Below are 1,102,152 nucleotides of genomic sequence, written 5' to 3'. Positions count from 1 at the left end.
AAACTTCTAAAGCCTTCCTCTCTTAGACAACAATTACCTATCTTTCTACCACACCCCTTTCTCAATTCCTACTGTTTTTTTCCTTGAAGCTTTTACTGAGTTTAGATCTTGAATCCTGTTTCTTCTACTTCCTAGGAAATCCTTTAAATTCCCTTTCCTCTCTCACTTGCTTGGAACTCATGACTAAACATTTCAGTGCATTCTCTCAGGCTTTTAAAAGATTCCTTTGTTACCTGACTATACATTGGGCTTACTTTGGCAATGTACCTGGACTTATGCTATCAATGTACTAGACCTTACAAAGACAATATTCTTTTCCTCTTCTCCTGTTCCAGGGTAGAGAGCACAGCTAGAATCTCAGCTCTGCTTGGTAATCTTTTAATTCTCCCCTAATGTGTTCTTTCTTACCTTTCAAAACAGATTCTCCTCTTTCCTCAAGCCTGCAATTATATCCTAGTGTTTAGCATAAGGCCACATATTTTCTATTGAAAATTTTAAAAAATATATAGATTCCATCAGACATGGATTATTTCAATTCCTTATCCACTTAACTACAAACTTATCAAAAGCATTTCCTGCCCTATTTATTTATTTTCAGTACCTAGTACACTTTCTGGTAGACATTTGTTATATATTGATTGAATAATGAACAACAGCAAATGGGCAATTCAAACTTTATTAGCAGAAACGGGAAAGACTAATGTGAATGTACTCAACAGATCTGTGGTCTAAAATAGAACAAAGCTTGAGAAAGAAGAACAGAGCTGGGGGTATCATGCTTCCTGATTTCAGACTATACTACAAAGCTACAGTAATCAAAACAGTACAGCACTGGCACAAAAACAGACACACAGATCAATGGAACAAATACACCAGAAATGAACTCACACTTACATGGGCAATTAATCTACAACAAAGGAGGAAAGAATGAGGAAAAGGCAACTTCTTCAATAAATGGTTTTGGGAAAACTGGTTAGCTACATGCAAAAAAGAATCAAACTGGACAATTTTCTCACACTATAGAGAGAAATAAATTTAAAATTGATTAAAGATTTAAATGTAAGACCTGAAACCATAAACCTTTTAGAAGAAAACATAGGCAATGCACTCTTAGACATTGGTCTTAGCAACAACTCATTGGACCTGTCTCCTCAGACAAAGTAAACAGAATCAAAGATAAACAAATGGGACTACATCAAACTAAAAAGTATTTCACAGGGAAGGAAACTATCAACAAAACGAAAAGGCTGCCTACTGAATGGGAGAAGATATTTGCAAATGATATATTCACTAAGGGGTTGATATCCAAAATATACAAAGAACTCATGCAACTTAACATCAAAAAACAAACAAACAACCCAATTGAAAAATGGGCAGAGGATCTGAATAGACATTTATCCAAAGAAGACATACAGATGGCCAGCAGGCACATGAGAAGATCCTCAACGTCACTCAACTCACATCACCAGGAAAATGCAAGTCAAAACCACAATGAGATGTCATCTCACACCTGTCAGAATGGCTATTATCCAAAAAACAACAAATAAGTGTTGGTAAGGTTGTGGAGAAAAGAGAATTATTGGTAGGAGTGTAAATTTGTGCAGCCACTATGAAAAACAGTATGAAGGTTCCTCAAAAAATTAAAAATAGAACTACCGTATGATCCAGCAATTCCATACCTGAGCATTTACCCAAAGAAAACAAAAATACTGAATAGAAAAGATACATACTATGTTAATGTTAATTGTTGCATTATTCACAATAACCAAGATATGAAAGCAACCTAAATGCCCATTGAAAGATGAATGGATAAATAAAATGTACTTAGAATAAAAATAAAATGAAATCTTGCAATTTCTGACAACATGGGTGGACTTAGATGGTATGATGCTAGGTGAAAATCAGAGAAAGACAAATACTGTATGATATCACTTATATGTGGAATCTAAAAAACAAAACAAATGAACAAACATAACTAGGCAAAAACAGAGTTATTGATACAGAGAACAAGAAGGTGGTTGCCAGGGGAGAGTGTGAGAGAAGGAAAGAAATAGGTGAGGGAGATTAAGAGGTAGAAATATTCAGCTACAAAATAAGTGAGTCACAGGTATAAAATATACTGTGTGGGGGATATAGTCAATAATTATGTAATATCTTTGTATAGTGACAGATGGTAACAAATTACACTGGTGATCATTTTGAAATGTATAGAAATATTGAATCACTATGTGGTATAAGAGGAACCAATATAGTGTTGTAGGTCAGCTATACTTCAAAAACAAACAACAGTCTAATAAATAAGGAGATCAAACTTGTGGTTATGAGAAGTAGCAGGTGGGGGAGTTGGATGAAGGCAGCTAAAAGGTACAAACTTCCAGTTATAAGATAAGTACGTACTAGGGGTGTAATGTACATAGTAAATAAAGTTAACATGGCTGTATGTTACAATATATATGAAAGTTGTTAAGAGACTAAATCCTAAAAGTTCTCATCACAAGGAAAAATAATTTTTCTAAAAAATAATAATAATATAAAATAAAATAGAACAAAGCTAAATACAAAATCTTTTTGACTTAGTAAAATTAGTAAGAGCACATAACCCCATTGTCGCGCTGGGTCATACGTGACTGCATCATTTAACAGATGCCACATTTGTCCTGGAGTTGCGACACATAAGTTCTAATCTTGACTCTGGTACTAGCTGTCATTAGCTCTCTAGACTTTGACAACCTCATCTGAAAATGAGGGGCCTGATAGTCTAATTCTTCTTCTGGCTGTAAAAGTCTATGACTCTTTTACTCCGTTGCCACTGTATCAGATTGACAGCTGAAAGTGGGGACTTCATTATGGAATGGGTGAACCTAGGTGATAGGGAAATATCTCAAGTAAGATTCTGGAAGGAAAGAAAACACCAAGGACAGACTGAGTTTATCTTATTGTTTCATCTGGGCCTGCGCATGGAGTAGACATGAAAACTCGAGGCCTGAACCTCAGTCTCTGTACTTCTTTTATAAAGCAGCAAAGTCAACAGTCAAGAGGTGGATTCGGGGAGGAACATTTATTAGAAAGGCTTTGTACACCATGCAAGTGATCTTGTACTTTTAGTCTTGATGAAAAAGGAAAACATTGAAGGATTTTACACAATGACATAGATTTTCATTTTAGATATCATAGATATAGTCTGGCTATGGTGAATACAGGGAAACCTATCAATTTTCCAATGATTTCAAATGGACTATATAACAGAGCTAATTGTTGATTTCGAGTGTGAAAGCTCTTAATTTGCTATTTACTCACTCTTTAGTTATGGCTAAGAAACATGAAGGAAAGGAATAAGGATGGGTGAAGTCATCGTTCCCTATTTTTCTAAGAGGATTAATTAATGTTCTCACCCATCACAGACTCAAAAAAACATGATTTTAATTATTACTCGTAAAACTTGTTACATTTGACATTCTTTTCTGTCACTTAGTTCTAACCTAACGCTTCATATCAAGACCAAGAGAAATCTATTTAGAGCTCCATATACTGTTACTGATAAGCTCTGTTAGGACCAAGAAGATACAAATAAGCAGTAGTAGAAGATACAAATAAACTGTACTTCCCCCTTCTCAAGCATATTGTTTCTGTGTAGTTCTGAAGGCTGAGAGTAAACTCAATAACAAAGCTAGTGAGGAAGAACTTTTTCTAAGTTATTATTTCTGTGTGTGTATGTGTCTGTTTATTCAGAGATACAAGTTAATAGATTTTTTTGTATAATCAGATACAAAATGTTAGGCACCTTGTTTGGGAAAGGAAAAGAACGTGTGAGGACTCTAACTGGATTTGTTCATGCAAATGGTCAAATTTGGACAGATAGTTTCACATACCTATGAAATGCACTTAACTAAATACTACCTGGATTGAGCACAAATCAGGTCAACTCTGGATGAATAAAAGTGGTAAAAAGCAAACCAGACTTTGGTTTAAAAAAGGCGATTCAATCACCCTTTGATTGTCTCCTTAAGAGCACTAAAAATGATGTAACATGGATTTCCTCATTGTTCACTTGAAGGAACATTTGCATCATTATCCCGAGGTATTCCTCTCAAATATCCAGGAGCCATGTATTTTAAAACACCTATAAAATGACCCAATCCAGCTCCCTCCGGCCCACGGTACCTGAAATGCCAAATAAAAACAAAAACAATTTCCAGTTTCTTCCTTTCCCTAACAAGCAGGAAACCTATTCTAATTCAGTTGTAATGTGTGTAATTTTGTAGTCCTGCCATAAAGAATATTTCTCCTCCTTGTACAAAGCCATAACAGATGCAATTAGAGGATATTATATTGTCATATGCATCAGAGGAATAGAGTTGATATTAAATCTTCCACCTGGCACTCAGGCAAGAAGGATCAGAAAAGGAAATGGCATTACTCAGAACCCCTTTCACCTTTCAACCCCAGGGGGCCTCATTATACCTGGGGGAAGGTATTTGCAAAAGTCAAATGCACAATGGGCTGTAAGTTGTCATGGGGAGTGGTGGGGAAGGGAAGAAGGCTCACTTCAGAAGTAGCATCCTCTCAAGGACTGAGTGAAGTGCTGATTTTACATGCTTTGTTGCCCTCAGATACTGTGAGGATAGGATGGGAGGTTTGATAGATGAGACAGCCCATTTAAGATCGCAGATAATGGTAGGTGATGGCATTGAATAACAATGACCAGAGAACAGTTCACACACCGTCACCTGCAAATCCTGATTGCAGACAAGACACCTACAAATGACTCTGAGATTGGAAGGTACCACATTCCATGTTTGATCAGCAACTTGGAGCAGCCTCTGTAGGGTCATCAATGGTCAATCTTCACTGTATGAATATTCTAGGTTTCATATTCATTCAGCTGAAAAAGTGATGAAACTTCAGAACAATGTAATCATATGATGGTATGTCTACACCTACCTTCTAAGACACCCCCTGTGCTTTGGAAAATGCTTTGTGTCATTCAACAAGATGTTTTTTCATGCGACATTAGATTTTGTCAAAAGCCAGAGAAATAGCAATGTCTGTGCAACTTTTCTGATGGATGTTTCTCAAGTCATGAAATATATTCTTCTTGTATAGAACTTTCTTCTCTATAAAAGGGAAGAAAAGCTGATTTGAAAGGAGATTGACTACATTTTCTCTCACTTTGAACTGGTATCCCAAAATGTATTTTTTAATTTATTGAGCACCTACTAAATGCCAGATATTTTTACATAAGCTATTTATTCATTTAACAAATATCTGTTAAGTGCCGGACACTGTTGAAAGAACTAATGGTATACCTATAAACAAGGCAGACCAACTTCCTTCCTTCATGGAGCTTGTCTTCTATTTGTGGGAGGCAACAAATGAACAAGTAAGCAAATAAAGACAAACAGAGACTGTGAGATGTACTACACTGGAAATAAACTGAGTATGCCAAACATTTATTGAATATCTATCAATAAATCATGTGCAAAAAAAAATGTACTGGGTGCTTTCAGAACACAGTAATGAATAACAAAATCACATTCCTGCCCTCAAGAAGCATACAGAAGTGTAGGAAAATACAAATCACCAATCCCTCTGTTCATGTTAAAGTATTTTGAATATGATCATTTATGTGGTTTTATCTCTAAGCTCAATTCCATAAAATCTCTTCCACAAAAAGTTCGTATATGATAGTGTCATAATAAACAATAGCTAAATTTTAAAGGAGTTGCATGCAAATCTGAATTTAAATCCAAGAGAGGAATTATCTGAATTTCAATCTAAGAATCCAATCAGTTATCTGAATTTCAGTCCAGGAGAGGTGATTCATAGAAAATTTCATAAAGAATAATTTCATAATGTCAATGTGTGTTGGGGGACAGTACTGTAAATTTCTCACTTGTTTCAAATGTTGATATGTTGCTTATCTAACAATCAAAAGTGGTGATTTTTCTGATTTTGTAAGAAAGGATAGAAGTTAAGTTGGTTGTGGCAGGGGTGGAGATGCATTATAGGTGGTTGAAATAGCTGGCATGTATAATGGCCCTGGGTTGATTGGTTTGGGGAGAGTGAAACTTTCAAAGAACTGAAAAAAGGGGAAAGTCAAACAAAATAAAGCTGCAGATGGAAAGTTGCATAAGAGCAGCACACAAATGACTTTGTTATATGTGTTAAGGATTTTGATCTCTCTTTTAAGACCAATAGGAAGGCATTATACTGTTTTAAGCAGGATGTCAGTATGAAAACATCACTATATTACAAAATAGAGAACTAATTGATGACCAGCACAATATGTACAAATAGAAGAATTAGGTGGCTCTTGAGGTCATCCATTCAAGGAATAATAGTAGCTTAGGCCAAGCTATTGGTAGTATACATGGAGAATGGTGAATATTTGAGCGATAATTAAGAGGTGGGGTTGATAGGATTTAGCGATGGATTGCACGTGGAGGATAGAGGAAAAGGAGATGCCAAAAAAGACATTTTTTTTCTTTCATTTTCTTGCAATGAAGTTTAACAGTACAGAAAAGTTACACGACCTTGGTGGGTCAGCATCTGGTTTTTAAGTTGTATAATAGGATAAATGGTATTGCCATTCACTGAGATGACTAAATTTGGGTGAACAATAAAAATTTCCAGGCCATGATGAGTTTGAACTGCCTTTACTTTAAACATTCAAGTAAAATTAACAAATTAGCTCTGTTCCAGGAACTCTATCACTCAGGGTTTAACCAGAAAATCAGAATGAGTAGAAGATATATCTAGATATCTATATAATGTGTGTGTGTGTGTGTGTGTTAGAAAAAGCTGGCTAATGAAATTTAGGGAGCTGGTTAAGCAGTCAAGTCTGTATAAGAATGTTGTCTCGGGCTTCCCTGGTGGCACAGTGGTTGAGAGTCCGCCTGCCGATGCAGGGGACGCGGGTTCGTGCCCCGGTCCAGGAAGATCCCACGTGCTGCGGAGCGGCTGGGCCCGTGAGCCATGGCCGCTGAGCCTGCGTGTCCGTAGCCTGTGCTCCGCAACGGGAGAGACCACAACAGTGAGAGACCCGCGTACCGCAAAAAAAAAAAAAAAAAAAAAAAAAAAAAAGAATGTTGCCTCTGTATCTGATGCTGGAACTTGAAATTCAGAGGACAGTCAGGAAGGGAAGATCACAGGTAGACTGGAATCCACAAGCATGAAGAGCTGGAACCCCATAAGAACAGACTGATTCCCATGTCTGTCTTATTCCTCTGTCCTTGTTTATAAGAAGATCTTATAGAAGTCAGTACCCTTCATCACAGAGCTACACACACACACACACACACACACTGTCACACTCACACCTGGCCCAGGAGTCTAAGCGGCCCGTAGGAGGATCCAGGGGAAGGTAGAACAATTACAGGCCCAGCGGCTGCTTCCCGCCAGCAAGGTGGGTCAGCAGGTCGACAATGTGTGTAAGCTGCAACATGGGTGCTGCTGCTCTTCTGCCTCCCAAACGTCCCAAGAATCTCCCTTGTGGCCCACCCTAACAGGAAATACACTAGAAAGAAAATTCTGGAAAATGTAGTTCAGCCTAGCCATGTTGACACACCACAAAGCCATCAGAGGCACGGTGCTATCGGGGGGGAGTACCATGAAGACTAAGGCCATCTTTCCTATCTTGGCATAACTGACCATTTTTATATCACATGGTGGGTTTAACAGTAAAGGTATACACTCGTCTCTACGAGTGTAGGCTTTTCTCTCAGCCTGGGAGTCCAAAGCAAACCTTCTAGACTAAGTTAAGTCTTAAACAATATGTATGAAATAAGAACACAAAGAATGATAAGAATGGAGTCTCAGACAAAGAAAGCATCAAATACACAGGGGGTATATATGTCAGGTTGCTATATAGGGGATGCTATGACAAATTGCAAAACCTCAATGTAGGTTGTGTTTTGCTCACATTAATGTTCAATGCATTTGGCCGCCATCTCTCTTAGTCTTCTTCATTCCAAGCCCCAGGCTGAAAAAGCAGCCTTCACATAAGACATGCCTGTCTTAAGGGAGAAGAAAAACACAAATAGCCAAATGACACAAGGGCTCTTAAAGCTACTTGTGAAAATTACAGAATTCATTTTCTCTCATATTTCCTTGGCCAAAGAAAGTCACATGGGCAGGCTTGACTTCAATGAAGGAATATATAATCCTCTAAAGGAGGGGTAGCAAATATTTCAAACAAGTAAAACGTCAGTGTCTTGATCACAAATATTTACTTTCTTCACTTTTGTACACTAATTTCGCTCACTCTCCCTCCTTCCAAGGGAGACAACCCAAAAGTCTCAATTAGACTCAAAATCTAGGATGTTTTTGGTAGCCTTTTTGTTAAATCTAGATGTGGCTCTTCTTCATTCAGTGACCTGTAAACTACAAAGATAAGTGATGTTTCCTCATATGTGCAATGCGTAATAGTGGAACAGGAAGATGTAACTAAAATAGACCCTCCCATTTGGAAAGAGGCAGAAAGGAGACGTCCATTGGCTGCTGTTCAGTAGCAATCCAAAAATTCCACGGAGTAGATGTTGTAAGGGGTCCCTACCTTGGAGATCTGAAACTTTTCTTGATTTTGCCCAAGTTCTATAACCTAGGAACAGCTCTTCAGTTTATCATCGTCTATGACCTCTGGATCCACTCTTCAGAAGGTCCTTTTTCTTCCTTTTATCATCATTGGCTACACCTGAAGATCACACTGGAGAATGTGCCCATCTTAAAGGCTCAAGAGCATTTTAAGCCTGCTTCCTACCTATAAAATCTTTGGGGCCTAAAATTAACTAGGTTCTCCCTATCAATTCAGAAATGTTAACAGAAAGTTTGTTGGCAGTACCCTAAATTTGGACTGTGCCATTAGTCTGTATTAACTGGTCCTTGGTGTTCATAGACTTAGATTTTATATCTTACTAGTTGGAAATGACAGCCAGTTACGTCTTCAAATTCTGCAAGTCTCATAAGTTCTGAATTTTTTATATTTTTTAAAAATTCTGTGTAAATCAATTGGTTCTTTTCTGAGCTCACTTTTTCCCTACTGTACTTTGTCAAGTACAGCCAATAGCAAACATGTTACCAACATTCTTTTTTTCTCTTTATTTCCCTAAAGCCACAAATTCATTAGGTATATTATTTGCCTCCGGAGTTCATACAGGTGACGGTTTTACAAAACGGAGGCTGGAAGAATAATGACAGAACACTTTTCCTTCATTTCACCAAACCCCACTATGTGGCCTAGAAGCCAAAGCTATATATTTTAGTTCTCTTTTTATTTATTTTATTTATTTAGTTTTTTTGAAGCATGGTTGATTTACAATGTTGTGTTAGTTTCAGGTATACAGCAAAGTGATTCAGATTCTTTTCCCTTACAGGTTATTACAAAACACTGTATATAGTTCCCTGTGCTATACATTAGGTCCTTGTTGTTTATCTATTTTATATATAGTAATGTGTATCTGTTAATCCCAAACTCCTAATTTATCCCTCCCCACCCCCACGTTCCCCTTTAGTAACCGTAAGTTTGTTTTCTAAGTCTGTGGGTCAACTTCCGTTGGTATATAAGTTCATTTGTATCATTTCTTTTTTTTTTTTAGATTCCACATATAAGCGATGTCATACACTATTTGTCTGCCTTAGTTTTTCTTTCTCTCTTTTTTTTTTTAGTTTTTCTTCTTTAAATGGAGGCACCAATTTTAATATTAGTCTGATTTCCCTAGATTATGCTACATAACAAACAGCACCCACACTTTAATAGCTTACAACAATAAAGGTTTCTCCTCACATTAATGCTCATTGTTAATTAGCTAGGGCTGTGCTCCACATCCTCTTTTTTTTTTTTTTTTTCCTGCGGTACGCGGGCCTCTCACTGTTGTGGCCTCCCCCGTTGCGGAGCACAGGCTCCGGACGCGCAGGCTCAGCGGCCATGGCTCACGGGCCCAGCCGCTCCGCGGCATGTGGGATCTTCCCGGACTGGGGCACGAACCCGTGTCCCCTGCATCGGCAGGCGGACCCTCAACCACTGCGCCACCAGGGAAGCCCCACATCCTCTTTATTTTGGCACAAAAGCTGTAGGAGCAGCCCCCATGTGGGACATGCCAACCTAATGACAGAGGGTAAACGAGCGAATGGTTACATGAATCAGTGACTCAAAGATTCTAGCTTGAAGTGGCAATTGTCACTTTCACCCACATTCTACCGACTAAAGAAAATCACATGATTAAGCCCAACATAATGAAGTAGGGGAGTGCTAGCCTCTCACAAGGAAGGGCGACAAACATTTTAAACAAACACTGCCATCTCCCATGAAATTGAAGTGGAAGAGGGAGACTCAGCAGCAGTAAATCATAAAAAGAGAGGACAGGAATGGTGAAGATAATACATTAGACGGCATTAGGTGAGACGCGTATTTGGAAGGTGCTATACGCAATGCTAAAGATGGATTTTTGTGTTGGAAGCAAAGGGGAATTATCGAAGGTCTTTAAGCAGTGACATAGTGATATGTTTTAGTTTATATGCAGTATTCTAGCAATGGTAAATACAGGGAGACAAGTTGGGACATTATTCCACAGACTCAGTGAATGATGATAAGGGCATGATCTAGAGCTAGGAAAAGATGGGGGTATGTTGTAATAAGAAAAGATGGGAAGGTGTTGTATTCTCATTCGGTCGATAAAAGATTCGTATACAGAAGGTAAGGATAAGGAAGGGAAGAACGTTGGCTATATTGAAAAGAGGATAATTGATCATCTTAGAGGAGGACATGGCTGGCAGTAAGTGCAGTTAAGGATACATTTCATAGGTGGTAGAAGGATCAGGCTGTTTGCTCCTGAAGGCTTCAACTTTCTATGTGAAATGTGGGATGTTCACTTCAATGAAAGGGTATAGGAGCTGGGTAGGGGGCTTGAATAGAAGGCCAAAGACACAGAGTCTCTGAGAGAAGTGGGAGAGAGAACAAATATGTTAAAACTGTGAGTAATTAAGAGCCTTGCTCACTGTGAGTTTGTAATGACTTGAAAAGCACATGTGACGCCAATGCTAAGCAGCAAGGGGGATGGGAGGGAATATAACGTCGGGATTATGAAGGAGGGCATAGTGGAAGTACTGGGTTTCAAGGCAATTGAGGATGTTAGTGAGAAAGTGATTGAATAAGGTAAGTAGTTTAGACTAGTTACTTAGAGAAATGAGTGAGCCAGGAGGCTGCTGGTAATCTGGAAGACAAGGACCCGTCCCGGGGCCCTTACCCATCTGCAGTGGAAGAGTAGACATAGTTGGAGTGAGGACACAAGTATGATTGATCAGAGTCTGAGATTAGAGCATGGAATATTTGCATTAACGGTTTCTGATTTGGTCCAGTTATGATTTCTGGCTGGTAATGAAAATTAGGTCAAGCAAAGCATATGGCTTAAATGGTGCTTAGGAAAAAATTTTTAGAATTGAGTAAATGAAAGATGTGTGAAGATAGTTTGTTGACTCCAGTGACCCACACTCTGGTAGAACACCCCCCCACACACTGCACTCTTAAGTGTGGATGAGACCTATAATTTCTTCTGACCAAAAAACATGCAAAGGTATTGGGATATCATTCCCATGATTCTGTTAAATTATATGGCATAAATGAGGGATTTTACAGATGTAATTAATATACCTCATCAGTTGACTTTAAGTTAATTAAGAAGGAGATAATCCTGAGTGAGCCTGACGTTTCAGGTGAACCATTAAAAGAGGCTCTAAAGGTCAGGCATGGAGAAGTCAGGGAAAGTTTCTTGCTGGCCATTGAGAAGCCAAGAGCCTCCTGATGGATTTCCAATGAGCCAATGAGCGGGGCAAGGGTGGGGCAATAGCCTAATTTAGGAGCTAAGGACTGCCTTCCTACAAACACAAGGAAGTAAATTCTGCCAAGCACCATATGAGCTTAGAAGAATACTCAAGCCACGCGTAAAACGCCAGCCCTGGCTCATGCCTTGTTTGTAGAGGACTCAGCTAAGCAAGGCCCAGACTCCTTACCCATGGAAACAGATAAATGTAAGTTGTTACACAGCAACAGAAAATATTGTTGTTGTGAATAGTGCTACAATGAACATTGGGTTGCATGTATCTTTTTGAATTACGGTTTTCTCTGGGTATATGCTGAGAAGTGGGATTGCTGGGTCATATGGTAGTTCTGTTTTTAGTTTTTTAAGGAACCTAGAGATTGTCATACTGAATGAAATATCAGACACAGAAAGACAAATATATGATATTGCTTATATGTGGAATCTAAAGAGAAATGGTACAAATGAACTTATTTACAAAACAGAAGTAGAGTTACGGCTGTAGAAAACAAACATATGGTTACCAGGGGGTAAGGCGGGGAGGGATATATTGGGAGAGTGGAACTGATATATACACACTACTATATATAAAATAGATAACTGGTAAGAACCTGCTGTATAGCACAGGGAACTCTACTCAATATTCTGTAATGGCCTATATGGGAAAAGAATCTTAAAAAAAAACCAGTGGATATATGTATATGTATAACTGATTCACTTTGCTGTATACCTGAAACTAACACAACACTGTAAATCAACTATACACCAATTAAAAAAATATTGCTAATATACCATGTTCAATATGTTAAGAGACTAAAGTGTTTTCCTAAACCTTTGTAAGTTTCTATTTTTAAAAGTTTTCAAATATTTCTTTTGGCCTTAAACTTGTACTCACAGAGACACACATGAGATGGTTCCTAACTTAAGGCTGTAGATGAGAGCAGGAGAAGCAGGCTGTGCGGTATATGGCTATAAAACGATGGGACAGATCTCAGTCATAGTTCTCATCACTCCGACTCCTCTTTAGCCAGCTTGTCTGCATGGAGCAGAAACAAAGGGAACAGGTGCGTCCAGTCAGAGGGGCTGGATCTGCTGACAATCAACGCCTCAGGAAAGGAAGCTGGGTGAGGGGGCGGGTAAAAGACTAAGTGAATTTGGCTGGGGACGCTGAGGCTGAGAATGAGAAGAAAGAGGCAGAAAGGGAAACAGACAAAGGAAGGAGAGGAGAGCCTCAGCTCCATGGCTACTCGATAGACACACGAGTTCAGGATGGCTTTGCCGTTTACTCTCTTCCAACCAGCCTGGGAGACCCTGCCTCGCCAGCAAGTGGTGACTATGCAATTTTCCCTCACATGCTGAGTTCCGCCCCTGCAAGGTTATTCAGCCATTTCAGGACACCAAATAGGTCTGTCTAAAACCTTCTTCTATTTTCTTTTATCCTATCGTGCCTTATGGGCTCCATTATAAGTGAGCAGGAAGGGGCTTAAGATCTGTTGGTTACAACAAAAATTAATGGCCCTGCAGGAAGAAAGCATTAAAGGTTAAATGGAAAGAAGTATAAAAACGTTTAGTAATGTATGAATTCACATCACTTCTACTTACATAAAACACATTTAACATTTCAGTTCTGTTCTAAAGGCTCGCTGTAGAGCCAGAATGCAAAACTTTATGAAATTGCTAAATGTTTCAGACTAAATTATGAGTAATACTTTGGGACATGGTGAAAGATTTGTTAAACACACCAGAGAGCAGTTTAAAGTGTGTGATGATTCAATAAGGTACGGGAGATACAGTGGGAATCTTGGATTTATTATTTATAGAAATCACTCTTGAGCTATGGCTATAGAGTGATTTTTCAATGGTAGGTATATATTTTTGACTGCTATGGCTCACGGTTATGGGTAGAGGGAAGGTGGAGTTGATTACCAATTCAAGATGGAAAAAAACGTCTTCATTGAACTCAAAATAATCTGGTGACCCACTGAGAAAAGGTAGAAATCTGGACCTTAGCCAGTATGAACTTTTCACCAGTAGGTGATTTGAGAGTAATTTGCATAGTTAAGATACTACCTTTAAAACAGTCTATTCATTCATTCAACAAATGTTTTATAAATACATATATTCCTTTATTCAGAGTGATCTTGACACATCTTTCATTCAGTCAAAGAGATAATTAGTCTCTTTCCTTCTCCGTTTATAAAGCTATTTGACTAATTACATTATATAATGGTTTTGTCAAAAGACCTATACCTAGGAGAGAATTCAATTAGGTGGAATAGGCAGAATTAATCACTAATACTTTTTACAGTCTGTAGCTATCTCCTTGGCAAGAATAGTGAGGGAATGCAGTTGGCCAGTAAATTAAAGCTACTTTTGTTGCTTGTCTGCAGTATATAATATAAAATGAAGAACACTGGTGTTTATAAGTATATGGTTTGGACTGAGCAAGAATTCAGATTCCCATACTTGATAAAGCTCCATCAGATGTTTTAAATCTAATTTGTTAAGTAGATGTAAAATTAGTAAAAAAAAAAAAATTCCCTCATGCAGGACTAGAAAAAAATTATAATCCATAAGAGTCTGGTAGAGACCATGAATAAGTATCTGGAGGAAATTACACCAAGACTGACAAAAGGCCAAAAGTTAATTGTGGAGATGCCCCAGTGAGTACCAGTCCTGCCTCTGAGACCAGTGATTTTCAAACACTAGGGGGAAAATGGCATCCTTATCACCCTCAGCAATAAGGCATTTGAAAAACTTTCACACCAGAGAACACATTTTCCTTACCCTGTATCTAAACTCAGATATTATGTACTGTCTCCATGTACAACTTCTCAATCTACCTTTATAATATTTTGTCATGAAAAGGAAGATGATTTTTTAAAAAACTTTCCAGCTCCCATCTCCCTCAGAATAATAAAAAAAAAAATCCCAATCTTTTTAGACTTTTCTAAGAACTAGTATTTTCCCTACCATCTAATCATCGCTCTTGTTTTTGCCTCTGGACTCTATCCAATTTCCAGACATCTCTTTTAACATACTGAAATTAAAATTGGTGCAGTGTTCTGTTAAGGTCTTGGCCAACTTTGAATAGCATCTCTGTTCTGTGTCTTATTAAAACTTCAGAGTCATTGACAATGAGTCCTTTTCATGCTCAGGGTCAGTATAGCCTGGCTGAGCCCTCTTCAGACATGAAGAGTGGAAGTGAGAACTCTCTGTGTTCACTGACCGAGGAAGTTGCTGTGGGTTCTTAGAGAAACTCAGGCTCTCTCTAGATATCACTGACATTGTTCGCTCATCGGCAAAGGACCTTAAGCAGTGTTTATTTATAGGCTCTTCTTCAATGAAGTGACATGAGGCTCCCAAATGCTGCTCAAATCGCTGCATGACGAACTGTACATTAGATGATCTTGTGGCACTTTTGATATTAACTCCCAAGGATCACTTTAGACGTGTGTATCTTCTTTCGACAGACTGTGGTTAAATCAAATAAAGGTTGTTCGACTTCACAGGATTTAGAGCTGATCCACAGTATGATTTTGTGCCTTGTGGATATAGTCATTGGCTGGAATTTTCTCTGGCAAAATAAAGCTGCCCGGGAATATGCATTCACAGCCTAAAGGGGAAAAGAGATCCCAATTATAGGGCCTTTTACATGTGTTTTTACTTCTCTCTAATGGTCATCTGCATGCATTGCATATTGCTGTATTTTTTTTTTTTAATCACAAGATGTTTACATTCCTTTTAAGATGTTCTGACAATGGATTTGGAAAGAATCCTTGACTCAAATATTGCACAAGTATGAAATGTTTTAAAGGGGTGATTACAGATAGGATTTGCATTCAAGCCATTATCCCCAAACAAGTTCTCAGCTGCAGAGGCCACTTAAGTGCAGTTAATTCATTAGAACGAGAACTTGAGTTAAATACATTAGCGTTGAACTGTTCATCTGTAATAAGACTGACTCATGCTGGTAATTTCTTGCATCGTTATTATTCAACGTGTGCTCTAGACTCCAGGCAGAAGGAGAGGGAAACAATGAGAAATACAGCTTGTCTTTTAGTATCTGGGTTTGAGAATAGTCTTTCCATGGCGCTAACCTAATTTGAGCACGGCGGTGTTACACCTCATAGGCAGGCCACAGTTAGAACAGGCTAAGCGCATTTCCATAATACCAGGCCACTCAGGGAAGGCTGGAGACCCAGGAAATTTAAAAAACAATATTAGAGGATGGGTGAAGGCATTTTTAAAGGCTCATGCCTTCAACTCTGGGTTTTGGAATCATCTCTTTACAACGAAGCAAGCCCTTCGTAGGGCTGGTGACTCACCAGCAGTCCCTCATTCCCTGAGCAAATGAATTAATTGGGCAGTTGCTATTCCTCTCCCCAGACCAGACATGTGCTCTAATTGCCTATTTCCTCCTTCCCAGTTTGGAATGAAATATCTCCCCATCACTTCCCATATGAAATCGAAGCATGTGTCAGCATCTGGTGGCCTGTAACAAATGTTCCCACTTGTCCTACTCCTGCCCCTCCCCCATGCCTTCCACACTAGTCACTGGATTCAAGCCCCTCTCTCCTCATTTCATGCCCTGTCTAGAGACTTCGAATTTCCAGGGTCAGGTCTCCCAATCTCGTTATTTCTTCTCTAGGTACTGTGCCTACAAAACTCAAAGTTCTAAAGTAGTCATCAATAGAGATACTTTCGTTTTAAAAAAATAAACCATGATTGCAACTTTAAGATCAACGCTTTCCTTGCTAGGGGGTTAATAAGGCTCTCTAAATCTCTCTCCAGTCCTAATCAGATATTTAGAAATGTGTGCGTTACAGGATCCCTATTATCAATAGGCAAACCTTGCACTACCCAGGGTTAATCTCTAATTGTAAGCAAATCTTATCATTTCTCCCAAAATGTAACTTTAAGAAAACACTATGTAAGAAGTATTCAAGAATACTTCTTAATATTCTTGAATATTAAGGACTTAAACAGCATAACCAAGCAGGACTTAAACAGCATAACCAAAATGAATTAAAACATGTTTAGAGGGCTTCCCTGGTGGCACAGTGGTTGAGAGTTCACCTGCCGATGCAGGGGACACAGGTTCGTGCCCTGGTCCGGGAAGATCCCACATGCTGTGGAGCGGCTGGGCCTGTGAGCCATGGCCACTGAGCTAGCGTGTCCGGAGCCTGTGGTCTGCAACAGGAGAGGCCACAACAGTGAGAGGCCCGCATACCGCAAAAAAAAAAAAAAAAAAAAAAAAAAAAAACCTTTAGAAGGAGTCAGCATTCTCTAGTACAGTGGAGTCAAGTCAAGACCAAGTACCAAAATGCTCTCTGGGATCCTTGTTTAAAAATATAGATACCGAAGCTCCACCCCGTAACCTACAAAAGCATGATCTTTGGGGCTAATACCTGGGAATCTTTGCTTTTACACCCTTCGGTTGACCATTTTGTCTGTCTCCATCTTTTAGGATATAGACTCTTTTTGTCTGTTTTGTTCACTGCTAAATCTGCAGTGTCCAGACCAGTGACTGACACATATTGTTTGTTCAGTATTTACTCATCGAATGAATAAACTCTTTTCTGGAGCCAGGTTTGGAAACTATTGGATCGGTGGATGAAACTTTAAAGTCAGATAGTCCTCAGTTTGAATCCCACCTCTGACAATGATTACCTGTGTGACCTTGGGCTAGTCTTTAATCTTTTGAGGTTCAATTTCCTCACTTCAAAATGGTGATCATAGGGGGCTTCCCTGGTGGCGCAGTGATTGAGAGTCCGCCTGCCGATGCAGGGGACGCGGGTTCGTGCCCCGGTCCGGGAAGATCCCACATGCCACGGAGCGGCTTGGCCCGTGAGCCATGGCCGCTGAGCCTGCACGTCCGGAGCCTGTGCTCTGCAACGGGAGAGGCCATGGCAGTGAGAGGCCCGCATACCGCAAAAAAAAAAAAAAATTGTATGATTAAAATGGTGACGATAAATCCTAAAGTAAATATTTTTTGACTCAGTGAATGGAGCTCTCAGGTCAGTGTAGGATTGGGAATGGTATGTGTTACAAACAGTGCCACGCTCAGTAAAGGCAACCATTGCTGTTATTTGGATATGAAGGTGGAGAGGATTGGACAGTCAGAGGTCATTTTTATAAAGACATGGGGAAGCTCGTGGGAAGGCAAACTGGACATAATGAGGTAAATAACTGGCCCTGAAAACTGAGACTGCCGTGTCTGGTAAAAGTCATGTAAAGAACCAAATAATCTGGTTCTCTCTAGTGGCAGGAGTGTAGTGTAAAGCCACACAGGAAGTAAGAAAGGAGGGTGATCAGTCTCATTGGTAGAGCGATAGAGTCTCACAGAGACCTGGGACTTTCACACACCGCTGCGGCCCCAGGATCCCCACAGAGTCTAACCGTCCACCTTTGCCCAACTCCGCACTCTCTGCTCTGCTTTCACTTGGCAATGGCCACGTACTGGTCTACAGAGTCCAGTATTCCTCTTGCCATTCCGTTTCCCTTTCCGAATCTGTGCCTTTCTTTAGCACGTTATCATCTCTCTACGTGTCTCAGGTGTGACTGATAAAATTAGATCCTCTCTTAGAAAGTTCAGTCATTGTCTAGATAGACCACCCCTACTGAGTTAGACTTTTCAGGTCCCACTGCCTCAGACTTCCGGGCAGCCAAGAGGCGATTGCTTGTGACAGAATTTCAACCCACGGCATAATCTCTGGTGGGCAGCGTGGCAGAGTCAAGCGGCTCGAAGTTTGATAACGTGTGGAAGGAGTTAACTTTGGTCATTTTGCCAAGGAGAACTGAGGTTGTCAATTTGTTCTCGTGGCTTGGAGATGGTATTTAACATGTATCTATGCAATTCTGAGTCCTTATCAGCCTACTGGTCCCTTCAGGACAGTTTCTGCTGAGGAAAGACATTTTATATCCTTATAAATAACCATTTATGGCAATCCTAAACTTTATGTACCTTTCAAAGCAGTCGTCTGGTAAGATATTTTAGATCATATCACACTGTGCATTCATTAAGTTCTTAAATGTAAAAAATCTCTTTCCCCTCCATAGTCATATCGTTGTACATGTGTTAAGCTTGTAGATAACACACACTTAATTGGATTATTCAGAGAGAGGTGATTGTAAGCAGAGGGTAGAGAGGACACGAATGCCTTAGGCTGTGTTGTCTCTCAGACTATCTTCCAGCCTCGCCCTTCAGGAACAAACTGTTAGCTTCCTAGTAAAGAAGGGGCTGAAACCAAAAGCAGGTAAGTAAGAGTGACATTCTTAGAGGCCAGGATATAAATTAAATACATTTTAAAAATTGCCTTTCATGGCTTTAGGGATAGACTGTAACACAGGTGAGAAGGAAGAAACTTTCTCCAGCTCAACGTGACGCGTATTGACACAAATAAAAGAATATCACTATGACAGCCGCCTATGGGGTGTGGCGGAGGACAGAGCCTCCCGCAATCATAAGAGGAAAGCCAGATGGAAAAATGAGAAGTAGCACCATTCATGAGCCATGGAATTCTGCCCTATCCCCGTCCCACACGTGCACATACCCCTAGAGGGGAATTTAGAGGCCAAGTTTCCAGGGATCCTGCTAGAGGGTGATGAGTCTTCTTTTAGTTATCTATGACTGTATATTTGCCCCAAAACTTTGTGACATAAAACAACATTTATTATCCCACCGTTTCTGTGGATCATGAATTTGAGTGGTTCTGGCTCAGGGTCTCTCATGAGGTAGAAATGGAAATGTCAGCTGTCTTCAGCCATCTGAAGTCTTGACTAGAGCTGGGCGACCTGCTTCCAAGCTCACTCAGTGGTATTTGCCTGGAGGCCTCAGTTCTCACTTCATAAAGCTGTTTGAGTGTCCTTATGATTTAGCAGTTGCCTTTCCCCAGGCAAGCAATTCAAGAGAGAGAAAGAGAAAGCTACAATGCCTTTTATATCCTCATCACAGAGTCACACTGCCATTTTCACTTAACTCAGTTCATTAGAAACGAATCACTGAAGTCCAGCCACACTCAGGGGGAAGAGTATTAAGCTCTACGCGTTAGAGACATATTAAGAATCCACAGACGTGTTTTAAAACCACCACAATTTATACTCTGGCCATAATTTATTTACATTTGTCCCACATTTACTGCCCCCTCCCAAGAACCCCAATGCAGTGTTAGCTTGAAATCCAAGATGATGTCATATAAATGAGATCGAGGCACAAATGCAGGTTCGCAGATACCGTCCTGTAAGATCCTTGAGTACAGTTCCTCTTGACTGAAGACCTGAAAACTAAAGAGACAAATTGTTGCTCTCTCCCCTTGCCCTACACTCAGTGGTGGGATAGACATGTGATAACCGCTATAGACATGGAAGATACCCAGGAGTCACTGGTCCATACCAATTCTGAAATCCAGTCTAACAGAGTGGGCAGTTTGTTCATTGGGACTCAAAGTTTGGGAATAATTCTCCACGGCTCTTGATCCTATTCTTGTTTTTGCCTTCTTAGCCATCTTTCCTTTCTCATGAAAGGCAACATGTGTTTGTAGCTGAGTGGTTTTCTAAGCCTGATTCCTGTCAGTAGAATTTGGGGGTGGGGAGGGGCTCAAAGACCTCTTTTTATGTAGCGCTCTCTCTCTCTGTTTCAGTCCAAGCTGACCGTGTTTCTGCTGACATAATTCTTTAAACTTTGTGGGTCTTCTGTGAATGTTATTGGGCTTCAAATCATTAGATAAATCTACACCTCTAAATCAAAATAAGCTCCTCTCTATCTAGGGCTTCTGCTGAGGGACAAAGTCCTTAAGCTTCTTGGAAGCCATATTGTTTGAGGAGAGTTATGAGACATACAGGTCTTCAGGGACCCTTTCTTCTGAGGTAGCACCGTTGATCCTTCTGAAATCTTAAGAGGTTTTATAGCCACATCCTGAGCTTCAACATCAGACCTGGCAGAGCCTTTGGCTTCATATTTATACAGAAGCTATTTCTTCGTTTTAACATCTTTCACCATCTGGAGAGGCTGGGAATTTTTAAAGCCAGAACGCTAGCTTCCTTTGGCTTGGCAGACCTTGCATAAATTTATGTCTCTCCTCTCACATTGTACTCTGAGTAGAAATAAAGCAAGAAGCACCTTCAACATTCCCTCTAGAAATTACTTTAGCTTATTCACTCAGTTCATTAAGTCATTTTCTACTTGCCATGTTATTGTAGGTGACAGTGTCTTTAACCTCCCTGACAATAGTTAACAAGGATCCCTTCCTTTCAGTTTCCAATAAGATAGTTCTCTTTCCTTTGAGCCTCTTTGACCGCCCCAACTTCTACGACAGTCTGTTTAAGGTACGTAAGCATTCACGAATACTCTCTTCAAGGTCTTTCTAGCTTCTGGCAGGGTAAAAGCCAAACTCCTTAAAATGACCCCCATGAGCCTACACTAACCTGATCTCATCTCTACAGAGATCTCACCTCATCTCCAGCCACATTCCCCTGCCCAATCTTGCTCCAGTACCACGTGTGATCGTACCTCAGGGCCTGACGCTCCTGCCTCAATACTCTGTTCTTAGGTTTCCATACGACTTGCTCCCTCACCTCCTTCAGATCTTACTGAAATATCATTCTAGGTGAGACCTACCCTAACTACCTTATTTAAAGTTGCCTTCACGACAGTCCCAAATCATCTTTTCTGCTTTATTTCATCCATAGCACTTATCTAACAGACCATTCCTTTTACTTCTTTTTATGGAATGTAAACTATAAGGGAAGTGATTTTTTTTTCTTGCTTTATTCACTGTATGGTTAGCACCGAGGACTACTTTTGCCATGTAGGCATCATTCAGCGTTTTTTTGAACGAATAGATGAACTGTCGGTTAGTTTCTTCATCCTTAACTGCATGGAATTCTCTTCCTTCTTGCCTCAGACCATCTAAATCCTGAATTAACTCCACACTTAGCCAATCAAGACTAGTCCCCCCCCAGAAGCCTTTCCTCACTAATTGAGACTCACACTGACCTTTCTTCATTTTGACTTTCCTCGGCACTCCTGGTCACAGCCCACATCACAGTATTGTATAGTTGTTTGTGTGCTCCATTTTTCTCCATCTTGCTCATATATTTGTGTCACATTTGTCTCATTAGATCCTTGAGAAACCATATTCCTTCCTCTTTTTGAACCATTCTTTTGCCCCTTTGTAATTATGCAACGTGCACTTTATAAATCCCTGCTTCGTAAACAACTGCTAACCCATATGACATTCCTAACCTCACACATCTGATGGAAGATGCTACTTCAGGACAACACAATGTTTCTGTAAAATGCATACAATCATTTTCAATTTGTACAGTAATAAGTTCCAGGTAAAACCAGCTGAGCTACACAAGCAACTCTGTTCTAATACTCACATACTTATTACATTCTCTTTAGGAAATAGAATCCACTTTTCTACATGGACTGGAAATCCTTAGACGTTAAAAAAATATTTAAAAAGCTCCACTGAGATTTAGATTCTTGCCATAATGCTCTAAATCATTTCAGCATTGTGTAAGGCATTATAAAACACTGTACTGTAACGTATATGCGCCTGAGCATGTGCCTCTTAAAAAGGTTCACCAGTCAGTTCATTTCAGAACCTGCTTCTGATATCCCTGAAGGTAAGTGAGAAAAATCCCTTCATATGCAACCTGAGTATAAGACAATATCAAAATTAGTTGTATCAGCTAAATATTGTCTTCAGAGCAGCTCTGAATTTTCTGATATTTTGAAATGTTAGTCCATTAAATGTATATATGAAGAATTATGCACATTTATGTGCATAATTATAAAAAAATTATGCACATTTTTCCCTCTGTAAATTTTACATAATCCTGTGTCTTTTTCTTACAACAGCATGACTCAGATGTTGCTTAGGAGTGAGATAGATTGAAACTGTCTTAATTAGCTCATCTTCATCTCTCTCACCTTACCTTTGATACCATGTGTGTCTGTTTTGGTTGCAATCAGTCTTCTTAGATTAATACACCCCTGCACACAATAAGTCTGAATCAGGAATATTATAACTTGTAACTAACTCTTTAAAGAAAAAATGTATTTTAAAAGGAAAAAGGTATTCTAAAAGGAAAACAAAAAGTTCCTCCACTATATTCACATATTGAATTAGGACTGTCATTTAATAGCATCTGACTCTAACTCAGAGTTCATTAAACTCTTTCATTGAGTTTATTCATAAATAAACTCAACTAGGTATTTCTTTTTTCCCATGAAGAAAACTCCTTAATCTGTTCTTTTATGTTGAAACATTTGTTAATTTAGTGTTTTAAATAATTTGGTGGAATATATGAAGCGAAACAACATGAAAAATATTGAACCTATATATCAGTTTAATTTTACTGTAAGTTCCTGGCATTGTCTCATACATAGAATTGGAATCTGTTACTCCTGTTTTCATCAAAGTCATTTCTAAAGCATCATCTCAGAGGCTGTTTTGGGGGGGGTGGGGTTGGTTTATTTCTTACTGACGTATAGTTGATTTACAATGTTGTGTTAATTTCTGCTGTACAGCAAAGCCATTCAGTTATACATATATATACATTCTCTTTTTTTATATTCTTTTCCATTCTGGTTTATCATAGGATATTGAATATAGTTCAATATATTCTCTGTGCTATACAGTAGGACTGTGTTGTTTGTCCATTCTATACATATATATATATATATATATATATATATATATAAAATAACTTACATCTGCTAACCCCAACCTCCCACATCATTCCTCCCCCACCCCCTCCCCCTTGGCAACCACAAGTCTGTTCTCTATGTCCATGAGTCTATTTCTGTTTCATAGATAGGTTCATTTGTGTCATATTTTAGATTCCACATATAAGTGATATCATATGGTATTTGTCTTTCTCTTTCTGACCTACTTCACTTAGTATGATAATCTCTAGCTGCATCCATGTTGCTGCAAATGGCATTATTTTGTTCTTTTTTATGGCTGAGTAGTATTTCATTGTGTATATATACCACATCTTCTTTATCCATTCATTTGTCAATGGACATTTAGGTCGTTTCCATGTCTTGGCTATTGTGAATAGTGCTGCTATGAACATAGGAGTGCATGTATCTTTCTGAATTATAGTTTTGTCTGGATATATGCCCAGGAGTGGGATTACTGGATTGCTGGATTGCTCTAATTTTAGCTTTCTGAGGAAGCTCCATACTTTTTTCCACAGTGGCTGCACCAACTTACATTCCCACCAACAGTGTAGGAGGGTTCCCTTTTCTCCACACCTTCTCCAGCATTTGTTATTTGTAGACTTTTTAATGATTGCCATTCTGACCAGTGTGAGGTGGTACCTCATTGTAGTTTTGATTTGCATTTCTCTAATAATTACCAGTGTTGAGCATCTTTTCATGTGACTATTGGCCATCTGTATTTCTTCTTTGGAGAGATGTCTATTTAGGTCTTCTGCCCATTTTTTGACTGGGTGTTTTTTTTTGTTGTTGTTGAGTTGTATGAGCTGTTTGTATATTTTGGAAATTAAGCCCTTGTCAGTTGCATCATTTGCAAATATTTTCTCCCATTATGTAGGTCCCATTTGTTTATTTTTATTTCTATTGCATTGGGAGACTGACCTAAGAAAACATTGGTACAATTTATGCCAGAGAATGTTTTGCCCATGCTCTCTTCTAGGAGTTGTATGTTGTCATGTCTTATGTTTAAGTATTTAAGCCATTTTTAGTTTATTTTTATATATGATGTGAGGGTGTGTTTTAACTTCATTGATTTACATGTGGCTGTCCAACTTTCCCAATACCACTTACTGAAGGGACTGCCTTTTTCCCATTGTACATTCTTGTAAGGCTAACTGTTAAGACAAGGATTTACCACATGTAGCTACAAAATACATATCATACCTATGTATATGATAATAGAGCTAAGCAGACCTTAGAGATTGTCTAATCCATGGGTTTATGATGTTTATTTCGCTCAGCATACCTGAGAAACACGCGACCATCAACAGAAACTCACCGTGGTAGTGTATTAGTTTCCTATTGCTGCTATAACCAATTACCACAAATTTAGTGTCTTAAAATAGCACAGATCTATTATTTTACAGTTCATATGTTAGAGTCTGAAATGAGTCTCATGGAGCTAAAAATCAACATGTTGGGAGTGCTGCATTCCTCCAGGAGACTCCAGGGGAGAATCTGTTCCTTGCTTTTCCAACTTCTAGAGGCTGCCCAGCCTGCATTCCTGGGCTCCTAGTAATGACATCCCTTGGACCTTCCCTTCTCTGACTTTGACACTCTTGCCTCCCTCTTATAAGGACCTGTGTTTACATTGGTTCACCCAGATAATCCAGGATAATCTACCCATTTAAAAATCCTTACCTTAATCCTATCTGTAAAGTCCCTTTTTCAACATTTCCACTAGTTTCAGGGATTAGGATTTAGACACCTTTTAAGGGAGGAAGAACGTTATTCTGCCCACTACAGATAATGTTCTCAAGAGAGGGGAGAGCATAACAGCACATGTTATTTGAAAAACAAGCAGTATTGCATCATGGTTAAGACCGTGGACGACGACGTGCCAGATGCCTGACTTCACATCCCAGTCTTGCCACTCAGTAGCTGTCAAATCTTAAGCAAGTTATTGAAACTCTCTGTTTTGTACTCTATAAAACCAGAATTGACAATATTAACTACCTCATACTGTTGTTTTTAAAAACTATATGAATTTACACATGTAAGTGCACTTAGAAAAATTCCTGACACATAGTTAATGTCCAATAAACATTTACTTTTATTATGTGCCCTCGTGGGTCTGAAAGGATTCATCCAATCCAAGGTCCTTTTACAGATGAAAAAATTAAGTCCCAAAGAACTTAACTGATTTATACAATATAGTGGCATTAGATTTTAAAACTTGTCACATTAAGATTATTTTGTATTGTTGAACCAGCATCTGATATATCTACGTTTTCAGTCGTGTCAGAATTTTAAAAGTACCTATTTTCTTATCACTAATAATTCTTAATTAACCTGATGATGTTATCAATAACACACTTCACTTTGCTTTAGTAATGGGAATCCCATGAACATACTTCTTTCTCAATTTTCTGTAGCTTAATAGGATTATATAACATCCTGTATTGGATAAGATATTTTGACAAACTCAAGGATTTGAGAGACCCCAAGGCCTAGCATTTCACATGATGAACTTGTCTTTGACTTTTTGTATGTAAATAATAGTACATATTGCCATTAAAATGATTAGATGATTTTAAACCTCTACTTGAAATGTTTGTGAAATGTTCCTATAGATTTGATGTTATCAATCTATTAATTCTGCAACACAATCAATTAACTGTTCCACACATCAAACTGACCATTAGAGTGTCCGATTAAACAACCATTCAAGATGATGAATTTTGATAATTTTCATTATGTAGAAATTCTCATTGTTTCTTAATTTTAAAATATCTTTGAGAATCCTTCCAATCTAGGATTAAAACTCTGAGAGTAGATGTTTTATCTTTTATACTTATGATCCTTCCACCTCTATCAGGCTTGAAATGAATTTTTTTTAATCTCTTTTTACTGATGTGTTAAGGAAAACTACAAAGAGAAAACTATTTTATATGAAGAATTACTAAGTCAAGGGCATGTTGTTTTATCTTTCGGATGAAATAGAATTTTCCTACTAAAAGTTAAATCTCTCTTTTTCCCCCTTAACTAACAAATTGAATAGAGCCATGAAATTTAAGAGCTGGAAAGAAACATAGAGATTATTTCGTCAAAAGCCCTCATTTTGTAGATGACGAAGGGTACAGGGGGCGGAAAGAAAATTGAGCAAGTTAGTTTTCGGCATCTGAAAAAAATTCAATGACAGAATTTTTTTTTGGCTCTAAGCCCAAAACATTTCATTTGATTGTGAACAAAATACATTTTCATTCACTCTAAGCTCTCTCCTCTCACTGCTCTATTCTTCCAAAGGAGGCAAATAAGTGGTAAATGTCAGACAGGACTTGATGGTACTGTACCCTTTTTCTAAATGATTTTTGCTGTGGTTTTGCTGCCAGCTAAAGATAGCCTTGTGCTCTTGAGATATTTTCAATGACTGTTCTACAAGAAATATTTATATATGCCTAAACTACTGTGCTTATTCAGTTGTCAGGCATCAACTTTGCATTTTTCTCCTTTTAATATCATTCTTTTTTAAAAAATCAGCTCTGAAAGAAAAAGTGTAAGCCCTTCCTAGATTCTATAAACAGCTCTTTTTTTTTTCCCCTGAGTGACCTTGACAGGTTACTTAAACACTATGTTCGACTTTCCTTCTCTGTAAGATGAGGACAATAACACAAACAAAATGGGGTAATTGTAAGATGAAAGTCGGCTGCATATGTAACTGTGAGTAGTCATTCCTATTAGTTCTAATTGCCAATTAGATATATTTACTGTGGGATGGCCTCTCCCCTAAAACCCACTGCCCAGTCCCCCATCCAGTTTTCCTTCCTTACTGAGTACCTGTGCTGTGTTCCCCACTGACCCTCCAGGAAGTCACTGGCTGTGGAATCACAGAATTAAATATTCCCTTAACTCTTTCTGTTCCTCTCTTTTTAATTTTTTTTAATTTTACTTTTTATTGAATTATAGTTGATTTTTATGTCCCTCTCTGTTAGGTCTTCGCACCCTTGTCAGCTTCAGTGAGGCCTTCCTGGACATCCTTTATAAATGTGTAATTCCCATCCCCAGAAAATGTGTCCACCTCCCTGATTTATTTTTCTCCATAGTACTTATCACCATCTAGTATGTCATGTATGCTTACTAATTCTGCACGTTGAGGTATCCTCCCATGAGAATAGGTAAGCTCCAATGGGGATGGGGATTTTCGTTGTTGGTTCGTTCACTCTTATATTCCAGAAATTAACACAGTGCTTGGCATATAACTGCTAATCAATCATACTGTTGGAAGGTGATTATGGGACATCTTTTTTTTAACCATGATCTGCCAGAAACTATAAATTTTACACATCCTGTTCTGTTTCTTCCTGAACCATGATTTTATTCATTTAGCATTCATTCAACATATGCTTTTACGTGCCTTCTATGTGCTATGAATACTCTTTGACAGATAACCCCACACAAATTACTGTATAATTATGAATTGAGCTAAGTGTTTTGTAGGAAAGAGGATAGATTTAGAGGACATTTAACAAAGAAACCTGACATAACTTGAGGTAGAGAAAACTTAGTTAAAGACATGTCATTTGAGCTGAGATCAGAAGGATGAGCAGGGAGATGCATTTTCAGATGCAGGAAACAGTAAGTGCAAAGGTCCTATGATGGGAAGAGCACAGAATTAAAAGGAGACCTGGGTAGCTCAGGTGTAACACAGATGCTGAGAGGGAGAATAGTGTAAGAAGAGCCCAGAGAGGTTTGTAGGCACCCTAAAGACCATTTTAAGGATTTGGTTTTTATCCTGAGAGCAATGGGGAAGCCATTAAAGACATTTCAACATGGGAAAGCCCACACCAGGTTTGTGTTTTTAGAAAATAATTCTGAATATGATAAAGGATGAAAGGAGAGCTGGAAAGATACATGGAGACTATTGTAAGAGTTAGGATCTCCATATGGGAATTTCTCAGGACATTTGTTTTTTCTGAATCCCAAGAATAATCAGTCAAGAGTTCAGGAAAACAGGAAAAAGTCACAAAACCCAACTGATAGAATTAAAGCTCCACGATCCACGTAGATACCGCTGGGTTGAAAGAATCTATTGACATCAAGTGGCAAAGCCAGAGCAGGAAACGCTGACAGCGACACGCAGAGTGGAAGGCAAAGGGCAACATTTCTAGGAACTGAGACAGGAGCCCATGGGAGAGAAGTGGTCACAGTCTGATCAGTCAGTCTTGCTTGTAGCTCTTGTCACATTGCAAGGGTGTATCTGTTGCCCTGTATGCTGATAAGGGGGACTTGTTCTTACAAATAAAAACAATTAATAAATTTATTCACATAGTATCCTTTATACAAATCCTATGTTTGATGTTCCAAAAAATAACAAGTTTTTGATGCAAAGTCCTTAACTAAGCAATTTTGACACATGATTCCGAGTATTATTAAGCTTGCTAGGAGATCTGTAGTCATGTTATTTTAATACTCTGCAATAAATTATTCACTAGTGTTTTCTAGTGTTTGAATATTTACTGTGGGTTACGGTTCAATGTAAATACTTTAACAGAGGCTGTGTACAGAGAAGAGGATGTTGAAGACACTTCAACACAAAATTAGAAACTGATCTAAAAGTCTGAACTAGCAAAAGCAATATGAATTTCATGGCAAAACCAAAATTGGGGCAAGCAACAGAATACTTTTATTGATAAAAAAGGAAATGAGTTTATAGGAAGCAATGTGTACCTTAATGCCCACCTTAAAATTCTTCTGGACAAACTCTTAAAAATTTGACTGCCAGTGAACAATGTAAGAAAATTGTCTACATCTGTAATATTTGTTATGAGTCAAAGATCTAGGCTAACAGGGCAATTCATGCTTTGTTTATTTTTAAATTTCACTTGAAGAATAACTTATTTAATATTTAAGATTTCATATTTCAATTTTTAAATGATTTTTATTTGGCATTTAATTTGTAATAATCATCCCTTTATTTAATGTTTTCTGTTACTAAATGTCTTTATCAGGCAGAGATCAATTTTATATATATATATATTTTTTTTTTTACATCTTTATTGGAGTATAATTGCTTTACAATGGTGTGTTAGTTTCTGCTTTATAACAAAGTGAATCAGTTATACATATATATATGTTCCCATATCTCTTCCCTCTTGCGTCTCCCTCCCTATCCCACCCCTCCAGGCGGTCACAAAGCACCGAGCTGATCTCCCTGTGCTATGCGGCTGCTTCCCACTAGCTATCTACCTTACGTTTGGTAGTGTATATATGTCCATGCCTCTCTCTCGCTTTGTCACAGCTTACCATTCCCCCTCCCCATATCCTCATGTCCGTTCTCTTGTAGGTCTGTGTCTTTATTCCTGTCTTACCCCTGGTTCTTCATGACATTTTTTTTCTTAAATTCCATATATATGTGTTATCATACGGTATTTGTCTTTCTCTTTCTGACTTACTTCACTCTGTATGACAGACTCTAGGTCTATCCACCTCATTACAAATAGCTCAATTTCGTTTCTTTTTATGGCTGAGTAATACTCCATTGTATATGTGTGCCACATCTTCTTTATCCATTCATCTGATGATGGACACTTAGGTTGTTTCCATCTTTATATATTATTGAAATGTAGAATCCTGTCACAATATGTTGGCTCATAAAAATGATAAAGCATGCATTTATTATCATATTTTTGTAGAAAATCTCTGAAACTTTTAGTATAATCCTGTCACAGAAAAATGATGCATGCTTTATTAATATTACCATTCATTATTTTTAAGTACATACCAAAGTTGTTAAAAAGTATTATTACAACTCCCTTACCAAAAAACACATAAATTGTTATGAAAAATAAAGAATAATTTATGATTTCAGGATTTCCAAAGAATTCCCAGAATTCTGATTTCTTATTCCTAAATCCTGAAGTTTAATATCTGTCAGGAATTTAAAGCACTAGCAAAACTGCAAGAAAGAGATGGTAGTATCTTGAACTATAGTGGTAGCAATGGAGAGGGAGAAAAATAGACAAATTCAAGAAATATCCAGGAAGTAAATTTCATAGGAGCTATAGATTAGCTGGATGTGGGGAATGAGGTAGAGTAGTGTCATGAATAACTACTAATTTCTGATTTTTGTGGTGGTGGGTGCTAATATAAAGATAAATAGCACTAGAAGACCAGTGAATGCATCAGCTCAGTTATGCTTCAAAAACAAGCATCCAATTATTACTTATGTAGATAATGGAGGTTCTGAGATAGAAAGCAAATAAGTGATCCCCTGGAACTGGGGTTTGGGGTAAGTGGGGACAGGAAATAACGGCTGATGAATATGGAGTTTGTTTGGAGGTATTGAAAACTCCCTAAAATTACATTGTAGTGATGGCTGCACAACCCTGAATATGCTAAAAACACCACTGAATTAATTTTATGGTATGTGAAATGTACCTCAAAAAAGTTGTTAAAAAACTGGTTCATTTCTCATTCACACCACATGGCCATTTCAGGTTAGACAGGGGCTCTGTTCCATGACATACTCATGTAGGAAACTAAGTTGATGACATCTCCACCATCTGAAATAGTGATTTCTTTGGCAGGATGGAAGGGAATATGACAAATTTTACAGCAGCTCTTAAAAGACTTGTACTTGGAAGTGATTCGTGTCACTTCTGCTCTTATCCCATTGAACAAAGCAATGTCATATGACCACACCAAACTTCAAGGGCACAAAGAAGTACAGTCTATGCTTATCTGGACCAGGGATCAGAGAACTATGGCCCATGGGCTAAATCCAGCCCACCTACTATTTTTGTAAATACAGTTTTATTGAACACAGATACACTCATTTGTTTATGTACTTTTTACATCTTGTCTTTGGCTGTTTTCATGTCACATGCATGCATCCTCTACAAGTGGTTGTGCTTTTGGGTACTTTAGAGTACTGTGTAGAGTACAGTAGTACAGTATCTTTATTTCAAGCCCAGGATGTCCAGAAGCAAGCGTAAAAGGAGTGGTATATAGCCGATTGTGTTAGTTGGGTACCTAGGATAACTTTGTTGGACTCACAAACAAATTGGATGTACGAACGCACTTTCGGAATGGAATTCATTCATATGTAGGGGACTTACTGTATTTAAACTTCACAGACACGGAAGAGATTGCAAAAGTAGATGTCATCTGTCAGTATCCTGTAAGGTCCTATTTCTCCATGTCTCTCACACACACACACACACACACACACACACACACACACACACGCAACTATATCACATTCTATCATGACTTCTCTCCTGAGCCGTCTGGAATTATAACTATTCAGAGAGATAGAGAGGCTGTCAAAAATCTCCTAGGTGTCTTAGAAACATTGAAGGTAACTAGAAAGCAATTGGTATTTTATGCCTGTCAAACTTTATTTGAAAGGCTACCTGCTCAATGAAACCACTATTACATATGCACACTTTGCTTTTCAAATTCCATAACATTTTATTTAGATCTTTTTTATAATAAATTTCATACTCCATCACTAAATGTGTTTATATGCTTGCTTTATCCCTTCTACTAGACTGTAAGCCTCTTGAGTTAAGGTCAGTGGGGTTTTTTTGGGTTTTTTTTTCTCAACAAATGTTCATTTTTATTATTCACTTGTCCTCTTGATCAAACAGAAGTCTGTCTCAAAACTGTTCAAAAGTTCATCCTGCATTAGATTTATTGAAAAGTGATATGATACAGCAATTTATGGGAAATTTTATTTGATAGTAGACATTTAATAAACATTTATTGAATAAATGGTATCCTCCAAGGGAAAAAGTTACCTTTCCTTTGGACAACATTTTCAGAAAATACCTCTTTAAACTTGAATAATTCAGCCTATATATTCCGTAATTTCTATTCCTATTCACGTCCAAAATAATCAGAATCCTTATCAATGAGGTCCTCTGTTCCTAAGACTTCTGTCCTTCAGGCTAAACACCTACTGTCCTTTCAAATACTCTTTACACTACACAGGATTTAGCTTCACACTGATTATTACCCTTCCGAATGGCCTCAGCTTATCTAGCCACCAACAGGCTCCAGATGCCATGGGCATAAGGTCTGTGTTTTAATCTTTTTTATAGCCATCAAAACATTCTACATGGTAGTGCAAAACAAAACAAAGAAGTACATTGCATGAACTTTCTTCTTACCATAATGAATTCTACATAGTTGGTATTGATAAATGTATTGATGGATGAATTAATTCAGAGAAAAATCAAAAGACTTTAGTACATTTTTTGAGATTATTTGTGTTGCCCCCAGGTGAAAATATATGTACAGAAACACCTATACTTTCCTTTCACTTTTCAACAATTCAAACTTAAAGGGTCAAAGCTATTAGCTACTATCAGCACAGAATCAAAAATAAATTAGCCTTCTCTATCTCTGAAGTCTCAGGCAAATAAGTTATCGTTTTGTCAGATACTTTACTTCTTGGAAGGTATTCCATGTCCCTGAAATCCCATATTCAAAATTTTATAACAATGCTCATGTCATTAGTTCTCATAGATTAAATTTTTTAAAGTAAGTATTGAATATATTTATGTATTACATACACTTGTGCACATATATGATGAATAATATCATTATTTAAGGCATCACAAGTGACTTAATTTGTAACTACTTTAAAATATAACAAAATGCTAGAGTCACGTAGACTCAACATAATTATAGTGTAATGTAATTTTTTTATTGGGGTGTAATTGCTTTACAATGTTGTGTTTCTGCTGTACAATGAAGTGATTCAGCTATATGCATACATATATCCCATCCTTCTTGACCTTCCCTTCCACCCCCTCATCCCACCCCTCTAGGTCATCACAGAGCACTGAGCTGAGCTCCCTGTGCTATACAACAAATGTAATTTAATTATATAGCACATAATAATTATAATTGATAGTAACAATAAGTTCAAGAATATAAAAATGTGAGAAGATAAATGCTCAAGTAAAACAACTCACTTTGTAAGAATTATTGTTGAAAAGTATCAATTTAACTGTGATACCAAAATGTTATGAAAAATGGCATAAAATATAAGAATAAAAAAATAAGCAAAGTCATAGATAAGGTATACAAAATCTAAACCATATAGTTAAGGCTAGGAGACTAAATTTTATTTGAATGTTTTATAGAATTTTGAAATAAAGCCAAAGTCTAGAGACCCAGTGGTATGGTTGTAATGATTTAAAACTAATCAACTAACTTGTAATTGTTGCATAATCTGCCAAGCTTCTTGAGAAATTGGAAATTATTTCCTCCATAACAGCCTCCTAAGACAGACTTCCTTTTTGATTTGCACTGCTTCACTCATTGATTTATAAATGCAATATTCGTATAGCTGATTCACTTTGCTGTACAGCAGAAACTAACTCAACATTGTAAAGCAACTATACTCCAAATAAAAAAATTTTAAATAAATGCAATATAAATAAATCTTTATGAATTAATAATAAATTTACATTTATATAAATATTTAAAATATACAGATATTTAAAATATATAAAATATAATACAAATAAATGTATATAAGTAAAGATAGCCACCCAGAACAAGCTTTCCATTGTAAATTCATCCCTGTGGGTATTGAAGCACAGGGAGGTGGGATTGAATTGGACAGTACTGAAACAAGTTCATGGAACAAAATTCTTACAACTCTGAATTGTGATTTGGCTTTCTTTTCAAAATCATGCTTCAGTGAAATACTGCAAATCTTTATTGAGTACCTAGTGTGTACCAGTTACTCTTCTGTGATACAAAAATGAAAAACAGAATACAGTTCTTGCCCTCAAGGAATTTGGACCCTAATTCCATTGTAAAGGACAATTACTTTGAGAGTTGATTTCCTTTCACTAAAGACTTTGACATTCTAGTTCTCGCTTCCTTACAAAACACCAGCCCCTCACCTCCCTTGGATGGTGGGTTGATTGTAGATCTGTGCATTGCATTTTATTAAGCAAGATAGGTAAATGCTGACTCTTCCATTTGGCAAGAAGACAGTCTGAGGTGAGGCTGTCATCCTTAAATATGCAGAAATAACCAACTGTCATACTGATCCCAACAACAGATTAGCTCTGTCAAGCTTAATTACCTTAGCTTTAGCCCAGTGGAAAAAAATTGTGTCACTCCTCCCTTTTTACATATAAGCTATCCAGGCTGATATATCCTGAATGCCTTAGCAGGGCCCTCCAGGCCCCCCGAGACATCCAGTCACATATAATGAACTGTAATGGAGCTAGCTGCTAAACTAAGCCTGATAATCCCAGCCCTTGAGATTTATCCAGCTGTGCAGCATGGACTAACTCTCAGTCAGATCCCAGCTCAGCATTTGCTCCTGAAGTCAAATGATTTCCAATTACCAACCATGTCTAAAGAGAAGCACCAACAGTCACCTAGTCATACCCATGTGCATACATGGAACAGATGGAGCACACACATGTACACACGTTATTCCCGAGTCAAAACCTAGACCTGCAGAGTTTGAACAAGTCAACAAACGCCATGAAGCTGAATCTTGGCGATAGATGCTCTTGCTATCAGAAAGGCAGGGTTTAGGCTGACAATTTAAGGCTTAAATGCCTTTATTGCATTTGGCACATGCCTTTTAAGAAACGTTTCCTCTCTGTTCCACCTCCATTACCCGATCATCAGCCCCCAGGGCCTTCTACCAGCACCTACTGAGAGACTGCGGGTATCACAAAGTTAAATCTCTGGACAGGGACCACATTTTATTAGCAGGAAGCAACAAAGGGAGTTTGCACTCAAGGTCAGAAGTCCTGAGTATGATTCTAAGCTTCTTGCTTTACCAGTTGGGTGAACTTGAGGAAGAAATATAACATCACTGAGCCTCAGTTTTTTCATCTATGAAATGCCTATAACACTACCTAATTGGAGAAATTCTAAAATGGGAATATAGCCAAAGAAAATTTTCATAGAAAATATTTAGACTGCTGCAGCCAGGTCCCCATGAAGTTGCATTGTTATGAGAGTTACAAAGTCTCATTCTCATCTCCATCTTGCAGGCTCAGTGACAAAGAGAAAGACAGTTTTCCCAGTGAAGCTTCACATTAGCCACTCACACAGTGATGAAGGTGTAACTCCTGAAGGCCTGTGTTTCATTTAAATTTAAACTATAACTGCCAAGGGGCCCTGGGGTTCTCTGACCAGTGCACTCTCTCCCTGAAGGCAGGGTCTATCAGAAGCTGGATTATTATTAGAAGGGTGCTTTCCGAAGATGCAGAACTTTTAATTATCTGAGTCTAGATATTTTAGTGCAATACACTCAGATCCATGAACCCAACCTCATAACAAGGACGTAGTTGCCACAAAAATTGGATGGGTCAAGTTCTTGGGGCCTCTCTCTCCTGGATAGCGCTTAGCGGTCACTGACAAAGAAGGCCTCGGAAATGCGCCTTTGCCTTGGCTTCTGTCGTTGGTGGCAGATCTCTTCACAATTGGCAGATTCAGTCCTTAAGAAATTCAGTCCAGTTGATATTTAAAGTGCAATCAAGTGTTTCTACCTGGAAACATTCTTGATGCTGAGCGGGGATTTTGCATACCTTTGTTTTGATTATATGCTGATTTTAAAGACATGCCTCAGAGGAATCTCTTATTTCCAAGTTTTATATACATTTGTGAGATTTAAGATGGGGGAGGGTGTTAGAAACTAGATATACAGAATCTCATTGATCTATTTTGAAGATTTAATGAAATATATGAAACAGTTGTGAGCTCCTATGCGCTTTCTGTATTGAAAGCTGTAGAAATACAACTTGATAATGCTGTTGTAGTGCTTAGGCATTTATTCTTTGGGATAAAGAAGCGTGTGTGTTTAGTGGGTTGTTTTTGGTTTTGTTTTTTGAATTGACAATTACCTGCATATATTTAAAGTATAAAACTTGATAGATTTGAACTATGTATATATCAGTGAAATAATTACCACATCAAGATAATGAACATATACCCACCGTCAACCAAAGTTTCCTTCCCCTTTTACCCCTTCCTGTCTTGCTCTCCCCCAGGCAAACACTGATCTTTCAATCACTATAGATTAGTTTGCATTTTCTCAAATTTTATATAAACAGAATCGTACTATATATGTTCTTTTATTTTCTGGCTTCTTTCGGCATTAATTATTTTGAGATTCATCCATGTTTTTGTGGTTATCAGTAGTTCATTTCTTTTTATTGTCGAGTAACATTGCATTGTATGCAGATACATTGTATGCATTGTATGCAGATACAGTTTATCTAGTTACATGTTGATGAGCATCTGAGTTGTTTCCAATTTTTGTCTATTAGGAAAAAAGGTGTTATGAACATATGCTTTCATTTCTCTTAGAGAAATACTTACGAGTGAAATGGCTGGATTAATGATAGTTATATGCCTACCTTTGTAAGGAAAATACATAACTTTTCCAAAGTGGTTATCCTGTTTTACATTACCACCAGCAGTGTTTAGGAATTCTAATCCTTCCACATTATTGCCAACATTTGATATGATCAGTCTATAATTTTAGCCATTCTAACAAACATGTAGTGAAATATCATTGGGTTTTAATTTGCAATTCCCAAAACACTAATGATGTTTCATGTGATTATTTGCCAGCTCTATGTCTTCTTTGATGAAGTATTTGTTCCTATCTTTTGCCTATTCTATAATGGGGTTTTGTTATTAAGTTTTGACAGTTCTTTATGCATTTTGGATACAGGTCATTCATCAAATATGATTTGCAAATATTTCTCCCAGTTTGTGTCTTGTCTTTTCATTCTATTAACAATGTCTTTCACAGAGCAGAAGTTTTTAATTTTGATGCAATTCACTATATAAACTTATTCTTTTATGGATCAGGCTTTGGTATCATATCTGAAAAATATTTGCCTAGCCCTAGGCCATAAAAATTTTCCTCTATGCTTTCTTCTAAAAGTTTTGTCATTTTAAGTCTTGTATCTAGATTTATGATTCATTTTCAGTTACTTTTTTGTATATGGTGTGAAGTACGTTTCAATGTTTTTTGTTCGTTCTTTGTTCCTTTCCTCATTTCTTTCATATAGATATTCGGTAGTTTCAGCATTATGTGTTGAAGAGACTTTAGTTTCTCTGCTGAATTATTTTTGTGACTTTGTTGAAAATTAGTTATCCATATATGTGTGAGTCCACTTTTCAAATTTCTATTCTGTTCATATGTGTCTATATTTTCACCAATATCACTCTTTTATGATTATTGTAGGTTTATAATAATTCCTAAAATCAGGCAGGATTAGTTTTCCACCTTTGTTCTTTCTCAAAGTTGTTTTGGCAATTCTAAATCTTTTGCAGTTCCATATGTTTTTTAGAATCTAGAAATTACTTCTGTGACTGACTTGTGATTTAATTCCATTTTGGTCAGAGGGCAAATCTGTATGATTTGAATTATTTTAAATTTTTGAGGTTTGTTTTATTGCCCAGATTGTGGTCTACTTTGATAAATGTTTTCTGGCCACTGGAAAAATATGTGTATTCTCCTGAGTGGACTGTTCTATAAACGTTCATGAGATGAAGCTGTGGATGAAGTGGTTCAAATCTATATCTCTAGTGATTTTTCTGGTCTAATTGGTTGATAAATTATCAAGAGAGGGATTAAAATCTCTCTTGATAATTGACACTTTTATTATGAAATCCTGGAGTTTTCTTGGCTTGATATAAATGTGGCCACTCCAGGTTTTTTTATTAGTGTTAAAACAGTAGATATATTTCTATCCTTTACTCTTAAGCTCTTTGTGTCTTTATATTTGAAATGCATTCCTTCTAGAGAGCACATAATTAGATCTTACATTATTTTTAATCCTATGTGATAATCTCTGCGTTTTAATTTGACCATTTATGTCTAATCTGATTAATTATATGCATGAGTTTAAAACTAATATCTTGCTATTTGTTTTCTATTTATGTTTTTGAATTTTATTTTATTTTTTATACAGCAGGTTTTTATTAGTTATCTATTTTATACATATTAGTCTCTACATGTCAATCCCAATCTCCCACTTCATCCCACCACCACCTCCCCGCCCCCTGCCACTTCCTCCCCTTGGTGTCCATACGTTTGTACTCTACATCTGTGTCTCTATTTCTGCCCTGCAAACTGGTTCATCTGTATCATTTTTCTAGGTTCCACATATATGCGTTAACATACGATATTTGTTTTTCTCTTTCTGACTTACTTCACTCTGTATGACAGTCTCTAGGTTCATCCACGTCTCTACAAATGACCCAATTTTGTTCCTTTTTATGGCTGAGTAATATTCCATTGTATGTATGTACCACATCTTCTTTATCCATTCGTCTGTCGATGGGCATTTAGGTTGCTTCCATGACCTGGCTATTGTAAATGGTGCTGTAGCGAACATAGGGGTGCATGTGTCCTTTTGAATTATGGTTTTCTCTGGCTATATGCCCAGTAGTGGGATTGCTGGGTCATACGGTAACTCTATTTTTAGTTTTTTAAGGAACCTCCATACTGTTCTCCATAGTGGCTGTATCAATTTACATTCCCACCAACAGTGCAAGAGGGTTCCCTTTTCTCCACACCCTCTCTAACATTTGTTGTTTATAGATTTTCTGATGATGCCCATCCTAACTGGTGTGAGGTGATACCTCATTGTAGTTTTGATTTGCATTCCTCCTATAATTAGTGATGTTGAGCAGTTTTCATGTGCTTCTTGGCCATCTGTATGTCTTCTTTGGAGAAATGTCTATTTAGGTCTTCTGCCCATTTTTGGATTGGGTTGCTTGTTTTTTTAGTATTGAGCTGCATGAGTTGTTTATATATTTTGGAGATCAATCCTTTGTCTGTTGATTTGTTTGCAAATATTTTCTCCCATTCTGAGGGTTGTCTTTTCATCTTGTTTGTAGTTTCCTTTGCTTTGCACAAGATTTTAAGTTTCATTAGGTCCCATTAGTTTATTTTTGTTTTTATTTCCATTACTCTAGGAGGTGGATCAAAAAAGATCTTGCTGTGATTTATGTCAAAGTGTGTTCTTCCTATGTTTTCCTCTAAGAGTTTTATACTGTCCAGTATTACCTCTAGGTCTCTAATCCATTTTGAGTTTATTTTTGTGTATGGTGTTAGGGAGCGTTCTAATTTCATTCTTTTACATGTAGCTGTCCAGTTTTCCCAGTACCACTTATTGAAGAGACTGTCTTTTCTCCGTTGTATATCCTTGCCTCCATTGTCATAGATTAGTTGACCATAGGTGTGTGGGTTTATCTCTGGGCTTTCTAACCTGTTCCATTGATCTATATTTCTGTTTTTGTGCCAGTACCATATTGTCTTGATTACTGTAGCTTTGTAGTATAGTCTGAAGTCAGGGAGTCTGATTCCTCCAGCTCCATTTTTTTCCCTCAAGACCGCTTTGGCTATTTGGGGTCTTTTGTGTCTCCATACAAATTTTAAAAGATTTTTTGTTCTAGTTCTGTAAAAAGCGCCACTGGTAACTTGATAGGGATTGCATTGAATCTGTAGATTGCTTTGGGTAGTATAGTAATTTTCACAATATTGATTCTTCCAATCCAATAGCATGGTATATCTCTCCATCCGTTTGTTATCCCACTGTTTTTATTCCCTTTTTTCCTTTCATTCCCATCTCCTTTTGGACTTTTTTTTTTAATTTTATCTCCATTTTTGGCTTATTAGTTAAAAATTATTTTAATGTTTTTTAAGGATTTATAGTATATATATTTTTATTTCAGCTTTACTGAAGTTTAACAGACATATAAAATTGTAAGATATTTAAAATGTACATCGTGGTGACTTGACATACATATACATTGACATGCTTGACATACATTCCTCCCATCTGATTAATTAGCACATCCAGCACCTCACATATTTATCTTTTTTTTTGATGAAAACATTTAAATTCTGCTCTCTTAGAAATTTCATTTATACAATACAGTGTTATCATTTATAGTCACCATGTTTTGCACTAGATCCTCAGACCTTATTCATGTTATAGCTTAACATTTGCACCCTTTTACCAACTTCTCCTAATCCCCCAACCCCTGGTCCCTGGCAACTACTTGTCTACTCTGATTCCATGAGTTTGACTTTTTTTTAACTTTTAAATTCCATATATAAGTGATACCATACAGTATTTATCATCCTCTGTCCGGATCACTTCACTTAGCATACTGCCCTTGAGATCCATCCGTGTTGCTGCATATAGCAGAATTTCCTTATTTCTCATGGCTGAATAATATTACATTGTACGTATATACCACATTCCTTTATCCATTCATCCATTGACAGTTACATTGCTTTCATATCTTGGCTGTTGTGAATAATGCTGCAATGAACATGAGAGTGCAGACATCTCTTCAATATACTGTTTTCATTTCCTTTGGATATATACCCAGAAGTGGGAATCCTAGATCATGTAGTAGCTCTATTTTTAATTTTTTTAGGAACTTCCATATTGTTTTTCATAGTTGCTGCACCAATTTACCTTCCCACTAAAAGTGCACAACAGTTGCCTTTCTTCCACATCCTCACCAACACTTACTATCTCTTGTCTTTTCAATGATAGCTGTCTATCTTTCTATGTGAGGTGATTTCTCCTTGTGGCTTTGGTTTGCATTTCCCTGATGATTAATGATGTTGAGAACCTTTTCATGTGCCTGCTGGCCATTTTTATGTCTTCTTTGGAAAAATGTTTATTCAGGTCCTTACTCATTTTTAAAATCAGATTGTTTGGGGTTTTTTGCTATTGAGTTGTATGAATTCTTTATATATTGTGGATTTTAACCCCTTACCAGATATATGATTTGCAAATATTTTCTCCCATTCATTAGGTTGCCTTTTAGCATAAAACTTTAATGTATCATAGTCTACCTACAAGTGATACTATAACACTTCACCTCTATTATAAGAACCTTACAAATGCAGACTTTCGTTTCTCCTGTCCTGACTTTTGCACTATTGTAGTCATATATTTTAATTTTATGTAAATTATAAAGCACACACTATATTGTTATTTTGTTTAAACAGTTAAAAATTATCTTTTAAAGATATTTAAATAATAATAAAATATGTTATATTTATCCATGTAGTCGCCATTTTAAGTGTTTTTTCATTCCTTTGTGTGAATATCATGGTTCCATTCTATCCTTTTCTTTCAGCCTAAAGGACTTCCTTTAGAATATCTATAGTAGTAGTCTGCTGGTGGTGAATTCTTTTAGCTACTGTATGTCTAAACTTTTTGGTTTTGCCATTGTTTTTGAAAGAAAGTTGTGCTGGGCATAGAAGTCTTTCCTTTAAAAATGTTGGTTCTGGGGCTTCCCTGGTGGTGCAGTGGTTGAGAGTCTGCCTGCCGATGCAGGGGACACGGGTTCGTGCCCCGGTCCGGGAAGATCCCACATACCGTGAAGTGGCTGGGCCCGTGAGCCATGGCCGCTGAGCCTGCGCGTCCGGAGCCTGTACTCTGCAACGGGAGAGGCCACAACAGTGAGAGGCCCGCGTACCGCTTAAAAAAAAAAAAAAAAAGTTGGTTCACTGTTGTCTCACTTGCACTGTTTGCAAATAAATACCTTTGTTAATCCATATATAGCATCTTTTTTTTTTTTTGCTGATTTGTTTTACAATTTTCTCATTATCACTGGTGTCTGCTATTTGATTATAATCTGTTTTGGTATAGTTTTATCCATGTTTCTTGTCTTGGCATTCATTAAGCTTATTGGATCTGTACTATCGCTTTTATAAAATTTTGTTCGTATTTCTTCAATTATTTCTTTTTTTGCTTACCCACCCACCCACCTGTCTCTCTTTGGGGGATTTTAATTACATGTATATTAGGTTGCTTGAAATTGTCTCACAGCTCACTGATGCTCTGTTATTATTTTTTCTTAATATTCTCTTTTCTTTCTGTGTTTCAATGTTAATATATTCTATCACTGTGTCTTTACTAATACTTTCTTCTGTATTGTCTAATTGGCCATTAATGTTCTTTTCTGTTAATTCTAACATTTGTGCTTGCATGGAGTTAACATTTTCTAGGCAATGATTTGGGACAATTGTAGAGTTTACCTCATCCCTGGACTTCGTTACATGTTGTTTCATATATTTTGTTCATTCTTTGGTTGATTCAGGCAGGAGGTAAATCTGATTCTTGTCACTATATCTTGACCAGAAACAGAAATCGTTGGCATGTGGCCTTTTTAGTAATATTCTTCATAACCAAAAAAAAATAGGTCAGATAAGGAAGATGAGGATTTCCTCTGCTGTGTATAGTAACTGTAATTTTTATCCATGGCTTGAACTTTCCTAGAGTCCTGAATCTCTTCACCAGCATAGATGGCTCTAGGGCCAATGTCTATCTTCTTAGATACTAAGCCAACACTTAGGGAATTCAGATGATCTCTCTCGGTGCATTTTCAAATTACTTAAGTAACTCCATCATAAGCAGTTAGTGAATACATTGGTTGAGTTAGGTGTCACTGTGAAAATGTCATTAATTCTTAAGATGCTTTCTTCTCTACTTTCTGAAATGTAAAGTACATTTTCAGTCAGCCTAGTTTCATGGAAAGGGAACTAAGTTTTGGAAAGGACTAGCCACTTCTTTCCCTGCCTTTTCTCAGTCATAGAAGCTGGTTCTGTCAGCATGCCTATGTGTGACATGAGATGGACATGTACAAAAAATAAGTAGGTTGCAACTAAAACAACTCGTTCTTTGAACTTTTGAATGGACAACAAAAAAACCACTGTTTTGCTGAACAAGTTACTTCTTGGGCCTGATGAATATAAGGCATTCATGGAACCTGCATAGAATCTTATCAGAATCTGTTTCCTGGAAGTTGGTCATAGTCAATATGAATCTATCAAGTCTCTCTGGGGAAACATTGAGTGAATTCTTCATGCATAGTATTATTATTTTTTTTTTTTTGGCGGTACGCGGGCCTCTCACTGTTGTGGCCTCTCCCGTTGCGGAGCACAGGTTCTGGATGCGCAGGCTCAGCGACCATGGCTCACGGGCCCAGCCGCTCCGCGGCACATGGGATCCTCCTGGACTGGGGCACTAACCCGCGTCCCCCGCATTGGCAGGCAGACTCCCAACCACTGCACCACCAGGGAAGCCCCATGCATAGTAGTTTTTGTATATTCTTTTAACTTTAAATATAACCCTGGTATTATTATTCTCAGTTAGCAGATGAAGAAAGTGAATCTTGGAAAAATCAAGCAACTATTCCAATGTCATATAGCTGGAAAGTGGCAGTATGCAGGTTGGATTCCTGAAGTCCAATCTGGCTTTGAATTTCTCAGTCTTTCTACTGGATCATGCTGCCTTCAAGATAAACATAACTTTGACTCAAAGCAGATGTTTCATTGTTTCACTTCTATTATATCATTTGGAAGAGGCATGGAAATTTCATCCAGCATATGTGTTTTGTACTGAATAATTACAGCTTTTCTTATTATGATTGATTAAAGCTCAGATATCATTTTTTTAATTAATTAATTTATTTTTTGGCTACATTAGGTCTTCGTTGCTGCACGCAGGCTTTCTCTAGTTGCGGTGAGCGGGGGCTACCCTTTGTTGCGGTGCGCAGGTTTCTCATTGCGGTGGCTTCTCTTCTTGAGGAGCATGGGCTCTAGGCACGCAGGCTTCAGTAGTTGTGGCACGAGGGCTCAGTAGTTGTAGCTCACAGGCTCTAGAGTGCAGGCTCAGTAGTTGTGGCACACGGGCTTAGTTCCTCCACAGCATGTGGGATCTTCCCAGACTAGGGCTCGAACCTGTGTCCCTTGCATTGGCAGGCGGATTCTTAACCACTGTGTCATCAGAGAGGCCCTAGATATCATCTTGACAGTGATTTTTTTTTAAAGTTGTTTGACTGTTTATTTTGTCTATGAACCTTATGAAAAAAAAGACTGTCGTGGCTTTGGTTACAACCTGTGATCCCAAAACATGCCATTCAAGAAACCACTACAATTTTGGTATTGATAGAAGCCCCAGCAATAGAAGAAACAAAGTCTTGTCCATGTGAGTGACTTCTTTTGTATAATATAAACTTTCATGCTGAGGATGAGGAAATTTTCACTAATTTCAAAGGTTAATCAAATGTCAAATCTAAGGAAAGTAGGAAAAGATAGATATCTCAATATGGCATTGTAAGAGGATTTCATAAACTAAACAGAGCATTATATGCCTCCTTTTAAGGTCTGTTCTCTTTTCTAAAAGCAAACCACATAATGTAGATGGAAAAATATTTATATAAAAATGCAGATTTAACTGACAGTGCTTTTAAGGAGGTATATGACCTTGGAAAGTCACTTACCTAGTTGAATTCCTTCATTTCAATCAGGAAAATGAGGATAAGTGAGGTTAAATGGTGTCTTCCAACATTATTATTCTGCTCTTTTAAGGTAAAATAAAAACCTGTCAACACATAAATCCAGGAGATCAAGCTTGATGATATCACGTTCTTCAGTAGATACCAAAGCAAGCCCTTTATATAGAAAACTTATTTGGTTCCAACATGAGGGCAATTTTCAGCTGATTGTCAGAAATATGTAGAATTTTCTTTACTCCACATTTTGTGGTCAGGTTATCCAAGAGCATCTAAGCATAATAACCAGATGTTTGGGTCAGTAATAACAAAATAGAGAAAGCAAGCAGGGCATCAACTATGTATGACTCAATTACTGAAAAAATTTTACTCTGGACTTCCCCGATTCTAAATCACTGTAGCATTCTGATACGTTCCTGTAGCATTTCTTAATTTCCTATATGCCTTCAAACACCCTGATATTCACAATTTCCACGGCCAAGAAGGATTCACAGCAAGGACATAATCTTAATTCTTACATAGAATATCCACTATATAAACACCAGACATGCATATGACAAACACATGGTGAAATTCTCTGTCTTCAAAATAGCTCTGCCAAATACTGGCTAGTTTCTGTTCTCTCCCCATCAATTTAGCAAGAGGCTGGGAGCACAAGCTAACAAACAAGAAACAAAACAAAACAAAACAAAACACTCTAATAGAAAGCCATCTAAAAAACCACCAAAGAAATAAATTCCAAAAGGAGTGTGTTGTCACTAAAACCAAATAAAAACAGTACAGCATCAGTGACCTCTTCCAAGAACAGGCAAATCACTTCCAATATTTGTTCGTAAACATCATTCTTTAATTCTATTTAAGCCTCTATTGAGTAGCTACTGCATGGAAGGTACTGTACTCTTTGTAACGGGGAACAAACTGTGGTCTGAGATCCTAAGTAATTTACCATGTAAGAAGAGAGGCAGACATTTACATACATTATAAATAAAAACAAAATGTGATGGAGGAAAAATCACAAAAAGTATACTTAACATACGATAACTTTATAGACATGTTAAAAGAATTTGAGTCATAGTCACACAATAATTATTCGATAAATCAGTGGTTTGGAACTATAAGAATACATTATAGGGCTTCCCTGGTGGCACAGTGGTTGAGAGGCCGCCTGTCTCTGCAGAGGATGTGGGTTCATGCCCCGGTCCGGGAGGATCCCACATGCTGCGGAGCGGCTGGGTCCGTGAGCCATGGCCGCTGAGCCTGCGCGTCCGGAGCCTGTGCTCCGCAGCGGGAGAGGCCACAACAGTGAGAGGCCCGCGTACAGGAAAAAAAAAAAAAAAGAATACATTATAATTACCTGAGGAGCTTTTTAAAATTATCAGTACCTGGGCCTAACACTTAAAAGAATCTGATTCAGTTGGACTAAGGTGAGGCACAGGTATTTTTTAAAGGCTACACAGGCTGTGCTAATAGACTGGCAGGGTGGAGGACCAGAGCATTAAACATTCTGTTGGTTCCTACTGAGAACCAGATGCTCTGCATTCCCAACATCTGGCAAAGATGAATAAGTTCTGGTCCCTGCCTTAAAGGTAATCACAGCCTAAAAGGGATATTTGGGCAGCTGTTTACATCTGTAACCCATTGGATAACTGAGCCCTTATGGACTTGAAGGGGACTTCTCATGGAATCGGACAGGCTCTGTCTTCTACAATGACCTGATTTAAAAAAAAAAAAGTTAGGGCTTCCCTGGTGGCGCAGTGGATGAGGGTCCGCCTGCCGATGCAGGGGACGCAGGTTCGTGCCCCGGTCTGGGAAGATCCCACATGCCGCGGAGCGGCTGGGCCCGTGAGCCATGGCCGCTGAGCCTGCGCGTCTGGAGCCTGTGCTCCACAACGGGAGAGGCCACAGCAGTGAGAGGCCCGCGCACTGCAAAAAAAACAAACAAACAAAAAAAAACAAAAAAAAGTTAACATCTGTGGATTATCTGAGACTGGCTTCTCTGGTGGTGCAGTGGTTGAGAATCTCCCTGCCATTGCAGGGGACACGGGTTCAAATCCTGCTCCAGGAAGATCCCACATGCCGCGGAGCAACTAAGCCCATGCGCCACAACTACTGAGCCTGTGCCCTAGAGCCCACAAGCCACAACTACTGAAGCCCGCACACGTAGAGCTGGTGGTCCGCAATGGGAGAGGCCACCGCAGTGAGAGGCCCGCACACCACAGCAAAGAGTGGCCCCCACTTGCTGCAACTGGAGAGGGCCCGCGCGGCAATAAAGACCCAATGCAGCCAAAAAATTAATTAATTAATTTAAAAAAATTTTGTATATTTGGAATAATTTAAATCAAAATTCAAGAATATTAGAACACAATAAAAAATGAGATAAATCTTCAAAAGATCCAATAGGCCTAAAATCAACAGAACTAAGATCATATACCTGGGTCCCAGAAACCGACTGCATAATCACATCACAGATGAGACATAGCTTAGCAAATGCTAGAGAATCGATGGTGAACTCATTTGGAGTCAACAAAAGGCTGTGGCTACTGAAAAAATTGTGAAATCATAATCTGAATTAATAGAACTATAAAATCTAACGTTACTGATAACATAATCTCACCATCTGTCTCGTCAGACTAAACCTGGACCGAGGCCTCTGCTCATGCCCTCACTCTTAGAAAGAGATACAGATAAATGTAAGAAAAACAAATGGACATTAACCAAGGCTGTGAAAAGTTTTGCACCCAATTTAAATAGAGAATATTGAAGGAACTGGAGGAGAAGTGTAAGAGTTAGGATTCCTTTGGCTGAAAGTAACAGAATGCTCAACTAAAAGTAGCTTCAAGAATTGTCATGACTGAATGTTTGTATCCCCCAAATTTATATGTTGAAGCCCTATCCCCTTTTCCCCAGCATGATGGTACTTGGGGTTGGGCCTTTGGGAAGTAATTAGGTTTGGACAAGGACATGAGGATGGAGCCTCCATGATGGGATTAGTGTCCTTATAAGAAAAAAGAACAGAGCTCACCCTCTCTTCACCATGTAAGGACACAGCAAGGAGGTGGCCATCTGCAAACTAGGAAGAGGGACCCACACCAGAGCCTGACCATGCTGGCTCCCTGATTTCATACTTCCAGCCTCCAGAACTATGTGACAGTAAGTTTCTATTGTTAAGCCACACTGTCTGTGGTATTTTGTCATAGCAGTCCAGGCTGACTACAAAAATGGTACTTTATTATCTCCAAAAACAAGTCTAGAAGTTGGTACTTCATGCATTGGTTCAGTTCTTAAATGATGTTATCAGGGATCTAAATTCATTCTATAATTCTGCTCCATTATCCTCAACTTTCTGCCTTTTATCCTGTGGTTTGGCCCCTCATGGTTGCAAGGTGGCTGCTACTTTATCTCTTCACATACTCATGTCCAAATCAGAAAAATGACTTTCTCTTCATATGCCTTTATTTTTTAATTGGGAAAAAATAGCAGAATGCCCTGTATGTGCCACTGTCGGAACATGTGTAGATACCCCCCCTAGAACCCAGAGAATAAAGCAACCATGACGAGCTTGGAACAATCATGATTTGTTTCCAGAGACCAGGAAATTCCTGAATATGATGAAATCCAGTATCTAAATAAAACGGGGGAAAATGAGGAATGATTGTTGAGCCAGAAAATCACGTATTTTTTGTGATGTTACAGAGAAGAAGGGCCCAATAGCTGCCTTCAAACATTTTAGTGAAATACACTGTGAAATATAAATTGGCCGTATTCTCAAAGGTAGAACTAAGATCAATGGGAGAAACCCATAGAGGGAAAGATTTTCTTCATAAATCTGTGCAAATTTCCCCAAGTATTTTGGATTTGCTATCATCAGCGATGTATAAGGATGAAGAAATTCAAGCATTGAAAGGTTTGTTGATTCAAAAGGCCTTTGAGATAACTTTAAACCTATACTTCCAGAAATGAGTTTAACAAAAATATAAATAGATTTTTCAGCATGTGTATATGCCACTGAGCTCATGAGCACTAAATAGGTAAAGGAAATTGGTAATAGAAATTCTTCCTTTTTAAAAACACTTCGCATTAGTTTCCTCTTGCTGCTGTAACAAATTACCACAGATTTAGTGGTTTAAAACAGCACAAATGTATTTTCTTACAGTTTCGGAGGCCAGAAATCTAAAATGGGTCAGCAGGAATGTGTTCCTTCTGGAGGCTCTAGAAGAGAATCTATTTCCGTGCCTTCTCCAGCTTCTAGAGACTCTTCTTAGTCTCGGCCTCACAGCTCCACATCACTCTGACCACTGCTTTCCTCATCACATCTACTTTCTCCCTCTGCTTCCATCCGCAAAATCATCTCTGACTCTGACCCTCCCACCTCCCTCTTCTTATAAAAGCCCTTGTGATTACCCTGGACCCACCCAGATAATCCAGATAACTTTCCCATCTCAAGATCCTTAATCACATCTGCAAATTCCGTCTTGCCACATAAGGTAACGTGTTCACAGGTTCTGGAAATTAGGACCTTTACAAACCCATTATTCAATTTATCATGCACTTCAAATAATTTGATCTGTTTAGAATAGCCTAAAAATTCCTAATTTCACCCTAGACAGCCATCATATTATAACCACCCTTAATGTTTTACATTGATATTAAGGAACTGAATCAACATATTTTGAGATTTTCTATAATACGGATGCACTAGACGTTACTGGTTACAAAATAATTACTGTCACCAGAGAAACTGTATTTCTGAAATAATCTATTACCTTGTAAACACGTTTTCCTTCTTCGGGCCACACTAAAATATTAAATATCAGGAAAAATGTGTTCCGTGAGTGGTCACAGGAAGAAGCTATTTCAAATGTCTGTGTTATTACCTTGAACCATAGGAAATTGCTATTTTTCATGGGACAAACACAATTGAAGACAATGAATTCCGTATAATTCAACTTTAATATTATGATTCTTTCCATAAGCGTCTTCTGTAATATTTTATTATGAAATATTACAAAGATACAAAAAAAGGAAGATTATAATGAAAATCCATGTAGCTACCACCAATCTTATCAAATATTATATCAATAATGTAATATATTTCCTTTTGATAGTTTTTAAATAACCAGAACAATACAGTTGTACACTTTTCCCAATCCCAGCCTCTCCTGGGGAGCTACAGAAAATATTCTTTAGGATTTTAGAGCTTCTGAACGGGACGCAAGTTTATCTTTCTTCCATGAAAGCAAGACCAATATGTAGTTTCTTTTTGTCCATTGTGCATCAGTTTTTTCATGAAAACTATATTTTGTACGCTGGCTTAATTAGATTCGACTCAAAACATGGAATAGCCTTAGAACAATCTATCATATGTGGTGGAGGGAAGGGGCAAAGGTCATCCTAAAGCCTGCTCTAAAGTGATCTGATTGAATATTCACACTGATCCAAACCACTCAACCATCTTTTGTCAGGTAGTCTCAAAAACTTGTGAAAGAAGGATTAAGATTAGAATGAAAAAAAACAGTAGAATGAGAACAGCGTCTTCAGATAAGTAGGTGATAAAATAGATCTAATATCATTAATTTGTTCTACTTTCTTCTCATTATTGGCTTTGTGTTTACATAAAGGTTTTCTCTTTTTATCCCTCTTGTCTACCTGGTATTTAACACACATTTGTGAGATTATCTGCTTTTCCTGGTCATGCCATTTGGGACCCTGGTTTTGAGATACACAATACTTCCTCAACACAAATGGAAAAATCAGTCATGAATATTAAGGGAAAGCATTCACAGGGCTCTGAAAAAAGTCAAACAGTTGGGGTTTACCTGATTTTATCCAGAATACAGTTGTTCATATACAAATGTATGTCTGCATCTATAAGTACAGCTACAGAATTAGAGGTAGAATTTTTTTTAATAAAAGTTTATTGGACTGTAGGAAATATCTACCCCTTGGGCAGAAATAGTTCAAATATCCTTTTCAATCTTTAATTTTGATTAAAGCTCACATCTTTGCCTTAGGTCTGTGTGCAAGTAGCCATTTCATCCTGAATTATTCTGGCAGCCTTCAAAATTTAGTGAAGGATAGTGAGTTTCTGCTGGAAATGAATGAAAAATTGAAGTTCCCAATGAAGCATATTCTAATTGGAGTTTAAAAGTCTGCAAACTTTTCTTTGGTATTTGAAGTCTACAAACTTCTGTTTCTTTTTCAAAGCTTTCCTTGCCATAAACCTAGACACTATCACACTAGGTAAAGTAAGCCAGAAAGAGAAAGACAAAATATCATATGATATTACCTATATGTGGAATCTAAAAATAAAAACTGATACAAATGAACTTATATACAAAACAGAAATAAACCCACAGACATAGAAAATGAACTTATGGTTACCAAAGAAAAAAGGGGAGGAGGATAAATTAGGAGTTTGGGATTAACATATACACACTACTATATATAAAAGAGATAACCAACAAGGACCTACTGTATAGCACAGGGAACTGTATTCAATGTTTTGTAATAACCTAAAAGGGAAAAGAATCTGAAAAATTGTAATATACATACATACACACACACACACACACATATATATATATATCTGAATCACTTTGCTGTACACCTGAAGCTAACACAACATTGTAAATCAACTATACTTCAATTTTTTTTAAAGCATTCCTTGCCAAGGAACCCCTGCATTTCAATTGTGATAAAAAAGACTTTCAGAGGTCATGAAGTAAGAGAATTGGCTTTTGTAGCATAAGACAGACAAAGAAGAATATTTGGTTACTCGTGTTTTAATATCCATTTTTTAACTAGATTTGAGGGGAAAATGGTCATAGCTGCTTCTGATGCAAAAACACCATTTATTTCCACTGAGATAATTTGAAAACTGCTGAGCTAGTTATCACCAAACTTTTCAATGTAATTTGTCACCAGCACTGGAGCAAAAATGACTGTAGCCTTCACACTCTTAAGACTGTATATGTGGGTGTGTTTCAATGCATACAGTCTTCATAGAATTGTACACTGATATATGTAGAAAAGCTTTCATTTGGCAAGTAATTTGATATATGATGAGACTTTCTGATTGAGTGATTGAATCTTTAGAATAAATGGACATGTAAGGATCTGAGGACGAAGCTTTTCAAAATCTCAATTGCAAACATCCCACACTTCAAATGCCATCTTTTGTTATTCTAGTCTGTTACCTCTGATTTGCTGACTCCAGCAATCCATGGACCTCCTTAGGACCTACGATCCAGTGAACCACCACCTCTTCACCTCTTATGTCCTCTTCTTCTCATTACCTGTCTAAATTCCATGGTCTCTCTGAGCTACCTCACCCTCTCTAGCTTCACCTTTTCTCGCTGTAGAGCCACATCCAGATCCCTGCTTCAGGACACATGCATCCAGTCACCCAACTGCTAAGACTGCTGGCTGTTCTTGGCCCACAGTTGAGTTGCTCCCTGCAGGAATCGCCCTCTACCAAAGGGAGCTGACTTGCCCAATGTTACACCTTGTCCCCAGGGTCTTATGTCCAATGACTGACTGATGGATGTAGGGATACAAAGACCCAGAATGGTCTTTCATCTCTGAATGGCCATCCCAACTCTGTTGTCCCAGTGAGATCAGCTAAGGACTCTGCTCTGTTGCAAACACTTTGCATTTCCACTTCACCCTCTGCCTAATCCTACTCCCTTTACCCCCATGCAGTTTTATTCCCCAGATCGCTGCCCCAGAAAACACCTGCACACACATCTTCATCTCAGAGTCTGTTTAGCAGGGAAGGAGACTTAAACAGTTAGTGTGAGGAGTGGTGCTAGAGGGCAGATTCTAAATATCAGATCTTGGAATTGGAGCGTCAGTCTCCAAGTTGGCATGAAGGACAGCATCACAGGTAGAAAGTGCAGTTATTATGGGTCCTGATCATGTTGCCATGGTGCAGTTGTTAAACTACCTTTGATAGGGTATATCCATGGAAGAGAATGCCATGAAAGACAAAATTTCTCAAGCACTTGAGAGCTATAGGAAATACTAATTATAAGAATATAGAATTGGAGAGCAGCTACTTGGGGTTGTTACAGCATTGTAGAAAGATAATGAAAGGCCAAGGGTAATAAACCACCAATTTAAGGCAAACAGTGAAGGCTTCCTTGGCAACATGCAAAGAATCTCTCATCTGCTGCAGCTGGAGAAAAAAGAAAGCAAAAGATCAGGTCCAGGACTTAACTCGTAGTGGAGTATCATATAAGGTTTACTTCTGAAACCTGGCAAGTCTGCTACACCAAGGTTAAGACCTTGATTGGGAAATAATGTGACTCTGAGATGAGATGGGAACATATGGGCATTTGAAAATTTTGAATGTCCAGATTTCCCTGAACATTCTGGGATTGCAAACATGACCCATTCCTTTCTTTTAAAGGCTAGCACTCTCCCCTGGCTTGACCAGAGAAGAATCAGCTTCCAGACTGCACTGAGGTTGTTGGCAGGATTTATTTCCTTGAAACGGTAGGACTGAGAGCTTCAGCTTTGCTCTGTTATCAACCAGAGGCTGCCCTCAGCTACTGGAGACCAACCATAGTTCCCTGCCACAGTCCCGGATTGCCAAGATGAGCAGAAAAGCAAGAGTTTCTACTGGCAATACAGTCTCATATATTGTAATGAGTCTTTTTTTTTTTAATTGGGGTATAGTTGCTTTACATTGTTGTGTTAGTTTCTGCTGTACAACGAAGTGAATCAGCTATACGTATACATATATCCCCTCCTTCTTGGCCTCCGTCCTCCCCCCCACCCCCATCCCATCCCTCTAGGTCACCAGAGCCCCGAGCTGAGCTCCCTGTGCTATACAGCAGGTTCCCACTAGCTAGCTGTTTTATACACAGCAGTGCACATACGTCCATCCCAAACTTCCAACTCATCCCACCCTCACCCACAGTGGCCACACGTCCATTCTCTAGGTCTGCATCTTTATTCTTGCCCTGCAAATAGGTTCATCTGTACCATTTTTCTAGATTCCACATACATGCGTTAATATACGATATTTGTTTTTCTCTTTCTGACTTAACTTTGCTCTGTATGACAGACTCTAGGTCCATCTACATTTAGTCTTGAGCCCATTCCAGTAAGGCTTTTACCTTCTCCACTCCTGAGAAACTACTCTTTTCAAGGTCACCAAAGACTACCATGTTACTAAATCCGGTAGACAATTCTCATTCTTCGTCTTGTAATACAAGAAAAGTGGATGGACCTAGAGTCTGTCATACAGAGTGAAGTAAGTCAGAAAGAGAAAAACACCATATGCTAATGCATATATATGGAATCTAAAAAAATAAAAAATGGTACTGATGAACCTAGTTGCAGGGCAGGAATAAAGAGGTAGACATAGAGAATGGACTTGAGGACACAGGGTAGGAGGGTGAAGCTGGGGCAAAGTGAGAGTAGCATCGACATATATACACTACCGAATGTAAAATAGTTGGCTGGTGGGAAGCAGCAGCATAGCACAGGGAGATCGGCTCAGTGCTTTGCGATGACCTAGAGGGATGGGATAGGGAGGGTGGGAGGGAGGCTCGAGAGGGAGGGGATATGGGGACATGTGTATGCATACGGCTGATTCACTTTGTTGTGCAACAGAAAGTAACACGGTATTGGGAAGCAATTATACTCCAATAAATATCTATTTTAAAATTTTAAAAATTAAAAAAAGAAATATTTGACACAGTTAATCACTCTTTCTTGAAACACTGTATTCACTTGGCTTCTAAGACTCCATAGGAGCCAGGATTTCCTTCTACTTCATTGGACACTTTCTCAGTCTCTTCTACCAGTTCCGCCTCATCTTCATAATGCCTTATTGTTGGAGTACCCAGTGATTCATTCTGTTGACTTCTTCTCTTTTATTGACCCTTCCTCCTTTGATAAATTCACTTGTATGGCCCCCAAAACAATATAAAAGCTAAGGACAACCATATCTATACTTTTTACCCAGCACTTTCCTCTGGATTCCACACTCATATATCCAATAACCTTTGCAAAATTTACACATGAATGTGTAACAGACATCTCAAACTTATTATATCTAAACCTAAAATCCAGCTCTTCATTCCCCAATCTTCTCCTTCTACAGTCTCTCCATCTCAGTTAATGACTGTTCTCTCTTTCCATTTTCTTAGTCTAAAACCCCTGGAGTTATTCTGGAATGCACTCATTCAGGCACTGTCTTAGTCCATTTGGGCTGCTATAACAAACTACCATAGATTGAATGGCTTATAAACAACAGAATTTTATTTCTTAAAGTTCTGGTAGCTGAGAATTCCGAGGTCATGATAGATTTGGTGTCTGGTGAGAGCATGCTTCCTGGTTCACAGAAGACCATCTTCTAGCTATGTCCTCATATGGTGGAAGGGGCCAGGGAGCTCTCAGGGGTATCTTCGGTAAGGGCACTAACCCCATTCATGAAGCCTCCACCCTCCATACTTAATCACCTACCAAAGGCCCCACCTCCTAACACCATTACATTGGGGGCTAGGATTTCAAAATATGAATTTTGGGGAGACACAAATGTTCAGTCTATATAACACACTATATCCAATCTAACAATAAATCTATCAATTGCTTTTTTTCGAGTATTCAGAAGATGACCACTTCTCTCCTCTGCCACCTCCCTGCTCCAAGCCACGAAATCTCTCCACTTGATTATGGCAACAATGGTCTCCTAATTGGTCTCCCTGATCCCACACTCACTCCTTTATAGCCTATTCTCGATACAACTTCTGAAGTAATCCTCTTAAAACAGAAGTTTCATATATTATTCTTCTGCTCAGTACTTTCCAAAGGCTCCCTGACTTACTCCAGTGAAGGTCAGTCCTTCTAACGGTTTATCTGCCCTGTGCATTCTGGCAAACGCCTTAGCTCTCTGAAATCACCTCCCAGAACTCTCCCTCCCTCTCATTTTATTCTAGCCACACTGTCCTCAAACATCCATGCATTCTCTGCCTCTAGGCCTTTGCAGCTTCTATTTAATCAGCCTAGAATGCTTCCCCCACGTATCTACCTTGGTTTTTTTCTCTTCTCCTAAATCTTTACCCAAATGCCACCTTCTCAGTGAGACCTTCCCTAACCACATTATCTAAAATCACATCATGTCTCTTCCTACACACACGCTTCCTACCCTTTTCCCTCCTTTATCTTCATTACACTTTCCACTTTCTAACATTTCATAATTCAGCTACTTCTTTTTGGTATTGTCTGTCTCTCCTGACTAGACCTAAGCTCCGTAAGGGCAGAGATTTCTTGCTGGGTTTTTTGCACAGTGTTTATACTCCTAAGGCACAGAATAGCATAGAACACACAGCACACAGTAGACATTCAATACGTGTTGAATAAATAAATCAATAAAGGATTAGATGAATGAGTAAATGAATGAATGAATATAACTAAACTCTCCTGTATCAGTCAGGGCACCAGCAGGAAGCATATGGAAAATTCAAATGGGGAAATTTAGGTAAGTTTAAAGAAGGGAGTATTTACAACATGGAAGGGACTAATAAGGATGGTGAAATGCCCAAGAGCCAGGAACCGTGGGGTGGTGGTGTTATCTCTGTACCTAAAGGAGCAAGGGCAGGAATCAGATGCTAGAATAAGAAGAGAGTAGCTGTAAGAAAAGTCTACCCAGCAGGAGCTGTGGACTTCAGTTGAGGGATGCAGCCAATCAGAGGTGACCCAGTAGAAATGGAGCCTGGAAGATAAACACCCAGACCTCTGTTTCCTCTTGCCTCATGTATCCTGTTGATGCCGTCCATTGGCCAAACCCAACTGCAGGTCATGGACCAGGAAGGCTCTTAATATAGCCCCAAACAGTCAGTGCCCAAGCACAGAGCAGGGTAGGAAAGGTTGGAAAATGAACTGGAAAGGAAAATGGAAACTTTCCTGGACACCTGCTTTTACCCTCTGTCACAATATTTTATAGGATGGGATAGAACAAAAGTATTCTTTTGAAATTAGCATACATTTACTATACAAGGTAAATTTCATTTATGCTAGAAACTTCATCTCAGACTTTCATTTCCCATTGCCTGTTGGTCATTTGTTTCCTTTTGAAATAAAAATACTCAGTCCTTGGGTGATTTGGATTATTTTACTTGAAATCACTACTGTTGAGACTGTTTTCCCCAGATCAAATACTAACCTTTAAAAGAATGTCTAGAGGCTACATTCTTTGGCCTATTCTATTTAGGTGACTAGGAAGAAATAGCATTGAAATTTGCTGAAAGCTTCTTTGGAAATTTTTTGAAATAAGCCTTTTTAAAAAAAATGGAAGCAAAGTAAAAGCAACTGAAGCAACAGCCCTGCTTGGAAAGATAAAACTCAGCCCTGGCTAAAAATAGAATCTATAACTGCTGATGAGCAAGAGGAACATCTGGTAGAAAGAATGTATTTATCAGGTGACACTTTTGAGAAAGTGCTTAAAATATTTAGGACATCATAACCACACCAGTATACAATGCCCCTAAGAAGGTGGAACAGAAAAAGAACAAAGGTTTGGCATCACTCATGATATTGAAGGTATGATGTAAATGGCCTTAGCTTCCTGTCATGTTGTATTGGGACTTTCTACCTGTGAAAGGCTTCCTCTGTCTTCATTGTGCCTTTACTTTAAGGAACTTAACAGAGAGGGAGGCGAGAAACATACAGAAACACATACAAAGAAAGGGTAATTACTGACACAACAAGGAGGTTAGGAGGTGAGGTAAGAGTAATAGTCCCTGGAAGGACTGCGACCCAGTTCTGGAGGCTGCAGTGTGAGTTCTCTAGACCTGAAGGGCACTGGCGTAACACAGAATTGAGTAATAAGTCTAGAGATCTCTAGGGATTTTGTTTGGGGCTATTGAATGTGGTGGTGCTACCTGGGGGTGCAGATAAGCATGCATTTGCCATGGAAATGCCCAAGAGGACTCTTGTTTTCCTTCTGAATTTCATTACTCTGCAGTGTAGCTCACTCTTCTTTATGTCCTGAGCTCTGGGGATCTCTATTTCTCTTTTCTCTCATTTCTTTCTCACAACTCGAGCATGCTACTTTTTGCCCCCTCTTTTTGGATCTGTGATTCTCTCTCTACCATTTTTTATCAGCAAAGAACGTGTGCTCAGTGTGATGGCTACTACCCATTAATAAATGGTGGCTAATTTCCAGTAAACCCACTGCCAAACCACCAGGTCACTTTCTACCCTTTCAATGAATTCTTGGCCTCTCTGAATCAGTGACTTTACTGTATTGTCCTTCCCCATCCCAGTAAATCTTAACTGTAAATGACAAAGAAATTTATCCTTTCTCACTTTTTTGAGCCTCAGAACTCCCTTTTCTCCCTGCAGCCCAGACTCCTGCTTCTAGCTATCCAGGCCTTTAATTGGTTTGTATCTAACTTACTTCAAACCCTGTTCCATCTGTTCTCTGTAAATCTTAGCCAGATTATTTTCTCCATTGTTGTCTACAAAATTGGGTAATAATAGAAGACTAATTTAGGACCACTTTGGGGAGCTATTGAATTGGATGCCACTGCTTGTGTGCCTATGTAGACATGCATTTGCCTATGGAAACAGCAAGTTTTTTACGTCTAGGACCTGCTCCATTAAGGATGACATCTGACCTTTATCACTCTGCAAAGTAAAGTATTGTTCTCCCCATACCAGAGATAAAAATCCCGAGATTCAAATTAAGATCATAGTGTTGGTAAGTGGAAGAAACATATAATGAAACTCCTGATCTAATTTAGTGCTCCTCAACCCTCATTGCTCGTTGGAATCATCCGTATCAGTCTTTTTCAATATTGACTGCACACACATCACCTGGGGATCTTAGTAAAATGCAGATTATGGTTTAGTAGGTCTAGCGTAAGTCCCAAGTTTCCAAATTTCTAATAAGGTTTCAGGTGATGCCAATGCTGCTGGTAGTCATGGGATATATCTTGAGTAACTTAGAGTGCTTGTAAGAAAATATTTTTGCCAGACCCCAACACACTAATTAAATCTTTGAAGACGGGGGCCAAGCAAGTCAATTAGAGGTGCATCAGAAATACGATAGATTGGCAACTGTACTCCAATTAAAAAAAAAAAAAAGACAGACTGATGGATGGCTACATAAATATGTGATAAAGCAAGAATATAGCAAAATATAAATTTTGAGAGCTAGGTGGATATATGGCTATTCACTCAAGTTCTATACATTGAAATTTTTTACAATAAAATATTGGAAAAATGGGTTAGGAAGAAAACCTTTGGGGGAACCTTGAAACACTTTCTCCCCTATGGTATATATTAATTATCCCTCCTTCCCCTCAACAATAATCCTACCTGTTACACCTTTAAACAATGTTTATTTTATTTTTGCTGTAAAGTTATTTATTCCTGTTTCGTTGATGGAGACAGTTCCAGTCTTTGAGATGATTTACTATATTGCAGAACATGAAATTTGGGGCCGGCAAAACATACCAGTATTTAAAATTTAAATCTACTCTGCCCTTTACTCATTAGTGTGCAATTTTAGCCAAATTAACTTCCCGTTCTTAGTTTTATAATCTGAAGTTTGGTATACTGATAAGAGTAATAATACTTTCTTCATAAAACCAATGTGGCAAATTGACATATTTTAAGGCATTTCTTCTTCCTATCTACTTTTTAAGACACAGAACCCAACCACATGGTCTTTGCTGTCCCAAACAACTAGGTTTTGTAGCACATGGCTTGTTACTGAACTACTACCACCCTCCCCAGCACACTCAACACAGAGACACGACTGGTGGACAAGTTTTAGACTAATAGCCAGTAACCCTGACCAGCCAGTGACATTTGGCTTGTAACCTGGTTCAAAAAGATTCACTAAAATCATAAATCTCTCTCTCAATAATATAAACCAGGAGACTCAGAGAGAGGTGACAGTTGGTAGTGGGTTCCAAGCTAGAAGATCATATGGACACGAAGGCTTGAGATCATCTTCATTTGGGTCAAATTTATGATTGCTACGTATAGAAAGTTTATTGAGGGAGGAAGAGAGAAGTAGCATGTAAGCACTGAGAAGCAGAAATGTGAGGCAGCTTCTAAGCTGTGAATAAAATAGCACCAGTCTCTGACATTTTCATTTCTTGTTCCAGTGAAACCTAAGTGGTCTTGGTTCTAATCTAGATGGTGCCTAAGATTCCATGTTGAATCCTTTCACTGAACTCCCCTTTGTTTGAACTAGGCTGAATGGATCTCCAGCAATCAGGATAGACTGCAGTATGCTCATCTCAGTGGTTTAAAATAACAAACATTTCTATTCCTCACTCTGTTCAAGTTGGCTAGGGCTTGTTCCATGGTATCTGAGGTTTCAGTTAAAAGAAACTTCTTTTTGAAACATATCAATGATCAATTACATGGCAAGCCACTGTGCATTGCTTTGTAGCTACTGCATCAAAGTCATACTTGTCATTTCTGCTCTCATTTCACATGACCATATGTGAATGCACTAGGGCAATACCCTCAAAGGGGGCACTGAATATTAGCCAATAAAACAGTCTATCTATCACAAGATAATTGTTTTTTTAATTTTTTTCCATAAAAAGATCATTAAATGAGAGATAATGTACAGAAAATGGTTGTACATATGTTTTTGTTTTTGTTTTTGTTTTTTTGCGGTACGCGGGCCTCTCACTGTTGTGGCCTCTCCCGTTGCGGAGCACAGGCTCCGGACGCGCAGGCTCAGCGGCCATGGCTCACGGGCCCAGCCGCTCCGCGGCATGTGGGATCTTCCCGGACCGGGGCACGAACCCGTGTCCCCTGCATCGGCAGGCGGACTCTCAACCACTGCGCCACCAGGGAAGCCCGGCTGTACATATGGATAATAAATCAGTGTGATATTTGTCCTTGTGAAAGTCTTTGTCTATCGAAGGCCTTTCTCAAAGTGTCAGAATGATTTTTATTCATTCATTCTTCAGATACATGGAGTGTCTGCTATGTCATAGGCAGGGTGCTAAATGCCAGAAATAAAATGAAGAGCAAGACAGACATGGATCCTACACACACGGTGCATAGAGAATAATGGATAATAAAGAACAAAAAATAGGCAATTCCAATGCCTATTGTGATGCCTTAGATAAGACAAATACTGGGTGTTTGAAAACATACGAGGTGAATCTCATTTAGATCTGGGACACACAATGTTTCTTAGAGGAAGTGGCAACTGTTGCAAACCAGAAGAATGGAAGGAATTAGGCAAAGGGCAGGAGACAAGGAGAGTTTTCTAAATAAAGGGGCCAGCAAATTTGTAAACCCAGATGTGAAGAGAGCATGAACAATCAAGGAACTGCAAGAAGGGAGAAGAGAGGGGACAGGCAGGTGTAAGCTGCGCTGTGGAAGTTGGGCTCTAACCTAGACAATGAGGAGCCATTCAAGGGCTTTAATGGCTTATAGGTATTTAAGGTTTAAGGAAAGGAACTGCAAATCTGTGTTTTTCAACACTGAGAACATAGTAAGTTTCTAGGGCCTAAGGCCCACTGTGAAAGCCATGCATTTTTAGCCCATGCGTATCTCCAACACACACACCTGTGTTGATGAGAGGAAAAAGAATGGACTCATGTTTCAACAGAACTATGTGTTCTCTCCATTTCTCATGGTAACTATTTTGTAGGTGGGATACAGTGGGTGGAAGTGGGAGCAAAAGCAGTGAAATGGAAATCGGACAGACAGGTTCCAGCCCTAATTACTTCCTCAAAATGTGCTTTGAAGCAAGTCACTTAACTGCTCTGGAAAATGGTGATAAAAAGCTAACTTAAGGTCTTTGAAAAATATAAATCTATTTAATATGGGTGCCGTTATTGGGACGTTTTGAATACCATTAAGTTTTTTTAAAAAATCTGTGTAATAATCTATTTGTGAAACAAACTAGATTAGTGTGGCATAATATTGACTTGTATCTTATGGATACATTTTGTTACTAATCTTTGTGAAATAAGATACTCAGGTGGTACTCTTTAGGTATTACTATTAATACCTGCAGCAATACAGTAAAACAAGAACCCTGGGGAGACTTGACTAGCCTAACCCAGGAGCCATTTCAGAATCCTGAACTTAGTCCATTTACATGCATTGTCCTTTCCTAGTTTGGGTTGGATTTTCCAATTTGCATTTGAAATTCAAAATGTCAGGCCTAATACTCCGGCTTCATCTCTGAGGGCATGACACGGCCTTTATAACTAAATGTTAAAACATAACTCGATGCCTGATAGCTGCAATTCCATTTTCCAGTCCTTGGTGCTGTCAGAGGCACTGTGTGATGTGCTGTCAAGCCAGATTGGTTAAGCTGCACAGAAGGAAATCTCCTGTCTGGATACTATTCTTGAATAAGGAGCATCTCATAGGGACTCCACTTGTCTCACAGCATACCAGCAATGTCTAGGATTCATTTTTCTCTCTCTTCCTTTAGAATAATTCACCAGAGAAACCCTTCTGGACGATGCAGAGAATCAAGCTCCACAGAAGTTGCTAAGACTCATTTTTTTAAAAATTTTCCCTATTGAGCAAATAATTTGTTTTTCAGGTGAAGAATCTGTACAATAGAAAACTGTCCTGCAACTAGGTAGGTTCATGCATTTGTCAAGAATGGCCTTCCACAGTCTGCAGTGATTTGCTTGGGTGGGAGCAGAAACATGTTCCAGTATAAAGGCAGCTTAAAGATTCAAGAGAAACAAATAATTATCAAATGACTTTAATAAGAGATGTTCATGGAAAAGCTAGAATCAACATTATTTTTCAGTTCAATGACCTAGTTCACTATGGTGATTATCAAAAAGCTACCTTAGTAGGTGCTGAATAAAGACAAATATTTTTTTGTCTTATTCTTTTTTATTTTTTTTTAATTTTTCTTATTCTTTTTTAAAAAATTATTTATTTATTTATTTTTGTCTGTGTTGGGTCTTCATTGCTGCACACGAGCTTTCTCTAGTTGTGGCGAGCAGGGGCTACTGTTCGTTGCGGTACGCAGGCTTCTCATTGTGGTGGCTTCCCTTGTTGTGGAGCACGGGGTCTAGGCGTGCTGGCTTCAGTAGTGTGGCACACGGCCTCAGTAGTTGTGGCACGCAGGCTCAGTAGTTGTGGCACACGGGCTTAGTTGCTCCGCGGCATGTGGGATCTTCCCAGACCAGGGATAGAGCTCATGTCCCCTGCATTGGCAGGTGGATTCTTAACCACTGCACCACCAGGGAAGTCCATATTTTTCTTATTCTTCATAAGATTCTTCATCTTCTTTTTCTTAATATGAGTGATCTATGATGATCTTTTATTTATTTATTATTTGCCACGTGGCATGTGGGATCTTAGGTGCCCAACCAGGGATTGAACCCACGCCCCTTGCCTTGGAAGCATGGTGTCTTAACTACTGGACCACCAGGGAGATCCCATAAGACAAAAATATTTTTGCTGACGTATGATGAATCTTGATGAAACCAAAAACATAGTAGAGGTTATGGCTTCTCTTGAAGTAAAGAACACAAAGTGGGGAGAGGGGAAGTTAGAACAAAATGCATATGGTCCTGACCTGTCAGTGAAACTTAACTAAATGTGGAAAGTTAGGAAAATGGAAATAATGTAATGAAGAATTTTCCCTTCTGGTAGTAGGAGATTTTGTTGCAAACCAAACGTCTGTCTAATAAAAACTAGAAAAACCGGGCAAGTTTTAAAAATTGTGTTTGAAGGCTTTATGGCATTACCATGACAGCCAGGACCTGAAGGCTTGGGCTTCCAGAGAAAAGCCATTTTCTTCTCATTTCTTTCTTCTCCCTTCAGGCATTTATCAGGGATCCAGGACAAAAAGACAAAGAAGCTAAGGAAATATCAGTGGGTAAGAGGTTAGGAAACTTAGCAGAACTTTGGGAAGTCTCATGGAACCAGAGTAACAGAAATATATTTCAGAGCCTACCAATTTGTGGAAGGGCTGGTAAATATCACAGACTGCTAGCTAAGACCCAGAACACCTGAACAGACCAAGTATCACAAATTCTAAAACATTAACTTGAAAAAGCACAGTCCTAAACTCAAACTGCCTGCCCCAAAACAAAAGTAAGTCTTCTCTGGAGAAGGACGACCCGAGCCAGAGTCTCAAGACATCCACACAGTTTTTCATAATGATGTCTGGCATTCAGTCAAAAATTATTAGATATGCCGGGAGTAAGTGCCAAATGACTGAAAGCAAGGTCAAAAAATATTCAATACAAGGAGGTTCTTAGGTGATCCAGATATTATAGTTACCAGGTGTGAGATATAAAATAGCTGTTACTAATATGTTCAAGATAATAGGAAACAAGTTGGAGATTTCACCAGAAAACTAGAATCTGTAAGAGGAGTCACATAGAAATTCTAGATCTGAAAAACAAATAACATTTAGAACTTAATAAATGTGTTTAAAATAGATTAGACCCAGCAGAAGAAGAGTGAACTCAAGATAGAACAAGAAAAGGACCTAGAAAAAAAAAAGAATGTAAAAGATACTTGTGACACAATGAAAAGCTTTGGTAAATGTGTAATCAGAGAGGAAAGCAGGGAGAAAGCAATTTATCAACCAAGATTTTTTCAAAACTGATTTTTAAAAAATCACGCCACTAAAGCAAAAAACTCTTTACTCTCCCCAAGTGGGTTAATTTTAAAAAGCCACACCTGGTCATAGTGTAGTAAAATTCCTGAAGGGCAAAGACAAAGGGGAAAATTTTTTAAGCAGCCAAGGAGAAAAGATATATATCCTTTGCAGAAGCAAAGCAATGGAAAGGAGTATTTTTATAAGGATGGAGGAAAAAATAACTATCAACATAGAATTCTATATCCAGTAAAAGTATAAAAATATACTTAAAGAATGAATACCCCAAAAAAATTTTTCAAATAACCAGAAGTCAAAACCAGGTGATGTTTTTCACCAGTAGACTTGCATGAAAAGAACCTATTATAGTGACTACTTCAGGCCAGAGGAAAACAGTCCCAAATGAAAATGTGAAAATGCAGGAAAAATGAAGAGCAGCTGGAAGAGTAAATATGTGAATAAATGTACATAAATACTGATTTTATGAGCTCAGTCTTTGGGGTAGAATATAGGGGAAATACAAAACATGACAAAATTGCACAAAAGTTAAGAAGAGCAAAGAATTAAGTGTTCCTAGGTTCCTGCCTCATCTGGAAAATGGTAAATATTCCAACTTATACCAGATTCAATAAGCCATGCATTCATTCTGTCATCTCTACAATAACACAAAATGAAGAATTAAAAATATAACTTGCAAACTAATAGAGTGGGAACATTGAGTCATAAAAAGAATACTAATTGATCCAAAAAAAAGATGAAAAGGAGAGGAAAGGAATAGGATGGGTGGGATAAAAGAAAACAGATAAAATGGTAGATTTAAAACCAAATTCATCAGTAATTAAATTTAAATAGAATAAGTATCCAATTTAAAAACTACAATTACCAAGCTAGATTCTTAAATACATTCAAGCATATGTTACCTATCAGAGACACACTTTAAATTTAAAAAAAAAATATATATATATATATATATGTATATATACACACACACACACACAGAAAGATTATAACAGTAACCAAAAGATAACTAGAGCAGATCAATAGTATAAAAAAGTAGACTTTAAAGCAAGGGGTGTTACTAGAGATAATGAATGAAATTAATGATGAAAGTGGTAATTCACCCAGAGGCTGGATTTTTTATGAAGATAGAATAGTTGATTGAGTTTTGAGTTCCTGTCAAGTTTTTTCAAGAGTTCACAAAGTTATAATTTATTAAACATTTGTTTCTATAATTATCAGTTCATAATTTGTCTCACTAAGGATAGAAATTCTATTCATTATTGTATACTGAAGACCTAGCATAGAGCTGAGCACAGAGTAGGAACTCAATAAGTAATTTTTAATTGAATAAATGGGTGGATGGGATTGATGGGTAGATGGTCAGTTTGGGCCTCAGAAAAACATTATATATTGTCTACATGATAAATAAGAGTATACTGTTCCTAGACAATGACTACATAATTGCAGATTTTTTTAACTCTAATTATAGATTTTAATAATGTAGTGAGGAAATACCAGGGCATCTGAGTTATAAAAATAAAACAATAGATTTAAGAAATTATAACAACTTGACTTAATGAGTATGGCATGTTAGAAACTTTCTCAAACCTGATTAAACTTCCCCCCTCACCTTCTATTTATTTCATTTGCCACTAGTTCTTTGTATACATCTTTTCAGCATCTTCATGGGAAAACAGGTTGTTAGTAGGAAAAATGCAGGAAATCCTGGGTCCTCTAGCCAAATGCCATCAATTTCCTCTAACAGTTACTTAAATTTATTGGTTCTATGGGATATTTTAAATTATTTTCTCACTGCCAGCTGCTTCCCTCTTATCTCTTATACTGTTTAGACCTCGGTTATTTAGCTAATGAGGTAGTCAAACACAAATGGTATATAGAATTAAGATTCTCTTTCAGTAGGAATCACAGCTTCCTATTTCAATCATTACCTAGGTTTTACTGTTGATCGTGTTCCTAATTCTTCTTGACCCATCTTGGTCCATGTCACCAAACCAAGTTGTTATAAAGAAAGAAAATCAAGACATTCGTTAAGGAAATCCATCCTGATAATGCTGTGTTCTCTAGAACATTTGAAATCTCTAAGCATCTGCTCAGTTTTAGTTTTTGCACAGAAAAGTACCTGCTTCGTAGTCATAAATACACTGCACATTCCTGCAGACCTATAATTGAGCTAGTTTGGTTTCCCTGGCAACCACCACGATTAATTAGAATACTTGAGCATGGTAAGTTTATAGATGCAGAAAATATTTCATGTATAAATAGTGCAATCTGTTTATGCTCAAAGGAATTTTCCCCTTCAGTTGAGAAATGGGTTTTTTAAAATTCTTTTTGTGTGGATTAATCACATTTTCTTCCTCATAAACTCTGTAAGTAATATTCAGAGATTAATGTTGATTGAACTTCTTCAGCCAGTGCTGGTACTTGTTGGGTGTTTTTTGGCCTGAGTCCTGGGCCCCTGCTGAGTGAGGCATGATTGTGTCCACAGTGCACTTAGTGACAAAGCTGATGAAAGCATCCTCTGGGTCCCATCGACATCCCTGTTCTTTTCATAAATTAGTTTTTGGTACAAACAGTTGAGTGTAAGAATGCATGTGTTAAAATTGGTTTCTCCCTATGATAAACCTTTCACAAAACCAAAAGAAGTTCATCCATCTGTTAAAAAAAAAAAAAAATCCTCCAGGCAATTAATATTTGGTTCACATTAGAAAGTAAGATACAGAAGCTTTCATTTATTAAATATTTCCTTAATGAGTCAGTCATTTATCCCAGTGTACCATACAGGCTATTTTATTTAATCTTTGCAGTAATCCTGTGAGACTGAGACTGTGAACTTCATTTAGAGATATGCAAGCAGAGGCCTTAGTAAGTTAAGCAAATCACTCAGAGTCACTTACACATTAGCAAGAAGTTTGGTGTTTGAACCTATGGAGGTTCATCTAAATCAAAAGCCTATGGGCTTCCCTGGTGGCGTAGTGGTTGAGAGTCCGCCTGCCGATGCAAGGGACGCGGGTTCGTGCCCCGGTCTGGGAAGATCCCACATGCCGCAGAACGGCTGGACCCGTGAGCCATGGCCGCTGAACCTGCGCGTGCGGAGCCTGTGCTCCGCGATGGGAGAGGCCACAACAGTGAGAGGCCCGCGTACTGCAAATAAATAAATAAATAAAAAAGCCTAGGCATTCGTACCTCTGTGCTGACTACCACCACTTTTCCTCTGGAGTGGCAATGGAAGAAGGAATAAGAGAGATTCTGACTTTACATCAAAATAGGACACCCTGGCTCTTGGTTTACACAGAATCCATCTCCACCCTTCTTCTGAAAGGATGTGGAGTACATGTGTGGTGTGTCAACATTTCCTTTTCCTGAGACATACCTGACCCCAAACTGACTTTTCTTAACCAGCTAACTTAAAATCCAGTTAAACTGGATTTTAAGTTGGCTCTCAAGCAATATTTTTCAGCATGTGTGAGTAAATCTTGTCCATCCACATGGCAGTGAGTAGAGTGGAAAACGCACTGAGCTGGTGGTAAGGAGTTCTTTCCCCAACCAGCTGTTTATTTTAGGAAAGTACATTTTTCCAATGTTAAAAAAAAAAAAAAGATAACATCAGCTATTACCACTTAGAATTTTAGAGCTGGAAGAGGCTCTAGGAATTTCTCTTAGAGGTAACAGTATAAACTCCCCTCCATTCAGTCTGCCTAGAAAATACTCCCTAGGGTTCTCCCATTTCCTTCCAAGCTTATAGGCACAGTGCTACCTGGGGAAATTCTTCCTTCTCCTGCCTTGGCTAAGTTCAGTGCAACCCTAAGAAACAATGGGGATTCTGAGCTATTGTTTCAATAATTTACATATTGGAACTAGCACAAAGACACTAGGAATGGTTAATCAACAGTCCTATCTCTGATCACTTTTCCATTTCACCATTTTCCTCTTGTGTTAATAATAATTTTACTATTTATCATATAATATCTAATTTAAAGATCTAGTTCATTTTATTAAATTCCAATATATGTTATTCTGAGACCTCCTGAATATTTTTTAAATTAATTTTTATGGGAGTATAGTTGTTTTACAATGTTGTGTTAGTTTTTGCTGTACAGCAAAGTGAATCAGCTATACGTATACATGTATCCCCTCTTTTTTGGATTTCCTTCCCATTTAGGTCACCTCAGTTCCCTGTGCTATAGAGTAGGTTCTCATTAGTTATCTATTTTATACGTAGTAGTGTATATGTGTCAATCCCAATCTCCCAATTCATCCCACCCCTCCTTCCCCCCCTTGGTAGCTATGTGTTTGTTCTCTGTGTCTGTACTGAGACCTCCTTAATCTTAAATGGGATTCAGGATAACTAGTTTTTACCAGAAACTTGACAGAACTTCCTTTTATGTAAGCTAGTCGCAGTTGTAACTATACATTTCCTACTATTATATTTTAAACTAGGAAATGCATTCACAACATTTTATTTTATTTTTTATTGACACTAAGTTTATGTTTTTAATTGAGGCATAATTGACTTACAACATTATGTTAGTTTCAGGTGTACAACATAATAATTTGATATTTGTACACAGTGTGAAATGACCACCATAAGTCTAGTTAACACTTGTCACCATACGTAGTTCGAAAAAAATGTTTTGCTTGTGATGAGATCTTTTAAAATCTAAGTAACTTTCAAATATGCAATAATACCATATTATTAACTATAGCCAAATATGCTGTACTATATGGCCACGTGACTTTTTATTTTATAATTGGAAGTTTGTACCTTTTGACCCCCTTCATCCATTTTGCCCGCCTGAAACCCCCTGTCCCTGGCAACCACCAATCTGGTTCTCTGTATCTATGAGCTTGGTTTTGGGTTTTTTGTTTTTAGAGATTCCATATGTAAGTGAGATCATACAGTATTTATCACAACATTTTAGACACTAACTTAACTGCTCCAACATTGTTGGTATTTCTTGTCTTGACATTAGATTATGTTTCTAGTATAGACAGATGCTCACTTTTAAGGTTATCATCTAAATTGACTTTTGCTAAAAACATAGAAAGTTGTGAAGGTTGTTCTCATTAAATATTGCCAGCACCCAGCATCTGTACGGTGCACAGAATATCTAGCCTGTTTGTCCCCTCCCTTCTTTCTTCCTTCCTTCCTTCCTTCCTTCCTTCCTTCCTTCCTTCCTTCCTTCCTTCCTTCAACAGATGTTTGTTGGATTGAAATACCAACATTTAAAAGAATACACTAAAAGTGTTTATTTCTAGGAAATTTAGAAGCATATTTGAGGAATTAACCGGATGAATTAATGTAACCAATGTGGTTTTGCTCAACAAGATGGGGCTTTAGTTTGCTTCAACAAATTATATTCATAAAAAAGTTAATCCTTTGGACATTTGAAAGATTATGGGTTATTAAGATGGTTCTGAGAAAACAGTTTAAAAAATTGTAAAGACCAACCCTGATTCTTTCTGTGATTCATCCGACTAAGATTACGTCTATGACAATTGCGTCAGGCACAATGTGGAGAGAAAATGGTCATCTTCCATGGAATCAACCTTAGCCGTTAAGGACATCCTCAGATCATAAACATCTACACTCACTCATTACCTAAAAAAATTTTAACTATATTTTCAAAAATGACAAAAAATAATACTGGCTAAAAGCTCTATAAAGAATTTGGCATATTAGTTATCACTTCTTATGTCAAATGCGAATGAAACAAATGACTATGTATAAAATAAAAAAGCCACAAGGATATATTGTACAGCACAGGGAAAATAACCAATATTTCATAACTTTAAATAGAGTATAATCTTTAAAAATATTGAATCACTACGGTGTACATTGACTATTCTCTCTTATTTGTGTTTTTGTAATTTTAAACGATACCCCTTAATTCTTTTAGCCTATGCTTTGGTAGACATATGTCCATTTTATCCATGCACTTTGCTTTTTTATAGATATGTTATTATATCACCTTGTGCCTTGTCTTTCTATACCTAAGACTCTTCACCATCTATCTCCCTTCACACGGCAACCCCCAAACCTATGAACTCTTGTCAAATTTCATCAGATTTCTTCATATCGTGAATCTATAGTTTTTGACCCCAGAAAAAGGACTAATTTCACTCATGGTTCAAGGAATGAATCCCATAGAAGTGCTTATCAGCAGGTCCAAGGCAGGCTCCAGGTAGATAAAAACCGGTCCTGACAATCTAAAAGTCCTACTTAATGAGAAGCAGGATTTACCAAAGAGTAGCAATCCTTCTTCATCAAATAGGTGGCGGAACTGTGGCTCTAGGGCAACACAAGTTCTCTTGGGCTCAATAGCCTCCAAATATACAACAGAATGATATTTGTCCCCTCTGGTGTCATTAGTCTTGTTTTGTTTTCCAATAGTTTCCCAAACAGTACCTCAAATGTACCCAAAGATCATTCATTTGGTTATAAGCATCACACGACATATGCCCTTATGTACCCTGGCTCCCAGCTGTCACATCCGTGAAGTGTCCCTGCCACAAGTGCTCAGACTGACTGTCATGAGAATCCCAATACACGAGACAGGCGTACAGCCTTCAGGGGTCCCAAAGCTGCCATTTCTCAGGAGCCAAAACAGAGCTGGGTTCTGTGTAGAAAGCAGAGGGAGCATCTTCCTTTCTAGCTCTGAGCTACATTTTGTCACCTGGTACCTAAATCAGCTTTGCTTAAGAATAGAGACCCAACATGTTCTCATAAATAGTGTTACAATTAACAGACCTTGTCTCTTAATCATGGAGCTCCCAACCCAGTCCAATGGACCAGAAAGAGAATTGGAGTTAAATGTAAGTTTTTCTCCTTATCCTTCAGCTTACATTAATAAGTGTCTCCCCAAAAGCATGATCTCCCCCAGATACCAATTTTCTGTCTCTCCTTTTGGATCGGAATTCTTAGATATCACTATTGTGGCATATCTTTTTTTTAAATTCAAGTATAGTTGATTAACAATGTTGTGTTAATTACTGCGGTACAGGAAAGTGATTCAGTTAAACATATATATACATACACATTCTTTTTTAAATATTCTTTTCCATTATGGTTTATCATAGGATATCGAATATAGTTCCCTGTGCTATACAGTAGGACCTTGTCGTTTATCCATCCTATGCATATAAAAGCTTACATCTGCTAACCCCAGCCTCCAACTCCATCCCTCCCCCGATCCCCAACCCCTCCCCCTTGGCAACCACCAGTCTGTTCTCTATGTCCGTGATTCTGTTTCTGTTTCATAGATAGGTTCATTTGCATAATATTTTAGATTCCACATATAAGTGACATCATGTGACATTTGTCTTTCACTTTCTGACTTACTTCACTTAGTATGAGAATCTCTGGTTGCATCCATGTTGCTGCAAATGGCATTATTTTGTTCTTTTTTATGGCTGAGTTATATTCCATTGTACATATGTACCACATCTTCCTTATCCATTCTGTCGATGGACTTTTAGGTTGTTTCCATGTCTTGGCTATTGTAAATAGTGCTGCTATGAACATAGGGGTGCATGTATTTTTTTTAATTCTAGTTTTGTCTGGATATATGCCTAAGAGTGAGATTGCTGGATTCCATTTTTAGTTTTCTGAGGAACCTCCATACTGTTTTCCACAGTGGCTGCACCAACTTACATTCCCACCAGCAGTGTAGGAGGGTTCTCTTTTCTCCACACCCTCTCCAGCATTTATTTGTAGACGTTTTAATGATGGCCATTCTGACCAGTGTGAGGTGGTATCCCATTGTAGTTTTGATTTGCACTTCTCTAATAATTAGCTATTAAATATCACTATTTTAGCAGAGTCTTGGTTTGGGGGAAATCTACAATAACTGAGCCTCTTAGTTATACAGAAAAGAAAATTAAACTTCCATATTTGAAAAAGCAGGACATTTTCATGGAACTTTTAAGCAACACATTTTTCAGTGCCTACTAATCTAGAATTCAAGAAAAAAATCAGAATCTAGAACAGGGTCACCTTGCAGAACAGGATCACCATGGAGAATTCTTTGAATCCTGAAGGTTCCATTTTTTGAACTGAGTTTAAGATACTATGAGCAGGATCTACTCCCTGTAGAGAAGAAGAGAGAGAGGAGCTAAGTCACAACACTGGGCTGGGCTCCAGCCACTGAAGGGAACCAGCATACAAGCCTGGAGCCAGGAGAGAAACCCAGGCACAGAGACTGGACTCCTCCCCTGGGGAAGAGTGGGAGGGGCCATCCCTGGAAAGGGTCTACCCAGGCTCAGCATTCATTGACTCACACTTAAGACTGCAGATTTCTGATCCTCCTCTGTGACTATTGGTCCTTAAGCAAGGACTGATCCTCCAGCTGTGTCATACCCTCTTTGACATGTAGCAATCAGAATTGAACTTGTAATCACAGGTGAGGAGAAGCCCTCGCCAATACCCAGATGGTATTGTATAAAGACAGCAGTATTTGCTTTTAGGTTTTCAGCATGCCTCATGGTTGGACTGTGCCTCTGCTGGCCTGTAAATTGATACTTTCATTCCAAAGTCATTGGTTCTGTAACACCTCAGAGTGACCCTCAGCTGGAGGTCGGATACTGCTTTTGACGGGTTCCGAGGTATTTACTGGATATTAAGTATTAAATTAGTAATAAAATAATACTAATATAATCTTAAAATTAGTAATAATAAAATAATGGTAAAGTTAAAATACTAATAGATGTTACCTTTTACTGGGTCCCTGCTTTGTGCAGGTGCTTTGGAGAGTAGGGAGAGCGCTGGGCAAAGGGCGTCAAGACCAAGTAGCCCCCAAGCCACGGTCACAGGAAGGAGATTGTCCTCTTCAGTACACTCTCTGTGAGCAGCACTTACACCTGAGTCAACCTCCCACCTGTCATTTGAGTTGGCATTGCTCATGCCTAATGATTCATGACTAACGTGGGAAGCATACAGTTTACAAAGCCCTTGCACACACAGCATCTTCCTTAATACAGCAACGCTGAGAAGTACACTGTATAACCATCTCTTATCGTTTCCCACTCCAGCTCTCAACACACACACACACACACACACACACACACACACACACACACACCCCTTTTTTTCCAGAAGAGGTAACTAAGACTTAATGAGTAAGGTCACACAACACAATGAGTGTGGCAGCTGTGTGGTGACTGGAATCTGTGTCCTTCCTCACATACATCCTCTCCTTAACGTTGCTTCCTCCTTCCCCAGTATCTGCCTTTTCTTTTAATTTAAGGGTAGCTGACTTACAACATAGTGATTCAATACTTTTATAGGTTATAGTTCATTTAAAGTCATTACAAAATAAAGGCTAGAGCTTCTCTGGTGGCGCAGTGGTTGAGAGTCCGCCTGCCGATGCAGGGGATACGGGTTCGTGCCCCGATCCGGGAAGATCCCACATGCCGCACAGCCGCTGGGCCCGTGAGCCATGGCCGCTGAGCCTGCGCGTCCGGAGCCTGTGCTCCACAGCGGGAGGGGCCACAACAGTGAGAGGCCCGCGTACCACTAAATAAATAAATAAATAAATAAATAAATAAAAGGCTATATATCCCTGTGCTGCACAATATATCCTGTTGCTTATTTATTTTTTAAATAGTAGTTTGTATCTTTTAATCTTGTATCCATATTTAGCCCCTCCCCCTCCCCACTGGTAACCACTAGTTGGGTCTCTATATTTGTGAGTCTGTCTCTGTTTCATTATATACATTTGTTTGTCTTATTTATTAGATTCCACATACAAGTGATAACAGAGAATTTTTCTTTTTCCATCTGACTTATTTCACTAAGCATAACACCCTCTAGGTCCATCCATGTTGTTGCTAAGGGCTGAATTTCATTCTTTTTTATGGCTGAGTAATATTCCATTGTATACATACCACAGTCTTTATCTATTCACATGTTGATGGACACTTGGGTTGCCTCTATATCTTGGTTTTGGTAAATAATGCTGCCATGAACATTGGGATGCATGTATTTTTTCAAATTAGTGTTTTCCTTTTCTTTGGATATATACCCAGCAGTGCAATTGCTCAATTATACGGTAGGTCTAATTTTAGGTTTTTTTAGGAACCTCCATACTGTTTTCCACAGTGGATGCACCAATTTATCTACATTCCCACCAATGGTGTGCAAAGGTCCCCTTTTCTTTACATCCTTGCCAACATTTGTTACCTGTGGTACTTTTTTATGATAGCCCTTCTGACAGGTATGAGGTAATACCTCACTGTGGTCTTTATTTGCAATTCTCTGATGATTAGCAATGTTGAGCATTTTTTCATGTGCCAATTGGCCATCTGCATCTCTTCTTTGGAAAAATGTCTATTCATGTGTTCTGCCCATTTTTTTCCTTTATCTTTTTCTTAATTGAAATAGAGTTGAAGTACAATATTATATAAGTTACAGGTGTACAATGTAGTGGCTCATGATTTTTACAGATTATACTCCATTTATAGTTATTATAGGATATTGGCTATATTCCCTGTGTTGTACAACATATCCTTGTAGCTCATTTTTTACATAATAGTTTGTACCTCTTAGTCCTCTACCCCTATATTGCCCCTCCACCCTTCCCTTTCCCAACTGGTAACCACTAATTTGTTCTCTATATCTGTGAGTCACTTTCTTTTTTTGTTATATTCACTAGTTTGTTGTATTTTTAGATTCCACATAGAAGTGGTATTGTATAGTGTTTGTCTTTCTCTGTCTGACTTATTTCACTTAACATAATACCCTCCAAGTCCATCCATGTTGTTGCAAGTGGCAAAATTCCCCCATTTTTTATGGCTATGTAGTATTCCATTGTATATATATATATACCACATCTTAATCCATTCTTCTGCTGATGGACATTTAGTTTGCTTCTGTATCTTGGTTATTGTAAATAATGCTGCTATGAACATTGGGGTGCATGTATCTTTTCAATTAGTGGTTTTGTTTCTTTCAGATATATACCCAGGAGTGTAATTGATGGGTGATATGGTAGTTCTATTTTAGTTTTTTGAGAACACTCCATACTGTTTTCCAAAGTGGCTGTACTGACTTACATTCCCACCAACAGTGTAGGAGGGTTCCATTTTCTCTGTATCCTTGCCATCATTGTTATGTGTTCTTTTTGATGATAGCCATTCTGACATGTGGGTGAGAAATCTCATTGTGGTTTTGATTTGCATTTCCCTGATGATTAGCTGTGTTGAACATCTTTTCATGTGCCTGTTGGCCATCTGCATGTCCTCTTTGCAAAAAATGTCTATTTAGTTCTGCCTGTTTTTTAATTGGGTTTTTTTTTTATGTTGAGTTGCATGAGTTGTTTATATATGTTGGATATTAACCACTTATAGGTCATATCATTTGCAAATATTTTCTCCCATTCAGTAGGTTTTCTTTTCATTTTGTTGATGGTTTCCTTTGCTATGCAAAAGCTTTTACATTTAATCAGATCCCATTTGTTTATTTTTGCTTTCATTTCCTTTACTTTAGGAGATGGATCCAAAAAATATTGCTGCAATTTATGTCAAAGAGTGTTCTTCCTGTGTTTTCCTTGAGGAGTTTTATTGTATCTGGCTTTACGTTTAGGTATTTAAGCCATTTTTAGTTTATTTTTGTATGTGGCATTAGAGAATGTTATTAGGCGTGAGTTTGTAATAAATGGCCTTTATTATGTTGAGATATGTTCCCTCTGTATCCACTACGATTAACATTTTTATCATGTGTAGATATTGAATTTTATCAGATGCTTTTTCTGTGTCTATTAAAATGATCATGTGATTTTAATCCTTCCTTTCATCAATATACTATATCATATTGATTGGTTTGCAAATATTGAACCATCCTTGCATCCCTGGAGTAAATCCCACTTGATCATAGTGTATGGTTCTTTTTTATATCGTGTTAAATTTATTTTACTAATATTTTGTTGAGGATTTCTGCATTTATATTTATCAGAGCTATCAGCCTATGATTTTCTTTTTCTGTAGTGACTTTGTCTGGTTTTTGGTATCAGGGTAATGGTGGACTCAGAATGAATTCGGGAGTGTTCCATCCTCTTCAATTTTTCCGAATAGTTTGAGAAAGCTAGGTATTAGCTATACTTTATATGTTTGGTAGAATTCCCCTGTGAAGCTGTCTGGTCCTGCACTTTTGTTTGGTGGGAGTTTTTTAATTATAAATTCAATTTCACTACTAGTGATCCGTCTGTTCAGATTGTCTATTTATCCATGATTCGGTCTTGAAAAATTGTATTTCTAGAAATTTGTCCATTTCTTCTAGGTTGTCCAATTTGTTGGATTCTAACTGTTCATAGTATTTCATCTGCCCTTTCAAGAAGGCATTCTTTGTTGAGTTGTAATGGGAATGGGGGGGATGCTTCTGACCATCTCAACACTAACAGACCATTCCTTTGCTTTCCTTTTAAAATCACATCTTTGAAGTCAAAATTAACTCTTTGGCAGGTTTTTGTGTTTTATGATTTGTGTTTTTGATCCTCTATCCTGGGTAGGACAAGAAGTAGGCACTCTATGTGCATTTGCTTAATAGACGCTTGACCAGCTGCAGAGATGCAGAAAGTTTGTGCAACGGATCAGCTTTAAAGGGCATATCACTCAGCCATAAAAAGAAACGAAACTGAGTTATTTATAGTGAGGTGGGATGTCATACAGAGTGAAGTAAGTCAGAAAGAGAAAAACAAATACCGTATGCTAACACATATATATGGAATCTAAAAAAATAAAATCAAAAAAAATGGTTTTGAAGAACCTAGGGACAGGACAGGAATAAAGATGCAGACGCAGAGAATGGACTTGAGGACACAGGGAGGGGGAAGGGTAATCTGGGATGAAATGAGAGAGTGGCATGGACATATATACACTACCAAGTGTAGAATAGCTAGTGGGAAGCAGCCACATAGCACAGGGAGATCAGCTCGGTGCTCTGTGACCACCTAGAGGGGTGGGATAGGGAGGGTGGGAGGGAGACTCAAGAGGGAGGAGATATGGGGATATATGTGTATGTATAGCTGATTCACTTTGTTATAAAGCAGAAACTAGCACACCATTGGGAAGCAATTATACTCCAATAAAGATGTTAAAAAAATAAAATAAAGGGCATATCTGTGGCAGAGCTGTCTGCTTCCTGTTTGCTAGCTTTCTGTGTTATCTGTCCGCATTATTTAATTTAAATTACCCAAGTACCCCTGCATCAGGTCCCATTTCCAGTAACTGTTGCTATGTGTTTATGCGCCATAGTTGTTATCAAAGCACAGAGCATAAACAAATTGCTTAGTAAATACTTTCTGAAACTGACACAAAAAATTGTTCAGCCGTGTGGAATCAGATGCTCATTTACTCCCTGAGAGCTTCTGAACACAAGGTTTAGCGCCCCATGATAGAAGAATGAGGAGAGGAGTAGCTATTTGGTAGAGGGATGCGAAGTGGAGTTACAAGTCTAATTGTCCCAAGTGTCCATCAACAGGGAATCAGGTCATTCCCACCACCTGGCCACAGGGCAGGTGATGCTGAGTTCATCTCCTCACTGCAAATGCTGGGATGATGCAGGACTGAATTACCACACTCACCCATGACACAGCCAGAAGTGGCTCAGTAGCATCGCAGAGGGGAGAAGCAGCTTGAGAGCTTCCAGCACCCTGGATAACATACATTTCCTCCAGGCCATTCTGGGTCACCTGCATGGGGACAAACACAGCCCTGGTGCCACATGTCTGTGTGAGTGATCACACACACACACAGAGGCATAAACCTCTTGACAGATATCAGCCAATGTGTGGCTAAGGCAGTCCTCAAACAACAGAGAGATATATTTCATGCCTGAAATGGGACAGATCTTCCTCCAGTTTACACCTTGAACCGATACCTTTAAGAGATTTTATAGGCCACGCAGTGATGATTGGTGCAGAACAGGTGGTAGAAACACGTTGTGCCCAATATCCCCTGTCCACCAACGACACTCCACAAGCATCAGGCCTTTAAGCATCTGTCAGGAGGGAAAAAAATTGAAACAGCAACCATCAAGACTCTCTAGCCCAAACCAGTAAAAAAAAAAAAAACAATAGTCCTCTTCCTGTAGCCACCTATGAAGGGAAAATCTTTTATTACCGTTCTTTCATGATGCTTAATGCTATTGTGTGTGAGATGTTCTACAATTTGCTTTCACTATTTAATACCACCTCAGTATAAAATTGAGCTGAATTCTTGACATTCGTTAGCACGCACAGATCCATTTATCTCTGTCCCCTTTTTTGCTTCAGGAACCAACCTTGCCTTGCAAAAAAAAAAAATGTACACAGATCCCATAAAGACCCACTGATAGAGTGATAGATCTTTTTTAAACACTGGGACATTACAGGATTTTATGAAGCAGTAAAACTTTCTCCAGGCATGAGAAGTACAGGCTGACAGAGACCATTTTATCTATAAGGCATTAAAGTGTAAGTGCCACATCGGACAAGCATAATAGAAGAGAAGAAAATAATAATTTCAGGAAAGGTGGCCAAGTCCTCAAGCAAAAAGAATCAGACCAGGAGGTACCTAATGATCTTCAAGAAACCCGAGAAAGAGCTACTCTGTACAGTGCCTGAGTTTTCAATCAGAGGAAAATTCGCTGCCGCTCTGCCCTCTAACTCATTGCAAAGAGCAGCAGAAAATTGAAGTAATTCCAGAAAGCCTTTTCTGAAGTGAATAGTTTAGACACTAAGAGAGAGGATACTATTTTCTCATCCCATCCTGCCTCATTCTCCGCATCACTTTAGCAACAATATATGTAGTTCTATTTTTCCACAAATATCTATTGAGCACCTACTATACACAAAACAAGGCATTATATGCTGGGTAGGTAATAGCCAGGTCTTTGCCCTCACAGATTGTACATTCTTATGGGGGAAGAGGCACAATACTAACTAAACAAAATAAACTAGATGATTTCAGATTAGCCTACGGACTGTCAAAGAAACGAAGGGGGGTATTATGGGTTATTGAGGAATGGTGGGGGAGAAAACTTCAGATAGTGTGATTGGAAAAGAAATGTAGGAAGTAACTATATTATGGGCTTACCTGGATGCCTTCATTCCTTTGTCTCATAAGAATCTCATTTCTGGAAGGAATCTCCAGTGTTTAATTCATTCTAATTCTCTCTCTTCAGATAGTTTGGCTCATAAGTCTTTGCTGTTACAGAGATGTCTGTCCTATTTTAAAGGAAACAGATTCCAAATACTATTTTTTTCTATTCTAGGTTTTAACTGTCTTTATTTGTGACCTTGAGTTTACCTTGAGTTTCCTCATTGCTTAATTTAAGCATCTATCTGGGTTTTTCAGTTTTAGTAGGGGACCTAAAAACTGTTATTATCTCCATAGCAGGACTTCTGTTCTTCAAATGTTTACTTTCTTTATTTAAACTTTAGATATCATTACTATTTTCTAAGCTTTGGTTTTGCTGAAGCGACCTCTTCTGAGACATCTCAAGTACTCCAGCTTGCCGTACGAGTGCTCCATTTGGACGAAACAGTAGAGTTCTTGATCCAAACTCAGCATGCAAAGCTCAGCCACTTGGAGATGGACTCAAATCACCGCTTCACCCAAGGATACAGATCATATCCAGGACCGCCTACAACAAAACTGTTCCCTATGCTTCATTTAATCTGTGTTTCCCTTGATATGACACTAACAGATTGAAGTTTGAGTTGGGGAAGCGATTCCTTAAGACTTGCTTCGTGATTTCACTTCACTGTTCAAAATGTCCAATGACCTCTTCTTGTCTGAGATATTATGTCCCCCTGACCTCCAAACAGCCATGAGGCTATTCTTTTTTTTCTTAAACATCTTTATTGGAGTCTAATTGCTTTACAATGGTGTGTTAATTTCTGCTTTATAACAAAGTGAATCAGTTATACATATACATATGTTCCCATATCTCTTCCCTCTTGCGTCTCCCTCCCTCCCACCCTCCCTATCCCACCCCTCTAGGTGGTCACAAAGCACCTAGCTGATCTCCATGTGCTATGCTGCTGCTTCCCACTAGCTATCTATTTTACGTTTGGTAGTGTATATAGGTCCATGCCACTCTCTCACTTTGTCACAGCTTACCCTTCCCCCTCCCCATATCCTCAAGTCCATTCTCTAGTAGGTCTGTGTCTTTATTCCCGTCTTGCCCCTAGGTTCTTCATGACCTTTTTTTTTTTCTTAGATTCCATATATATGTGTTAGCATACGGTATTTGTTTTTCTCTTTCTGACTTCACTCTGTATGACAGACTCCAGGTCCACCCACCTCACTACAAATAACTCAATTTCGTTTCTTTTTATGACTGAGTAATATTCCATTGTATATATGTGCCACATCTTCTTGATCCATTCATCTGTTGATGGACACTTAGGTTGCTTCCATGTCCTGGCTATTGTAAATAGAGCTGCAATGAACATTTTGGTACATGACTCTTTTTGAATTCTGGTTTTCTCAGGGTATACATCCAGTAGTGGGATTGCTGGGTCACATGGTAGTTCTATTTTTAGTTTTTTAAGGAACCTCCATACTGTTCTTCATAGTGGCTGTATCAGTTTACATTCCCACCAGCAGTGCAAGAGTGTTCCCTTTTCTCCACACCCTCTCCAGCATTTATTGTTTCTAGATTTTTTTGGTGATGGCCATTCTGACCGTTATGAGATGATACCTCATTGTAGTTTTGATTTGCATTTCTCTATTGATTAATGATGTTGAGCATTCTTTCATGTGTTTGTTGGCAATCTGTATATCTTCTTTGGAGAAATGTCTATTTAGGTCTTCTCCCCATCTTTGGATTGGGTTTGTTTTGTTTTTTTTTTGATATTGAGCTGCTTGTAAATTTTGGAGATTAATCCCTTGTCAGTTGCTTCATTTGCAAATATTTTCTCCCATTCTGAGGGTTGTCTTTTGGTCTTGTTTATGGTTTCCTTTGCTATGCAAAAGATTTTAAGTTTCATTAGGTCCCATTTGTTTATTTTTATTCCCATTTCTCTAGGAGGTGGGTCAAAAAGGATCTTGCTGTGATTTATGGCATAGAGTGTTCTGCCTATGTTTTCCTCTAAGAGTTTGATAGTGTCTATTGAGCACCTACTATATACAAAACATTTAGGCCTTACATTTAGGTCTTTAATCCATGTTGAGTTTATTTTTGTGTATGGTGTTAGGGAGTGTTCTAATTTCATACTTTTACATGTACCTGTCCAGTTTTCCCAGCACCACTTATTGAAGAGACTGTCTTTTCTCCATTGTATATTCTTGCCTCCTTTATCAAACATAAGGTGACCATATGTGCGTGGGTTTATCTCTGGGCTTTCTATCCTATTCCATTGATCTATATTTCTGTTTTTGTGCCAGTACCATACTGTCTTGATTACTGTAGCTTTGTAGTATAGTCTGAAGTCAGGGAGCCTGATTCCTCCAGCTCCATTTTTTGTTCTCAAGATTGCTTTGGCTATTCGGGGTCTTTTGTGTTTCCGTACAAATTGTGAAATTTTTTGTCCTAGTTCTGTGAAAAATGCCACTGGTAGTTTGATAGGGATTGCATCAAATCTGTAGATTGCTTTGGGCAGTAGAGTCATTTTCACAATGTTGATTCTTCCAATCCAAGAACATGGTATATCTCTCCATCTATTTGTATCATCTTTAATTTCTTTCATCAGTGTCTTATAATTTTCTGCATACAGGTCTTTTGTCTCCTTAGGTAGGTTTATTCCTAGATATTTAATTCTTTTTGTTGCAATGGTAAATGGAAGTGTTTTCTTAATTTCACTTTCAGATTTTTCATCATTCGTGTATAGGAATGCCAGAGATTTCTGTGCATTAATTTTGTATCCTGCTACTTTACCAGATTCATTGATTAGCTCTAGTAGTTTTCTGGTAACATCTTTAGGATTCTCTATGTATAGGATCATGTCATCTGCACACAGTGACAGCTTTACTTCTTCTTTTCCGATTTGGATTCCTTTTATTTCTTTTTCTTCTCTGATTGCTGTGGCTAAAACTTCCAAAACTATGTTGAATAATAGTGGTGAGAGTGGGCAACTTTGTTTTGTTCCTGATCTTAGTGGAAATGGTTTCAGTTTTTCACCATTGAGGATGATGTTGGCTGTGGGTTTGTCATATATGAGGCTATTCTTAATTACAGAGCTTTCTTCACATACAGAGCTGTGTCTCCACATAGCCTACTCATTTCTCTCACCCTCTTTAATCCTGTATCCCTCTACCTGTCCTCTACCATGAAGCCATGGTTGTTTGTTTCACCATATTTTTCTCCATTTTTCTGAAATCCTACTGTGATTATTATCTGAATTTCTCTTTCAGAGTACTTCATGTGTAGCAACATCAATTCTCTTATATAACTGGGGATTGAAGATCCAGACAACATACAAACACCATGCATATAACTATATGAACATAAGTAACTATATATGGAATGCACCAAAGTAGCTATATATGAAATGCACCAAAATACAAGTTTAGATAATAACACGTAACTATATTGTATATACTATATTATGCATTATATATTAGATGTTGCACATTATACATAACTCTTATTCTCCTGAATACATTCTGTGGCATACAGTAAGTATTCACCGAATACTTACTGAATAATAAAGATTTTCAATGTTATTTTAAAAAAAAAACAACGACTGGGCTTCCCTGGTGATGCAGTGGTTGAGAGTCCGCCTGCCAATGCAGGGGACACGGGTTCGTGTCCCAGTCCGGGAGGATCCCACATGCCACGAAGCGGCTTGGCCCATGAGCCATGGCCGCTGAGCCTGCGCGTCCTGAGCCTGTGCTCCGCAACGGGAGAGCCCGCACAGTGAGAGGCCCGCATACCGAAAAAAAAAACAACAACAACAAAACACAACTTATAAATACAGAGAACAAACAGATGGCTGCCAGAGCAGAGGAAGGTGGGGAGAGGGGAATAATAGATGAAGGAAATTAAGTAGTGCAAACTCCCAGTTATAAAATAAGCCATGGGGATAAAATGCAGCATGAGGAGTATGGTCAATTATGTTGTAAGAACTTAGTACAGGGGCAGCTGGTTCCTAGGCTTGTGGTGATCATTTCACAATGCATGCAAATGTCAAATCACTATGTCATACACCTGAAGCTAACGGAATGTTGTATGTCAGCTATATTTCAGTAACACAATGTTTCCACTGTTACACCTTATTTTGAAACTCTTGTTGGTTTGGGTTTAAACAAATGGGTACAAATCTTTTCACAGAAGACTTTTTCCCACTTGGAAATTGTTTTCACATAAATTCATTTGTAAAGGTTATACAAGAAAAAAAGCCTATTTTAATGCATGTTGATTGGAAAAAATATATTACATAATATCTGTGTCTTACGTAATATCTTCTGAAAAATATTTAGGAAATAGGGTACCAGAAGCACAGCCTAGTCTGACTATAAAACTTGTTTGATAAATGTCACAGAAGGAAACCAGAGGTCACCAAATTAATTACATAACTATGTGACGTTCACCTGTCCTGGACTCTGGCTAGACATACAAAGGTGACTTGTCCACTGCAGAGGCCTGGGTATTAGCCACAGTGTTGGTGGTAGTTTGAGTGGGACCTCTGCCCCTAGACTAGCCATCTCCATCCCAGCAGGGCGCTTTAGTTACACCAGTGCCAGTTGGTGGGGAGCAACGTGGCCAGCGTCTGGCATAAACTTTTATTTTCCTAACACTCTTGTCGGTCCTCATATCATTTAGCCGTTGTATTCATCATCCTGTAGTCAAACACACCAGGGAATTCTAAATGGTGTGTAAGGAGAGCATCTGTCCACTGCAGGATGGGCACATCTGCACCCATTAATTTTTCATCATTTCCTCAAATCAGAGGTCAGATGTTCACAATGTGCTAATGTCCTGGCATCTCTTCTTGTCTCGGAAGCAGATCTTGCAATTATAAGAAAATGATGTAGCTGCAGCAGGGAACATGGAGAGCTGTAGGGAGACTACCTCCCACTTTCAATGGGGGGAAAAAAACATTTTAAAAGCTTATAGGAGGATGGAAACAAGGAATCAGCTCGCTGTTTATTAAACATGGGATAATCATCTTTGTTATTTCCTATATGCTTGTTTGGAATAAAATAGGCACGATTTTCTTGCTTGAAAGCTCCTTCTTTTGTATTGTTCTTAGATGTAATGGCCCATAACATTATCTTATTTTTCTTTTACCTGCTAATAGAACTGTCTTACCAACTATTATCTTTTTTCCTCTAGGTATTTCTTAGTTTTTTACATTTACATCATCTTTCATTTTATTCCAAGAGAGGAAAGCAATGATCAGGTGCTTTTGGACACCTACCCTTAGCCACTGTATTTGCTGAAGATTTCTGATCCCTTCCCTTTCATTCTGCCACTTGGGGTCGGGTACAAGGAAGGGAAACAATTTAGAGAAAGACAGATAATCTTGACCTTTATAAGTGGCTGGCAGGGATTAAAGTCTTCGATGAGCTAACAATCATTTGCTGTAGGGGAGAAAAACCCTTATGCAAATATTACCTTTGTATATAGAAGCAAACTATTCTCAGAAACATCACCTTGGTTAATTACCAATCTCATGGTGTGTTAAATATCTAAAAATAACTGTTGATTGTCCTTCTTTGCAGAGAGTTGAAATCACAGCAGGAGGACCACAAAGAGAAAAGATGTTTTTAAAACTTGGATGACTTCCCAGGATTTTTTTTTTTTTTTTGGCTTCTCACTTTCCAAAAATACAAGGTAACTTCAGAGATTTCCCAAGCTGTCATAAGGTTTGGAGAGCATGTGCCGGCTTGCTCATCGCCCCTCAGGAAACAGGCTCTCTGGTTTTCTTCCCAGCCTTGTAGTCCATGTAAGCATTTTGCTAACAGTAGGTCAGCTGTTCCAACTTCGCAGTGGCTATCAACATAAACCTCGTTATCAAGGGTAAGAAAATGCTTTATTTCAAGCCTGGTTTTCTTGAAGTCTCCCCTCTGTTAGAAACCATAGCCATCACTGCTCTTGTGAATATATTTCATCCAACAACCTTCCTTCCTTAAATAAAATTGCCTGGATCCATTCCAGAATTTTCACAGCGACTCTAAACCACTGCCAACAGCCGGCCCTGGCACCCTCAAGGTAATTATCCAGTGGACATAGTTGGTACAGCACGTTTTTCTGTTATTAAAAAAAAAAAAGTAGTTTGGCATCCTGGCATCCATTGAACTGTTTGAGTACTTGCTCTCTTTGCTCTTTATCAATCAATCACTACAGACTTTCTGTTTGTTTCTGGGGAGCTAATGTTGATCCAGGTGTTACAGGATGCAAAAGGACACACAAGGATGGCATTTTAGATACGCACAGCACTCTAGTTTGTCAAGCACTTTTATAGGTGTCCTGTTTTCCTTCCAGTCACAGATTAGACAGTATTAGAGACAGTAACAATCTATTTTGGGTGATAGGACTTATACACATTCACATTTTTTTAATAGGGAAGGAAGCTAATATTTACCTAACATTGCCCTAGATATTGTGGTAAATTTATATATACATATATATTATATAAATACATATAAAATTAGATATACATATATAAATATATAGTATAGTAATTATATATTTATATATACATATCTGTTTATTATATATACATATAATCTGTATTATATGTATATATGCACATATATTTATTACATGTATAAATTTACATATATATATTATAATTTCTCCTCCCAACAGCCTTTCAAGATAAATTTTACTGCCCAAATCAGCCTCAGAGAAATGAAGTAACTTGTCCCAAGTCCAAACCAGCTCCAACATCTGTGTTCCCTCTACTAAATCATACAATTTATAACAAATATTTTCTGTAGGAATTTTTTAAAAAGGACTACTGCCACAGGGTAGTGGTATTTCAGTGCTCCTCGTACGTAGTGATGTTTGTAAGGTCAGCTACGGGGAGGGCCAGATGGGGTTTCACAGAGCATGGGGATCTACTGGGTCATAAGCCCAGGTTTTGATTCTCCCCTTCATTATATGACCAAGTGCAAATGAAATTCCTGTCCCAATTTCCATGCCAGCTTCCTGTGTTAGTGGATGGGTTCAAGTTCCTGACCTACCCATGAGACTAGGCAATTTGTGTTAAGTACCAATTTAGATAACTCAAAGAAGATTCCAATTGGTAGGTTTTGACCAATGATGAATAATATAGATAGTCCTGCATATGAATCCTTTCTTTTATCTTCAATCCCATAAGCACTAATTCCCAGAACCAGACACTGTCCAATTTGGGAATTAATTGGTTCTGTTCTATCTACTAATTTACCCAGAAAAGAATTGTACAGGTAAGGTGAGTTTAACTCACACTGGTATAAAAGGATGCCCAGATGAAAGTAGCTTCCCAATTGTCAGAAAACAAGCATACATGTATACTGCTAGTGGGACTCTAAACAGTAAGGGCAGTTATACAATATGTGCTCAACTCCCTAAAAAGTTCATACCACTTTTCCCCCAAGAAGATAGCCTCTCGGAATATGTTAAAGGAAACAGAGTTTTGCAAAAATCAATTTATGAATTCAGTTGGTCATCCCATATCAACACATTATATTCACACCTAATTGTGGAGTTTTAAAATTACTGTGGTATTATATATGTACACTAAACAATACATAATTAAAGTGTACAACTCAATGAATTTTAGTTTATGTTTCCACTCATGAAACAATCAGAAAAATCAAGATACTGAATATTTCTATCACCTCCAAAAGCCCTCTCATGTCCCTTTGGAATCCATACTTGTCTTTAGGCAACTGCTGTCACTGTAGGGTGCTTTGTAGTCTATAGAATTTAATGTAAATGAAACCATACAGCACATGTTATCTGGTATCTGGATTCTTTCAGTCTGCACAATGATTTTGAGATTCGCCCTTGTTGTTTTATGTTTCAGTAGTTCTTTCCTTTTTATTGCTAAGTAGTATCACAGTATATGTATATATACCACATTTTGTTTATTCTCCTGTTGACGGGCATTTGGGTTATGTTCAGTTTGGGATATTACATATAAATCTGCTATGAATATTTGTATACATATAAGTCTTTGTATGGACAGATGCTTCATTTATCTTGGGTAAATATCTAAGGAGTAGAATGGCTGTATTATATGGTAGGTGTTAACTCATTAAGAGGAAATTTTCACACTACCTAAACAAAAAACAATTAAATTAATGCTATCTCCAAATGGATCACTATGTGATAATTTATAATTAAAAATGATGATCCTGAGGAATCTTATGAACATGATATAATGTTTACAATATATTGTTAAGTGAAAAAAAAATGTAGACTCAAATAATATATATGATTTTTAGAAAAAGGATTTGAACTATGTACAGTAATGTCAACAATGATTATCTGTAAGGATAATTTTCAGTTTTTTCCAGTTGCCTTTCTTTTCTAAATATTCTAAGACAGAAATGTATTATCAGAGAAATACATAAATATAGTTATAAATGTGTCTACCCTTTTACTGTTTACCAAGCGTTTTTCACATATATTAACTCTGGTTAATCTGTACAACCACCCTGTAAGTGGTCCCAAAGGAGTTTATTGCTGGAGTAAAACTATAAATTGTGAGTTTAAAATTTGCTAGCAGATAATAAAGCTCCCTCTTCAAGTGTTTTATTCAAAAGTATAAAATGTTAAAAAGCTCACTGCATCCTAGGCTTACCTGGCACAATCTGTGTGTACAGGTGCTTGAGGAGAAAAAACATCATGGTGTGTGCCCGTGAAAGAGTCGTTCTGAGATGCCTTTGTGTTGCTATGAGTAATCGTAGAGATGGAAGCAGGGGTGTAGGTTTTGGTCTCTCCACTTCTATAAATAGGCACAGGGGATCTGTACCTAGAAGATGAAGGATGCTTTTTCTTTGTATACCTCCTCTTTTCCTTCAATCCAACATCTTCTGCTCTCTCCCCATCTCTTATAATGTTTTGCTCAATGAACGATGAGGGATCCCAACTCTAAGACCTAAGTTAGGTAACTCCAGGCCAGTGCCACGAAGGCCTGCTGGTGTTTAGATACTGTAATGAATGCTCTCTCAAGGTCCCTGCTCTGACCTTCCTTCAGAGAGAGGCTTCTTCATGAACTTTTCGTTGGAAGCGTGCAGACTAACGAGAGATGTGGAACTCACACAGATGGAGCCACAGTAAAGCAATGCACACACCTCACTTCCTTCCTCCAAAACGTCTAATCCCTTAGTACTTGGCGCCTCTTTATTTTTACAGCACTTATACAATTTATTTAAATTACTTTATGCAAATTGCAATATGATTTGATACAAAATGTTTCCCACCCAAAGTATAAGCTGCCTCATTTCTCTTCTTAGTCATCTCTGCGTCATTTGTAGAGCTCAGCATAGTGGCTTCGCGCCTAGTAGGTGTTCAATATATTTGTCGAACTGAATTTGTTTCACTGATTCACAGTCCAGCTTACAAAATGCTAACGGATGAATGTACCTTAACAAACTGTTTTCATCATACTTTTTCTGGCATTATGATCTTCACAAGCACACCCGCCCCCGCACTGTCACCTAACGTCAGTCTTCTTAGTGCCAGCCCAACGCGGACAGTGGACTTCCTGTTTGCTCTGTAGGTTCACTCTATGTTGCCCCCCAAAATTCCTGTTCCTCCCACCCCAGCAAGAGAAGTACCTGCAGAGGCCTTAGCATCTTTAGTATCATAAGTCTTGGGTGTGATCTAGTTCTGGCATGGAACTCCTCCGAACAGTATCAAGAACTGAGAAATAGTACTCGCAAGCTAACGAGTTAACCTGCCACATTTTCGTGGATTTGCTGATAGAAAACATAAGTGTCTTGTGTCAGAGACAAAGGACATTTATTACTAACAGCACGTGCCAGAATATTAGCATTTTAGCATTTGTGCTGGTTCTCTGACACGGGGACAGGAAGAAGGCCAGATGAACCCATCACATGCAGTAGATTCCATTCCAAAAGAGGAACCCTGGGCTTAGGGCACTGGAGTCTTCTACAATGATCAGAAAGCATGCATACATACCCTTTGCTCCAGGGGGAGACACTATCACTGTCCTCCAAGACTGTAAGTCAATCTGTCCTTTGCTGTGGAGGGGAATACAAGCTCTACCTTCCAAGAATGTTTGTTGTGCAAATCTAGAATGAAGGACTTGCTTCCTGAGTTGTGCAGAAGTGCAAGAGACCCATGGAGAATTGTCTCCCAACAATATCCACCCCTCATTTCTATGTCATCCCTGCTTCTCATTTCTTTGCCATGCGTATCTCATGCCAATGCTACTCTGATTAATCTGACCAACAGAGTCTGGAGCAAAGTCCATTCAATTTGTATCATATAGCATTTAATAACGGCAACTGTGAACAGGACTCCAGGCAGCAGGATAAGGCCAACCTGCAATAGTAACCTCAATTATTCCTCCCAGGATCCCAGATCCAGCCAGCTGAACCCACCATATAAGCCGCCAGGGTCTACTTTAGAAAGTCAAGTAGCTTTCTTTCTTTCTACGTTTCTATATTGACGTTTCCACTTGACCTGAGACATCCAGGCACAGCAGGACGTATGAACATTTGCCCAGACTCTGTGCCTTGGCCCATAAGGAGGAAGACTAGAGCAACCGCATCATCTTATCAACTCTGGCCAGTGAACTGGGGTAAAATGTATACTTTCTAGGGTAAAGTTTTCATTGTTGATGACATCAGCCCATGTCAGAGACAAATTTCTTACCAACTTTTCTAATCGTATGGTGCCTATCCTATGAATAACTACATCATATGCATAAATGTCTACAGAGTGAGCATAAATAATGAATCGGTTATGCCTCCAGGAAGTCTCCCCCACCAATATCTAAGGGTACCTTTATTTTAAAGGCATCTCGCCATCATCTGGGGCTACATGATTTGTTGTTGGTGTTTCCTGAAATACTTGAAGGTCTGTTATGAACACCTGTAAAGTACAAGTCACTATGTTTTTAGAGAGAAACAAGTCAATGAATGCCAGGCTTTCTCACAATACAGTTCTGAGGTCACCCATGGTACCACTTGAAAGAATTTATAATTGCTAGGGCCTGCCAAGTGGAAACCACAAGTCTGATGGCAGAGGTTGACAGTCCCTTCAGTATGACCTCCTAGTCAGATGGCAGGTCGTAGGTCTTCCAGCTCAGTTGGAATAATTGTCTTGGAGGGCCTCCAAAGAGCAATCCAGCCAATCTGTCATGTTTATCCACACCACACACTGGGTAGCATTTGCCTGCCCTATGGAATGACAGAGAACAGGGTAGGGAAGACATCAGAAGGTGATGACAGGTGGACCCTGGGACCATCCCCTGTTATTTCTAGTAGGCTTGGCAGCAAGGTTAAGAGGAAATGTGATCAAATCATGGTCAGGACTGTCTGGTTGGGAATGGCAGACCCAACACTGGGTTAAATATATGGTACTTGCAATAGCTTGGGAGAGATGCAACAGGGTAGTTTTTTTTGTTTGCTTTTTTTTTTGAGAAAGTCTCCAATGGTAACTCTGGAAGACAGAGGTCATTAATATCTGCCCGCCGTCACATCTCCCAGGGTCTAATGTTTTCCCTCCCCACCCCTACCCCCGAGATTGTTGTTCTCATTCCACTGCCACAAATGTGGCCTGGTCCCCACCTGCACTCAGAACTTTTGTCTAGGAGAGTCAAGTGCAAGAGGGAAAAGTGAATTTTTATAAATCTCACAGAGACTCATTATGCCCCCAGTTTTGGCCCGCGTGGGCCTCCATCAGGGATTCTGTGAGCAGTACACACAACCAAGAGGTAACGTTTTATCTTTACAGATCTTAGACCCTCTCAGTCAAACGAGACGCCAAAACCTGAACCAGAATTAAGTTTCAATCTCCTAGGTTCCCTTCAGGCTGGCCTGTCATCCAGCATATGGGCCAACCAGGCTGACCTGGGGCTGTCATCAGGGAAAAGGAAAAACATCATGCCCAAGAATAGTCAGGGAGGAATCCCAACTTTACAAAATAGGTCTATATTATTTTCTAGTCCTCTTATCCTAATCATAGGAAGCAGCTAAGAGAAGATGAACTCTCTCTGAGGAGAAGTCATTTGGGGAACAAATGCCTTACTAAGGTGCAAAGCAGGTAAGGGGGTGGATTCAGAACACCTTTTCTGGCAAGTTTTGAGGAGCCATTCCAAGCTTGGTAATAGTAGGTGCGTGTGTATGACAAGCAATGTGGGAAGTCCATCAAATATCCTTACTATACTATACTATACTATACTATCCTTACTATACTATACTATACCTTACTATACTATACTATACTTACTATACCATACTATATATGAAGGGTTGTTGCAATGCAATGTGTAACAGCGCACCTCATTTTCAGTCTAAAAATGATCTGGAAAGCTGAAAAGATGGCACAATTAGTTTCAGAGTCCACATAGTATGGCCAGAGTCAGCTGACTGGACTGGTACACAACGTGGTTACCTGCATCAGCAACGTAAAGTCCTTTGTGCCCAGTCTATGGAGACTGGTGCATCACTGCGTATGGTGTGATGAGGGACCCAGGCAGATGTGTGGATTTGTGTAGTTCAGGCTCCATGAGCAGCTAGATTACAGTTGGTGTCATCAGAGAACAGCCCTCCCCATGGGCATCTTTGTGAGTGACATAGACGGTTCAATCAGCAGTCCCCAAAGTACCTTTAATCTGCTCCAAAGGGTGCCTTTAATTTGCCCAAAGTTTGTCTTTAATCTGCCTGCCTTTGGTTTTCTACGTGACAGACCAAACAGCCAGACTCTCGGCAGCAGCTCAAGAATGAGTAAAAATATACCACAGTTTACGAAGGCAGGCTGTGGCCAGAGCTAGGAGAACAAGGCTGTGTTCTGTTCACTCACTGGCACAACTGCATCCGTTTTCACTGCTGTGTAGCTGAGTGGACACCATCGAATATCAGCTTGGCCAAACCACCCGATAACCACTTCCCAGTATCCAGGAGAACCTCTGGGAATCGACGGTTCCACTGAGCCAGTGACTCTGCTACAGGTTGAAGTTGGGAATGACATTCCCCCCAAATGAAATAGCTGTCACTTTTTTGCAGACACTGCTGGAGCCAGGCCCTCTTCATTGTTGAATATGCCATTTTCCATTGAAAAGAGCCTTGTTGGGCCCTCCTACCTTGTCACTCGGTAAGTAGGAATTGATCCACCCCAAAATAGAAATATCAGGCAACAGAGTATCAAATCCTGCTCGAGTTCAGGGTTCAGTGTTGACGAAAGCCCAACAGCAAGTCAATAGCTGCTTTTCAAAAGGGAGACAAGGAAAAAATCCCAAGGAGGGACTTCCCTGGTGGTCCAGTGGGTAAGACTTCCTGCTCCCAATGCAGGGGGCCCAGGTTCAATCCCCGGTCAGGGAACTAGATCCTGAATGTATGCTGCAACTAAGAATCCGCATGCCGCAGCTAAATAAAAACGATCCCGCGTGCCGCAACTAAAAAAAAAAAAGCTTCCCGCATGCCACAACTTAAGACCTGGCACAGCCAAAAATAATAATAGATAGATATGTAAGTAGATAGATAATAAAATCCCAAGGAACATTTCCAGGTAGAGGCTGGCTCCCTTTGCCAAAGGCTCCAACTGGTAAAATCCTAAATCATAGAGAATTGTAGTTCAAAGTGGTCTTCAGAATTAAGGACCCCAAAGGCATGATTACCTCTCGACATGCAACAATTTCTGATCAGAATAATCCTGTCTGGCATTTATGGGACAGAATTAAAAGCATATGACACATTAATGCTTCCTTTACATCAGATGTAGAAACAACGTCAGTACATTGAATGTGCCCAAGGCCCCACCCACAAGGTCATGCTGGCTTTTCTTTCCCACTGAGACCCGTGGTTGGAGTTCAGGTGCCCCCTCCCTTTGCAAGATTGAGTAAGATGGAGACCTGGATGCCTATATCCAACAGAACCGTAGGAGTTTAAGTCCGTTCCCTCCCAGGAGTTCCCTAGCATGTTTATTCTGGTATATATGGCCTTTGGTAGTCTTTGGGGACAGGGAGACCTCAGCCCTACCTCTGGTCATCTTCTTAAAGTCTGGTCATCTTCTTAAAGCAGCTGAGGTTGGAGTAGAAGAGGAGGAAGGAGTCAGGTGGCACCAATCACAAGGTGTGTTTACTTTCAGTTTTGAGCAATATGGCGTCTTCTCGTGGCTCAAACAAATAAAATTCGTTTTGGGAACCATAGGCACATTATTGTCTGCCTAGGACCACAGGGTTTACATTTTTTGTGGACTTGGGCTTGACTTTCATAATAGCACCTTTTCTGTTTGTTTGTTTACTAGATAATAGGTATAAAGATTTATCAAACACTTTTATGCTTTATGGGTACTGCGTAACTTTCTACTTCTTAAATAGGTAAAATTGTTGTCCTTTTCATAGTACTTTGATTGAGATATAATTCACATGCCATAAAATTTACCTTTTTAAAGTATACAATTCAGTGGTTGTTCTTATTTTCATACAGTTGTGCAACCATCGCCACAATCAGTTTTAAACCATTTTCTTCACCCCTAGAAGGATCCTCATAACCATTATCAGTCGCTACCCATTTACCACCACGAACACCACTCCCAGCACTGCCAACCACTCACCTACTTTTTGTCTTTACAGATTTGACAGATTTGACCTTGTTATTTATCCATTCTCTATATAAAAGCTGACATCTGCTCACCCCAGCCTCCCACTCCATCCCTCCACCAACCCCCAGCCCCTCCCCCTTGGCAACCACCAGTCTGTTCTCTGTGTCCATGATTCTGTTTTTGTTTCATAGTTAGGTTCATTTGTGTCATATTTTAGATTCCACATATAAACGATATCATATGGTATTTGTCTTTATCTTTCTGACTTCACTTAGTATGGTAATCTCTAGGTCCATACATGTTGCTGCAAGTGGCATTATTTCATTCTTTTTTATGGCTAAGTAATATTCCATTGTATATATAAACCACATCTTCTGTATCCAGTCATCTGTTGATGGACTTTTAGGTTGTTTCCATGTCTTGGCTATTGTAAATAGTACTGCTATGAACACAGGGGTTTGTGCATCTTTTATTTATTTATTTATTAATTTTTTATTTTTTATTTTTTGCTGTACGCGGGCCTCTCACTGTTGTGGCCTCTCCCGTTGAGGAGCACAGGCTCCAGACGCGCAGGCTCAGCGGCCATGGCTCACGAGCCCAGCTGCTCCATGGCACGTGGGATCTTCCTGGACCGGGGCACGAACCCATGTCCCCTGCATCGGCAGGAGGACTCTCAACCACTGCGCCACCAGGGAAACCCTATGCATCTTTTAAAAGATAATTTGAACAAAGGCTGGTCAATGTGTCACTTTGCAAGATGTACAGAAATATGAAGGACCTATAAAGGATTGTCTTTCAACGAACAGTGAGTACCAAAGTTCAGAATGTTTTCCTCCTGCTTGTGGGATTTTTCTTAAGCTCTTACTGTAAAAACATGAAAAACATACATTCTCAGAACGGCAATAAACTATGGGGCTATAGATCCTACTTAGTTGATTTTTCCTTTTAAGTTTCTCTAATAGAGCCTATTTAGTGCCTAAACCAGGAGATTTTTTTATAGCATTGGGCATTTTATAAGTGTCCTGGTTTAACTACCCCTCTCCTGTTAGATATTTTAGTGGATTTTTGTTTGTTTGGTGATAAAGGAGGGATTGTGAAAGGTGTGTGTGTGTGTGTGTGTGTGTCTGTGTGTGTGTGTGTTTTTACTGTTCTTTGACTTTATTATTTTTTTGACTTTATTTTTTAGAGTAGTTTTAGGTTTACAATGAAATGGAGAGGAAATTATTCACCCCCAAACATACATAGCCTCCTCCATTATCAACCTCACTCAACATAATCGTACATTTTAAAAGGATGAACCTACGTTGACATATTATAATCACCCAAAGTTCACAGTTCATCTTAGGGTTTATTCTTGGTGTTGTACATTCTGTGGGTTTGGAAAATGTATAATGACGTGCATCTATCACTATCATATCATACAAGTATTTCCACTACCTTAAAAATCCTCTGTGCTCCACTGCTTTTTATCATCTCCATAGTTTTTTTTGTTTTGTTTTGTTTTGGCTGCGTTGGGTCTTCGTTCTGTGCGCAGGCTTTCTCTTGTTGTGGCGAGCGGGGGCTACTCTTCTTTGCAGTGCGCGGGCTTCTCATTGCAGTGGTTTCTCTTGTTGTGGAGCACGGGCTCTAGGCACACGGGCTTCAGTAGTTGTAGCTTGCGGGCTCAGTAGTTGTGGCTCGTGGGCTCTAGAGCACAGGCTCAGTAGTTGTGGCACACGGGCTTAGTTGCTCCTCAGCATGTGGGATCCTCCCGGACCAGGGCTCGAACCCATGTCCCCTGCATTGGCAGGCAGATTCTTAACCACTGCACCACCAGGGAAGCCCTGTCTCCATAGTTTTGCCTTCTCCAGAATGTCACATAGTTTGTATTATACAGTGTGTAGTCTTTTCAGACTGGCTTCTTTCACTCAGTAATATGCATTTAAAGTTCCTCCATGTCTTTTCATGCCTTAGTATTTAATTTCTTTTTAGCACTGAATGATATCCCATTGTCTGGACATGCCACAGTTTACCCATTTGCCTACTGAAGGACATCTTGCATCCAAGTTTAGGCAATTATGAATAAAGTTTCTGTAAACATCTGTATGCAGGATTTTATGTGGACATAAGTTCTGCATCTATTTTCAAACTTAATCAGATCTGTATGCATTCCTCATGATTTTGCAGTCTTTGAGCTAAAATTGCAGCTATCTTTAATACTGTCCACTTACAAGGTATGGAAAAAGTAGGACCATCACATTAAAAACTCCAATATAGAAAAGTGGAACATGGGAAATAATATCTAGTCCCATATCCTGCCTTCTAGGAAAAGCACAAACTTCTTGTTGAAATAACCTGGTGACTCTGAGTTTTATTCTTTGGAAGAATTTCTCTTGGCCACTATCTTTCATGGCTTAGAAGGGTACTGAGCAGGGCTTTCTGTTAGGGGCCATTCCCCATAGCAGACTCTTTACTGTTGGCACAAAAGTTGCCTGAAAGAAAGGGAAAGTTATAAACCTTTAAGTGTGGTGCTAACTGAGCCAGGGGTAAACATAAAAAGTGAGAGACAGTGTCAGGTATATTTCATTTACTTCTTTTTAAAAAGAAAAATTTATTTATTTTATTTATTTACTTCTGGCTGAGTTGGGTCTTCGTTGCTGCATGGGGGCTACTCTTCATTGCGGTGCATGGGCTTCTCATTGCGGTGGCTTCTTGTGTTGTGGAGCAAGGGCTTTAGGCGCACGGGCTTCAGTAGTTGTAACACGTGGGCTCAGTAGTTGTGGTGCACAGGCTTAGTTGCTCCATGGTATGTGGGATCTTTCCGGACCAGGGCTCGAACACGTGTCCCCTGAATTGGCAGGCAGATTCTTAACCACTGCGCCACCAGGGAAGTCCCTATTTCATTTAATTCTGACATGGAACTCAGTCCTATTAAAGCACACCTTGGTTCATCCAAGCAATGGCTAGTTCTCTTCATAGTCTGTGGGAGATCATAGCCATTGAAATCTGTGATACGATAAATAAGAGAGCAGAAACATTTCTTAAATATTCATAAATTTGCCATGATGGATTAACTGTTCGTGAACATATTCCTACTTTCAGTCCTTGGATAGAGATTACACATGGTGAAGAAAAGAAACTGTGTAAAGGGATCATTTTCTAAGTTTAATCGATCCCTTATTATAGGCCACTCTAGGGAGGAAAAAATTATCAGCAACTCAGGATCCTATAAAAGGGAAAAGAGAAAATGATCTACAGAATTTGATTCTAATAGAGAGCCTGGATAATTTTGTAAAATCCATGGTGCGCACACACACACACACACACACACACACACACACACACAAATAAATATATATACACACACACCCATACAGACACATACACAAACATACACATACATTTATGGTAAAGTTCATCTAATAATCCATCCAAATAAGTGGATGTCCTTATGCCTCAACACCTAAAAAAATATTTTCTTTCCAAGTGGCTATTTATTTAGATGGTGGCCAGTAGCTCTGATACTTCTTAAGCCCCTTAATCTTTTTCTAGTCCAGTGATTCTCAAAATTTGTAGACATATAATCATATTTGTAATAAAATACACAAAAACTCCCAATAAATAAATAAATAAAAGCATATTTATGAGTACCTTTTACATTTGCAAGTATTAAATTCGAATTTATAATATATACTTGTAAAGCTAATCAATAGGTAGTCAAGTTAATGCATTGTTTATCTGCAATGAGTTAATGTTCACATAACACATCTGCATGCGCATTTTTTTCTTTTTAATTCAAGTTTTTAAATAGTTTGAAGTAAAGAAGAAAAGGAGATTTGAAGCATTTGTGGAACCTAAAAACACCTCTGAGGAATAAACATAGCTTGAATGGCGCAGTCGATTTCACTTAAAGTTTCTGTGAAGCGGTGTCTGTAATGGTTTAACCTGACTGCGGTTACAACGTCTTCCTATAATTCCCTTTAGAGCAAAGTAACTTCAGAGCTATTAATTCACTTTAAAAAAATTATCCTGGCTAATTAAGTGACTCCAAAACTCATCAGTGAGTTGTGTCTAGTAGACGCTAAGGACCCACTGATCATAGGTCTATCATATTTCCCTTTGAGACACACTTCTTTGAAATTTGTCCACATGGGGATTGCTATTTCCAATTTCCCATTGCTATAATCCTATTAAATGTTAGCTTATAAGGGAGTGTATTTGATGTCCTATATGAACAAGCCAGCATACCCATGTTTATATAAGAAACTGGAACACTGGGTGGTGTATGTGTGTAAGAAGATATATGGACAACCATTGATAAAATGAAAATCAAAATATCAGTAACCTCCTAATATAGAAAAATTTGGATACTCTTTGGGCAAACATATTAGACAACTTAATATTTAGAATATTTTTGCTCTGTTGCACTCCCAAAGAGAAGTGATTGTAAAACCTAATTAATAAAATACAACAAAATAAACATGATTTAGGACCGGCTTAAGAATAGGGTCGGAGTTCAAATTAGCTCTGTGACCTTGGGAAGCAATTTAATTTCTCAGGGCATCCCCTTTTTCAGTTGCATAATAAAATGGTTTCACACCCTGTGGGTCTCAGTAGGAATCACCTGGGGTTTCTTAAAGATCCTGACTCCTGGGGCTCATCCCACATCAAACAAATCAGAATTTCTGGAGCTGAAGCCTAATTTTGGTGTTTGATATTCTTCTCCTCAGTAGTTCTGATGTACAGACTGGGTTGAGAACCATTGCTCTAGCTTGGTTCTAGAATCTAGTTGGCCACGAAGATCCTCTTCCATGCTAAGTCTCTTCTATTATTTTAGCTCAGTGTCCCTCAAACTTTAATTTGCCTCAGAATCCAATTACCAAAATCAAGAAACTAGAAAAAATATACAATAAAATAAAAGAAATAACAAGAGAAGAAATAAAGATAAAAGCAATTAGTGAGGTAGAAAAAACTAAAACCACAGACCTAATTAACAAATCAAAATCCTTTTAAAAAATGTAATAGTCAAACTACCAGCCAACTTGGAAGGAAAAGAAAGGGGAGAAATCACAGTATGCAAAATACAAAATGAACTGGAGATAGAGTCAGAGAAATTTTAAAACAAACTCGTAAGATACTACTCATAAGGTGCAGACACCTATGCAAGTAAATTTGAAAACCTAGATGAAATAGATCATTTCTTAGGAAAATACAGATTACCAAATTTGAACCCATTGGAATTAGAAAGATTAGCCAGACTAAATTCCATGGAAAAAATAGAGAAAGTTATTAAGAAACTATGCTACCAAAAACACACCAGATTCAGATGATTTCATATTAGAAATTTACCAAATCTTTAAAGAACAGATAGTTCCAGTGTTCCGTATATAGTTCAAGTGTATTCAAAGTGAAGAAAAACTCCCTAGTTATTCTTATGAAGCAACTATAATATTGATACCTAAACCTGACAAAAACAGTATAAAAGAAAAAGACCAATATCATTTATGAATATTAATGCAAAACTGCTAGGTAAAATATTAACAAACAGAATTCAATACCACAATAAGAATTAATAGACTATTACCAAGTGGAATGTATTCCAGGAATGCAATTTAGGTTTAATATTAGGAAATCCATTGATATCATATATTAATATATCTAAGGAAACAATTACATATTTCCACATATGCTAAAACCTCCTTTTACAGAATTTGACACCCATCCATGGTAAAAACATTCAAGAAAATAGGGGTTGAAGGCTACTTTCAAAAAATCATGAAATATGTGTACCTCATCCTAAAGCCAGTATCTTTCTTAATGAGCAAACATTAGAGGCATTTCCGCTAGAGTCAGAAACAAGTCAAGGAGGCTACCCTTGCCGTTATCCAACGTTGTATTTGAGATATTAGCCAATTCAGTTGGACAAGGGAAACCAGTTAGAGGCATAAAGGAAGGGGGTTTACAAGTAAAACTATCTGTATTTGCAGAGTGAAGGACATTCTACAAAATATCTGAACAGTACCCTTCAAAAGTGTCAAGTTTATAAAAATTAGGGAAAGAATGAAGAACTCTCACAGAGTTGGGGGTACTAAGGAGAATATCAACTAAATCGAAGTGAGACATTGAATTATATCCTGGGAATGGAAAATAAAAAGGACTGTAATTGGGGAAATTGGTGAGATTTGAATAAGGTCTGTATATTGGCAATATTATTATGTCAGTGTGAGTTTCTGTGTGTTGATCATTGTGCTTTGATCAGGGATAACTCGGAGAGTATAAGGGAACTATTTTTTCAACTTTTCTCTAACTCTAAAATTATTTCAAAATAAAAATAAATAGCAGTAGCAGTCCCTCCAGTCGATTCTAATGCATGCTAAAATTTGAAAGTCAGTGCACTGGAGTTACAGTCCTGATCTCTTCCCTCTTGTTACTTTTCCCCATGGAGGTGATGTTCACTTGTTTCTATTTCTCAAGTGGGACTTTAAGAACCAGATGACTCTCCCTTTTGCTTCTCTCTCCACCGTGGATCTGTGAGATGTCTCACTCTATAGAACCAATCTTTCCCTCAGGTTGGCTTCCCCCAAGTCTAGACTTTGGATAAGGGTGGGAGGGAATGTTACAAAACTATTTTGACCAATGTTCTAGAGTCACATTTTCTAATCACCTTATCAATAATAAAGCTAACATCTGCCTTCACCTGCTTCTGTCTTTCCAATGATTCTGAACTTGTGGAGAGGAGACCTCCCTATAAACCCAACACCTCAGTCAATCAGATGTGATCAAGGGATGTGAAGTCACATGGTCAGTATAGAACATCTGGTTCAGTGCAGGCAGTAGGAAGGGCCGTTTCCTAAATTCATTCCTAAGTGCAGGTAGGAAGATACATTTACCAAGGGATAATAACTTGTCATTTAAAATAGATTAGGGAATATATCTAAAGCAATAGAGAAATGTCCTGAAAAATTCCACATATATAAATGCATGGTAGAAAGTTATATGCAAGTCAATGGGGAAAAGAACAGTTTTTTAATGTGTGCTGGGCCAACTGGATATCCACATACAAAAGAATGAAGTTGGGGCTTCCCTGGTGGTGCAGTGGTTGGGAGTTCGCCTGCTGATGCAGGGGACACGGGTTCGTGCCCCGGTCCGGGAGGATCCCGCATGCAGTGGAGCGGCTGGGCCCGTGAACCATGGCCGCTGAGCCTGCGCATCCGAGCCTGTGCTCCGCAACGGGAGAGGCCACAACAGTGAGAGGCCCGCGTACCGCAAAAACAAAAACAAAAACAAAAGAATGAAGTTGGACCCTTTTCTTACATCATAAGCAAAAACTAACTCAAAATGGATCATAGACCAAAATGTAAGAGCTAAAACTTTGAAACTTTTAGAAGAACACACAGGAGTCAGTTTTCATGATCTTAGATTAGGCAAAGCCTTCTTAGATGTGACGCCAAAAGCACAAGTGAATAAAGAAGAAAATAAATTATTTGAACTTCATCAAAATAAAAAACATTTGTGCTTCAAAGAAAGTGGAGACAATGTTCAGGAAAGTAAAAAGATAGCCCATAAAATGGGAGAACATATTTGCAAATCATTTATCTGATATGGGAATTGTATCTAGAATATATAAAGAACTACAATTTATTCACAAAATGATACATGAACAAATTTTAAAAGAGGCAAAGGATCTGAATGGGCATTTCTGCAAAGAAGCTATATAAATAATCAACAAGTATATGAATTGATGCTTAACATCATTAATTATTAGGGAAATAGAAATCAAAACCACCATGAGATACCACTTCACATCCACTAGGATGTCTACAATCAAAAAGTTGGATAACAAGCGTTGGCAAGGATGTGGAGAAATTAAAACCCTCATACCTGGCTTGTAGGGATGTAAAGTGGTACAGCTTTTGGAAAGTTGTTTGACAGCTCCTTAGAAAGTTAAAAATAGAGTAACTATAAGCTACAGGAATGCTACTTCTAGGTATGTGTGTGTGTATATATATATATATATACCCAAGAGAATAGAAAACACATCCACACAAAAACTTGTACACAAGTGTTGAAGGCATTATTCATAATATTCAAGAGGTGAAAACAACCCAAATGTTCTGCTGATGGATGGATAGATAAACATAGTATATCCATACAATGGAATATTATTCAACAGTGAGAAGAAGTGAAGTACCGATATGTGCTACAACATGGACGAACCTTGAAAAAATATAGGTTAAGTAAAAGAAGCCAGTCACAAAAGAACATGTATCATATGATTCCATTTCTATAAAGCATCTAGAGTAGGCAAATCTGTGGAGACGGAAAGTGTATTCGTAGTTTTCCATGGCTGGAGGATTGGGTGGGAGAGGGGAGGGGATGGGAGTGACTGCTAAAGAGAAGCTTCTTTTGGGGTGAAGAAAATGTTCCCAAATTGATTGTGGTGATGTTTCCACAGCTCTGTGGATACGTGAAAAGCCATTGAATTGTACACTTTAAATGGGTGAATTAAATGGTATGTGAATTACATACTCATATGAATATATGAATCAATAAAACTGCTTTTAAAAAGAGACTTGAGGAAAAAGAAAAACTTACACAACTCTGTTAAACAAAAACTTAACCTCAAAATCTTTAAAATATTGACCATGATTATTTCTGGGTGATAAAACTAAAAGTTGTTATTTTCTTCTTTACATGGCTACTGTTTTTTCAACAGGCACAAATACTAGTTTTAAAATGAAAAAAATTAAACCTTTATTTTAAATGATTAAAATGTAAGAACAAACTGGCTAATATAACAAGTTTCTCAGCATGCCAAAGAGAGCCATTCGCGGTGAAAAACACCAATATGAAAGACCTATTCATCAGATCCTGGGATGACGATGTCTCTGGCCTGGAATACATTTGACCCAAGTTCTGGTTAGCTGTAAATGGTTGACAGGCCTACTAGGGCCAATCTTGAGAAAGATCTCCTTTCCAAACACCACTTTGACTTGCATCACGTAGCCTGGAACTGGAATCACAGCTCCTGGAGCTGCTTATTTCACAGAGGCTTCTGTTTCCTCATCTATAAAAAGTGGAGAGAAAATAAATACATACAGTGTAATGCTGCACTTGGATTAGATCAGCCTGCAGAATCAGCATACCCTGTGAACTTGATGGAAATGTAAACTCCCGGCTTCACCTCAGGCCTCCTGAATCAGAAGCTCTGGGAACCTGGGGAAAAGTCCAGCGATCTGTGTTGAAGCAAACCTGCCCCACGATTCTGATGGCTGCTGGGTTTGAGAACTGCTGATCATTACAGATCTTCCTCGGTTTACGATGGCGTTATGATCCAATAAACTCATCGCAAGTTGAAAATATTGTCAAGTCAAAAATGCATTTGATACACATTAACTTACCGAACATCATAGCTTGGGCTCACCTACCTTAAATGTGCTCAGAACATTTACATTAGCCTAGAGCTGGGCAAAATCATCTGACACAAAGCTAGTTTTATAATGAAGTGTTGGATATCTCATCTAATGGATCGAATACTGTACTGAAAGTGAAAAACAGAGGGGCGGAATGGTTGTGAGTGTGTCAGTTGCTCACCTTTGCGATGGCGGGGCTGCCTGGGAGCTGAGGCTGCTGCCCTGCCCAGCATCACCAGAGAGGATCATACTGCCTATGGCCAGCCCAGGAAAAGCTCAAAATTCAAAATTCGAAGTACACTTTCTACTGAATGCCTATCGCTTTTGTACCATCATAGGGTTGAAAATTTTTACATCAAATCATCTAAAGTCAAGGACCATCTGCATTGCTAAGGGGTTGAGAAGGAAAATCATCAATTGGTACCCAGGGAATATTTTCACATCATGCATCTCCAAACCGCACGCATTCTGCGATGTCCTTTTAAGCCCTTTTATTCCCCGCCCCCCCCCCCCCCCCCGCTCGCGCGCGCGGGCGCACGCGCTCTCTCTCGCTCGCTCTCGCTCTCTCTCGCGCTCTCGCTCTCGCTCTCGCTCTCGCTCTCTCTCGCTTTCTCGCTCTCTCGCTCTCTCTCTCTCTCTGTCACACCCACACACTTGAACTGCTGTCATAACGAGTCACCATTACTTATGAGCTTGTGTCCCCCTCAGATGTCCAGGGATATAGTCAAAACAGTTCAGAACTTTCATACAGATTTCCTCTAATTTCTTTCTGGCAAAGGCCAGTAGGCATCTTTTCAGTTGGGAAGGCACTTGAGTGCCCCTGAATTCATACCCCTTTCTTTTTGGATATGCCCCTGTTGGAAATACCTACTCCTACCTTTCATTTTGGTTATTTCTTTTCGCACAACATTTTTCATTTCTTACACTTAACTCTAGATTTTTTTCAAAAACTTCCTGCTGACAGATTAAAATGTCCTTACCTCCTGCTTTCTTTCTCATCCAGCTCTCCTTTCCTTCTTGTCTGTTGTAGAGTTTGGAGGCCAGAAGCTAGCTGTGATTTGGAGGGAAGTGGTATGTCATTTGAAATTGACTGGAAGTCTGAGCAGGGGGTCAGGGAGGAGTTAAGTTTTTTATTGTAACATTGGATAAAATACACACACATAGCCTCTCTCTCTCTCATGCACACACACACACATGCCCCATGTGCACACACACACTAAAAGGGAAAGGTGATATAAAGAAAGAAATTCCAAAACAAATTACTTTGCCCATCTGAAGGAATCTAAGTTCATATTTTGTTTGTTTTCCACCAATTCTCTCTCTGCTGAGAGACCTGATTTCTCTGCCCAGCACATTGGTGACGCTCAAGACCTTCTATGAGTACCTTGATGTGAGAACTACAGAAAAGATTTGCAGGCTGAGCAAAAAAGTGAGAATGGATCTCAAGTTAAATCTCTTCTCCCACCTTTAGAAAACAGCGAAAATAAGCAGATGCACTTTGTTACACTCACCATGTTGACAAGATTACCACGAGTGCTACAGGCAAAGACAGCAGCAAAGAGCTTCCTTCGTTTGCCAGCTGTTCTGTGTCTTAAGGGAATGGGTTGACTCTGAATGACTGAAATAAGTCATTCTGCAGAATATATGAATCTCGCCTCTGATCCTAGCGCTTAATGGCTGCATTACGGGACCACATTCTCCACGTCAGACATGATCTGTAACATGATAGCAGTACCATCTCCTTTGCTCTCCTTATTTTTCTAAGGCTAACGAGAAAGATTCTGTCACCTACCACTAATGTTTGGATCTTTCACCAAGTTTTCTCAATTCAGCCTAGAAGAGGTTGATGGACCTTACCGTTTTGTAGGTTTTGGCAATAATTTCTCATGCTCAGAGAATTTCATCATAATAAGATGGTGTTTGTTTATTTGTTCACTCCTGTCAGACCAGAGAGCTGAAAAGATATGTCCATAACATGTACGAAATCAACTGGGAAAGGCAATCACATTCAAATACACTTACTTTGTTCTCTAAATTAATCTGGTAGCCCATTTTAACAAGGGGCACAATGTGACGTTGGTTTGTATCTGAAATTCCTTTACTTCCACTTCCTTAGATCTTTCTGGTCTGTCCACTGTCCCCAGTGGAAATACTCAGGGGCCTCAACTCTATCCAAGCTCCTTGCTTTCTTCTGAACACATTTAACATACTCCAGGGATATTTTTTTTTATTTCTTTCTGACCCAGAGCCTTCTGGAACCAAAGGACTGAAACAGCCATTTGGGGGAAGTGGAACCACATTGGGAGGGTTTGATGTCCAATCCTGTGCCCACAACTGAACTCAACAGCAATCTGTTGACCCGGAAGACTGGCCCAATCATCCACCTGGTTATTTAACCATCTCCTTGTCTGTCTTGGAGATTCCTGGATAGAAGTCCTGTATCTTTAGTAGTTTCACAGGTTGCCAAGGAACGTCTGCCTTCTGGATCTGTTTCTCTCTTCCCTCACATTTGCTATAGAGCATATCCTCATTTTTTCACTGTCAGCACAATCACAAGAGAAATGAAGCTATGGAGTTGCATCTCCCCTCAGGGATCCTGGATGATCAGTTAGCTCTCTCCCTGCAGTGAAATGGAATGACATCAGGGCTTTACATCTTAGCTCCGCCCCACAGAAGCTTTATGAACCTCTCTGAGCCTTAGTTTCTCCCTATCTGTAAGACCCTGACGGTAATACCAATTCTAAGGTATTGCTGTTAGAATTCATTTGTTATTTTTAAAGTTCCAGGCAGCACATTCGGTAAATATTATCTCCCTTTCTGTTCCCCCCAAAATATACCATTAATAAATATATTTATGGCATGGTATCAAACATCATAACAGAATTCCGGACCTCAAGGAAACTAACAATGGCATAAAATGAAACTTCTTTTAGTGGTAGAATAATTTTTAACAATATAGCTCTAAGGAAAATAATTCATTTCCCCTTTCTTGCCTCTCTAAGCTTCCCAGAAAAAACAGCTAGCTGCAGGAGATGTGATCTGTATTCACAACCAATCCCTGTTACCTGGTTCAAGCTTTTCATTATAGCTAAACGTGTGTTTCTTCTATCTAAGAAATTACTGACTCTCCTGGATATCTTTATAAACCTTATTTTGCCTTTTCCACCATTAGTGTGGAAATTAAATACTTGTGCTACAGATGTGAGTGCTATTAAAACTGCAGGTAATTTTTTAAGCCTCATAATCCAAAGATTGAACTCTCCATCAGCTTGTATATTCTCTGACTTTTGACCAGTTATGGGCTGAAATGTGCTTCATTATTGAAATTCAAGGCCAGAACTTTTCTCTGAGCATCTGCAAGGCTGCATTTATATACTGTGTCCAGCTCATCAGGGTAAACGTAATCATCAGGACATGGTTTGCAATTGTCAGAGCTAATGTTCCTCAACGTGACCAACTAACACACTTTTGACAGTTATTTAGTTGGAGTAAGTATAATACTGAAGAGCAAGAATCTACTTCTCTGGGTCTGAGAATAGCAACTATGCACTAAGATTTTTAAAAAGAAAAAGAAAAAGAAAGAAACTGAAGCTCTCCGTTGTTATAAAACCTACGGACTTAGTTTTTCAGAAATTAGTCTCATACGCTACTATATGTTGCCCCATATTTAAATTCGTGAGATCATTCATAGGAAACTTAAAACTCTGGCAGTCATGTGGGAAGCACCTGGTTGGAGAAACTTCCACTTCTGAATGACCAGCTTCTGTAACATGGCAGAGAACAGTGTGCAAAGCCCAGGGTTATCGTGTCTAGCGTGCACTAACTGGCCCTCTCTGCAACCAAAGCCACGACAGGCAGCACTTGCTGGTTTTCAGGGCTGCTGAAATACACACAGAACAATAAACACTGTTTGCCTGGTTCAACTCTCATTAGTCAAGCTTGGAGAATATCACCTCCTGTCCTAAGGGTCAAGGTTTATTTCTTTTCCAGTCAAATCTGCAGGCCCAGCAGATCGATTTTTCTCTGTGAATTTTTTCTGGAATGAGATTTATTTTTAAAGATAACATTAAAACTATGTCAAGTTAGGTACAATACTTAACATGTGTGACCGAACCCAGAAGAGTAGTCAGTTCTTCATTTCTGACTGTCACGCAAGTCCTCTGTCCACCATCTTCCTCCAGAAAGAAGTTGTATGTATGAGGAAGCAGAAAAAATCATTTAACTGAAAGGAAAGTTTGTCATAAAAAGGTACAACTTGTCATTGAAAGGCAGGAAGGGAGGGAGGGAGGGAGGAAGAGAAGAGAGGAAGGAAGGAAGGGACGAGAGAAGGGAAGGAGGGAGAGGGGTTGGGAGGAAGGGAGAAAAGGAAGCAAGAAGACAGAGAGAGAGACAGAATAGAAAAGAAAGGGAGAGTCACTCCTTCTGTTTGTACTCCATGAGGTTGTCAAGTGTCAGAACTGACAAGCCCTGTGCGACATTTAATTCAACCTTCTTTTTAAACTATTGGGCTTATATTGATGCAATGAATGCTCTGTCGTCAATCCTTTGAATGTAGATGGTGGATTTCCAGTGCTGAGTTCAACAGAACTATTAAGAAGAAAGTTAGGATGTTACAGGGTTCACCTATCACCTTTTCTTTATTGAGTGGCTGAAAGATGACAAATTTTCTTTTATTTCCCGAATTGACAGGATTATTCAAATTCTAAAGGCAGAAATATAACTTTAATTTGGACTAAATGCTAATGTTTTGTCTACAAGGTAATTCCAAAATGGTCGTGTTAATGGGCATTCTATTTCCTAATCTGATCAAGAAATGGCTCTTTGAATTTCTCCAGAGACCCTGTAACATTTTATACCTGCTTCATCATTCTTCATCAATATTCGTAGACATGTTTATAATTTTCAAGACACCGAACAGAGCCCTGCTGGTGATGCAGAATCGTCCCTATAAAGGTAGTATCGTGCAGGAAGTAAAGTGTGCCCTTAGGGACCTTCTCCTCCTGCCTGCCCCTACCTCATCAACCAGGTGAAAGGCACCCTCCCCCCACCGCCCACTACTACTCAGAGCTGGCTATAACGTGCCATGTCTTCCGCTTCCCTTCCCCTCTCTTCCCCAAACATCTTGCTGCAATGCTCCCATGATTGTAATAATCTCATCTGCATGCACTGCACATGTTAACAGTTCATCAGAGTTTCATGTGTTCCCCTCCCAGGCAACATGCTTACATACTTGGATGTTTGCTTGAACTTCCAGGGCTTTCATGTCAAGGAGAAACCTAACATCCTCAAGATGGTATTTGCTGATTTTAATAGAGTTCAGGGCTAACTCACAGAAACCATTGAATATCCAGCCATTTGCAGGAAGAGCAACTTCATTCCACCTCCTTTTTCCTGAAATATGAAAAAATCAATAACCATCTCTTCAAAATTATTCTGCAATGGTGCGTCCACCTGGAGCAACAGAAGCACACTGTTCAGGTGACAGCCTCTGGACAAACACAGCATCCCTGCGTAGCACGACTGGCAGAAGTCTGGATGTATTTGAACTCTGACAGCTCTGCCGAGTGAGTGCCCCTCAGTCACTATGTCTGATGAAAGGTGCAGGTGTCCCAACCCAAACGAGGAAAAGCACCTTCAGTAGTTATTGATTCCAGGGGAGGAGGATTCAGAAGAGCGTGCACTCTCTGAGTGCCCTAAACCAAAATTTGCTGGGGCTGAGAACAGAAATATCTTCAGGGGTTCATCTGCCATTACTCTGACCCTCCCCTGCTTTGCAAACTCCCTGGTACCACCCCTTTAGCCCTCATTCTCCAGGATCTTAACAGTGGCATGATAATAGGACCCGCAGTTTTTAAAGGTATCCAAGAAATCTGTCCTTTGTTATGCAGAGCTTTGGGGGCTAAAGAATGAGGTATTTGCAGGCCTGATTATTTTTCAAAGAAAGAAAGAATCTGCAACTACTTAGGAAGCTTGTCTTTTCTCCAAGTCCCCCAGCTTCAGATGTCCATTATATAGAACTATTTGGTGGCATCATTTTGTACCAAAGACTCTGTTTTGTCGATATCTGTCCATCCCCAAGTAACTGGGGCCATCTGGCACGCAGCAAACAGGCTTGTGCATTAACTGTGCTCAGGAAACCTAGCAGTTAGCAATTAACTTTATCCCTGAATAATGCAGTGGAAATGATAATCAATGGGACAAAAATGGACAGCATTGGAAAACAGCTCGGAAAACACTTAGTGTGTCCAGATATAGAGGTTCCTATGCATTCACTCAGATGAGAAATCAAATCCATGTCAGATTATCTTGCAGTTTATGGATCCTAGCTGGTTGCATAAATGGCAGCCCACTGGTCATAAATTCCACACCGACTTCCCTTAATGACCTTAGCGGGTTGCCGTTGTTTTACTGTGCTATCATTCAAAAAAAGCCCATCTGGTATTCATAAATACATGCAGAGGAGGGTGGACTTTGACATTTATAAATGCAACTGAAAATATCTTCAGTTCAGGTGGAATCAGGAGCTTCTCTGATAAAACAATTTTTTTTTTCCTCTGTGTTTCCATGATTCTTTCATTAGATGCGTGAACCCAAATGCCCAACATTAGGGACTAGTTAAGCAAATTGTCATTCTTTTACATCATGGACAATTATTTTACAATATGTTTACTTAAATTCAAGTGTTATGAAAATAGGAAAGCATGATACAAACTGCATTTGTACCATAAACTCTACTGTCTAACAAAACTTCATAGACCTATAGGCAAGTGACTTTTACTCTCTTGGTCTCAGTTTCCTCTTTTGATTTTTTAGTTTTAATATTTTTTATTGAAGTATAATTGATTTAAAATGTGTTAATTTCTGCTATACAGCAAACTGATTCAGTTATACATATATATATATATACATTCTTTTTTAATATTCTTTTCCATTATGGTTTATCATAGGATATTGAATATAGTTCCTTGTGCTGTACAGTAGGGCCTTGTTGTTTATCCATTCTATATATAAAAGCTTACATCTGCTAACTCTAGCCTCCCACTCCATCCCTCTCCCAACCTGCTCCCCCTTGGCAACCACAAGTCTGTTCTCTATGTCTGTGAGTCTGTATCTGTTTTATAGATAAGTTCATTTGTGCTATATTTTAGATTCCACATATAAGTGACATCATATGGCATTTGTCTTTCTCTTTCTGACTTACTCCACTTAGTATGATAATCTCTAGTTGCAACCATGTTGCTGCAAATGGCATTATTTCGTTCTTTTTTATGGCTGAGTAGTATTCCATTGTATATATGTACCACATCTTTATCCATTCATCTGTCCATGGACATTTAGGTCGTTTCCATGTCTTGGCTATTGTGAATAGTGCTGCTGTGAACATAGGGGGCATGTATCTTTTCGAATTAGTGTTTTGTCTGGATATATGCCCAGGCGTAGGATTGTTGGATCTTATGGCAACTCTATTTTTAGATTTTTGAGGAAACTCCATACTGTTTTCCATAGTGGCTGCACCAACTTACATTCCCACCCACCATGTGGTAGGGTTCCCTTTTCTCCACACCCTCTCCAGCATTTGTTATTTGTAGACTTTTAATAATGGCCATTCTGACCGGTGTGAGGTGGTACCTCATTGTAGTTTTGATTTGCATTTCTCTGATAATTGGTGACGTTGAGCATCTTTTCATGTGCCTGTTGGCCATCTGTATGTCTTCTTTGGAGAGAGGTCTATTTAGATCTTCTGCCCATTTTTCAATGGGATTGTTTGTTGTTGTTGTTGAGTTGTATGATCAGTTTCCTCTTTTCTATAACGAGAGGTGGCCAGGTTTGAGTGCCTCCAGAGCACACCCTGATCTAGGGCTTAAATACAAGTCGCTTATTAGTGCTGTGGCTCCAGGAAGCACAGTGAAGAGTGAAAAAGTGAGATTCAGAAAAGAAAAAGGGTGTTAACCAATGAGCTGTAATTAACTCTGTAGAAAACTGGAGACGAGTCCTGCTGGAGACCCTCTGAGATGATCACTTCTCAGAATTATTCACCAGGGTATTTATTCATCAACACCCATCCCTTATTGCTTGCCAGTTACTCCTGGGACACTTCATCATATTCCATATGGACCAAGCATACTTCCACCACCAGAGAGTAGCAAGAAATCATCTGAGCATAAGAGAACTGCCTCTAGGGTGGGCCAAGGAGATGCAGGCAGGGTACCAATGGCATCTGCTCGAAGGTAATTGGATTCAGTGACCTCTAACATGCTTTCAATCCCTGAAAGCTTACTTAGCAGACAGGGATATTACTGAATGATCTTGCACTGCATCTTTAGAATTTTCTACAATAAGCTTTAGAAGGCAAAAAAAAAAGTAGGTGGTAGGAAGTTGGTAAAATTGTTGTCTTTGGGTTCCCCAGAGCAGACCCGTAGTCAGAGACTCAAGTAGAAGTTGTTCAGCTGGGAGGTTATTCCAGGAAAAATTATAAAGTTACAAGGAGATGAGAGAGGAGAAGGATACATCCAATAAATAGGGTGCTATTAATTAGTGCTTAGTTATCACCGTTATAAACTAACCCTCAGAAGTCAGCCAGCCTGTATGGAAATGTTGAGGACAAAAGGATGAACGGGAACACCGAGAGCATCTGCTGTAGAGGAAGTCATTTCTCTTATGGTAGCACTTGAGGGCCCTGTGACGTGTCATGTACACATCCTGCAGCTTGCGCATTAATCTAGGGAGCCCCTGGGTGGAAGGGGACCTACCGCTTCCATCAGGGGTCTCCTCACCACCACAGCCAAGCATCTTCATCTTCTTCAAACCCTTCCCATGACAGTACTGTCTCTACCTCCCATTCAGAACTTATAGCTTCCTTTTTGCTTCTATAAGGTAATGAATGACTTGTCTTCCTAACTATACTGTAAGTTTCTGTGGAACAGAGCCTCTGTCTTACTAGCATATTTTATTCTCAGGGCATAGTACACAGTCATGTTCCTCAAATACTTGTTGTCTTGAACATACTATAAAAATTAAGTACAGAAAAAGCTAAAAGGAAATATGCTCTTTGAAATGGAAACTGTGGCTGGTGGAATTGTTTTGTGTTTTTGCTTTTGCTTCCTTTTATTTTTAACTTTTGTTTTTCATAAAAGCAGTATGTGCTTTTTTCGAGAATTTGAAAAGTCTAAAAAGAGTCATGTTTTTAATCTACTTGTCTTACAATGATGAAAGCAAGAAAACAGACTCCTTCTTAAAAATCTAATTTAGCCCTATATCCATGACTGGATCTGTCTAATACCAGAATGTTTCAGCTCTCAGGGCACATAGTGTTTGGTTATTTAAGTGATAATTACTTTGTATGCCCACCTAAAATAATAATGCCATATTTCAACACAGAAAAGAAATGGTAAGATTGAATAGATGACACAAATAACCCATCCATGTTAATTTCCAGCCTCTAACGTGTTCTTTATCTTGTTGCTTCTGGATCCCTCCAGATAATATAGAATACTTCCAGGTGCAAAGTTTGCCTGATTTAATTTAGAAGTCAGGATACAGTATAGTATAGTGCTCAGCTTGAGAACGCGCTTTGAACTGTAATGACCTTCCTTAATCTCAATACATCATTATAACTACCTATATAATTTCTCAAACCTAGAGAAACCTAGGTTTCAGTCAGCCCATTATTAACAACTAATGGTTAGATTTAGGATAGGTTATTCTAATATTCATAAAAGGCTTCATAGGAAAGGTCAGTGAACTCTACAGAATCAATCATCTATGAGCAGTCTTTGGTTTTCACTGAAATATTTATGAATGATAAAATTATTTTGACAAGGCAGAGTTCGATAGGGAGGCCATTTCTGACAACATGACATGGTTTCATAGAAATTCCTGGGTACAGTTAAAATAAGGCACAAGCTAAGCCAGAGGAAATGGATAATTCCATTTTTACCTCTGCAAGGGACAGCAGGCACTGAATGTGAACATTCACATGCTCCTATGTGCCACACGCTGTCAGCATCAGACCAAAAGAGGCAGCCCAAAATAAAGCTTAAAATAAATATATGAGAAAATAAAGCTATTCTCCAATGTCTTAGCAAGCAGATGTTTGGATATTTCTACCGTATAAGAATGACATTCGTTATTACTCAGCCATAAAAAGAAACGAAATTGAGTTATTTAGAGTGAGGTGGATGGACCTAGAGTCTGTCATACAGAGTGAAGTAAATCAGAAAGAGAAAAACAAATATCGTACGCTAACACATGTATATGGAGTCTAAAAAAGTAAATAAATGAAGGTTCTGAAGAACCTAGTGGCAGGACAGGAATAAAGATGCAGACATAGAGAATGGACTTGAGGACACGGGGAGGGGGAAGGATAAGCTGGGACAAAGTGAGAGAGTGGCATGGACATATATACACTACCAAACGTAAGGTAGATAGCTAGTGGGAAGCAGCCGCATAGCACGGGGAGATCAGCTAGGTGCTTTGGGACCACCTAGAAGGGTGGGATAGGGAGGGTGGGAGGGAGATGCAAGAGGGAGGAGTTATGGGGATATATGTATATGTATAGGTGATTCACCCTGTTATAAAGCAGAAACTAACACACCATTGTAAAGCAATTCTACTCCAATAAAGATGTTAAAAACAAAATGACATTCCATCAAAAAGCTGGCTATGCACATGAAGAATCAAGTGACTTGATTATTTTTTAACAAAGAATGGCCCACCCCTCCCGCGACCAAATTGCTATAACAGAAACCAACTGCATTGTGTATTCAATACAACAGTAGCAGAGATCACGGACGGTTCAATTAAGAATGTGTACATGATGGGCATAGTGAATTAGGGCCACCCCCCTCGGGGATCACTAGAAGAAAGAGCTGGCTTCCAAGCTCCTTTCTATAACATATGTATAAAATTAGTCCCTATACCCTGGAAGCATCGCCAAACAAAACAGTGGTTGACGTTTGTTTCAATCTAATTTCACATGTGTACAAACAGAAATCCAGGAGAAAGTCATTCATTCATAAATGAGTGAGCTCATGACCCTCCCTCCAACCCCAGGTCCCATGGTAGATCAAATCACAAGGCCTTAGAGTTCAACAAGAACTGCCTTTTATTTGGGGAGCAGAATTAGCCATGCTTAAGTGACTTCAACAACCTTGCAAATCAACGGCTTGCTTTACTTTCTTTCTGTACCATCCCATAATAGAAAACATACCCAGACAAATTGAAATCAGTGAAAACTTTCCACAGTTAGTCTGAACTTGTTTAAACTTGTTTAACTTTGCTTAAACACAAGACTCCTTGAGTACGTGGAATGTTAGGAAAAATTTAAATATTTTATGGATTTAATCTATAGATTTACAGTGTCAGTAAACTCTAAACATTCTGAACATTAATTTAGAATAATTAGGCAGAAGTGAAATATCCAGAAAACAAAAATGTTCACGTTATTCAAGCACATGTGTATAATGTAGTATATAATTAAACTATTTCCAACGGGAGGCTGTGAAATACTCTAGTTGTAATATTAATGAAACGTCTGTATTTTTTAATATTAACCACATGCCAGTGACTGTTGTTCTAGTGGCTTCAGAATACATGAAAACAATCAATTTCCTTGAGATATTTTTAAGGACAAGGCTGGCCTGCCTTTATTAGTAATCTGCCTAAGGAGTAATTATTTTCTACAGATGGTACAGAAATTCCTAACTAATAGACCCTCTTCAAGTGATCACAGATTTCAAATTAGTAAAAATAGAGTTTATCAGAGTATTTATTCCATTGCCAAGATGATTTGTTTCTGGAGGAATAGAGTTCAGATGCCATCATGACAATTACTCATGTAAGATTTAATTTTCTGAACTTATGGAAAATGAGTTTGAAAAAATGGAGGTGCCTCTAAAATTAAACAACCTGTTTCTGCCAACCTAGAGGGAGCTCCCCCTACGTTTCCCAGTTCCAAGCCCTCCCTCATCCCAAGCGGGTTCTTCTCCAGTGCATCTGCGCTTTCTCAATTGAAGTCAAAATCAACCATCCTTTTGTCTTCATGCAAAATCCCACTAGCTCAGCCTCCTGTCCCTCCCAGGGACCACCCCTATCTCCTCCATTAGCTCCACTGGGGATATTTCCCTAAGCCCAAATTCTCATCTTGATATTTCTCTACTCAGAAACCTTTTGCGGTCACCATGGCCTGAGGCGTAAACTTCCAATTCATGAACATTAAGTGAACACAGGTTGAGTAAGACAGTTACCCATTTGTGTTAGTAAAGGGGACAAAAATTGCTCTTGTTTTGGTGATTTTGCTGTGTGTTAGTATTCTCTTCTTTTAAAATGGGATACCAGCATCACCGGCTTTTCAAAGTAATTGGGAACATTAATTAAAAGTATGGAAGTGAAAGTACTCTGAAAAGTGTAACACTCTGAACACATTGGGTGGTCACTGTAAGTAGTTCCGTAAAGCCTGTTGGCTTCTTTCCTCACTGGTAGTAGCAGGTTTCTTGGGTTATCAAATACAACATGAGGTGACATGCTTCCTTCACTGGTCCTTAATTTCTGTTCTGCCTCAGAGGTAAATAAGCTAAAATCAGACACACTTAGCCCCTTGCTGTGAAAACCATTACTACTTTTTGCATAATTATTGCGCTTACAGATTTTATAGTTCTTCCTTTGCGTTTGACATTTTACTTGGTACTCTGTATCCAATTGTCGTGTAAATCAATTCAATTTAATCTCACCATCAGCCTCTTGAAACAATGGTTTGCCAACACGAGGCTTCAAAGCCTCTCTCATTTTCTCCTTTCTCTGATTCTTTACTTGGTATTTCCAACATTCGTATGATCTCTTTGGAGATCACGGCATAAAAAGAAGGATGCAAAAAGCCCAACAGGAAACATTCCAAGATGCTTGTAAACCTAATTTTCTGGGTCCTTATTAAGAGTCACATTTATAAAATGTGCACTAACAAAATCTCAGTTACCTGTTATAGTGCATTAAACTTAATCCTCTGTGGACTTTTCTATTAGACCGACCTCCAATTTGATTAGGCAAAGGAGATCCCGAGACATTAAAGCTGTCTAAAATGGATGGACACACACACACACACACACACACACACACACACACACAAAATCGAGCGGTTTGAAAACCTTGCAAAGCATTCTCAAGGTTTGAACTTGGCAGTTTTGACCTTCTGCATTTATGTGGATTCCCATGTAGCAGGTAATTTTGTTGTATTTTATTTTTTCCCCACCCAAGAAGAAAAGATGGAAGGAAGAAAGGAGGGAGTGAGAGAGGAAGGAGGACAAGGCAAGTGAAGAAATAAGGAAGAAAAGAAAATGGCAATGAGTAAATGATAGAATTTTTTAAAATTCAAGAATGAGATAAGAGCAAAGGAAATATCTCTTTGAAGGGTCGACTTTAATGCATCCCCTTAAAAAGGACAACTTAAGCAGTCATTCATTTCCTGAGTTCAATTCAATTCTGATTTTCATTTCCATTAATGAGAAAGAGGTTCTCTCTGCGGCTGAGAAATATAAGAAAATAATGAGAAAATAGTGCTGTTAACATGCATATTTGTGAATTAGCACAAGCCAACCCTGCTTTTGCATTAAGGCTCTGAGTAGTTCACCAGGTTTAAAATTTATTGAGGGCTTTCCTGGTGGCGCAGTGGTTGAGAGTCCGCCTGCCGATGCAGGGGACACGGGTTCGTGCCCCGGTCCGGGAAGATCCCACATGCCGCGGAGCGGCTGGGCGCATGAACCATGGCCGCTGAGCCTGCGCGTCCGGAGCCTGTGCTCCGCAACGAGAGAGGCCACAACAGTGAGAGGCCCGCGTACCGCAAAAAAAAAAAAATTATTGAAACGCAAACACTTAACCTTTGCTCCCTTCCGTTCCTCAAGTAGAGTTATTTGGTAGTTAGGCTAGAAGCATCAATATACGTCTGTATTTCCTGATGTTCACCTTCTCTGGCTGCTGCTAGCACTTTCCATTGCATTACAACGTAACGACAAAATATGAGTTGTGTTCAAAGTCTTGACAGAGAACATGAAATATAAATTTCAAAGGAAGGGAAGGGTTAGGACCATCTGTACTACTTCAAAAGGACCTTAGTAGGTGCATTTTGAAGTACCTATTATTAATTTGTTTGGTCTTTGCATTTGGATGATATATTAAAAGGGAGATGCAGTGATAAACAATTATCATTAAGATAAAGTATGTTTCTTCCCTAAAAAGAGTATTGAAAGTTATTCTAGTTTATTATGCACCTGAATGACACCATGAACAAAGAAACTGAAATCAACAAACAAAGGGAGGAAAGTGAAAACCTACTGAATTGCATTATAAAATATAATCTACATTACAGCAGGAGTACATTCATTTAGTAGAAAATTAGCAAGGTTCTGTTAACAGAATAATGAAGAGTTTCAAAGGTGTACCATATCAAAGAAAGCCCTAATTGTGTTCATTAATTCCCAGCCCAACATTACTGTGGGAAAACTAAATGTGAACAAAGCAATAAGATGCCTCATATTCTCAGAAACCTGCACAAATGCTTGCCATCCATTAAATTTACTTCGGTATGTCCCATCTTAATTATTATAGCAGTATAATGAAGGCAACAGTCTCTAAAGATGAAGACAGGCATTGATTTGAAATATGACTTTCAAGAGTTGTATGGGGAGCGGTAGGAGGGATATATGTGACCTTAGAGGTCAAGATAGAGTCACTGAGGAAAAAAAAACAGGAAGTATAAATGAAGAATTTATACCGAATAGTATATATAGATTTCAATACACTATTGAAATACCTAAAAATGCTATTGTACCCTAAATAGGAACAAGAATCTAGGCTCTCAGAGAAGAACTGAACTTATACAATTAGGTAGGAAAATAAAATCAGTCCAATTGGTAATTTAAAGACGTGGATGAAATGTCCAGATGAGAGACTGGCTTTTTCCCTTCTCAAACTTGTTGTCTGGGCAATAGTAGATGCGATATTTATGTCTGTGTTCTGGGGGAAATCAGTTTCTCTGTTGCAATTTTTCATTTTTAATAATATTAGTATGAATTTCTCCAGTGCCTTTCATTCCATTAGCTCAAAGCACTTTTCAAACCACTAATGAATTATGCTTCCTGAGATTCCAGCAAGGCAGAAAGCATCCCATCCATTTTCGAAGCAAAATACTTCACTTCTAGCAGCATCAGCCATTAGAGAATAGCCACAATTTTTTAAAAAATATTTTTATCACTTTCTCACTTCCCATTTTGTCTCCTGCTTAATAGGTACATCTGAGGCATTAAGAAATTTAACGAGATCACCCAAAGAGGGAGAGGTCAAGCCCTTGATTCTCACTAATGTTTTCTGTCCTACACCTTAAAGTATCCACAGGAGATGGATCTACTCAAGTTTCCAGAACTCTCCATGGGAGGACAAAGAGCAAAGAGGGATGCCCTCAAATCCAGTCTCTTATAACTAGGCATCTCCATTATCTTTTCAGTATTCATCAGCCTGAACCATAAAGCGCTGAAAAGAACAGGTTAGGTGACAAAAGTTTTTTCCCAAAACTGAGTGACTCATGGACAACATCATTCATTACACCCCGAGAGAGTAGGAAATTGCCAAAGAGAACGTTAATTTCAGGTCCATTTAAATTCCAAGTCACTTCTTTTTAGAAGTCTATCCTGAGTGAGTCCTTTTAGGTGTCTAAGCAAACAAATGAGATGATGAGAGAAACTGAATGAGTCCATTTGTTTCCACTTTAAACAATAAATTATGATAAGTTCTACCGTTACCATTTCTGAATTTTTTTATTTTTAAAACTTTTTATCAAGGGTAAAGGGTGACTTCTGTCTGTTCTGTGTCTACCATATTGACCATATTAAAATATGAAAAATAACCATGATATTGGTGCCTGCTACTTACCTCCCACAATTACTGCATTAGAATATTTAATTGTATGTTTCCATCACTTGAAAAGCAGACACTGTGTTCTTTTTAAAGCACATAGGCCTTACATTTTTCCAAAACGAGTTGGGAGAGGTCAAGATATTTCTGATCTGCACAAAGTGGAGCAGAAGAGAAGAGCAGAGCGAGAGGACTCCGTGGGAAAATGGAACGACCTGCTAGAATCTTCTGAGGCAGAACTTTATGTAACATGGTCAAAATATAAATAAAATCTCAAATTATCAGTTATATCCATAGCAAAACGGTCCTTCAAACATATTCTGAAGTCAAATCTAAATCCTATAAAAATTATACCATGACATAATGAAAACAACATCAGAAAGGTACTATAACTGCACCCAGTTTGCAGGGATAAGAAAAGGCAGGCGTACAGACCTGTCTGGATGTGCAGAGCCCTTCTCAAAAAAACACACACGCGAAAGCAGAATGAGGTGGGAAACACATTTCCTAAGCTTCCACATAAGCCCATAGTTACTCCCTATCGACACCAGATGGCCTTCCATAGCCAAGTGTTCACTTATTTTATCCCCAACGTTAAAAAAAAAAAGACAGGCTGCTGCAATAAATACTATATATAAATGTGTTGTAAGCATTCTTAGATAAGTATATCAGCCAAATTTAAAACTATAGAAAAGCAAAGACTGTATAAAGTTGTTTCCTTTTGCATAAAGAGCTCAGCCTATTAGTTTATGGATCTAATTCTAGTACATCATTGATAGTTATAATAATTTCCTTTGGAAATAAAAAAATGGCTATAACTCTATATGACTAACATAGATCAATGAGATACACAGAAATCAAATTCAGAGCTAGAAGTCAGTAAAAGAAAAAAGAAAGAATTCGAGGGAATAAAAATTACTTGAACCTTGGAAATCTTAAAAAATGGATTAAAATAGAATAATAAAGTCACCAATATGTCATTTTCTATCTTCTTTTTGAAATCACCGTTCAAAGAAAGATCAGTCTCAGGCCTCAAGCAAAATAGGTTAAGATCCCAGAACAAAGCAGACTTTTTTTTTTTAATACAGCAGGTTCTTATTAGTTATCTGTCTTATACATATTAGAGTATACATGTCAATCCCAATCTCCCAATTCATCCCACCACCACCCACCCCCGCCCCCACCACTTTCCCGCCTTGGTGTCCATACATTTCTTCTCTACATCTGTGTCTCTATTTCTGCCTGGCAAACCAGTTCGTCTGTACCATTTTTCTAGATTCCACATATATACGTTAATATACGATATTTGTTTCTCTTTCTGAATTACTTCACTCTGTATGACAGTCTCTAGGTCCATCCACGTCTCTACAAATGACCCAATTTTGTTCCTTTTTATGGCCGAGTAATACTCCATTGTATATATGTACCACACCTTCTTTATCCATTCATCTGTCAATGGGCACTTAGGTTACTTCCATGACCCGGCTATTATAAATAGTGTTGCAATGAACATTGGCGTGCATGTGCCTTTTTGAATTATGGTTTTCTCAGGATATATGCCCAGTAGTGGAATTGCTGGGTCATATGGTAATTCTCTTTTTAGTTTTTTGTTTGTTTGTTTTTGCTGTACACGGGCCTCATACTTCTGTGGCCTCTCCCATTGCAGAGCACAGGCTCCAGACGTGCAGGCTCAGCGGCCGTGGCTCATGGGCCCAGCCACTCCACAGCATGTGGGATCCTCCCAGACTGGGGCACGAACCCATGCCCCCTGCATCGGCCCGCAGACTCTCAACCACTGTGCCACCAGGGAAGCCCCTCTTATTAGATTTTAAGGACTCTCCATACTGTTCTCCATAGTGGCTGTCTCAATTTACATTCCCACCAACAGTGCAAGAGGGCTCCCTTTTCTCCACACCCTCTCCAGCATTTGTTGTTTATAGATTTTCTGATGATGCCCATCCTAACTGGTGTGAGGTGATACCTCATTGTAGTTTTGATTTGCATTTCGCTAATAATTAGTGATGTTGAGCAGCTTTTCATGTGCTTCTTGGCCACCTGTATATCTTCTTTGGAGAAATGTCTATTTAGGTCTTCTGCACATTTTTGGATTGAGTTGTTTGTTTTCTTAATATTGAGTTGCATGAGCTGATTATATACTTTGGAGATTAATCATTTGTGCATTGATTCATTTGCAAATAGTTTCTCCCATTCTGAGGGTTGTCATTTCATCTTGTTTATAGTTTCCTTTGCTGTGCAAAAGGTTTTAAGTTTCATTAGGTCCCATTTGATTATTTTTGTTTTTATTTCCATTACTCTAGAAGGTGGATCAAAAAAGATCTTGTTGTGATTTATGTCATAGAGTGTTCTTCCTATGTTTTGCTCTAAGAGTTTTATAGTGTCTGGCCTTACATACAGGTCTTTAATCCATTTTGATATTATGTTTGTCTATGCTGTTAGGGAGTGTTCTAACTTCTTTCTTTTATATGTAGCTGTCCAGTTTTCCCAGCACCACTTATTGAAGAGACTGTCTTTTCTCCATTGTATATCCTTGCCTCCTTTGTCATAGATTAGTTGACCATACATGCATGGGTTTATCTCTGGGCTTTCTATCCTGTTCCATTGAGCTATGTTTCTGTTTTTGTGCCAGTACCATATTGTCTTAATTACTGTACCTTTGTAGTATAATCTGAAGTCAGGGAGTCTGATTCCTCCAGCTCTGTTTTTTGCCCACAAGATTTCTTTGGCTATTTGGGGTCTTTTGTGTCTCCATACAAATTTTAAGATTTTTTGTTCTAGTTCTGTAAAAAATGCTATTGGTAATTTGATAGGGATTGCATTGAATCTGTAGATTGCTTTGGGTACTATACTCATTTTCACAATGTTGATTCTTCCAATCCTGGAACATGGTATATCTCTCCAACTGTTTGTGTCATCTTTGATTTCTTTCATCAGTGTCTTATAGTTTTCTGAGTATAGGTCTTTTGTCTCCTTAGGTAGGTTTATTCCTAGGTATTTTATTCTTTTTGTTGCAGTGGTGAATGGGATTGTTTCCTTAATTTCTCTTTCTGGTCTTTCGTTGCTAGTGTATAGGAATGCAAGAGATTTCTGTGCATTAATTTTGTATCCTGCAACTTTACCAAATTCATTGATTAGCTCTAGTAGTTTTCTGGTAGCATCTTTAGGTTTCTCTCTGTATAGTATCATGTCATCTGCAAACAGTGACAGTTTTACTTCTTTTCCAAATTTGTATTCCTTTTATTTCTTTCTTGTCTGATTGCCATGTCTAGGACTTTCAAAACTACGTTGAATAACAGTGGCAAGAGTGGACATCCTTGCCTTGTTCCTGATCTTAGAGGAAATGCTTTCAGTTTTTCACCATTGAGAATGACATTTGCTGTGGGGTTGTTGTATATGGCCTTTATTATGTTGAGGTAAGTTCCCTCTGTGAACACATTCTGGAGAGTTTTTTTATCATAAATCGGTGCTGAATTTTGTCAAAAGCTTTTTCTGTATCTACTGAGATGATCATATGGTTTTTATTCTTCAGTTTGTTAATAGGGTGTATCACATTGATTGATTTACATATATTGAAGAATGCTTGCATCCCTGGGGTAAATCCCACTTGATCATGGTGTATGATTCTTAATGTTTTGTTGGATTCTGCTCACTAGTATTTTGTTGAGGATTTTTGCATCTATATTCATCAGTGATATTGGTCTGTAATTTTCTTTTTTAGTAATTTTCTTATCTTTGTCTGGTTTTGGCATCAGGGTGATGGTGGCCTTTTAGAATGAGTTTGGGAGTGTTCCTTTCTCTGCAACTTTTTAGAACAGTTTAAGAAGGATGGGTGTTAGCTTTTCTCTAAATGTTTGATAGAATTCACTGTGAAGCCATCTGGTCCCGGACTTTTGTTTGTTGGAAGATTTTTAATCACAGTTTCAGTTTCATTACTTATGATTGGTCTGTTCATATTTTCTATTTCTTCCTGGTTCAGTCTTGGAAGGTTATACCTTTCCAAGAATTTGTCCATTTCTTCCAGGTTGTCCATTTTATTGGCATAGAATTGCTTGTAGTAGTCTCTTAGGATGCTTTGTATTTCTGTGTTGTCCATTGTAACTTCTCCTTTTTCATTTCTAATTTTATTGATTTGAGTCTCCTCCCTTTTTTTTTTTGTTGAGTCTGGCTAAAGGTTTATCAATTTTGTTTGTCTTCTCAAAGAACCAGGCTTTAGTTTTATTGATCTTTGCTATTGCTTTCTTTGTTTCTATTTCATTTATTTCTGCTCTGCTGTTTGTGATTTCATTGCTTCTACTAACTTTGGGTTTTGTTTCTCCTTCTTCCTCTAGTTCCTTTAGGTGTAAGTTTAGATCGTTTATTTGAGATTTTTCTTGTTTCTTGAGGTACAATGGTATTGCTATAAATTCCCCTCTTAGAACTGCTTTTGCTGCATCCAATAGGTTTTGGATCATCGAGTTTTCATTGTCATTTGTCTCCAGATATTTTTTTAATTTCCTCTTTGATTTCTTCAGTGATCTCTTGGTTATCTAGTAATGTATTGTTTAGCCTCCGTGTGTTTGTGTGTGTTACGTTTTTTTCCCTGTAATTGATTTCTAATCTCATAGCGCTGTGGTCAGAAAAGATGTTTGTTATATTTCAATTTTCTTAAATTTACTGAGGCTTGAGTTGTGACCCAAGATGTGGATCTATCTTGGAGAATGTTCCGTTCGCACTTGAGAAGAAAGGGTAATCTGCTGTTTTTGGATGGAATGTCCTTTAAATATCAATTAAATCTATGTGGTCTATTGTGTCATTTAAAGCTTCTGTTTCCTTATTAATTTTCTGTTCGGATGATCTGTCCATTGGTGTAAGTTAGGCCTTAATGTCCCCCACTATTACTGTGTTACTGTTGATTTCCTCTTTTATAGCTGTTAGTATTTGCCTTATGTATTGAGGTGCTCCTATGTTGGGTGCATAAATATTTACAATTGTTATATCTTCTTCTTGGATTGATCCCTTGATCATTATGTAGTGTCCTTCTTTGTCTCTTGGAATAGTCTTTATTTTAAAGTCTATTTTGTCTGATATGAGAATTGCTACTCCAGCTTTCTTTTGGTTTCCATTTCCATGGAATATCTTTTTCCATCAACTTACTTTCACTCTGTATGTGTCTCTAGGTCTGAGGTGGGTCTCTTGTAGACAGCATATATATGGGTCTTGTTTTTGTATCCATTCAGCCAATCTGTGTCTTTTGGTGGGAGCATTTAGTCCATTTACATTTAAGGTAATTATCGATATGTATGTTCCCATTCCCATTTTCTTAATTGTTTTGGGTTCGTTATTGTAGGTCTTTTCCTTCTCTTGTGTTTCTTGCCTAGAGAAGTTCCTTTAGTATTTGTTGTAAAGCTGGTTTGGTGGTGCTGAACTCTCTCAGCTTTTGTTTGTCTGTAAAGGTTTTAATTTCTCCATCAAATCTGAATGAGATCCTTGCTGGGTAGAGTAATCTTGGTTGCAGGTTTTTCTCCTTCATCACTTTAAATATGTCCTGCCAGTGCCTTCTGGCTTGCAGAGTTTCTGCTGAAAGATCAGCTGTTAACCTTACAGGGATTCCCTTGTGTGTTATTTGTTGCTCTTCCCTTGTTTCTTTTAATATGTTTTCTTTGTATTTAATTTTTGACAGTTTGATTAATATGTGTCTTGGTGTATTTCTCCTTGGATTTATCCTGTATGGGACTCTCTGTGCTCCCTGGACTTGATTAACTATTTCCTTTCCCATATTAGGGAAGTTTTCAACTATAATCTCTTCAAATATCTTCTCAGTCACTTTCTTTTTCTCTTCTTCTTCTGGAACCCCTATAATTCGAATGTTGGTGCGTTTAATGTTGTCCCAGAGGTCTCTGAGACTGTCCTCAGTTCTTTTCATTCTTTTTTCTTTATTCTGCTCTGCAGTAGTTATTTCCACTATTTTATCTTCCAGGTCACTTATCCGTTCTTCTGCCTCAGTTATTCTGCTACTGATCCCATCTAGAGTATTTTTAATTTCATTTATTGTGTTGTTCATCGTTGCTTTTTTCATCTTTAGTTCTTCTAGGTCCTTGTTAAGTGTTTCTTGCATTTTGTCTATTCTATTTCCAAGATTTTGGATTGTCTTTACTATCATTATTCTGAATTCTTTTTCAGGTAGACTGCCTATTTCCTCTTCATTTGTTAGGTCTGGTGGGTTTTTATCTTGCTCCTTCATCTGCGGTGTGTTTTTCTGTCTTCTCATTTTGCTTATCTTACTGTGTTTGGGGTCTCCTTTTTGCAGGCTGCAGGTTTGTAGTTCCCTTGTTTTTGGTGTCTGTCCCCAGTGGCTAAGGTTGGTTCAGTGGGTTGTGTAGGCTTCCTGGTGGAGGGGACTATTGCCTGTGTTCTGGTGGATGAGGCTGGATCTTGTCTTTCTGGTGGGCAGGTCCACGTCTGGTGGTGTGTTTTGGGATGTCTGTGGACTTATTATGATTTTAGGCAGCCTCTCTGCTAATGGGTGGGGCTGTGTTCCTGTCTTGCTAGTTGTTTGGCATAGGATGTGCAGCACTGTAGCTTGCTGGTCGTTGAGTGAAGCTGGGTGCTAGTGTTGAGATGGAGATCTCTGGGAGATTTCCACCATTTGATATTATGTGGAGCTGGGAGGTGTCTTGTGAACCAGTGTCCTGAAGTTGGCTCTCCCACCTCAGAGGCACAGCACTGACTCCTGGCTGGAGCACCAAGAGCCTTTCATCCACATGGCTCAGAATAAAAGGGAGAACAAGTAGAAAGAAAAAATTAGTAGAAGTAGAAAGAAAGAAACAAAGAAGGAAAGAAAGAAAGGAGGGAGGGAGGAAGGAAGGAAGGAAGGAGGGAAGGGAGGAAAAAAAGAAAGAAAGAAAGAAGATAAAGTAAAATAAAAGAAAGATAAAATATAATAAAGTTATTAAAATAAAAAATAATTATTAAAAAAAACTGATGGATAGAACCCTAGGACAAATGGTGGAAGCAAAGCTATACAGACAAAATCTCACACAGAAGCATGCACATACACACTCACAAAAAGAGGAAAAGGGGGAAAAGTATATCTTGCTCTCAAAGTCCACCTCCTCAATTTGGGATGATTCGTTGTCTATTCATGTATTCCACAGGTGCAGGGTACATCAAGTTGATTGTGGAGCTTTAAGCCGCCTCTTCTGAGGCTGCTGGGAGAGATTTCCCTTTCTCTTCTTTATTCTCAAAGCTCCCGGGGCTCAGCTTTGGATTTGGCCCCGCCTCTGCGTGTAGGTCGCTGGAGGGCGTCTGTTCTTCGCTCAGACAGGACGGGGTTAAAGGAGCCGCTGATTCGCGGGCTCTGGCTCACTCCGGCCGGGGGGTGGGGGGGGGGGAGGGAGGGGCATGGAGTGCGGGGCGAGCCTGCGGCAGCAGGGGCCGGCATAACGTTGGACCAGCCTGAGGCGCGCCATGCATTCTCCTGGGGAAGTTGTCCCTGGATCCCGGGACCCTGGCAGTTGCGGGCTGCACAGGCTCCCCGGAAGCGGGGTGTGGAGAGTGACCTGTGCTCGCACACAGGCTTCTTGGTGGCGGCAGCAGCGGCCTTAGCGTCTCATGCCCGTTTCTGGGGTCCGCACTTTTAGCCGCGGCTCGCGCCCGTCTCTGGAGCTCCTTTAAGCAGTGCTCTTAATCCCCTCTCCTCGCACACCAGGAAACAAAGAGGGAAGAAAAAGTCTCTTGCCTCTTCGGCAGGTGCAGACTTTTCCCCGGACTCCCTCCTGGCCAGCCGTGGCGCACTAACCCCCTGCAGGCTGTGTTCACACCGCCAACCCCAGTCCTCTCCCTGAACTCCGACCGAAGCCCAAGCCTCAGCTCCCAGCCCCACCCGCCCCAGCGGGTGAGCAGACAAGCCTCTCGGGCTGGTGAGTGCCGGTCGGCACCGATCCTCTGTGCGGGAATCTCTCCGCTTTGCTCTCTGCACCCCTGTTGCTGTGCTCTCCTCCGCGGCTCCAAAGCTCTGCCCCTCCACTTCCCGTCTCCGCCGGCAAAGGGGCTTCTAGTGTGTGGAACCCTTTCCTCCTCCACAGCTCCCTCCCACTGGTGCAGGTCCCGTCCCTATCCTTTTGTCTCTGTTTATTCTTTTTTCTTTTGCCCTACCCAGGTACGTGGGGAGCTTCTTGCCTTTTGGGAGGTCTGAGGTCTTCTGCCAGCGTTCAGTAGGTGTTCTGTAGGAGTTGTTCCACGTGTAGATGTATTTCTGGTGTATCTGTGGGGAGGAAGGTGATCGTGTTTTACTCTTCCGCCATCTTGCCCTTGTCCCTAAAAAAATTTTTTTAAGATAGAGTAGCAAAATCTCTAGGACATGTTTAAAATTTTATACTATCATTCAGCATTTGTCTACCTGTTCTTTATCACCAGAGAAGTACAGTGGATTCAACCAAACCTGGGATCAAAAACATTTGCAGGGGAAAAAAAGAATAATTCCAGAAAGTTCCAAAAAGCAAAACTTGAATTTGCCGCATGCTGACAGCTATTTACATAGCATTTACATTGTATTAGGTATTATAAGTAATCGACAGATTATTTAAAGTATAAGAGAGAATGTGCATGTTATATGCAAATACTATGCCATTTTATAATATATAAGAGACTTGCGCATCCATTGATTTTGGTATCCACAGGGGTCCAGGAACCAATCCCCTGAGGTTACCCAGAGAGTATTCTTTATTCTATGGCTTTCTTTTTTTTTTTTTTTTTTTTTGGCGGTATGCGGGCCTCTCACTGTTGTGGCCTCTCCCGTTGCAGAGCACAGGCTCCGGACGCGCAGGCTCAGCGGCCATGGCTCACGGGCCCAGCCGCTCCGCGGCATGTGGGATCTTCCCGGACCGGGGCACGAACCCATGTCCCCTGCATCGGCAGGCGGACTCTCAACCACTGCTTCACCAGGGAAGCCCTACGGCTTTCTATTTTAATAAACACAGTCAAAACCTTCCTGTTAAAAGACAGCCTCCTCTCACTCACTGAAGTAAATGTGCTATGCTCTGCTTGAAAATACACCATCCTTGTGCCATGATTAATGTTTACCCCTGGGCTTAGAGTGCTCATGCAGACTGCCAGGGCTTATAGGCACAAATCACGAAAATACAGCCACAAATCATTCTCCCTAAATAAAAAGGTCAACTGGTATTAAATTAGTTCATTTACAGAACTCATTGAAATTAGCAGCATGTTCTTAAATTGCTTCTTGTTTGAGGACATTTGCCTCATTAGTTCTAAACAACCTGAGAAGACTATTAAAGTCTCATAGAAAAAATTGACCAAAGGACAAGATTCACAGTACACTTTACCTAGAGGACAAATGGTAAATCCCAGAAAATGTATACACAGAGGGAGAAGTGCAAGGTGAGGGAGTTTAACTTCCACATTCTACATGGAAATCCTCATCTTTTTTCCATTTATTTGTGCTTTCATTTTTCCAGCCAGGGAGAACTTTCTTTTTTTTTTTTTGAATGGTCTCATTGACTTCATTTTTTTGTTTTTTTTACATGTCTATTCTTTTTCAAATTCTTGTTACAGAATATTGAGCAGAGTTCCCTGTGCTATACAGTAGGTCCTTGTTGGTTATCTATTTTAAATATAGTAGTGTGTATATATCAATCCCACACTCCCAGTTTATCCCTCCCCCCACCTTTCCCCTTTGGTAACTCCTAAGTTTTTTCTAAGTCTGTGAGTCTATTCCTGTTTGCAGCAACATGGATGGACCTGGAGATTATCAAACTAAGTGAAGTAAGTCAGACAGGAGAAATAAATATTACATGATATCACTTACATCTGGAATCTAAAAAAAAATGGTGCAAATGAACTTATTTACAAAACAGAGAGAACTTTCTAAAACACAAACCCAGTTATGTAATTCTCCAATTCCGTGGTTCCCCTTTGCCTTTAAATTGAAGATGTGGATCTGGTTTCCCCTCCAGCTGCCCGGTTACTCTTCACCACGCCAGACCCTTTCTGTTCCTTGAGTTTGCTATTCTCTGGCTCACCTTTGAGCATTTTTACAAGATTTTCCTTCTGCTTCCTTAGCCTAGGCTAATTTCTAATCATCTTTTAGGACTCAGCTTAAGTACCCCTTTCTCTAAGAAGCCCTCCCTGAATCCATAAGCCTGCCATAGGTGCCCCTTTGCTGCACCTTACCGTAACCTGTCACCCTAACACGATTGCCGGCTAATTCTTCTGTGTCACTTACTCTAAGATTTGTAAAGATAGAGACTGTGTCTTATACACCATTTTATTCCCAGAAGAGTTGCCCGGGCCTTATTGGGAGCTCAATAAATCGTTAAGTGAATGAACAAATGAATGACTTGATTAGCTTGACACTTCTTGAGCCCTTTCCCTGTACAAAGCTACGTTCTTGTGGAGGACTCGCGTATCACTCTCCTGGAACATACCCTCAATAAGCGCTCAGTATTTTCCTGGAGAAGAGTCATGCACTCAAGTTACTAGAGTGTAAGACACCAAAAGTTTCTCATAATGAGAGTTCTAAGGAGGAAGCAGTTATTTTCACTTGGAGACACCAAGGAATCCTCTGTGTGGGAGAAGGTGGGCAGTTCGATACAGTTCATTTGAATATCAACTGATGCTATGTAAGATTTGGATAAGAAAATGAGGGGGCTGGGAAGGGCATTCTGATTACAGAGAAGGAACAATAGGAGGAAAGACTCAAAGGGAGAGCATTAGTCATACTTTCCTTCATTCATTCATAATATGCAAATATTATTCATTCTTAATAATCAATCATCAAGAAATTATTAAAGGTTCTTGTTTTTTAATCCAACCTGCCACTCTACGTCTTTTGATTGGAGCATTTAATCCATTGACATTTAAGGTTATTATTGATAGATATGTACTTATTTCCATTTTTTTAAACCTTGTTTTCCAGTTAATGTATGCAATGGAATACTACTCAGCCATAAAAAGGAATGAGGTAATGCCATTTGCAGCACCATGGATGAGCCTAGAGATTATCATACTAAGTCAAGTAAGTCAGAAAGAGAAAAACAAATACCATATGATATCACTTATACGTGGAATCTAAAATATGACACAAATGAAATTATCTATGAAACAGAAACAGACTCACAGACATAGAGAACAGACTTGTGGTTGCCTGGGTGGAGGGGGGCATGGCTTGGGAGTTTGGGGTTAGCAGATGCAAACTATTATATACAGGATGGATAAACAACGAGGTCCTACTGTACAGCACAGGGAACTATATTCAATATCCTGTGATAAACAATCATGGAAAAGAATATGAAAAAGAATATATATATATGTGTAACTGAATCACTTTGCTATACAGCAGAAATTAACAACAGTATAAATCAGCTGTACTTCAGTTAAAAAATTATTGAATACCTCCCTGCAATAGGTAAGACACTGTGCTAGACACTGGACATTCAGTATTGAGTTAAACAAACTCAGTCCTTTTGCTCCATAAGACTTTTACTACGAGAAAAGAGAAACATTATATGACTAATTTTATAATTATTATCTACCTATAATCATAAAGGTATACTATAGGTAAGACGAATGTCATGCTTATCAGGAGAGCGAGATTGAGGGAGGGGATTTTTTATAATGGATGAAATCTAAGTGTGTTCTAATCCTGATAGCAGGGATCTAGAAGATAAAGTTAAGATACAAATGAAAGAGCTAGTAACCATAGGTTACTATCGCATAAAATGCAGAAGAGAATGGTGTCTGGAGAACGTGGATGACCTTAGATTAAAAAGCAAAAAAAACCCAAAAAAACCACCAGAAAAGCTAAAGAAGGTGAACCTGAACATAGGGTTTGGAGGTTTCACCAGCGGTAAGTTGAAGTGACACCTGTGGCTTTTTTCTCTGTGAAATCGGAGACCAGATTTTTTCCTGATGGTAAAAAAAGAAAGTTAGAGAAAGGGAATGACTGAGAGGTTTGAAGAGCATGACAATGGGCACTTGTGGCAAGAAAGATGCAGTTCACTTTGGCTCAGGGTTTGAGCTGTGGGAAATTAAATTGGGAGGAGAAATCAGGGCAAAACTGTGCGGGCATCGGCTATACAGCTCAGCATGCCTGCCCTTCAGCTTCTGACTGCCTTACTGGAGAAGAAGTATGATAGGAACTGTAACCAAAAGCTACTTTTTTTAACTTAAATAAAGGAGATCCTTTTTTTTTTTTTTTTAACACCTTTATGCGTCTTGGTTGTGCTAGGGGAGAGGAAAAGCTCTTGTCTTTCACTCTATGCTATTTCTGGACTTGAGAGAAATCCTTGGAAGAAAGGATATCACAGAGCACCTCTTGCTGAAAAAGTACATAGACCACCTCACATCTCTGCATCATCAGTGGTTGGAGATGGCCCTCATCAGTGTCCATCACAGATGATCAGATGGTACCATCACAACAGCTGGAACAGAACTTAGAGACCATTTCATTCATTGACCGCATATCCCAGCTCACAAGGCACTGTTGGGAAGTGAAAACCCACTGCAGCCTGCCTCAGCGGATCAGGGTTCTGGAGCACTTTCTGTAGGGCATGAAAAAAGATCACTTAAATCCTGTGTTCCTCATTTGTACAAAGGAATCCTTTGATTCGTCCAATTTTGAGTACTTTAAATTGCAAATGTTGTTAAATCTCTGCTTTTATCCCCAGTGCAGCCTCCAGTCAGTCATGTTTTAGCCATGACTTTCTACAATATACAGTTCAAAGAATTTTCCTTGCCCATCTTATAGCAACCTCTTAATTCTTCCAATCAATTTAGTGCCCTTCTCTTCATCCTATTAAGAGGTTATATCTATTTTGAAACATGATCAAGTCTATCATCCAATCCAGGAAAGGCAAACATGGTTTGGGAGAAATGTAGGATTCTGTTTTCTAGTTTCAGGCTAACCTAGCACCATGTCTGTCAGTCTACAGAACAGCTGTAAGCGAGTGTCTTCAAGGGGCCTATCTATTATGTCTCCAAGGTATCATTTTTACTGTCGTTCTTTGACATTCCCCCCCGCCCCCCCCGGGAGCCTTCCTCTAACATATGTACAACTGAAAAATACAGGTAAATAGTCAACCATATCTTTAACCTGACTTTGGGAAATTATCTCAATGTTCCTCGTCCTGAAATGCAAAGAAATAAAGTAAAAGAAAAGCACAGTCATAAGTCCAGTCAGCATCTTGCTCTGCTCCTGAGCTTTACCTAGACCCTAGCTGACACTGACTTTGCAGGGAATCATTTGGAGAGTAACTATAGAACAGATGCCTGTTTGTTTGCACATATAAATATGTGCAAGATCATTATAATTTTTTAAGACAACACACGGGCACACACATCCTGTGGACTGAAATATGCAAGTACATTCTGGGCAAAATTTGAATAGTGGTTGTCTCACCAACCCCTTATTTTCTGCCCCCCAACAAAAGGTGATACTTGCAATGGAATAGTCTCAAACATTTTTTTCTGTCATATCTAGTGATCCTTTTATGTCAGACTACATAGTTTCAACCCTAGAGGATACAAACTTACTGTAAAATGGCAAATGTCGGTTTGAGTCATTAATTTAGCCCCAAATTTCAATTTCAGGCAGCCTGAGGCTAGCCTCCCTAGTTTCCAATGCTCTAATCATCCAAAAGCCCTTTGCGCCCCCTATAACCTTTGGCTACCTCATTACCCTCTTTTGCATAAATATGAACATCAAGTAAATGAGTTGGAGAGAAAATGGAGCAAAGCAATGCATGAGACAGCCTGGAAGGGGTTCTCTACTCCACCACCCGCAACTTGGTGACAAACCGGTCAGCATAACGTGAGTGCCAAGATAATAAGTGGGAACGTGCTTTGTGGCTGCATAATTTCTAGCTCATCTTAAAAAATATATCTCCACCTGACACTGTGTTCCAAGGTTACTTTTTTAAATGAGCTGGTATGTGTGAAATATTAATCCTGACACATAAAAATGGAACCACCACTGACAAGCCCAGTGTGGTTTTTCAGATCTTTATTATTTTTAATTCTTCGTTTTTATATACATATCATGTGATCTGGAAACATAAAAGATGCCAAAATCCAAAACTACAAATTCAAAGTGTTCAGACCAATTGAGTGAGTTACATTTCATGGTTTAATCACAGCAGGATTTTATTCATGCACTGATTGAGAGTCTGAAAATCCCTTCCTTTTGGAGAACAACATGCTTTTGCTGCCCCATAATTTCCACATTTCTTCTTGCAAAGAAGTAGAAATACATAAAGGTATGAGTCCCATCTACAGCTGATATGTTTTCTTCTTCACATGACCCAAGCATGATATTTAGTCAAACTACTAATCACAAAAGACAGTTGAAAGAAAACACTGAAAAAAAGAAACTCTAAAATAGTCTTTGGATTCATTGATCTAATTCCACCTTATGGAGATGTGGCACTTGGGAATGCTTCTGGTTGTATGTCTAAGAGTGGAACAAACAGTACATATACTATATGATCTCCTTTAAGTGATCTAGTGGTAGACACGCCTGGGCTGATTGTTACTTCACTAGGGGCAATGGGATTGTTTTCACCATTCTAGCTACTCAGCCTCATGTGTGTGGTCTCTTGACTGTATGACAGCTACCAAACGCCTTCTACAGTATAGTCAAGGCAGGACATAGGAACTGGGAAAGGCTTATTCCTAGAAAGGGTCTGTCTTTTTATCCTGGAAGTGAAGTCCCCGCATCTTCCATACCACACTCTATGTCTCGTTGGCCAGAGTTGGACCTTGAGCCCATACCTAAGATGATCACTGGACCAGGGGATGGGATCGCCATGCCTGAGTTAGACCAAGCATGGTTCATCCCCAGAACTAGGAAGAGGGCTGACTTCCACTGGGATAGAGGGCCTCTTTCTATCTTAAAATACAGGAGTCTGTTGGCAGAAAATAAGAGAAGGTGGCTCTTGGGTAAACAATTGCGTCAGCCACACAGGGTAGGTATCGTGTCTCCAATCACTTGGGTCGTTAGGCAGTTCTTTCCTCCATTGCACACTGGGTGTGTGCCTTCACCCAGTAACTTGAGCTTGCAGTTCGCTCCTGGCAGACCTTGGAGCTTCACAACCAGGACCCTCATTCTCAAGACTTCCATTACTTAGATTATAACATCAAACACCTTCTCACGACATGTAGCGATCCTCTCCCAAACAGCACTCACCGATAGAGCAGCCAGGGGATAAAGCTTGAGGTTCCTATCAACGATCCTCTGTGAAGATTTTCATACGCGTTATTTCATTTTACAATGAAAAGAAAGAAATTGCAATTTAGGCGAGACCTAAACTCAGGGGAGGAAATTGGCTTGCTTGTCCAAGGTTAAAGAGCTGTTTTGTTACAGAGGAAAAGCTGTGGTTATTGGAGAGTTCACAGCAAATAGAATGACCTTATAACTTATTATCCTGATTAGGACATTTTTAAATTTATTCAAGTATAATTGATTTACAGTGTCATGTTAATTTTGATTGGAATTTTTTTTATATTTTATTAAAGTATAGTTGACTTACAATGTTGTGTTAATTTCTGCTGTACAAAAAAGTGATTCATTTATACATATACATATATATATATATATACATATATCCTTTTTCATATTCTTTTCCATGTGGTTTATCACAGGATATTGAATATAGTTCCCTGTGCTCTACAGTAGGACCTTGTTGTTTATCCATCCTATATATACTAGTTTGCGTCTGCTAATCCCAGACTCCTAATCCAACCCTCCCCCTCACCACCCCTTGGCAACCACGTCTGTTCTCTATGTCTGTGAGTCTGTTTCATAGATAAGTTCATTTGTGTCATATTTTAGATTCCACATATAAGTAATACCATATGGTATTTTCCTTTCTCTTTCTGACTTACTTCAGTTAGTATGATCTGATTGGAATATTTTTGAAAATAGAAGAAAGTGCTTTACTAAATTATATCAGGATAACACGTGTAAACAAGAATTGTCCTAGGAAAATAAGGACATATGGTTGCCTGAACTACAAACTATAAAAAATAAAAGCTTACAGAAAACAAAACCTAAGAGGGACAAAATCAAGAAATATCCAATTGAAGATTCTGGCATCGATGTTCACTTTCTGTGCTCCAATTCTATCTCTAAGAAACGATTTCCACTACTGCTCCATGTACAAAGTGCATCTGAATTGCTGTTACAGAGTGTAACTCTCCTTATAAGATTTAAGTCAGGGATGTTCTGGCTTTTTTGTTCTAGCAAATCTTGTTTATCTGCCTCTCCCATCTCCCCAGTCTCATTCTGCAGGACAAGCTTTTAGGGAGGGGAGGTTCCAGGAGAACCATAGGTTGAAAAGAGCTTTAACCACTGAAACTGTGGGAAGCAGGCACCATGGATCCGAAAGAGATTTTAAGAGTTGTGTTTGTGCTGGTTCAGCGCGCTCTGGGGGAAACTCTCTGGGCAAAAAATTGGCACTTGAGCCTGACAGGATAGTGGGAAGATCTTTGTTCAACTTTATAGAGCGTGTTGAACTATTTGGGGGGCTTTAAGGAAATCCAGCTGGAAGGGAGCTAGCGAAGAGCCCCTATCAGGTGTGATTCAAGAAAGATCTAAACCCTCGGGGGTTTTTTGTTTGTTCGCTTTTTGTTTTTCATTTCTCACTGACTGTGTAAGTGAAGTGAAAGCTTTCGGTCTTCTGGTTGCTGGGAAAATGGGGAGGGGACGAAAACATCTAGTGGTCTGACTTTCTGGAAATGCTGGAGAAAATCAAAGGTACCGGTGCCAAAGGCAGCTCTGAATCAGACTGTCCAGGATGGAAGTTGCTGGCTGAGGAGAGGCACGTGCGCCAAATACAGAGGGATGATTGAGCTCTCTGGTCCCGTTCACTCTTCTTACGACTGTGGTGGCATCTCATACTCACGCCAGCCCTGACTGCAGAAACGGGATGCCTTGATCGGAACAGTCCAAGCCCTCCGTGGTCCTGCAGGGATGGACGAACACACTTAGGGCTCTGAACAGGCCTGCCGAATGTTCCACATGCTGCTTCCCTGCTCCTCAGCCCCTGATTGATGAGAGAAGGTGGTTGGAGGGGAGAGGGAGGGGGTGGGGAGGGCCTCAGGTGCTCCAAAATGGGCCTAATGCAGCATATTAGCCCAATGAAGTCAAAAAGTTAATTTGTAGCTGCCAGCTGTTGAAAAGAAGGTTATAAAGCTCCCCAGTCCCACGCAGCCCAGTGGGGGGAACACTGAGGGAGAGCGAGACACACAGACTTTGAATAAACACAATCCACAGTCAGCTGAGAAGAGCCGGCAGTGGCCAGGTGGCTTCATGGAAGAAGAGATAATGGAAATAATGACAGTAGGTGGCCAGAGCTCCAGTGGGGAGAGAAAGGAGTATTTCTCTGCCCTGGCACTGGATCAAGTCCCCGGCTTACAGCACACTGTTGGCAGTTGGTGCCAGGCTTAGAGGCCCTGCTACTACACGGGTAACAGTCAGTGTCAGTTCTTGGTCTCCCGCCTCCTCCGGCAATTTATATTCAGCTCTCTTATTCTCCTTCTATTTTTTTTTTTTTAAATCCACCGACTCGATGCTTGTTTAAAGCTGGCTTATTCCCTGCACTGACTCAGGACATATGCATTCTAAGACAAAAGCAAATTTGCAGGTGTCTTGTAGGAAAAGAGAGTGGGTGCTTTCCTAGCTCCTTGTTAGGTTCGGGGCACTATGGCTCTTGGACTTATCATTCCCTGTCTCCGTGGAAATCCTACGGGGCATCTAGGTGGACTCCTACAGAAAGCAATTATCCACCTTATTTTTGACCCTAGAGAAAACACAAGTGGTCGAGGAAGGTAGTAAGTGCACTATGCTTCACAAAGTATACAGGGGAAGAAATTAAAAGAAAGCCTGCTTCATCTGTAAAGATGTATTTTAAGTCTCAACCCCTTCACAGCATTTGGTAAATATCACTAAGAAAGCACATGGCCTATTGTATTGAGTTTATGTGTCTATGCATGTTTCCCTCTAGTATATTACCATTTCCTCCAGGGAGTTCCAAGGGCCTGGAATTAAAAAAGAGGTCTGAATAAATACCTACTGAAAGATTTAAAAGAATCTCTTTAGATGTCTCTGTGTGTATAAGCCATCCCAATCAACCCTAGTCCTTATTTTTTACTACCTTCGGATATGGAAAGCTGTTCACAGCATATGTTTGAACATTTAATCATCCACAAAAGTTGTCTAATTGCCTTGTATCCTCCTCTGCCCTGAATACTGCTCCTTAAGAGAGTTGCAACACATTTGAATGCCTATTTAACTGTCCTGCTGACTCTGGACTGAGCTTGGGTCTTAACCTTAGATAAGAAAAATGCTTTTATTAAATCAGGGACTGGTCCTATGCAAAAAGATTACCCCCTTGCTTGTTGGAAAGTCATGTAATGTTGTGGTTATAAAAGTGGGTCTTAATATCTGGCTGGTGATTAAGTCTATAATTGCCCACTCAGTGCAGTGATTTAGGAACTTGGTAAACCTAACTGTTGAGGCTTTTTCGCTGGGGTGAGAGGCTCTGCCAGCTGCACTGCTTGTAATGGCAACTGAGAGTTTCATAATGCTTAGATCTGGCCGGGACTTGGTCTGTTTCAATTCATTAAGTCCTTACCATACTCCACAGTGTTGATTTTCTCATGTGAACAGTGAGAATGATCATCATTTTACAAGAAAGAAAAATGGAGTTCAGAAAGGTTGAGTAAATTACCCACGTGTGCGTAGCCTGTAAGTTGTGAAGCTATCATTTAAGCCCAGAACTATGTAGGTTCTAAAACCCCATTATATCTATGTCTTCTAATCTGGGGCACAGGACTCCTATTCCCTCAGGCCAGTGAGATCTTTAATAAAATTTGTTAAGTTGGGGATTAGTTATAGTGATCATCTACATGAAAAAACATAGACCCTTTTATCATCACTTTGTCCATCTACATAACCATGTGACTTCAAAGTCTGAGTTTCTGAGCATATTCCTGCCAAGTGATAATCAAATAATGTCAGGAAACACCTTACAAATGAGTATTTTACTTTGATTTAAATAGGGAAAAGGAGTGAACAAATGGAGCCGTCCCAAGCCTTGCAACTTCATACACCTGAAGCTGTACCAAAGCTGTGGGGACCACAGGCAGATGGATGGCCAACATCCTGCAAAGATGCCCATCTCTGTGTATCAGCACAGTAACGTAAGGTAGTAGTAAAAATGAAATGGTGATTATTTATGCCTAGCAAAAATTGATTATTTGAAAGTAGATTTCAATAATGCAGCAATGCTATGATTACCGGGATCTGTAATCGAATAAGACAACTCTACAAAATCAGATTTCATTAAAATTTGCAATCCTGAATTGATTGGTGGCAGTTTTGAGTATGTGGTCTGATGAACTTGAGCTAGCCAACAATACCTTAAAGGTATTAATACTCATTTGTAAAAACACAATTACAAATTAACATTTTTTGTACTACTGAAGTAAAAACACTCAGAGAAATTAAGTTTAGGCTCAAACTTGAGGCCATGTCATTCAATCATTAAACCAAATGTTAGTGATTTAGTTTCATCAAAATAGCACCATGCATCATATTAAATTAATGTTATTAATTTGAATTTTATCGATTTTACAGTGTTGCTTCTATATTTAATTTATAAACTTGCTTTGGTTTTACATGGGAGTGGTAAACATAAGAAACCCATAAAGTTATACATTAGTATATATTAAGTTACATTTTAACAAAATCACTAAAGTCAGTACTCAGGGTTTACAGTAATTGTATTTTTACTTTAAAATAGGTTCATAATACTCGAGTTTGAGAGAGATTGCACTGCTTCCTTCAGGAAAAACACAAATAAGCACTGGAATCTCAACTTGAAAATGAAGCAAACTGAAGAATGTTATGGATAAACTATTATATTATATACCAGATTAATACCCTGGTTAGAGAAGTCACGTTTTTATTTATTTTTAAAGAGCTCCAATGATAAAGATAGCATTTATCATGCTATCCTCTTTCTGTAAAAAAATTATAATATATATATATACACACATACACATACACATGTACAAATACATAAAGAGATACATCTAAGGACGATCACCAAAATGCTGATGTGGTACCTTAGGTGGTGAGATTTTAATATCTCTTATTTTTCTTTTCATATATATGCCATTCATTTAGTTTTCAAGAAGCATAATGGTTGAGGGGGGGGAGAGGGGAGCCAGTTTCACTGTGGAAAAACTAAGCCAAAAAGTGAAACATAAACGTCATATCTATGTTATGTTCATGATTTTAAGATCATATCTGCATATGAATAATGGGAAGGAACCTTGGATGTTGAGATCAATATGGGAAGGTTGAGCAGGTGAGAATAGTGTTTGATTTTGTTACATATAGATTTCTATTAATTTTTCTGTGCCATTGTCAAAACAAACACTTATTTCAAGGGCTATCGCAGAGAGAAAGGAAGTACGGGAGGGAGGGAGGAAAGGAATGATTAAAAAATGAAGCAGCAATTGGATTCCAGAACAGGTTCCCCAACTGTAAGTCCAGAGTACTTTTCATAAAGAACTATTATTCGTTCAATAAGCGTGTATTGAATGTCTGTGCTGTTGTAGGTATCCAGAGACCAAAATCCCTGCCCTCATGGGGCTTAACTGTAGTGGGGAGAGAGATGATAGGCAATAGTAAGTTATATAGTACATTAGAATCCAGTGTTCTACAGATGTAGAGAACAAACGTATGGACACCGGGGGGGAAAGTGGCAGGGAGTGGGTGGTGGTGGGATGAACTGGGAGATTGGGATTGACATATATACACTAATATGTATAAAATGGATAACTAATAAGAACCTGCTGTATAAAAAAAATAAAATAAAATTCAAAAAATAAATTCTTCTGCTAAAAAAAAAAAAAGGAATCCAGTGTTCTATGAAATAAAATAGCTGGGAAAGCAGGCTTGGGAATGAAGGAGGAAGGGGGATAAAAAGTCTTAAGCGGGGACCTCATCTGGTTTTTGTTTGTTTGTTTGTTTTTGCGGTATGCGGACCTCTCACTGTTGTGGCCTCTCCCGGTTGCAGAGCACAGGTGCACAGGCTCCGGACGCGCAGGCTCAGCGGCCATGGCTCACGGGCCCAGCCGCTCCGCGGCATGTGGGATCTTCCCAGACTGGGGCACGAACCCGCGTCCCCTGCATCGGCAGGCGGACTCTCAACCACTGCGCCACCAGGGAAGCCCCCTCATCTGATTTTGAGTAAAGGTGAGCAAGCCAAGTGGCGAGGGCGGGAGCCCTGTAGATATTTGGGAGAGCGTCTGGCAGGAGGCATCGCCAGTGCAAGGGCCCTATGATAGGAGAAAGCCTGATGGGTGGCAGTGTCCCTGCGGAAGCTCAGGAGCCTGGGGTGGAGTGAGGGGAGGACGGCAGGAAGTGAGGTGAGACCGATGGTAGCAGAGGGCAGGTCTCACAGACCACTGCAGGGCCTTTGGTGTTCACTCTGAGGGACACGGGAGCCACTGGAGGTTGGAGCAGATGAGTAACATGAGTGGATGCTGCCTATCTTAGCAGGATCATTGTAGCTGCTGTGCTAAAAATAGACTGGGTGACGGAGGCAGGGTGGGCACAGGGCTACTGCTATAATCTACACGTAGCAGTCAGGATCCCAGAGGACGCTGTGGCACACTAAAGTGGGTTATTTGAAGAACAGTTTAGTAAAGGGACGATTACAGAACAATGGACTGCATGTTGGGAAACCACAAGGAATAGAATATTTGCTATTACCACCCTCAGCTTGAAGGGATGAGGGAGAAAGTTGTCACCAGGACCCAGAGATGGAGAGCGATGCCTAGAGTGAGATGCTTGATGTCAGCTGAGCCTTTGCTTGAGGGATATAGCCAGGCTGCAGTGACCCTGCAGGTGCCTGTGGAATACAGATGCCAACCTTCTCTCCACTCTCCCTCTCATTTCTTGCCAATGTTTCCCCATTGACCAAAACCAATGGAATCCATTAGGCAAGGGGAATCCTTGATACAGCCCAACCATTGGCCCAGTCTGGTCCACTACTAGTTTTCATAAAGAAAGTTTTATTGAAACACAGCCATGCTCATTCATTTTCTTATTATCTACAGCTGCTTTCAGAGCAAAACAGCAGCACTGAGTAGTTGCAACAGAGACCGTTTGGCCTGTGAAGCCTTAAACATTTACCATCCAGGCCTTTACAGAAAAGGTTTGTCGACCCCTGATCACCCCCACCAATTTGCCTCCAGGGTAACAAGACAGAAAGGTGGTAGATAGTGCATCATGAGGAGTAAAGGGAAGCTAGCTGGTGCCTCAGGCACAAGGTAATGATGGCTGAGATGTGTTCTACGTTCCAGTATATGGTCTGTTTTGGTAAGTGCTTCAGGAGCAATGGAAAAGCATCTTCTATAGTTTGGGGAAGTATCCTATAAATGTCAACTATGACAAATTGACGGTTAGCAGAGGAGATAGTGAGAAATAATGGGATTCTGGAATTATTATTATTTGTGTGTGTGTGTGTGTGTGTGTGTGTGTGTGTGGTATGCGGGCCTCTCACTGTCGTGGCCTCTCCCGTTGCAGAGCACAGGCTCCGGATGTGCAGGCTCAGCGGCCATGGCTCACGGGCCCAGCCGCTCCGCGGCATGTGGGATCTTCCCGGACCGGGGCACGAACCCGTGTCCCCTGCATCGACAGGCGGACTCTCAACCACTGCACCACCAGGGAAGCCCTGGTATTATTTTGAAGTTGGACCCCACGTTGATTACAGATGAGTTGGATCTGGAGTTTGAGGGAAAGTGAGGAGGCCAGGATGCCTCCAAGGATGTAGGCCTGAGGTATGGGAAGGCAGGCTTGCCCCAAATGAGGCTGACCACAAGAGGAAAGCGGTTGATGAAGGGGTAAAGACAAAGAACTCAGTTTGGGATATGTGAAATTTTACATGCCTGCTAAACATCCAAGAGGTGGTGTCTATTGTTCAATACGCAGGTCTGAAGTTCAGAGGCAAGCCCTGTATTGGAGAGAGAAATTGGGACTCATCGGCCTACAGATGATATTTGAAGTCCTGAGCCTACCCAAGACCACTATGGGACTTAGTGTAGACAGAGGAGCCAAGAGGTCTAAATCCCACTCCCGGCCATTTTAAGAGCTTTATACATAATTCATTCTCACAATAATCCCATGATGTCACTAAGTTATTATCCCGACTTTATAGATAAGTCAACTATTGTTCAGAGGTCAGGCTAGTCAAGAGTCATGCTCCTATGAGTATTCCAGTTAGAATTTGAACTTGACTCCAAACTTCAGAGCCTATTTGTTGCCCTGTAAGGTTTGCCATTTCACAACCCCAGGCAGGACCCTCAGGGTCTGCGACTCCCCAGCCTCATTTCTTAGGTTCTCCCTGCGTCTCTTGGTGTTTTTTCTGCTCCAATATACACCTTCTGTGAGTTCTTTAGGTTGTCAGCTGAAGAACTGAGTGTGAAAGGAAGCAGAATTAATGAAAAGAAACAAGGAAAGGAGGAGAAAGATAGAAAACATATATTTGGTTACAATAGCATGTTCTCTAACTTACAGTAATAATGCTAATTTTTATAACATGACTATTAAAACATCTGTGAAGAGGGGTTCCAAAATGTGTTTGCATGGTCATCGGATGAGTGGGTAGCTTCTCAACTAAGCTATACTACAGGTGAAGTCAATTTGCATGTAGATGCCATACACACGTATACAACAATATATATATATATACTGATACCTCACCCCAAAAGGCACTGAAGGATGATGATAATACCCAACTATACATCAACACGTAGAGTCTCTGTAGTTGAATTGGTAAGTGTTTAAAGTTATGACATCAGAATCAATTTCAGCACTGAACCCTTTGGAGATGTTTTACTATTTAAGCTAGCAGTATGAGATCCCTCCATAACACCAGAGTGTGAGGCTAAGTATCTAACATAGATGAGATGACAAAGTAAGAAAACCAAAGGGCATTCCGTTCAAAAGCAGAAGAACCAACACAATGTCTAATACCTAGTTTTACTGCAGGATTCAGTAAAGTACAGAGACAATAAGATCTCAAAACAGAACTTTGTCAGATACTCATAAAGACATGATGGGGCTCTGAATATAACTGTCAAACTTCCTCAAAAACACCTGTGGAGATATCTAAGGAAGCCATTCATCAGTTCTGATAAACTTCTTCATTCACCTTCTTATTAACAAACAGTTTAAACTGAAAATTATTTTGGGGGGACTTCCCTGGCGATCCAGTGGATAAGACTCCGTGCTTGCACTGCAGGGGGCATGGGTTCGATCCCTGGTCGGGGAATGAAGATCCCACATGCCATGCTTCTCAGCCAAAAAAAAAAAAAAAAATTATATTTAATAGACTGTCAACTAAAAAGAAAGCACAAACGAACAATAAGAATTGTATAGTGGTTCAGATGACCCTGTGTCTCACTGAATATAAAATTCTACAACTGCTTATGATACTGTCTTTTCTCACCAATTTATATACAATGTTTGTAACCCATACAATATAATATAAATTATATATATTATATTTTTAGATTATAATTGTAATATAAATGTGATTTGATGACAGTTCTGGAAACGTTGCTCCTTGGCCCCTTAGCCAGAGTAACGAAAGGCTAGTCTCACACTATATTAGAGTTTCTACAGGAAAACCATGTTGATAGAGAGCATGCTATGTGTTGGGGGCTCCTCTCTCTTTGCACAAGTGCTCCCTCAATCAGCATCGGCCTGTTGCAATAAAAGAAAGTCAGCCAGCTCAAGTCTGCCACCTCTACTACAAGGATATATGAAGACTCCTGCCTCCGGATCACCAATTTATGCTCACCAGGCACATAAGACTGCCTCCAGGGCTCTCACGCCCGGGGTCTGGGTGGGAGCAAGTGATGGCTGTGCACTCCCCTGTGGCCCGCCAGCCAGATTGCGTGAGGAGAAGTCAGCGGAACGGCTGCAGGTCCAGCTGCTTGGGCTGGTGTTGAAAAATGTTGAATAATCAAATTGCCCATTTCTGCTCAATTGCTCTAATTTATTATCCCAGGCATTGTGAATGCTAATGAAATCTGCCTATCCTGCCCGTCCATGTCACTCTACTTTATGATCTTATTAAAATCTCAGAATTCCTTAGCCCGGTGACATCAGGTAGAGAGTGGGACAGCTGCCCTCCTGACTCTGGTGTGGTTCAGACACCCGCCCTGATACCACTAACGGCTGAATGATTTAGGCCCAATGAGCAGCCTTGGAGTGATATTTTTATACCCCGTGACAGGAGAAAGGCCATTAGTGAACACAAAGGAATAAGCAGGAGGGGGGAAGCAGGTGAAAAATGGGCAAGTAAATCTTTGGATTTGACTCTTCATAATAAAATGCCCTTCACATGTAGATTTAATGAGCTGGTTATCTCACCAAAAGGGAAGGGGGAAGCTGTCGCCTGGGCTTTCCAGCTTTCCTCAAGATATACCCAATTACAAAAAAAAAGGGGGCTTCCCTGGTGGCGCAGTGGTTGAGAGTCCGCCTGCCGATGCAGGGAACACGCGTTTGTGTCCCGGTCTGGGAAGATCCGACATGCCGCGGAGCGGCTGGGCCCGTGAGCCATGGCCGCTGAGCCTGCGCGTCCGGAGCCTGTGCTCCGCAACGGGAGAGGCCACAACAGTGAGAGGCCCGCGTACCAGAAAAAAAAAAAAAAAAAGATATACCCAATTACAAAGGGGAGATGCAGTAGACAATGGATGCCTGGCTCTTTCTAGTTCTGGGTGGCATTGTAGCCAGAACACAGCCCTGTGGGAACGTTAGCCGTCCTCGGATCTCAAGACGGTGACCGGGAGGGGACCCCGGAGTTCATGTGTGTGACCCAAATATGATATGAAGCTAATGAACTGTAGGCTGTTTAGGCTTTCACTGTGGTTGCCAGTTCTTTGTATCCGCTTCATTGAAATGGAAATAACACCATTTCCCTAGCAGCATATGGTGGGAGCTATTTGACAGAGAGTCCTAAAGCCATCTGACCCCAGGCGTGTTGCAAGGGTTCCGGGCGCCCCCCACCCCCCCCCCCGACAAACCATTTCAGTATTAACTATGAAAACCATACGATGTGAAAGCTTCCAGAGAAAACGTATCACTGCCATTCAAGTATCATTTGAATGGAAAGTATCACTTTCCATTCAGCAAGTACAGGCATTTTGTTTCCTCCTGGACGTTCTTTGTCAAAGAAAGATAATATATTTGAAATTTATGTGCACATGTTACATTTCTCAAATTTCTTTGTTTTTTAGTTTTAGAGCAAACATTCGCCTTTGTTTTAGCTGAGGCTCATATATAAAGCTGTGTCGTTTTTATTGTAAATGATATCTAAGTAATATATTTATTTGTGTGTGTGTATGTATAAGTAATAGATAAAACTCTTTAATGCCCCCTAAGCTCACCGGCGTATGGGTCCTAAGTCAGATTCCGGTAGTCATCAGACCCTACGTCCATAATATTAATAATCTTCTCTTGCTGAATAGCTGCTCATTGTATTTCTCCAGGTGTTCAAAGACAGTTGTAAACAGGACATGGAATCTGACCTTTATTGGGGCCCTGGACTATACCTTGCTCTTCTTGCGAGCCCACTATGCTTTCGTGCTTGCCCCAGGTGATACCACCTACACCTGCTCAAAACGGGCAGGGCCAGTCTTCTGGCTTTCTATCCCCCCGGCCATCTTCACACTCCCTATTCACAGACCTCTGGCCTTCTGTGCTCACCTCTTTACTGTTTGGAATTTTTATCTCTTTTCTCCACATGTCTGACGTTCATCTCCTTCTGGCTTACAGGCAACTTCCTTCTTTTCTAGCATCGTCATTTTTACTGAGGACGTGGGTGATGGTTAAGCAGTAGGGCATCTCCCAGCACAGGTGCTTGCCACCACCTGCAAGGGATACAGTCTGAAGTTTAACACAGAGACCTCTCCTCCCAAGGGAGCTGAGTCACCTTCAGGGCGCTGAATTGAGATGCTTTCCAACGTAGTGTAGTCAGAAATACTCTTCCCTCCAAGTTGTGCCCCCGTTATTGGGCCAGGCTACTTCCTTCTTTATGCTGACGCTTTTTTCCTCAAACCCCTGTAGTGCCTCCCTGCAATCTGGTTTCTATCAGGCTCTATTTAATTTCTCATAAATATCTGTACTACACTGAATCCCAGTTGTGGTCAGGGTTTACATCCTTACCCATTGGCTCCTTGATCCCAGGCAAATCATGGGTTGTGGCTATTCTTAGGGGTGAGGCTTAAGAGAATGTTTCCTTAACTCCACACTCTTGCACATCCTAGACTGAGCTGTATCCAGCTGGAAGCATTACTAGATGGGGAGAGGGCATAGAGGAAAAGCAAATAGAGCGAGTGAGTCTAGAAGTAGCTAGCCCTGAAATTAAATGTTTTATCTGGACAGTCACTAAGTGATATATTAAGATCCAAGATAAACAAGGGGAAATGTGATCATGTTAGCTGTGTGATGTTAAACCTTAACCTAATGGTCATGTCGATATTGACTTTGGGGATGTTGCATTCTCAAATTTGTCAAATTTAACCAAAAACAAAGTGACCAAGGGAAATACAGGTTGTTTGTTTTCACCTGAAGATCCAACTTTGTTTTACATGTCTGAAGGTACCTAGGTGGATACCAGGAAAGCAAAACTGTTTTAATGTTAGATTTTCAGCTTTTTCATTCTACTAACTCACTACTGGAAACACTGCCATAGAAGGAGAAAGACAGGATACAGCATGAGTTCTTACTCAGCGGGCCACAATCAAGCCCCCACGTCTATTTCACCTCTCTTTGGGTGGCTCTGTGTGTGTAGAGGTATGTTTGTGTGTGCATGCATGAGTGTATTTGTGTGTATGTGTGTGCACGTGTGCATGAATCATCATTGACATTCACCCATGAAGAGAAATCTTCAAAGAGAGATGAGACTAATAATTGTGGCCTTTAAAGTCAAAATCCATTTTATTGTTCCTTCCAGAGGATGAGATGCCATAAATGTTACTCTCTTAAAACTGATACTCCCTCCTTTGCCTGGTGCTTCAACACGCGTATAGAGCCTTATGGTAGAGCTGGGCAGGACGAGTCTGCAATAGGAGGAGCTACCTTCCCTTTTTTTTTCTAACATCTTTATTGGAGTATAATTGCTTTACAATGGTGTGTTAGTTTCTGCTTTATAACAATCAGCTATACATACACATATATCTCCATATCTCTTCCCTCTTGCATCTCCCTCCCACCCTCCCTATCCCACCCTTCTAGGTGGTCACAAAGCACCAAGCTGATCTCCCTGTGCTATGCGGCTGCTTCCCACTAGCTATCTATTTTACATTTGGTAGAGTATATATGTCCATGCTACTCTCTCACTTTGTCACAGCTTACCCTTCCCCCTCCCCATATCCTCAAGTCCATTCTCTAGTAGGTCTGTGTCTTTATTCCCGTCTTGCCCCTAGGTTCTTCATGACCTTTTTTTTTTTTTAGATTCCATATATATGTGTTAGCATATGGTATTTGTTTTTCTCTTTCTGACTTACTTCACTCTGTATGAGAGACTCTAGGTCCATCCACCTCACTACAAATAACTCAACTCCGTTTCTTTTTATGGCTGAGTAATATTCCATTGTATATACGTGCCACATCTTGATCCATTCACCTGTCAATGGACACTTAGGTTGCTTCCATGTCCTGGCTATTGGAAATAGAGCTGCAGTGAACATTGTGGTACATGACTCTTTGAATTATGGTTTTCTCAGGGTATATGCCCAGTAGTGAGGTTGCTGCGTTGTATGGTAGTTCTATTTGTAGTTTTTTAAGGAACCTCCATACCATTCTCCATAATGGCTGTACCAATTCACATTCCCACCAGCAGTGCAAGAGGGTTCCCTTTTCTCCACACCCTCTCCAGCATTTATTGTTTGTAGACTTTTTGATGATGGCCATTCTGACCAGTGTGAGGTGATACCTCATTGTAGTTTTGATTTGCATTTCTCTAATGATTAGTGATGTTGAGCATCCTTTCATGTGTTTGTTGGCAATCTGTATATCTTCTTTGGAGAAATGTCTATTTAGGTCTTCTGCCCATTTTTGGATTAGGTTGTTTGTTTTCTTGATATTGAGCTGCATGAGCTGCCTGTATATTTTGGAGATTAATCCTTTGTCAGTTGCTTCATTTGCAAATATTTTCTCCCATTCTGAGGGTTGTCTTTTCGTCTTGTTTATGGTTTCCTTTGCTGTGAAAAAGCTTTTAAGCTTCCTTAGGTCCCATTTGTTTATTTTCTTTTTATTTCCTTTTCTCTAGGAGGTGGGTCAAAAAGGATCTTGCTGTGATTTATGTCATAGAGTGTTCTGCCTGTGTTTTCCTCTAAGAGTTTCATAGTGTCTGACCTTAAATTTAGGTCTTTAATCCATTTTGAGTTTATTTTTGTGTATGGTGATAGGGAGTGTTCTAATTTCATTCTTTTACATGTAGCTGTCCAGTTCTCCCAGCACCACTTATTGAAGAGGCTGTCTTTTCTCCATTGTATATTCTTGCCTCCTTTATCAAAGAGAAGGTGACCATATGTGTGTGAGCTTATCTCTGGGCCTTCTATCCTGTTCCATTGATCTATATTTCTGTTTTTGTGCCAGTAACATACTGTCTTGATTACTGTAGCTTTGTAGTATAGTCTGAAGTCAGGGAGTCTGATTCTTCCAGCTCCGTATTTGTTTCTCCATATTGCTTTTGCTATTTGGGGTCTTTTGTGTTTCCATACAAATTTTGAAATTTTCTGTTCGAGTTCTGTGAAAAATGCCATTGGTAGTTTGATAGGGATTGCACTGAATCTGTAGATTGCTTTGGATAGTATAGTCATTTTCACAGTGTTGATTCTTCCAATCCAAGAACATGGTATATCTCTCCATTTGTTTGTATCATCTTTAATTTCTTTCATCAGTGTCTTATAGTTTTCTCCATACAGGTTTTTTTCTCCTTAGGTAGGTTTATTCCTAGGTATTTTATTCTTTTTGTTGCAGTGGTAAAGGAGACTGTTTCCTTAATTTCTCTTTCAGATTTTTCATCATTAGTGTATAGGAATGCAAGAGATTTCTGTGCCTTAATTTTATATCCTGCTACTTTACCAAGTTCATTGATTAGCTCTAGTAGTTCTGGTAGCATCTTTGGGATTCTCTATGTATAGCATCATGTCACCTGCAAAGAGTGACAGTTTTACTTCTTCTTTTCCAATTTGTATTCCTTCTATTTCTTTGTCTTGTCTGATTGCTGTAGCTAAAACTTCCAAAACTATGTTGAATAATAGTGGTGAGAGTGGGCAACCTTGTCTTGTTCCTGATCTTAGTGGAAATGGTTTCAGTTTTTCACCATTGAGGACGATGTTGGCTGTGGGTTTGTCATATATGGCCTTTATTATGTTAAGTTCCCTCTGTGCCTACTTTCTGGAGAGTTTTTATCATAAACGGGTGTTGAATTTTGTCAAAAGCTTTTTCTGCATCTATTGAGATGATCATATGGTTTTTCTCCTTCAATTTGTTAATATGGTTTATCACATTGATAGATTTGCGTATATTGAAGAATCCTTGCATTCCTGGAATAAACCCCACTTGATCATGGTGTATGATCCTTTTAATGTGCTGTTGGATTCTGTTTGCTAGTATTTTGTTGAGGATTTTTGCATCTATGTTCATCAGTGACATTGGCCTGTAGTTTTCTTTCTTTGTGACATCTTTGTCTGGTTTTGGTATCAGGATGATGGTGGCCTCACAGAATGAGTTTGGGAGTGTTCCTCCATCTGCTATATTTTGGAAGAGTTTGAGAAGGATAGGTGTTAGCTCTTCTCTAAATGTTTGATAGAATTCACCTGTGAAGCCATCTGGTCCTGGGCTTTTGTTTGTTGGAAGTTTTTTTTTTTTTTTTTTGTGGTACGCAGGCCTCTCACTGTTGTGGCCTCTCCCGTCGCGGAGCACAGGCTCCGGACGCGTAGGCCCAGCGGCCATGGCTCACGGGCCCAGCCGCTCCGTGGCACGTGAGATCTTCCCAGACCGGGGCACGACCCACATCCCCTGCATCAGCAGGTGGACTCTCAACCACTGTGCCACCAGAGAAGCCCTGTTGGAAGATTTTTAATCACAGTTCAATTTCAGTGCTTGTGATTGGTCTGTTTATATTTTCTCTTTCTTCCTGGTTCAGTCACAGGAGGTTGTACTTTTCTAAGAATTTGTCTGTTTTTTCTAGGTTGTTCATTTTATTGGCATATAGTTGCTTGTAGTAATCTCTCATGATCCTTTGTATTTCTGCAGTGTTAGTTGTTACCTCTCCTTTTTCATTTCTAATTCTATTGATTTGAGTCTTCTCCCTTTTTTTCTTGATGAGTCTGTCTAATGGTTTATTAATTTTGTTTATCTTCTCAAAGAACCAGCTTTTAGTTTTATTGATCTTAGCTATTGTTTCCTTCATTTCTTTTTCATTTATTTCTGATCTGATCTTTATGATTTCTTTCCTTCTGCTAAATTTGGGATTTGTTTGTTCTTCTTTCTCTAATTGCTGTAGGTGTAAGGTTAGGTTGTTTATTTGAGATGTTTCTTGTTTCTTGAGGTAGGATTGTATTGCTATAAACTTCCCTCTTAGAACTGCTTTTGCTGTGTCCCATAGGTTTTGGGTCATTGTGTTTTCATTGTCATTTGTTTCTAGGTATTTTTTGATTTCTTCTGTGGTCTCTTGGTTATTTAGTAGTGTGTTGTTTAGCTTCCATGTGTTTTTTTTTTTTACAGATTTTTTCTTGTAATTGATGTCTAGTCTCATAGCCTTATGGTCGGAAAAAGATACTTGATATGATTTCAATTTTCTTAAATTTACCAAGGCTTGATTTGTGACCCAAGGTATGATCTATCCTGCAGAATGTTCCATGACCACTTGAGAAGAAAGAGTATTCTGTTGTTTTTGGTTGAAATGTTCTATAAATGTCAATTAAGTCCATCTTGTTTAATGTATCATTTAAAGCTTGTGTTTCCTTATTTATTTTCATTTTGGATGATCTGTTCATTGGTGAAAGTGGGATGTTAAAGTCCCCTACTATGAATATGTTACTGTCGATTTCCCCTTTTATGGCTGTTAGCATTTGCCTTAAGTATTGAAGTGAGGAGCTACCTTCTGTACCATTGCTGCTGGCCCCTTTCTTAGCCTATCCATGCCTCCCCACTTCCTCTGCCATAGAGGAAAAGGTATGCATAATCCAGTCATGCTACCATGTGGGTTATTCAAATTGTTTCTTCTATTAAACGTGCCCATATTTTCAAAGAAGGTCATCAGGAGAACTTAACAGCTAATAGGAGGAAAGCAAGCGTTGAAAGTAAAATCCAAAATATCAATAAAGGTAGTAAGGTAGGCACCTAGAGGGGTGCAAAGAGGGACATGCTGCCATTCCTCCAAATTCCACTATGGAGGCTATCAGTTCCTTTGCCAACATCGATATGCTGGATGAAAAAAAAAATGGAGCTGATAGATTGTGAGTCTGACTATACTGAGAGGTTTTCCAGTTTTGGCAGAGAGCTTAGAGATAAAGCAGTGACATATATCTTAAAACAAAACTACACAAAGGAAAAAACTAAGATGATTGTGAACTCCAGGTAAAACAAGTGGTATAAAAAGACAATGTAATATATTGTCTTACTCAGCTCAGCTGTAAACACCAAATACTTATTTAATTAATAAATATATTGGGAAAATAGAGGTGGTGGTAAAAGTTGTGTGGAAGTTTGGTGTTAGAGTTATATCCTCATCTTTCATCAAGGGAATTTTAAAATGTCTAAAACTGAAAATTGAAGAAATAGCAATAATATTTAGAAACATGGAAGTAAAGAAAAATTAAATGAGTTTAAAGAAGCTGCGTCCACTGAATGAATGAGTGGGAATGAGCGTGTAGGGAGCTTCTGTTTATCATTAGAATAATTGTTGCAGATCTTTTTCAAGTACCTACATGTATTTTGATAAAAACTAGGTTAAAATGTTTTTGGAAGGCCTCAAGGCAGGGAAGGCAAGGGTTTCCATTTACAAAATATGCTATAGTTCCAGAAATCCAGACCAATGGAAGGAAAAGGATTGTGTTTTCCTTGTGTCTCTTTTTAGGAGTGAGGAACGAGAAAGCCCCTTGCAGTTCTCTTCTCATATCATAGTGTCTAGAACCGGTCAGCTACCCATCTTTAAACCAGTTGCTGGCAAAGAAATGAGATACTATGATTAACTTGGACTAATCAGTTATTAGCTTTGGGTTATACGGGGGAAGGAGGAGGAACTCCCAGATGCAACAGATGCCCTGCAGGTAAGGAAGAACAGAGCCGAGTCAGTTGGGTGGTCAGCTAAAACCATCTGTTGTCAAACAAAAAAGTTTTATAAGACCCCTCCTTCATTGCCTTTTCCTTTTTGTTTTTGTTTTAAATCAATGGAGAAATGCTGGAAGGAGTAAGGTATATTTGGAATCTTACAATTGTGAGTATATAAGTATCTGATGTTCATGGGCCTTGGACCTATACTCATAATGAAGGAAAGGTGTCACATACCTAATGCCAATAGGCCTACACCTGGAACTGTGTGTTATTCAGTTTTCTCTAGTTTGACAAAGGGCATCTGCCTTTTTTTTTTTTCTGGTTATATATTGGTTCTCAGTGTTTATAGAGTTAAACAGTCCTATGATTTTCACAACTAATATTAGTTCACCAACTGCTTGAGGTGTTTAAAGGATGTGTGAACCACTCATCTGTGATATGTACCTCGAGAGGATCTTGACTTTTAAAACCACACACTTCCAGGTAATGCTTTGCCGTAAATGAGGCTGAAAACTGGGCCACTGTGCATTGGTGCCAAATCGAATCTCAGAGGCAGAGTTTTGGGTGAAGTAGAAAAGCACAGCTCTATTGCTTTGCCAGGCAAATGGGAACACAGCAGGCTCCTGCCCTTGAAAACTGTGTGTCCTAACCCGGGAGGATTTGGTGAGGAGTTTTATAGCAACGGTTCCAGGGTAGAACTGCTGATAAGATTATTGTGTGTGCAGGGCCTGCACTCCTTTAATTTGGTTTCAGGTAATCTCTTGATGAGCTTCTCTGGTTCCTTTAATCTGGCCTCAGGTGGGCTTCTCTGGAATGAAGAATGCTGACATCTTCCACTTGTTGGGTTTTCGATCTATAAAGAGCTCAAAGATATCGTTATGTGTATCCCTTGTGGTGGAACCAGGACCCTGTCCCAAGGCTGCACTATTCTTTCTTGGCTACTTCTCCCTTTTCTCTGCATTCCCTCCCTTCCCTGATTAGCAACTGTTCAAATCTGCCCTTTAGAACTCAGGGAAGGTCATGGAGGCTGGAGCCTGTTCCCTACAAACAAGGAACGAGGGACACAGAAGGGCTTCCATGCCCTGGAGCCCCACAGGGTCCTGCTCGGTTTCAGAAACCACACTTCCTGAAAGACCAGGATAGTTGTGTATGAAGTTGCATGGCTTCGGGGCATCGTTCACTGCCTAGACTACACAGCACACAACCTGTGTAGCTATGCTCAGTGGCCCATGTGAAGGCCATCTCTTAGAGACTCATTGTAACCAGTGAGGGCGAACTTGAAGGCATGCTTGACAGTTACTTCATGCAACATAGAATTTTGATAACAGGCTCAAGGTTGGGTAATAATGCACATTGCTTGTAAATATTTTGGAAAATATTGAAGAATGTCAGGAAGTATATAAAAATCAATAGGATCCCACCACCCAGAGAAGACACCATTAATGGTATTAGCATGTTGAGGAATTTCCCTCCTGGTCTTTTAATGGTGTGTGTACTGCAACACTGGAATAGGAATTTGTAACCTGCTTTTGTTTTTTCCAGAACTACATGAACAGTTTTCAAGTCGTTAAAAATCTCTGACAACACAGCTTTAAAAACATAGAGCAGAGAGGAAGACAGCCCGATAGACTGAAATTATCCAAATATAAAATAAAACTTGAAATTGAGGACACCCAAGAAATTCACCTCGTAACTCAACTCATCACGTATCAGTATTAATTGTAAAAATAATGGGGTAATGCCTCACTTAGGAAATCAGATTTCAGGTGTCATCGACCATCTGGGACAGAAGAATGACATTTTTTGAAGAGAGAGAAATCCAAACACAATATACTGACTGTGTAAATGATTCTGTTTCATGAGGTCTGTAGAGATGCTTTTTTTTTTTTTTTTTTTTGCGGTACGGGGGCCTCTCACTGTTGTGGCCTCTCCCGTTGCGGAGCACAGGCTCCGGACGCGCAGGCTCAACGGCCATGGCTCACGGGCCCAGCCGCTCAGCGGCATGTGGGATCTTCCCGGACCAGGGCACGAACCCGTGTCCCCTGCATGAGCAGGCGGACTCTCAACCACTGCGCTACCAGGGAAGCCCCTTTTTTTTTATTATCATGTGTTATATGTATACTGAATTTCTTTTAGTAAACAGAAATTAACTTCTGTGTATATTATATGGTTGTCTCAGATCCTCTTAGTGTTCTCTTACACAGATGATGGTGGGGATATCAATGATGTCTCTAAATGTTTTTCATAGTATCTGATATATGCTAGGCATTCCATAAAGTGTACTTATTTATTTATTTTTGTATATACCATCCCAGTACTTGCAGCTGTGCTCAGTCGCCCATGTGTTTTCAGGTCTTTTAAAAAATATATTGTTAATACCAAGTCCTTACAACAGTCCGATAAGCAAGGTGGATCTCCTGACACTTCCATTTTGCTGATGGAGAAGTTGAGGTGCTAGGAGAGTGAGTAGATTTTATAAGCTTATATTGTTGGCAGGGCACATGGGTATGACAATAATCCAGGTTCCATGGCCTCTAGCAGCGAGACGTGCTTGGAGCTATAATGATCTCTACACGCAATACAAGACTTGGGACAAAAATTGTCCTTAGCCCTAATTTCACCCCAATATGATGCTCAATTTTATGTTATTAAAAATATAACTGTGTTAGAAAGCTCAGCCTCTACGTCATAGAGGTAATAATGTCTTTAAATTATACCTTGGAGCCACCAAACAGGAGAACGACAACCACGGTGCAATTCCTGGGTATTCTGTGGGCCTCATGGTAATAACAACTAACATTTATTGAGTACTTACTGGATGCCTATCACTATGCGAGGCACGCTATGCAAGGCAAGATACATCCTCTTAGCAGGTCCTTAAATAAAACAAAACCTCATGGAGGCATGCACTATTATTTTCCCCAAATTGTAGAAGAGAAATAGGGCTTTTAGAAAGGTTAAATAGCTTCCCCCAGGTGAGACATTTAGTAAGTGGGATGGGATGGGAACTCAGATGGAGGTTTTTTTCACTTACAAAAGCCAGGGTCTTAAAACAACTAATTTCTACTTCTTCCTGCCTACTCTATTTCTGTAAGCAACATCCCCACTAAAAATGCTATTTAGGTTCAAATTTCTCTGCTAGATTTCCTGAACCTTGTCTTGATTTTCCACTTTTTTTGAGACACAGTCATCTAATCTTCATGGATTCGCTCTACAAAAGCTAAGGAAAACACAGTTCAGGTGTTTTTAGGTGACCATCCAACTCCAAATCCACTGTCTAAAAACTCGATACTTCTTCATGTACACTGACTTTACCCTGCTTTGATCTAGTCCTGTTAAGCTGTTACTAAGGTGAAATGAGGATCTGCTTACTGTATTCCTTGTGATATTGTGATTTAAAATAAAAATAGTATATATCAATATTCGGTCTTCCTCCTGGTTTCTGGCACAGAGTTGCTAAAACCTTTGAGATTTCCTATGATGAATGTGATAAGGTGCCTTTTGTTACGTTAATGAGGCTATCTTTGGAAAGCACCTAAGGCTGGGGGCTCGTTATCAGTGGAGCCTACCAGGTGATTAGAGCATTGGAATTATCAGCCCAGTCCCCGACCTCCTGGGGGCAGGGGTGAGGGGCGGGGAAGGGTGGGAGGGACTGGAGGCGGAGTTCAATCACTATTGGCCAATGACTTCATCAATCGTGACTACGTAATGAAGCGTCCATAAAAACCCAAAAAGGAGCATCTGTGTTGATGAAGACTTGGAGGCGGAGGTGGAGTGGCTCGCTCAGAGAGAACACAGAAGTTCTGCGCCCTTTCTGCAGACCTTGCCCTGTGCATCGCTTTCACTGGACTGTCCCTCTTTGTAACAGAAATAAGGTACGAAAAATGTTTCTCTAAGTTCTGTGAGATGATCTGGCAACTTAATAAGCCCCAAGGAGGGGGTCATGGGAACCTCTAACCTATAGCCAGTTGGTCAGAAGCCCAGGTGACAACATGGGCTTGCGATTGGCATCTGAAGTGTGTATCGGGTTGCAAGGGTGGAGGTGGGGCGTCTTGTAAGACTGAGCCCTTAACCTGTGGGTTCAGCCTTGAGGTAAACTGTCGGGACACCCAGCTGGTGTCAGAGGATTGCATGGTGGTGTGAGGAAAAACCCACCCACTGGAATTGGTGTCATAGTTGAATATCCCTTCGTGTTGGATGTTCCTTGTCGGGCGTTGCAGCATTTTGTGTATTTTGTGTATTATCGTCCTCGGCTTAATATTGGGCTTCTTCTCTGACGGTCTGTCTTGCTCAGATAGCTTGTACTGCTGCATTTTGTCTACCATGCAGCAGACAGTGTTAAATTCTTTGGAAAATCTACTTTGTTCCCCTGCTACCCCAGGTTTCCTTTACCACTAAATTTAGTAATTAAAACAATCATCATTATCCTAAGAATGTCCAGGTTCGCATTGAAAGAAACCCCATGTATACAACTTCCCCTTTTAGGTAGGAGTTCTTGCCAGAAACTTTTTAATTTTATTGAAGTATAGTTGATTTACAATGTTGTGTTTCTTCTGTACAGCAAAGTGATTCAGTTATACATATATATATTCTTTCCCATTATGGTTTGTCACAGAATACTGAATATAGTTCCCTGTGCTATACAGTAGGACCTTGTTGTTTATCCAGCCTATATATAATAGTTTGCATCTGCTAATCCCAAACTCCCATTCCTTCCCTCCCTTACCCCCTCCCCCTTCTTGCCTGAAACTTATTAACACTTAATGTCTCTGGCTGTACCTTAAGCAGATCTGAGAACCTAAATAGACCCCTAAGGCTCATACCTAAATTAGATTATCAACCTTACCTGGGCAAAGACAGGAATGAAAGTACCCGAGATACGGCGAGAGGCAGTTTGAGGGACTGTGTAGTTGAGAGAAGTCAAAATAAAAGTTACAATGACCACAAACTCCAGGCAAGTGTTTCATAGGGTCAAGATATACTCACCCAGTTAATAAGAAAGGGGTAGTGTGGGATGCCTCTCTCCAGAGCCCCTTATTTCCAGCCATCAGGAGAGTTCCATGAAGCCATTTTATTTTTATCACTTGACTAATCTTTGCAAATATCTTAAAATCTCTTTTTTCAAATATCATAAAATTGGGTGTGACGGAGGGCAGAACTCTGAATCTGTATTATTTATAGACTAGCAGCAGATCAGTAGAAGTGTATCGTTTGTTTTCCTGTTTAGCTGCCACCCATTCTTAACTAATATATAGATGGTTTAAATAACAGCACATAGAATCGAAGAACAAGTGGATTGAAATGGTTCAGAGAAAGAGCTATCGTTCCTCTCTTTACTCAGCTTGTCTGATTAATCTGAAAATAGAACTACGCGTGATTTACTTCTATAGGACTCCATGATTTCTTCCAGTTGTCCGCAAATGTGAACAGTGATTGGATTCTGGGAGAGGTCGTGATGGCCCATTCGCACCTGCTAGGGTCTCAAAGGTCTAGCTTGTACAGAATGATCCCGCAAAAGCCCCAGGGGAGGTAGTACACATGTTGCTAATGGAAATAGCTGGACCTTGGAGAAGTGACATTCCCACATTGTGGTTAGTTTCCATCTATTTTGTTTAAAATTAATGGCTGAACACTCTCAATGCATTCTTGACTTTCTGACCCCCAACTTTCTCCTAGATGAACCATTCAGTGGTGTGTTTAAGCCTGTACAGTTGACCCTTGAACAACACAGGTTTGAACTGTGTGGTTCCACTCATACTTGGACTTTTTTTCAATAAATATACAGTTGGTCCTTTATATATGCGGGCTTTGAATCGCGGATTCAGCCGACCGTGGATGGAAATTTTCATCCACGGTCGGTTGAATTCACAGGTGCAGAATTCGTGGATACAGAGGGCCAACTACGGGGCTTGAGCGTTCGTGGATTTTGGTATACCTGGGAGCTCCTGGAACCAATCTCTTGTGGATACAGAGAAACGAACGTATTTGCAATGAGCAGTGATTTTTACTGGGGAGATGCTTTTAATATTAAAAAAAATCACCATTGCACTAAAGGAAAGTTAAAACTAAAACAACATTGACAAGTGCAGTGTTAACCTTGTGGCAGCTGGTGGGTATTAGGTAATTAACGCGGTCATTGTCTCCCAAATTAAAAGCTAAGGAAAGGGAAGGGAAATACATCCAAAATCTAGAGTAAATTGATAAAAGTAAACATGATACACTTGATTCTGACCACTTCTCTGTTTTCCCCAATCTCTCCCCCGCCTCCCCCCACAAACAATGTAGTTGCTTCTAATTTCTGAACTACAAATTCCAGTTTCTAAACTACAAATAATTCAAGCCTTTTCCGGTTACCAGCCCAAATCCCTAGCCCCTCCTCAAAGCCTCACCCAAAGCCACTTTTTCTAGGAACCCTGTTGCTCCTAATTCCCTTTCTCTGAGTCCTGTGTCAGACACATTTGCCTTTGAATTTGGTTACCTCTTATTCATTAGAATTTCCAAATCCTTTCTTTACATTTCACACATTCTAGTCATGTCTCCCCTGTTAGACTGCATGCTTCTTGAGGGCAAGCACCGTGTCTTATATTTCCTCTATTTCACAAAGAACCTAGCACAGGTAGAAAGAATATAGGTGATTTTTGCTGCATGATCCAATTTCTTGTATAGCTCATGTCTCTTGATTAGACTACCTGAGCATTCACCTTCTGGGGCTTGAAATACCTTTTTCAAATCATTCAGAACAGAGAGATGTTTGATGTATGATGGGATACTCGGTTGTTTTTGTTTCTGGTTTATAGCTCCATGTGATTTTTAGGCAATTTATTTTTCTTGCTGCTATTCCAGCTCTTACCTGTCTCGGCTCCTACAGCCAGAAGTAATGTTACATCATTGATCTGACTTGGGTTGAATCTTCTGTGTGTCAGAAAAAGCTATCTACCCCTAGAATATTTTTAATCAGGTTTAATACATGTAACAAATCCTAAGAACATCATGTAGATTGGGGATAATTCTAATTTTAATTGCATCTGTAAAAGTGGGCTTGGCATTGAGTGTGGTGGGAGAAGCATCTAAAACCTCAGCGTAAAGATGATCACACAGTTAATCTTTGGTCTCTTGTTGGTTTCTGCTTCGCTCAATCAAGATTAAGTGTATTGACATAATTGGAAAGCTTCTTTCCCCCCCAGTCTTTAGAGAGAACAAACACACATTGCGGCATTCTACTTCAAATAGGCACTCATTCTTTCCTGCTACCATGAATTGCCTTTGCCATGGAAATTTGGTCTAGTCATGGTCTAGTCATGTATTAGTTGTTTTTCTTTTTTTCCCCTCTTTCTTTACATAGTAAAGTATAAATATAAATTTAAAAATGTTAAATAGTACTTCCAAACATATACTGAAAAATAAGTTTTCTTTTCCATCCTATTCACTCCTAATTCTCGCTACCCTGAGGAAACCCCTTTCAACTTTTTAAGCTATTCTTTTTTTAAATTTTAAAAAATAAATTTATTTTTATTTTAGGCTGCATTGGGTCTTTGTTGCTGCGTGTAGGCTTTCTCTAGTTGTGGTGAGTGGGGGCTACTCTTCCTTGCGGTGTGTGGGCTTCTCATTGCGGTGGCTTCTCATTGCGGTGGCTTCTCTTGTTGCAGAGCACAGGCTCTAGGCTCGTGGGCTCAGTAGTTGTGGCTCACGGGCTCTAGAGCACAGGCTCAGTACTTGTGGTGCACGGGCTTTGTTGCTCTGCGGCATGTGGGATCTTCCCAGACCAGGGCTCGAACCCGTGTCCTCTGCATTAGCAGGTGGATTCTTAACCACTGTGCCACCAGGGAAGCCCCCTATTCTTTTATATTTGCTTCTGTATTTGCAAATACTGTTTCTATACTATTCTTTCTTGAATGTTTTAAAGCTGTATATATTCTCCATTGAATGCCTAGTAGGAAGCATGAGAAACTAGTTCTCTTAAATACTTAACACACCCACTCACACACATACAGAATGATATGCACATACAATGCAATCCCATTCACTCATAAACTGTTCTCTATATATAGTTATTCTCTTCTTCTAATATACTTACATCACATTTTTCTTGTGAGTTTAGTATTATATGTTTATATTACTAAGACTATGAAACATTCACAGCTGAACAGTGTTGTACATCCCAATCACATTTTCTTTCTTGGAGAGTAAGTCCTTCTTGAGATCCCCTCATTATCACAATTTAATTTTTCTTAGTTCTTTCTGTATTGATTACAAATCTATTCCTACAGTCTCTAACAGATTTGACGATGTCCCCTGAATATATTCAAATATATTAGGTATTTTTTCTGTTTTGTTTTCTTACTGGAATTATTGCTTCTAGAACCCACAGATTTTCTCTCCACTTTTTAAAAATTGAGATATAGTTGATTTACAATATGACACTAGTTTTAGGTGTACAGCATAGTGATTCAAAAGAGATGATACTCCATTTAAAGTTATGTGTAAAATATTGACTATATTCCCTGTGTTGAACAATAAATATACCCTTAAAATTTATTTTATACCTGCTAGTTTGTACCTCTTAATTCCCTACCCCTACCTTGCCCCTCCCCTCTTCCCTCTCCCCACTGCTAACCATAGGTTTGTTCTCTGTATCTGTAAGTCTGTTTCTATTTGTTTCTATTTTTCTATTTTGCTATATTCATTCATTTTACTTTTTAGATTCCACGTGTAAGTGATAACATACAGTATTTCTCTCTCTCTGTCTGAATCACTTCACTTAGCATAATACCCTCCAGGTCCACTCATGTTGTTGCAAATGGCAAAATTTCATTAGTTTTTATGGCTGAGTAACATTCTATTTTATGGCTGAGTAACATTCTGTTGTGTGTGTGTGTGTAGCGTATGTGTATATATATGCACACATATATATTACATCTTCTTTATCCATTCATCTGCAGATGGACACTTAGGTTGCTTCCATGTCTTGGCTATTGTAAATAATGTTGCTGTGAACATTGGGGTGCATGTATCTTTTCCAGTTAGTGTTTTTGTTTTATTTGGATATATACCCAGTGGTGGAATTGCTCAATCATATGGTAGTTCTATTTTTAGTTTTTTGAGGAACCTCCATACTGGTTTCCGTAGTGGTTTCACCAATTTACATTCCCACCAATGGAGTACAAAGGTTCCCTTTTCTCCACATTCTCACCAACATTCGTTATTTGTGTTCTTTTTGATGATAATCATTCTGACAGGTATGAGGTGATATCTCATTGTGGTTTTGATTTGCATTTCTCTGATGATTAGCAGTGTTGAGCATCTTTTTATGCATCTTCTATGGAAAAATGTCCATTCAGGTCTTCTGCCCGTGTTTTAATCAGGTTGTTGTTGTTGTTTTTAATTGAATTGTAGGAGTTGTTTATATATTTTGATATTAACCCCTTGTCAGTCATAACATTTGTAAATATTTTCTCTCATTCAGTGGGCGGTCTTTTTGTTTTGTTGATGATTTCCTTTGCTGTGCAAAAGCTCTTAAGTTTAATTAGGTCCCATTTGCTTGTTTTTGCTTTTGTTTCCTTTGCCTTAGAGACAGATCCTAAAAAATATTGCTAATGGTTTATGTCAAAGAGTGTTCTGCCTATTTTTCTCCTAGGAGTTTTATGGTCTCCTTTTCTTGCATTTAGGGCTTTAATCCACTTTGAATTTATTTTTATATATGGTGTTAGAGAATGTTTAATTTCACTCTTTTCCATGTAGCTGCCCAGTTTTCCCAGTACCACTTACTGAAGAGACTCTTTTCTCCATATATTCTTGCCTCTGTTGTTGTAGATTAATTGACGATAAGTACATGGGTTTATTTCTGGGCTCTCTAGTCTGTTCCATTGATCTATGTGTCTGTTTTTGTGCCAGTACCGTACTGTACTGTAGCTTGATTACTGTAGCTTTTTAGTATAGTCTGAAGTCAGGGAGCATGATAACCTCCAGCTCTGTTCTTCTGTGTCAAGATTGCTTTGGCAATTCAGGGTCTTTTGTGCTTCCATTACAAATTTTAGAATTATTTGTTCTAGTTCTGTGAAAAATGCCATTGGTATTTTGATAGAGATTGCAGTGAATCTGTAGATTGCCTTGGGTAGTATGGTCATTTTAACAATACTGATTCTTCCAATCCAAGAACACAGTGTATCTTTCCATCTGTTTGTATCATCTTCAGATTCTTTCATCAGTGTCTTATAGTTTTCTGAGTTCAGGTCTTTGCCTCCTTAGGTAGGTTTATTCCTAGGTATTTTATTCTTTGTGATGTGTCTGAAGCACAGCAGTCATCCTAGAAGTTTCATCATCCTGGGAATCTCTTTCACTTCTCCTTTGTTTTCTAGATTCCAGATTTTTCTCTTTCTAGTTTTCTCTCTTGTTTTCAATGTGCATATCTCCCTGGATTTCCCTAAGAATGGAAAATTTTGAGACATTTTCTGTCTGAAAATGTCTTTTTCTATCCTCTAATTTATTTATTTTAAATTTTTTATTGAATATCCTCTAATTTGTTGATAGCTTGGCTACGTATAAAATTCCAGGTTATAAATCATTTCCCTTATGATAGAGAAGTCCAGTGAATTCCTTTCTGATATCCTTTTGTGTTTTTTTCTACTCTGGGAACATCTAAGAACTTCTGTTTCAGGTGTTGTGAAATTTCAAAGTAATATGTCTAATTGTGGATCTTTTCTTTTATACAGTATGTCACAAGTCTTCTCAATTTATTTCATGGTCTGCATTCTGAGTTGTTTTTTCTCTTTTGTTCCTTTGGCAGTTCTTTTTTAATGTTTTATCTGCTTTCTCTGGAATTGCTATTCTTTGAATACTAATTTCTAAGTTTAATTCCTTAATGTATCTCTAATTTCTTGTCTAATTTCATATGTTTTGTTTGAGATTTGATGTTTTCTTAACCATTAGGTTGAAACTACAAATATTTCTATGGAATTATTTTAATTTTGGTGTGTTTTTCATTCTCAGAACTCTTTTGTTCTCTTACTTTTTTAATAGAATCTTTTTCATGTTTCATAGTTTCATTTCTTATTTCTCTATAAAGATTAGTCATAATTTTTAAAGTTTCTTTTTCTTTTTAGTTTTAGTCTTGATTTTCTTCTCCATAAATTGTCTTTTCTTATTGTTATTCTATACTCTCTTTGACTTTTGGTGTTCCTCTTTTGGTATCTTGAGGCTTTCATCAAATGTCTGGTCATCAGTGATTTTCTGTTCATATTTTAAAATGAGGCAGACACACACACACACACACACACACACACACACAAAACCCTACTCAAAAGCTTTCTGAATGGGCAGGGCTTGTCAACTGATAAGCTTCATGACCGGGTAATCAGGTTGCCCCTGCCTGTCTTGTTTGAGGGCCTCCAAATGTCAGTATCTAATGTTCCTTTCTCTCAGCCATGTCCATTTCCCCAGCGAGGAATCCACCAATTTCCTGCCTGGGTGATATAAGTATTGTAGGAGGGGAGTGGGAGGGGTATATGGCTGTCTCATTATTCAGTATAGTCACTGTCAATCTCACTGTTCTAAGCATGGTGCATACTCCTTTCAGTAGCTGTACAAGAACTCTTTTCTTTAAAGCTTGTTTGTTTCAGCTTCTTCAAAGTAAAAGCAACCTCTGTGTGGTGGGCACAAGGCAGCCAACTGGTGTGATGGGGAAGGTATCCAGGAGTCAACCTGCAATTGTTAAATCCTGTTTTAGGGGTTGTTTGAAGCCAATCCTGCTTGCTGATTACTCTGCATCCCCACTTTTACTCTTTGTTCACTGTGTATCAATACTCTTAGTACTTGACACATATTAAGCACTCACTAAATATTTGTTGAATTAATGAAATAAATGACTTTAAAAATGCTCAGCAATCAGAGGCAACAGTTATAATGTATTATTGTAGGCTCCTACTTGATAGGTGCAGAGTTCAGCTTCTCAGATAGACTGCTTCAATCACCACTCCTCTACCCAGAGTAATTTCTCTTTACTGCTCTTTGATCTTTTCTTGTTCTTCCTGTCTTTGGGGGTTTATAGCCTATTTATTCTTTTGCTGTCAGTTGTATAGGCACTGGAGATAGGAGAGATGGAGAGTAATATGTATTTAGTCTGCCACATAGATACATAGATTTTCTGCCTTAATTTTGTCATAATTATGTATATATTTAAATATTTCAAGCATCGATAAAGTATAGAAAATAACATACGTATCCACATCTTTGAAAAGTCTTATCATAGTCATCTTTGCTTTGGAGTTCTCTCCTTTCTCTCCCTCTTTTATTTATAAAGAACCAAAATATCACACAGATGTATAGTTAAAGTCTCTTAACATTCTTCAATTTCAGTCTTTTCCCTCACTCCTCAGAGGCAGATACTCTAAACTCACTTGGTATAACTTATTCCTGTCCATGTTTATATCTTAATGTCCATGTATATACCCCTAAGTAATCTGTGATTTTATTTTGCTTGTTTGAAAGTCTGTGTAAGTAGTGTCATGCTGTATTTATTGTTCCATAAATTTTTTTCACTGAACACATTTTAGTGATGTATACATTTTGATGCACTCATTTTAACAGCTGTAAGGCATTCTGTGGGTATATTCTATATCCTTTATTTATTAAAAAAATTTTTTTTTGACGACCATTTTTTGTGTTGGAGTATAATTGTTTTACAATGTTGCGCTAGTTTCTGCTGTACAATGAAGCAAATCAGCTATATGTATACATACATACCCTCGCTCTTGAACCTCCCTCCCATGCTCCCCATCCCACCCATCTAGGTCATCACAGAGCACTGAGCTGAGCTCCCTGTGCTATACCACAGGTTCCCACTAGATATCTATTTTACATATTGTAAAATTCATACCACCCTCCCCTTCCACCCTGTGTCCACATGTCTTTTCTCTACATCTGTGTCTCTATTCCTACCCTGGAAATAGGTTCATCTGTATTATTTTTCTAGATTCAACATATATGCGTTAATATACAATATTTGTCTTCCTGACTTACTTCACTCTGTACAACAGACTCTACATCCATCCACATCTCTACAAATGACCCAATTTATTTTTTTATGGCTGAGTAATATTTCATTGTATATATGTACCACATCTTCTTTATCCATTCATCTGTTGATGATCATTTAGGCTGTTTCCATGACTTGGTTATTATAAATAGTGCTACAATAAACATTGGGGTAATGTGTCTTTTTGCATTATGGTTTTCTCTGGGTATATGCCCAGTAGTGGGATTGCTGGGTCATATGGTAGTTCTAGTTTTAATTTTTTAAGGAACCTCCATACTGTTCTCCATAGTGGCTGTATTAATTTACATTCCCACCAACAGTGCAAGAGGGTTCCCTTTTCTCCACACACGCTCCAGCATTTATTTTTTGTAGATTTTTTGATGATGGCTATTCTGACCAGTGTGGGGTGATAGCTCATTGTAGTTTTGATTTGCATTTCTCTAATAATTAGTGATGTTGAGCATCTTTTCATGTGCCTCTTGGCCATCTGTATTTCTTCTTTGAAGAAATGTCTATTTAGGTCTTCCACCCATTTTTAATTAGGTCTCATTTGGTTTTTTTGTCTTTTATTAATTTACTTATTTTTGGCTGCATTGGGTCTTCATTGCATTGCGCAGCCTTCTCAGTGTGGTGGCTCTCTTTGTTGTGGAGCATGGGCTCTAGGTGTGTGGGCTTCAGTAGCTGTGGCACGTAGGCTCAGTAGTTGTTTTTCATGGGCTCTAGAGCGCAGGCTCAGTAGTTGTGGCTCATGGGCTTAGTTGCTCCATGGCATGTGGGATCTTCCCAGACCAGGGCTCAAACCCATGTCCCCTGCATTGGCAGGCGGATTCTTAACGACTGAGGCACCAGGGAAGTCTCAGGTCTCATTGGTTTATTTTTGTTTTTATTTTCATTCTCTAGGAGGTGGATCAAAAAAGATCTTGCTGTGATTTATGTCAAAGAGTATTTTTCCTATGTTTTATAGTGTCTGGTTTTACATTTAGGTCTTCAATACATTTTGAGTTTATTTTTGTGTATGGGGTTACGTGTTCTAATTTCATTCTTCTATATGTAGCTGTCCAGTTTTCCCAGCACCACTTATTGAAGAGGCTGTCTTTTTTCCATTGTATATTCTTGCCTCCTTTGTCATAGATTAGGTGACCATAGGTCCGTGGGTTTATCTCTGAGCTTTCTATCCTGTACCATTGATCTATATTTCTGTTTTTGTGCCAGTACCATATTGTCTTGAGTACTGTAGCTTTGTAGTATAATCTGAAGTCAGGGAGTCTGATTCCTCCAGGTCTGTTTTTGCTTTGGCTATTCAGGGTCTTTTGTGTTTCCATACAAATGTTAAGATGTTTTGTTCTAGATCTGTAAAAAAAAAAAAGGAAAGAAAGAAAATGCCACTGGTAATCTGATAGGGATTGCATTGAATCTGTAGCTTGCTTTGGGTAGTATAGTCATTTTCACAATATTGTTTCTTCCAATCCAAGAACATAGTATATTTCTCCATCTGTTTGTGTCATCTTTGATTTCTTTCATCAGTGTTTTATAGTTTTCTGTGTACAGTTCTTTTGCCTCTTTAGGTAGGTTTATTCCTAGATATTTTATTTTTGTTGCAATGGTGAATGGGATTGTTTCCTTAATTTCTCTTTCTGATTTTTAGTTATTAGTGTATAGTAAAGCAAGTGATTTCTCTGTATTAATTTTGTATCCTGCAACTTTACCAAATTCATTGATTAGCTCTAGTAGCTTTCTGTTGGCATCTTTAGGATTTTCTATGTGTAATATCATGTCATCTGCAAACAGTGACAGTTTTACTTTTTCTTTTCCAATTTGTGTTCCTTTTATTTCTTGTCTGATTACCATGACTAGGACTTCCAAAACTATTCTGAATAATAGTGGTGGGAGTGGACATCCTTGTCTAGTTCCAGATCTTAGAGGAAATGCTTTCAGTTTTTCACCATTGAGGATGATGCTTGCTTTGTCATATATGGCCTTTATTATGTTGAGGTAGGTTCCCTCTATGCCCACTTTCTGGAGAGTTTTTATCATAAATGGGTGCTGAATTTTGTCAAAAGCTTTTTCTGCATCTGTTGAGATGATCATATGGTTTTTATTCTTCAGTTTGTTAATATAGTGTTTCACATTGTTTTGATTTGCGTCTATTGAAGAATCCTTGCATCCCTGGGATAAATCCCACTTGATCATGGTGTATCATCCTTTTAATGTGTTGTTGTATTCTGTTTGCTAGTATTTTGTTGAGGATTTTTGCATCTATATTCATCAGTGTTATTGGTCTGTAATTTTCCTTTTTTGTGATATGTCTTGTCTGGTTTTGGTATCAGGGTGATGGTGGTCTCTTAGAATGAGTTTGGGAGTGTTCCTCCCTCTGCTATATTTTGGAAGACTTTGAGAAGGATGGGTGTTAGCTCTTCTCTAAATGTTTGATAGAATTCACCTGTGAAGCCATCTGGTTCTGGGCTTTTGTTTGTTGGAAGATTTTTAATCACAGTTTCAGTTTCATTACTTATGATTGGTCTGTTCATATTTTCTATTTCTTCCTGATTCAGTCTGGAATGTTTTACCTTTCCAAGAATTTGTCCATTTCTTCCAGGTTGTCCATTTTATTGGCATATAGTTGCCTGCAGTAATCTCTCACGATCCTTTGTATTTCTGCAGAGTCAGTTGTTACTTCTCCTTTTTCATTTCTAATTTTATTGATTTGAGTCCTCTCCCTCTTGATGAATCTGGTAAAAGGTTTATCAATTTTGTTTATCTTCTGAAAGAACCAACTTTTAGTTTTATTGCTCTTTGCTATTTTCTTTGTTTCTATTTCATTTATTTCTGCTCTGATCTTTATATTTCTTTCCTTCTACTAACTTTGGTTTTTCTTTGTTCTTCTCTCTCTAGTTGCTTTAGGTGTAATGTTAGATTGTTTGAGGTTTTTCTTGTTTCTTGAGGTGAGATTGAATTGCTATAAACTTTCCTCTTAGAACTGCTTTTGTTGCATCCCACAGGTTTTGGGTCATTGTGCTTTTGGTGTCATCTGTTTCTATGGTTTTTTAAATTTCCTCTTTGATATATTCAGTGATCTCTTGGTTATTTAGTAATGTATTGTTTAGCCTCCGTGTGTTTGTCTTTTTTAGTTTTTTTTCCTGTAATTGATTTCTAGTCTCATAGCGTTGTGGTTGGAAAAAGATGCTTGATATGATTTCAGTTTTCTTAAATTTACCGAGGATTGTTTGTGACCCAAGATGTGATCTATCCTGGTGAATGTTCCATGTGCACTTGAGAAGAAAGTGTATTCTGCTGCTTTTGGGTAGAATGTCTTATAAGTATCAATTAAATTTATCTTGTCTGTAGTGTCACTTAAAGCTTGTGCTTCCTTATTTATTTTCTGTCTGGATAATCTGTCCACTGGTGTAAGTGGGGTGTTAATGTCGCCCACTCTTACTGTGTTACTGTTGATTTCCCCTTTTATGGCTGTTAGCATTTACCTTATGTATTGACATGCTCCTGTGTTGGGTGCATAAGTATTTATGATTGTTATATCTTCTTGGATTGATCCCTTTATCATTATGTAGTGTCCTTCCTTATCTCTTGTAACAGTCTTGATTTTAAAGTCTATTTTGTCTGATATGAGTATTGCTACTCCAGCTTTCTTTTGATTTACATTTGCATTGGATATCTTTTTTGATTTCCATTTGCATGGAATATCTTTTTCCATCCCCTCACTTTCAGTCTGTCTGTGTCCCTAGGTCTGAAGTGGGTCTCTTGTAGACAGCATATGTATGGGTCTTATTTTTGTATCCGTTCAGCCAGTCTGTGTCTTTTGTATCCATTCAGCCAGTCTGTGAGCATTTAATCCATTCATGTTTAAGGTAATTATTGATATTTATATTCCTATTACCATTTTCTTAATTGTTTTGGGTTTGTTTTTGTGGTTCTTTTTCTTCTCTTGTGTTTCCTGCCTAGAACAATTCCTTTAGCATTTGTTGTAAAGCTGGTTTGGTGGTGCTGAATTCTCTTAGCTTTTGCTTGTCTGTAAAGCTTTTGATTTCTCTGTTGATACTGAATGAGATCCTTGCTGGGTAGAGTAATCTTGGTTGTAGTTTATTCCCTTTCATCACTTTAAATATATCCTGCCACTCCCTTCTGGCTTTCAGAGTTTTTGCTGAAAAATTAGCTGATAGCCTTATGGGGATTCTCTTGTATGTTTTTTACTTGCTGCTTTTAATATTTTTTCTTTGAATTTAATTTTTGTTAGTTTGATTAATATGTGTCTTGGTGTGTTTCTCCTAGAATTTATCCTGTTTGGGACTCTCTGTGCTTCCTGCACTTGGGTAGCTATGTCCTTTCCCATGTTAGGGAAGTTTTCAACTATAATCTCTTCAAATATTTTTTCAGTCCCTTTCTCTTTCTTCTCTTCTTGTGGGACCCGTATAATTCAAATGTTGGTGCGTTTAGTTGTTGTCCTCGAGGTCTCTGAGACTGGCCTCACTTCTTTTCATTCTTTTTTCTTTATTCTGCTCCTTGGCTATTATTTCCACCATTCTATCTTCCAGGTCACTTATTCATTCTTCTGCCTCAGTTATTCTGCTATTGATTCCTTCTAGAGTATTTTTCATTTCAGTTACTGTGTTGTTCATCACTGTTTCTTTGTTCTTTAGTTCTTCTACATCTTTGTTAAACATTTCTTTTATTTTCTCGATACAGACCTCCATTCTTTTTCCGAGATTTGGGATTATCTTTACTATCATTACTCTGAATTCTTTTTCAGGTAGGTTGCCTATTTCGTCTTCATTTGCTTGGCCTTTTAGGTTTTTGCCTGGTTCCCTTACCTGTGACATAATTTTCTGTCGTGTTTTTTTTTGATCAGTGGGGCTGTGTTCCTGTCTTACTGGTTGTTTAGGCTGAAGCATCCAGCCCTGGAGTTTTCAGGCAGTTGGGTAGAGCTGGGTTTTGGTGCCACGATGAGAACCTCTGGGAGACCTCACTCCAATTAATATTCCCTGGGATTGAGGTTCTCTGTTAGTCCAGCAGTTTGGACTTGGCACTCTCACCACAGGCACTCAGGCTCAACCCCCATCCCAGTCGCTTGGGGGTTCCTCTCATCCCCTTTGGTGTCCGAGGTCCCCCACCAGCACCTGGTGGGTGCCGTAGTTCTCTGATGTGGACTATTTCTAAAGTCTTTTATGAATTTCTGACAATATTTTTTTGGTATTTTGGTTTTTTTTTAATGTTTTGGTTTTTTGGCCATGAGGCATGTGGGAACTTATGTCCCCAACCAGGGATCGAACCCACACCCCCTGCGTTGGAAAGCAAAGTCGTAACCACTGGACCACCAGGGAAGTCCCCGGTATCCTTTATTTTTATCTTAGATTAAAAGCTATCAGGCAGCACAAATCAAGTCCTTAAAGCTCATTGAATTCTACCACTACAAAGAAGCAGCATAGTTTTAAGATCCTGGACCTTGGTGTCAAGTAGATCTGGAAACAAATCTTTTGTTTACTAGCTCTGTAATTTAGGGCAAGTTACTTAACCTCATGGGTTTTGGTATCATTTATAAAGTTGAAATACTAAGTAGTGCAGATCCTGTCATTGTGAGTATTAACTAAGTATGTAGATTTCAGTACAGTATTTTACAATATTATGTAGTCAAATAAGGGAGCTGCTATTATTATCATATTATCTGGCTAACAATTCATTGACTCAAAATCTTAGAACGATTTTAGTTGAGTTCTCTTTACAAAATCCCCTCCAAGTAGTAGTCTGACGTCTGTATGAACACTTTCAGTGACTTGAAATTCTGAGAGTTTATCCTAGTTCTAAAGAGCTCTGTAAAAATTATGCTCGCTATAAGGAATTAAAAACAAACAAACAAACAAAAAAACACCTCTCCCTGGAGTTTCTGCAGAATTGGTCCTATTTCTACCACTTGGGACCAGGCAGAACAAATCTAATCCCTGTTCCATATGACAGACTTTGAAATACTTGAAGACAAATATCAAGTCCCCTTGAATCTAATTATTTTGAAAATAAAAAAAAATAGAAAGAAAAGGAGGGGAATTGGTTCATGTCAGTGATAGATGAAGCCTTACACATTGAAACAGGTAAAAGAAGAGATAAGTACCTTAGAACTTCCCCTCTACTAGTTGCTCCAAAATGAAAAGCTGTCTCCAGAACCTCCCTTTGAGGAAATCTTGTGAGCATTATTGCAATACTTTGTCACTACATTTTGGAGACTTACCTTGACGGTAATAACATAAGTGCTACCAAATGGTCTGGGAAATAATCTTTAAACATATCTTATTACCAGAATGTTTATTTTCATCTATTATTATACTTTAAGCCTGAAATGGATAATAATAGGAGATGCTCTGTTTTTACAAGGCAATAATGTGGTGTCTGAGCAGTCAAACTTTATTGTGAGGGAGATAGCAGAGTAGGTTAGCCCAAAGCCTGCCTCTCTGACAAATGTAGACCTGCTAACCCTCTAGAGGTCTGATCAGTCTCAAAGTTTTGTTAACAGATTTAGTTCTTCTTCCTACTTCTGTACTTGAGTTTCTGACTTTTATTCCAGGTATTGTGTTCGAAACATGCACACCTATCATCATATCTTCAACTGAAACCACTTTTAAAACTACCCACTTAGATAAAAACGTGGAGCTATGAAGACTTATGACTGAACCCTAGGACTGCTCCTGTCCCCCAGCTCTCAGCAGATTCTCAGCCTGTAGGTTCTCCTTTCAGATCTCAATGCATCTGATTGTGTCCTTCCAACAGGTAGTCCCTCCTTAGGGTCTATAATGAGAAGCTAAGGCGGGAGGTGTAGACTATAGCCCTTGGGCCAAATCCAGCTGGTTACCTGCTTATGTACAACTTGAGCTAAGAATAGTTTCTTTCCTTTTTATTTATTTTTTTAAGGTTTAAACATTTTACTTACATATTTATTTACTGAAGTATAGTTGATTTACAATGTTGTGTTAATTTGTGCTGTACAGCAAAGTGATTCAGTTATATATATGTACATATATATACATTCTTTTTCATGTTCTTTTCCATTATGTTTTATCACAGGTATTGAATATAGTTCCCTGTTCTGTATAGTAGGACCTTGTTATTTATCCATCCTATATATAATAGTTTACATCTGCTAATCCCAAACTCCCAGTCCATTCCTCCCCTACCTCCCCTCCCCTTTGGCAACTACAAGTCTGTTCTCTATGTCTGTGAGTCTGTTTCCGTTTTGTAGATAAGTTTATTTGTATAATATTTTAGATTCCACATATAAGTGATATCATGGTATTTGTCTTTCTCTGTTTGACTTAGTTCACTTAGTATGATAATCTCTAGGTTCATCCATGTTGCTGCACATGGCATTATTTCATTCTTTTTTAACTTTAAAAAAATTTTTATTTATTTGTTTTTATTTTTGGCTGCGTCAGGTCTTCATTGCAGCACGCGGGATATTTTGCTGCAGCGTGTGGGCTCTTCATTGTGGCGCATGGGCTTCTCTATAGTTGTGGCATGTGGGTTTTCTCTCTCTAGTTGTGGTGCATGTGCTCCAGAGCACATGGGCTCTGTAATTTGGGGTGTGCAGGCTCAGTAGTTGTGGCACATGGGCTTAGTTGCCCTGCAGCATGTGGGATCTTAGTTCCCCCACCAGGGATAGAACCTGAATTAGAAGATGGATTCTTTACCACTGGACCACCAGGGAAGTCCCATTTTGTTCTTTTTTTTATGGCTGGGTAGTACTCCGTTGTATATATATGTACCACATCTTCTTTATCCATCCTTCTGTTATCGGACATTTAGGTTGTTTCCATGTCTCAGCTATTGTGAATAGTGCTGCTGTGAATGTAAGGGTGCATGTATCGTTTTGAATGAGTGTTTTGTCCAGATAATATGCCCAGGAATGGGACTGCTGGCTCATGTGGAAACTCTATTTTTAGATTTTTGAGGAACTTCCATACTGTTTTCCACAGTGGCTGCACCAACTTATATTCCCACCAACAGTGTGGGAGGGTTCCCTTTTCTCCACACCCTCTCCAGCATTTGTTATTTGTAGGCTTTTTAATGATGGCCATTCTGACTGGTGTGAGGTGGTACCTCACTGTAGTTTTGATTTGCACTTTTCTAATAATTAGTGATGTTGAGCATAAGAATAGTTTTAAAATTTTTAAATGGTTGCAAAAATTTTTTAAATCATTCTTATGTGATACATAAAAATTATATGGAAATCAAGTTTCAGTGTCCATAAATAAAGTTTTATTGCAACACAGCCACACTCACTTGTTTAAACATTGTCTGTGACTGTTTTCTTGTTACAGTGGCAGAGTTGAGAAGTTTTAACAGAGACCTTGTAGCCTACAAAACCTGATGTTTACCCTCTGATTTACCAAAATGGTTTGCTCATCCCTGGACTAGAGAATGAAGATCTGGTTAGTGAGAGGAGTCAAAAGTCTCGATCTAAAGGAAAAGAGAAAAAAAATCCAAGTGTTGCCTTGGGAGGGAGGGACTTACCCCAAACAAAAAAAGTGTCAACAAAGAGAGCATGACACTGTTTACATGTTTCAATGAAAGTCATGAATAAAAAATGACCAGAATCTTTAAAGATTCCTTAAAAGCTTATCCCAAGTTTAAACAGCTCTATGAAAATTATGATCCCTAAAAGGAATAATAATTTTAAACAGTCTCCCTGTATTTTCTGCAGAATTTATCCTATTTCTACCTCTTGGGACCAGGTAGAACAAGTCTAATCCCTCTTCCATATAACAGAGTTTCAAATATTTGAAGACAAATCTCAAGTCCCCCTGAGTCTAATTATACTGAAAATGGGGGGGAAATAGGAAAGAAGGAAAAGGAGGGGAATTGTACCTGTCAGTGACGGATGAAGCCTCACACATGGAAACAGACTCCCTCCCCCGCCACAGGCTCACCACTTTATATTAACTGTGAAAAACAACCCTCAAATTCAGGATTGGCAACTGCTTAGATTTAGACGAGGATGGAGATATAGGAGACTTCTGTTTTTCCCTAGTGGCTTCAGATGTTGAGTTATTGATGTCAGTGACAAAGAAGGGATACCGGCCTGCCAATCATTTTCTATCCTTCAGTGCAGAAATAATGGATCCTTTCTTCACAGTGAAATGTGGAGTAAGTCTTTCCAGGAGCACCCATACTATTTGTTTTAATGCAGTGGCTCTTAGATTTTATTGCTCCTAAAGATCTCCGGGTAAGGTTGTGGAAATGCAAGATCAGTATGATTATTAATCTCTGGTATTCATTCTAAAGTGATTGTGAGATTCAATCTGAGGTGTAAGACCCAGAAACCTGCATTTTTAATAAACACTCTAAGTGAGTCTACTTCAGAGGGCTCATGCTTTGAAAAATACCGCTAAATTGCTTAGATGAAGAAGACAAGTTTAAGTTGCACCCTGGTTCCAAACTCACTGCCTGTAAACTTTTGTATTAAAATGTCCCTAGGTACATTTTAACATGGTTACTCAGACCAAAACCTTGGGGTCATCATTGATTTCTTCCTTTTCTTTCCCAACATTCATCCATTGTATAAGCACGTGCTGCCAGCTGTACCTTCAGAATATATCTGTAATTCAAACTCTTCTCATCACACCTAAGCAACCACTTTGAACCAATCCACAATCATCTCCGCTCCCCATCCTTCAACTAAGTGGTAATTGTCTTGCATCTACCTTTTCGTCCCTACAGTGTATTCTCAAGCCACGCCAACACTGCTCAGATCCCTCGAGTGTCTTCTCACTTCACATGATTACAAGCGCAAACCTTGTGGGATCATATGTGATCCACCCCCTGACTTCTCTGAGCTCATCTCCTCCTACTCTCACTCAGACTGCTCCAAGCCACCCAGACTTCCTTGCTGTTCTTTGAATAGACCAGCATACTTCCACCTCAGGACTTTGGAAGTGACATTTCCCCTGTCTTCAGTCCTCTTCTCTCAGGGATGATCTTGATTCACTTGTCATCTCCTTCAGCTCTTTAGTCAAAAGTTGCCTTCTCAGTGAGACCCTGCCTGACAACCGTACTTAAAAATACAACTCGAATCTCACCCCCAGAAATCCCATTCCTCTTTCCTATGTGTAACTTACTCTATATTTAGTTTTTATTCTTTGTCTCCCCCTCCAGAAGAATGAAACCTCTGTGAGAGTGGGGTACTTAGCTTTTATTTATTGTTGTAGTCCACTGCCTAATATAGTGTTTCCCTGATAGTTGGCAATAATAAATATCTTGAATATTTTTAAAATATATATTTTTCAATAAACCCAACATTTGGGTAAAGCAGTGAGCCAGTAGAAGGCACAATTTAATGGTAAGTTGTGTTTCCTTTTTTTGCCAAGATTGTAAAGGATGATAAAAAGAAATGATAGTTTGTGCCCATAAAAGACAGAAGAGAAGTATTAACCTCTTTCAGGGATGATAATAAATGTAGAGTTGACCTTCGCATTTTATATAATTTTTCACTTATGATGTTGTCAAAATACATTCATATTGATAATCCTTCCCAAAGTATTTGGATTTTGAGAGCAGTGATGCTAGGAGAAGAGATCATCTCTGTTTTTCTGGGCATTTTAACCAAATTATTTAACCCTAGGTATCAGCAAAGATGAAGGAACAAGTATGGGTCACTTAGAATTTTTTACCTGCATGTCTAACAATAATTTGGTCTAAAAACATTCATTTCAGATCTTTTATCATTGACAGTAAGTGTGCAGTTCTCATTCTGTTAAAATACCTGCATAGCATTTACTGGAATATAAAGTTATTTTTCACATGCGATATTTCTTTTGATCCCTGCTGTAGACATATATGGGAAGTGGGACAGGATATTCATGATGCTGATTTTACAGATGTGGAAATTGAGACTCAAAACGTAAAGTGAATGGTCTGATACTCCACTGGTAGGCCTGAGAGCTAGGAGTAGAATTTTCTTCAGATAGTGCCTTTTTTTTAAAAAATTGAAGTATAGTTGATTTACAATGTTGTGTCGTTAGCGCCTTCTTAATCTACTCTGGGCTCTGTCCGTTTAACTTCACAGCATCTCATCCATGGCTGGACACCAAAAACACCTTTTTTGAAAGGAAGTATAGATTGAATTTTTCTCTGAGCTTAAAGAAACCAAGGTTATTTGATACAAATCATTTCATTGTTTGTAAAGGTGCCTCCAGCTTTTAAAAGTGGTCTTTATAAGATTGAACAAAATAGAGCTCATCCCCACGAGTTTTAAGGATGCATTTTTAATTAGTTTTAGAGGAACTCAGTTAAATCAAGCATTCAGAGGCAAGAATGAAAATGTTAAAAAGGTTGCCATGGGTTTATCATATGTTTGGAGATAAGAAATTTTGCAAAATGCAAAGAAATGGGTTGATAGATGAGAAAAAATGAAAGATAATCTGGACTAAATTAATTTAAGATGGAGGACCCAATTTATTTCTTATATGTCTTTAGCAAAGTGGATCCCAAAATGTGAACTGTGAGATGTTACTACATATTCATTAAATGGGAGTTAGTAGTGATATATATTTGGAAAATGTTGTAGACAGTAGGCTTGGCTGAGTGATTAAAAATGCACATTAGCATAACTTCTTTCTTCAAGTTCCCTACTTCCAAAATGTGAACAAAACTTCATTGGTTGCTAGAGGATTAAATGCATGAATCCATGTAAAGTGCCTAGCACATTGAAAGTATTCAGAAAGTGTTGATTACTATTATTAGGCAAAAACCTTTGAGAGGTCTCACAATAAAGAAACATCTAAATGTGATGAACTCAGCTTTTCCCAAACATGGCTAACCATAGGGTCAGTACCTAATAACAGCATAGAAGTTTGGAAAGTGCTATTGTAGAAAATCTAGTGGGTCCTGAGGACTAGAGGCATGAAAAACAGTATGACAGCCTCCTGAATAACATGCTTATTATATACTTATCAATGCTAATCTTCCTGTTTGAAAGCTCTCCCTCCTTTATCTTTTTAATGATTTTTTATTGAAGTACGGTCGATTTACAATATCATGTTAGTTTCAGGTGTACAACAGTGATTGAGATATACAGTTTTTTCCAGATTCTTTTACCTTATAGGTTATTAGAAAATATTGAGTATAGTTCCCTGTGCTATACAGTAGGTCCTTGTTGATTATTTTATATGTAGTCATGTGCATGTTAGTCCCCACCTCCTAATTTACCCCCCATCCCCCATGCCTTCCCCATTTGGTAACCATAAGTTTCGTTTCTATGTCTGTGAGTCTTTCTGTTTTGTGAATAAGTTCATTTGTATTTTTTTTATTCCACATATTGATATAAGTGATATCATATATTTGTCTTTCTCTGTTTGGCTTACTTCACTTAGTATGATAATCTCTAGGTCTATCCATGTTGCTGCAAATGGCATTATTTCATTCTTTTTAACGACTAACATTCCGTTGTATATATGTACCACATCTTCTTTATCCAGTCATCTGTCAATGGACATCTAGGTTGCTTCCATGTCTCTCCTCCTTTATTTTTTTTTCCCCCTCCTTTATTTTTTGTCTGACAAATTCTTACTCATCTCTGATGGAGAAATTGAAACCATGACCCAAATTCTCCACCCCTTTCTGTATCCACACTCTTTGCACTGTGATTTTGCAGCAATTCTCATCAAGAGGTGGATTCTATTTCCCTATCTCTTGAATGGGCTGGTCTTGTGAGTTATGTTGGCCATGAGACTATTATAGAAATGGTGGTGTTTCAAGACGGGGTCTCCGAAGACTTGACATGCTTCTCTCCCTCTGCCTTTACTGTGAGAACATAGCCAGCCTCACCTATTGGATCATGAGACACATGGAGCAGAGTTTAGTTGGTTCTATTCTAGCCAAGGCCCAGACATGTCAGGAGTCCAGTCTGGAAGAGCCAGCCCAGCTAACCTCCCTGCTAACTGCACATACATGAATGAGTCCAGCTGAGATAGCCAAGCCGGGATCAGGTCAGTGGGACCCCCCAGCTGACACATAAACCTGGAAGAATGAGAAATGTTTATTTTAAGCCACAAATTGTAGGGATTTTACCAAGTATTATTGAAAGAGCTATATTAATACACCATCTTTAAATCTTAGCCCAGTGGCAACTTGACCATGGAATGTTCCCTCATACAACACACCCTGGTCTCCTCCCCCATTCTCCCTTAACAATCTACACTCACCTCTTTCATCTGATGGTATGATAATCTTCTGGATTATCAGAGAGTGTGAGCTTCTTGAAGGTCGAGTCAATGTCTTTCATGTATGAATGCCCAACTTGTAGAAGAGGGGTTGGCACATACAGGTGACAGTGCCCAGGTAACTCTTTGATGTTGAAATTGTGAACACCGTCATGTTTTTAAGGCCCTTGTGTTGTTTGAAAACCAGAAAATGGGTCATCTCACTGATGGAGCATCTATTCTATGCCATATTTCTATCATTTTAAACAAAATGTTATGTGTCTTCATGAAAGCTACCCTTTTAATATGGATTTGCCTCATTCTTTCCCGCCTCAAACCATTCTATATGGGTGGAAAATGGGACCTCAGTAGAGTTTTTTTTTTTTAAGCTCATTGTATTAAGCCTTAACGTTTATATTTGAAAACAAATTTCATTTAACTTACTTCAGGGATAGTTTAAGACATAGTTGTTTTTTTTTTTTCCTTAAATAGCTTTCAGGTATCAGAACGACACTACAGTTGAGTACGTCTTTGGCCCTTGTTGTTACTTTACTATGTTTATGCAGTTGGTCCTCTGTATTTGTGGGTTCCCCAACTGTGGATTCACTCAATCAAGGATTTAAAAAGCTCCAAAAACCAAAACTTGAATTTGCTGCACACCAGCAACTATTTACCTAGTATTTACATTGTGCAGTTGACCCTTGCATAACGAGGGGCTCAGGGGCTCAGTTGAAAATGTTCAACTTATAGCCGGCCCTCTGCATCCATGGCTCTTCTGCATTCACGGGTTCAACCAATCACGGATCATCTAGTACTGTAGCATTTACTACTGAAAAAAACCCCGTGAATTAAGTGGGAGCCACACAGTACAAACCCATATTGTCCAAGGGTCAACTGTATAGATATTATAAGTAAGCTAGAAATGATTTAAAGTATACAGGAGAGTGCTCGTAGGTTCTATGCAAGTACTACGCCATCTTATATACGGGACTTGCGCATCCACAAATTTTTGGTATCTCTGGAGGTCCTAGAACCAAGCCCCGTGGATACCGAGGGACAACTATATAATGAACACTCTAGGGCATCTCTGTTCAGAACCCGAACTCGCCAGTGACAGGTGGACATGCTTTTATCACTACACTGTTTCTTGAACATTTACTTTGTGTCCAATGAGCTTGATATGATCATCTCCTTTTAATGATAGTTTCTTGATGAAGGTCATGTATCCAGAGAATGGCAGAATTCGGATTATTCCCCCAGACTGTGCTGATCTCAAAAACATTTTGTTGGGCTTCCCTAGTGGCGCAGTGGTTGAGAGTCCGCCTGCCGATGCAGGGGACGCGGGGTCGTGCCCCGGTCCGGGACGATCCCACGTGCCGCGGAGCAGCAGGGCCCGTGAGCCATGGCCGCTGAGCCTGCGCGTCCGGAGCCTGTGCTCCGCAACGGGACAGGCCACAGCAGTGAGGGGCCCGCGTACTACAAAAAAAAAAACAAACCCAAAAACATTTTGTTAACTGCTATGCATACTGCCTCTCTAAAATAACACAAAACCTAACTCTCATTGGTTGCTTACTATTATGTAGTGCGCTAAGGGCTTTACATGTATTTTTTTCCTCTCATTTAATATTCAGACTTTGGAAAGAATCTAAACTTCTATTATCATCCCTGTATTATAAAGTAGAAATGCCAAGTGTCTTGCTTGATATCAAATGCTACTGGTAGAGTGAGAATTTGATCGTGGACTCTGTTATCTATAGAAAATGCTAAATATTTTTTAAATGAATGAGTAACCCCTATCAGAGTAAGTTTGATCAAATTCTAACAAATGAATATTGGCTACATCAAACAAACCTAGATTAGCCCAAAGTAGCTTAAATCCACTCAGAATTAGTTCTTAACTAGATGAAACATTTTTATAATTTTTAAAAATTATTTTGAACAGTTTATTACAGGTTGAAGCTTATCTGTTAAGTTTTCATCAGGATGAGCTAGTTATATCCGGATCTGTATGCCAGCCCACAGCCTCCATCTAGTTAAAACTTGTTCTGACCAACTCAAATTGGATTTATTTGCTCTAATGATACAAGTAATTCTGAAATTTTTGGTGTGGTTCTGCCTCATCATACTAATTTACCTAGTAAGTTAATTAGAATCACTTAACATTCTGTCAGTAACTTAAATACATTTTAATCAGCTTGAAAGCGCTGCCTACCTTAAAATGGTCAGAAAGAACAGTTGAAACCACTCACAGCCACTCTGTGAATATTCATACCCATTCCTAAGTCCCATCAGATGATCCCCCAAAAGCTGAGGAAATGTTGCCTGTACTCCTCCCCTCTTAGAGCTCCATCATATCCAGTAGATCGATCATACACATAAAGGTGTTCAGAATCTAGAGTAGAGAATGATATTTTATTCTGTAGATTTCCAACTTGGGGAAAAAAACTGTTACCTTTCTGTGAAAATGGTTTAAAAAACCAAATTTGGAAAACACTTGGTTTAAGCCAACTTTTGACCTTTTCATTGATAACCAACTAGTTGAAGCAGATGAGAAACCATCTTCTAGTAAATCATACTGTTGAAAATGGCTCCAACGAGTTGTAAGTAGTTACGATTGAATTCTCGGGAACTTCTGGCATTTTAAAAACCATTCAAAACAGATTCGGTCTGTGAAGATGTATTTGAAATGTGCAGCACTGTACTTGTTTTCTTAACCTTTTCCCATGGAGAGGCAGAACACTTTCTAGAGTGTCTGTAAAAATAATGCAGGCATTTTGAGGAAAAAGATGAATGGTATCCCAGTTATGGTACGGCGGGTATCTCAGAGTATATTAAACTATATCCCAAGGATAGTGGTATGTGTGTGCATTGGAGTGGAGTAGGAATATTTAGAAGATCATCTCAAAAAAAAAAATCATCTCATCTTTGCTTCCATTTGCCTCATTTTAAACTCCTTCTTGAGGACAGAAGGAGAAATTAGGTTCAATATATAGCAGGTATTAGGAAATTGACCTTGATGTGAAGGGCATTCCAGCCCCTGGCTGACTGTGGCAGGAGGTGTGTAGAGGGGATCCTCATTGGCAGTTCAAAGTTCCACTCTTGGAGTATCCTAAAATGTCAATAAAAGACTCTTTATTCATAAATAACTGATATGCAGTAATTTATGTCTGTACATTTATCTCGAAAAGTCTGTCATCATCCAGTTTTTTGCAAACTCTACATAAAACATCCAAACCGTCCATTTTTGTTCAATACAATATAACACAGCTGTTTGGCATTACCAAATATATATGTATATATATTTATAGATATGTACATGTGCTGAAAAAGAAGCCAGTGCAGCCTTTTCTAAGAAGTCCATCCAAGTATTTACTGTACAACATTCAGAATTTACATTGATAATACAAGGCACAAAAAGTGTGGTATGAAGCCAAGGCCATGCTTTATTCAAACTCTCTCCTCTGGCTTGTTCACTCCTTCAGCTTCATGTCAAATTAAGTATTCAGTTCTGCTTTTTTTTTTTTTCGGCTTTGAACACATCAAATGAAAGTTGAGAGTGGAATGGGTTTGAGATATGAGTCACTTGAAAGAGCTACCCTCCCCATCCCCGAGACACACACACACACACACACACACACACACACACACTTTCCCAAAATAAAAAGAACAAAATGAAGTCTGTTTTTAAAATTCTTCCATACAGAAATGGAGATAAACCATTACTCATATATATATATATATATATATATATATATATATATATATAGAGTTTGGGTCAGGAGAATCAGCCAGTTTTCCTCTAACTGCTTATATTTGCAGTATTTCTAGGTCGAGACTTACTGGATTGCATGCACCAATTAGGTACAATTCTGAAGAATGGGAAATGTTAAGTCAGTCTTTATTCCAATTTAGAAAGGGAGAAAACTGTTTTCCTTACTGGAAAATTAATTCCCACAGATGGAGTGTTTCCCACCTTCTTATAGAGAAGTTTTGAATGGGAGTGGCCAGCATCATCTAGGGCGGGCCTTGGAAGGTGTTTCTGATTGAAATATTTTAGTCACCCTCTGTTAAGGCTTAAATGGAAGCCTCCTGGGAAGGGGTGAATCTCCCTTCAGTATCATCAGAGCTGCTAATGGAGGGATATTAGAATTATTAGATCTATTTCTGATTGCAATATCTGTTCCAGTAATGGGACAGCAGGCATGATATTCTGCTTACAAACTCCCCTCAAATATCATGATTCAATAGAATCACAGTCAAGTTTCTATCCTATATATCCAATTTTAATGGAATTGTATAATTTGTCCATTTTGGATGTAAGTAATGCTTGAGATAGGGAAATACTTTTGGGGTGAGCACAGTTTGAAGCAAAAGGACATTTTCACTGTAATCATGCCTTTTGTAAAATTATTTATCACACATTTCCATTCATGCAAAGAACTACATTACCAAATTTAGTTATGTATTTTCTAATTCAACTTTTTTTGGGGGAGAAAAAAGTACCCCTTGCTGAACTCAATAATAGGGATGGGGGAGGACATTTTTAAGCTTAGGCTTAAACATTGAAGCTTACTGCCTTTTTCATCTTTGGGTTCAGATGGAGGGTGGGTTCTAAGACTTAGAGCTTAGTGTTACTGTCTTAAATCCACCTCGTGAAGACATTCCAAATCCATGATCTTCACAGAAGAAGGAAAAATCAAAGTAGCTGCTTCAAAAACCACAATTATTCTATGTGAGTTAAATTTCCTACTTCAGATCACAGTACTACACACTAGTGACTAACGGCCAGGTCTGATTTCCATCCCCTTTTCTCTTTTGAAAAAAATCACAGCATACAAATTGTCATCTCGATTTTGTTGATGAGACCGGAGCTGGGGATGTGAAAAGTCCATGGTAGACACTGGCTCTCCTAGAATTACTTTTGCAAAAAACACCACATGCTGTCAACACAGCCAAACAGCTTTATAACTGCAGCTTTTGAAAGAGTTTGGAAAGTAAAAACACAAAATATGCAACACGTCTAAGATTAGTAACATTTTCACTTTGTGACATTTGACGAAATACACTTTTGCTTGTAGTTCAGGAAAATTCTATGCAGACGAAACAGTGGAAACGGCGGAAACGGTGGCCATTCAGCGTTTGGCTAAAGCAGCGATTTTGCAAATACAGTGCTATGGTAACTAACACCAGAGGGATAATAAAATGTGTCACTATCTGTAGGACAGTATATTTTGTTCTCCCATTTGCTGTAGATGTCACGCCTAGTCCAGTCAATGGGAGTTACCAAGGATTCAGAACTCTGCAGTGTTTCATGAGGAAACGTAATGAAAATGAGCCACACAGTGGGCTGGAAAAGCACGTTTCTCAGCTCCTTCACGGTTCCTGTGACCTTCAGGGCTCTGGAACAAAGACCCTCGAGAGACCTTCACCTTCAACACATCTGACTCAACACCTTTACAGAGGGACTAAGAAATTGAAGAGAAAATGGCCAAAAAGGAAAACCAAAAGCACATCAAAAGATTCTGTAATGTTTTGAAATTCACAGGTAGATTGGCCAGACGTTTGGCAAGTGGAGAATACCATCTTCAACCAACTATCTTTTTAACATTCTGCCTTTGCTTATCAATCCAGATGTTGAGAATTTCTATCAAGGGAAACAGCTGCAATAAATCCAGAACTTTTAATCCAAAGAGAACCCTGTTTTAGTGATTGGATTTCACATCCTCTCTCAAAGTCAACTGAAAGGAAAATGACAAGGGGTGTGGCAAAGGAGAACACCTGCAGCTGAAGATAAAAATAACAAAAAAAGAGAGAGAAGTTCCCCTCCTTAAGGAGAACTGTGTCAATTCCTATTCATCTCTTACAAAAAGACCCTTAAAATTTTTGTGGCAGTACACCTGAATTTTATGAGACTTCCTGCGCCGGTAAGGGAAGTTTGCCTTTAAATCCATAGCGTGAGCTTCCTTTTGGCTTAAAGGAGTTTTAATGTAAACTAGGAGGACTGCACAAGCGACGCCGTAAAAACTATAAATTAACTTTAGAGACTGCAGTCTGGTTAAGCTGGGAAGTGCAACATTTTGGTGGCATCCTTTTAAGTCATGTTTAAAGCAGGACTATTAGACTTAAGTGCTTCTGAGGATTGAAAGATTTGGCATTAAGTGGGCTATTCTGTAAAAATTTGAAGTAACCTACCAAGTATGAAAGACCACCTTTAATTTCTTTTTTCATTTTGCACTAGGACAATAAGACTTCGAAAGTAAGCGCTTGGGCTGATGAGTAAGTAAATCTCTTTCAAGAGAGGCATTTGTGTTGTGATATGAAAATATTAAAATTGAACCAGGGTTTAGGTTACAGTGAGTAACCACAAGTTCAAGTGCCAGCTAAGTCTATCTGATCTGCAGTTTCATGCTCCCTGCCCTCCACCCTCGCACACACACACACACACACACACACACACACCTTGGTCTGTAAATCTCAAAAACATGGGTTCTCTTTGGAATCCTTTTGTAAAATACTGCATAATCCTGACATGCAATGGCCATAGAATCTCAAACTGTAGAAAACCTACAGAAATCCTACGTATGGTCCTAGCAGAAATAAGTAGGAGAAATGTAAAGAGGAAACAATGGACTGAAAGATGGATTTGAACCTTGGGCTGAAATCCGAGATGACTCACGTTCCTATGCTTCCTTTATCACTCAAAGTGATATGGTGATCAAGTGCATTTATTTATAAAACCCAGGCCAAAAAAAAAAAAGAATAAACACATGGGAGGAAATTCTAGACAGTCAGGGATTGATAATAAATTCTTATCTTAAAATAATCTAGATAGAATCTAGGGGAAACTTTAACGTTTTTCATCTGTTTTAAAATATTAAAAATATATCAAAAATCTAAAAAAGATCTGTGTGGATTCACAGAATAGATAAAAACAATTATAAGGCCAATTAGAAGGGAAGAGGAAAAAAGGATAGGATGTTTAAAACAAAAATCCTCCAAGATGGACAACAAACAACATGTGCTCCACACTGTACTTTCTATAAGTTCCTATTCATTATAACAGTTTAATGCAGATTCTTTCTGCATACCACCCATGCCAATCAACCCTCTGGTTTATTTTGGGTGGATGACCATCTACTTCCACTTCTATCTCAGAAATTATATCCCATCATTATGTTAGATGATTAACACTTTGATGCTTTCTGTCTTTTGCTCCCTGGAAGGAATAAACAAGTTGAGTATACTAGCAAAAAGGGTATTTTCCTGATCTAGTTATGGTATTTTGAAAATATGCTCAACAGTTCTAAGAGGACTTTAATATGCCTTTGGTTCCTGAGAAAAGCAAGATGCTTTTTGAATTTCATGCAGCAAAGCCTTCCATCGATTACAGGGGACCTTCTATACCACACATTCATTAGAGAGAATGGCCAACACATTCAAGAGTTACTTCTTCAATGCCTTACCCAGGATGTCATAAATTCAACCTATTTTAAGTCTTTTTCACTTAGGTGGAGATTCACAACATTTTTTTAAACATGGGATCTACAAAAACATTGTTTCAAAAGTGGATCACATCCCTACTGCCAAGTACTCCCTACCTCCCCCATTCCCTGACTGTATTTATTCTAATGGGGCCAACCTCTAAGTAGCTAATCAACCTTGTGGTTAATCGAGGTCCTTGACTTTGGTTGTCCTGATTCTGGACAGCTAATTAAAACATCCACCAGAAGATATTCAGGAGTAAATCTGTTCATCTGTAGTCTACCAGGACATCCTGTCAAAAATGATTAAATAGGAAAAAAGATGGAGTGAAGTGTTAAGATGGGGGTTGTGTATTATCTGCAGATTTCAATTCTCCACAGTATCACTGCCTCTCATTTAAAATGTAAAACAATATATTAATGGTCCTGGAAAGAAAGCATGCTTGGTGAGGTTGAATTATCAGAGCTTGAAGACTCCTTGAACAATGCATTTGGTTTCTCAGACATTGTGGTAGAGGTATCCCTCAGGTCTATGTACTCGGATATCATTTAGAGCAAAGACCATCGGCTAATTTCCCAAGAGGCAAAAGGAGGATGACCTATAGCCCCATGGAGAGATTCTGTGATAACATAGTACCAAAAGGCTAGAAAATTCAAGAAGTGGATTGTGAAGGACAGTAAACCCCCTAATCCCTTCGTAACAACTGCGCTGGGGAACTAAATCAACATCTGCATCCTAGAATAACAGCTTAGTTGAGGCCTAAGGCATCTGCAGTTCATGTTTCCTTGGACCTGATTTGACCTCCCTTGTCTCTGAATCTGTATGATAAGCTGTGTTCTGATAGTTCTTGCAATTTGAGTGGCTTAGCTGGGAATAGAGATGGTCCTGCTTTGAGTTAGAAAATAAGAAATTTCCATATTGAAAAGTCTATGCTCCTTGAAACTTTCCCCCTAGTGTAATTCATAAGGAAGGGGAAGAAAGAATGTGGATAGATTTGGTCCTTGGAGAAAATGAAGGAGGGGTAGGTACGCTGCTAGAGCTAGCTTGTGATCTCTCTACCTCTTGATCTTGTTTCCATTAAGTGGCTAGGATAGATAGGGAATTGGTGCTGGTGTGGTGTACTCAGATTCGAAATTCTAAATGCCCTCCTTGACGTTGTTGAAGTCCTGCAGATGGGTTGGCAACCGTGTTTCACTTCTAAAAGCCAGTTGACAATGATTGCTGGCATCCCGGATGCCAGTTGGTAGAAAACTCAGACAATCTGGTGCCAGAATCAGCTGGTACTTTGGGGCACATCATTAAAAATCTGTTGCAAAACATGCACTTATTGAAGCTCTGCCTTCCCAGCTTTGCTGTAGCTCATCTTTTCCCACAGTTACTTTTATCTAGATACCCCCTCGCTTTTATCCTTGCCACTCCAAATCTGAGAAGTTCCTCAACTGTGAACCTGAGTGTGGCTTCAGAGGAGACACACATATTTAAGAGAGCTTGTACTTTTCCCCATGAACATATTTTACCTATATAAAATGCAATTTCTTCAATCAGGGATGCTCACTGATTGTAAATGAAGGCTGAATTCCCCAAGTGCCACTGGGCAGAAACCGCCTCTTTCTTCCCCCTGTAAAGCAAATGTCCCGAAGTTGGCCATCATTCTCTCATGAGAGGAAGTGGACTAGAGTCCATTTTGCCTGCTGTAGCTGAAGTCGGCTTCATCCAGCTGGGATTCCTTAATGTTCGAGAGTTTCGTGTGTGTCCTCCCAATCTCTTCAAGGGCACAGGCCAGGGAGTCAAGGTCACCATCGTGCTGATGACGAGCTTCCCACAGGTTCAGAATGACAGCAGACGGGCTACTTTGTGTAGCAAAATAAGATAAATTCCTGGACAGAGAGTTAAATAAACGAAATGACAAAAATAGAAATAAAGGAACAAATACAAATCACTATAAGGGAATTAAAAATGAATTGGAACAGATATTATTAAAATAGGAATAAAGAGCTCCACGAACGCAGGTCTGGGGACAGTCCAGTTTGTATCCCAACGCTAAACTGAAACTGTACTTTGGAGGGTTACCAATGACCTTCTTAATCCTCCATGTCTCTTTTAGTCCTCACTTTCCTTGAGTTGTGTGTGTGTACATGTACGTGTGTTTCTCTCTTGAACACCCTCTTGAAAAGCTCTACTTCATTAGCTTATGTGATGATATAACTCATTCCTTTTTTTTTTTCCCCAAAATATCTGACCCCTCTTTATGTCTCTCATAGTAAACCTAAGGGCTGTGAAAATTTTATCTGTGTCTTCTTGGGTTCGTATACTAAATGGAGTACTTATCAGCTCCAAGTGGACAGTGTCTAAGTCGGCATCTCCTGTTTTATAGGTTAATAATGAGCTAGTCACAGATCTTTGGATGACCTTGGGACTGCTCCAGTTAGATATAGCTTTCCACTTCCTCAGACTTGGGGCATCAGGAATCCATTGGCCTCCATTCTAACTATAACAAATATCCCAGTAATTACAACCATCCTTCTAATCTCTCACACTAGGACATTTATTTCTGAGTCTTCTCTTTGTTTCTTTTTGACAAACTCATCAGCTTCACTCTTCCTCTCCATTCATACTATTTGTATTTAATTTATGCTCTATCATTTTACGACTGAATTCTAGCAGAAGCCTTACGGCTCTTTATTTCTCCAAACTCTCTACTATACCTTGCATTCTATTTCATAAATCATCATATCTACTCCACTTGTTTTCAGTGCCTGCCTTGGTCTGGCATCAAACTAGCTCTGGTAATATATATATATATTTTTCCCTCAATATTCTTTTCTCCTTTGAGCCATGAACACTGACTTAGGTAATACTTTGTTCTTGCTTTCATCTAGTGTATTCTGTTCACTAGGAAATGCCCACTTTCCCTCTTTCCCCTCTGTTTATCAAGATCCTATACTCCTACAATGCCTGGATTGTAGATAATTCTCATGTCCTCTCAAAGTAATTTATTTCTTTTCTCAACTCTTTTTACGCTTCTGCTTAAATTTTCATGTGAGTAAAATGCTTATATATTCCATGTGTGTGACCTCTGCCTTCTCAGTGTGACTGCAGACACCTGAAAGAGAAGGGTCATAGCTAATCATTTTCTGATTCTACAACAGCACTTATAATACTATGACAGGTATTTATTCCATATCCATCAGCTGAGTAGTTGATTGCTAGGAGCTTGTTTCAGATGATATGGGATCTTCAGTGAAAACAAATGATAACCCTTTGGACAATAACTTTGCTCTGATGAAGATTGAGACAACACAAAGGATTAAAAGGTCACAGCTTTTCACAGGTACTTTTGCAGCAGGGATAGAAATGTCACCTCTGGTAAAATTCTGATGAGTTGAAAGGTTTTCCAGAGTCGACCAAGAATTGCCCATTTTGAGGATGGTACAACTTTGTATCACCAGACTCGGCATATAATCACAAAGCAGACTCATGTAGCCAAGAGCAAGTGGAAGAGAAGACAAGCTTTTAAGGGCACGTTATCATTCACAAGCAACATACACACATAGTAATTCTGAGTGAATAAAGTGCTATTTTATTCAAAGGTCTTACGACACTACTTAAAGCTAGTTGGTTGCCAGATAGCACAAACATCAGGGTATGATATATGCTTTCCACTGCGTCTGAATCTTTAATTGAGAGAGGGAGAAGGCCAGCTTAAAACTATTCTCTCCAGTTTCTTTTCCTTTTATCTTTCCCTCCTTCTCCCCTTCGCCGCCCTCTCCATAGCTGGCCTTCGAATCAAATACGGTTATTTATTTCTCCACTAATAGAAATGGCAAAGCAAATGTTGCTTCTGTAGTTGAAGAGATCCTCGTTCCTTTTATTCAAAACGTTGTTTTGAATGCTGCCACTTCCTTCTAGCTGTAGGGAGCTGTTTTGGGGGGACGTTGCTGTATCTCCTGGTCTGTAAATAGATCGGTGCGCCCCAACCAGTGTGCAGGCAGAATACAAACGGGAGGAATAGCTGAGAAAGAGGCAAAAACTGAGAGGTGTGTGAGCGGATTCTGGGTGGGCTGTGTGATAATGTCTTTCCATGTAATTTATGAGAATAGACCATGGACACACATTGTTTCCTGGAGTGGGGAAATAATTCTTTATGCTCTCCATGGTCATTTCAAAAGAAAAATAATGCTGGCAAGCACAACAAAAAGAAGCAGAGATTTCTCATAGTATTGAAGGTTTATATTTTGTATTTCCTACTGAACCACAATGGACTAGTGTCTGTTGGAGTGACTAGATCCTTGTGATCCTATTAACCCCAAAGCTACCCTTTATTCTATACCAGGGGTTGACAAACTCTTTCTTTAAAGTTCCAGACAGCAAGTATTTTTGACCGTAGGGGCCACATCTGGTCTCTGTAGCAGCTACTCAACTTTGCCATGGTAGTGTGAAATGGCCATAGACAATACATAAGTGAATGTGCATGTCTGTGTTCCAATAAAACTTTATTTAGAGACACTGAAATTTGAATGTCATACACTTTTCACATGTCACACCACATATATCACTCTTGTTTTGTTTATCCTCCTGAAACCGTTCTAGCTCTGGGGCTATAGAAAAGCAGGTGTTGGGCCAGATTTAGCACCTAGGTCATGGTGCTGACCACGTTCCATGTTGTCTTATAACCCAAACTAGATTTCCAGACATACTAGCAATTTCAGAGAAGATGAGATTGAACTTTCATTTTGTGCTGCATCTGAAAATAAGCACCTAGAGGGTGAACGTTGCTGGGTCCTCAAGCTACATGTCCTGCCCCAAGCACTCTGAGACCTTTATCCTTGGTATCATTTGGGGAGCTTTGACATTTCAGGACATGAGAAGAAGATCTGGGCATGAAAATGCAAAAACAAAACTTGAGGAGAGGCATACAGACTATGTTTTGGAGGTTGTGATGAATCCTTGTCCCAACATGCTATTCAAAATATTCATGAATCCAGTTGCAGTGTGAAGGTGTTTTAAGTGCACCTGCCTAGAAGAAGAAGAGAAGAGCTGGAGGATGACTCTTGCCAGCCACTTGGTTCTGAGAAGTCCTGCAAACGCCCTGATTTGTAGACTAGGCACCCAGGCCAACAGGAAGCTAAAGAGGCAAGAAAGAGGCAGAAATAGAACTCTCCCTTGGCACGGTTCTCTGAACATACTGTAGCAAGTGAAATGTGCTCCCCAAAGCACGTTCCAGATTGATGCTCTGAATTTATACAAGTACACTCGGCAACACACACAAATCCCAAATTCCACTTAATGTTAGTAAATACACGTAGGAGCATATCAGCCTTATTAAAAATGATTCAGTCAGCTTTGTGATAAACAGACATCCTATCAAACTACACTTGTCTACACCAGAAGAATTAATAGACAAAAGACACTAAAGTGCTAATGCTATAGGCTATTTCTCAAACACAGTTGGGTTATTTTACTGCTTACATGTGTGCAAATGCATTATGATGTTTTTGAAAATTGGCATACCCTATATCCATTTGGTTCTCTCCATACCTCCCTTTTGAAATTATTTTGATCCCAATCTGTGTGACCCATTTCTCTTCATAATAATGCTGGTGCATTTGGACACCAGCAGGTAAATGCATCCACAATTCAGGGAACATTGTTAATACTAGAAAGTAGAATTCATAGCAATAGTTGATTTCCTGAGTCTTTGATTATTATTATGTTTTTTGAAATGAATAAAGAACATTTGGCAAAAGCAGTCATCTTGAAATTCCGGTGGATGGCTCAAAACAAAACAATTTTTTCCTTTCTCTTTGGAAAATGTTTAAAGAAGTAGATGTTTATTATGCTTGCCTTAGACGCTTCATAGTGTTACTTCTTTATGCACTGAATCTTTTGTCATAGCCTTTTCAAATTCTGATCGACTGAGGTAATTCTGAAAAATAAGATTTATTTTTTTGTGGTTCATAAAGATGCTGCATACTGTGTACATAAGGTTATTTACTCTCTAAATTTAAAGAATTTACTTTAGAATCATCCTGTGTCTTCAGTTTATTTGTCCTAAGTCCTGCAGACTCAGTGACTCCATCTTTTTCTTTGGAACGCTCACTGAAAAAGTCCAGATGAACTAAAAAACCACATGCTAAGACCGCTGAATAGATTTATCCGTGTAAATTCATTGAGTAGCAATAGTTAATTAAGCTTAATTTCGTTTTCTTGAGCCTACATGCTTTCTATTCACCTGAGCCCCTGAGGAGTTGTTTTATTACTATGATTAATTTCTTCTTTCTGAGACTTCCTTATCTGCGCTGCCCCCAGCCCAATTAAAATTCCATTCTTTTATGCGGAAGCCAGGGCAGAATTGGGAACATGAATCTTTAGCAATTTCACTAGCTAGACAGAGGCCAACTTATAATGGTGTATATGGGTCAACCACCAAATTTTTATATAGAATCTCAGTTTTCAAAATACATCTTCAAATGAATGGCCACATTAAACTAATAACGAAAATTAGGTTATTTCGAGAATTTCTGGAAATAGTTATTGTGCCATCTGTTTTCTTTTTTGGGTACAAAGAGGAAGAGAAAATTGAGGACCATGATAAAATTCTGCCATATAAGTCCTTATATACTGTTGCAGTGCAGGGCTCATGTTATGGAAAGGAAAGGTGTCTAGGTGGCCAGTGTGAATTGAAAGATACCACCCTTTCTTTAGTACTTGAAAGCAGTATTCAAATACAAATGTCTTAGGGAATAGTAACATCTAAATCCTCAGTCAGTTAACAAAAAGATTAGATAACAGTAACAGGACGGGGCATAGGTCTGAGACTCTATCGGAGCCCTGGGGACCTGCACGCAGGAAGAGCTACCAAGGGCACGTGCGAGCTTAAAGCTGGAGTCTGCCTGCTTAGGGTCTTAGTTCTGTCTGACTATGTGTGGCCTATAAGGGACTCCCTTTCATTCTGAATTCCAGATAACAAAGCTTTTATCTTAGTTACTCAGAGCCATGCTACCAGGGGGCTGACATGCCTATTTGAAAGCTGTAAGCTCTTCTTTGTAACTAATGGTGAGAATGAATTTCCTCTGTAATAAAACCTAGCAGGGGACCACATCTGCACTGCAGCCTAACATCCTTAGCACAAGAAGACGCCTCATCCCAGGTACATGCCATACTTTCATGCAGAATTTAGGATGTCACCCAGCACTTCCAAGTACAAGGGAGCACTTGCACCTGTAACATTCAGGCAGCAAGTATGTTTATATTCTATAAGCTGTTGCCATTTATATCTAAGTCAACTTTTTTTTTTAAAAAAAAGCATATTTGAAAAATATCTTCCTGGTAGGTTGGCAGCATAGAAGGTGAAAACTAAGTTAAACTGCCTATAATAAATTGGGAGACATCAATACAAGGACGGTGCATAGTCCTACTGTATAGTACCAAATAGGGAACTGAAACATAGTCATAATGAAAAAAAAATTAATATCCCCGCTATCATCGTAATTGTCTCATTTAATGAAAGCCTCTTATGTGACCAAAACCAACCCTCCCTATGGTTCTTTAAATGCAAATAGAAGAGAAAAGCCATTTATACTGGACAGCGGTAACTGGACCACAGCATAAGCATTTGGTCCATTCCTCAAGCTTTCATCCCCAAACTTCATCCTCACTGGGTACTCAACAGCAGAGAGCAGCTTTCAGGATAAAGCAAGTCTGTTTCATTTCCTAAAGATTAAGCAAAAGATGCTTGCCATAATGTCACCTCTGCCTATTGCCCCCCTGTGCTTTCAAGTGAAAGGAAGCTGGTGTGGGAAACCCAAAAGGAAAAGATACAGGCAGTTGAAACCAGGCTGAGTTCCACTCTGCTGTGCCCCAAAGGTGGTACATTAGTTCTTTTGGACCAATGAATTTGGCAATAAAATTCCCCTCATAGTTCTTCCTTTTGCCTATTTCATTATCTGGCTCCTGAAAGGGACCAGCAAGGATTCTTCCTTCTTTGGAAAATATATGTTAGCCCTGGAGCCTTCAGAACCCGCTGTGGGTTTCCAAACAGGAATAAAAACCAGTTGTAGACTCTCGTTTTCAATTCTCCAGTTTCATTCCTGGTAAGGCTCTGACAGTTTCTCATATTTGGCAATGAAAGGCAATGAAAACTGCAAAATCAAAGCTCAACTTTTCTTTGAATTGGGATATAGCATAGAAAAATACGTCTCCTTTAATGTTCCTCTTCAATCACGTTGAGACATTTTCAAGAATCCTGAGGGTAAAGGAGAACGACCACTATTTGTTCCAAGAGAAAAGACCAGAGTGCTAATCCTGAAGGGGGAAAGGGAGAAATATTGATATCTTTCCTTTTGCAAAATACTCAGTGTGTTTCAATAAAACCTCACAAATAATCGCAAAGAAATAGTTAAGCACTTTATCAAAGGACTCTCTAATGAATTAGGCAAAATCCTTCCCATAATTTCATTTTCTCAAATTATGAAAACATCACATCCGGGGGTTGTGACTTTGTCAGCTTTTCCAGGTCTCTCTGAGACAGACCCGTGAAGGGGATTATTTTGGCTATAAAGGGGCTTGGGCATGTCCATCTTATCTGAAAACTACATTAGCTTAAAGGAGGGAAACCTAGTCCTTTAAAGACCAATGCAAACTTGCCCCTTGTCACCACCCCTGCAGGTTAGAGTGGGAGCGCGACTTTGGTTCTCTTGGAGGGATACAAACAGCTTCTCTCCCTTATTGCCTTTAGGAGAAACACCTGCCACTTATAAACTATATACAGTTTGTTCATGGCCAAACTGGCCCTAGGCTGTCTTCAGATTCATATTAGTAGGCAGTTTCATGAGTCCCTAACTTAAGTGGAATGAAGCCTGAACACCCACCACTTGGCTGTGTTGGGTCCCTCTGGCTTCACACTGAGGGCTCTTCAAATCCAGACTCTGCACAAGTCCATTGGGCCAGAACCAGAAAATCTGATTTGAGCTTTATCATATTTTGCCTCCAAGGATCTGTGTGATGAATGCTATCTTCCTGTGCATTAATTCTCCTTAGAAGAGTCATGAATATTGATTTTTGGAAATGGCAGCCTCACATCCATTTTTATTATTTAAAGGTTAGGATGTGTTTTCTAGCCTCTAGTCTGCAGAGCCCAGACAGCTTCATTTGGTGTAATCCTAGCAAATCCCAAAACACAAGAGTGAAAATATCTAGTCTCACGGGTCCCTGGGTGACCACCCTTGGCGGTCTGCCTGTGAAGCAGGCATTCTGTATGTATTTTGTAATCACTTTCTCTCACTTTTTTCCTCCTCCTTCCTTCACCCCAAAAGAAAGCTGGTCCCGGGACTTCCACTTCTAGTGAATTCTCAAGAGTTACCCAGACAGATGAATAAACTGTCTTGCAACCTTCCTCTGTCCTTTCCCACTGCCCTCTGGCCATTCACTGTTCCTGTGTATCCAATTAAGAGGGTGGACAGAGGGAATGAAAGGATTTGACCTCAACTGAGAAGATTCTGCTTCTCATTAGAGGCCCTGTTAAAAGATTTGGTGGAAAAACAAGTTACTGCAGCACTGCTGATGAGCCATGAAGTTTGAGAAATTTCATTTGCTCATGATTTCTCTAGCATCACCCAAAAACATTAACATCCAAAATACATTTGAACTGTTTTACCCAACTGACCAATAATAACTAGGTTTCTCTGGCAGTGCTTACGCAGTTTCAAACAAGCGTACTATTATGAGAAACTGTTAATAAGGTGTGGTTCATCTGCTCCTTTCCATCTTGGAATCCTTTCTTCCATTTTGGTCACTTCCCTTCTCATCCTCTTGTATCTCATGCACTTTATCCAGCATCTGTTCCCACGGCAACTTGGTCAAGCTGGCTATGTTTTCACAAGGGTTTCTGGAATATGAAAATCGTGAGGCCTTAAAGAAGAAAGATTCAATAGTAGAATTTCAGGTGCCGAAGGATAGGAACCCTCCACAGTGTCAGCCATGTAACCTGCTCTCTTTTGAGACCAACTTGCAAAATCCTTTGACACTTAATTCAGTTCTATTAGGAGGCAAGTTTTTTGTTTGTTTGTTTATTTGTTTTGTGGTACGCGGGCCTCTCACCGTCGTGGCCTCTCCCGTTGCGGAGCACAGGCTCCGGACGTGCAGGCTCAGCGGCCATGGCTCACGGGCCCAGCCGCTCCATGGCATGTGGGATCCTCCCGGGCCGGGGCACGAACCCGTGTCCCCTGCATCGGCAGGCGGACTCCCAACCACTGCGCCACCAGGGAAGCCCCAGGAGGCAAGTTTTTAAGGTCAAGTATACTATCCAAAGAAAAAGTTCATGTCATTCATTCAAGACAAATTTCTTGAATTTCCCCGAACTAGACAGTACTATCTAGGTATGTCTAACTGTAATTAAAAAATAAAAAAGTATCATAAAAATACAAAGTGCTATGGAAGTTTAGATATGGAAGATTACTTCTAGCTGAAGCAGTTAGTTTCTGATATTATTTAATTTGTTTAGTTCGCAGCAAAGCTCCCCACCATCTACTCCTACATGATCAACTCTTGATTAGTCCCACCTACCTACCAATCACCTGTGACCAAGAGCACTGAAGAGGAGAGTTATTGCAGCTGGATCTGTAGAATAAGTGTGCAATCTCAGCTCTAAAACGCAGCAAGCATGGACTCTGAGTAATCGTCAGTTTGCCCACAGAAACTGTAATTGCAACTGTTAACTATGACATTCTTTGCTAGGCTGTGTGGCTTATTTATCATAATCGATATGCCAAGCAAGTTGCAGAGCCACCTGCGTTGCTGCCTTAAGTGCACCCACTGACATGTCTCACATTCTAAGCCTTTAACTTCCTATTTCATGTATCTTCTCTCCTATTCAGATCTAAGTAGAAACTTGTTAGGCAAAAAGGCAAATTATCATCAGTGACATTTGCATTTACCGAAAGGAGAACATTTCCACTGGCAACGCGATAACAGTGAATGTTTCCTTCCACTCCCTTTGAAAGTGCCTCCTTCACGGTTTGAGGGCTGTTGCTTTACTAGCTTTTCACTTTTGGAAATTGAAGGGAAGGGGAGAGTCGGGTAAAGGTGCTGTCACAAGATCACGGTAGGTGGATTCCCTAATAGCAGACCGACTCTGTGCTTTGTGATCATCTTTCTCTCGTGATCCCAGGGTTGATGAAATCTCAAGCTATCCAACAGCTTTCTTACCCAATAATACCGGCATATTGACAACGTCAGATTTCTGTGTTTTAACACACATTAATGATCACATTAGTGACTGATGATTATGTAGTATAATAAGTACGATATTATTTGTAGCCCTAAGAGAGCAAGCCCAGTGATTTGGGATTACACAATAAGTTGTGACAATTTAATTTAAAATCTCCTTCATCTCTGTCCCGTATGTTTCTTCCCATGTAGGAGAAGATACATTTCTGCTACAGTAGTGGAAACGTTTAATGAACTTGACAATTTCTGCAAAATGAGAATGGGGATTAGCTGACATGGTGCGAGGTGATTTTCCATCATCTTTCTCTTTTGGCTTCTCTGACTATCTTCGTGGCCATCTCTGCCGGAACAACACCAGCTTGCAGAAAGGGGCCTTATCTTGTGCCTTAGCGTAGCCGCAGGTGTAACTCTAACTGCAGCAATAGGTCCTATGAAAGTTTTACTAAATGAGAGCAGACTCGTTTAGATGAGGGGTCAGCAGACTATGTACTGTAGGCCAAATACATTGCTTCCTTTTGTAAATAATGTTTATTGGGACACAGCCCCGCCTGTTTAGATATTTCCTGGGGCTGCTCTCACACCGCAGAAGCAGAGTTGAATAATTGCTGAGTAGTTGCAATAGATCATATATGGCCTAAACTATTTACCATCTCTGGTTCTTTAACAGAAAGAAGCCTGCTAACCCCTAGTTTGAATCGTTCTCACTCCATAATGAGTTTCCTATTGGAGAGTTAAGCTAGAGAGTAAAGAGGAAGGAAATGCCATTCACTGAAGGTGAATATGGTAACTAAGTAAGGGTTAAAGATGAAACCTTATTTAAATACAAAGATTCCGTGCATTCATGCTATTCTAACTTGCTGTTAATTGTGAACATTTCAAAGGGACTAACTAACATTTATTTAAAATGGACATTTTCTTAGAACCATGTTAGAAACTTTCCATAAAGTAGGTTGTTTGAATTTTGTATACTAAGGACGTTTAGGCTTTCCTGGAGAGAGGGGTCTTAGGGAGAAACAAAAGCAAGCAAAAGCAAACAGGCACATCCAATGGTTGCCTTTTTTGACCCCCGACATTGGAGGGGACAAGTGTGCTCCTGTGTAGCTATTTACTGCTCATTAGAGCCCAGACACAAAAGGATGCTAACCTTAGTCTCCCAGTTTGAAATGCGTTTTCCCTACTGTGCAAGGTCAGAAACTGATGGCTTTGGAGGCAGCCTGTGTAGTTCTCATATGTTTACTGGAAGTGGAGAATAAAATGAACAAGGCAGGAACGTGCACACGCTTCTTTAGCAAATGAAGGCCAGCAGCCATGAGTAGGTAGATACTCTGTGGCAATTACTTTCTTGCAAGTGGTGAATTAAAAATCATAAACTCTTACGGCCAGACTGGATTAGAGAGTTAATGTAGTTTGAATTCTATGAATTGCATCTGTAGAAAAAGTAACATAGGGATGGTAAGTGATGTGTTTGGGCAGACTGGTATTAGCTGTAGAACCAGAACAGAGCTTCTGAGTCCCCTGCCCAATGTTCACTTTCCTTTCTTTAGACCAAATTCTGTCCTCTGGCTTAGTTTTTCATTCTTGTCCCCAGGTTGATCAGAAAGCGAACCTGACATAGTCATGGTGTTCATGGGTTACACATGACACAACTCATCCTTTATCAAAGCTGCTGGGAAAAATTCAACTGAATTTTTTTTCCCCTATACCCTCAGACATTTTTGTATTCTCTCATTTTCACTACCTGCCTTTTTCAAGAATGTGTTCTTTTTGGGCCTGCCTGTCTGTAAATTCCATTTTCTCTTACAGCCATGCCTTCTCTCTTGATTTTCCTCTCTGAGTCTGACTGCTTTCTAGTTGGGCCCTTCGTTCTCGGCTTCCGGATCCCTTTTGAAACAGGGAGCAGCCCTCTATCCTTTCTTGGCAGACATCTACCTTCCTTTCAGAGAAGAAAGAGTCAGGTAGGATGTCTGTGAAAACAAAGAACAAAAAAAATGGAAATGACAGAGTAAGCCAAACAGTGAGAAAACTAAGGCTTTGTCTCAAAAGACATAAAAAGTACCAAAGGAAAGGGAAGGAAAAGGGTGCTGGGAAAACGTGTTCTCTTTTCATTCTGGGGTTTGCGGGGTGGGTTAGTGAGAGAGGAGATCCTATTTGTCAATGCCTTTTCCCCACCAGTCATCCCTCAAGCTGAGCCCTAACTGGCCTCCCCGTCAGTGCTGCTCTGAATAGCATCACCCTTGCTTTTTCTCATCAAAGTACGAGCGCCCACTATGAATCTCTCTATTCTCCTTTCAACTCAACCACAACAGTAGCCCAGCAATGAATAGTGTCGGTTTAAGCAGCAGACCTTTGCTTTTGCTTGTTTAATGCCCTCCGCCTTCAGACCTGAGAGGTATCATCTCAAACTTCCTTTTTTATATTCACGCACCCACTTCTTCAGGCTGAGCATATCCTTATTAGGGGTTAAATAACACTTAAGGTTACCCGATGGGAGGGAGGAGGTGTGAGAAACTTGCTTCTTTGTTTCTCCATCACTGTCTCAAGACTCTGGGATCCCCTCACCAGCACCAAGATGACCAAGTCTAAACCTCCATTATGGTGGCCCAAGTAGCAAACCTGGAGATGGGACCAGGACTCAAGTAGGACTTTTCCGTAACGTCCCCAAAGGCAGAGTGGGGTGGCAGGAAGGGCCACACACTGTGTCATATTTTTGTTCTTTTCCCACTTCCCTGTCCAGATTTCACATGAAATACAGCCAGAGAAATCCATACAGATATCAGGGTCTGGAAACCACGTAGATACACCCGCCCCATTTTAGTTTTCAAGCTCTTTTAGTAAAATCCTCTTTTTGAAGTTGCCCCCAGTTACCTGTTGATGCTGTTTTTCTGTGCTAACATCTGCCAGTCTTTGCCTTTGGCGTTGGGGGTGTCAAATGTAGCACAAATCCGCTCTCTGATGGAGTAGGGAATTTTGAAGGCTTTGGGGCCAGTCTGTGCAGGGAAAGTGCTGTCCTCTTGTGCAAAGAAAGTGATGGTCTCTCTTTCATTCTATAAACAAAATAAGGAAAGCAGGATCAGATCTAAGTAGAAGCCTTACTGGTCAACACTTTTATTTTTTTTAAGAGAAGTTGTGTTAACACACATGCAAAAAATGCTTGCCTGTTGTGATGGAGTCTATAAAATACACTGACAAGTTCCCCTTTCTTCTAAAACAGTAAATAATGTCTCTAGTAGCCTAGGAAACCGTGTACTGGAGCTTTCAAAAGCCTCTTCCACTCAGGGAAGTCACAATCTTCAGCTTCCTACATCCAAGGAGGTGTCAGGTGAGAGCAGAATTAGATTTTTTTTAATTCTCAAAAGAAAAAAAAAATCTAGAATCAGTAGGAAGAAGCTTCCAGATGACAGATTTCAGTTCACTGTAAGGAGACCTTCTGAGAGTCAGAGCTGATCAGAGAAGAATGCGCTGATCAAAGGAGCTGGCTGGGAAGCCACGTGTCGGGAAAGCTACAAAGGGGACCTGATTGTATGTTGATCATTTTCAAGTGTGTGTTTCTCCCAGGCCTCAAGTGTGATTCTATAGGAAATATTTTGGTTTTGTTTCAGAATTAAATTGCTTTTGTAAAATGGGAGGTAGCCGCGAGTCAGCGACGAGACCTGGACTAGCCGGCGGAGTGCTGCAGGCTGGAGAGCTTCTGCCTGCTGTCTGCCCACTCTTCTGACTTAAGAGCTGTCCAGTGAGGATTAGTTATGCATCATAACAATTAGATCATCATATCCAATGTGAAATCACACATCCATCCATCATATCAGAATAGCTGCTGAAAGTTTATATGGACTAACAGAATTTTAAGGCTTGAAAGGCAGCTGAATCACTCCTGTGATTAGGATGGGATACAAGGCAAAAGGGATTCTGCAAGTCCCTAATCAGTTGACTATGCATTGACGAAGAGAGATTTTTCCGGGTGGACCTGACCTAATCAAGTGGCTCTTAAAAGAGAGAAGATGCAGCTCCTATCTGGAGGTATCTCTCCTGCTGGCCTGAAAGAAAGCAAACAGCCACGCTGTGAACTGCCTGTGGTTGGGGGTGGGAGGGGCTGAAGCTAGGAACTGAGGGTGTCCTCTAGGAGCTGAGAGTGAGCCCTATCCAACAGTCAGCAAGACATTGGGGACTTCAGTCCTACAGCCACAAGGACCTGAATTTGTCAACAACCCTAATAAATGGGGGGACAGACCTCTGAGCTCCAGATGAGAATGTCCTGCTGCCACCACCACCTTGACCTCAGCCTTGTGAGATCCTCATCAGAGAACCCAGTTAGGCCATGCCTAGGCTTCTGCCCTCAAAAAAGGTGGGACAGTAAGCGGGTGGTGTTTTTTTCTGATAGATTTGTGGTAATTTGTTATGCACGAGAAGAAAACTAACGCAAAGGGAAATTAAAACACAAATCTGAGGTCGGGTTAAGGGACTAGTTAGCACTGTTTAAACGCCAAGAAACTATCCTTTGCATTAGGAACTTGTCGACTTGGGCTGTCCTTTAAGTCAACACATGCCCTTCCTGAACTGCCCCTGTGAGCTTCCCCTGATGTTTTTCTGACCTTTTACACATCTCCTTCTGTGGACACCACAGCCATGGAAGCCCTTCTTGGCTGGGGTCCAGGCTCATGGAACTTTAAGCCTTCAGACTTGGTGTGTCTTACATCTTCAAAAATCTGTTAATTGAGGAAACTAGTTCATACAAAGATCTTATTAATGAATGATAATGTGTTTTGTCTTTCTGTAAGCATTTAACACAGTTACATAAGGGGGGATGTTTTGGAAACACAATGCCTTAACCCAGTATTCCCACAGGGTATCTCAGATGTTCCAAGAAAGAGCAGTCATGTGGTCAAATACTTTCTGAGAAATGCTGCACGTTATATCTTACTCTTGGAACTTCAAAGTACATGTTATCAGATTAAACAGATTCTACTTACTGGTTTTAGTTCTATTCCCTGGACTATTATAGAACAACGCTCATCAAAATTCGTCCAGTTTTGGAGGTTAGGATGGACTAACAGAAAAAGTGTGGTTTTCAGAGTCAGAAATGTCTTGCTTTGGAGTATAAGTTCACATTTCGTAGCTCAGTGACCTTGGATGCTACAGGACTTCCCTCAGCCTCAATTTCCTAATCAGTCTTTGACATTTTTTATAGACTCCACAGGGGTATAAACTTTGGTAGAAGTTATCCAGGTAATTGGTGTCAGAGCTAAAACTAGAATTCCGATACCCTAATACCTTTACCAGGACTCACTTCACTACATTACCCTGCATCAAGACAAGTACCCAAAATCCACAGAGCAGGGTGGTTCAGAAAAACGCTCTCTGAGTGATATTGGCATTGTATTTCAAGAATTAAGAGTAGTAGAGCTTCATGGAGGAGGCATGTGAGTTGACCTTGAAGCATAGGTAGCTATTGAGTGAACAGAAATTGTTCTGTATTAAGCAGTTATTTTGGGCAGAGTAGTCAATTCCTTTCTTTTTTTTTTTTTTGCCTTTATTTTATATATTATTTTATACAGCAAGTTCTTATTATCTATTTTATACATATTAGTGTATATATGTCAACACCAGTCTCCCAATTCATCCCCCCACTTTACACCCTTGGTGTCCATACGTTCTCTACATCTGTGTCTCTGTTTATACCTTGCAAGCCAGTTCATCTGTACCATTTTTTTTGGATTCCACATATATGTGTTGGCATACAGTATTTGTTTTTCTCTTTCTGACTTACTTCACTCTGTATGACAGTCTCTAGGTCCATCCACCTCACTACAAATAACTCAATTTTGTTCCTTTTTATGGCTGCATAATATTCCATTGTATATTTGTACTACATCTTTATCCATTCGTCTGTCGATGGGCATTTAGGTTGCTTCCATGACCTGACTATTGTAAATAGTGCTGCAATGAACGCTGGGGTGCATGTGTCTTTTTGAACTATGGTTTTCACTGAGTATATGCCCAGTAGTGGGATTGCTGGGTCATATGGTAATTCTCTTTTTAGTTTTTTAAGGAACCTCCATACTGTTCTCCATAGTGGCTGTATCAATTTACATTCCCACCAACAGTGCAAGAGGGTTCCCTTTTCTCCACACCCTCTCTAGCATTTGTTGTTTGTAGATTTTCTGATGATGCCCATTCTAACTGGTGTGAGGTGATACCTCATTGTAGTTTTGATTTGCATTTCTCTAGTAATTAGTGATGTTGAGCAGCTTTTCATGTGTTTCTTGTCCATCTCTATGTCTTCTTTGGAGAAATGTCTATTTAGGTCTTCTGCCCATTTTTGGATTGGGTTGTTTTTTTTTTAATATTGAGCTGCATGAGCTGTTTATATATTTTGGAGATTAATCCTTTGATTCATTTGCAAATATTTTCTCCCATTCTGAGGGTTGTCTTTTCGTTTTGTTTATAGTTTCCTTGGCTGTGCAAAAGCTTTTAAGTTTCATGAGGTCCCATTTGGTTATTTTTGTTTTTATTTCCATTACTCTAGGAGGTGGGTCCAAAAAGATCTTGCTGTGATTTATGTCAAAGAGTGTTCTTCCTATGTTTTCCTCTTAAGAGTTTTATAGTGTCTGGTCTTACATATAGGTCTTCAATCCATTTTGACTTTATTTTTGTGTATGGTGTTAGAGAGTGTTCTAATTTCTTTCTTTTACATATAGCTATCCAGTTTTCCCAGCACCACTTACTGAAGAGACTGTCTTTTCTCCATTGTATATCCTTGCCTCCTTTGTCATAGATTAGTTGACCACAGGTGCGTGGGTTTATCTCTGGGCTTTCTATCCTGTTCCATTGATCTATTTTTCTGTTTTTGTGCCAGTACCATATTGTCTTGATTACTGTAGCTTTGTAGTATAATCTGAAGTCAGGGAGTCTGATTCCTCCAGCTCCATTTATTTCCCTGAAGACTGCTTTGGCTCTTCGGGGTCTTTTGTGTCTCCATACAAATTTTAAGATTTTTTGTTCTAGTTCTGTAAAAAATGCCACTGGTAATTTGATAGGGATTGAATTAAATCTGTAGATTGCTTTTGGGAGTATAGTCATTTCACAATATTGATTCTTCCAATCCAAGAACATGGTATATCTCTCCATCTGTTTGTGTCATGTTTGATTTCTTTCATCAGTGTCTTATAGTTTTCTGAGTACAGTCTTTTACCTCCTTAGGTAGGTTTATTCCTAGGTATTTTATTTTTTTGTTGCAATGGTGAATGGGATTGTTTCCTTAATTTCTCTTTCTGATCTTTTGTTGTTAGTGTATAGAAATGCAAGAGATAACTATGCATTAATTTTATATCCTGCAACTTTACCAAATTCATTGATTAGCTCTAGTAGTTTTCTGGTAGCATTTTTAGGATTCTCTATGTAGAGTATCATGTCATCTGCAAACAGTGACAGTTTTACTTCTTCTTTTCTGATTTGGATTCCTTTTATTTCTTTCTCTTCTCTGATTGCCATGGCTAGGACCTCAAAAGCCACGTTGAATAACAGTGGTGAGAGTGGACATCCTTGTCTTTTTCCTGATATTAGAGGAAATGCTTTCAGTTTTTCACCATTGAGAATGATGTTTGCTGTGGCTTTGTTGTATATGGCCTCTATTATGTTGAGCTAGGTTCTCTCTATGCCCACTTTCTGGAGCGTTTTTTATCAAAAATGGGTGCTGAATTTTGTCAGAAGCTTTTTCTGCATCTATTGAGATGATCATATGGTTTTTATTCTTCAGTTTGTTAATATGGTGTATCACATTGATTGATTTGCGTATATTGAAGAATCTTTGCATCCCTGGGGTAAATCCCACTTGATCGTGATGTATGATCCTTTTAATGTGTGATTGGATTCTGTTTGCTAGTATTTTGTTGAGGGTTTTTGAATCTATACACATCAGTGATATTGGCCTGTAATTTTCTTTTATGGTAGTATCTCTGTCTGGCTTTGGTATCTGGGTTATGGTGGCATCATAGAATGAGTTTGGGAGTGTTCCTTCCTATGCAATTTTTTGGAAGAGTTTGAGAAGGATGGGTGTTAGCTCTTCTCTAAATGTTTGATAGAATTCACCTGTGAAGCCATCTGGTCCTGGACTTTTGTTCGTTGGAAGATTTTTAAGCACAGTTCAATTTCAGTGCTTGTGATTGGTCTGTTTATATTTTCTCTTTCTTCCTGTTTCAGTCTTGGAAGGTTATACCTTTCTAAGAATTTGTCCATATCTTCCAGGTTGTCCATTATATTGGCATAGAGTTGCTTGTAGTAGTCTCTTAGGATGGTTTGTGTTTCTGTGGGGTCTGTTGCAACTTCTCCTTTTTCATTTCGAATTTTATTGATTTGAGTCCTCTCCCTCTTTTTCTTGATGAGTCTGGCTAATAGTTTGCCAGTTTTGTTTATCTTCTCAAAGAACCAGTCTCTAGTTTTATTGACCTTTGCTATTGCTTTCTTTGTTTCTATTTCATTTATTTCTGCTCTGATCTTTATGATTTCTTTCCTTCTACTAACTTGGGGTTTTGTTTGTTCTTCTTTCTCTAGTTCCTTTAGGTGTAAGGTTAGATTGTTTGAGATTTTTCTTGTTTCTTGAGGTAGGATTGTAGTGCTATAAAGTTCCCTGTTAGAACTGTTTTTGCTGCATTCCAACAAAAATGTGTTTTCATTGTCATTTGTCTGTAGGTATATTTTTATTTCCTCTTTGATTTCTTCAGTTAGCTCTTGGTTATTTAGTAATGTATTGTTTAGCCTCCATGTGTTTGTGTTTTTTATAGTTTTACCCTGTAATTGATTTCTAATCTCATAGTGTTGTGGTCAGAAAAGATGCTTGATATGATTTCAGTTTTCTTAAATTTACTGAGGCTTGCTTTGTGACCCACAGTATGATCTACCCTGGAGAATGTTCTGTGTGCACTTAAGAAGAAATGTAATCTGCTGTTTTTGGATGGAATGTCCTATAAATGTTTTTGGATGGAACGTCCTATAAATGTCCTATCAATTAAATCTGTCTTGGTTTATTGTGTCATTTAAAGCTTGTGGTTCCTTATGAATTTTCTGTCTCGATGATCTGTCCATTGGTATAAGTGAGGTCTTAATGTCCCTCACTATTATTGTGTTACTCTCGATTTCCTCTTTTATAGCTGTTAGCAGTTGCCTTATGTATTGATGTGCTCCTATGTTGTATGCATATATATTTATAATTGTTATATCTTCTTCTTGGATTGATCTCTTGATCATTAGGTAGCGTCCTTCTTGTCTCTTGTAACATTCTATGTTTTAAAGTCTATTTTATCTGAGTATTGCCACTCCAGCTTTCTTTTGATTTCCATTTGCATGGAATATCTTTTTTCCATCCCCTCACTTTCAGTCTGTATGTGTCCCTAGGTCTGAAGTGGGTCTCTTGTAGACAGAATATATATGGGTCTTGTTTTTGTATCCATTCAGTGAGCCTGTGTCCTTTGGATGGAGCATTTAATCCATTTACATTTAAGGTAATTATCGATATGTATGTTCCTATTACCGTATTCTGAATTGTTTTGCGTTTGTTTTTGTAGGTGCTTTTCTTCTCTTGTGTTTCCCACTTAGAGACGTTCCTTTAGCATTTGTTGTAGAGCTGGTTTGGTGGTGCTGAATTCTCTTAGGTTTTGCTTGTCTGTAAAGCTTTTGATTTCTCTATCAGATCTGAATGAGATCCTTTCTGGGTAGAGTAATCTTGCTTGTAGTTTCTTCCCTTTCATCACTTTAAATATATCGTGCCACTTCCTTCTGGCTTGTAGAATTTCTGCTGAGAAATCGGCTGTTAACTTTATGGGAATTCCCTTGTATGTTGTCATTTTCCCCTTGTTTCAATTTTTCTTTGTCTTTAATTTTTGTCAATTTGATTACTATGTGTCTCAGCGTGTTTGTCCTTGGGTTTATCCTGCCTGGGACTCTCTGCGCTTCCTGGACTTGGGTGGCTGTTTCCTTTCCCATGTTAGGGAAGTTTTTGACTATAATCTCTTCAAATATTTTCTCGGGTCCTTCCTCTGTCTCTCCTCATTCTGTGACCCCTATAATGCGAATGTTGGCATGTTTAATGTTCTCAGAGGTCTCTTAGGCTGTCTTCATTTCTTTTCATTCTTTTTTCTTTATTTTGTTCTGTCCAGTGAATTCCACCATTCTGTGTTCCAGGTCACTTATTCGTTCTTCTACCTCAGTTATTCTGCTATTGATTCCTTCTAGTGTATTTTTCATTTCAGTTATTGTATTGTTCATCTCTGTTTGTTCTTTAATTCTTCTAGATATTTGTTAAACATTTCTTGCATCTTCTCGATCTTTACCTCCATTCTTTTTCCTAGGTCCTGTATCATCTTCACTATCATTATTCTGAATTCTTTTTCTGGAAGGTGGCCTATCTCCACTTCATTTAATTGTTTTACCTTGTTCCTTCATCTGGTATATAGTCCTCCGTCTTTTCATTTTGTCTTTCTGTGAATGTGGTTTTCCTTCCACAGGCTGCAGGATTGTAGTTCTTCTTGCTTCTGCTGTCTGCCCTCTGGTGGATGAGGCTATCTAAGAGACTTGTGCAAGCTTCCTGATGGGAGGGACTGGTGGTGGGTAGACCTGGGTGTTGTTCTGGTGGCCAGAGCTCAGTAAAAGTTTAATCCATTTGTCTGCTGTTGAGTGGGGCTGGGTTCCCTCCCTGTTGGTTGTTTGGCCTGAGGCAACCCACTGGAGGCTACAGGCTCTTTGGTGGGGCTAATGGCAGGATCTGGGAGGGCTCATGCCAAGGAGTACTTCCCAGAATTTCTCCTGCCAGTGTCCTTGTCCTCACGGTGAGACACAGCCACCCCCCACCCCCGTCTCTGCAGGAGACCCTCCAACACTAGCAGGTAGGTCTGGTTCAGTGTCCTATGGGGTCACTGCTCCTTCCCCTGTGTCATGATGCACATACTACTTTGTGTGTGCCCTCCAAGAGTGGAGTCTCTGTTTCCCCCAGTCCTGTCGAAGTCCTACAATCAAATCTCTCTAGCCTTCCAAGTCTGATTCTCTAGGAATTCCTCCTTCTGTTACCAGACCCCCAGGTTGGGAAGCCTGACATGGGGCTCAGAACCTTCACTCCAGTGGGTGGACTTCTGTGGTATAATTGTTCTCCAGTTTGTGAGTCACCCACCCAGTGGTTATGGGATTTGATTTTATTGTGATCACGCCCCTCCTACCATCTCATTGCAGCTTCTCCTTTGTCTTTGGATGTGAGGTATCTTTTTTGGTTGAGTTCCAGTGTCTTCCTGTTGATGATTGTTCAGCAGTTAGTTGTGAATCCAGTGCTCTAGCAAGAGGGAGTGAGCGCCTGTCCGTCTACTCCGCCATCTTGAACCAATGAGCCCAGTGCTTTTCTGATATATAAGATGTTCATAAAATAAACCACCTCAGGCTTCTTACTGCATAAGATAGGTTACAAGACACGTCACTTTTCATCATGGTATGTAAAATTTCTTCTAGCCTTTAAAAATACAAATCAAGTAAGAATCATTCCTTTAAAAATTTTCCTGACTTAAGGCAGGGTAATGTCCTTAAAAAGAATAGTAAAAAAAACATTGAGAGAGAGAATAAAAGGAATTCTGTACAGGATAACATGGTAATTTTCATTGTAAAATGGCACTAAAGGGTGTTAACATGTGAAAAGGTGGCTTGCCAATGAAACTGAAAACACAGTGTATCCATGTGAAAAGATGGCAGTAGACAGAGACAGATGCCCTCATGGCATCTATGATTTGACCAACTTGACCAAGCTCTGTCTTCCCTGTTGGCAGAAGAAAGAGCACCCTGATACACAAAGTCTTCAGAAAAAAATGGACAGAGTGGTACGATTTAAAGGTGAATAAAGTACTACATGAGACTGACTTGTAAAAATATGTATTTCTTCTACTTACTACACTTTAATAAATGGGCCCCCATGTCCCTCACAAAGTTTCCAAATTTAAATATTTCCCATGTGTAAGGATGACACTTTACATAACATTTATGATGCATTCTAAAAGACATCTGGGCCGAGTAATAAGACTCCAGTGGACGCATCACATCTTCTGATTGTTTAAATTAAATATGCAGAGGAACAGGAGATTTTCATGCTCTGAACACAGGAGATAAGGTGCTGCTACCTGGTTAACGTGGGAGCTGCAAATCAGTGAGGAATTCCAAGTATTCTGTCTACTTTGTAACAGACACATCATCCCTCAACTTCTACCACTTTTATTAGAAAGATAAGAGAATTTCTTGAAGGGAAAATTTTAACATGCAAGATTCCCATTTTAAGTTGTTTCTACAAAAAGATAGATTCTTTAATATTATTACATTAATAAGGAAGGAGGAAGTAAATGACTTGGGGATTCTTCCCTTCTGCTCAATATTAGCAAACTTACTTTGCTTTAGTCCACAATACTGTTGCTTTATAGAGTATCAATTGGCTATCATCATTAGGTAATGTAGTTGGGTTAAATTTAAGGAGAACCAACCTGCTTCCAAAGATTGACACAATAATGGCTACTCTAAAGAACAGAAAAGATATATTACCTTGATCACTGAAATAATTTTTAAATTTGGGAAGGATATGAATGATTATTTGGAAAACCATTTAGATAAGAGGCATGAAGGAATATGATGGATGTGGAGCTGAACATAAAGAACCAAATGCCTTCACTGAGGGTGCTCACTGCATTAATTAATTTAAAATCAATGTTTTGTATTTCATATATATATATATATATATATGTATACACACACACACAGAGACACATACATATTTTACCTCTCATGGTTCCATTGCTAAAATCTCGAAATATAGTGAGACTAAGGCAATCCATTTTAAAGTAAGGTAGGAAGGGGGAGCTCTGAGCCCAGATATGTGAGGATTCTTTTTTCTTTGGTGGGTGAGATATTAAACTACATATTTCAAAGATATCTATTGAACGTTTCAAAAATTTTAGTTCTTTATTATTAATCAATGACACCTTATTATTAACTTATTAAAACCACCTAAAGCAGAATCTTTCAGCATAGTGGCCATGAAGTATGATGACCTTTAATAACTGATCTATTATTCTTGACTCAGTAATTGATATAGACCCATGTCTTGAATATATCCTGCCTCTGCTCTCCAGCTATTCCCAATTTCTCAGAACTTTATGTATCTTCATGTTTCTCGAAACGTCTACCATAAAAACCAAGTCAGTTTTAGGGAGAAGAAGATGGTTTTTATCACCAGATATATGCTTTTCCCAGGAATGAAACAATCCCAGGGTTGGAAGGGCCTTGAGTGATCATTCAATCAAGACGTCCTTTTGCAGGCAGATCTACATGTAGGGAATCAATTCTATTTGTGAAGATGTATAGAATGAACACTTATTCTAGCCCAACACACAAACAGGTACATCTCATCCTTCTGCAGTCTTGAGGAAAGAGCTTCCCAATTTTCATCTACTTTTAGACTCAAAGGCAAAATTGGTGATGCTGTGATGTTTGTCACTAGTGCCTAAGGCCCCAAAGAGAGGGCTTATGTTATGGACAAGGCCCATGGTTAGGACGAATAAATTAAACCTCCTCGGTTGGGTTCCTGGAGTGGTATTGAATAGAAATCCAGACTTTGGTCTTAAAGTTTAGTATCTCAGCTGGGAACTCTGGCTACCCATCTTATTAGCTCTATGATCTTGGATAAGAAGGTTGACTTCCTTGAGACTGTTACATCATGTAAAACTGTGATGATATAATACTAATCCACAGAGCTGTGATGGTTATATGTGAAAGCACATGAAGTGGTGCCTGAAACATAGTGGTTTTCAAAAGTTATTACTTTTCCTCTGATGTAGAAAATGATGGCCAACGAAATTTGCCTAAGCAATAGAGTTTGGTACAAAGAAATGGGGATGCACTGGGACAAATTTCAGCAGGGACACTTAAAGCAATTAATTAAATGATCCTTACAGGATCAAACAAGTTACTAAAGCTTCTAAAATGCAGTAGCCTACAACTTAGATTGCTGTAGTCCACCACTGAATGTCTAAATATTCTGCTAACTCTGCCTCCATTTACCAAGAGGTACTGTGATGTCATGTTCTTTAAGGCTTTCCAAAGTGATCGTAAACTTTGTTAAGCATTAGAAAAGGAACTGGAGAGTAAAGAAGATTATGTTTATTAGCTCATTTTCTATTTTTTTAAATTAATTCATTTTTGGCTGTGTTGGGTCTTTGTTGCTGCGCGCGGGCTTTCTCTAGTTGTGGTGAGCAGGGGCTACTCTTCGTTGCGGTGCACGGACTTCTCATCGCAGTGGCTTCTCTTGTTGCGGAGCATGGGCTCTAGGTGTGCAGGCTTCAGTAGTTGTGGCTCGTGGGCTCTAGAGCACAGGCTCAGTAGTTGTGGTGCATGGGCTTAGTTGCTCCGCAGCATGTGGGATCTTCCCAGACCAGGGCTCGAACCTGTGTCCCCTGCATTGGCAGGCATATTCTTAACCACTGCGCCACCAGGGCAGCCCCTATTAGCTCATTTTCTTTCCATGCACTTTATTAAGCAAGGAGCAAAGGTGCCAGGATGTGTCAACCTTATCACATTCCTTTCACACAAATATCCTGTAATAGCTGAAATTGATCCTCAATATCTGGGTACCTTAGATAGTAAAAACCTTATTTATTTATTATTATTCTTTTGTTGACCTGTTGACAGGTATTTAGGGCAATTTTCATCAGAAGCATCTTTATGTCCTGCCTTTTCACTCTTTATGTCCTGCCTTTTCACTCTTCCTTCTGAAGTGCAGCTCTTCTCAGATTTTCTTTTTTGTTTTTATTTTAAAACTCCCATACAATTTGTATTTTACTTTGAAATAAATTGTCTTAAATATGCCATGACTGTTCAAGAAAGAGACTCTAAAAATACCTTGCCTGAGGTTTCTGGATCTACCTTCCCTGTCAGAACTATGTTAGCACATAATGCTAACTGGCAATAACAAACGCAAATATGGTAGAAACATGTCAGTTAAGACAGCTATCAGTTTTGAGATACGCTTCTTTGGAAAGCCATCCGCACTTTAGAGAAAACTATTTGGGGAATTAGCCACACTCATTTTGCATAAACAGTGAACTGCAATGAGAAAGGAGGGAAGTGATAATGCTTGTAGGCTACAAGTTTTTGTTTGTTTGTTTGTTTTGTGGTACGTGGGCCTCTCACTGTTGTGGCCTCTCCCGTTGTGGAGCACAGGCTCCGGACGCACAGGCTCAGTGGCCATGGCTCATGGGCCCAGCCGCTCCGCGGCATGTGGGATCTTCCCAGACCGGGGCACGAAGCCGTGTCCCCTGCATCGGCAGGCGGACTCTCAACCACTGCGCCACCAGGGAAGCCCAAGGCTACAAGTTTTGAGGAAAAAACCGCACCTGAAATTGAGTTGTACGGATACAAAATGCATTAAACCTTCTGCTGAGCTTATATATTATTTATATATGTATACGTGAATATGTGTGTGTATGTATATATACACATACACGTTCTAAGGTGAACGATCCAGTATGTGTGTTTTTCTAAACTAGCCAGGGATTACCTTGGAATTGCTAAACAGTGCGTTACCAGCTCCCCTGATTCTCCCCCTCAGCTACTCTCTCCCTCTACCCTCAAATAACCATTCAGGAGGGAATGTCATTGTCTACTTGATAAACTCAAGTCCAGAGCCATGGAGTCATTCAGTGGTTTAGGGCCAATCAAAGCCATGGCATTTCAGGTATCTTTTTGCAAAAGTTCCCAAGTGAATTCTCCTCTGACTCCGATTCTAACCCTGCCCTTCAGTTATATGACCTTGGAGGAAGTCCTGTCCTTTTGCACTGCTGTGTCCTTACTGTGTAGAATGAGATTATTATCTACTCTGCCTTATATTATTGTATTGATGAAATCTAGGCTTAATGGAAATGAGGATGTGTAGAAACCCTGATCCTGGAGGGTAAGAGAAATTGTAAGACAGTCAGGAACCAAGGCCTTGAAAATGAAATAACACAGATTGGGCAACTGACTTCTGAACAACTAGTCAGAACTGGCAGAAAAGCAGCCCACTGGTGACCTTGTGTCTTCTTAGGGTATGTGTCTCAGTTCAATAATAAATCTCAGCTGATATTCCATGTCTGCCATGAGCTGATAGATTGATTGTAGTTTTATGTGTAGAAAGCCCTGGACAAATGCCTTCCCCAAAGGTCCCTCCACAGAGCCTATGCTCTGATGGGTTGCGTTTCCCCGCCCCAGTGGGCAGCTCAGTTCCATCCTCAGCCTGAGAAAAAGTTAATTTTCCCTTATCAGTAATGAGGATTGAAAGAGTGAGTGCCTTTCGAAGCTCTTTCATGCTATATGTATAGCCCAACCGAGACAGGTATACAATCCTTAATGTCCTTTAGAAACGGGGTCGGATGACCTGTAGACCAAGGACTCACCTCAAGGATTGACGTCTGCACTTGGAGGATCTGTTCATGGCCTTTGAGCTGCCGAATGCAGATTTTGCAGGACAGCTGGGTGGTGGTGGGCGTGTAGCGTTCCAGGGAGAAGGCACAGTGCAGGGGCTGCCGGTTACCGCACCACACGCGGGAGAATGGGACTTCCTGCGGGGGAGACGGGGGAGAGAAGAGGGCAATGGTGTGCAGAGCCCGGCTGAAGTGAGCAGAGAGCAGGAGGGACCTAATCACAGTAATTAGGATGATGATGATGGCGGTGATGGCAGGAGAGGTAATTGCCTAAGCGACTCCGGTGGAATTGTAGAAATCATGTTCCAGCATATGCCGAGCAGCACAAAAGTAATTAACGTCAATTCCAATGGATAACATTTGAATTCCAAAACCACACTGCAAGAGCTCAGCTTTCACTTGGTGACTCACACAGTTAGAAAGAACACCATCAAAAGTTAATCGTCGTGTCTTTCCATGACAGAAATATTCTAAAAGACTCCTATGGGTAGATTCCTAGGATTAGATGCCTACTCCATCCTCCTACCTAAGCCCGGGGTAGGATGACATCTTCTCACTTAAATGAAAATTATGCTGAAGAACTGACTGGCCAGAACTTATGCCCATACCACAAACAAATGCCAAATCGTATAAACATAATGTTGCTAATGTATCCAGCATAAAAATTATACCTACTGCAGAATCATACACACACATACACACACACCCGAGAGAGACACACACAAACACAACAGGCTACCCCAGAACGGTGTAGTTTGCCAACTCCTCATTCATTCAGTTCATCCATTCTACAGTTACGTGTACAATGCCTACTAACAACCAGACACTGTACTAGATAAACAAGAAAAGAACAGTAAGAATTGAGGTCTGGTCCCCACTTTCAAGGGATTTATAGACAATTGAGTGGCAAAAGCAATTTTCACTAAATGAGGGGGGAAATTGTAAAATCTATACACATTCCCCTTTTCCCCATGACCAGCTGGTGCTTGCCACCAGTGGCTCAGGCACGTGGCTTTACACTAATGTGAAGTAGAGGTCAGTCACTGATAATCTTCCATGTGCTAAAATGTCTTTCATTCCTACTCAGATCAGGCTGTGGTCCTTGGCAATGACCTCATATTTCCAGCCTATAGTAATCTTCATTCTCCCTTCTTTCTCTTTTCCGCATCCCATTCATTTGCTCTTTCACCTGTTGCTACAAATACAATTTTCCCCAATACTGATGCTGAAAAGCAGCAAAAGATGTATCAAGTCTGGAAGTCTGAGTCTCTGAAGTGTGACTGGCGATGGACTCAGCAGGTGTTTTAAGACCAAAGGCCATGATTAGAATTCAATCTACCCACTTTGAGGAACTATAAGTTACCTAGTTATCCCTGAGCTCCAATCTGTACACTTGTTGGTGTCCTCATTTTCTCTATAGGAAGTCTCACAGACCCGGATTTTGGATACTTGCTGGCGGGGGGGGGGGACCAGCAGGGAGGGTTGGAGTTTAGATTGTTGCAGACTTGAGTACGAGAGAGCCAGCTTTAGGGATTATGAAGGAACGAACTCACGCATTAAACCCTACCACACATCCCGGCAAGGGATGTAAGGGTGTCGTGCTTTGTTTTGTTTGTTCTGAAACCTGAACCAAGGGAAAGGCAGTGGATCTTTGTCTCAAGAAGTAGAGACAGGGACTCAGAGAAGGTCTATATGTTGCCACTGCAGACTTTCATCGACTTTATCCCCGTGCAGAATGTGCGCCGTTAGGAGGCAACTCTCTCTCCACCATCCTCAGTTCTCCCCTACATGGCAGGGGCTGGAAGCCTGAAAACTACATTTCACAGCTCTCTCCAGCAGGGAGTTCACATTTCCGTTCTGCCAGTGAGAAGTACTTGTTTCAAACTTGGAAGGAAGAGGAGGGAGCAGAAGCCTCTTCCTCGCTGCTCCTCTGACAGCAGCGAGCAAACCCAAAGGGTTCAGCTGACAGCACATGTGAGGTTTGCAGGGGCTTCTGAGAGCCATCTGCTTCAGGGGACTTGTGTTTTCCTGAAATCACCAAACTTGCTGGTTTCCTTATATCACTAGTGGCTTTCTCTGCCCTTGGCTCTCCTAGGCTTTCCAAAGGCTTTCTAAGCACATAAATCCTTTGATTGCATTTCCCCTTGATTGAAATATCTTTTCTTGACCCAAACCATTCTCCAATGAAACACCAGTGGCTTAGAAGAAGTTCTCTTAGAAACTAAGATGAGCTGGGCAGCGCTGGAAGGTTCACTAGTGGGTTCCACAGAGAGGCTCTCATCCAGGGGCAACTCTGGGAGAAGCGTGAAGCTAATGGTCACTAAGGAAGCACGTGGCTGCCGCACAGCTTGCTTACGCCACCAGCAAGACAGCACAGGTCCAGCCCACTTTCTTCCTAAACTGAGAGTTTTTCTTATGAGCTCTTCCCTCTCTCTCCTAGCAGCAGAAGGCAGTTCGGATCGGCGTGGGCTCCCAGCAGCCTTTAGAGGAAGTCATTCCCTAAAACACTCAAAAATGACTTTTCACCTGCCCCCAATCCTATACCAGAGAAAACAGTAATAATACGTATTTACAAGGTCTGCCGTTTCTCCTCATTGTGTAATCCGACGCTTTTCACGCTCCTCCATGGTTTAGTAAACCACGGGTAACCCTCACTTCGTATCTCAGCCTCCAGCTCTTGTGTCTCTGTCTCCTGAACTCTTCAAAACCCCATCTGCTCACATACGCCCAACTGCCCATTTCTCTGTGGAGAACTCCAACAGCTACATCTTTGGTTTTTATTTCATTATCACCCATCACTGACATTATACCCCTAATCAATTATAAACATTATAAACAATTATAAACATTATACCCCAAATCAACCAACAATTTTAGCTGGCCTTTCCCTTCTCAGACAGGTCTACCTTTTGAAAACGGATCATCACCATCTCTCTCTCATCATCATTCTCCTCCAATTTTTCTATCTCCACGCGTAATCTTCTCTGATGTCATCATAGCTAACTGGGAGTAAAGTGTTCAGCAACCTTCCTATCTTCAGTCTCTACTACACGAGTTAATGAGGGGGTTGAGGCTTGACTGGGGAGGAAACAGGAAGCAGTTGATTGGTATTCTTTAGGGAAGAGCTTATGGTCTCTCTTTTACCTGTAATCATGAGTTGGTGGGGGGGGGGCACTGATGTGACCACATCACTTGGGAACTCTGCTTTCATTACATGATTCCTCTGCTTGGGGGACCAGGATGGCCCCAGGATGCCTGCGTGATAAATACAGCCCCCTGGGACTTCCCTGGTGGCCCAGTGGTTAGGACTTCGCGGTTCTGCTGCAGGGGAACTAAGATCCCACATGCTGTGCGGCCAACAAAACAAAACAAAACAAACACAGTCCCTTGCCTGGCCTTCAAGGGCTTCTTCCATCCTCGATCACCTCATCCTCACTCTCTCCAGTCTCAGTGTACAGACCCTCAAACTCACTCCCTTCCCCAAGCCAGTACGTTTTGATAGAGTTACTCTGCACCATCCCCTTCAACGAAAGTAACTATAACAGAGGGCGCTACGGTTCACAGGTGTTTTTGCCTAACTAAGTTAACTAAGGAGGTTTTTGTTTTCTAAATCTGACATTTGAGTCATTACAGTGTAATATCAATGTTTGCGCTTCAGGGCTCTAGACAGAGCTGAATTCAAGGTCCAGATCTTAAACAAACCTACATTTTTTCTGCAGTAGCTTTGAATCCTAGGTAATGCTTACCTTCCTTAAAAATAAAAAAAAAAAAAAGGCACTGACCACTTACTGAAAAGTATCTTCTGTGGTGTCCCTTGCTAAATTTTGTATATTTTCTCCTGAGAACACTGGAAAAACCCACCACAGAGATAATGTTTTCTTGCAGAAAGACGTGAGAATCAGCAAACAAAAAAATTCTTCTCTTTTCTCTTTCCATTCTACTGCACACAATCAAAACATTTTAAAAATCTGATATTGAGACAGTGTCAAAAGAATATCTTTTAATTGTTGAGTAGCAGCTACCAGTAGTGCTCAACAAAACACTGAAAAATAACAGAATTAGAAGCACTGTGATTAGTGTGTTTTCAGGGCAATCACCTTTGCTTTCATTTATTCAAAAAAAAAAAAAAGGCAAAACACCAAGCTGCTCACTGAGCTGGGAGGAATTATGTGGAAAGTAATACAAGAGGACAAAGTGTAGCAAAGTTCTGGGTGTTTAAAGAATTCCGGAAATGTTTTCATTTTGAGTCCCATTATAATTAGTTTCCTAGCAGATGGGGACCATGTAAATCATATCCTAGCAGGAGACAGACACTGGGTTCTCCAAGATACGTAGCATGCTGTAAGACAAGCTGCTTTTATCCTACAGAGGTGACAGCCTGGCTTGGTGTTTTGTAGGATTTAGAAAATAAATTAATATTTTATCGCATACTGTTTACTACAGCTTCTTCACCCCACAGGCAGCAAGGAGTAAAGGAAACAATGATTAAGTAGCTCTCAGGTCCCAGTAACCTACTGAGAGCAGAGTTATTTCCCTCTAAAGGAGGGTTGCTAAGTCTTCCAAGGGGACAACAGCATATTACTAATTGTGGTAAAATCTTAAGAAAAGGGGGCATAATTAATTGTTTATTTGGGAAGGACTAGTGTTGTGGGCTTCATTTTTTTCTTTGAATCAAGGTTAGTGGGGGCTATGGTAACCAGATCTCCTAAGAACTCACATACCCTTCCCTTTCACCCATCATACCTGGTTTCACAAGCAATAAGGGTTGTAGCCTAGCATTTTATAAACTGTCGTCCTCCAGAATCGAAACCAACAAGATTTAAAATCTAGTTGGTCCTAATATGTAGGCTCTCATCACATAGCTCTGGACCCAGTCTTGAACTCACATCATTCTAAAAACATCTCTTGGTTGGTGTCTGAGAGCGCAACTATTCTATGCACTAGATACCTCCCTGAGAAATTCCACCTTTCCCGGAAGAGAAAAGGAAGGTTGTTTTTAGGAGAGTAAGCTTTGGGTACCAACTGGAATATGTCAATTCCCAGATTCCTGATTTGAAGTTAGAGAAAGGGAGAGAGGAATAAGAAGACAAGAGTACCAGAGGTCTTCTACCCACTGACTTGGAAGATGACAGGGACATTTACCGGTTGAAGGAGAGACCTATCAATGATGTCAGGAGTAGTGAGGTTTTCTGTCTCCACAATAGTGCTCTGTGAGCTCTTATCCACTAAGCCTTAACAAAAAGCCATTCTCTATCATCCACACTGAGTTTGTCAGCGCACATGATGTTCTCCATGAAGTTCAAGCATTCTGAACACAAACCCTCCCCAGAGTGTGAGAATCTGATGCCTGGGGCAAACACAGCATGGCCATTAAGACAAGCACAACATGTAGGCGTACTGCTGGGGGTTCAGTGATCACAGGAGCAAAGAAATTGGTTCTAAGGGTGGTGAAGAGAAAGGAAGAATAGAGCAGAAAGCCATTTGTGGGGAAGAAAAATGAAGTGGAAATGAAAACTCAGTGGCAAGCCTCCTGGTGCAGAGGAAATTAAATTGTTTCTCAGCCTTCCAAGACTCTTTCAAATGATGCTCAATTACAGAAGGCAAATGCTTCTAGTTGTTCACAACCTCTATGTAATCCAACCCATCCTGGCAGTAAAGCTGGTTGGGTTTTCTTGCTAGCCAGTGCCCGTTGCCTTTGGCCGTCCCTGTTGCATCCTCTGGGGTGGGCAGGCATTAACCTCCACCAAGCCTTTTCTACCTGAGGCTCTCTTTGGAATCCCTGGTGTTGGAATTGTTGTTTAAGTGCCACTGAGAGGTGATGGTTCTTTCATCTGATTTTTTTTTTTTTTATCTCCAAGCATTAAACTTAATAGTTACTTTGGACTGAGTCACTTGTACCAGATCCAGTGAAATGATGCCCTTAAATCAATAAAGATTAATACACAGAGGAATTTGCATGACTCAAGGGTTTGTTTTAATAATACCCTGAAGTTCAATTTGGACTAGAAACTTTGAATACTGCTTTCTGGGAAACAGAGACACCTAGGTCTAGAACATCATAAATAATACACGTATTCATAGAAAACCTATCTCCATAAAAAAAAAATATGGTAAAGTTTTCCAAAAAATTGTACAGGGCCCTGAGAGAGATTCTTGTTGCTTTGAATGTGCTAAAGTTATACACAGAGGGGGCAATTCCCAAGGTCATGAGAAATCTGAAAAGTAAATATAAAAATATGGCCTGAACCAATTTGAAAATTCTGAAGTTTAGAAGTGTAAGGTGTTGGTGGTACAACTTTTTTCTAACTCTCAGGGCATGGTCGAGGTTTTTCTCTTTGAGATTTGGCTTATTTCCATTCTGACAAGCCGGTGTATCTTGTGCATGGTTTTTAGAAAATGAATGCTGTAAAGGTGGAAAGGTCAAAGAACCACAAGGCTCTGCAGGTTATGCTGATGGGAAGAACAGAGAAGTCTGAAAGCGTCCTGTGAGTCCAGATCGATATGCATCTCCCAGAAGCTTACCCAGAGTGAGGGAAATGTCCTGTCACTTGAAGCACAGATGACTCTAGCTTAAGAAATGGTGGTAGACCAGCTGGCTGCTTCTGATGATGATACTTATCACTGGAAATTTTCATAGAATTCAGTGACAAGATCACAAGTTGATATCTTTTCGTGCTAAGCAACTACTCAAAATCCCTAAAAATGATCCAAGGAGACTCGTAAGTCATCCTGCAGTTTTTTTTAAAGTCTCTAATGATGAGGTGTGTGAACAATCATACGTAAATATTTTTATAGTTATAAAAAGATTCTAAGAGGCATTGACATTGCTTTGTTTTTCAATTTGTGATTTCTTCTTCCCATCTTGCTCAATTCATCTGGTAGCAAGCACTTCATATATACAGGACAGAATCTCTGGTTCCCATCTGGTTGGCCAGAGCTCTCTACAACTCAAAATGATCACCCTTAAAAGGTTTCTCCCTGACATCCGGTTCATTTGTACTTGAACAGGATTAAAACTGTGTCTCATAATGAACTGATCTGAATCAAAACAAACCCACAAACATCCTGCTCTAAGTTGTTAAATGACCACCTTCAACCTATCCCGAGTGGTGATTTAAGCAGGAGAGAGAAATGTCACATTACCTGACACACAAGCCCCTTTTTCCCCCACGTGTTAGAAACCCATGGATTTATGACAATAGGTTTCATTCCCTGGGTGTAGTCCAAACTGTTACATGTCTGTGACAGTTTTGAAATTAAATCCATAGTTTTAAAGGAGGAGGAAAGTCAAGAGTACCTTCACCGGGGCTTGTGATCTACTTGCTGGTTAAAGCAAAGCTATTTCTGTCAGAAACCCATTTGGCCAGTACCTGGCATGCAGTGAATGGTTTAATTCTCCAGAGGAATGGGGGGATATCAAGGACAGAGATCTGAAGACTAAAGGTATTCCCTTTGAAATGCAGCAACTTTGGTTCTTCCAGGAGTTGTCCGCCTTGATGCCTTTCATCTGAAACCACTTCCTAGAGGGCAAGAAAAAGAAAGAAGCACAACAATAAAGTACCCAATTTCCTCCACGTTTTCCTTCCACAGATTCGTATACTCCCTCTCATGTGTCTCCCAGGAATCGACAAACAGCGTGATGAGCACGCTCTACTTTTATACCCCACCCCCATCCTTGCAAGGTCAGGACTAAGGGGCTACATACAGGCTGCTGAGAAATAAGGATCTGGACACAAAGAAACAATTGTTCTTCATTACTGTATTGTTGAGGCTTTTACACACAGCGTGCCTGTCTTTAAAACTGGAAGACCTCCTTTGCCCCAAGCAAACTGTCATACTGTTGAGTTTCCAGAACTGTGTGAATTTCATCCTGATATCGCCATAATCGAGGGATGTATTTGTACTTAACCTAACGCATCATCATATTTCGTGAGAAAGGGAGACACAGCCCCTCCTCCGCTCTGGTTCCCTTGTTTGTCACTAACACAGGCATCATCCAATATTTATCCTCTAGCTCAAAATAAATGTTGCAAATGCATGTATCATGTTTATTTGTAGTAATGTTCCCAGAAGTTATGCCAAAAGGCCAAGAGAAACTAAGTTGCCAAGTCAGTTTCAGCTCAGAAAAAAAAAGGAATCAAATTCCTGAGATAAATACTCCTTTATCTTTCACTGACAAATCTTTATATCTCATACAAACACAGTTCACATACATTCTATTAAGCAAACCATTTAACTGGTTTCAAATTTGTGGCGTTTAGAATCATCTCCATAAGACAAGTGAAATAACAGAACAGACATGAGTGCTATAAGATGTCAAACTACTGTAGGGGGTGAGGTTTTCAGTGTTAGTGGAGATGAAAGATTTCCCTAAATCCCCATTTAAAAAAAATCACCGTTAACTGACTTATAATTTCCTTGCAGAGCTAGGATAAATAGGAAAACTGAAATCCTTTAATGATGTCCTATAATCTTCCCAGAGTCTCAAAAAGGTTGTAAGAAGCCAAGCAAATAGGTTTATAAATACAATGAAACTTACATTTCAATTATCAGGGAGTGAAAACAGCTTCAGAAGTTATCTTTCCCATCTCTTGTCTATGTATAGATTAACATTAATGAAAATGTTTCTAAGAGGCAGCTTTCCAGCTTTTATCCTTAATGTACACACAAACTGTTAACAGGCTACTAGTGTCTCTTCTCAGGACTAAACGATTCCATTCCAGTGTCATTTTCTCCAACTCTTGGGGTGTGGAAGGGGTGTGCCTTGGGGCCCTGAGTCAGCACTTGAACTCGCTGCGATGATGGAAGTGGTCCACACCTGTGCTTTCCAATATGGTATCCACTAGCCAGAGTGGTTAGAGTGACTAAGGAACTAAGATTTTCATTTTAGTTAATTCAAATGTAGATACGCACACATGGTTGGCAATTACTGCACTGGACAGGGCAGTGCTAGATGATTCATTACCTTGTGGGTCTAAGCGTTGGACATAATAACACAGTGGTCAGTGTCTAGTGAGGGCTGCAAGCAGTGGAAGGAAAGAGGCAGGGTGGGAGGGAAGGGAATTAATGCCAGACGCTGGCTTTAGGTCTTTACGGATCCTGGTCTGTTCCCTCTTTTGAGATTTAATGAGTGTCCAGTGGAGCAGTGCTTGAGCTGGGCACTGGGTGGACAGAAATGAAACACCAAGGAGCACACAGTCTAGAGAGAGGGTCAGAACAGCAAGCATATGAGTATAATATAGTGTCTAACTATTACAAATATGTATATTCCCAAAGGTTCAGGCAAGACAGAGGGTGCCTAACCCAGATGGGCAGAAAGGCCAGGAAATGAATTGGGAAATTAATAGAGGAAGTGATATTTGAACTGAGCCTGGAAGTAAACATAGGGGCTACTCATGGGAAAGGGAGGGAGAGTGCATTCCAGACACTGAATGGGCTCTGCACAAAGCTGGGATAGAAGGTTAGGGTGGAAAGTGTATGGCTGGAGGTGATGAATATTATAGGGCAGGGGCCAATCACGAATTCTCCCTTACCATGCTAGGGACTTGTATTTTTGTTTAGAGTAATGTTGTTCGGGTTTCAGGGAGTAGGAGAATTTTCTGAGGGTTATACATACTCAAGAGGGCACTCATCTTGTAAGCCAAAAATGGAAGCACGGGCTTCTAATCACATTTCTGCATGGTCTTGGGCAAGTCACTTAATCTTTAGGCATCAGTTCTTTACTTGGGTTTACCCACAGCCAAGCAAAATCATTAGCATGGTAATATACTACCTGCTTTTTGCCATTCAAGGTTAGAAACAGGGACACATAAGAAATTGGCTTATTCAAACCATATTAAAGCCATGGAATAACAACGATGTTGACTTGTCAAAGTATATTTGACTGGGTAGGCTCTCTGAAGTGTATCCCTGTTCTTTAAATCTGACTTGCCTGAAAGTACAGAGAAATAAACCGAGGTCAGGCGATGAAGTGACTTGTTCACTTGGTGAATTACTTGGTGTAGAGCTAGTCTATTTTAATATTTAGAAATGACATAGCATCATCACACTTGAAGGGAACTTAAGGTAGTTAGTGATTTAAAACTTGATTATTTACAGAGGAAACCATGGAGACCCTCCCCCCTACCCCCAAGAAAGTGATTTGCCTGAAGCCACATGGCTAGTGACAGAGCTGCTGTATCAGTACCTGTTCACGGTCTAGTATTTTTTCTACTAGATTTCCCTGCATTTTCCTATACTATGCTTGATTTTTTTAAGAGTCATGTGAAGGTCAGACTGCTATTAACACTGTCCCATAAGTAATTTTTCATTACTGCAAGATATATGTAAAGATGACATAAGTCAGTCTGTTTTTCAATAAATGCTGGAGAGGGTGTGGAGAAAAGGGAACGCTCTTGCACTGCTGGTGGGAATGTAAATTGGTGCAGCCACTGTGGAGGACAGTATGGGAGGTTCCTTAAAAAACTAAAAACTGAGCTACCATATAACCCAGCAATCCCACTCCTGGGCATATATCTGGAGAAAAACATGGTCCAGAAGGAGACATGCACCCCAGTGTTCACTGCAGCACTATTTACAATAGCCAGGACACGGAAGCAACCTAAATGTCCATTGACAGAGGAATGGATAAAGAAGATGTGGTACATATATACAATGGAATATTACTCAGCCATAAAAAAGAATGAAATAGTGCCATTTGCAGCAACGTGGGTGGACTTAGAGATTGTCATACTGAGTAAGTCAGACAGAGAAAGAGAAATATCGTATGATATCACTTATATGCGGAATCTAAAAAGAAATGATACAAATGAATGTATTTATAAAACAGAAATGGACTCACAGACTTCGAGAGTGAATTTATGGTTACCGGGGAGTGGGGGGTGGGCGGAAGGGTGGAGGGAAGGGATAGTTAGGGAGTTTGGGATTGACATGTACACACTGCTATATTTAAAAAGGATAACCAACAAGGACCTACTGTATAGTACAGGGAACTCTGCTTAATGTTCTGTGGCAGTCTGGATGGGAGGGGCGTCTGGGGGAGAACGGATACATGTACATGTATGGCTGAGTCGCTTAGCTGTGCACCTGAAACTATCACAGCATTGTTAATCAGCTATACTCCAATATAAAATAAAAAGGTTTTGCCCTGTGGTTATATATACTATCTAAGCCATCCCTGAGGATATTAGGAATTTTTAAAATGGATATCCACTTACAATTATCACCGAGGAAAATGGCACCTCTTAAAGATTTCTGCTTTAGGGCCTCCAATTTAAATATAACCATAATTTATTTTTACCTTTTTTTTTGATTACTTTAATCTCCACATACTGAACCAGCTACATACAATTAACAGTGTCTTGTAACCTTGTACAAAATATTAAGCAATTATAGCTATTTTGTAACAAACCAATTACTTATTAAAATGAAGAAGCCCAATAATGAACTCATCACTGTATTTATATATTTGTAAAGGCACAACTGGCTTCAGAGTGCAAGCTTAAATCCCTCTCCAAATAGGATAAATTGTACTTAACGCAGAATTCCCAGTTACGCCCCTTAAACCTATTGTATTCCGCTCAGGGGCTGGGCCTAGACATTGTATTTTTAAATACTTCTCAGATGACGCCAATGTCCAGCCAGGTTTGGGAATCAGTGGTACAAACAACCCCGCTGAGCTCCTTCGGAGTCATTCACACGGACGCATCACCCTGAGAGTGGAATCTGATATCCATTTGACTTTTTCCTATCTGCCTCCTATGTGATAAGGGCCCTTGGCCAAACCTCTGAGTCTACTGTTAAATTGATATCTGTGTTAATTAAAGTAGAAAGTAGGGTCTGGCTGGTTTCTTGTATATAAGATGCACCTAAAGGCTATGGTTGGTGGTTTTTCTGTCTCTTCTATTTCATCATTTCACATTGGCGGTTGCTAGTCAGCCAGGGCTAGGAGTTGTGGCCAGGAGAAACTTGTGCTTTGTGCCTCACTGAGCCATTCATGTTGATTTAATGAGACAGGCAGCGACATTCAGGTGTGCTTCAGGGATACTAAAACAAGCAGGCTGAATTTACATATTTATGAGACAAAACTGTTGAACTTAAGTGCGCGCACACACACACACACACACACACAGAAGTTATGTCGCTGTGGTGTTTTCCTTTAACTGCTTTACGTGAATGATATTTTCCAAGGTTGTATTATTGATAAACACAAGAGCTACATCTGGAGGAAATCCTCTGAAATTAGATTCTAAATCTCCATTAATGCCAAGTAAGTAATGAGGACCCAGAGGTACTGAATAGCAGTGCTGGGAGAAATTGAGAAAAAAATTAGTTGTGTTTTTTTTTTCCCCCTAAGATAGGGCAAGTGCTTAATTCCTTGCTTTCCCTATGTTAAGGTTTGTTTGAACTGTGTGTGTGTGTGTGTGTGTGTGTGTGTGTGTGTGTGTGAGAGAGAGAGAGAGAGAGAGAGAGAGAGAGAGAGAGAGAGAGAGAGAGAGAGAATGTAATAAAATACAATAACAAAAACCTAGGTCTTAACATGTTACAACTTTGAAAATATATCACCGTTCCTCAACCTTTAGTTTGAATTCATCAAAAGTGCCAATGTCAAACACAAACATAAAATTGCAGCTCTAATTATTACAGAAATACAGGAACAGGAAGGACAAGAAGTCATTGGTCCCTTTCTCACCTTAAGGCAGATGGCATTTGTATTTTTTTAAAAAAGCCTATCTGAGCGGATTTAATTTTCCATTGAGATGGTTTTAGATGTATTTATTAGAACATAGCTTCAAAAATCTGACACCAAATTAATTATGCCTTACCAAGGTGCATGAGGCATTTTGCTTTTGTGATTCAAAGAAATTGCTACTAGGATTCAGATGAAACATCCCCAGAGCAAATGGGAAGCAGCCCTGCAGGAGGCAAAGGAGGGCATGGCAAAAAATGAAGAATGTTTGTTTGATTACTAAAATCCTATAAAGGAATATTTTTGGTGAGGCCACTGTCTTGCCAGGTCCCCACCTAGTTCTAAGAGGACAGGAGAGTTGGGTCTAGAAGCTGCCCTTCTTCCAAGCACTTCCAGTGAGAAGGTGGGCTTTTGCGGGGACATAGTTTCCCAGGGAGATGGAAATGGCGTGAAAATGCAACCATGTCCTTTAACCAGGCTTCCTTCTTGGTTACAAGCCCAGGTCTAGCTGGGCTCATAGGTATCATTACTTTGAGCTATGAAAGATGTACTACAATAAATACAGCAACTGTCACAGCCACGCTTGGTCTCTATTTCCAAATCATGACGAACATTTTCATTACAGTGATAACGGAACAGAGGCAAATTCCAGGGTAGGCAATTTCTGCAGAAATGCTTCATGAAAAAAAAACTACCTATGAATTTTGATTAAGAAGTTAGGGTTCTATTTGAGTTAAAGAAGGTGAGTCATCACTGCATACAAGATGTTCAGCTCACACCACACAAGTTGGGAGGAGCGGATATTAATGTGTGAAGTCTTTTAGAGGTTCCAAAAGTGTCCTGTTGCTACGGCTTTCTTCAAGTGGAACTGTTTTAGTGGGTTAGTAACTATATAATATTTCCCTCTAATTAGATACCATATATGAAGCCATGAAAAAATATGACATAGATGATTTGGGATACGAAGGACGTTTAAATGAACCTGGGGAGGAGGTCCTGAACACATTCACTTTAGCAAGATAAAAATCCAGAAAGCAAGATTCCTTTCTTGCACAGAACTCAGAGACTAAGACCGCGGAGTAAACGGCTGTGTTCAGAAAAGCTACAAGTTATGTTCTGTGGGCCAGAAAAGTTATTCAAGCAAGGCTGATGGTCTCTCAGAAGCCCAGGGGAGAAGCATACCCTTTGCTGTTCACGACAGCTGTCACATACATCCTGTCAATAACAAGTATAACCCAGCTCAACTTTAAAATCAGCTTTATTTGACATAATAGGAGAGGGAAGAATCACTGGAGGTAATCAGATTCCGATCAATGGGGCCAAAGGTATCTCCACTGGAGAAAACATTTCTCTACAGCAAAATTAAAGAATTTTAAGAAATCTCTCTCAGTGATGAAATAAAGACATTTATATTCAATACAAGGGAGCATACCAGTTTCTCGAGCATTGATTAAGAGGGGTCTACTACCCACAGGGATGGTAGTGGTTTGAAAAGCTGTGGTTTGAGCCTCACTTTCATGATTCCCACTGCAATTCAGCTGTTAACAGTTGAGCTCTTCTAGAATCTGAGAGCAGTGAATGGGAATGAAAATACATTATCTGCAAGTCCCTTAGAAGAAACTCCTTGGGCAAATGTCTAACTCACTGGTATATACATCAGCAGTGAGACTGTTATTCAAAGAAAATTCCAAACTGGTTATGATGGCTGACTTCCAAGGCAGTTGTGATGAACAGATCCTCAACAGTAACCCTAGTTAGCAGTGGGTTACTCATATGAGCCCGGGAGATTGGAAACCCTCCCCGCCCTCTATGTTTACTCAGCTTTCAAAACCTGTCCGAGTTACTAAACATCCAACTTGTGTGATGGTGCATTTTACAACTATTCAGTGGCGGTAGGAACCTCAATTTTCTTTCTGAAGTACAGTTGATTTACAGTGTTGTGTTAATTTCTGCTGTACCGCAAACTTTTTTTTCTTATTAGTTATCTATTAGTGTATACATGTCAATCCCCATCTCCCACTTCATCCCACCACCACCACCACACTCTGCTCTCCCCGCTTGGTGTCCATACATTTGTTCTCTACATCTGCGTCTCTATTTCTGCTGCCTTGCAAACCGTGTACTGCAAAGTGATTGTATATACATATATATACACACACGTTTTTCATATTCTTTTCCATTATGGTTTATCACAGGATATTGAATATAGTTCCCTGTGCTATACAGTAGGACCTTGTTGTTTATCTATTCTATGTATAATAGTTTGCATCTGCTAATCCCAAACTCCCACTCCCTCCCTCCCCCCATCCTCTTGGCAACCACAAGTCTGTGAGTCTGTTTCTGTTTCGTAGATAGGTTCATTTGTGTCATATTTTTAGATTCCACATACAAGTGATATCATATGTCAATTATTTTGATTACTGAATGTCTGTCAGGTATTTTATCTTGGAGAAATCCTCTGATTGGGGGGTCTCAGAAGCAGATGAAGAGTTTAAAATGCCATTCCTAGGATGAAGTTTAACTGCTTACACTGAAGTTCTTTACAGAGAGGCACCCCCTTATGAAAAAGGTCCCTTTTGTGAACAGCCAAATATGAAGCGTGCCCTTTATAATGACCTGTGCTACTGAAGAGGTGGTCAGGGAAGATCTAGGCACATAGGTTGGCACTGTGTCACCTTTATTGGTTTATATTCAGGATTCAGGTCACTGTATCTCTTCTGTTGGTAAATATGAGTTTTCCAGCTCAGTGTCTTAAAAGCTAGTTCCTGAGGAAAAGCTCTGCATCATGGACTTAATGATCCAGAACTGGAATAGCTGGCATCTGGGATGTGTCAGGAGAGCTATTTATATAAGGGTAGAGCTTACACAGGCACTTCTGCATTATCTTTGCTGCTATTAATAAACTTGCAGTCTTTGTGAGTAGCTAATTTAAAAGGAATCATGCATGATTAAAAGGACCAAAAATGGAAAGGAGCCATCTCTGCCCTAGTAACCCTAAAAATGAATAGACTGTGTGTCCAGGATGTCACGTGACAGCCTGCTGAGAGGTATGCTTTATAATTGCTGTTACCCAACTACAACCTTCAGGTGACCAAGCACTTTTCTTACTGCTCGCCGTACATCAAATAACTCTTGTTCCTGTGGTTCACGCCATTCTCTTTTCTGGACATGGTATCCCTTCCTCTTTTGCTCTTAAATCTCATTCATGCAAGAAAGTACCCTGAGGGTCCGCCAAAACTCTTTTAGACTCCTCTCTTGCAATTGGGTCTCTGTTTTCTGAATCTCAACTATACTTCTAGTCAATTTTCTCGTTTAGCACACAGTGTTCCTTATGTGTTAATTTAACTCTTCTCTCGACTAGCAAGTATCTTGTACCCTCAGCACATTGTTGGACACATAGTAACACAGCTCTTGTTTCGAGAGAGGTATCCCCATCTAGCCAGTGATGTGGGTTCATTTTCCAGACCCTCTGCAGTCAGATTCTCTATTGATACCGATCTTCAGGAAACCCCATGCTTTCATGACACCACAGGAAGAATTATAGAGAAAAGGCTGACCTGAAATGCACAAGGGGTATTGTCCACACAGTAGACCCTCAAGTTGTAGTCCAGAGAGTTACAGGACATGCAGCCAAAAACCGCAACCTTGAGCTGCTTCACGGCACAGTCTGTGATTGGTTCTCCGGTGAGGGCGTATGTCCCAAAGCTGTCTAGGAGCACGTGGCACGCAAAGGGGTCCAAAAGGCAGTAACAGGATGTGGATTCATCCTCCACCGACATCACTTCCTGTTGGGAAAAGGTCTGTTGAATTCTCTCAGCTTGGGAAATAAAATGTGATTTAACAGTCACTTTGCAAGGACATAACATTTTTTTTCAGAATATTTTTATTGAACTCATTTTCTCAAAATAACTGCTGACATCAGGAACTGAATGAATGGCTATATTCAGGGTGTTGGGATTCGATTTAGTAGATTATAACAAACGTCACTTTCAAAGTTCTCCAATTTTCAGTTAATTTGTTCAAGGCCAAATTAAAAACAACAACAACAAAAAACAGCCCTGAACATTAATATCAACGAGCAAACTTTTATGTTTTTATAAAGGTCTATTTCTGAAAACCTCTTTCCCTATCCTTAAGGTAATATTTATTTTCTTTCAAATATTTTTTCCTCTTTCATTACATCAAAATCATTCACGAGGGACCATTCAATAAATGGTTTGGATAAGACGTATCAGAATATTTCACCCTCCCTGAGAAGGTATGGGCGGCATGTGATAGGGCACGAATCTGACACCATCTGGATGTAAATGACAGTGCGGAAGTGCTGGGAAGAAAAACAAAGATGGTAAAAATCAAGGCAAAGCAAGACGTAATGGAAAAGAGAAAAAAACCTGGTCCCTTTAGGAAACCCATGGAACTTAACACCCCAGGAAATTTGCCTGTGGTTGTATCATAACTGAATAAATAGCAGAATGCACTTTCAATAAGAATAGCGACGAGTTTCAAGACATAGCCGGGCAGGGTAAATGTCATCCACTGACGCAACTGGGAATTTTCTTCTCCTCAAGAAACATGATTTTCCTTTGACTTCTTTTGCCTGAAGCACCGACTGGGGAGGTAGGATCCCAGGGCTGGACTAGGTCATTGTGTTCCAGCAAGATAATTCACCTGCTTTCATGCAAACGGACCTCAGATACCAAGGAATCCCAATCAGACAGACACATCAGAGGTTTCACTAAGAATACTCATCCCGCTGCCATCTTTCTTTGCCGTGGCCGTCTCCCTCGTCCTTACTCTCCTCTGTGGATTCTCATTCTGTCCCTTTTGTTCTCTCCTTGTACTGTTTCTTACATGTACTCATACACACAGGGCAAGATAGAATGATTTTCAATGCATTCATTAATTCATGAACATCTATTTAGCAGCTACTCTGTTTCTGAATACTTCAACATAGATTTGTTACAATCCCTATGATGGCAAAAACAGAGTGATTCCTTTTATGAATCCAGCTTGCTTGCCCTGGGCCTCTTCCCTAACCCCACAGAAGCCACAGAGGAAAGTCAGTTCAGACAGGGACATGGCCTGGGAACAAAGGCGGGAGTCACAGCCTTATGTACCAAAGGCAGATACACAGGGTACATGTCTATGAGGGTAATTACAACTGTATTCTAAAACCCAAAGAGAAAGCTCTGTATCCTCTCTGGCCTCTCTTTTCCATATTCTCTCTCTCTCTCACACACGCACACGCACACACACCCTGCCCCAAAACACTAGCCAATACCTTGAGGATGCTGTGAACACTTGCCACCAACCCTCTGAAAAACAAGTAAATGCTCACAAATTTCACAACTGACTTGTGTGAAGAGAGGGTAAAAGTTAAATCCATTCCACGGGTGGAACCCAAACCCCGTTTTTTAAAAAAGAAAGACTCAGGTCTCACCTCCCACTTGCCTTGCTGGGTCCTCTTCTTTAAATGGATATTCCAGTGCTCAGAACTGACGTCTGCACAGTGTGGAATGGTCAGGGCAAAGGGAGTGGTGACAATCATGTCGGGGGGACCACAGGTGACTTCCGGACTCAGGAGCACCTCAGAGCCATCTGACTGGAGGCTGTACGGTTGGGAAAGGATAGAAGAGAGAAGCATGTAAAGGAGAGGGGCATATTTGAGTGAGAATTTAGTTGCAGGTTTAGCAAAATCCTTTCCCGGGACTCCCTCCTGAGTAACATCACCTCCTGGAGGATGGCTCGTCTAGACCACAGCCATCTCTCCTGAACTGCTCAAGCACACAGGCTGAGGTTGAGCCTAGATTTCAAATCTAGGTTTTGAAAAACAAAATGACAAATGCTTCTTCAGAAATACAGGGCAGAGCAGGAGAAAGCAAAGACCTGGCCGGCGGGTCACACACCAGGCTGCTGAATCCTTATTCTCACTGATAACGTTATCAATGACCAAAGCCAAGGACCTCATAGAAATGACCGATCTGGTAATCTTACCATCATCACACTCCTTTCTCCCAACAACACATTCTATAAATATGTTTAATGCTACTTAGCAACAAAACAAATTATTTTTGTAAACAAAGCAATACTTCAAGTGCACCAGGATTGAGTATGTCTCTTCTGGTTTTGAAAACATTTATTTTCTGCCAATGCACAAATACACAAGTTATGGAGCAAGAGCACAGTAGACAGTTATAAACGGGATAATCAAATACATAAATATATATGATGTTTCATGTCTTTCCTATTTTAGCTCTAAATTTAAAATCATTCTACCTAAACCTGGTGTTCAGATTTTTCTGTATTGTGAATAATTTACAATAGGAAGGCAGAGCCACGAAACAGATCAAAGAAATTTAACTAAAAGGAAATACCACCTTACTGAATGCCTCCCTCTTCCATTTTTGCATCTTTTGTTTTTAATCTCTGCCCCAAAGAGTAAATGGGGTAAGTTCACAGGACAGCAATCAGTGAGAACCCAGAAGTCTCCTCACTTTCCCCAACTGCTTATATGTTTTTGAACAAGCCAGTTGATTTTTTCCCCCTTTATTTTCACTTGTAAGAAATATACTGATATAGAATATAGTCCATAAAGCAGTTTAGGACGCTCAGATGGACAATGGAACATGAGAGCTAGGACTGGTATTATTACCTAAGCTTTCTCTCATCTCACGTAGGAAGGACATTTAAGAAATGTCATCCCTGGTCAAAAAAGCAGCCCTTTGAGCAGGATGGAATCAGTACTGAAAGATACTACCTTGTCTGTGATCTTGTGTGAACAAACAGGTTTTCTGTGAGCACGCCTAACATGTTGTTAATTTCTGAATTGCTTCTGATGACAGGACACTGCTTGTTCCCTCTCCAGTTGGTCATGGCCACATTTTAGCTCATTATCTATAATTCACTGTTACCATAAAAGGCACGGCCTATAAGCTAGAAGGAGCATCTTGTATCTACTGTATCTAAATTAGACCTGAACACCATCACAGCGTCTTCCTCCCTCCCCGAGAAGCACTGGAGCTGCCCTCTGAAAATTCAGCCTTCCACATAGGCAAACCAAAGTTACCAATTCTCCCCATACAGGCAAAGCACAGACTAAACTGAAAATGTCTTTTATGCATTTATATGTCGAAGCAGGGCAGGCAAGCCGGGGAGGTGGGTGGGTTTGGAAAGTCCTGTATTAGCAATGACAAATGCTCTATGAACAGCCTAGAACGCTATACTTGAGGTTTGAAAAAAATGTAAAATTCCAGCGTAAACTGTACCCAGCACGAGGTGGCAGCTTGCGTGTGGATGCCTGCCAGCGGCCACTGGAGAGGGTTAAGTGCTTTCTGTGTAATTGCTGCCTGCATCCTTCACAGACAGGGATTGCAGGGGTGCTTCTGAGTGACCAACGACAAGCTCTCCTAAAAGAACTATTTAATCGCTTTGAGAGAATGATCCCCCTTGTTGAACATATTATTCAAACATATGGGAATTGGGGGAATTATTTAATGCCACGTGAATGGAAAGTAGCTAATTAGGTGAACTCTCACACTCACTGTGAATAGCAGGGCTCCTTTCGGTAATAATGTAAGCAGCATTAGGAGTCGGAGGTGGTGCCCATGGAAACTTACGTGGGGACTGGGATGGGGCTTTGCATTAAGCAGCCGTTGGGCATTTCCGGAAGTGCAAAGGAAGTAAATGAAGACATATCTAATCCTCCTACCGTGAAAAGGGTGTCCGTGCACGTAGGTCTCTCTCTGGTGAAGGAACAAAATTTAATCTCTCCGTTTTTTTCCCCCGACAATTAATAATAATTTGCCCTTTTCTGCCACCTTCTATCTGTGGCAATCAGGGAGATTTGCAGATATTGATTAAAGCTCTCCACACGCCTGTGTGGGCAGGTGGTAACAATATAAGGTCACAGAAAAGTCAATCAAAGGGATGGCAGCCGAATCACCACAGATTTCTGACTTCCAGGCTCCTGACCCCTGTGAGCAGATGCACTTTGCTTCTCTGTTAGCACTAGGAGATTGCTGGTCGAACTGCTGGCTCTTGTGACATCCCAAGTGAAGATGGAGGAAGAGATGTAGTGCAAGTGTAGCCATGAATACAGACCTAGGACATCTAGGGACAAGATAGCTGAGGAGAGGAGGCTTTAATTGGGCAAAACCAAAGATTTGGGAGGAAAGCATGGATGGCATTTAAGTTTGCCCACATTACATAGTATATGCCAAGGAAGTATTCCTGCTCTTGCTAGGTGTTAAAAAAAGAAAAAAGGCAACACATTTTTCTAAAATTGCTGTGAGCTAATAATAACTGGGAACTAATAACAGCAGCGATTTCAGGACCGTGATATGAACAACGTCAGTGCATCACACACCCTCCTGTGTGAAAAGTCTGCTGGCGTGAGACTTTTGCTATTTAATTTTTTCATTGTGTCCCCACCCCCCCCGTGGCCTTTTTCTCCATATATATGCTGTGCATGTTTACGAATGCTTACGGATACAAAAAGATCAATCATTTAAGAGCCAGGTCTGTGTAAGCAGGTGGCTTGTTGAGTAAGTATATGGAAACATGGTTGTGAATTCAAACTTCTGCTCTCGCAGTGCAGCTGAGAATTCTGGAGAAAATTCTGCCAGCTTTGCAGCTCTGATGCCCCCAACCACAAAATAAATATACGTGGCAGGAAAGGGTGCTGGTAAAGGGCCTGGGAGCACCTTGCCTGGGAATCTGGCAAGACAGAAAGCCCCACGTGACTAACCCTGTTTAGTTACCGGCAGGGGAAACCAAGAGGAGCCGCAGAGAACACAGAATGTGGATGAAAAGAACATTCTTGTGTCCTCACTGTGCTCTTTGTGGCATCATCCCTGATATTACACCCCTCGTCTGACTTTTTCTGTGGCATGAAAACCAGACACGGTGGCAGAAGGGAAAGCCTTTCGGCGCCTCACTTGCCTCCCATGCAACGTAATACCTACTCTAAGATTGTTCTAGAGTTAAACGAAGTTAAGCCTAAAAAGCACCTAGTGTGTGCTCCATGCATAAAAGTTCTGCTTCTCAATTCTGAACTCCCACCTCTCCTGCCTTTTTATGAGTCTTATTTCTATAGCAACTGTGTTTTTGAGATGGCCGCTTTATTCACTAGATGGTTCTTATCTCAGCACGTGCCTTAGGGATGTGCACTATAAGAAATGAAGGCACCTTGCTAGTGCTTTCATGCTTCCTTTCCATGGTCTGTCCTCAACTCATGATATTGAGTTGAGGAATCCCACTAAAAATGCCAGCTTGTTCCCCCTCGAGGAACTGCAGCTGTTTCTGCTACTCTGGAATTTTCCTCCAGACGTCCCATGATTATCTCCCTCGTGCCCTTCAGACCTTTGCTGCAATGACACCTACTAACAAGGCGTTCCCAAATTATGCCTAAGCTGTGGAACTGCAACGTTCCTACATCAAAAGCTGATCTTTGTTTTTCTTTTTCCTCTTTCTTTTTTTTTCCTGCGGTACGCGGGCCTCTCACCGTTGTGGCCTCTCCCGTTGCGGAGCACAGGCTCTGGACGCGCAGGCTCAGCGGCCGTGGCTCACAGGCCCAGCCGCTCTGCGGCATGTGGGATATTCCCGGACTGGGGCACGAACCCGTGTCCCCTGCATCGGCAGGCGGACTCTCAACCACTGCGCCACCAGGGAAACCCTGTTTTTCTTTGACTTCACACTCATTGCCCTCCAATGCACTATACCATTTGTTTATTTTTCTCTTCCACAGACTGAAGCTCTATGAGGCCAGGGATTTTTTTTTTCTGTTTTGGTCATTGTTGTACCCATTTCCCGCACCCCAGTGCCTAATATAGGCCTCAAGCACTCACAAATATTTGTTGAAGCAAGCTTAGGAGCCAGTGGTTTCCACTGATCAAATCTAGAACATCTTGAGCATCAAAGTGAATAATGGTGGTAAAGGACGATAACCCACTGAATAACATAAGAACCCACGAAAGATACAGATATAAATGAATGGATGAGTGGGAAGGGAAAACTCTTCCATACAATAGGAAGCCAACTAAGAAATGTAGGAAGTCATCATTTGACAACCAATCATATTAATAACTGACTCAGTTAAGAATTATGAACGGGATGCTAATATAATTGGTGAAATTTTTAAGAAAAGAACTATTTATGTGGTTTCAAAGTATCTTCCCACACTTAATAATTACAAAGGGTAAACATGACTTTATACTTGAGAACCCTGGCAGACGCCACCTAACCCAAGTTATCAAAGTTAATCTTGCCAGTAAGGGGATGAATTTTCAGAACATACTTGCCAATAAGAAAAAGTGAAAAGAACTCAGCATCGCTTCTGTAACGTTCCTGCCAATAATACATAACCTGAATCTAATCAAGAGAATTATCAGACAAATACCAGCCCAAACTGAGGGACATTCTGCAAAATAGCTGATGTGCACTCTTAAAAGTAGTCAATATCATGCACTAGAGACAGACTCGAACTACTCCAGATCAAAGGAGGCCAAAGGCATGTGACAACAAAACGAAGTGAATGGAACTGGATTTTCATTTGCCATAAAGGACATTATTCAGATAAGAGGTGATATAGGAACCAAGTCTGCAGAGTAGATAATAGTATTGTATCGATGTTAATTTCCTGATTGTGATAATTGTGCTGTGTTTATGTAAGAGTTTGTGTTTAGAATATACACACTGAGGTATCTAGGGGGAAAAGGGACATCTTGTTCACAACAGTTAAAAAAATATATGTGGATGTGTATTTATTAATTCCTCTCTCCATATGTGCGTGTCTCTCTCCATGCACATGCGGAGAAAGAGTAGAACACGGTAAATGTAGTAAAACGTTAACATTTGTGAATCTGGATGTGGGAGAACTGGGAACTCTTTATACAGTTGACCCTTGAACCACATGGGAGTTTAGGGGCGCCAACGCTCTGTGCAGTCGAAAACCGTATCCGTGGTTCCACATGCGTGGATCCAACCAAGCACAGGTAGCAGTGTTTACTATTAAAAAGTGAACCCAGCCAGTTCAAACCCGTTTTGTTCACGAGTAACCTGTACTATTCTTGCCACTGTTCCTTAAGTTTTAAAATTTCATCAAAACAAACAAAAAAAAAATGAATGAATGAATGAATGAAGAGAGGCCCAGGGAGAATCTGTCCGGAACTCTTAAAATGAAGTCAGCAGGGTCGCTGACAGCTGCACACAATGTGTGGTGGAGGTGATGAACGTTCTGCACTTGGTGGTGGTGAGGTCACGGTCCAAACCTTGGCACACCGTGACTCACATTCTGCAGTGCCAAGGTCACAACATAAGGTCACGGTGAAGGTCAGCTACAAGGTGGCAAGTGCTAACCACGGCAGGTCTGGAGGTGCATCTGGGCACATTTTGCTTTTGCTCTCAGTATCTCTTGACCTGACCCTAGGCTTGTAGCGTGTCACTCTCTTCAAGCAAAACAATCAGCTCCATATTTAAAGACGAGATTTTCACTGTTGTCGTCGGCCATGCTGTGCTTGGTAATTATCGTTCCCTCCTTTCCTCCTCGTGGTCCGTATTATAGATGAACGTAGGTTTGATCACCTCTTCCCAGAGCATCACTCAGGAATGCGGGCAGGAGAGTAATGATAGTTTTACTATGCCAGGCCCTGGGTCGATCCATAATTAAAGCATATTTTAATGGAATAGACATAAAAGGCCGATGGATGGAAGCCGTACTTAGTTTTAAAATTGGAGCTCTGAAAGCAAGCTGGCTCCAGCCTCCTACAGTTTGGGGCCTGAGATGACACAGTTTTACTATTATTCTTCTCTTTTTCTCTTTTCATTGAAACCCTGGTACACTGACCTAGAGTGCTAACTTTGCTGTGGATAAAAATCAGTTTGCGGTTTATGATTTCTCATTTTACTCAAGTCAAGATACCTGTCTCACTCTGCAGCTCTGACCAGATCTTTGAGATCAGTCCCAGGAAACGATAATCACAGACTCTCTCGGACATATGGGCCCTTTAGAAGGCAGCGTGGCTCATCAGTCCATCCCAATAGCATGACTAGGTTTCCTGGGGGATTTCTCTCTAGTAACTGCTATGTATGATTTAAGAAAATAGACTTCTGGAAAGGGAGAATAGGGGATCAGGAGAATAGAGGAGAAAAGAGCGAAGTTGAGCAAAATCTCTTCATCACAATTGATTCCTCTTTCAGTCTTTAAGTGGCCCTAAAACTGTAACGTGGTTTCAAACTCCTTGGGTAGCTTGTTTACAGTTATATTCGCGGATACCACCCATGACGATTCGGATTCAGTATTTCTGAGGTAGGAGCCGGGAACTCATGCTTTTCACTTGCGTTTGTTGCTTGCAAGTTAGCCCTGGCGCTAACGTGTGAGCAAAGTTGTGTGGTTCTTGAGAAAATATCCGAAGCAGAGCCTCACGCGGCTGGGGCTGGGTGGTCTGTCAGATATACGTCGGGTGGGCTTCTGAAATGGAATTCAGATGCCGGTCAAGTTGAAATGCTCCCGATTATGGCTTTGGATGACGCCACTATGGTTGAAAGTGCAAAGGCACAGGGACTGTCCCTACATCCTCTTTCTCTAAGGAGCATGTGTATTAATATGGAAGGCTCTCGGGTTGGGGGGTTGATGAGCAGTAACTGGAAATAACGTTACAGCTCTTCAAGCCATTCTATGCCATTCGTTGGGGCGGGAGAGGGGCAGTTAGAAGGGTGGATTACAATAAGCAACAAGCCCAATTAACTGAGGATGGAAGCATACATCTCTGCTATTAAAGGGTTTAAAGATCTGTGTCACCCACTTGGTATTATCTGCAATAGGATCACGGGAAGGGAGTTGGCACAAGGGGCTTGGGGTGGGAGGGCAGTTACATACAGGCTGGAATGAGGATTTGACCTTGCTGAAGTTTGAGTAACACCACACTGAGAGACTAAACTGTTTGCGGATGTTCAGGGCTTTAGTTTACACACACTTCACAGGGTGTTTACCAATTAATATACTAAAGGAATCGCAAATCATGTGTAAATCACCAGTTCCTAGACACAATTTAAACCTCATCTTTCATGCAGTGTTGGCGTTTTAGCTTTGTTTACTATGAGAAGTGGAATAATGATGGCTCAGGGAGAGTGCTTTAAAGTGCAAGACGGGGAGGGGAGAAGATCTAGGCGGCATGCTGCTATGACAGTTTTTATTATCTGCTAAGTGGTTTACTCATTGGCATTTTGAATGGGCGAAACAGGCTTCCCTGGAGGAACCTGAGTCCTGTGTCATAGAATCATTTCATTTCGGGGGCTGGGAAAGGACCTAAGAGTAATCAGGCCAACACCATCACCATTCAGATGAGGAAACAGAAGGGCATGCTGCGGGGTGGAGGGACGTGGCCGAAGTCACACCCACTTGTGACAGAGCTGGGATGAGAATCTCCTGTCCTGTGGTGGTCCTGGGGTGTGTGTCTGTGTGGGGCGGGGGCGACAGGCGGTGGGAGAGACGGATGTTCCCTGGGACATGGTCTCCAAACCTGGAACTTCGAAGGTGTAATGTTGGCATGAGAATTGCTAAGATTGTTTTCATAGACCTTGGAGAAAGCCTTAGGAAAACAGGGCTTTGAGATGCGGAGAGTGGTCACAGAGGCCTGTGTTGGTTTCCTATTATTGCTGTTCCATAGACTTACTGGATGAAAACAGCCCAGATTCATAATGTTACAGTACTGTAGGTAGAAGTCCCATAGAGCTAAAATGAAGGTGTCAGTGGGGCTGTGTTCCTTCTGGAGGTTCTAGGAAAGGATCCATTACCCTGCCTCTTCCAGCTTCTAGAGGCTGCCTGCATTCCTTCCATCTGTGAGCGGTAATAACATGGTCTCCTTATCTGTGTCTGGTATTCCCGCCTTCCTCTTATAAGGATCCTTCTGTGGGCTTACCTGCATCATCCAGGATAATCTCTCCTTCTCGAGGTCCTTAACCTTCATCACATCTGCAAAGTCCCTGCTACTATGTAAGGTTCCGGGTATCAGGATGTGGACATCCTTGGGGCGCCACTCTTCTGTCTACCACCGGGACTTTCATGGCTTCTTCACTTTAAAGTTAGGACCTAAAGACCCCTCTGTCGCTGCCTCCTGACCTACTGCCGTCTCCCAGACACCACATGATCTTGGAGGCGTCGGTTGACTTTTGGGTTATCTTCACACTTCAGCTGCAGAAGTTTCTATGCAGAGTGAAGCTCCGTATCTGCATATAACTTTATGGGGTCCTGGGAAGTTGTTAAAAAGACCGTAACCAAGGGAGTGAGGCGGTTGACCACCCAGGTTTTCAAAGGGCGTGTTTTAGTAAGCAAGGCGGGCAGCCTCAGTGTGCGTTGGCATCTTCTCCCGGCATCTTTATTAGGCTATAACTAAGTGAAGTGGAAAGGATGATATATATTAAATATCTTAATAGGACAGGTTATTTCTATTTCCAGCATGGGCAATAAAAGAGATGGCACATACAAAATAAAAATAATTATAGTATGTGCTGTTCCTTTACAATGTACAATCAAACTCATGAACCAATGATTTTCCTCTCATTGAATTAAGGTGCCCCTTCCCTTCAGACCTATTAACCATGTTCACAAACCATTGTTATCTCGTCAATGGCATCTTTAATTAAAGACTCCTCTGGACCACTCTAATCACTTCGCATTGTGAGCTCACATGGGCTTCGAAAGCACTTTGATTAGAATGACAGCAGTTTTTATTTATGCGTGTTTGTTTGGGGACCAAGGGGGTGGTGTGAGGTAGAAGGATGGGTAAAGGCCTTGATGTGAAGAAATTCTCCTTTCCAAAAAGAGCAGATCATAAAATGACAAAGTGAGAATCTCCCCCCGCCTTTTCTTTTCCCTGGTTCGCTATTTTTCTCTTCCCCTCCTCGTTCTGGGGGCTAATGGCATTATATTCTAACCTAAATGTGAAGAAACCACTATGATTTTACTGCGGAAAAGAGCACAATCTTCAGCTAAAGTTGCATTAACCCTTCTAGGCCATTAAGGTACCATTTGATAAACTGCCCCTTTTATTACACTGCATGACACTGGCAGCCTGAAAGAATTAATGTGTTTCCCAAATGGCAGCAATGCACTCCCTCTCGCTAGCACAAGTAGTACCTTTGTTTGTTACTTCAGAGCCTCTCTCCTCCTCAGTGGTCCCCTATGCCTGTTATAGAGTTAATTAATGCCAAATCTCCTCAAAGGGATAGGTAGACGCCACTAATTTGATTCTTCCAATAAAGATTTCTCAAACTCAAAGCAACAAACCCAATTCAAATCCATGACTGACTGCTAAACAGAAATAGTGACAGGGATAATTCGTTCATTTATATCCATCACTATCTAGCACGGAAAGCCTGGCAAAGTGGACAGGGACAAAGCTTGCTTAAGGTGGCATAAGCACCCACCCCAGCCTGACTGGTCATTCATCTCCTAATCTAAATACCAGCCCGCCCAGAGTCCATTGTTCGGACCCATAGGATATACCTCTAAAGTACCCATCATAGGCCAGAATGTTATGAGAAACAGAGGCAGACAAAGGAACTGATGCAGGATGTCCTTTGTATCATCACAAGGCTCTTGATTTTACTTGTAATTTAATTTTTTATGGAAGTATGGTTGATGTACGATGTTGTGCTAATTTCTGCTGTACAGCAAAGTGACTCACTTATACTCATATATACGTTCATTTTCTTTTAATATTCTTTTCCATTATGGTTTATCCCAGGAGATTGCATATAGTTCCCTGGGCTATATAGTAGGACCTTGTTGTTTATCCATTCTAAATGTAATAGTTTGCATCTACTAACCCCAGACTCCCAGTGCATTCCTCCCCGCTAACACTCCCCCTTGACAACCACAGTCTGTTCTGTATGTCTGTGAGTCTGTTTTGTAGATAGGTTCATTTGTGCCATATTTTAGATTCCACATATAAGTGATATCACATGGTATTTGTCTTTCTGACTTCACTTAGTATGATCGTCTCTAGTTGCATCCATGTCGCTGCAAATGGCATTATTTCATTCTTTTTCATGGCTGAGTAGTATTCCATTGTATATATGTACCACATCTTTATATCTGTCAATAGACATTTAAGTTGTTTCTGTGTCTTGGCTATTGTAAATAGTGCTGCTATGGACATTAGAGTGCATGTATCTTTTCGAATTATACTTTTGTCTAGGTATATGCCTAGGAGTGGGATTGCTGTGTCATATGGTAACTCTATTTTTAGTTTTCTGAGGAACCTCCATACTGTTTTCCATAGTGACTGCACCAACTTACACTCCCACTAACAGTGTAGGAGGGTGCCCTTTTCTCCACACCCTCTCTAGCATTTGTTACATGTAGACTTTTTAATGATGGCCATTCTGACTGGTGTGAGGTGGTACCTCACTGTATTTTTTTTTTTTTTTTTTTTTTTTGCTGTACGCGGGCCTCTCACTGTTGTGGCCTCTCCCGTTGTGGAGCACAGGCTCCGGATGCGCAGGCTCAGCGGCCATGGCTCACGGGCCCAGCCGCTCCGCGGCATGTGGGATCTTCTTCTAGGACCAGGGTGCGAACCTGTGAACCCTGCATCGGCAGGCGGACTCTCAACCACTGCGCCACCAGGGAAGCCCCTCACTGTAGTTCTGATTTGCATTTCTTGAATAATTGTGATGTTGAGCATCTTTTCATGTGCCTACTGGCCATCTGTATGTTGTCTTTGGAGAAATATCTATTAAGGTCATTTTTTGATGGGGTTTTTTTGTTGTTGTTGAGTTGTATGAGCTATTTGTATATTTTGGAGATTAAGCCCTTGTCAGTTGCATCATTTGCAAATATTTTCTCACATTCCACAGGTTGTCTTTTCGTTTGTTTTTTTTTTAGTTAAAAAAATTTTTTTATGCTTTCCTTTGCTCTGCAAAAGCTTGTAAGCTTGATTAGGTACCATTTGTTTATTTTTGTTTTCATTTCTATTGCTTTGGGAGACTGACCTGAGAAAACAGTGGTATGATTTATGTCAGAGAATGTTTTCCTACACTCTCTTCTAGGAGTTTTATGGTGTCATGTCTTGTATTTAAGCCTTCAAGACAAAGCTCTTGATTATAGAGTGAACACTTAGTATGTTTGCTATCACTGAATTAAACTTTCTGCTGAGTCTAGGCATGTGTTAGTAGTTAAATGGGAATGACTCAGTATCATTGAGTCAGAGCTCAAGCAAATTCCATGGATTTTGTATCTTTGTAATTAGAAAAAAAAGGGTAGACAAAATAATATCAAAATGTAGCATGTAGTTTGCACAGGACTTCTCATATTTAAAGTCACTTTACTGACCTCACTCAAATCCTGGAATGCAGTTAATAATACACAAAATTTACAGATGATAAAATTGAGGCTTGGAGAAAGAAAGTGACTAGCTCAAAGCCACCCAGGCTGGACGTGGCCAAGGGGATTGGAACTCAAGCCTCCTGGATCCCTGTGTTGTCCTCACTCTGCTATATCATCTCATTTCTGATAATTCTTTATTTCTCACGCAGTGTCAATGACTAGGTCTGTACTACTTTCCTGACAAGTTACGTATGTCATTAGTTTACTTCAGGATTGGCAGAGTCTTACCTAGCTAGGAAGGCAAAGAAAACAAAAGGAAGGCAGGAGACCCCCCTGTGCGTGAGGCATACGAACGTGGTCCATGCCCAATACTGGCACATTTTGCTGTAAGTAGCATTGTTGTCACGTGCTCGGGCCAAATGTGGGATTTCAATTCAGCAGTTGTCTGCTTTCTTGAATATATTACATATTATTTTTGTCTTTTATTTATTTATTCTTTAATCAGTTTTCTTCCTATCCCTTTTCTTGTTGAGTCAAAGAGCTGTGCTTATTCCCTGGAAAGAAATCCAGAGCTGCTCCCAGAGCAGCTGTTATCACAAACTCTCAGGTGACTTCAGCTGGCAAGTCTCTCTCTACTAATTAATCATCAGTTTCCAAGCCAGAATTCTGGGAATTATCTCCAAGTCCTTCATCTCGCTCACCCCACATTAACACACGCATGCGCACACCAGCGGACCTGGCCGAGTTTCTCCCCAAGTCTATCTCTCAAAGCTCCCCATTGGGTGAGAGCTCCGTGACCCCCAACTAGGTAGGGTCTACAAGCCCCTTGGCAACCTGAAGAAGCTACAGAAGACAGACCTTTATCCTTCCTCCTCCCAATAAAGATTTCTTGGGGTTCATGTCTCTCAGGGGGGATTTGAGGCAGGAGGTAGATGGACCCCAGGCTGAATAGTTTCTCCCTTGTGGACAGAAACTCCATAATAGCAGAAACTCCATAAAAGCAGGATGATGGAGGAGGCTGGGCCCTGCCCAGATAGAAGATAAGAGACCACATATTCCTCATTCTTGAAGTCAAGGAGACCTCCCTGACTACACATGCGCAGAAAGGCTCCCTGGAGGTCAAAAAGGGAAGGGGTGCCACCTCATAGTAAGTGATGAAAACTACCCGTAGGCTTCTTCACTAGAATCCATCTTGGCTAAGAGATGCGGACGCACACAGGGGAAGACCCTGACCACAACCTGGCAAAGCAAGATGATTGGTCAAAGGAAATCCAGAAGAAATGCCCCATAAAAGTGATTCAAACTGCCATGAGGGTGCAACTCTCTCTCTCTCTCTCTCTCTCTCTCTCTCTCTCTCTCTCTCTCTCTCTCTCTCTCTCTCCCTGAGTCTGCCCGTGTCTATCCACACGTACTGTACTCTTTTTCCTAATAAACACTTGCTTCACTTAAAAAAAAAAAATCCCCATTGACAGCAACGTGGGGATTAGAGAAAGGATTTAAAACGTTCGCACCTAGAGACAAGGACACTCAAAAGTAGAGTGACTATAATTTACTGTCCAAATTGAGATACTTCTGAGTGTGAAAAGGAGGGCTATTAATATCTGTGCTAGGCAAAATGAGGCATCTTTTCACTGTGCTCAGAAGGAGACTAGTATGATGAAGACTTGAACGTGGCCAGTGGCAGTGGAGATGAAGCAGAAGATAGTACATCTCAAGTGTAAATATGACCGGCTCTCCCGAATCTTCAGCCTCGGCAATCCCTACCCATCAGGTACATTTCAGTTTCCCCTAGGCGGCAGCAAACAACACTCTACACGGTCAAACCTTTATTTTTTCAGCTGCATTCCTCATCACTCTTCCTTTCGTATTTTGTTCTGATTTGCTTAGCTCCAAAATACGTGATGCTATTTATTTTTTTACTTATTTATTTTTTAATTAATTTATTTCTGGCTGCCTTGGGTGTCAGTTGCTGCATGCGGGATCTTCTGTTGTGGCGCGCAGGGGTCTCTCTCTCTAGCTGTTGTGTGCGGGGTCCAGAGTGCGTGGGGTCTGTAGTTGTGGCGCACGGGCTTAGTTGCCCTGGGGCATGTGGGATCTTAGTTCCCTGGCCAGGGGATTGAGCCCGCATCCCCTGCATTGGAAGGCAGATTCTTAGGGAACACCAGCAAAGTCCCTATGTGATGTTACTTCTACCTCTGTGCCTTTGCACATTCTGTTCCCTTTGATTGGAATGCCCTTTACGCTCTGTCAGGTCTTAAGTCAATTGTCACTTCCTCTCTGAAACCTTCCCTGAGCCTTTACCCAGGGTTCATCCCTTCACTCCTGGTTAGTATTCGGGTATCTTTGTCGCCACATGTAGCACACTGCAACATCATCATTCATTTAACTGGGTTTGCTTTCAGGGTTTCATCTATTATGGTATGAAGTGGCTCTAGTTTTCCTAGTAGTCACTCTAATAGTTGTGCTTCATGGAATTGTCCATGGTGGCAGGGTACCCTGAAGATATTTAATTTTGAGTCCATAACTTTTCAGTAACATCGAATTATTAAAATAGTTTGTTTCTGGGACTGATTTTTGTTCGTTTAAAAACTTTAATCTCACATCTGATTCAAAATTCCACCCACACCCCCAGTAGCTATGCACATGGACACATCTGTGCCCACACACTCATGCATATTTGCATGAACACAAGGTTCTAGCTACTGGGTCTGAAGCAGAGAACTTGCTCCCTCATGCATTCCCTCTTCCACGAGCTTATCTCTGTGGCATTATGGTAGAGAAAAGGAAAGTATACACCATCTCCTACTTAACTGTGGTGTATTTTCCTTGGATGGCTTAAGTTTCTTAAGATAATCCTTAATGAATTCAGTATAAATAGGTGATGACTCCAAAAGGCCTCACTGACAGAGGGTGCAGGTGACTGGATTGCAAACAGTTACCCCTAGGCATCTGTTGTTCCCTGTGTGTTTCAGGTACACCTGCCAACCAGCCCCCAGCTGGCAGCATCTTTACCTGCTCTCTGAGCCCCTGAAGTGGCCTCTGGCAAACCTGTTTTCCATCTCACTTAACCTCTCTGGCTCCCACTTCCTGGCCCATCTTCTCTACCTCTTGAGAATATGGGGAATTGGAAATTACAGAAGCACACTTTCCCCCTCTCTCCTGGGCTTTCTCAAAGCTTTTTATTTTTTCCCTCTTCCCTGGAAGCATTGAACAAGTCAACAAACTGATAAGCAATGAGAAAATCAGGTATCCATATCCAGTTCCTGCAGATGACCTGAATTTTATGAGTAGTTCTCCTGGGGTTACTCTCTTTGGCTTTGGCGAGCAGAGGGACAGCCATCTTTGATCCCCATACTTCTCCAAAATGTGACTTCTCTTTTTCTCTCTTCACGTGCAATTCTTACATCGATAGGGAGGGATAAGGCATGATGTGTAGGTGGGCGGGGGAGTGGTGGCGCCCATTCTGATGAAATGATGCTTCTCTGCAGGTTCCGCAGGGAGGTGGGAAAATTAGACTTGACGTTATCCTGGCGAAATCTCTGAAATTAGAGAGATCTTCCAGACACGATATTCCTACATATACACAATCTGTCCTCCAACCAGCACCTCGGCCAGAGTAACCTCCTTACATATAAGGGCTCCTGTTCTTCTTGGTTCACAGCACTGAGTACATTTGGCCCTTGTCACTGACCGAACTGAGCTGATAACTCTTGCAGTGAGAAGGGGTAGTATTCTTTTGTTGTTGTGTTTTTGCCTGAGCTGCTGTAGGATGGCTTGAGACGTAACCTAGTGGGTAAGTCCTCCAAGCTGGAGAAGGCAAACAGAGATGCAAATCATCCCAGGGGTTTTGGCCAGGTCTCCTCCCTGCAGTAATGTCCTGATCAGTCACCTGGTGTCAGGGTAGAGCCAAAGGCAGGTGCCCTCATTTTACGCTCAAGAGGTAAGGTTTTGACTGGGACCCCTACATTAATTGCAGTAGCCTGATGGTAGGGGTTTCTTAGCTTCTGTGAAATCAGAGCCCTTGAAGGCTCTGATTCCTAAAATATGAACTCAGTTTCATATTTTACTGGGCTGGGTGCTTTTAGAATGGCCTCAAATGTCTGCTTTGACATAAAGAGTAGTTTACTAGAAACAGATTCATTTCATGAAGACCATTTTTACAAGGAGAATGGCCATACATATCTGTTTTCTTTTTAGCCTTCTAGAAATGAGGTCCTCCCAAACAGCCTAAGGACATTTCTCAGTGCTTGTATCCTCTCTCAGGCACGGTATGTGAGCAAGTGTGTGTTTATAATTTTGTTTGTGTGTGTGTCATTCTTGCAACCATGGAGGAAAGGCCACATGAAGCCATTCCATAGACGTAGCTACAGTGCGGTGCTGAATGGTGAGCCTGTTACCAGAGAAGAAATTGTCTACTCCCTTCCATTTCAGGCCTACTTTTTCTGTCTTCCTAGTCTTATATTTGGTCTTATTTCATGCTTTGCTATCAAAGCTATTGTACCATCAAGGCACCACTCCCCCCAAAAGTTAATGTTTCCTACCACCACCATGTCTGCCTTCTCACTCCTCACCCCAAGAAATCCTCACCCCAAGATGTACCCAGTGGGAAGACCATACCATTTGAGAGAAAATAAAAGCACAGGAGAAAAACAGTGGTTGAAATACTCCATCTAGGTTGAGCCCAAATTCCAAATATGTGTCCTTTTGTAAATTCTTCAGTAAGATGACATTTCCAACTCTAGTCTAAGCATTTGGCCAGGAATATCCACAGGACAGTGTAATTGGAAAAAGAAATGAATGTTTGTCTTTGGTTTCATTTTATTGCCTCTCAGAAGAAAACTCCATATAGTAATGTCCTGGTCCATTTCTCTACTCACCAACCATGGGTGGGAAGGGGGTACAAAACGAGAGCTGGGAGTGGGATGATCGTGCTACATCCGTAGCATCTTCTTATTGGGGTGTATATGGGGGACATCTCTGAAAGGAGACAATTGATTTTTTAATCCTCTTGTTTAAACACCTTAATTTTAAAAAAAAAATTTTATTGGAGTATAGTTGATTTACAATGTTGTTTCAGGTGTACAGTAAAGTGAAATCAGTTATACATCTATCCACTCTTTTTAAGACTCTTCCCATATAGGTCATTACAGAGTACTGAGAAGAGTTCCCTGTGCTATACAGTAGTTTCTTAATAGTTAATCTATTTTATATATAGTAGTGTGTATATGTCAATCCCAGTCTCCCAATTTATCCCCCCCTTTCCCCTCTGGGTGACCATAAGTTTGTTTTCTACATCTGTGACTGTTTCTCTTTTGTAGATTAAAAAAACTGGTACAAATGAACTTTTTTTTTTAAGATTCCACGTATAAGTGATATCATAAGGTATTTGTCTTTCTCTGTCTGACTTACTTCACTTGGTATGATAATCCATCCAGGTTGCTGCAAATGGCATTATTTCACTTTTTTATGGCTGAGTAATATTCCATTGTGTATTTATCCATTCCTCTGACACTTAGGTTGTTTCCATGTCTTGGATGTTGTACTGCAATGAACACTGGGGTGCATGTATCTTTTCAAATTATGGTTTTCTCTGAATATATGCCCAGGAGTGGGATTGCTGGATCATAGGGTAGTTCTATTTAACACTCTTTTTTTTTTTTGTGGTACGCGGGCCTCTCACTGTTGTGGCTTCTCCCATTGCGGAGCACAGGCTCCGGACGCGCAGGCTCAGTGGCCACGGCTCACGGGCCCAGCCGCTCTGCAGCACGTGGTGTCTTCCTGGACCGGGGCACGAACCTGCGTCCCCTGCATCGGTAGGTGGACTCTCAACCACTGCGCCACCAGGGAAGCCCTAAACACCCTTTTTAAATAAAAGTTACCAAAACCTGTTTAGAGAGGATGAAAAATCCACATCCCCCCAAAGCTCCTGAAGAAATGTTAGAAAGACCCACATTCTTTCAAATTCAAGTTTGGGAAGAGGCAGCCTTGTTGAGAGTGATCACTGCTGGTTTCCTACCCTCCAAAGCCGTCCTCGATAAAGGTGGCCACATGTGGCATCGACCGAGCTTCTTAAATACACTTGATCCAGGAGAATCCTAAGGGCCTCTCACCAGCAAATACTCTGGCAGCTCCAAGTTTATGCCATTGCCTTTCGGTGAGGCTACTCTAGCTTCTGTGACATCACAAAGCATCCTCTATTTTGTGAGTGGAGCAGTGCCTGAAACTTAACCCTTCTGTCTGTCGGTGGCTGGGCCTGGGGCAGAGTTGGAAGGAAGCTGCTTAAGGCAATATTCGGGCATCAGAGTGACTTCAAAGCAGAGAATAAATGCTTGGATTTCATACCTACACCCCAATGTTCATAGCAGCACTATTTACAACATCCAAGACATGGAAGCAACCCAGTGTCCGTCAATAGACAGATGGATAAAGAAGATGTAGTACATATATACAATGGAATATTCCTCAGCTATAAAAAAGAATGAAATATTACCATTTGTAGCAATATGGATGGACCTAGAGATTATCATCCTGAGCGAAGTCAAAGACAAATATTATATCACTTATATGTGGAATCTAAAATAACGGATTTATTTATGAAACAGACTCACAGACATAGAAAACAAACTTACGGTTACCAAAGGGGAAAGCTAGAGGGAGGGATTAATAGATAAACGACAAGGATTTACTGTATAGCAAAGGGAGCTACATTCAGTATCCTGTAATAACCTATAATGGAAAAGAATCTGAAAAAATATATGTATAACTGAATCACTTTGCTGTACACCTGAAACTAACATTTTAAGTCAACTATACCTCACTTAAAAATAAAAAAGCCTGGATTTACCTACTGTTCTATACCCCCTTCCTACCTTACACTGTATAAATACTGGAAAATGTATCCTGGAGCTGGAAATCACTGAGTTAATAACCCTTATACCTTTCTTTGTCTGGTGAATTTCTACTGATCTTTTAGCCACCTTCCTTCCCTACTATGCCTCTCTGAATCTATCCTTAGAACAGATTAAGGGCCTCCACTATTTTTCCCATTGTTTTCTGTGAAATCCTCTACTGCAGTGTCGTTCCACATTGAAGTATAAAGTTACTGTCTTCGCCAAATCTGGGCCCCATTCTGTATGTTTCACGGTGTATTTCCATTATTAGGCATAAGCCCCATCTCTCATCAAACATGTCTTACTGGACTCAAGAATAATACACTTAATTATTCCTTAAAGTGGGGAGTGTGACATAGTCTAAAAGTACATTATTAGGCAGAAACTTTTGTTTTGGTGCCCGGTCCTGCTACCACCTAGGCAAACCTAACTTCTTTTTGGTCTTCATTTTCAAGTCTACAAAATTAGGGTAATTATTATTACTTACCACAGCAGGATGGATAAGATTAAAGGAAATCTTGTAGGTAGAATACTTTATCAAATTTAAATGTATCAATTAGGTGTTCTTATTTTATCTTTCAAATTGTAGTATCACTGTATGTCATGCAATCCTACAACATCCCTATGAGGTAGGTACCTACTATTGCTTTTCAGATGAGGACGCAGTCAAGGAGCTTCATAAACTTACCTAAGGTCACATGCTTCATAAACTTACCTAAGGTCACATGAATAAAACCAGCGAGTCTTAAGTCTGAACCCAGAGCTCAGATGCCTGAGTGCGCACTCTTAGCCCAAGTTTCAGCACTGAGGTGACACCTGTTTCCAGACCTTTTTCTCTCAACTATGATGATGTAATAACAACAGCCAGTTACCTCTGTCCAGTCCTGCCTAATTCTCGGTGCTCTTACAGAGCGATTCCAGGCGATGCCTCTTTACAGCGGCCAAACCTTGGCATGCAACGTCAGAAAGCTGTTTCCCTAAAGTCTCCGACGTCAAGGAGAGGTGGCATCCTTTAGTCCGTGAGCACCGGAATTGGAGTCAGATATCCTGAAGTCAAATCCCAGCTCACCGGTAAGTAACAGGCCCTCGCAAAGCAGCCTCACTTCTTTGAACCTTCATTTTTCAGATCTTTTTTTCTCATCTCAAAAATTGGGACAAAATTCCCTTCTTTTGAACATAACTGGGGAGATTAAATGAGTTAAGCACATGAGAGCACCTTTGCAAGTTATACTGAAACAGAGGTAAGTAATTACTTTTCCAAGGATGCGAAGTCCCCTTCTAGCGAACCATTTAAGGTGTATATATGTACAAAAAGTCAACAGAGTTAATTCCCTCAGCATTATAACCAACCAAAAGTCCAGATTGCTGGAGGAGGTTAGAAAAGATTCATTAGGATGGTTGTTCAAGTCTGAGAGCGTAGACAAAGCAGGGATATTGAGGGAGGAAAGTGACATCATTCCACTTAATAGAAAGTACAGACTTGCCACGTATGCAAGTAGGACATCCCAAGAGAGACAGAGCACATTCAATTCAAACAATGAACAACCTCCGTTGAAACTTACCAGAATATTAAATATATCCATCTGAGACTATTTGAATACGGGGGCTTGTTTTGAGTCTGTGGTTAACGCCACACACCCATACCCCTGGAAATCTGGTACAGAGTTTGGATCCTTGATATCCATTATGGTTCCACTAAATCATCACCCTGCTACACCAGGGGTGTGTAACTCAGAAAGGAGCAACAGAAATAAATCATCAACAGCAAAACGGAACAGCCTTTCAACACAGCATAAAGATGGGGTTCAGAGAATCCCGCTGTGATTCTGTGTGTGTGGAGGTGATGTACTCAGAAAACCCAGTTCTCACACCTGTGACCCGAGAGGGAGGGAACTCAGATGGCTCTAGAGGAAAAGGTGAAAGAGCCAGAGCAGTGCCGTACCAGCTCCACGAACTTTGAGGAAATGCGCCTTAATCTGGACACAAGTTCAGAATAACAGAGAGCATGAGATGAACGTGGGTTTACAAGTGGCCTTACAAAGAAAAGTTGACACTGAAGAGCTATAGCAGTTGTCTTCTTCTGATTCATCACAGGACTAAAAGCAGAACTCGGATGCAAGCAGCCTCCTGGCAAGGATGGAAAAACAAATGTACCTGAGCTTTAGAAAAAGTAACTAAAAGGCATTTACTATTTTTAGTGTTTTTGTAAGTATGCAGTTTGGAGCTCCTCCAAAAGGAGTGAGACTAGCCGAGGAAGCGAAGTGGGCTGTAGTCTGGTGGTGTGAAGTAGGAACATCTGGGAAGGTTTCAGCAACATGGAAAAAAATGTGTGCATTCTGCAATTTTATTTCATCCTCTGTTAAGCAGAGAACTACACGCTTACTTCATAGATCTGAAGTCTTGGATGAACTCTTCTTGTTTCCATCCACCTTCCTGAACAGCAGCAATGAACCTGCGCCTCAGATACAGATGGATAAACCAAACTGATTAACATGGAACTTACAAAGCTTAGCAGGGGGTGATCCCAGGAGGCCAAAGCCGTCTTTCAGAGTCTTGGAGCTCTGGTGTGTTTTTATGTATTTCTTTCTTATTTTTTCAACTGCAGGATGTCCCAAGTCATATTTCCCTCATTTTTGAGCCATTTAATGTAAGTCCCTGTATGTTTGATGCCTTTGGACACATTCTAGCTCTGACCTCCTAAAAAGAAAGTTCTAGTAAGAGATGGGGATTGAGGTGAGCTGTGCATTAGGTGCCTTTGAAAATGTGGATGAGCCCTAGGCTGGTTCTTGCATAATGAGGTGAAAGACCCTGAGGCTGGGTTTGAGAGGAAGGAGCTGAACACAGGCTCCGTGGACTCGTTACCTCTAAACCACTAAGGGAACAGGATGCAGCGGGGAGGAGGGTTCGCAGGAGGCCATGATTTTCAGGCAAGGTTGACTGGATTCTGCCTCAAACTTGATTTTTGAAGGGTGATGCATTTAAGAGCATATGTATAATTGACCATGACCTCAATTTTGGACAGGTACAGTCGCTTAAATAAATCCACCATAGAGAGAAAAACGAGGTGACTCTCATCCAGAGAACTCCATTTTTAGGGCTGCTTAGTTGAGATTCTGAATAAAACCTCTTGCCCTTTTTGCCAAGTGGAGACATTTAAACACCGGCATGTTTTCAGGTAAAGGACCTAGGTCTACAGACCTGAGGAAATAACATAAGAGCCCGACATAGCACAGCTTATGTGCAAGTCCTCTGAAAGTCTCCCCAGCAACCAACTAGCGGAGCCTTTTCTTCCATTTTTTTCTCAAGCACCGTAGAGCAGAAAGTTAAAACCACTGGTTACCAACAAATCCTCTTATGGAGATAGCTATCAAAGTCTGTTCAAACCATCTGTTTCTCTGACTGTTTTTCCTTTCAGTGTTTTTCCTTCGTGTGTGTATTTTTTATTTTTATTTTTTGCTAAGAATGACAAGATCTATTCTAAAATAACCAAGATGTTATGACTGAAAATGCCAGAGGTATACAGACCCAGTTTATAAGAGAAATTGCTTTCTCAAGAGGAGTTTGGTTTATCTTGTGTGGAGGCAGGCAGCGTTTCTACAAATATTATAGTTGCACTAGGAAGATAACCAACTACTTTCATTAAGAGTATGTGGCAAGATTTGTATTTGTTCATGTAATTGAATTTAATGCTGCTGAAATTTGTCAGACCTGAAAGCTATTGAAGTATAGACTATTTTTTTCTTTGAGGAATATTGCCTAAGAAATTATCTCTCGGCTTTAGGGCAGGTCTTCTGTTGATATTAAAAGGTCACAGGTCAGTTATTCTCTGCATTTTCATAACGTGTGGCACCAAAGGGTACCTCCAGGGATGATATTTTCTTCTTTTGAGAGGAAGGCTCTGTGACCCAGTCACTGTTTGTGGAGAGACCCTGATTATGCCTTGCCTGTGGACTTACTGTTTCAGTGTCTGCCGTCTAGATGTTGGTGACTTGGGTTAGCTGCCTACAAAATGGACAGCCAACAGTTTTGCAACTACTTTTCGCCTCTATATAGTCAAGTAGCTCACACCACCATGTCACATTATCTTAATAACTTCAGATTTTCTGCAGAGGTTCCATTTCATACTTAAGATCTCATTAATATGCCATCCTTCTCTGTCTCTTACCTGGGTTCACCTTGGTTGATGGACATGTAAATCTCCCAAGAATTCTCCTCCGGGATGGCACTATGTGGTATCAGTAAACTCACCCCTGAAACAGAAAAAGCCAAGAAATCATTTGTAGATTCTCCAATTATCCTGAAGCACCTCAGCTGAACAGCTTACAGCTGCTCTCAAAGAGGGACCACCTCACAGCACTTTATGAAATTCCAATCCTGGCAGACATTGTTTCCTAAAGTGACATAAAGAACTGCATATTAGTCAACTGTGTACTCAAATTAGATTTTTATTTAAAGTCTTCCTCATGTAAATTGGTGGAGCTATTGTGGAAAACAATATGGAGGTTCCTCAGAAAACTAAAAATAGAGTTGCCATGTGATCCAGCAATCCCATTCCTCGGCATATATCTGGACAAAACTCTAATTTGAGAAGATATATGCACCCCAGTGTTCACAGCAGCACTACTTACAATAGCCAAGACATAGAAACAACCTAGATGTCCATCGACAGAGGAATGGATAAAGAAGATGTGGTACATATATACAATGGAATATTACTCTGCCATAAAGAAGGAAATAACGCCATTTGCAGCAACATGGATGGACCTAGAGATTATCATACTAAGGAAAGTAAGTCTGACAAACACAAATATATGCTCTAACTTATATATGGAATCTAAAATACAACACAAATGAACCTAGGAAAGAGAGTCACAGACAGAGAACCAGACTTGAGGTTGGGGAGGGATGGATTGGGAGTTTGGATTGGGAGTTTGGGGTTAGCAGATGTAAATTATTACATATGGAATGGATAAACAACAAGGCCCTACTGTATAGCACAGGGAACTATATTCAATCTCCTGTGATATACATATTTATATTCTTTTCCATTATGGTTTATCTGAATCACTTTGCTGTACAGCAGAAGTTAACACAACATTGTAAGTCAACTATACTTCAATAAAATAAGTTAAAAAAAATAGTCTTCCTAGCATTTAAAAAATTCTCTTATAAGATTTGGTGTCCTGAGACCTGGCACTGTCAAACATATCTGAGAATATATGAGTTTATCAGTTAATCAACTCTAAAATTTCAAAAGGTACTTCTCTGTCTCTATCCATTCATTTCCTGAAAAGGTATCTGGGATGATGCGTGAGCCATCTAACATTTTGCTAGAGCCTGGTGTGTAACTGTCTTCTAAATGGCGCATCTTGAAGTCAGTTTAGGGAGGTGATGGAGTAGTGCATTATTGTCAAGAAAACTGGAGAAGGAAAAAGCATGGCTAAGCTTAGGAACTTATACGTTGTTGTGTAGCCACTATTTGGCCCCATATTTGCAAACAGAAGCTAGAAAAGGGTAAAGGTGACTTAGCCATATTCATTCAAGGTCAAACTGAAAAAAACTCAGTAGCCTTACTTCAGTAAAATCATATAATGAAGGGAAGGGGGGCACAGGAGGGCACATCACACTGCATTTGAAAAGTCCCCTCTTTCCTCCTGAATGCTGTGAACTAAATATTTTCACTTCGGCCAAGAGGGAAGAGTCTAGAGCAGGCAGAGGTTCTCTTTAATGTACCTTCTTGTTTATAAAAAGAAATGAAATAGAGACACAGTAAGATCTTTACAAAATAAAATCTCAGGGCAGTCTCCTATCCTTTGAATAATGCAGCACTCACCTTTTCTCCTTTCATTAGAGCTAATGTAATCACCCAGGAAGCTTTCGGGTTGCTGATGATAATTTAAACCTAGAGATGGCAGGCTTTACCGATACCCTTCTAGGTGCCTGTTAGCTGCTATAGAATCAAGGAATGCAAGACTCGGCAGAACAAGTTATTTGTGATTCACATTTATGAACGTTATTCAGTAAGACGCTAGTTACCATCAGTATCCTTCACTAATACTAAGAATGAGGCCCATTTAAATCTTGCTTACAGCTTTTCAGCGAGGGTATTCATTTATGGCAATAGTAGGAGGACTGTAATTGTCATACTTAGTGGCCTCTGATCAGGCCCCTCCTTTAATGGCCCATTCTTCCTTACGTGTAGTTGCCAAATGACGTGGTCTCCATTACATCCTTCCCTGCTGGGGAGCAGAAGTTGTAATGCAGGATATTCAGTGTGTGTGTATGTCAACTTGAACACACACACTAGACACTGTGTATTTAGTTTGGCATCGCAGTTTCTCTCTGTTGCCTCTCTTCTAGACTATGATGACAACGGAGACATTTAGACCCTATTTTTTAGACACAGAATAGCACAGGAGGTTATCATCAAGAAGTAATGCCATCTTAGGCAATTAACCCAGAATAAGAGTTTTGTTGTGCTCCCGTTTCCCATTTTTCTTTTCCTTTTTTTCCCTTGATCTGGGGTATAATTCACATGCTTAAAAATGGACCCATGTTAGGTATACGAATTGATGAGTTTTGGGGCAAATGTATAGTCTCATGTAACCACCGAGATCAAGATACAGAACATTTCCACTGCCTCCGAAAGTTCCCTCATGCCCTTTAGAAGTCAGTTTGATCGCCAGCCCAAATGATCATTTATTTGCCTTCTGACATGTTGATTAGTTTGTCTTTTCTATAGCACAATGCCTGGCAGAGAGTAAGCGCTCAAAAAATAAATCATGACTATATGAACAGGATTCAATATTTTGAGGGGGGGAAAAATAAAGCCAGGCTTTGAGACATGCTGTCTGTCTTCTGCAGACCATCAGGGCCTGACAATCAATTCCCAGATCGAGTCAGAATAAAGGTGCGTGTGGACTTTTGAGAAAGGGCTGTTTGTAGAGCAGAGCCTATCACATTCCTTTGAAGTCGGCTTAATTCTTGTGTTTACAATGAAACATTATTCATAATACTCCTAAATTCAACCTGAATGTACGGGATCATTGGAGCTTTAAACAATTCTGCATGATTATCCTTTAAACATACTTCCGTCCCCCCATCCAAACAAACATGTAAATTGTATACGGCAACTGCAGATAGTCACAGAGGCAAAGGTCATGGGAGGTTGGTACTGCTTGTGGCAAGTTACCCCTTATGAAGAGTGAATGGCTCTGCGAATCTTTATGCCTGTGGTCCCCTAAAGACGTATCTATTTTCAACATGGCATTCACGAGTTCTCTCTGATTAAAGAAAAATATACTTGCCCCCAAACTCCACCTGCTACCCTGACAGCCTTTTATTTGATAGGACAACAGAACCACCTGAGTTTTTTAGTTCATGTTTTGCATAATCGTTCTGAGAGTGTGGGGACCACTGCCAGGCACCCCACAATAATTTGGGATGGATGACATTCCAACAATTTAATTTCTGTGCCTTGCTTCTTTATACTTTAGCTCCCCAGGGCATATTTTACATTTATGTTCTGCAAATAACAGAGCATATGTTTCAATTCCCTACACTTATTTTTCCTCAAACTCATTCCCAGTGAACAGCTTCAGTCTTATCTAGGGCTTCTTGTTCAGAGCTCTGAAAATGCACCTTCACAGAGGAACCGTTTGGGAATCATAGAAGACGCTATCAGAACTTTGAGTTTTCCACCCAAGTGCCTCTCAAGTCAGAAGGGAAACAAGAAAAAAATCTGTTTCATCGCGATTTCATCTCACATTCTTTGATGAACGTTAAACAAACGTGGCCAATAAATGGGTTGATCTTGGCACTTCCTCCATGTGTGTGGAAATGTACACACAAAGACACACAAGGATGGGAAGACAGAAGAGTGGGCCAATCTATTCAACCAGTAACTACTGAGAGGCACCTGAGTGCCAAGCACTACGTAAGAAAGTGGAAATCAAAGTATTCACACTCAACATGCAACTTCATATAGTTCTGATGTGTATATATATACTCTTCTTTTTGAAAGGGCAGGGTTCGTATCTTTTTCAGATCCCACACTTGCAATTTACAGATGCTTACAAGAACAGTGTCTGTTAATACGGCCGCCTACTCATGTCCCATCAATCTCCTATCTGGCAAATCTCACCAGGCGGAAGGCATCACACATTGACACTCAGACATACTTAGACAACTTTCCTTACCACATCTGAGAACACTGACCGAGGAAGATTTAGAGAACTGGAAGTTTAGAAACAAAATCATCATTGGGGCTGTACTGGAGGGCTATTTGCCTGAAATGAAGTTTTTAAGGAAGCGATTGATATAGGAAAACCAAACAATCATCAGCTTGAAACAAATTGCAGGCGCAAGTCACTAAACTACTTAGAGGGTCAGTTAGTGGAATGGTAGCATCAGACTAGTTCTACTACAGAGTTCATTGTATAAGAGAAGATGTTTGATATTTTAGGTGGGTTAGTTCTACCCTACAGAGAAATCTGCCTAGGCCCTGCTGGTCCTGACTCAACGCTAACCAGTTCTTTAACACTTGCAGATCTGATATATTCCCTTTCCTCTCAGCCAACAGGGATGATTCAGAGCACTCCCTAAATCTCGTTGCTCAGAAATCGGAGGAGAGATGGCTCTCTTCCTCCATCCAGTTAGTTAGGTCTTAGATGGCAACTCTGAAGACTAATCTATAGGTACGGTGTCATTTTCAAAGTGACCTGGGCTGTACACCTTGTCAAAACATCAAGAAAATCTTCCAACCCAAAGGAAGAAAACACTCCTGAGAACTATATGGCCATGGATCTGAAGTTTGAATTCAAAAGAGCAACGCCATAAGGAACCCTCATCACTGCGCATCATAAAGCAACATTACAGTAAGGCTGACAGACACCGATGGTGTTGATTAGGTCAGTTACTGAGGAAGGTTGAGTGTCATTGCAGTAAATTATCGACTAGAGCGTAAACCATAATTTGCTATAAAAATGGTATTTTTCAGTCATGTCAAAGAATGTTTTCAGTGCTTCCTGATCATGTTCTAGGAACTATATTTCAAGGGGGCTTAAACTCTGGGAACCACCCGAAGCTTTTGAGCCAATATGGCTGTCAGCCCTAACAGAGCATCTGATGGAGTGTACGGTCCATGCTGAGATGAAGATGGCAAAATCTAATCTCAGTGCTGGTTCTGGTTCGCCATGTAAATCAAGCCAACTTATGGAGCCACGGTGTCTGTCACTCTGACATGGGAACAGTCAACATCTTATAAATGAAACTTACGGGACATCATTATGTAAATATAACACGTTCAAACAAACGTGAGAAAATACACAAACGCACACTTACCACCCACCTGTATTTGGCATTACTAAGCGTCCTCCTAAATGGCCAAAGACACCAGTGGTCCTCAGTTCTGTCCTTGTAGGAAGTGATGACAGATTTTGGATGTAGGGTGTTTTATTTCTGGGATGCACGGTAGTGAAGCTGCGGTTGTTTCCATGGGGAAAAGTCCCGGAATGATTCTTGCCGTGGTACTCAGCTCTCTCAGACACTCCCAGGGAAACCATGAATGAGCTCTGCACTTTGACTTTGATGTCCGACAGAGGGTTAAAGAGTGAGGACTCCGTCATGAGTTCCTTGTCCAGGGGGTCCTGTAGACAGATGGGCCCACTGTATGTTCGGCTTACTGTTAGGTCTGGTTGCATGGAGGAATTCAAGAGCAGGGAGTTACCTGGTTAAAGAAGAATTGATCTGTCACTCAGAAACCGGAAAGCATCACAGTTAGGACTTCACATCTGCTTCTCCTAACTGCACAACAAAGGCTCGCCAGCTGCTCCGGTCAAGCCTAGCCCTTCAGACCCACCCTGGGCATCTAAAGCACCTCTAACGGGCTGATCATGAGTGCCCAGAGCCTTGGAATCAGGAGCTCTGGCTTTCACAGTCAATTGCCTGAATGCCACTGACCAAATGCATCACTTTCCAGAGTTCTTTACATGCTATCGTCTTTTCAAAACAAGTATTTCTGGCACTCCACCAGGCAACTCACTCAGGTATGATGGTTTATGGGATTATTTTAACTGGCAAAGAGAAGCTTCCAAAAAATAAAAAAGGAAAAAAAGCTGTTTGGGAAGAGAGCAAAAGTAACATCTGTTCATTTTAAATGGCAAGAGATGACACAGCATGGTGACGAGGGGCTGCTGTTTATAACCGAGGTGGGGTGGGTGCCGGCACATCTCACGTGGGATTCTGGGTAGTTTCTGGGGCTGAGGGAGGACATGATGTGTCCTCGGAGCAAAAGGGTCAGGGGACTTCTCAAACTGCTCCATGTCTGAGTAGCCAGTTGGCTCTAAGAGTATGTATGTCACTCTGAGAGGCAAAGAGGGTACCACACAGGGATAGGAGACTCAGATTCCACACGGGGAGCATCTTAGAACGGCTTCCTTTCTGACTCAAAACAAATGGAGAAAAATAATCCTTACAAAAACATGAGAAATTGGACCTTCTCATCTATTGGGACTTACCAATATTTTTTTTTTTTTTGCCAAGTATAAAAAAAGAAATGCTGTGACATTTTCTTGTGATGAAGTAATTTCATTTATTAGTAAATAACAAAATAACCCTCAGTTCCAAACTTCCCACCCATATTAGTCCGTCAATGTGATATCTCAAATTGAAACCCAAACCATATTAAACCCTTTTCCTCTGGGGCTTGACAAAACGGTTTCAAGTATGATATTTTTGAAAATGTTGCAATTGCAGGCCATAGTGTATTAGCCTCTTGTTTTTCCATTTTCATAATTTGTAACAATGCCAGCAGGAAATCTATAACCCTGACTTCTCCCACCTCCTTGTTCTGATGCTCTAGGAATCCAGAATCATAGAGGAGGTTTAAAATGAGATGAAATGACCTTATAGATCGAAAGGCACCTTGATGAGGCATTTTTTTCATGTTTGAGGCTCTTGTGCTAAGACACAGACATAATAAGGAGCTGAGGTTTGTAACAGAACTGCATTGAACTCTACAGGTACCAGCCTTACCCTGGGTTATGGTTTTCCTGGGCAAGAAGCGGGATTGAAGAACCCTCTCACATCTGCAAAGAGTTTGGAGCCAGACACCAGATACCTGAAAAAGCGTATCTCTGAGTCTCATGGCTGTTTTGTCTTACCTTCTGGAGTTGGCTACTTTTTTTTTTTTTTTTTTTACATGGTATGCAGGCCTCTCACTGCTGTGGCCTCTCCCGTTGCGGAGCACAGGCTCCGCACGCGCAGGCTCAGCGGCCATGGCTCACGGGCCCAGCCGCTCCGCGGCATGTGGGATCTTCCCGGACCGGGGCATGAACCCGCGTCCCCTGCATCGGCAGGCGGACTCTCAACCACTGCGCCACCAGGGAAGCCCCCTGGCTACTTTTAAGAGTAAAGCCAAGAAGCAAAAAACATTTCCTAGAGTTAGACTCAAGTCTAAAATGCTTGATTACCATAATATATACATATGACAGAGTCCACGGTTGAAGAAAAGTTGGCAGCCAACTTGATTCAAGTTTGATCGGGGACAATCCCCCAGTGACCCCAGGTTCTTCTCTGGATGTACTTCGAGGTCCCTGATCTGCTCTGCGTATGCCAATCTATTTAAGCCTCACAGTTCGCCTTGCTGGGGCTCCATCCATATTTGTTCAAGAAGGGATGTCACTAAGACAACAGAGCAGCAGTGTACGGTGTAGCCTCACCGTGAATATGGGGGAGAGTAGAATTTTAATAAAGGGTTTCTGCTTGTATCACTAGTTTTGTGAATTCTTGGTCAAAGAAAATGGTAAAGTGGCTTTGGAAAGGTTACATCCTCTCCTAGAAATTCACAGTGCAAGTACATCCTGAGAAGCGTCACCCTAACGAGATGTGTTTCAACTTGTACAAGTCAGCCTTCCCCAAATGTTCAGGTCAGGGACCCACTCCTCTCACATGCTGCCTGGTGCTCTGTGGAACTCACTGGTGTCCTGTACCAAGGTAAGAGGAAACAACTGGCTTCTAGAACGATACTCACTGCATTTACTGAGTCCCTTCCATAAGCCAAGGGTTTATGTCCCATGTTCTTCCAGGTGGTTTCATCCTTACAAGAACCCCCTGAGATAGATGTTAGTATCCCCCCTTTATAGCTATAAGAATGGAGGCTGAGAGAGAATAATTGATTAACTAGGTCCTACAGCAATTCTGGATTCAAGTCTATCTGATTTCAAAGCCCCTGAAGTCGTGCACAAAGCTGCCTCTTACACTATTGCATAGTCTCTATTTTTCAAGTGTTAGGGTCAAAGACATTGATATCTCATGATTTGATGGAAGTACAGTTCTAGTTTCTTACACACTACAAAGATCAGCTCTTGGGCTTCCCTGGTGGCGCAGTGGTTAAGAATCCACCTGCCAATGCAGGGGACATGGGTTCGAGCCCTGGTCCGGGAAGAGCCCACATGCCGCGGAGCAACTAAGCCCGTGCGCCACAACTACTGAGCGTGCACTCTAGAGCCCGCGTGCCACAACTACTGAGCGTGCACTCTAGAGCCCGCGAGCCACAACTGAGCCTGCATGCCACAACTACTGAAGCCCGCGTGCCTAGAGCCCGTGCTCCTCGATAAGAGAAGCCACTGCAATGAGAAGCCCGCGCACCGCAACGAAGAGTAGCCCCCGCTCACCGCAACGAGAGAAAGCCCACGCGCAGCAACAAAGACCCAACGCAGCCCAAAATAAAAATAAAATAAATTTTTTAAAAGATCAGTTCTTCACTGGATGTATTTCTAATTAAATCCTATATACTAAGCTCTATAACCACATTGAGGGGATGTGTTCTCATCTGAGGTCAACCAGACTCAGACTCACACCCAGACCTGAAGCCGAGGTGCCAGAGGTGAGTGGTAAGCAGACACGCATCCTGTCTCTCCCGGCCATCTCCCAATTTCTAGTCTGCTTGGGTTCCTGCTTCGCCATCCTGTCCCTACTCCATCACTGCCAAGCAGTGAGACTTCTTGTCGTGTGCTGCAGGTGCTACTGACAAGCAGTAAACAGAGATAAAAGGGACAATGTTGACCACGAGGGTCAAGGTAGAAAACTTCATCTATGGAAGCGAGACAATTTCATTTTTGTAAAATAAAAGCCATCCGTCTCACCCCCATCTCCCAATCAGGAATAGAGTGGTTCGGATAAGAGAATTAAATGACTCTGTGTTTTAAAAATGAATATTGCTGTAGTTTGACATGATACATTTTCTTGCCCCACAACAGAAGACCGCCTTAACTTGGCAACAGCAGAGTCACTGAGGCTGGGAATTTCATTTTTTCCCTGCCTAACTGGCCCATCAGAGATCCTTGAAAATCCTTTTACTTCTTTAAAATAGAAGCCACAAAAATAACTCCACCTAATAAGTGGTGTAATAAATATGTCTGGTATAGTCGTTGGCCCTTAGCCTTGAATAAGCAGTACTTTAGTTAACTAAATATGCATCCCCAAAGCAGGCTGGTTAAAATAGAAAGTTGGGTGATCTGAGATAAAATAACTTGTTAGGCTCACTACATATCAAAGATTTAAATGAGATGCCTCATATAAAATGTCGGTAGGAGTAAATCGAGACCCATTGATCCTCACAGCAGCCAAGGTCTCAGGCACACTCCTCCATCGAACCTGGAGGAGTGAAGACAATTTGGTAGCGGCTCCCAGTGCCAAGAGCTACCCTCACACAGGACCAAAGAGCGCCAGGGTCTTGCGTGAATGTAGTCTATGGTCCTGGGGACGCAGTGTTGGGGGGCCCTATGCCGCTGACCTTGACGGACTGTTTTGAAGTTGAAGGTCTGGAAGCCACCTGTCAATGCAGAAGAGTCGATGACGTCCACGCCGTAGTCACTCTGGCTCCGTCTGTAAAGCGTGATGCCGACGACCAGGACTGTGACGGCCACGACCGCAGCGCCCAAGCCTGAGTACAAAGCGATGTCGCTGGCATTCTCGATGCCTGAAAGACACAAGAGAAATTCTAAATGGCCAACATGGGCGCAGGGCCAAAGACCCACCCCGGGACACAGAATGAAATGCGATCGGAATTTTGGGAGATACTGATCAGACGAAATGACAAATGTAGCTAGCTGCGAGCTGGACTCTCTTTCACACGATAATCATGTTTCTAGAAGACCTTGTATAAATCAAAGGGATGCTCGTCAAATAACATAACTGCATTAAGGTAGCCCACCACATAATGGAATCTGGAACAGAATCAATTTTGCAAAGAATGTATTTTTCAAGGAAAAACAGGCAACTCCTTAATTTGCTTGTTTTAGGACGTCCTATTGCCCTGCCAAGTATTTTTTTATATTTTATTTTTGTTGGAAGACACGAGACCCACGTACAATGACAAAATACAGGTGAATTGCTCTGCTTGTCTATGACTTGGGGCGCATGCATTCACAGAGAGCGGTCTAGGGTGAGAAGGTTACGCATAGTCTATGAGTCGAGAGAGGAGACCAGAGCTCACAAGTATGAACTTGAGCTTTGGCACGTCACTCAGTTCATTAGAATAGTGACAGACATCAGGGTGTTTACAATCATTATGAGCGACTTTCTGTTGTGAGATATGAAAAGGGTTTGGTCCCAGGCGCTCTTATGTCCACGGTAAATGTTTTCTGGTACCGATTAAATGCTCGACTCTAATGCTTTTTTTTGTGGAAGAGGACTGGTCTCTAAGAGGACACATGCTGTTTCTCCCATACCTCTCCTACTCCATCCTATTGAATGCATGGGCAAAGCAAAAATAAAAGCGTTAGTTTGAATTTAGATTGTGGGTGTCTCCCCATACCCCAAGGTAAGCTGTAGCTGCTTCCCAACCCTTTTGCTAGCTGTACACTGGGTGTGGTTCATTCCGGAAGAGATTCATAACGGCTACTGCAACTCAGCATGACATTTACCCAAGACCACATAATCTTAAAAACGTGTAAAAATGGAAGGTGGCAAGTACTAACTACATGATTGATTTCCCTACAGATTATGCAGTAGGTATACTTAACAGGTCCAAAAATAATTACTATGTCACCCCTTTTGGGCTTAGCAGATAAAATAAACCCATCATATATTTACCTTGTAATTGCACAGCACTCACTCTGCATTCACTGCACCCTAATACGGTACTTACGTTACCGACTGAGTAATACTAACCATACAAGTCCATTTATTTTCAACGAAGTTAGTGGACTATAAAAGAAGGTGCGACCAAATTAAAGAGGGAACAAGGAAATCAAGCAGAACCGGTTCAGTAACAGGGCGGTCAACACATAAAAATAATTCGTGAGGAGAAGAACACAGTCATCCCGAAGAACAGTAACTGAAAGGTCAGAGGATTACCAGACACTTTTCGTAACCACAACAGCCTGGGAGGTATGGAGAAACAGGGTGTGATTTAGGCTTTAGTTCAACTTCATGATGGACCAAATGGGAGAGGGAGAGGGATGGGGCATTGGTGGTGGTCTCCCCTAGACACTCAGAACCATGGGGATGATGATCGATACCAACCCCAAATGTCTACCTACGTCGTGGGGAGAAAGGACGGCAGCTCTCACCCCACTTACAGTCTCACCCTCCCTCTACTCAATTAAGTTCCTTGGAGGGAATCGTTAGAGCAGGGAGAGGACACAGAACACAACAGGTGCAGCAAGCCAGGGTACCAGGAGCAGTGAGAGAACTTTGGATTGGAACCAATTAGCCTTCCCCCACCCCTCCCCTCCAGGTCCTTGGGCGCTGCTGACTGATGACACCACCATCTTAAAAGGTGTATCTGGGGAGAAGACACCTGCTCGGCAACTGAGCACACAGAGCAAGAGTCTGACAGTGGACTGAACGCAGCTGCTGTCTTGCAGAGTCGGCGAAGTAGACACAAAGGCATCTTTAGCTTCCCAGGTACTAAAATAGGACCAGGAGCCGGAGGATGACCAGGGTGAAAGTACTTCTGCTGAAAATGGACATCACTGGACACGAAATCCTGAAACAAAACTAAGTAGCAGGAACAAGCTGTCTTTGTTCCCCTGGATTCCTATCTTGTTCTTTATGTGTCCACCCTCTTGCTACCTAGGTAACCAGAATTCTCTGCCCTCCAGATACAAGTCCTGCTTTAGGAAAGGACCCTACTTATGCCTTCAGACGGAGGTATGGATGTTGGATATAGCTCATTGTGTTTCCTCTTCCAGGAATATGTGCAGAGTGTATTTGACTTAAGAGAATGAAATACTGAATTACAGAATTTTTAAAAATGAATATGGGGACTTTGGGGATAGGGCAGGGAAAGAAGGGAGAGAGGTTTGTTCAGAGAGCACTGCTTCCTCATGAGGCTCCCCCTGGCACTTGGCGGGACAGTCTGATCTAAAAGCAGAAGTCCGTGGACTCCTACAGAACGATAAGCAAAGGGGGATTTATTTTACAAGAACAATCTGTCCGGGGAATTCGAAGGTTCAGGACCTAATAATTTCATTCAGTCAGCATACACTTGTGGAAGCTCAACCACGCAGCGGAAATGATACAGGGGTGAATTAACATGGGGTCCATATTCTCAGTTGTTTCTTGTTTAAAACTGGTAAAAGACAAGGTGGTGATGGGACCCTGGTATCCAGGTGCAGCTACAGAGGTAGACACAAGTCCTCAAAGCCACGTGTGTGCGTCTGAAAAGATGTAATCAGTCATCCTTATAGCTCAAATTCTTCTAAAGTTGGGTCACCCTGCTTCTTTCTCCTCTTTTTTTTTTTTTCTCTTCTCTATCTATCTGCTTTCACTTCACCTCATTCTTTCTTCTTTTCTTTTCCCCCTCTGCCCCACCATTTTCTAATCTATTTCTCCAGGACAGTAGAGTGGGTTTCCCTATAAGGGTTCCTGTGTGCTCACAAGCGTAATTGATTCCCTTTTCATGTGTGTGCAGGACAGGCCCCAGGAGAACCTGAGGTTTAGTTCCACGTTTTTCACCACAGTCTCATGGGAGAAGGGGAGGGCTGGGTGTGGGTGTCTGTGAGCACATGGGCACTTGGAGGGGTGCCACTGCAGAATCACCCCAAGAGTGAGTGCGTGCGCGTACGTGTGCACATGAGCACACACTCAGCTCTCGTCAGAACATCAGAAGCCGCTGCTGGCTCCTTCCCAGGGGAGCTGCTCCAGTCACACGCCCACAAGGTGCAGCCTCTTCCCAGGACTGGAAAGCTTTCTCTACGTCCAGCCCTGCGCTCCTGCGCTCCACACTGCCTACACCCCAGATTCAACGGTCATTAACCTACCGGCTAGGTGGACCTCTGCTAGCGAAAAGCCCCATTCACCTTTCAGATTATAATGACGGGTCATTGCCCTGTACCCCCCATACCACTAGGCATCTAGGCCCTACCCATCTCTATCTACCCATCTGTCAGGTGCCAGCACAGGGCCTCGTCCTCCAAGAAAGTGACTCTGTCCTGGCCAATCCAGCCAACCCTGCCAACCCATGGTTTTCTAAACTCTTCTATCACTTACGGTCCCTAGAACTCTTTTTGGATCTTCTGATGGTTAATGATCTGACTGCCGGCGCATTCTGTATAACTGCTTTAAGTTCTTCACAAGCAGTTCTAACTCTATCATTTCCCACAGAAACTTGCGTCGAATCATTGTGCGACTGTTTGTTGATCGCTTGCCTGGTCTCAGACTGCGGGAAGAAAAGTAGGAAAGAGATCCCGGTCTGAGGTGGATTGTAGAAGCCTTGCGCCAGAGACCCTCTTTTTCCTTTACGTCCACACACATACATGTCTATACCTGTCTGCTTGCTCTCACACTCATGTGGTGCTGGTTTGTTTCCTCCAAGTGATTTTGAACAAAAGCCTTGATACCCCCTGACCGATCAGGGTATTTTGTGGGCATAGGGTACTCTTCTCTGAATTTCTGTTTCCCTATCAACGTGTGATTGATGTCTTTCCTGTGTCTTCATCCCTATTTTCCTCTCTCCGAGAGTTGCGAAAGTTTTAGGCCAAGCTCAGAAGGAGACAACGTGTGGTAGAAAAACTTGTGTGTAATCTATAGGCTAAAGAAAACAAAAAGAAAAAAACAAGGACTGGGAAATCTCTTATATTCCAAGTTAGTCAGAAACTACAGAGGAATCTGTTCATTGCTGGAAGGAGTGTTGAAGCATCTACAGAGAAAGGCTACAAAGATTAATAGTTGGAAACTAGGACCCTGGAAAGGAAATGTTTACGGGTCCATTTGGCCTGGAGAAAGGAGAACTAGAAAGTGGCCTGTGCGGGGCTCTTTCACGCGTGAAGCGTTGCTCTAAGAAGAGGCCACAGTAGGTGCCCAGTGAACCTTCATTTTACGATGAAGCTAGTAACGAGCTCTCCACCAGCTCTAACAAGGGCTGAAAAGGAGGACATGGCCTTTTGTTACAGCACTTGGGACTCTGCTTAGATATTAAAATGACCTTTTCTACAAGGAGGGTTAAAAAAAGCCACGCTGTATTTCTGAGGGAGCTTATGAAATCTCCTTTCACAGGCATTCAGAACCGGCGTCACTTGACAGTAGCCTGCGGTTATTTCATTTTTGGGCAAAGTTGGCGAGAAAGGCTAAGTGACCTTTCAAAGCCCCTTCGAACTTCAGAGTTCAAGGACTGGGTATTAGCAAGTTCCTGTCTTCATGAGTTATAATCACACCTAGTCATTCAGTGACTTATGTCCCCAAAGGAATAAAGCGAAGGGCTCTTTACTTAGCTTGCCTTCCCCTCTCCACAGGACTCTCACTGGAAGAACATATTAATGCCACTTAGTTATGGAAATTTAGCTCAATTCCCACGTTATGAGGTTAACTACGTATCAGATTAGAATCTATTTCACAGGATCAGATAGGTACATCAAATGAACAAAGGAGCACAACAAAATGCCTTTCAAGACATATAGTTAGGGAGTTGGGGACTGACATGTACACACTGCTATATTTAAAATGGATAACCAACAACGACCTACTGTATAGCACAGGGAACTCTGCTCAATATTCTGTAACAACCTAAATGGGAAAAGAATTTGAAAAAGAATAGATCCATGTATATGTATAACTGAATCACTTTGCTGTACACCTGAAACTATCACAACATTGTTAATCAACTATACTCCAATGTAAAATAAAAAGTTAAAAACAATATGCTAGGGCTTCCCTGGTGGCGCAGTGGTTGAGAGTCCGCCTGCCGATGCAGGGGACACGGGTTCGTGCCCCAATCCGGGAAGATCCCACATGCCGTGGAGCGGCTGGGCCCGTGATCCATGGCCACTGAGCCTGCGTGTCCGGAGCCTGTGCTCCGCAACGGGAGAGGCCACAACAGTGAGAGGCCCGCGTACCGCAAAAAAAAAAAAAAAAAAAAAGCAATTCTGTTTTATCTCATTAGGTATTATAAAATGACCACTGCTCCCGTTTCAGGGAAAAAAACACCTCAGCAACTTGAATTGGTATACATGTGAGGCAGTGAATTACTAAGGAATTAACACAAATATTCACAAAGAGAGGGCTGAGAGAGGCAAAATAAATAGGAGGCTAAAGAACCAGCTGCTGTGCTGGGCTCCCGGGAAACAGCCATCTCTGGACCAGTCCCTCCTCATCCCAGCACAGGCAGTGCTACGTAGATACAGAGTGACGTACCCAAGTATTTAACTGCACGCGGAAACATAACAGAAGTTATTGTTCGAGTTGTTTATACTTGCTGTCATTGAGAAGCACCATTTTTTTCTTTAACACATCAGAAAATAGCTTTTAAATGGTCAGCTATGGTCAACCATGGTAAGCAATTCCGATTATACCTGCATTGCTTGGACTCTCAAAATCCCGTCACCAATCACCATCTCGCTTTTCCAACTTGCCATCCTCCAAAACCTCGGTATTGTTGTCATTAATAACAACAGCAGCACATTCTTAAACAGCACCTACTACGTGCAAGGCACTGTTCTACTACTTTACGCTTATTAACTCATTTTAATCCTTCCAACAACCTTGTAAAAATGTGCCCATTTAAATGTGTAAACTGAGGCCAGAAAATCACTTGCCTTGCCCAAAGCCTCACGATTCATAAGTAGCAGAGCTGGGATTCAATCCCAGGCAGTTGGCTCCAGAACCGATTCTCTGGCTCATTCTCTATTCAGCTGTTAACCTCTGTCCTGGTCACGCTGCCTGATACTGAAACCGTGTACCAGCCCCTGTGTCCTCGTCTTCTGAAGTAAAAGTTTGACTCCAAAGTTAATGATTGGGCAACGTTAAGATGTAGAAATAAAGACTAGCTGTTGGGCTGGGGAACTGGTAACAACTTAGATGATAATTCTGCCACATAGCAGAACTCCCAGTTCCCTGAAAGATACAGATAAAGGCCTGACACACATTCCTAAATTGCTTTTATAGGAAGTAGACCGCCACCAGATGAAGACTGCTGCCCACAAGAACACAGACCCTAGACCGGTTGAAACCAGAAGGTTGATAATGCCGACTCCCAATGACCTCACCACCAGCCGATCCGAAGGACGTCCATGAGCTGATCACGCCCTGCTCCTTGAACCATTACTATAAAACTCCTCACTGCCCCCTCCAGGGCAGGACACACAGGCTTGAGGGCGTTAGCCCGTTGTGGTCCCCTTTGCCTGCCAAAGCAACAAGGCTCGCTCTTTCTATTTCATCCCAAACTCTGTCTCTGAGATTTCATCCGGCACCAGTGTACACAGGCCGAATTTCGGCAACAATACCTCTTGCTGGCAAGGGTAACCCAGTAAAGGAGCACTAAGCTTGTGTTTGCTTCTCTGAGAGCTACAGGTGTGATCACATTCTCATCCTCACAACCAAGTCTATTGAGGTAGGTATTATATTTCCTCTTTCACGATGATGACTTAGGTGCAGATAAGATAGAGACTTGCTCAAGGCTTTGCCATGAGAAAATGGCCAAGGCAGCATTTGGACACCCATCTGGCTTCACTCCCAAATAGCTTAACCATTAGGGTGGCTCCCTGCACTGAGGTCAACCTGCCCCGCTGGAGAAACTCACCAACTAGACTGGTGGGTATCACCAAAAATCCAATGCTTTGCAAACTCACCGGGGCCTTCCTTGCAGCCGAATAATTATTGTCTTCATGTCCTATGACCAAATAACGCTTTTCATCAACACAGTTACTCTGAACTTTGTTTCCTTTCTTCAACACCGCTGCTTCTCACTAGCCCCTTTTCTAGTTGAAAAAACAGAGGCCCTCCTATGTGAGTTCCTCCTGCACAACTCAGAATTCCTCTGCTCCTTCCCACATTTTTCCTTTCCTTTTCCCTGTTCCCTGAACAGCTGCTCCTCTGTGTCAGGCCAGCTCCGATCCGCCCTCTCCTGCGTCCGCGGGGGCCTGGCTTCGTTCATTATTCCCTTTCGGCCTTGCATCTTTCAACTCTGCCTCCACACATGAGCCTTGCCTTCTGCCTGCAGACACAGCCTGGTCTCCCTCATCACCTCCCGCCCAAATCCTTCTCCCGACTCTCTGATAAACCTTGCAAAGATGCAGTATCTTTTCACATCCACGAAATCCTTAGCTCTTTGTTGAAAAGAACTTAAAGCTTTTTTTTTTTTTTTTTTTTTTTTTGCGGTACGCGGGCCTCTCACCGCTGTGGCCTCTCCCGTTGCGGAGCACAGGCTCCGGATGCGCAGGCTCAGCGGCCATGGCTCACGGGCCCAGCTGCTCCGCGGCATGTGGGATCCTCCCAGACCGGGGCACGAACCCGTGTCCCCTGCATCGGCAGGCGGACTCTCAACCACTGCGCCACCAGGGAAGCCCAAAGCATTTGTTCTTAACATTAAACCTTTCGTGATCCATGTTCCATAATTTCCCTAACCACTTAACCTCTGTCCTGCTGAAACAAAAGAATAAATAGAATACATGCATATGATGAGAAAATGTTTTAGGAACTATAAAAAGTTACACTACACCAAGAGAAAATTTATCCTCCAACTAAGCCAGACAGAGAAAGACATATAATACTATATGATATCACTTATATGTGGAATCAAAAAAAAAAAAGGATACACATGAACTTATATACCAAAGAGAAATAAACCCACAGACATAGAAAACAAACTTATGGTTACCAAGGGGGAAGGGGGGAGGGACAAATTAGGAGTTTGGGATTAACATATACACACTACTACATATAAAACAGATAACCAACAAGGACCTACTGTATAGCACAGGGAACTCTACTCAATATTTTGTAATAACCTATAAGGGAAAAGAATATGAAAAAAACCCGATATATATGTATATATAACTGAATCACTTTGCTGTCCACCTGAAATTAATACAACATTGTAAATGAACTATACTCCAATAAAAAAAATAAATAAAATTGAAAAAAATAAAAGTAACCATTCTTGATAGTATCTTTCTTTGAGATCTTTCAGGGAAAAAAAAGTAAATTTCCTTTTTTTTTTTTTTTTTTACCATTTTTACTCGAAAAATTCTATTATCCTTATATTTCTAAATTATATTTCCTTTCCTGTATGTTGCTCTTTGCCCCCACCATATACAGTATCTTGTAGATCTTTCCTCTATCAGAACCTACAGACCTGCTTCACTTCTTTTTACACGTGTCTAAGCCCATTGCCAGGCTGTATAATGGTGTAACTCGTTCACTATTTCTGTCTTATTTGGTTGTTCTCTTACCCTTTTAGAGTCTGGCTCTTGCACAAACCACTGTTTCCTCTTGAAGACTGGTCTCAAACACTCCATTAGTAGTAATGTTCTTTTTCTTATTCTTTTCCACTGCTCTGCAGTAGAAACACAAGAATAGCCAACCCTCCCTCTAGGGGGAAGAAAAAGTCCCTTAAATTTGATTCTCCTAACATCTCTTTTCTTATTGTTTAGGAACTACCCTTCCTTCTCAAAGTTCTATAAAAGATCTTTAAAGCTCAGTTCTTGGCCCCTCTTGCTCATCTAATCGGATCATCACTCACACGCAGACAGCGCTAACTATTCCTCCGATGACAAACAGTCTCAAACCAAGATCTCCTGCCTCATCGCGTATGTGAAGACCTCATCCAACATTTCCTCCGGCTCGATGGATAATACCATCACGCAACTAGGTGTTGCGCTAACATCTCAAATTTGTCATCTGACTGATGAATTCACCATTCTTATCTCTTCAGATACTTTCTTTTCTTGAATTCCCTTTCTCTAGTAATGACATCACCAGAGACCAGGCTTGAGACGGAGAGTCATCTTTCCAATTCTTTCCATCGACCCCTTCCCCAGACCACTGACACGCCTTACTGATCGGATCCCCAGTGCCTCTCACATCTCCGTTTCAACAGGAGGCACCCACATTGCACAGTCTCATCTTACCTGGTACCGAGGCCCCAGTCTTCGTTCACTCTGAACCACTTTACACATGGATTACTCTCTCCAAACACGGTTCTGGCACTGACCTTTCAATAACTCTCTAGTAGGTGTTGAGTTCACTCCAACAGGGACTTTGCTTACAGCTCAAGACACTTTCTGCTCTGCCCCATTCTATTTTTCAACTGCTTGTGCCCATTTCTCATCCATAGGGACCCTACTCTTTGGCTAAATCTGGCTACAGGCATAACTCAAAGATACCACTACAATAAAGCAAATATCGTAATAAAGTGAGTCACACAAATTGTTTGCTTTTCCAGTTAAAAGTTATGTTTACACTATACTGTAGTCTGTTAAGCGTGCAATAGTATTATGTCTGAACAAAACAATGGATATACCTTAACTAGAAAATACTTTATTGCTAAAACATGGTAGCCATCATCTGACAACACAAGGTGGCCACAAACCTTCAATTTGTAAAAAGAAAAAAAAAAAAAATAAAGCAGTATCTGCGAAGCTCAAGAAAGCAAAACACAATAAAATGAGGTCTGCCCATATCCACTTTTTTCAAGTAGAACTTGTACTTCAGTAGACTTCTTTTTGTTCAGACTTTTTGCTTTCACTGAAAGGCTCTCTCCTCTAATATTTGTTTTAATTCTAACCGTCCTTCCAAGATTGACAGTAAAGATAATCTATTCTATAAAAAATATTTGCTTTAATTAATTAATCAATTAACTAATTTATTTATTTTTGGCTGTGTTGGGTCTTCGTTGCCGCAAGCGGGCTTTCTCTAGTTGTGGTGAGTGGTGGCTACTCTTCATTGCGGTGCGCGGGCTTCTCATTGCAGTGGCTTCTCTTATCAAGGAGCACGGGCTCTAGGCGCACGGGCTTCAGTAGTTGTGGCTCGCGGGCTCTAGAGCGCAGGCTCAGTAGTTGTGGTGCATGGGCTTAGTTGCTCCACGGCATGTGGGACCTTCCCGGACCAGGGCTCGAACCCATGTTCCCTGCATTGGCAGGCGGATTCTCAACCACTGCGCCACCAGGGAAGCCCCCAAAATATTTCTTGATAATGCACATTCACGTGTTTTATTCTTCCTTCTAAGTTGCCAGATCAAGCAAATACAAATACGACATAGTTAAATTTGAATTTCAGATCAAGAGTGAATAACTTTAGTAGAAGTATTTCTCATGCCATATTTGGGACATGCTTATGCTAAAATGTATTCAATGTTGATCTGAAATTCAAATGTAACTAAGGGTTCTGTATTTTATCTGGTAAGTCTACCTTCAGACTGCAAAAAGAACTGTGTTTTTTCCCGTCAGATACGAAGACCAAGGTAAAATGAGAAATAGAGTCAAAAAGCAGGATTTGAACTCCTGTCCTTGAGAAAATGACTTCACTTTCATCTTCTATTCTGGAAATTAAAGATATAAGCTCTAACTTTGAATACACTAACACGTGGAAAGATGGGGCCTGTGAATTCACATTTTTAGTGAGTACCCTGGGTTCCTCTGATGCTGATGGACATATTGGTCCGTCACTTATTCACTGTGTCTGTGCTTAGTTCCGAAGTATTGAATGAACGAAATCCCATCACGTCCAGTAAGGTCAATGATATTCTTGAAAATGGTAATAAGAAAAGGTATACACTTACAATGGAATAAAAATTAGGTAATAAAAAGATTGAACGTAGTAAGAAAATGATAAATGTTGCACATATGCATGGGTTGAATTGATTCGCAGTAGGAGTGATTCTGAAGGACAAAGCAAGTCACGCAATTTGTGGGAAGTGCTGTTTATGTAATGGAAAATAATCAGCAGGAGATGAAGAAAAATGCTGGGTAAAATAGAAAAAAAATGTGCTTTACATCATGGCTAGAAGATTAGCACTGATGCCAGTTGCCTCATGTTAGTTTAGAAGAATCTAGAAGTCTATTGAGAACTTAAAGGTATTATGGTTCAAAGTCGCAGATCGTTCTATGGGTTCAAGGTACCATTCAGGTCTACACAGCCTGAAAGAGAATGGTCCAAATTACCAGTGCAGACTGTGCATCTTCTGAGGAGTTCCCTAACCCTATGAGGATCATAAAGAATGTGTATTCCCAGAACCCACATCGTTCCACTATGGATGAAAGCAGTGTACTTGGGGAAAAGACGTAGAATGGAGCGTTAGTAAGGAGACGAGAAATACCTAATTTTCAGACGTAAGGACACATTTGGGTCATTCTTTGATAGAAATGATTCTGGGAAGCAGCCAGGTTGGACTTTAACCTAGCACCTGGCACAGAAGAGATGATTATTAAAAACTACCTGGCACAGAATAGATGATTATTAAAAACTATCTCCTTACTTCCCCCTCTTCTCAAATCCTTTATTATCTTCTACCCTGTATTGAAGTTGTGGGGAAGAAGCCTTTCTTACTGTTTCCTTCACACGTCACCGGGCCAGGACTATTTATATAGAATAATTGTGCAATAAATATCTACTACATGAATGAGTTAAAATAAATATAAAGAAGCAAAGTCTTTATTTTCACCTTAACAATAAAAGGCTCCGTGCAGAGTTAGCAGGAAGATGTAAGACCATAATAACAAGTATGAATTGAACATCTAATACATGCTAGGCACAGTGGTAAACGCCACAAGCATAAGGGTGAACAAGATCCTATACCATCTACCAGATGGCAGGAATTATGTCTAGCAGAGAGGGAATCCAGCCTGGGATAAAGGCAATGAACATATGGTGTAGAAATAGGGAAACTGCTTGATACTGAGCCAATTACAGGAGTAACTAACTCAGACTTGGGGGCTGGGGGGAAGATGGTGAATGCTTTGCAGAAGTGAGACCCAAGCCAAAACTTGGAGGAAGGACAAATTCAACAGGTTAAGATTAGGGGGAGAGAAAGTTTTCTGGCAGAAGTAACAGAACGTATAAGGAACTTTATGCCAACATGGGCCCAGGGTATTCAGACAACTAAGAATCTTTGTTTGGCTGAAGAATACGAGAAACGGTGAGAGGGTAGGAAGGAAAATACCTAATGGTTCAGGGGCTTGAGAGAAGCTGATACGCTTAAGAAAAGCCATCTCAGACCAGATCATAAACATTAAGTACTTTGGACTTTATCTTAAAAATAATGGTCAGCTAACGAAAAGGCTTGAACACAGAGGTCATGTGACCAGAACTGATGTTTTCAAAAGATCAGATAAATTGATGTCAGCCAAGACTGGATATAGGAAGCAATGGTAGAAATCCTGGTTAGGAAGAAAGGTGGCCTGAACTTTAAAACATTTTTGTCTGGGATACCCTTTTCTTTTCACTTGGTTTTTCTCTTACTACAACTGGCTGTTACTTTTCTGTCTCCTCTGCAGTGACTTCAGACCTTCTCTACGTCTAAATGTTGATGTCCTCCAGCGCTGAGTCCTCAGATACCTTCTCTATTCACACTCATTATTCGGTGATCTCATTCAGCCTAATGGCTTTAAGTATCATCTGGACAGTGACAAGCCCCAGATTTATGTCACCAGCCAGGACTCTCCTCTGACCTCCAGACTCATATATTCAGCTGCCTGTTTAACCTCTCCATTTAGATGTTTAAGAAGTATCTCAAATCTAGCATTTATAAGACTGAACCCTTGAGTCTCCCTCCAGATGTGGTAAACCAAGTTCTCCCCAGATCGGTGATGGCAAGTCCATCCTTCTAGTTGCGTAGCCCAAATTCTGGAATCATCCCTAATGCTTTTCCTTCTCTCAAACTCTATATCCAATCCACCAGCAAATCCTTTTGACTCTGCCTTCAAAAGATATCTATCATGGATTATGGCCCGTTTCTACAATTTCCAATGCATTCTGTCTGGCCCAAGCCACAGTCATCTTGAATCTAGGTTATTATAACAGCCTGGGTATTGTAACAGCCTAGATTATTTTAATAGATTATTGTTACAATAGATCATTGTAACAGATTTTCTTGCTTCTGCTCTGGTTCCCTGTATGTTTACACTCAACACAGCAGGTAGAGTTTATCCTTGAAACTATTCACTGTGAATAAACACCCTCAATGGCGTTCCATCTCGCTCACATGAAAGGTCAAAGTCGTTACAATGGCCTATGATACACGTGGCAGCTTTTCCCTGTGCCCCACTTCTTTGACCTGAGCTATTATGACTCTTCCCTTTGCCGCTCTGCTCCAGATACCTGCCCTAATTGTTCCTCGGATACAAGCTCCCGCCACACAGCCTTGGCATCCTGCTGTCCCCTTGGCCTGGAATGTTCTCCTCTCAGATATCTAGAATGTTTGTCCTTGTTTTCTTTCAGGTCTCTTCTTAAATGTGATTTTATTAGAGACCTTCTCTGAACACCTTATACAAAAAAGCAACACTCCCTCCATCCCCGCCTGAGCCCCTTATCCTGCTTTATTCCTCTTCACAACACGTCACCACCTCCACAGCACTGAGCACTCTTATTTTCTGTTTTTTTCCATCTCCCCTCACTGTAAGCTTTGTGGGAGCAGAAACTGTATCTGTCTGGCTCAAGTGTTGATTCTCCACCACCTAGAACATGTCCTAACCCATGGGAAGCACTTGATGAATAGCTGCTGAATGAAAGGAGGGATGGATGCGCAAGAGGGAAAATGGAGAAAGTCGGTGAACTTGATCTATGTAGGTGGCAGAACAGTTAGACAGTAGTGATTCATTGGATACTGAGCTGGAGAAGGGAGAGGAAAAAGACAGGGGTCTAGGAGGCTGTCCAAGTGTGGGACCCAGCTGAGTTAAAGGCATAGTATTCACTGAACTAGAGAAGGTGGGAAGAGGCCTGGGTTAAAAACAGGGACAGAAAAGGACCCATTCAATTTTGAAAAAGCTGAGATTCAGGTTATTGGGAGACATTCAACTGGCGAAGTCCTGGAGGTAACTGACTCTAGAACGATTAATGGGATTCCTGTGTAGCGTGCGTTTCTACTAGTCACAGAACAGCTACGTGGAAAGGAGATGGAGAAAGAATATGTTCTGAGTTATTTTCTAGGGGGAAGCTGAAGCCTTTTCATCCCTAAGGTGCACTTAACTGAAGCAGTCGCTCCTTGGGGGCTCACAGCCCCTCAGACAGCCTCATCCCCAAGCCCCCAGGAGTCTGCCTGCACATGACCATCCATCTTCCAGCCTGACTCTGGGGGTACATGTTTGCCATTCAGAACCTACTATATTTTACTGCACTTCCTGACATTGTTACACAACATTTATTGAAAGCACATTTGCTGGTAATGAAGTTTCTATTAACTATGATTAAATCTCCGAAAACACCTGAAGATAATTTAAGACGTGCAGAAGCAGAAAATGAAACATTCGGTTTAGTACATTAGGAAACGTAATTGATTAAATTATCTCATTTACAATAAGTGCTTTCAGGAGCGATGCTGTGCACATATTTCCCCCCGTTTGTCATTAAGATTTGCCAACAGGCATCTTAAGATTTCACTTTCTTTTCACACCTCCCCGCAACTCAAAGCCGGATCCTCAGCCCGCCTCACACGGATCTGCCCGGGAGGCTCCGAGGGATGGCTTCCATCCAACCAGCCTGGCAGAGGCTCATGCGCACAGCTATATATAGGAACAGGTTGCTTCTCAATTATCTTCATAATTGACTTTGATTTTGCATCAGTGATGATTCACGGAATCTTCAGCGAAGCCCCTCTCTTTCAACGAACCACCGCAGCCCGCCTTCATATAACGCACTCCTAACCGTGCAGCCTCCAGAACCCGGAGCCGATGCCTCTGGGAGCCTTTTGCAATCACATCGATTCTGTTAAGGTTTTATTTTTAGGAAATCACAAATTAAAACAGTTTAAGCGATTCCGTGGCAGTATCCAGCAATTAGGCATGGTGTAGAGGAGCGAGAACCCCAAGCAAAACCTCATTCACGAGTCCCCGAGGGCCAGAACTAGCCACGGTGGGGCTTATGGCTGGAATGTACCCAAATTTGCACCCAAATTAGAATGGCACAGGACTCACAAACTGAGCGTGGAATTAACGTTCAAAAACACACATGCATTTCTGAGGAACTCTCCCATTGGCCGCCACATGGATACCCATAATCTTGCCTGGGCGGCACACGGGGGCCAGCGGAGGGTGAGGGCTCTGTGACCAGGAAGCCCTGGGGGACCACTTACTCCAGCAGTCCCTCTGAGGCCTTGGCCCAGACACAAGCTGAACACCCAGTGCCCCCTTTTCTCCTCCACCCTCACATGCGTGCGCACACGCACACCCCCCCATCAGGCTTCCCCACCTTCAGTCTTCCCATGAGTTCCAAATCCAGCATGCATGACTCCGGAGGGCTACTGCCTAAGTCCCAATAACGACTTTATGGGCAGCAGACAGCAGGGAAAACAAGAAGGTTTGTTTCTGTTGTTCTGTAAAGTTCTCAGGCTCCAGAAGTTATGGCATCTTTCTATCTCAAGCCTGCCTGAAGCAACATCTGAAGTATGAACATCACAGCTTTACTGCATCTTTCTCTCATGTCACCTGACCCCCATCCCAAGGCACCGATTTCTGTCTATTTTCACAGGGTCTTAATTCTTTCAAAGAAGGTGGTTGATCGAAGCTGTTAACTCTCCCATGCTATTTGAATTTTAATACCCTAGGATTTAAAAGATCAAAAGCCATTCATTTCCGACCAAAATAGGAGATACTGGTCAAGAACGTCTTTCACAAGCTTTACAAACCAAACTGGCTAGGGAGCTGTCTCTTTCTACCATTGCTAAGAGCTGCAATGCAGATGCCCTTCTATATGGACTCTGACGTCTATATGATACCGTGGTATACTTTACACATTTCTGAGAATCATTGGGGGAACATATTAAAATGTAGATTCTCAGGAGCTGCCCCTGCACTGGGTGTTCAAATTAATTTGTTCTATTCTGAGGGGGGGCATATTTAACAAGCTCCCACCATAACTGAAGACTCTGATGCATGGGGTCGCTTATCTAAGTTTCGAGAACTATTTTTTTTTTTTTTTTTGCGGTACGCGGGCCTCTCACTGTTGTGGCCTCTCCCATTATGGAGCACAGGCTCCGGACGCGCAGGCTCAGCGTCCACGGCTCACGGGCCTACTCGCTCCGCAGCCTGTGGGATCTTCCCGGACCCGGGCACGAACCCGTGTCCCCTGCATCGGCAGGCGGACTCTCAACCACTGCGCCACCAGGGAAGCCCCTCGAGAACTATTTTTCTAAGAAAAATAGTTCTCAATCCAAGCTGCACATGGAAATCACCTGAGGAGCTTTTGATACTAGGGATTCCTGTGTTCTAAATCCCCTCTTCCCATTTTGATTTCACTGGGGTACAGCCTGGGAATCGGGATTTATAAACGGCCGCCGGTGGCCCTCAGTTTCAGCCGGGGCTGAGCACCCTGGGGTTGAATGCCGAGCTGCCAATCATTCAAGCTGTGCTCCGTCCCCCAAATCTACTGGATACGTAAGATGGAGAGAATGCAAAGGCGTCTCCAGGAAGCAAGCCAGGGGACAGAGACCTCGAGCCAGCACCCACCCAGCAGGTTCAATTCCTGGCCTTTTCACTGTGGAATACTGGTTCTTCGTCTACCCAGTTGCCATGGATTTCAGGATTCTTCTCTTAGGCACCCCCTGCCCCTTCCTAGGTGGAGAGTCTTGTAATCAGGCTATTGCCCAAGGCTGCTCTCATGAAAGCCTGTACTGACAAATAGTTATTAATTTTAATGAGATAAATCTCCTCAGAAATAAGAGTCCTAGATGACATTTGCAGGTAAATGGACTGCTCTCGGCAGGCGGAATCAAGAGGAGAGGTTTACTTTTACTCTGAAGGAGGGGAGGGGGTGTGCATATTTCTGTTCCATTTAAACCTCTGATATGTGACTCCAAACCCAATGAGAAGCCCCCCGAAAGCCCTGGATCTTTCGAAGGAACTTCAATTCTCTTTGGCTCCTAAACAAATACAACAGCAAAAATATGAGAATAAGTGATATTCACAAGAGGAAGAATAACTTACTTTGGGGTTTTATTTCATGAAGAGGTTTTTTATCTAAAAGAAAGAAAGAGAAAAAAAGAAAGTTGCATTTAATAATTTACACGGAACAGATATATTTCCTATATCCCTTCACGTCTACCTCCATAAAGGAAACATTTTCTCTCTTTCTGCAGACAATACGGGTTATGTTATTCATATTTATCCTTTTCATTCTAATTTTTAAAATTTTTCTCTTTTGCAATATTTTTCTAGGATAACTGCTTCATTCCTTCAAAAAAAAAAATCCCTCAGGCTTACTGGTTTCTTTCTCTTGCATCTGTTAGATTCTTATCGGCATGATGAGAGCAGTGAGCTTGCCGCCTGTCCGTTTTTTATATACAGCCAGAAGACTGCTCAGGTAAGGGATGCTATTTCACTATATATGATGATAGAAAAATGAACCATGAATAAATATTTAAAGGGATCCTGCATTGGTTTGCAGTTATCACGGTCTGGATAAAATGTTCCAAACTCTGCTTTTCTTCCGTTCTCGTTGGGTATAGGTGCTACGGTATTGTGAGCGTGTTGAAGGTTTATTTTGAAGAAATCACACTTTTTTGTTTCAGATCTTGATCATCTGTTAAAATGTGGATGATCTCTCTTAATGGAAAGGTGTCCTTTTTAATCATGCTATTGAGAAGGGCAGCGGTCAGATGAGATGGATACAGAGAAAAGACACTTGGTCTTTTCGAAAGCAAGTCAGACATTCTTATCCATCCTCTTCATGGCTGGCCGTTCATCCACCATCCCCTGCCATCTTTCATCACCTAATATTTTGCAATCATCTTGCAAATCACTTGGAGACGTGGTGCCTGTGGCTTGCTTTGTCTTACACCACAGTCCCTCCACTAACCTTTCCTCCTGCCCCTGGTCCCATCCCAGGCCAACACAACTCCACCACCACGCAGAAACCTGGGAAGACCAGGTCTGACACCGTGTCAAATTCCAGAGGATTTGCAGGGTGCACCATCCCTCTCATTCGCGGCTTCTTAGGGTGTAGATGGAACAGTCTGACTACAAGCACGGGGGCTGTTGCTAAGCATTCACAGACTCCCATAAGGCAGGGGACCTTGAAAAGTCACCTTGTGTAGCCTCCTTCCTTTCTTTGCCTGAAGGCGAGCCAAGCGGGGTGAGATCCTGTCATTTTGGATTATGTTTTTAACTGAAGCAAATCTCGCACAGTACACATTGGAGAACTTCATAAATATTACCTGGCTGACTGCACCGTAACCCCTCGCAGGCAGACAGACACAGCTAGGTTCCGAATCCCTCACGGAATATCTCTTAGCCTAACCCACTCCCTGCACTTAATACTGATTTTGACAGAAAACCCTTGCCGTGTGCTCCAGATACAACTCTTGTGTGTTCTACCATCTGATTTGTGATGGAAGTAGCTTATAAAAGTTGTGTGTAGATCACACTTTTGCAAAGGGGCCACCATTGTTTTTTTTACAATGAGGGGAAGTTAACAGGCAAAGGGTAATATCTGACAAATCTTTCTTTAAAAAAGAAATCCTCATAAAATAGAATAATGTGTTCAAGTTGATAGGATCATATTCAGATTCTTACAGTCAGGTTTCTTAAAACCAAAACCTTGCATTTCCCTTACTGCACAGATTCAATGCCATACTAGTTTCCTTAGAGCAGGTGGTCCCGCCCGAAGTCCAGATGCTAATGCACTGAAGAACTAGAACAAAACGACTTTGGTGGTTTTAACCCGACTTCAGTTTTTGCTTATCGTATGCTCTAAGCATTGGCATGGGCAGAGCCATGCTGGCAGGCCAAGGCTAAGACATCTGAGAGTGATGCATTGCTAGGACAACACAAAGAGACATGCAGAACATCTGTTTAGAACTCTGGCTGAGCTTAACAATATTTTCTTCCTTCTAAACCACAGGAACGAAGATTATGCCAGGTAGCAAAATGAAACTCCATTAAAAACAGGTGAGACGTATAACTACTCCTCAGAAAAACAAATCGAATATAGCCAAGATGTGAAAAAAACTGGGGTAGTAGAGTTCTACCCGGTACAGCTCTGAAAAAAAGACAGAGTGAACGGAGCTGAAAATCCCAGGGCTAAAGTCCCCAGATAGAGGGCGGGGGCCACATGGAGGCACAGAGCAGCAGCAGAGAGCATCCTCCGCTCTGACCTGATGACACCCAGCTCCGGCGTCGTCATTACTGACACGGATTAGTGCAGACTCTCAGGATCAGAAATGGATTTAAATCTTGGATCGTCTTCATCTATCTCTGTGACCTCAGTGTTCCCCACAGTAAAATGGGAATAAAAATGGCCTTGAAGCTTGGTCCCGGGGGGTTAAACATGATAACCATGAAGTCATGCAGCCTCAGGCTAGCACATGTTCAGCCATCAATACATAGCAGCTGATGAATAAAAACTTGAACATGTTATGAATATGATCATCATACTTGTTCAGAGGACAACAGTGACTCACGTGCTACTGCGTGGAGACAAGGCACAGCTCCAAATCGGAAACTCTAGTGAATTTCAGGGGTCCTTGAACGGGAGTTAAGAAACATGTGCCTAATCCTGTCCTCTGCTTGCTGACACCAAGGGCAAGTCGAAACTTCCCTTTCCTGCCATGTAAAGAAGACCCCTGTGCTACCCTGCTTTCACTCCTATAAATCTTTAGAATAACTACCAAAGACGTTCCACAGAAATCCACCTGAAATGAATTCTGAAAGCAGAGTCAAAATTATTCAAAGGGCCGCTCCTCTACCATCGCGTGTGTTATGCTGAGATCCAGCACGTGTGTTAGCCTGCATCGTCTCACGGAAAAGGCTGGAAGTCTCTGGTGCCCAAGAGATTTAGTCCCCTGGCATCGGCATCAACATTGGGTTCTGCTGTATTTTCTGAAAAGCAGTATCTTGTCAGCAAGCTGCTCTCAGAGACCATTTTTCCCAGCTTGAAATGTCTGATTAGAGATTGTTCTACCGTGAGCTCAAGAGAGGGCTACCACCAACCTCGCTATGTTTTGCAAGAATGGCCCACCCACAGTTCACGTTCTTTTATTCTGTTTGCATAATCATTTTCTCACAAGGCTCAGGGCCATGCAGTCACTGGCCTTGGTCAACCAAATCCTCTCTGTTTTACTTTTACCTCTCTCCAAGGCCATGTTCAAATGGCCCCTTAGTAAATTAATCCATTAGGGCCATGGTTCTTCACATGGGCTGCATATTCAAATGACCTGGGGAGCTTTTTTTTTAAAAAAAATACCCATGCTTAGGCCCCTCTCCAAGAACTCCTAATAGGGGTTTGTGTTTTTGTGATTACTGAGGGCACCGCCACTTCCTGGCAACAAATCTGGGGTTCTGTGTACTCAACTCCAGTTCCTCTCTGCCTCCCAAGAGGCTTTGGGGTAGCTGGAGTGTACAGAAGGGCCCATTTTCTCTTGCAGGAAGAGAAATGTAATTCTGAGCCAGTGGCAGCTGAGCTGTAGTTTGGGAAAATCACAAGTTTTCCCAGGGTCTAACTTATACACCAAGAGGTACCTTCTGGGTAAATAGAAATTGATGGTAATTATAACTCAGTCCTATAGTGATTTTGTGTATTTACAGGCTAAAGATGTGCAAGTGTTTTTTAAATTTTATTTTTAATAGTGTTTTAAATTGTTTTCTTTAAAAAATCAGTTTTATTATTTACACTTACCATATCAAAAAAATACAGATAAGTGCAAACCACCCCCCATAATTCCACCACCAAGAGATAACCACTATTACGTTGTTATATATACAAGTCTAGGCTTTTTTTCTCTGTGATTTTATATACATATAAGGTTACGTGCACACATATATGCTTACACACATATTAGCAGGAAACTACATGAAATTGACAGTAATTGATCATTTTTACCTACAAAAACATGGAATTGTCTTTTATATACTGTTCGGCAATCTGCTTTTGTCTCAGTGCTGTATTGCAAATATTGCTTTGTGTCTGCCGTGCGTGTGGTGAGTGTGTGCATAGAGGTATATATACTTATATATGAGGCAAGGGAAGAGAAGGGGGGGACAGAGAGAGAGACAGGCAGAGGGAGAGAGAGAGGGAGGGAGAGAGAGAGAGAGAGAGAGAGAGAGAGAGAGAGAGAGAGAGGGAGGGAGGGAGAGGGAGAGAGAGGACAATCTACCCTTTTTTTTTTTTTTGTGGTACGTGGGCCTCTCGCTGTTGTGGCCTCTCCCGTTGCGGAGCACAGGCTCCGGACGCGCAGGCTCAGTGGCCATGGCTCACGGGCCCAGCCGCTCCGCGGCATGTGGGATCCTCCCGGACTGGGGCACGAACCCGCGTCCCCTGCATCGGCAGGCAGACTCTCAACCACTGCGCCACCAGGGAAGCCCACAATCTACGTTTTTATTTTTGGTGGTGATTCATTTCTTTTCCACCTTTCTTTAAATTTTGGCTTCCTTTTTACATGGCATGCTCCCAAAGCATTTCCATTGTTCTTAGAAGCTATTTATGGCTGCATTCCTACCTTCCCACCCACCCTCATCCAGCCTTATCCTTTCTCTGCCAGGGAAAAACTGTGGCCAGCTGCATGCAGCCCACATCCCACGGATCTGAGTGAGCCAGAATAAGGAGAGATGACACATGTGTAAGGCGCACGTGCTGACAACTACACTACAGAAACGTTGCAAGACGACACATGTGGATGGATGGATTCAATCTCCAACCCACAGACTGGGCAAGGGGCTGCCCTCAAAACCCGTGCCTTGCGATTATTTGAAACCGGCTTCTATGGGTTTTGGATACCACACATATATGTTTCCTGAGACCCAGGCATCAAGCCACTCCGTGTGGACTAAATGCCCACCAGGACAGTAGCCGGAACAGCTCTCTCCTGCCGGGCAGCAGTTGACACAGGTCATTAGAGTTCACGATCACCCTTCTTTTCACTAAACCAGACACGTCCCATGTTTTCATCTCCAAAGACCATTTTCATTATTTCCTTCTTCATAGATCATATGCTTTGGAACCTTTTTCACCTCCCCCCAAAATATATGTCTTGAATTCAGTTTTATTTTCATTTACCCTCCACAGTCTTTGTAATCACAAATTATTTAGGAGCTGATTCTGAACTGTGTGGCAGATTCAGTCTTCTCTGCCCATTCTCTCTGGCTAGTTCCTTGTTTGCTGGAAGAATTCTCTAGCATCATTACGTAGGAATCTACCATGATTCCACAGCCTCCATGTCATGGCCAATTTCTCTGTCTACCTTTATGGTCTTCTATTAACTGGTCCCACCACATCAAATGTGACTCAGTTTCCGCTGCACCTCAGCAAAAATCCATATTCTAGTCTGATCAATCCGTGAACTCTCAGTGCTTTTGCCCAAGCTGTTTCCTCTCTAAGGACACCCTCCTCCCTCCAAGCCTCCGATATAAAAATGTCCTCTCTCCAATGCCTAGATCAATTTCTGATTCCCTCATGAAATCTTTGGTGATTACTACTCTGTTGGAAGAAATCTCCCCCTTCTCTAGACAGTTTATCTTACTTATACTCGCTAAAATACTATGCAATTTCTTTCAAAATATATTACTTTGTAAGTGTTCATCTGATTGATTTTATACTTTTGTCATCACCACTAGTTATGGGCTTCTAACATGAAGATCATATTTAAATGATGAGCTCACAAATAACTGGCACTGCAACAGAGGATCATGGCAAGAAAAAAAGTAGCAGGAGAAGTGAAATTAAAAGCTATTTGCTTGATTATTTACTGATTGGGAGAAAAAAAGTTGAAGTTATTGATTATCAGTGTGTTTCATTTACTCATGCTTTCCCTCTTCTCCCATAACCAGAAATAATTAAGAAGCCCTCTGAACGCTCTCCAAAGCTGCAGGAAATCCCAGGATCTGGTGGACCTGCTCTGTATTAGCACTAGCAGATAATTAGATAAACACGAGGTCTGCTTTCACTGGCAACACCACCGTGATTGAACGTGTCAGGCAGACACTGAAGATGACAAGCAGGGATTCTATTCTGTTCTCCTGTGGTTGGTGAGAGCTCACTACGGCTGTAGGACATGCAGGAACACAACCACCAGCTCTTGTAAAAACCATGAAATTCTTCCGGCGATGGAAAACACAGCGCATCTCTCGTTTTTTCACTCTTTCCAGTTGTTAATTTCTGCATTGCGTTTTTCTTTCGGGTTTTTTTTTTTTTTTTAAATTTAAAGATCCTGCTCAGAAATGACTCTTCAGAGACCGTATTTACCCCAAGTTACTGAGTTAATTCAATTCTTGCTTCCTCTCCCCACTTCCCAGCCTGTATAGACCATCGTAAGATCTACTGCCCCTTTTAAAATGCACTGAGCAGAGTTTCCTGTGCTCTACAGTAGGTTCTCGTTGGCTACCCATTTTAAATATGGTGGTGTGTATATGTCAATCCCACACTCCCAATTTACCCCTCCCCATGGGAAAAGAATTTGAAAAAGAATAGATACATGTATAACTGAATCACTTTGCTGTACACCTGAAACTAACACAACATTGTTAATCAACTATGCTCCAACATAAAATAAAAATTTAAAAAATGCACTCTGAGCACATCCATCCATGCAGGACAAGTACAGAGAACAGGAGGTTTTGAGAGATTCCTCCCAGGGTTTTCCAGTTGGTTACGTCTGTTAGAGGAATCACTGGTTTCCTCAGAGATATCTATCTGGGTAATTAGAGAAATTCCAGGACTGAATGGCAAAACCCTCCACCTGAATAAAACCCCGTAAGATCTGAGATATACATCAGTAAATGAAGATCAGCTGTATTAATATGTTCTACCAAAGAACTGTTCAAGATCCCATCGTATTAATTAGGGGAAATCAGATGGGTACTACAAGAGACAGCTCATGGATATGACTTATGATGACAAAGACCTTCCACAATGGCCCCTCAGTCAAATCACACAATTTGTGTGCATGAGATGATGTCGTCTTCCCTCTTCCTTCTTTCAAATTTGACATCTCTTATAGGAATGTCTTTTGTATTTCCTAAACTCAGATGAATAAGTATCCACAATGACCATACTCCCAAGGGGCATTTGCATATTTCATTTTTGAACTCAATCACTTCAATGTCTAGATTTCTTACCACCTTTGTCCATTCCCACCGATTCACTGTGGGTTAGTTTGTTTTTATGATGGATATACAGGGTACAGTATGCTTTGGGGTTACAGCAAAGATGTTTAAGCATCTGTCTGCAAAGACTTTCTTATCGGCAATTGGCCTCAAAGTGATAAAATGCGCTGTTTCCAATTCTGCTCCGAGGGAAGATGCATATTCAGATTCTTCTATGCTGTAAATTGTTTTGCTTGGATTCCCTCCCTTCTATCCACAACAGGAAAATGTATGTATGTGTATACAGACATACACACTCACTCAAAACTAACCATAAATGTTCAGGGTCTATAATTCAAGCTTAAGGGAATAATCTATTGATAAACGTCATCACGATCACTTGCCTTACCTTAAGGGAGGAGTGATATTCAAATTATTTAAAAATAGTTTAGAAGCCTCCTGTCAGTGTGAGCACCAGCCCTGACATAGGGTCATGGTGACTTTCTGCTGTGTCCAGGGCGGTCCCTTTAGTTGCTGGGTCACAGGGAGGTGTGGGTAGGGAATGGATTGGGGGTGGGGGTGGTGAGACTGGGGAGGGTGTTACGATGACTATTCACTGACTGCTAAAGAAATACTTAGCAACTGATATACACAGGCCATCAGTCCTGTCTTATCAAAAAAAAAAAAAAATGCTGAAAAAGAAACTGTGAATTGTGAATCTTTGACTTGTAGTTTTAGTCTAAGCTTCCTCAGGCCTCAGGCATGTAGAGTCTATATCTGTGTTTTTCATCTATTCTCAGTGCCTGGAACAGTAAGTGGAATATGGTAGGTACTCAATAAATATTTGTTGAACAGATGAGTGCTACTCAGCCTTGTATGTACTTTCAATCACGATCATTACAAAGTCAGGGTCCCTAAATTTCCTAATTTCTGTATGAATTCCTAGGACATTGTAGCTTCTCAATGAAGGGAATGGAGCAGATGCTAGAGGCCTGCTTTGATGACTCAGTTCTTAGGGGTGGCTGGCAACCGGCTTTGCTGGGTAGGGGAGGGGGTTACCTTTGTTTCAGATCTAAAAGATGTCCCCCTATCACCCTGCATATTCATCATCCAAACGGTGAATTTTAGGTGTGACTGAACTAGAATATCTCCTCAAAGCTGGCTAAAAGACAAGTATCTGTAAAATCATGATGACTTCAAGTTTTTATACTGAGATGAAGCTTAGAGATCACCCAGCACCCCGTATCCCGCCCCCATTTGATAGTTATGGACAGAAGGCAAGGGATGGTGAGAGATCTGTCAAGGTCACATGCTAGTAACAAAACAACTGAACTAAGCCCTAGGACTCCTTACTCCCGGTGCAGAACCCTTTTCCCTACCCCATGATCTCTTTCTAAATGATCACGGCAATTTTCTATTCCACTGCACAATGTCGTCCTCTCCCAAACACAGGTATGCAAGGCCGGGGCTTTTAGGAGGATGCTGACACTTCTCTGGAAAAAGGACAAGGCCAGGGTTAAGGATAATGTATGCTGGTGATGTTCATATCATCTTCGCTTTCTGGATCACATGTCTCAATGCTCTTGAAGACACACACGTATTTGATTTGTAACGTAAGGAGAAAATATAGAATCAAAACAAAGACGTTTCCTCCGCCACTATTAATTCACTTTGTTCAGCACACCCCAGAGAGCACTGAATCCTTTATAGGAGTAGATTACTCTGTTTTAAATCACTTCCCTGGTTGGGTTCTTGCCGTTTCTTTTACGGCTGGTCCACTCTATGATCTCAGACATTAAATCTTTCTCTAATCCAGACTCATATTTCTTACCCAGGGTTTTGTGGAGTCCTGATTAAATAGACTGCAGAGGTAGGATCTGGAATACACAGAACTGCTGAAATGGGGAGAGTCTGTTTTATAGGACAGAAAGCCTAAATTTTGGAAACTTCCTGACTCCGGATATCATTAGTTACTGACCAAATCTATTAGATAGCTTTTAAAAATACAAAAAATAATGCCAAAATCGCTAATTTGGGGATGTGGGAATGTCGAATGATGGAAGTGTTGACATGTAACAGATATCATTGATCCAGAAGAGCCGGCACCAGGACGATAACCCTGGGATGTGGAGACTGTGTTATGGTCTAGTAGTGCGTGTGGGGGATTTTCCCCCCACCAGTGACAAAGGATCTTTAAATGTGTGCTGACAAATTAGAATTTGCTTTATGAAAATTTATTTTCTAACACAATTGTTAGAACATGTGTATTTCATAACACGAGGGAAGCTCTCAGTATAATGAAGAATGATTTTCTCACTTGGGGACCATCCAGGCTTCTCTCCTGGGCCTTCCCCTTGAGTTATTTTTAATTAGTTGTTACAATCATAGAATTTTAGGACTTGTTGGGACCTCAGAGATCACCTGGTCTGTCTCCTCCTCATAACTAAATCCCCCCTGCAAAGGAAGACTGGAAAATCAAGAGCTGTTCTCTCAGCTACTTCTCAGACGTTTCTGGGAAAGGATATTGACACTTTGGTCTGACACCAAGTTGAAGAATCCTCATGAGTTGTTAGGGTCCTTGTAAACCGTGTTCCTCCAACTAACGGTATGTCTCAAATTACCCCTCAGAACTGGTTCATACAAGAACACAATTTGTGTCCCATAGATTTTAATGTGAAGCACATTTTATTTCATTAGACACTGTATTAGTCAGATATATTACGAAATGTTTTAACAAAATATCTAAAGTGTCACTTGTCAACTCTTCCACAGAACATGGAAAACACACTTTTTCTGCCACAGGAATCCCTTTACTAGAAGACACACACATTATTATTATTATTTACACAAATAGAGTGCTTACTACAGATGTCAAATGCTTTGCATGGTTTAGGTCATTTCCTCCTCAAAACGAACCCTTTGTAATAGACACTATTATAACTTTTCTTTTATAGAGGAATAAATTTAGGCATAGAGAAATGAAGAAATTTGCTCATAGCATTGCAACCGAAATTCAAACTCAAGCAATCTGACGCCAGAGCCCGGATTCTTCAACCTGTTACCTATAGGATAAATGTTCAAATCCTATAGGCTCAGCTCATTCATTTCTCTCAATTCTAGGTTCATGTCCATTTCTAATTTTTCAGAAAGAGAATAACATCTCAACTCAGAATCACAGAGGACGCTGGAAGGCCATTCAGCCTTTGCTCTCAATGCCAGCTCAACCCAGGCCCATCCTGGGCCAGCCCTCATGGAAACTCAACCTCTGTACCCTCTCGCAATCCCCAATTAGGAGCCAGTGCCTTCCCTGTGCTTCTTGGGGATGCCATCTACAAAATATTTCTCTTTTCTTTGTAATGAATTTGTATTCCCATCAACCATCTGGCCCTGTGGCTAAAATTTCCCGTCCTTAAGAAATGTTTTTAAGCTTTCTACTGGGGTTTCTGTCTCCAGTTTACACTGTCACGGGGATCTGTTCTTATTTGTCTATCTGGTTTTCTTGGGGTTGTTCTGTTTTGTTTGGTTTTGTTTTAGTCTTCTTCCTCTCTAATGTGACGTGTGTACCGTGTGTACCCTCTCTAAGTAATGTGATATGGAGTTATGTATCCTGTTCTCCAGCTGCCCAAATTTAATGTTAGAGTCTTTCCTATTTACAGGAGAGATGTTTTATTTCAATTCCTCTCATAAAATGAACAAAGTTAACAAGATGCCTCAGAGATAAACAATCTTCCAGACATGTTTCTGGAGTATGACAGCACTTCCTGTCCAATTCCACTAAAAGAATGTAAGCCCAGTGTAAACGTTCATATGGAAATATGGTGGTAGTGGGTCAGGGGGAGTTGATAGGAATAGGAAAAAGAAGAAGAAAGAAACAGAATAATTGCATTGGTTTGTATTAGCTGAGAAGGAAATTTTTATGTAGGTTACTCTGTCATGACTACGTACATGTGGCACATGTCTGGGAAGAAATAAAGAGATGATGATGACAGAGGGAAAATTTCCTGTATCACAAAAGGCATCTTAGGGCTTCCCTGGTGGCGCAGTGGTTGAGAGTCCGCCTGCCGATGCAGGGGACACGGGTTTGTGCCCCAGTCCGGGAAGATCCCACATGCTGCGGAGAGGCTGGGCCCGTGAGCCATGGCCGCTGAGCCTGCGTGTCCGGAGCCTGTGCTCCGCAACGGGAGAGGCCACAACAGTGAGAGGCCCGTGTACCGCAAAAAAAAAAAAAAAAAAAAAAAAAAAAAAAAAAAAAAAGGGCATCTTAAGTCCTTGTTTCAGAGCTGGTTGAAAAGAAAGGCCACAGATTTTTTTTAAATTGAAGTATAGTTGGTTTACAATGTTGTGTTAGTTTCAGGTGTACAGCAAACTGATTCAGTTATATATATTCTTTTTCAGATTCTTTTCCCTTTTAGGTTATTACAGAATATTGAGTATAGTTCTCTGTGCTATTCAGTAAGTCCTTGTTATTTACTTATTTTATATACAGTAGTGTGTGTATGTGAATCCCAAACTCCTCACTTATCCCCCACCCCACTTTCCTCTTTGGTAACCATAAATTTATTTTCTATGCCTGAGGCCATAGATTTTCAGTGGTTTACTAAATACATATCAATCATCAATGGGCCAATGGATGAAGGTCAGTCCTTACTTGGAAGGGGGATGATGCTCAAAAAGACAATCAGCTGTCTTTATCTTCTTGTTAACAAGGCATAAATGCAGAAAAGTCCACAGAGGGTGGATAACAAAGCGGAGACATTTTATGGTAATTTGCCGTATGTGGCTCATTCTTTTTCCTTTTTATGCTCAATTCCACACAGGATGTGGCACCAGAGTTCAAATCCTCTTACCACAAGGCACAAAAGTAAAAGTTTTAGCCTTGTAGAATTTAAAAAAAATGCTTTCACTAAGACATATGAGTATTGAGCTATCTCTATTTTCTTTTTTAATTAAGCACAACGGAAACTTCTGTTATGAGCCACTTCACTCTGTCTCGTTAAAGCGTGTTATTCACTGGTCTTCTTATTGGGTCTCATAACGGGAAAGTATTATTGGAGCATGGGAGAGAGCTTGTGGCTAAGTTGCTAATGACACCACATATGTCCAAATCCACATTCTTATCACTCCTGTGGGTCTGCAATATTATATCCACATTTTCTATGCTGTCTACATAAAGGCAACTCTGAATTAATCAATTGTTTGTTACGCAGAAAGGCAGCTATTGGGTATTTCTAGGGAAAATCTTCATGGAAAAAGGAATACCTACTATGTACTACAAATGGAATGGAAATGGGTTTTTAACATTAAAACTACTTGGGAGAATTAACAAGCAGTAGGAAACTTCATGACAACTTAATGCATTGTGCTAGCATGTTATCTTGCTGATGCCATTTTTATTTCTTTGCTATATAGAATTTCACTGTGCTATAATTAACCAATTATGTAGTGCGGCAGGTCCTGAAATATGACCTTATCCAACAAAAAGTTTTCAGAAGAGTCCAATATGATTCCTGACTCTCTGCCCAAAGAAAGGACATGACGGTTTTCGTTTTGGTAAAGGGACATCCATCTGTTATAATCTTATATATGAAACGGATATTCTGTAAACCACTAGCAAAAAGTAAGAGTTGTTTCGGATGCACTTAGCTAACTCTGGAGTGAATATTCTCTTATTCAGTGCCCTAAAGAAATACAGGGAAGGGACCCAGGTAATTACTGTAATGGATAACAATGAGAAAATGCTTCCAAGGCAACCTGTACTCTGATGTGATTACAGGCTCACCTTTTCAGGTGCTTCCTTTAGGTCACTTAAGTAGATAGTTCAACAGACAATGTGGTTAGATTATGAGATGTAGCTTGGGGATGTTTATTTGAACCTGCTATTGTATAGACATCTTTATCCTTGATGGGGTTTCCAAACTGTCACCTCCAACTTTTCTTATCAGTGTAACGCAGGAGAAATGAAAACAAAGCACGATGTAACTGATCTTTCCATTTCTGAACTGTCAATGTTGAAATGACCTAGCTCACATCCTGACAAGAAGGACTGATTAGCTATCAGGTAGCTCAGCCTTGAAGATTTCCTCTCTCTTTTGGGTCCCTGTGACATTTCTCTGGCTTCGTTCTCACTGCACATCTGGGCACTAATCCCCTCTGAAGCAGATTCACTCAATCCTCTGAAGCCAAAGCCCTTAGTTTTTCATCTGCTGGAATAAAAAGGAGAGGGAGCAGGCTCCCCTTACTTCTCAGACTCAAACTAAACACCCCACTTTTCACCCTTCTGTTCCTGCCAATGAGGAATGTACATGTCATTTACACGGACATTTCTGTGATCCTCCGGCACAGAAGCAGCTAAGTTCAGCAAGTAGGAAGGACAGCGGTCAGAAAACTACCTGATTTTGATGTTAATGCTTAAAAAACATGGATCCACGAGTTCTTGTCTCTCGACGGTCATCCCATGTAATTATCTTCCTCGAAAAGAACTGTTCTAGCGTAAAGGCCCTGGATGTTTAGTTTATGCTTGTCATTTGGAACCTCGGACTCACTGCTATTGGTACCAACTGCTTAATCTTACACTCCCCGGTCTTGGGGCATTTCTTTCCTTGTTGAGGGCATTTAGGTGTGGCCATCTGGGATAGCATAACACTAAGGTCCTGTGCTAGTCACAACCGACCTAGCAACAACCATACCCCAATATTAAAGTGATCACTCAGAGCTGGCAGCTCCATCTCTAGGAGGAATGCAGCCCTCAGGGACAACAAAAGGAATCCAGATGCTTTGTTGAGAGCTAAATAAAAGCAAAGAACTGTAGGTCATCCAACAGCCGAGCAATGTCATTGTGTAACTGCCAAGAGAAGTTGGGAATTGAGGACTTGCTTTAGGGTCGTATCTGGCATAAAGGGAAGAAAATTTAAAAGAAGGAAATCCCCAAATTGGAACATGACCTAGATCTTTCAGGAAGCGACTGCTCCATAGAGCTGTTGCCAAATGCTATTTTAATCAAACCAAACCTTCACTGGATCTCTATCCTGAGAGCACAGCTAGTTTCACCAAGAGCACCCTGGCGAAGTACCAGCTAGAAGCATAGAGTGATGTTGGCATCATCTAACTAGACTGCTGTTCATTGATTCCCGCAGAGATAGTAAAATGCTATTCATTTTTGTTGACATGACTAGCCACTCTCTGTCTAAAAGGGCAGAATACGTCCCAGTGTTGGGCTCTTAGAAACATACCCCTTTCCCACTGATGTGTAAATACATCTCATTCACCTCTATGATTTCACAGGCTTCACTCTTTTTCCATCACGAAGCTTAGTCATTGTAGCCATCAAGAGTCTCTGATCATGTCTGACAGACATCTTAATATGCATATTACAGAGGCAAAGAATGCTAGAAAAACTCATGCTTAAGTAGGAAAGGGAATAGGGGAACGAATAGATTGAACAGAAAGGAAAGGCTTACACAGCATTTTAAACTCAGGAGGGGATTTAACAGAGCTCTCAACCTTCAGTGCTGAACATATTCTAAACCTCACTGTTTCCCTACCCGTTTGATTTCCACTGTTGGAAAATGTAAACAGCATATCCACTAAACTGCACATGTGAGACTAAAACCACACATGGCAATGTCCAAAGAAGGGTTTCATTCAGTAATTAAAGCAATTTCCTGAACCTCGGCTTGACTGGCTCCAAGGAAAGAACTATGCTTTGGGACTTCCCAAGTACATATGCGTTTATGATGGTGAATTTTATGTGCCAACACAACTGGGCCATGAGGTGCCCAAATATTTGGTCAGACATTAGTCTGTGAGGGTGTTTTCAGATGAGACCAACACTGAAATGGACAGGCTGAGAAAAGCAGATTGCCCTCTATAATGTGGGTGGGTCACATCTAATCAGCTGAAGTCCTGATCCTTCCCAAGTACGAGAGACTTCTGCCTGAAAGCCTCTGAACTGGGCCATTGGCTCTTCCTGGCTCTATAGCAGCCTGCCAGCCTTTGGACTTGAACTGGGACATTGGTTCTGCAGATTCTGGACTTGCCAGCCTCTATAATAACATGAACCAATTTCTCATAATAAATCTCTTTACATATGTACGTATGTATGTGCGTATGTTTATAGCCTGTATCTTACATACGTATCCTATTGGTTCTGTTTCTCTGGAGAACCCTGATGAATACAATATCTCAGATTTTAAAATTGGGATCTAGACTGGTCACTATCCTCTTAGTGCTGGTAATTCCTTTTAGCCCTAAACATAACTCTTACTCAACTAAAAAATAACTATATATTACAATACAAGTGCAAATGAATAATATTTACATATTTGATAACAATTCTTTCTCACATTAGGAGCTAACCATTGTCTGTCTTCAATCAGTAACTCTAAGTGTCAGTCAACCAAGGTTGAAGCTTGACATTCATAGAATTTTCCCCAAGCTCAAGCTCAGTTGCTGGTTGTTAGGAAAGGTTATTATATGGTCATCTAAAATTCAACCAGTACTTTCTTATTTCTAATATTTCAAAAGTGTCTAATGATCATCTAAACTATAATCAGTAGCCACAGAGTTATACTGTCAACAGCTTTTTAGAAGATATATGAGATTAGAGTCCTAACTACAGTCCTAATCAATGGAAGAATATGTTTACAAACATGTTAAAAATAGTCATACCTTAAAGGTATATTTCAGATAAATCTGGTGGTAGTCAAGGGTGGCCAGAGACACATTTCCTTAAACTTCTTGCTAATGAATTTGTGTTGTTTCCTTACATTTGAAAAGACTGGAATAGACACTTCATCAAAAAACATAGATGAATGACCAATAAACAAATGAAAATTTGCTCAATATCGTTAGCCATTACAGAAATGCAAATTAAAATCACAAATGTACTTACTCATTAGAATGACTTACTTTAAAAAGACCAATACCAAGTGTTGGCAAAGATGTGGAACAATTAGCACAGTTACATCTTAGTGGTAAAAATTGAAATGATTACAGCTACTGTGGAAAGTTTCTTCTAAAGTTAAATATCTAATTATGATATGACCCACCAATCCCACTTCTAGGTATTTACCCAAAAGAAACGAAAATACATGTCCACACAAAGATCTGTACACAAGGGTTCATAGAAGCTTTGTTCATGGTAGCCCCCAAATGGTAACAACCCTATGTCCGTCAGCTCATGAAAGGATAAACAAATTGTGGTAGATCCATCAAATGGAGTACTACTTAAGAATAAGAAAGAACTAATTACTGATAGAGGTAACAGCATGGAGGAACGTCAAAAGCATTATGTCAAGTGAAAGAAAGTAGAAGGTGGTTGGGGTAGGAGGAAAGGACTGACTGCAAAAGAACATGAGGAGACTTTGGGGATTAATGGAAATGTTCTCTGTCTTATTTGTGATGGTGTATACAACCGTACATGTTTGTCAGAATTCATCCAACTGCACAATTAAAATGGGTGGACTGTATCATATGTAAATTAGACATCAATACAGCTGATTTTAAAAAAATGTTTCCTTACATTTAGGAAGGGGACGGGATGTATTTATTCGAGAGCAGGCCCTTTCATCACTGAGACTGGTGGGTAAGTTCCCTTTAGTTACAGACCCTTGTATTGTATCTGACACACGCAGGCTACTCAGCAGTAGTACCAGCAAACAAAGGAACTATGGGCTATGAGAAAGTGCTTCTTTCAATGTTTCAATGTATTAACCATTTAGACTTATTTTGAAAATACGACTGTTTGTAGAGGCTTGCTTTCAAGCACAGCTAGTCATATTGATACAGAAAAAAAAATGCAACTTAGATGTTTCCTTCATACCATAATCTTCCCAAATAAAAAGGACATATATTCCTGAAAAGATGACACACTATTGAACTACACTGTTTCTTTTTTGCTGGATGTTTTCCAAGAAGGCAACCTGGTTCTAGAGAATAGGTATGCCTTGAATCTCCTGTTTTTGAAGGATCTAAGAAAAATCAAATACACCTTAGCACATCTGAGTGGGCAAGTAGAGAAGGAACTGATATTTACTGAGCACCTATTCTGTTCCATGAAATATTCAAATACATTATTTTATCACTGAGCCTTGACGATAACCAACAATAGGTACTTTTTTGGGACTTACAGTCAGAGAAGTTAAGCAGCTAAATGACTTGCCCAAGACCACGAAGCTAGTATAGGACAGCACCAAATTAAAACCAATCTCTATGTGGCTCTATTTGACCCTCCCATACTTTCATAACCAGGCAGACAGTCACTTGAAGATGGCTGTAATGTAATCTCGGGAATAAAGCAAAGGCTTGGGAGTTCTGAAATGAGCATTCTATTTCCTGCCTTGCCAGACCAATTTGATACAAAACCCACCCACCTCCTCAGGGCCATATTTTCCCCCCATCTGTAAGGCAACAGTCACAACACGTCCCTTTGTTCCAGAACCATGGTCCCTGAGGACCACGAAACACTTGATAGTGCTGTAAAATTCCTGGGAGAAATACAAGCATATGGTGATCTGTATCAGAATTTCACCAAACCAAAAAATGCTGGCCCCTAAAAGAAAAGACTTGCTAAGCTCAAAAGCCTAACTCATTTTCTTTCATCATGTATCTTCAGATCATATCCGGTTACGTCCATCATAAACATAGCATTTGTGGAACTGACAGTGATAACGATGTTTAAAATGACCCCACCTCTACTAAACATCTCTTTGTCTACTGTTCGACACTTTTCACCCATATTCTCTTGGCTCTGGGAGATTTTGTTTTCTGTGAACTTATTTCACCGAATTAATGGTCATGGCATTTCTTTTCCTATGCTGGACAGACACAGAAGACGTGCAACAGAAGGTGTTACCTAGGATGCAGAGACCGTCTGTGCAGTTCTCGGATTCCTGGCTTAGGCCTTCGCAGAATTTGCCCCCATTTCTTGGGGCTGGGGCTGTGCACTCGCGGATCCGCAGATGCTCGCACTCTGGGCTGCAGACTGACCACTCTCCCCACACCTCCCAGCTCCCGTCCACTTCAAAGGGAAACAGAGGGAACCATCGTTAGAATGAATCTGGCAGCTGTTGGGAGACTCACCCCAGGGCCGCTGTTGTTCTTAGAGCTGGATTTTAAACCGTCACCACCACCACAAAAACAAAATAATATATGTGTTTATCTTCTCTCCGTGGTTTCTTTCCTAAAGAGACAGGCTAACAAAAGCAGTGGCGTAATTCTCTTGCTATTTCAGGATGAGACCAATTTACTGAATTTGGGCAAATATTTGAATTACCCATGCCCTTGGGTTAGCTAATAATGTCATTATCCATTCTTTCCCCATCTTTCATGCCCAAATGCATCTTAGATGGACAGATACACTATGTGCAGGAACCACTGGTAATCACCGCTTCCTTGTGGGTTCATGGTTTAGAACAGAGAGCAGAATAAATGCTCTTCAAGTCCTAAAAGCCCCTCAATAAGAAAAACTTAAACCCATATATACTGACAGTATTAAACTGAAACAGGTCAGCCAAACCCCAAGACGCCAAGACTTACACAAATAGAATTTCTTGGGTCGTGCATTGCTGCTGTACGTAGAAACGAACAAACTGAATCTAATTCTCCTAGAAAACCACCCTAGAGATTATGGCAGCTGTTGGAGACAAGTGTCCCACTATCTCCCAGGAAAAGGCCAACCATGCTTATGTGGGTTACTGAAGACACTGCCATTTTTAATCTAGAGTAGCTAGGCAAGAGCAGGGTAAAATACAAATACTGAACTTGAAGCAAAATGTCTGAGTCCTTATCTTGGTTCTGTCAACTTCTGGGTGGAGCACCCTAAGTAAGCACTTAGCCTGACTTCACTATTTCTGTCAACTGGGGGTCATAAAAATCACAACACAGAGCTAAACGACATTACATGTATACATGTATCTTGCACAGTACCCGGCACATAGTAAGCACTCAATAAATGTATACTGAATGCAAATTCAAAACAAAGCTCCAAGCATATGCTGCTGGTGAGAGCCTGGCCTTAGCTCTGAGTGGAACTAGACTCGCAATTTTATTTGTTTTTTGTTTTTTGTTTTTTTTTTTTGCGGTACGCGGGCCTCTCACCGCCGTGGCCTCTCCCATTGTGGAGCACAGGCTCCGGACGCGCAGGCTCAGCGGCCATGGCTCACGGGCCCAGCCGCTCCGCGGCATGTGGGATCCTCCCGGACCGGGGCCCGAACCCGTGTCCCCTGCATCGGCAGGCAGACTCTCAACCACTGCGCCACCATGGAAGCCCTAGACTCGCAATTTTAAAGACACGAGTCTCTGGTCCAGTGTCCTTGGAGCTAATGGTTGACCATGCATGTGAGACCCAGGATCAATTGATTTCTCAGTGGGAGGATATGCTTCTCATTCAGAAAGTCATCTTCCATCTCAGCTACTCCTCATTGTATAAATTGGGTGAGAGCCAGTAAGATGAGCAAAAGAACTCATAAAAGCCATATTTGGTAAAGGAAGCCTCTCTCTACTCAGAGAGGAAGGCAAGCAGAGCCCACATTCGAAATGGAAACTGCTGTGATACAATCTCTGCCAATTATATTGCCAATAAATACAAAGGTAAAACTGATGAGGTTAGTTGATTGGTGACTGATGATAAAAGGTCAAGGATTTGGTACCTGTTTTGTGCTCATAGACACCTCACTTAATCCCTATTATACAGATGAATGCTACAAAATGGGAGAACCCGAGGAGAGAAGGGGATGGCTTAGCCCAATCAAACACTGGTAGTATAAAAATACGTCAAAACATTTGGCTTATTGATGGTGAGTGTCTAGGGTCATCTGAGTATTAAGAAAAAAATTATGCCCCCAAACAGAGGTATTTCACCCATGTTCTTGCTATTACAATGAGTTCCACATTAGCACTTTGGACAAAGGCTCCACTCGAAGAACTTGGAAGATGGTAACTTTGGAAAGGAAGGTTCTACTGAGAGCTTCATACCAGCCCAATAATGTTGGTGGATCCGAAGGGAAAAGGGAATCTACGTATATCTCACCAGGACAAAGAGAGGTGCAGGTTATTTTCTGCACTGACATTCCCTCACAAAAGGCTCCACCATTGAGAGGAGCTGGGTTGGTGCAGGTCCGGGAACGTTTCTGCCATCCTCTACCACAGCGAACATTGCAGGCTGACCACTCTGTCCAGGAAGACCAGCCTCCATTCACTGAGAGAGAAAAATGGGGAGGGGAGAAAAAAAAGGAAAGAGGTATTTACTGATTGCCTACTATGTGCAAGCCACTTGTGAGTTGTGTTGTGAGTTGAGTACCAAGAGACTGGCGGGGACCCTCCCCGGCTGCCCCATCGTGAGGCAACAGTAGGGCTGATCTAGTCTCCACCCCTCAATCTACTCTTCTGATACAGGAGGGATACAGAGAATTTGCATTGCAAGGAAATGATGAACCATCAATGTATCTCTAAAGCACTTGAAAATCCGGAGTATAAGAAGAAAATGTCAGCATTTGAATTTCTATTAACTTTAAATGCTTCAAAAATAAATCCCAGGGCTCTTCTATTGTGGAAGGGAGTGCCTTTACTTCAATAGCTGGGAATTTCATTTATACAATACCTGAGATATTCAGCAAATAGTCATGTTTGTTTTTGGTGGATTTCATATGCCAGGAGAGGACGTGCCGACAGCAGGTCTGGGGAAGATGCGGGGGGGGTGGATGTTGGGTTTGCGAAGAGTGGGAAGCAGAAGTTGCCCACCTCATTTCGTTTCAAATATAAACACAATGAAAGAAAACAAACAACTTTTTAAATTATTTTGAAAAGAGATCGAAAATGTCACTGACTATCTCCAGAAGTCCAATTCTGGATGAAAGAGAAACAGGCATCTGCCTCCACCTGTCAAAGGGGTGAGGCAGGAGAGAACGCTATAATGGATAACCCCCAAAGTCCTTTCCGTTCTAAACATTGAAAGCTTTAATGAAATGCACCTCCCTCTACCTCTTTGCTTTCTGTCCTCTCTATCCATTCCTGGCCTTTGGGTTGGTCTTACCATAAACCACCACTGTGGCTGACAGGCTCCTCCTCTTGGCTACGATGTTGGCCGCCATGCATGTATAATTTCCGGAGTCCGAGAGCCGTGCCTGCCGGATGATGAGGTTGTGGTCTGCCCTGGTGTCAATGTTCTCATCTTGTTCAGAGTCAATGGGCTCCTCGTTTTTCAGCCATTCCACCTATCAGAAGACAGCAATGTTCATAAGTCATTAAAAAAAAAGAACTTTCCTGGAGTTGGAAGATGAGCAGTTAGGGCATATGGGAGAGAGCTGTACCTAACATTCAGAGTAGCAACAATGATTTTTAAAAATCTTTATTCCATATCCCATCCTTTTTTGTATTCTCAGGACATGAACACTCAAGCTACTAAACTGGAGGCTGGAAGAGAACGTAAATATCCTATTGACTTTGACCTATTTTCTAAAACTGCAGTGGGAGAGAGGAAAGACTGTAATTAGGTCATTTCATTATATTTCATTGTGTTACAACTCTGACGACGATGATGATGATATTTTAATAACTGGCCCAAAATGGAGCTCAGAAAAATCAACACCTATATGTAGACTTTGTAATTTGTGCGGAGAGGATATTATGTTGTCAGACAGGGTTTGAAGTCAATATGTTTCCATTTGAACACATTTTAACAAAGGTGCGATGGTGTCTAAAGGCCACTGTAACACAGATTTGGGTAATCATAGGCACATAAATGAAACTCAGATCTCAATATTCCCTGCTTTTGGGGATATGTTTCTTCGGTGATCATTTATGTTACTACTTCAGGGATTCAGCAGACATTTAGGTCGGATCAGGCACCCCAGACATCTAAGCCTGTCTCCCTTCCAAAGGAGCTCACTTTTCACATCCTCTGAGCGTAGGCTAGTCCCATCTTTGGTTTGTTTTCTCTAGCTTGCTCCTAGAGAACCTATTTCCCTCTTTCCATCTCTACCCTAATCCTATCCTTGGTCCAAAGTTCTCTTTCCTTGGACACCTGAGGAAGACCCAGATGAGACCTTCTACTCCCTGGATTCTCATCCTCCCCACAGCTGGGCTGCACCAACCCTACATCTCTTATTTCATCAAGCAGACCAGTCTTCCCAGACCTAACTGCCTTCCTTCCCCATTTTGTCCTTTGCTACCCCATCTAAACAACGTCTCCACTCTCTCATGCCATCTCAGTAGCACCAGACGCAGCTCTTGTTTGACAATAACCATTTAGCTCTAGTTATCAGTATGTGTTATACACAGGAATTTAACAGACACATCAAAACGGTAATTCAGGGCTTCCCTGGTGGCACAGTGGTTGAGAGTCCGCCTGCTGATGCAGGGGACACGGGTTCGTGCCCTAGTCCGGGAAGATCCCACATGCCGCGGAGCGGCTGGGCCCGTGAGCCATGGCCGCTGAGCCTGCGCATCCGGAGCCTGTGCTCCGCAATGGGAGAGGCCACAACAGTGAGAGGCCCGCGTACCGCAAAAAAAAACCAACCAAAAAAATGGTAATTCAACACAAAAAGCAACGGCAATGACTACAACAAAAAGACACCACGTGGAAGCACATGCATCTGGGTTCTTTTCACCATACCCTCCCTGCCCCCCACTAGCATAGATAGTTGAAAGTTGGCTTTAGTTGGCTCGTTTCATGTTTGTATCTAAAGACTTCTAATTTGTTGCCAATCATCAAGTAACGTCTGTTAGACAGCAATTTGGTCTAATAAATATTTTTGGCTTCTATAAAAAGGGATTTATTGGGGACTTCCCTGGTAGTGTAGTGGTTAACAATCTGCCTGCGAATGCAGGAGACACAGGTTCGAGCCCTGGTCTGGGAAGATCCCACATGCTGCGGAGCAACTAAGCCCATGCGCCACAACTCCTGAGCCTGTGCTCTAGAGCCCGCAAGCCACAACTACTGAGCCTGCGTGCCGCAACTACTGAAGCCTGCATGCCTAGAGCCCAAGCTCTACAACAAGAGAAGCCACTGCAATGAGAAGCCCACACACCGCAACGAAGAGTAGCCCCCGCTTACCACAGCTAGAGAAAGCCTGAGTGCAGCAACGAAGACTGAAAACAACCAAAAATAAATTTAAAAAAAAATTTTTTAAAAAAAGAGATTTATTTATCAGAAGAAAACCTATAACGATCCTTCAATATTTATCCCAAGTACCATCCCATTAATGAGAGTATAGAATACCAAAAGTCATCAGCCATCCAAAATGTAACCTAGATAATCTGAGGTCGATTTTTAGAAGAGAAAATGATGCCAAAATAGCCAAAAGAGGTCTGAGAATTGCTGTAAAACATGAAGAAGAGCTGAAAAAGTAACATGGCACAGGACCACAAAGTAAGGAAGCAAGCCTGGCTACCCACCCCAGGAGCTCCTCAAGGCATCACCACGTGCCAGCCTGGTGGGTTAAGAACTAGTGATGACCCAGAGCCCAAAAGCACTGCTCTGTTTAACAAAGCAGGACAGTGAAGCCAATTTTAAAACACATCTGACCACCGGCCCATGACAAAATATCCTTCACTCCCCACTAACACTGCATATTTTCCAACCACTCATTCATTCATCTGACAAATATTCCAACCTTTACTGAACATTGGAGGTCGTCCTGAGAGTTGAGTAAAGTCAGACAAACAAAACCAGCATAGCCTCTTTTTTCATGGATCTTACTTTTAATGGACAAGATGGAAACAAAGAAGTTAAATCCACATCACCACCAGAAAATAAGAGCTGTCACCAATATTTGGGATGAAACACTGTAAAGCCAATAGGATTGGATTTTTTTTTTTTTTTTTTTTTTTGCGGTACGTGGGCCTCTCACTGCTGTGGCCTCTCCCGTTGCGGAGCACAGGCTCTGGACGCGCAGGCTCAGTGGCCATGGCTCACGGGCCCAGCCGCTCCGCGGCATGTGGGATCTTCCCAGACCAGGGCACGACCCCACGTCCCCCGCATCGGCAGGCGGACTCTCAACCACTGTGCCACCAGGGAAGGCCAGGATTGGATTTTTTAAACCACCATCACTGTTGTGTCACTGGAAAGAACAAATTGGTCAGCTTAAAGTAGGTCTGAGGAGCTTCAGTTCCACTCCACTCTCCTCCTGGTCCAGAAATTCTGAGTGTAAATTGCCTGACTTTCTGATTGTAATTTCCTATCCTTGTTACTTCTAGCACCTACAAAGCCGTTCTCTCCTGTCTCCACCTCAAGTCATCTTCTTTTTCCATACTTTCCCCCAAAACAGCTGGTCAGGAAGTCGGGAAAGTCTGGCCATGGTCCATAAGTAAATAATTCCTAGTGAGGAAATAACCAGAAAGAGCCCTGGGGGCAGTGACCCAGGAAACAGAAAAGGAGTCCCAGCAGCTGGAAATCAAAGAAAGCTTTCCTAAACAAATCTTGGCCCAGAGAAAATTAAAGCCACAATCATCAAGTAGAGGTCTGGTTTCAAATTGAAAACTTATACAAAAATACATCATACACAAAATTAAGTGGGCAACAAACTAGGAAGATATTTGCCAGAAATTTGATATGTAAAACAATAATAGGGCTTCCCTGGTGGCACAGTGGTTGAGAGTCCGCCTCCCGATGCAGGGGACGCAGATTCGTGCCCTAGGTCCGGGAGGATCCCACATGCCGCGGAGCGGCTGGGCCCATGAGCCATGGCCGTTGAGCCTGCGCATCCGGAGCCTGTGCTCCGCAATGGGAGAGGCCACAGCAGTGAGAGGTCCGAATACGGCAAACAAACAAACAATAATAATATGATGATCTGAGGGATACTGATCTGAATCACTCAAGCTCTTGTATCAGTTGATGATAAAATGCCACCCAAGATAAGACAGAGAAAACACATGCTAATTAAACAATCGAATATTCTATACCACTAATAAAAAAATTGAACAACAATAAATGACATTTTTCTACCCAAAGAGCAAAGATTAAAGTTACACAAGCATACACAGACACACACATATATATAGTATTATTATTATTATTTTTTTTGCTGAACTTAAAGAGCATGGGGCATTTCTGTTATTGCTGCTCTACGATTATCTCCTTTCTGGGACGACACTAGTAGCCTCTTAACTACCTGGTCTGTCTGGTGTTTCCATTCCTGCCTCTACAGTTGATTCTCCACAAAGGGATCAGGTAGTATCACTTTCTGGGTCCAAATCCTTCAACAGCCTTGAACCCCACTAAGAACAGAATTGCACATCCTTACCGTGGCTAACAAAGCCCATCTTGGTCTGGCCCAGAGTTAATTCCCCACCTTAGATTCCCTACGTAACCTCTGCACAGTCTACTCCAGCCCTACTGGTCTCCTTCCTGTTCGAGAAAACTCAAAGCCAGTTCCAACCTCAGGACCTTAACACCTGCTGATCCCTCCACCCGGAAGGCCTTTCCTGCAAGTATCCCTACGGTTCAACGCTACTTTTCATTCAGGTCTCTAATCAAATATTTCCTCCTTAGAGAGGTCTTGTCTAACAATCCTTTCTAGTATAGCAATGCCCTTTCACTCCTGGTGTCCTGCTTTAATTTTCTTCCTAATATTATCTCCATCTAATAGGCTTAAAGATAGTAAAAGCCTTCTGTTCTTGTAATTGTGATCCCAGGAATTTACCAAAGGAAATTATTAGGGCTACAAACAAGGATTTAAACAAAATAAACTATTTTTTGTAGCAAAAAAGAATGAAAGAAAAAAAAAAGTATGCCAAAGCTACAGGCCAAATAACAGACCTTTGTTTAAATAAATGATTCAGTAATAAAATATAATATTATATTGCGGCGAGCCGTTTCTGACCGGCAGAATAACGAGCCGCCACACGCAAGATTCTTCTCGTATCACACTTTATTGGAGCACAGCTTGGTTGAAGAAAGATGGAAGGAAGACCCCGCAATCTTATAGCAGTCTGCTTATATAGGGATTAAGAACATGTGTCGCTCTGTGATTGGCTTTCGCCGATGGTGCGATTTGTGAGCCAGCATCGGATAGGTCGCTACTTTAAAACCTCATTAGTATACTTAGCGCAAGCGCAGTGGCCACAGGAAGGATGACTCAGCTTATTTCAGCTTCCTGCCGCGTAGCAGTTAGCTGACCGCGCCCTACATTATATAGCACTAAAAGTCTTGATTTCCACTAGTGAAAGCACTGAAAATGCTCATAATATATGGAAGAGTCAAAATGCAAAACTATGTTCATTGTTATCATAAATTTGTAAAAGCAACAAAAAAAAGAAATCACAAACTTACATACACTTAAAAAATGGTTGGAAGAAAATGCAATATGTTTGCAGAGGTTTTTAAGAGAAGACTTGGGGTAACTGTTGTTTTTCTTCTTGGTGGTTAACTGTGGAACATTCAAGGAAGAAGTATTTAGTAATCGGAAAAAAATCACTTTAGCTTAAAAAAACTCCTTTACTTATGTAGCACAGTGGTATTCAAATTTATATTTAACCATAGACTGTTTCCTCAATTTAAAGCTTATGTGATCATAGGATATATACGATATGTATCATATGATATCGCTTATATATGGAATGTAAAAAATGATACAAATGAACTTACATACAAAGCAGAAACAGACCTACAGACACAGAAAACAGACTTATGTTTACCAAAGGGGAAAGGGTGGGAGAGCAATAAATTAGGAGTTTGGGATTAACAGATACACACTACTATATATATAAAATAGATAACTAACAAGGACCTACCGTATAGCACAGGGAACTCTACTCAATATTTTGTAATAACCTAGAAGGGAAAAGAATCTAAAAAAGAATATATATATATCTGAATCACTTTGCTGTATACCTGAAACTAACACATTATAAATCAACTATACTTCAATGAATAAATTAAATAAATAAATAAAAATAAAGCTTTTCAGAAAGCCCCAAGTGAAAAACAGATAAATAAGGAAAGCTCTTACAACAGGTGCAGAAGTGAGGGTATTGGAGTTACAGAAATGAGGGGCCCTAAGCTGCAATGGCCCACACCCAGGGCCACTGTTTGTAAAATTCCAGGAGAGGTAATTCACATCCTTCCCTGTCTATGTCAATCATGCCCAATGGAGATGTTCAGCGCACCTGTACCATCATATAAGTTGACCCTGCCATACAATCTACCGCCACCCACCTACATGTGTACTATGAACACGTACAACGGTCTGCTACCTGGTCTCCCCAGATCATAGCTTGAAAACCATCAATACAGGATGAATGAGGTATCCCAGGTACACACACCTTCTGGTCTACTTGGTGTTCACGCTGTCATGACTCAGGTCCATCAACCCAATTATGTCTATAAACAATCGGCACATTAGGAGACACCTAACTGCGGGGCTGTTTTTTATTTGTAAACTAACAGTTTATCCATTTAACGGATGGCAGGATCTTTATGAGAAAATCAGTTTGGTATTTTCTGGGCTTATAAAAGTGACAAATTGCTCTTCGATTTATGCTTTTGTCACTTAGAGAAATGTTAAAACATTTTTGATGAGCTAAGTGCTCCTAATGTAGAATAGTTTAATAAATAATAGAAAAAAAGCATTCCTACAGCAGCAGTTGCAAACTCGAATGTTCCTAGGGGCCAGGGAGGTAACGTAAACTACTGAAGTGGAGCTGGGGGCAAACATCCACGTGCGTTGCTTGCACACTAAAGACAAGGGGCTATTCTTCGTGCCCACGAAGGAATGAGCTCACGTTCATTTTTCTTAAAAAATGTTACTTTCTTTCTCCTTTTGTTTCCCCACTTTAGATAGAGACACGAGTATTTTTAAAAATTAATGATTGTGTAAGGAAAAATGACCGTGAACTCATTTTTGCTTTAAAATTTCTGTTGCTTTTAACGTATCACAGTGGTCTTCACATTTACGGAGTATGCAGCTTCAGTATCAGGATGTAAGGCGACCTGGTGCTGATAATGACAAAAACGTAGATTCCATGGTGTGTGCAAATAAATATGCAGTCACCAGTTGGGTTCACACTACTGTGACTAGTGTAACCAGATCCTTCCATCTTTCTTGAGAAGCCACGGCTGTGTATTTTCATGCACTATTTCTTGATTCTAACGTGATGGCTCATACGTTACAAAATATATTGTGAGGGTCAAACAAAACATATCCGTGAACTCCCTCTTCTCTAGACACTCCAACACACCAGCTTTCTGGCCCTTTGTGAGCGTTATCACAAAGAGGAGCTCAATGTCCTTCACTGAAGTTAATTCCTTTCGGGGTAAGTCCACTTCCCCCATCATCCTAGAATGTTCCGGTTCATATGTATCAGGGCCCATTCTCAATGCTTTCTCATGTCAAGCACCTAAGAATTTTTGAACTTATATACAGTATCCTACAAGTATCATAAGGGCATGAATACTGAGTTCAGAAATGATTTTATAAGAGGTTGTCAACACAGGAAAGCCCCCATTAAGCTCTTAACAAAAGCAATTCACATTTTCAAATTAGCATTATGGGATGATACAGTGATCACCTGAGGCCAAAGGACAATTTTTTTTATCACTGATCCAAATGACCTCATACTAACAGGTCATCTCTTTGACAGAGAAGCTTAACTTTCTGGAATGTCATGGGAGGCATTCACGCCCTGAGAGGAAAAGAATTCTTCATCTGGTTTCTACTTATTTAGTTTAGATGGATAATCCCAGTTAGGAGTGTGGGAAGAAACCAGCTACTTAGAGGTAATGAGCTAATGGATTTTCAGGATGCATGAGTTCATTAGCATAGTGTTATGTGCAGATGGTCTGCAATTTGTAGATTTTTCCAGTTTATAAACAAATCTGGAAAAGCAGACCATCAAAGACAATTAGATTTCATGCCCAGCAGCAGGTTCCTGATCAGTCATTCTGGTTAGCTGGGGACAGAAGGTATGTAATTGACGACCCTGTAGGTTTCCTCAACAATAGGCAGCATGGTGTAATTGGATGGGAGGCAGCCTCCTCTGGAAGAGCGATGCTTCATGGGAGATTATCTTATCTGAGACATGGGTTACATTTGAAAATCTCTGCATGAGTCCTGACATTTCGCTTCTTCTGACCTTTTGTCAAAGAAGTCCTGTGCAGGTATACACATAAACTCTACACCTAAAGGTTTATTTCCATCAGACACATGTCAGGTTCTAATGCTCTTGTTCTTGTTCTTAATATTCCATAAGAGCATGAGAAGGTGAGTGCTGTTATTAATCATTTAGGAATGTAAAAGCTAGATGAGAAAGAGAAAGCCACTTTAATAGGCCAGCTCTCTTCCCATCCAGGATCCCAAGCCTGTTGTCTTTTGAATTCTAGATAGTATCAAGCTGGAACTCTCTCTCCCCTCCTATCCCACAGCAAATGCTAATGGGGGCCATTTGTTGGTATCATCTAACAAGTGTTCTTATCTCCCCCACCCCCAATTCCAGTCCTCTTGGGATTTGCTAGATGAAATATAAAATTGAGTTGCTCATATATATTAAAGATGTAACCTCAGATTTCTGACTTTAGAAGCTTTTCAATTCATCTACTCATTGCTTGGGGTCATTTTCTTCTTGCACAACTCAGTGGCAAGCTCCTTAAGAACAAAAACAGTATTTTAAAATGTTCCTGTATCTTGCACAGAACCTTCTTCTGAGGATATGCAATGACACCTGTTGAATAAATTTTTTAGCCCAAATTGATATACCTGCAAGTTTAGAGACTGGTATGATATACATACACACATACAATACAACTTCAAACTGCATTTTAGGGGTTGGACCAAGGGAGGGGATACTATTCTTTGCTTTAAATTCCAGGATCAAGCATAGATATGATCTAGAAGAGAGACATTTTTAGCGTAGTTGTTCTTAACTATAATCTGGGAACCACTAATATTTCATAATGGCTAAAAAGGGTCTCATGTTGAATTTCATGTATTTGCTCAAGATATGAGCTATGTACGAGTAATAAATGCTTTTTCTCCTCACTACAACGAAGAATGGCTTGGGAAGGCAACCTTGTCTGATAGGACAGGGTGGAGAGACAGGGCTACACGAAGGTGTACGAGAGAGGTTGAGCTAGGGAAACACTGGAAAGTCACCATTCACAAGGTGGTCATTCCCTACAGAACCTCTCAAACTTTTTTGTAAAGTTACCACCTTACCAAATAACAAGTGTGATTGGATTTCTGCGGGAAAACAAGAGAAGGCTGTAGCATGCATTCTAGCTGTTGGGGACTAACCAGAGATGGTACACAAGGACACAGGGGTGGGTAGGAGGGGACCAGGCAGAAGCAAAGATGGGGCTCCATTGGACCCTGGGGAAGTCCCTGACTTCCACACCCTAGGACATGAGTCTAACCAATGTTTCTTATTTACTTAAAGCCACATCATGAATTTTGATCAAATGAGTATTTCCCAGCCTAAAAAATGAGACCTAGCATTTCTTGTATACTCACTATGGGCCAAGTACTCTTTTAAACACTGTACATCTGTTAATTAATTTCACTCTTAAAATGTCTCTATGAGGTCGACACCATTTTCATTACCTCCATTTGCAAATAAGAAAACAAAGATGTTAAGTACTTTGCCAAAGTCATATATTATATATAGTTAATGGTAGAGCAAGAATTTGAATCCAAGTTTCAACTCCATGTCTTGCTTTTTTTTTTTTGGCCAAGCATCACGGCATGTGGGATCTTAGTTCCCTGACCAGCGATGGAACCCGCACCCCTGCCTTGGAAGCGCAGAGTCTTAACCACTGGACCGCCGGGGAAGTCCCTCCAAGTCTTGCTTTTAACCACTGTGTTCAGTCATCCATATCATTTGCCAGATTTGGGTGGAATGACTCTGTGCCATTTGCAAAATTACATTAAACATAATTTTGAAAACGTATTTGGGGATTTTACAATCATTCCTAAGGACGGGGTGCAAAAAATATCTTGACAAAAGCAACATTGTTGAATAAGTATATTGTCTCCCAGAGGGTTGATTGAAAGGCCAGCTCTCATTTGAATGCACACATTTTGGTTATATTATATTAGCGTGTCAGCATGTTCAGAATGTGACCAGAACTATTTTAACATCAAAAAATTATTCAAACTTACTATCTGTCCCTGTATAGCTCATTAGAGGTTATGGTAGCCCTCACCAAGTTATCTGGTGTTTGATTTTGCTTTTGAGCAATGGGCAGAAATGAATGGAACAAGTAGTCCCTGAAATCTTTGTGATGACAGCCTGTAGTCTTAAAATACTAAATACTCAAGAAGGCCAATTGTATCTAAGTCTATTGGGTGACTTACAGGAAATCATTTGCCTTCCTGAGAAAAGGGATAGGTGTTTCTGGCCTTTTACCTGGTTGGGCATGGATGTGATTGTGAAGCTAGGGCGGGCATCTTGCGACCACGAAGAAAAGGCAAAGGAACCCACAGAGATACTGATCACTGTCCTTCCACTCTCAAATGAACACACTGCTATACAATACTTTATCTCATTTGATCCTCACAACAACCCCAAGACAGGCAAAGAAAATCTTATCCTTCCCATTTTACAGATTACATGATTCACCTAAGGTGACATACTCGGAAAACGGTAGAACTAGAACCGGTAGCGTTCAAATCATTTTCCTGCCACACAACACCAGCCATTTTCTTGTCTCTTACTGACCCCACGAAGGGCCGGCCGCTCCTTAATCTTTCCCATGATTCGGCTCGGCATTCTAGAGCAAGTCTTAACTGGGACTTAACTATCGCAATAGAGGGACATGCCTCTACTCAGAACGGAGCCAATTACCTTCTCATGTTAGTTTAGGCCATCACTTGTTTTGCTACTTTCAGATTAGATGTCATCTGTCCTCTCTGCTCTCCTTGATAATACTTCCTTCAAGTTACTTATAACACTACTCTCGTGTTTCTCTTTTTGTCTTCCTTTTCTTTCCAGACTGGACAGCTTGACTTCAAAGCCACCTATACCGCGGTTGCGGCCATTCAGCTCCACTTATCTGATAATGCATCACAAAAGGAAGCAAAAATTCAGCTTAACTGTGAAGCCACAGCTGCAGAACCAGGCACACGAGAGAAACCTAATGATCACAGACAGAATCACACTCACTGATGCTGAATGAAATGACAGACAAGTTCCTTTGTAGAAGCCTGAATTCTGATTATGGAACTTTATGTTCCGACACTGTATGCCTCTTGTCAGATCAGTGCTGTCCTTTGACTTCCCCATTTCAGTTATGAAAGCCAGGTGCAGCCTCATTTTTTTGTTTGTTTTAATTCATTTTGACAGGTAAATGGTCTCGGAAAGTAAACACCCTGATCAACTGTTTACTGAAACTGTAACATTGTCATGAGTGAAAAATGAGACACGTTTACATTAACGTAAAGCATTTACAAGAATGATGATGAGAGGGAAAAGACAACACTGAACAGATGAAGCATGAATATAAAAATGGGGAGAGATTTGCAATCAAAGGATGATCCGTAAGGGAGGGTGTCTGCCACCATCAATTTTTCAGCTGTGCTTTCCCTAGTGCAATGGATCTTCCTCTTTGCTAATTCTACCTTTGCTCATTCCCATCTGCTACGGGAAAAGGAATGCTGGTTTTTGAATATTTGATAAAGCAACCCCTAGGAGATGCTTCCAAAGCTTCCCAGGCTTTGAATTGGATTGGATATCCCAAGGAGTGACCTAAAACATAGTATCTTGTGCCTCTTCATTTTAAGGGATTATTTTAGGATGGGAAGAACTCTTTAACAACATTACAAAGAGCTGGCTTTCAGAGAGACTCAAAATAGTTTCTGCGTTCACATTTCCTCCCGTAATTGCTGGTATGTAAATCAGGTTTTAAAGTGGTAGTGAGGGGATATTAACTAACAGTTCCCTTTTTCTGTTCCTTACAACCAGGTAACATATACTCAAGTGTTGAGAAAATAGCCATCTTAGTAAGGATTAAAGACTCAAAATGTTCATATTATAACTGGTTTTAAAAGCTGGTATCTTGAGTTACATTCGATAAAGAAATGCAAACATACCACTGACACGTGCATACACGCAAACCATTGGAGAAACCAGATCTGTTCAGAATAAAAATGTTTCTATCAGCTGCATTGAAAGGCTAATCATGTAATGATCTACAAAGGAAATGCAGGGACAGACATGCATGAGCTCAGCTTCCATATATTGGGTGGCTGAGAATGAATTAGCATAATCGTAAATTTGTTCCAATTACAGAAGGCAATTATCAGAGCCCAGCTTACAGCATTTTCAAAATGAAATCAGCAAAGTGCATCTACAGCCCAGGTATATGCCACTGAGTTAATGGTGCTTAAAAAAAAAGGCTCTATGCTCATTCACCTTTCATCCCTTTGATGACCGTATACTCCATGCAAGTCTCCTTTTAGCTGACAGACACACAAAGCCACCATGAAAGAGGAAAAAATACATGCTGTACAAAAAAAAAAAAAAGTCGTGCTTAGTATAATAACTCAAGTGCAAAAGAGCCAAATTCAAACTCTGAAGTCTTGTATGGACGATTTCTCTAGATCAGTGGTTCAGACAGTGCTTTTATATTTTAGACAGTAATTCACATCACCCCTTGTGTTCTCTCCAAAATGTTGATTAGGAATAAAACTGTGAGTAAGCCTGTCATTACCTGCTCCAAACAAAAGTTCTTTGTGCAAAAATGTAATGCTGCTGTTTTGCAAAGGTAAGCCCACCGCTATCCCTGTTGTTTTCATGTTGCTTTCCTGTTATAAATAGAACCTGCTGCCTTGTTAATTAATCATTGCCAACCTGGAAGGAGTACAGGAGACTCAAACATATTTTGTACAGAAGGCAACAAATTTAGCCTCCTAATTTTAAAGCTGAAAAGGCAATTCAATTTAATCAGTTAAGATTATGCTTATATATACTAGAATGTGCCCAGCACTTAGGAAGACACACACTAAAGAGGAATATTACTCAGCCATAAAAAAAGAATGAAATAATGTCATTTGCAGCAACATGGATGGACCTAGAGATTATCATACTGAGTGAAGTCAGATAAAGAAAAATATCATGATATCACTTATTTGTGGAATCTAAAAAAATGATACAAATGAACTTATTTACAAAACAGAAATAGACTCACAGACATAGAAAACAAAGTTACAGTTACCAAAAGGGAAATGGGTGGTGGGAGGGATAAATTAGAAGTTTGGGATTAACAGATACACACTACTATATATAAAATAGATAACCAACAAGGACCTACTGTATAGCACAGGGAACTATATTCAATATCTTGTAATAACATATAATGGAAAAGAATCTGAAAAAGAATCTACACACACACGTGTCCCTGAATCACTCTGTAGTACACGTGAAACTAACATACCCCTGTAAATCAACTATACTTCAATAAAAAAAATTAAAAAGAGATAGTCAAGAGATTGCAGATTAGTAAGAAAGACAAAAAAGAATTTCTACTGTAACTAAATGTGGTGGGTTTTACCCTTACATAGGATGATAGGCCCACTGGAGCTGAAGCAGGGGAAGAGGAGGAGAAGGGAAGGGAGACTGCCACATGTCAGAGGCTATTCTAGGCTCTTTCACACCTTAAACCACTTGGTGAGGTGGCCATTGTTAACTACGTCTTTACAGTTAGGAAAATAACTAGCACGAAAGAGCTGAAATATTTGAACATGCTCAAAATTCTGCCACCTTAAACAAGTGAGCAAACACAAAACCCTTCCCTTCCTTGCATTTCAGGCATCTCTCTTGAATTCTTTAGCAATTACTCCTTATCATTACATTTCAATCGGGCTTCCACCCCACCAACTCACTGAAATTGCTCTTGCTGACGTCACCGATGTTCCCCATGTTGCTACATTCAGTGCAAACTGTTCTGTATTCTTCTTTGACTCTCAGGGGTAATGAGAACCATTCTTGAATTGTGTCTTCCATTGGTTTTGATGATGCCACGTGTTCTCTCTTTGTAGCCTCAGGTCACCCCTGCTCTGTCTCTGTGTTGGCATCTTCTCTATCCAAACATGAAGTGTTTTTGGGGGGCCCAAGAACATTCCCAAATTATCTTTAGTTCACTGACCTTCTTGAGTTACAGCCTCTTATATTTAGACATCTACTCAGCATTTATTTTTGTAAGCTTCATAGATGCTTCAAGTTCGACAGGTGGAAGTGGCTTTGGAATTTTTTCTTGCAGAATTCAGAAAGTGATAGATGATTTCCTTACCTATTTGACATTAAAATATATGAATCTCATCATCTGAAAATAGGGATTCACTGAAAAAGATTGGATGGTTGTTGACATAATAATTTCACATTAAAAAGACGACTCTGGATACGATGTATAGAATATATGGGGTGGGGCGGGGCAGGCAAAGTGAGGAGCAGAAAGATCACTAGGAGGCTGTGACCATAACCCTGGGGAGTGATTGTGGTGGGATGAACTGGAAATTATAATGGGTATACAGGCATACCTTGAATATGTTGAGGGTTTGGTTCCAGACTACCAGAATAAAGCAAATTTCACAATAAAGCAAATCGCACACATTTTTTGGTTTCCCGGTGCGTGTCAAAGTTATGTTAACATTATACTGTAGTCTATTAAGTGTGCAACAGCATTATGTCTAAGAAAACAATGTACACACCTTAGTCAAAAAATATTTTATTGCTAAAAAGTGCTAACCATCATCTGATGACACAGGATTTCCACAAACATGCAATTTGCAAAAAGAAAAATGAAACAAAACAAAACACACATTATCTGCAATAAGGTGAAGCTCAATAACATCAGGTATGTCTGTACAATAAAGAGTCTTAACAATAAGTTAAGGGGTAAAATAGAATGAATAGAAATTTGTGGTTGATTTGATAAAATATTTCAAGAGAAGGCAATCAAAATTTGGCACCCATATATCTGAATTGGGTAACTGATATAGAGAACACCAGATAAAAAGGTCATTTTTGGATGGTGTACTTATATTTGCTGACTGAATATCCCCTTGGTCCCTAATATAAAAAGAACATTCTGAAGTCAAAAGAAAGTGAGAAAGAAAAATCAAATAAACATGGCAACCGCAAAACAGGCTAAGTACTCGAATAATTAACTCAGTGACGCCTTTAGTTAAACTTAAGATGTATATAGTAACTGAAATAAACAACTTCAACCCAGGTCTCTCTTCAGCTCCAGACTTACACAGTCAACAACTTTTGGGGCATACTTACTCCAGTCTTCAGGATAATTTGTATCCAAAGCTATAAGCATATATGAAATCATGCAGAAAGATGAAAAAAAAAGTTTAAGATACAACACTGAAGACAAGTAGCAGAAAAGGGAAAAGGAGGCTGCAGAAATACATTGATGACATTGAGGTAAGAGGAAGTAGAAATGTATGTGTCATGGAAGTCGAGAGAGAAAAATATTTTATGGACTTAAAATTACCACTGAAGTAAAAGGTGAGTGTATGTCAAGTCCCAGGCTCCATTTCAACATGAAGCTCCTTCTACAGCATGTTAATAAAAGGACTCCACTTGTCTTTGTTACTTTTAATGTAAATAATAATAATAAACCTACACTGTCCCCCTCTGTTCAGTTTCCTCGATATTCACTGAAACTTCCCCAAAGTTAATTGGCCACTTGAAAAATAAAGTGGTATCTCTAGCTCACTCCTTACAGCAAAACAAACCTCAGGCATATAAAATATTAAAAATACAATAAATGAAGACACAAAAGTACCATGAAAAAGCATGGGTGAATATTTTTGTAATTTTACAGTGGAGAAGGATTTCTTGCATGATATAAAAGCCAAAGCCATAAAGACTATTAAAGTGTAAAACTTCAATATACCAAAAAGATGCCATACACACGGATAAACATGAAAAAACGTTTGCAACATATGACAAAGTATTGACAAAGTATTATTATACTAAAATCAAGGGAGATAGTAAATACATTTTGCAACTTATGCAGCATGATGCCCATACAATAGAAATGGACGTTGGTTATTATGTTCTACCAGAATGTACTGAATGAATACCAGCCTGGTTTCTAATATATAAAGATCATGATAAAATCAACAGAAAACCAGCATTGCAACAGAAAATGAGCTGCGTACTCAAGCAGATTGTTTAGAGGAGAAAAATACAAATGGAGGACTAACATATGAAAAGTTTTTCAACTGCTCTAATAATGAATATGAAAATGAGATATTACTGTTAGCCTATTACTTTGGCAAATAGTGAAACTATATAGGTTTGACAAAAGTGTAAAGAAATAGATGTTTTCAGTGACTTTAGGGCTACAGTAAAAATTAGTACAATTAGTAAATCCTTTTGTGGGACAATGTTGCAATCTTTACCCAAACTGAAAACACTGATATCATCTAATGTAAATTTCCACTGGTTGCAGTTGAATAATCATCAGTAAAAATCCAGAGATATGCACTAAGATGTTAATTACAGTCTTGTTTATAATAATGAAGAACCTGTAAACAACCTAAACGTTCATTAACAGATTAAATCAATTATGCACATTTACTAAGTGGAATACTATGCAACCATCAAAAGAATGATGCAGTTCCAGGAGACATAATTGAGTGTTAAAAGCAAATCATAAAACTATATTTTTATTATCTCTAGTGTCTACATTCAAAGACACTCATAACTATCTTGAAGGCAGTTCACCAACTGTTATTTGGGTACTGGAATTTTCAGTGATCAAAATTTTCTTTTTTTACAGATTCCTAGATTGATTTAATTTTCAGTATGAGCCATTCACCAAATATATCTGGCCATCTCCTTTACAAGTATGGCTGTACTTCCAGAATCCTTCTGGGTTTGGTGGGGTTATGTGACTAGTTCTGGGCCAATGAGTTGTCAGTAGAAGTGACTTTGTCAGTTCCAGGCCTGAGTATTTAATTTCCTGCATTGAGATGCTCTCGTCTTTCCTCCTTTTCCCTCTGCCACAACAGCTCATAGGGTTTTGAAGAATGGCTACCCCGTTAACCTTGGAACTGCAGTAGGAGTGTCCATGAGCACCCAGCTGAGGTGTGATGGACACGTAAGGTGACAGAGAAAAAAAATTGTTGTTTTAAAGCCACTGAGATTTCCAGGTTGTTTGTTAACTGAACCATGATGTACATTACCCTATTTTCTACCATCTATATTATGTTTTTAAGCAGGGGGAAAAAAAGGCTATTTTCATTAAACAAACAAATATTTGTCCTCAAAAGGTTTCTAATACTCCTGGTCTCTGAGAGATGAAACAAATTGTCTTAAATTTCATCTTTCTTTTCCTAAACTAATACATTAACTAGAAAAACAATCCATTTCTAGATGGCTAGCAGACTAAGTGACTGTCCTATATCGTATTCTATCTTCACATCTGTCTTTACCCGGCTATTTTAGACAACTCCTTAACTTCTGCATAATCTCACACTGTGCAGATCACAGATAATAAGTCACTGTGTTAAAACTCTAACCTCCAAATCCATGGAGGGAAATTTAAATGAAATTGTTACTTTCATATGTCATACTTAACTTCAGTTGACTATACAATTTCATTAACAAAAGTGAGTTTTTCATTTGTTTTATTTTTTAAATAACATAAGTAGTTTCATGGATTACAAACATTCCAAGAGGAATCTAAAGAGAAGTGACTTTGTACATCCAACATTTTCTCATTTGGGGATGGTGTTTACGTTTCTTGTTTTAATCAGCCTGGTCAATTAAATTGGACAGTTTCCTATTTATTTTCTATCCAGTTTATCCTCCTTGTCTGTGCATGCTGGTTTTTATGAACTAGCTCAAAGCTGTTGTTTGGTCTTCATAACACTACAGGGAATGTTTAAAAAATAAACTAAATTGCCTTCGTGACTTTTTTTCAAACTTGCTGAAAATGAGATTTTTTAAAAGGTTTTACTCCATAACCCCTTCCTCCCTTTTTAATTTAAATTTTGGTACTAAAATGAGCTTACAATATTCCATTAATATCACTAGGGGAGACACTTGTTTCCTACACAATGTAGAGATTAGCCTGCAATCCTCTCCACTCCTATCTTTCATTGTTCTATCACCTTACAATGCCTGTATATAACATATTTAGCAGTTTATTTGCCTTAAAAAATCCACCTGTCCATCTTACTTATTGCTTCATGGACATATGTTTACCAAAAACCAAAATTACTCTGCAAGCCCTAGTGTACCATAAACTGTGTTGGGAAAGAGGTGGTGATTCTAGATTTATTTCCGAACACTTGGAGAGTTGATCCTATTAACACATTCAACAAAGGAAAACCATGATCGAAATTGTCAAAAAAGAAAGTACAACCTACTTGGGAATTAAATATTTGATTATTTATTTTGGGAAAAATAAATGTACATATGTGTATCTTAAATGGGTATACAGTTCATTAAAAAATCAGCTGTAAATTGGTGCAGTCACTATGGAAAACAGTATAGAGGTTCCTCAAAAAACTAAAAATAGAGCTGCCATGTGATCCAGCAATCCCACTCCTGGGCATATATCCAAAACTATAATTCAAAAAGATACATGCACCCCTATGTTCACAGCAGCACTACTCACAATAGCCAAGACATGGAAACAACCTAAATGTCCATCAACAGATGAATGGATAAAGAAGATGTGGTACATATATACCATGGAATACTACTCAGCCATAAAAAAAGAAAATAATGCCATTTGCAGCAACATTGGATGGACCTCGAGATTATCATGCTAAGTGAAGTAAGTCAGACAAAGACAAATATCATGATATCACTTATATGTGGAATCTAAAATACGGCACAAATGAACTGATCTACAAAGCAGAAGCAGACTCACAGACTTAGAGAACAGACTTGCGGTTGCCAACGGGGAGGGGGCTGAGGGAGGGATAGAGTGGGAGTTTGGGGTTAGCAGATGCAAACTATTATATATAGAATGCATAAACAACAAGATCCTATTGTACAGCACAGGGAACACTGTTCAACATCCTGTGACAAATCATAATGGAGCGAGTTCCCTGTTGGTCCAGTGGTTAAGAATCCACCTTCCAATGCAGGGGACGTGGATTCGATCCCTGGTTGAGGAAATAAGATCTCACATGCCGTGGGGCAACTAAGCCCCTGCGCCGCAACTACTGAGCCTGTGCACTCTAGAGCCTGTGAGCCACAACTAGAGAGCCTGCACACCGCAACTACTGAACCTGCGTGCTCTAGAGCCCACGTGCCACAATGAAGGGCCTGTGTGCCGCAACAAAAGATCCCGCATGCCGCAACTAAGGCCCGATGCAGCCAAATAAATAAATAAATAATTTTAAAAATCATAATGGAAAGAATATGAAAAATGCCTATATATGTATAACTGAATAACTTTGCTGTACACCAGAAATGAACACATTGTAAATCAACTATACTTCAATAAAATAAATTTTAAAAAATCAGCTGAATGTAAGCTGCAGAAGACCAGTAGTCTGCTAGATGGTAAAAGCATACATCACACTTTCTCCACCAATCATTCAAAAATTCTATAATCTACATAAGTATTATCGAGAGCTGGTTCTGTGTAGTACCTATGATTATGTCAGCATGGAGTTAATGCTGTATTCTTACTCTGTAAAATGAGAAGGAAAGGTACCTTCTTTCCTCTGCCTCATGGGGATATTGGGAGTTTGAAAGTGAACCTGAACAAAAGGATTTTTGTGGAAGGGTGAGGAAAGAAATTAATGTAATGTGGTCGCAGATTCCAGGAACACATCATCTCACGTGGTTTCACTCAGGATGCAGAGTCAACAGTTCAAAAACATGAGACCAGAACAAATGCAGGTTGAACATGGGCCCTGCATGCCACTCAGAGAGGCTGAACTTAACCTTCAGGCACTGAGCGGCCACTGACGGATTCTTTTTTCCAATTGTTGCTTTTTAAATTTTAATTTTATTAGAGTATAATTGATTTACAATGTTGTGTTAGTTTCCGGTGTACAGCAAAGTGATTCAGTTATACATATACGTATATTCATTCTTTTTAAGATTCCTTTCTCTTACAGGCTATCAAAGAATATTGAGTAGAGTTCCCTGTGCTATACAGTAGGTCCTTGTTGGTTATCTACATTATATATAGTAATGTGTGTATGTTCATCGCAAGCTCCTGATTTATCCCCCCTTCCCTACCAGCCACGTGTCCCCTTTGGTAACCATAAGTTTGTTTTCAATATCTGTAAGTCTTTTTCTGTTTTGTAAATAAGTTCATTTGTATCATTGTTTAAAATTAGATTCCACATATGAGTAATATCATAAGATATTGTCTTTGTCTGACTTACTTCACTTAGTATGATCACCTCTAGGTCCATCCATGTTGCTGCGAATGGCATTATTTCCTTCTTTTTTATGGCTAAGCAATAGATTTTAATTAAAGGAGTTTTGCTGAAGAAAAATCATTCTGGCATCCATGTGGAAGGTGCCAGGTGACACTGGGGATTAGAAAGTCATTACTCCACTAAGAAAGATGGAAAGTCATTACTCCACTAAGCAGGAGAAATGATGAATAAGGCAGTGAAGTAAAGATAGAGAAGACATAAAGCAGAATGAATAGAATTAATAAGTAGCCGTAACTGAAAATGAGAGGAAACGTGAATCAAGGAACTGAGGAAACATGCATAACTCACTGGGAACTCAAGTTCCCAGCTTGGGCAACTGGTACCCTTAAGTAAGACAAGGGGTCCCAGAGTTTTAAGGTCAAGTATCTGTTTTGTACATGTTATCCTTAAGGTGCTGTGGGACGCTTTAAAGAACTGATCACTGACTTAAGCAAATGGACCCATCCAGTGAAACAGACATCCCCAAAACATGCAACCACCGGTGTCTCTGATTTGAGGATAAAGTACTTTTTTTTTTTTTTTTTTTTTTGCAGTATACGGGCCTCTCACCATTGTGGCCTCTCCTGCCGCGGAGCACAGGCTCCGGACGCGCAGGCTCAGCGGCCATGGCCCACGGGCCCAGCCGCTCCGCGGCACGTGGGATCTTCCCGGACCGGGGCACGAACCCGCGTCCCCTGCACCAGCAGGCGGACTCCCAACCACTGCGCCACCAGGGAAGCCCTAAAGTACATTTTATACCAGGCACTGTTGAGTCCTCATCAATGAAAACAAGGTTTGTTTGTGGGCTTCAGGTTGGTAGTGATGACTTCATAGGTCAAACTATAAAATAACGTTACAATTCTTGAGTGAAGATATATCGCACCCAGATCCAGAATACCAGCACTCCTTGAAGACAGCAGTCCATCAATCTCTGGACACAAGATAAAACTGGAACCCGTTTAATATAAAAAAGGTCAACAGCTAGCTGGTGGTCACACGGCATTTTCTTAGAACCTGTTCTTTTCAGTTTATAAATCATCCTCTTGTTAAAAAACTAAAAAGTACAAGGTTCTTTACCCTTTATTTTTCAACCAACCACTTCTCATCTGCATTTTCTAATGTAAGTAGGACACAGCCAAATAACCGCTCCGTACTTCTTTTAATCATTTTACAAAGTACATAGTACCTAGGATTGAAATGAGGGCATTCGACTGGACAATTATCATCAAATTCTTTTCCCCATTTTGAAAAACACCGTCTCCCCCCCCATCTCTGTTTCTCTCCCACATCTACACATATTCATCCTCAGCCCTACATACCGCCCTCTTGACAGCCACTGCCACCATCACTGGCACCCGAGTGGTCTAGGCAGATACAGATGTGACTCCCGAAAGGGGTACCTTCCTCATTTTCCTGTGGATTTTTAGCTTGTCATGAATATTCACTTTACCTTTAGGCCAAAAGGCTCAAACCACCAAATACATTACAGCTACCACTGCAATTAACAGTACCAATGTTAGTGCTTAAGACCAGCAAGAGTGCAAGCTGACTACATCTGTCTTCAGACTACAATGAACTGGAGTAAGGACAGGATGGCTGTTTGGCCAGGAGGTGCTAAAAAGATCAATCATTTTCTACCAGGCTCCGGCCGTCTAAACACAAGGAATGTGTCAGCTGTTTTTCCTCCGCCCTGAGCTCTGTATCAGTACACGTCAATTAGCTCAGGCCCATCTTATTCATTGATGTATCTGTACACACTGGTTGGTAATAAGTAAATCCCCTTAAGGACACCCGAAAGGAGATGCGTGGTAACAACCTCTCCTCTTCCAGCAAACTTGTGGCTGCAGACTGACCGTTTATGACTTCTTTTCCTTTTTAGGGCTGTTCTTTTTTAGTCTGGATTTGCTTGTGTGAAAATGTGAGCAGGGGTGTGATGGATTTATAAAGGGAGGGCTTGGGGTAACCTGCTCTGGGTTCCTCCTATCCCCACCTCAGGACCCTGGAGCTATACGACCCTTTCCCTTTCTCTGTATTTATTTTGCTTTAAAGCAAGACTCATCTCTTAAAGGCTCATAATTTTTTACACAAATCACAGACCGAGGGCAGCTGTTCATTTTCTCATCCTCACATCTGCAATCCCTATCAACCTTGGCGGTAATGCAGTATCAACAGAGGGCATCACGTGCTTTAGGAACTACTGCAGGTTCAATAAAGCACAGGGCCTGCCTTCACTCCACCAGGCTACTCTGTAACTCTAACTGCTGGACCACATCTTATCATAGAACCAGATTTCACTTACATCAGTCTAAACTACAGTGCACAAGTTTTTTACGCGGGCCTCTCACTGTTGCGGCCTCTCCCATTGCAGAGCACAGGCTCCGGACGCGCAGACTCAGCGGCCATGGCTCATGGGCCCAGCCGCTCCGCGGCATGTGGGATCTTCCCAGACCGGGGCACGAACCTGTGTCCCCTGCATCGGCAGGCGGACTCTCAACCACTTGGCCACCAGGGAAGCCCCACAAGTTGTTTTCAAGGTTTTTTTTTAAGCTTTTGTTTTGTTCCCTTTTGGCTCTGCTAAAAGCAAGAGATACGAGGAAGCACGCCTCCTAGAAAGTTCATACAGAGAAAGTGCTGGAACTGATACAGGTCTTTGAGGATCCTCAGGCCTGGCAGCAGAAAATGTGTTCTGCAACCCATTGTCCTTTTTCCTAGGAGAAGATAATGCTGACAGAATGATGCTAGGTCCTCAGCCACAGAATGTGGAGAAGAGGAAAGAAAGCACATACAGCTGGAAATGAGTGACTGCCCCTCTCCCTCAGTCAGAACAGCCTCAGGTTTCATTGCAGGGGGGGCACTCAGGAGTCCCAGACTAGAAGCTTCTAGAGTGAGAAAATCATTAACAAAATACAGATACTGGTTTGAATGTTTGCTTATTAAATTACATGTACCTTACTTGGGACTGAGGGTGGTTACAGGCTAGTAGTCACTGTGGTAAGACAGGAACAGAGAAGTGGAGATAAGCTCTACTCTGGGCTGGCGGGAAGGCTGATGTGCCCTGTGTGTCTCGTGGATTGGCCAGGGCTCCTCAGAGCTCCCTAACCTGGCAGAGGATTGCTTTTTTTCTTTTTCTTTTCCAGTATGGTTTATCTTAGGCTATGGAATACAGTTCCCTGTGCTCTACAGTAGGACCTTGTTGTTTATCCATCCTATATATAATAGTTTGCATCTGCTAATCCCAAATTCCCCATCCATCCCTCCCCTGCCCCTTCCCCCCTGGCAACCACAAGTCTGTTCTTTATGTCTGTGAGTCTGTTTCTGTTTCATAGATAAGTTCATTTGTTTCATATTTTAGATTCCACATAAGTGATATCATATGGTATTTGTCTTTCTCTTTCCGACTTAACTTTGCTTAATAAGATAATCTCTAGGTCCATCCATGTAGCTGCAAATGGCATTATTTCATTCTTTTTCATAGCTGAGTAATATTCCATTGTGTGTGTATACACACACACATATACCACATCTTCTTTTTCCATTCATCTGTCAGTGGACATTTAGGTTGTTTCCATGTCTTGGCTATTGTAAATAGTGCTGCTATGAACATAGGGGTGCATGTATCTTTTTGAATTACAGTTTTGTCTGGATATATGCCCAGGAGTGGGACTGCTGGATCATATGGTAACTTTTTTTTTTTTTTTTTTCGTGGTACGCAGGCCTCTCACTGTTGTGGCCTCTCCCGTTGCGGAGCACAGGCTCCAGACGCACAGGCTCAGCGGCCATGGCTCACGGGCCCAGCCGCTCCGCGGCATGTGGGATCTTCCCGGACTGGGGCACGAACCCGCGTCCCCTGCATCGGCAGGCGGACTCTCAACCACTGCGCCACCAGGGAAGCCCCCATATGGTAACTTTATTTTTAGTTTTCTGAGGAACCTCCCTACTGTTCTCCATAGTGACTGCACCAATTTACATTCCCACCCACAGTGTAGGAGGGTTCCCTTCTCTCCACACTCTCTCTGGCATTTATTATTTGTAGACTTTTTGATGATGGCCATTCTGACCGGTGTGAGAGAACAATGAGAACTACTCCTTGTGGTTTTGATTTGCATTTCTCTAATAATTAGTAATGTTGAGCATCCTTTCATGCGCCTATTGGCTATCTGTGAGGATTGGTTCTAGAACCTGACATAAAGATCAACCTACAAGTGGGGGTAGGGTCCTGAGCATTACGTCAAAAGCTGTATACGGGGGCTTCCCTGGTGGCGCAGTGGTTGAGAGTCCGCCTGCCGATGCAGAGGACACGGGTTCGTGCCCCGGTCCAGGAAGATCCCACATGCCGTGGAGCGGCTGGGCCCGTGAGCCATGGCCACTGAGCCTGTGCTCCGCAACGGGAGAGGCCACAGCAGTGAGAGGCCCGCGTACTGCAAAAAAAAAAAAAAAAAAGCTGTATACGGGCAGGAAGGAAAGCTAGTCATTGCAGATACAAAGGTTACGCTAGGAGAATCTCTCTTTCAGTGGTTTCTTTCCTTCATAGGCAGCCATTCAGGGCCCATTCCCAACCCTTTCCTTCCTAGCCACAAATACCTCCTTGGGGATTTAAACCAGAAACAAGGAACTTAAAAATTAAACTAGAACAGTGATAAATTCGGAGTTTGGGATTAACAGATACACACTACTACCTATAAATAAACGACCAACAATGACCTACTGTATAGCATAGGGAACTATACTCAATATTTTGTAACCCACAGGGAAAGAATCTGAAAAAAATAGATACATATGTAGGTATAACTGAGTCACTTTGCTGCATACCTGAAACCAACACAACACTGTAAATCAACTATACTTCAATAAAAAATTAAACTATATGTAAAAGCTTACATCTGCTAACGCCAAGCTCCCACTCCATCCCTCCCCCACCCCACTCTTCCCTTGGCAACTACCAGTCTGTTCTTTATGTCTGTGATTCTGTTTCTGTTTCATAGATAGGTTCAGTTGCATATTTTAGATTCCACATATAAGTGATATCATATGGTATCTGTCTTTTTGACTTACTTCACTTAGTACGATAATCTCTAGTTGCAGAAATTAACATAACATTGTAAATCAACTATATTCAATAAAAAATTAAACTCAAACAATATTTTAAAAATTAAATTAAAAAGTGTTTTAAACTAAAAATTAAACCAGAAACAAAGAAGACATTAGAACTGGCAAGCCTAACCCAAAATTTAGATTTAAGATCCTGAGTTTTCTCTATTCTCACCAAAAGAGGTCTCAGTATTTCAACCATTAGAAATGAACAACAGAATCATTCAGATAAGCTCCTCCCTACACCAATGATGCTCATAAACATTTCTTGTCTGAGGCAACTCTATGTGTATAACGCCATGCCTTGCAGTATTTAACCTGAGAGGAGTGTCAGAGGATTTACAAGTCATCCTTAGTCACCAAGTGATCAGAACTCCTAAATACACACCTTAGGCCTAGAATTGTATGGGGAAGGGGAATGGTGGCTTGGTCCAAAGTCAATTCATGGAATAAGAGAAATTAGAACCCGCAGAGTTGGGCGGTGGGCAGTAGGCGGTAGGTTATTGTTAGCCAGAATTTGCTGTAAATAGACAGCCCTGGGGAGAGAGAATCCATCTATTCCCACCCCTCCTCTCTAATCCTCTAGTCCCATGGTGTTACTTTATCTCAATAGATTACTGTATATACCCAACTCTGCTTCCCTTCTTTCCCATTTCCCCTGTTTTACAACATAAACTAACTCGCAACAGAAGCAGAGTGATGAAGGGTGTCTTTGACTCTGCATACATTACAGGGATCAAAACTAAACGCTGGGTGATAACCACCACTGTAGAGCACAGAATGCTCCGGGAGAAAATGATCTTTAATGAAGTTGCTCTTAAAAGTATCTGTACGTGGCAATGCTAAGTACCATGACGTCTCGGTTACAGATCTCAGACCTCCAATGCATGAATATTAAAGTAGGAAACAGCAGCGGAGCAACTAGAAGTGAGTGCAGGAAGCTACCAAGAGAAAATCACATTCATCAGGCTAACTTCCTTTCACACAGCCAGCTCTAGGCAAAACTAAAACACAGATAAAACCTTTTGTTCTGGATTCACTGTTTCATCCTTTCTCTCTTTTTATGCTCCTTAATTGTTCCATTTCATCATGTTCTGCCCACAGAGATAGGATCTGAAAATAATTATTTAAAAAAATTTTTTATTGATGTATAATTAATTTACAATGTTGTGTTAATTTCAGGTGTACAGCAAAGTGATTCAGTTTTTTATATATATATATAAATTTCTTTTTTATATTCTTTTCCATTATGTTATTACAAGATATTGTGTACAGTTCCCCATGTTACACAGTAGGTCCTTGTTAATCACCTATTTTATATATAGTAGTGTGTATATTTTAATCCCAAACTGAAGATAATTATTTGGAAAGTACATAAATGACATACCCCCAAATATTTGCATTTTAATTGCAACAAAAAGCTTAATCTAAGAAACGACTCTCTAATAGTGAAATTTCAGGCAAGGATGGGAAAATGAAGGCGAGGTGGAAATGGATGGACATTTTGGGAAATGAATTCTCCTTTAACTCATTCCCCCATAAATGGTTTTCTTCATTCGTGATATTTTCCACAGGGCTGACTTCCTAACTCTATTTTTATCCTTTTCAAGAATGGGTGGTGTGGTGGGATTTACCAACGTTTTATTAGAGCTGGGATTTACCAAAGTTTTCAAGTATTGACCCTTTAGAAGTCCAGTTACTACTAAGACCTTTCACAAAACTCCCTCCGTTGCTCCAGCAACATGGAGGTACCATGCAGAACCTATTCTTGTTGAACTTGTAGTTGTGGTGAGGCCAATACCCATTTAAATTGTCATCACCTTCAAGATAAAGCATGAGCTCAAGCTTCTGTGTATGTATATGTGGGTGTGCAGGCACCTGTGCACGCACACGCTTGCAAAAATGTACCTTGAACTCCAAACTCATGAATAAACAGAGGCGCACGACCAAACTGCTTTGAGGAAGTCAGCAGTCACCATAAAACAGAACACAGGTGATTAATCTATACAAACCTCCACAGTACCCACAGCACGTCACTCGGTTTACTACTTCCATCTTGTTCCTCTTTGCTTCTATGATCATATTGCTATGTCACTGGAATAATAACGGACATACATCTTCATTTCACAGAACTGACCACAAACCTAGGAGAAGAGGAGGTCACTTTACCCGCTGTATTGTCTAAACAAATCCATCGCGGGATTTGAGTCGTTTAATCACAGTGCTGTTGTTTGGTTTGGGTAAGCATATTTTCCCTTCCTTACATTTAATGTATAATCTTATTATAGAAATCTGACACTCTTACTGACTCTCAACTCATAAATCAGCTTCTACTTCTGTTACTAAGGCCCAAGGAAGAAAAAAGAAAAGCAACAAAGTGTGATAAAAATGCATAGTATAATTTTAGCCATTCAGATGATGCCACGGTACCATTCCACTTCTTATTCTCTTGTCGATGCCCCCGGTTCTACTGTCACATGGGCTATCACCCTGACTTCCATTTTTCCATGCAATCAGACATTTAAAAAACATTTCACTCATGAATCTTTCCAAAAGGTCACTTCCTAATTTTCCCCCCATCTAATCACATCAGCTATTCCTTTTTTATAACATCATGTAACATCTGGGCACTCTCAGACCACCAACATATCTATTTAGAGAGCATCTACAAGTGTGTCCTATACTTGGTCCAGTGTTAAACGGGATGGGAAAGAGCAAAAGATATGTTCTCTAGCTCCAAAGATGATGTAATACATTTGGAGAAAAAAAAGACCCTAGTTTTAATCCCAGTTAAAGTGATTTTCTAAATGTTGGTATGTGTATGCTGGTACATCTATAATGAATAGACATCACTTATAAAATACCTCTATAAGGATGGACGTAATATACTTCTAATTAACATTTTAAACATTTAAAAAAGTTTTAAAACTAATAATTTCCTAGACAGACAAAATAGTGTCTCCTTTTTGTAATATTTTAACCCTTAAAAAATCATTAGTCTATTGAGGTCATGTCATGTTTCAGCTCCAAAGAGAAATAAAGTCAACCTAAGAAGATGTGAATTCTATTAAGGATTAGAAGGATGTTAAAAAAAAAAAAACACATTTGCCAACTCACACATAATGTTAAGATGCCTTCTTATGTCACACGTATGTAGTCATTATGTCTTCGATGGTAACAAATTACAGAGCAACCGTCCTCGGCTTGCTGCCTGACTTTCCCAAGTTCATTTAAATTTCCATTTTACATATGAAGTCATAATAGTCTGCCTGGTTGAGTTAATAATTCTTTACAGATGAACAATTCCCCTCTCTTGATGTCAAATTTGTAGAAATTCTGCTAATTTTAAAGTACTGTAAAAAGTTATCACAATCTCAGGCAAAATGCTGGAGATGTTCAAGAATTATAACGTGTAACTATTACTTAGCCCTTTAGGTTTCTTGGATAAGAACCATAAACCTTTGTACTGCCCCTCTTTTGCATATGGAGATTAGTGTAAGTACCTACTGTACCTGAGAATCTAATCCAGCCTGAGATGCATGAGAACAACACAAAATTCCCAGCAATTTCAAACTTTCAGCCAGATCTTTGTATAGACAGAGAATGGGTGTCAAAGAGCAACTGATGCTATTATTTTTTAAAACTACAGTATCATCTGTGCTGTGTGTGTATACACACACACACACACACACACACACACACACACACACGGCATTATTTCATTCCTTTTTATGGCTGAGTAATATTCCATTGTGTGTATACACACATATACACGACGGAATATTACTCAACCATAAAAAAGAATGAAATAATGCCCGTTGCAGCAACACGGATGGACCGAGAGATGATCATACTGAGTGAAGTAAGTCAGACAGAGAAAGACAAATATTACATGATATCACTTATGTGTGGAATCTAAAAAATAGTACAAATGAACTTACTTACAAAAGAGAAATAAACATAAACACAGAAAGCAAACTTATGGTTACCAAAAGGGAAAGGGGGGAGGGATAAATCGGGAGTATGGGATTAACAGATGCACACTACAATATGTAAAACAGAAAAACAACAAGGACCTACTGTATAGCACAGGGAGCTATATTCAAAATCTTGTAATAACCTACAATGGAAAAGAGTCAGAAACAAAATAATATAGACATATACATATATATGTATAACCAAATCACTTTGCTGTATAACTGAAACGAACACAATACTGTAAATCAACTGTACTTCAATTAAAAATATATATATATAATATGATAAAGGGCTGAATGTGGTTCTAGACTAACCAATCTTAAAAGTAATACTTGTTTTGGGAGGAGCATGTGTGTGTGTGTGTGTGTGTGTGTGTGTCTGTGTGTCTGCCTGTTTGTTCTATTATTAAAAAGCTTCTGTAAGCTAGAAAGAATGAGGAGGCATATGTGCACTTTACTTTTTACCGAAATGGACAAACCGTGACACCCATTCCACTCTGAGCTATGCTGCTAAGGCTTCCCTGTGTGCAGTCCAGAGTGAAGAACCCAGACTTCGGGGAATGTACTGTTCTTGGTACCTGCACTGCCGCGATTAAAAACTAGCGGGTGGGAGGCGGACTCCGAACTAGGGCTCAAGGCTACAGTGGTGGAGCTTTGGGGTGCAGCTCCCCGAAGATGGTTAAGGCTTGCATGACAAAAGTTCAAGGAAACTGACTCTCTGAGGTCTGACTTGATGGTCTCTCTATGGAGAGAGAGGGAGGAGAACAAGGAAAGACAGGAAGCGGGGTATGTTCCAGAGGGGAAACCCTGTGATGGGGTTAACTCAATCCTTTTCTCTTGCAAGATGAGGAAAGCCCTATGTCATCTACTGTATTTGATGTTTCGCTTCTATGCTAGAATTCCCTTTGCGTTAACCTTCGATGTCTCAGGAAAACCTGATACACCTTTTAGCTTTGGCTGGTGCTACTGGGAGGAGGAAAGGCTGGAGATAATGAAATCAGGCGTGTCCTGCTAATCACACATCCCTTGGCCTGAAGTTGACCGTACTGTGACGGGTTCAGGAGGCCGGGGGCAAAGCAAGCAGAGATCTGTACTGAGAGGGGAGCAGGCAGCAGGAACGCACTGCACCCTCACATCAGCTGAGAGGCAGTTGTCTCAGGAGACAGATCCTGGCTCTAACAGGTAAAGAAGAAGGTGATTCACTGAGGAGGCTTACACTTGGGTCACCTAAATATAACTTAAAAGAGTAACTGTTCTTCCTGTTGAACAAAGAAAGGGTTAATATCAACAGTGCCTGAGCTGAGTATTATTCGCACACAAACTCAGATAGCATTTCGTATAAATATATGACTGAAGTTGGGCCCAGCTTTAAATATTCCAACTTAGAATATAAAGTTACACCCAGCAAAATCTGTAAATTCCAGACAAAAGCCTACATGTTATAGCTGTTTATTATAATTTGGTTGTTGGCACGTTTTCTTCTCTTGTTTGTACAAAACTGGCAAGAGGGACTGTTTTTCCTCATGATGATTTATTCATCTGTATCAGACTATTTTATCTTCCTCCTCAAAATTTCTAGAGCACTTCCTGTCCTACACCCCAAACTGGGCCTTAGCATCTTCTGTCTTCTATTGTTGATACTTTTTCATAAATTCTGTCTCCTCGACTAAATTAGAAACTTCTTAAAGGAATAAAATCGATCTCTGGGGATCCCTAATACCTATCTTTATTATGAAGTAGTTATTAGTAAAATGATGACCACGAGGCTTCTTTTTAAGAATAAGTACAGAAACGATCAATGTCATTCTAATAGAGCAGCTGGAATACACAAAGAATGAGAGAGTTATAAAGTCTATCATCTCTAGGCATGACTCCTTAGATACCAATTAAATACCTTAAAGAAATGGGCACTCACCCAATATCACCGACTGAGAAAACAATGAAGACTTGGTTACGTAACCAGGAGACTTTCATCTCAATAAGAGAAGATGACAATATTTTTGGCTAATATCCATGTGATAATTGGCTAAAACCGCAAGAATATGAAAAACTTAATTATGGAGAGAATGGTAGCTTGAACATTTTTAGGGTCCATGTGAAACAATTTATGATCCAATGAACTCCTAAAAAATGGCTATAGGAAGCAGGCTGGAAGAAACTTTTGTAGAATTATTACCATATTTCTTTTTAGAAAAAAAAAACTGAAGAGGTTAATTTTATGAGCAAGCATATTCTATATGGCCACTAGTTTCTGTTGAATGTCACAGGACATAACAAAGTAGATTTTGTGCATCATTTTTACCACTGTCAAATCATAGGATTTTAGACATGGAAGAGACTTAGAGTTGATGTAGCTCAACTCCCTTGCTTTTGATCTGAGAAACCCAGGGGCAAAGGAGTGACACAAGTTACTTGAAATCACACAATCGATCTGTAATTTCTGGCCTCGTATATTAACTTAAGTTAGCTACTCACACCATGGAAAGATATACCAAGCTCTGTCCCCCACCCCTGCCCCCCCCCAAAAAAAGTTTGGAAATTCTGTTTCTGTAAATTAGACAGAGCAGATGTGCAAAGACATTCTTACTAGCACAGAATAACATGCTTGGTAGCATGTGGGAAAAAAAACCTCTTTAAAAGCATGGCTAGACTGGTGATAAAGTAAGGTAAAAATTAGAGGCCAGACATCTCAAGATGTTTTCTGGGTAAGTGAGCCTAGGAGTAGGCATTTTGCATCAGTATGCCTTCCAATCCCTGGGGTAGTGAGAGACACACACAGGACAGGGAAAAATCCTGACATCTAAGTAGAACAGGAGGTCATCAGAGACCCTGCACAAAGACGGTAGCCACAGAGGGCAACAACTCAGAGAAGATGCACTAGAAAACAGTGCAGTCCACAGAAAACTTGGCTTTTCTTGGAATTGACATTGAGCGGAACAGGGAAAATAAAAGCCTCTCTTGAGAGTTCCTCACCCAAGGTCCATTTTCCAAAGAGTGAGGCCGGGATCCATATAAGAAAAATCTCAAGAAAAAATTCAAGTATCAAATAAGCAGTGTCTTGAAGTACGTAGCAAAAACAATCTCCAAATCCTATCTAGAGAAACATATTCCAAGCATAGGTCACAAAGAATTCCTTTTGATGAAATCCCACAAACACAAGCTCATCATAAAAAATACCTCTAGAGCACATGAGCAAACAAGTCCTATGAATCAATCTGCAGAAACAACAAAAAAAGAAGTATCAGATTCACAAGACTGATGATACGTAATTCACAAGTACAGAGTGTGTACTTCAAATAAAAATTATATGACTGTATAACACATGAAAATGAGTCTATCAGAATCGATCAGAAAACACTGAAATAGAAACAAATGGAATTTATAGAAGTGAAAATTATTCAAATTTAAATCAAATGAATAAAACTCAAAATATAAAATTGACATAGTTGGAGAAAAACTTTGTAAACTGATACATGCGTATCCAGAAATGACATGCAAAGTAGTAGCACTGAGAGAGAAAAAATGGCATATATGATAAAGTGGTTAAGAGGCATGGGGAAAGAGAGTGAGAGGTTCTAACAGAGTTTGTTCCAAGTGTGGTCCAAAGACTGATAGCATCCTTACTGGCACATTCTCAAGACACAACGCAAACCTACCACGTGGTAGGAATTTGTTCCATACCAGTCATCCAGCTAACTTTTTTTGTAGGCTAAATATGAGAAGCACGGACCTAATGTAGCGCTAATGTAAGTTCTAACAGAGAACATATAAAATATTGGACTGGTAACATTGAAAAAATAATAGTTAAAGTTCATTAAATTAATGAATGATACCAACCCTCGTACTCAAGAAATTCAATGGATTCCAAACAGGATAAATCAAAAGAAATCCTCACAGTGAAAATGAATACCAAAGACAATAAGAAGATCTTAAAAACAGTCAGTGATGAAATTCAATTCAGAGTCATAGGAGACCATAAGAAGAAAGTCTAGCCCAGAAAGAGATCACTCCGGTTAAAAGCACATAAGGCTAGAGAAAAGATTTCTTCAAGATAGTAACATTCACTAAACATTCAATACCTAATATTCTTGAATATATAAAGAGAAGATTTTCATACCTGGCAAAAATTGGGGTGTGTGAATAGCTGATAACCACATAGAAAATTAAGAAAATGAAAAAAAATCTAATAATTACTCTCCAGGGAAAACAGAATATTGTGTAATAAAAGTAATCATGCTATAACTTGCACATTTGTGAATAGATTTTATATATTCCTACTCATATACATCATAAGATGATCTAGCAAAAAGTATACTGTAACTAGATTGGGGCTGGAAAGTACTTAACGAGGGTCAAAAGGAAAGAGAAAGGGAGATCCTCCTTTTCTATGAGTAATACAGTAAGCAGTATCTCCACGTGAGAAATCAAGACAGCAACCGAAACATGGATGGAAATAGCAAAAAAAAAAAAAAAAAAAAAAAAAAATCTAAAATGGTTATAAGTAGTCAACGCTGAGGAGCAATATATATGGTTTCTTTATAGCAAGCTTTCTTTTTTTTTTTTTTTTGCGGTACGCGGGCCTCTCACTGTTGTGGCCTCTCCCGTTGCGGAGCACAGGCTCCGGACGCGCAGGCTCAGCGGCCATGGCTCACGGGCCCAGCCGCTCCGCGGCATGTGGGATCTTCCCGGACCGGGGCACGAACCCGTGTCCCCTGCATCGGCAAGCAGACTCTCAACCAAGCAAGCTTTCTTAAACTAGTTGACTCTTTAAATAAATGCAAGCATGTTTAACTTCTATAAAAGACCAGTTTACCCTCCCGCTTGCTGGCAAAACATGGAAGGTTTGAAAATAAGAGGTGTCTGCCGGGTATGTGGAGCCACAAAGATCACGCAGAGCTGCTGAGAGTTTACTTTTATATAACCACTCTTAAAAACAATTTGGCATTGCATGGCAAAGGTGGATATGCACAAACTGTGTTATCCAGCCTAATCTTACCTCCGTACCTTAGAGAAACTCCAGCACATCTGGACAGGAAGTCTGTCAAGAGTGGGAATAACAGCATTGTTTGCATGTATCTCAAACCTGGATACGATCCAAAGGTCCTTAAGTAGGAGAATGACTAAATAAACTGTGACATATTCACATAGGAAAACCGTACCCAGCCGTGAGCATGAATGAACCAGAATTACACACATCAACTTGGGTGCATCTCAATCACTTAAAATTACATTAGATAAGACATAGAAGAGTACTATTTCACTTACATAATATTCAAAACTAGACACAACTAAATAACACATCATTTAGGGATGTATCTTCCAGGTAAAACAGAAAAAAAAAAAAAGAAAAGTAAAGGAATGAGTAGCGCAAATTTCAAAATCGAAATGATCTTTAGCAGGGAGAGACAGGGACTAAGGTGGGTAGGCGGGGTCCACCCAGCAGTGTTTCATATTTTAAACTGTTTTGGTGAATTTTCTTATTCTTATTTAAAGCTAAAACTGTAAGTTATATACACTCTTTTCTAGTTCTCAAGTAAAGCATATCCTAATTCATGCCACATAACTAGAATTTGATTTCTCAAACCGTCTGGTTTCATCCTCTCCAAACCTAGCTTCCACTTCTGTTCCTGGCCTTGTTCTCTTCCCTTTTTTTTCCCATTTCCTGCTTCCATCCTTCTCGTCCTTTGTGCATCTTGCATGGTGACTCTTAGCTTCTAACCTTGGGTCTCTCCAGCCATGCTTTTCTTCTTCTTTGGTCCCCTCTATTTACACACAACCTTCCTGCTCTGGCCTGGCAACTGGGAAGTCCTATTCACATACACTGTTTCCATGGAAAATCCTACCTGGATTGGCCCACCTTATATGTAGGCACCAGAAACATAAAGATTGTGTATCTTTACTCCCCACCCAGGGCCATCCTTTAAACCACACTGGGACTTCCCTGGTGGCACAGTGGTTAAGAACCTGCCTGCCATTGCAGGGTACACGGGTTTGATCCCTGGTCCGGGAAGATCCCACATGCCGCGGAGCAACTAAGCCCTTGCGCCACAACTACTGAGCCTGCGTGCCACAATTACCGAAGCCCGCATGCCTAGAGCCCGTGCTCCACAACAAGAGAAGCCACCACAATGAGAAGCCCACACACCGCAACAAAGAGTAGCCCATGCTCGCCACAACTAGAGAAAGCCCGCGCGCAACAACAAAGACAGAAGGAAGGGAGGGAAGGAGGGAAGGAAGGTAGGAAGAAAGGAAGGAATTAAAAAAAAAAACCCACACACTGACTCTGTTGTGTGGAACAGTAAATACAACAGGGGCCAGACCACAGGGACACCCCACTATCCCTGATAGATAAGGAAGGTTCTATGAGCAGACCTGTCACTTGACCACAGAGCCAAAAACCCGACAGGATGAGAATATAAGATCTTGAAGGGATTTAAAGGAACAGATTTTTTAAAAGCCTATTTCTTGACAAGGTATCTCATTCTCATTAAAAATCATGATTTGCAAAGATGCTCATGAGTACTAAGCAATGCAAATTCAAGTTCTCTGGCTTCTTTGCCGCAACTGCCAGCCCGGTACTGCATCAAAACAGAATCGTTTTTTTCTACAGTGCCTCCTCTTTGTAATCCAGGGTCGTGATGATTAAGGAGGAATAAAAATACTCCTGCTCTCAACAATCTACCACATTAGAAACTGCTTCATCTAAGGTAACGGAAGATCTGGACACCCACTGTAAGTTAACATTCCCTCAAAGAGAAAACCATAAGATGGGCTAAGTGACAAGATTCACATCAAGTCAGTAATGGAGCAGAAGCTAGAGTCTTAATCATCAACTAGTCTCTATTCTAAATGCCTGGTGCTATGGAATTTTTAGGTATGGGTTCAGTGGTTGCTTTTTCAAATCTCAGTCTTCATGGTCTGAGTTGCAGGTTTGCAACTTCTTTTCCCTGTTAACTACAAAGTTCTATATTATTTTGAGAACTTGTCCCCATTCCAGAAATAGTCTCATCCAACAATTCTAAAAATCTGATGCCTAAATGTGATTATGAAAATATGACAAGTTCCCTTTCCTTTGTTCTGTCTCTAAGAACGTAATCTCAAAGATAAGCTAAAACTTATGTGATAAAAATGCAAAATCACCCCCTTCTGATAATTCTTGTTCTTGACATTGCATTGCCTTATGAGATCCTAGAGAGTTGCTTGGACTTCCTGTGAACGTTGAAATTTGTGTTCGGTATTTAGATTATAATCTATTAGCTAGAGAGGCATTGTTCGCCTTGTTCAGTGTTCAGTAGACTTCCTCAGCACCACATCATGCCAAAATATAATGAACTCAATCTGTCAGTGACATAACTTTACATTATTAGATCCTGACTTGAATATTGCCGCAAGTTATCTTGACTCTTGTTCTCTGAAGCTTCTCTCACTACTGACTTCAGAAGGAGCCGGGGATCTTTAATTTCCCTTAAGAATTCAGACCTATGAGGATATTGTGGGAACAGGTACCCGTGTCCCACCTGTTAATGATGGTTAACAATCCTAAAATGTTATTTCAGGGTAAAGGGTTCAAGTTCTAGATTTAGGCCACATCACTAAATAATAACTTTGTACTTTAAAGATGAGATCAAACAGCTAATGGAAGACCACAGTCTATAAAGAAGAGCTATTCGACTTTTTTTTTTTTTAGTTGGAACACTCACTCATTCTTTCCTTTCTGTAGATGCTGTCCTAGGATTCACTGTTGGCAGAAGGGACTCCAGATGGTTCAGTAGGTGTATGTGATACACTCTGAACTGATGTACAACATACGTATCAGGTGACTTCAATTATTTTCTAGTAAGAAATAAATGACCCGACCATGGCAGAAACTCTGGATCCCTTGACTATATAGTTCATGGGAATGAGAACAGCAAATTATCCGAGTTGTCTCCGGGATACTGCTTTATCTTGTTAACTTGGGAAGTAAAGATGTAGAGAAACACGAAGCCTTCCTTTCCACAATGCTTAGGTAAGCAGATTTCTTGAATCTAGAGCAAAAGATAAAAGAATTCCAAACCCATTGTCTATAATTATTTCTAGTTCGCTTTCATTTCCAATTAACCAGGAAGCGCCTGCACGTTGCCAATAGATAAACCAGGCCAAATGACACCTGTAGATAAGAATGTGGCAACTGTATTTTTGTATAATCTACAAAGGGGGCATCTGTCTCTACAGCACTCATTTCAAACATTAGGATCCAGACAATAATCATAGAAAACTCATGCTATAAACCAGTAAACTTCTCCTTGCAGATCTCCTTTCCCCTAACATGAAACTGAAGTATTAAAAAGACTGAATAAAATTTAGAAAAAAAATGTAATGTATAATGTTGGATGTAAAGACACATCATTGAATGTACACAAACACAAGCTCTTGCACGCGCTCTCTCTCTCACACACACATACACACACACCCCACACAGGAGCTCAAAACCAGGATTTTTAATGATAATGAAGCACCTTGATAAATGTACCGTGGTCTCAAGAAATAAATTGTTTTTTACCGCTGGCTTATGTGGTCCTTATTTTTGATTACAGCAGCAACTTGAATATTTCTTCACGGTATATAAAAGCAATAGAGTCTACGTGTGATTATGTTTCGAGTTATAGCTAACCAGGAAGGCACAGATATCAGACATTTTCTCTTGATAAACAGTTACTTTCAAAGGGTACATTTGTTGTTTGTTTATAAGATGCAGGTGAAGTGAGACAGATAGAAACATCATTAAGATCTGCTAATGAATCATCCTCCTGTTTGCACTGGTAATAAGTGTTTGAACTCAATGCTATATCCATGTTTGAAGAAATACAATTATTGGTTAACAAATGTGTTACATTTAGATGGTAGGGCTGGATGAATACTAACGAGAAGCAAGCCTTGGCTCTCTGTGCTAGAAAAAATTCAGTACAGCAATGGTAGTATTCCATTTTCACCTAAGCAAATACATTTATATTGTTATGTTAAGTATATGTATCAAGTCAGAGTTATTACTTTAAAATTCATACTATTTTTCACTGGTAACACGTTTACTGTAAAAGAAAATGTAGAAAATAAAGGACAAATAATCATCATCAATGATCCCTTCAATGATAACCACGGTTATAACTTTGCTGTCTATGCTATCTATCTTTTGTGACAGATACACAAACTCATTTATATGTACAGGTATACCTCCTCCTGCAGCAGCAGAGGAGGTATATGTACATATAGTAGTATTAGTCTTAAAGTACTAAATACCATCATTGAATTCCCCCCTCCCAGTGCATTACTGACAAATATCAGTCATGAGACAGGTGACCATAGTTTTACAGTCCTGATTATTTCAATGACTGGGTTGAAGCAGTGTATTAGTAATACTGTCCAAACTAAAGATGACATCAGGAAAAAACAGAGACGACAATGGTGAGCTGATTTTAGTTGGCTCCTGGCCACCTTCCAATGTTCTTCCAATGCTCTCTCGGTGCTTCATTCCAGAGTCTTTCTTGATTCAAACTATTTCTCAACTTCACTTATCCCCTAATTATCTGAGTTTAAAGCATAGATTGTTTCAGCTACCTTTTCCAAACCCAACATGATACCTGACAGGTAGTAAGTGCTCAGAAAGTGTTAAATTTGCTAAATTGTAAGCCAATGCCCTGCCTTCAATAAAAACTTTACTTAATATTACTCTAATCTTAATCTTAATATTACTCTAATCTTTTTTTTCCCCACATGTTCTCACGTCATTTACGTTACATGGGTCAATAGTCTTTACTGAACTCAACAGAGAGAAAATACTATTGGTTTAACTTGGGAATCCTTCAGTCAAGGAAATAGACACACACACATATCCAGATATTCTTAAAAGAAAACTCTAAAAAGTAAAATGATTTTAAGGAATTCAAGCCCGAAAGAACACAGACTTCACTCTTATCAAGGACCAGTGGGCTAAAGACAAAAGGGAGTTGGGTCTAAGACTTATCAATGTCTCATCTGTCTTGACCTTGACCAGCAAGAGTCTAGGAGGGCAGAAAACAAAAGTCTCAAGAGAATAATGTCATTCCTCTGCCTGTCATTATGAATTTTCCAAAGAACACCCATATGTACTTGGAGGTGTCCTAGTTCAGAGACCCTCATTCACAAGTAATAAGACTCCAGGATTCCTGCCCAGGAAAAACATTCCTCCTTAGGTGACATATGCTAACAGAAGGCTGGGAATACTAAAACAAGCAAGAGTTCACCCTTTTTTTTTTTTTTTTTGGTATGGAGAAATGTTGCACATGGGTTCAAGGAATCTAACGATTTGCATGTGTTTCTTCCTCCAGTTTCTTTCACTGTTCTGTTAAAGGGTCACCTGGAGGCTAAAACTGCAAGCAGGCAGCATGCACGCATCTTTTCCACAGAACTCTATGCATGCCCAATGGATTCAATAATTGATTAATTAGGGAGACCAAGTGCTGCTTCAGCTTCCTCCAAAACAGTAAATTAAGCTCAAATAAGGGCTCTGTCACCCACCAAGCGGAAATTCCTCTATGTAGCTAGCTCAGGCAAGCTTGTCCAAGGATTCCAAAGTGCCTGCAAGAGACATTTATATTAAGAAAGTAAAATCAGATTTGTGTAGAATGAAGAGTTGGGGCGGTGAGTAGGTTGCAGTGTGTGTGTGTGAGAGAGAGAAGGACAGAACTCTCAAGAAACTAGATGTGGGAGGCATTAAACACAGCTAGGGGATATTGTACATACCCTGCCCAAAAGTCACTCTCTGATTGTCTGATTGCTCGGATTCTTAAATTGTTCAAACAGATCCATGGAATGGACCTTTTTTTAGCTCCAAAGACCTTTGTTTAGAGTCCCAAGGTATTATTATATTTACATCAGCTATTCTAAAAAGAAACCATGTCCAGAATTCCACTAGTTACTGTTCCAAGTCTCTCTGCTTGACATGTGTCTATGTCAAGGGAAATTCCCAGTGTAGAACATCTGACTGAGTGATTTCACCTCCTTTAGATTACACAAACTGAAAAGAAGAGGAATAGTACTAGAAGCGAGTGAGAATTCACTTAAATATATTTGTTTTGATGGAGAAATGTTACAAGTGGGTTCAAGGAATCTTGTGGTTTGCATGCATTTCTGCTAGCTAGGCACACATGTGATTAACCATAACCCTTCAAGATGATCCAAGAAGAACTTCCACAGGAAGGGGGAAAATGCTATGCTTTCTTGAACTAGAATCTCAGATGGTCTTCATTAACGAGGGCAGAAATAGGCTGGTACCGGGTGGACCACCTGAGTGAGGGGGACAGCATGTACCCACTGAGTGCTCACTGAGTCATTCTCAGTGTGATAAATTAGCCCAGAGAGCTTTAAAAACGCTCAAAATGGTTCTAGGTTGTGGACCCAGGAGCTGAGGGTGATTGAGAAGCCTTCCATTCTGAAGCCCATAATCAACTTTAATTCTCAAGGTCATATAAATAACTAGGGGGATGGAAGGAGGGAGAAAGAGGATGGTGAATCAGCATAAATCAACACAGCTATGGTGAAGACAAAGTTTTTGGTCCCCTGTGGATGGGTTACTGACATCAAAGGTGCTGATGAGAAATAAGGGTTTTCTTTAAATGCTCAGAGGATGGCCATAGATCTGTCTTCAATAGACCCAAGAGAAACCCCATCGCCCCTTTCTCTATTAACCATTTGCATCTCAACTTTTCTTTCCTATTCTTACAGAGAAGCATCAGGAGATCAAAACCCCTGATGCTATACCAACCTCAGTTTCATCCCTGCAGAGCTTGGATGTGTGACGATTTGTTAGCGATTACAAATTCCCATGATGCACTGCAGTTTCTAATTTGAAATGTGCATCGTGAAGCTGTGGGCAGGAGTGGATCTTTCAACTGGTGACAACATAGCAGATGGCCCAACACCTGGGACAGCTTCATTGGTCCCCCTTGTTTCCTGTAGGTACCATGAGGAAAATGACGGGCTGTGTTTGAGGTTGGGGAATGATGAAGGTCTTAGGATATTATTAGCCTGATAAAGACCAGGGGTTTATTCCTTATCATATTTCAATTTTGCTGATGCAGCTAAATTAAAATGGTAAAACAGTCTCTCCAGACCTCGTTCTCGTTCCCATTCTCCTTCCTTACCCATCAGCATTCCAAAACGTTTTTAGACAAGTAGGAACCATTCAATGAGTTTGAAGCTATACAAGGGCCAATCTGCTTCAAAAAACTCAACTGTAGAGCTTTGAAAACAGATATGGTCTCTATGAAGGAGAGTCAGGAGAAAAGGACAGAATTAGGGCACTGTTTCTCAACTGATGGGTAACTGTTTCCCCAGCCCCGCCATGGGACTTGGTAATGTCTGGAGACATTGTTAGCTGTCTCAGCCGGGGGGGAGGTACTAGTGCCATCTACTGGACAGAAGCCAGGGGTGCTATTAAACATTCTACTGTGCACAGGGAAAGCCCCCGACAAACAGACTGATGTGACCTCAAATGTCAATAGCACTGAGCTTGAGAAACCCTGAATTACGGAGACTAAAAACTTGCACTTTCCCATAGCCAAGAATTAGCAGCATGACCAGAAGCACTGAGTCTCTTCCATTAAGTATTACTTTGTAGTGTCTTCCTCAACCTGAGATATTGAACCACTCAGTGGGTGTTAACGCTAATTCCACAAAGGACACGTATTTTACCAGATTTGGGGCGGGAGAAGGGGAAAAAACAACAACAACAATTCCTTGTAACTAACGATAGGGGGAAAAGTCATTGGTAATTATGCAAAGATGCATCTTCTGTGAGCTTAGTTCATCATTAAGATGTCTTATAGGTGCTTAATACCTCATTAAAATTAAATCTGTACGTGCCCAAAACCGGTACTTCCCAGTAATCTGCAGAGTATGTACTAATTAAATTTAGCAAATGCTTTGAGATTAGCCAGGAGCCCAGCTAGGAAAGCAATCTGTTGATATGCCTCCTTTCCTGATGGATTTGATGACTTGGGGTCCAGAGGAACACTGTTAGCCAGGGCCCTTGGCTTATCAGGGAAAGTACAAGCCTACTGGTTAAAGCCTGAGTGTCAATCTAGGTGGACAACTAAGATGCGTCCACTGAAAGACCTGGAGTAAGTGAGAAGGCAGAAAAATCTCTAAAGACAATGCTGTTGTCATGTTGTTCCTACTGCTTTTGTATAATAGAACTGTGAAAACTCAAGAGTATGATCTATACCATTAGCAAAATATGGGCAAAGAGCAAAGATACAGTAAAATAAAAATCTCTTGATCCCCGGTCCCGGGTTCTAAAACTGCTTTCAGTAACGCACGGGTCCCACAGATCACGTGTTTAATTTAACGGCCATAAAACAAGGCAAGGCCTCAGCACTCATGTTAATGCTTGCTATTTTAATTGAGCCTATCATGCTTAGATCGGCCGTTTCTGTAGCTCTGCAAGACTAAAATCAGCTCCAGGAGTAGCAGGGTCAGAATCTCGGCCAGAGAAGTCATTCTGAGGCCAGGGAGTCAGGGGAAAGGTAAAAGTCTCAGACAGCAAATATAAACTAATGGGAGTGGGCTTTACAGAGATGCCCCAGCTCTTTGCTGACCACAGGCCTTGGAGTGTTTGAGAGGATTATCAGGGTATTAAAATGTGAGATGATGCCACCATATGTATCTGAGAAAGGACCTGCAGAAATAAGCTCCCTATGAGATTGTGCCAGCCCTTTATGTTTAATTATGAAAATCTTGGAGCTGAGATCTGTTAGCCCAGAGTTTCAGATAAATGATACCGTTTTCAAGGTCTATCACCTTAGAGGTCCCATTCCAATTTTCCCAAGTAGCCTTGAAAATAGCACTGTTTTTGCACAGGCTCTGTGAATGGCACACAAGAATTTGAGTCCTAGCTTCTCCTTTCCTTTCTACCTATGAAATAATACAGAATGGGTTATACTGTCATAAGATATTACAAATGATAATGTATGACACTCTCTAATGAAGGCTAGCATATCTTTTAAAATGAAAGCTATATGTGTTCTCACCAAGGGAGACATAATTACACTCCTGCAAGCCACTGACTTAAAAAGTTGGCAAAGGGCTTCCCTGGTGTCGCGTGGTTAAGAATCCGCCTGCCAATGCAGGGGACACGGGTTCGAGCACCGGTCCAGGGAGATAGCACATGCCTCAGAGCAACTAAGCCCGTGTGCCACAACTACTGAGCCTGCGCTCTAGAGCCCGCAAGCCACAACTACTGAGCCCACATGCCACAACTACTAAAGCCCATGCACTCAGAGCCCGAGCTACACAACAAGAGAAGCCACCGAAATGAGAAGCCCTCACACCACAATGAAGAGTAGCCCCTGCTCGACGCAACTACAGAAAGCCCGCACGCAGCAACGAATACGCAACGCGGCCATACATAAATAAATAAAAAAATAAATAACTTTGTTTAAAAAATAAAATAAAAATTAAAAGTTGGCAAAGATCTGATGAGGCCCACCATCCCAGTGACCTCTGACTTCCCAAATGTTATATTCTCTTGTTTCCGGGCCCACCACCCCAGTTATAAGGTACGTCATATTGCCACAAATCTGCTGGCCCAAAACCGAAAAAAAAGCATGATTAGAAAATATTAGCAGCTATAAAATATTGCTTAGTAGACATTGCTTTCATATCAGATGAGGAGATAAATACAAAAAATTCTGCTCATTAGTCATATATGTTAATATAGATACATGTGTCAGTTGTATGCGTGTGTATATATATGTATATATTTTTCTAGAAGTGTGTGATACTTTTCTCTTTAAGAAACTTTCTAAACCCTAAACAATACTTTGTGAATGTCTATATTAAACAACTTACAGCTCCAGGCTTTGACTGGGCCCAAATCTAATCCACTTTCATATCTCAAAAAGGCCATCTTACAAGGAAAAAGAAACCCAAACAAAGACATGCTCTCGGTGGTTAAAATTACAGTTCCAAGAATTATTAGAGAGAGAACGAGCCAAAGCGGGGGTGGTCAGAGAGGCATAAAGGACTAAAGACAACTAACAGAGAAAAAAAATTCTAAAAACATCTATTCTATAGAAAATATTCCTTTACTCATACAGGGGGACTCAGGCATACATATATATATATATATATATATATATTTTTTTTTTTTTTTTTACATCTTTATTGGAGTATAATTGCTTTACAATGGTGTGTTAATTTATGCTATATAACAAAGTGAATCAGCTATAGGATACATATATTTGCATATCCCCTCCCTCTGGCATCTCCCTTCCACACTCCCTATCCCACCCCTCTAGATGGTCACAAAGCACCGAGCTGATCTCCCTGTGCTATGCAGATGCTCCCCACTAGCTATCTATTTTACATTTGGTAGTGTACATATGTCACTGCTATTCTCTCACTTTGTTGCACCTTACCCTTCCCACTCCCCGTGTCCTCAAATCTATTCTCTACATCTGCATCTTTATTCCTGTCCTGCCGCTAGGTTCATTAGAACCTTTTTTTTAGATTCCATATACACGTGTTAGCATACGGTATTTGTTTTTCTCTTTCTGACTTACTTCACTCTGTATGACAGACTCTAGGTCCATCCACCTCACTACAAATAACTCTATTTCGTTTCTTTTTATGGCTGAGTAATATTCCATTGTATATATGTGCCACATCTTCTTGGTCCATTCTTCTGTCAATGGACACATAGGTTGCTTCCATGTCCTGGTTATTTTAAATAGTGCTGCAGTGAACATTGTGGTACATGACTCTTTCTGAATTATGGTTTTCTCAGGGTATATGCCTCGTAGTGGGATTGCTGGGTCATACGATAGTTCTATTTTTAGTTTTTTAAGGAACCTCCATACTGTTCTCCATAGTGGCTGTATCAGTTTACATTCCCACCAACAGTGCAAGGGGGTTCCCTTTTCTCCACAACCTCTCCAGCATTTATTGTTTGTAGATTTTTTTGATGATGGCCATTCTGACGGTGTGAGGTGATACTGCATTGTAGTTTTGATTTGCATTTCTCTAATGATTAATGATGTTGAGCATCCTTTCATATGTTTCTTGACAATCTGTATGTCTTCTTTGGAGAAATGTCTATTTAGATCTTCTGCCCATTTTTGGATTGGGTTGTTTGATTTTCTTGATATTGAGCTGCATGAGCTGCCTGTATATTTTAGAGATTAATCCTTTGTCAGTTGCTTCATTTGCGAATATTTTCTCCCATTCTGAGGGCTGTCTTTTCATCCTGTTTATGGCTTCCTTTGCTGTGCAAAAGCTTTTAAGTTTCATTAGGTCCCATTTGTTAATTTTTGTTTTTATTTCCATTTCTCTAGGAGATTGGTCAAAAAGGATCTTGCTGTGATTTATGTCATAAGAGTGTTCTAACACTTAGGTCTCTAATCCATTTGGAATTTACTTTTGTGTACGGTGTTAGGGAGTGTTCTAATTTCATTTTTTACATGTAGCTGTCCAGTTTTCCCAGCACCACTTATTGAAGAGGCTGTCTTTTCTCCATTGTATATTCTTGCCTCCTTTATCAAAGATAAGGTGACCCTATGTACATGGGTTTATGTTTGGGCTTTCTATCCTGTTCCATTGATCTCTGCTTTTGTGCCAGTACCATACTGCCTTGATTACTGTAGCGTTGTAGTATAGTCTGAAGTCAGGGAGCCCGATTCCTCCAGCTCCGTTTTTCTTTCTCAAGATTGCTTTGGCTATTTGGGGTCTTTTGTGTTTCCATACAAATTATGAAATTTTTTTGTTCTACTTCTGTGAAAAATGCCAGTGGTAGTTTGATAGGGATTGCACTGAATCTGTAGATTGCTTTGGGTAGTATAGCCATTTTCACAATGTTGATTCTTCCAGTTCAAGAACATGGTATCTCTCGCTATCTGTTTGTAACATCCTTAATTTCTTTCATCAATGTCTTATAGTTTTCTGCATACAGGACTTTTGCCTCCTTAGGTAGGTTTATCCCTAGGTATTTTATTCTTTTTGTTGCAATGGTAAATGGGAGCGTTTCCTTAAGTTCTCTTTCAGATTTTTCATCATTGTATGAAATGATGTATAGGAATGCAAGAGATTTCTGTGCATTAATTTTGTATCCTGCTACTTTACCAAATTCATTGATTAGTCCTCGTAGTTTTCTGGTAGCATCTTTAGGATACTCTATATATAGTATCATGCCATCGGAAAACAGTGACAGTTTTATTTCTTCTTTTCCAATTTGGATTCCTTTTATTTCTTTTTCTTCTCTGATTGCTGTGGCTAAAACTTTCAAAACTATGTTGAATAATAGTGGTGAGAGTGGGCAACCTTGTCTTGTTCCTGATCTTAGTGGAAATGGTTTCAGTTTTTCACCATTGAGAATGATGTTGGCTGTGGGTCTGTCATATATGGCCTTTATTATGTTGAGGTAAGTTCTCACTATGCCTATTTTCTGGAGAGTTTTTATAATAAGTGGGTGTTGAATTTTGTCAAAAGCTTTTGCTGCATCTATTGAGATGATTATATGGTTTTTATCCTTCAACTTGTTAATATGGTGTAACACATTGATTGATATGCGTATATTGAAGAATCCTTACATTCCTGGGATAAACCCCACTTGATCATGGTATATGGTCCTTTCAGTGTGCTGTTGGATTTTGTTTGCTAGTAGTCTGTCGAGGATTTTTGCATCTATGTTCATCAGTGATATTGGACTGTAGTTTTCATTTTTTGTAGTATCTTTGTCTGGTTTTGTTATCACAGTGATGGTGGCCTTGTAGAATGAGTTTGGGAGTGTTCCTCCCTCTGCTATATTTTGGAAGAGTTTGAGACGGATAGGTATTAGAACTTCTCTAAATGTTTGATAGAGTTCAATTGTGAAGGCATGTGGTCCTGGGCTTTCGTTTGTTGGAAGATTTTTAATCACAGTTTCAATTTCAGTGCTCGTGATTGGTCTGTATATATTTTCTGTTTCTTCCTGATTCAGTCTCGGAAGGTTGCGCTTTTCTAAGAATATGTCCATTTTTGCCAGATTGTCCACTTTTGGCATATGGTTGCTTGTAGTAATCTCTTATGATCCTCTGTATTTCTGCAGTGTCAGTTGTTACTTCTCCTTTTTCATTTCTAATTCTATTGAATTGTCTTCTCCCTTTTTTTCTTGATGACTCTGGCTAATGGTTTATCAATTTTGTTTATCTTCTGAAAGAACCATCTTTTAGTTTTATTGATCTTTGCTATTGTTTCCTTCATTTGTTTTTCATTTATTTCTGATCCGATCTTTATGATTTCGTTCCTTCTGCTGACTTTGGCGTTTTTTTGTTCTTCTTCCTCTAACTGCTTTAGGTGTAAGGTTAGGTTGTTTATTTGAGATTTTTCTTGTTTCTTGAGGTAGGATTGTATTGCTATAAACTTCCCTCTCAAAACTGCTTTTGCTACATCCCATAGGTTTTGGGTCATCGTGTGTTCATGGTCATTTTTTTCTAGGTATTTTTTGATTTCCTCTTAGATTTCTTCAGTGATCTCTTGGATATTTAGTAGCGTATTGTTTAGCTTCCATGTGGTTGTATCTTTTTTACAGTTGTTTTCCTGTAATTGATATCTAGTCTCATAGTGCTCTGGTCGGAAAAGATACTTCATATAATTTCAGTTTTCTTAAATTTACTAAGACATGATTTCAGACCCAAGGTACGACCTATCCTGGAGAATGTTCCATGAGAACTTGAGAATGAAGTGTATTCTGTTGTTTTTGGATGGAATGTCCTATAAATATTAAGTCCATCTTGTTTGATATGTCATTATTTATTTTTTTTCTTCTAAGTATGGCTTTGGGGATTCTCCGTGTGTGCCAGTGGGTCCCTCTTCAAGTTTTCCTGGGACGGGTATGTGGGCCTCTCACTGTTGTGGCCGCTCCCATTGCGGAGCACAGGCTCCGGACGCGCAGGCTCAGCGACCATGGCTTAGGGGCTCAGCCGCTCTGCGGCATGTGGGATTCTCCCGGACTGGGGCAAGAACCCGTGTCCCCTGCATCGGCAGGCGGACTCTCAACCACTGCGCCACCAGGGAAGCCCTGATGTGCCATTTAAGGTTTGTGTTTCCTTATTTATTTTCATTTTGGATGATCTGTCCATTGGTCAAAGTGGGGTGTTAATGTCCCCTACGTTTATTGTGTTACTGTCGATTTCCCCTTTTATGGCTGTTGGCATTTGCTTTATGTATTGAGGTGCTCCTATGCTGGGTGCATAAATATTTACAACTGTTTTATCTTCTTCTTGGATTGATCCCATGATCATTTTGTAGTGTCCTTCTTTGTCTCTTGGAATATAGTCTTTATTTTAAAGTCTATTTTGTCTGATATGGGAATTGCTTTCTTTTGATTTCCATTTGCAAGGAATATCTTTTTCCATCCCCTCACTTTCAGTCTGTATGTTTCCTGAAGTCTGAAGTGGGTCTCTTGTAGACAGCATATATATGGGTCTTGTTTTTGTATCCATTCAGCCAGTCTATGTCTTTTGGCTGGAGCATTTAATCCATTTACATTTAAGGTAATTATCAATATGTATGTTCCTATTATCATTTTCTTAATTATTTTGTGTTTGTTATTGTAGGTCTTTTCCTTCTCTTGTGTTCCTGCCTAGAGAAGTTCCTTTAGCATTTGTTGTAAAGCTGGTTTGGTGGTGCTGGCTTCTCTTAGCTTTTCCTCGTCCGTAAAGGTTTTAATTTCTCTGTCGAATCTGAATGAGATCCCTACTGGGTAGAGTAATCTTGGTTGTAGGTTTTTCCCTTTCATCACTTTAAATATGTCCTCTCACTCCCTTCTGGCTTGCAGAGTTTCTGCTGAAAGTTCCACTGTTAACCTCATGGGGATTCCCTTCTATGTTATTTGTTGCTTTTCTCTTGCTGCTTTTAATATTTTTTCTTTGTATTTAGTTTTTGATAGTTTGCTTAATATGTGTTTTGGCATGTTTCTCCTTGGATTTAACCTGTATGGGACTCTGTGCTTCCTGGACTTGATTATTTGCTTCCCCATATTAGGGAAGTTTCCAACTGTAATCTCTTCAAATATTTTCTCCGATCCTTTCTTTTTCTCTTCTTCTCCTGGGACCCCTATAATTCAACTGTTGGTTCGTTTAATGTTGTCCCAGAGGTCTCTGAGACTGTCCTCAGTTCTTTTCATTCTTTTTTCTTTATTCTGCTCTGCAGTAGTTATTTCCCTTATTTTATTTTCCAGGTCACTTATCTGTCCTTCTGCCTCAGTTATTTTGCTATTGATTCCTTCTAGAGAATTTTTAATTTTCATTTATTGTGTCGTTCATCATTTTCTGTTTGCTCTTTAGTGCTAGGTTCTTGTTAAACTTTTTTTTGTATTTCCTCCATACTATTTCCAAGATTCTGGATCATCTTTATTATCATTATTCTGAATTCTTTTTCTGGTAGACTGCCTATTTCCTCTTCATTTGTTAGGTCTGGTGGGTTTTTACCTTGCTTCTTCATCGGCTGCATATTTCTCTGTCTTCTCACTTTGCTTAACTTACTGTGTTTGGGGTCTCCTTTTTTTGCAAGTTGCAGGTTCGTAGCTCCCGTTGTTTTTGGTGTCTACCCCCAGTGGGTTAGGTTGATTCAGTGGCTCGTGTAGGCTTCCTGGTGGAGGGGATTGGTGCCTGTGTGCTGGTGGGTGGGGCTGGATCTTGTCTTTCTGGTGGGCAGGTCCACATCCGGTGGTGTGTTTTGGGGTATCTGTGAACTTAGTATGATTTTAGGCAGCCTCTCTGCTAATGGGTGGGGTTGTGTTCCTGTCTTGCTAGTTGTTTGGCATGGGGCATCCAGCACTGGAGCTTGCTGGCCCTTGCTTGGATCTGGGTCTTAGCTTTGATCTCTGGGAGAGCTCTGGGAGAGCTCTCACCGATTGATATTACATGGGGCCTGGAGGTCTCTGGTGGACCAGTGTCCTGAACTCGGCTCTGCCACCTCAGAGGCTCAGGCCTGACACCCGGCCGGAGCACAAGACCCTGTCAGCCACACAGCTCAGAAAAAAAGGAAGAAAAAAGAAAGAAAAAAAATAATTAAAAATAAATATATATATAAGTACAAGAAATAAAATAATTAATACAAAAAATGTTTAAATTATTAAAATAAAAAAATTCGATAGTAATTAAAAAAAAGAAGAGAGCAACCAAACCAAGGAACAAATCCATTGATGATAACAAGTGCTAAAAACTATACTAATATAAAAATCAGAAACAAGTCAGTCGCAGGGAGGAAACCCCAAGTGTATAGTTGCTCCCAAAGTCCACCAGCTCAACTGTGGGTTGATTCGTTGTCTATTCAGGTATTCCACAATGCAGCGTACCTCATGTTGATTGTGGGGATTTAATCCGCTGCTCCTCAGGCTGCTGGGAGAAATTTCCCTTTCTATTGTTTGTTCCCACAGCTCATGGGTTCAGCTTTGGTTTTGACCCCGCCACTGCGTGGAGGTCACCCTCAGGCATCTGTTCCCACCGAGACAGGACAGGTTTAAAGCAGTAACTGATTAGGGGGCTCTTGCTCACTCAGGCTGGGGGGAGGGAGGGGCATGGTAGTTACACTTGGAATGTGGGGCAAGTCTGCAGTGGCAGAGGCCAGCATGATGTTACACCAGCCTGAGGCGCACCATGTGTTCTCCAGGGGAAGTTGTCCCTGGATCCGGGGACCCTGGCAGTGGTGGGCTGCACAGGCTCCCGGGAGGGGAGGTGTGGAGAGTGACCTGTGCTCGCGCACAGGCTTCTTGGTGGCTGCAGCATCAGCATTAGCATTTCATGCCCGTCTCTGGGGTCCAAGCTGATAGCCATGGCTCACACCCGCTTCTGGAGCTTGTTTAGGTGGTGCTCTGATTCCTCTTTCCTCATGCACCCCGAAACACTGGTCTCTTGCCTCTTAGGCAGGTCCAGACTTCTTCCCGGACTTCCTCGCGGCTAGCTGTGGTGCACTAGCACCCTTCAGGCTGTGTTCACACAGCCGACCCCAGTCCTCTCTCTGGGGCCTGACCTCTGAAGCCCAAGCCTCAGCTCCCAGCCCCCGCCCGCCCCGGCGGGTGAGCAAAGCCTCTCGGGCTGGGGGGTGCAGGTCGGCACCGATCCTCTGTGCGGGAATCTCTCCGCTTTGCCCTCCGCACTCCTGTTGCTGCGCTCTCCTCTGTGGCTCCGAAGCTTTCCCCCTGCCCACCCCCGATCTCCGCCAGTGAAGGGGTTTCCTAGTGTGTGGAAACTTTTCCTCCTTCACAGCTCCCTCCCAGAGGTGCAGGTCCTGTCCCTATTCTTTTGTCTCTGTTTTATTTTCTTTTGCCCTACCCAGGTACGTGGGGATTTTCTTGCCTTTTGCAAAGTCTGAGGTCTTCTGCCAGCGTTCAGTAGGTGTTTTGTAGGAGTTGTTCCACATGTAGCTGTATTTGTGATGTGATGGAGGAAGATGATCTCCACATCTTACTCCTCCGCCTTCTTGAAGGTCCCTATCTTTATTTTTTTTACAGTTTGTTCTCTGTCCTCTAATAAGGAAAGGATGAAAACTTAATGTAATGTATCCTGAGACTAGCCTCAGTCACAGTACCATGAGGAGGTAAAGAGTACTGAAATGAACAATCTTTTTTTTAAAATTATTTTATTGAAGTATAGTTGATTTACAATGTTTCATTAATTTCTGCTGTACAGCAAAGTGATTCAGTTATACATATATACACATTCTCTTTCATATTCTTTTCCATTATAATTTATCCCAGGGTATTGAATATAGTTCCCTGTGCTATACAGTAGGACCTTGTTGTTTATCCATTCTATATATTATAGTTTGCATCTGTTAATCCCAAAGTCCCAATCCATCCCTTCCCCACCACCCTCCTTTCGGCAGCCACAAGTCTGTTCTCTATGTCTGTGAGTTTGTGAAATGAGCACTCTTAATATGGAAATGTATTTTCGTTAAGACAAGGTAAAAGCAATAGAGGGTATATGAGTTATACCTACTCTGGTTTATTCCATTTTTCCTACTAACATTTGTTAAGTCTCCTATAGGTCGGATTCAGGAAAGATGCTGCAGGTATCATGATAAACATGCCCTTCCCACGTTGAACTGTGTACCCAAAGCAAACTTCAAGTATAAGGGGAAATAAAAAATTTTCAAACACGTACTGGATCCAGTATAAGAGAGAAGTAAATTGAATTCTGAGAATTACGGTGAATGAAATCCAAACACCATGACTCAGGAAATCGTCTGTGCAGCAGGCCCTGAGGCAAGTATAGCCCTGACTAGAACTTAGGGAGAGGGAGATCCAGAAAGAATGTCTCAAAGAAGAAAATGGAACTGTAGGTTACTGTCAGGAAGGAAGAAAACTTCCCTCCACCCTCCTAGATTCTCCTGGCTGGTCAAAGAATGAAATTGACATGAGACAGATTAACAGGAGAAAATAAAATTTCATTGTGTAAGTCTGGGAATCCCATATGCATGAGAGGTTCAAAGACAGAAGGGTAAAATGAAGTCTGCCATTCTGAGCTAAGGAATGGACTAGGGGCCTGGGGCTTCCAAGGACAGAAGGATAATTCACAGGACAGTAAGAACAGCAGATGTGTGGTAATCAGATATCTGCCCTGCCACAGAGGTGGAGCCACTTAGATAAAATCTATCTCTGGTAATAAGTCTTTCTTGGAGAAAAATCCCAACTTTAAATAATTCTAGGTAATTAAGGGACAGCCTGTAGTTTCTCTCGAAGCCACAGGATCTTCACTGCCTTTAGCCCAAAATAATCCTCTTACAAAAGGGCCACATTTAGGGGAGACTCGTTCTGAATCCTTACATAACGTAATTCATTTGTACCTATTGAGAGGTTTACGTTTCTTCTGGAACTGAATTTGGAAGAAAAATTGCCTGCATCAAAAATGAATGGCATTATTAACTCCAGGGGGAAGAAAGCATCAGGAAAGAAAAGTAATCACAGCAAATTAAGTAACTTAAGTGCAAACAGTGCTAAATATTTCCAATACTGTAAACCTTGAATATTAATTTAATCAAATGCGTAATATATTTATTACACGGGTAGGCTGGTGATTGAGAAACGTGTTGCTGAGGCATAGTATGATACTAAATCCTCCTCCTCAGTAGCGAGAAACAAATAAGTACTATAATCTAAAATCCAACTGATACCCAGAAAAGCACATTAATTTTACCTACTGATATAAATCCTAGAAGTTAAACTCAAAAGTAGGGAGGAGTTGGGGAGGGAAATTAGTCTTTCTCATTTAAGTCATATAAAATCTTTTGACTTCTAAAACTACGCACATGGTGCACTTCCTTTTTTTTTTTTTTTTTGCGGTACGCGGGCCTCTCACTGTTGTGGCCTCTCCTGTTGCGGAGCACAGGCTCCAGACGCGCAGGCTCAGCGGCCATGGCTCACGGGCCCAGCCACTCCGCGGCATGTGGGATCTTCCCGGACCGGGGCACAAACCCGTGTCCCCTGCATCGGCAGGCGGACTCTCAACCACTGCGCCACCCGGGAAGCCCCAGTGCACTTTCTCTTGAAAAATATTTAAGATATCACATAGAATTCATAAAATTCAAAAAAAATAAAGAAATTGAAAATAGTCCTATAGCAATTATACAAGCCCAGTTCTCACTTATACTTTAATTCCTATTTTGTATGTAATGAGGTTAAACCCAAGCTAGGCCAAATATTTTCCAGCTCTCAAAGTTCCTCAGTTACACAAAATTGAGGATTCATTCACCCCCTGGCTTTTAATTTTTATATTCTGATCTAATTATGATGTCTGCCCTCAGGGCTGTGGAGTAAAAGCATGTAACCCTTTAAGAGTTCATGTGCCCACAAGAAAGTAACTGGAAATTAATATGAGGTCAAACTGCTTTTGCTCTATGGACTGAGTAGCTTAAATTCAGATTCTGGACTTTGATCTTGAGAGGATTACATAAAGCTGTCATGAGCCACTCTATATGAGTAAGAAGGCCTGGTGTTAAAGACCTTAGGCATCTTCCATTATCACAGACCTACCTGGAGAAAGAGGCCCTAGAAGGATACAGCAGTCAAAGTTGAAACTAACAATTCTGCTCATTCCAAATAACTGTGTCTTCCAAAATCTAAAATTTCTGGAAGCTCAGATGTTTTCAGACTTGTCACCTTAACTGGCATTTTTTCTAAATTCTGACCTATTGCATATTTTCTGTTTAGTAGATTACAGATTTAAAAACATGCCTGACCTGTGCCGCCCGCCACCGCCAAGGCCCTGTGATCCAGGGACAACTTCTCTGGGAGAACACACGGAGCGCCTCAGGCTGGTGCAATGTCATGCTGGCCTCTGCCACCGCAGGCTCACCCCGCATCCGTACCCCTCCCTACCCCGGGCCTGAGTGAACCAGAGCCCCCTAAATCAGCTGCTACTTTAACCCCGACCTGTCTGGGCGGGGAACAGGCGCCCTCAGGCGACCTACATGCAGAGGTGGGTCCAAATCCAAAGCTGAACCCCAGGAGCTGTGCGAAAAAAGAAGAGAAAGGGATATTTCTCCATGCAGACTCAAGAGCAGCGGATTAAATGTCCACAGTCAACGTGACGTACCCTGCATCTCTGGAATACCTGAAGAGACAACAAATCAACCCAAAATTGAGGCGGTGGACTTTGGGAGCACCTGTAGACTTGGGGTTTGCTTTCTGCATCTAATTTGTTTCTGGTTTTATGTTTATCTTACTTTAGTGTTTAGAGCTTATTATAATTGGTAGATTTGTTTACTGATTTGATTGCTCTCTTCCTTTTGTTTGATATATATATATATATATATATATTTTTTTTTCCTTTTCCTCTTTTTGTGAATGGGTATGCGTATGCTTCTTTGTGTGATCTCTGTACAGGCTTGCTTTTACCACTTGTCAGAGGTTTCTATCAGGTTTTTTTGGGTTTTTTTAAGTATAGTTCTTAGCACTTGCTATCATTGGTTGATGTGTTTACTGGTTTGGGTGTTCTCTTTTTTTATTACTTTTTAATTTTTTTATTTAATAATTTAATTTACTTTAATAACTTTATTTGGTTTTATGTTACTTTCTTTTTTTTTTCTCCTCCCTTTTCTTTTGTGCCATGGGGCTGACAGGGTCTTGGTGCTAGGGCCAAGGGTCAGGCCTGAGCCGCTGAGATGTGAGAGCCAACTTCAGGACATTGGTCCACCAGAGACTTCCGGCCCCACGTAAAATCAATTGACGAGAGCTCTCCCAAAGACCTCTGTCTCAAAGCTAAGACCCAGCTCCAAGCAAGGGCCAGCAAGCTCCAGTGCTGGATGCCCCACGCCAAACAACCAGCAAGACAGGAACACAACCCCACCCATTAGCAGAGAGGCTGCCTAAAATCACACTAATTTCACAGACACCCCAAAACACACCACCGGACGTGGCCCTGCCCACCAGAAAGACAAGATCCAGCCCCACCCACCAGTACACAGGCACCAATCCCCTCCACCAGGAAGCCTACACAAGCCACTGAATCAACCTAACCACTGGGGGTAGACACCAAAAACAACGGGAACTACGAACCTGCAGCCTGCAAAAAGGAGACCCCAAACACAGTAAGTTAAGTGAGAAGACAGAGAAATATGCAGCAGATGAAGGAGCAAGGTAAAAACCCACCAGACCAAACAAATGAAGAGGAAATAGGCAGTCTACCAGAAAAAGAATTCAGAATAATGATAATAAAGATGATGCAAAATCTTGGAAATAGTATGGAGGAAATACAAAAAAATAGTTTCACAAGGACCTAGAAGAACTAAAGAGAAAACAGAAAATGAACAACACAATAAATGAAATTAAAAATTCTCTAGAAGGAATCAATAGCAAAATAACTGAGGCAGAAGAATGGATAAGGGACCTGGAAAATAAAATAAGGGAAATAACTACTGCAGAGCAGAATAAAGAAAAAAGAATGAAAAGAACTGAGGACAGTCTCAGAGACCTCTGGGACAACATTAAATGAACCAACAGTTGAAATATAGAGGTCCCAGAAGAAGAAGAGAAAAAGAAAGGATCAGAGAAAATATTTGAAGAGATTACAGTTGGAAACTTCCCTAATATGGGGAAGCAAATAATCAAGTCCAGGAAGCGCAGAGTCCCATACAGGATAAATCCAAGGAGAAACACGCCAAAACACATATTAATCAAACTATCAAAAACTAAATACAAAGAAAAAATATTAAAAGCAGCAAGAGAAAAGCAACAAATAACATAGAAGGGAATCCCCATGAGGTTAACAGCAGAACTTTCAGCAGAAACTCTGCAAGCCAGAAGGGAGTGAGAGGACATATTTAAAGTGATGAAAGGGAAAAAGCTACAACCAAGATTACTCTACCCAGTAGGGATCTCATTCAGATTTGACAGAAAAATTAAAACCTTTACAGACAAGGAAAAGCTAAGAGAAGCCAGCACCACCAAACCAGCTTTACAACAAATGCTAAAGGAACTTCTCTAGGCAGGAAACACAAGAGAAGGAAAAGACCTACAATAACAAACCCAAAATAATTAAGAAAATGATAATAGAAACATACATATTGATAATTACCTTAAATGTAAATGGATTAAATGCTCCAACCAAAAGACACAGACTGGCTGAATGGATACAAAAACAAGACCCATATATATGCTATCTACAAGAGACCCACTTCAGACCTTGGGACACATACAGACTGAAAGTGAGGGGATGGAAAAAGATATTCCATGCAAATGGAAATCTAAAGGAAGCTGGAGTAGCAATTCTCATATCAGACAAAATAGACTTTAAAATAAAGACTATTACAAGAGACAAAGAAGGACACTACATAATGATCAAGGGATCAATCCAAGAAGATATAACAATTGTAAATATTTATGCACCCAACATAGGAGCACCTCAATACATAAGGCAAATACTAACAGCCATAAAAGGGGAAATCGACAGTAACACAATAAAAGTAGGGGACTTTGACACCCCACTTTCACCAGTGGACAGATCATCCAAAATGAAAATAAATAAGGAAACACAAGTCTTAAATGACACATCAAACAAGATGGACTTAATTGATATTTATAGGACATTCCATCCAAAAAAAGAGAATACACTTCTTCTCAAGTGCTCATGGAACATTCTCCAGGATAGATCATATCTTGGGTCACAGATTAAGCCTTGGTAAATTTAAGAAAACTGAAATCATATCAAGTATCTTTTCTGATCACAGTGCTATGACACTAGATATCAATTACAGGACAAACCTGTAAAAAAAATACAAAACACATGGATGCTAAACAGTATGCTACTAAATAACCAAGAGATCACTGAAGAAATCAAAGAGGAAATCAAAAAATTTCTAGAAAAAAATGACCATGAAAACACGATGACCCAAAACCTATGGGATGCAGCAAAAGCAATTCTAAGAGGGAACTTTATAGCAACACAATCCTACCTCAAGAAACAAGAAACACTTCAAATAAACAACCTAACCTTACACCTAAAGCAATTAGAGCAAGAAGTACAAAGAAACCCCAGCATAAGCAGAAGGAAAGCAATCATATGAGATAAGAAATAAATGAAGGAAACAATAGCAAAGATCAATAAAATGAAAAGATGGTTCTTTCAGAAAATAAACAAAATTGATAAACCATTAGCAGGAGTCATCAAGATAAAAAGGCAGAAGACTCAAATCAAAAGAATTAGAAATGAAAAAAGAAGAAGAAACAAGTGACACTGGAGAAATACAAAGGAGCATGAGACAAGCAACTATATGCGAATAAAATGTACTACCTGGAATAAATGGACAAATTTTTAGAAAAGCACAACTTTTCGAGACTGAACCAGGAAAATAGAAAATATAAACAGACCAATCACAAGGATTGAAATTGAAACTGTGAATAAAAACCTTTCAACAAACAAAAGCCCTAGACGAGATGGATTCACAGGCGAATTCTATCAGACATTTAGAGAAGAGCTAACACCTATCCTTCTCAAATTCTTCCAAAATATAGCAGAGGGAGGAGCACTCCCAAACTCATTCTACGAGGCCACCATCACCCTGATAACAAAACCAGACAGAGATGGCGCAAAAAAAGAAAACTACAGTCCAATATCACTGATGAATGTAGATGCAAAAATCCTCAACAAAATACTAGCAGACAGAATCCAACAGCAAATTAAATTGATCATACACCATGATCAAGTGGGGTTTATCCCAGGAATGCAAGGATCTTTCAGTATACACAAATGAATCAATGTGATACAGTATACTAACAAACTGAAGGAGAAAAACTATATGATCATCTCAATAGATGCAGAAAAAGCTTTTGACAAAATTCAACACCGATTTATGATAAAAACCCTCCAGAAAGTAGGCATAGTGGAAACTTACTTCAACATAATAAAGGCCATATATGACAAACCCACAGCCAACATCATTCTCAATGGTGAAAAACTGAAACCATTTCCACTAAGATCAGGAACGAGACAAGGTTGCCCACTCTCACCACTATTATTCAACATAGTTTTGAAAGTTTTAGCCACAGCAGTCAGAGAAGAAAAAGAAATAAAAGGAATCCATATTGGAAAAAAAGTAAAACTGTCACTGTTTGCCGATGACATGATACTATACATAGAGAATCCTAAAGATGCTACCAGAAAACTACTAGGACTAATCAATGAATCTGGTAAAGTAGCAGGATACAAAATTAATGCACAGAAATCTCTTGGATTCCTATACGCTAATGATGAAAAATCTGAAAGAGAAATTAAGGAAACACTCCCATTTACCACTGCAACAAGAGGAACAAAATACCTAGGAATAAACCTACCTAAGGAGACAAAAGACCTGTATGCAGAAAACTATAAGACACTGATGAAAGAAATTAAAGATAATTCAAACAGATGGAGAGATATACCATGTTCTTGGATTAGAAGAATCAATATTGTGAAAATGACCATACCACCCAATGCAATTTACAGATTCAGTGCAATCCCTATCAAACTACCAATGGCATTTTTCACAGAACTAGAACAGAAAATTTCACAATTTGTATGGAAACACAAAAGACCCGGAATAGCGCAATAAATCTTGAGAAAGAAAAATGGAACTGGAGGAATCAGGCTCCTGGACCTCCGACTATACTACAAAGCTACAGTAATCAAGACAGTATGGTACTGGCATAAAAAACAGAAATATAGACCAATGGAACAGGATAGAAAGCCCAGACATAAACCCATGCACATATGGTCACCTTATCTTTGATAAAGGAGGCAGGAATATACAATGGAGAAAAGGCAGCCTCTTTAATAAGTGGTGCTGGGAAAACTGGACAGCTACATGTAAAAGAATGAAATTAGAACACTCCCTAACACCATACACAAAAATAAACTCCAAATGAATTAAAGACCTAAATGTAAGGCCAGACACTATAAATCTCTGAGAGGAAAGCATAGGCAGAACACTGTATGACACAAATCACAGCAAGATCCTTTTTGATACATCTCCTAGAGAAATGGAAATAAAAATAAACAAATGGGACCTAATGAAACGTAAAAGCTTTTGCACAGCAAAGGAAACCATAAAGAAGACAAGAAGACAACCCTCAGAATGGGAGAAAATATTCCCAAACAAAGCAACTGACAAAGGATTAATCTCCAAAATATACAAGCAGCTCATGTAACTCAATATCGAAAAAACGAACAACCCAATCTAAATATGCGCAGAAGACCTAAATAGACATTTCTCCAAAGAAGATATACAGGCTGCCAACAAACACATGAAAGGATGTTGAACATCATTAATCATTAGAGAAATGCAAATCAAAACTACAATGAGGTATCACCTCACACTGGTCAGAATGGCCATCATCAAAAATATCTACAAACAATAAATGCTGGAGATGGTGTGGAGAAAAGGGAACCCTCTTGCACTGTTGGTGGGAATGTAAATTGATACAGCCACTATGGAGAACAGTATGGAGGTTCCTTAAAAAACTAAAAATAGAACTACCATACGACCCAGCCATCCTACCACTGGGCATATACCCTGAGAAAACCATAATTCAAAACGAGAAATGTACCACAATGTTCATTGCAGCTGTATTTACAATAGCCACTGCATGGGAGCAACCTAAGTGTCCACTGACAGATGAATGGATCAAGAAGATGTGGCACATATGTACAATGGAATATTACTCAGCCATAAAAGGAAACGAAATTGAGTTATTTGTAGTGAGGTGGATAGACCTAGAGTCTGTCATACAGAGTGAAGTAAGTCAGAAAGAGAAAGACAAATACTGTATGTTAACACATATATATGGAATTTGAAAAAAAAAAGGTTCTGATGAACCTAGGGGCAGGACAGGAATAAAGACGCAGACATAGAGAATGGACTTGAGGACACGGGGAGGGGCAAGGGTAAGCTGGGACGAAGTGAGAGAGTGGCATGGACATACATACACTACCAAATGTAAAACAGATAGCTAGTGGGAAGCAGCCGCATAGCACAGGGAAATCAGCTTGGTGCTCTGTGTCCACCTAGAGGGGTGGGATAGGGAGGGTGGGAGGGAGACGCAAGAGGGAAGAGATATGGGGATATATGTATACGTGTAGCTGATTCACTTTGTTATACAGCAGGAACTAAGACAACATAGTAAAGCAATTACACTGCAATAAAGATGTTAAAAAATAATACAGAGGATATAGTCCATCTTTGTAGTTGTCATTCATTTAGTCAAATTGAGTATTTATTATGTGCTGGATACCACTTGCTGGCATTGAATCCTTACTGAGGGCACTCTTTCTGTACCTAAACTGGTTTCTGTACCTAAACATGCACACACTGTACCTACATTAGCTGATTCCCATTAGCAACTTTCTCAAAGAACTACCATTTAAGCTACTCTGCCTTATGGTTTAATTGCTATAGAACAAGCATTTGGTCTTACAACAAAAATATGTGCAGGAAGTTAGGTGAAATATCTTCTTTCACTGTTATGGATAAAAAAGCAAATAACTACCTTCTCTTAAAGATGAACAAAGTTTGCAAAACCTCACATTGGTACACATGTAGTTCTTGGAATAAAAATATATGAAGGAAAGAGTCTGTTCAAGGATGTACCACAGGCTTTTTCATTTGTTCCTTCCCATCCATCTCAAGACCTAGAGAACACTGTCTCAGAGACACACTAGATGGCAAAGACCATGAGTGACAGCTGGTCCCAAATCAGAAACATAATGAAGGGACTTCATCCACCATTTTGTACGTTGGTTGGTTGGTGCATGAGGCATAAAGAGCAGGGCCAGTAAACCCCAGTTCAAAAAGCAGCTCTTGAATAATATCAGAGGGTGAGTGTCTCTCAATAGCATCCTCATTACCAGGCAAGAGTGAAGAAGCTCTCTCCAGGGAAATAGAGCACACCGTTTCCCCGCACCCTTTTGATTTAAACCTGTGAAAAACTCCAATTAGCATCAAGATACACCAGTGCCAACAGAGTAAGCTGAATTCTCCTGTTAAGATAGGATCTGTGTGTGTTTATTTCATCATCAGAGTTTAATATACTGGTACTGCCCAATCCTAGACTGCCCCAGACCAATTAGACAGGACTATGAAAGTGGAAACCCTAATCCCATTGGTCACATTCATCTATAAAATGGGCTCAGTATCACCGGCTCCCTCTCAATTTTACAGATGTATTACAGAGATAAAAGGGCTATTCCACAAAGTGCTTTGGGGATTTTAGACGAATGGTGAGGCAAAACTACATACAAACTCATTTATTCTATGTACCTGGGAAACTTGACCTCCACATGACATCTAAATAAAACAATGTTTGTTGTGACGACTGAACCCGAGTTGAGCTAGAATACGTTTGTGATTCAATCTTATAGAAAATGTGTGATTATAACAAATAAGACGAAACAGGTAAACTCCTTCAGAGTACAATTCTGTTTATGGACTTCACATAAAAACAAAGAGTGCTACAAATTAGGAACCATGTTAGGAAACTAGTTATTGGACCTTTACTTACAAAACTAAGCAATTCATTATTTAATATGCTTGGGCATGATCATATTATAATCTAACCTTCTATGTTTCAAACATTTCTTCCTTATTAGTTGAATGGGAGAAGATTTATTAGAGCTTTCCCCATAGGAAATCAGAATGACTACAGGAACAGACCTCAGGCAGACATGTAGAACTGTTCCCACTAGGGAATAGAGTCTGTGAAAATGACTTGTGATTTGTCGACTGTCAAGAGTAAACACACAGGATGGTGGCCAGGGTTATTTTCAATGGTACTGGGGTTCCTTGCTGAGTTAGCGGGAGTGCAGTGGGGGTCTCCAAAACGTTTGGATGGGCAAGATACACAAAGACCTCCTGAGAACAGGAGGAAAGGATATCCTACTCGGGGAGCCAATGGGAATCTCCACACCTTGAGGCACTTTCCTTGGCAGTGTAATTCCCTCACTGGGAATGCGAGAGCCAGGGAAGGATTCTGTGGTGTCACCTGTCTATGGGGCAGTCTCTGTATACGTCTTTACCTAAATCAATGGTTATCCTGGGGGCAATGTTGCCCACCAATTAAGGGGAGACATTTGTCAACATCTGGAATCATTTCTGATTGGCTCAACTGAGGTGGGAGGGGGTTTTCTACTGACATTGAGTGGGTGGAGCCCAGGGATGCTACTAACCTTCCTACAAATCCCCCTGCTGAAAAAAATCACTGGGCTGCAAATTTCAATAGTGCTGGGGGCTTCCCTGGTGGCGCAGTGGTTGAGAGTCAGCCTGCCGATGCAGGGGACACGGGTTCGTGCCCTGGTCCGTGAAGATCCCACATGTCGCGGAGCGGCTGGGCCCGTGAGCCATGGCCGCTGAGCCTGCGTGTCCAGAGCCTGTGCTCTGCAACGGGAGAGGCCACAACAGTGAGAGGCCCGTGTTCCGCAAAAAAAAACCCAAAAAACAATAGTGCTGAGGTTTGGGAAACCCAGCCTAAGTCAAAAGAATGTATCCTTGATACAAATGAACTTATTTACAAAACAGAAACAGATCCACAGCTTAAAAAACAAACTTATGGTTACCAAAGGGGAAAGGTGAGGGGAAGGGATAAATTAGGAGTTTGGATTAACATATACACACTACTATATATAAAATAAATAACAAGGACCTACTGTATCACACAGGAAACGTTACTCAATATTCTGTAACAAATTATAAGGGAAAAGAATCTGAAAAAGAATGGATATATGTATAACTGAATCACGTTGCTGTACACCTGAAACTGTCACAACTTTGTAAGTCAACTATACTCCAATGTAAAATAAAAAATTAAATTAAAAAAGAAATAAAAGGTGATATCAAATAACACACAGAAAAAACACTGTACCCTTTATTTGTTTAATTTTAGGTCCTTCACCATCTCCTTTGTGACAGATGCTCAGTTACTAAAAACTATTTATTTTTATTTATTTATTTAACATCTTTATTGGCGTATGATTGCTTTACAATGGTGTGTTAGTTTCTGCTTTACAACAAAGTGAATCAGTTATACATACACATATGTTCCCATATCTCTTCCCTCTGGCATCTCCCTCCCTCCCACCCTCCCTATCCCACCCCTCTAGGTGGTCACAAAGCACGGAGTTGATCTCCCTGTGCTATGCGGCTGCTTCCCACTAGCTATCCACCCTACGTTTGGTAGTGTATATATGTCCATGTCACTCTCTCACTTTGTCACAGCTTACCCTTCCCCCTCCCCATATCCTCAAGTCCATGCTCTAGTAGGTCTGTGGCTTTATTCCCGTCTTACCCCTAGGCTCTTCATGACATTTTTTTTCTTAGATTCCATATATATGTGTTAGCATATGGTATTTGTTTTTCTCTTTCTGACTTACTTCACTCTGTATGAGACTCTAGGTCCACCCACCTCACTATAAATAACTCTATTTCGTTTCTTTTCATGGCTGAGTAATATTCCATTGTATATATGTGCCACATCTTCTTGATCCATTCATCTGTTGATGGAAACTTAGGTTGCTTCCATGTCCTGGCTATTGTCAATAGAGCTGCAGTGAACACTGTGGTACATGACTCTTTTTGAATTATGGTTTTCTCAGGGTATATGCCTAGTAGTGGGATTGCTGGGTCATATGGTAGTTCTATTTGTAGTTTTTTAAGGAAGCTCCATACTGTTCTCCATAGTGGCTGTATCAATTTACATTCCCACCAACAGTGCAAGAGGGTTCCCTTTTCTCCACAGCCTGTCCAGCACTTACTGTTTGTAGATTTTTTTTATGATGGCCATTCTGACCGGTGTGAGATGATATCTCATTGTAGTTTTGATTTGCATTTCTCTAATGATTAATGACGTTGAGCATTCTTTCATGTGTTTCTTGTACGGTAGGTATAAAATCTATTTTTACACCCTGCTTTCCATGCCCTCCACCCCCAAAATCGATTTACACAATGAGTGTAGATCAATAGCTCCTGCATAAAGCCAGGCAAGTGTAATATAGAATTGGGCAGCAGGTAATCAGAACTCTAAATGACTAGGAAAAATGTAATCACTACAGAGTTTTGCTTATTCTGTGGTCTTCCTGCTATACACCTCTTCTCAGTCAAAAATACGATCATCCAAGATTTCTACTGTCTTCGAGCAGAAGAAAGAAGAACTACAATCCTGCAGGCTGTGGTACAAAAACCACATTCACAGAAAGATAGACACGATGAAAAGGCAGAGGGCTATGCACCAGAGGAAGGAACAAGATAAAACACCAGAAAAACGACTAAATAAAGTGGATATAGGCAGTATTCCAGAAGAAGAACGGATAAGTGACCTGGAAGACAGAATGGTGGAATTCGCTGCTGCGGAACAGAATAAAGAAAAAAGAATGAAAAGAAATGAAGACAGGCTAAGAGACCTCTGGGACAACACTAAACACAACAACATTCGCATTATAGGGGTACCAAAAGGAGAAGAGAGAGAGAAAAGACCCGAGAAAATATTTGAGGAGATTATAGTCGAAAACTTCCCTAACATGGGAAAGGAAATAGCCACCCAAGTCCAAGAAGTGCAGAGTGTTCCATACAGGATAAACCTTAGGAGAAAAATGCCAAGACACATAGTAATCAAATTGACAAAAATTAAAGACAAAGAAAAATTATTGAGAGCAGCAAGGGAAAAACAACGAAAAACATACAAGGGAACTCCCATAAGGTTAACAACTGATTTCTCAGCAGAAACTCTGCAAGCCAGAAGGGAGTGGCATGACATATTTAAAGTGATGAAAGGGAAAAACCTACAACCAAATTACTCTACCCAGCAAGGACCTCATTCAGATTTGACGGAGAAATCAAAAGCTTTACAGACGAGCAAAAGCTAAGAGCATTCAGCACCACCAAACCAGCTCTACAACAAATGCTACAGGAACTTCTCTAAGTGGGAAACACAAGAGAAGAAGAGGACTTACAAAAACAAACCCAAAACAATTAAGAAAATGGTAATAGGAACATACATATCAATAATTACCTTAAACATGAATGGATTAAATGCTCCAACCAAAATACACAGGCTTGCTAAATGGATACAAAAACAAGACCCATATATTTGCTGTCTACAAGAGACCCACTTCAGACCTAGGGACACACACAGACAGAAAGTGAGGGGATGGAAAAAGGTGTTCCATGCAAATGGAAATCAAAAGAAAGCTGGAGTAGCAATACTCGTATCAGATAAAATAGACTTTAAAATAAAGATTGTTACAAGAGACAAGGAAGGACACTATATAATGATCAAGGGATCAATCCAAGAAGAAGATATAAGAATTATAAATATATATGCACCCAATATAGAAGCACCTCAATGCATATGGCAAATGCTAACAGCTATAAAAGAGGAAATCGACAGTAACACAATAATACTGGGGGAATTTAACACCTCACTTACACCAATGGACAGATCATCCAAACAGAAAATTAATAAGGAAACACAAGCTTTAAATGACACAATAGACCGGGTAGATTTAATTGATATATTTAAAGGATATTCCATCCAAAAACAGCAGATTACACTTTCTTCTCAAGTGCACATGGAATACTCTCCAGGATAGATCACATCTTGGGCCACAAATCAAGTGTCAGTAAATTTAAGAAAACTGAAATCATATCAACCATCTTTTCTGACCACAAGGCTATATGATTAGAAATCAATTACAGGGGGAAAAAAACGTAAAAAACACAAACACATGGAGGCTAAATAATACGTTACTAAATAACCAAGAGATCACTGAAGAAATCAAAGAGGAAATCAAAAAATACCTAGAGACAAATGACAATGAAAACACGATGATCCAAAACCTATGGGATGCAGCAAAAGCAGCTCTAAGAGGGAAGTTTAGAGCAATACAATCCTACCTGAAGAAACAACAAACATCTCAAATAAACAGCCTAACCTTACACCTAAAGGAACTAGAGAAAGAAGAACAAAAACACCACAAAGTTAGAAGGAAAGGAATCATAAAGAGCAGAGCAGAAATAAATGAAATAGAAACAAAGAAAACAATAGCAAAGATCAATGAAACTAAAAGCTAGTTCTTTGAGAAGATAAACAAAATTGATAAACCTTTAGCCAGACCATCAAGAAAAAGAGGGAGAGGACTCAAATCAATAAAATTCGAAATGAAAAAGGAGAAGTTGCAACAGACCCCACAGAAATACAAAGCATCCTAAGAGACTACTACAAGCAACTCTATGCCAATAAAATGGACAACCTGAAAGAAATGGACAAATTCTTAGAAAGGTATAATCTTCCAAGACTGCACCACGAAGAAATAGAAAATATCAACAGACCAATCACAAGTCATGAAATTGAAACTGTGATTAAAAATCTTCCAACAAACAAAAGTCCAGGACCAGATGGCTTCACAGGTGAATTCTATCAAAATTTTCGAGAAGAGCTAATACCCATCCTTCTCAAACTCTTCCAAAAAACTGCAGAGGAAGGAACACTCCCTAACTCATTCTATAAGGCCACCATCACCCTGATACCAAAACCAGACAAAGATACCGCAAAAGAAAATGAAATTACAGACCAGTATCACTGATGAATATAGATGCAAAAATCCTCAACAAAATACTAGGAAACAGAATCTAACAACACATAAAAAGGATAATACACCACGATCAAGTGGGATTTATCCCAGGGATGCAAGGATTCTTCAATATACGCAAATCAATCAGTGATACACCATATTAACAAATTGAAGAATAAGAACTATGTGATCATCTACATAGGTGCAGAAAAAGCTTTTGACAAAATTCAACACCCATTTATGATAAAAACTCTCCAGAAAGCGGGCAGAGGGACCTACCTCAACATAATAAAGGCCATATATGACAAACCAACAGCAAACATCATTCTCAATGGTGAAAAACTGAAACCATTTCCTCTAATATCAGGAACAAGACAAAGATGTCCATTTTCACCACTATTATTCAATGTTATTTTGGAAGTCCTAGCCACGGCAATCAGAGAAGAAAAAGAAATAAAAGGAATCCAAATCGGAAAAGAAGTAAAACTGTCACTGTTTGCAGATGACATGATACTATACAGAGAGAATCCTAAAGATGCCACCAGAAAACCCCTAGAGCTAATCAATGAATTTGGTAAAGTTGCAGGATACAAAATTAATGCACAGAATTCTCCTGCATTCCTATACACTAATGATGAACAATCTGAAAGAGAAATTAAGGAAACACTCCCATTTACCATTGCAACAAAAAGAATAAAATACCTAGGAATAAACCTACCTAGGGAGACAAAAGACTTGTATGTAAAGAACTATAAGACACTGCTGAAAGAAATTAAAGATGATACAAACAGATGGAGAGATACACCACGTTCTTGGATTGGAAGAATCAATATTGTGAAAATGACTATACTACCCAAAGCAATCTACACATTCAATGCAATCCCTATCAAATTACCAATGGCATTTTTTACAGAACTAGAACAAAAAAAATCTTAAAACTTGTATGGAGACACAAAAGACCCCAAATAGCAAAAGCGGTCTTGAGGGAAAAAAAACGGAGCTGGAGGAATTAGTCTCCCTGACTTCAGACTATACTAAAAAGGTATAGTAATCAAGATAATATGGTACTGGCACAAAAACAGAAATACAGATCAATGGAACAGGATAGAAAGCTCAGAGATAAACCCATGCATCTATGGTCAACTAATCTATGACAAAGGAGGCAAGGATATACAATGGAAAAAAGACAGTCTCTTCAATAAGTGGTGCTGGGAAAACTGGACAGCTACATGGAAAAGAATGAAATTAGAACACTCCCTAACACCATACACAAAAATAAACTCAAAATGGATTAGAGACCTAAAGGTAATACCGGACACTATACAACTCTTAGAGGAAAACATAGGAAGAACACTCTTTGACATAAATCACAGCAAAATCTTTTTTGATCCACCTCCTAGAGTAATGGAAATAAAAACTAAAATAAACTAATGGGACCTAATGAAACATAAAACCTTTTGCAAAGCAAAGGAAACTACAAACAAGATGAAAAGACAACCCTCAGAATGGGAGAAAATATTTGCAAACGAATCAATGGACAAAGGACTGATCTCCGAAATATATAAACCACTCATGCAGCTCAATACTAAAAAAACAAACAACCCAATCCACAAATGGGCGGGAGACCTAAATAGACATTTCTCCAAAGAAGACATACAGATGGCCAAGAAGCACATGAAAACTGCTCAACATCACTAATTATTAGAGAAATGCAAATCAAAACTACAATGAGGTATCACCTCACACCAGTTAGAATGGGCATCATCAGAAAATCTACAAACAGTAAATGCTGGAGAGGGTGTGGAGAAAGGGGAACCCTCTTGCACTGTTGGTGGGAATGTTAATTGATGCAACAGCTATGGAGAACACTATGGAGATTCTTTAAAAAACTAAAAACAGAACTACCATATGACCCAGCGGTCCCAATACTGGGCATATACCCAGAGAAAACCATAATTCAAAAAGACACATGCACCCCATTGTTCACTGCAGCACTATTTACAGCAGCCAGGTCATGAAGCAACTAAATGGTCATCCACAGACGAATGGATAAAGAAGATGTGGTACATATATACAGTGTTATATTACTCAGCCATAAAACGGAACGAAATTGGGTCATTTGTAGAGATGTGGATGGATCTAGAGACTGTCATACAGAGTGAAGTAAGTCAGAAAGAGAAAAACAAATATCGTATATTAACGCATATATGTGGACCCTAGAAAAATGGTACAGATAAACCGGTTTGCAGGGCAGAAATAGAGATATAGATGTAGAGAACAAACGTATGGACACCAAGCGGGGGAAGTGGTGGGGGAGGGATGGTGTGATGAATTGGGACATACATATATACACTAATATGTATAAAATGGATAACTAATAAGAACCTGCTGTTTAAAAAAATAAATAAAAATATAAAAAAATTAATCTGGTTGTTCACCCCACACTAAGTAATCATTCATGCTTATAATGAAGGGACCCTGGAAATATTCTGTCACTCATTAGCTCTTATAACTACCTGGATGTTTTTGACTTCTGAGGCTATACGACACTTTATGCTAATACATTTGAAGGAAAACACATTTCATCTAATCAGGCATTGTTTAGACATCTGCCACCTAACTGATTCCTATATATCCTTCATCACCCTGTCTCAGATGAAGCATTGGTTCTCAAATTAATTTGCTAGCTGTGTAGAATAGCACTGGTTCGGGGAGGAAGGAAATGGATGATTTCTTATGCCGTGGTAAATAAAATGTCATGGATGTATAATTAGCTTCAATCGAACTCCTTAAATCTGTATGAGAGGTTTCTTAGTCTGAGCAATTTAATCCACATTTTCTTTCTGACACTGCCACTAAGCCGGCTTTGAGAAAGCTCATGATCCCTTCCCATTAAAAGACCAGTAATACAATATAAATGACAAAAAAAGAAGAAAGAAAAAAAGAAAGATTTCTACTCTCTTCTTTCTAAATATAATTTCCTTCCCTGTGTCCACCATATAATTTTACTGGGTTTATTTCCGTGAGGAATGAATTGCATGTCTCCTCTTCAGGGCATCTCAGTGAGTCTGAGAGAGGGAACCTAAGACCATAACCTACGTCTATCGCCTTGATGAGGAGGAAAACACTACAAGCATAACTCTTTTCCTCTCTCTTTCCATATGATTCTTGATCTCCCATTTCTACATACATAACACTCTTACTGTATATGCATCTTTTATTATCAGCCAGCTCAAATCCTTCTGTGAATGTAAGCAGGGTATAAATTACAAATAGATAAATGCCACACAGAAGAACCCTTTACTACATGCATCATGTGCTATTTATTGCAGTTTTTACATAGCCTTCATCAATAAACTGCCAACAGTCAGTGTTGTTAAAATGATTTCTTACAACTAAGGGGCATTATCATGTTTTCCAAGCAGCCGAGGCAATGAGTTATTATAACTTCTGCTTGACTTCTTATTAAGAGCTGAACCACCTCAGAGCTAGAGCTTGTCTCCTGGGTAGGTGAGCAGACCCTAGATGAGTGACAGGTAAAGTGGAAGCCACACACTTAATGCATTAGGATAAAATGTGCATCAAAGTCAAAATACTTTTTGTGTGTGGATGTGGTGGGTGATAGCAACGGAGGTATCACTCTATAGCTGCATCGCTGGAACCCGAAGGACACACCTGGGTGCAAATACACCCTGGGACTGAGGTCGGGAGGGAGATTCAGGAGGAAGAAGTGAATGAGGAGGTAAATACTCCGCACAATGGGATGTAGATTATGGTGCCCAAGGACAGTAGGGAAAAAAAATAAAACGCTAGTGGACTCTTCTAAGAAGTCTGTACGTGTTTTGTGTAACTTTGTAGAAAAATCCAGAGAGGGAAAAAAAATAACCCATAAGAATTGTTCCTTTATTTACCTTATAATTGCACAAAAGGCACTTTGAAATCAATATATGCCGTCACGTCATCTGTTTTTTTCCCTGCATCATAAAGTGTAATCTTTCAAAACTAAATAACTTGTCTCTCTGTACCCTGGAACTCAGTATACTTCTTCTAATGCTCTAAATTCTCTCAAATAGATCCATTTAGGTCACCCAAGGCCCAGGAAATGAATTCACACGGCTCTATCAGGAGCTCTCTAGTCAGTGCCAGAGGACCTTGGGATGGAAGTCATTCTCATTTTAGCGATCCCATTAGTAAGGATGTGTTTTGCAGTGTCTCTGTTCTGTAACCTTTGCTACTCCTTTGTGTGTTGCCTAGTTTAGTTTACAGTTTAACACTGAAGTAAAAATATGCAGGCTTCTTGCTTCTTGGGGAAAATGAGCACCGTGTACACAGGCCTTGATTGAATGGAAATTCTCTGTGATTCTGGAAAAATGCTTAAGAGCACAACACAAACAAAATGGTGAATGTTGTTTAGTTTTTTGTTTTAGTCTCACTTATGAGTTTATAAACCATTTTCCAAACAATCCTGATTTAAAATTTTAACAACAACATAGGGCGATAGATGTTATCTGGACTGAGATTCAGAAATCTTAAGGTCACATAGGTCAATGAGTGGTACAGTTAAAATGAAGTCCAGGGTTTTGTTTGTTTGAACTACAAAGCCTGTGTTCTTCTCTGTACATTCCAATGGGTGACTGGTTTGGACCAAACACCGGGCTTTGATCTGGCTTCTTGTCAAGATTCTACCTTCCACATGATCGTTCTTGTGGATTCCTACCCGTGGGTAAAGTGACCCTGCCTCGTGCCTAACCCAGGCTCTGTGACACTACATTGCTGCCTGCACTCACTGCTCTGGGCCTCCGTGTGCCTGGAAGTGTGTACTGGACACCAGAAAATGTAGGTCTAGCCATTCTGACCAGATATTTTAAAGGCTATACCTGGGATCGAAACAGAAAATAATTCTTCATCTCAGGGAACAAAAAAAGCATAAAATAAATTGCTTAGTATTGGACTAGAAGGGATATGTGCACCTAAAATTACTGACGGTGGTCTAGAAAAAGTCCCTGTAAATCAGAAAAAGGTGGGACACAGGGGACCACCGACAAGAGAATATTTAGATTTTGAATCGGGCAGCAAGTTAACAAGCATGTAAAGATAGACAACTGGTCTACCTGAACACTGGGGAGTTGGGATCCCAACGTTTTGCACACTGAGTCATGTCCCCAGGGGAGCAGAGAATGCCAAGGAATACAGCAGGCGGCATGGCTGCAGGCTCTACTGTCAACGGTACTATTGGAGGGAGGTGGAGAACCCTGCAGAGGAGACCCCAGACTCCGTGGGAATTAACTGGGACCCAGACTATCCGAACTGCAAGTTGGCACCTGAGAACCAACTTCTCTTCTGTAAGGAGGGAGCCGATTATTAAAGCTAGAGGCTACTGGTGCAGCCACTGTGGAGAGCAGTATAGAGGTTTCTCACAAAACTAAAAATAGTTTCCTACTTGGAAACTACCATATGACCCAACAATTCCACCCCTGGGTATATATGCAAAAAAACAAAACAAAAACAAAAACACTAATTCGAAAAGATACATGCGCCCCTGTGTTCATAGCAACATCATTTACAACAGCCAAGATATGGAAGTAACCTAAGCACCTAACAACAGATGAATGGATAAAGAGGATGTGAGACACACACACACGCACACACACACACACACACACATCATGGAGTACCACTCGGCCGTAAAACAGAATGAAATTTTGCCATTTGCAGCAACATGGATGGACTTGGTGGGCATTAGGTAAGTGAAATAAGTCAGAGAAAGGCAAATACTGTATGATATCACTTACATGTGGAATCTAAAAAGTACAACAAGCTAGTGAAGATAACAACAAGAAGCAGACTCGCAGAGAACAAACTAGTGGTTGCCAGCAGTGGGGGAGCAGCACAGGGGTGGCGGAGTGGGAGGTACAAACTATTGGGGGTAAGACAGGCTCAAGGATGCATTGTACAACACGGGGAATAGAGCCAATATTCTGTCATAACTATAAATGGAAAGTAACCTTTAAAAATTGTACAAAAATAGGGGCTTCCCTGGTGGCGCAGTGGTTGAGAGTCTGCCTGCCGATGCAGGGGACACGGGTTCGTGCCCCGGTCCGGGAGGATCCCACATGCCGTGGAGCGGCTGGGCCCATGAGCCATGGCCGCTGAGCCTGCATGTCTGTAGTCTGTGCTCCGCAGCGGGAGAGGCCACAACAGTGAGAGGCCCACGTACCGCAAAAAAAAAAAAAGAACCCATTTCTATGTCTATGTCATTCCATATAACAAACAAAAGTAGCTGGTCTTTCAGCTCCAAGTTTTGGAGGGAATCAATGCCATGTTAAAGAGGTTTGTTTCCCAAATAATGTAGGTTTTCCTCATTCACATACTGAGAAGAAAGAATGAGTGGAAAAGAGACTGAAGCTCACCGCAAATAGGAGAAAAACAGAAAACTTTTCTGTCCACTATGAACACAGATCCAGGGCAGGTTTATAGATTTGCCACTGGTTGCATCTCCCATATGCAGATATCAGTCAGTCATCTGGTTTCAGCTGGGTCTTCGTTTTAAGTGCAAGGAGGCCCTGATTGCTCTGTGGCAACGCAACTGATTTCAGTGCTTGAGTCTGGGAAGCAAAGCTTTGATGATGAGCCTGATGGAATAGTGGGTGATGCAGACACGTGCAGAGTGCAGATGCCTACACGGACCCCAGTTAGGAATTCATCTTGTCCTTAGAGGACTGGATACATGATGCAGAGGAATTCTTTTTCTGGCTAATATAAAATCATATGACATAGGAAAATAAGTTAGTCATGTTAAACACCCTCTGAAGAAAGTCCAAGAGTGAGGGACCGTGGATCCCAAAGCTGTATCGCAACTACACATAATCCCTGCACATAATCATATAAGGTCAGGCCTAAGGGTGATCTTCGTCATATCCTCATACTACAGGTGAAGGCACGAAGAGCTCTAAGCAAAATCAGAGGAAGTTCCTCTTCCTCTGCCCCGTTCAGACTACTGGTCACGGAAGTGAACAGCTTGAGCACTTTTCTGCTTCCATCAACTTGAATTCCCCTGGTCCGTACACGTGCTGGGGTGACAAAGTTGAACAAGGCTGAACACCTAACGATCTGCGGCCACCGGGTCAACAACTTTCCAACAGTGTAGAGTGGAGCCGTCCAGCCGCGAGTGGTGCAGGTGATCGAAGACTTGACCGAGAGCCAGAAGAGGTGTGTGAAGCGGCTGCCGTCACACCGACTAGCTGTGTGACTTTGAGTAAAGCATAGGCGTCTCTGGATCTCATGTCACCGTCCCTAAAGTGAGGCAGTCAGGTCAAATCGTTTCCGAGGCTCCTTCCTTCCAGATCAAATCGTCTGCCTTTTCACGAAGCAGAGATCAGAGACCCACCATCCAGAGAAACTGCTGTCATTCACAAATGAGGATCGCCGAGCAGAGATATCCAGGTGCTGTCTTGAATCCTTGAGACCCAAAATTATGCCCTTGGGAGAAGCCTGGCTTACAGCAGGGATGAAGTTGGCAACATTCTGGCAGATTTTTTTCTCCCTTGTAAACTATTCTGGCTCTGATTTAATCGTATCTTTGGTAGCACTTTAAACCAGTTAACAGAATTAGATGGGGAAGATTTAACTAGCCCTTTTTTTTTTCTCCTCTCTAAGAATCACTAGATGAAAGTGAAATTGGATCAGAAGGTACAGTCCTAAAATTCCAGAGAAAATCCTGGGAAATTCTACAAGACAAGAGTTTGCAAGGCAGTCCCTAGGGAGAGCCAGACCATTCTCAACACACTTAACTGCCACAATATTTCTGGCTTGATGACACAGAAACAGAGGACTCTGTTGCTTCTTCAGGGCTAATAAGACTTAGCTTTGGCTTTTTCTCTGCTCCTGGTATAACCAGGCTGGATGACTCAGCCAGCGTCAGAGGAATAGTAAACTATCCCTAATGCTAGCCTTATTTTCTGAGATCAGGACTGCTCAGAATTCAAATGAGGGCCTATTAATCCCTGATCATATACTGATCATACAAAGTAATTGCAAGCGGGGGGGGGGGGGGGGGGGAAGTACAGATCAGTGAATGCAAGAGTGTTTGTACATGCTCCAAGTCGCTGAAATAGCTTTACCACGAATTCCAATATCATAACCACCTTTCCTGTAAGTAGATAAAGTCCAGTATAAAAGGTCCAGAGTTCTGCTGTCAGGGAAGCAACTCATGACATTTACTTCATTGGATTCATCAACTTAAATCCAGAAAATAAAAGACAAAATTAAAGCCTTTTGCACATGTAACTATATTACATATTTCTTATTTTCAAGGTATTAAAAAAAAAAGTTGCCAGGTAAGAAAGGGTTCAAATAATTCAATAAGAAAGGGAAATCAAAAAAGCTGGGAAAACCAAAATCTTATGGCTACCCCCAAGTTAAAATAATTCTGGGTCTAGGCATCATACAGATGACCTCATTTATAATGATCTCAACACTTTCATGACTCGGAGGGGAACTTAAGACTGATAAACAGACAACACATTACAGCACAGAAGTTACAGCTGTGTGCTAAAATTTGTACGCACTTTTGTGAAACTAAAACATACCCCTTCCTAATTATGAGATGACCGAGTGATTGAAAAAGGGCCCATATTTAGGTAGCTTTTCACTCTTTGATTTAAAACAACAGAAAACATTGCCACCATCATTTAGGGGAAAATATAGGTTTGCTATTGAAACAGCACTGGCAGTTTGGGAGAAAAATGGCAAATACAAAAGGCAAGAGGATAGAATCTTTGGATGTAAACTGTACCCTGGGTCTCCTCCCCATTTCTGCACCAAAGAAATCCACAAGAATGTCCACAGCGATGATGGAGCACCAGCCTGGAATGTGACTGTGTTTGCATTCTGAGGTTGATTTCCTCATCTGTATAAACAAGGGGTTGGACAAGTCTGGCTAATCATTATGATCCTATCCAGATTTAACATTCGCTAATTCTATGATGTATACAGATATTTTCTAGAAGGGGCCACCCTGTGGGAAATCTCTAATTATTATATCATCAAGAGTGAGTCTCACACTGTAACACAGCATTAAGCCAGCTCCTCAGAGCGCTTATGATAACAAGCTTGTTCTTTATCCCCTTCATAAACCTAACTTCTGTTTGAACCTATAAAACCTATCACTCTAGGGTTCTGTAGGACACAGTCATTTAATACGTAATCCATTTCTGAAAACATTAAGTTCAGAGTATCTTTTTAAAAGACAATTGTTTGTGCGTTGGCAAGTTTCTAAAGTATAATAACAAGGAAAAGCAAAGAAAGAAGGACAGAAATATTTCTCTGATTCTAAAATATACAAGCACACTTTGCACACTGACATCTTGGAAATCTGGTTGTGTTTATAGTTGATAACATCCTAAAATTAAACACTGGCTTTCAGTGGTATACAAAGTAATTGCTCTTCTTACAGTTGATGGCATCTCAAAGTCTATAAAATGCAGTATTGCCTGTCACCTAGACACAATGCAGTATTGCCTGTCACCTAGACACCAGACTCACACCTTTCTTCCAACCACAACAAGAAAAGACAGTGCAGTAAGTACAAAAAGAGAGCCTTTTTTTTTTTTTTTAAATAAAGTGCTATCAACTAGAGAATGGCAATGGCATTTGGAATTTTCTGCCATGATAACTACTTGAAAATCCTGGGTTACTGCCCACAGAAACAGGAGGGCTAGATTTTGCTAAGTAAAGATGGCTGCATTCTCAGACAGAAGACCCACAGACTATAAATTATTCACCAGGGGAAAAGACTGCATGCTTTGCTATGAAGGGAATGGTGACAAATCAATATAATAAAGGTGCCCTGAAGGTACTAAGCGTCTCCCCCCAACGCCTGCCCCCAGCTCCTCTGTCTTCACAAGATGATGAATCGAACAAATTAGGGCAGAAATTACTAGATTAATTAAACCAGGTGATTACGTCTGAACGTTAATGTTTAGAACTCCATCTTAAAGGTCACTGGGTTTTATTCCGGGGGTGTGTACAAAACTGGTAAGAAAAATTGGGGAAGAGGCTAATATGATGGACTGTATGAAGAGCTTTTTTTCACTTGTTTCTGTTTTCTGTTTAAAAATCCCTGGGGAATTCCCTGGCGGTCCAGTGATTAGGACTCAGCACTTTCACTGCCATGGGCCCGGGTTCAACCCCTGGTTGAGGAACTAAGATCCCACAAGCCGCTCAGCGGGGCCAAAAAAAAAAAAAAAAAAATCCCTGATAAGGGGAAGGATAAATTAGGAGTTTGGGATTAACATACATGCACTACTATATACAAAATAATCAACAAGGACCTACCATATAGCACAGGGAACACTACTCAATATTTTGTAAAAACCTATGACGGAAAATAATCTGAAAAAGAATGGGTATATGTATAACTGAATCACTTTGCTGTACACCTGAAACTAACACAACATTGTAAATCAACTATACTTCAATAAAAAAGAAAAAAGAAAAATCCCTGAATACATTTTGTTGACATCTGTGTTTAATTTGGAAAGATGAACGAAACGGTCACCTCTCTAACCATTCCTTAGTAGAGGGGTGCTGAGGTGTCGGTAGGAGAGAGGCATTGGTCTCTACAGACTAGCAGAGTTAGTGCATACTAGGTTATGAGTACTAAGTGTTCTGCAGTGTGGTCAGAGCCAGTCTAGAGTTTTACTAAGTGAAAATAACCTCCAGTACCAACAGACAAATGCAATGTCTGGCAGAAAACAAGAGCAATTACAAACTAGCAAAGCAGTTTCATAAGCAGATTTGGTCCCTACATGGACACACAGGTTTGCCTGATAGTATCATCCAAAATATGTTTGAACTAGTACAGAGAAATAATGCAACGTCCCTTTTGCTAGAGCACGGAGGCTGCCTGGATGATACATATTCCCAGTCTGTGCTCTAGGGAAGGTAACAGCAACACAGCAAGTGGAAATCGTACCTTGCTAGCTCTGCTTTAATCATTTTCAAGCACTTGTAATCTTTCATATGGCTTTGAACCCAAATGTGCTGAAGGCTACGTGTGCCCTGCTATCAACGCAATACCTTACAGCATCGAATTAATCATTTTCATTCATTTCTAGCCCAGGAGCATGGTTCACCAAGCACCATCATCACGTCTATGCATATAGCTCATCACAGTTAAATTCCAAGGGGAGGCTATATTTTAATCTTTTGGTTATAATTACAATCTGAAACAAAGTCCTATACAAAACCCGTATGGATCTTTTATGAGTTTCTAAGATATGATGATTATTATTTTAGCATTTATAAGATACTCTGAGAGTACCACATAGAATTTATAACTTGAGATTTTCTTATACATTGAGATTTAATTCTTTTTTTGCATTTAAAAAAAATCTGAGTAGCCCAAGGGGGAAAAATCCATGTGGTATTTTACTGACACTGTGGGACATGGGGTCAGCTGCCCCTTTACTGCATACAGTTCCCATTAGTATTGATGAGAAGGCCAGACATACAACAAAAGGAAAAAAGAGAACCCGTGGGTTCTAAACCAAAGCCGAGAAATAGTCCCACTCTCCGCCAAGGAGCAATTTAATTAAACTCTTATTTACTGCTACTCAGTCCGCTTTCATGCATCTCAGCAAGAGCAGCAGCAGCGTCTGTGTTTGCTTATCACCAAACCAGCCTTGCTTACTTTCAACAGAGTTTCTAGATCAATAATCATCGGCATCGATTGCACACTCCGCCTTGAAAACTGAAGCCAGTGTGTCCTCAATGAAAAATGAAACACGCTTATTGTATTTGTAACTAACGTTCCCTGAAAGTAAAGTAAAGCAAATATTGATATTCCAGGCACACATAAAAACCTAGACGTATCACGAAGTGTAAAATGCACACGGCATGCATTTAATAATCATACTACATTTTCAATAACGGGGAACAAGGTACAACGACTGCTGTAATTCACCAACCCCATTTTTTCCTTCCGGGAGCACCACATTGTTTTATTACAATATAGCAATCCTGCCACATTATATCTTACAGTATGTGTACAAGAACCGTAAACAGACTAGCCCATCTACAAAGGCAGCAACGACTCTCCCAGCTTTGGCAATACTTGCAACTTGGCTTTTATGGGAATTTCACATTTTGTTGATGGGTTTGCAATGAAATTCGGTACTGCCCAGAAGAGAAATTATTCTACATTTCTATTAAAAGCTATCGTAGTAAATAAACCGTAACAGTTTATGTAGATATCCACGGGAACATCAAGGGGAGACCATCTAAGTGCCAGACCCTGTGTTCAACATTTGATAAACGAGCACCTATAAGGCACATTTCTAACATTTTTTTTCAAATGATAGACTTTTAAAGGTATTTTAGAATACTGTACCAACCTCTGCAGAACACTCAAAAATCAAAGGAGGTTTATGTTTGTCAGAAAGCAGCTGTAGAGCTCATCCCCGTGGAATGCCCTGTGAGGGCTGGAAATGAAACAGTGTTATTGGAAAGCAGATAAAGAGCTACCATAGGGCTTCCCTGGTGGTTGAGAGTCCACCTGCCGATGCAGGGGTCATGGGTTCGTGCCCCAGTCCAGGAAGATCCCACGTGTCGCGGAGCGGCTGGGCCTGGGAGCCATGGCCGCTGAGCCTGCGCATCCAGAGCCTGTGCTCCGCAACAGGAGAGGCCACAACAGTGAGAGGCCCGCGTACCGCAAAAAAAAAAAAAAAAAGGCTACCTTAGGCTGCTGAAGTTCACGGACTACTGGGTTAAAACACACACACACGCATGCACACTCAAAATAAGACTGCAGCAGATTACAATAATTAAGGGTGATAATAATTAATATCCCTGTAATTGAAAAAGGCCCTATTTTAAAGAATAAATTAACAAGGAGGTGTATGTAGGCAAATACGTATATAGAACACGACCCAAAACAGGTGGCTGATGGAGGAGAGGGAAGAACCATAGCAATTAGTTAATTTAGAGAGAGACCATGAACGGTTCTGAGACGCCCTATTTAGGTTTTCCCTTTTAAACGGGGTTGCAGTGAAAAAGGATAAGGGAGCATCTCTGTATCCCCAAAGGCTTTGTGCCAAGCACTGTACCAGTCATTCTTACCACCTCCTTTCATTTAAATCTTGGGACTACCTGGAGGTGGGCATTATTAGCAACTCTTTTGTTTTTATAAGTGAGAAAATCAGCGGAGGAGGAAGTCGTCCAAGATCACACAGCCAGTGATCGACAGATGCAGGGTTTGAATTCCTCGCTGTTGACTCCAGAACCCAGGGCTTTTGCGCAGGAAGGTACAAATCAAATACAAAACTAAAACCATCATCATTGGTGCATGCATGCTGTGAATGGATGATATACGATAGCAATTTTCAAGGCCCATCCTGTTCGCTCATGGAGAGCTAGTGGGCAACACAAGGTCTGGCTGTTTCTCCATGTTCTAGCAAATCTCTACACAAAGTTTGATGCTTTACTCACGACTGTAGCTTCTAACGGAAATGTAAGCTCATTTCTCTTTTGGGCAGTACTGATTTCATGGCAAACACGTGGACAAAATGTGAAGAAAGGTATTCCTGAAAATAAGAATAACGCAGAGGAACTGATTAAAGAACTAAAGAGATCTTTGATGGTTCCTTCCACTATAGATAGCCTTGAGCACTATTCTTAACTCTAATCCACCAGCGTTGTCCGAGGGAAGGTGACAGGAGCCTTGTATCCCTCATTCACAAGATGCATGGACTACAGTGACTTTGCTTTCAGTCTTGTAGAGGAAAAAGGAAAACAGTAAAATTCATTAAAAAGTTAATTTAAAATGTATAACTCTGAATGAAATAATGCCGCTTGCAGCAACGTGGATGGACCTAGAAATGATCCTACTAAGCGAAGTAAGTCTGAGAAAGACAAATCTCATATGATATCCCTTATATGAGGACTCTAAGAGAATGATACAAAGGAACTTCTTTACAAAACAGAAACAGACTCACAGACATAGAAAACCAATTTAAGGTTACCAAAGGGGAAAGGGGTTGGGGGAGGGATAAGTCAGGAGTTTGGGATTAGCAGATACACACTACTACATATAACATAGAAAAACAAGGACCTACTTGCATAGCACAGGGAACTATATTCAATATCCTGTAATAAACCATAATAGAAAAGAATATGTATATATATATATGTATATCTAAATCACTTTGCTGTATACCAGAAACTAACACAACATTGTACATCAACTATACTTCAATTAAGAAAAATAAATGTATAATTCTGTGATTTTATGTTGTTAAATGCCCTTTTCTGAATGAAATAATATTTATGGAAAATGGCTCTTATGTCTTAATGTCCTTCCTTGAAAAAAACAAAAAAGTTGGCAACACTCGGCTAGCCCATCCTCTTACAGGGAGGGGAGGGGATTAATTTGATTGGTCTGTGAAATGCAGAAGTCCGGGAGCCACTGACTGCACTGAAGGAGGAAAGCCAAGCCGTGGCACCAGCTCACTACCATGCAGCTGGACTAAATACATGGGGAAGCCAAAAGAAGAGGGCACTGAAGAAAGCAAAAGGGAGAAAAACAATCTGGGGAAAAACTCACACATAAGGGAATAATGAAGTCATCACAAAAAAGAATAAGAATAAAATAGAATGTGCGCCTCGGGTGTTCACAGCACATTCTCTGTTCCTGAGCCCAAAGTAATAGAGATTTTACTCAGCCAGAGAAAGTAATAAGGGGAACAAACAAACATAAAAATGACTCAGAGTTTGATGCACGAGATGTATTGACCAAATGCTTCCCAGGCTTGGTTTGTCTGACAGCTGCTGTGGCAAACACAACGCTGGCCATCACAGATGAGACAGTGAGAAGAAATTACCATCCGAGAGGCAGGGTGACACTTTATCCATTTTGCTGACTCTACCACTTGGAGCTCAGATCCCTTCCTCATATTGATCCTGATCTCCCACCTTGACTGGTACAGAGCACTTCCAACGACAAAATCAAGTTGTTCACACGTCGCACTGTTTTACTTTGAAAATAAATGAATTTGTCACTGAGAACACATGACTCCCACAGTCTCTACATCCTTAAAACCGAGGGAGATCATGATCGCCTGGATGGAAACAGGATGAGAACAGGTTAAGCCGGGTGGGAACGAAGTGGGACCACATGGTTCAGGAAGAGAGAAGAGTGGATGTAAACCTCAACACGACCTCACATCAACAACATATTAACAATGTGAGAACATCACAGAGGCAGATCTGGTTCCCCAATCATACACTATGGAGAAACAGTAAAAAATAAAGCAATAAAGTGTTAATGGATTTTATTATCTATCTAACACGACTACTATTAACAATAACCATTTACTATGCTACGTGGTAGGAACTCAGGTAAATGTTATAACCACGTGATCTCATTTGAATCAATCTTCACAGCGTCCCTATGAGACATTAGTATCCCATTTTGTTCATGAGGACCCTGAAGTTCAGAAATGTTACAGAATTAGCCCAAGATCAGACAGCGAATAAAAGGAGGGGCTTAGATTGAACTCTACCTGACTCATGATTCCAAGGTCCATGTTCTCAAATAATGTGATTTAGTAAATAATGCCTCCCTTGGATTTTAAGGCCCCCCCCCAAAGATTGCTTTTTTCCAGCCCCCTGTCTTTTCAAGTAGAAAAGGTAATGATGTCATTAAAGCAAAACAAAACAAGGGATTTAGCTTTTCTAATTATGAGGTAGAGAAAGGGGTCTAGAAGCCAGGTCTACCACTTCAACATGTGACAGTCCCGTCACGTGAAGCTGTGGAATAAGCATGCCCATCTTGGGTTTGCCCTGGTGGAGAATGAGGTACAAGCTCCAAGAATAGGTTGTCCCCCCAACACCCCCTCTGTCAGCGTTCTGATACAGTTCAGCAGACTTCCTACTTGGAGGCCACTTCCTCAGCAGGGTGGTGGTCTCATGTGATTCATCCATGGCATGCATTTTTGACCCACCGGTTCAAGGCCACAGATGCGGTCTACAGCTGTGCAATGTGGCTTATTTTTTCATGTGAGGCAAGTTGGGCCACTTGAGAAGTAGAGGCGGAGTGTAGACTAGGACCACCTCTTTTGGGAACAGAACTTCTGTCTGCCTGACTCACTCTGTTGCTCACACTGGTTTTCTCTTTATCCAGCTCTTCTTACATGGATTCATCACGTCCTTCAGAGCCCAGGTCATGTCCACCCAACACATGTAACTCCTTGATGAATCAGTCTATCATTTTTTAAAATTTTATTTACTTTTGGCTGCGTTGAGTCTTCGTTGCTGTGCGTGGGCTTTTCTCTAGTTGCGACGAGCGGGAACTACTCTTCGCTGCGGTGCGCAGGCCTCATTGCAGTGGCTTCTCTTGTTGCGGAGCACGGGCTCTAGGCGCGCGGGCTTCAGTAGTTGTGGCGCATGGGCTCTAGAGCTTAGGCTCAGTAGTTGTGGCACATGGGCTTAGCTGCTCTGCAGCATGTGGGATCTTCCTGGACCAGGGCTTGAACCCGTATCCCCTGCATTGGCAGGCGGATTCTTAACCACTGCATCACCAGGGAAGCCCTCACCACCAGTTTTATTCTAAAGACAGACAAATTCACGAAACCAAGCCAGGACTGAAGGAAAACTCTGCCTGTGTGGGCTCAGCGGCTCCCCAGCACTAAGGACGAGCCTCCTTGGGGAGCTGGAGAGTCTGAACTAAGGAGATAGGCAGACACATGTCTGTGCCCAAAGGATCGTAGCTGTGGCAGGCAGGGTACACCCCAGAGAACAGCAGGCCAGAAGGGCAGCACGGGGCCTTCCCCTTCACCTGCTGCAGCAGCACAGGCCACAGTGGGACATCTGCACCCTCTGAGCCCTACAGAGGCCGACACCCGGTGCAGCGAGAGCAGGCCCGTGCTCCCTCCTTCCACCACCATGCCCTCTGGACATGGGAGGCGTGGCTGCCGTCCACGTCCGTTCACCTGGAAGTGGGCCTGGGGCAGTCAGACATGCCCTGGGAACTGGGCCCTGGGAACATCTCCATCACAGCCCAGTGTCCAGGCTGGGGGGGCAGGGGCGGCAGCAGGGCCAGCAGAAGCCCAGAGTCTCATACGCTGTGGCAGCAACCACAGGGCAAGCCATTCTGGGCGCCACTGTGAGGTTAAACGTCGCCAGCCAGTTGGCAGAGCGATGGAGGCAGCCCGGACGCGGCCCTGCCTCTCTGCTTCCCAAACAAGCACTGTGCCGGCCACATTCCCTGCAACACACGCACACAGGAAGGCGGCTCTTCACTGCCAAGGCACAGGAGGATGGACACACAGCCACGCACACCTCGGCCTCGGGGACGCCCTGAAGAGGATCACATGGGGACACAAGGCTGGGCGGGAACCTGGGCCGGAGCCCAAACTCTAGGTAATGCCCGAACAGCCAGCCTCTGCAGCCCCAAAACAACACGAGGAGCTCCCGATTCCACGCTGGCGTTCGGTGCAGTTCCTTGGAAATTCCCTTGGTGACTCCTGAGGGCCAGGAGGGAGGCTTTCATAGTGTGTCGGGAAACGGTGGCCTGAAGACGGGTATTTCCTACCTTCAGATAAAACAGACCCAGAAACGACATCTGCCATGGGTTTTGTAGTTTAACGCCCTCTTTGATCCACATTCCCTCACTTAATTCTCACAGAGCTGGGGCGGCGGGAGGGGGGTGCTAAGGACCCCCTGATACCCTTTCCTGGGGCGCACGCATTTACAGAAAGAAAGTGTCCACAACGGCTGTATCCCCTACTCCCCACTGGACGCAGCGAGACTGTCTAAAAACATGCCAGTGGTCCCCTGGATGACCGCCCTTCCTAGGCCCTGCTAGGCCTCCGCTGACATACTACACTTTCCGTTTTCAAAGGAAGACTCCACAGCTCCGCCCACCATGGCCCAGTGAGTAGCAGAGGATGCCCAGCATGGAAGGGCCTGAATCTCCTTGTTTGCAGACATCACCCACCAAGGAGACAGGTGCAGAGAAAACAGAGCCTTTTCGTGACCAGACCCGGGGCTTCGTGTGTTCGCGGCAGGAATAAGGGGCCGCAGCCGCAGAGGCACGAAAGACGAGCTCCATCCGTTGGGCCCTGGGGTTCCGGCCTCGGGCGCCTCCTCCCTCCTCCAGCCTGATGGAGGCGTGGCCTCCCACGCGACGCCCTGGAGAAGATCTCCGCCAGTCCGCTCCCGGGGTACAGAGGTGCAGTTTTATCCTGACTGAAGATGGAGCAGAAACCTGGCCTCTGCAGGCTTCTCTCTGCTCCCCGAATAAAACCAGCACGGCGGGGCGCGTCTGCTGGTCACCGAGGTGTGCGGACCTCCCCACCGCCTAGAGTCGATCCTCGCGAGTCCAGCTGGTTGTATTCTACAAAGTCACCGCAAACACGGCGTTTGCTCATCATAGAAGAAACAGGTACACAGGTACGTACGCATCTCACGCAGATTAGAATCTTCATTCCTCACTCATCCTGGTACATTCTGTTTCCTTTATTTTACAAAACAGAAAACGAGGAGCCGCAAGTATGTACCATGTCTTAGAGGACAGGGGCCAGAGCTGGGTTCCATCCAGTCCCCACTGACCAGCCCCTGGACCGTGAGTGGTGATTCTGAGGCTACAAATAAAGTTACAGAGTAGGCAGATTCAGAAACACGGAACTTGGAGGTATTGGGATGGACGACGCGGTTTTCCCTGGGTCTCCGTGTCGGCCTGCGGACCCGCAGCAGGCCCATCCCAGCCCCCCACCTGCTCGGCGCCGTCCTCACCACACAGCCCGACTCAAGCCACACACTCCGACCTGACGCCCGGGGACCATGGCTCCTCTAGGGGGAGGGCACCAGGCGCTGGCGTCCGGCTTCCTGCTCTACCTCCTCCCCGGCAGGGTGCTCTCGGTCTGGCTGCTCCCCGCGACCTGCCGCATCTCGGACCTCCCGATGTGCTCCCCGTAGGTCTGGATCACCTCGGTGTGCCGCTGGTGCAGGGCGTTGCACTCCTCCTGCATCTCTGACGCCGGCTCCTCCAGCCGGGAAATCTGATCTGCAGAGTTTCTGGCCTTCAATTCCGGCTGGCGGGGTCTGAAACTCGCAGTGTTCCACCTGGATTTGTAGCTCTTCCTTCTCTTGTTCCGAGGCATCTTCACACTCGATAAACTTCTCCTCGGCCTGCTTGCGCAGCACCTTCTCCGGCTACTACTGGGTGAGCAGAGGCTCGTCCTCGCACAGCGGCTCCAGCGCCGCCTCGTGCTCCTCTGCTTCTTGCTGAGCGCCGAGTCCAAGTGCTCGAGGACGCTGACCACGAGTGGCATCAGCTCCTTGACCACCTCCTCGGTGCAGCAGTGGATGAGGCGCTCGGACTCGCGGTAGATGGACACCCGCTCCGACAGCACCGAGCCAGAGCAGTAGTCGCCCTGGTACACGACCACGGCGCCGCCCTTGTCCGTCTGGATCTCCATCATCGCGGCCACCGCCGCCGCCAGCGGATACCGATCTTGGTCTCATTCTTGAGACTTTTCTGCAAGTTTGAAGTTACTTATTTACAAATACAGAATTTTCATAAAGTCACTTCCCATGATGACACAGAGACACACACATTTACAACTTCCTACACGCTTCCTTGTTGCCACCTAACTATTGGGTCCTTGAACTAAAATATATACGGACATGGAAAAATACAGACAGACACATAAATCTGGCATCTCACTTCTCTGATTCGAATCCTTCACTGGCTCCCTATCCCCTGCGAGCAAATAGGCCAAGTTTTTCTAAACAACAAAGATTTACTCTACAGCACAGGGAACTATATTCAATACCTTGTAATAAACTATAATGGAAAGGTATGGGAAAAAGTGAATATACATATATACACATATATAGGTATAACTAAATCATTTTGCATTTTGGAAACTAATACAATATTGTAAATCAACTATACTTCAATAGATTTTTTTAAAAATTTAAAAAAGAAGAAAAATCAAAGTTTTTTAGATGGCCAACAAGGCTTTCCATCAGTCTTCACTTCAGTGATTCTTCCCCGTGTCCTTTAGGGTCTCTCAAAAAGAAACTAACTGTGCTTCCTGGCCAACCATGCTGTTTGATACCTGCCTGCTTTTAATCAAGCTGATCCTGCACCTTGAGCTTTCTGTGTAACTTTCTACCATGGTGACCTCTTATTCATCCTTCAAAACCTCTATGGGAGAAATTGAGCTATTTGTAATGAGGTGGATGGACCTAGAGTCTGTCATACAGAGTGAAGTAAGTCAGAAAGAGAAAGACAAATACCATATGCTAACGCATATATATGGAATTTAAGAAAAAGAAAAATGTCAAGAAGAATCTAGGGGTAAGACAGGAATAAAGACACAGACCTACTGAAGAATGGACTTGAGGATATGGGGAGGGGGAAGGGTAAGCCGTGACAAAGCGAGAGAGAGGCATGGACATATATACACTACCAAACAGTAAGGTAGATAGCTAGTGGGAAGCAGCCGCATAGCACAGGGCCATCAGCTCGGTGCTTTGTGACCGCCTGGAGGGGTGGGATAGGGAGGGTGGGAGGGAGGGAGACGCAAGAGGGAAGAGGTATGGGAACATATGTATATGTATAACTGATTCACTTTGTTATGAAGCAGAAACTAACACACCACTGTAAAGCAATTATACTCCAATAAAGATGTAAAAAAAACCAAAAACAAAAAAACCTCTATGGGAATTACATTCGGCAGGGTCTTGGTTGACCACTCTGGCCAAAAGAAATAATCATGTCCCTCCTATTTTATTAATGTTCTATTATTAGAGGTAGCACACTCTGTTTTAGATAGTTATTTACACATTCATTTCATTTATTGGATGCTTGGGCTTGTCAGGAATAGAGACTGTGCCTCATTCCTGGGTATGCCTTGAGGCAAAGAAGCCATCTATTGAAGTAGTGACAGATTAAAGCTGTATTAGACCAAGCAAGAGACCTGTCCATGAGCTGTCTTTAAATCACGCTCTGGTGTCAGTTACAACAAAGTTGACCCAGCACCAATGGGATGGTCGTGTGATGTAACACAAAGGATCCAACATGGGAATCAGATACACCTCTGCTGGGATCACTACTTCCTCGCTTACCGAGCACAGGGTTAAACAGCAAGACACTATAGGGTTGTCTAAAGATGTGGGCTTTGAAATCAAAGAGAACTAAGGCCCCTCACTCTCACGGGAACTTTGGGGAAGTTACTTAATTTAAGCCTCAATCTCCACATCTGTAAAGTGAAAATGATAACAGTACCTAACTCAGCTGTGAGAATGAAATAGGACGACACATGGCAAGTGCCTAGCAGAGGGCCTGGCACGTGGTCCTCACGTGTAGGGCAGCTAACAACCACGGCCATTCGTGAGGATTCTAACATCGTGGCTCTGAGTGAAATGACCTATACACACAATCCAGCATTTGTCAGCTCCCATCTGCTTGGAGGTCTTTTCTCCCCATTAGCTTTGTTATCTTTTTTCTTTATCTGCCATTACCATCACCCCTCTACAGCGCCAATTCCTATCAATGATTATTTGAATGAGTTAATTAAAAAGGAGAATGTGAGTTCCCTGCCTATCAAGGAGGCACATTTTTCCGGGCAAATGCATGACGTTCATTCCCACGTAATACTCTACTCCTTCCAAACATACACGGATATGGTAGCTAAGGTATTTCAAGCAGTACACAGATGACAAGGAAAGGTCAAACTGACCACCTAGCCTCATACAGAACTTAGGTACCAGTGACTGCTCCTGTCCAGCTGGGGTGGCATTAGGCAGATCTGCTCTTCTGTTCCCCTGCTGTGGCACAGCTGCCTCCCAGAGGTGATCTCCGAATGCTACTGTGGAGCTGGCACACGAATCAGCCATCTGACACTTCCTGCACACAGAAATCGATGTTTAGACCATCACTTGTAACTAGCAGGGGACAGTGCTGGTGGTGCACGGAGGATGACAGCTCTCACACATGATGAACGAGCACATCTAGACAGAGAATCTGTTGGGATGACTGACAGTCAGGTCTGTAAGGCAAGACTGAATCAACAATTAAAAGAACAGTTCCAATTCTGTTAAGCCCTAGCCAAGGCAGACTCCATTATATTTAAATCAAAAGTCACCACAGCAGGGGATGATCAGCTGTTCGGCTCTGAACGCTGGATGTTTTTTCTCGGAAGCTTAACTGACAGAGGCAAGTGAATTGGAGTTCTATGCAGATGTGAGCTATGCTAAGCTAGAGTGGCAGGCCTGTCCTTTAGGGTGTGGAAGCCACTGTGACTTGCACCAGCTAAAGCTCTGGGAGTTTCATGGAGTCGCTCTTGCACTCAATGTACTTACTGCGCTGAATCTCAGGTGGCTCCGTGGGAAGATCACAGCTTCTTAAGATTTTACAGAGTGAAGAAGCGTGAGAGCTGTACAGGGCGATGAAAGAGGCCATCTAGGGTTCTTGAAACGGACACAAATTCTGGATCTGAAGCTAACTTGTCATAAGATGAGCTGGGCGTATCTCCACAGTACCCGGAGGCAGGTGCTTATTCTGCGGGTCTCTAATGACCCCACGAAGGAGAAACGGGCACACTCTATTTGACTAGCAGTTACGTGAAAAATCATGCAGGGTGCTGGTGTGCCTTTCAGTTGCCCAAAGTTAACTAAAAACAAAAGGCATTAGAGAAGGCGGCATTTCTTCCCCAAGAGACCAGACAGGTAGCCAGCAGAATCTGGGAATCACAGCAGAGGATTACCAGGAGAAGCTGTGATGGCACTGGTTGGTGGTTTCTATTTGAATAAGTTCTGCCTAAAAAACAAAGGCAGTCTACATTTGCTAAGTGTATCAGGATGGCATGTGGTGTGCTTCAGAGAAGCATTAAAATCCACGCTCCCTCAGCAGGGTCAGGACGGAGTTCTTGATTCACGCCCATGGAGCGTTACTGCTGACTTACAGAACGGCAGCTCTTTATGTGGAAGCCTCCCAGACTGCTTTTACGTCTGCATGATTCAGGACATAAAGCCTGTTTCTGGCTGCTGAACTGTGTAAGGCGGCACAGGACAGAGAAATCGTTCTACACCTTCGCTTTGTTAACTCAGAAATTACGCATTTCCTTTTCTTATGTGTTTTTTTTTCAATGTTTACTACTGATTGATTGACTGCTGACCTTCTCATATTTTCCTCCACACTGCCTTCCCTCTTGATCTGTTTGTTTGTGCTCCCAATTTGAGAACTCTTAAGCACAATACAAAATTTTTATATTTTGAAAGGATAAAGCATGTAATTTTCTGCTGGAGGAAAAAAAAAAGGAGGGGAAGAGAGGGCGGAGGATAAAGAGATATTCTGCATCCCATCAAAGTTTGTTCAAAGTGGTCACTGGCACGAAGCAACTCTGCCAGTGCATCTCTGGGACTTGAAAACAAGGCAGATTCCAAGGCCAGCGAATGATGGGGTTTCATTGCAATTGGGGAACAGTAAGGCTCAGGCCTGGAATCACAGCCAAGAGTAAAGAAAGGGAGGAAACCGTATGATATCACTTAGACGTGGAATCTAAAATATGACACAGATGAACTTATCTACGAAACAGAAACAGACTCACAGACATAGAGAACAGACTTGTGGCTGCCAAGGGGGGAGAGGGGCGGGGGATAGATGGATTGGGAGTCTGGGGTTAGAAGATACAAACTATTATATATAGGATGGATAAACAACAAGGTCCTACTGTATAGCACAGTAAACACTGTTCAATAACCTGTGAAAAACCATAATGGAAAGGAATATGAAAAAGAACGTGTGTGTATATATATATGTATAACGGAATCATTGTGCTATACGGCAGAAAGTAACACTACATTATAAATCAACTATACTTCAATGAAATAAGTTACAAAAAAGAAATTGAGGAAAAGCAGTAGGCTTGCGTGTGTGCATATACACATATGCCTTCACTTATGCCATTATCTTGTGTCCACACTCTTAGCTGCATATGCATGAAATAAGATGGTGGGCGAGCAAAGGACGGGCTTCTTATCTTACTCAGCTTGTGCTCAGCATACAACGTCCAACACATAAAGAAGCTTCATCAGGTCGAGTTTAAGAGAACAGGCTCGGAAGCCAGGCTGTCTGGATTCAACGACTGGCTTAATCACTCAGTAACTGTGCCCTTGAGTAAGCTGCTTAATTATTCTGTGCCTCAGTTTCCTTATTTATAAAACTGGCGTGTAATTGTCACCTACCTCAGAAAGTTGCTGTGAGAGTTCAGTGAACAGTGCCTGGCATGGAGTGCAAATGCAATGAAATGTTAGCAACAGAGTAGTTTCTCTATGAAGTTATAGATGGAATCAATGATGCTGTAAAACAGAGATGCTGCTATATTTGGCTACCCACACATGGTAGCTTTAAGGCCCAAATGAGTCAATATATATGAAAATCTTTGTAAATTTGAAAGTGATCATTTGAATTTAACAGTTTATTGTTATGTATACCACTAAGACGTAGAGGCTTCCAGACTATTCCCAGAAGCCTAGGTGTTATCTGCTAAGGTGGGAGGTGGGAGGGATGGGGTGGAAAAGGATACTGAAAGGTATCATTTGCATTTCCTATCCTGAAGGGAATTAGCTTGAGGAAATACGACGTACAGTCATAGAATTTAAATACAAGAGGTAGGGGGGAAAAAAATGAAAACAAACAAAAAAAGTGCTCACAGCATTACGCTATAAAAGTGTTTTGGAAGGGGCTTCCGTGGTGGTGCAGTGGTTAAGAATCCGCCTGCCAATGCAGGGGACATGGGTTCGAGCTCTGGTCCGGGAAGATCCCACATGCTGCAGAGCAACTAAGCCCGTGCACCACAACTACTGAGCCTAAGCTCTAGAGCCCATGAGCCACAACTACTGAGCCCGCATGCCACAACTACTGAGCCCGTGCGCCTAGAGCCCATGCTCTGCAACAAAGAGAAGCCACTGCAATGAGAAGCCCGTGCACCACAATGAAGAGTAGCCGCTGCTCGCTGCAATTAGAGAAAGCCCGCGCAGCAACTAAGACGCAACACAGGAAAGAAGGAAGGAAAGAAAGGAGGGAGGGAGAGGGAGAGAAGGGGAGAGGGAGAGAGGGAGGGAGGGAGGGAGAGAGAGAGAGAGGGAGAGGGAGAGAGGGAGGGAGGGAGGGAGGGAGGGAGGGAGGGAGGGAGGGAGGGAGGGAGGGAGGGAGGGAGGGAGGGAGGGGGAGAGGGGGAGAGGGAGAGAGGGAGAGAGGGAGAGAGGGAGAGAGGGAGAGAGAGAAAGAGAGACAGAGAGAAAAAGGGAGAAAGAAAAAAGAGAGAGACAGAGAAAGAGAAAAAGAGAAAGAAAGAAAGAGTTTAGGGAATTCCCTTGTGGTCCAGTGGTCAGGACTCTGCACTCTCACTGCAGAGGGCCCAGGTTTAATCCCTGGTCGGGGAATTAAAATCCCACAAATTGTGTGGAATGGCAAAAGAATAAAATAATATTAGAAACAGAGTTACAGATATAGAAGACAAACTTACGGTTATCAGGGGATAAGGTGGGTGAGGGATAAATTGGGAGACTGGGATTGACATACCTACACTACTATTTATATATAAAATAGATAACTAATAAGGACCTCCTGTATAGCACAGGGAATGCTACTCAATACTCTGTAATGACCTATATGGGAAAAGAATCTAAAAAAGGGTAGATATATGTATATGTATAACTGATTCACTTTGCTGTACACCTGAAACTAACAACATTGTAAATCAACTATATCCAATAAAAATTTAAAAATAAAAAAATAAAAGTGTTTAGAGAAAGGGAGAAACTGTGGTCCTTACTTGAGCAGGCCACACCAATTAAATTAGGTATTTCTAAGAAAGAAAAATGAGTGTCACCTGGGACGGCCAGGAATGAAATCAGAGATTGGCTGGGTTAGTACAGATCCTCCCAGACTGTGAAAATGACTGACAGACGGAGGATGTCAAGGACCTTCCAAAGAGAAATGGTTACGCAGACACAGAGATAGGACTGTAAGTAATACAGCCAGAGAGTAGCGCTTGGAAAGAAAGCAAGCTGAGCGTGTGAAGCTGACCTAGAAGAACGTAGGAAAAAAAAGTTAAGAGGCGGCAAGACCGGTAACTACATTCCCTTTGTCATCTCATTGTGTGTCTCTACCCTTGGCTTTGAAAAATGTAATTCTATCTTCCATGTTTCGCCCCCCCCCCCCAACTCCAGGAATACAGAACAAGAAGAAAAAAGAAAATAAATACGAATCAGGAGCTTTACATGGCTTCTTTTCTTCCTCGGTAAGGAACCAGAGCTTCTCAGATCAGGATGTGGTAAAAATTGGTCCATTAATAAGATTTACTTAAGGACCAGTATTAATGATGAGGGTATTTGGGCTGTAGACATTCACTTTTTAAATAACTTATATTAACCTCATTTTCCCATCTCTCTTAAGATAGCAAATTTCTTTTTGCAGGAATGTTTTTAGAGAAGTAATTTACGGGCACTTAATTACTAGCATTTAAACAATTCAACATTCCCTTTTCTAAGAGTCCATTAGGTTTCTGTTACAATATTATACATTCCAATCAAATGTCACTTTCTGTAAAGGTCTTCACTGTCAGTCTCCTCAAAGCAAAGTTTATCTGGACTATTAGACATTCGCTCTCTGCTTTGGCTGTACCAAATTAATTATTTATACCTGAGGTCCACCGCTTCAGAACTTGGGCATCTCAACATTTCTCCAGTGGATTATTAAGAGTCTGCTTTTTAAATACAGTCCTCATTTCATAGTCTGTTTGCTTGAGGTTAAACATAATAGTCTAGTGACTCTTGTATGAAATAGTTCAATGTCATAAGATGCTCTCCTGGGTTTTATGGTGATGAACACATTTGAAACAAACGAACCTTTAAGAATACCCTCACAGGGAAGAAGGGGAAAAGGCTTCTGACTTGAAAACTGTCTGGCACCAGTCTCGCAGAATTATTAAAACAAGTCAGGGGGCTTCCCTGGTGGCGCAGTGGTTGAGAGTCCGCCTGCCGATGCAGGGGACACGGGTTCGGGTTCTGGTCTGGGAAGATCCCACATGCGGCGGAGCAACTAGGCCCGTGAACCACAACTACTGAGCCTGCGCGTCTGGAGCCTGTGCTCCGTAACAAGAGAGGCCGCGACAGTGAGAGGCCCATGCACTGCAATGAAGAGTGGCCCCACTTGCCGCAACTAGAGAAAGCCCTCACACAGAAACGAAGACCCAACACAGCCAAAAATAAATAAATTAATTAATAAGTTTATTAAAAAAAACAAGTCAGAGATATTATGCAGATCCTACTGTTCATACATCAGGAATAATGAGAGATACGAAAGGGACCTTAGGGGGATTCTAGCCCCTCTCCTTATTTTATAGATTAAAAAAAAAACAGAGAGATCACAGCCCACAGACAGCCTTTAGCTTACAGTGACTCGCTTGGTTCCACTGGCCACTCTCAGATAGTCGTCAAAGGCATCCTTGAAAGGGTAAGACAGGGCGCAAGCCCTGTCATGCTCAGGATTCTTGATTGCTAGCAACTAACACTGCTCTGGCTTGTTTAGTCAGGAAAAGACTTTATGAAAGAAGATTAGCAGCGCCCGGAACCTCCAGGAGGGCCAAAAAGCCCAACCGGACTGCCAAGTAGCCAGGAACAACGACCAACCACATCGTAGGGAAAGGGACGGTCGCCTAGCAACACCCTCACAGTTCAAAATTCATGGCGCTGACACGGCTCGCAACCATGAGACCTGGGAGAGATAGATGGCAGTTCTTCTGGCTGCCCCTAGGAGCTGGGCATCTCCGCCACCACCATCCCTTCCAGAGAAGCATTTCCGTACAGGTACCACCTCACATTGCTCGTTTCTCCATCCCATCTTGGGTGAGAACCACAAAGTGGGCCGAACCACAAAGAAGACTAGAAAATTCGTTTTTCAGCTTTTACCTTAGGGAGGTAAGACTTCAAAAGAAATTGCCTAAACATCAGAAACTAGGACAAACGTCCACCAAGTCTACCAAGACTAACAGAGCTCCTTTAACAAACTTTCATTTCCACGTGGGCATCCGGAAGGAGAATGATCATCTTCCCTTAAACTTCCCCCACCCCCAATAATTTGGCTTCTAACACGTGTGTGATTCTGACACACTTTATAAAACAGAGAATACATTTTTTCATTCCACTCCTGGGACCTCCCCTTTTTACACAAGAATGCCAAAGCCCACTCGGTGGCCAGCAGAGAGAAGGGAACCTTCTCCAAGCTCACACTACATTGACTAAGGCTCTTGACCTTTTTTTAAATTACTTTTTTAAACTGAAGTATAGTTGATTTACAATGTTGTTAATTGCTGTTGTAGAGCAAAGTGATTCAGTTATACATATATACACATTCTTTTTTCGTATTCTTTTCCGTCATGGTTTATCACAGGATATTGAATATAGTTCCCTGTGCTCTACAGTAGGACCTTGTAGTTTACCCATTCTCTATATAATAGTTTGCATCTGCTAACCCCAAACTCCCAATCCACTCCTCCCCCACCCCTCCCCCCTGGCAACCACAAGTCTGTTCTCCATGTCTGTGAGTCTGTTTCTGTTTCGTAGATAACTTCATTTGTGTCATCTTTTAGATTCCATATGTAAGTGATACCGTATGGAATTTGTCTTTCTCCATCTGACTTACTTCACTTAGTATGATAATCTCATGTTGCTGCAAATGGCATTATTTCATTCTTTTTTACGGCTGAGTAGTGTTCCATTGTATATATGTACCACAATTTCTTTATCCATTCACTATGGAAAATAGTATGGAGGTTCCTCAGAAAACTAAAAACAGAGTTGCCACATGATCCAGCACTCTCACTCCTGGGTACATATCTGGAGAAAACTATAATGCAAGAAAATAACATGCACCCGTATATTCACAGCAGCACTATTCACAATAGCCAAGACATGGCCCTTGACCTTCTTGACCTTTCTGAAAATTCCAGCACCGTCTTGACTCCTTCAAGAGATAAAAACAAGAAGATTGCCCAGCATGCAGTGGCTCAAGGCTAGAATCTGTCAGTTGCTTGGCTTTGGGCTTTAATTCTCAGACACTGAATGATTTTGAGGAGGCTGTTTCCCTTGATGTGTGCAGAATTAGTCTTAGATACTAAGCCTTTAGGGCAAGTTTTATTGTCCAAGGCAAACAAAACCTGTTAAGATTTACAGACTTTATTAACAGCAATAACCATTTTACAACCAACATCAGTAAATCAGGGTTTATTGAGAACTCTACAATTTTAATCTGTGGAAAAGCATTAAAATGTCGGATTTTCATTGGACATAATTTCTAACTTTTATGAAAGATAGATTTTCCATTTAACTGGGGAGTATAAAAAAGTGCAGCGTGGGATAATGAATTGTTTTGAAAAGAGCAAATTGGTTTTAGCTAAACAATGGTGTCAAACACTAAAAAGCTTCCATCTTTAGTTAGAACTGCCCCAAGGTTAAGGTTAAAAGCAACTGTAGTAACGAATACGTTCGAATACATCTAGTGACAGGATGCGCTCACAGCATTTAGAAAAGCTTGAATTATCATCCGTTCACATTTCAGGTATTTTAGGAAAAGTGTACGACCAATTATTTCATCAAACCTGTGTCTATATGAGTCTGGTGAGAACCTCCGAGTTCCTATACCATTTTTCAAAAGTGTTTTAAGTATAACAATAATGCCATTCATAAGACTCTTTCATGGGATAAGCAAGGTGAAAAACATTGATAGTCACCAGCTTCTGTAAATAACCTTTTATTTCCTCCACGCACAAGATTACAAGAGAGGAAAGCAGGAAACTTTACGGTGCCTTCAACCTCTGATGAGCTTCAAAGGCAAGAACAAAGGGCACAGGCTGGGGAGCCCACGGTGACAAGGGATGGTCTTAGCAGCAACCTTCTTCATGGGGCTCAGAATGTGTTAGAAATTGCAAGCGTTTTCGGCTTTAATCTGAATCCCCAACCATACGGAGCCCTACATCTTCCTCTGAGAATCAAAGGCTCATGATGCTTTAGAAAAGGAGGAAGAAAAGAAGTCACAATAATCTCTACTATTTATTTAGTATTAGAAACTGTGTTAGATGCTCTGCAAATTCTCGGGTTTCCTTCTTCTTTGGTTTGAGCAATCCTACAGGAAAAGTACTTTTCCTATTTTCAGATGAGGACTCTGAGGTTCAGGGTGGCTAGTACTGCTGTAGGTCCTAGAAGTTAGGAAGTGCTAGTCAGTGTTGAACCCCAGTCCATTCGACTCTGAAGTTCATACTTTCCCCCCGCGATGCCCCACTAACAATCCTCAGTTCCCTTTCGACCATTTCCAGACGCCATGGCTGTATCCCAGGAGAGAGCGCCCTGGGATACAGACATGAGTATGTGCTCATCAGAATATATCCGGGGCCCTTTACGACAAGGAGATCTGTCGGGGCCATGGCCAAATGTGGGGAAAACTGTAATGAGAGTAGAGATTACCCTTATCCTCTCCCCTTCATATGCCCCCTTTTCTTCCCTTCCAAGGCACCCTCTCTGGAACTGCAGACATTCAGTACTTCTCATTCGCTAAGACAGCATCCAACCCAGGTTCCTGGTCCTTGGGAGCACAGAGACTCCACAGCGGCCCTGCTCCAGGCTGCTTGTTTCCTCAGCTCCCAAAGCCTCTATTTTCTCTCAGTGTTCTGTTCTTAGTTTTATCACCAGATTACCTATTTCAAACAAAGAAACACAGCATTTATAGCAGATTTAGGATTAGCAAATTAGCTAGAAGAGATTTTAAACAAAAAACTCTATGTCTAAGGGTGGGTGGAATGTCAGGCAGCAGAACAAGCAGGTATGCCATCACTGGCCTAGGGGCTCCCAAGCTTCATAAAGGCTTTGGGGGAAACCAACTAAACCCACCATCTCACTAAAAAGAAACATAAACTATCAAAGAAAAGAAAGATCTGAGCTTTAAGGTTCAATTGGCTTCTTGGTGATCTGGGAGCTTGGACAAGTTCTGTAAGATGGACGAAAAGTACCAATAGCTTTCTAGCATCTCACAGCAGTCTTCTGCAAATTAAATGAAATAACATAGAGAAACTGCTAAACACAGTGCCTGGCCCACGGAGAGACTCCATAAATGGTAGCTCTTTCTGTTCTTATACAAACTACCTTCTCTGGTCATATAGATGGAGTTAGTTAATTGCCAAGTAAGTTCTACCTTGCAGAGAGAAGGCAATCGTGTATGTCTTGTGAAAGTAAGACTTGCCCCCGAGGTTCCTTTCAATGTGCCAAGTAGGAGACCTCCACCTCCTATGCCACTGCAGGTACAGCTGGTACATCAGTAGCCCTGCCAGCCACAACTCCTTCTACTGATGACCCCTTGGGTCCCACAGGAGGTGGGCAGGAAGGGAACCAGTGGTGCAGTGGAGATGGTGGAACACCGTCTGCTCAGGGAAGATAACTCTGACTGATGCTATTTCACAGTGACAATTTCACAACTAATCAATTTCCAAGCACAGTTCCCAGTTTCCGCCATTCCGAAGAGTCATTACTGTAGGTTCCTCACACGACTATGAGGTCAGTAAGCACAAAAACACTCTTTGAGACCTGAAGACCCCACGACAGGCACTGGCAGACATCTCCACCCTGCGAGACCCCGACCGTGGAAGGTATGAACATTTTCACCTTCCTTCCCTCTCTGTGTCTGTCTCTCTCACAGCTTTCTTCTCTGGGTCTGCCTTCCCTTCAACAAAAACACGGATGTTGGTGGTAATAACTAGTGTGTAAGCTATTGCTGAAACTAAAACAGCTGTAAATACTGGTGCACAGATATAGGTAGTATCCAACTCACAAATAAGTGAAATTTCAAAGTAACTCAAGTGTTTGGAACCCAGCTGCTTTCCCGCCTTAAGATAATGCTATAAAAAGCTTGTTAGGGGCCCACGATAGCCATTAACCCACAGTGTAGCTGAAACACTCTCTATTTTCATCTATAATACAAAATGTAGAAAGCAAAGCTTTCTCCTCCACCTTCCACCTCAGCTCAGAATTTCTGTTTTAAACCATCCTCCAGCCACAGCTGCTCCTTGAAATGGCCCTCTATCGACTTTCAGCCAGCCTGGCTCTGAAATTTATTTCTAATGACATCTACATGCCTAAAAATAAGAGTGATGTGATGTCAAAAGGGGAATGGGGAGCGGACTGAGTTCAAGAGTGGCCCCCTTCCAAATTTCATGTCCACACGTACACTGTGCACGTGACCTTACTCGGAAAAGGGTGTACTGTGACCCAGAACATTAACACGAGGCCTTACTGGGCTGAGGTCGGCCCTAATCCAATAATTCATGTCCTTATAAGAAGAGGAAAATTCAGACACATGGAGATACAGAGACAAGAATACCATGTGAACTGTTTGTAGTAATGTGTCTACTATCGGAAGCTTTTCACATCCTGATCTGCTCCCGTGGTTACAGCTGAAAAGCAGATGAGAAGCAAATAAAGACGGAAAATGAATTGAGCCAACAGGCACGACTCATTTGCCTTCGAGAACAGGGTGCTGGGGCAAGAAACCTTCAGAGGGATGTCCAAAGAGCTGCGTCAACTTCAACCCAAGTTCAGCTTTTCCCAGGTAGGTGAACAGCTAGGAAGGCTGCTTACTTCCTAGAGGCTAACCCCTTTCCACACAGGGCTCCTCCCTCCCGACCATGGCCCCAGAGAGCCTCAGAGTCCTTAGAATTCCAAAATCCTTGCAGCCTCTGGGAAGATGCTTCAATGTGCGTGTGTGGGTGTGCATGCCTGTGTACACACTCCTGCACGCATGTACACACCAAGTTTTATTTTCCCCTTTGGCTACTATTCTATATACTTTTCCAGACTGCACGTTCTTTACCCTTCTCTCCTTTGTTCTTTGTTTCTACTTATGTCTTCAAAGACCGAGTGAAGAAGGTCTTACCCATTTTCTAGTACCAGAATAGGAGAAAAACAAGAGTCTAGTGGATTTCACAGTTTAGTCTGGGGCTAGTCCTGGTACAAGCGCAAATATTCAGGAATAAAGGCAGGAAACAATTTTTCATTCATATTCAACAGATATTTATTGAACACCTGGATGTGAAAAGCACTGTTTTATGTTCTGGGGATACAGCAATAAAAAATGAACAAAATTCCCCGCATGGAGCATAAGTTCTAATAGACGGAAAATAAGCCAAATGAATACAGTATGTTTGTGCTAAGAGCTGAGTTAATATAAAGCAGAGAAAGGGGCTTGAAAGTACACACATAGGATAGGGAAGTGACATTTTCATCAGAGTGCCCTGAGCAGGCCTCACTGAGCAGGTGATACCTAAGCAAGCCCTGAAGGAAGGGATGAATCGATGTAATAACTGGGGAAGAGTGTTCTAGCAGAGGGGCCGGCATGCGCAAAGGCCCTGGGGCAGTTGCATGGCTGGTGCAGCTGAGGAAGAGTGAGGAGGCCAGTGTGGCTATAGCAGGGTCAGAAGCGAAGGAGCAGAAGATGAGGTCAGAGGCAAAAGCAGGCTAGGTTATGCTGGACCACATAAGGTGCCAAAATAAAATAGACTCTTACTCTGAGTGCTCTGGGGATCTTTTGGAAGACCGAACAGTTATCACTTAAACAGGTGCAAGACCTTTGGTGGGGCTTGGGTCTGAGCATCAGTTTTCTTGCCTCTAAAGTGCAAAGGCTGTGCCAGGGCAATATCTAAGTTCTCCTCCAGTTGTAAAAATTAATTTCTAGACATCTAGAGAATGTTCGGTTCCCACAGGACAGCTAATAAAAACCATGACCTTCCTTCTGTCTTCACTCCTCTCTGATGCTGGCAAAGTTGACAGAGTGACCCAGCCCAGGCCTGGAAGGAAGCCTGGTTATGAGAGATGGTGGTGACTACAGCAAACTGCTGGTACCCAAGTCAGACTCCCAGGAGCACATGGCGCGTCCTCAACGAGATTGACATTCACCTGGGCACTAACGCCCTGCTGCCTGTCCCCCTGCTCGGGAATCCAGGGCACACTCTCCATACGGAAGAACCCAAACGAACTTTTTGGCCAACCCAATACAAATCTAAAAAGAAGCATTTTCCTTTCTCATCATTTCACATCATGCATGGAATGTTCACTTTAATTTTCAAGCCCGTTTACTTCATTTCAGGGAAGCATTTGAGTTTTGAACAGTGTCCACCCTGCAGGCTTCCTGTCTAGATTGGCAAGTGTGTATGTTTTTTCATTCCCTTTGATACTTTCCACGCCTTTGTCCTTCCAAATGCAGAATCCCACAGCAATGTTTGCTAAAAGGCGAGGCAAAGGATCCTTTTTTGTTGTTTTTTGTTTTTTAAATATCTCTACTTCTCAGTGACTAAACGACGGCTCTTCGGCCAGTTTCCTAGCTTCCCAGAGAGAAGCCACAGCTGGCCTATCGACTGCTTGACTCAAGCCTACATTTATAAACACAGGATTCTACCAAGCATTCTTTATACTTCTGAGTACCCCCGCACAATACTGCCTTAATAACCATATTACTAATCCATGAGAACCTCTTTTAATAGCGACTGAAAGGACACCATCTCTACTACCACAATGTGTTATGACTAATAATTATATTCTAACCCTATGATAGAAGTTTCTAGAAAACAAGGAGCAAAAACCACAGTGACTCTGGATTCCTGCTGCCTCACTGTGAACAACGGATAACTGATCAGAGACCTGTGGCTTCAACACTTCTCGTATCCCTCATGCCAGCACAGCACCTAAAACACAACAAACACTCCTGGAACGTTTGTCCCGTAAGCAAATAAAGGATGAGTAAGTGCAGACACCCATGAAACGTGGCACTAGGGCCTGACCTCCTTCTCTCTGCACTTTTTCACGTGAATTTGCCTATTAGATTGATCCAGAAGCCAAGGTCAGATGGAGGACACAGAAGATGCTGCCTGTCCCACTGAGGTCCCGAAAAGCAAAGGCACGGAACACATCCTACCCGGGCTGCTGCCTAGCAAGAGCCTGTGCCGACAAGAAATTAGAGGAGACACAATTGCCTCTTCCAACTTATTTCCGACAGTCTCTTCAGCATCTTTAGCAGCTGGGGCCAGGCAGCAACAAGGCCATACCCAGGCTGGCTTTCATCACCTGTAGCACACAGGACTCGGGCCCTCCCTCTCGGGAACAGGCCTGGTCTTACCTCGGCAGCAGGAACTCCCTCAGGCGGGCGGCAGTGCAGCACGATCATGCCTTCGATGGGAACCTCCCTTCCCTGCGGGTCCTGCTCGAAGTTTTTCCGTAAATCTGCAAAGAACGTGAAAGATGTGACACTTTGCTCTGGGGCCAGTAGGATCCACATTTGCTCCAGAGATTATAAAATAGTGAGCTGAACGTCACAACCTAGATACACACACAAGTCACTGGTTTCAGGGGTTCCTAAATATTCACAAGCATCTTTGTTCAGAAAGAAATCTTAACAAAACTGTCCCTAATGTTCTATACTGAGGCGAAGGATAAAAGATTTACTGGGGGAGCAGGAAAAGGAAAAACCTCATTATTTCATGAGTCTTTGCCAGCATTACCTACTTAGTATCTGATACATCACTTGGCCTAATAACTTGCCATCCACAGCTATTATGCAGTTGAGATGCACGTGATTTTTTTTTTTTATTAACTAAAGAATGCATTATTAACCTGTAACCTCTGCCATTCCCTTAACCCTCTAGGGAGCTCTAGAAGATGGTAATAGAGTGAGATTACCTATTAGTCTTTTATTTGTAACCAGGGAGAAGAGGCAACGTTCAACCACAACAAAATCTATAACCTATCCAACCAAACATATAAGTAAAAAACACAACACCCTCCAGTCCAACAGCAATGCTGGGTATCCATGCAGTGCGTTTCATGGAAGGCTCCAGGCTCTTTGCAAACAAGCTGCACCATTAACCTTTTACACACGGAAGGGTGACACTTGGAGAGGTTAATTGGCTTGCCAGTGGTCACGGAGAGTATTAGTGCCAGTGATGGGGAAAAATTCATCAAGTGTCTGGACATCAGTACCTGACTGCTCACCAGCAAAGCTTTCTCCGGGAAAAGGATACAGGGCCAGTTCGAAAGAGAGAAAGAGCATCATTGGCACAGCTTTCCACTTAAGCATATGCTTCATTAGCGAGAGTGGGAGTTGGCCTTTGCTTCTTTTTGAGGTGCCATAACAACACTTCTATAATTTTACAGCACGAGCTTAATTCCCACTGGCACTTGAAGGCCTGGGCTGGTGGAGCGAAGACAGTTTTACAAGTCTTTCGAAGATTTCCCCCTCCCTCCCGGACAACGTATTTTTCTTCAATCGAGGATCTCAAATTACAGGCTGCGGATTTATTGATTTAATTTTCTTTAGTGCTTACAATAACGTGAAATATGTCCTCTGGAAAGAGCAGAGCTTCAGACTCAGTTACATCTTTATAAATTGTATAAATACATTAAACTTGCTTTTAGCAAGTCAAAAACACGCCATGATTAAAAAGAACAGCGATCCATGTATTCACTTCCTTCAGAATTTTACTATTAATGTTTTCCCTCCCAGAGGCAACTGACGTCTTCTGTCAGTACTGCTGTCTATTCGGAGATCTTCGGGAGTATCCTGGAAGCAAAGGATCTTACAAGGACTCACACTGTAGGCAGGCGGCAGGATCTATTTTCCCATTTCTCTGCTGTCCCCCAAATTGGAAAGCCAAGCTTCCTTCTACTGGAGATCTGTAAACTGCCACAGCCTTTACGATTCAGAATTTCTGACTCTCAAGTGTGAGGAAGTTCACAAGACTGATGACAAAATTACAAGTGATGAAAATGTGAATAACCCCCAGAATGAAAAATCTCACATTTCCTGCAAAACGTGAACACAAATTCTCCTTTGCTCTCCCCCAAGGGATCCTTGAGTCAGAAATCCCCTTTCTGTATGACCAATATAGTCTTCAGGACTATAGTAACCCCCCTTTATCCATGGAGGATACATTCCAAGAACCCCAGTGGAAGCCTGAAACCACAGATAGTACCAAATCCTATATATACTGTTTATTCCTATGATAAAGTTCAATTTATAAATTAGGCACAGTAAGAGATCAACAATACTAATAATAAAATAGAACAATTAAAACAATATACTGTAGGGGCTTCCCTGGTGGCGCAGTGGTTGAGAGTCTGCCTGCCGATGCAGGGGACACGGGTTCGTGCCCCGGTCCGGGAAGATCCCACATGCCGCGGAGCAGCTGGGCCCGTGAGCCATGGCCGCTGAGCCTGTGCGTCCAGAGCCTGTGCTCCGCAACGGCAGAGGCCACAACAGTGAGAGGCCTGCGTACCGCAACAAAACAAAACAAAACAAAACAATATACTGTAATAAAAGTTATGTGAATGTAATCTCTCTCTCAAAATATCTTGTTGTACAAATTTAATGCTTTTCCACCTTAACGAAGTACTCATCATGTGTTCTGGCCATTATGGGGTATGACGGTAAAACTAGCATGAATTTCATTTTCCTTCTCACAATTTCACGGATACAAGATTTGTGCTTACTATAGATCTTAGCAACCTCAGCATAAAATTTTTTCTTTCTAAGTCAAGAATTTTCACTTTTTCACTTAAAGAAAGCACTTTTCAGCACCTGTTTGACATATACGAATTTCCAGCATTACCACCCTTGCACTTTGGGGCCATTATCAATTAAAAGAATGGTTACTTAAACTCAAGTACTGTGATACCAGGACAGTTAATGTGATAACCGAGATGGTTACTTAGAGATGAATGGGCGGTTTACTGTGGACAAAGGGATGATTCTTGTCCTGGGCAGGATGCAGTTGGATGGCATGAGATTTCATCATGCTTCTCAGAATGGCATGTGACTTAAAACTTATGAATTATTTCTGGAATTTTCCATTTAATATTTTCAGAGTAAGGTTGACCATGGGTAACTGAAACCACGGATAAGGGGGATGACTCTATATTGAAATGAATCTATTGGAGAGTGTGAGCGACTCTTACATGACACATCAGTTTGTTAATGGAAAGAAAGGGTTGTGTTTTTGTGGTTAATTTTGTTTGGTTTGTTTGCCACGTTTTTCTTTTCTTTGATTGCTTTGTTTTCTAAAGGAAGTCTTATCCAGTGTTGCTACATGATGACTGCAGTTTTGATAACACCAAATAATCTGCATTCACCCAAATGAAGCACAGAAAATGACTAGCGTGAATTTCTATTTTGTCTTATACTATTTCTATTTTATCTTCTGTTTCCTTTCTTGGCTCACCAGAAATGGAAAAGGTATAGTTTTCGGGTACTTCCACACTCCCCTACAGTAACTACATTGGCTGATGAAAAACTAGCGTGAAGTCGTTTTTCCTCCCCATTCCCACCTACTCAATGAACTAGCTAAGCAAATATGTATATAAAGAAGGAAAACCCCGTACTGACACTGGGATGTAGGAAAGGGTATAGTCTATAAACAAGAAGCTTTGAGAAATTTCTAGTAGATCTCATACAGCCAGGATCAGATTGAAGAAAGGACCCACACAACTTCTTGATCTTCCCAACTGACATTTGCCATCACCATTTGAAGGGTTCCAACAAGAAGTATATGGACACTTCTAAATGTGGAGATACAAAGATTAAAGGCAGGAGAGTAGGGGGTCAGGCAACAACTGGGGTGTCATATATATGGATCCAACTCATCATAGCAGCCCCACACACACTAGATATCACACCAAATGAGAAACCCAAGTGACACTGAGTCCTGGCCTGTGCCTAACACTAGTGGCAGGAACACTGGCATTTTTGATTCCCAAGGAGGACAAACACACCAGACAAATTCCAGAAAGCTACTGAAAATAGTAAAAATTATGGAAATAAATTCTTAGACATAGAAGGAAATGCTTTCCATTCTACCTACGATTCTCACGATAGGTTACCCAACCTGATTAGTTTCTCTCCCTCTTTTTTTTTTTTTGGCCACGCTGCACGACTTGCGGGATCTTAGTTCCCTGACCAGGGATTGAACCCGGGCCCCTGGCACTGGAAGTGCAGAGTCCTAACCACCAGACCACCAGGGAATTCCCAACCTAATTAGTTTCTGAATTGGCAAACTAGATACTTTTATCGCCTATGTTAGTTCCAAGGCTTGAAAGATTCAGATAGGAACCTGTGTAACTTCTAATGGTAGGAAAAACATCCCCAGCCATATAAAAAGAATTATGCTACAAATGAAGGAGACAAACCACAGAACTGAAATTAAATGGCTTCCTCTAAGACTGGAAACAAGAGGCATTTTTAGATAACTTCTAATTTAAGTTCTTTAAAATCAAAAGGAAATAGTAACTGAGAATCTAGAGTAGGGATTTATAAATAGGATAACATCTGAGATCAAGAAAACTGCCACTATGCAGGAAGGAAAAAACAACATAACTGCTGAATTAGAAATATATATATATGTATATATGTGTGTGTATATATATGTGTGTGTATATATATGTGTATATATATGTGTGTGTATATATGTGTATATATGTGTGTGTATATATATGTGTGTATGTGTGTGTATATATATGTGTATATATGTGTATATACGTGTGTGTATACATGTGTATATATGTGTGTGTGTATATGTGTGTGTATACGTGTGTATATATGTGTGTGTATATACGTGTGTATATATATGTGTGTATATGTGTGTGTGTATATGTGTATATATATGTGTGTGTATATATGTGTGTATATATATGTGTATATATATATATGTGTGTGTGTATATATATGTGTGTGTGTGTATGTATGTGTGTATATATATATATGTATATATCATGGAGATAGTAGACAGCATACTGAAGACTGCTGAAAACTGAACTAGTGAAACAGAAGACAGATTTATCAGTCAGGATCCAGGCAGGAAAACAAAGCATACCAGATGTTTTAACAGAAAATATTAATGTAAAAATTGAAGGACTAAAAAGGCAAAAGGGGGAACTGCTAGGATCTGGTCCCACCCTAAGGATGGGGAATGGGGGAGCAAAGGGAAGAGGCTGGGGTTATAGAACTTTGAAGCTTAGAGGCGGCTCAGTTCTCCAAGGAGAGGGCACTGGGTTTTGGTGCTCGCACCTCAGGAACTTGGAAGAGGGACCCAAGGCATCAAGACCTAGACCTCTGAAGAAAGACTGTCCACCAGACTGGGGCTGGCATCTCTTGGGGGAAGGGGATGGAGCGGGAGAGCATAATAAAGCTGGATCTGGAAGTACTTAAAATAAGTGTGAAACAAGAAACTGCCACTTCTAACATAAAGCAACTCTGCTGGGAAGATGGTGACAAAGACAGAAAATGAACAGAAAGAAGTAGCCTTCCTCCCTATTTCACTGTCCAGTCTCCTGTGGCACCCCCTATTGGTGGAACCTTACAGGGAGCCGGGATCTGGCAAGGAGGTCCCAGCCTTAGCTTCACAAATTACAAACCAGTGGTTTTCGAGATAGAAGGCAATGGCTTAGCATCCAGCAAAACCCAGTTTAAGAAACGTCCTCTAGGGACTTCCCTGGTGGCACAGTGGTTAAGAATCCGCCTGCCAATGCAGGGGACACGGGTTCGAGCCCTGGTCTGGGAAGGTCCCACATGTGGCTGAGCAACTAAGCCCATGCACCACAACTACTGAGCCTGCGCTCTAGAGCCCCTGAGCCACAACTAATGAGCCCACGTGCCACAACTACTGAAGCCCGTGCGCCTAGAGCCTGTGCTCTGCAACAAGTGAAACCACTGCAACGAGAAGCCCGCGCACCACAACGAAGAGTAGCCCCTGCTCGTCGCAACTAGAGAAAGCCCACGCACGGCAACAAAGACCCAATGCAGCCAAAAATAAATAAGTAAGTAATAAAATAAATTTATAAAAAAAAAAAGATATGTCCTCTAGTAGGGCTCTAATAATTGCTTACTCCATATCTGTTTTCCTCACTAGATCATCAGTGCAATGAATGTGGGCTTTATGTCTGAGATGTTCACCCTTATAGTCCCAGTGCCTACTAACCAGCTGATACAGGGAAGGTTCTTAATAAACACAAGTTGAATAAATGAGCTAAGAGGAAAATGATAAAATGGTAATGAATTTACCAGAAGAAAAAGGTGAAATAAATAACAAAAGATAATGTTGAGATAGAGAAATATGATTTAAATATCATTGAAAATTTAGAAGGAGACAACAAGCCCAAAGAAAATAAATGATAATTAATATAATAATGGTAACCATGTCTTCTCCAAGGTGGAAAACAAACCAACTTCAGTTTACAAAAGAGCTCATTGCACACAAGGCAAAATAATTTTGAAAAGAAAAAAAAGTTCCTGGATATATCATAGTTGAAAGTTTGAATTAACAAAATTTTTAAAAATTGTAAAAATAATTTTACAAGTATTTTACAGTAAATAAACAGAAGTAACTAAAAATTTCACATATTGAAAGAATTAATATTGTTAAAATGTCCATATTGTCCAAAGCCAATTCAATGCAATCCCTATCAGAATCCCAATGTCATTTTCACAGAAACAGAACAAAACTCCTAAACTCAGCATGGAACCACAAAAGACCCTGAAGAGCCAAAACAATCCTGAAAAAGAACAAAGCAGGAGGCACTGCATTTCCTGATTTCACACTATACCATAAAGCAGTAGTAATCAAAACAGTATGGTATAGGTATAAATACAGACAAATAGATCAATGAAACAGAATCGAGAACCCAGAAATAAAACCTCATATGTATGGTTCAGTATTTGACAAGGGATACAAGTATACCAAACGGGGAAAGGACGGTCTCTTCAATAGTGGTGCTGGACAAACTGGATATATGTACATGTGAAAGAGTGAAATGTGAAAGAGAAGAACTCTTCCCTTACACCACACAGAAAAGTTAACTTGAAATGAATCAAAGATTTAAATATAAAGCCTGAAACTGTGAAACTCCTAGAGGAAAACAAAGGAAAAAGAAGAAGCTTCTTGACAATAATTTTTTTGGATATAACACCAAAAGCACAAGCAACAAAAGAAAAAAATAAACAAGTAAGACTATAACAAATTAAAAAGTTTCTGTGCAGCAAAAGAAATGATCAACAAAGTGAATGCCAACCTAAGGAACGGGAGAAAATATTTTGAAACCATTTATATGATAAGGTGTTACTATACAAAATATATAAGGAACTCATTAAACTCAGCAGCAAAAAAAATTCAAATAATCCAATTTAAAAAATGGGCAAAGGACTTGAATAGACATCTTTCCAGAGAAGATATACAAATGGCCAATAGGTACATGAGGTGTTCAACATCACTAATCGTCAAAGAAATGCAAAAATCAAATCCACAGTGAGATATCACCTCACTCCTGTTAGAATGGCCAATATCAAAAGGATAAGAGTTAAGTTTTGATGAGGATGTAGAGAAAAGGGAACTCTTGTGCACTGTTGGTGGGAATGTAAATTGGTGCAGCCACTATGGAAAGCAGTATGGAAGTTCCTAAAATTAAAAAAAAAGTAACAACCATATGATCCAGCAATCCCATTCCTGCATATATATCCAAAGGAAACAAAATCACTATCTAGAAGAGATATCTACACCCCCGTGTTCATAGCATTACTTACAATGATATGGAAATGACCTAAGTGTCCACAGATGGATGAACAGATGAATAAACTATGATACACACATGCATACACACACGCTAAGTGAAATAAATCAGAGAAAGACAAATACTGCATGATCTCACATAGATGAAGCATATAATGTATGATTCCACATACACAAAATCTAAAAAGGCTCAACTCAAAGAAACAAGGAGTAGATTGTTGGTTGCCAGGGGTTGAGGGAAATGGAAGATGGTGGTTAAAGGATACAACTTCAAGTCATAAGATGAATAAGTTCTGGGGACCTAACGTACAGCACAGTGGATATAGTTAACAGTACTGTATTGCATATGTGAAATTTATTGAGAGCAAATTTTAAATGTTCTCACTACTATACATATAAAACTGTGTGAGGTGATGGGTGTTGTTAATTAACATCAGTGTGGTCCTCATTCCTCAATATAAATATATATCAAATCATCACACTGTGGTCCTTAAAGTTACACAACGGTATTTGTCAAATATATCTTCTCCGTAAAGCTCGATGAAGAAATAAAATCTGAAATAAAGGACTGACAATGAAACAAAAAGCAGGCTACAACTGAAACTTTTCCCTGTATTAGCCAATACCAGAGTATAACTATGTAACCAAATCTATGTTTTTGTTTTTTAGTGAAAAAGTATGGGTACTAATTTTCCATTCCCAAATAAGTTATTATTCATGAGCAAACTAATAATAATATAGTCTCAGACATGATAATTTCAAGAGATTGTAGGCAGCCACATATCCTTTCTGAAAACATTACCTTTTTACATAAATTAACTAATGAGAAGACAAAGTAATGAATTAAGTATTTGAGTTATGATTTAAAAAGAAAATCTGGCGGTGGACAATAAAAAGCACTTAAAATTTTCAAATCCACTAGAAGGCTGTTTCGTCTACACTGAAAATTTTCAAATCCACCAGAAGGCTGTTTCGTCTACACTGAAGATCTGTTGTTTAGCACAGCCTCCCTCATTAATTATCTCAGCTAGATCTTCTGGATAACCTGCTGCAGCTTCTCCCTCAGCACTCGCTGCTCACCTATGTTCTGAAAATGCGCTTCTTTGCTTATACCTCATGAATGAACCTCTGCTACTTCAAACGTTTCTTCTGCAGCTTCCTTGCCTCTCTCAGGCTTCACAGAATTGAACAGAGGTAGGGTCTTGCTCTGGATTAGGCTTAGACTTAAGGGAATGTTACGTCTGGTTTGATCTTCTATCCGCACCATTCGAACTTTCTCCACATCAGTCACAAGGCTGTTTTGCTTCTTATCATTTGTGTTTTCATTGAAGTGGTTTTAACTTCCTTCCAGAACTTTTCCTTTGCATTCACGACTTGGCTAACTGTTTAATGCAAAGGGTCTAGCTTTTGGCTTATCTCAGCTTTCAGCATGCCTTCCTCACTAAGCTTAATCATTTCTAGCTCTTGATTTAAAGTGAGTTATGTGCAACTCTTCCTTTCACTTGCACACTTAGAGGCCATGGTAGGGTTTTTAATTGGCCTAATTTCAATATCATTGTGTCTCAGGGAATAGGGAGACTCAAGCAGAGGAAGAGAGAGAGGGGAACAGCTGGTTGGTGGAGCAGTGAGAACACATACAAAATTTACGGATTAAGTTCAGCATTTTACATGGGCGTGCTTCATGGCACCCCAAGACAATTACAATAGTGACATCAAAGATCACTACACAGATTACCATAATGAATATAATGAAAAAGTTTGAAATACTGTGAGAATTTCCAAAATGTGACACAGAGACACAAAGCGAGAAAATGCTGCTGGAAAAATGACACTTGCTCAACACAGGGTTGCCAGAAACCTTCAATTTGTAAAAAAACGCAGTATATGCAATAAAGCGAACCACAATAAAATGAGGTATGCCCGTATTTGTTTGAATTCTTGGTCTGCCACTTATTAGCACCTTGACTTGATAAGAATCTTTATCTCTCTATACCTCATTTACTGTTTCAATCGGGCTTTTACTGGCTTAAAAAATTTTTTTTTTTTTTTTGCCTATAGAGGCTCTCGTTTCTTTCTTCTAAGTCTATGCAAAATGCTTGCCTAGCTACCTCTCTTTCCATAAGTTATCACATCACATAAGGACACTCTTTTATTAGCCTTGGTCTTCTATTCATATATATTGAGAGGGTGGAATATAAATAGATTTCCACCTTCCGATCTCACTTATGCTCACGTGGTCTATGGAAAGAAGAAAAATAATAATTTCACATTATTTTGTATAAGGGAACTGAACCAAACTGCATACATACACATCAAGATTGAAGATTTAAAAATTTTTAAATAGCAACTGGTATGGGATTACTATACATATGTCATAGGAAAAGCCCTAAAGAGAAATCACTCAACATTTCAAAGATTTGCTACTGTATGAATATGGGTATATTCAGTATCTTCTGCATCTGTTTCTGTATTTTCTAAAATTTTCTGTGATGAATGTGGATTACTTTTATAGCCAGAAAAAATAATGTCCCCCAAAAAAGCCCTTTTCCTACAAGTTGTCAAGATTCTCTCAACTAGACGAAACTGAATCAGAAGCCAGGGAAGAAGTACATTTTGTTTTATTTTATTATATCAAGTTTCACTCCTACGATGTCTATTAAAGGAAGCAAGAAGAACTATATTTTTCAATCTTTAGTAAGTGCTAAGATAGTCTTCTTTGATTTTACGTATGGGAAATCTCTGCACATGAGAAAAAAATCTTTCATCTGTTTTGTTCCTTGCCTTTCCTCTAGTACCTGGAAAGGTATACAGTAGTCACTTAATAAATATTCATTGAAAGAATGAATAAATCAGTGAGTTTCCATTTCAGCTCATCTGAACGATTATAAGAAACTAATATACAACTAAGTCTCCAATAGTTAAACTGACTAGGAGAAGCAAAAACACCAATAGATAAATGTACTACGGCGATGTTAAAGTAACACTTATTCATTCTCATCTTCATTGCTAGTATGAATGATACTAACAGTCATCAACACTGACCAATTTGGAGAATTATCCTGTTTGCTTCTGCTCCCTCTTCACCCTGTCCCCCTGTTCAGTTCCACAGCAGAATGCCAACGAGGCACATGACGACTAGAAACAAAGCAGATGGCAAGAGGAGGGGAAGGTGATGAAGCCAGGTATTTGGCTAATCTGTAAATCATATAATCGGCAACAGGACCAACCAGAAGCAGCACCTGCCAATAAGTAGTCCATCTGGGGCCGGGCCATGGGGAAGCAGCAGCCTCCCTTTCCTCACCCTATTCCCTCTTTGGCCTTTTTCTCATTTTCCTTTCATGCTACTATGTTAGAAAAGTCATTGTAGCACAAGAAAATCAATAGCAATTCAATTCCAAATAATAGTTCTTTGCAGCTCAGAAACACCAGGGAGTTATCGGCTCATTCAATGTTCTGGCAGTTAACGCAATGAAATAAAAATAATTTACTCATTCAAACCATATCAGCCAGTGAAAAATCATAGTCATTTTTTTTTTCATAGTCATAGTCATTTGTTAAGATTGCAAGAGGACGGCACGACGTACCACTAGCGCTCAAATACACTGGTATTCAAATCAGGGTCAGATCCTTCCCAGCCACATATTACTAAAGGAACAACAGACCACATTTTTCATACATAAAAGGAATTTGTAACTCGGCCAAATACAGATCACTTGTTGTAATAAAAGCGCTGGTTCAAATGCAGAACAGCTGGATGCCCACAAAACGGAAGTCAAGGCTTGGTGCCCCCGTTTGGTTCTGCCTAAATCCTCCAGCCCCAGATGGTTAGAACCTGAGGACTCAGCTCCTAACTTTAGTTCCCAAAGGACACATAAAAAAGGCTTTCTGTCAGGTCAGTGCTTTCCTTGGTGATAACCTCCTCGTATTTGGTGCATTTACCAATGCTTCTCTTGCCAGCCTGGCTTAAAACCTCTGCCTCGCTTACGTCTATGAATTCTGCCCATTGCTTGACCCACTAATCCCTGTTGACGCCAGGCTGCTCGCAGCTCTCACTTCGTGGCTTTGCTGTGGATCCTCCAGTGCAGATGTTGCTGTCTCTTTGAAGGAATAAAGGACAATTCCACATGTAGATTTTTTTTCTTCTGGATTCGGAGAATCCCAGTTGTTTTTTTTTTTTAATTTTATGCAGCAAATTCTTGTAAGTTATCTATTTTATACATATTAGTGTATGTATGTCAACCCCCATCCCCCAATTCATCCCACCACCACCCGCCTCCCACCGTATTCCCCTCTTGGTGTCCATACATTTATTCTCTACATCTGTGTCTCTATTTCCCCCTGGTAAACCAGTTCATCCATTCCATTTTTATAAATTCCACATATATGCGCTAACATACAATACTTGTTTTTCTTTCTGACTTACTTCATTCTGTGTGACACTCTCTAGGCCATTCACATCTCTACAAAGGACCCAATTCTGTTCCTTTTTATAGCTGAGTAATATTCCATTGTATACATGTACCACATCTTCTTTATCTATTACTCTTTTGACGGGCATTTAGGTTGTTTCCATGACCTGGCTACTGTAAATAGTGCTGCAATGAACACTGGGGTGCATGTGTCTTTTTGAATTATGGTTTTCTCTGGGTATATGCCCAGTAGTGGTATTGCTGGGTAATAGGGTAATTCTAATTTTAGTTTCTTAAGGAACCTCCATACTGTTGTCCATAGTGGCTGTATCAATTTACATTCCCATCAACAGTGAAAGAGGGTTCCCCTTTCTCCACACCCTCTCCAGCATTTATTGTTTGTAGATTTTCTGATGATGCCCATTCTAACTGGTGTGAGGTGATACCTCATTGTAGTTTTGATTTGCATTTCTCTAATGATTAGTGATGTTGAGCAACCTTTCATGTGTTTGTTGGTAATCCGTATATCTTCTTTGGAGAGATGTCTATTTATGTCTTCTGCCCACTTTTGGATTGGGTTGTTTGTTTTTTTGATATTGAGCTGCATGAGCTGCTTGTATATTTTGTAGATTAATCCTTTATCAGTTGCTTTGTTTGCAAATAGTTTCTCCCATTCTGAGGGTTATCATTTCATCTTGTTTATGGTTTCCTTGGCTGTGCAAAAGCTTTTTAAGTTTCATTAGGTCCCATTTGTTTATTTTTGTTTTCATTTTCATTTCTCTAGTAGATGGGGCAAAAAGGATCTTGCTGTGATTTATGTCAGAGTGTTCTGCCTATGTTTTCCTCTAAGAATTTTATACTGTCTGCCCTTACATGGAGTTCTTTAATCCACTTTGAGTTTATTTTTGTGTACAGTATTAGGGAGTGTTCTAATTTCATTCTTTTACATGTAACTGTCAAGTTTTCCCGGCACCAGTTACTGAAGAGACTGTCTCTTCTCCATTGTATATCCTTGCCTCCTTCGTCATAGATTAGTTGACCATAGGTGCATGGGTTTATCTCTGGCCTTTCTATCCTGTTCCATTGACCTATATTTCTGTTTTTGTGCCAGTACCATTCTGCCTTGATTACTGTAGTCCCATACAGGATAAACCCAAGGAGAAACATGCCGAGACACATAGTAATCAAATTGACAACAATTAAAGACAAAGAAAAATTACTGAAGGCAACAAGGGAAAAACAACAAGTAACATATAAGAGAACTCCCATAAGGTTAACAGCTGATTTCTCAGCAGAAACTCTACAAGCTAGAAGGGAGTGGCACGATATGCTTACAGTGATGAAAGGGAAGAACCTACAACCAAGATTACACTACCCAGCAAGAATCTCATTCAGATTTGATGGAGAAATCAAAACCTTTACAGACAAGCAAAAGCTATAAGAATTCAGCACCACCAAACCAGTTCTACACCAAATGCTAAAGGAACTTTTCTAAGTGGGAAACACAAGAGAAGAAAAGGATTTACAAAACAAACCCAAAACAATTAAGAAAATGATAATAGGAACATACATATCAATGATTACTTTAAATTTGAATGGACTAAATTCTCCAACCAAAAGACACAGGCTCCCTGAATGGATATAAAAACAAGACCCATATATATGCTGTCTACAAGGGACCCACTTCAGACCTAGGGACACATACAGACAGAACGTGAGGGGGTGGAAAAAGATGTTCCTTGCAAATGGAAATCAAAAGAAAGCTGGAGTAGCAATACTCAGATTAAATAGACTTTAAAGAATGTTACAAGAGACAAGGAATGACACCACATAATGATCAAGGGATCGATCCAAGAAGAAGATAAAACAGTTATAAATATATATGCACCCAACATAGGAACACCCCAATACATAAGGCAAATGCTAACAGCTATAAAAGAGGAAATCAACATTAACACAATAATAGTGGGTGCATTTAACACCTCACTTATACCAATGGACAGATCATCCAGACAGAAAATTCATAAGGAAACACAAGCTTTAAATGACACAATAGACCAGGTAGATTTAATTGATATTTATAGGGCATTCCATCCAAAAACATCAGATTACACTTTCTTCTCAAGTGCTCATGGAACATTCTCCAGGATAGACCACATCTTGGGTCACAAATCAAGTCTCAGTAAATTTAAGAAAATTGAAATCATATCAACCATCTTTTCTGACCACAACGCTATGAGATTAGAAATCAATTACAGCAGAAAAAATGTAAGAGACACAAACACATGGAGGCTAAACAGTATGTTACTAAATAACCAAGAGATCACTGAAGAAATCAAAGAGGAAATAAAGAAATCCCTAGAGAAAAATGACAAAGAAAACACGATGATCCAAAACCTATGGGATGCAGCAAAAGCAGTTCTAAAAGGGAAGTTTATAGCAATACAATCCTACCTCAAGAAACAAGAAAAATCTCTAACAATCTAACCTTACACCTAAAGGAACTAGAGAAAGAAGAAGAAACAAAACCCAAAGTTAGTAGAAGAAATCATAAAGATCAGAGGAGAAATAAATGAAATAGAAACAAAGAAAACAACAGCAAAGATCAATAAAACTAAAAGCTGGTTCTTTGAGAAGATAAACAAAATTGATAAAACTTTAGCCAGGCTCATCAAGAAAAAGAGGGAGAGGACTCAAATCAATAGAATTAGAAATGAAAAAGGAGAAGTTACAACAGACACTGTAGAAATACAAAGCATCGTTAGAGACTACTATAAGCAACTCTATGCCAATAAAATGGACAACCTGAAAGAAATGGACAAATTCTTAGAAAGGTATAACCTTCCAAGACTGAAGCAGGAAGAAATAGAAAATGTGAACAGACCAATCACAAGTAATGAAATTGAAACTGTGATTATAAATCTTCCAACAAACAAAAGTCCAGGACCAGTTGGCTTCACAGGTGAATTCTATCAACATTTTCGAGAAGAGCTAATACCCATCCTTCTCAAACTCTTCCAAAAAATTGCAGAGCAGGAAACACTCTGAAATTCATTCTTTAATCTACTTGTCTGCTGATGGGTGGGGTTTGGTTCCCTTCCTGTTGGTTGTTTGCCCTGAGGTGACCCAGCACTGGAGCCTACCCAGACTCTTTGGTGGGGCTAATGGCGGACTCTGGGAGGGCTCACGCCAAGGAGTACTTCCCAGAACTTCTGCTGCCAGTGTCCTTGTCCTCACGCTGAGACACAGCCACCCCCCGCCTCTGCAGGAGACCCTCCAACACTAGCAGGTAGGTCTGGTTCAGTCTCCTATGGGGTCACCGCTCCTTCCCCTGGGTCCCAATGCACACACTACTTTTTGTGTGCCCTCCAAGAGTGGAGTCTCTGTTTCCCGCAGTCCTGTCAAAGTCCTGAAATCAAATCCCACTAGCCTTCAAAGTCTGATTCTCTGGGAATTCCTCCTTCTGTTGGCAGACCCCCAGGTTAGGAAGCTTGATGTGGGGCTCAGAACCTTCTCTCCAGTGGGTGGACTTCTGTGGTATAACTGTTCTCCAGTTTGTGAGTCACCCACCCAGGGGTTATGGGATTTAATTTTACTGTGATTGCGCCCCTCCTACCGTCTCACTGAGGCTCCTCCTTTGTCTTTGGATGTGGGATAACTTTTTTGGTGAGTTCCGGTGTCTTCCTGTCGATGATTGTTCAGCAGTTAGTTGTGATTCCGGTGCTCTCGCAAGAGGGAGTGAATGCACGTCTTTCTACCCCACAATCCTGAACCAATCCCTCTGTAGATTCCCCTTTCTTAAGATTTCTGAATACTGTAGCCTTAACTCCTGCTGAGGAAATCTAGCAGCAACAGTGAAGGAGGGGCACCTTTGATCATAGCTGGATTGTGTGAGCCTTTCCATGTTCCCTCTGACTCCACTTGGGCGCAAGGCAACACGCAGGCTCTGTTTATTGGGACATCAAGGAGTTTGGATGACGCCAGGTGGGTCCTGTTGTGCAGAGTCTCCTCAAGGCTGTCTCTGTGAGCCACAGAATAATACTGGGGCTTTCTTAGATCCTCTGTGCTCGGCCATTCCTCTGCTGTTAAATTGCTGTCATCAATAAATCATTTCATAACTAGCACGGGGTATCGTTATCCCTTTCACAACAAGTAGCATAGTTTGTCAGGCAGCAGTGGTTGGGAAGACAGCATCCAGCAGCAGGGACACACAGAACGGTGGCAAGAAACAGCTGCAGTTTCACAAAATGCTTTGAGGACTAATTTCACCTGCTCTGTATCGAGTCATTCCCAACTGAATACATTCCATTGTATTTGTTTCTTCTTTTGTGTACAAGGACACGCAAAAATTCATTCAGATTCCATCAAAATTTGAGGATGAACTGAACATTCGGAAAACAATCCTAATTCTGAGGCCAGGATTGATTAGAAACCAAGAAAGGCCGCACGCCAGGCTTGGAGGAAACAGTAAGGATCACAAAGTAAGTAGATCTTAAAGAGACTGGAACATGGCCAAGCAAGGGGGTCAAGAGAGCCAATGTAATTCTTTGAAGTGGGTTATTTCATCGTCCTTTTAGCACACACGTTGCTTCTGTCACTTGTGTCCCTCCTAACCAATTGCCTCTCACTCTGTTCTGTCTTAATGGCCTCTGCTTATCCGTTACTTGCATTTACTCATGTCTTCTGATATCTCATGGGCACTACTGCCTGCTTCTTTGTGTCTTTACTTTCCTGGTGCCTCTATCAGCTACTGATTCTCTTTTAGGATCAAGCCATACTCAGAAGAGCAAGAATCCACAAGTACACAATCACTTCACCCTTCCTGGGCAAGTCTCACTGAGTCTACACTCACGAGCAGCTAACCCGCCTCGGTGTGCGTGCCTGGTCCGGTTGACATGCCAGTAGCCGTATGTGGTACACGGCATGGCCACCTATGCTTAAGAAGGCACTCAGCACCACTTCCCCCAGCAGGGACTATGGGTGGGGACTCCGTAACGAAACCATGCCTGCAGAAAGATTTCGAAGGTTGCTTTATCTCCAAGTTCCGTAAAAGGCTCTTCCTGTGTATTGATATTGATTCGGCTATGTCAGTACGTAAAGAATGGCTGAAGCATGACCTAAATAGCACATCTTGACAAAAATTATTAGGTGAAAATATAGGAATTCTCTGCTACCTTGTTTTCACGGTATTAAATCATATTAAAATAAAGTTAATAACTCACGTTCTGTATCTTTACATCACATTCCACTGAAAGCTATGGAAATAAAATACTCAGAAGTTCCATATTCTGTATGTTTGAGAATACTACTGTTCTACTTGTGATTCTAACAGGAAAACTGAGTTTTAGGTGAACTCAGAAAGAGCCACTGAACCAAAGGACTTTTTTGGTTTTGTTTGTGTTTTTGTTTTCTTTGGCCGCACCGCATAGCATGTGGGACCTCAGTTCCCCGACCACGGATAGAACCTGTGCCCCCTGCAGGGGAAGCACAGTCTTAACCACTGGACCACCAGGGAAGTCCCCCAAAGTGCTTTTTAACTGAAGTATAGCTGATTTACAATGTTGTGTTAATTTCTGCTGTACAGCATAGTGATTCACTTATATAAAATACATATATATATTCTTTTAAAAGCTCTTTTCCATTATGGTTTACCACAGGATACTGAATATACTTTCCCGTGCTATACAGTAGGACCCTGTTGACCCCAAACTCCCAATCCATCTCTCCCCTCCCCCCTCCCCCTTGGCAACCACAAGTCTTGAACCAAAGTGCTTTTGATGGAGAGAAAAAAAAGGAGTGCAGTCCGAGGAGCCATTGACTAGACTAGTCTACTCAGTTCTCAACAAGTATATAGAAAAGTCACACTCCTTATATTTCTACTGTCAGGATTCCCCATCTATGGTGTTGCCTAAACCCCACGTCCCCACAAGCAGCCCTAGAGCTTATCTTCAGCTTAGCATCCTGAAGAAGACTTGAATACCAACAAACTACATGCTCAGTAGAACAATTTTAAGAACACAGACGCGAAGAATCATTCTGGACTTTCATTCTGGTGTCCGCCCAGCCCTCCCCAGGAAATTAGAGGCGTGTGAACTAGAAATAAGTTTAAAAAGAAATGACCTAAACATAACCTTAAGCTTTCAACAGCCACCATCTCATTGTAATTCAGGGAGAAAGAGTGAAAAAGAAAAAGCCAACCTAGCAGCAGGAAGAAATATCTTTTATCCTGCATTGTTAGCTTTTTGATTCTCCCCTCACCCCAGGTCTCCTTGAGGCCAGGAAGGTCGATCAGGACAAGACATGGCCACGTGTCTTGAGCATGTAAAGGCTGGAATATGCCACTAACCAGCTAACACTCAGCCTACAGCTCGGCCCCCATGGCAAGTGGCTGGAAGAAAGGTGAACGGCATTTTGCCTGGCCTTTTAAATCAATCTTGCCAGAACAGGAAGAATCTAAGAGATCACTCCAACCACTCCGAGGTCTGGAGGATGCTTTCCAGGAAAAGAGAACGGCACAGGCTCTGAGGCAGTGACAACCGGGGATACCTGAGTAATAAAAGAAGTCACCAGGGCTGACACAGTGAAGGGTAGCATTCTGGTGCAAGGGAAGGTAAGAGGGGGCTGGTTATTCCTATGGGGCCAATATCATGGAGTTCGGAAATCCAATGGGAGAAATTCAGCCAAGAGAATAGCAGGATCTGATTTGTCTTTTGTTTCTTAAGTAACCTTTCTGGCTGCTGTTTGGAGAATGGATTTTAAGATGGCAAGAGTGGAAGCAGTGAGGAGATTATCACAGCAGAGAAAAAAACCAGATGGAGGGAAGTGGGCAAATTCAGGATGTGTTTTGGAGATAGACGGGGCAGGACTTGTTGCTGGATGGGATGTGACTGAAAGAAACAGAGGAGTCAAGGATGACACCTATGTCTTGTCATGAGCCCTGAGGTACCATTACTGAATTGGGAAAGGCGGGAATAAACACAGGTTTGCAGCAGTGCTGCTGGGGTGAAAACCAAGAGAGTTCTCTTTGGGACATATTATGTTTGAGATGCCTACTAGATATTCAAGTGGCTATATCAGGTAGGCAGTGAATAAAGTCATCCGGAGATGAGGTACAAGGTCAAAGTTGAGAATAATCGGTATATAGCCAGTATTGGAGCCACGGAGTAAGAGATTTCACCTGGGGAGAACCTGTGCGTGAAGGAGAGACCTAGGGTATTGCAATATTTAGAAATGGGAAGAGAAGGAGGAATCTGCAGAGAAAACGGAATTGTGGACAGTGGGAAGGAGAAGAAACAGAAGACAGCAAAATCACAAAAGCATCCCTGGACCCCACTCCCAGACATTATGATTCCACAGGTCTTGAGCAAAACCCAGTAACCTTAATTTTTAAAGAGCGCCTGGTGTGCTTCACATGTGCTGCGAGTTTTAGGAAACACTATTACAGAATACAAAGCTGATTATGAGACGGGCTTTGCTGCAGTGCCGGCACCTGGACAAATAGCTCCTCCACCAACAAAAGACAAAGAAACTATACGGGACTAAAAATAACCATGTGCACGTGCAGTTGAGGCAAATTATGGACAACAAGATACAAAAAGAGCAAAAAAACCCAACTGCCACTTCTGAAGAGCCGGGAGCAAAAGCAGAGGGGTGGGATCAAACGCAGGGTACTGCGCATGCCCCCTGCACTCAACATCGCCAAAGGGGTGGGCAAACCAACTAAGCCACCCCTACCCTCACCCCATATAAGGAACCAGCTCGCCGCCCCCCGCCTTGGTGAGAACAAGCAAGGGAGTGTGTCGCTTACCTTTGCTCCCCACTGCTGCAGCAGGGGCGCCAGTAAAGCCTTGCCTGAATTTCTTGTCTGGCCTCTGATCAATTTCTATTGATTGAGGAGGCCGAGAACCCTGGTCAGTAACAGTTAGTTGAGCCCAGAACTCAAACCCAGCTCTTCTGACCTTTACTTGTTCACTCTTTCTGCTGCTCCTATTCCTTCACATTTAAAAAAATGAGCCCATCTAATTGTCATGCTTGTATTAAAATACCATCCATTCCCTAAATGGTTAACTCCAGCTAGTGCTCTAGACTTTTTGTCTTCTGTCAAATTTTTGGAAAGGGGTGTCCGTACCATCTCTGTTTTCTCATCTTCCACTGATTCCTAGACCTATCATTACCTCCTATCACCCCCTCATTACACTGCTTTGCTCCGGTCAGTGGAAGCAAATCAGTCCACTCTTCTCACTTCTTACTTTAACCTGGTGATCACACTGACACCATGGACCATTTATTCCTTCAAACAAATCTCCACTCTCTTCAATCTCCCAGTCCCTCTTCCATTTTTTTCTCCTTTATTTTCTTAATGGCTCCCCTCTGTCCACCCCTTAACCACATGCAGAATTCTACTCATGGTCTGTTGCTCTCTCTTCCCCAGCAGTTTGGGTGCTGGGGGTTGGATAGAAAAAATGTAGTGTGGAAAACCACTGAGAAATAAAATATTGCCTGCCGTATCAGTAAACAAAGGTTGTTACAGCCATCAAGCCATCACATTACAGCTGCCCGGACTGTGAGCCCTGAGGGAACTCAGGATGGAGACAAATGGGCTGCCCACTGCCAAGCACATCTGGCCGTCAGCCGCTGTAGCCACCCACAATAGTGCACCTGAGGAAACTCAGGATGAGAAAACACAGGATACTGGGCCCAGAGGGCCGAGGTGCATAGCAAAGGAATGATTTCAGTCAGCCCAGACTCTTGCATCTTCCCATACATAGAAAAGCGCTGAATTCCTTAACCTGAAATATCTGGGTTTTTTTTTTATTAACAGTAATCCTTTGATGTTCCGACTACCCGGTCTTTTGTTGCAAAAACTTCTACATATCCTGGCTTCCCCCTTGGCTCTTCAGAACACTTTTTTCAGCATTTATCTAAAGTCCTCAGAAAGTCTGCTGAATAAAACGTAACTCTCAACTTTTAGGTTGTGTATTTTTTTCAGTTGACACCATTTTAAGTATTTCAGATAAAATCCTCCTATCTTCCTGATGGAGATCTATTATCCTAATGGGCACCTACTTGCCAATGACCTTTTTTTGTTTGTTTTTGTTTTGCGGTACGCGGGCCTCTCACTGTTGTGGCCTCTCCCGTTGCAGAGCACAGGCTCCGGACGCGCAGGCTCAGCGGCCATGGCTCACGGGCCCAGCCGCTCCGCGGCATGTGGGATCTTCCCGGACCGGGGCACGAACCCGCATCCCCTGCATCGGCAGGCGGACTCTCAACCACTGCGCCACCAGGGAAGCCCCAATTCTAATGTTTGATGCTGATCCCTGGGCTTTAGGCTCATAAACACAACTGCATGATGAAAAGAGTTCGCTGAATGTTCCATGGGTAGTTCCCACATAACATGATCAAAAACCGAACTCAGTATCTTGTTTTGCACACTAGTTTCTTCTACTCTAATCATAACCTCATTTAATGGAATCATCATTAATTCAGTCACTTTAGCCCCAAATCAAGAAAGCCCCAAACGTGGGGTAATTCCTCAATTCCTACCTCACTTCTCCTCACCTCTGCATGCAAGAAGCCACACAGTCTTGGTAGTTTCACCTTCCTGGAATCTCCAATTTGCCCCTTCCCCTTTAACATATACCATCCCAGCAGAAGTTCAAGCCCCGTCAGCGGCTTCACAGGTTGGCATGAAGCTTCCTTGCCTTCAGTTTTACTTGCCTTTAAATCTCTGTGGCTGAATGGGAAGGTGGGGTGAGGGTCCGAAGATACGATCACGTCACCACCCTGCTATGACACTTCAGTGGCCCTAGACTACATCCTGAATAAATCTAAACCTTAGCAGAGAATTCAAACACCCTCTATAATCTGACCTACTTCTCCCTGGGTAGCTCCATCTCCTTGTTTTCCCACATAGTTCCATGTAGTTTTTCCATTCTGTTCCATCTTTCTGTGCTTGCAACTCAAACTCTCCCTTTAACCTGAACATGGGGTCTTTAAGTTAACCCTCCTTCTTCCTAAGGAATTAGCTCAGGAAGTATACCACAGACCTTTAGGATCCACAAGTTGAACCTCTGGTGAGCTCCTGAAACAGACTGTGCTTATCTAACCGTGCTCCCTCGAAAACACTTGTTTGATTAAGTCTATCCTCTCGCGAGAGTATAAACTCTTCAAAAGAAAGGATGGGATTTTATTTATTGCTATGCTATCTAGAACATGTAGACAATTATTCATGGCTGTCCGGCACTTACACACCTTAGTTAGCATTTCTTTGACACTTAAGAAGTTTCTAGAATGCACACCCTTGTCCTTACTTATCCTGGTAGAGGGATATTAAGTTAAGAATAATATCACTAGGCTAAAAACGTCCTCAAAGACACGTTGTATTTCTGTTTTGTGTTTTTTCGTTTTGTTTTGTTTGCTTATCGTCTGCTCGTATTATCTGTCAGAAGATTTCTTCGATGGAGAAAATGAGAGCTGAATTGAAGTAAAATCTATATCCTCTTCCTATTAAACTTCCACTGAGGTTTTTAGAGAAATGGCCATTTTCCAGGAAGTTTAAGGTTTATTTCACAAGAATGGCAGATTGAATAAACTGAGATTTCCTAAAAAGGGGGTGGCCATATTTCTACAAATTCTTCTCAGTAACTAATAGCTGGCAATCAATAACATGAAGGAATATTATTTGGAGAACTTTTTCATCACTGACTGCAGGATACGTTGTAAAGTAACGCACTACTACCCAGCAGTTCTCATCTTTAAGGCTGATGTACTCAACTGTGTACACGTTAGGCAAAAGTAGCATAATTTATACCAAGTCCATAGAAATAACCCTACTCTGTTCATAGAATCACAAGCTCTTATACTTCAGTGTTACTCATACTTTCGACTGAAGCGCTCCCACTGGCAGAGGAGGATAAATTCATATCCCCAAGGCATTTATAGATGGAGCCTAAAAAGATGTGGCATGCACAGAATGGCTTAGACGTTTCAAGTTGCATCTTCACAATTCAAGAAGTTTTTTCCATAATTGTGTTCATGTTTATATTTTACTGACCTCAAAGGGAATACCACTGACTTTCAAAAAGATGTAGCTTGTCTATCTTGTGGATTCTTATATCCACAGAACACCCCAGCCCCAGGCTGGCATTGTGAAAGACGTGTGTAGTTAAAAAATGACCAATTATGTCAAATGTTCCTCATTTTAGGTTTGTCCAATGTTTTCCTGTGGTTAAATACAGACGAACTATATTCGGGAGGAATATCACTGAAGTGACGCTATCTTCTCATTCTATCCCATCAGGAGTAATTTGTGGATTTGTCCCATTGCTGGTGATGTCAACTGTGACCACTTGATTAAGGTGGTATATGGCAGGATTCTCTACTGCTAAATTACTAACTCCCCCTTTGTAATTCATCAGTATCTTGTGGAGAGATACTTTGCAATCCTGTAAACATCCTGTTACTCCTAAAACATTCAGCCACTGGTTTTAGCATCCAATGACACTTATCTTAATTAACTTTACGATACATGCTAAATAATTTTCCATTTCCATCATTCCTTCTACATTTATTCATTTATTGTAAGGAAGAGCTGCCTCTTTCCCTCCATTTATTTTTATATTCATTTAAAAAATATACCAGTGTAGATTCATGGATTCTTATTTAATGAGTTACAACCATTACGATGATCTCTTTGACCAGTGGCAGTCCCTTCTAGGTGACTGCTATTTCCTTTTTACATGTTCAATTTGAGGAATATATAAAATAACTGACTTTACACTTGAAAAATTCAGTGTAATGAACAATAAGGGAAGACCAAGCAATTATTTGGGTTAAAGAAGGCTGAAGAGATCTCTCAACTGAATGTAAGCCATGATCTAGGATTTGTTACTGTTATAAAGGACTTTACTGAACAGTTGATGAAAGATGAATAAGGTCTTTAGATTGGATAATAGAATTGTATCAATGTTAATTTCTTGGTAAATATACTACAGTCATGTCAGAAGATATGTTTTTTAAAAACATACACCATAAAGTATTTAGGGGAAAGGAAGCATCATGTCTGCAAATTAATCTTAAACAAGTCAAAAAATAAACCGTAATTGTCTACATACAAATACATATACTGATAAACACAGAAAGAGACGATGCCAAAGCGAATATGGTCAAAGGTTAACATTTGAAGATTGTCAGCAAAGGCCTGAAGGGAATTTTTTGGTACTATATTGCAATTTTTTTTTGCAAGTCTGAATTATGTCAAAATAACTTTTTAAAGAAAACCCTATTAGTCACCTACTCACCCAATGCAGTAATTCCTTCTTCAGTATCACTGCCACCAGACATACATCCCTCGCTTGCCTCTGTACAGACTGAAGGAGAATGGGGCCATAGAAATAATGTTCCATAATGGGCATTTCTAGTTACCCCAAATATGCCATCTTAAAACTTACCTCCCGTGATGCTGCCTCTGGCTTTGGAGGAAAAACAGAATAATCTTGTCTCTAATTCCACGTGGAATCAGTTTGAATACGTCTCTAGCCTTTCTAGGCTAATTATTTCCTTTGTATAATAGCGTTACACATATAAAGTGATTTCTTGAATCATCACCATTACTGCCATTATGGCCACCTTCATGGGTGTGGGACCAGTATAGTCAAATGGGGCCCCATGCTTGATTTAATGGTCTAATACTGATGTCTTGAAATGCTTAATTTTTGAACAAGGGGACCCACATTTTCTTTTCTTTTTTTCTATTGGAGTATAATTGCTTTACAGTATTGCATTAGTTTCTGCCATACAACGAAGTGAATCAGCTATATGTATACATCTAGCCCCTCCCTCTTGGACCTCCCTCCTCCCCCCCCCACCCCGCCCATCTAGGTCATCACAGAGCACAGAGCTGAGCTCCCTGTGCTATCCCGCAGGTTTCCACTAGCTATCTGTTTTACACATACTAGTGTATTTATACCAAACCTAATCTCCCAATTCATCCCACCCTCCCCTTCCCCTCCTATGTCCACATGTCCGTTCTCTACATCTGGATCTCTCTTCCTGCCCTGGAAATAGGTTCATCTGTACTATTTTTCTAGATTCCACATATATACGTGTTAATATACGGTATGTGTTTTTCTCTTTCTGACTTACTTCACTCTGTATGACAGATTCTAGGTCCATCCACATCTCTACAAATGACCCAATTTCATTCCTTTTCATGGCTGAGTAATATTCCATTGTATATATGTACTACATCGTCTTTATCCATTCATCTGTCAATGGACATTTAGGTTGTTTCCATGACCTGGCTATTGTAAATAGTGCTGCAATAAACACTGGGGTTCATGTGTCTTCGAATTACGGTTTTCATTTTGCACTCAGTACCACAAATTTTGTACCCAGTTCTGCTGCCACCAGCCTATGTGGCACCTTTCTGTAAACTGGACACCTGTGAGAACACAGGTCTTGGCTATAAAGCAGCAGCAAGAAAAACCAGTCCCTACCCTCATGTGGTTGTAGCCATGCTCTGGGGGGCAGTCCTGCCTAGTGGAATGCAGGCTGCATTTCAACACCAATCCCCTTCCTTGGCTAGATGCTCCTGTGTAGTGTGCAACTCCATCAGGAGGCCTGGACTCTCAGATCTTTCAGTAATATTCATAGAAGTTAATTTCAGTCCAAAGGGAAGAAAGATCAACCTTTGGCCAAGTAGATAGTATTTTCTCTTCACTCTGGCCACATTCTTCCAAGAGAAGAGGAAGGAGGATTTTAAACTTTTGTGCGATTGCTAGCCGGTGCTGAGAATTGGTCATAACATGTTTTCCATAACCTCTGAACAAATTCCATGTTCTGAAAAGGAAGGAAGGGAAAAGTGCAGATAAAGCTGGACGCCTTGGGGGCCACATGCTGCACGTCGCAGGGCTGTGATGACTCACCTACTCCCGATTCCCTTTAGACCTCTTCTTTACTGCAGTAAACATTAGGAGTACTTCGCAAGCCAGGGAGGACAAAGACGGTCCTTATAAGAACAGCATCCTTGTGAGCTATGGATTGGCTAAAACCAGTTGCCGTGTTAGTCCCATGGCATCATCATGACACACAGCTCACAAATGCCCTTTCACAGAACCATATCCAGCATTGATAGGGTTGCCTTTCAAACCAAACAAACATCTATAATACAAAGGTAACAGATAAGGCTCCCCACTAGGCTCAGAGGTCAAGACAATGAGAGCAATGCAACGGAATCTTACAGCAGGTTACCATCGAACAAGGGAAAATCAATCCACAAATAACTTCACGATAACCATGATTCTGGGAAAATGATAATAAGTACCATGGGAGAAGGGCTAAAAAAAATGCTAGGAGAGTTCGAAGATGGATATTTACGTTTTATCAATTTTGAAGCTGCAGATGCTGGAGGGGACCCCTTTTTAAGGGCTCAGTTGGTATGTCAGGCTGCTGAGGTCAATTAGTATTAAGGGATTTGCTAAACTAGGTTTCATAAAGGACACGGTATCCACAACAGACCTTGGATGTAGGAATTAGGTGGACAAAGGCAGGAGTGCGAGATGCGGCTGGGAATACACTCCAGGAAGAAGAAAGGATATGAGCACATCAAGGAAAAAGAAAAGTCTATGTCTCAGAATCTAAGCTGTCCTAACTCAGCTGGAGCCCCGTACGCTTGTATGGATATAATGGGTAATAAGACGAAAAACAGAGGTTAAGGCTGACTGAACACCAGACACACGTGCCGATGTGTTTTTATATTTATTTTTGCTATCAAGAGGGGGTTATGGACAGTTTTTAACAGGTGAAATTATTTATCAAAGCCATGAAGCCAAGATCCATAACTGAGGTCTAGTTGGATATCTCCTCTAAGTTCTCAAAAAAGATACCGCCCTCCCCCACCAAAGCAAATTAAAATAATACTGTTTTCGCTATGGGCCTGTAATTAGGTAGGGAGTTTCATAGCTTTTAAATGAGATTCTCTAAGTTCTTCACTCGTTCTTGGCAGGACTGTATAGATATTTTAGAAGTCTCTCAAATAAGCCATCTATTTAAATTATATTCAGGATGCATGTTTTATAGATTCCTTTTCTTAAAAAATCAGCAGAACAATGGGTTCCTGCTGCGTTTTATCCCAAGTGGCCAACTTGCTATGTGACTATAACAGGCCAAGGTTTCCCTCATCCCCCCAACCCCAACTCCCATATTGAAGAAAAGGCTCAGGTGTTAAGAAGAGTGTGCCGGGGACTTCCCTGGTCACTCAGTGGTTAAGAATCCGCCTGCCAATGCAGGGGACACGGGTTCGAGCCCTGGTCCGGGAAGATCCCACATGCCGCAGAGCAACTAAGCCTGTGTGCCAAAACTACTGAGCCTGCGCTCTAGAGCCCACAAGCCACAACTACTGAGCCCTCGTGCCACAACTACTGAAGCCCGTGCACCTAGAGCCCATGCTCCGCAACAAGAGAAGCCACGACAATGAGAAGCCTGTGCACAGCAACGAAGACCTAACACAGCCATAAATAAATGAATAAATAAATAAATTTATTTAAAAAAAAAGAAGAGTTTGCCCGACCAAGGGGTGATGATAGAGGCCAAACATTCTGAACGCAGATGAAGAAGAGGGAAAAACGGCCACAGCTAAGCAGCCAATTGTTCACCCATGAGAACAAAAAACTACGAATAACTGAATATTCCTCCTTTGACAACTGTCCAGGGGCAGAAATAACAGATGCCAGAGCAGCCCGACTTCCTCCAGCGTGATCGAATCAGACAAACGAGAGGAGGCCAGTGGGAGCCACTCGCTGCAGATGGACTTCTGCCAACCTGGTGGGGGTGAATGTGGGTTGCTTTATTTATTTATTTTCCCTCCAGAAAATCACTTTGAAATGGAGCCTCAGCTATTTCCAGCCCCAGGTGATCGGATGGGCAGCCAGCAGACACAGGGTGGAATTATTAAGGAAAAGAAAATGGTTTAAGATGACAGGCACTTTGGCTACTACAACAAAATCTGTACTGGTTTTTTTGTGACCACTAAGGCAGCAATGAGTCATGATTTATATATAAAAATATATATTATATATATAATATATAATAACATACATATAAAGTATATATATTATACATATGTATTATACATGTGTGTATGTATATGTGTATATATATAATAACTTGACCATGTGGAGGAACTCAATTTCTTCAGAAACAGAATAGGAAAGCAATCACTGCTTTCCTCAAGGAAATGCTCAAAGGCACATGAACTTATCCTTCTATGATGGTTCTCAAACTCCCATTTAATAGAAAGCAATCAACACGGCTTGGTAGCAAGAGCACCCAGGGAGGGTGAATGGATGAATATAAGATCTGGTTCCATGTCTGCCGGGTGACCTCTGGTCAAGCCACCTAACCGTTCTGAATATCACTTTCTCAGCTATTAATGATGACATTGGAGCTATCGGTTAAATCCGTATTTCCCAAATAGTGCTTCCTAAAGGTGTTCTAAGGGTCTTGCTACTCAAAGCAGGGTCCACAACTGGCAGCATCAGCATCCTATGGGAACCCTTAGACATGATAGAACCTCGGACCTTGGACTGGACATACCAAATCATGTCAACTGAATCATCTACATTTCAATAGGAACCCAGTTGACTTGCATACGTGTTAAAATTTGAGAAACACTGTTCCTGACCAAGCTGTCCCAAAGATACCTGATCATAGACTCACCTGGATAACTTCATACAAACACAGCTTCCCTGGTCCTTCCTCAGGTCTGAGGTAGAAGCCAGGAATCTGCATAGTTAACTGATACCCCAGGTGGGTCCATTTCAATAAAAATATGAGTGACATAAATAAAATAATTGTGTCTATATTGTTTCCCTTTAAAATCGAATGATCTCTAAGCGATACCTTGCCAGCGAGCTTCCTGGTGTTTTTATAGAGATAAGCTAACATGATCATGACAAGACATCCCTCAGCTGATGGCCCAGATGCCATGAAGGTTTTGCCCACTGCATTTCTGAAACTGTTAAATTCTTAATGGATCATTGGTTAAATGCAGGAAGCATAAGGAGCTCTGATGTTGAACTACAATAATTTAATGAATAATATAAAAATGATACTAATTTTGCAAAGTCCCCTCAAGACAATTGTCAGATTCGTAAGCTACATTCATATATCAAAATCCTTATTTGGCACATGAAGATGTCTTTAGCACTTCAAAAACCAATCTTAAAAAGTAGAAATATCATGACAATTATGTCCAATTTGGCTTTTCATTTATTGGGAATAAAAACCATCCTCATGGGCAATGTGTTATTTGCTGGGAAGTGCCTGCAAATAGCAGCGAGAAATCTCTTATTTAAATAAAACATGAAAGTTATACAAAAGTAAGTGGTGTTTTTTTTCCCTCCTGCAAGCAAATCAAAAGACTTCCAAGCAAGGTCCTAAAGGCAGCTTTTCCCCTCCATTTTCAATGCCAATAAACATAGTTAAAATTCAGTGTACATTTTAATGTATACTGGTCTCCAAGTCCAATGCAATATTTAATGACCAATCATGTCTTGACTTGCATAAATAATTTTAAATAATCTGTCACTTGCTACATAGAAAGAGATTAAAAATATATTGTAAATATTAGAGCTTATATTAAGCTAACTGCATAATACAGGCTTTAAGGATATTCTTTTTTTTAATTTAAAAATCAGATCTTTATCATATTCAGATATGCATATCATACATAAGAATGACAAAATGATTTTTTTAAGCCCTGAAGAGGTTTGCAAGATTAGTACCACAAAAGTATCAGCTGACTCTAAAAAAGTAGGAAGTGATAGAAAAGTGTTTTCCATTTTTTAAAAAACATTCTGTGATCCTATCATACTTGGGAGAGTTGGATACCTCGGGCTGGCCTAGAATGGAGTTTGAGAGTCTATATAGCCATGAGCCACAGAAAAGTCACTAAGGCACTAGAAATGTAATTCAGTTCAATTAGTTTAAGTATTAACACACTTACTGGTGAATGATGTTCAGGCTACAGAGGATCAACTATGTCATAAAATAATAGCTAATGACTGATAAGAGTTAACACCGTGTTAGGTGTGGTTTCAAACACTTTGTAGTTATCAATACTTCTGACTCTTCCAGTAACTATGAAGTCAGTACTCTTTTATCATAATATTAAGACACAGAGATGAATCGATTGTCCATCATCACAACACTAAGTAGTAGTGGATTTAGGAACTGGAAACCAACAGGACTTCAGTATCTGGGTTCTCAGCCACCAGGGTACACATTCATCCAACTGGAAACTCTAGGAGCAAAGGCCCACGGCAGAGAAGTGAGGGTGAAACACAGAACATTAAAGTGTTTAGAAGGATGAAGCAGACTGTACACGATCAAAGCCTATGGGAAATTAACAAACTGGGTCTGAGCCATTCTTTGCCAAACTTTATAAGCAGGGGGAAAATCTCTGGAGGTTTCTAGCAGGCACGTGACAGTCAGGAATGAAGTGAGCAAGTATGGAGATGACAAGAGATTGGAGACGGACGGATTAATGAGATGCTATTTATAGGAATTCATAGAATAGGTCATGTGGGGCTCAAAGAAGCAGAGGAAAAAGAGAAAGGGGAAAGTGACACTGACAAGGAAATCCAGGGAACTTGTGTTGAAATTCCCTGCGCGGTTTGGCTTCTCCTTTCTTCAGGATCCGGAGGATAACCTGCCTCACCCTGACCAGGATCAAATACTGGGTTGGCCAAAAAGTTCGTTGAGGTTTTTCCATAAGATGTTACAATACAATACCTCGGCTAGCCTAGGCGAGGCCATGCCAGGAGCACAAAGCTGGACTTGTTAAGGAAGAATAAAATCAAACACATTCCCTTTCTCAACTGACCTGTCAGAAAGTATTCGTGGGCTAAAATTAACTAAAATAACAATAGGAAAAATATTTCCCATGGCTCTTACAACAAGAGCGCAGCTTGCAAGGTCCTCCTTGGTCTCCTAGGACCCAGGCAACAGCCTCCCAGATCACCAGGATAATGAAGGTGAAATGCCTATGCTGACAAGGAGATTTCATTTCCCAAGAAACATAAACGTCTCTGCAAAGAGCAATTCACTCCTATTCTTAATCCCTAAACCATCAACATCTGCTACAAAGAATTCCTCGAGTCCTTAAATAAATCCCCCTTGTCCCGTATTCTTGTCTTCACGGCACTCTCAAAAGCAGCATTAAAAAAAAGGAGACAATAACCATCTCTGCCCGCCATCTCTTTGCTGGGGGAGGGGTAACACTCCTGGGCTCACAAAGGAGATTTTATGGGGACCCATGGGGTGGGTAAGATACGTTTAAGGAGGAGAAAGGAAGTTGGTGTATTTCTAAACATGTTTGAGATGATAAAAACGCTGATGCTGAAACATGATAAAGAAATCTTAGACTCTCCTGAAAGGCAATCTTCTTTCTTTTTTTTTTTTTTTTTCCTCAAGCATCTTTTTTTCAGTCCTACTTGGGTCAAAAAAATGCAGTTTTAAAGCCCATTTCCATGTTTTAAGATTCAGAGGAAAGAGGTTTAACAGGAGGCTATAAAACTCCCTTAATCTTTAATGTCTTATTTTCACAGATTTGCTGGCGAAGTAAACCGTCATCGCTCAACTTCTCTCATCAATGCCCCTTGAACTGTGTCATTCATGACGAACAGCAGAATCCATTTGCGTGGGTTTTTTTTTTCTTTTTCGGAAACCATTTTTCCCGGTATTGTGGAGGCACCTGCATTCTGGCAACCTAGGCAGAATCTCTTAGCCCAACTGATTTGCTGATTGTCTTCTAGGGGAAATTATCAAACATTTAAAATACAATTTTAAAAGAGTGAATTGAGTAGAGGTGGAGACAGTTCTGATGGTGTCTTGCTCTCCTCTCATCCCTGTTCTGCAGAAGCACCTGGCCTGTCCAAATGCTCTTCAGCTCTATGGAAGGCTAGTCTGTGCTCCTACACGACAAGAAGGTCACCGAGAGTATACTCACAGGCTATGCGCACGGAGGCCTTCCTGCTCTTGGAGGTCCCCAGGTGGCTCCACGCCACACACTGGCACCAATAGTCCTCGGGCCCATGGAAGTCCTCTACCTGCTGCCTGGTGACGTTGATAAACACCTCCCGGACCTTCAGGCCTGCAGAGGAGATAGAACCAATCCACTGAGGCTGGTGTATTTCTCAAACGGAAAGTTAAGGCCAGCCCAACCTCTTCCTGTTAATTAAACCATTCTGTTTTTAATCAAGGTGAAGTTTTAATTACTTTGACAATAATATATTACTACTAATTAAATTCCAACGGCTGAGTAGGCTGGAAAGAACAAGTGTAAAGTATCATCAGCCAATGTGGTTCCCATACAATAGAATCATTTTCACAGTACCTTGACACCATGCTTTTTCTGTCTTCTTTTTTAGCTCTTAGAAATATTTATTGTTCTTTTTTTGTTTGTTTTTTCTTAAATTTTTATTGGAGTATAGTTGATTTACAACGTTGCGTTAGTTTCTCCTGTACAGCAAAGTGAATCAGGTATACACGTACATACATCCACTCTTTTTAAAATTCGTTTCCCATATAGGTCATTACAGAGTACGGAGAAGAGTTCCCTGGGCTCTACAGTAGGTTCTTATTAGTTATCTATTTATATATAGTAGCGTGTATATGTCAATCCCAATCTTCCAATTTATCCCTCCCCACCGCTTCCCCCCCTCTTTGTCTTTCTTGGTGTAAAATCTACCATGAAGAAAGTAGCACCAAATTAATTTCTGGGATTCCAGAGGCTAAACAGTCCTCAACAAACCAACCCCAGGGACATAGTTCCAAGTGCTTCGAAGTGTTCCCACCCCTGGGTATGGCAGCAGGAGAGGGTCACTCTGGACGTGTGGCTTAGAATAACGAGAAGACAGCGAACATGCATGGGACGGGTGAACGGCTGGGAATCCAAGGAAAAGCCAGAACTCCAGACAACAAATGGGATGCAGACAAGTTGAACTAAATTGGTCTTGAAGCCTTGAAAACCCTGGAAGGTCCCTGGAGCAACAGAATGAGGAGGTGAAGAAAAGAGAGGCTTTCACAGACAGCGGGGTTAAGGCTACACCTGGGAAATGAGATAAAAAATGCCAAGGTCAACGTCTTAGTTTAATCACTATATCTTTGCATTCCCATCTAATAGTTAAAAAATTTGCCTGGTGTTTCTGAAGAGGGAGTTTCTTCCAAACCTCCAGCCATAGACTATCAGCCTTTCTTTCTTTGGGAAGGATAGCCACCTCAGAGCAAGTGCCAAGGAGCAAAGGACGCCCTCCTCGACACCATCAGTTAAATCATCACAAACAGGGGAGCAGCCTTTATAATCGGCATGCTCTCTCCAGCTAATGGGCATCTGCTGAGGCTGTGCCCTGCTCTGAGACAGGCAGCATGGGAGAAGGAGGCGATGCTTACTGAGCTCCACTAAGTGCCCAGCATCATAAGCCTTTAGCCTATTCACTCTTTGCATTTCCGCAGTGCCCTAATGTAGCAGAGGCTACTGCACCCCCACTTTACGGAAGAGAGAACTGACTTAGAGAGTCATTTGTCAATCATCACACAGCCTATAAATGGAAGATCCAGGGTTTACACCCAAACCAGCACTTTGCACAGGTCCCTCATAAAAATTCGACTCTGTCCTCGTACTTTAGGTACTTATACATAATTATGGAAATAAGACTAATGCATGGAACATTTAAGGAAAAAATGAGGTGCATGACTAGGATTTTTCCTTTACGTTCAAAAGGAATTCAGGGGACAGAACCATCAGTATAGTCAAAAGGAGCCAGGGACTGTTGGTGGAGGAGGTGGAATGTGATTATATCCTGGGTGCTGGTAGGATTTAAAAAACAAGAACGGAGGTGGATTAGTCAGGCTTGGGAAACATTCCCCTCTACCCAATCAATAACATGTTATTTATAGTGTGTGATGAGAGTTTTATGGCCACATCAATCACCATGTACACAATCTGAGTTAGACTTTCTAAATTTGTAGGAGGTACCGCGTATAGAAAATCATCCTGATGACAGCTGATAATTCCCATTTCTTCTGTTTCTGCAGAATGCAGAAGCATGCCTTTTACCTGTCAGAGACGTAAGAGTCCTGAAAGTCACCTCCTACGTGGGATAGGAAAGAAGCCTTAGAGGGGCTTTTATTGTATTGTTGCGGCTGCTTTTTTAAATTTGCACTTAAATAAAAGAGAGAATGAGAGGACCTGGAGAAGGTGGAGCTGGCAGGTGAAGGGAAAGGGAAACGGAAGTCAGATTACAAAAAAGTTGGTGAGGACAGAAAGCAGACTGGAGCGCGACACCCATACTGGACTTTTTAAAGTTAGGCTGCATAAACAAAAATAAGGAGCTAGGCTGTAGACAAGAGGACTTGGTTTATATTTCACAGCTTTGATTTGAGACAAATGGTGGAGGATCTACTTTGCATAGTGCAAGAGAGGAGAGAAAACCCTAAATCAGCACATCCAGGTTCCAGGTGGAGTAACTTTGATACGTCTGAGCTCCCCTGTCATGTGATGGAGAGACCTATGAAGTAAAATACGCCAATCACGTGGGAATCAGGTCTCACTGAAGAAGCACGATACGCTTAGAAGGTCAGAAATGTGTTCAAGCTCATGTGGAATTTATACATATATATATACATACACACACAACTTATACATGTGTGTATATATGTGTATATATATGTGTGTGTATATGCATTATTTTTTTACTTTCTCCATCTTATAATATCTAAACCCATCAGCTTTCTCTAGGCTGCAAATGAAGATAATCACCATCTCAAAATGGTTCAAGATCATCATATTTATAAAGCAGAGAGTTCCCCATCCAAACCTTAAAATATGCTATGATTTAATCTAGGCATCATGGTGTTTTAAGGGGTACATGGGGCCTGTTTTAATGAGCTAAGGTAGGACACTCAAACAGAAATGCGCATCAGGAAAGAATAAGTTTACACTCACAGATCCCTAGAAACAAGAGGCAAAGCACCCGGGGCCACACAGGGAAGCACCAGGGTCAGGGGGGAATGTGGGCAAGAGCCTTTATTGTGGTTTCCACGGAAAGGAATCAGAGAGGCAGGGGAAAAAGATTTAGAGTTGGCACGTTTGCATCATTTCAGTGGGCTCCGGGACAGAAGAGCTGTCCCTACTTGTCTGGTACTGGGTTAGGGCAGGGGGGTATGGGTCAGCAGTGTAAGGGCTTGATAAAAGAAGGGGTTGGGGATAAAGCTCTGGATCGGTTGGTTTGCATATGAAAGGCACGCTCTTGGGCCAGTTGTTTGCTAGGTCTAGGAATTAGCCCGCCCTGGGCAGGGCAGTCCCTCCAGGGTCAGCAAGACCCTAAGATGTCAGAGCATCAAATACAAACACTTGAAAACATGGTTATTATACATGGACAATCACACAATTGTTTTGGAAAGCGTAACAGTAGGCCACAGACCCCCACCACGAAGGTCAAAATTGATCTCACCCCATTCATGTCAGGAAGTCTGGCAACCTCTCATTCAGACTAAACACAGCTGAAAGGAAAATGCTTAAGTCACGATTTCAGCATTACGATGGCTCAGTCTCAAGTCCCTCACAGAGGTTCCCCATGGGTTTGGAGAAGCAGAATGAATTATCAACCAAGTATTATCCAAACACAGTGTATTTCGCTTCGGGTAGCATCAGCGTATCAGGTTTCTTTAAAAGGTCACAAGTGACTTCACTACCCCCGCCACCACCATCCCCACTAGTACAGTGTCTCTCTGGAGTAGGCCTTTTTCTTCTAACGTGAGGTCTTTAGCCTTGTCAAACCATCCCCGCTAGGAAAACCTTTGGGAAATCATAAATATTTTGTCTCTATGATACTTTTCTCCACTATAACAAATAACTATTGATTAAAATAAAAATTTTAAATAGTATATTCTCTTGCAAATCTTCACTATTGCTCTCTCTAGTGATGTATTATATATATGCATAAATATATATATACATATGTAAAAATGTCCGCGTGTGTGTATATACACACGAGAAACCACACCTGAGAAACATCCATTTAAAACGGCTCTATTTCAGGACAGCTCCCCCCACGCTCCTGCACTGAAGTTCATCCAACAGTGTTACAGAGATAACCATCTATTTCTCCATCTGAAGAGACGGCAGCTAACTTATTCACAGGAAATGCTACAGGGGAACAAAAATCCCAGGCAAATAGAAGACGGCAACTCATAAATAAGACTAGCATTGTACCTGATAACTTGTGTAACTAATGGGCACGGAAAAGTCCAACCCTTTAAATTATCGTGCGATTATAACTATCAGCCTTTGTTATGGAGAAGAGTCCTACAGAAGATGAAAATATGACTCTGGAGCTGAAATGCTAATAAGCTTTCTACGCGGCGGATGGTTGAGTTGTAGAGAGACGAATGTTGGCAACGGATGAATAATTGCTCTGCATGTACTAAACATAACAGAGCAGCACAGAACTTCATCATCTGTCAGCTTTATTTGTTTAAATGAGAAAAATGCTGACAGCAGTTATTGCTATAATCCCCTTATTTATCAGATGGGAAACACTAGTTACTCTTAGCAGGTCTAATCCTGTTGGGAGAATAAAAGGGAATCTTCAAACTAATTGAAGGTGTATGTTTCACTGTTCAAAGAAGAGAAATATGGAAGAAAGGAGGGAAGAAATGGAGAGAGAAAAAGGATGAAAATTATTTATTTCTGGTCAACGTCTAATAAAAGGGCTCTAGTTCTAGTCCTAACTTATTCTGTAGAAAAGAAAAGAGTTCTGGAGTAGAACTGAATATCCAGCACCATGCCAGCTGCAGACAGTGCCTACTAACAGCTGTCCCCCTGCCTTTGATCTACTGCCCATTATCACACTTCAACAAGGCTCATCAGCGACATCCTGCCGTGGTCACTGCTGCCCACCAGCTCTCAGATGCACCACTCAGCACAACTGGATGTCCAATCTTTGGAAGTTCTCTGTAGTAGGATACTCGGCTTACTAAAGTAAATAACTAGATTCAAGAAAAAAGATGAGAATCCCTCTTCCTCTTGTCATATTCCCAAACTACACCTAAGCAGTAAGAGGCTAGCAGACTAGGCTCTGGTGAATTGTTTCCTCACGCTAGTCGCTGTGCCTGTCTCCCCGGACCATTTTAGCCCAGTGTTATACCCACTCCGTGCCTGGTTTTTTTTTGCACTGTGATGTTTCATGATTGGGGATTAACCCAGAGAATAGGTCTATGTAATTAGCTTCCACAGACAAAGCCCCAAAGAACTATTCTAATACAACTTCATGAGTAGCATGGGGCCTTGCTCAATTTGAGGAGAGAGAAAAAAAAATCAAACAGCCCACGAAAAGCAACCATCTCCGCGCTTCCCTGGTGGCGCAGTGGTTGAGAGTCCACCTGCCGATGAAGGGAAAGCGGGTTCGTGCCCCGGTCTGGGAGGATCCCACATGCCACGGAGCAGCTGGGCCCGTGAGCCATGGCCGCTGAGCCTGTGTGTCCGGCGCCTGTGCTCCGCAACGGGAGACGCCACAGCAGTGAGAGGCCCGCGTACCGCAAAAAAAAAAAAAAAAAAAAAAAGCAACCATCTCCTATTCAAGAGCCTTCTCTAATAGACCGTCATCTCCTTAGGTATCTCAGTACCACTGATGCCTGGGTTTGGCTCTGAGATAGGCCCACCTTACTCCACTGTTTCCTAAGAAGATGGAAAACAGTCCACTCAGCTGGAAGAAGTGAGTCCACCACTTACATAAGGAGATGTTTTTCATTTGTCTCTTACTAGCCCAGGTTTAGAGCCTAGAAAATAAGCTTGAACAATAAGTTTCCCCATATTTTGAATAACATATTATCATTACTGATTATTATACCATTTGTATAGCCCTTTACTTTTATTAATGTCATCACATACCTTATCTTATTTCATCTTAAAACCACGCTATTATTATAATTATTATTTTGCTGCAGGTTCCGTATCAATAGGAAATAGATCAAAGATGTCATACAGTTTACAACATATATTATTTTCAAAAAGTTGTACTGAGTGCCTCATATGTGCTTGCCATTTTGCCAGGTGTTGAAGATACTGTGACAAAGTAAATGATCAAGATTCCTGTCCTCAAGGATCTTGCAGGCTAGATGAGGAGACACTTCAACCTGTGCCAATGTGATGTGACAGTCGCTATGACAGAAGCACAGACTGCTACAAGATCACACAAGAGGGGCTTCTAACCTCTCCACAGCATCACCAAAAGCTTCTGGGAACGGTTGCCATCCTACCTTTGACCTGAAGGCTCTGTCCTCATCCAATATTTATCTCAGTGTCTAGGGCAAGGCTCTGGTGAAGACACATGAATCTGATCCCTATTTGGAGTTTTAAAACTTTGAGATACAAGAAAACTCTTCAGGGAACTGTGCCTCCATTTCTTGGGGGAAGCTTAGATGTCTTCAAGCCAACATGCTACTGAAAGTAGCAAATTAAATGTAGATAATTAAAACGCAGAACCATATTCCATTTTACTGGCAGATGCTTAATTAGGGCTAAATGTCTTTTGCCACTTCATCCTAGCAACAAAATTCAAATGTATTTTGATTAAAAAAAAATAGTCCTCCTTTGAACGGGCACAATGCCTAATGAATACTCTTTAGTTTCCCCTGGATAATAAGCACCCCACATATTCCTCAGAAGCACTGCAAGTTCAGTCTTAAGTACAGACACTAAGAATACACCCAAGCTCTCCAGTTTCGTCCTCACTGGAGATTAAAATTAATCAGCACAGAGATGTGTGGCAGAGAAAAGCAAATTAACTCGGTAGTGTTGTCTGATAACAGAGAGAAGGGCAACTCACAAGGCAGAAGTGGAGGGTCAATTAGAGGACAGCGTCCCCTGAATGACTCACTCAGACCTCATACAACTTGTGGGAACCACACTCATGATTTCCAGCCCTGCTGCCCCAATCAATGGCTTTCCATTCCTGCAGCCACTAAAACTACTTCCTGTTAGTAGATCATCCCGAGATCAGGGCATACATCCTACCAATTCTATCTCCCATGGCAATACCAGGGGCTCTGAGAATAACAAAGACGAAATGTAAACTGAGGGGGTGAACCACAGGCAAATAAAATGTCATTCTATGAAAGACAATGATTTACCTGTTAATAGGACTAGCCCCTTTATCTTTCTGGAACTGTAATTACGTTCATAATTTTCTATTTGTTTTTGGAAGCAAAATCACCAGCCACTTACCCCATGTAAAAAAAATTGCAGTTTTATATTTATCATTTTGAAGGCTAACCTTGATAGTGTACTTGCTATACACCAGACCCTGAGCAAGGTATGTCATATATATTAGGTTCTACGACTCCTGCTATAGTTCCATGGGGTAGATATACTTGTAACTGCCATTTTATACATGGGAAAACCGAGGTGAAAGGATGCTAAGGAACTATCTACCTTTAAAAAGTCTGTAAATGGAGAGCCAGATCTCAAAAATGGAGGTATCGGGCTTCCCAATGGTTGGGAGTCCGCCTGCTGATGCAGGGGACACGGGTTCGTGCCCCTATCCGGGAAGATCCCACATGCTGCGGAGCGGCTGGACCCGTGAGCCATGGCCGCTAAGCCTGCACATCCGGAGCCTGTGCCCCGCAACGGGAGAGGCCACAACAGTGAGAGGCCCGCATACCGCAAAAAAAAAAAAAAGAAAAGAAAAAAAATGGAGGTATCATCTTGCACTAATATCCATACTCTTAATCCCCAGACCATCTTTTTTTAAATATCCTTATAATTCCCACTTCAAATTAGAAAAAAAAAAAACATTTAAAATGTTGTATGAACAGAGAAGACTATAAAAAAGTCCAAAGACACTCTTTAAGAGTTTAGGGTTTAGAACAAATCTCTGGCCAATATTAGGAAGTTATTAAATTGCATAAATGGTTAGCTGCCTTCTATCTCTGCTATGAATGAAATGATAGTAAACGGTCTCTTTTTGTAGGAAAGGCTTAAATTAGACACAAGGTCTTCATGCTCTGTCACAAGTTTTTGGAAGGAATTCATAATATTTTCCTGAAAACCTTTTTAGAATATGTCAGTCCTCTCTGAGCAGCAGAGTGATGAACAGGATGAAATCTGGGGTGGGGTCGGAGAATGTTTCTATAGTTGTGGGTTTTAAACCCACAAACTGTCAAATGGAACACTTCAGAGATGGATTACTGCTGTGTTCTGTGGTCTCAAATATATGCTTCCCAAATGCACCTCGGTGATTTGTGAATCTTTGGAGGTAACTTCAAATTAATGGTTTTCTGGAGGATACGATATTCACATCCCCATCACCAGCAGAGCGAAGTTCTTAGATACAAACTTTAAAGATTTAATACATTTTTTATTCTACTCTTTTCCCTTTTCTCAACACAATCCATTAACCTTTTCTTCCCAGAGAGTGACTCCAGTTGTTTAAGGAAATCACACACAATGAAATCCCTGAAATGATATTCTTTAAGAAGAAAAATTAGTCTACTGGAGTTGAGACTTTTCCCATAACACATTGAAATACGCGTTATTTCGCTCATTAAGACTTTGGTATCTCCGAGGTAGAATAAAAACCATGGAGGCTTGTTCAGGGAACTCCGTTTTTCTTGAACAGTAAAGAAGTGGTTTAGCTTATTGATAACTCAAGCTTCCCACAGGCTACATTATCCTGATTGTCAAGGATGGGTTTTGCTGGTTGCTGTTTTTCTCTCTCTCTCTCTCTCTCTGTGTGTGTGTGTGTGTGTGTGTGTGTGTGTGTGTGTGTGCGCGCGCGCATTTGTGCATTATTGAACAATCCACCCCTTTCCTTTCTCAGGGGCATGATTCCTGAATTGGGATTGCCTCTCAACTCCAGATGCTAACAGAAGAAAAATACAAGGAAGAAGACTTCCCATATTTCCAAATGAAATGAGGCAGAACAAATGGAAGAGGATCGCTCGGCTTGTGCAGAGAACTAAAAGTGTACATTACTAAGAGGTATAGCCGTGTCTGTGCAAACACAGTAACTCACGTCAAATAAATTGTGCTTTCTGCAGGAAAGAACTCTAGCTCTGGGTTTTCCAAGCTAAATTGCATGAAAACATACAATCCTTTTTCTTCTTATTTGAACTGTTAGAGGACGGGGCCAAATTGCCAGAAAGACCAAAGGCAGTGTGCAGCCTTTAACAACTGAAAGGATTTATTGCTCCAATTTGGAAATACAAAAGATTCTGTGTCGACTCCCAGCACTCCCAGGTCCTATGCATTTCCCATTAGTTCTGTGAAGAAAGAAAACCTCTAAGTAAAAAGAATCAAAGTTCTCTAGGATTTTAGAAATAGAGACCACGTTGGCCAAAGATATTGAAGCAGTTACTTTCAACTTCTTAAAAGAGCATGGAGCATTCTCTATCTCTGGTCAAACGTGGTCCCATTATCCTTGGTCTCTCGGTATCATTCCCTCCCACTGGACTGGCAGGAATTATTTTTCAGACCCCATCAAAAGCCATTAAGGCTGTAAAGGTAGTCAATCCCTATGCTCCAGCTCCACGCTGAAGAACCCAGGGGAAGTAATGCATCTATTTTTCAATACCTGAGGCCATTTCGTTTCCAACCTTAATTACACTTATGCATTAGTTTTGGGTCTAATATCTCCACTCATCTTGCTCCAGTTTCCACTTTTCCACTATTACTGCAGAGCTTAGGAAACATAATTGCAGTGTGTGGTAGACAGTGATTTTCATTAACCACACAGAAGAAAAACAGTTTTAGGGAGAGACATTTCCTATTGATTCAGTCAAAATGACTTGGAAGAAATGGTTGTGCTTATTAAATTCTTTTCCAAAAAGTAGCTGTTAAAATTCTTTCTCAACAGGTTATTTTTTAAATCGGTGTATAATCTCTTCAGATTTTGTCGTTCATGTTTTTTTTGTTCTTCCCAGTTCCTTTGAAAGTTGAGACTTTTATTGGTCTTATTTTTTTAAAGGAAGCCAAGAGGGGAGTCTTTTTCATGGAGGCAGAGAATGTAATCAACGCTGCTATCTGCAAGACATGGAGCTGCCCAGCAATGCTAAGGGAATTAAAAGGGAGAAGCAATAACAAAACAGAATGTTGTGAAATGACAAGAGGGGAGAGTGTTAAATTGGCCTGCAATACTTATCAAGAGGTCTTTAAATGAGAACGGATATAGGATTTTCTAGCAGTGGTATAAAAAAATAGTTGATCATTTTTCAATGTTCTTCCTATCTTTTATTTGGAGCAGTTTACCCTAAGGGGTTCTGCTATTTTAAGTTCATTACTGGGCAAAATCTAGGGCAGCAATGTCTGAGGATAAAACACACAGCCCCATGGAGCCACTAGTATTTGAGTCCCTCTCTGGTTGGACTAACTGAATACGAGACATAAACCTTTCATATTCTACCATTGTTCTATAGGGTTTTGTTCCTATGGGAAACGCTGTTCCCTTTGCTGCTCTCTTCCAAAACGCCAAGTGTCTTCTTGGAAGACTGCATGCCAAGGTAAGTGAGATAGCTATTGTTTGTGACTTAACTCTCCAACACCAGGTCAATCCACCTAGGTCTCTCCAAAATCCCAACCTTGGGAGCACAGAAGCAGAAAGTTTCCTGGCACCAAGATTCAATTTGTCCTCTTCCTTTGCTTTGATTTTGCCAAATTCCTCTTTAAAGAAGGAAACTATACCTGGAATCCTGGAAATGTCTCCATACCTTTGGTTGTTATAAACTTTAACAGGGCCAGAAACACAACATAGAATAAGGGATTGGCCCTTAGAGAGATGGCTGAAATGGTCAGGAATAAAGAAACTCCAATGGAACAGTATTGGATTATATACTTGGGAAATTAAACACTGAACAGATTCATGACAGGAAATACTGAGCCAGGTGCTGAAACCCACCCTTATGTCAGTAAGGGAATGTGTCAATATTTTGACTGGGAAGGAGACCGCAGGAATAAGTATGTAAAGGTGGCTTACAGTGTCAAGGAAATGTATCTAAAGTGAAGATCAGGAGACTTGGGTTCTAGAAAGAACTATACCATGAATACTTGTATCTCCTGGAACCTTTTATTTCATGAATAAAATACGCCTGTTAGGTTTACCCCTGAGATCCCTTCCCATTCGCACACTTAGATTCCTAAGTTCTAAGCATGCTTCTGGTCTGAAGAACAGCATCTCTAAAACAAGCACTTTCGGTTTTCTCCTCATACTAGTTCCAAAGTGGAACGGATAGGGAACTGTGGTAAGATTTTAGGTGCTTCTCTACCTTTTGATGCGTTCATACTACAAACACGGATCAGCTCAGAACTGCATAATGCTTAGCACTGCTGATATATGTGTTTAGTTCTCTGCCTCCTTCTTCATTGATTCCTAAGTAGAGCCAGGGTAATTCCTGAAGATCTTTATGAAATGATTTTCTCCTTTTGCTTTGGAACGCAGCATACCCTGCTCACTTCTTTGCTGGCTGCTGACGTGTCTCCTTCCTGACCCTGAGGGAGGTGTGCCTCTACCTCCGTTTTCTTGTCATATTACCCACTCTCTCTTGACAACTCCTCCACATCCATGGCTTCATTCTTTATTGATGATTACCTAATCTACTTTTCTATCTCTGAACTCTACCAAGTTCCAGATCTATATCTCTTCATTATACCCCATAAGTATTTCAAGTGCAGTTTGTCCAAACAATGATCTTAGACTTTTCTCCTTGCTACTGTGATGACTACCCTTTAGCTTCCGTTAAAAGATTAGTTTTTATTTCTCCATTCATTCATTTATTCATTCAGCTATTAAGTCTGATTTGTTGAAGTGTTTCTCACATCAGATATCTAGTTCTTATTTCTGTGGCCATTGCTCCAGAAGCAGACCTTACTTTCTCAACTGAATTATCCCAGCCTCCTAACTTCCCCATTCCTACTTCTCCTTACCATTCCAAAGGCCTCTGCTAGATTCATCTTCTGAAGCATAGCTTCAAAGCCACTTCATTCCCATGTGTCGATATAATCAACCCCCACCATTAGCAAAATATCCATAAAATTAATTAAAAGACTCCTTGCTCTGGTATTTGAGGTCTTTTATGCCACTGATTGAGCTGTTTTCCAGCTATCAGCTGCTGTCTCCTACATCTATTTCATATTTCAAGCAAACCAAGCTGTGTGGAACATACACTCAGCTTCCTTTCATTTGCTAATGTTGACCTTTCAATTGCTAATGTTGCCCATTGAGACTCCTCACTCCCCCATAGGGTTTAGCATCAATTATGCCTAACTGAATTACATATTCATCAATGTCCCTTTCAAATACCATAGCTTCCACACTTTTCCTGAGAGCTCTAGTTAGACATGTTTTTTTAAAAAATCCTCCCTAGTGCCATCTACCTCTCTTCAGACATTTATCATAACTTCATTTGTACTGCACTTACAGGCGTATTGGTCTTATACCTATTAGTTGCTATGAAGGTCTAGAGATCAGTGTTTGCCTCTTACCCTTCTTGGAATACTCTGAAAGGCCTAGCCTAGTGTATTGAACAGCACTGGTATACAGTTAATAAATTAAGCCACCTTGAAACTTCTTAATTATACTCAGGCTTTTTGATTTATTCAGAATCTGACATCTAGTGAATAAGTTCAGAACTAATAACATCAATAACCTAGGGTGACACCAGACTGGACTTAGGATGAGGCTAAATTTTCAGTTAGTCTGAGGAGATAAAGTTCAAAAGCATATACTCTTTCTGTTACATGTTAAAATATAAAAGTTATAAATTTTTAAAGTTGAGTCAAATGATCTTACTTTCAGATCCAGCACAAGCCCATAGTTTACTTAATTTCTTTGAGCCTCAGTTTCCTTACCTATAAGAACGCAGTGACAGCATTATTTACCCCAGAGAGCTATTGAAAAGACAGTAAGATAATGTCTATCAAATGCTTAGATAAGGCCTGGTATATAGTAAGTGCTCAACAAACATTAGCTAGTGTGATCACTATTCTCATAACTCCTCATCAGCCAAAGTAGCCAAGCCAATAACGATAGTCCTGAAATTCTTTTATACTGGAGAGCCTATCCGAATTTGGTCTTCTAATTTGGGCTCTATGACTACACGGTAATCAAAAGAACTTAAAGACGACACAGAAACCACCAACTGTGGAGAATGAAGCACACAAAAATAATATCCAGGAGGAAAGATGAGAGAAACTGAATTTATGCTGCTTAAAAAGGTGTTTGGTGGGGCTTCCCTGGTGGCGCAGTGGTTGAGTCCGCCTGCCGATGCAGGGGACACGGGTTCGTGCCCCGGTCCGGGAGGATCCCACGTGCTGCAGAGCAGCTGGGCCCGTGAGCCATGGCCGCTGAGCCTGCGCATCTGGAGCCTGTGCTCCACAACGAGAGAGGCCACAGCAGTGAGAGGCCCGCTCCGCAATGGGAGAGGCCACAACGGTGAGAGGCCCACGTACCAAAAAAAAAAAAAAAAAAAAAAAAAAGGTGTTTGGTGAAGGATTTATGTCTTGAAAAAGTATTTAGAATTCAGAAAAATGAAAACAGTGAATGCCTGGTTTTATTTCCAATGAGAATATTAACTTCCATACAAAATTAGGTCTTAAAGTTATATAGAGCAGGAAAATAAAAAACTCTACCATACTGGAGTACACTAGGCAAGGGAGCTGTGGAGTCATGTAAAGATATGACTGTACATGATATTCCAAAGATGATGTTACTATGACCTCATTCAAATGAGGTAATGGGGGTGGCTTAAGCACTCATATAACAATGTGAGAATCTGAGAAGCTGCCGTAGGTGGTTCTGATTGCTTCCTGTTCTTACCTGAACTCTCATCCAGGCTCTCCTCAGAGACATGCTCATTTTGATGGACCCACTCGCCATTGCATTTGAAGAATATCTGCATGGCTGGCCTTGCTTTGCACCTCAGTGCAATGGGGTTGCTCTTGATGATGTAAGCATCGCCTGGCTCCTCTATGAAATGAGGCAGCGTCCCAGGAGCTGATGGGATGGATTCAGGGAGGACTTCGCCATTGTCAGTTCCTGTGAAATTGAAGAAGATATCAGAACACAGTCTACACTGGCAGCACGTACATCAGGCCAAAAAGAACCACCTGCTTCAATGATCTGTGCTGGAAAACTCTGTATCCTAACACAGCATGCTTGTAAGGCCTGTGCAGATGAATTATCTTCTAGAGACTGAATTAGCATGATACGGTACCTTTAGACACACACTCAGTATTACCGGACGAGTGAAAACAATGAATAGGAGACCCTCTCAAACTACAGTTTTGAATCTGCCTTTGCTGAAAGACCTGAGATAAACATCTGCGGGGTGACAGGCTAAATCTTAAGATTCAGTCTGGCAAAGTGTTCAATGAGGGGCCCAAGCTGCCTCAAAACTTTGAAATAATGGAGGGAATAGATTTGGTTTTCCCATAAATAAGTGTAAATAATGGTGACGTTGGTGGAGGATGGTCGATCATAAGACATGTCCCAAAGATTCCAAACTGTCCACTTTCTTTACCTATGAAACTTTGGAGATTGTCTGGTATTGTACTTTGGATAGCGTTTCTTCCCCAAATTTACTAAACATTCTAAAAGGAATACACATTTCTTCTGCTTGTCTTTGACCATCATTCTTTACACCCAGCACTCCTGACCCCAAAAGCTACCTCACTTTTAAGGTTAAGAACTAAAACAAATCACTACAAGCTATAAGTTTTTAGTTTAATATCTATAGTTACATCTGTTCAAAGGGAAGAAACAGATGTGAGTCTCCCCAAGTACAGGGAACTGACGAGTGGAGAGAAACAATATGAAAAGGAAAAAGCATAAGCCAAGACCTGGCTTCACTGTCTCTTCACTCCATTTAGCAAGGACTTAAGTCCCAGGAAACTAGCACAAAGTCAAGGGAAGAAAGATGTAACTGCTGAGCAATGTGGAGCATAACCAAGAGAAACCCTATCTTGTGCCTTCCCGTGGCCATTCCAAAGAACAAAGCAAGCAAAGATTTCAATAACCAGATCAGCTATGCCCCAGAGAGGATTACTCCCATTCAAAGCAAATCAGTCTTTAGGGCTAAGCTGCAGAAAGGGACCGAATGAAACCACTGGAACAACAATCTAGCTCAACAGGACAGAGCCTGGAGACCAGGTGCATCCTGTGTCCTAACCCGGCTTTCTGGGTGGCATCAATGCAATTCTGAACAAACAGAGCCTCTTATTATTCCCACTCAAGTCAATAACCTAAATGAGTAAGCACTGTCAAGGATAAACATATTCACGATATTAGGGGGAATGTCCTGCTGTAAGAACCTGTAGAGAGAATTAGTAAATGTAAAAGGGGGGGAACTAGGACACAGGAGGAATGACTGCCTATAATTATATGTTTGTGTAAGGAAGAAAATAAAAGACACTGAGTTATGAAAAAGACTGCTCGCCAACGGGAATACATAAGCACTATGTCATGCCACTGAAATGAATTAAACACAATAGTTTGATTCTCCAAACTTTTTTTTTCATTAAACGTATCAACTTGGGGGGGGGGGCAATGCCTCACATATTAAAGAGTTTGATATTTATAAGCTACAAGTGCATTTGTAATAGAAAAGTTAACTCATGTTAATAGAAAAGCTAACGCACGCCAAAAAAGCATCATAACACAAATATTCCAAATAATAAGAGAGCAAACAGTTTAAGTTATAAAAGTTAGATAAACTCCCTCAGAAAATAAAATGTGTACATATCACATGGAATAAGAAGGGTTTCAGGACAGAATCTGAGAGGTGCTTTTTAATGTTTTAAATTATATTTACAATGGACTTCATAATATGTATCATATATTAATTCATTCTGTTACTGACTGCTCACAGCAATTTCCATCTTCAATAAATACCAAGTCCCTCAGGCTTCTGTAAATCCATGCATTAGAGGAAATGACAAAGGTATTAGAAGACTTTATGTGGGCATCAAACAGCTCACACTCCCATCAGGGGCTTGAGTTCTGTCCAAAGTAACTCACTGTTGCAGAAAAGGGTCACCTGATAAAGAATATATGCAGACCCCCATGGTGGTAGCCTGAGTGAACAGGGGTGTAAGTGCTAAATGCTGTATGAGGTGTTTTTGCTTAATTAGTAACAATGCCTAAATGTCAGAAGTAACTACTGACATGGGGTGTGGGTCACAAAAAACCAATCTGTAAGTAAATAGTGAGACCACATTTAACCACTTTAAGTAAAATGACATACAAAGGTATTGGATGATAAGATAAATCAAGTTTTAACCATCTGAGTCACAAAACAGAGAGATCTGAAAGCAATTAGGTTACCTTCCTGCTATTTTAGTAAAACCCCATCAGATAAAATAACAAGTTGAGTCTTCATCTAAAACAGAGAGCAGGAGAGTGGAACGGGAAAATTGGCTGTAACCGTCCCGGCGACCTCGAGGCCCTGCATTAAGAATCAGTCAATCTAACAAAACAGAAAGACTCACTGACACAGGAAACAAAGTTATGGTTACCAAAGGGAATATGGGGTGAGGGGAGATAAATCAGGAGTTTGGGATTAACATATATACACTACTGTATATAAAATAGGTAAGCAACAAGGACCTACAGTACAGCACAGAGAACTATACTCAATAACTTGTAATAGCCTATAATGGAAAGGAATCTAGGTACATAGCAAAACAAAACAAAAAAATATATATGTATAATTGAATCACTTTGCTACACATTTGAAACTAACACACCATTGTAAATTAACTATACTTCAATTTAAAACAAAATGAAAAGCAATTTACAAAAGAATCAATCAATGTTCAAAGGAAGAAGAAAAGGCAGAATGTAACATTCTATCTTAACTATTACTGAGGCCATGTTAATATCATGTATGTACAGGAAACAGGTCAGGGTCCAGGAAAGCAAAAAATAACCAAAAAAATCAATTTATGAGGGTAAGAGTGGAAAGGTGAGACACTGTGGGTATACATTTCTATATGTATTACCATTTGTTTGCATCCTAAGAAATGAAATACAGTAAGTGAAAACAGAAAAGTTACATATTTTCCTTTTGTTGTTGTTGTTTGCTTTGTATGTATAGTGAAGTGTTAGGAGTGCTGTTTGCCATATACAGATCCCTCTCCCCGCTTCCCCTCCCCAGGATCCTCACCAGGCTCAGACCTGAATTGCTGGTATAGCAGTGCCCTGCCCTTCACATGCCTCCCTTGCAACAAAAAGGCTGCTACCCCAGGAAAGTAGCCCCTTCTTAACCCATCAGGCTGGGAAGTTGCCAACAGAAGTTCCAAGCTGGGGCGTAGAAGTTGCTGACAACCAGATTCATTGGTTCGAGATCGAGGAGGAGAAGGACGTGCTCTCACTGCCTCTGGCGAGAGCACTGGAATCACAACTAACTGCTGAACAATCATCAACAGGAAGACACTGGAACTCACCAAAAAAGATACCCCACGTCCAAAGACAAAGGAGAAGCCACAATGAGACGGTAGGAGGGGTGCAATCACACAAAAATCAAATCCCCTAACTGCTGGGTGGGTGACTCACAAACTGGAGAACACAAACCACAGAAGTCCATCCACTGGAGGGAAGGTTCTGAGCCCCATGTCAGGCTTCCCAACCTCCGGGTCTGGCAACGGGAGGAGGTCAAATTGGCAAGAACTAAAGACAAAGAAAAATTACTGAAAGCAACAAGGGAAAAATGCCAAATAATATACGAGACAACTCCCATAAGGTTAACAGCTGATTTCTCAGCAGAAACTCTATGAGCCAGAAGGGAGTGGCATGACATATTTAAAATGATGAAAGTGAAGAACGTACAAACAAGACTACTCTACCCAGCAGGGATCTCATTCAGATTTGATGGAGAAATCAAAAGCTTTACAGACAAGTAAAAGCTAAGAAAATTCAGCACCACCAAACCAGCTCTACAACAAATGCTAGAGGAACTTCTCTAAGTGGGAAACACAAGAGAAGAAAAGGACCTACAAAAACAAACCCAAGTCAGTTAAGAATATGGTAATAGGAACACACATATCGATAATTACCTTAAATGTGAATAGATTAAATGTTCCAACCAAAAGACACAGGCTCGCTGAATGGATACAAAAACAAGACCCACATATATGCTGTCTACAAGAGACCCACTTCAGGCCTAGAGACACATACAGACTGAAAGTGAGGGGACAGAAAAAGATATTCCACGCTAATGGAAATCAAAAGAAACCTGGAGTAGTAATACACATATCAGATAAAATAGACTTTAAAATAAAGAATGTTACAAGAGACAAGGAAGGACACTACATAATGATCAAGGGATCCAAGAAGAAGATATAACAATTATAAATATATATGCACCCAACATAGGAGCACATCAATCATAAGGCAACTGCTAACAGCTGTAAGAGAAAATCGACAGTAACACAATAATAGTGGGAGACTTTAACACCTCACTACACCAATGGACAGATCATCCAAACAGAAACTTAGTAAGGAAACAAGCTTTAAATGACACAATAGACCAGATAGATTTAATTGATATTCATAGGACATTCCATCCAAAAACAGCAGATTACACTTTCTTCTCTAGTGCACACAGAACATTCTCCAGGATAGATCACTTCTTGGGTCACAAATCAAGTCTCAGTAAATTTAAGAAAACTGAAATCATATCAAGCATCTTTTCTGGCCACAACACTATGAGATTAGAAATCAATTACAGGGAGAAAAATGTAAAAAGCGCCAAAAAACGGAGGCTAAACATTACATTAGTAAATAACCAAGAGACCACTGAAGAAATCAAAAGGGAAATCAAAAATACCTAGAGACAAATGACAATGAAAACATGACGATCCAAAACCTATGGGACGCAGCAAAAGCAGTTCTAAGAGGGAGGTTTACAGCAATATAAGCCTACCTCAAGAAACAAGAAAAATCTCAAACAATCTAACCTTACACTTAAAGGAACTAGAGAAAGAAGAACAAACAAAACCCAAAGTGAGCAGAAGGAAAGAAATCATAAAGATCAGAGCAGAAATAAATGAAATAGAAACAAAGAAAATAATAGCAAAGAGCAATAAGCTAAAAGCTGGTTCTTCGAGATGATAAACAGAATTGATAGACCATTAGCCAGACTCATCAAGAAAAAGAGGGAGAGGACTCAAATCAATAGAATTAGAAATGAAAAGGAGAACTTACAACAGACACCACAGAACTACAAAGCATCCTAAGAGACCACTACAAGCAACTCTATGCCAATAAAATGGACAACCTGGAAGAAATGGACAAATTCTTAGAAAGGTATAACCTTCCAAGACTGAACCAGGAAAAAATAGAAAAAATGAACAGACAAATCACAAGTAATGAAATTGAAACTGTGATTAAAAATCTTCCAACAACCAAAAATCCGGACAAGATGGCTTCACAGGTAAAGTCTATCAAAATTTTCGAGAAGAGCTAACACACATCCTTTTAAAACTCTTCCAAAAAACTGCAGAAAAAGGATCACTCCCAAACTCATTCTATGAGGCCACCATCACCCTGATACCAAAAGCAGACAAACATACTACAAAAAAAGAAAATTACAGACCAATATCACTGATGAATATACACGCAAAAATCCTCAACAAAATACTAGCAAACAGAATCCAACAACACATCAAAAGGATTATACACCATGATCAAGTGGGATTTATCCCAGGGATGCAAGGATTCTTCGATATATGCAAATCAATCAGTGATACACCATATTAACAAATTGAAGAATAAAAACCATATGATCATCTCTATAGATTCAGAAAAAGCTTTTGACAAAATTCAACACCCATTTATGATTAAAAACTCTCCAGAAAGTGGGCATAGAGGGAACCTACCTCAACATAATAAAGGCCACATACGACAAACCGACAGCAAACATCATTCTCAATGGTGAAAAACTGAAAGCATTTCCTCTAAGATCTGGAACAAGACAAGGATGTCCACTCTCACCACTATTATTCAACATAGCTTTGTAAGTCCTAGCCATGGCAATCAGAGAAAAAAAGGAATACAAATTGGAAAAGAAGAAGTAAAACTGTCACTGTTTGCAGATGACATGACACTATACATAGAGAATTCTAAAGATGCCACCAGAAAACTACTAGAGCTAATCAATGAATTTGGTAAAGTTGCAGGATACAAAATTAATGCACAGAAATCTCTTGCATTCCTATACGCTAATGATGAAAACTCTGAAAGAGAAATTAAGGAAACACTCCCATTTACCACTGCAACAAAAAGAATAAAATACCTAGGAATAAACCTACCTAGGGAGACAAAAGACCTGTATGCAGAAAACTGTAAGACACTGATGAAAGAAATTAAAGATGATACCAACAGATGGAGAGATATACCATGTTCTTGGATTGGAAGAATCAACATTGTGAAAATGGCTATACTACCCAAAAAAATCTACAGATTCAATGCAATCCCTATCAAACTACCAATGGCAGTTTTCACAGAACTAGAACAAAAAATTTCAATTTGTACGGAAACGCCAAAGACCCCGAATAGCCAAAGCAATCTTGAGAACGAAAAACGGAGCTGGAGGAATCAGGTTCCCTGACTTCAGACTATACTAAAAAGCTACAGTGATCAAGACAATATGGTACTGGCACAAAAACAGAAATACAGATCAATGGAACAGGATAGAAAGCCCAGAGATAAACCCACGCACCTATGGTCAACTAATCTATGACAAAGGAGGCAAGGATATACAATGGAGAAAAGACAGCCTCTTCAATAAGTGGTGCTGGGAAAACTGGACAGCTACAGGTAAAAGAATGAAATTAGAACACTCCCTAACACCATACACAAAAATAAACTCCAAATGGATTCGAGACCTACATGTAAGACCGGACACTATAAAACTCTTAGAGGAAAACATAGGAAGAACACTCTGACATAAATCACAGCAAGATCTTTTTTGATCCACCTCCTAGAGTAATGGAAATAAAAACTAAAATAAACGAATGGGACCTAATGAAACTTAAAAGCTTTTGCAAAGCAAAGGAAACTACAAACAAAATGAAAAGACAACCCTCAGAATGGGAGAAAATATTTGCAAACGAATCAACGGACAAAGGATTAATCTCCAAAAAATATAAACAGCTCATGCAGCTCAATATTAAATAAACAAACAACCCCATCCAAATATGGGCAGAAGACCTAAATAGACATTTCTCCAAAGAAGACATACAGATGGCCAAGAACCACATGAAAAGCTGCTCAACATCACTAATTATTAGAGAAATGCAAGTCAAAACTACAATGAGGGGGCTTCCCTGGTGGCGCAGTGGTTGAGAGTCCGCCTGCCCATGCAGGGGACATGGGTTCATGCCCCGGTCCAGGAGCATCCCACATGCCACGGAGCGGCTGGGCCCGTGAGCCATGGCCACTGAGCCTGCGCATCCAGAGCCTGTGCTCCACAACGGGAGAGGCCACAACAGTGAGAGGCCCGTGTACAGCAAAAAAAAAAAAAAAAAAAAAAAAATTGAAAAAAAAACTACAATGAGGTATCACCTCACACCAGTTAGAATGGACATCATCAGAAAATCTGCAAACAGCAAATGCTGGAGAGGGTGTGGAGAAAGGGGAACCCTCTTGCACTGTTGGTGGGAATGTAAATTGATACAGCCACTATGGAGAACAGTATGGAGGTTCATTATAAAACTAAAAAGAGAACTACCGTATGACCCAGCAATCCCACTACTGGGCATATACCCAGAGAAAACCATAATTCAAAAGGACACATGCACCCCAATGTTCACTGCAGCACCCTTTACAATAGCCACATCATGGAAGCAACCTAAATGCCCACTGACAGATGAATGGATAAAGAAGATGTGGTACATATATACAATGAAATATTACTCAGCCATAAAAAGGAACGAAATTGGGTCATTTGTAGAGACGTGGATCTATCTAGAGACTGTCATACAGAGTGAAGTAAGTCAGAACGAGAAAAACAAATACCGTATATTAATGCATATATGTGGAACCTAGAAAAATGGTACAGATGAACCGGTTTGCAGGGCAGAAATAGAGACCCAGATGTAGAGAACAAACGTATGGATACCAAGGGGGGAAAGTGGCTGGGGGTGGGGATGGTGGGATCAATTGGGAGATTGGGATTGACATGTATACACTAACATGTATAAAATGGATAACTAATAAGAACCTAGTGTATAAAAAAAATTTTTTTTTAAAAATTTGATGACAACCGTAATCGAAAAGAATATGAAAAATATATATGTGTACCGATCACTTTTCTGTACAGCAGAAATTAACATAGCATTATAAATCAACTATACTTCAATAAAATTTTTTTTTAAAAGTTGCTGACAAATCCCATCCTTTGGAGGGGATTGGGGTGTGGGGTAGTGGTGATGACTTACTTTAATAAATGGTTTTATGGAAGACTGCATGGGTATTTTGGGCTTCAAGGTAAATTTACTTGTAATCTCAATACATTGGCCACTGCTCTATAATTCAGATTATAGTTTTAAACCTGGTGTGAGAAATGCTGATGACTGACCTGCCAACTGCCCTCTCTCACCTGGTAGAGGCATGAAAAGTCACGGACTGAGTTTACTTTTCGCAGGTGGGAATGGCCACGTGACACCCCTCAATGGCAAATGCGTGATAAACAGAACTTTCTGAGATAGCTTTTATTTTCCTGATAAAAGGAATAAATGTGGTGGGTATCGACGTATTTTTTTGTTTCTGTCTTAACCGGGGAAGATCACAAGGAAAAGTTGAAGAAGGACACAGAGATACCAGCTCTGACAACAAAGAGGCTGAACACACACCAGGAGGCATATATCTCCAGATAATTTGTTATTTTTAAATCAGGTTTCCTGTTTTTGCAGAAAATACTCCTCACTGATACACCCAGATCTATGTTTTTTTTTTTTTTTTTTTGGCGGTACGCGGGCCTCTCACCGCTGTGGCCTCTCCCATTGCGGAGCACAGGCTCCGGACGCGCAGCCTCAGCGGCCATGGCTCACAGGTCCAGCCGCTCTGCGGCATGTGGAATCTTCCCGGACCGGGGCACGAACCCGTGTCCCCTGCGTCGGCAGGTGGGCTCTCAACCACTGTGCCACCAGGGAAGCCCCAGATCTACCTTCTTAAAGACAGAGCGCCAAGCTTCACTATTAAATCCCAATGCACTCAGTGTTAAGTAGTTTTGGGGAAGCTAAAAAAACATGGAAACTATGTTAGCAGAGAGAAAAATAAGAGCTGCCACTTACTGAATGGTTACAGGTTATGGTAATGAGGCTTCTACATGGATTAAGTCATTTAAGTTTGACACTATCACTCCGAGGTGGGGACAGCGAGGACCCCCTTTTGCATTTGAGGAAACACTTCGGTTACGTGTCTTGTCTAACGTTATGTAGCTTAGTAAGAATCTGAACACAGATCTGACTGAAACACCTCACAATTCCATTTCAGTTCAAGTGAATGGACCCTTAGAAGCGCAATAGGGTCATTTAGTGAGTGCCTGTCTCATGGCAATTATGTGCAGTTCATAAAACCAAAAGAGTGGCGAGGAACCACAAGATAAGTCTAATATTCATCTTAAAGATCGCTCAGTGATCCCTTTGGCTGGACTGTAATTCCAGGTCAGCATGGGTGTGTGATGGACACACCTAGAGAGGGTCTTGAGAAAATATTTTGGAGAGAATCGCACAGCAAGTACTCAACTAATTATATTCAACTGACTAGGCATCCTTTCTAAAGTCAGGAACAGAAAAAGAAGTCAAAGAATAAGCCTGTTTGAGAATAAAATAATGAGAAGGATTTTTCAACATTGCACTTAGAAATAGTTTCATCTCTTTTAAGCAGGAATATTTAACCACTAAAACTCCAATTAAAATACAAGGAATATATATATAAAATACAAGGAATTTTATATATATATATATATATATATATATATAAATATAAAATACAAGGAATATAAAATACAAGGACACAGTTCAGCAAAAATAAAGGGACTGGAACTGGGGCTTTTTCATTCCATCATGTTTTTAACCATATAAAACTGCCAATGTTGGACTGTCTGAAATGTGAAATTTGTAATGGGACTGGGTACCCTGGAGCCCAAAGTCATTTCAAATTGGGAGTCACAAACCCTTGGACCATCAGTGAAGGATGCTGGCACTCCATGAGGTTAGAGTATAAATGATGTTGACCTTCAACAGACTTTGAGGAATTCTAAATTCTTTTCATACTTTTTTGCCAAGAGTACTTTGAAATACATTTCATTTCTTTTTTTCTCTTCTATCTCCAAAGTACTCTTATCTTCTCACTGGTACAAAACATGCAGATTTGTTCCCAAGTCCAAGCAATGACCCGGCCGTAAAGCAAAGTCTAAATCCGGTAAAACCAGAGAACTCTAGGATCAAGTAACCTGATTTAAAGTCTGGTTCAGGGCTTCCCTGGTGGCACAGTGGTTGGGAGTCCGCCTGCCGATGCAGGGGACACGGGTTCGTGCCCCAGTCCGGGAAGATCCCACATGCCGCGGAGCGGCTGGGCCCGTGAGCCACGGCCGCTGAGCCTGCACATCCAGAGCCTGTGCTCCGCAACGGGAGAGGCCACAGCAGTGAGAGGCCCACGTACCGCAAAATAAATAAATAAATAAAATAAAGTCTGGTTCAACTCTATTACCTTGGGTAACTTAATACTGAGGTTCCATTTTTCTCATCCATAAAAGGGGTGATAAAAATGTATTAGTATTTTGTGATGGTAAAGTGAGATAATATATATAAAAAATATAGTAAATGATAAAATGTTACATAAATTTAATTTGCCACCACTACCAATGCCATCAGCATCATTGCCTAGATAAAGAACTGCAAACAAAGGAGAGAGAATTATAATTATGATCTAGATTTCCATTCTAAAACTTATTACCCTAAAATTTATATTTCAATTTTTGTGATGGTTATTATTTTCATCCCAGTGCCCTCATGATATGAACTGTTTATAAACTATCTTTACTCTTTGCTACCCATATGTATGTTAGAGCAATCGTGTTAGGTCAAAAACTCGGAAAACATGCTGTGAGGCACTTATCTATTCAGTAAACACGTAGTGAATGGTTAAACCATACGCCAGCCTCATGGTTATCCTGCAAAGCAGTGTAATAATACACAATGGATTTCCTGTTGGCCACATCCCAAAACTACTGGCTTTAACAGGCAAGCAGTTATTAAATGTAGGAAACTGCATAGTATTCCAGGGCCCCCCTCACTGCAATATTTAAATGAAGCAAGTCACCTTAGAAATAGCTCTTTAAATTCCATTCAATGTCTGGGAGCGTATTTGGTCTACGGCAATATCCAAGTCAGAGCAGAAAGCCATACCAGGGAAACCAAGTTACATAATCTAAGACAACACAATAGAGCTGGGTTCTCTGCTTTTGTTTATGTAAGTATGACTTGTCTCCATACGGTTACTTAATTAGATGGGGGATACACTGTATCCATTTAATGCAGAACAGCCGGAATTTTACACACCAAATATTTAATGCGATTTATGAAACCCAGACTCTTCCCCTAGGCCCCAATAAAACCTTTTTTTAAACTCAGAAATTATCTGCCTTCTTCCCAACCTCTAATAAAAATGGAAATGCTTTATATCACTGCATGTGCATAGTTCATGTCACCTGTGTCATTCTCATGCATGGTCTAAGATATTGTTCCATTGAGCAGATCTTAAATTCTGCAGAGTAGATGGTAAACAACACTTCAATGCATTCAAAGGAATCTGAAGAGACCTTCTTAGTTCCTCACACAAGAAACTTCAGAATTCAGTAGAGCTTATAAAAGCACATTCATCATTCCCCAGCTTATCACAATTTACCTTAATATATTCAATCTTTTTATTAAATTGACATATGGGTACATATGCACTCAGGTTAGACCGTGTTCTAGGTACTGGACATTGAGTTGAAAGATAACTGAGGGGACTTCCCTGGTGGTCTAGTGGTTAAGACTCCACACTTCCACTGCAGGGGGCACGGGTTCGATCCCTGGGTCAGGGAACTAAGATCCGGCATCCCATACAGTACAGCCAAAAAACCAACAACAACAAACACTAAGACATAGTTAATTTCCTCAAGGAGTTCTCAGATTAAATTAGAGACAAATAATTACAGAACAATGACAAGCATGCTACCAGTATACTGGAAGTATAAACAAAATGTCACAGGGCACAGAGGAGAGAAAGCCTAACTTTCCTTGGGATGGTCTGTGGCAGGCACCTTGCGGAGGGTTACATTTCAGCATAGTTCAGGTGTAGGAGTTGAAAAGGAGAACACTTGGGGAAGGCATTCCAACTGAGGTCATTGTACGTGCACACGTCTGCCATGAGTGCATGGAATGGCAGTTGAAGAGTTATGCAGAGTTAAATATCATTTTCCTTATAACTCACAGTTGGAAGAGTTGACTTTGACATTTGTACTAAACTATTGGACCTACTTGGCTCTAACATCTCTTATTTCTATGCACCTTCCTTTAAGTTTTCTGAGACGTAGACACAGAGTAATCAGCATATCAAAGAAAGACGGATGTCTTGGTCTATAGCATGAGCCCTAAGGCCAGTTTAAAGTAATTCCATGTGCATGCTTTCAATGAGGAAGAAACGATGTTTGTTCTAATATGGAAGAAGGAGTTATTTTCTTTTAGCCGCACTAACACAATTGACATTTCTCCCAAGACCACAGGGGAAGTTGTTTTGTTGTTTGGGTTTTTTAAATCATCCACTATTTCAGCTCTTGCTTGAGTCATCTGCAAAACTGAATTCTGAAATTGGGTCAAAGCCAGAGATTTTATACTAGTTTTGATGGTGCCTTGTCCCTTAGTGGAAACAAGCAACGTGCAATCAGATTCAGCATGAGACGCCTGTTCCCGTAATAACAGTTTGTCCAAAGGGATTCTAAAGTAAGAGGCCAAATTTAGCCCAATGGTTTTCTATGTGTGGTGGGATTACTGATGATTTAAATTTTTATTGTTTTGCTTTTTCAACATTTTAAAATGTGTTCTTAAATAAACAGTTTGAATCAGAACACACACACACACACACACACACACACACACACACACACACACACACTTTTCTATTCCAGTGAAGGCATATAAAAGGCTCTGTAAACTAAACTATGGCAACATCTAGATTTTACTTCATGGTGTCTAACCTCTAGTATATTGAAATTAATCAATCAGGACAAAAACAAACAAATATGTCCCTAGGGGGGGAAATGGAAAAAATTAGACTGTAAGGTTGATAAAAATTATTCATTTTAAAATGTAAAATTAAAAGGGTAATATTTTATTGAAAACGGTGTTCAAGATGGAGCTTAAAAATTGTTTAAGTTTTCCCCCCATAATGGATACATTTAAGTATGAGTGTGGGCCATTGATTAGGTTTCAAATTCATCTGAAAACCTAGTGGGAATTGGGAAAGGCTTTGCTTTCAGCGTGTTATCACTTTTCACTTGTAACTGACAGTTTAAGAGTGAGGCCATTCATGGTTATGGAAGAATGGTTGTTTTAACGCAACACTGAATGACAGAAAACCAAACAATCCAACACCATTCTCATATTTTTCATTCTTGGAAAATTACCTTTCAGGAAGAGCTTGGCGTTTTATGTTCTACACGTTAACACAGCAGGGACTTTCAATATTTTCATGACAAAAACGAGCAACGAAAGAGGGGAAACAAAAACATAAGGAACAGACACTAAATTCTCTCCGAAATAAATACACTTCCATTAGATGTCAGGTCACATTTAAACAAACACTCAGACTGTGACCATTTAGTCATATATCTGAATAAATATGGGCTGACTTAACGGGAACATGGTTTGATACAACTTTTTCTATGTGACCTTGACTCAGGCAAAATAGAGTGGGAGTTCATCTTCGATAAAATCTGGGCCAATTCTCTTATCCTAGAAGCAAGCGAGGCCCTCAGAGGTTCAACAACTTGCTAAAGAGCTCTAAGGAGCAGACTTGGTTGAAATCTCTCTACTGACATCTACTAGAGTATTTTCCCCATTATATATGCTGCTTTTGTCTGGGTGGGACACAAATGATTAAATTTACAACTACATTTTGTATCAATGTCTACTGAGAAATTCTACCGAGCAAACAATCTTGTAAAATCTCTTTTATGATGACACTGTAACTTGCAAATATTCTTGTAAAATCAAATACAATGCAAAAAAATCTAACATTTTATGATGTACTTTCTATTGAAAATCATGGCTTATTATACAATGCTACATTATAGAAAAGTACAAATAATATATGTATTTTAAAAAAACATTGTTATCCATAGTTACCAAGTTCCCAAAGACTAATACTATTAATAATTAGGTATCTTTCATTCTCTCATCTTTCTTTTTCAGATGTATATTTAATATTTTGGCTTTCTGTGAATAGGATATATATATATATATATGTATGTATACTTCAAGATAGTATCTCATTTTGTCTCATAGTATCTCATGGTATTATTAACTTTTCATTAAACCAATTCTTAATGACTGAGAGTAGATATGTCAGTTTTGTTCTTGGTAGTTCCTTACTTTTTAACATTTCGTTGTTTCCAAATGTTAGGTTTATAGCATTGATATTTTAATTCTCCACTTATCATCTATATCCTGATTACACATGAATATATATCTTTAGCAGTTCTCTCTGCAGCTTCAAACCTGTACATTAAATTGCCTCCTAATGTATTCACCTAAATGTCCCCATAGATCTCACAGACTTCTTATGCCTAAAACAGAACTTAGGGCTTAGCCCCTCATACCTACTATTTGGACCATATGCCCTCAGTCAAAGAATAGTCCTAATATTCACTAAGTCCCCCAAGCTAGAACCTGGAGGTCGCCTACTTTTCCTTTGCTCACCCTCCCACATCCAATTTAACACTAAGCTCTGTTGGTTCTGTCTCCTAAATTCAAGACCAGCTCTTCATCCCTATTCCCATTACGCTGGCCACCACCATCATTCCCCTCAATGACTACAACTGGTCCTGTCGTCATCAACATTCTTGATTGCCCTCCTTCAATCCACCCTACACACAGAATGAGCTTTGCCAAATCCAAATTCAAACATGTCATTCTGTCGTAAAAACCCTCCAAATCCTTTGGATAAGATTCCTATTTTCTGACATGGCTTTCAAGCAAGACCTTTCATGATCTGGTCTGTGCTTACGTCTCTAGCTTCCTGCCAAATCACTTCACCACAAGGGGGCTAGAGGGACTGTTGCTCAGTTCTTTCAGGGGTCAAATGCTCTTCATCTGGGACTGGCATCCAAGTTTTCCCTTCTGTCCAAAGTACTGTTTTGGCCCTCTTTTGCTTAATAGCCCGTTCTTATCCTCAGGGCCCAGCTTAGTTGGCACATCATATATGAAGCCCTTCTGGAACAACAAAAATTCTGTGTTACCTTCCTTTTCTTGGTCCTTCCATAATGCTTTGTACTAATACATAGTTTTTCATATATATCAGTTCACCTTCCTCTCGATTTTAAGTTCCATGAAGGCAAAGAGTGTGATATTCTAAATAATTACATAGATAAATGAAACTGTGATGACACTTTTGACCATTATCTTTGAAATAAATGTGTACTAAGTGCATATCACGTGTGACTAAATTTATTTTCAAAAGGACAATGCAGGGCTTCCCTGGTGACGCAGTGGTTGGGAGTCTGCCTGCCGATGCAGGGGACGCGGGTTTGTGCCCCGGTCCGGGAGGATCCCACGTGCCGCGGAGCGGCTGGGCCCGTGAGCCATGGCCGCTGAGCCTGCGCGTCCGGAGCCTGTGCTCTGCAACGGGAGAGGCCACAACAGTGAGAGGCCCGCGTACCGCAAAAAAAAAAAAAAAAAAAAAAAGGACAATGCAAACTGACATTACCACCAGCATTATAGGAGTTTACCAATTTTCATCCTCACCACCAAAACGTGTTTGGGGGATATTTGTTAATTGATGGGTAAAACAAATATTGTTTAAAATATACTTTCTGATCACTAGCAAACTTGACTATTAAAGAATATTCAACTATTTTCATTTACTTTTTATGAATTGCATATTCATTTTTTTACCATTTTATGTTTTATAGATTTTAGGAAGTTTAACTGTATAATCTCTAAAAGTAAAACAACTTGAATCTAAAAACTGTATAGCTTCTACTGTTTTAGTATCAAGTGCTAAGCAACACCAAACACCTTACTTTTTATGTTATTTCCGCCAATCCATTAATTCCTTTATTCATCTCCAATTTGGAGTTACAGCAATGAAGAGATCAGTTTCACTACTCCAAAATCAACAACATTGACAAGAACGGCTAGCTCTAGACCAAAAAAAAAAGGTCTTATGCAGGAAAAAAACTGACATCTTAAAAAAAAATCAGTATTTTATGTGCGAGATTCATAAAGAACAGCAAAAGGAACAGGATTTGTCGCCCATTTCTTAATGAGATGACCTTCTTTGGATATCCTTCTTTGGATAGTCCTTCTTCTGGATATCACCTAAGACGTTGATAGAAGGATGAGATTTTGATGCTCACGTAAAAGCCTTTAATTCCTTTGTTATTTTTCCTAATACACAGATTTAGTTGAGCCTGCTGGGATGTGGGATTCAACAAAGGCTGACAATACAGCACATGGCACTAGTGACCAACAACAGAAGCTGCATCCTGATCTGATGTGACAGTTATCTGATTGGGAGGTGGAACTTGTACAATAGAGGGGGCTTACTTTTTTCATCCTCCTTAGACAAGCTGCTAGACACCGTCGGAAACAGATTTATACCAAGTTGTATTGAAGCACAAAATATTGTTCCTCCTGATAACTTTTATCAAGGGGCAGCCTGATGCAAGGAAACTGATGTGGGCTTCGGAGTTAGATATCTGGCCTAAGACCATATAATTCATTAGGAAGAAAACCTGGATTTGAATCTAACTCTAAGCTACTTTATCCTTCATATTATTTCATGTAGAAAGAGAATAATATAGTATTATAAGCCTATTAGGATATTATATGGCATATTAGGCAATCAATAAATAACAACTTATTGTTAGCACACTACTATAATTATTAAACATAAACTAAGGGATGGATGGATGGGCAGAGGATGAAAAAGTAGATTTTCATCCTGAAGATTATTTTGTTTGCGAAGAAGAAACCGTCAGAGCAAGAACCCCGTCTATTCAGCAGCACTTCAAGAAATGTCTGAAAATTTTACATACCTTTTCCTTACAATGCTCTATCTAAGATGGAAACCCAGTGGCCAATACTGGGGACCTGGATGTTCTTGGAAGATTAAGGTCACTCGTCTTTGCTGGAATGCGTTTGGACACATTTAGAAGACCTGAAGTTGTACCTTGAGAACCTGACATCCGACTTAAGGAATTTCAGGGGGGAAAAAAAGCAACAACAAAAAAGCCTACCACATACTTGAGCAGCTTAGTATCACCTAATCAGCTTAATTGCACCAGGGTGAAGCCTGGTATGCATGCTGTCAGCAAGAAGAATGGGAGAAAAAGAACACTCTAACAGAGAAGTTTAATTGCTTTATGTGATTTAATTTAGCTGTCTCAGCTTCCTCCTCCATGCATAAATGACTATGAATCAATCATGTGAATATTGTTAGGCCGTTCCTGTTTGCTGTTTGTCATCAGTAGGTGGATAGCTTGCAGGTACCTAGAGCCTATAGCAAGCACTTAGCTTTCTTGGTACCTAGGGTCTGGGTGAGGAGAGCAGAGATTACCTGGGCTACTACGGAACAAGTTTTATTAAAACTAAAAGAAACAACCAACACTAGAGTTGGTACTTTGGCGGCAGATATTAAACCATCAATTAAATGCGGCCACGTGCTGTAGAAGGAATGAGACATTCCCCAACATTTAGAGGTGACTTCCAGAGCAGCAGTGGGCAGTCCAGGGCGGAACACAATGTTCTCGTTAGGTAAGTTGGGATAGGAAGGGAGAGGAAAGAATGGGTATTGACATGTTGAGACAGACCGGGACCCAGGACCCTTTGCTGCAGTGCTTGCACCTGGACAAATATCTCCGCTAGCGTCAAAATACAAAGAAACTCTAAGGGACTAAAAATAACTGTGTGCATGCACAGTTGGGGCCAACTATAGACAACAAGATACAAAAAGGCCAAAAACCCAACTACCACTTCTGAAGAGCCAGGAGCAAAAACAGGGTGTCTGGAGCAAAAGCAGTGTACTGCGCATGCCTCCTGCACTCAACACCCCCAAAGGGGTGGGCAAGCCACGTAAGCCACTCCTCCCGCCTGACCCCTGGATACATCCCTACCCTCACCCCATATAAGGAACCAGCTTGCCCCTCTCAGGGACGGAGCAAGGGAACCTGTTGCTTGTTTTCACTCCCCCCTGCTACAGCAGAAGCCTCAATAAAGCGTTGCCTGAATTTCTTGTCTGGCCTCTGATCAGTTTCTATTGATTAAAGAGGGCCAAGAACCCTGGTCAATAACATCACTTCACTATCATTTTTTTCCTCCTATCTCTATGTTTTTTGTAGCCCTAACATCCATTAAAACAAGCTCACAGACATAGAGAACAGACTTATGGTTGCCAAAGGGAAGGGGAGATGGCAGAGGGAGGGAGTGGGAGTTTGGGGTTAGCAGATACAAACTATTATATGTAGGATGGATAAACAACAAGGTCCTACTGTATAGCACAGAGAACTATATTCAATATCCTGCGACAAACCATAATGGAAAAGAACATGAAAAAGAATGTATACGTATGTATAACTGGATCACTTTACTGTACAGCAGAAATTAACACAACACTGTAAATCAACTAGACTTCAATAAAAAAAACTCTAGCACCGTCAACCCAAAGGCTCTCAAAGGTGTTTACAGTCGATTAGGGTTAGGATTCAACATAACTGCAAAACAGAAATAAAGCACACTTAGTACCTCTATCGGAAGACAACAATGTCAAGACATTAAAAATCAGTGTTAAGACAGTGCTTCAAGTTGACAGTACGATGTACCCAAAGCACAGCAATGCCGGAGGAAGCTAACAAGCGACATTACAAGTTGCTCATTGGAAAAAACCCTAGGTGAGTGCTATGGTACCATTTCCTCACTAATATCTAATTCCTAGGATGCAAAACTGAAAAAGCAAATCTGACTGAGTCTCAGAGCAAAATATTTTTATATGCTAATTTTTAGAATTCGAAGTATATAAGGTTATTTGGGTTAGTGGGGGGTTGTGTACAAAGTTTTAGGGGTGGGGAATGTGGCATCATGAAACCTACGTGGAAATGATTCTTTCCACTGAATGGATGATAACGTCAACTCTAAAAATGACTAGTTGATTCCAGAAATCCAGTAAACCTCACTGGACATTGTCCATCTTTTGGGAAGGAGCCACTGCAGTACAGTGATTTTCACCACATAGGAGGGATTCAAATCAAAACACCACCTCCTTGGTCATCGGCTCTATGCAACAGCCACTGGCACGACAACAGAATAGCTCTGGAGGTCCTTAAAGGGAAAAGAGAAGATCCTAAAAGTCTCAATTTGGAACAAAGAGAAAAAAAAGTAACCAAGGAGCCTATAATTGTTGACTACTCAAGGTCTCAGAGTGCAATTTACAAGGTGTTTCTTATTCTTTAAGTTTTTCTCCAAGTGACTTCCCGTTACAAAGAGAAACCCAGAATAAACTGTGATGAAAGTGAAGGCATACAAACTTTTGACTGATGGTGAATAAAAGTAATGAATTACTCTTCAGACTGAAGACCGAGCCAGGGAGAAAGCTAGTGTGCCTGGCCACATGGTTATAGGACGGAGGCAGACACGGAGCGTACTGAAAGATGAGATACATCACAACATGCAAACACTTAACTGGAGCAAACTGGGCATTCGCAGGTCATTAAAAAAGTGGGGGAGGGACATTTGAGTACTCAGTAAAATATCAACGTATTTAAGGTAAGCATTTATCTTTCCTGGTTAATTCCCACTTCCTGCATGGCAGAAAGTAGAAATATCTTCTTCATATGCGAAGACAAAATAAATTCTTCATCTCTCAACATTTAAAATTCTTAGAAATAATTCTGCAGAGATTAAGATGTTAACATTCCAGAAAACCAAAATAACTCACTCATCTCGCCTTCCACCCTGAGGTCCCCATCCTACCCCACACAAATCCCAGATGAAAGAGCTGTGACAAGCTCAACAACTCAGGCGGTGTATTCCTCTACCCAGGAGTCCACTTGGCTTCCAAAGTAATAAATGCTTCTGAGGCCGTGTCTTGTGTTACAGAACATGGCGAGATGGATGAGACAAGTTCCCGCTCTTATTATAACTCTGGTGTCCAAGGACTCAAGGAACCGCTTTCTGAAGAATGTACTACTCTCCCTATGACTGCAGGGAACAACACGAACCTTCAAGATCAACGTGGACCCCAGGTTTGGTTGAAGGTCTGGGCTTGCCATAAATGCGGATTATTGGTTTTCTATTAGTCAGTGGAAGACACTAGATTTCAGTGAGATTAGTTATACATCAAAGCAATGTTCTCAAATGACAACAATAGACTTAAAGGTAAAACTACTAGAACAGAATCGTGCTTTTTCCCTTTGTCTCACAGGCAACTATTTCATGGCTGGGGCATTGTCACGCTGCAGTGATTCACAGAAGAATGTAATGTTTAATGAGCCAAATACGGAGATAATTATGCCACTTATATTTGGGACACACACAAAGTAAGACCATATTTGTAGAGACTATGAACATTCTAGGGCAGGAGAGAAAAGATTTTCTTTTTTAATAGCTGAACTGGATTTTACTATGACTAAAAACTTTGGAAGTAACACATTGCCTCTCTGCCCAATTAAAACAAGTTAAAGAGCTGAAAGAGTACATTTTTAATTTTAGAAGTTCTTTGAAGTTGCTCTGAAACTCCAACTTGATTTTATCCATGGGACCCTCCAATAATCAGATCTGTCAGTTCTTAAAAATCATCTATTGATACATAATTATCTATTGACACAGACGTGATACATTTCTTCACGGCTGCTTTTCTTGATTGTGAATTAATGCTCTAGATAAGCCAAAAGAACGATGCCATTATAATTATGAGTAAAAATAGGTCTTAAATCACAAAAGTAAATAAAGAAGGAACTCTTTCTAGATCTGTTTAATATACTTTACTATCATAAGCTGGTAGACAGCAAAGAATCATTACTTGGTAAATGCTCTTAACCAGGTTTCTGTAAGTATTTAGAGCAAAGGTCAAAGTCAACATCGTGCTGTGTTTTTGAAAACACATGTCCTTAAGAAAAAAGCTTTAGATGGATAGTTGGGGTGTCTTTGTTATAGAAAAAGCAGAAAGGGGCAGAGTGGTCTAAATCTATCTTTGTGAACACTGCGTGTTAATGCTAGCAGGCATTCTAGAAATCATCCATTTTAACTCATACTTTACAGACGAGAAAAGTGCCAATCGTGGAATCTAAGTAACTTGTCCAAGTTGACAAATCTGGTTAATGGCAGAGTCAAGATTAGGGGACTGGAAACACCTCTCTGAAGAAACAGAGCTCTTTCTACCACGGAATACTGAGATTCAAGTGAAAAAATGTGACATTTAAACCCAAAGATGCCTTAAACTATTTCATTCCTTCTAGTTGAAACTTCCTCTCTTTGCATAAACAGCTTGCAGGGTAAAAATATCCCAAGGCATGTTAGGAATTGGTTGCAATCGCGGTGCTCATTGTAATCATCTTCGAAAACTCTTGGAGTTCTGTGAGGGCTCCACTGATCAGAAAAAGGGCGAGTGAAACGTCTCTCTTTGAGGGAATTGAGAGTTGGCTCCACATGAGAGCTCATCAAAGACTAGGAGAGTTGAGTTTGGATCAGATTATTGCCGAGTGGGTACAAAACTGATTAGAGAAGTGATTCCTTGAATCTGATTTCAGGCATCCAAGTACCATGCCAGTTAGCTAGAGCATTATCACGGCATTTATTCCAAAAATAGCCACAGAACAAAATAAACATTTTAAAATGTTAATTATCAGAATTAGCAGATATTATATGAGGATATTAGGGTTAGTGGGGGTGTTGGGTACAGTGTCTTGGGGGATGGGGAACATGGAGAATGGATTTAAGACTTTGGATACTCCAACAATCATGTGAAATGTTCCTCAGGGGACCTGAAGTTTTAACATCTGAGCTAAGCACACAGAGCCTGATGGTTGATCACTGCTCTAATTTTTAAAAACATTTCGATTAAGGCTGGGTTAATAAAGAGTTTGTTCATTAAAGTGCTGATGAGATGCAATTTAGATAAGTGTGTCACAACCTTAGAGCAGCCACTAAAAATGTCACGCAACTTTTACAATTTTGAAAAGAGGGCATATAAAAACAGAAAGACGTATAAAAGAGGTCAATAGGGATGTTTCAGATGGAAGGGTAGTCATGTAACCCAGGGATACACTACTATTTTTTAAGATTCAAAAGGGATTTCAAACGAGGTTCTCACCTACCAAACTGAGTGCATTCGTGGGGTTGGAAATCACAAATTAAGATCAACTACCGCTAATATCTGTAAGGAACCTATGGGAGAAGTCGGGGAGACTGAGCATTTTCTTAGCTCTTTTTCCCCCCTCCCTAAATTAGTTTATCAGCTAAATCTCTATGTCATTGATGCCATTCCTCTTGACATAATCAGTCCTAAAACAGCTCTTTTCCATGATTTCTTAAAAAAGAAAAAAAAAATCTGCACAGCAAAAGATACCATCCACAAAATGAAAAAGTAACCTACCAAATAAAAAAAAATACTTGCAAATCATATATCTGATAAACGGCTAACATTCAAGATATACAAAGAACACATGCAACTCAATAGCAAAAAAAAAAAAAAAAAAAAAAATCCTATTTATAATGGGCAGAGGACCTGAACAGACATTTTTACAAAGAAGACAAAGAGATGATCAACAGGTACATGACAAGGTGCTCAACATCACTAATCATCAGGGAAATGCAAATCAAAGCCGCAACGAGACATCACCTCATGCCTGTTAGAATGGCTATCATCAAAAAGAGAGCAAATAGCAAGTGTTGAGGGTGTGGAGAAAAGGCAACTCTTGTGCACTGTTGGTGGGAATGTAAATTGGTGCAGCCACTATGGAAAACAGTATGGAGTTTTCTCAAAACTTTAAAATAGATCCAGCAATATCTGGGTATTTATCAGAAGAGAACAAAAACACTAACTCAAAAAAATACATTTTTCATTAAAGCATTATTTAAAATAGCCAATATATGAAAACAACCTAAGTGTCCCTTGATAGCCAGATAGACAAAGAAAATGTGGCATATACGTATACAATGGAATATTATTCAGCCAAAACGGAGAAGAATCTCTTGCCATTTATGACAACATGGATGAAATTTAAGGGTATTATGCTAAGTGAAAATAAGTCAGACAGAGAAAGACAAATACTCTAGGATCTCCCTTGTATGCTGAATCTAAAAACCAAAGCAAACAAACAAAAAACTGAGCTCACAGATACAGAGAACACATTGGGGTTTGCCAGAGGCAGGAGGTAGAAGATGGGTGAAATGGATGAAGGGGGTCAAAAGGTACAAACTTCTACTTATAAAATGAACAATGGGGATGTAACGTACCACATGGTGACTACAGTTAATGACACTGCATTGCACATTTCCAAGTTGCTAAGACAGCAAACCTTAAAAGTTCTCATCACAAGAAAAAATATTTGTAACTATGATGGTGATGGATGTTAACTAGACTTATGGTGATCATTTTGCAATAGATACAAATATAAAGTTATTAAGTTGTACAACTGAAATATAATGTTATATGTAAATTATATCAATAAAAAACCATCAAAACATTAAAAATAAATGCTCAATCAAGTTTACTTACACAAAGTCTTTGTTAGACAGCAGGATAATATTAATGTCCCCAGAGCTGGATGGCATTTAAATTTCAGGAAAACATAATATAAATTGGGTATCAGATTTCCGTTTTCATGAAAATAACTTGTCTACTCCCCCAGGTAATTTTGTCATTTTTCTCTCACTTCTTACCCTCACCTATTCCTCCCCTGCCTATTCCTTCTTAAAGGGCAAAACAACAACAAAACTGACTTTTAGGAAAAACTTGCATTCCCTCCATTTTTTAATACGTAACAATTCAGATTTGTACAACCAAAAGCTCATTAATGTACCAGCTAAGCAATGGGCCACGTCTACTGGACGCCCACCCACAGGCCCTCCCTACTATCTCTCTGAGGGAACGGAAACAGTATAAACAGAGCACACGTTACATTAGTGGAACAATATAGGTTCTTCATAAGGCAGAGAAGGATGCATTCAGAATTTTACTATAAAGTACTTGATGCAGATAAAATTTTTAGTAATACACACTGATTAAAATATATGGAAACATCAGAAATGAAGCATGACAGTAAAAGGAACACACGATCCAACCTAAGAAAACAGAATATTCCCAACACCATGGCTCTGTAATTTTCTGCTGTGATACCATCTGAAGCTCAGTGCTAACAACCACCATTCTGTGCTGTTGGGTTTTTTCCTTTCTTTTTTCAGATAATTTCCCCCTTTCTGTTTATGTTTTTACCATATGGGTATACAACCCTCGACAACGTATTGTTTAGTTGACTGGTTCCGAACTTTATAAAATTGCAAGAGTATACTCATTCTTCTGATTAAAAAAAAATCTTTGAGATAGAATTCCCCTTCCATAAAATCCACCACTTGAAGTATACAATTCAGTGGTCTCAGTAAAATCACAGATTTGTGTAACTATCACTACAATCTAAGCTTGGACTATTTTTATCACCCCCCACAAAGAAATCTTGTACCCATTAACAGCTACTCCTCCTCTTCCCCTGACCCCAGCTCCTGGCAATCATTAATCCAATTTTTCTCTAAGTTTGCCTATTCTGGACATTTTACATCAATTGAATTATACAGTATGTGATCGTTTGTGTTGCGTGGAAGGTTCATCCATGTAGCGTATCTCTAGACTTCCTTCCTTATTATCAAGGAATATTCCATTGCATGGATAAACCATAGTTTATCCATTCATCAGCTGATGGATATCTGGGACATTTTCATACTGTAAATAATGTTTCTACGGACATTTATAAACAAGATTTTGCACAGACATATGTTCTCATTTCTTTCGGGTATATCTAGGAGTAAAACTGGTGAGTTGTATGGTTACCCTACGCTTAACTCTGAACAACCAACTCTTTTCCACGATGGCTGTATAATTTTACGTTTCTGCCAACAATGTATAAAGATTCAAATTTCTCCATATCCTCTTGTTCTTATTATCTTTGTTATTGAATACAGCTTTGTTATTATCTTTCTTTTTGAATACAGGCATCCTAGTGTTAACATGAAGTAGTTTCTCATGGTTGTGATGTGTAGTTCCCTAAGGGCTAATGCTTCTGGCCACTTTTCATACGTTTATTGGCCATTCTTATTCTTCTGATTGTTTTTTGCCCTCAACATTGTTTTTAAAATTCATCATTGCCAGCGTATGTGGTTGAGGTTCGTACATTTCATGGAAGTATTCCATTGTGTGGCTACATCATGATTTCCTTATCCATTCTCCTGTTAATGGCCATTTTACTTTGTTTTGTTTTGCTATTGAAAACAATCCTGCTATGAATTTTCTTTATACATTTTCTGGCATGCTCTAGTCACCCCCCCTTTCTTTTTTTAATCAACTAAAATGCCTAAATAGTAAAAACTGTAACAACTGTCTTTGTGCAACATATCAAAAGGCATAACTGGCCAACCTAATAGGCCACATGCTAAGTATAATCTAGCCATGCAGTACTATGAAAGAGTGTGTGTGTGTGTGTGTGTGTGTGTGTGTGTGTGTGAGAGTATATGTGTGTTGTAAATGTGTAAGGCTTGCTAAGCAGAAGGAACACAATATATCATTTCCCGAATAAGGAGACAAATACATATATACATAAGTATAAACACAGAAGTCACATATAAAAGCTATGAGGTGATCCCATCAGTCCTGTTCAAGGCCATCATAAGTTTTTTTTTTTTTTTTTTTAGCTTTAAGCACTATAAAGATATAAATAAATCTAAAAAAGGCCTGCATTAGAACTACCCAAATGATCTAGGGGAAGAAATCCTAGGAGAAGGATTTAAAGAGACCACATTCCTGCAGGCTAAGGGAAGAAAGAACTTCAAATCAGCATATTGGGATAGAAAGGGTTATTTTAAGACTGGAATTAAGTACCTGGTCTTCAGTACTTCTGGAGAAAGCAAGAGGAAATGGGGCTTCAATGACAGAAGTAGGAATGTAGGTCAAATGCTACGAAAAACTTCTGAACTCTAGTGTTTGGAGAAACTAAAATATGTAACCAAAGGGATTTGTGGACTCATACTCTTGGTATTTTTTCAAAGGGTAGAGTAGAGAGAAAATCTGTAAGAGGACTTAAATTGAGCCCTGTTCATGGGCAGAGAGGTGAATTACATCAATGGCATCCAAATACTTTGACTAGTTCTTCCTTTGGAGTCTACGATTTAAAGGATTCTGCCTAGCAAACGACATTTGTTAAATAATTTCTCCCACTGCTTTTTAGTAATTAAAGAAATATAGAAACTTCCATCAGGACATGAGCCCAGATAAGCACACATTAAGTATGCTCTAGATGCTTTCTAGAAAAAAAATAAAATATAACTAATGAGAGTAGAACAAATCAAATAAGGCGTATTCATGGAATAAACTATTATACTGTAGTCAGCAGGGACCATCAATTGAGCTACCAACATGGATACGTCTCAATTTATGTTACATGAGAGGAAAAAAGAATGAAACATGTTACAGAAGGATATATTCTGTAGGATTCCATTTCTGTAAATTTTTATAAATTATAGTCATAAAGCAATGCAATGAAAATTATGTATTCACAAGTATATAAATGTATGCTAAAATACGAAAATAAAATAGAAGGCTATTCAATTATTGAGAGAAGCTACTCTTGGAAAGATGGTGAAGGGAAAGAAGACGGAAGGGGGTTTGGAAGAAAAACACTTTAATTTTATCCGTACTACTTATTTCTCTTGTTAAAAAAAATCTATCAAGCAGATATGGAAAATACTACTACTTATGATTAATAATTAAGAAACAGCAGGGTGAAAGATGGGTGTACAAGTGTTTGCTTTTTCTGTATTTTTAAAAATTCTCAGAGACAACAGTCAGAATCTCTGATTAATCCATCATTACCAATATAATTCTACCAAATTTCAAAAATTCCAGCCGAAAGCAGAAAAATGCATTGTGAGTAAAGGCACACTTTGCATTATGCTTTGTGACCTGTTGAAAGCAGTGCACACCCCCAACTGCTCTACAAATCTACAGCATCTAGGACCCTAGGTTAAAACTCAGCGGATGTGGCCATCATCAAAAAACCTAGAAACAATAAATGCTGGAGAGGGTGTGGAGAAAAGGGAACCCTCCTACACTGTTGGTGGGAATGTAAATTGATACAGCCACTGTGGAGAACAGTATGGAGGTTCCTTAAAAAGCTACAAATAGAACTACCATATGACCCAGCAATCCCACTACTGGGCATATACCCTGAGAAAACCATAATTCAAAAAGAGTCATGTACCAAAATGTTCATTGCAGCTCTATTTACAATAGCCCAGAGATGGAAACAACCTAAGTGCCCATCATCGGATGAATGGATAAAGAAGATGTGGCACATATATACAATGGAATATTACTCAGCCATAAAAAGAGACGAAATTGAGCTATTTGTAATGAGGTGGATAGACCTAGAGTCTGTCATACAGAGTGAAGTAAGTCAGAAAGAGAGAGACAAATACCGTATGCTAACACATATATATGGAATTTAAGAAAAAAAAAATGTCATGAAAAACCTAGGGGTGAAACAGGAATAAAGACACAGACTTACTAGAGAATGGACTTGAGGCGATGGGAAGGGGGAAGGGTAAACGGTGACAAAGCGATAAAGAGGCATGGACATATATACACTACCAAACGTAAGGTAGATAGCTAGTGGGAAGCAGCCGCATAGCACAGGGAGATCAGCTCGGTGCTTTGTGACCGCCTGGAGGGGTGGGATAGGGAGGGTGGGAGGGAGGGAGACGCAAGCGGGAAGAGATATGGGAATATATGTATATATATAACTGATTCATTTTGTTGTGAAGCTGAAACTAACATACCATTGTAAAGCAATTATACTCCAATAAAGATGTTAAAAAAAAAAAAAAATTCAGCGAATGGTAGCCCCTCTCTTAATCTCTCCCAGCTGTAGAGAAGCACAGATCCATACACAAACAAGTAAGTGTACCTTCCCGATCTTACTTCCCTCTCTTTAAAAGAGAATGGAAGCAAAAAAAAAAAATCCCTATTGTCCCCCATGTTAAGATCTGCTTTATTACAGAACTGCCATGACACCAGCAAGAACCAGGTCCTACCCTTTCCACTCTTTTCCATCCATAAATCTGGGTCCCAAATTCTTTGATCCAAACTGCATGACAATCTAGACGCTCTATTAGCCTTCTGCTGCCTCAAACAGAGAAGTTAAAGGTAGGCACATTTATGACGCTGGGGCAGAACCGTTGGTTTGGGGGAGAAGTAAAGAAAAAATCTTAGAAAATAAGGCAAAGGGACTTCCCTGGTGGCACAGTGGTTAAGAATCCACCTGCCAACGCGGTTCGATCCCTGGTCCGGGAAGATCCCACGTGCCGTGGAGCAGCTAAGCCCATGAGCCACAACTACTGAAGCCCGTACACACACCTAGAGCCCGTGCTCCGCAACAAGAGAAACCTGCGCACCACAACAAAGAGAATCCCAGCTCACCCGCCGCAACTAGAGGAAGCCTGCACTCAGCAACGAAGACCCAACACAGCCAAAAAGAAATAAATTTTTTTAAAAAAGAAAATAAGGCAAAGAGAGGGGACAAAATCAATCACTAAAGAGGCTAGATGACATCACAGTCTTCAATTATTGTACTGAAACCATCCTGCTGGCAGAGAAGACTGAATGTAGCTCTCTAAAGAGTGTCGGTGAAAATAATAGCAGGACCGTGAACAAGACATCTCTCCGGTATCTACTGCATCGTAAAATTCAGCCAAATTTTGAATTTTGCTTTATAATACATCTCGTGAATAAAACCAAAGCAAAAAAATAATGACCTCATATCTTCAAGTAAAATTAACACTCGAAAAAGACGTGGCATGTCCAACCTGGGACTCTTTATACACTTACACGCCGCCGCTTACACAGGATGGCACTGCTCTTCTTGGGATGCACAAAGTAAAGGTATCCTCAAGGATTTGTGCCCAGATAGAGGGAGGAGGAAGCAGCCCCTGCAGGGGCTGAGCCTGAAGGGGAAGGTCTGGGTAGGTGCATCTGGGGGTTGGGGGGGCAGCAGAGACAGACCGAGGAAGAGAGCTGAAGGGTTGATTTACGATCAGCTTTTCGGTTCTGTCTCGGGTGTTCCTGGTGTGAACGCTGCTGTTCCCATCAGTTGAAAATATCATATGGGAAAGATTATGATCAACACAGTGGCTTTCTGCAGATTGGTGAAGCTCTGTTGGGGTGGCAAAATGCCAAACGACCAGTCAGCTGACACTAATGAGCTGTGAGAGGTACAGCTGAACCCTGAACAACATGGGGGCTAGGGGCGCCCACTCTCTGTGAAATTGAAAATCCAGGTATAATTTGCGTCCGCCTCCCACTGAAGCACTGCCTCTGTATCTGCAGTTTCTACACCTGCCAACTCAGACAACCACAGATCACGTGGCACTGCAGCATTTAATATCGAAAAAAACTTTGTGTATAAGTGGACACACGCAGTTCAAACCTGTGTGATTCAAGTGTCAACTGTACCAACATCCAGTACAAACCCGAGCAGACTTTAAGAGAAACACGCAATTCCGTTTGGAGCAAGGCTATCATGTTCACGTTAACAACACAACAAAATGCTTTTAACGATGGAATCTATCTTATTCGAGATTTGTATGCAACTGATAGGAATGAAAAACAAATGGAAAGATTTCATAAACCATGTCTATGAAGTGGTCCGAGTTCAGGAAGTAATATATTATCTGCAGCTGCATAGTTTTTGGAAGGCTTTTTGGGGAGAGTAGAATTTGAGTTAGGTAATGAGGGGTAGGTAAAATTTGAATTTGATAAAGATGAGAAACAGCACAGACAAAAGTATGGGGATTAGGAAATCTACAAAGAATGCGTAGGAAATAATAGTTCAGTTTCACTCACTTGTAAGGTAAATGGGAGCATAAGAAATAAGTGAAAACAGCTAAGTCAGAGCCTCATTAACCAGGGACAGGAATGCCAGCCCAAGAATTTTAGCCTTCCCTCTGTGGCAACTGTGGAGTCCTGACATGGCACAGTAAAATCTATGCTCCAGAAAAATTCTTCTGACAGCCGCAATATTATTACTTATGAAGTCCATAAAGTGTTGGAAGAAACAAGGGAAAAACAGTTTTATATTTATTCTGACAGCTTAAAAGGTTGCTGCCATTACGCACGGAATTTTGAAATCTGTTTCTGCTGATTGTACTGACTATGCCGAATATACCTATCCAACAACAGAGGAGTGTAAAACTCAACGGAGACAACACATTACTCGAACCTGAAATCAAATGACAATTTCATCTATAGCCATGGACCGGTGCTCCTTCTTGGTTCCATTTACCAGGAAGATGAACAACAATAATTTCAGGCAATTAATGCAGATCTTTGGCGAGGCCACACAAGAGTTCTGCTGAATACAAGAATATTGTTACAGCAAAAAAAAAAAAAAATGAAATACATCATTTGCCACGCAGCCAGTTGAGAGTGTGTGTGTGTGCGCATCATTGAAGCTAGTCTTTCAGAAATTGCCCTAACCATCAGAAATCCATCCACAACTTCACAGACGCTTTAGCAAGCTGGACTCTGATATCAGGGTAGTAGTTTCATTAGACCTTCTCACTTCCGAAGGATCCACAGTATAAACTTTCAGAGGCGGCAACATAATCCTTCTCATCAAATATTTGGGCGACAGGTGGAAAATTGTTCTGCCAGCTGAAGAAGACAAAATCCATTCCTTCTGGCAATTTTCTGCAATGGAAACTCCAGGAATGAATGTGCAATAACTTGTGGAAATTTCAAATATTCTCACACAAAAGCAGCGTCCTCCAAATCTCGAACTGTAAACGAACTCCAAACGAACTCCTTGCTTATCTGAATGTTAAAATGTTGATTTCGCTTTATGTCTGAATGGCCACTAAAGAATTAGAAAATACTTTCAGACTTTTGAAGCCAAAGAAATGTTACATTCAAACAAAGTAAAGGCATGTTAAAAGCTGTACTTGGTTAGTAGCATCTCCCAGGTCAGGATGCAAGAACCAAAAGACCATTTTCTACCACTACCTTGTTCCCAGCGACAGGAGCTTATCTGCTCAGATTAGGATACTGTGCACACGCCAGCCCGGAAATGGATGTCGGGTTTGACTCTTCTTGGTTGGTTGCAACAAGTTCCATCTGCTCTGTGACGCACAGCTGGATCACTCTGGTGTTCTGATAATGTCTCTTCAAGGTTTCTCTCGAAAGCCCTCGTTTGCTCACTCCCTAAGTGCTTGGCAGGTGGGTAGGTGATGGCAGGGGAAGCTAAAAGGTCTGCAGCATGTTAATGATGGAGAGAGGATTGCACACCAGCACTCCAGGTCCTCAGTTTTGCACATGAATTGTTCAACCGTTCTTTCCTGTGTGGGGTTTACACTTATTAGGTCACCTGGCTGCTGAGATGCGTGACGGATCCAGTTGAAGGACAGGTGGGGAATGAGGGTTCTATTAACACCATACTGAACAAATTAATTCAATCTACTTTAATTTGGAGGCTCTTCCTACCCCCACACCCTTTTCACCAATAGATTTCTTATTTATGTGGCTTGTGTTTGTAATAAGCAATTGATTCCAATTTCCTCAAATGGAATTTTACGCAATCCGTCGGTGAAGTGTATTTTTGCAATGCTTAAAAATGTTAAGTGAATGATGTAAACAAAATGACCAGTTGCATGCATTATCTAGTTCTAAAAAGCAAACTCTTTTCAGAGGTTTTAAAAGAACCTATTTAACAGGTAAGTAACCATTATACACAACACCGTTCAGTGGCTCAAGGACAATTTCTCTGATGCCTTCTCTGCTTCATGCACCATGCCAGGAGTGAAATACTGAGTATCAGGAGACAAAATCCCTCCCCTTCAAGTAGTTGACGTTTTTAGGGCAGGGAGAGACAGACAATATACACATTTTCAACATCTTTAAAAATATATAGCATGTTAGATGATGACAAAGTTCTGTAGAAAAAATAGAGCAGGGAAAAGATTGCTGGGTAAAGAGGGAATTACAATTGATGACAGTGTGGCTAGAAGGGCTTAGGATGGCAAAGGAGGTAAGAAGGCAATGCATATCTAGGAAAGAACATTTCAAGCACAGGGAATAGTACATGCAAAGGTCCTGAGGTGAGAGTGTGCCTTTAATACTAGACACACCATAGGAAGCAAATGCGGAGAGAGGTATGTATGGGGGAGGATGGGGAGGTGGCAAAGGGTAGAGAGGAGAAGGAGATGAGAATAAGGAAGGGATGGGGACAGCACACATGCAGTCCCTTTTAGGTCCCTGGATTTTTGAGTTTGAGTCTCAGCGAGATTACGAACCTCTGACATTTCCAGACAGAGGAGTCATCATCATGATCTCACTTTCCCTTTTTTAAAAAAAAAAAAAAAAAAAAAACTAGGCAAAGAACTTCATTAACCTTTGTTTCAAACTTTATTCCCAGGCTTCTTCACCTTAATTAATTAGTGGCGAAGAATGAATTGTATATAAGCAAAAACTGAAAAGAACTGCAGTGTCCAGGGGCTTGGGCTTAAAAATATTAGAGATCTAGATTTTATCAGATCCGCAAATAAAATTTTAAAAAGCAATCACAATATAAAACAGCAGGTCCCAGTAACTTCAAGATTTATCCCCTTCAGAAGCTGACTCAATTGTCTGCTTCGTTCTTGGAAGCCTCATCAAAATTCTCCACGAGATCGGGAACTTCATCAACCTCCTCCTCTCCAGTAGCAAGCGGTGCCTTTCCATCCAGAGACTGTTTGGGCAGAGCTCCAGCCAGTCTCCTTAAACTGGTCAGACTGTCTGCGCCAAGCTGGTTTAAGATGCTGGGTAGCACTTCTGTCAGCTGCTTTGTCTCAGCATGGCCTGTGCAGGGTGAAAGTGTTTGCTGCCAGAGATGCCTGAACTTTAGGGTTGTTGAAGTGGATCACTGTTCCTTGGTTTGTGAACATATGCAACCCCTTCAATACCAGAGATATCGTTTACCCCTAACTTCTTTAAAGAGGACTGAAGTTTTCTGTCCTCTGCTGTGGCTGTTCTATGAACCACCTTCTTTCTGCGAGCTGTTCCTTTCCCACCCACGCGCACTTGTGCCTGCAGTTTGGCGAGTCTCTCCTGGCGCATGATCGTTTCTTTCCTCTGAGGCTCCTGTCCTCGGGTTCCGCCGCGAGGTGGAAGAGACAAGAGACGGCATCGCCTGGCCCCCAGGGCGGCCACCGCTGGCCCGACCTCGACCCCGAGAGTCAGCCTGAGTGGGTGCGCTTGTCCGTAGCATCGCCTTCCTCTCCTGCCCTGTCTCTCCCTGTCTCGCTCCTTCCGGGCACTTCCCGCCCCCGTTCCCATCCTCCTCCCATGCCGGTGTCCAGAGCCTTTCTGTACCTTGCTGGAGCGGAAATGGGGCCACACGGGGGACTAGGGTTGGCGCTCAGGGGATCTCGGGCAGACCAGCTGAGATAAGGCACACACACGTGGGGACGCAAGATGGCGGCTAGTCACTTTCTCTACATCGGCTCAGATGTTACCTTTTCTCTGAGGCCAACCCTGATGACCCTGTTTAACCCTGAAACCCATGTCCCTCTTCACTCCCTCATGGCCTGACTTTTTCTTTTTCCATAGCATTTTCACCTTCTAAGTTTCTAGATCACTTTTCTTATTTATGAAGCATAGTCTATTCCTGCTTCTCTACTAGGATGTCAGGTACACAAAGGCAGGGACCTGTCTCTAGGTCACTGGCAAATCCCAAGTACCTGGACGAGACTCTGGCTCAGTAAGGCTACAAACCTTATACGTTCTTCTTATTGAGTCATGAAAGCTGATATAAGGATCTGCTAAGGATGATTTCCAAACAGCTCGAGAAAGCTATTCTATCCTGAATGATAAAGGGAAATATGGGGAAAAGCAGGTACTAAGAAAAAAACAGTAGTTCTTAATCATCCAGGTTTGTGAAGTGGAAGACAACAAAGGGTAGAAAAAGGTTGACAGTCCTCACCTTAAATGAGTCACTATAAGAAAGAAACTAAAATAATTTGCCACTGTTTCTCCTCAAGATTGTGATACCTAAATGCCCATCAACAGACAAATGGATAAAGAAGATGTGGTACATATATACAGTGGAATATTACTCAGCCATAAAAAGGAACAAAATTGGGTCATTTGTAGAGATGTGGATGGACCTAGAGACTGTCATACAGAGTGAAGCAAGTCAGAAAAACAAATATCGTATATTAATGTATATATGTGGAATCTAGGAAAATGGTACAGATGTACTGGTTTGCAAGGCAGAAATAGAGACACAGATGTAGAGAACAAACGTATGGACACCAAGGAGGGAAAGTGGCGGCGGGGCGGGGGGTTGGTGGTGAGAGATTGGGATTGACATGTATATACTGATACGTATAAAATGGATAACTAATAAGAACCTGCTTACATGGGAGTGAGTGAACTGATGTGGATGATTATAATTTTTGTGACTTTCTGTCTGAATAAAAAATCTCCCCCCCAAAAAAAGAACCTGCTGTATAAAAAATAAAATTAAATTTAAAAAAAAGATTGTAATACCCTCCAAAGTTCAAGAAATTGCTCTTGGTCAGATTATAAGAATCCTACCGCATAAACTGCAAGGGAAGAAATGTAATTTAAGTTCTTAGTAAATTCAATTAGTTTTTTAAAATAGATAATGGTAAAACTTTCTAAGAACCAAGGTTAATGCAGCCAGGTAACGAAGTGACCTCAGGCCCAATTACTCTTTTAATATTTTAATATGTGGAGAGACAGACTTCCTTCCCTTATTCATTTTTTCTGTGTGTCTGAGTAACGAGTCCTCAGAATACATGGTGAATTGAGATACAGTGCAAACACATCTGCAATCTGCTCTCACATTCAATAACTTAGTAGACATACACATTCTGCAGTAGAGTATCCCTAATTTATACCCTAATTAGAAATGATGATACTTTATACAGATACACCTCTAAATTTTCTATAACAGGAGAGTTTGCCAAGTAAATTTTAAAAATGTAAATAAGACTGGAGGAAGAAACTGTTGAAACTAGTTTAAAAACTATCTTTCAAGGACTTCAGAAGCCTCCATTCTACATGAGGGCTAAGTAAATCCACTTAGTAATCTATTCAGAGAATTCAACTCTATTTGCATGGCTATGAATTGAGGAAGTTATCAAATGTCTTTTTAATTTATGCTATATGTTTGTAACTTGCCTTAGCATAGTACATAGATCATAGTTGAGATTGTATGGGGGTGAGGTGTTCTGGTCAGGTGTGATTTCCGGTTAGAATTACAGCATCTCAGAGTTGGAATGAAATTTAAATATAACCTTATCTCAACATCCTTCAGATGCTTGAACTTCTATCAACATATTGTCCATCTTCTGCCAAAGCACATCAGACGAGGAGGCAATCATTGCCTCTCAGTCTCCTTTTCCTTCTAAGAGTCAGAGGCCCAGAAGACTCTGGCAGTGGTTAAGCTTAATCAGCTCTGGAGTCAGAGAGCCTGGATTCAGATAACCCCATATCACTGTGAGACCTTCAGTAATTTATTTAACACCTAAACCTCCATTTTCTTATATGCAAAATAGGGGTAAACCTAGAACTTCCTCCCTACGGTGGTTGTGAAAACTAGAATTTAAACCATATAAAATGCTTATTATTGTATTCAGGGTATTGAAATCAGTGTTTCTGCTCTTGTTATGATCATCATTCTGCACACTGGGACAATGAGAATTAGCCAGAAATCATGTCAATTAGAATTACACAAGACTCATCTATTTTCTTGGCATCTCAGGGTTTTACAGCACCTCATGAAGCCTGGTTACCGAGAAAGATCAGAGTTCCGTGAAAGAGGCGCTGCTCATATATTGACCCTAAGGAATAATCTAGAAATCACTTCTGAGAGGCAAAGTCCCTGAAAGCTTGATTTTCCTAAGAGCTGTGAATTCTCTTACACATGAAGACTCAACAAGTGATGAATTGAGGTCTTGCTAGTCGGATTCCAGTGAATAGAGACTTCACTATATAATTGGCCTTTCTATCAATTAGTCCCAATTGGTAAATTTTACTGTACATTTGTCCCTGTCAAGAATGAATTAATAATTTAAGTGTGACATTACATAAATACCAGACATTGATGTATGTGTATCATCTTCGGTATACATCAATATTCCCGTTAAGTCCTTGAGAGTGGCAAGAGCAGGCCAGGTGATCAGGAGGAAGTTTTGCAGGACCTCTGTGAACCACACAGACCCAAAAACAGTGCAAAAATCACCTCCTGAAAAAAACAAGGAACTGGGTTCCAATCAGTAGACTGCAAACCTGACTTGTCTTGCCAAGCCAAGATGCTGGGCAAACTGTCTGTGTTTGAGTTCACTGGTGAAGCTATTGGGCTCCGGGCAACCACACGGGGCAGAGGTTGTAAGAGGCTATTTGTCACAGCCTCAACAATGAGGCTTTATTTTCCCTAAAGGAGTCAGAGCCAGGAGCTGCTAACTGGTCACAGGTGTGCACACACGCAAGCACACAACCAATGATGCCCATTTCAACTCAGGAGCTGATGAGAAAGGTTGGGGAAAGCGACCAGCCCGGGGGAAGAATACAAGGGAAGAAATTCCGCATGTGCTATGTCCCAGGGTCTCCAAGAGCCACACCTGCCTCAATTATATACAATGGAATATTACTCAGCCATAAAAAAGAACGAAATAATGCCATTTGCAGCAACATGGATGGACCCAGAGATTTTCATACTAAGTGAAGTCAGTCAGATAAAGACAAATATCATATGATATCACTCATACGTGGAATCTAAGTTTTAAAAATGACACAAATGAACTTATTTGCAATGCAGAAAACAGACTTACAGATATTACAAACTTGTGGTTGCCAAAGGGGAAACATGGGGTGGGGGATACATCAGGAGCTTGGGATTACCTTACACACACTACTACATATAAGATAGACAACCAACATGGACCTGCTGTATAGCACAGGGAACTCTACTGACTGAATACTCTGTTGTGATAACCTATATGAGAAAAGAATCTCAAAAAGAATGAATATACGTATAACTGAATCACTCTGCTGTACACCTGAAACTAACACAACATTGTAAACCAACCGTACTCTTATAAAAAAATAAAGTTAAATTAAAAATTCTTAATTCCCCTAGCAAGCTAGCCAAGCTACAGATCTTTACACAGGCTCTGTATTTGGCACCGTGTTCCCTTTCTAACAGCAGGGCCCTACTCATCTGCACCCTTTCCTGGACCTCCCTTCCCACTTCTTGGCCCTGGTGCGTCACCCTGTTTCCCATGAAGGCCACTTGCCCTTGTTCCTACTACTTTGATGCAATAAGGAATATATTTTCCTTGATCAATCCACAAGAAATGAAGCTGTGCTCCTCCTGGGATATTGATTACTCCCTCCTGCCCCCACACTCCACCCTACACTACTTCCCCGTGTCTACGTAATTTCCGCGTATAGACCTTTATCCTACGACACAGTATTAAATAGGAGGAAAGAGCACGTGTCATCAACCAGACACCACCTGAACTTGCACAATTTTAGTCCCTTAGCCTCCCTGAGGCATCATATCCTCCTCCTATTAAGATGGAGTTGATGATATCTACCTTAAGGAACGGTGGCAAGAATCTAAGTAACTAATTCTGTATTTCAGACATTAGCTATTATTAATTCAAACTATTTAAGAGTTAAAAATATGCTTACAAAAATCAAATCTGAGGCATGCGTACTGCTCTATTTCATTTTCTGAAGGTGGCAGAATTCTGCCATATACCTCCGATTCATTGCTAGACTACAGACAAAGCCCCACATCTTGCTTTTCCAACGCTCTCCCTCTCTGCTCAGCCTAAGCTTATCATCAGTGTGTGTAATTAAGGGGCTTAGTGCTTGGCTGCCATTCTGAGAGGCAGAGCCCCTGCCATGGTGCCACCTGGCAGTCTATCAGAATTTGTTTTATGCCATTTCCTGCTCTGAAATCCTCTTTTTGAGAGGAAGTTGGAAAAGACATAGAACCATTTTCTACTTCCCAGCGGGACTTCAAAAAAAAATGTGCAATTTGTCTTTCTGGAGGGCTCACTCTTGACTTGCCTGTTTGGTAATTACAAGAGAAGACTCAAAGGCAGTGGTTCGGTAGAAACTCCCCATCTTTGTATTTCTTTTCAGCGTCCAGTGAGTGACAATCTTTCTCATTAGAAAACTCCTGACGCTCCCTGGTCAAGTCAGAATGTCAGGCCCTAAGCAGATGAAGATAATTTTAAAAACTGAAACGATCTAGACCTCGGTCAGAGTTTCAACTTCTCTTCCCAGCTGCATATGAAAATAACCATTAACTTTAAACAGAACAAACTAAAGACCCTCCAAGGTCACTGCATTACAAATGCACTGCAGTCCACACAGTGAGGAAACAGTATCAGGGTGTCAAGAAGTTTCCAGATGGGAGTTTCAAGTTTTTAAAGCATTCCCCATTCCCACCTGTGTTAACCCACTGGTTTCTTATAACAGCCCCGGGAGATGTCATTATAAAGTTCATTTCACTAAGAAAATTTTAGTGCCCAATTTGCCATCTCAGGACCAGTGAGTGACAAGAACAAGGGCTTCTGGCTTCAACTTCAGCATTTTTCCATCAAACCAGAGCCCTTGCAACCTACTCAGTTCCAAAGGAAAGGTTCCTCTGTATTTTTCTTCTCGATTTGTGTTTTATCAATAACTGAGACCCATGACAATTTCTCCATCTGCCAGACTGCTGTCACCGTCCTCCAGAACCTTGTTCACAAAGCCATTCTTACACAGACAAGGACAGACTGCATCTAACGGCACCAATAAAGGTGGCATTTCACCCACACTGTAGGTCCGTCAACAGGGGCTGATGGGAAGGGAGGTCCCGATGGAGAGGTGCCCAAAAGGCTCAGCCCTCCAAAAACACCTTCAAAAGGGATGGGTTAACCTGAAAAACATGATTCTGAAAACTCAGGACAATATTAAATAAATCAGTTAAAGCCATGCAGCCCCTCATCTACTCCTGGAGCTTGACAGTCCTCTTCCAACAATGCCGATTCACAAAATCATGCCTGTCCCACTGGGGATCCGCAGGTCCCTTCCATCTCACAGTCCTTGAATGCCTACAGAGTCATTAGCCTGTGCTGGACCACAGCTGCCCTGTTCCGAATCCCCCTCTGATAATATCCCCTGCAATGACTTCACTGGCACTCTCAGACTCAACAGATAGGAGTCCTTCGCAAAGCAAACAGGTCTCTGAATTAGGTTGTAAGTTATAATCTGTACTTTGTGAGCTCTAGAATCAACAACTGGCCCATCATTTCCTAACCGTGTGGCCTTAGGCAAGCTTTTTTTTTTTTTTTTTTTTTAAAGCTGCGAGGCATGCGGGATCTTAGTTCCTCCACCAGGATCGAACCCGTGCCTCCTGAAGTGGAAGCTCTGAGTCTTAACCACTGGACTGCCAAGGAAGTCCCTTAGGCAAACTATTTACATCTTCAAACTTCAGACTCTTTGTCTCCAATGCTGAATAGTTCTACCTACATCTCTAGTGGATACCACTGCTTACGAGCTCCTTCCTCTTTTTGAGGAGGAATGCCGTCTACCACTCTCCTTTGCAAGGCTCTGCAATGTTTTATGCCCATCAGGATAATTCCAATTCCATTTGCCTTACCAGTAATAGGCATGGGAAACAATTTCGACCATTAAGATGTGAATGACAGTATGCTAGGGGACTTTGAGACTTAAAATGATACACTCACACAGAAAGGACCTTTCTTCTACTAGACGATGTTGTGTCTGGATGCGATGGCTGGAACGGCTACAGTTATCTTGTTACCATGAGTGGAGTCAGCCCGAGTATACAATTCAGCTAACTCACTGAGGATTATAATGTTCCAGAGTACCTGGTTTTCTGACATCCTCAATGAATGGCTGAATCAATCACTTCTGTTGCATCGAATAATAAAATTCTTATAATTTAGATCATCTGAGTCAGGGCTTTTTCCTACCACTTGAAGTTGGCAGAAAGCATATTAGCTGACAATATCGAACAAAAAATGTCTCAATGTCAAGTATTATTTGAAACATGTCAGTACATTAGCTTATTTGATGATCACAACAATCCTTTCAGGCTGCTAGGAAACAGCACAGAGAGGTTGTGTTACCTGCTCAATTCACCTAGCGGGGAGCAGAAAAGGAGGCATTTGAGCCCAGGCGATCTGGGTCAGAGCCAACCACTGTGCAAAATCTCCTTCCTTCCTTACATGCATTATCTCAGAGGGGGATAATAGGCTTAGCTTTAAAATAAAGTCATCTAGACAACCTCTAATGCAAAGTTGGAGGAACTTAAATATGCTGGTAATTTTGTACTAATGATGACGTGTTTCATATGCTTCCGACAGTATCAGCAACCTCCTCACCCACTGTAATTTGCTTCATCTCATCCTCCAGTATCTGAGTTTATTTTTTGCACTGACCCTCACCACAAACCTCCCAGTGGTTTCTTGATGGTCTACACCCCCAACATCAAACTGGTCACAAATGAGCCCCGACTTACACCTGATTCTCAATGCTGGCTTTTCTTCTCTCTGGAGCTTCCAATGTTACATGCCACTCGGACTCTCAATTTTTTCATTGATTTTTTAAAATTATTTTTTGAACAACTGATTTAGTCTCTTCAAGCCAGCTTAGCAGAGTAGCTTCTGGCCATTCAATGGCACTAGGACCCATTTTCCTTTTTGTCTTCTAAATATTCCCCTAATTTTCTGACATCCTTAGATCCAATCATTCCCAAGTAATTGAATCCTGAATACGTTCATATAATCCCATCCCTACCCAGTCTAGAACAATGACTCTTATCTCTTAGTGGCCTCTGTGAGTCTGGCTTAGTTGTTCCTCTATCTGCAGAGGGCACTTCAGGAGGGAAACAGGTTGCTGAATGGTGGGGGGAAGGTGGATTCCGCTTTCCTGTCAGGGAGGAAGAGCCATAACAAAACCACCATGACCAGAGTCCTTAGCTATATAGTTTTACAGCAACTATATGTAATACTTCTTGGTATTCCCAAGGTGGCTTGAAAACTAACAGCTAGCATTGATAGATCATCTATGATAGGCAATGCCCAAGCAAGGATGTATATCAGTTCTTTTAATCACCCTTACAGTGCTACCTTCCTGTTAGCGCTCCATATGCCAAAGGTCAAAACAGAAAGGTTATGTAAGTTGCCCAAGGCTGCACAGCTGGTCATGGCTAACCCAGGCTTTGACTCAGGTGTCTGGGTCCACAGCCAATGCCCTTTAACAACAGTGTCGTAACACCAGAACAAAGTGAAAATGTATCAATAACCATTGCTTCCTTCCAGCCAGAAACTTCTGTCAATGTGTGACCCAACCTCCCTCTAAACTTGACCTCATACCCTCCCCAGCCTAGGAGACCCTCATATCTGTTATCTTTCTGCCTCTTATCCATCTTTCGAGAACTAAAGCTAATTAAGATCAGCCGAACATGGCAACGGTTCCATGTGTTAAAAATCACAAGAGATAAAACTGTAAAGTAGGAAATACTGTTTCTTGAATTTAAGTCATATGTGTTCAATATTAATGAACACTCTGCCGGGCACATAGCTAGCATGCATGTGACAGGTAGCTATATTTAATGTTCTTTTCACTGTCCCACTCTCTTTCTTTAGATCTTAAGATAGCGCCAAACAAGGAGGCATTTTTAATATACACTCTTCTGTAATGATGATTCAGAGGGAGGGACACTAGGGGTGGGAGTGGAAATTAAGATTCTAACTCCCTTTCTATTAGGAAAACTTCCAGCACAGCCTTTAAGCATTCTAATTAACAAAAACTTATGGAGAAACTTATTAAGAATAATGAGTAGCATAAGAGAATACAACTCTAACAGAGAGTGAAATCCCCAAATTCTTGAGCTGAGGTCAAATTCTATCTCTGACATTTGCCAACTCTGATCTTGGGCAAGTCATTTCACCCAAGGGCAGATTCTGATGCCAGCTCTACCTCTGTTTGAGTCCTGGCTTTGCCATGTTATTAAGCTGTGTGAATTTGGGCACTGCTGCAAATCACCTGGGGATGCTGTTAAAATGCAGGTTCTGATGAAACCATTCTGGGGAAAGGCATGACATTTTGTCTATCTACCAAACTCCGAAGTAATATGCGAACGGCCTATAGATCCACTTTGAGAAGTTTAAGCAGTTTCCTCATCTGTTAAAAAAAAAAAAAGAAAAATGAAAAGAGAGGTATCTACCTCATGGAGTTCTTGATACTACAGCTGACCCTTGAACAACACGGGTATGAACTGCGAGGGTCCACTTACAGGCAGATTTTTTTCAGTTGTAAATACTACAAATCTACACAAGTCGCGGTCGGTTGAATCCGCAGATGCCCAGGGCTGACTATATGTTATGCGGAGATTTTTGACTGTGTGGAGGGGGGACACCCCTAACCCTCACATTGTTCAAGGGTCAACCGTATATGTGAAAGAAGGCTCGTTACTAAATATTATGATCACTGAAGCTCAGGGAGCTTTCACTTTGATCCAAGCTGGTAAGGGCAGTCCTGAAATTTGTCCCTGCTCACACGCATATGTGACAATTCTGCTTAGATCTGAACAGTACCTAGTCTTTATATGAAAAAGGACTTTGGGGATTTCCCTGGCAGTCCAGTGTGGTTAGGACTCCGAGCTCCCACTGCAGGGGGCACGGGTTCAATCCCTGGTCGGGGAACTAAGACCGCACATGCCGTGAGGCGTGGCAAAAAATAAAATGAAAACAAAGATGACTTTGGCTCGTAGGAAGGATAACTTTATGGGCTGCCCTTATCTCCAAGTTCACCCCACCCTGGGACTCGTTATCTTGTTCTCTCTGCGCTTTAGGTGAGCTATGCCATGATGTCCTTACCTCAGTGAGGCTCTGCAGAAATGAAGAGGGGGAACGTCCCATAAAACATGTTTATAATTGGCTGTGTGAGACCAACACATTTATATCCACCAGTGAGGATTAATAAGCTCATAAAACACCAGTAGTAGCTGTCTCTCTCACCAGCTGAGAAGAAAGCATTATTCCACTGCAGTCTCTTTTGTATCTAAATCCATATTTTACCTACCTATATATTTACAAAACAAATTTTAAATATTAAGTAGAATGCAAGTTATAACAAATAATCACGTCTCCCACGCTTATTCAATGCCAAGGTTAAGAAAGGAAATCGCATCAATAACATGAGTCAGTCCCTCAAACACAAGGTTTTATTTGTTAAGACATCAAATAAAGCACAAGATGGTGTTTGCTCATAGGTAAAATACCAAAGCAGGAAGGCCATAAGCTCAGGGGAATTCTACATTCATTCAAATAGATTCTAATGATGGTAAGAATGGGGGTAATTTAATCCAAATTGTTTAATTCTGAATGAGAAAAGAGGTGACTAAACGTTTCTTTTTCCCTTCCTTTTTGTCTTCTGTCTGCCCTTGCACAGAGACTTCAAAAACCAAGACAGACGCAGTGAAGCTTTGGTTCTGGGTAACTTGAGCGGTTCCCCCCAAAGGGAGTTCATTTCTCTCTCCCTCACAACACTCAGCCCCTGCTACCTAGCTCAGCGCATTGTGATCTGCTTTTGAGAGCTCTCCTCTCCTTAGCCTAAGATCTCTCGTACAGACACCTAAATGCAAGCAGCCATCAGCACAAAAGCAACATCTAGGGGACAAGCAGGCTGCAGGCTAGCCAGGGAGGGCACCTTTGCTTTTAGCCTTTGTCAGGCAGCGCCCAGAAGTGATGGAGTTCTTTGAATTTATTTCTGACCCTAAGCCCCTCTATACACACGGACTTATTCTGTCTGCCTTGGTAATCACATTTTGTGAACCCTGTAAACTTTTCCGCAGAGCACTTTCATGCCTGACTGTCTTCCTGCTTCCGGTCGTCAGACATCACATTTACTGAGCGCCTACCATATACCCGCTAATGTGCTAGGCACTGGTGCGCAAATCAGACATGTTCCCTGACGTCACCGAGCTTATGGCAAAGCACCCACGGAGGCACCAAGCATCGCGGTCCTCTAAACGACTAAAGGGATCCTTCTCACTACTCCCCCGGCCCCACCAGTTTTTATAACAGTTTTATGAACCCCTATTATAGGGTTTTTGGTTTTATTTTTAACGAACCCATTTTTAAAAGGTCATATTTACCCATCTCCACTCCCCAAAGTAGACAATATCTGGTCAATTTCACAATGATCTTGCCCAGTCGTTTGCTTTAATTTCACTCACATGCATGCATTCAATCAATCCCCAATCCTTTAACTGAGCAGCTGTGGTATGCGGGCTTTGTACGAAGCCTGAGGATAACCCCCGGCCCTCAAGAGGCTCCTAGCCTAGCAGGCAAGGTGGAGACACTCAGTAAGATTTGATGAGTAGTATAATGGGAAGTTCAGTGGCACATATATACAATGGAATATTACTCAGCCATAAAAAGAAACCAAATTGAATTATCTGTAGTGAGGTGGATGGACCCGGAGACTATCATACAGTGTGAAGTAAGTCAGAAAGAGAAAATTAAATACCATATGCTAACACATATATATGGAATCTAAAAAATAAAATGGTTCTGAAGAGCCTAGGGGCAGGACAGGCATAAAGACCCCGACATAGAGAATGGACTTGAGGACACGGGAAGGGGGAAGGGTAAGCTGGGACGAAGTGAGAGAGTGGTATGGACATATATACACTACCAAATGTAAAATAGATAGCTAGTGAGAAGCAGCTGTATACCACAGGGAGATCAGCTTGGTGCTTTGTAACCACCTAGAGGGGTGGGATGGGGAGGGTGGGAGGGAGGGAGATGCAAGAGGGAGGAAATATGGGGATACACATATATGTATAGCTGATTCACTTTGTATAAAGCAGAAACTAACACACCACTGTGAGGCAATTATACTCCAATAAAGATGTTAAAAAAAAAAGATGCCCGAGACGACTTCACAGTGGAGTAGTTAAGTCATTGGTTCATGCATACACAGCTTGACTAGAAACATAATAGAAGCATTTCACATCTTACAAGCCTAACAAGTCAATAGAAGAGAGAAAGACAAATATCCTTGAAAACTAAGTAATACTATTAGAATACATAGCTTAATGCCACCAAAACATGAAATCAATTATAGTCAACCCTCGGGACCTGCGGGGGATTGATTCCAGGACCCACTATGGATACAAAGATCCAGAGGCTTGAGCCCCAGTGTCAGCGCTCTGTATTCACAGGACCCACGTCCACGGATTCAACCAACCACGGATACAGAGGGCCACCTGGTTTTAAAATGGAAGGTGATGCACTAATCTGTTGTTTAATGCTGTCTTGGGTTTGAGCGGTGCAAGATAACGTTCACGCCTTCCCAATTGGATATCTTCACTTGCACAAAAATTCAGTTAGAATATCAGATGTTTTGCATTTCCAGCATGGACATTAATGAAACATGGAGGGAGGGGGATAAGAAAATGAGATCTTTGAGTTGCCATGATTCACATTTTTTTTTCAATATCATGCAATGTTCCCACTAATGAGTAATAGCTGAGAAGCAATATAGGGTATTCACTGTTACGTATTAATAACGCCCTGCTGCTTGAGAACAAAAACAGGCCTTTTACATGCTGCTTATAAACAGCATATACGCTCCTGCAGCTTCTGCTTTGCTCCGTTCCTCCCTCCAAGCTATTCTTCTTAAAAGCTTTTCAACATTAAAACCAAAACTTTCAAGGGAGATGAAATGGGCTCCTGAAAAATTGCTTCCTCTGGCTAGACGGTGCCAGAACAGATATAATTAAAATATACTTACAACATTTATTTAAAAGTCTTCACCCCAGAGAACAAAGTTTTGCCAACCACTAAACTCGGTGTAGTCACTGAATCACATGTGGTTTCTTTAGTGGCAAAACTTATCCCTTTGGTCAGTTATGATAAATCAAAGAAAGAAACTTCCATGGGGGAGAATTAACCAACAGCAAGGCTAATACCCAACTTTCACAAAGGATAACTGAAACCAAGATTCCTCCCAAATGCAACTACAGACTTAAGATAGGTGCTTATCAGGCCTCTGGTCTGAATTGTCTGCTAATATATGGACTTGCAAACTGGCAGGAGGACAATATTGAATGAAAGTGAATCCTGCCCTGATCATAATTGCACCTGTGCTGTGTGGTGTTGATTCTTTGCTAGAGAAACACTTCATTTACCGAAGCTGTTGGTCTGAACCAATCCCCAAGCTCTTCCCTCAACTTGATTTGTAGATCAATTGTTGTGATTAAAGTAAGGGGATTTGAGGAAGCCAAATGCTGATTCGAACATTCGAAGTGCTTACAGCAGTGTTATACACATGCTGCTTTTAGACTAAGCTGGTGGAGTTCTTGTTTCCAAGCAAGGAAGTCTCAGAAAATTGCTCAATGCTTGGAAGCTACTGTGGGGTGGGGGTGGGGGGGCGGGAGAGGATCTACCCAGGGAAATAAGAGCATGTGGATGAAAGTAATGAGAATATAGAGGGTAAGTTCGTAAAAACTAAATTTTTGCCAACGATGGTGTGATTCACACACTTCCTTACGTGGCTGTGAGTTTCAAGCTAATGAAGCTGGGTTTGCGGAGCATCTATGTACACTCAACTACGACTCTGTGGTCATGCCTGATGACTAAATCCAGCCAACCACCTTAAGAGGAACAGACCAGCCACAACAATACGATGTGCGCCAACATGGCTGAAACACAAGTCCTGAAACCAAACATGTATCTGCTCACATCTCGCCCCATTTTCTTCCCGGGATACTGGAAGGGGTCCATCTTCTTCTTCCTCCAAGGGTGCATTTGATCCTATCCCTCCTGCTTTTCCAGGATGCTCGCCTAATCACATTTTCCTCTCTTTCCTACAGTATACAGCTTTCCCATTTCCCTGTAGTGATCCTTCTGGTCAAGATTTAGCTGTGATTAAATCTCTATCATGTTAACGAAAAACAGTATAAGATCTACACTCCACTATCTTTCTTCTCCTTCACGAGAGTGACCTACATTCACAGTTCCTTGATGCTCAATCTGTAACCTACTCAGTCTAGAAACAGTCAACCAACACAGATCCCACCAACATCACCAACGGTTTCCATGACGATAGCTCCAATGGATATGTTCGGCCTCCAACTTAATTTATAACATCTGACACATTTAACAACTCCCTTGTTCTTGAGATGTTATTTTGCTCTTGTTTGTCCTTAATCTCAAACGATGTTTCTTCATGGTTTCCTTCAAATCCATCCCTGACTCGATTATTAAAATGTTGGAACACCCCCAAGGTCCAGTCCTAGGTCACGTTTTTTTCTTGTGTTCTTTCTATCCATGTTCTGAGCTTCAATTAACAAAAAAGGCACCTGACACTTGACATATCCAAGACCTCCCTCATTTCTCCCTTCCTCATTGCCAACCCTGCCTTACCTCTGGTGCCGCCCCTCTAAAGGAAAGGTCCCACCAGGTTTCAAACTGGGTAGGTCAGCTACAATACGGATGCACCTCAAATAGTCTGGTGAGTGAAAAAAGCCAGAGAAAAAAGAACAGATTCTATGATTCCATTTATACGAAATGCCCATAAAAGGCAAATCTATAGAGATCAAAAAGTAGATGAGCTGTTGCCTAGGGCCAGAGATGGGAAAGGGGAGTGACTAAAAATGGTCATAAAGATTCTTTTTAGGGTGACGGAAATGTTTTAGAATTAGACTGATGTTGGCAGTGCAACTCTAAAAATACACTGAATTTTATCGACTTGTACACTTAAAAATGAATCAACTGGGCTTCCCTGGTGGCGCAGTGGTTGAGAGTCCGCCTGCCGATGCAGGGGACACGGGTTCGTGCCCCGGTCCGGGAAGATCCCACATGCCGCGGAGCGGCTGGGCCTGTGAGCCATGGCTGCTGAGCCTGTGCTCCGCAACGGGAGAGGCCACAGCAGTGAGAGGCCCGCATACCGCAAAAAAAAAAAAAAAAAAAAAAAAAAAAAGAATCAACTTTGTGAGATGTAAATTGTACCTCCATAAAAGTTTTTAAAAATTACATAAGTAGGAATTATATTTGCCTGTCCCCCCTTTTCTCTCTTACCTCCATGTTCAACCTATTCCTAGGTTCCACCCATTAGACTACTAAAATATTACTCAATTCATTCATTTCTCTCTATCGTGCTCTAACCTAAATGAGCATCACCTTTTCCCTAACTATTGCAATGGACTTTTCACCAGAGTCTCCCTTCAGTTCTGGCACCCATAACAAAGTGTTCTCCACACTTCAGCCAGAAAGATCTTTTCTGCTTAGAAATCCTTTATTGACTCCCAGAAGTCCTTAGATAAAGACCACACGCCTTAAGTGACCCGAAAGACCCAGTGTGACTGGCCAGCTGACCCCTCTCCAGCCTTTCACCCCAGTCTCTCCTCCCCACACCCTGCTGGGTCAGCTACATGTTTTTATCTGCAGTGTTCTTCCACCCCTCCTTCACCTGCTCAATTCCAACTCCCCCTTCTCTGGGTAGCAGCCCAAGAATTAGCCTGAGGGAAATTAACCATTGGTTACTGCCCTTATAGAACCATGTTTCTTGTCTTCAGAAAACTAATCCCCGTATTACTCAGCCATAAAAAAAGAATGAAATAAGCCCATTGGCAGCAACATGGATAAACCTAGAGATTATCATATTAAGTGAAGTCAGAGAAAGACAAATATGTCACTTATATGTGGAATATAAAAAATGCTACCAATGAACTTATTTACAAAACAGAAATAGACGCAGACATAGAAAACAAACTTATGGTTACCAAAGGGGAAAGGGGGGGAGGGACAAATTAGGAGTTTGGTATTAACATATACACACTACTGTATATAAAATAACCAACAAGGACCTACTATACAGTGCAGGCAACTAGACTCAATATTTTGTAATAACCCATAAAGGAAAAGAATCTGAAAAAAAGAGATATGTATGTAAGTATAACTGAATCACTTTGCTATACACCTGAAACACAAGATTGTAAATCAACTATACTTCAATAAAAAATTAAAAAACAAAAAGAAAACCAATTCCAGTTTGTAATTAAACATTCACCACTGTGACAATTTGGGTTAATACCTGCCCCTTTTTCCACCCATGGAATTTGCATCAGAGCATGGAGTACATACGTATTTGCCCTTGTGGTCACCATCGTATCTTTAGCACCTAGACTAATACTTGGATGTAAACAATTAGTTCAAAGAACAGCTTCTCTGATAGTAATAGTTAATATCAACAACTTTTATTAATATATAATTCCTTTAAGACAGTCAACGGGTAGGACACGGCTATTACTTTTAGTATTTCAATGATATTTTCATACACACACAATCCTTAATACACCTGAGAAATAATCTAGTTTCCGGATCTTCACTGAACCCAGGTAAACCGAGGACTGAAATGAACAAGCTAGTTGGGCCCAGAGGCCCAGAGAGTAGCAGGCAAATGGAGATAGGACCAAGCACGTAAATATCAGGCAGAAATTACTTTTAAAGCTTGTCTCTAAATCATGGCTTTTCTTCTATTTAATAGAATGAGCCTCTGCCAGCCAAAGAGAAATTTCACACTCCTCAAAGTCTGCTAGGAAAAAAGTGTTTTGACATCCTTTCCTTATCTCTACATACACTGACTTCTCCTGGAGCTTCTGTATGACAGCACCTCCGGCAAGGCCAGATTCCTCAGCCTCTCTTTTCCCTGTGATTAAAAATAAGCTCCCAAACATCACTTGGCAATAAGGCTAGCTGTCAGGCGTCTGGTCCCAGCTCAGACACTCTTTTTATGCCCTGGGCAGAACTCTGAGACTCACTGGGCCCCTTCCTGGAGCACCACCCCCTAATCCAAAACCAGGAGCCCTTAAGAGACCAGACAGAGAAAGAAACCTGAGATGCTGGGTAGGAAAAGTGCCAAAACTATGTTTCTAAGATTCTTCTATCAGAGACTTTTTAAAATAAAATCATTAAAAAGTACAATGAAAACAGGACAAAGCAAAGTTCCTTTAAAAAAATACATGTGAAAGATGAACTAAAATCACAAAAATGTAACAAATTTTGATGTTGTAGATGGGGACAAAATTCTGATTTGTCAGTATCATTCTGGACAATTACATCTAAATAAATATTCCAAGCATTTGACTCAACTTATGCGAGGCTCACTTTAGAAATTAGAATTCTGCCAGTGTGTACAAACAGTTTGAATAGCAAATAGTGAATGGAGAATACTGCTTTTGACCACGGTCACTATCTACCTGTAATTCCTAGGATTCAATTCGTAGGAAATCAATTCTTTCCAGAGATTACAGATATTCTCCCTAAAATAAACATAACACTTGGCGCTCTCATAGGATTTTCGGAACAGTAACCAAAATATTGTAGGGTAAGTTTCTAGGAGTTTAGGAAAAATATATTATCAATATCATTTACCCATGCTAGGTAAACACACCTAGCATGTCAAAGAAGTTCACAGTAATGCAAGATATTGTTAGAGTGTAACAGCATGTTTAATATACATTATTTCATTTTCTTTAGAAACATACTGAACTCAACTCTTAGGAGCTGTTCTGAAGAGAAACATTTAATTAGATTCTGTATTACTGGAAACCACATAATTTTATATTTAACTGTATAATACCAAGGACCAATCATCTCACAGAGAAGGTAGTCTGTATATATGTTGAGAGTTCAGGAGAGGGAAAACCAACTACAGGGACACTTTAAGCGTTTAGAACAGACAGGAAAGAGAAGGTGAGAAAGGTCACTTTGAGAACTTGACTCTACTTGCCATCCATTTTACTAAAGGGACCCATCTACTAGTAAAAAGTGACTTAAATCATCTTTCAAAGTATTCAAATGTCAGTTATTTAAAAGCAAAATAATTAAAAATCAAGTTAATTTCTAAATATTTTCATGTATATTCCTTTTGCTTAAGAAAAAATTCACCTATCGTTTTCAGTAACTTTTTTCCCAGTATAAACTAGTAAAACCTAGAAATGCAGGGTCTCCTATTCATGGAAATATGGTAGAAAGTTTATCAATTAAAGAAAGAAAATAAGTCTCCATTAAAACCCTTCTAAAGAATTCTACAAACTTAATATAACTTAATATTCTGTTGAATTAAAAAATACCAAAATCTCAGTATTAATAAGAAAGAAAAAATTTAATAACACCCACAACTCTTTTTGTTTTAATGCCATTTGTGGGTTTGGAATTTTGTTGGTTTGTCTAATTCTTGTTTTGTGATTCAAACAACCTAAAGATACCTTGAAATTATTTGCCAACTGGAAAAGCAAATTCAGTAACTGTAAACATAGGACCAACAACGTAAGGAAATTCTAGTGGGTTTTAAAGCATTTGGCTTCCAGACCCACTGTGACACAACATTTCATACAACACACAACCTAGACACTCCCTCTCAGAGAGACAGATAACAGGATTCCTATTTTCAAGACTAGGAACAGACGCCTAACTACAAAGTGAACTGCCTTTTCTTTTTGTCACAGGATTCCTTGACGCATATCTTAATTGTTAATGAAATTCGAGTATCGATAAAAGCAAATTTTCAGTCACGCATATGACAGCTTCTGGGACCCCAAGTTCTCATCCACTGATGGCCAACTCTAGCTTTTCTTAGATTAAGGATGAAAATGCTAGTAGTCCCTTTATATTTCCCTCCTTTGCACCCTGACAAGTTCATTTCTTTTACCTTACATCTTGTCAGTTAAAAAAGATGAAAGATCAGAAAAAGAAATCTAAGCTCTGAAGCAGAGTAATAACATAGCAATCTGTTTCCTTTGACCTAAACTTGAAGCTCTTTCTTTAACAATGACAAGAAAGTGTAAACTTATATTCAGACTCTAGAAAGCCAAGAAAGAAAAGTGCAGCATTCAGGAAACAATGGAAATTAAAGAAAATTAGCTATCAAAATATTTGAGAAGATTTAATTATTGTTTATCTAGTACTTGCTTCATGCAAAGCCATCTACCAAAAGGAAGCTGATGGGCACTCTTGTCCCATTAAAGCATTACAAGAGCGATGAGAAGGAAACGGGTTTTTTTAAAAAGCTAAGGAACAAGGGACTTGATTAATAAGTATTCCCACATAAGCTAATGAGAGTAATGTACGTAGTCAGTGTCTGGCAAATAGAAGTCTGAGTGTAGAATAAATAAGAAAAAGGAGTTTAAATACTAGAAGCATATGACAAGCTGGGGGGGGGGTGGTGGGAAATGAGACCAAAGGATACATATGTCACAAAGTAACATTTTGGAAGCGTTTTTCCCTTTCCTGTTTGTCTATTTCTGTTGCCCTTAAACCTTAGTCATAAAGATGAGATCACTAGGTAACATTTAACCTAACTCCTGATCTTTGTTTTACTGAATGTACGCAATGCCTTGCCCAACTTGTTGATCCATTTCCTGGATTAGAAGGAGTAAGAATGAAGAATAAGTAGTTAAAGAATGACTGCTTCTCTACCCCCAACTTTCCCCTTAGCAAATTTGCAGGTGGACCACACGGGCAAGACAGCATCCATAGAAAGATCAGGAGAAGCCAGGAGTCTGCATGCAATGGAAAAATGATGAAGAATCTGACCTCCTACCTTAATGATGAACTGAGATCATTTCCCCTTTTTCCCTTTAAAGACTGTCATGGCTAGAGCAGAATCTTCAGAGTTGGTCTCTGGACAAGAGTCCACCTTCTCCCCAGGTTGCCGGCTTTTCTGAATAAAGCATCTGTCCTTTCTACCAACACTTGCCCCTCCATGACTGGCTTTTGAGTGGCAAGCAGCCAAACCTCATTTCTGTAACCATTTTGTCAATCTCCAAATACCACTCCTAGAGGCTTCAAAACAGAAATAACGGAGTTGTGGATCTCCTCCCACAAGGAAATAATTTCTAAAGTGTTGCCTTCTTGGAGTACATTTTGAGTATGTTATGTTACTAGCCACCAAGGATGAGAATGCTGGGGTTCCTTATTTTATGGAAACAAACATCTATAAAACATCTAGTTTTTAAAAATTAATTAAAATGGAAGGACACTGTGATGGAATGATCTAGAGTGGAGGTATCTTTAAATGATGACATCTCCTGTTTAAGTGAAACAATTTATCAAGCCCAAACCGACTGTTTAAAGCCAAGTCTGTCATAATAATGGTCATTAATAGTATCTCCCTAAGTCAGTTAATGTTTATTTTGAAAAATTACACATGGTAAATAAATGATCATACCTTCTCTAAAAGAGAGCATGCATCTCTATTTCACTATCACAAAGGCTTCAAACATCATAAAGAGATACTTTCCAGAAAGGTGTCCTTGCTTGATGATACTTATTATAAAGATACTTTCTTTACCTAAAGTTCACTCAGCAGTCTCAACTATCTGAATGTAAACAAGCAAATGGAAAGCACTGATAACCTCTTAAAAACTATTAATGCTGCAAAATTCATGAACTAAGAATCAGGCTATCACCACAGCCTACATGTGCTTAGTTTGCAAGCAACTATAGCTAATTCAACTATTTAAGCACCCAGTGATTAAAAAAATCAAGTAAGGAATGGGGAAAAGGAATGCTACAGGTGAGTGAACAGAAAGGAAAAGAAACAGCCAAAAAGTTAACAAAATTTTTGTTAAAAAAATAATAAAAGTGATAAAACTGTTCCTAAGAACTCCAGGTACAGAGAGCCACGTGAAGCCTTTTCATGAAATGACAAGCAGGGCTAAACCTTTTAATGTCTCCTGAGGGCCCCCCTCTCTTCCAGAGGCCAGCAGAATAATGTTCATAATGAAACCCTAAATCACCCAAAACGTCTAATGCAGGGCCACTCTCTGATATACCAAGCTAAGGATTCATATAATGTGCTTTAAAGACATCTCTATCCAAGATTATCTGGTGTTTCAGTTTTGGTACAAAGGAAACTTCGGTCATCTAGATATTTCTCTTCCACGAGCCTCCAAATCCTTAATAAAGCAAACGAATAAGGGATTTCTATACTCATGTTTCTGGTGGCTGCCAAAAGGGAGAACATAGAATTGCTAAGTAAGGAAATCTCTGGTTACAATAACAACCAACTCACAATTTTAATAAAACATACTATAACATCCTTATAATGGATCCTTTCCCCTGGGGTTATATTGAAGTCAAGTCGAAGCTTGCATGAATAGTGATCTTTTAAATGGACAATATTTACTAATTGTGGAAACTCAAAAATGATCTTCAACAACAACAAAAAACATAAAAACAATCAAAGCTGCACGTAATTTTAACTGAGCATAAATCTTTCACGCACACACCTCAGGTGATGTCTCATGATTCCAGAGTAGATGGAATACCCTGGATTGCAATGTTTAACTTTTGCAGTAACTCAAAGCATCATGTTTGTGGAAGCAGACATCAAAGATACAACTGACTCTTTAATAAGTGAACAGTTCAGAATTATATAACTGGAAAAGTTCCCAAGTGTATTAGATTCCTACGGCTGCCATAACAAAATTCCAGACCAAGATCATGGTATCAACAGGTTTGCTTTCTCCTGAGGCCTCTCTCCTTGGCTTGCAGATGGCCACCTTCTCACTGTATCATTACATGGTCTTCCCTCTGTACTGCACACCCCTGGTGTCTACTGTCCAAACTTCCTATTCTTATAAAGTCACCATTCAGATAGGATTGGGGCCCATTCTAACGGCCTCATTTTAACTTAACCTCTCTAAAGGTCCTAGCTTCAAATATAGTTACATTCTGAGGTACTGGGGGCCAGGATTTTAATACATGAATTTTGGAGGGACACAATTCGGCTCATAACACTTTGCCCTCTGGCCCTCCAAAATGCATGTTTTCGTGTGCAAAATAAATTCATGCCCACCTGAACAACTCCTAAAGTTTTAAACCATCCGATATGGGATGGGCATCATATGTAAGACTCTAATATCATCTGAATCAAATGTGGGTACAACTCGAGGTTTAATTCCTCCTAAGGCAAAATTCCCCTACAGCTATGAACCTCTGAAACCAGACACATTATCTGTTTCCAAAACACAATGGTGAGACAGGCATAAGATAGACATTTCCTTTTCAAAAGGGAGAAAAAGGAAAAGAGGGAGAAAAAAAAATCACGGGTCCCCAAGCAAGTCTGAAACCTACCAGGGCAAATTCCATTAGATTTTTAAGGCTTGAGAATAATCCTCTTTGGTTGGATGTTTTTGGTCTGGGTCCACCAAGATAGCAGCCCCACCTCCCAGGTTCACTGGGTTGACAGGGTTGACCCTGTCCCAGTAAACATAGGCAGTAGCCCTGCCTTCTGAAACCAAGGAGGGGACAGACTCACTCCCTGGGCCTGTGTCATCTGAGTCCACAGTGGCGGTGGCACCTCTGCCACTCTGAATCACCTTTGGAGTCATCCATCCTTCCCTTTTCTTGAAGGACAAGACATGGTCACTGCCAGACAGCTCTTGTTCATCCAGTAAAGACTCAGAAATCTGACAAGTCTTCCTTCATTTTTATCCCATGTCTGTCCCCTGTAGCCCAAGCTGGCTGTATTTCTGCTGGTCCAACCCCATCTCTATTCCTAACTTCTGCTGACATGGCCAGCTGGATCTATGAGTTGCACATGTAATCTCTTTATCAAATGACTGCCCAGCCACCCCCTTGGTGTTCTCTTCAGAAAATGCTTTCTCATTTTTTCCCCAACACGGATAGGCTGAGGATTTTATGAGTATCCAAGTCCTGGTTTCTTCTTGCTTCCCAATTCTTTTTTTTTTAAATCTATTTATTTATTTATTTTTGGCTGCATTGGGTCTTCATTGTTGGGTCTTAGTTGCTGCATGCAGGCTTTCTCTAGTTGCGGCGAGCGGAGGCTACTTTTCATTGCGGTGCACGGCCTTCTCATTGTGGTGGCTTCTCTTGTTGCAGAGTATGGGCTCTAGGCACACAGTCTTCAGTAGTTGTGGCACGCGGGCTGAGCAGTTGCGGCTCATGGGCTCTAGAGAGCAGGCTCAGTAGTTGTGGCGCATGGGCTTAGTTGCTCCATGGCATGTGGGATCTTCCTGGACCAGGGCTCGAACCCGTGTCCGCCGTATTGGCAGGCGGATTCTTAACCACTGTACCACCAGGGAAGTCCCACCAATTCTTTCTTTAATTTCTCTACTCTGGCATTTTACCCTAAGAAGTAGGGAGAAACCAAGTCATACCTTCAATGCTTTGCTTAGAAATGTCCTCAACGAATCCCCAACAACATGTACAAATCCTGCCTTCCACAAAACACGAGAACACAATTCAGCCAAGTTCTGTGCAATTTTATAACCAGGACTTCCTTTCCTTCAATAGCATGTACCTCATTTCTGAGTCCTCACTCATTAAAGTGAGGAATCACCACTGGAGTCATCCTTCCCTTTAATGTCCCCATTTCTACCAAGAGTCTCTCCAAGACAGTCTAGGCTTCTTCTAACATGTACCTCAAAAACTCTTCCAGCCTCGACCCACTGCCCAGTTCCAAAGACACTTCCGCATTTTTAGGCATTTGGTACTGCAGAACCCTACCTTCCCAGTATCACAGTCTCTATTAATCAGGGTTCTGTAAGGAACAGGATCGACAGGATGTATATGTGGTCTCTGCTGGTTTTCCCAGGTCTGCAAGGAGAGCGAGCAGACGGAAGATCCAGGGACAAATTGCAGTTTGGGTCCGAAGGCGGTCTGCTGGCAGAATTCTTTCTCGCTCAGGGGAGGTTAGTGTTTATTCTATTAAAGCCTTCAACTGACTGAATGAAGCCCACCTACCTTATGAGGGTAATATCCGTCATTCAAAGTCTATCGATTTAAATGTTCATTTCATTAAACAAGTAAACAAAATCACAGAAACATCCAGAAAAATGATTGACCAAATATCTGGGCACCACGGTCCAGCTATGTTAACACATAAAACTACCCATGACACCAAGTATCATTTCAATTTTATAAGGCATAGGTGTCGGGTGCAGTGCTGTGATCCATCATGAGATCAGCAATGATGGTGAGGTTCCAAAGACTCTGATAATCTTTACCTTCTAAGAAGAGTAACTGGACTTTAACTGCTTAGTCATCGAGCATAATAAAAGCCATCTGCTGAACCTTAGCTCTAACACTGTGACCTGGGGTTGGATAGTATGGCCTGGGATTCTGTCACTGTTCTCTGCAAGAGTCCTGGGCTAGCAATATTAAGACAAAGTATCCAACCTCAAAAGCAACTAGTTCGGGCTTCCCTGGTGGCGCAGTGGTTGAGAGTCCGCCTGCTGATGCAGGGGACGTGGGTTCGTGCCCCGGTCCGGGAGGATCCCACATGCCGCGGAGCGGCTGGGCCCGTGAGCCATGGCCGCTGAGCCTGCGCGTCCGGAACCTGTGCTCTGCAACGGGAGAGGCCGCAACGGTGACAGGCCCGCGTACCGCAAAAAAAAAGCAACTAGTTCTATAACCCACAGAAAGTCCCTTCACATCATTCAGCTTGGATTTCCTTAACTGCTCAAAGGGTGCATTAGAAGATAAGGCTTCATCCATCTCTACGATGCTAATACTGAGGGTAGCCTCTTAAGACATTTTGGGGAATCTCCACGAGTTAGAAACTGGACATGCATGATACTTTCATATGGACAATAACGATACTAAATTCACTGAAGTAGGTACTCATTTTGCATTTTTTTTTCTAGTTTTAAAGACAGACATTATTCAATCACATATCCTTACCTGATTCCTTGGTGACAAAGCATAGGCATTCTGACTACCGCTGGCTTTGATCTCATGCAACAAACCAGTCAATGATGACGATTAAAACAAAACCAAGTTAATAATCATTCTGTTGTTGTACCTCAACTCTAAGTTTGAATTTTTTTTTCAGATTCAAATCCTCTTACGTTTCCCATGGAGTAGGAAAGGTCAAAGACCATTCTCATATTTATCACGAGGAGAAGCTCCGAGTGAGAGTTCTGATGTCTCCACGTCTCCTTGGGTCCCGCTCTGAATCAGCATCAAAACAGGGATTGAACCTCTTCTGGCTCCCTGCCCCCCACTCCGTGCACTTGAGTTTGTGTTTAGGGGATGGGTCCCGTGAAACAGCATGCCCTGGATGAATCACTACAGCAGAAGGAATACATTCTGACGTATGCATAACAGGAATTAGAATGTGCCCCTCACAGAGCTCAGCAAATGGTTTTTCTATCTGCTCATGCTAATTAGGAAACTACTGAAAATATTTCCCATATTTAAAACGGCACCTCTCCTCATTGAATATGGCAACCCTGCTATGAATCAAAGCTGAATAATAACCCATCACTGTCAAAGGTAAATTACTGCCTCAAAAAAATTAAAAAAGCAGTATGACATTTAAAGCATTGAGAAACAGCTAGTTCCCCGTGCAATCGCCAAGGTACACACAGTCCTGAGTGAAATCAGCACCATGGTGGCACCAGAGCTGGGGCAGGTCATGTGCAGCTCATACCTGGGACATCAATGCCAACAACGGGGCCCATGGAGAGCAGCCATCGTTTGATCATCTCCCGTGTCTACTATGGTTTTTACATATACTATTTCATCGGATTCTTGGAGCAACTCAGATTCTGATCATGTCCACTTTACAGATCAGAAAACCAGACCACAGCAAAACCAAAACTGTACTCAGGTTCTCATTACTAGGAAAAGGGTGAATCAAGATTGACGAGCAAAGTCTGTCTGAATTCAAAGACGTCGTTATTTTCACGGCTCATACCATCCACGCTACTTGGGAGATGAGCGCTATTTGGGTGGGTGGTACCACAAAGTAGCAAGGGAAGTGGGTCAACATACCGGACATTAATGCAGGATCTAAAATATAAAATTACCTGAAGCTTTCTATGCAGAGTACCTTACCATAGAATGGAGTAATTATTTGCCTTATGTTATAGAAATTAAATGATACTCTTCACATCAAGTCGGCGTGTAACCCACAGTCAGAATATGGTAAACCACAAGATTTCTTTCTAACTCTAAATTCTGAGATTAGAATATATTTCTCTTAAATATATCAATAATCCATTTGTCCATCTCTCAGTAAGGTTATCCTGAAGGTATTCTAGAAACAGGTACTGGCTCAGTCCTAGGGTTGTAGGAGAGATTACTATTGTTTATGACCATCAGCGCCAGGATGAACTTTAAGGCAAATAGCAAAATAGATGGTATCAGTCTTTATTTATTACATCACTAACTATCCTCCTGCCTACTCTGTTTTCTGTACATTCAGCTTCTCAGTGTTTTTCTCTCGTGAATTTATGGGTTTTTCTTGTCGTATCAGATAGTCATCCAATGAAATTACATAAAGTATTATGTTGGTGACTTAGAGTGCTACAATCCTAACATCCTTGCTTCAAGTAAAAACAAAACAATTTAAAAGAGGAGTCTCTTCCTTTAAGGCAAATACATTAATGAGTGCTGTTAAGATATGGAGAATTGGAATCAGACCACCTGGTTTTAATCCAGGGTTTGCTAGCTATATTAACATTGAGCAAGTTGTCCAAGGAACTCATAGGGTTGTTGTAAGTGTTAAGCAAGCGATTGAAAGTGCTTAGCATGGTGTCAGGCACACAGTACGTACCTGGTACCTGATACATGTTAGCTCTCCTCCTTGTAACACTAAACTCCATGTCAGTTAAGTCAAGGGGAGACCTTAAGATCTCTAGGATCCTTGCCCAAATCATGCCTTACTGCAGGGGGGCCCAACCCCCGGGCTGCAGACCCGCGTGGCCTGTTAGGAACCTAGAGGAGGTGAGCGGCGGGCGAGTGAGCAGAGCCTTCACCTGCTGCTCCCCATGGCTCGTGTTACCGCCTGAACCGTCCCCCGCACCCCATCCGTGGAAAAATTGTCTTCCATGAAACAGTCCCTGGTGCCAAAAAGGTTGGGGACCGCTGCCTTACTGGCACCGTGTACCCATAAAACAGGCTGGGATCAAACACGCAACATGTGGCATCTGCTTAAGAAGCTGTACTAGGATTCTGCCATAGATTCTGAGGCAGGAAACAGAACTGCCCTGCCTTCTCGTGGGAGGTACCATGAAATTCATTCTTCTCTCTGGCTCCACCTGTAGATAAGAGCATAGAAAATCTCTACCACTGAAAAGTCTATCCATAAACATTTAATTTTATTGGGAAAACGATGATTAAGACTGACTTGGTCCCTGATCTCACGAAATACATATACATATCCTATTGGGGGGGGGGGAGGACTGAAACAAAAGTAGATAAAGAAACAATAATTAGTTTGCAATGAATGGTGTGAAGGAAACAGGGTAGAGAGATGCAAACAAGGTAAAGAATGTTGGGAGGACCTATTTTAAATAGGAAGGTTAAGGCTGCCTCTCTGAATAGGTGGTCTTTCAAGTGAGACCTGAAAGACAGGGAAGAGGGAGATTGTTATACACAGTCGAGGGGAAAATATTCAAAGCAGAGGAAAGGGCACACTGGTCCTGAGGCTGGAGACAGGTAAGTGTGTCCAAAGCAATGAAAAACTAGAGTGATAATCAGGGAAGAGGAGTGACTCAAGAAGGGGCCATATTAGTATCCTAGAAGCCCAATCATGCAGCCCTGGAGGGACAGGGTATGCCTTTCACTGTAAGGTCAGGAGAAGCCCTCACAGGGTCTAAGCAGGGAGTGATACAACCCCATTTACCTTCTAAGAAGATCACTTTTCTACTGGGTGAAGAATGGCCCTCAATGGTGCCCAGGTGAGAAGAGGGAGACCAGTTAGGAAGCTGCTTCAATGACAGGAAAGAAGAGATGGTGCCCAGCACAGGAAATCAGTAGTAAAGATGAAGAAATAAAAAGGTAATAGAAATATATTTTGGAGCATAAGTGATAAAACTTACTGATAGATTGGGGTAGAGTGAAGAAAAGAGAAAACGAGGGCAACTAGAGCTTCTGACTTGAAGAGCCAGTCGGCCAGCCCCAGTGGAAGCCCAGGCAGTGAGCAGAAGCAACCCCAAGTTTTGGCTCAGTGGGAATGTTTTGACAAGAGCAGAGCAGTTCTGTGGGGTTGCAGGGTTTTTCCTTTATTTTTCTTTTCCTTCTCCCTTCTTAGCAGGCTTTTGACAAGGAGCTTGACACTGATGTCCTGGTGATTGAATATAAATATGCTTAATTCATTACAGGCAGAGATAAAGGAACTCAAGGAAAAGCTTTCCCTTAAGGGTCATTATCTAGATAAGATTATAGCGTAAATTGAAGCCCGGTCTCTGGAGGTAGCGATCGATTGGCTAGTTCGCAAGCCCCGCTCCACCTCCCCTCATCTGGAGGCAGTGCAAATTTCCTGCCTAGAATCTCTACTCCAGCTGCCCTGTCTTAACCACATTCTGAGCCTCTGATGTCAGAAAACCAGTGGAAGTGACTGCCTAAAGACAAAATTAATTAAAACGTTTTTATCTGTTCTTGAGACGCATCCTAGGCTAATATATTGATTTAACCACTGCTCCTGTGAATGGTGTTTATGAATCAGTATCTCCTGAGACCATGGAGGTTGGAGGTAGGTTAAAAAAAAAAACAAAAAAAAACAAAACAAAAAACCTTAATTTTTCTTTGTGCCAACTGACCTATTACAATTAATGGAGGGATAAACGTTCATTGGGTCACTCTGTCGGTAGGGAGTTAAACATTGGTGGAAGAACCATACGCTATATATTGCTATTAGGAGGTAAGTAAAATGCACTAGTTCTTAGATAAGTTTCCACCTTTCAAGCCAAACTCCCTCAACAAATGCTGCCTTAGGAGTGACCCAATCCAATCTATGATTCAGGAAGACCAGCCTGGTGTGTGACATAAGACTAGGACCTACGTCTGACAGGCACACATACACACACCCACTGATTGAGGATTATAAAGATTGACTATCTTGATCCCTTTATGGCAGGTAAACTTAGCAGGTAAACAAATGCTTCTCATTTGGCCACCCTCAGTAAACAGCACTAGTAGTCGGGGGTGAGATGTCTTTCTGAACTTGGGAAGGGTCTTTTGGAAACTGATTAGTTCACAAACCTTCAAGGAGATCTGTATCACCTTGGACTGTCAACTCATGAATCCGATATTTACAGGCCTGTCCACCAAGATCCACAACTCCAGATGAGCAGCAACTTTCCTAATTCTTGTAGGATTGGACGGCAGCCCTAAAAAATTGGAATTCTGCATTTACCAATGTAGTCACTTTGCAAATGACATTCATTTTTAGATTTGATGTTTGCATCTGTGGTCTCTCCTTTCATAAGGTTAGTTTCTCTATTTCATTATCTAGTACATAGTATTGAATCTGCACCAAGTAAGTTCTTAAAAAAAATACTGCTGAATTAATGAATTTTTTCTTAGGCCTCATTTAGACAACTGTTTTCAATCCTAAGGTCCATATTTTAAGAGGATTTTTAGTGTGCCCAGAACTGGCAAACTAGAAAGCTCGTTATACCAGCAACAAAAAAGTCAGCAGTCCCATCTAGGAATGGGATGGCGATGTAGCAGAGTTCTTTATGGATCTGAAAGTTATATTTTAGAGAAATTTGACTTATTCTGGAACTTTAAAAGGCACAATTCAGAAAAAATGTGGGGAAAGCAACCAAAGGCATTAACTCAAGGTTAGGAAGAAGATGCTCATAATCTGAATTATCTAAAAAGTTAAACCTCTCCCTTGGGAAGAAGTGCAGATTCCTCTAATATCTCTAATATCCTCTAATATCTCTAATATCCTCTAATATCAAAACCGCAGCTCAAAGACCACGGCCACCTGAGATGCTAGAGAGAAGATGCCTTGAAAGAATGTCGCTTCCTCCTACAACATCAGGATTCAGTGACTTTTCATCTGTAGATTAAAAGATGCATTTTGGCTTGTTTTAGGTACAAAGCGACATATATACAGCATGTTCTAACTGCTTAATTTGGTAGACGGTAGGATATATTGGATGGGATAAAGACAAAAGCACGGAATTAGGTTTGAAGTCATACATATTTTAACGAGGATGCTAGAAGTGAGGATGAATAGGGAAAAAAGGATTTGAGGGACATGGAAGGAATCTAATCCACATAGTCTTGTGATGAACTGGATGTGGAGGTGAAGGGGTCAAAAGGTACACGATGATAGTCAAGTTCTGGGCATAAATGAGGAGAGGTATATTGGAAAGATGGATGGAATCTTACAATGTTGGGGAGAACTAGCTTTGGAGGAAAAGCTCAAGTTTGATCTTGAAATCATAAGTTTAGTGTGAATACTGTGCATATGGAAATATCCACCATAAGGTAAGATGTTGCTCTCCAATCCAAGGGCGAGTTTGGAACTCAGTAAATGCTACAGCTGTTACAAAACAAGGAGGCAAGGAGAGAGAGGGAGCAGGTGGAGAGGTGTGTAGTAACAATGTTAGACCACAGGCTTCGAAGATGGAAACTGTTCAGACCATGGCTCCAGCACTTACTGTGTCAACTTGGCTAACGATCCCACCAGCTAATATTTACTGCGTGCTTACTTTGTGTCAGACGCTGCATAAAGTGCTTTATGAACACTACAGTCATGACCAAAAAAATCTGGACTGTCCATCCATAGAGGAACAGTTAAAACAGTAAATAATACGGAATATTGGGTATTAAAAACAGTGATTACATCTATATCTAGAGGCCTGGAGAGAAATTCGCTATTCAGTCTAGCTACAGAGAAATTTAGATAGTATGACCCTAAAACCACAGGTTTTATATATACTCTACCTACCTACATATTTAAATCCAATTTTTCAGGAAATTCTTTTGACTTACTCTTTCACATATACCCAACACTATACATACAAGGTGTGATGGGCTAAACATCAGATTGTTAACACTGGTTATCTTGGAAACTGGAGGGTGCTGGAATGGGATATTTAAAACCAAACCAAACCCCAACCGAACAGAAAGACTCTAGTATATTCTAAAATTTAAAAAAAAACCCACAAACAAAATTCTATCCATATTAACATAAAGCCCAATTATTACATATGCATATGGAGGATAACAAGGTAGCATTTTTTTTTTTTTGGCAGTACACGGGCCTCTCACTGTTGTGGCTTCTCCTGTTGCAGAGCACAGGCTCCGGACGTGCAGGCTCAGTGGCCATGGCTCACGGGCCCAGCCGCTCCACGGCATGTGGGATCTTCCTGGACCGGGGCACGAACCCGTGTCCCCTGCATCGGCGGGCGGACTCTCAACCACTGCGCCACCAGGGAAGACCGAAGGTAGCATTTTTTAATGAAACCTTTTTTTGTTTTTAAGAAGGTGGTGAAAATCCATTATTTTAACACTTTTTCAATATTACACTTTTCAAAAAGCTATTCCTTATTTTATACCTGAATTCAGAGATCGACAAGGATATATGGGCAGTGAAGAGTTGAGTATTTATTCTAGAATTTACTATTACATTATGCAGACAAACAAATATGTCATCAAGTGTTAAGTATGTAGGGCTTGAAGGGCTAGTACAAATCTACTGTATAAGATGGGGATTTTGTTTTAATGTTTATGTTTTCACAGTAGTTTTCATTACGCTGATTGTGGCGTTAAGAGCACACACACAATGCCTCAGCGCTGATACCAGGAACCATATTACTCCATGCCTTCTGCTTCCTAATCCTCTGCCCGTCAGATGGGCTGCGAGCGCTTTATTCAATGTTAAAGGTCAATCCCCTTTTCTGGTAGGATATGTTTGCCCGACAAAGTGTGTGCACAGCTTTTCGACAAAGATTATTTAATCCACACAACCAGCTAAGAAACTTCGTCACAGATCTTATTAACTTCTCGGGCTCTCCAGTCACCAAAATTACAGATATTCTGACATAACTCCACATCCCCACATGGCATCTCTCCATCTGGAAGTCTAGTCGTCACCTTAAACATATCCACAACTGAAATCCCTAACCCAAGATGATACAAGATCCCGCATCCAACTTGATAAAAATGAACTTATTTACAAAGCAGAAACAGACTTACAGGCTTCAAAAATGAATTTATGGTTACCAAAAGGGAAAATGGCAGGAGAGGGGGGCAGGGAGGGAGGGATAAATTAGGAGTTTGGGATTAACACATACACGCTACTACATATAAAATAGGTAATCAACAAGGACCTACTGTATAGCACAGGAAACTCTACTCAATATTCTGTAATGACCTATATGGGAATAGAATCTAAAAAAGAGTGGATGTATGTATCTGTATGACTGAATCACTTTGCTGTACACCTGAAACTAACACAACACTGTTAATCAGCTATACTCCAATATAAAATAAAAATTAAATTTAAAAAAGCTGTCTGGAGTCACTGTTGGTAGACTTTTTTCTCACATCTCAAATCCAATTATCAGGAAATCCTGTGGGCTTTCCCTTCAAGGTATATCCAAATTGGATCTGTTTCTTACCGCGTCCACTGCTCCTACTCTGATCAAAGCACTCATAATTTCTTGCCTGGACAAATCATTGTAATAGCCTCATAACTAGTCCCACTGCTTTCTCCCTTGGGCTCCAGCAGTCTGACAGAAGCCAGAGCGATGGTTTGAAAAGGTAAAGCACATCATTTCATACTCTGTTCAAAACCCTCAACTCCTCATTCCCATATATTCCCCCTACTTGAACTCTCCCCACTTACTTCTACTGTAGAGGTTCTGCTTGAGCTTCTCCTTAAGTGTTATTTGATATCCACATTGCTGACTTCCCCTTTCAGGTTCAAAGATTATCTTCTCAATAAGGGCCACCCTATCTACTCTAAATAAATGGCAGCGTCTCCCGATCTCCTTCACCTTGCCGTCTTTTTTTTTTTTTTTTTAATAGCACTTACCACCTCTGGAGTTCTCTGTAATTCACTTAGTTATGAGGTTTATTATATGTTTTCTGCCCTGCCTCTGCTTGAATGTAAGCCCTACAGGAACGGACATCTGTGTCTATCTAATCAGCAATGTATCCTAGCATTCTAGAACAGACCCCCAGATCTACGAGGCTGACAAAAAAATATCGTTTAATAATGATCTGTTTTGCTTTACTATACCACCCCGAACTGAAAGAACCGAACAATGTGAAGATTTTGTCCTTTCTCGCTACCAAGAAACCTCTTCAAGTTTCCTCAGGAACTCCAAAGAACAAGGATCAATCAGACCCCTGTAATGCCTAAACAAAATAATTCGCAAAATCTAGCCTGAGTTCTTCGTCTAGCTGACGACTTGAACAAAACGAAGCCTTTCTTCTTCTAGAGATTCCAAAATGCCTCAGGGCTGCTTTCTTTAGTTTTGATTTTTCCCTAACTTAGAATTTATTTTTTAAGTGACAACATGTGTACTGCTATTTATAACTTTGGTTTCCCTATTCTTTGGAAGAACATTGTTTTGATAGTGCAATCACATACCCTCAAGCACAAATATAAAGAAACCTCTTGTCTATGAAGACCATGGGTTCAACATTCTACATTTAAATCATTAATTTATTATTGAAATAAAACACAATACCATACTGGAAGCTGAAATGATCTTGAATAGACTTTTAGCATTTAACTGATAACTTAGAAGAGACAGTAATAGTTTGTCAGGGATCACCTTTAGGAAACTACATGGTACAGGTGAGTCAGTGATTAGTGCCTTCCAGAGGACAGAGGAATGGATTCGCCGCATTTTAATGCATATGTTGTTAATGGAGGCTTCCAGAGCCCTGGAATTGACACGTCGGCCCCAGTAATCAGCTGATTTCAATTCCTTTGTATTCCTTCTCTAACAAAATACCTTAAGAATCAAAGCCTCTCAAAGACTAGCAACTAATTTATTAGAAATCCCAGGCGACTTTCTGTCCCAGGTTTGAGGCTAAGCGGGCTTACTGGTTTGTGTGTTTGTATCCTCATCATCAGAAGGCACAAGGAAAGCTTTTCGAAGCCTCTAAGAGCAAACAGTCTGAGTTTGATAGAAAATGCAGCAGCCCAGTACTGAAGATGTTTCTATCAACATTCCTCTTTCTGAGCTACAAACACAAATACCATTTCTCCAAGTCTCTCATTCTAAAAAGACATTATGCTCTTCAAAGACTTGCCCTTTATTTCACTGCGAACATTCTCCAAAACCCTCTTCTACAATGACTAGTTTGAGATGTAATTTAAATAAACTCAATAGCTAAGAGTGAAGACTGCAGTGTAATTCAACCAACAGAGCCTTAACTCCCTAATGATCTCATTAAAAGCAGGTTAAAAAAAAAAAGGGTTGTACTTGACTTTTTGCTTCCTCAGATACCTCACTCACACTTGATCAGAAATGTTTAATGTTATTAACACATCGCAATACCAGTACAGCTTCAGAGCTGCTTATTCAAAAACACTGAAAATAAAGCCAAACTAAGGATCAGAACTCGGTCTATCCTTTCAGAGACAGATATATGCCTATTAAGTCAAGCTCGGTCTTTTGCTTTAAGTGTGATTCCCTTATGGACAAATAACCTTAGCGGCAAGCAGTGAGGGATGGGGACCACAGGCCTTTGTAATAAGAATCTTACTAAGAACCGATGTTGAGGGCTAAGTTCGCTTATATATTTGTATCAGAACATTAAAGTACAATGTTGCAACAATTTTATGCTAACAAGTCACTTTTTGTAGAAGCTGCTAAAGGAAAGGGGGCTTTCATATTTGTGCTTCTAACCTGTGGACTGTTATGTGGATACAGGTTGTACTTTTAGGCTGTATCTCAGCACGTAAACTAAGGCCCCTGTGCTGGCTTTCTCATGGCAGCTCACTCAGTTTCTATCACATTGTGCAATGAGCTAAATAAAAATTCAAACACTTTCAGTGGTGAACCCGTCTGTGTTGATTATTATAATAAGAAAAACTCCAAACTAGAGATTCTCAATATTGCCCTTAGATGTGTCAGTAGCTAAGGGCCATGGCGAGGAAGAGCACTGCTAAGTGCATGAATTATGAAATCTGCGTCCAGGTCCTTCTTACAATGGAATTATCTGTTGATTAAATAAGGCCCTTTATCCATCTTCATTACTGATGTCAGCTCTGTGGCAGAGAATTCAAAATTCCTTATGAATATTTACGTTTATCAATGGTCATGTTCAAAGATTATCTTCCTACTTAAACCACTAGTTTGGGGGAATAGAAATATAAATAGAAACAATAGAAGTAGTTAATCACTTCCGTCTGTGTGGTCACCAGCAAACATTCAGGACATAGTGGAGTAATGATTTTTATAAGCTGCACTGTGTATCCAGATGTTACCACTGAGTGTTGATAAATAGATGTTTGGTAAAAAGTACAGAGGAACAGTAAGATATTGAATTTCTGGTCCACTGTGAATATAGCTAGTTTTTAGTTTTTACTATTCTTTTTCTTTCCCTGTTGCTTAATAGCCACCCATGACTATCTTTGACTGGGCATCAGAATACCCTGTTTACAGCTCCATTCAAATTTTCCCCCCCGAAAACACAAATTCAAGAATAATTCTTTCTGCGCAAAAAGCGACATCATTAGCAGCGGCATCTTTAAACAATGAGCATCATAAAAATCATCTGTGAAGAAAGAAAAGCAGCTGATTTTCAATGATGTGATACAGACTTTGAAATTATGCAGGTAAATACCCAAATGTTATGGAATGGATGAGAAAGAGGAAAAAAGACAAAAGATAAAAATACGATGAGTCTCAGTTTACGGAAGCAATATATACAGTAGGAATAATTATTATGGAAAGTGAAAAGGAAACTCTTAAACCTATCAAAGAGAAAAAGTAAAAGGCTACATTCTAAGATTTAACAAAATTAGGCCCCCAAATAACTTCAAAATTAAGTGAAAACAATCACAAACACAGACAAATATCCTTTTTTTTTTTTTTTTTTTTTCAGTACGCGGGCCTCTCACTGCTGTGGCCTCTCCCGTTGCGGCGCACAGGCTCCGGACGCGCAGGCTCAGCGGCCATGGCTCACGGGCCCAGGCACTCCGCGGCATGTGGGATCTTCCCAGACCGGGGCACGAACCCACGTCCCCTGCATCGGCAGGCGGCCTCTCAACCACTGCGCCACCAGGGAAGCCCACAAATACCTTTTAAAGTACAAAGAAAATTATCTTAGAAGACTAGGAGGGTCTTGCAGCACTTCAGGTAAACCAGAAGGACCCACAAGAGGGCTGCCTGGTCAACGAAATGGATGTTGATAACCATTCAAATGAATGCCCTCCTAGAACGATCACAGAAGGAATGAGATGCAGACTTCAGAGAGATGGGCCTAATTCTAGCAGTAAGGGAGGAAAAATAACAAAGGGGAGCAGAATGGAAGTCAATATTAATGCCAGAATGGGTGATCAAAGCATCCAGACCCTGGGCTGTGAAGCTTGAAAGAAATGAAAAGATACATACGTATAAGCCTTCATTTATTTTTCCAGCCTGAGTCTGTGGAGAAAAATAAACAGGAAAGAACTTCTATCAATGGAGCCTGTCTTAATTTTCGGGAGAAGGCATGAATTTCACATGAGGCTCAGCTAGAACAAGAGGTCTTGAAGAAGGCAGGGCGGGAGAAAACAGAAGGGAAACTTGGCTTGGTAACAAACTAAGGGAAGACAGACACTTGTCAGTGGTGGTGCTGAGGACAGACATGGCTCTGAGCCTGTGTCACGAGGTTCCAAGTTAAGACCAGAGCGTGTTCAAGTTCTGTCACAGGAAATACCCTCTCTCCCATCTGTCTTCATACACACTCCCCGAGTTACATTCCTGGGAAAATACTGATATAAATGAAAGATCAGATAGTCATCCAATTTTCGAGTTGGAAGAAAATTCTGTAAGCATTTCGTAAGACATGTTAATAGCTAGATGAATAAACTAATACCCAGAGAGGTGAGTTGTCTAGTTGATGTCACGGCAGAGCCAGGACTAGAGCTCAGGCATCACTTCCTCGAGGATGGGATATGTGGATCCCAGTATGCCTGCCAAGGCCCACGTCCCAACTCCCTGGTTCTCAACAGTGTGTCTGCAGCAGAGTCATTTGGACGCTTGTCTAAAGGGGACTGCAGCGACACTGCTCCTGAGGCAACAGCAAGAGACAGCACGCAGCCCTGAGCCAGGAAGAACCACTCCAGCTCTCACAGCATTGAGACAGGCTGGGACGTGGGACCCTCAGCTGCAGCGCTGCAATGCCTGCACCTGGACAAACATCTCCTCATGCAACAAAATACAAAGAAACGGTGAGGGGCTGAAAATAACTGTGTGCATGCACAGTTGGGGCAAATTCTGGAAAAGATACAAAGAGACCAAAAAGCCCAACTGCCACTTCTGAAGAACAAAAGTCTGGAGCAAAAGCAGGGCACTGTGCATGCCCCCTGCACTCAATACCAGCAAAGGGGTGGGCAAAACACCTAGGCCCCCCCTCCAGCCCCACCCCTGGACGCATCCTTACCCTCACCCCATTTAAGTCATCAGCTCACCCCCTTGGGGAGCAAGCAAGCAAGGGAACCTGTTATTTGTTCCTCCTCCCACTGCTGCAGCAGGGGCCCCAGTGAAGCCTCGGCTGATTTCTCGTCTGGCCTCTGACCAATTTCTATTGATTAAGGAGGCCAAGAAACATGGTTGGTAACAGCATCACTACTTTAAATCCAACAGGAGAGATGTTAATTGAGGTCTCTGTGTGTAAGATGCTGCCTGATGATGGAGTCACCGATGAAAAACACTGCCTTCAAACAGCTTCCAATCCAGGAATACACTTATTTCAGGCCAAGCATCCAGTGCGTGCTCTATAAACAAGTTGAAAATGATGTTGCTAGAACCTGCCAACTGGTGCTCAGCACACGCTCCACAGTGGAAACAAAGGCTACCTCTCCAAGCATAACATGGGTTGCAAACCCCCTACATGTGCTCACAACAGAAATGAGGATGGGTCTGGTCGTAAGTACAGTGTCAACAGCATGAATCTATGCCAGTTTTTTAAAACCCTGAAGAACAAGAAATTAGGACCTAGACCAATTTGTCCCCACCTCCCTGTTAAAACAAAATGCAAAACAGAAGGTTCTGTAATTCCAGAAGAAGGTGCCCAACGTGCCTCCCCCGCTTCTCCCACACCCCTGTTCAGAGGGGTCAGGCCTGGGCTACGGCTGGGTCCTTTGGGGAGGGCTGTTCAAAGCTAGAGTCACGAGAAGCCTGCAGCTCTTTAAGAGGCTCGAGGCCCCACACACCAAGAACAGAAGCACAGACGAGCACGACGTTCGAGTCCTGGGACAAAGGCAGCGCAGGGAGGGAGGTGGCCAGGCTCTGGGTGGCTGTGGTCACTGCTCTTATGTCACCTTTGGGGCATGCATGTGACTGCTGTGTGCGCACGCCTAGCAAATAGGAACAGGCCATGGAGAAAACTAGGTGTGCAGCCATCCCAGACTCACCCTGTTCTGTCTTATCTCATCAGGGTGCTATTTTTATTTTGGCCGTGCCCTGCGGCACGGGGCATCTTAGTTCCCCGACCAGGGATCGAACCCGCGCCCCCAGCAATGGAAGTGCTGAGTCTTCACCACTGGACCGCCAGGGAAGTCCCGGGGTGCTCTCATTCTGATGGTCACTGTTAGCATCAAGGGGAGACTCCTGAGTTAAACTCCTCTATTTAACATTTTTATGAATGCTTAGGAAACATAAAACGAAAGCAAATCCAACCACACACACACTCTACTCCTTACTCCTAGATATCCTTTCTTATTCCTCCAAATGTTGAAAGTCCAGATTCAGCCTCCCAAACTCCACTGGGGGCTGGGGGGGACGCTGACCTCAGTCCGTTTCTTCCCTACAGTTTAATCCCCCATGATTTAAGTAATTCACATAATGAATGACGTCACCCACTGGGGCTCAGATTATCAACTCCAACCACCTATGAAGATTTTTATGATTCATCCTTCTGGTGGGCCTCCTTTCCACCACTGTAAAGCAGTTTAGTTCACTAAAGCCTTATATAAAATTTTATTGGGCTTCCCTGGTGGTGCAGCGGTTGCGAGTCCGCCTGCCAATGCAGGGGACGCGGGTTCGAGCCCTGGTCCAGGAAGATCCCACATGCCGCGGAGCAACTAAACCCATGCGCCGCAACTACTGAGCCTGCGCTCTAGAGCCCGTGCTCTGCGGTGGGAGAGGCCACTGCGGTGAGAGGCCCGTGCGCTGCAATAGGGGGTGGCCCCCGCTCGCTGCAACTGGAGGGGGCCCACAGGCAGCAACGAGGACCCAACGCAGCCAAAAATAAATTAACTAATTAAAAACAAAAACTTTATTAGTCCGGATAGTTTGTCTTAGCTACTGCAACAAACCATGAAATCTCAGGGACCTCCGACAATCAAGGGCTATTCCTTGCTCACAGAAAATCCAAAGCAGGTCAGTGGGGGTGGGCCTCCATCCAGGACTCGGGGACCCATAATCCTGCCATCTTGTGAGGCCACCATCTCAACAGGTGGCCTTCAAGTTTGCTGAGGCAGGGAAAGTGAGAAGGCATCCCACTGGCTTTTAACTACCTTGACCCAGAAATAAGGTATCATATTTATGTTCAGGGGCCAGAATTAGTCCCATGGCTTTACCCTAACTGCAAGAGAGACCAGTAAAAATAAGGAAGCACATGGACTATTCAATGTGCACGAACCCTAAGAGAGCAGTAATTATTTGCATATAATAGTAGCATATACATCATATCTGGAAGGATCTTTTATCCATATTCCCATAACCCACATCTCAACAGTTGTCATCTCTCTTTTGGGAGCTAGGAAACATTTTCTTCTGGTGCTCTAATGAGGTGTGGGTAAGTTGAAAATCGTTTAAAAAATCCAAACCAACCAAAACAATGCCAAACAGAAAGGAATTCTTGTTCATGCATGTACTAAGGACCAGAAAGTAGAAAAGAACTGCGGTAAACAATCAGGAAAGGGGTGAGTAGAACATAAAAGGAAAAATCCCAAGTGGTAACATCTCTGATGAACAGATCACATGGATTTGCACCTGAAGGTCAATCTCCTACAGTCCAAGTACACACACACACCCCCAAAACACCACCGTTACACTGTCAGTTGTTTGCTCACATGGCAGGCTCTTAATACTCCAAAGCGAATGGAATCTAATTGTTATCCTGGTGGTTTCTCATCTCCACCAATCGGGGTCCTTAGTTGAGAATGCTGACTTAAAAAGCTCAGATGTCCTTCACATCATTCTTAGAGCTGTAGAGGGCTCTTGAGCTTGGGAAGGGAACTCTTTCAGCTTCTGGATGAGCGCCCATTATTGTGCAATGGTTGGGAAACAGTAAGAATCTGAGGAATAGGCTTATCACCCACCCATCTTCTCATCGTCCATCCAACCATCCATCTAAACATTCAACAAACATTGAATGCTTGCCCTAGGCCAGGTACTAGTCTAAAGTTTGCTGATATAGCAGTGACTAAAGCTTACAAAAATCCCTGTTTTCATGGAATTTACCTTCTAGAATAAATCTGGATTCCATAGTTTATAAGACACCTTTCTGGCCGGGCATTTCCTTTCATCTTCCTTTTCTTCCCGACCCCCCACAGGTGAACCAGATAGGCCTATTTCCAGATCCTACACCCTCTTATTCTTCCCATGTTGTCAGTTGAGATTGACCTTTTTCCTTGTAATCGAGGTCATCAGCACATTCGTTTCTTGGAGGCTCTGTCACCAACTGTCAGGGCAATCACACTGAAGGAAACACTACATTCTACAACGGACAACTTGAATATTATTTCCACATCCTGTTTTGCCTGGCTCATTGCTCTGTCAGCGTGACAGGAGGACAACTCAGTTTCGCCTCTAATTTCTGTTTGCTACTCACACACCTGTGCCATTGAACCTGCGTGGAAAAGTTGGCTTCCAACACTCCACCTTTATGCCACGCCTTCCATCCCGGTGTCATTATTTACTATCTTTTATACTTTCTTAAATCTCTACTCAGAGTTTCACGTCACGGTAGGTAACATATCATGGAAAGATCCAGGGTGAGAGGAAACTTGGGATCTATACTTATCTTGGCAACTAAATACTTGTTACTTTAAGCAAGTCACTTTTCCTACTTTTTTGCTTCAAGAGGAATCTTGGTGCAAATTTTGAGCCAAGAACATTTTCTCCCTCTTTTGTTTACCAAGGGGTGATGGAGAACACACGCTCTATTTTAATTTTCCCAGAATGGTCTATTTCCCACATCCCTTCCCATAAGCAGGCTTATCACTCTTGTTGGACTATGTCTTAGTTTCCATTAAAAACACAAGTTACAGTTCATAAGGTGCTTACCAGGGCATTCTATATTCAGATCAAAAGCTTCACACTTTTCTCAAAGTTGTTTTTTTTTTCTAAATAGTTCTTTTTCTAGCTTCTTCCCACTCCATTCATCGCAACTTAAGACCACGTACCAACTTACTGCCAATCCTGCCATCCTACTCATGTCTCCAGGAATTATTCATATTCCCTCATTTGTGGACTGCTCTCCTGGTCCGATGCTCACCAAATGCACTCTCTCTCTCTCTCTTATTAGTGCAGGTTTGAAACTACTGCTGCTCAACTATTATATATAGAATGGATTAACAGCAAGGTCCTACTGTACAGCACAGGGAACTATATTCACTATCCTGTAATAAACCATAATGGAAAATATGAAAAATATAGATGTATAACTGAATCACTTTGCTGTACAGAAGAAAATTAACATAACACTGTAAGTCAACTATACATCAATAAATTTTAAAAAAATAAACTACTGCTACCCAACTGTTGTATACAGAATGGATAAACAAGGTCCTACTGTACAGCACAGGGAACTATATTCCATATCCTGTGATAAATCCTAATGGAAAAGAATATGAAAAAGAATGTATGTATACGTGTAACTGAATCACTTTGCTGGACAGCAGAAAATAACAACATTGTAAGTCAACTATACTTCAATAAAATAAATGTTTAAAAAATAAACTACTGCTCACTCCTGCACCGGCACCCCCCAACCCCAACCACGCCCCCAAGGCCTACACAACACCGACATCCCCTCTCCTTCACTGTGAGGCTTCTCCCAACCTGTGGGAATAGTGAAGTGTTCCTTGAGGTGACCCTCTGGTCTAATTACACAAATCTCAAGACTCGTCTTGCTTCCTTATAGTAGATGCGATCCCTAGTTTCTGCTTCAGTGGAAAACTTCATTTAAACACTATATACTTGAGGTCTGTCTTACGGTCTCCTTACACTTTGCTCTTGTTGCCTTAACTCCTCAAAGACAGAGACTATGAAAATCCGACAGCTCTCCTTGTCCAGCACCGAACCACAAAGCAAACACGGAAGTGTCTGCTTGTTTCAATTTATAGAGCCATCAAATGGTTGGCCGTGATCTACCATGAGGCTTCAATATATTTCACTGTAGTGGCAGCTTCCTCTTCTGATAACTCATTGGATCTTTAAATACTCCAACACTGCAGTGCACCACAGCCATCAGGCAAAAATGTGTCCACCAGTAAATGTCTGTTTAATTTATTAAGTAAAACAAAAAAGCGGTTGTCTACTGCATCTCCAATAACATCCCTAGATCCCAGAATACTGGATGGAGGAAACAGGGATACTACTAGCAACAGAAAGATGTAATATGGCACTATAGGATAAAAGCATCAGTAGGATGTTTTTACTATGCTTCTTCTGGTATGAATTGCTTTAAGGTCCACTAGGGAACTTGAATTAATACAGTAAAAAACTATGTAGTGTCTTCCCCAATGTTTTTTATGTTGGGTTGCAAGGTTGGGTTGCAATTCATTTTAATTATAAGAGCTTTCACTGAATGCTTTCTTAACTAAAATATGATGAATTTTATGCAATGCCTTCCAGTTGCAGGGATGGGGATGGCAAGGAGGTGCTTTGCCTACTTCCTGAATTCTCTATTCCTGGTGAAACATTTTAATCAAATCTACTACAGCATAAAACAAATCAAGAAAGATTTGTTAACTTAAGGAATCTCTTGAAACGGCATTCCTTGGATATTGAGGGTTTGAAATAACTGAGGTGATGAGGGTGTTAGTGTCTAAACATTATCACCTTTAGATGCAGAGGAAGGTCACCAAATAGTCCTTCTCAAGCAAGGACTCCGAAGGAGGGGTGTGAGTTGGGTAGACAGCTGTGATCAAGGAATGGGCTCCATGCTACTAGAAACGGGAAATCCAGGTTCAAGTGCTGGGACCTCTATCACCTGGCAGTGTGAACTTAAGGGTATTCTTGAAATCTTTGAGTCAGTTTCTGTAGTTGTGAAATGAGAACTCAAAGAGTTGTTGCAAACTTAAGTGAGATAATCTCTATGGAAGCACATTTTAACGACACACAGAAGATAAAAGTCCTTGAGGGGGCGGGGCGGGGGAATTGTTCTCAAAGCTGCCAAGTTGTGCTTCAGTCAACGCCGTACCAACCCCCACTAAGTCTTTACACTAAATATACGTCTGTCTGTCTTCCTTACCCAGCTAAACCATAACCTCCTGAATGAGAGTCACAGTTGATTTCCCAGAGTGCCCTAACCAGAAGAAAAGATGCTTAAAAAATGTCTGCTGTATTTATGAAAAGAATTACATAGATATGTTTTGGTCCCAAAAGCATATTTAAAAGAGTAGAGTCTTTCCGTAAGATTCTGCACACCACCTTGTGGTGTCTCTAAACCATTTTGTGCAGGCCTACATTAATACATGTCTCAGTTATAATTATTAGAAGTTTGTCTTCTCGATTACTAGCTACATGTATTTACCGTTTTGTCCTTAGCTCCTGGCTGATTATTTGTTCATGATGTTACTTAATATTCTGCTGGAAAGTCATTTTAAAATCAAATCCAGAACGTAGCTACTGAGACCAGTGATCTGCTCAACACTGTTTACAACATCCTTCGTCAATGGTACCCGGAAGACAAGGAAGGAGTGGGCGAGCAGTTATGTAGCCATCACTCATTCAAGAAGGGCAGGAAGGTCCAACATTCTTTCCTTCATTCCCATTCCCCAAGAAAATGCCTCTGCATATTCCTAAATCTCTCCCATCATATTTTGAGATTTCTTCTTAAGGTGCAAAAACTGATGTATGTCAGGCATAAGTGTAATAATGGGGTTGGGAGATCTGATTTTGAGCTGAAAACCTTATATTGATCACTCAGGTCTTCTTGGGAGAATGCATTATAGTTTCCTTTAAATGCCCTTCTTCAGTTGAATGGAACTATCATGCAGACTCATGACATCTACATTTCTGGCTTCTCTGCCAGATAAGGGAGTAGTGAATGCTATCAAGCTCCTGGAATGGTAGGCAAATTAAGGTATAGAAATGATAAACAGGGAATCTGAAGTTGAGTTACTCCGAGTTATTAAATCAAGGCTGCATAGTTCCCCCCACCCCCAAATATATTTATACGGTCAATATGGGCTGTTCCAGTAAAAGGTGACACTGTTTTTGGTAATTTATAGGTTCCTTAGCTTAGGTCCTGAAAACACTCTTTAATCACATTCTTTGAATACCACCTATGAATAGATACTAGCCCAACTGCTTTCTACGCATGATTTCACTGACTCTAACTTGCAAGATAATACAATTAGGCAAATATTATTCCTACTTCAAAGATGAAGAAAATGAGCTTCATGGAGCCTAAATGAATCGCCTAAGTTGAAGTCGAATCTGGTTGGCTCCAAACTTTCACCAAGTCTATATTACCCTGATAATTAGAAGTTTTTACGTACGCCAGTCTGAAATTGAATGTTCATAAAACCTGTTTTCTCTGTGATCAGAATAGGTTAATAGCTCCCATCGGCTCCCATCACATCACTAGAGCATTTTTAACTTGCTGAGAAAGGTGTAATAATAGATAATATGAGATAATCAGCTACCACCCTCTACAACTCCCACCTTGCACACGGCATGCATATTTTCTTTTTCTCTCTGCAGAGGCCCCTTTGACTACTTTTCGCCCATTTCTAACTCCAATTAACAATGGCTCTCCCATTTCCCAAGCACTCCTACCCCCTCACTTTTCTTCTAGCCCTCCCGTGAATACAGCGTGCTGAAGAGAAGAAACCTAATTAAAAAGTCCTCGGCACTATCCCGTGGAAATTATACCTACTTTGCCAGGAGGTGTTCAGAAACTGTGCGTTGTTCCTTGGGAATGACAGCAAAATGGGACTCTAGTCACTTTGCAAGATTAGAAGGCCCAGAGCAATTTGCTGCCACTGGCCAGATGAGAAGCCAATAGTGCTGGAAACCATTCTGGGTGGTGACGTAACTTGAAGGAATGAAGAATCTTGATTTCCATCAATACAATCCCTCTACAAAGGAGAGGCCACAGACAATAGCACTACCAACATGGGGAATCACAGCTGTGCAAAAGAGAGCTCAGCACTTAATATCCAACTTAAACAACTCGTTTTTCCTGTTTCCATTTATCTGAGGGTTCGTTTTCACGTGTTCTCAATGATTATTCACCACTCTAGCGTTGCCAAACTCTGTGCCTCCAGGTTTAGTTTCATCAACTATTGAGTTAAGAGCGCCATCTTGATTTTGATCCTAAGGAATTTCTGATTAAAATCAACAGCAGGTAAAGTCTGCTCTAAGACTAATTTAAATTAGGGTTATTATCCTTAAGGAATAAGTAGGCACATTTCTGGATTTCTTTTAAAGAAGCTTACAAATTCATGAAGTCTCTGTGTGAATGTGTGTCCTTTTGGTAGCATCACAGAATTTTAGATTTGGTAGAAAAAGAACAAAGGTCATCCGATACCACTTCCCACCCAAGGTTTTGCTAAAAAGGAACCACCCGGCCTTTGGGGGAAAGGCTTTGGTTATCAGAAGCTTATTCCATCATTACACAGCTCTTGTAAGATAACGCTTTGTGACAGTGAATGAATTCTTCCTCCTCACAACACCTGCCCCTACGTTCTACCTTTACCCTAAAAGGCCACACTGAAGGAGATGAATTTTCTCTGTTATCTATATGAAGTTCTTTAAATATTTTGATACGGTTATTGATAGGTTACTCAAACAAGCGTGATTTTTTTTTTTGACCTGTCAGTGTCAATATGGCTGGGATGCTTTCAGATATAAAATGGCCCTAGATGACTCGGAACATTAATGCTACTTACCTAAGGGGACGGACCTAGCAATCCCATGTGGTTCAGCTTAATTAAGTTATCTTCTACCCTGCCTTCATAGCTTAACCTGTTCTTTCAAACTGTCAATCCACCCAGTTTGAAAGAAACTAACTCCGTGTGTCCACACCCCTCCCCTTCTTTATCTTCCCAGACCACATTTCCCTGACCAAGTTAGTACTGGAAAGAACAGGTAGTTTCAGCTGGGTTCTCAGGTATCAGAGACCAGCCATCCATTACCTAATGGAAAGACAACTAGCGCTTGAGTTAGGGGCAATTTTTAAGGAAGGTATCTGAAAAACTGATGAGAGCACATGAACGTCTGCACTTAACATATTCAAAAGCTGCTTGTCAGAAGAAGCTTCGGAAGACACCGTAAGTGGCTTCACATGCTAATTTTATTCCAGTCCTACATGTTCACGCAACCTGGAATTTCACCCCTTGTCCAAGAATCTCTAGGAGAGAGCATCCTTGACTTTAATTTGTATTCCAATTGAAAAGGTGACATTCGATGGCAGTAAGCAAGACAATTTCCGCATTTCCTCCTGACCTCTCGCTAAAGGAAACACAGAAAACCACTATAATACAGCTATGCTCCATAAGACACAATAACCCACTGCACCTGTGAACGTGTGGTCACGCTGTTTACAGAAGTCCTGCTAGGCAAAGAGTTTTCTTAGTTTTAATGTATGTCCATACCGACCCTCATTTTAAAATGGTCGAGGACATTTTCGGTATATAAACTTTCTAAAAATCCTAAATTGTGACTGTCAATACAGGATTGAAATTCCAGCTAAAAAGGACTGAATTTCTGGTTTTGAAAGGGGTCAAAGAGAAATGATCTCATGGGATAATGAAAATTTTTGTTAAGGGAATATCTCCATCTTGTGGGCATTTAGGACTCGTATTTAGCACCATTTCCAGTGTGTTGCATTTTTACAGTCTGATTCAAGAAGTACTGACTTGAATGTGAAGCTTTTATGGGGGTGACAGAAAGAAATATATGGGTCTTATTCTGAACACTCGCAATCCAAGTTCAAAGAGGGAGACACACATATCTAATAAAAGAGGAAAAGTGCTGATACAGGACATAAGGTTTTAAACAAGCAGGGTTAGAGAGATGAATTTTGACTACAAGGGCAGTTTCGAGCAGGTGAGATTTATACTAGAACTTGAAGTCTTTATCAGACTTCAGTAAGTCGGTGTGAAGCAGCAACTCATTCCCGACATTACGATCAGCTTGAGCAAAAGCATGAAGGTGGGTGTATTAGCTTCCTACTGCTGCTGTTAACAAATTACTATAAACTCAGTGGCTTAAAACACACACTCATTATCTTACAGTTCTCTAATTAAGAAGTCTGACATGGGTCTCACTAGGCTAAAGCCAAGCGCCAGCAAGGCTTGCCTTCCCTTCTAGAGGCTCTGGGGGAGAGTCTGTTTCCTTGTGATTTCCAGATTCAAAAGGCTACTCACACCTCTTGTCTTAAGGCCCCTTCCTCCGTCTTCAAAGCCGGTAACAGCAGGCCGGGTCCATCTCACGTCCACCTCACCGGGATCTCCTCCCGTAACCACACCCACCCCGACCCTCCTCTTCCGCCTCCCTCTTCCATTTTTAAAGACACGTGATTACACTGGGCCCACCTGAGCCCTCCGGGATCCTCGCCCTAATTTAAGGTCAGCTGATTAGCATCTTCGATTTTTACCTGCCACCTTAGCTCCCCTTTTCCATATACCTTAACATATCCACAGGTTCCAGCAATTAGGACCTAGCGGGAGGAGGGGGAAGGGTATTATTCTACCTGATCACAGTGGGAGAAGAACTTAATAAGACAATGGTGGGGGAGGGTAGACTGGAAACAAAAAGGAGGATGAAACATAAGAAACAAAGGAAGGATGAAAGGGAAGATACAACAGGAAATGTGAGAACTGTGCCTCCTCAGCGACTTTTGAGCATGGAGAAATATGATTTGAGCTTGTTCTGAAGAATATAACCCTGGCAGCAGTATGGACGAGGGGTCAAAGGCGGTATCTACCGGTGCTGGGCAGACCAGCTAGCTGAGCTCAGAGAGCCCAGGTGGTTCCTGATACAGGTCTCAGCTGACACTGATTGTGTGAAGGCAGCATCAGATGTGAAAAACACTGAAGGAAGGACAAGATTTTGACTATAATCCGGGTTCTGGAGGGGAGAATGGAGGAGTCTAATAACATCACTCAAATTTCACATGTGAGAAAAATATTATTCTGTTGTCAGAGTTTGAACATAGTAGGTATTTCTTAGGTGGAGGGTCTGTGACTTAGGAGACGGTCAGAGGTAGGGATAAAGGGAGGTTTACTTAACGCTATAGACGCCAGGGAGATCGGCCGGGAAGGCTAGATGATGAACAGAAATAGACAGAAACGGGTCTTCAAAGACTACCTCCACTTAAAGGGTGCACAAAGAGAAAACACAGGAAAAAGGCTAAGAAACAGTCAAGGAAGGCTCAAGAACAAGATCACTTAAAGAAAAAAACAACAGGGAAAACTGAGAAGTGCGCATGTGCTGAGCAAGATAAGAGAGAAGACCTCCAAACCCAGAAAATTACAAATAAGCTGTGGGCACCCAAGCGCTGGAGTCATGCAGCTTCCCCAAGGCTTTTCTTGGGATGAAAGTAACATCACAGATAAGTACAGGTATGAAACTACTGGCATGGGAATCATTAGTCAACAATTTCCGAATAAATCAGTACAAAATTAAGAATCTGCAAGTGACTAGGGGAAGTTGTCACCAAAGCATAATGGCAGCCAACGTTTATTGGACATTTTCTACATTCCAGTCACTGTGTGAAGCGCTGTGTATTTAGTGCAACAAATTGTTTTGAGCATCGATAATATCCAGGCACCTTTCTAGGTGCTGAGAGTGTATCAATAACCAAACAGACAAAATTGCTAACTTTGTTAAAGCTTCCCTTCTAATGGATTTAATTCACCCAACAGTCCTCTAAGGCAGGGCTCGTTACTAAACATGTTAAATTTAAGAATATTCTGTGTATAATGGGTATTTTAAATACACCATTTGTATCGTTTGAGAATTCAACATTGTAGAATATACACGACACCCTCTTTATGATCTTTAAGTTTTAAATGGTTCATAACTGAGTAACTTTTAAAACTAAATTTAAGCCGGTAGCACTATGAAAGTTTTTCTAAAGCTACAAGTAATATTGTAACACGCAGAAGAATTAAGAACTACCATATTTAAAACTTTAACTTATGAGATTTACAAGTGTTATTTAAGCACGTGGGGAAGTTTATTTGTTCGACAATTTAAGTACTTAAAAAGAAAATCGAATATATTAAATTTATAAGTGCAGTTTAAAATAAGTTGATTTCAGTAAGTAGGTTGTAAAAAAAGAAACCCTTTCAAAGCAATTGCGAAAGTTGCTGGATTTAGTAAAAGAATAATGAGATTTGTAAATTGAATTTAAAGACTTAAGAAAGAACTCAGCTTTTAAATTTGTAATTTTAATAAGTTGAATATTACTATTCAAAATGAAAGTAGCCCTTAAATAATCTTTCTAAGCATTAAAGCCATGTTTAAGGACACCAAAAATCTTACCCAGACACCATGAACTACCCGGAGAGTCTGTTTCCTCATGTATTATGAAAGGTCTGGATTAAAGAACCTTTGAAATCCCTGCCAGCTCCTTCGAAGCATCTGAAGGTTTGTGTCTGGCCTGCTGAGCAATTTGTTAGCTTATCCATAGCTGGTAATATTTATAGTCTTCTACAAAAGGCAACCAGGTCTAATTTCAATTCTTATCACAGAACCATAGTTATGACCTTAAGCAAGATGTTTCTCCTACTCCCGCGAGAAGCAGACTTCCCAGCACCTGCTTACGGGGGTTGCCGTGAGGGCCAATGAGGCAAGATTCGTTCGTTTATGTAGTGACTGTATCTCTCCAAGATGTGCTCGTAACAACTTTCTGTTCTCTTGTTTGCTCCTACAATACTAAACAACATGTGTAAACAACGTCCAAAGGGCGGGATGTATGCGGGTCTTCTCCAGCACGAATGGAACTGCTATCACTATGTGTTACGATCTATTAATGGTCCTGTATATGGGAGTTTTTCACCTCCTCCAGCTGATGGATGGGCGTGCCATCGCCTCACACAGCTCTGCTTTGCTTCAGCTCATGGAATCTTTCCAGACACAATGCTAAGCATTCATTCCTCTTCATCGGGGTGTAGCACAGAAGTAAGAGAAAACGTAAAAACGTAAAGCAACATGGAAGCGTGAGATATAAACCCACCGATCGAGAACTCTGGAATTCAAAGGCCTCAGCTTATCTACAGAAACAGTGGACTATGAATTTGCCCCCAGATCTCCTGCATTAAACGTCTACTCTCAACCCAACTGGCCCATCACCACTCCTGTCGAAGAGTGTAATGAAGGCACCGTGACTTTGCACTAACTACCCAGGTCACTAACTCATCACATCAACCAAGTCAACAATACAGTAGCCTCTGCTGGGGGGGCTCTTGTTCTCAGAACCACCACAGCTCACACTCAAACCGCAGTGTCACATCCGGCAACTCCCAAGCATAGAGAGCCCATCTGCTTGCTTTACTGGTACCTAAAGGCAAAAGTGGAATAATCATAAGGCAAAGATCTGCTCAGGAACCAATAATGAAACTCATCCTGACCACACTTCCTGTTTTGCTTTCCAAATAAACAGACCACTGGGTGGACAAAGTCTGGAAAATATAAATAGTTTGACTCACTGCTGCTGATGGCGAGTGAGGACAAATGAGCCTTCCAACTGCGCTGAAGGAAAGGGAAGGGTGATCCAAATTAGCCTGAAGGGCACAGACGCGGAGCAGAGCAAGAAAGGGAGCAAAACAGCCGGAAAGAGACCGATAAGGAAAAAAATCGTCTCCAATATGGGAGCAAAGGCTTTGAGCAGCTTGCAGACCTTGAAAGGATTCTGAATCACAGGCTAAACAAAGAGGGGGAGGATGCAGGTGTGATAAATAAAACATAGCCTCAAAGATCAATGAATGAAAATTAATTGGCGCTGTGGCGCAGCATTGTAGCCATTGTATTTCCTTGGTTTCAACCTTATCTACCCAGGGGATTTGGAGTAATATGATGAAGCCGTGTGTGTTTCAGAGGTTTTGTGGTCCTGGTGTCATTTCAAGTGAACAAATCCAGGCTTTTGCATTTCATGCTGCAGCATCTGGACTATTTCCTGATGGGGAGTTTGTTTTAACCGACATTTCCATGAGAAATCTTGAATCTGGTATCTCTCAAGCCGTCAAGACAGTCTCCCTGGGGCGATTATAACCTTCTTTAGGGAAAGCAAGCCTCAGGAATATTTTGAAAAAGGGGATACTTCCCCCTCTTTTGCTCAGAAAGCGGCAGAGCCAGCATTTACCAGCTCACTGCCCAATTCAGAATTTTTTAACTTTTCTGGGAGTAAAAACAATTTGATAATCCAAGTTTTGTAAATTCGCAGTTTGTATATGTAAAAATGAGCTTATTTTTCCTATCCCTTCGCTCCAAACTTTCAAACTATTCAGAAACCAGCTCTCTTGCTCAGATAAGCTGGGTGGTATTACTAGTTACTCTCACCATCGGCAATGCTGATGAGCTACGGAGCTGAACCCTACAACAAAGAACTCTCCCATTTAGTTACACTTGTCTAAAGGCCATGGCAGGTCTAAAAATACCTAGTGAGACCTCCGTTCATGCAAATGTTTGTCAGTTACAGAAAGACTGTCCAATGGCATAAAGTCAAGCTAAAAATATCTGCAACAGTGTGTTAGAAATCAAAACAGAAGGCTCATTAGTGCAACAGGAAGAGTCTAGGTTTGAAATAAGATGCTTTCCCATTTGACAGTATATGTGGACACCATGCTCCCCCATTAATAAGCCCTGTTTAAAAAAAAAAAAAGATAACATTTCCTTCACCTAATCTGATAAATAATGCATTGGTGACGGTGACAGTTTTGTAAAGACTCTGGTAGAGATTGTGGGGACCATGCGTCTTCTTAATTCCTCCCTGTCTAATACATGCCACGACCTTCAGTTTTGTGATTTGAACATTTGGCCTCAAATGTCAAAAGGCTTGTGCAGCGAGCCCGGCAAATTCAGCTACGTGTGATTGGATTCACCACAAATTCCAGAATTAATGCGTGTTCAACAAGCAGTTATACTTCAATAACATTTCAGCATGAAAGAATAATGGGACCAAGAATTTAAAAATTGAAATGTTATTACCCTGCTTCTCCTTGTTATTGGCAACACTATCATCTCTGGTTCGAGGCTCAGCATTGCTGCCTGAAATCCTCCAGCCTCAACTAACCAAGGAAGATGCCCCAAAGGAATGAATGGAACAGTGTCTCGTGCGCATAAAGAACCAAAGGTTGTCATTCATAGGGAACCAGATGAAGAATTAGCCTCTCCAATGTACCCTCCCCACTCCTCATACCACCCTGCAAAAGAGCTAGAAAAAATGAATTATTAATACATCAAGCAATGACTTCAACTGAGATACTCTACCAGCTCACGGACTTACTGAAATGTTTTCCCCACACGTGCATGGGAGAGGAGGCCAAAGGCGGGGGGGGAACAAGTACTGAAAACAGAAGGGAGAAAAGTTTTTGTACTTAGATGATGAAAGTGCTACTTATTTGGATAAGAGTAAGACATAACAGTAAAACCCAATAGAGTCTGAAGCTTGCATTAGGTACCTTGGCTTTAAAAAGGCTGCTCGTACTGTTTCATCGCACTGCTTTCCTCTTGGAGCACACATCTGACCCGGGATGAATACCAACCATCCCAGCATCCCTGGGCTCTGCTCTTGGTGCACCTGTTTTCATACATCTGGAAGTGTCTTAAGTCTTTAAGATGGGCATCATAGTTTTCCTTAGTGCCATAAAGCAAGGGCTTTCCATGCCAGCCTTGTTCTCTTGTCTTCCTTTAAACTCTACTAAAGATTCCGTGTTGGAGTGAAGAGGGACCGAATCCCATGGCCAACAGGTCAGTGCTGGTGGCTTCAGGAAATGACAGCGCTATACAACGACCGCTCATGGTGTGCCCTCTGCAGCAAGGCAACTAACTGACAGGGTGGATAGCCACCATCAGCTGTGTTTCTTGCGGAACGTAACCCGATGATCAGTTGTGCTCAATGACAGAACTCATTTCTGGGTTCATTACAAGGTAGGGAAAGATATCGGTGGGCGTTCCTATGCCAGAAAATGGTCTCCCCATGAGGGCAGTGAGCTTCCTCTTCCGTACAACGAAGGGGTTGCACTGGGCACTCTCCAAGGCCCTGCTCTTGCTGACATTTTGTTCTGCACGAGTGGGGACGCTCCTGCAGCCACATTGTGAAGGCGCAGAGCAGGCAGCAATGCTCTTTAGCAATCCCCGTAAGGCTGAATGCCCGGTTCACCATAGAGCTCATCAACGAATAAGGCTTCACAAGGTCTCTACAGGATGCTCCGTGCTTTGCTGCCAATTTGAATAGGTCCTTGGAAAAATCGCTTGCCATTTTTCTTTCATGAGATTCCTGGATGTCTTGGGATTGTGTAAAAATTCCAAGAACATTGATATTTTAATAAGCTCCTTCATTCAAAAGTAATGACTGAGCCCGCACCGTGCAGACACTGGGTTAAGCACCGAGAGTAAGAAAGTAAATAAGACCCCGTCAGTGTTCTCACACCGATTCATTTTCCATTGGGCTCCTAAGGGACTCGAAAGATAAGTACCCAGGAAACTTATTAAAATGGCAGACGTGTCCCTTCCCCATGGACTTGGGACGCTAGACACCATTCCATCTCCAATTTACCCACTGAGAATCAGGCCCCAATTCCTGCCTGCAGGTAGCACCCAAACCAAAAGGATTGATATATTCAAAGAGCTTGAAAGACTCATTTAAATGGGGAATGCTTGGTTCTTTCCAATAGAACCTGATAAGCTATCCGTACCTATCAGAACTGTGAAGGTATATTCAAACTTGTTACCTCGGGGATGATAAATAGTATGATAAGAATCAACAGTTAGACCCTGGCCACTGCCATCCTGTTAGGACAGAAAAGGAAAAACAAAGGAGGAAGAGGTCAAAAGTCAGAATTGGAAGTTTACCAATTCTTAAACTGGAATGGCCTCCGGTCTCAGGCTGGAAGAAAACTGAGACACCACGAGACTCAAGAATCTTTCCAATTATGACTAGAATCAGGAAACATCAATTCATTTAAAAAAATTTATTAGGCAAATGATGAAAAGAGAAAAGGGAAGAATTAAGTTTTTATTACTTGCCATTTTACAAGCTATACCATTTAATCTTCAGAGCAACCCTAATTAAGGGTAGGCATTACTATCCCCTTAAGAGAGGAGGAAAATGAGGCGCAGTCAGAGAAAATAAGAAAAAACTTGCTCAAGAACATACATGAATAACTCTGAGCCATAACCCAAACCCTTGTCTAAACGCACTACAAGTAAAACAGGTAGCGGCGTTTCAGGCATTACACAAATTATAGCTCCTAAGGACGCTGACAATGAGATATATGTCTAGTGGGTGTGATCTTGCAATACCCCCAGTGAGTGGTCGCCCAATAAGCGATGTTTCCCATTGTCCTTTGCTAACAAGCCAGAGAACATCACTAAGGAGTGCAGCATGAAGGTCCAGATTCCTACGGAATGAAGCAAGGCGCTAATGAATTTAACAACTCATAACAAACATTCTGAGAGCTGAGGTCAATTACAGCAATAACTCTTCTTCTGGTAGCCCACTGTGGTTAGGCAGGTTCTGCCTCATCTGGCACATGGGTGTCGGTACTTTTAAGAAAAGTGATCCTGTCACAGGACACACTGAAAGTTTTCTGAAAGAGCATTACCCCTCCATTCTTAGAGTGCTTTAAGAACATGATGCTAAGTGTTAGGTAAAAGTGAAGATCTGCAACTAAATGCTAAACCCCATAGGGATCCACAAACAGAAGCTAATCTCACCCAAACTTATCTCATTGTTGTGACGCCTTGTGTCCTTGAGCAGTGAATCTCCAAGTGTGCGCCCTTAATCAGCAACCCCAGCATCACCCAGAAATGCAAATACTTGGCTCCATCCTAGACCTACAGAATCAGAAAGGCTGGGATGGGACCCAGCAATCTATGTTCAACAAACCCTCCAGGTGTTTTTGATACACACTCACGTTTGAAAACCACCAACCGAAAGAGAACAACAGTCTAGTTACCCAGGTTCTAAATAGGAGGGGAAAAAAAAACAAGAAGATCCATTGAATTATAATACTAGGTAATTTTCTAATCAAATTCCTTCCAGAATGTGGAATCCTGATTGCCTATTTTAATAAATGGATTCTCTTTCTTAAAATAAAACCATATCTAAACTATGCAGGCCACTGGGGATTTACCTTAACTGCTAGGAAATTCAGTCTCTAAATACCTGGCTGTTTTGTATACTTCCTTCACAAAAGCCACCCTGTATTTTGTACATGATATTAGAATGTCCATTTCTAGTGTAAAAGCTTTATTTTAGGGAATAAAATTATAGGAAGGTCATGCATTTATTACTACTTTATAAAATACAGTTACTTTATATCTGAAAGCAGGATGAGATGCATACTGACAGATACATCGATAGATAGGTAGATGGTAGGTTGATGGACAGCACTGTACCTTCTGTCTACATAGTAATTTTCACTGGAGCAAGTCTAAAGTCTCTATACACCCTAAAATTTTGCCTCTGCTACCTTGTCAACTACATGAGAGTAAGAAGTAAGCCTTGTTTATAAAGGTGCTCAATAAATGTTGAATGAAAGGATGAAATCCATGATGTGGGGGTATTTTTCATTTGAGACTCAGACTCATCAATGAGCTCGAGAAGGTTTCCTGGGTCAGAAAAGAGAAGCTGCCAGAAAGGACAGACGATTCTTCCCCAGGGCAGGAGACATAGAACTTTCCCTATACACTTTTAAATCCTAAACTGGGATCAGTGTATTAAACTGACAAAAAGCCAGATTAACAGGACAGAAGGCCAACAAATCTTACTGATGTTTTAAAATTTTATGTGATGGGAGATTCACAGAAAAGAAGTGAAAACTCAAAGAAGCTGTTAGACTTGAGAGCTTATATACCATTTTAACAAAGGGTGATAAATTGCGTGGGAAGTGACTAGACAAAGGAAAAGGGGTTTGAGTGAGCTTCTAGATGCAGTAAACTGTGGAAAGGTAAGTATATAAGGAAGCTACTGCAAGATAATAATTATTCAAATAACGTCTGTGCAGACTTCTCTCAGGGTTGACTTTCCATCTCTGGTTGATGATGGTGACTGTCCTCCTGGTTTGGGAGACGGGAGGAGGACACCTTCACACAGGGAAATCGATGCTCTGCTTTTTGGTAGACAGGGGGAGGGCACAAAGCTCTTCTCAGGTTCTCTTCTTCTCAACTGCCTTCAGCTCAGCGGCATATTTGCGGGTGGCCTAGTCTGATCCCCTTCACCTGAATCTTTGAGTTGGGGGAAGAGAATGCCTCTACTTGCTGATTCTCTTGTGTGATCCTATGTGCAACCTCTTTTAAAATCTAGAACCCTGCCTGTCCAGGCTGGAAAGGTTCAAGAACAACTATGGCTACTCCTTCCCACCCCTGTTCTATCTAACATGAAAAATGGAGACAAAAGAGGGAGGGTCTGTTGCTTGGTGGATCACACAGTAGGTCATAAACCCAAGACTCCAAGATCCAAGTATATCACGTGCAGTTAAATGTGCTATGCAATTATAAGGAAACAGTTTCCGTATTCACAATGTTCTTTTATGCTTTCATCTGTTTCTCTGATTCTGTATCTTTCTGCTATAAGGAGAAATGGCGGGGGGTGGGGGGGGCGAGGGGAGAAAAAGATGGCTTACAAAAATCAAAGCCAGCCCTTTGTACTGAGTGTGGGCAGGAGGTTAATTTTACGCTCCAGCTAAAGGAGGATGAGGAATGTCCTGGTAGGCAGGAGAGTAGGCGGGTGGCAGATGTCTCACTCTGCCTTTTAGAAACACATGTTGGAAAGCAGAGTCCTGAATGTGCTACCCCCTCGGGATGCAAAGCAGCAGAGCCCTGCAAGGAGGGAACACAGACAAAAAAAGAACTAGGCCAAACCACAATTAGGAGAAGAAATTAACTGAGAAAATGCCAGAGGACTTTATCCTCTTTTTTCTCCGTTCCGCGAATAGAATTTTACAACTAAATACTAAAGAAACGATTATTCTCTTATTTGATTTGTTCCTCTCTTAACTGTTCTTGGGACTCTTTAGTCAAGATGGTCCCCATACGTCTCTCAAATTATAATTATCAGATTATATCAGACTAAATCAGATTGCTGGGACTAGAGGTTGCCAGAAATTGGAACTTTCACGGGCAATGCCACACACTTCCAAGTTAACTTTGCCTCTGTAATGCTCCCATTTTTCAAGACCCTCAAGATACAGTACATTTGCTTTATAAATCTCAAATCTCCATTTTGATGGAGACAGGACGTAGAATGGGCAACCCTGATGATGACTCAAAAAGACCTCTGGAATTCTGGGATGATAATTCACTGTTCCCAGTACCAGTAAATGTTACTGGACACGAGAACAGAAATTCAAGTAGAAAACTGCAACTTCATCCTCATGCCCTTCATTTGAGGTCAGTAATTAAATAGATTTCCTCACTTTCCAATGAAGACATCCAGCATTCAAAAAAGTGGCTGTGGCTTTTCTGATTCTGCCAAAGTGTGAGAGCCAGCAGCCTGCAGGACAAATGCATTATTTAATTTTCCACTATCACACACTAAACAGCTTTTTTGGACCCTAGACATCAATTTGTTCCAATACTAAAGGCCCCAGTGGTAAAAAAATATGAAAATATTCAAAGGAAACGAATGCCTCTGAAACTCTTGGATCAGAATACTAATGCCTCCATCTGAAGAGGCCATAAGTCATAAGTTATCTTTCCATTAGAAACCTTTCACATAAGTCCATCTGGACAATAAATACCTGTGGCTCACAGAATGGTAGTCAGTAATATCCATTAATTTTTCTATGTAATGCCCTTCGTTGTCTGCATGTTTTATACAACTTCATCAGCAACACTGTTTTTTGTGCCTTAAATCCTAAAGAATTCAAAGAAAGCTACTAGTATGTGTCTCTTCAGCTAACTCTGGGTGGTAACTAGGATAGCAGCATGTGGATTAGGTACTTGAAAACGGTTAATGAAGGAAACTAGAATTCTCTTCTCTACACACACACACACACACACACACACTCACACACACTGAAACTCGAAGCAATTAACAAAATTGTATGATGCACTAGTGGCTCAGAGCATCGATTCACACACTAATTCATTAAATATTTAGTGGTTGCTATGTGCCAGGCACTGAACACTGCACTTTCAATTGGGTAGGTACCGCCTTGTCAATAAACAGCTTACCGTATAGGGAGAAGTAACGTATATAATCTTGAATTAAACAAAGGTGTTAAACTAGTGCTCACTGCCTGGGAGTGGGGAGGAAGGAGAGAGAAGGGTTCACAGGAAGTGTGAGGGGCTTCACAAAAGAAAGCTCTAGTTTCGGTTTGCCTCCAAGCAGGAAATGGCTGTCCCTTATTTAAAGGAACTTCAGGTTTCTTCTCTCAATCTCACAGTGCGTAGAGCGATGTGAATTTGCAGAGAGAACTCAGCTACCAGAAAGACCAACGGTACAGAACACTCAGTGATGGACCTAGAGAGTTCCAGCAACAACTGCAGACTTACAGTGACCTACGTTCAGTAATAACAGGAAAGGAGCATCGTAGCAGGGCCCAGATCCTTTAGGACACCCAGACGAGAACAGGGGAGGACCAAAGTTACAAAGCAGCGTACTGTTTAAGGGTGTGAGAGTGGATAAACAACCAGGTCCTACTGTATAGCACAGGGAACTATATTCAATATCCTGTAACAAACTATATGAAAGACTATGAAAAACAATATGTATATGCTTATAACTGAGTCACTTTGCTGTACAGAAGAAATTAACACAACACTGTAAATCAACAACACTTCAATAAAACTTAAAAAAATAAAATAACACCCCAGCCCATCTAAAAAAAAAAAAAAAAAGTGTTAAGAGATGAAAACTCCAGAAGGTTTCTCTTGGGGTTGGAATCTTAGCTCAACCGCCTATGTGACCTCGGCATAGCACTTTGCCTCTCTGTACCCCGTAACTTCATTTATAAAATTGAGATAATAATGCCTACTGCTTTGGACCATGGTAAAGACTACGGTCTGAATGCATCTAAGGAACTTAAAATCACGCCTAGTGCCTAGAAAGTGTTTAGCAAGGATCTGCTAATAAATGAACTATTTACTTAGTCACCTAGGTTATACAGATTATTACTAGAGTCTTACTGAGGAAAAGCAGATTGCTTTCAGAAACGACTATAGTTAATCTTCATTTGTTTGTAAGGATATTTGATATCATTATATAGCTCTCACTAGAGAATGTATAGTACCTGTGTCATAAGCCATCATAAGAATCATTACTTTATCATTAGACACACTCAAAAGCATTTTTGCCTTCCTAAATTCTAAGCTAAAGAACCAACTGAGATATTATAGATATTGATATTATAAACAGGTAAGAGTAAGCCCAGAATAGGAAAACCCAGATAAGTATATGGTCGGCTATCTTATGGAAGATTATTTTCTTTATTTATAGAGGATAGTACTAAGCTGTTTTGGGCAAGGCACAGGACATGTAAACTAATGGTCACCAGAAATAACAAGGATGAAATGTTTAGCGATCCATCGAAGTGCATTAGTGTGCATTTCATCAATCCAGATTCACTCAGCACTAATCAACAACACACCTTACCAAGTGCTAAACATTTCCATTTTCTGCCCTCAAGGAGCTTAAATTTTAGCTGAGGTACTGTGTCTAGTATAATAGAAACTTAACAAAAAGGTGTCACTAAATAGTTCTAGAGAAAAACAGAGTAACATCCAGACTAGAGTATTTCATAAGAAAGAAATCAGTATGAGTCAACATGGTCTAAAGAAGCTTTGTGGAGAAGAAAGATAAAAGATTCCAGGACCAATGTCGATCCCTATGGATTTCTCCCCCACACCACCAAGCAATTCTCCAACACCAGCTGGGTGTCCTACAGTTCTGACAACTAACCACCCCGAGACAGCATCAAATCCCACAGGGTAAGGGCTCAGTCCCACAAGGATGCCTCCAAGTCGGAGGGCCAATCACAAGTCCACGTTGTTCCCTGTGCTCCTGATGAAATGATGATAAATCAGAGGTTCCCCCCAACACATTCCCTAGGTTCAACTAATTTGCTAAATTGATAACAAAAAGCATTGCTGCTATACCTGAAAAATTCTGAAACAAGCAAAAGGGGAGGTAGCAGGAGGGGGAGATTTTGGAGAATGTTGGCAAAGACTTTCAAATATGAGAGGACGTTTAAAGGGAACACTTCAGAAACTTTCAGACAGAGGAGTATTATTTCCTGGTAGAATATTGTTGAATTTCCCTATCTTCTGAAGTTCTCCTGTGACTAGTTTAAGACTGTAACTATAGCATCAGAGAAAACACTTGGAGCTAGATTTTCTGAAAATCTCAACACTAGATGGAGTGGAGGGAGTGAATAATAATCCTCTAGGATAATTTTCTCTCTCCCTGCTATGTCAGCATCCACAGGTTAGCTCACCTGAACCATCTACTGTTTTAATTGCAAATGCCCATTTACTGGGTATTATTGCCTACAAGACACATTTGTAGCCACTTTAAATGTCACGTAAGCCTTACGATATCTCCAGAAAAAATATTAGTATTTTCTCCATTTTACAGATGAGGTAACAAGCTTAGAAAGACTTGAAGAAATGACTTGAAGATCAAAAAGGAATACATGTTAGTAGAAGGACTCAAACAACAGCTCCAAAGCCTGGACTCTCACACCTCTGCTCTCCTAGACCCATACCTTTATGCAGCTGATAAGAATTTTATAATCTGAACTTCTTGGTTGGACTTGAAGCTCTCAACCAACAGCTAGTGATTTGTCCTTGGGCAAAGCACATAACCCCTCTGAATGCCACAGTCTTCATATATAAAAGTTCATCAATTCAACAAGCATTTAGTACATTTTGCGATAAGCATTTACTAGATACTTATATCTACTAAACACTTAGCATCTCCACTTGTTTGTCATGTGACCTTAGGCAATTTTCTCCACCTCTTTGCTATTGTGAAAAATAAAGAGTATTTACTTCATAGAGTTTATATATATATATATATATTCAATGAGCTATTATATATAGAGCACTTATATATATATATATATTCAATGAGCTATTATATATAGAGCACTTAGAATTACCTGGCTGGCACAAAGTAATCACACCATAATGTTCATTCTTAGCTCTAAGGATATTGGTAATAATAATGACAGTGCAGGTGATGGTGATGATGCTAAGTGTTATCAATCCAGCCCCAATGTCTCTGTGTAAAGATAAAAGAGACTCATGCTCGTGAAAGCATGAACTGCAGAACAGTACACTGATAGTAATTCCCATCTACCCTCAAGGTAAACCTTGTAGGCAATGGCAGTTCTGTCAGGGAAGAAGTGATCTAGCCAAAATGGACCATCCATTCACTGTCTTGGGCAAGAAGGCATTAGATATGAAGAACTAACTGGGCTTCCTGTGTAAGTTTAACCATTTTCAGTCATCAACTAATATCCTACCTCAGACTTTACAAAGATAGGAAATGAGGTAAGAAATAGAAATCTTCATTTAAAAAGATAAGAAATTCTTGAAATTCAGAGAGGTCGAATGAGACTCATTCATTTATTCAAGAATTCCACAAATATTTACTGAGCCAATCCAGTTATTTTGCCAAGGACCTTTAAAGAATTTAAAGAAAAAAAGAATTCCTCAACTGATGACATCGGGTTAATGTAATTACTGGCTTTTTTGTTTTGTTTTACTTTTTCAAAATTTGACCTTCTATATCTAATATCAAAATGAAAAATTCTATGGGAGTTAAAGAACTAAATATAACCATCCAATTCATGAAGCAGCTACTCGAAAATCTAAGTGAATGCTTATCTGATTTTGAGTTGTAGACTCTTTAGTGTAAAGACAAAGTAATATGATATGTGAATTACATGCCAATAAAAACATCCTCAAAAATGTAAGAACCTAAAAACAAACACATACAAGTAAAATTTCTGCATATTGAAAATGCAAGGAATCATTTATAATGGTATTTTAGAATTATCAATGACTGAAAAAAATGCTCACAGTATTCTACATGAGTGTAAGCATATTATAAAGCTGTAAACACAGTAATTATTACTGCTTAGATTTCAATGTTTTTACGCTTTGATGTATTTTCCAAATTTTCTAAATTAACTCTCAATTACAGAACTGTTAAGACTTTTTGTTATTGTTGTTAAAAAGCAAAGTAAAAATAATTGAGAGATCAGAGAGATCAATCAATGAAAGACTCTAAAAGAAGGCGAACGTTAGGGGGCATCTGAATAACCAGTAGGGTTTGCCACTGGGCCGCACCCAAAGAGTTTCTGATTTAGCAGCTCCTGAAGTGACACTGATGTTCCTGGACCACGCTTTAAATTACTGCGTAACAGACAAGATCATGGACTTCTGAGCCAGACTGTTTAGGGTTAAATCCCAGCCTTGATGCTTCCTAAGTGTGTAAAGTACTTAATCCCTGAACTTCAGTTTCTTCATCTGAAAACGAAAATAGAGAGGGTACATAACAGTACCTACCCCTTAGAACTGTGATAAGATTTCTAAGATTTCTAGCATTCATTTATAAGTAGAATGAATTAACAGACGTAAGGGAACTCAGAATAGCATTTATTACAGAGTAAATGTTATATGCATTGTTTTAGAAGGAATGCAAATCTATCACTTCCTATTTCACTAACAATGTCAAGTAACAGTTTTAAAATTTCTATCACATTTTGGAACTTACTCATATTGATTAATAACTCCTTTTTTTTTCAATTCTTTTGTAAGTACTTGCCATAAAGTCATTCAGAATCTTCCAAAAAATTATGTTTACTGAAGGGCAGATAGTGAATAAGGTCAGAGGGAAGGCCAGTGGAGTACTGATCTATGAAGTACTGCACGGTGGCACAAGGGATAGGAAGCTGGAGAGCTGTGCTCTGAAGTCAACGGGAGAAACGTTTAAGGACTAATATACAAGTCACTGGGTCAGGAGAAACGTAAATAATTTAAATGATACAGTGTTACCCCAGGATGAAAACATCACCCATACCTAGGATGACTTCATAATTTCTCATACCAATTGGGACACTTAAAAAGTGCCCATAGGGGGCTTCCCTGGTGGCGCAGTGGTTGAGAGTCCGCCTGCCGATGCAGGGGACGCGGGTTCGTGCCCCAGTCTGGGAGGATCCCACATGCCGCAGAGCGGCTGGGCCTGTGAGCCATGGCCACTGAGCCTGCGCGTCCGGAGCCTGTGCTCCGCAACGGAAGAGGCCACAACAGTGAGAGTACCGCGTACCGGGAAAAAAAAAAAAAATGAGCATAGGGAGGTAATATGAATTGTTACAATGGGTCAAAAGGCATAAAAGGCATAAATGAGAGTTCTAGCTACAGTACCCTCCAAAATCACCAAATAAAAATTCCTTCTTTTTCCTATAGTCAAAAAGGATAGTTTTTATGAGGTTTGTATTACTGTGGGGACTTGGGATTCTGATATAGTCTTAGGAAAAAGCATGCTGTATTCAAAGTGATGGGGTTCAGGGCAGGCCATCCTAAAATATGCCACTTTGGCATACTGATTATTTCAAAACAGAGTTACTACTTAAGAAACAGCTGATGCAAGAAGGTCACTCTGACCCTCCTCTACCCCTCTGAAGGCAGGTGCCGTTCATAGAGAACGCTGTATAAACAAACCTTGTTACTTCTTGACTAATTTTTAAAAAATTTTTAATTAATTTATTTATTTAATTTTGGCTGCGTTGTGTCTTTGTTGCTGCGTGCGGGCTTTTCACTAGTTGCGGCGAGCGGGGCCTACTCTTCGTTGTGGTGCGCGGGCTTCTCATTGAGGTGGCTTCTCTTGTTGCAGAGCATGGGCTCTAGGCGTGTAAGCTTCAGTAGTTGTGTCACGCGGGCTCAGTAGTTGTGGCTCACAGGCTCAGCAGTTGTGGCTCACGGGCTCTAGAGCACAGGCTCAGTACTTGTGGGGCACGGGCTTAGTTGCTTCGCGGCATGTGGGATCTTCCTGGACGCCACCAGGGAAGTCCACTTCTTTACTAATTTACTACCCCAAACCCACACTTTTTTGTCTTGTCAGTTCTTCAGAAATGTATTGCTTATCTGTCTAAAACAGGTATAAAAGCTGCCTGCTTTGATCACTTCTTTGAGTCTCCTATATCTATGAGCTCCCACACATACAAATTAAATTTTTCTCCTATTAATCTGCCTTAAATCAGTTTCATCATTGGACCAGCCAAAGAACCTACAAGAGAAAAAAGGAAAAGATTTTCTCCCCTACAAAAGAATAGAAACTTGGGAGTCAGAGACCTAGGTTCAGGGTGGACCAGGTCAGAAATTTATATTTTATATACATATAATTCTAAATTTCTGTTGTCATTGACCTTCCAAAGGCTGGGATTATTTAAGGCAAGAGTTTCTCCCCCTCTTATTTGAGTTTAGAAGATGAATAAATTGGGAAAAATACGCATTCTATGTGTTACTTGAAAGGGGAAAAGAAAATCAGGCCCTTCCACAAAGACTGGGGGGAAATCTACTATAACAGACTGATTACTTTCCAGGAGGTAAGCATTCTTTCAATGTTTCAAGCAATCTCAGATTGAATGTGCTTCCAAACTAAAATTAGCTAAGTCCCCCAAAGAGGTTATCACTTGGTTCAGTAGGAAGAACTAGCAGAATATGCAAAGGGTATGAAACTAAGCCTAACAGCGAGCACTGGAACGCATCTGCACTTAAGTACGGCAGAAAGGAGAATGGGGAAGTTGATGTTTCTTCCAGTAATGCCTCCAAACTCAGTCACCTTCTGTCAAGAGGATGCACATTCAGAGATGGGTTAAGAAAAGGTCCTCTCAAATGCCTTTGAACACTGGATAAGAGATAATAGCAAATCAAATTATTTTATTAGGCTATATCAAATAATTTAACTTTTTCAACAAAATATGTGTGTTTAAAAAAATGAGTGAGGAAAAATACATACAACACTAAATACCATCAATTTCCACATTAGAAGCAGTGACGAAAGTGATCCTTTTTCTCTGGCGTGACAACTTTTTAAAAATTTTATTGAAGTATAGTTGATTTAAAATGTTGTGTTTAATTTCTGCCGTACCCTTTCTTATATCTCTATTCTAAGAGAAACTACAAATAGCATACAACTCCACTTTCTCTCCCCATGATGAAAGATGATCAGCTTCTAATATAGCCCCTTCAGATACATTTACATAGAGACTTTTATATGCAAATCGAATTCTGTATTACATTCCAGGTCTTAACTTTATGACAACCATCAAACCTCAAGGTAATACTTCAGAAAGCACCAATTCATTAAAAAAGTGTAGTTTTTAACCAAAATTTGTTAGAAATGAGAATTATTTCTAGTGTGAAGCTATTACCATCAGCAGGCAAAGATCGCGAGCAGAATGAATGCATTGCTTGCTTTCTTGGTTAGAACTAGCTATTTACCACGTTCTCATGGGAATCCAGAATCTATATTTTGAGAATCACCAAAGAACTAAATTCGCCATCATTTGTACAAACCTGCATCATGATGGAGTCAGAACATGTCTGGCTGTGAGCTTTTATGCTCCCATCTCATCTTACTTTTTCCCATTTATTCCAGCCTGAGTCTGCCAGCTTCTGTGGCTTGCTTCCCCTGCCAGCAGTAATTTAGTGATCTGTTGAGACTGCACCCCCTGCTGAAACTTCTCCATGTGCTTCCCCTAGATAGTGTACCTCATTGTCATACACAGCGAACTGACTCACTAATACAGAAGTCTCTACGTGCCCCAAGAACGCAGATGCAGTAGGGACATATTTTACAAGTGTTCTTAGAATTTCCATCTTGGTAACAGGTAGTGGGTCGTTCTGAGTCAAATAAACAGAGATTTTGGTTTTTAGCACCCAGAGAAAATAAGCCCAAGATGTACAGTATGGTATAAAGAATATGTATGCATATGGAGTCCAAAGCCATGGGGTCACTTCTCTCCTTTCCCAATTAACAGTTGTAAATCCAGAGGCGAATTGCTTAACCTCTCTGAGCCTAATGGTTTCTGTTATAAAATGGTGTTGTGATGTCTATAATACACTTTAAAATACTTAATCATAGTGTGGGGTGTGAGTGTGTGTGTGTGTCTGAATGTTTAATAAAGTTTTAATTTACAATCAAAGATAGTTACTTGCCTAAATTGTGTTGGCTCTCATATAATCTAAAGGTTACAGTAGCTACTGCAAACACTTTTTATCTCTGACCAGCAAAATAGGTTTTATTAAACATCATAAACTATTTTTGAAGTGGGTATTCATTGGCCAATGTTGTGGTCTTCAAATAGTGTGGATAGGCTAGAAATTTTATATATATTCTTGCATGAATAAGTTGTACGAAGACTTCCTTTGAAACGGGACCTGAACTTTGGTTTTTAAAAAGTCTTGAATCTAGTCCCTATTTCATAAGATTCTGGTAACCAAGGCCAATTATAAAATTAAAGAACTCTTGTCTCTAGAATAACTGTTGTGCTTGTTACAACCATTTTTTATGCAAGCTGTGGACAGAACTTATAAAAGAACAGAGCACTGGATATTATTATTGATGTAACATGATTATGATTAATTTCATACTTTCCTTCTAAAAAATATGTGCATTTGTAACAAGATTTGGTCCAAAATATAACTTTGTATGTGGCAGTAAGGTTATGCAGAAAGATATATATAACCCTCACCTACCTATAATGACGGCAGGTTCCTGATATTTCAAAACAATAATAACCAGTACCAGAAAAAACCTAACGATTATGAACAGCCAAATTTGGTTAAGTCAATTTACAAAAAATAGGAGGAAAAATAATTAACGACAAAAATAACTTTATATTTTACTGGGAGATACAGGACCTACAGGATATATATAGGACTGTAAGGACGCCAGGTGATATTATGTACCTGGTAATAGACAATACTAAAAAATTAGTTTGTTATCATTCTGTAAATCAAACAGGTCCTAGAATCACAAGTTTACTGGCACGTGGCAGGGTTCTTGACCAAAGCTCTTGAAGAATTTCTCCTTCCTGTTTGTTGCTCCCTTCTTTATTTTTTTTCTGGTTTTCTTCATCCATTTTTTATTGAAGTATAGTTGATTTACAATGCTATGTTAGTTTCAGGTGTACAGCAAAGTGATTCAGTGATACATGTACAAATTCTTTTCCAGATTATTTTCCATTATAGGTTATTACAAGATATTGAATATACCTCCCTGTACTATAGAGTCTTTGTCGTTTACCTATTTTATATATATTAGTGTGTATTTGTTAATCCCAAACTCCTAATTTATCCCTCTCCTCCTCTTTCCCCTTTGGTAACCATAAGTTTGTTTTCTATCTCTGTGACTCTATCTCTGTTTTGTAAATAAGTTCATTTGTATCAGTTTTTAAAGATTCCACATATAAGTGATATCATGGGATATTTGTCTTTGTTTGACTTCACATAGTATGAGAATCTCTAGGTCCATCCATGTTGCTGCAAATGGCATTATTTCATTCTTTTTTATGGCTGAGTAATATTCCATTATATATATATACCACAGCTTCTTCACCCATTCATCTGTCGATGGAAATTTAGGTTGCTTCCATGACTTGGCTATTGTAAACAGTGCTGCTATGAACACTGGGGTGCATGTATCTTTTCAAATTAGAGTTTTTGTCTTTTCTGGATACATGCCCAGGAGTAGGATTGCTGGATCATGTGGTAGCTCTGTTTTTAGTTTTTTAAGGATCCTCCATACTGTCCTCCATAGTGGCTACACCAGTTTACATTTCCATCAACAGTGTAGGAGGGTTCCCTTTTCTCCACACCCTCTCTGGCATTTATTATTTTGTAGACTTTTTGATGATGGCCATTCTGACCAGTGTGAGGAGATACCTCACTGTAGTTTTGATTTGCATTTCTCTAATGTTGTTGAGCATCTTTTCATGTGCTTGTAGCCATCTGTATGTCTTCTTGGGAGAAATGTCTATTTAGCTTTTCTGCCCATTTTTTTAAACTGGGTTTTTGGTTTTTTGATATCTTGTGTTTCTGGATTGGAAGAATTAATATTCTTAAAATGTCCACATTGCCCAAATGTTTCACAGATTCAATGCAATTTCCATCAAAATTTCGATGGCATTTTTCACAGAAAGAGAAAAACAATCCTAAAACTCCTATGGAACTACAAAAGACCCCAAATAGCCAACACGATCTTGAGCAAGAATGAAAGAGCTGGAGGCATCACATTTCCTGATTTGAAATTACATTACAAAGTTACAGTAATCCAAACATTATGGTACTGGAATAAAAATAGCCCAATGACCAATGAAACACAACAGAGAGCCCAGAAATAAACTCATGCTTCTATGGTCAATTAAATTTCTTCAGAGGCACCAAAATATACAATGGGGAAAGGACAGTCTCTTCAACAAATGTTTTTGCTTAAACTGCATATCCATAGGCAAAAGAATAAAACTGGACCCCTACCTTATTCCATACAGAAAAAGATCAACTCAAAGTGGATTAAAGACTTAAATGTAACATTTGAAAATGTAAAACCCCTAGAAGAAAACATAAGGAAAAAGCTCCTTGACATTGGTCTTGGCAATAACTTTTTGGACGTAGCACCAGAAGTACACACAACAGAAACAAAAATAAAAGTGTGGGGCTATATCAAATTAAAAAGCTATTGCATAGCAAAGGAAATAACTAAATTAAAAGCTAAGCTATGTAATGGGAGAAAATATGTGCAAACCATATATCCGATAAGGGGTTAGCATCCAAAATATGTAAAGAATTCATACAACTCAACTGCACAAAAACAAAACAAAACCAATAACCCAATTAACAAACGGATAGAGGATCTGAATAAACATTTCTCCAAAGAAGACATACAAGTGGACAACAGGTATATGAAAGGGTACTCAATGTCATTAATCACCAGAGAAAGGCAAATCAAAACCACAATGAGATATCACTTCACACCTATGAGGATAGCTATTTAAAAAAAATAAAAACATAAGAAGTACGGGCAAGATGTGGAGAAAAGTGAACCCTTGTACACTGTTGGTAGGAATGTAAATTGGTAAAGCTATTGTGGAAATTAGTGTGGTGGTTCCTCAAAAAATTAAAGCTGGCACTACCATACCATCCAGCAATCTCACTTACGGGTATTTATCCAAAGGAATTGAAATTAGGATCTTAAAGAGAGATCTACCCTCTCATGTTCATTGCTCTGTATTCACCATAGCCAAGATATGTAATCAGCCTATATGCCCACTGAAGGATGGATGGGTATAGAAAATGTGGCACACGTATACAATATCCAGCCTTAAAAAAGAAGGAAATCCTGCCATGTGCAACATCATGGATGAACCTGGAGGACATTATGTTATGTGAGGTGAGCTAGACATAGAAAGACAAATACTGCATGATCTCACTTATATGTGAAATCTAAAATAGTTTCTCACAGGGGGAAATGGGAAGACGATGATCAAAGCGTACAAAGTTACAGTTATGCAAGATCAATAAATCAGGGATAGCTACTATACAGCATAGTGCCTATAGCTAACAATACTGTACTGTATACTCACCATTTGCCAGGGAGGTAACCTTACATTAAGTTTCACACACACACTCACACACATAAAACAATCATAATAAACGGATGCAAGGAAACATTTACTAGCAATGGATATGTCTATGGCCTTGATGTCAGTGATGGTTCCACAGGTATACACTTATCCCCAAACACATCAACCTGTACACATTAAATATATACTACTTTTTACATGTCAATCATACCTCAATAAAGTGATTAACAAGACAAAGATATTCTTGTACAAGAAACCCCAATGCTCATGGAAGAGAGTGGGAAGTTAGTTATACCAACAGGAAATTGCATGTCCTGAAGACCCGCCATCTTTCCCCAGCCAACATTTTAGAAAACATCGAAACAGCAGACCCTTATTAAACATTAGTTAAGGGAGCAGATAAAATCTGGTCCTTGCCCTCATTTGAGAACATTTATAGTCTAGCCATGGAGATAAGATCACCATGTATGAATCACTGAACAACATATTAGAAAACGCACAGATCAGGAACAATATTAGGAAGATGAAAATAGCACCCATTAATCAAGGAATATATACAAATTAATTTGTGATGCATGTTTTATGTGGCGGAGCTGTTTAGGGAAGATAAAAATTGGCAACAGCAAGTAACATTTGCATACCACCTCCACAAGCGTTAATATTCCTTGTCTTTAAACAGGACAAGAGTAGCCAAGGAAGGCTGTGTGGAGGAGGTGAGATTCAAAGGGCTTCGAAGTTCAGTGTGGTTCAAGTTTAACAAAAGGCTTGAATGCATCGTGAAGGTACCAACAGAAGCAGTCACTAGACTATTTGTGTGCCTGGATGGCAGCTAAAAATTCCAAAAAAAAAACCCAACAGAGTGTACAAAAATCTTTAAATTCCTCTTTTATTATTATTATTAATTTTCATAAAGCAGGCTTCATAAAAAGCTGCCCAAAGTGAATGTATTTTCTGAGAGACATAGGCTGACAGAGTTTGGAAGAATGTACTTTCTAAGGGTGATTTATGTACCTGTGATGTGCTCCAAAGATGCAACAGGGACTTCAAAATGAGGTCAGCAACACACATTCAGAGGGCTTTTAGGATCTCAGATAAGCCCAGACGGCGGTGCTTAGTTTCTTACCTATCAAGAAACATTTCTCCAAGATGAAAAGATGGAGTTAGTTAGAGGCCTCTGGGGTCTGTTGCTACTGCTTAGCAATACAGGTCACCAGAGTGACAGAGTTGAACTTGGGGACAACTGTGGTAAGAAAACAGTGAGAATGAGTGAGCAGGTTGGGGAAAGAGTACTCGATCTGCAAATACCTGCTTTGTGACCTTTACATCCTTGTATCATACAATTGGATCTATCTTCTTCCAACTGAAAATAATTGCCCTATCTCCTTTTATTTACCTTTAAAAGGTAAATTATGACAGCCTGAGAGATTTCTGACACTTTGACTTAGGGAGGAGTTCAGTACAGTTATAGATTTCTTTTTGCAGCATAGCAAAGTGTCCTAGGAAAAGATACTTGCCAGAGCTAGCAAATGACACCCTTCCTGGGAATGACAGGGATCTCAGATATACTTCTGTCCAACCACTCCTAGTGCAGGTAGCAAAAACGAACCTGAGAATTTAGGAAGATGCTTTCCCATGGCCCCAAGAGACTTCTGCTAAAACAAGCAGCATTACGTCATGGATACAGGGTTCTAAACCAGACATTGATTCCTAAACTTACCCAATCAGTGAAACACTTGGAATGTGTTGATTTGGGAAGAAAAGCAAGAAATATTGATACTGTTCATTCATTTGTTTTGTCATCTATTGCCGCCCACTGGCAGGCAGGAAGCAGTAAACACCAAAGGGTGAAAACATCGATCTCAGGGAAGCTGCCAATTGAGAATATCCCAACCAAATTGGGTTCCCTGCAAATTAAGAAAAGGCTACACCCTCGTGCTATTTTATTCACAGCGGCACACGGTAGATCAGCGTGCAGAATGCAGCCACTGCACTGGGACACGATGACAATCACTATTTATTGAAAGCCTGCTGGAGAGCAGACGCTATTTTAAGTACTTTTCATGTCTTTAAAGCAATCTGTGAGGTAGGTATTATTATCTACATTACCCAAACTAGAAAGAGGTCTCAGATGGTTTAATTCACTTGCCCGTGGTCACTCAGCGTGGCAAAATCAGTCCTTGCACCTGGGCTGACTCATTTACCTCTTCAGATTTCCCGCCTCTGTCTCCTTTTCTCCCTAAATGGAGCTCTCTTTACCCCCAAATACAAGCTTAGCCCCACCTTCTCTAAAGCCAGACCTGACCTCAGAATTTCCCAATATCTGATTATAACCTCATGCCCTAATTCTGGTATATGTACGTCTGTTAAATGTTCCCTACACTTGGATAAACTGATAACCCAAATTCTCTATCTCTGATTCTCTACCTTGTACGTTCTTGATCATTAACTTACTAGAGTTTTAACCTGAACTTCAACCCTGTACTTTATATCTTGCTACTTGCTGAAGACTTTGCCAAAGGCAAATTATGCAAAAGCCAGGTTAAAAGCAAATCTCCCAGTAAAGGTGGTTTGTCTGTCTTATGTTAAATAGTCTCAGCAAAAAAAAATTTTTTTAAGAAAACAAATATATATATATATATATATATATATATATATATATATATATATACACACACACACACATACATATAGATACTTGATAGCATATGTGAGTAAAAAGGCATTTAGGGTTTCCTATATATAAGGTCACCGTATATCTTTGCCTAGATAGCACAGGGAACTATAATTAGTATTTTGTAATAACCTATAAGGGAAAAGAATCCGAAAAAGAATAACTGAATCACTTTGCTGTACACTGGAAACTAGCACAACGTTGTAAATCAACTATACTTCAATTAAAAAATAAAACAAAATATACCAAGAAAACATAAAGCTGAAGAAATGAGAAAAAAAGTACTGAAAAATAAAGTAAGGACTTAAAAGGAGCCAGATATAACTATAATATCAAATAAGTTAACATATGATTCAGTATTCTGGCCTCCCCGTGAAAGAAAGATAATAAGTTTACAAACCAAGGATCCATAAGAAGATAAAAAAATCAACTGCTCAGAAGAAACCCAACTGTTCCTGATACTAAAGTTCAGAAAGCAGCAAACCATTTCTCCTTAAGGGAATTCATAAAAGGGGCACTGCAATCCCACGAACAAAGATCATAACAACATCTTTACAGTAGGCTTGAAATTTTTCTACAGGTCTCTTTCTTATAGCATCTTTTGATATTGGCTAATGACACCCTCCAAAGCATAATTCAGAAGAGAGGAAAGTGTGAGTGATTTTACAGGAAGCTAACAACGTACCATTCAGGTATGTGAATGTTGGTTCAGTCTAATCCTGGGACAGATATTAGCACACTTAATGGTCTAGAGCATTTAATGGGTATTCATCAGGCAATCATCTATCAATGTTGTGCTAGTTCCCTTAACACTGATAGATCTGGGGAAGAATATCTGTTTGTCTGTCTATTGCCAGAAAAGAACTTAGTTGATCATTCTACACAGATCAAAAGGATTACTTTTTTGTCCACTGCAGCTATATCTTACAGATGTATCATCTATTTCTTCAATGCTGAAGAGGGAATGTAATACATTAACACATCAAGAAGCCACTGATAGTAGCAAAATGTGACAGTTTTCAAGGAAACACCTAACAGTCATGCCATATGTTTAGATTTTCATAATGAAAATGATATATCCAATATCCATCCTAAGACCACGAGGGCATGCTTTGTCACTAAGAATAACCAAGCATGAAAAGGAAATATTCTTAATGAAGTTCTGTTATAGTAACTGACAGTAGTAAACAGAACAACATTCAAGTATTGCTATTAAACATGTATTTTAAAATAGTTTCACTTGCAGCCACTATGGAAAACAGTATGGAGGTTCCTCAAAAAACTGAAAATAGAGCTACCATATGATCCAGCAATTCTACTCCTGTACATATATCTGGAGAAAACTCTAATTTGAAAAGATACATGCACCCCTATGTTCATAGCAGCACTATTTACAATAGCCAAAACATGGAAACAACCTAAGTGAAGTGTCCATCTACAGATGAATGGATAAAGAAGACGTGGTGTGTGTGTGTGTGTGTTTATGTATTATTCAGCCATAAAAAAAGAATAAAATAGTGCCATTTGCAGCAACATGCATGGACCTAGAGATGATCATACTAAGTGAAATAAATAAGACAGAGCCAAATATCATATGCTATTACTTATATGTAGAATCTAAAATATGACACAAATCAACTTAATTACAAAACAGAAACAGACTCGAAGACATAGAAAACAAACTTGTGGTTACCAAAGGGGAAAGGACGGGGGGATAAATTCAGAGTTTGGGATTAGTAGATACAAACTACTATATATAAAATGAATAAACAACAAAGTCCTACTGTATAGCACAGGGAACTACATTCAATATCTTGTAGCAACCTAGATGGAAAGGAATATGAAAAAGAATACATATTTAAATGAATCACTTTGCTGTATATCAGAAACTAACACAACAGTGTAAATAAACTGTATTTCAAAAAAAAAAAAAAGTTTTACCAAAAGACTGTTAGTACTAATAAATGAATTCATTCAAATTGAAGGATACAAAAATTAATACACAAAAATCTGTTGCATTTCTACACACTAACAACAAACTACCAGAAAGAGAAATTAAGGAAACAAACCCATTTACAATTTCACCAAAAAGAATAAAATACCTAGGAATAAATTTAACCAAGGAGGTAAAAGGCCCGTACACTGAAAACTTACACTGATGAAGGAAACTAAAGAAGACACAAATAAATAAATATGTAGTCTGTGCTCATGGACTGGAAGAATTAATTGTGTTAAAATGTCCATATCACCCAAAGCAATCCACAGATTTAATTCAATTCCTACCAAAATTCCAATAGCATCTTTCATAGAAATATAATGAACAATCCTAAAGTTTGTATGGAACCACAAAATATCCCAATAGCCAAAGGAATCTTGAGAAAGAAGAACAAAGCTGGTGGCATCACGCACCCTAATTTCAAACTACATTACAAAGCTACAGTAATCAAAACAGTATGGTATTAGCATAAAAATCAGACCTATAGATCAATGAAACAGAAAAGAGATTCCCCAAATAAAACAAACCCACACATCTGTGGCCAATTAATTTATGACAAAGGAAGCAAGGATATACAATGAAGAAGGGATAGTCTCTTCAATAAAAGGTGCTGGGAAAACTGGACAGCCACATGCAAAATTATGAAAGTAGACTATCATATACCATGCACAAAAATTAAGGATTGAAGACTTGAATGTAGGATCCTTGACATTAGTCTTGGCAATGAGTTTTTGAATCTGACTCCAAAACCAAAGACAACAACAGCAGAAATAAACAAGTGGGACTACATCAGTCTAAAAAGCTTCTACACAGCAAAGGAAATAATAAAATGAAAAGGCAATCTCCTGAGTTGGAAAAACTATTTGCAAAATCATATATCTGATAAAGGGTTAATACCCAAAAACATATAAAGAACTCAATACAGTGCAATAGCAAAAACAAACAAATGAACAAAAAATCCAATTTTTTAAAAATGGGCAAAATATCTGAAGAGACATTTTACCAAAGAAGACATATAGATGGGAAACAGGTATATGAAAAGATGCTCAACATCACTAGTCATCAGGGAAATGCAAATCAATATCACAATGAGATATCACCTCACACTTGTTAGAATGGCTACCATTGAAAAGACAAGAAATAACAAGTGTCGGCAAAGAAGTAAAAACACAAAAGGGAACCTTTATGTACTGTTGGTGGGAATGTAAATTGGTGCAGCCACTATGGAAAACAGTATGAAGGTTCCTCAAGAAATTAAAAATAGAACTACCATATGATCCAGTAATTCCATTTCTGGATGCATTTTTTCAATAGCCAAGGTATGGAAACAATCTAAGTGTCTGATGATGGATGAATGGCTGTGAGATATACATATATATACCTTGAAGGCATTATACTAAGTGAAATAAGTCTGAAAGAGAAAGACAAATGCTGTATGATCTCAACTATATGTGGAATTAAACAACAGCAATGAAAACAACAGAAGGAACCCATACATACAGAGAACAGATTGGTGGTTGCCAGTGGTAGGAGACAGAGGATGGGAGAAATGGGTGAAAGGGGCCAAAAGGTACAAATTTCCAGTTATAAAATAATTAAGTCATGGGGATGTAATGTGCAGGATGGTGACTATAGTTAATAATACTATAGTGCATATCTGAAAGTTGCTAAGAGGGGAGATCTTAAAAGTACTCATTAGAAGAAAAAATATTTGTAACTATGTATGTCAACAAATGTTATCAAGACTTATTGTGATGATCACTTCACAGTATATACAAATATTGAAACATTATGTTGTACACCTGGAGATAATACAATGTTATATGTCAATTATACCTCAATAAAAAAAGAAAGGTTTGAAAATATGAGTACAGAACTCTATTTTTTAATACAGATTTATCAAAGAACCAGAAGGAAGTTCCAGGAAAAATATACATAATAATTGAAATGGAAAATCCAATGGATGAATTTATAATGGATTAGACACAGCTGAAGAGAAAATTAATGGACTAATAATTCTTTTTTTTTTAACTGATAAATGGTATTATTCCTTCCACAGAAAACATTAGAGAAACTCTGAGCCAAAAATGTACGCTGACTTTCTGCACAAAGTGTAAAGGTTTTTTTTTTTTTTTTAATTATGTGTAACACAGACAAAATTATTTAAGTCAATAAATTTTTAAGGAATTTCAAATGTTCTGATTCTTTCCACTGCCAATCACCTTAGTTCCTCCAAACTCATAACCTTCAAGATAAAATAGCCCTTTCAAAAAGAAGTTGTCATGTGAGTCAGCCCACAATTCTTTTAGTTAGGTTTCTTTGATCTCCAATGGAATATAGACACACTTCAAAATTCCCCACCTGTAACCTTCGGGATCCAATTTCCTCAAGCGATTTACTTTAGGACCATGTTTAGGGTCGGGAGATGGATCTGCCTGGTTCTGAATTTGACATCCTCTGAAAATGTATAAGATTCAATCAAATCATATTCACTCCTAAGCCATCACGCCCTAGAAGAGTACAGATTATTGGGATATGCCAATACCTACGATAAAAAAAAGTTTGACTGTTAGGTTTTTCATAGTTTACTTAGCAGCTCTGTCTTGTACTTCTTTCCCACAGATCTAACAGGTAGTTCCATGAGTAAAGGAAAGTACGCAGTTACTCTGAGGCATTTCCCACAATGTAGGTTTACAGAAAAAGCCCCATCAGGATAGACCTCGACAAGATAATTCTTAAGAAACAATCCAATAGGAAGTCCTGACAAAGATATGGAAAACAAGCTAAGGTTAGAAGACACGAAAGATAGTGTGTGAAGGTCTAACATATAAAACTTGGAGTTCCAGAAGGAGATGATTGTAGAAATAAAGGGGCAGAGGGACCCTTCAAACAAATAATGGCTGGCATTTTCCAAGAATTGCTAAAAGACACCAAAACTCAGTTCTAAGAAGCACAATAAATTTCAAATAAGACAGGGCTTCCCTGGTGGCGCAGTGGTTAAGAGTCCGACTGCCGATGCAGGGCACACGGGTTCGTGCCCCGGTCCGGGAAGATCCCACATGCTGTGGGGCGGCTGGGCCCGTGAGCCATGGCCGCTGAGCCTGCGCGTCCGGAACCTGTGCTCCGCAACGGGAGAGGCCACAACGGTGAGAGGCCCGCGTACCGCAAAAAAAAAAAACAAAAGAACATATTACCTTTAATGGTGCTCTGGATAATGTTTATATTCACCATAGATTTAAACATCTTCAAACATTTGAAACTTTATTTATATATTTAATATTATGAATACTTTAATAGTGTTACAGATAGACCTTAGTGAGCACTTAAATTACTGTTAACATCAAATATATTTAAATTATAATGTGAAGAAATAAAACATTTATATATTAAGCACTCTGATAATGTTTACAAGCTTACTAAGACTCAATTTAAAATCATGGTTCTCAAATGTAAAATAGATAGCTAGTGGGAAGCAGCTGCATAGTACACGGAGATCAGCTCAGTGCTCTGTGACCACCTATAGGGTTGGGATGGGGAGGGTGGGAGGGAGACACAAGAGGGAAGAGATATGGGGATGTGTGTATATGTATAGCTGATTCACTTTATTATAATGCAGAAGCTAACACACCACTGTAGAGCAATTACACTCCAATAAATAAATTATTAGTCATAAAAAAATCATGGTTCTAAATTAATTATTAAAATTAAAATTTTGAATAATTAAGTTAGAATTAAAGTCACAGGCTAATCTATTTTTTATAATAATCCAAATGTTAAATATTGTAGGTACAATTTTTTACAAATCCTTTTTTATATAAATATTAATACAATGAGATAAATACCTCTTTTACTTCATGATAAAACTTTCTAAGCGTTTGACAAATGCTTACTCCCAAGGAAATAATTATTTCAGTCCCCACAATGTAACCTTGGAGTTGACTTCCCAGTGTTCTACAGCTCTCAAAATGACCAGAAATTCAAGCTAAGAGGCTGACTGCACTGTTGACACCCTCAGAGGAACTCTGAACACTTTATACTTTCCACGTCTATGACTTTATAACCCCAAAGAGGCAAGTTCCAACACCTGAAATTCAAGTTTTACAGTATCTCCCCACTCACAGCTGTCTTAGATATATCATTTGATTGGATTTTAAATTTATTTGGCCCTTAAGACATATTTTCACTTTATCTTCAAAAAAGTTTGTTTCCCCTTGTACAGATTTTTTTTTTTTTACTGTTTCATAGGCTTAGAAACATTATAATGACACATTCAGTTGTATTATGGTCATCACACATGGATCTCACACAACACACAACTGTGTTGTCACAATTTCCAAGGCCATTCTTCCTAAGTCATTGTAAGGCAATTTATTTTTCCAGTTTTCCCCAGAAATGCATGAAAGAAAGGACTAAAACTTAAGAGTAAAGTCAGAAAATACGTTTTTACTACTGCAAAGTTATACCATTCCCACTCCTCTTATTCCTGAAGTGAAATGTAATCCTTACTGTCTGTATTAGCATCTGGATCATATTCAATTGTTAATGAGTTTTTTAAAATTTATCTGTTTATCATGTTTAAGATATCCAGAACAAAATTAAGATAAAATGATCTGGAGATGCCCCAATAAAATCAAGTAAAAAGCATTTTTTGACCCAAATTACTGAACCTCCTTCAAAAAATAATACTCCACAGTCTTTCCAGTTTTAAAGGTCATTGACATTTTTTAAAATAAGTTTAGCACTAGCTAATGTAAAAGAATAATGAAGGGTACTGAAAGACCGAACAAAAATCACACACACACGTGAACACACACAGGTGCATGCACACACACACACAACTTGAAGAGACCAAGGGCTGATTCCCATCCTTTCATTAATAATTGACAGCATCATTGCTCTTGGTCTAACATTTGCCAGAGAAAATATTTTAACTCTGTAACATAAATTATAGGCTTTTTTATTTGTTGGAAATTGATCTAGTAAAGAACTTTTATGACAGTTCTCAGGTACCTAACTTGCTTTCGAATTTTGGTATATCATTAAAAATACATGGTTCCTAATGAATGGGTGTATGAGCCACTTCTAAGTTAAATGTGGCACTGTAGTAGATAATTACTACAATGAGGTACCACCTCACACTGGTTAGAACGGCCATCATCAAAAAATCTACAAACAATAAATGCTGGAGAGGGTATGGAGAAAAGAGAACCCTCCTACACTGTTGGTGGGAATGTAAATTGGTACAGCCATCATGGAGAACAGTATGGAGGTTCCTTAAAAACTAAAAACAGAGCTACCACATGATCCAGCAATCTTACTCCTGGGCATATATCTGGAGAAAACCATAATCTGAAAAAAATACATGTACCCCAATGTTCATTGCAGCACTATTTACAATAGCCAGGACACGGAAGAAACCTAAATGTCCATCGATGGAAGAATGGATAAACAAGAGGGGGTATATATATACAATGGAGTATATATGGCTATATACTAAGTCATAAAAAATAATGAAATAATGCCATTTGCAGCAACATGGATGGACCTAGAGACAGTCATACTGAGTGAAGTTAAGTCAGACAGAGAAAGGCAAATATCATATGATATGGCTTATATGTGGAATCTAAAAATATGGTACAAATGAACCTATTTACAAAATAGAAATAGAGTCACAGGTGTAAAAAACAAACTTATAGTTACCAAGGGGGTAAGGGATAAATTGGGAGATTGGGATTGACATACACACACTACTATATCTAAAATAGATGACTAATAAGAACCTATAGTATAGCACAGGGAAGTCTACTCAATACTCTGTAGTGACCTATATGGAAACAGAATCTAAAACAGAGTGGATATATGTGTATGTATAACTGATTCACTTTGCTGTACGCCTGAAACAATACAACATTGTAACTCAACTATACTCCAATAAAAATTAATTTTAAAAAATACATGGTTCCTAATAAATGGTATATGAGTCACTTCTAAGTTAGATAATCACCCAAGATTTACAGCAGGAGAATCACAATTATGCAAGGGGTGAGGGGCAGGGGGAATTGAAGAGGAGGAAGGAAAATGATAATTTTATTTCTGGGAAACACTTCCTTCTCAAAAACACCAAAATTATCTAAAAAAGCTAAAAGCAACTGTTCTATATTTTCATTTACGAAGTTAAGAGATGACATTGTTACACAGCTATCACTTAAAATTAAAATAATTTTAAAACCGTTCCCTTTAATCTTCCACAATTCCCCTGCCCCCAGTAAAGATATTTTCATTTTGGAACAATTCTAAGGCAACAACTGATGGCTTTTAAAATCAAAATTAAACCACTGATCCTTATTAGAACTTGCTCTATTTTCACTAAAATGTTATTAAATTCATTTCTATATTTCAGTATTATGAGTCAGCTAATATACAAAAATCCGTATGACATTGTTTAGATTTAACTTACTATGAAATCCTAAAATTTCATAACAGTCATTATTAGGCTTTGCAATAAAAGTTAAAATTCTTCCTTTCTCAAGTCAGGTAGTAGATTTTAGTGTTTTATCCAAAGACGTATTTTAAATCCTTAATGAAAAAAAAAAATGCTAGTTTAAGGGCTTCCCTGGTGGCGCGGTAGTTGAGAGTCCGCCTGCCGATGCAGGGGACACGGGTTCGTGCCCCGGTCCGGGAAGAGCCCACATGCCGCGGAGCGGCTGGGCCCGTGAGCCATGGCCACTGAGCCTGCGCGTCCGGAGCCTGTGCTCCGCAACGGGAGAGGCCACAACAGTGAGAGGCCCGCGTACCGCAAAAGAAAAAAAAAAAAATGCTAGTTTAAAAGGTAAATTATCTTCTAAATAAAGTGAGAATAATAGAATATACTGCAAACAAAACAGACTAGAAGTCAGAAAAAAAAACCTGTTAAATAAAATTTAACTGATAAAGTTTCACTGATATAAATTAGAATATAGGGTGATTTGTCAGTGAAAATGGTTCTCTTCATTAACATGAACCCAAGAATGATTTTATATTACAATATAAACAGTTTTAGGATTTTCTTTATCCTTATGGCATCTGAATACTGATGGTTTATAAACCAATTAAATTTCTGTTCATATCCTATGCTAATAAAATACACAACTATTATTTTTCTTTTTGGAATTATCTTGTTTTTAGTACAATAAGTAGAAATCTGGAGGGAAACAAAATTAGAATATACAAAATTCTCCTAATAGGAATTAGCATCTTTGGAGGAGCCTCATATTAAATCTGGCACCACTGCCTTTAGGACACTTGAAATAATAAACTCAGCATATGTGCCCCATTACACAACTATTTTTTAACACTAGTCTTTCACAACAGAGTTGAGTAAACTTTTATGATTATATTTTTGTTGAGAGGGATTGATAGAATTTACACATTTAAACATGTATAAACGACTATTTCCTTCTTTAGGAGTTAACTGGTGAGTTTTTCTTCTTGTCTATCATTCACATCATAAACCAAGAAAGAAATTTTAGAAAATCCATATGGAAAATATATATAATTTAAGGCTCTATGTTATATCCTTAACAAATGGACTAAGAATATATACATTTTGAGATGAAAGAGGAGATTCCAAGCTACCTGTGAATATTACTGACCAAGTGGAACAATCTCATCTCTAGCCCTCATCACTACATTAGATTATCCATCCTACAATTTGCTTATTGCTATTTTTAGAGAAATTTGACGTACCAGTAGAAATTTATCATCCAAATTTTCATGTGAAAAAGATAGTCAATGAAGATAAGTTTCAGCTTTCAGACAGCCTTGGAAATCAAGTAAGTCAATTCAATTACTCAAGAGTTTATGTGCCTCATACGTGCCAACACTATTGATTGTCAAGGATATAATAATGTATAAGACATGGACACTGACCTCCAGAAATCTCACAAGTAATTTGTGAATATCCTTTCTGTTTGTGTGTTTGTTTATTTGACTACAAACTCACTATTTACGTGTGCAACCAAGTGAAACATTCTTTATTAGAGTCGTGAGAAATTAATTGTTCCTGGCACTAGACAAAGCTGCCTTGGCCTTGAAAGTGATTGCAGATCAAAAGTACTTAGGCAGGACAGCCAACTATTTGGCAAATTAAACTAAAACATTGGGAACCTTTACTCTCATGTAAATATGAAAAATACACAAAATGTGGTTTCACTGCAAGTGAGATGAGAGATGGCTTGTTATTTAACTGACAAGTGACCCATTTTCCCACGTCTTTCCATCATCAGACAATTTTTCCTTGCTTTTCTACTACCAAGCAGACGTTAATTTCATAGAATTATGCACCAACCTCAGGATGCTGTAACCCAAGGGATTCTAGTTAGAATTAAAGTATTCAGTATAAAGGGTAGTATAGCAAAAAGGGACTGGGACTTTTCAGCATCTGGGACAGTACCATAGGGCCAGAAAGAGAGGAAATATTTCATAAGAGAATGAAAATGAGAAATCTCCCAGTGGAGTGTTTCCCAAATTTTTCTGAAATGTTGAACTGTGACATAATAATATATTATTTTTTCAAAACTGGGAGAATTAACTGTTTTGGGGAGGGATAATAATAATAGACGTCTTCCTGTATGTCTGATCCTATTTTAAACATTTTACATGGCTAAACTTGTTTACTCCTCCCAACAACACTATGATGTAGGCTGGCATTACTTTCCCTATTTTATAGATAAGGGTACTGAAATTAAATGACTTGCCCAAGATCACACACCTGGTACACCGCAGATCCAGGATTCCAAGCCAGATATCCTAACTCCAGAACCTATGCTCTTTTTTTTTTTTTTTCCGGTACGCGGGCCCCTCACTGTTGTGGCCTCTCCCGTTACGGAGCACAGGCTCCGGACGCGCAGGCTCAGCAGCCATGGCTCACGGGCCCAGCTGCTCCGCGGCATGTGGGATCTTCCCGGATCAGGGCATGAACCCGCATCCCCTGCATCGGCAGACGGACTGTCAACCACTGCGCCACCAGGGAAGCCCCAGAACCTATGCTCTTAATCATTCCTCTGTGACATAATAAGGAAGACAGTTTAAGTTACAATCAATATGTTTTTAAATATTTTATCATAAAGTTCCTTTTAATACTCTATGTATTTAAAGTTAATCGTAACTTGCACAGAAAATTACTTTCTTCTATTTAACAAGTGGTCCGTGCCACTTTATTTTAAGCATAATTTATTATGACTATTATTATTTGAGATAAAGCACAACTTATAAATGATTTTTAAATTAAATATTGCATTGTATTAAGTTTGGAAACCAAACGAACATTATAAAAATGTAAAGTGAAACTTAACTATGTACCACAGTCTCAAAATAGTGTAAACCTGTTTTCAATATCTGATGTTTAGGAGTCTTGTACTTTATTCATAAAGTATAAATTTGGTATAAATTTGGTATAAATTTGTAATGTTTGTGTGTTATTTCTAGATGATGACATAATAGAGATTTTAGGGTGTTATCTTCAAGCACGTCTTCACAAATAATCCATTATATTTACAGAGGCTTTATACCTCCCAAATGAAAAGCCAAACAATATAATTTTTACTATATTTTTCTTTCTACCATTGTTTGCCAACAGCACAAAAACTAGGTCTTGACATTTTAAAAGGTAGTTTTAAGGCAAATTCAAACAAAATATTAGGTTCTGTAGTGACAAAAAATAAGATCAGTAGTTGTCATAGGCTGGGGCTGGGATTGGAATAGACCAAAAAGTGATATCAAGAAACTTTCGGAGGTGATGGAAATGTTCTTTACTTGATTGTGGTGGTATCAAAACTCATCAAAGAGTACTCTTTAAATAGATATAGTTTATTGTACGTAAATTATACTGTGATAACATTGACAAAATGGGGGGAAATTTTTATTTTATAACGTGTAGAATAAGCTTATGAAAATCACTTCTCCAAGGAATATTTTCAACCTGAAAGGTTAAATAATAAAAAATCACAATGTCACAGTAAAATAAACTCAGGAAAGGTTAAAATTCAATACATTAGAGATACTGTGGCAAAAGTATCTAAAAATTTTGACATTGACATTGTAAATAACAATTGGGCTTGAATAAATTCACCTTGGTCATCACTACAGAGGCAAAACACTAAGTTAGTAATACTCTATCCACTAAAGTATTTATATAGGAAGAACTGGTTACATGGAGAAAAATCTAATTAATTGCTCAATTTATAACCTCAGTTTATTTATTATGAAAAATCTACAGTTAAAAATCTCTGGTACAACACTTTTTGACCTCTTAATGCCACTAACCCCCACTACACCCTATTCTGCATCACCAAAGAAGAAGGGGGGATACGTAGCTTTTGAAAAACACAGTCCATATTCATGCTGACAATCATCTATGATGTGTGTTTTATACAAGGTAAATGAAGCATCAAATAGCCAACAGATTTCACTTTCATTGCTGCCATATTTTCCATTTAACTAGCAAACTGGGGCAAAGAGATGGATTTGCTACAGTTTAGCAACGTCTCCCATTCTCTCAGTGACTAATCAATTACCATATTAGATTCCTTTGTAAACTGCCTACTTTTCCAGTGATTATGTACTGCTTATCTGACGGCACTAAAGCCTTTAACAAAAAGTTAAAATAGTCAGGAGAGTAGCCACTATCTCCCCAGTGAGGGTTGGTTTCTGCAGTTGTTGTTTTTCATGAGTGAGCTACTTCCTCACTACTCCAGATTTTTGTTTTGTTTTGTGTTGCCCAAGTTAAGCGATGTTAGAAAACTGATAGCTGAGTCCTTGATGATCAAGGTTTCAACAATAACTTGTTAACTGACCTCAGGCATCCAATGAGATACATGGATATCCAACAAAAATTTTCTCTGTGTGTGTGTGTGTGTGTGTGTGTGTGTGTGGTCTATATGTGTGTGTATGTCATAGTTTCTGAACACCAGCGTGTTTTCCTTATATTGAACAACAGAAAATGTGTCCTAAGTGGGGCGCAAACGTGCCAGGAAGAAGCACCATCCATTATTCTGCAAGAAGTAGGATTAAAAATATGATGTGACATACCTTTGGGTCCCTCAGTCTAGTGTCAGTGAATGAGGAGGAAACCATATAAGCAAGTTTCTCAGCATATCATGCCATGGGATTCTGAACTACCCATCCTCAGTTCCACCTGAGAACTACACTTCATTTATCTATATCCAATATTGAGCTTCCAGAAAAGATTTAGTTTGAAAAACAAGTTGGCTGTTGCAAGTGTTTGTAAACTACAATTCCATGATACACTCACCAGACCCAGGGTACCCATGAGTTTTAGATGCATAGGTTTTAAGTTGCCCTAGCATAGAGTGCCTTGCAATTTTATTAGCAGGAAAGGGCAAATGTATCCCAGAAGCCTGTCACTTCTGAATGAGCATTCCAGAGAAAACACTGGTTTGATCAATTTGACTTCATACTAGAGATTATCAGTGAGGGCAAAATTGTCAAAGAGAACCAAGAATAAATTAATCCAGCCTGGTCAGTATACAGAAAGGGCAGGGGTTAGGAAAGCATAGTGCAGGAAGATCCTAAATGAAATAATGACATAAACAGTTTCTCCCCTGTCTACCCACATTTCATCACTATTATATCTAATATCCCACTCTTCAAAGAGCAGCATATGCCAAGGGGGAGGGGGGTGGGGGAGGGATGGAGTGGGAGTCTGGGATTAGCAGGTGCAAACTATTATACAGAGAATAGATAAACAACAAGGTCCTACTGTACAGCACAGGGAACTATATTCACTATCCTGTGAGAAACCATAATGAACTGAATCACTGTGCTGTACAGCAGAAGTTAACACAACATTGTAAATCAACTATACTTGAATAAAATAATTTTTTTTTTTAAAAAGAGCAGCATAAATCCCTTTGTCTCTCAGGGTTGATGGCAGACAAAGATATCCAGCTCTGTTTGTCATCCATCCTGCTAAAAAAGATGAGAGGTTCTTTGATGATAAAAGCATTTCAGCAAGTAGAATTTAACACACAATACAGAGGTAGTCTGAAAAATCCCTGGACTTCTCATTCTGTTTACTGGCTGGGTGGATGCTACCCGAGGTAGCCACAGGTGGGTTTTTAGAGATCCATGTTCACCCATGCATGTACATGTATGTGTGTACTCACCTGTGTATATACGAACATCCACTAGAAGAGAAAGAAGGGACTTAGGTAAGCAGACGAGAGAACCGGGCACTGAATCCCAAGCATGCCAGCATCTCTTTATATGTAGTTGCATCTAGCGGACTTGACAGAATAATTCAAAAATGAAAAAACAAGAACAAAAACAAACCTTGAAATCTACATACTCTCTCCAGCTGGAGCTGGATAACCGCCAATTTCTACCATAAGCTGCTTTGTCAATGCAAGAGGAATAAAGCAGGGAAGATGTATCTCATCTTTAGTGGAGCCACGTGACTGTAAGAATCAACTCGTCCATCATGTTCCATCACTGAGAAATTTAGTAAACAGTAGCAGAGTAAGAGTCGATAAATGGGCTTGCACAATACCTTGGCTTTTACTTGCTGTGCTTTTAATTTGGTAAATAAATGCCTTCCATTGGGTGCGCACCCTAGAGGCCAGGCAATGATGTGGATTAAGTAGTCTGTTGGCTCTGCACAGTGGAATGCATCTCAGAGGTCTAGCTCACTATAATGGTCTGGACCATTCAGCCGAAATCTCCCTGCTGTTTAATTTCAAACACTAAAAAGGGGCATGCAGGGGCAACAAGACTCAGAAGTTAAAAATACCACTTTTTAATAGTTTTAAGTCTGCTCCCTGTACAAGAAAGAGATAGATGCCTTCAAGGTAAGAATACAAGCATAAGGATGCTTATAGAAGACCTTCAGAGGATCGTTTACTTATTATATTAAGTTAACCTGAAAACAAGTCTGCTAGTGTAATACCAGAAAGCAATATTTAGCAAAGGAAAGATCCCACTGTTCTCCTACTTGGTTTCACAAAAGTAATACAAGAAGTTTTCTGCACGATTATTTTCTACATTGTGAATTCTACGATCACTCAGAGGAGAAAAGAAAACCTTCACAGAGGTTTCCGTTGCTCCTTTATTTTCCTTATTTCATCCATATTTTGTGAATCTGTGCTGGTCAGATTATAAAGTATCACATTTTTTTTTAACCCTTCCCCCTCCCAGTGTCCTCAAGTCCATTCTCTACGTCTGCGTCTTTATTCCTATCCTGCCCCTAGGTTCTTCAGAACCATTTTTTTTTAGATTCTATATATATGTGTTAGCATACAGTATTTGTTTTTCTGACTTACTTCACTCTGTCTTACAGTCTCTGGGTCCATCCACCTCACTACAAATAACAATTTCATTTCTTTTTATGGCTGAGTAATATTCCATTGTATATATGTGCCACATCTTCTTTATCTTTTCATCTGTCAGTGGACACTTAGGTTGCTTCCATGTCCTGACTATCGTAAATAGAGCTGCAGTGAACATTGTGGTACATGACTCTTTTTGAATTATGGTTTTCTCAGGGTATATGCCCAGTAGTGGGATTGCTGGGTCATATGGAAGTTCTATTTTTAGTTTTTTAAGGAACCTCCATACTGTTCTCCATAGTGGCTGTATCAATTTACATTCCCACCAACAGTGCAGGAGGGTTCCCTTTTCTCCACACCCTCTCCAGCATTTATCGTTTGTAGATTTTTAATGATGGCCATTCTGACTGGTGTGAGGTGATACCTCATTGCAGTTTTGATTTGCATTTCTCTAATGATTAGTGATGTTGAGCATCCTTTCATGTGTCTGTTGGCAATCTGTGTATCTTCTTTGGAGAAATGTCTATTTAGATCTTCTGCCCATTTTTGGATTGGGTTGTTTGTTTTTATGATATTGAGCTGCATGAGCTGCTTGTAAATTTTGGAGATTTATCCTTTGTCAGTTGCTTCATTTGCAAATATTTTCTCCCATTCAGAGGGTTGTCTTTTCGTCTTGTTTATGTTTTAAAAATATGGAACGCTCCACGAATTTGCGTGTCACACTTGCACAGGGGCCATGCTAATTAAAGTATCACATTTAATATATAGTCCTTGAAGTCCATTCAGAGGAAAGTAAAGAAACTTAGAACCATGTTTTCTGAGGAACATGAAAGAACTTGAAAGAACTCAGAATCACTCAATCTAAAAAGAAAAAGCAGGTGGAATATATTGATGGAGGTGGGAGTGTCATGGCCAAAATCCTTATTTTCAAATACCTGAAGGGTTGTCATGTTTAGATGCTTCAAAGGGTAGAAGTTACAGAAATAAACATTTCAGTTAAATTAAAGGGGGAAATGAGCCATTTAGACATGAAATGGACTGGCTTAGGAGGTGGTGAAATTCCTATCACTGGTGTTGCTAAAAAATAAACTAGAGGATTAAATGTCAGGATATTCAAAAGGATGTGCAAAAATCATATTAGAGGTTAACTAAATGGGTTTGAGGTCTCTTCCAACCCTGAGAGGGTTAGAAAACAGGTCATGGTAATGTCACCAGAAAGCAAATCTTCACTAGCACACAGCCTGCCCATCTAATCTCTCTGAAGTGGGGAGCAGGGGAAGGGGTAGAAGAAAAGGAAGCCGATGACAAGAAAAGTAGTCAACAGGAGGAATTCAACTGGTTCTGAGGCAGAAGAATCAGAGCCTAGAGAAACGCACTGTCCTTGAGCAAGTCAATCTGACCTTCTCAAGCACAGCCTTGTTCAAATTTCTATAAACACTTACTTAACTCACGGGCATGCTGGGTAGCTTACTATAATCCTGAGGTGACATGGTATACAGAGCACAGCAGTGTTTTAACCTGGGGGTCTTCGAGTGTATATACATCAGCATTTACCACATTTTGTGGCTGGATAAACAGAAGCACCAAGAAGCTTAAAAGCGTAGCTAAAAGAATAATGCATTTAGCCAGGGGCTGAAACAGAACCTTCCCAGATTTCTGCCTTTTTACTGACTGTTGCGACACAGAGAGTTAAACAAGTAATGGGCACCCAAGGGGGCAGAAGACAGAGTGAAGACAACTTCCCCGGCACTCACCTCTGCTAGAAGAGGGGCAGTTTCAACTCTGTACTTGACCACCCACACTCTAAACAAATAGCCCCTTGGGACTTCCCTGGCAGTCCAGTGGTTAAGACTCCGCACTTCCATTGCAGGGGGCGCAGGTTCGATCCCTGGTCGGGGAACTAAGATTCCACATGCCTCAGGGTGCAGCCCACCCCCCCAAAAATAGCCCTACTAACCACTATCCCACAACCAAGGGTTAAACGGAGAGAAAAAGTTAGCACTCCTAGAAAATTCACTGTTTAAGTTACAGCAGCTAATACGTCAATCCCTTGCTTAATATAAAAACAAATTTGTTATCTGCTGAGTTAAAAAAAAAAAGAGCAGTTAGAGTGGGGGAGAGGCGTGAGGACTAAGCCCCCCTCAGGAGGCTCATGTGCGAAGCTGAACCTGAAAGTCACTGCCAAAACCACGCACAGAACTTCGTAAACAGATGCTGAGACCTCACCCCAGGCTTACCAAGTCAAAGCCTCTACAAATGGGGTCTAGGAAAGCTTATTTTGTAAAAGCTTTATAAATGATTTTGCAGCTCACACAAGAATCCCGGGGTTTGTATCTCATTCCTAGACAGATACCCTAGGTCTGACAGGTCCAATGTGGTAGACATGTGAGTTACTGAGCCTTTGAAACATGTTAATCCAAACTGAAATGTGTTGTACATGTGAAAGACACACCGGAGTCCCCAAACTTAGTACTAAAGAGATTGTAAAAGATTGATTGCATGTTGAAGTGATAATAATATTTTGGATATATCCCATCAAATAAAATATATCATTAAAATTACTTCCTCTTGTTCCTTTTTATTTTTTAATGGGGTAAATAAAAAATTAAAAATTACATATATGACACTGGTACTGTATTAATTACCTAATTATATAGGTGCCGTATTAATTATCTTACATTCTTATAGACTTTTGCATTTTCAGAGTGTGTGCTTTGCCATCCACTGTCTCACTTGCCACGTTATCCATACAAAAGCTCAACCAAAGGAAATCACTCAAGCTCACCCAGAACTACTATCCTCTTTATTAACTTCTTTCAGTTTATAAACCCCTCGCTGCTATCTTACATCCTAACTGACTCCAGCTCGAGCTCTTTAGTTTCAATTAAAGCCAACAGCAGTCACCCTTCATACTTCTGTAGAAAAGATGCTACCTAGTTTTCCATCCTTCAGGAGATATTTTCCAATGGCTGTATCTTCAAAATAGGGCACCTATTAAAAATTAGTCATAATTACTAATCTGGAGATCAACCGCTACTTGCCTAAAGTGGTGTTAACTCAAGTACTTGTCACCTTCCTAGGTACTGTGCCCAATCATTGACAATTTGAGTCAATTTCTATGCCCATGGGTCTACTAATCAACAGAAGGAAAGAAATAAGTCATATGGTTTCTAACCTGAATGAAGAAGACCTCTGCTCGTATGTGTAAGAGATGATCTCTGTCATCTAGAGTAGGAGCAGTGACAAGACGGGAAGAGAGAGGACATTTCAGAGAGAAGAAATGTTAAAGAGGGAAGGTCAGGGGGCTGCTGTGATAATGGCATCTGTAGGGCACGACATGACCAGCCTGGCTCCTGTGAATGTACTTAGACACACGAGCAGTGACAGTGGTTCGTGTGTGAGTGTGTGCGTTTGTGTGTGTGTGTGTGTGTATCAGTACAATCTGAGGTGGTGCCCTGCTCAGTACAACCACGTTATATGTTCTTGCATCACCAACTGAACTATAAGCACAGGTCTCCATGCAGGTGGAATTACCTCCTGCCATAGAAGTGACCAAACCACCAAACCACTGGCTAAGTCACACTGCGGCTGCTTCTCAGAAGCAAAAGTGTCATTCATTTCCACTTGATGGAGGTCAGTTTTTTTTTTTTTTTGGCCGTGTCACAGCATGCGGGATCTTACATCCCCGACCAGGGATCGAACCCGTGCCCCCTGCAGTGGAAGCACAGTCTTAACCACCAGACCGTCAGAGAAGTCCTGGAGGTCAGTACTGAAGGAAGAGTGACAAGACCTGGATTGCAGCAGCAGCCATTCAAATAGTAACCGTCTAATCCAAAGCAAGCCACTAAAACATGGAAGCTTTCTGTCCACCTCGTGGGATATTTATTTGGGAGCCTCAAATAAGACATTTGCACTCTTCACCACTTTAATTTCCTAGGATCACAGCACAGCAGACATGAAGGAGCATGGACACTGGAGGTAAACAAGTAAATCATACATCACTGCTTCTCAGTCTCGGTTCCCAAACTTCAAAAGAGAGAAAACGCCATGTAACTCACGTAGTTATGCAAATTAAATGCGACCATTTGTATAAAGCACCTGGCACACAGTATCCACTCAATAAATAACAGGGCTCTTCTCCCTATTATTATTATTCCAAGTGATGTCAAGCCGCCTCCAAATTTATATGCACACAAAATTAGCATTGGTTTTAGTCAAATATGAACAAATAATTATCTGTGTGCCTATATACTGAAATTTATAGGGAAGCAGAATGGCAACATTCGTGGGAGCATCTGTCACTGTATATCATGGAGGCGATTCTTCCATTTGTGAGTGCTAGAGTCCAATGAGTGGTCTCCCACTAGACATGGCAACTAAGTTGCTAGACCGTCACTAACAATGGAAGATTGGTTCTTTAGAGAACAGTCAAGCCCCCGCTCACATCAGGACCACTTTGAACACCCTCTGTTCAGCCAAACAAAGAGTAACTGAGAGAATGGTCTCCCGATGAAACTCAGTCCGCTCCAAGTTCTTTCTAAGCATGACACGTGTTTCTGAGCTATTCCTCTGTTCTGCCGTTTCCACAGAGTTCTAATAACAGCGGCCCAACTGCAGCCATCGCTGTGTGTCACACACTCACGGGAAAGGGGCCATATTGAGATCTGTTGTAACTGGCGGTAACCTGGAGAGTGTAAGGGCATGGGTCGCTATACTCGAAACAGCTCCGACAATCCTGGTGCCTATACACTCAACCACACACAAGTAACCACTGCAAAGGTAAAACAACCAGAAAGTCAATGTTGAAAAAGTGTTCTTTTAATGGACATGAAGAAGGCAGAAGGTACATTACCCTGTTCAAAGTTTGATTTTTATCTTGTATCTTCCAGGGGTCTTCAATGAAAATTTCTTTATTCAGAAAGGCCCACTACAGATAGAGAGATAGGTAGAGAGAGATATATATAGGCCAAGTTTCAATCTTCTTTTTCACCATTTTAAAAGCTAAATGATGGTATAAAGAAAAGTTTAGTCAAAAGTGATCTAAAACCGAAGGGCAGGGTTATATACATATATGTGTATATCTGATAAATCTTTTTGGCTGTAAAAATACATGCTTATAAGAAACGAATAACTCAATCAATATTGAAGCGTATAAATTACAACACTAGTTTGTATACAGAGCTGCTGGCAAGTAACAAATGGATAAATGACAAAAAATTCCCAGTCTGAAAACATAATTTAAAAGTCTCTAAAAGCAGGAGATGTACTCATTCTATGAATTGCTTCAGTAGGGATCTGACGTATATTTGTCAACAAAGTGCCTTCCTTCCTAAACCCTATTTATTCCCCAATACTAGGAATTCTCTTCTCCCCTTTCCAGTACAGTTATTAGGTGAGGTCTTGAGGCCAATGTCACAGCTGACTCTCCAGGCAAGGCTGGCAGATCGGGGGCAAGTCTCTCCTCCCAGTACAGAGGGGCGGAGGATACTGCATTTCAGCTTGTGGCATTTCAGATGTACCGAGAGGCCATGCTTGGTCCCCAAAGGCACGGCTCTCTCACCTACTCCTACCGTGCTTCTGAGAGAAGAAAACACTGACGCATACTCAGATTAATGTCATAACCTTTCCTGAGAGCAAACTTTGCCCGGGTGTGTGTGTGTGTGTGTGTGTGTGTGTGTGTGTGTGTGTGTGTGTGTGTGTGTGTGTGTGTGTGTGTGTGTGTGTGTGTGTGTGTGTGTGTGTGTGTGTGTGTGTGTGTGTGTGTGTGTGTGTGTGTGTGTGTGTGTGTGTGTGTGTGTGTGTGTAGTAGCGCTTGGCCGCAAATAGTCCCTAGATGGGGGGTGAAGAGGGACACAACATAGGTGGGAAAAGGGGACACTTCATACCTTCACAATGTCCTAGACCCAGCCTTGCAAAGAAAGATAGCAGCGACCAAGTTATAACTTAAGTCAGTCTCGGGTAATTCCAGAACAAAGGAGTCACACATCATTTCTGACCTGTATCCTACTTGACTTGTCAGACACTTTATATAATGGTGATTTTTATAGCTCTCCCGGGTCTACCCTTTCTATAAGGTGTGAGAGAAATAACACCCTTCCTTCCAATGTACTGAAATAGCAGCCTCTCCGGAAAAACCCACGGTATTAATGGATCTAATTAATATGGCATCAGTATGACTTTTCCACTCACTTACACCCTAAACTGTAGGCTATTACAGAAGGAAGGGGAGGACAAGAAGTACACCCTGCTCCCCAAGGGGGGAACTGGTGTCTTCACAAACACATATGCTAGTCTATTCTTTTTTTTTTTTTGCGGTACACGGGCCTCTCACTGCTGTGGCCTCTCCTGTTGCGGAGCACAGGCTCCGGACGCGCAGGCTCAGCGGTCATGGCTCACGGGCCCAGCCGCTCCATGGCATGTGGGATCTTCCCGGACCGGGTCACGAACCCGTGTCCCCTGCATCGGCAGGTGGACTCTCAACCACTGCGCCACCAGGGAAGCCCCTGCTAGTCTATTCTTGAGTTGTGGCTTCTACCGACTCCAGACTAATTGTACTCAAATTGATGGAGCCAACAGACACTTCATCCTGGGTTCCATTTTCACATCTTGCTTTAAGATATACCACGAGGCAGCTGGTACAGTACCATATTGGCAACTAGCTTTCTGAACAGCCAGAAGGGCCTAAGTGCAGGCGAAAGAAATAGGAAGAGAAGATGCTGTGTCAGTTGATTCTAATGAGAAGTTTCCTAGGAGGTCAGATCTTGTTCTTCAATCTCGAGTCAAGAGGATATGTGTGAGTTACTCACCAGGTTTGTGAACGCTAGTGAATTATACACATATTAATAAAAACTGCACAGCTTCTACAAGGGGGTTCTTTAATTTCAAATTCTTTTCTTATAGAAAAAAAAAAAGAGGAAAAGGAAAAAAATAGTTGCTCAAATGATCCTTCATTAGCTGGCCACAAAGATGCAAAAGATTCCTCCCGGCAGGAAGTCCGGTCAGCTGTTTAATTGGCATGACTTGTGACATTGGAGCGTCCTGGCTACACAGAAATCCACAGGTGATTTGTATCATCCTCACTGCAAGGCAGTGATGCCGCTTAACTGCAAGGGTTTAAAAGTAGGTGCTAATGAGCCAGTTTGTTGTTTTACTCAAGGCTATATTTTGGGAACCATGCAGAGCTGTGAATTCTTCTACTAACGAGTGATTCTTGAAGATTTCTGGCTGCTTCTCCCACTGCACCCAAACAGGGGATGATTCAGATTTTCAAAGTCCCAATGCCTAGCAGAAGTCAGTAACCATCCCATGGGTTTTCAGACTGTGTCCACACAAAACTTATTTGCAAAGCACAAACAGAGTCACAGATGCAGAAAACAACCTTACGGTTACCAAGGGGGGAAGGAGGGGGGGAATGTATTGGAAGATTGGGACTGACATATATATACTACTATATACAAAATAGATAACTTACTGGAGAACGGACTTGAGGATATGGGGAGGGGGAAGGGTGAGCTGTGACAGGGCGAGAGAGAGTCATGGACATATACACACTAACAAACGTAAGGTAGATAGCTAGTGGGAAGCAGCCGCATGGCACAGGGATATCGGCTCGGTGCTTTGTGACCGCCTGGAGGGGTGGGATAGGGAGGGTGGGAGGGAGGGAGACGCAAGAGGGAAGAGATATGGGAACATATGTATATGTATAACTGATCCACTTTGTTATAAAGCAGAAACTAACACACCATTGTAAAGCAATTATACCCCAATAAAGATGTTAAAAAAAAATAGATAACTAACGAGAACCTACTGTATAGCACAAGGAGCTCTACTCAGTGCTCTGTGGTGACCTAAATAGGAAGGAAATCTACAGAAGAGTGGATATATGTATATCCACTATATATAGTGGGTATGATTCACTTTGCTGTACAGCAGAAACTAACTCAACATCCTAAAGCAACTATACTCCAATAAAAATTAATAAAAAATTAAATAAATAAAATACAACAAAAGAAAAAATACGAAAATATTAACACCTGTGCACCTTCATCCTTCCAACCTTCCAAATACTTCCTCGACTCAACCACGGAAGTTCTAGGAATGTGTGTTCAACAGTTTTGAACACCACTTTTAAGACACTGTAGAGACAGAGGGAAGAGTTGCATATTCCAGAGTCTGCTGGTGAGACTAAGCCTATTTACCATGTTAGCTTTATGTAGAACCTGATACTATTAATGAGATATGGAATGGCAATGGGGCGGGGCTTTCCTTCCAATCGGTTTCCACTTTTTCTTGACTTTTTTGGTTTGTTTGTCGGCCTCACAATCAGGAATCCTGACCAGACTGTGAATGGCATTCTGACAGATATTTTGAAGACAGGAGACAATATGCTTCTAGCATCTGTCCAATTCAACACAAGTACTTCTGTGTTCAATCAGCCTGTAATGGGGGTCTACAGCACGTGGAAAAGCCGGACTGCAATACAGGCTTTCAAATCATCATTAATGTATATTGAAATGAACAATATGCCCCAAATGCCTTTACATGTCAAGTATGAAACCAGCTTCTAGCCCCTGCAGATGGAACAAAAATGAAATGAAATGCTGGCAGCGACTCTCCAGCCCTGGGAGGGAACAGGTTGAATCTCTGAGAACAACTGCTCCCCGGAGGCTGCGAGATTGCAGTTAGCAAACCAAGGGAGGCCGAGGTGACTACGATAAACCTCTGAGATTAGTTCTGAACACCACTGATGGGGCCCTGGGCAGGGAGAGGCAAAAGGAACAGGACAGACTTTTTTTTTTTTAATTAAATAAAAATAATATGTAACAGCAATTAGCTTTAAAGTGGTTTGATCCCCAACTCTGTTCTCAAAACTCAGCACTCAACTCTGTAGCAGGCTCGGCACCTGGAAAGAGGAAAGCTCAGGGCTTTCAAAAAGAAATGAATGCGCTCACCTGACTGACACTAGCTCATCTAAGTGGTGTTCAGTGGAGTTGGAAATGCGCATAGTTAAAATCCAACAGTCAGAGTCAGAAGTCCCATACAGCGCGACACAAATACGCTGCCTTGGACATTCTCACATCTGTGACTCTGGGATAATGATTCTTTTGTTGGATGGCTTAGAAATATAGAAGCAGAAACATGCCTGGGATGTCTCTTTGGCAAAATCACTTTTAAAATGAAGAGACAGTTTCCATTTCAACAGGGAAATTCAATAACCAAGAGGTGAACATATGTCATAATAAATAAGCAAATGAAAAGGCATTAGCATGTTTAAAAGAGGAAATTTATTTGGGTAACACTTAGACTCATGTCATTTAAAAAAAAAATCTCTATGTTTGACTTGTTACTTCAAGCAAAATAAGAAGGGTTGATTCATTCCATGTTATATTGCTTTCCTGCACACCTTTTTTTTCCCAAATGTTTCTGTTGGTGAAAATAAATCATTTGTACAGTCGACTCCTGAGCCACATCAATCCTACTTAAAATGTATATCCAAACCTAATACAAATCCCCAAACTCATTTTTTTTGCGGTACGCGGGCCTCTCACTGCTGTGGCCCCTCCCATCGCGGAGCACAGGCTCTGGACGCGCAGGCCCAGCGGCCATGGCTCACGGGCCCAGCCGCTCCGCGGCATGTGGGATCCTCCCGGACCGGGGCACGAACCCGCATCCCCTGCATCGGCAGGTGGACTCTCAACCACTGCGCCACCAGGGAAGCCCCCCCAAACGCATTTTGCCCCACTGAATCTGATGTCAAAATCAGCTGGCACGTCTGCCGAGTTCTGGATATTAACTCCCAGTCGCAGATCCTACCTTCAAACAGTTCATTTTAAAGAACCCTCAAATGGTCAAGTTCCATCTCGATAATCGTGGACTTTAAAAACTATACAGTTATATACCACATCTTCTGTTGATGGGCACTTGGGTTGCTTCCATATCTTGGCTATTGTCAATAGTGCTGCTATGAACATGGGGGTGCGTCTATCTTTTCAAATTAGTATTTTTATTTTTTCCAGATATATACCCAGGGGTGGAGTTGCCGGGTCATATGGTGGTTCCATTTTTAGTTTTTAAAGGAGCCTCCACGCCGTTTTCCACGATGGCTGCACCAATGTGACTCACAGACATAGAATACAAACTGGTTACCAATGGGGAGAAAGAAGTCAGAGGGAGAAATCAGGGCTATGGGATGAACAGATACAAACTACTATACATAAAATAGAGAAGCAATAAGGAGTTACTGTATCACATGGGGAATTATACCCATTATCTTGTAACACCCTATAATGGAATATAATCAACAAAAATACTGAATCGCTATGTTGTACACCTGAAATTAACACAATACTGTAAAGCAACTATACTTTAATAATTTTTTTTAAACTCACTCTAAAACCTGTACAATCATTGTTATATATTCATCTGCTGCCTTTCAGATGAAGTTTGCGTACAGCTGAGACAAACCTGTATATGGCAGGTCATCATTAAATAAGGCCATGCACATTTTCTTCTCTCCCAGTTGGAAACTCACAAGAGTTACTTCGGACCTGATTCTTATTACGAGAAACGAAAGGTCATAAACTCAAATACTTGCTAAAACACAAAGCTAAACCCAGTGAGGCCACCTGTATTTTCTTGAGGCATTTATCCTAATTAGAAATTTGGAGGGCCATCATCAACTTTCCCTCTTACGGCTAACTGCTCATTTTTTGTATTTACATTGTCCAGGCCTTTATAGATCAACTTGCTTATGAAACACTGATTAAAGCAAACGCCAGGTTCAAATGTGCTCTCAATCAGTCATTTTTAAGCGCAAACAAAAAAGTCAGTAGAGTACGATACGAAGATAATTTTTTTTTGGCTGGGCTGTCTGCTTTTTTATCTTACTCTCTGCAGTTCCTTTCTGTCCTAAAATCTGGTTCTGCTTTTCTGATTTAGTGATTAATTTAACGATGGAGCCAGCAGGTGCAACCCCTAGACCAAATCAATCTTCCTATGGTTATGCCTGAGCCTTCTTGGTACCCTGGAATCTCACATCATATAAGGGTGATGGCAACAGCAGTGGCGGTAACAAAACTCCACTTTGTTAAGTACTTTGCAGTTTGCAAGATGCATTCCCAGAGGAAATCAAACCCAAATCTTTTAACATAAGCTCAGTTGTCTTCCTATTCCATTGCTGTTCACTTTGATCCATTAAACAATTCCAAATTTGATGTAGCTTACACAGTTGATTTGGTTTTTTTTTTCTTCTTTATAAATATGGGTGGAATAGTTGAAGCTTTCTTAAACCTGGGGATGGCTGGCTTTTTTGGGGGGTTTTTTTTGGCCGCTCTATGTGGCATGCAGGTTCTCAGTTCCTTGACCAGGGATCGAACCCACACCCCCTGCAGTGGAAGCGTGGAGTCTTGACCACTGGACCACCAAGGAAGTCCTTGCTTACACAGTTGAGATTAAGAAAGTGGGGGGCATAGAGGGAGAGCTATCATGGCCTTCGTGAATAGTGATGTATCTTCTGAAATACTTAATGCTGAAATGGTATAACTAAAAGTGGACACAAAAATCCGGGGAGTAGCACAAACAGCTGATGATTGGAAATTCAAAATAACAACCTAGATAATTCTCCAGTAGCAAGTGAGAGGGTGCTGCATGCGTTCTCCATGATCAACAGGTAAGAGAAGTATATAGCTGCCTAGCCGAAAAGGAGTCAGATGAAGAATATTCAAGAAAGCGAACAGTGATTGCTTTGGGAGGTTAGGGAAAACTAAGTGGCCGGGGAACAGGAGAGAGGGAGCCTTTCTCCTCCCTGCTAACCTTGAATAGACTTTAAATAATTCATGATGTGCATTTGTTGCCTATTTAATACATAAATAAAATTAAAAGGAAAAAATAAATAAGTCAGATGGATTGCATGGTCAAAGAGGGTTTGGGAATTTACTTTTCAACCCTGATTTCACATCAGAATCACCTAGTAATATTGAGTCACTTGACTATCCATTTAGAAGAAAAATAAAGCAATATCCTGAAGTTTGTCAGACCGTAAACCTATACAGTTATGTCAAGATCAATTACAGACTTAGAAACAAAAACAAACTGTAAAACTATCAGCAGAAAATCTAAAATAATTTTTGAAATGATATTGGGAGAAGCAAAATTTTTCTAAGCAGAACATCTCATATAATTTTGTTTTAATACACTCATCTGAATCCCAGACCTTCCCTTCCCCAAACAAAATTTTGATTTCGTTGGTCTGAGATGAGGCCTAGCCATATGTTCCTCGAAGAAATTCCTGGCTTAAATTGGATTCACAGTCCTAGTTGAGTTGCATAAACTGCACTGTGGCACTTTATTAGAAGGCATTTTCTAATAAGTGACAAGAGAGAGAGAAAAATAATGAGTTTTCCTGTTCAGGGCCCAGCACATGTTTCCATGTTCACTACTGAGACTGAAAAAGAGATCAAGTTTATTATGATTTGGAAAACTGACCCTTAAGGAGTTGGAGGAAAACTAGGAATAAATGAAACAACCAGTGTGATGGACAAGAGAATTTCTTCAAAAGTAAGAGTTTGCACGTCTCCATCCAGGTCAGAGCTTGCATGTCTTTGGTAAGATGGGACAAACAAAACGATGTATTATTTTTCAAGAAGCTCAACTTCCTCTGCAATTAGGGTCATTTTAAAGTTTGGGTTCTTAAATCCCTTTTTAAAAAAGAAATCTGAATGATAGTAACTCATAGTGTTTGTTTTCATTCTAGAGTTTTAGGTTGGTAAATAAGGAGTTGGAAGACCTCCATCAGATTCACAGCTAGGCTAGAAGATTTTTTAAATATGACAAATGAAGACTGTAAGAAGGATATAGAATATATCAAAGGTAGAAAAAGAAGGCTACACTTGGAGAATATATGCAGATATCATGTGCTATAGCTACATGACAACAAAGTCATCACCATAAATTCTAAACTTTAATGACAACTAAAGTCCTGTACTAAGAAATGGAAGGGGTTCAGAATAAGCTTCCCCCAAAAGTGCCACTTTGGCATGTGGATTATTTTGACTTGAAGACAATTAAGGCTCAGAAGACTCAGGAAGAGCTTTTTGCCTCCCCTTAACTGCCTAAAAGAGTTTAGACAGGGGAACTGGTCCAGGAAGAGAGTTATCACCAGTGATAACTACAAAGACTGTGAGCTAGGTGTGGTACATCAGTAGAGCTCACAGGGCCTGTTTGTTCAAATTGCTCCGAGTCCCACGGTCTCTACAGGGCATGGCAAACATCTGCATCTCCATGTGAATTGCCTTCCTCCCCCTCTGAAGGCCCAAACCCCTGCCCACTTCTCCTTAGCTCAGGATGGCATATAAGCCTCAACTGCCAGGACTGCCTGTAGGTCTCAGATTCTTATGGAGCTCCTATACATATGTAATTATATTTGTCTTTCTCCTGCTAATATGTCTTAAATTAATTTAATTATTACACCTGCCAAAAGAAGTTAGAAGGATAGAGGAAAAATGTTTCCTCCCCTATAACACACAACATAAATATTCAAGAGGACACGAAGAAGACATAAGACACAGTTACCGCCATTGAGTAACTCAGAATCACAATTTCATCAAAGGTTCTTGGATTTCCATTGGAATCTTTACTGCAGACCTTCCAGTAAGATTAATATAATAGAGCTAAAGGGAAACTGAGCTGGTAGGATCAATTAATGCCACAACAGGTGATTCTCAACCTTAACAGTGCTTTAAAACAACGTGAAGAGCTTTACAAACAAACAACACACTGCAATCAGGAACCTAAGGATGGCTATAGGACTCAGGTAATTTTTAAAGCTCTCCAGATGAGTCTAATGGGAAACCAGCATTAAGACCCACTGATGTAAAGTTTATACTCTATGAGATTCTATACTTCAAAAATGTGTAGACCTTTTCTACTAGGAAGACAAAGAAAAGAACTCTCTGCTCCCAGCTTAAGAGATGGATTAAAGTGGTTCCACTTTTTGTGATTTCTTAGGCCGGCCTCACTACTTTCATATAGTATTTGAAAAGATCTTAGCCATTCTTTAAGTTGAATGGATGATTTGAAGAACTTGAAATAAGTATTTTGGGCTTTGCACACAATTACAAGTTCCCTGGGTAGGGAGACCCTTTCATCAAGATCAGATTGTCTACCGTTACATTTTGTCATGTGACTTAGATGATGGCAGAAAGTCAAAGGGTAATCATCATCATCATCATCATCATCATCAACATCACCAGCCCATTTAATGCCTGTTATCAGTACCTTGATAGCTGCTATTCTTACACTTAGAATGGTACAGTCAAAGGCTCTTGGTAGCATAAGGCTTCTGGCTACATTCTTTTTTTTTTTTTTTTTGCGGTACGCGGGCCTCTCACCGTTGCGGCCTCTCCCGTTACGGAGCACAGGCTCCGGACGCGCAGGCTCAGCAGCCATGGCTCACGGGCCCAGCCGCTCCGCGACATGTGGGATCTTCCCGGACCGGGGCACGAACCCGTGTCCCCTGCATCGGCAGGCGGACTCTCAACCACTGCGCCACCAGGGAAGCCCTGGCTACATTCTTAATGAGTTTAAGAGGGAAAGGAACAAACAGCTGAATGGCTTGAGTTTTTTTTTCTTGGCAAAGTCTGTTAAAATTCTAGTCTCCAGACATCCATCTTCAATTCGCCTAAGACTGCAAAGAAGAGGGGGAAAAAAAATCACAGCCCCTAATTAGGAAACCTAAGAGGAATATCCAGAAATCTAGGAGGCAGGGATATGGAACGCGACTAATGTCGATTTGTTTTGCACTGACTGCACAGACTAATTCACGGTTGCTCCTCGAAATACACAAACCAGTACTGGCAAACTCTGTATGCAGCTCCTGGCACTAATCCACTACCCAGTGACTTTGCAGCTGCTCAGTGTAAACAAGAAACTACCTTGACAGTGAAATTCAACAGAACCAGGTCATTTTCTGTGCTGAAAAGGAATCCAGCGAGACCCATATGTGAGTTAAAAAGCTCTCTCTCTGTAGACTGCGTACCTGCCTTCTTCTTAAAAGAGTTTTCTGCAGCTCTCAGTGGAGTCAGGGTTTGGTTCTATTTCTGCATTACTAGACATGGGAGTTGGAACAAACATCTAACTAGTTGTGCATGATAAACAGGAAGGGATACACCAGGACAGGTTCCAAAACCTGACAACAAGCAGTCTACGCAGTAGGAAAGGCTCATCAGAACTGAATGGCATTCTACCAATGTCTTGTCTTACTGTGAGACTGTCCTTTCTAAAAGGCTCAGAGTGCTTTATTTGCATGGATTGATTCATTATTTTAGGATGTCCATTCTGGAAAAAAAAAAGATGTCTTTTTGCCATATTAAAGATGATAAAACCATGGCAGGGAGAGGTTAAGTATCCTGCCTGGGGTCATAAAGAACCCTTGGTGTTTGGGATTAGACGTCAGATCTTTCTGATTTTTGGTTCATGTTTTCTCTGTTATTGCATACAAAAAGCAGAGGATGTAGGCATTGAAAACAGGGAGCATCCTTAGCCCAAGGGAACATCTCTGATGTTTCTGCCAAATCGTTTGTTTTCACTTAAGGCAATAGTGCTTATAATTTTAGCATAAGATCCGATCAGAAGAGGCAGTACCACCCATCTGAGCCAAACACTTTGTCCCTATTACTGTCAGTGTGGGCAATTTAAGGATATTCCTCACTGGTGCCCACTGGAGAGTTCTAAAAATAAGACACGGCAGGAGCTCAGGGAACCCTAGGAGCCAATACTGCATTCAATATTGAAGCATTTATACTGAAGTAGATATAAAATAGAACACTGACATTTATCAGAGGCTGTTTAGACACCAATAAAGTAACAGAGGTATAAAAACCATCAGGAAAAACAGAGGTAAACTACAGCACATGACAAAGTTTTTTCCATAAAAGATGTTCTGGGATTGTGAAAGACCACCCCCTTCCCTCTCTTTAATACTTTCCTAGCGTCACAGGGATAGGACAGGACATAAGGTGACCTGTGATCTATTCTTTCATTTTGAGTAGAATCATTCCAAGCAGGTAAGAATCATTACACTCATTCAGTCAAGGAGCACCTGTGGCACACACTTTAACACACCACGCCAAGGACTGTTCCAGGTACTACGGATACACACTGGTAAACAAAACAAACACAGCTCCTGCCCTCTACATTCTAGAGGAGGAAGAGAGACAATACATAAATACTGTCTATTATAAATTATAATATAATTTATTATTATTTAATATATTAAATATTGATATCATTTTATTATTTATTTATTTTAATATATTAAATATTAATATTATTTAATATAATTATAAACATTCTAGAGGAGGAAGAGATATAATAAATAAATATTGTCTATTATAAATTATAATATAATTTATTATTATTTAATATATTGAATATTAATATTTTATTATTAAGTTTATTAATTTTAATATATTAAATATTAATATTATTTAATATAATTATAAATATAAATAAATAAATAGCACTACAATGCCAGTGCTATTTCTAAGATGAGATTTAAAGAAAATAAAGTTGGTTAATGGAATAGTGACAGCGGCTGTGTTTACAAGGTAAGGTGGCCAGGGAGAACTTCTCTAAACAGGTAGCATCTGACCTGAGATCTAAATGAGAACTATTTCATTCACTCAAGTCATTCAATTCATCAAAAACTTGATCACTGTCTACTACGTACCCAGTACTGCGCATTAGAAAATGGCATTCACAAAGCCTCTGCTCCGTAAGAAATATTTCGTGGTCGGAAAAGAAAGAGATGATACTGCTTCTCTGAAATCAGGAATGGTATTTGCAGTTTTATGGAAGACTTATCCAATGTATGTCTGTAGTTCTTTTGTTTCTTCACAAAATATCAAGAAAGTCCAATTTACACTGTGGCAAGGAGTGCCACCTGCCATGTCAGCAAAGGATGTCGCGGCCATCAAGCCATCAGCTGCTACAGCTGCCCCTGACGGTGAGCCCTGAGGGAACTCAGGAGGGAGACAAACAGGCTGCCTGCCACTAAGCTGTCAGCCTCTGCAGCTGCTTCCAACGGTGCACCCTGAGGGGATTCAGGATGGAGAAAAGCAGGATGCTGGCCCTAGAGAGCTATGGTGCATATCAAAGCAATGATTTCAATGAGCCCAGACTCTTGCATCTTCCCATACATAGAGAAGAGCTAAATTCGTTAACTTGAGATGTCTGGTTTTCTTTAATTAACAATAATCTTTGATGTTCCAACTACCTGGTTTTTGTTGCAGAAACTCCTATATGTCCTGGGCCCTCTATATCCTCTACATCCCTTTCCTCTTGGGAGCAGTCCCTCAGAGCGATATGAGAGGCTGCCTCCGGGGCTTAAGCCCTCAGAAAGTCTGCCGAATAAAACACGATTCTCAACTTGTAGGCTGTGCATTTTTTTTCAGTTGTGATTGAAGAATCACAAATGCAAGCAGTTTAAATAGCTTAACTGGTAAATCTTAAAATGACCTTTCATCCATTCAGAGATAGCAGGAGACCTTTTAGTAAAAGGTAAAAACAAACTTTGGAAGCCCTGAGGCACCAGCACTGCTGCCCAGGGTGCCAGGGGTCCCGGCTGGAAAAGCCCTGTCCTATACCAGGAAGGGTCTTTAAACTATTCTGACACCTAGTTTTCAGTAATCTCTCTCCCAAGCCTGTCAGTATTTTCCACGTGGGTCACAGGAATAACATAAAATAATAAAATACTAATCATGGAGACTTAGCCATCAATGAGGGCTTCTTCGCTATGGGGGAGGGGCCTCAAGACATCCTCCTCTCGAATCAAATACTGAAGCTAAGATCAAGTCCAGTCACATGTCTCACTATAGCGGACAAAGGAAGTAAAAAACAGTTTCCATAGAAACATATAATCCAGTTTGAGTAAAATCTAAAAAGGCAGTCATTTGGAGCTTTGTCCTAAGAATCAGGAGATGGCAACTCTATTTAAGCTTCTAAAACAATCTGTTGTGTGACCTTGGGCAAGTTACATAATCTCTTTGAGGCTCAGTTTTCTCCTCACTGCAGTCATTCTATGAGGCTTTCAAATATCTCTGCAGAGTCTAGTTCAGCCTGAGCAGCTCTGCTTTTTACCTGTTTTGACTGCACGTCTGGGTAAGATTTCATTGGGAAAACAGGTGCCCCGATGAAATAAGACCCCCTCTTTCTACTCCAAGATACCACTGACAGCCATGTAAATGAACAGCCAAACACTGTCAGAAAGCAGTATCATTGGGGCTAACTCCCAGTGTAACTGTAGATTAACACAATGTGACCAATGACACAGATACACGCAGGCGCACACACACACACATACATACACACATACACAAAGGTTGTTGGTTACTGTAATGAACTTTTACACTCTGTCATTTTTGCCTGATGAGGTATGACTCTATCATTATTAAAATAAGAATGCTTACTCCTAAATTGTCATTTATACATGGCATATTTTTTTAAATACATGAAAGAATTTTCAGGAACACAAGCAATTACAAAGAAGGAAGGAGAACAAAATAGCTCTTTAATGTTTAAAGGCTGAGTGAATTAGAAAAACACTGAAAACAAATCATTACATGACTTCCCTGGTGGCACAGTGGTTAAGAATCTGCCTGCCAATGCAGGGGAAACAGGTTCGATCCCCGGCCCAGGAAGATCCCACATGCCGTGGAGCAACTAAGCCCGTGCGCCACAACTACTGCGCCTGCGCTCTAGAGCCCGTGCGCCACAACTACTGAGCCTGCGCTCTAGAGCCCGTGAGCCCGCCACAACTACTGCACCGTGTGCCACAACTACTGAAGCCCACACACTCTAGGGGCCGTGCTCCGCAACAAGAGAAGCCACCACAATGAGAAACCCGAGCACCACAACGAAGAGTAGCCCCTGTTCACCGCAACTAGAGAAAGCCCGTGGGCAGCAACAAAGACCCAACATGGCCAAAAATTAATTAATTAATTAATTAACTAAAAAGAACCCAAATCATTACATGTGAACACGCTTAAAATAGATTCTGTTGGTTTCTTTCCAAATAACAATTTTTTAAATATTTTCATTAAAAGTTTGTTAAAATGATATGAATGATCACAAACTTTCCTAGCCAGAGAGTAGATGCCAAATGACCTAAAAGTGGAGGCATAATTATGGTTTAGTGTTCCATTTTAAAACCTGTATTTCTATCAGGTGGCCTTGGGATTTTTCTCAGAAAGTGATCAATTCAGCGTAATGGTTTGTGTGTGTTTGTGTGTGTCTGAAAGTATCCCACTGGACAATCAAAAATAGTTTATGCTCGGGGCTTCCCTGGTGGCGCAGTGGTTGAGAGTCCGCCTGCCGATGCAGGGGACGCGGGTTCGTGCCTCGGTCCGGGAAGATCCCACATGCCACGGAGCGGCTGGGCCCGTGAGCCATGGCCGCTGAGCCTGCGCGTCCGGAGCCTGTGCTCTGCAACGGGAGAGGCCACAACGGTGAGAGGCCCGCGTACCGCAAAAACAAAACAAAACAAAACAAAAAAGTTTATTCTGAAAGATATTACTAGGAAATGTTTTTAACTTATATATATATGCTTTTTACATATATATACACATACATCCATATATACATGTTAATTCATACACATACACAAACAGTACATAAAATATACCATATGTTCCATGTAATGGTGGATGTGTAATTTTGCAGTGCTATGAAAATAATATTGGAACACAAGACTAATACACTAGAAGACTAGGATCCTAACTGCCACCGACCAGTGTAGACAAGACATTTGTTTTCCTTACCATTCAGTTTCCTAAATCTAGAAGGTCATCTCAAGTTCTGAAATCCTATCAAAGTCCTGACAAAACGCTTCAAGGGGACTGAAGCACTTCCTGCTCATTTCTCCTGCCAGCCTCTCTCTCCTCACCCAGCACCAAATGCACGCTGCAAAACACAGTCTCAGAAGCTGAGGCTAGGAGTGTCCTTCACACTTAAAACTTTTTTATGCCAAGTGACTCTACACTGATCTTTCAGGACCAGCTCGAAGGACTGGAACTGTCTTGGAAAATTAAGACAGCTAAGTTTTATCACAGTAAAGATATCCTTGAAAATAAGTATTTCTCATAATTCTTAAGAACATATGTAACTTATCAATACCCCAGTACACAATGTAAAAATAATTAAGGTTTACCAACTATTGTCATCTTTTGTATAGCCTTCAACTTACACTGTTGAAGATTCAGTGTTTTTTTATTTTTTGGTTGTTGTTTATTTTTTAAATTGAGATACAGTTGATTTACAATGTTGTGTTAGTTTCTGGGGTACAGCAAAGTGGTTCAGTTTCTATATACACACACACACACACACACACACACACACACACACACACACATACATATATTTTTTTTTCAGATTATTTTCCCATATAGGTTAATACAAAATATTGAGTATAGCTCCCTGTGCTATATTCAGTGGGTCCTTGTCGTTTATCTATTTTATATATAGTAGTATGTATCTATTAATCCCAAACTCCTAATTGATACTCCCCCTCTTTCCCCTTTGGTAACCATAAATTTGTTCTCTACGTCTGTGTGTCTATTTCCGTTTTGTAAAAAAGTTCATGTGTATCATTTTTTTAGGTCCCACATACAAGCGATATCATATGATTGTCTGTCTGGCTTACTTCACTTATATGATGATCGCTTTTTTTAAAGAAATGAAAGGTAATTATAATCTGGAGGATCAAAGTTTGTTACCCCTACTCTTATTGGAGGCACTATTTTACTAACAAGCCTAAAATATAGTAAAATGGAAGGAGAGGTAAACCCTCACTGAATTAATTTGTACTCCATAATTAAACTAAATGAATGCTCTATTAATAAATATAGAATGCTCAGAAACATTTAATTTTGCATTTGTCTTTTTAGTCCATTTAAATCTGCAAACCTAGAATACAGCTACATCTCTGAGTTACGTATGTCAGAATTCTAAATTCAGCAAATTATATTCATACGGATATTATTTTTATATACTCCAGTTCAGTACACCAAAAGGAAAGATACAGTCACATGTAATATTTTCCTACAGGAAAGCAGTGCTAAAAGCCGGTCGGAGTTGTAACTAGAAATGAGGCTGAAAATTAGAAGATGAATCAACTGTGATATTGTGATTTCAGGACCTATGAAAGAAGTTGTGAACAGAGAATGTCAGCTCCTGAAAACAGTTTAACATTAGGGGAACCTTCATTACCAAAGTGAACATGCATCTTTATAGAAGTAAAGAACGTGGGGGGAATCTTTTTTAAACTTTTTGCACATCTAACATTGGTTATTTCCAATTATCATAAAATATATACAGTCATCGCCAGGTCAGCTTTCTATGCAATTTAAAGTCAGCGGCTCAAACTCCACACTCAGCGTGAATCCACAAGCATCTCTGAGATTTGGTTCATTGGCTCGCTAGAATTTCAGAACGATGCAACATACGAATTAGGGTCTAGGGTATATTTTCGTTGGGAGCCTATATACTCTCACCATATACTGCCTGATTTCTATTGTGTACACCACCCACTCACTCCCAACCTTGACTTCTAACGATTCCTCTTTTCTCCATCATCTGGGTGAAATCAGCTACCATCTCTTGGGTTGGAATTGCCGTCGGGGTTGAAAATGAGCTTCCTTGTAGGAAGTCTCTGAGCTCTTGACAGCCTGCTGTTCAAATATTGCTTTTAAAAATGCTTCTGGTTGTATAAGTTCTTTATCTTAAAAATATTTACAACAGTGGTAAAGCAGCTACTACAATTCCCATTTTGTAGATAAGAATATGGGCACAAGAGCTTAACATATAAAGTCACTTTAGCCACTATCAGTAAAGACCAGTGTGTATCAAATTTGGAAGTGTCTAAGAGTCATCTGGGAAATCTTGCTAAAATGCAGATTCTAAATTAAAAAAAAAAAAGGATACGTATATATGCATAACTGAGTCACTTTGCTGTATACCTGAAACTAACACAACATTGTAAATCAACTATACTTCAATAAAATTTTTTTTAATGCACATTCTAATTTGATACAGTTCTGGGATAGAGCGTAAGAATCTGCATTTCTAAGAATGATGATGACAGCAATGACAACTGCTCTTCTCAGGTCACAGTTTGAGGAGCAAAAGACAACATTGAACCCCAGTTTTCTCCCAAGTCCAAGCACCCCAGAAGCCTGCTGTTCCCTTTATAACTAGCATCTATTTCTCCTCTTCCTTCTCAAACCCACTGCTGGGCATCAGGATGGTAGGGCGTACCTCACATAGGGGACTCAATCTTGAACCGCTCTCCTGGCCCCTTCCCCAAGCATGAAGAGGCCGATTCCTCCAGAAATTTCTAACCCTGCTGGACAAACCCTCTCTTCCACGCCCCCTCCACAAACCCTTGTGTTTTCTAATAGACCTACCCAAAGTTACCATTTATCTGAATGATTGTCTTTCTGTTTTCAACATGAGAGAGGCTATAGGGACTTCACGACCTCTCCCAGGCTGTCTCAGGCCCGAGGGGGCCACGCCTGGAGGAGGGAACACCATCTGCAGGACCTCATCCCAGCAGAACAAGTGCAGGCAGTACACGGCAACACCCACACGGCAATCTCCACGCAAGCGAACCAGAGAGCTGGCATGAGATAAGATCCGGTGGGAGGAACGGAGACAAGCCAGAGGAGGGAACAGAGGGCGAGATGGTCCGGGAAGCACTGTCCCAGAACAGGGTATGCTGCCCCACCAGAAGTGACCATCCCGATTTAGCTTGGTCCAGTCATTCTGAGGATGGTTGAAGATGGTGATGACTACCCTTTCTTAGATCATCTTCCACAGAAGCAGCAGAATGTTCTTACTGTAGCTGAACTCAAGGCACTGAAGCATTCATACTGCTTCAGTATTTCTTCTGCTTCCAGTACCTCGCAAGACTGTTTCCGGTATTTAGTTTACTGGCAGCCACAGTAGATGCAACAAGACAGCTCTTGGAATGGCAAGAAGGAGGAAGCTACAGGCTGAATCCAGAAGCTCCCTCCTCCAGCTGTCCTCACTGCCCAGAACGGGCAGCAACCCAAAGGTGTTAACACACAGCGTCTTTGCTGAGGAGGTGACCTGAATGCAGCTTGTACAAACGTGACACGGTGACAAGGGGTGGCTGACCAACAGGCTTCGGCAACAGGGGAGAGCATTACAAATGGCTTACGCTTTCACTTCCTTGATTTACACAGTGCAATGTGATGGCCCGGCCTGATTAATAAATACAGGCGACAGGGAGCAGCGACAGCAAAAACTTTACAAATGTTAATTCATGTATCCCCTGCCTCTGAGGATCTGATAATGCCAGTGTTCAATGACCCTGCAGGATCTGACGATGACACTGGAAGCAAAGAACAGATCTATGAGGCAAAATAAATGCCCACATGGGTGTGGCTTTCCAAGGGTGGCACTAGAATTGAGCACTGGACCCTTAAAATCCAAGGGGGATACACACATGGAGAATCCCTAAGTGAACAAAGAACAGGGTGGGATAACTTGAAGGGCGTCAAACTGCCCCCAATGCCTTATGGGTCATAGTTCTCAACCTCTCACTATTATTTGGGGGCAAAGAAGGGGTAATTATAACAAAGATAGAAGCGTACGTACTAGGGAGAAAGGAAGGGTAATCATACAGGCTCCTGATGGGGAATCCTAATGCAGCCTCCATTTGGAGAGTTGAAGATGGCAGCCATTACCAGGCAAATGCAAAGGTCAAGTTGGTGGATGGCCCACGAAAACCAACCTCTTAGGGTCTCATGAGAACAGAGAGTTTGCATAAATTTCAAATTCCAACTTAGAAGGATAGGAGATAATGACAGACCCATCAGATAAAGATTCAGTTTTCTCTAAGCCACTCAACACGACATCACCAGACCAAACTTCTTGCAGGTTATATTTTAACATTCAGAAATGCAGGGGCCTTTCAATGACCCACCTGGAAGGAGAATAATGGGGCAGAAATGCAATCATACAAAGACCAATCAGAGAGTGCACAGGTATGCAACTGAGCAAAAATTGTCCAGGTCAAATCCATAATTGACAAGGCAAAATTAAGATCAATATTTCTCGGGCTTCCCTGGTGGCGCAGTGGTTGAGAGTCCGCCTGCCGATGCAGGGGACACGGGTTCGTGCCCCGGTCCGGGAAGATCCCACATGCCGCGGAGCGGCTGGGCCCGTGAGCCATGGCTGCTGAACCTGCGTGTCCGGAGCCTGTGCTACGCGACGGGAGAGGCCACGCAGTGGGAGGTCCGCGTAACGCAATAAAAAAAAAAAAAATCAGTATTTCTCGCATTTCACTAAGAGGACAGTCCCGCAATTGAAAGTAAACATAAAGATGGCAGTATTTGCAGAGGATAATGCCAGCTTTGCTGGTTTCTTTCGAAGGCTTCTAAGAGGGTCTTTGCCATCTATTTTCATTCAAGGAAGTAAGCTAGAAGGCTCATAAACATCAGGCATGTTTTCTCTTTAATTTCTTCTAGAATATGAACTCAGGTGATGATCTTAGCCTGCACAGGGATTTAGTAAGACATCTCTCCCTTCTCGCCCAATGTCTGCTGTACCACCTTTCAGGGTAGGAAAAGAGAAGAATGGGGTTGGAACGAGCAATGCCTCTGCCCCTCTTGCAACTTATTTTAAAGAAAATCTTTGATGGTAGAAAGGCTTAATGGGAGATATGCAAACAGAAATGAGGTGCTCCTGGCTGCTGGGACTTCAAAAGAAGTAAGTATCGCACCTTTCAGCCCTAGAGTTAAGAAGAGCTCTGCTGGCAAAGAGGAACCCTAGTGGGTAAGCAATCGACTGTGTCTACACCCCGCTTTGATGATTAAAATTTAAATCGTTATATTGAATTAGGATCAATGAAAAGCCTTTATTCTGTAATTAAAGCAGTCTCAGTTCCAATTCTCATTCATTTCTTATCTTTTAATGGGACACAGATGTTAAGTATACTAACTTTTGACATCCGTATGCATGTAAATTTGTGATGCCCAGATGTGGAAATCAGTGTCTAAACAAATTTCCAAAGATAGTGGAAAATACGTGGCTTGAAAACTGATGGGCGAACCCTTCAGTGTGGGTTGAATCTGAACCAAAATAGAAGATCTCACTCTCTAGAGAATATGGTATCATAACAGAAGGTCGATAGTAGTTGAGCCAAATTTTTAGTTTAACCCACAACTTGTAAGACCTATTTGACTATTAAGGCCTTTGAAGAAAAAGAAGCCATTGTCTGGCTCACCCCCCGAAGGGCTGGAAATGCCAGAGGGTCTTCCTAGCATCTGGAGTATATTGCTTTGTTCATAGAAACCTATTTTGTGCTTGACCACTTCCAGGAGATCAGAGCAAATTCATTCCTACAGGGTGAAATGAATTAATTGATATAAAGAGAACTGTTTTTTTTTTTTTATTAAATAGTACTCCTGTTTTTTAAAAAAAATGAATGAAATGAAATTCGCAGCATGCCCTTTTAATTTAAAAAACACACAAATCACTAGCAAACCAATACGCCTGAGAGTTTTTGCACAAGTGAAACATTCCAACACATAACCAAATTAATTCTTTATACATTCAGTAAGGCAGCAACTGAAAGAGAAACCCAAGAATTTAACGAAGAGCTTCCCAAATACAACAACAGTGACGGGAAAAAATAAAGCAAGTAGAATGAATCAGAGACAGATCAAAAAATGCCTGATGGGATGCACTGCTATTATGTAATTATGAATTTAGGGACTATTTATAAAATGTCTACTGGCCCTGCCAAATGCTGGCTATATTGTCCATGAACTTGTGAAACTTCATAGCATTATGGGGTAAAAGATATGAAACAAATAATCACATAAATTAGTATAAAATTAGTGATTATGAGATGAGCAGTAGGAAAGAAAGTGGCAGGTTGTTATAGAGACGGTGATCCAATTTAAAAAGATGTGGTCGAGAAAGGACCCTCTGGGGAGGTACTGATCAGCAGGATGGTTACATCTCCAAGGTTACACCTGTGGACCACAAATAATTATAAATAACACCCCTTTTCACACTAAAAAGTGTCCTGGTTTGGATGATAAATTATGTGGCTGTCCTCCTTTGAAAGTAAGCTCCGAATAATTAATAGGTGTTAGCCTAACAATAAGAAAGAAACACTGGTGTTCCTGGGGTCTGAATGAGCTTGTTCAGAGCCTGAGGGTGGAGAGAGCTCAGTGAATTTGATAAAATCAGAAAGGACCCACACAGCTGCAAAATAACAGACGGAACGGTTCCAGATGGAGCTGGATGAGTGGGGATTCGTGGATGTCATATTCCAGACACAGGAGTTCATCTTAAGAACAATGTGAAGTCAAGGAAGAATTTTAAGTAAAGAAGTAACATCCTCCAGTTTTAAGAAACAGTCTCAGGCTGCCCTGTGGCGTGTGGATTAGCAGAGGGCAAACGCTAACAGAGAAGGCAGTTCGGAGGTTACCATGGCAGTGTCATCTAGAGATGAGAGCGGCATGAACTAGGACAGGGCAGGGAGAGAACAGAGCTGGGGGAACCCTGGTTGTCTTTTAGATGATTGTGTGTTGGGACAAGGGAGCAGGCAAGGAAAGCAACTGTTAGTTTCGGCAAGATGTTAGGTATCACCTGAGTTTTCAAGAAGTGCCGGCTGTGTACCAAGTGGCAACTTGATATACAGCTGCCACTCGGTACACAAGTTGAAAAGACTGTATATTATTAACACATAGATTGTGCAGAAAAGGGTTCACCTCGCAGGCCAGATTACTCATCCTTTAAAAGGCATGTTTACAAAGTTGGCCTTTAACTGGCCTCTGGGAACCTGGATTTTAAGAGGGTTTCCGACACTGCCAGAACTGATACAATGGCTCACTTGGACTAGACTGTTAACATAAACAACATGGTTTATGTTGAACATCTACTTTCCTTATGGGAGTCTGGAATCTTGGTTCATGCCAGGCAGAAGGTGCCCACCTTACCAGCCTCCAGTGAAAACCCTGGGCACTGAGTCTCCAATGAGCCTCCCTGAGCAGTAACACCTCACACGTGTTGTCACAATTTGTTTCTGGAGGGATTAAGTGCCTCCTCTGTGACCCCACTGGGAGAGGACTCTTGAATGCTGGTGTCTGGTGGCCCTGGACTCCACCACGCCCCTTTCCCTTTGCCAGTTTCACTCTGTACATTTCACTGTAATACATCACAGCCATGAGTACAACCATAGGCTCAGTCCTGTGCATCCTCCTAGGGAGGGTGGACCCCTGGCACAATGATCAAATGCCGAAATGTAGACTAAAATACAGTAAGTCCCCTACATACAAGAGCGTGTTCATAAGTCCAATTTGTTTGTAAGTCCAACAATGTTAGCCTCGGTACCCAAGTAACACAATCGGCTATCTACCGCTGCCTTTACGCTTGCTTCTGGACATCCTGGGCTTGAAATAAAGATTCTGTATTACTGGACTCTATATAGTACTGTACAGTAAAGTACACAAAAGCACAACCACTTGCAGAGGTTGCACGCATGTGACAATGTACAACTGACACGCGAACTAACTTATGTGACTGGACATGTGAAAGCACATTTGCATCTTCGAAAGTCCACAACTTGAAGGTTCGTACGTAGGGGACTTACCGTATAACAGCAGATCAAAGAAGGGAGAGTGGATAATACAGGATGAATACTTCACGGATATGACTGCAGGGACCACTTCATCTAATGACTATCAAAGCTACATGCTCTCCAAACAGGCGTTCACATGGCTTATGTTCTGGGGCTTTCTTTCCCTTCCTCAGGGAGATAAAGTCATCATACCAAGGAAAGAAATAACCGGTAACAATATATTCTTGTCATTCAGAGTAAATTTCCCAGTGTTCCTGTGCCTTGGCCACTCCACGGAGCTGAAGAGTCAAGTTTAAATTCTTCAGCTGTGGGCCACACAGAAGTGACAGAAGGGAGAGACTGGGTACTTGCAGACGTCAGAGGAAAATAATGTCAGAGGCTGAGGAAGTGTTTGTGGATTTTTTTTTTTCTGACTAAAAGGTGCTTTCTTACCTTGTGGTAAAACAGAATTAGCCATCACCTACCTATTCTGGAAGGAAGCACTGAACACAGAGATGTGAACACTGTGCAGATCTGGCGGACGCTGTGTTGATTATTCACAACCTCTCTGACCATTTGAAACGATTTACTCTCTAGGATCAAGTATAAAAATACATTCTTCACAGAAAATCTTCTTTAAATATGAAATAACAATTCCAGCAACAAAAGCAAACGAGAGTCCACAAAAACTTTAAGGTAATTATCTTGAGACACCGGGAGGGCTCATGCCAAGGAGCACTTCCAGAATTTCCGATGCCAGCGTCCCCGTCCCCGCGGTGAGCCACAGCCACTCCCTGCCTCCTCAGGAGACCTTCCAACACTAGCAGCCATGTGGCTGACAGGGTCTTCGTGCTCCAGCCGGGCATCAGGCCTGAGCCTCTGAGATGGGAGAGCTGAGTTCAGTACACTGGTCCACCAGAGACCTCCCAGCCCCTCATAATACCAAATGGAGAAAGCTCTCCCAGAGATCTCCATCTTAAAGCTGAGACCAGCTGAACTCAACAACAGGCAAGCTACAGTGATGGACACCCCATGCCAAATAACTAGAAAGACGTGAACACAACCCCATCCATTAGCAGAGAGGCTGCCAAAAATCATACTAAGGTCACAAACACCCCAAAACACACCACCAGACGTGCTCCTGCCCACCAGAAAGACAAGATCCAGCCTCATTCAACAGAATACAGGCACTAGTCCCCTCCACTGGGAAGCCTACACAACCCACTGAACCAAGCTTACCCAATGGGGGCAGACACCAAAAACAACGGGAACTATGAACCTGCAGCCTGCTAAAAGGAGACCCCAAACACAGTAAGTTAAGCAAAATGAGAAGACAGAGAAATACACAGCAGATGAAGGAGGAAGGTAAAAACCCAGCAGACCAAACAAATGAAGAGGAAATAGGCAGTCTACATGAAAAACAATTCAGGGTAATGATAGTAAAGATGATCCCCAATCTTAGAAATAGAATAGAGAAAATACAAGAAACATTTAATAAGAACCTAGAAGAACTAAAGAGCAAACAAACAATGATGAACATAATAAATAAAATTAAAAATTCTCTAGAAGGAATCAATAGCAGAATAACTGAAGCATAAGAACGGATAAGTGACCTGGATGATACAATAGTGGAAATAAGTACTGCAGAGCAAAATAAATAAAAAAGAATGAAAAGAATTGAGGACAGTCTCAGAGAAATCTTGGACAACATTAAACGCACCAACATTTGAAATATAGGGGTCCCAGAAAAAGAAAGACCTGAGAAAATATTTGAAGAGATTATACTTGAAAACTTCTCAAATATAGGAAAGGAAATAGTCCATCAAGTCCAGGATGCACAGAGAGTCTCATACAGGATAAATCCAAGGAGAAACATGCCAAGACACATATTAATCAAGCTATCAAAAATTAACTACAAAGAAAATATATTAAAAGCAGCAAGGGAAAAGCAACAAATAACATACAAGGGAATACCCATAAGGTTAACAGCTGATCTTCCAGCAGAAACTCTGCAAGCCAGAAGGGAGTGGTAGGACATATTTAAAGTGATGAAAGGGAAAAACCTACAAACAAGATTACTCTATCCAGCAAGGATCTCATACAGATTCAACAGGGAAATGAAAATCTTTACAGACAAGCAAAAGCTAAGAGAATTCAGCACCACCAAAACAGCTTTACAACAAATGCTAAAGGAACTTCTCTAGGCAGGAAACACAAGAGAAGGAAAAGACCTACAATAACAAACCCAAAACAATTAAGAAAATGGGAATAGGAACATACATATCAATAATTACCTTAAATGTAAATGGATTAAATGTTCCAACCAAAAGACATAGACTGGCTGAATGGATACAAAAACAAGACTCATATATATGCTGTCTACAAGAGACCCACTTAAGACCCAGGGACACATACAGACTGAAAGTGAGGGGATGGAAAAAGATATTCAATACAAATGGAAATCAAAAGAAAGCTGGAGTAGCAATACTCATCAGACAAAATAGACTTTAAAATAAAGATTATTCCAAGAGGGCTTCCCTGGTGGCACAGTGGTTGAGAATCTGCCTGCCAATGCAGGGGCCACAGGTTCCAGCCCTGGTCCGGGAAGATCCCACATACCACGAAGCAACTAAGCCCGCAAGCCACAACTACTGAAGCCCACACACCTAAAGTCACAGGCTCCACAACAAGAGAAGCCACCACAACGAGAAGCCAGAGCAGTGCAACGAAGAGTAGCCCATGCTCGACACAACTAAAGCCCACACACAGCAATGAAGACCCAACGCAGCCACAAATAAATAAATAAATTTATTTTTTAAAAAAAGACTATTCCAAGAGACAAAGAAGGACACTACATAATGATCAAGGGATCAATCCAAGAAGAAGATATAACAATTGTAAATATTTATGCACCCAACATAGGAGCACCTCAATATATAAGGCAAATGCTAACAGCCATAAAAGGGAAAATCAACAGTAACACAATAACAGTAGGGACTTTCACCAATAGACAGATCAACCAAAATGAAAATAAATAAGGAAACACAAGCTTTAAATGATACATTAAAAAAGATGGACTTAATTGATATTTATAGGACATTCCATCCAAAAACAACAGAATACACTTTCTTCTCAAGTGCTCATGGAACATTCTCCAGGATAGATCATATCTTGGGTCACAAATAAAGCCTTGGTAAATTTAAGAAAATTGAAATTGTATCACGTATCTTTTCCAACCACAGCACTATGAGACTAGATATCAGTTACAGGAAGAACTGTGTAAAAAATACAAACACATGGAGCCTAAACAATACACTACTAAATAACCAAGAGATCACTGAAGAAATCAAAAAGGAAATCAAAAAATACCTAGAAACAAATGACAATGAAAAGACGATGACCCAAAACCTATGGGATGCAGCAAAAGCAGTTCTAAGAGGGAAGTTTATAGCAATACAATCCTACTTCAAGAAACAAGAAACATCTCAAATAAACAACCTAACCTTACACCTAAAGCAGTTAGAGAAAGAAGAACAAAAAAACCCCAAAGTTAGCAGAAGGAAAGAAATCATAAATATCAGGTCAGAAATAAATGAAAAAGAAGAGAAGGAAAGAATAGCAAAGATCAATAAAACTAAAAGCTGGTTCTTTCAGAAGATAAACAAAACTGATAAACCATTAGCCAGACTCATCAAGAAAAAGAGGGAGACAATTAGAAATGAAACAGGAGACGTAACAACTGACACTGCAGAAAGACAAAGGATCATGAGAGATTACTACAAGCAACTATATGGCAATAAAACAGACAACCTGGAAGAAATGGACAAATTCTTAGAAAAGCACAACCTTCTGAAACTGAACCAGGAAGAAATAGAAAATATAAACAGACCAATCAAAAGCACTGAAATTGAAACTGGGATTAAAAATCTTCCAACAAACAAAAGCCCAGGACCAGATGGCTTCACAGGCGAATTCTATCAAACATTTAGAGAAGAGCTAACACCTATCCTTCTCAAACTCTTCCAAAATATAGCAGAGGGAGGAACACTCCCAAATTCATTCTACGAGGCCACCATCACCCTGATACCAAAATCAGACAAAATGTCACAGACAAAGAAAACTACAGGGCAATATCACTGATGAACACAGATGCAAAAATCCTCAACAAAATACTAGCAAACAGAAACCAACAGCACATTAAAAGGATCATACACCATGATCAAGAGGGGTTTATCCCAGATTGTCACGGACATATATACACTACTAAATGTAAAACAGATAGCTAGTGGGAAGCAGTCACATAGCACAGGGAGATGAGCTCGGTGCTTTGTGTCCACCTAGAGGAGTGGGATAGGGAGGGTGGGAGGGAGACGCAAGAAGGAGGGGTTATGGGGATATACGTATACATATAGCTGATTCACTTTGTTATACAGCAGAAACTAACACACCATTATAAAGCAATTATACTCCAATAAGATGTTAAAAAAAAGATAATTATCTTATAGCCTTGACTACCTAATCTCTCCTGGCCACCTTTCTTTTTTCCTCTTTTTTTTTCTTTTTTCTTTTACATGATCTTGAAAAGGCTGGTCAAATGAATGCTGTCTTTTACTCTATCAGATATGCCAATACTTTATTGGGTTAAATCCTCTATTACTGATAGCCATATCTTTAGGGAAAAACAATATTTACTGCATTTTCATAATTAAGTAGTATTATGAACTGTCCAAGTATTCAAGTGAGAGTGCTAGATATTAGCAGAAAGCAGTAAAAATAGAAATAGTCCCTGTTCTGTAAGATTTTCACATAGGACCACCACTGCTTTGAATAAAAGGTCTCCCTTCTGATTTGAGGTTCCCAAAGCACTCAAAAATATTATCCATGTAATTTCCCAGTAGTTCTATGAAGAAAGAAGAATAGCTCTATATTTTGGGGATTTTGTTTTTGTTTATAAATATGAATACCTAAAGCACTTGAAGGGGAACACAAATGAATATTTTGCCAAAGAAAGCTGAGGGTAGGCTGAGGTACTCCCATTTCTCCATCCACCTATTCATCCAAGTGCCAGGTTCTCACCTAGATTTTGGAGATACAGAAAGAATACTTACCCAACTTACATTACTCTTGATCTAAATAGAGACTGGCCCCTGTGCATTTCTCATTACTACAGTGACCTGATAATTATAATGACAAGATTTCTTGCAATGGGAGAAATAATACCTCTTCATACTCACATAAAAATTCTTCTATTTCCTTAATGTTCATAATCTATGGATGACACAGAAGCTGGCATTAGTTTGTCTTTTTTTTTTTTTTTTGGTGTAGGATCTCATCATACTTTTTGCTTTTATGTTTGCTTTAAACAGCTTTATTGAGGTGTACCTTATAAACCATAAATTCAGTCTCCTTAATTTTCATTTCCTTTAGACAGTAAAAATAAATGCTGTTCATAAATTTCAAGTTATCCAGATGTATAAAAAGTAGGAAATAAAACCCCCAAAACTACTTTAATACTATTCTTAGTTTTTAATATATCATTCCGTATTCTTCTTCTCAGCACAGAGATACATGGTTTTTTGAATATTATTTCAAATAATCTGTATATACAGAGAAGTCACTTGTCATTAGTGGACAAACTGTTTGTGTGAGTGTACAAACTCTGTAAATAGTTCCCAGAAGAAGAAACATAAATCCACCACAAATCCGATTCTACTGTTCTATAACTTTCCATGTCAGCATATAGTGACTACATTGCACTGCTTTCATAAATTATTTAACTCTATTTGGTGAGTATTTAGGTAATGTCCAATTTTTCATCATGTAAAGAATCATAAAATAAATATTCTTATACATAGAATTTTCTTCTGGATAGGGAGAACTAACTAGTCCTGTGACAAACCTCATTAGTTCCATGACAGAATGGTCAGGTGGTTTGCTTAAAATATACCTACATCACTTAAACATCTAGGGCTAAGAAGAAAAAGAGAGAAAACAATGAGAAAGAGAGAGAAGAAAGGAGAAATGGAGGAGGGAGAACACGAAGAAAGAAAGGGAGGAGGAGAAGGAAAAAGAGGGAAGGAAAAGAAATTCCTAAACCAGATATATATTTATTCCTTTAGCCATATGAAAGTTGAAAGCTGAGATCAACTTTGTTTAAGTTCTACAGTGGATTATTCCAATCTAACGCAAAACTTCTATAAAACTAGAAAAATGCCTCTTTGGACAGTTACAATTCAATTGCTTTCCCCTTCCCTTAAGTACTTCCCATCAGAGCCACAAAATTGTCACGAGGTGGTTTGAGGTGAAAATAGCATCCACGTCTGAAAGACCCTATGGTAATGAAAGGGGGGGGGCATGTCTCCCTTGAATCACAGGTGCTCTTCATTTTCAGTAATTAAAGTCAGGCACTCAAATCCATGCATTTCATTGGTGCTTTTCATATTATGCAAAGACTACACTGTAGAGGTCTTTAATTTGGTGAGTACTATTTGCAATGTGACAGAAAGGATTCCTAATTTACATAAAGCATTGCTGAGAATGATCTATATGACGGGTGATATAAAAAGCTAAATGCAAGTCACTCCTCACTGAAGATGATCTGAAATAGTACTGTGTCAAGGGAGTCATTAGATTACAGAGGATAAAAAGCAGGAATAGGTATTCGATATTTATTATATTTGTATAATCACCTTAAGTGTCCTGTTGGAGCTAACTAGTATACAAAGAATAGTAGTTTCCTCAAGAAAAACAAAACAACACAAAACTTTTTTTTGAAGAACAAAATATATAAATGTTATCAAATAGATCTCATTGACATCCATCTTATGACAAGGAGAAGCTCTACAATTCTTGCTTTTTATGAATGTAAATAAATGCTTCAAGAATTACTAAAGAATTATCTGTACCATGAGGTAACTCTGGTAGCCAAAGGCTGCAAGAGGACACAGTTTACCAATTTCTGTGGAATCTATCTCCCATGTGGTAGGCCAAATAACGCAGCCTCTCTACTCCTCAAGATGTCCTCATACTAATCCTCAGAACCAGGGAATATGTTACCTTTCATGGCAAAAGGGACTTTGCAGATGTGACCGTGCAGTAGAAGGAAGATCTTGCATTATCTGAGTGGATGCAATGCAATCAAAACGGTCCTTAAAGAGGAAGATGGAGATATATCAATAACTTTGAGAAGAAAGGTCAGAAAGATGAAACTTTGCTGACTGAAGATGGAGGAAGGGGCCACTTGGGAAGGTTTGTGGGCAACCTCTAGAAGCTGGAAATTTCAATGAAACAGATTCTCCCTGGAGAACCTCCAGAAAGAAAATATAGCCCTTCTGATTCCATGAATTGAGCCTAGTAAGACCCATATTAGAATTCCCACCTTCAGAATGGTAAACTAATAAACCTGTATTTTTTTAAGCCACTAAGATTGTGGTAGTTTGTTACAGCAGCAGTAAGACACTAATACATATCATTTCTCCATCATTAAGTTTGAGAACTGAAACCATGACATACTCCAGTTCCTATGGTAATGAACACTGGAACCAGTCAAAAGGAAATGCTTTTTTTGTTTTTGTTTCTGGAAAATAAGATTGTAAACTATGTAAAATACGTGACTCAACAGCAAGACTTGTTCACCAATACTCACACCCTGATCTCACTGTGCCCTCCAGACCAGTTTATACACCCAGAACTGCCCAATCCTGACCAGTTCCTCACCTTGCAAGACCTACCTCAAACTCACCCACCTAACTAGGTCTTCTATCTTACAAATATTCTCCATCACCTTCCTCCTCTTGCAAGGGTACTCCCCAAGTAGGTATTCTTCTTTACTACAATAAGTCTACAAAACTTATTTTGCTTAATCAACAGATTTTCCTATTTTGGAGAAGGATACACACAGATGGGCTATTTCTTTCATGGGTATACCTGGAAATATCTTTATATGGCTATAAAGGCAAAGACACGTGGATCTAGAGTACACTTTAGACTCCTACTAAGCTGAGAGGGGAAATTTAACAATGGAATTCCAGAGATGAAAATGTACATTGATTAAATATCACATTTTTTCATTTGTGTGTTGCTGTATTTTTTTAATTATACACTCAAATTCTGGATGTATTTGTTTCTCATATTGGGACAAGACCATTTCCAAAGAATAATTTGGTTGGCCTGTGTTGGATAGAACGGATCTGGAGCTGAGGAATGATGAGAAGAAGACTCCCGTGAATCCACCTGGGGGAGCATCTGAGATGGCTTTTTCCTCCCCTTCATAACCTTGTATTTTACAACACTAAGGTTGAATGAACCTCAACAGAACGAGGTCCAGTTTCGTCAAAAATGTCTTTATCAAGACGGTTCCAACTATGCCTAAGGCATATGACATGCTTAATGCCACTCTCCCAGCTTTAATTCCCTCCAGTCTGTGCCTGGTTGCCAGTGACAGATGAGAGGACAGAGACTGAATCCATATAAGCTCCAACTTCTCACAAAGCAAAAAGACTCATCAAATGTCTTAAAGCAGTTGGACATTGTGGCTAAAAGCAATTGTGTTTCTGCATATGGAATTTAGTTTTTGTTCTTGTGCTGTTTTTTTTTTTAAACTCTCTCATAACAATAAGGAGAGGAGGTTAATGCATTAGTTTAACCAGTTCAGATGACAACGAAGAAGACTTATCATCCATTACATCCAAGTTATCTGTCAGTTGGAACTTGATTTTCCCTAGAAAACATGACCATTTAATCAATAAGGAGGAACTAACGAGATATTTGAAAATGGAATACATGCATCAGTACATTTAGAGATACTTTGCTAAGATTAATAATGTGCCAGAGTGTTATCAACGAACAGGAAAAATATTTCTTTTGCGTGTTTACTTAACAAAAAGAGCACTTTTGCTTTTTTTTTTTTTATCCCTTTAAGATTCTGATTCTCAGAATTCTTCTCTTCGGAATTATTTTTTCCTTATATCGTACCCAACACCAAGAGAGTTCTCTTAAAAGGATCTTATGTAAAATGAGCACTGCCATCATTGATGACAACGCTAGCCACAACAATAGTAATATTGGCAAGAGGATTTACTATGTATGGTGAGTTTTTCAAACCTACTTTAAGTTAATGCTCTTAATAGGTAGGTATAACAACTAAGTACCTTCCTTTAACAGGCAATGATGATTATAACTGTATCTAGACAGCCACATACATATTCTTTCTCATTTCCTTTAACTTCTCATTGTTTCTATATATCGCCCTAAAAGACTGATTTTTTTCTTATCAGTCAGAACATTAACTTCTAGAATTACATTAAGGAGGTGAACCGTGGTTGCAAAATCCTTTCTATACCACAAAGTAGTTTTCAGGCTTGGTAATATATATATTTCATCTTGTAAAGGAAGAAAGGGCAACTCATTTAGCAAGTCATAATATTCCTTTCTGTTTATTATAAAATAGGCAGGGGAAGAACATGGGGGTTTTTGCAGGTTAAACAGTGGGCATCAGATTCTCCTAATTACAGTCATGGTATGGTATCCACAGTGCAAATCTTGACCCAGTTCTTTTCTACTCAAAATGTGGGTCAAGAACCTACAGCAAGGGAAGAGATATGGGAACATATGTATATGTATAACTGATTCACTTTGTTATAAAGCAGAAACTAACACACCATTGTAAAGCAATTATACCCCAATAAAGATGTTAAAAAAAAAAAAAAGAACCTACAGCATCTGCATCACCTCCAACATCTTAGGAATGCAGAGCTCTAGGCCTTACCCCGTTCTAACAAGATGCCCAGGTGATTTGCATGCACATTAAAATTTGATAGCAAAGCCCTAGTTCTTTTCTCTTACAGCTTGAAAAAGCCATAAGTAACAGGAATCAAAAAAAAAAAAAAAAAAAAAGGCAGGGCCACTCAATCCTAGCATTAGACACCGGCAGAACATGACCTACAAAGTCAGAATCTCCATGATGGACCCCGAGTTTCTGTATTTGTAAAGAAAATTCCACACAGGTGATTCTGATGCGTCGTTACTGTTGAAAACCACAGGTAAAAGTTTAAAGAATCTTATTTCCACCCAGTTAAGAAATAATCACTCACACACACACACACACACACACACACACACACACACACACACACACACTCCAAATGTTCCTCTGTCTACTTATCAACTCTGGAGTTCATGAAAAAACACAAAAAGCAACCAAAATAAACTATGAATGGATTCAGTGAGAGGAATCACACTAGTCACCCCAAGAGATGCTGACATCTATTTTTAAAAGTGTGTTATTCCGTAGAGAATGGACTTGAGGACACGGGGAGGGGGAAGGGGAAGCTGGGCCGAAGTGAGAGAGTGGCATGGACATATATACACTACCAAATGTAAAATAGATAGCTAGTGGGAAGCAGCTGCATAGCACAGGGAGATCAGCTCGGTGCTTTGTGACCACCTAGAGGGGTGGGATGGGGAGGGTGGGAGGGAGACACAAGAGGGAGGGGATATGGGGATTTATGTATACATATAGCTGATTCACTTTGTTATACAGCAGAAACTAACACAACAATGTAAAGTGATTATACTCCAATAAAGATGTTAAAAAAGAAAAGCGTCTTACTCATTTTTACTCAGCTGGGAAACCTGAGGTTTTCAACATAAGAGTGTGTTTTCACTTCTAAATGTTGACTCTCTTAGCAATGCCCAAATTTTACCACCAAAGATAATTTATTCAAACACATTCTGGAACAAATCAGTCACTCTCAATTCATAAAATCAGACAAACAAACAAAAGAGAACAGCCACTGCAGAAAATAACATGTTAGAATCTTGATAGCATGGGCTAATTTTCACGTATCTTTGTATCTACAGCACTGAGCATGGGGATTACACATAGGAAGAATGTCTGTGTTTAACTGAATTCACTGAAAGCATGCATACAGATTGGTATGAGTACTAACTCCCACCGAAACACTAAAGTCACGCCATGCACTTGCCAGGGACCTATTTGATCTTACAACCCTTTTATTTGGGCTACTCTTCCAAGGCTGTAGGACATTGATTTAAACCTTTGAGGCTGTGCAAACGAGGAAACACCTGCTCAAAGTACGGCGGACAGAAGATTCAGTGCTCAGCATCTTAGGGAAAAGGAGACAATTTAAAGAGTTGTCAATTAGTCTCCATTTCCAAATCTTCCTTCCCTCTTAAGAGAAAGCTGATTCCTGAACAGGACTTAAGAATTTCCTTGTCAGTATTATTCCTTACTCACTCTTGGCCCTTTCCTCATACTTTTGTGTGCTACTCTTTTGGAAATCTGGTATTCTTTCTCTTTCCAACTACTTATCCCTTCACAGCCTGCTTTCAGAAAAGAACTCAGGTAGCATTCATTTACACACTATTATATTCCCAAATACATAGAACACCCCTTCAAAAATTATTTTTAGTGTTAGTCATAATGAAAATAATAGCTGACTTCTATTGCATACTGACTAGGTCGCAGTCACCCTCTCTAAATATATGTACTCAGAAAATCTACTGAGATGGATCATCTAATGATCACTGCATCATCCTCATCCTGTCCACGAACACACTAAAGATCAGAGATGCTGAGGAAGTTATCCAGACTTGCACAGCCACCATGTGGCCTAGCTAGAGAATCAGCTCCAGGGTCTTCACACTGAATCTCAATTCCGCTTTTCTCTCTACTGTTTTTTATTTACTGAAATTATTTACTTAATATTGAAGAACTTAGCCGCATTAGCAAATAGAAGCTCTTTTTTTTTTTAAAATAAATTTATTTATTTATTTTTGGCTGCACTGGATCTTCGTTATTGGGTCTTAGTTGCTGCGTGCGGGGTTTCTCTAGTTGTGGCGAGCGGGGGCTACTCTTTGTTGCTGCGCGTGGGTTTCTCATTGCGGTGGCTTCTCTTGTTGCAGAGCACGGGCTCTAGGCGTGCGGGCTTCCGTAGTTGTGGCGTGCGGGCTCAGTAGTTGTGGCTCGCGGGCTCTAGAGCACAGGCTCAATTGTTGTGGCGCACGGGCTTACTTGCTCCACGGCATGTGGGATCTTCCCAGACTAGGGCTTGAACCCGTGTCCCCTGCAATGGCAGGCGGATTCTCAACCACTGTGCCACTACCCAAGTCCCAAATACAAGCATTTTGAGCAGGCAAAGAAGGTAATTTCAGAGAAGGGACATATCTCTGAAAACTGCTCAGGCCCGAGGTTCTCATACATCCTTCTGCGTCATTCTCCCCCGCTATGGGGGAGGGGCAGGTTCTTTCTTGCTATCGTTTTGCAAATTACAATAATCACATTTTACAAGTGACTTCTCACTGTCAGTGTGACTCCCCCTCATCATCTCCTTTAGAAGAGTCTCAGTGTTAAAGGGGGGAAAAAAAAAGTAAGCCCTGCCCGTACCATTTTCTACCAGAACTTTCAAAAATAAGAAAAGAAACTCAAATTGTCCCTTCTCCACAGTCACAGATTTAGCCACTTCTTATGTTTAAATTTCACGTGGAAAGCCTCCCGCGTGTCACTTTTGATAACAAACAACCCAGGATACTCTTCAATGCCATTTCTTCAATTATATTTTCTTTACTGCTCAAACACGATAAATGAGGGGAATCCAAAAAATTTTTCATACGTCACAGATTCCATGCAGCCAGAGTTTGGTTAAAAATACAGCGAGAGCTCTTAAAAATTATAACCTAGACGATTTTTTTCCCTCCTCAGGCTTTTTGTCGATTTCCCTTTCACAGCACTGTCTCCTTTTACAAAAAAAAAAATAATTAACAGAAGAAATCACTCAATCTTCCAGTTAAAATACAATGAGGAACTATGGTTAGAAAGGCAAGCAATTAATTTACTGGCTCTCAGAGCTGAGTGATTTCCCTATTTAAATCGTGTGTGTGTGTGTGTGTGTGTGTGTGTGTGTGTGTGTGTGTGTCTAAAGAAAGATATACCCAATTTCTGCTTTTAGCTAACGATTGTAATAATTTCTGTTGGAAAGTCCATCTTTAAATTTGAACACATGATGCTCTTAGAGAGTTTGGGTTAAATGGCTTGAAAATCAGTGATAGCTAACTTTCTTCTTCTTTTTCCACTTAGAAATTTTTTGCTAAAAAAGGAAAAACCAGCGAGAAAGAAGTTAAAAAAGTCATATTAGGCCTGAATGTTGACATTTCAAATACAGAATAATCCCTTTTATAACTCTGAGTACATACAACAATTGTTCTATGCTACCAGACATGCCTGAGAACTAAATTAATAAAATAAACCAATTATAGACATCATTGAATCATGGTTAGAAGGGGAAACTGAGGCCATCTACTACAACCAAATACAAAATTGTTGCTTGCATATGGTTAGAGATGTCAGAAATTCTTGTGAAACACGAGAAAAATTTTCATCTAGAAAGACCATCCCTTTGTATTTAATTCAACAAAATCCCAATCCCAGCAACTTTTTTGTCAATATTGACACACTGAATTTAAATTTGTATGGAAAGGCAAAGGCACTAAATAGTCAACAATTCTGAAAAAGAACAAAGCCGGAGGACAACCAACCCAGTTTCAAGACTTACTATAAAAGGACAGTAATCGAGAAGAGTAAGACGCGGAGATCACCTTCCTCTCCACAGATACACCAGAAATACATCTACGCGTGGAGCAACTCCTACAAAACACCTACTGAACGCTGGCAGAAGACCTCAGACCTCCCAAAAGGCAAGGAACCCCCCACGTACCTGGTTAGGGCAAAAGAAAAAACTAAACAGAGACAAAAGGATAGGGACGGGTCCTGCACCAGCGGGAGAGAGCTGTGAAGGAGGAAAAGTGTCCACACACTAGGAAGCCCCTTCGCGGGTGGAGACTTCGGGAGGCGGAGTGGGGGAGCTTGGGAGCCGCGGAGGAGAGCACAGCAACAGGGGTGCGGAGGGCAAAGCGGACAGACTCCAGCGCAGAGGATCGGGCCGACCGGCACTCACCAGCCGAGAGGCTTGTCTGCTCGCCCGCCGGGGCGGGCGGGACTGGGAGCTGAGGCTCCGGCTTTTGTCGGAGCGCCGGGAGAGGACTGAGGTTGGCGGCGTGAACACAGCCTGCAGGGCGTTGGTGCGCCCCGGCTGGCCGGGAGAGAGTCCGGGGAGGGGTCTGGACCTGCCGAAGAGGCAAGAGACTTTTACGTCCCTCTTTGTTTCCTGGTGCACGAGGAGAAGGGATTAAGAACGCTGCTTGAGAGAGCTCCAGGGACGGGCGCGAGCCGCGGCTAAGAGTACAGAGCCCAGAGACGGACATGGGACGCTAAGGCCGCTGCTGCCGCCGCCAGGAGGCCTGTGTGCGAACACGGGTCACTGGCCACACGCCCTTCCGGGGAGCCTGTGCAGCCCGCCACTGCCAGGGTCCCGGGATCCAGGGACGGCTCCCCGGGAGAGCGCACGGCGCGCCTCAGGCTGCAGCGTCACGCCGGCCTCTGCCGCTGCAGGCCCGCCCCGCACTCCGTGACCCTCCCTACCCCCCGGCCTGGGTGAGCCAGAGCCTCCGAATCAGCGGCTCCTTTAACCTCGTCCTGTCTGAGCAAATAACAGACGCCCTCCGGCGACCTACACGCACAGGCGGGGCCAAATCCAAAGCTGAGCCCCTGGGAACTGTCAGAACAAAGAAGAGAAAGGGAAATCTCTCCCAGCAGCCTCAGAAGCAGCGGATTAAAGCTCCACAATCAACTTGATATACCCTGCATCTGTGGAATACCTGAATAGACAACGAATCATCCCAAATTAAGGAGCCCTGTGGATGAAAGGCTCTTGGTGCTGCAGCCAGGACTCAGTGCTGTGCCTCTGAGGTGGGAGAGCCAACTTCAGGACACTGGTCCACAAGAGGCCTCCCAGCTGCACATAATATCAAACAGCAAAAATCTCCGAGAGATCTCCATCTCAACGCCAGCACCCAGCTTCACTCAACGACCAGCAAGCTACAGTGCTGGACATCCTATGCCAAACAACTAGCAAGACAGGAACACAACCCCACCCATTAGCAGAGAGGCTGCCCAAAATCATAGTAAGTCTACAGACACCCCAAAACACACCACCAGACGTGGACCTGCCCACCAGAAAGACAAGATCCAGCCTCATCCACCAGAACACAGGCACTAGTACCCTCCACCAGGAAGCCTACACAACCCACTGAACCAACCTTAGCCACTGGGGACAGACACCAAAAACAACAGGAACTACGAACCTTCAGCCTGCAAAAAAGGAGACCCCAAACACAGTAAGATAAGCAAAATGAAAAGACAGAAAAACACACAGCAGATGAAGGAGCAAGATAAAAACCCACCAGACCTAACAAATGAAGAGGAAATAGGCAGTCTACCTGAAAAAGAATTCAGAATAATGATAGTAAGGTTGATCCGAAATCTTGGAGATAGAATGGACAATAGAATGGACAAATTGCAAGAATCAGTTAACAAGGACCTAGAAGAACTAAAGATGAAGCAAGCAACGATGAACAACACAATAAATGAAATTAAAAGTACTCTAGATGGGATCAATAGCAGAATAACTGAGGCAGAAGAACGGATAAGTGACCTGGAAGATAAAATAGTGGAAATAACTACTGCAGAGCAGAATAAAGAAAAAAGAATGAAAAGAACTGAGGACAGCGTCAGAGACCTCTGGGACAACATTAAACGCACCAACATTCGAATTATAGGGGTTCCAGAAGAAGAAGAGAAAAAGAAAGGGACTGAGAAAATATTTGAAGAGATTATAGTTGAAAACTTCCCTAATATGGGAAAAGAAATCGTTAATCAAGTCCAGGAAGCACAGAGAGTCCCATACAGGATAAATCCAAGGAGAAATACGCCAAGACACATATTAATCAAATTGTCAAAAATTAAATACAAAGAAAACATATTAAAAGCAGCAAGGGAAAAACAACAAATAACACACAAGGGAATCCCCATAAGGTTAACAGCTGATCTTTCAGCAGAAACTCTGCAAGCCAGAAGGGAGTGGCAGGACATATTGAAAGTGTTGAAGGAGAAAAACCTGCAACCAAGATTACTCTACCCAGCAAGGATCTCATTCAGATTTGATGGAGAAATTAAAACCTTTACAGACAAGCAAAAGCTGAGAGAGTTCAGCACCACCAAACCAGCTCTACAACAACTGCTAAAGGAACTTCTCTAGGCAAGAAACACAAAAGAAGGAAAGGACCTACAATAACGAACCCAAAACAATTAAGAAAATGGGAATAGGAACACACATATCAATAATTACCTTAAATGTAAATGGACTAAATGCTCCCACCAAAAGACACAGATTGGCTGAATGGATACAAAAACAAGACCCATATATTTGCTGTCTACAAGAGACCCACTTCAGACCTAGAGACACATACAGACTGAAAGTAAGGGGATGGAAAAAGGTATTTCATGCAAATGGAAACCAAAAGAAAGCTGGAGTAGCAATTCTCATATCAGACAAAATAGACTTTAAAACAAAGACTATTAGAAGAGACAAAGAAGGACACTACATAATGATCAAGGGATCGATCCAAGAGGAAGATATAACAATTGTAAATATTTATGCACCCAACATAGGTGCACCTCAATACATAAGGCAAATACTGACAACCATAAAAGGGGAAATCGACAGTAACACATTCATAGTAGGGGACTTTAACACCCCACTTTCACCAATGGACAGATCATCCAAAATGAAAATAAATAAGGAAACACAAGCTTTAAATGATACATTAAACGAGATGGAGTTAATTGATATTTATAGGACATTCCATCCAAAAACAACAGAATACACATTTTTCTCAAGTGCTCATGGAACATTCTCCAGGATAGATCATATCTTGGGTCACAAATCAAGCCTTGGTAAATTTAAGAAAATTGAAATTGTATCAAGTATCTTTTCTGACCACAACGCCATGAGACTAGATATCAATTACAGGAAAAGATCTGTAAAAAATACAAACACATGGAGGCTAAACAATACACTACTTAATAATGAAGTGATCACTGAAGAAATCAAAGAGGAAATCAAAAAATACCTAGAAACAAATGACAATGGAGAAACAACGACCCAAAACCTGTGGGATGCAGCAAAAGCAGTTCTAAGGGGGAAGTTTATAGCAATACAAGCCCACCTTAAGAAGCAGGAAACATCTCGAATAAACAACCTAACCTTGCACCTCAAGCAATTAGAGAAAGAAGAACAAAAAAACCCCAAAGCTAGCAGAAGGAAAGAAATCATAAAAATCAGATCAGAAATAAATGAAAAAGAAATGAAGGAAACAATAGCAAAGATCAATAAAACTAAAAGCTGGTTCTTTGAGAAGATAAACAAAATAGATAAACCACTAGCCAGACTCATTAAGAAAAAAAGGGAGAAGACTCAAATCAATAGAATTAGAAATGAAAAAGGAGAGGTAACAACTGACACTGCAGAAATAAAAGAGATCATGAGAGATTACTACAAGCAACTCTATGCCAATAAAATGGACAATCTGGAAGAAATGGACAAATTCTTAGAAATGCACAACCTGCCAAGACTGAATCAGGAAGAAATAGAAAATATGAACAGACCAATCACAAGCACTGAAATTGAAACTGTGATTAAAAATCTTCCAACAAAGAAAAGCCCAGGACCAGATGGCTTCACAGGCGAATTCTATCAAACATTTAGAGAAGAGCTAACACCTATCCTTCTCAAACTCTTCCAAAATATAGCAGAGGGAGGAACACTCCCAAACTCCTTCTACGAGGCCACCATCACCTTGATACCAAAACCAGACAAGGATGTCACAAAGAAAGAAAACTACAGGCCAATATCACTGATGAACATAGATGCAAAAATCCTCAACAAAATACTAGCAAACAGAATCCAACAGCACATTAAAAGGATCATACACCATGATCAAGTGGGGTTTATTCCAGGAATGCAAGGATTCTTCAATATACGCAAATCTATCAATGTGATAAACCATATTAACAAACTGAAGGAGAAAAACCATATGATCATCTCAATAGATGCAGAGAAAGCTTTTGACAAAATTCAACACCCATTTATGATAAAAACCCTGCAGAAAGTAGGCATAGAGGGAACTTTCCTCAACATAATAAAGGCCATATATGACAAGCCCACAGCAAACATCATCCTCAATGGTGAAAAACTGAAAGCATTTCCACTAAGATCAGGAACAAGACAAGGTTGCCCACTCTCACCACTCTTATTCAACATAGTTTTGGAAGTTTTAGCCACAGCAATCAGAGAAGAAAAGGAAATAAAAGGAATCCAAATCAGAAAAGAAGAAGTAAAGCTGTCACTGTTTGCAGATGACATGATCCTATACATAGAGAACCCTAAAGATGCTACCAGAAAACTACTAGAGCTAATCAATGAATTTGGTAAAGTGGCAGGATACAAAATTAATGCACAGAAATCTCTGGCATTCCTATATACTAATGACGAAAAATCTGAAAGTGAAATCAAGAAAACACTCCCATTTACCATTGCAACAAAAAGAATAAAATATCTAGGAATAAACCTACCTAAGGAGACAAAAGATCTGTATGCAGAAAATTATAAGACACTGATGAAAGAAATTAAAGATGATACAAATAGATGGAGACATATACCATGTTCTTGGATTGGAAGAATCAACATTGTGAAAATGACTCTACTACCGAAAGCAATCTATAGATTCAATGCAATCCCTATCAAACTACCACTGGCATTTTTCACAGAACTAGAACAAAAAATTTTGCAATTTGTATGGAAACACAAAAGACCCCGAATAGCCAAAGCAATCTTGAGAACGAAAGAAGGAACTGGAGGAATCAGGCTCCCAGACTTCAGACTATACTACAAAGCTACAGTTATCAAAACGGTATGGTACTGGCACAAAAACAGAAAGATAGATCAATGGAACAGGATAGAAAGCCCAGAGATAAACCCACGCACATATGGTCAACTTATCTTTGACAAAGGAGGCAGAAATGTACCGTGGAGAAAGGACAGCCTATTCAATAAGTGGTGCTGGGAAAACTGGACAGCTACATGTAAAAGTATGAAGTTAGATCACTCCCTAACACCATACACAAAAATAAGCTCAAAATGGATTAAAGACCTAAATGTAAGGCCAGAAACTATCAAACTCTTAGAGGAAAACATAGGCAGAACACTCTATGACATAAATCACAGCAAGATTCTTTCTGACCCACCTCCTAGAGTAATGGAAATAAAAACAAGAGTAAACAAATGGGACCTAATGAAACTTAAAAGCTTTTGCGCAGCAAAGGAAACCATAAAGAAGACCAAAAGACAACCCTCAGAATGGGAGAAAATATTTGCAAATGAAGCAACTGACAAAGGATTGATCTCCAAAATTTATAAGCAGCTCATGCAGCTTAATAACAAAAAAACAAACAACCCAATCCAAAAATGGGCAGAAGACCTAAATAGACATTTCTCCAAAGAAGATATACAGAGTGCCAACAAACACATGAAAGAATGCTCAACATCACTAATCATGAGAGAAATGCAAATCAAAACTACAATGAGATATCATCTCACACCAGTCAGAATGGCCATCATCAAAAAATCTAGAAACAATAAATGCTGGAGAGGGTGTGGAGAAAAGGGAACCCTCTTACACTGTTGGTGGGAATGTAAATTGATACAGCCACTGTGGAGAACAGTATGGAGGTTCCTTAAAAAGCTACAAATAGAACTACCATATGACCCAGCAATCCCACTACTGGGCATATACCCTGAGAAAACCATAATTCAAAAAGAGTCATGTACCAAAATGTTCATTGCAGCTCTATTTACAATAGCCCAGAGATGGAAACAACCTAAGTGTCCATCATCGGATGAATGGATAAAGAAGATGTGGCACATATATACAATGGAATATTACTCAGCCATAAAAAGAGACGAAATTGAGCTATTTGTAATGAGGTGGATAGACCTAGAGTCTGTCATACAGAGTGAAGTAAGTCAGAAAGAGAGAGACAAATACCGTATGCTAACACATATATATGGAATTTAAAAAAAAAAAAAAAAATGTCATGAAAAACCTAGGGGTGAAACAGGAATAAAGACACAGACTTACTAGAGAATGGACTTGAGGCTATGGGGAGGGGGAAGTGTAAATGGTGACAAAGCGATAAAGAGGCATGGACATATATACACTACCAAACGTAAGGTAGATAGCTAGTGGGAAGCAGCCGCATAGCACAGGGAGATCAGCTAGGTGCTTTGTGACCGCCTGGAGGGGTGGGATAGGGAGGGTGGGAGGGAGGGAGACGCAAGCGGGAAGAGATATGGGAATATATGTATATATATAACTGATTCATTTTGTTGTGAAGCTGAAACTAACATACCATTGTAAAGCAATTATACTCCAATAAAGATGTTAAAAAAAAAAAAAAAAAAAAAAAAAAAAAAAGGACAGTAATCAAGAGAATGCAGTATTGGTAAAAAGGTAAGATAAGACCAATGGAACACGAAAGCTGAAAAGGGTACCTACTGTTGTTGTCTTTGTTGAGAACAGGAAGACAAAAGGATGTGAGCACAAAGCAACTAGGGTGACCCTGTCTAATAGAGTAACCGTCCCCGCCGGGAAGTGGCATGTAGGTTTCAGGCGGTGCGGAGCTACAAGAGTTTGTGTGCAGAATGACAGCTTGAGCAAATCAAAAGAAATTCAGAACCAGGGAAGATCGATACCTTATCACTTGCATTGTTTAAAAGTGGACTGGACAAAGAACTAGAGGCTCGAGTGTCAGGAGCAATTCCCTAGGCTGGCAGGCAGGGAAGGTGTGGATGAGACTGCGCAGACCCTTCCCATCTTAATTTCTATGATTCCACAGCACTGGCAAACCCAATTTCACTAGGGAAACAGTGTGCTGAGCCGTGGCTGCTACCCAAGGTCTCCTCTGATCTTACACCGGCGTTCTCAGGAGACCGCTTGGGGCGCATCTTCAGCACATGGCTCTTTTCACCACCTCAGCTTCAGTGCCTCTCCCAAAGGGCTCCCATGTAATTTACCATTCTTTCCCACAGGTTCCAAAGATAAGCCCCGTGCCTTCTGGGGCATCTAGACTGGTCTAGCTGCTGCCAAACTATAAACCCCACAGACCTAAAAAAATGTAAACTCCAGTCAGACCAAACTCCAGGGCTACATTTATGGTAGGTAGAGAAAAACCTTCCTTTGGGGGCGCAAATATCTCCAAGCACCTGTCGAGTTAAAAAATCGGAAAGAAATAAAGTGTCCCTTTTACCTGATAATTAATTGCATGATCTGTAAATGTGGGTCAATGGCTCACCTCTTTCTTCCCCTTGTCCCAGTTTGGGTTTGTGCAATGGCCACCATCTGTAACTTTGATGAAGAGCCCTGCATTTCATGAGGCAGTCCCAAAGCACTTAAGGAACAAGCAGACTTGTTGGAAAGCAAAATTCCACCAAATAAATGGGCATTGACAACAGAAGGGGCTTTTAGAGAGTTGATTCTGCCACCATGGACTTGAAAGACACAAAATGCTTCCAAGCTAACTAAATGGCGAGGAAGGAGACAGACTGGGACACAAGCAAGGCGTGTCTCAATGTACAGATGCAGATGCCCCTACACTGACGGTATACCCGTGTGTCTAACCAAGTATTCACTGAATCCCTATTCTATGTGCCCAGCCTATTCTAAACACTGTGGGAAACAGAGCTAATTTATAAACACACCCATAATTTTCTAAGACAACATTTTTCTTGTTGTTGGGTGCTTTTGCTGTCATGCACACACGTATATTTGATGGACTTAGCTTTATGAAAAAATCAGGACATTTGGGATTGACATGTATACACTGCTATATTTAAAACAGATAACCAACAAGGAGCTACTGTAAAAAATTAAAAAACAAAAAAAATTAAGAATATTTCAAGTACAAAACAAGGTCATAACTCAGAAGCTAAGCTTTAGTCTATAATTTATTTTAAATCCCACCTGTTCAGCCTCAGTTTCTACTTCTCCCTACAATCAGCCACAGGCTACACTCTCCCATGCCGCCAATGTTTTTGCCCACACCATCCCCCTTCCTGAGATGTCCTTTACCTACTTATTTATCCTTTAGTTCCTATGGAAAGATCTTTTCTCCCGGAAACCTCTCAGGTAACATATGTCAGTTCTGCCTCTATGAACTCAAAGGAATGGGTATAAAATTATCTAATTCTAATAGCACTTCTCAACCTGCCCTACAATTTTCATCCCCTCTATATGACTGCAGGCTCTTCAAAGGCAATATCTAATTACTATAATATGTATACAGATTTTCCCCACCCTTAACTAGGACATTTAACTGGAACACTTGTTTGTGACAGGCGTTGCAGGAAATGGTGCAGATTAGTGAAAGCAACACTAGTCCTAAGTTAAAAGGCATGGGGGTCCCAGCCTGGGTTCTGGTTCTCCGGGGGGTGAACTGCTGGTCAGGTCACTGTGATGAAGGTCCTTGTCCAGAAAATCATTATGATAATAAACTGCCCTCTTACTGAATTGCTTAAATCTGATCATTGATATGAAAGTGTTCTTTAAATTATAACGGGCTATCAAACCACCACGAAATGCATGTTCTTCTCCGGTACTTCCCAATGGGGAATATTTTAAGCGAGGTTCCATCCAAATCTGAACTGACTGGGCCTGTGCAGTCTTATGGCACGAAATTCCTGGCACGTTCAGTCAAAAGGAGATGATGTAAGTATTAACAAAATGTCTATAATATCTATAAACTAAGAGAGTGGTTATGATCAAGGATATAAAAGTGAGACACAAACTTTCACAGAAGCTTCACAGTCACAGTCATAGCACAGGGGCACAGACAACCTCCCCAGTATACTGGGCTCTGTAAACAAGCAATGTTTAAGCTGGCGGGTGTGAATGTCCTTTCTGAGATGTGACAGTAGGAACCAAGTCCAGTCACCATCACTATAAATCTACAAAGCAAAAAACTCCTTTGCAATTCTCATTCATCTTTTAGAATTATTACCAATAAAATATCAAAGCTCAGTCTCAAGACAACACAAAAGATAAAGTACTTTAGCCAGTAAACTCTAAGTTGAATAAAAAACTGTATATTTTTAAGTAAATAATAGATCCCGCAAAATCTCAAATCAACAAAAGGAAACGTTACTTTTTCAAAATCAAAAAACAAAAAGGGGCATCTCTGTTCATAATTGTGTAAGCTAAGGACCCCGAACAAGTTCTGTCTTCTCTTAGAAGAAGTGACTTGAGGCAATTCTGGAAGTCTCGCCAATGTTCTTTTCTCTTCTCTTTAAGGACATCACAGACGTGTAAAGGAGAATAAGAAATACAGCTGTCTGGCCTGAGTTACATATCAAAAAATGCCATCAACTTCCTGTAGGGGAAAACACAGAACCTTATATTCGAAGCTTCTAGATGCCTTTTAATTCACCTTGACAGATTTTTATCTTAGCCTCTGCAGAGCTGTGAAGAACTCCTCAAGGTTATTTGAGATTGCTTTATGTTGGGCGTATGGTGTCAAGATTTGCAGGAACTTGTTACTTAAAAACGTATTTGCAAGGGCTTCCCTGGTGGCGCAGTGGTTGAGGGTCCGCCTGCCGATGCAGGGGACACGGGTTCGTGCCCCGGTCCGGGAAGATCCCACATGCCGCGGAGCGGCTGGGCCCGTGAGCCATGGCCGCTGAGCCTGCGCGTCTGGAGCCTGTGCTCCGCAACGGGAGAGCCCACAACAGTGAGAGGTCCGCGTACCAAAAAAAAGAAAATATATATATGTATATATTTGTACTGAAATAATCCATAATTACAAAGTTCTATTAAAATCCCAAAGGCAAATGAATCCCTTCAAAGCGCTACAACATTCATTTTTGAGATCACATCCAACCTTCAAACAGGTGGTCCTGCAGGTGTGGCTGAACGACATCCACTCACCTTTTAAGTTAATGAAGATTTAATATGAAATGAAAACTCCGGCACAAAACGAAAGCAGCAGAAATCTGTGACAAGAAAGCATGAAAAGGAATCAACGGTTCTGTCAAATCAAGCCCAGGCGAGTGTGCAAAGCACAGGGTGACTATATGCTTTGTGATAAGGCTTTAGGCTAAAATCAAAGGAGCAAAACTTCAATATTTCATGTTATCGTAGTGGCTTGGCAGGGCTAAAAATTTAATAAGCGCTATCTAAACGCATGGCACTGCTCCAGACTGGAGGAAAAAAAAAAGATGCCTGAGATTAAGCATTCTAATGACTACTTACTGAAACTTAAAAGAATATAGATCATCATCTCTGGAATTAAATTACTCACTCTAAGTAATAATAGTTAAAAAACATCCAAATGGCCCAGAGCTGAGTCTGGTGGAAGATAGGGTAGCAGAGCTGGTGATTAGGTGAGGATCTCACGAAGCACTGAGTGAGGGGCTTGTGTGGGGCAAATAGCTGGGAGACATCTGTTAACAGAGCTGGCACCGCTGGCCCAGCTCCTAAGTCTGCAGTTATAAGTCACCTAGGATTCAGGGCCCTGCAACAGGCAGAGGTAAAAAGAACAAGATAAATTATTTGGACTCTAAAGGCAAAATTTAAGTGCCATTTGCTCCGTAAAATCTTTCAGGATCACCCCAGTCAACCCACACAGATCTCATTCTCATTCCTAGAAGTTTTCTCTTCCACTCCTTTGGAACATTCAGGAAGCTGATTTTTAATGCTGATTATCATACTGACTTGAATACCTATAAGGTACTCTATTTAACTAGATCAATAATTTCTCTGGCAGAATTTTTTTTCATGTACACACAGCTCTTTGTGTCTGTCCACAGAGTTTAACACAATACCTTCCTCTACTCATTATCCAGTGAACATGTTTTGGTTGATTAGAAGGTAAGGTCTAGAGCAAGGCGATGGCATACATAATGTTAGACAAATCAATAATCTTCAGGACTTTTTTATTTCTCTTGAAAATGGTCATGAAAACTGCTATAGGTTTAAGAACTTTGACACAAATATAGACGTACTATCAGTTTCCACACAACAAACACAGATGAACTGACATATTGCTGTAACTGTCAGTGTACATCACTCCTAATTGCATAAGATCCCAAATCTTCCTTCCTCATCTAATTTGTAATTTTACAGTAAACTTTTTGCTGTCTCTGCTTTATGAGCTCAAGTTCAAATAAGCCTCCCTTTCAACTTTCTAATCTAGAAGGCAGATTCTTACAAGCATGAAATTATAATTAAAAAGTATAATCAACATTAATAAAAAATCATACCCAAGGAATCCTTCAGTGGTATTCCTCCCGAAAAGCTTTCAACATTCCCCTAAATAAAAGATCACGCCTTAGAAAGCAACATCATTCTTTCAGACAGGATGGAATGTTTGTGTGCCCCATATTATATTTTTTAACTTTTTTTTTTTTTTTTTTTTTTGCGGTACGCGGGCCTCTCACCGCTGTGGCCTCTCCTGTTGCGGAGCACAGGCTCCGTACGCGCAGGCTCAGCGGCCATGGCTCACGGGCCCAGCTGCTCCGCGGCATGTGGGATCTTCCCGGACCGGGGCACGAACCCGCGTCCCCTGAACCAACAGGCGGACTCTCAACCACTGCGCCACCAGGGAAGCCCCCATATTATAATATATGCAAATATATTCAGACATATTTATGTGTGTGTGTATATATAAATATAGACAAGTATACAACATGTCAAAGTGTACATTGTTCAGGCTACTAGAAGAGGAAGCCTTAACCTTATGAAGCCCCGATATGCCCTGCGTCTCTCCTCACAGAGCCTTCGTGTAAAGGTGAGCCGCAGTGTTTGTTTTCTCCTCACTGAGTCGCTGGCTTCCCTAACTTGGGATCTCAGATGGAGATTCTAAGGCAACAGAGAGTCCAGGGACACTCAGATGGCCGGGGATGCAGAAGATAGATAGGATTGCAGCCATGCAATCGGAGGTGGGTCTGGCAGACAGATGTTAGGGCAGGATGCCCCCCAGGAAGTCAGGAAAACCCACTGGGGGCAATGGCGGGAAAGGGTCAGGCAGACAGAAGTGCCAAGCACAAAGAATACAAAGAGAAGGAAAGGAACAGAACAGGTAACATCAGATCCAGAGATGGTGGAATCCACCAGGCTTAGTGACGGACGGTGTGAAGAGAAAGGATAATGAGGTTAAGATGCCCATCCTGGGGGCCTAAGGAATTGGTGTGACGCCATTTACACAAAGGGGAAAAGAGGAAGGTGGATTGTTTCATGGGGTTGGTGGGAGATAAGCTGAAATGGAGCTAAACAAACTGGGCAGTGTCACTCTCAATGGGAAGGACACTGGAGAGGCAGTCAAGCGCCCTCACCGAGCGGCTGTGTGACCTTGGCAGGCATGTAAACCACCACAGGCTTCGGTTATCTCCTGTCAAATGAGCAGGCTGAATTAGATGACTTCTATTCTTTCCTCTGCTCGAGAGACTACAGCTCAAATGTTATCACTCCCATTTCCACAATCAGCAATATAGGAAATCAAAAGAAACATCTATTCTCCTTGACATGGAAGGGAGCACTAAAATAAGAGCTCTAAAATAGAGAAATGTCTTCTATCCCTTTTCCAGGGCTTTCCCCCAAATCCAAAGAGCAGCTCCACACCTGCAACCTGACACCATCAGGGGCTTGGCCCTTTGCTCTTTAGCGATGCCAGTGAGGCACAATGATGGGAAGGCGATTTGACTGGGACCACGGGCGGAAGCCCCCAGCCCAGAGCTACGATTCCAGGCTACACCTGAGCCATTCCTCAGCCTTCCTTCCACAGGGCTCTACCATCCTCAGCACCTTGAAAAGCCAGGTGTGGAACAGAAATACCCAGACTGCTCAGCGCTCTCCATCACTCCCACTAGCCAATGTAGAAGAACGAGTTCAAAAACTTAGGGACTTAGCAACAGACTTGTGGTTGCCAAGAGGCAGGGGAGATGGGGGCGGGATGGATGGGGAGTCTGGGATTAGCAGACGCAAACTATTATATAGAGAATGGATAAACAAGGAGGTCCTACTGTAGAGCACAGGGAACTATATTCGATACCCTGTGATGAACCACAGTGGGAAAGAATATGAAATAGAATGTGTGTGTGTGTGTGTGTGTGTGTGTGTAACTGACTCACTTTGCTGTACAGCAGAAATTAACACAACACTGTAAATCAACTATACTTCAGTAAAATAAAATAAATAAATAAAGTGAGAAAAACTTAGGGACTAATGGTATAAGCACCGTGTCCTGGGTGGTCACAGGCTTTCCAGAGCACTGGGAACCAGAAACCAGGCCGGGATCAGGCAGGTGCAGCCCAAAACAGGGGCTGGGAACTGAGGTTGGGGGAGGATGCTCCCCACTTTTAGCAGGAGACTTTGAATGTGCACCCTTACAGGGTAGGACAGGGTTTGGATATGGGGCAAACTGGAGGGGACGAACCTTTCGACACTATCTGGGGCTTGGAGTTCAAGGGTACGAGCAGGAGTCAGCCTCAGACAGCCTGGGTCATGGGGTCGGCAGGCCAGGGAACCTGAGACAAAGAGCACACCCGGGGCCTGCCGAGTGATTCTGAAGTACAGGAGCCTCTGCTTCCAATGGGATGTTTCCCATCCTTTTCAGCCTGACATGAAATGCAAAGCTTGCCTTGCTCTTCAGAACTATGCCAAAAATAGCACTACCATACGACCCAGCAATCCCAGTACTGGGCATATACCCTGAGAAAACCAGAATTCAAAAAGAGTCATGTACCACAATGTGCATTACAGCTCTATTTACAATAGCCAGGACATGGAAGCAACCTAAGTGTCCATCGACAGATGAATGGATAAAGAAGACGTGGCACATATATACAATGGAATATTACTCAGCCATAAAAAGAAACAAAATTGAGTTATTTGTAGTGAGGTGGATGGACCTAGAGTCTGTCATACAGAGTGAAGTAAGTCAGAAAGAGAAAAACAAATAACACATGTTAACACATATATATGGAATCTAAAAAAAAAAAAATGTCATGAAGAACCTAGGGGTAAGGCAGGAATAAAGACGCAGACCTACTAGAGAATGGACTTGAGGATATGGGGAGGGGGAAGGGTAAGCTGGGACAAAGTGAGAGAGTGGCATGGACATATATACACTATCAGATGCAAAATAGATAGCTAGTGGGAAGCAGCCGCATAGCACAGGGAGATCAGCTAGGTGCTTTGTGTCCACCTAGAGGGGTGGGATAGGGAGGGTGGGAGCGAGACACAAGAGGGAGGAGCTATGGAGATATATGTATATGTATAGCTGATTGTTATAAAGCAGAAACTAACACACCATTGTAAAGCAATTATACTTCAATAAAGACGTTAAAAAAAAAAAAAAAGAACTGTGCCAGTTTCCTCAAATCCTTTTGCTCTGCCTGGAACCCATGCAAGAGGCTGGATGCTTCAGGGAAATACTACAAGAGACCTGGACGGTTGAGACCAAGTGAAAAGTGAGTCACGAGGTAAAATTCCCTGTTTGGGCAGAAAACGGCATTCACACAGGTCATTCTATCTGCATTTAAGGAGGTGTATTTAAGGACCACGTGTGCACGCCCTTGTGGAGAGGGCTGTCACAAGACATCACAGGCGAGGAGACAGGGGACAGGATTAGGAAGGCAGCCTGTTTAACCTCACAGTAAAGTTTTTAAAAAACACTAGAAGTTTGGCGGTAGAGATAAACAGGAGGTGAGTGAGGAGACAGCAGCTGCTGGAAGTGATTCGTGATCACCTCATCACTACACACCAAGTATTACACAAGGAGTTCTGCGGAGGATGGCACAGAGGCAGCAAGAGCCCTGATGACAGTGGAGTGTTTGCAATATGGTAAGAAAATAAAGGATGCACCGCATAAAAAGGAAAACACAAATATATGTAATAGAAACGGACGACTTCTCTCACAGGAAAACTGTAAGCTCAGAGCAAACGGATGGGCTCAGAAGAAGAGCACATTTTAAAAAAGGCCAGATGTGACCCTTTTGCTAAATCCTTCAGAAAAGTGACCCGCTGTGTCTCAGAGATCACAGATATGGAATGTCTCCCCCATGGCTCACCTGGAGACTCTGCTAGTAAATATCACCACCTTTCTATGTAAACACAGATAAACCAGAGGAACAAGGGCAGATGAATCAAAGGCACTCCAGCTGTCCCTGTGGTCCCACAGAGGTTTATTAATGTGTTTGGAGGCTGCCCAGCAGGAGGCTGGGGTCAGCAGCCAGGAAGGTGACATGGGGAGCTTTCCCATTGTGCTGCAATTACAGCAACACTCTGCTTTAATAACCCCAAAGCCAGGAGCCACAGAGGCACACCACTCGCTCTCTGCCCTCGTGCTCCCGCTGTGCTCTGCAGGAAGCTGTTCCCAGAAGATTTCAAATGCAAATAGGACACCTGTGCTCCCCAGTGCAGGACAATAGTCACTCCACACCTGAGTCAGGGCAAAGTTCTAGCAGAAAGCATCTCCCTAACAAACCTAAAAGGACTCCTGTGCCCCAGATAAGGATGGTAGTATTGTGATCAAGGTTTGCAGTGATCCGTGTGGCCGAACAAAACATATGTGCTGGACAACAAAGTTCCAGGCAGCATGTGATCTGAGAAGAAGACAAATGATACGGCGTGTCATGCTTTTACGGAAGAGCCTCACATCTCGCCAAAGAAGACGACACGCACATAAAATAAATATATTAGGAGAGGTAAGGACACAATGGATGGCAACCCCAGTTTACCAAAGGCCATGTAGAAAAGAGGACTAGCATTATGAGGCAGTTGGGACATTTTTATGAGAGAAATATGGTTTTAACTGCCCATAGAAGATGGTAAGTACAGGCATTGACGGTGGGTTGGGAGCGATTGTTCCTGGCTGATGGAACAGAGGTGGAGGAGGAGGGTGGCTGGTTACAGAGCACAGATACATTGGAGAGCAACTGGATACTGTAGAAGCAGGTTGGGACCACACTGTAGAAAAGGTTTTGAATAAACTCCGTAACCTGGTTGGATCGTGACTTTCAAGAAGAACCAGAAGAGTCTTCTCATCTATTTCCATCAACTGTCTCTCTTTGTATCAATGGCATGAACTTGCAAAAGAGCATCTGCCTTCCCTCCTTCCCCTCCAAAGAGCCACGCTCCCTCACACACATCTCACTTGAGCTTCTTAGTCCAACATTCTTCCCAACGAAGCTCACCAGCCACCATCCCTTGGGTCTTACTCACTTACTACGGTGCCCTACGTTTGTTCTGTCTCGCAAAGGACATCTCACAGGCCAATGTCATTTTCTTCACCTAATACTTCATTCTGCAGAAACTCTCTCTGGCCTATTCTCAGAAGTTATGATAAGCAAAGCCTTTTCAGCAGAGGGCTTTCAGGAGAGGCTTAAAATTCACATGTGCCCGTCTTCACCTCAATCACTGGCATCTACATGTTTCCTAGTGTCAGGAGAAAGTGCACAGTACCATGGATCACACCAAATCAGAGCCCCCCAAGAAGGTGGTACTCAGCATGCTTTGCTTATGCTACTTCAGCGCCACTCAAGCACATTTTAATTCATTTTTGTAACCTCCATCTTACTGAAGACAGAAAGTGGTCATATTTTTTGTGATTAAAAAATTACACAGTCCAAGAACTTTTTCAGCATAACGAGATACAGACGATAGTTGGCACAAACGAACTTCTGATAATGTCCCACATTTCTTCTGAGCTTCAGGAGGTGGGAGGGTATAAAGAGGTGGTTTGAAATTTTCATACGGTAAGAGAATCTAAAAGTAATCGGCATTTGGGATTTCAAATACCGCCCTGGGCTCCTACTCTCAAGGGATTAAAAATATAATTCCTCTTTTCAAAAATGCAATTTAACAAATGGGACAAATTCAATTACCCAGCCATTTCTCTATAGCTTTAGGAACTGCCGACTCCATGAAATTCAGATGAATCAATAGTTTGGATTAGAGAAGAAAATTCTCCATGACCTTTTTCTTTATTCTATTGCTTTCTCTAAAATGTTGGTGATTTCTAGCAAATGGAATTCCCACGGTTAAAATTAAATATAGATTGTAAAGTCGCTGCCATTAATCTTATTTGTTATTATTGTTATTGTATGAGGATTGGTTTGCCATCACTGCACGTGGTCTCAACTGTAACTTTTATTTTGTGTGTGCACGTTGCCTTTTTTCTTAGATAAGAGCTCAACTGTGGGAGGAGGGTTTCTTGACCATCTCTAATTTCTATAGTGGAATTCATCACAAACACGTTCTTCTTCATCCCTCTCCTTCACCAGCACCCAGCAAGTGTGGCAATTATCAAGGTATGAAACATGAGTAAGGCATACTTCAGTGACTCATACTAATCATCGCGGTCCCTTTAACAAAGTGTCGGCAACAGACACCATTCACTTTAAATACTTTGTGGTTCCTCCGTGGACAGTCTTACACTGAAAGTAAACTTACAGAGCTTTGATTCCCCTCACCTCTCCAGGTGGGAGAGATGGCATAGACTGATGTATAAATAAATATTATTTTTTTCATTCTAGATTGTAGTTAACCTATTTCCTCCATAAGACAACCTCACTAGTTTCGACTGTTCATGACGGTCTCTAATAATTTAGGTACAATCCTTAGCTGAATTCCATCTTTATAATACACGATTAAAAAAAACAAAACTCAACTACGAAAATAAACAATAAAAAGGTTATAAAAGTTTATAAAAAGAACAATTAGCTCCTTAGGGTAAAACAAATTCTCTCATTCTTCTTAGGTTAATTTCTATGCGAAAATGTGATCTGCTAAGCTAAGTAAAACACGTCTTACCTCCGTATTAAAACAGAGCCTCAAAGAATCTCAGACAAAACAGGGAGCATTTAATTTGCAATGTATTACACAGCAATAAAAATGTGTTTTTAAATTCTGCTATCCGAAATTGTCACCAATGCCACTTCCTTCACAGAGGGTCTGAACCAATGAAGATCCCAGAGGTACGTCTGTAATCTCTGTTAGAAGGTAGAGGAAAATTAAGTATAACTGAAATGAGAATTCAGTGTGTCCTTTTGAGACAGTAACAAAAAGCACTTGGGAGTTTGCTGATGTTCAACAGGGATGTGAATGTGGGTGGAAGGAAGTGGAGAGGGACCAAGGTTGCTAATTTTGTTTTTGGCAGTGCCATGCAGCTTACAGAATCTTAGTTTCCCGACCAAGGAGGGACTGAACCCACACCTCCTGCAGTGGAAGCTCGGAGTCTTAACCACTGGACTGCCAGGGAATTCCCTAATTTTTAATAGCATCTTTTAGTTTGGTCTCTTTATAGGCCCAACCTAGCTCTACCATACTTAGTCCCTTCTTTATACATAAAAGCTTTGTGCCTTCTCTAAGCTGTATACTACCTTCTTGTAACCCCTCAGAAGACTGTTTTCAACTGGAAATGGGGGAATACCCTTCACAAAATCATTCTCACTTGTATGTCTTTCCTCCAACTTCTTTTGACCAGTGCAACTTTCAACCCCTAACATTACATCCCCCTCTTTGGACACCTGGCTCAGAAAACCAGACAAACTCTATTTAAAACACATACTTCTGTTATCATTTAAGTGAATTACTTCTTCTATTAAACAGCAAAGGAATGGTTTATGTTAAAAGCCAAGTACAGGCATGGTGGTAATTTCTCCGAGTGAAATGCAATATCATCAGTACACATCGAATACGTACATAAAACGACGAGCATGTCACCAAAAAAACCCACGATTTCTCTGCAAATTTCATAGTATTGTTTGAAGCTAATCCATCGTATAAAAAAAAATCGGCTTTGTAAATCTATATCATTCACATACTTGCTTATCCCTTCCCTTAAGACAAAATAACTCCCAACCCATTTTGGAAAATAAAGCATGCCGAAGAAAGGAAAATCAGTTTGGTTTCCAGAACCCTGGCGCTCAAATGAGATAAAGATGGGTCTGTACTGATGTATTCATCCATGTTAATTTTTTCTCTATAATGATATCCAAAAAAATGAAGAGGAGTTTAGACACATGCATTCTGAGTTAACTCTGGGATTTAAACTTTCAAATAATATACAGCTGCCAATAGTTGATTCTGGCCTCTTCTCTCTCAACTCTCAAAACCCCTCCTGGGATAAGCCAACTCAATGTACTGCTGATACATTCTCAAGACAGGGTACGTTCAAAATAACCACATCTGCCTTATCAGTGGGCCCCTCGGCTGCATGAACTGTTGGCTTTCTTGCACTAGAGAGAGGAATTAAACCTTCACCAGCTCAGGTGTATAGCCCAGTGCAAGCAGGACAAGTATGCAGCTTCATAGTAAAGGATGCTTATTAACTAGAAAATAAAAGCCGTGTTATAAGAATATGCGTGGGACTCCCCTGGTGGCCCAGTGGTTAAGAATCTGCCTGCCAACGCAAGGGACACGCGTTCGATCCCTGGTCCGGGAAGATCCCACGTGCCATGGAGCAACTAAGCCCGCACAACACAACTACTGAGCCTGCGCTCTAGAGCCTGTGCTCTGCAACAAGAGAAGCCACCGCAATGAGAAGCCCGCGCACCACAACGAAGAGTAGCCCCCGCTTGCCACAACTAGAGAAAGCCCGTGCATAGCAACGAAGACCCAATAAAGCCAAAAATAAATAAATAAATAAACTTATATTTTAAAACAAAAGAATATGCCTGACAGGAAAAGGATAAGTATGTCCAGGCTTTATTGCTACATGTAGTTTTTTAAAGAAATGCCTATTGTACTGTGGAGTAGGTAACATTTCCCAGTATGTTTGGAATCATTCAGTGTAGCACCATATGGTGTGGTAATGTCACTAAACAGTGGGGCACAAATAACACACAATTCATGACACTTTGCACTCTTATTTGTTTAAAAAGTAAACCTGTCCTGAGATGCAGCACTGCGATTTGATGTCCCTCAGAATCAGGACAGGCTGGGTACTAGTGAAATTATTCTTTGTTACATATGAAGCCACTGAAGAAATACAAAAGGAAAAGATATCCTTCTGGAAGGATATCTAAGTTAGCCAATGTGAGAGAAAGGGAGTGGACCAGGCAGAGAGAACTGAGATTCTGTTTACCTGGCACATAAAATAAAGCAAACCATGGGCTCTGGGACTAAACATCTTTTGGCACTCACTGGGGTGGTGAAAGAGACTATTCAACTAAAGGAAAGATGAGTGGGATGCGGGAATTAAAACACTCAGCTCATCTGACCCATTATGAACTCAGGGGCTTATTCCTTTTCATTTGGAAGTTTCAGCTGCAAATATCAAACAATGGCTATGGTAGAAAAGCCCATCTGCTTCCCTGTAAAAGTATATTAACCCCGAAAAATGTACAAGATTAACATGGTATCAAACAGCCAAAAACTAGTGGTGCACCAAATTAAATAATACATGTTATCATGTCATTATCAAATGGTCTGGGAAGGGGGGAGAGTGAAACAGACACTATCCAGAAATATTCACCATTATACACAGTGAGGCAAAAAAAACTATGAATAAAAATACCTCAAGGACCTAGAATTATAAAAGGATGTATAAGAAATATCCAGAGATACAGACTTCAAGAATTATGACCTGGACCAATTTTTCTTTCCGGTATGAGTCTTCCGAAGTGACGACAGGGACTTCTCTGGTGGTTCAGTGGTTAAGAATCCACCTGCCAATGCAGGGGACATGGGTTTGATCCCTGGTCCGGGAAGATCCCACATGCTGCAGAGCAACTAGCCAAATAAATAAGTAAAGAAAGAAAGAATTGCTTTGCCTGAAGTGACGACAGCTATCAAGACAGCACTCTGTAACTAGATTCAAGTTCCTCTCACCAAACCAGAAATGGATAGACCTTCAATCAGTGTTATTCCCTCTTATAACAGGTATTTACTAAACAAAGGCTTGATTTTCAAATATAATCTTCAATAAACTCTGCATGTCTTTAACATCTCCTAAATTTTTTAAAAAAGATAATATCAACCTAACACTTGCCCCTATAGAGAGTATCATCAAATGCAAGGGAAGAAACAGTTTAATAAGTATTGGCCTGGAACACAGCTTTACATTCCTCTCTTCCACATTAATGGGACCAAGGTGTTACAGTCATGATCAAGATGTAACAATCCAATGGAAAGTAACATGAGGTATAAATCAGAACACATCTTAATTGCTACCATTTTCATCTTTACTGTCTAATACACTTTTGGAAAAAAAATTAAAAATGAACCTTGTATGAAATGTTTTAACAACTACATTATAAGTAACTCTACAGACTTTTTCCTTGGGTTTCTTTAGATGTGATTGACTAGGCTGTTTCACCACTTACGTAGTGATGTATTTATTCAGATTATCTCCATGAGACAGCAACCATGATTATACTACCACCATAATTTCTAGTACTGTTAGCAAACTATTGTAGTGTGGTTCCGTAACAACAAACAGAATGGATTCAATGGCCTCAGCAAGGCTTTCGTGTATGTTTCATTTTCTTGGCCAAAAGTTCCTTTCATTATTTGGCTCCATTTTTTTCAGCAAACAGAAAATAAAGAAGAAGCTGACAGACTGTTACAAAATATATACAACAGTCTACACAGCACAAATAAAAGGGAACTATAAAAAATCTCAGGAAAAACTACTGTTTTTTTTTTCCTTCGAAGACAGTTTTAATTTTAAACACTCAATATTCTTATGAAATTTTCTAGACACGATTACATTGAAAAGGCTTCATACATTTAAAAAGAACGTGACAGAACACTCAGTTAAATGTTATATTAAAGATTCATCGTAAATTAAATATTAAAAAGTATTCAACAGATCCAAGTGTGGTTCGAATCCATCTGTTACTACAAACTATATTTTTTCTTTATCTTAGCATTGCCATATGTCATAACAGAAATCCAAGCTTTTTTCTTTAATTTTCCATTTGAAAACCTACCTTGGACATGAATGGCCATGGTTAATACACAGCATTTATACTGCACTATAGATTATCACAGAGTCATATTTTGCTAGGTCATTTTAGGAAGACCACAGATACGATTTAACTATAAACAGTTTTCTCCCTCCGAAGGTGTGTTAGCTTCTTAGAAACTCTGGATTAAAAGTTTATCATGAGGGGCTTCCCTGGTGGCGCAGGGGTTGAGAGTCCGCCTGCCAATGCAGGGAACGCGGGTTCGTGCCCCAGTCCGGGAAGATCCCACATGCCGCGGAGCGGCTGGGCCCGTGAGCCACGGCCGCTGAGCCTGCGCGTCCGGAGCCTGTGCTCCGCAACGGGAGAGTCCATGACAGTGAGAGGCCCGCGTACCACAAAAAAAAAAAAGAAAAAAAAAGTTTATCATTAAATTGGTCTCAAGTTATAAGAAAAAATGAAGAAAGGGAAACATACCTGGAATACTCCTAAGAATGGGAAACAAAAAAGTAGGAAGAAGAGAGATTCCAAATGTAAAGCAAAAAGATAGAAAATTGCCACCCAGAAACTGTGTCCTTATACCACTGACAATATAATTATTGAACATACAGGGAAAGCATGATAAGCAAAGTCCAATAAAATCTTTACTAAACAAAAGCTCCAGAGACATAGGTCTGCTCATTATACTCTATTCTGAGGGAAAATAAAGAAGACAATTATACAGGGAAAAATTGGAATTGTCTATATACCATCCCACAGCAACTATCATGCCTATTGCCAGGGGAGCTGTTTGCAAACAATGAAAACAAACCAGAAGAGAAAGAAAAGCTCTCCAGGACACACCTATACATGGACATAGCCAACCAGACAAACTCTCAGTACTACCTGACCATGCCAAGACGTGGAAACATTTGAGAAATTAAATTTATACCCTTAATGTGGATAAAGCCTTCTCTGACAGAGGCAAGAAAAATCCGAGGGAACAAAAGTACCTGCCCAACCCCCTTCACAAATATCCCGTATTAGGGTTTTCCACTTAACTATAAAAGTGCTATCACCTGAAGTGTGTATACACTTGAATTCTATTTCAAAGGTCCTAAAGCCTTACTATTTAGGGAATACCATTCTACCTGTTAATTTAGATAAAACTAGCTGACCCTTGAACAATACAGGTTTGAAATGCATGGGTCCAATTATACATGGATTTCTTTTTTCAATAAGTATTGATACATACTATACTACTACACAATCTGTGGTTGGTTGAATCCAAGGATACGGAACAGAGCCAGATATGGAGGAAGCTCGGACAGAGGGCTGACTGTGAAGTTATAGATGGATTTTTGACTGCATGGGGGTCGGGGGCCCTAACCCCAGCAATGTCCAAGGGTCAAATGTAATTCAAAGTATCGCTCAACTTACGACGTCTTCTGCACCCACTCAGTGTTATCTAGCTGCTGAGAACACAAAGATAAAAAGCATGGGAATCCTGAATGACACATGACTCTTGACGTTTAAGACATCACCCTCTAGGGAAAGAGACAACGGGAGAGATGGGTCTCGTCATTACTACATGCTAATTGCCAACACCGCTTTTCTGAACTTTATATCCCTACATCATTACATAAAACACGTTTAAAGTAGGACTAAGATATATCTTAAACATATGATTTTTTTATACTATAATATATTATACAGTATATTGTATAATACTGCCTCACTCAGCTCTAGCTGCTGTAACAAAATACCATGGGCCAGGTGGTTTAAATGACAAGAGATTTATTTTCTCACAGATCTGGAGACCAGACGTCCGTGTCTATGACCAGGTTACCAGCACAGTCAAGTGCTGGTGAGGGCTCTCTTCCTAGTTTGCAGAAGGCCACCTTCTTGCTGCTTCCTCACATGGCCTTCCCTCAGTATGTGCACATGGAGGGAAGGCCATGTGCACATACTGAGGGAAATGACTGTAAATGACTCGTGAACCGCCAATCTTTTTGTTCTGTCCCACACCGCACGCCACACAACAGAATGATTAACTGCTTTGGCTCATTTGGTCGGACAAGCCTGTGAGAGCGAACTTCAAGGCTTCCACAGCCCAAAGTACCACCAGTATAAATTCACACTTCTTGCCTATTTTGTTTTATGGATATGTCTGACTAATGTCATATTTTTTGCTTTCATTTTTGACTTCACTATTTTTCTATTTGCTCTTTTATACTGTTATAGAATCAGAACTGAAGTATTTTAGAGTTTATAGTTGAGATATGCATATTCATTAGTTCTATTATGTTCCTAATAATTATGAATGTTTCTCCCCTCTGGGAAAGTGTAGGGGCATATTCCCACACACATGGACCCCCAACATGATTTATTTATAATCAGGTTATCAGCTGGGGAGGGCGAGGTTCCTGCTGTAGTGAAAGTGGAGTGTATCTGAAATATTTCTTTTTGTATATAGGGAAGAAATGAGAAGTTAGAAAAACAAACAAAAAAAGTATAATGGCAGAAAGGAATTGTGGAATGGCATAAAAGCAGGGGGAGAGAGAGGAAGAGGTAAGAACTCAATAATCATTCTCTCAATAGGTAGGTAGGTGGGTAGATTGATGATCAGTTGACAGATGATAGATATAGATAGACAGATAGTAATAATCACTAATTCCATTTTTTTTTTTGGCTGTGCCATGCAGCATGTGGGATCTTAGTTCCCCAAACAGGGATCCAAACTGTACCCCCTGCATTGAGAGCATGGAGTCTTAAGCACTGGACCGCCAGGGAAGTCCCAATAATCACTAATTCTAGAACATGTTCATTTATGGGGAGAAAGAAAAACTACTCCATAATCATTTTGGAAATGCTGTATAATATATCCTCTGCAAGATTCACAGTGAAGAGTAGTATATGACAGGCTCTAAGAAGTTCTACAATAAAAAAATTACTAGTATCATTAAGTCAATAGATCTGCACCCTGTTGTTACTTCTGCTAACTAAATTATAACCACTACAGACATGTCAAATAGTTCCACATTTCACATTATTTTATTATATCCCACTTGGAGTTGTGCAAAAGAAGACTGCACCAGGCTGATGATCTCTATGATGACATGAGCTAAGAAAATAATTTCCATTAATCTTAGGTGATGACGCTTTTTACGAAGCTGTCTATCAAGAGATAAAGTAGAATATGTACTATATCCTAAATGATGGTAATCACACTTTAATAACCCTGTTGTCTTTTATTAACTGTTTTTCAATGCATTTCCAATTATATTTATAGCCTCTAAACAACTCAGCGGGAGGAGAACCCAGGTTTTACATTACCTCGCATCCTGGATTGCTGGACCACGGATGGATCCATTCATTTAGTAAATATATCATGGGTGGTAAATACTGCTCTAGGGGGATATAATCAGAGGTCGATGACAGACTAGCTTTATTATTCAAAGACCTTAGAGGAAGGGTAAATGAACACTTATGTAAGCAAACCAGTAAGATTTCTAGATGCACAGACAAAATAATACATAAAAGAAAAACCTCACCAATTCTGGATGGTCAGGGAAAAATTACCTGAGAAATGACATCTAACTGAGAGCTGAAGACTGAAAAGAATTAGCCAAGATAAGGGTGATTGTGTGTGTATTGGGGGGAGGGAAACAGGTAAAGTGCCATGAGCTCGAGCCTATAGGGAGGTGGAACATTAGGGAAAACTGGAAGAAGTTCATTAGCATCTCTATCAAAGAAGGGGCAAAGGTAAGAGGAATGAAGAGTGAGAAAAGTATACAGCTGGCCGTCTGTATCCACGGATGAGGAACCCATGGACATGGAGCCTGCAGATATGCAGGGTCCACTGTATACCAATATGCATATCCTTACACACTCCACGGTGTCTGCCTGCTTTAGGGGGAAAAAATGCAATTCGTTAATTAAAATGGGATTCAATTCCAAGCATGAGTACGTTTTGGTCAAGCGCCCCAGGAGCCCATATAAGATTCCCCTCTGCTTTCCTCTCTCTCTTCCCCACTCTACCTAAAATCATGACATTTTGGCGGTAGTCAATAAAGTGTGAAATGATACAATTTTTGTTTCAGTGGCTTATTATGGCTAAAGATTTAATTACATTTTGTTATGTTGATATTTTCTTCCCCAAACAACTGAGGATAGTTCTTTCATTGCCTAATTAATACCAACTAGTTTTAGGTTAGGGCATCTGCACAGTTAAGTGTTCATTAAACTCTTATTTTTCCCAGTAGAGTACATGCAAAGCATTGCCTAAGACTAAACCTAGCTGGCGTCTAGAAAGAAAAACTGTCAACACTTACTACCAGGATTCTATTCCCCTCCAGGGATCCCATTCCCCATTTCTCCAGTGCCTGGTACCTGTAGGAGTTTTTCCTTCCATCTTTGACCAAGGCAGTTCTCAAACCCTCTATTTCCTCAACTGTGAGTGACTGGTAACTGTGTTACTGTGTCATCGCTTCATCCCTCACATTTGCTTTTTTTTTTTTTTTGTATGAAAACTACAAGCTAAAGAGAGAATCCTCCAAGGGGAAAATCTGGGTACAAAAAGTGGTAGGGAAAGAACTGTGTTGGAGACACAAGTGCTCTAGGGGGTTCCTGCTGGGGCCCACTCTTAAGCTATTCCTTATGTTTTTTTTTTTCAGTTAACAATGTATCTTAGAATTATCTCCAAATCAGTTCACAGAGATCATCTTCATTTTTGTTACAGTTACACAGCGTTTCACTGTGTGCATGTACAATGTGCAACAGTTAATTCTGTCTCTCTCCTCTGTGTACACGTGGAGCTTGTTTCCGTTCTTTTGCAATCACAAACAATGCTGCACACACAAAAAACTATATATACATATATACATACATACATACATAAGTGTGCATTTCCTATTGCTGGATATAGAAGAATGTATAGAAGAATGTATGAAAATATCCACATATCTGCTCAACTGTATACAACGAAACATAGGAAGGATATGAGGCTATGCAAGGAACTAATGAGTTAAGTTACACCAAAGGAATAATAAGTGGGAACAGAATGGAAAGAAATGAGTAAGTGGGATTGAGGTGCAAGGAATAGGGGAAGGACATTTCTCTGAGCATAACTTTTCGTACACTTCTGACTTTAGAACTATGACAATGTTTCATGTATTACGGAACAAATAACTAAAATAAATATGGGAGAATGGTGGACAGACATTAACAAATGAAACTAACTTTATAATAAATGAATAGCATAACCACACTTAAGCATAACCTAAGCAACCTAGGAGTGAATATATTGACTATATAATCCAAGGCTCAAGACAAAAGGAATTGCACAAAAAGCTACTACGGAAAACAGTACGGAGATTCCGCAAAAAACTAACAATAGAGTTGCCACATTATCCAGCAATCCTACTCCTGGGCATATACCCAGACGAAACTATAACTCAAAAAGATACATGCACTGCAATGTTCATAGCAGTGCTATTTACAATTGCCTAGACATGGAAACAACCTAAACGTCCAACGACGGATGAATGGATAAAGAAGATGTTGTATATTATACAATGGAATAGTACTCAGCCATTAAAAAAAATGACATAATGCCATTTGCGGCAACACGGATAGACCTAGAGATTATCATACTAAGTGGACTAAGTCAGAAGGCGAAAGACAAATACCATATGATATCGCTTATGTGTGGAATCTAAAATATGACACAAAAGAACATACCTATGAAACAAAAACAGACCCACAGATATAGAGAAGAGAGTTGTGGTTACCAGGGGGGAGGAGGGGTGGGGAGGGGTGAATTGGGAGTTTGGGGATAGCAGATGCAAAACTATCATATACAGAATGGATAAACAACAAGGTCCTACTGTACAGCACAGGGAACTATAATCAATATCCTGAGATAAACCATAATGGAAAAGAATATGAAAGAGAATATATATGTATAACTGAGTCACTTTGCTGTACAGCAGAAAGTAAACACAACATTGTAAATCAACTGTACTTCACTAAATTTTTTTTTTTGGCCACGTCACATGGCTTGTGGGACCTTAGTCCCCCAACCAGGGATCGAACCCACGCCCTTGGCAGTGAAAGCGCCGAGTCCTAACCACTGGACCACCAGGGAATTTCCAATAATTTTTTTTTTGAGCCAAAGAATTGCACAAAAATAATAGGTTTGTTTTCACAGGAGTATAGGTTAGCAATTTCAAACGTACCTTGTGTTATTCTAGGATTGAACAAAAAATTAAATATATCATGGATAATGAGAGCCAGCTTTCTCACTGGAAAAGAAGATTGTTACAAAATAAGGAATAGGGAAAGGTTGAATTCTGTTATGTTGGATGGATACTAGAGGCAGTGGTATACTCTTGGGTTTTAATATACACAGATACATAGATACAAATGTGTGTGTGTGTGTGTGTGTGTGTGTGTGTGTGTACACTTTGTGCATACACTGTCTTGCTCTGTTCACTGAGAGGGCTTGGAGCCAATGGCGCTCCAGGACAATACACTGCGTAACTCTTTTGCTCACGGTTTCTGAAGATTATTCTTTAATAAAGGGAACCGGAACTCTGTGATAAAATGTCCTGATTCCAGGACTGCGACAAGCAAGGCACAAGATGAGCCAGGAGCATCTTGAGGTGCAATATAAGAAAGCACTTAAAGAAATGACAGGGACGTTCAAAACGATACACAACTAGCTTCAGGGGCCTCCCAGAAGCCAAACTTGGGGTAGTTTTGAAAACCAACATAAATCATGACAGCAATGGAACTTTGCCCAAAGTATAAAATAAGAATCCATGAGCTCATATTAATATAAATAACAAACAAATAAGGAATAAGGGAAAAGCAAATCTTTACTATAAAATTTTAACCGATAAATGTAGATGGAATAATGGAACTAAAGTGTCACCATATGGGACACAACAGATTATTAACTGGTTAGGGAAAGAATCATTAATGAACACTAATGAACACTAAAACTGATGGGCAGAAGTATGAGTAGATAGTCTCAAAGTATGATAATTACAAAGGTAAAAATAGTAACAATTAAATTACAGTTGGAAGAAGAATAACCTTAAAGGGGAAAAATGTGGCAGATAACATGCTAATAACCAAATGACCCATGTTAGCATCACCAATAATGGAAAAAATGGATATAACATGCCTCCTGACATAACGCACAGAGAAGGTCACAATATCATCTCTGTGTTGCTCTTAAAAATGGTACAGAGCAGGAGCTTCAAGAAGACGGAAGAGTAAGACGTGGAGATCACCTTCCTCCCCACAAATACATCAGAAAGACATATACACGTGGAACAGCTCCTACAGAACACCTACTGAATGCTGGCAGACCTCAGACCTCCCAAAAGGCAAGGAACACCCCACGTACCTGGGTAGGGCAAAAAAAAAAAAAAAAAAAAAAAGAAAAACAGAGACAAAAGAATAGGGACGGGACCTGCACCATGGGAGGGAGCTGTGAAGGAGGAAAGGTTTCCACACACTAGGAAGCCCCTTCGCGGGCAGAGACTGAGGGTGGCGGAGGGGGGGAAGGCTTTGGAGCTGCAGAGGAGAGCGCAGCCACAGGGGTGCGAAGGGCAAAGTGGAAAGATTCCCGCACAGAGGATTGGTGCCGACCGGCACTCACCAGGCCGAGAGGCTTGTCTGCTCCCCCGCCAGGGCGGGCGGGCGGGGCTGGGAGCTGAGGCTTGGGCTTCGGTCGGAGTTCAGGGAGAGGACTGGGGTTGGGAGCGTGAACACATCCAAAAGGGGCTAGTGCACCACGGCTAGCCGGGAGGGAGTCCGGGAAACAGTCTGGAGCTGCCGAAGAGGCAAGAGACTTTTCCTTCCCTCTTTGTTTCCTGGTGCACGAGGAGAGGGGATTAAGAGCGCTGCTTAAAGGAGCTCCAGAGACGGGTGCGAGCCGCGGCTATTAGCGCGGACCCCAGAGACAGGCATGAGACGCTAAGGCCGCTGCTGCCGCCACCGAGAAGCCTGTGTGCGAGCACAGGTCACTCTCCACACCCCACTTCCGGGGAGCCTGTGCAGCCCGTCACTACCAGGGTCCCGGGATCCAGGGACAACTTCACCAGGAGAATGCACGGCGTGCCTCAGGCTGGTGCAACGTCACGCCGGCCTCTGCCGCCGCAGGCTCGCCCCGGACTCCGTGCCCCTCCCTCCCCACAGCCTGAGTGAGCCAGAGCCCCCGAATCAGCGGCTCCTTTAACCCCGTCCTGTCTGAACAAAGAACAGACGCCCTCAGGCGACCTACACGCAGAGGCGGGGCCAAATCCAAAGCTGAACCCCTGGAGCTGTGAGAACAAAGAAGAGAAAAGGAAATTTCTCCCAGCAGCCTCAGAAGCAGCAGATTAAAACTCCACAATCAACTTGATGTACCCTGCACCTGTGGAATACCTGAATAGACAAATAATCATCCCAAATTGAGGAAGTGTAGTTTGGGAGCAATTATATATATATATATATATATATATATATATATATATATATATATATATATATTTCCCTTTTTCTCCTTTTGTGTGTATGTGTATGCTTCTGTGTGAGACTTTGTCTGTATAGCTCTGCTTTTATCATTTGTCCTAGGGTTCTGTCTGTCCGTTTTTCTTTTCTTTTTTAGTATACTTTTCAGCACTTGTTATCATTGGTGGATTTGTTTTTTGGTTTGGGTGCTCTCTTCTTTCTTTTTTTTTTTTTTAATTACTTAAATTTTTTTTAATAATTAGTTTTTATTTTAATAACTTTTATTTTATCTACTTTCTTTCTTCTTTCTTTCTTCCTCTCTCTCTTTCCCTTCCTTCTTTCCTTCCTTCCTTCCTTCCTCTCTCTCCCTCCCTCCATCCCCCTCTCTCTCTCTCTCTCTTTCTTTCTTTTTCTGCTTTTCTCCCTTTTATTCTGAGCCGTGTGGATGACAGGCTCTTGGTGCTCCAGCCAGGCATCAAGGCTGTGCCTCTGAGGTGGGAGAGCCAAGTTCAGGACACTGGTCAACAAGAGACCTCCCAGCTCCACGTAATATCAAACAGCGAAAACCTCCCAGAGATCTCCATCACAATGCCAATTCCCAGCTCCACTCAACGACCAGCAAGCTACAGTGCAGGACACCCCATGCCAACCAACTAGCAAGACAGGAACACAACCCAATCCATTAGCAGAGAGGCTACCTAAAATCATAATAAGGCCATAGATGCCCCAAAACACACCACCAGACGTAGACCTTCCCACCAGAAAGGCAAGATCCAGCCTCATCCACCAGAACACAGGCACTAGTCCCCTACACCAGGAAGCCTACACAACCCACTGAACTAACCTTAGAGACTGGGGGCAGACACGAAAAATAATGGGAACTACGAACCTAAAGCGTGAGAAAAGGAGACCACAAACACAGTAAGTTAAGCAAAATGAGAAGACAGAGAAATACACAGCAGATTAAGGAGCAAGGTAAAAACCCACTGGACCTATAAAATGAAGAAGAAATAGGCAGTCTACCTAAAAATGAATTCAGAACAATGATAGTAAAGATGATCCAAAATCTTGGAAACAGAGTGGAGAAAATACAACAAACGTTTAACAAGGACCTAGAAGAACTAAAGAGCACACAAACACTGATGAACAACAAAATAAATGAAATTAAAAATTCTGTAGAAGGGATCAATAACAGAATAACTGAGGCAGAAGAACGGATAAGTGACCTGGAAGATAAAATAGTGGAAATAACTACCACATAGCAGAATAAAGAAAAAAAGAATGAAAAGAATTGAGGACAGTCTCAGAGACCTCTGGGACAACATTAAATGCACCAACATTAGAATTATAGGGTTTCCAGAAGAAGAAGAGAAAAAGAAAGGGACTAAGAAAATATTTGAAAAGATTATACTTGAAAACTTCCCTAATATGGGAAAGGAAATAGTTAATCAAGTCCAGGAAGCAGAGAGACTCCCATATACGATAAATCCAAGGAGAAACACGCCAAGACACATATTAGTCAAACTATCAAATATTAACTACAAAGAAAAAATATTAAAAGTAGCAACGGAAAAACAACAAATAACATACAAGGGAATCCCCATAAGGTTAAGAGCTGATGTTTCAGCAGAAACTCTGCAAGCCAGAAGGGAGTGGCAGGACATATTCAAAGTGATGAAAGGGAAAAACCTACAACCAAGATTACTCTACCCAGCAAGGATCTCATACAGATTTGACGGAGAAATTAAAACCTTTACAGACAAGCAAAAGCTAAGAGAATTCAGCACCACCAAACAAGCTTTACAACAAATGCTACAGGAACTTCTCTAGGCAGGAAACACAAGAGAAGGAAAAGACCTACAATAACAAACCCAAAACAACTAAGAAAATGGTAACAGAAACATATATATTGATAATTACCTTAAATGTAAATGGATTAAAGGCTCTAACCAAAAGATATACACTGCCTGAATGGATACAAAAACAAGACCTGTATATATGCTGTCTACAAGAGACCCACTTCAGACCTACGGACACATACAGATGGAAAGTGAGGGGATGGAAAAAGATATTCCATGCAAATGGAAATCAAAAGAAAGCTGGAGTAGCAATTCTCGTATCAGAAAAAATAGACTTTAAAACAAAGACTATTACAAGAGACAAAGAAGGACACTACATAATGATCAAGGGATCAATCCAAGAAGAAGATATAACAATTGTAAATATTTATGCACCAAACACAGGAACACCTCAACAGATAAGGCAATACTAACAGTCATAAAGGGGAAATCGACAGCAACACAATCCAGAAGGGGACGTCAACACCCCACTTTCACCAATGGACAGATCATCCAAAATGAAAATAAATAAGGAAACACAAGCTTTAAATGATACATTAAACAAGATGGACTAAATTGATATTTAAAGGACATTCCATCCAAAAACAACAGAATACACTTTCTTCTCAAGTGCTCATGGAACATTCTCCAGGATAGATCATATCTTGGGTCACAAATCAAGCCTTGGTAAATTTAAGAAAATTGAAATCGTACCAAGTATCTTTTCTGACCACAACACTATGAGACTAGATATCAATTACAGGAAAAAATCTGTAAAAAATACAAACACATGGAGGCTAAACAATACACTACTAAATAACGGAAAGATCACTGAAGAAATCAAAGGGGAAACCAAAAAATACCTAGAAAAAAATGACAATGAAAAGACAATGACCCAAAACCTATGGGATGCATTAAAAGCAGTTCTACGAGGGAAGTTTATTGCAATACAATCCTACTTCAAGAAACATCTCAAATAAACAACCTAACCTAACACCTAAAGCAATTAGAGAAAGAAGAACAAAAAACCCCCAAAGTTAGCAGAAGGAAAGAAATAATAAAGATCAGATCAGAAATAAATGAAAAAGAAATGAAGGAAACAATAGCAAAATCAAGAAAATTAAAAGCTGGTTGTTTGAGATGATAAACAAAATTGATAAACCATTAGCCAGACTCATCAAGAAAAAAAGGGAGAAGACTCAAATCAATAGAATTAGAAATGAAAAACGAGAAGTAATAACTGACACTGCAGCAATACAAAGGATCATGAGAGATTACTACAAAAACTCTATGCCAATAAAATGGACAACCTGGAAGAAATGGACAAATTCTTAGAAATGCACAGCCTTCTGAGACTAAACCAGTAAGAAATAGAGAATATGAACAGACCAATCACAAGCACTGAAACTGAAACTTGGATTAAAAATCTTCCAACAGGGCTTCCCTGGTGGTGCAGTGGTTGAGAATCCGCCTGCCGATGCAGGGGACACAGGTTCGTGCCCCGGTCCGGGAAGATCCCACATGCCGCGGAGCAGCTGGTCCCGTGAGCCATGGCTGCTAAGCCTGCGCATCCGGAACCTGTGCTGTGCAACGGGAGAGGCCACAACAATGAGAGGCCATCGTACCGCAAAAAAAAAAAAAAAAAAAATCTTCCAACAAACAAAAGTCCAGGACCAGATGACTTCAGAGGTGAATTCTATTAAACATTTAGAGGAGAGCCAACACCTATCCTTCTCAAACTCTTCCAAAATTTAGCAGAGGGAGGAACACTCCCAAACTCATTCTACGAGGCCACCATCACCCTGATAACAAAACCAGAGAAAGATGCCAAAAAAAAAAAAACTACAGGTCAATATCACTGATGAACATAGATGCAAAAATGCTCAACAAAATACTAGCAAACAGAAACCAACAGCACATTAAAAGGATCATACACCATTATCAAGTGGGGTTTATCCCAGGAATGCAGGGATTCTCCAATATATGCAAATCAATCAATGTGATACACCATATTAACAAATTGAAGGAGAAAAACCATATGATCATCTCAATAGATGCAGAGAAAGTTTCTGACAAAATTCAACACCCATTTATGATAAAAACCCTCCAGAAAGTAGGCATAGAGGGAACTTACTTCAACATAATAAAGGCCATATATAACAAACCCACAGCCAACATCATTCTCAATGGTGAAAAACTGAAACCATTTCCACTAAGATCAGGAACAAGACAAAGCTGCCCACTCTCACCACTATTATTCAACATTCTTTTGGAACTTTTAGCCACAGCAATCAGAGAAAAAAAGAAATAAAAGGAATACAAATTGGAAAAGAAGAAGATGTCGCTGCAAATACCTATACAGAGAGAATCCTAAAGATGCTACCAGAAAACTACTAGAGCTAATCAATGAATTTGGTAAAGTAGCAGGATACAAAATTAATGCACAGAAATCTCTGGCATTCCTATACACTAATGATGAAAAATCTGAAAGTGAAATGAAGAAAACACTCCCATTTACCAACAAAAAGAATTAAATATCTAGGAATAAACCTAACTAGGGAGACAAAAGACCTGTATGCAGAAAGTTATAAGACTGATGAAAAAAATTAAAGATGATATAAATAGATGGAGAGACATACCATGTTCTTGGATTGGAAGAATCAACATTGTGAAAATGACTATACTACCCAAAGCAATCTACAGATTCAGTGTAATTCCTATCAAATTACCAATGGCATTTTTCACAGAACTATAACAAAAAATTTCACAATTTGTATGGAAACACAAAAGACCCCGAATAGCCAAAGCAATCTTGAGAAAGAAAAACGGAGCTGGAGGAATCAGGCTCCCTGACTTCAGACTATACTACAAAGCTACAGTAATCAAGACAGTATGGTACTGGCACAAAAAGAGAAATCTAGATTAATGGAACAGGATAGAAAGCCCAGAAATTAACCCACACATATATGGTCACCTTTTCTTTAATAAAGGAGGCAAGAATATACAGTAGAGAAAAGACAGCCTCTTCAATAAGTGGTGCTGGGAAAACTGGACAGCTACATGGAGAAGAATGAAATTAGAACACTCCCTAACACCATACACAAAAATAAACTCAAAATGGATTAAAGACCTAAATGTAAGGACAGACACTATCAAACTCTTAGAGGAAAACATAGGCGGAACACTCTATGACATAAATCACAGCAAGATTCTTTTTGATCCACCTCTTAGAGAAATGGAAATTAAAAAAAATAACCAAATGGGACCTAATGAAACTTAAAAGCTTTTGCACAGCAAAGGAAACCATAAACAAGATGAAAAGACAACCCTCAGAATGGTAGAAAATATTTGCAAATGAAGCAACTGACAAAGGATTAACCTCCAAAATTTACAAGTAGCTCATGCAGCTCAATATTGAAAAAATAAACAACCCAATCCAAAAATGGGCAGGAGACCTAAACAGACATTTCTCCAAAAAAGATATACAGACTGCCAACAAACACATGAAAGAATGCTCAACGTCATTAATCATTAGAGAAATGCAAATCAAAAGTACAATGAGATGTCATGCAACACCAGTCAGAATGGCCATCATCAAAAAATCTACAAACAATAATTGAGAGGGTGTGGAGAAAAGGGAACCCTCTTGCACTGTTGGTGGGAATGTAAATTGATACAGCCACTATGGAGAACAGTATGGAGGTTCCTTAAAAAACTAAAAATAGAACTACCATACGACCCAGCAATCCCACTACTGGGCATATACCCTGAGAAAACCATAGTTCAAAAAGAGTCATGTACCACAATGTTCAGTGCAGCTTTATTTACAATAGCCAGGACATGGAAGCAACCTAAGTGTCCATCATTGGATGAATGGATAAAGAAGATGTGGCACATATATACAATGGAATATTACTCAGCCATAAAAAGAAACGAAACTGAGTTATTTGTAGTGAGGTGGATGGAGCTAGAGTATGTCAAACAGAGTGAAGTAAGTCAGAAAGAGAAAAAGAAATACCGAATGCTAACACATATATATGGAATCTAAAAAAAAAATGGTCATGAAGAACCTAGGGGCAAGACGGGAATAAAGACGCAGACCTACTAGAGAATGGACTTGAGGATATGAGGAGGGGGAAGGGTAAGCTGGGACAAAGTGAGAGAGTGGCATGGACATATATACACTACCAAATGTAAAATAGATAGCTAGTGGGAAGCAACCACATAGCACAGGGAGATCAGCTCGGTGCTTTTTGACCACCTCAAGAGGTGAGATAGGGAAGGTGGAAGGGAGGGAGACGCAAGAGGCAAGAGATATGGGAATATATGTATATGCATAACTGATTCACTTTGTTATAAAGCAGAAACGAACACACCATTGCAAAGCAATTATACTCCAATAAAGATGTTAAAAAAAAAAAAGGTACAATCTGGAAATTCCCTGGTGGTTCAGTGGTTAGGACTCGGCTCTTCCACTGCAGGGGGTCCGGGTTTAGTCCCTGCTTGGGGAACTAAGATCCTTCAAGCCGAGAGGCACAGCCGGAAAAAAAGGAAAAGTACAATCCGAATATGACCATGAAGAAATACCACAGAAGCCCAAATTGACATCTAAACTACAAAAGTACTGGCCAATATGCTAGTTCTGAGGTCACTAAATATAAAAACAGATTGAGAAACTATTCAAATTTAAGGCGACCAAGAGATTTAATAGTTAGATGCAACACCTGATCTGGGATTGGACTCTGGACCACAGAAAGGTCATTCGTGGGAAAACTGTCAAATTTTTGCGAAAGGTTAGGATTAAACCTTTTGAAACACGTTCATTACCATTCATTTAAGTATAGTCTACGGCTGCCCTTGCCCAGTGGCAAAGATGAGTAGTAGCTGCAGAGACCTTATAGGCAACACAGCCAAAAATATTTATTCTTTGGCCCCTTATTGAAAAAATATGCTAAACTCTGGATTAGAAAAGAATATTGGATCTATAAAATAAACAAGGACCTACTGTACGGCACAGGGAACTATATTCAACATCTTGTAATAATCTATAATGGAAAAGTATCTGGAAAAGAATAGATATTTATACATGTATGTATAACCAAATCACTTTGCTGTACACCTGAAAGCAGCACAACATTGTAAATTAACTATACTTCAATAAAAACATCGTTAAAGTAAATAAGTAAATACATTTTTTTGAAAAGAAGAAAATAATATTGGATCAAGGCTAATGTCATGATTTTGATAATTGCACTGTTTTTCTTAAAAATTTTTTCTTAGTTTGAGGAATCTGAGAGAAGGATTTATAGGAAACTTGTTTTTGCCACTGTCTTGTGAGTCTGAAAATGTTTCAAAATGAAAAATTCAAAAATAACGTATACCTTAGAGCTTAGTTATTTCCACCATCAGAGCAGTCCAGTCGTTTATAAGATGGATTCTTCCACGGCTTAATCCATTGAAGTTTGGCCCTTCATTGCCTCTGGTGGCTACCCTCAGAGAGGACTAAATATGGAAATGCAAAATCCATGCACTTAGCCAGAAAATGCTCTTTTCCAGAAGGCACTTTATGGTTGCCATTTATTCTGTGTCCGTTTCTGGGCTAAGTGCTTTACACCTATTTTCTTGTAAAGAAGTGTATTTGCAAAAAGGAAAATCCATTTACTTGGAGATTTCTAATTCCATTAAAAAAAACCGTTTTAGTAGATAGTAAAGTAAGCAAACAAGGACTACAGAGGACCAACCTCAGATAGCGACTCAGCCCTCAACTGCAACTTGTAAAAGGGTTATTTTTAGCGAAATTCCTCCATGCCCAGCATCTCAAACATATTAATGGAGGTTTTCTGTCTCTACCTTATTATGAATATTGCTTGAATAAAGGGACTGATATCATGGCTGAGGATAAAGGTTAATACCATAATCCAGGGGTCCCCAACCCACCAGTCCGTGGCCTGTTAGGATCCGGGCTGCACAGCAGGAGGTGAGCAGTGGGCAAGTGAGCGAAGCTTCATCTGCCGCTCCCCATCGCTCACGTTACCGCCTGAACCATCCCCCCTCCCCCTCCCCCCTCCCCCCCACCCCCCCTGCCATCATGTCCATCTGTCCATGGAAAAACTGTCTTCTACGAAACCAGTCCCTGATGCCAAAAAGGTTGGGGACTGCTGCTATAATCCATGAAATCGTAGATATCATTGATTGCAAGACGCACCAGTATTTTATTTTCCCCTAAAAGAAAACGTTTTGCCCATTTTAATTGGAAAATGTCATCAATTATAAACACTTCAAATTCCGAGAGATTAAAATGTATGCCTTTGAATGAAATACAATATATAACATGTACTCAGTATATGGTCAGCAACACTTTTTTTTTTTTGCTTCTGTTTTAATTGAAGTATAGTTAATTTACAATGTTGTGCTAGTTTCAAGTGTACAGCAAAGTGATTCAGTTATATATATATATATATATATATATATATATATATTCTTTTTCAGGTTTTTTCCATTATAGGTTATTACAAGGTATTGAGTATAGTTCCCTGTGCTCTACAGTAGGCCCCTGATGTTTACCTATTTTATATATAGTAGTGTGCATATGTTAATCCCAAACTCCTAATTTATCCCCTGCCCCGACCTGCTATCCCCTTTGGTAACCATAAATTTGTGTTGTGTCTCTCAGTCTTTCTGTTTTGGAAATAAGTTCATTTGTATCATTTTTTTAGATTCCACATATAAGTGACATCATACAGTATCTGTCCTTCTCTGTCTAACTTACTTCACTTCATATGATAATCTCATATATTTTTGGAAGTACCTTTTACTAATTTGGATTGTTCTACGTAGAATGATATCCCAGGTCTGACTTAACCAAGAAAAATAATGACTAAAATAGATGGCCAGTTAAAACTGTTACTAAGACTCATATTAATGGGAATGCTGGTCAAGATTGGAAAATTCCAGCTCTGTCAAAGGAAAGAACCTTGCACAAGTGATTCTGAGAACCCAAATGACCTCCCGCACAGGTGCCGTAAGGCCGCAAGCTACTGACCTTCTCACACGTCTCTGCATTTGTATGCGTGCTCTGCTCCTGGTATCAATGACAGTCAATATCCCAGCTGAAAGAAATCAGTCCATTATGCTGATTTCTTAACATTCAGAGTTGGCATCTTGAAGACACTGGAATAAGTGGCTAATTCCTTGTGACTTCTGTCCTGAATGTTTGTTGTTCCCTAGAGCTTACACAGTCTGATAACATAAGGTCCAATTGCCCTATTTATTGCCTCAATTGCTTACTGTCCACATTAAAATCAAGGGTGGCCATGAGATTTCATATCTTCAAGTCTAGCTACTTCGGACCACAAAGGAGATAGAAGCAGTGAGAGGTGAGAACATGTGCATAAGAAAAGGAAGTGAGAAAAAGATACAAATGAACTTATTTACAAAACAGAAACTGACCCACAGACATAGAAAAGAAACTTATGGTTACCAGAGGGGAAGGGAGTAGGGATAAATTGGGAGATTGGGATTGAAATATACTCACTAGTATATATAAAACAGATAACCAACAAGGACCTACTGTAGAGCACAGGGAACTATATTCAATATCTTATAATAACCTACCGTGGAAAAGAATCTGACAAAGGATATATATACACACACACGTAATCGAATCACTCTGCTGTACACCCTGAAACTAACACAAAACTGTAAATCAACTAAACTTCAATAAAACAATTTAAAGCAATAAAAAAAGAAAAGGAAGTGAGGGAGACTCAAGCAGAGCCCAAACCAGAACCCAGGTATTCTAACTCCTGGTCCAATACTCTTTCCATTTCATCATGTAGAGGACTGAAGCTCGTTTAATATTTGCAACCACCCTGAAACTCCTCCACTGTCCACATACCATTATCACAATCCTGGCACAAACATGTTAGTCTTCAGATATTTGGGCATCCATTAAATTTATTTTCTTTTTGGAAAAAAAGAGTCCAAATGTGTTTTTGATGTTTGAGAGTGTATATATTTTAAAATATTTTTAAAGCAACTTGTATAAAAATAAAGCTGTCTGAAGCAACAGCAATTCGGCCACCGTATCCCAATCACAAGTCTTCCATCTGGGGAGACCAACCAGAACACAGTAGGAGTTTTAAACTACTGTCAGTACCTACAGTTGGAGCTTTTTAAAAACTCTACTGTCAATTTTATATCAGTGCTTGGAATATATATTCCTATGAATATAGCCACAGTTTATATCTACCACCATGCCCACACAGTCTTCCATACTCCTGAAATATGTACTCAGAGAGCAGGAATTATAGATTGAATTCAGAAATGCACGTACTTGACTTCTAACAGACCTGCAGTTAAAATTCAGATATGTGGAACAGAGAGGACAATTTCCTTTCTGAGTAATGACCGGTAACCTATCGACAGTGCACTAAACAAGACAGATTACAGAATCCTCCAACACACTCAGCATTCCACAGAAAACGCCAAGAAGCACACCAAGCCAATCAGCAGTTCAGCAAAGCCCAAGATCAGAGACCACATCTTCCCTAACTCTGATTTAATGAAGTTCACAAAAGCTGCTTTACAGGAAGATGCATTCGACAAAATTTAGGGTACAGAGATCCTCTAATTAAAACACTTCCTACAGAAGAGAAAGCTTCTGGTGTGAATTACAGGAATGCAACATGTTACTACTGTTTGGAAGGGATATATACATTTACATGTCAGAGGAAACAGGAAACAACGCTGATGTAGGGACCTGACGAGATAAGCTTAGCCACTGACCCGGCTTGAAAAACGGGCAGCAGAAAGAACCTTCAAGGACAGGGCAAGAATCTGGGAATGGTGCAGGGACATGGAAACAAACAAAGAAAAAAAACCACTAGAACAAATCAGATTTCTAGTGCAGTATTATTTGAGTTTGCATACGAACCAGAATAATTTCAACTAATTCAGAAAAAAAAAAAAAGGAAAGTGATCAGAGAGTCAGCTAATGTACAGAAACTCTCCACTAACCCTCACTTCCAAGCTTTTATGATATAATGATAATTGGTATTCATAATTTTAAAACCCATACTGCTCTCTGAATCATCACGGAAGATCCCAGAAGCACATCCACTTAATGAATGTAATGTAGGGCATACTTTGAATAAGCTACTGAACTCAATGCTGAGGGACCAGAAGATTTAAGGGTCATAATGTAGGAATTAAAAGAAAGGAGAGACCTAGTGATATTGTACTGTATTTTTTTAAACCTGATGATCCACGTATGGTATAAATGGTACCTTCATTAATCAGGATATTCAATTCACCAGAACAACTCATATCAAAGAATAGGGTTTACAGATGACTGCCATCTGACCTACAAGGACTTCAATAATGTTGTAAATGTCCACAAATAAAGATACATGCAATGGGATGTGTAATCTAAAGGAGTAACGAAGGATTCTCCTTATTCCATGAGTTGGTAAAAATATGGAAGTTGGTAGCTATGTAAAGAATTTCTGTTTTGAGAGCACTGATAGCCCAAGTGCATGAAGAAAAAAACAAACAACCCCCCCCACAAAGGGTCCCAGACGTGTTCAGACCGTGTAAAAGCAAGGATGTAAAACCAAAGGAAAATATGTGCATTCAAAAAGAAATACAGTTTCTGCTTAAAGAGACTTATAATCCCTAAGTCCATTTTGCAAGTGTATCTTACATATTCATAAGAAATCATGATTTAATATAGGTTAGTTTTTGACTGATTCCTGTAAAAATCCAGTTTCCACTTAACCCAATAAAGGCTTAAGGTATTACCAGCGCCACAGAAATACCAAAAGATAGATGTACTGCCAGCTCCTAAAATTTTATTATGTAAAAAGGAAAGCAAGAATGACTGTCACTGGACATAACTGTGTGTATCACAAACTTAAGAATGTTTCATAAGAAAATGATAGTTGAAATGGAATGATTCAGGGTTAAAACACTTCTTGAAGAAGAGATGGATACTGAATTCTTACTTAAATACATGACATAGCAGGTACAGAACAGAAGAAAAATAATGTTCTAAAATATCTGGATGGTAAGCAAAGATCTGGGTCCAGAGAAAAATTTCCCAGTGCTTAACTTTGACATAAATATGAAAAGGTGTTGTTACAAATTACAGTAACATCCCATTCATCTGGAAGTCAGTCATATGAAAATTTCAATCATGTAGATTAAAACATGGATGGATGGATGGAAGGAAGGAAGGAAGGATGGAAAGAAGGGAGGGAAGGAAGAATAAAAGAAAGAGAGAGAGGGAGAGGGAGGGAGGGAGAGAGGGAAAAGGAAAGGAAAGGAAAGGAAAGGAAAGGAAAGGAAAGGAAAGGGAAGGGAAGGGAAGGAAAGGAAAGGAAAGGAAGGGAGGGGAGAAAGAGAGAGAGAAGAAAGAGAAGCGGAGGGGAGGGAAAAAACAGCTAGCTAGCTTCTGGTCTGCAAAAATCATGTTGTCAAGATAATGAGCTAAATTGCTTTCCTCAAAGACCCACAGCATATCTGCCATCAGATGTACTTATTCGCACAACTGATCTTTATGTGGGGCTCAGGATGCACCAGGCACTGTTCTAGGCATCGGCAATAACACTCAAAAAACTCAGTCTCTATCCCCCCAAGCTCCCAGACTAAGAGAAGATATAGATGAGTGAGTGAACAAAGCGAATATAGTAACATGGAATGATATCTATTGTGGGGAAAATAAGGGGGCAGAAAAGGAGCGCACAGAAGTGGAATTAACCCAGCTTTGGCGGGTCAGGTAAGGCCTTTGGAAGAACTGTCCTTGAACTCGGAACTTAGGAAATTGTAGAGGGGACAGAAGGAAAACGGGAAGGGGAGAGGGATGTGAGCAGAACATCATCATGGGGAAAGCCTTGCCGTTAAGGATAAGCAGAGCGTACTAGAGGACCAAAAGGAGCCCCTGTAGGTGGAACATCAGGTGAGAAGGGGAACTGGGTCACAGTGAGGTCCGAGGAAAGCAGGGGACAATCACTCAGAGGCTTGTCAGTTATGTGACTTTGCTATTGCGGCAACAGAGCCATTACAGAAATCCAAGCAGAGAGATCACCTCGTGAGACTTTCACATCCAGATGCTCACCTCGGCTGCACCGAGAAGGGAAGAATAGAAGGGAAGCAAGACTGGTATCGGGGAAATCGATTGGGAGACTTTGGATGAACTAGATAAGATATAAAGGTAGCCAAAATACAGGTGGGGCATAGTAAAAGGGAAAGGGACAAAAGGGTGGGTTAGGATCATAGGAGGTTAAAGAAAGAATAATTGGGCTTCCCTGGTGGCGCAGTGGTTGAGAGTCCGCCTGCCGATGCAGGGGACACGGGTTCGTGCCCCGGTCCGGGAAGATCCCACATGCCGCAGAGCGGCTGGGCCCGTGAGCCATGGCCGCTGAGCTTGCGCGTTTGGAGCCTGTGCTCCGCAACGGGAGAGGCCACAGCAGTGAGAGGCCCACGTACCGCAAAAAAAAAAAAAAAAAAAAAGAAAGAATAATTGTCTATCACCATTCATTTCCATAGCTAATATAGCCAGCACTGACCATATTCTTAAGAGCTGCGTGGTGCTGGGGAAACAGACACAAATAAGATACAAAGCATACCCATACACTGATTAAATAACAAGATTTTTTTAAAAAATAAATTTATGTATTTTATTATTTATTTTTATTTTGGGCTGTGTTGGGTCTTCGTTGCTGTGCGCGGGCTTTCTCTGGTTACGGCGAGCGGGGGCTACTCTTCATTGTGGTGCGTGGGCTTCTCATTGCGGTGGCTTCTCTTGTTGGGAGCACGGGCTCTAGGCATGTGGGCTTCAGTAGTTGTGGCATGTGGTCTCAGTAGCTGTGGCTCGCGGGCTCTAGAGCACAGGCCCAGTAGTTGTGGCGCACGGGCTTAGTTACTCTGCGACATGTGGGATCTTCCTGGGCCAGGGCTCGAACCCGTGTCCCCTGCACTGGCAGGCAGATTCTTAACCACTGCGCCACCAGGGCAGCCCCAACAAGATTGTTAAGGAATTGGAAACAAGCCTCCTGGTCCTGTTGATGGGGACACTGCATTACAAGGTTCTCAGGGGCTACTTCAATCTGCTTTACCATATCAAAATGGAAGACGAAGAAAGCTGTTTTTAAAAGGCTTTTTATCAGGAAAGAAGAATCAGAGCTTTGCGACTGAGGGTCAGGTTACATGCTGCTGGGATGAAGAAGAAGAACAGAGGCTGACTCAATGTTCAGAGTCCCCATCTGGGCAGGTATTTCCTAACGAGATAAAGAAAGTTAAATTGCTTTGACTTGGCCCAGAAGCTCAGGTTAAGGAGGAAAGAAGGCACACTTTGGGGTTTGAGCCAAATGATCTCATTCAATAAGTTCCCAACAGAGTCCTCAGGATCTTGTCCAAGTTTTTCAAAAATAAGGAATTGACCTCAAATTCTTTGATGCACCTCCTATCTAGAGCTTGGGTCCATGTTCCCTCCCCTTGAATCTGAGTAGACTCTGTGACCTCATTGGCTAACAATTTAGCAGAAGTGACTCAACGCCTTTTTCCAGTCCAGCCCTAAAGAGACAGGCAGCTCTCAGTTCTGTCTCTTGGAAACCAGCTGCCAGAGAAGAAAAGTGACGCTCCTGATACCACCGTACTGTGGGCATCACGAGCCACGAAGAAAGGCCCCAGACAACATGCTGTGTGGGGAGAGAAGCCACAGAGAATTGAGATGCCACGCACCTGAGTGAGGAAACCATCTTAGAAATGGACCTACCAGCCCCAGCTCTGGATCCAAACCAAACTACACTCCCTACCATCCTTACCCAGAAAATCATGAGCTACATAAAACGATTTAGCTTCGAGGTAGTTTGTTATGTAGTAAAGAATAATTGGGAGGAAATTATAAGTGAACTAAGAAAACAAAACCACCATTTTAGGATCCTAAGTAAAAAACTGCCTCTATGGTCTCGAGAGAACCTCTCCTTCACCTTGGTGAAAGCGTACTGGCAGGATAAAAAGTGACCAGGCCGGTGATGGGAGTTACTATACAGACTAAGCGAAATAAAACAAATTTTGCATAACAGAAAGGAAATCCTCCGTTACCTTGAAAACACGTGCATATGAAATAGCTCAAGTTGCACTGGAGTTCACTACATCCCTCTGTTAACATCTTGTAAGATGTTAATTTTAAGTGCTCATTAACAAAGATGTCATAAACTCATAAAAATTCCCACAATGAACTTTTCCAGTGACAAGCTGTCACTCATGTATTTGAGTATTGTTCCTGCTTTGCCTAATATATCAGGAGAAAAAATAAGAGGAGGAAAAAAAAAAGAATAAATATATCGACACCGAAAGACATGACTCACTTATTTTATTCTATCTGCAGTGTAAAACACGATTCAGACTTTAAAAAAGAAAAACTAATAGTGCTCTGTGATTCCAATAAATTTTCCTGTATTCAACACAACTTTGAAAATAATTACCAAACATACCCGGAACAAGCTGCGGAATCACATTAATATTTTATTTATATGGTATTTAAAATATACATTTCATTTGTTTTCTGGCTAAGTAATATATTTACATTATCCAAACTCCAAACTTTGTAAAGAGAATGGAGAGAAAAGTCACCCTCCCAACCCTACCTTTAGCCACTCAGTACTCCTCCCTGGAGATGACAAGTATATTCAGTTTCCTGTAACATTTCTAGAAATATTTTATTCAATGAAAGTACATATGTTTTTATATAACTGTACTTAAATACATGCCACATATATCTGTACATATCTGTACACTTTATTTAAAAATTTTATGCACATGAGTAGGGATGTGCAGATGTGTGTAATTTTTCCCCTACTCCACACAATCATTACGCACTGTCCTGCACCTTCCTATTCCCAATATATATTCCGGAGATTTTTCAGAGTTAATACATAAAGAGGTATCATGTTCATTTTTAGAGTAATACCTAGTATACTGCTCTATATTTAATCCGCACCCTATGCGTGAACATTAGGATGCCTGCAGTGTTTGCTTCTTACCAGCAATGCTGTGATGACTAACCATCATTTGCTTGCACACATGACATCTAACATTTCTAGGATGTAAAAGTTCTGGGTAAGAGGGTATTTATAATTTAGATAATTCCTCTCAATTTTGCCTACATAGGGACTGTATAAAGTTACAATACCAAAGGCAATGGTTGATTTTATCCACAGATATGACAACAGTATTATTAATACCATTTAGATTTTTGCTAATTTGATAGGTGAAAAACTGGGTTTTGGTGTGTTTTATTTTATAATTCTTTTATGTATTATGTTTAAGAGCCATTTGTGCTTCCTATTCTGTGAATCATTGGCTCACAGTTTTTGCCTACTTTTCTAATGAGTTATTGGCCCTTTTCCTATTGATTTCTAGGAATTCTTTACTTTAAAGAAATTATCACTTTGGCTCTGCTGGAGCTCTGAAAATCATTTTCCCAAATAATCTTTTGAATTTGATCATCTAGGTTTCGCCATGAAAATTTTCTTAAGGCAGTTGAATTTCTTAAACTTTTCCCCAATGGCTTATGCATTTAGGGGCATAGTTGCAAAGACTACTTTGTTGATCTATTTTGCTGTAATGGGTCCAATATCCTGCAAAAAGATATTAGTCAAGTGTCATTAAGAGCTATCATCATTGAGAAAATCTTTATAGGATAAAAATGTCTTCGAGGATCCTTATTAGTGAATTATTTATTTCCAGCAACATCTGAATCAATGTAATTATAGTGCAATTTAAAGAAAACAACAGGGACAATTTCTTGGCTTTCACTAGACAATAAAATTTTACTTATAATTTTTGATGTTGACAGTTTTTTACTTCTAAAACTATTAAGAAGGTGATGTCAGCAAGGTGGAGGGCTAGAGGATCCCAACGCTCATCTCTCCACAAAAACAATAAACAAACAACTACAAATCAATGAAAGTAGCTCTAGGAAGGCTCTGGACTACAGCAAAAAGCAATCAAAACCCTGCAGAGCTCAAAACTCAAGGATTGCTGCACAGAAAAGTATAGGAAGCATTTTACATGCATCACCCCATCCCCGAATCCAGAGCAGCTTAGCACCAGGAGGGATCCACTCAGAGGGGTTTCACCCCACAGGGAAAAGGAGGTCATGAATATTTGCAGCCTTTGCTACCAAGGACCCCACGGTCTTAACTAGCACTGAACCCAGCTGACAGAGCCACCTGGAGTCCACAAAAATGTGTCTCCTCCCGGGACCAGAGCTGCTGCTGCTCTGGACCTGCTCTCTGGGGCTCAGCTGGGCTTTGACTCCCAATAACCAGGCCTGCACTGCTGATGCTTATGCATTTAGGGTCATGGTTGCAGACCCCAGGTCCTAAGTCACTGGCTGCTTTGACCCACCGTCACTGGGACTGAGCTGCTGCTGCTCTAACCCCATCTCTGGGTCCTGACGTGAGGCTTTCATGGGCCATCACCAGGTCCGTGCTACTGTTCTGTGACTGCCCACTGTGCATCCTAAATCACAGCTTTGCCCTGCCATCCTTGGGCTGTGCTGCTGCAGTTCTGTGCCCCAACCCAAGGGTTATAAGGCGTGGCTCTGACTTGTCATTTCACAGGTAGGGGGTGGGGCACTAAGGCTGCTCTGCAACCCACCCTTGGTTCTAACTCCTGGCTTTGTCCTGCCATCACTGGGCTGTGCTGCAGTAGCTCTGTGCCCGCCCCCAGGCTTCTAAGTCATGGCACTGACCCGCAATCATCAGAGCCAAGCTGCTGCTGTCTCCAACTACCCCCTGGGGGGCCAGAACTGGGACTCTGACCCACCATTCCCAGAGCCTACTACTAGACCCTGCCCCTGAACCAAAGCCGATGTTGTACCCTGTCACCCCAAGGCCTGTGCTACTGCCAGTCTCCCCAACACACACACACACACACACACACACACACACACACACACACGCACACACACACACACACACGGCCCAAGTTACTGCCCTGAGCCCTGGAGATGCAGGTCCTGGCTCCACAGGAGATAGGCACAGGCCTGCACCTCAGATACCAACACCACCACCATAAAAAGTGTATCTCTGTCCCAGGACCCAGGTGCTCTGGTAGCTCTAAAAGCACCTGATCCCAGGATCCCAGCTCTGCTGCTTCACTGACAGCCAGCACACCAGACCTGGGGACAAGGGAGATAACCTCAAATAAAATATCCTCCCCAAATAAAAATGTAGAACAAAAAGAGCCCAGCAGCCTTCACCTCTGAGGATGACAATAGCTCTAGCTGCCACTGCCCCTCAGAGAACCTCTGCAGTCTTCACCACAGAAAACTCCTGTAGTTTTATCAGAAGATGATCTCAGCTGATGGAGACACTCAGAGACTATGCCTCTGTGGTCTCCCAGACACGAGAGACACTGAACCCCAGCCAGCTAGTGCCTTTGTACCCAACTTAAGGAAAAGTCTTTCCCCACCAAAGCCAATCCAAAAAAGGCTGGAAGAGCTAACTGTTCCTTTAAATGCACAGGCATGAATGCAAAGCCAAGAACTCAGAAAAAAATTGTGAGAAGTTCAACAAAGAGACATAAATGATTAAAAAAAAAATACCAAACAGAAACTATAGAACTGAAGAATATAATGAATAAAATGAAAAATGCAATAGAGAGCTTCAAAAGCAGGCTTAATCAAGCAGAAGAAAAGAAAATCTGAGAACTTGAATACATATCTCTCAACATCATTCAGCAAAGAAAAAATAAATAAGAATGAAAGAGTTAGGAAAATTGACACGAATTATGGGATACCATCAAAGAAAACAATATTAGCATTATGGGAGTCCCAGAAAGGAGAAGAAGGAGGAGAAAGGAAATGAAAACTTATTTAAAGGAATAAGAGCTGAAAGCTTACCAAAACTGTGGAAATATACAGCCATACAGATAACACGAGGCTCAAAGATCTCCACATAGGTCCAACCCAAAGAGATCTTCACAAACACATCATAATCAAACTCTCAAAAATCAAAGACAAAAACAGAATTTCAAAAACAAGCAAGAAAAAAATATTAATCACATACAAGGGAACCCTGATAAGGCTAGAAGCAAATTTAGCAGCAGTAAACTGTAATAAATGAAAAAGAAGGTCATTATACAATTATAAAGGGGTCAAGTTATTAAGAGGGCATAACAAGTGTAAATATATACAAACCCAATATCGGAGCACCTAAACGTATTAAACTATTATTAACAGATCTGAAGGTAGAAACAGACAGCAATGCAATAACAGGGGACTTCAATACCCCACTTTCAACAATGGATAAATCAGGCAGACAGAAAATCAATAAAGAAATAATGGACTTGAGCTACACTTTCAACCGAATATGCCTAACAGATATATACAGAACATTCTATCCCATAGCAGCAGAACACACATTCTTCTCAAACACACACAGAACATTCTCCGAGATAGATCATAGGTTAGGTGACAATACATATCTTAAAAAAATTTAAAATATTACCAAAACCACAATGAGATATCACCTCACATCTTTTAGGATGGCTATTATCAACAAGACTTGAGGGACTTCCCTGGTGGTCCAGTGTTTAAGAATCCCCCTTCCAATGCAGATGATGCAGATCTGATCCCTGGTCAGGGGACTAAGATCCCACATGCCACAGGAAAACTAAGCCTGCACGCCGCAACTACTCAGCCTGCACGCCACAACTAGAGAGAAGCCCGTGTGCCACAAGAAACAGCCCAAACACCGCAACTAAGACCCAATGTGGCCAAATATATAAATAAAATAAAACAAAATAAAATAAAATAAAATAAGAACAAGACTTGAAGTAGTACGTTTTGGCAAGGATGCGGATAAAAGAGAAACACTGTTCACTGTTACAGGAAATGTAAATTGGTGTAGCCACTGTGGAAAACAGTACAATGGTTCCTCAAACAGTTAAAAATAGAACTACCATAGGACCCAGCAATTCCATTTCTGGGCATATATCCAAAGGGAATGAAATCAGTATCTCAAGAGATATCTGCAATCCCATGCACAATGCAGCATTACTCACAATAGCCAAGATACGGTAATAAACTAAATTTCCCTCGAGGGATGAATGGATAAAGAAAATGTGATATACACACACATATATCTACACACATACACACATGTGGAATGATTCAGCCATTAAAAATAAGGAAATCCTGTCATCTGCAACAACATGGAAGAACCTGGAGGGCATTATTCTAACTGAAATAAGCCAGAAAGAGAAAGACATATAATGTATGTTATCATCACACAAAGAATATTTTTTTAAAGTTGATTTCACAGAAACAGAAAACAGACTGGTGGTTGTAAGGGGCTGGTATGAGGGGAGATAGGGATATGTAAATTAAAGTATATAAACTTTCGGTTATAAGAAAGTTACACTTCAAGGATATAAGCACCAAGGACTTCCCTGGCAGTGCAGTGCTTAAGAACCTGCCTGCCAGTGCAGGCAACAAGGGTTCGAGCCCTGGACCAGGAAGATCTCACATGCCACGGAGCAACTAAGCCCATGCGCCACAACTAATAAACCTGCATACACTCTAGAGGCCACGAGCCACAACTACTGAAGCCCACGTGCCCAGGGCCTGTGCTCCGCAACAAGAGAAGCCACTGCAAAGAGAAGACCGTGCACCACAACAAAGAGTAGCCCCCACTCACTGAAATTAGAGAAAGCCCGCGTGCAGCAACGAAGACCCAGCGCAGCCAAACATAAATTTAAAAAATAAATAAAGGATATAAGCACCAGGGTTTTTTTTAATTTATTTATTTTTATTTATTATTTTTATTTATTTATTAGTGTTGGCTGTGCTGGGTCTTTGTTGCTGTGTGCGGGCTTCCTCTAGTTGCCGCCAGCAGGGGCTACTCTTCGTGGCGGTGCGCGGTGGCTTCTCTTGTTGCACAGCACGGGCCCTAGAGTGTGCGGGCTTCAGTAGATGTGGCGCATGGGCTCAGCAGTTGTGGCTCGTGGGCTCTAGAGCGCAGGCTCAGTAGTTTTGGCTCATGGGCTTAGTTGCTCTGCAGCATGTGGGATCTTCCCTGACCAGGGCTAGAACCCGTGTCCCCTGCACTGGCAGGCAGATTCTTAACCACTGCGCCACCAGGGAAGCCCTAAGCACCAGTTTTGGTCGAACTTCTAAGGCTCTAAATCTTAAAAGGGGAAAAATGGCACTTCCATATTTCAACTTGAATTTTTTTTCTCAATAATATTAAAAATAAAATTAAAGCCTTATCATTTATACTTCCACTAACACAAACAACTTCTCATATTAGGCAACAGCTGAATGAATGCTCCCTGGGAGCAATGAGATTACTAAGTTTTCTCTTTTGAACATGATATTATTTAACGCCATATTTTCTAGGGGATAATGAGTTTCATTCTCCATGAGCAGAAGATCAGTTCTTTGCTTCTATAATCTTGAAAAACACCAGAGGTAGGATGGCTCTGACTACAATTTATCAAGGAAGATGCTACCCTGATGGTGCCATTTTCAATAATATATGAGACTTAACAATACATACACGGGCATACGTGAACTTGTCTACCTTTATAAAATGCAATCAAACTGTATAGATATATTTAATACTATGAGTTCAGGTGCTTTAAATATCACTATCAGGGATATTTTAGAAAATCTTCTATAAGATCACTTATAACTTTTCAAAGTTTATAATTGTGTAAATGCTTCATGAGCCATGTGGGGACTTGGTGGGCAAGAAAAAGAAAAGGAAAAAAGGATTTTCAATAATCTTTTGGGAAAAAATGAGTCTCGGGGATTTGGAATTGGGATCTCTGTTAAGAGTACTTGCACACTTCCTATACACTAATGATGAAGAATCTGAAAGAGAAATTAAGGAAATACTCCAATTTACCACTGCAACAGAAAGAATAAAATACCTAGGAATAAACCTACCCAGGGAGACAAAAGACCTGTCTGCAGAAAACTGTAAGACACTGACGAAAGAAATTTAAGATGATACAAACAGACGGAGAGATATATACCACGTTCTTGGACTGGAAGAATCAATATTGTGAAAATTACTATACTACCCAAAGCAATCTACAGATTAAATGCAATCCCTATCAAACTACCAATGGCATTTTTTACAAAACTAGGACAAAACTCGTAAAATCTGTATGGAGACACAAAGGACCCTGAAGAGCCAAAGCAGTCTTGAGGGGAAAAAACAGAGCTGGAGGAATCAGACTCCCTGATTTCAGACTATACTACAAAGCTACAGTAATCAAGACAATATAGTACTGGCACAAAAACAGAAATATAGATCAATGGAACAGGATAGAAAACCCAGAGGTAAACCCACGCACATATGGTCACCTTATCTTTGATAAAGGAGGCAGGAATGTACAGTGGAGAAAGTACAGCCTCTTCAATAAGTGGTGCTGGGAAAACTGGACAGATACATGTAAAAGAATGAAATTAGAACACTCCCTAACACCATACACAAAAATAAACTAAAAATGGATTAAAGACCTAAATGTAAGGAAAAACAGTGTAAAACTCTTAGAGGAAAACATAGGAAGAACACTCTTTGACATAAATCACAGCAAGTTCTGTCTTGACCCACCTCCTAGAGAAATGGAAATAAAAACAAAAATAAACAAATGGGACCTAATGAAACTTAAAAGCTTTTGCACAGCAAAGGAAACCATAAACAAGATGAAAAGACAACGCTAAGAATGGGAGAAAATGTTTGCAAAAGAAGAAACTGACAACAGATTAATCTCCAAAATATATAAGCAGTTCATGCAGCTCAATATCCAAAAAAAAAAACAACCCAATCCCAAAATGGGCAGAAGACCTAAACAGACATTTCTCCAAGGAAGATATACAGATTGCCAACAAACACATGAAAGGATGGTCAACATCACTAATCATTAGAGAAATGCAAATCAAAACTACAATGAGGTATCACCTCACACCGGTCGGAATGGCCATCATCAATAAATCTACAAACAATAAAGGCTGGAGAGGGTGTGGAGAAAAGGGAACCCTCTTGCACTGTTGGTGGGAATGTGAATTGGTACATCCACTATGGAGATCAGTATGGAAGTTCCGTAAAAAACTAAAAATAGAACTACCATATGACCCAGCAATCCCACTAGTGGGCATATACCCTGAGAAAACTATGATTCAAAAAGAGTCATGTACCACAGTGCTCATTGCAGCTCTATTTACAGTAGCCAGGACATGTAAGTGACCTAATTATCCACTGACAGATGAATGGATAAAGAAGATGTGGCACATATATACAATGGAATATTACTCAGCCATAAAAAGAAACAAAATTGAGTTATTTGTAGTGAGGTGGATGGACCTAGAATCTGTCATACAGAGTGAAGTAAGTCAGAAAGAGAAAAAAAAATACCGAATGCTAACACATATATATGGAATCTTTAAAAAAAAAATGGTTCTGAAGAACCTAGAGGCAGGACAGGAATAAAGATGCAGACGTAGAGAATGGACAAGAGAACATGGGGAGGGGGAAGTGTAAGCTGGGATGAAGTGAGAGAGTGGCATGGACATATATACACTACCAAATGCAAAATAGATAGCTAGTGGGAAGCAGCTGCATAGCACAGGGAGATCAGCTCGTGCTTTGTGTCCACCTAGAGGGGTGGGATAGGGAGGTTGGGAGGGAGACATAAGAGGGAAGAGATATGGTGATATATGTATACATATAGCTGATTCACTATGTTATACAGCAGAAACTAACACACCATTGTAAAGCAATTATACTCCAATAAAGATGTTAAAAAAAAAAAAGAAAGACTTAGAATGAAGATGAAGGATAGGAAATTTGACTGTTTTTAAGTAATTATGTCAAAAATAGTTACTTGGAAAATGTAAGCTCACTTTTGGGGTCCATTTTAAAGCTAGAAATAAGTTTTGAAACCACAAGTGGTGAAGGAGCTTATTATTCCATTATTGTTCTCTAAAAATTATATTGTTGCGTTTTGCACAGTCTTGGATTTTATTAATTAAAATTTCTCATTTAGGGCTTCCCTGGTGGCACAGTGGTTGAGAGTCCGCCTGCCAATGCAGGGGACACGGGTTCGTGCCCCGGTCCGGGAAGATCCCACATGCCGCGGAGCGGCTGGGCCCGTGAGCCATGGTCGCTGAGCCTGGGCATCCGGAGCCTGTGCTCCGCAATGGGAGAGGCCACAGCAGTGACAGGCCCGCGTACAGCAAAAAAAAAAAAAAAAATCTCATTTTAAAAAGTACTTATTGAGTGCCTATTATTTGCTAGGAATTTGTATTTATTTACGATCCAAACGTGAATTAAATACACAAAGACACTCGATTTCACAGAGATCATATTTTAGAAGAGGCATATTTAGTAGTGTACCATAATTGTTTCATTTTTCTTTTTTCATCTAACATTATGATCTTGAGATAGAACCCCATTGTGTGACCAAAGGAATACCTTGGAGGTATTGTAGGTTCAGTTCCAGATCACCATCGTAAAGCAAATATGGCAATAAAGTGAGCCACACAAGTTTTTTGGTTTCCAAGTGCATATAAAAGTTATGTTCATAGTATACTGTACTCTATTAAGTGTGAAATAACATTATGTCTAAAAAATGTACATACCTTACTTTAAAATACTTTAAATCTTAAAAAGGCTAACCATCATCTAAATCTTCAGCAAGTCATAATCTTTTTTTGGCTGGTGGAGGGTCCTACCTCGATGTTGCTGGCTGCAGCACTTTGAAGAAGTTGTGGCAATTCCTTAAAGTGAGACAACAGTGACGTTTGCACACTGATTGACTCTTGGATGAAAAATTTCTCTGGAGCAGGCAATGCTGTTTGACAGTATTTTACCCACAGTAGAACATCTTTCAGAGTTGAAGTTAATCCTCTCAAACCCTACTCCTGCTTTATCAACTAAGCCTGTATAATATTCCCAATCCCTGGTGTTTTTCCAACAATCTTCACAGCATCTTCAGCCTGAGTAGAGTCCCTTTCAAGAAACCACTTTCTTTGCTTATCCATAAGAAGCAATTCCTCATCCTTCGAGGCTTTATCGTGAGATTGCAGCAATTCAGTCCCATCTTCAGGCTCCACTTCGAATTCTAGTTCTCCTGCTGCTTCCCTCACATCTGCAGTTACCTCCTCCAGTGAAGTCCTGAACCCCTCAAAGTTACTCATGAGGGTTCGAATCACCTTCTTCCAAACTCCTGTTAATGTTGATATTTTTACCTCTTCCCATGAATCACAAATGTTTTTTTTTAAACATCTTTATTGGAGTATAATTGCTTTACAATGGTGTGTTAGTTTCTGCTTTTTAACAAGGTGAGTCAGCTATACATATACATATATTCTCATATCTAATCACAAATGTTCTTAATGGCACCTAGAATGTTGAATACTTTCCAGATGATTTTTACTTTATTTTGCCCAGAACCATCAGAGGAATCACTATCTCTGGCAGTAACAGTTTTACAAAACTTGTTTCTTCAATGGTAAGACTTGAAAGTCAAAATTTCTCCTGGATCCATTGGCTACAAAATGCTGCTGTGTTAGCAGGCATGAAAGCAACGTTAATCTTGTTGTACATTTCCATCAGAGCTCTTGGATGACCATATGCTTTGTCAATGAGCAGTAATATTCTGAAAGAAAGCTTTTCTTCTGAGCAGTAGGTCTCCACAGTGGGCTTAAAATATTCAGTAAATCATGTTGTATAGAGGTGTGCTGTCATCCCGTCTTTGCTGTTCCATTTATAGAGCACAGGCAGAGTAGATTGAACATCTTTCTTAAAGGCCATAGGATTTTAAGAACGGTAAACGAGCACTGGCTTCAACTTGAAGTCACCAAATACATTAGCCCCTAATAAGAGACTCAGCCTGTCCTTTGAAGCTTTGAAGCCAGGCATTGACTTTTCCTCTCTAGCTATGAGTCCTAGATGGCATCTTCTTCCAACAGAAGGCTGTTTGGTCTATATTGAAAACCTGTTGTTTAGTGTATCACTGTCATGAATGATCTTGGCTAGATTTTCTGGATAACTTTCTGCAGCTTCTACATCAGCATTTGCTGCTTCACCTTGCACTTTTATGTTATGAATATGGCTTCTTTCCTTAAACCTCTTTCCTTAAACCTCACAAACCAACTGCTGCCAGCTTCCAACTTGTCTTCTGCAGCTTCCTTGTCTCTCTCAGCCTTCACAGAATTGAAGACAGGGTCTTGCTCTTGATTAGACTTTGGCTTAAGGCAGTGTTGTAGCTGGTTTGATCTTCTAACCAGAACAATCAAACTTTCTCCATATCAGCAATAAGGCTGTTCTCCTTTCTTATCATTTGTGTGTTCATTGGAGTAGCACATTTAATTTCCTTCCAGAACTTTTCCTTTGCATTTACAACTTGGCTAACGGGTACAAGAGGTTTAGCTTTCCGTCTATCTTGCCTTCCTTACTAGGCTTAATCATTTGTAGCTTTTAATTTAAAGTGAGAGACATGGGACTCTTCCTTTCATCTGAACACTTAGAGGCCATTGAAGGGTTATGAATTGGTCTAATTTTAATATTTTTCCACCTCCCAGAAAAGAGAGGCTGGAGGAGAAGGGAAGAGGGGAAAAGCCAGTCAGTGGAGCAGTAAGAAGACAAACAACATTCATCAATCAAGTGTGGCCTCTCATATGGGTGTGGTTTGTGGGTCCCCCAAACAATGACAATAGTAATATCAAAGATCACTGATCACAGATTACCATAACAAACAGAATAATAATACAAAAGTTTGAAATCTAATGAGAATTACCAAAAATGGGACACAGAGGCACAAAGTGAGCAAAGGCTGTTGGAAAAATGACGTCAACAGGCTCGCTTGATGCAAGGGTGTCACAAACCTTCAATGAAAAAAAATGCATTATATACAATGCACAATAAATTGGAGTGTGATACAGTGAGGTATGCCTGTGCGCTGCAGTGTATTTCTCCATCCTCAAGTTAACAGGCACTGGAATTACTTCCAAGTATTTTTGTATTACACACAAACGAAAACATACTTGTACCTATAATATGGTGAACACATGCAAGTTTTTCTAAGATAATTATTCTCAAAATGTGATCCACAGAACCCTGAGACTTCCCCACAACCACAGGACCAGGAAGAAAACTCTAGTCTACTAATACTACTAAAGTGTGATTTTCTTTTTTCACTGCATTGACATTCAACTGATGGTGTAACAATGGTGAGTAAACTGCGGGCAAAACTGATACATCGGCACCATACTCTACTGCATCTTTTACTGCCACACACTTGCAACAGAAAAAAAAAAGAAGTGTCAGCCTGAGGACTTCGATGAAGCAGTAAAAACAGTTTATTTTATTAGGTCTCCATTCTTCAGTCCATGCTTTTTAAATAACAGATATTACGCATACAGCGCTCCTCTTGCATACTGAAGTAGAAGAGCCCTTGTGTAACTGAGTTATAAACTAAACTAACTTTTTTTTCATGGAACACTGTTACACTAGAAGAAAGACTGAAAAAAACTATTATTCAAATTTGAGTATTTAGCAGAAATTTTCTCGAAAATAAACAGTGAGATTATCATTTCAAACAAAACTAAAAAACTGACAGTACTCATTGCCAATAACGAAATTTGTGCTTTCGTTTGAAAATTAGAATTGTTGAAAACTTTTATCTGCCACTGTGAATTTATAGCTTCCTAATACTCAAAGACTGTTCAGATGAAATTAGTAGTAATATGAATGAAAGCAATTTTTTTTAATTTTTATGATTTGTATTGAAACTGGATGTAACATAGATTCATCTTTACTGTTAGAATTTTTTTTTCTTTTACTCCTTCACTTCTCAATTTTTTTTTTCATCTTTACTGGAGTATAATTGCTTTACAATGTTGTGTTAGTTTCCACTGTATAGCAAAGTGAATCAGCTGTATGTATACACATATCCCCATAACCCGACCCTCTTGAGCCTCATCTCCCACCCTCCCTATCCCACGATTTTTCTACTGCATTATGAATGCATCCACATTTGGAAGATCTGCAGAACTCGGTGAATCAATATTTTCTAATTAACTGTTGCATGATATCACAAGATTATTGTGGATGAACACCCAACCAAAATGCAAGCTACCAGAATAGAAACAGTATAAATGTTCTTTGACATTGTTTTACATTGCCGCTAAACTTTACAAAACTAGCACATGTCAAGTTGCACGTAGTATCAAAAAGAATGTCCATAAATATCTAAAAAGGCTATTAAAACACTCCTTCCTGAGGGCTTCCCTGGTGGCGCAGTGGTTGAGAGTCCGCCTGCCGATGCAGGGGACGCAGGTTCGTGCCCCGGTCTGGGAAGATCCCACATGCCGCGGAGCAGCTGGGCCCGTGAGCCATGGCTGCCGAGCCAGCGCGTCCGGAGCCTGTGCTCCACAATGGGAGAGGCCACAACAGTGGCCGCTTACCACAAAAAAACACAAAAAAACCCACTCCTTCCTTTGTCAAATATACATCACTGTGGAGCTAGACTTTCCTCATATACTGGGACCAAAACCACATAGCACAACAGATTGAATCCAGAAGCAGATATGAGTTGTTTCCTATTTGGCCAAACATTAAAAAGATTTGCAAAAATTAAAAAGCAACATCATGTTTTTTAGTAAGTTTTTGTTTTGCAAAGCATAGCTCTTTGTCATAAAAATATGCTGTTTACGTACTGGGTACATTTTTGTTATTCTAAGCATAATAATAAATACCTGAAAATGGTCTAAAATTTATATTGGAAAAGATGGGTAAATTGGTAAAGATTGGTCATACTGGTAAAGATCCACAGATGAAACCTACAGAAACAAAAGCTCTCTGGGGTTCTCAATACATTTTAAGACTCTAAAAGGATCCTGAGACGAAACTATTTGAGAACGTTTGTTCTCAAGTACATTTCTAGAACGAATATGCGGGATTTGGATACACATAACCTTCAACTTTATTAGATAATGAAAAAAATATTTTCCTATTTTTATAGCTAGCAGCACATGTGTTACTCTTCTTTACATCCTATCCAATTTTTGGAATTATCAGAATTTTTTATGTTTGTCATTCTGATCACAGAGAAAGAGCATTTCATTGCCGTCTTAAAGTTCCTTTTCTCATCGATAGATGAGAACTTCTCAGTGTGGTAACTCCACAGTGATTTTCCCAGGCTAATCTAAAGCTCCAACTAGCATGTCTGTATCTATGAATGCTAGAAATAAAGAAACTAATCTTTACTGATTAATTAGTATTTGGTACATCTATCTTATCCTAGAGCATGCAATAGCCTTTGTAATCATTGAACTTGCTTCTCTCCCAACTGTGCATTACAATATTCCAGACACTCCCAAACTTGCTCCCCTGACTGCATGCCTTGTACTCACAATTTGTTCACTCCATGATATATTTCTTTAGTCAAAAAAGCAAATTAATGTGAACAGAATGATTTTTATTTTGGTAAAACACCACCAATGATATGGGGATTACATCTGCTTTAATATATTTGTATAAGCAATTTTAAAAGGCGTAAAGATAGACACTGGGACCTCCCTAGTGGGCCAGTGATTAAGACTCCACACTTCCATTGCAGAGGGCATGGGTTCGATCCCAGGTCGGGGAACTAAGATCCTGCGTGAAGTGTGGCGCGGCCAAAAATAAAATGAAAAAAAAGATAGGGGTGAGGCCAGGGGATGCTCAGGAGGCACTCGGCCAGTCCGGCCAGCGCACGCGTGAGCCACCTGCCAGTAACCGTCGCAGGAGGTCTGGGCGGGTGGGGAAATAAGGGGGTTTAAGTTATATTTTGAAAAACAGAGAGCGAAATCTAGAGGCATCGTGACCCAGGTGTCGCCGCTTCCTGCTACACAGGGCTTGGCACCCAGGTCCATCCCTCCGCACACCCCCACCCCTTGTGCCCTCCCCTCTGGAGCCATGTGGCTCTTAAGAGGCAGCGGTGGAGGATAGCATGGCTGCTGCAGCCCCAGCAGCCTTGGAGAAGGAGAGAGGGAAGCACAAAGCCGGCTTCGCACTGCAAGCCGTGTGCTGACAGAGTCTTGGTGCCCCGTCCTGGTGTCAGGCCTGAGCCTGAGGCGGGACAGCTGAGTTCAGGACACTGGACCACCAGAGACCTCCTGGCCCCATGTAATATCAATCGGCAAGAGCTCTCCCAGAGATCTCTGTCTTGATGCTAAGACCCAGCACCACTCAACGACCAGCAAGCTCCAGTACTGGGCGCCCCATGCCAAACAACTAGCAAGACTGGATCACAGCACCACCCATTAGCAGAGAGGCTGCCTAAAATCATACTAAGTTCACAGACACCCCAAAACACACCACCGGATGTGGCCCTGCCGACCAGAAAGACAAGATCCAGTCCCACCCACGAGAACACAGACACCAGTCCTCTCCACCAGGAAGTCTACACAACCCACTGAACCAACCCTACCCACTGGGGGCAGACACCAAAAACAACAGGAACTACAAACCTGCAGGCTGAGAAAAGGAGACTCCAAACACAATAAGTTAAGCAAGGTGAGAAGACAGAGAAATATGCAGCAGATGAAAGATCAAGGTAGAACCCCACCAGACAAAACAGATGAAAAATAGGCATTCTACCTGAAAAAGAATTCAGAGTAATGATAGTAAAGATGATCCAAAATCTTGGAAAAGGAATGCAGAAAATACATGAAATGTTTAACAAGGACCTAGAAGAACTAAAGAGCAAACAAACAATGATGAACAACACAATAAATGAAATTAAAAATTCACTAGAAGGGATCAATAGCAGAATAACTGAGACAGAAGGATGGATAAGTGACCTGGAAGATAAAATAGTGGAAATGACTACTGCAGAGCAGAATAAAGAAAAAAGAATGAAAAGAATTGAGGACAGTCTCAGAGACCTTGGGGACAACAGTAAACTGCTCAATGTTCGATTATAGGGGTCCCAGAAGAAGAAGAGAAAAAGAAAGGGTCTGAGAAAATATTTGAAGAGATTATAGTTGAAAAGTTCCCTAACATGGGAAAGGAATAGTCAATTAAGTCTGGGAAGCACAGAGAGTCTCATACAGGATAAATCCAAGGAGAAACATGCCGAGACACGTATTAAATAAACTATCAAAAATTAAATACAAAAAAAAATATTAAAAGCAGCAAGGGAAAAGCAACAAATAATATACAAGAGAATGTGTATGGACAAATTCTTAGAGAGGTATAGCCTTCCAAGACTGAACCAGGAAGAAATAGAAAATACGAACAGAACAATCACAAGATTTCAAATTCAAACTGTGATTAAAAATCTTCCAAAAGACAAAAGTCCAGGACCAGATGGCTTCACAGGTGATTTCTATCAAACATTTAGAGAAGAGCTAACACCTATCCTTCTCAAACTCTTCCAAAAAATTGTAGAGGAAGGAACACTCCCAAACTCATTCTATGAGGCCACCATCACCCTGATACCAAAGCACACAAAGATACTACAAAAAAAAAAAGAAAATTACAGGCCAATATCACTGATGAATATAGATGCAAAAATCCTCAACAAAATACTAGCAAACAGAATCCAACAACAAATTAAACGGATCATACTCCATGATCAAGTGGGATTTATCCCACTTGTGTATATCTTCAATATACACAAATCAATAATGTGATACACCATATTAACAAATTGAAGAATAAAAACCATATGATCATCTCTATAGATTCAGAAAAAGCTTTTGACAAAATTCAACACCAATTTATGATAAAAACTCTCCAGAAAGTGGGCACAGAGGGAACCTACCTCAACATAATAAAGGCCACATACGACAAACCCACAGCAAACATCATTCTCAATGGTGAAAAACTAAAAGCATTTCCTCTAAGATCAGGAACAAAACAAGGATGTCCACTCTCGCCACTATTATTCAACATAGTTTTGGAAGTCCTAGCCATGGCAATCAGAGAAGAAAAAGAAATAAAAGGAATACAAATTGGAAAAAAAGAAGTAAAACTGTCACTGTTTTCAGATGAAATACTATACATAGAGAATCCTAAAGATGCCACCAGAAAACTACTAGAGCTAATCAATGAATTTGGTAAAGTTGCAGGATACAAAATTAATGCACAGAAATCTCTTGCATTCCTATACACTAATAATGAAAAATCTGAAAGAGAAATTAAGGAAACACTCCCATTTACCACTGCGACAAAAAGAATAAAATATCTAGGAATAAACCTCCCTAGGGAGACAAACGACCTATATGCAGAAAACTATAAGACACTGATGAAAGAAATTTAAGATGATACAAACAGACGGAGAGATATACCATGCTCTTGGACTGGAAGAATGAACATTGTGAAAATGAGTATAGTACCCAAAGCAATCTACAGATTCAATGCAATCCCTATCAAATTACCAATGGCATTTTTTACAAAACTAGAACAAAAAATCTTAAAATTTGTATGGAGACACAAAAGACCCCGAATAGCCAAAGCAGTCTTGAGGGAAAAAAAACGGTCCTGGAGGAATCAGGCTCCCTGACTTCAGACTATACTACAAAGCTACAGTAATCAAGACAATATGGTATTAGCACAAAAAGAGAAATATAGATCACTGGAACAGGATAGAAAGCCCAGAGATAAACCCATGCACCTATGGTCAACTAATCTATGACAAAGAGGCAAGCATATAAAATGGAGAAAAGACAGTCTCTTCAATAACTGGTGCTGGGAAAACTGGACAGCTACATGTGAAAGAATGAAATTAGAACACTCCCTAACACCACACACAAAAATAAACTCAAAATGGATTCGAGACCTAAATATAAGACCAGACAGTATAAGACTCTTAGAGGAAAACATAGGAAGAACACTCTTTGACATAAATCACAGCAAGATCTTTTTGATCCACCTCCTAGAGTAATGGAAATAAAAACAAAAACAAATGGGACCTAATGAAACTTAAAAGCTTTTGCAAAGCAAAGGAAACTACAAACAAGATGAAAAGACAACCCTCAGAATGGGAGAAAGTATTTGCACATGAAGCAACTGACGAAGGATTAAGCTCCAAAATTTACAAGCAGATCATGCAGCTCAATATCAAAACAACGAACAACCCAGTCCAAAAATGGGCAGAAGACCTAAATAGACATTTCTCCAAAGAAGACATACAGATGGCCAAGAAGCACATGAAAAGCTGCTCAACATCACTAATTATTAGAGAAATGCAAATCAAAACTACAATGAGGTATCACCTCACACCAGTTAGAATGGGCATCATCAGAAAATCTACAAACAACAAATGCTGGAGAGGGTGTGGAGAAAAGGGAACCCTCCTGCACTGTTGGTGGGAATGTGAATTGATACAGCCACTATGGAGAACAGTATGGAGGTTCCTTAAAAAACTGAAAATAGAATTACCATATAACCCGGGAATCCCACTACTGGGCATATACCCAGAGGAAACCATAATTCAAAAAGACACATGCACCCCAATGTTCACTGCAGCACTATTTACAATAGCCACAGATGTAGAGAACAAACATATGCGGGGGGGTGGGGATGGTGGTGGGATGAACTGGGAGATTGGGATTGACATATAAACACTAATATGTATAAAATAGATAACTAATAAGAACATGCTGTATAAAAAAATAAATGAAATAAAATTCAAAAATTAAAAAAAAAGATGCAGATGTAGAGAATGAACTTGAGGACACAGGGAGGGGGAATTTTAGGTGGGCCAAAGTGAGAGCGTGGCATGGACATATATACACTACCAAATGTAAAACAGCTAGCTAGTGGGAAGCAGCTGAATAGTACAGGGAAGTCAGCTCGTTGCATTGTGACCACCTAGAGGGGTGGGATAAGAAGGGCAGGAGGGAGATTCAAGAGTGAGGGGATATGGGGATATATGTATACATATATATCTGATTCACTTTGTTATACAGCAGAAACTAACACAGTATTGTAAAGCAATTATACTCCAATAAAGATGTTAAATAACAAAAAAAAAAGATAGACACTGAGCTGTCAATACTGCTTTTATCAGGTGGGGAAATTAGGATAAAGTCAGGAGGAAAGGAAGATAATCAGCTTTGCCTTTATACATCTTTCCATCGTCTTGTTTCATTTGACCAGACAAGGAGGTACCACTTTTGTAATCTGAAGAACTCCAAATAAAGAAAGATAAAATATTAATATTTGTCCTTTGCATTTAGTTCCCAGGTTATCCTTAGCTCTGCTCATGTTAGACTTTCATTAGTCTTTAGTCAACACCCTTGGTCTCCCATCATGTGACCTCTTTGGCTATACATTATAAATTTAAATTGAATTCTAGAGAGTGCTACAGAGTGAAATTCACCATACACAAATCACAAATTAGGAAGGCCATGATAAAGTGCTGGGAGCACTGACCTTGAGGCCAGGTCGCCTTCTCTCTTTGCTACTTACGACCATGTCAAGGCTCCTAGCGGTGAACTTAGCGAGGAGGAATGTGTTGGAGCATGAACAATGCATGATGGCACTCATATACCTTCCAACCAAATCCTAAACATCATGTCACAGGTTTAGGAGAATGAGCTCTAAGCATACTTGGGGAAAAAATGATACCGATGATGATGACTCTAACAAAAACTTTCATCAATATTCATACGAGAACTCTCACTTCATCCCAGAGAACGCATGGCAGTTGCAATGAAAGTGACCACATGTTTTTCGGATTTAACTGAGAAGACTAAAGACGACTGGGTGCATGCCACATTTCCATCACACAATTTAAGCAATCTCCTTCTCAAAATATCTCAAAAATATATGGGTTACAAATCCTCTAAAGGAGACTGGCTGAATATATGCCCTAAAAAACCTACTCCATGGGTAGGTAGGTTACTGTCTCCTGAGTTACCACAGCTGCTGCTCAAGGGGTCAGCCTCTGTTTCGGCTCTTCGCACAAAGAACCTACTTCTGGTCCAATGAGTTCATTATTTTAAATTGTCAAGTGGTGCGATCTGTTGACCACACTCACGCCACAAACCTCAAAGGACATTTTCCAAAACATTAAGTTGTTCTTCACTCTCCTTTTAATGGTGGTGAGCATCCCTCTCTTATATTTGCTTCATTTTAGTTCAACTTCTATCAAGCTTCAATTAACATAAAGAAAAACGGCTATTGTGCTCGAATGCATGGATTTTCTGGTCTGCAGTGATGTGCTGTGTTACTCTGAAGAGGTCCAGTGTGGTTTTACAGAAACAAACACAAAGACAAAATCATTGCTGTGAATGCCAACATCTGACACATGGAATCATTGGAAATCATAAAACTGGGTAAATGAAGGAGTAGTGAAGTCTTTCTGCCCTCTCACGATAGCTAATAAAGAAATAAATATTTAGAATGGTGACCCTCCATTATCTACTGTCCAGATGAGCCACTGATTCCATGGTACATTGAAGACCACTATACAAATTTTTATCTGATTTTTTATTGTATCAAATGATGAATATTTATGCTTAAAAATTCTTGGTTATATGAAAATGTAATAAAATATTTATACATAGAAAACTGTACATATATACAAATATCTATACAAATTTTACATATATTTGTAATTATATATGACTCTTTTCATTTCATGGTTTTATATTTTCCCTGAAGTTAAGATGTTCTGTGAAAATTCCCCTATTCTATATTTTCCCTCCATTTTCTTTCTGACAATTAACCCTGCTCCAATTACAATCCATACATTGATCCTGAAACTATATACTAAAAAAAAAGCAGTAAAACAGCACATATGATTAACGAGGAAAATACACTTTGAAATTCCATATATCACCAATGTTTAAATTGACTCCTCAAACATATTTATGAAAAAAAATCTTTGCAGCCCTAATGAGTTTTCATTACTCTCTATATAAATATATATTTAATTAGTCACTATGATTGAAAGTCTCTAATCTGATTTGCAACTTCTCACAAAGACAATGATTATTTCTACACAGTTCCTGTCATTTCCTATTAGTCTAAATAATGATAATATCATGGCTTCCACTGACAGTTTTTACCTCCCATACCCCAAGCTAGAGTTCATTTCCACTTTTTCCCCAGGAGAATATGCAAAGTAGAAAGAGAGAATCAGGTAAAGCCAAAGATTTTTTCAATTTAGAGAATTTTTTTTTCTTTTAAGAATTCCAACATGATAAAACTGACGTGGAAATCCTCCAGAGAAAATAGACATCATGAACCAAAAGTTATACACAGTCAAGTCCACCAGAAATTAAATGTGCAAATCTTCTCCATCTTTCCACTGGTTAGTGATGCTCCCCACAAAGGGATTGTTCTGCTTTTTAACCTAATTTTTTCTGTCAGGTCTGTACCAGATTCATAAAATTCCTCTTCCTTCCTTTGGACTTTATACATTTTATTAGGCACTTCCATGCATGAGTTTTTATTCAGTGTTTGAGGGTAAAAAAAATGTAGTATGTGTTTCATATCCTCTAAATTCTTGTGAGCACACAGAAAAACATTTAAAATAAAAGTTTACTGTAAAGTCCCAGAGACACATAAAGTTGGGATATTGTGTTTCTGAGCACAAACCTAGGTGTACTTTTCCTCCCATGCCTTACACCATCAGAGATTATGAAAATTACTCTGCCGAATAAAAGAAATCTCTTCCTGTAAATAAAAATGAAAAGTGGAATCAGAGAAAACTTACTAACATCGAGATGTGTGATTCAAATGTACTCAGAGCAGAATACAGCAGAATCTTCACTTCTAAAAATGTTCCATACGAAAAAAAGAAAACACAGTAGGAAACTTCTTTCTAAGTCCCTTTAGAAACATTCAAGTGTTTTCTCGCAGGTATTTTTCTCTAATACTTCTGTTCTTCTTATTAACTTATTTTTTCATCTGATGCAAGCAAAGGGGGTTCACTGGAAATTCTAGAGAAACTCATTAAATGAAGATATAGCAGGTCAGAAATAAACATAGGCATTAAGAAATGTAAACAGTACTGTCTACAGTCAAATATAATTAGATTACAAGAATTATTTTCAGCTCACACATGGAGAAAAATGTGCATTGAAAGGTAAATGTCTGGGCTTCCCTGGTGGCGCAGTGGTTGAGAGTCCGCTTGCCGATGCAAGGGGACACGGCTTCGTGCCTCAGTCCGGGAGGATCCCACATGCCGCAGAGCAGCGCCCGTGAGCCACGGCCGCTGGACCTGTGCGTCCGGAGCCCGTGCTCCGCAACGGGAGAGGCCACAACAGTGAGAGGCCCGCGCACCGCAAAAAAAAAAAAAAAAAAGTAAATGTCTATAATTTAGCAAATACAGAAGTTAATATACAGATTAAACTTTGCCATATTTGAAAAATTAAACAAAATTGAGTTGCACAGTGTAATCCTTCTGGCATTTACCACTGCACACCCATTACTCAATAGAGACATGTGTACATTACCACTATATTATTTCTATGCAAGCACACAAACCCATTTATATAAGTATTAATATTTATCTAGGATATAAAACACTATAGAAGGAAACCATCTCACATGTTTAAAACTTGTACCTCTTAAATTTTGTATCTATTAACAATACCATACTTCAGCCAAAATGACATGCCCTACCAACCCCCCATGAAACATTTCTAGGTTTTAAAAGATAAAATATAAACAGTTTGAAGCATCAGAGTACTGGATAACCATTCAGAAAAGCAAAAGATTTTGTGTACTAAACCTCTTTATGAGACTGTAGTAGTCAGAGATAAAATTGTAAATGGGGAAGTGTAGATTGCTTTGATTTAGAAAATTGTTGCCATTAAACAGTTTACAAAGAGCCTACTGTTTCTGCATCATTATCCCCTATGTGTCAAAGTCAGCATTTTCACAATATTTAAAGCACTCCCAACTTCCCCATAAATATCATTTATATTCCTGCACAGCTATTCAGCATATCAAGGAATATCATTTACAGTCTTCTATAGTTACACAGTGTGACTATTTGAGCCCACGCATGTGAACCTGAAATAAAGATACAGAACAGAACAAAATTCTCTCCAAGCAGAAGCATGGAGATCATGTAATTTTACTGCCAAGTTTGATCCAAGACTCAAGGCCACTGTGTGCTTGGCGTGTAGAGAGTAGTCCAGAAGGTCATCTGGGCTTACACAAGCAGCAGAATCTTGCTACTGGGCAATTCAATTGTGGGTGCGCAGCTGGCCCATGTACTGACATTACCATTTATTTTTATTTACTTGCTCTGTGTTGGAAGAGGCTTTTCTTGCTTCTACAAGAATAGAGCAAGACCCACAATGTCTTTTTCTCTCTCTCTGCCTGTTGAAATCACAACAGAGCCATTTCAAGTCAGGGCCTCCCACAAGCAGCAACTGCTCAGGCTGACCCTGGTCACAGCCTTCTCTCAAATTCTCCAGCATTTGTCAGTAACACCACTTTGGATAGGCAATCTCATATACCCTTCAGATGGATCCTTCATGAAATTCTTGTGCAGCCTAGTAACTTTAAGCCATGAGAATGATAAATGCAATCCTTAAGTGGAATTTGCAAACACATTCATTTATATTCAACACAGCAATGCTACAGAATTATATAAAGTGGTTTCTTGTTTCTGAGGCTGTGAAAAAGGGCCACCCCAGGTGAGATGGTACCACATGTGCTGTGACTTAAAGAAGTGAGGCCTGTAGCAGCCACAAGGTAAAAGGGAATCATTTAGCGAAGAACATTTTTAATTTGTTAATTAAGACTGTAATTCTTCAAGTAGCCAATGTAACAGCTTAATGTTTTACAAAGAAAACACTACCCTGGGAAATATTTCCCAGACAAATGGCTAACATATTTTATCTATCAAACGCTCCTGCAAAACATCGAGACTAAAACCTCAATGAAAAAAGTAAACTACAGAATGAAAAGCAGTTTATGGAATGAAAAGAGGATTTTGTAACATACAAAACAAAAAAACCCCTACCAATATTAAGAGTGATTAAAGAAACCAGATTTTCCCACTCAGTGGTGAAAAACTGAAGGCTAGCACTCTAAAATTAGGAACAAGACAAGGATGCCCACTCTCACCACTCTTATTCAACACCGTATTAGAAGTCCTAGCCAGAGCAATTAAGCAGGAAAAAGAAATAAAAGGCATTAAATTGGAAAGAAGAAGTAAAACTGTCACTATTTGCAGATGACATGATTTTATGTACAGAAAACCCTAAAGACTCCATCAAAGCACTAATAGAAATAATAGACAAATGCAGTAAAATTTCAAGGTATAAAATCAACATACAAAAATCTGTTGCATTTTTATATGCTAACAGTGAGATAGCAGAAAAAGAAACTAAGAAAACAATACCATTTTCAACTCGAAAATAAAGGAATAAAATACCTGGGAATAAATCTAATGAAGGAGGTGAAAGACTTGTACACTGAAAACTGTAAGACACTGTGGGAAAAAACTGAATAAGACACAAATAAATGCAAAGATAGTCTGTGCTCATGGATTGGAAGAATTAACATTGATAAAATATCCACATTACCTAAAACAATCTACAGATTCAATGCAATTTCTATTAAAATCCAAAGGACATTTTTTACAGAAATAGAACAAAAAAATTCTAAAATTTATATGGAATCACAATATATTCCAAATAGCCAAAGCAATCTTGTGAAAAAGGAACAAAGCTGGAGGTATCACATTCCCTGACTTCAAACTATATTACAAAGCCATAGTAATCAAAACAGTGTAGTAGTGGTGGAAAAATGGATACTTAGATCAAGTGAGCAGAACTGAGGGTCCAGAAATAAACCCACATATGTACAAACAACTGATTTACAACAAAGAACATAAAATGGAGAAAGGATAGTCTCTTCAATAAGTGGTGCTGGGAAAACTGGACAGCTACGTGCAAAAGAATGAAACTATGCCACTATCTCTAACCATACACACACAAAAAATCAACTCAATATAGATTAAAGACTTGAATGTACAACCTGAAACCATAAAATTCTTAGAAGAAAACACAGTCAGTATGCTCTTTGACACAGGTCTTAGCAATATGTTTCTAGATATGTCTCCTCAGGCAAAGGAAACAAAAGCAAAATAAATAAATGGGACTACATCAAATTAAAAAGCTTCTGCACAGCAAAGGAAACCATCAACAAAACAAAGAAACCTACCAAATGAGAGAAGATATTTGCAAGTCATATATCTGGGGTTAACATCCAAAGGGGTTAATAACCAAAAGATATAATGAACTCACACGACTCAACAACAACAACAGCAAAACAAACAACCTGACTGAAAAGTGGGCAGAGGACCTGAGCACACATTTTTCCAAAGAAGACACACAGATGGCCAACAGGCACATGAAAAGATGATCCAGCTATCCCCCACTTCTGGGTATTTATCCAAAAAATATGAAAACACATTAAAAAAAATATGCACTCCTGTGTTCACTGCACCATTATTTACAATAGCCAAGATATGGAAGCAATCTAAGTGCCCATCAATGGATGAATGGATAAAGATGATACACACACGCACACACACACACACACACACACTCAGAGAAATACTATTCAGCCATAAAAAAGATGAAATCTTGCTATCTGTGATAATAGCAAGAGATTATTATGCTAAGAGAAATAAGTCAGAAAGATAAATACTGTATGATTTCACTCATATGTAGAATATAAAAAACTAACTAAATAAACAAACAGAACCAAACAAAAATAGACATGTAGATACAGAGAACAGAGTAGTGGTTACCAAAGTGCTGGGGTTGGCAGGGAGGGAGAACAAAATGGGTAAAGGGGATCAACCATATGATGACAGATGGAAACTAAATTTTTGGTGGTGAACATGCTGTAGTGAATACAGAAGTAGAAATACAAGGTTGTACACATGAAACCCACATAGTGTTATAAACCAATGTTACCTCAATAACATTTAATTAACAAAAAAAGAAACCAGATGTTTCACAAGATGCTATTGATGTATTTATTTGTTATCTGCCTATAAATTGACAAAGATTAAAATAGGATAACGACCTCTTGGGTTTTTGAAGTCCTGGCAAAATCACTATACCCATATATTGCTGGAAGATAAGACAGCAACATATATCAGAAGATTTGAAAATTGCTATCTCCAACCTAGTAATTCCACTTCTGTGAACGATCCTAAGGAAAGTAGCAAGTTAGTACATAAATATATACACACAGCAACGTATAACAGGAGAAAAAGTGGAAATACCATATATATTCAGGAATAGCGGACTAGGCAAATAAATTATACTCTTGAATTGAATCTATGAAATCCAAAAGTAATCATGACTGTGCATACATAATTATTAAAGAGCAAAGTATATGTGTTGCTAAGCGAAAAAAAAGCTGTCAAAGAAAAATAAGGCATGGTAAAAATATCTGTGCAATAGGACACACATTATTTATTAATGTCTTTAGATCTGCCTTCCCCCAACCTGCTAAGGGAGGCCGGGGACCAGTTCCTGCATTCTTTCTCTCCTAAGCCTTCTAAGGAGGGACCCAGAGAGTCAGGTTGCTTTTAGGTTTCTAATATCCTGTAACTTAGGAAGAAAAAGGAAGGAAGTGGAGGATAAATGATACCCATCTGATATGGGTGGGGAGTTTTATTTGGGGAGAAGTTGTATTTAAAAAAAAAAAGATGCAGGAGCTGCCCCAGTATTTGATGGGTGTGAACAGGAGACACCTATAATATGTTAGAGGTAAATGACCATGCTTCACACACTTAACCTTTAAATACTCCAAGAAATTAAAGAATCTGTGCTACTCTGAATTTCCTCTCCATTGATGGATGTGTTCTCTTCAATACAATGCTACTCTGAACCTGGATGGACCCTGTGAGTCATGGCTAGGGATGCGTGTTGGTGCAAGATTTTACCCTACGTTTACCTCTAGATGCTAGATAACTTGAACATTTAGGTTTGGGTGACCTGAACTGTCTAATTCTTCTGCAAGAACACTCATCACTAATAAAATAAATATACTTGACAAAAAGTTACTAAAAGCCCGAGTTGTTATATAAGTGCTCCCTGGATGGATGTTCACTTGAGTTTCCCAGTGGTACTCAAGTTTCAGCTGCACTGGTTGTCTTTCCTCCCGCCACGCAATGCAACCCATGAGACAGGGATTTAAGTGAAAGTTGGTTTCTCTGAGACATATTGCTAGGAAGTAATGGGCCGTGAATGGACGATGTCAACGCCTGCAGGTATAGCGTGAGCAAAGAGATACAGGGAAGGGAAGGAAGTCTATACACGGAACATACCTGAGCACGTTACCCTGACCCTGGGGCCCAGTCCTGCCAGAGACCCGTGGGAGAGGCTGTCAGGTGCTCTCAGAGCTCTCCCTGTCTCGGAATACTTATTCACTAACTCTGGCATTTCCATTTCCAGCATATCTGCCCCTCAGGTCCAGTAAGGTCACCAGAGAATGCCCCCGTGAGCAGGTTGCAGGGCACAGTCTTCCCATTTCTTTGGAGATGATGATGTAACAGCTACATAGTAACAATGCCATACACTGTCCTCAAAGTTCCCTCCTTTGCTATCCCATCCCCATAGTAGCACTCAAACTGAAAAAGAAGTGTTCTAACACTAATCTCACCCAACACAACTGGGTCCTACATCTCAGGCCCCTAGAACACAAGCCTTTGGAGAAGAACCAGAATATTACCCACTGTACTTGGTCTTAATTGGTGTTGTCATCCAGGATATTTGGTTCTCATCTGATGACCTTAGGAAGCAACAAGAGAAGGAACACATTTGATGGGAATAAAAACTTAGAGTGTAACTGAAAGTGTGACCCTCCCCCCTTCTCATTCAGTTAGAGAAACTTGAGGCAGGAAAGAAAAAGAGGCGAAACTTGATAGACTGGATAAGAAACAGGATTTTTGGACTCTTAAATAAAAACAACAATTTGTATCTCAACACACTACAACAAGCGATTCTCTTCTCCAGGTGTGGTCCCCAGACCAGAACCATCAGCATCACCTGGAGCTTGTTCAAAGCAAACACTCATTGGCCTCACCCAGAGGTACTGGATCAGAAATTCCAGGGGTGGGGCCAGAGTCTGTGCTTTAACAAGACCTCCAGGCAACTCTGATGCATCTTACAATGTGGGAACCACTGCCTGGAGGACTGGTTTCTAATGTATGCAATAAAATGTTGCTAGATGGTCCTGTACAATATACATACACTCATATGTACAGAATAGATAACTAATAAGAACCTGCTGTATAAAAAATAAAATAAAATTAAAAAAAAAAAAAGATGGTCCTGTACAGAGGTGAAGTGTCATACTGTCTGCAGCTTACTTTGAAGCATCCCCTCTATATCAGACACACACAGATATAAAGGAAACCTGGCAAATATTAACAGTTACAGAATCTAAATGGAGAGTATATGACACGCAGTCTCCCCAGAGACTGTGTTACAATACTTGTTTTTGCCAAGTATCCTGTGTTTTCCTTAGGATGATGGTTTACATCACTTTAAAAAACACTGTTAAAAAACACTGCTCTAGACATCTTCTGTATTTCTTAGTAAACGATGGATTTTGCAGAGCAGCCCTCAACCCCTCAATTTCTTCTTCTATTTGACAAACCAAACCTGTGGATGGTTTGGGAGTGTTGTTTCTCTTACCCACAACGCCCATTATCTGCAGGTACTGGGTTACAATTTTCCTGACGGTTCCTGTTTTTCTGCATATATCACAGAAGATATTCAACATCTTTTTTCTTTTTTTAAATTTTATTCAAGTATAGTTGATTTACAATGCTGTGGATTCAACATTTTTTGATTCAGAAGGCAACATGGCAAGCAATTTTATAAAGCCAGTGTGTGGTCACTCAACAGAGCATCAGGCCTCATACAATGAATAAGAATGAGTACTGGGATACAAGAGCATCTTTCCTTCTTTCTGTCTGTCCACAAGACAAGATCGAATCTACTTGGGATTCTGAGGTCACAGGGAAAGGTCAGAACTCATAGATCTGGATGGTTGAATTTTATATCATTTATAAGACTCCTATCTGTGAGCTCCACTGAGCCCTAAAACTTCCATGAATGGATTTGTTTAGATTGCAAATAACCTGGGACAAAAATCACTTCAATGCATCAGTGGCAAGTTAAATTTTTCAGAATGAAGATTGATAGCCAAGAGTCTTGAATATGGGGAAAAAAAGAAGAAAATAAAACCTATATTCTACAGTACTGATACTGTGAAATATTTAGGCTACTGTAAAACTGCAGTGTTCGACTGCAAATATATTCTCCCCAAATATAAAAAATTGGAAAGAAACTGCATGCTATTGCATAAGACATCAATACAACATCTTTTTAATATGCATTTGTCTCATAAAGCTGAGTTAACTATGATATTCTCATTTTTAGAATAAAAGCTGGCTGCTGCATGTTTCACTATTAATTCCATTTACACAAAGTATTTGTCACATCACTGGCCACTTGTTAATGACAAGCTTTGCTATTAATTCTCCTATCAAAGATGTGTCTGTTCTGCCTAATTTGCATGATTATTAAGCATCTCAACTTTATTCTGAGTACTTGTGTAAAGGTTATATCAAGATGACAGGCCCAAAATGTTTTTAAATGGGTCAAAAGAAGAGGAAGAAATAAATACAATGGCTGTTAGTTCAATCAGCTTTAAATGTGCCTCCTCTAAAAATGAAGGCTTCTTTCTCCCTCATCACCCCCACTGCCCCATTTTGGGTTTGGCCGCTCTGTTTACTATCTTTCTACGTGGAAGGCTATCAGGGTAATAGATCAAGTAAGAATTAAAATCCATATAACACGCAACTCTACTGAAAGAAAATAGGTGTGTAAGTAACCCTCACCATAGGCAGATATCAAAAGTGGGTGACGCCTATCTACAAGAGCCAGGACATGGAAGCAACCTAAGTGTCCACTGACAGATGAATGGATAAAGAAGATGTGGCACATATATACAATGGAATATTACTCACCCATAAAAGGAAACGAAATTGAGTTATTTTTAGTGAGGTAGATGGACCTAGAGTCTGTCATACAGAGTGAAGTAAGTCAGAAAGAGAAAAACAAATACCGTATGCTAACACATATATATGGAATCTAAAAATAAAAATGGTTCTGAAGAACCTAGGGGCAGGACAGGAATAAAGACGCAGACGTAAAGAATGGACTTGAGGACACAGGGAGGGGGAAGGGTAAGCCTGGACAAAGTGAGAGAGTGACATGGACATATATACACTACCAAACATAAAATAGATAGCTAGTGGGAAGCAGCTGTATAGCACAGGGAGATCAGCTCGGTGCTTTGTGACCACCTAGAGGGGTGGGATAGGGAGGGTGGGAGGGAGATGCAAGAGGGAAGGGTTATGGGGATATATGTATACATATAGCTGATTCACTTTGTTATACAGCAGAAACTAACACACCATTGTAAAGCAATTATACTCCAATAAAGATGTTAAAGAAAAAAAAAGTGGGTGACCCATGTCCAATATTTGTCATAATTAGCGTTTAGTACTTATAAAATCATGACTAGATTATAATGGAAAAAATAGGAATCATTCCAATACGATGTATACAGTAGAAAATTTTAAGGATTTTGCTCTGATTGTTCCTGAAAATTGCTATCTTTGTGATTACTTTGTGTCAACATAGTTATAACAGGTGACTAATTACAGATAACCCCTATTACAGTAGTCACAAGTCAGGGTATGTTCCTAGGTTCTGAAATCAACCATTTTTAAACTTAGAATATTAGATTCAGAAAGTCATTCTCTTCCCCTGAAACTATACTTTACTCTTAGGACAGTAAGTGTCAAAGAGCAAAGTTTTGACCAAAATACTTTTCACCCACCTAACATCTGACTGGAAATTTTTGGCCCCTGAGTTTCAAGGCTGGTAATAAGTCAACAAATCTTTGTTTCCTCGTGTGGCTATTATATAAACCTCAACTCTGGGGTCACCAAATCAGAGTGCTACTTGTTATCCACACACAGCACACAAAAATACAAATTCAGTTTTTTCTCCCAATTATACATCCCAAATGATCGAACACATTGTGAAGACGGGACCTGGGTACCAGAGACGAAGGAGAGATTAATTCTCTGTAAGCTGCAAATGGAAGATCCCAGATCATCGCAGTGACCACCCAGGGCTCTTCACTTTCTCCAGGCCCATTTATGCCTTAATGTTTCTACCCGCATATTATAATGCCCATGGAAACCCCCAAACATATCAAACGAGTGACCACACTGCAAGTAAAGCAACTACTTGTAAAGCAAGTAGTTACTAAAAGAAAACCCACAGAGTGAAAATTACTTTGGTCCATACACAACAATTTGCTACTTGCTGTATCTGTCATTCAACAGTTTGCTGTATTTGTCCATGACCTTGTACAGGGTATCCAGCACCAAGGCATTCCCAAGAATATTTTTATTTAGAAACGTATCGCTGCTATCACACAGAGAAGTATCTGTACTATCGTGATAAAGTGCTTTGTGAGTATTTTGTGGGAATGGAGGTTTGAAAATTCCCTCCCCATCATCTGTCCCTGTCTTCCGGTCTAGACGCATTCTTCCATCTGTCACCCACTCTCTGCTCCGGCAGCTCACAACTACCCCAGGTTTCCTACACCCTCCATGTACTTTTTAGAAATTGAAGTATAGTTGATTTACAATGTTGTGTTAGTTTCAGGTGTACAGCACAGTGATAGTTATATATACATATATATATATACGTATATGTGTGTGTGTGTGTGTGTGTGTGTGTGTATATATATATATACACATTCTTTTTTAGATTTTTTTCCATTATAGGTTATTATAAGATATTGAATATAGCTCCCTGTACTATACAGTAGATCCCTGTTGTTTATCTATTTTATATATAGTAGTATGTATCTGTTAATCCCTCACTCCCAATTCATCTCTCCCCCCCTTCCCTTTTGGTAGCCATAAGTTTGTTTTCTATATCTGAGTCTATTTCCTTTTTGTAAATAAGTTCATTTGTAACATTTTTTTAGATTCCACATGTAAGTGATATCATATGGTATTTGTCTTTCTCTGTCTGACTTACTTCACTTAGTATGATAATCTCTGGGTCCATCTATGTCACTGCAGATGGCATTATTTCATTGTTTTTTTACGGCTGAGTAATAAGTCCATTGTATATACACATACATCTTCTTTATCCATTCATCTGTTGATGGACACTTAGGCTGCTTCCATGTCTTGCCTATTGTAAATAGTGCCGCAATGAATACTGGGGTGCATGTATCCTTTCGCATTATGGTTTTCTCTGGATATATGCCCAGGAGTGAGATTGCAGCACAAAAAGGTAACTCTATTTTCAGTTTTTTAAGGAACCTCCATACTGTTCTCAATAGTAGCTGCACCAACAGTGTATAATTAAACCTTCCATGAACTTTTAGGATTTCATTTCTATGCACGTTTTGTTCCTTCTTCCTGGAATTCTCTTTCACCTCTTGATGCCCTGGAGAATTCCTACCCATCCTTCAAATCCCAAATCAAACACCATGTTCTCTGTGCAGACTTCACTGCAAGCATGGATAATAAACAGAAGGAGAGGAAACTGGGAGTCCCACCATCATCTGTTACTCAAAGTACCGCTGTGGGCACAGCCTCATGATATGAAAACTGGTCGCACCTTACAGTAATGTTTTGCTTATATCTCTTTCTGTCACACTATTTTATTAACTCCTAGTAATGGGTGGTAATGAGGAAATAAATGTTTTCTTGTCTTTTTACTCGTTGATCTAGCACACTATTAAGGACACAGTTGACTCTCAATAACTACTGAAGGCAGGAAAGAAGAAGGGAGGGAGGGAGGAAAAGTAAGCAAATTCCTTTATACCACCGCACAGCACTCTGGAGCTCAAAGGTAGAGTTAGGGCCAAATGGCAAAATGCTTTTCACTCTATGACACTATTACATGAATCTTGTCTCTTCCTATGTTCTCTTTCTTTTCCCTTACAACTAGTTTATCAGAAAGCCATTTTAGGCATGAAAGCATCCCTTACAAAATGATGTTCAGTAAAAAGCCCTAAAAGAGTGAAAACAGCAACCCCAAGGTACATACAGACTTCTATCAAGGGAGCCTAGAATGGGATGCCTGTCTGGTGGCTTTCAAGGGCTTGATCCTGTGAAGGTGGGTAATGGGACTTGGGGCAGAAGTAGGTCACAGTGCATTTAACAAGGCAGGACAGGGCTGGGGCATGGAGACAAAGGACTGGAGCAGAGGCCAGAGGAGGGTGAATAGCAGGAATGAAAGCAGTGAGGAAACTGCAATGTCTTTTCTAAATGAGCCAGGAATAAAATCGTATTGAAGTCAGAGATGGGAAGAGAACCTCTTTTCCTCCAGAACTTTTCCTCAGCCCCATTGGCCCAAAGCTAACACTGCAATGCGTCTCCAGTAAGCTGGTCTCTAACAGAAAATCTCCAGGGTTGCTGGAAACTCTGAATACGAGTTACACACCCACTGCTCTTTAGCTCAGATGATCCGGTTCTTAAATCTGTCCTAGGGAATCAAATGTTGTTCTTTGGGAGATCATCTCACTGGCTTCTCTAGTTTTACAAGCAAACAAAAAGCCAAACTGGATTAAAATGAATATTGCTGAAGGTATCACTACATTTTAAACACAAAGTCACGCCTGTGGATTGATATTAGTTGCTAAGCATTAAAAAAAAAAAAAAAAAGAAAAAACCTAAAGAATAGTAAATTTGAAAATGTGGGCAAATTTCCCCTTTGGAAGACTGGCCTTTGGCATCCTATCCTGTGAGAATATATTCCAGAGAAATTTCTACATTCTAAAGGAGAATATATTACTTCTGTGTTACATGATCATTTAACTCTTCAGGAATTAAATGGAAAAATATAGAGATTCAAGAACAAAGGGATGAAGGTTGGGAGGTTTCATCTCAAGTTTCCTTTTAAAACACTGAACTAGAACTCCGATTATGAATGCTGCACAATCATTTTAATATAATCATTTGCATTCTGCAAACATTTTAAAGCAATGAGACAGCAAAAGGCAAATTAAACTTTTACCGCAGGCCAGTCAATTTGGATAACGCAGGAGTGAAAAATAATCACAAACACAAACTTTTAATAATTTAGAACTTTGACAGTAATAACTAAAAATATGATTACCACTTGGGAAATGTTGAAATTAGACCAACAATTGACTTTCTTGGCTATCTGATTTGCTTTTTTTTTTTGCGGTACGCGGGCCTCTCACTGTTGTGGCCTCTCCCGTTGCGGAGCACAGGCTCCGGACGTGCAGGCTCAGTGGCCATGTCTCACGGGCCCAGCCGCTCCGCGGCATGTGGGATCTTCCCAGACCGGGGCACGAACCCCTGTCCCCTGCATCGGCAGGCAGACTCTCAACCACTGCGCCACCAGGGAAGCCTTGATTTGCTTTTTTTTTCCCCCCCAGAATATAGAAACATAATAGTTTTTCCATATTTGCATAGAATGAGCCTTTCACAGTTTTTCCAACAAAGACAACTGCAAGTTGAGTTTGTCTGAGAGAAACCATTCTAGCGGCTTACTGAAGGGAGTAAAATTCAATGTGTGCTGTGTATCGCACCAGAATGCTAAGAGGAACTGCCTACAGATTGGGGCAGATTCTCTTAACTCAGTAGAAAAAGCGGACTGCTTCCTTGATGATTGAAAACTGAAGTAAATACACATGCTCCATCCCAGCAGATCCACTGAATAGGCTAAACGCCTAAATAAAATGTCAGTAGTGACCCAAAACATTACTTCCTTATGTCAGAATGAAAAGAAAGGACTTCCCCGGTGGCACAGCAGTTAAGAATCCACCTGCTGATGCAGGGGACACGGGTTTGAGCCCTGGTCTGGGAAGATCCCACATGCCACGGAGCAACTAAGCCTGTGTGCCCCAACTACCAAGCCTGCGCTCTAGAGCCCGCGAGCCACAACTACTGAGTCCACGTGCCACAAGTACTGAAGCCCGCAAGCCTCGAGCCCATGCTCTGCAAAACAAGAGAGTCCAGCACAATGAGAAGACCGCGCACCACAACGAAGAGTAGTCCCCGCTCACCGCAACTAGAGAAAGCCCACGTGCAGCAACAAAGACCCAATGCAGCCAAAAATAAATATAAATTTATATATATAAAAAAAAGTGGAGGGCTTCCCTGGTGGCGCAGTGATTGAGAGTCCGCCTGCCGATGCAGGGGACACGGGTTTGTGCCCCAGTCCGGGAAGATCCCACATGCCACGGAGGGGCTGGGCCCGTGAGCCATGGCCGCTGAGCCTGCGCGTCCGGAGCCTGCGCGTACGGAGCCTGGGCTCCACAATGGGAGAAGCCACAACAGTTAGAGGCCCGTGTACGGCAAAAAAAAAAAAAAAAAAAAAAAAGTGGAAAGAAAGCATTCTGTTTAAAAGCAAGATCTAAATAAGGTACTGCCAAATAAGCTGCTCCTGCCTCTGAGGATTCCTCCAAGAAAATAACCAAATTTTAATTGAAGAGTTATTAGCATCAACCTTGGAAACTCCAATCAAAAATCTTCTCCTGGGGCTTCCCTGGTGGCGCAGTGGTTGAGAGTCCGCCTGCTGATTCAGGGGACGCGGGTTCGTGCCCCGGTCCGGGAAGATCCCACATGCCGCGGAGCGGCTGGGCCCGTGAGCCATGGCCGCTGAGCCTGCACGTCCGGAGCCTGTGCTCCGCAACGGGAGAGGCCACAACAGTGAGAGGCCCGCATCCCGCAAAAAAAAAACAAAACAAAAACAACAACAACAAAAATCCTCTCCTGCATACTACTAGGTGGTGATGTTGAAATGAGGGGGCAGGGAGATTGAAATTTATTAAAGACACTGACGTCTCCTCAAGTGTAAGTCTAAAAAAGACAACATTAAGATCACGCAGCAGTTGAAGCCCGTGATGTGCTGTATCAGAATTTATAACCACTGCAGTATTTCTAAATCATTACTCTCCTATGATGGGGTCAGCATTTCGAATATTACGGAAAAACAGCTAAACACATACATAAATAAATAAATAAATAAATATGAAAAATGCATGTGATCGTCCTGACAAAGTAGTTCAGGGGGGTTACTGAACGGCAATGGCTCACAGGCATCTGTTCATCCAGCTGTTAGCTGAAAAGACGGAAAGCAGGTGTCAATTTCAGGGCAGCACTGAAGTTAATTTCACATAAGGCAGTGCTGAAAAGAAAAGAATATCCAAAACAATAGTAGAACTAAAAATAAAGTCAAAGAAAAATCACCATGTCCTTGAATCTATCTGGCCTTTGCGTCTGAAAAACCACATGCTCAGGAAAGAGTCCTTTCTTCAAGTACTCCTGGAAGGAAAGAAAAAGGTCTCCCTACTACCCAGGTCCAGTCTATTTTCAAGCAGACATGGAGCGGGGCGGCGGCTACCCAGCTCTGACCCTCTCTATAACCTGAGAGCTCGGCTACATCACTTGGGATATTTGGCTGGTCCTCAGCATTCAGACCAAAAAGATAACAGCACGGAATCTGGAGACCAGTGAAGACTCCTGCATAAATGCATTAAAATACTACGCGCCTCCGTAGCAATCGTAAACGTCTCCATGGGCATAATTAACAGTGATTCAACTCGATATTTAGATTTTAGGGAGTGCCAGAATGGTTAAGGAGGTATCTTGTGACATCATATGTCACAGAATCATAGATTTTTGAGCTGGAGGCTCATTCTTCTAAGTGGCAGAGAGGTTAAATGATGTCCCCAAAGCAACATAGCTGATAAGGAAAATGGTCTTAGCCCTCAATCTAGAGATCACTCCTCAATTTACTACACACTAAAGGAGAAGCTTCAGAATTGCATTTTCTTTATCTTAGTTCTTTTATCATTGACTCTCCATATATAATAGTCTTTTAGAAACTGAAATTTCTCATTTCAACCTGTCACTTCAAAGGTCGATTGCCTATCATTCTCTGTATGTTGTTAGCTGGTAACCATGCACATACTTCATGTTCTAAGCAAATATAGCTTTGAAATATAGTTAGACCCACTATGATGCAGCATGATGGAATAATCACTTTACACATGGACAAACTTTCCTGAGAAGAAAAACGTATTTCAGGACTGAAATCTTATAAAGTTTTTAAATTGTTAAAGTTTAAAAAAATAATTATTTAAGACTGTAAATGCTTACGACAGGCGAGGCACAGTGCCAAGTGCTTTGCATGAATCATATCATTGAATTCTTCCAACAAATTTGTGCCCTAGTTACCATCTAACAGGTTAAGTGACTAACACAATGTCATAAGGTAGTTGATGGTACAACGGAGATTTAACTCCAAGTAGTCACCATACATCAAACATATAACCCAGCCATTCCACTCTGACATATTTACCCAAGAAACTGAAAGCATGTACACATGAAGACCCACACGGGTAAGTTCTTAACAGTTTCACTTGTAATAGCCAAAACATGGAAACAATCCATATGTCTATCAACGGGGTGAATGGATAAACACTGTCACAAAGACACACAATGAGATACTTACTCATTGATAAAAGCAACAAACACTGATACACACAACATGGAAAAAATCTCAAATCAATCAAGATGAGTGAAAGAATTCTGACAAACAAAAAACACATACGGTATGATTCCATGTATATACATTTCTAGAAAATGCAAACTAATCTATACTAACACAAAGCAGATCCAAGATTGCTTGGAAAGGGAATGCAGAAGAGGGAGAGATGGATTCGTAAGCGGCATGAGGAAATGTTCGGGGGTGATGGTTATGTTCATTATCTTTACCGTGGTGATGGTTTCACGTGTGACCATATAGGTCAAAATTCATCAAAGTGGACACTTTAAAGATGTGCACGTCACTGTACATTAATTATACCTAAGTTTTAAAATATAGGCAGTCTAACTCCAAAGTCTGTGCCCTTAACCACCAGAGTATATGGCCTCAGATATTATAAAATGTCCTACTTAGAAAAAGAATATTGACTTTAATTCAGCTTTACTTTAGTGCAACATCACTTATTTTAGTCTATAAACTATAAAGGGCTAATTGACGCCTATTGTTCTAATTAGTGATTTTGTTACCTCCCTGCAAATTGAATCCTGAAGGACAAATTTGGTTTTGATCCCTGTTCCCCTACAGTGAATGGTCCCACTTTCCTGCTGTTTCCATTGAAGCGGCTTCTGTCTTTTCCCAGCTGTCTCTGATCTTACCAGTTACTTTTTGCTTGTTTAGGTAAGACTCTTTTTTTTTTTTTTTTACTTATTCTTTTAATCTATTTTCTTCACTGTCTGCTATTCTAACCCCTCGGGCTGTGAAGTTAAATGAAAGTGGCAAGCATACACTGCATATAAAATTAAGTAAAAAAATATCAAAAAGGTTCTGTGCTGAAAGAGGGCTTCTGCTACACCTTTTCTATGGAGGAAAATGCTCTGTTAGAGAAATTTTTATTGACACTGACGGTTAATTCACTTAGAGCACTTAGAGCTGAGTCTGAGACACTCCCAAATTTTCTGAGATCTGAACGCTGGGTAATTGGTAATTTAGTGATACAAGTTATAGTATTAACATTTTAAAACATTCCAGTAAAGCATGCCATGTTCTTTTTTTTTTAAGTTCAAATACATATATAATTTTTCCAAGTCTCCAAATATTTTTTTTGTTAGTTTCTGCTTTATAACAAAGTGAATCAGCTATACGTATACATACATCCCCATATCTCCTCCCTCTTGCATCTCCCTCCTCCCACCCTCCCTATCCCACCCCTCTAGGTGGACACAGAGCACCGAGCTGATCTCCCTGTGCTATGCAGCTGCTTCCCACTAGCTATCTGTTTTACATTGGGTAGTGTATATATGTCCGTGCCACTCTCTCACTTCGTCCCAGCTTCCCCTTCCCCCTCCCCATGTCCTCAAGTCCATTCTCTACATCTGTGTCTTTATTCCTGTTCTAATTTTAGTTTTGTAGGAAAAGATTTACCCTGAAGTCACGATTGAAACAAATACTAATTTTCCGGTTTCTGAGAGACCTAAAAGACACAAATCAGAATTTGGAAGGCGGCGCATACAAGGAAGAGCTTTAAAGCTTACATGTCTTTCGCTACATGGAAAAATCCACCTCTGATCTCAGAGCAGCTTATTCATAAGGGCATCAGAGACTTGGGACATTTCCTCTGCCCGGCTGACTGGAAAATTATGCAGTCAGCAGTTGATCAGGACTGTGTATGAACCCCACTCAGAAGCAGAACCAAGGCTGGGAGCTCCGAGGGTGCCTGTGTCAGCTCAGTTAATGCTGAACTGAGGACCCTTTCTCTTCATGATCTCCACACTCCAACTGCCCAGACCTCAAACTAGACTCCCCCCGCACCTTCTGACACCACTGCAGTTAACGTGTGAGGGTGGGCAGAGGGGAGCATTTGGCACTAATCACCCGTGGCCCCATCATCAAATGCCTTGGCCCAGAAATAAACTGTCTAGAACCTGTTTGGTCTTAACCATGACTAATCTGCCTCTATATAATTGACAGTTGATTGGGTATAATTATATTGTTTAATTACCAATATTTTATGTTTTAAAAAAGAATGAAATAACGCCATTTGCAGCCCTATAGATGGACCTAGGGATTATCATACCAAGTGAAGCCAGAGGAAGACAAATAACAATATTTTATGTTTTAAAACCACAAGACCCTCTTTATAACAATGTTCTGACCACCAGAATTCAACATATTTAACTGTAGCAGCAAAAATAAAAGAGCTGTCAAAATCCAACAGGAGCTCAGATGAAATCTTTGCATTTCGAACAATCCTTCGCAAGGTATTCCTAAGAAACAAAGGAAAGAGATAGCTTCTCACTGTGGTTGTTAAGGCCAATATCCTCACTTGAACCTGAAGATTTGCATTTGAGAATATCAGACCAAGAACTTTGAACTTGAGCTTTTAATAAACCCGCTGTGCTGCATTAAAGTAGAATACTAAAAGCCTCCAAAGTGGATTCAGACTGAAAGCTAAACGTTGATCTAACATTATTATTTCAAAACACTGCTAGGTTAGTATACTCCTAGCGTCCACTCTAATTTTAGCAAATTTTGGCCTGAATCAGAAAGCTTATGATTTTATCCTCCATAGAGGGCACTCGCCAAGTCATGCTGAAGCCTGACCATGTATTAGATGGGTCAATGGACAGCATACTTACAGGAGAAGAAAAGTTTACTACCTTCAGGCAAGAGAGAAAACAAGAGCAATCAAAATCATAATGACCATCAAATACTGAACACGTGCTTTATGCCAGGAACTATATACCTTCTACACCTGTTACCACCACCTTTCCTGAGATCTGGGCAAAGGAACTGTTGGTTTCCTATTTTCAGTTGAGGCACAGAGTAGAAGCATTTGGCAAATATCCTACAGGTCGTAGTGATAGAAGCAGGAGGCAAGGCTGAATCCGTAGCCCAGACTTATTTTATGTCAAGCAGTTTGACTGTGTTCACTGCACTTTCATCATCCTTCTTGACAAGAACTGGTTCCCAATACAAAGGAAACATGAGAAGGATGTATATGTTAAAGTTGGTCAACGTTCAAAGGCTAGCGGACCCGACTGGTAATGTAAGCTCACGCTGCTTTTTCTCTCTGCTTAACTCCTGAACCAGCAGACAAGCAACGCAAACGACAGGAGAGATAAAGATAAGACAAGTGGACACAGCGTTCGCCTGCTGCATCAGTCCGAAGGTCCTGCATGGATGAAGCATTCCACCATATGCAGGGAGCATAGGAATCTGCGAATAGTCATGCCATTGGGGCTGGGGGAGGGGCAATGTCAGCGCTTTGGGGGAGGTCTGTAAACTGCTAGAGGAGGCAACTGCACTTTTGTTTTAATTTTTTTTGGATCATTGGACTCAAAGGCCTCCCCAGTATAACTGCCCTGTGTCTTTAAACTGTTTCAAACATCTATATAGGCTTCTGAATTAATCTCTCTCTCACACACACACACACACACACACACACACACGTCTTTCTTTGTCTCTGGTCCTTCTCTTTTTCTGGCTCTTTCTCAGTTTCTCTTTAAAAATCCCTTTTGGGTAACAATTCCTCAGAAAAGAAAAAAAATATCAAGACAAGGATGATCTTAACTTGGCAAACAACAAACCAACCCACCCAACCATGGCAAGCCTAAGCAACCCAGAAAGTCCTTAAAAGAAAGGAAATGAGGTTGCCTTACATTTCTGGTCTCCCTGGGGCTAAACACTTTCCCACGCGACAGTGCACTTCACTTTATACAATTTTTTTTTTTTTTTTTTTGCGTTACGCGGGCCTCTCACCGTTGTGGCCTCTCCCGTTGCGGAGCACAGGCTCCGGACGCGCAGGCTCAGCGGCCATGGCTCACGAACCCAGCCGCTCCGCGGCATGTGGGATCTTCCCGGACCGGGGCATGAACCCGTGTCCCCTGCATCGGCAGGCGGACTCTCAACCACTGCACCACCAGGGAAGCCCGCTATACAATTATTTTTAAACTCGCTTATCACTTTATCCACATTTTGTATAATACAGTGTAAGAATCCACTTGCAAGCCAAAGCATCTGTGCATTAAGGAGGCCTGCCATGGTTCAGATCAAGTTCAATGTTATAGGTTTATTTATTGCAGCCCCCAGCTAGGCCACTCTATGGTAATCAAAGTCAGCCTCCTTCATACCATCTTATGTATATTTCAGATTTCCAAACTCCGGGTTAGAAGCCTAAATGTATTTTGTTTTTCAAACAGTCTGAAAAATGAAAGAGGCCCTGCGAAAACATATCTAGATCGGATCTAAATGGAATTATACCACTACAGCTGAACTGAAGAGCAACTGCAATAACGCAATAGCTATTCGCCCAGTAACTGGTGCATCAGCGAGCGGCTCTGAATTATTTGCTAGTCACCACTTGTGGTTTTATTCACCAGAGTTTAGAGGAGATCTTAGGGCTCATTTAACCCTTTCCCTCTCATTTTACAGATGAAGAAAAAACAGTCCAGACAGTGGATGTGAACTGTTGAGGTCACGAAGCTAAACGCGGTATCCATCTAACTCAATCCTTCATCCACTAATTATAAGTCTCGTGTAGTGTTTCAGGAGCTTACAGCCTCTCTCTTACTTTTCAACACGAGAAGCATTTGTTGAGCAATCCGTATGTGACAAATACTGCATTCGATCATGGAAATCGAGTATGAACCAGGGTTAAGGACTTGGCCGATGGAGTCAGAAAAACTAAAGGTTTAAATCTGACTTCACTCCTTGCTATCTCTGTGCCTTTGAACAAATGACTTAGCAGCTGTGGAAGCCCAGACGACTTACTAAATTTCCAAATGGGATTTAGTTCTCTCCTTCGTAAGTGTGAACACTTTAATGAGATAATGTAACTAAAGTGCTCAGCCCAGTGCCTGGAATTTACTAAGGATTCATTATGATGATGATGATGATGGCAAGTTGAAGAAAGCATTGCTCATACCTGCTCAAGTGCTAGAAATTCAAATCTAGAGACATGCAGGGAAACAGTGAATAATGATGGACTGAGTTCAGTGCAATCCTGGAGGCCTGTATGAAGGGCACAGAGCCACCGATTCTGTTGATGGAAATGCCACCCTTGGGCAAGCTGGGCTGGGCCTCAGGTACAGACTTTTTGTTTTTATAACTTTTTTATTTTATTTAATTTTACTTTATTTTATTTTTTACTGATTCAGTTTTACAGCAAACCCGATCATGGCCTAATACAGGGGAAGGAGTCAGGGAGGAAGAAATATCGAAACACAACTAAACTAACGGGCAAGGGACTTCCCTGGCGGTCTGGTGGGTTAGATTCCGCACTTCCACTTCAGGGTGCACAGGTCTGACTCCTGGTCGGGGAACTAAGATCCCTCGTGCTGTGTGGCACAGCCAAAAAAAAATGCAGTAAACATTAAAAAACAATAATAATAGCAGGCAAGACGTCAGCCATTATTAACAGAATTTAATATGATGTTCAGCATTTTCCTGGTGATTTATTCTCTGGTCTTATTAGAACTCCAACCTAATTTAATGTTTTTAGGATTGGCATCTCATGTTTCTTTTCTTTTTTTTTTCAGATATAAATCACCCCAATAAAAACCAGGAAATTGGGAATATTATCTACCTATACAACTTTTATATGCTGAAAGAGTCCTAACTTTTTTTTTTTTTTGGATCAGAAATATGCCATCTTCCTATATGATGGAAAAGGGGCCAAAGCACTGGAGACTACAGCATTGAATACAAAAAATAGGACTTGGGACGTGAACAATTCCAAAATCAAATTTTGGCTCCGATTTTGAGCAAATTACTTAACCTCTCTGAGTGCACTTTCCTGTACAAGACAGGAATCATATCTACTGTATGGGGACCAGTGATGATTAGAGGATGTAATACACAAAAGAGATTTAAAAAAAAAAGTCTATTACCCACAAAATTAAAAAAGAAAACCTGGAGAAATAGATGACCTTATGAGTAAAGGAACGCTACCAACTCACTCATCAGCATCTCAGAAAATACAGTTGAGATAAGAGGCCAGGGCAGGAGTGTGTGCTTTAAAGCAGGGATTTGGGGCAAGGAGATGCAAAGAAGACAGAGAAAGACAGTGTAAAAAGGATGTGGGTGTGTGACTGGGGAAGAAACAGAAATAGAATCCTTCCAAAATGTATTATGAAAGAACCAATTCACTTCAAGGGTCACATGCGGAAGGATACCCCTGCGGCCTCCAAGAGTAAAAGGCAGCTCCTGATATAGACGGCCTGCCTCAGAAGAAGGAGTTTTCACATTGGGCCAATCAAACTTTTTCAAATTTATATGTGATGTGTGAGTTAGCACATTAAAATTTTCTCTGAAATCCAAGTCCTGTCTGCCTCGGGAATTACTATATTACATTAGGAGGCCCAATACCAGCTAGAGTTTACAAGAAAAGAGATCCGTCGACATATTTTTGAAACGGAATTTGGATAATTATTTACAGTGGGAAGAAAAGAAAGCACTTGAACCTTTGTCCTGACTGAAGGTATTAGCTCACAAGAATCAGGTGAACCTCGGTCCCTGCCAGGAAGTGAGTGAATGTCTTGCTGAATGCCAGTGTTTAGACTTGACAATACAAAAACAAACAGTGTTGCAAACGATGATTTCCTTTTACTTCCCTGTGGAGGATAAACGTATTCGTTGTCTAAAGCACAAAATTGTCAGGGAGTCTACAGTCTGTGACTAAAAGAACTGGGCCCACTACTACCTGTGACTTTGTACAGGGATTATCTTCCCACGGCTAATAACAGCACTAGGTACATACACAAAAGTAAATCTCTGTTAAAAAAAAAAAAAATGATTTCCAGGGTATCTTTTCCAGGGTTTTAAATTTATTTACAAATACATACTACATACACTATATGAAGGTTCTATCAGCTGAGACTTGAGGTCACCCACATCTTTCCTGGCACTGAAACAGTAGAAATGTCCATGGAGACCTTTCCTTACCCTGATTTCCCAGTCACACAGACGAAAAACCAAAGACCTTCTTATCCTAATCTTCCGTGAGTTATTTCTCTAAGTAGTGTGTCTAACAGCTGTCACCTCAAACATCCAAATCTCTGGGTTCACACTTCTGGTAAATGACTCTTGCAACATTGTACTTGTGAAATCCACTGACCAGCTGGGAGCTTAGGACTTTAACTCGGGCTGTCACCTTCAATCTATCATTGTGGATTGGAAGAGAATCACAGCTCTCAAACCGAGGAGCTTGCCAAACTCAGAAAGAGCAGTGGCAGTCAATTAAGCAGGTAAGGAATCAACTTCCCAGGTTCCTCCTCCAAAAGATAAGCCTCTGCTTAAAGGAGACACACGGAGAGTAAATGCAGACGACGGAGTTCGGACACTCGCCCTGGCAAAGGAGCCCTGCCAAGTCCCGCTTGCCATCACAGAGGTCTGGATGAAGGGAAACGGTCTTCCTGCCAGACACAGCCTATGTGGCAATTTCCATAAGTTGGGAATTCTCTCTTCGATCTTGGGATGTTGGGATGAACTGATGCCAGTTGTATGTCCAGGTCACCGGCAGGAGATGGGTCCGCAAACATGCCCCACATGGGAAGCACACGTGCAGAAAGTGCATTCCAGAGCCAAGAGCATCCTTGTGGTCACCTGGAAAGGCCATTTGGTCCATGAAAAACTTAACTGATATGACTTACATAGTTTCAAGTATGCTCAGCACTGAAATATCCTTTGGAAAACGTGCTTTAGAAAATATCATTACGGCTGTATGTTTCAGAACTCAGTGGTCGTCTAATTTTCACGGCCATTCCTCCCGTTGATCTCTCTGCTGAGGCACCGGGATAATGCACCTTCGTGGCTTTGCCCTTCTTAGAAATACATATTTGACCATTTCCACTCATTCAGAGAAATTTCCCCCTCCACAAGTCAATCCAATTGGGGGCAATGTTCATTACAACTCTACTGCAGCTGAACCTTAAAAACAAATTAAAATGATGCTACTTCTGGGAGGTGAACACGTTTAGACTGGCCATCAGCCAGGGTCCTGTATCACACACGCCCCCCTATGGTGCCTGTCACTGGGGTGGGGGGGAGCGGGGGCTGATTCTGCAGAACCTCACCTCAGGATCAATGTTCTAAGGGTGCTGATGGCTTCTATCTTATTTCTTTTCCACTTGAAACCCTGATCTTTGCGGTCCCACGGGCTCTCCTGCACCTTAACGACCAGCTGAGCTCTCCCTGCCTTGCCTTTTAAGGGAGTCTTCTGGTTTCTCACCCCCCGCCACTTGACTTTCCCTCTTTAGGGATATGAGGGATATGTCACTACACTCTGATATTCTATCAGTTTATTCATAAAATCAAGACACACATGCTTTCAGGGTTGGAAAGAATCTTAAAGGACATCCACAATCACCCTACAACATTTCAGTCAAGGGACACCCTGCTGAGGCCTGAATACCTCCTTTCTCCTACAAAAACCTATTCTACTGTAGAAGAATATAGCAGAAAAGCATTCATTATACTGAATATAAATCACTGTTAAAGTCTGTACTCATTGGTCTCATTTCTAACCCTTCAGGACAGAACAAAGTGGAGGAAAAGGAATATGGACTTTGATGACCAAAAGATCCAACTTGGGATCCCAGTAATACCATGGCATTGGGTTGGCCAAAAAACGTTCGTTTGGTTAACGAATGTGTTGTTCAATAAAGTACTTGGTGAAAATGAAAAATGTCTTTTATTTTTACTTGAAACCGAACAAACTTTTTGGCCGACCCAATACTTGCTGCATAAGTTTGTGCGTAACACCCAGACTCGACAAGCATCATTCTCTTTGACTATATACCGAACCACCAAGCTACGATTTGAGGGGGTGAAGATTAACTGCAGTATTTTAGTATCTAGTCCAGGGACCAGAACACAGAGGACATTAAACAGATGCCCTTACTTTTCTTTTTCTCCTCCTTCCACATGAAAGTCAGTCTCTCAGATGCGTGAAAGGCCATGATGCCTTTCTTGAACAGTTTCTTGGTTCCAAATTCCTTAATGCTAGTGGTGACTCTCCTTGAACATGTTGTTCTAGTTGATTCTGTTTTTAACATGGTACCCAGAATGAAATGCATTGTTGCACGTGCGTTCCAGTGTGGAGCAGAACCGTGCTGACTTACACACCCCATGCCTGCTCACTTAACACACACTCAAGTTCAATCCTCTCTCTGCCACCACCTGCTTGCCAGGTTATTCTAAGTTTTTTCAGTCTTACTTTTCTGCCTGTATTCCTTGTCCTGGTGCTTGTATCTGTCTCCCTTTGTTACAAAACCACGGATATTCCCGTTGAATTTTCACTGGTGGGCTCAGATTTTCAACCTAGAAGCATTTGAGGAGCATTATCAAGGTAAGGTCCTTTTAAAACAATCACTAGAAAAGATTTTTTTTCATCTCCAACCTCCAGCCTTTTAATGTACGTGCTTTAAATGTATGTGTTTGAAGAATTAGTTGCTTTACCATTAACCTCAAAGGCTGACAAGACTGCTTTGTCATTTCCCTCCCGGATTCTACGTACTTGCTTTAGGCCTGAATCCAAGAGTCTCCCATCTCTTGGTCTTTATCACTTTCAACTTTTCATTGGCTGGGAACAACCTACAGTCTTCCTGAGGTTTGCTTCTACTTCAAGAAATATGACTATATCAGATGCCCATAAAAGAGGTGATGGGTGGTATCACTCAACACAGTGCCCGGCACACGACACTGGTCCTCCCCTGCCGTTTTCTCATGTCAGTGCCAGAAAAAAGGGGCCAAGACCTTAAAGAAATGAGACTGCTTAACAAACACTGTCCTGGGACAAGTACAGGATGCCTTCTGCAGCACAGAGCACTAATTAGCATTCATTTTCTGTAACAAGCAAGTTTCTAATTTGATAGAAAAACCTAAGTAAATTTGCAGCTTCCCTTCATCATATCATATTCATTTTCATTTAGCAACTCGGCCATCACATGCTGAATATTAGTTTTGAAATTTTAATTGACTATGTGTCTTTTACTCAGTAACCACAAACACCAAGTTGAATTATTCGGCTGGAATATAAATGAAATTAACAAATGGCTGAAGTTACCTCTTAGGGCACATATTATACGTTATATTGTTGTTCAATATAACAAGCAATGATAAAAATAAAAGTGAAAATTTGCATAGCAGTTTAGAATTTATGAAGTGCTTGTCTAATATCTACATTACCCATTTTAAATACTTGAAAACAGCAGGCAAACAAAAGATGAAAATGATGTAAGGGACAACTTAAATGGCACAGGAAATTGGGAAAAGGATTTTTATTATTCCTCTTTTTGTCTCCAAGTGTCTTGTACTGTACCTGGTACATAGTAAGTACTCAATAAACATCCATTAAATGAATAAATGATGGAATGACTCATCATTATTCTCATGTTTACCCAGAACCTGTGTGCACATGACATGCTCTTGAGAGACTGAACAGGGACTTTGCCTAACAAAAATGGACAAGTTGACAATCTGCGAGCCTGAGGAAGCCGATGACTTTGCTGTCAATCATCTTTGTACAAGTGGTTAAATGCATATTGAGTTTGAAAGAAGATTCTGAAGATATACTGCTTGGGTAAGATTCAGCTTCACCACTTAGGAGTACTTTGGACAAGTAACAAATTTTCTGGGCTTCAATTTATTCATCGCTAATATGGGAATAATAAGAGTACCTGCCCCATACGGATGTTCCAAAGAAAACTATATTAATATGTGGAAAGATGCTTAGAGCTGTGCTCCATACACCATAGGCACCACATATGTGTCTGGAGTTAACAGGAGTAATACTTCCAGTTCCGTTCCAGCGCCTAGCAGAATGCTTACCACAAAGAGCTGATAATGTAATATTTGTTGGACAAATGAATGAACCTTCAGACTTGTTTCTACTTGGAAGAAATGTCTATTTTTCAGAGTCTGTAGTCTCTGGAATCACTCAAAGATGATAAAGGACAGAGTGGAAGGTGAGCACACAGGTGATTTTGAAACTCATTAAAGGTGGTACACAGCATTTCCCTAGAAACCAAGTGACTCCGAGGAAAGGTGTGTCAAGGAGAGTCAACAAAAACATAAAGCCAAATTAGGCAGCCCATTCCCCTTCAGAGACCATGTATAGTCTGTGGAGGCTAGGTTTAGTACTGATTACATCCTCAAGATGGTCCCAGGTCTCATACCGACTGAAGAAAGGCTTTTCTAAACTGTAATCCATGTAAAAAAGGAAAGTAGAAAGAGAAAACAGTAAAATGTCAAGTTGTTTTTTTTAATGTCAGAAATGGAAATCATGTAATGAATTAATATCCACTTCCTCTGATGGAGAGTATCAGTTCAGCTTTCAGGTTTAATATTGTCTGATTCTGTTCTGATATATGTGAAGGTCATATTAGCCCTACTGTTAAATCTGGATTGCCAAAGCAGAGATGTCTGGGCTGAAATAAAAAAGCGTGAAGATAAATGATTTAGAAACACAGCTTGCTTAATGGAAAGACTTGCCGCTACAACTAGATACTAGGTGGCAAAAAAAAAAAGTACTATATGATTGCTCTCTTTAAACCTGTCAATCCAACCTCTTGGGAGAGTAGTAAACTCATCATATCATTACAGCGATTTAGAAAGATCATTTAAGAAGTCATAGTACTGAGCCAAAACCTTGTGCCATGATTAGAAAAAATTAGAAGCATTAAGTTACCTATAAATAGGAAATCAACATATTAACCTTTACTTTATTTAAAGAGGCAGACACAACATGCATTGCAAATGAGGGACGTTCGCATACACTTATTGCCTGTTCCCATCATGATTAAATCCTCTAGAGAAGGCAGGATCAGAGAAGGGATTAAAGCATAATGTTTCATTTAGTCCCCAGGGGGAATCCAAAAATATTATGTGAAAGCAACAGATTGACACAGGGAGTATCAGACCAGGAGGAAAGGGATGTATCCAAAGCAGATGCAAATCGCAAGAAACTAAGAAGGTGAGTTTGTAAAATGAAGATTTACACATGTTTGTGTCTTAGTCAATTTAAAGGGGTAGTCTTGTAGAAGAACAGTTTTCTAACTTCAAGGAAAAGAAAGAAAGAAACAGAGAGAGGGAGGGTGGCAGTGAGGCAGGAAGGGAAGACGGAAGGAAGGAAAGGAAGGAAAAAAGAAAACCCCTATCTGTTTTCAATTCTTTACATGAGGAATAAGAACCATTAATTTTTACAATTTAGCATGTCTACGAAATGAGCGGGTAATAAATATTAATATGTGCCATCTTTAAAGAAAAAAGAAACCCTTGACCAAGTAGTAAATAAATAACCCCTTCAATATGCATAACTCTTAACACCAGAATCTGCTCCTATAATGATATTACGCACTTCATTCATAGTTGTCATTAAAAATATTTGTCCTCCAACAACCGATTCTTGTTCATATATAGGATAATAAAAGTTACATCTGTGATGTTTACGGTGCTGGGCTGAGGGTTTCACATACACGTTCCTAACATATTTCTCATAAGAAACTTGTGAAATAGGTACTGTGGGTTTTAGGTTTGTCTATAAAATGGGGATAAAAATATCCACTGAGCAGTTCAAAAGACTTTCTTAACCTGGACCACGATGTTTGTTCATCAGCATAAGGGATGGTGAAAGAAGAGGTGACCGAGGCACAGAAAGCAGGGCTTCCCTGGTGGCGCAGTGGTTAAGAATCCACCTGCCAATGCAGGCGACACAGGTTCGAGCCCTGGTCCGGGAAGATCCCACATGCAGCGGAGCAACTAAGCTCGTGCGCCACAACTACTGAGCCTGCGCTCTGGAGCCCGTGAGCCACAACTACTGAGCCCTCGTGCCACAGCTACTGAAGCCTGCATGCCTAGATCCCGTGCTCCGCAACAAGAGAAGCCACCCCGGTAAGAGGCCCAGGCACCACAACGAAGAGTAGCCCCCGCTCGCCACAACTAGGGAAAGCCCACGTGCAGCAACAAAGACCCAACGCAGCCAAAAATAAAATAAATTTAAAAGACACTGAAAGCAGCAGCTTTCTAATAACTTCTAGGCAGCACTTCCAATCTGAAACCCTGGTCATCCAGGGACCCCCAGCTTCACGGGAGACTTTGGCCCCTGATCTGCCTTTGCAGTTGGCTGGTCCTAGGATCAGCATATTCTTTTTTTAAAATTTATTTTATAGAAGTATAGTTGATTTACAGTGTTGTGTTAATGTCTACTGTACAACAAAGTGACTCAGTTATATGTACATATTTACATACTTTTTCATATTCTTTTCCGTTATGGTTTATCATAGGATACTGAATATAGTTCCCTGTGCTATACAGTAGGACCTTGTTGTTTATCCATTCTATATATAACAGTTTTGGTGTTTTTTTTGCAGTACATGGGCCTCTCACTGTTGTGGCCACTCCCATTGCGGAGCACAGGCTCCGGACGCGCAGGCTCAGCGGCCATGGCTCACAGGCCCAGCCGCTCCGCGGCATGTGGGATCTTCCCGGACCAGGGCACGAACCCGTGTCTCCTGCATCGGCAGGCGGACTCTCAACCACTGCGCCACCAGGGAAGCCCCTCTATATAATAGTTTGCATCTGTTAATCCCAAACTCCCAATCCATTCCTCCCCCACTCCTTCCTCCCCCCTTGGCAACCACAAGTCTGTTCTCTATCTCTGTAATTCTGTTTCTGTTTCGTAGATAAGTTCATTTGTGTCATATTTTAGATTCCACATATCAGTGATATCATATGGTATTCGCCTTTCTCTTTCTGATTTACTTCACTTAGTATGAACATCTCTAGGTCCATCCGTGTTGCTGCAAATGGCATTATTTCATTCATTTTAGGCTGAGTGGTATTTCACTGTATTATACACCACATCTTCTTTATCCATTCATCTGTCGATGTAGATTTAGGCTGTTTCCTTGTCTTGGCTATTGTGAATAGTGGGTCAGCATATTCTTGAACCTGCTACAGAGTTCACCTTTCAGGTACAATGCCCGTTGCAGTCACGAGGACAGAATCAGGTTCTGCGTGAGCTTATGGAAAGGCAGTACGGCAGTTTGGGTAACCTGCTAACAAACATTCATGTACTGAACACAGTTTGGCATAAGACCTGCTATCACTATAGCCCACTTCCCAAAGCAAACTGTGCTGCCGAGAATATACAGTCCTCACTTCTCTTTGGTCTTCAGATGCTGCTGCTATTTCCCGGGAGAACATGACAACTGTGATGGAACATTTTGTATGTGGTCACTTTACAGAGTTTTGATCACGTCAGAAACTTATAGCCAAAATAGCGTCTCGTTCTTTTCTGCCTTCCTCGCTATGGAAATGGAAATCAATGTATTTCAGTCTAGTGATTCCCTTAGCAAAACACTATTTTAAAAGAGAAAAAGGCAGAAGCTCGTGGAAAGTAAGCGATAGTGGAATGATCTTCACCAAAGAACACATTTCAGAGAGACAAGAACCTATTAAGTCATAGGGAAAGAGACAATCCTATTAAGGAATACAGATTCATCTGACCTTTACCCAAGTGCACACTGGATCAAGGATTCAGACAGCCTCACACACAGCAAAGGGAGATATACCCCATGTTTCCATAAATGAGAAGTTAAGTTGGCCTGAAGGGTATATTTTAATAGGCAGCTAAAATGTGGTTGTACCCCTCATACGGGGAGAAAATCCAGACTCTGTTACCATACTAGTGCAGCCGAGCTCGAAGATGCTTTATCAGCTAAAGCATGGCATGCAGACAAGTCATGATTATGAAATGCTACCATGGGAGAGCCCAGAATCCCTTTTTCTTTTTCCAAAGACCTGAAGGAAGAGTAGATGCCTTGTTTGGTGAACGCTGGTGAGATCCTTCTCTAAGATTCTATGGACTTGGCTAGATTTTCTGTTACATGAACCTCCTGAGGGAGTATTCATTTTTGTGCGTTCTAAGGATACACACTCAGGTGCACTCTGAATGAATAGGTGACAGCTCTTCCGTAAACCCACACATTTGCTGCTTTGGTATCCAAAGGTCACTGGTCAAATCTGTGTTCTTACTGAGAATATGCCACAGTGGGGCCCAGCCTGACTGTGTTCAGGCTATTACGACTTGCTTAGGATAATAAAGTGTAATCCAATGAGAAGTGACTTTCTGCATCTTTAAATACGGACAATCTCCAGTTCTCAGATGGAAGAGAAAACACATAATTACTAAACACCTATGTGGTAGTCACATCAATAAAGCATTAAAGGTACAAAACTGCTTTAAATCCTAAAACAACCCTAAAAGGCAGGTATCATTAAAATGTAATGGGTGATAAAACAGAACCATTCGCAAAAAGACCTGCCCCAGATCCCACAGCTGGTAAGAAGTGAGGCTCACTTCAAACCCTGAATCTGATTTCCAAGCCTATCCTTTCTGATTCTACCTTAGGGATTCATGCATTTCTCATGCGCTCACTTCTTCTACTGCTTACAAGTGACCTAATCCGTCTGTCTCGTTACTATTAACGGGTGAAAGACAACTAGTATTTCTGGTTCTTTACTGGGCACCAGGAAAAAAAACCTGCTCTTTATAGATCAGTCCATCTAAACCCTGTCAAAGTATTCTGACACAGATGTAGAATTTGGACTCCAACCTACAGGCTGGACACAGGACATGGAAATGACAGTGAGGTGATGTGATATCTTCTAAGAACTGTGAAATAAAGGGAACTAGGCTGTCTTCTGCGAGTGAAATAGTAAAATTAGACCAGAGATATGTAAAATCCCCTTTCAGAGAGAGACTCTCTTCTGCCCAACAAGACTTGAAAATGTATTAATATATATGGTGGTCGGGATGTGGACAGAGTATCAACCACAAGAGAGGACAGTCAGAAGTTGAGTAAAAGGAAAGAGAGCCACCAGAACAAGCTTCGGCAGTGCCTGTCCTCCTATTGACCAGAAGTTGTGTCACACACACCCCAAAGCTAAGCTGCCTTGTCCCAGCAGGAGGCGTTCCTACAGCGAACATGGACACGATAGGCAACATTAGCTTGGAACCATGAAATATCTGTCCATTATCAACACCTACCCTCAGTCTAACTCCGAGCTCACCAAGTAACCTGGTTTTCCCAGCTCAGGAGAAGCAGAAGAGCACACAATAGGTTGAAGGGAACGTCTACTTTGACAGATTGCTCACCGTGCTTCCCATCGTTGACTGATGGGCACTCTGCGTTCACTCTGTTAGTCTCCTTCAAGTACTTTAACGTGATTCAGCATCCTCAGTTGTGTTCATCCTGATAGTTATTATTTAATTTTTGGCTGGTAAGCTAAAAGTTATACCTTTGACCATGATAAATTTACCAAGATATTGTTATAGGGTCCTTTGTAGCCAGTGGAGTCAGCTGGTCATTAGCTGGTGACCAGAACAACCAAAAACCCCGTACTTGCAAACATCTTCGGGCCCCATGGAGCAATTCAAGAGATGTTCTCTATCAGTGGATGGACAGGTTTGTTTTTTTTTTTAATTACAGTAGTAACAGGTACACCAATCCCCTTCTGACACATACTATCTGGGGATGAATTACTCATAACTATTACGCACCACTGAAATAGCAAATGATGACGGACGACGCATTAGACGGGAACTAGAAAGTTGGGTTATTTTCCCAACTCTGCTGTTAATTAGCTACATAAGCTTAGAAATGTGACTTAACTCTTCTGAGCTTCATGTCTTTATCCATAAAATGGAGGAAGTGAAATATATGCTGTCTAAGGACTTTGCAAGCTCTAATATTCTCTCACTATAAGTTTAGATATGAGCTTGTCCTCTAAAAGTCAGAACAATTATTTTATGTTGTATGATTTGACTTTCTTTCAAAGATTAGCTTTTCGGCTGTCATGGCTGCTCTCACTGATTACATGAATGTCCTCTGGTGGCCCGTAACGTCGCCAACCCATCTGACGGTATATTTCCTAAAAATGCAAAGTATTGTAAGCAATGAGGAAAACTCATCTCCACAGTTTCTGCATTATCTGTGGCCTTACTTACTCATCACAGCGAACTGCAGCCTCGATAAAAACTTAACCTAAATAATTATACTCTCGATTAAATCTGTAATCATTCTCATTCAGGCTCACACGAACCATTCCAGAAACCAAGAGGCCAGAAATCGCTAAATCAAATAAGATAACAGAGTCCTCCTTCCATTCTCAAATAGTTAGGGCAACGTATCTGATTTTTCTAAGCTGCTGAGTCAGTCAGTATTCTGTAGAAATATTTGTTTCACACCTTGTGAGTTAGTTTCGCAGACAGACAATCACAGAGGAGTTTTGTGTTCACTGAATAAGTACCATCTATACATCTCACTTAAGGAGACAGAATGGGGACAGGCATCTTTACAATGCCAATTAGCAAATGTATTCATTAAAATCCCTTTCACACCTCTACTGTCAAGTCCAATCATTTATTTATATCAACTAAAATCATCTGCCTCTATTACTCATTACTGACTAACAAATGATAAAGAAATTGTACTTCCCTAAATGTGTTACAAGCTCAAAATTCTACTTTCCCCAAGCTACTGACACCCAGTCAATAGTGTCATATTTGTATGAAAAAAATTTAATGTTTCCTTAGTTTAGGTAAAATTATATAGCTATTCAACTACCACTACCTTAGAGCAGTGTTCTATCAGTCAATTTCCAATATTACCCTCCTATAATTTATTCTCCATCATGCAGTTCAAGTGAGCTTCCTAAGCAGTAAAGCTGATCGTGTCAATCTTCTGATCATCATTCTTCAATGGCTCTCCAGTGCCTTCAGGATAAAATCCCAGCTTCCTGCAGTGGCACACAGCGTTTCTCATGGTCTGTACCTATCTTACGGTCTGCCCCAAGGAACCAGCAGAGCAGAATGGGTAAGAATCAGACTCCTGAATCAGACTGTCTCCTTGCAAAATCCCAGACCCGCCTGCCATTCATACCCAGACCTTGACCAAGTTAAATCTCCCTGTACCTCACTGAGATTTTTTAAGTTGTACAGATGACAAACTTGGTCACACATATTTTCACTCTTCTCAAGATGTTCAGTCACTTATATCTCACTTACATCTCTCTGGCCATGTGACTTCCTTTGGACCTTAGCAGAGGCTTGGCATGTGCTTGAACACCGAGATTTGTCCTCTTGCTAATTGTGAGTCCCTGGGACGGTCACGTGAACAAGCCTGGCTGACGTGCTGAATGACCAGACACAGGGCCACGTCATCTCCACTGCCCCAGCCAAAAGCAAAACACACGCCAAACATGTGAGTGAGACCATTCTAGACCATCTACACTAGATGAACCACCAGCTGAGCACAAATGAATGAGAAAATCCAGTCAAGATGGTCCAAGCCTGGTCCATTGCAACAGAATTACCTTTCTGACTCCTAGACTCATAAGGAACAGTAAATGATTGTTATTAACATAAACCACTAAGTTACCGGTTGTTAAATAAGCAAAAGCTGGGCTTCCCTGGTGGCGCAGTGGTTGAGAGTCCGCCTGCCGATGCAGGGGACACGGGTTCGTGCCCCGGTCCGGGAAGATCCCACGTGCCGCGGAGCAGCTGGGCCCGTGAGCCATGGCCGCTGAGCCTGCGCGTCCGGAGCCTGTGCTCCGCAACAGGAGAGGCCACGACAGTGAGAGGCCCGCGTACCGCAAAAAAAGAATAAAACTAAAAAATAAAAAAATAAGCAAAAGCCAATGGATACAACAGTATTAAATGAGTTAATATATGTAAAGCACTTATAAAAGTTTCAGTCAGGCATATATGAACATTAGCTATTAGAACTCAGTGGTCTCTGCCTCACTTGCCATTGTCACTTGCATCACTGGTACAGACAATTCTGAAATATACATGTTCTCACATCCCCATCTACAATTTATCAGCCTGGAATACCCCTGTCCCTACCCTCACATGGCAAACTCCTAATCCTCTTAGCTTAAACTATAGCCTTTTTTGAGAATCATTTCCTGTCACCATTACGTGGTGTTCAATACAAATTGAACACCTGACACAAATGAACTTATTTACAAAATAGAAATATACTCACAGACATAGAAAACAAACTTATGGTTACCAAATGGAGGGGGAGAGGGATAAGTTAGGAGTTTGGGATTAACCTATACACAGTACTATATATAAAATAGGTAAACAAGGACCTACGGTACAGCACAGGGAACTATACTCAATATCTTCTAATAACCTACAATGGAAAAGAATCTGAAAAAGAACTATACTTCAGTTTTTAAAAAGGCATTAAACAGGAAAAAAAAATGTCCCTTCTGTGAATTCTCAAGAACTCTGTGCTTACTCTGTTGTTACTGTTTCCACAGTGTACAGCTATCACTCACTCATAGATTTATCACCGACACTAGTTTACAAGCTCCTTAAGGGTAGGGGCTATGTCACTACTGGGTGTTAACTACTGCTTTACTTTTGAGTCTTCCTTAGCATAGTGCTTAAGTCAACCTTATCTAACCCATCAGAGGTGACTCTCCAAAAGAAAACTGTTTCAAGGTTCAAAATGTGTTTAAATAAACTTTCGTTAAACCTAGTCCACTTTACTACTGTGAGTTTTTAAAAATATACTAATGTGATTTGACATACACTGTATTCCTATCAAATGTGACCTCACTTGTTTCAACCATTGTTCTTACTATATTTTTGAAACTTATATATATTTTTTAAATTTAAGTACGGTTGATTTACAATGTTGTATTAGTTCCAGGTGTACAGCAAAGTGATTCAGTTATACATACATACATATATCTATATATCTATATCTGTATCTATATATCTCGTTTTTCAGATTCTTTTCCATTATAGGTTATTACAAGATACTGAATATAGTTCCCTGAGCTATACAGTAGGTCTCTGATGTCTATCTATTTTACATATAATAGTGTATATCTGTTATGAAACTTACATTTGTCACCAACATTAACTACCTCTCCAAAATGTGTATCATTCACACATCATGCATATTTTCCAAGTCTTCTCGGAAACCATGGATACAAATGTTGAATGGAAGCAGACAAAACAACCGTACTTTTTTAAGCTCTGAGAGACCTCTCACGAGAATAAGTCACTCTTGTGGTATTCAACCGATGAAACAGTAACTCCACTTGATTAAGCTTATGTTTCTTCATTTTGATCAAAGTACATAATGAAAGAATCCACATACCTTGCAGAGATCCAGATAAGGCATCTCTTATTCCAACAACCCAGTAACTCTTTCCAAAAAATGAGATCAGGCTAGTTCGGAATGACTTGCTTTTAATTAACACATCGTGATGGTTAGTGACCATCACAGTTTCTTCTGAGCGCTCAAAAGCCATCTGTTGAGTAATTTTGACCAAAATTCTTCAAAGGAGAAACTGTAACGATCTATTATTTTCGGAATCCAAATGTTCCATCAATTTAGAAAATTAAAGCATTTCCATTCTCCTGATACCTTTCTCGTGCTCAAGAGAAACATTTTAACAGTACTTAACTTCCACACATCAATTCATATTAACAAAAGTTATAATAATAATAATAATAGCTAACATAGCACAGGGAGATGAGCTCGGTACTTTCTGACCACCTAGAAGGGTGGGATAGGGAGGGCGGGAGGGAGACGTAAGAGGGAGGAGATATGGGGATATATGTATATGTATAGCTGATTCTCTGTGTTATAAAGCAGAAACTAACACACCACTGTAAAGCAATTATGCTCCAATAAAGATATTAAAAAAAAAATTACACTAAAGTTTACTCAGCTCTTACTATGTGCCAGGCACTGCTCTGAGCTTATTAGGTACATAAACCCATTCAATCTGCAAAACAATCCTATGAGGGGTGTACTATTATTATGTCTATGCAACAGATGAAGATGGAGGTATAAAAAGGTTGTAACTTGCCAAAGTCACTGAGCTCCTAAGTGGTAGAGCCAGGATCTGGACCAGGGTAGCCCTATCCTGCATCCATCCTTTTAACTACTGTAGGGGGCAACAAAGAGAGACAACTCAAGTAAGTCTCTGGTGTAATCAGTCGAGCCTCCCATCTGCATTCTTCCATTTGGAAGAAATGTCAGTGGAAGACCAATAAGAGAATCTGCCCACCTCTGGCTTGAAAGGTTCTTCGGTTTCCTTTCCGCGAATAATCACAAAACTTCCACGTGGAACGGGATAATCATAGTAATTTTCTATCACATGCGACACGGCTCCAGAGAAGAGAATAGTTGACGAGCGGTCTCTAATCTGCTCAAATGTTTTCTGTATGGCAGCTCGGCACGGTCAAATGCAAGATCACAGGAACAAGTCACCAGGATATTAAAGAGCATTATGCTCAATGTCAAAGAAACGATTGCCATGAACTGTATCTTTCCAGATAAATATTTGAATGGATGCATCGTATTTGCAATTTACAGGAGCTTGCACTCCTTGTAGTTTAAGAAATGCACAGTTCATACTAATGACAGACATATCATGGGTGAGCTCTAATCAAATAAATGTGGACTCATATCTATTCCGGTGGTGACGGCTGTACTCCTTTAAGTGGAAATTTCCATTGAATTTGAACCGATTGTTCCTTTCAAAGGACCTGCTGAATGATTTTAATGTGGTTACCCAGATGTCTGACAGAACCCTCTTGTCATCTGACACAGAGTTGCCAAGTGAGTGCATGTTGCTATAGCTAGGGATGCTGCTGGTGGGGGGAGGAAGTTGGCCGCAGTGCGGGCTACTAATTTGACAATTTAGGTTATAAAGCAAAAGAGTAAATAAAGGCTAAACAATGGTGACAATTTAGTGGGAGTTTATATCATGGAATACGGCCCTGAATTGAAACGCTCAACGCTAAAACAGAAGAAAATTCAACACCAATTCAACACTTCCCCTGACATCCGTGAATCTGTGCTCTGATCTGATGTCCCTGCTAACACAGAGGGTCACCAGAGTCCATAAAGTAGTCTGAGATGCTAATTATGTGTTATGAAGCCTACTGAACATGTCAAAATTCATTCCGAAATATGACCCAGTATGACAAACCCATCCTTACTCCGTTCAAAAGATCCTTGTATCCAATTTCCACACCTAATAATTCTTCGTCGCACTGACAGGGCTGGACTCCCCTGCACTCTTCCCAAACTTGAAATGCCAGGTGAACACACCGAAAGACACTTCCTGATACTCAGGGCATTCAACTTTAAAGACACCAAGGCGTCACGATGCTTTTAAATCTCAGCAGGGGATTGCTTCTAGACCTGGACCTAAACGTTCCACGTGCCTGCAGTAGTCATTCCTGACATTTTCCAGTAGTAGTGAACGCTGCAGGCAGTAAAAGCACAATTACAGATTTGACAATTATGTCATCCTGGTTAAACATTTGGGATATGACTATAAACTGTGTCAGCTCTTGCCACGAGAGGTGCTTTCAGAAGCAGGTTGCTAAAAGCAAAGCATCACAGTGATTTATGGTGCTGGTGACAGCGTTCAATTAAATTGTTCTTAACTGACTTTAATTAATTGAAAAACAATGTTAGCTTGGGAAACACGACTTTACCTCCGAGGAGGAAATACTGATTGAATGGAGTACAGGACTAGCATAAAAGCCCAGAATTTTAAAAAGAATGAGGGAATTAAAAAAAAAAAAAAAAAAAAAAGCTCTAGGAAACAGATGGAAATAGATGATGCTGACATGGAGTCTGGAGTGCTGATACAAGGAGTGTAGCTACGACAGGTTAAAACATATCCCACTGGGACTTCCTGGTTGGCGCAGTGGTTAAGAATCTGCCTGCCAATGCAGGGGACACAGGTTTGAGCCCTGGTCCGGGAAGATCCTACATGCTGTGGAGCAACTAAGCCCGTGAGCCACAACTACTGAGCCCATGTGCCACAACTACTGAAGCCCGTGTGCCTAGAGCCTGTGCTCCGCAACAAAGAGAAGCCACCGCAATGAGAAGCCCGTGCACCGCAACGAAGAGTAGCCCCAGCTCGCTGCAACTAGAGAAAGCCCGTGCACAGCAACGAAGACCCACCGCAGCCAAAAACAAATAAATTAAATAAATAAATTTTTTTTAAAAGGGAAAAAAGAAGAAATAAAACATTTCCCACTAATTCTGGAGGACCTAACAGAAGGTTCTCTTCCTTGTACTTTTCAAATAGCTTTGATCTGTTCTTTGCCTCCAGCACTCCCACTATTTTTTCCTCCCCCCAATTCCTCAAACTACTTGCCATGCAGGTTGGTGCTGACGGTATGACAATGTATTCTATTTTATTTTTTCAATTTTATTGAAGTATAGTTGATTTCCAATGTTGTGTTCATTTCTGCTATACAGCAAAGAATTTCAGTTATACATACATGTATATTCTTTTTCATATTCTTTTCCATTATGGTTTATCACAGAATATTGAATATTATTCCCTGTGCTATACAACAGGACCTTGTTGTTTATTATTTTAAATTCTTTACAATTTTCATCATTTTGATACTATTAAACCCCAGCTCCAGCACCAAATCCATACTACACATCTGCTGAGTTATTTGAGGAATGAAATAAATACTGTCCACTCTAGCACAGGTTGAAAGTCTGCAGTATAGCAAGCACTTCGTGTGCATTACCTTATTCAGTTCTCTCAACAGTCCAGTGAAGAAGGGGAGAGTGTTATCTCTGTTTTAGAGATGAGGAAGCAAAAGTTTCCTGAGGTTCGGTAACCTGTCCAAGCAAGATCATACAAAACCTTGGCCTGCCTAGCATCTGAGTTGGAACTTTTGACTATCATCACTGTAGGACCTACCATTCAATGAACAAAAAGAATACAAACATCCATGGTCCAAACTCCTGCGCAGAGAATTGACAACTTTTCTAATATTCTCTGAAATAACCTTTCCAGTCTCATGAGCCACTACTTCCCTCTACATATGCTTGCATGCTCACTTCTGTATGCCATGCATCCTGCCTCAATCCCCCACCTCTCCCCTCCTTTCCCGTAATTGGGTTCAGCTCCACAGATCTGTAGCAAACATAATCTCCACCGTGAAGCATTTCTCCCTGGGTCCTATCATTCTTCCCCAGGCTTTCAAAGGCTCTATTTTTCACATTATTTGCTAGAATGGACATGGCCTTTAGTCCAGTTAGCCCATTAAATTATGTATCTGTACCTCTGTCTTACTCTTACCTTTGTACCCTTTGTCACAGAATAAATTGTGTACCCCCAAAAACTCATGTTGAATTTCTAACCCCCAATATGACTGAGAGACAGGGCCTTTCAAGAGGTAATTAAGGTTAAATGAGGTCATAAGGATGGTATCTTACTCAGACCTGTCTGGACCTTCGAAGAAGATTAGAATTCACAGAGACTTACGGAGGACTGGTGGGTGGGCCCCCAGAGGAAAGGTCATGCAATGATACAGTGAGAAAACATCCATCTGCAAGTCAAGGACAGAAGCCACAGGACAACCAACCCTGAAGGCATCTTGACCTTGACCTGCCGGGCATCCAAAACTTGGAGAAAATAAAGTTCTATTGTTTAAGCCACCCAGCCGCGGTATTTTGTTATGGTACCTCTAGCAATCTAATACATCCGTGGTAGTTTGTCCCATTCACGGTAGATACTTGTCAACGTTTAGTGAATTAAATCAGCAACATATTCATGACATACTCCATATACAGTGAGAGCCAAGCTTCTATGCAAATATATTTGCAGTATATAATTATTTAATAGTTTTTTCCCTTCCTTTCCCTTTTTCTCCTTCCCCCTTAGTGTCTTATTCACTCTTTATCTAAATTATTATTAAAACTCTGTGAAGAATGCTGTTCTGCTACCTACATAATTCTCTTTTGCCGTAGAGTTTGCAAATTAGCAGCAAATTCTTGAAGGCCTAATAATTTCATGTAATTTAAGTATAGCTCCCCCTCTGTTACTCACCTTTTGTTTATTTTATGTATTTACTGAGACTTCTTTAAAAAGATGTAAAACAGAATTTTACTTTCACAATGGATTATATACTAGAGCATAACCAAAATTTAAAAGTTAAGTATTAACGGCTATGGCATTGTGGTCCTTCTAAAAAAAAGACACTTGTAACTTCCAAGAAATATGTGAATAACATGTCTAAGTATAAAAATCAAGTCAACAAAATAGAGGCAGAGACATGACAAATCTTCAATAGCACCCAAACTACAGAAACACCTATGTACAGTTCATTCAAAGACAATACCTTTAATATATAATTTCTCAAAAAACAATGACTAAATTAAAATTAATCAGAATTCAAAATCAGCACACTTCGTTGATGAGGACCAAAATGTCTTCTGATGATCTGTAACCGAACCACCTGGAATCTTTGAACATGCAACTTCTTGGGCCCCAGAACTGCTCAAAAGCCATCTCTGGGGATTATAACCATAGTCTTATTGAAGAATCTGTATCTTCAATAAGGTCCATAGAAGAGGCCTATGTCTTTTAAAGTCAAAGAACATTCTAAATTATTAGGTAAAAACAGTATGTTCTATTGACAAAAATGTGAGACAAATGACTTATAGGAATTCTGCTTATTTCAGTCCCGAACAAATAATTTTAAAAAAATATTTATTTTCCTTTTTTTTTTTTTTTTTTGGCTGCGTTGGGTCTTAGTTGTGGCACACGGGACCTTTGTTGAGGCATGCGGGATCTTTCGTTACGGCGTGCGGTCTGCTCAGGTTTCTCTCTAGTTGGGGTTGTGTGGGCTTCTCTCTAGTTGCGGCGTGTGGGTTTTCTCTCTCTAGTTGAGGCGAGTGAGCTCAGTAGCTGTGGCGCGTGGGCTTAGTTGCCCCAAGGCATGTGGGATCTTAGTTCCCCTACCAGGGATCAAACCCGCATCCCCTGCATTGGAAGGCAGATTCTTTACCACTGGACCACCAGGGAAGTCCCCCGAATAAATTTTTTTAACATCTTTATTGGAGTGTAATTGCTTTACAATGGTGTGTTAGTTTCATGCTTTATAACAAAGTGAATCAGATATACATATGTTCCCATATCTCTTCCCTCTTGCGTCTCCCTCCTTCCCACCCTCCCTATCCCACCCCTCTAGGTGGTCACAAAGCACCGAGCTGATCTCCCTGTGCTATGCAGCTGCTTCCCACTAGCTATGTGTTCTACATTTGGTAATATATATATAAGTCCATGCCACTCTCTCACTTCGTCTCAGCTTGCCCTTCCCCCTCCCCATGTTCTCAAGTCCATTCTCTACGTCTGCATCTTTATTCCTGTCCTGCCCCTAGGTTCTTCAGAACCTTTTTTTTTTAATTTTTATTCCATATATATGTGTTAGCATTCGGTATTTATTTTTCTTTTTCTGACTTACTTCACTCTGTATGACAGTCTCTAGGTCCATCCACCTCACTACGAATAACTCAGTTTCATTTCTTTTTATGGCTGAGTAATATTCCATTGTATATATGTGCCACATCCTCTTTATCCATTCATCTGTCGATGGACACTTAGGTTGCTTTCACATCCTGGCTATTGTAAATAGAGCTGCAATGAACACTGTGGTACATGACTCTTTTTGAATTACGGTTTTCTCAATGTATATGCCCAGTAGTGGGATTGCTGGGTCGTGTGGTAGTTCTATTTTTAGTTTTTTAAGGAACCTCCATACTGCCGAACAAATAATTTTTGAAAGCTACTATTAATAAGTATCCACAATCAAACTTTCGGATTAATATTTATGTTTTTAGTGTTCTTGGTTTGTTCCAAAGGGGATTCACGCTTAAACAGTATTTATACTGACAAAGAAAAGTTATTTTTCCAGATGCATATTTCCCGTTTAATGTAGTCCAAGACCCACAAAGGCTAAGAAGAACCTGAATGCGCTACGGGGGAAAGACGGGACATGCAATGATTCTGGGCTTTGTCCCCAAGCAAATGAAACTGTGACCACACCATCTAACGCTCAGCTTCACTCCTCTGCACTCAGTGTCTCATCTGCAACACGAGTGTGCAGGGCTTTTCACCGCAGCTCCTTCTAACCTGAAAATATGACTCTGGGTAGCAAGGTCATCAATTTGAGTCATGCCTCAAGTTTCTAAATCTATAGGCTGAAACAGAGCTCGGTTCACTGGCAGACATTATTGCTTGCTAAGACCAAAAACTGTGGGGGAACTTTCCAAGCATTCCAATGTCCCAGAATTGTTCCCTGTTGAGGAAGGAGAGAGAGCCCAGCTGAGCAGGGACCAGCTCTCGGCCAGTGTCCTTGTGGAGAGCACTTGTTCCAGAAGCACAAAGCATAAAACAACTGATACACAGACACAGTTGTCTTGCCATCAGTACCCCTGTGTTGCTGGGGGCTGTCATCTATCCAGCCTGGCTCTCTCCCTCCTCTTTTTCCCCCTTCAAGCACGAAAAGCACAGTTTTCATGTCCTGTAAGTTTTATAGCATAATGGCTCTTTCCTGATAAAGATGAAACATCCAAGGCATGGAATAATTGTTATTGATTGGCAAATCATGGCTTCTGTGTGTAATTCTAGTATCAACTTTAACGATGCGTTCACTTAAGTTGAAACCATCCCTTCTCAGGAATTGTCATTTTGTATGTATAAATATTGCTGGAGTTTTGGTTCCTACGACCAGATGGCAGACCTGTGAAATGCAAATACAGCTGAGGAGATGCAAACAGATGATCATTCACTGACAGGCACCAGAGACCCTAGTGAAGGCCAAAGTTTTTATTTTGAAAAGAAGTAATTAGACTTGACAGCAGAAGCGTAAATAGGGCCCAAATGAATAAATTTGCTAATTGGACTTCCCTATGGTAGTTGTTAACCCAGGACTATTTGGCCATAAAACATGTCTATAGTTTCATTTTAAGAATGTCCTTGGATTCATGTCACAAAAGGTGGTCCCAGGTGAGAATATAGCATTATATTAACCAATAAGAATTTGGTCCTGCCTGTCTACTCAACGGAAGGCTTTGTTAATTACTTGCTGACAAAATGTCCTTTTGATAGAGACCCATGATACTCAAAAGTCACGTGCTGGAATGAAGCTGCCCTCTCTCTAAGCTGGTATTTAGAGATGCATGTTCTCCATTGTTATGTAAAAAAGGCTTAAGGCAGGTAACTCTATTGCTTCCATCTCAAACAAGGCCTTCTTTCTGAGTAAGAAATATCTAAGGCATAATGGAAGTGGTACAAAGGAGCTGCCGCCATAGCAAATGAGAAGTCAGTAATCACAGGCCTCAGCAAACACCCTCGATATCTCCACCAAAGTCAATAACGCGGGCTTGCACTTCTACACATCCCAAATGAAAGCTTCAGGAGGTCCCCCGCCCCTGCTTCCCCCCACTCTCCCCCCGCCCCCCCGCCAGGCTTTTCCATCGCAATCAGTGTTGTGCTTCTGACACGGAATCAATATTAATTGTAAAGCCCCTGCCTGACATTTCCATATGCATGTGGAGGAAAGCAAGGTCAATTTTATCCCAGAGCATTCTCTCTGCACCTCCCCCAAAAGACTGCACAAGTGGAAATGCAAGGTTAATTAAACCAGGTACATGGCAGATGATGGTGCATTGCCTTTTCCTTCTATTTCAAACTCTCTCATTTTAATCTAAGCCAATTTACATGATTTTACACTACTGGGGACTTCCCTTCCCCCTACTCATCCCTTCTTCTCACTCTCTTGAACCTCTCCTCACTTCACCAAAGAAGAACTTTTAGGTCTCCTGACTGTCCCATTAGTGACTAGTACCAGGCAAATGGCAGGGCCACAACCATCTCATGGAATACTGAAGAATACCTACAGCTTAGATGAATGATGTCTCCTCACCTGAGTCCCCTGGGAAAGAGCAGAATCTACGTCAAAGAACAGCAGGCAGATAAGGAATCTTGTCCAGATGATCTGTAATCACTTAGTAGTAACGAGTCAATGCAAAGGACATCATTCACCTCAAGATAAGTCCTGGGCTTGAATTCTATGCTATGGTGTTAACCATCATTTTTATTTTCCCAACCATGAATACCTTTTGCTAACAAAATTTGCGATTTGCCAAATTGTCTTTCAACTGGAAATGTCAAATAACAAAAAACAACAAAAGTGACAACAGCAGAATGAATGTGATCAATACTGTTTTCAAATTCTCAATTAAACAATTTGAAACCATTCGAAACATAAATGATGGAACTTTAGCCTTGGAACAACGTCTATTGATCCCAGAAGCATATTCCAACTTAAGCAGATACGGTCTGTGGAAATACCTCAATGTCAAATTTCAGAGATAATTCATTACGGTGATGATGTATTACAGAAGGTCTCCTTCCTCCAATCGCCCTATATAAATCTAACTCCCTTCCAAAGGTAGTTCATAAAAGTTACCAGGCTGGTTAGTAACAAGCATTACTAACATTTCAATAAGAACTTAAAAACCTAAATAATGAAGAAAGCTCACTAAAAATAATCCCTCAGAAGGAATAGTTCTCCCCCTGCCCTGTTCTGTGTGTGTGTGTGTGTGTGTGTGTTCCTGTGTGAATAAATATTTTTCTTGGTATGTAGGTAAAACCTCACCACTTACAGTATCTCTCCCTTGAAGAAATAACTAAAATTATGCTTAAAATTTTTTATTTCAAATCTAACAATATAACTAGTAACCTTGAGAAACTGAGTAAAAATTCAGGGGTAATTTTTAAGCAAGAAAGTCATAGGGTGATCCCTAGGTAAGAACATTTGTAAGTCATCTCACAAATGGAAAAAAAAAATGTAAAAAATCTGTCACCCGTTCCGAAGTTCATAATTTTATATATATTTTTTGCCTAACTTGCATCATGCATTCACGACTCCATGTAAATTAAATCAACTTACTATTATTCTTCATTTCCAGTAAAGAATGAAACAGTTAATTATCTGTATGTTGAAGTAGGATTTACTTATTTAAAGTTCAGTAAATAGATCAATACATCGCACAGAAAGCCATATTAACCTAATCATATTTGTGCATGTAAAGGGGGTAAGTATCATCATCGTCTCCATACATATAAATTCAGAAATCGTGGCAGGAGGAATTTTCCCAAATTTTCCCAAATCATGACACCTAGGTGGCTCACTCACAATTCTATAACATTTTGCTACAAATCCAGGCTCCTTCTAGTGTTCTGACTTCATGGGTCTCTGGGTTGGAAGGAAAAGGACTTCAGATGCTTTTTTTGTTTGCTTTTTTAAAAATCCACCGACCTGACTCTGGAGCGTCTCCAGGAAGGGACCTACAAGTAGGACGTAAGACTCTAGAAACTCACCATCTCTCGAGGAATTCTCTTCTCTTTTAGATAATTCTGTCCAAGATCATTTCTTCCTTATGTTCAGTTGAAATCTATCTTGTCACTGCCCGCCACTGATCCTATTTCTCCCCACCTGAAGTCATATAGACCAAATATAACCCCTCTTCCATACATCTTCAAATATTTGATGACAGCTATCATGATGTGCTTATATCTCAAGTAAAATGAAAAGGCTGAAATTATCACATTTCATGAAGAGGACCTTCAGAGGAAAGCCGGATGACCAGGGGGAAAAAAAAATCATCAATGGCCCTGCCTCAATTCTTCAGCCTAAAATAATACATTTCTGTGGCTTTCAAACTAATATAAATGAATATAATAACGTCCTTTTGTTCATGGCCGATTATACTACAACAGCACGACTTCCAGGGTTAGCATACAAAAGTAATTTCTTTTTCTCCCACATCTGCAACTATTTAGGAGAGCAGCTAAGTCTTCATAATCATGCTGCAGACACAGTAAATGGAGCAAACCCAATAGGTCACACTGTGACTATAGTTCAGGGAGAGAACAATTATTTTATCCCATATAATATGCTTCCAACACTTCATATAGAAAGCTAAACAGAAAAATAAAAACACTGGCTTACAAGATTACTATAGCCTTTTAATATTCACTTTTTTTTCTCTTTAACAGCTTTTCTCTCTGAAACAGGCACAGACACATACACACACAGTGTAAATGACACGTCTGAACAATTTTCATTAAAAAGTCATTTCCTTTTACCTTGTGACTCATTTTACTTTGTCTGACATAGGTTAAGTTATTATGAAATTAACTAAAATTGCCGGCGTGTCAATTTCTCTTCTTTTACTCTTTTCCTTCCCTCTGTACAAAAACAATTAACCACCATCTAAGAAAGAATGGTCAAAGTCAAGAAACAGGGTTTTCTGCTTTCATTGACAGATACTGCCCAGCACATTTTATTTTTCCTAAGTAGAGGAAAACGGGCTCTGAAAAATGCAAATCACTAACAAGCAAGCGTCTTACCTGGGAACCATGTCTGGACCAGGCCAGCATTAAGAAACGAAATCAGTGTATTTACGGTTTTCTTAATATATTATTAGTGAAAAATATGAAAACATCAAAACGATTCTCTAGTGATGCTGAAGGAGAAAAAAAAAAAAAATTAAGCCCTGGCAATGTTCCCTGCCAATCAAAGGATTCTGTCTAGATTTCTCTTGTTTTAGAAGCCAAAACCCCTCTTTGGGGAGATCAATGTGAGTCCCTTGAGAAGAGCAGTCTAATGGCTTTTGTTTTTTTTTAACATGAGAGAGCCCCAAAATGTACAAAACAAAATTAAAAGCACTATGACAAGGACAAACAATTCAGACTGTTAATGAAGTACAACTAGAGAATGCTGGTACAAACAGAAACAGCCTCAGAGTAAAACGGCTTCAGCTGACCATTGGCATTCCCATCCCCATTTCACTGTGGCAATGACTGAGAATAACTAAGAAATACATTAGCATTTTGGCCTGTGAAGTGTATACGCTGCTCTCAAGGCCAGCTTTTTCTCAGGCTTATAAACAAGCTGCCTCACCGGAGACAACTGATTTTAGGCATTCAGGCCCATCAGCTTAAGTACAATTATCAAAAAGCAGAGGAGACATGCATTCAACTAATTCATTCGAAGCAACCACATTTTCATACTGGAAGTCAGAGTTAAGATCACAGAATTCTGAGTCGTGTTAACTCAGATTGAAATGTCATTTCCAGCACTTAGGGGCTCTCAGGCCGGGGGTAATTAAGTTTAATTCTCTAAACTTGCACCATACCCTATGATAGCCACCGGTCAGTCACAGGTTACTCCTGAGCTCTTGAAAAGTGACAAGCGTGACTCAGGGGCTGAACTGTGAGTTTTATTTCATTTTAATTAATTAAAATTTAAATTTAAAAGCAGATACTCAATTCAATTATTGAAACAACTTTTAAGCACGTTGGAACAACTTGGGTATGTAAATTTGTACATTTCATGAAATCTAAATACAGACCAAGTATTTCCAATGAAAATCTAGCATCCAAATTGAGATGTGTTCTCTGTAAAAATAGGTTCCAATTTAAACACTTAGTATAAAAAATGTAAAACATATTTCATTAATAATGTATATTGATTACATATTGAAATAATATTTTGGATGAATTGGAGTTAAATAATACATATTACTAAAAGTAATTTTCACCTGTTTCTTTTTACCTGTTTTAACATGGCTACTAAAAATTAAAAGTTACATATGTGGGGCTTCCCTGGTGGCACAGTGGTTGAGAATCTGCCTGCAAATGCAGGGGACACGGGTTCGAGCCCTGGTCTGGGAAGATCCCACATGCCGCGGAACAACTAAGCCCGTGCGCCACAGCTACTGAGCCTGCGCGTCTGGAGCCTGTGCTCCGCAACAAGAGAGGCCGCGACAGTGAGAAGCCCGCGCACCGCGATGAAGAGTGGCCCCCGCTCGCCTCAACTAGAGAAAGCCCTCGCACAGAAAAGAAGCCCCAACACAGCCCCAAATAAATAAACTAATTAATTAAAAGTTACATACGTGGCTTACATGCGTGGCTTGCATTATGTTCCTATTGGGCAATGCTGCTTCAAACCTTAGATTCCTTATCCGTCAAATAGTAAAGAACTACACTGTAGGGTTTTGTAAAAGTAAAATGCACATAAATAAATCATATTCCTTAGCGTCTGGCATACCACTCAGCAAACGGTAATTTTTATTAATTCTACTACCCAGTATAGAAGAAGGCTTACTTACTTTTAACTTTTTTTTTTTTTTTTGCGGTACACGGGCCTCTCACTGTTGTGACCTCTCCCGTTGCGGAGCACAGGCTCCGGACACGTAGGCTCAGCGGCCATGGCTCACGGGCCCAGCCGCTCCGCGGCATGTGGGATCTTCCCAGACCGGGGCACGAACCTGTGTCCCCTGCATCGGCAGACGGACTCTCAACCACTGCGCCACCAGGGAAGCCCCTGAACATTTTTTTTTAATTTTTTTTATATATTTATTTATGGCTGCGTTGGGTCTTAGCTGTGGCGCGCGGGTTTCTCTCTAGCTGCGGAGTGTGGGCTCTAGAGCGCACGGGCTTAGTTGCTCCGCGGCATGTAGGATTTTAGTTCCTCAACCAGGGATCAAACCCGTGTCCCCTGCATTGGAAGGCAAATTCTTAACCACTGGACCACCAGGGAAGTCCCTTGAACAATACTTACACCTTAAAATCTTAATAAACTATCAGATTTTCTGAATTCCCTAGACCATTATTTTTTTCTCTTTAATATTTGGCAATATAAGATCTTCATGAATGCCTAATGTGTGTTCTCCAAAGAAGTAAAAGAATTAAAAAAAATTATCTCATCTTCCCTCCTGCCTTCACATAGCATCCCTTCAAAATTTCCACTCTCTGTTCTACTCTGTGTATTCTGTCTCTGTCTCTCTCTCTTACACATACTCATATACGTAGAGCTACCACTATTATATCTGGTCATGAAAAGAAGGTTCTTTATGCATTTCTCTAATGATTAGTGATGTTGAGCATCCTTTCATGTGTCTGTTGGCAGTCTGTATGTCTTCTTTGGAGAAATGTCTATTTAGGTCTTCTGCCCATTTTTGGATTGGGTTGTTTTTTGGATATTGAGCTGCATGAGCTGCTTGTACATTTTGGAGATTAATCCTTCGTCAGTTGCTTCATTTGCAAATATTTTCTCCCATTCTGAAGGTTGTCTTTTGGTCTTGTTTATGGTTGCCTTTGCTGTGCAAAAGCTTTGAAGTTTCATTAGGTCCTATTTGTTTATTTTTGTTTTTATTTCCATCTCTCTAGGAGGTGGGTCAAAAAGGATCTTGCTGTGATTTATGTCATAGAGTGTTCTGCCTGTTTTCAAAGTAAGTGAGAAAGAGAAAAACAAATACTGTATGCTAACACATATATATGGAATCTTAAAAAAAAATGTTCATGAAGAACCTAGGGGCAGGACGGGAATAAAGACGCAGACCTACTAGAGAATGGACTTGAGGACACGGGGAGGGGGAAGGGTAAGCCGGGACAAAGTGAGAGAGTGGCATGGACATATATACACTATGGAACGTAAAATAGCTAGCTAGTGGGAAGCAGCCGCATAGCACAGGGAGATCAGCTCGGTGCTTTGTGACCACCTAGAGGGGTGGGATAGGGAGGGTGGGAGGGAGGGAGATGTAAGAGGGAAGAGATATGGGGATATATGTATATGTATAGCTGATTCACTTTGTTATAAAGCAGAAACTAACACACCATTGTAAAGCAATTATACTCCAATTAAGATGTTAAAAAAAAAAAAAAAGGTTCTTTAAAGCAACTTCTGAAAATCCTCTAAAAGTCCGGGTGGCACACAGCACCCAAGGAAAAGAAAATATGTAGAGAGAGCGCCCTGCCGTTTTTCCATCTGGTAATAAGGTCATTTGGTTGCGCCACATTTCAGTTCCATTTGGGTTAACTTTCCCCTTTTATAACACAAGAAACATCCAGAATCCTAAGAAAAGGAAATAGTGGAGAGACTGAATTTCTCCCAAGACAGGATTTTCCAGCCCATCTCCACTGGAGAGTCAGGACTTCTCTCATTCTTTGAAACCCAATGGCACTGCTGAGCCGCTCAATGGCAAATAAATATTTCAAATAGAAGGGTGAGCTGCTGAATTTATCCAAACTGGGTTAACTAGAGTCAAATTCTACCCTTTCCTCTGACCCCAGCCCCGATTATCTCTCACCCCATACACTTAATCAGGCACATTTTGTGTCTCTCAAACTCATGGGTTTCTCACCATTGCTGAATTTCTCAACTTACCACTCAGGCTCCATCTCTCTCTCTCTCTCTCTCTCTAATAATTTAAGCTTACATTGCACTGAGGGCTCTTCTACACTCCTCACTCATCTTTCCCTAGTGTTAATATCTTACAAAATCATTACACAATTATGAAAGCCAAGACATCAACACTGGCACAACACTAGTCACTCAACTACAGGTCTCATTAGAATTGCACCCGGGATCCCCATGATGTCCTCTTGCTGTCTAGAAACCAGTTCAGGATCCCCCATTGCACTGAGTTGTCATGACTCCTTAGTCTCCTACAGCCTAAGACAGTTCTCAGGCTTCCCTTACACTTCATCACCTTGACACTTTTGCAAAAAAAAAAAAATCCGAAAAACAAAATTGGTCAGTAATTTTGTGAATGTTATGATTAGATTTGAGGTTACATATTTTGGGCAAGAATGGCACAAAAATGATGTTGGGCCCTTTTCAGTGCAAGGGATATCAAGGCATACATGATGCTAATGTCTTATTACTGCTGATATTAACTTTAATCACTTCATGAAAGTGGTACCTTCAGGATTTCTCCACTGTAAGTTTTCTATTTTTCCATTTGTAACACAATGAATACCCTGAAGGAGATACTCTGATATACTGCAAATATCCTGTTTTGACTCAAATTTTCACCCACCAATCTTGGATCCAAGCTGCATCCATTATTACTGTGTTGTGTGCCCAGTGACAATTTTCTATTTCCCTCATTCTTTCTATATTTATTAAATGGAATTCTCTGAAAAAGTCCCTTCTCCCCCATTTTTCTTTTTTTAAATATTTGTTATATTTGTATCAGTATGGACTTGGGGATATTTATCCTATGGGTTATAATGTAATATTGTCATTGTTCATTTATTTGCTGAAGTTGTTATGGCTTTGGCCATTGGGAGTTCTTTCGGGTTGGCACCTGTGTCTTTTCAACATATGCCTTTTCTTTGAAAATTCCTTACTTTCTGGCACTATAAGATATTCCAGGGTCATTTCTCCAGTTCTGGGATTTAGTTTCTTTTATTGAAAAATGGTATTTAGCAACCAAGATCTAGGTGCTGAGTGTGCTCACTGCTAGCCGGCGGTACTGCTTCTGTCTGTCCCTCTCAACGAACAGAGCAAGTAAATATACCTATGCACATACACACACACACATATCTATGTTTCAGTGTGTACCTATCTGCACATATATTAAAAACCACTAATTTTTCCTTGATTTTAATTGATATGGATGACATTAAAATTTATCATCTCTTTTACCCTCCCATCCCCCAAAATGTGCTCATTTTGATACCTCCAATTCCAATCCAATACCACAGCATTTATTCTATCCTTTGTCCTTTTCTTATTTGTAACTTTTTTGCAATACTGAACAATCCAGCTCTCCAGTATCTACAAAATAGTCACCTATTTTTTCAGTCCTAGAATACTCAAAGCAGTTTCACAATCGCTAACCATACCTCTATGGGAAACAAATTCACTAAATGGAGCATAACCTTTGTGTACACTTCTTTTGACTTTAGTCTTACAGCATCCAGTCAAAATGCTGTTCTCCACAGTTACACAGGTTAGTTGTTTTTCCTTCAGGTGGCTGTTTAAGTCATTTATGATGGTTAGGTTCATTTACTATTGCTTGTATCCCCTTTGGGTTCCACCCACACCCTGGTTAATTTTAATTATTTTTTAACATATGAAACATTACTCTGGTTCTAAAAGGCAGAACCAAACTAAAAATATAATCAGACGAGTGTCATTTCCTCATTTCTACTACCCCATTCCTGTTCCCTTCTTTCTACTCTTCCCTTACCCCCTCCTACAGGAAATTCATCTCATTGGTTTCTGATTTATCCTTCCTATATTTCTTTGGCACAAATTGGCAGATACATGCATGCATCGTTTTCAGTATTCTTTTTTTCTTGAATGAAAGGTTCCACATAGATGACCTTTGTATTTTGACTTTCTATTTAACAGTATATCCTGGGAATTACTCAATAGCAATCAGTTCACAGAAATCATCCTCATTCTTTTTTACAGCTGCACTGCACTCCATTGTGTGGCTGTAATATAGTTTATTCAATCATGCTCCTCTGTGGAAATTTAGGTTGTGCCCAGTATTTTGCGCTTACAAACAATACTGCAATAAATAATCTTATTCCTATGTGTCTTCACATTGTTGGAGGTGGACCTTTTGCATAAATTCCTGGAAGTGGGATCCTGAATTACCAACTTCATCTCCAGAAGGGCCATACCAGTTTGCATTCCCAGCAGCAATGTGTGACAGTGCCAGGCTCCATATACTTTTTATTCTCCTTCTATCACATACTCCACAAAGCACATAAATCATCTAGAAGGAAGAAAGGGAGGGAGGAAAGAAAGAAGTACTGATACAGAGGTCTTTCCAGCTTAAAAATAATAGATAATTCCCTACTGTCTGTGAAATGAAGCTCCCACGCTTTTGGAAGTACCTACAAGGCTCCCTCCAGAGAGCTCTGAGACTAGCCTCATCTTCAGCAACTTTCTCTTGATGCTCATTCCACCAAGGGACTTGCCATTCCTCAAACATTCCATGATCAGTTCACAATTTCATAGCTTTGCCCATACTCTTTTTTTCACTTGCAATTCCAGGCTTTCACCCATACCACTTAGCTGATATGCCTTAGTTCCATTCACCCTTCAAGCTGAAATGTTAACCCTGCTTCCTCAAAAGTTTTACATTTAACACACCCCGTAGTGTTCTAGGAATTCTTTATTCCCACCATCTCTTTTAAATTTTTAATTTATTTTATTGAAGTATAGTTGATTTACGATGTGTTAATTTCTGCTGTACAGCAAAGTGATACAGTTACACATACATTTTTTCATATTCTTTTTTTCCATAAATTTATTTTTGGCTGCGTTGGGCCTCTGTTGCTGTGCGAGGGGTTTCTCTAGTTGTGGCGAGCAGGGGCTTCTCATTGCAGTGGCTTCTCTTGTTGCGGAGCACGGGTTCTAGGCACGTGGGCTTCAATAGTTGTGGCACGCAGGCTCAGCAGTTGTGCCTCATGGTCTCTAGAGCACAGGCTCAGTAGTTGTGGCACATGGGCTTAGCTGCTCCGCGGCATGTGGGATCTTCCCAGACGAGGGCTCGAACCCGTGTCCCCTGCATTGGCAGGCAGATTCTTAACCACTGCATCATCAGGGAAACCCCTATGTTCTTTTCCACTATGGTTTATAACAGGATATTGAATATAGTTCCCTGTGCTATACAGTAGGACCTTGTTGTTTATCCATTCTATAAATAATAGTTTGCACCTGCTCATCCCAAACTCCCCATCCATCCCTCCCCTACTCCCCTTACCCCTTGGCAACCACACGTCTGTTCTCCATGTCTGTGAGTCGATTTGTTTTGTAAATAAGTTCATTTGTGTCATATTTTAGATTCCACATATAAGTGCTATCATATGATATTTGTCTTTATCTGACTTACTTCACTTAGTATAAGAATCTCTAGGTCCATGCATGTAGCTGCAAATGACATTATTTCATTCTTTTTTATGGCTGAGTAGTATTCCATTGTATGTATGTACCATATCTTCTTTAGCCATTCATCTGTTGATGCACATTTAGGTTGTTTCCAGGTCTTGGCTATTGTATTCACACCATCTTGACTGCACTGAACCCACTATGTTATGATTGGCTCTGGGCAAATCTGGCTTCTTTGCACACTTTGACAGTGGGGACAATATCTTCCTCAACCCAGAAGGGCCAATATGGCAGGTGTACAAGTTTTCAAATGGATAAAAATGAATAAACAAGACACGCAAATAACATTGCTCTTTATTCAAAAGCATCCTTCTCTTTCTCATAGCTCTTCTAGCCTAATGGTTTTTATCAATGTTCAAGTACCACTTCTCTTAACACCTTCACTCTGGAAGAGTGAACACTGATACTTACATCCAGTGTTGCCAAGTCCTTCCAAGACTTCCTCCTGACAACATCTGGGAATTTGCTCTATTTTCTTTGCTTTATTTTCATTAGGATATTCTGCAACCCTTGCTGCTGCTGAATGCACAGGTCTGAACCCCAACTCCACGTACATATATTTTGTCAGCATTTCTCATTACCTCCTCAAAGCATTCAAAGAAACCAGGACAATCAAAAATATTACAGGTCTAAGCCATTTTGAAAAATGTTATTGTAGTTGATTTACAATGTTGTGTTTAATTTCTGCTATAGGGCAAAGTGACCTGGTTATACATTTATTCTTTTTCATATTCTTTTCCATTATGGTTTATCACAGGATGTTGAATACAGTTCCCTGTGCTCTACAGTAGGACCCTGTCGTTTATCCATCCTATATATACTAGTTTGCATCTGCTAACCCCAAACTCCCACTCCATCCCTGCCCCACCCCCACCTTGGCAACCACAAGTCTGTTCTCTATGTCAGTGAGTTTGTTTCTGTTTCGTAGAGATAAGTACATTTGTGTCATATTTTAGATCCCACATGTAAGTGATATCATATGGTATTTGTCTTTCTCTTTCTGACTTACTTCGCTCAGTATGATAATCTCTAGGTCCATCCATGTTGCTGCAAGTGGCATTATTTCATTGTTTTTCATGGCTGAGTAGCATTCCATTGTATACATATACCACATCTTCTTTAACCATTCATCTGTCCATGGACATTTAGGTTGTTTCTATGTCTTAGCTATAGTAAATAGTGCTGCTGTGAACATAGGCATGCATGTACCTTTTCAAATTACAGTTTTTATCTGGGTTTACGCCCAGTAGTGGGATTGCTGGATCATACAGAAACTCTGTTTTTAGTTTTTTGAGGAACCTCCCTACTGTTTTCCACAGTGGCTGCACCAATTTACATTCCCACCAACAGTGTAGGAGGGTTCGCTTTTCTCCACTCCCTCCCCAACATTTATTATTTGCAGACTTTTTAATGATGGCCATTCTGTACTGGTCTAAGCAATTAATATTCACTCTGACAAAGAGTTCGGGAACAGTGTCATCTACTGAGATATTAATGTGTGTTCTGTTGTGGTGCCACAGGACCCCTCCCGATGCCCTTGTCTCCAACACACACTCTCAAGAGAATACCCAAGCCTTTGGATCTAGGAGAAATGGACCTTCTCTGTTCCCAAGTGAGAACTAACAGTTGTGGGTTTTTGTTTTTTGGGGTTTTTTTTTTTTTAATACACAAAGAGGCCATGGAGCCAAGTTTAGGGGCGAGTTGGGTAGGGAATGTCTAAGGGTGGGAGATGGCCAGAGGGGCTCAACCTGGAAGAAAAGGTTGGCTTTCCTGAGATTAGGAAGGAGCCGGGGGATGTGCGCGTGTTTCTGTTACAGAGCCTGGACCCTGCTTATATGCAGAGCCCCCATCAAAGAGAAACGGCTCTAGACAGTGGCGTATCTGCTCCCTAGAACTGCACTTTCCAGAACAGCAGAGGAGGGCCCTATGGATTGCAGAGAAGACCCATGTGAAAGGCAGCCCTGCGAGCAACATCTCTGAGACTGACCGGAAAGAACACCAGTAACCAGTGCTGACTGTACAGCTAAGGGGGAACCCCATCAACTAAAGACCAGGCTCATCTACACTCTGTTCCAGACACCAAGGAAGCTCGCCAGTTTCTGAACTCTCCCAACGGAAGGCATGGGACCCCTCCAAACTTGAATAAATCCAGGGTCTTAGTACTCAGCATCTGCTGATGCAAAATTAGAAAAACTAAAGACATCTTACAGCAGAATACTAGGGAACACAATTCACACCTGTCACAGTTATTAACCGCTAAAGCAACAAGGATTGGGACTTCTCTATGTCCCTCATCAATAAGTCCTCTAGTTACGAAGGGAGGTGAGATTAGGCCTTGGGGAGGACAGTCTGGGACTATGTCCTTAGTGGGAGGACAGGGGACTTGCTGGAGTGAATTCTAGGTTCCTCTGGCTCTTCAATCACCCAAGGTGGCCTCAGCCAGCCTATTAAGGGGAACCATCTCCTAGAGAGATGTGATTCCAGTATTTAACTCCTTCTATCCTCCGCTACGCAAATCACTGAAAAGGAAGGTCCCAGTAACCGGACACAACATCATTTCAGAGGCACCTCCACCCTCCTACTCAAATTATTTTCTGCTATCTAGATGCCTACAATTTATTGAAAAATGGAAAGGCTGGTTAAGCCACAACTGAGAATAAATTGTTTTCTTAAAAATTAATCCAACAGCCAAAAATTATCTGTATGATTAGTTATGAGAATATTTTCTAAGTACAGAAGGAAAGTGAGAGAGATAAAACATTTATTTTTGTCGGAGGCATAAAAGAAGTGGTCAGATAGAAGCAGTTACTGATATACTTCACAACTCTGTCTGGGGTCAACCCTGTTGATTCAACTGAATGGAGACGAACATAAGCTTCCCAGGGATGGTCATCACCTAGACATCTGTTTTTCCCATGACCTATAAAATATTTTTGTGTTTTTAACTGAACTAGTTTCACTATAGGAGTCTCAACTCTAAGGAATTTACTAATATCATTATTTTTATGTGGTTGACTTTGAATATCACAAATTGGTATGACATTATTTGCCAAATTCCCATAGACTTAAAAAAATGGGTATTACAGTATACTGTGTGGGGTATGAGGGAGTAGTGTGTCATACTTATTTTTGACTCTAGAATATAATCAACTCATTCATTTTAAAATAAATTCAAGTTGTTTATAACCATCTCTGAAAGCGTTGACCGATGTCCAACATTGCAATGCTACCATACTTAGAACATTTTTCCGCTAGAACTGAATTAATAACTAAAGTTCTGAATATGCAGCAGGCACTAATCCTGGTTTTAAAATCCCTAATGGGCTTTGTAGCAATGCAATTTGGCAAAGTGAGTAAAATCCTAACATAATAGATAAAGGTAATTAGAGATGCAGACAAATTCTTTTTAAATGCCCTGCATGCAATTCGGACACTTTATTTCCTTCTTCAGCAATGGAAAATTAGCGAAGGGAGGAAATAAGACAAATCAGGAAAAGAATATGAGAAAAATCAACTTGTATCAATCATAAAGGGGTTTGGGGCTTGAGAGTTGTTAAAATCCTTCCAACTATTTTGACTTTCCAAAATCTCCCAAGAAACTGGCCAACTTACAATTTAATGCATCTTCACTGCTTAGAAAAAGCCTAACTTCAATTAGGTGGCCAAAATGCAGAAGACAACTGATGGCCTCAGGAACTAAAAGAAAACCAGTGGATAAATGTTTTAGGGAAAATGTATCCTTTTTGACATGGCTGCACAAATCTTTCCATAACTAACAGCCATCATTTCAAGTAAGTACATATTTCTCCTTGGAACATGAAGAATAAATTTGGTTTTATGACATATTTTATATACATATATAACTATATACAATATAGATATTTGATTTATTTATGTATTATGTATATTTAATTACATACTTATATTTATTATATATTATACTATACATAAATATTTACTATATTATAACATAATTATATAATTAAATAGGTTACATAATAAATATTTATAGTATTATAATGTTTTATATATATACTTCTTGTGTTGTTAAACTTCAGCTAACCAAATATAAAAGTGATACATTTGCTATAGAGATGAGGTTTAATTTAAAGTCTGAGTACTGATTTTAGATTTTATATATGTATACCTATGTATATATTAAAAATATTTATATTATAAATAAATATAATGTATCATAAATAATGTAGTGTTATACATGTTTATTATTTACTATATTAAATATAATACTGAATATCTGTATTACAGTATATTAATATAATATTTAATACATTAAGTATAAAATAAGTACCCAGTTAGACTTCAAATTGAACCCCATCATTACAACAAATGTGAGCTACACCTCTAACTGATTAGCTGAAGTTCAGCGACACAAAAGGTAGAGATGGAAGAATGGAATGGAAGAAACGGAATTTAGAATCAAGGCCTATCAGAGGTCGGATGGCCTTAAAGGTCACACGATCCACCGCCCACCTCATTAAAGCATAAAAAAGAAAACAGCCCGGAAGTCACCCAAGTGTCTAAGAGCCAACCACAGGGACAAGTGAAGTTGGGTCCAGAGCCAACTCTTCAGTTTCCCAGCTCAATGATTTTTCTGCTGCAAAAGCCGGTCTGTTTTCCCACCAGCAGCTCCAAGGCCACCAGATATGCCCATCTGGGGCTACAAATGAGCCTCAGGCCACCAAGGATGCCACGTGAACTTGTAGAGATGTTTCCTCCATGGTACTTATTTTTAGAATAGTTGGTAGACTGACTTGTACAACAGTAAAGAAGTGGTTTCAAATTCCTTCACTCTCTTTGCTCTCAGCTTATGATCATTCTGAGCAGCTTAGTTTCCACTTAGGGTCCTCAGCACTGGTTTGGGGGGCGTTATTCTAAAACCTCTCCCCAAGGGTAGCCAGAAGTAGCTGATCTTTGGTGATTTCTTCCAATTCCTTTGACACACCTTATTGTCACACTTTCTTCAAGTCCTCTATGTGGGTTATATTTGACAGACAGTGAAATGCAGCCCTTTTTCTGATTATAATGACTTTTAACAATTGTCAAAACAGATTTAACAGAAGGCTACAGGAATTCGTAACTCGCAAACAGCTTTTTCATCTTTATATAAAACTTTGGGGCCCCATGAATAGTTATCACTTTGAATTTTTTCCTAAAAAAATGACATGCTCACTAAATTGTGACTTATGTTTCTAACGTTATTTTTTAAGTATTGGGTTGGCCAAAAAGTTCGTTCGGGTTTTCCATGTTACAGAAAACCTGAACGAACTTTTTGGCCACCCCAATATATACTGTCATGTAAAAGTTCCTAACTGCATAATCACAAGACTTTTACCTCTGTGGTCTACAAACTCCAAACTGCAGGTAGGCAGATGTGAAACTTCTGGACAATGCCGGAAGCCTCACTGCCAAATTCATGGATGAAGGAATAGATCTGTGATTCCACCAGTCCTCAGTGTGGTAACTTCTGCTGGGTTTTTCCCAGGAAGGTTTCCTCAATAAGAAGCTTACTTTGATGGGGAACAGTGATTTTCTTTACCATTCTGTCATTGGGAGCAAAAGAACAAATTGCTTACTCCAGGTTCCTAAATAAATATAATTGATCAACTAGCTTGATCTTTTTTTTTCTCCTTCATTTCATATAATAGCAAAGTGAATGCTACCCAGAGGCTCACTCAGATTCATCTATCAGCTCCTATGGAGAAATTTTAATATTATTTACAGAGTCATAGAACACTACGAACACATAACTTACTCAAAGCTTCATGTGAAACCAGTAACTACTTCTAGAGCCAAACAATAATGGTTATCTTCCCTATGCTACAGAATGTCCTAGGATGAATGCTATAATCCCCCTAGGAAGGCCCAGGGAAAGGTATTTGCCTAAAGATAAATTGGCCTTTTCCTGCAGAGAAGGAGCTGGGAAACCCACTTTTCCTCATCCTTGAACGAAACCCACAGGCATTTTCCTCATCCTTGAACCTGACAATGAGGCTATCAACACTGTCAAACAGTTTCATGTCTGCCTGGGTACAGTTTGGGGCTTGTAGGCACAGAGGTGAAAGTCTTATGATTATACAATTAGTGCCATTACATGAGAGCAAAAATGTAAAAAAAAAATCAGAAACGTGAAGGTCACTGTTTAGTGAGTGTATCACTCAGCTGTTAATAACTATCTCAAAGCCAACCAGAATGGGTCTATTTTAAACTCACTGGTCAGGAAGGTATCAAAAAGGAAAAATGCGATCCGGGTCAGGGGAGGCAAACTGATTAAAATAACTGTGTGGTATCTAACTCAGAGCTAGAAATGTTTTACTATAGAAAATACACATTATATTTTTAAATAATTTTCCCAGACGTTTTCTACTGCTACATCGAAAATAAATAAATAAACTGCTTGCTTACCAGAGATAACTGGTAAAGGTAACTGAAACTGCCAGAAGGTCATCTACCTCCAACTCACTGCATTAACCCTAAAGTTTAGACGGACGATGCTCGTGGTGGCAAAGAAAGGTGGTATTTTTGCTATTTTTGTGCAAAGAAAATCTCTACCACCAAAGCAGTGAATTTTTAAAAATTAGTTAAAAGAAGGTTTTGTAAACTACATTTTGAAGAGATAAATATTTGCTATTAGTTTAATAAAAGCTCCTTATACCTTCTGTAAGTCTGTCATAGTTTTGTACGTATAATTTCTAAACTCAGTATGATTATTTCAGCAAAAAGTACACACAAGCATAATATAGTTTGATGTAGTTTCCTGTGGTCTTTGTCTTTTTCTATTTATTCGTAGAATTGGCCAATACCAAGTTTCTATTGGTACTGTCACTAAATCCTTTCTCAATTGAAAATGAATTCATCCCCAGTAAGACTTCCTTTCTACACCTACAGAAATTACTTCTGTTAAAAGGTTTCAGGTTTTTTTTTAAGAGTCTTGGTACTTGAATGATTCTTAATATAAGTAGTTCTCAACCTTGGTTCTGCTAGAATTATCTGGGGAACTCTTAAGAAATATTTATTCTGGGCCCCATTTTAGCATAACTGAATAAAAACCTCTGAAGCTAGGGCCTAGGAATCAGTAATCAAACCTCCCCAAATGATTTCAACCCGCACCTGAAAACTTGGCCCCAGGCTCATTTGTGACTTGACATGGCACATCTCAGGAACAGAGTTTCTTGAATGTTTCATCTTACATCCCAGACCGTATTACAGAGAAACAGACTACTAAATGCTGATGGGCAGACACTGACTTATTATGAATAGTTAGAAATCAACCCTTATATTTGTATACTGGGGACAAAGGGGGTCCAATGGATCCCCGAACAGACAATGCTCTATTAAAAAAATAAAGATTACACGAACATATCTTCTCATGTAAAAGTTATTCTCCCTTGCACATGATGAGGTAGTTTCGCGTTAATGTGTTAAATTAAAACTATCTTCAGAAACATTTTTACTGAACTATTTTGAACTTTTATTTAGAAATTCAATTTTGTTTGTAAATAGATTTTGTAGTTAAAAGGAACACAAATTAGTTTTACGTACTCTATCTTAATATTTTCTTAACTGCAGACTATTCCATAGCTTTGTGAAATACATTTTCTTATTCTCTGCCGTTAACAACCAACCTAAAGAGAAAAACCTCCCCCAAACAACCTCCCAAGAACATTAAATCATCCAATGAGTAATGTTCGTGTAGGCCACATGGAAAGTGACAGTATTAGTTTTAGTCAACCTAAGAATTCGTAAAACATCGAAAGCATGTATCAAGACTGAAAGTCTACTAAGATTAACATACTAATGTTTCCATACAGTAAGATTTGCCAAAAAAGAAGGGAATCCTTTATAAAGTGCTTCACTCTAAATTTCAAAATAAAAGTCCATAATCAATATATTTAAACTTCCATTAGGATTATTTCAAGTAGTTTATTTTATGTTAGCTGATGAAAACTATTACTCCAGGATGAGACGCCATGGAGGAAATATGTTGTTGTTGTTTTTCTGACCCGTTAAGCAAAATAAAGTTCAGTACAGAAATAACACATTTAAAAGAACATGGGGAGCATCTTTCCCTCAGAAATTACGATGCTGAGTCAAGTTTTGTAAACTTTCTCGTATATCAACTTCAGTAACATAGAGGTTTTTACACAAAATCATATACATGGGACAAAAATTGAGAAATCCTACCCTCTCCCAACAACCCCTCCTCCCTGCTGAAGAAACCTCACATGTAACCAAAATGTCTGATAATCCATTTAATGGAAGTCATTAGAATTGGTATCAAGGAGGGTCATGGAGTCGTATAGTCAAGTTTGAGCTGTTGGCTCCTGTAAGAGGAGGCTACTTATTACATTTACATAATTTGCAACTAAATTTTAGCAGTAAACAGGTATAAAGGAAAGAAAATTGGACTTCCCTGGTGGCACAGTGGTTAAGAATCCTCCTGTCAATGCAGCGGACATGGGTTCGATCCCTGGTCCAGGAAGATCCCACATGCCACGGAGCAACTAAGCCCATGCGCCACAACTACTGAGCCTGCGCTCTAGAGCCCGTGAGCCGCAACTACTGAGCCCGCGTGCCTAGAGCCCATGCTCCACAACAAGAGAACCCACCACAATGAGAAGCCCACGCACCACAATGAAGAGTAACCCCTGCTCACCTCGACTTGAGAAAGCCCGCACACAGCAACGAAGATCCAACACAGCCAAAAATAAATAAATAAATAAATATTTTAAAAAAGGAAAGAAAATTATGCACCAAGGTTATTCAAAAGGGCTGGTAAACAGCAAGCCCAGAGCACACTGTCCTGGGATTTGGGTGCTGCAGTAACACTGACAGCAGCAATATTCAGAGACTGGCCACCATTTCAAGAGATATTTTAGAAAGAGACCAACTATGCCGAGGTTTGTGTTTCCTACTTATTTTAAGAAAGCAAAAGAAAATTGAGACCAAATTCCTGCCTCTGCAAATTGCTCTGAGCCTTTTGGAGATTTAGAACTGTTTTTTTTTGTTTAACACTGGAATCCTGCTTAGGCGAATATTAATAGAAAATAATGTAATATTTTAGTACCTAAAAGAATAACGGAGCACATGTGAGGGGACAGGTCACTAAATGCGGATATTCAAGAAGTGATATAAGAGCAATTCATAAAACGGAGAATATGAAAGTGAGAAGGATACCTAAATTTAAGATACTATCATGACACCATTCACCAAACGAAATGAAGCAAGTAGGCGAGAAATGGAAAAATAAAATCCACTGAGAGGCATCAAGGCACAGCAGGATTTATTTCCTGTGATAATTTAGATGCAGGTCACAGGGGGCAGTGGAATGGGGTTATCCTAGACCTCAGCTAGAAGGCATGCCCACAGGGGAACACTCTAAAGAATCCTGTACATGACTCGGAAGAGTGTCTTCTAGCTGGATGGTATAGCAACGTGAGAGTTTCAAAAATAAGAGAACTTTGGCCAAGAAAGATGTTCCAAGGAAAGAGTTGTAATTACTCACTTAGTGCAAGAAACATTCACACACAGTGACAGAGGGATGGGTCTTTGATAAACGGTACCCCAGAGCAGCTGTGGAGCTGGCCATGGAAAGATCTCTCCTCCCTTCAATCAGGGCACTGACAGCCACGAGAAAACGAGGAAATGCAGCAGCGTCAGGAAAGGGGTAAATTTTCATGAAGGCAAAGAGTCGGAAGGAAGATTTGAAACAAGGGCTTCAGTATAGAGAGGAGTTTGCCCACAGGGAGAAGGATACACAGAAATATGATCACAGAACAGAGATCTGAGGCAAAGCAAAGAGCTGCTGAAGAGCTGAGTGAGCTTTGGCTGGGGAAGCAGAGGCAGGAGGCTTTGTGCCTGGAGTGACAGGTAAAAAGAATCCAGCTGAGAGAGATAATGAGTGGGGAAGAAGGACACACATATGCTTTAAATAAATATCATTTGGGAATTTTATTTGTTAGGCAACAGAGAAATGGAGAGGGAATCTAAGAAGGGAGAGACATTATTCGGGTTGAACATTAGGAAGATTAACCTGGCAACCCAGGACAGAATGGATTGATGGGGGAAAGCACCAAGGAGAGACGTCCACTTAAATGCAGTCTTTTGGGCAAGAGAACACTAGATGCAATGGGAAAGAAAAGAAAGGGCAGTGCTAAATTAGAATGTGCAGATTTCTAAAGATATAATTTGTATAAGAAGCATAGGCGTGTTTCAAGTACTGCCTAGCCAGTAGGAACTCTGTTCTGCGTGACAGCGGGTAAAGAGAGTCACCAACTAGAGAGACGCATTCCTTGTTACTCTGCCCACACTCTCACATTAACAATCCCTCCACCCACACATGCGAACATGCAATTTCACAGATGGATGCAGATGCAGGAAAAAAGTATTATTAGTAAGGTCAACTCTGGATCTAACACATAACACGGGACACGGACTCTCAATGAACATTAAATGATTAAATATCAAGACTTCTCTATAGTCTTTCCCAAAAGATCCTCTAGCACAGGTATTTTGCAGAGTAGATAAAGTACAGCTCAACCTCTATAAAGAAAAGGTAGCATTTCTTCATACACAGTACTTTCGGCCCCCTACACTTGCGGCTTCTGCATCCGCATTTCAAGCAACCGCGGATACAGAACCCCCAGCTACAAAGGGCCGCAGCGCGATGCCATTTTGTATTATAAAGGACTTGGGCATCCGCAGATATAGGTCTCCATGGCGGTCCTGGAACCAATCCCCCACGGACACTGAGGGAGGACTGTAGTATGTTTGAGTCTTTAACTACTGAAAAGATAATGTTCCATTTCCATTATAACAGTACCCAGAATCCTGCATTTTTCTTGATTCTACAAGGCAGAGTGTATAGAGTCTGTCTTCTGTTTCTGTTTTGACTCCAATTTGCTGCAGCTAATGGGAAGCTGAGGATCTTTTGCCTATGGGAGAGCCCACTACAGCTACCACCTGGGCTTGTCTCTATGCCAATGTCTTTCAGAAGCAAAGCATGGTCATTTCAGGAGTGTTTAATATCAGAGCATTTGTGTGTGTGTGTGTGTGTGTGTGTGTGTGTGTGTGTGTGTGTGTGTGTGTGTGTGTGTGTAGGTAGCTGGAATAAGGGTAAGAAGGAAGAGTCACCATCATCCCTTGAGGTTTACTGTGGCAGGAGGCCTGGTTACTTACTGGCCATGGAGGACTGATTCCTCCATATTTTACATTTGGGAACGATGTCCATTCATCACCAGTGTGACCTACAACGAAAATAAAATGCTGACAAATTTTCTCTTCACTGCAAAGGGTCATTCGGCTTGGGAGCAATTTGCCACCCACATAAAATTTATATTATGTTTATGTTCTCTGAATAGTTTACAAGTTCATCATTAAATCTCACAAACAGCTGGCCCTCATTCCCAACACCATCTCTCCCCATGGTAAATACGAATACACCAAGTTGTCAGTGGAAGGACAACTGAGTGAAGTCCCAAATATTCCTCTTGAGTTTATTTACCTTCCTCTTGCAGAAATAATGCCTTAAGCCTGTAAGCGTGAGTTGCTATTTACAAAATGACTGAGCACACAGGCATTGAATCCACACAGCATCATTAGAATTCAGGGGCTACTCCTCTTCCTCGGTGTATCTCGGCAAGGTGTGAGGGATTCTGCTAGGCTCTGCAGAGTCTCCCAGGCTCACAGCAGGGAGCCCAGGATAGAGCAGAAATTGGATTTCTTCAAGGCTGTAAAGCCTGTATCTTTCTTAGGGCAGATAATCACTCACTACTGGTGCTAATAACTGGACCCTATCATATTGCACAAAACTTAACATTTATTGAGTTCCCTGTGCTATACAGTAGGTCCGTGTTGCTTATTTATTTTACATACAGCAGTGTGTGTATGTTAATCTCAAGCTCCTAATTTATCCCTCCGTCCTCCCCAAGTTTCCCCTTTGGTAACCATAAGTCTGTTATCGAAATCTGTGAGTCTGTTTCTGTTTTATAAATAAATTCGTTTGTATCATATTACAATATTCTGTAACAACCTATATGGGTAAAGAATCTGAAAAATAATATATGTATATGTATAACTGAACCACTTTGCTGTAATCACAACATTGTAAATCAACTGTACTCCAATAAAATAAAAATTAACAGTAACAACAAAAAACCTTAAAATTTAGTGGATTTTTTCCAAAGACATTTGGTTCTCCAGGTAATATACAGCCTTGAACCCATGAAACTCCATCCCCTAATTCACACACCCACTGAAATGACCATCAACTGGATTTTTTAAAAATAAAGAATAATCTGCTTATATTTTTCACACCAGAAACTTCAAGGACTTCATAGCTATAATGCAGACGGATCCAAATTAAGGAAAGCACAACCTGATGAAGACATCTTAAACGTGAAGGAAGGAATATGCCTGCGAAGGTTGTAGAAATGACCCTGGAAAATTAATTTTGCTAATGCCCATTAGGTAACAGTGGCAGGGCGGATAATGAGTGTGGGTGTGGTATGAGGCACAAGTGACTTTCCCAGTGTATCTGGGGGACACAAGGAGCTGCAGGGCTCTCTGAGATCAGAAGTCACTGCTAGACTAAACCTGGCTTTCACTGGGCATGAAGAATGGAGTACAGTCCTGGCTGGCTGCTAACTGGAAGAACTAGACGAGGCCAAGGAAGAAGGCAGTAGTCCAGTGAATTCCTGCAGACCACTCGAAATACAGAAACTAGCAAATAGGTCAAGCTGCCTGGGGTACTTCCTTTGGTTTGGGTCATCCCAGCCTCTGATGCTGAATCTCTGAAAACTTCCCTTCTTCTTTCATAAGAGACTGAGAAACTGAAAAGTATTCAATACCATCTCTAAGAGAACACATTGCAATTGCCCAACCTTTGAAAAGAATAGATCTTTCCACTTGTACATAAGCAAAATTTTGAAGAAACAAAGTGTGTCTTCCTCAGAAACACAGTTACAACAAGATATGGGAGAACTTCTTTTAAATATATTCTCTTAGTAGAACTCAAAAGGACACCACATCTCTGAAATGACAGGAGAGGGTCATGAAAAGAAGCAGTCGAGAACAGGGGAAAAACAGAAAGCCCAGCCTACATAATTAGAGACAGCAATGAAGGCAGTGAGTAGCAGTCAGGATTGCGGAAAAAATCAAATCAGTTAAGTAAAAGTTCAAGGAAGGTCTCTCAAGACTCAAGGGGAAGGGTAAAGAGATGAAGATCAAAACAGAAAAGCTAAATGACAAAGCAAACAGGTACAGGACGGCCAATATGCATTATAGCAATACCAGACAGAGACCACAGCAGACATGGAAAAAGAATTACCAAAGCAGAAAGTAATTGAAAACACTTCTTCACTGAGAAAAATCTCTGAAAATACACAGTCCATTGACCAGTCTTTAAAATACAGTCCTAAGGATATATTCCTGCCAATGGACAAACCAATAGCTCCAGTGCTTATGTATTAATTAAAAATGATAGATAACTGGCTCAAGCACGATCTCATGCAAAATTCACCCAGCATCTCCTTGTTATATCAGAACTCAGAAAATTACTTAGCGAGTATGGGATCAAAACAAGTGGGAAAAGCTGGATAAATCAAAGCTTTAATGGCATCTGCTTAAAGTGGCTGGATATGGCCATCTCAAAATATGCATAACTACACTAACGGCTCAAAAATATTGGAATCCACTGGCCAAAGCTCACCCTAGCTTGGAGAGTGCTTGCACTGCCAGGGACCATGTGGGTCTTCTTGACCTCACTTGTCTATGCATTGGAGTCTGACTGTCACTCTGATGTGTTATTTATTACCTGTGTTAATTTAATCAATCAGCTTCCGGTTAAATCTTGCTGGCCCAGAAGCAATTCGCCCCCCAGCCCTGAAGCAACCTTCCGCATACGTAACCCTTGTTCTACTATATATCAATATTTAGAGATAGCCTCATCCACCAGAGGGCAGAAGAAAGAAGAACTACAGTCCTGCAGCCTGTGGAACAAAAACTACATTCACAGAAAGATAGACAAGATGAAAAGGCAGAGGGCTATGTACCAGATGAAGGAACAAGATAAAACCCCAGAAAAACGACTAAATGAAGTGGAGATAGGCAACTTTCCAGAAATAGAATTCCGAATAATGATAGTGAAGATGATCCAGGACCTTGGAAAAAGGATGGAGGCAAAAATCGAGAAGATGCAAGAAATGTTTAACAAAGACCTAGAAGAATTAAAGAACAAACAAACAGAGATGAACAATACAATAACTGAAATGAACACTACACCAGAAGGAATCAATAGCAGGATAACTGAGGTAGAAGAACGGATAAGTGACCTGGAAGACAGAATGGTGGAATTCACTGCTGTGGAACAGAATAAAGAAAAAAGAATGAAAAGAAATGAAGACAGCCTAAGAGACCTCCAGGACAACATTAAACACAACAACATTCATATTATAGGGGTCCCAGAAGAAGAGAGAGAGAAAGGACCAGAGAAAATATTTGAAGAGATTTACAGCCGAAAACTTCCCTAACACGGGAAAGGAAATAGCCACCCAAAGTCCAGGAAGCGCAGCGAGTCCCATACAGGATAAACCTAAGGAGAAACATGCCAAGACACATAGTAATCAAATTGACAAAAATTAAAGACAAAGAAAAATTATTGAAAGCAGCAAGGGAAAAACAACAAATAACATACAAGAGAACTCCCATAAGGTTCACAGCTGATTTCTCAGCAGAAACTCTACAAGCCAGAAGGGAGTGGCATGATATACTTAAAGTGATGAAAGGGAAGAACCTACAGCCAAGATTACTCTACCTGGCAAGGATCTCATTCAGATTTGATGGAGAAATCAAAAGCTTTACAGACAAGCAAAAGCTAAGAGAATTCAGCACCACCAAACCAGCTCTACAACAAATGCTACCGGAACTTCTCTAAGTGGGAAACACAGAGAAGAAAAGGACCTAAAAAAAGAAAAAAAAACAAACCCAAAACAATTAAGAAAATGGTCATAAGAACATACATATCGATAATTACCTTAAATGTGAATGGATTAAATGCTCCAATCAAAAGACAAAGGCTTGCTGAATGGATACAAAAACAAGACCCATATATATGCTGTCTACAAGAGACCCACTTCAGACCTAGGGACACATATAGACTGAAAGTGAAGGGATGGAAAAAGATATTCCATGCAAATGGAAATCAAAAGAAAGCTGGAATAGCAATACTCATATCAGATAAAATAGATTTTAAAATAAAGAATGTTACAAGAGACAAGGAAGGACACTACATAATGATCAAGGAATCAATCCAAGAAGAAGATATAACAATTATAAATATATATGCACCCAACACAGGAGCACCTCAATACATAAGGCAACTACTAACAGCTATAAAAGAGGAAATCGACAGTAACACAATAATAGTGGGGGACTTTAACACCTCACTTACACCAATGGACAGATCATCCAAAATGAAAATAAATAAGGAAACAGAAGCTTTAAATGATACAACAGACCAGATAGATTTAATTGATATTTATAGGACATTCCTATATTATAAATTAATTATAATTAATTTATAATTAATGCACAGAAATCTCTTGCACTCCTATACGCTAATGATGAAAAATCTGAAAGACAAATTAAGGAAACACTCCCATTTACCATTGCAACAAAAAGAATAAAATACCTAGGAATAAACATACCTAGGGAGACAAAAGACCTGTATGCAGAAAACTATAAGACACTGATGAAAGAAATTAAAGATGATACCAACAGATGGAGAGATATACCATGTTCTTGGATTGGAAGAATCAATATTGTGAAAATGACTATACTACCCAAAGCAATCTACAGATTCAATGCAATCCCTATCAAATTACATATGGCCTTTTTTACAGAACTAGAACAAAAAATCTTAAAATCTGTATGAACACAAAAAAGACCCCAAATAGCTAAAGCAGTCTTGAGGGAAAAACACGGAGCGGGAGGAATCAGACGCCCTGACTTCAGACTATACTACAAAGCTACAGTATTCAAGACAATATGGTACGGGCACAAAAACAGAAACATAGATCAATGGAACAAGATAGAAAGCCCAGAGATAAACCCACGCACCTATGGTCAACTAATCTATGACAAAGGAGGCAAGGATATACAATGTTGAAAAGACAGTCTCTTCAATAAGTGGTGCCGGGAAAACTGGACAGCTACATGGAAAAGAATGGAATTAGAACACTCCCTAACACCATACACAAAAATAAACTCAAAATGGATTCGAGACCTAAACGTAAGACCGGACACTATAAGACTCTTAGGGGAAAACATAGGAAAAACACTCTTTGACATAAATCACAGCAAGATCTTTCTTGATCCACCTCCTAGAGTAATGGAAATAAAAACAAAAATAAACAAATGGGACCTAATGAAACTTAAAAGCTTTTGCACAGCAAAGGAAACCATAAACAAGATGAAAAGACAACCCTCAGAATGGGAGAAAATATTTGCAAACAAATCAACGGACAAAGGGTTAATCTCCAAAATATAGAAACAGCTCATGCAGTTCAGTATTAAAGAAACAAACAACCCAATCCAAAAATGGGCAGAAGACCTAAATAGACAGTTTTTCCAAAGAAGATATACAGCACTGCCAACAAACACATGAAAGAATGCTCAACATCACTAGTCATTAGAGAAATGCAAATCAAAACTTCAATGAGGTATCACCTCACACCAGTTACAATGGCCATCATAAGAAAACCTACAAACAACAAATGCTGGAGAGGGTGTGGAGAAAAGGGAACCCTCTTGCACTGTTGGTGGGAATGTAAATTGATACAGCCACTATGGAGAACAGTATGGAGGTTCCTTAAAAAACTAAAAAGAGAATTACCATATTATCCAGCAATCCCACTACTGGGCATATACCCAGAGAAAACCATAATTCAAAAAGACACATGCACCCCAATGTTCACTTTACCACTATTTACAATAGCCAGGTCATGGAAGCAACCTAAATGCCCATCGACAGAGGAATAGATAAAGAAGATGTGGTACATTATATACAATGGAATATTAGCCATAAAAAGGAAAGAAATTGAGTCATTTGTTGTGACGTGGATGGATCTAGAGACTGTCATACAGAGTGAAGTAAGTCAGAAAGAGAAAAACAAATACCGTATATTAACGCATGTATGTGGAAGCTAGAAAAACGGTGCAGATGAACCGGTTTGCAGGGCAGAAGTTGAGACACAGATGTAGAGAACAAATGTATGGACACCAAGGGGGGAAAGCCGCAGGGGGGTGGGGATGGTGGTGTGCTGAATTGGGCGATTGGGATTGACATGTATACACTGATGTGTATAAAATTGATGACTAATAAGGACCTGCTGTATAAAAAAATTAAATTAAATTAAATTCAAATATTCAAAAAACAAAACAAAACAAAACAAAAAAAGTTACCCATCAGCTGTAACTCTCATGCAAACTGCAGATTTCATTTGCTTCAGTGATATTTGATTATTGTCTACCTCTCCCTCCCGATTTAAAGTTTCAGGATGGCAGGGGCTGCATGTATCCCCAGAGGGGGGGAAAAATAATTTAATGTTCTGGGAGCAAGCTCACTGCCATTGTAACTATGCTGTTAGGGGGCAAATCAGTATAACCCCTTGTTCTGACAACTTATCCAGAGAACTTGAAAAATTTATTAAGAGGCGTGACTAGATGGATATACACGAAAACCTTCATAAGCTGCCAATAACAAATACGGACAGTATTTTTTTATTTCCATGAAACCATCAACAAAGAATTGATCATCTATTAAACCACAAAGGAAATCTTATTATATCTCTATCTATCCCATCTTCCAAAAATACAATCAGACCTTGAACAGATCCCATTTCTCTGGCCATACTGCCCCTAATCCCTTAGAAATTCTGCACTGTTTTGCTTACAAAAGGGCTGGGTACTGTGACAAAAATTTTAAACTACAAATGAAAACTATCTGGAATCTAGATTGATTGGTAGATACAGATGTGTGAAAGGTAGGACATGCAAACCAAACTGCAGTTAGAGGCAAATCGATGGTACTTCATATCCTATCTCAAGCCCTAGGAAATAAGTATCATGATACTCATTTTACAGATGAGAAAACCATGGCACAGTGATTTCCTCCAAGTCACACAGTGAGTAAATGTTGAAGATGAGATTATATCTCAAAAGCTCACACTTCTTGTCACCTCCGACTCCAAACATAAAGAAAACAAGTGAAATAAGCATAATTTCATGGAGCTGAAATACGAACAAAGAAAATTAAAATATACTAAGTGAAGGAATACCAATTTTCAATTTTATTGCCCCAGGGAAAAGAAATGCAGATCACATCCTTCCGTATGAAAGACATGTTTTGCCACATTGATTTGTCACAATAATATTGATTTGTATTTATGGAACTATTTTTCCAAAGCACTTTGCCTGAAATTAGGACACACTAATTTACTTATAACAGATGGGGACATATGTTATGAACTTTCGATCCACAATATTAGATTTCTTCTACCCTAGGTCTTTGGGAAGAGTCATGGCATGAAAAACAGAAACCGGAGGATGAGAATAAAGAGAAATTTGGTAAAAATTTGAAAGGCAAAATGAGAGAGAAAAGTAAAAGAGGAGGCATGCAGATTTATTTTCCTATTTCATTATAATCAAAGAGAGGTTTTTAGAATTGATAACTATACATTACTTTTAACACTATATTAAGCCATTTTGCCTACTAAAATTTCCTCTGGCGGTGGTTACCTTTGGTTCATATACATATTCAATGTTTCAGACACAAACAAACTTTGAAGTGGCAGAGCTGCTGCTCGGCCCACCTGTTTTAGGGGACATATAATGAATTAAAGTTGGTATCAAACTCCGCCACCAAAGGACAAAATGGGGGTGTCTCACAAAGCAATGAGATTTAGAGGTTCTCTTCTAGGCTGATGAAAACACTTGTCATGCATCCACCTGTTACTGTCATCTAAGCTGGACACGTGCATCCCTGTACACACGTGGACACGCACACGCTGTACCCCAGAGGTGCTGGACCTCTTCCAATATTTGCTGGGTAAACAGGTTACAAATTCAATTTGGCTAGAGAATCATTTTCTCTCCCTTGTGAGACAATATAGTTTCTTAGGACATGATCGCTGCTATGCTCAACTTAGGCAATGGAGTCTTAGGACAAATCCTGCTTTAGAGATCTGCTAAATCATCTGAAGAAACTATTTTGCTCTTAGCTTTTCACTCTGGTGGTCCTTTTGCATCATGGTGTCTTTATTTTATTTTTATTTTTTACAGTTCCTTTAAAAAATTCACATTCACACCGTCATCGGAGGAAACCTATACATTATGATGACTAAGAAAAGATTTTACTCTTTAAATGCCAGCTGGGAATGAGCAAGGTCTTTTGAACTTTAAGAGACAAGATTTGGGGTTCTCAATGGTAAGAATGAGCTCCATTCAAACCATAATTACGCACAGTCAATTGAAGTAGACAAATGCATACTCCTTCATGAGTACATTAAAAAAAACGACAATAAGTTGATTAAAAGTCCATAATAGGCATAAAAATGGTACCAGGAAACCCATGAAAACATGAAATGCTGTGGGTTGTTAAGGCCTGTGTTTTTCCCAGAGTTATAAATAAAATTTATGCGGAAGATATTAAATTTAACAAACTTTTTCAGGCTCTGTGGTCACTTGGTAAGAGTTTTCTGACCCCAGATTACAATGGAAAATCAACTGGATTTACATAAACCAGTAAGTACCCAACAGTCACATGGAAAATTCTCAAATATTACCTATCTGGAGGGGTTATGATGTGGAAGTAAAACATCAAAATTAAGTTGGTCTATGTTTTTGCTGAGTCTTCACCATTTTTTTTTTCCTCTAACTTCCCTGGGGAAAAATATTTCTGAAATCAACATTTTGGGGAACTTTCCAACATACAGGAAACTCTTTAACACTGTGCTTCACAGCAGAATTCAGATAGACCCCAATCAAGGGAAGTTGGATTCCTTAAGTCCAAAAGAAGCCTGGCTATAAGCTTTTTCATCCTAACAAGATCCGACACACAAGCTGCAGCCAGGAACTTCAGCACTTAATCACACCTCCTGATTCCATCTTGAAACGCCTACATGTTTCCTCACCGTCAAGTGTGTGTTAACATGATGGACAGCAACCAAAGGATCATCAAATACACGAATCTCCACACTTTCATGATTGTTTTGAATGGCTCCAGTAGATTAATTTAAGAAGTGGTATTTTGTTTGATGTGGTGTCTACAGACTTTTAAGACTTGTATCTGGCAGGAAAGTTACTCAGTATTTATTCCCTGTAATGAACGCTACGGGCTGCATCCAGGTTCCAACTTTAGGACAAAACACTTTTTCTCCCAGCTAGGAGCACTGGTGGCTGACAGCTTCCAGCTGAGCCCTTTTCTCCCAACAACTGCTCTCGGCCCAAGTCCCTCAAGCATGATTACTTCTGAGAGCGCTTCATGGCAGTCAAATTAAAGAGAAACCCGACCTTCCGTTTATAACTAGGTCAAACAACTTACTAAGTATTCAGGTCCACTTAGCACCCATTGGGCACTACGATTTCAAGTCCTGGACGATTAGACACCACCACCCTCCTTTTCTGTTTTGCACTGATTTTTACACGGTACTTGCTTTTTCTCCTACTGATTGCTGAAAACCTGGGCTTGAAGGGAAAATAGCAATGCCGTGTGGCAACTGTGAATTATCTTGAGCTTGTAGTTCAGGCAGAGCCCCTGTGAATCCACCGGGGAGCCAAGGGCACTTAGTGCATGGTTTGGAAACCAGCCCTGAGCTGATTTCTCACTCAAGTCTTACTCATTCAAAGTAACCCCCCATCCCCATGGGCAGGCCAGATCTGGTGACTGTCAGAGGCGGAAGAGGGACAGAAGGGTATATTTAAAGTGGTAGGCACTGGCCTCAATCTGGGACAATTCTGAGGGCCCATTCCAGTCTCAGAGCTCCGTGGAATCTGTGAGGCCTCTGTCACAGCTACATTGCCCTTCAATTTCTCCCTCCACCACTCCCACTCCCCTCCCCCACCCCACAGCTGGTCCCCAGAAGCTTCATCCCAGGGCATCCAACCTATGATGGTCACTTAAAAGGAAAAATGTTTAAATGGAAGAAAAAATCACATTCCCCAGCTAAACAATTGAAATCACACTTTAAGTAACATTTATTTTTTTAAACATCATTTTCAGTTTTGTTTGGGGCTGCACAAATACTCAGCAATTCAACCTCACTTCTTTCCTGAAAATCCAACGATTCCCAGAACAGCAGAGCACTAACTTCTTTCCACAGCTGCTGTGTGTTCTGGACTTTTATTTCAGTGGTAGGTAGACTGACCATATGACACAACTAACCACGGCTACACTGCACACGCAGCTAAAAAGAACTTCCATTCTTATTATGTTCACTACAATATTCTTATCTATAGCGACGACATGAAAGCGTGTAAAAAGCAACCCTTACAGTTATAACTCGTTTTAAACATATCCATGCAAAGGGAAACCCCATGAGGGGAGAAACCTGTCCAGCTTATCCCAGTGCCTACAGCAGCACCTAGCAAATTACAGGCACTCAATACATATCTTTGTTGAATGACAGAATCTGAAATTCAGCTTCACACTCTTTAAGAACAGTGACTTTCCTACACTCTAAGTACAGGACAGAAGTCATTAATCTCTCTTAAAAGCTCAGTGGTGTTTCTTCTATACATAAAATAGATAATCAACAATGACCTACTGTATAGCACAGGGAACTCTACTCAATACTCTGTAATAACCTATATGGGAAAAGAATCTGAAAAAGAATATACATATGTATATGTATAACTGAATCACTTTGCCGTACACCTGAAACTAACACAACATTGTAAAATCAACTATACTCCAATATAAAATAAAAATTTTTTTAAAAGATCAGTGGTGTTTATTGTGACATTTGTGTATTTCAAAAACAAAGCTTGCCCAAACAGATGTGCTCTGATGAGAAATGGCGAGAGGCCGTCCCCAGTAGTACAGTAGTACCTTCATAATGTACCTTAGGGGTACGTTTTGATGTTAAAAGTTAATGAAATAAATAGTGATTTTTTTTTTTATTGCAGTCACAAGTACAGTACCAAAAGTTGGCAACGGCAAGAAATGACTGCCTATAAATTTACTGTATGTTACGAGCCACTGTTTTAAATGGCCATGAAGCAGGTGTCTGCTGGAGACTTGTACAAAGCTAAGAGGTTCATAAAACTATAAATGAACAGTGCAGCTCTTCGATCTTATAATTTGAGATCTGACAAGACACAAGGTTTTACTTTTAATTTGAAGAATATACTAACCCACACCACCCACTCCTCTAAAGATAATTACATACAGTCTATCAATGTGTCATAACTAATTAAGACGACAGCCTGTTATTATTATTGTTGTTATTATTCAGGCTATTTATAAGAAAAAGGCAAAAAGGAACTCAATATAGCCAGAACCAAAATCAGCAAATTCATAAAGTTCGTCTCCTGAGAAAAGGAGGAAAGAATGAGTCCCTGTAAAGACGGATGGCCACTGGGTGAATTAAATCAGTGTTTTGGATGGAGCAGGTACGGTGGCACCCAGCACCAAATTCTACAAACCACTACAACCACAGGCGATCTTGTATCTGAAGCCTGAGAAATGGACTGTCAATCACATAATGAGTTTACCTGGCCACACTCAAGCATCCAGTAGGCGACTGATTAAAATGAGAGATGAAAATCACAGGAGGAAAATAAGGAGACTTTCTTACCAAAGGACACTGAGCTAAATCCCAGGGCTGCTGGAAAGAAAAGCATCATATCTTGGATTGCCTCTGTTTCATTTCTTGCTCCCCACTCTTAAGATTCTTACTTTATCCGGAAGAGAAAACATTCAATGTCAAATGATAGAATAGAGTATCTCTTTCCATCCAAATCCCAAGTCTTAAGAGTCCTCTTCTGCACCTCTAAAGATTTCTCAAACTTTGGTGGTTGGAAGGTGCTATGAAAGCTGACCTGAAGAGGGACTTTTATCTAGCACAGGGGATGCAAACCTGCACATCCGTCACTGACCCATGTTTGAATCTCTCCATCTACCTGGGTGACTCCGTCTCCCACGAGATCTGCCTCACTGGACTGTTGTTCAAATTAAATGAAATAATCTACTCAAGAGCTGAACACGGTGCCCGATGCATAAACGGGCAGCGGGCGTCAAAGCAGCAGCACAGCAGCGGTGAAAACAGTGACAGAATGGGCCTGGCATTGTGCCAACCAATGAGGATTAGAATTAGACATGGTTCTTGGCCTTTATAAGCTCACACTCTTAAAAATTTAAAAACAATAATACAGGGCTTCCCTGGTGGCGCAGTGGTTGGGAGTCCGCCTGCCGATGCAGGGGACGCGGGTTCGTGCCCCGGTCCGGGAGGATCCCACGTGCCGCGGAGCGCCTGGGCACGTGAGCCATGGCCGCTGGGCCTGAGCGTCCGGAGCCTGTGCTCCGCAGCGGGAGAGGCCACAGCAGTGAGAGGCCCGCGTACCGCAAAAACAAACAAACAAACAAAAAAAAACAATAATACAGGAATACACCGACACTACATAAAAGAAGTGGGAACAGTAAACAGTAAGAGCTGTGAATTTTGCAGAGGTAGTCAAGAAGGACCTCCTGGAGAACGGGCATTTGAGCTGGATCTCAAGGGATGAGTGAGCACAAAGGGATGAGTGAGCACAAGTAAGACTGGAAAGGCCAGTATAGGAGCGAGTACATCCCCGATAAGGAGGCATGAAAGAAGATGGGTATTCAGGGCCACTTAGGGCTTGACTAGACCAGAGGAGAGTGTCACTGGAGACTGGAACCATGCTGCAAAGAGGCCCAAGGTTGTACATCACGCTCTAGGTCAGTGGTAGCCAAACTTTATCTCTGCATACCTATTCTCAACAACAATTGTTAATGCCCTAATAAATATACATTTATTTATTTATGAAATATTTACAGTGATACGTCATAGCTTAGCTGTGGGACCTTGCATCAGATACTTCTCTATGCCTATTCTCCTCTTCCATAAAATAGAGATAACAGCATCTTTTTCAAGCAGGTGTTACGAGGATTAAACGTGTTCATATAAACAGTATATTTTAAAAAGTGCCCAGACCCTAGGAAATTCTAAATAAAAGTTAGCCATTAGGATTATATTATAAAATACATCCCAAAACAGAAAATTTTAAATAATTAGAAAACAGGAAGTAAATATTTAAAGACATAGGTGATTTTATTAAGAGCACAAAAATGTTTCTCTCACAAAATATTAATTACTAATAATTTTAGAGAAATGTGATTGAATATGCTTTTAATAATTTGGTTAGCTCAGTTTACTTGGTGATGAAGGAATTCATGGCTCTGGATTTAAATTCTGTTTATCCCAATGCTAGATGACGGCCACTGGAGTTCCAACAGATCTCCCAGGGAAACAGGAGACCAAAAAGAAGAGTTACGTTTCTGCATACACTTACCAGGTCGTTTAATCACTGTTCAGTCCTATTCATGTTTTTCGGTCATTTCTTTGTTAGTTTCATCCAGTAAATTTTCGTTTTCACTGACGTCATTCAATTGTTCTTAAAATAAATTGAAAGACACTAAAATTTTTTACTTTTAACAGAAGTTTGAAATCCACTGAACATGTTACCATTTGGAAAACGTCAAAGCAGGTTTATAAAATCCTGCTTTTAAGTTTTTTAAATGAATAGATATAGGAATTTATAGGAAACACAAACTGTATTTGACAACAAATCATAAATTAATACAGTCACTTCCAAAATCTTATTTTTAAATGTTCTGTGTGTTGTAGAAGTTTATTTTAAAAATCACCTCTGCCTGAAAAAGAATGTGTGTGCTTGTATAACTGAATCACTCTGCTATACACCTGAAACTAACAGAACATCGTAAATCAACTATACGTCAATATAAAAAATTTTTAACAAAAAAATCACCTCTGTTTTCACTCATTTTTATAATGATGAAAAACATCAAATGGAATTTTTCAAAAACTTGGCTGAAAATCTGGTGACACTCATTTGTCCCCACAGAAAAGGTCAGCAAACTTGGAACAATCTTCTTTTTGGAAAAAATATGTGGTACTTATCTTCAAGCTTGACAACTCTTTAGATTACTTTGCTTAAATAACCAGAGAATCTCTATATGGTTCAAAAAATACACCATCACTTCCCAACTCAGCACAAAATATTGTCAAGATTCTACAATTTAACAGTCTTGTTCTTTTGTCAATAAGCCGTATCAAGGCAAGATGCCACCCTTAGTGTCTGTCTAGTTTAAGGTTCTTCATTTGTAAAGAGCTCAGTCATGAATGATGGGGAAATACACTTCACATGAGGTGCTTTCTCATTAATCTTACCCTAGAAAATTTTTTAGCCCCATCAAAGTGGCTACTCCACCACCAGTGATTATACTCACATAGGTTTATTTATTTTCTACAGTTGATAATATATCTTTTCTCCTACAACTTTCCCTTAATGGGCCATCAAAGGAAAAATTCAGTCCTTGTGGCAGTTTTATACATGGCCCCTAATACCCTAACGCTCTTCCCATCTAGAGGTGAGGTCTATGCCCCCTCCTTTTTAATCTAGGCGGGATTTCGATGGCTTCCATCCACACAGTCTGGCAGAAGTGACTTCTGAGGTTAGGTCATGACTTCTGTCTGTTCTCTTGGAACACTCACTCCGCAGAGGCCCCATCTGGGATGCTGTCTCTCACAATCTAGCTGCCATGCTGCGAGAAGCTCAGCTACTCAGAGGCTATGTGTAGGTGCTGCACGTGAAGGAAGAAACCTCCGGATGATTCCAGCCCCATCCATTCTCCTCACTTCCAGGCATTCAAGCCTTCCCTGATGAAGCCCCAGTCATCATGGAGCAGAGGACAAGCCACCCCCATTACGTCTACTGAATTCTTGACCCACAGAATCCAAGAGCATAATAAAATGGTGGTTGTCTTATGCCACTAAATTTGGGGAGGTTCATTATACAACAATAGTAATTGGCATAGATCTCTATATATTTCGCTACTGGAATGCAGTCTAACAAACGTTAGCTCTGAGATGTTGAAACCTCTGTACTTTTATCTAACACTTTGGCCAACTTCCCATGTGGTCTAGTTTCTTCTAATACTTGTTCCTTCAAGTCTTCATCAGTATTTATGATCTGTTTTACAAAAGCACTTGCAAACAAAGGAATGCATTTCAACTGAATGCCATAATGTTTCGGGCACATAATTTTGGCCATTTTTACCAAGGAAAAGAGAAATAAACTTTTCTTCCAGTGGTATATAGCAAACTACCTTTTGTCTCAAAAACCCTCAAATAAGCTTCTAAGCATTTATCACCAAAAACAGTGAAATTTTATAAGCTACTACACTGAAGCCTGATTTTAAACATTCCAAGAAGAAAAAAGAGAGGTCTATCATAATGTTCTGGGGGTTTACTTTATTATGGAAAATTTAAACACATACAGTCAGAAATACATAGTTAACCCTCATACGTCCATCACCCAGCTCCCACAATTATCAACACGTGGCCCATCTTTCCTCATCCATACCTCTATACATTTTCCCCATACTTCCAGGGTACTTAAATGCTAATCCCAAGCAGCCGCATGGCACAGGGATATTGGCTCGGTGCTTTGTGACAGCCTGGAGGGGTGGGATAGGGAAGGTGGGAGGGAGGGAGACGCAAGAGGGAAGACATATGGGAACATATGTATATGTATAACTGATTCACTTTGTTATAAAGCAGAAACTAACACACCATTGTAAAGCAATTATACCCCAATAAAGATGTTTAAAAATAAATAAATAAATAAATAAATAAATGCTAATCCCAGACATCATATCATTTCCAGAAGCATTTCTATATGTATCTTTAACACAAGGGTCAGCAAACTACACTGCAGCTCAAATCCAGCCTGCTGTGGCCTAAAGCCTATGGCAAAGCCTAAAATTTTTTTACTATCTGGCCCTTATTCAGAAAATGCATGCCACTCCTGCTCTAAAAGATACACCATCTTTTCAAAAAAGAAAAAGAAAGAAAAAGACGTAACATAACATGTCTTGCTAGTCATTATGGCTCCATACATAGATTGGGTGATACGATTAGGTAACAGCTTCATACTATGATGAGGTAGTAGTCTTACTACAAACTAGGGGTGGAATTTATTATGAGCTGGAGTCAAAATAAGGTCACTTTAAAATGATTGGCCGACTTCTTGTCAAACCTGACGCGACTGTTATTGTTTTTCCTCCCAATATGGATGACGGGGAGGTATGCACTCAGACCTGGAGAAGCACATCTCTGCCATTTTCTTCGAGTTTCCTCTGTGGTTGCCTTATTAGGACTGTTTCCAATGTACCATTTGTACACAGGAACATTTACAAACCGTCTTCCCATTTTGTGCACATCAGTTAAGACCGGAACATCACTTAGCCATCCAGGGCAAGCCCTTTGGACCTTGTCGCCCCACTTCTCCCAGGCTATCTCCTGACCCCAGGATGGTCCTGCTTATAGGCTGAGTGGGCAAAAGGGTCAATTTATGCTTTATAAATTTTAAAAAAACTTAATTTTTAAAATTAATTTCTAGATGCAAAGGTAAGATATTTGATGAAGCTTGGAACAGACATATATGGATTAGTATTCTCTACGTCATTCTGTATACCTGCAACAGTTCACAGAAAAAGGTATTTTGCTCCTGCAGCCCGAGAGATCACATTGCAAAACCCACTTCAAAGGCATGTGGAGGAACTTTATCACTCTATTTATTTGCACTTACAACATCTGCAGTGCTGAGCAAATAGATCAATGAATTGATAAGCTACAGCGTGTGCTGTAAATCCGGTCTGTATAATTCTGTGGCTGGGTATAAATGAGCCCATGCTTTCACTCTCCAAAATGCCACCAGATCTTAGAGATCACATAACCTAGTTTGATTATGTTTGTTCCTGGACCAAACAGAGGATGACCCAGGTAAGCTCAGTCTCAAAAATTAAAATGCGGCTTTTTTCTGGGAAATGTATTAAAATGAATACTGGTATTAATTATAGCCAAGAAACCCCACATGTGAACATCATTCAGTTAAATTTCTGTCAATTTTCTATCATTGGAATTTGCATCCGGTACAGTAGGAAAGGATAATATTATTTACTCTCATTTATCAAATGAGAGTTACAGGCTAGGAAATCTGCTGACAGACACAAGGCAAGTGGGCAAAGGACGATCGTCCAGAAGAATGTGAAGAACCGAAAAAAATAAACCACCTAATTCTCACTCCTAACGTCACTTCACTTGTTCTGTTCGTATTCTTAAATTTACTGTCCCATGATCAAGGCTTAATACTCAAATGCTCTTTTAAAGCCTAAAGGCGTAATGTTCAGATACAAAGCCACAGACATGGAGTTTCATCACCCCTAGGTTGAATGAAAGAGTCCATTTTTCAACACAAAGAAAAATAACAATTTATTAAGTAGCTATGACGGGCCACACACAGATGAATAAAACTCAATCCCTTGAAGTTTAGAAAAAACTTACAGAAAGAGGCAATCTATTCAGTGCCATTGAATACCATCAATGCCTATTTTAAGGACTGGCTTCAGAGAGGAAGTAGAATTATTAGAATTGCCAGTTGTGCTCACCTTTGAAATGGGCTTAAAGACTAAGTAGGAGTTCATCAAGCTGATAGAGAGGTCAGGCAAACGTGTCCTGGAAAAAATCATATGCAAAGGTGCACAGCTGTGAAAAGTTCATGATATGTTTTTGTGGCTGGAACGCAAAGTACCCTGTGGGCAGTGGTGAGCAATGAAGCTGGAAGAGTAGATTGAGGCCACACTGCCACATCAAGGAGTTTGTACTTTATCAAAAAGGCAACAGAACTGCTGTCGATTTAGGGGGAATAATAAAAATGAGCGTTTTAGAAACAGATTCCTGGTACTGAAGATTAATTAGACTATGGGACATGGGAGGGTAGACAAATCTTACTCCAGTACCTAATATTCAGGATTCCATCTTCAATTTATGAAATGATTGTTCTGCTAAGTCTACAAATCACTTTGGCGAACAAGAGTTATTTTAAACATCGTGCTGAGAAGTGAAATTTCTAGAAGAAACCTCAGTGTGAGGGGGACATTTGGGTGCGAGGCTGGGATGCAAAGCAACCGTCATTCCCAATCCCAGAAACTAGCTCACACTGGCTTTCCAATGAAGCCCTTCTTAATTCTTTCAACAGAGTCTTAGCTGCTCTGATTTGGGTGAAAATCTGTTTCCTGCTGAATACAATGTTTTGCATTTAACTGTGCTTGGAAAGGCTTTCTTTTTTTAAGCTGGTATGGCTCTGTTCAATAGTTGAGTAAGCTTTTAAAAAAGATTATTTCAAATTGAACCTAATATAAAAGGCCAAATATTTAAGAAGGTAGGGCTGTCTGTTGGGCAAATACTTACACAATCTTTAAAACATTCAATATTTATTAAGCTGACTATAATTGTCATTACCGAGACATGAGTCAATGTAAATACATGCTACCTGGAAACAGGAAGGAGAAATGACTCCAGAAGAGAAGAAGCTCTTATTGTGGTTACCGTTCTGGTTTTTGGTTCCCTGAAGTTTAATAGACTACAACTGAAGGATTTATTAATTTTAAAAAGTTACATTATAATCTCTTGTTTGTTGCATCAAAACCAAAGAACGCTTTTGATGCCCCTTAAAATTCGGTGTCCAGGAATGCAACTTTAATACCGTCCACTGGCTGTAAACATCCCCTTACATCATGAAAGAATTCTGGAGTTTTCAATGCTGTACCTTGGAGGGATTATTCGTACAGGTCAATAAAAAGAGATCAAGAAACCCAGGCAGCGAAATTGAGCTATTTGTAATGAGGTGGATAGACCTAGAGTCTGTCATACAGAGTGAAGTAAGTCAGAAAGAGAAAGGCAAATACCATATGCTAACACATATATATGGAATTTAAGAAAAATGTCATGAAGAACCTAGGGGTAAGACAGGAATAAAGACACAGACCTACTAGAGAACAGACTTGAGGATATGGGGAGGGGGAAGGGTGAGCTGTGACAAAGCGAGAGAGAGGCATGGACATATATACACTACCAAACGTAAGGTAGATAGCTAGTGGGAAGCAGCCGCGCAGCACAGGGAGATCAGCTCGGTGCTTTGTGACCACCTAGAGGGGTGGGATAGGGACGGTGGGAGGGAGGGAAATGCAACAGGGATGGGATATGGGAACATATGTATATGTATAACTGATTCACTTTGTTATAAAGCAGAAACTAACACACCATTGTAAAGCAATTATACCCCAATAAAGATGTTAAAAAAAAAAAAAAAAGAAACCCAGGCAGCTACAATAAACCCACCTTTACTTTTGCTAGCACTGGCTTTAGTCACATCAGATATACTCTTGCTAGGGATATATTTGGCTTCAAACAGTGAAATAAAAGCAGCTGAATAGCTTAATTAAAAACAACCTCCTTTCCAAACCTAGCAGCACAGGAACTTCTAAATGAAACTTCTAAATATTCCCTATTATCAGCCTCTAGAAAACAACAGAACACTTAAGATTTTCCTCATCAGTTAAGAAAATGTCTGAAAACCATTTTTCCCTCCATGGTGAGAGCAACAATCCAGATTCTGAACCAGTAATGAGCCTCCATTACACACACACACACACACACACACACGCACGCACGCACGCACGCACGCATCATTGTTAAGCCAGGTTGTATCTCCCTTAAAAGGAAGTGCGTGAGGATGAGTGGCGGGTCCTCCACTGAGGAACAGCTCCGGCTGGCTCTAGCATAATAAACTGCTGTTTACCTTTCGGATTCTATTTATGCCACACGCACATTGTTCATCATTATTAAATGATCCTTTTTTATCTTTCTGTGACAGTTACATATTTTAACAGGTGACAGTTTGCCTTTATAAGCAGCAAAACACTGGTCTATTAGTATTCTTGTGTGGCATAAAATAGAGTTCATTTTTTATTGAAATAACTGGAGGAAAGAAACATCAATTGTGCAGAGTTCTGAAGAGCTCAACGGGTAGAGAAGGTCCTGGCCGTAAATTAAGGTAGGTTTGCTTTATTTATGAGTCTTAGGTATTCCTTCACAGTTGCTACTGTGCATGAATTTTAATGGCGCTTTCATGGGCAAGTCTATCTGAGGCAGCTTCATGAACTCTCACATAGTTCCACAATTAATCGCTCCTCTGCAGTAAAGTCAAGGAAGAGTGGGACTCTACCACTCAGAAGAGTCTCCCTGTCTCCGGACTACAGCAGTGCAGGCTGACTTAAAAAAACAAAAAGAGTATCATCACGATACCCCTGAGTCACTGAAATGGCAAAGTATCTTCTTTATTGGCTTTAAAGTCCAGCAAACCCCCAACCCAACTCATCCTGGAAACAGCCAGCAGTGTCCTGGGTGTCTTCTTAGAACAAGAGTCTGGGACAATTCCTCAGCCTGCTGGTTAATGCTGTAACCCTCGGGGTCTCCAACAGAAGACACCATCTCTGGCAAATGGCATTTGAGAATCACAACCGCCACGAACGCCATACGCCATTGTTCATGTTTATATTTAATGATAAACATAAATAAGTAAAATCCTGCCTGCCGATAACACTTTACCTGTGCTTTGGGGAGGCAGAGAGGCCCATCTAGCACAGAATGCCATCACCCAGGACTGCCAATGAAGCCTGAGTTAGTAGATCATTTCTATGGCCCCTCATAGTAACCACCTCATTGGATAAAATATGGCCCTTTTGAATGCTGGACCTCTCCAGAGGTGTCTGCTGTGTGCAGGTGTGGTGCAGGGCTAAGACAATGGGCCTGGCTGGTAGCTTGGTTGTTTGTTTCTTACCTGACAGGTTAACTGTTCTCTCTGCATCTTCGAGGTGACATAACTATACCTGTCACTCCGAAGGCAAAACTCACTCAGGAATAACACAGCCAAGTTCTTGTTGGTTATGAGTTCATCCTCAGGGGTCAGAGATTTGGCAAATCAATGTCAAAGAAGGAAGCCATCGTTTTCTCAATTAAAATATTGAGGCATATCTTAGCATGCACTTGGGGGAAAATGGTAAGGATTGTTTCTTCTCCAGTAAGTTAAAAAGGAAAAGAATAAAATCCCAGCAACAGAGAAAGCCGTATCACTTTCCAAATATGCATCCTTCTCTGCCTTCTCCCCTCCCTACCTTGGGCACCTTTTAAACCAGTGTCCGTACATACAGACCCGGAGGATATGTCTTATACATGTTTTCATTATAGCACTTAAAAAAAAAGAATCAGTCGGCTTTTTGCACTCTTCTCTCTCGCTGAAGTTGTTTCTGCCCTTTGGAAATATGAAAGCCCTTGAGTGATTTTATATTTTCAAAGGGTAAAAGTACTAAAGAGCACTTCTCTATTTCAGAGAGGAGGAAAAAAAGTAAATCAGTCTGCCTAAAGTGTTCACTTGGAAAAGGTAAAAATGAACAACCCATGTGCTGGGGAGTAGTTACAGCGTCTGGAGTTACATATATAGCACCCTGGAGTCCGCGGCTGGAAAACAAAACACGAGGCATCGGCTGCCGCTCAAATCTTCATGGTATCTGTTTCCAAAGGAACCAGTTCTTTTCCAAACTATGAGGATGATGAACATCTAGCCTGCGTTAATTTCCACCCTGGACAATAAACCAAGGTCCACTCCCGACCCCTCCCATCCTGTCCACCCGCCAGCCGCCACCAAACACCAGCTCTCCCTTCCCTGATGACTGACTTATCCTTGGTGTGAGCCTCCTCCTTCCTTCCTTTCAGAAGTCTTGCCTTTAATGCATGGCTGCTGCTTCTCTCTGCCCTCCCCACCCTACTATTAGAAACTACTTTATAGGAAGGATTGGATTTCAGAACTTAACACCTCAGAACAAGTCAAGAGAACCCTCTTCCAAGGACATTTCTCCATGGAATACAAGGTTTTATCTTCTGTTAGATGCCTAGCCAGCCACGGGGAAGGGCATTTCTTAGTGGAAGGGATCTTGCCCTGATTTGCGCTGCCTTGATTGAATGCCCTCTGTCTCCCAAAACTTCCTACTCAAAATTCATCCCTCAGCTAGCCTGGTTATGGCTTCCTCTGGGTAAACTTCCTCTTCCAAGATTTGGGGGCTCTTGGCTGTGCTGCCAGAGCCGCCTGTGATGTTTCACTCCCTGCATTTCCCACAATGCCTTGTAGAGTTTATTCCGGCATCTCCCTCACTCGACTGTAAGGTCCCTGCTGGCAATCACAAGAGCTTTTATTTCTAGACCCCAGTTTCTTGCACAGTGACTCAACACGGAAGTAGTAGTAATAAATATAGATAAAATATTACATATCAGAATTATAATAAGTACTTTGCATATATGGATTTACCCCTATTTACTCACAATACCCCTAGATAATGGGTACTATTACTGATCCCCATTTTACAGATGAAGAGACGGCACACAGAAAGGTTAAGCAATTTTCTTATGGTCACACAGCTGATTAGTGCTAAAAACTGAATTCTAACTCAGACAGTCTGATTCTAGAGACTGTGCTTTACCACTATATTCTTCATTGCCCCTTTCAAAAATAATATGTGTACACCTTAAATATACTCAACAAATGTTTTTTGGAAGAAGTTTTTTTAAATATTCAGATGCATCACTTAGAATCTGTAATGACCCAAGAAAAGCTAGTTAATGCCTTCCAACTTTATTTCCTTCTCTATAACCTCAACTTGTTCCCCTTGAGGACTAAATTTAAAAGGTCCTATAATCTGGCCAGCACGATACATGGCTGTGCTAAACACATGTTAGTTCCCCTGCCCAAGTACACACCAATGGGGTTAATTCTATTAGTGAATCTCAGCAATGAAAGCCCCGTTAGAAACGCAGGTTACTAATTTTACCTGAGGTGATCATTTGGCCTATAATTAATATTGCCAACTATTATTAGTTTGTACATCAACGCATGCACACTCTTTGCCCAAAGCAAGGTCAGTCATACATAATACCATATCCACGGCAGGGGTCTTACTGCTGCAATTTTCCTTTCAATGTACAGGAAGCAACAGATAGGCCCTGAGGACAGCAAGGACCATATGAGCTAGGGTCCAGTCCCAACCAGTATAAGACCAGCACAGTGGGTCTGTCATCCAGCCAGGCCCCAGAGAGCCAGATGCTGTCATTTCCAGGCTCACCGTTTAAACTATCAAAGGTGAAAGCGAGACTGATATTCAAGGACATTTATATGTTAGGAAAAAGCGTAATCTATAAACTGCTGATACCAGAGACAGCAGCCAAAGACAGAACCAAGAAGATGGATTTCAACACACATTTGCTTAGGAAACCCCTATCATATGTGGTGACGAAGAAGTGGCTTGGAAACCTACTTTGTTGTTGTTGTTTATGGAAGTATAGTTGATTTACAATATCGTGTTAGTTTCAGGTGTACAGCACAGTGATTCGGGAAGAGTACTTTGGAAAACCAACCGTAGCTGGCTCTAAGAGAAGTATTATATCCAAAGAATCCTGGATATTCATGTACATCTTCTTTGTTATCAAGTTGGAGAGCATCATTTTTTAATTTAAAATTTATTTTAATGCGTTATAATGACAAAAATTTACTTTGGGGGATACAAATAGTATTTCTTGTACTACTCATGTAATACTTTTTTATTGAAGTATAGTTGATTTACAATATTGTGTTAAAGTTTCAGGTGTACAGCAAAGTGATTCGGATACATATTTTTTTTAGATTATTTTCCATTATAGGTTATTACAAAATACTGAATATAGTTTTCTGTGCTCTATAGTATGTCCCTGTTGCTTATCTATTTTATGTATAGTAGTTTGTATCTGTTAATCTCATACTCCTAATTTATCCCTCCCTCCCTCTCTCCATTGGTAATCATAAATTTGTTTTGCATGTCTGTGACTCTGTTTGTTTTGTATATAGATTCATTTGTATTACTTTTTAGATTCCACATAAGTGATATCATATGATATTTATCTTTCTCTGACTTACTTCACTTAGTATAATCATTTCTAGGTCCATCCATGTTGCTGCAAATGGCATATTTCATCCTTTTTTATGGCTGAGTAATATTCCAGTGTGTGTGTGTGTATACACACTACACACACACACACACACACACACACCCCACATCTTAAAAGTTAGAAGGTACACTGACATGATAGTAGGAAAGAATCTACACGCTAGAATGAAAACTGACCTGGGCCCAAATCGCTACTCTCCCACTTACTGGAAGTATGGACTTGGATACGTATATTTGACTTTTAATTTCCTTATTTCTAAAGCAGGTAATAACACCTACTTTAGAGGACTGTTGTAGAAATTAAAGCACATGTATGTTAAGCCTCTAGCATGATGGATGGCACGCAGCAAACATTACCATTACCACATATAATTATCAAGCCAGAGCTCATCCAACACACAAATACCCATTGTAGTTGGTAACGATTCATCCATTCATCTATTCATGTATTCTCTGAATTACTAAAACGGGCCAAACAACAAGTATTCAAAGATTCAGAAAACTAGCAGCCCCTGTCATCAAGGTATTTTATGAGGAAACACAAACAGACATTCAACTCACTACAAAAACAACTACCAGCAACAGAACTCTGATACCATTACATATACACACATCTAGGGGGAAACACTTTTGAAAGTTAGGAACTGTAGACGTTTTCACTTTGGAGGTAAGTACTTTGACCAGGAGATAGGGTAGGGATGGAGGGATGGATGAACTGAGAACATGTGAAGTCATGGCGTACCATAAAACACGGTCTTCTGATTTTAATTTTCTACATCTTAATTATATCAGATGCATTTTATTAACAAATTAGAGTAAGAAGAAGGTGGAAGGGGACCTGGCAATGACTAATTGCTCTAATCTTAATTTTGCCTAGGAAAATTCCATACAATTGTTTGTTTCTATCCAACTCCAAGAAAAAAAAATGCAGAATATAATTTGAGTCTATGTAATGCTATTGTTGCCCTTGGCTCCCTAGAGACAAGGCTTTAGCACAACTGAGACAACCTCCATACACATAAGAACAATAAATATTCTAAAAATCGTATCCCTATTTATTCACGTCTACAATAGTCAGAAGAACACATATTGGCCAAGGTTTGATTCATTCTGACGCGGAGATAAAACCAGTATGTGGTAACATACAGAGAATAGGAAAACCATCCTTCAAAGCTATCTTGGGAGAGTTAAAAACAAAAAAAAAACAAAAACAAGAAATTTTAAAACTCTGTTCTGAATGTCAAAGTAGTGCTTCAATCCGTGCCCTTCTCATACTGAGGGATAAAAAATAATTGTGCATCTTATTCAGTTGGCTCAGTTAACACAAAGCTCTGCTATGTAACTCTTCTGAAGAGCCTGCTACCCGTGATCTTGGGCACTACAAAGGGTGTGTGTCCACTAGCTTTGGTCAGTGGTTGAAAAATAACAAATATGTGATAATTTCACATTTTCCAAAGCACTGAAGATATGTCACAGAGGTACTCAGAGTCTGCTACCAAGAAGTGAACATTCCGAAAAGACAGGAAGAGCAGAATTAAAATATCTGGTTTAGTACTTGGGTAACTGGTTGTTCCTCTTTCCAAAAGATGAAGGATAGGAGGGACAGCAGACACCTGCTGACAACGAGAGGCACCGTGAGAACTCCCCTGAGGTGGAAGCACCTTTCTGGATGATCTGTTTGGGATTTCCGTTCTCTTTAAAACTTTCCCAGAAGACGGTCTCTTAGGGACACTAGTCCGCCATCTTCTCAGTCTGTTGGCTTCCTGAATACGCTATTCCTTGCCTCAGCAACAAAAAAGACCTTCCTGTATTTTCAAACTTCTTACAATGAGCATATAATATTTTTATGTCAGAAAAAAAACTTCCACCCAGAAAAGCTATTTGGAGTAGATGCAAATAAAGCTCCCCTGGGCTCGCTAGTTGTGTTCATCTAACCATGCAGCCCACATGTGAGTAAAAGAGTGGAGAAGAAAGCATCCGCTCCAAGAAGTTCTGCTGTCAGCCCTGCTGGCCCCCTGACTTAGCTTCTGGACGTTCTCCTGCCCAGAAGCTCCCAGCAGTAAACAGTCAGGTGAAATAAACATTGAGAGTCCCCCATGCTATTCCTCCTTTGGAACGCTCACTCCAAAAGTGTGATCATCCCAAGATGCACTTGCCAGGACCAGTCATTGGGCCAAAGGGCTATCTGTAGTTGGTGCCCTCTTCTCTTCATTTTTTTTTCCTATAATTATCCCTGTTTTGGACCCTCAGTCCAAATACCTAGGGCCTTGAAGTTCTCTTCTGATTATACAAATGCCCAACTGTACAACCTCATTCAATCACAAACCTAGCATGCTTTTTTTCCCCAGCAATATCTCCCTGACAAGGAATCTTTGAAGATGTGTATCAAGTTCTTTAGCTAATTTGGACTACTGTGATAACAGCTAATACTGTGGAAGTGGGTTATCCTTCCTATAGTTTTTATATTTTATTAGGCAGGGGAAGCACAATGATTTCATCCAGATTACACATCTAAATGGTGGAATGACAGGACTTATTTGTAAGCTCACTTGAAGGCTTTGGTTTTTTGCTTGTTTGATTTTCACATATAGAACATCTTAAAAACCTAACTTAGAGCAGATATAACCCTGTGCTAGGTGCTGAGGAGACAGAGTAGAATAGAAAATAGTCTCTGACCTCAGGTGATAAAAATCAAGAGTGAAAGACATAAAAAAAGAATTAAAATATGGTCTGACTGGTGCAGGAACAGAAGTGATGTCAAAGTATGGAAACAGCATTTAACAAGAAGAGATTTACCTCTAGGAGTACAGAGACTCATGGACAGTGGTCCGTAAGAACAGTTCTGTTGAACACGAAGGGTGAACAAAGGCCCAGGGATGTGAGTCAGCAGAGCTGCTTGGGTGATGCTCGATATTTCCGGGTGATGCTCGATATTTCCATGTGATGTGAACATCGGGTCCGTGCATGTCTGAACATCACTGTCTGACTCAACCAGCCAAGGGGTCATGGACCTGCCACGTGGGTGTCTTCACCTGTTTTCCAGTATCTTCATGTTAGTTCCTACTTCTGGATAGCATCTGATATTATCAGTTCTATGGGCAAAGAACTGAAGTGAAAGATGTTCTGGAATAAGCTCAAGAAAAAAAGTCAGGGACCCACCAGGGTATATGACCTTGGGCGTTGCATTTAAACTTTGCAAATCCCAATGATCATAGGTGGGCAAATCCAGTGAGACTGGCTGGATAATTTCTATGATCCTTTCAATTCCAAACCCCAATTTAGGTCAATGATTTATCATATAGCTATTCAGTAAAAGGCACCAGTTTCTGCTCAAAAGTATCAAAGATGAACAAAACATAAAGCCTGCTTTCAGAAACCGATATACAATGTGAAGCAAAAGAGAAATAAATATACCTGAAACAATAGCATAAGGCAGGATATGAGAGGTATAAGAAATGCACAAGATGCACAAGACAAAGGAAATCATGGGACAATTTTGAGGCACAGCATGGAGTCCAGATGAGTAGAGGCTACATGAAAAAGCAGTAAAAAATAAAACCAGAAAGGTTTGCTGGAACTATTGGAAGAACACTTAACACCAGACTAAAAAATCCCCGTGCATCTATGAAACCTTCGCACGTTACAAAGGTGGCACTGCAGATCATTAGAAAAAGGAGGGAGACCCCTCAATGGTTCTGTGACAACTGGTTATTCACATGAAAGAATGAAATTAAATCCCTAACTCAAACTCTACACGGAAAAAAAAAATCTATCCTAGGTCGATTAAAGGCATAAATACGAAAGACCAAAACTAGAAAATTTTAGAAGAAATACAGGAGAATATAGTTCATGAGATTCAGGCAAGATTTCCTAAGCATGACACAAAAGAGCATAAAACCAGTGATAACATTGATTACATCGAAATTAAAACCTGAGTTCATGAGAACTTAACATTAAAAATTCAAGTCATCAGAAAATACCATTAAGTTAAAAAAAAACTGGGGGAAGAAATTCCAATCACACATTAACACATTAAAGCTTACTAAAAATATATATATATACACATATATACACATACACATATATATACACATACACATATGTGTATTTAAAGCTCCCTATAATTCAATAAATTATTAATTTAATAATTAATTATTTTCTATTAACAAATAGAAAAAATGAGCAGAAGACTTGAGTAGGTGTTTTGTAGAAGAAATATAAATGGCAATGAAATAAATGAAACAATGTTTAATTTCATTAGTAATCAGGGATATGGAAATTAAGTCCATGTGGAGATAATCATATTATACCCACTAAATAAGCAGAAATCTCTAGGCCTGGAAATATCAAACGTTGGCTGATGTGAAGTGATGGGAACTCATACGGCTGAAAAATGCTTTGGCATTACCTGGAAAATTTAACATGTTCATGCTCTGGGTCTTAGTAATCTACTCTCAGATGTACGAGAAACACTTGAAAAGTGGGTGCCATTGACGTGTACATGAATGTTCCTAGTAGCGCTTTTCAGAACAGAAAAAAACAACCTGAAAACAAGGCAAATGTCACTGAGAGTAAAATAAGTCAATTATGGTTTAGTCACAGCATCAAATATTGTACAGGAGGGAAGTGATTCAACAATAGTACATCCAATAACATAGCTGAAACCTAATACTGGGTGAAAAAAACAATTGCTGAAAACTATAATATATGTCAAAAAGAAGCAAAAGTAAACGCTGTTTAGGAGTACATACGTATTTGTGTAAAATAGTTTTAAAGACCAGGAAACGATAAGCACAAAATTCAAGCAATATTACTTTTGAAGGAGAACCAGAGGGATGGGAGTTAAAGAGAGACATACAAATGAGTCGTGTTGATAATGGTTTATTAATATGGTGGTAAGGGCACAGATATCCATTTTAAATTGATTTTTTTAAACTAAACTCATGTGCAACAACTGGTCACAAAATGTCTTGCTTTTGATTTCACAGACAAATAGGGAACCGTTGGCAGTTGTGAACAGACATATTAGAAACATTTGCTTTATTTGGAATTCCTATGCCACATTTCCTAAAACAGCAAAGAGGCATCAGCTGTCCCCGCCCAACTCCTTAGTCAACAACAACGGTGCTGACTCGGGCCCTGCCCTACACTGTAAGGAGCTATACTGCTTTCATCCTTCCGACACCAAGACCAGTACAAAGTTATTAACCCACTCATAAATGTGATCACTTATCATTTACATCCTGGACCTAAGACATATTAGATGAGAATTAATAGGAATGTCCATTTGTGGGCCCCTGTGCTTTTGTTCAGAAGGGAAACATGGTGCAACCTCCAACCTTGGGTTCTTAAAACTCTTCTCCATGATTATGTAATGTTTCTTATTTCATCACATCTCTTTCATGAATATCTAAGTTCTTCCATCCTAGCAGAAAAAGTCTAGCTCCTAAAGACTGAAATGTTGAGTGCCATTATCCAGTTTCACTCATCCAAGTCATCGGAGATCCAACATGGAAATATAACGCCTAACGTGGAGGGGTGTGCAAGGGAGAAACATGGGTGGTCACCTTTATCCCTTACACTTTGCTGTCTCTAAATCTCAAAAAAGAAGATCAGTTTCTACATTTGCTCACAATCAATCCACCCATTACACCAGCGGCTCTCAGGCTTTGATTCCCAAACTAAGAATAACCTGAGGAACTTAAAAAAATATATATCAGTGGATCCTCTCCCCTGACATTTGGGCTCAACTATTCTGAGATGGCTTAACTGTTCTGTTCTTGGCATCAGCTTCTCTTCGAAGTTTAAATTACAAACACACGTATTTCTCTAAATGGGGGTTACATTAAACTTTTGGTGCTCATTTTTCAATCTACTATGTTTCAATAAAACTGTTTAAATATTAAACATCAATTTTAAACTTAAAAAACTGATGGCCACACATATTCAAAGCACCTGTCTGTGTGATCTTCTCACCTAACCCCGGGCAACAATACTAAAGATGTCAGCCTTTCTGTGAGTTTGAAAAAAAAAAAATAATGGCTTTGGGTGATGACCGGGAATTTGTAGCTTTAAAACCTAATCACCATTTCCAGCAGCAAGATCTTTCACTGATAACTGCTAAAAATAACCAAACCCTGAATATTTTGACAACTAATCGCCAAGAATCTGAAGTTTTCGACACCCTCCACATCTAACACTTTCCCAGTAAGGTGGCTTCAAAGTGAATAATCATCATTACAGGGTCACCGGGGTTTATAAGCTTCAGCTCAACTACAGCGATTGCATTTTACAAGTTATCACGACCGTCAGAAATGCAGAACTCAGCTTTAAAATAAAGAACAACAGAGAATGCATGAGAAGAAGCAACGGAGGCTTTTCAAATTAGATCCTCACTCTCTTTGGATGCAAATTCACGGCCTTTTGAGGGTATCACTGGCAAGCTGCTGCCAACATCAGAAGTTTTCTGCGAAGCGTAAGTCAATTGCTTGCGCATCTTTAAAACCTTCTCCACCTACTGGTCCTCTAAGTGGCCAACTACTGTATCCATTTGAATAAAACCGCCTCATCACAACAGACCTAGCATTCCAGCTGGAAAGTGTGACCTTCTCGTCACACATGAAAATCCAGATTTAAACAGGGAAAAATGGAAATTGGAAGTAATTTACTTATCCAGATAAGAATTAGTAGTTGTGTGGCAAATACCGTTCTGAAGTTATTTCCTTGGGTGAAGCATAAGGTTTCCTGTTCTAACTCATGGCACTAACATCCCACAGTACAAGAGAAGTGACTATCTTCATCCTATGTATAGATTTTTTTAAATAATTATATTTAGAAAGTATTTAGGGTCTGCTAGTAGATTCATACTGAACAAAATTGTTACCAAGGATGCAGAGGGTAAGTAATTGGAACAAAAGCTTGACTCACTGTAAATTCCATAAAAACACAAAATAAACCTATAATGTAGATATAGATAATGTAATATAGATAATAATGTAATACAATATCCATCAGCTCTGCTACAATGAACCAACTTGAGCCCCTCAAATCATAGCCCCAACACTGTACGATTCAGAACAGTGCCAAAGATGAAAAATCTATCCTATTTCAAAGGTATTTAGAAAAATATAAACATTTTAAATAAAAGGAAAGCATCCTCTAACAGAAGTGTAAAATGATCAATAGGCTTTAGTCTTCTGGTATCATTCTTTTGATTTCCTTGGTGCCTCTATCAATTGCTTTTGTTATTATGGGCCTGAAAAGGAGAAGGGGCAAGAACAACATTGAAAAAATGAAGATCTGGGTTCATGGGCAAACACTGACAGAAATGACCTCCTACAAGTCCAGCAAGCTACGCTGCTTCTCTAGACTTTTGTTGCCCATGTAAAGATTTGAGCTTCAGCCTAGAAATTTTAGGGCCCTTCCCAGCAATATAATTGTATGATTCTTCTTTACAAATGGGATAGAGAGGCACACAGAAACTCAGTGATCAAATTAGTGTTTTTCATATGTTAAATAAAAGGCCACTCAAATACTTTTGATCTTTTGATCTTCCGCTTTTAGGCAACGCTCCTCAAATGCTAAAGGAACTTCTCTAGGCGGGAAAGAGACCAGCAACTTAAAACAACCTTGTACCTACATAGACTACCAAACCTCATGGAAACAGCAAACCCCAAAACTACGATACATACACAAAAAGAAAAAGCTACCCAAACACAACACTAGAGATGGTCATCAAATCACGAGGACAAGAGAGGAAGGGAAGACAATAGACAGTGTGCTCCTTCACAAAGGTAGAAAAAGCTTTATAGGCAGAGCTCAAAGACAATGATTGAAAATGAGGACCAACTGACTCCCTGATCCTTTAAATCTCTTAACAAAAGGTGGAAAAAGTCACTGACTTGAGACACACTGGAAGGTTGAGTGCTGTATCTTGTGACTCTTGCTTAAACTAAAGGTGTTTTATTAAAATGATGTGAGAAGAGTTCAAATCTGGAAATTTACCATGAGATAGCATAGAGGTGGTTTCTGCTAAAAAAGAAAAAGTCAATCGAGCAACCATGGGCCCACGCACCCAACTGGGCAACACTGGGCTGCCGTGGAGGATTCCAGCCCCCGCGGTCCTTTCCCACCCATCCCACTTCTGCTGCTGTAGCAGCATACGTATGCATTAGTGTACAACCACTGATTTAAGAGAAACCGATACATAAAATTACACTTCTTTTATTGAAGATGCATTCTTAAAAACGCTAAAGCCAAGGCTCACCAGCATCATTCTTGAAGTCCTACAAACTTGTCCTGAAAATTCTACTTTCAGAGTATTTGTTATCGAAGGTTTTGATGCCTATTTAAAATGCCAAGAAATGCTTCCTGAAATGATTAAAAAAAAAATACCATGAATAAAGGGTACTGAAAACGATACAGAGCATCATAAAATGTTAGAGCAGGAAGGAGCTTTCATGATAATTGTGTTACTTCTTCTCATTTAAGAAATAAAAGGAACCAGAAAAAAAGTGACATGTTGGAGGCCATGTAGCCTTGAACTTTGCAGCCCACCACACTGCTGGAACGGGAAGGCCGTTTTGACTTGAGGAGACAGGAAGCAAGAGCAGACTGAGAGTTGGGGGTTAGATGGGAGAGACCAGGGAGAAAGAGAAACGGGAGCGCTCAAATTAAGAAGCTAACTTTCAAGTCAAAACTGTGTCTCCGTCTCGAGTTTAAGTGTTACTAATGGCATTTAAATTAACAGCATGGAAGTTTAATGATGTAAGTTTGCCATAATGATGATATATGACATTCTACTAATACATAATACATACACACAGATATCCATGCATTAAGCACTTATCCCCTTGACAATTATTAGTAACTGGCTGCACAAGTAATGGTGTTATCTGCTGCAGGATATGACACGGGAGAGCTGTCTTTTCACATTGCTATCCGAGACGGATGTACATTTCAAGCTGTCTGCTAAACTTGAGAAAACAGCCAATGGGTTTTAGTTTTCAGTTTTGTATTTGGGGTGGGTGGGTTTGTTTTGTTTGTTTGTTTGTTTTCTCCAAGGTGAGAAAAAAATGACAAACATTTTAAAAACCTTTCTTTCTTTAAAGCAAACCCCCAAACACTTACATCCCACCCACACACCTCACACTGACAAAACCTGTGAACCTCCTGACTTTGCTTTTTTTTTTTTTTTTTTTATGGGAGACAACTTTGGAAATTTCCTGATGCAAGCTGCCGGCAATCACTGTAGCTGCTGGTCCCTAGGCTGAGAGAGATACAGGGGTCACCTGTTCGGATGAAGGACAGTTACAATCTCCTCAGCTCCTTTCAAAAGGCCTACAACACACATATTTCTCTGGCAAAGAACTTTATTTTGAGGTCTGTATTTTTTTCTATTTCTTTCTAAAATAGGTTAGATAATTCTTAAAGACACTTTGATGAAAATTATTATCGCAACTCCAAATGCACTGTGCCACCACACACCTTCCAAATACCAATTAAAATACTTTAACCTTGTTCCGCAACTACATACAGAAAGAAAAAATAAAGCACAAAGTTAAGAATAAAGACAGGGCTTCCCTGGTGGCGCAGTGGTTGATAGTCTGCCTGCCGATGCAGGGGACACGGGTTCGTGCCCTGGTCCGGGAAGATCCCACATGCCTCGGAGCAGCTAAGCCGGGGCACCACAACTCCTGAGCCTGAGCTCTAGAGCCCGGGAGCCACAACTACTGAAGCCCACATGGCTAGAGTCCGTGCTCCACAACAAGTGAAGTCACCGCAATGAGAAGTCCATGCACTGCAACGAAGAGTAGCCCCCGCTCGCTGCAACTAGAGAAAGCCCACACGCAGCAACGAAGACCAAATGCAGCCAAAAATAAATACATAAATTTAAAAAAAAAAAAGAATAAAGACAAAGTATTTAGAAAGTGATGCAGATTATGAAGCCAGTACCATATTTCTAAAGAGTGTCTGTAATGACAACTTTAAAATAAAACTGCAGAACTAATTGTGATTTTTATTTAATGAACTAAATTTTAAATCCTTTGTTGTTTTTAAGAAAACATGGGACTCCCCTGGTGGCACAGTGGTTAAGAATCCGCCTGCCAACGCAGGGGACACTGGTTCGAGCCCTGGTCCGGGAAGATCCCACATGCCGCGGAGCAACTAAGCCTGTGCGCCACAACTACTGAGCCTGTGCTCTAGAGCCCGTGAGCCACAACTACTTAGCCCACGTGCTACAACTAATGAAGCCCATGCGCCTAGAGCCTGTGCTCCGCAACAAGAGAAGCCACCGCAATGAGAAGCCCATGCACCGCAATGAAGAGTAGCCCCCGCTCGCTACAACTAGAGAAAGCCCGTGCAGTAACGAAGACCCAATGCAGCCAAAAATAAAATAAATTTAATAATTTTTTTTTAAAAAAAGAAAATACTATAGCTCAGCAAATTCCTCAGAACTTTTTCCATACCCCTTAGGCCACACCGCAGTATACCATTTTTCATATACTCACAATTTTACTTGCCTCAAACCACTGCTGCCACATTTCCTACCATCCCCTCTTCCAGATGACGCCACTTCTGTTCATAACCATGAGAAACCTACCACCACATAAACCCAGAAGCCAACACGGTATCACTGAAATTTTGTACTCGTTTCTTTCTCTGTCACACGTGTTCATGTACCCATGCCCTGTCTCAAAATACAAAGTGAGCAGAATGTTGTATGGTCCAACTTAAGTGCAACCAATCTAATTGGTAATAAAATAGAACGACCTCATAGTCAAAAAGGCCCAGAAGCCATCTGGACACTCAGCTGCTGGTCCTAGTACTAGTTGTGGCTCTCTGTCTAGCCTTGGTTGAAAAAACCTCTAAACCTTAATTTCATCCTCTGTTCAACATCAGGGTGAATGTAAAAATCCAAAACAATCCAAACTGTGAATGCACCTGAAAAATGTCGAATTCCATGCAAATGAATTATTATGCAAAAGAGCCATCCATGATAGTGTCACATCTTACACTTAATCGTCTTTGTAGAATAATCTATCTAGGGACGTAGGCTTTTCAATCTGTTGGGGGGCGGGAATGTAAAACCCTCTTACAGTTATTTAATTTCTTCTGGCAACTAATTTTCCTGAATGTTTCAGCACCATATTGAGTAAATTTTAGCAATGTTATCCTCAATATTATTTATACCTTAACGCAGTAAGTTTAGAGTAAAAATGATTGTTTAGCATGTGCTATGGGACCAGCACCTCCAGGTGCTGGGTAAGTTAACAGTAAGCATGATGGGCATTGCCAAGTAGACATAAGTGTCCAGCAGCAAGGAAGGACCCCAAACCTAGTCCCACACCATGTTGAGACAACAAGGATCCAGCTCCTTGGCGAGCATCCCTATCCCATGTGAACATTCCTCTGTTTTTGTTTCTAACCAACTGTTTTTGTTCTACCTCTTCCTTAAGTGTAGCCTCGCTCTCTCAATATCCTGAACTCGGGATCGTTTTTAAGTGCAGCGCCAGGCAAGAGATACAGGAAGATAAAAGGGGGTAGAAGCTTAGCAAAAATCTGACTTTGGGCAAACTGTTCAACTTCTGGGGGACTCAGTTTCCTCTTTCTTACAGAAATGAAGTAGATGCAGACGTAAGTCCTCAATTACTTCAAAATAAAATCCAAGCCTTTGAAAATACTGCATCCATCTTTACGAACGCCGGAAGCAAGACGCTATATTACATCGGAATGGTACTCCCAGAATGTCTATTTGTTTTACGAGTAGCTCTAGGTTTTTGTGTGTTAAAAGTGACATTTGTCTTTGCCTATTCTTCTGTCACGTTTACAATATTGTTACATAGAATTCCACTTCGTACTGGCTTCCAAGTGAAAATCAATATTAAAAATCAAAAACAAACCCCCAAAACTTGAATTATTGTCATCCATGACCCTGCTACTCAAAGTGTGGTCAGATGGTGTCATCTAGAAGTTTGTTAGAAATGCAGGCTCTCAGGCCCCTCCCCAGATTTACCAAATCAGAATGTGCATTTTAACAAGATCTACAGTGATTCAAATGCACATTAACATCTGAAAAGCCCTGATTTGTATGTTTCAAATATTACCAGCTTAGCTTTCATAACCCAAGATCATTGGGTTTCCCTTCCTCTTCCAGTAGCTTTTATTAAATTAAATTCAAATAAAGATGCTAACTACTAAATAAGTACTGTGACGAGGCAGAAACCACCAATCACCTGCAAACAACTCTAAAAGGCATGCCACAAATTTCTTTACAGGCAAATCTTCTAGTCCAATATTTAGTAAATACATTTGCTTTTATAGTAAGTGAGTAAAATCTATGAATGATATTAAGCGTAGTTATTCCAGTGTTGGTTGGACCCTTGAAGTAGTCAGGATGACTTCACTTTAGCCTCTAGTACCTCCTGCTTCCTTTGCATGTCTGCCAATCACTTACCTTCTGGGATGTCTGCAATGTCATTTTCCCTTGGACTTACCTGAGGGAGAAATTACACCATTCAATCAGCAAAACAATGCATCTTGTAAAGTCCATCCTGAGCCAAGTTCCTGGGTGTTGTGGTGAAATTACCCCATATTATTCCTCCCAGCCTTACAAGGCCAGGTTCAAGTGGAAACATACACTTAAGTGCCAAGGTCTCCCTTTCTGGGGAGGAAGGCTCTTTTGCATTTTATGAACCAGAAATTTAGGGGCAGAAAGTCAGTATCTGCATTAAGTGAGGCTGTTACTGACTTCACTTGGAAGACAGCTTTCGGCTTCCAGCTTTCTTAATTAGGAAGGAAACTGTCAGAAGAAACTGATCATATAGGAAAAATACAGGCCTCCCTGTACTCTTGTCCTCTTGGAAACAATATTAGGAAGTATTTTACATCCTGTTGTGGTCCCACGTAAGCCGAGAAGAGTACTACTGTTTTAGTTTCTACTGTAGCCCCATCAACACAACCCGAATACTTCTGCCCCTAATTTCTCAGTCCAGTGAAGTCCAGAGGGGGCAGGGGTGCTGAGAACAACATATGCGGTCCACACTGTCCTGCACACAAACCCACTTTCCAAAGAAATCCTCCAAAAGCACAAGAGAGTGTGCAGTGGATTTCTCATGGGGTCCAAACTGAAATACATTAACATCCGCCTAATTCTGAAAACTATCTACGCACAGCATGTGTATGCTCACAGTAAGAGCATACACCGCAATGTGGTACAAACAATTAAAAGTTCGTTTCAAAGTGGAAATGCAAAATAGAACGAATATCTATTTTCTGGAAATGAATCTAGCCATCTGCCTTGCAAGAGCCGCAGGAGGAGTACCCAAAACAGCAGAAACAGCAGCCTCTGGTGTTAACAATCTATTCTCAAATCTCATGCTTCACATTTCCCCGGCAAACAAGGCTAAAAATATAAGACAGGCAACAAATAGTCTCTCGGGTTCTGCCACTCCATGGATGGCGTATTCAGAGTAATATTTTGTGCTGAAATTCAAAACCGGGGGGGAAAAGCAAGCTATCATATTAGAAGCTGGCACTCAGAATTTTAAGTGTGAATCTGATCCCAAAGTATATTAAGCTGAATGGTGAGAGGGTGGCTGTTTGCGTACAACATAAATCTCTGAGACGTATCTGAATACATTTATAGATTTATTTAAGCTCCTCTAAATTCTTCTCCAAGTCTCAGAGTTATAGAGATATAATTTTAGTACTTATGTCACCAAAATACCAGACTCATTTTGTTTCGGCACAGTTTAGAAAAGCGTCTTTATCGTGGGCTCTGGAGTCGGATTGCATAGGTTCAAATCCAGGCGCCACCACATACTAACTCCGCGGCCTTGAGCGAGGTACTTACCTTCTCTGTGCAGCTCTTCTGCTATCTTCAAAAGGAGGATAATAAGAGTGCTCACCTCAAAGAGTTATTTTAAGTTATGTTAAGTTACTTTAAGGATTATGTAAGTTAATGTGTGTAAAACTCTTTAGAGTAATGAATGGCGCCTGCTAAAGACAGTCATTACTATTATTATCTAATAGTCAAGCAAGACTGCACAAATGCCTTCTCTTAAGGAACAGGCATAACACAGAGAGTGGCAGCAACACGATGACAGGTCTCATGCCAGTGGTGGCCATGAAGCGAATGACTGGGTACGCAAACAAGCGTCTTTACCTAGAGTATGCGGCCAAGAACGACAGAGGTAAGTCCCCCTTGGTTATTCGGTCATGCTGTTAGTTCATGAAGGTGGCAGAATAAGGAGGACAGAAGACAATGACACGGCTGGTCAAGGAGCACTGCCCAGTGTACGGGACAATCAGAATTAATGGCAAAGGTATAATCAAGGAGGGGGACACATCCGGGCTCTCTGTGAACATCTGTGCCTGCCGCTTAAGAGGACATCCTGCATCACCACCACCACCTTCCTTAAGAGAATGTTATGGAATAAATCTTTCTTCATACACTTGGTCTTCGGGATTAGACTGCAACACGTATGGTCTGGGTCCCCAGCCTCCATATTTTAAAAAGAAAGAAAGACCCGAGGGAGTGATATCAAATATTCATTATCTCCTGAACAACCAATTTCTTGTTAAACCTTGAAAGTTGGCAGTATTTCAAGTTGGGTCCTTATTTGGTAGAAGGAGGATGATAAAACATTTACAAGCCATTGAGGCAACGGACAGAAAAGTGCTTCTTCCCTAACTACTAAGACAGTGGGGTCTAGAACTACGAGACCCGCTCAGTCATAGAGTTCTGATGGAACTCACGGAGGATTCCTGGGGTTCCATAGGTTTCCCCAACCTATGGGGTACCACTTAAAGAACCAGAGACCCACAGATGGGTCACTCAAAGAGTGAGGAAGAATGGAAGGCTGACATTACTATTTTTCCTGGTAAGATTATGAAAAGCGGTGACAGATGCTGCCACTATAGGGTCAGGTAAGAACAATGAATCTCTTCTTATCAGCTGAGATACTTAAGAGATTTCTTGAGCAGAACCCTTTGTCAGGCAGGAAAAAAAGATACCACCGGACTGCTCAAACGAAGAGTACAACCCAAGAGTCACAAAAAGGAAAACCCACCAAGAAATTACAAGAAAAGGCTCTTTTCTTATAGCCCTTTGGAGGGGAAGATTCTGGAGGAAAAAGAAACAGAATGCGGGGTGGTGGAGGCAGTCATTATGTTCGTTAAGGAGAGAGTGAACATAGATATAAAACTGCAGGAACGAGGTAGGTAGATGGATTTAAGTATGCGTGAACCATGCGACCCTACTGTGCCTATAAAACAGATGTATTTCTCTTGCCCTTAATGCATCACTATGGTTACCATAAGGAAGATTTCATTGTCCGCGAAAATTTTTAAAAGGAGGACTTGTGTAAAAGCTCAGCCCAGCTGAGATCATCTTCCTCCCTGCCTTCAGGCTGGGATATCTGTGTACAGTATCTAATAGAGGAATCACAACCGGATCCACAGCAGCGCTCCCTTTTTTCAAAGAACAAAAACAAATCAGTGTGACATGATGTGGATTCAATTAGCACTTGGCAGGTCATGAATAACTTTTAAACCCCCTTCTTTTAACTTGGAAAGTGTTAAAATATACGGTAATCATGGTACCCAAGCGCTTTCCTTACAGTAAGTATGCTATCCATCAAGTACATAAATCTCAAGAATTAAGTCTAGCTTACAAAGGAGGGAACCAGAACATGGCTCCTTGGGCCACTACTAGTTTCTGCAGGCAGTCCCTTGCCCCGTGTATTTTCCTCGCTGAGGACATTCAAAGCCAAAATCATCTGAAATCTCGTTGCAATTTTCAGAGGGTTTTTACATTAGGTATGGAGGGAAAGAAAAGGGGAAAAAAAGGAGTTGGTACAATGATCTTGGAAACAAATAAATGATAATTGTAAAGAAATGGCTACTGAATTGTTCAATCTTCTTAATATAATCAAAGCAAATGGCATAGTTCTGTCTATCCTGTTGTTTCGGGAAGGCGGAGTACCTTGGTTCAGACCAACATGAAAAGGCTTGTAGAACAAAAAAACTATTTACTTGGATAAGTAAGAACACTGTAGAGCCAACCCCAGAGAATGCGGTGAAACTACTCAGCAAACATGTCCCCTGGGTGCATCTCATCTTGCTTTTAATGAGGGGGCACCTTCCTGAGCTGGGAGAACTTAAATAACTTTGAAACGCGCCCTTTGTTCTGAAAACCCTAATTGTACCCACCTGTCCCAAGCCAGGTTATGTGGCTTCACAGATTTTATAGCCTGTTTACTGCTCATTTCTTGGGGAATCTCTGACAGGTGCTAAAGGTAACAGGCTTTCTGCCCCAGAAAGTAAAACACCACAAGGGAAATATTAGTCAGATGTACTGCTCCACTCCATGTGTCTTGAACATTACTATGATCTGTGCAAGACATTTGTTGTAAATAAGCCTGCGGAGTGTACAGTGTGTTTTCCAGGAGTCCTTTGAAGAACAGCTTGCAGACAGGAGGTGCTAGCCTTAGTTTCACAGCCAGCAAAACTCCATCCAAGAGGCTTTTGGCAGGTCCACACCTCTTGTTTCAAGCTGGCTTCAAGACAGCCCCACCAACCAAATTCCAAGGGTCAGTATGTGGAGTCAGTCACTCTTAGGTATTCAGCATAGAACAGCAAGTGGAAACTCAGACATTTACATCAACACTCAGAAAAGGCCCGCTTTCCCCCCTAATAGTGTATTAAAAACAACTCAGAGCTGACTTTGCAAGGAGGCATTCTCTGTAGTAAATTAAATGGCTGAAGCTTGTGTTTCTCCCAGCGAGGAAAAGAACTATGCTTCACCATCACCTAGTGTGTGCAATCACTTGAGGCTCATTTTTAAACCTTTCCTGCTTTTTAAAAAGCCTGCTCCATTTAAAAAAACACAAAAAACAAAAACTTTTCAGGAAATGAAATGCAAATAGTCACTGAACAGGATCATAAAAGGGAAAAACCTCTATCCACTTTTTTCTTTTTTTTATTCTTCATTCCAGACAGCACGACTGCTTTTAACACACCGTTAGCTTTTATAAAAATGAGATTACACTGGTTTTTCTGTGATCATCCTCAACCCTTTCCACCCTTTCCTGTCTCCCGGCTACTCACAATACGTTCAAGGTAGAGGTAAGGTGGGCAGATCAGTTTCACCCCTCACCAGTCAAGCGTTTGGTAAATCATTTAAGGCAATTACAAATTCTAAGCCTAATGGATGACACCTAGGAATAAAGAAAGAGCGGGAAGGAAGAGCTTCCGGATGATTTCAAGGGTAAAGCCACAGTCCTCAAGCTACGTGTAAAACTGCCTCTGATCAGCTTCAAAGCAAGTCCGCGGTTTTAGGTTCATGCTTCCAGTCCTCGCTCAAGGTGGAGCTGAAACCAGGTGCAGAATGTCACTCTGCCGGAGTCCAGAGGATCCAGGAAAAATGGGGTCTACGTTTCTAAGTCGGAAAGAAGCTGCGGCTTCCCAGCCGCTCAGGGGTCCCCGCGCTCACGAGCTCCCGGACTGGAGCCGGCACCGGGCAGGGAGAGGAGGCGCCGGGTGGGCGGCCTCGGGCCAACTGCTAACCCGGCGGGGCACTGCCGGCGCAGTTAAACGCGGAAGGTGCACGCCGCTCTCCCGAGCTCCCGCACACCGCGGCCTCCTCGAAAGCAAGCCCACTGCTGCCCAGGACCTCGGGCTGCTGTCGCCCGAGAGGTGTCGAGCTTCGCGGACTTCAGCCTGGGCGCTGCTCCCCCAGAGAAAAGGCGCCCTCTCCATTCAAGCGCACCCTCCAGAGACTCTCATCACCCGGCGCCCCTCCCAAGGAACTCTCGGACACCCCTACGGGCGCCCACCCGTGAATGATCTCGCCACGGAAGGAAGAGGACTGGGGGGAGCGAGATTGGAGTGAAGAGGTGGGGACTCCAGTCTGCAGCAATTGGGCAGGGCTCGGAAAATACAGCAAACGACGAGAGGAAAAGAAGGGTAGGGGTCCCGGTCCCAGCAACCTGTAGGGCTGCGGCTGATCGCGAACTTGGGGTGGGAGACAGTGGTCCCCTCGGAGGTCCTCCGCCCGAGTCCCACCCCGCTGCGCTCAGCGCGCGGAGAGGTGCAGGGCGCAACTTGGGAAGCCAACGCCATAGGTGCGGGTCCCGCTCGGCCGCCTCGCCCCCGGCTCCGCCTCCCGCTAGACCCCGCGCTTACCTCGGGCAGCCGCAGCCCCCGCCGCCCAGAAGCAGAGCCCCAGCCAAGGGAGCCACCGGCGCGCCCCTCCAGCGCCTCCTCTTGCGGCGGCCGCTCTCCGCATGCTGCTTGCCCCGTTCGGGAGTACGGATCCTCTTCTGCGCGCCGGCAGCCCGGGAGAAAGGCACTGAGAGCCAGGGGCCAAAGCAAGTGGGTCCCGGGGGGCTTCGGCGAGTGACTGCTCCACCGCCGCTCCCTACAGCAGCAGGGCAGGGCGCTCCGAGCCGCCGCGCGCTGGGCACCCAGAGGATGCGCGCGTCCCCATAGCCTCCCACGGCGGGGCGACCGCTGCCGCCACGGTCACTGCCCGAGTCACCCGCCGTCCCTGCCGCACTGCCCGCTCGCGGTGTTTCAGCCGCCGCCGGGTTCCGGACTAGGGAGCGGAGGAAGGAGCCCGCAAGGCTAATGAGACCCCCCCCCCCCCAGAGGCCGCCCCTTCTCCTCCCCTCCGAGAGGCAACCAATGAGCCGGGCCGGGGCGGGGCGGCGGCGGCGGCGGCGGGCGGGCGGGCGGCGCGGGGCGGGGCGGGGCGGGGCTGGCGGCAGGGAGGCGCAGGTGAGCCTCGCGGCGGCTGCGCGCGACCCCAGGTGCCTCCGCGATCTCGGGAGCAGGACCGCCGCTGGGCTTGCGGAGGTCACGCTCGCCCCAAGATGGGAGCAAAGCCTGCGGGCCTGTTGGAGGCGAACCCAGCGCAGAAATATGTGGGCATCCCGGCAGCCTGAGTCTGCTGCTTCCTGCAAACCACTGTTTCGTTCAACTTTGAGCCCTTTCACAGCCCTGCCCCTCTTGCTTCCATTTTTTAAAATCAGACCAGACACCACTCCAGAAAAATTCAAAAAAAAAAAAAAGACAAATGCCAAGTGGGAAAAAAATAGCACCGGAATAAACCCATTATTGCCACTAAGCTAAATGTGCATGCATGTACATAAAGAGGTGGGGAAGTCACGGGTGCATGAGGGGTATGTGATCGATTTTTATTTTTTCTTTTTTTCCCCAATTCCCTTGTCTGTGGTCCTAATCACCCAGGAAGCGCCCAAATTTTCAGAAAAGCTCTTTCGTTTCTGATGGCTCCTGTTTCGTTTAAATCTGGGCCCTGGCAATTGCCTTCCTCCTAAGTATCTGGGAAAGGAAGTCGTGCTGGGCCTTTGTCATGAGAAGGAAAGACTTTTCTTAAAAGTGTGGTTTGTTTTGAATGGGTTGTCAAATCTTCATTTCCCTGCTTTTGAAAGTACCTCCCGGTTGCCTCTTATTCTCCCATTTGCAGAAGGAGTCATTTAAGAGAGATTGCCTCGGGCCACACAGTTTCAGAGCAAAGAACACACTTGGGGGGTTGGCCCTGAGTTCAAGGCTCCATAGAGCACCATATTCGAGCCCCCAGAATGATGCCAGAACTCAGCTGGTCAGAATATGTGTCCCCTTTTGCCTGGTGGACCCCAATAGAAAATGAAATCTTGGTTTGAAAGAAAGACAGCGTTCCCAACACCTCCCCACGGCCCACAGTCAATATCAATACAGTACTTTCAAAAAGTCCCTCTCTCTGGTCAAAGAACCACCTGACCCGAAACACGTTTCTCTGGAGAATAAACAGTTTAAAGTGAGGTAATAGTTCTGGATGAGGTAATTGCGCTAAGTCGCTTTCTTCCTAGGAAAAAGAGGATGATAGGCAGAAAGATTGATTCCCTGATAAGCACATATGCCATCCCTCTCCTGAGTGCCACCAGACACGTGACTGTCAGCAATTGCTTCCTCTGGTCTTCTTAGCCTCAATAAAAGGTTTGGGACCTGGTCAAGAAAACCAAGCTCTGGGGAATGAAGGCTTCAAAGCAAAGACTGATGTGGGGTTGGCTAGGGACTCGCCTGAAAATCTCTTTAGAATCTTGGTAAATGAGAGTTTTGTCCTTTTCCTCTGAGAAGGTGAACTGGGAATTAATCTACCAAATATGCTTTACCTGTCCTCTGGAAAATAGTCATTCATCCTCTGACTTTCTTTATTCTTCAAGACCATGTGGCAGTTATATCATAAATGAGTATTTTCTTAAAGAAAAAAAGAGAAAAGAAAGAAAAGGGAATTACTGTGTTTCTCCAAAATAGTACTTAAGTATTACTACTGTCTCCAAAGGGGTGCAAAAGTAAAAACAATTTTATTTTGAAAAAATATCTAGGAAATAGATGAGCTAATAAGGTTAATAAGTGAGATTAATAAGTCAAGTAAAATTGTGATGACAGTTAAGAGAGAAGGAAGGAAACTAAGAACCTTTGAATACATACGCTGCTCAAGGAATGGGATATATATACATACACACACACACACACATATACATATACAAATATATATTTTGTTATGCATAGAAATATTTGTTATATGTAATTGTTGTTGTGTTTTAGAGCAGAAGCGAACCCAGGAAGTCAGGTACTATTATCCCTGTTGGGCAGATAAGGAGAGTCAGGCTGAGTAGAGAAGTGATTCGCCCAAGGTCACATAACCAAGGGGCTGAACATTAAGAATGAGGCACCAGGGACTTCTGTGGTGGTCCAGCAGTTAAGATTCCGTGCCCCCAGTGCAGGGGGCCCGGTTCGATCCCTGGTCAGGGAACTAGAGCCTGCATGACACAACTAAGAGCCTGCATGCTGAAACTAAAGATCCCGCACACCACAAGGAAGATCCCCTGTGCTGCAACTAAGACCCAGCACAGCCAAATAAATATTTTTTTAAAAGAGGGGGGGCTTCCCTGGTGGCACAGTGGTTGAGAATCTGCCTGCCAATGCAGGGGACACGGGTTCGAGCCCTGGTCTGGGAAGATGCCACATGTCGTGGAGCAACTAGGCCCGTGAGCCACAACTACTGAGCCTGCACATCTGGAGCTTGTGCTCCGCAACTGGAGAGGCCACGACAGTGAGAGACCCGCACACCGCGATGAAGCGTGGCCCCCGCTCGCCGCAACTAGAGAAAGCCCACGCACAGAAGCGAAGACCCAACACAGCCAAAAATAAATAAATTAATTAATTAATTAATTTTAAAAAAAAGAATGAGGCACCAGCTTGCACAATTCTAAACCCAAGATGAAGTTTGAAGTCCTGTCCGTTCCACTGAGCTTTCCAGAGATGAGACATTCTGCCTCGTCCTCCTCAGTACTGTTCAGCAACTGGGTTGGGAGAGGTTCGGTCTTCAGTATTACCACACCTATTACAGACCACATATTCATTATACATCTTGTACTAACTGTGTTTCACATATCAATACACCCTGTATTAATCTAATTCTGGCTATTTTAAAAGATGCAGGAATTGTACTCCATTGCATTTGGAAAAATATCCATATCCATCTGGAGACATACATTGAGTAGCCACTACCTGGGATCATAGTCTCTGGCCAAGGAGCAGCCTGGAAGAACTGACCTGAGAATCAGGAAACCAGGTGCTAGGCCCTGACACTGCCAGGGACTGTGTGGCTTAGGGCAAGTCAACAGCTCCTAGTCTCAGTTTCTCCATCTGTAAAATGGGAGTGTTTCACTAGATGAGCTTAAGATCAACCCTATATAAGATCCATCATTTTCAACTTTAGCACATTATAATTTTGAATGCTCAATACAACCAAGTTGGAAATTAAGCCACTTCTTCTGAAATTGGGACAATTATGTGACAAATGCATTGTGTTCTAGAGAAATGATTTTGGATTATAGCCAACCTATAAGTATTAGCTATAACCAAGTAATATTAATTTAATGAATAGGCTTAGTAAAATGTTCTTCTCCATTCTTTGCTGCTTGAGTTGACTATGACTGTTTTCTAACAATTGATACTTAAAGATCAAGAGGTAGAACATTTCTACGTCCATTGTCTTTTTTTACTGCATAAATAATTGACATATAACATTATATGTTTCAGGTGTACAACATAATGATTCGATATTTGTGTGTATTGTGAAATGATCACCACAGAAAGTCTAGTTTACATCCGTCACCTTACATAGTTACGATTTTTTTCTTGTGATGAGAACTTTTAAGATCTACTCTTTCAGCAACTTCACATATACAATATAGTATATTAACTATAGTCACCATGCCATACATACATCCCCAAGACTTATGTATTTCATAACTGGAAGTTTGTACCTTTTGACCCCCTCCACCTATTTCACCCACCCCTCCCCCTGGCAACCACCAATCTGTTCTCTGTATATATGACTTTGGTTAGTTTTGTTGTTTCTGTTTTCCTTTTAGATTGCACATAAAAGTGAGAACATATGGTACTTTTTCTTGTCTGACTTACTTCATTCAGCATAATGCCCTTAAGGTCCATTCATATTGTTGCAAATGGTAGGACTTCTTCTTTTTTCATAGCCTTTTGATCATCTCCAACCAAACTAGTCTCAAAAGATAGAAAATGTTTGAGTCTAATTTGGAGGAGGAGAGATACAGACTTTGCACGGTGAGATATGCCCTTCCAAATACAGTGAATTTTTTTTTTTTTTTTTTCGGTACGCGGGCCTCTCACTGTTGTGGCCTCTTCGGTTGTGGAGCACAGGCTCCGGACGCGCAGGCTCAGCGGCCATGGCTCACGGCCCAGCCGCTCCGCGGCATGTGGGATCTTCCTGGACCGGGGCACAAACCCATGTCCCCCGCATTGGCAGGCGGACTCATAACCACTGCGCTACCAGGGAAGCCCCAGTGAATTATTTTTTAAGTGGTTTACTATAACTCCTTATGAAAACCTGTGTATTTGCCTGGAAAACATATGTTAAATGATTTGGCCCCCCTGTTTGGTGTAAGTGGTAAAACTCCAAGGGACATTAAAGGAGGTACAAATATTCTACAAGAGTAAGAGGAAAGAATTTGTCGTTCAAGGAGATGGGGAAGGAGAGGAGTGAAGGAGTGGGTGGAAAGCCACACCTGCCAGCACATGGCCTTTCTCCCGGGAGATCCAAATCATCATTAAGGCTATGGAGGCAAGTGAATTCTTCATGAAAACAGAGCAAAGCAATTGTAGTTTGAATCTAGATAACTAAAGACAAAACAGACACTCAGAACAGAGAGAAAGGACCTTAGACAAGGAAGCTTTCAGAAAGTATGGAGACACTGTGGGGCTTCCCTAACAACAGAACTGAATTCTCTTTAGGCCCAGGAGGTGCCTATTTAAAAATCTGAAGCCAGGTGTCAGAAGTCAGTGAGCTCAAGACCCCTGGGAATAGAACACAGCTGTAGCTACAAAGGAGAGGCAGTAGGCTTAGAAACATTGGGTGAAGACTTAGGGGGAAAGAGCGGGAAAAAACTCCACCATACAGTTGTACATCTTACTTTTACCTAACCTTCTGGACTGAATAGGTAGTTTTAGTTGTAACCACTGTAAGAATCTTTCTTTTAATGTTTGTAGGGCCTTTGTAGGCTGCACATAGATCCTTTCCTAAGCATGCGCCATAGAGGGGCAATCTTCCCACGTTCGTAGCTTTCCTCCTCCGGACACCTGACTGCTATTCTGAAGACCCAACTATTTCTAGCTCTGCCACTACCGGATGTTTCTGATAAAAGCCCGTCTCTATTAATCATACAATTATGATAATTAATAGGTGAAGACCAAAAATCAACCGACAAAAGAGCAACAGTTGGCAACCTCAATTGGTGAACTTGGCAATCCAATTAAATGAGAGAGTCTACAAGCAATATTGCCATTGGAAATACTCTGTGTCAATCATTACCCCAGAAAGGTCACGTTCAATCAGAGCAGCACATTTCAGAAAGGCATGCAACTTACAGAAAGCAGGCAGAATTTAATTCACCACTATGTGCTCACGGTCTCACTCATAATTCAGGAAACTGCTGGAACAGGGGGAGAAAATGATGCTAAGAGCCGGAAAGCCTTGAGTGCTTCCCAATGTGATGTTTATCCAGATACAATAATCCAGGTTAACAACCGTCCCTGTTAAAGGTAATATGGGATCATTTGCTAAGGAAACTCACACACACAATATTAGAGAAGTCTATTTTGGATATTGGGCTATGGAGCAGCAATAAAGTACAGAAATCCAATACATTTGTTTAAAAAGGACAGCGGGCACCAGAATAAGACTCTAACTAAACACAGTTTTCCTGACACCGCAAGTGTGCCTTCCTCATTTTCTACCCTGGTAATTACTTCCCGGAATCAGGTGTCTAGGAGTTTCGGCTGTAGCTGCTGACACAGACAAAGGAAAGAACTTAAAAATAATAACAAGGACTTCCGTGGTGGCGCAGTGGTTAAGAATCCGCCTGCCAATGCAAGGGGACACAGGTTCGAGCCCTGGTCCAGGAAGATCCCCCATGCCGCGGAGCGACGCGGCCCGTGCGCCACAACTACCGAGCCTGCGCTCTGGAGCCCGTGAGCCACAACGCTGAAGCCCGGGCAACTGGAGCCGGTGCTCCGCAACAGGAGAGGCCACAGCAATGAGGGGTCCGCGCGCTGCAACAAAGAGTGGCCCCCGCCTTGACGCAACTAGAGAAAGCCCACGTGTAGCGACGAAGACCCAACACAACCAAAAATAAATTAATTACAAATTTTTTTTTAAAAAGTTAGGTTTTAAATAAATAAATAAAAATAATTACAAGAAACACAATTCTTTGGCAGTAAAATTAATGTGTTAGTGCTTTAAAAAATAATAAACTGGGATGAGAAAAGACAAGATGTATAAACTCATAAAAGATGTAGCCTCTGATGACAGTGTAACATGCAACCCCTGACTTACCTGACCTTGGCACTGAGCATCAGAAACGCGACAACTTACTCCTCCCAGCACTTTATGGTAGCTCAGGGACAGCCTGGTATCTTTCCATATTGGGAGAAAATGCTGTGATTCTTAACCGTCAAGTGGAAGATGCTGCCAAACCTTCTGTGGGGTATGTGTTTTCATTTGTTCCTCTTGATCTACTCTGGTGGGTACTATGCCTGCTGGTGAATAGAGAAAACAAGGCAAGAGATTTCCCGAGATAACTAAAGTAAATTTATAGTTCAAAGTCACATGACTGCCATGCCACCATCACTACACCACACATAAACCACACAGCTATCTCCTGTCAACAGAAAAAAATGCACAATCTAGAAGTTGAGAATGATGTTTTATTCAACGGTCTTGTCGAGGACTCAAGCTCGGGAGGCAGCCTCTTGGATAGCTCTGAGGGACTGCTCCGAAGAGGTAAGGGAAGAACCAGGATATATAGGAGTTTTTGCAACAAAAACCAGGTAGCTGGAACATCGAAAGATTACTGTTAATTAAAGAAAAAACAGAGGTCTCAAGTTAATGAATTTAGCGCTTTTCTATGTATGGGAAGATGCAAGATTCTGGGCTCATTGAAATCATTCCTTTGATATGCACCTAACTATCTAGGGCCAGTATCCTGCTTTTCTCCATCCTGAATCCCCTCAGGGTGCACAGTCAGTGGCTGATGGCTTGATGGCTGCAATGTCCTTCATTTATTGACCTGGCAGGTGACATTCTTCCTTCACGCTCCAAATAGAAGAAGACTGAAGGCAGGAGGAGATAACTGCCCTGTAGGTTCTGGTCAAGAATAGAATCAAGAATCAAAAATACAGCAAGTGGAACAAACTTGTATTCCAACCTCTCCATCTCCTCATTAGTATTACAAGATCCAGAGCTGTTTCATTTTCCTGGAACTGGAAAATCTACCCAGAGCCAATTGCTGGGGAAACGTAGGGTTAGATGCACAGTTTCCAGTCTATAGACATGAATAGAGCCAGTGGCTTTCTTTTTACTGAAGCTGCCTGTTTTCCTGCAGAACAAGGACTAAGGAATACATGGATGCAGTCTGTATGTCAAAGTTGGAGATCAGAAGGGCCTGTATTGCCTGTTTGGAGTACCAGTACCAAGAGAAGAAACAGGTGTCTGGCCTCTGGAAAAAAGTATGACAAACAGAATGGTAGTGTATACATTTAGGGGGTGGATTATGCTATCGAAGGAGTTTATCAAAGAGCCTTTAACCATAAGAAGCCACTCATGCAAATGCCAATCACTAAGAAAAGAATGCTTCTCTGAGAAGTAAAACAAAAGGAATAAGCAGCATAAGTTTTCTTTCTTTTTATTTTTTAATTTTCTTCTCTCATTTCCATTTTTCCTTCAGTTCCCTTGATCTCTCTTCTGGAATAAGATATCATAAATGACTCCCTGTCACTAAGAGGAGGATGACAACTCCTGTGGATTCTTCAAAGCAGGACTTAAGTAACTGTTGCATGATTCCAATCAAAGTTGTAAAAAGAGAAAATGCTAGCTTAACAAACAGGGTCGTTTCCAATTTTCAAATAAAGCTTTGACTTTCCCGACCCAAATCCTACCATATACCTGCTTCCTTTTATCCATCTTTACAGGGAAAAAAAAACTATGAATTTATAATTTGTTATATCTTAAGGCTCAGGCAGTAGATTTAAAAGCATTCATTAGTAAATGGCTGTCACGCATTTTGAAGGAGAAAAGATCTGCTTTACATGTTAAGTATTATTTTACCAAAAATAAAATTTAAGAGAGTACCATTTGCAGTTTAATTCAACCACATATTCCACTCAACTTGTCAGGTATAAGGATGACTTTAACCCCATTCAAGTACCAGCTTCCCTAGAGACAGACAATCTAGTTCCAGAGTAGATTTTGGGGATCACTAGAAGGCCATGATTATTATTAGTGCTTATGTAAGAAACTAATCCAAACAAAATAAATGTAGAATTTCTTTGACTCCTTTACACTCAGCCACTGACAATATACTCCTGTTGAGAAGATAAAGCAAATTACACATGTACGCGCACATACGCACACACGCACGCGCACACATTCACACACATACACACACACTGGGCATCTGGCTGGTTGTGCCAGTTCATTTATTTATATAGATTGTCCCCAATTTACAATGGTTTGACTTACGATTTTCTGACTTTATGAGAGTGAGAGTGTGAAATGCATTCAGTAGAAACTGTACTTAAAATTTTGAATTCTGATCTTTTCCGGGGCCACTGGAATGCAATATGATGCTCTCTGGTGATGCTGGGCAGTGGCAGCAGCCACAGGTTCTGTCAGCCACATGGTCACGAGGGTGAACAACCAACACACAACCATTCTGGACCCATCAGCCATTCTGTTTTTCACTTTCCATACAGTGGTCAATCAATTACATGAGATAGTCAATACTTCATTAGGAAATAAGCTTTGTGTTAGATGATTTTGCCCAACTGTAGGCTAATGTAAGTGTTCTGAGCACTTTTAAGGTAGACAAGGCTAAGCTATGCATTTTGCGTATATATTCAGGCTACAAATGATCAAACTATAAAGAGTAAGACACTCTTCTGATTGACCATTCCAAACCCAGAGCCAAAGTTATAAAGCAAAGTGCACGTCGTTCTCATTAAAACTGTGAATAAACTAGAATGCTATCATTCTAATTATTTAACAGTGTTCAGGATGATTCAACCATTGCAATACATTATTTTAAAATTATACTTATCTGAAAGGAGTGTAGTGAACAAACATTGTTTATATGTGTATGATATCCTACTTAGAAAATCCCAGAACTAAACTCTAAATATTACCAAAACCCCTACAGAGATTTCTGCCTGTGGCATCTGAAAAACAAACAAAAAACTAGAAATGCTGTATAAAATAACATATACTCCTCTATAGTACATAGTTCCCTTCAAATTACGGAGAAAATGCACAGGCCACAAATAGACCTGGAAAAGACAAGCTTACTTTGAGGCTGGAGTTGTCCTGGGGAATTTAACAAAGTTTACAGCCTATAGGATTGCATTTTAATGCTAACTCTAGGGACATGAGGCTAACTCTTGGTTCCTCAAAAGGGGAGGAAGTAGACTTGAGATCTGGACACAAACCAGGGACCCATAAAGTACTTCAACAAAACTGAAAATGTGAACCAGAAATACATCCACTTAACAAAGAGAGGCCACATGAAAACTCATTTGTCTTGGCCTAAGATCTAGGTTAGAAAAGTTTTTAAGAATTTTACATGAGGCTTTTCCAAATACAGGTTTCAGGGTCGAAAATATATTACCTATGTGGTCACAGAAAATCGAAACTATGAAATTAACTTGTGCAAGATGGGTAGTGTCCTGGGCTATATAGCAAAGGAAAAGAATGTCCTCTTTGGAGAACAAACCCTTGAACACAGGGATTTTCCTCCATAAAACCCAGACAAATACCTGGAAATGAGCCTCAATAAGAGTGCATTACCAGAATCAACAAGCTAAAGAATCATTTTACTAAGGAATTCAGATATTGCAATTTTTAAAATAAAATTTAAACAAGGCTTCTGTAGTATTAGTGAAGCAAAATAACTGAAAACACGGGCAATAAACAAGATGTATACCAAAAACAACTAAATAGATATAAAAAAAGAACTAAATATATCATTTCCTTCACGAGGGTCACAAGATAATCTCTTTCAAGGAGTGTGTCATATTTTTCTCCGTATGACTACAATCCAGCGTAAAATTAGTAGACAGGAATTGTTCCATAAGTGTTTGTGGTTGATACAGCTGCCCCAGAAGCAGCTGAAGACAGAAGTTTGCAGGGGAGAATTTATGAAAAAAAAAAAAATATTAAGAAGCAAAACAGAAGAAAACCTACAGAGATGCTGCTTTATCTAACTTACTTTGGTGGGCTATAGAATACAATAACTGTTTCAGACTATTCCAAAGTTGATAAAGAAGACAAACTTCGGCCTGTGGAGGCATTGAGTGTCAGTGAATCCTACCTAAAAAATGAGAACTGTAGCTTTACCAGCATAAAACTGGCCAAAAATCCTAGCAGATTTGCTGCGAGCGGGAGACTCAGTTTGGGCAGAGGTGACATCTTGTAGCTTTGCCAGCTTTAATTGGCAAACTCAATAGGAAATGAATGGGAAACACCTGCAACCATGCTACCCCAAGATTGAGGTCTCAGTGTGGCAAGCAGGCAATCAGGAAGAAATTAATGCGAGATTCTGGAAAGGTGAGAACCACAGAAGTGCTGAGTTACGTTCTCTGTATTTACCTGGCTGAATGGGAAACTACATACAGGAGCAAAGTAGACCTGAGAGAATGCAGCAAGAAGTAAAAGTCAAAGGAGATGTGGGAACAGGCTCTAAATATGAATGTGTTCCCCAAACCACAGAGACATCTAACTGCCTAGGATGGCAGCCTTATGGGCTTCAGGTGTTTGAATATAAGCTCTTCTCAAATTATTGGCTAACCACTAAGCTATGTAAACACCAGAGCAAACCCTAGAGAGCGAGGCTAAAAACTAAAATGGAAAAATCAAAGAACTAAGCAGAAACATCACTTGCACTGAGTAGGAGACCGATTCCACAGCTTAAGTCTAGGCAAGATATTAAAAACAAAACAAAATAAAGAAAAAACAGAACAGAACCTAGGATGTTGCTATATTATGTTAAATGTCCCATTTTTATTAAAAAAAAAAAATTATGAGCCATGCCAAGAAAAACAGGAAAGTTTGACTTGTACTCAAGGAAAAAGACAGTCAATGGAAACTGACTGAGTGGGCCAAGAGGTTGGATTTAGCAGAAAAAGCTTTTAAAGCAGCTTATAAAATTATTCAAAGGACACAAGGTAACTGTGTTTTAAATATTTAACTGAAATAGAATAAATTGACTCAGTAAAGAGGCAACTGAATGCCAAAGGAGAAATAGAAACTATACTGAAAACAAACATTGGAAATATAGTTGGGATAATAAAGCTACAAGACATACAAAGAATAAATAACAAAATGTCAAAAATAAGTCCTCATTAGTAATTACTTTAAATGTAAATAAATTAAATTATCCAGTCAAAACACATAGAATGGACATAAAGACAGAATCCAACTATGTATTGTCTACAAGAGACTCATTTTATACCTAAACAACACACATAAGTTGAAAGTGCAAGGATGCAAAAAGAAACTTCATGCAAATAGTAACCAAAAGAGAGTAGAGGTGGCTAACTAATATCAGAAAGGATAGGCTTTAAGTCAAAATCTGTTACAAGAGACAAAGAAGGACATTATATATTGATAAAAGTTATCAGTTAAGTAAGAAGATATAACAATTACTAACATATATGTACCAAACAGCAGAGCTCCAAAATATGCAAAGCAAACATCAATAGAATGTAATGGGGAAATATGCATCTCTACAATAATAGTAGGAGACTTCAACACCCCATTTACAACAACAGATAGAACAATCAGACAGAAAATAAATAAGGAAATAGAGGAGATGAACACAATAAACCAAATGGACCTAACAAACATATACAGAATACTCCAACCAACAACAGCAGAAGGTACAGTTTTCTCTGTGCATATAGAACACTCTTCAGGATAGACCATATGTTAGGCCACAAAACAATTTTATAATTTAAAAAGATTAAGATCATACAAAGTATAATTTCTAATTATAATAGAACTAGACATCAATAGCAGAGGAAAAGCTCAAAAATTGCAAATATGTGTAAATTAAACAACTCAAACAAACAATGGATCAAAGAAATCATAAGTGAAATTAGAAAATATCTTGAAACAAAGGAAAATGAAAACACAATATACAAAAACTTATGCGAGATGAGCATAAATGAAACAAATTCCTAGAAAAACACAATCTACCAAGACTGAATCATGAAGAAATAGAAAACCTGGATAGATTTATATTTAGTAAGAGATTGAATCAATAATTTAAAGGAGTAATTTGGGAAAATAAATTTTGGAGATGCATATGGTGATGGTTTAATAACAATATGAATGTACTTAATGCCACTGAAATGTACATTTAAAAATGGCTAAAGGGTAAATTTTATGTTTTGTATATTTTACTACAATTAAAAAAAAGAAACAAAAAAAAGTCCAACATTCATTCATGATCAAACATCTCAACACTTTAGGAATGAAAGGGTACTTAAACTGTTAGAGAACAGCTAGAAAAAAACCTACAGATACCATCATACTTAACAGTAAAGGAATGAACTCTTTCCGTTTAAGATAAAGAACAATGTAAGGATATTTACTTCTTCCATTTCTATTCATCATTGTAATTAAGGTTACAATTAGTGAAATAAAAAGAAAAAAAAGAAAGCATACTGATTGGGAAGGATGAATCATTCAGATAGCATGATCTTGAATGCAAAAATCTAAGGATTTTACAAAAAACATCTGCTAGAACTAACAAGTGAGTGTAGAAAGTTTGCAGGATACAAGACCAATAAACAAAAAGGGAATTGTGTTTCTATATATAGTTGACCCTGAACAACATGGGTTTGAACTGTGCAGGTCCACTTATATGCTGATTTTTTTAATAAATATATTGAAAAAATTTTCTGAGATTTGCAATAATTTTAAAAAACTTGCAGATGAACCACATGGCTTAGAAATATCAAAAAAATTAAGAGAAAGGTATGTCATGAATGCATAAAATTTATGTAGATCCTACTATCCTGTCTATCCTTACTTAGTCATAAGGTGAGTGATATTTAATATAAAATTAATAATGTGTTAGTGTCTTTAATAACTTTGCTTTCAAAAAATTACATTATTGTACAGTGTGCCTTTCTTTCTTTAACATGTAACTATCATTACAGGTAAGTATTTCAATAAAAATATAACAATGTTTCCAATACTGTATTACAATTATGACTGTAATACTGTATGCCATAAAAATTTTATAACGATTCATCCATTAGTGTATATGTTAGGCTACTGTGAAGCAGTTTTATCGATTACTCTAGGCTCCCATAGTGCTGATTCTTCAGTATCAATGCATAAGTTGTTATAAATAAAGATGAATTTTTCACATTATCTTTTCATTTGTGATGTCTTTGTATTAGTATTACATTTAACCTCTACAGTGTTTTGTATCATATAAGACAATATTCATGTAGGCACTGACAGACAGATGATTCATCTTATAAACAGAGGATGTAAACTTACAGTATCAATAAACACAGTACAATACTGTAAATGTATTTTCTCTTCTTTACGATTTTCTTAATAACATTTTCTTTTTTCTACTTTATTGTAAAAATACACTATATTATATATATAACATACAAAGTATGCTATAATCTACTGTTTATATTATCAATAAGGCTTCCAGCAAGCAGTAGGCTACTAATAGAGTTAAGTTTTGTGGGAGTCAAAGCTTATTCATCGATTTTTGACTGCACAGGGGTTGGTGGCCCTAAGCCCTGTGTTATTCAAGGGTCAGCTGTACAATCAGTGAACAACCTAAAATCGGAATCCTCCTCAAGTTAATCTACATATTGAACACACCCCCGACAAAAATTCCAGTAGGTTTATTTGTAGAAATTAGCAAGCTAATCCTAAAATATATATGGGAAGTAAAAGAACCCATAAAAATGAAACAATTTTTTTAAAGAAGAACAAATTGAGAGAACTTAAACTTCTGGATTTCAAAAGTTAATATAATGCTACTTTTCAAGGCAATGATACTGGCATAAAGGTAGACATACATACAGAACAGAATAGAGAGTCCAGAAGTATATACCAATTGATCAATTGATCAATTTTGATCAATTGATATTTGACAAAGGTACCAAGAAAATCACATAGGAAAAGATAATAATTTCAACGAATGGTGCTTTAACGATAGGATATACACATGTAACAAACAAACAAAACTTAGTCTATCACCTCACACCATACATAAAACTGGACTCAAAATGGATTATAGGGCTTCCCTGGTGGCGCAGTGGTTGCGAGTCTGCCTGCCAATGCAGGGGACACGGGTTTGTGCCCCGGTCCGGGAAGATCCCACATGCCGCGGAGCGGCTGGGCCCGTGAGTCACGGCCGCTGAGCCTGTGTGTCCGGAACCTGTGCTCTGCAACGAGAGAGGCCACAACAGTGAGAGGCCTGCATACCGCAAAAAAAAAAAAAAAGGATTATAGAAATAACTGTAAGTGTTGAAACTCTAAAATTTCTAAAAGAAAATAGAAAAAAACGTTGTGACCTTGAGTTAGGTAAAGAAATCTATGCTATAACACCAAAAGCATCATCCACAAATAAAAATTGCCAAAGTTGGATTTCATCAAAATTTAAAACTTATGTTTTTCAAAAGACACCATTAGAAAATGAAATAAATTACAGACTGGGCGTAAGTTATTTGCACATTATGTATTTGATTATAGACATATCCAGAATAATTAAAGAACACTTATAACTTAATAATAAGAGGACAAAAAGTCCCCAAGAATGCACAAAAATTTAGTCACTTCACCAATTCAAAAGTTAATTAAGGGACTTTCCTGGTGGTGCAGTGGTTAAGAATCTGCCTGCCAATGCAGGGGACACGGGTTCGAGCCCTGGTCAAGGAAGATCCCACATGCTGGGGAGCAACTAAACCCGTATGCCACAATTACTGAAGCCCGCACGCCTGGAGCCTTGCTCCGCAGCAAGAGAAGCCACCGCAATGAGATGCCCGTGCACCGCAATGAAGAGTAGCCCCTGCTCTCCTCAGCTAGAGAAAGCCTGCACGCAGCAACGGAGACCCAGTGCAGCCAAAAATAAATAAAATAAAATAGGACTTCCCTGGTGGCGCAGTGGTTGAGAGTCCGCCTGCCGATGCAGGGGACACGGGTTCGTGCCCCAGTCCAGGAAGATCCCACATCCCGCGGAGCGGCTGGGCCCGTGAGCCATGGCCGCTGAGCCTGCGCGTCCGGAGCCTGGGCTCCGCAACGGGAGAGGCCACAGCAGTGAGAGGCCCGCATACTGCAAAAAAAACAAAAACAGAAACAAACATAAAAATAAAATAAAATAAATTAATTTTAAAAAAAGTTAATGAAGACAACCCAAAATAGAACAGAGTCTATTTATTCAGAGCTTACTATAGCAAGAGTGTCAGCCACCATCCCTTGAGTCTGGAAGAGACTCAAATGCAGGCAAAGGAGTGGGAAATTTTTAGAGTAAAAAGAGGAAAAAGTTTCAGCTATGCTTTAATGAGAGAGTATTGGCACAGAAAAGCTGGAGGTGGGCTAACTGAAATGGGGCAGCCAATGTGATTGATTTGGGAGAATATCTGGCTTTCTCTGATCCTGATTTGAAAGCAGAGGCAAAAATACGGAAAGCTGACAATTATTGGCCAATTCCTGACCTTTCTGAGCCAATTGCTGCAGAGGTTTTTCTTTGCCTTTCCTGGACTTGTTGCTGCAGAAGTTGTGGGTCAGGGTGTCATATGTGGTCAGGCCATGGTCCATTTTCATGTTCAGTCTTTCACCAAAGAAAATATCTGAATGAACAATAAGCATATGGAAATGTATTGAACATTATTCGTCATTAGGGAAATGCAAGTTAAAGTTACAATGAGATACCACTACCTAATGACTAAAATGGCTAAAATAAAAAAGATGGCCGATACCAAATTTTTGTGAGAGTATGTCGCAACTGGAACCCTCACACACTGCTGGTGGATACAGTGACTTTGGAAAACCGTTTGGCAGTTTTCTCAAGAGTTTAGCATACACTTAGCATCTAATCTAGCAATTTCACTCAAAGGTAGCAGGTAGCTTTCTCAGTGTTTTCTTGGGGCTGGAGGTGGGGAGGGAAGGGTGGGAGCAAGAATTGCTTGTAAACCTGTGTGTGGTAACACTTTGAGGTGATAAGAATTGTCCTACAACTGAACTGTGATGATAATTACACCATGTCATGCATTTCCTCAAAAGCACTGTTTATTTAAAATAAGTGGATATTGTCTTATGTAAATTATAAATTTAAAAGGACTAAGTTGGGACTTCCCTGGTGGTGCAGTGGTTAAGAATCCTCCTGCCAATGCAGGGGACACGGGTTCGAGCCCTGGTCCGGGAAGATCCCACATGCCGCGGAGCAACTAAGTCCACGTGCCACAACTACTGAACCTGTGCTCTAGAGCCCATGAACCACAACTACTGAGCCCGAGTGCCACAACTACTGAGTCCATACACCACAACTACTGAGCCTGTGCTCTAGAGCCCGTGAACCACAACGACTACTGAAGCCCATGTGCCTAGAGACCATGCTCCGCAACAAGAGAAGTCACCACAACGAGAAGCCCGCGCACCGCAATGAAGAGTAGCCCGCGCTCGCCGCAACTAGAGAAAGCTCGTGTGCAGCAACAAAGACCCAACGCAGCCAAAAATAAATGATAAATAAAATTAAAAATAAAAAAAAAGGATTAAGTTGAATTTCCAGAAATTTACGTTTAGTAATGAAAATTTAAAACTCAGTAAATAGCTTAAACCACACAGTAAGTGATCTTCTTGACTTCAGAGTCCATATCCTTAACCACTGTCCTATATCCTATATCCTGAACGTGTTTTAATTTTACACATTTCCGAATTGTCCATAGTTTAATGTCTTGAATAAAGACTCCCTTTTTAATTTTCAATAAAAGATGCACAAATAATTATCGGGGTCTTTTTTCATTCTTGTTTTTTATTTTCCTGGACAACACAACTAGGCTGAGCTCTCATGTCTTTACGGCATGATTTTGCCCATGTCTCTCTGCCCTCCTGTATCCTACAAACTGGCAGGTAAATCAAAGTCTCAATTACAATCTTCCTTTCTGGCCTCAAAATATACAATGGTTTCTTGCTTCTTATCCAGTGAAAGTAATTCAAGTTGGTATTTTAATAATATGTGCAATGCTCCAGGTTCTGGAGGATTAGTAATAGGATATTACATAAAATAATATAAAACATATATTAGGCTCCAGTTCCCAAAAATCCATGAATTCATAAATTTGAATAGTAGGCATATTCCATTTTGGGGGGATAAATAATCACCTTCTCTGAATTTCTTTCCTATGGGTTAAAAGACGGAGGTGAAACTTTAAAATAATTTTTATGTCTTTAGTACAACAACTAGTGTACCCCTCACAAGCCCTAAGAACCAACTACATCTTTCCTGACAGGGCAAAGAGGCGCTTCATGCTTTGATAGAGCCAATTTATCTAGGTATTTAAAAAGTATGAATATTCACAGCACACCTCCCATGACATCAGTCCACTGGTAAATTCCAGTGCAAGAATCTTGAACTCTGGAGGTCAATTATTAAACAAAATAATAAAGACTATGTCTAATATGTAGTTAACATTTTGATTAAAACTCATTTGAAAAATTATATTTTATTTCTTTTTATGTAAACAACATCATTCTATTGCCAAACAAATTTTTAAATATTTGAGGCTGTATCATTGGGTAAATTACCAGTCCTTGGACTTATGGTCATTCTATTAGAGATAAAAAAATAATGCCTTGGGCTTCCCTGGTGGCTCAGTGGTTGAGAGTCCGCCTGCTGATGCAGGGGACACGGGTTCGTGCCCCGGTCCGGGAGGATCCCCCATGCCGCGGAGCCGCTGGGCCCGTGAGCCATGGCCGCTGAGCCTGCGCGTCCGGAGCCTGTGCTCCACAACGGGAGAGGCCACAACAGTGAGAGGCCCGCGTACCGCAAAAAAAAAACCAAAAAAACAGAAAACGCCTTGATTCCACTGCTGTAAAGGGAAGTACTTCTTTGCAAGTATTTTTTTTCTTTGCCTGTGTCTTCCTGAGTGGGCCCTGTTGTCTGTATAAATGTGATGATGACAACTTTGATCATGATCATGATCATAAAGAAATATAGGGTATTAGAGAAATTAGAAAAAAAATTAGAGAATATTTTTTAAAATTTTATTTTATTTTGGAGCATAGTTGATTAACAATGTTGTGTTAGCTTCAGGTGTACAGGAAAGTGATTCAGTTATACATATACATGTATCTATTCTTTTTCCAGTTCTTTTCCCACTTAGGTTATTACAGAATATTGAGCAGAGTTCCCTATGTTATACAGTAAGTCCTTGTTGGGAAATTTCTGAATATTGACATAATTTTAGAACAAGTGAATTGAGGACACAGAAACTAAAATCTGCCTTGGCTTTGTAAAAACCATGTTATGTGTAAGTAGTTCCATTAACTGCTTACTAACTAGCATGTGACAAAAATAATAATTTTGCTACATTGGACAGAAAGAACTTAGCATTCAATTCAAAGCATGGCTACAAGAATGACCTGCAGTTTATTTTTGTCACTGCTAATCGAATCTTGTCTCGCCTGGATGGGTTCAAGAACATATTCTCAATGGTTTGACCTGAAATGATTTGGCTGTTTTGTAATTCCAAGCCCATAGGAAACTGACAGACAAGAATCCTCAATTATTACAATGTACAGGAATATCTAAATAAATAATCCTTCCCGTCACTGTGGGATTGTGGTGTGTGGTGTGTACGTTGGAGAATTCTGAATAGTAAACCCCATGCTGTAGGCAGTGGTTGTTTTGAAGGCATAGAACTGAAGATGAGGGAGCCCCTTGAGAGACGTCTCTGACACGTTATCGTTACATCATAAACTGCCACTCTTCATTTTAGGGTCTTTCCACTATATAATCAGGGCTGGTCAATAGACTCATCCTCTACACCAGGTACTTTGGAAAATATATAATGGCAAATGTTTTAATTCACAATGGCATTCACAATGGCAAATCATTTAATTCATGGATTTCCTTTCTTTGCTGTTATTTGAGCCATCAAAGTATTCTGGTCTTACGACATTACCAAATAATGTGTATATATATATATATATATATATATATATATATATATATATATATATTTTGAAGGCATCCCAAATGTCATCAGTCTCAGTTGAACTGTTTTCTTTTGAAAGATTTATTTTAATGGTTAATCTAAAATAACTGTTGACATAATTCAAAAAAAGTCATGTACCGCAATGTTCACTGCAGCACTATTTACAATAGCCAGGACATGGAAGCAACCTAAGTGTCTACCAACAGACGAATAGATAAAGAAGATGTGGCACACATATACAATGGAATAGTACTCAGCCATAAAAAGAAACGAAGTTGAGTTATTTGTAGTGAGGTGGATGGACCTAGAGTCTGTCAAACAGAGTGAAGTAAGTCAGAAAGAGAAAAAGCAAATACCATATGCTAACACATATATATGGAATCTTAAAAAAAAAAATGGTTCTGAAGAACGTAGGGGCAGGACAGGAATAAAGACGCAGACATAGAGAATGGACTTGAGGACATGGGGAGGGGGAAGGGTGAGATGGGACAAAGTGAGAGAGTGGCATGGACATATATACACTACCAAATGTAAAATAGATAGCTAGTGGGAAGCAGCCACATAGCACAGGGAGATCAGCTCGGTGCTTTGTGACCACCTGGAGGGGTGGGATAGGGAGGGTGGGAGGGAGATGCAAGAGGGAGGGGATATGGGGATATATGTATACATATAGCTGATTTACTTTGTTATACAGCAGAAACTAACACCATTGTAAAGTAATTATACTCCAATAAAGATGTTAAAAATATATATATATACACACATATATACATGTATATGTATAACTGAATCACTGTGCTGTACACCTGAAACTAACACAACACTGTAAAGCAATTTTTAAATATTCTAAATAAAATTTAATTTAAATTAAAAAAATCAATATTTTAAAGAAAAAAATGTTTAAAATTTTAAAAAAGGCATAAGGAGTAAAGACATGTCCCATGAGCTAAACCCTCACTCAGCACTGACTTTCTGCCTTGGTAGCAACTGATATTTTGAGTGTATTCTCCTTCACAATCCCATTATTATGATCCAAATAAGACCTGAGAGCAAAGCTCTGACAAAATAATTCAAGAGTATGCATGACTTTTTGGTGAACAATCACAATTGCTGGTGCAAAACTTGTCAGTGTGATAAACGATCATGTATGATGGGGAGTTGAACTGAGTTGAATGGTAGTGTTGCTGCTAAAAAGATCTGCCTTTTGGCTATGGTGAGGTTTTCTCCAGCCTGTGTTCTAGGGATGTGGGAGTAACTGGGCCTTGTCTGAATTTAGTTCACGTCTCCTTGTTAATGCTGGTTTCAGGTTGTTCTCATAGAAAAATCTCTCCCATATGTGGTGTCCTGTTGAAGAACCTCAAATACAATGACGCTGTGCTTATTCCATGGTATAATAGAGGTGGATGGAATTCCATGACAATGGACCCTGTGCAACTGGTAATTTTTAAAGACCAATCTCACACTATTCATGCTTCCTGAACAATCAAATAAAAGGCAAGGAGTTAAACCAGACATAATTTGATACCTTAACATCCAAGAAAACATGGTTTAATCTTAGCAGGATCTTGAGGAATTGAGAATTTGCTGACTTGAAGGTTGTTCAATTTTAAGAAGCCATTTTAAGCATAAGATCAAAATCCTTACTTGAATAAGTAAGCAAAAATAGATTGCAACCAGAGTCAAAATATTAGTGACACCATAAGCACAGAGTCTGGGTTAGGTACTCCAAATAAACATCCTAAGATGAACAAGAACTTCTTACAGTGATTATAGATTATCTCAAAGTATAATTCAGCTTGATGAATCAACTGATTTTGTAGCTGAGTCAGATGTACGGGTTAACACCATACAACAAGGAGAAAGAATGATTCTGTGAGTCACTGTAACTAGTTGAAAGGGGAATCACCACATTCAATCTCTTTAGAAATTTTTTTTTAATTAACCTAAAATACAGCTTAGTATATGAGGATAAATTTGCACCTGCTAAGCTGGTTTAAAAAAAATCAGATTAAGGGCCTGTTAAAAGAAAATAGCTTTCGTGAGCATATAGCATCATGTAGCATCAAGAACTTGCCACAAAGATTTTGCCCCCAAATTAAAAGACCTTGTTTTCACTGATTTTCGTCAGTACAAACAGCATCAGAGGCAATGCTCAAAATAGTCATGCTTCTTCTGTGATTTTTGTGATAGTTTTGCTTCTGTAAAGAGTTAACATTTTTGCTGAAACTCCTGTGTGAGCAAGAGCTGTCCCTTTTCAACACCAGCAGAGAGAAGAATGTCCAAGTACTAGGGCAAAGCACCCATGACCTTGCTGATCTGAAACAGCAGGTCCTGATACCATCAACTACTTCCAATGAATGAATGAAATATTTGAATGAATATTCAAATGAATATTTGAATATTCATTTGAATGAATTTTTGAATGAATATAATGAAATATTTACCTCTTTCACACATCACATGCTTGCTTCCGTGTTCCTGCTTTCACCTGATCAGTCTGTAACATATAAAACTCCTAACTATCTGAAGGTAGGACAGATCCTCCTGCTGGCAGCAAATCAATGGTTTCTTTTTATCGGTCCACTAGGTGACCTATGTTTCAAAATGTTCCTTCATTTCTGAGCACACTGTTCCTCTTTTCCACATAGAAATGAAGGGGTATCTCATGGCCACATAAATATACATATTTTTAAACTGAGAAATTGAGTTTTATAAGCCTGAGAAAAACTAGAGATTTTTAAGTTAGCCCTTTAACTGAATCCACAAGTAGGAAAGCCTGAAAAGAGTCTGCTTATTTAAATACATTTTTCAATCAATTTCTTTTTTTCAGTTGATTGGTCTTGCAGGCAGTTCCACTTCCGGTTTTGTGTGCTTACATGTCCCTGCTAACTCAGAGTGAATTTGAACAGATACATTAGTGATGCGAGAGATAAGATTATTTGAAAATAAAATCGGGGCTTCCTCTAGGTAGTCTGGACAATGAACTAGTACAGACTAACTTAGGTTTTAAAATCCTTGATATGTACAAAGCACTTTGACATATATTATTACTTATTGACCCTGATAATAATATTGTAAAGAAGTTTTAACATTCCCATATTATGGCGGAGGAGACAGAGTTCCCTCCGCAATGCCTGCTGTATTAAAGTTTAAAAGAGACAGTGAGTGATTTTTACTATGATGCATGGGGGTGGAGGGGCCTCAGTGTAGAGGTATCTGCTACAATTAGAGTATTCTCCTCCTTATTCATAGCATACAACCAAAGCTTTCATTGGGGTTCAGAAACAGTGAAATACAAAGATCAGCCACGCGTTAATTCAAAGCTTTGGGCAACAAAACTGATGGCTGGAATTCAAAAGATTCTGCTCATGGTTGCATCCATTCATTTACTTATTTTTTCTTCAATTCATCCACCCACCCATCGATCCATCCATCGATTCATCATTCTCTGCCCCACAAATATTGAGTGAGTGCACACCACGTGCTGGAATTTCCAAAGGGACCATGACAGAGCATCTGTTCTCATTAAGATGAAGTTCTAACAGGGGAGAAAGAGACATTAAAGAAAGGTATGTTTCTTACACAGCTGGATTTGTGGACTAAAATCATAGCGGCTGTACATATTATATAACATAAAAATAATGAAATCACAATTGTGACATAGGGTACTGTTTATGTATATGAAATGAGGACTTAGTCTGGGATTGGAAATTGCTTCCCTAAGGAAGAGGAAATTGCTTGTGCTAAGGTTTTGAGGTGGGAAAGAGATTGACAAAAATGAAAAACAGAAATGTTTGGGGCATGTTGATCAAGTTATAAGAGCTAAAACTTGAGAGATGGACACGGATGAGATCCTGTAGGGACTTTTAGGATGTGTTAAAAGATTTTGGTCCTTATGTTTAGGTCAATGGGTTACATTTGAAAGATTTTTTGCAGAAAACTGCTGTGATCAATCAAACTGCTTTTTACTTTCTCTTCTAAATGCTGCAGCTTTATTATTATATATAACATTTTTTTCTATTTTTTGAAAATGTAATACTTTCTCTTAGTCCAGCTTTAAAGGATTAAAAAAATTATACATTGAAAAACCTTCCTCCCACCATATTTTCCTACCCCCTTATTGCTCCTTACCAGAGGAAACAATTTTACTACTTTCTTTGAATCCCTCCAGAGATACATTTAGTGTGGATGTAATTTCATAAAGCTTTTTATTATGTAAAATATTAAACGCCTATAAAACGTAGTGATAACAGTGTAATAAACCCATCACATACCCATCACATAACTCCACCAATTATCAAATCAGAGGCGATCTTGCATGTCTATAGCTCCACCCACTTGCCCAGCAACCCTCTCATAAATTATTTTGAAACAAACCCCAGGCATCATATACTTTTATCTGTAAACGTCTTAAAGAGCATCTCTCAAAGGACCCCTTTAAAAAGCATAGCATCAACCCTATAATCACCCTCCAGACAAATAAAAAATAAGTTATTATGATAAAATTCCCAGGGTGTTAGCCTGCAGTCCCCAAAATAACAGACCCTGAGACAAAGACTTGGATGTCACTTTGGAGGGTGACAGCAGTGGGAGGAAGTGGGCAAGTGGAGGGGACAGAAGTCGAGGAAGAGTGTGTCAATGGAGAGGCACTATTGTGTGAAGGAAGGATTCAACTCCTCTGAAGACCCTCGGAGACGTGTGGGGCAAATGTCAGAACAGTTCCAAAGCAGGTCAAGGAAACAAGGCATTTATCCTCTGTCACATCTCACAGTTACCTCCTGGGACGTCTGGTCTTTTACTCAGGAAGACCCAGGTAAGAACTACTGCCTCTGACCGCCTGGATAGACTGAGGGAAAGTTCCTGGGGCAGAGTCAGCAGCCCATACCTCACACAGATTTCACGAATTCTATATTATTTTCACTCTTTGCCTATTGGATTGGGATCCAAGCAAGAGCCATGCATTGTGATTGGTTAACATCTTTCCTTTTTTTTTTTTTGAAGTGTTTCAAACTTCAAAAATTTTATTTATAAATGTTCTGGAGTTTATGATATATGCACATGTAATTTCACATAAATGTTTTTATGGATTTGATAATTTTGATATCCTATGAGAATTCTTAATAGACTAAATTTATTTTCTCCCTAAATATCTCCAGTCATATTTCAATTGATACCACATTTTTATCTTAAAAAATATTTATTTATTTATTTGACTGCATCGGGTCTTAACTTGCGGCACTCAGGATCTTCGTTGCGGCTTGTGGGCTTCTTGCTAGCGGTGGCGTGCATGCTCAGTAGTTGTAGTGTGCGGGCTCTAGAGCATGTGGGCTTAATTGCCCTGCGGCATGTGGGATCTTAGTTCCCCGACCAGGGATCGAACCCACATCCTCTGCATTGGAAGGTGGACTCTTAACCACTGGTCCACCAGGGAAGTCCCAATACCATGTTTTTAATACAAAATACATTCCTTGGATTGTGTAGAGATTATTTTTTCTGTTTTTTATTTTATTTATTTTTAAAATTTTTATTGGAGTATAGTTGCTTTACAATGTTGTGTTAGTTTCTGCTGTGCAGCAAAGTGAATCAGCTGTAAGTATACATATATCCCCTCTTTTTTAGATTTCCTTACCATTTAGGTCACCACAGAGCATCGAGTAGAGTTCCCTGTGCTATACGGTAGATTCTCATTAGTTACCTATTTTATACATAGTACTATATATATATATATGTCAATCCCAATCTCCCAGTTCATCCCAGCCTCCTTCCCCCCTTGGTATCCATAAATTTGTTCTGTGTAAAGATTGCTTTTTAAATTCTATTGGAGTATAGTTGATTTACAATGTTGTGTTATTGCAATAACTTGTTCTTAAGTGTCTTCTAATTACAGATTCATCCTCCATTTCTCTTTGTTTTTACATTTTTTTTGTTATTGTTATAGAATTGTCATTTTTCCAGTAGAATTTCTTGCAGACTGTGCTGTGGAGTTCATCTCCATAACACTCACATGCTCTGTCGTTCCCTGCATTTCATGTACATTGGTAATTATCATATTCAAGTTTGATTTTTTTCCAGGCCAATTTATACACAGGTGGTGGTGTATTCCTCCAACAGAAGGTGTATAGTTTCCAGTTTTCCTTCCCGTTATGATAGTAGTAGCTACTGAAAATCATTAATTAGATGCATTAATTCATTAGAGGTTATAGAAGGGTAATAGTCTAATTCTATCATTCTTTCTTCAATCATTACTGTGAATACTTCTATAAAGAGAAACTTGTCTTCATCAACTATTTGGTTGCCCTAAGGTATAGCTCTTAAGGGTTAAATGCTTGGTTATTTTCTTTTATCTCTGAGTTTTCAAAGTAATGAGTTAGTCTTAATATTTTCCAAAGGTGATGACTTTTTTTGCATCATTATAAACTCATGGATTTAAATAGTTTAATATTTTTCAAGCCACTGCAATTATTATCTTTACTGATGCTCAAATTGGCTTATCTTGGACCCATGAGTACCTGTTTAAGTTGGCTCCTAAGCTTTTTTGACCCAGTATGGTCCTATTTGATAGCTTCCTTGCTTTCTGGTGTAGAAATGTTCATTTTGTTTCCTTTTATCCCCACTTTTCCAGGTACCCTCTCCTTGTTTATTTTGAAAAGTATCTAAGACATATTTTCCTGCCTGTGAGAAGTCCGGGGTTTTTTTCAATTGGTTTTGGTATGTCAAGGCCACAGTTAGGCAGTAGGGGTTTTAATCCACTATTTGGTCATTCATTGTTTTTAGGCCTTTCCAGTGGGCAGAACTAGAAAATACACATTAAAAAGTGTAAGATGTGGGACTTTCCTGGTGATCCAGTGGTTAAGACTCTGCTCTTCCACTGCAGGGGGGGCACGGGTTCAATCCCTGGTCAGGGAACTAAGGTCCCGCATGCCTCGTGGCACGGCCAAAAATAAGTTAAAAAATAAAATAAAAATAAAGTAAAAATAAATAAATAATAAGATGCGTTTTGAATTTATACTGATTTTCCAATTAAAAATCAAGACTATAGGGCTCCCTTGGTGGCGCAGTGGTTGAGAGTCCGCCTGCCGATGCAGGGGACACGGGTTCGTGCCCCGGTCCGGGAAGATCCCACATGCCGCGGAGCGGCTGGGCCTGTGAGCCATGGCCGCTGAGCCTGCGCGTCCGGAGCCTGTGCTCCGCAACGGGAGAGGCCACAACAGTGAGAGGCCCGCGTACCGCAAAAAAAAAAAAAAAAAAAAAAATCAAGACTATAGAGATTTTACTTAATATCATTGAACTTACATCAGTATCTCATTTATCCCATGCTTCAAATCTTAGTTCTCAGTTATGCCTTAGTTCTCAGTAATGCCTTAACTACTCATTTGCTTTATCTCACATTATACACACAAAGGCCTCATAAGAATAATATAACATTACCACCAATGATATGGTTACTGAAAACAACCACATTTTTTATTTTGCAATTTGTTTTCTTTGGGATCTATTCCACTATGGATGTGTGGCTAAATTATAAAGTCCCTTGAAATATTTATTCTCTGACTGGCTATGCCAAACTTTGAATCACACAGTTATTTTTTATTTCACTTTAGTGTTTATTTCTAAGGTTGTTTTTTAAATTATGTAATACATGTACATGATTTCAAAGTCTAATTTCTAAAACAAGGGATAGTCAAAGAAGTTTAGCTTGAATTGGTGTTCCCTTTACCTTATTCTCACCTACCTACCGCAGGCACCCTTAACAATGTAAGCAAAGATATATATGTGTGTGTATATACATATATATTATATACATATGTATATAGTGTATACCTACACAGATATATACATTCACACACACACACAAGTATTTGTATTCCCTTCCTCCTTAGATAAATGATAAACTGTACATACTCTTCTGTACCTTTGAGAATGATTCTTTAATTGGCATTGAGTCTGTACCTAAGAAGCTGATGTGCAGTGAAGGGCAGGAAATGTATGGATGTGAGGTGTCTGGTAAACACAAAGCTGAAGTTCATTACATAGTATAGTGAACAATTTGTATTGTTTTATGGCTTTTTCTAATGAAATTCCTAATTGCTATTTACTTGCTTGTCTTTGTTTGTGCCTGGTTTTGCCAGATAAAAATGCTTCTTTGATTTGCCTGAGATAAAGATTACCCTTTTGAATTTTGATAGAGTTTCCTACAGGTTTTTATAAGAACAGTCTGCAAAATTCCCATTTGCACACACATCCCTTATTGCTACATGCACACCCTAGCAAAAAGACCTAGGCTTTCCGATGTATTAGCAATTTCAATTTAGAAACACCATGTACTCTTTTGTTATTTTCAATTCAATGTACTACTTTTTGCATTTAACAGAGTTGGTAATAAGTGAAACTGGATTAGTCAATTTCACTATGGATTACTGTTCAATTTAAGTCAGTTTCTTTTGCTGGCCCTCTGGAATTAACACAATGAAGTAAGCTCTGGCACGGAAAGGAAAACAAAGGCCATTTTTCAGGTTATATGTTCTTTTTTTACTTTTAAAACCCATTTTCTTTCAATTGTGTCATGAAAACGAGTGTTCCTCTATTACCTTAGACAAAATACAATTTCAGATTCTTTTACAGCACACTAAGTCTGGAAAATGGAGTTGACATTAACCAGAGGAAGCAAGTACATACCAATGAGCTTGTGGATTTAATAACATTTTCAAAACAGGTGGGTGTATGGGTGGGGAGGTCTAAGAAGAGACCCTGGGATGGAAGATGAAGGAGCTTCCATGAATGGACACTATGTGGTATGTAATTGAGGTGGCTGAATTGTAATGCATGAACTGCCGCCCTTGAACTAGAGTATGAACACTTTGTGAAGCCTTGTGTAAATACACACCTACTTACAGTCACAGATCTTTTTAAAATAATGTAATCAAAAAGTCATAGTCTTCCTGAAATTTCATTTCAAAAATCAAAATCATTCCATCTAACATTATTTTAACAACACTGAAACTACCAAAAATTGCAACATGAGAAAAATAAATGAGGAGTTAAATATCACGTACTAAGAAAAAGATTCATTTCTGGTTTCCTCTAAATAGCAAGCTTCCCTAACATTCTCAATTCACCAGCATTTGCTGTAGCTGTAGCATTTACACAGCTGTTAAGTAAAAGTAGGTATATTAATGATAGTAATTTTTATAGCTTCATCCACATAAGATCATGGGTGACACTGGGAAGTCAACTGCAAGTATTAATGTGGTAAGCAGAAGATGGTGAGGAAGTAGAAAAAAGCTGATATAATTTACTCACTTTTATTGAAATAATATTACTCTGTTAACGAGTCCATGTGTATATGAAAAAGAAGTAGGATGGTAGTATGAAGGCACAACAGGATCAAAGGACAGTTTCCTTTTTTGTTTTTTTGGGCCACTTGGCTGCACCACTCAGCTTGCGGGATCCTAGTTCCCCCACCAGGGACGGAACCCGCGCCCCCTGCAGTGGAAGCGTGCAGTCCTAATCACTGGACCACCAGGGAAGTCCCAAAAGGACAGTTTTCTGATGAAATTTTCCCGTTTAGAATGCAATTTATTTTATATCTAACTATTTAACATGTTTTAAACTTTTATTTTAAATAATAAAAATGCATTTTTTGCAGGTAAGACATTCATTTTGGTTTAAAAAAAAATGAAACCAATATAAAAGGGTCCTGTCTCCCTTTAAGGCAAAGCCTCATTTATTCTGGTTTTTGCCTGTTGGCCTCCAACAGGTAACCACATGTATCATTTTCTTGAATATATTTACTGATTTTTCTTTATGCAAATATAAGCAACTATGAATATATGTGTTCACTGCTGTAAGTAGGCTCTCAGTCACATGGTGTGAGGTATGGTGGAAGGAGAAGTATTCTGTGGTCCTTGATGAGATTTCAGGCTTTTCCTGACCCTATCTATCCCTCCAGACTGTGAAATTCACAAGTGTTGCTCAGTTTTTTTCTCTCCCCATGGGTGGAGGAGGATGGGAGAGTTGGCTGGAGTTGGGTATTTCCTTTCCCCCAGGTCAATTAGGCTCTGATAACTACCCCAGAAGATTAGGCTCTGGTTCACCGGTTTCTCCTGAGAGCCGACTCTACTATGTTGACTTTTATTTTTAAAAATTGTACATCCTTCAATATTTAAAAAGTTCACATTTTCAGATGATCACCACTATGATCATACCTGGTATCTATTATTTTAGTTTCTTTGTATGTGCATTAGAAAATGTATATCGTCCTATGTTCTTCATCCATCTTCCTCTCCCTCCTTTCTGTTCCCTGTCCCGCCAATGACTCAACAGTATTTTCCCTTTATGTTCACCAACGCACCCTTAAGTATGCTTATATTTCCACTATTTGATTTGCCAGCTCTAAAGGCTATCTTTTGCCTCCCAGCTACTAACGATGAGGCATCTGCAAGTTTTTACTTGAACCTCTCACTTTCTTTTTTTTTTTTTTTTTTTTCTGCGGTACGCGGGCCTCTCACTGTTGTGGCCTCTCCCGTTGCAGAGCACAGGCTCCGGACGCGCAGGCTCAGCGGCCATGGCTCACGGGCCCAGCCGCTCCGCGGCATGTGGGATCTTCCTGGACCGGGGCACGAAGCCGTGTCCCGTGCATCGGCAGGCGGACTCTCAACCACTGCGCCACCAGGGAAGCCCCTCACTTTCTTCTTTTTGTTAGCTGTTTTCTATGTTATCAAGCCATCTTGTATTTCCAATTATTCTGTTACCATTATTCTCACATTGGTTTTAATTTTAATTGTAGCAAAACAGAGTCTTTGTTCACCACCAGTCTGCTGCTAATCCTTCCCCAGTCATTTCTAGACTGAGTAAAATTCCTATAATTTTTCTCTTCAAGTAGAACTTATGGAAAAAGTATTCTCTGAATTTTTCCATTTTAAACTGTTAGTTTGTAGTTATTGTATGTGGCTTTTAATCTTTTATATGCTTAAAGGATAGCTTGCCTAGATAGAAAATCTTTGACTCATACCCTGTTTGCCTTTAATATTTTCCAGGGGCTACTTCATTGTGTTCTGGCACTGGGTATCATGGTAGAGAGAGAAGTCTGATGTTAATTTAATTATATAAAGGACTTTTTTTCCTTAGAATTAAATTTTTTTTTTTTGGTGTCCTGTATCTGGAAAATTCTTTCATTATCGTTAACATTCAAAAACTTTACTAGTATGCATCACAGAATTGACTATTCTGGTCCAGTTTTTTTCTGGGACCAAAAGGTAGGTTCAAAGTTTCTCTACTTTCAGAAAAGTTTTTTTTGAATTACATATTAAAACATTTGTTTCATGCCATTGCGTTTTTTTCGTTTTTAAGAATTCCAATATATATGTATAACTGAATCACTATGCTGTACACCTGAAACTAACACAATATTGTAAATCAACTATACCTCAATTTGAGAAAAAGAATTCCAAATATAACTATGTTGCCTGCCCTCTGCCTCTCTTCTCTGTATCCCTTCTATCTCCATCCATTTTCTTTCTTTTATTTTCTCATTTTTACTCTGTCCCTTCAGTGGCTACTGACAGCCACAGTCACGACTCTCCTTGCACTCTTTCCAGTAATCTTCATTTCCGTGATCCTCTTGTCATTCTTCTCTTTTTTCTCTGGGTTCCATCAGCTCATGCTCACCTCTCCCTGTCATGTGGCCATTTCCCCCTGTGTCCTTATTTTTCTGCCTTGTGGTCTTCCTTCTTGCAGTGAGTGCTTCATAACTCATTTTAATGGTGGGATCTTTGGCTAGATCTTCAGCTGCAACTTGGCAATATTTTTCTGGTGACTGTTCTCTTGTCGGAAAGCTTAACTGCTTTTTTACACCTTTGTAATAGTATTTTTGTATGGATTCTGTGCCGCTGTTCCTTTACGACTCAAGGATAAATGGATTAGATGTTTCCGGACCTGCTGTTTGCAGTTTTCCATGGCGGGTGGGATGGAGGATGTGTGGGGCAAGGAAAAATCCTTACAAATCAAGGGTTTATCTTGTGCTGCTAGATATGCAGACTGTTGACTCCAGTATTACATTTCCTTGTGTTTCTCTATGTGACTTCTCAAGAAGCCTCCACCCTTTTCCAAAATTAATTTGGTCCAGGAGGGTTTCTGCTACCAGCTCTGGGCTCACAGGTGGCTCTTTCCATGGGATTTATTTCAGGGATATTTCATAAAATACTTTCTCACATCAGCCATGGCTTGTCCCAGCCTCCCCTGTCACTTTTCTTGCCATCTCTGAAGCTTCTGGATAATCCCCAGCTCTGTTCTCAGCTGTTGTACCTTAGCGTATGCTGCCCTTTCTCTTCAGGAAGTAGATTGTTACCAGTGCTTTCTGGGGGATCCCACACTCAGATTCCTTACCATTTCCTTCACAGCTCACTGCTACTCTTGACGCCAAATACCATGCCAGCTGCCTTACAACCCTGCCCCATCGGCTTTCCATATTCGTTTCACTTTAGAGTATGTGAGCCTTTTTGCTGGCACTTTTTCTTTCATCATTTCTTTCTGTAGTTTCCAAGACGAAAGGGGGAGATTCTAATTTAAATTCTTACCAGTATATACTACTGTGTTTTTAATTTGTTAGTTTTTAGTTATTTTTATGTGACGAGACTTGAACACACTAAAAAGCAAAAGGGAAAGAAAAGCCAACGGAAAGCTAGAAACTAAAATTGTTTTTAAAAGAACTAGAAAGAAGTTCTTGAGAGATGCAAAAGACTACAGTGTCAATAATACACACAAAGATGTCTTGTCCTCCAAGACAGGAGGGAAGAGAGATTAGGGCAACATCCATGGGGATGGAGGATACTGAGATAGTGGGAAGCCTCTGTTGTTAGGTGAAGTGGAAATGAGATTAGGAATTGATGCTAGATGCAGTGGAATTTCTCACCAAGGTAAAGAAGAAAACAAACAAACAAAAAGGTCACCTCTTGAGAGTCAGGCATAGAGAGATGACTCTGGGCATCCGAAGGCTACAGAAAGGATTTAGAATCACCTCCTGTGAGATATTAAAGGTGTTAACAAATGATAAATAAAAGTTTTTCTGGGCAGTCCACGCACCTAAGTGAACTTGGATAGATGAGTGAGGAGATGACAGAAAAGGAAATTTCACGACTTTCCATGTTTAGCAACTGGGAGTAAAAGATTGGGAGAAAAAAGAAAGATGAAAGGCTCAGGGATAAGAATTGGTACAGGAATGGCAGAAGTTCATGGGGAGGTGTTGGTGGTGAGAGGTTCTATAGTACTCAAAAAGGCTGTAACTACAAGGTCTGCCACTGTCTGGCACCTTAGCCTTCACCTGAAGCTCTCTCCATCAATCACAGGTCATTCACAGCTCTGTTCAGCCTATATAGTAATAAAGAAGAAAGGCTTGATGTAATGCAAAGAAAAATAAACTTCTCTGGCTATTTTTCATAGTTATGAGCATCCACATAAATACTACCCAAAGTCTAAAATTCTACATAAGACATTATGGCCAATAATGTTCAACTCATTCTTTAGTTAAGTGCTCTGATTTATCTCAACATGAAGATCATTTCAGGTATGTAAAAACCAGGGAAAACATTTTGGTTGGAAGGAATCACTTTATTTGAAGAATATATTCTAGTCCTTTCTAATTTAATCTGAACAAACCCAAATTTTGTGTGTGTGTATGTGAGAGAGTGAAATTTGTTCATATTTCAAGTTTAGGTTGTGTATGTAACATAAACGCATGTGTGTTTATATCGGAAATTTCTAAGTATGTTACCGAGTCCAAGCTGGTACTGTTCCCCACACAACAGCACAACAAATCGAGAGGCTGGGTGCTGGGGCAAGGAATAGGGACTTTATTCAGAAAGCTAGCAGACCAAGAAGATAGTGGACTAGTGTCCCAAAGAACCATCTTACCCGAGATAAAATTCAGGCTTCTTTTATTCTAAAAGGGGAGGGGTTGTGGCTGGTTGTTACAAACTTCTTGGTGCTGGAATCCTTTTGCAGCTATCCAGGCAGGTCTGATCACAGTGTTCCTATAAACCTCCAATAAAACACTTGCTGTTTTCTGTTCTGCAACTTTTTATCTCTATGTGAATGGAAAAGTGTTAACACCTTTAAGGGTCAAGCCTGTGAGGCAGAGCCTTGAGAATGGGCTACCCTGTATATTTCAGGCTACAGGCAACATTCTATTACAAAAAGTGCAGAGCCAGCATGACTCAGCACAGGCAAGGGGCACAGGGTTAGAACTAAAGGAACAGATCCTGTATGAGACACGTTTGCTCTTCTCTGTTACAACTAATCTTTGTTTTTATTCACAGAAGTGCACATGTTCTGTTTTTTTTTAAACATCTTTATTGGAGTACAATTGCTTTACGTTGTTGTGTTAGTTGCTACTCTATAACAAAGTGAATCGCTATACTGTATACATATATTCCCATATCTCCTCCCTCCTGCGTCTCCCTCCAACCCTCCCTATTCCACCCCTCTAACTGGTCACAGAGCACCAAGCTGATCTCCCTGTGCTATGCGGCTGCTTTCCACTAGCTTTATATTTTACAGTGGGTAGTGTATATATGTCCATGCCACTCTCTCACTTCGTCCCAGCTTACACTTCCTACTCCCCATGTCCTCAAGTCCATTCACTACCTCTGCGTCTTTATTCCTGTCCTGCCCCTAGGGTCTTCAGAACGATTTTTTTTTTTTAAGATTCCATATATATGTGCTAGCATATTTGTTTTTCTCTTTCTGACTTACTTCACTCTGTATGACAGACTCTAGGTCCATCCACGTCACTACAAATAACTCAACTTCATTTCCTTTTATGGCTGGGTACTATTCCATTGTATATATGTGCCACATCTTCTTTATCTATTCATCTGTTGATGGACACTTACGTTGCTTCCATGTCCTGGCTATTGTAAATAGTGCTGCAATTAACTTTGTGGTTCATGACCCTTTTTGAATTATGGTTTCTCAGGGAATAAGCCCAGTAGTGAGATTTCTGGGTCATATGATAGTTCTATTTTTAGTTTTTTAAGGAACCTCCATAATGGCTGTATCAATTTACATGCCCACCAGAAGTGCAAGAGGGTTCCCTTTTCTCCACAACCTCTCCAGCATTTATTGTTTGTAGATTTTTTGATGATGGCTGACTGGTGTGAGGTGACACCTCATTGCAGTTTTGATTTGCATTTCTCTAATGATTAGTGATGTTGAGCATCCTTTCATGTGTTTGTTGGCAATCTGTATATCTTCTTTGGAAAAATGTCTATTTAGGTCTTCTGCCCATTTTTGGATTGGGTTGTTTGTTTCTTTAATATTGAGCTGCATGGGCTGCTTGTATATGCTGGAGATTAATCCTTTGTCAGTTGCTTTGTTTGCAAATATTTTCTCCCATTCTGAGGGCTGTCTTTTCGTCTTGTTTATGGTTTCCTTTGCTGTGCAAAAAATTGTTTCATTAGGTCCCATTTGTTTATTTTTGTTTTTATTTCCATTTCTCTATAAGGTGGGTCAAAAAGGATCTCGCTGTGATTTATATCATAGAGTGTTCTGCCTATGTTTTCCTCTAAGAGTTTTATACTCTCTCTCCTTATATTTAGGTTTTAATCCGTTTTGAGTTCATTTTTGTGTATGGTGTTAGGGAGTGTTCTAATTTCATTCTTTTACACGTAGCTGTCCAGTTTTCCCAGCACCACTTATTACAGAGGCAGTCTTTTCTCCATTGTATATTCTTGCCTCCTTTATCAAAGATAAGGTGACCATATGTGCGTGGGTTTATCTCTCAGTTTCTATCCTGTTCCACTGATCTATATTTCTGTTTTTCTGCCAATACCATACTGTCTTGATTACTGCAGCTTTGTAGTATAGTCTGAAGTCAGGGAGCCTGATTCCTGTAGCTCTGTTTTACTTTCTCAAGATTGCTTTGGCTATGTGGGGTCTTATGTGTTTCCATACAAATTGTGAAACTTTTTGTTCTAGTTCTGTGAAAAATGCCACTGGTAGCTTCATAGGGATGGCACTGAATTTGTAGGTTGCTTTGGGTAGGATAGTCATTTTCAAAATGTTGATTCTTCCAATCCAAGAACATGGTATATCTCTCCAACTGTTTGTATCATCTTTAATTTCTTTCATCAATGTCTTACAGTTTTCTGCATACAGGTCTTTAGTCTCCTTAGGTAGATGTATTCCTAGGTATTTTATTCTTTTTGTTGCATTGGTAAATGGGAACGTTTCCTTAATTTCTCTTTCAGATTTTTCATCGTTAGTGTATAGGAATGCAAGAGATTTTTCTGCATTAATTTTGTATCCTGCAACTTTACCAAATTCATTGATTAACTCTAGTAGTTTTCTGGTGTCATCTTTAGGATTCTCTATGTATAGTATCATGTCATCTGCAAACAGTGACAGTTTTACTTCTTGTTTTCCAACTGGATTCCTTTTATTTCTTTTTCTTCTCTGACTGCTGTGGCTAAAACTTCTGAAACTTTGTTGAATAATAGTGGTGAGAGTGGGCAACCTTGCCTTATTCCTGATCTTAGTGGAAATGGTTTCAGTTTGTCACCACTGAGAACGATGTTGGCTTTGGGTTTGTCATATATGGCCTTTATTATGTTGAGGTAAGTTTCCTCTTTGCCTACTTTCTGGAGAGTTTTTATCATAATGGGTGTTGACTTTTGTCAAAAGCTTTTTCTGCATCTATTGAGATGATCATATGGTTTTTCTCCTTCTATTTGTTAATATGGTGTATCACATTGATTGATTTGTGCATATTGAAGAATCCTTGCATTCCTGGAATAAACCCCACTTGATCATGGTGTATGACCCTTTTAATGAGCTGCTGGATTTTGTTTGCTAGTAATTTGTTGAGGATTTTTGAATCTATGTTTATCAGTGATATTGGCCTCTAGTTTTCTTTTTTGTGACATCTTTGTTTGGTTTTAGTATCAGGGTGATGGTGGCCTCGTAGAATGAGTTTGGGAGTATTCCCCCCCTCTGCTATATTTCGGAAGAGTTTGAGAAGGATAGGTGTTAGCTCTTCTCTAAATGTTTGGTAGAATTCGCCTGTGAAGCCTGTGAAGATAGAATTTGCCTGTGAAGGTCCTGGGCTTTTGTTTGTTGGAAGATTTTAAATCACAGTTTCAATTTCAGTGCTTGTGATTGGTCTGTGTATATTTTCTATTTCTTCCTGGTTCAGTCTCGGAAGGTTGTGCATTTCTAAGAATTTGTCCATTTCTTACAGGTTGTCCATTTTTTTGGCATATAGTTGTTTGTAGTAATTTCTCATGATCCTTTTTATTTCTGCAGTGTCAGTTGTTACTTCTTTTTCATTTCTAGTTCTGCTAATTTGAGTCTTCTCCCTTTTCTTCTTGATGAGTCTGGCTAGTGGTTTATCAATTTTGTTTATCTTCTCAAAGAACCAGCTTTTAGTTTTATTGATCTTTGCTATCATTTCCTTCATTCTTTTTCATTTATTTCTGATCCGATCTTTATGATTTCTTTTCTTCTGGTAACTTTGGGGTTTTTTTTAATTCTTCTTCCTCTAATTGCTTTAAGTGTAAGGTTAAGTTGTTTATTTGAGATGTTTCTTGTTTCTTGAGGTAGGATTCTATTGCTATAAACTTCCCTCTTAGAACTGCTTTTGCTGCATCCCATAGATTTTGGGCCATCCTGTTTCCATTGTCATTTGTGTCTAGGTATTTTTTGATTTCTTCAGTGATCTCTTGGTTATTTAGTAGCATATTTTTTAGCCTCCATGGGTTTGTATTTTTTACAGTTTTTTTCCTGTAATTGAAATCTAGTCTCATAGCATTGTGGTTGGAAAAGATAATACGATTTCAATTTTCTTACATTTACCAAGGCTTGATTTCTGACTCAAGATATGGTCTATCCTGGAGAATGTTCCATGAGCACTCGAGAACAAAGTGTATTCTGTTGTTTTTGGATGGAATGTCCTATAAATATCAATTAAGTCCATCTTGTTTAATGTGTCATTTAAAGCTTGTGTTTCCTTATTTATGACCATTTTGGTTGATCTGTCCATTGGTGAAAGTGGGGTGTTAAAGTCCTCTACTGTTATTGTGTTACTGTCAATTTCCCCTTTTATGGCTGTTAGTATTTGCCTTATGTATGGACGTGCTCCTATGTTGGGTGCATAAATATTTACAATTGTTATATCTTCTTCTTGGATTGATCCCTTGATCATTATGTTACGTCCTTCTTTGTCTCTTCTAATAGACTTTATTTTAAAGTCTATTTTGTCTGATATGAGAATTGCTACTCCAGCTTTCTTTTGGTTTCCATTTGCATGGAATATCTTTTTCCATCCCCTCACTTTCAGTCTATATGTGTCCCTAGGTCAGAAGTGGGTCTCTTGTAGACAGCATATATATGGGTCTTGTTTTTGTATGCATTCTGCCAATCTGTGTCTTTTGGTGGGAGCATTTAATCCATTTACATTTAAGGTAATTATCGATATGTATGTTCCTATTCCCATTTTCTTAATTGTTTTGGGTTCGTTATTGTAGGTCTTTTCCTTCTCTTGTGTTTCCTGCCTAGAGAAGTTCCTTTAGCATTTGCTGTAAATCTGGTTTGGTGGTGCTGACTTCTCTTAGCTTTTGCTTGTCTGTAAAGGTTTTAATTTCTCCATCAAATCTGAATGAGATCCTTGCTGGGTAGAGTAATCTTGGTTGTAGTTTTTTCCCTTTCATCACTTTCAATATGTCCTGCCACTCCCTTTTGGCTTACAGAGTTTCTGCTGAAAGATCAGCTGTTAAGCTTATGGGGATTCCCTTGTATGTTATTTGTTGCTTTTCCTTTGCTGCTTTTAATATTTTTTCTTTGCATTTAATTTTTGATAGTTTGATTAATATATGTCCTGGCATGTTTCTCCTTGGATTTATCCTGTATGGGACTCTCTGTGCTTCCTGGTCCTGGACTTGATTGATCTTTCCTTTCCCATAATTGGGAAGTTTTCAATATAATCTCTTCAAATACTTTCTCAGTCCCTGTCCTTTTCTCTTCTTATTCTGGACCCCCTATAATTCGAATGTTGGTGTGTTTAATGTTGTCCCAGAAGTCTTTGAGACTGGCCTCAATTCTTTTTATTCTTTTCTTTTTTATTCTGCTATGTGGTAGTTATTTCCACTATTTTATCTTCCATGTCACTTACCTGTTCTTCTGTCAGTCATTCTGCTATTGATTCCTTCTAGAGAATTTTTAATTTCATTTATTGTGCTGTTCATCATTGTTTCTTTGCTCTTTAGTTCTTCTAGGTCCTTGGTAAACGTTTCTTTTATTTTCTGCATTTTATTTCCAGGATTTTAGATCATCTTTATTATCATTACTCTAAATTATATTTCAGGTAGACTGCCTATTTACTCTTCATTTGTTTGGTCTGGTGGGTTTTTACCTTGCTCCTTCATCTGCTGCATATTTCTCTGTCTTCTCACTTTGCTTAACTTACTGTGTTTGGGGTCTCCTTTTTGCAGGCTGCAGGTTCATAGTTCCTGTTGTTTTTGTGTCTGCCCCCAGTGGGTAAGGCTGGTTCAGTGGGTTGTGTAGACTTCCTGGTGGAGGGAACTGGTGCCTGTGTTCTGGTGGATGAGGCGGGTTCTTGTCTTTCTGGTGGGCAGGACTACGTCCAGTAGTGTGTTTTGGGGTGTCTGTGATCTTATTATGATTTTAGGCAGCCTCTCTGCTAATGGTGGGTTTGTGTTCCTTTCTTGCTAGTTGTTTGGTATGGGGTGTCCAGCACTGGATCTTGCTGGTCATTGAGTGGAGCTGGGCCTTAGCATTGAGATGGACATCTCTGGGAGAGCTCTCACCGATTGATATTACGTGTGGCTGGGAGGTCTCTGGTGGTCCAATGTCCTGAACTCAGCTCTCTCACCTCAGAGGCTCAGGCTTTACACCCTGCTGGAGCACGAAGACCCTGTTAGCCACACGGTGAGTATGTGGGGATTTTCTTGCTTTTTGGGAAATCTGAGGTCTTCTACCAGTGTTCAGTATGTTTTCTGTAGGAGTTGTTCCACATGTAGATGTATTTTTGATGTATTTGTGGGGAAAAAGTGATGTCCACGTCTTACTCCTCCACCATCTTGAAGGTCCACCAGTGCACATGTTTTTAATCACTAATATATATCTCATGTAAACTGATGAAATACTTACTTTTGAGGTTCTGAAACAGCCCAAATCAGACTGCATAGATCAACGCCAACATATACTTCAATCATAAACCCACCTCGAGAGTGAATAAGCAGAATATTCTAAAATGAAGGTGAACAGACATTCAAAATCGAGCCAAATTCTATAGAGAAACTTCTGACCAAAGCAGAACATAATAGGAGGTGCTGCATAGTCAGCAGAGTATGTACAGAGCTGGGATTCTAGTCACAAGCACATAGTCAAATTCAAGCTCTTGAATCATTGGATTCAGTTATTTAAAGAAGTAGCGTAAATCCTTATAATACTTTACTTGTTGTGTAACTGAGAGAAATTATCCCTACGTGATATTCTCTTGACTTAATTGTGTCATGATCCAGTTTCAGGGAAGGAACTGGTCATTAACTACTTGCTTGCTTCTAATTGCGAGTAACTCTGATCTACAGAAAGCAAGAGTTCAAATGCATCTTTTCCGAAAGGAGTGCCACATCTATGATACATTTTCAAAACACAAAGGTCTATATTTTCTCATATTGACTCATTACCACATACAGAAGTTAAAAAAAGAAAAAAACAAAACCAAAAACACCTGTCTCTGGTTCTTAAGGGATATCTTTAAGGCAGCCTTATAATAGCTGCTTGACGAACAATAGCCACAGAAGCATAGAAGGAAGACAAGGATGCCAACTCCTGGCTGTTGTGCTTGTTAGTTTGTTGCTGCCCTTTTGATTTTAACCTGGGTTAGAAAGTTCTTAAGGAGGCTTAAGGATGCTGATTAAATTATTAGAACACATAACTTTTCCCCATTTGTTAAAAGTTAAAATTTCTGCCAAGTATTTAATGTTGAAAATTGTCTAGAGTTTTAGAAGGGAGGAGGGAGACATGGCAATAGTGGTGGGATTAAAAAGAAATTGGTAATATACTTGCTTAAGAAAACAAAGGAAATCAAATCAACAGAGTAATTTATTTCTCTCAGAGAGGCAATTTAGCAGCTTGACTGTATGGAAAATTGAGGGTTTAAGGGCTTCCCTGGTGGCGCAGTGGTTGAGAGTCTGCCTGCCAATGCAGGGGACACGGATTCGTGCCCCGGTCCGGGAAGATCCCACATGCCACAGAGCGGCTGGGCCCGTGAGCCATGGCTGCTGAGCCTGCGCGTCTGGAGCCTGTGCTCCGCAACGGGAGAGGCCACAACAGTGAGAGGCCAGTGTACCGCAAAAAAAAAAATTGAGGGTTTAGGGGAAAATATTTCAGATTTAAACATTACAGGAAAGTTACCTGAGGTGGTCTTTAAAATATCTTATACACTGTTTTGCACAGCACTGCATAGGGTGAAATAGGAGTTGTTAAGTACAAAAAGCTGCAGAGTCTCTATAGGAGAAAGCAGGATAGAGAAATTGTACTTAACATGTAAAATGTGGAGAAAGAAATTATCTGGGAGAGTTTAGAAAATAATTCTTCATGTATCCACTTTATTTCCTCTCTACCAGCTGAAATCACCTTTACACACACATGGGCCATAATAAATATTTGTTCAATACATGAATGCCTTATGCCACAATGAATCACAACCACCACAGTCCTTCTCTACAATGCGGAGAAGGGAAATTAAGTAATGGAAAAAGATAAGTGTAACTAGAAAGATGTGAGGTCAGTGTATCATCTGAATATAGTGGTTACATATAGAGACTGGAATTTGGACCCACCGAGGTTCAAATCCTGACTTTACCATCTCTTCTTGTCTGTCACTTGGCAAGTCATTCAACCCTCTTAACCTCATTCTTTTTTCATCTACATAATGAGGATAACAATAGCATCTACTTCATTCTGCTATTGTGAAGATTGAATGTTATAAGACATGTTAAGCAATTAGCATATTATTACCATACAGTAAGAACAAATAAACATTAGCTATCATCATTATTATTTTATTAATAAAACAATAGTCCAACTTCTTTATTTTTGCTCTTGTTTCAAGTGTTTTAGGTGTCATATATAAAAAGTATCATTGCCAAGACCGATGTCAAGAAGGTTTTTCCCTGTGTTTTCTCCTGGGAGTTTTATAGTTTCAGGTCTTACATTTAAATGTTTAATTTTGAGTTAATTTTCTGTGAGTTGTGTAAGATAGGAGCCTAGTTTCACTCTTTTTCATGTGAAAATCCAACTTTCCCAGCATCATCTATTGAGGAGACTGTCTTTTCTCCATTGACTATTCTTGGCTCCCTTGTCAAATATTAGTTTGCCATATATGAATGGATTTACAGCTAACAATACTGTATTGTATATTTGAAATTTGCAAAGACTGTAGATCTTAAACGTTTTCATTACACAAGAAAAAAAGTTGTAACTATATGAGGTGATAGACGTTAACTAACTTATTGTGGTGATCATTTCTTAATATATACATGGATCAAATCACTATGTTGCACACCTTAAACTTATGCAGTTATATATCCATGATATCTTAATAGAATTGAGAAAACAAACAAATGAAGAAAAACGCTTGATGGTGGTATAAGCTGTCCTGCACAGAGGGAACCAACTGAAACCTCATTATTTCAAAATCACTTAAACCTTGGATTATCTATCAACTTGTACCTCAGACAAGGAATGTTGACTGAGCAAAATAAGTAGTAAAAAAAATAAATAAATTACTAAGTGCATTTACATGTTCAATATAAAAAACTGCACAGAAATCTCTTGTATTCCTATACACTAATGATGAAAAATCTGAAAGAGAAATTAAGGAAACACTCCTATTTACCACTGCAACAAAAAGAATAAAATACCTAGGAATAAACCTACCTAGGAAGACAAAAGACCTGTATGCAGAAAACTATAAGACACTGATGAAAGAAATTAAAAGATGACACCAACAGATGGAGAGATATACCATGTTCTTGGATTGGAAGAATCAATATTGTGAAAATGACTATACTACCCAAAGCAATCTACAGATTCAATGCAATCCTTATCAAATTACTCATGGCATTTTTTACAGAACTAGAATAAAAAATCTTAAAATCTGTATGGACACACAAAAGACCCTGAATAGCCAAAGCGGTCTTGAGGGGAAAAACACGGAGCGGGAGGAATCAGACTCCCTGACTTCAGACTACACTACAAAGCTACAGTATTCAAGACAATATGGTACTGGCACAAAAACAGAAACATAGATCAATGGAACAAGATAGAAAGCCCAGAGATAAACCCACACACCTATGGTCAACTAATCTATGACAAAGGAGGCAAGGATATACAATGGAGAAAAGACAGTGTCTTCAATAAGTGGTGCCGGGAAAACTGGACAGCTATGGAAAAGAATGAAATTAGAACACTCCCTAACACCATACACAAAAATAAACTCAAAATGGATTCGAGACCTAAACGTAAGACTGGACACTGTAAGACTCTTAGAGGAAAACACAGGAAGAACGCTCTTTGACATAAATCACAGCAAGATCTTTTTTGATCCACCTCCTAGAGTAATGGAAATAAAAACAAAAATAACCAAATGGGACCTAATGAAACTTAAAAGCTTTTGCACAGCAAAGGAAACCATAAACAAGATGAAAAGACAACCCTCAGAATGGGAGAAAATATTTGCAAATGAAGCAACTGACAAAGGATTAATCGCCAAAATTTATAAGCAGCTCATGCAGCTCAATAACAAAAAAACAAACAACCCAATCCAAAAATGGGCAGAAGACCTAAATAGACATTTCTCCAAAGAAGACACACAGATGGCCAAGAAGCACATGAAAAGCTGCTCAACATCACTAATTATTAGAGAATTGCAAATCGAAACTACAATGAGGTATCACCTCACACCAGTTAGAATGGCCATCATCAGAAAATCTACAAACAACAAATGCTGGAGAGGGTGTGGAGAAAAGGGAACCCTCTTGCACTGTTGGTGGGAATGTGAATTGATACAGCCACTATGGAGAACAGTATGGAGGTTCCTTAAAAAACTAAAAAGAGAATTACCATATTACCCAGCCATCCCACTACTGGGCATATACCCAGAGAAAACCATAATTCAAAAAGACACATGCACCCCAATGTTCACTTTACCACTATTTACAATAGCCAGGTCATGGAAGCAACCTAACTGCCCATTGACAGACGAATGGATAAAGAAGATGTGGTACATATATACGATGGAATATTACTCAGCCATAAAAAGGAACGAAATTGGGTCATGTGTTGAGACGTGGATGGATGTAGAGACTGTCATACAGAATGAAGTAAGTCAGATAGAGAAAAACAAATATCGTATATTAATGCATGTATGTAGAACCTAGATAAATGGTACAGATGAACTGGTTTGCAGGGAAGAAGTTGAGACACAGATGTAGAAACAAACATATGGACACCAAGGGGGGAAAGCAGCGGCGGGCTGGGGATGGTGGTGTGATGAATTGGGCGATTGGGATTGACATGTATACACTGATGTGTATAAAATTGATGGCTAATGAGAACCTGAATAAATTAAATTAAAAAATAAATAAAATTAAAATTAAAATTAAAAAATAAATTAAATTAAATTAAAAAATTTAAAAAACTAATACTAAACTTTCTTTGGGTTATTTGTATGGAGATATGTTAATATAAATGTTTCAGACATTACATGAAATTTCTAAAAATCTTATATGTTCTGGTACAATGTTATAAGTCATAATTCTAGTTAATATTTTAAAATGTATATCTCAGAAATAACTAAATTTCCTTGTCAATTGCATTATTATGAACTTTCCTCAAATCTTTAACCATGGTCATTTTTAAGTCTTTTGTCATTTACAGACAGTTCTGGGTGTACTCTGATGCTTTTGCAAAAATGTTCCTATAAAAGGGTTTCATCTTCAAGGAATTCATGGAAAAGACTGACAAGTACAGGTTTCCGGTAACTGACTATACAGCTGAGCTGAAGGAATAAGCATTTTCAGAACTCTAATGGAAAACTGATGAATTCGTAACAGTGCTAACAAAAGATCAAGATGAAAAAGAAATTAATTACATGGGACTGAGTGAACTGATGAGGATGATTATAATTTTTGTGACTTTCTGTTTGAATAAAAAAAAAAAGAAAAAGTAATGCCAAAAACCAAAAAACTGTGAAAGTAGAGGTGACCTGGGGGTGCCCTGCCTACTTAGAGTAAAACAGCCCTGGGAAGGAGAATCAGGCTGAAGAGCACCTCTGGGGATGGGTGGAAGGAGACTCAACAGTTCTCACAGAAGCGGCTCATTGAACTGCGGAAGAGATCGCTTCAAGTGTTAATGATTACGGAGATTGCGAGTCAGGAGATGTTAAGTGAAGAGAGAAAAGGAAAAATGTCTTCCTTTGTCAACCGAAGTCTTGTTGGGTGGATAAAGTTGGAGGGGTGGGTATACAATGCAAGGTTTGAGTCTAGCTGCTTTCATCCACTATGTCTGAATCAGCTTGTTTTTACTACAATGAAATGTTTCATTGAAGTCCCATGAGCACAGACTCTCAACCACCATCCTGTGACAGCTACGGTTAGTCCAGTGGGAATAGAAATGCAAGACTTCACTCGCCCCATCAGTCCAAGATATTGAAACTTACAGTATATTGATGGTGTCATAAGATGGGCAGTACGTAAGGAGCCCTATCCTATAGGAACCACATGCTGACTGGATGCAAGGAAACCACTCTTGCAGGTCTAGAGCACACCACTCACCTAGCCTGGTGTTTCTTTTGATGGGAAATCAACCATTTAAGCTTGCAAAAATGACCCAGACGAATGGAAATGTGTAGTAAAGTGCGAAGTGAAATAGAAATCATCACCACTGTCACGGGTAACGCTCACTTAGGGCTTACTGTGTTGTGGGCACATGGGTAAGTGCCATTTGTGGATTAGCTCATTTAATCATTATGACAACCCTAGGAGATAGGAATATTATTATTCTCATTTGAAGATGAGAAAGGAGGCTTAGAGGGGTTGGGTCAGTTGAGGGGTGGATGGCAGGACACACCTGAATAATAGGCAGAGTATGGAACCTCAGTCTCTTACTAGTCAACAATAACTACCTACTCATCTAAGGCTCAGCTATTATTTTCAGGACTTTAGAAGACTTGTCTTTAGATCCCTTTAGAACATATGTAAAGTATAATATGTTACCTATGCATCAGGCAGTTTTTTATGGAATTGGGTTAATGTAGGCTAACAATTGGAAGTGACAAGCCAAAAGACCTAACTCAGAACTTTTTTAGCTGGTTTTGTGATTCAGAACATTTTACCACTAACCCAGTCTTTTATGCAGAATGAGGAGGCTATCAGGAAAATATGTGAGTGTCAAACTGGAGACACTACCAAGTACAACCCAAAGACATCAGTGTCAAAGCAACAGGAGATGTGGTTCATCACGCATCACGTACATTGTGGAACGTGTTGGTCCTGCTTGAAGACACTTTACTGGACTCGGTCTTGCTCATTGCTTTGGAGGAATCAGGCATGAACATTTTATTTCATCCTAGCTAACCAGAATATTGACACTTGCTAAGAAATCACGAGAAAGAAAAAGCTACATTTTGGGCTGACCTTTGTAAAATTCTCAAGAGTTTGGAAATGTGCCTCCTCCCATCATTAACCTGCTTTCTTCCGCAAAGAAATAGCACAGCCTTAAACCTATGAGGAAACTGAAAGCAATTTTATATTTCTTACAAACCACTGATCCAGAGACCCTGTCTACCCTGGTCACTAAGAAGCTGACTTGGGCTTCCCTGGTGGTGCAGTGGTTAAGAATCTGCCTGCCAGTGCAGGGGACACACGTTTGAGCCCTGGTCCAGGAAGATCCCACATGCTGTGGAGCAACTAAGCCCGTGTGCCACAACTACTGAGCCTGAGCTCTAGAGCCCACGAGCCACAACTACTGAATCCCATGCACCTAGAGCCCGTGCTCTGCAACAAGAGAAGCCACCGCACCACAATGAAGAGTAGCCCCGCTCGCCGCAACTAGAGAGAAGCCCGCATGCAGCAACGAAGACCCAACACAGCTAAAAATAAATAAAATAAAATTAACTAATTAAAAAAAAAAGAAGCTGACTTATTCAAGGCTCATGTGACGTGTAACAGGAGGGGCTTTTTACAGCCAGAGAGCAGGGAGGGACCAGTCATGGTTCTCCTAGATGGAAATTCCTCCCAAAGTTTGCAGAGAACTTTTTGATAGGGGGGGACACATCCATCACCCAGCCGAGTGGAAAAATAAGAGTACCACTGAATCTGGATTATACTAAGGTACAGGGAAGCTTCTGGCTAGAGAAGAGGAATTAAGCACAAGCAAAATAACTTGAAGTGGAGGTATCAGTTCTTTCTCCGTATTAGCAACACACCTACAGAGAGCTGGGGCGGTGTGCTTGTCACCAACAGTGGACATCCTTCATGTTCACTGCTAAGGCAAGATAGCCTCCCATTAGCTACACAATGAGTTTCCTCACATTTTCCACAGCACAAAGTAATATCAGAATTTGTGTCGGGGTGACAATGGTGACAAGATGTCCCTAACGGGGTCCTGTTTGAGGGTGAAGAAGGGTTATTCCTGTCATTATCTCTTTCTCGTCAAGTGCTTACTACAAACTAGACACCACATGGGATGGTGAGTTCCTCCCCATCCTGCCAGGGCCAAGCGTGATCCTGCACAAATGACACTGGATGGGGATGCTCCCGGGGGTGGCTCAAGCCAGCGACGGCTTTGATGCATTTCGGGCTGACAATGTGATTTTCAGCTGTTCTCTGTGATGCCTCAGAGACATTTCAAATGTTTGTCAGATGCCAACCCAGTGGGGACAAGCTGACTTTGGTCTCTTTATTTGTTCCTTTGGGAAGCTCAAAATTCAACCCCTCTGGAATATTTCCTGAGAATTCAGATCAACACTGGCTTGAGGGGAAGGGCAAGAGATAGGAACAGGCATTCCCTGATCCCTTGAATTAAACGGAACTTCTGGCCCTACAATGTTGCAGACTTAAAAACATTGGGCATAAGATAATACTATATAACATTGATCAGATACTTGTGTTATAGGTGTTTTTGAGGCACATTACAGATGTTATCTCATTTAATCCACAATCGTGTATTCCGTATAGGAGGGATGACTGTCGCCTTCGTTAGACCTGGGACATAAGGACAGGGTCTAAGTAACCTCCCTGTGGTCACATAGCTGGTAAGCTGTAGAGGCAAGCTGTGAATCCAAGCCTTCTGGCTGTTTCTAGAGTCCACCAGATAATTTGTGGCTTCTGTAGGCTTTGAACATCCTGGAGGCTATATTTTTGTGGCTGAATTAATGGAACCTCAATTTCATAAATAGTTTTCAATTAAATAATGACTTTTCATCACACTCTGTGCAATAAATGTCTTGTCATGATGTAAGAAAATTCAGGGACCCTCCTGTTGAAATACTGGATCTGACCTTATTACAGAGCCATGGCTCATAATTTTTTTAAAAGCAGCTCTATTTCTCCAGACATCACAATCTGTATTTGAGAGGCTGTCTGAAAAAGCCTTATTATGGCAGCTTGTTGCTGACAAGTAATGCACTATTGCCATCTATTGTAATGGAGAGTAAGCTGATTTACTGCAAAGGATAGTGAGCTAATAGGAAACATTCAGTATGCAGCTAGGAACCGCAATTCATCACTTCTGTTCACAAGAATCTCTAAATAGCTCAGGGCAACCTCCATGCCTTGTTCTCATGGACAGTATTTGACCTGAAGAAACTAAAACCTCACTCACTCCAGGGTCATGAATCCTATTCGCTGATGATGAGGCTATGGAAGATGAAACAATTCTTTGATTCTTTCTTCTTTAAACTCAAGGGGAAACACTAGTAGCATCTTTTGCAAAAGCAGCCTTTTGAAGAAGATCTAATTCCAATAGCAGCATTGGCGCAAGGAAGGCTGGGACTAAGCTCCTAGGGGCTTTCCAGTGTGACAGTGAAGGAAATGACCTCCTGTCCTTCCATGTCGGCACCACCTCCTATTTCCTAAGGAGATGCAAATAAAGGTTCACTGATTTTGGAAGACTGTCTATGGTATCTCATTGCCTTCTTGGCTTCCAAGCTGATCAGAAAGCCTTAGGGGGCCATGACACCCACTTCACTTCCTGCTGGTCTTAAATAAATTTGTGATCTGCTGGTGGGCGCTGGGATCATTCACAGCTGACATCGCAGGGTTTCTCATTTCTGATCTGCCATGGAGCCAGCCAGCGTATGCTGCCGTCTCTGGAAAGCACAGCCAGGCAGTCAGCATTACTATCCATTCAGCCTGTGGCTATTGAAAATCTGGCACGTCCAAGCCAGAGCCACGTCTCAAATAGTGTCAGTTCTTCTAGGAAATTAACTCGAATTCCTTTCCATTTATGCTTGACCCCTTTGGCTTGCTGCCTTTTCTCCTGTGCCAGGACAGCATACCACTTTACTTTGGTATCACTCCATTCTGTCCGCTTTCCTGGATTTAGTGCCTCTCTGGGGAGAATCAGAAACTCCCACTCTAGCTCTGAGACCATTTGAACCCCTCTGGTTACATCAGTTTCTACCTCTTTCCTCTTGGCTCTTCCCATGACTCCTAAGGGAAGCAGGATAGAGTCAATTAATTTTTAGAACCTTCCAATTGTGTTTTCCATAGCAATTTTGAACTTTAGAAACTTAAAAATTGGAGTTATGCCTCTGTGAGGTAACATGGAGTTAATTTGAACAAAATTCCTGTACAAGCGACCCTTTCTAAGGGATGCAGAGGACACTGCTGGTGCCTGGGACATCCAGCTCCCTGGTTTGCCTTGTTGAGTACCTGTCTCATCCATTCTTTACTTCAACAAATACTACTGAGGTCCAAGTACAAGTCAAGCATGGAGCTGGGCACGGAGGTGCAAAGATGAATAAGAAATGATCTTTATTCTCCATAAGTTTATGGAGACAGACATGATATACAGATGCCTGCAGCGGACTATTTCCAGGACATGACAGAAATGTTCATGACATGGAATGGGGCTTTGGAAATTTTCCTGGAGGAGAAGATATTTGAGCTAGAACTTGAAGCTAAGCAGTAGTAAGAGAAGTGAAGGATGACAGAGCAAAGAACTGAACCAAGTTCCAGAGCCCAACTTTGGTATGAAGCCAACTGCAAGAGTTTGGTATCACTTGAGTGTAAAGTGTGCAGCAGGCAAACATTCAGAAGGTAATTGTTTCTAAAGGAAATACAATGTGTACAGGCACTACCTTAGATGCCTAGAAGAATCTGGTTGTCTTGTCTACATCCCTGCCTCCAGTGTCTTAGTCTAGATGCCTGATAGTTTCATTGGATTCCGCTTTTTACCAAACCCAAAGACTCTGGATGGTGGCACAGAAGTCTTAAAACACTTGTAAGCCTAGGATTAGAAAGAATAATGAGAAAAAATAAAATGATTGGGACAACTTGTATGTAGCCTTTATCCAGGCAACTTGATTCCCCCAGCTCTAGCAAATGGTGTCAGCTCTTACAAACTCAACAAAGGGTTCCACTGCCCAATTTGCCAGGGATCCACTTGACTTGATTTGGGCAATTTAATCAGCATGAAGATGAATCTCCTGCATGTCCCATCTGGGTATGTGTCATTTCTCTCCCTCTCTGGAACCGGTATTTGCTTGAACAGTCTCTCAACGGGGCTCTCACTTGGGATGGGGGTACAGTAGGAGATAAGAGCCAACATAGACATGAAGCTCTAAACTTGGTGGTAACATATTTAGTGGGCATAAGGCGAAGTGTGAAGTGCATTTTAGGATTTCACAAGGCCAGTCTCTCTCTGTCTGCAACCAGCAGAGAAAATATCCCATCAATTTAGTATCATGATCATCATTCTTCCCATAAAGAAAAGTACAACTGCCTCTTCTAATGAAATAGACCTTTCTTCCTGCTTTAGTTAGTGGATTGGACTCCCTTTTAGGCTTAAATAATAATGGTCTTATAGTCTAATACAGTAAAAAGGAAATAAGCAAAAATATCTAGATGACCAAGAGTTATTATCCAAGCCACTTAAAGAAAACCGTATCTGCTCCGCCTTTTACAGATCTGGAATTTTAATATCTATGTAAGGGAAAAATAGTTACAGAATGTTTGAGGTAAGCAAAAATATCTGATGAAAATAAAATGTAAACCTTGTCAAATTATCTTCAGTTTGTGGACTAAACTTTGTAGCACTTAGATCACTTAACCCCTTCAAGGAAAGCGCCTCAGAAATCCTACTTCACAGGGAATCTTGCCTCTGCTGAAGTCCTAGAGAACTTGCAGACCATACTTTAATTTGGCTACTAATCCCATATGATTCATGACATTCCGTGTACTGAACTGATACTTGTCTCTTGTATTGCCATTTAACTTTTCACGGTTTGATAAGAGGTGGCTAGCCGAGGAGGAAGGGTGCGGGTTTTAGAGACAGCAAATCTGGATTCGAATGGGATAAAGCAACCTGGATTGCCCATTTTACAGCTATGTGGAGTGGTGCAATTAGGTACCAATTTGGACCCTCAGTTCCCTCATCTTTACTTTATTTTTTATTTTTTTAAATGATTTTATTATTTAGTTTGGCTGTGTCAGGTCTTAGTTGCGGCACATGGACTCTTTTGTCCACGCGCGGGCTCTCCGTTGTTGCGCATGGGCTTCTCTCTAGTTGTGGCGTGTGAGTTTTCTCTTCTCTAGTTGTGACGCACAGGCTCCAGGGCGCCTGGGCTCTGTAGTTGTGGCACGCGGGCCTTAGTTGCCCTGCGGCATGCAGGATCTTAGTCTCCTGACCAGGGATCAAACCCGCATGCCCTGCATTGTAAGGTGGAGTCTTTACCACTGGACCACCAGGGAAGTCCCTCATCTTTAATATAGGAATAGTGATACTCACTTTCCTGGGTTGTTATCAGAATGAAATAAAATATATTCATAGTATCTGGCATGGGGATCAGTGTTCATTAAACTATTATTTTATTTTATTTTATCCATTGAAAATGATTTTAAGCTCTTGGTCCACTTGCTTGGGGGAAGCCAGTTGCCATGTGAGAAGTTCAGCTATGCTGAGACTGCCATGTAATGAAGGAAGCCACGTGGAAAGGCTGCATGGGGAGAGCATGAGAATGAGAAGAAATGCCCAGCCAGCCCCCAGCTACTCCAGCCGACCCAGCCCAGACATGACATATGAGGGAAAGAGCCTCCAGATGACTCCAGCCTTGTTGCCATCTGACTGCAACAGCATGGGAGACCAAAAGAAAAACCATCCAGGTGGGCCCAGTCAATTCCCACAACCTAGAGGGACGATAATAAATGTTTGTTTTAAGCCACAAAAAGGATGGTGATTTCCTTTAAGTAAGTGTTACTTATTACATGTTTTGCACTTCCCAAGATCTAGCCCCCTACCTTATGCAAAAATCACTATTTACAGGTGGACTATTATTTCCCTTTTATATTTTTATTAAACTAAATACCAATATACCATATCAATGGATCTCTACAACAATATACAGATTTTGAAATGCTTGATTTTCTCTCCGTGCATTTTCACCAAGGGCTTCTTTTTTTTCAACACGTGTAGAGGCATAATCACATACATTTTAAAGTTGTGATTACTTATTGAGAATGTATGGTATGTTAATACTATGACCAATTCATCTACGAAACATAAGAATAAAAAAATCAGAAAAATCTCATGATAAAAAATATGTATCAGTCTTGGTGATGATTTTTTGAGTCTGACTCCAAAAGCAAAGGCAACAAAAGCGAAAATCAACAAATGAAACTACATCGAAGGAAATAATTAACAAAATGAAAAGGCAACCTATGGAATGGGAAAAAAATATTTGCAAATCATATATCTGATAAGGGGCTAATATCCAAAATATATAAAGAGCTCATACAACTCAATAGCAAAAAAACCAAACAATCTGATTAAAAAATGGACCAAGGATCTGAATAGACATTTTTCAGAGAGCACTTACAGATGGCCAACAGGTACATGAAAAGATGCTCAACATCACTAATTATCGGGGAAATGCAAATTAAAACCACAATGAGATTATCACCTCATGCCTGTTAGAATGGCTATCATCAAAAAGACAAGAAGTAACAAGTGTTGGTGAGTATATGGAGAGAAGGGAATGTAAACTGGCGCAGCCGCTATGGAAAACAGCATGGAGGTGCCTCAAAATTTAAAACTAGAACTACCAGATACATGATCCAGCAATTCCACTACTGGGTATTTATCTGAAGAAAGCAAAAACACTAATTTGAAAGGATACATGCACCCCAATGTTCACTAGAGCATTATTTACTATAGCCAAGATAACGAAACAACCTAAGTGTCCATTGATGGATGAATGGATAAAGAAGATGTGAAATGTACACACAGACAATGGAATACTATTAAGCCATAAAAAAGAATGAAATCTTGCCTCTTGTGACAACATGGATAGATCTTGAGGGCATTATGCTGAGTGAAATAAGTCAGACAGAGAAAGACAAACACTGTATGGCCTTATATATATGTAGACCAAGCCCATAGATACAGAGAAGAGACTGGTGGGTTGCCAGGGGTGGGAGGTGGTGTGGGTAGGTGAAATAGGTGAAGGGAGTCAAAAAGAACTGACTTCAGCTATAAAATAAATAAGTCACGGGAATGTAATGTACAGTATTAACTATAGTTAGAAATACAGTAGTTCCCCCTCATCTATGGGGGTATATATTCTATGACCCCAGTGGATGCCTGAAACCTTGGATAGTAGTGAACCCTACATATGTTTTTCTCCATGCACACATACTTATGATAAAGTTTAATTTATAAATTAGGCACAGAGATTAGCAACAATAACTAATAATGAAACAGAATAATTGTAACAATATACTATATTAAAAGTTATGTGAGTGTTGTCTCTCTCTCTCAAAATATCTTATTGTATATATTTAATGTCTTTTCTATCCTAACGAAACATTTATCATGCACTGTGGCTGTATCTTTTGCAGTTTGAGGTGTGAAGGCAAAGCTGGACTTTCACCTTTTTACTTAAAGGAAGCACTTCATGACTTCTCTTTTTTTTAAAACATCTTTATTGGAGTATAATTGCTTTACAATGGTGTTTTAGTTTCTGCTTTATAACAAAGTGAATCAGCTATACGTATACATATATCCCCACATCTCCTCCCTCTTGCTTCTCCCTCCCACCCTCCCTATCCCACCCCTCTAGGGGGACACAAAGCACCGAGCTGATCTCCCTGTGCTATGCGGCTGCTTCCCACTAGCTAGCTATTTTACTTTTGGTAGTATACATAAGTCCATGCCACTCTCACTTCATCCCAGCTTACCCTTCCTCCTCCCCGTGTCCTCAAGTCCATCCCTAACACCATACACAAAAATAAACTCAAAATGGATTAAAGGCCTAAATGTAAGGCCGGACACTATTAATCTCTTAGAGGAAAACATAGGCAGAACACTGTATGACATAAATCACAGCAAGATCCTTTTTGATCCACCTCCTAGAGAAATGGAAATAAAAACAAAAATAAACAAATGGGACCTAATGAAACTTAAAAGCTTTTTGCACAGCAAAGGAAACCATAAACAAGACAAAAAGACAACCCTCAGAATGGGAGAAAATATTTGCAGATGAAGCAACTGACAAAGGATTAATCTCTAAAATTTACAAGCAGCTCATGCAGCTCAACATCAGAAAAACAAACAATCCAAAAATGGGCAGAAGACCTAAATAGACATTTCTCCAAAGAAGATATACTGATGGCCAACAAACACATGAAAGGATGCTCAACATCACTAATCATTAGAGATATGACTTCTCTTGGGCATATTCGAATTGCCAGCCTCCTTACGCTTGCACTTTGGGGCTATTAGTAAGTAAAATATGGGTACTTGAGCACAGGCACTGTGATACCTCGACAGTCAATCTGATAACCTAGAGGACTATCAAGTGACTAACAGGATGGCATGAGGTTTTATCAGAACTGTGCACAAATTAAAACTTACAAAGAGTTTCTTTTTGGAATTTTCTATTTAATATTTTTGGACTGCTGTTGACCATGGGAAACTGAAGCAGTGGAAAACAAAACCATGGATGATAAGGGGGATAGCTGTACTGGGTTTCATATTTTAAAGCTGGTAGAGAGTAGATCTTAAAAGTCATCATCACAATAAAAAATTTGTAACTACATATGGCAACGGATGTTAACTAGTCTTTTCGTGGTGATCATTTCACAACATACACAAATGTTGAAATATTATATGGTACACCTGCAACTAATATAATGTAATATGTCAATTATACCTCAATTAAAATGTGTCTGCTCAAAATTGAGAGATTCCATAGCTTCTAGAGATCCCTGGTCACAGTGAAATGAAACTGCCTCACCTTGAGGAACTTCAGTAGCCATGGTATTTAATAATACCTAACTCCACTCTGTAAATGGTGCTTAGTTTGTTCGTAAATGTATATGCCTCCCCTCTTCCTACTGTCAAAGTTTTGGACAATCTGTTCAACTAACATTCCAGGAAAATTCAGGATGGCTAATAGCCACAGATATACCTTCATCACTTCACTAAAAGTTTAAGTGTAATGATTAATTCTAGGATTCTGTTCAGAAATCATGGCATGCAAAATTTTTTAAAAACTGTATTTTGGGGGGTTGTTTTCATATTTCTCCTAGGTTCCCAAAAGAGATCTGTGACTTCATAGAAAATCACAAAAATTCTCAGAGAAACTTCGATTAGGCAGTAATTACATTCAAATGTCATATTTAGCCTGAGCTTCCAGTTATTAAGCCAACAGATAGACAGTTAATAGAAAGAAAAGTTTACAGTGCCTTCATAGTCTGAAAAAACCACACATTTCAGTTATTTAGAAGAGAAAGTGTCTGGCGTTAAATTGTGTGCAAAACAGTCTAATACAAATCCTGCCATCAGAGTTCCTGATTAATAATGGACGAATCCTTCAAAAGAAAACTTGTTAGAAGATGCAAAAACATACTTCATGTAGGCATTTCTTATAGTGACCCTGAACAAAAATAAGGATGTAAGGTTAGATTTTAATTCAGTGAAAGTATTTTATTCTATCTGGTGTGATACCAGCAAAGGGATGAAGGTTGGTGGGAGCTGGTGGTGAGGGCTTTGCTGGAGAAGCAGCAAATTAATCTTAGTCATTCCCTGTGGTGAAGGAAAAACAGAGTTGAACACTGAGATCATGAAATATATAGAAGGTGACAAAAGCCATATAAGAGAGAAAACAGAGATAGAGCCAAGAAATTAACACCGGGCATCAGGAACTCAAAAATCAGGTGGAGCTGATGAGAGAAAGAGGTACAAGGAAAAAACAGACTCCAAATGACATTGGACGGACAAAATGCCCAATTACAGCAATTTCATATAGAGCTAGGCTACTGTTTGTGATGCCCCAGCGGTCCTCCCTAGCACCTGATAAATTGATGCCAGGTGAAGGAAACATATCCTAGATGATGTTTTCTCTTCACTAGCAAACTTGATGCTAAATAAACTTTAAAAAGGCTAGAAGAATGGACGGTTAGTGTTTGCCTTATACTGCCCTAGGTATGTTCCAATCATCCTGAGTTTTCCTTTTGCATGAGTAGAAGAAGAGCTAATCTAGATTAAGCTCTGACAAGAATCTGGAGTTCAGACTGTCGGCACCTTGATAAGGCACATCTTTTGGTTTTCATACGGTTGATGGCAAAGCTAACATTCTGATAACGACTTGTAATCTTCCCTTATGAAAGGTCACATAGCTTCTCTCAGAGATAGAGGTGCCTCCTTGTGGGCAAGGATTGTCAATAAAGCAACTTCAAATATTAGTAACTTACATTTATTAAGTGTTTACTCTGTGCTTGGCACTCCGTTCAGCACTCATTTCTTTAATCATTATGGTAATATTATGCTAGTACACAATAATATAACAATTATTATCACCATTTTACCAATGGGGAAACTGAGGCCAAGAAAGGCCAAGGCGGGGCGCAGTGGTTGAGGGTCCACCTGTCGATGCAGGGGACGTGGGTTCGTGCCCCGGTCCGGGAAGATCCCACATGCCGCGGAGCGGCTGGGCCCGTGAGCCATGGCTGCTGAGCCTGCGCGTCCGGAGCCTGTGCTCTGCAACGGGAGAGGCCACAACAGCCAGAGGCCCGCGTACCGCAAAAAAAAAAAAAAGGCAGGCCAAGGCCTCACAGGTAGCAAAGAGCAACTTCAAGTCTTTTGGAGAGTTTATATGAACATTTGCCTGCATGTGTGAATATCTGCTTATATGACACATCTCTATGTATACTTCTAGGATTTATATATGTCGGTATATATTATATATTTATATATGTTTATACATGTACTTAGTTTTATCATGCTGAACAGAAACATAATCACAGAGTTTATCCAAGTATATAAATTTATGTGTTCATCAATTAACTTCAGAATTTGTCACTGCAGTAAATCCAGGAAAGATCCTTAATGAAAATTAATTCCACAGAAACTAAGTAGTTATGTATGAGATGTAGATCAGTGACTGGCAAACGATTTTCCGTAAAGGGTCCCAAAATAAATATTTTAGGCTTTGCAGGCTAGACTGTTTCTGCTGCAACTACTCAATTCTGCCATTGTGTGGGCGTGAAAGCAGCCAGAGACAGTATGTAAACAAATGAGCAGGGCTGTGTTCCAATAAAACTTTATTGACAAAAACAAGCAGTGGGGCACGATTTAGCCCTTGAGTTTAGTTTACCAACCCCTGATGTAGAAGCAATATACATACACGTACATTATAACCAGATATATGCAATATATTACTACTTCCTTTCTTTTTATATAGTTTATTTCTCACACAGGTATGATATTCAGCTGGTTTATGTAACAGTACTCTGATATTCACTCTCTATGACAAGTATTATAATTTAAAAAATAATAAATGAGAATTCAGTTAAATATTATGTATTCATTATTGTATAGATTTTATTGTATACAATTACTGAGGTTTCTTCCTCAATAAATGAAGTTTTAATTCACACTGTCAGTAAATTAAGTTGGATGAGTTGGACTTTTAAGGGAAAGATACTGAGATTATTCTTATATTTGTAGGTAGTAAGTGACTCTTTGCCTTTTGATCTATTTGTAGATGCCTTACACAAAGAGTTTAGATTTTAAAAATATTTCTTGCTGTTGTTAATAATACAAAATATAAAATTTCTTTTCCCAACAGGAAAAGGAAGATTTTTCATCATTCATGATGTGCTTCTAAATTCCACTTAGCTTGAGTAATTAAAGGGTCAGATTCTTTCTATTACGTTTCTGGCTTTCAGCACTGCCATTTGTCTTTTCTTGGCACTTTTTTATAAAGATCCAGAAGATGCTTAAAAGGGTGAAATTCTATTTTTCTTGGCATTAAAAAACATACATTTACTTGTTGCTAATATTTTATATTTATTTAATGAATTAATTTATTTACTTTGGCTGGGCCGGGTCTTAGCTGTGGGATCTTCCTTGCGGTATGCAAACTCTTAGTTGTGGCATGCATATGGGATCTAGTTCCCCGACCAGGGATTGAACCTGGGCCCCCTGCATTGGGAGCACGGAATCTTACCCACTGAACCACCAGGGAAGTCCTTGTTGCTAATATTTTAGATTATTTTACATTAACTGATTCTTAATACTGTTCAAAAAAAACAAAAACAATAACAAAAACTCTTACAACACTAATATTCAATACTGAAGCTTAAACAATTCAAATGCTGTTTTTAAGGATTTAATATTTCATTGGAAAGGAAGGCAAATAAAAAATGCCTAGTTTCAGACATCCTAGATCTTTTCTGCTAGTTCGCACACACCTATTTCATGACCTTGGGAAGCTTCACAGTGTAGGACAGGGAAGTCAGAATCTCAGATGCTTGGATTGGAGTTACACCTCTTAGCTGAGCTGTGCCTGAATTATAAAACTTTGTGTACCTCAGTGTCCTCACCACTGACTTGAGATCAATGATGAGGAAAAAGCAAAATAAAACATGATGGAGTGTGAGTGGGGTATGTATCTCTTCTCTTCCTTTTAAAAAGTGGTGTCTTCCTCCTTCTGGAAGTCCCTTTTTCATTTTAAAACAAACACCATTCTTTGAAAATGAGAGTGCTAGTGAAGAGAACATCACCCAAGTACAGAAAACAAAGCAGAAAAGGATGAGAGGTTGCATACTGAAAGACATGTTTGAGAACAAATATCTTCATGGAGCGTGAGAACCCTCATTCCTCTGACCTGAATCCTTTAGCTGTAACCCAAGATAGAACTAAAGGTTCAAAGAAGGTAATTACTTATTATTTAGAGGGTAATTGTAATGAGCCGAGATAACAGAACGATGGCATTTCAAAGCCTGACACTGCTTTTTTTTAAGCAAAGAAAATGACTTCATTAAGGAATATTCAAAATTGTTCAGGTTGGCCTTGGGCATGATGTTTAGAGAGAGACAGATGACAAAATCCGCTTGCATGGTCTTGCATGTATTTGCTGAGGCACCCAGGAGAATGGAAGGGGTATGCATGAGGTAGGAAGATACCATCTTATCAAAAAACAAATTGGACATCATATGCCCTCAACTTGACAGGGGGAGCTTTCGAGAACAGCAACTGAGCTGCTTCTCAGTTTTGCGGCAGAAATTGAAGTCAAAGACAGGAATTTTTCATCTGCAGAGTTCCTAATTCACAAGAAAAGCAAGAACTTTCTTTGTAAATTGATTTTTGAGTTCCTCATCTGAGGTGTGAAAAAGACCAGGGTATTGTTTTCCTATTAAACAATTTTTTTGTTTGACTATCTTTTTCTTTAGAGATAATCAAATCCCTTAACCTTATCAGACTTTCACTTTGGCATTTGGGGATGCCAGAGAATGATTTTCTTAGTAAAGAAGGTTAGGGATCCAGAAATGTCTCCCTGTCCCTCTCTGCTGGGTACAGTTATTTTCCTCCGCGATTTCTCATCCTGTGTATCTATTTATCTAATGTCAAGCTAGCACGTCAGGACACCCTGTGACAAGCTGGGCTGATGATGTGACCGCATGGGGACCAACTAACCCTGGTCAGTACTCACACGTTTTCTCTCTTGGGGACTGAAACCAGGCTTCATGCTGATCACTGATGGCTCTTCCAGAACGAAGCTTTGGCAGTTTCCATCGCCTGCTAGATACAACCAGCAACTGCAGCTTTCCTGAGTGGGTATCCTCCTATTGATCATGTGCTGAAAGTCGGAACATTTCTGGGAGTGGATGTGTGTGAGTGTGTGTGCGAGAGAGCCAGAGAAAGAGCAGGCTTTCTTGTTGCAATGAAACAGAATTTATGAGTAGGGGCAGACAGCTTTCGCTCCTGTTTGGCACTGTGCATAAAAACGAGGCCTGTGTCTCCGTTTTCTTAGGGACTCAGTTCCAAAGAGTTTTTTTTGTGTGTGTGTGTGTGCGCGCACGCGCACCAGGGAAAAAGGATTTGGGCGCTTGGGGAGAGCTAAGGGAATTAGTGCAGGCAAATTCATAAGCAGGGCAGAGCCAGGAAAAATCAGGACTGGGGCACAGTCCTTTTTCCCTTCAGAGTATGGGGTGTCCATGGGATGAAAACCACTTCTGCAAAGAAGCCTTTGAATTTCCACAGTGATGTCGAAGTCTGCATGAGCATCATACTGCTCTATAAAATGAATGGAGCCCCTCTGGGCCATGGCCAAGGTGCCAGGCAGGTAGGGAAAAAATGGTGAGAGCCCTTGATTACAATTACCTGGGCTTTCTCTTGGCCTCTGGGACTCTGGCTGGGATCCCTCATTGCCATCAAATTCACAGTCTTTTGCACCATCATCTTCTGCCTGAATTAAAGCTCTCCCCCCTTTTTTTTCCTCGCTGAATCAAACCACACTGTGAATCTAAGGTTTTAACCTCAACATTCTATATTTTCAGTTTAATTAAGTTCGTATCCTAGGAAATGCTTTCCTGCCAACCTCTACAGTGAGACACTCTTGTCAGGCAAGAGCTGATCCTCAGTGCTCTCTGGACCAGCCCATAATTAATTTTAAGAACAAAAGGAGAATTATTAAGAGTTATCTATGTTTGATCATGTTGTCGGGAGGTGCAAAATATATGCTCACTTTCCAGGGTTACTGTGTCACATGCTGTCCAGATTTTGCATGGAATTGGATGAAGACACCTCCAGCCATGCGACCCCTAACCCCTACCCAGAATTTGTTATCAGAGAAATCTTGGCTTGAGCAGCAGTAAATTCCTAGGAGACAGAGGTTTTTATGGGTACCTTTTTACACTTTTCATTACCAGCAGAAAAGACAGAATTTTCCTCTCCCAAAGCAGACCGTTGTTTCCAGGCTTGATTCTCTGTTGTAATGAAAGCTAAGTATGTGTGTGAATCTATGGGGTGTGTGTGTGGCTGGCGGGATTGATACTTCAAAACACATGGCCAGTGGCATTTAATGATCGTCAATGAAACAAAGAGAGTGAAGGGAATTAGCTTCGGTGCTTCATCTGCAGTTCCTATCATTAGTCGAACTTCAGCTAAATAGCATGCCGACGTCCTAGAGGACTTGGCTTCGTATTTCTCCCATAAAATGTCTCCCATAAAATGAAGTGGAAAAGATGTTGCCCATCAATGAAGACCACAGAGGGCTGTTGAATGCCATAGAAAGCTTTCTAGATGGGGATTATAGGGGATGTGACAATACACAATACCACAGTCATTCCAGGCAGACTCCTTAACTAAAATAAATGTTAAATCATATAGAAACACTACTAACATTTCCAGTAAAGATGGCTCAAATACCTCAAGCACAAAGATGACAAGACTTTTGGATAGGGGCCGCCTTGTGGTGGGAAATAGCCAGTATCTGAGTATAGCGACTCAGGAGCACTTGGGAGAGACTTTGACTGACAATTGTTAAAGAAAAAAAAAAAAAAAAAATAGTGATCCAGGAAGCCTACATCATTTCTCAGTGTTCTAACCCACTCATAAGAGTTCAATCAGATGCCGTGACCTAACGTCTCCTCCTAAACTCCCTCTGAGACACTGACTCAAATAGATGTTTCATCAACTGTCTGGGGCAGTAACAGGTTAACTGACAGCTGAAAAAAATGCCCCAAACCAAATCATCACAGACGCACTTTTACTAGTCACACAAGTTGATGAGACAATGTCTGGATGATAGTAACGAACTCATCCTTTTATCTAGGAATAAAGGCAAAGATATTTTCATTTAAAAAAATAAATGTTGCAAGTAATTAAATCATGTACCTACATTGCAAAGCCATTATTTATACAATAAGAGAGTCCTGCTAACTCTGCCCTCCGTTATTCTCCAGCCCAAGATTCAGCTGGACTTGTTCACTCAGGACTTTCTTAACCAGCTGTGAACTTCTGCTGCTGCAATTCTGTTGTTACACCTTCCTCTTACTTTCTAGATCTCTGAATCGTAACTACTCCTCCAACACCCAATTTCTAATCTGTTCCCTTGTTGATAAGGTCCATACTCAACAGCGGTATCCTTTATCAGTTTTGGTCTTTATTACTCATTTGACATACGTTACTAGCTAACTTGTTTTCTTTCTGAAGTTTTATTTTGAAATGATTTCAGATTTACAGTGTTGTAAATATAGTACAGAGTCCTGTATATCCTCCATCCATTTTCCCTTTACGTTAACATCTATATAATCATGGCATGTTTATCCAAACTAAGAAATCCACATTGGTTCAATACTACTATTAGCCAAACTGCAGAGTTTCTTTGGATTTCTCCAGCTTTTCAAATATGAAAATATGACCTTTTTCTGTTCCAGGATCCAATCCAGGATCCCACGTTGCATTTAGTCATCATATCGCCTTGATTTCCACCAATCTGTTTCTTTTTTTTTTTTTTTTTGGTGTGTAACCTTGCCACTTTTGAAGGGTGCTGTACAAGTATTCTGTAGAATGTACCTCTGTTTGTGTTTGTCTTGGGTTTTCTCATGGTTAGATGGAGGTTATAAATTCAGGGGAAAAATATTAAGGAGATGAAATGCCCTTAATTATCACATTATACCAGAGGGCACATGACATCATTGTGACTTATTAGTGGTGATGTTAGCCTCAAACACTTTATTAAGCTATTGTCTGCCACCACGTTTTTCTGTTATTTTTTTATTTTTCTTTTCAGATTCTATTCATTAGAAGCTAGTCACTAAGGTCAGTCCACATTTCAGGAGAGGGGAATTAAGGTCCACCTCCTGTAGGGAGGAATACCAAAGACTTTCTGGGAACATATTAAAAACCACAATGGCAATTAATAAGTTATGGGAGAGATGCTTTCAGGCTATTCATTTATCCTATTTCTCCTTCACATTTTGCTCACTAAATTTTAGCATCTATCAGTGGATTCCTCAAGAAGCAATTATTACTATGGTGGTCCAGTGGTGCTTTTCTATCTCCTTCATTCCTTCTATATTTATTATTTGGGATTCTTCTGTGAGGAATATTTGCCCATGTCCCCGTTTATTCATTTACTTAATCATCTATTTATATCATCATTTCATGGACTTTTATATTGTTATTTGTGTTATGATCCAACACCCTCTCTCTTTATTCTGCTCCAGTGTTGGCCATGGAAGCTCATGTGTCTTTCTGACAGGCCTCTGCTTGGGGAGGGGGCACTTCTTTAATTTCATGGACTTTTATATTGTTAGTTGTGTTATAATCCAACACCCTCTCTCTTTATTCTGCTCCAGTGTTGGCCATGGAAGCTCATGTGTCTTTTCGACAGGCCTCTGCTTTGGGGAGGGGGCACTTCTTTAATTTCATGGACTTTTATATTATTATTTATGTTATAATCCAACACCCTCTCTCTTTATTCTGCTCCAGTGTTGGCCATGGAAGCTCATGTGTCTTTTCGACAGGCCTCTGCTTTGGGGAGGGGGCACTTCTTTAATTTCATGGACTTTTATATTATTATTTATGTTATAATCCAACACCCTCTCTCTTTATTCTGCTCCAGTGTTGGCCATGGAAGCTCATGTGTCTTTTCAACAGGCCTCTGCTTTGGGGAGGGGGCACTTCTTTAATTTCTGGCACTTCAAGATGCTCCAGAGTCATTTTGTATTTCCTGGATCCTAGAATCAACTATTTCCCCAAGGAGCCCTGGTTTCTATTATCAATGAATGGCTTTTAGAAACAAAGATTTGGGCACCAGTTGTGCTTGTTGCTGCTGGCCTGTCACTGCTTTTAGGTGCTCTGACTGCAGAGAACTAGGTAATATATATGTATGGATACTATATATTCCTTCTGTATTTCAGTACCACCCCTCTCTTCTCTCTTTCTCTCTCAGATACTACAGCTCTTACTCAAGCCCACCTTTCATTTGCTTTTGTCACTTCTCTCTTTAGCAGTGAGACACCTGGCTCCCTATTCACAACCCACTGACTGACTTGTTCAACTCTAGTATACATGTAAAGCAGTTTCAGAATTGCTAACCTGTACCCCTGAAAAACACACTTACCAACTACAGTACAATGTTTAGGTATAGGTTTTGGGGTTTTTAAAATTTAATTTATTTTTGGCTGCATTGGGTCTTTGTTGCTGTGCGCAGGCTTTTTCTAGTTGCGGCGAGAGAGGGCTACTCTTCGTTGCGGTGCGCGGGTTTCTCACTGTGGTGGCTTCTCTTGTTGCAGAGCACGGACTCTAGGCGCATGGGCTTCAGTAGTTGTGGCATGTGGGCTCAGTAGTTGTGGCGCATGGGCTTAGTTGCTCCGCAGCACGTGGGATCTTCCCAGACCAGGGTTCGAACCTGTGTCCCCTGCGTTGGCAGGCAGATTCTTAACCATTGCCCCACCAGGGAAGCCCTAGGTATAGGTTTTTTTGTCTTTAGTATCCTATTTTCTAGTCACCACTGCTTACTCCATTAACTTAGGTCACCTCATTTTTTGCCCCATTCTCTCCAGTGAGGTTTTCTCCCATATTTGTAATACAGTTAGATTCATTTGTCCGAGTCTGCATTTTATCTGGGATCCTCCAACATTTTCTGTTTGTTTGTTTTAATTTGTGTGTAATGAAGTTCACTCCTTGTGGTGTATAGTTTTGTGGGTTTTGACAAAGGTACAGAGTCGTGTATACCCCATCACCGCACCGTACAGAATTGTTCTATCACCCTACGATTTCCTCTGTGTCTCCCCTGAGTCAATCACTCCCCCTCCTCAAATCCCTCAAACAAATACTTATCTCTTTTCCACTCTTATAGTTTTGCCTTCTCAAGAATGTCACATAAATGGACCAGGGTATATGTAGTCTTTTGTTTTGGTTTCCTATACTTAGCAAAAATGAATTTGTTTCATCAATGACTCATTACTTTTTTTTTTTTTTAAATATTAACTGAGGGATATAGAAAAGTTGGATATAGCAAAGTTGGGGTGCTTACTTAGGGACAAATGACTGTGAAGCTTTTATTTATTTGGTAGTTGGTTTGTGTGTGGGGGGGTTTTTTTTTTGCAGTTTATTAATTAATTTTTGCTGTGTTGGATCTTCGTTTCTGTGTGAGGGCTTTCTCTAGTTGTGGCAAGCGGGGGCCACTCTTCATCGTGGTGTGCGGGCCCTCTCACTATCACGGCCTCTCTTGCTGCGGCGCACAGGCTCCAGACGCGCAGGCTCAGCAGTTGTGGCTCACGGGCCTAGTTGCTCTGCGGCGTGTGGGATCTTCCCAGACCAGGGCTCGAACCCATGTCCCCTGCATTAGCAGGCGGATTCTCAACCACTGCGCCACCAGGGAAGCCCGATGACTCATTCCTTTTTATTGCTGAATAACATTCCATTGTATGGATGCACCATGGTTCACTTATGCATTCACCTGTTGAAGGACATCTTGGTTGTCTCTAATTATCAGCAATTATGGACAAAGTGGCTATAAACATTTTGTGCAGTTTTTTGGTGAATGTAAATTTTCAATTCATTTAGGTAAGAACTAGAAGTGGGATTGCTGAGTCCCACAGATGCTGAGTCATACAGTAAGGGTATGTTTAATTTCATAAGAAACCAACAAACTGATCTCAAAAGTGGCTAAACCACTCTGCATTCCTACCAACACTGAATGAAGGAGAATTAACTTTTTATATTGTTTCCACCTGTAACACCAGAAGGTGTGGGACATTATTTACTCATCACAATTACTTATTGAGTCCCTATGGATCAACCAGTATTCCAGTGTACTTTAATAAAGAGTCACTCAATTGGAAGAGAAAAATAAATGGGTATACAAATAAATAATTTTGGAGAGTGATGAATACTATTAAGACGATTGTTCTGTGATTGAGATGAACCACTTTGAAGAATTATAGAATTAAAATTTCATTTGCCCCACTGACTAAGAATTTAAAAATTCACTGAGACCAATGGATATGTCATGGGTGTTCTGACATGATGCTTTGGAAATGTGCTGTTCAAAGAAAATTCAATAAACTAAATCTTTCACTGGATCTCTGGTTCTAAAATCTCTTCTTTGCATGCAAGTGAACAAGGATCTCTTGAAGTGGGCTTGAGCATCTGTTTTATGTTTATTTGTCTGTTTTTTAAATGTAATTTGGAGAATAAAGAGTAGAGGGCCAGAGGAGGAGGGATATCAGAAGTAGAGGGAATTTCTCGACTGTCATCTAAGACAGACTCTGCATTGACTGAAAGGTGACTTAAATACTATTTGTATTATTAAGGAAAAATAATTCAATTGGGTTATGAGTATTCTTGTCTTTAGAAATGGATGATACAATGTTTTTTTAAAAGAAAACTATGAATTAGTTTAAAAGACATCCTTTGGAGAGACGTATAGTATCGTGCATGGAAGCAGGAAAGAACTTAATGTTTAGCTGTAGGGGGTTTAGAAATGGATTTTTATAAAATCAAATTTATGATTTAATAATTTTCCATTTGGATGGAGGCCAGGGTGTCAGAGCAGTTTTCCTGATACCATCAAACTTCTCTTATGTAGAAATGCATTATTTATCTAACCTAGGAAGAGACAAACTTCCTGAAACTAGACATTTTAAAATGTTAATCATGGAACTTTGGCCAATAATATAACTTGAGAATGTCCAGAAATCTATGATGGTGCCCAACTAAGGTTCTAGATGCACTGAACACTGGGTGTGATAAATGTGTTTCTGGGGGGTTAGCCCCCCCTTAGAAAGGCTGAGCTTGACAGGGATAAATGAGCTTCACTGGTGATGAACATGGAGTTAAAACCAACTGAGTTCCAGTAACTGTAATATGGACGATTGCTATTGATGTCTGCTCTGCAGACATTCTGATCACTACCGTGCTACCCAGTTCCTCTAAGCTCAGGAAACTAACAATTGCCGGTTCTCAGTCAGGTAGGGAGTATGTAGCTGGCTTCCGGAGACTATTCGGTTTAGTAGGTTCTTGGGGAAGGGAATCATTTGTGCGGGAAGTTGTGTTGGGTGTCACTGGAAATCGATGCTTTGCCAGAATTATGAGCAAAAACGTTCAGAAGCCGTTTTAGAAGGCTTAGAGTTATTTTTCTGTGAAGCAAAAAATTCAGAAATGTCTTGTGAATTTGGAAGAGTTTGTACAGTTCCCTATTACATTCTCTGTGGCATCATAATTCCAGGAAGCTGAGCTCTGAAATCACTCACTGGCTAATGATCCCCAGAGCTGTGAAGAAGAGATGGACAGGCATAGGGTGGGCAGGACTCTTGGCCTTGTTTAGCATTTATTTCCTTGCAGCGTCTCTTTAGCTCATCAGCAACTCATTTCAGATGGATAGGAGTGATTTTCAACTTGTTGCTGTTGTTTTAACCTCACTTTATCTTCATGCACATCCTTTCAATGAAATAACTACATTTCTTCAGTCAAGATATGAAAAGACATTTATGAATAAAACATGGATGAATTCTGTAGGGAAGATAAATACATACATATACACATATATATGTATATGTGTATATCTCTTCTTGATCCAGCTTTGATTTTTTTCCTTGTCTCTGATGGACAGATTTCTGAAGTTAGAGCTTCTGTTCTTGTCCGTGGTCCCTGCCACCCTTAGATACTATTTCTCTCAAAGCCAAGAAAGACAGCACGAGGTTAAGGGAAGAAAAGGCGGGAAATGAAGTCTGGATTCTCATATATTAAAACAGACAACAACAATACTCTCGGGGCTTACCGAGGGAATTGTAATGTAATGAATATATAAAATATTTTAATGAGGTAAACTAGAGTTAAGCTCATTTAAGGAAAATAATCTGACAGTGATTAAATAAAAGCCTAGATTTATTTAAATGTAGGTCAAAGTTTGGGTCCTGTGCAAATATGCTATTTTAATTTGTGAATGAATCACCTGCCTAGTGATGAGTAAATATCATTTCTGGTGAGAGAACGAGGGCTGGCCCCTCTGCTGTCTGCTGCGGTGACACCCGGCCCCCAAAGCCGCTGGATACAAGCCTGCAGGCACTCCCAGCCTACTGATCCGCTTTGCAGCAGCGCCACCTGTCGGTAACGCCGGGCAGGGGACGGACCAGTGCAAATCAACCTCAAGGCAGATTTCATTCCGCTCGGCCTGTATTGTTTCCTCACTGCGAGGGAACAGGCAGAAGGACCTGGGACTTTCATTTTCAGCCTGACGCTGCATGTTCCCCAGACTGAGCTGAGGGAGAATCTGTCATCGCGTGTCAGTTTAGTGCTGGCTCTGGGAATTAACTCTGTTACACATAAAAGGACAGGGAGGGGATTTGCGGACTCAGTGAAGGGAAATGCTGTCTGAGGATTCCAACCTTGCATTACTAACAAATATGAATAAAGATTTTCATCCCTTGGAAGCCCTAGCAGGAGGAGCTTTCTCCTTTTTCCATCTGTCAGATGGCTGTGGGGCAGGAAGTTGGGAGCTCCTCAGAGGTAATGAGCTTTGAATATTCGATTAAGGAATTCCATTCCACAAGCAGACTTTCTGGCTTAGGGGTTTCAGAGGCCTTGGAGAGAGGGCTGCACTGACGTTCAAGATATAAAACCGTCCATCCTCTGCATCCTGGGCAGGGTGATGCCAGTCTGTTAAATGGTTGCTTTGGTGGTTGCTTGGGAAGGCATTATGGCCATGTTGATGGTAGAAACGAGCTACTTCGCAGAAATTCAGAAGAACACTGAATACCAATATTTCCTTAATTCTTCATTCCAAATGTAATTGGAATCACTTGTAATTTTTGTTGTTGTTGTTCTTATGGGGAGAAGAGAAAGAAGGATTCCTAGAAATGAAAGAACACCCGTGTTCTACTTTTCTTATGAACAGCTTTAATTATACCCTCTGCTACTGATTGATCACTTTCTCTTGTTTTCCCCTCCAAATTCAAAATGAGAGGTGAAGAGAGACAGATGGGTCATTTTGGTTTCAAGCAGGATACAGTCAGGGTTGAAGGTTAGGCGCAGAGACACCATTTCTTTTTTATGTGCTTTCAAACCCTAAGTTGGAGCAGGTTTATTGCTGCCATATAACCATGACTCCCATGATCATTTTTTTATGTTGACTAAATAGCCTCAAGGATCCAGCCTCAGGCCCTCATTTGATTCCAGTTCTTCCTCCTTGAAATAATATATGAATCTAAGAATCTGAAGTGGGTGTACAGTCATGAAGGAAGCAAATTCCTTCCCAACAGTATATATATAGTAAACACAAACAATGAAATGGGTGAAACCATAGCGACTATACCAGGGCATGAAAGAGTAAAGATTGTGAGTTAAAATCAGACTTGGCATTTAAACTCCATTGTTATTAACACAGAGTAAATCTTGTCCTCTCTGTCTTGTCATTTCTCAGAACCAATTCTAGAACCTTGTATGCTTCAACACTCAAGTCCTGAGCAAAATGATGTGAATGGCAAGATGATTCCTTTTAATAGCATCCCACCAAACAGTCACTGTTCAATTAAAATACACCAGGTGAGCCTTGCTGGACTTAAGTGCCTTGATCATCATCACAAAAGTAAGGGACAGCAAAGGATGAATATATAATCTACAGTTAAATTAAACAAACTAAGCAAAAGAAATGCACCCCTTACCCCAAATGAAACACAATAAGCATGAATATTTCACTGTGTATTCTAAGGGTTAAAACAAGTCAAAACAAAACTGGAGTGATTATTTGGATAGTATGAAACAGAGCATTAATTTCCAAGGGATATTTTATGCCTAAAGACTTTAAAATCCAGCAAAGAGATAAAGGTGTGTGTATATTAAAATTAAATAAGAGAAGCATAAGCTACAACATGGAACATTACATACGGCAGTGATTAATTAATTAGTAAATCAGTTCTATACCATCTTCTATGAGTTTATAAGAGGGAGTGATCTCTAATGGTCTGGAAAAGCAAAGAAGGATTCTTTGGGCTTTGAAAGATAAATTGAAATAACTATATGGTAATATTACTACCCTTTCTTAGTTCTTAAGTGTACTCTTCAGAGGTACCTTACTTTGAATCTCTTATGCATTTTCTAGGGTAAGTGGTTTATGCTTCTTAATCCAAGAAAAGCCTAAAATATGTCATAAAATATAAGAAAAAGTTAAAAGGCAGCTTTGAACTCCAACCTCTTCAAAGAGTTGAGATAAATGAACAACCAGAGAAAACAACAACAACAAACCTTTGATGAGCTGGAATATAGAGAGAGAAACCGTAAGACTTTGATCTGAAAGCAGAGTGGACATGAGCCATTTATCTAAACACCAGTACCTAGCAACATGTTTCATAAATGAAATAGTTTGCCCTTGCATTTGTACTTCCATTCATTTTCTCAGTCATTTGGCAAATCTTTTTTTTTAAATTAATTAATTAATTTTTGGCTGCACTGGGTCTTCATTGCTGCGCACAGGCTTTCTCTAGGTGCGGTGAGCAGGGGCTACTCTTCGTTGTGGTGTGCGGGCTTATTGCGGTGGCTTCTCTTGTTGCAGAGCACGGGCTCTAGGTGTGCGAGCTTCAGTAGTTGTGGCATGCGGGCTCAGTAGTTGTGGCTCGTGGGCTCTAGAGCGCAGGCTCAGTAGTTGTGGCACACGGGCTTAGCTGCTCTGTGGCATGTGGGATCTTCCCGGACCAGGGCTCAAACCCATGTCCCCTGCATTGGCAAGCGGATTCTTAACCACTGTGCCACCAGGGAAGTCCCCATTTGCCAAATCTTTACTGGCTCCTTCCTTGAAGAACAAAGCTTGCTCTCATGAAATAGGAAATAAACACTGGAAAAAGACATTGATACTTGGCTTTTAGAATCCCTCAAAATAATGAGGAGGCAAAGGGTTTTTAGAGCCAAGGTTAACACTGTGATGGAATAGTTACATACACAAAGGGTACAGAAATTAAGTCTGACCTTGGGATTAGAGAAACTACCACAGTACCACAAAGTCTTTGGGCCTTGAAGAGTAAGCAGAATTTTTACAGCAGAGAAAAAATATATAATTCTCTATCATTATAATTATATACTTATAAATAGAATAAATAAAGTGAGGGAAGAAGGAAGTGAATAGTTTTAAGTAAAATGTGAAACGTTGGAGTGGCAAAAGTATAGAGAAGAAAATTGTCAAAGAGACTTGGGGGCTTCCCTGGTGGCACAGTGGTTGAGAGTCTGCCTGCCGATGCAGGGGACACAGGTTCGTGCCCTGGTCCGGGAGGATCCCACATGCCGCGGAGCGGCTGGGCCCGTGAGCCATGGCCGCTGAGCCTGTGCGTCCGGAGCCTGTGCTCCGAAACGGAAGAGGCCACAACAGTGAGAGGCCCGCGTACCGCAAAAAAAAAAAAAAAAGAAAGAAAAAAAAAGAGAGACTTGGGTACCATAATAGGAAATTTGGACTTTACCCACATAGCAATGATCCTCAGGCCATGACATCATTCTAGGCACTGATATTTTAGATATTGGCTGTGTTTAAGAAGTAAGGCAGCAGAAGAGAGGGCTGAATTTTACAGGATATTTGAAGCAAAGTATAATTGAGAATAAATTACATTAGGTCTAATAAAAGCTATGAAAACATGAGACTAAATGGGTACAATTACATGGGGATAAGAGTGGTAAAAATGGAGAGATTAAAAAAAAATGATACACAGGGAGAATCCTGGGCATTGTGAATGACTGGGTATGCAAAGGAAATAAAGACGAGAGGGTCACTTGTGAAAACATTATTCACATAGGTGATAATGTTGGTCAGGGTAAGCTAATTTCTGTGACAACTAACTCCAATAAACTGTGGCTGAACACAACAAGGATGTATTTTACACTCGGTGACATTCTAATGAGATCTGACAGAGGACTGACCAGCTCTGTTCTGTGAGGTAACTCAGGGACCCAGGCTCCTTCCATTGTGAGCTCCACGACCCTGTAGGATCTTGAATTCCTACCCCAGAGCCTCTGCATCTGGCCAACAGGTGAGGTAAGAGACAAAGACAGAAAGGACTATTTCACAAGGTTTAGCATCACGCCCAGAGAGGGTGCCATCAGTTCCACTTCTATCCCATTAGACACGTCTCAGTCACATGATCCACTGAACCACAAGGGAGCCAGGAAATGTAGTCTAGCAGTGTGATATTAGGAATAGGACATGGACACTGGTGAACAATTGGCCAGTTTCTGTTAAAATGGTCAGTGGATGGTAATGCCATGAACCAAAAAAGAAAATGACAAAACCAGTCTGATGGGAAGCAAAGAACGTGAGTTCGAAGTTGGACATCTTGAGTTAGTGTTGTATGTGTAACTTCATGATGGTTGAAATATTCTGCAGAGAGTGTTCAGTTTGAGTTTGAATATCAGGGTGGAATTGCTGTTGTGGAAATCATGAGTATATAGGTGATGGTATAAACAACGTTGTGATTGAGATAAAGAAGGGAAAACCCTAGATGAAGCATTAGGGACCATGCGTGATAAGGCATGGTCGAGGAGAGGAAGCAAGCAAAGGAGACTGAAAAAACCAGTCAGGTGTGTGGAGAGAAAATATGGAGAAAAGGCAGTCAAGGTAGCCAAAGCGGACTAGGGCAAGGAGGAGGAGGACTTGAAAACCATCATGTACTTCAGGAGAGAGGCTGAGGAGAGGAAAGGTGGAGAAATGAGGATGAGTGAAGATAGAAACATTTGCTGAGAAGTGCAGGAGAGGTAAAAGGACAGGAAAACAGGGAAAGGATGGAATCAATTAGCAATGAATACAGGCATTGGCAAGAAGTATTTTCTTGTCAAATTGAATTATATAGTAGATTGTAAATTCTAGAAATGTGAAAAGAGCAATAGATGAGTTTGGATTAAGATTTCTAATTCAGATCTGCTTGGCCTTGAAACCTGGGGCTAAACATTTAATCTCACTTAGGCTTCCCATATGTGAAATGAAGCAATTGGACTCCGTGTTTTTCAAGTTCCTTCTCTCTTCACAAATATGAGTCATATTGTTAGTGAAGGCAATAAGGTATTACTGTGAAGGTGAAGAAATGAACTCTTCTTAGTTTCATTCCTATGATGCAGCTTTGATCAAATCATTAAAATTCTCTAAAGTTCATTCTTTTCTGTAAAATGATACTGATAGTTCTGTTCACAGCAGCACTATTCACAACAGCCAAGAAATGGAAGCAACCTGAATGTCCATCAACAGACGGATGGATAAAGATGTCATATATACACACACACACACATATACACACCATGGAATATTACTCAGCCATAAAAAAGAATGAAACAATGCCATTTGTAGCAACATGATGGACCTCAAGATTTTCACACTAAGTGAAGTAAGTCAGACAAAGACAAATATGATATCACTTATATGTGGAATCTAAAAAATAGTACAAATTAACTAATTTACAAAACAGAAACAGACTCACAGACTTAGAAAACAAACTTATGGTTACCAAAGGGGCAAGTGGGGGAGGGATAAATTAGGAGTATGGGATTAACAGATACATACCACCATATATAAAATAAACAACAAGGATTTACTGTATAGCACAGGGAACTATATTCAACAGCTTGTAATAACCTATAATGGAAAAGAATTTTAAAAAGTGTATAACTGAATCACTTTGTTGTATACCTAAAATTAACACAATATTTTAAATCAACTATGCTTCAGTAAAAATGACAATGATAGAATTTACCTCCTTGTTTTAAGATTTTTAAGTTATTGATTATAAAACACAGAGCACAATGCCAGATATTTAGTAAATAATTCTAAGTGTGAGTGCTAGTAAGACAAAAGAAGAGCAGTTAGGCCATTGGGATGCATATGACAGAGAGTGAATTCAGAGAAGGTTTTTGATGTGAAATTTTGGAAAAAGAAGAATCAGCTTGTAGTATCTAGGAGTTGCTTGATTCTTACTGATTACACAAAAAAGAACATGTGTAGGCTTAAACAGATTAGAAAACAAGAATGGAAATTTGTGTAGTCCCTCAAAAAAATTCGTGAGGATTTATAATCTATCTGGACTCTGTTTTTGGTGCAGGGAGGAAAAGAGAAGTAGATAAATAGAAAAAAAATCTATTTTCCATATTTATCTTGTATAAATGCCTAACTTGCATCTAGTTTGTTTCCTAGATGTCCTTAAAACAATGGAGAATGATCTTGTTCTCTAAATGACTGTGTGAGCGTTTAAAGGCCAAAGACTTACTAAAATAGAGAGGAAATAAAATGGGAAAAAAGTTTTGTTCCTTTTTTCTGTAACCTTAAATGGGCACCCTGTAAAAGACCAGCAGGAAGCACTTGAAATATCCACTTTTAAGCATCCCTGGTAATTTTTCACACACAAAAAAGACACTCTTATTTATCTGAGTAGGAGAACTGAAAAAAATATATGCGCCAGCAGCAAGATAAATCAACGTCCTCACTATAGTAGAATTAGTTGGCTACAGACAGTGTTTTATGGGCTGTTTCACTACCACTTTAATTAACTTCAAACAAGGAATACATTCTAGCTTTGCTCTCTTTTTCAAGTATGTGAAGCTGTAATCCGTGTGCGATGATTATAACACTGAATTCCATCCTTCGGGAAATCAACCTGACATTGCTCTGAATTGCGCATTGAGTATACAAGACACTCAAGTTCTTTAAATGATAAAGGACAATGTGAAGAGAACCTTGCCTTCCATGTCCTCATTGGCTGCTACCTTGTTCCTCTGAGCCAACAGCATTAGCAAGTTCAATTAGCAGAGCTAAGTGGGAGTCCGGGATAAGGACTGAGCAGACTGAAGAGATGTAAGGAGGACTAGAAATACAGTACGATAACTATTATAGCTATATGCAGATTTCTAAAGTTATTAAAGCTTTTCAGAAGGACATTAAAAAAATTAGAGTTCAGTGGTGCCAATCTTTTTTTAAGGATTTTTTTCTTTAGCTCATTTTATTAAATGCATGATGTATTCCTTAATTTTCTCTGTGGTATACATACATTCCTATGCTATCTGTATAGTTACTATTTATTAAATTTAAGTGCTAGGGAACATGATAAGTGCTTTGCATATATTACTCTTGTCATCTTCACAATCACTCTAAAAGGTAGTTATTATGATCCCCACTAAACATGGATAAAATGAGGCTAAGAACTAGCAGAGCTGGAATTCGAACACAAACTTACATCCCAAGCCAACACATTTTATAATCACCAGGCTATAGAGCCTACCAGTGACCACATATTAGGAGACTTAAAGAAAAGGCCCAGGGACTTCCCTGGTGGTCAAGTGGTTAAGAATCCGCCTTCCAATGCAAAGGACACAGGTTTGATCCCTGGTCGGGGAACTAATATCCCACATGAGGTGGGACAACTAAGCCCGCACGCAGCAACTATCAAGCCCACGCGCTCTGGAGCCCACACCACAACTAGAGAAGCCGTCACGCTGCAACAAAAAATCCTGCGTGCTGCAACTAAGGCTCGACACAGCCAAATAAATACGTAGATAATAAATAAATAAATGTTTAAAAAAATGATTTAAAAAAAAAAAGAAAAGGCCCAAAAAAGGATTACTCTTAAAGGGACTTAGACTCAGGATGGGCTGTATCATGTGTCAACAATTAGCTGAGCTTGTCTTTGGAAACTTCTGTAGGATCCATCCAGAACAGCTTCTTCTAAAGTTTCAAGGGAGTTAGAATAATGATTTTTTCATGCGGCAACTTGGCTGGAGAATTCTTATGCATGATGGATAAAAGATTGGAAGAAGAATAGGGGCCTGATTGTGAACTAGAAGAAATTCTTTTTACTTCTCAGCTGTGGGATGGACCAGATGAGGGTGTGGAGTTCCTTTCTCCTTTATACCTTCTGAGTCTGTGGTCAGCTTGTGAAAAAGAGGAAGAGAGATGGTCCCGGTTGGGTTTGGCTGCACCTGGAAACTCCCTCAGCTGGGAAAGCAAGACATTTCTCTCCCAGGTACTTTCACCTGGAAAGCCAGCTTTTCCTGGCTCTGGAATACTGTGTCACTAGCATACTGCATGAGAAGCTCAGAAATGGCCACGGCCTGGCCAACTCCCTGTTGTAAAATCAAAGTCCCTTCCCCCCCATCCCCGCTGTAAAGAAAGCTGTTATGAATTCTCACTGTGACTTTTCTAAGGTGAAACACACATGCATACAGCTCAGCGCTGTGTGTGGCTTCAGAAAAGTCAGTCATCGTCCCACCTAGCAAAGATCACTCACAAATAGGAACGGTTTTGACTCTTTGTTTTTTTGAATGGTTGTTTGTGGGCATAAATTCATCACCATTCCTCATTCTCCATGGATACAAGAGACAACTGTCACATACCCAGGCTACTGTCTCTGGAGATGTCCTGCCCTCCTCCCTTTTGAGATCCAGCACCTAGGATTTGTGAGTGTGTTTGAGTGTGTATCTCTGGGTCTGTGTATGTTATCTGGAGAGAATTTGTGATACAGAGGAAGGAGAAATGGCAGTTTGTTCAACCCTGATCCTTTCTGACCCTTCACTGTCATTTCAGTGAGCCACATCCTTTACTCTGGAGACAAAGAACTCCTCGAACTGGACATTGAAGACCGAGTTAGAATTCCAGTTCCCGCACACAACGTGTATGCACTGGGTACTCACTTGACAAGTCTGAACCTTAGTTCCCTGGGCTATGAAATCAATGCTATAATGCTTGTGTTACAGGTTTGTTGTGAGGATGAAAACGAGATGATGTAAGGAAAATAGTGTTGTGACGGGAAGGGCATCACGCAGCTGCTTGTGGTATTAATAGCACTGTTCTGGGTAGGTGTGATCAGTCCTGCTTTTCCCTTGCTATGGCGGGGTTACCTGGACAGGGATTAGATGCAGGTGATGGGCAAGGAGATGGAGGGGAGAGGACAGAGCCAAGGCTGATCTGTTAACTGCAGCTAAAACAAGCCAGGGCTCAAAACTGTGCAAATATTTCCTTAGCTTTCCCACAACCTGAAGGCCAAGCCTTGATATTGGGCCCTTTTCCCTTTAGATCTCTAAAGCTAAAATGTTCTGCAACTTATTATAACTTCTAATGTTCTTTGGGTTTATTTAAAACATAACTTATATAAATGTTAGGGATGGAATGAAGTGTAAGGGGAGATGCAAGAAAAGTTAAAAATTTCCTCTGACCTCATACTTCCTAGGGAAATCTCTGGGCCCTAAATCAACTTAAGACATCCTTAGGGATAAGATAAAGATTATGACCATTGTTTTCCTTCCTTCTTTCCCTCCTTCCTTCCTTCCTTTCTTCCTTCTTTCTTTTCTCTTTATTTTTTTGTTTTAATTTTTATTGAGGTATAGTTGATTTACAATGTTGTGTTAGTTTCTGGTGTATAACAAAGTGATTCAGTTATAAGTATATATAAGCAATAAGGCTAAGTTAACGGGAGCAAGTTTCTAAAATTTTGGCACTGATGTAACTAAAGAGATTCTGATTGTGAACTACTCACTGAGAGTCTGGCATTACTGTTGGTAGGTAAATTTCCACATTGACATTGTACTTGGACAAGCCAAGGGTTAGTAAGAGATTGAGTTATAAAACAGGTAAAGATCTTTGATTTACAAGTAGCTTATTTTTTTGTGGATTGCAGATGTTTCACTGAAAGGGAGTCAAAATACGCTCCCTTAAAATAAGACTGGAATTGATGTCAGAAAGTGAGTCAGACTTATTAACCCAAAGAGGAACACAGATTGTGTACAACTCCAGTGTACCAAGTACAAATCAAAAGAGGCTCATCACACATTTTTGCAGTTTTAGAATTTATATTGTTTCTCCTTCAGTACCGAGAAGAGTCCCTTGCAGAAAGCACTTCCCCATTAGTCCTTAACTAGCAGGGAAAGAGCCTTCTTCAGGCACTGAAACCATAGAGAACATCTGGTTGATTAACAGATGTTAATGCCAGAATAGCTTTGGTTTGATCAACGATGTAATCAATCACGACAGTTATAATTTTCGCAAGGTTTAGACCGTTCCATTAAATAAAGATGGAACATGTCTGGTGTTCCAGATTTTTAGAAAAAAATCTATTTCTCTAAAACCAGTATTTGTGCAACATCTGCATACATATAATTTTAGATGTGATTTTTACACGTCCATATGGCAACTACCTTATGTAAAAGTGATACAAGTGGGGGAAGAGGTGAAGGTTTATTTTTCTCTTGTAGGTGGGGGAGGATCTAAATTTAGTTTGATTTTATGAATTAAAAAGACAACAGAGAAAATATAGACTAAAAAAAAGAACTGAGATCCAATTAATTTATTTACGAGGGAATTGTTTAATGGATAATTATGTTTTATATGCTCATATTATGGCATCTGAATGTGGGTTTTAGTTTTATCTTCTGCCCCTAGACAAAAGAGAAAACAACACAACAAAATGAAAAATTAAAGTTAAATCAGAGTAAAATGACAGTAAAGCATTTAATGCCCATTCTTCTACACAATAGGACATTTTGAAGTCAAGGCATAAACCAAAAAAGAGACGTAATCTACAGCAAAGGAAGAACGCAACTCATCAGGGATACAACAAAGGAGAGGGACTGGAGGTGGAGGAACAAAGAAAAATAATTCAAATAATCCATGGAAAAGTTTTCCGAAATGAATTTGAAGATAAATTACTTGCCTACAAGTGGTTGCTAAAACAGCAGAAAATGAGACCAAAGCCCAGGGGCATGGTTTTCAGAAAACTTCTCAGAAGGGCCTCCAGTATCTAAAAGAGCTGATGATTGCCACCATCATCAAAAATCTGAGGCCTCCCATCGAAGGGCTGCGTCCACAGATGAGGTCGTAACAGGGATAACTCTGTTGCATGGACGCACAGAGCTCATATTTCAATTAGCTGAAAAGCACAAATATATGTAGCGAACAAAAGTTTTGAAACCAAATAATGAGTAACTAGTTCCTGTTGTTATACTGGCCTCAGATGTGTCTCTTAATCTCAACTAGTTTTATGTGTAGACACAAATCAGAAATATAAACTAGAACCTCTAATTATACATAAAGACCAAATGGATTGAGAGTTTCTTACATCTTAAGGGTTCTACATGCATTAAATTGATTTAGGTGACACAATAGCAAAAGGAAAGATACAACTATTTTCTTTCTTTGTGGATGAGAAACAGGCCCAGAGATATTAAAACTTGCCCCACATTACACGGCTATGAAATGGTAAAATTAGGATTCAAACTCAGACATTTGTAACCATGATGCTATACTGATGGGTTGTGTTTTGTGTGAAACTGTGACTCAAAAAGGAATTTAAAATATTTTACACATTATTTTTTTATCTTATAGTTCGGCTGACAGCAAAGCAGGGGATAGCCAAGTTTGATCCCCAATGGTGTAAAAGACAGTATTTCACCCAAATAAGCAGTTCACTTCTCCCCACCCCTTCGGTTCAAGCACATTAAACATGTGTTGACATAAAACTATCTATTTTTCTTACGTTACTTGGAAAAAAAAGGCCTTTTGAGAATAAATTTTAAGCCCAACTTCTCAAACATTTTGACTGAGAAAAGTTTTCTACTGTCAACCAAGGGTTGTGTTCTTTATAACTATTCTGATGAAAAGATACTTAATAGCCTATACCAGTAAAGAGAAACTTTTAAATCTATGAAATATAACACCATGGAAAGAGTTATATACTACCCTTTTGTAATTCAAAATTAGGAAATATTTTCCTTCTTAGAAGCACTGATATTTAAAAATAACCAAATAAATAAGCTTCTTGGTTTACTGATACCAAATTTAGTTCACCTTAAGAAAAAAGGGGAATGGAAAACAATAACAAATTTTAACGTTCCTTCCTATTAATTTGGAACTTTTTCCTTAGTGGTCTTAAACATCATGTGTATTTGTCAGGGTTCTCCAGATAAGCAGAACCAGTAGTCTCACACGATTGTGGAGGCTGGCAAGTCCAAAATCTTCAGGGCAGGCCAGCAGGCTGGAGACCCAGGGAAGAGCTGATGTTGCTGGTGAAAGCAGACAGAAGGCAGAATTTGCTCTTCCTTGGGGACAACAGTCTTTTTTTCTCTTAAGGTCCTCAACTAATTAGATGAGGCCCACCTATATTATGAAGGGTAATCTGCTTAAAGTCTATTGATTTAAATGTCAATCTCACCTAAAAATACCTTCACTGTAGCATCTGGACTAGTGTTTGCTCAAATATGTGGGTACCATGACGTAGCCAAATTTACACATAAAATTAAACATCAAACGATGAAAAAATTCCTTCTAAGGATTTTTCCCCCTTTGGCAAAGTGATGCTTAACTTCTGTATCTAAATTCAGTGCCAGTAGATAAACATTTAAGGTATAATGTCTGATTTCACCATTTATTTCTATTACACATAGCAAGGTACATTTGTCAATTACATATCTCTCAGCTTGGGTGACGAGAGAGAATGCTGTTACTCAAAGTAGAAGAGAACAAGAGTTTCTTGTTACACTTGAAGGCTACATTCTATGCCAGATTTGAGGCCTGTCTGTGGGACTGCAGCCTATATGAGATCCCTTTAAATAAATATTGTTGCTCGTTGTAGAAGCAGAACATGGAAGAGGTCCAAGATGGATATCACTCTAGAGCCATTGTAAGGGATGGGTATAGAGCACTTCCTGTTGAGGAGGTCCTTTCATTACTTGTGGTGTTTTAGAAAGTTAATGCCCAACCTGCAATCTTTTATTATCTTTATGTGACTTTAAAAAGCTGCACTTCTGTGGAGCTGCAGGGCTTTTGAAAATGAATTCAGCTGACACACGGAATTGGGATGTATCAAGAGGGATGGCAGATTCATATTCCAGTACATCACATGATGTGCGTTAGCTGAAAAGTTTAAGGAGAGGGGAAAAAATCAGTTAAAGAAATTTTATCTCTGGCAAACCTGGTTTAGGAAACCTGTGGTTATTAAAGAAACTTTATATTGTGAATTGGCTCAGAGGTTTTAAAGCCTGTAAATATGGTGATATTTCTGTTTAAATTTGGATGGCAACACAATCAGTGGCTGAGATGTTGGACAGCATTTTGGAGTCCAAAGGGAAAAGCAAGGAAGCGTGAATGGCAAGTGGTGGATATAAGGGGGGTGGGGGGAAACGTGAAGATGGCGTATAGTTTAAGAGAAGAGTATCTGGGTGCTATTAACTGGAGAAGTAAAACTGCAACAATTTTATACGGCAGATAGTTCAGCTCAATCAATAAAGAAATTAAGATTGTGTGGATTTTTCTAATATTTAGGTAATATTTTTAAAATTAAAGAATAAAAGCACTTATGGTGTGAACCAGTATCTGTTACCTACTATGTACCAGACACTCTTCTATGGACCTAGAATTCAATCAATGAACAAAGCAGACAATCTTGGAGGTTGTATTTTTGCAGGAGCAGATAAAAATCAGCCATAAATATAAAAAAGAAGTAAATTGTGTAGTGTGCTCTAAGGTGATTAATGCTGAGGAATCATGAAAAAAATTCATCAGGACTGCAGAGATTGGGAGCCCCTTAGTGGGGGTGGGAAGGGCTGGTTTCTCAGGCAACTCTCACTGAGAATGCGATGATGGAGACAGGATATAGGGTGGGTGTAGGAGTTCGCACCACTTGGCTGACTGGGGGAGAGCACTCCAAGCAGAAGGAATGTCAAGGCTGGAGCCCCATGAGGGAGGGGGAGCAATGTGAGGTTATAAAGTCAGAGGAAGCCAGGTTGGTAGGGTTTTCTAAAGATCAGTGCATTGAATTTAGCTTTTATTTTAAGTGACATGGGAAGATGGGTGGTTTTGAGAAGGGAAGTGAGATAATCTGACATATGTTCTAAAAAGATGACTGTGGCTGCTGTGCTGAGAATAGAGTCTTACAGAGGGTAGAGGTAGAAGCAGGGAGACATAGGAAGTAACTGCAATAAGCCAGGAAAGGAATGATGGTGACTGGTCTCAAGATGAGAGCAATAGGGGACTTGAAATTCTAGATGTATTTTTGAAGGTAGAGCCAATGGGATTTTTGGCAGCCTGGATATGGGAAACAAAAGAAAGAGAGGGAAGAACTCAAAGACTTTTGATTAGGGTCACTGGAAGGATGGAGTTGCCATCAATTTAGATGGGCTATGCAGAAGACGGAATGGTTTGGTGGAAATGAGCAGGAGGTCAGTTATAAACACTCAAGGTTTGTTATATCTGTTAGCTTTGGGACATGCTGAGTAGCATCTAACTACACTGATTGGGATGGAGAGGACACATCTGCATTGAGAGTGGCACCATATAGATGGAATACAGGCTAAACCATACACAACTGACAAGACTTGATGATTTTTTTGATGGGAAATAATAGCAGTTTCATATGATTCAACCTAATAAAAATCTCTGGAACTGGAAGAGATCACCAAGGTTGATAGCACAGATAGAGAAGAGAACCAAGGATGGGGACTTAAGACAGTCTTACATTAGGAGGTAGAGGAAAGATGAAGAACTAGCAGAGGAGACTGAAGCAGGGCAGTGGAGAGGAAGAAAGAAACTGTGCTAACAAGCCAACCTAAAAAAAAAAAAAAAGAATCAAAGCAGAGGATGTAATCATTGAGTCAGATGCAGACGACAACATAGAGGTCATCAGTGACATCGATAAGATCTTTTCTTGCTGGAACGTGGGGGTTGAAGCATAACTGGAGTAGTTCCAAACAGAATGGGTGGGAGGAGAATTGGCAATCATATATGCAGACAACTCCTTTGTCACAAAGAGGAGCTGATAAATGGGGTGTTTGGTGAAAGTGGCCTTCACATAACCTTAGGTTATAAAAGAACGTAATATGTTCTTAATATGGGAAAAGTTTGTATACTGACTGGAATGAGTCTATAGAGAGGGGAAATTTTGTGATGTGGGGAAGATAGGGGACATTTACTGAAGCAGTGTCTTTGGGTAGGCAAGAGGGAATGGAATTCAGCTTACATTTAGATTTATATTGCCATTGTGTGGTCTTAGAAAACCACACAAACAGCTGAACTCTAGAAATGGAATGGAAATATGGGCACAAACACAGATGAATTGAAAGTTCTCTGACAGGAGCATGTGAAAGTCCTTTTTCAATTGTTTCTACTTTCTTAATGGAAAAAAAAGCAAAATCATCAGTTGAAAATCAGGAGGAAGGGCAAGATGATTAGAGACTGTAACAAAGGTAAGAAACAGTTACTAGGTGATTTGGAGATAGAATGGAATAGGGAAATGCGGTAGGATTGCCAAGGGGCACTAAAGGCCCTTTTGAGGAGGATGGTCATGAATCTAAAGTGAGGATAATTGCAGGGTTTATGCTTTTCTCCAGCCACATTCTGCTGCATGTGTGCTGGTATGAGTTGGAGGGGAAATGAATTTACTCAGGGTTAAAGTTTTCAAGGTGAATAGGATCAATGGAGAGAAAAGCAACTGAGTTGAGTGTATCTATAGAAGAGAATAATCATTAATATAATGAGACCATCGTATCTAAGGTGTGTTAAGAAATTCAGCGAGGATGTAGGGAGCGTGAGAGGAAAGTGAAACAATTATACGTTCTAAGGACTTAAGGACTTTGGAGTTGGAGTCCTAAATGCAGTGAACTGGAAAGGTAGGAGGTGGTACTTGAAATTGAGAATGTAGGAGAGATGTGGTTATTGACATAGGAGGCCTAGGATATGACTATAGTAGTGGGTGAATGAGGCCAGGGAGAAGATGAGATCACTGGAGGAGAAAAGGTTAAGTAACTGAGAGCCTTCATACTGGAAGTATCATCAGTGCAGATATTGAAATGATCGAGAATTAATCCAGTAGGCTCATTTCATTCTTGCACAAGACAACTGAATATTTTAAGGATGCCAACTTACTCTATGTGTTTAAATGCAAATGCATTGAAAATCACAAAAGTTCTTTTCTGGAACTTGCAAGCATAAGTAAAGAATTCTGTGAAAATAAAATGAGAATCCTGCAAAAATTTTGGTTCATTATTCCAAAATTAATATTCAAAAATCTGAATATTAAAAATCATAATGAGGGATTTATATTACCAGGTATTGCAATATAGTATAACTTAAAAAAAACCCAATAGAATAATGTGGTAATGGCCCATGAATTAACAGAAAGACCAGTTAAACAAAGTAAATAACTCAGAAATAGGCAAGAGCATATTGGATTTATTGAGTGATAAAACTGACATCACAAATAAAGATGTTTAGAAAGTCTTAATTAATAACTGAATCTAGGACAAATAGTTAATTGTTTGGAAGAAAAATAAACTCCATAACTTATATAAAAATGAAAATTTAAAAAGTTAATTGTAAAAAGTAAACCATAGGAAATAGAAGGTATCCCAAAAGAATTACATTTTTTTGTATTTTAATATAGGAAAGGGACATTTTCAGCAACCTGACAGGATTGACATTTTAAAAAGGTTACTCTGGCTGTTGTGGGAAGAGTGATTGGGAAATGTAAGATGGAATCAGAGAGGTGAGTTGGGAGGCTATTGCAATGTTCAGGTGAGAAATGATGGGGCCTTGCATGAAGGTAGCAACTTCTGATGGAAGGAAAGTGTAGATTTCAGATGTTAATCAGTAAATTACACCCCTAATTCCAATTATCAATCTCACTCAAAAATCACTTCCCTAAGATGGAAAAAACAACTCTCAGAATTTGAGTTTTTCCTGAATCTATGTTGTTTTTTGGCTTATTTCTGCTGTATCATTTCTTATTTTGTGTATTTTAGTTTATTTCTTTTTAAAAAAATTTTATTGGAGTGTAGTTGATTTACAATGTTGTGTTAGTTTTGGGTGTACAGCAAAGTGAATCAGTTATACATATACATATATCCACCCTTTTTAGATTCTTTTCCCATACAGGTCATTACAGAGTATTGAGTAGAGTTCCCTGTGCTATACTAGTCTATTTCTTTATTTCTTTTTATTTCTCTCTTTTTTATAGATTAAGTTATTCCCTTTTCTCTCACCCCATTCCCACCCCTAGTTTATGAGTTACAAACCCACAAGAAGTTGTAAACATAGTCCTGTGTATTCTTCATCTAGCTTCCCCAGATGGTACTTATTTTTTTAAATAACTGTAGTAAAATACTAAAACCAGGAAATTTGTGTCTGTGCGTGTGTGTGTGTGTGTGTGTGTGTGTGTGTGTGTGTGTCTGTAGTTCTGTGCAGTTTTATTCCATGTGCAGATGCATGTAACCACCATCACAATCAAGATGCAGAACCGTTCCATCACCACAAAGGGACCCCTTGTGCCTTTCCTTTTACAGTCACCCTCCCTTCATCACTATCCCCTGATAACCGTTAATCTGTTCTGCATATCTATAATTTTGCCATTTTAATTTTTTAACAGCTTTATTTGGATATAATTCACATATCATGCAATTCACCTATGTAAAGTATACAACAGTATTTGGTATTTGGTATATCACATTATTTTCTTAAATTGTGGTAATATATATTACAAATTATATGTAACACAACAGTTCCTTCTACCCAGTACATCATAACTGGCTATCAAAAAAATTATAAGACATACTGAAATGCAAAAAAACCCACATTTTAAAGAGACAGGGCCAACATCAACACCAAACCTGGATATGGCAGGGATATTGGAATTGTCAGACAAGGAATTAAAACAACCATGAATAAAATGCTGGGGGTTTTCATGCATAAAGGAGACAGCATGTAAGAACAGATGGGAAACGGACGCAAAGAGGTGAAAATTATAAGAAAACTAAATACTAAAAAAATAAATACTGAAGATCAAAAGCCCTGTAACAGAAATGAATGCTTAACTTTAATGGGCTTATTAGTAGACTGCACATGGCTGAGGAAAGAATTTCTGAGCTTGCAGATATATCAATACAACTCTGAAAAACTGAAAAGCAAAGAGAAAATAGACTGAAAGGCCATAACAGGCTATCCTAGAACTATGGGTTTCAAAAGGTATAACCTGCTTAATGAGAATACCAGAAGGAAAAGAGAGAGAGAAAGAAACAGAAGAAATATTTGAAACAATAATAACTGATAATTCTCCAAGATCAATGTCAGACACTGAACCACAGATTCAGGAAACTCAGAGAGCACTAAGCAGTGTAAATGCCAGAAAAATATACACCTAGGCTTACCATATTCAAAGTACAGAAGGTAAAAGATAAAGAAAAAATCTTGAAAGAAGTCAGAGGAAAAGAAAATCCACTTCAATTATAGAGGAAAAAATATAAGAATTATATCTGACTTCTCCTGAAGAACCATGCAAACAAGATGAGAGTGGAGTGACATATCTGAAGTATTGAGAGGAAGAAACTCACCAACCTAGAATACTGTACCCTCAAAAATTATCCCTCAAAAGTGATAGAGAAATAGAGATTTTCTCAGAAAAAATTAAGGGACTGTGTTGCTAGTAGATCTGCCTTGCAAAAAATGTTTTAAAAGTACAGTTAACTTTTGAATAACATGGGTGTTAGGGTGCCAAACTTTCGTGCAGTTGAAAATCCAGGTATAACTTATAGTCAGCCCTCCATATCTGTGGTTCCTCTGTATTGAGGTTCCACATCTAAGGATTCAACCTACCACAGATCATGTAGTAATATAATATTTACTATTGAAAAAAAATCTGCATATAAGTGGACCTGCACAGTTCAAACCCCTGTTGTTCAAGGGCCAACTGCACTTTACAGCAAAGGAATATGATGTAGGTCAGATACTTGGATCTACAAAAAGAAAACAAGAGCATCAAAGAAGGAATAAGTAAAAGTAAAATAAAAACTTCTATTTTTTTATTCTTGATTAACAGACAGCCATTTATTTAAAATAATAATAGCAATGATATATTTAATTATATGTATGTACATGTGTGTATAAAAATATGTTTATGTATAAGTGAAATTAATAACAGCAATCATACAGGAACAGTAGGGAGGATTTAGGATCATTTTAACACTATGTATGAAGTGACACAGTATTATTTGAAAGTGGAGTTGTATAAGTTGTAAATGTATATTGCAAACTCTAGGGAGATATAAAAATACTTTAAAAAGTAATAAAGTAAGTATGAATAATATGCTAAGAGAGGAGAGACACACAAAATGCTCGACTAAAACACAGAAAAAGGGAGAAACCAAAAAAAAAACAAGAACAAGGGCAACAAACAGAAAATATATGAATATTAAACAACACACCCCTTAATAACACATATACCAAAGAAGAAATTTCAAGGGAAATTCAAAACTATTTTGAACTTTACCTTCACTTAGTGAAGATGAAAGCACAGCTTACCAAAACTCGTGAAATGCAGGGAAAGCAGTGCTTAGAATCAAATTCATAGCATTGAGTGCATATATTATAAAAGAAGAGAGGTCTAAAATCAAACATCTATGCTTTGACCTTAGAAAACTAGAAAAAGAAGAGCAAATTAAATCGAAAGTAGGCAGAGGAAGAGAAATAGTAAAAGTGAAAGGAGAAATTAACAAAATTAAAAATAGGAAACCAGGGCTTCCCTGGTGGTGCAGTGGTTGAGAGTCCGCCTGCCGATGCAGAGGACACGGGTTTGTGCCCCGGTCCGGGAAGATCCCACATGCCACGGAGCGGCTGGGCCCGTGAGCCATGGCCGCTGAGCCTGTGCGTCCGGAGCCTGTGCTCCGCAACGGGAGAGGCCACAACAGTGAGAGGCCCGCGTGCCGGGAAAAAAAAAAAAAAAAAAAAAAAAGGAAACCAACAGAGAAAACGAATGAAACGAAAAACTCAATCTTTAAAAAGATCCATAAAAATTGATATGCTAGATCTTTAAAAATATCCATAAAATTGATAAGTTAGGCTAACTAGGAAAAAAGAGAGAGAACACAGATGACTAATATCAGAAATGAAAAGAAAGATATCGCTACAGAGCCCATGGATATTAAAAGGATAATAAAGGTATACTATGAACAACTCCATGCCCACAAATTTGATAACCTAGGTGAATTCCTTGAGAGATACAATCTGTCACAACTAACACAAGAAGAAGTACACAATCTGAATAGGTCTCTACCCACTAAAGAAACTGAGTCTATAATTAAACTTCCAAAGGAGAAAGCAGCAGGCTGATAGATTTAATGTTGAACTCTACCAGTCGTTTAAGGAAGAAATTATACCAATTGTCTACAACCTCTTTTAGAAGACAGAAGCAGAGAGAACAGTTCCTAATTCATCCTATGAGTTAAATTTACCCTAATACCAAAACCAAATAAGACATTACAAGAGAGGAACACTATGGACCAATATCTCTCATAAACATAGATGAAAAATTCACAACAAAATATTAGCAAATTAAATCCAACAATGTATAAAACAAATGATACACCATGAACATATGGGATTTATACCAGGAACGCAAGGGTGTTCCAACATTCCAAAATCAATTAATGTAATCCATCACATCAATAGGCTAAAGAAGAAAAATCACATAATCATATCAATAGATGCAGAAAATGTAGTTGACAAAATCTAACACCTGCTCATGATAAACTCTTAGTAATCCAGGAATAGAGAAGAACTTCCTCAGTTTGATAAAGAATATATGCAAAATACTGACAGCTAACATCATACTTAGTGGTGAGAAACTTGAAGCTTTTCCACTAAGATCAGGAGCAAGGCAAGAATGTACCTCTCACCACTCCTTTTCAACACTGTGTTGGAAGTCTCAGTTAATGCAACAAGACAACAAAAGGACAAATATCGGAAGAGGTACATGTTGGAAGGGAAAAAATAATACTGTGTTTGCAGATTTCACGATCATCTATGTTTAAAATCTGAAAGAATCAACAAAAAAACTCTTGCTAATAATAAGTGATTATAGCAAGATTGCGGGATACAAGGATAATACACAAAGTCAATTTTGGACAAGTGGGATTAGAAATTTAAAACACAATACCGCTCCACCACCTCAGCTTCCCAAGCAAGCCCTGCGGCTGCTGGAGCAGCTCCTGCGGCGGAGCAGGAGCCGGATGGTCAGAGGAACCCAGAAGCCCCAGCAGCCACGGTGTCACCTGGCCCCCCAGACTGACTGGCACAGTGGAGAAACCACCTCGAAAACGGAAAAGCAGAGAACAAACTGGTTTTTAAAAATATTTATGAGAGTTCTGGGGGGTTGGGCACAGCTGTGCTGCTCACGCTCCAGATCCAGTGCCAGGGCAGCATCTCTGCACATGGGCCTGCCCCCACTATGCCAACTTGAATAGCAGTGTTGTGCACAGAGCTCTTCATAGGCCCACCAAACTGAGGTATCTGCACTGCTGTTTAACACCAGGAAATCTGGTCTGAAGGGCCGGGTGCAAGGCCTCTGAACTGGGCACCTTCTGAGCGAGTGAAACTGGCCTACGCACAAGGAAAAGAAAAAAAAAGGCAAAGACTGCCACGTAAAAATGTTTACTACTACCGCTGCCCAGACCATAGGAAGAATTATGTGATGCCCTTTGCATTTTGTTTTGACGGAGAAGAAGACATTTAGCAGTTTGCTTACTGCTATGCATATACATACACTCGCTTTCAGCATTACCTTGACAGCCTGCAAAACAGAAACATGGATTACTTCTTCCGGGAGCAGCACGGTCAGAGCATGGGTCTTGATGCTCCAGCCGGCTATCAGGTGTGAGCCTCTGAGGTGAGAGAGCCGAGTTCAGGACACTGGTCCACCAGAGACCTCCTGGCCCCACATAATATCAATTGGCGAGAGCTCTCCCAGACATCTGTGTCTCAATGCTAAGACCCAGCTCCACTCAACGACCAGCAAGATCCAGTGCTGGACACCCCATGCCAAACAACTAGCAAGACAGGAACACAACCCCACCCATTAGCAGAGAGACTGCCTAAAATCATAATAAGTTCACAGACACCCCAAAACACACCACCAGATGCGTTCCTACCCACCAGAAAGACAAGATAAAGCCTCATCTACCAGAACACAGGCCCCAGTCCCCTCCACCAGGAAGCCTACACGACCCATTGAACCAAACTTACCCACTGGGGGCAGACACCAAAAACAACAGGAACTATGAACCTACAGCCTGCGAAAAGGAGATGCCAAACACAGTAAGTTAAGCAAAATGAGAAGACAAAGAAATACACAGCAGATGAAGGAGCAAGGTAAAAACCCACCAGACCAAACAAATGAAGAGGAAATAGGCAGTCTACCTGAAAAAGAATTCAGAGTAATGATAGTAAAGATGATCCAGAATCTTGGAAACAGAATGGAGAAAATACAAGAAAGGTTTAACAAGGACCTAGAAGAACTAAAGAGCAAACAAACAATGATGAACAACACAATAAATGAAATTAAAAATTCTCTAGAAGGAATCAATAGCAGAATAACTTAGGCAGAAGAATGGATAAGTGACCTGGAAGATAAAATAGTAGAAATAACTACCACAGAGAGGAATAAAGAAAAGAGAATGAAGAGAATTGAGGACAGTCCCAGAGACGTCTGTGACAAAATTAAATGCACCAACATTTGAATTATAGGGGTTTCAGAAGAAGAAGAGAAAAAGAAAGGGCCTCAGAAAATATTTGAAGAGATTAGAGTTGAAAACTTCCCTAACATGGGAAAGGAAATAGTCAATCAAGTCCAGGAAGTGCAGAGAGTCCCATACAGGATAAACCCAAGGAGAAACACACCAAGACACATATTAATCAAACTATCAAAAATTAAATACAAAGAAAAAATATTAAAAGCAGCAAGGCAAAAGCAACAAATAACATACAAGGGAATCCCCATAAGCTTAACAGCTGATCTTTCAGCAGAAAATCTGAAAGCCAGAAGGAGGTGGCAGGACATATTGAAAGTGATGAAAGGGAAAAACCTACAACCAAGATTACTCTACCCAGCAAGGATCTCATTCAGAGATGACGGAGAAATTAAAACCTTTACAGACAAGCAAAAACTAAGAGAAGTCAGCACCACCAAACCAGCTTTACAACAAATGCTAAAGGAACTTCTCTAGGCAGGAAACACAAGAGGAGTAAAACACCTACAATAAAAAACCCAAAACAATTAAGAAAATGGTAATAGGAACATACATATCAATAATTACCTTAAATGTAAATGGATTAAATGCTCCAACCAAAAGACATAGACTGACTGAATGGATGCAAAGACAAGAACCATATATATGCTGTCTACAAGAGACCCACTTCAGACTTAGGTACACGTAAAGACTGAAAGTGAGGGGATGGAAGATATTCCATGCAAATGGAAATCAAAAGGAAGCTGGAGTAGCAATTCTTATATCAGACAATATAGACTTTAAAATAAAGACTATTACAAGAGACAAAGAAGGACACTACATAATGATCAAGGGATCAATCCAAGAAGATGATACAACAATTGTAAATATTTATGCACCCAACATAGGAGCACCTCAATACATAAGGCAAATGCTAACAGCCATAAAAGGGGAAATCGACAGTAACACAATAACAGTAGGGAACTTTAACACTCCACTTTCACCAATGGATAGATCAATCAAAGTTAAATAAATAAGGAAACACAAGATTTAAATGACATATTAAACAAGATGGATTTAATTGATATTTATAGGACATTCCATCCAAAAACTACAGAATACATTTTGTTCTCAAGTGCTCATGGAACATTCTCCAGGATAGATCATATCTTGGGTCACAAATCAAGCCATGGTAAATTTAAGAAAACTGAAATCATATCAAGTATCTTTTCTGACCACAATGCTATAGACTAGATATCACTTACAGGAAAAAAAGGGTAAACAATACAAATACATGGAGGCTAAACAATACACTACTAAATAACCAAGAGATCACTGAAGAAATCAAAGAGGAAATCAAAAAATACCCAGAAAAAAATGACCATGAAAACATGACAACCCAAAACCTATGGAATGCAGTAAAAGCAGTTCTAAGAGGAAAGCTTATAGGAATACAATCCTACCTCAAGAAATAAGAAAAATCTCAAATAAACAACCTAACCTTACACCTAAAGCAATTAGAGAAAGAAGAACAAAAAACCTCAAAGTTAGCAGAAGGAAAGAAATCATAAAGATCAGACCAGAAATAAATGAAAAAGAAATGAAGGAAATGATAGCAAAGATCAATAAAACTAAAAGTTGGTTCTTTGAGAAGATAAACAAAATTGATAAACCATTAGCCAGACTCATCAAGAAAAAAGAGGAGAAGACTCAAATCAAAAAAGGGGAGAAGACTCAAATGGACAACCTGGAAGAAATGGACAAATTCTTAGATAAGCACAACCTTCTGAGACTGAACCAGGAAGAAAGAGAAAATATAAACAGACCAATCACAAGCACCTTGCATAGCCAAAGCAACCTTGAGAAAGAAAAACGGAGCTGGAGCAATCAGGCTCCCTGACTTCAGACTATACTACAAAGCTACAGTAATCAAGACAGTATGGTACTGCCACAAAAACAGAAATATAGATCAATGGAACAGGAGAGAAAGCCCAGAGATCAACCCATGCACATATGGTCATCTTATCTTTGATAAAGGAAGCAAGAATATACAATGGAGAAAAGACAGCCTCTTCAATAAACGGTGCTGGGAAAACTGGACAGCTACATGTAAAAGAATGAAATTATAAGACTCGGTAACTCCATACACAATAATAAACTCAAAATGGATTAAAGACCTAAATGTAAGGCCAGACACTGTAAAACAGAGGAAAACATAGGCAGAACACTCTATGACATAAATCACAGCAAGATCCTAGACAAGTGGGACCTAATGAAACTTAAAAGCTTTTGCACAGTAAAGGAAACCATAAACAAGATGAAAAGACAACCCTCAGAATGGGAGAAAATGTTTGCAAATGAAGCAACTGACAAAGGATTAATCTCCAAAATATACAAGTAGCTCATGAAGCTCAATATCAAAAAAGACAAAAAAAACAAAAAACAAAAACCCCACCCAAAAATGTGCAGAAGACCTAAATAGACATTTCTCCAAAGAAGATATATAGATTGCCAACAGACACGTGAAAGGATGCTCAACATCACTAACTGTTAGAGAAATGCAAATCAAAACCACAATGAGGTATCACCTCACACCAGTAAGAATGGCCATCATCAAAAAATCTACAAATAATAAATAATGGAAAGAGTGTGGAGAAAAGGGAACCCTCTTGCACTGTTGGTGGGAATGTAAATTGATACAGCCACTATGGAGAACAGTATGGAGGTTCCTTAAAAAACTAAAAATAGAACTTCCATACAACCCAGCAATCCCACTACTGGGCATATACCCTGAGAAAACCATAACTCAAAAAGAGTCATGTACCACAATGCTCACTGCAGCACTAATTACAATAACCAGGACATGGAAGCAACCTAAGTGTCCATCGACAGATGAATGGATAAAGAAGATGTGTCACATATATACAATGGAATATTACTCAGCCATAAAAAGAAACGAAATTGAGTTATTTGTAGTGAGGTGGATGGACCTAGAGTCTATCAAACAGAGTGAAGTAAGTCAGAAAGGGAAAAACAAATACCATATGCTAACACATATATATGGAATCTTTAAAAAAAATGGTCCTGAAGAACCTAGGGCAGGACAGGAATAAAGACGCAGACATAGAGAACGGACTTAAGGACATGGGGGAGGGGAAGGGTAAGCTGGGATGAAGTGAAAGAGTAGCATTGACATATACACACTACCAAATGTAAAATAGATAGCTAGTGGGAAGCAGTTGCATAGCACGGGGAGATCAGCCTGGTGCTCTGTGACTATCTAGAGGGGAGGGATAGGGAGGGTGGGAGGGAGATGCAGGTGGGTGGGGATATGGGGATATAAGTATACGTATAGCTGATTCACTTTGTTATACAGCAGATATTAACACAACAATGTAAAGCAATTATACTCCAATAAACATATGTAAAAAAATTAAAAAATAAAAACACAGTATCATTTACATTAGGACTTCCAAATTTAAATGCTTAGGTAGAAATCTGACCACAATGGTATGAAACAAGACATCAATAACAGGTAGAAAGCTGGAAAATTCACAAAGATATGGAAATTAAACAACACAGTCCTGAACAACAAATGAGTCAAAAACAATCAAAAGGAAGAAAATCATGAAATAAATAAAAATGAAAACACAACATACAACAAATTATGGGATGCAGCAAAAGCAGGGCTAAAAGGGAAGTTTAGAATGATAAATGCCCACATTAAAAAAGGAAAGATCTCAAATAAACAATCTAACTTTACACCTCAAGGAACTAGAAAAACAATAAACTAAGTCCAAAGTTAGCAGAAGGAAGGAAATAACAAAGATCACAATGAAAATAAATGAAATAGAGAATTAAAAAAACAATAGAAAATTTCAACAAAAATCATAGTTTTTTGAAAAGATAAACAAAATGGCAAACCTTTTTCTAGACTTACCAAGAAAAAAAGAGGACTGAAATAAATAAAATTACAGATGAAAGTGGAGACATTACAACTGATATCACAGAAATACAAAGGATTATAAGAGATTACTATAATTATATGACAACAAATTAGACAAACTAGAAGAAATGGATAAATTCTGTAAAACATAAAATCTACCATGTCTGAATCATGAAATAGAAAATATGAACAAACAAATTACTAGTAAAATGGTTGCATGATTAATTTAAGAACTCTCAACAAAGAAGAGCCCAGGAAGAGATGGCTTCACTGAGGAATTCTAGGAGGTATTTAAAGAATTAACACCAATTTTTCTCAAACTATTCCAAAATATTGAAGAGAAGGGGCCACTCACAAACTGATTTTATGAGGTTAGCATTACTCTGATATCAAAGCCAGATAAGATACTATAAGAAAAGAAAATATAGGTCAATATCCCTGATGAACACAGATGCAAAAGTTCTTAACAAAATACTAGCAAACCAAATTCAACAGCACATTAAAGTGATAATACACCATGATCAAGTGGAATTTATCCCTGAGATGCAAGGATGCTACAAAATATGAAAATCAACAAATGTGATATACCATATTAATATATCACATGAAAGATAAAAATTATAAGATCATCTTAATAGATGCAGAAAAAGCATTTGACAAAATAAAACATTATTTCATGATAAAAATGCTAAATAAAGAGGGTATAGAAGGAACATAACTCAACAAAGGTTGCAAACTTAGCTAACATCATACTCAACAGAGAAAAGTTTAATGCTTTCCGTCCAAGATCAAGAACAAGACAACGGTACCCACTTACTACTTCTATTCAACATAGTACTGGAAGTCCTAGCTGGAGGAATTAGGCAAGGAAAAGAAATAAAAGGCATCCAAATTGGAAAGGAAGAAATAAAGTTGTCTGTTTGCTGGTGATATAACATTGTATATAGAAAATCATAATGATTCCATCAAAAAAGTGTTAGACCTAATAAATAAATTCAGTAAAGTTTCAAGATACAAAATCAAGGGTTTCCCTGGTGGCACAGTGGTTGAGAGTCTGCCTGCCAATGCAGGGGATGCGGGTTTGTGCCCTGGTCCAGGAAGATCCCACATGCCACGGAGTGGTTGGGCCCGTGAGCCATGGCCGCTGAGCCTGCGCGTCCAGAGCCTGTGCTCTGCAACGGGAAAGGCCACAACAGTGAGAGGCCCGCATACCGCAAAAAAAAAAAAAAAAAGATACAAAATCAACAAGCAAAATCAGCTGTGTTTCTATACACTAACAATGAACTGTCTGAAAAAGAGAATTTTTAAAAATCCATTTATGATAGCATCAAAAATAAATACTTAGGAATAAATTTAACCAAAGATGAGAAAAACCACACTGAAAACTATACAACATTGATGAAAGATACTGAAGAAGACACAAATGAATGGAAAGATATTCCATGCTCATGAATCCAAAGAATGAATATTGTTAAAATTTCCATACTACCCAAAGCCATCTATACATTCAAGGCAATCCCTATCAAAATTCCAATGGCATTTTTTACAGAAATTTTTAAAAAATCCTAAAATTCATATGGAATTATTAAAGACCCTGAATAAATAAATCAATCCTGAGAAAGAACAAAGCTAGAGGTATCACTCTTTCTGATTCTAAACTATATTACAAAGCTATAGTAATGAAACAGTGTGCTACTGGCATAAAAACGGACACACAGACCAACAGAACAGAATTGAGTTGTGAGAAATAAACTCATACATATACGGTCAACTAATATTTGACAAGGGAGCCAAGAATACTCAATGGGGAAAGGATAGTCTCTTAAAGAAATGGTGTTGGGAAAACTGGATATTCACATGCAAAATAATTAAATTGGCTCCCTATATTATACCACTCAAAAAAATGAATTTGCAATGGATTAAAGATTTGAATGTAAAACCCATAACCATAAAACTCCTAGAAGAAAACATGTAAAAAGCTATTTGACACTGGTCTTTGTAATTTTTTTTTTGGATATAACACCAAAAGCACAAGCCACAAAAGCAAAATCAACAAACTTAAAACTACATCAAACTTAAAAGCTTCTGCACACTTTCTGCATCAAAGAAATGAAAATGTAACCTACGAAGCAGGGAAAAAATATATGTAGACTATATATCTGATAAGCATTAACATCTAAAACGTATAAGGAACTCATACAACTCAATAGCAAAAAACCCAGATAATCTGATTAAATCATGGCAGAGGACTTAAATAGATATACAACTGGCCAACAAGTACATGAAAAGGCACTCAAAATCACTAATCAGTGCAGGTAATGCGAATCAAAACCACAATAAGCTATTACCTCACACCTGTTAAAATGGTTATCATCATAGAAACGTGAGATTAAAAATGTTGGTGAGGTTGTAGAGAAAAGGAAACCATGACATTGCTCTCAGGAATGCAAACGAGTGCAGCCACTATGGAAAACAGTATGGAGGCGCCTCAAAAAATTAAAACTAGAATTACATATGACCCAGCAAACCCATTTCTAGGTATACATTCAAAGACAATAAATTTACCATCTCAAAGAGATATCCAGACCCCCATGTTTATTGCAGCATTATTTACAATAGCTAAGACATGGAAGCAACCTAAATGTCCACTGACATTTGGGTTAAAAAATATGATCTATCTATTTACCTACCTACCTACTTACCTACCCATCTAATTATATTTATCTGTGATGCGGTGTTATTCAGCCATAATAAAGAAGGAAATCCTGCCATCTACAACAACATGGGTGATCCTTGAGGATGTTATGCTAAGTGAAATAAGTCAGACAGAGAAAGGTAAGTATTGTATGACCTCGCTTTTACGTGGAATCTAAAAACATCAAACTCATAGAAACAGAGAGTATAATGATTATTTCCAGGGGCTAAGGAGTGGGGGAAATGGGGAGATGTTTGTAAGGGTACAAACTTTCAGTTATATGAGTAAATTCCAGGGATATAAGGTACAGCATGGTGACTGTAGTTAACAATACTGTATCGCATAGTTGAAAGTTGCTATGTGAGTAGAGCTTTAATGTTCTCACTATAACACCACCACCAAAAAAATTGTAATTATGTGAGGCGAAGATGTGTTAACTAAGTTTATTTTGGTAAACCTTGCACAATGTATACATGTATCAGATTATGACAGTGTACACCTTAAACTTATGTGATATGTCAATTATATCTCAAGAAACCTGGGAACAAAAGACAATGAAAAGATAACCCATAGAGTGGCAGAAAATGTTTGCAAATCATATATCTGATAACCATGTTGTATATAGAATATACAAGATACTCTTACAATTCAATAATAAAAAAGGCAAATAACCCCATTAAAGATGGGCAAAGACCTATTCAGACATTTTTTTTCCAATGAAGACATAGAAATGGACAATAAGCATACGTAAAGATATTCAACATCATCAGCCATGAGAGAAATGCAAATCAAAACCATGATGAGACGCCATTTCTCATCAGTTAGGATAGCTGTAACCTAAAACACAGATAACAAGGTTTGGCAAGTTTGTGGATAAGTTAGAATTTTCATACACTGCTGGTGGGAATGGAAATGCTGCAGCCACTTTGGAAAACAGTTTGGCAGTTCCTCAAAAAGTTAAACAGAGAATTATCGTTTGACCCAGTTATTCCACTCCTAAGTGTATACCTCTACAAAAGAACAGCTGCATTATTCATAATAGCCCCAAAGTGGAAACAACTCACCTGTTCACCAACTGATAAATTAATAAACAAAATGTGGTATATTATTTGGACATAAATAGCAAGTACTGATACATGCTACAACATAAAACATTATGCTGAGTGAAAGAAATCAGTCACAAATTATATGATTCCGTTTATAGGAAATGTCCAGAACAGATAAATCTACAGAGGCAGAGAGTAGACTAGAGCTGTCTACTTGCCTTAGAACCGGAAAGGGGGGCAATAGAAGGATTGGGGATAATATATGTGGTACAGAGTTTTTTTGGGGGTGGTGATAATTTTCTAAAATTGTGGTGATGGCTGCACAACTCTGTGAATGTACTAAAAATCATGAATTGTACAGTTTAAATCGATGAATTACATGTTGTGTGAGCTATATCTCAATAAAGCTGCTAACAACAAAAAAAAAATTCCAGCATTAATCTGCTGTTCCCTTGTGTTTAGGGAGAGGGATGTCATGTCAGACAGCTTTTCTTTCTTTTTTTTTTAAAGTGCATTTTATTTTATTTTTATTATTTAATTTTATTTATTTTTGGCCACGTCGGGTCTTAGTTGTGGCACGTGGGATCTTTCGTTGGGGCGCACAGGCTTCTCTCTAGTTATGGTGTGCGGGTTTTTGCTTTCTAGTTGTGGCGCACAGGCTCCAGGGCATGTGGGCTCTGTAGTTGTGGTGCACGGGTTCCAGAGCGCGTGGGCCCTGTAGTTTGTGGCACACAGGCTCTCTAGCTGAGGCACGCGAGCTCGGTAGTTGTGGCACGCGCACTTAGTTGCCCCGTGGCATGTGGGATCTTAGTTCCCTGACCAGGGATTGAACCCACATCCCCTGCATTGTAAGGCGGATTCTTTACCACTGGACCACCAGGGAAGTCCTATGTTATTTTTTAATTTTATTTTTTAAATTTAAGTATAGTTAATTTACAATGTTGGGCCAATCTCTCCTGTACAGCAAAGTGACTCAGTTATACACATATAAACATTCTTTTTTTTAATATTCTTTGCCATTATGGTTTATCACAGGATATTGAATATAGTTCCCTGTGCTTATACAGTAGGACCTGTTGTTTATCCATCCTATATATAAAAGTTTACATCAGAGGGCTTTTCTTAGTGTTTGTGTTATATTCCTACATTCAGCCTTTCATGCCTGTCCACACATGCACAGACGAAGGGCTGCTCCAAGTTCTTTCCCCTCTGCCGCTGCTAGGCTATGGTTCTTGTTATTCAGTGCTCTGCCAGGCTGCTGGTGGTGGTTCTGGCCCAGCCTCACTCTTAGGCAGGCCTTAAAGGTAGGGCTTTCTCAGCCTTCTTGTCTCTCCTCTCCACGGCAACCAAAGCCTTCTTTGTGGAAAATATTGTTTGGAAGAAAGTTTCCACCCTATTCCCCAGTAGCAAGTGACCTCCCATGGCGTTGATATAGGGTCTAGGACCCAATGTTGCTTTTTTACTTTTTAGTAGGGTTGTTTTATTTTATTTTTCCTTCTATCTCTCCATCAGCCATCATGAGTCTTGATGTGCATCCTGCAGGTAACAGCATTTTTTCAGCCCTTCTTAGAAGCTTAAGGCTTTGGTTTCAAATGAGAAAAATGTCTGTGGTAGGGGACTGGGGGTGGTGAGGCTCTGCGCCTTTTCCTCTGTGGCTCCTAATCTCCTCCTGCCTAAAAAGCACTGTGTATGGGGGGTGCGTCTGTTCTCCTGTCCTGTCACCAATATTTCTTGTAAGCATCTGATGAGGTTCCATGAAAAAGAGCCTCTAGGTGAACCCATCTGAGTAGCTTGAATAACCAGCTCCTCTTGCTCTGTTCTGTCACAACCAAGTCCGTCTGCCTATCTTGTCTCTCCTGGAAGGGGCCTGTCCATCTCTGATTATTCAAGCTACCCTGATGATGTCAAGAAAAGTTGTGACTTTTTTAGCTGATCCAGGTTTTTCTCATTGCTAGTGTGGGATCCATGCTTTTCGCATCTTTCTTCTTCTCAATGGAGGAGAAACTCATTTTGTTTTTTGTCTCCACAAATAATTCTGCAATAATCATCTACGTGCATACATTTGTACACACTGAGGATATTTTTTCAATGGGAAATATTACCAGGAGCAGGAATTAAGTATTAAATAGTGTATATTTACTTTACTTGCTCTTGCCAGATTTCTTTCCACATTCTACAATGACAGTATCAACTAATGTTTCAATCTCATATTTCTTCCAGCAATAAATAGTTTTTTAAAAAATATGCGCTAATCAAGGTAACCATAAAATATAAAGTTATAACTTTATATTTGAATTTATCTATAAATTGGAATTTTTATCCTGTGAATTGGAATTCACATTGGAATTTTTATCCTGTGAATTGCCTTTTTCTATTTTTGCCAATTTTTCTCTAGAGTTGCTTGTATTTATCTTGTATTCATAATGAATCCCTGTGCATCACAATTATAAGCACTTTGTTTGTCATCTGCATGGTTTTCCAAAGCCAAATATTTACCTATTGAATTTTAATTTAAGTTTACAATATTTGGTTTACAATATTGTGTCAGTTTTAGGTGTACAGCAAAGTGATTTATATATACATTTCAGATTATTTTCCATTATAGGTTGTTAAAAGATACTGAATATAATTCCCTGTGCTATACAGGAAATCCTTGTTGCCTATCTATTTTACATATAGCAGTTAGTATCTGTTAATCCCATACTCCCAGTTTGTCCCTACCCCTCTCCCTCTCCCCCTGGGTAACCGTAAGTTTGTTTTCTTTGTGAGTCTGTTTCTGTTTTGTATATAGATTCATTTGTGTTATTTTTTTATATTCCACATATAAGCGATATCATGTAATATTTGTCTTTGTCTGGCTTACTTAGCTAAGTATAATATACTTGATTAAGTATAACTGTTGCTGCAAATGGCAATATTTCATTTCTTATGGATTAGTAATATTCCATGGTGTGTGTGTGTGTGTGTGTGTGTGTGTGTGTGTGTGTATTTTCTTAAGCCAACTGTCTCTTAATGGGCTCTTGGGTTGTTTCTATGTTTTGGCTATTGTAAATTGTGCTGCTATGAACACTGGGGTGCATGTATCTTTTTGAATTATATTTTTGTCTGGATATGCGCCCAGAAGTGGGATTGCTGGATCATACGGCAACTCTATTTTTACCTTTTTAAGGAACCTCCATACTGTTCTCCATAGTGGCTGCACCAATTTACATTCCCACCAACAGTGCAAGAGGGTTCCCTTTTCTCCACACCCTATCCAGCATTTATTATTTATAGACTTTTTTAGATAGCCCTTCTGACTGGTGTGAGGTGATACCTCATTGTAGTTTCGATTTGCATTTCTCTAATAATTAGTGATGTTGAGCAGCTTTTCATGTGCTTCTTGGCCATCTGTGTGTCTTCTTTGGAGAAATATCTATTTAGGTCTTCTGCCCATTTTTGGATTGTGTTGTTTGTTTTTTTGTTATTGAGCTGCATGAGCTGCTTATAAATTTTGGCGATTAATCCTTTGTCAGTTGCTTCATTTGCAAATATTTTCTCCCATTCTGAGGGTTGTCTTTTCATCTTGTTTATGGTTTCCTTTGCTGTGCAAAAGCTTTTTAAGTTTGATTAGGTCCCATTTGTTTATTTTTGCTTTTATTATTATTATTATTGCCTTGGGAGACTGAGCTAAGAAATATTGCTTCAATTTATGTCAAAGTATATTTTGCCTATGTTCTCTTCTAGTTTTATTGTGTCATGTCTTATATTTAAGTCTTTAAGCCATTTTGAGTTTATTTTTGTGTATGGTATGAGGGAGTGCTCTAACTTCATTGATTTACATGCAGCTGTCCAGCTTTCCCAACACGACTTGCTGAAGAGACTGTCTTTTCCCCATTGTATATTCTTGCCTCGGTGTGTGGGTTTATTTCCGGGCTCTCTATTCTGTTCCACTGATCCATATGTCTGGTTTTGTGCCAACGCCATGCTGTTTTGATTACTGTAGCTTTGTAGTATTGTCTGAAGTCTGGAAGGGTTATGCCTCCAGCTTTGTTCTTTTTTCCTCAGGATTGCTTCGGCAATTCTGGGTCTTTTGTGGTTCCATATACATTTTAGGATTACATGTTCTAGTTCTGTGAAAAATGTTATGGGTATTTTGATAGGAGTTGCATTAAATTTGTAGACTGCTTTGGGTAGTATGTCCATTTTCACAATATTAATTCTTGCAATCCAAGAGCATGGGATATCTTTCCATTTTTTTGAATCATCATTTTTTGGCTATTCTCAAGCATTTATTACTAAATATACATTTGTAGATAATTTTATACAATATTAAATCAGATGATTTTTATGTTCTTATACTCTGGTGAATTTCCCACAGTGAGCATGAATTTGTCATTTATGACTAGCAAAAGATACATGGTATATAAAAGAAGAAAGAAAAACAAGGGTAAGAGTATTGAGGGTGAGGTTCGTGGTGTCTGCTCTGGGCTGTATGAAAGCAAGATTACATAATCATGTTGTACAATACAAGCTTTGAGGCAGACGAGGAGGCAAAAAGAATGCACACTTCTTGTTTCTGCACAAAGATATGCACCCTAAGTGACAAATCATATCAGACTCATATTTGGTGGAGCATTTTTGCAATGTGAAAGGAGAAATGAAAGCAATACTTTTTTGTTTCACACAAGGATTCCATGAATTATGCTTTGATATTGCAGCTTGACTAGAGTGCCTAGGATTTTGGTTCCCTAGTTATGTTTTGAGGAACACTCGTATCTCTCTTGGTGCATAAAGGTGTTCTTTGCTCAAACAGATGTGGGAAATGTAGCTCATTTTCGTAGAGCTCTCAAGAAGATGTACATGTAGCTTTGTTTCATTCAACATTTCTCAAATTTAACTTAATACGGAATCGTTTTTTCTGAGATATATTTTGAAATTATAATGGAACTCACAGAAGATACTTTGGAAGATGTTGGTCCTGGGAAAGGTAGACTGGGGATTGTCAGGTCAAGTGAGCTCACTAGGCAATGAACAAGGTGGGGGATATCACTGGACTCAGAATATGTTTATTTAAAATTACTTATGGCCAAAGTAGAAAATTTTTTTTAAATCTCAGAAATGTGAATTCTATCTGAATTCTTGCTAGATTCCTATGTTTGGCCATAGATTATGCCTTGATTCTGGGAAGGAGAAAAATTTATAAGTGGCATAGTTAAAATTCTCAGTGCCCTTTCCAATAATGTCCCAATTAACTCATCATTCATTTTTATTTCTCTCTTGCATATTCTTTTCCTTTGAGGCTGACAGTTGGTGTTTGGATCACTTAAAAACAAATCTCTTCCATGCTTTTCCCACTTGTCAAGTCTTATTCTTCTCTGGAAAGGTGCTCACAATTATCTGAAAAAGAAAATGCTCTATGTGTCTCATTTTCCCAAGGCAATTACTAGTTAACCATCTCTGCCTTCAGCAGAGGTAGGAATACTTATGGAGGTAGAAAAGTACTTACAGTGCTTGGCTTCATCTTCTGTAACATTAACATTTCCTTGGATACGTATAGTTGTTATTCTGAGGAACTCAAAACACTTATGCAACTATTTTTGTACATGTGTTTAAAAATGTATATAGATTATGTTTACAAATACTGTATCACACATGTTGACTGATTACTTAGCGTTTATTCTAGTTTAAATTCCTGGCAGCTAAGACAGGGCAGGTTTATGTATAACAGCTGTGAGTGGATCACTGGCGAGTGGAGGTTGGAAATTGGTGTATACCCGGTTTTCTGCTAAGAGAGTTGTGCCACTGAATCTCTAAGGTCTTTTCTACCTCCAAGATTTTTATTCTTCAGGGGAGAAAAGAATAGCTTCTCAAGTAAAGGCAATAGCCCACACACATAAAAAATGAGGCATGGCAGAGTTAGGATTGGAACCCTGGCATTTTATTCCCAGCCTGCAATTGTTTCATCAAAATGCTCCTTTTCATTTAGTTCCTGCCCTTGTGACTTGTGCTTTGGAGACTGGACGAAGTAGAAAATATTATTGTTTTTAGATTTTTGAATTCACATGGAATGGGTAGTCAGCTAGTGACCAGAGGCTTCTGCAGTGTCAGGGGAAATGGTGTTGCCAAGTGTCCTTGAGGCTTGACCACCTTCTGCTCGAGCAGATGGTAGGCAGAAGCAGCATCTTGAAAAGCTGAAGAAGGCCAAATGGAAAATGGTCCCTGGAATGGACTTTCAGAATGTGATGGGGCCATTCTCTATACCTCTTGTGTCAGTTGGTGATGTAGTCTTCTTTCTCTTTTGCTCTTCATTGCCTAGAACACTCTTTATTTCACTCTTTGTAGAACTGACTTCTTTCTGTTCCTTCGAGTCTTTCCTCCTCAGTACAGCCTTCCTTGGTGACCCTCCTAGGTTGATTTACCCTATTTTTCTCCACTGTTTTATGTTTCCAAGCCATTTATAAGCATCCACCATGCAATTACTGGATATTTTTGTTTGCTTCCATATTAGTCTCTCTCTTACTAGACTGCAAAATCCGTGAAGGCAGAGGCCATGTCTGTTTATTTTTCTGTGTAATCAGTATGATTTATGAATAAATATGTTTTATGAAGAAGTAACTCTAAAATCCGTTTTCTGGTTCTGAAGAGCCTAGCAGCAGGACAGGAGTAAAGACGCAGACAGAGAGAGTGGACCTAAGGACACAGGGAGGTGCAAGGCTTAGCTGGGACGAAGTGAGAGAGTGGCATTGACATATATACACTACCAAATGTAAAATAGATAGCTAGTGGGAAGCAGCCGCATAGCACAGGGAGATCAGCTTGGTGCTTTGTGATCACCTAGAGGGGTGGGATAGGGAGGGTGGGAGGGAGATGCAAGAGGGAGGGGATATGGGGATGTATGTATATGTATAGCTGATTCACTTTGTTATACAGCAGAAACTAACACACCATTGTAAAGCAATTATACTCCAATAAAGATGTTAAAAAAAAAGAAAAAAATCCATTTTCATATCATTTAAAAATTAATAATTGTAGAGTCACTTAGTAAAACATGTCACCTGTAAAACACTTAGTGAACACTAAATAAATGGTATTGCAAAATGAGAACTTATTTTAAAAAATTAAGCATCATACTAGGTAGGATGAAAATATGCAAACCTCTGAAAATTCTAACAATAAGTATAGGTATTTAAAATTACATTAACAACCATAAGACCAAAAAAGGAATAAACCTGCTGCCCAGAGGGGCGAGGGAAGTTGTCAATAATGTAATGTTGATGTATGATAAAGAAAGTACAATTTAACTTTAATTTTTTTCTCTAACCTTCGCTACTTTGGATATTGCTCTTCTGGACTAAATATGCTATAGTAGAAACAGGAGAACAGAAATCCAAGTTTAGTAAACAAACTATGAGAGCATATAAAGCTGCTGTGCAACTATTAAATTCTCTTGGCTATATAATATATTATATACGTAATATATTTTATAAACATATATTTTATTCCTGGGGCAAGAAGACTCAAAAGGAAACTAGGAAACTTCCACTTTGAGGAAGATGGAGTAGATGAACTTTTCCCTATTCTTTCCACTGAGTACAACTAAACATGTTGGAGAGTATGTATAAACAAACAGGAAGACTCTGATAGGCTGGAAAGAAGAAGGCAGAATGTCTAGGGTCCTCAACTTGAGAAAGAACATGTGTGAGTTCCCTGGATTTTCATTTTGCCTCATACATCCCAGACTGGAAGTAATCAAAGTCTGCTTTCCCTAGCCAAAGGTCCAGGAAAGAAGGACTACTACAAGATGAAAACATTGTGGACAATAACCACTCTTCTCCAGCCAAACACCACAGAGAACACTCCATCCCCATCCAATCCAACAACAGCCAAATCAGAAGCCTAGACTTCCACTCTCACCAGGGTAAAATGAGGCACCCCAACCCCTTACCACTGTGGTGTTGAATAGCAAGCTGAGACTACTATCCCTCTAGATGGTAATGTTATCCCCCCGCCATCCCACAGTGTCACCTGAGACCATATGGAAAGTCTCACATTTCCCCCCACCTACACACCCAGCAGTAATAAGGAACCCCACTCATTCCTTCTGGGATGGTATCAGACGAGTCCTAGTGGAGACTCAGGACTTTCACCACCATTCAGTGATAGCTAAGTCACCCCCTTGTGGTATCAGTGGAAGCTACATGGGGAGCAATATTAAAGCACTCCTTTTTTATGGCTGAGTAATATTCTATTGTATATACACACCACAACTTCTTTATCCATTCCTGTTGATGGACATTTAGTTTGCTTCTGTGTCTTGGCTATTGTAAACAGTACTCAGCCATAAAAATGAATGAAATAATGCTATTTTCAGCAACATGGATGGACCAAGAGATTATCATACTAAGTGAAGTAAGTCAGACAAAGACAAATATCATGTGATATCACTTATTATGTGGAATCTAATTTTAAAAAGATACAAGTGAACTTATTTACAAAACAGAAGCAGACTTACAGATATCGAAAACAAACTTACGGTTACCAAAGGGGAAATGTCAGCGGGAGGGACAAATCAGGAGCTTGGGATGAACGGACACAAACTACTATATATAGGATAGATGACTGACGGGGACCTACTGTATAGCACAGAGAACTCTACCCAATATTCTGTGATAACCTATATGAGAAAAGAATCTGAAAAAGAATGAATGTATGTATATGTATAACTGAATCACTCTGCTGTACACCTGAAACTAACACAACATTGTAAATCAACTATAATAAAATTAAAATATTAAAAAAAAAATAAAGCACCCCTTCCATCCCAGCAGGAGTGGTATAATAACGGAGTACTAGGGAGCTGGAACTCCCAGCCCTGCCCAGCAGTAATGAGAAGCCTCCACCCCCAGTTAGAGGTCAATGAACGCCAAGAGAGGGATGCAGATTTTTATCCAATCTGGCAGTAACAATGCAGTGCCGTCCCACCCCACTTTTCCTTGCCAGAGTGTGTCATAGAAAGCCAGATAAAGAAGAAGTTGTAAATAGGATCAAAAGTTTCATAACAATAGAAAAATACCCAGGTTTCAATGGACAAATACACACATAAGTTGAAAATAAAATGATGGGGAAAGATATATCATGAAAAGATAAACTGTAAGAAAGCCATCATTTTGTCATTCCAAGAATGTTATATAAATGGAACTGAGTAAGCGTTGAGATTTTGTTTCCATATGCATAATTATGTGGAGATGCATCCAGGTTGTGTGTGTCAATAGCTTGTTCCTTTTTAATTACTGCGTTGTATTCGATATTGTGTATGTATTACAACAGCTTAAGTATTCAACCACTGAGGGACGTTTCCAGGTTTTGGCTACTATGAATACAGCTGCTACAAACATTCACCTATAGGTTTTTGTGTGAACACAAATCTTCGTTTCTCTGAAATAAATACCTAGGAATGGAATTTCTGGATATAGTAGTTGAATGCTTAGCTTTTAAAAGGAACTTCCAAACCATTTCCTAGACTAGCTATACCATTTTACATTTCCACCAAGAACGGTTGAGTGATCTACTTTCTCTGCATCCTCACCAGCATATAGTGCTGTCATTTTATATATGCATATAAAAAATATATATATATTAAATGTTCTGATAGATGTGTAGTGATATCTCATTATGGCTTAAATTTGCATATTTTCATATACATATTTGTCATTTAAATATCTTCTTTAGTGAAATTTCCCTTCAGGGGCTTTGGCCCATTTTCTAAATAGATTTTTGTTTTAAATAGTTGACTTGTGAGAACTCATATATTTTAGGAAACAATCCTGTGCCAGAGGTGTGGTTTGCAAATATCTATTCCCCCCTGTAACTTTTTAAAAAATCCTTTTAACAGGGTCTTTCACAGAGAAAAAAATTTTGATGAAGTCCAGTTTGTCAATTTTTTCCTTTTGTTGTCAGGCATGTGATGTCAAGTTTAAGAACTCTTTGCCTAGCTCTAAGTATTAAGGATATCTATTTTTTCTAGAATGTTTTATTTTACATTTTACATATAAGTCCATGATCCATTTTGAGTTAATTTTTATTTTTTAAATTAATTTTTAAATAAGGAGTGAGATTTAGATCAAGGGTGTTGTGTGTGTGTGTGTGTGTGTGTGTGTTTTGGTCTATGGATGTCCAGTTGCTTTAGCACCATTGGTTGAAGAGCCCACCTTTCCTCCATTGAACTGTTTTTGCACTTTTTTCAAAAATCACTTGGGCATATTTGCGTGTGTCTATTCCTGACTTCTATATTTTGTTCCACTGGTCGATTATGCCCTTCCACCAATACCACAGAGTCTGGATTATTATAAATATCTGAAAGATCTTGAAATCAGGTAGGTTGATTCCTCCTACTTCGGTCTTCTTTACCAAATTATTTTTAGTTTATTTGCATCTTCATTAAATTTTAGAATAATCCAGTCTATATTTCCAAAAACAATTTGCTGGGATTTTCATACACATTGTGTTATACCTATATATCAATCTGGGGAGAAATAACATCATTATGTTGTTGAGCTTCCAATCACTGAACCTGGTATATCTCCCCATTTATTTAGATCTTTAAGTTTTTTCACCTGTGTTTGGTACTTTTTTAGAATACTCATCATGTCCATTTTCTCCTTGTTTACACCTAGCTATTTCATATCTTATATTATTCATTATATTATAGTATATTATATATTATATAATAATATATAATATACAATATATAAAATATAATATATAATATGTATTATATATTATATACATTATATATAAAATATATTATATTATTATATAATAATATATAATATACAATATATAAAATATATGTAATACATTATATATAATATATTATATAATATATTTAATATATATTATATATAATATATATCATATAATATACACAATATATGTAATACATTATATAATATATATTACATATCATATACATTATATATATGATATATAATATATTATACAATATAAAATATATTATATATAATATATATCACATATAATATAATATATAATATATTATATATTATATATAATGTATATAATATATAATATATATTATATATATTATATTATTAATTATTCTTATATTATATTATTCTTATATATATTCATATCTTATATTTCATATCTGATTATAAGTGATATTGGATTTATAATATTGGTGTCCACAGGTTCATTGCTAGGATCTGGAAATATAATTGGGTATTGTATGTTTATCTTATATCCTGAAAAATTACTGAGCTCACATTAATTCTAGGAGATTTTGCTAAGTTTCTCGTGAGGCACTACATAGGCAATTATGTCACCTCCCTACAGTGTCATGAGGATGGAGCACTAGGTTCCCATCTTGGCCTTTTCTGATGTGGGTGAGGGTTTGCTCACAGTTTTTTCTGTTGTGTTTGACTGGAGTAGAATGGTTATTATCTAACAATGTTCTGTCTTTCTAGCTTGTCACTCTCCTGGTCCTTTGAGAAGACAGAACAGGCTTTTGGGGGGCTCCTTTTCTCTGTACTTGTGGTATTTCTAGGTTGGTATCTACTTCAACTCTAAGCAAAGTGGACTATGCAAAGTAAAAAGGAAAACTCAGGGAAGTCATCACTGTAACTGTTCCTCATGTTCTGAGATCCTCAGCCAATCTGCCTTCTCTCCAGCTTTCAGAGTGTTCTTATGAAAATTTTTATTTATAATGTCCAAGTTTAAATTGTACTTAGTGGGAGGAATAGGGAAAACAAATACTCCATCTTCTTAGAAATGTAATTTCCAATACTGATTTTATAATATACATGGATTTATTTCTTCCATCTTATTTGTTGCTATTTTCCCTGCTTTTTGGTGCTTCTTGTTTCTCTTTTTTTTTCCTATCCTCTGGAGTTTATTTCTTTTTCCCACATACCACCACTGATTTAACATTATACCGTCTCTATTTTTTTAATAAATATCCTTAAATTTTTAACACACATACTTGACCTTTCAGATTCAACAGTTCACGTATACCTCACTTTCCTCTAGGAAGATACAAAGATCTTAGAGTTCTTTACTTTCAAAAGCTCTCTCTCTCTCACTTACAGTAGATTATTTCCTTATATGTTTTATATTTTGGTTCATGAAATGAATTATTAAGATTTGGGGGGGTAATTTCTAGGTGGCTTCCTTTGATATTATGAGAGGTTATGTGTTTTATCCTAACATTTTTTATTAATTTGGGGATAGGTGTTCTTAACCATTCAGGTATGATAAATTTAAACCTCAAATGCACATTATAAATTCTTAGTGAAAGGGACCTTTTCCAAGAACAGAAGGTAGGCCATAATAAAGTAAACAAACAAAAGAAGACCCCAAACAAACTTCTGTGATTCTTCCTATTGTGATGTCTAGACTTTTTTCTATTGTACCTATTTGCTAAGTCTGTAGTTCTACAGAGGTTCTGGTTTTATATGGGAATCTCAGTTTCACCTTTCCACCTTGAAAAGGCCAAGCTTTATTTCTAGCCTTTTCATGCATGTTAATATTCTAGTTCCTGTACAGCTTCAGAAACTGGCTTAAGTTAGTGAGTTACCTAATGCTGGAGATACTCAAGCATCTTTGAAAGTGGTATGGTGATTCCTCAAGATTCTTTTAACTTTAAGACGATCAAAAACTGCATAAATAGTATCTAACACTGTATCATTTGTGCTGTTTGTATGAGACAATTATCTAATGAACAATGCATGTAAAATGTTTAGAGATCATACTTGATGTTTGATGACACGGCATGATAACATGATATGGTTACAGAGCAAGTATACAGAAGGCAAAACGAGAAAGTACTGCATGACCAAAGTCTACGTGCAACATAGGAAAGAATCACATCTTTTCCTTGGAGATTACTATAAGCAAATACTTTCCAGTCTTGCACCAATGACTGACTGTGTTCTTCTGAGATGATCATAAATATAGATGTTCTGTTCCTATCATTAATGACTCAATAAATAAAATCCCCAGATAATCTTCAAAAGTACAGTGTGATATCCAGAATGTTATAGGCAGCTGTGCCTCCTGGTGATGTGTGGAAAATTTGATAAAATGCCTCAAATGTTCTGAAGATAAAAAGTGCCAGGCACCATAAATGATAAGTGATGGTCATAACTGTAGAGAATGGCCACAGGAAGAGACACTATTGCTACCTAGCAGAAGTTGCTTCCTCTTTTCAAACACAGTAACATTGTTATTTCTTTATAAAGGACTTTAAGAAACCTCATATAAATCTGGTTCTCATAAAGCTGGAAATGGTGTAGACTCAATGTACTATCCAGAGAGCATTTAGTCCACTCTCTGCCTCTCTTAAATTAATTGACTCTCTGGATAAGTCAAGCCAGGAAAATGTCCTGTATCCTCACATGGGTATTATTTTAGCATATAAGACAACCTAACCTAATCTTCTGTTCTCCTTCAGATTCACCTGTACTGGTTAACTACTTTCATGGAAGAACAACATAGACAAAATATAAGATGGACTAAAACAGCTGACATTTTAATTCTATATTTGCCAGCACATTTCATTGGTTAAAGGACCATGTATTTTGTCCATGTGAAGTCTGAAGGGTTACAAAAGTAGGAGTTAATTTGGTTGATCCAGCAATGAATTATGCCAATGTATGTAAATGGATTTATGTTCTGCTTAATAATGTAAGCAGTTGACCATATAGCGTGACTCACCAGGCTTTTAAAATTCAGAATGGAATGCATTAGTAAAATTACTGTGAGCAATGGTTCAGCTTGCACAGCTGGATCACCTTCAAAAATGCTGGTTTGGGCACGTTTTTTTCAGTAGGAGGTTGCTGTCATCTGGTGCTTAACCTGACTCTCTTCTCTTTGGATTTGAAGACATATGGCAACATTCATTTCCCTTGGAAAGACCCAGTGTTACCCTAGGTAAACAGTGGATCACAGAAAACACTGCAGGTGTTCACAGCTAAAGGTATCAATGCCTAATTAGCTTTACAAATCCAGAAGAGAGGAATAATTCCATTAAAAATAAATTTCACATAATAAAGTGTGATCCACAAACTCAGCAAATCTGCAATGAATATGAAAATCGTCTATATTCCTAGCACTTTGATCATAGATCTGCAGCATACAGGAACAGGTGTCCTATAAAAATATCAGTTCTAGCTCTTAATTTAAATGAGTTTCTCTCTTGTAATGCTCACTGATTCACTTAGGTTTACTGCTCCAGTGAGTAATATGCCAAGAGGACAACAAACACCTACTTTCTTTAAAGCCTACTTTTTTATTTGAATGCATCTCAAACAGGAAGCACTGTTAGGCCAAATGGCCACATTTAAGATCCATTCAGAGTCTCTAAAATGAAAAAGGTGAAATATTTTGGAGGTATATATTGAAGGCTATGTTATTTTTTCTGCTGACTCATCTCAAAATGGTTCCATATATGTTCGCGAGTCCAGAGCAGAGAAATTGAAGTATGTTCATTTCAACATCACTTCCAGAAGATAATAAGTAATGTTTTCAGATTTTAAGTTTCTATTTTCTGGGAAACTTATACAGAGAAGCATTTCAATGTTATGTGTGTTCATAGCCAAATAATAACATGGCATTTAATATTTGTTCATGAGAACAAACTTTATTGCACATTCTGGATCACAAAATTTCCCCAATTCTCCATCCTTTATTTAAGACAAGAGTTATTGAGAGTTTGATGTGAATGAAGAAAACATTTCCTTACACATTGAACCTTGGCCACATTTCACATTCCTCTTTTCCAATCTTTATTGAGCAACGAGAAAAGGCAAATATCAAGAGGGACTTCCCTGGTGGTGCAGTGGTTAAGGATCCGCCTACCAATGCAGCGGACACGGGTTCGAGCCCTGGTCCAGGAAGATCCCACATGCCGCAGAGCAACTAAGCTCGTGTTCCACAACTACTGAGCCTGTGCTCTAGAGCCCACGAGCCACAACTACTGAGCCCGCGCACCACAACCACTGAAGCCCACGTGCCTAGAGCCCGTGCTCCGCAACAAGAGAAGCCACCGCAATGAGAAGCCCGTGAACGACAACGAAGAGTAGCCCCTGCTCGCCTAAAGAAAGCCCGCATGCAGCAACGAAGCCAAAAAATAAATAATACAAATAAAATAAATAAATAAAAATATTAAGAAGAAATAAGGAAAAATGAGAAAAAGATTTGGAGAGAAGGAGATGAAAAGGTTAAGAGGAGTGAGAAACCCAATATATGAATGGACAATAGCCAGACCATATAGAAAAACAGAAATCTGACCCACAACCTACAGCAACTTGCTCAGTAAAGCAGGCCCTCTCTCTATCATGAACAGCCCAGGAACCGAGCCTGTTGTAAGTCAGAATGGTACAAAGTCAGATTGCTATCTCTAGTAACAATCTGGAAAGAATGAACAATAACTTCCGTAACAATTGTCTCTTAATGGCCAGGAATTGATTAATAACTGACAGCATCCCTAATTTTTGTCTTTGGTTCCAACTTAGCACCAAGCAGAGGAAGTCAAATATAAACCCATAACCAATCACATGGGATGTCCCACTTCTACTTAGCCTGCCTACAGCTTCCCATGCTAACAGCCTCTAGTCAGGCACACCTGAGCTTTCCCTCTTTCCCAATATAAAACTTTCCTTCTCTCTGCCTGCCTTTAAGTTTCCGTCAGAACACAAATGACAGTGGCTGACTCCCTGGCTGTAGCGAGCTCTGAATTGGTCTCCTTTGACTCTCTCATTTGATGGTCTTCATTTATTTTGACAGGACAAATAAAGAAAGGGAAAAAGGAAGAGGAAGAGAAGACAAAAAGGAAGGATGAGGAAAAGGAAAAGGAGGTTTATAGAAAATGAATAAATAGGGACTTCCTTGGTGGCACAGTGGTTAAGAATCCGCCTGCCGATGCAGGGGACATGGGTTCGAGTCCTGGTCTGGGAAGATCCCACAAGCCACGGAGCAACTAAGCCCATGCACCACAACTACTGAGCCTGAGCTCTAGAGCCCATAAGCCACAAATACTGAAGCCCATGTGCCACAACTGCTGAAGCCCACACGCCTAGAGCCCATGCTCCGCAACAAGAGAAGCCACTGCAATGAGAAGCCCGTGCACCACAATGAAGAGTAGCCCCTGCTCACCACAACTACAGAAAGCCTATGCAGCAACGAAGACCCAACACAGCCAAAAATAAATAAATAAATTTATATATTTTTAAAAAAAGAATAAATAAAACAAAAACCAAAAAAAAAGGGGAAGAATCCCTGCCATATCATTCCCAATTCCACAATCCCCACATATGCTCAACCTCTCAGAAATGTGGTCATGGAAATGAGGTTACCAAGTTCAGTTTCCTTTTACAATGTCATTTACCTCAGCCTCTTAATAATTTATGTAACTAAATTTTAATATAAAGCAGAATCCACATGGTCTTGAAAAGAACTCTCTAAAAGTTCTTTTTAGAGAGCTGATGAAAAGATCATCTCTCTAAAAGTTCATGCTAATGGTATTCAAATTTTGAACGGGATTCATAATAGCAAAAATATCAGAATAGTTTTTAGCATTTTAAATCAATCTTTTTTTTTTTTTTTGGTCAAGATTGACATTAATACTCTCCTAAAGGAATGGTCTCTATTGCTACTTTGACTTCCTATTAGGCCTTTGAATCACTTCAGATATAAAAAGTCAATGCTGTGGCAAAGAAGGGAAATCTTGGTAGTGGAAAGATTCTCACCTCTACATTTGGTTTCTCGTGGATACAAAGACCTTGCCTTGAAGTTAGCAGTAGGATTCAGATTATATTTGAATAGAAAAAAATAGCTTTTTTCCAGTGGAGAGGTGGAGAAGAGACTAGTTTTAAATGGAGATGATAAATGAAAGAAAGTCTATTTGGCAGCCAAATTCCTGTTTTGAGAAGAGACTTCTATTCGATATCAGAATGCACAGTCAACCAATGACTTTTTGAAACGAAGAACCTTTTTCAAATTTGACTACTTAGGATTCGGGTGGATGTGCTGGTCTGCACAGGAAGTAGCTGCAGCACAAGGAAAGATGGGATGAAGGTCAAGATGGCTTATTTGTATTAATACTATATCAGTGTTTTGGAACAAACAGTCTCAAGAAGGTTAAAGCCTGATAAACTCAAGGTAAAACAGTCCATCTGCTTCATTTTAGAGATGAGTAAAATGAGGCGCAAAAAGGAGAGAGAGGTTCTGTGTCCAATGTTGCAAAGCCAGGGAGTGTTAGGACCAGGATCTTGACCTCCTGGGGTTTGCAGCAGGCTACAGCAAACTGCAAGAGAAGGGATAAAATAACACCTGCAGCTCCATGATGGGTCAGGCACATCAGGCTTCCCTGGCTATGAGGTCTAAGGAAGCTCATCCAGGTGGGACATTGTAATCAGAGACAACGAGCACGTAAAACTTGGGTACTGAGACCCAAAATTGGTGTCCGGGAATCGTGGAGTGGTCCGTGTGGATACAGGCTGGATGTAGCCTCCTGTCTGACAGATGGCTATAGGCTGTGGATACGGGCTGCCTGACAGATGACTGGTCACCATCAAAGACGTGAAATGTAGGCATGCAGACCTCAGACTCAAGTCTACTTTTCAAAGGTGACAACAAGACTTGAACATGTTGTTGCCAGTTCTAGAGACTTACAGGATTGAAGCAGTCCTGGTCCTAAAGTAAATTTACAACTGGGTAAGGAATACGCCACAAAACAGGGGCCCTGTGTCCAAAGCCAGAGAGTGAGTTGGGGTTTGGGCTTCAAGAACTAGGCAGAAGTCCTATTTTGAAAGTTAGGCATCAGGTTCAGAGAAGTTCTAGTCCTCAGGTGAAAAGGTGACCTGAGTCATCTGACTCCTGACTCTTTAAATTCCCTCCAGTAGGGATCACATTCATCTCACCTAGAACTTCAGACAGGACTGGGCTTAAACAAGGATCAAAGAATTCTAACTCTTTTAAGACAAGCAGGTGATGAGGCTGGAATCCAGAGAAACAGGCATGATGTCTCATTTCTAGGCAGTTTGTTTTTTGACTATTTCATGCTACACCTCTGATTCTTTTAATAATAAATGGAATTCATTTGATGTCAACATTTGTGTTTTTCCACTGCTGAACACCTATGCACTGGAAGTTAAATTTCAGCAAACACTAAGAAACCTGTATGGATCTTTCATTTTTTAAAACAAATATTTACTTTGTGTCTATTTTCCTCAGTGCTGGAAGCTAGGGTGATGACAATACAAACCTTGCCCTCAAGAAGCCTAGATTCCAGTGGAAAGAAAGACATTTAAATCAAAAACTATTTCATGTTAATTCAGTGATCTGGTAGCTGAAAAAAAACACAAAAAACAGAGTTTCCTACATCCTGTTTGCTGTTTCTGCACTGTTACTTTTGGAGTCACAGAAGGAAAGATTTCATGCTACAAGTGGAATCTGACCCTGGTTGGGCTTAAGCAGTCATTGGTCAGTTGGCAGAGCTACAGAGCCTTAGAAGTGTATGCTCTTTTTAGTTCCCACTTATTTATCTGACCTTCTGCTCCATCCCTAATACTGACTCTCAATATCACCTGTATGCCTGTCACTCCTTCATCTATTATCTCCAGTCATAAATTCTTTGGAATAGCCCCACTGCCTCTTAAAGGAATAAAAAACTCAGAGTAAATAAATCCAAGTTCTTGGTAACCCCTCAAACTTGCCCAATCTTCTGCTTTTCCCATTTTCCTATTTCACAGGTGATTAAAGCTGAGCACTAGGAGAGTAACTAACTTGTTCAATTACATAAGTTGCCTAACTTGTCTCAGAACTAGTAGTGGGACAGGCAAAGTATGAACCAAGGCAGTAGGGTTCCAGAGGCTGAGTTCTTAACCACAATGATCTACTACCTTCTTTTCAATTTAAAGTGATTTACATTTTATCTTCTAAAATGTAAAGTTTTTGTCAGAATATTCCTAATTTCAGAAAGATTAAGTGACTCGCTCAGTGACACAGGCTAATAATTTGTAGATCTAGGATTCAAGCTTGGGATTGTCTGCCTTTGTCTTGCCTGCATGAAGGTTATTTATGTGTTATTTCCTCTCTCTCACTGATTCTAGTTCCTTGATTCAAGTTCCTTGAATATTTCATTAATTATTACTTCATTATTTGTACTTCATTTGACTTCTATCTCCTAAAATATTTTTTATGCACAGTAAATATTCATGGTGTATGATCCTTTTAATGTATCACTGAATTCAGTTTGCTAATATTTTGTTGGGAATTTTTACATGTATATTCATCAGGGTTATTGTTCTGTAATTTAGTTTACTTGTGGTGTCCTTATATGGCTTTGGTATCAGGGTCAAGTGGGATTTATTCCTGGGATGCAAGCATGGTTCAACATATGCAAATCAACAAATGTGATACACTACATTAATAGAATAAAAGATACAAATCATATGATCATCTTAATAGATGCAGAAAAAGCATCTGACAAACTAAAACATCCTTTCGTGATAAAAATGCTTAACAAATTGAGTATAGAAGGAACATCCCTCAACACAATAAAGCCAGATATGATAAACCCACAGCCAATGGTGAAAGCTTGAAAGCTTTTCCTCAAAGATCAGGAACAAGACAAGGGTGCCCATTTTCACCACTTCTATTCAACATAGTACCGAAAATCCTAGCTAGGGCAATCAGGCAAGAAAAAAGAAATAAAAGCCATCCAAAATGGAAAGGAAGAAGTAAAACTGTTCTTGTTCGCAGTTGATATATATAGAAAATTCTCATGACTCCACCAAAAACAAAACAAAAAAAACCCTGTTAAAACTAATCAACAAATTTAGTAAAGTTGTAGTATACAATAACAACATACAGAAGTCAGTTGTGTTTCTATACATTAACAAAACATCTGAAAAATAAAGAAAGAAAACAATTCCATTCACAATAGCAACAAGATAATAACATACTTAGGAATAAATTTAACTAAGGAAGTGAAAACTCTGTACACTAAAAACTACAAGACTTTGTTGAAAGAAAATGAAGAAGACACAAACAAATGGAAAGATATCCTGTGTTCATGGATTAGAAGATTATTGTTAAAATGTCCATAATACCCTAAACCATCTATAGAATCAATGTGATCCATAGAAAATTCCAATTACATTTTTTAAAAAACAGAAAAAACTCCTCAAATTTGTGTTAAGCCACAAAAGACCCTGAATAGCTAAAGCAATCCTGAGAAAGAATCACAAACCTGGAGGCATCACATTTCCTGATTTCAAACCATACTACAAAGTTACAGTAGCCAAAATAGTATGGTTCTGGCATAAAAATAGACACATAGACCAATGGAACAGAATCCAGTGCCTAAAAATAAACCCTCACATATATGGTCAATTACTTTTTGAAAAGGGAGCCAAGAATACTCAATGAAGAAAAGATAGTCTCTTCAATAAATGGTGTTGGGAAAACTGGATAACCACATGCAGAAGAATGAAATTGGACCCCTATCTTACATCACTTGCAAAAAATAAATTGGAATGAATTACAGACTTAAACATAAAACCTGAAACCATATAACTCCTAGAAGAAAACAGGGAAAGATATCCTTGATGTTGATCTTGGCAAAAGTTTTTCTGGATATGACATCAGAGGCACAAGCAACAAAAGCAAAAATAAATAAGTGGGACTACATAATAGATGTTCAGTAAATATTTACTGAAAATATTATTTTAAAACCTGAGGAATGGCCAAAGCCAGAACAATTGAGCAACAAAACGCAGAAAGTAGTTTTGGATAATATCTCAAGCTCCATAAATATCCCATAATATCCACGAGTCCATACTGCTAAAAAGACATGATTTAATAAATAAATAAATGGAGCAGTATAAAAAAATCTCTCATGCAAAATTTAAAATAATTTATGCAAATACTTAACCCTCAGGGAGAGGAGCATAGCCCCCCATTCCTTAAATATGGGCTGCATATAGTGACTTGTTTCTAAAGCAAGCAGTATGGGAAGAGTGAAAAAGAGTAATTTTACAGTAGAAAACCTGACAATCACTACTTCAACCAGGTAATCAAGGTCAAAATCAATAGTGATAAGTCACGTTGACAGTATTATCCTTGATATGATATGATGAAAATGTCAATTTACCCCAGTGGTCTTATCCTCCAAACGAATAACTCCATGAGAAAAACACTAGGCAAATCCCAACTGATGGACATCCTACAAATTACAAATGGTCAAGGTCATCAAAAACAAAGAAAAATATGAGAAACTGTGCCAGCCAAGAGGAGCCTAAGGAGACAGGACTACTAAATGTAACGTGACAACCTAGATAGGATACTGAATGGACAGAATACATTAGGGAAAACTGAGAAAATGTTAATAAAATATAAACCTTAATAATTATATATAGTTAATATTAATAAACTTACATTGATTTAATATAATTTATATTAATATTTATTTAATAATAATGTATCAACATTGGTTTGTGTGACAAATATGCCACACTGATGTAAGATGTTAATAACAGGGGAAACTGGGTGTGGAGTATAAGGGAACTCACTATATTATTTTAGCCATTTTTCTGTAGACCTACAAGTATTAAAAAATAGGAAGTTGGGCTTCCCTGGTGGCGCAGTGGTTGAGGGTCTGCCTGCCGATGCAGGGGACGCGGGTTCGTGCCCCGGTCCGGGAGGATCCCACGTGCCGTGGAGCGGCTGGGCCCATGGGTCATGGCCACTGAGCCTGCGCGTCCGGAGCCTGTGCTCCGCGACGGGAGAGGCCACAGCAGTGAGAGGCCCGCGTACCGCAAAAAAAAAAAAAAGTTTATTTAAAGAAATTATATGACAAAGTCACGCCTCTAAATTGATTTGTTTTCATGATTCCTTTCCAAATATCAGGTGTCTATCTCCCCAAGGCCAGTGGCTCCTGGTCACCTACTCTTCCGTTTTTACTCCAAATGTCCAAAAGTATCTGGGTGCAGGCAATACACGGAAGGAAGAGTGGCAATGAAAGAAAAATGGTAACTAGCTGGTTTCTATGAAACTGAGCACATTCAGAAGACTTCAGGATTTCCAGGATCATTTCAAAGGTTACCACATCTTTCCAACTCCATGTCTAAAGAAATATATTTTCAATGCCAATTATATTTTATTCCATGACTTGGAAAGAAGAACTGTAGGATGTAATCCAAAGAAAGGTGAAGTTGAAGAGGAGAGAGTTTAACCAGGGGTTACAAGAAAAGCCATGTTATACCTTAAAAGAGAATAAAGATTTTACTAGGGCACTCTTCCTATTGGCAGTGCCCGGGGAAAGTCAAAGAGCAGGTGTACAGAGGGAATGGACATTCAGGAGCCTTATATAATATCCTGCTTGGCCAACAGAGGGCCACCATGTGTTCAACTCTAGAATCACCTTCATGTGTTTATTGACCATATCTGGCTGAAATAGAGAATGCTTGGAAATGAGATGAGCTGCACACAGCCAGTGAGGGTGTGGACAATGGCGTCCACCTCATGCACTCAGCATGAGTCCACTCTATTCTATGTGAGTGCCCTATATATGCATGACAACTGGGCTATGAAACTGCAGCCACTGTCCTGTCCCAGCTTTAGGCAAACATATATTTATTCACATCCCCTCTTACATAACAGCTCAATTAAAGGCCTGTGGTCACTTACTAGCTGCATGTCTTATTTAAAGGGGAATGTAAATTCACACCCTACCCTTCCACCCTTGCTTAAAGGAATCACAGGCAACACTGTACTTCAGCAATCTGACTTCCGTCTTCTATATTATACAAGGGATGACTAGAGCTTCATGGACCGAGCCACCAGCCATCCACATGCTTTTGAAACCATCAGTAAGACGGGATATAATAAAGACATTGACCTACCCAGGGAAAACATTGACTGTGGGTAACCTTAAGCATCTCAGTGGTATGAAGAAAGATATCTCTGTATACTTCGTTTACAAATTAATGACAATAATCGCCTCTGTTTCATTTACATTTTGCAGTTGCATTTCTTCATAATCCTATTATATCAATAGTATACCTGACTTAAATTAGTTCTTGTCAGATTGGATTGTGGTTATTTCTGAGACCCCATCATGGCTCATCATGGATTCCCTTGGAATTTGCTAGGGAAGCACAGGTATCCCTGAAGAGGAGAGCTTGTGTTTATCTTATACTCTAGCACAGCAGTCGCCGATCTTTTTGGCACCAGGGACCGGTTTCGTGGAAGACAAGTTTTATACGGACCGGTAGCGGGGTGCGGGGAATGGTTCAGGCGGCAATGCGAGCGATGGGGAGCGGCAGATGAAGCTCTGCTCTCTGGCTGCTCACTGCCTGCTGTGCAGTCCGGTTCCTAACAGGCCGGGTACCGGTACTGGTCCGTGGCCCAGGGGGTTGGGCACCCCTGCTCTAGCACGTGGAAAGATTTAGCATTGATTTGTGATGCTGGATACACACTGTGTTGATTGATGCAAAAAATGCCTGATTTTATTTTCTCAGAAACATATCCCAAATATGTCATCTTCTTTGTCTATAATTAGAGCGTAACCGTATGCCATTTTGCCCACCTCACAGAGCTATAATAAGACTCAAATGAGATAATGTATATTAAAAAAATCCCTGGAAATAATAAAGTGTCAAATTACGAGGGAAGACAGGAGAGAAGTAACCTCTATAGAATGCCTACTGTTTTTCAATGCTTTACAAACATAATCCCATAAATCTCATTTACCTTTTACAATATCCCTTTTAGAAAGGGAGATCCAGATGAGTTGAACAGCAGCTCAGGCAGACAGTTCATATTAGCTGAATAATTCCACAAATAGTGGGAGAATCAGAATTTTAATCCTATGCTGTTTAAATTCCAAGATCTTGTTCTGTTTGTTTCTCATTTCTATAAAGATGAGATCCAGTGTCATTAAAAAAAAAAGCACCTAAGTCTTTTCAACACTTTATACCTTTTCCAGATGTAGCCTGATAAAATGAGAAACATAACAGACATAGCCAATGCTTCTACAATCTTTGAGTCAATATAACAAAGTATAATAGAAATAGTACTTAGCAGAATAGAGTTAACACATACACAATGAATCAGTGGTGCTTCTTAATGGCTACTTGTGTGACCTCAAGCAAGTCACTCAGATGACTTCTTTTCAGTAGCTTCTCTGTACAATCCATTGTAGTTGGAACTGAGAATAAAAAGATAATTAAGACACTGCCCCAAAGAGATAAACATGCAGACAATTATTTAATAAAATATTATTAGACTACAGTAGATGTACATCACAAGAAAAAAGTGATATGGACTTGCAGCCTTGAGTTGAGAATTTAGAGTATGTAGAAGCTGATCAAATGGAAGAACGAGAGCTGAAAGTTCCAGGTAGAGGTAGGACAAATAGTCGCTGGAAAGTGTGATGTATTTGGAGAGCAGGGACACTTTTCTCTGAACCTCATTTTCCTCATCTGTAAAATGAGGAGATTCCACACTATCGTCTCTAAATCCCTATTATACTTTACTCTTCCAAGATTCTGTTTTTGTGTCTTTGACTTCTTCTCATATTCCCATATTTGGTGTAAAAGCAAGTCATCTGCATGAACTAGCCCACTATTCTGCAAAAGTAATACAATTAAACTTTAACGTGAGAAATATACTGACAGATTTATCTACTCTCAGCTGTGAGCTTCCAAAAACATTAAAAACAGGCTACTTGAAGGCTAAGATTTCTCTTAACAAGGAGTGATTACATTCTTGAGCACATTTGATTCTCCCATAGGCATTAAAACAGCAGCGGCCTGAATTTTCACCGAGTTGTAAAAGGGTTAAGTGTCAGACATGACATGTTACCAGGGAATGTCATCTAAAATGGACGAGGCCACTGCCCTTAGAGCAAGGCTCGTCGTTGGCCATGAAAGAAATAGCCCTGACATTCAGTTACCTCACTGCACTTAAGGGAAAGGATCACTTTAGGCAAGTAGAAGACAAATTGTAAGTAATTATTTTAAGAAATTGCTCTCATAGGTCCTAACGGATACCTTCTGTAAATGTTGGTCAAGCAGTTAATCAATTCAGGAGCCAAAAATATTTCCCATTTTTATTTTAGATTTCAGAGGAAAGGAACATATAGGAGCTGGTGGTTATTAAGAAGGGAAACATCTTCCTGTTAATTCACACAGGCAGTTGGGGGTTGAATTTAACGAATTACAAGGTCCTCATTCCACTGGGCTTTCATACTTGGTTCCCTTAGATACTAGTATTAGAGGGCTTTGTTTAGTGGACTGTGTATACTGGGGGGTTCATTAAATTGTTTGGCAAAATAGATTTTTAAATTTTTTTAAGTGAAATACTGTACATAATGTAACAGTTCCCCCACAAAATGTTTACAAAATACAAATTTTGGATTTGATTTTTGCAGTAGGTCTATTTTTTTCATATGCACTAAGGTGCAATTCTGATCACAAATAGGGTACGTGGCATACGGAGCAAAGTTAGCCATGTGATATACAGCTGTTTGGCCACTGACTGAACGATCACTGGTTTCCTCTTGGGATTTAGGTCTTCTACTGATCAAAAGTGGAACTTTGGGGGACTTGATAGCAGTGACAACAAAACTATATCAAAATGTGTTGGTATGCCTTGTAACCTTAAGTAAAGAACAGCATCAATGAGAGACATTCTTCCCTGGGATTTTCAGGCCATAAAAAAATAGAGAGGAGAAGGGTACTGTTTTGAGTCTGCAGATCACCAGCAGGAGATGGCTCATCTCATCACCTTGAATAATCTTGGTGATCTCACTGGAGATGTGTGAGATTTTGACCACTAGAATGGATAGATCTAAGATGTTAGGAAACTTCACCTTCCTGGGAACTTGCTTTTAAGTCCCTCTCTGCTCATTAAAAATGAGACTTCCCACTGCAGGGCAGCCAGCCCAGGCACGGAGACGGAGGCATCATGGGCCTGTGGTGGTCTCTCATGTTCCATCCTCTTTTGTTCTCCAGCTCTTCTCTGAACCTAAGCCCACATTGGTATTTGGCAGAGTACAGGCTAGGGTTATTCCTAAGCAACGTGCCCTGCAAACTTGGTCATTCTGGGAGCATGTTTCCCAAAGGCTGGTCCTTGGAGCACCTACACAGGAATCAGCTGAGTCATTGTTAAAAAAATTAGTTTTCAAGACCTCACCCAGAGCTACTGGGGACAATCCCAGGAATCTGTATAAATGCTTTATCTCACCAAGTAATTTTCATATTCATTAATGTTTGGGAATCCCTAGTCAGACCAATGACAGAAGAGCCTAACAGATAAGAAAATTGTAGATTATAAAACCGATTGATATGAAATATCTCCTTTTTCCCCATGAAATTGATGGATAATCCTCTAAAATTGCCAAAAAACCCAAAAACACAAAAAATCAAAAAAAAACCCCGTAAGTTGATGAAAAGGGGCCATTACTGCAGTAGTTAAAGGCTCACAACAAGGGCTGTAGTACTTTGTAACTTCTCAAATGAGAGCCCAAAGTGTAGACTCATGGAGTCCGTACCTCTAAGGTACGGAAAGGGTGACACAATGTTGCACAAGAAGCTTGTCCATAATTTCAGTCTTCAAATTTTTAAAAAGCATGTTGACTTTACTGGTAAAAGGCAAAGTGAATCGTATTCTCAGTGGTCTCCATTTGTGAACATCTTATAGACACATTCATCAACATTATGTCCTTTATCCCAACCTGGGTACTAAACTTTGTGTTCACCTGTTACTAGTAAGGTATTCTCTATATCCTGCAATGATTCTGACGAGATTACTTCTAGATGTAAGGATTGGAGCAATCACAAGCGTTTCTCCCTGCCGGGTCACTGACTTGTTTCCCACTGCCTAGAATACAAGAAATGTTGTTTTACCTCCACATGAAGTGGGGGCCTGAAAGCACTGTCAAGCCTCAGCACTTTGCTACGGGGCATTTACCATGTCCTCATATAACAATTTATTCCAGGTGATTTTCTTTCCGCATTCTCATTACTTCTGGCCCTTTAAATCTGATCATTTTTATTTTACCTCTTACACAGCCCAAGGTAATAAGCACCGGCAGGTACCATGAGTCATGCTGAGTGTTTCCCATGAAGGAACGGAGTATGATGGAGGTAAAAAAAAAAAAAAAGGTGCTCTGTTTAATGCAGGGGATAAAAATCAGCCCCACTTCACAAAATATCCGATGTCTCTTGTCAAGGGGGAGGAAATCAGAAGCATGACTTGTGGCAGTATCTGTGCAGAAATTTGTTAGGTAGCACAATGTTTAGTCTGTACCGAGTCTGGTAAGGAAGTGCTGGAGACTAATTCAACTGTTGGAGTTACCTGATTATAAAATTATAAAAAAACCTCTCTATTATTTATTTGTTTAATCTTCGCCAGTCAGTACTCAAAGTTTATTAGCAATAGAAAGGATATAGTTCAAAACATTTGAATCAGTTATGTTCTGGGGAAAGTAAAACCTTGCAGAACCTAGTCACTCAGCAAATGATTCATGTTTATAAGCTGGTGGCTTAATTTATAAACTCTTGAGACGCTAAAAGGCAAGAGCAAAAGCAAAAGCAACGCTCTTACCTCCACCGGGCCCAGCTTTCATACTCCACTCCACACCATTGCTCCAAGCAAGAATGTCAGCAAACTTCTCAGGCATTCAATGGAGTGTTCTGATCACAGTATGCTAGTTCCTGGCATCGCCGGATCTCATACTCTCCCATCACCCCAATGCTTCCTAGATGTCTTATTCTGGAGGCTCTCTACTTTGGAACTTCTCAGACCTACCATATTCTGCTTTCGGCATTAGTGAATATAAACCCAAGCAGAGAGACACCAAGAGCTATTACCTCCAAAGGCTAAAGCACGTGCTCTAGAATCAGACTTCATAGGTTTTGTAACAGAGAAGAACAAGCCTGACTCCATATTGGATCTATTCATTTAGCCCTAACCCTTGTGCTCTCTTGCCTGTGCTGAGTCATGCTGGCTCTGCACTTTGTGTAAAAGAATGTTGCCTGTAGCCTGAAATATACAGGAGAGCCCATTCTCAAGACCCTGACCTTTAAATGTGTAACTCTTTTCCATTCATACAGAGATAAAAAAGTTGCAGAACAGAGAATAACATTTATCTTGTTGGAGATTTATAGAACATTGTGACCAGAGCCACATGGACAGCTGGAAAAACAAAGGATTCTGGCACCAGGATTCCAGCACCAAGAAGTTGGCAACAACCAGCCACACCCCTTCCCTTTTAGGATAAAAGAAGCCTGAATTCTAATCCGGGTGAGATGGCTCTTTGGGACACTAGTCCATCATCTTGGTCTTCTGGCTTTCCAAATAAAGCCACTATTCCCTGCCCCAACACCTCATCTCTCGATTTATTGGCCTGTCGTGTGCTGAGCAGTACAAACTTGGACTCAATAATGGTTTGAATCCTGGCTGTGCCACTTATTAGCTCTGTGATTTTGGCAGGTGATTTAACCTTCCTGTGCCTTGGTTTCTTTATTTGTAAATTGGGATAATATTAGCAACTCTCTTAGGCAGTGGTGAGGATTGAAGAATTGATAGATATAAAGTGCTTAGAATAGTGTGTGAAACATAGTAAGTGCTCAAAATTGTTACCTGCTATTATCTGGCATATGCCTAGTGTCTTCATCAGGGATAATTTGGTTTTAAAGGGACATAAAGGTATGGAAACTACTTTAAGCAAAACAAACACCTGAAAAGCTACATTTGTTTTTCAAAGTTAAAGCAATATCTTAAGGAACCCAGAGATGGCAGTATAGTTGGTTTTCAGGGTATTCCTGAGCCAGACTTGGAAAGCCCTCAGGAGCTCCAAGGCATAGACTCTACCTCTTACTTTTTTGGGGGGGTCACATGATTCCTTGTGCCTGGTCCAATCAACTGTGGGTAAAGGACCTGAATCATGAGTCCCACTTGTCCACTTAGCAATCATTGTGGGAACATAGTATATGAGAAAGGGCCTGGGAAAGGCATATAAATTGATTGTTTAGTCTACTAACTTCACCATGAAGCATTCTGGGAAAATACCCATTGTGTCTTGGCAGGCTCCTGGTTAGGGCTCCACTCTCCATAGATAAAGTGCAAATCAAGGAAAATAAAGAGGCCAGTGGTAAGATACATCTTCAGGAAAATCCCAAAGCATAGATCCAGACATCCTATTTCATTTCAGCCTAATTGAGTAAATTTGGGGCAATTTTGTCACATAGGTGGTGAGAACTCCAAACTTTTCACATGTGATATTTATCTTGCAATTCCTTCCTAATTCCTTTTTAATTACTTTTTGTTTGTTTGTTTTTGCAGTATGCGGGCCTCTCACCGTTGTGGCCTCTCCCGTTGCGGAATACAGGCTCCAGATGCGCAGGCTCAGCGGCCACGGCTCATGGGCCCAGCTGCTCTGCGGCATGCGGGATCCTCCCGGACCGGGGCACGAACCCATGTCCCCTGTATCGGCATGCGGACTCTCAACCACTGCGCCACCAGGGAAGCCCCCTAATTCCCTTTTTGAAGAGTACTGCTAGGAACATTTTCTTTTAATATAGGACTGGAAAAACAGGCTAAGAATTGTATCCTTAAATTATTGTACTGGGTAGGCCAAAAATGCCTTCAGTTTTTTAAATAAAAATAAAAGACACATTTTTCATTTTCACCAAGAACTTTAATAAACAACGTATTCACCCTTTTGTTCCACTACCTTCTGCCATCTTTCAGGCAACTTCATAATTCCATCTTCCCAAAACTTTTTATCTTTTTGAGGAAAGAACTGTTCCAGGTGCCTTTTACAGTCTTCCAGAGAACTGAAATTTTTTCCATTAAGAGAATTTTGTAAAGACTGAAATAAATGGAAATCCGAAGGTGCAATGTCTGATGAATATGGCGGATGAATCAGAACTTCCCAGCCAAGCTGTAATAGTCTTTGCCTGGTCATCAAAGAAACATGTGGTCTTGCATTATCCTGATGGAAGATTATGCATTTTCTGTTGACTAATTCTGGACGCTTTTCGTCAAGTGCCACTTTCAGTTGGTCTAACTCGGAGCAGTACTTGTTGGAATTAATCATTTGGTTTTCCAGAAGGAGTTCATAATAGAGGACTCCCTTCCAATCCAACCATATACACAACATCATCTTCTTTAGATGAAGACCGGACTTTGGTGTGGTTGGTGGTCGTTCATTTCACTTGCCCGATGATCTCTTCTGTTCCACATTTTTGTACAGTATCCACTTTTCATCACCCGTCACAATTTGTTTTAAAAACGGAACGTTTTCATTACATTTCAGTAGAGAATCGCATGCAGAAATATAGTCAAGAAAGTTTTCTCGCTTAACTTACGTGGAACCCAAACAGCAAAGTGATTTACATAACCAAGCTGGTGCAAATGATTTTCAATGCTTGATTTGGATATTTTGAGTATGTCGGCTATCTCCCACGTGGTATAACACTGACTGTTCTCAGTTATTGCTTAAATTTGATCGCTATCAACTTCAACTGGTCTACCAGACTAGGAGCATCATCCAGCAGGAAATCTCCAGCATGAAACTGCACAAACCAGTTTTGACACGTCCAATCAGTCACAGCACCTTCTCCATATACTGCACAAATCTTTTTTTGTGTTTCAGTTGCGTTTTTACCTTGCTTGAAATAATAAAGCATAATATGCCGAAAATGTTGATTTTTCCTTCCATCTTCAATATTAAAATGGCTACATAAAAATTCACCAATTTTGATGTCTTTTTTTTAATGCACGCTGATATGACAGCTGTCACATACAATCTAACAAAATTGTTTCGAATGAAGTTAAAGACAACTAAGTGCTACCAGAGCCATGTTACGGAAAAAACCGAACGAACCTTTTGGCCACCCAATAATTATAATTTTAATACAAAAGATTTCCAGATTGGATAAGTGACTTTTAGATCCTACATATTTTTACAGACTAAAACAAAACAAGACAAATAAAGCAAACAGAAAAACCCAACTCAGGGGCTTCCCTGGTGGCGCAGTGGCTAAGAATCCACCTGCCAATGCAGGGTACACGGGTTTGAGCCCTGGTCCAGGAAGATCCTACATGCCGTAAAGCAACTAAGCCTGTGCGCCACAACTACTGAGCCTGCGCTCTAGACCCCACGAGCCACAGCTACTGAGCCCACGTGCCACAACTATTGAAGCCCGTGCACCTAGAGCCCGTGCTCTGCAACAAGACAAGCCACCGCAATGAGAAGCCCGCACACTGCAGCAAAGAGTAGTTCCTGCTCACCGCAACTAGAGAATGCCCACGCTCAGCAATGAAGACCCAACGTAGCCAAAAATAAATAAATAAAATAAATAAATTTATTAAAAAAAAAACCAACTCAGAAAATAATAAAACACCCAGAATTTGAAAATGTACACAGAGAATTAAATTCATGGGCACTAATGGTTTAAAGTTCATAAATCTCAAATAATTTTTGTTTATAACCATTTTGAAAGCAACCAATTTCCTTAAGCTAGTGTTTAAACTAAGACAAGAGCACCTGTACATTACTATAAACATTTTAATAGCATGTTAATACAAGAACACCTAGAATATTGAATTATTACTGGCTATTGTGAGCACTTAAACTAGGGAAAAATGGAATTTAAATGCTACTTTTCTATTTCATGTGGGTATTTCAACTATCCCCCATTAGCCCGTTCTTTCATCAGGAAACATTAGGAGAGTTGCATTTCCCTATCCCTTGAATTTCTGCAGGGCCATAGGACTTGTTTGTCCTATAAAATGTGAGCAAAAGCACTACATGTCACTTTCTTGCAAAGCACTTTGTTTTCAATGCTTGACTCTCTAGTTCACCCAGAGATCTTGATAGCATGTGCTGCTGTGGAGGTGTCATGAGATTAGAACAGACTGGAATGCTGAGTTTTCATGTGGAAGAAAATTAACTTGGAATTCATTCAGACTCACAGCGGACGTTGTATGAATGGTAACCTTTACCTTCACCTTTAATTGACAAGTAAAAATGGTATACATTTGAGGTATACAACCTGATGTTTTGATATATATGTATGTTGTCAAACTACAAACTAACATATCCATTACCTCATTTAGTGACCTTTTTTCAACTTTTTTTCTTTTCTTTTGTGGTAAGAACACTTTAGATCTACTCTCTTACTAAATTTCAGGTATACAATACAGTATTGTCAACTGTATAGTCACATTGCTGTACTTTAGATCTGCAGAACTTATTTATCCTGCATAACTCAAACGTTGTGCCCCTTTGGATACAGATTGCAATTTGGGGGCTATTTGTTACTGCAGCATGACCTTAGGGTAGACACTGTCTGCTATACATTTCAGAACTAAACAGAATTCTGAATCCCTGGAAGTTGGGGAAAATCTAACACTTTGAGCTTTGGTGGCGAAAAGGAACAGTAAATAGGATAGATGAAGGTTTTCACAGCAAATTCTTACATCTTCTTTTATGACTTGAGGAATAGTGTAGTACAATTTCCTCACTTCACATGTAAATGACTTACAGACCAGAAAGAGGAACTGACTTTATTAAGTTTAAACATTTGTCAGTGGCAAAGTCTATTAATGTGTTACATGCTATTCCTCAGGGGAAGAATATGAGAAATAAAAGAAAAATAGCAGGCCAGAAAGAAAACCCCACAGCTGTTTGCAATTTTAATAAAATAATGTGTTGATCAAAAATTTAGTGGAAATGTGAGAATCCTGAATTCAAAATCAAAGGTTAACCTCACCATTCTACTTGAGAAAAGAAATGAAACTCCACGCAGTATTGCTAGCATAAGTTCCCAGGTTGAATTTACACTACCACCAGGAGACACAGAGAGAGGCAAACACTGCCTTTCTGTGTGACTTATATGTAAAATAATAATAAAAGGAAAAAAGCATGTAGTGATTAAAAATAAATCAAAGAAAGCTAGCTCATAGCACAGATGGGGCAAAAATATGAGTCTTTTGATTGATAGTTAATTAGGAGCAGTACAGTTAAAAGACATGAGTTCTATTCCCAAGCTGAGGAAGTTTAGACAGGTTATTTAACTTCATTAAATTCATTTTCCTTATTGTAAAAATTGGTTGAAATCTAAATTTCTTCCTCACTTTCCTTTATAATCTTTTTTCTCTACCAACCCTCAGTGATTTAGTTTTCAATATTAAAGTATTATCTATGAGTAGTGATGTGAAATGAATTTAGCAAAGAAGAGCTGAATAGAGCTAAGATATCTAGTTCTTATACAACACTTCCTTCATGCCAATTATCAATACTTAACTATTGTAGGAGCAAATCCTTTCCTTCCTGTCCACTCCCACTTTTTTTTCGGGTTAGACTTCCTGCCTTCAGAGCTCTCCACATTTTCCATCTCTCCTCCTAGCTCCTTTTAGTTGTGCTATAGGGAAACCTTGTGGTACTTTAAGCAATGAAATTTCCCTATGATTGAAACTTTTCCATTAGTGCTCTTTCTATCTCTTAATTTTCATTGAAAATTGGCTTTCTCCAAAGGTTTACTGTTCCTGCATTCCTTACCAAAGTCTTGTGTTCCCTCACCTTGACAATTTTTTAAAAATTTATTTATTTTACTTACTTATTATTTTTGGCTGCGTTGGGTCTTTGTTGCTGTGCGTGGGCTTTCTCTAGTTGCGGCGAGCGGGGGCTACTCTTTGTTGCAGTGCACAGGCTTCTCATTGCAGTGGCTTCTCTTGTTGCAGAGCACGGGCTCTATGCACGCAGGCTTCAGTAGTTGTGGTGCGTAGGCTTCAGTAGTTGTGGCTCACGGGCTCTAGAGCGCAGGCTCAGTAGTTGGGACACATGGGCTTAGTTGCTCCGTGGCATGTGGGATCTTCCCAGACCAGGGCTCAAACCCATGTCCCCTGCATTGGCAGGCGGATTCTTAACCACTGCACCACCAGGGAAGCCCTACACTGTCTTTATTACTAAAATTTTATAAGTCTACAAGACAGGTAGAGAGGATTTCCAAGTTTCTTCTTATTTTAAAAAGTTGTTTACTATGGTCATTTCTATTTTCTAAAGAATGTGTATAAGTGAACACTATTTTTTTAACGTAATTCTAAAAGAGTACAAGGAGGAAATAACTAACATGACATTCTCCAGAACAACTGAGAATCTGGAATTCTTTTCTTTTGTTCTGATTTAGTTCAGAATACAAAAGTTTCCCTCATCCCAAAATGAGGATCCTACTTCTAAAGGCCAACAGTCTAAGTCTCTGAAGCCATGTTTCACAAGGTCTGGTCTGTAATATTACATCAGTTGATCCAAAACTTTTATTTCTAATGATCATTCATTGTGCATATAGGATGTGACAATGTATATAAATCTCATATATTTATCATTTAAATAATATAATTTTTCTTAAATTTATAAAATTCTTCACAATTACAAAGTACTTTTTACAAATTGTTTCATTTGACCCTTACAACCATTTTTTAAAGAGGTTGTGTAAGCAGCATTAGTAGTATAATTATTATAATATGTATATCACAAGACTGATAGTAAAATTGTGGTATACCTATGACATATGTGATATAGTATATTACATATACCTTCATAGGGTATAATCTATAGTCTTCAAAAATAATAACTTACAAAAGACATAAAAAATACTTGCACATATATTATGAATATGTGCATTAAATTATACATTTGTACAAACTGTTATAAAATTATAAATTAATACTAACCAGGATATAAGTAACTAATAGTTGAGACAGATAGTATATCCTTTAGGAATTCAAAACAAGTAGTGATAATATTTAGTGTAACTAAATTAGCCATGAAACGATTCCTAGACTAAGAGAGACTTGGGTTTATTTTAAAGGAAAAATAGCATATTGAAAGTCAAGAAGGAGGAAGAGGACTTTTTAGGAACTACCAATAGTATGAACAAGGGCATGGGGGTAAAAATGCATACAGTTTGTGTCAAGATAATGACAAGAATATGCTCTCTGTAGGAAAGGAATTGCTTAGAGAAACAATGATAGGGGATTCTGGAATTGTATGTTGAGGTGGGTTGGTAAGGATCCTGAATACTTTCTCATACCAAGACACAGCTTCCATTAACACCTCTCTTCTGATGATCCTTGCATCCAAGTTTCCAGACCAGAATTCTTTCCTGAATTACAAACATATACTTAAGTGCCTGATAGGTTCAACGCCTGAGGAATCCCACAAATACCTCAAAATCAACATGTTCAAATCTGAACAGTATCTCTTTCACTCAAGCTTGCTCCTCCTCCTATATTCTCAATTTTATTGACGGCACTGTAACTGATGCAGAAGCCCAAGTCAAGAACCAGGAAGTCCCTCTACTACACTTTTTCATCTTTCTGTACAACTCTATTATGTGAATTTCAATTTCAAATGTCTCAAACTGTTTACTCTTTTTCATAACCAGTGCTATTGACTTCACAAAAGGTTTTTGTCTTCTTTTTTTCGAACCCTTGAGATGACCTTCTAATTAGTTTCCTTGACTCTAATCTTACCGACACTTGCCCATCAGAATAAGCAATCACATAATTTTCTTTACCAAATCCTTCTTCAGGAGCTTTCTATCAGTGATAACAATCTTTTCTCATGGTCTGTGCCCAATCTTAATTTTTTAATAGTTTCAATTGTTGCAATCCCTGCCCTTCCCCCATGTACCCTGCACTACCACCATCCCAACTCGGTGCATTTTCTTGGCTGTACCATTGACTCTGATGCCATTGTGCATTTGTTCTTGCTGGTCTCTCTAGTGGGGTGTTTTACTTATCATTTATTGTATCAAACTCAAACTTTTTGTGTCTGTGATGCTTTTGCTGGTTTCCCCATGTAGAGCTGGGTATTATTTCTTCTATGTTCCAGTGCATTTGGTGCAGGCTTTAGTTTGTTTATATAAATGTGTCTTAGGAAGACTGAACCTTTTAGGAAAAGGACAATATGCTATTTCATTTTTTTAATCCTCTTTCCCCAACACACACACACACACACACACACACACACACACACGTGTGGTTGAAGTGAATAGATAATTAAATCAAATACTTCAAAGTACTAACTTAGAGACAGTGAATTAGAAAAGCACAGATGGTGGTAGTGCGTTATGCTGGGGGGCCTGACATCAGAGGAGCTCCTTCAGAGTAAGAGGTATGATGGGGAGCACCTGCTCTTCAAACCTCGAACTTAATCTGCATATCAAGTTTTACCCTACCCTACTATCGATCTAACACTTTTGAGTCATTTCTACCCCATTTACCCAATCACCCACACCATTTTTTTCAGTCCATTAAGAATGTGAGGCAGAGAATTAGGTGGCTGAAAACTCTTAGGGCTAAAATTCCTATTAGAAAGATAAACCGGGACAGAACATTCAAGTGTTTCATTGTCAAATCGTAATTACGTAATTTTTGAAGACTTACCTCTGTTTCAATAGTGAGAAACTATTTGGGAAACTGTACTGGAGGCCTTACTTGCCCCAAAAAGAAAGGTGATGGTGGAGATAAGAGACACAATAAACTGCTTGAGGAACTCTATTAGTATATTTTGGGAAAAGTAATCGACCACTGGCAGGGCTGACATTTTAATCACATTTTCTCTTCCATTCACTTACATTCTTTAAACCCAGTCTGCTGCTCATTGAATTGGAACAATGTACTGCCTAATCTTGCTACTTTTCTGAAATTCACCTGGTGGTTAAATATTTTCAATGCCTTTAACATTCTTTAAAAAGGGTAATTAAATGATGCTTAGCCTTTGACACAATTAACATTTTCTTCACTTTTAAGAATGGAGATAGCACGAGGTACTAAATATAGCTGCTGTCATAGAACAGAATAACAAAAGCAAGAAGAAAGGTTCAAAAGAGGTGATGTTAGGACATGTCAAGTGAAGTTTTTAGGCCAACTGCCTTTAGTTTTCCCTTTTGGTTTTTGTATAAACTACATTTTTACAGACTTGGCATTTTACACCAAAAAGCAACACAAAATTGTCTTCAGGGTGATTTTTTTTTGGGGGGGGTTGGGAGACAGCAAAGAAAGTCAACGTAAAAAACAGTAAAACACCAGTGGTAGCAGTTGGTGATGGCGGATGAGAAATAGATGTCAGATAAGTAAAGCAACAGGGAACTCATGTTTAGCACCGCAGGGATATTGGAAATTCCAGCTGTGACAGAGAGCTTTCTTCATTCCTGGGTTCTCTGCCCACTATAAAATGTGTTTTTACAACTAACCAATCCCTCAATTATAAATCTACTCATTGTGTTGGATGTTACAGAGAACCGTAAATCAAGCATCAGATAGTACTTACCTACTAGGAGCTTATGGCTTTTCTAGGAAGGAAAGACATGCTGGCATTTTTTCCAAAAGGGAGCAAAAATCCCCAGCTGCTTTTTTGTTGTTGCTCATGGAGTATTCTGGAAAAGCAGGGAAGAAGAGTTAACTGAAAACTAGTAGGAATTTGCGTTCAGAATTTGGAAGTTAGAAGATTAAACTTGGTCTTAGTTGGATGCCTGAGATAAAAAAAGCTTCAGAGAAACACTTGGCACTCAAGGTAATCATATAAGATGGAAATAGTGGCCCATTCTGTTTTCCCCTTGGAGTTCCTCTATGAAACTGTCACCTGCTGTTGGTTTTACGATTATTAGTAACAGTAATCTAATTGTTATGATCTAATTTGCTGGTTAATATCAAATGAGGTTACTTTTAATTTAACTTTATTTTTTACTGAAGTATAGTTGATTTACAATGTTGTGTTGTGTACACCAAAGTGATTCAGTTATACATATATATATATACATACATACATACATACCTATACATTTAAAAAAATATATTCTTTTCCATTATGGTTTATCATAGGATACCGAATATAGTTCTCTGTGCTATACAGTACGACCTTGTCATTTAGAGGTTACATATATTTTAAAGTTTCAAATTAAAAGTGACTTCAATGCCTACTTGACAGTTGGGCAGAATTGTCTGTGAAATGATGGAGGCCTAGTCTGCTCATTATGCATCATAACAAAGGCATAATGAGTCCCCTAGAGGGCTTCCTCTACTGCTGCTTCTCATACTCCTGCCAGTTGGTAAAGTACTGGGCCAAGCAGTTTACAGCTATCTCCTTCACTGATATGCTGCTGTTCTTTCTGTTCCAAACACTTACAGAAGCCTCACTGGTTAGTGGTGGGTCCACTCACCCACTGTTGTTTTTCAGTTTGTCTCCTCGTTCAAAACGCATCCAATGAATGTGACTGGCCTTCTTCAGCCTACATAAACCTTTTGATCACAGTCTTTTCCCCTGGGTCCGTGGGTACCTATGAGTCTCACATTTATATTATAATGGAATTCCACTCAACTAATTCTTCCATGATCAAAATATAGCCCAAGGTAACTTGTGGTCTTCAACTAGACAAATTTCAACATCAGCTTGACTTAAAATTAGGAATATAATATATATGTACTGGGCTCCCTAGCTACAATTTATCGAATGCCCACTATATATTAACTTTGATCTGGACAATAATATTTTATTTAACATGTGATCCCAGTGTACAGACATAAGACATGTGACTGTTAAAACAACATTCCAAATAGGACTGTAATTTCTTTCTTTTTTTTCTTTTTAAATAGGAATCCTGATTCTTTTTCTTTTTTATAAATTTATTTATTTATTTTTTAAATTTTTGGCTGCATTGGGTCTTCGGTGCTGCGTGCAGGCTTTCTCTAGTTGCGGCGAACGGGAGCTATTCTTTGTTGTGGTGCGCGGGCTTCTCATTGTGGTGGCTTCTCTTGTTGTGGAGCACGGGCTCTAGGCGTGTGGTCTTCAGTAGTTGCGGCACATGGGCTCAGTAGTTGTGGCTCGTGGGCTCTAGAGCGCAGGCTCAGTAGTTGTGGCACACGAGCTTAGTTGTTCTGCGGCATGTGGGATCTTCCCAGACCAGGGCTCGAACCCCTGACCCCTGCATTGGCAGACGGATTCTTAACCACTGAGCCACCAGGGGAGGCCAGGACTGTAATTTCTAATGACAATTTCTCTGATTTCAAACAGTGTTGTCTTCCGTGTCAGAATTATTCGTGCCCACAGTATGCTAGAAACAGTTGAAATATCTGCCCTAAGATACAGATCAGTGAAAAGACTATTTCCAAATCTGAATATTTACAGGGTGTGAGCTGTCAAACACTCCCTAAAAGACAGTATATTTCTTTTTTAATTTTAGAAGGAAGAGTATTCTGGATATAGGTAGATAATTGGGGCTGGAAAGGGTTCAAGGACTAACATGATACACATTCAACACATATATATGTAAAAAATCAGCAATATACACAAATACAGTAAGGTTCTAAAATATTTATTGATTTGGTAAATATTGCTTAAATGTCCACTGTGTGCCAGACACTGAAATAGGTGCCAGAGATACAAATACTTTTTGTTCTCCATAAACGGTACAGTGGCAGAACTGAGTCTTTGAGTCACCTTAGCAACAGAGAAAATATTTTGAGATAACCAGATAATCAGCTAGCTTGGTAGACAGTTCCTATACACAACATAGCTCATTATAATTACTAGAGTAATAGAAAAAAGTAACACCCTCCTATAAAATGTTTCATAGCTTCTCCTCTCTCTTAAATTCTCTCAGTGCATAATTTATTTCCTAATTATCTTAGAAAATAGAAATAATCAGAATAAAGCTTCCACAATGTCCAGCTACCTCATTTACTATCCTGGGCACTCTCAGAATTAGAATTTATTCCATCTCCTCAAGGACATAACTATAGTAAGTCACCTTCACCCAACATCATTAGTAATTCTTTCTATTTTATTTTATTTTTTACAGACTTATTTTAGAGCAGTTTAGGTTCACAGCAAAACTGAGAGGAAGGTAGAGAGACTTCCCGTCTATCCCTTGGTCCCAAACATGTATAGCCTCTCTCATTATTAACACCATTTTAATACAATTATAACAGCTTCTTTAAAACACTTGTGTGCTAAACCCAATAACTATGTCACCTCAGAGTCACTTATTTTTTTTTAACATCTTTATTGGACTATAGTTGCTTTACAATGTTGGGCTAGTTTCTGCTGTATATCAAGTGAATCAGCTATACATATACATATATCACCATATCCCCTCCCTCTTGCATCTCCCTCCCACCCTCCCTATCCCACCCCTCTAGGTGGTCACAAAGCACCGAGCTGATCTCCCTGTGCTATGTGGCTGCTTCCCACTAGCTATCTATTTTACATTTGGTAGTGTATATATGTCCATGCTACTCTCTCACTTCGTCCCAGCTTACCCTTCCCCCTCCCCGTGTCCTCAAGTCCACCTTCTGTGTCTGTGTCGTTATTCCTCTCCCGCCCCTAAGTTTTTCAGAAACTTTTTTTTGTTTTTTGGATTCCATACATATATGTTAGCATACAGTATTTGTTTTTCTCTTTCTGACTTACTTCAATCTGTATGACAGACTCTAGGTCCATCCACCTCACTACAAATAACTCTATTTCGTTTCTTTTTATGGTTGAGTAATATTCCATTGTATATGTGTGCCACATCTTCTTTATCCATTCATCTGTCGATGGACACTTAGGTTGCTTCCATGTCCTGGCTATTGTAAACAGAGCTGCAATGAACATTGTGGTACATGACTCTTTTTGAATTATGGTTTTCTCAGGGTATATGCCCAGTAGTGGGATTGCTGAGTTGTATGGTAGTTCTATTTTTAGCTTTTTAAGGAACCTCCAAACTGTTCTCCATAGTGGCTGTATTAATTTACATTCCCACCAACAGTGCAGGAGGGTTCCCTTTTCTCCACACCCCCTCCAGCATTTACTGTTTCTAGATTTTTTGATGATGGCCATTCTGACCAGTGTGAGGTGATACCTCATTGTGGTTTTGATTTGCATTGCTCTAATGATTAGTGATGTTGAACATCCTTTCATGTGTTTGTTGGCAATCTGTATATCTTCTTTGGGGAAATGTCTATTTAGGTATTCCACCCATTTTTGGTTTGGGTTGTTTGTGTTTTTGATATTGAGCTGCATGAGTCGCTTGTATATTTTGAAAATTAATCCACTGTCAGTTGATACACTTGCAAATATTTTCTCCCATTCTGAGGGTTGTCTTTTCATCTAGTTTATGGTTTCCTTCGCTATGCAAAAGCTTTTAAGTTTCATTAGGTCCCATTTGCTTGTTTTTATTTTTATTTCCATTTCTCTAAGAGGTGGGTCAAAAAGGCTCTTGCTGTGATTTATGTCATAGAGTGTTCTGCCTATGTTTTCCTCTAAGAGTTTTATAGTGTCTGCCCTTACATTTAGGTTTTTAATCCATTTTGAGTTTATTTTGTGTTAGGAAGTGTTCTAATTTCATTCCTTTACATGTAGCTGTCCAGTTTTCCCAGCACCACTTATTGAAGAGGCTGACTTTTCTCCTTTGTATATTCTTGCTTCCTTTATCAAAGATAAGGTGATCATAGGTGCATGGGTTTATCTCTGGACTTTCTATCCTGTTCCGTTGATCTATATTTCTGTTTTTGTGCCAATACCATACTGTCTTGATTACTGTTGCTTTGTAGTATAGTCTGAAGTCAGGGAGCCTGATTCCCCCAGCTCCGTTTTTCTTTCTCAAGATTGCTTTGGCTATTTGGGGTCTTTTGTGTTTCCATTCAAATTGTGAAATTTTTTGCTCTAGTTCTGTGAAAATGCCACTGGTAGTTTCATAGGAATTGCATTGAATCTGTAGATTGCTTTGGGTAGTAGAATCATTTTCACAATGTTGATTCTTCCAACCCAAGAACATGGTATATCTCTCCATCTGTTTGTATCATCTTTAATTTCTTTCATCAGTGTCCTATAGTTTTCTGCATACAGGTCTTTTGTCTCCTTAGGTAGGTTTATTCCTGGTATTTTATTCTTTTTGTTGCAATGGTAAATGGGAGTGTTTCTTTAATTTCTCTTTCAGATTTTTCATCATTAGTGTATAGGAATGCAAGAGATTTCTGTGCATTAATTTTGTATCCTGCAACTTACCAAATTCATTGATTAGTTCTAGTAGTTTTCTGGTGGCATCTTTAGGATTCTCTATGTATAGTATCATGTCATCTGAAAACAGTGACAGTTTTACTTCTTTTTTTCCAATTTGGATTCCTTTTATTTCTTTTTCTTCTCTGACTGCTGTGGCTAAAACTTCCAAAACTGTTGAATAATAGTGGTGAGAGTGGGCAACCTTGTCTTGTGCCTGATCTTAGTGGAAATGGTTTCAGTTTTTCACCATTGAGAATGATGTTGGCTGTGGGTTTGTCAATACTTAATTTTGTTGATGATACTCTGTAGAGACTCTGAATTCCGTTATTTTCCTCTTAAAAGTAGTCATTTTTATTCTAGTAGCAGTGAAATTACTGGTTGATTACCTGCTTTTGACAGATGGGTTATACTTTGTGTGGGGGATCTAATGCTTTGCCATTCTTTTTAGGTATATCCTTAGCCCTGGGATGTAGTGTTTACTCTTAAGATATGAACCTAGTGGGCTTCTACATAACTATGAGGTCTTTTCTAAGCTCCTTTTGGCACAATTCAAACTCCAAACGCTGCCTGAGGCAAAGGGCATCAGCTGAAATCTCTTCTCAGACTTCTTTCAAGGGTTAAATCTTCTCAAGTTCGCCTGTTTTGGGTCATTCCCCAGTGTGATCCAATAAATGTATGTATATGAATGTGCACATGTGTATGAGTGTATATACTCATGTATATATAGTTACATATCATTTTACAATTGTTACAAACTACTCTACTATTCCTGAAACTGCAACTAGGTGAAGGTTTTTCTTGAAGTTTACCTCCATCTATGTTAGACATCCTATCATTAAGTTTTTCTTCACCTTTTCAGAAAACATTTCAACCTTGCCATCATAAGTAATCACCTGCAGCCATCTTTCACCCATCTTTGAAACTGGACCTTTCTTTGTATTAGTGATAAAGAATTGCTTAGGATAATAACTTGAGTGAATATGAATCATAAGTGTGATTGAATATGACTTTGTATCTTATTACTCTTAAACACTGAGCACAACTATAAAATAGACAGCTTTATAAAGTACAGATAATTGTATCCTCTCTAATTTTTTGGAATAATCAGAGTTCTTTGCATCTATTAATAAAATATTATTAAAAAATCAAAACACGTTCATAAGATTATCTTCTCTCTTATGTGCATTTTTTGATATTTTCTTCCATCCTTTGAATTAATTTATTGAACAAATTAATGTTCTACTGAACATATATATTTAGGTACTGGAGATTAAACAATTTGTTAAAAAATTCTATCAGAGGTCATAAAGTAGTAGAGTAGAAAAATCTGTCTTTCTCTACTTGTATTTTGCCTCCTGACATGTATTTAATTGTTGCTTTGTCTAATGCAGTGTTTCAAAATGGTTTTGGGGCCAGCTGGAGCAATTTACAGAGAGCCTATTTAATTCTTTTAAAGTACATGATTCAGCCCAATTAAGTACTCTTAACTCCAGACACTGAAAACATAAATGAAAGGAAAGAAAGAGCCACCTTATTGGGAACATTAGAATAAAGGAACAGTTGAAATTAGTGTGAATCACTCCCTAATTTCCCACCCTGTATCAGGGGTAGAATTATCTCAGGGTAAGGGCATTCTGCACTAGTGAAGTATGTATCTTACAGCAGATGTGATGCTTGTTAAAAGCTCCTTCTGAAACTCATGTGGTTTGGCTCTGTGCAGAGTTAGATCTTTAGGGTAGCTTCTGAACAGGATGGAAATAATGATAATCCCACAAGCTCTAGTGTATAAGTATGGATTTGCTGCTGTGTACATCCCTTAGCAGCCATCACATACACATACACACAAAAAGCTCCTTTTTGTGAAAACAATTTGCTTCTTCTTCCATGCTAAGACACCTCAGAAACAAGAACTTACCTCCTCATTGGCTTATGTCCTCTGAGTGGAGTCATATTTTCAATGGGGAATAAATAAGTTTAAAAAAATCTAATTATTTTTCTGCATAAGTTTGGTTAGCTAGAAGAAATTTACTATCAAGCAATCAGCATGCCATTTTGACCATTTCTTCTAGTTCAATAGGGAAATCCATGTTAGATATTGGAAAACTGTTATTATAAATTGCCCTGGCTTTATCTTTTGCATCTCAATTCTCAAGGTTGAACATATCAAGTAGTACTTGGTATTTCTTAGTTATTACATCATTGTGTAGTCTCTCCCAGGGAGATACACTTCCTCCTTCTTTGAGACAAATTTGAGGAAGAAACTTACATAGTTTTGAGACAAGAATAAACCAATCAAATTGAGGCAGGAGGGAAGAGGCTATAATTATAATTTAGTATGCATCCTAGACTTACATTTTGAGGAAGAAAAAGGCATTTAAGTAGAGACAGGGCCATCATTCCATGAGAGGAGCCCAGATTCCCAGGCCTAACTGGATCTTTGAAAATTGACTCCATTCATTCATGAAACTTCACTTCAGAAGTGAAAACAAACAGTTCTCATGTCCTTTCTTTTTTTTTTTTTTTTTTTTTTTTTGCGGTACGTGGGCCTCTCACTGTTGTGGCTTCTCCCGTTGTGGAGCACAGGCTCCAGACGCGCAGGCTCAGTGGCCATGGCTCACAGGCCCAGCCGCTCCGCGGCATGTGGGATCTTCCCGGACCGGGGCACGAACCCGTGTTCCCTGCATCGGCAGGCGGACTCTCAACCACTGCGCCACCAGGGAAGCCCTCATGTCCCTTCTTGATTCTAGTTCCTCAAATCAGGACTTTGCATTCCTTGGGCTCTGTCTCAAGACAAGGATTTCAGTGGTCCGCTTTGCCAACAGAATTCAACAATTCTCATCAGCATTTCACTTAATCTAGTTCATTAAGCATTCAAGGCAATCACAAAGTTAAATTACACAGAACAAACACCAGTGACTGGTGTACATGTAATAGGAGGAGGAGGTGTCCCCGGAGGGCAGAGAGTGGCAGGGCTGGTAATTTTGTGAATTGTATCATTAATAAAATATACTTTATTCTATTTGATGCTGACTTTAGGAAGGTTCCTGTGTGATCATTACATTTTTAAGCAGGCAATTTTTTTTATGGCTTTACCCAAGGCTAAAGGGAAATCTAATACAAAATTTAAAAAGACTTAGCTGAAATGCCCATTAAATTTTTAGTTGTGTCCTTTTAGCAGTTTTTAAGAGCTATAAATTCGAAGCTACCCAAGACAGAAAAAATGTTACTTTATCAACTGCATAATACATAATGGGGCATCTACCAAAGAAAAGTATGATGGTTCTATATTTTTAATTCAAAAACATTTTAGAAGCTTTTATTTTCCTGATTAAAAATATTTAAAGAAAGTTTGTGTTTAAAAAGAGATAACCAACTTTTTTTTTTTTTTTTGGTTGTGCTGTCTCCGATCAGGGATTGAACCTGTGCCCCCTACAGTGGAAGCGTGGAGTCCTAACCACTGGACCACCAGGGAATTCCCAAGAAAACCATTTTATTGGCATCTTTAAAAGTTAATTGAAAGACAATTTATTTATATCATCTTTTTATATCTCACAAACCTAGAAGAGTGTATTGGTATCAATTAATTAGTTATGAAGGTCTTAATCTGCACAATTATAGTTTTATTGATCAAATGTTAGTGTGGTGGCTAAGAGTACGGGCTCTAGAATCAGAATGCCTAGGCTCAGATACTAACTGACATTGCCAACATGTTGTTTGACTTTGGGGAATTTATTTCTTCTCTCTTGCTTTAGTGTCCTCACCTGAAAAATTGGGGAAGACCAGTTTTACCCAAATGGATTGTTGTGAAGATTTAATGAGAGCGAGAGGACATGTAGAACTCCTAATCTAGAGGCTGGCATATTCTAAAGCCTCAACAAACAACGGCCATTTTATTATTTACATTTCAGATCCATTTTCCATTGCATACAGAAAGTAATACTTTGCCATAATGTATATTAATTTTAAATGTGTAAATAGAACAAGCAAAAATCTATCCACAAATAGAGCTGAGTGAGGGGGAAACAAAAAATGGAAAGATAGATAGATAGACTGATAAATAGACAAATGTAGCATGGTGAGAGGTGATAAACTCTTAAAAGAAAAATAAGGAAGGGAAGGGAGTTAGAGAAGTTGGAAGATTCCAATTATAAGATGATCATGGGAGACCTCACTGATAATATATTTAAGTAAAGATCTGATGGAGGAAAGGGAACAAGGCACACAACTATCTGAGGAAGGCATTTCAGGAAATAAAAACATGGCATGCAAAAGTCCTAAATGTGTATAAAATGTGGAAAAATAAAAAGCAAGCAGGTGAGTGTGGCTAGAACAGAATAAGTGAGCAGAGGTAGCAGGAGATGACATTTGAGAGATAATGGGTGAGACTGATTGTGCTGGACCTTCCAGGCTCTTGAAAGCTTTTTGACCTTTACTTTGAGTTGGGAGAAAAGCCATTAGAAGGTTTGGTGCAGAGAAGTAATAGGATCTGACCTACTTGGTTGCATGTTGTGAGTAGATTCAGGTTTGGCAAAGATAGAAAAAGTTATGAGACTATGGCAATAATTCACAGAAGAGAAAATGGCTGCTTGGGCAAGAAGGTTATAGTAGGGATTTTGATAACAGAGGATTCTGAATATATATTTAGTGGAAGTAAGAAGCTTTCTTAACCAATTTCCCGACAGATTTCCCTAAGCAACCAGATGCATGCACTTGCCATTAACTGAGATGGAGAAGACTGGATGGAATACGTTTAGGGCGGAAAATCATAGATTCAGTTTGGTTTAGGTTAAGTTTGAAATGTCTATTTCCTGAAGGATGTGCTGAGTATAACAGAGTTGGGGAGTTGTAAATACATAGGAATTCATGAGAAAGGACCAGTCTTGACGTATAAATGTGAGAGACATCAGCATAGAGCTGCTATTTAAAGCTAGGTTCTTTGATAAGATCACTAAATAATAAGAGTAAATACAAAAGGGTGGAGGTCTAAAGACTGAGTCCTAGAAGACAAGGACATGAGGAAAAACCAGATGAGGAAATGAACAAGCAGCAACCAGAGAAGGAGAAGAAAGAAGAGAGTGTGATACCCTGAGACTCAAGTAAAGGAAATAGTTCCAAGGGGAAGGAGTAAATAATTATGTTAAGCGTTACTGTTACATTAAGTAAGATAACTAATAATTGACCAGTAGGTTTACCAACGTGGAGTGCTTATGTGAATTGGATAAGAGCAATTTCAGTAAAGTGTTATAGGCAAAAACTCTATTGGAGTGGACACAAGGGAAAAGAAAGGAACCTAATTTGAAGGCAATGCATATGTTACTTTAAACACGTTTTCTTGTAAATGGGAACAGAAATGATAGCTGAAATGGATTTGGGGTTAACAGGATGACAGAATGTGTGTATGTGAGCAGGGATGATGCATTAAGAAAATTATGAGTCATGGTTTCTGGTTCCACATATAAGGAGCTTGAAAGTTGCCACTCCTTTCTAATAGCAAGTAAAAAGCTGAACAGACTACAAAACTCAACAGCTCTTCTAGGCTCCATAAGTGAAATGAGAACACAGGGCAAACCACTGGCCCCACACTGGTGAGACAAACAGGAAAATACAGAGAATAACACCTTACTGGAAAAGGGAGTCACAAGCAGAAACCGCTGCTGGCACCAGCAGCACACTCTCTAACTTCAAACTATAACTTAAAGCTATAATAATCAAAAAGTACAGTGCTGGCACAAAAACAAACACATAGATCAATGAAACATAAAAGAGAACCCAGAAAGAAACCCACACACTTCTGGTCAATTAATCTACAACAAAGGAGGCAAGAATAAACAATGGAGAAAATACAGTCTCTTCAACAAGTGGTGTTGGGAAAACTGGACAGCTACATGTAAAAGAATAAAACTAGATCATTTTCTCAAAAACTGTACAAAAATAAAGTCAAAATGGATTAAAGACTTAAATGTAAGACTTGAAACAATAAAACTCCTAGAAAAAAGCATAGTATGCTCTTTAACATCAGTCTTAGCATCATATATCTATAGGATCTGTTTCATCAGCAACAACAACAAAGCAAAAATAAACAAATGGGACTGCATCAAACTAAAAAGTTTTTGAACAGCAAAGGAAACCATCAACAAAACTAAAAGGCAAACCACTGATTGGGAGAGATATTTGCAAATGATATATCTGATAAGGGGTTAATATCCAAAATATATAAAGAACTCATATAATTCAATATCAAAACAAATAATTTGATTAAAAAATGGGCAGAAGACCTGAATAGGCATTTTTTCAAAGAGAGGAGAGACATAAATTATCAATATTGTATCAGCAATGAAAAATGGTATATCAGAATAGATGTACAGATATTAAATGGTATTAAGGGAATGTTATGAACAATTTTATGCCACCAAATTTGACAACTTGGACAAAATGGATAAATTCCCTTGAGATTTAAAACCTACGCAAAGTGATAAAGATAAAATCTGAGAGTCATATACTCATTAAAATACTTTAGTTATTTATCAAAAATCCTCCCATGAAGAAAATTTCAGGACCATATTGCTTCAGTGATGAATTTTACCAAACATGTAAGAAGGTAATACTATTAATCCTACACAAATATTTTGAGAAAGGAGGGAAGGAAATACATACCAAGTTGTTTTATTAGGATAGCAAAATACTGATTTCAAAGCCTGACAAAGATATTCTGGCAATAAATATGTTACACACAAATATGTCTCATGAACACAGATGCCAAACTTTAAAAATATGTATTTGCAAATAAAATCCAGCAACATATAAAATGATAATATTTTACGAGCAAGTGGGGCTTACTCCAGAAAAGCAAAATTGGGAATACTATTCAGCCATAAAAAAGAATGAAATAAAGCCATTTGCAGCAACATGGATGGACCTAGAGATTGTCACACTAAGTGAAGTAAGTCAGACAAAGACAAATATTGTAAGATGCCACTTACATGTGGAATCTAAAAAATAGTACAAATGAACTTATTTACAAAAAAACCCAGATTCATAGATATAGAAAACAAACCTATGGTTAGAAAAGGGGAAAGGGGGAGGGATAAATTGGGAGTATGGGATTAATAGATGCACACTACCATATATAAAATAGATAAACAACACGGATTTACTATAAAGCACAGGAAATGATATTCAATATCTTGTAATAACCTATAATGAAAAAGAATTTGAAAAAGAAAAAAAATATATATGTATAACTGAATCACTTTGCTGTACACCTGAAACTAGCACAATATTGTAAATCAACTATACATCAAGAAATAAAAAAAAACCAAAACAATGAATGTAATTTGACATATTAACAGAATAAAGAAAACTCACATTGCCATCTCATTAGATGCAGAGAAGTCTTTGGCACAAGCCATCACTCATTCCAGTAAAAACCTTTGGCAAACTGGAAATAGAAGAACGCTTCCTCATTCTGACAAAGGGCATCTATAAAAAGCCCACAACTAACATCATACTTAAGGATAAATCATTGAATAAATTCCATAAGGGCAGAGGTCATGCCTGTTTTTTTTTTCCATGTAGAAATCTTTACGACTTTTTATAACAGAGAACAAAAATATAAAATAAAAATGTTTTGATAATATATACATAAATTAAATACATTTAACTAGAAAAATTAGATTGCATCAAAAACTAAAATCAAATTTCACACTGAAGTAAACAGCTTTCTAAACTTTAAATCAACATTTTTCAGAAATGCCAAGATAAAATCGTGGGAGGAAACAAAGCAAGTCAGAGAAGATAAAAGGAAAGTGGAAATGAGATTATGAATGGAGAAGAGAGGCTAAATTGGGAGGCAAAATCATTAATCATGAAGGAGAGGGGGTACTTTTAAAGAGGTCATGCCTGTTTTATTCACTTTTATATTAGCCAGTATTGGGCTCAGAAACTACACGGTGGACGCTTAGCTCATTTCTTCATTCCTTCATCCATTTATTTCTTGAATATTTAATGAGTGTTCACCATGTGTCACATGGTGTCTTAGGTACCGGGATATGGCAGTGAGCAAAACAAAAACCCAGCTTTCATAGACCTTAAACACCTGTCAAATGAAAGAATGAGTGAAAGAGAAAAACACCTCCTAATAATGATGCCAATAAACATTCATATTTTTACATATTCCATGCATATCATTTCATCAGGGTCTCATAACACTGATGCAGTGTAAGCAGAGTAAAGTAATATTCCTATTTTGTAGTTAAAGGAAACTGAAGATCAGAAAGACAGTGGGTTGCTAAAAGTCCCACAATGATGAATCAAGGACAGGCATCTAGGTCTCCAGAGAGGAAATCTCACTTCTGTTCTTCCTTTAAAATGAACCAGAGAAAGGATGAAAACAGACAAGCCCCACAATTTAGGATTTATGAAGGCTGCCGCCTTTTTTTTCCAAACATAGGAAAAATGGGTGCTTGAAGCACTTGCTTATTGTTCCACAGCAGCAGCTGTGGCTGCTTCAGTGAGGATGCCTTGTTAAAAGGAGAAAGAAGCATGGCTGCTTTGACAGAAGTTTTCTCTTGTGGCCTACAGAGGATCAGACATTCATCACGCGCTGTTATTTATTTATCATATCTTAGACACTGCCCTCAATAACACAAATGTGAAAAAGCAGATTCCTTTTCCCTGGGGAAGGCCAAGGCTGATGAGTCAATAATTAAAAACTGCCTCAACAGCTGACACTTGTGCCTCTCTGAGAAGCTGCAAAAGGGCAGGGGAAACGAAGAAAAGGTTCTTCTTCTTTTTTTTCTTTTCAAAAATTTCTTGTGAATAATTTTTTATTACGGTAGGAAAGTCCTATGGCCAAGGGACTTTCTTTGTTATTATTATTTTTTTTAACTGAAGTATAGTTGATTTACAATGTTGTGTTAATTTCTGCTATACAGCAAAGTGATTCAGTTATATATATAATATATTCAGTCATATATATTATATGTATATTCTTTTTAATATTCTTTTCCCTTATGGTTTATCATAGGACATTGAATATAGTCCCCTGTGCTATACAGTAGGACCTTGTTGTTTATCCATTCTATATATAATAGCTTGCATTTGCTAACCCCAAACTCCCACTTCATCCCTCCCCAACACTCTCTCCCCCTTGGCAACCACAAGTGTGGTCTCTATGTCTGTGAGTCTCTTTCTATTTCATAGACAAGTTCATTTGTATCATATTTTAGATTCCACATATATGAGATATCATATGGTATTTGTCTTTCTCTTTCTGACTTACGTCACTCAGCATGATAATCTCTAGGTCCATCCATGTTGCTGCGAATGGCATTATTTCGTTCTTTTTTATGGCTGAGTGGTATTCCATTGTATATATGTACCACATCTTCTTTCTCCATTCATATGTTGATGGACATTTAGGTTGCTTCCATGTCTTGCCTATTGTAAATAGTGCTGCAATGAACACTGGGGTGCATGTGTCTTTTTGAATTATAATTTTGTCAGGATATATGCCCAAGAATGGGATTGCTGAATCATATGGCAACTCTATTTTTATTTTTTTATTTTTTAAATTATTATTATTATTTTTTGCAGTACACGGGCCTCTCACTGTTGTGGCCTCTCCCGTTGCAGAGCACAGGCTCTGGACACGCAGGCTCGGTGGCCATGGCTCACGGGCCCAGCCGCTCCGCGGCATGTGGGATCTTCCCGGACCAAGGCACGAACCCGTGTCCCCTGCATCGGCAGGCAGACTCTCAACCACTGCGCCACCAGGGGAGCCCTATTTTTAGTTTTTTGATGAACCTCCATACTGTTTTCCATAGAGGCTGCACCAATTTACATTCCCACCAACACTGTAGGAGAGGGTTCCCTAGAAAGGTTTCTTCTTATGAGGTCAAACCAAAAATCATCAAAACAGGAAGAGTTATGTGTAAATGAAAGGGAGAAAGACTGAGGCAGCATGGTAGACTGTTAGCCTAATGTGAACCAGAAATGCAAAGGGTCCATTAAACAGTAAGCCTGATGTGAGTGAGGGTGTATAACCACAGACGTTCTGGGAGATCACCCTGTCACAGTATTTGCTGCCAGGAGAGGACAGAAAGTTTTAAACTGTGCAGCTTGAGTTAGAGATAAAATTCTAAGGGAAGTTTCTGATGACCCACCTACAAAAATGACAAAGCAGATAAAGGAAAATACAGTATTTAATTTGAAAATCCACAATGAACAACACTGAAACCCAGAAAAAGATGATAAACTTTCATTTCCACTGTACACAAGAGAAAGAAGGGAGGTTATACTGAGCAGAGGAACGTTAAGATAGTCCAAAAAAATAGCTAAAGATTTAACTGATAGTGTGTGAAACAGCAGCAGATTACCTGGGATTGAAGTAGCATCTTTCTCCAAAAAAGGATCTGACTATTGCCAGTGAGGGCTTTATCAATTATTATTGAATTGGGGGTGGGGGGAGCAGTGGATGGTGGGGTCTTGGAAATCTCTTCTAAAGCCCTACGGTCTATCTATCTTCATTCTTTTGGCTCCCAAGGATGCTACATTTCTCTTTTAGCTGATGGTCACTGGTAAGGGTCATCCATGCTGATTTCACTCCACAGGCCTCCAGATACTCCTGAGTGGTGGTGAGTTAATTTAAAAACATCCCCGTATGGCGTTTTGTTCTCCTTCTCTAGTCACTACAAAAAATTCCCAGAAGAATATAGGTAAGCTTTTAAAAGCACGTTTTCTCTGGTTGTGTTTTTCTTATTGCTTTTTCTAAGGCTTCGTAAATGTCTTGTCTGAAATTTTAAGTATCTTCAGCATTATTTTAGATGAAGAGAAGAAAAATTGCCAAAGTTCATAAAAGGTTTGAATAAAGTAACATAAATGAAAAAAATAATTATTTGAACTTATTACTTTCCTCATAACAGTGGCCTTAAACGTCTTTCATCTATAGTGGTTTGCAGGGGAGATGGCCATGAGGGAGAGAAAAAAGCAAACTAAATGTGAAAATGTCATTAAACCTACCCAGGTTAGGCAAGAGGAACTTCTTGGAGAAATGCCAGCCTTAACGGCCCCAGAATTATAATGCAGAGGATGGAAGTGTAAACCAGGGGCACTCAAGAGCCAGCCTCAGAGGGAGGCATGACCAGCCCCCCCACACGTGTCCTGATTTCAGGGTACTTGAAAATCTCTTTACATTGACAAATGCTTCTCCAATCTCTTCCATTGCCTTAAATTCCACCATTAGAACTTTTGCTCTTTTGCTTGAGGTTTTTGCCATTGTGATGAAGTTTCTGCAGAACGTGATGTTTCCTAGGGGTCATAGCATAAGGAAGGCTTTATACAAGAACATGAATTAGTTGATAAGATCCATTCATAATAGCTAATTTGGCTAAGGGATGAAAGTGTGTAGGGCATAACATCAGACTTCAGTGAGACAAATAAAAGCAAAGTAGAACTAAGAGTCAATATTAGAAATGATTTTTAACTCCATAGTATTATATCCAGCTGGGTCTGCGTGAAATGCTTATGATGCTGCGATTTTTATCTAGTTCATACTTTGAGTTTGAAACCATGGCAAAGAGAAGAGATGCCAAAAGCCTGGAGGTGATCAGGTGATGCCTCCGGTTTCAGGAAAAGAAGAGGAATTTCAGCATATAGACAACCGAACAGTGAAAATAATAAGCTCATTCAGTTTTTACAGCTTTATTGAGATATAATTCACAAACCACATAATTAACCCATTTAAACTGTATAATTTAATGACTTGATGTCTTTATAAAGTTGTGCCTCCATTGCTACAATGTATTTTATAACATTTTTCTTATCCCCAAAGGAAACTCCACACCGTATCACTTAGCCTCACATCTGATCTCCTCAGCCCCAGAGCCCCAGGCAACCACTGATCTATTCTCTGTCTCTATACATTTGCCTATTCTGGACTTTAAATGGAATTTAAACTGATTCTTAATGATCAGCATTTTATTTTTTAAGAATAAATCTTGCCCAAACATAGTGAATTCTTTGTTGATTAAATTGCTCTAATCTCCCTTAAAAATGTTAAGCACGGGCTTCCCTGGTGGCGCAGTGGTCGAGAGTCCGTCTGCCGATGCAGGGGACATAGGTTCATGCCCCGGTCCGGGAAGATCCCACATGCCGCGGAGCGGCTGGGCCCGTGAGCCCTGGCCACTGAGCCTGCGCATCCAGAGCCTGTGCTCCGCAACGGGAGAGGCCACAACAGTAAGAGGCCCGTGTACCGCAAAAAAAAAAAAAAAAAAAAAAGTTAAGTACAAGATATATGTAAATATCAACAAGGATCTCACTTTTCTGGAAGAATGAACATTTGAAACATTCCAGTCCACCAAAAAGAAACTAGTCAAGATAAGAAACTCAAAAATGGACAAGTCGTGGTATAAAATATCTCAACAATCATTTACACATAGAGTTAACAGTCATTAAAATGTTTATAAAATATAGCAAATGTCTAAACTAATTCTTTAAAGAATATATATGATGAAAAATACATTATAATTCATAAAATCTGAATCAGTTCAAAACAGCAACAAATTTGATAAAGACGGGGCAACAGAGAAGGAAGGAAAAAGTACTTTCTCATCTTAACAAAAAGAAGAGTTAGGAAGAGTTAAGGCACCATAATTAGAGGGAAAAAAATAGGTTCAACATGTTTTATAAAAACTTAAAGTCTTCTGGAATTAAAAAGTAAGGATACAGTCTATTTAGAGAGGAAAAAAGTCAAAGAAAGATGTTACCTTTAGAAGTGACAGAAAAATGGAGATGATGAGAAAGTATAACTAAACGGTCCCCATCTCCTGATCCCAGGCCCACTTCACATTGCTATGCTTCATTTTAAACTTCACTTCCTTCCACAGTGATGCCTAAACTAGACCTCGAGTTTATCTCAAGATTGAGATAAATTCCCTTAAACTACACTCCTTTATCTCTCTGAACTTCAACATTATTAAAATTAATCACACATATAATTATTTAACTGCCCTCCTAGGGAGGGCAGAGAATACTTTCATCCTGCCCACAGATGTATTACACACAATAGACAGTTTATAAACATGTTGAATAAATGGACGTGTGCTTGATAATAAATACAGAATGAGCCAGCAAGATTTCAGAAGAAAACATGTATTAATTCAACCATTACATGAAATATATACGAATCTATTAAAAGTCATAGTTTTTGGTGAACGTTTGTTGGCATGGATAATGCTCATGATGAAATATTAAATGAAAATACAATCCGACAGTCCAAGTTTCCAGAAAATACACCTGGAGAGAGAAGGAATGGATGGGAGAAAGAGAAGGAGAGAGACAGGGTTGGGAGGGAGAGACTGGAAAGGATTTTAGTTAACATTGACTATTTCTGGGAAGTTAAAATAAGTGTGTTTTTTTCCACACAAATTTCTTTGCTTTTTTTTAAAAAAAAATGGGTTTTATTTTGTTTTGTTTGTCCTAGAAAATGTCTTTTTATATTTTCCTTTGGTAAGCACCCTAATCCCCCTTTTTTACTTTCCCTTTTATTAGTTGGTTTGTCAGTTTTAAATGATTATCTTTTTTCCCCACTTGAACAATAAATGAACTTATTTTACTTTCCCATTTTTAATCCCCTTTTTTCCTCCATTTTAAAAGTTGAATTCTTTGTACTTTGTGAGATCATACTTACACACTACTCTTTCAACCTTTTCTTCATCTTTGTTTTAGTCTTATATCTATAAGTAAACATACTGAATGCTCACCATCAGTCCTTTCACCAAAAATTTCACATTATCTCTTAGTTGGATGAAGACCATTCCCTGGCAGCTTCCTCCAGAAAGACTCATGAGAATAGCCTGAGTCTTTTCAGGTGTAAACTTATTACCTGTGGTCTTGACAGCTGAACAGTAGCTTAGTTGAATATACTATCCTTGGATCATACCTTCTTTTCTTGAGTTTCTTAAAACTGCTGCTGCATTCTTGCCTCGCTTTGTATGCTGACTTTGAAAGGTCTGATGCCAATATTATTTTCTTACTTTGATCTTTTAGTATCCACGTTCTGAGAATTTTTGTCTTAATCTTTAACTTGGAATAGCTTTAGAAGTGTATGTTGTAGAGCCAGAATTTCAAGTCGATTATTCCAGAGGGACCCAGTGGATCTTTTTATTAGGTAGATGCAGTTCTTCTTTTATTTCGAGTTTTCTTTGATTACAATTTTTTTTTCCTGATTCGGTTTTACTAATATGTAATTAACATACATTGAGTCAACCATTTTAAATGTAGAGCTTGATGACTTTGGTTAAATGTATGCTATATAACCCATGTAGCCACCATGACAATCAAGATACAGGACTTTTTCATAACTCAAGGAAGTTCCCTTGAGACCCCTTTTATTCAATGCCTTTCCTCCAATACACTTGCACTACCTCCAAAATCCATTTCTTGGCTCTAAGGAAGCACAGATTTGATTCCTATCACTACAGATTAGGCTTTTCTAGAATTCACACAAATGCAATCACACATTATGAACTATAATATGTCTGGCTTCGGTTTTGTCTTGCTTCCCTTTCTCAGCATCATTTTGGAATTTATCCATACTACTGCATGTGTCACTAGTTTATTCCTTTTTATTGATGAGTAGTATGCTGCTGTATGTATATATCACTATTTGTTTATGAGTTTACCCATTGACACACATTTGTGTTGATTCACTTTTGAGCTATTAAGAATAAGCCGTATATGAACATTTGTGTACAAGTCTTTGTGTGAACATACATTTTTGCTTCTCTTGTGTAAATAGGAGTGAAATTGCCACATCACATAAGTGTACATGTACATTTAATTTTATAAGAAACTACCCTACTGTTTTGCAAAGTTTCTGAACCATTTCACGTCACCACCAACAGTGTGTTGGTGTTCTGGGTGCTCTACCTGCTTGTCAATACTTTGTAGTTTCACTTTTTTGTTGTTCGTTTTTTATTTTAGCCATTCTAGTGGGCATGTAGTGGTATTTAATCGTTGCTCTAATTTGCATTTCCCTGATGACTAATGATATTGAACACCTATTTTTGTGATTACTGGATACTCATATAGCTTCTTTTGTAAAGTTTCTGTTCAAATCTTTTGCCAGGTTTTTGGAAGCTGTTTGTCTTCATGTTATTGAATTGTAAACGTTTTTAATGTTTTCTCCATACAACTCCTTTATCAGATGTATGTATTGTGAATATTTTCTCTCCGTGTGTGGCAGCCTATTAGTTTTCCCTAGAAGTATCTTTTGAAAGGCATTTTAAAATTTGATGAAGTTCACTTTATCTACTTTTTATTTTGTTTTATGCTTCTAGTTTTCTAGGTCTTGTCTAAAGAATCTGAATCCTGCCTAACCCAAGATCACAAAGATTGTCTTCCATACTATCTTCTAGAATTTTTATAGTTTTAATCTTTATAATAGGTCTATGCATCTATTATGCATTATTTTGAATGAATATTGTGTATGATACGAGGTAAAGCTTGAGATCTACTATTTTACTGATGGATATCAAGTGGTCCAAGCACTACTGGCTGGAAAGTTAATTCTTTCCCTCTTGGAAATACCTGTGTGCCTTTGTCAAAAATCAATTGTTCTTTTAAAATTTTTTTAATTAATTTATTTATTTTGGCTGCAAAAAATAAATAAAAATTTTAAAAATCAGTTGCTCATAAATCTATGGGTTTACTTCTGGACCCCCTTTTCTTTTCCATTGACGTAAATATCTTTTCTCAAGTTAAAACTTCACTCTTTTATTGCTTTCGCATATCTCAAGATCAAGTGCACCGATCAACTGTTACTCTCCATCTACTGGGTTTTAACTTTGTTATTGTAGCTTTCAGTTACATAATATGCATTTTGTTGAAGTTTTTGTTTCTCTATTTATATTCCTTATTTGTTCACTCACTTTTATAATTTTTCCTCTCTTTGAACATTTTTCTTTTAATTCATTGAACATATTTATAATAGATGATTTGAAGTCTTTGTCGGCTACATCCAACAGCTGCTCCTGCATAGAATATGCTTGAAGTGACTCCCTTTCCTGTGTATGGGGTCACACTTTCCCTTTTTCTTTCCTAGTCTTTTGTTTTCTTAGTTTGATTTTTTCGCATGTGTTGTAGCTTTTTCTTGTTAAGCACACATTATAGATAATATGTTACAGTGACTATGGATTCCGTTGTGTCTTTCTGAAGAGTGTTGGTTAACCTGCTTGGATTCAAACTGAAAAAATGACTTCCTGACATGAAAAAGTGGGTATCTCAGTGTTGCTCCTAAAACTCCCATCTGCTGCTTTTAAGCTAGGTTCCTTTGGTGATCTTGGGCGTGTCTCCTAAATTTGTGGTCAGCCAAGAAATTAGGCAAGTGTTAAAATCTCTGCCGCCTCAGCTCAGCTGAGGCCATAGCACTCTACTAGAAACATCCCAACACGTCTAATCATAAGGTTAATCATACGGCTCACTGCATTTGCTTTTCTTCTCTCATGGACCGCAGTCCTTCACTGTGTAATCTTCAATGTTGAAAAACAGGTTACATAATTTTTCTCCAGTTTTCTAGTTGTTGAGACAGGAATATAAGCCTGGACCTTGTTTACTTCATGTGGCCAAAAGCAGAACTCTCTGGATTATAGTTTTATATACAAGGTCCATTACATTACATTGTTTGATAATCGTCTTCAGGGGTTTTATTTATTTTTATGTTAGATCTTCTTTGCCTATATTCCATTTTAATCACTTTCTTTCTCTTTTTTTCTTTTTCTTGTTGTTTTGTTTGTTAATCTGTCCCTATTCAATTCCCCTTGTTACATTTTCATCCATTCTCACTTAATTATCTTTTCCCTTAATCTTCCTTTATGACCTTTTCTTCAATTTCTTTCCTGATTTCAATCAACTCTTACTTCCTTTCTTGCTGTCCTATCTATTTTTGTTCTTAAATTTTGCATTTGTTATATAAATGTTATCTTCAAACACTTGTTTTAGGATATTTTATTCAGTTGATTGTTGTCTTATAGTTTTTTCCGCTTCACGGTTGGTTCTTTTAGGGGAATTTTTATCACATATACCATTTATCATTTTCTGTCTTTATCTTACAGGAGCTTTATATGGAAATAGGCTAATTTTATTCAATCCATTTCATAAACAAAGTTTCTATTTCAAAAGTACATTTTTTGTTAGTTTAATGAAGTTACTTCTTTTAATGTATATCTTTAATGTTGGTGATGATAGTGGGAGGAAATAATTCTTATGTCTTGTTGTTTATTTTTATTTTTTCAAGAGCCCAATGTTTTCTCTTAATTGCTTCTCTGCCTCCACAACTACAAGTTAAAAGAATGTCTCTCCCTTTCTAATTATCTTCTTCTCCCCCAGAAATAATGTCTGTACAAGACCGCCACCTATATATTTTTGAATCCTTTACTCGCACCTAGTACTTACAACAATTAGGTTTCAGACCTGTGTTCAGTGTTGGATTTTTCTTTGGTGATTTTATGTTGGCTTTGTCTGTGTCTCCTTTTCTCTTTTCCCATTTTCCATGTGTTCTCCTCAGACTTAGCCCTACTGTGCACACACAATGTCTTGAAGTGACAGTGAGAAGTCTAATAGTAGCTATGTTGGCCTGTAAGGTTGATTTCTCTAGGTACAGGTGATTTAAAGCTTGTAGGATTATCTGTTTTTTAATAGTACTAAAGATGTGTGTTCTGTGTGTTTTCATCTTCACTTCTCTGTTTATATGTATGTTTTTTTGCAAGCTATGTGCACCAATTCTGATTTTGACAGTCACCCTCACACTAGGGTCAACTGAACTCTCTAAATTTTTGTGTGATTTTGAAATTTTCTACAATAAATAGTTACGCATTTTATAACAAAAGCTTAATCAAAATTTTTTTTCAAATTTCAGCAAGACACATTAAATTTTCTCAAGTCATTGTAACTTTGGGAATAATATATGAATCCTAGCTGACAATATAGTAAGGTAAATTTAAAGCCTTTTAAATAATCACACATAAAAAATACAGATCTTTAGAATTATGTCAATTATGAGAGGGTGCTAAAGTTAAAGATCACAGAGTTCTGTTACTGGTCCTGTTCTATCTGATGTTTTAATCAATAACTTAAATAAAGGATAAAGGCATTTGTTTCACGGTTTTTAAATGATGAATCTTGGAAAAGTTACCAATGGTTTTGATTGCAGAAAAAAGTCAAAAAGAATCCTAAGAGGACGGCAATGGATTAAAATCCACCAAACTAATTTAGCACAGTGCATATAGATTACTTTAGATAAAAGGAAAAAATCAATTGCTGGAATTTAAAATGTGATGAACCTGATTTGTCAGGAATTCATATGAAAAAGACCTGATGCTTCCAGTTAACTGTCAATATAATATAAATCAACAATATGATGCATCTGCACAGAAAAGACCAATACAGTGTTGAGTTTTACCATTAGGTTGTTGTGTGGAAAAGCACATATGAATGCATTTTAGTATGGATTTTGCCAGAATATCCAAAGATTTTGAAGCCATGCCATTTAAAACATAATTGTGGTAATTTGCTAAGTTTAGTTTGGGGAGGAGATCGCTTATGATATCTGAGAGAGGACAGATAAAGTCAGTGGTGGCTCCAGGGGATGGGTCTAGGACTAATGGTTAGAGATGATTAAGATAACTGATTTATGATTGTATAAGCAGACATTTCTAAATCTTAAATAAACTCTATCATGATAAGCATTGACTGTGAATTCCATCAGCTCCCATCACTGTAGGTTACTAAGCAACGTCTGCTTACACTTGTGTATCTGCTTTGTGTGGGAGGTTGCATAGAGATGACTTCTAAGAACTTTTTGATCTTTAAAATTATTTAAGTCTATAATACTATGCTCACATAAAACGAAATAAAGTAAAATAATTTGAAGTCTATATATGACCATAGAGATGTAATTGGTAAGGAATCACTACCATCCTCCTTCCTCTACAACTGCCTAGGCAGCTGTGGTGAAGTTGATGAGAGACATTGAGAAAATCAATCATAAAATCAATGGGAGAGTATGTTTTCGTTCAGATTCAACTGGGAAGCTGCTGCATATGCAGAGGCCATTGTGGGGTAAAATGCCAACCCTTCCCTCCAGAAGAATGCATTTCAGAATTCTCAAGAGAGACAATGTAGGCCAGTGTAGACCTGGTAAAAAGAGTGATCCTGTGTGTGGAAGTGTTTTCAGTGTTGCTTTGAAGATGAAAAAACCTCCTGAAATCTTATATTACCAACAGAGATAATTAGAACTGCACAAAGTTTTCGAGGACTTGTTGCTTAGTCTGAACTTTTAGGAAGTAGAGAGAAATCGAAAATGTTATGCAATTAACTATCAAAACCGTAAAGCCTCTGGGATTTTACTTTACCTTCAAGCTAGTAAATTACCCCACCATAGATTATGGAAGAGGATGCTGACAGAAGATACACAACCTCTAGATTAGACACAAAGGACAAATAATTACTTACAGTAGCCAGAGAATCAGTCTTTTCTTACACTGGAGTCCCAAGCCCCAATTCCCCAAGGTGATGTGAAGAGGGACAGGTGATGCCTGTACACGTGATCGGCTGTATTACAGGAGAGAACCCTTGGGCTTAGAAAACCTGAATCTTTATACTGACCATTAAGCCAACCCTCCTGTTGCTCTGAAGGAAGACACCATCTCTATCTTCCAAGGCTGTTTGCATGCACACAGCCTTGAAAATATAGCTCAGAACAAAGGCAGCCAGTGCCTCTGCTTAGAAGACAGGCAGAAATATGAGAAACAAATGGAGAATTGTCTCCCAACTTTGAAATGTCATAGCTGCCGTAATGAAGCCACCATTGCACTGAAAATCAGAGATAAAGAAGAGTGACCCAGGATGACAAAGAAAGAAAAGAAAGAAGATGACCAAGCAAAGATATATTTTAGACTCATTTGGTTAGGATTATTAGTAATTTCTAGAAAGAAGGGATTAGGTCTTACAACCAGAACCATGTTAAATATCACTCTAATTATTGTCTATTTCAACATCTTCACTTCTATCTCTTTCTTATCCATACACATATATTCTAAAGTTATTCCATCGTGGACATGAAGGCATTTTCAATTAATCCTTTTGTTTCTTTTTAACTCCCAAGTTCAAAAGGTCCACAGGTTTTTTAAAAAAAAAAAGGTCCACACGTGTTCTTATGAACAGCTACCTCAACTAGCTGGACCCCAGCTCATAATTGCAATCAAGATTCTCATGCCAAGAATAAGCATAATTGGTATGAACACTGTGATTCTTAAATTTTGTTGACTGAAAATATCTATACCTGTATCTATATAAAAGATTCTGGGCACCATCACACAGAATTCTGTTTGAATAGTGCAGGTTCCATAAACCTGCTTTTAAAATAAGCCTCCTAGGTGATTTTCATGCAGCTCTATTTGAACAAGTATTTGAGAACTAGTGCTGCAGACATTACCTTACTGAGTCTTAGTGGGCTTTAAATTACTAAACCATATTGAAATGTAAGGCACTAGGTGAATGAAAGGGCACTGATGTATTATTATTGGAAAATACTTCTTCAACATTACCAGGCTATGTCTGTGTGCATTAGTGTGTGTGTGTATTTCACTGAGGACACCATGGAAGTGGAATAACAGAGAAGCAAAAATGGGAAGGGGTTCCAGAAGGCTTCCAATTTAGAAGAGATAATCGAGTCCTTGTTTGATGATAATAGGGAGTGTCTATGGTCAAGTTCACCATAATTAGTACAGTTATTAACATAGTTTAAGTCATTCTGACATAGGCAATGTTTTTATTTCATATCTGAAATTGCCATTGCAAAGTTAGAAGAAATTTTACTATTTATTTTCCCAAAACCTTAGTTTGCAAAATCACTGCCTGGTTGGTACAAGTTGCTATTAAACTTCTGGTAGAAGTCAGACCTTCATTTTCCTATCAGGGATAAGACCAAAGGGTTGATAGGTATCACTCCTCTTCTACCTGAAGAACTCTGAGCCCTTCACCTAGAGAATTCTACTGATGCAAAGGATGCTTTGTTATCAAAGCTTCAGTATAATGTGCCATGGCTCCTAGGTCTAGAGTTCTAACAACAATAGCAATAGTAACAATACATTTTAGGCAGGGAGATAAAAGCTTCATGAACCTTCTTTTAAAATTCTCCCTTTCATGCCTGGTTGAAGGGAATAATCACGTGGATTTCCTCACAAGCAATGCTTTAGTTTTTATTATAGTTTGCTTCTGCTCTACATTAAGAAATGGAATTGAAAGAGGTACATGAAAAATTTATTATAGCTTTTCTCTGTAGAGATTTTCTATTTAAATGTAAATTAATTAGAAAAGTGTGTTTTCATTTTTACCAAAAAGGGGTCAATTATGCTGAATGTATTGAGAGATAACTTCTAAAAATTTTTACTTATGTTTTCTTTTTTCCCAACATTTTATTAGAAAAAGTTTCAAACATAGAAAAACATAGAAGTGTACAATGAATACCCATATATCTACCACATGGCTTACATGATTAACTTTACTATGCTTTCTTTCTCACACAACTATCTCTTTCTCATTGTTTATCCACAAATCCACTTAAGTTTCTGATGCATTTTAAAGTAGGTTGTAGACTATAAACAAATACTAAACTCTATTTCATAATATGCATGCTGAATTAAGTACCTCTAAACACTTGAGCATACACACTATAAAATAGTATTCAGCATTTGTTTATTGTAAGTTAAAATTTTTATTAAGTATATGCAAAAATTTTTAGTGTACCATTTGATAGGTCTGGCATCTGCATATATCTGTGAAAACCAAATCCCTCTTAAGATACAGAACATCTCTAATACCCTGGAAAGTTTCTTCATGCTTTTTCCTCATCGATACCTGCCCCTAGATTCACCACCATTCTGATTTTTTCCACTATAGATTAGTTTTGCCTGTTCTAGAACTTTATATAAATTGAATTACACCTTATACAGTAAGTTCCCTACATACAAACCTTCAAGTTGCAAACTTTCAAACACACGAGCGTGCATTCGCACATCCAATCATATCACGTGTCTGGCGTACACTGTCACGTGTGTGCATCCTCTACAAGTGGTTGTGCTTTTGTGTACTTTACTGTATAGAGTACAATAGTACAGTATCTTTATTTCAAGCCTAGGATGTCTGGAAGCAAGCGTAAAAGCAGCAGCAGTATATAGCCAATTGTGTTAGTTGGGTGCCTAGGCTAACTTTGTTGGATTTACGAACAAATTGGACTTCTGAACGCGCTCTCGGAATGGAACTTGTTTGTATGGAGGGGACGTACTGTATGTTGTTTTATGTAACTCTTTCTTCATTCAGATTAATGCTTTCGAGATTAATCTATGTTGGAGTGTATCAGGAAATTATTCCTTTTTATACATGAGTAGTATTTTACTTTATAAGTATATGACTATTTATCCATTCTCTTACTGATGGACTTGTCTATTCTGAATAAAACTATGAGGGCTTCCCTGGTAGCCCAGTGGTTAAGAATCGACCTGCCAACGCAGGGGACATGGGTTTGAGCCCTGGCCTGGGAAGATCCCACATGCCGTGGAGCAACTAAGCCCATTAGCCACAACTACTGAGCCCGCCTGCCGCAACTCCTGAAGCCTGCATGCCTAGAGCCCATGCTCCAAAACAAGAGAAGCCACTGCGATGAGAAGCCCGTGCACCGCAATGAAGAACAGCCCCTGCTTGCTGCAACTAGAGAAAGTCTGCATGCAGCAATGAAGACCCAATGCAGCCAAAGTACATAAATAAATAAATTAAAAAAATTTATTAATAAAAACTGCTATGAATTTTTGTACAAGACATTTTTTGGATGTGTGTTTAATTCGTCTTGGGCAAATACCTATTATGATGGTTAATTTTATGTGTCAACATGGAGGAGTATTTTAGGATGAATTTAACATTTAAATTGGTTAACTTTGAATAAGCAGATTGCCCTTCAAAATCTGGGTGGACCTCATCTAATCAGTTGAAGACCTGAATAGAACAAAAGACTGGCCTCTCCAAGCAATAAGAAATTCTCCAACAGATAGCCTTTGGATTTCACCTGCATCATCAATTCCTCTGGAGTTGCAGCCTGCTGGGCTACATTGCAGGTTTAGACTTGCCAGCTTCTATAATCATGTGAGTTGATTCCTCATAGTAATTCTCTTGCTCTCTCTCTCTCTACACACACACACACACACACACACACTTTTTTTTCCTGTGTCTCTGGAGAATTCAAATTCATCTGTAAGTGTAATTAATGGATTTTATTTACTTTTAATAGGCTATACATGCATATGATTTTTAAAAAATCAACAGGAACAAAGTATATTCACTGGAAAATAAGTCCTTATATAATGCTGATCCTCACTGGTGCTCTAGGGTCCCTTTTATAGACAACTACTTTTACACATAGTTTTGTGTCTTTGAGAGAAATACTCTATTCATACTTTAAAAACTTCACAAAAATTGTAAAATGCACATTGTCCTCTACTACCTTGACCTTCTCACTTATGGGGATTTAGTTTTTAAATATGTACTTTCTCATTTTTTCCACTTAGAATAGGAAATATAAAGTTTAAAAATTTTAAATGTACACTAATTCATTATAGAATATTTATAATATGTGCCCATCACTGCTTGTTGTACTCATGAAAAGTATTTACTGAGATCCTCTTGAATATCAGGTGTTTTACATGTTACTAATTTAATTCATACAATCAACTCTGAATTGACAACTCATTCAAGAAATATTTAATGACTGTTTACTATTTGCTAGATGCTTTTTGAAGCACTGGGGATAGAGCAATGAAAAAGAGAGACAAAAATTCTTGTTTTCTTCTTTAATGGGAGGAATGATAACAATAAGCAGAGTAAATAAGTAAAATATGTACTATGGTAGAGGTGATAATTATATACTCTGGGAGAAAGTACTATGAAGGAAAATTAAGCAAAGTAAGAAGGACAAAGAGTGCTTACTGGAAGTGGGTGGGTTATTATTTTGAAAAGCTGACATTTGAGCTAATATTTGAAGGTGAAGGAGTGAGCTCTATAGATATCTCGGAGAAGAGAGTTCCAGTGAAAAGGAAAATCCAGTGCAAAGGCCTTGAGGTGGGAATATGCCTGGCATTTTTGAAGAACAGTGAAGGGGCAAATGCAGCTGAAGTTTGTTATTTTAGTAGGCTAGATTATTATTCATCTCAGGGAGTGAGGGGGAAAGCAGTAAAAGATGACGTTAAAAAAAGGGAGGTGCAGAGAAAGAGCTTGTAGTTTGTTGTAATCCTTTTGGTTTTCATTCTGACTTAAATAGGGATCATTGGAGGGTTTGGGGTAGGAAAGTGACATGATCCGACCTGTATTTTCAAAATTCACTCTTAATGCCATGATGACAATGTACTGGGGCAAAAGTGGAATGAAGATGACTGGTGAAAAAATTCTTACAGTAAGCCAGGCAACGGATGATGATAATTTAGTTGCAATAATTAAAGTGGTTAGAATCCCTTTTCTCATACAAAGTATAAATGCTTTAAGGTTCCTGGGAAGGGGCGGTGAATCCTATTTTTCTGAGGAATGAATAGAAGAAAAATTCCTCTATTTCTGAAGGAAGAACAGTAACGAGTTTTAGTTCAAGAACCTATACTGGAGGTTTCCTACTACTGAGATAGAAGCAAGAAACTCTTTTGCATAAGATCCATCACAGACATAGGGCAAATTTGGCTGTCACATGGAGGAGAAACAGAAATCCTAAGAAAGCTCTATATCTGAGGCCCATTATTAGAAGACCTGCCTACAACAGAACAACAAAGCATCTTCCCTGTCCCTGCCTCATGTATAGGAAGCATAGAGTGACAGTCAGAAAGCACCTGCCCCACTAAGGTGGGGGAAGAGTGTGGAGAGAGTCCCCCTGTTATCCAGTCATGAAAGGAAGGCCAAATATTTGGGCTAATTGGGAACACGGAGAAAAACTCTTCAGTACCCTGGGCCAGACTCTCAGCAGAAGTCAGTGACAGTCCTTAATTAGAGGGATTTGAGCTAATGGTACACTTAGGGTAACCATAGCAACAACGAAACCCAAACAGATCAATTCCTGACTAGATTGACTCACCCTTTTCTCTAATGGCCTAATAGAGAAACAAACAATCCTACTTTCAGGCATAAATATTATTTATCCCTGTATCTACTGCTCTACATAAAATGCCTAAGATTCAATAAAAAATTATGACACACACACAAAAAAGCAAAACAAAACAAGACACAATGCACTGTCAAGATAAAAAGCAATCAACAGAACCAGACTCAGAGTTGTTTCAGATTTTGGAACTATAAGACAGCAATTTGGGCTTCCCTGGTGGTGCAGTGGTTGAGAGTCCGCCTGCCGATGCAGGCGATATGGGTTCATGCCCCGGTCCAGGAAGATCCCACATGCTGTGGAGCGGCTAGGCCCATGAGCCATGGCCACTGAGTCTGTGCGTCCAGAGCCTGTGCTCCGCAACAGGAGAGGCCACAACAGTGAGAGGCCCGCGTACTGCAAAAAAAAAAAAAAAAAAAAAAAAAAAAAGACAGCAATTTAAAAAAATAACTGTGACTAATATCTTAAAGTGTCTATCTAGTAGAAAATATGAACAATATTCATAAACAGATGAGGAATTTTAGCAGAGACATATACTATAGGAAAGAGATAAATGAAAAGTGTAGAAATTAAGAATGATATCAGAAGTAAGAATTCTTTCAAAGTGCTGATTAGTAGACTTGGCATAGCTGACAATTAGCGAAGTTAAAAATAGATCAATAGAAATCACTCAAATCGCAGAAAGAGAAAAAACATAACTGAGCACCCAAGAGATCTAACTAGTAGCAAGTTATCTAACATAATAATGCTTGGAATCTCAGAAGAGAGAGATAACAGAAAAGAATAAGTATTTGAAGAAATAAAGGATGGGAATTTTCCAAAGATAATAAAAGACATCAAACCACTGAACGAAGAGTGGAGATCCCCAAACGGAGTACAAAACAAAGAACAAAAAACCAAAATGCGGAGCTTCCCTGGTGGTGCAGTGGTTGAGAGTCCGCCTGCCGATGCAGGGGATGCGGGTTTGTGCCCCGGTCCAGGAAGATCCCACATGCCGCGGAGCGGTTAGCCCATGAGCCATGGCCGCTGAGCCTGCGCGTCCGGAGCCTGTGCTCCGCAACAGGAGAGGCCACAACAGTGAGAGACCCGTGTACCACACACACAAAAAATAATAATAATAAAAAAATAAAAATAAATAAAAAAACAACCAAAATGCACACATATGTAATTAGATATACCCATTTTCCAATTTCTGAAAAGCAAAGCTATAGAAAAATTCATAAAGATACAAATGAACAAAGATAAACATTACAGTAGACTTCAGATCAAAATCTTTTTAAGCAAGACAGTGGAGTGACATATTTAAAAAGACTGAAAAAGTGTCAGCATATAATTTTATACCAGGGATAAAGTATTTGTAAAGTGATAGTAAAAGACTATTAGAAAAAAAAAGTAGGAGATATATCTGTACTATAAGAAATATTAAAGGAAGTTCTTCAGGTAGTAGATATATGATACTAGACAGGAACATGGATCTAGAAAACCTATAAATAACAAAAATAAAGGTAACTTTAAAGAGTCATTTTGTTCCTTATCTTTAATTACTTGAAAATACAACTGACGAAAACAGAAACAGTAATGACATATCTTGGGGTTTACAACATATGTAAAAGCAAAATGTATGACAACAATAGCAAAAACCAAGAGAAAGAGGAATTATAATTACACTGATTTAAGACTCTTACACTCTACATGAAGTGGTATAATATTATATGAAGGTAAACTGTGATAAACTAAAGCTGTATGTTATAACTGTAAGGGTAACCAACTACAATATTTTTGGAAAGATGTATACCTAATATGCTAATAGTGGAGTTAAGATAGAATCATAAAAACAATTAATTCAAAAGCAAATAGAAAAAGAAGAAAAAGGAACAAGGAATCAATGGAACAAATAGGAAAGCAATTGCAACCATATAATTGATTATAATCAATGAAACAATGATCAATAATGGTAAAGAGCAATAAAATTTAGAATCTTCTAAAAAAGAGTGGAGGAACATTAATTAGCAATATTAGAAATAAAAGGAGAAGCATACTAGAGGTTCAACAGACATTAAAGGGCTAAAAAGGGAAAATTACAAATATTTTATGCCAATATATTTAACAATTTAGATGAATAAATCAGGAAAGATACAAATTGCCCAACTCACCTAAGAAGTAATATAGAAAAGAACAGTCATACATCTATTTAGATAATTGAAACAATTTAAACTCCAGATCCTGATGGTTTCATTCATAAATTCCAGTAAACTTTTAGGAAGTAAATAATATCAATTTTATATAATTTCTTCCACACAATGGAAGAAAATGGAACACATCAGAACTCATTTTATGAGGCCACCATTTCCCTAATGTCAAAACTAGACAAAAACATTAAAAGAAAAGAAAACTACAACTCAATTTCCCTCTAAAACGTAAACACAAAAATTCTCAACAAAATATTAGCCATGGAATCCAGCAATATATAGAAAGGATAATACATTATGACCAATTGGGGTTTACCCTAGGATGGCAAAGATGATTCAACATTTGAAAATCAATGGATATAATTCACTTTATTGACAGGCTGGAGAAGAAAATTAATATGATCATGTCAGTGAATGCAAGGGAAAAAAAGCATTTAACAAAACAACATTCATTCAAGATAACAGATCTTGGGACTTCCCTGGTGGTCCAGTGGCTAAGACTCCACACCCCCAATGCAGGGGGCCCAGGTTTGATCCCTGGTCAGGAAACTGGATCTCACATACCACAACTAAGAGTTCACATGTCGCAACTAACGATTCCACATGCCGCAACTAAAGCTCCCGCACGCTGCAACTAAAGATTCTGCATGCTGCAACTAAAGATCCTGCAAGCAGCAATGAAGATCCTGCGTGTGCAGCTAAGACTCAGTGCAGCCAAATAAATAAATAAATAAACAAACTAACAAACAAATTAAAAAGATAACAGGTCTCAGAAAACTAGGAAGTAAAGATAACTTCCTCATGAAAAATCTATAGGTAAATTCTTTTTTTTTGCCCGCACTGTGCGGCAGGCATATGGGATCTTAGTTTCCAAACCAGGGATCGAACCCGCACCCCCTGTAGTGGAAGTGCAGAGTCTTAAACACCGGACCACTAGGGAAGTCCCTATAGGTGAATTCTTAATAGTGTAAGATTCAATGCTTTTCCCTTAACACTGGGTACAACAAGGATGCCTTCAGCAATCCTATTCTACATTACATTGGAGGTCATATCCAGCACAGTATTGGTAAGAAAGAGAAATAAAGGCCATACAGATGATAAATTAAAAAAAAAACTATCCCCAAATATGCACCAAAACCTACTAGTCAGTAAATGTTTCAAAGTTGCAGGATTGTAGACTAATGTATAAAAATCACTTGCATTTTTATGCATTAAGCAATAAAAACTGGAAATTAAAAAATTATTATTACAATACCACTAAAAAACATTAAATGCTAAGAGATGAATCTAGTAAATTATGTGCAAGGTTTGTAGTTGAAAACTACAAAGCATTGCTGAGAGGACTTAAATGAGATCTAAATAAATGGAGAGGTATACTATCCTAATGGATCAGAAGGCTCAGTATTGTTATAATGTCAACTATCCCCAAATTCATCTATAAATTTACACAATCTCAGCACGTTTCTTTTGCAGAAAGTGACAAATTGATTCTAATATTTTCTTATATGGAAAAGCAAAGGAGCTAGAATATCAGGAAATAATTGTTTTAAAAAGAAGAAAAAAATGGAGGACTCATATACTACTTGATATCAAGGCTTTTCAGAAAGCTACAATCAGCATGGTATTGGTGAAAATATAGACATATAGATTAATACAACACAATTATTCAGCAGTTGATCCAAACTTATATAATCACTGAGTTTTGGCAAGGGTACTGTGGTAGGCAGAATTCTAAGAGGACCTCCAATCACCTACACCCTTGTATAATCCCACACTTCTAGTGTAGGCAAGACCTATAAATACAATGGGATATTACTCCCAAGAATATGTTGTGTTATATGACAACATTGGTGCTGGAATAATTGGACATCCATATGTGAAGGAATCACCCAAATCTCACAACATAAACAAAAATGAATTTTAAATGTATCACAGATCTAAATATAAAACTTAACATGTTAAAATTTCTAGAAGGAAACACAGAAGAACATTGTTATTTTGGTTTAGGGAAAAAAATCTCAAATAAAATAGGAATATCATGAATCATAAAAGAAAAAATTAATAAATTGGACTTGATCAAAATTAAAACTTCTGCTTTTCAAAAGACATTAAGAAAATGAAAACACAAGTCTGGGAGAAAATATCTGCAAAATACCTATCTGCTAAAGGGCTACTGTCCCAAATATACAAAGAACTCTTACAACTCATTAATAATAAACCCAATAAAAATAGCCAAAAAGTTTTAATATACACTTCACCAAAGAAAATATTCAAAAGGCAAATAAACACATGAAAAGGTGTTCAACATCATTAATCAAGGAAATACATATTTAAACTACAAAGTGGTACCGCTTGTCTTGGTCAGTTCAGGTTGCTATGAGAAAAATACCACAGACTGGGTGGCCTGAAAAACAGATGTTTATTTCTCACAGTTATGGAGGCTGGAAAGTCCAAGATCAAAACACTGGCAGATTTGGTGTCTGGTGCAAGCCCACTTTCTATCTCAATGACAACTATCTTCTTGCTTTGTCTTCACATGGCACAAGGGAGAGGGAAATTTGGGGGGTCTCCTATATAAGGACACTAATCCAGTTCATGAGGGCTCTACCTTCAAGACCTAATTACCCCTCCAAAGGTCCCATCTCCTAACACTATCAAATTGGGGGTTAGGATTTCAACATGAATTTTGGAAGTACACAAACATTCAGTGTATAGCATTCTGCCCCTGATCCCCCAAATTCATGTCCTTCTCACACGCACAATACACTAAAAGTCATAACTCATTCCAGTCTTAGTTCAAAGTCTCAGCTAGATATCGAAATCAGATAAGCATGAGACCCAAGGAATGATTCATTCCGAGGCAAATAATTCTCCAACACTGAACCTGGAAACCAAACATGTTACGTGCTCCTTAAATACAATGGTGAGACAAGCATAGGAAAGACATTCCCATTTCCATAAAGAGAAATACCAAAGAAGAAAGGAAAGGCAGGTCCCAGATAAGTCCAGAACCTAAGTGGGAGAATAATACCTTAAACCTTAAGGCTCAAGATTAATCCTCTTTGGCTCAATGCTCTGCCTTCCAGGCCTACAAAGGTGGCAACATCACCCCTATACAGAGTGGCACTGTAGTGGGTAGAGAGTGGCCCATGATGGGAGGTGGCACTGGGCAGCCTATATTCAGGTCCACAATTGCCAGCTGTCCCTCCTTTGAAATGGCTCTAGGCCTTGCACTCTGGACCTGTGATGGGCCTATTGATCTCTGAATTGCCTTCTGGGAATTCTTCTGTTGTCTTGGAGAATAGCTGCTGGCTTCCTGCAGCTAATATCCAACTTCCTCGCTCGCACAAAATAGTAGAACATGAACACAATTCAGCAAAACTATTTACTACTTTATCATAAGGATCATCCTTCCTCCAGTGTCCAATAGCATGTTCATCATTTTTGACTGGTACCTCATCAGAAAGACCTTTATCATCCATGTTTTCACTGACATTCTGTTTAGGATTACTTAAGTATTCTCTAAGAAGATGGAGGCTATCTCTGTAGCTCTCCTCTTTTCTTTCTGAGCTCATTCGGGTTGCTGTAACAAAAATACCAGTAGACTGGGTGGCCTAAAAAACAAACATTTATTCTCACAGTTTTATTTTTTAATTTTAAAATTAATTTATTATTTATTTTTGGTGGTGTTGGGTCTTTGTTGTTGTGTGCAGCCTTTCTCTAGTTGCAGTGAGCGGGGGCTACTCTTTGTTGCGGTGCGTGGGCTTCTCATTGCGGTGGCTTCTCTTGTTGCAGAGCATGGGCTCTAGGCGCACGGGCTTCAGTAGTTGTGGCACATGGGCTCAGTAGTTGTGGCTCGCAGGCTCTAGAGCGCAGGCTCAGTAGTTGTGGCTCGTAGGCTTAGTTGCTCTGTGGCGTGTGGGATCTTCCCGGACCAGGGCTCGAACCCTTGTCCCCTGCATTGGCAGGCAAATTCCTAACCATTGTACCACCACGGAAGTCCCTATTCTCACAGTTTTAGAGGCTGTAAGGTCCAAGATCAAGGTGCCAGCAGATTAGATATCTGGTGAGAGTCCACTTCCTGGTTCATGGATGGTCATCTCCTTGCTGTGTCTCCCCATGGTGGGAGGACAAGGAAGCTCTCTGGGGTCTCTTTTATAAGGAAATTAATTCCATTCCTGAGAGCTCCACTTTTATGATCTTATTACTTCTCAAAGTCCCCATCTTCTGATACCATCATGGGAAGCTTGAATTTCAATATAGGAAATTGGGGCAGGGGGTGGGGGGGCACAGACATTCAGCCTATTGCACTAGTCCTTTCCTCTTAGAATGCTTTTTTAAAAAATGGACAATATCAAGTGCTGGTGAAGAAAGAGAGAAACTGGGACTCATACACTGTTGTTAGGTAAGCAAAATGGAAAAGGGATTGCAGAAAACTTCTAAAGTTAATCAAATACTTACTATACTACTCATCAACCCCATTCCTAATCCCAAGAAAAAATGAGAATTTATGTTCACACACAATCTTCTACATGAAAGATTATAGCAGCTTTATTTATAATTACCTCAAGCTAGAAATAACTCAAATATTTATCATTTTGTGTATGGTAAACAATCTGTGGTACACTCATACAATAGAATATCACACTATATTAGTACTCAGCAATCCCATTTGCATTATTTTAAGTGACAAAAGTCAGATTCAAAAGGTTACCTACTGCTTGTTTCTAGTTATATTACAACCTGAAAAAATCAAAAAGGACAGAAGAAAAGATCAGTGATTTTCTGGGACTAAGAGTGTGTGAGGGAATTGACTGAAAATGGGCTGAAGGGAACATTTGGGATGGTGAAAATTTTTTATGTTTTGAATATGATAGTCATTACTCAGCTATGCATTTGCTCAAATTCACAGAATTGTGTACCTAAAAGTGGGAAAATTTTTATGTTAATGAATTATACATCAATGAACCTTTTATTTTTTTTTAATTTTTTTTAACATCTTTATTGGGGTATAATTGCTTTACAATGGTGTGTTAGTTTCTGCTTTATAACAAAGTGAATCAGTTATACATATACATATGTTCCCATATGTCTTCCCTCTTGTGTCTCCCTCCCTCCCACCCTCCCTAGCCCACCCCTGAACCTGACTTTTAAAAAGAAGAGAATGGAAACAACAATTGCATTGGCAGAATCTGTCTGATGTAACTATATTGGAACTCTACTGAAGGCTTACAACTTGCAGGGTAAGGCTTAGACAGTAAACTGCAGTTAATTTTGCTCAATTTTAGTGTTTAGCTCATTACTTGCTGCCCTGTGACAGGCAGCTGTGCACTTGTTCCTGGAGAAGCTTGCACAAAGCTTGAGAGAGCCAGGGTGGGCAATAAGGACCCTGTCCTCCAGTATTGGGGATCCATGTTCTGACTGCTTCTTCTGATCACAGAGGTGCAGACAATGAGGTGAGCAGATATTTTTGTTCTCCCAACCTTGTTGCAAGCCCCTCCTTTTCCAGCTAAAGTGACTTCCAGTGGAATTAAAGGGCTAGTGTGCGTTTTTTGTCTCTTCATCATTTACTCTTTTTCTCCTTTTTGGAACCAGATATTAAAGGCTAGTACATTCAAAAGCAACCATATATATAGGGGAAATTAGGAAGTCACCATACATGCTCAGGGGAAGGCATAGAATCAGAAGAGACCTGAGAAGGCCTTAAGTTTACACCTCAGGCTGATCCTCAGCATGTAGACAGCCTAAAATTAAAACAAAACAAAACAAAACCAAAAAACAGCAAACCCCAGAAAATGGGGAGAATATTATTTCCAGAGTTATCATATCATTATATATGAATGTCAAATTTTCAACAAAAAAATCACAAGCCATACCAAAAACAAAATCAGGAAAGTATGGCCCATTCAAAAGAAAAAAATAAGCCAACAGAAACTGTCCCAGAGTAAGACCAGACGGCAATTTTCTTAAAGCTGCTCAAAGAACTGAAGAAAGTTGTGTAGAAAGTCATGAAAACAATATAAGAACAAATGCAAATATCAATGATGAATTAGAAAACCTAGAAAGAAACCAAAAAGAAATTCTGGGGTTGAAAATTATAACTGAAATAAAAAATTTACTAAAAGGATATAAAGACAGATTTGAGCAGGCAGAAGAAAGAATCAGTGAACTTGAAAATAGTACAATTTAAACTACTGAGTCCGAGGAACAGAAAAAAAAGAAGAAAAAAAAGTGAACACAGCCTAAGGACCTGTGGGACACCATCGAGGAAACTAACGTATGCATTGTGGGAGTCCCCGAAGGAGAAGGGAGAAAAGGAGTAAAGAGATTATTTGAAGAATAGTCATAAACTTCCCAAGTTTGATGAAATACCTAAATATACATCCACAAATTGGATGCATGAATATACATTGAAGAAGCTCAATGAATTCCAAGTAGGATGAACTTAAAGAGACCATTACCCAGACACATTATAATCAAACTTTCAAGTGGAAAAGAAAGACTTTATATATTATTAAAAGGTTTAGTACAGCAAGATGATATAACAATTATAAATATTTATGCACCTAATAGCAGACCACCAAAATATATGAAGCTGGCACATGGATGAACAAGGACAATATTCTAAGTGAAATAAGCCAGTCACAATTAGAGTAGCCAACATCATAAAGACAGCATGTAGAATGGGAGCTGCCGCGGCCAGGGGGAGTGGTAAACAGGGCAGTTATTACTTACTGGGTATAGAGTTTCAATTTTGAAAGATGAAAAGAGATCTGGAGATGGATGGTGATGATGGCTGCACAACAATATGTATGTACTTAATGCCACTGACGTGTACAAATAAAGATGATTAAGTTGATACATTTTATGTTGTATATACCACAAAAGAATTAAAAATAAAAAGACTGAGAGGAGAAAAACTGGCAATAACACCTTTTAAAAGGAATGTTGCTATAACAAAGAGCAGAAACAAGGGCCTGACAGCTGGGATGGAAAGAGGATAAAGAGTTACATTTTTATATGGGAGAAATTATGTTTGAATACTGATTGGAATGATCCAGTAGAGAGGATGGTATAGGACAAAGAGGGAGGAATTCTGGGAATGAACACTTGAGTAGGTGAGAGAGTTTATTGCAAAGTGGAAAGGCTGGCCTTAGGTAGCAATAAAAATATTTACTATTTAGAGCCATATAATAGTAGTAATATCTAGAGCAATATAATAATAACTGACAGATTTAGCACATACTGGGTGTCAGGTGTTATTCAAAGCATTTCATACATAAATACATGTTTCCCTGATAACATAATATGAGGATATGAGATAGTTGCAATTCCTATGCCCCTTTTACAAACAAGGAAATTAAGGCACAGAGAGGTTATGTAGCTTGCTCAGTTATGCAGTTAGACAGTATGATTCCAGACTCTGTTCACTAACAAGATAGATGCACTTATAATTTTGATCAGGAAATTGAGGCTCAGATAGGTCCATGAACTTGCCCAGGGTCACAGAGCTATCAAATGTGGAGCTGGCTATATCAGACCAAAGACAAAGTCCCTTCCAGGACCCCATGTTGCTTTACCTCTGCAAATAATCCTAGCACACGTCAAACCCTAACTTACCACACTTCTCTAGACTGTAGTTTTATTGGTGTAAAACTGACACCAGACAGCCTGAATATGCACCCTATCTCTGCCGCTTCCCTGCTGTGTGTGCTTAACCTGAGTTCCTTGATCTCTACGTGTTTCCTGTTTTTTATCTGAAAAGTGAAAATAATAATAATACTTAACTCCAATGGTTATCATGAGGATTAAATAATTTATAATAATGTTCTTCATACAATAATAAATTTATGCGTTAGCATTTAAAATTTTTATGCCATGCATTTTCAATAATCATTAATTATCTCATTCATGCAATGCATTGTTAACAAAAGCCTACTGAATTCTTCATAGTTATAGTGCCGTGTGCTAGGACACGTGAGATATAAACATGAATTATACTATATATAAACATAGAAATATAAATGTATACACACATATGTAAAGAGAGCCATATAATTTTTAATTTGGAAAACACAATTTGAATTACCAACTCCAAGCTCTTCGCTTCCCCCCATCTTAATGAACTCTCAATGCCTGACTGCACAAATGACTCAAAAGTGTCATAGTCAGGGTTGTACTTCCCACATTGCCTAGTACAAGCCCAGTCCACAGTAGGTATTTAATAAATGTTTGTTTAGTGAAGAGATCTGAAAGTAGCAGTCCTGAAAGGTAGAATGATCTGAGTGCCACAGGAAGAGCTGCCTGGGATGTGCTTCACGCCCCAGCTGAGCAGTACAGCATCCCTAAATTAATGCTGAGCGTTAAGCCTATCTGGACATTGGGGATGCTGATGCCAATAAGGAAATGTCAGGCAGAGAGGGAGGCACTCATCATTTCCAGAAAACTGCATGGATGCAGAGTGTGAAAGATGCATCACGAGCCACTAAAGCACCTTTTGTTACTGACTATTCACAGGCTTGTCATCTGGCTTCTGACAAGAGAGTATAGTTTTCCAAAGTGGAATCATTTTCCTAGGTAATTGTATCTGTGATCTATTCCACTTTGATGGAACTGACGTAGTACTTGCTGTTGGATGCCTTCCACGTGAAGATTTATCATTTAATTATAACTAAGAACACTGACTAAATCCCAGCTGCTTGGGGAAATTACTTACCCAAAATGCAGGATTCTCAGTAAAAGGCCAGGAGCTTATTTCTGATCCACAGACTCAAGATTTTGATTCTCTAAAAGTGACAAACGTTTCAGGCTCCAAGAAGGAGAGAAGCCCTAATTATGAGGTACATAATATATTCCAAATTAGAGAAGCACAAACAGGACCCACTTTGAAAGGCATTTTAGTGGTTTGAAGAGATCAGATGTATTAATTCCTCCCTCCACGTGGCTAGCACAAACCTCTATCAGCCATGACCTATAGCATCCTGGAAAATGTATCTCTCAGTGCCATGTGGGTAACCACACTGCTTAATTATTCTGTTCTGGTGAAAGGAAACACAGAATGTTGCTTCTGGGCTTTTCATCTTTTGCTCTCATAACTTCAAAACAGCATTAAAGGGATGGAGCTTCCAGGCAGCCTATTTCATTAAGGAAATTAATTCAACAGAGAGGTTTGGGGCTTTCACCATTCGTTGCTACGATGGATTCCTCAGATCTGGATGCAAGCACTGGAGGCAGTTTCCCACAAGGAAGCATTCGGTACTGTTTTACCATGTGGAATTTTGAGCGGTGGTTGTCAAATCTGGTTATACGTTAGAATTCTTGGGGATCTTTTAAAAAATACCAAAGCGGGACTTCCCTGGTGGCAGAGTGGTTAAGAATCCGCCTGCCAATGCAGGGTACATGCTTTCGAGCCCTGGTCCGGGAAGATCCCACATGCCTTGGAGCAACTGAGCCCATGTGCCACAACTACTGAGCCTGCGCTCTAGAGCCCATGAGCCACAACTACTGAAGCCTGCGTGCCACAGCTACTGAACCCCGCGCACCTAGAGCCCGTGCTCCACAACAAGAGCAGCCACCACAATGAGAAGCCCGTGCACCGCAACGAAGGGTAGCCCCCACTCGCCGCAACAAGAGAAAAGCCCACCCGCAGCAACGAAGACCAAACGCAGCCAAAACTAAATTAATTAAATAAAAATAAATTTAAAAAAATAAATAAAATAAAATAAAAAATACCAAAGCTTTGCTCCCCACCACATAGATTCTGATGTAATCAGTCTGAGGTATAGTCTGGGCACTGGTGTGTCTTAAAGGCTCCCCAGATGATTCGTATGAATAGATATTGTTGAGAATCACTGCACACTGTAAGATTTTCCAAGTCAATGTTGAGCCATGAGGAAGAAGAATATTGAATGGGGAACATCTCTGATGGAAGCTGAACTTTCTCCTTGGCTCCAGCTTCAAATGGACATGTGACCTCACCTTCTGCAGGTGATCCTAAATTTTGGACTCTAGTAACATCTTTCCCCCACACAACATTGTTCCTTTGGCCAGAAGGAATTGGTGGCCTACAGGTGCTAATCCTGGGCTCCTTCATCTGCCCCTGTTGGTGTCTCATCTCAGCTCTGGTTAAATTACCTTTATTTTAAATACTTAGAGAGATTCCTTTTTACTGGATGGCCTCTGATGGCTATATCTCCCATCTTTAGAACATTCTGCCCCAAACACTACATTCCTCTCAAGCTGCAATCACATTTCCTTATTCCCATTACAATTCATCAATATTTGTTTTTATTTCCTCTTCTCATATTTTGCCTTAATCTTTCCTGATCAATCTTTTATCTTCAATCCAACCAAGCTGTTCTTCTCATAGAATCAATTATGAAATGTAATAGATACTCTGTCACATGTCACTTGACTTCTCAGCAGCACTGGACAAAAGTTGATTACTCTCTCTTTTTGAAAGGCTTTTATCACTTGGTTTATGGGGTTCCTCTTTTTCTATTGGTCACTCCACCTTAGTCCCTTTTTCTGGATCCTCTTGAACTTCTAAACTCTAAGTAGAGTCAAAGCGCCAAAGGGATCAGTCCTTGATTCTACCAGTGATGCCACCTGAGACAGAGGGCCTGGGAGAAGCATCTTGGTTTTCATTCCTCTTGTCCTCCACTCTTCCACCCATTTTCTCTCATTGGCCAAACCCAGCAGGAAACACAGCCCATCAGGGCCAGACCCTGCAAATCCAGGGAGGTCGAAGCAGTAGATAGCATACGGGAAATGTTACTGTACATTTCTTTACTTCCAGGAATGACCAGTAAAAAAGGACAAATTGATGATGCAGAAGAAAGAGAACAAGGAGCAAATATGGCTTATTAGCAGCTAAAGGTGTCTATACCACTCCAGATCTACTCTTTTCCACCTTGGTAAAGGTACCAACATACATCTCATTGCCTGGTCCCCAAATACTTGAGTCTCTTTACCTCACACCCACATCCATCTGATCCATCAGCAAGTCCTATTAGCTTTATGTGATAATGTAGCTTAAATCCAATCACATCTCACTATCTCTTTGTTAGGCTTAACCTCGTCATCCATTGCCAGATTACTCCAATGGCTTCTTATAAGGTCTCTGCTTTCATTGTATTGCTTGCAATCCCTTGCCTACATAGAAGCCAGGGTCCTTAAAAATAAAATCTAAACAGATCTTGTTATTCCCTTGTTTTAAATGTTTAGCCTCAGGCCCACAGCCCAAACTCATGCCTCTGTCATTAAGCAACGCAGAGGCCCTGCAAAGAACACAAGCAAACAAACTCATTCTCCAGAGCCCTATGAGGTTGATCCGACTGCCTCTTGCTTTCCTGTCCCCTTGATCACCACACTATAGTCACACTGGCCTTGTCTTCTTGGACATGTCCACCTTATTTAAATCTCAGAGAATCTGCAATTGTTGTTCCTTTAACCCAGCCTTCCTTCACCCACACCTGTCACGTCTTGTCCGCATAATTTATTCAGATTTCTTTTCAGAAGTTATCTCCTCATAGAGGCCTTCCATGCCCATGTGTGTAAAAGACAGCCCTGAAGTTAGTCTCCTTTTCATTTGGTTTACTTTCCTTGTTATCATATTTATCTACCTTGACATTACATTGTATATTTAGGGCATATCGTTTCTTTTTCCCTCTAAAATGTGAGCAAATTTTTCTTATCTTGATCTCTGTTATTGATCCCAGTAACATGAGCAATAGCTAGCACACAGTACAGGCTTAATACATTTTTGAATAAATAAAAGAAACAATCAATGAATGTACGGTGGGCATTTGCTCTTGCCAGAGCTGAAATTGCCCCTCGTGTAAATGCCTAAGACTCTGCCAATGAAGTTATTTCCAATCACTCTATAAATCTCGCCATGTCAGAGTGTTGCTGAGTTCCATGCAGAAGGCAAAAGAGTGACTTTCTGCCAACCCCCATCTCACACATGGGCTCCTAAACTGTATTTATTTTGATCAGTGTTCTCAAAGTTTCCGAAAACGACTCCTCCAGACACTAGCCCTAACCCCACACTCAGACTCTCAGCCTTACATGGAAATTGTTCCATCTGCTTTCTGTCCTTTTCCAAATCATAGAGATTAAACTCAGCCCGAGGGGCCAGGCAAAAAACAGTTACCATACCATCACCATGTCTCTTGTCTCTAATTGTACCTCCTGAGCTCCCAAATCAGACACGCTTAGATTTCATCGTCAGTGGAGGAAAGCATTCTTGGCACAGAGAAGAGGGTGTGCTAAGAATGCAGCATCTAATCTCCAGCAGAGCCCCCCGACTTATTCTGTACCAGTTAAATACATCTCAAGAAATACAGGTTATACAAAGGCAAGGCACACTGGCCTATTCATGACAAAATGATATGATGTCTGAGATTTGCTTTAAAATAACACAGTGGAACTACAAGAGGCTGAGATGAAACAAGATTGGCAGATAATTGTTATTTTGCATCTCAGTGATGGGTACCTGAATGTACCCATATGCACTCTTTTCTTTACATTTATGTTTGAATTCTTCCACAGTTAAAAGCCAAAAGAAAGAAAGAAACAGGCAAAAAAAAGGAAGTATAAGTTTAGCACCAGCAGAATACCAAACACCTTGCAGCTTTGTATATCAGAGTTGTCTGGCATTATATTTCTGATGAAATCCCCCAGCAAACACAGACTCCAAAGACTACATCTTCTCTCCTTTTTGACAAGTGATTCTCCCTTGAGAGACACAAGTTCTCAATTCTAAATGAAATGGCACCAAAATGTACCCAAATCCATCTTTCTTTTTGTCCTCTTTGAGACAGAGTTTGTAAATGTATCTAGACTCTTTCTGAGGAGCTGTTAGTGGTGATGAAACGGGGACTCTGAGTGAGAATGGCAGGCCAGGCACGCACAAGATCGACTTGTCAAAGTCCTCACACGGAGGGTGCCTTTTCTGCAACCAAATGATTCAATTAGAGGGTCATTGGCAGCAGCAGCTGCATGCAGTGATGCTCATGGGATCTTCCATAAGCAGAATGAATAGGTCTACTCTCGTCATCTGTGGTCCTAGATTTCACTGGCTGGAATTTATACGAAACTTGGAGGAAAATGGTTTCTTACTTAGATGCAACGCATCAGCCTTCCTGGTCCCTTCTCTTTGATATTCTTTTCTAAACAGCATGCACTCACCCAACTGGCCACCTGCCCAGGCATGGCCTTATTAAGCTTTCCCTTTGGGCTGTCCAGAATGATTCTTTTCTACTTTCACCCAGGGTCTAACCTAGTGTTCCTAATCAATTTATGGGTGAAAAATTCAGGCAGCCAAGCTAAGCCATTCTGGGGCTGTCTCTTATGAGAGAGCTTGTGCTCTTGTTAGAATTTCTTCTGGTCTTAACAATTAAAAAAAAAATCCTTTCTTAAGTGCCCTTTCTTCCTGCTGATGTTTCTGACCCAAAACAGGGAAGAGCATTGCAATCAACACTGGAAACTCTTTGTTCTTTGGGCTCCAGAGTGGACACTCCTGCAGTCACTGTGTTAATCAGCAGCAAACTTCTGTGTCATGGTGATTTTTCAGTAGGTCTGCCTACTCATGGGCAGAAGGATGTTCATAAACCACAGGGAGAACTTCTGGCAGAGGAACCAAGGGCTCAGACTTCAGCAAGCTAATTACTCCACTCTGAAACAGGCCACGTTGGCCTGAGGTGAAGTCGTGAGGTAGCTGGCATCTGTGTGCCTCGGGGCATCACCTAGATTTTTCCTTCCTTCTTGCTCCTTATTCTTGCTTTTTATTATCTATTTCCCTGCTAGGTGCCTAGAATTTCCATGCCGCTCCCATTTTTTCCACACTTAAAAATTAATTTATTCTACAGTACTACAGATTTTAATACTAGTATCTTACTTCTCACAGGAGAATTTGAAAGAGAAGGGCCCAGAAGGAATGGATGGTGGAATTTTAGTACTGAGGATGCTCTGGAAAGGGTAAACTTTTCCTTTTAGAAAATTTCACCAGACTCTTCACAGCTCGACAATGTAATGAAGGGGTTATCTCGGAGACCTAACTTCTCATCTTTACTCTGGTGATAATTAGCTTAGTGACTGAGGAGAACTGACTCACCCATCTAGACCTCTTTCTTCACTTGCATAAAATGAAAGTCTGGAGCCATAATGTCCCAGAGCCCAGCATTACACCTGCACACAGTAGGTGTGCTTTCTAAATGTGTGCTAAATGAATGAAGGGAAACTACTTCCAGCCTTATCATTCTATGACACCAGTTCACATCTTAAAGCGACGATCTACTGATGTGTCTGCCTTGGCTTGGATCACCCACTTGACCAATGTGCTTACAAATTCCATTTGCTTGGTTGGAAACTTACAGAAGATGGGGCCACATTCTTGGGTAGTTCAAATTCTTATAGAGAAATTTCAAAGGGAGCTTGCAACTGAAAGACAGTTGGTTCAAGATTTGTGCCAGGAATAGGACAGGTTTATAGTAAACAGTATAGGTGAGTTATAGAATATAAAGTATCCATATAAAGTATAAAATAATAAGGAATACACAATATAAAGTAATAAAGGGTCATATCTACAGCTTAGCATACATAGAATATGTGCTTTAAAGCTTCAGACCCTTCACCGAGGTGGTCAGTGGGTGCTTCTACAAGGCATTTCTTACAAGAGTTTGCATTTTCTGGAATATTGCAGGAAATAATATCAATGATGCTAACTTTCTGTGGATTTTTAGGCCATTGAGAATCACACCTGCTAGAGCACTTTCTTTTCTTTCACACTGTATTCATATTCATTCATTCATTTACTCAATAAGTTTTCATTTGAAGACATATTAAGTGCCAACTACACTATGAATTATGGTAGCTATAAAGATGAAGAAAATACAGCCCTTATTACTGTGAGTCTCACAGTATGGTCACAAAGATGGATAAGTAAACATAATTACTTCAATACAGTATTGCAACAGTTACATTTAAATAATGCGATTCAATACTTCGAAATGATACGGAAGAACAGGGGAAAAGTACCTAAGTCTTACTAGCTGGGGTGTTAGGAGTGACCGGCTGAAGTGCTTTGAGCACTTCTAAATATGGAGAAGTAGGGAAGAGCATGGAAATCCATACCCCGCCCCTTTTCCCCCAAATAAACTGAATTATTTCTCCTATTTGGGATGCAAGAACATCAGGGGATAAGACTGAAGCTGTTGGCAGAATTCACTTTGTGAAGGAATTGAAGAGTTGGGATTTTATATTTTAGTCATTAGGGAGTTTGGAGTCCCTTTGGAAAAAAAGATCAGTTAGCCTTTGCCATTCCTATAAATGTCACGATTGTAATTGGTTATACACTCCAGAAACTGGTACTAGTGATAGACATACTCTTGGGCCTGAAAACACATCTCGGGGCACATCACTTATGATTTTTAAAATTTAACTGCCACATACATTAAGCCTAGCATTATACTCAAAGTTGATTACCATATAAAGGAAGTTTACAAAGAGACATATCTGCTTACCTTGAGATCATTCAAGAAGCTAAGATAAGGATACAAAGAGAATAAGGAGGAAAGTCATAACATATAAATAAGGGCTACATTGTATGACACCTACTCTCACACTAAGCCCTTAGTGGGAGAGATCACTGGAATTTAGAATAGTAGTCCCAGGATCGGTGGAAAAGGTAGGCCTCCAGCTTAACTTCGAAGAATGAATGAATTCAAATAAGCAAGGGAGGAGGCTATAGCATTCACCTTGGGAGATTACATGAATAAAGACTTAAAAGTGGAATTTACTATAACATTTGCTGATAAGATTAATCATTTGCTTGCTTTGCATTAATTAACCAAAGTCCATACATTATTCAGATTTCTTTAGTCTTATCTGAATGTCCTCTTTCGTTCCAGGATTCCAACCAGTATACCACATTCTATTTGGTCATCATGTCTTCCTGTCTTGTGAGAGTTTTTCAGACTTCCTTGTTTTTGACAATCTTGATAGCTTGGAGAAGGATTGATCAGGTATTTTGTAGAATGTACCTCAGCTGAGATTTGTCTGGAATTTGTCTCATTAGACTTGGGTATAGGTTCTTGAGAGGAAGACCACAGAACTAAAGTGTCATTTTCATCACATCACATCAAGGGTACACACAGCAACATGACATCACTGTTGATGTGAACCTTGATCACCGGACTGAGGTAGTGTTCATCAGCTTTCTTCACTGTAAAGTTAATGTCCTACTCCCACCCCCACTTTTCCATATGGTGTTCTTTAAAACGATGTCACCATATGCAACCTAAATTTAAGGAGAATTATACTCCACTTCCTTGAGGGCAGAGTATCTACATAAATTATTTGGAATTCTTTCGCCTCATTTACTTATTTGTTCAATTTATCATTTAGCTAAATCTGTATGCACCCATGGGTCTTGATTTTATACTTTTGGTTATAATCCAATGCTTCTCAATTATTTTGTTACTCAAATTGTTCCAGCTTTGGCCATTGGGAGCTCTATCAGTTGGCCACTACTTCCCTTTCCCATATCCCTTGTGTTTTTGGTTTTTAGTTAGTTTGTTTGTTTTTAACAGTTCCTTATTTTTGGTCACTTCATGATACTCTGGGCTCATCTTGTTTATTTCCTAGCCTAGTTCTAGATTCAGTCATTTCTCAAAGTTGCCCTCATTCCTTTAATGGAGAATGGTATTAGAAACCAAGGTCAAGGTATTAGGAGTGCTCGCTGCTGCTGGTGTCTCCTTGCTTCCAGGTCCTCTTAACTGATAGAGCAAGGGAATATATGTGTGTATGCTAACCCATGTCTAGACACATATCTAAAAATATTTCTATATGTAACAATCTGTATCTATATTAAGCTAAACATGAGTGCATACTGATATCTCCAATTCAAATCCATTTTCACATGAATCATTCCAGTCTCCTCCCCTTCCTTACCTGTCATCACTTCTCAAGCAATGAGAAACCTGGCTTCCATTATTCATTGCCCATTTACTTATTTGTTCAATTCTAGTATACAAGAAGAAGTATCAGAATTATTAGTCCATATCCCTGTGGGACAATTTTATCAACTAGAACACAATTCTTATGTAGAGTTTCTTTTGCCTTTAGCTTAACAGATTCCACTCATTTCCAAAGTTAGTTAAATCAGCAATTTTCCCCCATCCCCTATAATGAAGTTGTTTTATACATTTGTAATAGTGTTAGATTGTTTTGTCACTTTCTGCATTCCATCCTGGGATTCTCCTGACCTCCTAAATGTTGTTTATGTAAGTTGCATCCATTAAATCCTGTAAAGTTCTACGGGTTGTGACAGATGTATATTGCCATGTATTCACCATTACAGTATCACACAGGATAGTTTCTCCACCCTAAAAATTCCCATGTTTCACTTATTGAACTTTCTCTCCCCTGTTCCCAAATCTCTGGAACCACTGATCTTTTTTATTGTTTTTGCATCCTTTTTTGGTTTGCCTTTTCCAGAATGTCAAATAATTGGAGTTATACAACATGTAGCTTTTCACACTAGCTTCTTTCACTTAATAGTATGTACTTAAGATTCATTCATGTCTTTTTGTGGCTTGATAGTTCATTTTTTATTATTGCTGAATAATATTCAATTGTATAGATATATATCACAGTTTGCTTATCTATACACATATGGAAGCACATTTTGGTTGCTTCCAGTTTCTGGTAATTACAAATAAAGCTGCTATAAACATTCAAGCACAGGTTTTAGCGTGGACATAAGTTCTGATCAGTTCGGTAAATATCTAGGAGCCTGATTGTGGGACTGTATAGTAAGATTATGTTTAGCTTTGTAAGAAATTATCAAACTATCGTCGAAAGTGATCGTACCATTTTGCATTTCCACGAGTAGTGACTGAGAATTACCGTTGCTCCACATCCTTGCCAACATTTGGTACTGTCCTTTAAAAAAAATTTTTTTTGAAAAATTTTAGCCATTCTAGTAGGTATTAGCGGTATTTCATTTGCTGTTTTAATTTGCAATTCCCTAATGAAAATGATGATGAACTTCTTTTCATATGTTTATTTTCCAACTGTATATCTTCTTTGGTGATGTCTCTGCTCGGGACTTTTGCCCATTTTTTAATTGGGTTGTTTGTTTTCTTACTGTTGAGTTTTATGAGGTCTTTGTATATTTTGGATAACAGTCCTTTGTTACATACGTGTCTTGCAAATATTTTCTGCCAGTCAGTGGCTCATCTTTTTATTCTCTTAACAGTGTCTTTCACACAGCAAAAGTTTTCTTTTTATTTTAATAAAGTCCCACTTACTTTTTCTTCAATCTCACTTTTTGTGTTGTACCTAAAAACTCATTGCCAATTCTAAGGTCACTTAAATTTTCTCCTGTGTTTTCTTTTAGAGATTATATAATATTGCATTTTATATTTAAGCCTATGATCCATTTTGAGTTAATTTTTGTGAAAGGTGTAAGATATTTCTTTAGGCTATTTTTTTTCTTTTATATTTGGGCATCCAGTTTTTCCAGCATAATTTGTTGAAAAAACTCTCCTTTCTCCATTGACTGTCCCATGCTCCTTTGTCAAACATTAGTTTGACTATATTCAACTGGATCTCTATCCTGTTCCATTGCTCTGTATGTCTGTTCTTTCACTAATATTATACTCTGTTGATTACTCTACTTTTATGGTTAATTCTTAAAGACAGTGTGAGTTCTCCAACTATGTCTTCTTCAATATTGTGTTGGCTATTCTAGGTCACCTGCTTTTCCACATAAATGCAAAATCAGTTTATGTTAATATTTGTAAAATATAGGGACTTTGTTTGGGATTGCATTAAATCTCTGGATCAAGTTGGGAAAAATCAAGATCCTAATAATACTGAGTCTTCCAATATGAACACAAAATATCTCGCCATTTATTATCAGATAGTCTTTGATTTTTTTCCCATCACAGTTTTGTAGTTTTCTACATACAGATCCTCTACATATTTTGTTAGATTTGTACTTAACAATTTAATTTTTTGGGTGTTTTATAAATGGTATTTTTCTTTTATTTAAAAATCTAATCGCTAGGCTTCCCTGGTGGTGCAGTGGTTAAGACTCTGCCTGCCAATGCAGGCAACACGGGTTCGAGCCCTGGTCCGGGAAGATCCCACATGCGGCAGAGCAACTAAGTCCGTGCACCACAACTACTGAGCCTGCGATCTAGAGCCCGCGCTCTAGAGCCTGCGAGCCACAACTACTGAGCCCACATGCCACAACTACTGAAGCCCATGCACCTAGAGCCCGTGCTCCGCAACAAGAGAAGCCATCACAATGAGAAGCCCGCGCAATGCAACGAAGAGTAGCTCCTGCTCGCCGCAAGAAGAGAAAGCTGGTGTGCAGCAACGAAGACCCAGTGCAGCCAAAAAAAAAAAAAAAAAAAAATCGAATTGTTTATTGGTGGTATACAGTAAAGCAATTGACTTAAGTATTAATCAACACTGCACCCTGCAACCTCGCTCTACTTGCTTATTAAGCGCCAGGAGTATTCTTGTTGACTCTTTGGGATTTTCTACATCAACAATCCTGTCATCTGGGAACAAAGATAGTTTTATTTCTTCCTTGTCAATCTGTGAATCCTTGATTTCTTTTTCTTATCTCACCATTAAGGATGAGGTTAGATGTAGGTTTTTTGTGGATGTTCTTTATCAACTTGAGGAAGTTTCCTTCTATTGCTAGTTTGCTGAGAGTTTTTATCATGATGGAGTGTGGTGGTAAGTAGCAAAGAGAAAGCATTTTACAATTTTATAATTTAATCTCAGTCTTTCAAGGACCTAGGTCTCTGGGCTGTGACCTTCTTAAGTATTTCTTCATTTTTGTAGCTTTGTTCCCCTTAGATGAGACAGGAAAGCTAGAGGTCCTGGAGTGGCAACAGTCCCTTCCCTCATTTTGGATAAGGCTTTGCTGAAGTCTTTTTCACTGGAGAGTAGGCTTTGTTAGAGAACATTCTTAGGTATGTTTCACAATGACTACTCTGCCCCTGGCATGGCAAGAGTATCTTTCTTCCATCTTCACCTTGAGAAGCTAGTAGGCTCCTGGAGGTAAAACCCACAGAAGTCTGGGGTGGGGGTGGGGTCCCTTAAGAGTGCAGCACCCAGGAGGTTCTGGCTTTAAATGTTTCGACAAGGTTTTGACTCCAATGACCTCTGCTCTAGGTAAGCAGAGACCCTCTTGCCTTCCCCATCTCTCCAGATTTCACCCTGGAAATCTGTCCTGTAAACTCAGTTCTCTGATGGGTCCAAGAAAATTCACTGATTTTTAGTTTGTTCAGTTTTTCTTGTAAAGAGGGGAGTGACAACTTCCAAGCTCTTTACATGTTGGAGTTGAAACCTAAGTCAATGTATCGCTTTTTATCTTTTAATTTGGGAGCCCAAAAGCTTTAGATTCTGGTTTGTATTCCATGTATCATCATGTATTCTATTTATCCTGTAAGCTTCTGTTGGTCATGAAAATAAAGAAGCATTTACCTCTGGAGCAAATGGGGTAATTTGAATTTAATTGAGAAAATGCGGGAATATGCTGAATGAAAGCAGGACAGAGAATGTAAATGAATTGTCAATCTTCTGCTATGCAAAACCCTTTTATGAAAAAAAAAGTTCAAAGGTAACATTCTTCTGGATGGAAATGTTGAGAGCATGGATCATTTATTCCAGGTACTGATTAAATACCTATCATATGCCAAGCTCTATGACAGGTGCTGGGGGTTAGAGGAGGGTAGGAAGGATGTATTCATTGTACATACTGAGCTTAAAGTTTGGGGATGGATACACAATTACAGTACATTTAATAGTATGATTGGAGGATAATCTTCCAGGCAAGATCAAAAGCCTAAGTAAACCCTGGAGGTAAGAGAGAAGAACTGAAAAGAAACAAAGAATTCCAGAATTGAGGGAGCACGGAATTTGTTCAAGTCAGAGTCACAGCAGAAAATAAATGGCACATTTAGAAGGTATAACTGAAGATAATTTAAGGAAGGAACTGTTTGCAAAGATGTTGACAAGGTTACTGGAAACTATCAGGAGATGATAAAGTAGTTATCACCCCACCTAAAGGGTTATGGGAAGGGAATGGTTACTGAAGCCACCAGAAAGATATAACTGTAGGAGAAGCTTGCTAAAGAGATATGACCCTCAGCTGAGGAATGGAGCTTCTACCAATCCTGGCTTGACAGGCAAAGGTCCAAGGGCATAAATCTTCTGCCTTATGATGTCCCATAGTTGCCTATCCTTGGTTGAACGCAAGCAGAGGCAAAAGGGTTCAGGCAGTCCATAGAGTCTAGCCTTCTTGAGCAAAAAAACAGGGTAGAGAAGATGAAGGGTGAAACTGGTGGGGATGAATGTGGTAGAAATTGAGAGTATGTGGGGTAGTCCATTCATTTTTTTCCCCTCAGAATCTATTCTTGTTTCTTTATATAGATAACAATGTGTGTCCCCCACAGAGGGGACAGAGTCCCATCGGCAATCCTATATCACAGAGTGGTGTAATTTCAGTCATATTTCCACATGAAGCCCCAAATATTAGCCCTCACTAATACATTCTGTATTATGTAAAAAATGGGGAAAAGAGGAGTTATTGAAAAAGCAATTAATTAAAATACTATATAGCTGCAACAATCTCTGCTCCATAGCTGTTCATAATGCCTAAATTGAAAATCAAAGTTTTCTTTTTCTGTCATCCATTTCATAATCCTCTTGCTCTCTGCTAACACTTCCTTTGGAGGAAGTTCTTTACTGGGTGGAATGAACCAAAGCATAATTTGCACAGCAACTGAGTCCTTGGTGATCCTGATTTTATTAGTGCCTCACTGTCTACTGATTGACCTCCTTGATTAAGAGGAATCTAAATTAATTTGCTACATTTCAGTGAAGTCCCTGATTTATCAATTTCTCTTTTAGTAATGTGGATGAATCATCACAGACTTTTATACCTTTTGGTTGAATGATTATCTTTTCTGCCTATTGGTTAAGCAGCACGAGAATTCCCAAATGGCCAGGGGCCAGCCTCAGCTTCAGTTTAACAGAAAGATAACTGTATTCCCCAGTGGAACACTTCTTTCTTGAGTACTAGACTCTCCAAAGCCACTGTCCACAAGCTAATGGGTAAGGGAAATAGAAATCTTTTCAGTGTGAGGTGTTATCGTGAGAGTGACCTCTTCCATCCGCAGCCCTCAATTCCAGGACTAATTCACTTTGCCAGTGGGTAGACATATATATATATATATATAGCCCACATATGTAAGGCATATGCGGTGCCTTGTAAAACAACTCTCTAACCCTGGATCCTATTAGGAATAAATAACTGCCTATTCCATGATGGGAAAAGGTCGAATGTAATCAATCTGCCACCAGGTAGATGTCTGCTTTTCCTAGGTAATAATGCTCTACTGAGGCTTAGTGTTGGATTCTACTGTTAGCAGTTCGGGCACTCAAACTGGGGCACTCACTAAATGGCCATAATGTGATCAACGCTAGTAAAACAAAGTCTGTGTTGTTGAGCTCAAGATTAGTCTCCATCTCTGTCGTCATGACCACTTTTAAAATAGATGCCTTGAGCAAAAAGGGGTCGTTAGGGAAAGAGGCTGACTGACATTTAGCAAATGGGCCATTTTGTCCACCTCCTCTGAAACAGATGCCTTCTGGTGGGCATTTACTAATATCTTTACATACTCTTCCCATTCTAAGAAACCCAACTACATACGTCTCCTCAAGTCTCCCATATCATCCATCTTTCAGTCTTGTTCCAAGTCCCTGACCACTAAATTAGCCACTGTCCATCAATCAATGTTTATCTATACCTCAGATCAAATCTTCTTCAATGAAAGTGGACAACCAGATCGTTCTGCTTGAAGTTCTTTATACTGGGAGGATTTCCTTTCAGCATTGTTTTTTCAGAGCCAATGTTCAGTAAGGCTGTAATTCACCAACTATCCACTTCTACTGGTACCAGCATACTATTCATACCTGTTCATAAACCAGGACCATGTTTTTTTCCTCCTCTGTTAACTGATCATATGTGTGGGCTGAGGGAGAGGTGGTAACAGAGAATACTTAGGAAATCTGATCACCTGATAATGCAACTTTATCAGGTGGGACCTTTGGGAGCTTCTTAGATTTGTAACTTTGGGGGCTTCTTAGATTTTCCATTTGAAAACAGCTTCACCATCCGATTTTATGATTCAGTGTATCAAATAATGCCCAGTTTGGGTTGCAAAGTTACTAGTTGTCCTCATGGTCAGGTGTTTAGTCTCTACCAAGGCTCAATAGTAACCTAAAATTTGCTTAACAAAAGAAGATATATCTGTAGGATCAAGCATTGTTTTACTCCAAAACCCTAGGAAGCTCTGCCAGAAGCTCTGTAAGTCACTGCTGTTCCACAGATAACTTCCAGCACCATTGGGTCTCCTGGATCATGAGAAGTGGCAGGGCAAACTGCACTGCAGCCTGCTCTTGGTACAGAGCCTCCGCTTCCTCCAGACTCCATTCAAACTAGGTAGACTTTTAAGTCACTCACAAAATGGACAGCACAACACATCCAAATGTGGCATATGTTACCTCCCAGAATCCAAAGAGACGCCCCCAAATTTTGTGCCTCTTTGTATTGTGTATTGGATGGGTAGTACATGGGTAGAGACTTGTCTCCCACTTTAAAAGGGGCCAACTGACCTGCCCCCTCTTAGTGGGCCATTGGAAACTTCGACAATGTGGCAGGTCCTGCACTTTTGGGGTTTAGTTTTTGCCTTCTGATGTGAATGTGTGTTACTTAAGCATTTACAACAATGGCTAGAAATAACTAGGACAATTTAGGAAAATTACCCTTAATGTAATGAACCAGTACAGCCTCCTATGGGATATCAAGATTTTCAAGGTCCTCCAGACAATTGACTGAAGAGTTCATTATCTCTGAGCATAGCTATGAAGCTGAACTGCAGTCTTTGCCTTCTGAAGGCAAGCTGCTTTTGATTATCTTTGTTGATGTGGACTGAAAAGAAAGCATTTGTTGAGTCAATACCTGCATTATCCAGTACCAGGAGCTGGGCTGATTTGAGCTAGTAGATCCCACCTCTGAAACTATAGCCCCCACAGATCACCACCCGATTAAATTCATAACAATCTATAGTCACTCTTTATGGTGCATGTGAGATTTGTACCTGGCAAACAGGTGAGTTAAATGAGGCAGAAACCACCTACTTCTAAACCTCTGAAGCCCTTGATGGTGGCACTAAGAGTCACTGCAATCTTCCCAGTGAAGGGATCATGCTCCGGAGTTACGATCCTGGAGGATGTGAATGCAGCAGTTCCTAGCTTTCCAGGCATCTGAGTTCTGGCTTTATTCATCCAAAAGTAGTGGATGCCCAGGACTGCATGTAATATGATTCACCAAGCTTGTTAGAGTCTATCTTAGTGTTAAGCTTGAACAGCATTCTCCAGTGATATTAGCCTACTTTGAAGTGAAAAGTTAAAAAAAAAAAAAGATTAAGGGAAAAGAAAAGATTTCTCTAAGGTCAAGGTCCAAAAGAATGATATATAACCACTGAAGTGTTGTTAGACAAATAGGTCAGATTGTTTGGAGAAACTCTTAAAGTTTCAGTTGAGAGGGAAAAAAATGAAGCATGAAACATAAATACAATCCATTTACCAGCCATGGAGGTTTCCAAGGGTGACTTTTTGCTTGTTTGGATTTTCAGTATAGCCAGAAATATTGTTTTTTTCCCAGATACTGCCTCTTTCTCAAAATTAGTAATGGAATATATATGGTATTTTTCTTTGTACACAATAAAACGGCTCATCTCAAAGTCAGTAGGAAGAGTGAGAGTCTTGTCTTAAGACAAGAAAGTCTCGTCTTAATGGGTCTTGTCTTAATGGGTATGTATGCTTGTTTCATAAAATATTAAAGAGGCAAATATGCATCTGGAGGATAATTTGGAGGGGCACATTTTTTTGTCTGATGATGCTATGCTAGTGGCCTAAGACAAATCTGGGCAATTCTTCGAATATTGTTTCATCAGAACTTATTTATAGGTGGTGCTCTTCTTATAGGAAGTTTATAATAAATTCAATCTAGACTACTAATTTTATCTCTTCGTTTTAAAACTTTATTTGCTTTTATGAACATAAAGTGGTTTTTTTCCAAATAACATTGGGTTAAGTTATCTAGGGATATTAACATCCTTTATTTGTCTTATGATTTTGTCACTCTATCTTGTATGATCTGGGCCCTTGATAAACCAGTAAGTTATAGTGATTTCTAGTGAAATAAGGATGGGTTAAATAATAATTAAATAAAATAAAGAGTGTTAACATTCTCTCCAATTCCAATAATCTGTCTTGAAGATGACGAACTGTCACTAGTTCACTTTTGGTCCCCAACACAGAAAATAGGCATACTGACAAAACACAGATTGTGAACTTTGCCTGTTGACATGAAGAATATGTATCTATTCAAAAATATTTACTAAATGCCTAACATGCACGAATATGATGGCAAATATAAGAGTAGCGGTCTCTTCCCACAGAACTTTTAAATGTAAAAAGGGAAAGAGGTAAAACATCTCAGAAAAATGAACTAAATACAATTGTGATGAGTGTTTTACCGGAGAAGCCCTTCTGAGAATGTGTAACACAAGACTTGACCTACACAGGGTGTCAGAGAAGTCTTTTTCTAATAAAGTGAGCTTTAAACTGAAACCTGCCGCATGACTAAGATTAGTAAAGTGAAAGATGTGTGTGTCATGCACGCACATGCCAGTGAGTGTTTTTCAGGAGGAAAGTATTTCAGGGAGAGTGACATAATGTAAAAAAAAAAAAAAAAAAAAGATGTGAAATGGAAAGTAACTTGATATATATTAGAGAAATCAAAAAAAAGGCTGGAGTAGTGAAAGCATAGAGAGCAAGGGGGAAAGTGTTTTAAATGAGAAGAGAAATTTCATACAGGACCATGAAAGGCAATGCAAGGATTCTGGATTGGATTGGATTGGACTGGATTCTAAAAGCAAGGGGAAGACATTTAAGCATGTTAAGCATGGAACTGGACGTAATCAGATTTCTTATTTGGAAAGATCATACTGGCCTCTGTGTGAGAATGCATGGTATTTTCTATGGAAATAGTAGATCATTAATAGAGAAGCCAAAATGAGCCAACGGGAGGTTGTGGTCCACTCCAGAATGGAAGGGTTCCAGTGAATGCTTGTGGTTCCAATGTGAGTGAGGGGAGCGGGAAAGAGTGGGATAAAAACTAGATGGGTAGGAGAGGGGGTAGGAGTACAACTAGAAAAGTCTATAGAGATGGTGGAACAGGGCAAGAGAAACCCAAAAGGTCAAGTATCTTGGTATTTTACCTAGTTTTAAAACGGGATAAATATGAACCACTCTCTTCATTCTTTTAATTGGTAGTTATTGAGCATGTTTCATGTTCAAATACTGGTGGGGCCCGTGAGGAGACATGTATTTTAAGCATCATTAAGCCTCAATTTCTTCTCGTATCGGTTTGGATATGGTTAGGAAAATTGAGCTATTTCAAATATTCCTGGAATAAAAGGGTTCACTATAGGAGTTAGGGTTTACACATCTCGAACAATGACATTCTGGAAGGCTGCAGTTAGAAGATTGGGAAAAGAGTCATTGAAAACTAGAAACTAGAAACATGAGAGTGGGTGTTTTTCAAAAGCACTGTGATAAACCACTGCAAGTTTTTAGTCTTTGGGAAAGATATTTTTCCAGCTTACTGTAGTAAAGAGATAGCTCACAGAGAAATCAGAGAAACCACTACATTTGCTCACAGTGAGTCCCAAAGGATAATGATGACTCCTCCATTCTGCCTTCTGAATGTCATGCAAGTGACTTTTATAGGTAAACTCTATCCCAAAGCCACACAGGAAAGGAGTATCTTGGAATGTAGCTCCTGGCTTCCACTCCGCATTACAGAGGCAGCCTTAGAGTAGGGGTGTGTTAGTACAGGTCCTCCATGCAGTTGACTCCAAGATGGAGTTAAATGTGCAGTTTTTATTAGGGGAAATGCCTGTCAGAGAAAAATGAATTGGGAGCTAGGGAAAGCCGGGAGAGATGTCAGACCATGATGCTATTATGATTAGTATATAAAGAGGGAAGGAAAGTTGAGTGGAAATGACATAGGCCACTGTGCAGTCTAATGAAGGTTCGCCAAGGTGTCAGAGAGTCTCCAAGCCAAAGGAGGTCACTAGAGGAATCCCAGGTCTCCCAGGAAGACGTCTACCTTATATCCCTGTCACACTCAGTCACTGACTGACTGGAAGTAGCTCATGGCAAGTGTGGTCTCAATGAAAACGTGGCGATGAATCTCAGAGCACACAGCAGGGGCCCTTCCTCAAGAAGCTGTCTGCAGCTGGACGTTTGTGAAACCTGTTCTCATGGACATTGCATGGAGGGGCTAGTGAAAGGCTGGCATCTAACAGTCTAGCACAGTCCACTCTTTTGTCAACTTCGCATCCATAATAGCCCTGTCACCCATGTTTAACTTCTGAAGAAAGACCAGAACAACATCTGGCTGACATGATGTAGCTCTTCTGACTACAACCAAACACACCCTCATCTTCTCACAAAAATGGAGACATCGCGTTGTGGCTGCTACTTTATTTACCCTGGGTGATATTTATCACTCTTCTAATAAGTCACAATCCTTTTGACATCCTTTAACTTAAACACTGAGTTATAGAGTTAACCAGTATTAACACATCTTAGATAGAAAGTGAATTGGAGAAGGAAAAAATAAATGCTGTTATATATACACAAAACAATGAAAAATATGCATAAGTAATCCAGTTCTCATTTTTGAAACTGGCCATAGGCTATAACTTCAACGTGTAACTTTCTTCCTCCACTGCTCATTTCATTTTTCCCTTGCACTCAGCCAGTACCCCAGATGTATGGTTCTTATCCTCACGGATCTGTGCTTTCAGTAGTTTTGCTTGTATTTTGTTATTCAGTTTCTCAGTAATGTTTACTATGGAATATGGGGATACCAAGAGGTTCCCCAGAGAATCCCTTGGATCCCAGGCATGCTCCTTTATGCCCCACTGAGTAATACTAGCTCTGTTTCCCCTTGAAGATCAGGATTAGTCACCCAGCCAACATATAAACTCCTTTGTTTGTTTGAGGCATCCAAAGTGACCAGCTGTCAGTCTCAATTTTTAGGTCAATGAAACTCTTACTGACTGTGTCACCTGGAAGCTTAACAGTTTTGGAAACTAAGACCTCTAATCAAAAGGAACCCAGTTTGGCAGATGAGAAGCAAAAAACTTTTACTGGGTCACTATACGTCATAGTGAGAAAATCCATTCTCATTTCCACCCTTGGGTTCCCAGACTCATGCATCCTAGCTACATGTTGGCTCAAATCACACACCATACCCGAAGGACATTATCTAGTCCTGTGAAAGTACTGTAACCCAGGTGGTGCCACAACTGAGCACTTCACTCTTCTACCAGACCACCTCTGAAAGTGACCTCCTGTACTCATCCTCTCAGTTCATGGTGACCAAGGATGCCCCACGTTTAAGACTATTGTTTAGAGGCTGCAGAAACTATACATCTGAAGCACCACAGAGATGTGTAAGATGTGGTTCCCTTCTCTTAAGAAGTTTCCAGGGATAAAACAGTCACATCAATCATCATTTCATAATTAAGAAATTAAAGATGCTTTAACAGAGGCACAAAGAATATACTCTACTGGTTAAGAAGGAGGAAAAAAAAGTCACTTCCATTTTGGAGGTCAGATAAGCCTGCATGGAGAAGAAACGTGGACGTGAGGAGTTGTTCCAGGCAGTGGAAACAAGAGCAAAGGCAAAACAGGCAGCAATTTCAGGAACTCAGGAAGAGCAGGCTGACTTGGATGGAGATAAAACAAGTGTAAGAAACAGGTGGGAAAGGAAGTTTGAAAGGCAAATAGGTATGAGGTTGTTGTAGGAACAGGCATATCTGTCTAATGACTTCTTCCTGTCATGAGAGGCAGTAGGAGCGTTTTCTGTTTGTTTGTTTTCTTCCAGAAAAAAAAAACTGTTGCAGCATATTACAGCAGAAGAAAGGTCAGAGCTGAAACCCTGTTTCTACTGCTCAGCTGTACGGTATGTGCTCAGCTGCACAGCACTAGTACACAGCACAAGTACGTAGCTCTCTGGGCTTCAGCTTCATTGTTGGTAAAGGTGGATGACAATACATCCTTCACAAGGTTAAGAGGATGAAATGCCGTCGGTAGTATCTAGTCTTTTCTTAAAGAAGTATGCCTGGAGCTGTGCACTCAACTAGGTAGTGGATCATGATGATGATGAAGCCTGAGGACTATGCGTGGGAGGCGTCAGGTGCGGCTACAACCTGTGACTCACCTGCGCCAGGTCCCACGCGTGATTTTGCGACAGAGTTTGAGGTCAGGGCTCCCAGCACAGTGAGAGCAGTGGGCACGAGCAGGTAAGTGAGGGGACTCTTCTTTTCAAACCACAGTTTACTGGATCGTGACCTACGTCTTTTACTTCCTTTTCATCCCCTCATCCTCTAGGGTGAAAAATTACTTTAGGATAGTTTGTTGCAGTCACAGGTAAAAAACAATATACAAGTATGTAATTTCATAACTTCAAATATCAGGTAAAAGTGCCCATTGTTTAAACCATTTTGGAATTTTATACCAGAATCCCCCCTCTCAACGTCCCCCTCCCCATCACATCTTCTGCCTCATGGAAAGACAACTTAATCACAACGCATCATGATAATAGTATCAATCCTCAAGGTCAGTCAGTCAATATAATCAGTCATTTTAGTGATAGCTTGCTCTTGTGAGGTACAGGCACTGTTCTAAGTACTGCACATATACGACATTATTTAAATGCACAAAACAACCGTATGAGGTATGTGTTATTTTTATCCCAACTTTACAGATGAAAAAAACTATGATGGAAGAGAATCAAGTAATTTGCCAAAGCCTTACGGGCCATACACTTTCCTGGCTCCCTTGAGCCCACCCTGCAGGGCATCCTGGCGTCCCCTGTGGTCCTCCACACACAGTTCCACTAGTATTCCCCACCGCATGCTTTACGTTTCCATTAAAATGAGATCATCTGACTAGCACTCTCCTTAGTTCAGGCCTGTTGCCCTTGTTTTGCCTTTGATAAGTTAAAATACTGTTTCTCTATCTGACCTACGCCCTGCTTCAAATGATATTTCTATATCTCCACTTTTGAAATTTTAAAAACTTGGCGTAAAACCTAGATTTCTTAGCAGTGTAATCCCTCTGCTTCAGTTTCCTGCTCTTTCCCTCTCACTGCATCCAGCACAGGACGGGGCCTGCATGATTCGTGTATGGGTCCTCGGAGAGGCCCCTTGGCGTGGAGTGTAAGTTTGCTTAACTGCAGCACTTTTTTTTTACCTCCTCAGTAGAGAGCAAATTTGGAGTCAGGTTGACTTGTTGGAGCCATTAGAGCGGTCTTCAAAGTCTGCATGGGGAAAAAGAAGAAACATGCAGCAGTAGAGGAATTTAAGGAAAGATCAGAGATATTTTCTTAAATTTTGATATACATGAAAACCTTTCTCTTTGCCTGCCCATGAAAGCTTTATCTACCTATCTGTCTGTCTGTCTGTCTATCTATTTATCCATTTATCCATCCTCTCCCTCTCCCCCCACACCACACTAATATATTGGAGTTGGAAATTTTCAGGGGGGGCATGCAAAGTTTGGGTTCAAGTTGGGCTAAGTCAAGAGCCAAGGCTACCCAGGTCACCAGCCACATCTGGGTTACGCTGTCAACATCTTAGTATGAGCTAACATTTATCTAGCATTGATTATGAGTCAGCCACTATCTAAATATTTTAGATATATTAACTTACTTAACCTTCACAATAACTCTGTAAGCCAGATTATTACCAGCTTCCTTTTACAGATGGAGAAACTGAGGCACAGAGAAGTTACGTGCTTGCTCCAGGTCACAGTTAGGGTGCAGCAGAGCAAGAATTTGAACCTCACTTGTTTTGGAGACCATGCTGTTTACCACTATGCTGTACTCCCATGATTTCTGAAGTCCTATTACTGCTGTATTACACTTGTTTTTTCTCCATCTCAGAAACATAATCCCAGACACCTACTGGCATGACTGCTTAGGCTTTATTCATTGAGAACTGCCCATCCTCCCCGCAAGATATGTGCCCCTCACAGCATCTTCCTACCATGGGATTCTGACCGCTTGGACACATTTGCTTTCACCAGGGACTGGAACCTGACCTAAGAAAGGCCAACAAGATTCTCAGAGCTGGGAACTGACAGCGACAGTGGAAACAGCACAAATTCAGGGAAGGTTCGTGAACTCCTGCTGTTAAGATTCCCAGGCTGCTCTGGTTCCCATCTTCCTGAGTCCTGAATATTAATAATGTCCTTGGATTTTGTGTGGCCCCTGAGACTCTTTCTAATAGATTTCCTTTATGAATAAGCCAGTTTGGGGGCTTCCCTGGCAGTCCAGTGGTTAAGACTCCATGCTTCCAAGGCAGGGGGCATGGGTTTGATCCCTGGCTGGGGAACTAAGATCCCATGTGCAACGCGGCACAGCCAAAAAAAAAATAATCCAGTCTGAGGTGGGCTCTGTGACTTGTAAGCAAGGATCTTATGTAGGACATCATGCCTCCCACTGGCATTGTGCACACAGCCTACCTGTCAAAGACTTCTCCAGGGATAAATATTATTTTGCTAAGCCACTCACATGCTATTATTCTTCCCTCAGTAAAGGGAAGGCATGCTCCAATACACACCACAAAAGGAGCTTTAGCCATATTTCACTTTTTTTCTATCAATTGTTTTCTTATTTTATAGCTAGACATTTCCTTTAGGTATTTCAACACATATTTACTTTTATGAAATATAAATATACTATGGAATCTAAATCTTATAACTAAATCCAGAAGGCATCATTGCTCAATCAAACTGAAATAACACTTATTGCCTTGAGATATTACTGAGGCAAACCCTTCTAAACCATGGTGCACCCATTCCATAGCGAAGGGCACAGACAGTGACAGTTGTGAGTAGAGGCACTTAGCAAGAGTAGCAGTAGTACTAAAGCAAAGCTGAGCAGGGAAGATCATAATTCCACTCTTATGCCATTTTGTACTTTAACAGAAGAAAAACACATTTATCTCATAAAGTGAAATTTTGAAATGCATGTTTCATTTGATTTAAAATTCAAACCAATCAGCTTATCAATTAATACCTATGTTTAAGAAATTAATTAGGTGCCGGGTGCAATACTAGGCTATTTTAGTATTTCTATTCTTTTTTGGCTCTTTTAACTTTCCAATTTATCTTTGCCCGTTGCTCACACTGAAATCAGCAAAGATCAGTACTGTGAGTGCCTTTACTTTTCTTTTTAATTGAAGTATAGCTGACTTACAATGTTGTGTTAATTTCTGCTGTACAGCAAACTGACTCAGTTATACACATATATACATTCTTTTTTAATATTCTTTTCCATTATGGTTTATCCCAGGAATGTGAATACAGTTCCCTGTGCTATACAGTAGGACCTTGTTTATCCATTCCATATGTAATAGTTTGCATCTGCTAACCCCAAACTCCCAATCCATCCTTCCCTCATCCCCTCCTTGGCAACCACAAGTCCGTTCTCTATGTCTATGAGTCTGTTTCTGTTTCATAGATAGGTTCATTTGTGTCATATTTTAGATTCCACATGTAAGTGATATCATACGGTATTTGTCTTTCTCTTTCTGGCTTATTTGTCTTAGTATGGGAATCTCTAGTTGCGCCTTTACTTTTGATTATACCAAGGTTGCTCAAGAGGGGGAAGTTCATGATGAGGAGGGACTGACGATCACTAGTGCCCATACATCTCTCTCCGTCTCATGGTTCATTCTTTACATGCCACATTTGGGGCTGTATCTACAGTTTTCTTTTGTATCTAAACTTTCAAGTTCAAAATGTTGCTGCCACCTTTTCTTTTGCCTCTCTGAGCCTCCTAACTAGCGTGACCAAGGAGGGACAAGCAAACCTTAGCTTCCCTTTAGTGAAGTGGTTTTCAACCAAGGCCACTTTGTCCTTCAGAAAACATTCAGCTATGTCTGGGGAAATTTTGGTTGTGTCACATGGGTGGAGGGCGAGTGCTACTGGCAACCAGTGGGTAGAGGCCAAGGATTCTGCTATACATCCTCCAATGCACAGGACAGCACCTCCACCCACAAAGGTCAACAGTGAGGGGGTTGTGAGACTCTCTGTAGTGTTACAGTGAAGGCAGTGCAGTGAGATGGTTAAGAGCGTGAATTTTAGGGCCAGACAGAGTCTGGCTCTTCCATTTACTGGCTCTGATGTTATTGGCAAGATAGTTTTCCTATCTGTGTCTCAATTTTCCTATCTATGTCTCAATTTTCTTATCTATTAAATAGAGTAATAATTAGCATTACTGTGATTTTCCCAAAGAAACTTTTCTAGGAAATGCAGGCAAAAATAAAAGAAACAAAAACTGAATGCAAAAGCACACAAGTAGACACACATACTGAGTCACAATTCCTTACCCTAAGACCATGAAGCCCAATCAAAAGGCCTGCTAGACCCAGCTTACTGTTTTCCTTGTCTCAGTTTGTGTAGAGCACAGGTGTGGCAAATTCAAGTGATTACAGGGGCCAGACAGGTAAAATACATGGCACAGGTGGCCTAATGTTGGCATTTTAACATATAGGACTGTCTCCACTTCTACAAAGAGATAAACTCTCTTCCATTTTTCTTGAATCATGTGGCTCTTTTGTTTCCCTGGTGTTGACAGAGACATGGATACAGAGAAATATTTCTCTCCCATAATCCATCCAACATTACAATAAAAATCATAAAAGGCAAGTAACACTTGCCTGCAATGCTGGGGAGATAGTTGTAGGGTATGTGTGCCAACTGAAGAAGGCGGCCTTGAAAGGGCAGCCGCTATTCAAGTTTGGACAATTGTCGAAATACGGGAATACAGGTCCAGTGGATGCCAAATCGTTTCACTTTTTGGCAAGGGCCACAATTCTGGATTCTTATGTGAACTCTCTTGATATTTAAATATTGGCTTATATTGTTGAAAAATTGTTCTGTGGATAAAACAAAACATGGCTGAGGACTAAATGCTACTGTCTCTAATAAAACAAGGACTTTTTCCTACCTTTCAATCTCATTATCATTACTCAAAATTCTCAGCACTGTCGACTGCATTTATTCATTCAACAATTATTACTGAATGTCTGCTGTGGATCCAGTGCTATTTTATGTGCTAGGGATACAGCAACGAAGAACGCAAAATGCCTGCATTATGAAGCTTGCATTCTTGTGCAAAGAGACAATATATAGAGTGCCTTCTGTGGGAGGCCTCAAAAGAGAAAGCCATTTGAACAGAGACATAAAGAAGAGACGAAAGGAAACTTACTGATGTTTCAGGTACTAGAATTCCAGGTGATTGGTACAGAAGGTGCAAAGGCCCTGAGGCAGATGGATCACTTAGCAGAACTGAAGAACAGCTAGGAGGCCAGAGCACAGTGAGTGGGGACCAGTGTGGAAGGGCCTGCGGGCTATGGCAAAGGTTTGGATTTTGTTTCCAGCAGCAGATGGGAAGTCAATGGAAGAGTTTGAGCAGAAAAGTCACATGTTTCCATTTATATGTCATTAGGATTACTCTGGCTTTATTGAGAATAGATGGTAGAGAAACAACCTATTTATTGATAGATTGCTCTGAGAATAGTTGAGGCTGAATCTTGGTAGCAGTCAATTGTGAAAACAGCTGAAACTGGCTCTTCAACTTAATGCCACTTTTCCCTAATCCTCCCCATTAAAGTAAGTGTTCCCTGTGGAAGAGGCCGTTTCTCTCACTTAAAGGCACATTTTAAAGATTCCCAGGCATTGTATTCTTTTTCCTCTCTAGAATCTTCCAGATCTCATAGCTTTGCACCTACCCTTCTACCCCTTTGAAAGGCTCTTTATGGATGTGACTCTCGGATAAAATGGACTCTTCTCTCCCTAAGCTCATTTTTACCCCAGGAAGCTATCTTGTTTTACTCTCCATTCCTTTTCTTATCCTTGGATTTTGGAATCATGTCTTAGCACCTGCGCTCCGCAGCCCCAGGCTCCACTTGGTCTGGAAGAGACCTGAGGGAGACTCTTGCGTGCTGGATGATATTTATTCCTGGCCGTCTCTTCTTCAGTCATCAAAAGGTGGGTAACTGTGCGTCTCTTACTCTCTTGATCACTACACCACCTCCGGATAGCGTTCCTGTTTTCCTTTTAACACGTGTTTTCATTTCCTCATTTCATTAAGAACACAGGCTCTGAAGACTATCAAGGTTCAAATGCTGGCTTTTTCCTGTTCGTGGGTCCCTAGGCAAGAAACTCAATCTCTCTGAGTTTCCTTCTGTGTTAAATGGGGATACCAGGACTCATCTCATAGGACTGTTGTGAATATTAATTGAGTTAATACATGTAAAGTACTTAGAACAGTATCTGACACAGTTTTCTTTTAATAAATGTTAGTTATTGTTATTCTTATTGTTCCTTTTCCCTTTCATTATTTAGATGCTTTGAAAAGTATTGCATCTTTCAATGCATATTTAATGTGTGTACCTACTGCTCAATAAATCAGTATTTAAAACTAAAAAGAATAGTGTCATAGCTTACAGAGGTTTAAATATTCACTGAATGATATGATCACTATTAGCAAAATGTCACTTGAATTGAGTGACTTTTTTTTTTAACAGGAGGAAAAGAGAAGGATTTTAATTTAAATGAATCGAAGCTATTCTATTTCATAAGACCCTGCCAGGATACGTATGTAGCTTCAGAATTTTAAGTGGAAAGAGGCCACCTCCCATGAATCTACCTTTAGTATATTTATATCTGGTCCATGTTGGACAATTAGGTCCCTCATGGGGTATGGACAAAAAGGAGGTGGGGGATGGAATGGGAAGGAGGATGGATGCAGCTTTTTCTTTTGTCTTCAGAAAAAATAATGGCCCCAAGAGATCAGACTTAGTCTCCTTTTAAGGAGAAAGGTGTGGAGAGACAGAGCAGAGGGATGAAAGAAAGCTAGAAGGAAAAGGAATAGCCTGAATCACTTAAAAACTTCATAATGAGTTTTATAATTGGTATTTATTTATGATTTCCATTCTCTAGGGAATTCAATGGGTAGAAATCTGGCATACAAAACAAATACAAGGCAATCTTTGCTTTTTATAGGATTCAACACAGGGCTGCCTTTTAGGCAAAAGTTCCTTAGGTGTATTTAAAAGCGAACTCAAATTGCAGGAAAATCAGTTTGCAAACAGCTTTCCAGATCTCTCCTTTATTTATTAATTTATTTCATTGTCATCTTATCAAATGATAACTAAATCCTCTGGAAACCCTGTTACATCCTGAATCCTTACCTTCAAATTTCTGAATGAGCAATGATGAAGAGATTCAGGGAAACAGGTGATACCAGCATTTGAAAAGATTTTGAAAACGAGCAGGAAACTCACCAAGAGCTTGTTCATCCCTGATGGAGGGTTCATCCTGTATGATTTACAGTGTAGACCCAACTAGACAATCATTTCAGGGGTTTTTACTTGTGGTGAAGTGAGACACAGCCCTTCTAAAGATCACTTTTCTCTGAGCCCTATTACCTGGACTTATAAATTTTCTCCCTTAATGTTATGTATATTTAAATAAAATGTTTATACATGTTTAAATGAAAATATACAGTTAAACGAAAACACATGATGAAATGGAAATACATGTGAAAATAATTGAGGCTGACAGATGGATTAACACCATCCAGACTCAATGCTTTTTAGGAGGTGGTTCAATTTTTCTATCGGTTCGTTTATAAATCTGCTGCTTCCAGTTGCAAAATGTAGTAATTTGGTTTAACCACTGGCCTGGTGTGCTACATCTTCCTCTGAGTTGAGCACTTTCCATCTCTGCATGTCTTCCTATTAAATATTTATTATCAAACAATGTTGGAAATCAGATGAGATTTTGCATCCAACTAAGACACAAATGTCCCATGCGGAGCTCCTCCCCTAATTAAACCTCCAGATACTGTCCTTGTAATGAACACTTGACTGAAGAACAACTGAAAGAACTACGAAAGTTTCCTGATTAGGCCAGAATGTATTTCCAATGCCATTACATTTTTTTTTTCTAAGTTGGTGAGAAACACTATTATGAACCTTTTTCTTTCCTCCTTTAATTCTTAGGTGATACATCAGTTGCCTCTGCTTCAATACAGGGTATAAAGGTGATATACTTATTAGAACAAACTTATTTTCTTTATTAATTTTGACTTTTATTTTTGGAGTGCTGAGATTAGGAGTAGAAGACAAAAGTATATTTCACATATGAGAGAATTTGATCAGTCTTTTATTTGAGTTATAAAGGAAAAAAATTATTCCCTCTAACACTGGCTTTCCTGCCATGTGTTCACAGTGTGAGCCCAGATTCTCACCAAGAAGACATGATTAGAATGCCTTTTGAAGGGTAAAGTTAAGTTCATTCTAAAGTAGACATAACTCATTGGTCTGTTTTCTTCTCTGGCATTCTGGTAACAGCTCACCTGGCGCCAAATCTACATTTGTAACTCTCCTCCCTCAAAAGCATCCCAGTTAGGGCCAGGAAGGTCAATGTATGGAGACCAGAGTCTTTGAAACACAATGACCCTCATGTACAAAACATTGTAGCTTTCTCTATATTTTACATGATCGCATCTTACTCTTGAGAAAAATAATCTTGTTAAGTCATAGTAACTAAGGCTCCCATTAGGCAACTCAGCATGTAAATTCTCTACCAACTCCACATCCCTTCCCATTATGGAGACCAAATGCAGGGGAAACCGTGGGGAGAATGGCCTTTGGTCTTCTCTCGCACACGTGGTCCTCCCTACATCTCTGGAGGCATCCGTCACCTTGCTGGGTCTCTGCATCCCTCGGTGTTCTTTGCTGACGTCTTCTGAGACGTGGTGGTTCCACGGGTTTCCTTTGGGTTTCTTATTAGCACTTGCTGCTTATTCCAGGCTCAAACAGCCACGACACATTTTCTGCTGTCAAAATATCTCACAACGTAATGACTTCTAGTCTTCATTCCAAGCCTTTATAATGGGGTCCAGTAGCAGGATGGGTTTCATTAAAGACACTGAAGAAGATTTTAAGAAATTATTTTTGTTTACCGATCTTAGCTGTATGTAAATCTTGAGCTGCTTCACATGGTTACCCCTTTCTATGCATTGTCTTCTGCTTTAAATGAAGGCGTCATTAATATTTTGACATTAGATACAGAACAGATGCCAGGCATAACTTTTCTGCCAATAGGGCCGATATTTGGGTGAATAAGAAATTGGCACAAAGTGATAAACAAGAAGTATCAGCCACTTTTCCTTCCTGCAAATGAAAAACATGAGTCCAGGGAAGGGGGATGGTACTTGAAGCAACTTTGCAGCCAACTGATTGCCCTGGAAATTAATGTCTTAGTGAAGCAAGTTTGGGTCAGCATTTCTTTAAGAAGGTCCAGGCTATTTTTCTATAATACTTGTATATATTTTTGCACATAGCAGATATTCAGTTTAAGCCTTTATTATAATTAACACTCTCAGTGCCTAGTACAGTGCCTGGCACATAAAAGGAACTCAATAATATTTGTCAAACAAGAGACAAACGAATGAATGGATAGTCATCACGCTGTTTCTACCTGGAGGTGAAGATGCTAGAATGAAGCCTTTGAGTTCAGCTTTTTCAGAAGTCAGGAAAATGGATGGACCTAGACATTATCATACTAAGTGAAGTTAAGTCAGACAGAGAAAGACAAATATCATATGATATCACTTATATGTGGAATCTAAAAATAGCACAAATGAACTTATTTACAAGACAGAAACAGACTGACAGACATAGAAAACAAACTTATAGTTACCAAAGGGCAAGGAGGTGAAGGGAAAATTGGGAGTATAGGATTAACAGATACATACTACTATATATAAAATAGATAAAAAATGAGGATTTACTGTATAGCACAGGGAGCTGTGTTCAATATCTTGTAATAAACTATAATGGAAAAAAATAAAAAATATATATTATTTTAAACTAAATCACTTTGCTGTACACCTGAAACTAACACAATATTGTAAATCAACTATACTTCAATAAAAGATAAAAATAAATAAAAAATAAAAAGTCAAGAACATTTTAGAAAATGAAGGAAGAGAGGGAAAAGGGCATGAAAATCAGAGCAGAGAAGAAACATGACTCCATAACACAGGAGCTAAAGGAGAAATTTTTCAGATTTTTCTATGACATTCACGGTTTACTTATTATTCTTAGAAAGCTTTGGCTCTCTCTATAAAAATGTCTTATGACTCTTCCTCTATTACCTATGTCTTGCTCTCTTTATTTTGTTGCCCTTGTTAAATTTTCCCTTTCATGCCTAGTTGCTTTTATCTTTCAACAGCTCAAGAGCAAGGAAAATCAAGGAAGCATATTAAGGACATTCAGAATTGCAGGAAGAAGAGAGCAGAGAGGAAAGGGTTGTCCTTGCCCACTCCTTTCAGAGATGTTCCAACGTCAAATATCCTGCTTTATCAACACACAAGGATGCTTCTTTTAAACTCAAAGAGGCATCCAAATTCATGTTAATCCTTGATTATAAAGTGCTCTCCTTCAAGGGTCAGCAGAAAGCAAAAATCCAAAACAAAAACACCACTCTTTTTTTATACTGAGATCTGGAAAAGCACTCCCCCCCACTCCCCACGCCCCCACCCAAAGGTGGAAATTCTCTAATGATGACAGGAAACAATAGTTCCCCTTCTACTGGTCTTGGTATTTACAGACTCCTACGGCCCCGAGGCTGGGGGCAGCCCCTTGTAGGCAGAAAGGTGACTTTTGAGGCTCACAGTTCTCTGCAACCCTTCCTCACCAGTTCACTGCTCAGACAGCACCTGCACTAAATATTTTTATGCCAAGGCCATGAAAATCCAGGGAGTGCAGCCGTCCTCAAAATTTCTCATTTCTTTCCTGCCATGGCAAGGTCACTAGGTGGCCACGCAAATGGCTGTGGGATAGACTGCATATGGCAGGACAGGCAGAAAACAGGAAAGGGATTATATCGAAATGGCATCGAGGCCCTTATAGAGACTTCCTTCTTACTACGGCAATTCACAGAGGTCCTTCAGCACAGGTCAAGCAAATGGGCTTCTTTGCAAAATTCTGAAAGCTTTTCCCTTATCCACCCTTGGTTCTGCCTACTGTTTTAGGAGTGTGTAAACATGTGGTTTTACCTCTTGGTTTCAGAAGAACAGTGCTCTTTCCTCAGAGTGTAATGCTCTCTACTCCACGCTTGTCAGCTCTGTGAATCTCCAATCTCTAGGAACCTGTTTCTTCCTGAAGGTGCAGATGATCTCTGCTCACCTCATGAAGTTGGTGTAAATGTCAAAAGGGAATAATAAATGGGGGGGGGGGGTGCTTTCCAAATCTACACAAAGGGCAAATGTATGTGATGAGTATTGATTCTATGTGTCACATTTTTTTTTCCCCTAGAATTTTTCAAAGGCCAAACTGGATGCTGCTGGTATCAACCTGGGGCTCGATCCTAATTTACACAAATGAGACCCAGGCCCTACCATGAAAGCTACTTGACTGAAAAGTTCTCTCTATGTAGAGTTCCTGAGCAGAACTACTACTTCAAAGGACAAATTTCACTGGACGAAGAGGAAAGCTACAATACCCCTAAGAAATAAGTTACAGCAAATTCTTGCTCCTGGTCAACTGATGGAGGATTTTCTCAAGCTTTTAAAATTGCCTGTTTCTCTAATATTCAAGCCCTCTTTTCCATTTTCCTTTAAAAACATTTTCCTCCTAATGCTTCTTTTTCAGTTTCACATTTTTCAACTTTACATTTTAAGTTCCTCATTCTATTCTCCATCCTTAATCCATTTTTCTTTTACATATTTAACTTTTTATCTCTTGGACTTTAGCCTCTTATCTTAATTTTTTTATTTTCTTGACTTTCATGTGTTTCTTTTATCTCATTGGCTTCTTGCTCTTTATCTTTTACTTTACATCTCATCTATTTTATCCTATTATTTTTAACTTTTAACCTTTTAATTTTATTGGAATTTGAATTTTTTTATTTTTAACTTTGACTTGATTCTTTTTATACTCTCAGTATTTCAGTTTTAATTTCCACTGGACCATTTACCATACAGTCATTATTGTTAAAGAGTAAAAAAGTAAGTCTTTCTCCTTTAAGATTTATTCTTATTTTTAAATTTGTTTTTATAATGACTGGCCAGGAGGATGGCTGAAGGTGAGGTGGCATAAATGAGAATCTGAACCTGTGATTTCCTCTTAACTGTTTCTCAAGGCTCCCTTAGAGGTGTTTCACTGGTTAGGCTGAGTTAGTCACACAGCTTACACAGAAAATCAAGAGAGCTGGAGGCTGAGCCTTCTCTTTTCACATCAGTACATATGATTTACCCAAGGGATGTTGCTTCCCACCACTGATCCCTCCAGTGCCTACATGAGTTTTGGTGTGCTCATAATCCCTAAGAATAAAACTTTTTTTGGCTGACTTACCTGGAAGACCCAAACCCAGACCACAACCCTATAATCTTCCCCATTTCCAGTATTAAACCCACTTTGGGTCAGATGAACAGAGATAGAGATGGAGCAATGTACTCTGCTGGGAATAGCTGGTTTCAAAGACCTAAGATGCAGAGCAAGCCCAAGAGCTCTATTTTCTAAAATTTAGGAGACTCCCTAGAGCATTTATTATCTCTCTCAGATGATGACTGGTTGAGAGATGAAAGATAAAGATCTATAGGTGTCATTTTCTCAATAAATCTGATATTATTTGTGTCCAAGAGGTGAGATTTTAGAACAGTTAATATTCTGCTCTCCTGACTTTAGCATTTATTATCTCATTGGCTATCAAGGAAAAAAAAACTATGACATCTCTGTCATCCTTAAGGATCCTACCACTGAATGGCCCATGTCATATGACCTGAATCTGTTCATCCCTTCCTTAACTGGTTTCCTACAAATGAAGAGGTGATTTTTTCATAACAGTTATATTATTCTTTTAAGGATCTTAGCGCTGGTGAAACATATGATTTTTGATAATCTTTTACTACTTAGCCAACATAATCCATGGTAGAGTTAATAACTTCTGCTTTGGAAGCCACTGCGGATTGATGAGGAGAAGTGGTAAATTTCCTAAAAGCCATTATTTGAGAGTTACAGATATGCTTTCAATATAAAATCTCTCATCAAAGTCAGTCATGAACTTCAGTATCATAAGTCATTAGGGAAATACAAATTAAACCACGATGAGATATCACTCATCAGAAAAGCTAAAATTAAGAAATGATAACACCAAATGCCGGCAAGGATGCAGAGAAACTGGATCATTTATACATTGCTGGTGGGAATGTAAAATGGTGCAGCCACTCAGAAGTAAGGCAGACAGAGAAAGACAAATATCGTACAATATTGCTTATATGTGGAATCTAAAAAAAAAAAAAAAAAAGATGCCGATGAACTTGTATACAGAACAGAGATAGACCCTCAGACATAGAGGACAAATTTATGGTTATGTTGTGGGGAGGAGAGGGAGATAAATTAGGAGTTTGGGATTGACATAAAGACACTACTATGTATAAAATAGATAGCCAACAAGGACCTACTGTATAGCACAGGGAACTATACTCAATGTTTTATAACTGTCTATAACAGAAAAGAATCTAAAAAACGTGTGTGTGTGTGTGTGTTTATGGCTGAATCACTTTGCTGTACACCTCAAACTAACACAACTTTGTAAATCAACTATACTTCAGTAAAAAAAAAATTTAAAAAAATGGTGCAGCCACTCAGGAAAGCAGTTTGGAAGTTTCTTCAAAAAACTAAATATGGAATTCCCATACCACTCAGCAATTGCACTCCTATGCATTTATCCCAGAGAAATGAAAAGTTATGTTCACACCAAATCCTGTACACAAATGTTTACAGCAGCTTTGTTCATAACAGCTGTAAACTGGAAACAACCCACATGTCCTTCAGTAGGCAACTGGTCAAACAAACTGTGGTACAGCCAGACCATGGAAGACTACTCAGCAATGAAAAAGAATGCACTACTGAGGGCAGTGTGAGGGCTCCCTGTGATGATGGAAATGTTCTGTACGTTGACTGGATCAATGCCAATATCCTAACTGTGATACTATAATTTAGTTTTGCCAAATATTTCAACTGGGAAGAACTGGGTAAAGGGTACATAGAAACTCTCTGTACTATTTCTCATAACTGTATGTGAATCTATGATGATCTCAAAATAAAATTAATTAAAAAAGTAAATATGTACTCAGTGATGAATACAATTTAGTGGTATTAGATGTACATAAGTTAAGTATTCAAAAATATTTCTATGCTGGAGTTTGGTGAATCAGCTTTGTCTTCACGGATTGGGCTCAGGTCTAATTGACGTTTCCCATTCTGGAGCCTGGGCCCACGGTAATGGCTGAGGCATACAAACACCAGTGGAAAAATTTAAGGCCACTTGCAACCTAAGCTTGGAACTGGCACTGTCACTTTTTCTTCATTCAATCAGCCAAAGCAAGTCACAATGTCAAACCCAGAGTCAAAAGGTGAGGAAATACATTTCACTTCTTAGTGACAGGAACCATCAAATAAGATGTCTAGAGGGAGGGATGAAGAATTCATTAATGCAATCGTCCATGTATAGTAACAAGAGTGAAGGCAGAGGAGGCAGGCACAGATTAAGGTAAGTGAAATGAAGTAGATGTTATTTTCTCATTGTTTCTATTTCCTCAGAAAAATAAAAATCAAAGTCATGAGCAAAGATTGAGAATGTTTTAAATGCTTGTAGAAAGAGAAGATACCAATGGTCCCAGGAAAGGGGAGAATCCATGGACCAGAAATATAATACAACTACTGAGCTGAACACATGGACAAGTTCAAAGTGAGACAGCTCGGCATGGACGTGTTTCCTCCGAGGCTCATCAGCTGGGTGGATGCTGCAAATGATTAGCCTGATGGCTGCACTTAGCCAGGTTTGGGATTTTGCCGGGGAGTAGAAACAAGTGAGTAGAAACAAGAAGGGAGTTAAGGACACATGCATGGAACATGGAATTTAAGCTGGGTAAGGAAGGAACCAATGACATTAAAGGAATGGGTTGCTGTGAAAATTTAATACGTTCAATGGACTGAAGATCCCAGTAGGGTCAAAGAATTATAAGAGTCAGGGTGCTTAGATGAAGTGAGCTCAAAAGACAGAATGTGGAAATCAGAAGGTGGGATGCTTGAAACTGAGGAGATGGAGGGAGTGTGGTGATTGGTAAAGTCAAGATATAAGGTATAACTATCTGAGAAAGTGGCTGAGGTTGGGTGAAGTGCAAGGTCACTAGAAGAGAGGAAGGTCAGGGTCTGAGACAATAAAGATTTTGAAGGGTCAGAATTGAGGCTATTAAAAATCACCCAAAATCGTCCTGTGACTAGTGGTTGACAGCATGAGCCATGAGCTGAAAGAGTCAGGGAATGAGAGTGAGAAAACTGAGGTGTAGAGGTGACCTCAACTAGGAGGCATGGAGACCAGCAGAGTTCGCATTAGCTTCAAAGCTAAAAGCCTTTACAGCATCTGGAGGACTATGGCCCGAGAAGATCTTGAAGGGCAAGGAGGACACAAGTACACATCCTAGCCCAGGGTGAGAAAATGGGTGGGAGACAGACCAGCTGCCAGCAGAGAGAGCTGCCGGAGACAAACAGCACTCTCCTCCCTGAGCCAAAAAGAACAATATGGAACCGAGGCATTCAGAGAAGGGTCTGAAAATAAAGGAGATGTAGCTGATGAGGGATCCTGAGTTTCAGAGGGCACCGTGGAAAGGTGGCAGGCATTGAGAGAGGGTGGAAGATGCGTTCAGATTTGGGGATGTTGCGGGACCAGAGTCCAGAGCGTGAGCGAAAAGCTATGAGTACTGAGTTTCTTGGTAGCAGTGGGTGATGGTAGCAGACAGGGTCAGAGGGACTGAAGGGGTTCCTCTTCTGGTGGCGGCGGGGGCAGGGAGTGTCCCAGGAGACTGAACGGAGCCCTGCACAGAGCCAGGCGGCCCTGACTTCCCTCCTGCCTATGGCAACTTGAGGTCAAGGGAAGGGTATTGACAGTGGGAGGAGATCCCCGCCCCCCTCCCAGGTCTTCTTTCACCCTGAGAACAAATAGTCTGGATTAGAGACCACCCGTTAAGTTGTAACGTTGGTATGGCTGCCTGGAATCCATCAGCGCTCATTAGTTAAGACTTGAGAGGTTAGAGGAAGGAGAAGATTCAGATGTCCTGGGGGAATTTCAAACTCTTTCCCTGTTCTGTGGTTAACCGAGGACCTTTAACTCTGCCTTGAAAAAGGATATGAATAGACAATCCACTAAAGAAAGACGACCAAGAGCCCATAAACATAGAAAAAAAAAAGTTTAACCTCTCTATACTCAAACACATGCAAATTAAGAATACAAGGAGATAATGGTTTTCAGCTGTCAAATTAGCAGTGATAAAAATAATTATAACATTTAAAACTGGTGGAGTAAGGTCACAAGAGCAATATTATAGCTACCAGTATAAATTATTGTAACTTTTTTGGAAAATAGCAACATTCTTTTAAGCCTTAGGGCTTCCGTGGTGGCACAGTGGTTAAGAATCCGCCTGCCAATGCAGGGGACACGGGTTTCAGCCCTGGTCCGGAAAGATCCCACATGCCGCAGAGCAACTAAGCCCGTGCGCCACAACTACTGAGCCAGTGCTCTAGAGCCCGTGAGCCACAACTACTGAGCCCACATGCCTAGAGACCGTGATCCGCGACAAGAGAAGCCACTGCAATGAGAAACCCGCACACCACAACGAAGAGGAGCCTCTGCTCGCTGCAACTAGAGAAAGCCCACACACCGCAATGAAGACCCAAAGCAGCCAAAAATAAATAAAATAAATTTTAAACACTTAAAGAATGCACATCTTTTGGTCTACTAATATTACTTCTAAAAATCTATCTGAAGAAATTTATCAGAAGGTTTGAAATGTTTATAATATAGAAATGTTTCCTTCTACATAATTTGTAAGAGTTAAATTAGAATAAATATATAGATTAAAAATTAAAAAAAATTTTAAACTTTATGGCCCATTTCTTTTGGCTGCGGCCACCTGGCATGCGGGATCTTAGTGACCTAACCAGGGATTGAACCCATGCCCCCTTCAGTGGAACCATGGAGTTCTAACCACTGGACCGCCAGGGAATTCCCTACGGTCCATTTCTATGATGGGAAACCATGAGACCATCGAAAATCATACTTTCAAAGAGGTATTAATGAAATAAATACACACTCATAAAATATTTTGTTAACAATGTAACAACTTTGTTAACAATGATATAACAAAAACAAGACAGCATGTGTAATTCATAATTGGTTCTCAAAATTGGTATAGATCAGGATCACCTGGAGAATTTATTAAACTCACAGACGTCCCGGTCCCATCCCATACCTACTGAATCAGAATCTGAAGTTAACTGTGAAGTAGGAATATGGACAATTACAGTAAAAAAAACCCACATGTTTTTAAGAGGAACACAGTGCTTTTATAATCAGGAAAAATGCAGTAAATCTCATTTGGTATTCTGGCCCTTGAAAACAAGGTTTCCCTTCCAACTCATTATCAACAGATTGCTGATGCTCTAACATCAGTCCTGTCCTCAGAACACATCAGTCAACAGGAGACTTTTGTTCTAGACAGAGTTAAGTTTAAGAACTAGCAGGTAATAAAATAAAACAATATATATTGGGCTTCCCTGGTGGCGCAGTGGTTGAGAGTCCGCCTGCCGATGCAGGGGACGCGGGTTCATGCCCCGGTCAGGGAGGATCCCACATGTCGCGGAGCGGCTGGGCCCGTGAGCCATGGCCGCTGAGCCTGCACGTCCGGAGCCTGTGCTCCGCAACGGGAGAGGCCACAACAGTGATAGGCCCGCATACCAGAAAAAAAAAGAAAAAAAAAAAAAAAATATTAACACTGCAAAATACTAAGAACGCCTCTAGGATTTTTATTCTACTTAAATTTTATTGTAAATCTCAAAAACATAAAACCTCAGGTGTAATCACAATATGCAGTAAAATCCAAGACTTTGGTTGGACAACAGATCTGGGATGGGAGTGATGTAAAAGTACAGATCCTAGTGACACAGAGGAGATGGTTTTCCCAAGCTTCACAAAGCAGGCCGACTGCCCCGAACTTCATAAAGCTAAAGTCCCCTTCTGACTAGGTGCTGACAGTATTTGTTTATTTACATGATTGGAAGAAAACTCAACAAACTTAAAAAAAATATGGAGTTGATTTCCTGCTCTTACACCTGTCTAAATACCACTCTTCACGGTTGATGGACACACATCCTCGCCAATTTATTTACCTTAAAAAACTCCACAAACATCATCTGGTTTGCTAGAATCCATTGTAGAACTTATCAATTTTGTTTTTAAATAAGAATTTATCAATTTTGTAATAAGCCAACCTTATTCCTCCTAATTGGCTGCCATAGCTCGTTAAGTATTCCATATAAAACATTTGCCAATTCTCTTACTGATCCTTGCGTTGTTCATTCTAAGGCTGATATTCTGCACAAGAGGGAAACAAGCTTGATGTACAGTTATATTGCTGTTGACCCCCAAGTAATGGCACTATTTATCACCCACGTAGAAATCCGCTGGAAGAAACCAGGCTATAGCTGTTACTGACATTTCCACTTTCTTCGTCTCTGTTGACATCAATTGTTGCCAGGTAAACTGCTGCAGCTCAATATAAACTCTAGTTACGAATTATCATTGTTCATACAAAGCCTTTATCATAATATTAGACGAGCTATATCAGATAACCATTCAATATTTAGCAATTAAAAAAATGGAGATGTGTTTTGCACCTCCATTCTTTAATCTGTTCCTCAATAACTAGAAATCGCTCTTGAATAAAATGGATGTATGTCGACACAGACGTAGAGAACGGGCTTGAGGGCACGGCGTGGGGAAGGGGAAGCTGAGACGAAGTGAGAGAGTGGCATGACATATATATACTACCAGATGTAGAATAGATAGCTAGTGGGAAGCAGCTGCATAGCACAGGGAGATCAGCTCGGTGCTTTGTGACCACCTAGAGGGGCGGGATGGGGAGGGTGGGAGGGAGGCTCAAGCCAGGGTGGGGATATAGGAATATATGTATGCATGTAGCTGATTCACTTTGTTATACAGCAGAAACTAACACACCATTGTAAAGCAATTATACACCAATAAAGATGTAAAAAAAAAAACTCAAAGGAAAAAAAACATGGGTGTACGTCACTTACCACAGAGAAGAAAAAGATGTTACCTTCTCTTCTATGCAGATTATACAGATTTTTGTCAGGAGGGATTGGCCTTAACAGACAACTGGCTTTTTTTGTCAACTGCTGACACAAATGGCTGCAAAATAAATATTACAAACCAATTTAATGATGGGTATATGATCCCTGATATTCAAGTGACTGGAAATCAATATAGGTTTCCTTCTCTTTTCGAAAGTTCACTTTTCACCACTTTGCTTTCACCAAAGACCAGCATCAGTACCTGTTTTCTCTAACTGAAAGAAATCAGAAGAGGATTTGCGCTTTTATGAAAAAAGGTGAAAATTGAAAATAGCGTTCAGTATTTGTTTTGCGGCAAACTTGTTATACAGAGGCAGCGGGCACCCCAGGTAGGGAGGGTGGCCTCACCAAGCTCCTTCCCAGGGAACTACACTCAGCATCCCAGCATCCAGCCGCCGTAGCTTTGAAAGGTGTCTGTGGGCATCTGTGCTTTGTCTTGATTTATTTTGTGTGTCATTAGCAAGACGTGTCCTAAGGTAATTGCTTCTTTACTTTGCACCATTTCAGCTTAGGAGAGGTTTCATAGGAACACTCTGCCTTCCAATAGCAGGGAAAAACTGTAATTGTATTTAGTGAGTGAATTCATTTCGTTAGCTAGGCTTATATTTTCAACCAATATAGCTTAGAGAGTACATCAGGAAGTTATATGGCCCAAGGTAAAGAAACCATGGAGGGGCAGCTTATAATATTTGGGGAGGCCCTCTTTATAAAATAGTATAAAAAATTAGGTGTAAGTGTGAACGTTTACTTAGACAAGAAAAAAAAGTCGCAACAAATTACAATTCAGAATAAAAAAGGCCAGCAAATTCCACAGGCTTTACACGTTTTCAGGCTCTTTCTAGAGCCTTAAAGGATCCTGCAAATCAGGAGCAGTGAGACTTAATACTCATTAGCTTCTTGGTATAGCCACCTGCATCCCTGGGAGCTTTATCGAAAAAAATAAGAATAATGATGCAGCACGTGGGTTTGTCTGCTTTAAATAGTTTCAGACCTAAATGATCATAGTCATAGGATTTAGAGGCAAATACGCAGTTTATCTGGTGTTTGACTGTGGCCACAGGAAGCTACTTTTCAGAGAGAATGGTGGTCTTTGTGCCGAGTGTGTTTAGGAGGTCTCTGTGAAGCAAGAGAGAGAGCGCTTAAGAGTATGGATGTGTCTTTTCCAGATTCTCACCTTTTATAAGAGGATGTCAGCCCAAAGCTTACCTTAGCAGTTAAGAGCTAAGGCTCCACTTCACTGTTCTCCAGACTCTTGTCAGGAAGTTCACTGCCCTTAAGGCTTATCCACAGCTTGCTTAGTGGGGGCAATGTTTATTCTTCACTCTCTGGAGCAGGTACATCCAATCCATTCCTCTTGTAACACTGATCACCTTTTCAGAGCAAGGAATGGAGACGCTAACTGAATTGGTGTCACCTGGGGTCATTATTTATTAGCACTTAGGGTCAAGCTCCTGGGCTGCACCCTCAGCTACTCTTTTCAAATCTGTGCTTTCAGACAGAAATATTTTTTCCAGATATTCTTATTTCTATCACACTCTACGTACTCCCCCCAGAGCCTAAAGACTTTTATTAAATTCTACCTTCTGCAACCTGGGGCCAGATTATCTTCATAATCTGTAAAACAATCATACCATATTTTTTAAGAAAAATTCAAATGCCCCCTTTGTATGCAGAATCAACTATAAATTTCCTAATTTTGGAGTTAGTATCCTTTCATCCTTATGTACTCTTTCATCCAGCTGAGTCATGAACTCCCAGACTTTACCCTACACTTTCGCTCAGCGTTCATCTTCACCTGTTTCAGCCATAATGTTCCTCTTCCCGTGTGTGGCTAACCTTCAAGGTATAACTAAATTTAAACCTTTCTCATGAGTGTTCTTAATCATCCAAAGCAGAGTTAATTTCCTTCCTGTTCGTCCGCTGACTTTTTTTTTCTTGTGCGTGTGTGTGTGTCTACTGTATACATATTACAATTTCCTTGGGCTGTCTGTTTCTTTCTCTTCCATGACTATGTGCTGGTACGGTGAGCCCATAATACTCAGCACACTTTCCTACACTAGGTCAGCACACACTAGGTATTAGGAGGAAAGCTCTTGCCAAATGACTGGAGATGAAAACAGCTCCCCGCTCAAGCTGGACCTCTGAGAGGCTTGGTGAAGTTAGGGGGAAATTTAGAATCAATTAACCACTGACCAAATCCCGACTCTGCCATTATTCACAAACTGGGTGACCCTGAGAAGGTAAAGTAACCTCGCAAAGCCTCAGGTTAGTCACGTGCACAATGGGTGGAATATTTACTTGCAAAGATTATTGTGTGGGTTAAAGATAACGCTAGTAAACCAAACAATGCGTGTCTGATTAACGTGGCTGTTTTGCCACTGTTTCACTCCCTCACTTCGCGTCCCTGTCATGAGGATTGTGACTCTCCAGAGTGGACATCATGTCTGCACCTACTTCAGTCCTGAGCCCCGGGAAGATGTGTGGGATTTACTCGCCTTCATTCTCTCTATGTCTGAGTCAAGACCGTCTTCTTTAATACTGATTCCCTCAAAAGAGCTTTACCATTTCTCATGATAACTTAAAAACAATGTTATGCTGACAGGCTATGAATTGAATCTCAGGAGGCAAAAAAATGGAAGGAAATTCAGCAAAGACAAGGCTCTGAAGCTGTAAGAGCATTTAATTCTGCCACCATGAACAGCTGTGTGTGAAATCCCTTAACTTTGCCAATACGCACCTGGTGTCTTTAGTTACTGTCATTCCCTTACCTGACTTCTTAAAATTTCCTTTCCTTATGGCTGGTGTTTTACCAATGCCTTGCGGGCTGAAGACTAGCTGAAGGGTGAGTGATTAGGAACTAAGATTCACACTGTTTCCTTATACCATGTAAAGGTCAGTGACTATATTCTCTTATACATAGATAAATTTCATCCACGTACATAGAAATAAACCAGTGAGCCAACCCTCTTGGGGATGACTTGGCTGCTGAAAAGAAGTACAGCAAAACAACAGTATACATGTGTGTGTACTTTTTTTTTTTTAACAGATTAAAGACATCTCAAAGTATCTCATAATAATGAATTTCTTATTCCCAGCCCACTCCATGTGAATGAGGCAAACTACCTATACATGGCACTACATTTCCTGAGTCGGAGAGATCAAACGTTTTAAATTTAAAAAAATTTTTATATTTTATCTTTATGAGGCTGAGAGACTGTGTAAGACCCTAAAATATATCATATGATCTTTCTCTCTTTTTTTTTTTTTAAGTTCTAGTAATCTACTCTTACTAGCCCACCTAGGGAATAGGCTTCTGTGAAATGATTTGTCAGGAAATGGTGTGCTCCAGGTGCGTCTAGCAGCAAGTGGCATTCCTGTGAAGCAGCTGTAGTTCTCTGAGGAGCATTTCTCATCCAATTGTAGATATCCTGTGGTCTAGAAATGTGGCCGTGTATACCCTTTAATATCCAACCATACCATTCCTCCTTCTCTCCCTCTCTTACCCTCACGCACACTCGCTCACACAAACACATACTGACACAGGCACGGCGGTTCTCTTTCTCCACACTGGGGGGGCCTTACCATTTCTCCAATTACATATAATAAGGAAAAACATTAACATAACAATGGAAAACAAGTTATGACATGGCCAGGCATTTTCTTAAACTGAAGGAATGTCTTCTCCTTCAGAACAAATACTCATCTGTGTGATGTGTTTCGGCCTAGGGTGTTGTGTTAATTGATACTAAGAAATTTAATACTTGGAACTTCTGTTTAACTGAACAAGATGGCGAAGCTGAATCTAGCCTCTGTACCCTGACACCGAATTAAATCTCTGAGGCAGAGTCTGGGTGAAGTAGAAAAGAACAGCTTTGTTGCTTTGCCAGGCAAAGGGGGCCACAGCAGCCTAATGCCCTCAAAACTGTGTCCTGACCTGGAGAGGGCAGTGAGGAGTTTTATAGTAATGGTTCAAAGAGGGCGTGATCAGCTCCTACGTTCTTCTGATTGGCTGGTGGTGAGGTAAGTGGGAGTCGGCATCCTCAACCTTCTGGTTCCAACCCATCTGGGGTCTCTGTGCTTGTGGGCAGCACACAGTTAACTTCTCCCACCTGGTGGGGGATTCAGTATCTGCAAAACAGCTCAAAGATGTTCTTGTCTGTATCCCTTGAGGGGGAACCAGGACCTGCCCCAAGGCTGCACTATTGTTTCTTGACTGCTCCTCCCTTGTCTCTGCATCATCCCCTCCCTTCCCTAACTAGCAACTGTTTGAACCTGCCCATTGGAGCTCAGGGAAGGGCATGGAGGCTGAATGAAGCCTATTTCCTGCAATCAAGAAAAGGGGAACAGAGAAGGAGCTTCAAGATGGTGGAAGAGTAAGACTCGGAGATCACCTTCCTCCCCACAGATACACCAGAAATACATCTACACGTGGAACAACTCCTACAGAACATCTACTGAACGCTGGCAGAAGACCTCAGACCTCCCAAAAGGCAAGAAACTCCCCCATGTACCTGGGCAGGGCAAAAGAAAAAACAGAGACAAAAGAATAGGGATGGGACCTGCACCAGTGTGAGGGAGCTGTGAAGGAGGAAAGGTTTCCACACACTAGAAGCCCCTTCACGGGCAGAGACTGCGGGTGGTGGATGCGGGAAGTTTCGGAGCCACGGAGGAGAGCACAGCAACAGGGGTGCGGAGGGCAAAGTGGAGAGATTCCCACACAGATGATCGGTGCCGACTGGCACTCACCAGCCCGAGAGGCTTGTCTGCTCACCTGCCGGGGCGGGTGGGGCTGGGAGCTGAGGCTCAGGCTTCGGAGGTCGGATCCCAGGGAGAGGACCGGGGTTGGCTGCGTGAACACAGCCTGAAGGGAGCTAGTGCACCACAGCTAGCCAAGACAGAGTCCGGGAAAAAGTCTGGAGCTGGCAAAGAGGCAAGAGACTTTTTCTTGCCTCTTTGTTTCACAGTGTGTAAGGAGAGGGGATTAAGAGCGCCGCTTAAAGGAGCTCTAGAGACGGGCGCGAGCTGCGGCTATCAGCACAGACCCCAGAAACGGGCATGAGATGCTAAGGCTGCTGCTGCCGCCACCAAGAAGCCTGTGTGCGAGCACAGGTCACTCTCCACACCTCCCCTCCCGGGAGCCTGTGCAGCCCACCACTGCCAGGGTCCTGTGATCCAAGGACAACTTCCCCGGGAGAACACACAGCGCGGCCCAGGGTGGTGCAACGTCACGCCGGCCTCTGCCGCTACAGGCTCGCCCCGCATTCTGTACCCTTCCCTCCCCCCGGCCTGAGTGAGCCAGAGCCCCCGAATCAGCTGCTCCTTTAACCCCGTCCTGAGTGAAGAACAGACGCCCTCAGGCAACCTACACGCAGAGGCGGGTCCAAAATCCAAAGCTGAACCCCTGGGAGCTGTGCGAACGAAGAAGAGAAAGGGAAATCTCCCCCAGCAGCCTCGGGAGCAGAGGATTAAATCGCCACAATCAACTTGATGTACCTGCATCTGTGGAATACCTGAAGAGACAATGAATCATGCCAAATTGACAAGATGGACTTTGGGAGCAACGATATATACATATTTTTTCCCTTTTTCTGTTTTTGTGAGTGTGTATGTGTATGCATCTGTGTGTGATTTTGTCTGTATAGCTTTGCTTTTACCATTTCTCCTAGGGTTCTGTCTGTCCGTTTTTTTTGTTTTTTTTTTTTAGTATAGTTTTTAGCACTTGTTATCACTGGATTTGTTTTTTGGTTTGATTGCTCTCTTCTTTTTTTCTTTCATTACTTAACATTTTTTTTAATAAATATTTTTTATTTTAATAACTTTATTTTATTTCATTTTATTTTATCTTCTTCTTTCTTTCTTTCTTTCTTTTCTTCCTTTTATTCTGAGCCGTGTGGATGACAGGCTCTTGGTGCTCCAGCCAGGTATCAGAGCTGTGCCTCTAAGGTGGGAGAGCCAAGTTCAGGACACTGGTCAACAAGAAACCTCCCAGCGCCACGTAATATCAAACAATGAAAATCTCCCAGAGATCTGCATCTCAATGCCAAGACCCAGCTCCACTCAATGACCAGCAAGCTACAGTGCTGGACAGCCTATGCCAAACAACTATCAAGACAGGAACACAACCCTATCCATTAGCAGACAGGCTGCCTAAAATCATAATAAGGCCACAGACACCCCCCAAAACACACCAGCAGACATGGACCTGCCCACCAGAAAGACAAGATCCAGCCTCATCCACCAGAACACAGGCACTAGTCCCCTCCACCAGGAAGCCTACACAACCCACTGAACCAACCTTAGCCACTGGGGACAGACACTAAAAACAACGGGAACTACGAATCAGCAGCCTGCGAAAAGGAGACCCCAAACACAGTAAGATAAGCAAAATGAGAAAACAGAGAAACACACCACAGGTGAAGGAGCAAGATAAAAACCAACCAGACCTAACAAATGAAGAAGAAATAAGCAGTCTACCTGAAAAACAATTCAGAATAATGATAGTAAAGATGATCCAAAATCTTGGAAATAGAATGGAGAAAATACAAGAAACGTTTGACAAGCACCTAGAAGAACTAAAGGGCAAACAAACAGTGATGAACACCACAATAAATGAAATTAAAAATTCTCTAGAAAGGATCAATAGCAGAATAACTGAGGCAGAAGAACGGATAACTGACCTGGAAGATAAAATAGTGGAAATAACTACTGCAGAGCAGAATAAAGAAAAAAGACTGAAATGAATTGAGGACAGTCTCAGAGACCTCTGGGACAACATTAAATGCACCAACATTCGAACTATAGGGGTCCCAGAAGAAGAAGAGAAAAAGAAATGGACTGAGAAAATATTTGAAGAGAGTACAGCTGAAAACTTCCCTAATATGGGAAAGGAAATAGTCAATTAAGTCCATGAAGCACAGAGAGTCCCATACAGGATAAATCCAAGGAGAAACATGCCAAGACACATATTAATCAAACCATCAAATATTAACTACAAAGAAAACATATTAAGAGCAGCAAGGGAAAAACAACAAATAACACACAAGGGAATCCCCATAAGGTTAACAGCTGATCTTTCAGCAGAAACTCTGCAAGCCAGAAGGGAGTGGCAGGACATATTTAAAGTGATGAAGGAGAAAAACTTACAACCAATATTACCCAGCAAGGATCTCATTCAGATTTGATGGAGAAATTAAAACCTTTACAGACAAGCAAAAGGTAAGAGAATTCAACATCACCAAACCAGCTTTACAACAAATGCTAAAGGAACTTCTCTAGGCAGGAAGCACAAGAGAAGAAAAAGACTTATAATAACAAACCCAAAACAATTAAGAAAATGGTAATAGGAACCTACCTATCGATAATTACCTTAAATGTAAATGGAATAAATGCTCCAACCAAAAGACATAGACTAGGTGAATGGATACAAAAACAAGACCCATATATATGCTGTCTACAAGAGACCCACTTCAGACTTAGGGACACATACAGACTGAAGGTGAGGGGATGGAAAAAGATATTCCATGCAAATGGAAATCAAAAGAAAGTTGGAGTAGCAATTCTCATATCAGACAAAATAGACTTTAAAACAAAGACTATTACAAAAGACAAAGAAGGACACTACATAATGATCAAGGGATCAATCCACGACAAAGATATAACAATTGTAAATATTTATGCACCCAACATAGGAGCACCTCAATACATAAGGCAAATACTAACAGCCATAAAAGGGGAAATCGACAGTAATACGACAAAAGTAGGGTACTTTAACACCCTGCTTTCACCAATGGACAGATCATCCAAAATGGTCATAAATAAGGAAACACAAGCTTTAAATGACACATTAAGCAAGATGGACTTTATTGATATTTATAGGACATTCCATCGAAAAACAACAGAATACACATTCTTCTCAAGTGCTCATGGAACATTCTCCAGGATAGATCATATCTTGGGTCACAAATCAAGCCTTGGTAAATTTAAGAAAATTGAAATTGTATCAAGTATCTTTTCCGACCATAACGCTATGAGACTAGATATCAATTAAAGGAAAAATCTGTAAAAAATACAAACAAATGGAGGCTAAACAATACACTACTTAATAACTAAGAGATCACTGAAGAAGTGAAAGAGGAAATCAAAAAATACCTAGAAACAAATGACAACGAAAACAAGACGACCCAAAACCTATGGGGTGCAGCAAAAGCAGTTCTAAGAGGGAAGTTTATATCAATACAATCTTACCTTAACAAATAAGAAACATCTCAAATAAACAACCTAACCTTACAACTAAAACAATTAGAGAAAGAACAACAAAAAAAAACCCCCAAAGTTAGCAGAAGGAAAGAAATTATAAAGATCAGATCAGAAATAAATTAAAAAGAAATTAAAAAGAAATGAAGGAAACAATAGCAAAGGTCAAAAACACTAAAAGCTGGTTCTTTGAGAAGATAAACAAAATTGATAAAGCATTAGCCAGTCTCATCAAGAAAAAAAGGGAGAAGACTCAAATCAATAGAATTAGAAATGAAAAAGGAGAAGTAACAACTGACACTGCAGAAACACAAAGGATCATGAGAGATTACTACAAGCAACTCCATGCCAATAAAATGGACAACCTGGGAGAAACGGACAAATTCTTAGAAATGCACAACCTCCCTAGATCCATGAAGGATCTAGGGGCAAGAAAGGAATAAAGACGCAGACGTAGACAATGCACTTGAGGACACGGGGAGGGGGAAGGGTAAGATGGGAGAAAGTGAGAGTGTAGCATGTACATATATACACTACCAAACGTAAAATAGATAGCTAGTGGGAAATAGCCGCATAGCACAGGGAGATCAGCTCGGTTCTTTGTGACCACCTAGAGGGGTGGGATAGGGAGGGTGGGAGGGAGGGAGACGCAGGAAGGAAGAGATATGGGGACATATGTTTATGTAAATCTGATTCACTTTGTTATAAAGCAGAAACTAACACACCATTGTAAAGCAATTATACTCCAGTACAGAGAAAGGAAGGAAGGAAGGAAGGAAGGAAGGAAGGAAGGAAGGAAGGAAGGAAGGAAGGATGGAAGGGAGAAAGAAAGAAAGAAAAAGAACGAAATGGGGGACACAGAAAGGCTTTTGTGCCCAGGAGCCCCACAGGGTCCTGCTCAGTTTTGTCAGGTAGTTAGTCAGGCACTAGCAGCAAGGAGGTGACAGTGGTGAGAAAAACAAGAAATCAAGTCACACACCCAACCATCTGGGGACCCTCCCAGACTTGAGCAGCAAGGAGGTGAGAGTGGCGAGAAAGACTAGAAGAAATAAAGTCACACACCCAGAGCCTCCTGGGGACTCTCCCTTGACCCCGCCCAGAACGGGTGAAAGTATGGTCATGTGGTGGGTGGTAAAGAGGGGCACAGTAACACGAGGGGACTTCCCAGGACTGCGCATGCCCTTATCAGAGAGGCGTATAAGCTACAGTAAACCCAAACTCATATAATAAAATCCATAGGTGGTTTTGCCCCCCACCCCCCCAGTGGGCGTTTCTTAGCAATTCAAGGGTGACAGCATGCGCAGCAGTAAACTTGTTACAGAGCTCAGGGACTGCTGATCAAATAATGATCACCTCTCACTCCTCCCCCCACCCCACCTCCCCGCAAAATGCTCCTTAAAAGCGCCCTGAAGCCTGTACAGGAATGCTGCTTTCAATTCGCAGAAACAGCCCACTGTGTCTCTGAGAGTGTACCTTTGCTTTGATAAACTTTGCTTTGGGCCTGCTTCACTTCACTGAAACAGCCCGCTCTCAGAAACAGCCCGCTCTCCTTCTCCCTCTCTGAGAGCGTACCTATGCTTAAATAAGCTTTGCTTTGTGCTTAAGCTTAATGTGCTTAAGCTTAACGTGGTAGCTTGCAATTCTTTGCTTACTATCATGGAACCAAGATCGCTGGTCCGGGCCTTCAGTTGAAGCTATTTTGTTACAACGCACGTCCACCCGGTGACATTGCCAATGGCCCTTCTGAATATATCCTTTCATTATCCTGATGCTTAACTCAGGCTACCACAAAACAGAGTCTACTAACTCATAAAATGCATCAGAAATGCTCCTATAAAGGCGTAGTTGATCCAATAAGAAATGAACAGTTTCAAGGCCTACATAAAAATTCTCCAGACTCCACCATCTTCTCCCTTCTTAAACCTGAATGTCAAACCTACACCTTTTCCTACAAAAGTATGGTGCCCTTCCCCTTCAAACTGCTGACACAGTTCCAGAGGGAAGTGACAGGGTCACACATTCATATCAAGTTTGTGTCGAGAATCAGGTAAACCCTAAGAAAGGACCAAGCCTTCTCTTTATTTCCAGTCCTAGATTTAAAGTAACTTCTCTATGTAGCTTAGCTCATCCCCTCACTGCCTCAACAAAAAGATATGTTTTTGTCACTTTCATGCACAGATAAGATTTGTATCAAGGTCATTGGGGAAGGCACTGAGATTTTTCAATTTAAACAACAGTTCACATCAGTGAAGTCTTGGTTAAACAAATTCCCAGCGAAACACAAGATAAGGCAAACCTATTAGTATATTAAATGGAAAAATTGTTGCTGTATTATGTGTACCAGTGGGGGACAAAAGGAAGGAGAGAGCATCTGGGCATGGTTTGATAATTATCCATTAACCAGTGCAATTAATAAATTCTCCAGACAATTACCTTGACCCAAATATTTGCTCAAGCCCACAATGATCATTTTGATGGTAGATGGCAAGAGATCTCAGACATAATCTTGTCCTGCTTTGCCTCTGCCTGCCTGTGCTGAGCAGCAGTCAGATGGCCCTGCTCATATCCATGTGTTTGACTTGCTGGTGTTTTGTTGCAGAGATTGGAATCAGGGAATAAGACAAAGAAGTGAAAGCAATCTATGGAGGGTGAAGTGATATTTTTCCTCTTCTCCAGCTAGTGATTAAATTAAAACAATATTTGTCTTATTCAGTAGTTCAGGCTACTATAGAAAAAATACCATAGACTGGGTGGCTTAAACAACAAACATTGATTCCCCAAAGTCTGGAGTATGGGACGTCTAAGATCAAAGAGCCAATAGATTCAGTGTCTGGTGAGAGCCCACTTCCTGGCTTGTAGACAGCAGCCTTCTTGCTCACATGAGGCTCATATGATAGAGAGAGAGTTTTGATTCCTTCATCTCCTTATCAGGGCACTGATCCCATCATGGCGGGGGGGGGGGGGGGGGGGGGGGCTCCACCTTGAGGACTTTGTCTAAACCCAATTAACTGTGAAAGACCTTACCTACAAACACCATCACATAGGAGATTAAGGCTTCCAGGTATTAATTTTGGGATGGCACATACATCCAGTCCATAGCAGTATTCTCTGGTCACATTTGAGGTATCAGATGTAGTGGTTTAATAAAACAACAAAAACAAACAAAAAATGAAAACAAACACAGACTGGCTTAAGAACCAGTGAAACTGAATTTGAATCTTAATGTTGACAAAATATGTTTGGTACCCTTGCTCAAGTCATGAAAAATGAGAGTTAAGAAGGGGGAAGAATTGTGTGGTTTCTAAAATGGCTCATGGCTTACACACTGCATATCTAAATAGTGGATCTGTCTTTATCTTTGTCTCTGGGCATCTGAAGGTGTTTAATAAAGTAAGTGAACCTCTTTGTGAGGTCTCTTCACTTGCAACCCTATCATGAGATGCAAAGGACACCATTCTCAGGACAGAAATATTGAGAAGACAAGTCCTGGAATTTAAAGGCAGCAACATGGTTGCATAGTTGAAGGATATAGATATATTCATACTGTTTAGGTCCAAAAAAAGAACTCACTCATTTCCAAACCAACTCTTTGATATCAGTCTGAAAAAAAATCAGATTAAAATAATCCCAGGCTCTTGTGACCATCTAGAGTGGTGGGATAGGGAGGGTGGGAGGGATACACAAGAGAGAGGGGATATGCGGATATATGTATACGTATAGCTGATTCACTTTATTATACAGCAGAAACTAACACAACATTGTAAAGTAATTATACTCCAATAAAGATGTTAAAAAAAGAAAAAAAGAAGAATCCCAGGCTCACTGCTGCATGCAAAGCAGAGTGACGATGTCACGAGGCAGATGCAAATCGGACCCTTTGCAGGAAGCCCCTGTGTTCACAATGTCCTTTACCCTGAATCTCAGGGGACTTCAGCCCTGTCATCTGCCTTCCCTGGAATCTCTCTCTAGTTTCATTCTCTTTCTTGACGTAGTTTAACCAGAAGTACACATACTAGCCCAAGTGTGACCTAACCAGTACTTCGTAAATTTTTTTCTTGTTTTATGACCCATATTCTCGTCTGGTGTAAAAACTGTACTGATCTTTTGGCCACAGAAATATATTTGACAAGAGCCATCCGAAAACAGTCCAAAATGATGGCTAGGTTTATTTTCTTTATTGAAAAGATAATCAGTTCCAGTTATAAAACGGATTGTTATATCCAGGAATAATTTTGCTAATGTGGCTAAGGCAGTGCTTCTCAGGCTGAGAAGTGGGACTCATTAGTTGGTCATGCCATATTAAAAAGAAAGAAAGGACTGAAAGAAAGAAAAGAGAGAAAAGGGGAAGAAAGAAAAGAAAACGGATAGGACATTAAAAATGTCTCACAATATGGTTCAGTATTGTTTTATAAAACATTTGTTTCACTGATATGTACTTAAATGCAAAAAAATCTACTGTGTGTATTTACAGGATTGCGATGTAAAATGTATTTCCTACTCTAGGTTATGTTTCAAAAGTTTGAATGCTACTGTAAGAGGTAAGAAATTTTACTAAAGAAAGAGAAAATGTTAACCTTAGAAGTTAACAGGACACGCTCTTTAGAGGTCAGCCATGTACATACAGGTAGAAAAACATAGGGCAAGGCAATAACTATATCCAGCCTCAAAAAATGCCATCACCTCATCACAGTGGGAGCACCCCAGGCTGGACCACACCAGTGTCTGGTCTTCTCTGTTCTGAAAACGATCACTGTGCAGGCAGCAGGGTGAGACTGCTGATAGCCCTCTGAGGATGGAAGAGTGAATGCATTCAATTTCACCCTTGTAAAATCAAACACAGTGCTTCCCTGGTGGCACAGTGGTTAAGAGTCTGCCTGCCAATGCAGGGAACGTGGGTTCGAGCCCTGGTCCGGGGGGATCCCACATGCCGCAGAGCGGCTGGGCCCGTGAGCCACAGCTACTGAGCCTGCGCTCTAGAGCCCGCGAGCCGCAACTGTTGAAGCCCGCGTGTCTGGAGCCCATGCTCCGCAGCGGGAGAGACCCCAACAATGGGAGGCCCCCGCACACCGCAGCAAAGAGTGGCCCCAGCTCGCCGCAGCTAGAGAGAGCCAGCATGCAGCAACGGAGACCCAACGCAGCCAAAAGTAAATAAGTTAATTAATTAAAAGAAAATCAAACACAGAAAAGGGCCCACCTAGAGCTGTTATCTACGATCAGAAACTATAGTTAAATGTTTCCTTTGGGTTTTTTCCTCCTTTTGTATTTCCCCTCCAATCATTTAAATAAAATAACTGAATAAAACGTAAAAGCACCCCCGAAATGATAACAATACCTTGACTGAGGCATTTGTATGACTTCTGGGGACGCACTGGCTGTCAGGGACAGAAAGTTCACTGAGCATGTCCCGTGGAGCAGGACATAGCTGGTCCCAAGGATATCTTTGGCTGGCTCCTTTTTGTCAATAATGACTGACAGGTTGCTTCACCTACCATGATGAAGAAAGCATCTTCCGTTTAGCATCTCTGCAAAGGTAACTGGGATTTATAGGCACCATATATTTTAAATTACTCATCCTAAGGGGATTTTGATTTTGCTGGAGATGCAGGGAAGAGGGAGTTCTTGAAAGATAGTCCCTGAGAGAAAAAAATCGAATCTTTAACCCTCACTGAACTAGAGAGATGGATACTGTTTGAACTTTGGAAAGAGAATCTCAGAGGTACAAAGGAAGACTTTTGCTCTTTTGCCATGGGACCTTATACAAACAATTTAATCCCAATTAACGTTTTCTTTAACACCTGGTAGAAGAGGGGTCCTGAATTAATAATTTCAATTTAATACACATGAACTTAGAGTTACTTACATGAAAGACACTGAACATAGTACTAGGGGCATAAAGAAGAAGAATTACCAGGACTCATCACCTTGTGAGCTCAACAGGGAAACAGTGAACCTTAGTATAAGGCATTATAGGGTGTGTTGCCCACATCACAGACAATGGGAGCCCCAAGACCTGTTGAACAGGGCTGTGAGGGTGCATACAAACCAGGAGACCATCCTTGACCCCTAAGGGAGGGTCTACCGCATGCTAACCAAGCCCATCTCTCATTGTTGCCTCTCACTGTCCCCCAAAACCATCCAGGCTATCGCCATATGGGCACATGTTAAGTTCAAATATGAATGCTTTCTCTTGCTACTGTGACAGGAGGGTTTTTCAGTTTTTAGGAATGCACAGTTCAGAGCAGGGATTCCTGATACAAGTCCCCCTCCTACTTCTTAGTATCTCAGTAAGCAGGGAGGTTCGTTGAGAGTTGTATTTTCAGAGACAGTGGTATCATGCCAGAATTCCTCAAAGCAGGATCTGGTATCTGCAGTATTTGGATTAGCTCAGATATAACTAAAATGGATTTCTGCCTTCCATTTGAAATATTGTCAGTATAAACCTTTCTCAGAAAGTGAGTTGAGATCAGATGGCACAGGGTTGTAAAGTGTGACTGGATTATTGAATTCGGAGCTTGGGCAGTGGTTTATCAACGGGACGTGAGGGGGATTTGGGAGGAGCAGTCCACCCCTCGGGGAGAGGTACTGATATTTTATCACGAGATTGCCACTGCATGGTGTTCATAAAAAGCAGACTGACTTTTAATTAGTTTTATAATTGTTTATACTTTCTCTTTAGACCACACACTATTTCCTCGTTGCCTGCCCCTGGGGCAGGAGGCAGACCACCCCAACTGCCCCACCTCCTACATCATTGGCTTGGGTTTCCATTTTTTGCGATGTTCTAATCTTAGGCATGTCAATACCTGAGTCTGTTTCCCCATTCATAACATTTAGAAACTTGCAAGTTTAATACTCTTTGGTTTATAATGCCAAGTACATATAAGTTAAGCTGGAAGCCTTGACATCACCTAAATTTCTGTAACGGGGGCAGCTGTATTCTCTAAGCCCTGTCATCATTCTTTTACCTCTGAAGTCTATACATGATGGCATTTTAGTATTAAACATTTACTGAAAATATTAGCTAGGAAGAAACACACACTGTTTTCCTTCTTTTTTTAATATAAATGTATTTATTTTTATTTATTGTTTTTGGCTGTGTTGGGTCTTTGTTGTGTTGCGCAGGCTTCTCATTGCAGTGGCTTCTCTCGTTGCGGAGCACAGGCTCTAGAGCGCCCAGGCTTCAGAAGATGCAGTGCGTGGGCTCAGTGGTTGTGGCTTGCTGGCTCTAGAGTGCAGGCTCAGTAGTTGTGGCGCACGGGCTTAGTTGCTCCATGGCATGTGGGATCTTCCTGGACCAGGGCTTGAACCAGTGTCCCCTGCATTGGCAGGTGGATTCTTAACCACTGTGCCACCAGGGAAGCCCTGTTTTTCTTCTAATCATCGACCAATTCTTCAAATTTCCAAGCTTTTGCAATAGGGTCAACAGGGGACTACTTTCAAATCACATAACTCTGCTAACCAAGAAAATTCTATCTTGGCTCTCAGTAATCCATGAACTCCTGAAGCTTCCAAGAGTCCTTGCATGCTTAGAGCTGAAAAATATCTTTCCTAAATTGGATTAAATAATGTGTAGATAAATATGTATATAGTATTTTAATAAGGGAAGCAGATGCTATTTTCTTTCATTACATCTTCCATTCATGTTGCTCTGAATTTAGAGCTCAGAGGAAGTCATTACATTTAATAATAGAGCAGGGTGTTGAATGTATATTAATTAAATATCAGCAGATGGTAAAGGGAGTCCTCGCTGAGTATGAATAAGGAGAGAGAGAGTTCTAACTGCCATGTAATTAAGCTGAACCTGCAGAAACAATGGAGGTGTGATTACTTTTTTATTAACACATTATACTTACATGTGATGTGGAAGAATTTAATTACTCTGTAACTCCTATTAGGGTAAGCCAAGTTGCTCTCACATTGAGTTGGTCTCTGTTCCCAGCAAACACGATGGAACAGCCCACGTCACGTTATTTCCAAGCATTTTGATTGTCATGTGGTGCAGGTTGGGGGATGGTCCCCATGCGTCTCCATATTTGGATGTGTCTCAGTACCACCAAGCAGCCAGCCTATCACCTCTGTTTCCTGCTAAGTGTTAGTGGATAAGCCCAAAACTTCAGAGCAGTGTAGAAACAGAGGGGTGAACTTATCTTTCTTGCTGAGGCATGTCGTGGACATATCACAGTTGACAATCAGGTTTTACTCAATTTAGAGAAAAAGTTAGGAAAGAAGAAAACGAATCAGTTTCTGCCTTGAGGCTGGTGAGCAAGTGAGTTGCCTTGAGTTGCAGAAAGCCCACTCTCCAACGGTGTATTTGTCTTTCATGATCATTTATTTGTTTGAACGCCAGTGTATCTATCAAACGGCAATTGCTACTTGCTGGTCATTGATATACACATATACATTTTGAATTTCATACCTTTTCTTTTCTGGTGGTGGTGGTCTAGCTTCCACCAATGTTTCCATGGGATTCTCAGCAAGTTGAAGATCTTAGAGGAACAAATGATAGATAGAGCTTCATGTTATTACTATGAGGAGGGCCCTAGATTAACACTCTGTGATTGACCTAGACCTTCCTTAATCTGATTATGGGCATATGAACATTCATTCTGGGGTGGAAAGGTATAAGTAGCTAACTGTTTGGTACTTCTCAGTATGATGAATGCTTATGAGAAAGGATTTGTGAGACAAGGCCAATCTTCGGTGATTATTTGCTTCCAGTGGGGAAAATAGGCAGTTATTTACCTGCTCCAGTTTTCTAGCTAGGAAGGTAAAAGTATTAGCAAACAGACAAGCAAACTATAAAAAGAAGCATGGTTAAACACCACTCCAGAGCCAACCTCAGTGCATTTCCCTCTTTGTTATGGGGGGACTTGATATCTAATTGGTTCTCTGTCCTCTTCTCAAAGTTGGAGCCATAATGTTAACACCAGGTATCTCTGACTATGAGCTCTTGATTCAAATGTGTCCAAAGCTAGGGATGGCCTTAGGGAGCCCTAGTGAAAAACTGAAGTGACTCAGTTCAGTGTCGAGCCAACCTTAGTCTAATATCCTCTTTCCTTTTTCAGTAACATTTTAAGCACCAGGCCTTCCAATATGGATTTTAGACCAAATCCTCACCTTACACTCTGACTCCTATAACTAGATCTCCATTTCTCTTGGCTCCTGAATTGCTAACTTGACCTGTATTCAAGTATTTTTAGAATTTCCATAGTGTAAGTCACTCACCCAAGAGTCCATACTCATCAGCGATGGAGCTGAATTCATCCAGAGCTGTTTGACTTCAGGGCCTGAACTATTACTTACAAAGCTCTGATAACCTTGAGATTTTTTTTCTATTGTTGGCCATATCTCTAATGCTCAGAAATTCATGACTCTCATTTACTCCCCTCTTTGAAATTCTGTTTAGAAATACATATTCTGAAATCGTAGCCATCAAATTCCAGGAACAACAACAATAACGAAAAACAAGCAAACAAAAAAAAACTAAGCATACTTCTGTTTTTTTTTTGGATGCAGTAGTAAAAAAATCAAGCACTTTATAGACCTGGCTGAATCACTGTCTATGTAACTGTGTTCACGTTACTTAACCTCTCTGTTCCTCTATTTCTTCATATGAAAAGGAGAATGATAAGTACTGCTAAATTAGGATGCTGTAAGGATTGAGGAAACTAACACATATGCTGTTTGCCCAGTCAAGTGCAGAGACTACAGTGCTAGGTTGCTGGTTTCAAAAATCAGCTTGTGTGACCTTGGAAAAGTTATCTGATGCCTCAGTTTTCTCATCTGTAAGTGGTGATAATAATACCTCCCTTACAGTGAGGAGTAAACTATTATATATAAAGCACTTTTTACACTTGACGTAGCGAGTGCCACGTCTATGTTTGCTATTATTATTACAGTTCCTGGCACATAACAGTTCCAGGAATGATTATATAAAAGAACCAGAACAATGTTTGCTATGTGGTTAGGTGTTAAAGAACTGTTAGTCAGCTACCCCTTTAACTTTCCTAACATCAACAGACGAACCCCAGTTATAACTAGGGCTTGGGGGGAGTTCTCCAATGATTATGGAATCATTTCAAACCCCACAAAGCCGCAGCATTAAAATTATAAAAGAAATCTCTTAGTATCGAAAGGGTTCCCATAAATCTAGGATTTATGCTCCTAGATGATACAATTTGAAGTAAGCATGTTTTCATTCTTTCTTTTTTTCCCAGAAGGAGATTCACACAGATTATTCTAACTGCCCACTTTCATCCTATTCCAAGAAATGGCTTCAGAGCTTGTTTTAAATTATTAGGGCCTAGAGTTAAAAGGCATTTGCTCCTGAGTCAAATATAAATCAGACACAGGTAATGCACCCTCCTGGTGTGAGTTCGGGGGACTAGATCCCTAGCAGCTGCTAACCATGTCCCAGTTCAGATGTGGTGGAAAGCTGGAGGGCTGACATTGGTCCTCAACACATTACACAACCTTCCCTACATCACACTGAAGGGGAAAGTGGCCACAGATGTGTGCATGATCACTGGGCCATGAATAATCTTTTTTTTTTTTCATTACTAACACAGTCATTTAAATGTTGATGGCCTCCTGAAGGACAAAAACATTACAAAGATGTTTTCCATCTCATATTTGGAAATTGTTTTAAAATGTACCTACTCCAACGCCCCCGCTCTTCTTTTTTTCAGCCTCAGGAAACTGAAGTTCAGAAAATTGGTGGTGCCCTGACACTTGTCATACCATTTAATTTATGTTTCCTCACTCTTAACTCCAGGACTCTTTCCAATGCTCTCGCCTGAAACATCACTGGATTCAACTGCGCTGAATTAACTGAATCACTCCTGGAAACAGAAGGAGCGCATATGGTCTCTTGTGAATCCAGCCCCAAATCCTTGTGGGAGCACTGCTTACCTGCAGCTTTTAATGAACAAATAAAGCCCATGTGTAAATAAGCACAATCATTTCCATTAGACCCTAAGAAGCTCATCAGGTTTACACCAGTAGGGTTCATTGCCAAAATGGCCAGGAATAACGTTTAGGGTTGCTCTCTGCTTTCCAAAACATAGCTCAGGTGTCACATTAGATGGATAAACCTATTCTCCTTTGAATCTATTGCTTCCTCCTTTGGTTCTGCTGTAAGATTTGCAACTAGAGCGGCCTTCTCCAAAAGCAGGGTTTGAAATAGAGATTAGTATAGTGCTAAATGAAATCTCTTTCTAAAATAAAGGAATCAGCCCTCAACAATTAAATTATAAGACCCAATTAATAATTCATTTTTATTAATACAGGTAATTCCTCTGGGTCATTTAAAATGCATATGGCAGTGCAGTAGGGGCCAAGCCAACATAAATTCATTTTCTCAAGTCAGTCCTATTATTTTTCTAAGATAAACATAGGCAACCTGACACTGTGGAGGGAAAAGAAAAATACAATATCTGAGGCTCAAATAAAAAACCAAAACAAAACAGTTCCTAACAATAAATAAATCCACCATGGCCTTCAAAAATCAAAAGAATACAGGAAACTTTCACAGCCAGAAGTAAGATAGAACATTATATGCCTGGTATTTCTCCACCCTTGGCGAAGAAACAGCTGATTTTTCTAGAATGTGACAAGCTATCTGGGTATAAAAAGCGCCTTTCTTCTCTATAATTAGAAGGAAAAAAAGTGCTATAATCTCATGGACATTAGACCCCAGCTCATTTGGGGGTAAATGCCTGACAATTTCAGGCACGGTAATTCTTAAGCTGCAAATAAATCCCAAGATATGCAGTCCAATAAAGTAAAAATTTTAAAGTGGTTAGAGGGTAGAGCATATTTCTGGCCCTGAAGAGGACACGGTCTGTGGATCAGCTTATAGAGTGAGGATGTGGACACACCGACTCAGGTTTGAACTGGACTTCACGGCACTGAACTAGCCTCAGCTTTTTCCCCATTCCTGAGCATCAAAAAATGTCCCTGCAGCTCTGGATGCCTCTATGCAAGTGAATGAGACCGCGCGATTTCTCAGCCCTCCTATGCGAGGTGATACACAAGCACTTCAGGGGATGGGCCTCTGTCCATTTGAAACATTGTACATTTCCCTGTGGTTTAATTTAAGCTCATCTTTTTTTTTTTCTCTCATGAAATGGAATACAGCTTCTCCACAAGGAATGAGAGAATGGCTTCCACATAGGGCCCTTAATGGATAATTAATGATTCAGACTTGATTTTTATGGAAGCTAAGGTCCAAACTTTGGATTCATCCTTAATGAATATAAGTTCAAAATACTTTAAGAACACCACCACCTCAACACTCCACTGCACCCACATTCGTCTGAGACTCTACTTCTCAACTGGATTTCAGTTGCTGGATCTCTTCTCCAACAGATTTCGCCACTTTCACCCATGTGCTCTGACAGCCTACTCTCAGCACAAGGACCAACGGGATCCTTCTAAACTGTGTTGACCTGAAGCAAACAGACTGCCAGATATTTCTCCAGCAAAGATGGATTTCTTAGAGATCAGCAGAGAATTGCAATTCAGGGTCTGCAACATGGCGAGCCATGGTAAGTCTCCATACAGCAAGGGAAGGAGAACATTTTTAAAGAGAGGAAAAAGAAGTTGGGAGGGTTATAGTAAACAGAGTCCATGCCTTTTCATTAGCTGAGTTTCTGCCAGGAAAGAAGCAGAGTCTTTCCTCTTCCTGTTGGGCTCTGCTACTGAGAGCTCCCCCTTCTGGTCTCCCAACTCTATTTACCAATAATTAAGGTTTCTGTTGATTAATTTTTTACAATTGTAAGGCAGATCATGCCATTTATCTGCTCAAATTCCTCCGATAGCTTCTCCTATAGGAAATTGGCCTTCACTACCGTACTGTCGTTATTTCTCTCACTCTCATTTCCTTTCTCTCTCCCTACTGACTTTCTGCTCATTATGAAATATGTCTGGCACACTTCCAACTCTGGACCTCTGAATTTGCTTCAGGGAACCTCTTCCTCCAGATTACCACATAGCATACACTCCCCATTTCTTAAATCTTTGGTCAGATATTCCGTTATTAGAGAGGCCTTTCCTAACCAATTTGAACAAAATGTCAAGTTCATCCATTTTCCATATGCTTCATCTACTTTGTCCCTAGTATTTATGAGCACCTGACTGATCTGCACTGATAGATGGCCAAGCTGTCTTCTTCGTCTAGCTCCCTGAGAATGAGGACTTCACTGCAGTAGATCCTGCATCTAGAACAGTGCCTTCCATCTAAATAGTCACTCAATACATATTCATAGAATGAAGGAGGATTGAAAAGATTATTCTAATGCATTATAACGGGTTAAATTCATTCTGAATGGCCCCAACTCATTCTGAACGGTCCAAACAGATTCTGGCTGCGTCAAAAAAGATCTAAGATGTGAAGCCCAATTTTCACACACTTTCCCACCAACTCAAGTAACTTCTGGGAACTGACTAGACTGTGAGGTCTTTGAAGGAAGGACTACCTCTTTTTTGTTGTTTTACCTCCAGCACCTAATGTAGGCATGACCCATACCAGGGACTTAATAAATGTTAATAAATTAAAAATCTGTCAACACAGGGTGCGATTCTTTCAAACCAGTACTGCTCAGTTTGCAAAAGATCCACAGACTTTAAATTCATATTTAAATATGATAACGTATCAAAATTACTGCAACAGCATACCTACAACAGATTAACTACTTTCACCGTTACCTTTTCCAGTACAAAAATTATATTAATCATAAAGATCTTGTCTTTTACAAATTCCATCGTCACAAATAGCATAGGAAGTTGGTGCAGAGAGGCGTTAGGACTCTTATAGTACAAACTTAAAGAGATTAAGATTAGTTCAAATAGGATATTTGAACTTTTAAAAAATACTGCAATTTTAGCAGGGCAGAGTTGAGGATTTTCTTCCAAATTAATAGTATTATCAACTCTTTTATATAATTCTCTAGGGAAAAATCTGTGTGCAAAGTTACTGATGGTCTTCATTTAAAGAAAGAAATTATGACAGAAAAAAATTTCTAGCCATAAGCAATCAGCTAATTACAAATTCATACTTACTGTACTAATACACTAATATTACTATACTTCTAACATTTCTTGAGTACTTCACCCAATGTCAAGCACTATGTTGAGAGCTTTAGATGTAATGCTTATTTAATCCTTAAGCAGACTTGTAATGTGGATACTAATATCATCTCTATTTTATAGACAAAGGAATTAATATCTAGATATGTTAGCTTTCTAAGACCACAATTAGTACTTGATTGAACTTGGGTTCAAAACTAGGTCCTTCTGGCCTCAAAGTCCAGGGTATTAGTGTCCAGTTTTATAAGCTCTAGTCATTTACACGACTGGGGGAATGTACCCTGTTTTCTCATCAAAATATATGCGACTTAATTATAAAAGATAATCTAAAGTATACTATTCTTTATTATAAAAGATAATCTAAAGTATACTATTCTTTATGTAAGAAAGAGATTTAAGAAACCATGAGTGTATCTGCTAACTTATGCAAAAAAAAAAAAAAAAAAAAAAAAGGAGAATGAATAAACCAGAAACTAATGAGACAAGTTACCTAACAAGAGTGGGTGAGAAAAAATGGGAGGATGGTAATAGGGTGGAAGGGATGAGGAGAGAGTGAAACTTGTTTAAATATACTTTTTGGTTTGTTTCTGGTAAAGTTTAACACACTCCATGTGATTTATAATAAGATATACATATATATAAAATTTGGTCTTCGTGTAGTTTCTGACAGAGCTCTGAAAACCCTTGAAATTTCCTAAGTGATAAGAGCAATAAAAGTGCCTTTTGTTGTGTTAATGAGGTGACTTTTGGAAAGTGCCTAAGGATGGGGGCTGGTTGCCAGGAGAACCAACCTTGTGATTAGAAGGTTGCAACTTTCAGTCCTTGCCTCCAACCCCACCTCTGGGGAGGAAAAAGGGGCTAGAGGTTGAACTGATCGCCAGTGGCCAATGATTTAGTCAATCATGCCTACATAATGAAGCCTCCACAAAACCCCAAAAGGACGGGGTTTGAAAAGCTTCTGGGCTGATGAACACTCAGATTTGGGAAGAGTGCTGCTCTCAGAGAGGGCAATGAAGCTCTGTATTCTTTTCCTATACCTTGCCCTATGTATCTCTTCATCTGGTTCTTGATTTGTATCCTTTAAAATCCTTTGTAATAAATTGATAACATAATGAGTAAACAGGTTTCCTGAGCTCTGTGAGCCAGTCTAGCAAATTAATTGAACCTAAGAAGGGGGTCCTGGGAATCTCTGATTTATAGCCAGTTGGTCAGAAGTATAGGTAACAGCCTAGACTTGAGATTGGTGTCTGAACTGTGTGGGGGGCAGTCTTGTAGGACTGAGTCCTTAAACTGGGGTATCTGATGCTACCTCGAGGTAGACAGTGTCAGAGCTGAGTTACACTGTAGGACATCCAGCTGCTGTCCAAGAACTGCTTGCTAGATCTGAGGGGAGGGTTCCTCTGCCTTACTACCACCACATCAGAATTTGGTGATGGGATCCCCTTCCTCCAAAATAAATAAATAATTGAAACCAACCAGGATGCTGGGGAGATCCCAAATGGAATTCAAACTGTAACAAATGACTTTGACTGTGTTATGCCTGAATAACTTGAATAAGGTAATTACATTGAAAGGCAAGGGAAAGAGAAGAATTGACCTACATAACTTTGGAAAAGAAGACTGTGATTATATGCTATAAAGATTACAACAAAAAGAACTGTACACTGACATGGCATTCTTGTTAGTAAATCTGATTTTCATGGGGATATGGCTCTAAAACTAATTTATGTATATATTAGGATTGAGAAGATAAGTAAATATATAGTAGGTAATGAAAGCCACGTTTCTCAAAGTTGGAAAAAGAAGTTACAGATGAGAAAATGGACAAGGCCGTATCTCTGTGTATGTGAATAAACAGGCAGGCCTCGTGTTATTGCACTTTACTTTACTGTATTTTGCAGATGTTGCATTCTTTACAAATTGAGGGTTTGTGGCAACTCTGCATCCGGCAAGTCTATGGCACCATTTTTTTTTCCCAGCAGCATTTGCTCACTTTGTGTTTCTATGTCACATTTTGATAACTGTCACAATATTTCAAACTTTTTTTTTATTATTGCATTTGTTATGGTGATCTGTGATCTTTGATGTTACTACTGTAGTTGTTTTGAGGTGCCAGGAATCATGCCCGTACAAGATTATGAACTTAAATGATAAATGTTATGTGTGTTCTGATTGCTCCACCAGCTGGCCTTTCCCCTATCTCTCTCCATGTCCTTCAGCCTCTGTATTGCCTAAGACACAATATTGAAATTAGGTCAATTAATAATCCTACAATGGCCTCTAAGTGTTCAAGTGAAAGGAAGAATTGTACATCTCTCACTTTAAATCAAAATCTAGAAATGATTAAGTTTAGTGAAGAAGACATGTCCAAAGCTGAGATAGGCCAAAAGCTAGGTCTCTTGCTAACCAAGTTATAAAAGCAACGGAAAAGTTCTTGAAGGAAATTAAAAGTGCTCCTCCTGTGAACACACAAACGATAAAAAAAAAAAAAGCAAAACAGCCTTACTGATGATACGGAGAAAATTTGAGTGGTCTGGATAGAAGATCAAATCAGCTACAACATTTCTTAAAGCCAAAACCTAATCCAGAGCAAGGTCCTAGCTTTCTTCAGTTCTATGAAGGCTGAGGGAGGTGAGGACGCCCCAGAAGAAAAGTTTGAAGCTAGCAGAAGTTGGTTCATGAGGTTTAAGGAAAGAAGCCATCTCCATAATATAAAGTGCAAAATGAAGCAGCAAGCACTGATGTAGAAGCTGCAGCAAGTTATCCAGAAGATCTAGCTGAGATAATTAATGAAGGTGGCTACAATGAACATCAGATTTTCAATGTAAATGAAACAGCCTTCTGTTGGAAGAAGATGCCATCTAGGACTTTCATAGCTAGAGAGGAGAAGTTAATGTCTGACTTCAAAGCTTCAAAAAACTGGCTGAGGGGCTTCCCTGGTGGCACAGTGGTTGAGAGTCTGCCTGCCAATGCAGGGGACATGGGTTCGTGCCCCGGTCCGGGAAGATCCCACATGCCGCAGAGTGGCTAGGCCCGTGAGCCATGGCCGCTGAGCTTGTGCGTCCGGAGCCTGTGCTCCGCAACGGGAAAGGCCACAACAGTAGAGGCCTGAGTACAGCAAAAAACAAAAACAAAAAGAGACAAACAAACAAAACTGGCTGACTCTCTTGTTAGGAGCTAATGCAGCTGGCAACTTCAAGTTGAAGCCAGTGCTCATTTACCATTCTGAAAATCCTAGCGCCCTTAGGAATGATGCTAAATCTACTCTATTTGTGCTCTATAAGTGGAACAACAAAGCCTAGATGACAGCACATCTGTTTACAACATGGTTTACTGTTAAGCCAACTGTGGAAACCTACTGCTCAGAAAAGATCACTTCCAAAATATTTCTGCTTACTGACAATACACATGGTCACCCAAGAGCTCTGATGGAGATGTTCAAGGACATTAATGTTTTCATGCCTGCTAGCACAACATTCATTCTGCAGCCCATTGATCAAGGACTAATTTCAACTTTCAAGTCTTATCATTTAAGAAATATATTTCCTAAGGCCATAGCTGCCATAGATAGTGATTCCTCTGATGAATCTGGGCAAAGTGAATTGAAAATATTCTGAAAAGGAATCACCATTCCAGATGCCACGAAGGACATTCGTGATTCATGGGAAGAGGACAAACATTAAGAGGAGTTTGGAAGAAGCTGATTCCGAACTTCATGGATTTTGAAGGGTTCAAGTCTTTAGTGGAAGAAAAAACTGCAGATGTGGTGGAAATAGCAAGAGAACTAGAGTTAGAAGTGGAGTCTGAAGATGTGGCCAACTTCACTGCTCTCTTATTTAAAGAAACTGCCATGGCCACCCTAACCTTCAGTACCCACCACCCTGATCAGTCAGCCGCCATCAACACTGACACAAGACTCCACCATGAAAAAGATTACAACTCACTGAAAGCTCACAAGAAGGTTAGCACTTTTTAGCAATAAAGTATTTTTAAATTAAGGAGGCACCTGAAGGATCCTTCAATGGCCAAATGTGTGACAACTTGAACAATGACAAAAATGACACTAACTGATTATAACACAAAGAATAAAGGAAATATTCATGAGACCATACTGATATAAATAAATAATTGAATGAATAAGTAATTTAGAGAAAGCCCCTTCTCTAGAAAAATTCCAATTATACAATGTGGAAGAATAATGGAAATGAAAAATTATCACTAGGAAAACAGTCATAACAGTTGCAGACAAGAATCACTGATGGATTAGTGGACAAAAATATGAGAAAAAAGGACATTTTCATAATCTCAGAGTATCTCCCCACAAGACACGTAGCAGTTTTAAAGGAAAAACGGTAACTGTGAAGTGGAGATACGTGACAGATACTACCTTAACAAGGTGTTCAAAATCAACATCACCAATAACAAGACATATCAACATCATGTGCCCCCTGTTATAAAGTGAGAAGCCCACAGCATCATTTCTGTGCTATTTTTGCCAAAAATGCAGAACCTCAATCAAATCCTGAGACAATAGGGAAATCTAAATTTTAAAATATTGTAGAAGACAACTGACCAGTATTCTTCAAATGTGTCAAGTACCTGGAACTGTCACAAATTGGAGGAAAAGGGTACATAATAATGAAATATAATATGGAATCCTGAATTAGAACCAGAGCTATGAAATAAACATTAGTTGAAAAACTGGTGAAACCAGAACAGGGTCTATAGATTATTTACTAATAACCCATATATCCCAATGTTAATTTTCTGGATTCAATAATTATACTACGGTTATATATGACGTAAACCTTAGGAGATGCTGGGTGAAGAGTTATACAGAAATTCTGTGTCCTATTTTTGCAATTTCTGTAAGACTAGTATTCTGAAAATTGAGTTTAAAAATATAAAAACATTTGAAAATAATTCTAAGAGGACTCTCTATGAGAGAGTCCGTTTACATGAAATATATTCATCTCCAAGAAGAGAGAAGATAATTTAGAACACCAATTCTATTGAGCACTATATTCATCTGCTTAAATTGCCATACGGAATGTCACAGATTGGGTGGCTTAAACAATAGAAATACATTTCTCACAGTTCTGGAGCCTTGAAGTCCAAGATCAAGGTGCCAGCAGAGTTGATCTCTAGTGGGACCTATCTTCCTGGCTTGTAGATAGCTGCCTTCTTGCTGTGTCCTCACATGGCCATTCTTCTGTGCATGCTGAGAGTGAGAAATCTCTGCTATCTCTTCCTATTCTTACAAGGGCACTAGTCTTATTGAATTAGGGCCCCACCCTATGACCTCATTTAACCTTAATTAATTCCTTAAAGGTCCTATCTCCAAAGTCACAATGGGGCTTGGGCTTCAACATATGCTCTTTGGGGTAACAAGATTCACTCCACAGCAAGAACCAACTAGATTCATTATCTTCATATGTTAAAAAAAAGACAGTGACTATACTGATGGACATTTTCTATAGGTAAAGGGAGATAACAAGGAGGAAGATGAGAAGACAGAAGAAAGACTACTTCAGTGTAAGATGATATGGTGGATAAAAGCATGTCTTCTGGATGAATACTTATAGGGCAGTACCCACAATTTGATTCTCACATAAATCATACAGTTAGTGACACAAGAGTACATGGAGTTTGTGATTCTGTGTGTGTGTGTGTGTGTGTGTGTGTGTGTGTGTAAGGCATAAAAACACTTTGATTTCACATCAGACTGCCCAGATTTTCATATAACCTCCTAAAACAAGAGGGAAAAAGGTACTTAGTAGCAGAAGTAGCTCCATTTATTCATACTAGCTGAATCTCAGTTATATTCAATCTGACATAAAACTCTATGAAACAGACAAGAATGACATTTAAATGCAAAGAATTGACAGACCTACCTTTCCCTCTCCACTCTAAATAATAAGGTACAGCCACATTCTCTAGCCAATTCCACTTCCTAAGTACCTTGTTTGACATTTTCCTGCAATGAATGGAACCCCTACCAGCATCATTAGCTTTGCAGGATTTTCTCCCGGGAATGGGCAAAGCAGCTGCCAATTCTAACCAGCCAGGATAGAAGGAAAAATACAGAAACAAAGGGCAGAAAAAATACAGTAAATCCCTGCAGTAAATTTGAGAGATTTTGTTTGCAAAAGTAAAAGATGAAACAAACGTTACAGCTTTTGGATACATCGGTGAAAGTAAACCAGACACTTATGTATAGATGATTGCAGTCCAAATCCGCCAAATCAGAGACCACAGTAAATCAAGGGGTAAAACGAGGAGCAAAATAGCACCAACTTCCGTGACATATGCATCTGAATATGTAGAGTTTTATATGTATGTTTGGTTAAGCTCATCATCATTTAGGGAAGAATTATTGACTATAAATTTTCCAGGGATTTTGCTCATTATATATATACATATATATATATATATATATATATATTTTTTTTTTCTTTCTGCGGTACGCGGGCCTCTCGCTGTTGTGGTCTCTCCCGTTCGGAGCACAGGCTCCGGACGCGCAGGCTCAGCGGCCATGGCTCATGGGCCCAGCCGCTCCGCGGCATGTGGGATTTTCCCGGACCGGGGCACGAACCCGTGTCCCCTGCATCGGCAGGCGGACTCTCAACCACTGCGCCACCAGGGAAGCCCTAGAGTTATTTTTGTAGCTTCCTTTCAAGCTCTGGTTATACCCGCCCATACTTCCACCAGAAGGTGAGGCAGAGGGACTCTTCCATGAAGGAAGTGTGAGATGATTAAAAAATATATCTATATCTCCTCTGTTCTGGCACAGAACTCTTAAAACCCTTGTAACTTCCTAAGTGATTAAAGAACTAGGAACATCTTTTGTTCTAATATTTGGTCTTTGATCCCAGTTCCTGACACCAAACTGACACCCTTGGAATTTCCTGGGTGATAGGAATGCCTTTTGTTCTAATAAGGTGACTCTGGAGGGGTTCCTGAGTGGGGATTGGTCACCAGAAACACCCAGCCGTGATCAGAAGCTTGGAATTTTAGGTCCCACCTCCCATCCTCCAGAGAGGGGAGAGGGAGGACAAATGGAGTTAATAATCAGTCATGCCTATGTGATGAAGCCCCTATAAAAATCCCAAAGAATGGAGCTGCAAGAGTTTCCGTGTCACTGAACACATGGGGATGGGGACGCCCAGAGAGAGCATGGAAGCTCTGTGCCCCTTCCCACATGCCTGTCCTACACATCTCTTACATCTACATATTCATCTGTATCCTTTATCATATACTTTTATAAAACTGGCAAACAGTAAGTCAACTGTTTTCCTGAGTTCTGTGAGACCCTCTAGCAAATCAACTGAACCTAGAAGAGGGGGTAGTGGGAACCCCTGGTTTATAGCCCATCAGTCTGAAGCACAAGTAACAACCTAAACTTACGACTGGCATCTGAAGTGGGAGGGGGCAGGCTTGTGGCACTGAGCCGTTCACCTGTGGGATCTGACACTATATCCAGGTAGACAGTGTCAGAATTTAGTTAAATCATAGTATACCAGCTGGCATTGCAGAACTGTTTTGTGCAGGGGGGAAAATCCACACATCTGGTGTCAAAAGTGCTGTGAGTGTAATAGCAGTGTGAGAGTAAAAGAGAAACTCTGGAGTGGGGCAAGTGTTTGCTACTCAGGTGGGAAACATCTGTGTGGGAGGAGCTTGGAGTGAGTTCTTGGTTAAGAAGCAGTTGAGGCATGATGTGGACATTGGAGTTATTCACGTTGTCCATGGCCCTGTGGCCAAGCAAAATCAATAGCTGTCTATAATACTTTGGATTGAGACAAATACCTAAAGTCATGCACAGTTGAAGCCATGGAGCTCTGAGGACTGTGCAAGTCCACGGCTTTTTTCTGAATCATCAACAATTGATCTTTTGGCACTCCTGCGGTCAGTGGCACCAAAGTGGTAGGAAAGAATCGGACAAAAACAAGAAAACTGGGTCTCTTTGTAAAATCACCTATGAGTTATAATGGTGAAGGGTTAGCAGATAAATGGTTATAATAAACTGAACAAACTCACTGAGCTTGATGAGAGACCCTTCAGATAGTTGATAGGTATTCACAAGGGGAGTGGAGAAGGAAGTCTAAAATTTTAGCAAGTCCTTATTGTCATGTATTAGGATTTGGTCTCAAGGAGTGTCAGGTGGTGTTCTGTCAGCCTGTACTTCAAAAATTTAAACAAGACCAATAAACGGGCTTTAGACTCAGAATTGTCATTGTTTTTCTTGTCAAAAGTCTCATAAATCTTAGTCTCCAGAAACCATCAAGTGGTAAAGAGAAAACACAGAAGTATAAATGACAAGGAGTGAAAAAGCAGAGGAGCCTCAAGCTAAGAAACAAAGTGAAGCTGGGGAGAGAACTGCATCACAGTGATTGCAGCGTCTTGGATAGTTCTCCAGCCCAAGAAACTGTACCAACACTGACCAGAGTGAAGTTCACAGCAAGCACCCAAAATTGAAGACTGGTCTCCCTTCATTCTTTAACAAAACATATTGCACGTTAATATTTTCTGCCTACTTCATTTCCATCTTTGTCTTGTGTTCCTAACCTCCCATCTATTCAGCTCGTTCCTGTATGATCATCTGCATGAACTCTCCTTCTCTGCTCTTGTTTCTTTTTCTTTCTTTTTTTTTTCTGCTCTTGTTTCTGATTTACTGCATGATTCCTCCCTTCTGAAATGGCATGTGCTTTCAGTAACACACCCACTGGTTCAGATCTTTTTTTTTTTTTGTCTTTCACCTTCTTTCACAGGAAGTCTGGATTCAGGAATCTTGATATCTGGGCTCTATCTTAACCCTAGCCCAGACCCTAAAGCCTAAGTCCAAAAGTTTGCAACAGTGTAAAGACAGCCTTCAAGACATTTTGACTCTATGAATATCCATTGGGCCTTAGGTAAGCCAAACTTCAAAATTTCAATTTTTTCCATCTATAAAACAGATCACCAATGCTTCCCACATGACAGGAATACTCATCTGATCAATGAGGGAGAGTATCATAAGCTGTAAAGTGTGGAAATCCAATGTACTGGAGGAATGTGGCTAAATTCTCAAGGCCACCAGCCACTTCCTCCCCTTCCTCCATGGGAGAACTTACTTGTAGGATTTGATCCAGTACCCCAGGCCCCAAAAATCACTCCATGGCCCCACTTGGACTACAGACATTTCAATGCTCCATGGGAAGGTGGGATATGGAGGGACCACAGTCAATCTCACAGGGTTAGAAGCCTGAGTGCCAGGGTAGAGGTGTGGTTTCATGAAGCTTGAGCAGATGTATCCGTCTCATCTCCTCCCTCCAAGATAGCAGGTGACAACATAAGACAAAGAGGGAACGAGGTATGTATAAGTCAAAGTGCCCAGGAGGAATTCAAGGGTTGGGCACTGGATAGACCAACCCGAGACGTCAAATTTAAGATGCAGGGAATGCAGAAGAGCAATGCAGAGTGTTTCAGAGCTCCAGATTTCTTCATCAGTGGGAGGAATCTTTGAAGTGGGCTTTCCAAGACAACTGCTGTGATTCCAAGTAACTTTTCAATTTGCCTTCACGGGCTGTGGTATGTGGTGTTATGCAGTGTAGACTGGCTTAAGGATCACATTTAGGACAGACAGCAAGTAGGGAAAACAGAAACACAAAGTAAGGGAGGCCTAGCTTGGGGTGTGGGGGGGAAGAACCCCCAAAACTTATCAAATGATGGCAAATGTCACAGAACCTTTGATTAACACAAAAATGAAAATGTAGCCTGAGCTGACATAATTCCATACACCTTCCCATAATGTATGCAACAATGTACTAACAGCATTTCTTGGTGTAGTGAAATCTTGTTAAATTGATATAGTTTTATTCAAAACAGCATGAATTTGAAGTAGCTATTTCTCCCTAGATGACTTAAACGTCTTACTGCTTTTAAATAAAATATCTGATAATATATACTTAAAGTTCTTTTTTTCATAGCTCCCTTAATATAGAATTAACAAGGTGTTACTCAATTATTTAGAGTTTTCTGGTAAAGGGCCCATGAAGCTTTCACAAAAATGGGAAGCGGGTCCATAGTTCTCATTTGACGTGATACAACTCAAATCTGTAAGTTGCAGGAACGTCTTCAGCCAGCAGGGCCAGTCTTTCACAGCATGGACCTAACTACTGTTATAGTAGTTAGGATGAGGCTGAGATCTGGAGTGAGTCTTGGTCAGTGTGTGAGCCAGAGCTGGAGTATGGGGAATGGTGGAACGACCTCCAAGCTGCCAGAATCGGACATTCAGAGCACGTGGTGTCAAGGAAAACTGATCTGGACAAATGAATGCCTCAGAGAGGAACGGCAAGATGTGTCCCAAAAGAGACAAGGAAATGCAGCCGCAGAGAACACAGGCATGAGCTGCAGGCAGGGAGACAGTGCAGTATAATACTGCAATCCTGCTTTTGGAATGAGGTGTGCATTAGTTTTTGGTGTCTGCCACTTCCAAGCTGTGGGACTTTATAGAAGGCATTTCTGAGCCCCGTTTCCTTTATCGGTAAAATGGAAAGTCAATCTAAAACTTATGCCAGAGAGCTGAAGTGAGAGGACCAGAAAAACCACATCCAAAGATTCTAATATTTTATCTCACAGGATTCTTGTGAGGACTGTGTGCGTGAAATTATGTGAAAGTGTTCTGTAACTGTAAGGAATTACACAAGTATTACTCATTATTTTATGTATGCCAAATGAAATGAAAAGAAAAATGTTTTTTTCCAAATTATAAAAGTTAACTAAAGAAATTTTTAAAAATCTATATCTTGAAAGAGAAAATTAAAAAGTTACAGTTAAGCTCACTACTCAAAATGTTAAAAAAAAAATGATTGGCAAATTTTTTCCACTGTGTTGGTATATATTTATGTGTGTCTGTATTCCAACTAGGATCATATAGTATACACTAGACAGTCCTATTTTTTCTTTTTATCTAACAGCATTTTTCCATATTCTTGAATATCTCATTTCTAAATAAGGGAAAGGGAGATAATGTTGATTTAATCCCAATAAATGAATCAGAGCGGACTTTTATAATAAAAATATTTTTAAAGGAATTGTTGGTAAGCAGTTACTACTAGCTGCTGGGATTTTGTTATTTTAGCCAAGGATTGTGAATAAAAGGTTGAAAAAAATATATTCAAAGCAAAAGTCAATATGGGAATGAAAAAAACCTGTAGGGAGAAAAAATAAAACAGAACTCCTTGCTATGTAGTAAAGATGACAGGAAGGTAATGAGGATTTAAAATATGTTATTAGGCATTGAGGTCTAGAATACCTGCTTACTGTAAAAATAAAATAAAATATAAACAAAGTCTTATTAACAAAGAAAAAAGCTAATTCTGTAACTCGATGAATGGCTGAAGAATGCAGACACCAAACCTTGACCATCATTTTAGAGACCAGCTTCGCTGTGAAACTCATAATCAGCCCCTGGTAGAATCACTTAACTGCAGATCACCCTGGAAATATGCATCTAGCGAAAGACAACCTGAGCTGTATGTGCAACTCTTATTATTCTGCAGTCTGCTCCAAATAAAGAATTTCATTATAAAGGAATGTTTGACCTAAGCTGGAATGTCCCTTTCACTTTACTGCTTCAAAAATACCATCCCTCGAGACCCCATACCCCTATAGATAAGCAACAAGGATATATTGTATAGCACATACTAATATAGCCATTATTTTGTAATAACTTTAAGTGGAGTATAATCTATAAAATATGTTGCATCACTATGTTGTACACCTAATATTAACTAATTAATATTGTAAATCAAGTATACTTCAATCAAAAAAAAATACTGTCCCTATATTATTCAGGTCATTGGCACTGGCGTGCAGTACATGCCCCAGATGTGTCCCTGTTTCTTGACCAAGCTAGTTGGTAATACACCATTTAATCACGTTCATGTTATCTAACGCTGTATAACAAACAATCTTGAAACTTGATGGTTTAAGAGAACAATGGGGCTTTATGTTTCTTACAGATCTGTAATTTGGTCAAGACGTGTGCTGACTCACCTCTGTTTCGTGGTTTCTGGGGCCTTGGAATGGCTGATCCAATGGCTTGAGGCCAGAAAAGCTGTCTCAGGGGTCCAAGCGGGAATGTTCCCAGGCCTGGGTGAAAACCACAGGGCTTTTTTGAAGGGGACCTAATTTCAGAAAAACTGGAATTATTATTGGTCAGCCAAGTCACTAAGGAGAGCAGCCAGACTCAAAGGGAGAGGAGTTAGATTCCACCTCTTAATGGGAGGTGTAGCAAAGTATGAACGGCCATCTTTAATGTACCAGAAATTCTCCTATAAAAAAAAAATTTTTTTTTCACAACTTTATTGGAGTATAATTGCTTTACAATGGTGTGTTAGTTTCTGCTTTATAACATAGTGAATCAGCTATACATATACATATATCCCCGTATCTCTCTCTTGCGTCTCCCTCCCACCCTCGCTATCTCACCCCTCTAGGTGGACACAAAGCACTGAGCTGATCTCCCTGTGCTATGTGGCTGCTTCCCACTATCTATTTTACATTTGGTAGTGTATATATGTCCATGACACTCTCTCACTTCGTCCCATCTTGCCCTTCCCCCTCCCCGTGTCCTCAAGTCCATTCTCTACATCTGCATCTTTATTCCTGTCCTGCCCCTAGGTTCTTCAGAACCATTTTTTTTTAAGATTCCATATATATGTTAGCATATGGTATTTTTCTCTTTCTGACTTACTTCACTCTGTATGACAGGCTCTAGGTCCATCCACCTCACTACAAATAACTCAATTTCGTTTGTTTTTGTGGCTGAGTAATATTCCATTGTATATATGTGCCACATCTTCTTTATCCATTCATCTGTCAATGGACACTCAGGTTGCTTCCATGTCCTGGCTATTGTAAATAGAGCTGCAATAAACATTGTAGTACATGACTCTTTTTGAATTATGGTTTTCTCAGGGTATATGCCCAGTAGTGGGATTGTTGGGTTGTATGGTAGTTCTATTTTTGGTTTTTTAAGGAACCTCCAAACTGTTCTCCATAGTGGCTGTATCAATTTACATTCCCACCAACAGTGCAAGAGGGTTCCCTTTTCTCCACACCCTCTCCAGCATTTATTGTAGATTTTTTGATGGCCATTCTGACTGGTGTGACATGACATCTCATTGTAGTTTTGATTTGTATTTCTCTAATGACCAGTGATGTTGAACATTCTTTCATGTGTTTGTTGGCAATCTATCTTCTTTGGAAAAATGTCTATTTAGGTTTTCTGCCCATTTTTGGATTGGGTTGTTTTTTTGATATTGAGCTGCATGATCTACTTGTAAATTTTGGAGATTAATCCTTTGTCAGTTGCTTCGTTTGCAAATATTTTCTCCAATTCTGAGGGTTGTCTTTTCGTCTTGTTTATGGTTTCCTTTGCTGTGCAAAAGCTTTTAAGTTTCATTAGGTCCCATGTTTATTTTTGGTTTTATTTCCATTTCTCTAAGAGGTGGGTCTAAAAGGCTCTTGCTGTGATTTATGTCATAGAGTGTTCTGCCTATGTTTTCCTCTAAGAGTTTGATAGTGTCTGGCCTTACATTTAGGTCTTTAATCCACTTTGAGTTTTTGTGCATGGTGTTAGGGAGTGTTCTAATTTCATTCTTTTACATGTAGCTGTCCAGTTTTCCCAGCACTACTTATTGAAGAGGCTATCTTTTCTCCATTGCATATTCTTAAAAATGCTCTTCTTTGAAAGCACTATTTGAAAGAACAGGAAAAAAGTGAGAGACTGAATGTGAGAATTCATCCTAAATTTGTGAGTAATGTAAAGAAAAAAAGAGAAAAGGATGATTTACAGGAGCCTTTTCTCCAGTTTGCCTTTTCAATGCTTTGACTCTAATATAGCCAACTCTTTCTCAGTTCCTCAAACTACTGGTATCTGGGGTCCACTGATATACACATTCAGGGAATTTCTATCCCATTGTCTTGCATTTTTCATCTTACTTCAAAAAATAAGCAAACTGCCTTATAATTCATAAAAATGTCAGAATTACCAGATGTTTAGTTTTTAGAGTCTTCGTTTTATTTTTTCCTTGCAGTAGGCCATAACTAATAGTGTCCCTATAGGCTGAAACTAAGAGAAGAATTTTTGTTATTGCTTTAACATTATCAGGTAAAATCTGCATAGGAAAATTATTTTACCTCTATTCAAATTGCCACTGAATATCAGTGATATTGTAGCAGGTGATGAGCAAAATAAACTGAATTAAAGGATGATGGATTTAATAAAAGCCAGGAATTGAGAAATACATTGCTTACAGGTTACAGAACAAGCAGTGGAAGAAGGAAAAGTTAGGGGAAATGTGAATCAGTCTCAGTAATATCTCCATGTTTGGAGCAGCAGTACTTGAGCTGAGGGAAGAACAGAAGTGAATTACCATTTTGCACAATGGTAATTTCACCACTCTTGAGTCACAACTTCATTTAGCACCACCTGTGGCTGCTTTGGGTATAACTCAAAGACCTTCCCTGAGTTTGTGAATCAAAAGCCTCTTCGCTGTTAAGGTCTCTAAAGCCCCACGATCTCAGCCAGTTTCCAGGTTATCAAGCCCATAAGACCCTCCTGTTGGAGAGTAGAGAATACAATCATTTCATCGTAGCTGAAATGAGAACACAGATCAGGAAAATACCCTCATTTACTAGTTGAGACACTCAATAATGATTCTTCCCTTTCTGGAGACTGCCTACAACCCATGTTATTCAAGGGTTCTAACTTCTCCAATAGTAGCACATTCCTATTCAGTCTTTTTCTGATAACTTGACATTATTCAAAGCTCTTTTACGCCTCAGTTTTTTAAAATCATTATTTAAAGCTATGGAGTTGTACTGAAGCAGGGCTGTGTAATTCTATCTGTTGAAGAGCTACAGCTCCTGTGATATTCACTACTTCCCATGTACTGTTCAGAGCAGTTTACATATAATAATGTCTTTTATCCTTTTAACAACCCAATGAAGTAGTTAGCGTTGATTATGTCCATAGCACTAACGGGAAAACAGAGACACTGGATGGTTAAATTAATCGCTCAAGACATTACTCAAATGGTGACTGGTAGAGCTGGGATTCAGACGTAGACAGTCTGAATCCAAAGTCAAAGTTATTACTTTACTTTGTAAAGGGCTCATAGAGCACACTGCTATAGAAAATTATTAAATGTCCACATTTTTTTAAAAGAAAAAATGATCTTTACCCAAGCTCAAATTTAATAAAAAGAATTGTGACTTTTCAGAGCCTTCTCAAGTCTCAAGCCATGTTTACCATTGCTTTGTCCATTGCAGCTGTCTGGAGCAGCCTGGGAGCAACAGAATGCAGAGCTATCGCTATGCTCCATAGTGGGAGAGATGCTGAGAGATGGTCTCGGTTCTAACAGCCATTCCAGCAGGTAGAACATGGTTTCTAGAGAGTATATGTGTCAACTCTGAGGAAGTGTGGTTGTGTGTTGTGGGTGACATTATGGAAGGATGTTAGTAATGAATAGGGGGTCCTGGGCATAGCAATTCAGCAGCTGGTGATACATGGAGATCAAAGGGATCGACCAGTTGTCAATGGATAAGTCAGTTATTGAGGACCCAAGGCATAGCTCAGTTACGGATACTGATGAATAGGAACAGAATCATTAAAGAGATAACTGTGACTTATTTTTTTGTGCCTTAGAATATTGGAGATGATCTTCCTAAATTGTTCCTTTTAAAGAACAGAATACAAGCATAGATCAGTTTATCAGAAGCAAAGGGTATGATAGGAAAGATGTGAAAGAAAAACTGTAAAGTCAGTTTAAGTTCTGAAATTTGAAAGCAAATAGAATGAAGTAAAATACGTTGTTTTGTTAATTTTTAATATGTGCACATTATTAAAAATATAGAAAATAAGAAGGGAATAATAGCCAAGTTAAGCCTAGATATTCATAAATAACCACTGTTTAATAACTGATATATTTTTCTACTAATTTTTGAGTGTATCTGTGTCTATATTATAGAATTAGGATAATATTTATACCTGGATTTGTATCCTGCTAAATATTACACTGTAAACATTATTCTACTAATAATTATACTGTGAAATATATAATTTGATAACATTTTAATAGCTGCATAATATTTTATCCTGTGTATTTAATATCTTCATCCCCAAATCTCTCAACATTTAAATTATCTTCAATTTATTACTATTATCAATAACACAAAAGTGAATATCCTTGTATGTAAATCTTTATGTACAGTTTTGTTTACTTTTAAACACTAATTTCATAGAGAAACTATTAAAAAATGAATAGTTGAACTTCTTAAAGTTTTTAGTACATTTTTCCAAATTGTTTCTCTGAAAAGTTGTACCTATTTATCCTCCCACCACAAATTTGAAATATTACTTATGAAAATTTATTCTCTGCCCATTTTATGACTGAGAGTGGAATTATGTCATTCATTTACTCATTCAGTAAACTGAATACTCATTAATGGAACAGTTATTGCATAAACACTGTATATACCCAGATCTGCTCTAGATTCCAGGGAATCAAACAGTCTTATATTTGCTTTATTTTTAATTTTAATAGTAAGTAGCCAGGTTTTTCATGTATGTGTTGATAACTTGTGCTTCTTCTGCTGTGAGAAGAAAACTTGTGTTTTTTCTTTTCTTAAAAGAGTAAGAGTTGGTGTCTCCTATATGAAACCAAAGCATAACACCTGAATTGAAGTTAAGTGCAGGAATATAAAAGAAACACAATTCCAGCTCAGTTAAGCAGTGAAGAGTTGAAGCTGGCTTCACTTATAATTTGTATAAAACACATTTTGGGGGTTTTATTTTACTTTTGTTTTGCATATTGTTTGGACCAAGAAACTTACTTTAAAATGATTACTAGAGTATTATTAATTGAACCCATTTAATGATGGGAACTCTTTACAGAATCCTGAAGAAAAGATCATCTCATGGAGAACCTTGCTCTTTTTGCTTTAGCAATATTTTTCCAGTCAAGGAGATAATCGTCTTAGCGTTGGGCATCCTGTCTTTGGAATTTGTACTTTTCCGACCTCATTCATATACTGCTTGTGAAATCTTTCTTGATTTATATTAATGTTTATCACATGTCTATTTTTTTGCCTAACTCACATAAACTCTTTGGGAAAAATTACGTTATATATGTGTTTTTGTTATCATAGTGCTAAGAGTAAAATAGGCATTCACAAATTGTTGAATAAACTAATTATTCGGAAAGAGAAGTTAGACAGATAAGAGGTAGAGTCTTATAATACCGAACAAAATAGATGTCAGACATCATTTTGCTTCATGAAATTAAAACATACAAAGGCTATGTGATACACTAATCATTTATCTAGTGAATGACAGAGCCAGGCAGTTTGATGCAGGACACAAATCTCTAATGAATAAAGTTCAGTGAAGTTCACTGTTATACATACAAGACAAAAATGATTGAGATTACTGAAATGTCCAGGCAGTGAGCATAATAGACAGTTTCTATTTTTGCAGTTTTTTAAAACCAAATTCATCAGCTTGAAATATTAAAGTAATTATTGACATATATCTAATCATAAAAAGCAAAACTAAATTTATATTTTATTTCTTCTTCATTTTGACTACCCTTTCATATGGACCCACAGTCAAAGATTGTGAACCAATGAATATGATAAAATAAGCACCCTGTATTATTCATTAATTATCATAGAGCCATATTTAAGGAAGGATAGGATATTTCTCAATGGTATAAAATTACACTATTTTTTGTTTGTTTTATTTTTAAACACAGGTTCTGGTTACACGGGATTATCTTATTTAAAAATTTATTAAACTTCATGTTTATGATTTATTCAATTTTGTTTTTGTTTTATACTAATAAAATTTTAATAAATTATATAAAAGAAGCTTTTATATCACTAGAACTTCAGTAAAACAATGAGAACCTAAAATGAGTTTATTTCTTTTTTAGTAAAAAATTAAAATGTAGAACAAGCTTGTTTTATTTTCCTATGTTTTTATTGAGTATAATTATCAGATAGTATAGTTGCATAAGTTTTAAGTATACAGTTCAATGAAATTTTCTAAACCAAACACACCCATAGATCAAGAAATAAAATATTCCCAACACCTTACAACTTCAAACAGTTCCTTGTGTCCCCTTGTACTATCCTGACTTGAAACTCCAAAAATTGTCTGTTTTTAAGATATATATAATGACATATATATCATTAATACATATTATTTTGTATTTGTTCCCTTTGTCAGCATTATATTAGTGATATAATGCTATTCATCTATTTGTGTGAAGCCATAATTGTTCTTTTCCATTGCTGTGTAGTATTCCTTTATATCATTATACCACACAATGTACTGTCTATTCTACTTCTGGTAGATATTTGGGCTGTTTCCAAATGGTGCTCATGTGAACATTCTTGTACATGTCTTTTGGTGAGGACACACACACACACACACACACACACACACACACACATCTGTTGAGTATATACCTGGGAATGGAACTGCTTAGTCAAAAGGTCCAAAATTATACAAATTTAAAAATAACAGAACTGAAAGCATATTTAGGAATGAGGAAAAATTACTAGGCAATTACAAGATTCAAAATGGTATCCCCAGAGAACAGATTTTCTCAAGTGTATAGCTCAAACTAGCTGGCAAATACCTGTGGCAGCTTATTTTAGCATCACCACTTAGCCCTGGAGGGATATTTACATTTCTACCTGTGCAAGATTGTCTCTATTTAAATAGACTCTGAAGTAGGTCCTATGCTCCCGAAGCAAATTAAAAATGAAATCCAGGAAGAACTGACAGACTGTTCCCTAGAACTCTGAACAGCTCTAATTACATTACAATACGTTTAGATGGTTTAGCGCAAAATAGGCTACCTGTCTTTTGAGAACTGAAACCTGAGTAAAATTTCCCCAAAGTGCTTCTCTTCATGTGCTCAGGGAAGCGTCAACATTACCCATTAATGTTGTAGGAACAACTGTAGGGGTTTTTTTGTACTACTTCATTCACTGTTGTGTTTGACTTCTGTTTTTACATTTGGTAATGTGTACAGTTTCACAATGCTGATTCCGTACCTGAATTTCTGAGCTTTACAATTTAAGTCATCCCCATCATCAATGCCTTCATCTTTGCAGTCACCCAGAGTACAACGTAAGATTCTAATTCATCAGCCACAAGCTGGGCAAAACCCCAATCCTAGAGGAGCAGAGAGATGAGAGAAAGGGAGCACCCAAGCAGGAGAGTAATCTGTCAGCTTCCTCAACTCCTGCCAACAGGAACTTCTCTGAGAGGCATGACTAACTAGCTGTCCCCAGCCTGCCTGCAGGAAGCCCACCGCAGTGCCTGTTCTGTGCTACAGTGTGAACAGCAGGAGCCCCGAAGTTCTCCAGATCATCTCGCCCTGCTTCTTTAACATAAGCATCCTGTGTGACTTATCCTGAGAGGAGAGACATACAAATAAGACGGTAATAAACGAGCAGAGCTGTCTCAGGCGGTAATGTATGTGCAAAGGTGTCTGTGGGGATGTCATCGTTACTGCCTAATTTGCGTGGCTTTCTATAATCATTTCCATTTATCTGCTATCTAGTTAAAAGCTACTAGTTTATCCATTTCTACATGGAGATCCATTATAAGAAAGCACTTCTCTTTGTAAAGTAAAATCCATTCTTCCCTGTTCCCTAGAGTGAACGATCAAAGGTTAAATTATTTTCTAGACAGGCGCTCCGCACCGCTGAACAACTCAATCTGTGTTCTTTCATCTCCCCACCTCTCACACACTGTGGGATTCTGTGCTAGTTCATTAGCTGTTTACAGTCAGGGCTCCCCCTTTTCTAGCAGGCTCTACAACTCCAGAATGGTCTTGGTTTGGGCTCCCTTCTCCTCATGACTTCTTTTTCTGTTTATGTTGTAAATTCCAAGTGGGGATAAAAAAGATGGAGACCTCGTTTTTATTTGCAAGCAAAACTGCATTCTGCAATTCTTATTTTTTTTGATGGGGAGGAATTAATGGTAGGTTTTAGAGGCCACTATACTAGAGCTATTTAAATTTAAATTAATTAAAATGAAACAAAATTGGATAGTTTGTTCCTCAGTCACACTGGCCACATTTCAAGTACCCAATTGTAATGGATTCATTGCTACCTAATTGGACAATATGGATTATAGAACATTTCCATTGTCACAGGAAGTTCTACTGGATGGCACTGCTCTGTTCTACTGAAAAGTCAAATCCTTTTAAATAAGAGCATCCTTACAGCCTAGCCTAGTATACTGTAGGAACTTTGTGAAAAAAGTAAACCTACTTTAATAAAAGTTCATTCGCACAGATTCGTGGTTGCCAAGGGGAGGGATGGATTGGGAGTTTGGGGTTAGCAGATGCAAACTATTATATATAGAATGGATAAACAACAAGGTCCTACTGTATAGCACAGGGAACTATATTCAATATGCTGTGATAAACCATAATGGGAAAGAATATAAAAAGAATGTATACGTGTATAACTGAATCATTTTGCTGTACAGCAGAAAATAACACAACACTGTAAATCAACTATACTTCAATTTAAAAATAACTAAAAAAGAAAAAAGAAGTCCATCTGATACATGAATGGCAGAGGAATGGAACTGATGTCCTGGCAATCTGAATTGCAACTCATTGGGATTTTCTAGTTAGGAAACATTCCTTCTACCTATAGAGATCTTGAGAAATTATATGTAATTAGCAAAACAATGTAAGGAAGAAAATAAATGACCTGGTTACTGAGAAATGAGAGATTCATGCCAATAACCATTCAGATACATGCCAATAACTAAATAATACTTCAAGCCAGTGAAATAAGAAATGCCATCAGGAAGCACATGATTAATTGCTGGATGGATTGTAATTGTTATATAAGAAGTCTGAAGAATGAGAGGATGAATGTGTGGGTGATCACTGAAAGAACCAAAGCCCTGTACATCATTTTAGTGTGAATGATGTCATCAACACCTTCCAGTTGTGGTGATAGATGTGGAGGTGATCTGGGTACACCACCATCAGTATCCCTTTCACTAAGCAACATTTCAGAGATCTTCAGGCTAGACGTCTGAGTCCTTCCCTGCTTCCTGTGTAACTCCCAGTATTGAATACTCTTCCAGAAAGGACCCTTTTTCCTGATGGAGAAATCCCACCTTCTCAAAAGATTATGGTAGCTCAGCCATCCTGCTGGGATCAATGAAACAGTCTTCACCACCTCTGCACTGGGCTCTCTGGTCATCACCACCAGAAGAGCCCAGGCCTAATTCCCAAGGGTCCCATCCTGCAGACATCATGGAGACTGCCCACTCCCATAAAGGATTTAATTAGCTCTGGCAAAGGAAGGAGGGAGGATTAAGGGCTGGTTAAAGAGCTTACAGAAAATAGATATGATTAGAATAACCCCCTGGAAACCCAAGGCTGCATGAGACAAATCCTGCTGGGCAGACTGTACTCTACCAGCACCACCGCTCCTGCATGACTTACAGCAAGAGGTCACCCTGGAAAGTTGGCGCCAAGAAGAGGTGCTCCATGTGAAACAATTTAAGGAATGAACAGAAACACACACAATATACCTTTCCTCAAAAAGAAAAATGGAAGTAATTGTTCCCCACCATTTCATGAAGAAACAAAACAGGAAGTGTTTATGAAATATGATGCATGCAAGTTTTTTCTAGGTAATATTTTATTAATTAACATTTATTTACCAAGGTAAGCAACTACTCTAACAAGCTCCCTATTCAAAGTCTAATGTTAGAATCAGAGTTAGCAGAAACTACACAGAAGGCATGGTGTGGTCTCAGCCCCATCTTTAACACCTCTATATACATTTGATATGGCACTAGGGGGCAAGTGAGAATGCTAATTCCTAGGAGGGAGAAAACTTGCCACTTGACAAATTTCTTTCCCAGACTTGATCACAGCCCCCAAAGCATTAGATGCCCAGAAACATTTCGTGCCACCTTAAGTTGTCAAAAGTAGAAGGTAGCAGAGGGCAAAGGAGGGCAGAACTCCAATCAGCTTTGTGAGACCCCTGGCAGCCTGGTTTTTGCTTTAAGGGACCACAGTTCAAATCCAATTAGCTTCTATTACACAGGGCAGGATCTTGATGAGCTTGTAACCTTATCAACAGTCCTCTGGGGAGATGTAGTGAAGTTATTTGAGTATAATTCATCCAGGCAACAAATTGGCCCATCACTCAGCTCACAAATCTGTTGACCAGGCTGCCAAAACAGGAAAGGCATTCCCTTCTGTAGAAAGCTTCCTCTATAACTATGCTAATTGTATGGAAAATCAGAGTCCTTTGGGAGTAAAGTAATAATTAAAAAAGTAAAAACAGATGTGATTTTTTAAAGTACCAGGTATTGTTTTTATATATTCTTCCAGCAATTCTGCAAGTTAGCAGTTAGTCACATTTTATACGTGAAGGAGACAAACTCTGAGACGTTAATACAATTTTTAAGTTATACAACCTGTAAATGAAGAAAGTCATGCTCAAATTTAGGTCTTTATTGTTTGAAAGGAGAGGCTCTGTCTATTGAACCACATGGTTCCCTTATCTTCTGCTGTGAAAATGAAGTTGTAAACAATATGAAGTCTAAGAAAGAAACTTCTGGTGTTTATGATGGGAGAAGTTGGTTTGATGGTTTGGGTTTTTCTGAACATGGTTTAATGAATCATCTCCTACTTGCTTGACATTATGTATCTTAAGAAGAAAGTGTCTTAATTTCTGATCACAAGGAAACAGCAAATTCCTCTCTGCCACAAGTTTCAAATTAGGGTTTTCAATTACTGTGATATTCTGAGAGCCTGGCATGGGCTACAATGGGAACAGGATGTGATTATCACCCCACAGAGCAACATGAGACGGTGCTTAGGGCCAAGAAAAGAATCAAATGCCAGACAGGAAGGCCAGCTGGATCTATCTGAGGGGCAGGAGAGAAAGAAAATTCAGTATTAGGAAACACCAAGGGCTTCCTTGTGAAAATCCTAAGATTATCTGTAACATAATTTTAGGATTATATTACTTGCATCTTGAAGATGCAAGTAACTGGAGGTATTGCATGAGTACAGAATTAAGGAATAAAATACTTATAAGGAATAGTAATTATCATCATAATCATCACCATTCTTCCTCTTCTTCAGAATTTTCACAATATTGATATATTGTATTCCAGCAAGCACACTGCAGTATAGAACTCTGAAGCCAATTTATTCCTTACTAACTAAATTAAAATTTTATTTTCTAAGAACTTTGAGTATGTTTACCCATTTGCTCTTTCTGTTTTCTACTCCAGGGTCTCCTATTAAGGCTGTGCTAATTGTGGGCTAAGTCTCAGCGTGATGTATAAGGTGACTTCCATTCTGACTGGCCTGGTATCTGTTATGATTGTCTGGTACCTTTGCCATATGGTTTGCCAAATATTGCAAACATCTTCCCTTTTCAGTGGTTATTGAATGTTCAACACAGTTACTCCATACCTCTGAATTTTTTTTAAATCTCAGAATTTTTATTTTTTACTCTTGTCTTGGCAATCTGAAAGAAAACTTTGGCTCGATCTTTCTGCAAACTAACTCAAATTTACATATTTCAATGTTTCTAACCTGTGACCCTTCTGCTAGTTAGTTCTATTTATTTTATTGTTGCAGCATCATTTCAGAATTTCATTTCTAATAATTGATTACTGCTTTCACAGCATTTCCACCCTTTCTCCCTCTCCTCTCTCACTCCTTTTCTCTTTCCTTTTCTTCTTATTACATTACCTTCTATCTAAGAATTAAAGGTCTACTTAGTTTATATTTAAAACTTAAATGTAATATAATAATATAATGTAATATATATGTGTAAAATACAATGCAATAACTTAAAATGTTTCTTAACAGGATAACTGTTTCCTTAATGACTATTCCTTGTGTATTGATTTCCAAGCTCTATATTCATAATAATTTTTTTCTCAAACTTTTTGTGAGTGAGGTTGTCTGACCAATTTTTTCTTAAGTCTTTTTAAAATTGAATTTGTTACAATATTGCTTGTTTTTTGTTTTTTGTTTTTTTTATGTTCTGGCATTTTGGCTGCAAGGCATGTGAGATCTTAGTTCCCTGACCAGGGATTGAACCCACACCCCCTGCAATGGAAGGTGAACTCTTAACCACTGGACCGCCAGGGAAGTCCCTATGTTTGACCAATTTTTGTCACTAGAGAGAATTTCCTCAACTTTGGGGAAAATCTCAGTTTTTGTGGCGGTCAACAAGGATTCCAGTTATGTGGTCTTTGCCCCTGGCATAATGGAGGGCAGAGTGAGGAGATTTGTGTCAGACAGACTGTCCTTGCAGAATTGGAGAAAGTACATTGCCTTTAGAGGCCAAGTAGGTAAAGTGAATATTCTAAGCTGATTTTTTAAAACTGAAGTTTAGTTGACTTATATTAGTTTCAGGTGTACAACACAGTAATTTCATCTTTTTGTAGTTTATATTCCATATAAAGTTATTATAAAATACTGGCTATATTCCCTGTGCTGTATATTATATCCTTGTAATTTATCTAATACTTTATATCTAGTACTTTATACCTCTTAATCCCCCTCACTCATTTTGCCCCTCCCCTTACCCCTCTCCCCTCTGGCAACCACGAGTCTGTTCTTGGCATCTGTGAGTTTCTTTCTGTTTTGTTTAGTTGTTTCTTTTATTCTTCAGATTCCACATATAAGTGAAAACATACAACATCTGTCTTTCTTTCCCTGATGACCAGTGATGTTGAGCATCTTATATAGTAAGGATTATTGGCTACTGGGGAGAACTGTAAAGTGTATTATGCCCACATTCTTTCAAATTAAAAAAAAAAGTTTTAACTCTTTTTTTTTTTTGGTCAAATGAAAAAGTCTCCTGTATTGATAAGGACTGACCCTCTCGTCTCATTTATGAATCCTACTTTGTGGTCTGTGTGGGTTTCCCAGTGTAGGATTTTCCTGTCCCTATAATTTATGCAGGACAATATTCTAATTCTACAGCACTAGAACCTGCTTTGAGAGCCTCCTGGCAGAATTCCTAATTATTTTGTGAGAAGTAAACTTGACTTGTAGTTTTATCCTAAGGGCAATACTGGTACAAATATGAAAATGTATCCTTGACACAATTTCTCAACAACGGCTATTAATTATTGCCTGGGTATGGCAAACTGAAATATTATTTAGTATCTATCCATTTCTGTCTTACCCTAACTGTGGGAGAATTATACTCACCTACCCTAGTAATGTTGGGCTTGGCCACATCTTTGGCTATTGCAAAGATATGTCGCATTGGTACAGAGGCCTTCTAAATGTATCTGCGCTGTTTGCTTATGCTCTTTTACTCCCCCATTCAAGCATGAGAAGAGAATGCCCCAAGCAAATGCTGCTCCTTTAGCCTGGATCTTGGAAAACAAGCATATATAACAGACCTGAACTCCTCCCTCCCCACCCCAAAGCTTAGAAAAAAGCCACTGCAGATCTATGAGCATGAAGTAAATGTATGTTACTGTAAGGCACTGATTGTGTGTACTGTAACAAAGTTAACTAATATGAAATTTGGTACGAGGAATGGGGTGATGCTGTTAAACAACAACAGCAAACACCAATAAAACTAAACTAAAATATATGTCATTGGCTTTAGGGCACAACAGTGAATGGCAAGGAAACTATTATAGAAAGTTGGGGAAAAAAACCAATCCATGCTATTATAGAGACAGACAATTGATTTAACTGCCTGTTGCAGTATCTTTAACGTACTCAAAATATCTGATGAACTCCCGTCTTTGGTTGATGCAGTAGGAAGGGAGAATGTTGGTAGATGAGTTGATTGTTACTGGTAGGGTAAGAAAATGATATTAACTCAAAGGAAAACAAACAAACAAAAAAGGTTTAACCTGTTTGAAATTAGGAGTGAGAAGAAAGAGAGAAAATCTATAAATGTTGTCACTTGCAGGGCTGAATGATACAATTACCTCTCCTGGTCAACCACTCAAAGATCAAATTGAGAACATCTTGACTGAGAAAGATCTAGTGAGATCAAGTTCAACACTGGAGCTGAGAGCAAAGAAATAACAAGGGCATGACAGTAGCATCTTTTAAAGGACCCACAGATTGGATTAATCTGACCCAAGATTATCCTTTCAGCTGGTCGAAGTGACTCATAATGGGTTTTTAGACCACGTTCCCACAGACACCCAAGAAACTCAAAGTCATATCAGAAACTCAGAGTCATATTTTGCAAAGAATTCTTGTTAAGGACATTTGCATATGGAGCTGATGAAATAAAATAGGTAAGAATAAGCCAAACCCAACCAAACCAACCAACCAAAAACAAACAAAAACAACAAGATTTGATAAATGCATTTCCAATCTGGACTAAAAGGTACCATGACTCTTTGAGATGTAAAATGACCCTTGGGCACTCAAATTTTAGACCAGAAGAAAGCAGGCTGAGATGATGTTCAGCCACAGTGGACATAATATTCTCTGATGCCCTTTTCAGATGTGTCCAGGGAGAAAAATGAAAACGGAAGAAATTTCCAAGGGCAGAGTCAAGAGCTAATGGAGCAGAACGGAATAATCGTCACTCCCAGGGAGTAAGAATGGTGTCCAGTCAGTGCTCTACCAGCTGAAAGGGGAAACTTGCAAAGTTTGTCCTGCTAGATTTCAGAATTACTGTGGATCAGTGAATACTACGTGCCTCCCATTCTTACCCTTCTGAATATGAATGGTTCTTGTGGTTATCTTGTTCCTGTTCCAACATTGTATGCTGTTTGCTATGAGAGCAGATAACTTGACATTTTAGGTCAGAGGTCTCTGGATCAAGAGGACCTATATCTGGAACCAATAAAAGGACTATCCTGAGGTCCTGGATTTCGAGCCTGATGGCATGTTCGAGTAGAATTTTGGAGTTTCTTTATTGAGGATAAGGTGAATGCATTTTATATTTTGAATCAAGGGACTATTTGTGACTAAAGGGGAAGACTGTGGTAGATTTTATTATTCAACTACTTACACTGTTTTCTTCCTATCCTGTGTGGATTGGAGTATATTTCCCATCCCACTGATTTGAGGCTTGGTCTTGTGACTACCTTTGATAAATGGAATGTGTCCCAGTTCTTAGCACAAGCTTTGGAGGTATCACATGTCTGCACTCACCTTGTTGTGCTCTATTCTTTGGTCATGAAAATAGGACACCCCAGATGGGATGTGCTATGTATTCATACATGATGTGCTCCGGCCTGGGTCCTGGAATTTAAAAGTGTTTAGAGAGGACTTGAACCTGACCCACATACTAAGCTAAGATTCCCTAGCCAACCTTCATATACAAGAGAAAGAAACTGGTGTTAACTGTTGCAAGCCAATGAGATTTGGGATGTGTTTGTTGCCACAGCAAAAGCTGATTAACACACCAGCCTACTAGCCCATGGCCCATTCTTTGAACTGGATTCCAGTAACTAAGTCCTTATTACAAGTTTCTGCCAGGAAGACTCACCTTATTTTGGAGAATCTTCTGTTCATTTGTATATGTTTGTAAGTTCCTCCTTTCTGTTGAATTTTACGTAATATATTTATATCTTTCAGAAATCACTCTTTCAGCCTGGGGGTAGCATTCTTTCATTCTTCCAATGTTACTGTGAGTTTATTCTTATATTTTCATTTATTCTGCCTTTTCAATGGAATTTTAAGAGGAAGGAATAACTTGTAAATTTAGTTGGACCAAGTCCATCTGATTAGATTCTCTTTAATCCCACTGGCATTAAAAATGTGTACCATAAGGAGGTTTGCTAGATTAGGGGGACAACTCTTGTGAAGGTTTACAAGCCTTGATAAAGTGGTATTTTAACTGGAGGCAGTGTCAAAAATACTTGAGAGAATGTATATGTTTTGGGGGGGTGGGGGCACCATGGACCCATAGTATTTCTCTAATAACCCCACAGTAGTCCACGGACCCCAAACAAAAATTCTCTGATACAGATGCTCTAAAATCCAAGTGGTTTGATAGAGTTGATGAAATATGAGATTACAGCCAAATATAATAGGTCCTATGCACTAGTTAAGGCACATGTTTTCACTATGAATTGATGAAACAATTTAAGATATAAAAGAAGAATCCTTAGGAAATTTATCCTGAATAAATTGAGGCCAAAATATGCCAGGAGCTGTAAGAGCCAGAGAGAAGTTCTTGAAGGAGTCTAATAGCATGGAGGACCAGATGCCATTAAGAATTCTTATAAATACACTGCTATTTTTAGTAGCTGTTGCTCCTGAGACCTTTTACTCTAAGCTGTAGATATTCATATTATTCTGCAAGTTTCTCTGCAAATTAGACAACTGCCCACCAGAATTTTCTCTAGGTATTATATAGTTTGGAGCTCATAAAATCACAGGCTGGAAATGGACTTTCTGAATCCATTTAGCATCCTCCATGCCAGCAATTCTAGGGCTCTCCCTCTACCTCCTGCCCTGCACTGCAAGGCTAGGAGGAGTTAGTGAGCATGCTTTCAGCTTAGCGTGATTTGACAAGCACTGTCTGATCTGTCCCCAATTTGCATGTACATGGACATCCACATGGCTTGAATTATCATATCATTCTTTCAGAAAACTCTTGGTGAATATTATCAAGTTATTAACTCTATTGCCATGAAAAAAGAAATAAACTGATTCCAAATCTTTTAACCTTCTAGGATGCAGGGCAGTTATTTAGTTTCTAAATAGAATTATTTTCTTCTAACACCTTAGAGTAAGATTGGCAGCACTGGAACTAGCTTTGTCACCAGTCATGGTACCATAACTGTGGAGACCATTCTCCAAGATGGCCCCAGAGATGGTCCTGCCTCTTAGTGGTCAACTGCTTGGTACAGTCCCCTCTTACATTCTACCAGATTAGGCCTGTGTGAGCAATACAATAAGGAAAAAGTGATGGTATGTCATTTCTGAGATTATAAAAGACATCACAGTTTCTGTTTTGACCGCTCTGTCTCTCTCACTTGCTCTGGGGGAAGCCATATTGTGTTGCAGTGTTTTGGAGAAGCCCACGTGGGAAAGAACTGGTGCCTTTTGCTAACAGTCACATGGGCATGTGAGTGGGCTTGAAAGTCAATTGTGTGGCCTCAGTCAAGTCTTCAGAGACAGCACTCTTGGCCAACAGCTTGCTACAACTTCATGAGAAACTATGAACCAGAATCACCCAGCTAAACCATGCTCAGATTCCTGGCCCTTAAAAGCTCTGTGAGATAATAAATATGTGTTGCTTTAAGCTGGTACACTTTGGGATGATTTGTTATGTGACAGATAACTAACACACGAACAAAGCCATGGAACACCTCTGTGTCCACTTTCCTACCTATAAAATAATATGACATACTTTTACCTACCTCACAGAAATAGCTTCTAAATAAAATTATAATAATAAACTGTATTCAGAATACTTAACCATTTAGAAAGAAAAATATTCTTTAAATCTAAATTTTTACCATTCCAAATAGAAGCCTTTTAATTAATTTTTAAATTATCACGTTTGACACCATCATAACATTTGTCTGTTGAAGAAACTTCGCCATTTTTTTTATAGTCAACCAACAAAAATAGTATATGCATTTACCAATGCAATTATATTTTACTTTCTCCCACAGGGGCACAACAAACTTGTGTCTCAGATCTCTTCATATTCAGACTTTAATTACATTTGGTCCTTTGCAAGAAAGAAGAGTATTAATAGGGTACTTTACTTATCACAGGCCTTCATTTCTAGACAACCTTTAGTCCTGATGGGATACCTCAAGACTTAGTGTCAAATTAGTTTTGTTTTTGCCTTGATTGAAGTAAACATTTATAGAATTTAAACACTCTTGAAAGTCAGCTGGAAAGCATCTGAAGACAGATGTTGTTCAGCAGTCAAGTGATAATTTTTCATGAGTCATGACTTGTTCATATAACCTCTCCTAAAAATTCTTTGGTCTACTCCAAGACATTTGGTAATTTCTATAGCTTTTAATTGTTTTGCCTGACATGGGACAGGCAATCTTTTTTTTTAAATACACATTTATTTATTTATTTTTGGCTTTGTTGGGTCTTCGTTGCTGCACGGGGTCTTTCTCTAGTTGTGGCAAGCAGGGGCTACTCTTCATTGCAGTGTGCGGGCTTATTATTGCAGTGGCTTCTCTTGTTGCGGAGCACGGGCTCGAGGCACACGGGCTTCAGTAGTTGTGGCTCGTGGGCTCTAGAGCGCAGGCTCAGTAGTTGTGGCACACAGGCTTAGTTGCTCCGCGCCACGTGGGATCTTCCGGACCAGGGCTCGAACCCGTGTCCCCTGCATTAGCAGGCGGATTCTTAACCGCTGTGCCACCAGGGAAGTCCCGGGACAGGCAATCTTTTTGCATGTGTCTCAATGACAAGGGCATAGAGTTTTGCCTACTTGTGGGTATCTTCCCTTTGTTTTTCCTGTCAGGTACACTTTTATATCATGAATTTATGCCATGAAGATCTGTTTCTCTGCTCGTTTGCATATACAATGACTTTTCATTTTAATGCAGCATCACTGGCACATCCAATGTGCCATTTCTCTGAAAACATTTTAAGCTAAATGTAGAAATCCAAATGTAAAACTCAGTAATTCTTCGGTACTATTAGTGCAAATATTACAATAAGATGATCATTAGGTAAATAGATACATTCTATCCTTGTATAAGTTTATAAATACAAACAACAGTTCTATCAAGATGTTCTTCTTTTAAGAATGTTAAAATTTTAATAAAATATGTTGTAAATTGAGGGAGTAATATAGTGACTGCCTACCCCATAAGGAGCACTTTCGCGTAATCCTTTCTTTAAGCTTACCAACAGCCCTTTTGGCTTCCAAATGAGGAGGCATGTTCAGGCACGTAAGAGGTAAGAAAGCCACTCAGAATTTAATTCTCATTTTTCCCCTTCAAATATTGTGCTCATTCTAGCACACACTGCTGCTTCTCAAATGATCTTATTGATTTTACTGTAGTCTTTAGCAGTATCAGTGAGAACAAATTCTGTTTGCTTTCAGCTTGGGAAATGGAAAAGGATCTATACTCCTGCTGCCGTCTGCATAATCACTCTGTAACTGAACTCACACTCTGTGTGCAAGCCTTTCTGGATAAAACTTCACACCTTTTCATTTTAAAAGCTGTTCTAGCTTTGGTTTCAGAGAGTGGTGAAAAAAGAAATGTCAAAGTGATTACCAGCAGGGAAATCTAAGAGTTTTCTAGAAAATAATTAATTTCACCCACTATAACTCAAAAAAGTATCCAAAATGCTGGTTGTTGATGGAAGATATTGTCTTTGAACATCTTACAGATGAGATGCTGTTGTGCCTAAAAAAAATCTGCACGTGTGAGCCAGGAAGTGCTAGATGTAATGCACTTGCTCATAGAAGCACATGTGTAACAAAGAAAGAACTTTCATTCTGTTGCCTCCATCCCCAGGATTTCTCTCCAGTTACTTAAATAAAATAGGTTTTAATTAAAGGGACTCTCTACAGGGAGACTGCATGATTCAAATAAGGATGAAATTCCACAGAGACACCTTAGCAATTTAGGGTGACATGTCAGCTAGAGTTAAGGAACCATTTTTCCAACCAGTTAGCTGCTGCTTTATTTAACTTTCTGGTCAACCCATACCTATTACAAAATCTAACCGTACATCTACTTTTATATCTTAATTTGCCTGTAGAAAATATGATGGAGCTTTTTCTGAGGATGATTAAAGTTATCATGTGCCTTCCAGATGCAATGAGGGCCTTCTCTAATTTTGGTGTTTAATTTGAAACTTCATGTTAATGTCTCATTTTTTTTAGACTAAAACTTTGTGTGCCTACCTCAAAAATATTGTAGAATTTCCCCCCAAATAAAGAAAATGCCATAAAACAAAATAATTGTATAAATAATTTTGATAGTAAACTGCCAATACTTAAAATAGATCAGACTATAACGTGTTATAATTTGTAGAAGTCAGCTTCTGTACTAGTTGAGGAAATTGAGTTTAGTCTAAGTAATATGTTATTCAACCACATACATTTTTAGAATGATGAACGTACTCTCTGTTGATACCTGCTCCTCTGGTGATTTCGTCAAACCTCATGGCCTTAAATGCCATACGTATGCTACTAGCACCCAAGTTTATATTTCCAGGCTGTACCTCCTCCCTGAACTCCGGACTCAGATGTCCGCCTGTCTACTGGGCATCTTCTTTGTGACGTATACTAGGCATCTCAAGTTGATTATATCCAATACGGAGGCCCTGACCTTCCCATCAAAGACCGCCCCTCTCCGTCTGCCCCATTTCACTGAATGGCAATTCATTCTTCTAGTTCTCTGCAACACAAAATGTGCAGTCATCCTTGATGACTCTCTCTCTCCCTCTCATAAGCAAATACTATTAGCTCTACCTGGAAAGTAGATACAAATAGTCCTTACCTCTTACTACCTCCACCGTCCCTACCCTTGTTCATGTCAATATCAAAACAGCCTGAGTGACTGTGTTAAAACCCAAGTCAGCTTATATCCCACCTCTAATCAAAACCTTCCAAAGGCTTCCCCTTCCACCAGAGTAAAAGCCAAAGTCCTGCGGAGGTTATGGAACGTGTACCCATCCTTTCACATCCTTCCCTCCCCCCTCATATTGCTAACCCCTTCTATAGACTCCTGCTATTTATACTTGTACTTACTCTGTTCTGGTCTCACTGGTTTCTTGCAGTGAGTCCTTCAAATGCGCCAGGCAGGGTCCCCTACCACATGCATTTGCCTCATCCTGGAACATTTTTCTCTCAAATACTCATGTGGCTAGCTCCCTGTCTTCAAATCAATGCTCAGATGTCACTTTCTCAGTGGGGCCTTCTCTGACACTCTCTTTAAAATTGCAATCCCAGTTCCAGCTTCCTTATCACCCCTTTCCTGCTTCATTTGCTTCTCTAATTAGAATGAAAGCTTCATAAGGGTAAAAATTGTGTCTGTTTTGCTCAATAATGTATACATAGTACAAAGGACAGTGCATGGCATATAATCTGTATTCAAGAAATAACTGAATAGGTGAATAAATGAGTGAATGCTTTTTGTTAATTTCTAGGAATCAATGAATACATTAAAGCCTTAGAAAAATATCTGAGCAAGATGCCCTCACTTATCATATATACATATATATATATATATATATATATATATATATATATATATATATATATATGATCATTACCCAATAGGAAATGTTTTTTGGATATGAGTTGCTGTTAATATATTAGTGACTTTTTGGTTACTGAATGATTTAAAGGCTATGGTACCATGTAAACAGTTTTTTCATTCATAAAGTGCCAAAGTCATCTCAGGATCGAATGCCAGTCTGGGCCATATCAAGGTATACTTTCTATCTTTTAAAGAAAATGATCAGGAATTACCTTCTTTGATAGTTATGGTTTAAAAGGATGCTATAGATGGTGGTGGAGAGATGGTAGATATCTGACTGACATTCTCAGTTACAGATTAGAGGAATTATAACTCATATTTTTTAAAAATATGTTTAGGTCTAATAAGGGACAGCTGCAGAAATCCACCAGACACTTCCTTAGAATACTCAAACCCTAGCCCCCACTTAAACCATCTACTCAAGTGATTTTTACTACATCATGTCAGAGCATTTATGCAAGCGGTTAACTTATTTATAAATATAGAAATTTAAGTAATTATGAATAAGTTGTGATGTCTCTTATGGAAGGAGTCTGTTCCATATTTCTCTGAACTTGACAGAGGACTTGAGACTCAGCACTCAAATGATAGCTGATTTGATTGAAAGCCAATCAAAACAAAGAATATGAATATTTACTTGAGAAAACTCTGTCAGTTATTTGTGTATATAAACACAATGTAAAATGTTTCCTTCATTTTATTGGTTTAATGCCATGCTGCATCAGTGCTGTCTGTTTTTCAGCATAAATTCCTAGCAGGCAGAACTTTTGGCTGCTGAACCTTTCTCTGAACAGAAATATGTGCAAAGCGAAGTTTAATAAATGCCATTAGACAATGACTGTCTGTGTTTAATATTTATTGAGCACCAACAGGGACCTTGAGACCTTGGTCCAGGATGAAAAGCTTTTAAGAAGTCTATACCTAATTAAGAAAAACATGGTCCCTGCTCACAAGAAGCTTATCTGCTAAAACAGACAACAGTGGTGTGAGTGCACAGAGAAAATTAATTTTTTTACCTAAGTGCAGCAAACCACCACCACCTTTATGAAACTGCAGGATTTATCTCCTTCTCTCTTAAACTTGTTTTCTTTGTGAGGGCCTCATGTTAAATGCCTGGCAAAGAATGAAGGCAGAGGAGGCAGGAAAAAGGACAGGGGAATGAGGCAATGAAGAAAAGGGATGGTAACAGATGGTGAGGCAGTAGGCTATATGGCCTGAGGGAAGGAGCAGTTGCAGAAGAAATTCCTGTAGAAGAATTCCTGTAGCTGGTTGCTGTGTTTTCTGTATTTTAAAATAAGTATAATGTACCATCATCATCATGATTAATTAATATGTAAGTTCAGGTTGCAAAAGAGACCAAACAGGAATGAATCAAACATTTTTTTTTCTTTTATGCATGCTAAAAAGCACAGCTGTGACAGAGGGCAGGACTGGTATGGATTTAAAACATATCACAGTTTATTAGGAATGATTTCATAATGCATCCGTATTTATACTACCAGAGATTAGAGAACTGAGAATAAACTGGGAAATAATAACAAACTATGGTTCCGTTTATACTTCCAAAGCACAAATTATTATCTGTTAGTTTATTTTTGTTCCATATCTTAAATATAACAGGGTCAGCACAGGAAAGTTTTGCTTATGTGTGGAAGATACGTCTAGTTGTATAATAAAAATGTTTGATACAGGAAATTTTTCGATTCAATCAAGAAAATAAATTTAGTCCCCCAATTTACACGTGCCAAAAGTTATCTTTTGCCACATCAACTGGTATTTGATTTTTGTGTGATAACTGCATTCCTGGTTTCCCAGTTCAGGATGACAGTGAATGTAGGGAGATAAGATGAAGAGTGAAAATCCAAAGGAAAGGCTGGAAGTGAAGTTTGGGAGAAACCAAACAGATGTTAACCTCCCAAATTGCAGAGAAATAAGAGGCAGAGACAACAATCGTTTTTCAAGGAGAAGGAAAATATCAAGATAGAGATGGTGGAAACTAGCAAAGGAAGCAAACACACAGTCATGTTCCTGAAGCCAGTGATTCTTGGGCAGAGTTGCTCTTAGATTAAAATCATAAAAGGCACTGCAATTCAGCTCATACCTACCCACAGGAACACGCGTGTGTGCGCGTGCACACACACACACAACATCCCTCACACAGTCTCACTTACACTGAGTCAATTAAAGAAAATAATATCCGAATAAAGTTGAGGAAAAACCACCCATCCAAGTATATTCAACAAAATGACATTCTTTTGCCACAAAAATTCCTTGGGAGGATGAAAACCCTTTCATCACGTGCCTGAATTCTCTGTTGCTGGTCCCTTTGTTAACTGTTTCCTATTTCTAATCACTTTACTTTGCCATCAAATTCTATTGTTTCAAGGTCTTTCTCAAAAGCCACCTCTATGATCTTTTATCTGATTCATCCGAACAGATGTGATTTCTCCTTTGACCCCTCAATATTTTGTTTCAATGATTCATATGAAATGTATTATATCCCACTGTACATTGTTATTATTTTTCTATTTGTTCACTCTTCAATAGAATAGAAGATCTTTAAAGTAGGGCTTATTCATCATCGTGAATCCTGAACTGTTTATCATCAAATACCTGCATCTAGTCAGGAGTCAGTAAAATTTTGTTGTGACATTTGTAAATGTGGAGGAAAAGACTTGGCTTTAAACGCACACCTGGAAGATCATGTGTACCATCATCCTATCTCTTACCTGTGTCTAGATTCATCCACTTGATAATCCTTAGGTACCCACTGTAGTGAAGGCCCTCAGCTATTACTAATAATCTATAGAATAGGACTAGTAAGATATTTTGGATACGTTATGGACCAGGAGATAAAAATAAATACTTCTCTATACATTTTGATACTTAAGCAAATATATTACTGTAGAAACGTGTAACTTTTCTCTTTGGGAAAAAAAGCATTCACAGTAAGGATCAAGATATATAATTCCATTTGAATTTCATGTACGTCCTAGAACTGTCTTTTTCAAATTCACCTTTTCTCCTGCGATACATCTATGTTGTGGATCTGATTGCTCACTCTCATTTCAGGCTGACACAGGCTTGAATCATCTCAAAATATTTATTAAGCTTTCAATTTGTGCCAGTCCCTACAAGGTGTACAGAAATGAATCAGACACAAATGTTATTCCTGAAGGCTTCCTAAGGTGGTAGGGGCTCAAGTCTGCTTGAAGAAAGAGTTAAGTGCCATGAAAGTTGCAAGAGGATGGGGGGAGAAGGTGGAGGAGGCATTTGCCTTGAGTCCTGAAGGATGGGTACACTTTTATAAGAGAAGGGGAAAGAATGGTCCATTGAGGAAGTAGCAGCTGTCATAGGCAAAGGACTCTCATATTTGTCTCCCAGGCAGAAACATACCTGAATGTGTCCAGGAGGATGCCTGCTCTCTAAAACTGGGTCCACGTCATCTTTCCTCCATGGAAGGTGGATTATAAATTTCTTCATCGACTTCATTCTCCTGTCAAAGGGGACACTTTATTTTTTATTAATTTTTATTGAAGTATAGTTGCTTTTACGATGTTGTGTTAGTTTGTGCTGTGCAGCAAAGTGAATCAGTTATACATATACCTCCTCTTTTATAGATTTCCTTCCCATTTAGTCACCACAGAGCACTGAGTGGAGTTCCCCGTGCTATACAGTAGTTTCTCATTAGTTATCTATTTTATACATAGTAGTGTATACATGACAACAAAGGGGCATTTTAAATGTTAACTAAATCCATGACTACAGAGTAACTGGAACTCTTAGAGGACAAAAAAGTGCAAGATAAATCCAGTAAGGTGAGGTGATCTTTCTGTCTCTAACCTCTCCAATCTTTTCAGCCTTTTAGCAGTAAAGATGTAGAATTTTTTTTTTCTTTCTTGGGGAAGGGGTGGGAGGTGTGAAGCAATAAAAACCTATTCTGTGTTGCTCTGGGAAGTCTCTGTTCAGTGGTTAGTAGCACATGGCTGGCACCTGAGATTGAGGGTTTGGGGAGTTAACCAGAGTGCACTAAAGCTTGGAGGAAAGGCTCCCTTGGGGAATTAGATGCTTTAGTGGGACAATGAAATTTCATCGACTGAGAAGGGATAAACAAAACCTTTTACCAAAGGTTCTGGGAAGTGGAAAGAGCACTTGGGAGAACTGTGATGCAGGGGAAGATACTGTATAATGTGTCACAGAAGGGAGCAGCTCTCTCCTTTCTGCTATGGTCTGCCTGAACCCAGACCAAGTGCCTACACCCAAACCCTGGTCTGGAGGACCCTACTCTTCCTGTCTGGTGTCCCCTCTCTTCTGTTAAGACTCTGGGCTGGCACCTCTACTGTCACGGCTACTTAAGGCTTCGAGCTGCTAGAGCACCTCCTATGGTGCAATGGTACTGACACTGAGCAGGGCCCTGTGGGGCTCCTGGGCACAAAAGCCTTTCTGCGTCCCCGTTTCTTGATTCTCGGAAATAGGCTTCATTCAGCCTCCGGGATCTTTCCTCAGTTACAAGGAGCAGGTTCAAACAGTTGCTAATTAGGGAAGGGAGGGGATGCAGATACAAGGGAGGAAGAGTCAAGAAACAATAGTGCAGCCTTGGGGCAGGGTCCTGGTTCCCCCTCAAGGGATACACACAATATCTTGAGCTGTTTTGCAGATACTGAATCCCCCACCAGGTGGGAGAAGTTAACTGTGTGCTGCCCACAAACACAGAGACCCCAGATGGGTTGGAACCAGGTTGAGGATGCCGACTCCCACTTACCTCACCACCAGCCAATCAGAAGAACGTCCACGAGCTGATCACGCCCTCTTTGAACCGTTACTATAAAACTCCTCACTACCCTCTCCAGGTCAGGACACAGTTTTGAGGGCATTAGCCTGCTGTGGCCCCTTTTACCTGGCAAAGCAATAAGCTATTCTTTCCTACTTCATCCAAAACTCTTGTCTCTGAAAATTAATTCAGTGTCAGGGTACAGAGGCTGGATTCGGCTTCATGAGCAAGTTAAATCCACAGAAAATTATTTGTGTGACTATTTCCTTAGTTATTCCCAGGATGCTTATTTAGTAGATGTATTCTAGTTAGTAGATGTATTCTAGGTGCATAGGAGAGAAGTTAATTCATTACATTCAAGGATGCCTTAAGTCATGAGGTCTTAAGTTTTTCCTGGACCCTGAGGAAGTCTCCCCTGGGTGCTAACAGTGCCATAAAGTGGAAAGATCCCAAATCCCAGAGTCGCTACTTGGCAGGGAATTGCCAGGTTTCACACTTAACTTCACAGAAGGGAAAAGTAAGCTACTTTCGCGCACACTCTTTAAGACTTGGGAGTTTGAGTATTTAACAGAATAGCCTAGCCTACTGGATAATTCATCTCCCAACCAGCTTTATCAGTAGGAGTATTTCTCCTCTCTTCTTCAAAGTATGCCCACCATTAAAGTGTGCCTGTTGTGAGATAAACTAGAGCCCGTGCTCTGCAACAAGAGAAGCCACCACAATGAGAAGCCCGTGCACCACAACAAAGAGTAGCTCCTGCTTGCCGCAAGTAGAGAAAGCCTGTGTGCAGCAACAAAGACCCAACGCAGCCAAAAAAAAGTGCCTATTGTTCCAAGAAACCGTGAGTTTTTTCAATTTTTTTTTTTAATATTCATTCATTTATTTGGCTGTGCCAGGTCTTAGCTGCGGTGTGGCATGTGGGACCGTTAGTTGAGGCATACGGGATCTAGTTCCTTGACCAGGGATCAAACCTAGGCTCCCTGCATTGGAAGCACACTCTTAACCACTGGACCACCAGGCAAGTCCCCAATTGTTTTAGTGGTTATGAGAAATAGGGTGAGACTGTTATGACTCTGATACATAGACTAGGTTAAAGTCTAACTCTAAAAGGAGGTGAATTTTATGGTTTGAATCTGGTGTGGGTGGGAGAGGGCAATGTAGACTGCAGTGTTTTATAGACCCAAAGGTTTCCTAAACTCTGCCGGTCAGCTTATATTAGCAGGAAAAGCAAGGAAGAGGGAGAAGAGGGGTCAATGTACCTTACCTTCCAGAAGCTGCTTCAAAGTCCTGTCTTCTCTGGGAGGGAAGTTAGGCTAAAGATCTCTAAAATTTCTGATAAGTTTAAAACTCCGATAGTTAAGAAACAGAAGAGATACTGACAATGGTAATGCAGCATTTGCTTATGCTCCATCGCCTCAAGCCTTGTGGCCTGGACTGAGTGATGTAACATTTAATGAAGCCTAGGCATTCTTCTCTCATTGTCTGCTTTCAGGATGGGTGGGTGCCGGGGTTGGAACAGAGCCCCACTCTACAAAGAGAGGATGACTACTGCCTCATTGTTTCATGTGTTCCCAACTAACCTATACCCTACTTGAGCAGAATTCAATTTTATATTCCTTTTTTAACCGCTTACCATCCCTACCCAGTCGTACCTAGGAAAGCTTTCAGTATTTAATAGGTGCTGAGATTGATTTATTGGTCTCCACAAGTGACGAACTGCATGCTCTCATTATGTGAGTCACATTTATGAATTGTTAGAAAAATAATGACTAATTGTATTTTTGAAGACTAACATGAAACGTGGTGCTCTTGATTTAAAGACATTTATACAAAACTTTATTATGAAGGCAGTCTTTATTATGTGAGCAATCATGCACGGCTTAAAGCCTCCAAGTTATAATAACAAGAACATTAGGTTTATAGCATGAATATTAAAATATGTGAATTCTTTCATAATGCAAAGTAGTAAACACTTTTGAATTTAACTCTTTTCTTCTTACTCCCCCCAACTTCATTTGAATAAATTGTCACTTTAAATGTTTGTCTATAGTGGTGATCATTTTGTAAAGTGTAGAAATATTGAGTCACTTTGTTGTGTACCTGGAACTAACACAGTACTGTAGGTCAATTATACTTCAATAATGAAAAAAATGTTTGTCTATAATATTTTCCTTTTAGTACTACAGCTCCAGATAGGGAGTGTGTCATCATTTCAGACTTGTGTAGTATACATATGGTATCATTCTTCCCTGGAGTTTTAATATAAATAGTATTTATTGAAATAAATGTGAATTTTCAATCACAAACATTGATTGGATATCTTTCATTTTTCAGGAAATGTGTCAAACACTTTTGGCCATGAGAAAACATAAGGAAATAGGAAATTCATATTAAGATACAAGAGCAATTGGGGGAAAGAAGATTGCTAGTTCTTAAAGAAAGAAATTTTTCAAGAGTTGTTTTGTAAGTTAATGCATGGACCATTCAGCTCCCTTCAGTATGGCATGGGGTAAGTCCTAATTTCCATTCTGAAGGGCCCCTCCATCTGTAATTTCTCAATCAGGGTAGATGACTGGTTAACTTAGGTGATTAGAGAACACAGGCCTAGGGGTTTGTGGCTTCAGAGTTGACCTTGTTGCCAACTTCACTCATTTCAGTGATACAAAATATGCCCATCCCCTGTCCCCTAAGCCTACAGCAGTGCCACTCAAAGTGTGTTGGGTTTTTTTTCGGGGGGGGGGAGGGGAGGGCACTAATGGTCCATGGTACATAAAGTGACAGTAAGCATTGAGAAAGCACTTAGAAATTTTTATAGCAATTTACAGAGTAACTGCATGCATGTTGAATCTAATGGTAATTTAAGAATTTGAGTTCCAGTCTGGATATCTTTTAACTTCATTTTTCTACTGATTTTTAGTGTAGTTTATAAAAGTATTTGCTCACAATATGTTATAAAACAAAATAAACCTCTGACCATAGATAGTACGAGAAGAACTGGCATGAGATACATTGTCCTGGGTATAAGCACGTGCCTTAGAGGTAGAGTTCATGAGTTCAAGTGCCAATTCCATTGTTTTCTGGTGGTGAGACACTAGGCAAATTGCTTAACTTCTCTGTGCTCCACTTTTATTGTTTCATTATGGGATATCATTAGTATTACCACCTAGGATTATCTGAGAATCTAAAGTGCTTTAAACAGAGTCTGGTACATTGTGAGGCTCCTATTGTCCTCGGACACTAAGGGGACAAGGCTGTGGCAAGGTAGTTCAGCCATGACAAGAACTCAGGAGGGCGGAATCTAGGAAAAAGGTTCTGTCAGCCTAATGGATCCCGCAGTGATTCTCTCCAGAAAGAGACTTCTGATATGCTCAAGGGATCTAACCATTCAAAAAGTGTATCACAAGAGTTTAATAGTTTAATTACAGTCTGTCCTATCTCAGCTTGTCAATGGATGGTAACAAGGCTGTACAAAAGCTAACTAGGTCTAAGGTACAGAGGTGAATAACTATTTCTAACCCTTTTCCATATAATTCTTCTCCTCCTGATTCAGGTAGATGAACCACATATTATGTCCACACCCCCTCTCTATAGATGATGTGTTCAGTCCTTCCTTATACTTTTTCTCAATCTAAGAACTATGTCTCTATTCATTTATCTTAAGCTTGTTCTATGAAATAATTTAAGTGAGTGCAGGATATATTTGATTCCTATGTCATCCCCCCTCCCCTTCCTTCTTCTACTACTCATGGCCAATTACATCATCATCCCTCCAATGTATTGATACCTCTTTAATAGTAAGCACATTCAATTAAGGACTAAAATCTCATGCAATTCAGAGAAAAAAGCCAAGGCAAAGAACTGGAGGCTTTTAAAAATTTTTGGTTATTTGTCCAATTTCTGAGTTCTGGAGAGATGGAACTAATTGTTTATATATTTGAGTGATGTGTTTGGGTCTTGGTTTTTTTTTCTTCCAGCTCTGGATCCTGGGCAAATCACTGAAATCTGAGCCTCCATCTTCTCACTGATAAAATGACAATCATCCTAAATCACATGGCTCTTGCTAAGTCATAAGAGTCGCCATTTAATGAGAAGCTCTATATTCTAATAAGCGTGGGATTTAGATATAACACTTAAATTACATATGGATTTTAATCCAAACAATGACTTTAGGAAGGTGGGCATGATTATCCTCCAGTTTATAGACAGAGAAACTTTTGTGTTAAAAGAGCATTAATAATTAGTTCTAGGTAACACAACTAGTAAAGAGCAGAGCTGGGATTTGAATTGAGATCTCTGACTGAAAACCCGTATTTTTGCCATTATATCTTCAAAGAAGTTCATAGAAGTGAGTGTGTTTTGTAAACCAAGTTTTTAATAAATATCTCATAATCTCATCACTGATTCCCACTTCCAGAAAACTCCATTCCTACCCATAGCAGGTCGGTAGCATGATCTTCAAAGCCCAGGAACAATCAGTTCCAATTACTTTACTAGGCAGGAGGAGACACCTTGACACTGTTGTATTCCGCGGCAGCCATAACCGTTTGCCATTTTTAGCCTCCGATACCAATTGCTTCTCCTACGGTCATCTTCACTGGTGCGCCAGTTGCCAAAGCAGATCTGTCTCTTTGAGGCTTGCTTTTGCTCAAACTCTATGGGCTCATTTGATAAAGAGGCTGACTCCAAGCCATGCTTAATCTTTTGCTCCATGGGCTATGCTTGGGAGTTGGCTCACAAACTGCCCCTCAAAGGGAGGAGGGAAAGTGACAATAAAAGGAGAGCTATGGACTGTGAAACCTTGCCCGACAGGCTCTCTTTCCCGGGAATTAGCTAGGAAAGCAGAAATGTATGTTATTAGAGGGCAAGTGTCTGGCGTTGCAGCTCTCACTGGGCTCTGTCATTGGTAAGACTCCTTAATGGCTGAGCTTGGAAAGACTACACAACAGCTGTGCCTGGAGATAGCACACACTGAGTGTGATTAGGGTAATGTTTTCTTCATTGCTTAAGCAACAGAAGGAAAGAGCAGAGCTAATGCATCAGGCTTTCCTCTCAGGCATGGGGGGGACAAGAGGATGCCAGACAGCTACAAAATGGTAGATCCCTGTGATCCAGATATAATTGAGTTGTTCAGCCCATGCAAAATCAGAAGGGGGAAAAAATATATCACCTCCTCTTATAAAACAAACAAAAAAAAAACCCTCAGAATGATCTATACAGAAATCACGTGAAAACCATGGAGTTATTTATGGGATTGTGGTAGGAAAGTTAGAAAGTCTAATCCCTTTTTAGATCTGCCTGCCACTCTGTTTTTGTGTAACATTAAGAAATACATTATCCAGAACTGTGTCTCAGTTTTTTTATCTGTAAATTGGAGATAAGACACTTATTCTATCAACATCAGAGCCATTTTGTAAGAATCAAATACATTAATGGATCTGAAAGTGTTTTGAAATGTACCTATATATTATTGTATTCATTTTAGGAATTTGATGGTAAAGCATATTCAGTTTCTGACTGCATTAATACATAGGAGAAAATATCAGAAAACTCTTACGTGTATTGTGTCAGGAGTTTAAATATGAGCTTTTTTTTTTTTTTTCACGGGCCCAGCCGCTCCGCGGCATGTGGGATCTTCCCAGACCGGGGCACGAACCTGTGTCCCCTGCATCGGCAGGCAGACTCTCAACCACTGCGCCACCAGGGAAGCCCTAAAAATGAGCTCTTGAAAATCACACTTAGGTAACTACTTCTAAACCCTTCTTACATTTTTGTTTGTTTTGATTTTTACCTGCTCAGCTTCTTTTAAAAAGTGCTAATTACAGACAATGCTTTTCAGTGCTTTTCCCAAGAAAATGGCAATCGTCAGAACTATTCTAAAGGTAAAGAAAGCCTTGATTCTACTTTATGTGTGCCTCATCTGCCAGTGGAGGCATAATCAAGAAAAAATGCAAGAGTCAATTTTGATACACTCACATATATTTCTATGGCAATACAAACCCTCCCATATATATGCCCCAAGCCACGGCAGGAGTAAAAAGTCTACTCTGTGTTTCTTTTACTCTCAGTTCAAGACAACTGGATTACGTACCTGTTTGGTTTTTCATGTAACCTAAACTTAGTTTTGGATTTCTCTTCTTGGATGTCCTTGTCCTTTGCAAAGACACTTGACTTAAGGGCATCATATAAGTATTTTTGCCACATTATTGTTATGAACATTTTTTTTCCAAAAGGAAATAACACTGAAGGTCCACATTCCACTTGGTGTTTCTGGAGGGTGTTTTTGCATGAATTAGCATTTAAGTTGGTGAACTGAGTGAAGCAGATTACCCTCCCTACTGTGGGTGGGCCTTTCAAGTCAGCTGAAGGCCAGAATAGAACCAAAAGGCTGACCCTCCCCCAAGCACTCAAAATAAACCATCAACTCTTCTGAGTCTCCAGTTTGGCAACTCACCTTACAGATCTTGGGATTTGTTAGCCTCCGCAGTTGCATGAGCCAGTCAGCCAATTCCTTATAACGAATCAATCTCACATAAGTCCTGGGGATGTAACGTACAGCATGGTGACTATAGTTAATAATACTCTATTGTATATTTCTAAGAGAGGAAATCTTGAAAGTTAATCATCACAAGGAAAAACAATTTGTAACTAGGTGTGGCTGGATGTTAATTAGATTTATTAACAATATATACAAATATATACAATATATACAAATATTGACTCGTGTTGTACACCTGAAACTAATATAATGTTATATGTTAATTATAACCCCAATAAAAAAATCAATCTCTCTCTATATATAGATATAGGTATATGTGTATATATGTAATATAGTTTTACGTACACACATCCGTTTAGTTCTGTTTCTCTGGAGAACGCTGAAGAATACAGGCAGTTACATTTTGTATTTTTAGATTCCTTATGAGAGAAGGTAGGCCATTCCTCAATATTCCATTGTTTTCCATCTTCCAGTGTTTCCTGCACTGGTTTTCCATGTAAATTTCAGACTATCTTGGTTGGAAAAAAAAAGATATTACTGTGTGTGTGCATGTAAACACAGTTCATATACAGAGAATTTTTCCAATGTAAAGGATCTTCATTATATTTAAACTCACACTCTTTTATGTACGTCTCCTACCTGTTAGCTGTTTTCCTTCACTTTTGGTCAGTAATCCTTTTCTTGGCTAGTTTGCTGATGTTTTCCACCAAAGATATGCCACAAGATTGATGGCCTCAAACCTTCAACTTCAGCTTTCCTCCTTTTGCAAGTTAAGATTGGGTTTGGGTCAACTCTGGGTCAAAAATATATTAGGTTAGTCTTTTCAGATTGTGTTTAGATCCATATATCAAGAACATACTAAAATTGAGATGGCTTCCTTGGCTGCCCTATCAAACCATTCGACCTTTTAAGATTCTTTTTCCAGTTTTGGTTTCCTCTTTGCACTCTGCCTACACAGTTTCTGTTGAAAGTGCAAAAGGAAATCATTTCTTAAAACCTCAAAGCGCTACACTTATTTCATTTTTTTAAATTTCATTTTTATTACAGAAATCAAAGTGCTCCAAACAATTTTGGAGCACTTACGTAGTAGTATGTTAGCAAGAACACTGTGCTGGAGTCAAACCACTCTTAAGGTGCTAGAGTCCTAGCTTGGAGCTGTGTTACTTTAGGTAAATCACTGAACTTCTCTGACGAAAATTGCACTGCCTACCTTAATGGAACTGAGGAACAGATGATATTGGATTTGGAAAATTAATTTGTAAGCTGTCAATGAATATCATAGTGTATTAAATTTTTCTTCATTTCCTAAATAAATAAATTTCCTAAATAAATGGTACTTGATTTGTAGTCTACCTATCTACCACTTTCCATTTTCACATTAAATCAAAATTATAATCTCTTATATCCTTGGTGTTGGATAGTGAATAGACACACTGAAACCTCTAAGCATATCTGGTCTAGGTGTTTCCCAATGTCCTCTTGTATATGAAAATATATAATGTAATTTCATTGGAATTTACAATTAAAATATTACCTGGAAGTTTCATACCAAGGACATGAGGTCTCCCCATTCCATATTTCTTTTAGTGGGACTGGTTTGATCCTATTATCTCAGCACCTCTTGTGGTGATAAACTGATACCCACAGAGAGGACCCAAGTTTTCATAGGATAGATAAGGTATATTAAAGACAGAAAGTAAAGCTGCAAGACTGTAAATAATTTAACCTAGAAATGCTAAGCTTGGAAAGCAATTAATTATAGACAAAAATTTATAAAAAGAAAAGAATGATTTAGTTGAATGAATGATGGAAAAAATCTAGAGATCTGGGTTCTAACCCTGTCTATACCATGAAATAGCACTAGGATTTTAGGTACATTTTTTAGCTCAGATTCAGAGTTTTCATCTGTTTAAAAAATAATGAAGATGTCCGTACCAGAAGATCTTTAAGAAACTTCCTAGCACTAACTCTCTGATTCTGCCCCTCTCCTCAAGGCTCTAGCTCCCAGGACAGCCACCATGCTATCATAACAGCAGCTTCCTCTTTGTCTCTCATATTCCAACCTCCAGATAAGCTTATGTGGAAACTGAAAGAATTGCCCTCTCCAGCAGAAAATATATTATAATCCATTCAATCATTCACAATAAAAAATATGGCACCTACCTTCACAAAGCTTCTTTTATTGCTACCATTTAAAGGTTAGTTCTGATCCAGGAGCCTGTCAATTTGAACATCAACTGGATCCTGTTGATAACAAAAAATACAATTATTAAGATTGATAGTAACTTCCATTTATTGAGCACTTATTATACTCCACACTTAACATTCTTATCTCACTAAAACTTCACAACAATGCTGTAAAATAGGCACTATTACCATGTTTGAGATGAGGACCCTGAAGTTAACATGGTCAAATCAGACGGGTGGTAAGCACATCTCCTTCCAGATGGCTCCTTTGATGGGTCTTTCTGTTATCTAACAGTCATCTAAATTCAACAGCAACATTCACATGAAAGCCAACGTGTGAATGTCTTATTCTTGATCTACTGTGCATCTTTAGTTTTTCTTTCTTTGAAACAGGAACACTGAAGTTCATGTAAACCTCACACGGACACTGTGAAGGTAATATGTGACACAACAAGCAGACTTCAATCATAGATACTGCCAAGTTGTCTTTATTTTATTTTATTTTTTATTTATTTATTTTTTTTGCGGTACACGGGCCTCTCACTGTTGTGGCCTCTCCCATTGCAGAGTGCAGGCTCCGGACGCGCAGGCTCAGCGGCCATGGCTTACGGGCCCAGCCGCTCCGCGGCATGTGGGATCCTCCCGGACCGGGGCACGAACCCATGTCCCCTGCACCGGCAGGTAGACTCTCAACCACTGAGCCACCAGGGAAGCCCTATTTTATTTTTTAAAAATTTTAATTTTATATTGGAGTGAAGTTGATTTACAGTGTTGTGTTAGTCTCAGGTGTACAGCAAAGTGATTTAGTTATACATATACATATATCCATTCTTTTTCAGATTCTTTTCCCATCTAGGTTATTACAGACTATGAGTAGAGTTCCCTGTGCTATACAGTAGGTCCTTGTTGATTATTTTATATATAGTAGTGTGTGTATGTTAATCCCAACCTCCTAATTTATCCCTCCCCCACACCCTTCCCCTTTGGTAACCACAACCAAGTTTTCTTTATTGTAACACTGCCCATCCTGACTTTGATTCTGAATGGATTCCCAACCATCTTTTAGAAGTTATTTTAGAGATCAAATAACAGAAAAGAGACAGAATTTTGACTATACTTAGGGTGATCCTGCATGTGCAGAGAAGGCTCAATAATTTTCAATTCTTGATAATGATAAAATAAATTAATGTAAAAAAAGAACGAAAAGTATTAATTTAACCCTACAGAGGGGTTCCATGTTATACTTGTTTGCGGTTTTTGTGTTTTCCACCTTACAAATGAGGCATCATCTTAAGAGATACACAGGTTCTAAATAAATGGTGAAAAAAATCACCTTGCAAGAGAGATTATTTCCAAAAGATTAATTTGAAAACAAACTATTAAATATTTTCTTTAGTCATTCAGACCCTCATTATCAGACGTCTGTGCCCTGTGTCCGAAATATTTTCTTTACTCACAGACTCTCACTTGCTGTTAAAAATTCTCTTGAAATCTTTCTTTATCATGAATGTTTTAGCCTTATTGCAAAGAAATAGGCAATTTATTGATGAATTTACTAAGAATGTTTCAAGAATATACATATATTCATAACGTTATTACTTGTTATATACATTTATACATTGTATTAATCATATAGATATATATAGGTATCTCCTAAGACTTGTTTTGGGTTATAGGACAAACATGATTTGATTTCAGCCAACATACTTGCTGGAGACACACTATGTGTATCTGTTTGATCTTTTACGTGTAAATTACATTTCTCAAGCCACAGCTACCTGGAGGAGTACCCTCAAATGAGTGGGTGTGGCTCATCAGAGCCTTAGTCTTTAGCTCCAGGGCGTAATGGCTTAGCTGTTTGAATCAGCCTATCCTGTCCCTCCTTTTCTGTATGGCAGTGGTTCTTAACCCCTGCTGCATATTAGACCTCCTAAGGATCCTAATCACTGATCACAAGGTTTCATGCCAGACCATTTGAATCTGGATCCCTGAGGGTAGGAGTCAGGCATCAGTGTTTTTAAAAAAGTTCCCTAGGTGATTCTACCCCACAGCCAGGGCTGAGAAACACTCCTTTACAGGAAAAGACTTGAGCCCTGTTGCCGTCCTGAGCTACGATCTCTGTGAAGCGTTCTCTGCCCAACGGGGTACTCTCCTGCTCCCTGTTGTAGGGCCTGTTACCCTCAGCTGGTCCTGAAGTTGAGTTTAGGGGTTGTAGGTATCATTTCATGTGTCACCTCCAGTGTTGCTCTAGTTACTAATGTCTAGTCTCACTTCAACAGTCACCATGATGGAATGGAGAAGGACTCTATCCCCTCTGTGTTAGGATTACTTATTAAACCGCAAACAGTAGGGGCTTGGACGTCCATTGCTTGTTTTAAAATCACTCACGGTATTACTTCTGTTATTTAATACTGCTTGTTCAGTTTATTGAGACAGCACCTGTGCATGTCTTCCCTGAAGGACTAGGTCACAAAATGCTTTAATTAACATCACACAGGCCCCAGCACGGCCTGCTCCCAGGAGCACGTGACCGTGGGAGGAATGACACAGTCTGGTTTACTCCTCCAGATTGAACCAGTGGAGACAGGGCACGGGAAACAGGAGGAGAGGACACAGCAAGTTGGTGAAGGCATCCTCCTGGCCTGTCAAATCATTTCTTATACTGATATTTACGATAAGATCACAAGCTCTTAAGATATTCAAGATCATAAGATACACACCAACTTTATTTTCCTTTGAAGTGATTCTCTCTACTAATAAACTTCCCCAGAGTTTAAAGGACTATTACTACATACGGTTATTCCACTGCTCTAACTCTGGCATTGGCCATTTACCACCATATACCTTAACTGTTTCTCGCATTAGGTTTTTGTTTTTTAAATTTTATTTTGTTTTATTTTTGGCTGCATTGGGTCTTCATTGCTGCACGCGGGCTTTCTCTAGTTGCGGCGAGCAGGGGCTACTCTTCGTTGTGGTACGTGGGCTTCTCACTGTGGTGGCTTCTCTCATTGCAGAGCACGGGCTCTAGGCACGTCGGCTTCAGCAGTTGTGGCACGTGGGCTCAGTAGTTGTGGCTCGCGGGCTCTAGAGCGCAGGCTCAGTAGTTGTGGCGCACAGGCTTAGTTGCTCCGCGGCATGTGGGATCTTCCCGGACCAGGGCTCGAACCTGTGTCCCCTGCATTGGCAGGCGGATTCTTAACCACTGCGCCCCCAGGGAAGCCCTCGCATTAGGTTTATCGGGTCTTTGTATAAGGAGACTCTCCAACAATTTACCTCCACGATGCCCAATTCCAGCAGAATAACCCCTTTCCCTCTCCCCTGGGATCTAGATGTACAGATCCATAGGAATTTGTTCAGTTCAGATTTCATGTTGGTAAGAATCAAGGTCTTAAAGGACAGTTGCTAGAAACCTATAAACAATCTCAATAAACGTTGGATGAATGAATGAAGTCAGTGAACAGTGTCCAGTAAAAGGCAACCAGCAAGTGAAAGCCTCAAACATTATTGCTCACGATGCTCATAGAAGCGGAGTTGGGAGTTTTGAAGAACAGGAGCACAATTTCATATCCCTTTTGCTCCCTTCCTAAGTTCAGCACATACTCCGTCCCTGTCTACATATTTACTCTATCCCTATCACACAGATCAAGCAGATGCTGGTCCAGGACCTTTCAGGGAGAAGCAGTCCCCTGGCCAAATGAGGGGGACAGCATCTCATGTTTGCCCCAAACCCCTGCCCCCTCACAGACTGGTTACAATAATCAATGCCGCTGTGACAGGTAAGCAACAAATTAGACATCAATGCCATAGCTCAGAGAACAGAGCAGATAGTCACCCTCAAATGTGTAAATCCACTTAGCTGTAGTATCTGGCTGCCTCAGCTAGAGTTAAGTCCCTGACAAGTTAAAAGGATGCCTGACATGTATGCTTGGTCCTCCCTGGGGAGATGATAAGAGGGGGGCAGGTGGGAGAGAGAAAGCATGGGAGGAGGGGAAATTGAGTCCTTTGGGATTTAATTTACAAGCTGTTTACTGAAAAATTTAACATCTGAACATACCGTGCTGGGTGGCATCCTCGTCCCTTTGTGCTCAGTTTCTGGCCATTCTGCCTCCCTCTGCCCGCCAGCCCCCGCCTTCATTGCTGTCTGACTTGGATGGGAAATCACCATCTTCTTTCCCAAAGACCCATTAAAAATCAGTAATGTAAGGGATCAGTCAGGCCAGCCTGCCGGCCACTCATTCCTTATGAACCATATGACAATTTTTTAGTTTGACAATTGCACCTCATATATTTTAATATTGGTTTTCAAAGAAGAAAGCAGAGAACTTCCATTTCTTTACAGCTCCCTGTAATTTCAACTTGCTCTTTACTTATATATGAAGTCGACTTGGGTGGAAAGGTTAGAGGCAGATGAATTTCTAGTTTCAGAACCTAGGAAAGGCCAATAACATGTGCCATAATCTTAATGCTAAGGTTTCATGGAGCTTCAAGTATGCTTTATATTCATGGATGACACTCATTGAAAATGATGACAAGGACCTCATATTTCTAAAGGTTTTTAAAATTTTTTTCCTACATCCTAACCCCTGTTTAAACTTTCTTAGACAACTGTAAAAGACAAAATAAAATAAAGCAAAATTTAAAACAAGCAAAAATTAAAAAAAATGAAAACAAGCAAAATTTAAAACAAGCAAAAAATAAAACAAAATGAAACAAAACAAGCAAGAGCCCATCATGACTGAAAAGTTTTCCTGATACTTTCAGGTCCAACAAGCAAGGAATACGTTTGTTTGATTTTAACCCTCCTTAGACCATTCGGAAAAGACCTGACTATTTTTCTAACCCCAAATATTTACCAATCTTCCTACCTATGAACTTTGCTTTCTTTAATTTTTATTCATGAATCAGCTTGCTTTTTATTGACTGCTGTGAACAATTACAGGATTGGATTAAAAATTCCAGAAGACATAAAAAAGGATTAGATATCTGTGTTTTATAGGTGTAAACATAACATCATAGGACAACAGTTACTTATTTAAATTCTTACATTTACCATGATAATGAAGTAAAACTTTGTTCCTTCTTTCCTTCCTATTGCCCTAGGTAAAATAAAGGAGAGACTCAGGAATTAAGGGAAGGAAAGAAATGAAGAGATAGGATGTCTTTTCAAACGTGAATTTTGGGATTTGAACAACTATAGCATATGTCTACCCTAAAATCGTCTGTTCCATCCTATTCTAGAAGTTTAGATCCTATTCAGTGCCAGCAATTGTACTTATCACTACACTACAAAACATCAAAATAATAGCGTATTTTTATGGAGATTCATACTTTTCAAAGTACTCTCATTTTCATTATATCATTTTATCTTAACAACACCCCTGAATCATAAAATTGTATACTTAGAAGGATCCTCCTATAATATTACCTCTAAAATAGTCCCCCAAACTATGGTCTCGTCTCTAATTTTGGAGAATTCACTATATCATGAAACAAACAATTCCACTTAAAAAAAAATACTTTTTTCTTTGTAATAAAAAGTAGCACTTGTTCAGTTTTAAAAGTTTAAGAATTACAGAATAACAATAAAAATCACTTTCATTTCTACCACCAAGAATTAACTGCTATTAATATTTTGGTAGACCCCCATGCTTTCATCTATACAAATATATATATAATTAGTTGGGAATATTATCACTGTAACAGCCAACATACATATAACTGTTGCAGGCGTTCAGAATGAGCCTCCCCTTAAATGTGGCACTTTTGCATGAGGATTAGGATTACTTTGAGCGAAAGGCAATCGAAACCCTGCAGGTTCAAGAGAAACTACTGCCCTCTCTTAGCTACCTAGAAGAATTTAAATTGGGGATTTTCCCCAGAGAAGAGTTATTATCAGAGAAAAATTTTACGTAAGTGGCTCCATCTCTATGGTAGGGCAAACAACATCTAATCTCCAACTTCTGCTCTTCTTCTTATTGTCCTGTGAATGACCCTCCTGTCCTTGGAAGCCCCAGGGCCCTAGTCCATCCCTTAGCTCAGGATAGCATACAAACCTCATTTTACCTGTCTCTAACCCTCTCATGTATGCGGGATTCTTGTACGTACGTAATGAAATTTGATTTTCTCCTGTTAATCTGTTTTATATCAATTTAATTCTTAGACCAGCCAGAAGAACCTGAAGGGTAGAGGGAAGTTTTTTTCCTCCCCAACACTGTATTTGTTGATCCTTGAGGCAGAAGTTGATCCCTAGGCAGGGCCTGGTTATCAAATGACACCAAGGCACCAAGAGGGAGGGAGTGAGGACCAGGGGTGAGAGGAGGGGAAAGGGTGGATGAGTAGGAAGTGTGGAGGCCAAAAGAAGTGGTGGAAACTCAAGGGTACTGCGGTGTAGCTCCTCCCTGTAACCCCCAGCCTCTTATCTTCAGTGAATTCAATAAGAATTCATCCATTGCTTAGTGTGAGTGGATATTTTATGGAAACTGATAAAAGGGGGGAACATTTTACCCAAGGTGATGAAGCCTGAAAAAGACATCATCCATAAATTTAGGTACTGGATCAGGAGTGCTTGAGCCCTTGGGAATGAGCAGAAATCATGACTAAAGGATGGAAATCAAGCCTTAATGGTTCTCTGAGAGTCAGTGTGCTCCTGAAAGACCTCTCAGTTGTATATGCATTTGTAATGTGACTTTATACAATGCTGTTCAAATGATCTTGTATTTTGCTTTTGTCTTTCAGTTTTGCACAATATTATTTATCTTGTAATTACATACTATTTATAATGTGATTTTTCAGATTTATTTTTTATTGAAGTATAGTTGAATTACAATGTGTTAATTACTACTGTACAGCAAAGTGACTCAGTTATACATATATATACATTCTTTTCCATATTCTTTTCCATTATGGTTTATCACAGGATATTGAATATAGTTCCCTGTGCTATACAGTAGGACCTTGTTGTTTATCCATTCTATATATACCAGTTTGCATCTGCTAATCCCGAACTCCCATTACTATCCTCTCCCACCCACCCCTCCTTTGGCAACCACCAGTTTATTCTCTCTGTCCCTCATTCTGTTTCTGTTTCATAGATAGGTTCATTTGTGTCATATTCTAGATTCCACATATAAGTAATATCATATGGTATTTGTCTTTCTCTTTCTGACTTACATCACTTAGTATGATCATCTCTAGTTGCATTTAATGTGATTTTTGAAGTGTGTTGTTTTTGACATACATTCTATATGTATGTATGTATGTATATGTAGCTATATGACTGATGTGCTCAATTTCTCATTTTTATTATTTCAAAGAATGTAATGAACATTCGAGTATATAAAACACAAAAATTAAACAGCATGTCTGGTTATTTCTTTGAAAATATCCCTAGATGTGAAATGTCTGGTTTAAAGGTTACATTTATGTTTTTGATATGTGTTGCCAAGTTTCCAAAATAACTGTATCAGTCAATTTCCAATTTCATCAATAGTGTATGAGAAGACCCAGCGCCCATTCCACAAGTTAAATTTCATCCACCAAATCCAGTTTGTTGAAACATTTTTGAATTTTTATTTTGTTATCCACTGCATTAGCAATCTTAATGGATTGGGGAATCAAAATAAGCATGAGATCTACCTCATTCAAGACAACAACTACAAAAATGTTAAGTGAAGTGAAGTATGGTTAGAGCCTTTGGGAAAGCCATATGAAAATGTCATCCAGAAAAATGCTCATTGATTTAATAATACTTTTGAATATGACCCATCAATCACCACCTCATCTATATTTGTACTGTATTTTTACAATCACCATAATCTATTATAATTATTGATTACCATTTATATCTACTTTACCAACTGCAATCTACTTATTCACTTGTATATTTCCCTCTCCCACCATACTGTGAAATAATACCAATTGGTACCACACTCTGAGGGGAAGATGGTTCACTCTGCCAACAGAAACAGGGATGGGTGCCTTAAAAAATGCCTCAGAGAGGAAGTGACATCTAATGTTGGCTTTGGAAAATCAATCCAAGCTCCCTGCATAGGAAGAAGGCTAGAGAATTTTAGGGATAGAGAACATTATCATTAAACAGCACAGAGATATAAAATAGACTGTAGGGAACACACAAAGAAAATGGTTTGGTATAACTAAAGCACAGTGTTGGGGGAGAGAGAGGAGGAATCTGAAAAAGTAGAACGATACAATCTCCTTGGCATCCTCAGGATAAATGTTGACTCAACTTTGGCTAGACTTAGCAGGCTTCTCAGGTTGATTTCAACTCAGACTACATCAGGTTCAAAAGCAAGAGATTCACTCCCAACTTCCAATTTACAGTCAACTAAATAGTAAGAAATGAGGAGGGATGAAGGGAAAATGGAGCTCTCCATATCTACTCTGCTTCTTATCTAGGCTTTGAATTAATCTGTTGGTTTACTAGTATCATTCCTTCTCCCTCCCTCCCTTCCTTCCTTCTTAATAGACCAATACTATTTAGGCCCTTTTAGATAATGGGGCTGGATGGAGAAAGCAGAATTATTTCCCCTATTCCAGCTCCCCATTTGTTAGAGATGCCTTGGACTTTTGTTCCCTATGGCCTCCTTCTCCTCTTGAAAAATGGGTCTACCTTTCTCTTCCAGCTGCCTGAGCGGCCAAACAGGGTAATGCTCTGGGCATGATATTTGGGGTGTGCTAAGACTGAGGGTACTGGGTGTCTCATAAGGAAGGCTCAGAAATCCACATCAGTAGTCCAAGTGCAAGCTAATGAATCTGTTCTTGCTTATCCTGCTGTTGTTAGCCAGAGGTGAGGATGAAGGGTAGGGGGTGGAAATCAGGACTGAGTCAGCATGGGGTGCAGATAGCATCAGCAGTGTCTCCGCAGTCTTAGGGATGGGCATCAGCATTTGGATACGTTCCAGTGGGGCTCCATTCGCCCTCTGAGACTACAGGGCTCAGATCCAGAATATGGGGCATTCGACACTGGTATAAACTAGATGGAAAGAAATGAGTAGGAAGTTAAGTTCCTCAGTCAACTGATCTACAGTTTACTCCAAGGTTCTAGTCTTGGTAGGGAACTAAATTTTCCACTGAAACTATGTAAGAGGACAAATTAGATTGATCGGGACTTAACACAGCAGTTTGGTTCTCATATGGGTGCCCTCACATAGAGGCTTAAAGCTATGGACTCACCTACTCATGAGAAAGGCTCTCCTGATTTCTGTCCAGAGTTAGCTCTCATCGATTTGGGGAACTGAGTAGAACTGAGTTAGTTGTAGGGTAATGGGAGATACCTGGGGGCTGACATCCATTATAGCTGGGGCAAGTGTAGGTTGGATTCCTTGATGAAGCTCTGCTCCCTACTGTTGTGAATTCTTTTGTGGCAGCATCTGAGGTGAAACACTGCCAAACATCGTGCCAAGAGGCTTTTCAATGGGTCATAAAAATGCTATAAAGACATGAAAATTGCTGCCATGGGAAAAAGAGTTATGGCAAAACAGGGAACCTACTAAATTCAGAAGCTAAGAAATACTGAGAAATGAAACCGTTCCACACAGTCCAAGGAGTTTGTGGGTACGCCCACCTAGCCATTTACACAGGTAAGTATTACTTGTGTTTATAATATACTTTAGAAAATCTCTCAGCATTCTGCCATTAAGTATGTGGTCACCTAGCTTTCCCTGGAATTCATTCTTCACTTGAGTCCCTTCTTGGCTTTGCTGGCTAAATTGAAGAGTGGGAATTTCTTCTACTCTGTTCCTACTTCGAACTGACCCATTTCATGGGAACGGATCTTTATATCCATTTGATGCCTGGGAGAAATGAAGCCATGTTAGAAGCATGTTTCATCATGAGGTCATCAATTGGCAATTAATAAGACATTTATTGGAAATATCCCTTACTAATAAATCTGAGGATCAATCTTCCTGAAAACTACACCTTTGCTTTTATATCCAGTATTTGTTTTTCCAATAAAATTTCTGGACATCATTAACACTGGTAATTTGGGGTAAAGTGTACAGAGGGAATTCATCTCCATATGCCTTTTATGCAGATGTGGTTATACTGAGATACGGTAAGTACCATTCATATCTCTGTATATAAAATTCTGAACATGCTTAAGCAATAGTCATAAACACATTAAATAACACCATCCCAAGCACTAAGAGCCTCTGTCTGCTAGCTGGGTGAGCCCCTTCTATATGTCATTTTGATGTAATACACTCCCATTTCTGCTGTTATTAGATGCAAAGTATTTGAAAAGATGCTAGATTGAATGGAAATCTGGTTACATCTTGGGTTTTTTAAAATATTGCCTATATTCCTCAGATACACTGTTCTGTTTTCTTTTTAATCTCACAAATATGTACAGACATTCCTACCCTTTCTTTTCTATCTTATCTTCTCTACGTTCATAGATCATATGGGATTTCTGATTCTTATTTTAAAATGTAATCGAGATACAGAAATGATGAAGCACATCATAGACTCCAACACAGAGAAAGCAAGAAATAAAGAAAGAGAGAGAAAGAAAGGAAAGGAAAGGAAAAGGAGAGAAAAAAAGAAAAAGAAATGTTTAGCCTTTTATATGGTCATAGATTAATGGTCTGCTGCATATTGGATTAAAGTCCAAAGTATGTTCGTTTGTACTTCATTAAACTATAAACCTGTAGGTCATTTAGGAACGTGTCTATAATCATAAAATGTTTCTTATAGTATTTGTTTTCCTTATGCAAGCACCTTTCATAAGGGAAACTTAAATCAATAGGAACATATTTGATGACTTCTCACAACTGCTTTATCGTCTGGAAGACAAGGAAGATGTGGTAGTTCAGTAAGGGTCACCCAAGACCGCGTGAACTGAGACCTTGGGACTCTTTCAGTTATTCTGTTAGACTTCCTCTTTGAAAAGTGACATCCACTTATGACTACTTAATCACAATCAAAATGTGAGCATATGTCAGGATAATTTTCTCTTTCATACCTTCCAAAATGATCAAATCATATCAATTCATTTATGTGAAATTTCAATTCCTTGAATGAGCCTCCAAGGATGAAACAGAGAAGTTACATCTTAGAATAGGGATAGTCCTGTCTCTGTAGAGGATTGCAGTTTGGAGCACTGTGAAATGCGTATCACATAAGGAAACTGCAAAGTTAGTGTAACTAGCACCAAGGCAGACCCTAAAAGGAAGCGTGATCTTGGTTAATTGGGCACAGCGCAGAACTGGTCTCAGAACCTCTATCTTGTCCAAGCCCCAGAGTTAATCAGACCCAGTGAGACACATTCATCTAATCGAATCTACAGGGAACATATGTGTAAACCAGAATGCCAAGGCTTCTTGTACCATGGGGAAAGTACTTTCTAGAGTCTGTATTATTCATGATCTCTAGCCAGTACTTTCCTGATATATGTGTGTGTGTGTGTGTGTGTGTGTGTGTGTGTGTGTGTGTGTGTATACACACACATATATATGGGAAACCAAATAAACAATTAGAAATTTGATTGGTGAGCTTGGGTACAGAATAAAGGGAGGTGGATAATGTTTTAGAGATTTGAGTGTCCTAAGCATACAGGATACACGTTTGCAGACAGTCTCTTCTTTTACATCCACAGATAGCCAATCTCTACCATGAACACCGAAATTCACTACATTAAGTCTCTTCCCTCCCTTCCTCCCTCCTGCCCTCCGTCTCTGTCTCTCACTACTTGTAGGACACCATATCCTGCCCACATAGCATCTACCTAGTAAATGCTTTCATCCTTCTTCACACAACCAGCTATGTTGTAGAGTCATCAAGTCCTGTCTCATCTTTAAAACATGTGAATTCCAGTACTTCTCACCTTACTTCTGCTTCTGAACATCGCCTGTTGGAAATTTTTAATATCTTATAAGATTTCCCTGCATTCAATCTCTCTTCTGGAACTCTTGAACTTCCCAAATAATTCTGCATATTGACACCTAATCAATTTTCCCAAAACAACAGACTTCACTCAGCAATTGACCTCTTTTAAGTTTGATAGTTCTCTGTTTTATGCAGTCCAGATTCCTCAGTTTGGTCTTGACAATCTAGACCCAACCTACCTATCAAATATCACTCACCACAGTCTCCAACAAAAGCAAACCTCTGTTCCCTCGGTCTTCCATCATATCATTTTGTTTTCACTTTACCCCTTTCTTGATAATATTAGTCTCATTTTGCTCTATTTTTTTCAAAATCACTATTATCCAGAACTAGATTAAGTGTCATTGTTAGTTAACTCCATTTTCTGACTTTCTATGTCATGTCATGAGCACTTGTGCTTGTTCAGAATTTATATTTATGGATGTCTGTTCCCAGAACTAGAATACAATTCCTAGGTGATTTACAATCTAGTTAATTTATACCAAATTAGTATGGCCACAGCAATGAATACATTTTATTGATAACTCATGACAAATATACTTTAAAAATTCTTTCTCCCGTTTGCCTTAGCCAGCGCTGGCTGTCCTGTGTGATAAAAGCTCAAGGAACAAGAATTGACTTTGTCATTTTGTGTCATGTCACAGACACTTAATAGTTTACTAAGTGATTTGCAATGACAAATATAATGAGACAGACTTCTCTCTGACTTAAAAAAAAGCAAACAAAAGAATCCTCCCAAAACAGAAAGTAATTTTGAAAATAAAGGTGACAAGAATTCATCTATGGCACTATTTTCTGGTAGTCAGATAACGGGTCACTTAGCATTTGTGAAACCACACCTGCACTGAGCCGTAACCTGTACTGACTCCTCTCTTAATCCTCTGCTTGCTTTTCTGTTATGTCTACTGGCAGTTCTGATCTAGTTGACCTTCTCTGTCTCGCCCAAGAGCACTGTCCTACCAGGCACAGACCAAATGCTTCAGGATTTCCTCTCCAACCTCCTCAACCAGCTGCAGTCTGAGGACTGAGTACCAGACAAGAAAAGGGCTCTTTCCGAATTTCCATATTTGGAGATTTTCTGTTGAGTACACAACATAGAATAACTAGTCTTAATGAGCGACAGTTTGGTGCAGCAGAAACGTGTATTGGTTCTGAAACCACTCAAAAGAATTTCAAATCTTAGTTCCATCACGGACTATGTGACCTTGAACAAGTTATTTCAATTATCTGATCTTGTATGTCCTTAGAGTTAACAGAGGAAAAAAAAAAAATTTACTTACGTCACAAGCATACGATAGAGGCTAAGGTTGTAGTTTTGAAGACAAAGAGCCCAGGCATGATCATGGCTCTACTACTGATTAGAGTCCTTCCAACTTCCCCACCAGTAAAATGGGGAATAATAACAGCACTCATCTCCTAGGCTTGTTGTGACGGCTGAACGAGTTAATGTATGTAAAATGCATAGAATAGTTCCTGCCATATGGTAAGTGGGTAAATGCTCACTAAGGGTCAGATATTAGTATTGAGAGGACTAAATGAATTAACATGAACGAAGTGTCTACCATAGTGTCTGGAAAGTTGCAATGCTCTACAAATATTACCCAGGTTTCCACTTTCTGTAGTGAACCACCAGGCTCCCTCTTATCCCTTCTATTCTCAAATTTGGAGTCCCCTGACTCCTAGCTGGACACTCAGCCCCCATGCCACAGTAGATCCAGGTTCTGTGCAACCCAAAATGTGTACAATTTGGGGAGCCCTCTCTGAGAAAAAAGACTACAAAGTTACAAATACAAAATTGAGTGCAAAAACGAATATTTATAAAGAGAAAGCTATGGCAATAAATTATATATTTAAAATATGATAAATAGCACAATCATCAGAAAATTCAGAAAAACAGCATAATCTTTACTAATTAACTGCTTGACACTTCTAAACTCCTTTTTATTCTACATGTTTTAGCTACACACTCTTTGAAAGCCCCTTCTTATAAGGGTTTTAAAATACAATTTCCTACAGAAAAAAAGGTAACTGAATTGGCTATGACTGACTAAACTTGTTATGTTTTAATGACTGATAGTTTAAAAAAGTATCAGCTTTACAACTCATTAATAAAGTCATATAAAACTTTTAGAATACTGTCAACTTTTAGAACTTCTTTTGAGTTTTTTTTTTTTCATAAATAAGCTGTATAGTTTGGAGAATTTTGCCAAAGATTGACTTCTGGCTTCATGCATTTCTCACTTTGTTTTTGCTCTATTGTCCACATCTTTTGGTACACCAGACACATAGTGTTACCTTTATGTGGCTGGACAACCTGTGGTCATGCACTTGAATGTGATGGTTCCCAGTGAACAGACAAGTGGATGATAAGAATATTCCTAGAGGACATTTCTATGTTGAAATGATGGACAAAAATTAATTTGTACATGGGAGTAAGCCACATCTTATAAGCCACATCTCTATCTCACTAAAAGCAAACTAAATTAAACTCCACTTAGATAGATCCCTTAAATGCCCATAGCCATTCTTTGGCCACCCGAGACAAGGAGAGGCATGATGAGAATGAAGCTGGAGTAGAAACACATAGTAGTCTTTACCAGTTACTTATAAAATATCATATGTTTTTGAAATTGTACAAACACATATGACCAAGCATAACATTATTAGGGTCCCTCTAATAGGAGAAGCCCGTGCCAAGTCAAAGTTCCTGAAGATAATATATATTAGCTTCACCATAAATCTCCTTTGAAGTCGGTTTCCTTAGTCATGTGTAACCTAATAAGCCACAGCCCTGCTTCAATATTATAGGTTAACACAAGCAGTTATTTTCCCTTTACGTGACTTAATTTTTCCTCATTTCTCCAGCACTATTCAAATCCCCTTCTCTCTTTGTTCTTTGAACTTTCTCTCTTTACTGGCTCTTTTCCTTTCAAACTAAGAAACTGATTCAAGAATTTCCCATTACAAAAACAGTGTTAAACCCTACCTTTCCACCATTGCCTTAATCTCATAATCAAAATCCAGTCTTATGTCTCTTCTATCCTTTACCACTAAGTTCTTATAAGAGAAGTTACAACCACTGTCCATCCTCTTTCACTTTTATTCTTACCTCAATCTATTGCACTCTGGCCTCTTCCTCTGTAACCTATTAAAAATATCTGTGTGGTGATCACCCATGACCTACTTGTTAAATTCAAATGCCCTTTAACTTCCCAATCTGTAAGACATCAACATGGCATTTTGATTGCATGTGACATTTGGGATTTTGAAACTTTGTAATTATACTAATCCTTTCTGGCTAAATAGACACATCCTGTCTATAGGAAGGTTCATCTCTGAGCATGTGACCCACTGAAATTGCATATGTGAAGTTCCTGGATCCCAGCTCATCCCAGTCTGCCTTATTCTGCTGCCTGCTGAGATCTAAGTTCTTGTTGTGACATTTCCCTCCTCGAGAGGCTGTAAATAACATTTTCAGACTACATATGGGGCACTGTGAGAACTGATGCTCATTAAGTGTGTTAAGTGAAAATCATGAGAGGAGTACCAAACATTAGCTATAAATCAAAATTAACAAATGTGACTTGCATTCTCAGGAGGCAAAACACTTTGAATCTTAAATAATATGGCTGTCGGGTATCACACTGAAAGATGTATTTCTCCCCAAATATGTGCACAGATGAAATGCAAAGAAGTAAGCTGTCAAGATAGTCAAGAAGAAGGAAATATGTTGCTTGGCCCTTCAAACAAGTTAATTTAGCGTTATAAACCTTTGGAGTTTCCTTTTCAAATGGATCCATGTGGAAAATCCAGATGGCCGAACACGCAACTCCTCAATGTGGAAACTAAGCTTCAAGGCCTGAATACAGTCAAAACATTTTACTTACTTATTGCTGAACATTTTTAATCACTTTTATTTAAGAGAGAAACATTTAAACTATTCCTTAAAAAACCAATATTAGTTCATGACGACTTTCTCAATGGGAATCAGCTTGCAGGGTTGGTAGGATAGGCAGTAGTACTAGAGGAAGCTGGATCATTTAGAAATCAATTTAAAATTTACCAAACATCAATTCCTTGCCAAACACTGCTGCTAGGTCTCGAGGGTAGAATAACTTAGTTCTTTTTGGGAATTTTATAATTCGGTGTATTGCTTAAGCCATAAAGGTGGAAATCATCGTAGATTATTTCTTCTTCTTTATCCCCTTTCCTACCATCCCAAACATTAACAAGCAGTATTGGTTTTACCTTTTGAAAATCTCTTCAACATCTTCATTCTTCTTACCCACTGGCACTGCCTACTTTAGGCTTTTCATGATCGCTTAGCTAGACAATTACAATTGATTCCTACTTCCAATCCATCCTTCTCCCTACCTTCCAACAGCCCTTCAAACTAGAAAATCAGTTTGTGTTGGTCTCCTGATGAAAATTTCTTAATGGCCACCTATTGCTCATGTGATAATGTTTTAATTTCTTTGCATAACCCAAGGCCCCCACTGCTGGATTATCTCAGTTCTCACCTTTATCCTTCACACAGGCCAGTCTTTCGGAGTTACTGGCTATTCTGAATATGCCATGTTCTAGCATGCCTTCATGCCTTTGCAGCTCTACTCTTTCTGCCTGGAAGAACTTCATCCATCTTGTCTGCTTGGAAATCTGCTAGTCATCCTCAAATTTCACCTGCAGGATTACTTTATCTCTAAGTCTTCACTGACTGCCAGGCAAACTTGGATAGTTCTTACTTTCTATTTCCTCTTATACCAAATCCCCCCAGCTCCCCACTGAATTGTACCTCCTTCAAGGAAGGGACTGTGTCTGTATGTTTTCATAGCTTAAATACTTACTACAGTAGCTGGCACCTCATAGGTAGGCACTAAATACATACTAAAAGGCAAGAAACGCCAAGGAAGCACATTCTCTGCCTTATAGGGTATCTTAACCAGGTCTCCCCAGCAAGCAGAGCTAGAAACCAAAAAAATCACACACCCTTACTTTATCAGGAAGCACAATATCCCACCAAATAAGGGGAAAACTTGTGAAATAGGGCAGGAAGGAGCCAATATGACTGGTACATCATTGAGCAGGCTACCACAACTGATGGTACAGAAGAGCAATCCGTCTGGCTTACACTCTACAATAGTGGCCTCCATTTTCAAGAGAAAAAGATAATCCTCAACTTTTTCTCAAGGAGGGTGGTGCAAGAAGTTTCTCTAAACAAGCTGTACTCTCTGCTGTTGCAATTTGTTCTGAGGATGTAGCTGATTTTCATCCTCCCTCCTATACCCTCCAAAAAATGGGTATTCAACCTTTGCCAGCATTTTGTGCTTTGACTGTTCTGGTAACTTGCCTAGTGGAATGACCAAAATCACATCCCTAAAGGGTCTCAGCCCTTATAGACTTGTTTTTCTTGGGTCATGGTTCCAGTAATTCTCTATTGTTATTAGCGGTCAGGAAAACATCATGAGATGTTTCTCAGTAAATCCCAAGATCCAAATATACTCCTAATTTCCTACAGTAGTTAGTTCCAATTCGATATATGTTTTTAATTTTTCTGGGTTCATTACCCCATGAGTACATTAAACACTTCCCTTGCCTATTGATCTTTTGGCATGAACAGCCCAAAATAACCACATGGTAGTGGTACAATCCAGTTCATTGGAATACTTACCCTACTCTGAAAAGAATTATTCCTCTTTTTGGAATGAGAAATTGTAACCTAGCAGAAGCCAAGTTTGTTAAGACAGCAAGCAAAGTTCTAGAAGTAGGTCTCTGAGATGATGGTGAAAGGGCAATGTTATTTCTCATGGTTCCCAGATCCATGTGTGTTAACATTTGAAGACTCAGAACCAAATCTTGGCCTTTGGTTCAGCACAAGAGATTGCTTGATCTTACAAGAATGACCTGTGAGGCTACACAAATTCCTGAGTCTGAAAACAGTGTATCTAAATTAAAGGAAGAAATAAAAATTTCTCTATGGTTCACCTACTGGGGTGCACGTGTATAGGTATCAAGCAGATCCTCTGACATCTCATACCTCCATATAAACAGGAAAACTTGGGGTGAGAAGTGCCTGATGTGAGCATAAGGCTAGGCACAACTGAATTTTTTCATTTGAAATCAGTCACAGACCAGCTGGCGTAAAGGAAGTAGCCAAAAACCTCAGAAGTGATACATAAGAGGTGTCTGATACACAGGGATTTACATTATAGATGGAAAGATAGAGTGCAAATAAATTCTCTCTCTCTTTCTCTCTCTCTCTCTCTCACACACACACACACATACACACAGAGGCAGTCCTTGCTTTGCACCATTCCAATATATGGGAATTTTAGTTACCATGATACATAGTTTACTCAAATAACACTACTCCCTCAACAACACGGTTTAAATTTAACTTCCACAGTATATTAACTATGAGTAATTGCAAAAAGTACAAACTCCACTGCTAGCTCTTCCATTCACAAATCATAATGTAGATAACAGATGTGAAGATGTGATCATGGTCAGTGACTAAGGCATCAATTCTTTTTACGTTCTGTCAGTGACTCCTCACTGTGCACCCTTAGGCACAGACAAAAAAGTGTGCAGTTGTGTTGTTTTTTGTCTCCTAGTTATAAATCCACGTGTTATTTTATAAGTATGAGTAATTAAAAGAGGAAAGTGGCTAACAAAGATAAAATCTCAACAAAGAAATAAAAAGTGATGACATTGGAAGTGACAACTGAATTGAAGTTAAATAGAATTACAGAAGAAATAGCTGGCTGAGGGAATGTTGACACGGCTGCCATTTGAGCGACCCTAGCTATGTAGCCAGAAGAACTCAATAAAGGCAAACTTGCCGACATAAATGAGAAAAGAGATTGTAACAAAAAGGATGAAGATATACCAGAGGAAGTGACCCTCCCTGGCAAAGAAACTTCCTGTTAAAGAGAACCTTTGAGGTACTTCATGACCTTGAAAGTTCAAAGAACAAAATGTTGGAAGCTGATCCCAACTTAGAAAGGATATGACAACTTGCCAAGGCATAGAAAACATGCTTGCTCTGTACTGAAAGTTACAGCATGAGAAGGAGGAGGAAAGCACTGTTACCTTCTTTACAAAGAAAATATTTTCAAGTTCAATTTCTAATGTTTTTAATCATAGTGTGTTAAATACATATGTTTTATTTTTTTTTACTTCTCTATACATTTATAACTGACACTGAGGCGTTTTAATGTTTTGACAAAAAAAATTTCAAAGTTCATGAAACAATTATAATTTTTCCCACAGATTAGTAAGATAACGTTGTTTTGTTTTAGCTTGCACCGTCATCTTATGGTCCTGCACTATTGTTCAAAATGAGGACTGTCTCTCTCTCTCTCTCTCTGTGTATATACGTATACACATATGTATATATACAGATGTAAAACAAAGAATGTTGCCCGTTATCTTCTCCTACAAGGATTGAGTCAGCCGCTGCAGTCACTAATATACAATACACCCTGAAAGGAATTCAGGGTGAAGATCAGGAATGAGGTACTCTGTGCTCTGGGAAAACAGGCACAACAAGTCCTCAGATGGTTAGAAATATTCCAGGAGAAATTTTTTATGAACCCAGATTCTAGCATCTTCCCGTATTTAGAAAAGCACTAAAATGATAAACTGAGATATTGTTCCTCATGACTAGCAGTAACCTTCTACTGAGATGTGTGCTTGAGTCCAGGTACCCCTTTGCCAAAATCACATGTACTGACCTCTCCCCCCACCTCTTCAGAGCAGTTACTTAGAGTTATCTGAGGGGCTGTCTCCAGGATACAGTCCTCAGTAAGACAGTGAATAAACTCAGCTCACAGCTCTTATGTTGTGCAATTTTTTCCCAGTTGACAATACATATATCTATACATAGAAAAGACGGTATTGGATCCCAGTCTTAAAGGAAGGGTAATTGCTCATCAGTGATAAAAGAGGTGGGGAGGTTTATAATATAATGGTCATCACAGACAGATGAACTGCATGTACAATGACCTGATGTAGGATGAGGTATGGCAAGTTTGGAGAATTAAGGAGGTTTGGTACAGATGATGCTCAACTGTGCACTAGGTAAAGAGCAGCAGGAGATAAAACTGAAAAGGTCATCTGGTGCCAAGTCTAACAGGGATTTCTCTGACTGACTGAGGATTTTGATCTTTATCCTTTAGGTTATGGGAAACTGAAGGTTTTTCAGCAGATGAGTGACACGAGCAGACTTTTAAGACAATCACTCTGAGGAGTTTGCATGGGGTGGGAGCCTACAGCTAGGAGGCAGGAACATCAGATACTGATTAGATGGCTGATGCAGTATTACATGTAAAAAATGAGGAAAGACTGAACTAAGATCCATGTGAGTATGCAACCCCCTCACTTTGCCCTTGGTCACCACTAAAAGATGGTTCCTTAAAATCCGCTTTCCCTAATATGTCTCAGTAAGTCTGCATTTAAGCAGACTGAATAACACCTCCTCATGGACTAGGCTACAGTGACACTGCAGTCCACCAAATATGCCAGGGATAACTACACAAATGCAGCTGAAGTGCCATCCCCGCTGGTTAGGCTGAATATCAGCCACTTTCTCACTTACATAATCAGTGATTCTTTCCCTTCTCCTGCATGGGCACTTTTTGTTAAACATAGCTTTGTTTTCCCTAGGCTGATTAGTAAAAACTTGTTCAGGTAAGATGCTTCATTAACAAATAGTGTTCTTTTGTTCCTTTCAAACTGTCTCCTACATTTTAATTTACTGGGCAATCCTAATGAACTCAACAGGAGACCTAGTAGTTTCCCCTGGGGATAGAGAAAATTAGAAAATTGCCAAGTAAACATAGGACAGTGAAGACAAAGCAATGCCAAATTCAAATTTTAATGAAACCACCTGTTGCACAGGTAGTAAAGGATAAGAATGTCACCTAAGTTTGCTTCTTCATGTATTACCATTTTAAAGGACTAACCATGCTCCAGGAACAAACTTGCTGTATCCTTTTACATACAAAATGATTGAAAAAAAATGAAACGAATGAAAATATTTTCTTCTTTACATTATAGGTTCCAGCCTCCCAGCCATCATCATCATAATCAGAAGTTTTCTTCATCAGAATTTTGCTTTTGGAATCCAGAAGCCAATGCCCTCTCCTAATAGTATTCTTTGAATTATATGGTTTAGCCTTGTGGATCTGAGTTTTATTCCATAAGAAAGGGAAAGAAACCTATTATAAGTATGCATTGTTATTTTATAATCCTGGGTTATGTCATTTTCTCCAAAAGTATGCTCACCACCATTCAACCAATGTGTTTGTTTCATTCATATTGACTCTATATTATTAGTTCTGCCTTTGGATGAGACTCTATTCTTTTCCAGAGAAAAAGGAAAATCCTTTTCCTAATTTTTTTTCTTTGTTAAGACATTTTCTCTTGTAGTAGATGGCGGTTTGTGATCTCACCACACACTTGGCAGATTTCCTTATTCCTCATAATAATTGCATCAACATCAGCAATGAATATCAATGATAATAATGTCCCTCTTCAGACTCTTTCCTCGGCTGATGCATCTGGCCTCCTTGAATGGCATTCATTAGAGCTCAGGCACTAAAGTAATAATATGCCAAAACCAGTGATGCCAGCTTCTCACTCTCTGACCAATTACCTCCTGGACCTGGTTCAGACTGAAACCAAAACACCCTGAATAAGTTTATTCATCTTTGTAAGTTATCAAGATATATGAGAAGCTACAAATAATATTTCAGAGCTCTTTTTTGATGATGGAAAAGAGATACTCATTGTATCTATATAATAGCAGCCGTTTAATATATTATTGTCAGGCACTGCAGTGCAGAGAATGATAGTTTTCCACAGACATTCAAGGTGATAATGCACAGAATATTGGAAGTTCAGGGCACTTATTTATAACCACAACTATAAGACCACTTCATGGTCATTAAAGTCCTATACTACAGAGAAAATGGATTAAGAGTTTTCTGAATTTCTATATCAACTGAAATTAGCATATTATTTTAATGATTAATGGTTATATATCTCAGGTGCTTATCACAATATAATTATGTCAAGAATGACACGAAAAATAAAGGGGAGTAGTATGACATTCATGTAGGAAAGGCAACTACTAATTTTTCAGACTCAAGAAACACAGTACAACATGGTAACTGGGAAAGAACCACAGTAAAGGAATAGAGTTGTCAGAAACATTGCAACACCAAACTGAAGATAAGTCAACGTGTCACAGAGATGATACACTTTTGTGGAAAGAAAGCAGCTGTAGTACTTTGAAAGGACTAATTTCCTGTACTGACATATATACAAACATACCATATGGTTGCCATTTTACAAGTGTATTTGCATGTATGTTGGTGAACATATTTATATATAGATACAAGCGTAATTATACATATAAACTCCTCATATAAGGCTTAGCACAGCTTTAAATGATTCTATACCAAAACCTATAATCTTGATTATCTGATATTCTGCTAATCATAACTTTAACTGGCATTTCAGAAGGTATACAGTACTATCATGTTTATAATAATGTCAAATAGCTTAATAATTAAGAGAATGGATTTTGAAGTTATTGTTTAGAAGCCAGTGAAAGATAATTCTTTGGTAAATATCAGCATTTAACCAGAATATTCCATTTTAAACAGTACTAGATAACAGAAGGTTAATGTTTTTGTATTACTTATACATTTATTTATGTTCACTGACATCTGCATTTCTGCATTCAATTTATAAGCTACTCAAGAGCTACGCTTTTAAAAAACTTTATTTCTAGATTGTGATGGTCTTTGAATATGGACTCAGGGCTTACCTCAAATGGTACATTTTACATGAGATCTTATAGGTTGTGCTAATTTAAATACTATTGTGTCTTAGCTGTTATAGCTCAAGGCCGTGGGTAACAGATGTCTAAGACTAGGTCTGCTCAGAAGTTGAATGATCAGTGGCCTACTCATGGATTGAATGATGAAAGAGCTTGTTAACCATGAGCTTGGCACATGTGAATTAGTAAGTAATGTAAATCTTTGCTAAAAACAGTTTAACTCTGATCATATATATTAAGTGTTTAGGGAAGGAAAAAATGCTTGGTTTCTAGAGAGAAACCAAACCAAACCAAAACAACAACAACAAAAATAGTTACAGAACTTTAAAGTATTGAAGAAAATTTAGCCACGTCTCCCTAGTCTAGGGGGAGGAGTAAAGCATGTTTCCAGACTGTCTATTTTCCAACTGGGTAAAGTGTTAAAGAAATGAGAATTAACATTTATATTAGTATGTGGACGGTCACTGCCTTCTAGCCAAAAAAATAGGTAGACTTGGTGGTTTAAAAAAAAGATTAAAAACAAAACAAAAAAAGGACACTTTTTCCCCCCTCCCATTTGAAAAGAAAAATACAGAAAGTCATTAGAGAAATAAATATTTGGAGATTTGGAGGAAATTGAAAATAATAAAAAGCCCATCACTTTTTTTTCACAGATAAAAGTCTCTGCAATTTGCTTACCTGAAGTCTATTCTATCACCTACAATCTACTAGAAAGCCAAAACAGGTGGAGAAAGAGGGGAGCCAATGCCTCAAGGTGGAACAATAACTAAAGCTCTGACTATTCTTGCGGCATCACCTATGGAGCTCAGAGTGGGCCATGACATCAACAAAGCGTAATTTCTGAAGGAAATAATGTTTATGGTTGAGAAAGGGGAAACCTTGTATTTCTTGAGACGGGGAATGTAAGCATTGAATTCCAGAGAACGAAAGCTTTTCTGAAGGAAAGGTGAGCGCAGTGTATCTGGGCAAAGACAACATAGTTCTCACACACACATGCAGATACAGATACATGTCCACCACACACCCTGTACACGTTGGTTAACCTTTCCCTGGGCTTCATGCCTCCCTCTGTCTGGAAGAGAAGCAAACTTTTGGGCTGCCACCAATGAGATAGAGTTGATGATACCTTTTAACTCGGCTCATAATCATCTAAATATCAAAGAAACACTCTCTATGTATGCTATATATAAACAGTTTCTGGATTTCAAGATACCTGTTTGCTGGGGTTGCTCTCTCTTCCCTACACAGGCAAGGTTAGTTCTGGGTGTGGGCTGACTAGGTGGGAGGGCACTACCTGTACCCTGTGATTTGAGGGCTGCTGACAGCCTTTCACCAAAAATAGATTCATCATATGCCTGTCTCAGTGACCAAAAGACAAAACAAAACTGCGGCAGGGTCACTCATTAATAATTATGACATATAGAATCATAGGCTATTAGAGGAAGAAAGATTTTGAAAAATCATCTGGTCAAACCCCCTCATTATACAAAGGAGAATATGAGGGCTAGAGGTAAGGTAATTAGTCCACATTTTTTTCCAGTCACTTCATGATTATCGTGTGTCAGCAAGTAAAGAACGGGGATCTTGGGTATAGGAGTTTCTGAGAGATATTAATGCAAGAAGCTTCATGAAGGCATAGGATCCCGTAACAGAGCTAAAAGGGTGGCCTCAAGGGAGGAAGACCCTTCTCTTCTCTTATTCATTAATCTACCATGTAAAGGTAGCATATATGTATATATATAATTTCTTACATGTATATGTATAACTTCAGCATACTGTATCCAATATTAATAACTATACATCTACATAATTCTTTTTAATGACCCCATTAGTAATCCACGGCATGAACGTACCATGATTTATTTAGCCAATGCTATTAGTTAATACTTAGGTTGTACCCTATTTTTTTACCTTTACACATGACACTTATATTTTTCAAAGTTTTCAGATTCCCAAGATGTAGTATTTTACACACACCTTTTTTTAAAATTGAAGTGTAGTTGATTTAAAACACTATATGAGTTTTAGGTGTACAACACAGTGATTCAATATTTTTATAGATTGTCCTCCATTTAAAGTTATTATAAAACATTGGCTATATTCCCTTGCTGTACAATATTTATACACATCTTTGGTTCTTTCCTAAGAATATGGTTTTGCACATGATATCTCTTAAGTCAAAGCTAACTATTATTTTAAAGATCTGATACAATATAACAGCATTTCTTTATGAAAGTATATCTATACCAGCTCCACTGGTAGGAAAAACTATTCTCAGAGATCCATCACTACTTCAATGCACAGCCACTGCCAGTAAGAGGATGGCAATCTCAGGCTCCCTTCTGTCCCTCTGTGTCCCGCTTGCAGTTTCTTTTTGACATTCTTGTTTTGAAAAGCCTGAGGGCCATCTGAAGTGGACAGAAATCAGACAGAAGAGGGGAGAGGAAAAGGACTGAGAACAGAAGAAAGACCATGGAAATAACCCTCCTTGTTATCAGTACTGCAATCACAGCAACCCCAATTACTAAAGGGAAAAAAAGAGATATGGTGGGGCATGCAATATTACAGGAAGACCGGCCAATCAGAGCAACTGCAATGTTATCTGCCATCAGTACCAGAAAGATACAATTTTTACTGGGAGTGGAAAATGAGAGGGTGAGAGAGCTGTGAGGATTGTTGACTGGAATTTCCCACAGTCCTTTGTAGATTTCAGCCCCTTCTGTATGGGAAGGGTAAGCCCTCTTCAAAGCTCAACTAAGGCAGGCTCCAACGTAACATTTAAACAGCTTACACTATGTCTTGAGTCACAAGCAAAGGTAAATTTATCAATTTTCCCGGCCATGTCGCTCTCGGGAAGTGTTTGCTTTTTTAATTGCTCAGCTAGGGTTCCTTGCATATAACTGAACAGCTACCTGATTAGAGGGCACAGGCTGAGGACGGCAGGAGCAGCTGACAGGAGAGTCTCCCGCACTTTGAGTGGCTCCCTCTGCCTGCTCTGCCCCTGCTGCGGCGATTGGAACTGAACCATTCGCTGATGCTACCTTGACTGGAAAGGAGGGCAGGAAGTCTGCATGACCCATTCAGCCAGCCAGCAGTAGGAATACAGCCCGCCAAGAGGTTCTCTATCACAGCCAGATGTTAACCGAAAGCCTCAAATCTCAGGGATTTCATTAAATGTGAGAATCACACCTTCTTCTTATCACCTGCAAAGAGCTGCAGGCTCCCTGAGGGAGAATGACAGCTCCACTGGCTGAGCGCCTCTTTCCTAACTCCCTGCTGACATCTTTCAATAGGGCTGATGCCAGGAAAAGGATCTTGTTTCTACTCTTGAGAGGCCTCAGGACAGGAAGCATTCACATGGAAGGAAAGAGAACATTTTCTGTGAGCATTCATCCCTGCCACTGCCACGGTTACACTTCCAGCAATGAAAAGTTCCTCCACTTCTGAAATACAATTGTCTTGCAAACAGCTGCTCCAGCTTGATTTTGCAGACAGTTTTCAAAACATTTCAGGCAAAAACTTCTTCTTAGCCCACCCACAAATCTTCATTTGTATCTCTCACACTGGCTGAAGCAAATCTCTCATAATTATCCATAATTTCTCCCATTCTTTATATCATAACATGATAGAATTTTAGAATTGGCGGGAGTGAAGTTTTTGGAATAGCCTTACTTTCATGGAATTTAGTTATTTATGATAGCAACAATAAAATTGTTACCAAACCAGGTTTGTTTGCCCAACAGGCAGCAATCCAAAAGCTGAGACATCGAGGTTTGCAACAGAGAAAGGGTTTATTCATAAGGCAGCCAAGCAAGGAGACAGGAGAACAAGTCTCAGATCCGCCTGCCCAAAGGCAAGGAGCTTCAGATA

At 39.8% G+C, this 1,102,152-nt stretch overlaps 1 protein-coding gene, 3 long non-coding RNA genes, 2 other non-coding genes and 2 pseudogenes across 6 annotated transcripts; 1 reads left to right on the top strand and 7 right to left on the bottom strand.

Annotated features, from left to right (window-relative positions):
- Positions 1-182,739: 182,739 nt before the first annotated feature.
- On the bottom strand, positions 182,740-790,573 carry UNC5D (unc-5 netrin receptor D). The gene is made up of 17 exons (XM_019921243.3): positions 790,178-790,573; positions 451,916-452,134; positions 438,055-438,198; positions 406,206-406,309; positions 303,522-303,702; positions 302,520-302,687; positions 300,345-300,509; positions 282,404-282,436; positions 264,844-265,029; positions 260,398-260,775; positions 255,214-255,298; positions 232,276-232,444; positions 230,393-230,620; positions 221,518-221,667; positions 214,121-214,285; positions 200,547-200,725; positions 182,740-188,332 (listed from the first exon to the last, which is right to left on the bottom strand). Exons 1-17 carry the CDS (start codon positions 790,278-790,280, stop codon positions 188,128-188,130), a joined length of 2,862 nt encoding a protein of 953 aa, XP_019776802.1. The 5' UTR covers positions 790,281-790,573; the 3' UTR covers positions 182,740-188,127.
- Positions 396,361-396,433, top strand: TRNAE-CUC (transfer RNA glutamic acid (anticodon CUC)). The gene has a single exon. It is a non-coding gene; the product is annotated as a tRNA-Glu (tRNA).
- LOC117310053 (transcription factor BTF3 pseudogene) lies at positions 485,235-485,861 on the bottom strand (annotated as a pseudogene).
- LOC117310082 (small nucleolar RNA SNORA18) lies at positions 562,880-563,008 on the bottom strand. The gene has a single exon (XR_004524338.1). It is a non-coding gene; the product is annotated as a small nucleolar RNA SNORA18 (small nucleolar RNA).
- LOC117310075 (U6 spliceosomal RNA) lies at positions 574,292-574,386 on the bottom strand (annotated as a pseudogene).
- Positions 790,574-802,990: 12,417 nt separating the features above from the next.
- LOC141277457 (uncharacterized) lies at positions 802,991-926,019 on the bottom strand. Its single transcript, XR_012328873.1, has 3 exons — positions 925,912-926,019; positions 806,342-806,476; positions 802,991-805,959 (listed from the first exon to the last, which is right to left on the bottom strand). It is a non-coding gene; the product is annotated as an uncharacterized lncRNA (long non-coding RNA).
- A 62,412-nt stretch (positions 926,020-988,431) lies between these two features.
- On the bottom strand, positions 988,432-1,068,265 carry LOC141277479 (uncharacterized). The gene is made up of 5 exons (XR_012328926.1): positions 1,068,111-1,068,265; positions 1,065,472-1,065,571; positions 1,007,673-1,007,836; positions 1,006,410-1,006,524; positions 988,432-988,489 (listed from the first exon to the last, which is right to left on the bottom strand). It is a non-coding gene; the product is annotated as an uncharacterized lncRNA (long non-coding RNA).
- Positions 1,068,266-1,073,692: 5,427 nt separating this feature from the next.
- LOC109547646 (uncharacterized) lies at positions 1,073,693-1,075,594 on the bottom strand. The gene is made up of 3 exons (XR_002173539.2): positions 1,075,506-1,075,594; positions 1,073,982-1,074,135; positions 1,073,693-1,073,854 (listed from the first exon to the last, which is right to left on the bottom strand). It is a non-coding gene; the product is annotated as an uncharacterized lncRNA (long non-coding RNA).
- Between the last annotated feature and the right edge of the window lie 26,558 nt (positions 1,075,595-1,102,152).

Source organism: Tursiops truncatus, chromosome 21, assembly GCF_011762595.2.
Source record: "Tursiops truncatus isolate mTurTru1 chromosome 21, mTurTru1.mat.Y, whole genome shotgun sequence".
Taxonomy (NCBI): Eukaryota; Metazoa; Chordata; class Mammalia; order Artiodactyla; family Delphinidae; genus Tursiops; species Tursiops truncatus.
Note: the sequence above shows the minus strand (reverse complement) of the source record. Positions and strands in the feature narration are given on the sequence as shown.

Coding starts and splice junctions, on each gene's coding strand:
- UNC5D (XM_019921243.3), bottom strand. CDS start 790,280: ATGCGGAGAGCGGCCGCCGCAAGAGGAGGCGCTGGAGGGGCGCGCCGG. Junction 300,510..302,519: donor CTGCACCTCTCTTTGTCCTG/GTGAGATATACG, acceptor TTCCCTTTGAAG/TGGACGGGAGCTGGGAGGTG. Junction 260,776..264,843: donor CTTCAAAACAGTCCGTCAAG/GTCAGCGGCATA, acceptor TTCTTTAACCAG/GTAACTCCCTGCTCTTGAAT.